The following is a 1153433-nucleotide window of genomic DNA, read 5'->3' on the forward strand; positions in this document are numbered from 1 at the left end:
ATTTCAATACAGAGTAACCAGCCATTTTGATCTGGGATATTTATAGACATTACAGAAGGATAAAAAGCGCACCTCATTTTCATTGGCTCCATCACATGCAGGGCTTAACATAGTCAATTAATTACCAGCATTCCCCTACTTGCTGGTCAACGTGAGAGGGAAAGAGATCCATGCCTGAATTGCAAATACAGCTTTCTTGCTAGCACTGGCTGCACCTCATCTAAAAAAAGGTTCAAAACCATAATGTTCTTTAAAATCTAAGGCCCTGATTTATGCTTTTTGATGCAAAACTGCGCCAACGCAGTTTTGCGTTAAAAAGTTTAGTGCTGACTAGTAACATTTTTTAAAGCCACCCGGGCGTCATATTTATTCTATGACACTTGGTGGGGCAAAAAATTGGTTATAGTAATTTTTCCCGACGTTAATCATTGCGCCTTGTCGTAAGGCAAAATGACGTTAACGGAGGAAAAATGACTTCAATCTGTTTTACGACATGTAAACACGTCACAAAATGAAAATGCACCATTTCTGCATGCAATAGTGTCAAATACAGACACAAACGGAGAAAACAGTGCAAAGGAGAGGCATAATGGACCTAGGGAGCCAGGAGAGACCCTAGGGAGACCCCATTCAACCAGGAACCAGCCAGGAGGACACAGACAAGACCCAAGGGAGGGAGAAGAAAAAGAGAAAGTGTAGTTTCAGTGCAGAGGAGCACTAAATACTGGTGTGAGAGGTGACAGAGCATCTACACCAACTCTTCATCACCTCAAAATGGCCAACTGAAAGGAGACAGGCTATTTTGCTGTAGATATTGGATAAGATGAACAGTGTGGCAGAGGTCAGAAGAGCCGTAATGGAGTGCAAGAAACGCTGGCATGACTGCAAGCGAAGGACAAAGGAAAAACTGGCAAAGAACAGGAAGGCAGCAGTGCAAACTGGAGGTGGGAGTCCAGCACCACAAGAGGTCTTGGACGAGACGGAGGAGATGATTGCAGCGGTCATCCTGGAGGAAATTGGCACAGGAATAGCAGGACAGGACAGCGCAGACTACCAGGAAACAGCACAAATTCAGGGTAAGTTGCATGGGGGAAATTTATGCTAAATGTCAAGTGCAAGAAAAGGGAGGCACATAGGATTCACACAATGCATGTCAAAGGAGCGCAGAGGGACACAATGTACATTAAGCAATTTGCACCATGCAAATGTAAGCTTTTCATGTACCTATGCCTTGGTAGTGCCAAGCACCATAACACATAGACAACCTGGACATATGTTGAACACCAGGCCTTAATGCCTACATGTACATATGCAGCACATGGGATGGATGGCATGTATAATCACTGTGCCACTGGTTGTGTCATCACAACATCCCTTGCATATAGTCATATCAACACTACCAACACAACCAAGACCTCTGAGACTAGGTAGTCAGTCAATACCATTCCTGGGGTAACGTCATGGTGGTGTTCCTTGCAGTAACACCTTGCAACTGTCATGCCTCATTGCCCAAATGCATGTGTGCTGCATCTCACTGCACACAACATGTCATTGCAACTGTCCCAACACCGCACATCCATATGAGGCAGCCACCACTCCAGCATGCCGTCAGGGTGCCCCCTGGGTAAAGGGAACAATTAACTGAACAGGTGCTAGGGGAATAGCAGGCTGGCCCTGTATCATTGGTAATATGCCACTACCCAGACCAACTAAACTGAAGTAGTATTGAACCACACCACACATCTTGATGCTGAACTAAAATGTGTCACTACAGAAAACATGTACCACAGATAGCAAACAGTAGGTCACAACAGTCAGAGGCTGAGCCCACAACTAACCTGACACAACCATGTTAGACACACATGAATGGGGAATTAAACAAACACATACAACACATGGGGTATGACAGTGAAAATAATGGTGTATAATTCCACGTTGACTGGTGGGGGATGGTGCATGGGCAAGTCCGGTGTTGGTAAGACTGCCAATGCAGTGTACCCTTTGTATTTGGCTGAAAATCTGTCTGCTCATGGTAGCTCTGTGGGGCACTTAGTACAGCATTCTTGATAGGTCAAATAGACTCGGTGCCAGTTTTGGGTGTGACAGGAAACGCTGCACTCAGCCCTGCAAATCAGGCAGTTGGAAAGGGCAAATGGCCAGGGCATCGGACCCCCTGCACTGCCCATGCCAAGTGCATGGGCTGTGCAGGGGCACACCACAGCACATCACCAACAATCTTTGTATGGGGATTTCACCGCCATGCAAAGGCTGGTGGGAATGCCAAAACAGTTCAAGAGGGTAGTGCTGAACGTAATACTGGTCTGGTGTCACAGGACAGCTGGCATTGACAGCCGGTAAGCTGCCAGAAACCTGCCAGGCCATCGCCCATGGGCCATTCCACATTGACAACAGTTGCCACTACCACCTGTGCTGTTGGGGGTGGTCAAATAGGCAATGGCAGTCAGGTGCCCATTGGACTGACACACTTGAAATGAGGGACCAGTATTACTACCTGCAGAATCACCTCAAACTAGCTTCAGGCCCTGACCTAAGTACAACTCCTGTTAACTGGCTATGTCCATACACTCATTTACCATCAGGCACTGTCAAATACAGAATGATGTACACAGCTGGACAACAAATTAGCTGCACTGCCACCATGCTGCACTCATGTATCATAGTGCAAGGAGGGCTGCATTGAGGGGGAGGAGATAGGTGTGTAGGAAGGCAAACACACCTGCACAGACAGAAGATGAAATTGAACTCTGCTAGGTCCATGAGTGCTACGTAATGTTGCACACATACACAAGCATCAACATGAGGAGCCATCAATGGTAACAAAAGCATAGTGTCCTGGCAATGCCATCCCTGGGGTGGTGCAAGGTCTCAGCACAGCATGGGTGTATGTAAAACATGTAAGACTGGGACAGGGGGAAATTGCTATGTGTGGTCCTGTGGCATGAGCACAGCAACACCTATTGCAAGGCCTCACCATGAATATGGATGCATAGGGAGGGTTGACAAATACAAGATGGTGTCAAGACACAAAAAGGACAGACATCACACATAGAAGATCTGACACAGCCAATTGCACCACCTGGGCTTCCCTTCATCTGACACGTAGGTGGGGGATAGGGCTGTAGATTGCAGCCATGATGTACAGGAACAATGTTTTGGAACTAAGATGACAATGAAACTCAAGCAGCAAGTCAGTGACGTGACATATCAACTGCCACAACACAGATAGTCTGATTTTACACCATCTCAATGCAGAGGATGATGGCTGTCCTGCAGATCTGCCTGTCCTGGAGTACCCCGATGACCTGCATGACCAGTTGGCAACCATCAGCCAAGTGACCTTCCAAGAAGTCCTTGTAAACCTCCAGACACCACCTTCAGTCACAAAGAGGAGTATTGATGTAGCAGCCATCCCAAAGGCCCCACTCAACACTCCAATAGCACGACCTGCCAGCACTGACACATCTGAGGACTCAGACGACCCAGGGACCAGCTTAGAGACGACAGTGGTAGGAGTCCAGCGAGAGCTGACCAGGAAGGTGTGGGTGGGGATGCAAACTATGGCAACCAGCTTAGTTTGCGCACATGCATCGTTACGGCTACTGAACAGACTGCAGCCAACCAAAGCACACACTCCCCAATACATGGAGTCCAGCACTGTCTGAGGGACATAGCTGCTGCCATGAGGGAGAGGCCACAACAACAGCCCTCCCAAACTGGCATCAGTGTGCTTGAGAGCAAGATGGACTCAATGCACCGGGAAATGGTCTCCTTCAGGGCAGAAATGGCTGCCACCACAGGGATGTTGCTGCTATACTAAAAAATCAGCAATTCCTCCTTGCTGCGGAGATGCCATATGTAGTTCCACAGATGGCAGCTGCCGGGAAATCGGAGTCCACATCCAACCACTGAAGTGTGTGTGGCCCTCTCTACCCCCCCACTACCACCATCAAGGGAAGAGGAGACACCACACACATCTGAGGATGAAGATGTGAAACAGATCATCTTCCTCTGTAGGAGTTCCCGGTAGCAACAGCCCATGCCACATAGGCAATATTTTCCTTTGTTCTGTGCTTGACATCATGCAAGTGTTAGCACAGTTGCATATATGCACTCATCACTGATACACTGTTGACCTTTCTGCTATGGACTGCAATTGTCTCTCACTTTTCAATTGGCAATTTATGTTCCCCTGAAGGGAAAAAACACTTTACCCAAGCATGTCCCATGACATGTCCCTCAACCCTGGACTTGTGTTGTGTCACAATTGGATGGATTTCACTAATGGGGTCACAGACCTGGACATTGTAACTATTGCACCACAACACTTGTAAATAAACACCACCTACACAACCAGCATGTCTTTGTGTATTGTGGCACATCCACTACGCTTATGAATTGTGATGTGTGTAACATGTCTTTAGTCACAGAGTGTCAGTACAAGAGTGCAGGAATATGAGGGCACATATCTATGCACAAGGTACCTACACGATGAACATCAATGCTGGTCTCATCCACTACAAGCAATTCACTGAGTGTGTGAAAAATGTTGAACACATGTATGCTTTACCCACTACATACTGCAGGAATGGCTGTGAAACTGTTCTCAGGCAATATTGTCAGCTGGGAGTACCAGTAGAACACATTGGTGTGAAACAGAGGTATTTAACCTCATCTGTAATTGGCACTGGTCAGTTTAGCAGTATAGATATGAAATGTAGGTTGTTGTCAGTTGTCCCACAGTTCCCAACATTCCGACACAGGACCCAAACAATGACAGCTGAATTACCACACCTAAGCGTCCAATACATGGTTTACATAGTCACCTTGAGTGGTGGGTACGACTGGATGGCAGATGCATGGACAAGTAGATGTGTTGTAGCTGCCAATGTGACAGCTCAGTTGTAAGAAGGTGATGAACATATCAAGAGAGGGATCTGGATTCAGGACTGAATCCCTAGGCCAACACACAATTTTTGCTGTACACTCATGAGAAGACCCTGAGACCCAAGCATATGACACATGAAGTAAGGGAGTGCCCAAAGATTCTTAATAAGAATTAAACTAAACTAAAAAGAATGAAGAACACCTATCCTAACCTAGCCTTACCTGTCCACACTATACATAACCAACAACTGACCCCAACTACCCTGCCTAAACTTACCTAACACATTTAACAACACACTCTAAACATCCCCCCCCTTATATCACAAGACACATGCAGGACAACATATACTAAACTACACATATACTACCTATATCTAAACAAATATTTTTTGGGGGGGATTATTATATTTTATTTTTTATATATTATAAATGCCCCAACATTACCCCCACCTACCCACCCACAAATTAACATGTAAAAAGTAGAAAACCCTCCCACAAAACCTACTTTTACTATCTAAAATACTAACCTAATCTAACGTGACACTAACCCCCTAAAATACAATATAAATATTTAAAAAAATGAGGAGGAAGGGGACTGAACTGGGGGTGACAGTCATTAAGCCAATTACAGATTGGCCCTCTTGAGTTTCCTTTGATGAACTTCAGTCTCTTGGTGTTCTTCTCTACGTCCTTTTTCAGACTGTCCAAATTTGTAAGGACCAGTGTCACATCCCTCTGTAGCTCCTTTATTGCATTCATGTCCATGCAGTAGGTGGGGTGGGCTGTGGCACAGATGTTAAGGGTATAGCAGCTGGGGCTGTTGTGATGGTGGCAGCTGTTCCCCCGGCACAGCTGTGGTGCTTAGTTCTCTGTGTGTGGCCAGTGAGGGTCCCCTTGGGTGAATGCCCGCCATTTCCCAGTGGATCGTTCCCTGCGATAGCTGCGTGCCATCCTCCGGAACCCAGATTCCACTGCCAGGATATGCCTATGGTGGACTGCCCTCTTCTGAAATGCCCACAGTTCCTCATTGTTGCCAGCTGTTAAATTGAGACAGGCAACCATCAGTGTCATCATTGAATGGATTATGTACAGACTATTAGCTTACACTATACATCTAATTGCACATGCACTCCAACTCACATTCCGGATAAAACAATGGCCCTGATGAATACAACTGCAATGCTGCCTTAACATCATTTCATTGACACCAAAGCAATGCACAACAAGATTAGGAACCAAACCAAATTAAGTGTGTATTGATTTGTGCCATGTGTAACAATGCAAAGGCAGAGTCAACTTCACATAGATCAGGGTCAATATTTCTTATCACCTGTGTCAATTTTCAACCATACATCACCAGTAACTTGAATATGGTATTGGGAGTATGGGTTGCAGTTGGAAACCAAATGGTGTCAGTGTTTATAGTTACACATGCAAGCTTGATCAAAATGACTGTCACCTACACTATGAGCATCACATCTACCTACAAATTTGTTGTTCCTCTCCCCCTATGCCTCGAGGGGAATGGCCATGCAATAATTCAACTTAACTGTACAGGTCATCCACCCAGGCATGCCCACTCATGCATGGAGTCAGTGAGTGGACCATATGTTAGGAGGGCTGCCAACTAGGAAGCAGGTACCATAGGTCTATCACATCTACATTCATGTGTCCAGGTGTAGACACCCATCAATACCTGATCTGCCAATACTATTCCTTACACACCCATATCCATGCCTGTACACGTCTGGCCTTGACCTGCATGCACACCTATTACATTCCACATAAGTGCCATGTAAATGGAGCACAAAATATGGGGCACCATGCAAAGGTACAATTGCCCACCCAGTCCTACATGTACATTACAATACAGAGATGCACCATTTGGTATTCAAAATAGTGCATCACTGTGTTGTGAGAATGATGGTGTGTCCCAGTGCCAATATTCTCACAGCGGTGCACTTCTTAGTCACATATGGGCCTACATGTGGCTTTTCATCACCTTGTTTACACAATGCTGCCCATTGAGCACCAGAAGCCTCACAAGATATGACTCTCTGCTCATGCTTGGGGAATCCTCAAATGGGACACAATGTCAACATTAAGCCTACTTTGATATCTGATCATTTGACAGGTCATCACTTCTAGCATTGTGTGCAACACACATGACTCACTCACACAAAACCGTCAATCACTACACAGGACAGACATTATCAAACTTACTGGATACATCTGGGTCCTCAAATCTTGCTACTTCACTGATGGTGTAGGGGGCAGGTCCACCTGTAAGACATGGATGGAAACTCGTGCTTAGTGTCATATCACTTTCACTGCTAGTGGACAACATATTACATTGTGTACTATTTTAGAGGAGTGAGCTAGTTATCCTAGAGTAAGACAGTGCAACAGATACACCACTGCAAACTCACAATGACTCTGACACTCAGATGAGTGAGGGCCACGCCTCTGCACACTTACACTGGGCCTGAGACTTATGTAGTACTACACCCTGCAACAAACATATGTGGTCAATCTATAGAAGACTGAACTCCATGGTATGAAGGGGAGTTGAGTGAGAAATACATGACAATACTCTGATGCTCTGCAAGACAACTGACTCAGGTATTTTGGCTTGTCCTGCAAGGCACACAGAGGCACTTTGTGATGGACATTCGGGTCAATTTTTAGTCTGCAATTATTATGCGTTGAGTAATCCATGACTGATGTGGCAAAGTTGCCTGATGGTATCCAATGCCCCACTGCCAGTGCCCCCTAAGGCAGGTATGCCCCCTTTGGAAACATAATGGCAGGAATCATGTGTGAAATTCTGACAATGTAGCGCTATACAGGGATTGCCCTACTTTATTGTCACAATCCAGTTAAACATGGTATGCTGGCAGTGTCTTGCCTTATTATACATGAAACTATGCTGGGGTACAGGTGTTACCATGGCCCCTGAAATGTGATTTAGTGATGGTTGTGCATGACTCACCAAACACCTGCCCTGCATTGGTAAAATGGTAGAACATGTGAACTTGATGTCTAGACGGTGCAGTTCGACTTCATTCTGGTTGCATGCAACCAGTCCACAAGCATTGCAACAGTAAATAGTGTGCTAATAGGAGACTCACCAACAGGGCCACCGATCACCACACCAAGATGGTCAAGCAGATCCTACTCTCTGGCCACCAGATCTGCACAGCGATGCTTGAGCTGGTACTCGTTGCGGTGCCTGCAAAACACCCTCTTCAGGTGGTGAAACAGCTTCCCCACCACAGCCGCCTCACCTCTGTCTGGTAGCCCTGGATCACACAGACCCCATCTTCAACATTAATGGCAGGTGGTGGACTAGCAGCCAAACAAAGCCTCCCAGCTCTTCCTCCCCCATACTTGTCAACCTCTCCCTCCCAGACATATCTATCAGGGTCAGGTTGACGACAATAATGAATATAAACAAAATGAATATAAAGGAAACTAAAGATTAAAAAAATAATCCCAACTAACCCACCTTATCAACTATCCCGGACAGACAACCCACAGTACAAATATAATGATAGACACAAAAAACACACTCATCTTCAAGCACTGGGACAAAGTACAGTCAAAAATACAAAAAAACACAACGGGAGGGACACCACAAGATACAATACAGAACAAGAACACACCACCAACTCCAGGACACAACCACACAGTCAAAAGAGGCGCTGACTGAAAAGAGAAAGTGAAAGTATACCCACTGCCATGCCCGTAAACAGGATTTCCTATTACATCACTTCCTGTCCCCGTGCGTCACGTTTTCTGTTATGTGTGTATTTATTTGATGCATGTGATATTTCCGTGAGTATTTCAGATGCATGGCCTTCTTTAATTTTGATGCATTACCTTTATGCGTCAAATTAACATAAAATCAGCATTGAGATGAGTGCAAAGGTTGAATTTACTCTAAGGGTGTTTGCAGATGTTTTAGACAAACTTACGTCAATTTTCTTTTTACTTTATTCCTGATTGCATGATTTTGTTCCATTGTATATGGATGCACTCTGTATCAACATACAAATGGAATGGGCTGTGCTGCAGTTTGGCATTTTGTGTATGGCCACATGTGGTAGTTCATGCAACAATGTGATTTGGGTGTGATTGGTCTGTTATACCGATGTGTGTGTTACAGAGTCGATAGCATGCAAATATTTGCATGTCGTGCATATGTATGCATGTGTGACTACAGAGTATCCACCTATGTATGGCAGTCAGTACTATGTAACAGTTATGGTATGTGATTGTGAATTGTATTTACTTATGTGATGTGTGTACTTATCTTACAGAGCAAAACATTTTGTATGACATACACAGCTCGGGCATTGTTGATGACGGCTGATGAATGCTATCTAGGAAATGTTTCCAGACAACTGTCTCCATATGTTGATCTTGTGTTTATGGCATTTTGTGTGTGGACTACACATATGTCTGACATGTGTATGTACTTGGTACATACTGTGATTGACACACCCTGCCTACATTCCACCCATATCATATTTTGAACACAAAAGTCATATTAAATTCATTTCACTTAGCAATGGTTCTTGTTTTTGTGTGGTGGACCTGCAGCCCTAGCTGCATATGTTCTCATCCATTCTGATGTGCATTCCACAGACGTGTCTGTGCAAAGTGTGGGGTCATGTGTACCCTGTGTCAGGATTGGGCCCCATAGAAGTGGCAGGACTGATTTCCATGGATGTACTGTGCAGGCCCAACTTCTTCCATTGCTAGTCATACCTGGGCTAATTGTGATGACCATTGTCACCAATGATGTACCCCCCCTTGTCACACATGCTCCATGCAGCCATTGCAACTCTCACACTGAGTTGTGTTAGTCGTCTGTTCAAACATTACAATATCACCATGTTTTGACATCCACTGCCTCATGTGTGGGGCTCTTGTTTACCTCCTCTATGCACATGAGCTATTGTTGCTCAGGTTGGCAACGTGGATGCAATTAATATGCTGTGGTCCATAGATTGTGTCCTTCAGTTGTCACATTCAAGTGATGAGGCTATTTGTGATGTTGCTACTGCACTTTTCAGATTAGTGTTTGTAACATACTCCCTGAGGTTAGACTCACAATCCTGAGGTATATGTTGTGGAGACTGAAGAGAACAAAGCCAGACTGCGTGAATAAGTGAGATGTTTATTGAGAAAATGTACAAGGTGAGTTACTTGATTATTAAGTGAAGAAGTTCTCAACGATGTGCAGTCAGAGGCGTGTCCCAGCAGCAGTGTTGTGCTGTTCCCCCTCATTTTATTCTCCACCATCCTCCTCCTCCTCCTCAGGTAGGTCCTCAACCTGATCATATAACGGGACATTCATCCACACACATATGTTGTGCAGGATAGCACATTTCATGATCTTCAGGCGATGTGTCGGGCATATAGGAGGCTACCTCCTGTGATGTCCATGCACCTAAATCAGGATGCCAAATGTCCTCTCCACAATAGTCCGTGTCCTCTGATGTCCCTCATTATATGAACACTCTTCTGCTGTGTTTGGGTTGGGAAATGGGGTCATTATTTATGGCTGTATACCATAACCTTGATCCGCTGCAAAAGATTACAACCCTGGTGGTCAGTGTTAAAGCGGCGGTAAAACCGCCAACAGGCCGGTGGAAACATTTTTGAATCATGACCGTGGCGGAAACCGCCAACATAGACAGCCACTTTAACACTCCGATCGGCAAGGCGGTACAAACAAACACGCGGCGGTAACCACCAATAGACAGGCGGAGGAAAATGTACAGCCCAACAGAATTACAACAGTCCAATCTGCCACCTTTTCCGGGGCGGATTCACCGTGAACAAAAAAACAGCGGGAACAGGACTTGGAAGGGAAAACGCTCACCTCTACACACCCCACGAGGAACCATGACGCCATGGAACCGGAACTTCAGATTCTCCCTGCCTTTGTCTTCCGGCCCCTCTACTAGGAGCACGAACGCCATTGACGAAGACCACGGTGAGTACTGCACGTATGACACAGGGGAGGGGGGGGGAAAGAGAGTGACACTCACACGCAACACCCCCACCCTCACCCACTACAACACACACACTAATACATCATGATACATTACAGTTACACCCCCCAACCCACAAGGACAAAGGACAAAAGGAAATGAGTCGAATGATTGTAATATATTCAAAGACATGAATCAAAAATATATGCATATATAAAGATATTCACACTATAAACAAAGATATACACCAAGAGTACAAGTCCAAGGGATTCCACCATCATAGTCCGTGAACCACTGGGCCCAAAATGCATGGGCGAGGCCCACACAAGATACCGGAACAAGACGGAGAGAACACTGCTAGGGCATCAGATAGAAATAAAACAGGCACCTCAGGGGGAAGGGAAGGGGGGCACCTCAGCCAGATGAGTGCACAACGCCAGATCCACGAGGGGGCTCCATGCCCATTGATGTATCCTGGGGAGTGCAAAGCCACAGTCTCTCAAGTGGATAACAGTCTTCACTGGTTCTGGAGGGGGCTTTGTGCCCAGAGTGCTTCATCCTGCCAAGGACAGAGGTAGTGGATGTCATTCTCCACTGGTTCTGGAGGGGGCTTTGTGCCCAGAGTGCTTCATCCTGCCAAGGACTGAGGTGGTGGATGTCATTCTCCACTGGTTCTGGAGGGGGCTTTGTGGCAAGAGTGCTTCATCCTGCCAAGGACAGAGGTACTGGATGTCATTCTTCACTGGTTCTGGAGGGGGCTTTGTGCCCAGAGTGTTTCATCCTTCTCGTGGTGGCCTCAGTACGTAGGAATCCTTGGCGCTCAGTGGCCTGCGGTGCTGGTGGCTGAGGTGTCCTGTTCAGTGGTTCTGGTGGCGGCAGTGTCCTGTTCAGCGGTGCTGGTGGTGGCGGTGTCCTTGGCAGCGGTGCTGGTGGCGGCAGTGTCCTTGGCAGCGGTGCTGGTGGTGGCAGTGTCCTTGGCCGTGGTGCTGGTGGCGGCGGTGTCCTTGGCAGCAGTGGTGGTGGCAGGGGTGTCCTTGGCAGTGGTGCTGGTGGCAGCGGTGTCCTTGTCCGCGGTGCTGGTGGCGGCGGTGTCCTTGGCAGCGGTGCTTGTGGCGGTCCTGTCTGCCGTGCAGGTTTTCCCAGACTTGCCAGTTTTAGTGTGCTCCTTCCCCACCTTGGATGGTGGCACAGCTGGATCCACACTCCCACCTGTACCCTTGAGAGCAGCTTTGTTTGAAGATTTTTTTACTGTCTCCTGCCGGGCACTGGCCAACTTTTGGTATTTTTGAGGTGGGGGACTGTCCGTGCTCTGGCTCCTTGGCACACTGGCTGCCCTGCTGCCGGCGCACTCCAGAAGCCGGTCACTACGGGCACCACTGCTCCCGCTGATGTTGTGGCTGAGGTGCTGGGGTGGGACCTGGAGATGCGGGCCCTAGGAGACTGAAGGGGTGGGGGAGGTGAGGGGAAGAGGTCAAGGTTGGACAGGTAATGTTTTTTGGACACACTGGGATGGGTAGATGGAGGGGGATTGGGAGTGGAGGAAGAGGTAGTGGTTGTAGGAGGTGTACGTTTGGTGACTTTGGGTGAAGGTGCATGGGCTGGAGGTGTGCATGACGCTTACATTCTGAGGAATAGCAGCATCCCTTATGTGATGGGGCAATTCCAGAGGCACCGTGTGTGGCTATTAGGTGAGGACATGGAACCAATACAGTGTGACTAGGTGTCTGTGTCTGGGGATGTCCCTAAGAGCTAGTGTGTTTCTAACAGTTGTCCCTCGATATTTGCAGGTGACTCTGGTTACCCCAACCTGTCATGGCTACTGACCCCAGTGAGGAATCCCAGGACAAGGGCAGAGGAACGCTACAATGAGGCACATGGTCGAACTAGGAGGATTATAGAGAGGACCTTCGGCCTCCTGAAGGCCAGGTTCTGGTGCCTTCATATGACAGGTGGTTCCCGATTCTACTCACCAAAGAAGGTGTGCCAGATCATCGTAGCCTGCTATATGCTTCACAACTTGGCTTTGCGACAACAGATGCCTATTCTGCAGGAGGATGGTCCAGATGGAGGTGTTGTGGCAGCTGTGGACAGTGAAGACGAGGAAGTAGAAGAAGAGGACATAGACAACAGGAACACGGTGATCCAACAATACTTCCAGTGAGACACAGGTAAGAAGACAACACTGCCTGCTACATCTGTTTGATCCTTCTACCTCTCATCTGTCTGTCATTTTCGCACAGTGTATGGACCCTGAGTTGTCACTTTCCCTTTCGATTTCACAGATGTAGGTCCCACTGTGTGACACCTGCTTTGTTTCCTCATGGACTAGAGCTGTGTGACATAGGTATGTTGACAATACAATGGATATAGCATTTTTCCACAGTTATTGCAAATACACATTTTCGAAAGCACAGACTGACTCCAGATAGTTTTGTGATTTAAGGGTGTTTATTTAAGTGCTAAATAGTGGAGGGGGTTGTAAAATGGTCAGGGTTGATGGTGGAGGAATGTCCATGGCAGAGTCCAGTCCATTAGTCTCACAGGTGCATTGTCCAAAGGGGCATAGGAAGTGGAGCTGGGGCAGTTTAAGGATGGACAGGGTGACAAAGTGGGACAGAAGGATGACAATCAGGGTGGTCTCATTTCTTGGCGGGGGTCTTGGCATTGTTCTTTGTCTTTGTCCTGGATCTCAGGGACCGCTTGCGGGGTGGTTCTTCCATCTGCAGGGGGTGGGGTGCTGGTGTGGTGGTCCAGTGGCGGTGCCTCCTGTCCACTAGCACCGGCGGAGGTGGTGGGCAGTTCATCATCCAGGCTAGTGTCAGGGGCCCCTTGTTGTGCCACAGTGTCCTTCCTGGTGTTGACGAGTTCCTTCAGCACCCCTACAATGGTGCCCAGGGTGGAATTGATGGATTTGAGTTTTTCCCTGAACCCCAAATACTGTTCCTCCCGCAGCCGCTGGGTCTCCTGAAACTTGGCCTGTACCATTGCCATTGTCTCCTGGACATGGTGGTAGGCTCCCATGATGTTGGAGAGGGCCTTGTGGAGAGTGGGTTTCCGGGGCCTGTCCTCCCCCTGTCACAAAGCAGTCCTACCAGTTCCACTGTGTTCCTGGGCCTCTGTCCCCTGAACCGTGTGCCCACTGCCACTGCCCCCAGGTCCCTGGTGTTGTTTGGGTGGTGGGTTAGACTGGGTTCCCTGTAGGGATGGACACACTGCTGATTGACATGTCCTGGGGACAGAGGTATGGGCCCGCTGGTTGGGTGCTGTGCTGGTGTTTCCAGAGGGGGGAGGCTCTGTGGTGGCCTGTGCCAGTGTGAGGGGAACCGACTGTTCTGAGGTCCCAGATAGGCCGGGCTTGTCATCTGGATCCAGTTGTACAGATCTGCTGTCATCACTGTGGGCCTCTTCTGTGGGTGGAGTGGACATGTCTGGACCCTCCTGTCTGGTGACGTTGAGTAGGGGTCCTGCAGGGGTGTAAAGGCATAATTATTGCATTGGTGTGTGCCATGGTGTGTAATGGGTGGGTGATCTGATAATGGTTTAGGGGGGTGTATGGGTATGTGCAGTGGCCATGCTTTGGTGATGGGTTTCCATGCTTTGGTGTTACATGCAGGGCTTGGTTTTTGGATGTGTGGTTTGTGATATTGGGACATACATGAGGAGTTGGAGTGATGGGGGTGAGGGCGAGGGTGGGGGTATGTGATAGCATGCAGGTGGGTGGGGGATGAAGTAGTGAAAGATTTGCCTTACCAGAGTCCAATCTTCCAGCTACTCCTGCGAGGCCCTCAGGATGAAAGTATAGCCAAGACCTGCTCCTCCCATGTAGTGAGTTCTGGGGGAGGAGGTGGGGGTCCGCCATCTGAACCGCAAGGTGGTGTCTTGAGACCACGGAACGCACCTTCCCCAGTAGGTCGTTCCACCTCTTCCTGATGTCATCCTGTGTTCTTGGGTGCTGTCCCACTGCGTTGACCCTGTCCACGAATCTTCGCCATAGCTCCATCTTCCTAGCTATGGTGGTGTGCTGCACCTGTGATCCGAATAGCTGTGGCTCTACTGGATGATTTCCTCCACCATGACCCTCAGCTCCTCCTCAGAGAACCTGGGGTGTCTTTGCGGGGCCATGGGGTGGTGTGGATGATGTGTGGGGTGGTGTGTGTTGTGATGTGCGGGGTGATATGTAGAGGTGTGTTGTGTGAGGTGCTTGGATGTTGTGTGAGTGATGGTGTAGGTTGCTTGTGGATGCTATTGTTCTTTCTGGTGGTGTCTCTCTCTGGCCTTCTGTCGCAATTGTTGACGTAAGGGTTTGTGGGTGATGTGGGTGTGTGTTTTATATTGTATTGGATGTGTGGGAGTGGTGTATGTATGTGTATCAGGTGTGTGTATTTCGAATTGTCCAACGTGGATGTGTTTTGTAAATGTGTGTGTATTTTGAGCGCAGCTGTGTGTACCGCCAAAGGAATACCGCGGTTGAAAGACCGCCACGTGGATTCGTGGGTCGTGATAGTGTGGTCGTATTCCTGTTGGCGTGACGGTGTTGGTTTTGTTATCGCCAGTTTCTCACTGACCTTTGGTGTGGCGGACTTGTGTGGGTGTCTGGATTTTGGCAGATTCCAAGCTGTGGGTCATAATGACCGTGGTGGAATTCCACGGCTGCGGTGGTGTGTTGGTGGTCTTCTGCATGGCGGCAAGCGGCTTTTACTGCCAATGTTGTAATGACCCCCATAATCTCTTCTCGCCCTTTTCTACAAGAAACTAATTTGGGGGTTGCCCATATCCTTCTCGCAAAGAGAAGTGGCCACAGTCCCAGTTTCTCAGCAAAGGGCCGGATGCCCAGATCAAACCATAAAGGCAAGAGTGGAGTACTCAAAGGGAGTTTTAGCAGTTTCGAGATGCCAATAGCCATTTTGTGGACCCACAACTCCGCCCCATACATCATCACCTACAGAGCCTGTGACCCGTATAGTTCGCACACCGGACTAACTGGCTTAAAGAACACACTTTTAAAGACTCTCCCCAAGCCACCAGACCAAAGTCAAAAAAAATATTTGTAGATGTGCGATTATCAGTCCATTTGCTCCGATAACATAATTCCCAAGTAGCTGAACACCTTAACCCTCTCCAAACGTACCACATCGAGTTTAAGGCCTGATCTGGTGATTGGAGAGGGGTGGAAACCATGTACTTTGTTTTTCCCACATTCATTTCCAACCCCCTCACCCTAAACAAATTAACATTGCAATCTAATGTCCTCCGGTGGCCCATCGGAGACTTCGACAATAAGAGGGTGTTATCTGCAAACATTAATGTGGAAACCTAGAGGTAGGCTAATCTAGGGGCGTCATTCAAAATATTATTAAAAACTTCCATGAAACTATTGGTATACAACGAGAACAATATTGGGGCCAACACACAACCTTGTCTAACACCCTTTTTAACTTGAAAGAGTTTGGTGAGTTATCCTAATTTACAGAACCGTACCTGGGCATAATTCCCCTTGTGGAGTCTTTATATGATCCTACACAGATGTCACAGAATGTCTCTTGGGACCAAATCAAACGGTGCCTGGACATCCACATATATCGCATAAAGGCTTGCACCCTCCAACACCACAGTTTCCCAGTATATAAGCTGGAGGCAAAATACCTGATCCATAGTGGGAGTGCATTGTCTAAACCCAGCATGAAAAGGACTTAGAACACTATTCTATCAATCCAAGCCTGGAGTCTCCTTAAGACCACTCGCACAAATAGCTTTTGCATTGTGTTAGTAGGCTTATTGGTCTATAATTAGCTGGGAGAAGAGGGGAGCCTTTTTTATAGACAGGTATTATTTCAGCACCAGCCCATGATGCAGGCATTGGCATCCCCTCCAGAATAGCATTGAAAAAAAAACCTTGGTAAGGCGCCCAGATGTCAGGTGCAAAACTATATAGTTCCTCCAAGATTCCATCTAGGCCAGGAGCCTTACCAGGAGCCACTTTGGAGATTGCATTAAGCACCTCCTCAATCCTAATCATGGGGCAAATCTCTAGCAAGTGGGGGACACCCCACAACCCCTTGCGAACACCCAAAGATCTATCTACATCAGATTAAAAATCATACAAAGACAAAAAGTGCTCTTACCATTGATCTGCAGAACTGTTGTTTTTAGTTGAACCCTTAGTCTCCTGGTTCCATGGGGCAACAAATCTCCTGAACATATGAAAGTCTTTATCCCTCACTGTGAGATGCATGGACTCCCACCTTTGGCTTTCCCACTCTCTCTTTGCTGAGGCTAAGCTGCTTTTGTACAGGCTTCTGGCCGAACGTACTAACCCGGGTTCTTTCAGTTTGATAGTCTTTAAAAGGTCCAGTTTACCATGACGACACTGCCTTTTAAACCAAGGAGGCAAACTTTCCTTGGCTTTACCTGTCTGATACTTAACAATAAACACATGTTTAGGCTCTCCCATCAACTCCACATGCATCATCTCCGCACTTCCCCACTGGTTAGTCGGCCTAAAATCTCATCCAGCTTTTCTAAAGTTGAACCAATAACATCAAAGAACTGACAAAAATATTTAGGAGACTGGACAATCTCATTCCACTTGATCCTATGCCTATTGGCAGTCATCATGAATCTGTCATCCAACCCAGGATTCCTTTAGCACCCCCCTTGATCTAAGGATCACTGGTCAAGCGATAGTGCCTTGTGATCATTATCGTGCCTTACAATGACTTTCATATCTGTGACATGAACCCACGACCTGACGTCAATAAGGATATGATCTATCAGTGAGGTCCTTTCTGGTCTATCAAATGTATGTAACCCTTTGCTATCTGAGTTAGTGTGCTCATGACAAGCGTGAATGGAATGGTTCAATGCAAGCAGATTAATCTGAAGTGCCTAAGGGGTGCATTTCTTCACCGGGAAGGAACCAGGCATCGGGATAGACCACATGTTGTCTTCCGCAGACACAAATTTGTCTGCTCAGGCACTTATGGGTTCAAAGAGTCAGTTAAAATCTCCTCCAATGAAGTTGAAGGCACTGTTTGGTAGCAGGGACAAAAAGCCAGACAAACACTCCACAACCAAGGACTCTCATTCAAATACTACAGGCCTTGAATAGACATTGATCAAAAACAGTTCTGCGTTGTTCAGGACCAGAGTGAGAGAAATAAAGTGCCCCTGCTAGATGTCACCACTGTCGTAACCTAATAGCCCAGATGTGAGACAACCCAAGCAGACAACCCCCCTGAAGGCCTCCCTAGCTCCCTCCGATTTCAGCCTTAGAATATGTGGCATACCCTTAGCGAAGGATATCCCCACTCATCCACATCTCTTGAAATAGGAAGATGTCATACTGAGTTATAAAAGACACCCAACCCGGGTTGACCAATTTATGCCTTAAACCAGCCACATTCCAAGAGAAAACTTTGACAGAACTATGGGATCTTAATTGCTGCTTGGAAACCTCGGCGGCCTCATTGCTCTGATCACCATTCCTCACCCATGGGAAAATGTCCCCAATCAGACACGTACCCTTACCACCCTCCCTTAGCTGGACCTGAAAAAATGGGGCCTCTTGGGGGATCCTCAGGCCTTAGAACCTTCACCTTAGAGCCCGTCAATACTTCCATAGACACACTCTTGGCTTTACCTGCTGCAAATTTACTACTAACATGAGGACTGCTATGTACTTTACCAGTCATTTTATCTGGGCTCAATGCTTGTTGAGCATAACTGTGGGTAGATAATGATCGAGATACCCCCCCAGACGACATGTATTCCATAATCTCTGTGTCAATCTACCTCTTCCAAAAGTGCTGGGGTATTGACAAAACTGGGGGGCCTGTCCCTGTGAGCATTAAGTCCATAAGAAAAAGCACTACGACTATGGACTATGAAACTGGAGATATAGTAAGTCTGGCTACCAGATGGTATAATAGAAAGGGGTTTATAAAACTAGCCCAATGGCAAAATCATTATGCCAGCACTCAATCTTTGCACTGCAGTTTTGGACTGCAGAAGACTCTGAGCCATTCAGGGATTCCTGAAATTGACAATCATGCAGTCCTCTGGGCGTTCTTGTAGACACTTGCAATTCAACTTACGTGTCTGGTATGAAAAATATCATCCACCAATGAGGGGGAGAGTTCATGTCATACATCAGCCAGTGCCTACACTTATGTAGCTCTTTGTGGGATTCCCTTTGATCCACCATAAGCTTGGGGACCCCAGAAAGAACCACCACAAGGGGGACGAGATGGGGGCAGGTTTATAACTTGACACCTGATTATGTCATCCCCAGCAGCGACCACAGCCACCCCTGTATCCTGAGTCTCAAGATTTGAACCCTCTCAACTTGGCTCAGACTTGAGCCACCTTTGTGCACCCCTAACTGCCACCAGTTACCAATACTCGAGTCTAAGTCATTCCCACTACAGGTGGGGGATCACAACAGGGAACAATTAATGACCCTTGGTTGAGTCAACTGGCTGGCTTCTGTTTGTATTTCCACTGACGTGACAGACTTGGTTACCAAGTGACCTCGACTCGCTTCTCAACAAGCTAGCTCCAATCTTTCCAAACATGCTACCAGGGAGAAAGTTCTGCCGCCAGCACAGTTATCAACATATTTTGGACTTCAGCTAAAAAGTATGCCCCCAACAGTACTGGCCCAGTAGTAATTTCCATTCTGGTGTGCTCAATAAAGCTATTGGGCAGCAAATAGCAACCTCCCCAACCCCCACACTTTTTCGGGCTAGCCTGGATTTAGGTTTTGTTTTTTTCAATTTGCTAATAACTGCATTCTTTGGGGCATATTTATACTCCGTCTGCGCCGATTGTGCGTCAAAAATTTTGACGCACAATCAGCGCAAACGTTGCCCCGTATTTAAACTTTGACGTCCGCGGATGACAAATTTCCACTGTGTGCGTCATTTTTGGGATGCGGCAACCGGCCTTGCGTTAATTATATGCAAGGTAGGCGTTCCTGTCCTAAAAATGGCTTAAAGGGCCGTGCGTCGTATTTATGCTTTCGGGCAAAAATTACGCACGTCCGGGAGGCGGAGCCAGAAAATGACGCACAGCCCGATTTGCGTCAAAAATTAATGCCTGGGTCAGGGCAGGCGTTAAAATGAGGCAAACACACCTGTATTTAATCAGAACACACAGAACAAACAGCAGAGCAGCAGAGCAGCAACAGGGAGCCATGGAGGTCATTCTAATCCAGCATGCACGCAGACGCAGAGCCCAGTAACAACAACAGCAGCTACAACAACACCAGCAGGGACCCCAAAGGCAGCGCAGAAGGCAGGAGAGGATATTCCGCCCAAGAACAACCCTTCATGGCCTCAGGGAACACAACATCATACAGAGGTACCGGTTGAACTGGCAGGCCATTCAGCAGCTGCTGCGAAACATTGAACTGCAGTTGGCCCCCACTTTGTTGACACCCCACACCATCCCAACAGAAACAAAGCTGCTTGCCGTACTTCATATGCTGGCAAGTGGCTCTTTTCAAACAACTGGTGCCCTGGTAGGCGGAATATCACAACCATCATTCTCCGCCTTTTTGCCCAAAGTACTGGATGCCATCATTCGACTGACACCCCGCCACATCTGCTTCCCTAACACAATGCAGAAGCAGCAGGAAACTAAACAGGGGTTCTACTCAATCAGTGGCTTCCCACACGTCCTTGGTGCAATCGACTGCACACATGTATGCCTTGTGCCACCTGCTGCAACTGAACACCTCTACCACAACACGAAGCACACACATTCCATCAACGTGCAGGCCATTGTCGATCACCACGGATTGATCACCAACATCGTGGCTAAATATCCTGGGAGTGTTCATGACTCATTCATCTTCCATCACTGCACCATCAATCAACACTTCCAGGATGGACGTTATGGCAATGGACTACTTGTTGGTAAGTACAAAAACCTACTTACAGTATATATACACTGCACAGCAACCCACTAGGACACACAACACATACACCACAACAGCAACATGTCAACAGGAACACACTGAGGTCATGACATCACTAGCCATGTTTCTAAAGTCACCATTGAACCTGTCACACATCGGAAATTACTGTACAGCCTAATGTGAAGACGTCAATGAGTGTGGTTGCCTAAATGTCACCTTGCAAATTGTAAGTGTCCCAATGACCTTTGCATTAATACATTGCCTAATTCTAAAGGTATGGGATGTCCAGGGTACTTTCATATGAACGTGCTAACAACACTTTCAATTTTAACTCTGCTTGGAACTATCATCTCACCCCCAGTGAAGACCCATGGACACCTGTATCACAAGTCACAATGCTAGGGCGGGCACACTGTACTGAAAATCCCCAAACATATTGCTGACAAACGGTTAGCAGACAAACACTTGTTCAGTCAAGGAAACAACACAATGCAGATGGTATAGCCTACAAGCATAGGATGTCACATTAGTACACAAAAGAGACACAGACAACACAAGACAACTACTGCCATTAAAGGTCTTTTCAATAGTGCCAGCTACATCAACATGATCCCATTCATTTTCTATTGCAGCTGATCAGGGGTATGGCATCCAGCCATGGATTGTGACACCATTTGGCAACCCGAGTACAGCTGCAGAGCGTGCATACAACGAGGCCCATAGGAGGACACGCAGCATTGTCGAGCGGACCTTCGGCATCCTCAAGTCAAGGTTCCGCTGCCTAGACATCACTGGTGGTAGCCTCCTATATTCCCCCGAGATGGTCTGTAGGATCATCCTCACATGTGCCATATTGCACAACATTTGTGTCAGAAGAAACATTCCCCTCCTGGAACCAGACCCACACATGCCTGAAGAGGAGGAAGAGGAGGATGATGGCCTGCAACAGGAGGGGGAACTACAGAACACAGCTGCTGGTATACGCAGGCGGCAACAGATTGTAAATAATTTCTTCTGAATATGATCACCTTCACCACTTTAGTTAACTATTTTAAATAAACACCTATTACAATCACCATATCATGGTCTGGCTATTCCTTTTTACACAGCTTCATCTCTACTTATCAGAATAAGAGTGTTGCCTCATGGAGCATTGCTGAGATACTGAGTAGGACACGGAACATCCCAGAGCTTATGTGATGCCTAACATACAATGGTCACATAAACACACACTCTTAATGACATATATCATGTACATATCTCCTTTGAAGGCCTATAGCAGAGGACCACAACTATATCACACATACATGTTGAAAGCAAGGTCCAACACAGCATGGTGGTCTATGGTTTCTCACTTCATCAGATTATTCCCTCAGGATGGGCAGAGTATGATGCAATCATGGTCACTGGTGCAGATTTATCTAACTACATAATATCTGGACAGTTGTATTGAGAAGCTACGTTATTTGACAGTAGGGACATTAAAATGATCTACTGCGCAGTTGATATGTCACATTACCCAGAGACAGATTTGTGGTGTAAGTGCTATTTATTGAAAAGTGCTGTAGTGCTATATGTGCATTGTCCATTTCTGTGAGTCCATTATAGTGACATTTTAAATTGGGATCCAACACAAGGGTTTACCAAAATGCTTTTGTCATGCGGGGGTTGCTGTTTCAGACAGTGCAGAGGGACAGGATTTGGCAATGAGTAGGAGAGAGACAATCACTGGGCTGGGTGACAAGATATACAGTGGTTTGCAGAACAGTGCTTGAGCACAAATGTTGCAAGACTGGCAAGTTACAAAGCGCAGGACCTTGGTAAATGTCGGACATGTGGCAGGGACTACTGCTTCCGGGTACGTTTCCTTGTGAAGGTGATCTGTTCCATGTCTTCTTCTTCTGATGTGTGTGTTGCCTCCTTTGTCCTTGTTGTTGGTTGTGAAGGGGCAACACACACCTCAGTGTTAGAAGACGTGGAGTCAGACATCCCGGTCGCTGCTCCCTGTGAAGGTCTTAAGGGCAGTACTACAGCAAGGAGGATCTGCTGGTTCTTGAGAATAGCAGCCACATCACGATGGTAGGCAGCCAGGTCGTCCCTGAGGGAGTCATGATTGCATTTGTGCATGCAGTGGAAGGTTTGGGGTGCGAGGTGTTGTGGCAACTCCCTTACTGCAGTGGTGAATTCCTTGACAGTTTCTTGTAGTCCTTGCAGTATGGATGTTAGGGCTTGCATAGCTGCTGCCTGATCTGCAGATGACATCATGCACAAACGCACCCCCTCAAGGCTGGCTGCCATATTTTGCATCCCCACCCGCACCTCCTTGGCCAGCTCCCGCTGTACTCCAACTACTGTTCTCTCAAAGCTGGTGCCAGTGTCGTCTGAGTCCTCAGCTGTATTGGAGCTGGCAGGTCTTACAATTGGGGCTGTGGGTGGATCCTCTGTGATGGCTGCTTGTTCTGTGCTCCTCCTTGTGACTGAAGGTGGGGTCTGGAGGGTTTCAAGGACCTTTTGGATGGTCTCCTGGGGAATGTTTATCGGCTCGTCATCCATGTCATCAGGGAAATCTGGGACAGGCATATCCGCAGGAGATCCATCTTCCCCTGCAATGAAACAGGGTACAATTAGTGTGTCTGTGTTGTGACAATTTTGACGTGACGTGCCTGCCTTTTGATGAATTCACTTTGTGATCTTGTTTTGTATTAATATCTGCAGACCTTCAGATGGGCATTGTTTCAGGCCTATGGCCCACCGGTGTGTTACATGTATGTTATTGAGTTATCAGACTTGTCAGCCTCATTGCCTCTAGGTGTTGCTTTATGCCAAATAGAGAATTGCCACCTTTTTGTCCTACTCGACCCTCCGTGTATATCCCTTCTCATGGTGAGACCTTTCACTGGCTGTGGGTGTTCTGATGGCCCTGGCAGCACACTTAACTATCAGGACCTGCCCCAATAGCTGATCTTTCACATCGACTTAATTGTAATTGACATGTAGCATATCCTATGCATGGCAATGTTATGATCTGATATGGATGTTGACATTGTTAATGTGTCCTGCTGATGTTGGGTAATGTTTGTTAAATTGGATTGCCCTGATAATAGTATCAGTGTCCTATTTCCCCCTCTGACTGTGCAGGTGTATTTCAGTGACAAGTTACATGTGTCCCCTCCTCAATGCTGTTGTCTGAGCAGTATGAGATTTGTGATGTTGCCTTGTTGCCCAGGCACAGCATGGACCCTGACATATGCAGCATGGGTGTGAACTTAGTGCTGTGTCGCTCCTATTGTTGTTTACATTGGCTGATGTTTGCGGCAACTATGGGCATTGACATTTGAGTGTACTGGGGCCTTTGTCTTGTTTCTGGAGATTGTTGCAGTTGTCATCCTCACCCCCTAATTTAGGTATGTATGTTCCATGGGGAGGTTACTGCCATTGGCTACTTGAGCTGCACCCAGATCAGAGGTGGTAGTGGCAACTGTTGTTGCAGTTACATTGCAGTTGTCGGTTTGGCTACAGGATTGCTAATAGGGCCCTAGTTAATGAAGGAGGTATGTTGGCTGATGAGTGCCAGGATGTCAGTTTGACGTAGTGGCCTTCCCTCCTGTCGTGGCTTTCCCTTTGCTCCATCGTTGGCATGACAGCATGCCCCCATGGGACCATTGTTGGTGTAGTGTAATGGTGTGCCCCAGCTCATGTTTGTGCAGGCCATGCCCCCCTGCTGTGCCCCTTTACCCATGCCACTCCATGTATATGATGACTTACATGCAATGTGTAGTAGGTATTCCCCCCCCAGTTGCAGTTGACATTATTGCATTATAATTCCCCATGCAACTTACCCTGCATGTGCGTTGTCTCGTGGTAGTCTGCGCTCTCCTGTCCTTGAATCCCTGTGACGATCTCCTCAGGGATGACGGCTGCAACCATCTCTTCCATGTGGTCCAGGGCCTCCTGGTGTGCTGGACTCCCCCCACCAGTCTGCAGTGCTGCCTTCCTGTTCCTGGCCATCTTTTCCTTGGTCCTGCGTTTGCAGTCATGCCAGCGTTTCTTGCACTCGATGACTGTTCTGCGTACTTCTGCCACACTGTTAATCTTGTCAACAATTTGTTGCCATATAGCCTCTCTCCTACTCATTGGCAACTTTGAGGTGACAAACAGTTGGTGCTGGTGTTACGTCACCTCTTTAACCAGAATTTCCTGCTCCTCTGCACTGAAGCGACACTTTCTTTTCTTCTTAAAAGTGTCCTGGTTCTTGTGTGGATCCTCCTGGCTGGTTCCCGGTCTGCTGTCATCTTTCTGGGGTCTGTAATGGCATCTGGGATCCATTTTGGCTCTCCTCTGGTGAACTGGCAGTGTTTGCGGGTTTTTTTGAAGCTATTTCGTCAAAAAACTGCGCATATCCGGTTTGCGGTGTCATAAATCGACCCACAGTCATTTCCGCCTCCTTAACGTTTTCCTTTCCGACTTGACGCCGCGGTGTGCGTTACAAATTATGACTCCCACCTGTTGTTTGTGCCGCCATGCGTCAAAGTATAAATATGACGCCCGCACGGCGCACCAAAATGGCGTTAGCCGGCGGTAATTTGTTTGACGCAAAACTGCGCCGGCGCAGTTTTGCGTCAAAAAGTATAAATATGGGCCTTAGTCTTCAGTCTCTGGTCATTGCAGGATGGCCCCAAACCCTGGTCAGCAACCCCAGCAAAGCCTGAGTAATTGAACCCCACCTCAGAGTCACTGTTAGGGTGCTCATGGCCTCCAGGGGTTGTAAATTGAACTGCCATTGTGGGACTGGGAAGATCAAGGCTTAAAAATAAGCATCTTTCCGTAAGTTCAATTTCAGTTGCTACCACTCCTATCGCCTTTTGTAGCATCTTGTCAATTGTAGTGGGCTTAGGAGAGCCAACAGACAATTGCTCCAGGAGCATGTACTTACATTTGCCAATGTTAATACAACTTTCTGAGGTATAAAAAGAACCACCTTAAGATCAATAAAAGCCTCACAATGATAGGAAAAATTCTCAAGTGCCACCAAATGGTCAAAGAGGACAAAAAGCACACTCACCCCAGACGCTATAGATAACAAACAATGGGAGTAGGCACAGTACCTTGATGCAGCAAGAGACCCGGTGGAATTCAACTGCCCGGTCAAGGGGGGTAGCCCTGTTCTGCATCTTTCTGTTGCTAATGAGACTAGGACGGGCCACACTCGGCCGGGGCTGGGCCTGGGCTTCTTCCAGGTGAGTCCCGCACAGTGGGAGTCGCATTGGTGCTTTGTAGCGCTAAGGGTGTTATTGGCTCCTTACGCTTACAGCACCAGTAGGCACAAGTGGCTCCTCGGCCTTCGAGTCCCTTCTTGACAGGCTAATTGTTTTGTTTAACAGCAGCAAAAGGGATCGAGTATAAAGGGATTATGTCAATCCTTAATTTTAAAATATCTTGTTGCAAACTCATGAAATGTGCTGAAATTAGATCTAGTCAACACTTAAACCTTAAATTAAATTCACAATCAGGTTCATTATTTGTGAGTGAGTTGTATTCGGTTGAATGACCTGGAAGCTCCTGGATGTCTTACTAAATGTCTGACCAAAAGGTAGTTATAAAATACAGATTTACTCAACGGCTCTGTTCTGAGGCCTGACAAACGTACACGCATTCAACCATTTCTGGTTCATTGATATTGTTTGTTAAAAAGTGTGTTTTTCCAACTGCAGCCTCAATCTTGAGAGACTTGTAAATGCCAGAAATAGAACATCATACCTCACTCCCTATAACTCCCATGCAAACCAGAACTAAGCTCTGCAAAATACATTTAATTATTAGTTGCTGAAGCTCAGACTTGTGTTAGTGCTGTAGCAGGGTGTTTAGGTGACACAAGCAAGATGGAGTCGGTATAGGTTTTGTGTTAGCTTAAGTGACCACGATCTCTAGTCTCAAAATACGTAAGGCAAAGAATGTAATACAGAGTGCCTACTTTCTAAATATTTGTATCCCTTACAGAAAGGGATTGGAGATCAATTGAGTGAATTTCTCGTTTCAATATACCTAGGGGAACCTTGTCATCACACCTGAATGTGTCCATTATTCTAATAATTTGCATTTGGTAGACTTAGCAACTGCATTCATTATAATTTAATTTGTTCCAACAGAAAACTGATATTTTAAGTTTGTCTGATTGGGTTAGCTAATGTGGGTAACGAGTTAAGTAATGAACTTACACGTGGTGATGGTAAAGCGCTTCTGGACTAAAGAGCAATGGTCAAGGGGATCTGAGAGATATTGATTACATTTTGGGAGACATCTAAAGAGGGAGTACAGACTAGGAAAGATTTTCTTTAATCAGTTTGTTTGTTCCTCTGTGGTTTTAAAAGGCATACTGGTCCCCTTAGATCTTCATTGGAGGCGTTCAAGATGGTGATATAGGTGGTCATTATGAACACAGCAGGAAACACCGCTGACCGCCATGGCGACGGTGAACAGAAGGCCGCCATTGGCGGTGAACAGAAACCCACCATATAATGAACCAAAAAACAGATTCCGGCAAAAATCACCAGTCCACCAGTCTCCTCCAGGACCCTGTCAGTGGAAATGTTGGACCTCCCACCCGGCCACCGCTGAGCACACCCACATCCCGCCCTCCAAATAATGATGCACAAATCACTTTGGCAGTCAGTGGAAGCTGAATGACCAATGACGGTGCAGACCGCCACGGGCGGCAAGTGGACCCAACAGTAAGCAGTGCACATATTGGATAAGTTAGAAGCTCACACACCTGATACACGTCCACAACACCATAAAAACACTCACAGACACACCCCAGAATCCTTTGCAATTAAAGTAGGCCAACGAAGACAGAGAACACCAGAAGCAGACACCGAACGCCACAATACACAAGACTCACACCGAACCACAGAAGAGCACCCCCACTGCGATTACACCCCCGACACCATTCACCACACTCACCATGTCACACCCCAAGCATCTACGCTTCACAGAAAGGGAGTTAAACACCATGGTGGATGAGATCCTGAAGGTGGAACCACAAATATTCGGGGCTCAGGTGCACCACACACCCATCGCCAGGAAGATGGAGCCATGGCAAACCATTGTCAACAGGGTCAATGCTGTGGGACACCATCCACGCACCACGGACGACATCCGCAAGAGTTGGAATGACCTGCGGGGGAAGGTCAGGGCCATGGCATCCAGGCACCACATTGCAGTCCAGAAGACAGGGGGAGGAGCTCCACCAACACCACCTGACTACACTGACTGGGAGGAAAAGGTACTAGCCATCCTGCACCCAGAGGGACTCACAGGCCCACATACCTCCCCCTGTGCACATTCACCCACCCCTGCAAGGAAACACAATGGCTTATAACACCCACAATTCACCTCCACATCCTAAGCTAAAAGAAATGTTAACCCACTAAAGCATCCTGCATGGTCCCAAAGTGTGTAAGCTGCACAAACCTGCCCAGGCCTCTGCACCCCATCCGACCATGCGAATGTAACAGACATGTCCATTTCCCCCAACAGGCACCACCACCCATGCCACCCTGACGGACAGGACAAGGAGTGCCAGTGCCCCCTGGGGGAGACAGGCACCTCACAGGACATTGGGGATGGAAGCCTGGACACTGATGAGCAGGATGGCCCCTTACACAGTCCTGGACTGTCACCATCCAGCAGCCCCACCCAGGATACCATTGACACCCCTACCACCCAGACAAGAACATCAGCCCAGGGCAACCGTCCACACACCTGTGTATCCAGGCCACAGACTTGTGGAACACAAGTACAGAGGCCACAGTCACCGCCTGCCAACAAGCAGGAAGACAATGGCCTCAGTAGAAGTGGCACCACCAGACCTGTGCAGGGGACACAGGCACAGGGGGCTAGGCCCAGTGGGAGGGCATCAGTGGCCCAGGGGGGAGGCCACAGGATGGATGCTGCAGCTCAGGACGTGATATCTGAGGTCCTGGGGGCCTACCAGCATACCCATGACAGATTGACTGACATAGTATCCACCCTGGAGCAGAGTCAGAGGATGCAGCAAGCACACCACCAAGAGGCCATGGAGCAGTGGAAAATGCACAATGCCACAATGGACAGCATAGCAGGTGTGCTGCTGCAGCTAGTAAAAACCCAGCCTGAGGCCCACTACAGCACAGGAAACAGACCGGGCAATGAGAGCATCAGCAGCAACTTCCCATGGACCACCCTCAGAGGAAACACAGTGAACAACCATCTCATCCCCTATAGGTCAACAACAGGTGCCCAAACTGACCCTCTGGCCAAGATATGGGACTGGAACACCTGCAAAGAACAAGGCCCCCTCAAAGAAGTGACTCTGCAACTATCTGTCCACCAACTATCCCACACATTCAACCACCAAACATTGCTAACAAGAAATAATAACCCATGTAACCATTGATGGACCTACCAATACTTACAACAAGGCTACAACCATGTTGGCATTTAGGATAACCACCCATGACCAACTGTCATCACTGTAATTTGCACGATTCAATTCCTGCATCAAATAAAACACATATCACATCTGTAACACTGTCATCTGTCATAATATGTGAACAAAGTGAAGTATGGATGCAACTGGCTGATAACTACTTTATTTGTACCTGCGTAGCTTGAAAGTACCCACTCGCCTTACCTGTTGTTGTGCCTAAATGTGTTTAGTAAAAAAAAAACTATATTGCATTCTGTCCTATGGAGACCTGGTCACAGTTGAAATTAGTACATTAACCCCCCCAGATGACAAGGCACACTGACAGTATGTTTCACAGACACCAATCTCAGCCCTTAGTCCCACATAGTTACTGGAAGTAGGGTTGTATCAGTTGGGTCCTGGAATTTACATCTTCCCCTTCCTCATCATCACCATCACTCTCATCCCCTCTCTGAGGAAGCTGGTCTGGATATACAGCACCCTCCACCTCCAAGAGGGGGATCGAATTTCTCACTGCCATGTTGTGCAGCATGTAGCAGGCCACAACTATTCTACACACCTTTTCAGTCCCATAGGCCAGGGAACCACCAGAGATATATAGACAATGACATCTAGCCTTCAGGAGACCTATTGTGTGCTCTATCACCCTCCTACTATGTCCAAGGCTCAAATTGTAATTCCTCTCTGCATCTGTCCCAGGATTCCTCACTGGTGTCAGGAGTGAATATAAGTTGGGATAGCCAGAATCACCTAGAAAGAGGTGCAAAACAGAACCGTCATTGACAAGCCTCAGAGGCAGACAGCCTGGCTGTGTGCTAGGTGGCAGTTAGTGACAGAAACGCCTACCTATGATCTACCCTCTGTCCTCTTGTAGTTGTTCCATCTTGTGTGCCACACTACTGTTCCTCAGCACAAAGGAATCATCAAGGTTTCTGTACACATGGTCACTGACTCTTGAGGGGATTATAGGTATGTGGGTGCCATCAATGGCACCTATCACATGGGGTATGTTGGCAAGGGCATAGAAGACTGACTTGATGGCAGGGAGGTCAATATTTTGGGGAACCTCACATAGGACTGCAGGTGTCATACAAATGCATTCAGAAATCTTGTCAGTATCATGCTGAACGTTGGCTGTGAAAATCCAGCACCCAGGCCCACTGTCACTTGAAATTAGCTCGTGGCCAGGAAATGGAGTGCAGAGAGCACTTGCACTTCAGTAGGGATGGCATGCTGATTACGATTTGCCGGAGTCAGTGCAGGATCGAGTAATGCACAAAGTTAAAAAATAGTTGCATGGGTGAGTCTGTAAGTGATAATGATGTGACGCTCCACCATGGTCTGCATATCCACAAGTGGTCTGTTCACTGATGGGGCCCATCCTCGCCACAAGGGTTGGTACTGAGGAGGAACTTGAAACACGTGTGAGGAAGACACATACATGGGCACACATTGTCAGTCATTGAGCACTGCTGACTTGATTGTAGGGACACAAATGCTAAATGTGTTTGACATAACATCAACTAGACCATAATTATTGTTCAGGGTTTGTCAGGTGTGGTATTGTGAATGGTCACATGCTTCTGTGTGTTTGGTGAACATTAGGGCTTGCATTGTGCAGATGGCAGTATTATAAATGCGTAGTTATTGACAAAATGTCTGCCCCCTGTAATCCAGAATTGTCGTGGTGGAAGTGACCTCATACCGCTAGCGGTTGACGTAACAGCGTAAGGCGGTGTTTACCGCGCGTGCACAGTCATTGGTTAACATGGGTGTCAATGGGGAATCTTAGTGTATAATGATCGCCGCCGGCGGTGACGGTACACACTACCACAGTGCGTACGCGAAGTAGTCACCCCAACTTCACTTGACTCCCTGATCTTGTGCAAGCAGGTACTCCACTGAGTGTACTGTTGTGTCCTGCCTCTGGTCATGGAAGTGGCTCGTGTTGCAGGGGAAAGGGCCCCAGCCTTCACCCAAGAGGAATTGGAGTGGCTCGGTACGGGGCCCTGCCCCTGTACACCAAGCTCTACGGACGGCCAGAGGTACAGGTGAGTAGGGGGACTGTGGGCAATGGTTGTGTGTAATGCATGGTGTTGGCAGCATATATGTGTGCACCTCTGACCCTGGATGGGCCATGGTTCCTGACATGCTGCCTGCATATGTGCTCTTAGTCTGTTTGTACTTTCCGTCCCATAGTGGACGTATAGCCAGCTGTATATGTTTGCCAAGTGACTGATCTCTGCGTTACGTTTCTGTGTGTCCCTTTTAGGTCAGTGCAAACCAGAAGAGGGCACTTTGGCATGCCATCGCCAATGAGGTGCGGACTCTGGGGGTCTACAACCGGCAGAGCACCCACTGCAGGAAGAGGTGCGAGGACCTGCGGTGCTGGGCGTGAAAAATCGGCGAGGCCCAGCTGGGGAAGTCCTCTCAACGGGGAAGGGGTGCCAGTCAGGCACTGACCCCCCTTAGGCTACGCATCCTGGCGGTGGCATACCCAGACCTGGATGGGCACTTGAAGGCTGCACAGCAGTCACAAGGGGATGAGTACACATACCATATTTTTGACCCTTGATGGATATCTGTGTGTGCATTCGGGTTTATGCTGCTTAGTTGCAGGGACTCTGACTGATGTCCATCTACATGATGGCTCCCGTAGGGAGTAGGGGTGTTTTGGTCAGGTCTCCTACACGTTGGGTCCTTAAGTTGTTTAGGGAATGGGTGTAGAGCAGGGTTCTGTACACTAGTCAGGGGCATGGCCATGGGTATAGTGGAAGGTGCTGCCTGCTATTTACAACTGACGACGGACTAGTGGTTAATTATTTGATGGGTGGGTTGGGCCTTTCCGTTGGTCTGTCGGCGGCCTCTGCCATCATTGTTGGCACTCCTCTACTGGAGGTGGGTGGTTTTCAAGATGCCTGTGTTTCAGTTGGTTCATTGTTTGGCAGTCCGGATCGCTCCTCTGTTGGTGATTTTTTACCGCCGGCGATGCGGTGTTTCCCGCCGTGTTCATAATCACTGCTGTAGTCCTTAAAACACTGAAACTCTAGCATATTAATTATCTAAGGCATCCATGTAGACCTGGGTACGTCTAAATCTAATAAAAATCGGACTGATTGCTTTCAAGATAAATTCACCATTAGTCACTTTAAAAGCCTTAACCCGTTGGGTGCCTGGGGCGAGCTGGTTCCCGTGTGATGAGAACAGCTCGTCCTGCACCATGCCCATGGGGAAGCGCTAGAGCTCCGTCGTGGGCCTCCCTCCACTCCCTCCCAGTCGGTGGTGGAAGGAGAATCGCTTCCCCTTCCACCACCGATCCCCCCCCAGCGACTTCTGATGATGTCAGCACGCAATCGCCTCCAGCACGATGCGGAAGAGAAATGCTCAGCATTTCTCTTCCGCTCAGGAGGAGGGGGCAGGCAGAGGCATGAATGGAAAGGAAAGGCCTTTCCTTTCATGTCTCTGCAAGCATTTCTGCTGCCCGATCGCAATGCGAATCGGCCAGCAGAAATGCCCAATAGACACCAGGGAGTTTATTTTTTTTATGCAATTCAATAACGGGTTGCGGCCCCTTGGGCAAGGGCCACTCCCCAGGAGGGCAAAACATTTTTAGGCCTTTTCTGCCCCCCGCGGTGTAGATCGGCCTATAGGCTGATAAAACCCCTAAGCACCTTTTTAAAAAAAATTTACTTCATGTTTTTATGTCTGGGGAGCGACCCCTTAGGCAAGGGTCACTCCCCAGAGGGGGGCAAATTCTATTTAGGCCATTTCTGCCCCCCTTTGTAGCAGATCGGCCTATATTTATTAAGCCAATCTGCCCCCAAGAGGGCCAGAAACCACTAGACATCAGAGTTTTTCTTTTTATACTTGCGCATAAGGGGAGCGGCAACTTGGGCAAAGGCCGCTCCCGAGGGGGACAAAATATTTTTAGGCCTTTTCTGACTGCCCTGGGGGCTGATCAGCCTATTATAATTAGGCCAATCTGCCCCCCAGGCGGTGCAGAAACCTCTAGACACCAGGGACAAATATATGTTTTAATTTACTTTGTGTTTTTATGTAGGGGAGCGACCCCTTAGGCAAGGGACTCTCACCTGGGGGTGGGGGAGAATTTATTTTAGGCCATTTCTGCTCCCCTTAGGGGCAGATCGGCCTAGTTCTATTAGGCCAATCTGCCTCTCGGAGTGAGGTACTATTTTTATTGGTAGACCTGTGGGAACACTGGGTGTAAGGACATTTGTGGCTCCTCTTAGATTCCAGAACTTTCTGTCACCGAAATGTGAGGGAAAAGTGTGTTTTTGGCCACATTGTGAGGTTTCCACAGGATTCTGGGTATTAGAACCTGGAGGGAGCCCCACAAGTCACCCCATCTTGGATTCCCCTAGGTGTCTAGTTTTCAGAAATGTGCAGGTTTGGTATGTTTCCCTAGGTGCCGGCTGAGCTAGAGGCCAAATTTACAAAAAAACAGGTCTGTGGCTCCTCTCAGATTCCAGAACTTTCTGTCACCAAAATGTGAGGGTAACAGAACCTTGTGAGAGCCCCAAAAAAAGTCACCCTATCTTGGATTCCCCTAGGTGTCTATTTTAAAAAAATTTGCAGGTTTTGTAGGTTTCCCTAGGTGCCGGCTGAGCTACAGGCCAAACTCTACATCTAGGCACTTTGCAAAAAACAGGTCTGTTTTCTTCGGGAAAATGTGATGTGCCCACGTTGTGGCTCCTTTCATTCCAGAACTTTCTGTCACCAAAATGTGAGGAAAAAGTGTTTTTTAAGCCAGATTTTGCAAATTATTCTGGGTAACAGAACCTGGTGAGATTCCCACAAGTCACCCCATCTTGGATTCCCCTAGGTGTCTAGTTCTCAAAAATGTGCAGATTTGGTAGGGTTCCCTAGGTGCCGGCTGAGCTAGAGGCCAAAATCCACAGCTTGACACTTTGCAAAAAACAGCTCTGTTTTCTTTGGGAAAATGTGATGAGTCCAGGTTGTCTTTTGGGGCATTTCCTGTCACAGGCGCTAGGCCTACCCACACAAGTGAGGTACCATTTTTATCAGGAGACTTTGGGGAAGGCTGGGTGGAAGGAAATTTGTAGCTCCTCTCAGATTCCAGAGCTTTCTTTCACGGAAATATGAGGAAAAAGTGTGTTTTTGGCCACATTTTGAGGTTTACAAAGGATACTGGCTAACAGAACCTGGTGAGAGCCTCACAAGTCACTCCATCTTGGATTCCCCTAGATGTCTTGTTTTAAAAAATGCACAAGTTTGGTAGGTTTCTCTAGGTGCCGGATGAGCTAGAGGCCAAAATCGACAGCTAGGCACTTTGCAAAAAACACGTTAGATTTCAGTGTAAAAATGTGATGTGTCCATATTGCCTTTTCTGTCGCGAGCATTAGGCCTACCCACACAAGGTACCATTTTTATCGGGATACATGGGGCAACACAGATTAGCAAAACAAGTGTATTGCCCCTTGTATTTCTCTACATTTTCTTCATCCAAATGTAAGACATTGTGTAAAAAAGAAGCCTATTTGAGAAATGCCCCGTAATTCACATGCTTGCACGGGCACTCCAGAATTCAGGGATGTGCAAATAACCACTACTTCTCAACACCTTATCATGTGCCCATTTTGGAATACACAGCCTTTCTTGATACCTATTTTTCACTCTTTATATTTAAACAAATTAATTGTAGTGTACAGGTCTAGAATGATACCCATTGCAAGGTGCAGCTCATTTATTGCAGCTGGGTACCGAGGGTTCTTGATGAAGCTACAAGCCCTATATATCCCCACAACCAGAAGAGTCCAGCAGACGTAATGGTATATTGCTTTAAAAAATCGGACATCACAGCAAAAAGTTACAGAGTAAAACATGGAGAAAAATGGCTGTTTTTTACCTCAATTTCAATATTGTTTTTATATCAGCTGTTATTGTCTGCAGGAAAACCTTGTAGGATCTACACAAATTAACCCTTGCCGAATTCAGAATTTCGTCTATTTTTCAGAAATGTTTAGCTTTCTGGGATCCAGCATTGGTTTCATACCCATATCTGTCACTAACTGGAAGGAGTCTGAAAGCACAAAAAATAGTGAAAATGGGGTATGTTCCAGTAAAATGCCAAAATTGTGTTGAAACATGGGGTAATCTGTTTCAAGTCTGCCTGTTCCTGAAAGCTGGGAAGATGGTTATTTTAGCACTGCAAGCCCTTTGTTGATGCCATTTTCGGGGAAAAAAACACAAGCCTTCTTCTGCAACCCTTTTTCCAATTTTTTTGAAAAAATGAAATTTGCTCTTTATTTTGGCTAATTTCTTGGTCTCCTTCAGGGGAACACACAAACTCTGGGTACCTCTAGAATCCCTCGGGTTTTGAAAAAAAAAAGGATGCAAATTTGGCGTGGGTAGCTTATGTGGACTAAAGGTTATGAGGGCTTAAACGCGAACTGCCCTAAACAGCCAAAAAAAGGCTTGGCACCTGAGGGGGAAAAAGCCTGGCAGCAAAGGGGTTAAAAGATTGATGAGCAGAGAAGTAAAACAGTTCTGATTTAAACAGGTTGCTCTTTTGAGGTAGTTTTCACATGTGAGAATCATAGAATAAAAAGAACAGTGCAAGGTCCCGAAGCTATGCACACTTGGGCCGCTATTTATATATTTTTTGCATCGCATTTGTGTAATTGTTTCACGCAAAAATGGCACAAACTTACATAATATAATTGTATTTTGTAAGTTTGTCTCGCTTTTGCATCAAAAAGTGATGCAAATACAGCACTAAAAAGTATAAATATGGGCCTTGTTGCCCAGCTGCTGCTCTCCGTCTTTGCAAAAATGTACCTTTGAGCTACAGTCGCTGATCACTTGGCCACACACATCTCACTAAGCAGGACCCCTCGTTGCCATGCTACCTGTTCAGCTCACCCTCTGAACTCCTCAGGAGGGTGGTCAAGCACAGTGACAGGAGGAGCTGATCTCTCTTGTGGAGCCTGCTAAGCTGATGCAGACGGGGAGGCTGAATAATCCAATGACCAGCCAGAGAAGGTGAGAGCATCAGGACAGCAGGAAGGAATCATCCACAGATCGAATGTGGAGCACTGACAGCTTGAAGCTGAGTCAGCAAGAATGGGTAAGCACGAGCACTGCTGGGGCATCAATGGCCAAGTGTGGGGGAGAAAAGAACTGCATCAAGCAGAATTATTTCAGGGGGTGAGTCGGTATAGAGGTGTGATAATGAATACATTCACACAACTGTTCAGACAAATGGTGCTGGCCACACAATCTAACTAAACTTACATACGATCAAATTGTGTGTGGATTCAGAATGCAATGGTTCAGATGCTGAACTAACTTCTGATGTCACTTTGAACAGTCCAGGTTTTAGTTGTGTGCTCCACAAGATTGAAATCAGAAGCCTGTGTAAGAAGGTGTATGTCTGAACTAGACACAGAATGAGGTGAGTGCAGAGGACCAACTTGATAGCAAAGTCACTGCAAGGGTGACTGTGAAATTTTTCTAAGTGTCACCACAATGTGAAAGGCATCTTCAAAGTTGGTGAAACTTAGGACCTCATTTACAAGAAGCTGACGCTTTGTCCTGATGCGTCAGATTTCTTGCGCTTCATAACGATTCCCTAACAACGCCATGGATACACTATATTTACTACACAGAGTTCTAGTGGGATTAAATTGACACATTGCTGGGCTATCGTCAAACAATTTAGGCTACTCCAGCAATGCATGGAAGGCTCCCATTGTAAAAGCCCTGCCCCAGTTTAACGCCTGCTCTGAGCAGGCATTCAAATATTGATGCAGCGATGCTGTAGAATGGCACAGTGAAATGTAAATTTCACTGTCAGTTCTGCATTGCTTTTTGCAAGGGGACACCTAATTTGCACACGTTATACCTACTGCAAGTAAAAAGTGACACAGGGCTTTCCCCAAACTGAGGCATTGGGCCTAAACCGTTAATGTGTAAATAACAATTTGTAAATATGACAAATGACGCAACTGTGGTGCAAAGGCCCTACAAATGAGGCCCTTAAAAATTCCCATGAGCTTGCAGGCCCTACAAATACAGTTGCTGAATACACAAAGTTGTAGAAACAGATGTCAATTGCCAGTATTGCTAACAATTGAAGACTTACAATATTGCCTGTTTTCTTTAAAATTTCTGATCAAACTCAAACGTCTGACTTAGTTTGTGCTGATGCATTTCCATGTTACTGTTTGTAGCAGCAATTTTCTTACTTGTAATACACTGGTGAGAGCTACAAGCATTTCTGCAGAATGTAGAGGCATCTATTTGTCCACTGACATCCCACCAATTTCACACATTGACACTTGCGTCAAAAAGTGGCACAAATGCGGCGCTAAAAAAGTATAAATATGGGCCCAAGTGTTCACAAACATTTCTCTTTTCACTTTTGTTCACACATATAACCCTGACATGCCTGGATCTGGTGGAAATTCAATTTGTTTGTGCACATTTTCATGCTTCTGTCGTGAGAGATGTTCCCTGACAAAACCTTGGACTGGCACTTTTATGTTTTAAGTGGCACTTAGAGAGAGTGCGTTACTTATAGCTGACATGCAGAATACATCACACCAATGAATAAGCACGATAGAGACAACATCATGGTGAATGTACCACAACTGGCAGAATAAAACTAAGGTGTTTATATTCTCTTGAGGTTATCTTCTTTTCTAAAGAGATATTGAAACCTATTACAGCTATCATTGATATTGCAGTTTTGCACCACAACCCCCTTTTGTATTGTTGTATCATAGATACATTAGAATCCTATACTAAATGAACTTTCATGCCAGTTGCCATGCGATTTCCCTCCATGTGATCATCAATGCTGAGACTCCTCTTCAATTCTGTTTATGGATTTGCACAGTTGCTAATTACACTTCACAAGCCAAGCCACATATTGTCTTTCTCTCAATTTGCAGTCACTTTCTTCCCTATATATCTGAGTGTATTTGCACTTTTACATACCTGTCCTGACTTTGCCAAATATATGGCAAATCTTCTGCTTATACATCAACTGAAATTAGTGTGATGGCTTGAAGTGTGAATCTGCGGTGTAGGAATGTATGCCAGTCATTCACAAAGGGATTCATCACCTCCCTGAAAAGTAAGATATGCACTGTCAAGCTCAAAGCTGTACTGTCAGACTCAATGTATGTGTGGGTGGCCTAGAATCATGTATTTTTTCACCTCTTAAAGTGCTACAGTTCAATTCAGTTTCAATTTATTTATGATACGGAACTCCCATGGAGCTCCACATAAAACACAATATAAATAAGAAAAAAAGACCACAAAATAGATAATCTATAAACCTCCAAAACAGTTGACGTACCCCAGTTCTAACAAAATAATTTAACAATATATTTGTTACAATTTTAAGAAACACTTAAAAAAGTTAAATATTCTGTAGCAAAACAATTCATTTGGAGGGACATAAAAGGCCTGCAATACTTCTGATACAGTAAGTAAGGAAAGTTGAAGGCAGATTGGAAGTAACAATCTTCAACAGTATCACAGCAAAGCCGCGCAGATAAAAAGAACATAGTTCAAGTCTTGGATGCCATTTTGACAAAAGTTACAAATCGCTGAGGATCCATACCAACTTGCCCATAATATATTGAGTTGAAGCAACCCCTGCCATTGTAGGAGCCAGAACCGACTAATCCCGTGTGGTAGGCTCCAAATAAGACAGGGTTGAATTTGATTCAATAATACAGAATCTACTGCAGATTGGAAGCCCTGCCTGTGTGCATAGGCCTTTCTATCCAAGCAAAAGCTTACCGATCAAGTTGCTTGCATGAGGTTGGTTTTTAACTGCGAGGGAGAAAGTCTAAAAATAAAATCAGGATCTAAGAGTAGCAAATCTAAGGCATATGTGAAATTGCTATCAATAGTATATTTTGCCCATTTGGCCAGCCAAGATTTCTTTCTTTAGCAAAGACCTTAAAGAATCATCATCACTCTTCTCCAAACTAACCACCCAGCGAACCACCATGGCTAGACCTTGAACAAATGTGCTTCTTAGACCCATCTCCAGCCTTAAAATTGCTGCTGAGGAAACTGAGCTGACAAATGATAATTTTCTAAGGACATGCCACTCTAGCTTGTCTAAAAAAAACAATTTAGAGACTCTTACTTTCTCCAGACCACAGAGTAAAGAGGGTGGTATCTTTGCTGGGAATACCTCTTAGAGGTGTTTAAAATGTCTCCTGCATGTTGCCCAGGAGAGGGCGTCCAGGCCATTAGCTTGAGATTACGCCTTGCTTAAATTATGTTCTAGGTGTGCCCTATCACTGAGGTTCCCGCAAACTATTTCTCCTCAAAAAAGGTACAAGTTCCTAAGGACCAGCAGAATTTATCATATTTAAATTTCGTCCTACTGTGGAAGCACAAAATGCTACTTTTGGAGCAGTTTATCTTTAGAAAGTGGGCCTCTGTAAACTGCTGCAAGGCATGCAGGCGATTATTTAACCCTTTTGGGGTGAGATCCAAGATGATTATATCATCAGCATAAAGTGAAAATATTATCCCCCCCCCCCAGCATGGTGGCGAAGCCTTCACTCCAGGACAAACAGCTGGGTAAGTCTGAAATGTACAAGGAAAACAGAAGCAGTGCCAACATTCACCCTTGTTTTGAACCATTCAGTGTTTGAAATTTGTGAGACAAGCCTCTATCACCACCTAACAGCACCCTACACGAGGTGGAGGAAAGGTGGGCGATCACCAGAACTAAGAGGATACTTGCCATGCCCAAACTTGCGAGCTTTCTACATAGCGTAGCCCGATCTACTTTGTCAGATGCCGTGGTGAAATCAATAGGCCTCCCCCCTCTAATGGAGACATATTTCTCATTTATTACCTGGAGGGCTGTGATGTTATCAATTGTTCCATGCTTCTTTCTGAACCTAGATTACACCAGTGGGATAATTTTGTTTCTTTCTGCCCAGTCACTAAAGTGAGACGGCAAGCATTTAGCAAATACTTTGCCAACCGCGTCGAGCAGAGCGATCTGGTGATAGTTCCCAGGGCATCCCCCTTCTTGAATAATGGGACAATAATCCTGCCCTTCCAAGACAGAGGAATTGTCCTAGTTTCATAACAGCACAGAAAGACCTGAAACAAGATTTTACGCCAATGAATGACATCGTGTTTTATAACCATTATAGGAATTTCATCTGGTCCCATTGCTGCCGAACTACACATGCCTTCAATGACCTCCTCAATTTCTTTCGCAGAGGGGGAAATATATGAAGAAGAATTGTCACTAGCTAAACGCCACTCCTCTATAGTCCCATTCGTTGTGTAAAGTCCTGCTATAAAAGTGGACCGGATTGCTTCGTTGATGACCATTGGAAGTGATCTAGTTCTCGAGCCACACCCTTAAGCCACCAGTGACCAAAAATGTCTAGACTGGTCATTAACTGATGCTTCCCTTATATTACTCCAAAATGTGTCATTTACATCTCTTTTGACGCGTGCCCTTAAATGCCTCCTTCTTCTTTTTAATACGGACAGCTGTATATTTTTTTCTAGCGAGTATTCCCTATGTTGTTTACGGATAAGGACATTGATCTCTCTTTTCAATAAAATTAAGGAGCAGGATTTTGCCATAAACGTAACCATGGCCTACTGGCTGGAGTTCTCAGGCAGCTGCTGCAAAACTCTGAGAACTTATCCAAAACATTTTCTGCCCAGCTTTCAGGATTGCCTGACGTGGTCTCTAATTTACTTTCCAGCCCCTCAATCACACCAAGGGTCCAATGTGTTGTTCCAGTTTTAATATCAAATCTTGATTTTGATCCATCAAGAGCCCAAGTATCAGTGGGAAGCACTTTCAGGTTAAAAGACATAACCAGAGTATTATGATCACTAAACACTGTCTTTATCACTTTTATATAGTGTAACAAATCGAACGCCTGATAACCAGTCACACCATAAACTAACGTTGCAGCTCTCCCTAGTGATTTGTGTGTATATTGTGCTGGTGAATCAGAGGGAAGTCTACCATTCACGATGATGTAGTCACTCATCTTCAAGTGCTCAAGGAGGAGCTTCCCTCGCTTATCTGTTCTCATTTATAGGAAGAAACGCATGTGGGGATTCCATAAGCTGTCTATCTTTCCTCATCCCAGAATTGGAGTATCGCAAGATTTTACAGTTTAGGTTTCCAACCAGAATATTTCGAGATGCAGGCTCCCTATCACAGAATTCATTAATAAATAAAAATACTTTATCTAAGGGGCATCATGTGAGGCACCGGGAGGGATGTAAGAATTTACTAACACCAAGGGAACTCAAGCAGACCCCTCTCCTACACCATACAAGCTTATAGCCATAAACAGATTGCTGGGGTCTCTATAGCATTCATAATGCCATTTAAGGGTATAAGTCAGCAGGCACGATACCCCACCCTTTGCATGACCTCTCTTAGAAGGGGTGGCATTACAAGACGAATAATAGTTTTCACACAAGAACTCCCCATCACACTATGGGGCATATTTATACTCTTTTTGCACCAAATTAGCATATATATTTTTTTACTCTAATTCGGGGCAAAATTAACTCAATATTTATACTTTGGCACTAAACCCGTCTAGCGCCAAATTTATGGAGTTAAAGTCATTTTTGGGACGTGGAACCTACTGTGCCTTAATGAGAAGCAAGGTAGGCGTTCCCGTGCAAAAAATGACTCTATGGCCTTAATGCCGTATTTATACTTCCGTGCAAAACTGGTGCACTGGAGGAGGGGTCAGAAAATGGTGCAAAGCTTGCTTTGCCCCATTTTTTACCGCCTGGGTCAGGGCAGGCATTAGGGGACCTGTGGGCCTATTTCCACAGTGGAACACCATGGAATAAGCTGACAGGTGCCCTCCCCAGGCCCCAGGGACCCCCACACCAGAGGGACAGCGGAGGATAGGGGACCCCAACCCAGGTAAGTACAGGTAAATATTTTATTTTATTTTTTAAAGTGCCATAGGGGGCCCTGAAATGGGCCCCCATACAATGCACAGGTCCCCTGTGCTGGCCAATGTGGTGGTGGGCATGACTCCTGTCTTTTCTAAGACAGGAGTCATGTGGTATGGATGGTTGTGTGTCAGAAAATGACTCTAGACAGGTTAGAGTGATTTTTTTTTTACTCTAACCTGTCTGACGTCATTGTTTGGGGCAAAACCCTTTCTTCCATATCGCCAGCCCCACTCGACTAACGTCATTTGATTTTTTTACACAGCCTACCCTTTACACTGGCTAGCATCATTTTATAAATATGGTGCCTGCTGGTGCACAGAAATGGTGCAAGCCAGTGCTAAACCTTTTGCTGCCAAACTGCGTTAGTGAAGTTTTGCACCAAAAAGTATAAATCAAGGCCTAGGTCTCTTGTAGGCAGTTTATATCTGTTTGTAATGAAATTAGAAACTCTAGTTTTTCCCCATTATTTCTAATGACAACAACATTCCAGGAAATTACGGTAAGCTCATTGATAGTTTGATGATACAGATGGGAGAATTGCTGAAAACATCTGGTAACCAATCCCAGGAGTAGATGCTGCCACTTGATTCTGGGGTAGACACTTTGGGGGTTCCTTAAGCATCACCTGCCTGCCATGCCTCCCTAGAGAGACTTTTAGTCCCCATTGACTCAAAGGGGGGGGGTTGATATAACACAGAGTTTGGGATGCGGACACTTGCCCACCAACTCATTCCTGGGGCTGCACATCCCTATCAGCAAACTTGCTCCCTACCTCCCCTAGGATAGGAACAACATCAATACCTTTAGATTACAACCGCTCTGAATTATTTTTTTCAAAATTAACTATAAGTTTCGAATAAAAGGACACCCTTGGTTTGGGACCATAGCTCGAGTCCTCCGTGGATACCACGTGCATATCATTACTTTCAATTAACCTAAGTGACTCTACCTCAGAAAAACATTTCTTCAAAATTAAAATATGTATCAAAAAGAAGAATACAATCTAAAGTCAAATTGTAAACGTAGTTCAGCCTCTGCTTCTTTCCCTTGGAGGGCAACCGATCCGACTGGGGCTTGAGCCATTTTGGATTCACAAATGGTTGCTCCAGGGGATTCAAGTGAAATAAGCTTGCATGTGGTGGTGACATGTTATGATCCATACATGAGGTACATAAAAGAACATCCAGTACTCTAGACTCTAAATTTGCATGATGGTGGTTTCAGATAGGATCCTCCAATGTTTGATATTCTTGTGGCAAAGGGGAGACCTCTGTAAATCGCACTTTTCTCCGACCTTTATTAGTAATGATGCGATTCTGCTTCTTTACCCCCTTACAATTTTATTTTTGTTCATAGGCTTCTGCACCAACAAACAAGATTCTCCAATTAACGTATCCAACTTTGGGCAAGCCTTAAAGATCAGAAACACTTCCTGTTCCACACTCTGGTAAAAAGCAATTCAACATAAACCTGATGGAGCCCACCAGGCTCTCAAATAAGGATGAGTTTGTAGATATCTCCTTAAAAGGAGGCTTACCAGATAAGAGCAGAAGTCAATCCCAGACTGGGCAACCGTGTTCTCTGCTACACAAGACAGTGCTAAAACTCCTTCTGAATGTGATAGGATTGAATTATGGTTGCCTCCTTTAATGGTGATCAATTCTTTTAGAATAACTGTAACTGTGACAAAAATACAATCAGACCCCCAACACATTTTTCCAATAGATCTAAAATGGAAGAGAGCAGTCTCTCTAAACTAAGAAGAGAGGCAGATTCCTGCATATTTTGATCCGAGGGGTTACTTGGGAGATTATCATTTATACTCAAATCAGGAGTTGCAGAAAGATGTGAATACAAGGATGAATGGTTTGAAGGAGTACTACTAAAGAGCTGCAGACCTGAAGACAGTAACTGGCGAGAAGACTGAACTATATCCACCCCCTGTTATGGCCCACATTTTTCATGTAAATCTATGCCTAAGTGTAAAGCCTTCCAGCTGGCACCCCAAAGCCGATCTTTGTACGAGTGCTTCTTTCCCACTGCCTTTTCTAAGGCTAAGCCCTCAGAGGTACAAGCTAGGGATAGAATAATACCATGGGGTGGGGAAGATGTTTTTCTTAAGCCATGATCCTCTATATGGCAAAGGGCTTTCTGGGATGTAAGAAGTTCCTGAACTGCCTCATCAGGGGTATCAAGTAGAGCTGACCCCTTGAGGCTTGAATGATGTGGATCTCCAAGCTGTATTGCTTTTGTTTGTCCCTGCTGCCAAATAAACTAATTTAAAGTGGTTCATATGGGGCCTTCTTCTTTTCCCAAAAGGTAAAAATCTGATTTCTGCACTTCAGTCCTGGATTACAACATCCCTGCTGCGGAGGGGGTTAGATTTAGTTTTCAACCAAGACCTCCCCAGAAGCAAACAACCCGATCTCAATTTTTTGGCAGTCATTGCTCCCTTCAGATGCCTTTAAAAATCAAACACTAGTAATACTTCCCACTTCCCCGATGTGCCAATATATTATTTTGATGGTCAAATCCTTCTACTTGTAAACTTATTTGCCAGACAGAGCTTGGGGCATAAGTGTGAGTCCAATCATAAGGATAAGAAGCTCCATTTCTAAGCCTCCTAAGAAAAAACAGCTTTACATCAAGATGGCAATTCCTTTTTTAGGATGAAGAGAAAGGAGTATTAATGTCCAAAGTTCTGAACGAGGGAGGGAGGGTGGGTAAGATGAAGAAGAGTTAAAGGTAACAAGCTGCACCACGAACTACCCGTGGCCGCTTCCGTTGCCAAAAGAGCAGCTCTTCTAAATAGATCTATCACTCCAACCAGACAGTCCCTGCCTCCACTCTCCTTTTCATTGATTAGCCAAGGATAGGCTCCTTGATGGCACACTGCAAGAGTCAACCATGCCCCAACGATTCAGTAGACCTTCTATGTACAGTCAACAGACTGCAGCTAATTACTGGTAGTGGCCAGGTTAAAAGAAAGCCGGCAGCCATCAGGAGCGGATGAGATGCATTTTATGGAGTAAAGTGGGGAGCTGTGACTCTCAGGAGCTCTCACCCTATAGTTAACACTCCTCCTTCAAAGGCCCCTCCGCCTCCTCACCCTGGCTTGGCTCTGCTTGCATCCTCTTCTCCCGAGACGTGTAGGTAGGTGAGCGGATGGCTCCTCTTTCTCTGTGTCTCCTGCTCGTGCCTGCTGCATCCTGTGAGTCGCTCTGGGTGACGCTTCGAGTGCCTCCCAGCACTCCAAACTTTCTCTGCCTCGCATGAGTTGCTCTGAGTAATGCTTCAGGTGCCACACGGCACTCCCAGTACTCCTCTGGCTTCCCAGTACACAAGTACACACCTTGTTGAGGTGGGAACTCCTCTGCCCGCTGGCTGCCCTATGGCACGCCAGACGGGCTGCACCCCGCACCAGATGCCAAGTTTGCTGCTCACACGGCCTACATCTCCTTCAGTAGCGGGCAATGTTGAATACCAAATTTGCTGCTTACACAGCCCCTTCAATAGCGGGCTGCATTGGATTCTGCATTTGCTGCTTACAATGCCCCAACACAAAGCAGCCACTCTCACTCCCCGTCACAGTTTGGAGCTTGCGGCCTTGCAGCTCTTGGCCTTCCAGCTGCAGCTGTGCACCCGTGCACACGTGGCTTCCGGCACACACGTCTCGCGTCTCACATCTCACATCGCAGTTTCACTCAGAATACTGTCAGTAATAGCTCATCTGCATTATTCTCCTTTATTCCAAAGGACCGGCCAGAGGACTCCTGACCTAGGACCTCATGCATGAGCCCGGCAGCACAAGTGGCAGAGAGCAGGAGGGACACAGAGGGAGAGGACAACCCAGTGCTACAACCCCCACAAAGCTTCTCAAATAGTATAGTGAATTGCCGATTTTAGGTCCCAGCACTCTTCCTACAGTGACTTCAGCACTTTTGTAGCCCCTGAAATTGTCTCATTGTTGCTGACAATGTGTCTACTTATTGTGAAAGCACCCCCCACCAATACACAGCCTCCAACAATGCTAGTAGAATGCCTATGCATGGCCCTGCTACAGGAAACATTTCTGCTCCCCAGGGTATATGTTGCTCCTCATTCCCCAGCTCTATCATGATCCTCTGAGTGAATATTCATTTTTCTTCTCCTCACCCAGGTGTTGCCCTTCGCAAAGTCAGTACATGTTGACATTGGCATCCGTTGAGACTTTTTTTCTTTTATTCAACACAATTTTATTGAAATATCGCAAGGCAATGCAAACACAACCGAGTTCAGTGCATAGTGCATCACATAGTGACCAGGCAAGCAAGCGACAGACCTTTGGAACCAGACATTTTACATTTTTAAAATGAAAACAGAAGATACCCCTCCTTTTCTGTCACATCCTACCCAAAAGTCCACAATAGCTCTAGAGATTTCTCCCACACAGTACTCACATATGAAACATGAATCACTCCCTCATTCCATGGCCAAAATATATATTCTCATTGTGCCTTCATAGCACCAGTAGCCTCCCATTATACCATGTACCTCAGGGAAATGATTGCTCTTTCACTTGACCTACTACAGATGACCCTCATCCTGCCTGTCCTGATGAGACTGATTCCAAATGATGTTGAAACGTTGTAGACAAATATGACAGACACATTTAAGAAATTGATCTCATATTGAACTCCAGGAAAATAATTTCCCAAGCAAGACTAGTTCTGAAATGTGTGTCTCTTGCAAATACACAAAACATATGGATGTCAAAATACATTATGGAACTTTTCCTTTTCTTCTGTGTTATCACTGGGGCAACTAAGCTCTTCTCTCTCTCTCGTTTTATTTTGTGCCAACCTTTAAAAATTACTTATGTATTAATTTTTATGTTTGAGGTTTAAGGATAACAAATCCGTTGTAATTGAGTGCTTGAGGAAAAACAAATTGCTTTTTATACTTACATTCAGTATTTTCAATGATTGAATAAGCTTGCTGAAATACAATAGTTTAGTAAGTGAGAGCTTGGTGAACCACTGTTTCTGTACATACGTTTATATCTAGGTAACTATGCCGGGAAAATTTGTCAATGTGTCGCTCTTGTACTTCTTAAAGTTTAGAATGATTCATAGAGATCATTCTAGGCATTATTATATATGATGATATTGACTATTTTCAATTTTGAAACTTAGAGCATTATTGTTGGAAAATGGGTTATTGGTAGGGCAGGTAGGTACCTACACCTAGCAACAAGCCACCAACCTCCACATAGGTACAGTTGGGTCTCAGTAAATTAATCCCAGCTCAACCCTTGGTAGCTTGGCATCGAGCGTCAAGGCTTAACTTAGGAGACAAAGTGTAAAGCATTCAAATATCACAAAACAGTAATTAAATAAAACACAGGAAACAGTTTAAAAATCCAAAACCAATTTATAAAAATAGTTTATATTTTTATCTTTAAAATGACACAAAAACGATTAAAATCGGTTCAGGGGAACCGGAGATATGAATTTTTAAAGAATTATTACTTTTCTAGCGCTTAGAAACAAAAAGCGCCAATCGGGTCATCTGGTTGCACCTCGACCGGGGCAAAGTCAAACTTTCAGGCCGACCGCGATGGAGCCCTGCTCGGCTACAGGTCGCGGGAGGCCTCGGTTAAAAAGTTACCTTCTGACTTAGTCTTTATTTTGAAGTTTTTCTTCACCGGGACGAACCTGCCAGTTGAATCCGACCTCCTGGAGCCCTTGTCCGGATACGCGATGTGGGTTTCCTCGGTGGAGACTTTTACCTTCGGACTTAGTCGTTTTTTCGAGATGAAAATCCTTCGACCGGGGTAAACCAGGATCTTGATCCGACGTCCATGGAGCCCTTCTCGGATACGATGGCTGGGAGGTCCCGGTCAACTTTTTACGTTCGGACTAAGGGGGTTATTCTAACTTTGGAGGAGTGTTAATCCGTCCCAAAAGTGACGGTAAAGTGACGGATATACCACCAGCCGTATTACGAGTTCCATAGGATATAATGGACTTGTAATACAGCTGGTGGTAAATCCGTCACTTTTCCGTCACTTTTGGGACGGATTAACACCTCCTCCAAAGTTAGAATAACCCCCTTAGTCTCTTTTTTGGATGTTTTTCTTTACCGGGACGAACCACGAAGTCAGGCCGGGTCGCGGTTGAGGCAAGCCGGCTAGAATTTCCGCGGCGGGTCGGTCCCTCTCTGGAGCTTTTTTCCAAAAATTCTCAAATCTTTTCCAAACTTCTGGGGCTTCACCCAGATGTTCTTTTAAGGTTCTTTTGGGGTCCACAGCTCACCCCAAGGGTCCAGAAGTTCTGTGATGGTCCTTGGGGGGTGCGGACTTCAACTCCCAGAATGCACCTGGCGCGAACTCCTTTTTGGCCACTGGACAGTGGTCAGCTGGTCGCTTTCTTCAGGAGTTGGTGCAGGGGACTCTGGTTTAGCAATTTTTCACCTGTAGCAAACAGGGAGTCCCTCCTTGAACCAGTTGAAGCCAGGCAAAGTCCTTCTTGTGGTGAAGCCCAAGTGTGCAGCTGGTGCAGTCCTTCTGAGTGCAGGTTCCAGGTGCAGGCCAGGGGTCCAGCAGGGCAGTCCTTCTTCTCCTTAAGTTCTTTCTTCTTGAAATTTGGTGGGGATCTGAGGCGTGGGTGCAGGTCTGCCAGTTTTATCCTTGCTCCTGGGTGAAAAGCAGGGGGGCCCTGGTTCTCCAATCAGGGACAGGGTCGTCCCCCTGTGATGACCACTTCCTGGGAAGTGTGGCAAAAATCATCCCAGAAGGCAACAGTCTCTAAAAATCCAACATGGATGAATCTGATTTTTGGAGGTTACATCTGGCTGAGCCCACCCACTGGTGTGGCTAAAAATCATAAACACACCCCTCTCCTGCCCTCTCCTAATCTAATCAAGGGGGCACCTAATTGTCTGGGGTTGCAGGATGTGGGGGTGTTGCTGGGTGCTGCAAATGTCCTTCTCTGCCTTTGAAGACCAGTTTGGCAGCCCTCCCCCTTCCTGCCTCACCATCTGCTGAGGGGAGATTCTCTCCCCCAAGCACATTCCTTTGTGTGAAGCCTGGCCACTTCACACCTCATCAAGGCAGCCTGGCAGAAGCTGCTGCAGGCTGGCCAATCAGAGCACAGCAGCAAAAACAATGCAGAGCTGAAATTGGCAACTTTTTAGGTAAAGTCTAAACTTTTTACCTGAACAAGTTATATTAAATCCAACAACTGGAAGTTGTGGGATTTATTACAACAATTAATTTGATACCAAATTCTTGGTATGTAACATTTAAGGAGACTTTAAAATTTAAAATAAAGTCTGCCCATTCTAGCCTATGAAGGCCATTTACTTCAATGAGGGAAAAACGAATTTGGCTGTTTTTACCTCACCAGGGCTTATAAATCTATTTTTATAAAGTCCCTGCTTATAGTTACATGGCACCCAGCCCTAGGGGCACATAGGGCACACCTTAGGGGCGACTTATATGTAAAAATAAGGTAGTTTAAGACTTTGGAAGTACCTTTAATTCCAAAGTCGAATTTTCATATAACTTTAATTTAAAAGCAGCCAGCAAGGCAGGCTTGCTTTTAAAATGACACTGGGCACCTCAGCAGTGCACCTAGGTGTGCACCACCTATGCTGTGGTCCCTAAACCTACAACCCTACCATATACTAGGGACTTATAGGTAGGTTAACTTAGCCAATTATAATTAGCCTAATTTGCATATCCATTTTACACAGAGCACAGGCCCTGGGACTGGTTAGCAGTACCCAGGGCACCTTTAAAGTCAGGAAAACACCAGCAAAGATGGAAAATGGGGGCAAAAAGTTATGGGGCCTCTGCAATCAGCCCTGTTTTCTCAAAATTATGCTATTCATTTCTTGACTAGAGAAGCACTTCCAAATAATAAGAAGGCATCCTTCCATTCATTATAAGCACCCAATATGTACTCCATTAATATTAATTAAGAACACAACTTAGAAAAATTAAGGGCCTGATTAGGAGTTTGGCTGTCCGTGGACTGCCATGGTGGTAGCAGCGGTCTGACCACCACCTCCTTGGTGGTCTGACTGCCCGATTATGAACAATGAGGTCGGACCGCCACCACCAGCATCAGAGGTGGGCAGTGGCACCACCATGGGTATTACAACCTGTCTGCCCACCGAACATTTCATGGCAGGAACCCTGCCATTAGCAGGTCAATGGACATGCAGGAAAAGGGCCCCAATACGTGGCCCCAGGGGGAATGAGGTCATGTAGAGTGAGGCAGGGGCCCATGTGGGCTCCCCCATGGCAGTGAAGTCGTTGGGAACACTGTGTGCCATGCACGACGTGGTGCATGGAAACAGTGCTCCTGATGTGCTGGAGTCAGGGTCCTGTGGCCAGCATTAGCTCCAGCCTCATTCCCATAGCAGAAGCATCCAGTCGATGTGCTGCCCTGCCAACATGCTGCCAGCCTTGTGGGGAACTCATAATGTGGTGGTCGGGAGGCTGTCGGCCTGACGCGATCCAGCAGACCGCCATCACTGTGGACTGGCAGTGCGACCGCCAAACTCCTAATCGGGCCATAAGTAGATGAAATTTGTGGCCTAGGCTGATAAAACATATCCATTGGTAAAGAATTAGACTTACATTGTAAAGTCCAAAATAGCCTACACCCCATATTGGTAAATGGTTAGATGAAAGGAGTTTTTTTAAGGCTAATCTTTCATTACAAATGCACTCCATCTTACATCAAATTTGTAATGGCTTTAAACATATAAAAGCACATATTTTCTTTCCTGACTGGTGTCAATTTTAGTAATAAATAGATCTCCTAAATTTTAGGTGTGAAGTTTAATGACTATGGTTGCACCATATGTTAATTTACAATATCAAGTTACAGAGGTACTAATTACATAGATCCATGACACCACTTATCATTAAATCAAACTATTGCACAAGATATATTAGCATAAAAATGACAGAAAGAAGAATTACAGAGATGTTCTGCCAATTACTGAAAGATACTTTTTTCTATTGTTTTGTTTATCTTCAGTTAAAAATGATGGCTGTCATTATGACATTGGCGGTCTTTTCCAAAAACCGGCATGTGGCGGCCACCAACAGACCACCACGGAGGCAGTAATCCACCCACCGAATTATGACACACAAATACAAAACTGTCAGAAACCAGCCACAACCACAAGTCCACCAGACCCAACGAAGGCAAAAAACTGTTGTACACACCACCCTCCCTGCTACGCCAGCAATACACCGCCCTCCAAATTATTACCCACGAATCACCACAGCGGACATTCAATGGCAGACAGCCATTGGCGGCGCACACCACCGCAGCAGAATAGGGCACCCAACACCATTTGAAGCCAACATTGGCCAGATACACACACCGTACACACCCACCAACAGCACTATAAAACACACACACACATAATCCACAATACTTTGCAGCCACAAAAAGACTGCTACGCCTTCCCAGGCTAAGCCCAAGAGAACTGCCCACACACCACATCTACCTATATATCTGTCAAGCAACACACACCACATACCCTACCTCAACACCAAAAACGCTCTGCAAAACACACACACCACACAATAGGCATGGCCCCACAAAAGCACCCCCGTTTCACTGATGAGGAGTTGTGGGTGATGGTGGAAGAAATCATCAGGGTGGAGCCAGCTGTTTGGCGCACAGGTCCAGCAGATCTCCTTTGCCAGGAAGATGGAGCTATGGTGGAGGATCATGGACATGGGGAACTCCGCGGGACAATATCCATGCACAAGGGACGACATTCGAAAGAGGTGGAATGACCTAAGGGAGAAGGTGTGTTCCATTGCATCATGGTACCAGTTTACCATCATGGGGACTGGCGGTGGACCCCCAACTCCTCCCCCACAGTTGACAGCATGGAAGGAGTAAGTCTTGGCAATCCTGCATCCTGAGGGCCTCACTGGAGTCACTGGAGGGCTGGACACTGGCAAGTCACTATTACTAACCTACCTCCACCAATACCTGCATGGCATGTCACCCCCAATCCCAGACTCCCTACACCCTACTTCATCACATACAGTGCACCACCACAATAACCACCCTCAATTGTGTACCTCTGCATGCCCTACCCACTGCAAGCACACCCCTGCCAGCTCTGCATGCACACGCAACAGCAATGCATGTGCAGCATGCAGAACTACCAATCCCACAATCCATCACCATACACTACCAAAGATGGGAGGACAACACCAAACCCATAGTGGAAGCCAGAAATGCGGAATATGCAGCAGACAATACCCTTAAAACATCACTTACATTTCAACAGGTGCCCCAGTCAATGTCAGCAGCGAGCAGGTGCCACTGCAACCCAGTCATCCACCAGACGATGCCATCAGTGATGACAGCAACTCTGGATGTCCCGAGCTGGATGAACTCCCTGGCCCATCTAGGACCACAGGTCCGTTGGCCTCCACATACCACAGTCAGTCCACCACAGGCCCCCCCTCCGACTGCAACACCACAGCAGCCACCAAACATCCCCAAACCCCTGTCCCTAGGACAAGTTGATCAATAGTGCGCCCACCTGTATAGTGTCCCGAGTTGACAACACACAGGCAAGATGGTGAAGGTCCTGGCGTAAGTGGGAGTGGGCACACCGTTTAGGGGACACAGACACAGGGGGTCAGGGACAGTGGGAGGTCAGCTGTGCGCCAGAAGAAGGCCAAGCCCAGGGAACTGAATGGCCAGGAGGCACTCACACATGTCCTGGGGTCATACCAAATTTCTTAGGACAGGATGGGCCAGGTGATCACCATCATGCAGGAGAACCAGTGGCTGCAGGGGGTACATCACCAGGAGGTCATGCAGCAGCTGCAGGACCTAAATACCAACATGGCCTCCATTGTAGGGGTGCTGGATGACATGGCCAACACCATGCAGGAGAACAGAGCATACCAGCGACCACCTTCCACTAGCCATCAACATCTGCTGCAGATAGTGGACAGGAGGACCTGCAACACCACCCACAGGCCACGAGCACCCCTCCCCCTGCAGAAGGTGAGCTTCCCCGCAAACGTTCCCTGCAACCCAGACAGACACCAGAGACTGTTGCCAAGACCAAGACCACCGCCAGGAAATGAGCCCCTCCAGAATGTCCCCCTTGTGTGTCACTGAGTCACCTTGTTCACTTTGTACTGCCATTGCTCCTTTTCCTATGGCCCCATGGACACTGGACCTGTGCTACAAACCAACTTGGCCACTACACTCAAGATTCCGTCCACCATCACCCCCACTCTATTGCACTATTCCTTCCTTTATGTTACTTCAATAAACACCCTTGGACACATCTGAAGTATTTGTGCTTTATCATACAGAAATATCCAATCTATTAGACTGTATTATCCTGTGCAAATGTCCTGTAATGTGTGAATCCATCCAACAAATGTAGTTAAGCAGTATGTTGTCATCACATCAGTAAACAGTTGTGACCACACCAACATCTGCAAAAAGGGAAGGCTTAAGTGTCATTCAATTGAAATGAAAAGCTAGTGATTGGGACAAAATGACTGGCATTTAGCACTTAACTGAAATGGAGATATGAACAGATTCACAGTCTTACCTGAGTGTCATTGGAAGTACTGCTGTATAATATGTGTCCTGTTTCCACATCCTCCTCCTCCTCACTGTCTTCAGTGTCCTCTGCTGCCACAAGTGCATTGTCTCCCCCCTCCTCCTGCAGGTAGGGCACATCCCATCTGAGGGCAAAATTGTGCAGCATGCAGCAAGCCACCACTATCTGGCAGACCTTCTTAGGGGTGCAGCATAGGGATCCACCTGTTAAATGGAGGCATTAGAACCTGGCTTTCAGTAGACCAAATGTGCATTCTATAACCCTCCTGGTACATCCATGTCCTTCATTGTACTGATTGTCTGCTCCTGTCCTCAGAATCCTCACAGGGGTCAACAGCCAGGACAGGTCTAGTTATTCAGAGCCACCTGGAAGTAGTGAGGGACACACATTACTCAAGTACAATGACATGGAGTACAACTCCAGTTGGCATACACTAACATACACTGTGTGATGACTCAAGCTCACCTATGAACCACACTCTGTGCCTCTGTAGTCATGGCATCACCTGTGGGACGCTGCTATTCCTCAATACATAGGCATCATGCACAGATACAGGAAATGTGGCAATGAAGTGGGAGATGTATTGATCAGCAAGGCACACCATCTGAACATTTAGATAGTGGTAACTCTTCCTATTCCTGTAGACCTGCTCATTTGCCCTTGGAGGGACCAAGGCAATATGGGTCCTGTCAATAGCGCCAATCACATGTGGTATGTGTCCCATTGCGTAGAATCCAGCCTTCACAGTGGGAAAATCTTCACTCTGGGGGAATGAGATGTAGCTGCTCATGTGTTTGAGCAAGGCAGCCAAAACCCTTCCAAGCACGATCAAAAACATTGACTGTGACATCCCTGTAGCCAAGCCCACTGTCACCTGGAATGAGCCACTTGCCAGGAAGTGGAGCACTGACAGTACCTGTACTACAGGGGGAATTGCTGTAGTGCTAAAGATAGCAGGAATCAGATCTGGCTCCAATTGTTGACACAGTTCAGTAATTGTGGCCCTGTCCAGACGATAGGTGAGTAGGATGTGTCAGTCCTCCAGTGCAGTCAAGTCCACTATGGGTCTGTGCACAGGTGCTTGCCTCCTCCTCTTCCTTCAGAGAGGTTGGTATCTAAGTGAGACAAACATGAGATGTGTGCGACTACAGGAAGTATGGACACACAATACCACAGTACACAGAGCATGTATGTATGTAGACGATTGGAATTGTCTTGGTGTGTACAATCGATATCTATGACACACATAAATTTGTCCAACATAAGTACCAACATTAGGAAATGACAACCACCTATCCTGTATGCAGGGACAGGTAGGAGTGACCTCACTCCACCGTCGTTTGGCGTCATGGCAGAAGGAGGTTTGCACCCCCTGCAACTCCTTATTGGCTAACATGGAGCTCTATTGAGTACAGGAACCAATGATGATCAATGCTGGCGTGAAGTTGTTCACCGCCGCGGATGTGAACGACATTTTTCTGTACCACTTCACTTGATTACTGGCTCTCTCCAGTTCAACATCTCCAATGCGTGTCCTGCTGTGTCCTATGTCTGGAACCTGCGATGGCCCACGCTACAGGGGAAAGGGTCCCAGCCTTCACATCCAAGGCATTGGAGAAGCTTGTGGATGGGATCCTACCCCTGTATGGGCAGTTGTATGGGCCTCTAGACCAACAGGTGAGTACATAATGGATACGTTGGATGCGACATGGCGGCATGAAAATGTATGTGTGTGCTGGCAGTGTGTCATTTGGGGGGTTTGGCTACATGCAATGTGTATACAGAGGTATGGGTCATGTGTGTGCCTAATGTGGGTCGTATGCAGTATGTAAGCCACTTGTGTTACAAAATGGATTGTTGAGTTCATGTTGTCTTTCTGTCTGTGTCTCCTCTGCAGGTCAGTGCCCATCACAAGAAAGGGTTGTGGCGTGCCGTCGCCAAGGATGTGCGGTTTGTGGTGCTCCATAGAAGGCAGATCACCCACTGAAGGAACTGGTGCGAGGACCTGAGACGCTGGGCCCTGAAGACCGCGGAGGCCCAGCTTGGGATGGCCTCCCAATGAGGGAGGGGTGCCCGTCTGAGCCTGACTGGCCAATGGCCCACATACTAGCGGTGGCCAATCCTGAGATGGATGGGCACTTGAGGGCAGGACAGCAGCCACAAGGGGGTGAGTACAGACTGTGTGGTATTTCGTTTTTGTTGCCTGCAATGGGGTTTTGGTGCAAGGTTCTAGTCAGTGGATGCCCCGATATGCTGGTTTAGGTATTCTTGTGTGGTCCTGCTTAGCAATATAGGGAGGTATGTATACTTGGTATTGGTAAGTTGCTAGCATCCCATGGCAGACATGGCTTTGTGAGTCCCAGTAGGTGTGAAGATGGTAGGGTTTGGGTTCTTTACTGCTTTTGTACCCAGATAATGGTTTGGCATTGTGGTCCATACTGTGCAGTGTTAGTCCCAGTGAGTGAATATGATGTGTATGCCATATGTGCTGTTAGTGCTGTGATTGACCCTGTGCTCCCTTACTTTCTCCCCCACCCGCTCTCTTTTTCTCATCCTGTCCTTGTGTGCATTAGCATCATCTGATGCCAAGGGGACAAGTGGGTTGGAGGGCAAGGGGAGCACCACTGGGGAGACTGGAGCAATGACTACAGACTCAGATTCAGATTCCTTCTCCGATGGAAGCTCCCTGGTCATGGCCGACCCCTCTGGGACCATCCCAGCTACAAGATCTTCCCCACCCTGTACCAGCACTGCTGTCCCAGTAGTCCCCCACCCAGTTACCTGTGCCCTCTCACTCAGTAGGGTGGTCATCTCCTTCACCCCAGGCACCTCAGCCCCCGCTACAGTCAGCCCTGCTGCCCTCAGTAAGGAGGCTATTAACCCCCTGAGATCCATCTATGTAGGGCAGTCAACCATAGTGAATGCCATCCAAGGGCTGGCATCCCAGATGCAGCAATGCAATGCCTGCCTGGAGGGCATTCACAGTGGCTTGGCTGCCCTACAGAGATCGTTTCATGCTCATGCTCTGGTCTCCTCCTTGACTGCAGCCAGTGTCCCTGGTTCTTCCGTACACCCTCCAACTACTTTATTCCCAGTCCCAAAACCCTCTCCCCCAACCCATCACACGAACACAATCTGAAAAGCATGCACCCAAAACAACAGAGGACTCGCACAGACAAACACAAGCACCACACTTCACTCCCCCCTACAGTCACATCAACACTCACACCTGCATGCACTGCATAATCAGTCCCAGATCCTACCACCTGTACAGCCTTGCCCACAGTCACCACAACAGCAGTCACGCAGACAAGCACCCCACACACCACATGCGCAGTCACCATCACAACCTCATGCTGCACACCAACTTCACTTGCAAACACCACCACAACTTACATACACACGTCCTGTTTGTCTTCTCCCAACCTGTCTGACCCTCCTCCAATTATACATAAACGGTCCCACTCAGACACTCAACAGCCATCCACCTCACACTCGCACACTGTCCATGCACCTACACCAAAGTCCAGCACACCTACTCCTCCTACAACCACCCCCACTACCTCCACTCCCAAACTTCCTCCCACAACCCACCCCATTGGTTCTAAGAAACTTTTCCTTTACCTCCTTGACCTCTTCCCTCCCCTGCCATCCTGCCCGTAAGAGAAAGATCCCTCTCCCCAACCCAGAACCTCCAGCTCCCAGTCCACTCCTGTCCCTCCCCCTAAAGCTACACCTGCCATTAAGGGGCACAAGATGGCACTCCAGCCCCATGCCCCATGCCCCAAACCCTTCCTCCACCCCCTAAACAGAAGAGTAAAGACCCGCCCCCTCCTAAACCCAAGTCTAAGGACCCCCTCCCAAGAAGAAACCCCCCCTGTACCCTGAGGTGCCTGCTTACCATCACCATGATGCCCCTGCCCAGTGGAGTGATTTGGGCTGTCATGAGTCAAGTTGGGCCTTGGACGTTGCCCTGTGGCCATTTATTGACTATGGACTAGCCAATGGCCCTTGTTGTATATTTGTATGTATATATATATATATATATATATATATATATATATATATATATATATATATATATATACACATATATATATATATATATATATATATATATATATATATATATATATATATATATATATACATATACATATATATTTATATATTTTGGATTGAGGATGCTGTTCCCACACAATTACAGTGGTTGGAGCAGAGGCATGTGTCCTGGCTTTCATTGCTCCTGGGTTATGTTGATGTTGATTAACTCTGCAGATTGTTCTTGGTGTTTGGAATGTGTGTTTGGTGTGTGTTGTGCGTGTCACTCTCCCCTCCCTCCCTTGTGTGCTAGGCTGCTCTACTCACCATTGTCGTCTTCGTTGGCCTTGGTGCTCCTTGACTGCTATTGCATGGTACAGCATTGGCAGGATTTCCAGTTCGGGTTCCATGGTGGCCGTAGACTCGTCTGTGTCCCTGGAGGTGAGCGTCTCCTTTTATATGATGTGCTTCCCTCAGGCTTTTGGTGGCGGTGGTCCTGACCTGGAAATCCTGGAGGTCTTCTAGGTCATAATATGGTGGGTGGGTCATTGTCTTCTGCCTGCCTAAAAATGGCTACCGCTGTGGTCAGTGGACGGACCGCACTGGCAGTTCGGGTGGTACATTGGCTGTCTATGGGAGGGATCACCAACATGGTCATAATTTGGAGGTCTTTACCGCCAGCCAGAGGACAGTACTACCACCAATGCGGTGTGGTGGTCAGCTGACCGCCAATGTCATAATGACTGCCTATGTCTTTTATAACATACATAAGTGTGAGGGATTACTTTACTTTTGTCGCCATCCTTCTTTTTTAATTTTCTGGCTTTCAAATGTTGTGTTTTATCAATGCCAAATAGTAGTGTTGCACCCATGTTTCCTCTTAGGGCAGGTGTTGTGCAGTTGAGATGCCTGACGATTTTGGCATGTCCTTCCCTCAACATTTTGCTGTCCATCCTCCTGTTTTTGCTGGTGTTGCTTTTGCTGACCAGTGCTAAAGTACTCGTGCTCTCTCCCTTAAACATAGTAACATTGGCTTACACCTAATGGGCACATTTTATTTACTTGTAACTCCCTAGTAAAGTGGTACTAAATGTATCCAGGGCCTAGGTAGAGAAGTTCAGTATTATGTAGTGAGGCTACACTATGCAGTACTCTCACACTACCCCCAAACTGGTTACTTTGGATTCACACTAATCCTAGTTCAGGCCTGGTAATCTGGCAAAGAGCAGTCAGGGTTTACTAGAGGAACATGTGATAAGCATTTCAGAGTAGCAAAATGGATAATAAGTAAATGAAATGATTCAAATAAAATCCAACACCAATTAATAGAAATAAAGCAGATGTTTATGTTAATTTAGACTCAAAAATATAATTAATCAGATACATATAACCAGAGTTATGGATTATCTAGTGAAAACTGAACCAGTACTTTAAAAGCTGTCAAGCGTACCATTTTGGTCAGTGGGAAAAGCACTTGTGACAATCAGACACTTTCAGGGTAAGTTCAGGGGAACACACTTGAAGTTAAGGTGATGCGGGTCCCAGGACCAAACTTCAACAGTCATGCCCATTTTAACCTTGCTTGTGGGGTCCAGGTGCGAGGTGTCCTGGCTGTCGTTGGTGCTGAATGTGGGAGCCTTGAGTACTGAAAAATTACACTTGTGACACACGGTCACTTGCAGGCCGAGTTCGGGGGACCCCATTGGTGGTTAGGCTTGCATGGGCCCGTGGGCCAGGAATCACCAGGCAACTCTACCTATCTCAGGTGTCTCAGGTTCAGTGGTGTGCTTGTCTATCATCGTTGCTGGATGGGAGCCATGGGTGCTGGCTTTACCACTGAGATGGTGCTGGTGAGGAAACAGATGCAAAAATGTAACAACGGAGCCACTGAGGTGGGTGGTTGAAGTTGCAGGGGTGTTCCCTCAAGGAGCAGCATCGAACAAAGGGGTCAGTAGCTGGACTGGCCACCAACAAACTTTGGCAGTAGCAAATAGTACATTGGATACTTTGATATCCTGGATTCTGAGGGAGAGCGCTAGTCAACTGAAACTTGCTGGAGGTCAGGACTATGTTTTCCAGCCAACACTAGAATATTTGTTTTTGTGCCATCCTGCAGCGGGCCTGATGCCCAGTAACTTCTTGGTTCCAGGAATATGGCTTTTACCTGCAGGCTGCAGAGAACCAGTACCTCTAGCACAAGGACGGTCTAGTGGTGCCTTTCAGTTACATAGAGGTTCTCCTCCCTTTTGGAGCCAGTGACTGGTCTGGGACAAATTGCCACAGATGCAGGGTTGTGAGCCCTTTTCTTTGTGAAGTCCTGGAGATCAAGACATGGGTCTCTTCTTTGTCCCTGGTTTTAAGTCAGAGCAGATCTGAGGTACTGGTGTCAGGGATGCCCCTTAAATCCTAGATTTAGAGGTAATATGGGTGTAGGGATAAGTGGCCAATAGGCTATTAGTCCCTGCTGCTAATTTGCCCCGAGGTGACCACATCGGGGGGGTGTCGCCTTTCCTACCAATAACCCTCTATTTTATAACTTGTTAAAATGGCAAAACCCATATTTAGCTGTACAGACCAGTCAGCCCATCTTAGGGGTGCAGCTAGACGTCTGGGGGTCTATGCATCTTGACAACCTAATTATACCACCTGCCAGGGTGCAAATGTGTCTGGGGCAGGGGAATGGCTTTGTTCTTCTCTGGGGACAGCCTACTTGCATATCAGAGTTGGTGGGCTCTCTGAAGCTCACCACTTTAATGTACCACTGTTAGAAATGGGGTCTCTAGTTGGCAGAGGTTTGCACCCTGTCAAAGTAGACAGCGCCACTCTAGTCAGGGTAAGTCAGATACACACCCTAAATTAACTTGGTAGCTTGGCCCAGAACAGTCAGGCTTAACTTAAGAGGCAATGTGTAAAGTATTTGTGTTACACCTAAATTACAGTAACCCAATGAGGCCATAACAAAAAGACTACACATCGGATCAGGAAAATAGAGACTATCTGTTAAAACAAGACCAAATTCCAATCAATAGATCAAGAGATACGTGGGTTTAAAATTACTAGGTTAGTCTCGTCAAGAATCACAGTGCTAACAAACCAGTGGGTCCTTCCATCAAGGGAAATACCGTTGTGGTTATATTTTAGTTTGCTTAGGTGTAGAAGTTTAGCTTAGCAACAGCTTGAATGCCTCTGCCCTTTTACCTAGATAAACATGCTCTGTTTTATTATGCATTTGTATTCATTTTAGCATTGCTTGCATTTCCTGTATTTTAGAAGATTTTTTTTTTATTATAATCAGTTGCCATTCCGTGAAAGCATCATTATCAGTAATGCACATATTGGATTGCCATCATGTGAACTTGTTGGCATTTTTTCATGATATTGCCTATCCACATTTGCGCACACAATCTAACGTTTAGGTACATGCCCATTTCAGGATGTATGCATGAACAATAATGTGCCTTATAAAAACACCTTGTGAGACCTAGGCCATTAGAGGGGGGTCCACACAGGATATTCCATCAATGCTGCACATCACTATGCAGCAGACCTCAGCCTTTGTGTCTCTATGAAGCTTGATTTGGAGACTGGAGGCCGACCTTGTTCTAAGGTAACAGATATTGTGGTGCTTATCATAGACATGGCTTGGGCAGATTAGGTTTATCAGAAAATATGCTTTAGGGAGGAATTTACATAGTCATGTTTATTGCAATAGATTGGGATTGTTCATATTTACATTGCTTGTTTTCACAATCCTGATTTGGTCTCTTGTCATTATCCTAATCATCACAGCCTATGTATTTTATTGTAGATTGCAGTCTTTTCAATAAATGTATTGAAAACTATCTTGCCTCTTCTTTCTTGCCTGTGTGTGTGTAAGAGACGTATTGCTAATGAGAGAAAAGGGTGAGACTTGTTCCACTGCAATTTTCCTGAGAGGTCATCAGAGTACATGCGCTAGGCTGCCAGAAATCACCTTTACTCTTTTGGTTTTGGTGAGTTGATGCTATAGAGCTGGAAGGATTGGGCCAACAGCTGCCAACTGGTGTAGAATTGAATGAGTGACCTATAAGCAGAGGTGCCCCCTCCCCTAATACAGCAGTCTTATAGAAATATGAAAGTCCTTACAACAATATGGAAATGTTCTTATTGATTAATATGGGTTGGGCACTCAAGCTTGTGGGCCTTGTTGTAGTCCTCTGACTGGTTTGTGAGTCTAAGGGTCCCTAAGTGAGCAGACTGAGGTCAAAGTCAAGGGGGCTGCCCACTGGGGTTAAATGTGTGCTCCAGGTTGAAGAGATGATATCGCTCCTGCAATATTTGGATGACATCACTGGAGACTCTGCATTGACTGACAACCTCTCTGCTTCTCTGGTCCAGTTTCCCCTGGGGCTGCAGTGTGGGTGAGAGGTGTGGTTCTAAAAATTCTGGACCCATGTAATTTACTTTGCCACAGCAGTACGATTTTAGTATCAAAAGACCGATAATGACTAGTACACTAAGCATGAGCATTTTTGCTCAATTCCAGCAGCGTTTTCACCTCGAAATCGCCATTTTCGTCCTGCACTCGTGGCTCCCATTTTATACACGGCAGCCATTTTTAAAAGTTGCCCTCACATAGGCTTATAATACAGTCAGATTTGATTCCAAGGACACGTACACCTTGATTGACTTTTCTCTGACCTGGGCAAGCTGGAACCATTGCCTCAGGCCAAACCTGTTTGGTCAGTCCCTCTCCCAGTGGCCGAATCAGATAGCATCAAGGCACACCATGCCATAAAACCCTTATTATCGCTCACACACCCTGCCTAATCTTGCTCACACCTGCACCTGCTCTTTTCTTCTTCTTACTTTACGAGGGGGAGGTGGGGCGTTTTTATTGGGGGTCCACACTTATCTGATGTAAAATACTAGGCCTTGCCAGGTAATTTATTATGGGTTGGATGACATGAAATATGAGGTTTCATCATGACACTGTTTTTTCCTTTGTAGTGAAAACATGTGAATGACCAACCAAAATGTCAAGAATGTTTGCCTGAAGCTTAAAAAACTGTATATAAGGAAACCTGACTTTGCATTGACACACAGTCTCCTGCGAACATACAAACCGTGCTGTTGTACTTCTAGGACGCTTGTTACTTGGTTGCAGCCAATAAATTCGATCTTTGACTTCACCTAGAAGACTCTGAGTTTCTGTGGTCTGAATCAGGAAAGCACCCGAGGTCTTTGGGTGTACCCTGGCACCACTGGGTTACCGGATCAGTACCGGTTCTGAAAAACCCAGTATCTCAGAGGAGACACTTGAACCATGGTCCATGCAGTGTAAACAGTGATGCAAATCAGGGTTAGAGTGTGGTCCACACTTGGAAGTTGAGATAAGGTGCCGAAAAGTCTTAAAACGCTGCACATGCTCTGGGGGCAAAACAGTGATGCAGCAGAATTTGGGAAGCGCTGCTTGTGCACTGAGGATGAGAAGTGCAGGAAAGTCCCAGGAAATTCCCAGAGTGCTGCACAAGCACTGAAACTGATTAGCAGTGTATCCAAGGGTGGTCGCGCTATGCTCATGCTGACATTGAAAAGTGAGGCAGTGCTGAAGTAGAAAGTGTTGAAGCCCTCCACACACAGATGTGCAGTGGTACTAATCCTTGCAAGGAAATCTCCTTCAGGCATGAGGTCAATGAGAAGAAGCTAGCAAGGTCTTTGATGTCCCTGAGACCTGAAGCAGAACAGAGGACAAGCCAGCAAGACCTTGGAGTCACACTGGGGTGTTCTTCATGGGGCAGAGATTGGCAGGCAGCAGGGCAGCACAACAAGGCAGGGCAGCAGTTCCTGGGAACAATAAGTCTTGGCAGAGTGGTGATCCTGGCAACACTGCAGTCTTTACTCCAGCAGAGTTTAATTTAAGCCCAGAAGTGTACGACTTAAATGAGTCAAGAGACCCAGTACTTATACTGACAAATGCCTTTGATGTGGATGGTGACTACAAAAGACTTCTCCTGAAATGCACAGGCCCCCTTTTCAGGACAGCCTCAGTTCTAGACTGCCTGTGGGAGGTAATCAGCCCGTTTGTGTGGACTCTAGTCACTACCCTTTAATATGTAAGTGTGAGCCATTCCCAACCTCCTCCCCAGGAACACCCATCAGTATGCAGATGAATGCAGATGTAACTGAGTATCCTGTGTTGTGGGTATCTGAAGAGAATGCATAAGTGTAGCTGTCACCTAGTCCAAGTCAGACATGTTTTGGAGATAGGCTGTAGGAACACAGGGCAGAGAGTGTGAGAAATGTCCACTTTCTAAAAGTGGTATTTCTAAAATGTTAATAATAAATCCGACTTTACCAGTAAAGAGGATTTATTATTACCATTTCAATGGTACTAAACATGATGCAGCTGCTCCTCTCAGATCAGGAATTACAGCTTAAAGATTTTATAAGGAATTCCCATGAGGGGCAAGCCGCACAGTAATGAGAAATGACTTTCAGACATATTCATTACTGTTAGACTTGACAGCCTTAGGGTGGTCACCCCCTAACTTTTTGCCTGCCTGCCTCTACTTTTTGGACACTGTTTTTGCTGGTTTTAGGACTCTGCACACTTTACCACTGCCACCCCGTGCTAAAGTGCATATGTTCTCTCCCTTCAAACATGGTAACATTGGTTGACATCCAATTGACTTATTTAATCTACTTATAAGTCTCCAGTAAAGTGCACTACGTGTGCCAGGGCCTGAAGATTAAATGCTACTAGTGGGCCTGCTGCATTGATTGTGCCATCCAAATAAGTAGTCCCTTAACCATGCCTCAGGGCTGGCATTGCAAGGCCTGTGTGTGTAGTTACACTGCCATTTCAACTTGGCATTTTAAAGTACTTGCAAAGCCCTAAACTCCCCTATTTCTACACCCCTAAGGAGTGTCCTAAGTAACCCATAGGGCAGGGTGCTGTGTAGACAAAAGGCAGGACATGTACGTGTGTAGTTTACATGTCCTGGTAGTGTAAAACTCCTAAGTTCGTTTTTACACTGCAGTGAGGCCTGCTCCCTTCATAGGCTAACATTGGGGCTGCCCTCATACATTGTTTGAGTGGTAGCTGCTGATCTGAAAGGAGTAGGAATGTCATATTTATTATGGCCAGAATGGTGATACAAAATCCTGCTGACTGGTGAAGTTGGATTTAATATTACTATTTTAGAAATGCCACTTTTAGAAAGTTAGCATTTCTCTGCACTTAAATCATTCTGTGCCTTACAATCCATGTCTGGCTGGGCTTAGTTGACAGCTCCCTTGTGCATCCAGTCAGACACACCCCAAACACAGGATACTCAGCCTCACTTACATACATCTGCATTTTGAATGGGTCTTCATGGGCTGGGAGGGTGGAGGGTTTGACACTTCCATGTCAAAGGACAGTAGCCTGCCCTCACACAAAGGACTGCCACACCCCCTACTGGCACCCTGGCAGACAGGTTTGAACTGAAAGGGGACCTTGTGCACTTCTAAGCCACTCTTTGAAGTCTCCCCCACTTCAAAGGCACATTTGGATATTTAAACAGGGCCTCTGCCCCTACCAATTCAGACACTTCCTGGAGAAGAGAACCTGAACCAGAACCTGCATCCTGCCAAAAAGACCTGCCTGGCTGCTCAAAGGACTCACCTGTTGGCTTTCTGTGAAGGACTGCTGCCTTGCTGCTCTCGGGCTATGGTGAAGAAGTGCTCTCCAAGGGCTTGAATAGAGCTTGCCTCCTGTTCCCTGAAGTCTCAAGACCAAAAAGAATTCGGCCCATATTTATACTTTTTTAGCGCCGCATTTGCGTCGTGTTTTGACGCAAAATCGGCGCAAATTTACAAAATACAATTGTATTTTGAAAGTTTGCGCTGATTTTGCGTAAAAAAACAACGCAAATGTGGCTCTAAGAAAGTATAAATATGGGCCTTCATCTCTACAAGAAGGACTCCTTGTATGGCAAAATTAGATGCACAGCCTACAAGAAACGATGCACAGCTTGCACCGCAGTGAAAATTTCACTGCACGCTGAACCCGAACGATGCAGCCCGACTTTGCAATGAGGAGATCGATGCAGTGCCAGCGTAGCAACCAGAAATTCGACACACGGCCCTACTGGATCAACGTACAGCTGAGCCAGAATGACACAGCCCGACTTCCACAGAGGAATTGACGCAGCGGCTGCTGTGCGGTAGAAAATTTGTAGCAAACCCCACCAAATTGATGCATCTCCTGTGACTTCGTCTTGCCAGCGTCAGAAATCCGCGCATCATCCCGGGGGCGTCTGAAAACCCCGCAACCCAAAGAGGATCCACAACTGAGAGCCAGAAATAGATGCACAGCCATCCCTGTGTGAAAACTAAACGACGCATTGCCGTGTGCGGCCGAAGAAATCATCGTACACCCCTTTGTTTCTACGCTTCTCATCCTCTGCAGTTCTTTGCGGAGATTTTTCACACGAACCAGGTACTTTGTGTTTCAAAGAGACTTTGGGGGTCATTCCGACCCCGGCGGTCAAGGACCGCTGGGGTCGGCGGGAGCACCACCAACAGGCTGGCGGTGCCCCGCAGGGCATTCTGACCGCGGTGGTTTGGCCGCGGTCAGAACAGGAAAACCGGCGGTGTCCCGCCGGTTTTCCGCTGCCCTGGGAATCCCCCATGGCGGCGGGGGATTCCGACCCTCTCACCACCATCCTGTTCCTGGCGGTTCTGACCGCCAGGAACAGGATGGCGGTGAGGGGTGTCGTGGGGCCCCTGGGGGCCCCTGCAGTGCCCATGCCAATGGCATGGGCACTGCAGGGGCCCCCGTAAGAGGGCCCCACTTTGTATTTCAGTGTCTGCTTTGCAGACACTGAAATACGCGACGGGTGCCACTGCACCCGGCGCACATCCTCCACTCCGCCGGCTCCATTCGGAGCCGGCATCCTCATGGAGGGGTGTTTCCCACTGGGCTGGCGGGCGGCCTTTTGGCGGTCGCCCGCCAGCCCAGTGGGAAACCCAGAATACCCGCAGCGGTCTTTTGACCGCGCAGCGGTATTCTGGCGGTTCCCTCCAGGTGGGCGGCTCCCGCTGCCCACCGGGGTCAGAATGACCCCCTTTGTTTGCTTTTAAAAAACTTAAGACACTTTATATAACTTTTCAGTGATATCTCAACATATACTTATTGCATTTTTAATAATTTTGACCTGCATTTATCCAGATAAATATTACATATTTTTCTCAACACTGTGTGGTGTATCTTTGTGGTGCTATATGGTGGTATTGTATGATTTATTGCACAAATACTTTACACATTGCCTTCTAAGTTAAGCCTGACTGCTCAGTGCCAAGCTACCAGAGGGTGGGCACAGGATAATTTGGATTGTGTGTGACTTACCCTGACTAGAGTGAGAGTCCTTGCTTGGAAAGGGGGTAACATGACTGCCAACCAAAGACCCTATTTCTAACAATTACTGGGACATGAAAAACTTAAAGGTTCATGTCCTGCCTTTTGCCTACATGGCACGCTGCCCTATGGACTACCTAGGGCTTATCTTAGGGTTGACTTATTTGAAAAAAAAGGACAGTTCTGGGACTGGCAAGAGGTTTTAGAGGCCAGGTTGGGGCAACAGTGAGACTGCCTACACAGGCTGTGCAGTGGCAGGCCTGAGACATGTTTACATAGCTACTTAAATGGGTGACTCGATCAGTGCTGCAGGCCCCCTAGTAGTATTTAACTTACAGGCCCTGGGTATATGGTATATTACTCTACAAGGGGCATACCAGTAAATTAAATATGCCAATCGTGCATACACCAATGTTCCCATATTTTAGGGGAGAAGTAAATGCACTTTAGCACTGACTAACAGTGGTAAATTGCTAGAGTCTTAAGGCTAACAAAAAGATATAGCAACAAAACAGGAGATAAAGGCAAAAGGTTTGGGGTAAAGATGCCAGGTCTAACAATTACTTCATTAGCCTTCCAGCCAGGATGGGAGATGACACCTGTCCATGCAGGCTTTTCTTTATTACCCTTGGGAGTGTTCACATGTCCGGCCCAGGCATGCCTTTGTTTCTGGCCTTTGGGAATGTTCATACCTCCAGCCCAGCCAGGCCTTTGTTTCTGACCCTTGGGAAAGTTCACACCTCCTTGCAGGATGTCAGAATCCTTTATTGGTGGCAGCACCTGTAGGAAAGTACCATCTTGCCTGGCATGTTACCGCCATATTTCACCGTATTTATGTTGTTTTAGTCTATGTGTCACTGGTACCCTGCCAGGCAGGGCCCCAGTGCTCATAAGTATGTGCCCTGTATGTGTTCCCTGTGTGATGCCTAACTGTCTCACTGACGCTCTGCTAACCAGAACCTCAGTGGTTATGCTCTCTCTGCTTTCCAAATTTGTCACTAACAGGCTAGTGACTAAATTTACCAATTCACATTGACATACTGGTACACCCATATAATTCCCTAGTATATGGTACTGAGGTACCCAGGGTATTGGGGTTCCAGGAGATCCCTATGGGCTGCAGCATTTCTTTTGCCACCCATATGAAGCTCTGACAATTTTTACACAGGCCTGCCACTGCAGCCTGCGTGAAATAACATCCATGTTATTTCACAGCCATTTACCACTGCACTTAAGTAACTTATAAGTCACCTATATGTCTAACCTTCACCTGGTGAAGGTTGGGTGCAATGTTACTTAGTGTGTGGGCACCCTGGCACCAGCCAAGGTGCCCCCACATCGTTCAGGGCAAATTCCCCGGACTTTGTGAGTGCGGGGACATCATTACACGCATGCACTATACATGGGTCACTACCTATGTACAGCGTCACAATGGTAACTCCGAACATGGCCATGTAACATGTCTAAGATCATGGAATTGTCACCCCAATGCCATTCTGGCAATGTGGGGACAATTCCATGATCCCCCGGGTCTCTAGCCCAGAACCCGGGTACTGCCTTTCCGGGGTCTCATCTGCAGCTGCTGCTAACCCCTCAGACAGGTTTCTGCCCTCCTGGGGTCCAGGCAGCCCTGGCCCAGGAAGGCAGAACAAAGGATTTCCTCTGAGACAGGGTGTAACACCCTCTCCCTTTGGAAATAGGTGTGAAGGCTGGGGAGGAGTAGCCTCCCCCAGACTCTGGAAATGCTTTGATGGGCACAGATGGTGCCCATCTCTGCATAAGCCAGTCTACACCGGTTTAGGGATCCGCCAGCCCTGCTCTGGCGTGAAACTGGACAAAGGAAAGGGGAGTGACCACTCCCCAGACCTGCACCTCCCAGGGGAGGTGCCCAGAGCTCCTCCAGTGTCTCCCAGACATCTGCCATCATGGAAATAGAGGTGTCTTTGGCACACTGGACTGCTCTGAGTGGCCAGTGCCAGCAGGTGACATCAGAGGCTGCTTCTGATAGGCTCTTACCTCTCTTGGTAGCCAATCCTCCTTCCTAGGTAGCCAAACCTACTTTTCTGGCTATTTAGGGTCTCTGCTTTGGGGATCTCACCAGATAACGAATGCAAGAGCTCATCAGAGTTCCTCTGCATCTCCCTCTTCACCTTCTGCCAAAAGATCGACCGCTGACTGCTCAGGACGCCTGCAAAACCGCAACAAAGTAGCAAGATGACTACTAGCAACCTTGTATCGCTTCATCCTGCCGGCTTTCTCGACTGTTTCCAGGTGGTGCAAGCGCTGGGGGTAGCCTACCTCCTCTCTGCACCAGGAGCTCTGAAGAAATCTCCTGTGGGTCGACGGAATCTTCCCCCTGCAACCACAGGCACCAAAAGACTGTCTCACTGGTCCTCTGGGTCCCCTCTCAGCACGACGAGCGTGGTCCCTGGAACTCATCATCTCTGTCCAAGTGACTCCCACAGTCCAGTGACTCTTCAGTCCAAGTTTGGTGGAGGTAAGTCCTTGCCTCCCCACGCTAGACTGCATTGCTGGGTACCACGTGATTTGCAGCTGCTCTGGCTCCTGTGCACTCTTCCAGGATTTCCTTTGTGCACAGCCAAGCCTGGGTCCCCGACACTCCTTCCTGTAGTGCACAACCTTCTGAGTTGTCCTCCGGCGTCGTGGGACTCCCTTTTGTGACTTCGGGTGGACTCCGGTTCACTTTTCTTCTAAGTGCCTGTTCAGGTACTTCTGCGGGTGCTGCCTGCTTCTGTGAGGTCTCCCTACGTTGCTGGGTGCCCCCTCTGTCTCCTCTTCTAAGTGGCGACATCCTGTTCCCTCCTGGGCCACAGCAGCACCCAGAAATCTCTACCACGACCCTTGCAGCTAGCAAGGCTTGTTTGCAGTCTTTCTGCGTGGGAGCACCTCTGCAAGCTTCATCGTGACGTGGGACATCCATCCTCCAAAGGAGAAGTTCCTAGTCCTCTTCTTTCTTGCAGAACTCTAAGCTTCTTCCAACAGCTTCTTCCTTGCACCCTCAGCTGGCATTTCCTGGGCTCCTGCCTACTCTCGACACTGTTGCAACTATTGGACTTGGTCCCCTTGTCTTACAGGTACTCAGGTCCGGAAATCCACTGTTGTTGCATTGCTGGTGTTTGTTCTTCCTGCAGAATCCCCCTATCACGACTTCTGTGCTCTCTGGGGGTAGTAGGTGCACTTTACACCTACCTTTCAGGGTCTTGGGGTGGGCTATTTTTCTAACCTTCACTGTTTTCTTACAGTCACAGCGACCCTCTACAAGCTCACACAGGTTTGGGGTCCATTCGTGGTTTGCATTCCACTTTTGGAGTATATGGTTTGTGTTGCCCCTATACCTATGTGCTCCTATTGCAATCTATTGTAACTTTACACTGCTTGCATTACTTTTCTTGCTATTACCTGCATAATTTTGGTTTGTGTACATATATCTTGTGTATATCTCTTATCCTCATACTGAGGGTACTCATTGAGATACTTTTGGCATATTGTCATAAAAATAAAGTACCTTTATTCTTAGTACTTCCGTGTATTGTGTTTTCTTATGATATTGTGCATATGACACCAGTGGTATAGTAGGAGCTTTACATGTCTCCTAGTTCAGCCTAAGCTGCTTTGCCATAGCTACCTTCTATCAGCCTAAGCTGCTAGAAACACCTCTTCTACACTAATAAGGGATAACTGGACCTGGCACAAGGTGTAAGTACCTTTGGTACACAATACAAGCCAGGCCAGCCTCCTACAGCACCTGCAGGCTGTCAGCCGGGGTACAGAAAATCTTAAGGTAACCATGTGAGCAACCTTTAAGGTAGCCACCTGGGTGGATGTCACAATAAATGAGGTTTAATGAGACAGATTGTTTGGTACCAAATATGACATAGGTCAGTGGGACCATAATGGAGTTGGAATTCTTGGTGGTGCTTGAGTGCCAAACTATGTCATCCTGTGGATCACTGATCACTTATAGTAGTATTTCATTAAAAAGGCTTCCATATGGACATATATTCTTACACTCATATGTGCACACTTTAAATATAATGCCCCCAGGGCTTAAGGTGCCTACCCTATGGGTGACTGGCATATATTAAAAGCAGTGCCTTGACCTGCAGTGTTGGGTTTGAGCAGTTTACACTGTTCCAGCAGTCTGCATTAGCAGGCCAGTGCTTCAGGTCCCAGTGATCCCTTTAACACCCATGCCCTGAGTACTATTGGAACGATGTATCAGGGACTTATAATGGGGCTAAAGTCCCTGTTAATTGGGGATACCAATTTACACATATAAAAATTTAGGGAAAGAGCACTGGCACTGAGCCCTGGTTAGCAGGCTTAAATACAATACTCAAAGTCAGAACCAACAACACTGGGACAGAAAGTGACCATACAAAAAGGGCACTTTCTCGCATCCCATAAATTAAATGCCAGGGGGCCAGCAGCATTAATTGTGACACCTCCATTAAGTAGGCTTTTATACGTGTCTCAGGCCTACCATTTCAACCTGTGTATGCAGTTCTAAATTGCAATATAGACCTGGAAAAATAAACCTTTTTCTAGGCCTAAATCCTCCTCTCTAGTACATATATGTCACCCCTAGTGTAGGCCCTAAATAGCAAATAGGTCAAGGTACAGCGTATTTAAAAACGTGGACATGTAGTTTTAATTTTTATATTTCTTGGTATTGAAAAACTCTCAAATTCATTGTTCACTACTGAAAGGCCTGAGTCTCCCATAGGATAACATTGGATTGACCTATTGCATTTAATAAGTGAGAATTTTTAAGTGGGAGCAAATAGGAATGTTGAGTTTGATGTCTAAAGAAATGTAATTTAAAACCCTCTTTACTATTTTTTTAGGTCACAATTCTGAAAATGCCACTTTTAGAAAGTTGGCATTTTCTTGACCCAACCATTTGGTGCCTGAAGCCTTTATCCTGGGTCACATGACTACAAGTGTAGCCTGCATCTGGTCTATGTGTATTTTGCACAGACAGTGAGACAAGAGTAAAATAGGAATTGGCAGGATGGACCATCTCTGGCTTGATGAGGAGGAGGAGCTGTTGCCTACTACACTTGCTCCTCACAAAGTCACTACCTAAGCACATTCACAAAGGGTTTGACATGAGTCTTTTATGGCCTCAGACAAGCTGGACTAGGGCAGGGATGCGGGACATTCCAAACACCTTTGGGAATGAAAATCTTGAGAACCTTCTCTGACTTCATAGTGGGTACAAAGTATAAATAATGAACCCTCAGATCCAACTCTTCAGTGCACCTCTTGACCTGTGAAAAAATCAGAACGACTGCTGTGCTGCTCTGCAAGAAGGACATTGCTCTGCTGTCCTACTTTCCTGCTGCCCTGTTGCTCTGCTGCCCTGCTGCTTGAGTAAAAAGGACTGGAGTTGCATCTTAATCATAGGACCATCAGAGTGACTCCTGGAGCTAATTGGCAAGCTTCCAGATCGGACCCTCCAAGACAGAAAAGGCTCCAATCATCTTGAACCCAGCACTTGGACACTACTTGCTGAGTCATGCTCTCTAAGTGGTGCCATCATAGTCCTTGACCCTTAAAGTAGGTCTGAAGATTCTCTGACAGCCTAGTTGTGGTCCTGTGGGGATTCAATAACCAAAGAGGTTGTGACTCTAAATTGGCCCAGCTGACCACAGAGGAATGGACACTGCATGAGACATGGCTAGAGAGAGACCTGCTGCTTAGAAGCCTGCTCCGATGAGCTCGGGCTCTAAGAGTGACCACAAATAACTTTTCCATTAGTTGAACCTAGTCATATTTTTCATCCCCAGAGGACCGAGACATGCCATTGAGGCTTGCTGGTGGGGGGTGCTTGCAAACAAAGCAGATAGGAAAACAAGGTTCAGTGAGTTCTGTACTTTTTGCCTTGCTGAATACGAGTTCAGCAGGATGTCATAACAAATGACTCATGCCTCATGAAAAGCTGCCCAGTTACAACTTCAAGCGTGGCTAAGTCAGAAAGTAAAATCTTGAACAGAAGAGTGACAGAATATCTATCTTACTCATGAAGCAATTTTTGTCTACAAAACCCTGCCAAAAACAGCGGTTCCAGCAGGAGGTCAATAACAATGTAGCTGTCTCTGAGGAATAGCCTTGTACCTTGCCCCACTGATATATGTCAACTTTTGTCCCAGAGAAGGCAAAAATGTTGACCCGGGACAGCCCACTTGGTGTAGCTTGCCTCAACTCCATTGAAATTGAACGGAAATCACACCTAAGCTCTGGCCAACCATGAAATGTTGATCTGATTTTTACTATTTGGGAAAGCCATGCAAGACCTGGTGGTCACTTGATTGGCAGTCAGAAGCAGGGAAAAATGTACTCTGGTCCACATCTACAAAGAAACAACTCCATTCATATTAGAGAAATTAGCGTTCAGTATTTTAGAAGCTAAGGTGATGTTTGGTGTTTTTTTAATCAGGAAACAAAAAATGTCAACACTGTCATAATTACATTTTCTCCTAAAGTGATGCTGTTGTGTCATGAAGGAAGCACTTTTGTTTTGCTTATTCTTTAGAGACAACCATTATTCATTTATATTTAGAATATTGTACTATTGACGGGTGCTGAATTAAATTGCTCATCGTTTTGCATTTTTGCCTTCTGTAATGATGTCAAAATATTTCAACAAGTCTTCATGGTTTGTACTTGAATCATGTTTTGTGTAGATTTTCCAGTGTGGATTTGTCTTTGTGGCTTTTCCTATGTGGGTTTTCATGTAATTCAGTTCATAGAACCCTCATGCTTTGGGACTCAGATGGACCAGAACCATCCAAATGGCCCTTTTAATAGTAAGAATCACCAACACCACAAAAATGTAAAGTACCATGCAAGTCTACAGTTGCACACAAATCTCAGAAGACTTTTTATGACTATCTGAACTATCAACTTTCACTGTAGTGGTTGTCGAAAGGGAGTAGGTCACACATTGCATGATTAGTTTGAAAGTGGTTTTCTGCATTCTGGCAAGGGTGAAAATCTTATGCATGCCTCATATGCCAAATTAATACAAAGCTTTCTCAGACAGTTTCATAAGTTTGTATCCCTTTTCAACAGCGGCACTAACTTTTACACAGTGTTAAAATAGTGCCCTACCAGTTTATGTGTGAGATTTTAAACAAGAGCATCTACCTGATGGAAATGAATGCCTCTACTGAATTAAGTGTCACCAGCATGGCATGGCAGGTGTATCCATTTGCTGCAATATGGAAAAAAGCCAATTAAGGTAAAATTGTGGACGAGCTATATACTTTATGAGTTAATGTCAGAGCTGGTATTGACTTTTTGATGTAGTCTCTTAGCCAATCTTTTGGTATCTACATTTACTAAAGAAGCCTATAATAAAGCTGCAAGCTGAGTAGTTTCTGGATTTCAATAACACTGTATTCAATATTTTGTAAACTGCTTTATGATGACTTCCTTATACATACTGAGTAGCTGAGTTACCAATATGGCTGAGAATTCTATACAGACCTGTAGAAGTCTACTGATAATCTGAGCAGATCAGCTAAAATGTCTTTCATTGCTATTGCAACCATGTTGAGCTACTGTGATAGCTGTTTCATTATCAAAAATGTTGTGATCTTAGCTTAAGACTATTTGAAATATGAGCTATAGACTGCCCCTTAGTTTGCACCAATCTTGTCAATAAAGATTACATTATCAGGAGTCTGCTGTGTACCAATACATACCATTTTTTGAATGTCTACCAGACCTCATTCCTTCTATATTTACCTGATAAGATTTTACCATCACTGTACCATTTAGAAGACAACCCAGTCCCAAATCTTCCAGACTGCATCCTCTGCAGATGAGAACACAAGCAACCTCAGTTTTGACCTACTTAGGTCTCATCAGTGAGGTATATCTTCAGTCCTATAGCACAGTGAGCATGGGACCGACATCTGGGCATACCGGTCGCACTAAGGGCACCTGCCACAAAAATAACAAGACAATGGAAAGAATGCTTGAATTAATCTCAGCCAATGACAATCACCCTAGGCCACATTCCAGCCCATTGTTTTTGCCCTCTATGACATTCTAGATAGAGGCCCACCTTACGCTCATCAGTCTTGGCTCTGCCCCAATAGGAATAGTCCAACCTAAACTTTCAGGCCATGTCCCCTCCAGATGGGAGAACAAGCAACCCCAGACCAGTTTCAATCTAATTTGGTCTTATCATTGAGGTACAGCTTGAGTCTTGTATACTTCAGTGGGAAGGTTTCTTAGAGCCTTCACATTTAGAATGAAGATTAAAAAGACATAACCATGCAGGATTTCCATGCCATTGTTACCTCTGCTACAGAATCAATCCCCACATTATTGCAAAAGCAAATTTTATTTACAAACAAAAGTGCTTTTTATTAACCCCTTCTCCGCCATGGACCTAACGGTTACATCCTTGGCTGCAACAATGATGTGCCAAGGACGTAACTGTTAAATCCAGGGACAGGCTCAAGGGGGGAGAGCTAGCGCTCCCTCCATGAGCCTCCCACCACCCTCCTATGGGCAGGGATGGAAGGGGAATCACTTCCCCTCCCACCCCCAAACCCCACCACAACCCCAATAATGTCTAGTGATGTCAGCACACGACCATACACTGACCTCATCAGAGGCCCTCCCTATCGCGCCGGAAGCTGAGCTTCCAGTGTGGATCAGAAGAGAAATGCTTTGGCATGAGGGGAGTGACCTGTTGAGCAAGGGTCGCTCCTGGTGGGGGCAGTTTTTATAAGATCTTTTCTTCCCCCCAGGGGGCAGATTGGTCTATTTTAATAAGGCCGCCACTGGACGGCAGACATTTTTTAAAAAATGTAAACAATGAAAAGGAGTGACCCCTTGAACAAGGGTCTCACCCTGTGGGGGGACATTTTTTATTATGCAATTTCTGCCCTCCCTGGAGGAGGATCGGCCTATTTTAATTAGGCCAATCTACCCCCCGGGGGGAGGGAGAAGCCACTAGGCACCAGGAATAATTTTTATTTTTGCGTAAACAATGAAGGGGAGCAACTTCTTGGGCAAGGGTCGCTACCCTGGGGGCAATTATTTATGAGGCCCTTTCTGCCCCCCCTGGCACAAAACACTTAGGCCCATATTTATACTTTTTGACGCACAACTGCGCCAACGCAGTTGTGCGTCAAAAATGTTAACGCCATTCCAAAGCGCCATGCGGGCGCCTTATTTATTGAATGACGTTAGCCGGCGCTGCAGACTGGTGTGGGTCAAAAAAAATTACTCACACCAGGCAGCGCCGGCGTAGGGGAAAATGGAGCTTGGGCGTCAAAAAATGGGGCAAGTCAGGTCTGAGACAAAATTTTGGCCTCAACCCGATTTGCGCCATTTTGTTTGACACCCAACCCCCATTGAAATGACTCCTGTCTTAGCAAAGACAGGAGTCATGCCCCCTTGCCCAATGGCCATGCCGAGGGGACCTATGTACCCTGGGCATGGTCATTGGGCATAGTAGCATGTAGGGGGGCACAAATCAGGCCCCCCTATGCCACACAAAAAATACGAAAAAAATACTTACCTGAACTTACCTCAACCTCCCTGGGATGGGTCCCTCCATCCTTGGGTGTCCTCCTGGGGTGAGCAAGGGTGGCAGGGGGTGTCCCTGGGGGCATGGGAGGGCACCTCTGGGCTCCTTCTGAGCCCACAGGTCCCTTAACGCCTGCCCTGACCCAGGCGTTAAAAAACGGCGCCCATCAGGCCTTAAAGTAATTTTTGGGAAGGGAACGCCTACCTTGCATATAATTAACGCAAGGCTGGTTCCCCCTTCCAAAAAATGGCGCACATGGTGGAACTTTGACGCCCGCTGCGTAGGACGTCAAAGTATAAATATGGAGCAGGGTTTGCGGCGAATGTGCGTCAAAAATTTTGACGCACATTCGGCGCAAACAGAGTATAAATATGCCCCTTAGGCACCAGGAATTTGTGTGTGTGTGTTTTGTTTGGGGGGCAGCTCTGTGGGCAAGGGTCACTCCCCATGGGGGCACATTACTGTTGCCCATTTCTTCCCCCCTTTGGGGCAGATTGGCCTATTTTTGGAAGGCCCATCTGCCCCCAAGCGGGGCAGAAAGCCCAGCAGAGACCAGGGAAGAACTTTTTTCAATAAAAAAAGGGCGGGGTATGGCAATACCCCCATCCCAAATAAATGGAGACAAAGTTGTTCTGCCCACTGGTGGGCAGATGGGGCAATTACCCCTGACCCACTCACCGAGGGGGGCAGAAAGCCTATGAGATGCCAGGGAATTAAAATAATAATAATAATAATGGGGTGGTGGCTACCAACCAGTATGGGCATGGTTATGCCCCCACCCCAACTGAACAGTCTTTCAGCTCTCCCCCCGCACACTAAAAGATCTTATACCGATGGCAAGAAAGAGGACATTTGATTATTTGGGGTTTTGGTTTTACATTTGGGCCATGACAGCTTGTCTAACTCTCAAAATGTTTCCACTTGGAATGGTGAGGGGTGCCATTTTTTGGACTTCAGAATGCTGCCATGTAGAAAAATCTACGAGACCTAGACACATCTGAAAACTAAACATCTGGGTTGAGTCCAGGGTGGTGTGCTTCACATGCACCCTGCACCATTTTCCTACCCACAATGCCCTGCAAACCTCCAACCTTGCTTCAAATCATACATTTTCCCTATATGTTTGTGATGGAACCTTCTGGAATCTGCAGGCAGCCACAAAATTCCTAACACCCAGCATTGTCCCATCTATACTGATAATATTTCTGCCCCACTTGTCAGCCAAAAAATGTTTTTTTTCAAACTGCACTTTTGGAACCACTTTGGTTCCACCGCAATTTCAACCTGTTTTTGGCTCTTCCCTGTGACAAGCACTCCATTCTGAATTCCCTTAGGTGTCTAGTTTTCAAAAATGCATAGGTTCGGTAGGTTTCCCTAGTTGCCGACTGAGCTAGAGGCCAAAATCCACAGCAAGGCACTTTGCAAAAAACTGGTCAGTTTTAATTGGGAAAATGTGATGTATCCAAGTTGCACTTTCTGTCGCGGGCATTAGGCCTACCCACACAATTGAGGTACCATTTTTATCAGGGGTCCTGGGGGAACACAGAGAAGAAGAACAAGTGATATTGCCATTTGTCTTTCTCTTTATTTTTTCCTTCCAAATGTAAGCGAGTCTGCAAAAAAGACATCTGTTTGAGAAATGCCCTGTAATTCACATGCTAGTATGGGGACCCTGGAATTCAGAGAAGTGCTAATAACCGCAGATCCTCAACACCTTATCTAGTGCCCATTTTGGAAATACAAAGATTTCCTTGATACCTATAATTGAATCTTTACATTTTGCCAAATAAATTGCTGTATTCCTGCTATACAATGAAAACCCATTGCAAAGTTCACCTCATTTATTGGCTCTGGGTACCTAGGGTTCTTGAAAAACCTACAAGCCCTATATACAGTATCCTTGAAACCAGACGGGTCCAGTGGACATAACAGTATATTGCTTTTGAAAATCTGACATGGCAGGAACAAGTTACAGAGTAAAACATAGAGAGAAATGGCTGTTTTTTTACCACAATATCAATATCTTTTTTTTATTTCAGCTGTTATTTTCTGTAGGAAGACCTTGTAGGATCGACACAAATGACCCCTTGCTCAATTCAGAATTTTGTCTACTTTTCAGAAATGTTTAGCTGTCCAGGATCCAGCATTGGTTTCACGCCCATTTCTGTCACTAACTGGAAGGAGGATGAAAGCACAAAAAATAGTAAAAATGGGGTATGTCCCAATAAAATGCCTAAATTCTGTTGATTTTAGCACCACAAACCCTTTGTTGATGGCATTTGGAGGGCAAAAAACCACAAGCTTTCATCTGCAGCCCTTTGATTTAAAAAAAAACAAAAAAAGTCACTGTATTTTGGCAAATTTTTTGGTCTCCTTCAGGGGAACCCTAAACTCTGGGTACCTCTAGAATCCCTAGGATGTTGGGAAAAAAAGGATGCAAATGTTGCATGGGTAGCTTATGTGAACCAAAAAGAATGAGGGCCTAAGAGCGAACTGCCCAAAATAGCCAAAAATACACCTGCTACCTGAGGGGGGAAATGCCTGGCAGCAAAGGGATTAAGCAAAGAGCACATGCACTTTAGCACTGGTCAGCAGTGCTGAAGCCAACAAAAATGAATTCAGCAAAAAAGTGGAGGGAAAAGACAAAAAGTTTGTGAACCATCCTGCAGATAGCGCCAGGTCTAATACCAATTTTGCAGTTCTCATAATTTTTTAGAAATTTTATGTAATTACAATAAAGCAAATTGCGTGAATTTAGCACACCCCTAATTAAAAGTCCTTCCAGTCACTAAAAATAAGCAATAACTAGTGGAACAGTGGGTTATATTATGATCTTGGATTTATTTGAACATCCATCCAAAGCCAAGTCACGTAGATTCACCGTGAAAAATGACATTACACTCAAGTGGATAACATTTTTAGAACAGTTGAAAATGGGACTCTGTTATGCAAATATTATAATGCAGAAATATGCCTTGGGCACTTAATTTTTGGTTTAAAACCACAGATTCAATCTGAATTTTTGTAAATATGGTTCTACAACTTGATAGTTTCTATATTGGATATTACATCTAACTGAGGCCCCAAACACAACATCTTATATGTGTAATGTAGATTCTGGAACGTTAGTGCACCTTGCCACTTTGAACTTGCTATTTGAAAGTATTACTTAAGGGAAATTTAATCTATACCTGATATGATTACTTTCATGTTGACTTAAGCAGTTGAACAAACAAGATATATTATCAAGAATTAAAGTTATGTTGGACACAATGAAACTCTTAAAGTCGAAGTCGTCAGATTCTTACTAGCACAAGTGTTACAGTAAAGTGGGAATTTCTGCAGCCAGAGGCCATGGTGTCAGTGGCTAACAATGTAACTATGTTTGTTTGTCGAATAGCCCATTGCATGGCTACCTAAGCAAACACCATTTTGGATGCATGCTTTACCTTTTTCTTCAATATACTTTAATTTCATTGCTTCACATATTATCATAGCTTGTATTTATTATATATTTACTGAATGTTATTTATATCTCTGTCATTGCCAGAATATTTTTTGACATAAATATTATGAGCTGAATATCATCTACATAAATGCCACCCTATTGTAGTTCAAAATAGAAAATATACACCCAATGGAACACTATTTTTGTAAATAATATCTAGGGCACAATATTTATGTCAGATGATATTTCAGTGTACGATATTCTGCCATACAGTCATGGGGGTAGTGATTATTCGGGTTTTTAATGTGTGCAAATAATTACATGAAATGTTCTCAGAGTGAACCCAACTTACCTGTTATTATTGAATTACAGGTACAAGCACTAATAAATGTAAGATCTTTCAGAACTAATAAATGATTTCAACTTAGAAAAAACCTACATAGGCACAGTTGCCCGAGCTATTTGTCACAGTCTCATAAGTAATGTTACTCAGTGTCCATTCATGACATAGCACTTACTCACCATTTCCAGTCTCCATGTCTATCCCCGATACAAAGACAGGGGTCTGTAAGACATTTGGACAGTCCTGCTGTAATAACATCCTTTTCCCACTTTACATAACTTACATATAAAGCAATTTCTCTTTTCTTCTTTCACCTACTTAGTCCGATTATTGTTGAAGTAAATCTACAATACACACTTGAATGCATCTTTCACTCATTGGGCTAGACTTGTTAACCTGCTGAATTAAGAAACCTGGCTAAGTATTCATGATACTCACAAAGAATAGATTGATGTGAATTATCATTTAATTAATTTTGAATGGAGATGGTTTACTTATTGGTCGGTCGTTTTGAAACCTTAGTTCTCTCCATAACAGATATTATATCTATTCACTTTGTGTATGGTAAACTGAATTACATTTTGGAGCAGAACGCAAAACAATTGGTGCTTGCGAGTTCAAAGCTTCTTCCAAATATCAAAATGACAAGGCTCAGACAAGGATCACAAAAATTGAGATATCAAAGCAATTTACAAGCACAGCATTTTATTGTTTCCTTCCAACTTGCCAAATTGGATTAAGTGCATTTTCTAAAATATACATGGGAAAAACAAGTGAATGTCCTGTAACATAATAGCCTGCATGAATCCACAAATTTGTAGTGATTATCTTCCTTTTAAAGGTTACCTGGTAACTCAACCATCTAGTATACCAAAGAGAAAGGGGCTGATTTAGTTAAAAAAAAAAATCCCCCCAAAAATCTGTAATTTCATGGATATATCGCACACCTTTTAAATTTGAATTCCGTAGGGGATGTGGATTAGAAGTGAAGTAAAGTTTGCACATCTCCAGTATGTGCAAATAGGAGTGCTTGACATACACCTGGTTCTAGAAAATTGTATTCTTTGTAAATTCGATGGCAAAAGCACTTAGGTCAGGCAGGAAGTTTGAAAAAAACATTTAGTAGTCAATAGTTCCCAACAAGGCTTTCTACCAATTAGTGGTCATCTTACAGCCAAAGCAAATTAAAGGTGACTCTCCTAAATAGATCGCTTGCAGAAACCCTCATGCACTATATGAATAATTGTATCATGCTCAGTGACCAAAATTAATTTGGGACTCAGCATTAAAATGTATTGGCATTGCTTTTTGGATTTGAAATGAAAATGTTTACAAAATGAAATAAAGAATTTAGAGACTATATATATCAAATACAAACAACTATCAAACAACGTAGCCTTTGATCACAGTTTCTGAAGCTACAGAAATGTAAATATGAAAAATAAATAACAAATACCATGGCTTCTTAGGACCAAGTAGTATGCAAGTAGCTTCAAGAAATTGATTTGGAGTAAAGCCATCAGATTACTTAAATGAGAGGTGTCAAAATTTAAGCTTAGGCTATAAGAGAATGTGCCCAGGTGCCTGATGAAAGGAAGGACATATGACCAAGCAGATAGTCCATAATGGAAACTGTAGAGAATGTCGTTAAAGAACGAATAAGACTTTGAGCCTTACTTTATGAGTATATTTTCTCACATGAGTAAATATAGCCTCCAAATTTAAACACCTGGACATTACAATTATGACATAATTTAGCACCATATACAAATACTGACTACTTATCTTTGCAACCACTTTTCTCCTCATACAAATGCACTCTGCAAAAATGTAATAAAAACTAGTAAAAGCTGATCTAAATTGTAATAAAAGATAGAATATTAAATACCTTTGGTAAAAATAGATATGTTCAACAAGATTAGAAAAGCAAATAGTTATGTATTCAAAATGAATGAGTATAAAAATGTACACTATTTAAAAAAAGACCGTTAGCATGCTTTATGGGAGGACAAGATTGCCGTTTGTCCCACAAATTGCTATCTTGGTCCAGTCAGCTTGTATAGCCTAGAGGGAAAGAAACATGAATGTGACTTTCAGGATCATGAATAAAATACAGAACAAATTCCAGTTCAATTGTGACTGGCATGAATGTGAGGATCCTTCTTCAGTACTGGCATGAAGCTCCAAGTTTTAAGACTTTTGTTTTTATTCTTTAAAGGAAAGTCTTCGCACCACCTTTGTGGCATCATTCTCTTTGCAGGTATACCGTGATGATGTTCAAGAATCAAGCTAGCAGTCATGTCTCCATGTAGACACATACATCAGTTTTATTGTTATTTTCTGTGGTAAAGCCTCCAGAAAACAGTCACATTATTCTGCATGGTGTTCTCCCAACTGGACATATAGGCACATGGTGTCTCTTCTCTTGAACTCACTTAAAATCTGAGAGGTGGGAAGTACCCAAACCAGATGTATGAGATTAAGCATGAACATATGAGCAAGGACCAGTCGTGAAAGAGTGGCAAACTGAATGTGCGTTGTTCAGGGAAACGTAATGTTGTCTAGCCTTCTGAATTTCCTTTGCAAACACAGTCACATTGCTCATGGTGTTCCAGGGGAACATCTGTCAGCGATTTATGTAAGCCTCTAGTCCCACTCCTGTGCTTCAGCTGAAGAACCTAAAAGATGACAAGACAACAAATAACAGCTATTAAAACCAGACCCTTCTTCACTAGTAGATATGAAATGTAATATAGAAATTCACAAAAGAGAAGCCATAACCAGATAAGGGTAGCTTTATTTATTAAACTCACCAATATGTTTTATTTTTTAGGTTCAATGTACCTGCTTATGTATGTACTGTAAAGTGCAAAACTAGATTCACACTAGATACAATAAAAAAGGGCAATTTTCAGGCTGGGAATGGAGTACATTCCTTTGTGGCTTAAGGTTTGGCAGGGTAACTGGTTAGGAAGGCACAATGTTGGGAGTGAAGAAGGTGGTCTTTCTTGTGGACTATACATCCCATAGTAGATGGTTATTGTATTCAAATTTGTGGCATGAGAATTATTACTATTACACTATGACAGGGGAATACATCTTCTGGTGTTATTCTGAAAAAAGATAAGATTTATCTTTTTTCCAGTATGTAGTTATTAGGAATCACACCACGAAGGTGCCAAGAGAAAATATGGGTTGAGAGAATTAATGGTGGTCTAGATGGCAGTTTCTGTACCCAGGACAAGCCACGTTAGAGACTGGGGAAAGAAGGTTTTATCTGAGCCCATGACTATTTGGAGTTACTGAAACTACTCAAGAAAAAATCCTTTCAACAAAGGACAACACAAAAGGTAGATTTGTAATGATAATAATTATTATTAGCATAATTAAGTTATGATGGGGCACAAAAATCTGCCACCCTCCAATTCAGGTAGTTAATTTAAGCTCTACATTCTCCACTCCACAATGCACTCATTGTCTTGAAGGGTGCAGTATAATATTCATTTATAGATTGGATTAATCCATAAATACTTCTGAGGAACAATAGTTACAAAAGTATAATTAATAACATTGGGCTGCACTGAAATGTTGGAGTTCTTCAACTCCTTTCAATTAACCTTGGTTGAATATTCGGACCAGGTATACATTATTTTAGTTTGTTCATATATGTTTCCTGCAGTGCATACATTTCTGAGGATAACATTATTTTCCCAAATCAGCATCCTATAGTTTTAGTAATGTATCTTACCCAAATGTAGCAAATGTCTAAAAACACCCTAAATTTTATTTGTTATACTTAAAACTTTGGATGCTGGAAATTGAGTAAAAAATAAAATTCCATTAACTCAAAAGGCTCCATCAGAAAAGTCAATGTATCTGTATTATATGCATTGGAGACATACAGATAAATTTATCTTTGTAGATAGGAAGCGCCTGAGGAACACAAATAGCTCTTGGAATGGAGTGAAGTCCACATTCACCAATCCCTTCCTCTGTATCTCAGCCATAAAAAGTTAATTACAATATTTTTTTTTCTTCTGGACAATTGTGTGTTAAAAGCTGGGGCAGATAAGAAGAAAAGGAAGACTCAGGGTAGCCTTATTTATTTCCCCCATGTTAATTCTTCCTATATAGGTTAATTGAAGCTTTCCAAACTACTCACAGCATAGTGGGCTTTTGGTTTAGTATTAATGAGTTTTAATTTAATACATTCCGCTCAGAGGTTGAAGTTGAAAACTGAACCCACAGATATTTATTTGGGAGCATTTGGGTTGTTAATGCATAAGGTTGGTAGGATCACTGATACCTCAATATTGATGACAAATACCCCATTTTATAAGACAAGGCCATGGCATACTTTACACTAAATACATAGTTAAAAAATTGTGCAGATGGGTGCATGGCATAAGACAATATCATTTACAGAGAGGTGGTCCTTGGACTCGTCAGAAAAATCAATTGACCATGGCTTACATATAATCCTTAAGAGGGTAAGTATCTGAATGCTTAAAACGACAAGTCAGTCTTAGTAGGAATAGAAAAATATAATTTACAATGTGTTATATACATGTGGATGTAGTATCAATATATTTTTCATTATTTTTGCATCCGGTAAATGTATGTGTTGTGAAAACTAAGGTGTATATAGGGCTGGATTATTAAGAGTTCATAATTATCTTTAAATCATCAGTGTTTATCTCTCTTCTTTACTGTGAATACAATGAGAATCAACAGTGTGCTAAAGTCTGCAACACAGCATAAATCATGTTTAAAGCATACTGTGAAGTGCAATATTGTGTAGCAGTAAAGACTATTGTTTGCAGATGATCTATGGTAAATGATTATGATATCTTGCATCACATAAAAACATAAGATGATTTTTTTTAAAATACTTTATAATGTTCTGAGGTGAAACTATTTTTCTTATGCTTTCTTCTTTGGAAGCAATAACATTTGTTAACAAATAACTCAATAAAACGTTTGATAAAGTAACATTTCTCAGCAACAATTTTCATGATAGTAGAAACAAGGAATGGATGTTCTCTCAACTGATGTGAGACACTGTCAAACAGTGACACAAAATTCACCATCCTTGAGGCATTCATCACATGTATTACAATATGAGTCCCATGAAGAAGAACCTTGTAACATTAAACATTTGGAGCATCTTTACTTGCTTGGTTGCATTAATTGTGATTTGCTCAACATTAATTGAATTAATTATGAATGTATTTTTAAACTGTGAGTCAGGAGACACAGATTATGGTGGTCATTCCAACCCTGGCGGTCCATGACCGCCGGGTTGGAGGACCGCGGGAGCACCGCCGACAGGCCGGCGGTGCTCCAATGGGCATTCCGACCGCGGCGGTAAAGCCGCGGTCGGACCGGCAACACTGGCGGGCTCCCGCCAGTGTACCGCCGCCCATTGGAATCCTCCAAGGCGGCGCAGCTAGCTGCGCCGCCGATGGGATTCCGACCCCCCCTACCGCCATCCAGTTCCCGGCGGTTCTCCCGCCGGGAACCGGATGGCGGTAGGGGGGGTCGCGGGGCCCCTTGGGGCCCCTGCAGTGCCCATGCCACTGGCATGGGCACTGCAGGGGCCCCCGTAAGAGGGCCCCTAAATGTATTTCACTGTCTGCTGCGCAGACAGTGAAATACGCGACGGGTGCAACTGCACCCGTCGCACAGCTTCCACTCCGCTGGCTCGATTCCGAGCCGGCTTCATCGTGGAAGCCTCTTTCCCGCTGGGCTGGCGGGCGGCCTGAAGGCGGCCGCCCGTTAGCCCAGCGGGAAAGTCAGAATTACCGCCGCGGTCTTTCGACCGCGGAACGGTAACCTGACGGCGGGACTTTGGCGGGCGGCCTCCGCCGCCCGCCAAGGTCCGAATGAGGGCCTATGTCTTTATTTTTGCTACAAAGATTGTTCTCTCAGGTCTCTTAGAATAGATCCACATGAATAATAAGATTTGCTTCACATTAATTATACTATTTATAAGTAGAACAAGTGGATTTATGTCTACTTGGGTATCACAATTGCTAAGTCTTCAAACTAGCAAATCTATACACAGAATTGGTGGCACTAGTGAAGCATGGTTCGGTCAGAGACAGTTTTATTACAAATATGGTTCTCAAGCTTCACTCACTATTTATTGTGTGGTCCGATTATGTAATTTAGTGCACATTGAGGAGGATGTATTATTAAAAAGCTGTAGATCATTTGGAATTTTTTTTATAAATTGTGCTATTGTGCCCAGTTGTACATTTGTATTTTCCTTGAGACTTTAAGGGTAGATTATGGGTATAAGGATGATAACTAGACTTGACATTGTGTGTGTATCTTTTTTTACTTTTAATATGATTAATGCCTTGTAAAACATATATCAGATATGTTTTTAAGGTATTTATGTAAGTGACATAAATACCTAAGGATTTGGACATCAGTAAAGAGAGTCTCACTGGTAGCAAGCAGGTCTCTGCTATCCACTATTCATCAATTGTTACTTTTTATGCAGCTTGTTCTGAATGTAATACTAGAGTGAACAATTCAGATTTCAACAGTTTTCTGAACTGTATGTTTTGGATTTTGATCTATGTACCTTGCTCTGATTAATCAGTATGGGTCCCTGCCGGCAGCCGTAAGTAATGTGTTAGATGTAGACATTATTCCTAAAATGTATTTAGAGGTACACCGCATAGTTATCAATATTCAATTTATATATGGAAGAATATAAGGGATTTAGCTTTATTAGACAGCACCCTGTGAAACAATGTTGTGGCTACACAGATTGCATAGGAGTTAAAAATATAGGAATTCTTTGCAGATTGCACAACTATCATTTTATTATTGTTCCTTTAAGTCAGCGGACAGAAGTACTGCAATACAGATTGAATACTACTATCACAAAATCCTTAGTAGCTACACCTCTTACTGAAACAATATGTCGGAATAACCTGCAGTTTCATATTAGTCATAAACCATGGATGCAAATAAATTATGTATCTGGTCAATTGGGATCTCACAGTTCACGTTTCAACTGGAGCAATACTATGCACCTTATCAGCAAAGAAAATGTGGTCTTTGAAGTTCATGAACTAATATTCAAGTTACTGGATCGTGTGAGTGGACAGACTTCAGACACAGTGTGTTTCTTAACTTTTGTATCCACAGCCTTTCTTTGGATGGGCACACAGACCTACTTCCACTCATGTGGGGGACTCACTATGTTTACTAGCTAAGTGGATCCTTCTTTGAGACAACATATCCAGAAACTCCCACATCTGCTGAAAAACTAGTTCTACATGAAAAAGATACCTGCAGAATCAGCCTATTGTAGTAGTCATAAACATGAGATTTAAACATCGTTGAGTTGCTTTTTAATATTATCATGTTGGATTTTAGGATTAGTATCATCTGCATATATTTGACATTGATGTTGTATTGTAAGATAACTTCAAGCAAGTGTCTCACAGATGTCAGAGAATAACCATGTAAGTAATAAGTGTGATTATAAAATTGATTGGTAACACAGTACGGCAGTGTTGGGCAGTGTAGAAAGAAAGAGTACCATGGAAGACTAAATTGACTGCAAAGTATTGGATCAGGGGCACACGCAGTCTAAATTATAATTTAAATTTCTTGTTATGGGTCTTCATTTAGGTGGAGTGGGGAAGCTGTCTGTTTCATGTTAGGGGGTAGGTGCCGAATTTGCTAAACCCACAGATTGTTCCAGACTCTGGGATTTCAGTTTCTTCATATCCATTGATGCCTAGCTGTGTGGTTATAGTCCACAGTATAACTAGGGATAGGGATTGTTATTTTAGAAGTAAGTTATCTAATAATGGAGTAATTGGCATTTGCACTGTGTATCAAGTAGTGTAATTGTATATGAGGTACAAAAGTCCGAGGTGGTGCAACATGTGTGGGGGTATTGAAAATTTTAAGACACTGTGGAACTTCAAGAATGTGTAACTCAGAGTTCTGGTACATTTGTTGGTTGTGCAATTAGCTGACTAGGAGGTGATATCTTTTACATCAGATGTACATTGCCTTGTAACACGCTGTTGAGTATCTATATGAGATATTGCCAAGTAGAGGAGGAGTGCTCTATTGTGTGTGATGCCTTATGAGGCTTTCTGATTAGTAAATTCCAGGTAACTATAGCTTTCGGTTTATTAAATTCCAAGTAACTATAGTTTACACATAATATAACACTTAAAAATATTGCTTTTTGTTGGTAAGGTTTGGGTGTTCCAGTTGTGGCTTTATAACAGGCACTGGCAAAAGCAGGAACCAAAAGCTCTGAAAAAGAAAGATGTTTTCAAAACTACCTCATGATACTTTTTTGTTACTTTGGTTGCAGTACAATGACATTCATTGCAGGAATGGTGGCAGCAGGCACAGTTCCCTCCACAACGTTTAACCAGAAGGCATTGCGGCCAAAAGATGGTATCTGTTCTCTTCAGTTCCTCCCTCAGTGACACTGAAAAGTTGCGTGGAGAGCAGCTGTACAGTCGCACATCTTCTTTCAGAAGGTTTAGATCTACAACTATGAAACAAGAAATAAAGACATCTTCATCACTCTGCTTAATTCTTTTCTGCTCTTTTTAAAACTTTTAGATTTTTATCAATGAAATATGACTGATGTGTGCACTTTCCCTATGTACAAACTCACAGATGAATCAGAAAAGTCCAGGTAACAGAAGAAATATAGGGCATTTACATTATATTTCAACATTGGCTATTATATGTTATATACTATTATATGTTATATGTTTACCCTTTGAAAAGCCCTCTAGCTTTCATTCTTCTTCATCAGAAGTTAGTATTATTTATGTCTCATCAGAACAAAATAGATTACTGCCACCTACCTTTGGGATGCAAGGACAATGTCTGCTTCGAGAACTAAAACATTAAGTCACCATGAAAATCAAAGTGGGGATAGCAACATTTCTCTTCTTCTCACAACAGAGAAGAAGTTGAATTGAAGAGGTTGATTGGTGTGTAAATTGTCGCATTAACTGTGGTGTACATATCACTAGATCAACTTCAGAGTGAAGGTTGGTTTCAGATAATTATGGACATCATTAGAGCCAACTGAGGCAAAACTTTACATTGTGAAAATTGTCTATATTATTATTTAATACAACTTTTTCTAGAAATAGAATCAGACTATTTTCACTTTCTCCTGTTCACATCTGTCCCACTTGCATACACATTGTTCATTTATACAATGTTCATCAATACTATGAAAATAGCTGGAGAATGACATCTCAGGACTGCAAATGCTGTAAACCTATCTGGAGAAACCAAGGGCCAGATTTACAAAGCCCCAGTTCCTCTTAGTACCAGACTAGCGTCATTTGTTTTACGCCTATGTGGTGTTAAGGCGGACATTCTCCTTTGCCATATTTACAAAGTGGTGCAATGCTAGCATTGTGCCCCTTTGTAACTCCTTGCACCACATTACACCTGCACCAGATATAATGTATGCAAGCGGGGGGCGTCCCCACAAAGAGAGGCCACAAAAAAATGGCACAGTGATATCTACAAGATTTCTCTGCAACATTTTCTCTGCCGTTTTTAATGTCTGCATTAAAGTGACGGGCCCATAGTAGCCTATGGGCTCCTATTACTTTCCTGCACTTGCAACACAGTTTATGGGGCTAATTCAGCAAAGCACCACAATAGCGTCATAAATTATGATGCTATTCTGGAAACAAGCGCCATGGTGCACCGTATTATAAATACGGTGCAGCCATGGTGTCATTAGGTAGGGCAGAGGCAGCACTAGAAAAGTGGGGCATCTGGACTGATGCACCACTTTCTTGTAGATCTGGCTCCAATTTTAGGTATGGCTTCGGATTGTGTCAGTGATTGCCTAGACTCCTATAGAAAATGACCTAATACAATTCTCAAGTTCCAAAGATAATCATTAACTACACAGTAAGTTATGTATGATACTATTTCAACAAAGGAATAAATGAATGTTAAAGTACTGCGCAACCTCTTTCATTCAGGTAAACTGTTTGGAAATATTCATTGCAAAACAGACACTATACTTAAAAACAAAACCTTAAATGCAACTGGATGAGATGGGGCTGCAATGAGCCACAAAAGAGTTTCACAACTGCACTTCAGAATATAAAGTTGCAGAAACAGCTGATGGATAGATTTACACAATTACTATCACAGAGTTATTTGTTTTTAAAATGTATAATAATTGACATTTTGGAAGCTTTCTCATTTAAGCTTGTAGTAGCAACCATTTGTATTTGATAAAGTATTATGATCATTTAATTGCAATTGTAGAATTTATAGATAGCAAGAGAGTTGTATTGTACTTTTCAACCACAGTGGACAGTCAGAGGAGTCTTCACATAAGTATGTAAATGTTTTAATAATACATTTTGGAAAGACAGAGGGGAGAGGTTGGAAAATGGGGAATGCTGTCGTCTAACATGGAGGAATAAGGAGAGGTTTACGGATGACCAAAGAGGCTCAGGTAGAGGTTAAAAGAAGGCTGTCCACCCACCCAAAAAAGAGTGAGCCCATTTATTTTCACAAACTGCAGTTCTAAATTTAATGCAGACAAAATGGGGGCCTAAAGCAGCAGTAAATAAGTTCTGCACCACACATCGCCAACTACTGGCACTGTTAATAGTTAATATAAAGTAGTTTTACTAATTATTTTTTAGTTAAAAAAAAAAAAAAACGTTTTTCCTTTTATTTTCCATAGGGAGTATCCACAGTTGAGGTAGAGATCTTCGCATAGTAAAATATAGGGAATATAAAAAAAACAATTAAACTTTCAAAAAGGTTGTGAAAATATTTGTATGTAACATATTAATGCTAATTATTTTATGTGCTAATTTTAAATGTAGAACTAAACTAAAAATCCTACAGCACTATTTCCTTAAATTTGAATTCTTACTTTAAAAAAAAACTCCCACCTAATATAAACATAATTCAATGTATTATTCTGCATTAATAATCTTTAAAAGCAATGTAGATAATTAAAAGTAAATAAATAGAATTTTCATAAAATGTATTGTCACTTTCATTTTTAAATTCAAAGAGGTTGTTTAAATATCTTATAATTAAAAAAACTAAGAAGCATATTTATGAGAAGTGGTTCATCATGTAACGATGCGCCACTTTTCTTACACCCCATTGCGATCCCCTAACGCCACCATGTGTGCACTGTATTTATGATATGGGGCACCAGGCATACATTAGGCAACTAGTGTCAAAAATGTTGACGCTAGTTTGGCGCTTTGCAGGATTAGCGCCAAAAATATTGATGCCAATCCTGCAAAGTGAAAGGAGGCCCAATGAAAACAATGGGAGCCTCATTTTAACACCTGCCTTAGGCTAGAAATGGCACAGCGGAATCTCATAGATTTCATTGTGCCATTTTTCTGGGCCTCCTAAAGCCGGAATGCCGCCCTTGCATGCATTATGTCTGGCGCAGGCATAATGTAGCGTAAGGGTTTACAAAGTAGCGCAATGTGTAAATATGGTGCAGCATTTTTGTCAACCTAATGCCACATTAGTGTCAGAAAAATGAGGCAATGTGGTGGAAGGTGGCACACAGGGCTTCTTAAATCTGGCTCTAAATGTCAGAACACCTTTCAGGGGCCCACAGGGCAAGCAGGGGCTACTGGGCAACAACAATGGGGGCTGAGGCTTTTTTTTCCTGATGTCCCTACCTACATTTGGCTCTGAGTAACTCTGCCAAGTCCTGTCCTTTAAGAACTTTTTGGAAAGGGGGGAAGAGGAAAGGTTTAGATGGGCACAAGAGTCAAAATATGCTTAGCTACCCCAAGAAATGAATGACCAGTTACATACTTGCTATTATGAAACAAGTATTGGCAAAACTAATAGGTCTCATGTTACGCAAGAGCAATTGGCTTTGCCCATGTATTTTAGTCATGTTGTACACCAATGGGGCTGCCCTTCTGCAAGGCTGAAAATAATGGGGTGAGGGAAAGTGCCATGGAGTGGAGTACCATGAAGTGGAGTCGAGCAGAGTGTTATAGAGTGGCATAGAGAGTCATGGAGTGGTATAGAGTAGAATTGAGAGGATTGGAGTGGAGTGAGATGGAGTGTCATGGAAAGGTATAGAGTGGAGAGGTGTAGAGTGTCAGAGTGGCATAGAGTGTTGTGGAGTGGTGCAGAACAAGAACAGAGTGGAGTAGCATACAGGGTATTGGATAGAGTGGATTAGAGTATTGTACAGTAGAGTGGCAGAGAGTGGAGTGGGTTGTTGTAGAGTGGAGTGGCAGAGAGTGGAGTGGGTTGTTGAAGAGTGGAATGGCATAGAGTGGAGTAAAGTGTTGTAGGGTTGAGTGGTGCAGAGTGTAGTGGCATAGAGTGGAGTATTGGAGTGTAGGATAGTGGAGAAGTGTGTTGTTGTGGAGTAAAGGGGCATGGTATGGCATAGAGGGAGTTGAATAGAGCATGGTAGAGTGGAGTAGTGTCGTAGACTGGCATAGAGTGGAGTAGAGTGTTATAGAGTGGGGTGGCAAAGAGTAAAGCAGAGTTTAATGGAGTACAGCATCATAGAGTGGAGTGGAGTAGGGTGGAGTGGAGTAGAGTAGCCTAGAGTGAAGTGGTGTAAAGTAGACTGGTGTCAAGTAGACTGGCAAAGAGTGCAATGGCATTGGTGTAGAGTGCAGTAATTTTGAGTAAAGTGGTATAGACAGAATTTGCGTAGGGTGCAGTGACATAGAGGAGAGTGGCGCAGAGTAGTTTGCAGTGATGTAGAGTTAAATGGCGTGGAGTGGCACAGTGTGGACTAGAGTGACATAGAGTGCAGTGGTGTAGAGTACAGCGGTGTAGAGTAGATTGTTTCAGAGTAGAGCAAAGTGACATAGAGTGAAGTGGGTCAGGGTACACTGGAGTGGTGCATCGTAGAGTGCAGAGGTGTTGAGTAGATTGCAGTGTCACATAGTAGAGTGGTGTACAGTGCACTGGCTTGGTGTGCAGTGGTGCAGAATAGATTACAGTGATGTAGAGCGGGGTGATTTAGAGTGTAGTGGCATAGAGTACATTTTTATAGAGTGCAGTATAGAGGTATAAAGTTGAGTGGTGCAGAGTAGAGTGCAGTGGCATAGAGTGCCGCAGACAAGAGGGCAGTGGCATAGAGTGCAGTGGCAAAGAGTGTGTGGTGCAAATTAGAGTGGCATTGAGTTTGGTGGCAGAGAGTGTAGTCCTGCAGAGTAGAGCGTCATCAAGTGCAGTGGCATAGAGTGCATTTACGTAAGTACACTTTTGCATTGTATAGTAGTGCAGAGTAGAGTGGTGCAGAGAGCAGTGGTGCAGAATGCAATGGTTCAGAGTAGAGTGGTGTAGAGTAGAGTGTTGTAGAATTCAGTGATATAGAGTGCAATGGTGCAGAGTGGTGTAGAATGCAGTGGCATAGCACTCAGTGCCGTAGAGTGCTGCAGAGCAGAATGTAGTAGTGTAGAGTGCAGTGGTAAAGAATGCAGTGGCATTAAGTGCAGTGACAGAAAGTGGAGTGGCAGTGTGATGTGGCAAAGCGTGGAGTTGAGTGGCATGAGTGCAGGTGTATATAATGCACTGTATATAGTAGATTGTTTTAATAGAGTAAAGTGCTGTAGAGTGGAGTGGTGCAGCGTAGTGGCATAAAGTATAGTGGTGTAGAATGTAGTGGCACTGTGTGCAGTGTTGCAGAGTAGAGTGGTCTTAACTGGAGTGGTGTAGAGTGTGATGGTGTATATTTTAGTGGGATAGAGTGCATTAACATACAGTAGATTGGTGCAGAGTAGTATAGAGAGGACTAGAGTGCACTGTCAGAGTGTAGTAGTGCACAGTTGATTATGGATGTGTAGAGTGGGCTGGCATGGAGTGTAGTGGCATAAAGTGTAGTGGCATGGAGTGTAGAATGGTAGAGTAGAGTGGTGCAGAGTAGAGTGAGGTGGTGTAGAGTGCAGTGGCATAGAGTGCAGTAGTGTAGAGTAAGTGGTGTAGAGTGCATTGGTGTAGAGTGCAGTGGCATTCAGTCGTGTAGAGTATAGTGGCATACAGTGAGTGGTGCAGAGCAGATTGGCATAGAATGCATTGGCATGGAGTACATTGGTTTTGACTGCCACAGCATACAATAGAGTGCCATAGGGTAGAGTGGTGCAATGTAAATTGAGTGGCTTAGAGTGGATTGGCGGATAGTACAGTAGAGTGCAGTGGTATAGAGTGGACTGATCTAGAGTTTAGTGGTGTACAGTGCATTGGCATAGAGTGCAGTAGAAAGGCGTAGAGTGATGCAGATTAGAGTGCAGTGGCATAGAGTGCAGCAGTGCAGATTAGAGTGGCATACAGCAGAGTGGCATAGAGTTCCGGGACGGAGAGTTTAGTATTGCAGAGTTGAGTGGCAGAGTGAAATGGCAAAGAGTGAGTTAGGTGCATAGTAGAGCAGAGTGATGCATGGTAGAGTGCAATGGCACAGTAGAGTGATGCGGAGTAGAGTGGCATAGAGTGCACCGGCATAGAGTGGGACAGAGTAGAGTGCAGTGGCAAAGAGTGCAATATGGCAAAGCAGATTGTTGTAGAGTGCAGTGGTGTATAATACAGTGGCAGAGAGTACATTGGCATAGAGTGCAAAGACATAGAATAGAGAGGTGCAGAGTACAGTGGTGTAGAGAACAGTGTCATAGAGTGAAGGGGTGTAGAGTACAATGTCATAGAGTGCAGTTGACTTAGAGTGCAGTGTCATAGAGTGTTGCAGAATAGAGTATAGTGGAATAGGCTAGTGTGCCATGGTGCAGAGTGCAGTAGCAATGAGTAGATTGTTTCAGAGTAGAGTGGAGTGGTGCATGGTAGAATATAGTGGTGTAGAATAAGGTAGCGTAGAGTGCGATGATGTAGAATAAAATAGAGTTCAGTACAATTAATTGTCATAGAGTGCCCTGGTGTACAGTGGAGTGGAACAGAATAGAGTGCATTGGCATAGAGTGCAGTGCCATAGAGTGAAGTGTTGCAGAGTAGAGTGGCATTGATTGGAGAGGCACAGAGTGGAGTGGTGTAGAGTGCAATGGCAAAGAGTGCAATGGTGCATAGTAGAGTAGTATGGGGTAGATTGCATTGGCATTGAGTAGAGTGGTGTAGAGTAGATAAGCATAGAGGAGCATAGAGTGGAGGGGTGCAAAGCAGACTGCCTTGATGTGGGGTGGAGTGGTCTAGTGTGGTACAGGGTAGAAAGGAGTAAGGTAAAGTGGAGTATGCACGGTATGGTAAAATGCTGCCATTGCAGACAACATATCTTCAATTGAAATGACCATTACATTTGCACAGGCATACAGTTTTACTGATTAAAGTATACAAAGCATAAACAATAATGTGTGGAAATATCATCACCTAGTGTTTTGATTAGTTTGATCGTATTAAAATGTTTGTCTCCGCCACACTTCAGAATTACCAAAACATAGGCTTCATTTCTGCAGTCCTAATTCTGAAGATATCTGCCCTGTTCATTTACAGGCATTCACATATAGTTGTATGCTAGAAAAAAATAAGATTGTACAACCTTACGACCAGCACACCCTCAGTAGCCAGCAGGATTGTCACATAAATCCTCTCACTTTGAAGGCAGAGAAAGAAAAACAAACACTAAGCTCCCTGAAAGACAAAACCTGACATTTGACCCATGTCTTTGTCTGCACAGCAAATGTGACAAGATGAGAACAAGATTCAAATACTTATTTACACAAAGAGAGCACTCAGAAGGATACTGTAAATAGGGTTTCGGCAAGGGAAGGGACAAACCCAAGCTGGACAGCCTAAAAAAAATAAAGTCAGCAAATAAAAAACAAGAAAATGTGAGTTACAAAACACAAAGTCAACTGTAAGCAATGTCTGGAATGCATTCCGAGGATAGCTTTCCGATGGCCCCAGGATGTCGTTAGGAAACCAGACAAATGTGCTGTCTGGTAGGTTTTGACCTAAAAAGCTTTATATTCAAGCACAAAGTGAAATATGGTACACCACAAATAATATACCCAATCGTCATAAGACCAGCCTTCTTGCATTTTCCAGGTAAGATCCTGAGTCCCACTTCCTCATCTAAGGACTGCTGTTAGATGTTATGTGAGGAAACATTCAGGCTAGGCCGAGCTAGTGAGTACCAGTTTTGAGAAGTTGCACAATAGCTCTTTAGAAATCAAAGTTTCTAAGCACCATAGTGCTACACTCAGGACAAGTTCCCCTTGGAGGGGATGCAACACCCTCAAAATAAACAGGCTGGAGTTTAACTCTTGTGTTTATCTTGTCACATTTGCTCCACATGCAAAGACAAATGTCAAATGCCACACTATGGGGGTCATTACAACATTGGCGGTATAAGGCGCTTACCGGCGTGCAGAAGACAGCCAATACACCGCGGCGGCGGCAGTAGACCGCCACAGCTATTATGACACACATCACGGAATACGCCAAAATACAGACACCCACACAATACCGCCACACCAAAGGTCAGCGATAAACATGCGGAAACAAATCCTCCACCTCCACGCCATCAGAAACATGCCCATGCCATTACGACCCACGAATCCACGCCACGGTCTTTCAACCGTGGAATTCCATTGGCGGTACACACCGCCGAGCTCAAAATACACACACAGCTCCAAAACACCGCCACATTGGACAATTACAAATACACACACCTGATAAACATACACACACCACACCCACACATCCAATACAATATAAAACACACACCCACATCACCCACAAACCCCCACAACCAAACATTCTGAGAGAAGGCGAGAGAGAGAGCACAGAATAGAGAACCCCATCATACAGAGGCACACAACACCATCACCCACACAACATCCATGCACAAAACACCACATACCACTACACTCACCACACTCATCACCACATACACCACCCCACACATCACACATACCACCCCATGTCACGCCAAAGACACCCCCGCTTCTCCGAGGAGGAGCTCAGGGTCATGGTGGAGGAAATCCTACGGGTAGAGCCACAGCTATTTGGCTCACAGGTACAGCACACATCCATAGCCAGGAAGATGGAGCTATGGCAAAGAATAGTGGACAGGGTCAACGCTGTGGGACAGCACCCAAGAAATAGGGAGGACATCAGGAAGAGGTGGAACGACCTATGGGGGAAGGTGCGTTCCACGGTATCCAGGCACAACATCGCGGTACAGCGGACTGGCGGTGGCCCACCAACTCCTCCCCCTCAACTAACAACATGGGAGGAGCAAGTCTTGTCCATCTTGCATCCTGAGGGCCTCGGAGGAGTTGTTGGAGGAACGGACACTGGTAAGTCAAATCTTCACTATCATATCCCCCACCCTACCTGCATGCTATCACACACCCCCACCCTCACACTCTCCCCTATCACCCTAACTCCTCACTAATGTACTCTTAACACCAACTACACATCCCAACCCCAAGACCTGCATGACACAACTAAGCATGGACACCCATCACTAAAGCATGCCCACTGCACATACCCAGAACACCCCCCAACCATCAGCACACAAGCCCCCACACAGGAATGCCTGCACTGGGGTTCACGCACACCCAACCATTGCACACCATGAAACACACACATGCAATAATCATGTACTTATACCCCCGCAGGAACCCGAAGGAACGTCATCACACCAGAGGGTCCAGACAACACCACTCCACCCCCAGAAGAGGCCCACAGTGAGGAGAGCAGCACTGCCCTACTGGATCTTGATGACCAACCCGGACCATCGTGGGCCTCAGGACAGTCGTTTCCCCTTGCCCAGCCACAGCCCAACACCGAACTTCCACCCTCTGCTAACACCAGCACAGCACCCACCCAGCGGGCCCAAACCTCCCTACCCAGGACAGGTCAATCAGCAGTGTGTCCACCACTACAAGGCACCCAGGCTAACCCACCACCCCAACAACAACAGGGACCTGGGGGCAGTGGTAGTGGGCACACGGTCCAGGGGACGGAGGCACAGGAACATAGGGGAACTGGGAGGGCTGCTGTGCGACAGAGGAAGGACAGGCCAAGGGAACCTACTCTCCACGAGGCCCTCTCCTCCATCATGGGAGCATACCACCACTCCCAGGAGACTATGGCGACGGTCCTGGACAAGTTGCAGGAGACCCTGCGTCTACAGGAGGAGCATTATTTGGGGTTCAGGGAGGAGCTCAGGACCATCGGCTCCACCCTGGGCACCATCGTAGGGGTGCTGACGGACATTCGAAAGACCTTGAGGGACACTGTGGCACTCCAAGGGGCCCGTGACACTAGCCAGGACGACGAACTGCCCACCACCTCCGCCGGCGCTAGTGGACAGTACGCCCCGCCACAGGACCACCACAATTGCACCCCATCCCCTGCAGACGGACAACCACCACGAAAGCGGGCCCTGAGATCCAGGAACAGGACAGAACAAGATGGCAAGACCCCCGCCAGGAAATAAGACCACCCTGATTGTCCCCCCACTGTCCCACTTTGGTACCCTGTCCAAATCAGAACTGCCCCAGCTCCACTTCCAATGGCCAGATGTGCAATGTACCTGTGAGACTAATAGACTGGACTCTGCCATGGACATTCCTCCACCATCACCCATCCCCATTTCACAACCCTTCATTTTTTAGCACTTAAATAAACACCCTTAAAACACTAAAAAAGCTGGAGTCAGTCTATGATTTTGAACTTTGCATTATCAATTACAGTGTCATAATGGGTTACCATTGGAAGGCTAACATACCAATGTCACACATCACAAGCCCTTCAAGGATGCAAGCAGTTGACACGTAGGTTACCACATTTGTGAAACTGAAATGGAAAGGGACAAGTCAGTTAACAAATAGTGAGTGAAATGTCGGTACAGGATAGAGGTAGACGTGTGAAAGTTAATATAAAGTGAAACCTGAAAATGTACTCACCTCTGTTTCACTGGAAATATTGCTGTATGACTGACTCCCTGTTGTCGTTTTCTTCTTCCTCAGCTTCATCCTCATCACTGTCCACAGGCTCCACAGGCTCCACAGCTGCTACAACACCGTCATCTGGATCATCCTCCTGCAGAAAAGGCACCTGGCGTCGCAATGCCAAATTATGGAGCATGGAGCAGGCGATGATGATTTCGCACACCTTCTTCGGTGAGTAGAATAGGGACCCACCTGTCATATGGAGGCACCTGAACCTGGCCTTCAGGAGGCCGAAGGTGCGTTCGATAACCCTCCTAGTCCGCCCATGGGCATCATTGTAGCGTTCCTCTGCCCTGGTCCTGGGATTCCTCACTGGGGTCAATAGCCAGGAAAGGTTGGGGTAACCAGAGTCCCCCAATAGCCATACACGGTGCCTGTGGAGTTGAGCCATCATATCAGGGATGCTGCTATTGCGCAGGATGTAGGCGTCATGCACAGAGCCAGGGAACATTGCATTTACCTGCGAGATGTACTGGTCTGCAAAACAGACCATCTGGACATTCATTAAATGATAACTCTTCCTGTTCCTGTACACCAGTTCACTCCTGCGGGGGGGGACCAGAGCTACATGGGTCCCATCAATGGCACCAATGACGTTGGGGATATGTCCAAGGGCATAGAAGTCACCTTTCACTGTAGGCAAATCCTCCACCTCAGGGAAAATGATGTATCTCCTTACGTGTTTCAGCAGGGCAGACAACACTCTGGACAACACGTTGGAAAACATAGGCTGGGACATCCCTGATGCTATGGCCACTGTTGTCTGAAATGACCCACTTGCAAGGAAATGGAGCACTGACAGCACCTGCACGTCGGGGGGGATTCCAGTTGGATGGCGGATTGGTGACATCAGGTCTGGCTCCAACTGGGTACATAGTTGCTGGATTGTGGCACGGTCAAACCGGTAGGTGATGATTAAATGTCTCTCTTCCATTGTCAACAGGTCCACCAGCGGTCGGTACACCGGCGGATTCCGCCATCTTCTCATATGTCCCAGCTGACGGTGCCTAAGGAGGACAACAGCGAAGAAACAGTCACTATTCCTCCAGGTATGTACCCACAGTCACACACAAGACTACACCAGACAATAAACCCTTCCTGGATGTGTGTTGAGTGTAGGCCTCGGTATGTGTGACGCAGTAGTAAATGAAGCCATGTCGGCCCCTGAAATGGCGGCTGCCTGACCTCTAAACTGGGACAATGGGATCGTGGGTAACAGCACTGGCGTTGCACACCGTCGCGGTAGGCGGTCGTAGACCACGGCGCAATGCTGCATTGGTTAACATTGGACCCTATGGGTCCCAGGAGCCAATGAACAGGTGCGCCGGCGGTGATGATGCGCACCGCCGCGGACGTCACCGCCATTTTCTATCTGTTGAATCACTAGATACCTGACCTTCGACAGGAGAGGACCTACACTGCTAGTGCTGCTGTGACCTCGGTCTGGAAGCGACGATGGCTGCTGCGTCTGGGGAAAGGGCCCCTGCCTTCACTGCACAGGAGTGGGAGAAACTTGTGGATGGGGTCCTCCCCCAGTACATGCTATTCTACGGTCCTCCAGACCAACAGGTTAGTACACAGGGAGCACGTTGTATGGGCTAGGCCTTAGTGGACAGGGCTGGGTGGAAGAGGGATGGGGGCAGAGTTCATAGAACAGTAATGCATGTGAATGAATGGGCCACATGGCCAGAGTAGGGAGGGGGCCACTCACATTGACGGTGCAGTTGGTAATGACTGTTCCTCTTTCCTTGTGCATGTCATGTAGGTCAGCGCCCACCAGAAGAGGGACATTTGGCGTGCCATCGCCAAGGAAGTCCGGACCCTGGGGGCCCACCAGAGATGGGGCACCCACTGCCATAAGAGATGGGAGGACATTCGCCGCTGCAGCAAGAAGACGGCGGAGGCTCAGCTGGGGATGGCCTCCCAACGTGGGAGGGGTGCCCGTCGCACCATGACCCCCCTGATGTTCCGGATCCTGGCGGTGGCCTACCCGGAGTTGGATGGGCGCTTGAGGACATCACAGCAGACACAATGGGGTGAGTACACTCTCATTCTGCGGACTTTTCATGCATTGGAGGGGTCTGGGTGGGGGAGGTGGGCTGCGTATGTCCCTAGGCCACGGCGAGTTAGGTAGGCAAGGCCCCTCCGTAATGTAGGCCATGTGGCACTCTACCCCAGCTCAGAAGAGTGGCAAGTTGAGGTATAGTTGCCCCTGTGGCATCCATGTGCGCAGATTTCTACCATTGCCATGTAGGCCATATCCCAGAAATTGCATGTGCAGAGGCCAGGAGCACGGCGTTATGCATGGGGCTGCTGAGTCTGTCTTGTCCGCCAATGGTAGCGGTATGCCATGCACTAAAACTCTCTTTCTACTGTCTCCCCTCCCCTTTTCCTGCTCTCCCTGTCCTTTTGTACATCAACATCATCAGGTGGAGGTTCAGTGGCACCGGACACGAGGGAGCTGCATCCCACATGACCATGGAAGGCCACACCACAGACTCTGAATGCATCAGTGGGACGGAGGGCGAGGGGAGCTTCACGTCGGCCACCGGATCACCAACCAGCGACACGGACTCGTCCGCCGATGGGAGCTCCCCTGTGGTGGCCGCACCATCTGTGCACCCCACTTCTACAGGTACAGCCGCCACCTCCCCTACCAGCACCGCCCTCGCAGCAGCCCCTCAGCGTTCGCCCCGTGCCCGCTCACCCAGGAGGGTGGGCATCACCCTCGCCCCAGGCACCTCAGGCCCTGCCCCAGTCACCCCTGCTGCCCTCAGTGAGGAGGCCATTGACCTCCTCAGGTCACTCACTGTTGGTCAGTCTACCATTGTGAATGCCATCCAGGTTGTAGAACGAGAGTTGCAACACGGTAATGCATTCCTGGAGGGCATTCATTCTGGTCAGGCTGCCCTTCAGCAAACCCTACAATCTCTGGCCTCAGCACTGATGGCAGCCATTGTCCCTGTGTCCAGCCTCCCCCCTCCAACTTCCTCCACCCAGACCCAATCCCCTGTACTCCAGCCCATCCCAAGCACACCTACAGACCAGCATGCACACAAGTCAACACCCAAAAGTAGCTCAAGCAAACATAGGCACCACACACACCACAGGCACTCACACAAGCATCACACCCATACAGACACAGCAACATCCACTGCCTCCACTGTGTCCCCATCCTCCTCTTCTCCCTCCACCCTCCCAGTCTCGTCTACACACACACCTGCATGCACCACATCTACAAGCACTAGGACTCGCACCAGCACACCCAGCACCACAAGCCGCTCACCTGCACTCACCACCTCCACTGCCATTTACACATCCCCTGTGTCCTCTCCCAGTGTGTCTGTGACGCCCCCTCCCAAAGTACACAAACGCCGGCAATCACTCACCCAACATCCATCCACCTCACAACAGCCTCCAGTACCTGCACCTGCACCCAAAACACCTAAAGTGACACCTCCTACAACCACCTCCTCTTCATCCACTCCCAGACTCCCTCCAGCTACCCATCCCAGTGTCCGTCAGAAACTGTCCCTATGTCAAATTGACCTTTTTGCCACCACCCCCCCCCCCTCCAGTTCATCAGTCCTGTCGTAGCGCCGTCCACCAGGGCAGGCGGACCTGGAGCCAAGGCACTGGCAGCCCACCCCCTGTAAAGGCTCTGAAATTGAGGAGTGGACGACGGGACCGTGTCAAGACTCCTGGTGGGACAACAAGTGACATGGGATCCAAGCCGATTGGTGAGTCAGCTGTAACTCCAAAGAAGGTGGGGAAGGTCCAGAGGAAGTCTCCCCAGCCTGTTGTGAGTGTCACGGCGGAGAAGTGCGCCATCATTTCCGGCGGTCCAGACACAACCGCCAGCACCGACGTCACTGGTCCAGAGACCACCGCCAGAATCACAGCCCATGAGGGCCCAAGTATCGTCACTGGTCCAGAGAACACTGCCGGAGTCAGTGCCCAGGAGGGCCCAAGTATCGTCACTAGTCCAGAGACCACCGCCGGAGTCAGTGCCCAGGAGGGCCCAAGTATCGTCACTGGTCCAGAGACCACCGCCGGAGTCAGTGCCCAGGAGGGCCTAAGTATCGTCACTGGTCCAGAGACCGCCGCCGGAGTCACAGCCCAGGAGGGCCCAAGTATCATCACTGGTCCAGAGACCACCGCCGGAGTCACAGCCCAGGAGGGCCCAAGTATCGTCACTGGTCAGGAGACCACCGCCGGAGTCACAGCCCAGGAGGGCCCAAGTATCGTCACTGGTCAGGAGACCACCGCCGGAGTCACAGGCCAGGAGGGCCCAAGTATCATCACTGGTCAGGAGACCACCGCCGGAGTCACAGCCCAGACCGCCATGGCAAAGCACCGCTGAACAGTCCTGAACCGCTATGGCAAAGCACCGCTGAACAGGGCAGAGACCGCCATGTCAAAGCACCGCTGAACAGGGCCGAGACCGCCATGTCAATGCACCGCTGAACAGGGCAAAGACCGGGTAGGAATGAATGGCCCACCACATCAGGCATACTTATCCCATGTGCAGCTGGGACAGTGACAGGACAGGAACTTTCACGGGGAGACTCATCCAGTCTGGGCACCAGTCCCCCTCCAGAACCAATAGAGACCTGCATCTACTTGAGAGACTGTGGCTTTGCACTCCCCAGGATGGCAGAGTGGGCAAACCACCCACTGTAGAGACTTGAGAGACTGTGGCTTTGCACTCCCCAGGAAGGCACAGTGGGCAAACCACCCACTGTAGAGACTTGTAAGACTGTGGCTTTGCACTCCCCAGGATACATCAATGGGCATGGAGCCCCGTCGTGGATCTGGCTTAGCATTCATCTGGCTGAGGTGCCCCCCCTTCCCTTACCCCTGAGGTGCCTGTAGTATTTCTATCTGATGCCCCGGCAGTGTTCTCTCGGATTTTGGTCAGGTATCTATAGTGCGCCTCGCCCATGCATTTTTGGACTGTTGTTGCACGGACATTGTTGTGTACATATCTGCACTACTTCTTGTATTGTATATATAATTATGAGTGATTTAGAGATATATATCAGTATATTTTTGTATGACATGTATATTGGCACATTACAATGTTTGCCCGAAATTCGCTTTGTCTTTGCATTCTTCCGGGGGGATTGTGGGTTGTTAATGTGATATTTTTGACTGCATTGGTGTGTATGTTGTCTAATGCGAGGGTGGGGGTGTTTGGTGGGTGTCCCCCTGACTTTTGCCTCCCCCGTGTCGTAGATGCAGTACTCACCGGTATCTTCTGCGCCTACGTCGCTGTTGGTCGTAAACGAGCAGAAAGACAAGGGCAGGTAGTATTTGGAGTTCCGGGTCCATGGAGTCGTCGTTCCTCGTGGGATGTGTTCAGGTGAGTGTTTTCTCATAGTAAAAGCTGTTTCCGCCGTGTTTTTATCCACGGTGAATCCGCCCCGGAAACCGTGGCGGATTGGCGGGTTGTAATGGTGTGGGTGGTACATTGTCTTCCGCCTGTCTGTTGGCGGTAACCGCTGCACTGCTTGTCTGTACCGCCGTGGCGGGCGGTGTGTTAAAGTGGCTGTCTTTGTTGGCGGTTTCCACCAGGGTCATAATTCCCTTTTTTTGTCCGCCGGCCTGTTTGCGGTATTACCGCACCTTTTCCACTGTCTGCCAGGGTAAAAATTACCCCCATATCTTCTAACATATTGCTCCTTATTCTGGAAATGGTGTTTATTTCTCTGACTGCAATGAAGGACCTATGTGACACTCTTGCAGGGCTACAGGAATTCAAATGAAAGACTGTAGGAAGTCAGTTCAATTTTGTTCTAACAAACAACATTTTAATATCTGTAAATGAACTTTGCACATATTTAAATATATATTAGCAATTAGGAAATAACAAATGAAGCACATTTTTTGTAATTCTGAGGTGTGATGGTAACAAATATTTTGCTAAGATCAAAACAAATCAATACTTTTTACTTGGTGATGCGCAAGTGACATCTTATTGTTGAAAAACAATTTTTTACACATTATTGTTTGTGCGCTATACAGTTTTACCAGTAAAACTGCATGTCTTTGACATTTACTGACCTTTTTAATGGAAAATGTGCTATCTATTAATGGATTAATGACAGTGCACTTGTTTTTCTTTAAGGCTTTGGATTTTCACAACCCCCATGATTTCTGCGATATAACAGCAATGACAGCACCATCAGTCAGAAAATTGTTCTAGCACCACTGGATGGAAAAGGACTGGGTGCATGTCAGCCACCCGGTGATGAGCAGTAGTGTGGATGGTGCATAAACATTAAGACCTGAAATCTTTTGCATGGCATGCTCCCAAACCTTTACCTTCACCCACCCCCCTTTTTTGCAGATTTTTTTGTTTATTGGCTTCACAGCTCTGTGCACTCTACCACTGCTAACCAGTGCTAAAGTGCTTGTGGTCTCAAAACTTTACCTGAAAATGGTAAGATTTCCCTACATTTAATTGTCACTGTAAATGAAATGCTACTGGCAAACCTGCAGCACTCATTGTGCCACCCACTAAAGTAGCCTTTTGGAACATATACAGGCCTGTCACTGCAGTGTGTGTACAGGTTTAAACTGCAATTTCGACCTGGAAAAATACACCTTTGGAATTCATGAATTCCAAAGCACTCAACTCTGGTAGTGTGTTTCAATGCTTCCCTTGGGTTATCAAGTATTTGTGTGCTGATGAGGTATAGCACATGATCCCAAGTATTTCATCAATAAGTATTGCAACACCTTCCTTCTTTGGGACAGTGCTGACCTCCAATAGCACTGCTGTTTGGGTGCATGATGGCCTCCTGTTGATGTATCTCTTTTCAATCGTAATCATGGTTATTCCAGTTGAAAAGAGGTATTCCATCAAATACTCAAACAGCAGTGCTATTGGAGGTCAATTCTATCCAGCATCGCAACAGCCACACTTCATGCTACACAACCACAGCCTGCTGTGACAGCCAACACAAAGCAACAGTAATGACCACCCACAATGCCTGACTGTCTCTTGCTGCTTCAGCAATAACAGCATATGATGCCTGGCTTGCTTATCACACAACAGCAACCACCATCCATGAAGCTCTACCTGCCCCTCTGGCCTCCACCAACATGAACAGAAGATTTCATGCCGGACTTTAAGAAGGTAACTTTGTTTGTGGGACTAGCTTGGCCATGTATTGGACCCTCACTCTATCATGGACAGTATGAACTAATGACTTTCCCTTGGTCTACTTCAACCAGATGACCGCAAGTGGTGCCTTGCTTTTAGGTGCTATTTTCACTTTAAAACTCAATATCTCCGGTTGTACTGATTGTTTTTATTTTGTCATCCTAGTATAATTTTATTGATTGAAATGTACTACATTTGGCTAAATTGGTTTGTGATTATTCTTCTGTTATTTGTTTACTTTATGACTGTTTTGTGGTGTATTATTATTATTATTTTACACATTGCCTCTAACGTAAGCTTGACTGGGTTGAGCAAAACTACTAGAGGGCTAAGGTAGATCAATGTAGCAACTTTTGTGGTTCACCCTGATAAGGATTGGAGCTTTCACCCCCCTTGTTAGACCTGTCAGCCACAGGTGGTCTTCCAGCAAACTGTTTATCTGCTTGCCTAATGTTTTTGTTGTATCTTTTTGTTGGCCTTAGCACTTTGCCACAGTGCTGACCAGTGCTAAAGTGCATGTACTTCTCCCGTAAAACATGGTAATATTGGTATCAGCACAATTGGCATATTTACTTTACTTGTTCAGTGGATCCTATTTGGTTTTTATGGGACTCAGGAGATAGCTTAGCCTTCTGGTTTGCAGGCCTGTGCCCACTGTCATCTAGTGACTTTTACCCTACTTAGCCTGCTCTGTTTTAGCACATTTATTTAATTATTTCTACCAAGATGGCTCCTATGTTTATAGTTAGGGAGATGTTTTCATTTCACTTTATCAGTGCCACTCTGTAAAGGCATCACTATCAGTGTCAAGGATAAATGATATATGTAGGTATTCACATCATGTACTTTTCCACCTTCGTGTGACAGTAACATAATTGACCTTTTCAGGGAATTGTTTATATAATTGCCGCTCCAAGCAAGCCTTCTTATCTATTGTTTGGGAACATACCTGCGTCAGGGGTCCTACAAGATCTGTATAAATACATCCCCCCCACAAGATTGGCAGATGGATTCCTACCAGATGTCATAGATGCTATCAATCCTACACGTCACCTTGATGCAGACCCAGCCTTCGTGTCCCCACGGAGTCTGATCTACAGACCTAATTTCAAGGTAACAAGGGTTGGGGGTGCTCTTTTCATGGACAGGGTAGTGGCAGATTAGGTTTATCACACCTAGCTCTTTTTAGCTTAGAGATTAGGTTCATCATGTTAAGGCATGGGGGTTCATTTCACATCTATTTCATATCTGATGTTATTGCAAGATGGATGGGGTCTTTGTATTAATGACTCTTGTTTTTACAATTCTATTTCTTGCATTGTTCATTATTCTAATCATTGCAGCCCATGTCATTTACAGTAGATTGCAGTCTTTTTAATAAAAACCTATTGAAAACTTCACTGCATCTCCTTCTATGCCTGTGTATGACTGAGACCTGTTGCTCATGTGAGAAAAGGGTCATCTCCGTTTAACCACAACTCTCCTGAGATGTCACACTCCAGAGTCCATGCATAAAGGCTGCCACAAATCAACTTTTACTATTTGGGTTTTTGGTGAGGTACTGCTTGTGAGCCAGGAGGATTGGGCCAACAGTTGTGACTTGTTGTAGGATTGGCCCAGCTGCCTACAAACGAAAGTGCTGTCATCCCTAAACCAACTACAACACGTGTAGTTCCCCTGTAAAGTGGCATGCCACATACCTAGGGCCTGTAACCTAAATGCTTCTAGTGGGCTGGCAGCACTGTTTGTGCCACCCACACAAGTAGCCTTTCAAACCTGTTTCAGGCCTGCCATTGCAGAGTCCATGTGTGAAGTTTGCTGCCACTTCAACTTGGCATTTAAAAAAACTTGCCAAGCCTTAAACTCTTCTTTTATTACATATGTCACCCATAAGGTATGCCTTATGTACCCCATAGTGCACAGTGAACCATAATTAAACGGCAGGACTTGTATTTTTATGTTTTGCATGTCCTGGTAAACACATTTTTCCCTACTGTGAGGCCTACACCTCTCATGGGTTGACATCTAGAATTCCTTAACACTTTTGTGCTGTAATGCATGAGGGATAGCTGGACTCTGCCTTGCACCCCAAGTGATCTCCAAGGGCTTGTTGGCTTACCTCCTATTGCTAGAGACTCATGGATATCAAAGTCACTACCCCTGCTCCTGTGCTTTATTCAATGGAAGTGAGCCCAGGTACTTGTGTTGTGTAACCATTTTCGTTATAGCTCCAGGCATGTACTAGGCATGCCGCTGTGCACTTTAACCTAGATGTATTTTATTTGGCTTTGCATTATTATTGTTACAGTAGCCACTTTTATGGTCGTGTTTTATTTTCTCTCTATCTGACTGTTTTTGCCTAGGCCAGCACTCTGTTCTCAAACAAGACATTCTTGCTCACTCCATGCTTCTTTCAAGGCTACAGCAAGATAGGTTGTCGGTGAATGTGGTATAAGTTTAGTCTCTGAATATCATAGAAAATACACATCCTTACGTAGGGACATTTTCTTAGAACACCAGCTGTATTATTCTAAAAACATGTTCCTGTCCCTTACACGTTAGAGGGAGATTCCAGCCAGAGAACCACAACTTTATGCTGATTGCTGAATGCTTCGCGACAGCTGTCTTTACAGACTTCAGGCCTTTGCTCAGGTATGGGGGATGATGTCTTCTAAGGGGGAACCTAAAAGGCAGAATTCGAGCCTAACATGCTATGCTCTATCATAGCCTAGGTAGGAATTAGTCTGCTGACTCTAGTGACAATATGGTAGCATTATTTTTCTGTTTTACTCTCCTTGTTACAATTTTAATCTTGTCATGCTGTATCGTCCTAGTTATTGCAGTCCACGTTTTGCTATCTAAGATGCAGTCACTTCATTAAAGCATTATTGAAATATATACTGCCTCTGTTTGTTATTATGTATATGAGACTAATGTAACTGAGAGAAACGGATGGGACCTGAGTGACCACGCCTTCCCTGAGAAACCAGTTTTGTCATGCACTCGGCTGCCCAATCATCCCTGCCCTTGGGTAGAGATGAGGCACTGCTAGTTAGCCGGAGCAGAACCCGGATTGGAGCGACAGGTGTCACCTGTAGTGGGTTAGACTCAGTCTCCCACACCGCAGGCGATTCTGCCACTCGAAATCCAGTGGTCTCATTAGAATAATGAGAGCCTACATGACACATGCACCAGCGAAATTGACTCATCTACTGTGTGCATTGACCCTGTTGTGGGAGTAGAACTAGCGTATCCCATTTAGAACCAGAATTTTACCATTGCATCATTGCTGCATTAGATCCATTGCAATGCTTCCACTGCTGATGGAATATAAGCGCATCCCTTTACCTTGTGGAGAAACTAAGCGCATAGGTTTCAGAAGCAAGCATCAACAATGCATCAGAACAACCACCACTCGTCAAGGAAGATTGACACATCCCCTTACTGTGTGGAGAAACTCAGTGCATCAGCTTTGGAATGGAGGCACTGCAGCACCGGTGCTTCAGAACCAACACATCGCCAAGCACAGCATGAGGAAAATTGATGCATCTCATGACCAACATTAAGGTACTTTGCTCCGCTGGCCTGTTTGGGTCCTGTAGCCGGCCTGCGCCAAATTGCAGGTGGCCTGAACTCTTGACTTTGTTCCATATCAGCATAACCCCAAGTAACACTAAAAGTGCTATTTGCTTCTGAGTGCTAGAACTCTTTTTATTTTTTAAAAATTCCTTTCTTGACTTCTACTAATTGAATTTTTGTCATTTTTGTCTTGATTTTTGTAATAATATTGTGTGGAGTCTTTTTGTGGTGTTTTCATTGTGTTACTGTGTGTGTGTGCACATATATGTTACACATTGCCACCCAAAGAACTACTGCAAGAAACTCCTACAAAACTGCACTTAGATACTACGACAATCAGATAAGCCTGACTGCTCTGTGTCAAGCTATCAAAGGGTGAGCACAGGTTATCTTTTAATCCCTATCTGATTTACCATAACTATTCTGGTTTTCCATTTGCTTTCAAATTGTTTGCACAATCTCTTGGAGCATTGTATCAGAGTTGTACCAGCAAGCTTGTTTGCTGGACTTTTGTGTTTGGTGTTTTTCAGAGGCGCCAGAGTATTTGTGCAGGTAGCAATCCAGTTATTGAAATTGTTTGTGTTGTTAGTGAGGTCGTTGGTGGAGTCTGGGTGGTTTAGTTAGAGGACACTGAGGCATTCAATTTTTTTAACTTTCTTCCAGCAGCAGCATGGAGTCTTGCTAGACTCGGTAGGGGAAGTGGGTGGCCAAGTTAAGTGGTGCTGGACGATGGAGTGGTCTGTCCATTTGAGTGGAGTGATGTGGCTGAATTTATCCTTGTTGGTGGAGGGGAAGATGGGTCCAAGATGTGTCAGAGATGTGGATAGGGCCTTGTATGAGCTGAATGAGGTGGTCTGTAGAATTTTTAGCAAGTCAAGTGGAGTTGGACTCCCAGTTATCGTTGAGATTAAAGTTGAGATCACTTAGGCCCATGGTGAGCGGTGCAGTGAGGTCAGTGAGAAGGTTGCTGAAGTAGCTGTGAGATCCTGGGTGTTGGTAGGTGAGGGTACCTTTGATAATCGTTTTGTTATCTGTCTGAAGTTTGAAGTTCATGTGGTCCATAAAAGTGGCTTCAGGGTCAGTATGAGAAGTACAATTGATGAGGTCTCAGTGGATTTTCCTGGTTTATGTGGTAAGTCCTGGTGCAGGATTTTGTATCCAGTAGGGATGGCTACAGTGACGTCTGGCACCAATGTGGGGTTGAGCCAGGTTTCGTTGAGGAAGTGGTGGTCCAGTGCATTGGATTTGATATGGCCCAAAAACTCGAAAGAGTGCTCGCCAAGTGAGCATGTGTTGGGGAACATGAATGCGAATGAGTGTTGTTGTGCAATGTGGGTGTGTGGTGCTGTGTGAGTGTAGGTCTTGAGTTCTGACGATGAGAGGTGCAGTGTGTGGGGGCAATGAGAGCAGGTGTCTGGAGGCAAGTGAAGTGGCAGTGCAAGGAGGCAAAGGGGCCCAATGTGGACTGAGGTGCTGCTCTGCTGCAGTATTTTTGGTAATCTCCAGTGTTAAGCATGTGGAGTTCATCTGTGGTGTGCCTGTGGGAGGCATTTGGACAATAGTTCCTAGAACTGGGCATGGACCAGACACAGATGGGCTTGCCTTTGGCATGCCACTGCATGGCCGCAATGTGACCTATATTAAGTAGGGGTTTGGAGAGTGGTAGGAACATGGGGGCAGAGGGTGGACTCAGCAAGATCAGGAAAGTCAAGCAGGAAGAGTAGAAAAGTCTTATGGAGAGGGTGGGATAGCCTGACAGGAGAGGCAAGGCGGGGAAATGTGATCAGCAGAGCCCATCAGGAGGCACAATCTGGCAGAAGAGATCAAGATGCAAAACAGAGCAGTAAGAGGAGAAAAAGATAGAAAAAGGGACTGTCAGGAGGAACAAAGAATGCAAAAAGGAGCAGTTAAATAAGGACGGGGTAGATAGAACACAGGTCACCAACAAAGAGAGAAAAGGTAGTGTGTCAGGGGCAGACCAAGCTAACAGGAACAACAGCAGGAGACAGATACCAATAACGACAAGATGAGGTCAAGGTCACACTGAAGTAGAAGTGAGATGTCTGGGTACCTACTACAGCCTTCTTTTCATATTTATTTCAGATTTTTACCTATCTTCTTACACTTACAAGAGAGAACAGAGCAAAAGGCAGAAAAATGGCAAGTAAGAACCCAATCTGAATCCTGAGATGAGAAGAAACACGGAGGGAGAGGGTGAGAATAAGTTAAATAAAAAAAGACAGCGTGGGGAGGAGTGGGAAGGAGGGGTGAGGAGAAACAGGGACGGGGGAGGAGACGAAACAGGGAGGGACTGGGCACATATTAAATTAGTTTTTTTTAAAAGAGCTATGACACGTCAGCATTGACCACGGCGTACCTCAGAAATAGTACCTGAATTCCAGTGCTAACAGCAGATTGCCAGCTGCGGGCCACTAATCAATAGCTAATTAATCTGTACTTGGTCAGTGTGCTAGAACAGGCAAAAGGAGTGATGCCTGGCAAGCACCACCCAATGAGAAGGCAGCAAAGAAGAGCGACAATTATGCCAATGAATGGTAAGCTATGGGCAGGTTCCAAGACCATTATTGTTTAGAAGAGTCTTGCAAGCAAGAGTGCATGCCCTAGCACATGCTCTCTCAGAATCGACCTAAACTACACACTGCTGGATACACTCAGATTGCTATTGATGATGATTAGAGAGGAAATCCAAGGAACTGAAGAGTTCTTCTTGTGAGATGCTGAACCTCCGAATGTGTCAAAATAATATGGGGGACTCATAAACAGTGTGATGATTATCAGGACGGCAGGTGAAAATGCATTTTTTGTGGTGGACTGTCTCCCCTACAAGATAAATTGCTATTTGCAGATGTCAGCTACAAAACATCACTCTTTGCTTCTCCCTTGCTGGTGGTGCCATATTGCAGCTTTCTTTGCGTTGCTTTATGAATGTGTCAGCCTTGGGGAAATGGCAATGTGTTGTAGGGGAGGGCTTGAAAGACGTGAAGCTAACTGAAGGAAGAATATAACTGTGGTCTTGATAGCACTGAGATAGGTGATCAGACTGTAAATATCACAAGACTGATACTGTGACATTGACAATGATGGGGTGGTGGAAAATAAAATAAAAGCATTGAAAAGGATCAGTAATTACTTGATTTATTGTTTTGGGGTTGTGCCTTAAAATGCGCACTAAAGGTTTAATTACAGTAATGAATCTTATGTTGCTATACCCAAGAAATTAAAATCCGTTTTTATAAAACAATAGCATTACAAAAAAGATGGCCTTTAAGTTCTTTAAATTGAATTCAGAATCCCTGTGATTACGTATTTACCAGAGATGAATTGCGATCAATCCACCGCATATATTGCTGTATACGTTTAGACCAGGCAACATTTGACACTCGTTCATGCTAATATTCTTCTTTAAAGAAGTATTTTAGCATTTTAGTTTTTAGTATTTTTAATGTATTTACTGGTGATTAATAAAAATCATTACAGTATAAAATGCCATTAAAAAGACTATACTTTAAAAAGATTGAGCAATTGATTTGACATATATTACAGTAAAACACCCACTATTTATTTTTAAGGAACAAAGGTGCAAGTGCATTGTGCATAAGGTTTTGTCCGTCCAGATTTTTACTTAAAGTGCTTAGATAATAGCCCCAGCTGCTGCAAATTGCCAAGCCGTTTGATCACCAGGCAAAGAAATATAGGCCCGGATTTATAGGCTTTTGAAGCAGGGCAGTGCAACAAGTCACCTTGTTGCGCTGTCCTGCGGCAAAAGGAAAGGGCAAGAATGCACTGTATCTATGCAATACGGGGTATTCCTCTCATTTCCACTGCGCTGGTGCCATTTTGGCTACCTAGTGCCAATGCAGGCACCGCTGCACCATTGTGCAGAAGTGTCTGCATTGAAGGCAGTATTGTTTTTGTGCAGAAAGGGGCATTTTCCTGCCCAAAAACAGTCCAGAGAGGCGTTTTTCCCTTTTTCAGCAGCACACATACAAAGAGGAAACAACAAGGAGAAATAAAGATAATTCACCTCATTGTGTCCCCCCTGAGGAGGCATAAGAGTTTGGTGCATGCTCAGGTTTACAGCCTCTTGTAAATCTCAGAATGCATCAAAATCCATGGGTGTTGTGTGGGAAACCCCACTGCAAACACCCATCTAAGTTGCTTCCTTCTTTGTTCTAAAAGTGCTGGACATGTGCATACAATTTGGATTACCTTCTTCTGTTTCTGCCCATATAGGCAGCAGCTTAAGCTTGTTGGCAGGCTCTTCCAAGATGGAATGAGATTTTAATGCAAGTGAGAAATGGGTTGTCAGATATACTTGGGGCTTTAAATGCTGGTATCAAGTGATAACTGTCCGAACATGGCATTTAATTGCGAAAGTGTTCTTGTCTTGCAGTTGTGACAGATCTTTAGCAGGGGAGTTGCTTAGCCGGAAGATGGATGCTCTTTCTATAGGGATCACAAACGCTTCCCTTATACGCAGTATATCTATTGTGTGCTCTCCATGATTTGTTTAGATATTTCCTCATGTGAGAATCTATTTCCTGTCAGCAAAATTTTTGCAAGGATCCTCTTTCAGATATCAACAACCCCAAGTCCTGCTCTGCCAACCCCCCCCCACTCGCAAGACCTCTGCGACTCCCTCGCCACCTTTTTTCACTGCAAGATCACAGACATCCATGGCAGCTTCACACCGCCGTCCCCCACCACCACCACTGCTGAGGCCGACCCCAATGCCCCCATCCACACCAACATCCTGAGTGCCTGGACCCCCACCAATGACGAGGAAACCACCAAGACCATGAGCACCATCCACTCCGGCTCACTCACCGACCCCTGCCCTCACCACGCCTTCAATAAAGTCAGCCAAATCATCGCTCCCCAGCTGCGGACCATCATCAACAGCTCCTTTGAGACCGTCATCTTCCCCGAGAGCTGGAAACACGCCGAAGTCAACGCCCTTCTCAGAAAGCTCAAAGCCGACCCCAAAGACCTCAAAAACTACCGGCCCATTCCCCTACTCCCCTTCACTGCGAAGGTCATTGAGAAGATAGTCAACAACCAACCATCTCGCTTCTTGGAGGGCAACAGCCTACTCAACATCTCCCAATCTGGCTTCCACAAGAACCACAGCACCGAAACCGGTCTTATCACTTGCACCGACGACATCAGGAGCAAGCTTGACAAAGGTGAAACCGTTGCCCTCATCATCCTTGACCTTTCCGCAGCCTTCAACACCGTCTGTCACCACACTCTTCGCACACACCCCTATAACGCCGCAATCTGCCACAGAGCCCCGGATTGGCTCACATCCTTCCTCTCTGGCAGAGCCCAAAGAGTCCGCCTCACACGTTCCTGTCAAAAGCCACCAAGACCATCTGCGGAGTCCTCCAGAGATCCTCACTCAGCCCCACCCTCTTCAATGACTACATGGCACCGCTCGCCAACATCGTCCGATCCCACGGCCTCAGCATCGTCTCCTACGCCGATGACACTCAGCTCATCCTCTGTCTCACGAAGGACCCCACAACCGCTAAGACCAACCTCCACACCGGACTTCCCACCATTTCCAACTGGATGGATGTAAGCCGCCTCAAACTGAACTCGGAGAAGACCGAGATCATCATCTTTGGCTCCAACAGATCAGCATGGGACGACTCCTGGTGGCCTACCACTCTAGGGTCTGCCCCAACGCCCACCACCCACACACGCAACCTTGGCTTCATACTGGACTCATCGTTCTCTATGACCCAGCAAGTCAACACCATCACATCCTCATGTTTTAACACCCTTTGCATGCTTCGCAAGACCTTCAGATCTCTGTTGAAACCAGAAGAACGGTCACCCTCGCCCTCGTTAGCAGCAGACTGTACTACGGCATCGACCTCTACGCTGGAACAACGGTCAAGTTCCAGAGAAATCTCCAGCGCATTCAGAACGCCTCAGCGCGACTCATCCTCAACCTCCCTCACCACGAACACATCTCAGCCCACCTCAGAGAATTCCACTGGCTCCCCGTCAACAAAAGGATCATCTTCAAACTCCTGTTCCACGCTCACCAGGCTCTCCACTACGCCGGTCCTGCCTACCTCAATGAGCGTCTCAACTTCCACATCCCAACATGCCAGCTCCGCTCCGCCAACCTCGCCCTCGCAACCGTCCCCCGCTTCCACCGGACCACAACCGGCGGCAGATCCTTCTCCCACCTTGCCGCCAAAACCTGGAACTCCCTCCCTGTCAACCTATGTCTGACCCAGGACCTCCTGAACTTCAGGAAGCGCCTCAAGACCTGGCTCTTCGAGCAGTAGCACTCCCGCAGTGCCTTGAGACCCCACCGGGTGAGTAGCGTGCTTAACAAATTACTGATTGATTGATTGATTGATTGATATGCGAATGGTCCAGCGTAACTTTACAAAAACATTCATTCCTTGCAGCTCTTGATTCATTGCACCAAATTCCAGTCAGACATGGGCTTGAGAGGTTGACGTAGGCAAACAAAAGATGGATATGTAAACATTTCTTAGTAACAAGTTTAGCAGGGCCGCCACTTTTCCATGAGTAATTTCCAGACTATATGCTACCATCTGTACGAATTGTCTGGCCATAACTGTAAGCGTGTGCTGGTGTGATAGGAAGACAAGCTTCTTTTGCAACTGGTTAAATGGGAAAGTTAGTGAATGTGCTTTGGCCCACAACATGGCAAAATACTGTTTGAAAGATAGCTGGTGTTCACTCAGAATTCCAAGGTACTTGTAAGAGTTTAGAACTTCTATATGATTACCCTTAACAAACCATTTGGGAGACTTTTTCTTTTAATCATTTTAATCAACCAGATGGACCACCTTTGTTTTACTTAAGTTCAGCTCAAGACCTTGGAACTCAATGTATCCAATGAGTGAAATTATTAACGCTTGTAGCCCGATTGGTGTCTGATCTAAGATGACTATATAGTTGGCATATTGCAGATGACTAATTTTATCTGATGTCAGTCTTGGTGGAAGGCCCTCAGCTTGTGCCAGGTGTTCATCGAGGATGGCCAAGTAAAGATTGAAAACACACCCCTGCATCAGGCCAATTTAGTTTGGATCTTAGACATGACTCTACTGCTTTTGCCAATGTTAACCTGGACACAATTATTGCTGTACAGAACAATAATTGGATTTAACAGTTTTTCCGGGAGGACCCATCCTGCCAGTTTTGCCGAAAGTCGGGCCCGGGGAACTCTTGTCAAAAGTAGATGCAAGGTTGCCAAAGCATGCAAATAGATGACTTCTTTGTTGTATTTCTACCAAGATTATGAGTGCTGACAGGAGTGTTATTGTCCCCATACCCGACCTGAATCTTGTTTGTGTTTTTAAAATTGGATGGTATTCCTTAGCCCACGCTTGGAGTTCTTGAAGTATGCAGGAGGCATGTAGGTTGGCTTCAATATCTATTAACTATTAACGATATTAGTCTATAATTCAGAGGTGATAGCTGACTACCATTCTTATATATTGGGTTAAGTATGCTCCCTCTCCATGTGGGTGAGATAGTGTTGGAACAGTTAATTAGATTGAAATGAGGTGCTAAATAACTAGCCCAGATGTGGACATCGTTCTTAAAGAGTGCATTTGGAAGGCCGTTGGGACTGACCCAGAGCACCCTCTGGCTTTAATTTCTTTAATAGCCCCTCCAGGCGCTTGATATCTGTTAATGGTTCTTCAGAGTCAGTTTGGGCACTGAGGTTTTGTAGAGTCAATAGGATTCTTTGGGAGGCGTTGGTGTTTCAGGCTTCTATGTGTTGACAGTGATTGCAAGAGTCTACTGGCAACGTTGGCCTCAGGTATTACTGTTTTAATTTCATTCAAAATTTCCTCTAGTGATTGCACTAGCTGAGGTAGAATATCTAGCTTGAACATGGGACACCCAGACAACTTTGGGGATCCCTGTGTTAAGATGCCGATATTGACCCAACAATGGCCTGTTCCTCTTGCCCCAAAATTGTTTAGTGTCAAGTTGCATGGTGGACAGTAAGAGCTTGCTCCATATTCCTTCCTGCTGGATCTTTTTTACTTGGCAGCATTTTTTGTTGTAAGTTGTTCTCAGCTGCGGTGGTGTTCTATGAAGCGCTTTGCCAATTTTCACATTCAGGGACAGATTCCATGGTTCTCAATTGATTTTTCTTTAATTTCATGCAGTAATTTCACTCAGCTACTTTGTGTACCAATTCTGTGTTTGGGGGCATAGAGAGGCTAATTTTTCTTGCTAGTTGAAGTTGACAATTGGACGGATTGGAAATGCAATGAGTAGGATCCTTATTAGGTCCTCCCATGTGTGATATCCTGCATCATTTTGTGCAACACTTGGTATTATCTGCATGGATGTAAACCAGGGCCATGATTCACTCTATATCCAAGTCTCACCATTTAAGTATTTTTAAGATATAACAATTAGGAAGTAAGCTTAGTCGGTTGTTGCTGCCAGATGGAACAGTACAAACTCTATTTTCAGTAGCTGAAGAAAATGATCGCTTTCAGGATGGGGGTCCATTTGGAATGACTTGACCAGGGAAAAGATTTGCTATTTATTAAGTTGCAATCGATGATTGAGCGGGTCTGATCATTGAAAAAGGTTATTACTACTGACATCCTCTTTAAAGTTGCCATTCAAATTTTTTAATCCTTCACTTTCTAGCTTTTGACGCACATTGAAACATGGGTCATTACGACTTGGCCTCTCACTTTGCTGTAAGGGGAATGAATTTGAAATGAATGGACTTTGAATCTGAATCACAGTGTAAGTGTAGCCAGCACTCAATTGGACAGCTGACTAATGGAAGCTCTTGACCAGGTGCCCTCCCCCCCTCGCCACCCCACCCCAGTCAAACTAGCTGCTCGGAGACAAAAGCCCTCAGCAGGGTGGTTTAAAGATTAACACTTTTTTTCTAAAAAGAGTTGTAAGAGGCTTGAGCTCCTTGGCGTAAACATTATGGTCTCTCCAAGGTGGCTTATAAAATGGTGTTAAAAGCATACCATCAGCTATTTCTCACAGAAAATTTCTGTCAGATTGTAAAAACCTTCATGTCATTATCTTCTGTCTCACTTTCTTCTCTTTCATCTGGATATAGGTGTAAAATCTATGGGGGTCATTCCAACCCTGGCGGTCGGTGTTAAAGCGGCAGCTAACCTGCCAACAGGCTGGTGGTTAAAAAAATGGAATTCTGACCCTGGCGGAAACCACCAACAGAGACCGCCACTTTAACACTCCGACCGCCACGGTGGGACAAACAAACAGCGCGGCGGTCACCGCCAACAGACAGGCGGGAGACAATGTACCGCTCACCCTATCACGCCCCACCAATCCGCCACCCTTCCCGGGGCGGTAGCCCCGCCGATAAAAACACGGCAGAAACAGACATTCAAACGGGAAACGCTCACCTGCATACACCCCACGAGGAATCTGGACAGCATGGAACCCGAACTACACATCCTCCCAGCTATTGTATTCCTGCTCCTCTACCAGGAGCACGAACGCCGGCGCAGAAGACAACGGTGAGTACTGCACCTACGACACAGGGGAGGGGGGAGGAGAAAATATTACGGGCACACACATACGCGACACACCCACCCCCACCCTCACCCACTACAACACACACATCAATGCATAGCAATACATCACTGTTACAACCCCCAAACCCCCCGGAAGAATGCAAAGACAAAAGGAAATGATCATAAACAGTCAAATATATTGTATTACTGGCTCATAAAAATATCACACATTTAAAACTATTATATACATAAATATTAAAAGTCCGATAATTTTTGCAGGCATTGTCCGTGGACCACTGGGCCCAAATCACATGGGCAAAGCCCACACAGGATACCTGACACCAACGGAGAGAACACTGCAGGGGCATCAGATAGCAAAACTACAGGCACCTCAGGGGGAAGGGGGGGGGCACCTCAGCCACATGAGTACACGACGCCAGATCCACAAGGGGCTTCCATGGCCACTGTTCCATCCTGGGGAGTGCAAAGCCACAGTCTCTCAAGTCCATACAGTGGGTGGGCTGCCCACTGTCACATCCTGGGGAGTGCAAAGCCACAGTCTCTCAAGTCTCTACAGTGGGTGGTTTGCCCACTGTCACATCCTGGGGAGTGCAAAGCCACAGTCTCTCAAGTCTCTACAGTTGGTGGTTTGCCCACTGTCACATCCTGGGGAGTGCAAAGCCACAGTCTCTCAAGTTCATACAGTGGGTGGGGTGCCCACTGTCACATCCTGGGGAGTGCAAAGCCACAGTCTCTCAAGTCTCTACAGTGGGTGGGCTGCCCACTGTCACATCCTGGGGAGTGCAAAGCCACAGTCTCTCAAGTCTCTACAGTGGGTGGGTTGCCCACTGTCACATCCTGGGGAGTGCAAAGCCACAGTCTCTCAAGTCCATACAGTGGGGGGCTGCCGACTGTCACATCCTGGGGAGTGCAAAGCCACAGTCTCTCAAGTCCATACAGTGGGTGAGTTGCCCACTGTTACATCCTGGGGAGTGCAAAGCCACAGTCTCTCAAGTGGATGACAGTCTCCACTGATTCTGGAGGGGGACTGGTGCCCAGAGTGCTTCGTGCAGCCCTGCCCGACACAGATGAGGGCCTGCCCCTTCTGCCAATGGGTCAGCGGTGCTTGAGACGGCGGTGCCCAGTTCAGCTGTGCTTGAGACGACGGTGCCCTGTTCAGCGGTGCTTGAGATGAAGGGCCCGGTTCAGCGGTGCTTGAGACGGCGGTGCCCTGTTCAGCGGTGCGTGAGATGAAGGGCCCAGTGCAGATGTGCTTGAGATGAAGGGCCCAGTTCATCGGTGCTTGAGACGGCGGTGCCCTGTTCAGCGGTGCTTGAGATGAAGGGCCCAGTGCAGTGGTGCTTCAGATGAAGGGCCCAGTTCAGTGGTGCTTGAGATGAAGGGCCCAGTTCAGCGGTGCTTGAGACGTCGGTGCCCTGTTCAGCGGTGCTTGAGATGAAGGGCCCAGTGCAGCGGTGCTTGAGATGAAGGGCCCAGTTCAGCGGTGCTTGAGACAGCGGTGCCCTGTTCAGCGGTGCTTGAGATGAAGGTGCCCTGTTCAGCGGTGCTTGAGACGGCGGTGCCCTGTTCAGCGGTGCTTGAGATGAAGGGCCCAGTTCAGCGGTGCTTGAGACGGCGGTGCCCTGTTCAGCGGTGCTTGAGACGGCAGTTCCCTGTTCAGCGGTGCTTGAGACGGCGGTGCCCTGTTCAGTGGTGCTTGAGACGGCGGTGCCCTGTTCAGCGGTGCTTCAGATGAAGGGCCCTGCTCAGCGGTGCTTGAGACGGCGGTGCCCTTTTCAGAGGTGCTTGAGCTGAAGGGCCCAGTTCAGCGGTGCTTGAGACGGCGGTGCCCTGTTCAGCGGTGCTTGAGATGAAGGGCCCAGTGCAGCGGTGCTTGAGAAGAAGGGCCCAGTTCAGCGGTTCTTGAGACGGCGGTGCCCTGATCAGCGGTGCTTGAGACGGCGGTGCCCTGTTCAGCGGTGCTTGAGACGGTGGTGCCCTGTTCAGCAGTGCTTGAGACGGCGGTGCCCTGTTCAGCGGTGCTTGAGAGGAAGGGCCCAGTGCAGCGGTGCTTGAGATGAGTGTCCAGGTCAGCGAATCCGGCCATGGCATGGATGTCACTCGCCACCTGACATGTGGCTGGCGGGGCCTTCCTGCCCATCTAACTGTTGGCTTGCGGGGCCCTCCTGGGCTGCAGTACCGGGCCTGTGGGTGTCCTCCGGCACACCTGGGATGGGGCTGGTGGTGCCCACCTGGCCATGTGGCCTGCTGCCGGACTTGTCGGGTGTGCTGCCCTTCCCACCCTTCCCTGGTCGTCTGTGGCCCTTTCCAACCTTTGGCGGTGTGCCAGGTGGCACCCCACTTCCTGACGGAGCCAGGGTAGGGATTTTGGTCCCTGGTGTCGTTGGCCTCTCGCGCCGGGCACTGGCAATTTTTGGCTGCTTTTCCGGGGGTGGGCTGGCCGTGCCTTGGCTCCTAGCAGAACTAGCTGGCCTTGAGGGTGGGGGACTCCACAGTCCTTGGAAAACAGTCCTGATAGGTCCTGGTTTTGTGATGGTTGAGGTGCTGATTGGAGTCTTATGAGATGGACGGGGTGGGGGAGTTGTTGGAAAGAGGTCAAGTTTGGAAAAGAAAAGCAATTTAGAAAGAGAGGGACAAGTAGGTGTAGTGGGTATGGGAGTGGAGGAAGAGGATGTGGTTGTAGGAGAGTGAAGTCTGGTGTCTTTGGGTGCAGGTGCTTGGGCTGGAGGCTGTCGTGAGGTGGATGGCTGTTGGGTGGGTGGCTGCCTGCGTTTGTGTGGTTTGGAAGAGGGGGTGACAGACACACTGGGAGAGGACACAGGGGACATGTAAATGGTAGTGGGGGTGGTGACTGCACATGTGCGGAGTGTTCTGGTGGGTGTTCTGGTGATGGACGTAGTGGCTGAAGATGTTGTGCATGCAAGTGTGAGTGGAGACGTCACAGGGAGGGAGGAGGGAGACGAGGAGGAGGGGGACACAGAGGAGGCAGTGGCTGTTGGTATGTCTGCATGTGGATGTTGCTTGTGTGAATGCTTGTGTGATGTGTGGTGCTTATGTCTGGATGAGCTTCCCTTGGGTGTTGAGGTGTGTGCAGGCTGGTCTGATGGTGTGTCTGGGATAGGCAGAGGTACAGGGGTTTGGGTCTGGGTGGAGGAAGTTGGAGGGGGGAGGCTAGAGACAGGGACAATTGCTGCCGTCAGTGCTGAGGCCAGAGCGTTGAACGATCGCTGATGGGCAGCCTGACCAGAATGAATGCCCTCCAGGTATGCATTACTCCGGTGCACCTCCCTTTCTACACCCTGGATGGCATTCAAAAGGGTAGACTGCCCAATAATGATGGTCCTCAGGAGGTCAATGGCCTCCTCACTGAGGGCAGCAGGGGTGACAGGGGCAGGGCCTGAGGTGCCTGAGGCGAAGGAGATGCCCACCTTCCTGGGTGAGCGGGCACGGGCAAACGCTGAGGGGCTGCTGGGAGGGCGCTGCTGGTGCGCTGAGTGGCGGCTGTACCTGTTGCTGCGGGGGGCACGGATGTTGCCGCCACCACAAGGGAGCTCCCTTCAGAGGACGAGTCGCTGTCACTGACATCAGCACGTGTCCCCACTGTGGAGCTCCCCTCGCCCTCTGTCCCACTGGTGTACTCAGAGTCCGTTGCATGGCCCTCCTGGGCCATGTGGGATGCAGCTCCCTCGTGCTCCGATGCCACTTCTCCTCCGCCTGATGATGCTAATGCACACATGAACAGGAAGACCACAAAAAAGGGGGGGGGAGAAATAAAGACATGTTGAGTACATGCATAGGCGACACCGTTGGCGGAGAGGACAGACACAGAAGCCCCCTGCACTACGCTGCGCACTTGGGGTCGACTACTCAATCAGTGGGACATGGCCTACAAGCCTATGGACGACAACTGCACACATAGATGACACAGGGCCATGAATAGCTGTACTTGCCACCCTACAGAGGTGGGGGGCAGGGGCACAGGGCCATACCTTACGGAGGGGCCTAGCCTACAGAAATCGCCCTGGCCTAGGGAAACCCACAGCCCTCCTCCCCCACCCAGACACCTCCACTGCGCGCAAAGTCAGCAGAATGTGTTTGTACTCACCCCCTTGTGTCTGCTGTGATGTCCTCACGCGCCCATCCAAATCGGGGTAGGCCACCGCCAGGATCCGGGACATCAGGGGGGTCAAAGTAAGACTGGCACCCCTCCTACGTTGGGAGGCCATCCCCAGCTGAGCCTCCGCCGTCTTCCTGCTCCAGCGTCGGATGTCCTCCCACCTCTTCCAGCAGTGGGTGCCCCGTCTGTTGTGGACCCCCAGGGTCCGGACGTCCTTGGCGATGGCACGCCAAATAGCGACTTTCTGGTGGGCGCTGACCTATGTGACATGTACAGGGGGAGGAAAAGAAACATCACCTTCTGAATGCTCAATGTGAGTGGCCCCCCATCCCCACCCTTGCCATGTGACACATGCTCTCATCTGTCGTTTGATGCATGCCTCAATCGCTCCCCTCCCCACCATCTTTCATCCACCCGACTCAACACAGGCATAGCCCATACATCATGCTCCCAGTGTACTTACCTGTTGGTCTGGAGGACCGTAGAGTAGCGCATACTGGGGGAGGACCCCATCCACGAGTTTCTCCAATTCTTCAGAAGTGAAGGCAGGGGCCCTTTCCCCAGTCGCAGCAACCATTGTCTCTTCCAGAGTGAGGTCACAGCAGCACTTGCAGTGTAGGTCCTCCCTGTGGAAGATCAGGTATCGAGTGATTAAGTAGATAGAAAATGGCGGTCACGCCCGCGGCGGTGCGTACCACGGCGGTGCGTACCGCGACCGCCGGTGCACATCGTCATTGGCTCCTGAGACCCATAGGGTTCAATGTTAACCAATGCAGCTTTGCGCCGCGGTCTTCGACCACCTACCGCCACGGTGTGCCACGCCAGCGCATTGACCTCACATCCCACTGTCGCACTTCACAGGTCAGGCAGCCGCCATTTCAAGGGCCCACATGGCTTAATTACTACTGCGTCACACATACCTAGGCCTTGCATCAACACTCATACAAGCCATTCAATGCATTGTGAATCGTGTTGTGTGCAAGCTGTGGGAACGTACCTGTGGGTTGATTGACTCTGTGCTCGCTGTTGTCCTTCATAGGCACCGCCCGCTGGGACATGCGAGGAGATGGAGGAATCTTCCTGTGTACAGACCGCTGGTGGACCTGTCGACAATGGAGGAACGACATGTCATACTGACATACAGGCTTGACCGAGCCACTATACAGGAACTGTGTGCCCAGCTGGAGGCAGACCTGATGTCACCCATCCGCCAACCCACAGGGATCCCCTCTCTAGTCCAGGTGCTGTCAGTACTCCATTTCTTAGCAAGTGGGTCATTTCAAACAACAGTGGCCATATCATCAGGGATGTCCCAGCCCATGTTTTCCAAGGTGTTGTCCAGAGTGTTGTCTGCACTTCTCAAACACATGCGGAGCTACATCATTTTCCCTGAGGTGGTGGATTTGGCTACAGTGAAGGCTGATTTCTATGCCCTTGGACATATTCCCAACATCATTGGTGCCATTGATGGGACACATGTTGCTTTGGTCCCCCCAGTAGGAGTGAACAGGTGTACAGGAACAGGAAGAGTTATCATTCCATGAATGTCCAGATGGTGTGTTTGGCAGACCAGTACATCTCCCATGTTAATGCCAAGTTCCCTGGGTCAGTGCATGACGCCTACATCCTGCAGAATAGCAGCATCCCGTATGTGATGGGTCAACTCTAGAGGCACCGTGTGTGGCTATTGGGGGACTCTGATTACCCCAACCTGTCCTGGCTATTGACCCCAGTGAGGAATCCCAGGACCAGGGCAGAGGAACGGTACAATGAGGCCCATGGGCGTACTAGGAGGGTGATTGAGCGAACCTTTGGCCTCCTGAAGGCCAGGTTCAGGTGCCTCCATATGACAGGTGGATCCCTAATGTACTCACCAAAGAAGGTGTGCCAGATGATCGTGGCCTGCTGTATGCTTCACAACCTGGCTTTGCGACGCCTGGTGCCTTTTCTGCAGGAGGATGGTCCAGATGGTGGTGTTGTAGCAGCTGTGGAGCCTGTGGAGAGTGAAGAGGAGGAAGGCAAAGAGGGCGACATAGAGAACAGGAACACAGTAATACAGCAGTATTTTCAATGACACACAGGTAAGAGTACACACCGGCATATTACATTTACTTAAAGACTTCTACCTCTCTACTGTCTGAGTTTTTCCCCCAGTGTATGGTAACTGTGTTGTGACTTTCCCTTCCGTTTTCAGAGATGTGGGCCCCACGGCGTGACATCTGCTTTGTTTCCCCATGGACTACAGCTGTGTGACAGCGGTTTGTTGGCATCACAATGTGAATGAACATTTTGGCACTGTCATGTATAATACATTTGTTAAAATCACAGCCAGACTCCAGATTGTTTATGTGCAATAAGTGTGTTTATTCAAGTGCTCTAAATTGGATGGGTGGTTGCAAATCGGTGAGGGGTGATGGTGGAGGATTGTCCATGGCAGAGTCCAGACTATCAGAATCACAGGTGCATTGTCCAAATGCCTGTGGAAAGTGGAGCAGGGGCAGTTTAAAGTTGGAAAGGGTGTCAATATGGGACAGTGGGATGACAATCAGGGCGGTATCCTTTGCTGGCGGGGGTCTTGACATCTTACTCTGTCTTCTTCCTGGATCTCAGGGCCCGCTTGTGGGGTGGTTCTCCTTCTGCAGGGGGTGGGGTTCTGGTGGCCTGTTGGTCTTGTGTCGGGGCCTCCTGTCCACTAGCGCCGGCGGAGGTGGTAGGCAGTTCTTGGTCCATGCTAGTGACAGGGGCCCTTTGAGGTGCCACAGTGTCCCTCAATGTGGTGACTACCTGATTCAGGGCCACTACAATGGTACCCATGGTGGAACTGATGTTTCTGAGTTCCTCTCTGAACCCCATATACTGTTGCTCCTGCAGAAGCTGGATCTCCTGAAACCTGGCCAGGACCGTCGCCATCGTCTCCTGGGAGTGGTGGTATGCTCCCATGATGGAGGAGAGGGCCTCGTGGAGAGTGGGTTACCTTGGCCTGTCCGCCCCCTGTCGCACAGCAGCCCTCCCAGTTCCCCTGTTTCCCTGGGCCTCTGTCCCCTGGACCGTGTGCCTACTACCACTGCCCCAAGGTCCCTGTTGTTGTTGGGGTATTGGGTTAGCCTGGGTTCCCTGTAGTGGTGGACACACCGCTGATTGACGTGTCCTGGGGACTGAGGTATGGGCCCGCTGGGTGGGTGCTGTGCTGGTGTTCCCAGAGGGGGGAAGGTCTGCTGTGGCCTGTGGCTGTCTGAGGGGAACCGACTGTCCCGAGGTCCCCGATCGACCAGGCTGGTCATCTAGATCCAGGGAGACAGAGCTACTGTCCTCACTGTGGGCCTCTTCTGGGGGTGGAGTGGACATTTGTGTACCCTCCTGCGCGGTGACTTGGCGCTCGGGTCCTGCAGGGGTATAAAAGTATGGTTATTGCTTCTGTGTGTGCCAATAGCGTGCAATGGGTGGGTGCCCGTGTACCCCAGTGCTGGCATTCCTTTGTGGGGGCTGTTGTGATGGTGGTTTGGGGGGGTGATGGGGATGTGCAGTGGGCATGCTTTGGTGATGGGTGTCCATGCTTTGTGGTCGCATGCAGGGCTAGGTTTTGGGATGGGTGGGTTGTGATGGTGAGACATTTGCAAGGGGTAGGTGTGATGGGGGTGGGGGTGAGGGTGGGGGTATGATTTGGCATGCAGGTGGGGTGGGGTGGGGGGGATGAAGTAGTGAAGATGAGACTTACCAGAGTCCATTCCTCCAGCTACTCCTGTGAGGCCCTCAGGATGCAGGATGTTCAAGACCTGCTCCTCCCATGTTGTAAATTCTGGGGGAGTGTGTGGAGGTCCGCCGCCAGTCCGCTGCACCGCGATGTTGTGCCTGGATACCATGGAACGCACCTTCCCCCGTAGGTCGTTCCACCTCTTCCTGATGTCATCCCTATTTCTTGGGTGCTGTCCCACAGCGTTGACCCTGTCGACTATTCTGCTCCATAGCTCCATCTTCCTGGTAATGGTGGTGTGCTGCACCTGTGTCCCGAATGGCTGTGGCTCTACTCGTACAATTTCCTCCACCATGACCCTGAGTTCATCATCTGAGAACCTGGGGTGTCTTTGAGGTGCCATGGGGTGGTGTGGGTGATGTGTAGGATGGATTGTGTGGTGCTAAGTGTGGTGATGTGTATTGTTGTGTTGTGTGAAGTGCGTGCTAATATTGCAGGGTGACAGTGAATTGGGCGTCTGGGTGCTCGGATGTCTTTTCTCGGTGCGTGTTCACGAATCTCTAGGAGTGGAGGTTTGTGGGTGATGTGGGTGTGTGTTTTATATTGTATTGGGTGTGTGGGAGTGGTGTGTGTATGTGTATCAGGTGTGTGTATTTTGAATTGTCCAATGTGGTAGTGTTTTGTACGAGTATGTGTATTTGAGCGCTGCGGTGTGTACCGCCAATGAAATACCGCGGTTGAAAGACTGCCGCGTGGATTCGTGTGTTGTGATAGTGTGGGCGTATTTCTGTTGGCGTGACGGTGGAGGTTTGGTCATCGCCAGTTTATCGCTGCCCTTTGGTGTGGCGGACTTTTGTGGATGTCGGGATTTTGGCGGTTTGCCTGTTGTGGGTCAGAATGACCGTGGCGGTTTACCGCGACCGCGGCGGTGTTATGGCGGTCTTCTGTCTGGCGGTAAGCTCCTTTTACCGCCGAGGTTGGAATGACCCCCTATATCTCCTTGCCTATAAAAGCAAGGTAAAAACAACAAGTGATGGACGGAATGCTGAACATTGTCAAACACTCACCCCCCGTTACAGATCTGGGTTTAATCCATTGTTCTTTTGCTCACCATGCCACCCCAGTTTGGACCCAGCCATATGCAAATCAGTCTCGACCCTGTTCCTCATGGGAACATTCCAGCCCGAACTGCCAAGCCAGGTCCTCACTGGACCGGAAACAAGCATCCTGTGACCGGTTTCGGGGTTTCACCCCTCATCAGCCAGGCTAGCTTGAATCCAGTGGCATGGGAAGCACGGGAACGCTGAACATTGTCAAACACTCACCCCCAGTCACAGGTCTGGGTTTAATCCATTGTTCTTTTGCTCACCATGCCACCCCAGTTTGGACCCAGCCATATGCAAATCAGTCTTGACCCTGTTCCTCATGGGAACAGTCCAGCCCAAACTGCCAAGCCAGGTCCTCACTGGCCTGGAAACAAGCATCCTGGGACCGGTTTCGGGGTTTCACCCCTCATCAGCCAGGCTAGCTTGAATCCAGTGGCATGGGAAGCACGGGACCCACGTCTGGGCATACCCTTCCCACTTAGGGCGACAAAGCAAAAACAACAAGTGATGGACGGAATGCTGAACATTGTCAAACACTCACCCCCAGTCACAGATCTGGGTTTAATCCATCGTTCTTTTGCTCACCATGCCACCCCAGTTTGGACCCAGCCATATGCAAATCAGTCTTGACCCTGTTTCTCATGGGAACAGTCCAGCCTGAACTGCCAAGCCAGGTCCTCACTGGACCGGAAACAAGCATCCTGGGACCGGTTTCAGGGTTTCACCCCTCATCAGCCAGGCTAGCTTGAATCCAGTGGCATGGGAAGCACGGGACCCACGTCTGGGCATACCCTTCCCACTTAGGGCGACAAAGCAAAAACAACAAGTGATGGACGGAATGCTGAACATTGTCAAACACTCACCCCCAGTCACAGATCTGGGTTTAATCCATTGTTCTTTTGCTCACCATGCCACCCCAGTTTGGACCCAGCCATATGCAAATCAGTCTTGACCCTGTTCCTCATGGGAACAGTCCAGCCCGAACTGCCAAGCCAGGTCCTCACTGGACCGGAAACAAGCAAGGTGTCATCCGCAGTTGGAGATGTGGCTTTACTCGTCAGCCACTAGTGTAAACTATGAAAATTTTGTTCAATCTCTTCTAAGTGATTGACTTCCCTTTGCTCTATCATTAAATCTGGTTCTCCAGTGGATTTAATTTCTCTCACCATCTTGAAACGGGGCTCTGTGATCCTACTGTATGTGAAGTGATTAATCTCTCCCTGTCTATGGAAACACGCCATGGTGGTTCCTTTGTTAACAAAAAACGATATTGAATCCATCTATGCCTAAATATTACCGCCCCATATCACTGTTTCCCTCTTTTCAGTAAGCAAGTGGAAAACCAAATAAATACACCTTTCCAGGTGTCTGGAAGATGGAAAGGTCCTACATAGAACTCAATCAGGCTTCCACCCTTCTTATAGCACGGAGTCAGTCTTGTTGCTTGCCTCCCAAATTGCAAGGCACATTATGGATGAGAACAACACTGCAGCCATTCTTACACATAAATACTGACATTTGTATAGCGCAGCTAATTACCTGAGAGGGTATCCATGTGTTGTTGATAGGCATGGTGAGATTGAGTGATTTGCCCAGAATTGCAGGATGTTGAACTGAAGCTGAGACTCAAACCTGGATCCTGCGCTCTGGAGGCAGCAGCTCTCGCCACTGCACCACATCATCCCCCGTGCTTATGCTTGACCTCAGTGCTGCATTTTATACTGTATCCCACAATATTTTGTTCAAGCGGCTCTGGATCAGTGGCATTAGTGGCAAAGTGCTGCATTGGTGGACTTCATTTCTGCAGTAACGCACTTTTCAGTTCTCTCAAAAATCATTTCGGTCGCTGATTCGCTCTCTGCAGCAGGTGTGCCGCAGGGCTTGCCATTGAGTCCAACTCTTTTTAATGTTTATTTCAGCCCTCTGGCCGAGAACATTGAGCAATATGGTTTTGCCATAATTTCATGCGCTGCTGACACTCAACTCGTCATCACTTTGTCCCACAACAGTGAGCACATGGCCTTTTGCCTCCATGTGTGTCTGTCAGATGTCACCACGCTGTTTGAAGCTGAATGTAGGGGAAAATTGAACTTCTGGGACTGGGCAAGCATCTCAACATCTGGTCCAACACCTAGTAGCCAGATAGTCTTAGTCCTTTACCGCCTCCCCAGCCCAAGGTTAAGAACTTGGGCATCTTGTTTGGTGAGAAGCTTTCCTTTGATGCCCACATGAATGCCTTTGCAGGAAAGTGTTTTGTGATGATGAGATCCTTTGAAAAAAAATCTTCACCTGCTTCTTAATTCCATCCAGAAAACAGAAGCCCCGGCTCTGGTTATATCCAGATTAGACTAAAACAATGTTCTTTACCTGGGTGCTACCCAGTCATAATTTAATTGGCTTCAGGGGGTGCAGAATGCAGCAGCTCGAACACTGCTTGGACTCCCGAGATGAGCCTCTATTGGTGCCACCTTAAGGAAATTGCACTGGCTACCGGTGAAACAGTGAATCACATTTAAGGCTCTCTTTTAATGCTACAATGCTCGTTTTTGCCAAGGCCCTGCCTGTTTACAATCTATGGTCGCTCCCTATGCTCCAGCTAGAAATCTTAGGTCGGCTGTTGCCAAACTGGTCTCCGTTCCTATATTTAAAAAAGACAGAACTGGTGACTGTGCTTTTGGTCAACTGACTCCTAAGATCTGGAACTCATTACCTTCGGCTAGCCCTCTCTGAAATGATTTTCAGAAAAAGAAATTGAAAACTTGTCTCTTTGGATCTAGTTAAACTTTTCCAATTTATGTACAACTCTTCTTTCATAATCAGCCTTCTAGTGCTGGGACACTTCGTTAGAAGTAGCCATGCACTCAACAAGTGGCATTATTATTATTATTGTTGTTATTATTATTATAATTATAATTATAATCATTCATATTTAGACCCGGCAGGGTAGCTGACTGGGCCACCAGGGTGTCAAATACCAGTGTCCTCACCACTCTGGTAGAGGGTCATATGCCCCATTGACAGACCACAGCCTGCCTAATGGCAATTACTGGGATGTGAAGGAAGCTGCCTCTGCAGCAGCTCTCTTCTCAGCACTGAAAGTTTGCTTAGTGGGTGCCATGTTTCAAGAGACTAATTGGCATACTTTTTTGTATTAACAAAACAAACTTCCATAGAGGGAGTTTGTTTTCTCAATATAGGAAAATGGCCTCGAGGACAGAGAGTTTTCTTTTACGGATAGGAGCCATTCCACATTTTCACTGCCAATGCCCATAATGCCTTGCATGGTAGACATAGGGCAGAGAAAATAAATTCTGGTTGTCCACGTCCTGAGAAGGACAGGATGACCATCAGTTTGACAGAGTCAGTCAGAGTTTACTGTGTCAGAGGCAGTGGAGGGAAGCTCTATCAGTATAGTGCTTCCCCAATTTAAAATTTGACTGGGGGAACAACAGGTTTGATTGGGCTGAGGGGCCGCGGATTTCAGGCCTAATATCTGACTTGTACAACTGGTGTGAGATCAAAGGCTGATATAAGTTCCAAATCTCTCTGTCCAATGATATCACATCAAAGGCATATAAAAACTCACTCAAAGTAATCCTCTTCCCGTAAACAGAGCGTGCAGTTATGAGCTAACCGAGACGATTACACGCCTACGTTCAATTGTTTATGTACCACAGAAATTAGATCTCCGTCCCATTACCGTGCCACATTAACATTATTGCATGCAAGAAGCATCAGCATATCTTGTGCACCAAAGGCCTCTTTGAAGTTGCTGTTTTGAGCTGAAGTCTTTTTTTATCTGAAATAAGGTAAAAAGGTCTAAAAATAAAATGTCAAAATGTGTGCCTGAGTCTTTTGTACATCATAAGCTGCAGAACTGGTGGAGTTCAGCTTAAAACAGCAATTGTAAGGACGTTTTCTTTGCATAAGTAGGCAATTGCTTCTTAGCATAGACACAGGCATAGCACCATTAAAAGGGCCAAGATAAAGGGTCAAATATTAAAGCTGTTCTTTTACTTGTGCAGACAATATTTGCCCCCCCAGACACATGCAATGAAAAGCAAGGTGCAGCATCAAAAGAAACATTAGCTGAGCCAGTCTCTTACTGGCGCCTCGGGGCGACGGGTGGTAAATGTGACTGTGCTGCAGCTCTATTTTTCCTGGTACCATTTGGGACTTCCCTCGCCACAGCTGCTGAATGCTGCAGTACTGTGCTGGTGGGTAAAACGGAAAAAATACCACACCTTGCCACATAGAGTAATACGTCAAAGTATATTTAATTGCAAAACAACTATGGGTTGAGGCAATGAATTAACCTATATGTTTTCTTAAAATTTTTAAATCTGACGTTGCATGTATTTGTATGGCCGTATATAAACACACACACGCAAATCAACGTCTGTGCTCTCGACCAACTCTTCATTGTGTGTCTATCCCCCATAAGAGACGCTGCCACAATCACTCCCTCAGAGAAAATAACAAAGTCATAAATAAGCCAGAAAATAGTTATCTGAAGCTGCAGTCTGCACATGGCAGCATTTTTAGTATGTTTTTATTGAAAAAGTTAAATGTTTTACAAGCTACATTGCCAGCAAGTGAAGGATTCGTCTGCATTTGCTGCGAACTGCCATGGAACGTGCGGGATGCACCCATTCTATAATTTAGCTCTGTCGTTTTATTTCAGTGCACTAATGTTGAGTTTGTCTTAATTTAGGGCTGTAAAATTCCTGTCACATATTTCGTACAATATTTTTTCACTTTTCAGCTTCAAGTGCTGTGCTTGAAATGTTGTACCGAAGCAATCAGCGAGTAGTGTGTGATCCTGCACATTACTTTTAGATTTTTACGTGCACTCATCAAAGGGGTTGGGATAACATGTCAACAAATAAGAACAACTGGTTTGTGATAAAAACTATCCAATTAGACATTGATATAGACCTTGTGCTGTGCTGAAAAAGAAGCACATTGTTAGCACATTTATCTTAGCAGGACCACCATTACGCTGCGTTACCCAGGATGCAAAGTGATAGTTACGAGTTGAAAATGTGTCCCATTACAATGATGAACTAGTTTTATGGATACCCGAGGGAGGGCCTGTCCACCTTCATTTCAACAAAATAGAAATGATTACAGAAAAGTGGAAACTAAAGGTCAGCATGAACATCAGAAGGCCCTTATGCCTTATATACTTATACATGTAAAGCAAAGAAGGCAGAGAGGAACTCAACCGTGCTAGCAATAATAAAGACTTTGCAAAAGTTACATCATAATTTACAATTTATTTTTCAGGGCATGATTGAGCCTCACTGCAGACACTTTAGACCCTTTCCAAGCCCAAATGGGCTCAAGGTTCTGGCGTCCTATCACAGAATGGATTTATAGGGATGGCCAGAGGAATGAGCGTATTAATTTAAATGTTCGCCGTGTGAGTAAACATGGGGTCGAAAATATGACCAATTCTGTGTGAGGGGGTAGATATTTGCTGGCAAAGCTGTGAACTTCCTCCGTCACTAATTAATGTTTTAGCTATCTGACATTTAACATAATCGATATGAATATAAAATTCACTTAACACCATCAAATTAGAATAGAGCAAAGCTAGAGGGCAAAATGTGTCTGCTAACGAGGTGGAGAAGTGAGACACTGACCCTGGAGGATGATAGATGAGAACCCACAACACAGTGAATTTTTTTGAGAGGGTCAGAGAGATAATGAAGGCTTCACAACAGTCAATGAAGAAGTCGGAAAAGGAATATTGGAGGTCTCTTTCAAAGATTATAACGATTCTCCCCTCCCAAGATAGTATTCTATCTTGCCTCACAATTGAATAACCTAGCGGAATGATCTGGAGTATGTCAGGGGAGGAGGCCTCATTAAGCCATGTTTCGGTTAAAAAGACTGCCTGAGTTCCTCGATAAAATCATGCATTTCAATTTCATGCTTGCACAGCCACCTACAGTTAAGAGAAAAGAGTTTAAAAGGATGGTGTACTAATACCCCAGAGCTGGTTCTACTTATCATAGGCATGGAAGTTAAGAGTGAAAAACTGCAGTGAGCACACCAGGTGTCTAAATTCTTCAGGTTTAGAGACCAACAGCAGGCTTTGGGAGGAAAAGGTCTCAAGCCAATAAGATTGTTTTTAGTATAGTCACTGCACAGCCATGAAGAACCCCTGTTTTTATGGCCAGCTTCCATAAAAACTAAAACGCTAACCAAGATGGTGCTGAAAACCCGCTATTCGTGTGGTTTAACACAACCACTGCCAACAAGTAAGCCTGCTTACTACAAGCCTCCACTCATCAGAGAATGCCCCCAAACAAATAGAAAACTCTCAAAGAAATAAGAAATGAAGAAATAAAAGAATAAGAAAAAGAAATTACAAAGTAGAAAAGTTAAAACATACAGTATTCAGAATTGCACTTACAGGCAATCTCACAAAGAATAAAAAAGCATTTACAAACAATAGCAGCAATGCAGACTAGCAGCAGTAATATATAAAGCATCCAACTGCAACAATTTTACTGTGACAGCAATCTTGTAGCAAACACACAGCACACACACTTTTAGGGCCAGCTTCCATAAACACTAGAACGCTGACCAAGGTGGCACTTTAAATCCCCCAGTCGTATGGTTTAATACCCACCACTGCTGACAAGTAATCCTGCATACTACAAGCCTCTGCTCATTAGAGGATTCCCCCAAACAATGAATAATCCCTCAAAGTGCCAAGAAGAAATTAAAAAGTGGCAAAGTTAAAATAAACAGTATTCAGAGTTGGGCTAACAGGTGATCTCACGAAGAATAAAAACACTTTAAAAAAGAATAGCAGAAATGCAAGGAAGTAGCAGTAATATATGAAGTGCCAGAGTGCAACAATTTTACAGTGACAGTAATCCACTAAATTGCATTGATATCCTCAATGGTAGCATGCCTATCTAAATGTGATACAAAATGTATAACATAGGTAACAAACTGATGCACAACAACTGTTTCTGCATATACACAGATCATTAATTCAAACACCTACAGTGGACAGCATAACATGAAAAACACCAGAATACAATGCAAGCATTTTGTCAAAAAATCAATATCCAAATAAACTACTGCAAAATTAACATGATAACATGAGTACCAGGAATGTGTGTTGCCAAAAAACGAGATGCCATCTAGAGCAACCCAGCTAGACAAAGCCCAAGAGTTTTGTTAGCTGGGAATGATTACATTAATATCTGACATACAGAGTTAACTTCACTGGACCTTTACCTATATGATAATAAGCAGGTCCTGCGGGATCAGAACTCTAACTTTAAAAACCTTATTTTTATGCGAATTGTCTTTACTAAAAAAATATTTTTGCAGGAAAAGTCAACTCACGCACCTTTACAGGGAGAAATCTAATTTGGCACATTGCTACTTGGGCCATGATATTAGGTGCCATTTGTATGAGTAGTAAGACCAGATAACTAGACAGCTGTGAATGTCCCAACTAGGGCTTAGATGCTAAATTTTCTCCAGGTGGGTCTACAAGGAATTTGAATGCATGCAGTCTAACAAACTAAAGGCTTCCCATGAACTGCACAGAAGAGCAACTAAAATGGGATAATGATCCGAAGTGAGAATAGGGTGGTGTGAGTGATGAATGGGGTTTCCAGGTTAGCCCCCAATAGGAAGTACAGCAAGACTGAGCCAATGTTGGGCTTCTGAAATTCTACGGATTTTTGGGCTGGCGCCCAAAGCAGCCATCCAACTGGAGGTACCATTTCTAAGCAGGAACATGATTCACCAAGTGCTAATGTCCTGTTTCCATGTAAGAGGGTTACACCATGACCATGTTGGCTCTAGTGATGACTGAAAACACTAACTCTCAGGTACCCAGTGGAGCTCATCGTCTGACTCATGCCATAATAATGAAGGGTACGCCTAGATGGTCACTCTGCTATGAAAGCTCTTATGGGGCTCACTTATTTTTTTTTCTCTGGTTGGGTCAATAAGTATTTCAGTGAGATTCTGACAAAATACCACTTGTAATGATTTCAAAGGTTAATGCAAAGCACTTCAGACCACACTGACCCTAAAACAAACTGTGATTAGGTCTTCTTTTTTTCTATATGATCATTATAATCCTTCAAGATTTACACTATTATTATAACTTAAAATGATGGGGGCATAATGGCACAGACAGTTTGCAAATAGAATTTCATTTATTTTATTTGTTATTCTATTGCACTTACAGTGAAATTGTCAACATAGTTCAGTTCCTATGAGATATGGTTCATGATTTTAAATAGTGATACTTCTGAGGAATCCATACACATGTAAGGGCAACACAAGAATTAAATCGATTTTGTAAAACCCAGGTAGAAATTATTGTCATATTCAGCCGCATTTGTAAATCATAGATGTTTTTTTTATTTGAACATTTTAACAGTCTATTCCTGAAGATAAAAACCTCAACTTGAGGTTAGCATGCCCTGTCTGTACTAGGAACAGTGAAGTTAATGTGTCTGAATCTTTACACCATTCACCTTTGTGGAACAACAATCTTAGGGATCTAGATCACCAATTAGGCTCACATTACATGAGGCTGCACATTCCTTTAGGGCTGAATTACTGCTACTGGCCCCATCTTGTATTATGAGGTTGACAGATTTACTGACCATCTTTAAAGTTTCCCTTGGAAAGCAGCTAGACTCTGTAAGGACATCTTTGGAGAAGAATGAGAAATTACTAGGGGCATTGGACCAAGAATTACCAGTTTCAGCATTTCTCATTATTCAAATTCAACATCCAAGGAAATAAAGTGGACTCCAGTATCATTATTCTAAGGAGTAAGGAATTACGAGACTAAAAGTCCTTCATCTGGGGCCATTGTAGTTCATCCTTGAAAGTCTATTACTTAGAGAAGCATTAGTCAATATCCTTTAAACACCTTATATGAGACCAAAGGTTACCAGCAGAAAAGGATAAGAGGCCTGACAATATTATGCTGAAGTACAGAGAAAGTTGGGAAAGATTGTGCTGAAATATGAGATCAACCTAATTTATAAATAAATAGATCATTGCTAAGCACATTGAACAATTCTTCGACAAATGGCTATCGTGGTTCATTGGAAATTAGAGAAGACCTTGGCAAAGAAAAAACTTTAAAGCCTGTAAGCAAATACCAATCAGACAGGATATCTTGAAGCAGTTGCACGGTGTCAAAATGAAATTTTAAATAAAAAAGTAATGTGAAAACAAAATTGGCACTCTCTTTTGTTTACAATATTAGAAGATTCAAAAGTGAATGCAACTAACATGTACTTCCTTTTGTAAAATCATAGATTTTTTAACACACATGATCATAGTTCACAGACGTAGAGTACCTCTGGACTTTCTCCCTTGGATAAAGGCCTTTCCGACTGGCTGCCATGCTGGTCTATACAATTCTTCAATGTCCAGCTGCCACCTGTCAGGTTCAAGATACCTTATAAGCTCCTCGACAGTACCAAAACCAGCAACGGCCTCATTCAACCGATCTATTGGCCACGCTGAGGGGGGTAGCTCAGAAGGGCTTGCAGGTTCTGTGTGGTGCTGAAAAAGAAAGAGTTTTAGTTAGAGAGAGAAAAATAAAACACTGCCAACATCCCTTGATAAAAATCTCAACTTGGGAATGTACAGCAGGACAGTAACAAAATATTTTGGTTGGACCCCTTATCTAAGACAGAGATTATGAGAAGACAGATACCTGCAGATTGCATTCCCTAATGCAATGTTTCAATTCTAATTTGGCTTAAGCTCATATCTTCGTCTCTCCACTGTAAGCAGGATAAACTCTCCTACCTGTGTTTGGACAAAGTAATCCAGTGATGAATAATATGTCTGAAATAATTAAACTAAAGTGAACTGCAAACCTCAATACGAAAATAGAGCTCAACTATGTCGATTTACTCACATCAGGATCTTGGAAGCCTATCACACCTAAACATTGATTCTCACTCTTTGGATTTTGTTCCCACTTTTTGTACAGCTTTCATAACAAAATGTGTTTTTAAGATTTTTTTTTTTTTGTGTGGAAATTGTCATCTGGCTCAATGTAACATATGGCTACTGCACTTCGACAATTTGTTAAATGTATGCAAATTTCCTTGGAATTAATGTTTCCTTGTGACTAATGTCAAAAACAATTTGCATGAGCCATTCCAAATTAAAGTGGAACACATGTGTATGTGGATATCAATAACAGAATTGTTACCCACCTACCAGTTCTACGTCATATCATAGACAATCAGATTGAAAGTTAAGTGGTCTATGATGTAATTGGCCATCTTAAAGTAGCAGAAAAATAATCCTACCATCCTCCACCACTTTTGCCTGGCCATTACTTTTCCATAATGCACTAACCTCTCTCTGTAGCATCTTCTGACAAATATGAAAATACACTACGTGCCACCCTGTGCCATACCCCAATTTTCTCTAGGCCTTCCTGTCATTTTCCAGCCAATGCGACAGTGGACAGCAGTTGTTGTCATAACAGTTTTTGAGTCAGACTCTGCCAACTCCAAGCAAACTCTACTGTCAGCTGTAGGTTTGCAATAAAATATGGGAGGCAGGGGATCATATGGTTGGAAGTGCCAGAGAACATTTACAGTCCCCCACCTTCTCCCTGTTCTGCAGATACCTGAGGAGATTGAGGAGGCAAGAGAAATAATGATCCATAATCTGCCATTAAACTGGGTGTTGGATGACTCTAAACTATGGGAGGCACCTAATTAGCATCCACCTATCCAACACATTGATCTGGTAACTAGAAACCCAGGCAACTTTGGAGAAGACCATAGATGTCTCTGCTTTATCGCACAACTTCGCTACAGTGAAAAACAAGTTTTCTTTTTGCACTGCTGTGATTCACCAGCAGTGACTGTCCATGTTTCATATCTAATATTCATGCTAATTTCTTCTTATGGAAGCTATAGACAACAAAAGAGTTTAATCTTACATTTTGCTCACATTTTTTAATTCAAAGGCAAGATATACAGATTGCAATTCTGCCTGTGAAAATACTGCAATTGTTGCCTACATACAAAGGAAAATATGTTTTTACGCTGATAAGAGGGAAAAAATGCTGGGTCCAATTCACAAAAGAAGTAGATCTGCACCACCAGATTTAGATCTACAAGCGTATGCAAATTTACTACTTTTTGATGTCCAGTATCTTCACCCAAAATGTTGTATTTTGCTCTGGTTTTCGAGTGAACCACTGGGTATATAATGTGACTTTTCCCACATGTCCTAATTGCAGAGTGTAGAGATCTCATTAGCAGACAATTCTGCACAGCAGGAATGGAGCCTCCTATGAAAACACACACTTTGAGGCATATTTATGATGCCCTAGCACCACCTTGCGCCACATTAACGTCATTATTTTTTACCTTAATGTGGCCCAATGAGGCCAAAATCCCTGAGCCGTATTTACAGAGTGGCACAATGCATGTATTGCACCACTTTGTAACCTTTTGCGCTACATTATGCCTGCGCCAGGCATAATGTAGGCAAAGGGGGCGCTACCCCGTTAGGGGAGCTGGAAAAATGACGTAAGGAAATCTATTAGATTTCCTTGCACCATTTTTTATGGCACTTTTAACACCTGCTCAAGAGCAGGCGTTAAAGGGGGTTTCCATTCTTTAGAATGGGGCCCTTTGTACTCTGCAGGAGTAGCGTCAATATTTTGGCACTACTCCTGCTGAGTACATTGATAGTATCATAAGAAATGATGTTATTGCCCCCTACCCTGTGCCATGGTGCGCCACATTTTAAATACAGAGCACACATGGTGGTGGTAGGGGGGGTGCTAAGGGGCGCAGGGAAAGTGGTGCTGCACTCGGTGCAATGCCACACTCCATAAATATGCCCCTTTATGTTTACTTCTCGGGGGAAAATCGTTTTTCCCCATGGAAAAAACCTTTCCCCTTGCTCTTTTCCCCTTCAATCCTGTAAAGGGAGTTACTCCAACCCTCAGCTGGTATAATACTCCACCCAGCTTCAGGGGTTGAAAGCAATGTATAATATTTTTTCATATCTCGGAAATATTTGCACTATTGAGATGAGGCATTTCAGCCACATCCTTGTGAACAATTAGGAAAGGAGCAGACGGGTAGGGTATTTTTCTTCATGAAAGTATTTTTAGATTTTACAAACATGCAGATAGTGCTGATGCCACACAAATTAACAAGAATGAATAAAATCTGCAGGAACCGGTCCATCAGCACTCACATTGATATGCAGGTATGCCTAATCTCAGTCAGCTCTTCCCTTTGGGCACGCAAGCAAAATATAATAAAATCATGGAACATTCTGGAATGAAAAACGGGGCAATCCACCTTTCATAAAATGGAAACTACAATTGTAAATTTGCTTTTTACAAAGTTATGCACAGTTTTCCCAGTTGATTCTCTGAGCAGAAACAGGTAGTTGTGAAAGGTTGCTTCAACTGTCTCTGAGGTTACAGCGCTTTTGGTGTGCTGGGCTCCTCAAATGCTTCCCCAGTCACTCTGTGACATGGGTATGAATGAGCTAAGCACTGGTTGACAGTGATGGCTGTACACAGCATAAGATAATGCCCCAGTAAGGTAATAATAATTGCTGCTAATGACTTCTTACCTTGGGTCACCAAGTAATTCAACAACAGTGACTTTGTTTCCAGTAGAGATCAAATAGGAACTTGGAATAGTCTTCTCTCACTGACTCTATGCCTAAAGTTTCTATCTTCAAGGCACCCCTTGACTGGAACTACACTGTATTCATGCCTAGCTCCTGAAAAGGGGTAGGTTTGACTAGGAAAAATCAAATGAAAACGACTGCTAAAACAAAACAAAAATTGGAGACATTCCAACATCTGAATTTCTTCATTCTATAAGAGATAAGTGTAACAGTCCCTTTCCATCAGAGCTTCTCAATGCCGTTTAGGGAACAAAAAGAGAGTCAGGTAAACGACCAGTCAGTACACCAGTCTTGCTCATTCACATCCCTAGATGGCTTCACAGTCACTTTCAACACAACCTGATAGACTTCACTGATGAAAGGTAGTCACCTTGTAGTACTCAAGTCCTCCTCTCAGACACCTTAGGAAAATATAACAAAGGGGGTAATTACAAACCTGGTGGTCTCATGACCGCCAGGGCATGAGGATGGCGGTCGGACCATCGGCAATGCAATGGTCCAACCGGCATAGTTGAACTCTGGCGGTCGGGCCACGGTGGGACCGCTAGCACTGCCAGGATCAGAGATCCCAGCGGTCTGGTGGCAGCGCTGTCCTGGGGATTACGACCTCATTCTTCGCCAGTCTTTTCATGGTGGTAGCACCGCCACGAAAAGGCTGCCAGAGAACAGGTACAGGGGGCGCCTGCACTGACCTTGGCATGGGCAGTGCAGGGGTCCCCCTGGCCAGCACCGTTGCAATGTTCACGCAGGATAGAAAATGCTGTATTCTCAGGAACACTGGTGTGTTTGGTTCCTGGCACTATGGAGAGCCCAACAGCAGGATATTTTCAACCTTGAATGGAAAAATCAGCAGGTTTGGACTAAAACTGCCTCGCCTAAGCATGGGCAAACCTTGGTAAACCTATGCCTAAGACAGTGGGCTTGTCCACCAACCACATGGTGGTAAGACAATATCGTGACCTATTCTCTCTGCAAAAACCATTACCTGGACCTCCCAATCGCGGCCTCTAACCGTCATCTTTGTTGAGATACTTGCAGGATTTATTTACTGATGTTTTATTAGAGACAGTGTCATTGAGCATTATAAAACAATAACTACTTACAATGACTATGAAAGAATATTAATTCTGCTGGGACTGTTGGAAGTGTTCAACACTGTAGAAAAAAACATCATATTTGAATGATTAGGCTAGGTGGCTGGCGTAAGCAGGACCTTCTTGAAGCAGTCCCAATAATTTTTTGAAAATATAATTGATCAACATACAGATGGAGCCATTTACTTCCAACACCAAAGCAAAAATCGTCCTAAAACCATGACTGTTTAATGTATGAAAAATGCCTCTGTTTGCCAACAACCTGAGGAGGAGCCAGACAAATGTAAACAGCTACATGTGTCAGCAGTGACCCTACCCATTTTCCTGCACGTACCAACTGCAGTACCCACCAATGAATAGGGAGAAGGGTGAAGAAGAACCCAATTAGCATACAAAATGGTGCTGCATAAGCAAACGGTATGCAGAAGAATGTGTTTTAAGAGGCTAATGTGAGTGTCTGAAGTAGTCTGAACTTCTCAGGCTCAGACTTAACTGGATCATCAAAATTCATAGAAGACGACACCCACGGTGAGAGAGACAATGTCTAGAAACTAGGGCAACTGGTGGCTTAGCCTTCTTTTTCAATTGACTCCTTCCCAAAACACATCATAATTACCGAAGAGATGGCACTGTAAATTATGATGGAGGAGAGCTGATTGGTGTGGTGATTGTCGTTGCTGCTGAGCACTGCATGATGTATGGTAACACATGGATATTCAAACATTGAAACCTGTTTGTAAGAAATTAGGTTATTGGTTGAGGAAGGTGAATCCCTACTCAAGCAGCAACTGCAATCCATGTCAGGGTGAAGCCACAATCAAACATCAAATTAACCTATGCTCAACCCTCTGGCAGCTTGACACAGAACAGTCAGGCTTAACTTAGAGGCAATGTGTGAAGTACTTATGAAGCTCGTCAAACAATAATTAAGTGAAAACACAATATATGAAAAATCCCACATCAAATTAAGATAATAGAGTTGGTTTGACTAATTAAAACAAGACTGAATTGACAAAAATCAAATCAGTATAACCAAAGATATGGAATTTTAAATGTTTAAGTGAAAATAGTGCCAAACAGCACAAAGCACCAACTGTGATTATCTGGTCAAGCCGGACTGGGACAGATTCACAAGTATGAGCCAACTGTGTTGGAACATGTGCTGGCTACAGGGATTCACTTAGGTCGGCTGAACACAGTACCTTAATCCTCGTTGGGAAGAAATTCTAAGTCCTGCATCGAGGATTCATCGTGCAGCAGAAACAAAGCGAGGTCCTTGCATGGAGATTCCTCGTGCATCAACAGTTCTGATGGGCTGCATTGGACTGGGAGATGTCACTGCTTAAAGATGCATCATGCAGTGGCAGTTCCGATGGGCTGCATTGGGTGTAAGTAATGTCCTTGTGTGGGGATGAGTTTCTCAGCCACAGTTCTGACGGGCTGCTGTAGTCAATGCAGAATCCTAGTGTTAGGGAAGTCCATGCAGCTGAGGCAGTGAGTCAGTTCTGAAGGTACTGCATCGAGTGGCAGAGGCAATGAGCTGATTCTGCGAGTGATGCCCTGCACCTTGGTGGACATGCATTGGTTCTGCTGAATCCACAGATTTGCCTTCAGGCCCTCTTCCAAGGGGCCAAGACTGCGTGGCACCACTTGGGAGGGCAGGACTCACAGATGGTCGAGTTCAGCTGCTGGGTTCAAGATTTTGTTGGAAGTCTGTTCTGTCCCTGACATTTCTGTTCAGGAGGCCAGCCAACTAGTCCTCTAGTTTCCTGGGTTTAGACAGGCAGGTCCAGTCCTTCCTACCCAGGGAAGGGGCCAGCAGGGCAGCAAGTCAGCACAGTGGTGGCAGCAGTCCTTAAGGGCATAGGTCCATCAGAATGGCATTCATTTCAGCAGCAAAGCAGTCCTTCATTACAGAGTCCACCTGTTCAGAAGCGCACAGAAGAGTTGGGACCTGAGGTCCAATATTTATACCAGGTGCCCACTTTGAAGTGGAGGAAGTTTCTAGCATACTTTGCCTCCTTGTCCTGGCCCCAGCTTGTCTGGGGTCATAAAAGACTAGTAACGCACCTTCTGTAAAAGTGCTCAGGATGAACATTTGTGATGTGCATCTGTGGTAGGTGACAGCTCTGCCCCTTGTTAACTGAGTGGCTCATCCTGCCAGCGCCTGCCTTCCTTTTGTCTCACTCTCTGAGAGCAATCTATAAAGAACAACTGCCAGCTACACCTAGTCCTGTGACCCGGGATCGTGCTGCAGGCACTAAATGGTTAAGACAAGAAAATGCCAGCCTTCTAAAAGTATACAAACAAATGATACATGGAATGCTCGAATTAATCTCAGCCTCTGGAAATCATTCGGGCTGCATTCCAATCCATTGTTGGCAGTTTGGGCTAGACTTGTCCAACTGGAGCAGGGTCAAGGCTGATTTGCATTTGGCTGGGTCCAAACTGAGGTGCCAAGCTGTGCAGAATAAGGATGGATTATGGATTGGGATGCGGCATGAGTGATTACCATATCTGAAATTAATTCAAGCATTCCACCCATCACTGTTTTGTAAACTTTCTAAAAGTGGCATTTTCAGAAATGTGATTAAAAAATCCAACTTTTCATGAAGGTGGGCTTTTAGACATCTAACTCGACCTGTCTTCCTGCTCCCAATTAAAAGTTAGCACTTATCCAATGTAATAAGGTAACCCAATGTTATGCTATGGAAGAGGTAGGGCTCACAGTAATGAAAAATGAATTTGGAAGTTTTTAACCACAACAACATGTAAAACGTAAAGTATATGTGCAACATTTCAAATACACTGCACCCTGCCCTCTGGGCTATTCGGGGCCTACCTTTGGGCTGACTTATAGGTACTAAAAAGAAAGGTTTGGTCTGGGCAAAAGGGTTATTTTACCAGGTCAAAATTGCAGTTTAGAAACTGCACACACAGACTGCAGTGGCAGGCCTGAGCTACGATTAAAGGGCTACTTAAGTGGATGACATAATCAGTGCACAGACCCACTAGTAGCATTCAATTTACAGGCCCATGGCATATATAGTACCCCTTTACTAGGGGATTTCAAGTAAATTAAATATTCCAGTTGGGTGTAAGCCAATTCTACCATGTTCAAAGGTGAAAGCTCAAGCACTTTATCACTGGTTTGCAGTGGAAAGGAGCTAAACACTTGCTTGATTTTTTTGTAAGACCAAAGAAAAACCACACCACGTGTCTGCCCCTTTGCTGGGACAGAGGCACACACAGCTCTGCCCAAGAAAAGTATTAAAACAATGTCTAGCTCCAGGTTGGGGCACAGATATACAGCTCCTTCTTTTCAATACGAAGTGAGAGGAAGGAGCTGGGTGCCCCAGCAAAGAGACAAACACACACTGGTGTCAAGCCTTGGCATGGTTATGTTCATGTGCAAAGGAGACTGATTGAAAATATCATGTTTTGAAAAAACAAATGCTAAAATATCTATCAAACATCATATTCAGTGTGCTCTACTTGCCAACTAATCAGGGTGAGGGAGGACTGGTATCGAACTACAGAAACTGCAGTATGTATAAATGTTAAAAATATGTGTTTGTTGTATGTTTTCATACAAACCTGGGTTGATACCTGTGACCAAAAGGCAGGTATCCTAAAGCAGCTTTGGGCTTTCAATTACTTTTCAAATTTCCAAGGTACATTCTGGCCTTGATTACGACTTTGGAGGTCCGAGGACCTCCACGATGGAGATGGTGGTCGAACCGCCGCTAGGTCGGCGGAGAAGACCACCATATTATAACCATGACAGTGTTCCCCATAGAACACAGCCAAAACACTGCCAGTACCACCAGTGCGGATGGACCGCCATTGCCAGCGGTAGGCATCTCCAGGCTGGCAGAGACCATGTTCCTGATTACATATTACGACCCAGCACACCACCACAATATCTGGGGCTTTCTCACCACCACAAAAAGCCTGGCAGATACGAGCAACATTAAAGGAAACACTCACCTTCAGGAACACAGACACGTCAACAGCCACCATGGAACCTGAACTGGTAGTCTACCCTCTGCTCCTGCTGGCCAAACAATGACAGAACCAGTAATGATGACGAAGAAAACACAGCTAGCTCACACTGAAAGGAAGGCCATTAGGACACATCCACACACATCACATAACCCCGGCACGGCTAGCCACAGCCACAGGGGTAGGGGTAGGGGTAGGGGTAGCCACAGCCACACACACATGCAAACATACACCTGTACCAACACACAAACACATCTACATACACATTCACACACAAACAACACACACCACATCCAACATATACATGTCATAGACACACCACACTGCACACACACACACCACCACCACTGTCAGACACATCCACACACAACACCACTGAGTCATACAACCACAACACCATCGTAACCACACAAACGCATTGGCAGAGAGTCACAACGCAAACCTCCACAGGAAAACACATACTGCTAGCAACACGTAACAACAGTGCAAAACCAATACAAACAATAACACTGCCAAAAAACATGCCACATCACATGCCACATTCACTCAATGCACAAAGTACATCACAGATGCATCACAACACACATACCACTGCCACACAATGTCACACAACAACATAACATTTCACAACAAGTCCATTGCACAACTCACCCACAAAACTCATGCTGCTACACAAACACATCACATACACAGAAGACACATCAAATCGCACATACATGTGGAAGGAAAGCCAGGGCAAGGTTGTAAACCTCAACACCAATGGGTGACTGGTGCAGCTATATTAAAATGAAGGTCCTGTCATTAAAATTGACTATATACAACATAGGGCTACTGGCCAGTTCAAAACTGTCCATTTCCCCAGGCACACGGGTAGAGTCTCTGGCCCCAAGTTGCCTCCACATGGCAGGGGCATCAACGGGGCATGCAGGCACCTCAGGGGCGATGGGAGGAGGGCCGAGGTGGGGGTTTGGGAAGAGGGTCCTTTGGTTTGGCTTTGGGAGGGGGGCCCTTTAGTTTGCCTTTGGGAGGAGGGTTGTTAGATTTTGATTTGGAGGGGAGTGGCTTTCCCCTTCGTATGGCCCTTTGGAGGAGGGCCCTTGCCTTTTAGGGGGGTGGTAGTCTTTGCTGGGGAGGGGAAGAGGAGGGGGATGGTCAGTACCAGAGGGTCCATGGGAAGATGGGAGGTGGAAAGATGGGGATTGGGGAGGGCATGAGGGTGCTTGGGTGAAACAGGGACAGGGTCAGTGCGAGGGATCAGGGCAAACTCATACAGGAATCTTTTTTTAGGGACACAACAGCAGTCATGGAAAAAACGGGTGGGAGTAGAGGGCGAGGGAGTGGTGTGTCTTGGTAGGTGCCTTGGGTGCAGGTGCGTGGGTGGAAGCCATGTGTGTGCTGGGTGTCTGTTGGGTGGGTGAGTGTGCACGTTAAGGTTTCTTGGGAGTGAAGGGGGAGGAGATGAAGGGAGATGACAGGGTGGATGTGTGAGTGTCTGTGGGGTGCTGCATAAGGGGGTATTGGTAGTAGTGGTGAGTGCACATGTGGTGAATGGTGTGGATGTATGGGGGTCTGCTATTGTGGGGATGATGGGCATGAGGGGACTTGTGGATGGATCTGGGAGTGTTGATGTGGTGAAAGCAGGTGTGAGTGGTGTAGTGTCTGTGAGGGAGGAGGTGGGGGAGTGTGTGTAGGGAGTGGATGTTGTTCTGTCTGCATGTGTCTGTTGTCTGTGTTCATGGCGGTGGTGGGACTTGTGATGCCTGTGTTTGTCTTTGCGAACCGTGCCTGTTGAGGTGGATGAATGCTGGTCTGACTGTGTGCTCTGGATGGGTATGAGGAGAGAGGTGTGGGATTGGGCACAGGTAGCTGGAGGGGGACGGAGGATGAAGGAACACTGGTTGCCGTCAACGAAGAGGCCACAGCCTGAAAGGATTCTGCAGGCCAGTCAGGGCACCAGGAATGCCTTCCAGGAAGGCATTGGTCTGCTACATCTATGATGCCAGACCCTAGATGACATTCACAATGGTTGACTGTCCCACGGAGATGGACCTCAGGAGGTCAATAGGCTCCTCATTGGGGGCAGCAGGTCTGAATGGGGCAGGGGAAGACTTGCCTAAGGCAAAGGAGACGCCCACCCTCCTGGGTCAGCGGGCACAGGCAACTGGGTGGGGAGCTGCAGGGAGGCCGGTACTGGTAGGGGGGTGGTGGACAAGGGTGGTGCTGGGCTTGTCCCAGATGGGTCTGCCACCGCCAGGGAGTATCCATCAGAAGAGGAATCCAAAGAGGATGTGGTAGATCCTGTCTCCCTCATGGCACTCCCCTCGCCCTCTGTCCCACTGGTCCCCTCTTCTAGGCTGGAATCAGCCTCCCGGGTCCCATGGGCTGCTGCTTCCCCACTCGTTTATGTCCCTTCTCCTTCACCTGATGATGGACACAAAGACAGAGGAGGAGAGGGAGTGAGGGTGGGAGAGAAAGAAATTATGCAATAGGTCAATACCTACACATCATTCACACAGACTGACAAACAAAAAATTATTTTGGTATTCCATGTCATTGCATTCCTTTAGATTGAAATGCTCAACTTTGGGAACTCAGAGGAGAAATAGAAGCTCATTCACACAGACTGACAAACAAAAAATTATTTTGGTATTCCATGTCATTGCATTCCTTTAGATTGAAATGCTCAACTTTGGGAACTCAGAGGAGAAATAGAAGCTATGCACTCTAATACAACTAATGTGGGAACATTGGCACTTTTGACTACATGAAGGGTCATACAATGCACAGTAGCACAGTACTTGGCACACACCATTGTCATTTACATAGACCTACCCTGTACTCCTTACTCTACCGATTCCTACATGGCAAGGTAGCATGCCACCAAATCCATAAACAATGTGGCCAGTAACATTTTGTCCCCTGCAGCCATCTACACCTAAAGTCTGAGGCAGCTGATTGAGATCACGCCAATTACCTCTGTCATAGTGGCAGACTATTAGTGATGGCAATGCCCTGACACCTCAGGTATACTGATGCTGATGGAAGGAGCTGGTCACTCAAAAGATGACAAATGTCAGGAGACAATATCCAAAAATCAAGTTCCTACCCTCATGAGTCACTGTCTGCATGGTACTGGCACATATTACCGATATAATTCCTGCCAGGGTGGCTCATACCCATAGCCATGTGGAACTACCAATGATCTACACAACATCTACCCACTAGTAGGCTACCCAACCCCATAAATGCCTACCATTAGGGAGGTGTGAGTCTGTACTTACCCCTTTGTGGTTGCTGTGCTGCCCTCAAGTGCCCACCCTGTCCACAAGCTTCTCCAGTTCCTCCTGGGTGAAGGCAATGCCCTATCTTCTATCTTCTGCAGGACATGGCATAATGGCTCCCAGAGTTAGAACACAGCAGCTCACACAGTGGAGGTATTGCTTGCACAAGTGTCAGGAGTCAAGTGAGCTATGTAACAGAAAATGGCAGTCACGGCCGCCGCGTACATGACCGTTACCGCTGGCGGTGATCATCATTGGCCCCAGTCTCCCATAGGCAGCAATGTTATTCAATGTTACCCTAGAAGAGAGACACATCATTCAGACCTATGGTCTGAACCATCAGACCATAATGGAACTGTGTACCCAGTTGGAACTGGATCTATTGCCAGCCATCCGTAATCCCTATACCATCCCCCCCCACAGTACAGGTCTTATCTGTGCTGCACTCCCTTGCCGAAGGCTCTTTTCAGATGACAGTGGGCATGGCTGCAGGGATGTCACAGCCTACGTTCAGTATAGTGTTGACGATGTACTGTATGCTTTACTGAAACACCTGGACAGCAACATCAGGTTCCCCCAATGTGCAGATTTGGCCACTGTAAAATCTGACTTCTATGCTATGACACATGTCCCTCATGTGATAGGGGCCATAGATGGCACCCATATTGCTTTGGTTCCTCCCAGGGTCAATGAACAAGTTTACAGGAACAGAAAAAGCTTTTACTCCATCAGTGTCCAGGCTGTGTGTCTCACTGACCAATACATCTCACAAGGGACGGGCAAGTTTCCAGGATCTGTGCATGACTCCTACATCCTGAGGAACAGCAATGTCCCACACATGATGGCACAACTACAGAGAGAGAGCGCCTGGCTCGTTGGTATGTATCCCATAGTAAGTGTGTAACTGTAAAGACACCTCTCATCACATTCTACCATGTGTCTCTACCAGTATTGTGATAGGTCTAACCTGTGTGCACACAGGTGACTCTGGCTACCCTACCCTTCCGTGGCTGCTGAAACCAGTAAGATGCCCAACAACAGATGGTGAAAACCGTTTCAATGAGGCCCACAGCAGGACGAGGCGTGTCATTGAGAGGACCACTGGCCTGCTAAAGGCCCGATTTCAGTGTCTACACACCTCAGGAGGTGCCCTGCTCTTCAGACCACTGAAGGTCTGCCAGATCATAGTTGACTGCTGCATGCTACACAGTCCGGCTCTGAGACGCCACATACTATTTCAGGATGTTGAAGAGGTGGCAGCTTGACCTGTGGCTGATGACGGTGAAATAGACACTGATGAGGAGGCAGGTGATGAGGCTGTAGCTGACTCTAGAACAGAGTTAATCCAACAATACTTACAATGATCTACAGGTATGTGTCAAGTGTCTTGTATGTGAACTGTACTCCTGTCTGCCTTGTGACATAGCTCATCCTGGTGTGTGCCATCAGTGGAGGTGTTAGGTGAAGCTATCCCTCTGTGTGTGTTTGAGGCAATAACATTTTGACCATCAGGGGAGGTGTTACTGTTCATATGTCAGTGCTATATTTACTGTGCTGTTGGCTGCCATCACATCTGCAAGGGATTGGCCATGTTGTATGGTCCCAGTAATACAGTGTCGACTGGCAACCAAAATTGTGTCAACAGTAAAGCAACTTATCCTCACTGTACACAATGAACGGATATGGCAGCTAACTCATCTTGACAGTGGAGCTTGTCTTTAGATGGGTGCTGTGAGGGATCGACCATTGGGAATGGATCTCTTGTAAATGTGGATCTGCTATGGTATTTTGTGTTCACATGCCACTTGGGTACTCACACTAGGGAGGACGACAGTGTGCTGCATGTGTGTTGGCTGGGCAACATGGACTCTTATTGTGATGGTAGTCCCTTTCTTGGAGTATTTGCGGGTAATTTGGGTGGTGCTACTCTGGTTCCTGCCTTGATTGGTGGCTCCCTTGACACCGGATTTGAGGATGAGTCTGTTCTACTGCCAAAGTTACTGCATATGCCTCCCCCTTCTGTCCATCTTACAGATTTTTGCTGGTCAATGGTTTAAGTAAGCTGAAATGGCTGTACAATAGACATTACAATATAAACACATAAGAAGTAGCTGTGTGCAAGGGTGTTTATTGTGATTTACAAGTGCAATGGGTGATGAGTGGGGTCATGGTGGATGAAATAATCAGAGCAGTTGCCCCAGCTGTAGGTAGTACAGGTCCAGTATCCAAGAGTCATGGGAAAATGTAGAAATGACAGTGGACAGTGAACAGTGTGTGTCAGTGGCACACAAGGGAGAATGTTCAGGAAAGTCTCACTTCCTGACAATGGTCTTGGTCTTGGCATCAGCTCCTGCAGGATGTCTGGATGGCTGACCTCATTTGCGGGGGGTCCTCAGCTACAGAGGGAAGGGTGCTAGTGGCCTGTAGGTCCTCTGGCAGGGCCTCCATTACATTGAGGTGAAAGTGGATGGCACAGATGGTATGTGGCTTGTGGAAGGGGCCTGCTGGTGGGAGGAGGATGCATACAGGATAGATGTGAATTCTTTTAGTGCCCCTGCAATGGAGGCCATGGTGGCATTGTGAGCCTGCCACAGCTGCATGGCCTCTTGGAGTTATTTCCTCTGCAACCTTTGGTTTTCTTGCAAGGTGGAGAGTATCTGGCCCAACTTGTCTTGGAATTGCTGACATGCTCCCAGGACTTGGGAGATGGACTCCTGGTCAGTCGTTTCCCTTGGGGGACCCATCCCTTGGCCCACAGGTGCCCTCCCACTGGCCCTAGTCGCCTGTGCTTGTGCCCACTCCCAGCTACACCAGGACCTTCATCATCTTTGGTGTGAGGGGTAAACTCAGGTCCCTGTACTGTGAGGTACACTGCTGATTGATCAGTCCTTTCCTTAGGACACAGGTTTGGGGACGAGGGGTTGCCTGTCTTGTTGTTACCATGGGGTGGGGGGCTCAGATGTGGGCAGGGTGAGGCTGGTGGTGGTAGACTGAACAGATGTCCCAAATGGGCCAGGTAAGTTATCAATGTCCAAACATCCAGAGCTGTAGTCCTCACTGGGGCCTTCATCCTGGGAGGGCTGTCTGTCTCTGGCATTCTCTGCAGGTTGGCAGTGGCAGGGGTACCTGTGGATGGAGAGGCGGAGAGTTACATTGTGGAGGTGTACTTGTTCGTATCATTGTCTGATGCATACAGTGGCTTGACTTGCTTCCCCATGATGGAAATGACAGATGCGGCACTGCAGACATTGTTAGTGGGTGATGGATTGTGGAATTGGTTCCATGTTCCATGGAGGGTTATGGATTGTTGATAGCATACGTGTCATTGCCATGTAGTCAAAGCATCCAGTTATTGTAGCTGGTGCAATGGTTTTAGGTGCAGGTGTTCCACTGGCAGGTTTTCATGTGTGGGGAGTCATGCATTGTGGGAGTTGTAGTGTTTACCATTGTGAATGCTATCCATGCAATAGGGGTGGGCTGTGTGGGGATGGTGGCAGTGGGGTGGGGTGGCATGCAGGGGAGGGGTATTGGGTGATTGGCTGGGGGAGGAAGTGTGAGGTGGGTTGAATTTTGGAGTGATAGGGTGGTGGGGACGCATGCTGTACAGGAGTCGTTAGTGGCAGGGGAGTATTAGTGACTTACTGGAATCCAGTCCTCCGATTATTCCAGTCAGGCCCTCAGGATGCAGGATGTCCAAGGCCTTCTCCTCCCATGATGTGAACTCACAACAGTGTTGTTGATGGCAATGTGGTGTCATGATGCCATGGAACACACCTTCCCCATAGGTCGTTCCATCTCTTCCTGATAACCTCCCTTGTGCATGGATGGTTGCCCACTGCGTTAACTCTGTCAACGATCCTACGCCATAACTCCATTTTCCTGGCTATGGGTGTTTGCTGGACATGTGCTCCAAACAGTTGTGGTTCTTCCCTGACGATTTCATCGACCATGACCCTCAACTCTTCATCTGTGAATTGTGGGTGCTTTTGAGGGAACATGGTGGTAGTGAAATGGATGATGGGGGGGTGTTGCGCAGAAGGGTGGTGTGTTTGGTGCTTGATGGAGCGTGTGGGGTGGTGGCGGTGGGTTGTGGTGTTTGTGTGCAGTTAGGCAGTGTGTGACGTGTGAGTGTGCCAATGGTGTATATGTGCTATATAATAGGTATAGCAGTATCTCCAGATCTGTGTGAATCATTCCTTTTGCTATGGATTGTGTGATGTGTGGGTGTGTGTTTTATAATGGTGTGTCTGATGTGTGTATGTGTCTCAGGTGTGGGGTTCTTTTGTAGGTGTTTTTTAGCGCAGCGGGTCACACCGCCAATGGTTTACCATCGTGGAAGGACCACTGTGCTCATTTGTGGGTTATTATATGGAGGGCGGTATGTTGTCGGTGTGGTGGTGCTGGTGGTGGGACTGCCTATCTTCGACCCTCGGCCGGCCTAGTGGTGTCAGATGTTTGGCTGTTTTTGTGAAATCTTCTGTCTGCCACCACAGCCGTCTTCCGTACAGACCGCCAAAGTTGTAATGAGTGCCTCAGTGTTGTATTTCCCAAATGCACCACACTCAGTTTATCACTTGTTGACACCGCAAAGTGAAAGAAAATCCACATATGTATGGTACTCTCATGCTCAGAGGACCGATAAGAACACAAATGAGATTAAGCCTTGGCAGAGAAAGGCTGAATTAAATTATAGGTTTTGAAAACAAATTGCTCAAAATCTCACAAATATCACGTTAAGTGTGTTCTAAAAGTCAGCCATGGCAAGGAAGTCTGGCTTAAACTGATTGATTCCTTAGGAAGATTGACACAATGTATAGAGTTTCTACTTTTCATATAGACATGAGTTTAGCAAGTCAACAAATGAACAGTGTACCAAAACAGTTATTCTGCCACAATTTATTGATCTGCACTAATATTATAAAATTGATTGGGAAAACCTGTACATTTTTGGTATTGGCAGACCCTAGAAATTCAGAGCAACATTTCCTTGGTTAGCATCCCAGGATATATACGTGTCCCTTTCGAGAAGTGCAACTAACTATTGAGCAAATGTGTGAAAAAAAGTGAAAATAGCTGCACATTTTTCTTTATGTCTCCAGTGGGAAACCGATGCAGATTTTTCATCAATAGAAGCCCTGTATATGCTGGGAGAACACCATTTTATTTGTATGGGTGCACCAAGAGATCAGATGTACTTGTGGTTAAACCAAAAAAAAGCTGATTGAAACAAATCGGGCAAAGATGTATGCAAGTACCCCAGCAGTGAAAGGGTTAATCAATATCAGCAGTATTTACTCACAGAATTGGGAAAACTTCCAGTGGTTCATGTTAGCACTGAAATGCATCTTCTATTTAAGTTGTCAATATTGCATGTGGTATTTCATTTAGTGTTTTTTCACAGTTCAAGCAGTAAACCACGATAAAAGAAACATTTGGATCTCCTCAATCAAAAGGACACTGATTAGGGGAGAAAAACACAGATATGCTCAAGGGTGTATTTGAAATTACCATGGGGAAAACATATTCAGTTTTCAATTTAAAGCAAAATAGCACTCTGTAATATGTAAACATGTATTTTGTTTTGTTGTAAAATATATACCATTCCTTTATGTATGTTTATTATTATGTATGTTTATTATATTGTTATCCTGTATCTTGCCTTGTTTATCTTTGAGAACCCTGTGTACTTTGTGACATCTCTCTTCCAGGTTCTAGAGTGGGTCTTGAATGACAGTTGAGGACTGACTGTGGACCTGAGAGGAAGCAGTTGGCTGTCCTGGATCCTCCAATAAAAAATCTTCCTATTTCACTTATAAAGCAATATCGTAGCTTCTTCTTTACATGACTGTGCGCTTATAAATTGTACTTCTACACACTCGTCTCTCACTTCTTGCAAACAGTCGCATTTCTAGTAAAATATTGCCACATTGTGGTACGGCCTAAATCCAGGAGTTCTGTTCTTCGGCGGACAGCACACACCATATGTATATGCAGAATAGCACAAACCAAACTTAAAAGTCTAGTGAGTGAGTGAGAACCTTCCAATGTAAACTATCGAATGTGAAATGCTTAAACATTCGTACTATACCATAATCAATCAGAAAGTCAACAACAAGTTGAAAATCAAACCACAACAAAATAGAAATACACAGATAAGTATCAATCTCAGTCATAACGTAGCACTTTGTGGCACCAACATTAAGACAGCAAAAGGTGCTAAAACATCAGAAAATAAAGAGTGGACAGTTATTTGACGACATCATTGGTCTATGTGATACAACTGTAACGTGGTAATGAAACAGGGATCAAGCTCACATCACATGATCACGTTGGCTTTTAAGAGAAAGAGTTTTTTAGTGTGTTGCATTTTTACAAATAAGTGAGGATGAACATGATTAAAAAATAAAAACAGGGTTGATAAAACTCATTTATTTAGCCAATTATTCGTTTTGAATGCTTACTTTCTAGACAGCTTTAATAAGTTCCCCAAACAATGCTTCCCAAGTAAATGTTCCTCTAACAAGCAAAAAACCCTATTGGGATATAAAACATTGCCTATAGCATTTGTCGAAGAAGAAAAGAGCAGCAGGATCGAAAATCTTGCACAGGAGTAGTTTTGTAAATATCATCATTTTGTAGTGGGTTAGTGCCCTGATTACTTACTTGTAAATACTTCGGAATGTGCGTGTACAAAACCTTCTGTGTTTGATTTAATAAACTGTAATGTTGTTCATGTATAATGAAAACCCAGGCCACCCACAGAGTTCATATAACTACTGACTCACCTATTAGTTCACTACTTTTATTGTTGTCAGGGTGTGAGGAAAGAATAAATGTTTCTACATCCATGTTTGAGAGCTATCACTTTTCAAAAATACTTCTCAATGCACTAATGTATTCTGAAGTATCTAAGGTCAACTGGTTCTGCATGTTATTAAAATACACAATATGAATTCTGACAAGACTTGATAATACTTTTTCACTTCTGCTGAAAGATGTCTTTAAAAATGAAGGTGTTTCTAAAGTTAAGCAGTGCAGGACACACTAGTTGAATCTTTTCCTTAACTTCAATTAACCTTTACATAAATACTTGCCAGTTTTTCAAATTTTCTTTTAATGTTAGTGCCCAGTCATGTAAACAGCAGCCCAGTGCTGCTGCTGACCAGGGGGCTGCATGTATAGGTCTGGAGGGCTGCATGGGGCTCCCAGGTCATACTTTGAGCACCAGTGAACTAAGGCATGTAACAACATGCCTTAGTTTAGCACGTTGTGATGTACCAAGCACAGCAAGGGCCTGAAAAGTATGACTGGGTCAAGAATGAGAGGGACTAAGAGTAAAGATGAATACCGGTAATAATGAGAGCATTACCTTTATGTCCCTCATTCTCAACCCAGTCTTAAATTAAATGAGGCATACCAAAGCAACCCCAATATGACAGCCTTTGTGAATGCCAAAACAAAATTGAAAAGTCCACACTAACCAGACCTATGCAGACTTCAGTGATTTAATGATACAGTACACAGAAAGCAGGTCAGGCAGTGGCAGACCCGTCCACAGCCTGTAAACCCCTCCTCCAAATTTAGAATCACTAGGTTGTGCACAAATCAGGTGATAATGTCTGATAAACGTGGACTCAGATGCCTGGGTGCCGGAACGGCAAATCTCATCCAAGGGAACACATGTAAAATCAGCCCAAGAGGCAGAGAGGCCTCTAGTCTAATGTGCCACGAGATTCTAAGGACAAGGCAAATCAGCGCAATGATATGCTAAGGATATCATGTCTTTTGTCCAGCAACTGAGAATCAATTTGGAGGCCGTCTTCCCAAATCTTGTAAGAGCAAAAGTCACAAAAAGACTATCAGATGTCCTAAATGCAGATGACCTGTCAACATACACACATAATACACGCTTAACATTCATTGTGTGCAACATTTGTTCTTCAGGACAAGAAGGAGAAGGACAGAGACAAGGCAAAATAAGTTATTGTAAAGAATGGAATTTAGAAGCAATTTTAGGAAGAAATCCCGTATCACGTTTTAGAACCACTGCATCCTCCACAAACTGTGAAAACGGAGGAGAACACCACAGAGCAGTCAATTCACCCAACCGCCTGGCAGAAGTAACAACCACCAGAAAGGCAAATTTAAAAGAAAGAAACTTTAGATCCACGGAGGACAAAGGTTCAAAAGGCGGAGACTGAAGGACATGAAGAACCAAGGAAAGATCCCAAGAAGAGACAGAGGATTTCCCCAAAGGAGTGGACAGAAATAAACTGTGAAACAACCTGGACAATAAAGACTCAGAATTATCAGCAAAAGGGACAGGATCCCGAAGTGTGCAGATAGTAGCCCACTGTCAGTAGACAGCGCATAACTCTTCTCAAAACCATCTACAAAAAATTGCAGGATAGTGTAAATTGGAGAGGAAACAGAAGAAAGACCATGAAGGGAACACCAGGAGTCAGAATTAGCCCAATGTTTAGCATAAGATGACAGGGTAGACTTCCTTTATGAGCCCTGAAATAAATGAGTGGGCAAACCTTGCCTCAGCAAGGTCTGCCGTTCAACATCCAAACTGCATGTGGTAGTGGGACTGCAAGGAGCAGACTGAGTGGCCTCAAGGGGGACGGGACCAACTGCCCAATCCAAAAAGGATGAGCAGCCAGGCTCTGCAACAATGGGAACCAAGACCTCCATGGTAAAAAAAGGGGCACAGTAACTGTATTGTCTGAGTGCACCAACACGTTTCAACCCAGCAGATGTGTCTTCCATAAAGGAAGAGAAACACTGTTGTTCGTGGAAAAAAAAAAACAGAAGCAATATTATATTTATTTATATCCCAAATATTTTGGATGAGAATTGGGACCATGTCAGCATGACTACATTCTAAGCATAAATATCAGCCAAAACACAAAACACATTCCTCATGCAAAAGGAAGTACACCCAAGGATCTAGCAAAGCTGTAAAACTATTTGTTTTACAAAAAAAGGATTCTAAGTCGTAACACTTGTGGCTTTACCTGTCTCTGTTGTACAGTCTTCTAATGGGAATCAATTACAAGTGGTATGGAGGTATTGTCCAGCATAATCAGCTGCTGTATTTTGTTCCTTCTCAATTAAGGTAGTGTGCAGTTTCTTTTGTCAGATATGCCAAAGTAGTAGTAGTAGTCGTTTTGTGAGTGGGGTATGTTAATTTCCAAGCTACCACAGTGCAACCAAGGGAGGATTGTGTTGAGCATACCTTGTCATTTCAAATTTTGCTCACCCAATCATCAGCTGAGGATAGGATGTATTATGTAGGGAAATTCTTTTAAACAACCTAATCATCATTTGGATTTTTCAAGCATACTTACTATAAATGGGCATGTATTTATCTTTTATGATAAAAGTGTACACGTTTTTCTGGTATTCACCCAGTCATACCGAGTATAGTAGTTTTTGGACTACATGCATAAGAAAGCAAAGTATCTCATAACAGTCAATATTTTGCGGGTAATCATAAACATATTCAACACTGAAAGGATGAACACCTGAGTACAGACATGGGGTAAATAGACTGCATGTGATGTTTTAAATATCAATCTAATAATCAGTTAACAGAGGCATTCAGACTTGGAGTTAATATACTGCAGGTAATTTCTAAAACAGTGCCGATTTAACACACAGGGCACACTTTCTCTGTTTGCACCACATCACACCTTAAAACGGGTGCAAAGTGAGAAAGTGCACCTTATTAGTTTGAATGGGCAGCCACCCAGGGCAGCTGCGAAGCCCTGGGGATAGCACATTCAAGTGGAAAATGGGGCGGCTGCTTTAAAGCAGCTCCGTGTTTCACTGTGAAGGCGGCAACCCACTTTCACTTTTAAGGAGTGATTAGAGAGCCCCTTGCAGGTGGGTGCAGTGAATGACTGCATCTGCCTGAAAGGGGATGTCTGGAGGGTCCATAGGACCCCTTTTCCCCCTCCAGAGGGCTGCCATCAGGTGGAACACTGACAAAGTGCCACATTTTAGGTGGTGCACTGTCAGTGCTCCCCTGACAGCTTCTTTGCCTTTGTGCCTGCATCTATAATGCGGTGTGGGCTTACAGGCAAAGGGAGTCCCTCATTTGCATGGGGCAGCACCCCCATGCAAATGAGGAAACACCCTCTGGTTATAATGCTGGAGCTATATGTGTGCCAGTGTTTTCTGTATTACCAAAAGGGCCACACAAGTGTTTGCAGCCCTTTCTGTAATACCAAAGTGCTCTGGTATGCAAAGTGGGGGCACATGCCCATTGTGCCCCCGGGGCACGTTCCAGATCGGTAAAAGCATTTCATTACGTTGTTTGGAATAGATAATGCATCCAATAAATTTCCCTCAATACATTCCTTTCAATAAGTTTCCCTCAATAATCTGCAGCCTTGTGGGGCTTGACTCCACAAACTTGATAACCGTCATCTTATTTGATATTAACAAAGCAAGGCATTAAGAAACTAGGAGATGGAACATGCAGAAGGAAATTGGAACATGGAGTCGAATGAGCATTTTAATCATTAAACATTTTTTTAAATAATTTAAACCATGGTACTTGAAAACAATATTTTATTCCGAACTTGTCATGCTTTTGCCATGGCCCATGCAGTCGCAGGGACAAGTTTGTGTTATCAAAAATGAGAATGCAGGTATTTCCTACTAATCAAGAATAGGTACTTGATCTGTAGAGAACTGATCTCCATTGCTTCAGCAATGGAATGTTGCACACTTTTGAAAATGTTGACATGATTTCAAACATATCTTGCCTGTGATTGCCAGCTGATCGCAATCACAAGATTGTGTTCTCTATGGAAAAATACAACAGTCCTTTGTTATTAGTTTATAAGCTTACTGTGTTCTCCTTAAAACTTGTAACTGCTGAAAACAAGCTCTAAGTAAATCAGTCACAAAATAATTGACGATAGAGCATGCCATGTAACTTGCACAGTAGAGGGACAGTTTTCAGGAGTTTGGACTTCCTGGGTTTATGGTTAGCAGTACTTGTTTCCTAAAATAGGATATCTTGCTACTTAGGGGTCAAAGATGCTCCTGACATGAGGTTCATTACTCACGGAGGAACAACCTTGAAAACCAAGGGGTGCAGAATGGAGTTGAGAGAGCGTAGTTTAAATATCATATATTATAGAAGTGAAATGCTTACATTTGACAATGCAATATTAATAATTAATAATTGAAATATATTAATAAACATAAAGATTTACTAATTTATGAACACTAATGCTGAATTAATAATAATCTTTCAACTATATGTATTATTACGATCAAAACTGTATTCATTAGAACTCGTATGTCTTAAGTTAGCATGAGTCGCGAACTAGCTGTGTAACTCTCATTTTAAAGCGTATTTTTCTGCTTCTCCAGTATGCGGACTTGCAAATGACCATGACCCAGCTATTGTTCTTTCTGTACTTATTTGTAACATGAAGGAATGTTCACATTCGTATGCTAGTAGCTTCTAGCTCAAAATTATGTGATTTGAAACAAACATGGACACTTCCAAGGACAATGAGACGAGGGGAAGAGAACTTTTGACTTGAGACGTGTGCCAAGATGGTGAAGTAACCCCGGACATGCCACCTACGAAAATGTCGATTATGAAGACCAATTAGAAGACGAGCCAATATCAAGAAATGACAAATGCATTACTTAATGTATAATTTGATTGGTTACCAATAATGGGGTGTAGTTATTTACCAATAGAATTTTGGGGGAATGTATTATGAAAAGGGGATAAAAACTCATGACACGAGAGACGAGACACATTAGGTAGGGAATGACATCGATTGCATCCAGAAACTCTGTCACTCTATTTGGTGATTTGAGACTTAGACAAAATCATCCTAGACCATAGACTGCCCTATTACACTTTCCTCCTTATGAGGAGAGTGTCCCTTGCCTCTAATTTAGATAGATTGACGGTGAACTAACTGATGTCCTGAAGACGAAGACTGATCCTGTATGTTAACCTATCTCGAGGAAGGTAAATATATTGCTAACGGAAGCTATATGCCTTTCTTTCTAGGTACCAACTGCTGTATGTTTAATTAGATATCTTAGTTAGATGTTTTCAAATTGATATTCTAAATTTGTTTTGCATGAAGCCCAACATGCTAATGCTAATTTGAGGTTAGATAAGGTGCTCATTTGACTGACGGAACTGACGTGACTGACATGTAGCCATGCTGAACTGATATTCTATGGTTTATTATGCACTATGGGCCAGATGTAGGAAGCACTTTGCGAGTCGCAAACGGCAAAATTTGCCGTTTGCGACTCGCAAATGCGTGTTTCCTATGCAGAAATGCATTTTGCGAGTCGTTACCGACTCGCAAAATGCATTTCCGAATCGCAAATAGGAAGGGGTGTTCCCTTCCTATTTGCGATTCGCAATGGTATGCAATTCCATTTGTGACCGCTTATGCGGTCGCAAATGGAGTCGCAGTTACCATCCACTTGAAGTGGATGGTAACCCATTCGCAAACGGGAAGGGGTCCCCATGGGACCCCTTCCCCTTTGTGAATGGACCCCAAAATATTTTTTCAGGGCAGGGAGTGGTCCAAGGGACCACTCCCTGCCCTGAAAAAACCGAAACAAAAGGTTTCGGATTTTTTGAAATGCAGCTCGTTTTCCCTTAGGGAAAACGGGCTACATTTAAAAAAAAAAAAAACTGCTTTATTGAAAAGCAGGTCGCTAACATGGAGGCCTGCTGACTACAGCAGGCCTCCATGTTAGCGAGTGCCTATACTCGCTATGGGGCCGCAATTTGCGACCCACCTCATGAATATTCATGAGGTGGGTCATTGCGACCCCATAGCGAGCTGCAGTCGGTGTCTGAGACACCGTACTGCATAGCAATTTGCGAGTTGCAAATTGCGAGTCGGAAGGACTCGCAATTTGCAACTCGCAAATTGCTTCCTTCCTACATCTGGCCCTATGTTCTATTCACGCTGACGCATCTATCTTATGTTTCTGATCATCACATTATTGAAAGCTTATCGTAGTTGCTACCTTGTGATTATGTTCTTATGCTTCTTGGTTTTGAGACTAATACGTTTATTATTTGATTGTAATCAATAGGGAATAAATTCACAAAATCTTCCTTCAAGGTGTGGTTATTTGAGTCTGAGAACTAATGAATGCGCCGAAGGTTCATTAATGGTTATTGTGAAATATATTTTGATGCTTAGTAATCTCGTCTTACGGAGACTCACCACTGGGTCCAAAGGTTCATCGACCTAAAACGAGTCCTGATGTGTATAAATTGACATAGACGGACGCGTTAGCAGAGTCGAACCCACAACAAAGAGAGCAAACACTTGTACAAATGGTTTGATCTAGCTAATAAAAGTCTCTCTCATCTAGCTGGTAAGTCATGTGGATGCTGGATCTCCGCAATCAATGCACGAGATCATTTGAAGAACGTAAACAAAAAAGGTAGTGCAATGAGTGAATGTAAAGACCACAAAAGCTATCTATTGAGCTCACCTGCACTTGAAGAAGTAGATTCTTGGAAAGCCATTCTTGGGTCTCTTGTAAGGGTAGAAATGGCTTCTAGGCAATCAAGCTCAGGACAAGAAGGCAACCAAGTTGGTCCTAACCTAAGTTAAATGGGTAGTACTTAAGCTATATGTAGTCGAAGTAGCAACATCAGCAACATCAGCAGGGTTATTGTGGGACTATGTTCAACAAGCTCAAAAGAGGCTCTAGTTTATAAAGTTACAGCAGTTCAGCAATTACCCACTGAAAAGCAGAGTAGGCGAATCTTCTGAGTTCAAAAGTTCCTGCCAATTAGGAAGAGATTCCTTCCTGAAAGAGGAGTCCAGAAAACACACTTCCCAGAGTGCACCAAAATGTTTACTGAGTACATGCACTTCCCAGAACGCTCTAAAAGGTTCATTGACTTCATGCAAAAGACCAAGTACTTTCTTTCAGGGGGCTTGCACCAGTGGAAAATCCTTTATGTCTCTTTCAGACACCCTTGGATGCAAGAAAAGAACAATGGAACACGGATGAAATTGAGTTGTTCTGTGATGGCAACATCCATCCTCCTTCTTTCAATCATCATTCTTACAAAAATAAAGATTCACACATAGCAGTGGGTAACTTTAAAGATTCACGTTTGTGAAGTATTTATGGACTACACGTCACAATGATCAGGAGCAATAGGGCTAATAGTGTGGTCATAATGTCCACAGGCATCCACTACACAAGAAATAGGAGGTCCCATCTACCAAGTCGCTGGGCTTAATTTACACAAATGTTTATTATGCAGCTACCCTGTGGGCACCCACTGCACCTCGAAGAATAGAAGATGCTGACAACAGCCAGGGCCTGTGAAGTGGGGTTCATGTGTACCAGCCCCTTAAGAAAACAGGATAGGGAGGCAAATGGAAAGGCTTCCCCCACAAAGCACCGCAAAGGGGTGACCCTACAGGGCACACATTTGCAATATGAAGTGTCCCCTTGCACCAGAAGACCACAAGCTGTTGCAATACAGGGAGTGCAGAATTATTAGGCAAATGAGTATTTTGACCACATCATCCTCTTTATGCATGTTGTCTTACTCCAAGCTGTATAGGCTCGAAAGCCTACTACCAATTAAGCATATTAGGTGATGTGCATCTCTGTAATGAGAAGGGGTGTGGTCTAATGACATCAACACCCTATATCAGGTGTGCATAATTATTAGGCAACTTCCTTTCCTTTGGCAAAATGGGTCAAAAGAAGGACTTGACAGGCTCAGAAAAGTCAAAAATAGTGAGATATCTTGCAGAGGGATGCAGCACTCTTAAAATTGCAAAGCTTCTGAAGCGTGATCATCGAACAATCAAGCGCTTCATTCAAAATAGTCAACAGGGTCGCAAGAAGCGTGTGGAAAAACCAAGGCGCAAAATAACTGCCCATGAACTGAGAAAAGTCAAGCGTGCAGCTGCCACGATGCCACTTGCCACCAGTTTAGCCATATTTCAGAGCTGCAACATCACTGGAGTGCCCAAAAGCACAAGGTGTGCAATACTCAGAGACATGGCCAAGGTAAGAAAGGCTGAAAGACGACCACCACTGAACAAGACACACAAGCAGAAACGTCAAGACTGGGCCAAGAAATATCTCAAGACTGATTTTTCTAAGGTTTTATGGACTGATGAAATGAGAGTGAGTCTTGATGGGCCAGATGGATGGGCCCGTGGCTGGATTGGTAAAGGGCAGAGAGCTCCAGTCCGACTCAGACGCCAGCAAGGTGGAGGTGGAGTACTGGTTTGGGCTGGTATCATCAAAGATGAGCTTGTGGGGCCTTTTCGGGTTGAGGATGGAGTCAAGCTCAACTCCCAGTCCTACTGCCAGTTCCTGGAAGACACCTTCTTCAAGCAGTGGTACAGGAAGAAGTCTGCATCCTTCAAGAAAAACATGATTTTCATGCAGGACAATGCTTCATCACACGCGTCCAAGTACTCCACAGCGTGGCTGGCAAGAAAGGGTATAAAAGAAGGAAATCTAATGACATGGCCTCCTTGTTCACCTGATCTGAACCCCATTGAGAACCTGTGGTCCATCATCAAATGTGAGATTTACAAGGAGGGAAAACAGTACACCTCTCTGAACAGTGTCTGGGAGGCTGTGGTTGCTGCTGCACGCAATGTTGATGGTGAACAGATCAAAACACTGACAGAATCCATGGATGGCAGGCTTTTGAGTGTCCTTGCAAAGAAAGGTGGCTATATTGGTCACTGATTTGTTTTTGTTTTGTTTTTGAATGTCAGAAATGTATATTTGTGAATGTTGAGATGTTATATTGGTTTCACTGGTAATAATAAATAATTGAAATGGGTATATATTTTTTTTTGTTAAGTTGCCTAATAATTATGCACAGTGATAGTCCCCTGCACACACAGATATCCCCCTAACATAGCTAAAACTAAAAGCAAACTAAAAACTACTTCCAAAAATATTCAGCTTTGATATTAATGAGTTTTTTGGGTTCATTGAGAACATGGTTGTTGTTCAATAATAAAATTAATCCTCAAAAATACAACTTGCCTAATAATTCTGCACTCCCTGTAATCAAAATATAGAAAAAATAAGGGGCCTCATTTACCAAGTGTCTGGGCATAATGCACACAAAATACCAGTAGGAAGCTCTCCAGTGGGCACCCACTGGACCTCAAAGAGTACAGGATAAAGCCAGTAGTCAGGGCATGTGGAGAGGGTGTCATGTGGCAACCCCCTTAAGACTACAGGATAGGGAAGAAAATAGAAGGACTGCTCCCTTAAATCACAAGAGAGGAGTGTCCCTGAGGGGCACAGATTTGCAAAATAAAGTGTCCCTTTGGACCATAAACAGTTGCAAAAAGGCTGAGACAGGAACCATGCTAGAGGTAAAGGAACAATTGGATGAGATAGACACACATGGTATCATCGGCTTTTACCCTAACAGTAATAATTATAACGCTGAGTCCTTCTTGTGAAATCTGTAGATTTGGAGTTTGAAGAAAATGTTATATGGTAATGATCAGCATTCAAATTGAGAAATTCATGAAAATAATTTTTAGATGATTTATGAAGTGCAAACTTTTATCAGCATTGACGATAGCTTATTAGAGCACAGAAATCTGCAGACTAACGGAGAGGTTATGCACAGTGCTGCTCTTCTGAATTTGACTGACAATGGCAACTACCTCCGAATTTCTTCTACGTCTTCCAGTGCTTCATGTTTTGCGTGTTTGGCAGTGACTAAAGTCAACTAAAGCCTAAAGCTGCATGTAAAGAGCCAGACATTACACTCTTCTCTGTACCTCTTGGGGCTAGCCAGAATGAAAAGCTCATAAGTCAGTAACACTTCAAGAACTCATTCACCAGTAGCGAATCAGGCATGCTGCCAAGCAGCAAGGCACTGCTAGTTGTTTTCCTTAGCTTTGTTATTTTGCTTGCTGAACAGAGTGCACCGTGCCAAATTTATTTTCATACATGGACGGTTTCCAGGTAATCTTAATGACTGGGGCATGCTAAGGTAGATATTTACATTTTGTGAAGTATTTAGTTTGGACATGAATATACAATGACAATAGCAACAATATGTACAAAAATGCCAATACCCGGCAATAATCAAAGTTATTTTAGATGCTTTCACCCTTTTACCGTGCTTCCCCAGAATTAGTTAAAATAACCCAGGTTTGCATACGTACGTGATTGGCTTTTCCAATTCGCATGTAAACAAACGTGCCATGCTTACAAATGAATGGTGATCTTGCAATGGGTTTTCTATTAATGAAAAGGAATTTCAAAATGGTCGCAGTATGTACACATGCATCATGACCAGTGGTGTAACAAAGGCCCCCACAGCCCCTGAGGAGCGGGGAGCACCCGAGCCCCATGGGGCCTCCTTAGCACACTGCTCTGTGCACGGGCAGCAGGCCCCTGACTTGGTCCAGGGGAGAGGGGTCCCCTCCAGGGACTTTTCAGGAGGGGCCTTCAAGTTTGTTAAGCCACTGATCATGACAGATGCACGCCAGCTATTTTTAGTTCACTGTTCTAACATGGTGATCGACCACTTTAGAATAGTATATGTTATAAGGCAATAAACAAGTGTGCACCTTTGCAAAAAAACTGATAGAGAGTGACCCAGCAATATTTTTCACCAGCCAGCCCCTCATACTCTAAATAAATAGAAATATTTAAAAAGGGGAGAAGCAATGAGAAGCATTGGGAAGCGGGGTGAGGGAATATAAATGTGTGTGAGATACGGCAGAAGAATAATCAGGGGAGAAAGGAAACACATGCATTTCCATGTACTGTTCAGTGCCAAAGGAGAAAAAAAACCTTATGTCTGCAATGGAAAGACAGAACTCATTGGTCAAAAAGTTGTGATACCAGAATGCTCCTGGACAGGACAAACAGATGCATTGCGAAGAACATCATTGAATCAAGAGTGGAAACTTATGATAGACAAAAAAAACATCCAATTATGAGCAACAAACTGACCCAGAGCCCAAACTAAGGCCCAAGTTATCAAGGTTGTGCATCATCATTGTGCCACACAAGGGGGCGCAAGGACGATGCAAAACCTAAGTGAAACTTATCAAGCCATTTAAGACACCATTGTATGGCTTGATAAATCTAGAGTAATGCTAGGCAGCTCATATTGCTGCATTACAATACTCTGCAGCAGGGAGTTGGGTGTTCGAATAGGGGGGAGCGTGGGTGTTTCCACACATCCATTCATGACTTTTGACGCATTCACAGATTTACCATTAGTGGTAGACCTGGGAAAGTGGCAAAATGCTATGTCTCCCCAGGCGAGGTGCAACGAGGAGAGTTATATTTATTTCTCCTTGTTTTTTTCTCCTTCTATGTTTGCTGTGTTTTGCAGTACACATAGAGTAAAATTACTCTCAGAATTGCTTGCTGCAGGAAGGTTTCCTTCCCTGCATAAAAACAATTCTACCTACAAGGCAGGCACCCTTGCAACATGACGAAAAGGTGCTTGCATTGGTGTTAGGCTACAAAAAAGTGCACCGGCACCAAAAAAGGACAAGCTTGTTCTGTATAATGTTAAATATGGTACATTCCTGCCCTTTCATTTAGCGCAGGAAGTAGCTTGCTGTGTTGCGCTTCTTGAATGGTTGATAAATTTGCCCCAAAGTACTAGGAACAATAGATCTGCAAAGCTCTCTGTAGCCCAGGCCTATAATGAAGATGGGGCTGTCAGCCTTCGTGCCGCTTATGGATCAATCTTTCCTGATATAGATATGGAAAACAATGGGGACACTAATTAGAGATCGAGAAATGTAAATGAAGGACAATGGAATTTAAATTATAAAAAAAGACTGAAAAAGTCAAATCGGTTTCATTGGCGAAAAATAAGAAATGAATTACTTGTTAAAGGCGAAAACTGTGAATACAAGATGTATGGGTTTCAAAAATAGGTATTATCAGGTTACATAATGCAGTAATCTTCTCAAATAAGTATTTACAGAAGTATATGTTATTATCAGGTGGTAAAAAAAACCTTATTGTAAGTATTCATATACTAAGATATTGAATTGAATTTTGCAACTGTGGCTTTGGGTGTGGAATAGTTAAATCATTATATGAAAAAATTGTTAAAAATTTTGTTCCAGATGTATAGGCGAAGTTATGTCTTTGCAAGTATGTGGGGTCCCTGTAAACGCAGTGGAGTCGGCAGAAATGGCCACTGTTATTATGAATTAGACATTGGACAAAGAGAGCATGAAAGTGGCCTAAGCGTTCATATATTCGCTTGCTGAACAGGTGTGGAGGTGCGGCCTGCATCAAATACAGTATATAATGGGCCTAAGGACTGCAAGTAGAAAAGAAAATGCCTGGCTTGTCAAGTGGGAAGGACTGTGACTGTCACTTTCTATTTTATGAGCTGTAGACTGCTGTAAAAGTGGAAGCAGCTGGAAAAATATTTATTATAAGCAACTGATAATATCTTTTTCGGCGGGGGATCCATGTTGGAAGACTAAAAATTGCCAGGTGTCAGTTGAAGCAGTCCAGCTGCAGCTTCCAATAATAGTAGTATTTTTTGGCCTTAATATTGAGGGCACTCCTCCCTGCTGCCGACAACTAATAACAGAATCCACCCACTAACCGACTTATGAAAATGTGTTCTGACAAAGAGGGACAACGACTCGTGTGTAGGCAGAACGCCTGGTGCTCCTAGCCTCTCTTCCGATGGACAAGAAATAGCTGGACCGAGCTTCGCCAACAATTATCTCGTGAGCTACTGATAGCTCTCCAGTCACCTGCAAGTAACTCTCCTGTGTCCAGTTCAGCTAATACATTATAAGCCTTTGCTTGAATGGATGAATATATGTGTACCAAATGTAAAAGTGTGTATTTGAGATGAAAGTGTATGTATTTTTCAGAGCTCATAAGCTGAAGTTTGAGGAAAAATGACTGAAAATCGAACATTTCTTTAAAGGGTGATAAAACATGTGGCATTGAGGTGACACCCTACTAACACTATTACCTTGATGCAAAGGCATTGACACTATGACTTTTATTAATTATCCACACAAAGGCTTTCCAAATTGGCATAGACGTTTGTACATTACTGCAGGCCACTCTGCCTGATGCATTGATGTGCTTACTGCTGGTAAACTTGCACTAATATGCTGATTGTTTGACGTGGAAACGCAATTAATATTATTAGCTCAAAATAATTTTCAATTAATATAAGTAACTCCTATTACAGAAATAGTTGAATATCCCTGACCTAAACCCTGTTATTCTAGAAAGATTTCAAAATTATTATTATTTTGTATATTTACGTGCAGCACATATTCTTAAACTGGTGTTAAAGAACTGATAAAGGAAATGTGACCTAACAGAAACAAAACTGATCTGCCATTTTTACCATAGGCCTATGTGCAAATTATAATACCAAATGAGTGAATAAATGTTAAGGATCAACAGAACCAGCAAACTTCAACGTTGCCAAAAAAATCAGGAAACTCGTTGTTTATCTCATACCTTGGCATGACAAAAGTAACTCACATTTTTGCTATATTAGTCTATCATGGAAATTGTGATCACAGTTAGTGCAAATTGCATCTTAACCATTCAAATAGCTCTTCCTGCTGAGCAGTTTTGTAGGTGACACACCTCACCCACACAAGGATGGTGCCTAGCATAAGTACAGAGTGAGAAAATGCTTCTTCCACTCAAAGACAGTAGAAGAGACAAGCACAGGCAAAGCCAATAGGTCGCACCTAAGGGTCAGCTATTGGCTTTGGGAATCTGGTGGCGGTGGGTATTGAGGGGCCAGGAATTGGTGGACGAAGGGATGGTTAAAAAAAGAGCTATGAAGCAGTCATCACTGGCTGCTTCATAGCACATGTTTTACTACTGTCTGGAGGGAGGAGAATAAACATAGATTACTGAAAAGATACAGAGTCAAAGAGAAGAAACATGGGAGGGCAGGTGGGATCTGGGAGATGAAACAGGGACAAGGTACGAGGAAACAGATGTAAGTGGAGAGAAGGTAAAATAAATTGCTATGGTGCAGCCAGCATCGGCCGTGTCAGAAGAAATAATACCTGAATAATATCACAAGCAGCAGAAGGCCAGTGGAGGGACACTAATCAAACAATAATTAATCTGTACATGGTTCATGCACCACAGAAAGAAAAGAATATGATGCATGGCAAGAGCTGTCCAATTACAAGACAGCAAGGAAGACCGAAAATACTGCCAATGAACGGCAAGCATTGGGTGGGTTTCCAACTCCATTACTGAACACGAGAGACTCACAAGAGACAGTACATGCAATAGTGAATGTCCAGGATGTCTCTACCGAAGAAACACAGATCATGGGTGACAGGAAAGAGCTGTGGTATCCCTTTAAAAAGTGAAAAACTAAAAACCCTGATGCACAAAGCTCTGTGTGCTGATAAGGGCAACCTAAGTGCAACATACCCAAATAGCAGCATTTAAATAGACAAAATAAACAGAATTAAATATGGTGGGATTTTACCCTCATCAATGAATTTGTCATTCTAAAAATTATTCCTGTAAAGCAGAATCTTAAGCATCAGTAAATCTGTTCTTGGGTGTAAGTTGTGGATGTTCCAGATGTGGAGTAGATGTAGACTGGTGGTGTCCCAAATATTTTGCCGCTTGATGCTCACCAAGAAAGTGGTTCAGGAATAGGTTGGTGTGAATATGCAAGGAAAAACTTCAAAAGATTTTTTCCTAATAGCAAATAAAGGAGAACAAAACTAAATCAGTGCAAAGGCTCTGATGAGTTACAATTATGAACGTAAAATATAGACTTGGTACACTTCCCAAGGTGTAAATATTTCAACATGTGATTACTCCTTGAAAGCACTAAAAGACACAGCTTCACAAGGCTATATGTGGAATTCTTCGTTGCTTCCACTGAAGTTGAAAATGTGCTCCAAACGAAAAGTAACCACAAGGCGGCAAATCTAGTTTTTTTTCCTAATGCTCTTTGTAAACCAGGTTCATACTTGTATTAATATTATATGAATCCATTTGGAAACTTTGTACTGTCCTTTATGTGCTTTTTGTGCATCACAATTTGGAACTTTTTTCAAGAGTCAGTAAACATTTGATGAAGCAAATCTAAATCTGGTGAATGTCTTATGAGATTATTGGACAAATTCAATAAAACTTAAGGTGGCTTCCATGCTTTTTACAGCCAACTAGAAAAGCTGATCCTGGCCAATCAAAAAGGGATCAGTAGCAAGGTTAATTCAGGAAAAAGGGAGTCAAAGGGATGGACAAAAGCTCACATAGGCACATCACCCAGTAGCCAAAATGCCACTGATAATGACAACTATGGTGCTTGCAAATATTGAGACAGTGAGATCATATGAACTACTAAAAGCAATGAAACAGTAAATACTTAAATCCCATGTCTTGTAGCTTCTGAAATAACACCAACCTTGCATTTCCCCATAGACAAATGCCATCTTGATATTCTGCCACCTCACTCAATCTTTCTACAGCATCCTGTTTCCATGTGGAACAATTCATTTGCCATCAATGTTATAGCTGGTCTGCCACAGTGGGCTATATCACCCATTAAAGGTCTGCTCCAGTGTTGTTGGTCTGAACTGAAAGCGAGGGGCAATAACATGGGAGAGGGGCTATGAGGGCTAGAATAGCCCACACAGTCGGCCCAAAAGGTGATTAGAGCATCCCTCCAAATGTGGTAGAATGTCCTTTAAAAAAAGTTCCAGCCGTGAGACACAATAGTTTTAAAAGATGTAATTGTCTCTGCATCTGCTCTGCTTTCCATGCCACCTCCTACTGTCCCTTAATGTCAGTTACTGCAAGGTTGCACACATCAGTGTTAGCAACACCATCATCACTGACATAAAGTAAGAGTGGGAACTGGCCAAGAAGGCTGAGAGAAGCATCAGTAGCCTATCTCTTTCCTTCTGGTTCACCAATTTACTTCTCTTCTTTTGGAAAGGCAAAGGGTGACACAAGAGCTGTGGCCAATTGCCCAATTCTTTCTCCTGGCTCCTGTGGCACTCTGAATTATAAGAGAATGAGGTGCGGGGATTCACTCTACAATCACTTGCTTGCAGCTTTTGTCTCTGCCTCTCACATTCCCCTGTGCAATTTGCATATCATTAGGAGAGGCAGGAGACCGAAAGTCAGAGGCTGTATGTAATGTTGACTGCAGCATTCCTATAACATTGTTTATAGGTGTTCCATTGTGTTTAATAGTTAATGTACCTTTCAACATTACAGTGTTTAAATCTTTGATTCTAGCTATGAATTTATAACAAAGTCAGGTATTGAGGCCATGTTACTGAGATAAAACCAACTTGTCAAACCGATAATAATGCACATAGGTACAAATCGCATATATCTAAGTCGCAAATGCTGTACAATAAATTGTGAAAAAGAAGTACATGAAAACCATGACATACATAAAACTGTCTCTTGTGGCCAATATAGAGGGTTGCTATTGTTCCAGACTTTGTGCTTGACTAAGCAACTGGGTACACAAATGATTTTATGTGTTAATAGCAGAACAACATTAGCTTCCCACTTTCCATCAAATGAAGTAGGTCTATTAAATGTTACATGTTTGCTGTTAATATGTAACTATAAAGAAAGCACCTACCTAAAACCAAAAAACAATACAATGCTTCGTTGAATGTTTACCTATTCGTTGACTGTGGATGAAAAATGTTCTCCCAGCTTTAAATATGAGAGTTGGATGGGCACGCATGATGGAAATGGCAGGACTTTGCACTTTTGTTCAACTTATGACTATTGGAAATAAGTAAATCACAGAGATTGTAGAAACATGCAGCATGTTAGAGAAGAGTCAGCTTTAAGACGTGAGGAATCCACTTTAGGAGGTTTTACTCTTACAGATTGATGGCTTACGTGAGATGCACATTTTCTGCCCAGAACCATCCTGGAATCCCCTGGAAATGTTTTACTGTTGTATATTTCGAGTAAAACTCCTAAACGCAAAATGTAATCATCTCAAATGTCCATCATGTGAAAAATTCTACACATGTAAATGATTCATAAATTTGAATTTTGAGAAATAACATATTTTCTCCTGTGATGAAAACCCTTCACTTCATTAATATGTACTGTGATGTTGCTACCTCTTCTTAATTATGCAAAGGAACTTTGACTTGGGACTGACGTATATCTTAGATGGTATGGGTACCCTGTCGCAACCGTGATGGATTACCTATACCACCAATGTAATGGTCCCCATGCCAGATTTTAAAGCAGACAGACAATAAGTTTGGCAAAGGCAGTGACTACTTCATCACAATTGTGGGTGTGTCCAGCCTTATATTTCTTTCGATAATTTATTTATAAGGTGATACGTATAGGGTAATCATCAATTACCCTTAGAGGTCGACACAAATCTTTGAACTCAGTTAGGTGTGTGATAACGCCCTAACAAACAGCATTGACAATATCAAATCAATACACATCACTTTCAATTTGGAGACAGTAATTTATACTCACCATGACCTATGCTGCCATGAATCACCACACCAGTTTAATAAAGTTCAAACATTTATTGCCCTTTAAATTAACAATACTAAGATCACATAAATCAAACGCAAGATCAAATGATATAAGTACAGAAACAATACAGGCTGACCAAACCTTCAAAAGAATCTTAACCTAGACAGAATATTTATCATTAAACATTCAAGAACCACCATGCAGAATAACGACAACAATGAATGAAGGACACAGAATACATTTAGTTATCACAGATGAATTATTTACAATCAAATTATATGAAACAGTCGAATTTCGAATTTGGCATCCTTAACTATTACTCTGATCTGATAAGCATCTTGGTTTTCATGCAAAAAGAAAAGTAGAAAAACAGCTGACTATGTCGCTAACCAAAAATAGCAGTTGGGTTTTCTAAAAGGGAAAACATAAAAATCTGCAAGAAAGACAAATGCACATTTGGGTATACCTCTCCTAAATGGATCAGCAAGCAGTGACATCATCAGTAGAGCACCTTCTGGTCTTCTTTATTGAACAATGCCATGACAGGAAACAGTTCAGTAATGTTTGGCCTTAATGCATCTCAACTGACATTATCATAGACAAAAAGCTAAGATACAGGAACACATCATTTCACTAGCTGAGAAAAGAAAAATCTGCACTTACATCACCTCAGTTTTGCTATATTAAATCCCTAGAAAGCAACTAACTAAGCTTCTATTGGTTAGACTATGGGGTGATTTAGGTCAGAACCGATTAGAATTATTCCACGTATCTAAAGTATCTTTTCTTCATTTTCTTCATTTTCTCCATTCATGATTGGCTTATCTTCTCTCACTGCAAATCACCAGTTTGTGCAATAGAATACAATTGTTGCAGGTTATACATGAGCACTGAAGACGACTATTGTTCTTGGGTACACATTATCTCATCTCAGAAAGACCAACACATGTTACAGCATAAGAACATAACTTTCCCACAATGTACGAGCTACACAGGATATTGAAAATCTCTGTCACTAAATATTTAACATATTATGTGAGATCAGCAATATGTGAAGAATGAACATTGGGCTTCTAGAAACTGCTGAGATAGAAATCATTGCATAAACTTTTAAAGAGTAGAATTAGCTTTAGGACTCTTCATGTAGGCCCACATTTAATAAAAAAATTAATTCACATTGTATATCAAATAATTATTTAATTCATTCACATTAGTATTCATTAATCCATATTAATATAATATAAAACATTTCTACATTAATCATCGTTATTCATTGTTAAACATGTTTTATTTACGGTGTTCGTCATCTTTGCCACTTTACAAGTTGCACATTCTAAACACACATTCATTTCAACATGGATTTTTAATACACACTTTATTCTTTTAATTAGCAGTTTAATACTTCAAAATTTCATTAATTAACTTGCTCTCTAACACCTTCATAGCCAAACCTCTTGGCGGTCCACCGGAGTAAGGGCCATCTGAGAAAGGAGGGTGGGCCTAATTAGTATGAGCGGACATATAACCATTTTAACGCTATCCAGTGTGGGGTAGTAGAAGGAGAGTGGAGAGAAAATTGACAGGGAGTAAGGAAAGAATGATAGAGAGTGAGCAGGAAAAGGGGAGAACTGGAGAGAAATAAGAGAAATATTGAATGGTAGGGACTAGGAGAGAGAGGAAGAGGACTAGACATATACACAGAAAGACAGGACAGTAGGCCAAGGGCCCAGAGAGGCACAGGGACAGACTGTGTGTTGGATGGAGTTTAAACAGCATAAAAAAGCATAATGAAAGAGAGAGACAAGCAAAAAAAGTCAATGTATGTAGGTAAGTTGTTGTTAAAGCATTTTTGATTTAGACCACTATTGCTACTGTGATATGCTTAAACCTCACACTTTAGCAGTACTTTCAAAACATTGGGGGGAGCACATATTTTCATGTAAAACAGTATTTAAAATTGCCAAAGATGTTGCCCAGCGTTTAACCAAACCAATGTGTGATCATGTTTTGACCAATGTTACTGACCCAGTATGTTTTAACAGAATGTTGTATATATTTCCTAAAAACAATCATTGGGAAACAATGCTCCTTTAAACTGGTCTGTACGCGCAGGACTTCTCTTGCCGTGGCTGCCATATTTTCCCTGGCAAGATTACCGGACCCAGGGAACACCTGAACCCAATAAACATTGACCTGCTGTGGAGTGGCAGGCCATCTACAAGCACATAGCGCTGACACCCTGCAGCCTGGAACGCGCATGTGCCATGCCCAGGCCAAAGGCAGGCTCGCCCTGCGCCCATCAGGGACTTTAAGAGGCCAGGCTGGGCCACCCCCCCCCTGGGTTTTGGCTCAAGCTTTATTTGGGTTATTTAGAGGGCCTTACTACAATGTGTAAAAGAAAGATATTGCTCAACAGAGGGTCACACAATCACCATTATTGACTCCTTTCTGGTGTGGGCAACTGGAGTTCTTACTAAGGAAATTTTGCTAACGGAAAGGAGGCTTTCCATGGAAGAAGCCAGGGGTCTTGTCCTTCACCAGAAGCTGCGGTTGTGAATCAGGATCCAGCTGACACTGCAGGGACCCAGAGACTGCCCACATGCTCTGAAAGAATGGTCGAGGCTATCAATAATGGGGAAGATGCCCCCACTGATACACCTTTATTAAATGAACCCCAGGGAAAAAGAAAAAGGGTGGGGCAATAAGGAAAAGGAATTTCCCGATAAACCAGAGGGGCAATGCTGACTTAATTTACACCCAAGACAATTTTATTTGTGATGAAATATGTAATAGGGTGGAATGTATGGTCTATACTCTGCTTACGCCCTTATATGAACATTTGAATGTAATTAAACTTAGATTGTCCAAATTAATACAAAGTAGGGAAGTTCTTTCAGTGACCAAGGAACCTCTTCCCTTGCACACAGACTCTAGGGTAATCAGAAGAGGGAATATATTGTTCAAACCCAGCAAAAAAAGGGGGGGCAGAAAATCCACACAAAGAATGCAACTAGGTAACATCTTCCTTCTGACTCAAAGCACTTAATGACTGTCTTAGTTGGAGTGCCACCCTTGAAAGTGGGCACAGCAGAGTCAACTGCAGAGCTACTCCGCAAAGTGAGACACTGGACTGATAATGCTCTGGAAAATGGTCCTATTATTTTACCTCATATAATCATGGACAGAAGAGTGGGATGGATAGGGCATGAGGAGAAAAGTGTGAAAGAGGTTTCTGTGGGAGTAAGAGTTGAAGGAGACTTATTAACTTTAGTGTCTCTGGTGGTTCCATGCATCTCACGCCAGGTAGAGACAGGGTCCTGCTGCTTATTGGCAGTTCAGCTGGACTTCAAAGTGACACACTCTCTAATAACTGTTAACTTTTATAATTCATCTGTGTGGAGGGAAGCCACTGAACACATATCACGTCTAAGTCGCTTCTTGGAAGATTATGATGCATGCCATGCCATTACTTACTTTTTGATTATTATGGGTGATTTTAATTTTCATCTATGCCCTGTGACTGTTTTTTCCACAATGAGGTCAGCTATGAATGTGGTACTAGTGCTCATTTTGAGCACTAAGTACAAGGAGAGGCACTGGTAGGTCTTATTGCGGCCAGACATTTGCATCATATTGACCAGGGGGCGGAAGACGATACTGTACCATCTTCCATCGGGAAAGGTAATCAGTCCATAATTGACTTTATTACGATTCAGTTCTGCTGGCTGATGAAGATCACAATGCCCTTGGTGGAAATGGAATGAGGGGTTGAGAAATTAACCCCCGAGGGGTGGGCCCCATGGGGTGGGCCCGAATAATAATAAAATCTCCCCTAAGGATCAAGGACTGAGTCTCAAATGGAGCAATGTGGTGCCAGAGTCCTTCATTGGAAAACTGGTAACAATGAGGGACCAATAAATTACTGTCTTCTTAGATGAGGGTACTTGGGAAGATGAAGGAGTGAAGGCTTTTAATAGGCTGTGCAAGCAGGCCGCAACAAAAATCTTATTATTGGGATGAAACCATGGGGGTAAAAAATGGTTCAATGAAAATTGTTCAAAAGCCCACAAAAATCTGATGATAGCCTTAAAGAAAACCCAAGAGACAGAGCTAGGATAAAATTAAGTAGAAAGGCTTATAAACTGGCAAAAGAAGCTCAAAGGAAGGAAATTCAAAGTCAAGCATTGAATTACCTCTTGCAGATGCGTGTTCTAATGGACAATGTTAAAATCTGGGAGATAGTGAACAGTCCAATGTTCACCGGGGTTAGACACAGATTGTACTATTTCCCCTGATATATAGGTTAGACATATCCAGAGAATGTATGAGACAATTATGGCAAAGGTTTGTATCCCTATTCAGCCACCCCCAAGGGAATACTATACCATATCTACAGGGGATGAGGAGGTCTATGATGCAATTGCCTCCATGGCTAGTAATAAAGCACCTCTCCATACGGGATACCTGCAGATTTGTACAAGGCAGATCTTGCACTGTGGGTAAAAATACTGGTGTGAGATTTTAATCCCACTTGTACTACTGGCCTCATAGCATCCTGGTCTGGATCAATCATAATCCCGGTATTTAAAAAGGGCTCTAGAAACCAGCCCCAATGTTATCGGCCCATATCAATAATAGACTCAGCTGTGAAAATCATGGGGAGGGCAGTACTAGCAAGATTGAATGAGTGGCTGGAGCATAATAATGTCTTATCCAGGCTCCAATATGGGTTCAGACCAGCAAAAGGGACAGTTGACCAATGTGTAAATCTCCAACTGATTATTGAGAAGTACACTGTAACCAAAAGGAGTAAATTATATTTGGCGAGGTCAAGTCAGCTTTTGATAAGAGTGAATAGATTAGAATTATTGGGGCTATTTAGGAATTTGGGAATTGATAATCATATACTAATGTTTTGCAGGAGTTACACCATGATTTATGGGCAACAGTTAGGTATAATCTGGATGGCAGTCTTACTGCTACAGTAAGTGTGAAAAGACGAGTCAGACAAGGGTAATTCTTAGCCCCTTTGCTGTGTACCCTTTATATTAACAATTTGGGTCCCATATTAGGTGCTGCGTGCAAGGATATTCCCAGGGCAGGCAATCACCTTATCCCTGCACACTTGTATGCAGACTGTTAGAAATGGGGTCTCTGGTTGGCAGTCAGTTTGCCCTCTGTCCAAGCAGGGACCCTCACTCTAGTCAGGGCAATGGAGAACACACTTACATAAGCCCTGCTTACCCTTGGTAGATTGGCACAAGCAGTCAGGCTTATCCCACAAGCAATGTGTAAAGTATTTGTACCAACACACACAGTAATACAGTGAAAACACTACAAAATGGACACCACAGCAGTTTAGAAACATAGGCAATATTTATCTACATGCAACAAGACCAAAATGACAAAACTCCAACATACATAAGTCAAGACATGAATTTTCAGAAGAATAAGAGTCTTACTCCATAGAAAACAATTGAAACGCTGATTTGCACAAACTACCTGCTTGGGGTGAAAACTAAAGTCGCATAGGCAAGCATGCATTGGAAAAGTCAGCGATACATTGATTCCTTACTCGCAAGTGAGGCCGTGCATCGTTTCTTCTCAAGTTGGGTCAGCGATGCTTCATTTTCCTCCCTCGCAAGAGAGCGATGCGGTGATTTCCGGACGGGGCACCTCGGATCCGCACAGGGTTGGGATGATGTTGATGCCCAGGGATGATGCATGAGGAATCCAGTCTCACAGTGCTAGAAAAGCACACTGCATGGGGTTTGTATCATGATCAGCAGCTGCAAGCAGGTGTTGCACGTCATTTCTCCAGTCACGATGCATCAATCTCCCAGCTGCGATGCAGGTAGAGCGTCGATTTCAGCTGCGAATCCGGCAACACATCGTTTATCAGCCGTGTTGCAGATGTTGCATCAAAAATGTCCATGCATGGCGTTCTGTGCATGGATTTCAGCTCTTGTTCTGCCAACTTTACCTTTTAGGGCCCAGGGACTGGACAGGACACCACTTCGCAGGGTAAGAGCCTCAGCAGAGAGTCCTGGTGCTGGCAGAAAAAGTCTTTGATGACCCTGAGACTTCAAAACAGGGGACAAACTCAGTCCAAGCCCTTGGAGATTCTTCTCAAGGAGGAATGCACTAAAAAGTCCAGTCTTTGTCCCCTTTCACAGGCAGAAGCAGCAACTGCAGGATAGCACAACAAAGCACAGTCACAGGCAGAGGCAGCATTTCTAAAGTCTGGGGTGATGGGTCTACTAATTATACCCCTTTCTCCCTTTGAAGTAGCCAAACTTCAAAGGAAGGTCTCTGTTGTAAACAAGATTCGAGGCCCCAAACAAACACCAGGGGGTTGGAGACTGCATTGTGAGTGGACAGGCACAGCCCATTCAGGTGTAAGTGACCACTCCTCCCTCCACTCTAGCTCAGATGTCCCATCAGGCTATGCAGGCTACACCCCAACTCTCTTTGTCTCACTGTCTAAAGGGAATTCACAAACAACCCAACGGTCAGTCTGACCCAGACAGGAAATCCACAGACAGGCAGAGTCACAGAATGGTCTAAGCAAGAAAATACCCACTTTCTAAAAGAGGCATTTTCAGACTAAGAATCTAAAAACCAACTTCACTAAAAAATTTATTTTTAAATTGTGAGTTCAGAAACATCAAACTCCATATTTCTATCTTCTCCCAAAGGGAATCTGCACTTTAAAGTTATTTAAAGACAGCCCCCATGTTAATCTATGAGAGAGATAGGCCTTGCAACAGTGAAAAACAAATTTAGCGGCATTTCACTGTTAGGACATGTAAAACACATCAGTACATGTCCCAACTTTAACATACACTATATATACCCTGCTCCTGGGGCTACCAAGGGCCTACCTTAGGATACACCAATCACCAATACAATTTACTCAGAGAGGATATGCATTTTAGCACTGGTTAGCAGTGGTAAAGTGCCCAGAGTTCTATCACCAACAAAAACAGGTCAGAAAAAGTAGGAGGAAGGAGGCAAAAAGATTGGGGATCACCCTGCAAAATGGGCCCGGTCGAACACAAACAATGCTGCGTTGATAGCAAGGATGCCAGTGGCTCTCCAGCATTTACTGGATTTGTTTATTAATTTTATGGGGGACTTAGATTTCAACATGAATTACTCGAACTACCACACGATGATGGTGGGCCCATAAAAGAAAGTTCAGAATAAATTTTGTGGTGGTGGTATTGATCTTACTAGAGTATCCACCTTCCCTTACTTGAGGATCCTTATTGATGAACATGTGTCCTGGATACCCCGAAGGAAGGTTAAGGCCAACACTTTATCCAAAGTGGTGGGGGCAACCTTTGACTTTGCAAAGAATCTGGGGTCAAAGCCAGTATAGGCTCTGGTTAATGTGTATCAAGCAAAATGTATCCCAATGGTGACCTATGGGTGTGGTGTCTGGGGTTACAAGGAGATTATAGAATTACAGTTTGTGGAAAATAACTTCCTGCACAGACTACTAGCAGTCCATCAGGGAGTCCCCGCCTATAAATTACGTGAAGATACTGACACTGGTTACATTGGAGATCTCATGGTCCTGGCCCTGTAATGGAATGGATCAGGATATGGGTGAATCCTGATAGAGCTTAATAAGGCTGTGATTGAGGCTTACTGGTCCCTAGAAGGAGCAACACATACTCCGTGGCTTAATTACATTAGGAATACAGTGTGTACCTTGGGGTGACCAGAGCTTTTTGATAACCCATGGTTGATTGTTGAGAAAGATTTAAAGAGCATTAAGAAACTTTTTTAAAATAATAAATTGTTAGAGAGGGAGATGAGGGAAAGTCTAAATCTGTCAGTGAGCTCTTACTTGATGTTACAAACCTTCCCATCAGTAGAACCCTATTTAGTGGTAGCTTCTAACACGCAGGATCGATTTTTATTAACAGGGTTCAGATTCAACCTTATGTATCGGCTGTTGGCCATATCTAATGAGCATTACAGAATAGAGGACATGGGCCCTTGTTCATGTGATAATTTTTCTAATCCGGTTAAAATGCATTTAATTTTGTTTTGTAGTCATTATTGTATCCCAAGGCAGCAGTATATAGTTCCAGTATTGAAAGTGAATCATTTTGTGCACGATAGGCCTGCTTTGATATATCTACAAATGCTTTCAAACCCCCAGATATGTTTTGGAGTGGCTTGTTTCCTGATAAGTGCCCTTAGAATTACGAAAAAAACTCCAGGGTTATTTCCATATTTGTAATGTAAAAAGGGTCTAATATGTCTGAGGCAGCTGTTTTATTACGTTTTTATTTATTTAGGGAATACCTTTCTGTGGTTTTAAACTTACGTTAAAATTATAACAATGCATTTATATGTATTTATTATTGATATATTGTGTGTTTTTTATGGTGCTTTTATGGTTTTAAGTAGTTGAATAACGTTTGCTTTGATTGAATCTAATGCAGAATATTGGCAGGTTAGATTCTTAGTAATTCTTAGTTATTTTTAATGCAACTTGTTTGAGAAGTTAGTGTCAATGGAAAAAAAGTCTACAGTAAATGAGATGATCCCATATGCATCATGGGTAACTACAAGTGGTGGTGGTGGTTGTTATGGGGAACATAGAAGACGTGGATTGAATTGTAGTGAGGTAGTTCTTCAAATTGCATTTTTCATTTTTAGCCGTTTGGGTAGAGCTGAGTGTTACCAGCATATTGATGCATTTTAATGTTATTAGCCAGAAATTGTCAAAGGTTTTTTTGTGGAGTCTGAACATGACTGTAGATAAGGTGCATCATTATGATTCCCCATAGGTTAGGGGGATATTTTCAAGGGTTCAGAAGCTCCTTTAATTAATCTGCAATCTGTTTTTCTGAAAGGCTGAGAACCACTGTAAGAAAATTTGATGAAGACTGTTCTTGAGGGATATGTGTTGAACAGGGTTTGTTCATCAATGTTTGTCAAACGTTATCTGGCAAACCCATTTTCAGAGACTACATAGATGATTGCAACCACAATTTGCACTTAACAAATGGATTTAATTGCATGGATGCTGATTAGGGGCCTATATACTAACAGGTTGAGCACTCGCAAAACATGAAGTGTACAAAATTGAAAGTTTTGTGATTGCAAATTCCTTGGTGGTAATAATCTAGAGGGACATTGTGATCCACAAACGGGTTTACTAACTACAGCATCTACTTTGCAACTGTTTCACCCTGCTTTAGGAAGAGGTGCATGAACGAAGTATCTACCCTTGTTTGTGGAACACAATGACATGTCTCGATATGTCTCAATAGTTGCTGCCCGCTTTTGTGCTTGCCAAGTATTGACTGGATACCTACATCTCAAATAGCTGTTAGAGCATTTGCAATTTGGTAACTGTTAATTAGGGACTGTCAATACACATGGTGTATTACAACAAAGACAGTGAAAGCAACAGGCAGGGAACCAGATCATAATCAGCAGGGCGGCGCTGCATGAAGCGCTGCCCAGGCTGATTCCAACTTGCACCTGCCGTCAACCCGTTGGGATCACTGATTCTGGTGGAGATGGCAGAATCCTGGTAGTCAGACTACCAGGGTCTTAATGTGGTGGTCGGACCGCAACAGCAGCGGCAGTCCTGACTTCCACCGTGAGGCTGGCGGTCGCAAGACCGTTAGCCTTGTAATGAGGCCCATAATGTTTACTGGGTGTAAGAAATGTTTCTTCTAATAAGAGATAATGATTTCCTATTCAACATGATGTTCTACTTCCATTCCATCATAGTCCAAGCCCTAAAAACGACACAACCCCCCTCCCTTTTACGGGAGAGCATCATATTATAACTGTATGCATGCAATCAAAGAATAAAGCCTCATCTCTAATTCCTTATTACAGAAGGCTTGTGACTCACCTAGTCACCTGTAACAACCAAATGACTAACTGCTCAACTGTAAATACTAATTAAAGTTGGCTTCTGACATCACAATTCCTACTGCCAGAGTCAGCAGACAGGCTGAAAGGCAGGACACAGAGCATAATTAAAGCTGCATATTAAAACAAGAATTTGCAATGCAATGGGTCTCGCATTTCTCTGAATTAGAGCTATTAGCAGTTGTAAACTCCCAACCGGGCTTTTCTTGCCTCATTAAATGGGAAAGAAAATGAGCGTGAATGCGCTGCTAAACAAGCGAGATCGAGCTGCAAAAAAAGAGAAAAAGCAGTCCACAAACCGGACGGAAAACAGCGAGCCTCGTATGTTTTCAGTACTTGGTCGATTCGCTCGAGGAGGGCTAACCACTAAAAAAGGCATGACGTATGCATGTCTTCCACTAATGAAAGCAAGCAGATTTTAAAAGGCAAACCCACGAACCAATGAAAGACACTGACGTGACATGGACGGGGCTCAGAGCCCTTTTCTAACTACTACAGCGTCTTGCTATGCAGGCTCGACCCTAAAAAAGAAAGCCAAATGTGTCTTTTCCTTCTTCTGTTGTGTTTTCTTTCTAGATGAATAATGATAAGCCTAAAGAAGATATCTATTTGCAACATGTTTATTCTTTCCACTCTTTTGGTATTCTAGAAAAGATAAAGGGGGTCATTAAGAGTTTGGTGGATGGAAAAGGCTGACAGCCAAACTCCTGCGGTACCCTTCCCATTTCCACTGGGACTCTTGTCCAGCAGGAAACAGCCCACTACATTGACGCCGGCTCAATTATGCAATATTGCAGTTTGTAAGGTGCACCATCACCCGTCGTATTTTTTAATGTCTGCAAAGCCCCACTTTTTGCAAGAAAATAGGAGAGGATGAAAGAAACACAGAGAAATTAGTGACTGTGGCAGCATTACCAGGTCACGTCAATCACAATGGTCATAAATCCCAACAGGGAGAAAACCCTTACCAACATGCCTGGGTGTTAGGCACATGGCATAGTTTAACTTCAGGCATGATTGCAAACAAAGCTTAGTCAGACTGGAAACATATTGAGCACCACAATCTTCTAGAACAGGGATCCAAGGCAGTGGAGAGCAGAAGAGAGAACCAGTAGAAAGCAGAGAGGGAGTCAATAAGCCTCCCTTCATGCCCACTTACACAGTGTTCATCTGTAGCTTCTTTGAACTATGGGTTGTCTGTAAATTGTATCTCCATATACATGGTTCTGGAGTATCTGGAAAGTAGATCTCCAAATGGCACAGAGATTTCTGAGGGCAGTCCTGGTGACTGGCACTTGCCAGGATTGGGGTACATGGGGACTAGGTGTACTATGAGTTCTCGTGTTGGATGCACTTGGTTTTTTTATATGTTGGGTAGTTAGTTGAAGCTTACCCTAATTCTTCAAAGTCCCCACATTTAAATTTATAAGTATAATTTAGAAGCATTGTGTACAAGAGCCTGAAAATGTAATGAAATTTAAAATTAGTAGAATCCTAAAATAAGTTGTGAGGAGGCAGTGAACAGTTTATTCAGTTACTACTACTACCATGAATAAACATTTTATTTAAATACATTTGAATTCTTTAAACAAAATAACACATATTCCTTCCCAGAAAACCTGGATGACTTTATGTATATACACGGAAAAGTGGAATTCAAAAATTTTGAGAGTTCAATTTAACTCTAGTGTAAGCTATAATGTTAGTGATCACATGCAATGGAGTAATTCACTTTAGTACATAAAATACATGATTAGAGCCCATCAAAAAAGAGAACTGGAAGGTTGCTACCTCCCAGAACTTTTAAATGGTTCAAATTTGAGAGCTAATTATAGCTGGATGAAAACTGAAGCATTTTGCCAATACACTCAAACTCCAAGGCAGAGACCAGCCGTACTTGGCTAAATATTTTTATCATCGCCCCTTTTTAAATAGTGCTGGGTTTTGAGACTGTAGCTAGGCTGGAAAGTTATTTTTCTTCACTTACCCTCTTGGACAGTGCTTGTCTGCTCCAGGAACATTTTGATATATGTGATTTGAAACTGGGGAAAAACTTCTGCACCACAATAAATGACCATCCTTAGTGTGAGAATGTTTTGAAAAAGTTTTAGTCGCTCTGTGACAGTTCCAGTGAGCTGAATGGCAAAGCTTGGCGTGGCAAGAAGTGGCTTTATACATATGTAACTCTGCATTGGTTCTGAGGAAGCTGGCAGCCGTGCAGTGAGGCTTTGCAGGTTTTGCATCACTTGATGCTGATTCTGTTGAGGCTGGCAGCTGTGCAGAGAGGCTAAGCCAGGCATCGCGTGGCATCAGTTCAAGTTGGTTCTGATTGCGACCCTAGCTGGGCTGGCAGAGCACCTTTAGACCCACTTCAAGGGTGCAAGATGAGGTACTCATCCCTTGGTGGGGCAGGACTCACAGCAGGCAGAGTGCAGCTGCAGGGTTCAAGGTTGCTGGAGCTTTTTCTATCTGTGAAGCTCTTATCAGAAGCCATGCCAGCTAGCCCTTCAAGTCACTTTAGTGCTCCTGAGTTTAAGATGCAAGTCCAGTCCTTTTCAGTCAGGCAGCAGTACAGCAGAATAGTAGGGCAGTATAGTAGCAGAACCTCTGGCAGCATAGCAGCACAGCAGTCCTTCTGAGTCTTCTGCATGTCCAGAGGTGTACTGCAGAGTTTGGTCTAAGGGTCGAATATTTATACCTGGTGCCAATTTTGAAATAGGAAACGTTTCTAGAAGTTTCTACCCCAGAGGTGCTTGGAATTTCCTGACTTCCTGTCCTGGCCCCAGCATGTCTGGGGACATAAAAAACTAGTGTCAAGCCCTTTCTGAGTTTACTCAGGCAGAGTCTTTGCGATATGCAAGTGTGGTAGGTGACAGCTTCTCCCCTATCAAGTCAGAGTTGGCCCATCCTGCCAACACCTATTCCCTTTTGTCTACTGTCTATGAGTAATACTCAAAGACCAGCTGCCAGCTATGCCTAGTCATGTGACCCAGTGTACAGGCTGCAGGCACCAAATGGTTAGGACAACAAAATGCCAGCTTTATAACAGGCATTTTCAGATCTGTGCCTTAAAATCCAACTTTACTTTTTGTTCCCCACTGAACGTTATCACTTATTAAATGTGATAAGTTAACCTTATGTTGTCCTATTGAGAGGTTGGCCTTGCAGTAGTGAAAAACAAATGAAAAAACATTTCACCACCAGAACATGTAAAAGTTAAAACTGCATGTCAAACTTTTTAAATACACTGCACCCTGCCCTACCCAATGGGTGATATATGAATAAAAAAGGAAGGTTTAGGCCTGGCAAAAAGGTTTGGTTTGCCAGGTCGAAATGGCAGTTTAAAACTATATAAGCAGGCTGCAATTGCAGGCCTGAGACACATTGAAAAGGCTACTCAAGTGAGTGCCACAATCAGTGCTGCAGTCTACTAGTAGTAGTTACTAGGGACTTACAAGTACATTAAACGTGACAATTGTGTGTAAGTAAAGTTTGCCAAGATTTAGAGAGTGAGGGGAGCACAAGCACTTTAGTAGTGGTAAAGCACACAAAGTCCTAAAAGCCAACAAAACCGGTTTCAGGAAACAGGAGCGTGAAGGCAAAAGGTTTGGGGATGACCATACAGAAAGGGCCAAGCCCAACACTAGTCATCCAAAGCTTCTCTTCAAACAACAACAGCTCTATCCCTTCCTGGGCTAATACAGATTTGTTTGAGCTAGTGTAATGAAAAACTATGGTTAGTAAAGCCAAAGGTGTCTGTGTGGCAAATGGCAGCCAAACTTGCACAAGCACAGGAAGAGACCAGAGCAGGACCACATCTAGCTAGATATGGTGTTGTTCTGCTCTCTCTTATTCATGCAACTCTGTGTAGCACAACAACTTGCAGTGCTGCGTTGCATGATTTTGTTAGTAAATCTTGGCCTAAGATTGCACAGCTAGGTTCACTGAAAGGCTTCTAATGAGAAATCTTCTTTAATGACCATTATACTTCCACAAACTCCTGCGTGTAATATTCATACACAGCTCAACCAGAATTGGAATTGATTGACCATAATCAAATATGAGCTAAGTGTCTTCATTTGCATTGCAGGTTAAATCCCAGTTTACCATTAAATTAAGGTTCACCTAGATTTTAAAAAAACACACACTCACTGTATATTTTAAATATGTACCACCTAAGACAAACAGCCATATTCAAAGAACCATAATTTTTGCAGCAGAATTTGAATTGTATGATTACACAGACGATCAGTCCTCTGATGTTAACTCTAGCTTATAAGCGTAGACAAACCTGGATGTATCTTGTGGCCCGATTCACAAAGATACTTACATCTAGTAAAGTTATGAGTGTGGAATCTACACAAGCATGGCAGAAGCTTCACACTCATGGCAGAATCTCTGCACAGTGCTCTGTAGGGATTGCACCAGTTAAGATTCTGCCCGAGTGTGGAGATTCCACCACGCGAACGGAAACTTTTCACTCATAACTTTACTACACGTAAGTATCTTTGTGAAGTGGGGCCTCTTGTTTCTTGGTGGCAAATGCAGGTTATCCCACTACGAGAATGAATCTATGATTCATCTTTTGATGCATTGTAAGTCTGCTATCAGAAAGCGAAAAGCAGCTGTGAACTCATTTTCAAAAAGCAGAGATTCTGAATTGCAGAGACAATTTATTTATGTTTAACCCCCTAAGTACAGAGGCTTTCCGCCACTGCTTTTTTTGAGCCAGTGGTTTCCAGTGCGGGGCACCGGCACTCATTTTTTAGGGCTGGGACTTATTTTTCTGCCGTAAGCATTTACTGTGAGCGAAAGACACATATGGGAAAGACGGAGGAAGAGAAAAAACAAAAGCGTTACAAAGGGAGAAAGCAGAAAGCTACAAGAGTGAGATGAAGGGGTAGGGAGTGGCTGTAAATTGATGTAAGAGGCCCAAGATGGCTTTGGGATTATGCTGCCTCAGCATTCCATGCTCGCACATTTAATTACAGCAGCCGCGTGTTTCAGAGGAGAGCTTTGGGCACCACCACATTCTTATTTACAAATTAAGCACTGCTTTCCACCCCATTGTTAAGCTCTTCTTAGATGTTTGGACCACTTTGCACTTAAACCTTCATAACTTTTTTCACAAAATGTATCCATGCCATAATTGCATCCATTTTTCTCACACTGTGGGGATTCTAAAGGGACCTCCTGGAGAACACTAAGGCCCTCATCACGACTTCGGCAGTCTTTTCTGAAGACCGTCGAAGCCACTGCAGCCAGCAGACTGACAGTGTTGGCGGTCTATTGACTGCCATATCATGAGTCTCGAAAGGACTTCTGCCCGTTTACGAGCCGAAAGCTGACTCCGTCGGACTGGTCAACAGAGTTAAAGAGACGGTTCCAAAACCAGCACCGCCACGGCAACAAGACACTGCCTGGTGTCCTGTATGGTGGTGCGGTGCTGGGTGATGGAAAATGCCAGGACCCATCCTCTCCCAGACAACCACCTTACCGGAAAAAGTACATTGATCATCCGAAAGGAGGAGATGTTGGGTGCATGTGTGTGGGGTGTGCGTGTATGTGTGCCTGAATGGGTGTATGTGAGTGCATGTCTGTGTGCATGAAGGGCATGTGTGTGCATGTGTGTGGATGATGTGTGTGTGCGAGTGTGTGTGTGTGTGTGTGTGTGTGTGCATGTGAGTGTAAATTTGGAGGGAGTGTGTGCATGTATGCTGATGAGTGGGGGAGTGCAGGGGGTGTGTGGACATGTCTGTGTGTCCATGTCAGGAATGGGGATTCCTGTCGCCGGGTGCGTGACTGCCAGGCTTTTTGTGGGGGGTCGACCACCACGAAAAGCCTGGTGGTATGCTGCCTCATAGTGCGGCCGGTGGCTTGAGGCCTACTGCCAGCCCGGAGGAGCACACTGCTGTCTGTGTCGTTGCGACCGCACCAGCGGACCAGGTGGCATTGTGCAGGTTTGGCTTCGGCCAAACTCCACAACTGGTAATGAGGCGGTCTTTACTGCCAGGTCAGCAGACGTAAAACTGCCACCGCTTGGCTGGCAGTCTGATGACCGTCCGTCTCATAATGAGAGCCTGAGAATATACCCAAAATATCTCAACATTTGGTTTTTTATTGGAAAATTGGAAAATGCACTGTGAAAGACACCAGATTTTCCCTTGAAAATGGCATGAAGACAATGTTTGCTATGCTAAGATCACCATCTTCCCAGCTGTCAGAAACAAGCAGAAATGTAAAAGAAAAGAAAGAAAATGTTTCCACAGTTTTCACATTTTTCTAGCTTGCTGTCCATTTTTGCTATTTTTCTGGTTTCAGCCTACTTACAGTTGGTGGTGGGAACAGGTGAGAAACCCATGGATGAACCTAAAAATCTATACATCTCTGAAAACTAAAGGAAATTCAAAATGAAGCAAGGGTGATTAGTATAGATTGTTCATGCCTTTCCAAAAGAAACAAATCGTTGAAATACCAAATAATCATGTAAATACTTAGGAAAAAATAACAACTGGTGTCAATGTTTTCATTTATAATTCTTTGTCCCGATGGCCAGTTTTCAAAAGTAACATACTGTTACATCCATCAGGTCCTTATCAAATCCAGTTGTTTTTGAAAACCACAGTCCAGGTTGAAGTGCCTTGCATGCATTCCACAAAGATTTCCCTACCCAAAATGCTCTGTAAACCTCAAACCTTGCCTTACATCATGCATTTTCCTCATATTTCGGTGATGGAAACATCCAGAATCTGTGGGGATCCACAACATTTCTGTCACCCATTATTCCTACACCACTCCTGATTAAAAAACACTACTCCATTTGTGTGGCTCGGCCTGGCATCCTAGCTGGGCTGCTTCCAGACCTTCTTTTTCTACCATTATTTCCCTATTGTCTAGTGGGCTTTCTGCCCCATCGGGAGTAGATTTGGGGTAAACCCCCTATCCATCACCTCAAAACTAGAAAACAGAAAAACTATTGTGCCAGAGTAGGGGAACACAAGCCCATTTCCAGAGGTGTCATTCCCTCCTAAACAAAGATAATCCCAAATGTATTAGTTGGCTTACTGGCCAGAGGGGCAGAATGGGGGAAGAGCACAGGCCCATGCCCGTGAGGGCACTCCCCCAAGTATAAATCTTAAACATTCCCTGGTGGTCAAGTGGGCTTTGTGCCCATGAGGAGGTAGCTTGGAGGTATACACTCCCTTTCTGCGCCTAAAGGTGAGGAAGGACTACTGTGCCTGAGGGAGGGGGCAAGGACGGGCCTATTTCCAGGGTGGCAGCTAGCCCCAAGCAGTGCATAAAGATTGTCCCTGGTTATCGAGTGTGCTGGTGTTCTGCCTTCTGGGGGACAAAACGATTATTATGCAAGAAGGGAGGTACACTGGTCCATGCCAAGATGAAAAGCTTCCTTCCAGACAGTAAATAAAGTCAGTCCCCAGTGGTCTAGTGGGATATCTGCCCTCCCAGGGGGAAGAAAGACTCTGGTGCCTTAGGGGAAGCACAAACCTATGCCCAGGTGTGTGCATGATGGGACCTACTGTGTACTCACACCTGCATCAAGAGTCTCGGTGGGTAGGGTCTACCCATATTGCCATTTGCGTCCCTGTGCCTTTATGGTCAGAATATACCACAAGGTGGGATGACCAATGTATGCTTACGCTTATACAAGTTTGCATGAGAGTGTGCATGTTTTTATGTCTAGCATCAAAAAACGAGTTACCATTGAGGGAGTATTTAGTGGATTCCTCTGAATATTGTTTAGGAACACGTTGCCCACTTATGGCCATAACATGCAGACTACAGTAAACAACATATAGGGGGTCATTCAGACCCCGGCGGGCGGTGGGAGCCGCCTGCCTGGCGGGAACCGCCGAATGACTGCACCGCGGTCAAAAGACCGCGGCGGCCATTCTGTGTTTCCCGCTGGGCTGGCGGGCGACCGCCAGAAGGCCGCCCGCCAGCCCAGCGGGAAACCCCTTCCCACGCGTAGTGGGAAGGGTGCGACGGGTGCAGTTGAACCCGTTGCGAATTTCAGTGTCTGCAATGCAGACACTGAAATTCTATGTGTGGCCCGCTTACGGGGGCCCTTGCAGTGCCCATGCCATTGGCATGGGCACTGCAGGGGCCCCCAGGGGCCCCACGACACCCCTCACCGCCATCCTGTTCCTGGCGGTCGGAACCGCCAGGAACAGGATGGCGGTGAGGGGGTCGGAATCGCCCATGGCGGCGCAGCAAGCTGCGCCGCCATGGGGGATTCCTCAGGGCATCGGAAAACCGGCGGGACACCGCCGGTTTTCCTGTTCTGACCGCGGCCAAACCGCCGCTGTCAGAATGCCCTGCGGGGCACCGCCAGCCTGTTGGCAGTGCTCCCGCCAACCCCGGCCCCGGCGGTCCTTGACCGCCGGGGTCGGAATGACCCCCATAGTGCGTTACTACCCTCAGGTGTCCATTACAGTACTCCTCCAGTAGAAATAGTTTTTAATCTTCTCAGGATGACAATAATAAAAAGTGTTTGTATGATTACATTCTAGACATTTTAATTCATTTGCTCCTTACAATATGGAGACGCTCACAGACCTTTAGTTGAGCTCACTCTGATTCACTCTAGAGTAAAATTCTTCGGGTGAAGACCCTTTCTATAACTTTACAGATTATGCATGGAGAGCCTTGGAGTTACAGTCCCTTGACTCATTCCACTTAGGGACACCTTAACTTGTTTCATTGAGGGATGTGACTTGGAGACGGAAAAGCTCCCCAGTATAGTCTCCTCTTCCCCTCTGTTGTTTAATGTGTATCACAGAGAAGTAACATTAATTTCCATGAAACAGTTGACTCTATACCATTATGTAATATTTGACTTCATGCAATATTCCATTTATTTCACTACATATCACATTCATCTAAAAGCAGTATCCCTCTCAACATACTACTTTGCCCCATGCTTTACTCCACTCTCTGAAACAAGGATTCTTATTATTATAACATACCACTACATTGAACATTATCACCATCCAACATTCACCACCACGGAATATGCCTCTCAGTGCAACACTGTAATCCCTGCAGCATTCTTCTCCATCCAACATCCCTCTAATCAAAAGATACATTCCAGAAACGGTTTTCCTGTCCATGCAACATTCTGCTTTTAGAAACATTCTTCTTTGTCCAGACATTTAACCCTTGTAGCATTCTCTCCATGTAACATTCCTTTCCACACACAATTACACTCCATGTAACAATATACACCAGTTAAAATGTACTCCACGCAACTTGGAATAGTAAGACATGATGAGTACACAGATCTCTGCAAAGGGTGCCATAACCCAGTGATCTATTTTACTGGCTGATATCCATGGCCAGCTAAAAGAGCCATTCACTAAACTAACGATGTTAGTCAGAAAACGTGTGAGCAACTTAAATGTCACAAGTACTGCTTTTCATCCTTCTGCAGCCTGCAAAACGTAAACCACTGAGTTGGGATGCAAGAACAACTATTACTTAATTGCATGGTAATGCTAAAACGACAGCCCCATTGCACTAAATATATGTGCCATAAATCTATATTATATACAACTGCATTTGTAACTGATTGGCTTAACAGGGCTGTTTTGGAACGAAAAGTAGTGTAGGCTGATTCTAATAACTTGCTTTAAATATAGATGTTGTCACACACATATGGCTTGCCAACTATTTTGTGAACTGCGAGTATAGGAATCCGTCTGACAAAAGCTCGCAGACAGAGCGCCCTCATTGACTGCGATCTGCTGTCAGCCGTCCAAAAGAGGAAACACATGGCCAGGCTGTGAACAAGCCCCACGCCGTCACGACCTTGTGAGGGAAGCAGTCAGTGCCCATCCTCGCACAGATAGGGGAAGATCAAACATACATAAAAACATGCTGGCTTGACTCTTTCATCTGCTGAGGCCTTGCTTGACAGAGCAGGTGCCAGCATTAACTGCTATTCCACGGGGAGGCGTAAAGCGCACTAAGAAAGGAAGGGAGAGAACCGCCGCTTGTCAAAATGAGATAAAAGACGGCTCATTATCCGTCCCCAAAACTTAAAAAAGAACAAAGCAGGTGAAAGATTGACGCAGGTAGATTACCCACTCTTGCAGACACAACGTCATGGCGGAGGATACCAACGCTCGTTATTAATGCACCTCGCGTAGAACTTGCCCGCTTTTAAGTTGTGAGTTTCTCAGGCTATGCAATACGCATGCAGACGTGAATATGTATGGGAGGCTCCTGGCTGCAAGAATGGGCTTCTGCTGAAATTCCCGGTAGTTGTTTTGTGCCAAGAGCATACCACACATTTATATAGGCATTAATTGTTAGTAGAGAAGGTTCATAGCGCCAAAAAACACTGGCACCTAAGGAAAGACGTTGTCCATATATGAGAAGGCATAGCTGATGTTTGAATTCCGAGCTAGATTCTGTTTAGCTTGGGAGTTAGTATACGGTATCCGCGAGGACATTAACAACATGGTAGAAACATGTGTTTCCATTTGGTAGCCTAGCAACGGCTGCCAAACACTGTTATCCATTTGCTCTCAGAGTTGGCCAAACTTACACTTCGTTTTCCAACTGATAAAATGTCCTCTGTGCTATGCCTCGCATGTGGCTGAGGAATGCACATTAACGTTTATTGTACACGGAGTAAAGACACATTAATCATGGTTTGCTAGACAGGCAGACAGGAAATATGGACTCCAACCATGGTGGTTAAGATTGCTTGCCACACTGATATCCTGGGGCACCTCATACTAAGGCTGTGCAAACTGTGTCAGCTGCAACAGTTTTGCACTTCATTCTCAGGGTAGTGAAGGAGAGCAGTCACATGCTTATTGAGGAGCTAATATGGGATTAAGAGCTCAAAACTCGACAGCCAACCAGCAGACACAATAACTGAATGTCCAGCCCAGTGCTTGCCCTTATGTAACAGAAATAACCTTTAGTCGCACACCAGGACTAGGTATTACACAATACAATTCCAATATATACTATAAGGTGGTACCACTTGTTACTTTTTCCCATGTGTGCTACACCGTAATCAGGTTAATAATTCTTACCCATGTTATTGATGTGAATAGAAAAGTCACAAGTCGTTATGCTCAAGTCTTCAGCACTACTCACAGGCTCTCTGTTCAGAATGCAGGTGAAGACCCACGTTACAGGCTTGTGGTTCTGCAACAGTCCTTGGGAGGAAGAGTCAAGTCGAGCCCATGGATTTAGAGTGCACTGCAACCTTCCTTCATAATAGGATATACAGGTGAATGCAGCACAGCGGGTCCTATCATAACTGTCACAGCATCATCAGCAGTCACAGTTTTCAGGTGGCAAAATGCAGACAGGTCCTATGTCAACTCAGCTGCACCATCATCCAGGCCAATTTTCAGCACAGATGTATCCCACACAGTTGCATCATTTGAAAGCCAACTGACTCAACCTCGGTGGTAGCACAGCTTCTTCCTCTGTTGGTGGAGGTAGCACCACAATGCAATAGTTGTTGAATTTGTGCAGTCTTTTAGGGCAGTTCTCAGTTGGAACTGTGGAGAGAGATGTGGAGACCCACTCGCAGGACTGTCTATTTCTTCTTCACTTTCTCAGTCGGCTTTTAGTGGGTGTTCATCATTTTGGGAACACACTGGGCTTCACCTCCTTCATTGTCTCTTGCCCACTGCAGGACCAAGCAAACGTCATCCCCTTGACAACGGACAGGAAGGCTTCTAAAGACAAGGTGGATCTTGAGCTATTCTAGCAGAAAAGTGTTGGCGATGTCCCTCACTTCTGGGAGACTGGTTGTCCGGCAGACAAGAGTTCTGGTCACACAGCAGCCCTTCAAGTACTTTGTGGAAGCCTTACCTTCCTTATTAATAGCATTAATACATAGCAATATGGTGCTATTAACCATACACATCAGATGCCTCTGTATACCAAAAAGTCAAGAAAAAATAAATGGTTCTACCACCTTCCTCTGAGTGATAAATTAAATTGTAGGTTTTGCAGTACATATCTTGAAATCTTTGGTAACATTTTGCGAAAGACTAGGAATGTAGTCTTGGTTACAAATATAATGTAACAATTGCGCAAACAGTGGGGAATGCTATAATAATGGCAAAACACATAAATATGGTCTGCAATGATTATTCAACTACAATAGATTGTACACGAGGTTATAAGCAATCTAGTGGAGATTATAACCCAAAAACCAAAATAATATTGACCCCATACAAAAAGTGAATTTGGACATAAATGTAAGTTTGCAACTGAATTTACTTTTTTACATCTGTTGGGAATTCACAAAGGAATGTGTGTATTGATAAGTTTGGTATCACACAACAAGTGAGGAGAAATCTGCACTCATAAATTCCACTGTAATGCTGGAAAATAGGCTTTTACTAGGCAAGGTTTGCCTTGGAAGATTGGGAACACACAGAAACATGAATGCTGACATTCCCATGCTCCTCTCCAACCTCTTTTCACCATAAAAACATTGAAAGGTTCACTCCAGTCAAAGACCCTTGTGTTTTGTGGGGATATTGCGTGAGGGCGGTCTCCATAAAATGTATTTCCTTGAAAAGAGCATAAAAGTTTACATTTCCAAAGACAGGTCCATTTACCCTGTGCAGATCATGGAAAACTATGTGTACCTGAAATAAGAGCCCACATATTCATGAAAAACATAGAGATTAATGGGATGTTATAATTAAGTGAAAATGTCAACTAAAGCATATTTTAAAAGGGCAAAGCCGCAGAGTATAGTTATGTCAAGCAACTATAACTCGTGCCCTTAGGTAACTATAACTTGTGCTCTCGCCATGCACAGTATTGTCATCAATGTAATATCAGATCTTTCAGATTCTGCAGTGATGTTGTCAATGATGTCACAGAACAGCAAACTTCTAGGCTTTTATTAACGTAATGCGTCATTACAATATATAATGTTAATCCGCCAAAGACCCTGCATGGCATGGGGGTACACACAGGGCCTGGCTTCTGGTGGGTTGTTGGGGCTGATTGGGGGATGGCCCATGGCCTGGCACCCAAATCCCTGGTGGTGCACACAATTGATTATGGAATGTTATAATATAAAGGGTGTCAATTTAAGTAAGACAGACCTACTGACTTCCTCAATGAGTAAGAACACCATAAAAGTAGCCCTATTGTCTTTATGTAGGGGTCATCTTATTAACATATATAAAGCACACTTCTTATCTTTTTTTAAAAACACCAATAGTTATAATCAAATGGATGTTTCAGTAATTCACACAGTGCAATGTTAAAAGTGATTGTCATACCAAAATGTTAGTCAAGTTTTACTAAAAATTGATCATGTCTTTAGTCACTATTTAAACAATTTTCAATCTACAAAGTATACCCATAGAGCCAAACCACAAGGGGGCTCTGCATTCCAGATGAAGAGCATAGAGTTCCATCTAGGAGTGCCTTAAAAAACTATGGTAGGCTCTCCTTTGGTTCTGGATTGAATGACCTAAGAGACTTAAGGCCTCATTACGAGTTTGGGGGTCAAGCGACCGCCAGACTCGCAGTGGCCGTAATGTCCGCCGCCAACTTAACAGTTTTGCGCTCAGAGCGCCAAAATACTGCCATCTCTACCGGGAACAATGTTCCTGAGGGGCTGACAGTGGTGCAGGACATACTCAGCCAGGGTGGCGCTAAAGTCAGCGCCATCCTGCTGATTACAACATGGTACTCTGCCAGCCTTTTCATGGTGGGTTCACCTCCCTAAAAAGGATGTCAAGGAACAGGTGCAGAGGACGAGGGGGCTGGTGCCTCCTGGGGGCAGCAGTATTGCTGACAGTTTACCGCTAGGCTGAAGGGTGGAAAGCTTGGTTCCCGCCCATCAGGCCACCTAATAGGGCTGGCGGGGATATCGCCAGTAAGGCGGCAACCTCCCCATCGGAAGTTCGGCAGACGGGTCTTGACGAACTCGTAATGAGGCCCTTAATGTTTGTTTAACATTGCTGGGGGGCTGCTTCCCTTTCTGCAGCTCCCACAACATTAAAAAAAATGTTTGGTGGTGCCCGTCTCTTGGAGAGGTTCCACCAGCAAGCAAATATTTAGTAAAAAATTCCTAGGGCATCATGGAGCGCTCCCTGCTGTAGCAGGGAAAAAATTAGAGGGTGTTTCGATTCCCACCCAGGAAAACTTTAACTTTAATTTTGGTTCGGGGTTCCAAAGCTCCCTGCAAACCCCTCCACTGATTGCCTTGGGTGCTGGCAATGTGGATTTTAAATTGTTTTTATTATACAGCTGGGGATGCCCTGGTGTCCACCCACAGCATTTTTAATGTTGAGAGCTCTGGGGGTCTGGCCCGTTTTCCTTTTTAGGTGGGTATCTCAGTGCCTACCCGGAACTCCCATAATGCTGCTTTTGTTGGTGGTTATGAGAGGAGCCTGTAGTGATATTTGTGTTTTGACCACTGACTTCGTGTCACACCACATTGCACTTGGCTTATCTGTCCACCATCACATTAGTTGTCACCAGTTACAGACTCCATTTTGTATTTCGCTTAGCGTTAGCTTTACCACCACGTTAAAGGTGCAAGTAAGCTTCACTGCCACATTAAAGGGGCAAGTAGCTTTCTGTTCAAAACATGTTATACAACATGTTTTCTATTCTGCGTGTTCTTTTCTCACCAAAGGGCTAGGACATAACGTGGAGGAGTCATACAGCAAGATAAGCATGTACTAGATTTTGGCCAAATTCCGACGTGTTTCTTTCAAAGCTTACCAAAAAATAGCCAGCATTTGTAATACTTCTTACATAGGGGGACGGGTTTTCCAGAAAGCTTTTTCCTCATTTGTTCAAGGTATATAAGAGACCCAGGTCAACAGTGGGAGATTCAGGGACCTCAATCAGGATTTAGACATCGAATGCCTGATATCTTTCCTGTGAGGGTAGAGATCTCTCTTTCTCGTTGCGGTCAAACGGGGTCAACAACTTGTGGCAGGAGAAAGATGAAGCACCAGACAGGTCCTACAATGATGAATTTTTATTAATTATTTGCTTTGCATTGTGTATGAATATATATATACATATATCTTATAGGTGTTTGTATCCTTGCATGTATATATTGGCTGTTTATAGAATGAAGATTCTTTGTACATGGTCTTACTTCATTGCTGCACATTTTAAAAGTACACTTTCGGCTACATAGGCCTTCCTTCACGAGCCTTGTAAAAAGACATAATAAATGTCTTTTTCAGTTTAAGAGGTGTATTCCAGAGAATCTTTTCGACTCCTCTCTGTGTGTATTTTGGCTGAGTCATCAGTAAACCCCCACAGTCCGAGCCAGCTCCCATGCCAGACGCATTGCTTTGTTCCCCCCCGGGCAAGAGGAACATTTTACAATGCTCTGGGCAGGTGGGAGCAAAGTTATGTTTTTGGCCCAGGAGAGTGCGGGGGTGTATGCCTGCATTCTCCCCGTCAGAAAACAGGAGTGTCCCGGGGAATGGGGTCCCTGTGCCACTGAAGCCACAGCAAGCCCCGCGGGGTTGGGGATCCAGGGCTGATCATAGGCTGAGGAAGGAGGGCCCAAATATGCCACCATCCCATGTAGTAACTTACCATCTCCAGGAGATGTGGTCCCCATGGCCTGTTCAAGTCTCGGGAAGGGGAGCTGCTTGCCTTTCTCACTTAAAAAATCAATGCAGCCCCAGGGGTGGGATCCTCGGAGCATGTAAAGGGCTTGGGGAGGGAGTAGCATGCCCCACTTCCCTTTTGACAAATGCCCACTCCAGGGATTAGGGGCATGTTTAGGGCCTCAGGGACTGGGGCTAAGAAATCATGCCCCTTAAAATTCAATGCGACCCTCTGGGGGTGTGGTCCCTGGGGCCTGTAAAAGGCTTGGGGATGGGGCTGTGTGCTTCCGTTACTCAATATTCAAATACCGTCCTGTCGGCTAAGTTGATGAGTTCTATCGGATATATCAAGAGTTGCAATTGTTATTCTATTTATAGAAATGCCAGTCCACCACTATGCTGTGTACCTGTCTACGACTGAGCTGTCAATAAAAAATGTTGTAGGGAAGAAAAAGAGAAATTATGTAAACACATAATTGAAAACAAATATTATTCCTTTATAATGTCTCATAATTAATACATACTACTTACTTCGACATATTGATTCAATAATATATATCAAGGGATCAGCATTATTTAAAAAACAATTAGGTGGCAGCAGCTTGGCCTGTCCAAAAAACCCTGTAAGACTGGTGGTAGCAATGTTGGGGATCCTCTAAGGAACCCCCAGAGTGCATGGTATCATACTTCCAATACTTCCAACAGTATTGGGGTATAATTACGACATGTGTGATACCAAACATGCCTAGGTTCGGAGTTACCAATATGTAGCTGGGCACAGGTAATGAGCTATGTCCAGTACATGCATAAAATGGCGGCCCTGCACTCACAAAGTCCAGGAAAATGGAGCTGGAGATTGTGGGGGCACCTCTGCTAGTGAAGGGGTGCCCTAACACACAGGTACTTGCACCCTGCCCCCTGGGCTAGGAGAGCCTGCCATAGGGGGGACTTACTGTGACCTGATGCTGTGACCTGGTAGTGAAAGGGTGCATGCACCTTTTCACGCAGCTGCAAGAGCAGGCCTGTAGAACACTTTGTATGAGCTCCATATGGGTGGCATAATACATGCTGCAGCCTATAGGGATCCCCTGGCACCCCCAATACCCTGAGTACCTATGTACCATATACTAGAGACTTACATGGGGGTATTAGTATGCCAAATGTGGGAAGAAAAATGGTAAAAGTTACCAAGTTAAAAGGGAGGGAGCATAATCACTGGGGTCCTGTTTAGCAGGGTCCCAGTGAACACAGTCAAACACCTGGACAACACGCAGAAAATGAGGGTAACCATGCCAAGAAAGAGGGTACTTTTCTATGTCTATCAGCTCAGTGGATCCTCTCTTGCATGAAATATGCAAAGTTTTTGACCCTCAATTCCTCAAAAGCTACTAAACGGATTTCCACCAAAATCCCACAATGTACAGTTTCCTGAACAAGATCTAGCTTTCTGCCAAATTTGGATTAAATCTATTTAGCTGTTTGAGCTGTAGCTGTGTTGACATTTCCTTTAGAAAAATGAATGGGGAATACCCCAAAACCTTCCTGGAAGGACCTGAGGTGGATAAGACTTTTCTTGAAATATTTTGTAATGATTCATAAAATGGGAAAATTTTTTTCTTTTGGAAGCACGATCACAATTATAACTATCACCACTGAGTAAAATACACATATCTATCTATCTATCTATCTATCTATCTATCTATCTATCTATCTATCTATCTATCTAGTTAACTTTGTTAAAATGACATTTAAATCAAAGTTTATTAATTAAAACAGTTTTAATATTTTAAGAACCATGTACACATTAAATTTACAAAAACATAATTTAAACATATATACGCCTATATATACTTCTGAAACGCGTTAGAGGTTTGTTAGCTGTTTTGTTTATTCTGACACATTAAATTTATTTTCAGTGACATGAGTGGCTGTAACTTTCTCTTCTTTTCAAGAAGTGATTTGGTGTGGAATATTTAGGGTTTGCGACCCTGTTACAGCCTGTCGTGTTTGGGGCTGACTTATTCGCGTTTTTTTCATGTGTATATGTAAATATATATATGTGTATATATATATATATATATATACTGGAAGATGCAGGACCACAAGAAAACAACAGCCAGCCAGGGCAAAAATCTGGATCCCAAAGGATACAAAGAGCCACAAGAAAATGTAATATCCAAGAAAGAAGTGACTCAAACAGATGATCTCACTAAAGAACAAAAATATATTTCTACTACAACGTTTCAGCTTCCACCTTCCTCAGGTAGTACAAGATGGTTTGCTCAGTGGCTGCACAGCTGACTCACATTGTGTCATTTTTCTGGTGAAGATTGCTGAATTTGATAATGCAGCATACAGGATTTATAATAAAGCAAAATAAAAATATATATTTCTCCTCCCTGTACCCCTAAAATTCCCCCACTGGACCACATATCACCATCACATCTCATCTTCCCACGGTTCATCTCCCCAAGAATACTTGTTCACTTTGCCTTCATGTTAGAGTCTGTATCAACCATTTTAGTGTGTCTACCATTCCTCACACAAATCTTGCCCTATGAGACTAATCTCCCTCCCCATTCCAATCTGTGGTCTCCCTAAAGCCCTCACTCAAAACCATGGCCTCCAAAGGCTCATTTATATCTCATTGACCTACAGCACAATCAGGGCAAGTGGCAAAGGGCCTGATTTAGAGTTTGGAGAAGGGGTCATTCCAACACAAATGTGACAGAGATCTAATTTGCCATACAATGATGTAATAATAGCCTATGGAGATCGTAATACGGCAGACAGGATATCCGTCACGTGTGACCGAGTAGCCCATCCACCAAACTCTAAATCAGGCCCAAAGTCTGACCCCACCTCATCCATCCTTTCATCAAATTCCCTCTCTGCACCCCAGTCCTCACTCCCTCTTAGCCTCCACTTTTTCTCTCTCCCTCACTTGCTATTGGAAACTTCTTCCCCCAGGCTGCTGTCATCCTTTTAGAGGGTTCTCTGATAGCCCAGGGCCACCTGCTGCTAGATCCTGGTGCCCAGACCACTTTGCAGAGCAAATATGGAAAAGTAAGTCTAATGATAGAGGTTAAAGTCTAAATAATTTATCAATTAGTTTCATTCTGTGTATACATTCTTTGAAAATTAAAGATGGCCTGCTGGGTTTTTAATCCTCTTCTCACGAATTGTTTGTTTTCACTAAAAGCAACACATGTAAATGTAGTAATGTACCAAAAGAAGACCTTGGGGACTAAGGTAAATGCGTGGATCAGTGGACTAATACATCCAGCCAAGAAATTAGCGGTTGATGTCTGGGTCACTGATTCAAATGACAGCGGGTCGGCTCAGTCTTTCACCGCACTGAAGTAGGTAAATATTACTGTTGAGTTGGGTAGCAATGAACATTTATTATTCAGTGATATGATACTCCAGAGTGTTAACTCATGCTATAAAAATGTACGTTTCATTGAGAATGTAAGTCATTAGACAGCACTTCTACATTCCTATTTTTTTTTAAAGCACTGGGTTGGAACAAAATTACACCTTGTGGCCAAGGATTTGAAAACTGAAAAAGAATTTGATTAAATTGTATTTTGACGACAGATAACACCAGGACTAACAATACAAATAACTTTAAATAGGTTGCTCCGCAAATTCGAAGCTAGTAGCTCATAGTGAACTACATCAATTGGCAGATGTTAGAGTAATATTTCCAAGATTTGTACAGGTGCATGTGTGTTTGTATTCTGTGCATTTCAGTATTCATGCATTTTCCATTGGCTGTGCAACTACCTTCCTTTATCAACATTAACATCATTAGCATTATATTATCTACCAAACCTTTAGATAGTCGCATCCCATGTTCACTGGCTTAAATTTTTTCCTTGAGCATTTACACATCTCAAACTGCCTTAAATTACCGTCAGTTTGATAATACGTAGAGTACAGGAGTGAACTAGACACAAAAATCAGTACTGGCAAAATGCTCAAACAAGTGTCCATTGCAGCAAGTTGCAAGCTGAATGTGACCAAGTAGGCATGCTTGGATCATGGCTGCACATCCCGGTTTGATGCCGGTACTGAAGGGTCAACTACTCGTTGGGACTATGGTGTACGAGATGTGATGATACCTTATACTTTGGATGTAAGACCAACTCTTGGCAAATATAGGATACTCTGTGACTATAAATACCTATCCAAGATCCAATTATTCCATTGGAGATTAATAAGCACAGACTTGTCATGATTTCGAAAGAAATTGCGGACTTGTAGCTTGAATAGAACACAGTAAATATAAAAAGAAAAGCCTTGATAAAGTCCTTTGCAGGACGAAACACGTGTCGGCTGAATTTTTGTTGAACCTTACAATCAATTTTCTTATTGGATGAAAAGAAATCCTTCCGTTTCAAGCCATCAGAGTGGATGAATTCCACTCACACAACCAATTGATTGATTTTGTTTCTATTGATTATGAATGTTTTAGGGATGAATTGTTTTGCTTTTGATTCAATTATGTAATTTGTTAAATTTCGGTTAACATTCTATGTAATATTAGGTCATTTGTTACACTATTCTAGTTTTGTTGTAATTTTTGTACACCTCTTTGTGAATTGTGTTATATTTGTACTATGTGCATTAAATTTGATCATTAAATAACGCGTTTTCTGAAACTACCACATACCACACTGATACCACATCTGATCACATCATGCATTTCATTTTAGTTCTCTAATACAATTTAGGGATTTATGAACATACTATAATTGATAGCTCATTAATACTTTCTATGTGTGCTCCATTCTCATTTTTTATATGAAAGCAGACTCTAACCTGCAATCCACCTTGGTAATGACAGAGTGGCAAGATGGCCTGTTCGGTCCTATTAGACAATGATACACTCTTAATCCATTTAATAATTGTATGTCAGATGAGATTCCTACTCGCCTAATAGGTGCCCTTAATTGCACCACAGTAGTATTAACATCAAGAAACGCATTTCTCAAATTAAAAATATTGACACGTCATGTAGACCGAGAAATAATTATAAGAGCCCCTAGTAGGAGTTAACATATCTTTTATATATAGTTTGCCAATGATATTCGACAGTCCTTCTGATCATAAACAGCCAAGTCAATTGTAAAGATAATGAAACTGCCCAATTTGATCTAAATTCAGAGTCTATAGGTATTAGCTGCAAGAGTGCATTGCACCGCAAGCACAGTAGTTTCTGCAGCACATGCCCCTCTAGTAAGTGAATCGCTGTTCTAATGACAGGAGCCAAACAGAAGTTGCATTATGCCTTTCTCATAAGTTAGTCGTTGTTCTAACGACGGCAGCCAAACAAAAGCACAATAGGTTAATAATAGCATATATTTAGCATGATCAACATCAAGTAACAGTTATTTTGAATGGGCTTCATAATTTCTATTGAAACAGAGAAAAACATTAATACATGTCTGCAACATACGATGTTTGGCAGAAATCATTTCTTTCCAGCTTAAATCATGGTCAGAATGATACCCTAAATAAGACTTTAATGACTGTCATAGAAATGCTATAAACAAACACCAACATTGGAAAGTGTGATCTAAACACAGTATATGCCAGACAGATAGACGATAAATATCGCTGGCACCACAATGATGCCCTGCTTAACATATAATGAGCATAACAGCCTGCGTAGTTTACTGTTGTACATAAGGTTTGGTGGGTCTATGCAGGTAATTAAATCCAGGTTGTCTAAAAATGCAATTCGGACCAGTTTGTAAACCAATAAATATAATCTATTCCATAAAAGAAACAGATCAGTTCTTTCACTGAAGGCACACTGCAGTCTCATGAGTAACAGCATGTTTTGCAAGACACCACAAATCACTCTGCTGTGAACAGTAGAAAGACCTCTGTGGAAGCCTATTTGTGCAATGGGTAATGTACAGTATTGGGACTGAAACATCCTCTGCATGATAATGGATGTGTACCCCTGCTCTTAATGCCCAACAGCGCATTTATTTGCATCCCTAATGCTGCTTTGTTAGGATTTGCCTGCACAGTGCTTGCGCTGTGCTTGTGAAAACACTACTATTTTAAAAAAAATCTTAAAAGGGGCTTGGAGCCCTCTCATTATTTACCTTTACTTACCACTGGCTGACTCCCACATGGCTCCCATATAACTTTCATTTCCTTGTTTCCTATTGGTCAGCGCCTCCTCCTCACCTCCATCTTCTAGCCTCAGTCTTCCCTCTGGGCCTGAGTCAAGTCTCCGTCCATGGAGCATGGACCAAGTACTGCTACTGGTTGGCAATGTCATTCCACTGCAGACTCCTTTAGTGCAGGTACACTTTTTTTTTTTTTTACTTTTCAAGATGCATGTGAAGTTGAACACAGAACACTTTAAATTGGAGTGTGGGTATGAAGCAACCCATTGCTAGAACATCCGTACATAGACACAACATCAGCTGTTGAGTTTAAAACTAGGTCTGTAATTACTCCTGCATATATTTGTTCTGTGCTATTTTTGTGCATTTAAAATGAGCTGTCTCTATTGTGCGTGAAAAAACCTACTGCATCCACCTCAGTGGGCAGTCTGACGTATGCCTTGCTGTCTAATGTTACACATGGATAAGGCTTCCAGATGATTCAATGTTGAAAAGGATGTAGTGCCCCGGCCCTGTGCTTTTGTTTTTAATTTTTACATATCCTTGATTTCTGATGTCAGATAAATTGTATGAAGCTCGATCAGCCAGGACTAGAACTCACAGAATCCATTAGAGTGGTGCATTAAAGCCACGAGGGTGGCAAGGCATCATTCATATCATGGAATCGTCTGATAACCTTCCATGCAGAGGGCAGGCATTAAGAATTCAAAGGCTGATTGTTGCATTTGAAACAGTTCAACTCGCATCTATTTTCACGGTTGTCCAGTCCCCACCCCTTCCCTCCTGGTCTCAGTGTGTAACTTTCTCGGAGAGAACATTTCTTGCAGTGCAATGTAAAACACACCTCAGGCAGAAGTAGGGTGGGCTATTGGCTGCAGCTCTGTGCATCTGCACTCCGACTTGCCCTCCTACCATATGTCTGACAGCTCTGATTCTGAAATCCAGCTCCTGCAAGTTCCAGAAGGCAGCCTGCAAACCTACCCCACCCTACTGTTTTTCCATGCTGATGGGAAACACGTGCCTCCTCCACACAAGTGCTTTCGATCTTTAAAGCCCCTAGAAGTGAACTTGTGTTTGTCTACTGTCCATGCCCTTCTTGCTTTTGTCTATTTGCTCCTCTTTTTTGCCTCATACCTGTCCGTGTGTGGTGGTCTTAGGGAAAACTAGGAGACCCTAGCATAAAACTCTGATTAAAACATTGAAAATTTCTGACCCTGGATGCCAGAGCACCGAACACACATGAAAGAAGAGATCACCGAACACACATTAAAGAAGAGATCAAAGGCCCTGCCCTTCAGCAGAGTTATGAAGTATTCCAGACCCATGGATGAGCAGCTCATCAGTGCTATGCATTCTAGGAATTTATGTCCTGATTTTAGAATGGGACAAACTGGACTGCAGTTCCCAGAATGTCAAGAAAAACCCTTGCCTGGGAGAGCTATTACCTCACATTGGCAAAGCCAATACGTTTTACCTATGCAAGATCCATTGGCATTTTTTTTATCTATTGCACAGCAGCATGAGCTATTACCTCACACTGGCAAAGCCAATACGTTTTGCCTATGCAAGATCCACTGGCATTTTTTTACCTATTGCACAGCAGCATGAGCATGAGTAAAAAAAAAGATGCTATGATGCAGTCAACTCTGGCCATGTCAAAGTGCACAATTTTTTCTTAACTTTAGCCATGTTACAGACCAGCTCTTGCTGCTGTGCAACATGTAGAAATACATTAGCAATAGATCTCTCTTAGGCAAAACCTATTGGCTTTGCTGGTGTTTATTTTGTCATAGCAAACACAGATCATGTGTGTGTGCAATGACATAGGCCTGTCTCAAGGATTACAGTCTTGTTGGACCGGAGGGGGCACCCAAAATGCTGTCCTCACTTTGGTGGAAGGTTAGTACCTTCACCAGGAGTTAAGCAGCATGAGCATGGCTGTGGCAGCATTTAGTGATTAATAGGAGTGAATAGGTCCTTTTCAATATTTATCACTGGAGTGAGGCCTACAGGCCCTTTCACTGTCGAAAGAACAGGTGCTGTGCGCTTAACTCTCCCTTCAGCCTACATTAGGTAGTTGTAAAGTGCTGCACAGTGCGGGAGAAGTGACTGCACTGGTTGTATATGTGCCTGGGAAGGACACAATACAGGCATAGAGCAGTGATGTGCAGTGCGTGCATAGTAAACGCATGTACTGGATGTTTGTGTACTTGCATGAGGTACATTACATGAATGATGTAGTGCTGTGCAGTGCATGCATAGTGAGTGCTTATACTGGGTGTATGGGTACTTGTGAGGAGTACAGTACATGGAAGGTGTTTTGTTGTGCAGCGCCCTCGGTGAATGCACATGCCAGCTCAATATGTGCCGGCAAATGGCAACACAGAAAGGCTACAGTACTGAGCAGGGCACACAGGTTGATTGTATGTTCTAAGTGTAAGTATGTCTCTGGTGTCACAATACATGGAAGCAAGATTGCTGAACAGTGTGTGCTCTGTGCATATCCTGAATGCAAGTGTGCCTGTGATGGTACATTACATGGACGACCTTGGGTTCCTTTTGAGAGGCCCAGGCCTGCATGGTGAGGATATGAGGAGGTACAGGACTTCACCCAGGTTTGTGTATTGCTGCATTCCTGTTGGAATTTGGAAGTTGGGAGGGACATACTGGAGAGGGTCCACTTGTACAATTCAAAGGATGCTCTTTGATTTTGTGAGAGAACACAAGGAAGGGGCCTGCACACATCTCAGGAAGGAGATGGGGCTGATTAGGGATTCATAAAGATTGAGGATGGGATCCTGGGATTAACCTATTGAGGCACACATCACTGTGGCTGGCATCCCAGTGTCAACTCTAGTCACTCCAAAGCCAGTGTTGTGGCACTTTCAGCTTCAGTTTCTCCTGCTGTGAAAGATGAATTTTCAGGAGAAAGAGGGAGAGAAGTATGTACTTCAAAGGAAGCAGAACCCCATCATAAAACGTCAAAGACCCACACCCTAAATCACATTTCGTGTCTGGAAATGGGCTATAAGAAGGGGAGGTTGAGACCCCAAATATTGTCAAGTCCCAAGCAGCCAGATGGACTTTGAGAGGAAGGCTCTGCAAAACTTGTGCCTGTGACATGGACTGGAAGCCAATGCCTACTAGCCTCTGTGCTGGATGAGGGGACATCACCCAGGGAAACCAAAACTACCTGTTCCGGAGCCTGGAGCACCAGCGCCAGGCTCTGGAGCCTGGAGCACTAGGCCTACCTGCTTGCCAAGAACAGTGTGTCCTGTAAGGAAGAGGAGAGTGTGGGAGAGGGTGAGGTTCAAAGAGGAGCCCTGTTGAGTGGAATACCGGTGTGAGGTGTTAGGAGAGAGCTGCTGCTCTGATCAGGTCATTCTCTATGTGCAGACTTGAGTCGACTACCCCCATATGCCAGGAGAGACCTACTGTGAACATAGTCATGTAAAGTTTGCTGTATTGTAAGGGAGGAAGCTGGTGCAGCACAATTGTAGTCATCCTCGGTGCCAAGAGGGGCAGACGTAAAAAAAAATGCCTTGTGGAGAAGTCCTGAAGCCTGTGTAACACCATACCGGTGAGCTCATATGCCAGGAGGGGTTGCCATGGTAAAGACTGCCATGTGGTAAGGGCACAAGCTTTATGTAGCTGTGGTGCAGCACATTTGTATGCCGGGGGGGGCTCCTGGGAATAAATGTACCATGTGGATCAGGCATGAGCCTGCGAACTGTGAGAAGCGGTGACCCGTAGGTAACCAGGTGCAACAACTACTGCATCTGGCCTGATCCCATGGATCTAGTGAAGACATTGTGGAAGCATCGCCGCCTCAATGAGATGGAGATCAGGAGCATCGGATTCACCTCCCGCTCTTAGGGAACGTGGACACTTACCCTGCAGGACGAGTGCAGAACCACCTCTGATCACTGCCACAGCACCACCACGTAGGCTCAGAGGTGACCTGGCCATTCTGAATGCTGCCTGAGCATGATCACCTGAGAATGACCAGAGCTGTAAAGATGCTGCATGCTTCCTTCAGGGGCTTGCTGCTAAATGTTCTGCAGTACTAAGACACTTTTGACTGTATATCAAGGAGTCAGAGTGGACTCTTGATATAAGACCTACTAGTGAGCATTCCCTGAATGTGGCCACCAGTGAATGGGGAGTAACCCTGATCATATGACAAAGAGTAGGTGGGACAAGGACTTGTCAATGAAACACTAAAGCCTGACCTCAAAAGAAAAAGGTGTTGTTGCCATAACTTCCTTTTGAATGAGTAAAGTTAGAAATAAAATACTTTTTGTTATAAAAGTAAGTATTTGCAGGACATTGATTTATTGCTTCTGCTGTGTGCTCCCTGAGTTATGAGCTGTGTTTACTAATCTGTATCCACACCTCGCCCCTGAGGGAGCCTTAGACTGCTAGTTCACATCAATCACTAAGAACCAAGTGAAGAAGGGTTACTTGGTCCAGTTGCTCAGGATCTATAGTAGGCTGAGCCACAGGAAATCAGGAATAAACGGCCTTAATCGGAAATGGTTTCTGGCAAATGGACAGCAACATAATTTTTACATTAAAGTTACAACTTGACCAAAATAATTATGGAAAAGAGTTTGATTTGGCAGGGGACACTACACTTGGAGAACAAACAGTAATCACCAGGATTTCCTTGGTTTACCATTTTTAAATATTGTCACTTGGACTGAAGCTTTCTAAAGCTTTTTGAACTGAAGTTAATCCACTTTTGACAAGAGTAGCAATGCTTTCTGTGATTTTCCAGCCAAAAATAATTAAAAAGTCAAATATATTTTAATGGCAAATAGTAGAATGATGTAAAAACAATGCATTTCCTTTTGGAGGGACTTGTATGATGCATTCAAAATTTAAGTTAAGAAGCAGGGTGTGAATTCATGGGGGACATTTTATTGGACAATACTAAAGGGAACAAAGTAAATTTATATTTCTATACTTACATCACACAATGATTCATGTTTACTATATTGTACCCATTTGGAAACTGGCCTCAAGGAGGTGCGGTTAGTTCCCCAAAATCATATGATTCCTATTAGCTGGGTTTTCAAAATATTCTAAAAACCAAAGTCTCAGAGCTCAATGTTCACCTACATGGTCACTAGACCACCATATTTATTTATTTTATGTATTTATGTGAGAAGTATTGTTTATTACTGCATGGCACCCGTTGTGATCAGTTCACGGCAATAGGGTTTGCATTGGTACTTCTGGCAACACTAGTCAAGGGGAGTCAAGAGTAGCTATAGTCCAACCTGATGTGAGGAGGAATCTCCAATCGGATTGTCCTCCTTTGCTATTGTCTTCCTTGTTGGTTCTCAATTAATATATTACCTGTTCCATTTCCAAGAACCTCTAAAGCCTGACTAATTAGATCTATTATCATGTTACAGTTCATTTTCATTCAAAAGTCTTGACCCTATTAGACTGTAATGGTTAGCCAACTCCTTTAAGCATCATCCGCTTTTGTTCCAATATTCTTTGGGCACAGGCTCACATACATTGAAGTGGATTCTCAGATCCAGAAGCAGCCAGAGGATGTTGCTTGTAGTGAGGGTTTCACATGTCTATTTATTCTTTGGTTCAGACAAATTCTGGCCACTTGATTTAGACACTGTGAGGGTCATCATGACCCTGGCGGGCGGCGGACGCCGCCCGACTGGCGGGAACCGCCAAATGGCCGCTCCGCGGTCAGAAGACCGCAGAGGCCATTCTGACTTTCCTGCTGGGCCAAGGGAGCGCCCGCCGGCCCAGCGGGAAAGGCCCTGCAACACAGAGGCCGGCTCCGAATGGAGCCGGCGGTGTTGCAGGGGTGCGACGGGTGCAGTTGCACCCGTCGCGATTTTCACTGTCTGCAATGCAGACAGTGAAAATCTCCCTGGGGCCTTGTTAGGGGGCCCCTGCACTGCCCATGCCAGTGGCATGGGCAGTGCAGGGGCCCCCAGGGGCCCCACGACACCCGTTCCCGCCATCCTGTTCCTGGCGGTAACAACCGCCAGGAACAGGATGGCGGGAAGGGGGTCGGAATCAAGCAGCGCCGCCACGGAGGTTCTGCCCAAGCAGGGGAAATCCGGCGGGAAACCGCTGGATTCCCTTTTCTGACCGCGGCGTCAGAATGGGCAATGAAGCCCCGCCAGCCTGTTGGCGGTGCTTCCGTTGGCCCCGTCGGAATGAGGCCCTGTGTTTTAGGTAGGCTGATTGAATAGCAGTGCACTAGTTCATGCTTTCCATCACCTCTTCTCTTGGTCCCCTTCATGCAATAATTGGTTTGAAGGAGCAGGAAGGACTTCAGTACCATGGGCAGCTGAATAGATGCAGATTGGTGTATTCGAAGGCAAGTCAAACCAAGTATTTGGGGTGTTACTTCTTCCATTTGGACTGCTCTAAAATTATTCTCTCCTTCGTGCATTGATATATATAATAATGTAGTCGTTTAGTTATTAGGGTCATTTTATTTCCAGCATTGAATTTGGTTATAATTTCTGTCAGCTTGGAAGTGCCCCCAATAATCTTCCAATATCTGTGCCAGTGGGTGTAGATAGCTATTAAAGAACATGGGCAAGAGAGGGGCAGTAAGTTACTGTGCATGCTACCACACATGAGGAGGACTCCACCCAGCTAATGTGTACGCTTTTGCTCTGGATGGTAAGAAAGGAGTGAGCAACCTCTATATCAATTCTGTACACTGCTGACAATTGTTTTACCGTTTTGAGGAGTATGTCGAAGACGACTGTGCTTTATGTCACTTCCTCTACCTGTATTTCCTTCCTGAGATCATCATACAAACTATAAATAGTGAGAACGCAGGCGACATAGCATTCTTTTCAAGGAATGGAGTGGTAAACTGATGAATGTAATACGTATGTGACAGTGATTTCCACAAGTCTCAATGCAAAAAGTTAATAGGTTTATATAAAAATACTTGATTTTCAGGGAGATTTAAAAGGTCTCGCAGAAACGCAGTCGGTGGAAAAATTACTATGAGTGGTAGCGAAAGGGCCTGAAGAGGGCTGATCGCAGGATAATTTCGAGCAACTTAATGATGCTGTCTTCAGATTCAAATCCTCCCAGTTTTTTCAGGCCCAAAAGAATTAGAAGAGCTATGACTCAACGCTACTTTAGTTAGGCACAAATTGAAATAATTGTCCCTAACTGATACAAATAAGCAAAATCTTCTTATCAATATTAATGTAATTGCCGTGCTTGAGAAGCAATAAATTGTACTGCTTAAATGTTCTTGGGCTTCACAACAGTGGCTAATTATGCCATTACGTTCAGTAAATACAAATAGCTCACACTGCAATTCATGTCTTGTTAGCAGGCAGGAATACATTGACCCTGGAGTCAATTGCTAGATTTGCACTCCAAGCAATGCAAATTAGAGGAAAGATAATTACATACAAAATGTGTACAGTTCTGTCAGATGAGATTAAAAGTATACTCTCTGACGGAATAACACTAAGGCACAGTAGCCCGTTATTGCGTTGGCCACTGAAAGCCAAAGTTTTTACCTTTTTACTGTCTCTCTACATTGCACGCAAAAACTGTCTATACAGCTTTAGCAGTTGCAGTAGAGAGTTTGTGGATTTATTTTTAAATAAATATCCTGCTGGAAATAGCTAAATGCAAGGTCAATGCTCGAGTCTAATCGGCACAAGTGAAATAGGCTGGAATTTAACTAATCTTCGAATTGAAAACAAATACATGAAATTATTTTTCTGTATATTGATATTAGTATATATTAATGCAGTACGGCCATTGGATAGCATTTCTTAAATAATTAAGATGAAGTCGTTAATATTGTTTGAATGACAACAACAGAGAGAGTCTATCAAATGGTAATCAGAGTTGAGTTCAGCAATATAATCTTCTATTGAATCATACAAAAATAATAATCACTTCAGACTCGTACAAGATTGCACTACTTACAAAGCATGACTCCCAGATCTATCCTGTCTCCTATTAGCACTGCCGTGTTCTAGTGCACATCCTAATTGTAACCAACCATTTTGTTTATGATTAATGTATCTTCAAACTTTAGTAAACCTATAAGTAATTCCTGTATTTTGAGATGTTGAGAGAGATTACTGTTACACACACACACACACACTCGCTCTCTCAAACTCTCTCTCTCTCTCTCTCTCTTTTTCTCTCTGAAAAAAATGTTATGGGATATTATGAGAAAATGTCAGTTAAAACAAACAATTTTAAGTTAACGAAACCACTGTAATTTACCATTTATAATAATCTAAGGTAAGTGTAAATTGTGCCCAAAAGTAACTAAAACTTGCACACGCTAGGCACACTGTTTTCATAAATGTTGTCATTTCAGATGCTGCAAGGATATTATCAATGATGCCAGAAAACATGTCATGAATGACGTAATATGTGTGGCAATTAGTGGTGCATGGTGAGGGTGCGAGAGCTCAAAAAGAAGACAAGTGGGGCCACTTTTTTATTTATAATTGGCTCTGTAGAAATTAAGTATTTGGGCCCATGAGGGATCCATCTGGGACCCATCCGCCAGGCATATGGTAGCAGGGTATCCTTACTCCACACCCCTACATGGTTTTTAAGCTATTTTGATACAACAGGGAACTGTTTCTCGGAGTACTGAGATGGCTGTTGTCACATCTTCTTTGATGTAGTTGCAGCCAATCAGATCTATCTATCTATCTATCTATCTATCTATCTATCTATCTATCTATCTATCTATCTATCTATCTATCTATCTATCTATCGATCTATCTATCGATCGATCTATCTATCTATCTATCTATCTATCTATCTATCTATCTATCTCTATCTATCTATCTACCTTTTTAGTTAAAATGAACACTGATTAGATGGATTGACTTAAAAAGCTCACTGATTTGAACACAGGATGCAATAGCGATTTTGCAGTCAATTCAGACATTTACACTAAATGGTGAATTTCCTTCATTGTTTAAATATTCGTGCAACATACAGGAACACAGGTGTTTGCTGTACTACGTGTGACTGTTGATATCAGTAAGCAGAGCCAGCCAGGAAGCTATCAGGCATGCCCCTAGGCTACTGTGCTCATGCCCGCCCACAGGTCAGCTGCCACTGAGTACCTCTGAACGATGCTCACATTGCACTGGACGTCACCGGCACCCATGGCTCTTAACGGGACCTCACAGGTTAAATGCCACAGTGTTGCCATGATGCGGAGGATGAATTGATGACGAACTGAGACTTATAGCTGTGGAGGAGGGGTTGCGTTTTTGGTTTCCCCCTCCCCCCGAGTGTTGTGGTGCACTGTCTTCCAGTCACTTTCATCATCGAAGGCCCCAGCTCACTGCGCTGCTTCTATATCGCCTTCCCTGTTCTAAACCAGCCTGAGGAGCTGAGCGAGCTAGAGGGGTGCAGCAGGACAGCACTTAGTGTGATAGTGAGCTGCGTCAGGTGGAGAGTGATTGTTGGCACCCTTCAAACAAGATAAAGTGAGGTGAGCCCAATTGTCTCTCTGCCTCCCTCTCTCTGCCCCTAGAGACATCCTTCCTCCTCCTACCCTGTTCTATGAACTGGAGTTAAATGGCGTCTTGACTGCTGCTGGCGCTCTGAAGGCCCAGAAGCTCAGAAGTTACAGCGGGTTCTACAGTGCTGGTGGCTGCTGGAAAGATCTCAGAATCAGAATTCTGCTCTATGTTGGACAGGCTTGTGGTTCCCGGCATACAGCCTGTGGGTGGTTGCGGCAACTTCCTTCTTTTTTGCCAAGGGCTGGAGGCAAGTGGCAATTCCCTTTTCTCTGCTGCTGTAAACATACCCATTTGTAACTATTATAAATCCAGCAAGGCCACGACCAGTGCCAAAGAGACAAACCGGAGCTAAGCTTGAGTCAGGCAGGAGCTAAGATTGCAGCTTCCCTTTCCTGTGTTGTTCTTAGGCCCCTCACATGCTTACAAGAATTGCCCTTCTGATTCCCCAGTGTTCCTTTACCGTAGTAGGAGGGTTGGCCCAGTTCTACAAGCCGGCGACTCCTTGCTATACTCTGCCATACAAGCTACACGAGCGAGCATGGGAAAGCGAAGAGCCCTGACCAGTAGGGGTGGCAGTCTGCACAGCTTCCCTCTGGATGGGTTTCTACAGAGAGCGGTGGCCTTAATTAGCAAGAAAATCAACTTGGTAGAATGCTGGTTATCCTTTTTGCCCCCCTCCCCAATTGTTATCCCCCCTTGTGATCCAAGGCAACTGCCGGTAACAGAACCTGGGAGTCCTGGGTTTTCCTGTCCATCACCAATCTCACATTTCTACACTGAGGCATGTTCAACTAAGGAGGACTTAATTGGGGAGCCAACAGTACCCCCCATAAGCATGAGAAGGTTCCCCAGGGCAGCCGTGGTCTCCTCTCCAGCCTACATGAGCCCTAGCCCAGCTACTAAAGCTGGAGGCAAAAAGGAAGAGAGTAGCCAATTACACCAAGGTGAAGGTTGGACTGCCGGGCGGCCGCCAATGCGGCCGCACTCCCACCGCAGCCATTATGAGATCCCCGCCGGCCCAGCGGGGATCACGGCCGCAACACAGGAGCCGGCTCCAAATGGAACCGGAGGTGTTGCGGCTGTGCGACGGGTGCAGTTGCACCCATCACGCTTTTCAATGTCTGCTGTGCAGACAGTGAAAAGCTGCACGGGCCGTGGCAGGGGGCCCCTGCACTGCCCATGCCTGGGGCATGGGCAGTGCAGGGGCCCCCAGAGGCCCCACAACTCTTCATACGGCCAGCCTTTTCATGGCGGTTCAAAGCGCCATGAAAAGGCTGGCGGGAGGGGGACTCGTAATCCCCTGGGCAGCGCTGCAAGCAACGCTGCCCAGGCGGATTAAAACCACGGGGACCACTATGGCGGGAAACTGCCGGTCCCGGCAGTGCGACCGGGGTGCTTCCGCCGCGGACGTAATTCCCCATGAAGCACCGCCAGCCTGTTGGCGGTGCTTCCTCCAGAACAGCCCTGGCGGTCTTTGACCGCCAGGGTTGTAATGACCCCCATAGTGTTTTGAAACCCACAACACCCGCTCCTTGCACATTACCCCCGCTACTAAGGCTGATTCCTCTCTTTTGTCCCCCAAGAGTGGTGCGTGGTGGTCCGTCCTGTAGCTGCTGATACAGTTCCCTTTGCTAGGATCACCAGGGACAGTCACTCTGTTGGCAAGCAAGTAGGAAGGGAATGCTCCCAAGTGGAGACAATGAATGAGTCGGGGGAAGTGGCGGATGGGTGGGAGGGGTGAGAGGGGAGCTACACTCAAATGTTGACCCAGGTCAAGGTCCCAGGCCTATTACATTGAACCTGTCTCTAGATGCATGCCCCTAAGCTACTATATTGTCTAATGTACCTTGTGTAGCTAAGAGGGTTGAGGAATCTTTTTTCCAACTACAAAACACAAAGCCATACATTGATTGTGCTCTCATACTGGCTTTTCCCCCTTAGATGCTCAACAAATACCGATGGTCAGGAGAGTGGACTTGGTGGGGCCCTTGCCCAAATCCATTAGGGGTGATTGTCTTGTTGTTAACTTCAGAGTTTCTTCCGGTGTCCATAAACTCCTCAATAGCTACAAACATCAAAGCTGGGCTAGCCCTAATATCTACCTTCTGCCATTGGTTTTTTTATCCTCATCTTAAGGGTAAATCTGAGCTTGTCCCACAGCGAGTAGTAGCTACACAACTAAGCTGGCCACGAGGGTGAAGCTGGGCCCAGAGGGGACATCTCGACACAGTAGAACTTCCATCCCCATTAGCAGAGATCGACTGACACTATATCGACCAGTCAGCCCACAGTAGCCCTCAGTTGACAGGCCCAGAAAGTACAAGTAACAGCTCTAGTATAGAGGGAAATATGCTTGTGCTTCCTGCTCTGGTGCAAGATTCTCTTGATGGAATTCCAGGGATTAACTTAGGTAGCACTACGACACCATCACATGCTAGTATAGAAGTACAACTCTTCCTTGACACCACCCTGCAGTAGTTTTCCCTCTCCACCTCTGCAGAAACTACTATGTTGTAACATTGCAGGACTAAAGGGCCAATTAGGGGATCCTGATTGGAGTTCTTTTGATTATGGCTCCAATATATGTCTATTTCAGGAGGCATGGGCATTAGATCAAGTGAACAGGTGTGGCTATAAAAGCTATAGTGTCCCAGCTATCAAATCTAGTGCTGGGCACCCTTCTGGTGGGCTACTAGTATTGGTTCATTCCACCATAACCTACGCTGTCACGCCCCTCTATGTAGATTCCCCAGATGTCCATGGAATCATTTTTTTCCTCGTGATTATCAATGTTTACAATCAGAGCAGTAGTTACAAGCAAGAATTAAAAACACTGCAGCTGTTGAATAGTATGTTAGGTGACTACTTTAGTACCCACCATGTATTTATAGTTGGGGATTTCAGTCTCACATTCTAGACAAATAATTTGCCATGTGAATTGTCAAAAGATGAAACCTCAACCTGGGGTATTCCGGACCTTGTATGCTGTGCAAGAAGACACCCTTCTAAAGCAGCACTCCAGGTTGTGGATCTTACCCTATCACATGGAATTCGGGCATACAATGGGTGATCCCCACAGCTTGCACCAACATTCAGAAGAGGTCCATTCTCAAGTACAATTGACTACATTCTTCTGAATGTAAGGGATTGTAGCAGGCTAGATGACATGATGGTGGTGGAGTGAGAGGCGAGCGACCACAACCCTTCGGTATTAAGACTCAAAGAATCTATGACTCTCCTCTGCCCAGCAGCCATTGAGCATACATGTATGCTTATATGGTGCATTACCAACAGGACAAATGTGACATGGAAAACAGTGGGTTTCTCACCTGAAGGAATCAGGTCCTTATATGCAATCTTGGCCACCCACATGGGCAATATTTATTCCAACTGGGGGATAGTGAGGTGATATTTAGCAGAGCATAACATGGTATTTGCCAAACTGAGGAATCTCCTCACCAAGGAGTCAAGAGGGCACCCAAAAGTAGTGTAGTCTAAAGAATGGTTCAAAGGCCAGCGTAAAAATGCTACAGTAAACCTGCTTCAATCTATTAAAGAGGGGACGCACATGTTATAAGGGGAAATAGGGTCATCTATCTGGTCACTCTAAGAGGAGCTAAACATGCTTGGGAAGATGGCATCTGGCCTGACCCACTGGATGCCGCTATAGCTAATGACCAGAGGAACTTTTAGGCATTGGTGATTAAGATGGGAGGACAGGTAGCCCCACTGAAATATCCATTCTAACCTGTGACTGGGTTGCCCACTTTGGTGTCTGTACTCCCCTACTCTTGTCCCGGACGTTGGCCCTGCTTACAAGGGTTACAATGATGCTAAGCCACAATCTATTCCCCCAGTAGTTTTCACCATGGAGGAAATTTTGCAAGCTGTGGTCGCACTCAAGCCCAGGAAAACTCCGGGTCTTGACAAAATCCCTGTTTATGTGTTCAAATTAGACGCTGGGGTGTGGTCCCCTACATCAGTGTGGTTTCCAATGCCATTGTGAAGGAGGGGGCGATCCACCAAATCCTGGAATGGGCAGAGATTGTGTCCATCTTTAAAAAAAGGGATCTCAGTCTGCCCTCCAAATATTCCCCTATCAGCCTAATTGACTACCTGCAAAAATGTCTGCAAGCAGGTTTTAGGGCGTTTGTTGGATTGATGCTAGAAAAACCACATCCTTTCAGGACTACAAGCAGGTTTCATATATAACACCAGTGCAGTGAATCAGGCTTTCCACTTTTGCATGGTAAACTGGAAGATGGTGGATCTGTCTAAGGGTGATATTTATGTGGCTTTCTACGACCTCTGTGCCACGGTTGACCTTGTGCCTAGGAGGAGGTTATGGGAGGTGGTTCAAAGAATGGGGACCCTTCCAATCTCCTGCATTTGATTCAACTCCTCCACAAGGGGAATTATGCACAAGTAAGATGAGGACCGAAATGAGAGTTAACGGAGGCCTTTCCCGTTAAGCAGGGCAAGTGCAGGGGTGTGTCCTTACCCCAACCCTATTCCTTTTATATATTAACAACTGTATCACCTACCTATTGGACTGTGCCAATGACTCCCCAACCTTGGTGGGTAAAAATGACTGCCCCTCCCTTTTGCAGACAACACTTTGTTGCTGTCCAAAAGTAGGAAGGGCCTACAAAACTTGATTGACAGCTTCAACCAATTCTTCAATGATTTTGGTCTTGAAATGAATATGTCTAAAACCAAATATATGATCTATTCCAAGAAAAGCAGAGTGAGATGGGCAATCAAGGTGGGCTCTTAAACATTGAAAAGGGTCTGGCAGTTCAATTATCTAGGTATCAGGCTGGGTGAAACCAGTTCCTGGGACCCGCAGATTACAAAGGTCACCCTAATCGTGAAACATCAAGCTGCAGCCAGACACAGATTTGCCAAAAAAGCAGCCTGGACACTTGTTTGTCCAGCAATCAAAATCTACAAAGCACAAGCAAGAAGGGGAGGGGGGCTGCGCTATATGGGTTGGAGCTTTGTGGTCATTGCAATATGAGGGCCTTGACCACAGCAGAAAACAACTTTCTTCGGTGCCTTCTGGGCCTAGGGAAATGCACTCCGTTGGTTCCTCTTTGATGATTTCTGAGCAGATAGTGTTTAGACGCTTATTGTTTAGAGTTCCTATTTGGAGTACCCATGAATTGAGTCACCCTAGGAAGGGCCTGCCCCAGTCCATTCGTCAAGGAAGTTCTCTGGCCCAGGAAAAATGTTATTAGCAGTAGAGACTGTTCATCCATGTTAGGCGGCTTAACAAGTGCTTTCCTTTTCCATAAATCTTAACTAAGGGTCGGAAATTCCTAGATTTGCTTGATCCCTCTTCCTTCAATTTAGGTACAGGACCCTCCCAGTAGCTACTTTTACAGCCGACTGGGGGAAGCAGAAACAGGGATCCGAGCATAGTTTCACTGTAAACCTGTTCAAGAAAGCAACAAGCGCCTGTTGTTTTTCTGACCATGCTATGCCAAAACCAGAAGCAAATGAATCGTCCATTTGTGTAGATCCCTTAGTTTACAATCCTGAGTTGAAGCTCTCAGGATATGAAAAAGTGACCCCACATCGACTGTGTTTGTGACTGTTTCAAAGTTTCTGTAGATAGCCTGGACAAAAAGAACCAAAGCACTACAACTAGCACAAGCAGTCATACCTAAAAATACTTAATGTATCTTTTTTGTAACTTATGATGCTTTTAACCGTGTGACTAAGTATTATGCGTTCTTACAATTACTTATTGGTGTTCAGTGGTTCCTGTGTTTTATTGTGTTTTAACAATTTTTGCTAATGTATTTTTTGATGATGAGACCGATGCCTCCAACTATCAATATATGAGATATGAGTAGACAATATTTTAAATTTCTAGTTTGATGAGGGATTTAGTCTGCACTATTGAAAACTGAAAAAAATAATACAATAAGAAATAAAAACAATGGTATGATTCTTAAGTCATCTAGACTGTTTATATTTAATATTTATTTCACTTTGTAATCAAAATTCACAATAATAATGTATTTGTCCTCTTAAAACGGACACTGCCCCTTAACCTAAAAATGCATTTGGGCATGAGTCAAAGAGAATAATTGATAATGTCTTCAAAGAAGCATAATCAGTACTATGATTATGTTTTGAGTCAAAGCGTGCCGTAGTCCAAAACTAATGTGATCTATTGGATTGAAATACGTTTAATATTTGATAACACGTTAGATATACACAAAATGATTAGGACCTGATTATGAGTGATTGGGTTAATTTCGAGCGATGTATAAGCCCCATGTTTACGCATCAGGATTACAAGTTTGAAGGTGTTTAATGCAACCGATAATTATCGGATGCATTAATTACTTAAAAATTCGTTACATTTTGGCAGGTCAAACCTGCTGAAATTTAACAGGCGAAAAGCATACGGTATTTACTCTATCATGCAGATTTTGGTTCGTTAAGCGTCCAAACCAATGTTATTCCCCATAAACTCGTAATAGGTGTTATTAAATCTGATAAATATTGGACCTCAAGGTATCGTTATTTATCACGTGAGATAAATAATACCTGTACTTGTAAGTAGGCCGTAGTTACCATTAGGAGTTTGCTTAGAACACAGCAATGTGAGGTTAGGTCACTGGAGTCATGCTTTGTACTCACTGTAAGAGTCTTGACTGAGGGGGTCACACTTTTTGCAACAGTTACCAGTGGAGTGCACAGATAGTGATAAAAACTGTCTACTGAGTGTCAGTATTGGGCTTGCCTGGAAAGAGAGAAATCATGTGAATGTTCCCAGCATGAAATGAATACTGTTTTTCACTACATAGGAGATGGCTATTTGAAATACCATCACTTCTAAGATGTTATACATTTTCAGCGACAGCACATTATTTTGCCAAGCAGAAAATATTGTTTTGTTCATGAGCTTTGCCAAACATGGTCTGAAATGCAACAATGCACGATTCAAATATTTAGGTAAATGTTTGTTTTTTCCAACGAAAATTATAATCATAACTTTTGTTTGCTCCTTTGTGGAACAGCTGGATGCTGTGTGAACATCAAATTAAACAACCTTGCATCTTCAACTATTACCCACTTGCTACTCACAAAAGAGCAAATAATTACTTATAAAAGAGCAAATAATACTGTAACAACATTCCTTCAGCCTTCAGGACAACCCCCAACACTGCTCCAGTGAAGGAGAGTTCAAGATGCATCTCTTTAAAGAACTTTACAGCACAATGAATTTACAGTCCACAAACTAGCAACCTCTCCTATGGCTCATTGACTATATGTTTCCTTTTGACCCTGTACTGTGCTGTGCTGTCTAATGAAAAGGTCTGCGCTGTACACATAACACATGCATAAGTACGTACATACATAAAAACATACATACATACATTCATACATGCATGCATACATTCATACAGAACACAGGCCAGTAGTTGCTGGCTCTCTTTTAACCAGGTTGACACTTCAAGATACATAGGCCCTCCTTACGAGCTTGGTGGGCGGAAAAGGCCACCCGCCAAACTCCCGTGGCCAGGTCACCGCTAGTGCAGTGACCTTCCCACGGCCCCTATTATGAGTTTTCTGGTGGCCCAGTGGGAAACAGCCCACAACATTGGCACCGGCTTGTAATCGAGCTGGCAGCAATGTTGCAGTGTGTACGGTGCAACATCACCCATCGCACTTTTCACTGTCTGTTAGGCAGACAGTGAAAAGTGCGATGGGGCTGTCCTTGGGGGGGCCCCTGCACTGCCCATGCCGAGTGCATGGGCAGTGCAGGGGCCTGCATGGGGCCTCCAGCACCCCGTCTCTGCCAGCTTTTACATGGCGGTACTACCATCATACAAAAGTTGGCAGAGAGGGGACTCGTAGTCCCCAGGGCGGCGCTGCATGCAGCGCTGCCCTGGCGGATTAGGACTGCGAGCACACCCGTCCCTCCAGTGGAGGGAAACTAGCAGTACTGTCGGTCCGACCGTGGCCAAACCATCACGGTAACAATGTGGCGGTCTGACCGTTGCCAAAGTGATCAGACCACCGCTTTGGCCGTGGTCAGACCGCCACCGTGAGTGCCTGTTTTAAATATTCTTGATTCCTCTACATGCTTTGGCATTAACTATCCCTCCAAGGTAGAATCAGACTTTACCATCTATCTCACACTTTCAACTCCACCACACAGCTACTACCATATCCTGAACTAAGGTGCTGCTAATCATCCTCGAACTCTCATTTTGCGAAGACCGTCATCCAAGTATCTACTCACCATATCACCAGCTTGACCCCATAGCACACATCAAAATCACTCTGCTTAATATAAAAAGCTATCCAAATTAATAAACCATAAATTGACAAAAACTTGACTGAAAAGATGTTCTTTTTGCTAGAGTCTCACAAGAAAAAGACACTAATACTGGAAATCTCAACAGCAATAAAATAGAAGACAGGAGCCTTCCCTTTTCCTCAACCCCACATAATACTTATCCCTCTAACTGAGAGTAGTCCCTATGCCCCTGCCCATCAGCAAAGAAATCGAGACAATGTTTTCACTCAAACCACCTTCCCTGAACGGATCCTACTTCTAGACTGTTTCTTAGCCTGCAATGTGAATAATCCTCACTTGTGTATGTTACAAACCCTGTTCCACTATGAAGATGACTTCCGTATGTAAAGGAGAACAATTACGTGGAATCTATGAATAAATAGTACTCTCTTCTTTTCAGTGCTCCTCTGCTTGCTGTGGCTATATCTGCAGTCTATAAACACAACCCAAAAGAATTCTATATGTTCGGAGTTGTGTAGGCAACACATGTTTTTAAGGTTTGTCTTTGGACGATTTCCTATCACTAATAGTAAATGAGAATTTTGGATGATTTGGGAATTCAATTAATAATTCTTGGTTAATTGTTCTCCGACAAGGCCATGAGTAAAAATAATAATCTTTTTAAAACAGGCTGTTATACAAGATCTTAAAGGCAATAAAGTTTATGCCTGATATTTAAGACACGCCTAAGGAAAGCCCGTCTGCGCCCGTCCGTGTCCGACCTGGACCGGGGACCTTGCTCCGCGTCGGGCTACGCCTAGACAAATTTCTTACTCATCTCACACCCTCCACTCTTTAGCAGAAGGCTCGCTATGCAAGCACTTGATGCCAATGGCCTTAAATAATCTTAAAGAGTGGGTGTGTGAACACTGCTGTTGGTCACCTCAGACCTCAGCTGCTTGCGATCCTTTATATGGAGAAAGCAAAAGGACTAAAATACAAAAATGGCTATATCCAGTAGTCCTTTAGCTTGTGCTTTGATTAATGCTCGCTCCTTGTCTAAACACAAGGTGGAAATTGAAGATTTGATTGATCACCATAAGTTAGATTGACTTTTTATTATGGAATCCTGGGCTAAGGCCGACTCCAATCCGGATTTTATTGCGGCAACACCTCTAGGATATTCCTTTTATATATTGGACAGAACTATGGGTAGAGGTGGTGGGTTAGCTATTATTTGTTGGTCTCATCTTACATGACAGTGGGAGGCCACTAATCCCACATCTAAGATGTGTGAGGGAATGTACTTCAAGATTCTTCAAAAAAATTGAGTTTTATTGGAAGGACTTTTGGTCTATCGACCCCGAGGCCCTTATTCCACCTTTCTGCAGTATTGGCCTAACTTAATTGAGCCGTTAGCCACTTCCAGTATATGTATTATTATAGGCGATTTTAATCTTCATTTTGATGATATTCATCTCCCTCATATTATTGCTTTGTTAAATTTTATGGCGGTCTTTTATTGGGAACTCAAAGTTAAATCTGCCACTCACACGGCTGGCCACGTCACAATCCGTCCTGAGGATCTGGTGATGGTGACGAATATGCCTCTTGAGTGGACTGATCATCATCTCCTAACCCTTAGGTGCATGAACACACATCCTGGTCAACACACGAGTGCCAAATGTAAATCATCAAGACATTAGAACAGGATTGTTCATTTTCCTGACACTTTTTGTGTGTGAGTGCGGTCGAGCATTACCTCCACATGCACTCCCTTCGTTTTTAATCTTGGCCTAGACCATCCTCTGAACTATTAAAATATGATGGTGATGGTTTAGAGCCAATTTTTACTTTCACTTTTTTTCTCTCTCCTATTCACACCTTCAGCTTGTGTCTACTATGGGCATATTCACTTTGAGGAGTACACCCTCCGGCTAAGAGCCACCTCCTTCTTTGAAAGGGGTGGCCTGTCAGACATTGCAGTGCCGGTCTGAGGAGGAGCTCGCCCAGTGATGAAGCTTGAAATCCTATTGGATGTGTGAGGGCTGTTCTGCTCCTGACTCTTCTCGCCTTCTTGTAGAGTAGTTGTGTCCCTTTGGAACAGTGTACTTTATTAGTTATTCAGGATTAAAAAGCATCAGCTAGGTCCAGCCTTAATTGCGGGTTGGGAAGCTGCTGGAAGTTTTTCTATGTCTGCCTTAGACAGTTTTAATTATGGCATTAATTATGCTATTAATCAACTTGCTCCGGCTGTGACCTTGACTCCGTTAGGAAACCAAAAAATCAGTTGTCCATGGTTCAATAAGGACCATAAGCTTCTACAAAGGAAATACTGTAAACAAGAAAGACAATAGAAGCTAGCTCCTAATTCAGTGGAGAAAGATTAGCTTTGAATAGTCCTGAAGTTCTATAAAGATGCATGCTTCAGGGCCAAATCGGATTACTTTACTTCAAGGATTAAGGGGGCATTAAACGCCCCTAGATAATTGTTTAGTGTGGTACGGGACCTGACTGTATCACCCTCCTTCCCCCGAGGTGGATAATTCTCAAGAATTTTGTAACAAGGTGGCAACCTTTTTTTAAAACAAAATCCTACAAATTCATTCGAGCTGCCTGCACTCTGAAGAGACTCAACATCTTCCCAATTTTTCGAACACCACTTTAGACATCAACACCTCATTGCTCACTAAGTTTCAGAAATTATCTCCCGATAGGATCAAAGAACTTCTAATGGGAACTAAGTCATGCTCCCCGAATGATCTTTGTCCTCTGTATATCCTACAGCAGGTTCTTGAACGAGTTGCTACTGCTCTTGTTCCAGTTTTTCAGGAGGTTCTAGCTAAAGGAGTCTTTCCTCCATCATGGAGGGAAGCAATGGTAATTCCTCTGAAAAAGAAACCGGACTGTGCATCACATGATTTGAACAACTTGCGGCCTTTTTCCTTACTCCCTATTCTGGCTAAGATCTTCGAGAAACATATTAACAATGAGTTAGCCAGTTTTTTTTTACATAATTCAGGCAGTTTAGACCGGTCTCAACATGGATTTAGGAAAACCCATAGTACCGAATCTGCGCTCATTACGACTTCAGATACTATTTGCAGGCTGTTGGATGAGGGGCAGGGAGCAGTTCTAGTCCTACTGGATGTATCTGTTGTATTTGATACCATTTCACCTCAGATTTTGGTATCTCACCTCCACCAAGCAGGGATTAGAGATTCAGCACTTAAGACTTTAGAATCTTTTTTAGGCAACAGACTGATCACGGTGAGCTGGGACGATTTTAGGGCCCCGGCATTTTGGCTGCCATGTGGTGTCCCACAGGGCTTGGCTCTTAGCCCTACTTTGCTTAATCTCTATGTCGCCCCTTTGGCCAAACTGATCTGTTCGTATGGCTTCATGCCCACTTCATATACTGATATTACCCAATTGATCATCCCTGTTTCTAGAAAAAACTGGGAGGAAATGGCAGACCGGTTCTGAAATTGTATGCACAAGATTAATCGTTGGATGGGTCAGAATTGGCTACAGCTTAATGGTGACAAAACAGAAATTCTGCTGTTCGGCTCTTGTCATGAGCTGTGGAACTCTCGATGGTGGCCTTCGGAGTGTGGTGAGCTTCCCTTTCCTATTACTCCCACCAGACATCTGGGAGTCATCTTTGATAACTGTCTCGGTTTCAAGCCTCAAGTGAACTCCATGGTCAAAACAAGTTATTGGATTTTTAAAACTTTGAAAAAAATCCTTCCCTATTTGCAGATGGAGGAGAGAGTTGCTGTCATCTTGGCTTTAGTAATGTCCAGACTTGACTACTGTAACTCTTTGCTGCTTGATTTGGATAAGACGTCACTGAGAAAGCTCCAACTGATCCAAAATAATGTGGCCCATTTGATTTTAGATCTTCCTCGCTCTGCCTCCACCAGCAATAGCCTGAAATTATTGCACTGGCTTCCGGTCGCGAAGCGGATTTTATTTAAAACTCTATGTCTAACGTTCAAGTCGGTACATGGAGGCGCAGCTGATTACCTACCTCTAGGTTACGCTGGTATAGGCCAAGTCGGCAACTCAGGTCAAAAGAAGCTCATCTGATTCAAGTTTGTCATACTCGCAGGGCTAGAAGGGGAGATAAGGCGTTTACCGTTGCTGCGGCTAAGCACTGGAACTCGCTTCCTTTTGACATAAGGAAGAAGCACAATTTCTTGATCTTCAGGAGGTTGGTAAAAACCAGGCTTTTTCCTCAATAATTCTCTGTCTTCTTGACTCCTCCTGCTTTCTGACAGTTATTGTTTTCACTCTAGCGCTTCGATGCCAAGGCCGGAATGCGCTTTATAAATACTAAATAAATAAATAAATACATTTAATCAACACATTGCACATTGCTCTTTCGAAGGTGTCACAGGATCATTTAGACTGGACTGCTAATACAGAGTGTAAATAACCCTAGTGCAAATTGAATTTGCGCCGGATCCCAAATGTGTTTGTACCCAATTTATAGATCAAGGATCAATGTGGGTAATTATTACCACATACAGTCAGTATTTGTTATTGCAAGCCTCTAATGAGAGTAGGACTGGCAGGGGCGGTTCCTCCTATGGAGCGTAGGAGCATCTTCCCGCCTGCTGCACGCGCAGCAGGCTTGCACAACAAACAAAATGGCATAATAATGCCATTTTATTTTGTCACCAGTTCGTGCAGTGTACAATGCAAGCGTGCGGGCAGGGAACGAGGCTGAATCCTGCAATTTCAGGATGACTGCTGCCTCTTTCAGTGTACGCGTTGGGTTGACTGGCTGTCTTGCCACGGCCAGCCTGACATGCTCACTGAGACCCAGCAATCCCAGTGCTGGCACAGGCCGCCAGCCTCAAAATGAGCACTGGGTTAGCCTCCTCCCACCAATCCTGGTGCCGGTGTCATACTGTAAACAGCATGTGTGCAGCTCAAGGATTGGTTGGATTTGCGTCCCACTGAGCAGAAAGGAAGTCCTTTCATTCCTGCTCATGGGTGCTGGGGAAGACGTGGGGAGCCGCAAATATGTTGAGTTTGGCGCCATCACATCTCACCATATTGTAGTCCTGCAAGCCGCAACTGGGGAGTGGATTGCATTGTATGGTGCTACACTTGTTCTGAGGCTGAGTTGCAATACATTTAAGCCTGTTTGTCAAAAGTACTAATGTAGCAGATTCAAATGTATATTTTGTGAATAGCAATTGTCTTACTCTTAAGTGGGTGTGTGTTTTGTTTTGTTTTAGCATGTCCCATTCTAACCTCTCCTTTAATTTCCCTAAAGCCCACCCATTTTGTAGTAATTAGTTCTCATTTTCCCACCTCTGTCCTTGTCTCTCACTGAGTTACTACCAAAACCTAGGTTGAGATCTACACCACTGGAATAGAGATCTCCATTCAGAAATAGATCAGATTGGAGTTCTGTAACTGGAGGCTAAAGAGTTACATTTTGGAGTATGTAAGGTTCACCACTTTATGCACTCCATAGTAGCATTTGTCAACAGGCCCCAAAACATGTATGCATGGTGTCATTATCGGCTATCCAAAGGCTTAATCTCAACAGACAATAATACATGTAGTTACCCAACATATCTAAAATGCACCACATTTTTCCAAAGTAAGGACATTTTACAGAGGAATCAAAGCACAAGCGGATGTTCAAGCAACAACCTCTGGAAAGTGCTGTGTGGCTAGTGACTCATCAGACGGAATGTTTACTATAATTGATACACATATGTGCCTATTTCTGTCATACAAAAGATTCAAAGGACCAATGCATTTAATATGGTCATTTAATGATCAGGAATCTATTAATAGATCACACACAAGCCAGTGTCTTGTTAATTATTAAACAACTCTTCCAAAACAAGCTTTGTACTCCTTATTATAAAATATCTAACTCCTCTATGTCATATACTATAATGGCACCCAAAGTCAAGAAGCTGAGACTGCGTAGCCTCACTCAAAACTAGGATAAGACCATTAAGGTCAACAACCTTAGTAAAATGAAACGAAGGCAGGGTAGTACGAATCATATCTATCCCATCCACAGTAAGAAGCTCTAGAGTATAGTCTAGTAGGGCATTGTAGTGTTGGTAAATGCCTACCGTTCTCGAATGCCGTGCGCGGGGAATTCCACACGTGCTGGTATGTGTTAGAGGCATTCGAGAACGGAGGTAGTGACGGTTTTGAACGGCGGACGGAGCAACTGCACGTCTCCCTCTTTGTCCATGTACTTGAAGAAATAAAGTAATTTCTAGACTCACTCGGAGTGGAGATTCTTACAATTGGCGACGAGGGGAAGAATTTATCCGAACGTGTCATCTTGAGGAGTGTGCTGCACAGTGGGTAGCCACTATTCCGGGGCTGTGAAGCATTTTGGGCTGCAGCTGAAGATTGTCTTTTCTACACTGTGAGTTAGGAGCTGGGAAACATGTTTGCAGCAGTCTAAGATCATCGTTGAGTGAAGCAGTGACTGTGTGGATGTGTACTACTACCGGGACTGCCTCCAACTGACGTCATCCTGTTTCTGCGGCCATTTTGGATTGGTCAAAACGTGACCATGCAGCATTTCTAAGTGGCGGCCATTTTAAGTTGGGATAGTTCTACAAACAGAGCGGCAGCCATTTTAATTTATACGTTATTTATGCGGCAGCCATTTTAAATTGGGAAAGTACGTGCTAACAAATTTATGGCTAGCTTGACTATCATTAAAAATTGCCTGTAGTTTTTTTATTAGTTTAATACATCTTTTAAACCATTTGTAACCAACTATTAGCAATTATAGTGGTTACCTCTACTTAAGTGGATAATTTTAGAAGGGAGACAGTGCAAATACATGGCGGCGAACAACCCATGGAATTTATCACCTCCACAATCATTTATTCCTGTTGCTGGTTCACCTATATTAAAATGGGAGGAATGGAGTGAATATTTCAGGAATTATATCTCCGCCATTGAGGAGGAAGAAGAACTTTCAGCTGAAAAGAAATATAGGATCCTCTTACATTGTTTAGGACCAGGTGGTCTGAAAATTTTCAAAAACATTAATAAGAAACCTAGGCAAGCGGGTGATGGTGATCTGTATAAGAATGCACTTGAAGACTTAGATAACTATTACAGACCTAGAGTTTGCATAGCTGTGAATCGCTATAAGTTTTTTAATCAGAAGCAAGGGAAGGAGGAACCAGTAGAGGATTACGTGTCTGCCTTAAAGAATTTAGCAATAAATTGCAGATTTGGTGATTTACATGACAAACTTATTCGTGACCAGATTGTTATGCAATCGTCAAACTCGAACGTTCAAGACAATCTGTGGGCCAAAGGTGAAAGCTCTTTGCAGGAGGTCATTGACATTGTAAAAAGGGCAGAACTGACAGGAAGGTGTGCGAAAGAAGTTTTAAATGAAAATAAAAGAGAGGAGACCATAATTGCAAGAGTGAAAGGAAAGAATAACACTAAAGATTTTAAGAAGAGAAGCACAGGGAGAACAGGAACATAATCTAAGAATTTTAAGTCTGATCATAAAAAGAAGTGTTACAGATGTGGCAGTTATGATCACTTGGCGAATGATAAATTGTGTCCGGCAAAGAAACAGAAATGTTTAAACTGTGGTATTGTACGCCATTTCCAAAAAGTGTGTCAGAGAAAGAATGGGGGTAGCAAAATCTTGGATCTGGAAGACACAAATTCTTCTGAGGATGATGATTTGAACATGTGTATTTTGTGTGTAAATCCTTCTGACGAAGACACTATTCTTTGTATGAGACAAGAAGAGAAAAATAGAATGAAAAAAACAAGTTGTGAGATTATGTTGGGAGGAGTGACTATGCGCATTGTAGTAGATTCAGGGTCTCCATACACTATTATTAATCAAAATGTGTGGAAAAGAAGTCTCAAACATATTGTGGGTGAAGAGTTATGTTCACCAGACATAACAGTCAAGACATTTACTGGGGAAATTATTGAATTGTTAGGCTACAAGGAATTGAAATTCCAGTATAAGAACAGAGAAATGATCGGAAAATTGTATATTGCAGTCACTGGCCCTTCCGTTTTGGGATGGATTGATCAGAGGAAATTGGGTATAATATTGGACCCCAATAATCCTGAACCGGTATTGTCTATAGAAAAAGGGGTAGGAATTGGTCAACTGGTTCTGCAGAAATTCTCCAAAGTATTTACGGGAAAGATTGGAAAAATGAAAGGCTTTATGCACCTTATTCATTTAAAAAAGGATGCTGTGCCACAGGTGCATAAAGTAAGAAATATTCCCATTCCCTTAAAGGAAGATGTTAAACTGCAATTGGATGAATTACAAGAAGAGAAAATTATAGAACCTATTGAATCTTCTGAGTGGGTGGCCCCATTAGTTGTGGTGAAGAAAGCCAATGGGGGTTTACGATTATGCATTGATTTGAGAGATCTTAATAAGAATATACTAGTTGATCAATTCCCCTTACCACATATTAGTGAAATGTTATCACGCACTAGAGGAATGAAATGGTTTTCCACCATTGATTTAAAAGCGGCCTATCATCAGGTACGGTTACATCCCAGTAGTAGGGACTTGACTGCTTTCATTACACCCTTTGGATGTTACAGGTTTCGGCGAGTGCCATTTGGTTTGGCATCGGCAGCAGCCATGTTCCAAAGGTTAATGTGCTCAATTCTTGCAGGAATAGATAATACAATGGTCTTCCAAGATGATATCCTGGTGATGGGGAGGTCTAGAGATGATCATGATCAGACCTTATTAAAAGTATTGAATATGTTGGATGAAAAGGGCCTGACGGCAGAATTTGGTAAATGCAAATTTGCTTGTGACCATGTCAATTACTTGGGGCATGTTGTATCTGCTCAGGGAATTAAACCTAAGGAGGAGTTATTGTCTGCAATGAGCAAGGCACCTAATCCTCACAATAAAGATGAGGTTTGTGCTTTTCTAGGTTTAGTAGAATTCTATTCCAAATTTGTTAATAACTTTTCTACGAAAACATATGATTTAAGGCAATTGCTCAAAGTAAGGAACAAGTTTTTGTGGACAGAGGCGTGTCAAAATGCTTTTGACATGTTGAAAAATGATATTTGCAAAGCTCCACCTTTGCAAGGCTTTGATCCAAGTCTTAAATGTGTCATTACAACGGATGCTAGTTGCAAGGGAATAGGAGCGGTTCTCACCCAAATTAATGGAGGGGTATGAAGACACTATTGCTTTTGCCTCACGTTCATTAACTCCTACTGAAGAGAAGTATTCAGTTATTGAACTGGGGGCACTTGCATGTGTATGGGCATTGGAACATTTTAGACAGTATGTGTGGGGTACCACAGTCATATTAAGATGTGACCACAAACCACTTGTGAAGGTTTTAACCACAAAGGGGTTGTATAAGGCTTCTCCTAGGCTTGCCAGAATGTCTGTACGATTGTTTGATTACAACTATGCGGTGCAATACTTACCTGGAGTGAAGAATATAGTTGCAGATTTTTTAAGCCGCATGCCTTTGCCATCCAACGATACGGATGAGTTTCAGAATTCTGGTGAAGATAGTAAAGATGACATGTGGGTGGCTATTGTAGAGGAAGGTGTATGCAATGGTATTATGCGAGATGAATGGAATACAGAGCAGAACTTGGATGAGGTGATGAAATAATTGAGTATCATGATTACTAAAAGGTGGCCGTTAAAGAAAATGGTTAATAAAAATGTGTTACCTTTTTGGGAAGTAAGGGACGAATTAACTATGGAAGATGGTTTATTTCTTAGGAATGGGAAGGTTATACCTCCCATCATCTTAAGGGGGAAAATTCTTGAGATTTGTCACGAAGGCCATCTTGGCATAGGGAAAACTAAGAATAGAGTGAAACATTGGTACTGGTGGCCGGGGATAGATAAGGAGGTAGAAAGAATGGTGAGAGATTGCCATGTTTGTGAAAATGCAGATAAAACACATGTGATGTTGAGACCGCCTTTACATCCCATTCCTTCTCCCAACATGTCATGGGAAAGAGTAGGTATTGATGTGATGGGACCAATTGGTGAAGGTGAAGAGCAAACTTTCCTGTTAGTGCTTGTAGATCACTTTTCCAAGTGGCCAGAGGTAGGTATTGTAAGGAAGGCTGATGTAAACAGTATCATCAAATTTATGGATAACATATTTGTAAGAGAGGGTTTACCAAAATGTATTGTGTCGGACAATGGGACACAATTCACGTCTTCTGCTTTCCAAGATTATGTGGGAAGGAATGGAATAAAACATCATACTACTTCAATTTACCATCCTGCAGGTAATGGTTCTATAGAAAGATGTAACCGTGTACTTAAAGGAATGATTCAATGGTCTAATTGCAACAATTTAGTTTGGGAAAGAGAATTATGGAAAACCTTGTGGGCCTTTAGGATTACTGCTTGTGACAGTACAAATGCCAGTCCGTTTGAACTCATGAGGGGTAGAACTCCCATTTCAAAGGATAATGTTGGTTGGCTCAAAGCTGCTAAAAGAGTAGAATGGTGTCCGGAGGAGGTGAAGACAAATATTGAGAAAGCTCAGGATAAATATAAGAAGTATTATGATGACAGACACAAGTGTAAGGAGGTTAAATTGTGTGTTGGAGATGTTGTGAGAGTCAAGAGCAATAAACACACTGTGAAAGGCCAAAGTAAATTTTCTTCCCCCATGAGAGTAATTGCTGTGTACAATAATTCAGTGCGACTCAATGATGGTAAAGTGTGGCATGTATCTGCTTTGTCACTATGTAAAAGTACTGGAGTCACCTTGGGAACGGAGACTAGTACTCCGAAAAGTCATATGTGGAAAGAATGGTTGGAAGAGAAGAATGAGGGAAGAGAAGAACATGTTCATCAATATCAATATAGAGAGAATTCAGGAAGTACTGATGATTGTCTTCTTCCATCAAATGATCTGAGGTCATCTAACAGTTCCAGTGACTCTAGTAGATTGGAGGGAATCCATTGTAGGAGTGGTAGGTGGAGTAGATCTGGCAGGAGAATTGTAAAACCAAACAAGTTAAAAGATTATTATTCATGGTAATGTTCTATAGAAACTGTTTATTAGGATGTGTTGGACTGTTTTATTTATAGGTTTATATCTATTTATAGGATTATATATGGTTATTGTCATATTGTTTATATATATATATTGTTTATTTTCATATGGTTCCTTCTGTAAAGAGAGAAGATATGTAGTGTTGGTAAATGCCTACCGTTCTCGAATGCCGTGCGCGGGGAATTCCACACGCGCTGGTATGTGTTAGAGGCATTCGAGAACGGAGGTAGTGACGGTTTTGAACGGCGGACGGAGCAACTGCATGTCTCCCTCTTTGTCCATGTACTTGAAGAAATAAAGTAATTTCTAGACTCACTCGGAGTGGAGATTTTTACAGGCATCTTATATAGGCATCTTTACCAGCAGGCCAGCCTTCATCCATAACAATGTGTGCATCGTTATTTGAAATAAAATAGCCCTGTTTTCTATATCTTTAAAATTATATTGAGGTCCATTTGTACACCACCACAGGGCACGGACCCTCCCCTCCTCCCAGCCATTTGTGATATGCTATACGTGTACACACTCAAGGAGCACATAGATTCTAAGGGACCATCTGTTGATAGCAATTGGAAGGCGAGAGCCTTCCTTTCTGAAGGATCACAAGGCATACTTGTCCTCAATCATCTTACCACAGGAAATACAAATAAATACTATGCTTTGGGGACTCATTAACAGGAGTGGTTAGGTTAAGATGTGCATTAGAGCATCAGGGAATTGACATAATCATTCAGTAGATCTGGAAATAAGGTTTTCCTTTGCTTCTCTGCACCACCTTTTATTATCAAGAAAACCAACCAGACCGAAAAGAGTAGCAGGAAAAACTGTTAAAATGACCTTTTCTCCTCTGTCTGCAGTAGCACATCCACTGTGCCTACATTGTTATGCATGTGTACGTCATGTTTTTTAACTGCAAGCAGTCATAAAATGGCTGTTGTTTATATCTACTTAGGAAAACAATGTATACATTGTCAGCCAAAGGGAGTGTGTCCAGTAGCGGCTGCCACAAATCTCAAGGGGGGCAGAAATAGGGGGGCTTGTACTCATCTTCACTCAATGTGGTGTCCAAGCATTCACTGGGACACCAGCAAAGGCTCCCCAGCAATTCTGGTGCTGCTTTGATGCTACAGCTAGCATGAAAGCAGAATCCGGATTGGTGTGAATGTCTTGGAGAGCCGCTCAAACACAACCCTGGGGCTAGTGCAGTATTTCCAGCCCGGCTATTAAGCCCGGCTATTAAACACAGCTGGGCTGGAGAAACCTAAGTACACATGTGTGTTTTGTTGACCTGAAACCGCCGGCCAAACACACATGCGCACTTGGGTGCACTCTCTCCTCCTCCCCCCTTCCACCTCCCGTCGCCCAGCCCGCCCATCCATTCACATGCTGCTGGCTGAGCCAATAGCAGAAAAATAAAACAATAGTGAACAATCATTTTATTTTTCTGCTGCCGGCTCAGTTAGGTGGGGCAACACTCCTTCACCATTGCGAAGGAGCCACCCCTGAGTGTGTCGCACAAATGAAAATAAACTCTTGCAATCAGTGTTGTAATGTAAAATAATGGGGCCCCCCTGAAGAATGTGAAGACTGGCCACTGAGTCTCCTATTTCTCACAGATATTCATTGACCTTAGCGTGGAATGAGGCCTTCTTGAAGGATTTGGGGCCACTCAAGGGTTGTGGGCCCATAAACTACAGGGGATACGGGAGCCGGAATTACGCATCTGCTTGCAACATGTGTTCTAATGTTCCTATTCCCATAAAACATTTTCTTCTTAATTTCCATAGAGTGCACTTGTTGTGACGTTGTAAAAGACACGTTGGCTGGGGATAAGGGATACTTTTCCTACATTTTCATCCCTGACTATTAAGGATTATTGAAGAGTGGAAACAATGAGTGATAGGATTTTCGACCGTTGCCTGACAGAGCCAATAAGCCAGTAGATAATAATATAAATAAATAGCATTTGTGCATACACCACATGTAAACAGCATTTGTGAATGCCCTTGCTTTCATAGCTTGACACAGTGAAGTGAGATTTACTGGCTTTGCCAAAGCTTGCCCTAACTGCTATACCTGCACCTCTCAGCTGCTACCATCACTGTATATGCTGAAGCATTGGGCACAAAATAGCCACTCACCACGTTTTGCCTTTTGTTTAGGTGCATAAACACACACACACAACCATCCTGACCTTATATTTTATCTGGCTTTGAGGGTGACTAAGAATGTCCGAAAGTACTGACCATGTAACTTCTCAATCATTTCAGATTCTCTGAATTGTTGCTCCACCACCTGTCAAAGGTAAGCATATTTACTTGCACGTCAGAGCTATAGGTTAAAACTTAAGGCCAATATGCAGTATGACCTTCTTACCACAAAAGCAGTTCGTTCAGTCCAACGTCAAGACTTGCTCTTACTGTAATCCATCAGTTTGCCAGGATCTGAGGCAAATATTTGTAGCTTGAGCTCTTCTGCAGTGCTGGAGTTCATCAGCAACCTTATTACCCCTAGGTCCCTCTATTCCTCGTCCCATTCATCACTAAACAAAAACATCCACTTAGTGATTTTTGAGACGAGGCTAGCAGGACCAGGAGTAGCGAAGATTACTGATAAGTAATAGAGCATTCCTGCATGTGATGAACAGCGACCTGAACAGCACACCCCCAGCAGATGCATGTATTCTTCTTTGAATATCAGTCAGGGTGAAAGTAAGTAGCCTGTTGAATTGACTGGTCGTTCTGTTGAGAATAGAACAGGAATTTCTCATGTCTGAATCTTACTAGTCATATACAATGCAGTCATCACTGTTTCATGGTCTGCCTCACCACTGATCACTGAAACAATGTGTAGGTGTTCATCTTCTCTGTCAACTGGTTAATTTCTACTACTTGCTGTGGAGAAGACCTGTGGCCTTCGGGTCTCTTGGCTTATGTGGCGTCCTCTAGTTCTCCTTTTGCCTGTTTCATTACTCTCTCTCGCTGTCAGCCGTTCAGACGCTTTTTAGTATCTGGTGTGATCCTGCAAGGGGATCACGGAGCAGGGACATGGGGAAATCTCAAGTAAACATATCAACTGGCTATTTGGACGCAACGTAAATTGCTATGAACCCTCACCCAAGGGCGGGAAGACCGAATGTGCTGGTCCTGCAGCACCACACCTGGTATCACAGGTGCAAGGGGGAGAGAAACACTGTACCGTGGACCCGGTGGCATGTGCAGTTGCTGTCTGTTTGGGCATAACAGTTCCCAGTTCATAACTGAGTACGTTAATGACTAAATTGCTAGGAGAATAGAGACACACGTATATCTACATGACTGTAAGGAACATCTACAAGGAAGTACTCTTTCTCTCACATTCCAACCAGCCGTAATTTATGCTTAATATTTTGAGGGTGCAATAGCTTCCTCGCATCTTTTTGGGTGAACATACTTTGTCCTTTCCTTACAGTGTCGTTGTTTTGGAGCTCGCTGTCCTAAAGCGAACAATGCCTCTTATTTCAAAGTCGCAAATGATTTGCACTAATTCAGCACTAATGTAAAGACATGTAACCTCTGAACGTAAAAAACAAAGCGAATATAATTTGTAGCAAGGCATATGAAGTCGACGTTAGTTTTATTATAGGGTAGTTACACTTCCACACGTGATCTCTTGCACACCCTTTGTGTAGTCATGCTATCACTTAAGTCACTGTGTTCTTGTCATTTCAAATGCTAAGTAATCACCTAAACATGCATCCGAAGCCTATTGTTCTAAGAAAGTCATGCTACCATATGATGAATGGGTTTTTTGACAGGGGTTGGAGTGAAGGTGGAGTGCATTCCTGTGATTTAATGATTGGTGAGGTATTAAGGAACTCTGGTAGGAATTATTTTGAGCTTGACTTTATCATTTGTCTTGCTTTAGCAAACATTGGCTTTTGGGGATGCAGCTATTTAAAATGGCAGCAGAATATTTAGTTCTTTCTTGTTGGCAACAAATGCGCTGCATCCAATAAATACTTAAAATGGTCTTTGGATCCACCCCTTCAGGGCCGGTGTTAGCTCTAGTGGTGCCCGGGTGAGTCAGTGCTTGTCGGCACCAATTTCCACAGTGACCTCCCTCTCCAAAAAATGTCTCATTGACATGCTCCATCAGTGTCCCTCCTTTCTCCATAGTCCCTCTCTGATATGTTCATTTTTATAGTGCTACACATAGCTCACTCACATACAATTCTGGGATCTGCAGGGTGCATGTTCTTTGCAGCAGGCACATTATCCTTCTGCACTACTTTATTATGATTCAAAACTGCCACTAGACAAAGCTAGAATCTCTCTACAGCAGGAACATTAATCACCAGAGTGGCATAACATCTTATTGCTGCCTACAAACTGCTGGACACACAAGGAACTCTGCAGCACGCGCTTTAAAACCCATGAGTTATTTTTTAACATAGCGCCCCCAAGGTCGGTGCCAGGTGCGACAGAAATGGTTGCACTGCCCTAAAGCTGGCCCTGCGTCACTTGCTCCTGATTTTATGTTTTTTTTTGTGTATATCTCAGTTCCCTGCTCCAGAGTCCATGGCTTTCCTTGTTCTTTTAATTGTCCCACCCAAGAAGCATTTTGTTCTTACTGTGTTTGGTCTTGAGGAGCTGTATCCCTTCACTGCTGAAGTCAGAAGCATGTATTGCAGTGCATGACGAGCATTTTTCTATTTTACATACTCCTGCTCCTTTCCCACCCACGGCTGTCTTTAGTGGAAACGTAGCTTTCTCTCCCATTGTCTGTTTGCCCCCATCACTGTGTCCATTGGCTGCTTATGAGTTACGGAAACCATATTTAAGAAGTTTTTAAACCATTTGAACCATTCCCTTGTATGCGGGTGCATGCACAAGCACACTCACATGACAGCAACCTTGGTCTGCCTTTTCTTTTCCTTTATAGAAAAACGTTCCAAGGTGGCATTAACAACCATCTTACAATCTTTTGTTTCCATAAATTATAGCAAAACATAAAAAGCATTGTAAGCCAAAAGGTAGGTGTCCCAAGAGAGGTCGCTTATCGGAAAACACTTATGCTACCTTCTGCTTTAAGGAGTATCAGGTTCAGATGGACCTCAAGCTAAACTATGTTCTATGCAGAAACATCTGACGGGACTTGAAGCAACTAAGTTTATATGCTAATTTGGCAAACATTTTTGTAATTTTGTATTTCCATTTTTCACATAGATGATGATTTTGCAGACTGAGTGATAAATCAGCCTGTATACAGTTGTACTTGGGACCTGTGGAGGTATGAAAGTGCATATTAAGCATTGAAATAAACGCCGGCCACAGACTGAGCAATTAAACAGACACAGAAACACAAAAGGAATATGGACAATGCACTCAGCTTTCCACAAGCCTCTCCATGGTGGTCACGCTACCATGGAAAGGGTGGCAGAAAGCCAGTGTCGGGAGCCACATGGGGGGTCCTGCACTGCCCTTGCCAAGGACATGGGCAGTGCAGGGGTCCCCTGCCCAGCACCATTGAAATACACACTGTCTGCTTTGCAGACAGTGCACATTCCGATGGTGCTGTAGTGCTACTGTATTGACCTCGGCTCCCTTAAGGGAGCCAAGAGCAACATCGTAGCACTGTTCCTTCCCGACAGTTAGTCTGGCAGGAACACGTAATACAATGTTCCAGCTGGTTAGCGCAGCAGGAACATTGGAATACGCTTGGAGGGGGTGCCACCAGTATAATGGTGTGTAGGAAAGTACCTCTTTTCACAAGGTCACCCCCACTTTTTGCCTGGTTTCTGGTACAATTATGACTGAAAGTGCAATGGGTCCCTGCTAAACAGATTCCCAGTGCCAGATCTCTTTTCCTAAAACTGCACAGTTGGATTCCCAATTGATAAACCTTTAGTTGTCACTGTAAATCCAAACTAAATAGTACACCTGGTACTTAGGGAATGCGGTACAAAATGAAGGCCCCTGAGGGCTTCAGCACAGATTGTGCCACCCTCAGGGACCCTCTCACATAAGTGTGCACAGTGCTGCCTTTGTAGGCTGCGTGTCATGGTGCCGCCCCAAAAGGAAACATGACATGGCACACAGTCTGTGTGCCCTGTCCCTTTACACCGCATGCAATATATGTAAGTCACCCCTATGGCACGCCTTCTAGCTGTAAAGGCATTATATTACATGTGAGGGCATCCCTGCATGAGCAAATATGCTTCTGCTATGTCTTTGTTGATTCTCAGACATATTAAGTGAACAGTGAAGACATTTAAACTACGTGTGTTATGTGGTGGACACTGGTCATTACGAGTTGCCCAGCTACATGATGCCTTCACTGACAATAGGGATGTTTGGTATCAAATATCTCATATTAATAAACTGTTACTGAATCCAGTCATGGATTTATTAACACATGCACTCAGAGTGCACCTTAGAGGTGCCCCCTGCAAAACCTACCTACTTCTAGCATGGACACTCTCTGGTCCAAACCAGTACAGCCGCCTTAGACAAAGTTCTGGCCCCCTGAGGTGAGAGCCAGTGCTCTTGAGGGCTCAGAACAAAGGCCTGCTCTAGGCAGAGGTGTGATCTCCTCTCCCAGGTAGTTGAACTTTCCAGCGTGGGGAGTTTAAAAGGCTTTAACACCTTTGAAATGCAACCCAGACCTCTCCAAATGGTGGAGGAGGCCACCCCCCAGTTCCAGACCCCACGTTTGGAGACGGGACTGGCAGGAAAATTAAGCAAATTAGTAGGAGTGCCCACATCATGCAAGTTCCACCCCTAAGGTGGACAAGCTGAAGTGAATGCTACGTTTCAAATTCCTCCATTTTGCTTGGAAGGAATTAGGTCGATAGGGTTAAGTCTATTCCATTTCACAAAGGAAGTGGTCATAGGAAGGGTGTAGTCATCATAAAGGTGATTAGCCCATTGGCTACAACCTGGCACTCCCTGTAACACCCCTAAATTGTAGATTTAGGTGTCACCCCTGAACCCTAGAATCTGTTTCCTGCATCCAAAGAAGAGCCAGCCCCATTGTCAGCAGAGAAGACTGACAACACCAGCTGATTCGGCTCCAGCCCCACAGGCCTGTTTGCTGCCTTCAAAGAAATCTGCACCCAGAAGATGACTGTCTTGCAGCCCAACTACCTCCAAAGCCTTGGGAGAATAGCCTGCCTTCACAAAAGACCAAGAACTCCTGTGGACAGTGGACCTGTCCAGAAGAAACCACCTTTAAAGAAGAGGAAGCCTGCCTGAGGAACCGCAAAACCCGACAACAGAAGTGGCCACTACACTTGTCACCCCTGGTCCGAGTCCAGGTGGCCCACCCATCCAGTGAAGGTTCCCCTGCGCTTCTGACCAAGAGTTCACCATGGGCTGCCCCCTGCCAGACTCCCCAGCAACACCTGCAGCCTAAATCCGAGGGCTCCCCTGACCGCAACCTGCATGGTAAGCTGATTCTGATGCCTAAAGACACCCCAGCACCCAGAGCTCTTGGGCCTTGGGGAGCTGAACCATTAGTGTCCCTATGACCCCTGGCATCTCAACTTACCTGGGAAGCTCTCGGTTGACCTCTCCCGGCCTCCTGGCCAGAGCCAGCAGCCCGTTTCTGGAAGTCATCTCCTTCATTGAATAAATCTGACGCTGCGTTAGCGCTCTGCACCCAGCCATCCCTGTGCTGCTGAGGATGTACGTTTGGTGCTACCTTGTGCCCCCCCTGTACTTACCTCACCACCAGGAGACCAACCCCTGACTCTTCTTTACTCACCTGTGAGCAGCGCTGCAGCGGATACCCCCGGTATCCATTGGATAGCATAGGACGCCCAGTACTGTGTTAGCACTCTGCACCTGGCCGCCCTTGTGCAGCTGAGGGTGTAAGTTTGGTGCTGACTTGCGGCCCTCCCCTGTGAGCACCTCATTAACCGGAGACCAGCCTCTGCGACTGCCAGTACTTACCTGTGAGCAGGGCCGCAAATCCCCTCGTCTCCGTTGACTAACATTGAGAATTGACTTCAACTTCGACCTCTGCACCCAGTCACCCCCAACGCTGCTGTGGATTCACCCTCAGTACCAACCCAAACCTTGCCCAGTGCTAGCCTGAAGCCCTGAACACTGGGACTGTATGTCGTGTACTTACCTTTGGAAATGCATCATTGTTTTTTCCCTATAGGTTAACATTGAAGAACTCTGAAAATTGCACTGTGTCGATTTTTGAAACCTCAAAGTATTTTTATTTTTAAAACTGCTTACCTTATAACGAAGTTCTTTGGTTCAAAGCATTTATAAAAGCAAATGTTATTTTTCTAAACTGGTCTTGGATTTATTATTTGAGCATGTGTCTCATTTATTGCTTCTGTGAATACAACAAATGCTTAACACAACACCATGATAAGCCTAGCTGCTCGTCCACACTACCACAAATAGAGCTCAAGACTTATCTATTTCTGCTTCTGCACATCTTTGGAAATCGACTGGGCTCTCTGAACAGTGTACTTCAGTTTAGTGCACTATATAGCGAGCCAGTGTCTTACATGGTGGCGTCCTCCCTGTGAGTTTGGTGGCATCCTCCCTGCGAGTTTGGTGGTCACCTCGTCCGACCACTAAACTCATAATGAAGCCCTAAGATGAAGATCACAATGATGTACCCTCGCAGGGAAAGCCACTTGTTTTCAGGCTGTAGGGAACTGCAGGCTGCCCAGAGATATTCTACCTGGTTGTCCAGCAATCAGACAAAATATTGTAAACAGAGAGGCATATTTGTATAAGTAGAACCATGACCACTGAGAACTTCTGAATAGAAGGCTGTTTCAAAAATATGATAAAACACATTTACAAAAATCAGAATTAGTCCTTGTGTTTAGACCATTTGATTGGGTAGTCACCAGCTATAAGAACGTTTCTGGCACCACAAACATGAACTGTCACTCCCAGGGTGGGCAGGCTTGCAATCTCACAGCTGTCCACAGTCCACTTCTGGATACTGTCTGGTATTGGGCAGAGCTATGGTGATCCAACATCCAAGCATTCTATTTGTTTTCAGTGCACTCTTGTGCCTGGAGACCACTGGATTGGATGTAATGAGGATAGTTTTGCATAGTTTTGCAAATAATTGCTTGAATGTGCGCAAATTTGGTGTTAATTAATGAAGGTTTTGCACTGCAAGTTGTTTTGTCACCGTCCATCTTGTAAGGATGGTTCTACCAACGTCTGTGTTGTAAGGATGGTTTTACCCCTGTATGTTGAGCATTCTGTGATTTTATCATTAAACTGATTTATCATATTTGCTTTGGATGTTGACACTCCTATATTTTAATATAGTCTTCCACTATTTCTCTCATGGTTTAAACCACTGATAATTTCTTTAGTTTATAAACCTGACAATGTATAAACCTGCAAGCCCAGTTCACTATTAATTGATTCATGGCTTTCATGTTTTTGAAGAGCATGTGCACTGTACTAATGCTTGAGGCAGAAGTGTTTTATGATTGATATTTTTGGATGTTTTTGTATTCCAGCTCCCAATTTAAATATACAATGGGAGAACAATCAAAGCTGGGTTCTACATACCTGGAATATTCATGTTGGCACAAAATTAAAGATAGAGCTCTGCAAAAAACATCACTTCTTTCCCTCAAGACCAACTGCCAAAGATGAATTAAGGGGACACTTTGTAGCATTTCAAAGGCAAAGGACTAGTCATTTTGGTACCAACATTGACAGGCAGACTAGCTGGAGGTGTTGTCATCTTCTGAGATTATACATATAGTCTGAACTACAGCAGAACAAATGAGAAAATGCAGATGCCTTATTGCTTTCCTAAGTCAAATAATACCTGGACGTGCCCCTTTCTGTGGGAGTAAGGCCCTTCAGGTACGCATGAATCCTTTGGGTACACCCAAATTCTCAATCACTCTTTTGCATAAAACAATTCAAGTTGTTTGGTTAAACGTTGTTGGTCAAAGAACACGTTTAGCTGTTTGCAATCAATAAGGATCCCCAGAAGAACCTAGGTGGGAGGTGACCTTGTCGCAGCAGCCAGAAAAAAACATGGAGGGAATCAAAACTATCTAAATTCTCGAGAGGAACATTTGCTGCTGAAATAAAAAAAAAAACTTTAAAAAGCAGTGGGAAAGAGGCATGCAGTGGCTTCAGAAGTCTCACCATGCATTGCCTTCACAGCACAAAGTTCCTTTAACAAGCCCAGTGAAAGAAGCAGCAGCGGAACCTAAAATATTGTGTTGTGTATAGCACTATACTCTCTTCTAGAACAGTGGTTCCCAACCTTTTGACTACTGTGGACACCCACTTTATCATTACTAGAACCCAGGGACCCCCATTCACAAATTATTGAAATCCACCCTCTCCCACCCCAACCCCACCCCTGGTAGCTTAGCCGTGGACCTGGGTCTAAACATTTCCATTAATTGCACTGCAAAACAATACACATAAAATAAATACATAAACAAGCATTCCATCAAACACATACACAAATTACAACAAATTGTATTTAATTTGCAAACAAATATAAATACAACAATAACATCTTTAATTTTAATATAAAGGTCAGAGCTTTTCTAAATTCAATTGAAGCCACACATCCTCCATGATATATTCTGTTTGATGCACCTGCACCGCTCCCACAAATTAATTTGAGGATACTAATTTAATGTTTAGCTTCCAATTTCAAATTCCTTGACATTTACTGTGCTTTTACAATTTTTCAATTGTACATTTAGCCACTTTATTTATATGCATTTCATTAATCTGTTCATACTATTTAATTTTCTAAGCAGTCGTGGATCCCCTGTGGAGGCTTCGCAGACTCCCAGAGGTCCCCCGACCACAGGTTGGGAACCATTGTTCTAGAGAGTAAGCACCCCTTTCTGAGTGCCACACGAAATAATGTGATTGAGCGCAAACACGAAGTTGTGTGGCAGTATTGCTGTGTGTGGTTTCTGCTCCACACATTTCTCCAGCACTTACCCGAGGAATTTGAGTAGGGATAAAAGGTCAGAAATGGGAAAAATGTGTGACAATTCTGTGCGGTAACTCTAATTCCGCATGTAATCCATGATTCCCAAATAAGAGCAAATTGCAATTACAGAATGGAAGTGTCAGACACTCTCCCAAATGTCAGAGGCATCGCAAACAACGTTCAAACGTCGCGTTCAACACAGAGGAAAGCCTTTGCTGATTACAGTGCTCGGCTTTACCAATAGGAACCAAAGAGCTCTAAAGATAGTAAGTATGCTCGTTCAAGCAACAAGCTAAGTGAAGCCTGTAATGAAGCAACTAAATGAATGAAATAAAAACAATCAAATAAACTTCTCAGAATCACACTTTGATCTTTATATTTTGGAAATCTAAATCACTTGGAAGAAGCCTTGTTCACCAAAATACAAAAACACACATAGCAATTTACAACGAAAAACGCCCCCTAAAAGTCTAATTGAAAGGGAATGCCCTGAGCCATGCCGATAATGGGGACCTATTAAAAGTAGTTTGCATTCGCAACATGCAAATCCTGTAAGTATCCATGCTTTCATTGAATGTTGAAGTTCTTTCTAGCGCTTGTGTCAGGCTTATAGTTTTAATTAGTGCCAAAATGCTGCTAAGGTTGGAAAGGGTTAGGGCAAAGGAGCTGGTTGTATTATCTTAATTAATGCCTGTTCAACATTTTTAGTTTTAGAAAAGAAAGGAGGTCCTTGTTGGGTGGACATTACAGATCTATTTTCTCTAAGGATCACGAAAGATCTTGAGTCTAATTTACAGTTTTGTGTCTGGACAGCCACCAAAAAGCAGTGAAAACATCGAATTCCAGACATAAGGAGTGTGTATGGCCTCTTTGCACACTAAAAAGGGGAGATGGGACATTCAGCATTTTCTGGGAGTGGAGAGGTTTGTCCAGAATATTGAGAAAGGACTATTGAGTGGTCACAATATTTTGATTAGAAAATGGATATATATTTTGAAAGTTCTTAGGTGTGCAGTCAAAAACAGTAAATGTATATCTCCCTCCTCTGTGCACGTACCTTTCGATATTTCATTTTTTTATATTTTGGTCACAATAGTGTGGCCACTCAATGCTCCTTTCGTTATATTCCAGACTACAACCTTCTGACAGATCTCCTGGATCCACCTAACTCCACAGGAGTCTCGTATCCATTAGGTTTGAGATATGGTGTTCTCACTAGATGTTTTTGCTTGTATTACAGATTGATGATATCCCCTTAATTGTATCTATTGCATGCTTCATATGAGCTTCTGATTTAAGTAGTTTGCAAACTACTCTTTATTTCTGTGTGTCAAGGTTGTACCATTTGTTGCTTCATTCCATAGATGATTTGGGGTTGCTCGGCTGCAGATAAATAACCAACCTGTGCATTGTAGAGAAACTATAATCAAGGGTACTCAACAGTTGTTAAGCAGTGGCCCCTTTCCAAGGGGCTCTTTTCACTCATATTGGCGAACTTCTGGATGACTGGGTGGTCTGGTTCTCATATTTTGACACAGGCAACCAACATATGGTCAGGCCATATTTGAACAGTGTAGTGTTGTATTTAAATCTTCTATAATTCACAGGACGATTGACTCAACTGTCCCTTTAGCGTTTTAGGAGAGAACAGGCAAAATACTTCATGAAATATTTGTTTTACTTTATTGGTTATTGTTTGATTTAAGAACCAGCATCAGTAAACGTGCACATGTCCGTTTTTAGAACTAAGCATGTGATGAATCACAGAAGTGCACAATAATCATAATAGGTACTTGTTCTCACACTTGTGCCTATGGACATCTTGGAACTGAAGAACAGATGTTTATCACAATCTAACACAAACTGAACCGTTTAAGGACCTCGGGAAGGTAAGAGGTTGAGTAGACCCAGAGGGTTTCGAATTTACATCCATGATGTCAAACTCGGATCTACGCGGGGGGTGCATTGGTGCACTGAGCCACCAGACCCAACGAAGTAAAGAAAAACAGAGTATATGTCAATCTCTAATTCCTACGGATACTGTCTAGCAGAAATGTAACTTTGATCCCTGCCAAAGCCGCCAAAAGTAAATTAAGTCCCACTAGTCTAACAAAGAAAAATCATTTGGAACGTGTTTTGCAACTTCAATATATGAATCAGAATGCATGTTTATGACTTTAAAAGCAACACCGCTTCTTTCACCATAAATCTTTCATAACAATGCGCTCTATCACATGTTTTTTTCTAACCAATTCAAGCAAGAAGATAAGCTATGGCAAAAGGCCCCATGATCCGCAATAAAACTCCAATTAAACGGGATGTATATCTTTAATGCTAAGAAATTTTGACACTATGCCCATATTGCAGTAAGCTTACATGCATGATTGCCACATTTCTGAAGCTGTTAAAACAGGATTAAAATTGAATCCAGTAATCTGGATCTTTCAACAGTCCTGAAATGGGATGCTTCTTCTGAAAAGGATTCCACCAAAAGTTTTAGCAAATTAAACATTTGTTTCTCTCTTTCACCCAAAACAAAATCATTTCAGGAAGGTAATCAGGGTCCCGGCAGCATCGCCAAGCAAGTCTACCAGAACTGTATTTTTAGCGGTTATTTTCTATATAGTGTGCGTGGCAGGCTCAACAGCTTGCTTCCATGCAGTTTCACTTCATAAGGCTAACAGAGTAAAAAAATTAAGGATAGCTTGAATCTTTACTGGGAGTTTCCGAGCACTCATAACATAGTAACCAGTTTTCCTTCAATGCCCACCCTCTCCCTAGCCATCTTCCAGTGACCTTTGCCATAAGGCCATGGTAATTTAACCCTTTCATAAGGCCCTCTCTCTTGCCAGTGCTTTTGTCAAAATATTGGTGTTAAAATGTCAAAACACATGTATCTTTTGGGCTTTTCTGCACCCACAAAAAACATAGGCCCTCATTATGACATTGGCGGTAAGTCCCGCTTACCGCCATGCCGACTGCAGCCAACATCCAGTGACCGCAGCAGTATACCGCTACCCACATTATGACACACACTTAGCAATCCATCACTATACAGACACAAACATAAGCCCGCCAGCCCAAAGGTCAGTGATAAACTGGCAGTACTAAAACCCACACCGTTACGCCAACAGAACTACACCCACAGCATTATGACCTACGAATCACCGCAGTGGACATTCAACCGCGGTAAACCATTGGTGCGTACATACCGTTGCGCTAAAAATACACACACACATACAAAACAACACCTCATTGGACAATTCAAACTACCCACACCAGACACTCATACACACACCACACCCACACACCCACAACACTATAAAACACACACACACACATTACCCACAACCCTTTACAACTCAAAGAAATTGACAACTGAGAGAGAGAGACACACCAAGAGCACCCACAGAACCAAAGCCACAGAACACCATCACCCATACACCATCCACGCACCTCACAGCACACACTCATGGATGAAGCACACTGGGCACGTGGCCACCTCCAGAACCAGTGGACGAAGGCATCTACTAGAGACTGTGGCCTTGCACTCCCCAGGACCAAGCAGTGGGCAAACCACCCAATTGAGAGACTGTGGCTTTGCACTTCCCAGGACATCGCAGAGGGCATGTAGCCCCCTCCAGAACCAGTGGTGTTGTACCATCTTCTGGCTGAGGTGCCCCCATTCCCATTCCCCCTGAGGTGCCTGTGTATTTTTGACCCAATGCCGCAGCAGTGTTCTCTGTGTGTTGAGGCAGGATTCAAGTGGGGCCTTGGCCTATGTGATGTGGCACTGTGGCCCACGGACATTAAGGACTGGGCAGTGTCCCTCCATTTGTATATATGTAAATACTGTTTTGATTTTTGAGGACGTATTTCTAGTATTTTATCTTATTACACTCACTTTAATCACTTCCTTTTGTCCTTGCATTATTCCTGAGGGGTACGGGGTGGATGTGTAATGTTGCTGCATCTGTTTTTGTGTATGGTGTTGGGGGTGGGGGTGTTGAATGTTGCGTGTGTGTGTGTCACTCTCTTTTTCCTCCTCCCTCCCCTGTGTGCTAGGCGGAAGTACTCACTGTAGTCGTCGGAGGTGGTGTTGGTATTCCTGGTGTAGGAGGAGGTAGGCCAGCATGGGGAAAATGTGCAACTTGGGCTCCATGGTGTTGTGTTTCTTCCTTAAGTCTCCAGAGGTGAGTCCTTTGCGTTCTGTGTACTGTTGCTGCCATGCTTTTGATGTCGTTCGTACCACCCCAGAAAAGGTTGCGGATAGGTCAGTTGTAATAGTGTGGGCGGTACATTGTCTTCTGCCTGGCTGTTGGCGGGTACCGCCGCAGTGCTTGTTGCTACCGCCGTGGCGGTTGGTGTGTTAAAGTGGCTGTCTGTGTTGGCGGTTTCCGCCGTGGTCATAATTCCATTTTTTTTAACCGCCGGCCTGTTGGCTGTATTACCCCCGCTTTATCACTGACCACCAGGGTTGTAATGAGGGCCTAAGCCTTTTTTTTTCAGAACACTCACAGCTATGTGTTGATGCAACTAGTGCATCAGTATCTGAAAGCACCATGGGGTTAAAATGTTAAAACATTTTTTAAACACATTTGCTGATTTTTGGTGCGTAACTCAAATGGATTAAAATATATCCATGAGCACTATCCAATAAATTATGACTCTGACTGTCTGCAATGTGGAGATAGGAGGTATATGTGGGCTCTCCTACCGCATGTGGTCTGCAGAATCAATAGCTCAGATCACTGAATTGTGGCAGCAACACAGTTTATCTTTCACTGATCATTGATGACTGTAAGGAATTAGGTTATTGGTAAGAAGGATGGTGGCTCTATTCAAGCAACAACCACAATCTTTGTCAGGGTGAACCACTAAAAGTCACTTATTTAACCTGTACTTAGCCCTCTGATAGCTTGGCACAAACCAGTCAGGCTTAAAATAGAGGCAATACGTAAAATATTTGTGGCAAACACAAACAGCAAAAAAGTGAAAACTTAGCATAAGAAAAATCCCAAACCAATATAGCAAAATGAGTAAATTTGAATAAATACAATGATATCAACAACAAAATTCCAATCCGTAGAACTTGAGATATGCAATTTTAAAGTGTTTAGTGAAAATAGAATTCAAAAGCACAAAGTGCCAGTCGTGGCCATCTGGCTGTGGTAGAATGGGGGAAAGTCACAAGTTCAGGCTGACCACAATGGTGCACAGGCTGGATACAGGAAACAAGTTAGTCCTGCTAGAAAGTTACCTTCTTAGTAATTCGTAAAGAGTTCCATTTGCGTTTGAGGAGGAATTAGGAAATCGGAATTCCAAATGTTCATACGTGTGGCCCTTAGTCCCTGCTTCCATGTGTACATCGACGTGGAGATGAGATTTACAAATGCCGGAGCAAGGTTGCAGAAGCCGCCGGTTTAGATCAAGTAATCATCAATGGTCCTCTGCTGTTTATTGTGGTTTAATTTGGCTTCTCATTTATCTATGTTTTTGCTATCTCTTTGTATACCTGTCCACCCAGTTCTTGATTGAGAGGTGACTTTCAGTGAGAAATTACTAACTAGTTTGCACATCTCCATGGTAGATTGTTATCTCGCATATATACATCCCAAAAATTTGTGATCTCATGTAGGAGAAGGGAAATGTTTCTTACCCATTAAGCATCTGTTTGTGGCATGTAGTGCTGTAGATTCACATGCTCTACATACTTCTGCCATCTAATGTTGAGTCCGGAAGGTTGCAAGTTGTTTTTCTTCAAAAAGTCTTTTGAGTCACAAGGCTTAGTGACTCTTCCTATTGCTGGTAATGCACATGGGCATCAACTCCATTGCTAGATTGTTTTCCCACCAGGCGGGTGAGAAAGGAACGCAATGAAAGAGAAAATACAGAGATGTCCATGCAAAGGAAGGTATGAATAACAGTGAAAATACTGCAATGGCCACAGTTGTCTGGGGAGGAGGGTGGGTGCATGTGAATTTACAACACTACATGCCACAAACAGAAGCTTATTGGGTAAGTAACATTTTCCATTCATTAGCATGTGTGGCTGTAGCTACACATGCTCTACATAGACTGTAAATCAGTGCATTCCAAAAGCGGTGGCTAACCTGTGGATGTTGCAGTGGTCTGGAAAAGTATACGTAGCACTGCCTGTCCTACATTAGCTTGCTGGCATGCCAGAACATCCACACAATAATGTTTAGTGAAGGTGTGTGGTGTGGACCGTGTAGTTGCCTTACATATGTCAGCTATGGAATTGTTTCCCTAAAAGGCCATGGTTGCTTCTTTTTTATGAGTGGAGTGTGCTCTAGGAGGAACAGGTAATGGTCTTTTTGCTTTAGTGTAACAAGACAGCATACATTTAACAATCCACCTGGCAATGCCAAATTGTAGACATGGGGTTGCCTTTGTGTGGTGGTGAGAAGGCAACAAAAATCTGTTTAGTCTTTCTAAAGATTTTAGTGCTATCAAAGTAGAACATAAAAGCCCTCTTAACATCTAAAGTGTGGAGACTTCCTTCAGCAGCATAATCTGGTTGCAGAAAGAAGACTGGCAATTCAATAGATTGAGTTAGGTGGCACTGAGATACCACCCTAAGTAAGAATTTAGGGTTGGTGCAAAGAACTACTTTATCCTTACAAAGGTAAAGGGAATGAATGTAAAGGCTTAAATGGTGAGCCCATGAGTCTTTGAGTACAATATTTAGATTCTAAGAAGTTACTCGAAGTATCTTTGGCCTAATTCCTCTCTTAAGTCTTTCCATGAAGGCTTTAATGACTGGGATTTTGAAAAAAGAAGAATGTTCTGTCGATTTTAAAGATAGGCAGCTATGACTCCTAAATGTAATCTTATTAAAGTGTATACTAGTTTTGCTCTTTGCACATGAAGGAGGTAGGAAAGAATGCCCTGCACTAAAACTGTGAAAGGGCCCCATTGTTTGGATCAACAGTAGCAGACAAAACACTTTACGTTTGCTGTGTACCATGCCCTAGTAGTGGGTCTATGGGCTTCCTAAACACTGTCCATGCATTCTTGCGGTAGGTTAAGGTTTCTAAATTCTAAATTCTATGACTTCAGGAGCCATATTGCAAGAGTTAATTCCTTGGGATTTGGGTGTCTGATTTGCCTGTGATTCTGAATGAGAAGGTCCGGATTGAGGTGAAGCTTCTCATGAGAAACTAACAATAGTTCTAGAAGTGTGTGGTACCATGGTTCTCTGGCCCATGCAGAGGCCACCAGAATCAGTGTGAGAGATTTTTGCCATAGCTTCTGAACCAGAAACAGGAGAGGTGGAAAAGCATAGGCAGATATCCCTGACCAGTTCATCCATAGAGCATTGCCCTTGGACTGAGGGCACGAGAACCTGTAGGCGAAGTGTGGGCATTTTGCGTTTTCTTTTGTTGCAAATAGATATATGTCTGGGAAGCCCCACTTTTGGAAGTAGAGAATAAGGACTTGTGTGTGGAGTTCCGACGCGTGGGCTTGTTGCCGCCTCCTGCTGAGAAGGTGGGCAAAGTTGTACTGTGCCCCTGGGAGATGTTCTGCTAATAGGTGAATGTTGTGGTGAATGGTCCAATGCCTATCACCTGCGATATGTGATACAGCTGTAGAGAGTGTATGTCCCCATGTTTCTGGATGTAATACATGGTTGTCATGTTGTCTGTGTGGATGAGGAAAACGTTATTGATCAGGTGAGGTGTGAACGCTTCCTTGCTAGTTGATCAGCGAGAAGTTCTAGGTAACTGATGCACATATTGCGATGTTTGGGATTGCAGAAACCCTGGACTGTGAGATCTGAAAGGTGAGCACCCCACCCTGTCTGTGAGGTGTCTGTTGTCAGAATGCTATGGCGGAACAGGGTCTAGGAAAGGCCACTCCTTTACCAGGTTGTTTTTGTTCCACTACTGAAGACAGCAATGAGTTCAGCTGTCTACCAACACACAAGATCTTCCAGATGACCTTGTGACTGAGACCACTGATGTGCTAGACATTCCTGCAAGGGACGGATGTACAGGCAGGAACTTGGCACTATGGCAATGCAAGAGGCCATCATGCCTAAAAGTCTCATGACACATTTGACTGCAACGTGATGAATGGGACAAAAGCATGAAAGCTGGTTTTGAAAATGTTATATCCTTGCTGCGTTGGGATAAGTTAAATCCAGCTGTGTGTTCAGAACAGCCCCTAGATAGAGTTAGATCTGAAGAGGCTGCAGGTGAGATTTTTAGAAGTAGATAGTGAAGCCCAATTGATGAAGCAAATCTATGGTGGCTTGAATGTGATGTAAGCAAAGTTTGAGAGCACTGGCTTTGATAAGTCAGTCATCTAGATATGGGACAATGTGAATATTTTGTCTGCGTAAGTGAGCTCCTACCACTGATAGACATTTTGTAAACACCAGTGGTACAGTTGTTACTCCAAATGGGAGTACTTTGAACTGGCCGGGTTTGCCCGCAATCACAAATCTGATGTGTTCGTGGTGAGCTGGGTGTAGAGGGATGTGTCCGCAGCTGTAGATTTGGAGGCTGGTTTATATAATGGCTAGTGAAAGGAATCACGTGTAGCAGGGGTCTGCAAAGCATCCATGAAATCAGTCACCTCATTGTCTTTTTTAATTTTTTCTATCACCTGGTCGACCTGTGTGCCAAAGAGTTGCTCGTTAGCAAATCGTACATTAAGAATAGTTTTAAGTACCTCAGGCTTGAATCCAGAAATGCATAACCACCCATGCAGGTGTAAAAGGACACTGGTATTTATTCCTCTGGTGGCTTTTTCAGCGGAATCTAGAGCACAGCATATGGAGTTATATGAAATAAGCTAACCCTCACTGAATATTTCCTGGCCTCTCTTCCTGTGCTCCTCTTGGAGGTATTGGAGGAGCTCCTCCATCTCATCCCTGTGGTTTCAATCATATCTTCCAAACAGGCCTTGTGTGTTAACAATAGAAAGTGGTTGGAGGCTTGGGCTGCAACCCGTTTGCCAGAGGTGTCAATAAGCTTGCTCTCGTTGTCAGAATGCGGAGCATCGCTAGTCACTTGGTAGTTAGCTTTTTTCCTGGCACTGGAAACCACCAGCGAATCAGGGGGAATCTGACCACTAATAAAAATGGGGTCTGAGGTTGAAGCTTTATCTTTTTCTCTACATGCTGCATGATGATACGTGCCCTGGCAGGATCTTTAAAGATGTCCTCTACATGCCTCATCATTCCCTTTAGAATGGGGAGGTACTATATGCCCCTTTGAGAAGTGGAGAGGGTTTAGAAGAGAAACTCATCCTTATTGGGCTCTTTATCTAAGGGCACATGATGGTAAGTAGCTGCCCTTCCAGTAAGCTCCAGAAAGGAGGTAGTGTCATCTGAGGGAGATGGTCTGGCCAGGTAAACATCTAGATATATGTCAGTGCAGGGATCCATATCATATTGTAACCAAGGGACTGTGTCTTGTGGGAAAGGGAAAGTGTCATCCCCTGCTCCTAGATCAACTTCAAAAGAGTGGGGGGAATCCTGAGGGGGGATATCAATAGGGTTACCCTGTGAATGTAGAGGTGAGGGTTGCAGATGGTGTAGGAGGTGTAGACAGAGGAGGGTGTGTAGCAGCAAAGTCTTTTTGCATCCTCTTATGTTTAACTGGTGGTGCTGAAACATCAATAGGCTCCCCAAACAAAAGCTGTCTTTCTGAAGGTGTCCCAATAACAGCTTTGATCAAGACACAGCCAGCCTACAGCTGACTATGAAGCTGTGTCTGCTTGGTGTTAAGTTGCTGCATCATTTTATGGAGGATGGGCTCTATGGAAGTGCTGGGCTTTCTAGACGGGGAAACTTTTATTTATTTTGGCACTGAAGTGCTTTTCTGTTTTGAGGTTGAAATGGTCAGTGCCAAAGCAGGTGGTGGCCTTTGCGGTACTGGGGTGGTGAGTGCCAACTGGGAGCCTGAAGCTATCGTGCCAAAGCCGAGGATGGGCGGATCGGCATTGAGGTGGAGTGTTTGGGCTTTCGTTTTGTTGGCGAGCTTGATGATATGGTGTCTGAATGAGTCTTACGGTGCCAACCATAGCCTGATGGCAGTGGTGGCCCGGTAGCCTTTGCTTCGGTGGGAGGTGCTGCTTTCTTGGGCAGGACAGGGGAGCCAGTACTCACTCTATATTGCATCGGAGGGAGATCTTGCATCGCAAGGACCGTGTCCATTCCAATTCAGAGTCGCCGACCGAAAAGGCCTCCTTCACATCCACCAAGGCCTCTTATATCTCTTGATCTGACTCTGACTTGACATCTTGTTCTCCAGGGACGTCGGGGGTCCCTTCGATCTCCTGCCACTGCAATTCGCGACGACGGGTCATTCAATCTCGTAGGATTTCCTTGGACCGAAAATACTTGTAAGCCTCGCAGTCCACCTCTTTGTAGTCCGGGACAGACAGAGGTTGCGGACCTGGTGCTGGTATGTCCACAGAAACTTTGCTTGGCACTTAGGGAAGGAATGGAAGAAAGTCCGTTCTATCAGAAGTTCATTCTCTACCAGGTGGAATCGAGGAAATGCAAGGAAGGAAATATACGTGTTCAAAAAACAATACCGACGGTGGGGGAGGTATGCCGAATGGAAGAGTCTGAAAAGATGGCCTCATCCAGAGCAAAGGTGAAAGAAAACCGGACCTGATGTCGGAAGAAAACAAGCTAACAATGGAGTCGATGCCCATGCCCTTTACCAGCAAGAGGAGTCACTATACTCATGACGTGAAGGTCTTTTCGAAGAAAAACAACTTGCAACCATCTGAACCCAACACTAGATGGCAGAAGTATGCAGAGCATGTGTATCTATAGCCACACATGCCATCAAGTTTAGTTTACCTCTATTTTTCTTTTTGTGTTTTTTCCTATTAGGAGCTTCCCTGGATATTGTCAACACCAGGCTTTTATTTAAATAATTCCTGGCATCCTACGGTAAAAGGAACTCCTTCATCTACACAGTTTAATAATTTGTTGGTTGCATGATGGCGATGGGATAAGTCTCTTTCAAACACATCTTTGGCACTGTGTGTTTCTGAGTATACATGAGATGTTGAACTTGGTGTTTTGATATCCAGGGTGTTCGCTCTATTCATCCAGATGAACACCCCTCTTTGATGCATTTCTGACACTTTCTACTTGCAGGTCAAAACATTGAGGGAATTATTGGGTATGCCTGGATCCTGTCAGACATTTTGTTGGAACTATGAATGTTGTGAATGCAGTATTAAGTCCCTGCTGCTGAGAGTCTCAAGAATTTCAGTTTTGGATCAGGCTCAGGTGCCCAAAGACTGCTCAAATACTGCTAACATATTGTTTGTACATTTGTATACATAACTCTTTTTTCTTAATTTGTATCATACACCAATTGAGTCACCGCACAAGCAGTTTTGAACTAATCACAGAGCACCCTTCTTCCTTAAATTTAGATTGTTGTGTATAAGTGAATGAGTTTGTGTCATAAATTGCTAACTTTTGTTTTTACCTCTCCTGTGGTTTTGTGTAGGAACTAATTAATTGCCTTTTCTATATATGTATAGATATTTCAAGAGAGTCATTTCTTGAGAGATTATTTGTTCCGAGGAACACGGGGTCACCTCATAGTTGATAGCATCCTATCTGAAGTTAGCACTAATTAAATTTAATAAGGCAACCCGGTATTAACCAATGGAAGAGAGAGGCCTTACAACATGGAAAAACAGCATTAGGAGCTTCTCAATGCCAGGACATGTAAAACGTAAGTACATATGCCCTACTTTTTAAACACAATACACCCTGTTCTATTAGCCTTAAGGACTAGCTTAGGGGTGACATAAGTATTAAAAAGGAAGATTTAGGTGATGTAGGCCTGGCAAAAGGTTTATTTTACCAGGTCGAAATGGCAATTTAAACCTGCTTTACAGACTGCAATGACATGCAACATATTTAAAAAGGCAACTTCAGTGGATAGCAAAATGAGTGCTACAGTCCGATAGTAGTATTGAAATTAACGGGCCCTGGGTACATTTAGTACCATTTATTAGGGAGTTATAAATTAATTAAGTGTACCAATTAGGTACATGGCAATTATAGCATATTTTAGGGAGAGAGCACAAGCACTTTACCAATGGTTATCAGGGAAAACATGCAGAGTCCTAATGACAACAAAAACAGGTTCAGCCAAAAAAGGCAACATTGTGGGGTAACTCAGTAAAAAAGGGCCAAGTCCAACAATGACATATATCAACTACAGAATATAGAACTTTTAGACCTGGCATCCTAAGTGTTGTTTTCCCACTAACATTTTGCCTTTAGACCTCCTATTTACTGACATGTTTGCTTGCCTTAGAACTCAGCATACTTTACCACTGCTAACCAGTGCTAAAGTGCTTGTGTCCACTCCTTAAAATAATGCAGAATTGGCTTATACCCAATTGGCACACTTAATTAACCTGTAAGTCTCTAACACTGTGGCACTACCTCTGCCCAGGGACTGTAAATGAAATGCTTCTAGTGGGCAACAGCACTGATTGTGTCATCCACTCAAGTAGGAGCAGGCAATCTGTTTCATGTGTTCAGAATTTTAATGAAAAATCCTAACTTATGGTGATGTCAGATTTTATATTATAATCTTGAAAATGGCACTTTTAGAAAGTTTCTAGGCTATGTGAGTTACTTCTGTGTCAGGACTCTTTGTCCAAACTGTTTTAAAAAAATCTGAAACGCCTTCTTGTAATACAAGTCAACCAGATTATTCCAAGAATTAGAATAGACACCTCACCCACTAAAAAGTGGCATGCCTCATCATTGGCTGTCTATCCACACCGCAGCAAGATGATACTACCAGAGTGGATTTAACCAAGGATTCTTGGGAGTTCAGAATAAAATTAGTAACTGGACAATAGCAGGGATTCAGATCAAATCATTAAAAATACCTACTGGTATAGCCAAAGAATATCATCTTTATTACTGGGTTCCAAAGGTTTGAGTAAAAGCAATATTTCTGTTTCCTTTGGGTCTTTATTGTTTCCAGGAAACCCTATTCCTAAGCCAACATGTTTCGGCCCTCTCTAAGAGCCCAGCCGGGTCTAGGGGCCTTCGTCAGGGCCAATGATAACTTTCCCTGCTTATTAACTAAGTATCACTCATACATGTGAGGACTCTCACAGGTTTGTTTCCATGATAATCCCCTTAAAATAACAGGAACTCCCAGACAGATCGGTAAGCACAAGGCCTCTCTGCCAACTTGGGCTATTTTCAACCTTGTGATGCGGTCATTATTTTGTTAATCACCCTCTTTTCCTTTTCACATAGTAATTTATTAAGGTGCTATCCCTTAACTCTTAGAGATCTGGATCCCTGCTACCTTTGCAGGATCAGGTGTCACACCCTCATCAGAAAAAGATATGGCCAAAGAATCTTGTTGAATTCACACTTGTCTGCATTCAAGGTCAATTCTGCATCACTGAGTAAATTACATTCTTGTATGAGAGTTCTATTGTGCTCCTTCTGTGTAGCTCAGAAAACTAATATTTCATTCCTATAATTGAATGCATTCACAACAGGCTGTATGATACATTGAATGACCTCTTGAAAATGTTCTGCAGTCGATGACACACCAAAACTAAAGGCCTGATTTAGAGTTTGGCTAATGGGGTTATTCCATCACAAATGTGTTGGATATCCTGTCCACCATATTACAACCCCATTATATCCTATATGATACGTAATATGGCAAACGGGCTATCCATCATATTTGGAATGGAGTAACCCATCTGCCAAACTCTAAATCAGGCCCTAAGTCTATTGAATTGAAACAAACTAACATGTGTGGAAAAGGCTGTAAGGTGCCTGCAACTTTCTTCAAGTTCCAACTGATGATAAGCTTTATTTAAATCAAGGTGAGAAAAGATCTTTGCACCACTCAATTGCATTATCATGTCAGCAATGTGTGGACCTGAATGTTGTTCTCTTTGAATTGCTTTATTTGCCTGATGCATGCCAATGCAAATGCATACAGCTCCTTCCATGTCCTTTTGGGCACTACTACTATGGGAGAAACCCATGGGGATGGACCAGTTGAATGAGTAACATAATGCTTAACTAACAATTCAAGTTCTTTTTCAACCCCTTCTTGTAAATGGAAAGCAATTTGTCTATGTCTCTGAGCAAGAGGACAGACATCCTCATTAATATGCAGTATTACTTTCATAGTTTTAAGCTTTCCTAAGCCATGAAACAATGAAGGGAATTGACTTACTCTTTCTTATGCACATTCAAGTTGTAACTCATAGAAATCATCAGCAGCCATCAGTTCAAACTGACTTAAGAGGCACTTGATGCTGTATCTTGAAGCCCCTAGATCGGTGCTGATACCTTTTTTTTAAGTTTCATTGTCACTAAAAATTAACCTCGACTCTTTATGGGTGTCTATGCAGCCCAAGTATACACTTTGGTCTTCAATGGCGTAAGCCGCGGTAATGGAGATAGTTCATTTTATTTCTGTTTAGGCATTTTGTTTATCAATGCACAACTGTCGATACTGAAAGGTATTGAACAACCACTTATTTTCACTGTAATCTTTGGACAGTGTTTGTATGATTTTGCTGCTTTGGCATGTCGACTGTTCTTTGCCTGAAATTTATCTTCACATGCGACCAGTCCAACATGAGCACTTTTTTCTGAGGTAAGCTACAACATGGCACAATCACTTTCTTCTGTTTCACTTGTTATTGAGATGGATGAGCTGTTTGACAATGATTTAGAAGATGATCAACTTCGTTTAGTACTAATTTGTCTAATTTTTCTAGTGGCCATTTTGTCTTCCCTTTGTAACACACTTAGGGGCTTATTTACAAGGCCCTTGCCCTGCCAGTGTGTCACTTTTTCCCATAGAAAAAGTGATGCACCTGTGGTGCAATGGGCTTGGAAATAAGCTCTTTGCTATTCCTTCGTTTTACACCCCATCACAATATGGTTCTCTTCCCACAGCTTTTACATATCTGTCCAGTAGCAAGACATTTTCCTTTGTGTGGAAATGAAAATTCACATCTACATCATAACTTCTTTTTGCGTGAAGACATCTCTTTGTGTCCTTCAGTTTTTTACCTTTTTTGAAGACCTATGGAGTTGTTCTAACAGTTCTGTAAGCACAACCCTGAGCACTTCTCCTAGAGCCACCTTGTTGAATGCTGTGGCATGATGATCCTCTTTAGCAGGCTTCATACGTCATTTATCTGGGGTAATTAGCACTGCATGGCAAGGGAATGACTTATAGTTATTTGAAGTAATTCTAACTACAACAGCTGAATGTATATTGTTGTTGTTTGGTTGTAAAATAGGAACCTACCTATAACGTCCTTGTAACATTTGTTTTTAGTGAATTTCTAAGTTTTGTAAAAATTCTATTTCCTAACAATAACATCCATGTATACTTTGTTTTTTTCAGTCAATTTCTAGAGTTTCTTTTAACTAACATGCTCATCACAATGCACAGTGGAGGGGTTGGATGCAGGGCCTGGCCTGGCATTGTGCTCCCCCACATAAGCTTGCTGTTCCTGCCCCCCCTCCTTGCCGTCCACTGTCTAAGTCCATGCCCCTGCTCCCTCATTACAACACTATGTGGCCATTGTTCTGCTACTGTCTTTCACGCCTGCCCTTAACAGTTAGCATGCTGCCCCCTCCACCTCCTCCCTACACTCAGTTTTGAGGTTCATGCACCAGCGCCCTCCCTCCTGCCCTGTATGGTCCGATGTGCTGCCACTGCACTTCATTTAGCTTGATGTCCATGCCCAACCATCATGCCCTCAATTGCCCAAATCATGGCCCCATTGCTTAGCCTTTGTCCTTAGCTTGCTGCACCTACCCTCTATCCCCCTGCCCTCCGATATCTGTGTGTGTGCTTCTGCTCTCTCCTTTTTGTCCACAATTTCCCATGGAGATGCCACAGCCTTTCCTATCTACTCTGAGTGTTCTTTTGAGCTGCCACTGCCCCTCTCACCGGCCTAGCATGGTCAGATAGCTGCTGCCTGTCCCTGCCACCTCCACCCTGCCTGTCAGAGTTCCATAACCCTATCCCCTCCCTCCTGTCCTCCATGGTGCACTTTTCTGACACTCTCTTCTGCCCTGTGTGCTCTGTTGTGCTGCAACTGCTCTTCCTTCCTGCCCTGAGTGGTCAGTTGTGAAGCCCCTTCCCTTCCATCTCTCCTGTCTGTGCACAGCCACTGCCCCTCTCTTATGTCTTCCATAGTTCTTTGTGCATGCCCCTTCGACCTCCATCTTGCCCACCAAGGCCATTGTTCTGACACTAATCCTCCCTCTTGCCATGCATGGCCTTCTGTGCTGCCACAGCCACTTCCACATGCCCCGTGTGGTCAGCTTGCTGCCCCTGACACCCAACTTCCCTCTGTTGTCTGTGTGTATGCCATTATAGTCTCACTGTTGCCCTCCATGGTGTGTTGCGTTTCCAGTGCTCACCCAACTGGCCCTCCATGGACAGCTGCTGCTCCTGCTGCCATGCCCCCTGCCCTCCATTTTTCATGTGCAGGCCTCTATTCCCTCCCTCCTGCCTTGTCTGGTCCCTTGTTGTGCCCCTGCCCCCTTCCCCTCTCCCCTGCCCTTCATTTTCTATTATGCTGCAACTGTCCCTACTGTCTGTCTGATATGGTCAGCTTCTTGCCCATGCTTCTTTCTCCTCTGGTCTCTGGTGTCCATGTGCATGGCCCTGTCCTATCCCTATTGTTTTCCTTATTGCTGCAATGCTATCCTGCTTGCCCTGTGTGGTGCAACACCTAATGCCTGCCCTGTAAAGTCAGTTTTGTGCACCTGGCCATCTTCCTCCTTCCCTTTGTTAGACGAGTGCATGCCCCTACCTCATGCCTTACGTGATCCAAAGTACCATACTGGTAAACATTTTGAACTTAGTAAGAGGGAGATTTTGCAAAAAAAAGGGAATTCATTTTCCCATTGACTTACATTGAAATAGGGGAGATTTTAAGCAGGAGACAGACAAAATAAACTCCTGCCTGAAATGGGTCTGTTGGCATGTATGGTTGTACTGCCACTGACTCTTCCTTCTGCCCTCTATAGTCTGTTATATTGCCACGGCCTTTCTTGCCTGTCCTGCATGGTTGGTTTGTTACCCTTGCCTTTCTTTCAAAAGTGTGGCATGCCAAAAGCATTTCCTTTACAAATTATTAAAACGAGAGGGTCTTATTCCGATAGAAGTTATGGTTAGTGCTCTCAAAAACTAAAATGAGGACATATTTTCTGAGTTCTCAGAAAATGACAAAGCACTTTTAAATGATTTGCTTATCTTGATGTTTTTTATCCAGTTGATCCCTTGATTATATGTTACACTTAGGGGAGAGATTGTGGCACTACGACCCGGGGCACACTTTCCAACGGGGGAACCAGCTTTCGGCCTCAGCGCGACATCCTGTGATTCTGGGCAAATCTCTTAATCTCCCCATGCTTAAAACCAAAATGAATGCCTCCTTGTGTAATGTATCTGATGCTCACTGAAAGGACTCAAATACCTACGGGTCACATCTGCTCTATATAAAACTGCAAAAAAATAAAAAAATTGAGGATCTGATTTAGATATTGGGGGAGGAGCTACTCCGTCGCAACGATGACGGATATCCCATCTGCTGAAATGTAAATCCCACGATGTCCTATGGGATTTAGATTTCGGCTGATGGGATATCTGTCACAGTTGTGACAGAGTAACCCCTCTGCCAATATCTAAATCAGGCCTTAAGTGTTAGCACACTTTTGTCATTGGACTATCCTTGGCCTACATTTGGTGGATGCTTGTGCTACGTGTGATCTCTCTTTTTCTCTGGTGGCCATCTTGGGAGACTTATTTGTTATGAAACTCCCTAATTTCCTCATTTACTACAATATCTCCTGTAGAAAATGCTTTCAGTTTTCCACTTTGTTGCCATCAAGATGGCTTTCAGATGGTCCACACGTTTGGCATAAATTCAGAATGTTAGCACTCTAGTTGTTCATTAGAACACTGTAGTAAAGCTGCTGATCTCCAGGGAGTTAACTGTCAGTCTGCTGCTGGTGTTGAAAGTACATGTTTCAGTCTGCAAGTCAGAATGTTTTAATGAAACAATAGAGGAAGATATTTGAGAACTCACTAAAAACATGTCCTCATTTATCTTTCTACAGCACTAACCATAACTTCTATGACAAAATGAACCCCCACATTTTGTTCCTTTCTATAATAAATGTTTTCAATTTTACCAGTTTGATTCAATCAAGAAGGCTTCAGGTGTGCCACACTTTTGTCATTAGTAAGACTGTTAGACCTTTAGTTGTTCTTTCGAATAGCCTAGGAGGCTTCAGCAGAACACAAAGGAATCAACTTAGCAGGCTGCTTCTGTTGGAAGTACATGTTTTATTGAAGATGTCATAGTTCATTCTCATATGGCTGAGAAAGATAGTGTGAATATACAGATAATATGCTCTCATGTTAGCTTCTGGAGAACCTTCCATAACCTCTGTGGGAAAACCAAGGGGGAACTGTTTTCTCTCAAACATGATTCACGAGACCCCAGTAGTAACAGACCACAAATCCTAAAATGAGTGTGGTACCATCAACAAATGATTTATATTTTCACAAAAATCTGTTATCACCCTTTTATACTTTCTCCTTTCTGTGGCCCTCAAAACCTGCCATTCTCTACAATGTATTTCAAATTTGGTGTAATTCCGTCCAGCGGTTCGGGCTGTAGTCGTGTTTAAAACCCCTATGAGAAGATGCATAGGAGAACATTTTTGGAAAGAGGCTTTTTCTCAGCATCTGCTTGACAGATAACTCTAAATCTTTCAAGATAGCACCTGAATCGAATCTTAAACTAGTTTTGAAAACTTTGTAAAGATTTATCAAACGGCACCAAAGTTATAGGCAAAACAAAAAAAGCTTTTGCTGTGAAAACTACGTACTAACTATAACTACTGGCAATATATATATATATATATACATATATATATATATATCCTATAACATTGTTTTGTTATAACTTAAAAACAACTACTTTCAAAGGTACTTCCAAAATTGTAAAATATAGCATTTGAAATCAAAAAGCAATATTTTAAAATACAGTGAAAAGTGTAACATACAATTTTCAGAGTGAAAACCCTTATCTCAGTGTGTTGTAGCAACAAAGATCTTTGACATTTTCTTGTACATAACTAGCTTCCTGCACAGACAAGTGAATCAAAACAAAACTGTCTTCTACACAAGCAGCATATAGCCCAGTGCATGCACATGTTGTGAACTAGCTGAACACTTTAGTTCTGTCTTGGCAAGAAATTGACCTATTGTGCCCAATGCAAAACATATGCTTAGTGTGGGGTTTCGGTTAGCTTATTGCTCATGATTGGCTCACTTTGTTCTCTGTCTCAGCTGTCTGCTCTGGATTCAATGGCTTTACCCCCTAGTCTAATGTTTGTCCCACCCCAAAGCATTTCAGTCTCATGGTTTTCTGACTGGATGAGTCGTATTCTTCCACAGCTTACTAGAGAGGATTCTTTTTAACATCCTAAAAGACTGCGTGTATTTTCTTCATCCACCTATACCCAACAGCAAATAATGACATTTTGAATGTCTGTCCAATCTCTATGAAAATCATCTGAAATCCTCATTAAAAGAAAAATGTGTGGTAAAAAGAAATGTTCAGTAAAAAGTTATAATGTCTAAAAGACAAATTCAATATGACTGCTCCATTCACAGCGCATCTTCTCAAACTTTTCTCACACTTTTGACTTTGTATCAGTCACAAAGGAGAAAGTATTTAGCTCCATCAAACATCTAATAAGCACTCGCTGCTTTCTTAGCCCCATTCAAGCCAAAAGAATCAAGGCAGATTTCTACATGGTATAATTAGATCTACATCTCCCAAGATAAAGGTACATTCCTAAATTTATTGAAGACAAGCCAGATCACTCCCATAATCAGACATCCAACATAAGTATCACCCAAACGTCAAAGGTTCTGCCTTTCTGCAAACTATGAGGGCCAGTAAAATTCAATGCCATCTTCAAAGAAGGCTTACTGGCCAGCTATGAGTCAAGTTTGAGACCACACTCCTGCAACTAAAAGGCTACCTTTAAAGTGTTTGACATAATACACCATATTCTAGTCAACGATAATTCTTGCTTAATGTTGCCTCTAGACACATGAGCCGTCTTTGATACAAGTTGTTATGAATGACTGATACAGTTCAAAAAACGTCCATGGTCTTCCAAGAAAACTCATAACTCACCTAGCTGAACAGTCACATCTCCATCTACCAAGCACCCAGACACCTCCACTCCTGTATACTCCTTCTTGCACACATCCCCTGTATACACAGAACAGATCAACCCCATATAGTACCTACTTGAAAAGCAGAGGGTTTTGCCCTCGATACATTTTCTAGATCTTGAGGATTTTTAGCAGAAAATCATAAGATCATAAAATTAATAAAGTAAAATGCCATGAAAAGAACTGAGAGATGAAAGAAGGACCAAGATTATGCAGAGACTAGAGGTAAATCCAAAGACATTGAATATGATATGATTCCTCATTGGCAACCAGTGGAGCAAATATAGATGATTGAAAATATGGGCAGAATGAGGGAGGTTAAGTAATAGTCAAGCCACACACTTCTGCAGCAACTGAAGTTGTTGAAGTGATAATCAGGTAGGCAAGATGTAACACATGACCAGAGTGAGTGGGTACCAAGATTAGTTGTGAAAGGCCCATGTTCTTTCAAATGTAGGACATATTTGTGAAGGATTTGAAAACTCATACTCAAACCAGATAATAAAACCATAAAATCATACTGCAAAAGGAATGTGGATGTTTCCATTATTGAAGTTGATGCATAAAATATTATAAGACATTTTGTATGACAGAAATCAGGCTGTTAAACTAATATGCCAGAAATAGTGGATGGTGCCATGGGGGTGAAAGAGAATGCAAGTGTATCCACGTGGAAGAGAGATTTTAGGGATCCAAAGTGCAGATTTTGCCTGCAAATTAATCACTTCATCCCATATACCCCATTTTATTATGCTGATTGTAATGAATTATTTTATAGCCAGCAGGTAAGGCAAGAGTGATATCTATGTTTTGATAGAAATGTTTTAAAAACTTAAAGAGGCTGGGTGTCAGTAAAATTATGAATTAGCTCTGCTTCAGCAGCGACTGTACACCTTGGATTGTAAACACCTCTTAGAGGAGATATTCTTGGAGAATGCCAACCCCCTATGATATAAGTCACAAAACGTCCCCAGAAAGATAGTGTAAGTGGGAGCTAGTCAATAAGAGCTGTTTTAGAATATGTTCTGTGTGAAGGCAGAACTGCATAATCCCTGGCTGGCATACATGGCACAGACAGGTAGAGACAAGCTTGCACTGGGCATGTGTTTGGTGTGCCATTGGTGTGCCCACTATGTGCATCTACTGTATGGACACACATGAAGGTGATTGAAATAACCCTCCTTGCACATGGATGTAGGCAACTAGAGTGCTAAAACCATGCTACTAGACAGAATGGCTGTCATGACTGGGGACAAGCCATCAATAGTGTAAATATACAAGAAAGGTCAAAACAAACATTACCACCAGATGTCTGTATAATGCTGTTAGTTAGTCACTTCTCAATGAAAACATCTAAAAATGATGAGCTCCAACAATTGTAATTATACTTAAAAGAATACAGTGGGCTATTAGGCAAAGTGGAGTTGACTATTAGGCAAATTAATCTGATTAGGCTAATGTAATAGATTCTTGAGAAGAGTTGGACTTTTATGCTTATGCAGGGTCATCCCCAATCTTCTTGCCTCCTGACTCTTTTTTCTGACCTGTTGCTAGGGGCTTTTGAACTTTGAGCACTTTACCACTTCTAACCAGTGCTGAAGTGCATATGCTCTCTGTGTAAATTGTATGTGATTGGTTTATCCATGATTGGCATATTTTGTTTACTAGTAAGTCCCTAGTAAAGTGCACTAGAGGTGCCAGGCCCTGTAAATCAAATGCTACTATTGGACCTGCAGCACTGGTTGTTCCACTCACGTACGTAGCCCTGTAATCATTTCTCAGACCTGCCATTGTAGTGTCTGTGTGTGCAGTTTTAAATGTAAATTCGACTTGGCAAGTGTACCCACTTGCCAGGCCTAAACCTTCCTTTTTCTTACATGTCAGACACCACTAAGGTAGGCCCCAGGTAGCCCCAAGTGCAGGGTGCAGTGTATAGTTAAGGTAGGACATACAGTAATGTGTTTTATATGTCCTGACAGTGAAATATTGCTAAATTCGTGTTTCACTGTTGCAGGGCCTGTCCCTCTCATAGGTTAACATGGGGGCTACCTTTAAATATGATTAAAGTGTAGATTCCCTGTGGGAGCGGATGAACATGTGGAGTTTGGGGTCTCTGAGCTCACAATTTAAAAAAACATCTTTTAGTAAAGTTGATTTTGAGATTGTGTGTTTAAAAATGCCACTTTTAGAAAGTGGGCATTTTCTTGCTAATACAATTTCTGCGACTCTGCCTGTTTGTGGATTCCCTGTCTGGGTCAGTTTGACAGTTGGGTTGGTTGCACCTCACACTAGACAGTGACACAAAGGGAGCTGGGGTGTAGTCTGCATTTCCTGACGAGCCCTCTGTGCTAGGAGGGAAGGGAGGAGTGGTCACTTACACCTGAAAGGGCTGTGCCTGTCCTCACACAATGCAGTCTCCGACCCCTTGGTGAGTGTCTGGGGCCTGGCCTGGGCAAGGCAGGATTTCACATTCAAAAGAGACTTTACTTTGAAGTAGGCCTACTTCAAAGGAGAAATTGAGTATAAGAAGGGCACCCAAAACCACAGACTTTAGAAACACTTCTAAAACCAAGAGGAACCTCTGCCTGGAGAGAAGAGCTGAGGAGAAGTGCTGCCCTGCCTGTGACTGTGCTTTGTGGAGCTATCCAGCAGTTGCTGCTTCTGACTGAGTAAGAGGGCAAAGACTGGACTTTGTGTGCCTTCCATCTTGTGACGAAATCTCCAAGGGCTTGATTTAGAGCTTGCCTACTGTTGTTTGAAGTCTTAGGGACAGCAAAGACTTCTCTCTGCCAGCACCTGGAGTCTCTGGAAAGACTCCTGCTCTGACAAGTGGTGCCCTATCCAGTCCCTGGGCCCTTGAAAGGAAAGCTGGTGGAAATACAAGGAAATCGACTTCGGACCGACGCAGCTGCTGAATTCGGTGATGCCGCCTGCCCCCGACTCCGTGATCTTCGCTGGAACTCAACGACCTTCGCAGGCCGGATGCCGCTGCAGCCCTGCTGAAGTCTGTGACGCTGCTCGAAGTGCATGGATTCAACGTTTCGCACAGACGCCGCGATCCCCGTCTTCGCGCATCGGTTTGTTTTCACTCTTCACCAAAGGTACTGTACTTGGGGGTCTACGCGACTCCGTGTCCGGCACGCTGGTGTCGGCTTGGTGGGAACGACTATGTCACAACGCCGTGTTAACACCGCATAGAAGCATTTTTGTGTTTCTAAGCGCTATTTTTTAGTTTAATTTAAAAAATTCATAACTTGCCTTGTGTATGTTGGATTTTTGGTCTTGTTTTGTTTAGATAAATATTGCCTATTTTTCTAACCTAGTGTTGTGTCATTTTGTTGTGTTTTCACTAAGTTACTGTGGGGGTCATTCTGACCCGGGCGGTCCATGACCGCCATGGCGGAGGGCGGCGGAAGCACCGCCAACAGGCTGGCGGTGCTTCCTGGGCGACTCTGACCGCGGCGGTAAAGCCGTGGTCAGAAAAGGGGAGCCGGCGGTTTTCCCGGCGGTTTCCCGCTGGCCCAGGGAATCCGCCATGGCAGCGCTGCTTGCAGCACCGCCATGGGGATTCCGACCGCCTTCCCGCCAGCCTGTTTCTGGCGGTGTCCACCGCCAGAACCAGGATGGCGGGAACGGGTGCCGTGGGGCCCCCTAACAGGGCCCCACAAAGATTTTCACTGTCTGCCTTGCAGACAGTGAAAATCACGACGGGTGCCACTGCACCCGTCGCACCCCTGCAACTCCGCCGGCTCCATTCCGAGCCGGCTTCATTGTTGAAGGGGCTTTCCCGCTGGGCCGGCCGGCGGTCTTCCGGCGGTCGCCCGCCGGCCCAGCGGGAAAGCCGGAATGGCCGCCACGGTCTTTCGGCGGGAACCGCTTGGCGGGCGGTGACCGCCGCCCGCCGCGGTCAGAATGACCGCCTGTGTGTGTTGGTACAAATACTTTACACCTAGCACTCTGAAGTTAAGCCTACTGCTCTGCCAAGCTACCAAGAAGTTTGGGAGGAATGTAGAAGAATAAATAAAGGAGCCATGATTCTCCACAGGTTTTGGTCTCTATGTCTTCAACATGTATGTAAAATAAATTGCAGAATGTTAGACTTCTGATGTTGTGTTTAAGCACTGCAGAGCCTCCTTTAACTCATGGAGACCCTCTAAGTACTTTCTCAGCATATACACTGGAGGATTCAACCATCTGAACAGAAGTTCCATCACTCTAGTTCATTCAACCGTTTAGCTCAGTGCAGACTGGAATCGGTCTTTCCCCTCACTTCTATGAAAATAAGATATCAATGGATGCCAGATTTTTGGACAGAACTTGATTATATACAGAAAAGAATTGTCCATCTTATTTGATCAAGATGAATGTTGATTGGAAAGACATTATAGCAGAGAGCACCAACAGATTCCAAATTCTGATATGTGTAGCATGTAATTCTATAGCAGTATTTATTTATAAAAGAAACTCTCTCTTTATGTGATATCCAACCATTATATTATCTCAAATTATAGTTTATTAAGATAAATACATGTTCGTATACACTTTCCACGGATAACCAACTGTACAACTCATCATGTATACTATAATATCAAAAATATGTCACTAAAGATTTGAAAGCATAAAATACTTTAAACAGCTACCAACTGCAATAATTATCAATAACTAAAATATCAACTACCTATACTTAACTAGAACACACATATCATTGTTATAAATATCAATTTTAACCTATATCAAAAACAGAATCTCTGAAAACAAATAAGGTAATCTTTAAGTAAACATAGATGTCAAAAGTATAAATTCACACAATTTTGACTACAATATTATTTTCAAAATGATTAAAGAATAAATATAACGAAAATCACTTTGCACATAAAATAATAGGACAAACAAATTAACAACATAAAAGAACCACTAATTTAAACAACTAAATACTTACACAAATGACAAATGCTGCAGGATGAGGAAATTCTGCTCAACTCTCTCACCAAACCATTAAAGAAAATATATATATATTTCAGCAAGTACCTACCTAAGTAAAACCATAAAATAACAAAAAATAATACGATTTTCTCAAACTTCTATCTCTTTCCATAGGCTCCCTAAATGACAAAACTACAACTTGAAAAATCAGTAAAATGTCATAAAAAATTACTACCACAAACCAGTGATATAAGAAAATAAGTATAGGCAATTATTGCACTACTATAAACTCATCCAAATAGTGAGTAACAATAAACCTAACGACCTCAACCTCAAAATTCTACCACCAAATTCACATTTAAAATGAAATTAAAATGTTTTTCATCTTTCAGAAAATAAAGCACCTGCTCCACATTTAAAAACCCCCAACAAAAAAGCTGTAAAACCATGTGAAACATATCAACAGAACATACATGTAAGTATACAAAATAGAAGTTGTTGCACAAAACAACATGTAATTAACAAATGTACAAATTTTTAAATACTGTTGATATGTATATGATTATACTACTTTCAGATACAATTAAAGAGGCAGCAAAGTACATCACTTCACAGAATTGAAAGCAGTTACTAAATCACATGGGCCATACTGGTATGGGATGGTAACTGCAAAAGATTATATTGTTATTAATGTTAGGAAGCACAACCACTGACCACATGTGGCAGAAATAGAAGTAAGTGAGATATTACAAGAAATAAGAGAAGCAAGTACTAATTTCCAGGGACCCACAGCCAAAATCCTTTAAGATATACTGCCTAAATTCCACAAGCACATCAAAGGCCACCTACCATCTATGCCCACCTTTAATTGCACAATTAAAACGGCCACTAATAATACTCCTCCTGCCCCAGAAAATATCAAGACATACAAATATATTAACATATAACAATGACTAATAATGAAGAACTTTCCTTTTACATGACAAAATAGATAATGGGAAATTAAATCTAATATTCTCCACAGCAAATACCTTACTAAAATGTAGCCAATGTCAAACATGGATGAAGGATGAGACCTTACAATGTGCCCCAAACCATTCCCTCAGATATACAAAATACCTGATGAATATCAAATTACACTTTTCCCCTTCATATACGACCTACTATAAAAAAAACAAAGCTGCACTTACTTCAACCTCTAAAGCCACATTAACCATAAAACAAACAACTACAATCCCCACAAAATAATCATGGATTTTGAGTAAGCCATGATTCAAACCATTTTAAAACTTTACCCCCACACAGCCGTACAAGGCTGTTACTATAATTTCAATTAAAGTATACAGAGACACCTCCAAAAATATGCACTAAGTGTAGTATATTCTACAAAGTAGCACGGTGGTAGCAGTTGCATATGTCTCTATAACAGATGTAGCCAACCACTGCAAGTTATTAATAGAAACCCCTTTCCACAACTAAAATTAAGACAAACTAAGCACCCTAATGGATTACTTTGAAGACACTTGGGCTGGCAGATTGCATCGCTCCAGACACAGAAGTTAACCAAATTCCACGTACTATGGTGGAATGTCTATGATAGCACCTTGGCATAGGAATCCAAACCAACAACACAGTGGAAAGATACCACAATGCATTCCAGTCAACAATAGGGAGAACCCAACTTACACTCTATCCATGTATAGAAGCATTACAAAAATAGCAAAGCTACCACAACCACGAATGGAGCAATCTGTTAGCAAAATCCCTCAGATGCTACAATGTAAAGTCGAAATCTTCTTAAATAACAAAACACTAGATTACCAAGAAGTAATAGCCAAAACCATATTATAAAATAGATAACAAACTACTAAAGTCCTAAAAAATTATCACAAAATGTAAAAAAAGTTAACTGTTTTTAGTACAAAAATGTTAAATGAATATATGGAAAAAACATAAAACAATATTACAAATGTAAAACATGTTTCTTAAAAAATTATTTTTAAATGTTACAAAATAAAAAATATTAATAATAGCATTAAATATATTAAGTTATTTAATATATACTGAAAACATATGTTAAAATCATGTTGAACATGTAATACAAAAATGTAATAAATGTAAAAAATCCTTAAAATTCAAAATAAAAGTGGAAAATATGCAACAAATCATGATAACTGGAAAAAATTTACTTTTGTTCTAAAAAATGAAAAAAGGTGTTATTTGCTTAACTTTATATAAAAGTTTATTTTGAAGCATATATATTTAAATGTATATATTATATATATGTGTGTGTGTGTGTATGTTTAAAGATGTAAAATTAAACAATAAATACATTTTGAAAACATAAATAAAATGTGAAAAAATACATTGGGGGTCATTCCGACCTCCGCGGTCAAGGACCGCCGGGGCCGGGGATGCGGGAGCACCGCCAACAGGCTGGCGGTGCTCCTCAGGACATTCTGACCGCGGCCGTTCAGCCGCGGTCAGAACAGGAAAACCGGCGGTCTCCCGCCGGTTTTCCGCTGTCCTGCAGAATCCTCCATGGCGGCGCAGCTTGCTGCGCCGCCATGGGGATTCTGACACCCCATACCGCCATTCTGTTCCTGGCGGGTCGCCCGCCAGGAACAGGATGGCGGTATGGGGTGTTGTGGGGCCCCTGGGGGCCCCACTTTGTATTTCAGTGTCTGCTTTGCAGACACTGAAATACGCGACGGGTGCCACTGCACCCGTCGCACATACCCACTCCGCCGGCTCCATTCGGAGCCGGCTTCCTCGTGGGGAGGGGTTTCCCGCTGGGCTGGCGGGCGGCCTTCTGGCGGTCGCCCGCCAGCCCAGCGGGAAAGCCAGAATGGCCTCCGCGGTCTTTCGACCGCGGAGCGGCCATATGGCGGCTCCCTCCAGGCGGGCGGCTCCCGCCGCCCGCGGGGGTCAGAATGACCCCCATTATGTCTTTAATGTATAAAAATGCAATTAAATATATAATTACACATAAGCATACAAATAACGAATTATATTTCTAAACATCAACAATATTAAAAAATACAAAATGACTTTTACTACATATAAACAAAATTAAAAGAATTTCAGACTAAATTTATTAAGTTATAAATCACACTCCAACATAATCCGCTTTTAAAAAACTGTTAGACACTAAAAAGGTGACATTTACTATTTTCACTCCAATCGAACCATATTGGGGGAAGGTGTGGGACAAGAAAGGGATGACATTTACTATTTCCACTCCAGTCTAACCCTTATGGATGAATGTGTTGAACACTAAAAGGTTGACATTTAAAATTCCCACTAAGATCTAACAATATTGTCGGAAGGTGTTGGGCACTAAACGAGTGCCATTTCCTATTCTCACTCCAATAAAACCATAGGTGGGAAGGTCTTGTACTCTAAAGGGTGACATTTAAAAATTCCCACTCCAGACTAACCACATTGGGAAAGGTGTTGGACGCTAATGGAGTAGCATTTACTCTTCCCACTCCAGTGTAACCATATTGGGTCTAGGTGTTGGGCACTAAATGGGTGATGTTTACTATTTCCACTTCAGTCTAACCATATGGGTGATGGTTTTGGAAAATAAAGGGGTGACATTTGTTATTCCCACTCTAGTCTAGGTATTGGACTATAAGGGGGTGACTTTTTCTACTCCCACTCCAGTCTAACCATATTGGGGGAAGGTGTTTGACACTAAACGGGTGACTTTTACTACTCCCACTCAAATCAAATGGTATTATGGGAAAGTGTTGGACATAAATGGGTGACGTTTCCTATTCTCACTCCAATAAAACCATTTTCGGGGAAGGTCATGTACTCTAAGCCGGTTAGAATTGCTAATCTCAATCATATCTAAGGCTACTGGAAAATGATGTTAGACACTAAAGAGGTAACATTTATTATATACACTTAGATCAAAAACATTTTGAAGATTGATAATAAAAAATAATTAGTTTACATGCACAAGCAATACTCCATTTCTTAACAATAAAAAATCGAATATTTAATTAAAAAACACACTGTCCAAAACAACAGACCTCTATACACATATTTAAACATTAAAGTATAGAACAATTTTAAAAAAATGTTTAATTATATATGTATATAAAAACATGACAACTATTCCTAAATGTTATACCATTAAAAAAAAATTAAATCATCATCCAGAATTAACAATCATAGACCAAGACATCATTTTACGATTTTTGGTTTTAAAAATCAAAAAATATCGTTTTAAAGTAAAATTATAATTTTAAAACAAAATAAATATAATTTTTTGTATTATGAAGAATTTTTTCAGACAACATTTTGCATTTTTAAAAAGGTATATGATAATATTTTCTAACAATTTTTATTGTGAATAAAATATATTTCCACACTGTCTTTCCACCTATATAAACATTTGCCCCTGTTGCCCTCATACAGTCCAGAGTATCTCTTCAGACATCCTGCCTCTATTGTAGGAGGTTCCAACCAATGACCACACCCATTGCACAGATTGTGATTATTATGCATTTCCAGTGACAAAAGAAATCTACAATATGTCTTCACATTTTTTTTAAATGTTTCTTATGAATTGTTCACCTTCTCCTCATATATCTCTAATCCTTGCATGCAGGTTGTGTCCTCTCAAAGTCTACTTATCACAACCTTTTAGGTCTATGATTATGCTTTGCTTTTATAGGATTATTAGTGAAAACTTTGGTACGAAGTAAAAATTAAAAGTCTCTTTTGTCATCATTACAATATAGCAGATCGATTTAAAATGCGTATGTCATTGTAAAGTACTCTGGGGCCTGATCTTCCACTTAACTAGAGGTCTCAATGCAACTGTATATTTGCGAGCGTACATTTCTGCTTGCTAATGTGCCCCTGCACTTAACTGAAATGGCCGAAAGTCACTTCTTTATTGTATGACTGTTTACCGTAAATTTCTGTTGAGAAGCAATCACACACGCGCCTAAAGTTACAACTCTGTTTTACGGTTTCAAAAATGAACAAGTTTAAATCGTTGACTTTTGTGTGCACTTCTGACTACCGGAAAACGTGAAGTTTCCTTGAAAAGTAAAAGATGTCCTGTGAAAGCAGAGTAGGCCTCAAACATATTATTAGCTCGCTTTCCAGCTCTCGGATGTATAATCACGGCCAGACTGGGATGTGGAAGATGGAAGGCGAGGTCATCGGAAGTTGCTGAGAAAAGCAGGTGCAAACCACTTGCCTTATATGGAAGGTTTACGGTTAAAACACAGTAGTCTATTCGAGTACCTAAAACAGCAGCAAGCCTTAAGGTATGCGTTCTCTTAGCCAAGGATCTATCATACAAAAAGATGTTCTGTACCCATTATTTTCATAGAAAACACATTCATCAAGCCCTTCTGCAAGTCTGGTAACGGTGTGCAAGCAGTGGTCTGTAATGAGGTCCTAACGAAGCTGAAATGTATGCTTAAATATATCTCTGTAATCGAAATTCTCTCCAGTTCGTTTGCTGCAGTAGCTCGCTGTTTTCCTCACCACCCACGCTGGCATTTTGTCCTTTAATCTTTCAGCTGTGATAATTAGCCATCTGCATAAAGCGGGCTTCGCACGACCAGCCTTCCAGAAATCTCTTTCACACAAACACGACAATGGTTATTTAGAAATGAACGTCAGAACAGGTGCAGGGGCTGCGCAGTCTTCCTGGTTTGCTCTGATGAAAAAAATACTTTCTGTGCAAACCCCTGGCTGTCTCCGCCACAGCTCGCCTGGTTATTTATTTCCCTGAAACTGTGAGCGTTAATGAAAGGTGAGCGAGTGACAGCTCGTAATCCCAGATTGCCTCCACAGGCCGCGTCCAGCAAGGGCAGGTGCACCCGAGGCCCTTCTGCAGTGCATCCTATCCATCCCTTCTCAGGCACTCAGCAGAGCAGGAATCTTTTTCCAGCGTGTCTAGCAATATTTATGCGTCAATCTTTTTTATGGCCAGACATTTGCCCTGCAGCCACTGAACAGGGCTGTTATTCTCTCAAGAATGCGCCTTCCATTCCAGCGGTGTTTTCTGAGGGTGCCATAGCTTTGGCTGCAGACAACGTGTTTCTGTTCGTGTCAGCAAGTATACTTTTTGTAGCTTATATATAGAGATTTCATTTACTTCAGAGTTTCAGTTTTTCGTTGCAGATTTATTTTGGTGTAATGTGTTTCTGAGAAGGAGGTTTCCACTGTATGTGAAATTTTATGGGAAAGATATTTAAAAAGCTAAAAAGTGACAATGCTTCCAGCCATATTAACCGTGACATCCTAACTGTAATCAGTATCACTAAACAATTTCTTAGACCACAAAAGGCAAACATAGGAAAGGTAGGGGTTGGCATGGTTGGCATCCACCAAAAGGCTTTTTGTCAAATATTCTCAGAGTGTTCGAGGCAGACAAAATTCTCCCTATTCCGCTGTTAGTTACAGTGAATTGTATGTATTAAGGAGACGCCTTGTGACAATATAGCAATGTCGTACTGTTATAAAAATGCAATGTACATGGGATAAATTGTACACCGTGAGGATATTGCAAGTCACAAAAGTTTCATGATCCTGTATAACATTATGACTGAAAGCCAAATTCCTTCAAGCAGTGTCCTATTAGTTCAAATTTCAATGGAGTCCATGTGCAAAGGAAATAGGGTTTCAAAAGCTTTTTAAACATATTGAGTTTTCTGTAGTAAAACGACTTTTTTAGGTAATCATATTTATTTGGAAAAGCAAGCCAATAACCACACTGATTAAGTACATAGAATAACAATGTTAGATCACATTCTTTAAGGTAGGTATCTCCAAAGAAAACAGTATTATTAGTGTGCTTGGGTAAGCTTGAGTGTAAAGACAAGGAGTGTGGTATGCAAGTCAAGAGATCCCGGCTACACTACAAGTCACACTAAAGGGCAAGGGAGACATCTAGTACTAAGCAAGCATGTCTTCCCTTTCGTTGTGTATCAGGTTGCCATCATGATGAACGGGAGTCTCAAGATTTCCAACCTGGTTTATAGGTAGCATGGAACACAACACATTCTTTTTAAATACATACAGAATTGATGGCAGTAACAGCAAGTATGTGTGAGGAAAGCATTGCAAAGATAAGAAGCAGCGAGTCCTAATACATCTAATCAGCATTAGGTGTTACAAAAGAGAATAGCGCATGATAGATCTTCGTACTCACCACAAAAGCATATCAAACTCTGCATATGTTTTTGATGGTAGTTATATAGTACAAACCTAGCTGCAAAGCAACAGCACACTGAAACAAGCATAGGCAAAGCCAATAGGTCTTGCCTATGAAAGACATGTTTTGGCTTTCCATATGTTTTAGCCATGTTGTAAACCAGCATGGCTGCTGTTCAGTCAGCCTGGCTAAAAGTTAGTGGGGTGAAGGAGAATTATGTAGAGTGGAAAGTCCTAAAGTTGAATGTTATGGAGTGGCACGGAGTGGCATAGATTTGAGTGGCATCAAGTGGAGTAAAGTGGAGTGTTATGGATTGGTGTGGAATGGTGTAAAGTGTTGTGGGGTGTTGTGGCGGGAGTAGAGTGTCATAGAGTGGAGGAGAGTTGAGTGGAGTAGAGTGGTCTACAGTCTTGTGGAGTGGAGTTGCAGTGCTAAGGATGATACAGAGCAGAATAGAGTAGCGTGGAGTAGAATTTTGTAGGGTCTAGTAGCATAGAGCAGAATAGATTGTTGTGGAGTGGAGTCGAGTGTAGTAGAGTGAACAAGTGCAAAGTACAGTTGAGTGTCATGGAGTTTCACAGCATGGAGTGGCACAAAGTGGAGTGAAGTGGAATGGCATAGAATGGATTAGGGGAGTAGTGTGTTGTAGGCTACAGTGGAGTAAAGTGGCATCTAATGGCATAGAGGGAGTTGTGTAGATTGTCCCAGAGTGAAGTAGTGTAGAGTAGTGAAGAAAGAAGTAGAGTGGAGAGGCATAGAGTGGAGAAGAGTGTCATAAAATTGAGCAAAGTTTAATGAAGCACAGCATCATAGAGTGTAGCATAATGGAGTAGAGTGCCATAGAGAGGAGTGTCATTAAGTGGCCTAGAGTGAAGTGGCCTAAGGTACAGTGGCGCAAAGTAGATTGCCATAGAATGGATTGGCATAGAGTGCAGTGATGTAAAGTAGAGTGGCGCAGATTGGAGTGTCGCAGAGTAGAGTGCAGAGGTGTAGAGTAGAGTGACAGAGTGTAGTGGTGTTGAGCAGAGTGGTGTAGAGTGAAGTGATGGAGAGTAGATTAGAGTGGTGTGGAGTGATGCAGTGTGTAGTGGTATAAGGTCCATGGGCTTAGAGTGCAGTAAAGTGGTGCAGAGGTGAGTGGTGCAGAGTATAGTGCAGTGGTATATAGTGCAGTGGCATAGACTACAGTGGTGTAGAGTGCACTGGCCTAGAGTTGAGTGGTGCAGAGTAGAGTGCACAAAGTAGAGTGGTGCTGACTATAGTGGTGCAGATTAGAGTGGTGAAGAATAGTGTGGTGCAGAGAGCAGAGGTATTGAGTGCAGTGGTGCAGAGTAGACTAGAGTGGAGTATCATAGAGTTGAGTGTCATAGAGTGCCCTAGAGTGAAGTGGCCTGAAGTACAGTGGTTCAGAGTCGATTGGCATATATTGGATTATCATAGAATGCAGTGACCTACAGTAGAGTGTTGTACAGGGCAGTGGCGTAGAGTAGAGTGGTGCATAGTAGATTGCAGTGGCTCAGAGTACAGTGGCATAGAGTAGATTGTTTCCGAGTAGAGTACAGTGGCATAGAGTGGACTGGTGCACAGTACAGTGCAGAAGTGTAAAGTAGAGTGACAGAGTGTAGCTGAATACAGCAGAGTGCAGTGGTGTTATATAGAGCAGAGTGGTGTACAGTGTAGTGTTGTGGAGTGCAGTGGTGGAGACTAGATTAGAGGGGTGTGGAGTGATGCACAGTGCAGTGGCATATAGTGCATGGGCTTAGAGTGCAGGGGAGTGGCCTAGAGTTGAGTGGTGCAGAGTATAATGCAGTGGCGTATATTGCAGTGGCGTAGAGTGCAGTGTCACTGAGTGCACTGGCATAGAGTTGAGTGGCCCAGAGTGGGGCTGAGTAGAGTGGTGCAGAATATAGTGATGCAGAATATAGTGGTGCAGAATAGAGTGGTGTGAAAGCAGTGGGATACAGTACAGTGGTTCAGAGTAGAATACAGTGGCATAGAGTGCAGTGGTGTAGATTACAATGGTGTAGAGTGGACTAGCCTTCAGTGGTGTAGATTGTAGTGGTGCACATTAGAATGGCATTGACTTCAGTGACTAAGAGTGTAGTCTTGCAGAGTAGATTGTCGTAGAGTGCACTGATGTAGAGTGCAGTGTCATAGAGTAAAGTGATGCAGAGTAGAGTGTTGGCCTATGGTACAGTGGTGCTGAGAGGAATAGAGTGATGTAGAGTGCAGGGACATAGAGCACAATGGTGTAGAGTAGCATAGCATGCAGTGGCATAGCATGCAATAGTGTAGAGTGCAATGGCGTAGAATGTTGTAGAGTATAGTGGCATACAGTGCAGTGTCACAGAGTAGTCAGTCTAGTGTCCAGTGGTATAGAGTGCATTGGTTTTGAGTAAAGTGGTGTTGCGTGCATTTTGATTAGAGTGCAGTGGTTTAGAATAGAGTGGCGTAGAATGCACTGGCATAGAGTAGAGTGGTGCAAAGTACTGTGGCATAGAGTGGCACAGCAGAGAGGGCAGTGGTATAGCGTGGAATGTCATGGAATGGAGTGGAGGAGAGTGGAGTGATGTAAAGAGAAGTGGCATAAAATGCAGTGGCTTACAGTAGATTGTTTCAGAGTTGAATTAAGTGGCATAGAGTGAAGTAGTGCAGAGTAGAGTGCAGTGGCATAGAGTTATGGTGTTGAGTGTAATGGTGTAGAGTAGAGTAGAGTGGTATCGTGTGCAGTGGTGTAGAGTGGCAAATGTGTGGAATAGAGTGGAATAGAATGCAGTAGCAAAGAGTAGATTGTTTCAGAGTAGATTATAGTGGCACAAATGTGTATAAATAGAAATAATTTGGGCAGTATTTCCCACATAAGAAGTTTTCACTGCAAAATGTCCATATACCAATGTAGGGAGCTAAGCAATAAAATAAATGCAAAAAAACGAGAGGTGGAAGGAGCAATTTCAAAACTGAGCAAGCAATGGCAAACCCAGCAGGTCTGACTTCTTTTTAATAACAAATGCATTTATTTATGCAGTTTTATATGGCACAAACATGGCCCAGAGGTGTTGGGCTGCTTTACAATGGAAGTATACCATTATGTCATGGACCAAATATCATCTTACAATATTATTGTGTCCTGAACACTGTTTTCAAAAATACTGTGTTACTAGAATCAATAGAAAATGTGCACCTAATCGGGGAATATTTTTTAAAATGTATATTTAGGGCAAAATACACCAAGGCAATATTGTTGCCAATGATATTATTACATACATATATCGGAAAAATGCCAAACAGGTAAACAATATGAAAGTCATAGTGCAATAATTATGGAATAATTATTTTCACAATTTCATGAATAATAGTGAAGGTGATGTCCTTCTGAATAGACCAAATAAAGCCTAACTCAACCAATATTTGGTATATGAGAGCAGCTTTAGAGTTTTGAAACTTCTTGGTTAAAGTAATCCAACATTATCTTTACGTTGATCATCTCAAGCAAAGAGAATATATATGTTTCTGGGAAATAAATGTCTGTAGAGGACGCTCGCTGAGCAGAACAGGTTTAAGTAACATAATAAAGGTACAGCTGATTTTGATGGTAAGTACAAAAGTACTTCATACAGGATATGAGTTTTCAACAGCACAGTCCAGGGAATATGGCCATGAATTTGATGCATACAACTGAAACACCATTTGTTCTAATGTTTATTTTCCATGCATTTGGAAGTTACAATGTGCTGCAACTAGTGCACTTATATCATAAACTTTGGTTACCAACAGAGATCATTCAAAGGACTCACAACTAATATGCCACTGACAAGCACAAGTGGTCTACATCGAAATACACGAATCACTGTGAATTGGCTAGAGAGACAGGAAGCAACTCTTAAATCACAACTGTTAGATATGCTGTATTTTAATAAGAAACCAGCAAAACAGCATTTTTGTTTGTGGACGAGTAGTGCTCCAAAGACAAACATTTTTTTTCCCTAAAACCCCAAATTATTTCCAATTTCCTGATATAAGCAGCAACAGCTGTAGACAACAGTGAGGAAAAGTTATATTCAACAGGTAATTGGAGCCAGGCATAATTTAAATTACGCCTGAGTAATCAGAGTAGTTTGGCTAATTTTGTGTTACTTTATGAGGTGGAATTACCAATAATTACACAATTATTCCTTCTCGTGTAATTTGGGAGAAAAAAGCCTACCAGCACAGCACATTTAGCCACAGTGAGCGGCTGCTCCCACTCACTGTTTGTGTCCTGATGCATTTAGTGCAATTTATTACTGAAAAATGCATCCTAACATCAATTTTTGAATAAAAAGTGCATTTTGTGCTAAGAAAATAGCACTAAAAGCCAGGAGTAAGTCCTATCTCAAACGCACATTTAGCGTGCATGAGTGGTTTGTTGCATTCGATAAATGTGTTCAGTTGCAATTAGAGCTATTTCTTACTGGGAAAATGCCCCTTAACTTCCAAAATTGATGTAAGGTGTCATTTGTGCACTAAGATATATTGCTAAATGCAGAATTACTCTTCTTGCATATTTCCATGTAATCTTGAGGAATTCTTAGATAGTTCTATGTGATTGCGCTACACTGAAATACACAAGTTAAGCCCGCCCCTACAGGTAATGCAACACCAAGTATAGACAGAAAAACGAGGAGTGCATGAGATTATGATATGTAGGATCTTCAGCTACAACAGGATGGCTCTCAATATGCCTTGATGGTAAAGGATCACAGTGACAAAGTTCCTATGTAATACGAGGTAGCTTCACTTCATTCGTATGATAACACTGGTGAAAGGCTGTAGATCACACTGTTAAGTACAACAATAAAACAATCACTGGCAAAGCCATTAGGTCTGATGTCGACTGCCAGCCTTCTGACAATCCTTATTTTGTCATGGTTTTTGCAAAACTTTATTGTTTGGGAATATGATGGGCCCTCATGAGATTTAAAAAAATAAATAAAATTGCAATGGGCAAAAAAGTTATTTGGTCTATGAAAACACCACAGTACTTCCTGGCACTGAAGGGAACTACTTTGTGTGAGGACGTGTTCCACATAGAATGGTAGCATGGCATAAACATAGAGAAGTCAGCCAATGGCTGGAGTGGCCCAATACATTGCCCCTTAATGCATGCTGGAGTGAGTGGAATTAAAATGTGAATGACACCGACCAGAGACTAATGGATGAAGTGTGGCTGAAACCCCTAGCAGTAACTATGTTATACATCTAGTTTTAGTAAACACAAACCTAAAAAAAAAAGTCAGTCAATCTGGTGCTGGCTGTATGTGAAAGAATGAAAGAAAGAATGAAAGAAAGAAAGAAAGAAAGAAAGAAAGAAAGAAAGAAAGAAAGAAAGAAAGAAAGAAAGACAAAGAGAGGGAACAAGGAGAAAGTGAGAAAGACAGACCGAAGGAAAGTGGAACAGGAGGCAGAAGGAAATAAGAAAAGAGGGACAAAAGGGGCAAAAAAGGAACAGGAAGAAAGAGAGAAAGGGGTACAGAAGGAAATAAGAAAAGAGGGACAGAAGGGGAAAGGAGCAAAAGGGTGGAGAGGGGCAGAAGAGAAAGGACGGACAGAAAGGAGAAGGGGGAAGCGAGCAGAAAAGAGAGAAGGAAAGTGAAGGAAATAGAGAAGGAAAGAAAGAAAGAGAAATAATGGAAGAACTAGGAAAAGATAGAAAGAAGGAAAGAAAGGAGAGAGAGAGAGGGAATGAAAGAGGAAGGAAAGAATGAATGAAAGAAGGCAAAACAGAAAGAAAGAAAGAAAGAAAGAAAGAAAGAAAGAAAGAAAGAAAGAAAGAAAGAAAGAAAGAAAGAAAGAAAGAAAGAAAGAAAGACAAGCAAAGGAAAGATGACACAACAGACCACTGGATGAAGAGAGAGGGCTGAAAGCTCCCTTATATATCTTTATAATACATATTGTAGTAGAATCAAAAGGTCTTGGTTAATGCCAGGCGTAAAAAGTAGCTCCATTTACAGAGAACATTTATGTTTGCACAAATATACACAGGGACAGATTAAACTTTCAGGTAGATAAAGGTGTTTTTGCGGATCTTTGTCTGACAATAGTGTATCACTATGGTTCTGCCCATGACACCATGTTGATGTTGCCCTTTTTGATATTCTTCTACTGGGTGATCTATGCAAGATAACGCAGTGTAAACATGTCTATGCTTACACTTTAATATCGCTCTTTGACCATGCATTTAGTGTCTCATAATTGTAAGTGTTTGATGTATATTCTTCTAGACCCACTGAGTGCAAAAGATATGTAACCTTAGCAGAGGAGCCACCCCTGAATTTTGTGTAAGATTTTGCGACTACTCTGTGCCTGTACCCATTTCCACTGATAGTTGAAAGGTTGCCTAGCATCTATATGATTTAGGAATTATTTCATCAACTTCAGCACGCATAACATATGCTTACCCTGCTTCTTGTCGCCATATCTCGGTAGTGAACCACTGTGACAAATGTTGTGTGTGCCTGATATTTGTATATGTAGAATGCTGAATTAATTTCTACTCAATACACCCCCGCCTGCTTCTAGCACAGATTAAGAAGGCTTGAGGCAAAAATGGCACAAATCCTGAGTTGAATGGTCCGTGCATGTGAACTGCATTTATTGGTGATGTAATATGCCCCATTAGTCTACATTTAACCTTTTTTTAAGACTTCCATAAATCATAAAGCAGCACATTGTACTGCAAATGCAAAATCTGAATACTCACTGTGCGAAGCGCACTTTTTCCTTTTGTAAAATAAGGTAAAATGACTAACTTTGGGGTGCCTACAATGTTTCTGATTCTGGAATCAATCGTTTGTCTTGATCTTTCAGGTCAAGGGACATCAACATGTGCACAACAATTTGGAAGAAATATTATCCCTCATTCCAATGTGAACTGTAGAAACGTCGTTCTCCCTTTGCTGCATTTTAATAACCGTGCAGCAATCAGTTATGCATTCCATGATGGCACATTAGACAAAATCGGGCGGCGGAGGCTGACGGCCGGGGAAGTTCTCGATCACAATAGCCCTTGCCAAGCCTGTAATTGACTTAATTTTAGCTACAGACGAACATAGGAAGAATGTTAAACAAGAACCATAACTTGCAATGGCTTTTGAAGTTTGCTTTAATTTCATGGGTCTACCGTGCAGGCAGCATTTCATTTTGAGCCTCTGAAGTACCTTTTGCAAATTAATTCCAGGACATTACTGTAAATTACCTTTTTTGGCAGACGTCGTGTACAGCCTAAGTGCTGGGTAGCAAAAGCAACATGATATATGTTGATCCCTGGGGCTTAAATGGTTGTGGCTTTCGTCTCCGTGTTTGTGCGTTTTCATTGGCTACTCAGAAGGCCTTGAAGTCTTGAAGACATACAATATCATCATTTCTCTACACGGTGTTGCAACAAGTGACAGGGCAGACACACGGCTAATGAATGTGTGCCCTTCTGTATATGTGTAAAAGAAAGAAAGCTTTGACTCGAACCTTCCATGTGTATTAAATCACCATTTGAAAGGCAGACATCTTTATAAATAGACAGTATGAAGCTTGGACGATGACAAATGACAACAAAAATAAAACAAAGAATATTATTTTCAAGTGCAAAATCTGACTCTCGCCGTGTGTGGTCTCCGTTAATAGCCTGCAAAAAAGGAATGCACATTTGCTTTGCTTTTGCACGAGACAAAATCTCAGTTTTAATCTTTCAGATTTTATATCCACAAATTATGTCACAACATGAAGATAACAGATACTTAGAACAATATGCATGTTGAAATCTTCCTTACAACAAGCATAAAAAAGTCTGCGCTGGCGTGTGGATCCCGGCTTTTTACTTCAAAGGGCTCCCAAAAATAAACTAAACCCCTCCCCTGCTGGGCTTCGGTAGAGGGAGAGGTTCAACTTGCCCGGCATGTCAGTGAAAGTAAAATAAAATCCTTAATACCGACCATGGTGGCTGAAAATCCACAAGTTAGAGGATGGAGTGCGGCTTGGGACCCCTGTTAGATTCGCAAACATTCAACGTTTGGCAAGATTTTTCTGTAAAATGTGTGACAATTTGAGGGTTCTAAAAATTCCCGGTCCTAATTAGTTTTGATTTGTACTAACGAACATAACAGGGACGTACATGTTTGATGATGCCGGCGCTGTTGCTGCAGATACATTGAGAATGAACCTACACAGACAGGTTTAGGCGTTTATTAAGTATCGTAGTGCTGCCGTAAACGTAAATCTTCTTGGAAGAAGGGCAGATATAAAAAGACTGCTTCAAGGAACATAGTCACGACAGCCTCTAATCAGCAAAAGTATATTCCTTTATTCACGCATTGTGATACGAATTATACTGAACTCTGCAAACAGCGATACATTGTCAATCTCCTCCTTCTCCCCCTCTACCTTTCCTAAACCTTCCTCTGCTTTTCTTCTTTCAGCTACCTGTCTGCCCCACTGGCTACCTACAATGACGTGATCCAATCAGACAATTAAAAATATTTAAGAAAATTATTCAGAAAGCCTTGCGATTAGATCAGCCAGAGAAAATGGTCAATTCCTGTCATGCAAGCAGTACGATCAAACGATGTGGGAGCAGACGGTAGACCATTTTTTAGACTATCCATCCCTAATTCCATCACTAGCCACAGCGTAGTGCGTGCTGCAGAAAATAAATTACTAATCAAATAACATAAGATAACTCGGTAACAGTTCATAAAGAGGATGCTTCTCACCGAGGGGCTCTGTGTGTCATCCATTTAATAGACAACAAAAGGGAAACTCAATCGCCTATGTCAATCAGATTGCTGAGGTGTTAAACGTCCATGTTCATGTTTTATCCATCTATAATGCTGCATTATATATGCCACCCCAAATCATCTGCCCCTGCTTTTGACATTTACAAAGAGGAAGAGAAGTAATGGTGAAACCATACATAACATTGCCCCTACCACCATCTATGTTTACTCCCTTTCCAATATATATAAAAAATACCTGGCCTGGTGGAAAGGTCCATGTTATTTTCAGTTGTGTGCACAAATCCAGCTCCTGTTTACTTGTACAGTTGATTCAGACGTGTGTGGGCAGAGAGGTCATGGGGGAGCCATGCACAACATGGCCTATACCCCCAAGTCACCAGGGACCAGCCAAACATTAAAAGTAACCTATATTTATTGAACTGTCACTAATAGCAAACAAGCTCTGTCCATCTATCCCTCAGTAAAATAGAAAAAATTAATACAGTTCTGCCAACCTTCCCCACCACTCTTGGTAAAGCCATCTATTCACTTATATATTTGTTTTGAAAAATAAGTGGCATTGTGCCAAGCACTCCATCCATCCAGGCTTTAACCCCTCTCTGTCTAGTGCAAATATTAATAATGAATCCTTAGTGATCAGCCACCGTCTTCCATTACCCTCTGTTTAAACCATCCTTCGCCGACCCAGTATTTACACACAATATGCATGGTGTCCTGTCACCTTCCCCAGCCACTCTCTGGATATGATCTCCTCTCTATCTGAAATTTGGGAGACCCACTGCAACCTTGGACCCCACTGAAGTGAGGCTCAGAGGGAAGACGGTAGAGTAAGAGTGTCAACTACATCTTCCCACCTCCTTTGAGTCTTCAGAGAAAGGATGTGCTAGTGAATTGCCAGGACAGCACTGTGCGGTGATATGCATAAACCCACAATTTACAGGTAAGGTTACCAATAATGGTGCAAGAGCTCCACCAGCATCTCGCCTCCTCTAAAGACTATAGAGACCTGAAAGAAGTAGGAAGAAGGAAATGGTGGATAAGATATTAGACCTCTATCTTACATTTTCACGCTTTTCTCCATTCTCTGGAGACTGAATTGAGATGAATGTAAGTCTGGACATGCAAACACTTTCTCAACTGCCATCAACGCGGAGAAACAAAATATATTTTTTACTACTGTGCCCTAGGATAGTGAAACTATGCCATGTATAACATACCGAATTGTAGATGTGTAACAGTGAATAACAGGGAGGTTCTGAGTGTCATGAAATAGAGAACGAAAACAAAGCTCAAGTTGTTTATGAAGTAATTCGGAAACCCAAGGTGAAAAAAATCCCCATTATTTACTTGTTTAGCCATCTATAATTTTATGTTTTGTTTTGTCCCAAGCATCATCTGTCCCTGCTTTCAACGGATATACAGGGGCAGAGGAATGATGTGCAAGTCATACATAAGATAGCCTCTCATCCCGGTCCTAAATGTAGAAAAAAAAACTTCCCCCGCCACCAACCACCTCCACTCACTGAGCCTTTTCTTCCCTTCACTTCAGAAGCTCTTCTTCCTGCTCTGCAGTACTGCTCTGACAGGCTCTCAGACAGTCCAGCCGGAGCTGCCTGAAATTCCTTTATGACACAACAACATAAGGTAACAGGTTCTGTTATCCACTGTTGCTATGTCATTGCGATGAATTTTCGGATGTAGAATCCAGTTACTCATTCTAAGGCTATCTATGAAAGCCATACATAACGTGTACCATTATAGATGGATAATTATCAATAGCACAGGAGCTTTCTTTGAGAAGTTCCAAGGTCAAATGAAGAGAGAACGATAGTGAATTTCATGTTGCCTACTGTTTCAGTTGGAAACTTGATGTGGAAAACTCCATGTTATTGACAGTAGGGTTTGTACAAAATTATGTTGTTATAGGCCCTAAATCCCTTCTCCAGTGCAGCTCACCCTGTGCATGAACACTGAAGGTGTAGCGGAGTCATGTGGAAACCATGCATAACATAGACTCACCTCCCACCCCATCACTGACTTTTTAGGAAATTTAAAATCATTCATACTGGGTATTCTGTCACTCAGCACTATCTAGCTGCACTTCACTCTTCAAAAAATAAAATAAAAATACCTGATAGCCTGCCATCCTCTCCCAGCACTCTGCCATAAAATCAGTTCCAACCTGCCCCAACATTAAAAAAGAAATACCTAGCATTCTGAAACCCTATCCCACCACACACCATTTAAACCATACATCACCCTGCCTAACGTTTGTTAACAATATCAAGCATCCTGACCCCCCTCCTTATTACCCACTGGGCAAATCGTTCTACTCCACATTCCGTCCTCCTCCCCATCACAAGTCATGCTAGCCACTTTTCATGCACACCGACAATCTAGCACCCTACTGACAACAGTCTGTGATAGTATCTGACAGTATGAACTGAAATCCCCTGTTGGCCATGGGTCTGCAGAGTGCTGCATCTCCCAGGGAACATAATGGGTGGTTGCCAAAGAGAACCACCTGGATTGCACCTCATGCCTCAAATCTGTGTCACCCTAAGAAAGAGGTAGAAGAAGGCAAGTTATATTGCAGATCTTCAACTGCCATTCCCTGTTCTTGATTGGCCTTCTGGGGACCGGTGAGAGGTGAGGGCAAAACTGAGGAAGTGAATGCTTTCCCAAGCGATATCACAGTCTTAAGAAATAGCTAGAAACCGTCAAACACTCAATTTGTTTCTGTTATGTGTAATTTTCAGACCTGTGTTTGGATTTTGTTTTACTTTTAATGGCATTGTTAGTGTATGTTGATTTTTGATGGTCATAGCACAGTGTGCTGTACTGTAATTGTTGACGTGTTTGTTAGACCTGGCATCCTTGGTGTGGTTCCCCCAAACTTTTTTGCCTTCTGACCTCCTGTTTTACTGAACTCGTTTGTGTTGGCTTTAGGACTCTGGGCACTGTCCCACAGCTAACCAGTGCTAAAGTGTATGTGCTCTCGGCCTAAAACATGGTACCATTGGCTTACCCACAACTGCATTATAATTTACTCTCTGTAGTAAAGTGCACTACCTGTGCCCAGGACCTGCAAATTAAATGCTACAGGTGGGCCCACAGATCTGATTGTGCCACTCACCTTAGTAGCCCATTAAACATGGCTCAGGCCTTCCATTGCAGAGCCTGTGTGCGCAGTTTTAAGCTGCCATGTTGACCTGGCAAGCTAACTCTCTTGCTAGGCCCAACCCTTCCTGTTTTACACATATAAGTCATCTGTAACCTAGGCCCTAGCCTGCCCAAGGGTAGGGTGAAGTGTATTTAAAATGGAGGACATGTACATTTAAGCTTTACATGTCCTAGTAGTGAAAAACTCTTAAAATCATGTGACACTACTGCAAGGACTATCTCTCCCATAAAATAACATTGGGATTACCTTATTACATATTGTAAGTGTACTTTTCAATTGTTAAGAGATGGGACCCCCAAGTTTGGTGTTTCTGGAGTCACAATTTAAAATCACAAGTTATGGTGAAGTTGGATTTTAATTTGTAATTCTGAAAATGCCACTTTAAAAAAATTGACATTTTCTTGCCTTAAGTCATCCAGTGCCTTCTGTCTGTCTCTAAATACACGTCTGGGTGGGTGACAGCTGGGTTCTTTTGCATTCCCTCCAGACAGCCACACACAAACAGAGCTTTTATACGAGCCCTCTGGTTCACATAACCATATGAAAATCTATATTTTATTACTAGGTCCATACTCAAGAAAGTACAAAAGTCAGCATAGAGGAATTGGTGATGTCCTGGAAAAACATTTTACACAATTATATGGAACCTGCAGGGTAAGGGTTTTTTAAAGCATTTATTCCCTTAAAGAGACTGTGGAGAGTGGGTCACATGTCTGAAGCAGCTGTCTTGATTATACCTATGCTTAAGTTGAAATGTACTTGTCTATCCACAGTATATGTGTATAGGCTATTGTAATGTAAGCCTGTTCTCATAAGAAAGCAAGGTATTGCAAATAGAGGGCAGGGAAAAGAGGGTAACTGAACAGAGAAATCTGTTTGAAAAAAAAACCTGTACTGTTGAATATTTACAAATTCTCTCACCTATGATGGCTACGATCAAAAAGGGTGTTCACTTGGTCACAAGCGCCAAGGACTCGGTCTAGACCAGCAGGAGCAGAAGAGTTAGAAAAGCTTTTAGTGTTGTTAATCTTACAGTATTCACATTAATTATCCTTATAACGTTCTCCAGCCAGCGCCTAGAAACATTTACTTGTGGTTTCAGGGCTAAAGGTAATAGAATGTTATGGGGTCTACAATGATTTATGGACAGGTTAAATTGTCTGACAATTTGGTCCACCAGGACTAACAACTTTTTTATCTAGCCAATGTGGACAATTCACTACAAAGGTTTAGAGGCATTTCTTAGCACGACATGTCCTGCTTACATAGCCAAAGAATGAAGTTCTTCCAAAAGAACTGAGATGTTTGCACTTTACCATGCCAAAAGCTAAAGTATTTTTTTGATGGCATAAACACACAAAGACTATGACAAAATGTCCGCTTTGCTTGCTATTCTATGTTTATATACCATTTAGTGTCCAATGTTGGCAGAAAGAGAACTCCATTGCCACTCCCTCCCCATCAATGCAGTGGCCATCCGCCAGATATAAACTTGGGCAAAGCATGGGTTTGAATACGGCAGTGACTACTCTGTCACCACTGTAGCCAAACCTTTCCAAAGGCCCTTACTCAATCAGGTCTTTGAAGAATTGTCTATATGTCCATCCACTCAATTTGGGTGGGCATACATGTATCTGTTTTTGCTGTCCATCACTGCCAGGCAAACCCTGGTGGTAAGGGACAGTTAAAGACACAAAATGCCCCCTCCTCATGGGAGATGTCTCCCATGGTGAGAGGGTATTAGAATTTTTATTTTCAAAATGAAAATCCTGCTTTGGGATTGTCTTTTCCGAAAATAAGGCAGAAAACAATTTGGTGCAAGGCGCCATCATATTGACGGAGCCAGCACCAAACTGCATAAAGCATCGACAGGAACTGCATCACCGTGGAACCTGGCAATGCTTTAGAAGGTCATTTCTAAATCAGGCAGGGGCATCTTCGGAAGCACAATGGATCAATTTACTCCATCTCCATGGTAGACTATGTAAGTCTAGCCCTTAGTCTGTAAGAGTGTGTTCAAAGTTGGGGAACTTTGCTGTTGCCTGCTAGGATTTGCACAGGAAAACCCCCACACATCCTTCACATCTTATCAGTCACGTCACCCTCCAAAGAAATTGTGTAAAATTCACAAACTGTGCAGTTTCATACAGTTGCAAAGTTGTGAACTTTGCTAAAAAAAAATCCAGCAGAGAAACTATTTGGCACAACCATAGCCTTTAGCCAATAATAACAGATAACTAGCCCTCCTCTTTTTATGGAAATAGAGGCATTGCCAATTGAGAGATACCCAAAATCAACTGGTCTAGTGCCTCATAAGGACGCAAAACTAGCCTGCTAAATAAACACGCACATTGGTTTGGAACAGATGCACCAGAACAAAGTACCAACTTAGATTAAATCAGCTGCGATCCAACTATCAAAGAAGAATATATGCATCACATGTTTAATAGCCATCTTTACAGTTACATTGTTAAAACAATGTACTAACCAGGAGAAATAATTTTTTACATGCTTCCTGTTTTTCGAACAGGCTCCTGTAGGTATTAAAACAGGTGATTCGATGCCTCCATAAGGTTATAAAATCAACCACTTGCAAAGTCAGTAGGTCTGAGTTTATTGTCCTAAAGCATGGAAACATGGAGTATGCACGAAGATTTGTATTAAAGACTCTCATTGCCTTTACTGTAGTCCTCTTTTTGTTTCTAAAGCTTGTGTGGCAGTTAAAGGTTCCTTAATGAAAGTCCTTCTAATATTTCTAAGATATAGAAAGAAATGAATGACTAACAATGAAGGGTCCCTTGCCACCCCAGTTTCATTTCACCTAAAACTAAAAAGATGACTGTAATGAAGGCAAAGCTGACTTCAATACAAACTGCCTTTTGTTTGTGTAAGCATTACACTTTGGCAGAGCAAAAGGTTAACCCTCAGCTCTCTACATGCTTCTCTCGGAATTGGGCTCATCCAGGATGTAGGACTTGGAAGCATGACACTTCATTGTTCTGCCATCCTTATAATCTGACTACTTGATTGCTTGCCTCATCTCCAATCCAGAAATGTGCACATTTTGCAGTACTTTTTAGGCAACTTCCTCACAGACTCATTGTCTCTAATATCCTCAAAGTGGGTGTTGTATCTGTCTCCTTCAACTATTGTCATTTATTCACTATTCATTTTCAGGCACTGGCTTGATATTATGATATTCATGTCTTGGTTCACCCCAGTGAAATATTGCTGTTGTACCCAAAGCCCTTGAATCCTTCAGTGAAGATTTCATTTCCACCTTCATTTAAGAGCCAGCATTGAATTGTATGAGGGATTATCCACTAAAGAACTCTCTGTTGTCTCCTCGATAGCCCTTATTTACACTCTTTTGTTTGCTCCTTCTCACACCTCTGTACGTGCTGCGCCATGTTCATCTCCCCCCTGATATTTTCCTTGCCTCACATTTTTAGAAATCGGGTTTCTGGTTTTCAGGGGTATGCACCCCGTCTAGCAGGAACCACAATCCTAGTCAGGGTAAGTCACCAACACACCATAAATTAACCTGTGCTCGCCCCTTGGTAGTTTGTCACAGAGCAGTCAGGCTTAACTTAAAGGGCAATGTGTTAAGTATTTACCCAACACTTCAAACAGTAAAACAGTGAAAACACCACACAAAATGATACCACACCTGGTAAGAAAAACTGCTTAATTTAATAAACAAAACAAGAACAAAATTATAAAATCCAAAAAGTAGAAGTCAGGATATGAATTTTTGAAGAATAAAGCCCCACTTGGGGCAATCTGGTCATGCTAGACTGGTTCAAATCTGAAAAGTCAGGCCTTTATGAGATTGGGCACTGGTCAGATATAGGGACTAGCCTTGCCTCCTTGAAACAGCACCTGGGTTCAGAGTTGTATTGACATCAAGAACAAGATGCAAGGAGCAAAGGAAGTGATGCGTTGGAGTAGATTCTGATGATGTAGGCAGTGCACCAGCTCCGTGCAAAGTTGCATTGGGAATGTCAGCAATGCGCTGCACAGTCAGCAATGCAGCATTCCCCATCCTCGTAGCAGCAGTGATGCATTGACGCTGATGAAGATGCACCGGTTCTGAGCAGCGCAATGGCATCAATGCGTGGATTTTGTACTGGAGCAGCACTTCACGTCCAGTTCCAAGGGTCCAAACCAGGATTAGCACCACATAGCAGAAGACTCACAGATGGCAGAGCCCAGGTGCTGTAGGTGATGAGTTGGATTTATTTTGTGTCCCTTAGATTTCAGAAGAACAGGAGGCACGCCAGCAATTCCTTGGAGTCACTCTGGTTCTGGGTTCAAGTGTTGTGGGCCCAGTCTTCTCACCCAGGCAGGGAGGACAGCCTACAGCAGTTCAACACAGCAAGAAAGCACGTCATCCAGAGCAGCAGTCCGGCAGAGTAGCACTCCTTCTACCAGCACAGCAGTCCTTCTTCCTGTCAGAGTATCCACAGGTCCAGAAGTGTACTGAGTTGGTGGTGTCTAAGGTCTAGTTTTTACACCCAGTTCTTTTCTTTGAGGTGTTGGAGACTTCAAAGAGAGGCCTATGAGTTGCACATAGTTAATGCCATTTCTTCCCTGCCTCCAAACTTACTAAACAGGGATATGCAGCCCTTACTATGGGGACATGACACAGCCCATTCAGGTGTGTCAAATTCTCCTTCTCTTTTGTCCACATAAGCTACCCACACCACATTTGTGTTCTTTTTTTTACAACATCCAAGGGATTCTAGAGGTATCCAGACTTTGTGGGTTCCCCTGGAGGAGACCAAGAAATTAGCCAAAATAAGGCTAAAACTTCAGTTATTTTTTTAAATGGGAAAAAAAGAGCTGCAGATGAAAGTTTGTGGTTTCTCCCCTGAAAATTAAACCAACAAAGGGTTTATGGTGCTAAAATCACCATTTTGCCCTTGTTCAGGAACAGACAGACTTGAATCAGAAAAACACATTTTTCAACACAATTTTGGCATTTTACTGGGACATACCCAATTTTTTCTATTTTTGGTGTTTTTATCCTCCTTCCAGTTAGGACAGAAATGGGTGTGAAACCAATGATGGATCACAAACAGCTAAACATTTCTGAAAAGTAGAAAAAAGTCTGAATTCAGCAAGGGGTCGTTTGTGTATATCCTTCAAGGTTTTCCCACAGAAAGTAACAGCTAAAATAAAAAAATATTGAAAATGAGGTGAAAAAATAGCCATTTCTGTCCACGTTTTCTTCTGTAACGTTTTCCAGCTTTTGCTGATTCTTTAAAGCAATATACCATTATGTCTCCTGGACTCTTAGGGGGCGTGGCCTGGGACCAATGGAGCTGCACGCGTAGTGCGGCGCTCTCGGATCACAATCCAGGCCCGAAGCTTAAATCCTGCCATAATAACGACCGGAGGTCTTAAAAATTGAAGAGAAGTGATCGAAGAATATACAGCACGAGTAGAGACCGCGGCGACCCACTTTGGGGCAGAGTTTACCCGTAAAACTCCTCCCGACAACTTCGCGGCTGCCGCGACCCAATATGACGGCCGCGACAGAGCAGTGAACCCGTTGCAACCGCGGCCCTCGGCTGAGAGGATGCGAAGGTCCCGTGGAGGTGAGGACCCCCACACCATCCATTGAAGGGCGCAAGGGGCACAGACACCTTCGCCACCAACGGCGAGAGCAACAGTACGAAGCGGAACATCAGCGAATGCGGCGTAGTGCGGCGCCCTCGGACCACAATCCAAACCCGAAGCTTAAATCCTGCCATAATTACGACCGGAGGTCTTAAAAATTGAAGAGAAGCGATCAGAGAATATACAGCACGAGTGGGGACCGCGGCGTCCCACCTTGGGGCAGAATCTACCCGGAAAACTCCCCCCGACAACTTCGCGGCTGCCGCGACCCAAAATGGCGGCCGCGACAGAGCAGTGAACGCGCTGCAACCGCGGCCCTCGGCTAAGAGGATACAAAGGTCCTATGGAGGTGAGGACCCCCACACCATCCATTAAAGGGCGCAAGGGGCGCAGACACCTTCGCCACCAATGGCGAGAGCAACAGTACGAAACGGAACATCAGCGAAGGCTGCGTAGTGAGGCGCCCTCGAGCCACAATCCAGGCCCGAAGCTTAAATCCTACAATAATAACGACCAGAGGTCTTAAAAATTGAAGAGAAGCGATCAGAGAATATACAGCACGAGTGGGAACCACCGCGTCCCACCTTGGGGCAGAGTTTACCCGGAAAGCGCTCTGACAACGTCGCGGCTGCCGTGACCCAAAATGGCAGCCACGACAGTGCAATGAACCCGTTGTAACCGCGGCACTCGGCTGAGAGGATACGAAGGCCCCGTGGAGGTGAGGCCCTCCACACCATCCATTGAGGGGCTCAAGGGGCTCAAACACCTTCACCACTAACAGCGAGAGCGGAACATCAGCGAATTAGGAGGGAGTGGAGAGGAGCAGATAAGGAGCGAAGTCCTGGGAACTTCGAATGAGAGAGAGAGACGGCTCCGGTGAGTAGGAATACCAGCTGCGGAAAGGCCAGTGAAAACGCAGAGGCCCCCTCCCGAGACAGGAACTAATACTGGCACAGTGAGAGGAATCGGAGACCGCGATCTCGCGCTGGAAAGGGAGCTCGAGAATACCGGCACAGAACTTCCCCCTGTTATCAGAACAGTATGCAATGCCGACGACCAACGCGGGCATAATTATGAGAGAACTCCCCCATGGTCAAACAGCTCAAAACGGTGAACTTCTAATAGCACTCGTCACATGAGAGCACCGGGACTGAGACAGGCGACATACGGGCTGGACGATGCTGACGAACGATATCACCTTCCACTAATACGAACGGCCTTCGCCAACCTGAGACCTATTACAATAGTAAAACCCAAAAAACACGACAAATCACCAGCGGGGGACTCCTCACTCACTGAGAATCCACCCCCAACACCCGCCAAAGAATCGCAAGCGGGGCACGAACAACAAGAAACTACTCTGGCCACTGTGCTGCTGGCCATTAAAGATTCCAGAGAAGCGCTTGAGCGTAAAATCGATAACCTCACCGCAGACCTTTCCCTTTTACGAGACGACCACCGTAAATCAAAGGAAACGGTGGGTTTGCACGAGACTACGCTGAACGTGGTAAAGACCTAACTACCGGCTGAAAACATTGGAGGCAAGGGCGGAAGATGCCGAAAACAGAGCCCGACAGAACAACATTAGACTGGTGGGGATTCCGGAGGGGGCGGAGACCACTGCAGCTAATACAGAAATATTCCTGGAACAGTGGCTTAGAGACACAATAGCATCAGAGGGCTTTTCACAATTTTTTTGCAGTGGAACAAGCCCATAGGGTCCCTGGCGGACCACCTCCACCGGGAGTCAGGCCACGGCCAATAATCGCTACATTACTCCACCACAAAGATAGAGACTACTTACTGTCACAATCCCGCCAGCAAGGAGAGATTCAATTGGATGGCCAAAAGGTCATGATATTCCCAGACTTTACGAGAGAAACACAGGCACAAAGGGCACCCTACATCGCAGTAAAACGTACCATGCATGAGCATGGTATAAAATATGCCATGCTCTTTCCGGCAAAACTCTGAGTGGAACACGATAATAGGACCCATTTTTTTCTTGCGCATCAACTGGCGATGGAATGGCTCGAATCGCTGAACATCCACTGCAGAGCAACCCGTGACCGAACATTTCAAAACCCTGGGAAGAAACGTAGTAGATCCCGGAAGAAGACTGCAGAAGCGGCCCCATCAAAATGTCAGTCTCAACAAGAGATGTGTGATGCGGTGGAAACAGCAGCAGCATTAAGCGGGGGAGACTTCCATACACGCCGGACCCAGGAAGCTGCATCAGACGTTGATTCAAACTGCGAACACTCCTCAATATCCTCCCAGGACACTCTCGTCGGCTTGCCTTTGATCACCCCAAGAACGGCGGACGAGATTATTTGACCTTGTTGAAAGAACAAGTTGGCAAGTGAGCTGACGATTGTGGGGGAACCTCACTCTGTTTAGGGACATTGCTGGGTCCCAACCGTGAATATAGAGCGATAGGAACCTGGATGTCATTTCTTAACCGGCACATTACACATGTTCGGGCCTGGGGAAGGGGCCGGGGCGCTGCCTCTTGGTCTCTGGCACGCCTCCTTCCAATAGGTTGATAATTAAGATTACAATAGTTGTAATGGTTTGGACGGGGAGTGTTGTAGGTACCGGTCCTGGGGAGAGGGAGTTACAAAGGGTGTTTGATCTTAGTTGTGTTGTTTTCAGGGTTTATCAGGCACATCAGCCCAAACGGTTCACACCTTAGATTACGAAACTCAATAGGTTTGTCCAGTGGTAGTAATGGAGCGGCGTCAGTAGACCGCCTCTACATCCCTCCTTAAATTATGACCATAGAATACAAGATCATCACATGGAATGTCAAGGGCCTAGGGGAGTGCACATAGCTATCTTAAAAGAAACTCACATGTTGGAACAGGAAATCAAGGCCTTGAAAAAGCGCTGGAGGGGACAAATATTTGCCACTACCCACTCAGCGTTTGCGAGGGTAGTGTTGATATGGGTCAGACCAGGCGTCCCATTACAGGTTCTCCATACCTTGATCGACACTGAGGGGAGATACGTAGTGATTTCTGGTAGATTGGACGGGAGAGAGGTAACTCTTGCGGGACTATACTCCCCAAATCACGAACAGGGAAGATTCCTAGACAGACTGTCACTGGTCATGAGCACACTTCTCACTAACACTACTTTAATAGGAGGAGACTTTAATTGTGTAATGGATACCGCAATGGATAGATCGCACCCACCATTGTCACAATCCGTAACCCATAAAACAGCACTGCACTTCCAGCAGTGGCAAAAACACTGGCAACTAACGGATTGTTGGCGCAAACTTAATCCCACCAATAGAGAATACTATTTCTATTCAGCAGTTCACGACCTGCATGTACGACTGGACACCTTTTTGGCGTCTCCAGAGGTGCAATCTGTGGTGGCGAAGGGCGAGTATCTTGGCTGCACCATCTCAGATCATAACCCCTTATTAATTTCTTTGGCCTGGTGCGGCGAGAGACCTTTGATTCCCACTTGGCGTCTGAGAGCAGAGTCACTTGAAGACGAGGCTTTTAGAGCTCAACTAAGCACGCAGCTCACGGAATTCTTTGAGAACAATGCTGGAACTGCTTCGTCCAGATCTGTCGAATGGGAATCCTTTAAAACAGTGATCAGGGGATATTGTATTAGCACAACTGTGGGAGTACGGAAGGTGTTAGAGATAGAACTAGGTGATCTCGAGAACTCCCTTAGGGACCTAGAACGTAAGCACCCAACACAACCTGACCTTTCAACACAACTAGAAGAGACAAGTGCTAGAATAATGGAAACTAACACTAAATTGTCTTGTTTCGATTACAAGCAATTCTTGCAGAAGCAACAGACAGAGGGCGACAGAGCAGGGGCCCTACTGGCCTGGTTGGCCAAACCACCCCAACATCAAACTATAGTGGTGGAGTTAGAGACCACCCCGGGTATTAAAGTATATGGACAGAAGGAGATCAATGCCACCTTCCTTAAATATTACTCAGAGCTATATGCCCCTCCCACCGAAGTACTCAGCGACGCTCAATTACAAGATCTGGGGAGCCTCAACCTCCCGGCACTGAGAGGGGAAGATAGAATAGCCCTGGCGACTCCCATATCGCTTACAGAAATAAAGACTGCAATCCAGAGTATGGCAAGGGGCAAGCTACCAGGAGCAGATGGTCTCCCCTGGAGTTCCACCTTACATATCAGGATTCATTAACCTGACAGCTCAGCATATTATATGCAGAGGTTTGGAATAACAACAGCTTACCTCCTTCCACTACAGAAGCCATAATGATTCCCCTTCTGAAACCCACCAAATCCCCCACAGAAGTTCGATCATACCGCCCACTATCAATGTTGAACTTAGATTATAAAAAACCTAGCAGGGTGCTAGCTAACAGACTTTTACCATACATGTCCTCATTGATCCACCAGGACCAATCGGGATTCATCCCACAGCGAAGCACTGCCCAAAATATCCGTCGATTGATTTCACTCTTTCATGCCCTGCCCTCTGACGCAACTAGAGCAGTAATCATCTCGATAGATGTCGAGAAGGCTTTTGATAGCCTACGATGGGACTACCTAGAACGAGTGATGCTGCAACTAGGACTAGGGGAAGGGTTTGTCAAATGGACGAGGCTTCTCTACACAAACCCCACAGCAACAGTACGCACTGGCCGTACAATATCCCCTTCCTTTGCCATAGGTAGGGGCACAAGACAGGGCTTCCCGCTATCACCTTTGCTTTTTGCGTTGGCAGTTGAGCCTCTCGCCCAATCAGCTAGGTCCCAGAGGTTCTACGAAGGCATTACAATCAATGCCTGGACACATCATATTGCTCTATATGCGGATGACATGTTACTCTTTCTCCGGAACGCAGAGACCGATCTACCAGGAGCAATGACAATGTTAGACAACTTTGGCGCCGCATCTGGGCTCTGGATAAACTGGGGGAAGTCATCCATTTTTCCAGTTACTAGGGGTATCGAAGAACCAATGGACAATCGGGGTCTCCCGTGGTCCCCATCCACATTCAAATACTTAGGGGTTAATATCTATCACTCCGCTGAGGATCTACTAGAAGGGAACATACAGAGCACGATTAGGAGTATCAAAAACAGCATGGTATTCTGGCAGACATTTCCACTAGCGGTCACTGGGAGAGTTGCACTGATTAAGATGATAGTATTACCTAGAGTGTTATATTACTTCGCAACCATCCCACTCATTATACCGAGGGTGGTATTTAAAACAATTTTGTCCTTGATTACAGGATTTATATGGGGAACCAACAGACAAAGGATAGCATTGCGCACCCTCCAGAGAACAACAGCAGAGGGTGGTTTGGCCATTCCTGACTTTGAATTTTACTATTGGGCGAGCCAACTCCAATGGCTAGTGCGATTCATTAGAGCACCCCCAGTGGGGGAAGCACTGAGAGCCACTCTTCACTGCTCCCGAGATAGAATTCTGAGCATTCTACTAAAGCCCAAGAAACAGAATAAACTGCTTCCGATAGAATGGGAAGCATCACGTCACTGCTGGGAACACTACCTAAAACGAACACACACCAGAACTCCGTACTCACCAGAGGCCCCCCTGATCTGTATAGGAGCCGTCGCAGGAAATCACGTGATAAGGGGTATCACTCAACTCATGGCACTTCAGATTGACATCATAGGGGCTCTATATAATAATGGGAAACTGTGCTCCTATGCGGAACTGCAGGAAAGTTTCCAGCTACCACCAGGGCTGTTCCTAACCTTTAAAGCAATTGCCAGAACTCTTCGTAGACAATGGGGCACAGGACTAGAAGAACCCCCCAGACATACTACCTGTGACCAAATATGCACTATAGGAGACCAAGGGAGGTTGATATCAAGGATATATACATCTTTACTAACCAGCATATGTCTTCCCTTAAATAAACTTAGGACCAAATGGCAGGGGGAACTAGAGGTTACAATAGATGATGCACAGTGGACAAGAATAACCTCACACATATATACAGTTTCCAGAAATGCCAGGTTTAAATTAATACACTTATATGTCTTTCACAGGGCTTACCTAACCCCCTATATGATATCAAAGATTTATGGTGCAGAAAATGCCAGCTGCCCTCGATGTGCAGAACAGCAGAGTTGTTGCACATGCTCTGGAGTTGCCCACTAATCGGAGAATACTGGACGGGGATAATTGAGGCACTCTCCACTTGCACGGGCAGAACATTACCCCGATCAGCCATGGTGGCGGTTTTGGGAGATTTCCCTCGCCCTAGCAAGCATAAAATTACAAACCGATTCATAGACCTGGCCCTGATACTAGCAAGGAGAGAAATAACCTCACACTGGAAAGACCCGAAGGGCCCACAGATAAATCGTTGGAGAAATGCATTAATTAAGTGGGCGGAAATTGAAGGGACAGTACTACTAAGGGAAACACTCAGGGGCCTAGGAACTAGAGACAATGCTTAGCATTGGAACACGATACTGGACAATTTTAGAACACCCAACACTTCTAACTCTGATGTAGAGGCAAATTTATCAGAACCAGATCATGTATACCTGACTAAGATATTCCTGTTGAAGATTGTACAAGAGGCTTAGAGGGTCATTCTGACCCTGGCGGGCGGCGGGAGCCGCCCGCCTGACGGGAACCGCCATATGGCCGCTCCGCGGTCAGAAGACCGCGGATGCCATTCTGGCTTTCCCGCTGGGCCGGCGGGCGACCGCCAAAAGAGCGCCCGCCGGCCCAGCGGGAAAGGCCCTGCAACAAGGAAGCCAGCTCCGAATAGAGCCGGCGGAGTTGCAGGGGTGCGACGAGTGCAGTTGCACCCGTCGCGATTTTCACAGTCTGCTAAGCAGACAGTGAAAATCTTTATGGGGCCCTGTTAGGTAAAAACCGCCAGAAACAGGATGACGGGAAGGGGGTCAGAATCTCCATGGTGGCGCTGCTTGCAGCGCCGCCATGGAGATTCAGCCCATGCAGGGGAAATCCGGCGGGAAACCGCCGGATCCCCTTCTCTGACCGTGGCTTTACCGCCGCGGTCAGAATAGGCTGGGAAGCACCGCCAGCCTGTTGGCGGTGCTTCCGTGGTCCCCGTCCCTGGCGGTCTTGTTCCGCCAGGGTCGGAATGACCCCCTAAATAAGTAATTCATTTGTGAACCGAACAAACACCTTTATATAATTAATGGAAAGTGCAAAAGGGAAGAGGGAAGGGGAGAGGGGGTCACAAAAAGATGGGAAGTTATTTTGCTCTGTATGCGTTTTCATGCAATTATAAAAGCAATAAAAGAGATCTTAAAAAAAAATGTCTGCTGGACTCTTCTGGTTGCAGAGATATATAGTGCTTGTAGGTTCATCAAGAGCCCTAGGTACCCAGAGCCAATAAAGGAGCTGCACCTTGCAATGGGTTTTCATTGTATACCGAGTGTACGGCAATACATTTGGTGAAATATAAAGAGTGAAAAAATAGGTACCAAGGAAGCCTTTTTATTTCAAAATAGGCACAAGATAAGGTGTTGAGAAGCAGTGGTTATTTGCACATCTCTGAATTCGGGGTCCCAATACTAGCATCTGAATTACAGGGCAAATAGAGATATTGTTTACACACTGTCTTACATTTAGAAGGAAAACATGTAGAGAAATGCAAGGGGCAATAACACTTGTTTTTCTATTTTGTGTTCCCCCAAGTCTTCCAATAAAAAAGATACCTCACTTGTGTGGGTAGGCCTAATGCCCGCGACAGGAAACGCAACATGGATACATCACATTTTCTCATTGAAATCAGACGTGTTTTTTGGAAAGTGCCTATCTGTGGATTTTGACCTCTAGATCAGCCGGCACCTAGGGAAACCTACCAAACCTGTGCGTGCATTTTTTAAAACTGGACACTTAGTGGAATCCAGAATTGGGTGGCTTGTGGTTCTCTCACTAGGTTCTGTTACCCAGAATGGGTTGGACACCTAAAAATTTAGCAAAATTTGCAAAAAACCTTTTCCTCACATTTCAGTGATAGAAAGTTCTGGAATCTGAGAGAAGCCACAAATTTCCTCCCACCCAGCATTTCCCCAGGGCTCCTGATAAGATTGGTCACTTACTTGTGTGGGTAGGCCTAGTGTCTGCAACAGGAAATGACCCAAAACACTACATGGACACATCACATTTTCCCATTTGCAAAGTGCCTTGCTGTGGATTTTGTGCTCTAGCTTAGCCGGCATCTAGGGAAACCTAGCAAACCAATATATATTTTAAAACTAGACATCTAGAGGAATTAAGATTTGGCTTGACTTGTGGGGCTCTTGCCAGGTTCTGTTACCCAGAATCCTTTGCAAATTTCAAAATTTCCCAAAAACTTTTTCCTCACATTCAGTGATAGAAAGTTCGCAAATATGAGAGGAGCAACAAATGTCCTTCCACCCAGCATTCCCCCAAGTCTCTCAATATAAATGGTACCTCATTTGTTTTGGTAGGCCTAGTACCCGCAACAGGAAACACCCCCAAAATGCAACAAGGACAAGTCAAATGTTTACATTGACAACAGACGTATTTTTTGGAAAGTACCTAGCTGTGGATTTTGGTCTCCAGCTCAGCCGGCACCTAGGAAAACCTACCAAACCTGTGCACTTTTGAAAACTAGACACCTAGGGAAACCCAGGATGGGATAACTTGTGGCACTCACACCACGTTCTGTTACCCAGAATCCTTTGCAAACCTGAAAATTTGGCAAAAAAACACTTTTTCCTCACATTTTGGTGACAGAAAGTTCTGGAATCTGAGAGGAGCCACAAATTTCCTTCCACCCAGCATCCCCCCTAGTCTCCCGATAAAAAAAATACCTCACTTGTGAGGGTAGGCCTAGTGCCCATGACAGGAAAGGGCCCCAAAACACAACATGGACACATCACATTTTCACAAACAAAACTGACCTGTTTATGCAAAGTGCCTAGCTGTGGATTTTGGTCTCTAGCTCATCTGGCATCTAGGAAAACCTAGCAAACCTGGACATTTCTGAAAACTAGACACCTACGAGAACCCAGGATGAGGTGACTTGTGGCACTCTCACTAGGTTCTGTTACTCAGAATTCTTAGCATGCCTCACAATTTGGCCAAAACAAATAATAATAATTCTCACATTTTGGTGCTGCAAAGTCCTGGAATCTGAGAGGAACCACAAACTTCCTTTTAGCCAGTGTTACCCCGCGTCTCCTGATAAAAATGGTACCACACTTGTGTGGCTAGGCCTAGTGCCCGCAACATGAAATGCCCCAAAACATTACGTAGACACATCAAAATTATAAAATTATAATTATAAAATACAAATCTGCCCGTTTTTGTGGCAGGGCACCTGCGTTTTTGGTCCTGGGCTCAGCAGCCATCTAGGGAAACATACCAACCCCAGACATTTCTGAAAACTAGACCCCCCCAGTGTTTTCTGGCCAATTGCCTTTGATAAGGTAGAGCCAAAAACATGTCAAAATTGAGGGGGAAACCAAAAGGGCAGATTGAAAAAAAAGTGAGGCAAAATTTTTATTGATATAGATGCAGCCATGCTGGGTGCTAGGAATTTTGGCCCTCATTCCTACTCTGGCCGGCGGCGGTCGCCGCCCGCCAGGCGGGAACCGCCATATGGCCGCTCCGCGGTCGAAAGACCGCTGGGGCCATTCCGACCTTCCCGCTGGGCCGGCGGGCGCTAACATTGTTGGAGCCGGCGGTGTTGCAGGTGTGCGACGGGTGCAGTTGCAACCGTCGCGCTTTTCACTGTCTGCTAAGCAGACAGTGAAAAGCATGCTGGGGCCCTGTTAGGGGGCCCCTGCACTGCCCATGCCAGCGGCATGGTCAGTGCAGGGGACCCCGGGGGCCCCAGGACACCCGTTCCCGCCATCCTCTTCCTGGCGGTGAAAACCACCAGAAACAGGCTGGCGGGAAGGGGGTCGGAATCCCAGCGCCGCCATGGAGGATTAGCCCAGCCGGGGGAAATCCGGCGGGAAACCGCCGGACCCAGTTTTCCGACCGCGGCGGTGCTTTGAAGCACCGCCAGCCTGTTGGCGGTGCTTCAGTCATCCGCGAGGTCAGAATGACCCCCTGTGTGATTTCCTGCAGATTCCGGAAGGTTCCATCACAAAATGTAGGAAAAATGTGTGATTTCAAGTAAAGGTGGGGGTTTGCAGGGCATTGTGGGTAAGAAAATGGTGCGGGTTATGTGAAGCACACGCCCCTGGACTCACTCGGATGTTTAGTTTTCAGATGTGTTTAGGTCTTGTAGATTTTTCTGCATGGCAGCGTCCAAAGTCCAAAAAGGGCAGCCCTCACCATTTCAAGTGGGATGATTTTGAGAGTAAGACAGGCTCTCATGGCCCAAATGTAAAACCAAAACCCCAAATAATCAAATGTCCTCTTGCTTGCCATTGGGATAAGATCTTTTAGTGTGCAGGGAGAGAGCTGAAAGACTGTTACACCCTTCATTTGGGGTGGGGGCATAACCATGCCCATACTGGTTGGTAGCCACCACCCCACTATTTTTTTTTTTAATTCCCTGGCATCTAGTAGGCTTTCTGCCCCGCTGAGGAGTGGATTGGGGGTAATTGCCCCACCTGCCCACCGGTGGGCAGAACTACTTTTTCCCCATTTAATTGGGGTGGAGGTATGGCCATACATCACCCTCTTTTTTAAAACAAAAGTCTTACCTGGTGTCTGGTGGGCCTTCTGCCCCTCTTGGAGGCAGATGGACCTTACAAAAATAGGCTGATCTGCCGTAAGGGGGGGGCAAGAAAAAATGTCCAACAGTAATGTGTCCCCGCAGGGAGCGAACCATGCGTAAGGGGCTGCCCCCCCAAACAAAACACACACACCTATCCCTGGTGCCTAAGTGGTTTCTGCCTCCCCTGGGGGCAGATCGTCCTAATAGAAATAGGCCGATCTGCCCCAAAGGGGGGGCAGAAATGGTCTAAATTAATTTTTCCCCCCAGGGGAGAGACCCTTGCCTAAGGGGTCATTCCCCATCTGTTAAAAAAAAAAAATCCCAGGTGCGTACTAGTTTTAGCCATCTTGGGGGCAGATCGGCCTAATTAAAATAGACTGGTCTGCCCCCAAGGGGGACAGAAATGGCTTAAAATAAATTTGCCCCCAGGGGAGTGACCCTTGCCTAATGGGTCTCTCCCCATCTGTAAAAAAATAAAAAATAAAAATTCCCGGTGCCTCGAGGTTTTGTGCTCCCCTTGGGGACAGATCAGCTCAATTAAAATAGGCTGATCTGCCCCAAAGGGAGCAGAAATAGCCTAAAATAAATTTGATCCCCAGGGGACCAACCCTTGCATAAGGGGTCGCTCCCCCTGCATGAAATTGACACAAAAAAATGCAATTTTCAGAATTGCTTTTTAAAATCCTATTCCACCATAACTTGTGATTTTAAATTGTGATTCCAGAGACACCAAACTTGTGGGGCCCATCTCTTCCCAATTGAAAATTAAACATATAAAATGTAATAAAGCAATCCCAATGTTACCCTAGGGGAGAGACAGGCCTTGCAGTAGTTTTTCACCACTAGGAAATGCAAAACGGAAGCGTACATGTCCTCTGTTTTAAATACACTGCACCCTGCCATTGGGCTGGCTTGGGGCTATCTTAGGCGTGACATATGTATTAATGTAAAATAAAAGGAAGGTTTGGGCCTGGCAAAAGGGTTAACTTTCCAGGTCAACATGGCAGGTTAAAATTGCCCACGCAGTCTCTGCAATGGGAGGACTGCATCGCGTTTAAAGGGCTACTGAAGTGGGTGGCAAAAGCAGTGCTTCAGGCCCACCAGTTAGCATTTAATTTACAGGCCCTGGGCACAGGTAGTGCACTTTACCAGGAACGTATAAGTAAATAACCATGTGTTAAGCCGAGAGCACATGCCCTTTAGCACTGGTTATCAGTGGTAAAGTGCCCAGAGTCCAATAGCCAACAAAAACGAATTCATCAAAAAAGTGGAAGGAAAAGGCAGACAATGTGAGGATGGCCCTTCAGGAAGGGCCATTTTTAGGGTCCAGCCTGTGTATCATGAGCTTGCGCATGCGTATCGCTTGCGAGACGCTATAGTAGTTACAATAGGGCTCGGAGCCCCACCCATGTGACGCCAGTGTCTTTTATTGGTGTGTGGGCTTGCATTTTTAAATCTGCTTGCTTTCATTAGTGGAAGGCATGCATACATCATACCTTTTCCGGTGGTTAGCCCTCCTCAAGCGCAGCGACCAAGTACTGAAATCATACGAGGCTCTCTGTTTTCCGTCTGGTTTGTGGACTACTTTTTCTCTTTTTTTCGCAGCACGATCTTACTTGTTTAGCAGGGCGATCGCGCTCGGTTTTTTTCCATTTAATGAGGCAAGAAAAGTCCGGTTGGGAGTTTACAACTGCTAATAGCGCTAACTCGGAGAAATGCGAGACCCGTAGCATTGGAAATGCTGGTTAACACATGCTTCTTATAGTCCCACATCTGTGTGCTACTCCACCTCCCTTGTACCTTTTGGTCCTGTCTGTGGCTCATTATTCCTCCCTCCACCTTCTTTCCCTTGTCTCTCAATCCTAGCAATACATTCCCCCTGGCTTTTCTTTTCCCCACCATTGCTTCCACGATCTACATCCTAAATGAGCTCCAAATCCCACAGAAACATGAAGAAGGCTGAGAGTTACCCCCCTGCTCTGCCAAAGTTTATTACTTATAGAAACAACCGGCAGTATGTATTGAAGTCAGCCTTGCCTTTTATACAGTCCTCTTTTTGTTACAGTTCTGAAGAAATTTTAAAGAATTGCAGAAAGTGGACCCGAGTGTGAGCAAAGCACCAGAAAGACGGGTGATGGGCAGAAAGGCAGTGAGTGGTAAAGATTAATTGTTACTAGAAAGGAACGTTCTTAACTGTTCAGTGTCTAAATAAATACAAACCATCACTAGCACTTTCTTTAGCCCAACGCTTTCCAAGGCCTTAGATAAGGAAATAGTCGTTGGTTAAAGAAGCGTGTACCTTTTGTGATAGAAAAACGAAATACTAAAGTGGCTCGCATTCATCATATACACACAGCAATCCAACATACTATTCAACTCTGGAAAACCGCACAACCATAAGTGTGAAAACACATATGAGCAGCTCACTGAAATTTGGCTGAGTTTTCTGTTTTCGGTTGCTTTAGATATTTAAATACATCCCCTGGGAAATGGCTCACAGTTCTGGGCAGGATTTCCCAATGCCTTCTTGGGTACATGTTATCAAACAACAACTTGGTGGTTTGCGATTGAAGATATTTTTAGCAGAAAGGGCATTTTATGCAGTGAATTAGTAATGCAAGCTTTATTAAAGTTTCCACATGAATGATCTGATGTGTCAGCGCCGTCCCCACGCTCACGACCGTTCATGTCAACCGCAGGAACATTTTGTAAGTTATGATGCAAAAAGGCAACCCATGGCCCCAGAACAGTGTTTATCTTTCATTAACCTTTTATTTTCTTTCAAGCAAACGGTAACTGAAACCAAAATATCACATTACCGGCATGGGGAGCAGCGATACCATTTTTTCTGATAACCACATACCCTGGGAGCGTTGTTTTACTCCCTGTATCAGCCATGTAAATCATTTCTCTATTGTGCACTAAGTATTTATCAATTTTAGGAACCCGTCCAGAAACCACTGGCTCATCGCTTCCTTAAAAAAAACACATTATTTAAAAGTTATGTATTCATCACGTTGTCAAGTTTAACTCTGTAAAACACTTTCCCTTGTCATATCAAGGGACTCATTCAATAAGTGCAATATGAAAGAAGTATTGACTATTTGTTAAATATTTAATCCCATCAAATACCAAAAGTCTTTCGAGCCTTAAAAATATACATTTACAAAAAAGCGATGGCGGTGGTTGAGATTTATAATTACAACTTATTTCAGAGTACACTACATCTGGTGTATACGTTGCTGACCAGAGGCCCTAAATTCATGCATGGAGTTCAAATATTTTGATGCTCCCTTCATTAAAGACAGACACAAATGATCCAATTGTTTCTTCCGTTCATAGCCTCCTACATAACGTTGTTTCACTTACTTGCATGAGAAGACTGTAGTGAATGAGGAATCCAGGAGCGGTGGGAATATATTCATCGGAAACAAAGCGGATTCTGATCTGGTTCCCTTTGGACACCTGCTTCCCCGGTACAGCATGGGAGCCACACCAGCGGCCAAGGATTGTGCCATCGGCTGGTTCCTCGATCTCAAGAAAGTCATACCTGGACGGAGTCGAGAGAAAACGTGCTTTAGAGAAATCTGCATTCAGCAGCACACATGCAGAGATAATGGGCTCTGTTTCCTCTTTCACCACGTTCACAAATCAGCATAATGTGCTTACACTTATAGGGTCAGATTACATCTCGCACTTCTTTCTCCTCAGAGTCCTCAGTGAAATATTCGAATGGTCACTAATGGCACGGGCTACATTTTCGCTTCTTTATGCAAGAAAAATAAATCCCTTACTTTACCAGATCACGAGCCAACCTGGTTTTGTCCTTTTCAAGTGAAACTATTTCTGGGGGAGGAGACGCAGTAATAATACTGGTTGGGGCAGCCATGTTTATCCCCTGGTCACTCGCATGCGCTAGTGCTACGCAAAATAACCTACAGCTCAGACATTTCGAGTCCTGCGGGACTGTAAGGTTTGATCATAGGTGGACATCTTGCTCGGTACACCTTTAATTCCTACAATAGCAATCACTCAGTTCTCTTCTCTTGCAGTCAGCTTCTTCATATATTTGGTACCAGGTTGTAGACAAGCGGAATGGTTTGGTGGGTAATTGAAACGTGGTACTTATCAAACTTGGCGTGGATCATGGCAACTCTGACAAATCCAGGGTTTACCATTCTCTCTCATCCTACAGATTTAACAACTTGCCGTCTCCAGTCAGTAACAATATGTTTGAAACTCTGTGTGCACACCTGGAAGCAGCATTTTGAGATTTGTGTCTTGCACGTATTCAGAAGTGGTAAAAATGTGAATATTGACTCTCTTTCACAAGAAGATGGTTGCATCCTGATCCCCATTCTATAATGCCCATTAAACAAGCAGCTGCTTTTGTGTTAAAAAAACTTTCTTGTGGCAATAAGAAAATGTGAATTACAAAAAGTACAAGCATAGGTTAAAACTGACGGGTACACATGTCATCACAAAACACTAGAAGAACTGATAAGATTAAAGACTTACAATCAGGTGTTGGCGTATTATCATTATATTTCCTGTGGTTTATGTGGTTTATGGGTCTAAGGTGTAATTGGGTTTTCTGGTGCAGTGTTTGGGATTTACTATACCAATGATATATCAGTCTGATGGTGGCAGGAGCAGATTCCTATGATAGTAGTATCATTAGTCGGAGATACGTCGAATCCCTAGTGTTGTGTCAAGGGATCTTTAATATGGAGAGATAGCTCTGACTGTAAAATATAGACAGCAAATTGGAGATAAAGATATCAGTGGACGAGTGTTAGTGGATATCATACGTGAGAAAGTGAGGGAAAGGCAAGAAAAGTAGACAGCCAATTGGTTATGTTCAGTGCATGAATGGTGGCAAAAAGGGATTGTAAGTTGGTTTCACTGATGGGATCCAAGGTGGTGGAAAAGATTGGTGGCCCAAGTTCATAGTTAATTCTCCCTGGCAGGGAAAAGACTAAGGGCACTTATGTTTGTTGAAGATAGAGTTCAGTTTGTCTATTACCTTTGCCCTATTTGAAATGGGAGTAGTTAAGAATGTTAATTTTTCAGGTAAATGTTTGATGAGAATGGTGAAACCATTACCATTTTTGATTATACAGAATCTGACCCTAGAAGTAAGCATATCACATTTGTTTTTAATTACCTTCAGTGGGTCGGTTTATACACCTACAAGGTCCAAGGAGGTCGCCTTGCAGTCTTATATGTGAATATGTCTTTTACTTCCTTTTCAATATTTTTCCCATAAGATCTTTAAATTGTCACAATCAGATATCACATGCATCGGTGTACTTTTGGTGGCTAAACAGTGCCAACAGATGCCCGTGAGTTAGAGACCCAGTTTTAATTTTTTTTAGACATCACAAGAGGTTATATGAATTTGCATCTATCTTGTTTGTGCAATCATGGTGGATATATTCGACAAAAAGGGTACTTGAATCTACTAGTCCAGCTTTTATCAGTAATATATTATCCTTTTGAATGTTTTGATAGAAGTAGGGCTGAGTTTGCTAAGGTACTTAAGTAATTCGAAAATGAATGTCATTTGTTGATGAAGGCATTCAGGAATGTGACTAGATTAGAATCTGAATGGGAGAGATTCAGTTAGGACAAGACAAGTATCCGTTTAAATGAGTAAGCTCTGTTTTTGTCTGAAATTGGGAAATATGCAGTGTCTGATTTGCTTCCAAAAGTTAATTAACGGCTGCCCATACTGGAAATGTGCTTTCTATCTTAATTTTCTTGATTTTCAATAAGTATTGAGGGCTTCTGCTATGTCTCCTTTATGATTAGGTGAGAGAAAATTGAAATTGTTGTGCTTGGCCAAAAGAACTGATGATTAAGAAAGCAATTGAATTAAGTCTCTCTTGATGTCAAGCCAAAGAGGGGTACGTTTTATGTGTGTGTTTTATATAAGCATCTCAAAAGGAGTTTTGATACAGTACTAGTTTGAAAGTCTCATATTCCAGACTCTTTGGATATCCTTAACTGGTAAGTGAAATGAACGTTTTATTCTTGGCCCAGATGAATTTATTTGTTATGCATTCAATATTTAGAAATGTGAATGATGTGGTTTATGAAGCAGCATTTCGATTCTGAGGTTTACTCTGGGATTAAGAGGATTAACATGTCTATGTTTTGAAGTTTTTACACCAGAATGATGTGTGTGGGCAGTCGGCTGTCGGCTGTTTTTAATCTGGTGTTTTTATTAGCCAAACATTATCTTTGGCTGCTGCAAAAGAGGGTAGATAGCCATAATAGTTTGTGAGTTTCATATATATAGATGCATTGGCTAGCTTTAGTTTGGTTAGGGACATGTGTATTTTATCAGATCAAATTAATTCATTAATTAGGCTGTCTATTTTTTAAAAAAACTAAGGAAAATCTCTGAGGCAGCATCATGGTGGTGTATGTTACATAAGTGAGAGCATTATTGAGCACCTCAAATCTTCTTCACAATGGTAGGAACCTAAGTGACTATTTATCAGTTATGTGAATTATTTTCTGATTGACATTTTGGCATGGCCAAGTCATTAGAAAAAACACACCTTATTATGTAGGGGGTTCTTGTTGCCACTTTAAACCGGAATCTTTAATCATGATACATCTGCCACAAATATACAACTGCATTATTTCTGATGTATTTCGTTTGAGGTAATAACTATTTTTGGGATTTCTAATTTTGCAGGAACAGGAAGTTTAATGTTTGAGACAAATAAGATGATGACATCAAAGAAGCTGGCCATTAACATACGTAGTGTCCCTAATTATAATGTCACTACTCTGTTCCTCAGTTTAAAGAGCTCTTGTGAGGCGTACAGCCACTATCAGAAATGGGTGTGAGTGTAAAGGGTTTCCATTGGATCTACTGTTCAATTTAGGATGACTGGTAGTTCTATGAGGTGAGCGCTTAAGAGCAGAACAGTTGAGATAAAAAAAAACATAGATGTAAGAAGTTGGGCTATTGGTTAAGGTGTGTGGAAGACCTACTCGAGCAACAACCACAGTACTTGCCAGGAAGAACTACAAAGTTCATTATATTAACCTGTGCTTATCCCTCCAGTATTTTGACACAAAGCAGTCAAGCTTAACCTAGTGGCAATGTGTAAAGTATTTATATATCAAACGAACATTAATAAAGTGAAAACACATTCCAAATCAATTTCGAAAAATAGAGTACATTTTAATAAATACAATTATACTAGAATGACAAGCATCCAATCAGGAGACCCCGAGACATTCAATTTTGAAATATTTGTAAAAACAGTGCCTAAAAGCACAAAGTGCAACTTATGATCATCTGGTTGGGTTAGACTTCGCGTTGGCACTTGTAACAGGGGGCAGAGTCTTGATGCAAATGGGAACAATTTTCACCTTTTCTTTTAGGAAGAGCTTCTGTTGATGCCAGTCAAGGGTCCAGGACCTGGAGACAGCTCTTGAGGATCAGGACTAACTCTAGTAGAGACCAGCCGCAGGGCTCAGACATGTCCTGATGCAAATCCAGATGTGTACAGATGCAGTAAGTCAGCTGGGCAGTTACATGGGGGCCTCTGAAGCTTGTTGTGTCCCAGTAGATCACAGAGATGGTCAGTCAACTGATGCTTGGAGTCACTCTGGGTAGCCTGGGATGAAGGCAAGCAGGTCCATTTTTCTTTCTTAGACAGCAGGGCAACCCTCTGGCAGCAGGACAGTCCATATTCTGTATCTTCCAATTATCCAGAAGTGCTCTGATGAGTGGCTCTGGAGGTCCAATATGTACATCTGGTGCCAGCTTCTGAGTGGGAGAATCCTTGTTCCCCGACACATCTGGTTCTAGAAAACTCTTCCGCTTCCCTTATCAAGGTTCCAAACTTCTCAGGGTGACAAAAGGCAGGGCAGGCTGTCCCATTCAGTCCACACCTAAGCTACCTTTTTGCTAATGTCTGGAAGCAATACAAAAAACCCAACAGCAGAGCCATTTACTGTCATATGACCCAGAGAGTCTTGGAGGATCCAGGTATCACCACCTCTTCTTCTCCTCCCATTACTATTGCAGGCTTAACAAGACAGTCATTTTATACTTATATTAGAGACTGCTCAGCAAAAGGCAATTGTTGGTGGCTCTTAATGTTAATTACTTATTAGGTCAGGAGAGCTGTTGACCTGTGTGGACCTTGATCAATATTTACATGTTCTGCTTATAGGAGGTGGATGAAAAGAAGTGAGCATATACTACTCCCATTCGTAAAATGGATCCTGTGTCCTAGGTAGACATTCTTCACTTGTTTGATGTATGGTAAGTAATCTCTTTCAATTTAAATGGTGCTTCAGATTTTCTGACATTGGGTTATCTGCTAATTACATTTTGCCTGACTAATATTGGTTGTTAGTTATTGGCAGTGGCCTGTAGACAGGTACGTTGAGTGACATTTGTTTGCCAGAACTGTTACAGAGTCAGAACACCCACAGTGTGGCAGCCTGTTGTGCAGATTGAAGAGGAATGCCAGGAAAAAAATTCACGTGCCACAACATGGGCCACTTTTATCCACCATATGAATCTTTCATTCAGGAGGGTTCCATTCAAGAGACCTCGGGTTTAGTACGCTTTTGGCATTTTCTATGCATGTGATGCATAATGAAAGAAGAGGCATTTGCATCACTTGGTCATAATGAGATTTCTTTGCTCTCAGGCTCAATGTCATGTTATCCTCAAGCAGTAAGGACTGTGACATGAAACAAGGGTGAGTTGGTGATGAATTTTACCAGTATGTTATCAATGCATCAACAATGATGAATTCTATCCTTCTGGCAAAAAGAAAGATACAGATTCACTTTAATATAATTAGTGTTATTTTTAAACACATCAGTCACCAGAAAGAGGTCTCTAATAGATACCATTTTCAAGAGTGACCCCTTCTCTCATGCATGGAATGGAACTGCTTTGAACCACGTAAATAAACCTAAAATCGGTACTTGACATGACCACTGTCTCCTCAGCACAGGCCCACGGATTAGGTCTTGCTGAAGTTGCAGCAGATTTTGTTACCCTTCAACAAAGCTCTTCTTAAGCATTTCTCACATCACAGTGATTCAAAGTAATAAGAGGTAAAAAGGCTCAATGGACAACAGGACAAATGGGTATACTGTAAAAGAAATGCCACACAAACTCAAGGTGAGGATTGCAGTGGGTATCGATGATAAACTAATTAGCAAAATAGTATTGAAATGGTTTCTCACCTGTAGGAGTAGATTTGCAGCTTGAAGCATTTTCTGTATTTACCTGCTGTGCATTATTCTGCCATCTAGTGGTTGGGTCAAGGATTCTCTTCTGTAGTAGTAGTCCTTTTTTTTTTTTTATGAGCATCAACAGTTCCACCATTTGGTGTCCTACCCTGCCTCCTCTGATGTCGTAGTACCTCCCCGGAAGCTCCCCTTTGTGAGTGCCATCTTCAGGTTCTTTTTTTCCCACCATTGGGTCTGGAAGCTTAACTGAGGACTCTCCAAGTCATGGAAGGAAGTGAAGTTTGGACGGAGTTTTGTTGGAAAATTTAGATGAGGATCACTGACTCAAGGTAATGCAGAGGATTCCTGCTTTCGGAAGGAGTTTCAAGGTTGTTTAGAGAATGCCCAGACAGGGAGCTCACTTTTCTTCATGATGGAGAAAATCCCATTTCAAATCTGCTCAAACTGAAATCATAAATGTACACAGAAGGACCAGCACCAGGAATGTGATGAAATGGTTACTTACCACTATGAGTAATTTTGTAGCCTGAAGAGTTTTCTGGATTTACATGCTGTGTGTTATTCAGCCATCTAGTGGTTGGGTCCAGAATTGTCTGTCTTCTCTTTTTCTTATTTTTTTAAAAACTTTTTTTGGGCATCATCGACCACCATTTGGTACTTGGTACGTCCCCTGTGTGATGTCAGACGGCACCCTGGAGGTTTCTGTGTGTGGTAGTCATCTTCAGATTCTTTTTCCATTCTTGTTCTTCTCTTTCTTTTCTCCTTTCTTTTTCACAGTTTATCTTTATTTCTGACCTCTTCTCTCACCTGTTTGTCTTGTTCTCATTTTGGGAAGGTGGGTGGGTCACATGTGAATACAGAAAACTCTTTAGACTGCAAAACTACTCCTACTGGTAAGTAACCATCTCGTTTTGCTGCAAGAATCCTTGTGCATCAGATTATGTAGCCGTTTCTCCTTTGTTGGGTTGTTTGGGATGAAATGTTGAGCATGTAAGCAGGTGCTGTAGGACCTTCTGTCCCACTTGGGCTTCCTTATGCATTTGTATGTCCACACAATAATGCTGTGTAAATGTGTGTGGAGATGCCCATGTTGCTGCTGTGCAGATAGTGTCTATGGGCACATTTGCCATGAATGCTAGTGTTGCTCCCTTCTTTCTTATGGAGTGTGCTATAGGGTGATGCAGTAGACAATTACCAGCTGAGGTGCAGCATGTTTGTATTGTCTCCATGATCCATCGTGAAATAGTTGCCTTGGTGACGGGTAATCCCTTGCTGGATTTGGAATACGAAACAAACAGTTGGTTTCCCTGGCGAAACTGTTTGGTTAGGTAATAAATCAGCACTCTTCTTATATCAAGCGTATGTAATGTCTTTGCCAGTTGCGTCTGTGGATTCTTAAAGAATACTGGCAACTGGATGCTTTGATTGACGTTGAATTTGCTCACCGCTTTAGGTTGGAATTGAGGATTTGTACTAAGGACTACCTTGTCCTTGTGAATTTGCATGTATGGTTCTAGTATTGTTAGTGCTTGAAGCTTGTTTACTCTCTGTAGCAATGTGATTGCTATCAGAAAAGCAGTTTTAATGTGGTAAACTGGAGTTCTGCTTTGTACATAGGCTCCAATGGTTTTGTCATCAACTGTGTTAATACCGTGTTCAAGCTCCACATTGGAGCTGATGCTTTACTTAGAGTGGCAATTCTTTTGGATCCCTCAAGGAATCTTTTTAATACAGATGCAGTGAAAAAACATTTACACCGAGCTCCCCTGCTGTAGGCCCCAATTGCTTCTAAATGTACTTGTTGTTGGCTTTCTAGCCTCCTTCAGTATTTCCATGGTCCTAGGTGGCAGGTTTAGGTATCCAAATTCTATTTATTCAGGTGCCATGCTGTTAGATTGAGTGCTGATGGTTCCGGGTGAACCACTGGCCCCTTTTGCATTGTGCAGGTCTCCCTCCACCTTGATATTGATTATTTGTCCTTTGAACAGCTCAAGTAGAATTGAGTACCAGGCTTGTCTGGCCCACTATGGGACTATTAGGATGATATTCATCACTGGTTGCCTGGCCTTATCCAATAGTTTTAGGGGAAACGGAGGAAAGGCGTAGACAAAACTCCCTGACCAGTTTAGTGACAGAGCATTCCCTTCTAACTGGTGGTGTTGAAACCTGGAGGCAAAGCGTTGACATTTTCTGTTTTCTGCTGATGCGAACAGGTTAATTGTTGGTGTGCCACAAATCCGGAAGTTTTTTTCTAGGTTTTCCTGTTTTATCTCCCATTCGTGTGAGCTGCTTTCCTGTCTGCTCAGTCTGTCTGCCTCTATGTTGTCTTTCCCCAGTACGTGGACTGTTTGCAAGTTGATCCCTTGTGGTATTGCCCATTTCCATGACTCTTGAACTAGTTTGCTTAAGGTAAAATACCTTGTTCCCCCTTGTTTGTTCCGATAGAACTTTGTTGTCATATTATTTGTTTGGATTTGTATGGTTTTCCCTGCTACTTGTGTTTGAAAGGCTTTCAGGGCTAGGAACACTGTCTTCATCTCCGGGAAATTGATGTGTATTATTGCATCCGTCCTGTTCCACTGGAACTGCATTCTCAAGTTGCCTGTGTGTTGTCCACATCCCTTGTGAGATGCATGTGTTGTGATGGTCACCAATGGAGTTGTTGTCTTGAAAGGTCTCCCCCTTTTGTTATATCTTTGAATGCCCACCATTGTATCTCCCTCTGTATTCTCTCTGTTACAACCACTAGATCCTCCCAACTCTTAGTGGCTTGTGACAGTCTGTTGCTTAGCCATTTTTGGAGTGGCCGCTTGTGGAGTCTCACATGGGTTATGAGGGGAATGCATGATGCTATCATGCCCATTAGTTTAATGACTGTCCTCACTGTCTTTTCTCCTTTGTATTTGCTTTTATCAGCAAGTTGTTCAGGTAGGGGTATACATGAATCCCCTTTCTTCTTAAGACTGTTGTCAGTCATTTTGTAAAATCCCTTAGTGCTGACTTTATTCTGAAGGGTAAGACCTTGAACTGATAGTGAACCTTCTCGAGTATGAACCTGAGGTACCTTTTGTGTGCTTGAGTCGTGAGTATGTGTAAGTAGAGATCTTTTAAGTATATGGTTGCCATGTAGCCCCCCTTTTTGTAGAAATGGGATGACCTCTTGTAGTGTTGCCATTTTGAAATATTGCATGCGGATAAATTTGTTGATGAAATTGAGGTCCAGGATTGTTCTTATTGTGAGGTCCTGGGGTGACGTGGCAAGCAAAATAATGATGGATTAAGCCCAGATCTGTGACTTGGGGTCAGTGTTTGAAAAGTTTCAACACTAAGTCCATCATTTTATTCTGTGATATTGTCCTGTTTAGGCACCGGAAAGTAATGGGAGTAGTTTCCCATGTTAACTCTCTCTTCGGTACTCTTTCTATTGCATGTTTTGCGTATGAGTTCTTTTACCTCCTTTCTTAATTGTACCAGTTCTTTTTCCTGATACTTCTTCCCTTTAGGTGGTCTTGGAGGGCTTGTTAATTCTATATAGTAACCATAGTGTACTACGTTTCAAACCCACTTGCTGGTTGTTAGTTTTGTCCATTCCTGTAGGTAAAGGCTATTATGCCTCCTACTGGTGTTGAATGTGGGTCTGAGGCTGATTTTGAGTCACTTTAAAGTTCCTCCACCTCCTCTGGGCCTCCCTCTACTACGAAATGGCTCCCTTGCAGGGTGTTGCCATTGCTGGTATCCAAATTGCTGGCCAGCCTGTTGTGTGGTGCTTTAGCCTTGTTGCTGTTGTTGTTGTTCCTGATGATCTTCTGGGTGTATTTCCTCTCTTGAAAGTACCCCTGTATTGTAGAGCACCCATTGCCTTAGCTGTCTCCTTGTCCTTTTTGATTTGTTGCAAGGACTTGTCTACTTTCTGACAGAATAAGGCATCTTTTGTGAATGGCTTATTAATTACAGAGCCCTGGACTTCAGGTTTAAAGCCTGAGATCTTGAGCCAGGCATGTCTTCTGAGGGTTGTGCCCATACACACTAGTCTGCTGGCAGTATCTGCTGCTCCTAATTCTGATTTTAAACAAGTATTGGGGATATTTTTTCCCTCCTAAATAATCATTTTGGTTCTTCTCCTATCTTCTTCGGGGAGTTTTTTCATTATCTCCTCTTTTTCGTCCCATTGTTGGTGGCCACATCTGTTGAGGAGGGCTTTAGAATTGGCTCTGCACCACTGTGTTGCTGCTTTTCTTTCCACTTTACTGCCTACAAAAGTCTTTTTCTTTAGTTCTCTGGAGGTGGTCCTGTGGCGGTATGACCATTACTCCTCCTCCTAGCCGTAGTGACAATGATGGAGTGTGCCACAGTGTTTCCTTGTATGTATTTGAGATCATTTGAAGAAGGTTTGTACTTCTCTATTCTCTGTGTTACTCCTTTACTGGAGGCAGGTTCTCTGAGAGCTTACTTGTCCTGGTCCAGTATGCTAGGTAGCATAGGAAGATACAGGTTTCCCTTAATTGTTGGCATAAGGGTTTCTAGAAGGAAGCCAGAGTCTCCTTTCCCTTCCTCCAAGGGTACTCCATAAGTTTTGTCAGCTTGTTTGATGAGGTAATTGTAGAAAGTGATGTCGTCCGGAGTGAAGTCCTCGAGGGTTAGTTGTCGATCTCGTCTTCTGGTGTCTCTGTTTCAAGGTCATTCCAGTCTTCCTCAAAAATTCCCATTACTTCCTCCTCTTCGGGGTCATAGAAGCCTTCCTTTATCTCTTTCCCATGTGGTTCTGGTGTTGCAGGGGCTTCTAAAGCAGACTCTTCTTCTTCAATATCTACGGTCGTGGAGGGCTTGCTTGGGATTCTGAATTCTTTCAGCATCTCATCGAACTCCTTCTTTCACTGGAGAAGTGTTGCCATTTCAGCTTCCAGCCTTCACCTTTACTTCTCCACCTCCAAGGCCTTTTCGACATACTGCATTAAGGATCCTCTCTTTTTCGGAGCAGCCTGTCCCTCCTCTGAAAGTTTTATGGTATGTTTCGAGGGTTCTCGCTCCACAGTGGGTTTTGTCTGTTTCATCTTTCTGCCTTCATCGGTCTCCCTGTGCCGGGATCCACAGGCCTCTTTGTTTTGTGGCTGGCTCTTGATCGCTGTTTTCTTGGGCGTTGGGGCTGCCTTGTGTGACTTCTTTTCAGGGAACAGGGTCTCTGCGGGTCTCGGCGTTCCTCTTACATTCTCAGGTTTTTCCCACTGTCATTTGCTGATTTGTTTGTGCACGTCCATGAGCATTGAGGTGGGGTTTCCCACGCAACACCCACGCTGCTCCAGATTTAAATAATCACATAAACCTCTGGCAGTGATAAAACCTTTTGCCTCCCACAGCAGGCCTAACAAGGAGAAATATTTCAATTTCTCCTAGGTTTTTCCTCTTTCGATGTGTGCTGCTTTCTGCTTAGCTTTGCGGTTCATGTTTTAATCAGATTTTATATACATTTTTATTCACAATCAGCAAGACTGCGTTTTAGCAATGGCTATTTATATTTTATCAGCTGCTTCATTCTAGGAAGGCAAGGAACACGCTGCTCATTTTATCAGCCTTTGCACTACATATAATCAGTAATCTTTGTCCCAGGCAGTTAAATGCAGTACACAATGTGCTAACTTGCTTTGCCAGTCCAAGAGCCAGCTTCTATCTCCAAGACACAGCATTATATCAGAGCTGTGTTCCCAAAGTGGCACTACACACTAACCCAAGGAGGGTAGAGAGCATTATGGTCATGACCATCCTGGGATGTGTACATGATAGGCAGGTTTGCTGGAGCTGAACTTGTAGCTTCTATAGAGGATTGTCATTTACATGACAGACCGATTCCTGCTATTCTATCCAGGTGTGGGGCTGCGGCCAATTCCTTAGATTGGGTCAGGCAGAGGATTATGTCTGCTATGCTCTCAGACATAGACAAAGGGTTAGGTAAAAATCTCTAGAACAGCTAGAACCGCACACAGCATGATGGGGTTGCTCATATTCTTCACCCTGATCATAATGTTGGTTATTTTGCCTTGTTTCATCTGCCTAATGATTGCAGTACATGTTTTTTTAATACCAGATGGTGACTGCTTCAATAAATGTATTGAAAACATATCTCACATCTTGTGTTTTGCCTTAGCATGTGTGAGGAACTGAGCAAAAGGGGCGGGCACAATCTATTTCCACCACTTCCCTGGGGAGTCATATTCTGCTTGATGTCAACATCTTTTACCCTGGCAGGTTTGGAGGTTTGGGTGAGGCACTGTGAGCTAGCCAGGAGTTAGGCCAATAGCTACTAATGGTATGGGTTGTACTCAGTCTCTCACACTCGCCGTCCTAAACATGCAGTCCTATTACCAAAGAATGAATAACAGTGATACTCCAAGGAACTGCATCATATGATCAAGAACCGTATAACGTTGCACTACCAACGTATAAAGGTCAGGTAAGTACTTATTAACAAATCTCCTGAGACGTTCTCTCTTGTATGTGTCCTATTCACCTTTTATGCTTTGAAGTCTGTGGTGCTTGGGAAAATCCTCCTCAGCTATATAAGGAGCACCTGCATTAGTCTGCAGATTGTTCAAGCTTGAACTCTTAAAGGGACACCCCACTGAGGGCCAACCACAGACACCCCTCTTAGTGCTCAACAAGCCTCTGTAACAATTGTGGTCCCTTAAACTCTGATGGTGGATACAAATACATTCTACTTCCATCCTAAACATGCAGTGTTATTACCAAAGTAGACACCACATTGTAGAATGGCTTCTTGCAAAGTTTTGATTTTAAGTTTTTGTGCCTTTATGAATTTGTTGATGAATCGTGGAGCTGGTATTGTATGTAGGGTTGTGTCTGGTTTTGGAACTAGGAAATATGTTGAATAATTTCCCTGACTCATCTCTTTCTTGGGGACTCTATCTATTGCTCCCTTCTCCAGTAATTCCTCTACTTCTTTCCCTTTTGATCTTTCACACAGGAAGTTAGCAAGGAGGACAGTACAATGGGCCAAGCTATCCCATTGGTGCATCTGCTATAGGAGCAGATAAAGAAGGTGTCAAAAAGGTTCATACTCAGAGGTGTGAACAAAAACCCAGAAGTGCGTGACTTAGTACAGACCTTAATCCTATACATGGCTTGCAATACAAGGCTGCAAAATGACATTATGTTGACCAAAGAGTACATCTGTGCACCCTACATGATTCACGCTACAAAAAAAGTCTTCCCACTTTCATTCATTTTTCAGAAGGGGATTTTCAAAATGCAAGAGGTGGATTGTTGAGCAAGCGAAAGAACTGAAAGAAGAATGGCTGGAACTTAGAGTCCCACTCTGCAGTTCTGGGGTGCCACCTTCAACTTTCACAGAGGGCAGTCTTGTCTCACAGCAGGAAACACCAAATCAGCAACATGAACACTGGCAACAACAGCATCAGAAGAATCAGACCCAACCTCTGCATTGTCTTGGTTTGAAGTGGCAGGTCTTACGTTCAGTGCAGAAGCTAAGGCAAATGAGGTCGAGCAATTGGCAGCACAAATGACACTTAAGAGGATGTTCCAAGAATATCTGGATGACCTAAAAGAGGTATATGTGCATGAAAACCCATTGATGTATTGGTTTGGGAAGATGCACAAATGCCCAGAGCTCAGCAGAATAGCAATAAAGTATCTGTATTGTCCTGTAGCCAGCATGTCTGCTGAACGTGCGTTAGTGCCGTTAGCGCAGTTGTTACAGTGAGAAAGACTGGTCTCTCGCCCGAAAATGTGGAGAGATTAAGAATGATCAATATGAACCAGCATTTTGTACCACCTGACTACGCTTTTCCCAAAACAAGACAGGAGGAGGAAGAGGATGATTGATCAGAACCAAGTGTGTTTGTTGACGAACTATTGGGTGAACCACCTGAGTTAGAGAACAGACTCTGCTTTTCGGACTGAGTAAGCCAGTGCCACCATAGAACCTTTTAATTATTTCTTGTTGAACGTCTATCTTTCTTTCATTCTTTGCAAAAACAAACAAATAGCTAGTGGAACGTTGTTTGTGTTGGATTTATGATACCCCACCATTTTTTGAAAACACATCTATGGCCGAGTTAGATCTGTGTACAGTGAAGAAGCACCCACATTCCCTTCAGGACATTAGAGACAATGCCTGCCTCCCTCACATGCAATTGCTTAACCTTTTTGTACATCATCTGGCACGGCTACCCCAGAAGATCATTGCTAAAAAGACTGTCAGTACCATGCCAAATTCCAATGTGTTGCTATCATCAAAGAGTAGATAATATGTTGTATCAACCACCATGCTTGAATTGGAAGAGGTAACTACTAACTATTGCACCAATGAGAGTTAATATATTGAGTGATTGTGAGTGATGATTAATGATGTATTTGGTAGCTGACAGTGAGATATGGATTTCAACAAATTTGTAAACTTGATTTCAATGATTTGCAATGTTTGGGGGCTGATGGGTGATAATTTTTTCCGGAAATTGATTGACCTTTCAAACTTAGCAAAAATGACCTGCAGGGTCCACTCCTTTTCTTTGGTTTCTCAGAGACCAGACCAGTCACTTTAGTTACCAAACAAAAAATACTTCAACAGCAGTGCTCTACACAGGACTACCTCACTCGGTTTGGGACTGGGATGGAGTTACTCAGAATCAGGAGAAGGAAGAAAGTTACTGACTTCAAAGAGAAACCATGATGATGGCGAACACTCTGAGGCCTAGCACTCTCAGCTCTGTGGACTGGAGAGCGTTGCATTGATTTGGACAATGCTGCTGAATGTGTGTTTGCTGCATTGTGAAACACCTCCTTATGTTCTTGCTTTTCCTCTGAGCCTTCTTGGTACACGCATGAAGCTTACCTTGCTTCCTTTTGTCCTTCTACTTTACTCTGTAACAATGTTATTGTTTTTCAATAAATAGGCCTTGTCCTAGTCCTGTCCTGCACAAACAAAATTTGGTGAAAACTCAACACTATATCTTAGCCCCAGATGGGTTCAGTCAGGTACCCAAGAGTGATGGTCATTCTAAGAAGAATGGAGATTCTCCTCCCAATTTGGAAATACAGTATCATTTTATTTAAAAAATAATAATTTTTAAAACTGTGTGGGTTAATATCAATCCTCCAAAATGTGTATTTTTCAAACCTAGAAGACATAACATTTAAGGATATACTATCCTGGGCCTCTCTGGGGCAGAAGGACTGTTTGCAATGCATTAAACTGAACTGTGTCATACTTATCCCTTCATTGTTCCCTTCCACAAAAATTTATGATGGTGTGCTGCTCAGCACCCCAATGAATCTTATTGTGGTTTAATTTGTGCAGTGCTTGACTTTGTCACACCTTTCCCCAAATCCCCTTTCCCATTGATTCATTGAGCCCCTAACCTACTTCCCTGGATTGTGTGATTTATTGCTATGTGAATTAATTTCACACAATAAATGTATCAGTCACTTGCTGGGGTAGATGTGGTGAAAGCGACAGCAACTGACTGCATGACCTCCTATTACCTGAGCAATATTCCACCCCGGCCCCATCAACATCATCACTAAGGCCTTGTGTTTTGTGTTGCGTAAAAGGTTAACCTTTTCCAACCACTCCTGACTCTGAGCCCACTTCTCATGACTCAAGGATTTCATTTCCTAATTTTAGTTTTTAAATACTAGCTCCCCATTACTCAGAAGAAGTTAATATTACTAGTTTTTATTATCATATCAGGTCTTCTTTGTTGTGTGTCAAATACTGATATTGTGGTAGTCTTTTCTCAGTCTTTCTAAAATTATGATATATGACGCACTAACTTTCTGTTTTCTTTTTATCTAGTTGACAGTAATGGATAACCCTTTCATTAATCCTGCAGTTGGAGTTTACATAGGGTGGAGTGACACCTTGTGTCTTCCCTGTTAGCATGCTAGCTTGCTACTACTACCACCCCCTTAAATTAAGATAGGATGCCACCTTGGGAAACCCTGCATAAAAAAACTGAGGTGTCAGCCCTTGCTTTATCTATTCAGGTGAGAGAAGAGCTATGTGTGTATCTAGATTTTTGTAGGCAAAATAGGCAATGTAATCATCCCCTAGTGGTCAATATAGTTCCAGAGGACAGTAGAGCAAGGTTATAAGTAAATGACATACACTTTTTTTAGCAGATTTAAAGAACAGGCTACACTAAAAGACAGCAAATGAAAACACCAAAATAAACATTTGAGGCTTTTATTTTTTAGAAATAAGAAAAACCACCCTTTCCACCCACAACATCCCCCATTCTCCCCAAACAAATGGCCCATCCCCAAAAGTACAACAAAAGTGCAAGTGAAAAACCCGGTCCTAACTCCCTTAAGACTCTCTCCACCTACAACACGTCCCTCGCACACAAACAAAAAAAATGAAAAAGGGTTCAAAAGAGGGCATTGACTATTCCGGTCCAAAGCTGATCTAGGCTTTGCTCGATCCTGCTGAGCAGGCTCTCCATTCTGTACATCCACTGCAGAATGCATTTGAGCAATGCCCTCTCAGAGTGGGAGGGAGTTGCAGCAATTCTTGTCAGGGCCCCTGATAGCAGGCAGCAGAGCTGGAGATGTAATCGCCGGGAGGCTGGATACTGGGGCTGGCACGCTGAACTGGAGCCAAGGACAGAGGCAGCTATTTCCTCCTCTTCATCTTCCAGGACCACCATCCACTGGTATTCTGCCCAGATGGTCTCTGGTCTCTGCCACTGCAGATGAGCCACTATCTGCAGTGGCTCATGTGTGGTGCTGGGGGACCAGCAGTAGTAGCTATTTTGAAAAAAGAAAAAAGAAAAAAGACAAAGACAGATTGTAAACAATGCTCTGTGCAAACACTTGTTTAAAATTAAGTGCCTGATTTAGATCCAGGCGGAGGGCTTACACTGTCACAAATGTGATGGGTATTCCATCTGCCATATTATGATCGCCATAAGATATTAATGGATCATAATACGGCAGACGGGATATCCGTCAATTTTGTGATGGAGTAAGCCACTCCACCATGATCTGGATCAGGCCCTAATAGTGGGTGGCACAGTAGCAGTACATTGCTGGTCCCCTAGGAAAATTAGAATTTGATGTGGTTATGATTGGGAGAGTTGCAGGGCCAATTTTATTTTTTTACCCACACATGCCTCACAAGCACTGTAGCAGAAAAGAATTATGGCAGGATAAAACCAGATTTTAAAAAGACAGTGATTTTATTTTTTTTCTTTTAAAGGCATTTTAGTAACTACACATTGAGTTGAAAATAAAAAATAAATTACCTCTCATTTCTGAGTAAGGCATTATGCACTATGGAGTACACTTTGTACTAAATTAATGGAGGCATGCTAACCAGTGTTTTGGGAATTTTGCTACTGTCTGCAAATGGGGCAGCTGTAGTTGACAATTATATATCTTTAATTCAAATGGCCCTGCTCTTCTCTAAATGCTGTTCACTTTCTACCCTAACTCCTAAAAGGCAGATGGATAATAAATAAGATACTATGTTCCGTACATCACATATAAAATATGGATAGTATTATCTTTTCTGTAGTAAGTAGGTGCTGGGGAAAGCAATACACTGCACTACACGGAAAGGAATGGGCTGTATAGATTGTATTTGGCACATTTATCACAGAATATCCCTTATACCAAACTTGAAATCAAATCAGGCACTTAGTCCCACTTTACTCACTGGCCTCGCCCACCGGCACGAAATATTTCCAACAAATTATTTCACTAGGCAGTAAGGAAAGGAAATTTGACTCAATCTACTGTAGGGTAAGATAGAGGGTTTAGGCAGACAAGTAGAGCTTTTGCAAAAGAATAGAGGGGGATCACTGATCATCGATTTGTCACATCCTTAAGCTTTGGTTTATTCAGTCACTGTAACAGATGAAAGTCTAAAAGGAAAAAGCTGAACGGGCAAAAAATAAATGTGGGAAACCATGAAATGTTAAATATATTTTGGAATCGCTTCATATGATCATAAAAATGTGGAACATGCCAAGAACGGATATTTCAATTTTTTGGTATGCTGGGATGGAAGAACATAGGAAAGAATAAAGGAGTGAAGTACTAAGAGGTGACTGAGTGGATGGAGGGAAACACAGCTTATGTGTTCGGTTTACAATGCATTGAAAAATGTGTAAATACGCCTTAACTGAAGCAGACACACATTGCACTGCCAACACTGCAGTATACTGCATCTCTGTCATGGCTGGTGATATGCCAGGGGTATGGAGGGGGTTGAGAACTACTAAAGGGTGGGAGATATATGTCTCAATTAACAAATTACAGTGAGTAAAGAGATTAGACCGGTAACTCAAATTCTCCCCAATTTGCATCATAGCTTTGATAATCATAAAGCAAAGTAAGTAAAGTAGGTGAGCAGCATGCCCCTCTAGCTTTGATAACCATAAAACAAAGTAAGTCAAGTAGGTGAGCAGCATGCCCCTCTCCAGAAGAGCTCTCTTGTGTATTCATCCAAGCAATTATTCAATCATCCTTTCATTCTTCATAAGTATATTCACAGATAGCCACCATGATTTAGGCTTACGTTCTTCACAACAATGCCCCTATAGCTAGTGAGTATAATAGTAATGGTCAATAAGCAAGCAATGTGACTTACCACTGCCCGTCCCTGCCGACAGTTCTCTCCCTGTTCTCCCTTTTCTCCTGCCACAGTTCTTGAGCTGGTGGCATTCTGTGTGGATCAAGAAAAAACATCATATGTTTTTTAGATGGTAGATTCGCCTCCTCTTAATTTTTTAAATAAAAAATACCACTGCAATACATCACTATAGTTTGGTTAGCACTGCAGTATCTTCTATCAAAAACATCCCTGTGGGTATTTTGTTGGTTCCTAATCTTAGAAAAGTCAGGTAGTCAAGCCACCTAAACACTTTTTGTAAAGGAGGGGCACAGCTATAGCCTATGAGGATGATGACTGTGAATCACTGAAGCGAAAGGAATGAATGGAATAATAATGGTCAATGAAAGACATATGGTGTTGGTTGGCAAATGCAATCGGACCTCATACTTTCCAGCCATGCTTCACTGTCATGGGAAATGCTGGTCTACAGTACAAATGATTACACAGCACAACATTGGGGGTGGGAGTGGTCCATGACCATGGCCACTCTCCTGTTAACTGTTAGAGCATGCGCAAGAAAAAGAAAGCCTTCTCAACAAACATACATGGTGAATATTATTTATAATACTAGCTTACTTGGGCCTGCAATCTTCTCAGAAGAGAGAAGAGTACCAAAAATCTGTTCTTAGTCTTACAGTAACACAAGATATATCGGGAAGATAGAAAGATGACCAACAAAGCAGAAGAAATCCACAGACTAATACAGACTAGGAAAAGTCAGCTACCAAAAAAACATGAAATAAGGAAAAAAGATGCAGTGATAACAGGAATAAACCAAAAATTTGATAGGGGAGTTCGAAAAAAAGAGACAGTATAAAAAAATCAACAAGGCACAATTAAAAGTACTAAAATAGTGGGAAGAGGTAAAGGTAAGGGAAATATTAATAATAATGAAAAAATAGGACTTATTGGGGTGTGCAGAACCCTCAGTAGTGGTAGTGGTAGTTGGTGCCTCCTCCTTCTCAGCTCTTCACGACCTTCCTTGGCACTGCCCCTCTTCTTGCCCTTGGGTACTGATGTATGAAATAAAGAAGACAAAAACAATAGTTTAGCGGTACACTTAATCTCCACTCATTTATGATAGGTGAACATAGTAACATTGTACTTACCTAAATCAGATCACCTATGGTACTTTTATCTACTATCGTTGAGTTGACAATACTATTCATAAAATCCCTATTTCAAATTTCCTTAACAAAAATAACATTTGGAACTAATGCATTGGAACAAATGATCTTTGATTCTATTCTTATTTCTCAACCCCCTTGATCAGCCAACTCCGACTACTTTTTTTGCAGTGTATATATGCACACTAGTACTGCACATCACTGTGAAATTATTTGGGTCTGTACGAGCTACATGTGAAAGTCACAGAGAAAGCTAACTCACTGATATCCCTCATTCATTATGGTGACAAGAGGACAGATGAGTCTGCATTGCAATGGCTTCTTAAATAATCAGCCAAAATGATCACCGATGAGTACAGTGAGGTAGCGCTGAGTTCAAACTGGATCACATAATAATATTCTTAACATAAACTAAATGTAACGTAGCTCTGAGTGTGAGTAGCATGCTATTCAGAAAAAACAAGTTAGCGTTGTAGAACACAAACACCTCAAATAATATAGTTAATACTCACCAAGCCCCAGAATCTTGACATCTAGCAGGTTGAGCAGGTGCTGCTCCCGGTCAAGGATATCCGCCAACAGTGAGTCAGCTGCTGGGTGGTGCGCTAGACCTGGCTGGTGCGATGCAGACACCTGCGTACCTTACTCCAATGCAGCTGATGCTCCTGCAGGGCGTCCCTGCTGATAGGCCTGTCGCCTGCTGCCAGCATGGAGGGGAGATGGTGCTGCATGTAAAAAAACAGTGCTGCTACTTCCACCTCACAAAAAATGGGCCAGGGCTGCACCCCTTGGTGGCGCCACCACCCACAAGGTAGGCAGCTGCTGCTGCTGGCAGTTTGGGGGGGCTGGCACCACTGCTCCCCTGCTTTCTACCCTGCTCTGCCATGGGACCGGGAGGGGTGAAAAAAATAACAGGGAAAGGAAGTTAGGATTAAATAACTAAGGGAATAAATGGAAAAGCAAAAATACAAAAAGTTACAAAAAATGAAAAAAAGTAAAAATACACAGATACAAAAACACACACTAATACAATAAAAAAAATGAGGGGTAGATTAATCAGCAGGGGGTAGGATTGAAAAGACTAGAAGGGAATTAAAAAACAGGCCCAGCACCATAAACAGAGTAAGAAAACAAGATGGCCGTGCCCATGTGAACTGCGTAGTGCAGGTCGCACACGATTTTGAAAATGAGTACGTACTCTGTATTGCATTTGATGTAAAATGCAACTTGCATGGGCACAATAGGACACTTCTCCTAACCATGAAACCCCACGTAGCACTGCAGAGTTTTTTAACCACTTCACAGAGTTCTATATTTGACATGGTTCCTGGAGGTGAAAATGGGGTCCAGCATGTGTCCTGTGGTCTATGTAAGTATGTGAATGATCTGGGTCAAACTGAGGCTCCTCATACGTTGTGATTGGGGAAAACCCTGCTGGGAAAACAGAGGTGGCAGCGTCACTGTAGCAGTCTGGCACATGTAGGAACTGAAAGCCACAGGCAAGTGGCAGGCTAGGTGTACAGGTGCCTACTGATGTGGTCGTGCTGCGGCCTGCCTTAAGTAGGTCCTAGGGTGGGCAGGGCTTCTGTTGGCAGGAAGAAAAGTGGGTGGGAAAACCTGTCCGGAAAATCCTAGCAGGAAAACCCTAGCAGACTCCTTGAAGGTTTCTCTCCCATGATCAAGGATGGTAGGTAACATAAGCAAGAACTGGGTCTTGGTCTGAGAAGGCAGGAGAGTTTCCAAGAGGAAGCATGATTGAGATTTTTCTTCATCTAACTGTACACCATATTTGTCTGCTGCCCTCTTGATAAGTTGGCCATACATTGTGATGTCATCTGGAGGCAATGGCCTTGAGGGATAGGTGTCAATTGCCTCTTCAGGGAAGTCTGTTTTCATGTCCTACCACTGAGTTTCGGCATACCCTGAGACCTCATTGTCCTTGAACATCGACAAGTCCATGCTCTCGACCTCATCTTCCCTGAAGAAGCAATGCTGTTCTTCTTCCTCCTCTTGTGGCTCTGGTGTTAAAAGGGGCTCCAACTCTTTGACTTCCTTCTCTACCTGCTCTTTTTGGGTCAAAGGCTTTTGCGGGATTGTGAACTTCCAAAGTGAAGCGACAAATGTTTTTTTTCTTCTGCAGAACTGCTGCCATCTCTGCTTCAAAATGTTTTTTCTTTCAGATTGATCTCAAGAAAAGACCCAGGCCTGAACGTGTGGTACTAAACAAGAAACCTATTTGATGCCTATGTGTCGCTTATGCATTTGACAGATTTACTAAGTTCTGGCTATTATGTATATTCCAGTGGGATAATTGTATAAATCAGGCATGAAATTCAGCGACTACACATTGTCATAATACACAATGGTGACATATGTCCGATTATGTAACCACATGTAAATGATGAATACGGTGCCTACATTCATGTGCATGAAGTTGGACAGTATATTATCCTGTAAAGGTAATTACATTGTATTTAATAAGCATTGCAGTCCTTAAAATATGACAGATTTGTGTTTATTTCCCACACTGTATACCCCATGTATGCCTAATCCATTTAATTTCCATTCAGGTGCTAAAATAAGTGTGAATATCCATGCTTTTACTGTTTTGAAAGCCCAATATGCATTGTTTGAACATGGTCTGGGCTCTGACACACTCCTGGGTATATCCACTTGTTGTGTCTAGGACAAATGGACGATCACATGAAATACAAATGCACTAATACTTTACACACCCAAATGGGTAACTTAAATGCATGCACTTCAGCTGATCACTTTTGTGAACCTTTCTTAATGTAGGCATGAGTACATTTAATATTTTACTTTTCCTTCTCCATCACTGATTGTGAATATTGACATGGAATTATAATAGGTATAATAATTATCCCGCACAGCCATTTTTCATGGACTGGTTATATATTCAACAGTTTAATCGACCTCCGGTTGCTTGTCACTTGCATAGTAGCATGTGTTCACCTCTCAAAAAGGTTTAGTCGATGTAAAAAAACACGTTTCAGACAAGAGCTTACTTTACACTGTGAAATATTCCGTAATTTAATCCCCGGGGGTTCATTTGGCTTTAGGAAGATGACAAACTAGATCGTTGAAGCAGTTATTCTGCTGAACATGTTAAGGTAACAGGGAGGGTCGTGTGATGACCATTCCCGGAGCCCTCCCATTCCATGTTTGGCTTTATTGACTTACCTAAGAAAATGAAAATAATATGTAATTCATATTGATGCATAAACAAAACGTATTCTTTAATTTTGTTTCTTTTCGTGTACTCTTCGATAAAAACAAAATAAAAAAACAGCTGGAGCATTTAAAACATTTAAATAAATAAATTACAAATTTGTATATACATTTAAGATACAATTAAGATTTGACCTTATTTTTTAATGGATTTATGTAGCTTGATCAAATATTCAACTGTGCCCAACTGAATATTTTTTTGTAAAGGTAGTGTCTTAAAATCACATAAATCTCTTTCCTCTACCTTACACAGGGTGCGTTAGATGTAAAATTCCTTTAGTATTTTGAACCCACCTTTCCTGATATGTGGTTAGCAGAGAGTACTGGTGGATTTTTAAGAGGTAAACCAGTGAGCAGGAGAGTGGTGATTCCTGAATTACATAATTACATATGGAATAATACTATGTTGTTCCAGTTGTATCTGTAACAACTCACTTTAAGGCATAATATATAAATATATGAGATAAGGTGCACTCTGCCAAACACTATAGGGCTATTGCAAGTCACAGAGGAGTTCCGTTACTATGTAGAAGAATGAGGCTGAGGGCCGAGTTCCTTTATAAGGTCATGGAACTTCAAAGTATAAAACATAGTCATATAATTACTCTTCCCACAAACCACTTAAATCCTAGGGGGCAGATATACTTACATTTCATACAACACAATGAAGCAAGGCAACTTGCTATGATGTGGTGCATGAAAGAGAGACAGCAGAAATGCACCATATCAACTAAGATATGGCACATTTCTGTTGCCTCCTAGCGCTGGCACACAGTGTGCTGCTTAGCACCAACACAACTACCCTTGCAGTGCTTAATTTGAGGTGGCGGTTTCCGGTGTTCAGCACTTAATTGTCAACACCAGCACCTATGGCAGTCTACCACATGGTGGGACTGTTTCTTTAATTTAGGCATGAGCACAATCACAGTTGTTTAATGATTCAATACACATTAAAATTACTAATACCTGCTCCCCAGACTATTCATAGAGAGTGAAGGGCCTGTAGTAGTCTCAATTGTCACACTTGTAAGAGAGCGATGGTGACCATTTGTGTTGGTAATAAGATTGGCAGCGCTGGTAGGGGCAATGGGTAGTGCAAGCTGCAGTGGCCTACTGACGAGGGCTCTGGTACTTATTTTTTTATTTAGTCACAAACGAAGCCCTGCAGCCGTACACCATGATGCAAGGATGCTTGTTTTACAGGCGGGATTATTTTGTGCAGGATGGGACAGCTTCTTGCAAATAAACAATCCTTAAAGGTGTTTTTCTTTTTCTATATGTGCTGCAAAATGCAGATCACTGGGAAAGAGGAAATAACAGGGAGAAATATAGGGAGAAATATAGATATTTCTCCTGGTTACACCTCAGTGGGCAAGGCATAGCAGTTTGACTCATTCCTAGGTTTGCAAGTATTTATAAGTATGAGAATGCACCAACATTCAAGGGTGAATGCTAGGGAACACTCATGCTCTACCCATGGAAAGCCTTGTGACTTCAAAGTAACTCAAGATAGCAGTTTGTGCTGCATTGCGCTGTGCGCCACTGTGTGTTTACTAAACCATGCACAAAGTGACCTGCCTTTGGGTCTGTTTGCTGGCAGCATTCTGATGTCAGACCTAAACCATAATAACTTATTACAGTTGAACAGCTACACCATTTCGTTGACTGCAAGATGGAAATTCGAAATTGACTTTTATACAGGAATTACAGATGCCTATGTATTATATGGATTGTATTACACAATTCAAGTCCCATTCAATTGTAAAAATCCATACCACGTCAAGAGAGCTGTATAATGTAAACATCTGTGTGGGTAGTCTATGGATTTATCAGCAGCAAACCTGTTAGTTTTATTTGTATTTGTTGCACAACATGTTTACTCTTGAAATACCACTAACTGTAAAAAATTGAATATATATTGCAAAATGCCACTAAGTTAAAGTACTCTCCAATTTAGTGTTGACAAATGAAAATATAGGCGACACCTGCACTAAAGGAAACCAAGGATGGCATGCTGTCGCAGATCAGACTTCAAAAATTCTTGCTTCTAAGGCACATGAGTTGAGTCATAATTTATTCTCATCTTGAGCGAATTAAATTAAGTCTTTGGAGACACAGCCAATAGCGAAATAAAAATTGTAGAACTGCATCAAATCGAGATTTCCACAGAGTAAAAGCAGGAGGTGACACAGCTGTAAAGCTAGTGGACCACTAAATAGCTTAACCAGAGTTTACATATACAATGAACCACATATGAAAACAAAAAAACAAGAATTAGCCAGCTGAACAGGAGCCGGTGTGGCTGCAGTGTCACATTTAACCTGTTCAGAAGTGCATTGATGCACTAATGCAAGGATTCCATGATTCCTGCAAGGAATTACAGTGCTGCAAGTGAAATGCTATCCACCACATTGGGTATTTCATGTGCACTGAAATGTTCTTCTTAAATTGGGATCAAGTTTGTCCCCCACAGGGATGCTGTCACAGGAGATGATGTTTACGACCAAAAGTACGTTTCCAACCGAGGACTACTCATTCACCATAGCAAAGTTGGTACTATGTATACAGGGCAAAGCGCCTTAACCTCAATGTCAGAACCGTGAAATGTATTGCCAGACGGCAGCAGAATAGGAGAAAATTGCCAGAATAATTCATTCTACAACACAAGTCTGGTACACAAAACTGGGTAGTTCTCATGTCTGGCATAAACTGTTTGTCTGTTATTTCCTAATATGAGGATTGAGATCACCCTCCAAGGGCTTTTTGGTGGACCTCAAGAACCACCCATGGAGTCAGATCATTACCCATAATCAGGGCTAAAACCTTGGAACCCCATCTAAAAGTGAAAAAAATTCGGTTTTTTTTCTCCGTTTTTTTTTGTAGAAACATAGCAATTATCCATATGAATCGCCTGTGAAGTCGAGGTGAGGTCTGTGCAGCAACCCCTCTTTTACACCAGGTATGGCTTTGGTGCTATACAAGTAAATATTAACCGAACTGCTGAGTATCTCTCAATGGACCCTATTCTCAGAGCATCCTAACACAACAGCAGTGCAGGATGGCATGCATGTACATGAGTAATCCTCGATTGGCCTTTCTGGAAATACAAGAGTTGTACTATTCCATGACATCAAGAAGACGTTTTATCCATGTAAATTCTCCCATCTTGTGGCATTTGAGTAGCTTCTTCCCTACTCTGTCCCATTTTTCCATGTTATGTCCTATTCAGTCAGTTCAGACTAGGCAAGAATTGATGCAGCTCATCAGCAGGTGTTTCAAGGTGCTGGACAATGTATGCAAAGCGGATTGATATTGCGTGAACACATACTTAAGAATGTTTTTTTTTTTTTTTAAGAAGAGCACCACAACAATTGGATGCCATAGTGCCAGCTGCAAGCATTTAAATGCTGTTAGGTTTTCCATTGTCCTACTTACTTTATTTTTATCCCTAAAGCAATCTAGTTTGGTGAATTTGAAATACAAAATTACATTGGCAGTTTGAGTACCATTGAGATGCTTAACAATAAAATCTGGATTCTGCTATCCAATACAATGCAGTTCAAAGAGAACGCAATTACATCATGCAGCACTTTCTGGATTTGTAGGATGTTGCACAGCAGCTTGCATAGTCCTGATCTGAGATCATATTGTAGCAAACACATGCAAACCACCTTTCCAATTGAAAAGATAATAAACAATATTTACGGTAAATTAAAGTGTTGCATATAAAAACACATCGATAGTAACCTGACGCCAGCTCTTGAACACACATTAGTGTAGTAGTAGCATTAAAAACGTTATTAAGAGCATAGTTCATTAAACTATTCCGAACACAAAGGCCTATGTCACAATGTTAAAAAGGAGATAAATACATAAGTTAATAAACATATGTTATATTAAAAAATGGACTATTAAAAATGATCAAATATGTTAATTTCCCCTCATTTCCTTCTCCATTGATTTTAACTGCTATGATTACATCCAGTGAGCGCATTACACACAGCAAAAAAAAACTCTGGAGCTACATAATGTATATTAATATATTTTATTAACATAAGCTTTAAAAATATACGCCTTTTTCCAACATAAAAGCAACAATCCACCATCAAATTGTAATACCCAGTCGTGCCACTAACCTACATGTTTAGGGATGTACTGCCTAAAGTGTTATATATTTTAATATGCATCTACCTTGCAAAGGCATTACACGGACTGATTGCACCCATTACATGCGACCACAATAAAAGTCTTCAATCCACCTTCACTTAGGAAGAAAAGTATTGCTTTAAGGCCCTGAAAAGGATGAATAATATTCTGGCGAAAAATGACCTTCAGTAAAACCGCCTTTCTTGCTTAGTTAATGTCCCTTCCCAATATCACTACTATGTACAGGCTTTGAGACTCAAATTCAAATGAGATATTTAAAGGGTGCAGAGTGAAAGACCTGTCAGAGAGTAAGAGACAAGTTTACTTAGTTGCAGTATTCAGGGATACAGAGATAATTTTTATCACACTTCCAGAAACAAAATCCCACATACTGTATGTTAGAAATGGGGTCTTTGGTTGACAGTCAGGTTACCCCCTGTTCAAGCAAGGACCCTCACTCTAGTTAGGATAAAAGAGAATCACCCTCAGCTAACCCCTGCTTACCCCCTTGGTAGCTTGGCAGAGCAGTAGGCTTAACCTCAGAGTGCTGGGCGTAAAGTATTTGTACCAACACACACAGTAACTTAATGAAAACACTACAAAATGACACAACACCAGTTTAGAAAAATAGGAAATATTTATCTAGACAAAACAAGACCAAAACGACAAAAATCCAACATACACAAGTCAAGTTATGATTTTTTAAAGGTTTAAAATAAAAAGAGTCTTTAGGTAGTTGTAACACCACACTAGCGCTGCTAGCGTGAAAATGTACCTGGTTTGCGTCAAAAATAACCCCGCACGGGCGGTGTGCGTCGAAAGTAACCCTGCACGGCTGTGTGCGTCGAAAACAACTCGGCACGGCGGTGCGCGTTGAAAAAGCCAGCCACACGACGATCCGAAAGTCCCGCGGCGCAGGGTGCGATCTCTCAGCCTCCGTCAGCGATGCTGCGCGTCGTTTCTCCTGCTCCGGGCGTCAGTTTTTCGGTCGCGTTTCCTGCGGCGTCGTTTCTCAGCGGCGGAACCGGCGTCGCGTCGTTTTCTCAGCCGCGATCGGATTCGCGTCGATCTTTTCTCCGCACGGTGCTCGGTGCGTGTATTTTTGTCCTTAGGCTGCCAGCCTCTCCTTTCAGGGTCCCAGGAACTGGAAGGGCACCACAGAGCAGAGTAGGGGTCTCTCCAGAGACTCCAGGTGCTGGCAGGAAGAAGTCTTTGCTATCCCTGAGACTTCAACAACAGGAGGCAAGCTCTACATCAAGCCCTTGGAGATTTCTTCTTCAAGATGGAAGGCACACAAAGTCCAGTCTTTGCCCTCTTACTCAGGCAGAAGCAGCACTGCAGGAAAGCTCCACAAAGCACAGTCACAGGCAGGGCAGCACTTGTTCCTCAGCGATCAGCTCTTCTCCAGGCAGAGGTTCCTCTTGATTCCAGAAGTGTTTCTAAAGTTTGTAAGTTTGGGTGCCCTTCTTATACCCATTTTAGTCTTTGAAGTCACCTTCCTTCAAAGGGGACTCACACCTTCTTGTGAAATCCTGCCTTGCCCAGGCAAGGCCTCAGACACACACCAGGGGGCTGGAGACAGCATTGTCAGAGGCAGGCACAGTCCTTTCAGATGAGAGTGACCACTCCACCCCTCCCTCCTAGCAGAGATGGCTAATCAGGAAATGCAGATCACACCCCAGCTCCCTTTGTGTCACTGTCTGGTGTGAGGTGAAAAACAACCCAACTGTCAAACTGACCCAGACAGGGAATCCACAAACAAGGCAGAGTCACAGAATGGTTTAAGCAAGAAAATGCTCACTTTCTAAAAGTGGCATTTCCAAACGCACAATCTTAAAATCAACTTTACTAAAAGATGTATTTTTAAATTGTGAGTTCAGGGATCCCAAACTCCACATGTCCATCTACTCTCTAGGGGAATCTACACTTTAATCATATTTAAAGGTAGCCCCCATATTATCCTATGAGAGAGAGACAGACCTTGCAACAGTGAAAACGAAATTGGCAGTATTTCACTGTCAGGACATATAAACCACATTACTATATGTCCTACCTTATCCATACACTGCACCCTGCCCTTGGGGCTACCTAGGGCCTACCTTAGGGGTGCCTTACATGTAAGGAAAGGGAAGGTTTAGGCCTGGCAAGTGGGTACACTTGCCAAGTCGAATTTACAGTGTAAAAATACACATACAGACACTGCTGTGGCAGGTCTGAGACATGATTACAGAGCTACTTATGTGGGTGGCACAACCAGTGCTGCAGGCCCACTAGTAGCATTTGATTTACAGGCCCTGGCACCTCTAGTGCACCTTACTAGGGACTTACTAGTAAATCAAATATGCCAATCATGGATAAACCACTTACATACAATTTAGACAGGAGAGCATATGCACTTTAGCACTGGTTAGCAGTGGTAAAGTGCTCAGAGTTGAAAAGCCAACAGCAACATGTCAGAAAAAAATAGGAGGCAGGAGGCGAAAAAGACTGGGGATGACCCTGCATAAGCAAAAGTCCAACACGACCCCCTACCAGCCTAAAGCCAGGGGAGAACAATCAATACCTTGATGTACTTCCCTGATTGGGGCGATAGAACAGGGACCCAGGCCCACAACAGCAGGGGCATGTTCCAGTTCTACGCCTTCCTGACTCCAGTTGGATCCCTCTGTCCATACTCTCAGGGCCCACTAAGCTAACCCATGGGGAACCCTTCTCCACATCTACAGACACCATCTGTGCAACACCTAACTTTACTTTGCTCACAGATGTATTGCAATGGGCAGATAGTACCACCAGGGCCAACACAGTGGTGTTGCCCACTCCACCCCTGGGGTGTGACTCTCGTCCTCCCCCCCCCAGGGGCAACTCTGTCCACCAGGACAGCAAGCCACAGTGGCCCCAGACAACTGTCAGGGATGAGAGCCCGACCTCAGGCCTCTCTAACCACTGTGACTGTGGAGAGTGGGGGGGGGTAGCCCCAGGTGCCTGGCACCCTTTGACCACTCTCTCTTCCACCAGGTCAGGGATGTTAACCTGACCCTGGTCCTCCCCTCTGGGGCTCTGTACCCTCCCTGCAGAAGCGGCACCCCCAGAGTCAAAAACTGTCAGGGTGCTTGTAGAAGCAGTCCTGCACAATTCTTCCATCAGTGCAGGGATGTTAACCTGCAACTGATCCCCCAACCTGGGGTCTGTACCTTCAGGTTGGACCAGGGCCAGGGGTGAGGCTTCCCTCCCCCTGCCCTCTCTTCTGGGGTCCTGAACCACCCAACTAGGAGTGGCCCCCCCAGAAGACAACATGGTAGGGGCACTGTTAGCAGTAGCCCCTTCCTCCAGGTCAGGGGGGACACCCTTAACCTGGCCTCCCAATCCAGGGTCTGTACCCACAGACTGGATCACTGCCTGGCAAACCAGGGCTTCCTGGGGGGCATACCTACCCCCCACCAGGTCAGATTTTACCCTCTGAACCTGGTCATCCAACCCAGGGTCACCACCCTGCGGTTGAACCACTGCCTGGCACACCAGGACTTCCTTGGGAGCACACTTACCCCCCATCAGGTCAGAGTTTACCCCCTGAACCTGATTATTCAACCCAGAGTCACCACCCTGCGGTTGAACCATTGCCTGGCACACCAGGACTTCCAGGGGGGCACACTTACCCCCCTCAAGGGACACACTGTCCCGAAGGGCCACACAAGAGTCTGGCTGGCGCAGGTCTCCTGACCTCTGCCCATGTGACAGAGTCTGGATTCCCCCCAGCCCAGAAATGGTCTCACCAAGGTCATTCATGGGGGGCTCTGCTCTCAGAGCTGACCCCTGACCCTCCAGGTTCTCCACTGGGGTCCGCAACCCCCTCTCAACCCTCTGTCTGGACTTCTGCACCCCCTCACTAGGAGTGGTACTGCCAGACACCAGAACTGGTGGGACGCTGGCTACAGCGGCCCCCCCAAGTTCTCCTGACACTGTGGGGTCTCCCTCAACAGATGGCCCTATGGTACAGGCTAGGCTCCCCTCCTGGTGTTCCCGCAGGGAACCCTCCAGGACCTGGGACCGGATCTCGGGCACCTTGGGCCTCAACCCATCCCCATTCCCTCTCCTCTGAGACTGGACATGGGGTCCCTCACCCATCCCACTACACTGGGACCTACCTGGGACGCTACAATCCTTCCCTACCTCACCTGGTTGGGAACTACCTAGACCACTCCTCTCAGGAGCACCCCCAAATGCCTCTTCAGACTCTCTGGTACTCACCCAGAAGTCTGCCTCCATTGTAAGCTCCCTGGGGTCAGAGAACTCACACTCCACCTGGTGTTGGCATAGCTCTGGAAAATAAGGACTAGACATATGCTCTCCAGCAATTACATCACTCAGCCCCTCACATGAATTAACCAAAGTACCCTTCACCCAACCATCCAGTGACTCTGCTTTGACAAAGCATCCCACATCACCCTCCTGAGACTGGTGAGACAGTACCTGACTGTCCCTGACACTCAACCCACACTCTTCTGGGATATTTTCACACTCCATAACCAGGACTTCTACCTGGGGGGAACCCCTCTCCCTGTCACTCTCACTTAGAGTCAGTAGAGTGTCCCTCCCACCAGTAGGAATATGACTCCCCATGCCAGTTCCCCAATCCACCTCAGGGACCCTGTGCATCACTGGAGCTACCTCATACCCCTGAACCTCCTGGCGTGTGTTAACTCCCTCCTTCAAGTAGGGCACCACCTCTCTGGGCATGTGCACTTCTGCAGCATCACTGGATATACAATTGTTGCTGCCACCATTCCAGCTGGACTCAGCCCTCATGACTTCCAGCTCTTTCAATTTAAGCTCGTAAGCATAAATCATTTTTTTAATCTCTAAGTTCCTCCTCCTTTCTTCCAACTCTTCCAACCCCCAATCGAGCTTTTTCAGCTCCCATTGGTACTTCCTCTCTGCCTGTCTGTCCTGTAACTCTTCAGGAGTCAGACCCTTGGGTGACACCCTGCCACCCCTCCTGGGGACCCTCCCCCCAGGCGTAACAGGTTCCTCCACTACACCACTGTGTATCCTCTGCACTTCCCCACCCATATTCTCCTCCTCTGTGTGCCCTCCAGCCTTCTTGATTGTCACCCAAGCCCTCTGTGCCTGTTGCAGCTCCCCCTCCCTGGTGGAGCTCTCAGTGGGACAGTCAAGATCTTTAAGGAACTGTTTCAATTGAGCAACTGAGTACTCCTTCAGTTTCTCCATTTCAAACACAGCTCCAGCTGTTGCATCTCCAGATTGAGACATGATGGTCACAAGTGCAAAGTTCCAAAGGCAGAAAAAAATAATTTCCCAATGAAGTAAAAAGAATCAGTCAAGGGATCAGCAAAATCATGGAAGTAGAATAAAAAGAGTCCTTAAGAGAAAAATCAAAAGATCACCAAACAAGTAGTATGTGGTCACGTAGTGGTCTGAGATCAAAACAGTAGTGTACACTTAATTACTGTATGTCAAGTACAAATACAAGTCCAATCCCGACCGCTGGTCACCAATGTTAGAAATGGGGTCTTTGGTTGACAGTCAGGTTACCCCCTGTTCAAGCAAGGACCCTCACTCTAGTTAGGATAAAAGAGAATCACCCTCAGCTAACCCCTGCTTACCCCCTTGGTAGCTTGGCAGAGCAGTAGGCTTAACCTCAGAGTGCTGGGCGTAAAGTATTTGTACCAACACACACAGTAACTTAATGAAAACACTACAAAATGACACAACACCAGTTTAGAAAAATAGGAAATATTTATCTAGACAAAACAAGACCAAAACAACAAAAATCCAACATACACAAGTCAAGTTATGATTTTTTAAAGGTTTAAAATAAAAAGAGTCTTTAGGTAGTTGTAACACCACACTAGCGCTGCTAGCGTGAAAATGTACCTGGTTTGCGTCAAAAATAACCCCGCACGGGCGGTGTGCGTCGAAAGTAACCCTGCACGGCTGTGTGCGTCGAAAACAACTCGGCACGGCGGTGCGCGTTGAAAAAGCCAGCCACACGACGATCCGAAAGTCCCGCGGCGCAGGGTGCGATCTCTCAGCCTCCGTCAGCGATGCTGCGCGTCGTTTCTCCTGCTCCGGGCGTCGGTTTTTCGGTCGCGTTTCCTGCGGCGTCGTTTCTCAGCGGTGGAACCGGCGTCGCGTCGTTTTCTCAGCCGCGATCGGATTCGCGTCGATCTTTTCTCCGCACGGTGCTCGGTGCGTGTATTTTTGTCCTTAGGCTGCCAGCCTCTCCTTTCAGGGTCCCAGGAACTGGAAGGGCACCACAGAGCAGAGTAGGGGTCTCTCCAGAGACTCCAGGTGCTGGCAGGAAGAAGTCTTTGCTATCCCTGAGACTTCAACAACAGGAGGCAAGCTCTACATCAAGCCCTTGGAGATTTCTTCTTCAAGATGGAAGGCACACAAAGTCCAGTCTTTGCCCTCTTACTCAGGCAGAAGCAGCACTGCAGGAAAGCTCCACAAAGCACAGTCACAGGCAGGGCAGCACTTGTTCCTCAGCGATCAGCTCTTCTCCAGGCAGAGGTTCCTCTTGATTCCAGAAGTGTTTCTAAAGTTTGTAAGTTTGGGTGCCCTTCTTATACCCATTTTAGTCTTTGAAGTCACCTTCCTTCAAAGGGGACTCACACCTTCTTGTGAAATCCTGCCTTGCCCAGGCAAGGCCTCAGACACACACCAGGGGGCTGGAGACAGCATTGTCAGAGGCAGGCACAGTCCTTTCAGATGAGAGTGACCACTCCACCCCTCCCTCCTAGCAGAGATGGCTAATCAGGAAATGCAGATCACACCCCAGCTCCCTTTGTGTCACTGTCTGGTGTGAGGTGAAAAACAACCCAACTGTCAAACTGACCCAGACAGGGAATCCACAAACAAGGCAGAGTCACAGAATGGTTTAAGCAAGAAAATGCTCACTTTCTAAAAGTGGCATTTCCAAACGCACAATCTTAAAATCAACTTTACTAAAAGATGTATTTTTAAATTGTGAGTTCAGGGATCCCAAACTCCACATGTCCATCTACTCTCTAGGGGAATCTACACTTTAATCATATTTAAAGGTAGCCCCCATATTATCCTATGAGAGAGAGACAGACCTTGCAACAGTGAAAACGAAATTGGCAGTATTTCACTGTCAGGACATATAAACCACATTACTATATGTCCTACCTTATCCATACACTGCACCCTGCCCTTGGGGCTACCTAGGGCCTACCTTAGGGGTGCCTTACATGTAAGGAAAGGGAAGGTTTAGGCCTGGCAAGTGGGTACACTTGCCAAGTCGAATTTACAGTGTAAAAATACACATACAGACACTGCTGTGGCAGGTCTGAGACATGATTACAGAGCTACTTATGTGGGTGGCACAACCAGTGCTGCAGGCCCACTAGTAGCATTTGATTTACAGGCCCTGGCACCTCTAGTGCACCTTACTAGGGACTTACTAGTAAATCAAATATGCCAATCATGGATAAACCACTTACATACAATTTAGACAGGAGAGCATATGCACTTTAGCACTGGTTAGCAGTGGTAAAGTGCTCAGAGTTGAAAAGCCAACAGCAACATGTCAGAAAAAAATAGGAGGCAGGAGGCGAAAAAGACTGGGGATGACCCTGCATAAGCAAAAGTCCAACACTGTAGGAATATGTTGTTCACATATCCAAGGAGAAGCATTCCTGGAGCCATCCTCACCATATTAATCTAGGCATGCCTTACATAGGTGTGGGAAATGGCCCTTTTTGCAGGGTTCTACCCAAACATTTTGCCTCTGACCTCCGTTTTTTTACTTGTGCTGCATTTTGTTTTTGCTGATTTAAGGACTCTGGGAACTTTACCACTGCTAACCAGTGCTAAAGTGCAAATGCTACCTGTCTAAAATGTACTGATGATTGGTTTAACCATGACTGGCATATTTGATTCACTAGTAAATATCTAGTAAAGTGCACTATGTGTGCCTAGGGCCTGTAAATCAAATGCTACTAGTGGTGCTGCAGCACTGATTGTGCCACCCACACGTGTAGCCCTGCAAACAGGTCTCAGGCATGCCATTGAAGTGTCTGTGTGCGCAGTTTTAAACTGCCATTTCGACCTAGCAAATGCACCCACTTGCCAGGCCCAAACCTTCCCTTTTACTACATCTAAGACACTCCTAATGTAGGCCCAAGGCAGCCCCTTGGGCAGGGTGCAGTATATTTAAAAGGTAGGACATCTACTGGTGTGTTTTACATGTCCTTTTTTCATTATTGCAAGGACTATGTCTCCCACAGGGTAGCATGAGAATTACCTTGAAATATCTTTTAAGTGTTGTTTCCTATTGGGAGCAGAGGGAGATATGGAGTTTGTGGTCTCTGAACTCACAATTTGGTGATTATGGTTTTTGAATTGCAGGTTTGAAAATGCCACTTTTAGAAAGTGGGCATTTTCTTGCTCAACCATTCTGTGCCTCTGCCTGTCTGCTGAATACACGTCTGGGTCAGGATGCTTTTGGACTGTGCATTCACTCTAAACAGTCATACAAAGGGAGCTGAGGTGTGCCCTGAATGTCCTAATTGATCTTCCTGAGCTACAGTGATGGGACGAGCTGACACTTACACTTGAATAGGGCTGTGCCTGTCCTCACGCAAAGAAGTCTTCAGACCCCTAGAGTGTTTCTGGGGCCAGGGCAGTGAAAGGCAGGGTCATGTGCACTACAAAGACTTCTCTTTGAAGTTTGTCAACTTCAAAGACAGAAACGGATATAGGTACTGGACCTTTAACACCACATAGTTAGAATCCTTCTGGACTGAGGAAATTCTGCCAGGAAGAAAAGTGTGATGCATGATGCTGTAGAAGCGACTGCCACTCTGCCTGTTTCTTTGTTGTGATGGCCTGCTGCTTGCTGCTTGTGTCCTGGGAGTGAATGGACTGGGCTTGGCTTTCTACATCCGGCTTCCAAAGGTTCTCCAAGGGTACGGACTGAGCTTGCCTCCTGTTAAGAAGTCCCAGGGACATCAAAGACTTCACCTGCCAGCACCTGGGCTTTCTTGCTGAGAGTCCTGACTTGCCAAGGGATGCCAAATCCAGTCCCTTGACCCCCTGGGAGTGAGTTCTGGTGCAACAAGGAAGAAACTAGTATATCAACTTCCAAAATGACTTCAGAACAGGCGCTGTTGTCCAACTCTGTGCCACTGCCTGCACTGGAGCCATGGTCCCTGCTGAGTGCAACAACTGCCACCTAGCGTGCAGGCCCAAAGCCACCACAGTTCCTCTGAAGTCCTGCCACAGCATGAGTCCAGGGTGCCGTGTCACTGATGTTTGTGGCACCCATTTCCGTTGCAGCACCTGTAGGTCCATGGTGTGATTGCATTATTGCAAATTCAACGCCTCACGTCTTGACCTGATGGATTCAATAAGGAAGAAACTAGTACATCAACATCCAGAATGACTTCAGAACCAGTGCTGTTGTCCAACTCTGTGACATTGCCTTCACCAGAGCTGTGGTCCCCACCAAGTGCAAAGACCGCGACCTACAATGCAGGTCCAGTCCCACCGCAGCTCCTCCAAAGTCCCACCACAGCATCAGTCCAGGGTGCTGTGTCACCGAAGTCCGTGACATCGAACTCCGTTGCAGAACCTGTGGCCCCATGGTGTGATTGCGACATCGCAAAGTAGACATCCAGCATCTTGACCTGCTAGATTCATTGCCCTGTCTTGTCGTAGGGAACCACTGCCTCACGGACAATGCTGCATCATCTCTTCTGCAACCGTAAGGAACCAACACCTCACCTCCCCTGCATAGCTGTAAGGAATCAACACCTCACCTACCCAATGGCAATAAGCATCCGATGCTGGACCGGATCCAGCGACTCCTCACCTCCCCGACTCCGTGCAATGTCTTTGTTTCCTAATTGTTTCCAAGTTACTGTAACCAGGGTCTACACAACTCCATGTCAGGCTGCGCTCTCTCACGGGTGGCACCGGACTGTTAGAAGCGACTCCGGGAGTCGGAAGTACTGTGGCAAGTGAAACTGACAGCATCCCTGAAGGGGGTAAATTACAGTGAGATAATGTGACTGAGGTCAGGAATTCAAACCTCTAGGTGTTACACATGCACACTCTAACTGGGAAATGTGGTTGGTAGCATACAGGACTGCATCCCATGTTTTCTTTCACAATGTTCATGTCCCATATAAAGATGGGTTCATTGCTTATTTCAGAATTGGAAATCCAAGCACTGCTGTCATCATTGAAATATTTTACATTTGTAGGTCCTTCCATGTCAGTGTAAGCAGCACAAAGTAATTTGAAGAAGCCTTCACCTGAGAAAATCAGGCAGGAATTTATGTGCCTCTGGTTTTTACAATGGAATGTGAAAGAGCCTTGATATAGATGTCAGGGGTCCTGTTTTGGGTGCAGTTGCTGTAGGCTTTGCAGGACTTAAAAGGAAAGAAAGAAACATCTATTTTACCACTGCAGAGGCGTGTCTTGGCTCCATATCCTACTTGAAAAAAGGACTCCAGGAAACATTACTCACAAACAATGCCATCTTCTTCTGTTCTGTTGGAAATCAAATAAACTCTGCAACCCAAAAAACACATTTTTAGAAATTCTAATTTCAGTATTAAATGAAACAGCACAAACGAGTAAGGTCAAGTAGAAGTATATAACAGCTGATAATCTATGAAATAGATGATTTAAGCATTTGTTGCAACCATTTGTTTATTTCCAATGAATCTCATGGCTAAGATTGATTTTCGTTTCTGTTTCATAGAACTGGAGCATTGCTTAAACTTACAGTAAAAACTGAGTTATTTGGGTGAGTGGGCTGGAAGCTTCATTCTGGCAACAACCACAATACTTGCCAGGGTGAACAACAAAAGTTCTAAATTAACCCGTGCTTAACCATCTGGTAATACAAAAGCACGAAATTAACTTGTGTTTAAAAATCTAGCAGCTTAGAGCAAAGCCATCAGGTTTAACATAAAATCATAATATAAAGTATTTTTTTTCATAACAACACTTTATTCGTTTTAGTATAAGCACAGACAAGAAAACCTATACATAGCGGTCCCTTACAGGGGCTCCCCAGAGCATTATTACTAATTGTCATAATCCACTCCCCCCACCCTCGTGCCTTCACACTTCTTTGGTGTTCAGCCCATAATAGGCCAACCTTCCCCCATATCTTCTGGAGTTTCGTAGATCAACCACAAGCTGAGTAAATTAGTTCTTCTAACTTAGCTGAGTGATCCATGCCTTACCTCTATTCCTTCGGGGGTGGGGAATTTGGTGACTTCCAGTATTTGGCCATGTCCCTTTTAGCTAGTAATGTGCCTAGCCCCACCAAAGCAAAAAGTGTAAATTATTTATGCAGCACACAATCAGTAATAAAAGTTAAACGCAGCATAAGAAAAATCCTAGACCAATCTAAAAAACTAGAGAAAATGTTAATGAAGAAAAATGTTTTACCCTGTTGAAATCTTTAAGAAAGACAATCCAATTTCTTTTGGAACACACCAGAAAAATAATTATCCACTCATTGATCACATCAAGACTTGATTATGGAAATGTGCTGTTTTTAAGATCTCCCTAAGCATTAGTAAACATACTGCCGTGTATCCAAAACACAGCAGCCAGACTGGTTCTGAACATTCCCAAATGGCAATGGATTTGAAATAGCTTGAAAAGCATTCATTGGCTTCCTGTCAACCAACAAATAAAATTTAAAGCTTTGACGCTAGCATTCAGGGCTCCCCAAATGAAAAGGCCCAATGTATGCCTGCGACAAAATAAAAGATACCATCCTCGCAGAGCACTGTGCTCAGCCAATCACAATTTTCTATGCGTTCATAAAATCAACAAACCTATAGCAGGTGGTCACTCCTTTTCTTATCTGGCCCGAAACGCTAGAACCTTCTCCCTGAGCATATTAGAAGCTCAACTTCAGAGGATTTGTTCAAGACCCTTCTGAAGACCCACCTCTTTAAAGAGACCTAACTTGGACCTGCCTTTATACAGTATTCCTTTAGTCTCTCCTTGTCATGCTTTACTATTACCTAGCACCGGGACGTTCCTTTCAGAGCAACTAATTGCACTCTACAAACTCCATTAATTAATTAATTAATTCATTCATTTGTTCATTCAATGAGTTATAAGATACAGGTGCTGTAACAGCTGATTAAAGGTTCTCTTTGACCTCAAAAAAGCCTTTGAAAGTAAATAGAGTCACAGTAGCCAGGTATGCTTCTACGAACCACCACCACCATCATTACCAATAACACACCATAAGCAACACCACTACGAACATCACAATATCGCACAATCAGAAACCATCAATACCACAAACACCACAAGGCTACCAATGCCCATATCACCAACATCATGTCACTACATACCACACGACCACCAAGACTAAACCAAGATCACACTACAGCAATGGTACACCAACAATGTCAACAATACTACCTTTCCTACCCAAATGGCTATTAATACCAACACTGCCACCATACTTCATTCACTGATATCAATGCCATAAATACTACCAACAAACCAAATACCACCACCACCAGTCCAACCACCAAGACCACCAATGGCACTAACACCACTGTTACTAAAGCAGCACCAATACAAGTACCTTTAACACCGTGACCAATACCACCACTACCACTACCATCATTTCCACAATTACCAACACCACCAATAATACTAATCCCACCCTGACCAATACCACCAACAATGTCAAACACCATTAATACCTTACAATACCCACACCTCTTCCACTACAAATTCCACCACACCACCAATACCATGCCAACAATACTGACAATAACATTACAGCCCATACCAACAGCAGTGCCATAATCAATACCATCAACAGGGAGATCAGTGACATTACCACCTGTATCCCCAACCATACCACTAACAAAACCACACTAATGACAATACCATTACCAACATAAACACCAATAACACCACCAGCATGAATACCACTGCTACCACCACTACTACTAAAAATTGCCACCCCCAGTACACCATCAGTACCACCAATACCACAGTTGTCAGACACCACTCATGTCACCAATAACACAAAGACTAAAAGAACTACCACTAATGCCATCACTTCCACCAATAACACCAATACCACCACCAGCAAGACATCAACAATACCATAACTACACCTACCACCACCAGTACCACTACTACAAGTGCTATTGATATTGCCACCACATATATCATAACCAATATAACAAACACCACCACTGTTGCAAATATGGTCAACCCATTTAGTCTACCGGGATTTTTTGCTTTTGATCATCCTGTTTTTGGTACTTTATTGCAGGTGAGTCACACTATTTGAGACTCAATCACTGTAATTTCATGGGCATTGTACTGTGAGTGTTTTACCACCAGTGTTCACTTTTTAGGATAAGACCATTGTGACGCAGGTAGGGGAAGAGGCACTGGGAAACATGGACATGAGTGTGTACATGTGCAGGCTGCTCCTGAGTCACTACTACTGTGCGCTGCCTGGTAGCTGCATACAAGTAATATGTCTGTGGCAGTTTTAAAGAGCAAATTTGACCAGTAAAAATAAAATCTTTCATAAAGGCAGGGTGCATGATATTTAAAAGAAGGACATGTAGAAATTAATGTCAGACAGGTCCTTACAGTGTAATATCCTCAAAAGCTTTCTTCACTGTAGTAAGCCTGGCTACTTCCACAAGGAAACATTGGGCTACCATGTTACATTGATTAAATGCTATTTTCAGGCTTGTAGTACCTAGAGAAATACTTCAAAGACTTATTTTAATAGTAATTCAAAATGCAGTCTAAAGGTTAAGTCAGATTTTAGTTTATTATTTTCCTGCCTAAAACCAAAATACCTTTTTGCCAGTGTTCAGTGTCACATGACTGCTGATGACTCCCCTGTATTGAGATGAGCATGGGGCCCATACAGTGGACAAAGGATCCTGGGTATGTGGAAGAAGTATCCCTCCTTGACAGAATGGCCTGGGGCTGTGCCCAGTAACTTGTTTAACTTCAAAGTGGCCTCCCCTGTCACAGGCAGATGTAGTTGACACCTGTGCCTACCCTCTTTATTGTCCTGCTAGCTGCTTAGTTCCAACCCAGAACTAGTTTTATGTGAGGGGCAGCTTCTTTCCATGACCAAACCTTTCAGCAGGTACAGGAGCTCTGCACAGTAGAAGAAGGGTTCTGTCATATTGTGTCGTCCCAGAATGCTGTGCAGAAGAGTTGGGTCAGGGGTGGAGAGACGATGTATATCGTAAAATTGAGCAGCAATGCCCAGTATCTAGAACTTTCCATCTACATCCATAAAGCAGTGCACAAGGGTGAGACAGAGAGCAAAACCCTGGATGGTGACACCACCAGAATCATGGACAGGTGGAAAAAGAATTCACCCCATGCCCCTGATGGACTAAGAACTTTGCCTACAGCAGACTCCCAGGACTAGATGGGTCACTACAAAGCCAATGACGCTGGTCCTCTTACGCTCCCTGAGGACCAGTTGGGGGAAGATCTAGAAACTACTGCCACTCAAATGCCCTCCAAGACAGCTAGGAGACTAGGGGGATTGAGAGTGTAGGCAGGAGGGTGCTGTACTGGCTGGGAGTGGAGGTGCTGTGCAAGAAGATCCCACCAGCAGGAGAGGGGCACCAGGAGTCTGGAGAGGAGAAATCTAGTGCATAGCGCCAGTAAAATATGTTCCCCATAAAGTGTGCACCTTCTGAGGCCAGAAGGCTTACTGAAACTGCACTTGATGGGCAGAGCTCACCACCAGAAGTAAAATGAATTCACTGTCATTTAAATTGGCCTATTGGAGCCCGAATTATGCAACTTTAAAGGATTTTAATTTTGACCCCCAGAGGGAATGGGGCTCTGCAGGAATTTCTAAACATACCCCAGAGGTGAGCCAGGGTCTGAGGATTGGCTCATGGAGAATATATTTTTTTAATGTGCTGGAAGGGAGGGTGCATGGAACCACCTCCCCAGCCTTGTTCTCAGCCCCGGGACCCCTTCCTTTGGGCCCATGGCAGTTAATATTTTTCCGGTTGTCCCAATCATCCAAGAACTGTTGACCATAGAGGGTAGCACAATGCTTCCTGCTGTGTGAGCAAGGGAGGAGTGTTCCCGCAAGGTGGGATCAACATTTGCAGGAGGACGCTTCCTGGTGAGTGTGAGGAGTCAGTGGGGTTGTGGTGCTTCACTTGCAGCTCTTCCTCAGGGTCTTCTTCCATAATGTGGAATGTGACATGTGGTTGTCCCGGAGAGACTGGGGCACCCATTATAAAATAAGATAAAAAAGGATAAACATGTGGTGTTGCTAAGCTGCTTTGGCAAACACCCACTGATTAAATATTCATGCTTCTATAGAGGAGGCCTCCATAATCCCTTCCAAGGGCTGATTTAGGTACTTTGTCTCCCTTATGGTATCCCACAGAAGGGGCAAGGTCACCAGCATCACTATGTTCTAAGTTGTGGGGCTGCAGGGAGTGCAGCAGCCTCCTTTAAATGTTTTTATAAACTTTCTTTAAGTCTGAGGATACATGGAAAACATACCCTCCAGACAATGTGATCATTGTTTTAGAACACATCAAGAGGTAGAACATTTGCTCTTCAGTTTGGGATGTAGGGACCCCCAGTAGTTAACTCTATGACTACATTTTATGGTTAAGGAAAAACTTTTAACATGGTTTTGATTACAAATGCTTTATTGGCAATTTTGTGGATGAATAATGCAATGCTAATTAATACTGAATGCATGTCATCATGATTACTGAACCCATTTGTTGTAATAGTGAATCATAGTTTGGGATTATTGCTTCAACTTTAAATGTGATGCCCCCTGGCCAAAGTAAATAGGTCAGCCTTATCTTTAAACGTGGTGACCCCTTGACAAAGCCAAAAGGTGTGCCTTATACATTGATGTGGTGACCCTTTGATTAAGCAAATAGGACTACTTTATTTCACATGACACCCCCTTATATTGTGATGTTGCATCAGGTATAAGTAAAGTGTATTGTGATTTTGGGGGGTCATTATTAATCAGGGAACAAATGTGATTTCAGAAAGTCCCCAAAAGTATTTCCATCTACCATGTCTATATATATGTAAATTAATGCATAGTATTTAGTAGTATGTATGTAATAAATACATTTTCGTTTTCAAAGAAACAGCACTGACTGGACAATTCTTTTTTGAATGTTGTTGTGTGCCAGTGGACAGAGATTACTAGCCCACGCCACCTCCCCTGAGTAGGCCTTGGACTGCCGTGCTTAGCTACTCTGAGATAGTCAGATGCTACTATGGGGTACTTGGATCCCAATAAGGAGACAATTACAGACCATTTACTTGCACAGGACTCAGTTCCTGCACAATTAATAACCCAAGTTGTTTTAACCCCCAATAACACTAGCACCAATAAGACCATCACTACCCTACCATTACCAAAATCACTAATACCATCACCACAATATCAACATATCCTCTAATACTACCACAAATATTATATCGCCACTGCCATCATGACATACTTATCACCAGGCTCCACAAGATGATAATCAGACCATTGACTTCTAACTAGATTAAGCCTTTCCTGACCATACCCAGTCATCCTTTCCACTCTACATATCAAACTCTTAGCTGCAACGTCTCTCACAGGTCAACAACCATCTTTTCTCCACCTAATTGGTGCTCCTAAGAGCCCTCATTCAATCCTGTCCTTTTTTAAGGCCACTGATACCCAAATAATTGTTTAGCTGGACCTCTTCACTGAACAAAACATGTCATGGCAAGTCAGAAAATTACCTTGAGCTTTGGAGGATCTTGTTGTCTGTCTTTTGGTGGCCTTCTTACTTTGGCCACCCACATACACTGTTAGGACAAGCTTTTGGGCATCCTTTTTGATATATTCTCAGGCCTTCTCTTTCCAAATAAACAAAGAAGCATCCACCTGCTTCCATCTCCTCAAATGTTTAAAGAAACATTTTCCTCTTGTAGGTTATATGGGAAAAAATGTGTAATTCATTCAGAAACTTAATCAAATGCTTGATTATGGGATTGCCCCTTCCTGGGCTTCCACAAGAAGGTCACATTTCAGATTGTACAAAATACTCCCTCGCACTTTCTTAATCTCCCCAATGTTTATGCAAATTATATTCTACTTGACAAACCTCCATTGGCGCCCAGCGGAAACAAACATAGGCAAAGCCATTAGGCCATGGTTTTAACCAGCCAACCTGTTGGCTTTGCCAATGCTTGCTTTGAATGTCATGCCAAGAAACGCATCAAGACACATGTCGACACGTGGCCAGCAATCTTAGAATAGTTTTCCTGTTAAAGGAAACCCATTTGAGGATGGTTTCCATGTGTAATGAAGCATATGCATTCACATAAAACACGTGTGCATGCATCATGACACATGCATTATAATGTATGCGTGTGCATCCTTGATGATACCTGTATGCACATGCGCCATGAAGTGACCACCATTTTTTTTTTTACTTTTCTAAGATTGCAGACATCAAGCTCAGAGTGGCAGATAAAAAAAGAAGTAAAGGTGCCTAAAAGCTGCTTTTTAATGGAAGAATCAACCGGGCAGCAAGCTGCTGCTGGCTTCTCAAGCAAAAAATGCTAATATAAAAACCTTATGCGGTGAGAGCTGGGGGCAATGGTAGAGAGAAACGAAATTCACGCCACTGAGCGGTAAGATCAAGGGGGTATAACAGAGAAGCTAGGGGGAGTCTAATTAAAAAAATAAAATAAAGGAAAAAAGGCTGGGCAACGGAGGGAATGTTCGAGTGGGGAGGGAGATTGAAGGAAGCAACACAGAGAGCAGGATAAATTAAAAGGGAAAAAACACACTAAAGAGAGTGCAAGAAAACTCATGAACTTCCACGGAGTGATAATGGAACGTAAAAACAGAAAAAAGTAGCTACCTGAATGTAAGAAATGTTAGAAGTGAAAGGACAGAAGTCGACAAGTCAGAGCGCTGTGAGATAGAAAAGTTCCTTGGCAGGGCAAACACACGAATAGTGAGGAAAGCATGGACTCAAGAGCAGACACCTGAAATAGACAACAAAGCCACCCAATCATGAGCTAGGGACTGATACTATTTATAATTAAAACGAGTAGTTTATCACACTGACAATTCTTTTCTGAGCTACAAATTCTGTCCTCACCTTTTGTCCCACAGCCTGGCTCTTTCATGAAATCTCGTGTAAGAGGCTGAACTTTCTCTATAAAATCCTTGACTTAATGGAACATCCTACCTCTCTCCAGTCACTCTAATGAGAACCTTCCCTTACTTGTTTGCTAACTGGCCTCCAGTCGATCTCCCATGAGCCCCTTCAGAAATAGCAGAATCAATCAATCAATAATTAAATGTTTTCTCAAAAATATTTCTTATGAAAATGTACAGTATTATCGAATGATGTGCGCTGAACTCCCAGTTTCAGATGTCAGTCGCGTGGATGACTCAATTTTACGGTGCGTGACGTGAAATAAAATAAAGAGCAGACATCTGCATCGCTGGATTTTCAAGTATTAAACGATGATGGTGATCTGGGGTAGCGCCAACTGTAAAATTACAAAGCAAGTGTAAGGCTTAAATAAAACCAATGGTAATCCAAAAAGCCTGGTTAAAAAAAACATGTATACTTATACTACAAATGAAGAGCTTGTTGACTGTAATCTCTCGTTGAAAGAACGAGTTCGTAATTCTGCCTTCACCCTCAGCATTCCTACGAGTAACAGAGTCACAGTAATATTCCAAGTAAGACTTCCGATATTTCTGAAGGAAATTATTTCAAACAAATAATTTTAACACAATAATGTTTTAAGAGGCCTCACTCTTGTCATAAATGAATGTTTCCTAGAGCGATGATGAGCACCCAATTCATCAGCCTTATGTATATTAAAGCTGTTAGATTGTTTTTGGGGGGCTTTCTATTTTGTGCATTAATGAAGACAATTGATATGTTTTTGTATATAATGCTTAGAAATGTGTTTATTAATGAGCTATATTTTATGACACATTTTCGTGTTCGACGTCATCCTCGACAAGATGGATGTCACCTCTGTCACTCACTCCTGCTGCATCGCCCCTCTTCCCCATGAGCACCTTCCCCCCAAAGTCTCTGCAAACCACAGTCAAGTTGATTCGTAATGTTTATTTCCACTGTTCAGAATACATTACATTCAACAAACTTTCTCCTGTGCCCAATGGCTTGAAAAATTATCAACATCTTTTTTGCATCTTTCTGTTGAGCATACTAGTCCATTTATTCACTGAAAGCTCCATTGTTTAAATGTTTCATATCAGTTAAAACATCTCTCAATAGAATTAGCTTAGAGGATGCTGAAAAAATATTTTTAGAAGTGGGATCATGCTTCTTTGTTAATGTACTGACATGCAATTGTCCATGTGCTCTGATTTGCTAAATAAGGATACTTGGACTCGCATCCTGATGATCTCACAGTTTTTTAAATTTACCATGCACAAATTGTGTCTAAGAACCTCTTGATTTTGGGGGTGAGCCAGAAGACTTTCCTGTTCTAGTAGGGCTGCGGCATAAATACTTTTTTACTTTGCTGCTCATTCGGGACTTAAAATAATTCTGTGATTGCATTCTCTGTATACTTTGCATTTAAGAGCCTTCATAGTAGTTACCTTCTATCGTTAATTTTTTAATTTAGCAATAAAACCTTTTAGCCAGGGTGACCAGATCTTGAGGAGCAAAAACCGGGACAGGTCAGACATAAAAGAAGGACTAAAGACTTTACACCCACTTTTACATCTGGCTTGTCCCGTTTTTTTTTGCGTTACTTTGTGAATGTGTGCCTGTACATGTATATATACACACACACATTTACAAGACTACTCATATAAAATTAGCTATGGTTTGCCCTCCCACCCTGCATCCCACAACCCACCGCCACTGACCTCTCTCTGCTCCCCACTCCGGTGTCTCTGCTGGGAGCAGACAGGGGTGTATGTTGCCTGACAGTAACAGATACATTAATGTAATGATTGCATACTTTGTAGGCGTCTGTTTAAAGAGGAGCATACCTTTAAGTTATGCTTCCCATGATAATCTGACCTTTGTTCCAAAAACCGGGACATTTATGTAATGATCTGACCTTTGTCCCAAAAACCGGGACATTTGTTTAAAATTAAGAGAAGCGTCCGGACACCGGGACAGTCCTCTAAAAACCGGAACTGTCCCGGGAAATCCGGGACGTCTGGTTACCCTACTTTTAGCTTTTTACTGATCTAGAATTCAATTATTGAGTAGATCCCAATACTTATTTGAACTGTTTTACTCTGCTTATCGAAATTTAAGATGTAGCTTAAGGCACAATTCAACCAGTGGCAGAAACGGATGAGTTAACATTTTGGGATGGTAAATTTTGGCATGTCATTGTGCTTCTACAAAGTTCATTGTCAAGTCCACAGGTGATACCATTGGCTATCGCTGGCTTGTCTCTGGGGACCCCTGACATTTCCCTTTCTATCACTGTTCTCAGGGGTCACAAAGACAGGGGCAGAAATAGAAAGTAATACTATACAAAAGGTTTCCCCCTGGATATATTGTTAAAATCCAAACTTTTGCTTTGTGGAATGCTTATATTGTTAACAGAAGAACAACACATATAACTTCAATCTCAAACAATAACCAAATATGTTCCAACCACAATGTTTAGACTCTCATACATTTATAATAAAATACATATAAAATATTAGTGACTTTTGTTAATATAGTTCAGCATCCATTTGGTCCAAAAATTTGGTCCAAAAATAACATAGAAAACAACTATATACATCCAAAATACTAAAAAAAATTTACTGTGTCAAAGCAGTGTTTTGGTGGCTCATAGACCTTTATCCAACCTTCTTCAGGGCCAATAACTGAACTAAAACTAGGAGAAAACATAAAATATATATCCCCATAAAAACAGTTGTTAAACAGATTATCTAAACACATACAGTTTGGCATTGACACAATAACTTTTTAGGACATTGAGAAAGGCGTATGTATTCCCTGAAAGAAACAAAGGTTACAGGGACATTATAGTTAGGAAACAGAATTAAAAAAAAAATAGAAATTCACTTAAAAGAACAAAGGTTACAGGGACGTTATAGTTAGGCACACATTTTGAACAAACAAAACTATAATAGTTCACCAGATATAATTAGAGTTACCTCATGTAACTATAACTCGTGTCTTAAGGTAACTATAACTCATGCCCCTGTCATGCACAGTTTTTACATCAACATTTTTACTGCAATTATTACATTGATATTATCAATTATGTTATCAAAGATGTCATGTGTGCCGTAGTTTGTGGGTGAATTAGCAGTGCATGGCGAGGGCACGAGTTATAGTTACCTTAGGGGAGGTAAAGATCTGCGGGGCTAAAGGGGATCAGAAATGGACCCCCTTTACATTATTATGTGCCGTGGGGAGGTGGTGATCCCCGGGTCTGCAGGGGCCGCGCACCCACTGCTCATAATTCACTAAAGCCTCAGAGAGGTGGTGGTCCCCAGTGCTATGGGGGAGGCCATTTTTCCTCCCCCACATTTGAAATTTATTTTTGCCCTAGGGTGGTGGTCCCTGCGGCACAAGACGGGCTGCACAGCCCCCGTTCATATTTTATTATTTGCCCTGAAGAGATGGTGGTCTGTAGCGGGGGCCACTAACCGTTAGTTCTGTATATATATGTATATTGATATATATATATCAATCCTGTGCTTAACGATTTAACTGTACAAATGGCAAAAGGCTTTGTCCCTATCTTCCTCGGCATGGATGGCACTGTGCTCAATAAACAGACATTTGAGGTGAGCAAACCTAGAGTGTCGTTGGTTTTGCAAGGTGCTCCTTAATAGAGCTGCTCTCCACTTAAACTTGGGAACTACCCAGAGCTCCCTCCTCTTTTTTGCATAATTTATGCGTCACTCTAACATTGAAAGGGTTATCTTTTCATATATATATATATATATATATATATATATATATATATATACACACACTTAAAAAAACAAAGGTTACAGGGACGTTATAGTTAGGCTCACATTTTAAATGTACAAAACCATAGAAATTCAGCAATTATAGTTAGATTTACCTCAAGTAACTATAACTCATGCCCAACGGTAACTATAACTTGTGCCCCCACCATGCACAGTTTTTACAACAAAAATGTTACTACAAATATTACATTTATATTATAAATGATGAGTGCCGTAATATTGTGAAGTAATTAGCAGTGAAAGGCAAGGGCGTGAGTTATAGATACCTTAGGTCACAAGTTATAGTTATTTGAGGTATATCTAGCTATAACTGGTGAAGTTCTATGGTTTTATATCTTTAAAATGTGAGTCTATCTATAACATCCCTGTAACCTTTAGTTTTTTAAGTGAATTTCTATGTTTTTTTTAATTCTATTTCCTAACTATAATGTCCCTGTAACCTTTGTTTTTTTCAGTTAATGATTATGGTTTTTTGAAGTATAGTAATTTTCATTACTATATGTTGATCCAACCACCGCTGTGCATGCCAGGACCTGAGGCTAACCCCTTACAAGCACCTAACCTTGCACCCTGCATTGCCTTTGCCCTTGGGCAGCAGAGGTTTCACACAATACCTGGCCTGCAGCCAGACTCTGTAGTCAACCCCCTATCCCCCACCCCATGCTGTGCACAGCTCTTTGGCTGTGCATAGCAGAAGTAGGTCACAGCCTCTCTGGGTGTGAGAGGGTGTATCAGGAGGTGAGAGAGGCTGTCTGGGTGTGGAAGTGCATTCATCATTGTTTCAGTGGGTGTATCAGTGTGTGCATTGGCCTATGAGTGGGTGCATGAGGGTGTCAGTGGGTCTGTGAGTGGATGTGTGAGGGTCTGAGTGGGGATGTGAGTGGGTGCATGAAAGACTGAGTGGAACTGTGAGTGGGTGTGTGAGTGGGTCTGTGAGTGGGTCCATAAGTGTGTGAGTTGGTGTGTGAGTGGGAGAAAGAGATTGAGAGAGAGACAGTGAAACAGTGAGAGGGAGAAAGATATAAAGTTTGTAGGCTTTGATGGATGGTATATATAGAATGAGATATTTCTGCACAGATTGAAAAGACACATTTATTTGTCAATTAAAAAGAGTAAGATCACCTTTCAGCATCAGCCTTCAACATTTGAATAAAAAAACAAAGATTGGAACAACCAGGGACACACCTGGATGCAAACCCTCAATGCTGAGTGTGAAGGTCTGTGACCTTAACACTTGAGCTAAGTAATGTAAAAAAAAATATTTTTAGCCCTTTATGGCCTCAAGGTCTCCCCCTCGGCCCCTCACTATTTTTTATTTTATTTTGTAATATGCCCTTACAGGCTACAAGGGACCACGAGGGAAGCCTCAAGGCCTTTCCCCTGGCCCCTCACTATTTCTTCATTTATTTTGTAAGGTTTTGCGGGGTCCATCTCTAGTATTTTTATTTATTTAATACTAAGCCATTTGTGGGCTATCTGGGACCACAGAGGAGCCTCAAGGCCTCACCCATAGTCTCATTGCTCCAGCAAGCAGGCAGCTGCTTTTAACAGCAGTCAGTGTCTGAGTTGGTCTGTGAATGGGTGCATGAACCTCTGAGTAGGTATGGGAGTGAATGAGTCTCTACATAGGTCTGTGAGTAGGTACATGAATCTCTGAGTCCATCTGTGAGTGAGTACATGAGTTTCTGAGGGGGTCTGTGAGTGAGTACATGAGTCTCTGACAGTATCTGCGAGTGAGTGCATGCATTTCTGAGTTGGTCTGTTAGTGAGTGCAGAGTCTCTGAGTGGGTCTGTGAGTGGGTGCATAAGCCTGAGTGGGTCTGGGAATGTCTGTATGGGTGTGTCAGTAACTGCATGAGTGGCTTGCCACAAAGGAACCTCACCTGCACGTTTAGCCAACAAGAGTCCAGCATTCTGCACAAAATGTCTTCCCAACTGAAGTACTTTATACTGGTTAGTTAGTAAGTTCTACCTCGGGTAAATATCCAGTGTGTGTTATATACTACAGTTGCGCAATAAGGCACAAGGAAATGTCTTCAGTTTACCTTGTGTGCATTTAGCAATGTTGTTTCTCATGCCTCTTTCGCTAGAATTCTGTGATAACATGATTTCTGCTATGGAGAGGACAATGAGACTACAAAGTTGTAAATCTCCACCAAATCAGGCTCCTCCTCTTATCTAATTGAACTAAGTGTGTCTTTGTTTTCTGGAGAAGTCCTCATATTCCTTGGCATGAAGATCGCACCACCAAAATCAACAGGAAATGCACTGGGGTGAATCCTGGTTAGCTCTACATCATCCTGATAAAAGGCAGGAAGACCTTTGCATACTACTTAGGTGGACACTGTGGGGCCAAGTGGGCGGAGCTTTCAGATGATTTGCACATTTGTATACTTGTAGTAATTTAAAAGAAGACTGATGGACTCTAGGGGACGGGGCCATGCAGCCACCCTCCCCAGGGTTTATTTTGGACCAGAGACCCCATCCCCTGGGGCCTGGCCATAATAAATGGAGGAACGGGGCTGCGAGGACCCCTCCCGAGGCAGACTTTGGCCCCAGGGACCCTATCCCCCGGGTCCTGACCTTCCCTAAATAGAGGAGAGGCCACACAGCTCCCCTCACTTGGCTGATTGTGGCCCAGGGGATCCCATCCCCCGGGGCCCAGCGATCTCTCCTGGATGCCCCGCAGGGAGCCCAGTGTGCAATGGAACCGCGGGACCCTCAAGGTCCGGGTGGTCTCAGCTGGCTATCCTCCCCCTACAGGAGCAAACATTTCACACAGGGAGCTGCTAAACATGCAGCACCCTGTGTGCAAGAGCAATAGTTTAATCTCTTTACCCGTCCTCATCTTTGTGAGCAGGGAAAGAGATACAATCTCTGATTCCAGTGGATAAGACCACTTTCACAGCTTTTTCCTGATAGAACCAGAGTCCTTGCTCTGACTTTGCCAGAGCTCTCAGAGCAACTGCCAAGTCAGAGCAAAAACCTCTGTCCTGCGGACACAGCAGGAGCCGGCCCTGAGGGCTGGCGGTCCCCAGGGCCATTATTTCCTCCACGAGGGGTGTCCCCATCCAACTTTCAATTTAGCCCCAGGAAGGTGGTGGTCCCGGGGAAGGGGGTCCCCAATGGACCCCCTTTATCATCTTTTTTCAGCACAGGGGAGGTGGTAGTCCATGGGACTGTTGGGGGGAGGGTGCACGGCCACCTTTAATTGCAATTAATTGCCCTGGGTATGTGGTGGTCCATGTGGGCCACCTGCCTACATTTTATATTTAGCCCCGGGGAGATGTCAGTCTCTGGAGCTATCGTGGAGGCCATAGAGTGAGTAAAGACTGATGCTGAAGTGACTCAAACAGCAAAAGTGATGGAAGTGGCTATTAGTGAGATGCTAAGCTTGGTAGCTGGATCGTGGCTCACTACTGAAGTGCACGCAGCAGGTAGAGCGATGTGTGCATGGCATCAACATGTGGTAGTGTGAAGGATGAGTAATTGCAAGAGATAGCCATGCAAATCACAATTGAAACAAGCATTTACAATGCAATAGGTCTCGCATTTGTGAGATTTAGAGCTATTGGAGTTGTAAATGACAGTATCTTTTTTTTTTTTTTTTTTTTTTAAATATTTTTATTGATTTTATGTTTAAACATGTAATACAAATTGTCCAATTTGTAAGCTCAGGATAAATCCATACAATAACTAATACCTAAATCATATAACAATCACACACCCCCCCAATATGCACTTCACGGAACGCTTCTAGTTTCACAGTATCATTTCTGGCTGCACCCTGCGTGGGTTTATCCTTTATTGTTTATTCTATATAGGCATACGCTCGAGGCCAGTGTGGGCCTAACACTGCATGCTTGGGTTCCCTGGGCGCTTAAGGAGGGCATCGTCCCAATTGGTATATGCAGACAACTAGCCTGATTCTCCGCTCCTCGCGTGGCGCTGGGCCTGTGATGAAGAATATTTGAAGGGCAACTGTTTCCTGAGTGATGGGAAGAAATTATATGTGTGCGCTGTGGTGCCTGGGTGCCCTGTGGGCCTGTTTCCGAATTGGGGAATGCTGGGGAATTTGTGCCTCGCTTGTCCCGTTTATGTGTGCCCCAATTCAGGGAGGCTTCTCATCGTTTTTGGCCTCCATTTTTGTTACCAAATCTTCCCATGTGGAGCATCCTGTGTGCTGCCGCCCCTCGCGCACCATTCTTTTTAGTACCTGGTATTCGGTGCGAGCCCAGCGGATAATTAATGAGGACCAGGATTTCAGGTTGGGAGCCTTAGGGGCCTTCCAGTGCATTGCTATTAATCTTTTATACATTAAGAAGGCCAGATCTGTAAATTTGTGCAGGTGTCTTTGTTTCTTTGGTCTCTTCCTCAAACCCAGCAGGCAGGACCCAGGATCTGCCAACAGCAGGAGTCCCGTTAGTCCGGATACCTCCCCTACCACCTCCGCCCAGGCCGTTTGTATATTAGGACAGTCCCATACCATGTGGTAGAAGGGTGCTGAGGGTGCCCTGCATCTAGGGCATGTTGGTGCTGAATCAGGAAACATGCGCTTTATTCTGGCTGGAGAAAGATATGTTTGATGCGTGTAATTGAATTGGGTGTATCTAAATCTTGGATTCCTTGACACGCCTCTAATGTGAGACAGGGCCTTAGGCCAGTCTACCAGTGGGATCGGGTTGGGGAGTACTGCGTTCCATCTACCCCATGCTTTCCCTGCCTGCGCCTCCGGGGTTTTGTTAAGGGTTCTATATAGATTGGATATTATTTTTGTTTGATCGCTGTGTTGTAAAAGCTGATGAATTACTGGGGAGATCTCTGGTTCCGAAGCGCCCATTCCCCAAATTTTCCTGATTTCGTGACATACGGCATGGTATGTCAGGAATTGACCCGGGTTTATCTCCGTGAGGGCCTGGAGGGCCTCGAACGTCATTAATTTGCCGTCTTCGAAACAGTCTCCTACTACCTGTATTCCTGCTTCATTCCAAAGCTTCCCAGCTTGCCTGCCCGCAACCGTCCCAGCCAATAGGTAATTTAGTGGAATATGTGGGGAGTATGGAAGCTTATCCGCTCCTTTTTGCACATATTTAATCCAGCACGCATGCGCGGTTGCAAGCAATGGGTTAACCAGTACCAGTTTGGAGGGCTTTGACGTAAGCCACTTTAGGAGAAGGGTCCCGTTCCACTGGGGCTCTAGACTCATAAATTCGGCATGTTCCGGACTGTGGATCCAATGTTGGACCCACTGTAGTTGTGCGGCTGCGTAATATCTCTCAAAATTCGGAGTTCCCAAGCCACCATCGTCCAATGGACATTGCAGCGCAGATAGCGCCAATCGCGCTCTGCCACCTCCCCAAATAAGCCGCACTAGCGCTGTGTTTAAGTTACCAAAGAAGCTTTTGGGAATGTTTATCGGCAAGGCCGCAAAATAATATAGGAGCCTAGGCAGAATCAACATATTAGCAATTGCCACCCTGCCGGGTGGCGAGAGCGGAAGCCTGTTCCAGAATTGTAGGGAGCCTTTCATGGAGGTTAGCGCCTTACCCAAGTTCCCGTCCCTTAAGTCTTCTGTGGTATGATATATGTTTATCCCAAGATATTTAAATGTTGTCGGGCACCACTTTAGGCGCCCTACCTTCGGGGGGTCTTGGTTATTGGGAGCCCTTTCTGCCAGGGGGAACACAAAGGACTTCTCCCAGTTTACCACAAGGCCAGACAATCCTCCGAATTCAGCCAATAATGACATTACTGGTGGGATAGCTGCACTACCGTTCCTGATATATATCAAAGCATCATCTGCATATAATGAAATCACATGGTGCCTCCCATTCCTGATAATTCCCCACTCTTGCTCCATGAGGCGTACTTTTGCCGCTAGCGGCTCCATTGCTATGGCAAACAGAAGTGGGATAAAGGACATCCCTGTCGCGTTCCCCTGAATATCTGGAAGCCATCAGAGATCACCCCGCCCGATTTCACCCTGGCACTTGGGTTGGAGTACAATGTCCGGACCCACCGAATGTAATTGGGGCCTATTCCCATGCAGGCCATAGTGGCCATCAGGAAGTCCCATTCCAGCGTATCAAAAGCCTTTTCTATATCTAGTGAGAGCACCATTTCCTCCTGAGCGCTGTTGGGGGTGTCACCCATTATGCTCAGTAATCTGCGAATATTTAGGAAGGTGTTACGCTTTGGAATGAAGCCATTTTGATCTGCATGAATTAATAAGTGCATGAGGGGAGCTAGCCTGTTAGCCAATATTTTGCCTAATATTTTGCAATCTGTGTTCAGTAATGACAGTGGTCTGTATGATTTAACATCCGTATGATCTCGGCCCTTTTTGGGAAGTACCACTATCATAGCTTCCCTTTGTGACCTGGGTAAGCTTTCTGCAATCCATGCCTCCTGGAAAACTACTAGCAAATGGGATTTTAGGCTGGGCAGATAGGCTTTGTAGTACTCCGACGGGAGGCCGTCTGTGCCAGGCGCTTTGTTCCTAGGCAGCTGCGCAAGCGCTAGCTCTATTTCATCTATTGTAATAGGGGTTTCCATTCCTTCTCTGTCATTTTGTGGCAATTGGGGCAGGGAGGAATCCGCCAGAAAATCCTCGAATTGAGTGGCTGTGCACGATGTGCGTTTAGTGTATAAATTTGCGTAATAATTCCTAAACGTCTCATTTATTTCTAGTTGCGTAGTAGCCATCTCCTGCGCGCCCACCCGGATGGCACCGATCTATGCTTGCTGTCTATCCTCTCGGAGTAGCCACGCTAGCATTCTACTTGATCTATCTCCTTCCGTTTGCAGCCTAGCTAAGTAATAATTGTAGTCGTGGCAGCGGAGTCTGCCATCTACTTCATTATATTTTGAGCGCATTTCTTTGAGGGCAGTACTGGCGGCCTCCCCCCGTGCCACCGCTTTTTCCACAATCCTTAGCTCCTTCTCTAGCTTGCTAATTTCCGCTTGTAAAGAGCGTCTCACTCCCCACGTAGTGGACATGCATACTCCGCGTGCTACTACCTTGTGGGCATCCCACTCTATCGCCCGGGTTGTTGCAGACATAGCGTTTGCTTCCCAATATTGGTTTATAGATTTACTCAATGATGCGGCGAATGCTTGATCTTGTAATGCCTCCACCTGTAATCTCCAAGTGGGAATTACCTGACGTGCCCTCCCCCAATTCAATGTAACTCTCAGGGGCGCATGGTCCGAGACTGTTTTTGCCAGGTATTCAGATTCAGCGATCAGCATTCCTATCTCGCGAGTGCCCCAGATTATGTCGATTCTAGTGTGGGTGTTGTGTGGGACCGAGTAAAATGAGTATTCTTTATGCTCTGGGTGGCCTAGTCGCCATATATCGTATAGACCCATAGCATTCGCCCATTCTTGCAGGGGGCTTACGAGCCTCCTGCTAGTTGGAGCACTCGGGTGAGCACTTGATCTATCCAATGCTGCTGATGGGGTGCTATTGAAATCCCCGCCCCAGATGGCTAGGGACATGGGGTTAGACAACAACGCTGGGGTGAGAGTGGTGAGAAAGCCCGGGATGCCACTGTTAGGGGGGTATACCCCAATCACAACCATTTGTCTACCGTCTAGTCTGCCTTCCACCACTACGTACCTCCCTTCCTGATCTATTTTGTGTGCTGACATGAGGAATGGGACACCAACCGCTATCCAGATCAACACCCCCTAGCAAAGGCCGAGTACGTTGTGCCTATCATCTGGCCCCCCCACTTCGTACGCAGGTCGCGCAAGTCCCCCTCCACTATGTGCGTCTCTTGCAGAATGGCAATATGTACTCCTAGTCTTTTAAGTCGAGCATGCACTCTAGCCCGTTTACTCCGCATCCCAAGGCCCCTAATATTCCACTTTACTATTATGTACTGGTTTTTCGTGTTGACTCGGGAAGACATCGCAAAGGGCGCTGTGGGTATATTGCTGTGCTGTGGTTCTGGGCTTTAGTATTGGCCCACCTGGACTCTGCCTCTCTATTGCTAATATTTTTATATAGCGGGTGCAGGACTGTATTATGTGCGTTTAGTGGTTCCGATTCTTGCACTTCTACTAAACTATAAATCCCACCCCCCCCTACTTAAACCCCCTATACTGCTTACAACTGCAGTGAAACTACAGAACTTAAAATTGTATAACATAACTCTTATCCAGTTGGATTTGCATAGTGGGATTCTCATATCGTACAGGTGTGGCTCTTGTAAGGGGCTCACATCGTGCCGCAGACTCAGTCTGCCATTATCTACAGGCGCCCCCCTTAGCATAAATCCGTTCCCCCTGGTCCCGCCCCCCCGCCATATACCACCTATTTGTGCCCCCAGACACTTAGCTTAGCATTTGTAATAAAGATGCATATTATTAAAGGCACTATGTCCCTTCGCCCCGGCGGAGTCCCAGAACATCTGTAGACTTATCGCGTTCCAATCAGCGTCACTGATAGTCTCTCTGGGTCTGAGTGAGTGAATTATAACTCGTCGGCGGTTCTTGGGGTGAACTTCGGCCCAACTAATTCTCCTGTTATCGTGGAGACAGAGCTGATTGCGTCTGAGTCCGAACCCAGTTCTTCAGGGCCGCTGGCCGTTGCACTACAGCTTTGCAAATGCAGTGGCGTCTCTTTCAGGACTTTCGCTCTTTCCTCTGCTGCTTGCCAAACATTGGGCTGACCTCTGGTGCGCCGTTTGGAGCGCTTTCTTGCAGCTGCTTTTTGCCATTTCCCGTCCTCTTCTGCGTCCTCTCAGGGGTGCGCAAGGCCCTTGGCGTGAAGCCATGTCCATGCATCCTCGGGGTTGGTGAATATATGGGTTCGGTCCTCCATCACTACCCTTAACTTGGCTGGAAATAGCAGGGCATATTTTATGTTCTGTTCACGTAGGCGTTGCTTAACTTTGACGGAAGAATTACGTTGGTTCTGCACTTCCTGCGTAAAATCTGGGTAAGCGTTGATGTTCGCGTCCTTGTACTTGAACGGGCCCTTGTTGCGGAATTGTTGCAGTATTGCGTCTTGGTCTCTATAGTTCAAGAACCTGGCAATCAATGGCCTGGGAGTCTGGCCGGGAGCTGGGGGTCTGCCCGGGATTCTGTAAGCCCTTTCAACTGAAAAAAACTTTGATGGAGCCCCGTTTAGCACCTCCTTGATTAACCACTGCTCTAGGGTAATTTCTGATTCCGGTTGACGCATACTTTCCGGAAAGCCCAAGAATCTTACATTATTCCGGCGCGCCCTGCTCTCCGCTTCCTCCGATCTTCTCCAAAGCTTCTTCAGTTCCTCATCCATGCGTTGAATCTGTTCTTGGTTCCCTTGTACTATTGGAGTTAGATCAGCTATCTCAACTTCAGCTGTTTTCACTTTTTCAGCTAGGCTTCGGTGATCCACTCGTAAGAGGTTCAAGTCCTGCGCAACTGCGTCAATTCTACCTTCCAGAGATAGCTTAGTGTCCAATATTGCCTGCAGTACTCTCTCAAACTGAGCAGAATGCGCTAGAAGTGTGCTTTCCAGAGATTGTAAGGATGGGCTGGATTGTTGATCTGTAGGCGTTATTGCTTGGGTGGTTCGGTCCGGATTTCTGGTTGACTTGGCTCTGCCGGCCATTTTAGCTGTGTTGAGATTACCTTCCAGGCCGCGACAATTGTTCACTTTTACTCCTCCTATTCCGTTGTTTTAAGCTTTTACTGAGTCGCCTGGGCCTGGAGTACACAGCCGGCTTTGATAGCGTTAACTTAGGCAGCCAAACATGGGGGCTTAGACTTGTTCTAGTTTGTTGTGGCGTGGGTGCACAACCGCGAGTGCTACAGGCTACTCCAAGTGCAATGACCCAGTTGCAAGTTCATGCAGGGCTGTACACGCTGAGGGAGGACGCTCGCTACTTTCGGTGTGGCGGGAGGGCCTGGAGCCAAAGGTTCCTTCAGGAGGAGGGGAACGGTGCTGGGCAGCCGGGAGAAGCGTCGACACAGGAGGTAGAACGCGGGCCGGGGCGGCCGCGGCGCACCATACATAAAGCTCACGCAGCTAAGGACAGCCGCAGCGGGCACCCGTTGAGGGGAAGACCACTGCCAGCCGCATACCCTCAGTCCGACCTGTCCATCGACTCTACATTAGTATAGGCTCCAGGAGTACGCGTTCCCCAATTGTTCCGTCTTTTATGTAGAGGCAGAGGTGAGGTGTAGAGGGGGGGAGGGTGCTTGTCTTTTCCGGGGATCCCCCCCTTCTGCTTAGTTGTGCTGATACCCCCCCCCCTTCGTTGATACACTCCTCACCTCAATCCTCTGCCTTCTTGCAAGGGTATTTTTCACCCCTGTTTCCGGGACCCCCACTGTCTGATGGGTCGCCGCCGCTGCCTCCAGTCGCCTTCTTCTTTTGTTGTGGAGCAATTCCCAAGATGGCGCCTCCGCGCCTCACGCCGTCCTCGCCCGGGCCCAGGCGCCGAGCAGCATCAGTCGCGCGGTCCGCACCGGCCTCTCGGGTGCGCCCGCTCGGTTTCCCCAGCTCCGAACAGGATTTGAGAGCGAGGGCGGCCGCGCCCGGCGAGAACGCGGCCGAGGCCGCCGCCGCCGGCACCCCCGCCGCACGTCCAACCCGGCGCGGGCGCAGCACCGCCCCGCGCCCGCATCTGGGGACGCCCGCGACGCTAGCCGGGCACCCCGGTAGCCCACTGTCAAGCCGCCGTCCCGACCACCGTTTTCGGGCCGCGGGGGGCGCCTATCAGGATGATTTGATGGAGCCGGGAACGGAGCGCACGTATCAAGCGACCGTCCCGGCCGACATCTTGGCTCCTCCCTGACAGTATCTTTTAGTTATGTATTTTGGATTGGAGTGTAGCGGATATATGAACAGAGACGCAGCTGCAGCACTGTTTAGAACCTTAATTAACTCTGGGAACAGAGATACAGCTGCAGCACTGCCTGGAGGACTTAGAATGAGGAATTACCAACCGGACCAGAGAAGCAGCTTGCAGCACTGTCTAGAAGTCTTAGAATGAGGAATTACTGACGGGAACAGAGAGGCAGCTAGAAGCACTGCCTATAGAATTAAGAATGAGGTTTTACCACTGGGACCAGAGAGGCAGCTGCAGCACTGTCTAGAGCACTTAGAACGAGGAATTACCTCTAGGATCAGAGAAGCAGCTGCAGCATTGTCTAAAGGACTAGCAATGTGTTATTACCACTGGGATCAGAGAAGAAGCTAGCACCACTGCCTAGAGGACTTAGAATGAGGAATTACTGACAGGACCAGAGATGCAACTAGCAGCATTGCCTACAGGATTAATAATGAGGTTTCACCACTAAGACCAGAGAAGCAGCTGCACCACTGCATAGAGGAATTAGAATCAGGGATCAGAAAAACAGCAGCACCATTGTCTACATGACTAAGAATATGTTATTACCACTGGGACAAGAACAGCAGCTAGCAGCACTGTCTATAGGACATAGAATGAGTAATTACCAGTGGGACCAGGGAAGCAGCTAGCAGCACTGCCTAGGGGACTTAGAATGATAAATTACTGATGAGACAAGAGACACAGTTTGCTAAATTTTCTATAGCACTTAGAATGAGGAATATCCAACAGGACCAGAGATGCAACGGGCAGCACTTCCTAGAGGACTAGGAATGAATAATTACCAATGGGACAGGAGAAGCAGCTTGCAGCGTTGTCTAGAGGACTCAGAATGAGCAATTAGCAATGGGACTAGAGAAGCAGCTAGAAGCACTGCCTATTGGATTAAGAATGAGGATTTACCACTAGAACTAGAGAAGCAGCTGCAGCACTGCCTAGAGGACTAGAATGAGGAATTACCACTGGGATCAGAGAAGCATCTGCAGCATTATATACAGGATTAAGAATGTGCTATTACCACCTTGACTAGAGATGCAGCTAGCAGCACTGTCTGGAGGACTTAACATGAGGAATTACTGATGGGACCAGAGAATTAGTTTGAAAATTTGTCTAGAGGACTTAGAATAAGGAATTTCCGACAGGACCAGAGAAGCAGAAACAGCACTTCCCAGAGGACTAAGAATTTAAAGATGAAATCTCAGTAAAGCGCTTAGAAACATAATACCTACAACTGGGACAAAGAAGCAGCTGCAGCATTGTGTACAGAACTAAGAATGAGAAATTATCACTGGACCAGAAGAGCAGCTAGCAGCACTGTATAGAGGATTTAGAATGAGGAATTACCAATGGGACAAGAGAAGCACCTTTCGGCATTGACTAGAGGACAAAGTATAAGGGATTAATAGTGGGACCAGAGAAGCAGCTAGCAGCGCTGCCTAGAGGACGTAGAATGAGGAATTACCAAAGGGACCAGAGAAGCAGTTTACAGCACTGTCTAGAGGACTTAGAATGAGGAATTTCAGACAGGACCAGAAAAGCAGCTAGCAGGACTTCCTAGAGGACTAAGAATTAGGAATTATCACTGGGACAGAGAAGCAGATGCAGCATTGTGTACAGTAATAAGAATGAGGAATTATCACTGGACCAGAAAAGCAGCTAGCAGCACTTTTTAGAGAATTTAGAATGAGAAATTGCCAATGGGACAAGAGAAGCAGCTTGCAGCATTGTCTAGAACACTCAGAATGAAGAATTAGTGACGGGACCAGAGAAGCAGCTAGCAGCACTTCCTATAAGATTAAGAATGAGGAGTTACCACTAGGACTAGAGAAGCAGCTGCAGCACTGTCTAGAGGACTTAGAAAGAGTAATTCCCAGTGGGACCAGAGAAACAGCTAGCAGCACTGCCTACAGGGCTTAGAATGAGAAATTGCTGCTGGGACCAGAGAATCTGTCTGCAGTATGGTCTAGAAGACTTAGAATGAGGAATTTCTGACAGGACCAGAGAAGCAGATAGCAGCACTTCCCAGAGAACTAAGAATTTTAAAGAATACATCTTAGTAAAGTGCTTAGAAACATAATAGCTGAAACTGGGACAGAAAAGCAGCTGCAGCCCTGTGTACAGTACTAAGAATGAGGAATTATCACAGGAACAAAGAAGCAGCTAGCAGCACCGTCTAGAGGATTTAGAATGAATAATTACCAATGGGACAAGAGAAGCAGCTTGCAGCATTGTCTAGAGGACTCTGAATGAGCAATTAGCGATGGGACTAGAGAAGCAGCTAGCAGCACTGCCTATTGGATTAAGAATGAGGATTTACCACTAGAACTAGAGAAGCAGCTGCAGCACTGCCTAGAGGACTAGAATGAGGAATTACCACTGGGATCAGAGAAGCATCTGCAGCATTATCTACAGGACAAAGAGTGCGCTATTACCACCTGGACTAGAGATGCAGCTAGCAGACCTGTCTAGAGGACTTAAAATGAGGAATTACTGATGGGACCAGAGAACTAGTTTGAAAATGTGTTTAGAGGACTTAGAATAAGGAATTTCCAACAGGACCAGAGAAGCAGCTAACAGCACTTCCCAGAGGACTAAGAATTTAAAGATGAAATCTCAGTAAAGCGCTTAGAAACATAATACCTCCAACTGGGACAGAGAAGCAGTGCAGCATTGTGCACAGTACTAAGAATGAGAAATTATCACTGGACCAGAGGAGCAGCTAGCAGCACTGTATAGAGGATTTAGAATGAGGAATTACCAATGGGACAAGAGAAGCACCTTGCAGCATTGGCTAGAGGACTTAGAATGAGGGATTACCAGTGGGACCAGAGAAGCAGCTAGCAGCACTGCCTAGAGGACTTAGAATGAGGAATTACCAAAGGGACCAGAGAAGCAGTTTGCAGCACTGCCTAGAGGATTTAGAATGAGGAATTTCAGACAGGACCAGAGAAGCAGCTAGCAGGACTTCCTAGAGGACTAAGAATGAGGAATTACCATGAGGAATTACCCATGAGGGACAGAGAAGCAGATGCAGCATTGTGTACAGTAATAAGAATGAGGAATTATCATTATACCATAAAAGCAGCTAGCAGCACTTTTTAGAGGATTTAGAATGAGAAATTACCATTGGGACAAGAGAAGTAGCTTGCAGCATTGTCAAGAAGACTCAGAATGAGGAATTAGTGACGGGCCCAGAGAAGCAGTTAGCAGCACGTCCTATAAGATTAAGAATGAGGAGTTTGCACTAGGACTAGAGAAGCAGCTGCAGCACTGCCTAGAGGGCTTAGAATGAGGAATTATCAAAGGGACCAGAGAAGCAGTTTGCAGCACTGTCTAGAGGATTTAGAATGAGGAATTTCAGACAGGACCAGAGAAGCAGCTAGCAGGACTTCCTAGAGGACTAAGAATGAGGAATTACCACTGGGACAGAGAAGCAGATGCAGCATTGTGTACAGTAATAAGAATGAGGAATTATCATTATACCATAAAAGCAGCTAGCAGCACTTTTTAGAGGATTTAGAATGAGAAATTACCATTGGGACAAGAGAAGTTGCTTGCAGCATTGTATAGAAGCCTCAGAATGAGGAAATAGTGACGGGCCCAGAGAAGCAGTTAGCAGCACTTCCTATAAGATTAAGAATGAGGAGTTTGCACTAGGACTAGAGAAGCAGCTGCAGCACTGTCTAGAGGACTTAGAAAGAGTAATTACCAGTGAGACCAGAGAAACAGCTAGCAGCACTTCCCAGAGGACTAAGAATGAGGAACTACCACTGAGACAGAGAAGCAGCTGCAGCATTGTGCACAGTACTAAGAATGTGGAATTACCACTGACCCAGAGAAGCAGCTAGCAGCACTGTCTAGAAGATTTAGAGTGAAGAATTACCAGTGGGGCCAGAGAAGCAGCAAGCAGCACTTTCTAGAGAACTAAGAATGAGGAGTTATCACTATAACCAGAGAAGCATTTAGCAGCACTGTCTAGAGGACTTAGAATGAGGAATTACAAATGGGACTAGAGACGCACCTAGAAGCGCTGTCTAGAGGACTTAAAATGAGGAATTACTGATGGGACCAGAGAAGCAGCTGGCAGCACTGCCTAGATGATTTAAAATGAGGGATTATTGATGGGACCAGAGAAGCAGTTTGCAAAATTGTCTAGAGGACTTGGAATGAGGAATTTCTGACAGGACCAGAGAAGCAGCTAGCAGGACTTCCTAGAGGACTAAGAATGAGGAATTACCACTGGGACAGAGAAGCAGATGCAGCATTGTGTACAGTAATAAGAATGAGGAATTATCACTGGACCAGAGGAACAGCTAGCAGCACTGTCTAGAGGACTGAGAATGAGGAATTACCAATGGGACAAGAAAAGCAGCTTGCAGAATTGTCTTGAGGACTCAGAATGAGGAATTAGCAACGGGACCAGAGAAGCAAATAGCAGCACTGCCTATCGGATTAAGAATGAGGATTTACCACTAGGACTAAAGAAGCAGCTGCAGCACTGTCTAGAGGATTTAGAATGTGTTATTACCATTGGGACTAGAGAAGCAGCTAGCAACACTGTCTGGAGAACTTAGAATGAGGTATTACCAGTGGGACACGAGAAGCAGCTAGCAGCATTGCCTAGAAGACTTAGAATGAGGAATTACAGATGGGACCAGAGAAGCAGTTTGCAGCATTGCCTAGGAGTCTTAGAAAGAGGAATTTCTGACTGGAGCAGAGAAGCAACTAGCAGCATTGAGTACAGGACTAAGAATGAGGAATTACTACTGGGACCAGAGAAGCATTTAGCAGCACTGTCTAGAGTTCTTAGAATAAGATATTATTGACGGGACTAGAGAAGCAGCTAGCAGCACTGCCTGTAGGATTAGGAATGAGGATTTACCATTGGGTCTAAAGAAGCAGCTGCAGCACTGTCTAGAGGACTTAGAATGAGGAATTACCACTGGGATCAGAGAAGCAGCGGCAGCTAAGAATGTGTTATTACCACTGGGACCAGAGAAGCAGGTAGAAGCACTGTCTAAAGGACTTAGAATGCGGAATTACCAGTGGGACCAGAGAAGCAGCTAGCAGCACTGCCAAGAGGACTTAGAATGAGGAATTACCCACAGGACCAGAGAAACAGTTTGCAGCATTATCTGGAGGACTTAGAATGAGGATTTTCCAATGGGACCAGCAAAGCAGCTAGCAGCACTTCCTAGAGGATTTAGAATGAGGAATTACCACTGGGATCAGAGAAGCAGCAGCAGCATTATGTACAGGACTAAGAATGTGTTATTACCAATGGGACCAGAGAAGCAGCTAGAAGCACTGTCTAAAGGACTTAGAATGCAGAATTACCAGTGGGACCAGAGAAGCAGCTAGCAGCACTGCCGAGAGGACTTAGAATGAGGAATTACCAACAGGACCAGAGAAACAGTTTGCAGCATTATCTGGAGGACTTAGAATGAGGATTTTCCAATGGGACCAGAGAAACAGCTAGCAGCACTGCCTAGAGGGCTTAGAATGAGAAATTGCTGCTGGGACCAGAGAATCTGTCTGCAGTATGGTCTAGAAGACTTAGAATGAGGAATTTCTGACAGGACCAGAGAAGCACCTAGCAGCACTTCCCAGAGAACTAAGAATTTTAAAGAATACATCTTAGTAAAGTGCTTAGAAACATAATAGCTGAAACTGGGACAGAAAAGCAGCTGCAGCCCTGTGTACAGTACTAAGAATGAGGAATTATCACTGGAACAAAGAAGCAGCTAGCAGCACCGTCTAGAGGATTTAGAATGAATAATTACCAATGGGACAAGAGAAGCAGCTTGCAGCATTGTCTAGAGGACTCTGAATGAGCAATTAGCGATGGGACTAGAGAAGCAGCTAGCAGCACTGCCTATTGGATTAAGAATGAGGATTTACCACTAGAACTAAAGAAGCAGCTGCAGCACTGCCTAGAGGACTAGAATGAGGAATTACCACTGGGATCAGAGAAGCATCTGCAGCATTATCTACAGGACAAAGAATGCGCTATTACCACCTGGACTAGAGATGCAGCTAGCAGCACTGTCTAGAGGACTTAAAATGAGGAATTACTGATGGGACCAGAGAACTAGTTTGAAAATGTGTTTAGAGGACTTAGAATAAGGAATTTCCAACAGGATCAGAGAAGCAGCTAACAGCACTTCCCAGAGGACTAAGAATTTAAAGATGAAATCTCAGTAAAGCGCTTAGAAACATAATACCTCCAACTGGGACAGAGAAGCAGTGCAGCATTGTGCACAGTACTAAGAATGAGAAATTATCACTGGACCAGAGGAGCAGCTAGCAGCACTGTATAGAGGATTTAGAATGAGGAATTACCAATGGGACAAGAGAAGCACCTTGCAGCATTGGCTAGAGGACTTAGAATGAGGGATTACCAGTGGGACCAGAGAAGCAGCTAGCAGCACTGCCTAGAGGACTTAGAATGAGGAATTACCAAAGGGACCAGAGAAGCAGTTTGCAGCACTGTCTAGAGGATTTAGAATGAGGAATTTCAGACAGGACCAGAGAAGCAGCTAGCAGGACTTCCTAAAGGACTAAGAATGAGGAATTACCACTGGGACAGAGAAGCAGATGCAGCATTGTGTACAGTAATAAGAATGAGGAATTATCATTATACCATAAAAGCAGCTAGCAGCACTTTTTAGAGGATTTAGAATGAGAAATTACCATTGGGACAAGAGAAGTAGCTTGCAGCATTGTCAAGAAGACTCAGAATGAGGAATTAGTGACGGGACCAGAGAAGCAGCTAGCAGCACGTCCTATAAGATTAAGAATGAGGAGTTTGCACTAGGACTAGAGAAGCAGCTGCAGCACTGCCTAGAGGACTTAGAATGAGGAATTATCAAAGGGACCAGAGAAGCAGTTTGCAGCACTGTCTAGAGGATTTAGAATGAGGAATTTCAGACAGGACCAGAGAAGCAGCTAGCAGGACTTCCTAGAGGACTAAGAATGAGGAATTACCACTGGGACAGAGAAGCAGATGCAGGATTGTGTACAGTAATAAGAATGAGGAATTATCATTATCCCATAAAAGTAGCTAGCAGCACTTTGTAGAGGATTTAGAATGAGAAATTACCATTGGGACAAGAGAAGTAGCTTGCAGCATTGTATAGAAGCCTCAGAATGAGGAAATAGTGACGGGCCCAGAGAAGCAGCTAGCAGCACTTCCTATAAGATTAAGAATGAGGAGTTTGCACTAGGACTAGAGAAGCAGCTGCAGCACTGTCTAGAGGACTTAGAAAGAGTAATTACCAGTGAGACCAGAGAAACAGCTAGCAGCACTTCCCAGAGGACTAAGAATGAGGAACTACCACTGAGACAGAGAAGCAGCTGCAGCATTGTGCACAGTACTAAGAATGTGGAATTACCACTGACCCAGAGAAGCAGCAAGCAGCACTTTCTAGAGAACTAAGAATGAGGAGTTATCACTATAACCAGAGAAGCATTTAGCAGCACTGTCTAGAGGACTTAGAATGAGGAATTACAAATGGGACTAGAGACGCACCTAGAAGCGCTGTCTAGAGGACTTAAAATGAGGAATTACTGATGGGACCAGAGAAGCAGCTGGCAGCACTGCCTAGATGATTTAAAATGAGGGATTATTGATGGGACCAGAGAAGCAGTTTGCAAAATTGTCTAAAGGACTTGGAATGAGGAATTTCTGACAGGACCAGAGAAGCAGCTAGCAGGACTTCCTAGAGGACTAAGAATGAGGAATTACCACTGGGACAGAGAAGCAGATGCAGCATTGTGTACAGTAATAAGAATGAGGAATTATCACTGGACCAGAGGAACAGCTAGCAGCACTGTCTAGAGGACTGAGAATGAGGAATTACCAATGGGACAAGAAAAGCAGCTTGCAGAATTGTCTTGAGGACTCAGAATGAGGAATTAGCAACGGAACCAGAGAAGCAAATAGCAGCACTGCCTATCGGATTAAGAAAGAGGATTTACCACTAGGACTAAAGAAGCAGCTGCAGCACTGTCTAGAGGATTTAGAATGTGTTATTACCATTGGGACTAGAGAAGCAGCTAGCAACACTGTCTGGAGAACTTAGAATGAGGTATTACCAGTGGGACAAGAGAAGCAGCTAGCAGCATTGCCTAGAAGACTTAGAATGAGGAATTACAGATGGGACCAGAGAAGCAGTTTGCAGCATTGCCTAGGAGTCTTAGAAAGAGGAATTTCTGACTGGAGCAGAGAAGCAACTAGCAGCATTGAGTACAGGACTAAGAATGAGGAATTACTACTGGGACCAGAGAAGCATTTAGCAGCACTGTCTAGAGTTCTTAGAATAAGATATTATTGACGGGACTAGAGAAGCAGCTAGCAGCACTGCCTGTAGGATTAGGAATGAGGATTTACCATTGGGTCTAAAGAAGCAGCTGCAGCACTGTCTAGAGGACTTAGAATGAGGAATTACCACTGGGATCAGAGAAGCAGCGGCAGCTAAGAATGTGTTATTACCACTGGGACCAGAGAAGCAGGTAGAAGCACTGTCTAAAGGACTTAGAATGCAGAATTACCAGTGGGACCAGAGAAGCAGCTAGCAGCACTGCCAAGAGGACTTAGAATGAGGAATTACCCACAGGACCAGAGAAACAGTTTTCAGCATTATCTGGAGGACTTAGAATGAGGATTTTCCAATGGGACCAGCAAAGCAGCTAGCAGCACTTCCTAGAGGACTTAGAATGAGGAATTACCACTGGGATCAGAGAAGCAGCGGCAGCATTATGTACAGGACTAAGAATGTGTTATTACCAATGGGACCAGAGAAGCAGCTAGAAGCACTGTCTAAAGGACTTAGAATGCAGAATTACCAGTGGGACCAGAGAAGCAGCTAGCAGCACTGCCGAGAGGACTTAGAATGAGGAATTACCAACAGGACCAGAGAAACAGTTTGCAGCATTATCTGGAGGTCTTAGAATGAGGATTTTCCAATGGGACCAGAGAAACAGCTAGCAGCACTGCCTAGAGTGCTTAGAATGAGAAATTGCTGCTGGGACCAGAGAATCTGTCTGCAGTATGGTCTAGAAGACTTAGAATGAGGAATTTCTGACAGGACCAAGGAAGCACCTAGCAGCACTTCCCAGAGAACTAAGAATTTTAAAGAATACATCTTAGTAAAGTGCTTAGAAACATAATAGCTGAAACTGGGACAGAAAAGCAGCTGCAGCCCTGTGTACAGTACTAAGAATGAGGAATTATCACTGGAACAAAGAAGCAGCTAGCAGCACCGTCTAGAGGATTTAGAATGAATAATTACCAATGGGACAAGAGAAGCAGCTTGCAGCATTGTCTAGAGGACTCTGAATGAGCAATTAGCGATGGGACTAGAGAAGCAGCTAGCAGCACTGCCTATTGGATTAAGAATGAGGATTTACCACTAGAACTAAAGAAGCAGCTGCAGCATTGCCTAGAGGACTAGAATGAGGAATTACCACTGGGATCAGAGAAGCATCTGCAGCATTATCTACAGGACAAAGAATGCGCTATTACCACCTGGACTAGAGATGCAGCTAGCAGCACTGTCTAGAGGACTTAAAATGAGGAATTACTGATGGGACCAGAGAACTAGTTTGAAAATGTGTTTAGAGGACTTAGAATAAGGAATTTCCAACAGGACCAGAGAAGCAGCTAACAGCACTTCCCAGAGGACTAAGAATTTAAAGATGAAATCTCAGTAAAGCGCTTAGAAACATAATACCTCCAACTGGGACAGAGAAGCAGTGCAGCATTGTGCACAGTACTAAGAATGAGAAATTATCACTGGACCAGAGGAGCAGCTAGCAGCACTGTATAGAGGATTTAGAATGAGGAATTACCAATGGGACAAGAGAAGCACCTTGCAGCATTGGCTAGAGGACTTAGAATGAGGGATTACCAGTGGGACCAGAGAAGCAGCTAGCAGCACTGCCTAGAGGACTTAGAATGAGGAATTACCAAAGGGACCAGAGAAGCAGTTTGCAGCACTGTCTAGAGGATTTAGAATGAGGAATTTCAGACAGGACCAGAGAAGCAGCTAGCAGGACTTCCTAGAGGACTAAGAATGAGGAATTACCACTGGGACAGAGAAGCAGATGCAGCATTGTGTACAGTAATAAGAATGAGGAATTATCATTATACCATAAAAGCAGCTAGCAGCACTTTTTAGAGGATTTAGAATGAGAAATTACCATTGGGACAAGAGAAGTAGCTTGCAGCATTGTCAAGAAGACTCAGAATGAGGAATTAGTGACGGGACCAGAGAAGCAGCTAGCAGCACGTCCTATAAGATTAAGAATGAGGAGTTTGCACTAGGACTAGAGAAGCAGCTGCAGCACTGCCTAGAGGACTTAGAATGAGGAATTATCAAAGGGACCAGAGAAGCAGTTTGCAGCACTGTCTAGAGGATTTAGAATGAGGAATTTCAGACAGGACCAGAGAAGCAGCTAGCAGGACTTCCTAGAGGACTAAGAATGAGGAATTACCACTGGGACAGAGAAGCAGATGCAGCATTGTGTACAGTAATAAGAATGAGGAATTATCATTATCCCATAAAAGTAGCTAGCAGCACTTTTTAGAGGATTTAGAATGAGAAATTACCATTGGGACAAGAGAAGTAGCTTGCAGCATTGTATAGAAGCCTCAGAATGAGGAAATAGTGACGGGCCCAGAGAAGCAGCTAGCAGCACTTCCTATAAGATTAAGAATGAGGAGTTTGCACTAGGACTAGAGAAGCAGCTGCAGCACTGTCTAGAGGACTTAGAAAGAGTAATTACCAGTGAGACCAGAGAAACAGCTAGCAGCACTTCCCAGAGGACTAAGAATGAAGAACTACCACTGAGACAGAGAAGCAGCTGCAGCATTGTGCACAGTACTAAGAATGTGGAATTACCACTGACCCAGAGAAGCAGCTAGCAGCACTGTCTAGAAGATTTAGAGTGAAGAATTACCAGTGGGGCCAGAGAAGCAGCAAGCAGCACTTTCTAGAGAACTAAGAATGAGGAGTTATCACTATAACCAGAGAAGCATTTAGCAGCACTGTCTAGAGGACTTAGAATGAGGAATTACAAATGGGACTAGAGACGCACCTAGAAGCGCTGTCTAGAGGACTTAAAATGAGGAATTACTGATGGGACCAGAGAAGCAGCTGGCAGCACTGCCTAGATGATTTAAAATGAGGGATTATTGATGGGACCAGAGAAGCAGTTTGCAAAATTGTCTAAAGGACTTGGAATGAGGAATTTCTGACAGGACCAGAGAAGCAGCTAGCAGGACTTCCTAGAGGACTAAGAATGAGGAATTACCACTGGGACAGAGAAGCAGATGCAGCATTGTGTACAGTAATAAGAATGAGGAATTATCACTGGACCAGAGGAACAGCTAGCAGCACTGTCTAGAGGACTGAGAATGAGGAATTACCAATGGGACAAGAAAAGCAGCTTGCAGAATTGTCTTGAGGACTCAGAATGAGGAATTAGCAACGGAACCAGAGAAGCAAATAGCAGCACTGCCTATCGGATTAAGAAAGAGGATTTACCACTAGGACTAAAGAAGCAGCTGCAGCACTGTCTAGAGGATTTAGAATGTGTTATTACCATTGGGACTAGAGAAGCAGCTAGCAACACTGTCTGGAGAACTTAGAATGAGGTATTACCAGTGGGACAAGAGAAGCAGCTAGCAGCATTGCCTAGAAGACTTAGAATGAGGAATTACAGATGGGACCAGAGAAGCAGTTTGCAGCATTGCCTAGGAGTCTTAGAAAGAGGAATTTCTGACTGGAGCAGAGAAGCAACTAGCAGCATTGAGTACAGGACTAAGAATGAGGAATTACTACTGGGACCAGAGAAGCATTTAGCAGCACTGTCTAGAGTTCTTAGAATAAGATATTATTGACGGGACTAGAGAAGCAGCTAGCAGCACTGCCTGTAGGATTAGGAATGAGGATTTACCATTGGGTCTAAAGAAGCAGCTGCAGCACTGTCTAGAGGACTTAGAATGAGGAATTACCACTGGGATCAGAGAAGCAGCGGCAGCTAAGAATGTGTTATTACCACTGGGACCAGAGAAGCAGGTAGAAGCACTGTCTAAAGGACTTAGAATGCAGAATTACCAGTGGGACCAGAGAAGCAGCTAGCAGCACTGCCAAGAGGACTTAGAATGAGGAATTACCCACAGGACCAGAGAAACAGTTTTCAGCATTATCTGGAGGACTTAGAATGAGGATTTTCCAATGGGACCAGCAAAGCAGCTAGCAGCACTTCCTAGAGGACTTAGAATGAGGAATTAACACTGGGATCAGAGAAGCAGCGGCAGCATTATGTACAGGACTAAGAATGTGTTATTACCAATGGGACCAGAGAAGCAGCTAGAAGCACTGTCTAAAGGACTTAGAATGCAGAATTACCAGTGGGACCAGAGAAGCAGCTAGCAGCACTGCCGAGAGGACTTAGAATGAGGAATTACCAACAGGACCAGAGAAACAGTTTGCAGCATTATCTGGAGGTCTTAGAATGAGGATTTTCCAATGGGACCAGAGAAACAGCTAGCAGCACTGCCTAGAGTGCTTAGAATGAGAAATTGCTGCTGGGACCAGAGAATCTGTCTGCAGTATGGTCTAGAAGACTTAGAATGAGGAATTTCTGACAGGACCAAGGAAGCACCTAGCAGCACTTCCCAGAGAACTAAGAATTTTAAAGAATACATCTTAGTAAAGTGCTTAGAAACATAATAGCTGAAACTGGGACAGAAAAGCAGCTGCAGCCCTGTGTACAGTACTAAGAATGAGGAATTATCACTGGAACAAAGAAGCAGCTAGCAGCACCGTCTAGAGGATTTAGAATGAATAATTACCAATGGGACAAGAGAAGCAGCTTGCAGCATTGTCTAGAGGACTCTGAATGAGCAATTAGCGATGGGACTAGAGAAGCAGCTAGCAGCACTGCCTATTGGATTAAGAATGAGGATTTACCACTAGAACTAAAGAAGCAGCTGCAGCACTGCCTAGAGGACTAGAATGAGGAATTACCACTGGGATCAGAGAAGCATCTGCAGCATTATCTACAGGACAAAGAATGCGCTATTACCACCTGGACTAGAGATGCAGCTAGCAGCACTGTCTAGAGGACTTAAAATGAGGAATTACTGATGGGACCAGAGAACTAGTTTGAAAATGTGTTTAGAGGACTTAGAATAAGGAATTTCCAACAGGACCAGAGAAGCAGCTAACAGCACTTCCCAGAGGACTAAGAATTTAAAGATGAAATCTCAGTAAAGCGCTTAGAAACATAATACCTCCAACTGGGACAGAGAAGCAGTGCAGCATTGTGCACAGTACTAAGAATGAGAAATTATCACTGGACCAGAGGAGCAGCTAGCAGCACTGTATAGAGGATTTAGAATGAGGAATTACCAATGGGACAAGAGAAGCACCTTGCAGCATTGGCTAGAGGACTTAGAATGAGGGATTACCAGTGGGACCAGAGAAGCAGCTAGCAGCACTGCCTAGAGGACTTAGAATGAGGAATTACCAAAGGGACCAGAGAAGCAGTTTGCAGCACTGTCTATAGGATTTAGAATGAGGAATTTCAGACAGGACCAGAGAAGCAGCTAGCAGGACTTCCTAGAGGACTAAGAATGAGGAATTACCACTGGGACAGAGAAGCAGATGCAGCATTGTGTACAGTAATAAGAATGAGGAATTATCATTATACCATAAAAGCAGCTAGCAGCACTTTTTAGAGGATTTAGAATGAGAAATTACCATTGGGACAAGAGAAGTAGCTTGCAGCATTGTCAAGAAGACTCAGAATGAGGAATTAGTGACGGGACCAGAGAAGCAGCTAGCAGCACTTCCTATAAGATTAAGAATGAGGAGTTTGCACTAGGACTAGAGAAGCAGCTGCAGCACTGCCTAGAGGACTTAGAATGAGGAATTACCAAAGGGTCCAGAGAAGCAGTTTGCAGCACTGTCTAGAGGATTTAGAATGAGGAATTTCAGACAGGACCAGAGAAGCAGCTAGCAGGACTTCCTAGAGGACTGGGAATAAGGAATTACCACTGGGACAGAGAAGCAGATGCAGCATTGTGTACAGTAATAAGAATGAGGAATTATCATTATACCATAAAAGCAGCTAGCAGCACTTTTTAGAGGATTTAGAATGAGAAATTACCATTGGGACAAGAGAAGTAGCTTGCAGCATTGTCTAGAAGACTCAGAATGAGGAATTAGTGACGGGACCAGAGAAGCAGCTAGCAGCACTTCCTATAAGATTAAAAATGAGGAGTTTGCACTAGGACTAGAGAAGCAGCTGCAGCACTGTCTAGAAGACTTAGAAAGAGTAATTACCAGTGAGACCAGAGAAACAGCTAGCAGCACTTCCCAGAGGACTAAGAATGAGGAACTACCACTGGGACAGAGAAGCAGCTGCAGCATTGTGCACAGTACTAACAATGTGGAATTACCACTGACCCAGAGAAGCAGCTAGCAGCACTGTCTAGAAGATTTAGAATGAAGAATTACCAGTGGGGCCACAGAAGCAGCAAGCAGCACTTTCTAGAGAACTAAGAATGAGGAGTTATCACTATAACCAGAGAAGCATTTAGCAGCACTGTCTAGAGGACTTAGAATGAGGAATTACCAATGGGACTAGAGACGCACCTAGAAGCGCTGTCTAGAGGACTTAGAATGAGGAATTACTGATGGGACCAGAGAAGCAGCTGGCAGCACTGCCTAGATGACTTAAAATGAGGGATTATTGATTGGACCAGAGAAGCAGTTTGCAAAATTGTCTAGAGGACTTGGAATGAGGAATTTCTGACAGGACCAGAGAAGCAGCTAGCAGGACTTCCTAGAGGACTAAGAATGAGGAATTACCACTGGGACAGAGAAGCAGATGCAGCATTGTGTACAGTAATAAGAATGAGGAATTATCACTGGACCAGAGGAACAGCTAGCAGCACTGCCTAGAGGACTGAGAATGAGGAATTACCAATGGGACAAGAAAAGCAGCTTGCAGAATTGTCTTGAGGACTCAGAATGAGGAATTAGCAACGGGACCAGAGAAGCAAATAGCAGCACTGCCTATCGGATTAAGAATGAGGATTTACCACTAGGACTAAAGAAGTAGCTGCAGCACTGTCTAGATGATTTAGAATGTGTTATTACCATTGGACTAGAGAAGCAGCTAGCAGCACTGTCTGGAGAACTTAGGATGAGGAATTACCAGTGGGACACGAGAAGCAGCTAGCAGCATTGCCTAGAAGACTTTGAATGAGGAATTACAGATGGGACCAGAGAAGCAGTTTGCAGCATTGCCTAGGAGTCTTAGAAAGAGGAATTTTTGACTGGACCAGAGAAGCAACTAGCAGCATTGAGTACAGGACTAAGAATGAGGAATTACTACTGGGACCAGAGAAGCATTTAGCAGCACTGTCTAGAGTTCTTAGAATAAGATAGTACTGACGGGACTAGAGAAGCAGCCAGCAGCACTGCCTGTAGGATTAGGAATGAGGATTTACCATTGGGTCTAAAGAAGCAGCTGCAGCACTGTCTAGAGGACTTAGAATGAGGAATTACCACTGGGATCAGAGAAGCAGCGGCAGCATTATGTACAGGACTAAGAATGTGTTATTACCACTGGGACCAGAGAAGCAGCGAGAAGCACTGTCTAAAGGACTTAGAATGCAGAATTACCAGTGGGACCAGAGAAGCAGCTAGCAGCACTGCAGAGAGGACTTAGAATGAGGAATTACCCACAGGACCAGAGAAACACTTTGCAGCATTATCTGGAGGACTTAGAATGAGGATTTTCCAATGGAACCAGCAAAGCAGCTAGCAGCACTTCCTAGAGGACTTAGAATGAGGAATTACCACTGTGATCAGAGAAGCAGCGGCAGCATTATGTACAGGACTAAGAATGTGTTATTACCACTGGGACCAGAGAAGCAGCTAGAAGCACTGTCTAAAGGACTTAGAATGCAGAATTACCAGTGGGACCAGAGAAGCAGCTAGCAGCACTGCTGAGAGGACTTAGAATGAGGAATTACCAACAGGACCAGAGAAACAGTTTGCAGCATTATCTGGAGGACTTAGAATGAGGATTTTCCAATGGAACCAGAGAAACAGCTAGCAGCACTGCCTAGAGGTCTTAGAATGAGAAATTGCTGCTGTGACCAGAGAATCTGTCTGCAGTATGGTCTAGAAGACTTAGAATGAGGAATTTCTGACAGGACCAGAGAAGCAGCTAGCAGCACTTCCCAGAGAACTAAGAATTTTAAAGAATACATCTTAGTAAAGTGCTTAGAAACATAATAGCTGAAACTGGGACAGAAAAGCAGCTGCAGCCCTGTGTACAGTACTAAGAATGAGGAATTATCACTGGAACAAAGAAGCAGCTACTAGCACCGTCTAGAGGATTTAGAATGAATAATTACCAATGGGACAAGAGAAGCAGCTTGCAGCATTGTCTAGAGGACTCTGAATGAGCAATTAGCGATGGGACTAGAGAAGCAGCTAGCAGCACTGCCTATTGGATTAAGAATGAGGATTTAACACTAGAAATAGAGAAGCAGCTGCAGCACTGCCTAGAGGACTAGAATGAGGAATTACCACTGGGATCAGAGAAGCATCTGCAGCATTATCTACAGGACAAAGAATGCGCTATTACCACCTGGACTAGAGATGCAGCTAGCAGCACTGTCTAGAGGACTTAAAATGAGGAATTACTGATGGGACCAGAGGACTAGTTTGAAAATGTATTTAGAGGACTTAGAATAAGGAATTTCCAACAGGACCAGAGAAGCAGCTAACAGCACTTCCCAGAGGACTAAGAATTTAAAGATGAAATCTCAGTAAAGCGCTTAGAAACATAATACCTCCAACTGGGACAGAGAAGCAGTGCAGCATTGTGCACAGTACTAAGAATGAGAAATTATCACTGGACCAGAGGAGCAGCTAGCAGCACTGTATAGAGGATTTAGAATGAGGAATTACCAATGGGACAAGAGAAGCACCTTGCAGCATTGGCTAGAATGACTTAGAATGAGGGATTACCAGTGGGAACAGAGAATCAGCTAGCAGCACTGCCTAGAGGATTTAGAATGAGGAATTACCAAAGGGACCAGAGAAGCAGTTTGCAGCACTGTCTAGAGGATTTAGAATGAGGAATTTCAGACAGGACCAGAGAAGCAGCTAGCAGGACTTCCTAGAGGACTAAGAATGAGGAATTACCACTGGGACAGAGAATCAGATGCAGCATTGTGTACAGTAATAAGAATGAGGAATTATCATTATACCATAAAAGCAGCTAGCAGCACTTTTTAGAGGATTTAAAATGAGAAATTACCATTGGGACAAGAGAAATAGCTTGCTGCATTGTCAAGAAGACTCAGAATGAGGAATTAGTGACGGGACCAGAGAAGCAGCTAGCAGCACTTCCTATAAGATTACAAATGAGGAGTTTGCACTAGGACTAGAGAAGCAGCTGCAGCACTACCTAGAGGACTTAGAATGAGGAATTACCAAAGGGACCAGAGAAGCAGTTTGCAGCACTGTCTAGAGGATTTAGAATGAGGAATTTCAGACAGGACCAGAGAAGCAGCTAGCAGGACTTCCTAGAGGACTAAGAATAAGGAATTACCACTGGGACAGAGAAGCAGATGCAGCATTGTGTACAGTAATAAGAATGAGGAATTATCATTATACCATTAAAAGCAGCTAGCAGCACTTTTTAGAGGATTTAGAATGAGAAATTACCATTGGGACAAGAGAAGTAGCTTGCAGCATTGTCTAGAAGACTCAGAATGAGGAATTAGTGACGGGACCAGAGAAGCAGCTAGCACCCCTTCCTATAAGATTAAGAATGAGGAGTTTGCACTAGGACTAGAGAAGCAGCTGCAGCACTGTCTAGAGGACTTAGAAAGAGTAATTACCAGTGAGACCAGAGAAACAGCTAGCAGCACTTCCCAGAGGACTAAGAATGAGGAACTACCACTGGGACAGAGAAGCAGCTGCAGCATTGTGCACAGTACTAAGAATGTGGAATTACCACTGACCCAGAGAAGCAGCTAGCAGCACTGTCTAGAAGATTTAGAATGAAGAATTACCAGTGGGGCCAGAGAAGCAGCAAGCAGCACTTTCTAGAGAACTAAGAATGAGGAGTTATCACTATAACCAGAGAAGCATTTAGCAGCACTGTCTAGAGGACTTAGAATGAGGAATTACCAGTGGGACTAGAGACGCACCTAGAAGCGCTGTCTAGAGGACTTAGAATGAGGAATTACTGATGGGACCAGCGAAGCAGCTGGCAGCACTGCCTAGATGACTTAAAATGAGGGATTATTGATGGGACCAGAGAAGCAGTTTGCAAAATTGTCTATAGGACTTGGAATTAGGAATTTCTGACAGGACCAGAGAAGCAGCTAGCAGGACTTCCTAGTGGACTAAGAATGAGGAATTACCACTGGGACAGAGAAGCAGATGCAGCATTGTGTACAGTAATAAGAATGAGGAATTATCACTGGACCAGAGGAACAGCTAGCAGCACTGTCTAGAGGACTGAGAATGAGGAATTACCAATGGGACAAGAAAAGCAGCTTGCAGAATTGTCTTGAGGACTCAGAATGAGGAATTAGCAACGGGACCAGAGAAGCAAATAGCAGCACTGCCTATCGGATTAAGAATGAGGATTTACCACTAGGACTAAAGAAGTAGCCGCAGCACTGTCTAGAGGATTTAGAATGTGTTATTACCATTGGGACTAGAGAAGCAGCTAGGAGCACTGTCTGGAGAACTTAGAATGAGGAATTACCAGTGGGACACGAGAAGCAGCTAGCAGCATTGCCTAGAAGACTTAGAATGAGGAATTACAGATGGGACCAGAGAAGCAATTTGCAGCATTGCCTAGGAGTCTTAGAAAGAGGAATTTTTGACTGGACCAGAGAAGCAACTAGCAGCATTGAGTACAGGACTAAGAATGAGGAATTACTACTGGGACCAGAGAAGCATTTAGCAGCACTGTCTAGAGTTCTTAGAATAAGATATTACTGACGGGACTAGAGAAGCAGCTAGCAGCACTGCCTGTAGGATTAGGAATGAGGATTTACCATTGGGTCTAAAGAAGCAGCTGCAGCACTGTCTAGAGGACTTAGAATGAGGAATTACCACTGGGATAAGAGAAGCAGCGGCAGCATTATGTACAGGACTAAGAATGTGTTATTACCACTGGGACCAGAGAAGCAGCTAGAAGCACTGTCTAAAGGACTTAGAATGCAGAATTACCAGTGGGACCAGAGAAGCAGCTAGCAGCACTGCCGAGAGGACTTAGAATGAGGAATTACCCATAGGACCAGAGAAACAGTTTGCAGCATTATCTGGAGGACTTAGAATGAGGATTTTCCAATGGAACCAGCAAAGCAGCTAGCAGCACTTCCTAGAGGACTTAGAATGAGGAATTACCACTGTGATCAGAGAAGCAGCGGCAGCATTATGTACAGGACTAAGAATGTGTTATTACCACTGGGACCAGAGAAGCAACTAGAAGCACTGTCTAAAGGACTTAGAATGCAGAATTACCAGTGGGACCAGAGAAGCAGCTAGCAGCACTGCCGAGAGGACTTAGAATGAGGAATTACCAACAGGACCAGAGAAACAGTTTGCAGCATTATTTGGAGGATTTAGAATGAGGATTTTCCAATGGGACCAGAGAAACAGCTAGCAGCACTGCCTAGAGGGCTTAGAATGAGAAATTGCTGCTGGGACCAGAGAATCTGTCTGCAGTATGGTCTAGAAGACTTAGAATAAGGAATTTCTGACAGGACCAGAGAAGCAGCTAGCAGCACTTCCCAGAGAACTAAGAATTTTAAAGAATACATCTTAGTAAAGTGCTTAGAAACATAATAGCTGAAACTGGGAGAGAAAAGCAGCTGCAGCCCTGTGTACAGTACTAAAAATGAGGAATTATCACTGGAACAAAGAAGCAGCTAGCAGCACCGTCTAGAGGATTTAGAATGAATACTTACCAATGGGACAAGAGAAGCAGCTTGCAGCATTGTCTAGAGGACTCTGAATGAGCAATTAGCGATAGGACTAGAGAAGCAGCTAGCAGCACTGCCTATTGGATTAAGAATGAGGATTTACCACTAGAACTAGAGAAGCAGCTGCAGCACTGCCTAGAGGACTAGAATGAGGAATTACCACTGGGATCAGAGAAGCATCTGCAGCATTAGCTACAGGACAAAGAATGCGCTATTACCACCTGGACTAGAGATGCAGCTAGCAGCACTGTCTAGAGGACTTAAAATGAGGAATTACTGATGGGACCAGAGAACTAGTTTGAAAATTTGTTTAGAGGACTTAGAATAAGGAATTTCCAACAGGACCAGAGAAGCAGCTAACAGCACTTCCCAGAGGACTAAGAATTTAAAGATGAAATCTCAGTAAAGCGCTTAGAAACATAATACCTCCAACTGGGACAGAGAAGCAGTGCAGCATTGTGCACAGTACTAAGAATGAGAAATTATCACTGGACCAGAGGAGCAGCTAGCAGGACTGTATAGAGGATTTAGAATGAGGAATTATCTATGGGACAAGAGAAGCACCTTGCAGCATTGGCTAGAGGACTTAGAATGAGGGATTACCAGTGAGACCAGAGAAGCAGCTAGCAGCACTGCCTAGAGGACTTAGAATGAGGAATTACCAAAGGGACCAGAGAAGCAGTTTGCAGCACTGTCTAGAGGATTTAGAATGAGGAATTTCAGACAGGACCAGAGAAGCAGCTAGCAGGACTTCCTAGAGGACTAAGAATGAGGAATTACCACTGGGACAGAGAAGCAGATGCAGCATTGTGTACAGTAATAAGAATGAGGAATTATCATTATACCATAAAAGCAGCTAGCAGCACTTTTTAGAGGATTTAGAATGAGAAATTACCATTGGGACAAGAGAAGTAGCTTGCAGCATTGTCAAGAAGACTCAGAATGAGGAATTAGTGACTGGACCAGAGAAGCAGCTAGCAGCACTTCCTATAGGATTAAGAATGAGGAGTTTGCACTAGGACTAGAGAAGCAGCTGCAGCACTGTCTAGAGGACTTAGAAAGAGTAATTACCAGTGAGACCAGAGAAACAGCTAGCAGCACTTCCCAGAGGACTAAGAATGAGGAACTACCACTGGGACAGAGAAGCAGCTGCAGCATTGTGCACAGTACTAACAATGTGGAATTACCACTGACCCAGAGAAGCAGCTAGCAGCACTGTCTAGAAGATTTAGAATGAAGAATTACCAGTGGGGCCACAGAAGCAGCAAGCAGCACTTTCTAGAGAACTAAGAATGAGGAGTTATCACTATAACCAGAGAAGCATTTAGCAGCACTGTCTAGAGGACTTAGAATGAGGAATTACCAATGGGACTAGAGACGCACCTAGAAGCGCTGTCTAGAGGACTTAGAATGAGGAATTACTGATGGGACCAGAGAAGCAGCTGGCAGCACTGCCTAGATGACTTAAAATGAGGGATTATTGATTGGACCAGAGAAGCAGTTTGCAAAATTGTCTAGAGGACTTGGAATGAGGAATTTCTGACAGGACCAGAGAAGCAGCTAGCAGGACTTCCTAGAGGACTAAGAATGAGGAATTACCACTGGGACAGAGAAGCAGATGCAGCATCGTGTACAGTAATAAGAATGAGGAATTATCACTGGACCAGAGGAACAGCTAGCAGCACTGCCTAGAGGACTGAGAATGAGGAATTACCAATGGGACAAGAAAAGCAGCTTGCAGAATTGTCTTGAGGACTCAGAATGAGGAATTAGCAACGGGACCAGAGAAGCAAATAGCAGCACTGCCTATCGGATTAAGAATGAGGATTTACCACTAGGACTAAAGAAGTAGCTGCAGCACTGTCTAGATGATTTAGAATGTGTTATTACCATTGGACTAGAGAAGCAGCTAGCAGCACTGTCTGGAGAATTTAGGATGAGGAATTACCAGTGGGACACGAGAAGCAGCTAGCAGCATTGCCTAGAAGACTTTGAATGAGGAATTACAGATGGGACCAGAGAAGCAGTTTGCAGCATTGCCTAGGAGTCTTAGAAAGAGGAATTTTTGACTGGACCAGAGAAGCAACTAGCAGCATTGAGTACAGGACTAAGAATGAGGAATTACTACTGGGACCAGAGAAGCATTTAGCAGCACTGTCTAGAGTTCTTAGAATAAGATAGTACTGACGGGACTAGAGAAGCAGCCAGCAGCACTGCCTGTAGGATTAGGAATGAGGATTTACCATTGGGTCTAAAGAAGCAGCTGCAGCACTGTCTAGAGGACTTAGAATGAGGAATTACCACTGGGATCAGAGAAGCAGCGGTAGCATTATGTACAGGACTAAGAATGTGTTATTACCACTGGGACCAGAGAAGCAGCGAGAAGCACTGTCTAAAGGACTTAGAATGCAGAATTACCAGTGGGACCAGAGAAGCAGCTAGCAGCACTGCAGAGAGGACTTAGAATGAGGAATTACCCACAGGACCAGAGAAACACTTTGCAGCATTATCTGGAGGACTTAGAATGAGGATTTTCCAATGGAACCAGCAAAGCAGCTAGCAGCACTTCCTAGAGGACTTAGAATGAGGAATTACCACTGTGATCAGAGAAGCAGCGGCAGCATTATGTACAGGACTAAGAATGTGTTATTACCACTGGGACCAGAGAAGCAGCTAGAAGCACTGTCTAAAGGACTTAGAATGCAGAATTACCAGTGGGACCAGAGAAGCAGCTAGCAGCACTGCTGAGAGGACTTAGAATGAGGAATTACCAACAGGACCAGAGAAACAGTTTGCAGCATTATCTGGAGGACTTAGAATGAGGATTTTCCAATGGGACCAGAGAAACAGCTAGCAGCACTGCCTAGAGGTCTTAGAATGAGAAATTGCTGCTGTGACCAGAGAATCTGTCTGCAGTATGGTCTAGAAGACTTAGAATGAGGAATTTCTGACAGGACCAGAGAAGCAGCTAGCAGCACTTCCCAGAGAACTAAGAATTTTTAAGAATACATCTTAGTAAAGTGCTTAGAAACATAATAGCTGAAACTGGGACAGAAAAGCAGCTGCAGCCCTGTGTACAGTACTAAGAATGAGGAATTATCACTGGAACAAAGAAGCAGCTACTAGCACCGTCTAGAGGATTTAGAATGAATAATTACCAATGGGACAAGAGAAGCAGCTTGCAGCATTGTCTAGAGGACTCTGAATGAGCAATTAGCGATGGGACTAGAGAAGCAGCTAGCAGCACTGCCTATTGGATTAAGAATGAGGATTTACCACTAGAACTAGAGAAGCAGCTGCAGCACTGCCTAGAGGACTAGAATGAGGAATTACCACTGGGATCAGAGAAGCATCTGCAGCATTATCTACAGGACAAAGAATGCGCTATTACCACCTGGACTAGAGATGCAGCTAGCAGCACTGTCTAGAGGACTTAAAATGAGGAATTACTGATGGGACCAGAGGACTAGTTTGAAAATTTATTTAGAGGACTTAGAATAAGGAATTTCCAACAGGACCAGAGAAGCAGCTAACAGCACTTCCCAGAGGACTAAGAATTTAAAGATGAAATCTCAGTAAAGCGCTTAGAAACATAATACCTCCAACTGGGACAGAGAAGCAGTGCAGCATTGTGCACAGTACTAAGAATGAGAAATTATCACTGGACCAGAGGAGCAGCTAGCAGCACTGTATAGAGGATTTAGAATGAGGAATTACCAATGGGACAAGAGAAGCACCTTGCAGCATTGGCTAGAGGACTTAGAATGAGGGATTACCAGTGGGAACAGAGAAGCAGCTAGCAGCACTGCCTAGAGGATTTAGAATGAGGAATTACCAAAGGGACCAGAGAAGCAGTTTGCAGCACTGTGTAGAGGATTTAGAATGAGGAATTTCAGACAGGACCAGAGAAGCAGCTAGCAGGACTTCCTAGAGGACTAAGAATGAGGAATTACCACTGGGACAGAGAAGCAGATGCAGCATTGTGTACAGTAATAAGAATGAGGAATTATCATTATACCATAAAAGCAGCTAGCAGCACTTTTTAGAGGATTTAAAATGAGAAATTACCATTGGGACAAGAGAAATAGCTTGCAGCATTCTCAAGAAGACTCAGAATGAGGAATTAGTGACGGGACCAGAGAAGCAGCTAGCAGCACTTCCTATAAGATTACGAATGAGGAGTTTGCACTAGGACTAGAGAAGCAGCTGCAGCACTACCTAGAGGACTTAGAATGAGGAATTACCAAAGGGACCAGAGAAGCAGTTTGCAGCACTGTCTAGAGGATTTAGAATGAGGAATTTCAGACAGGACCAGAGAAGCAGCTAGCAGGACTTCCTAGAGGACTAAGAATAAGGAATTACCACTGGGACAGAGAAGCAGATGCAGCATTGTGTACAGTAATAAGAATGAGGAATTATCATTATACCATTAAAAGCAGCTAGCAGCACTTTTTAGAGGATTTAGAATGAGAAATTACCATTGGGACAAGAGAAGTAGCTTGCAGCATTGTCTAGAAGACTCAGAATGAGGAATTAGTGACGGGACCAGAGAAGCAGCTAGCACCACTTCCTATAAGATTAAGAATGAGGAGTTTGCACTAGGACTAGAGAAGCAGCTGCAGCACTGTCTAGAGGACTTAGAAAGAGTAATTACCAGTGAGACCAGAGAAACAGCTAGCAGCACTTCCCAGAGGACTAAGAATGAGGAACTACCACTGGGACAGAGAAGCAGCTGCAGCATTGTGCACAGTACTAAGAATGTGGAATTACCACTGACCCAGAGAAGCAGCTAGCAGCACTGTCTAGAAGATTTAGAATGAAGAATTACCAGTGGGGCCAGAGAAGCAGCAAGCAGCACTTTCTAGAGAACTAAGAATGAGGAGTTATCACTATAACCAGAGAAGCATTTAGCAGCACTGTCTAGAGGACTTAGAATGAGGAATTACCAGTGGGACTAGAGACGCACCTAGAAGCGCTGTCTAGAGGACTTAGAATGAGGAATTACTGATGGGACCAGAGAAGCAGCTGGCAGCACTGCCTAGATGACTTAAAATGAGGGATTATTGATGGGACCAGAGAAGCAGTTTGCAAAATTGTCTATAGGACTTGGAATTAGGAATTTCTGACAGGACCAGAGAAGCAGCTAGCAGGACTTCCTAGTGGACTAAGAATGAGGAATTACCACTGGGACAGAGAAGCAGATGCAGCATTGTGTACAGTAATAAGAATGAGGAATTATCACTGGACCAGAGGAACAACTAGCAGCACTGTCTAGAGGACTGAGAATGAGGAATTACCAATGGGACAAGAAAAGCAGCTTGCAGAATTGTCTTGAGGACTCAGAATGAGGAATTAGCGACGGGATCAGAGAAGCAAATAGCAGCACTGCCTATCGGATTAAGAATGAGGATTTACCACTAGGACTAAAGAAGTAGCTGCAGCACTGTCTAGAGGATTTAGAATGTGTTATTACCATTGGGACTAGAGAAGCAGCTAGCAGCACTGTCTGGAGAACTTAGAATGAGGAATTACCAGTGGGACACGAGAAGCAGCTAGCAGCATTGCCTAGAAGACTTAGAATGAGGAATTTTTTACTGGACCAGAGAAGCAGCTAGCAGCATTGAGTACAGGACTAAGAATGAGGAATTACTACTGGGACCAGAGAAGCATTTAGCAGCACTGTCTAGAGTTCTTAGAATAAGATATTACTGACAGGACTAGAGAAGAAGCTAGCAGCACTGCCTGTAGGATTAGGAATGAGGATTTACCATTGGGTCTAAAGAAGCAGCTGCAGCACTGTCAAGAGGACTTAGAATGAGGAATTACCACTGGGTGCATAGAAGCAGCGGCAGCATTATGTACAGGACTAAGAATGTGTTATTACCACTGGGACCAGAGAAGCAGCTAGAAGCACTGTCTAAAGGACTTAGAATGCAGAATTACCAGTGGGACCAGAGAAGCAGCTAGCAGCACTGCCGAGAGGACTTAGAATGAGGAATTACCCAGAGGACCAGAGAAACAGGTTGCAGCATTATCTGGAGGACTTAGAATGAGGATTTTCCAATGGGACCAGCAAAGCGGCCAGCAGCACTTCCTAGAGGACTTGGAATGAGCAATTACCACCGGGATCAGAGACTCAGCTGCAGCATTGTCTACAGGACTAAGAATGAGAAATTACCACTGGGACCATAGAAGCAGCTAGCAGCACTGTGTAGAGAAGTTAGAATGAGGAATTACGACTGGGACCAGAGAAGCAGTTAGCAGCACTACCTATAGGATTAAAAAAGGAGGATTTACCCATGAGGCCAGAAAAGCAGCTGCAGCACTGTTTAGAGGACCTCAGAATGAGGAAGACTGAAAGTAGATGAGTGCATCTCTGCTGGAGGGTGTAAACCATGTACACTTGTCAAAAACAGCAGTGGAGGGAAAAGTGACTTGGAAAACATCAATTACGTATACCTGAGCAGAGGCACAAGAAGAAATGCCAAAATGGATATAAATCCATACATTAAATACATAATAATAAACATGAGTTCACAAAGCAGCTTCTAAAATAAAATTATTTTTTGTGTGGATGGAAGTTGCATTACTAGCAGCATAAGCCCACATCAGGTTTCATGCTATAAGTGTATTTATGCTGAAGATGGTAATATTCTCTTTAAACTGGCTTGGTCTACTGTTTTGTGACAAATTGTTTTGACTCAAAATGCTTCAGATAATTGCAACCACTTACCTTTGTTGAGTTTCTTCTATTCTATTCAGTTTTTTTTTAATTGGTCACAGACTCATAAAATACTGGTACTAATGGTAGTCAAATCAAGTCTACCCTAAAAAAAGATCCCTCTGGCTCAAACTGTGTCCTCTGAATGGAAACAATTAGTGTTGTGCTGTTGGGCCTCTTGAGTGAAGGTGGTCAAGTCCCTATAGCACAGCTAGTTTATATCACATCCTTCAGGGCATGCCTTTGCTGTTAGGGGTAGCTTTTGTGAACAGCTGAAAGCAATAAATGGAAAGGTTTAACTACTTAGAAAAGAAACACACAAATGATGACTATCTCCTCTGTGCCCCGCCTCTATGGGTCTTTCCCAAAAGCATCACAGACAGTACCATCTCTGGCAGTGATTAAGATTGAGTGAGCCGTTCTAGTCATCTTGTTGTGATGCTCGGTGTCTACTGTACATTAAATGCATTCACAGTATCGGACATTATGGTTTACCTCTGATGTTATCTTGGAGTAGATTTATTGCTGGTTTGCCAACATAAATGAAAGCTGGTTCTGCCCCACAGGACTGTAAATTACACGCCCACATGTTCCCCTTTTTGCTGCAGTGCTGTTTATTGTCTCATTGTAAGCTAAATGTCTGTCAGGCTGCATGCCATCCTGTCATATTGGGCTCTCACCGTCACCCTGACATTGGAGCTAGAGGAGCATTTTCCTGACCAAAAGATAAGACAAGCAAGTTTTGTGAAGAAGCATCATAGGAGACCGTCTCCCATCTATGAAGGACAGCTGATTTCTATTGGCAGGCTCAGCTTTATAGGCAGCTCATGGAGCTCAATTAGTGACAGTAGGGCAACTCCGAAGGATGCCACTCCTGGTCGATACTACAGCAATGACGAGCCCTTCTAAAGCTGGCATTTGGAGATTAACAAAGGCTGCGTGCCAGATAGCACAGTGACCTAATCCTTTGATGCACCCCCTTGGCATGATTTCTTGATAACCTCAGAATTGTCCATACCTGTCTTGTATTCGAAATGGAAAGGCAGGGGAAGCTGCTGTGTGTAGGGAGATCCTTCCCATGGAGGAGGAAGGAAAGTCTTGGAATGCACAGCAAATGTGACCAGATAAGATTAAGATTAACAGCCCTCTTTATAGCAGAACTCAGAAAGACAAGCACTCCCCTCCAGTGTTCCAGATGAAAGGACAAAGTAGTCCCTGAACACATCTTAAAATGGTGAGCAGTGTATTTAGATAGTACTTGTTCCGATCTCCTGGGAGGAAACAAAAAAGAAAAAAGGTCTGACAAAGAGTAAGATTTCCCAGTAGCAAGCAATGATTTTTAAAGGATACTGGTAAACACAAATCAAAATGACTGGGCGGAGATGAACCTCACAAACCACCTACAACAGGTCGCTAAGCGACAGCGCAAGTGCTGTCTGACCTCAACCTAAAAAGGGCTAACAAATAAATAAATGGACGCCCTAAAGAAATGAGGAGAAACCAAGCACTTTTTTTATTTTTTCAATGTAAGCCTACCAAATAAACACACCCCATGAATGACAAAGGACGATGAAGATTAATCTACACTTGTAACCCAAGCAGAAACTATACAATTCCCAAAAAGGCCAAGATAGAATCCACGCCTGCTGACACAACATGTTGAGAATGAGTCCATGCCTCAAGCCGCTCTCAAGCTCCCAAAAGCAGACACGCTCCAGTCAGTTGAGCCCTAATAAGGTCAGGGCTCAGACCCTAGCCAGAGTGGCACCCTCCACAAGTGCTGCAAATATACTTGATAATTGAGAATAAGAGACCCACTGGGGCTAAACTAAAAATAGAATGTGAATAGATATGGTTTGGTGAATACTTATAACACAAACTGGGGATTGGTTGAACAAGAGATAATTTAGCCTACTGGGTTTTAGTTGGCTCACTATCACTTATATTTGAACTTTTATTGATTGGATACATTTGATTCCTATGTAAGAAATTAATGAATTATAACTGAAGCTGTATGAACTACAGAGCATTTGCTCAGGACTCAAAGGGGTTTAAATACAGTTCATGCAAGATTGTTTCTGATCAAGGCTTCATAGCCTAAAGGCATCAACTACCTGTTTGAAGGTTTACATAAATGCAATTTCACAAAGATGACTCCTGCAATGATTTATAGCCGTTCAATTTTTTTTATAGGAATTCTGAATTTTAGTTAGGAACCGCAAATCTAGGGCAACCTTCATGCTCTGGTACCTTGAGCCCATGGCATGCTTCTCCAACCCATTCTCCCCTTATTGAGGTTTGCAGTTCCAAAACCATACCTATGCTTCCACAACAGGCAAAGCAGGGAAGCCTCTATTAGGTTTGTGATATCCGGCATTAAGCTTGTCTGAATATGCAGTACCTTTTCAGGATCACTGGATCCATGGCACCTAAAATGGTGACTGGTTAACCTATTATCCCATGAAACCCAGACTGCATTTTAGGTGTTGGGTTCTGTGAATCCTACAGAGAATCACTATGGCCTAGAGTTCAGGATGTGACTGCCCTGATGCTTTTTATGGCCTTTTAATTTTTTGACCAGGACACAGGGCACGTGCTCTGCATCTTGAAATGGCCCATGGAAGAGATTTGTTTCTTTTATAACAACTAATCAGATCACCCAGATCCTTGTACCAACTCTGGAATATCAGATCCAAAAGAGACGATGGGAGAAAAGAGTTACTAACCCCACAGGATACTTGTTTTCAACTTTTTGGATCTGTAAAGGATTTACAAATGCCAAACGGCACAGATATAAAAAGGTGTCAACCCCTAAAAGCCCACTAAGCAATTTTTTTTAATGGTTATGTCTTAAAAACTACTGATTATATTTATGACAGACTAACAAAAGGATGTTTTCTGAGTAAAGTTCTACCTTTGTGACAAGTTAGGTATAAATTAGTTCAGTAGTTTGGATGGTAGGTGAAGATAACATTGTTATTGAGCTAAAATTGTTACTTCACCACCTTAACCGTTATTCTTCCCTGCATGCACCCAAATGAAAAATGGCTTGATGGACTTTAGCTGACTAGGACAAATGAGTGCCAAATATGCTGGAAACCCGTCTGTGGGTTCAAAAGTTATAGTCAAATCAAAAAAACATATTTTCAATCGAAAGTGCAGTAGCATGCTGCTTTGGAAAGTCAGAAGCCATGACGGAGAGTGCACTTGGAGGCCTAGGGCAGCAGTGCATGCACCGTAATATTGCCAATATTAGAAACTTTCAACCAAACGGAAAAGGAAGGCCAGCACTCTGAGCATTTGTGAGTATGGCACACAATGTCAAAACAAGTTGAAAGATGTAATACACACAGGTGATGATTAACAAAAGCATGGCGTGATGGCCTTCTTTTACTATCTATCTATCTATCTATCTATCTATCTATCTATCTATCTATCTATCTATCTATCTATCTATCTATCTATCTATCTATCTATCTACCTGTATACATATATATATTTCCTAAGGTAACTAATATTCATATCCCTGCCATGCATAGAGTTTTCATCAAGGGTGTCATTTCAGACGTTGCAGTGAAGTTATTGATGATGTCATAGAAAATCTCATAAATGATTTAATAAGGGAAGTAATTAACAGTGCATGGCAAGGGCGCGAGTTATAGTTGCATTAGGTCATGAGCTATAGTTACTTGAAATAACTATAACTGGTGAATTCCAGTGGCTTTGTTTGTTTTGATTTTGTTCAGTGAATTTCTAAGGTTTATTTCAATGTAAAGTAAGATGTTATTACAATTCCTAACCATAACATCACTTTAACTTGGTTTTATCAGTGCATTTCTATTTTTTAAATAAAGTTTGATCATGTCCATCATTGTGTGTGGTGTGGAGTTAGGCACAGGGCCTGGTCAGCACCAGGACGAGCACCCAACACACAGCTGGTGCCCAACTACCGGCCGCACACCTAGAGTGTGGGTGCAAGACCTGCCCATCTGTACCCAACACTCCACTAGGCCCAACACCCACCGCACATGGCCTTTGGCTGTGCGCAGCATGATTTGGGCAGACAACCTGGCATGTGGTCAAGCTGTCTGCTCAACTGTATACTGGTGACTAACTACTCACAACCTTCTGCCATGGACAGCTGGGGGTTGGAAGCAGGGCCAGGCTGACAGCCAGGCCCTTTGCCCAAAACCCTGCAAGACCACGTGGCTGACTATGTGATGTTACAATAAGTGAGCGCCATTTTAAGTAAGGCAGACTTGCTAACTCTGTCAAAGGTTTAAAGCACCAAAATATAAAAAGTGGGCCTTTTGGCTCCTAGAAGATGTCGGCATATAAGCATATATAGAGGAGACCTATTATCTTTCTCAGAAAGTCACTGATAATTATAATTGAATGTACATTATATTATTTCACATGTGGCAATGTTTAATAAACATCACTGTCATAACTTTTTAATAAAGCCTTATTTAAACAATTATTTGCAATGCAACGGGTCTCGCATTTGCTCAAGTTAGAGCTATTAGCGTTGTAAACTCCTAACCAGACTTTTCTTGCCACACAAATTACAAGAAAAAAACCACAGCGCGATCGTGTTATGTAAAATGCAGTGCGATCGCGTTGAAATTGAAAATGGAAAGACCGAGCGTGACTGCGCTATGTAAACCCCAGCACGATCGCGCTGCATGGAAAATAAAAAGATAAAGTAGTCAGGAAACCATGCTGAAAACCGGAAGCCATGCTGAAAACAGTGAACTTTGAATGCTTTCAGTAGTTTACTGGTGCTGTGTAGGTGGGCTAAACACTGGAAAAGGCATGACGTATGGATGCCTTTCACAAATGAGAGCAAGCAGATTTAAAAAGGAAAGCCCACTAACCGATGAAAGTGACTGACGTGACATGGGCGTGGTTAGAAGCCCAAAGAGAGATTACAGCATGGGACAGAGCGCTTTGCGCTCACCCATAAAAACAACATCTTTGAATATTTTTCTACAGTTTTCAGGCAATAAAGTCCAGCCATAAAACCCACCTCAAGAGGACCCTGTATCCAGTTGAAGAGCATATAGCTCCAGCCTGGAGTCCTTTAAAAAAATATAGTAAGCTCTCCTTGGGTCATAGATTTAATTACTTTTGTAACATTGCTGGGGACTGCTGCACCTCCTGCAGCCCCCACAGTTTTAAAACAATGGTTTGTGGACCCCCTGTCCCTTCTAGGGGGAACACCAGGCTCCAAAATAGACAACTAAAAAGTCCTTGCAGGACATTTTGGAGTGCTTAAAAAATATAAGTGAAATGCCATTGCAAGGCATTATGGGGTGCTCCTTCTCAGGAGCAGTGAATAATAAACTAATAGATCCTATTCTCATTTATTATTCATTTCATATTTTTATACATATTTTTAAGTGCCTGTGTGCACCAACACCTAATTTGATAGGGCATAGGAGGGAGCCTCAAAGCCCTTGTGGTCCCTGTTGGCTCCCTAGCAATCATTTATCAGGGGTACTGGCAGGAGACAGCATTCCTTTTTTTTTAACAGTGTATGCCTCGGTGGCCACCCAGAGCACCCCCAATATGATATTTGTTGAGAGTTGTGGGAGTAGCTCCAAGGCCTCCAAGGCCCCTGCCGACCTCCCTGGTGGAAGCTGATAACTTATATTATTAGTGGGTACCCCTGTGGCCTGTCCAAAATTTGTCCATGGTTGGGGTCAGTGCGGGGAGCTCTAAGACCCCTGCAACCCCAGATAGGTCACCAGACAGCACAATTTAGAGTGCTGATGGGAGCCGGCTCAGTATCTTGGCTCCTGCCCAGGTAGGAGCAGCATTTTCATGTGCTCCTGCCTGGGAGGGAGCAGAGTTGTGTTCCCTTTCTGGGACAGTGTGGGCAGGGAATAGATTTCTATTCCCTGCCCGTACTCTTCTGGGCAGGAAACATCAGAGTCCTGGAAGATGGGGACCCTAGCTTACTGCAGTGGTATTGAGTATTAGGGGATGGGGTGCCAGGGCTGATGTCTGGATGGGGTGCCCAGGGCTGATGTCAGGCCAGGGAGAGACACCCAAAGTCCTATCACCAGAAAAATAGACACTGCTTTCAGCAGATGGGGTGTACATTCCTACTGTATCCTAAAACAAGAAAGAATCACCCTCAGGATGGTGTCCCCAGGGTCCCTGGGACCAATTAAGGATCAGGGAGGGTGATCATGCATCCCGCCTCACCATAAAATAAAAAGAGCCCTGGTAGAATGGGGCCTAAAGAAGGCTTGGAGAGAGAAGCAGCATATCCCCTCCCCTAAAAAGACCAAAGAGTAGATTCCGGGCCCAGATACACCCCAGGGTCATTTATTTAAAAAATAATCATGGCTGCCATTCTATTATTATTACCACAATATTGTGGGAGAACTTGGAAATACAGAAAAAAAGCTTTTTTTTATATTTTGCCTTCTGGCGCCCTCATCCCCCCAAGGGTTAGCAAGTCAGGGCATCCCTACTCTGCTCTCATATATCACTAAAGAAAATTCAGGACAGGAAACCAAGTCCCTGAGTTCTGTATTGTCTACCGCCAATATAAAATATATGTATAACACAGTTTGGGTTGCCACTGCGTAGTTGTAGTTAGGTCAGGGTTTCCATAGGAAACACATTTTTTGGTTCACTAATTAATAACTATAGTGCTGTTTGATGAATTTTCACAATACCTTCCAAAAAAAAAGTGAATCCACCTCAGCTTCTTATCAGAAAAGTTTGCAGTGATTCATCAAGTGAGGATTGAGAAAAAGCTGGGGTACTAAAACACATTTGGCAGGAAGCTAGATCTTTACTCAGAAAGCATGCTTTTGCTAGTTGTTAGAAATGGGGTCTCTAGTTGACAGTGGTTTGTCCCCTGTCCATGTAGGGACGCTCACTCTAGTTAGGGTAATAAGTCACACAGCTAAAATAATCCCTGCTCACCCCGTTTGTAGCTTGGCTCAAGCAGTCAGGATTATCTTAGAGGCAATGTGTAAATTATTTGTGTACACACACACACACTCACACACAGTAATTGAGTGAAAACACCACAAAGTACTTCACACCAGTCTAGAAAAATAGCCAATATTTACCAGAGTAAAAGAAGACCAAAATGAAAAAAATCCAACATAAACAAGCAAAGATACAATTTAAAAAAAATGAAATCTTAGTAAAGTGCTTAGAAACATAATAGCTTCAACTGAGGCTATCATGATGTCTTGATGGAGTTGTTCCAAACAGTCCAACGCCCCTCGTTGGAGTGTGGGCCGGTCATGGAGTTGCATGGACCACAAGTACAGTAACTTGGAAAATGAGGCAACAAAGACATTGCATGGAGTTGGGGAGGTTGGGTGTCACTGGAGCTGGTGTGGTGTTAGTGCCTTACTGGTACCGGGGATGTGAGGTTTTGATTCCTTATGGTTGCAGGGGAGATGATGTGGTGTCTATGGCGAGGCATCAGTTCCTTACGACAAGGCGGGGTCAGTGAATTCAAAGCTCAAGATGTGAGGTGTCGACTTCACAGTGTCGCGATCACACCACAGGGCCACAGGTGCTGCAGCAGAGTCAGAGATGGGTGTCATGAACGTCAGTGACACAGCACTTTGGACTCACGCTGCGGCAGGATTGTGGAGGTTCTGCGGCAGCGTTGGGCCTGTTGCGGCAGTTGTGGTCATGGCACTCAACGGGGACCACGGCACTGGCACAAGTTAGACAGTGGCACCAGCTCTAAAATCACTCTCAAATTGATGTGCTTGTTTCTTCTTGGTTACACCAGAACTCATTCCTAAGGGCCCAGGAACTGGATTTGGCAACACTTGGCAAGTCAGGACTCTCAGCAAGAGAGCCCAGGTGTTGGCAGAGGAAGTTGTTGATGTCCCTGAGACTTCTTAACAGGAGGCAAGCTCAGTCCAAGCCCTTGGAGAATCTTTGGAAGCAGGATATAGAAAGCAAAGTCCAGTCATTTTAGTCACAGGACAGAAGCAGCAGGCCAGCACTGCAATGCAACAGGCAGAGTGACAGTCCCCCCTGCAGCATCCAGCTCTTCTTCCTGCAATAATGTCCTCAGTTCCGAAGGATTCTAACTTTGTGGGGTATTAGGTCCTTTACTTATACCCATTTCTGCCTTTGAAGTAGGCAAAGTTCACAGAAAGGTCTTTGTAGTGCACAGGACCCTGCCTTAACTACCTTGGCCCTAGCCACACTCCTGGAGTTTGGAGAGTCTTTGTGCACAGACAGACACACCCCTTTTCAGGTGCAAGTGGCAGCTCCTCCCACCACCCTAGCTCAGGAAGACCCATCAGGATATGCAATGCACACCACAGCTCCCTTTGTGTGACTGTCTAGCGTGAATTCACAAACAGCCCAAATGTCATCCTGACACAGATGTGTATTCCACAGACAGGCAGGGAATGCCCATGTTCTTCAACCAAAAGATGTATGTTTAAATTGTGAGTTCAGAGACTCCATCCCTCTATCAAATCAAATCATTAACATTTATAAAGCGCGCTACTCACCCGTGCGGGTCTCAAGACGCTAGGGGGAAGGGGTTACTGCTGCTCGAAGAGCCAGGTCTTGAGTAGTCTCCGGAATATGGAGTGGTCCTGGGTGGTCCTGAGGATGGTGGGGAGGGTGTTCCAAGTCTTGGCCGCCAGGTAGGAGAAGGACCTTCCACCCGCTGTGGAGCGGCGGATGCGGGGGACGGCGGCGAGAGCGAGGCTAGTGGAGCGGAGAAGACGGGTGGGGGCGTAGAAGCTGAGGCGGTGGTTGAGGTATTCTGGTCCCTTGTTGTGGAGGGCTTTGTGTGCGTGGGTGAGAAGTCGGAAGGTGATCCTTTTGCTGATGGGAAGCCAGTGCAGGTGTCTCAGGTGGGCGGAGATGTGGCTGTTGCGGGGTATGTCGAGGATGAGGCGGGCGGACGCTTTTTGAATTCGTTGCAGACGTTTCTGGAGTTTTGCGGTGGTCCCAGCATAAAGGGTGTTGCCGTAGTCCAGGTGGCTAGTGACGAGGGCGTGGGTCACGGTCTTTCTGGTGTCGGCGGGGATCCAGCGGAAGATCTTACGGAGCATGCAGAGGGTGAGGAAGCAGGAGGAGGACACGGCGTTGACTTGTTTGGTCATGGTGAGGAGAGGGTCCAAGATGAAGCCGAGGTTGCGAGCGTGGTCTGAGGGGGTCGGTACGGTGCCAAGGGCCGTGGGCCACCAGGAGTCGTCCCAGGAGGTCGGGGTGTTGCCGAGGATGAGGACTTCCGTTTTGTCTGAGTTCAGTTTCAGACAGCTGAGTCTCATCCAATCTGCGACGACCTTCATACCATCTTGCAGGTTGGTCTTTGCGCTGGTGGGGTCCTTGGTGAGGGAGAGTATAAGTTGAGTGTCGTCGGTGTAAGAGGTGATGATGATGCTGTGCTTGCGTACGATGTCGGCGAGGGGGCTCATGTAGACATTGAAGAGTGTCGGGCTGAGCGAGGATCCTTGAGGGACGCCACAGATGATCTCGGTGGGGTCTGAGCGAAAAGGTGGGAGGTAGACTCTCTGAGAGCGGCTGGAGAGAAAGGAGGCGATCCAGTCCAGGGCCTGGTCTTGGATCCCGATGGAGCGGAGGCGGGTTATTAGGGTGCGGTGACAGATGGTGTCGAAGGCAGCCGAGAGGTCGAGGAGGATGAGGGTGACTGTTTCACCGTTGTCCATCAGGGTTCTGATGTCGTCTGTGACTGAGATGAGGGCGGTTTCAGTGCTGTGGTTGGCTCGGAATCTGGATTGTGAGGGGTCGAGAAGGTTGTTGTCTTCAAGGAAGTTGGTAAGCTGCTTGTTGACGGTCTTCTCTATGACTTTGGCAGGGAAGGGGAGGAGCAAGATGGGGTGGAAGTTCTTCAGGTCGCTTGGGTCAGCCGTAGGTTTCTTCAGTAGGGCGTTGACTTCAGCGTGCTTCCAGCTTTCGGGGAAGGTAGCGGACGAAAACGAGGAGTTGATGATGGTCTGGAGGTGCGGGGCGATGATGTCGTTGGCTTTATTGAAGATGAAGTGTGGGCAGGGGTCCGAGGGGGCACCGGAGTGGATTGAGTTCATGGTGGTTTTGGTTTCTTTTGTGTTGATGTGGGTCCAGGCATTGAGGGTGATGGCTGGGGGTGTGGGTTCGGTGTTGGTCGGCTGGGTCTGGTGTCCGAAGCTGTCGTGTAGGTCGGTAATCTTACGATGGAAGAAGGCGGCGAGGGAGTTGCACAGGTCTTGCGAGGGCGTGATGGCGTTGGTGTTGGCGTTGGGGTTGGAGAACTCTTTTACAATGCTGAAGAGTTCTCTGCTGTTGTGGCTGTTTTTGTCCAGTCTGTCTGTGAAGAAATTCCTTTTGGCTGCTCGGATCAGGTGGTGGTGTTCGCGGGTAGCGTTCTTGAGGGCGGTCATGTTGTCAGCGGTGTGGTCCTTATGCCAGGCTTTCTCGAGGGCGCGACAGGTTTTCTTTGATTCCTTAAGGGTGTCAGAGAACCAGAGAGGTTTTTTGGTGTTGGCCTGTCTGGGAAGGCGTCTGAGGGGTGCGAGGTTGTCTGCGCAGTTGGTGATCCAGTTCGTGAGGCTGAGGGCTGCGTCGTTGGGGTCGGCGGTCAAGGTAGGTTGGTTGTCGATGAGCGTGGAGAAAAGCTGTTCTTCGGGGATTTTGTTCCACTGTCGACGAGGGATGGGTTGAGTGCGGAGGTGCCGGGTCTCGCGTCGGAAGGTGAAGTGGACACAACTGTGGTCGGTCCAGTGGAGAGCGGAGGCGTGGCTAAAGGAGACGTGTTTGCTGGCGGAGAAGATGGGGTCAAGCGTGTGTCCGGCGATGTGGGTGGGGGTGTTCACCAGTTGCTTGAGGCCGAGGTTGGCGAGGTTGTCGAGCAGGGCGGTGGTGTTGGGGTCGTTGTTCTGTTCTAGATGAAAGTTGAGGTCGCCGAGGAGGATGTAGTCTGGCGAGGCGAGGGCGTGCAGGGAGATAAGTCGGTGATGGAGTCGCTGAAGAGGGCGCGTGGTCCGGGGGGGCCGTAGATGAGGGATCCTCTGAGGGTGGTCCTGGGGTCACTGCGGATCTGGAAGTGCAGGTGCTCGGGGGCGAGGGGGGTGTCTTCGGTGGAGGTGGTGACGCTGATGGAGTCTTTGAAGACGATGGCGATTCCTCCTCCTAATTGGTTGGTGCGGTGAGTTTAGGAAGAGTTTAGGAGGAAGGTTAGGAAGATAGGGGAGGGGGGGTTGTAGAGGTGGAGGTGGGTGAGGGTGAGAGGTAGAGTGAATGGATAGGAAGATGGGGGGGTTACAGAGGAGGAGGCAAGTGAGGGGAAAGATAGAGAGATAGGTAGATAGGTAGATAGGGGTGTTAGAGAGGGGGAGGCGAGTGAGGGAGAGAGATGAGACAGGAGCAGGAGGACAGGCGCGGGAAGAACTCAGAAGCAGGTGAAAGAAGAAGAAGAGGAGCAGAAGAGGAGCCGAAGACTGAAGACAGAAGAACACAGAAGAAGGTAAAGAAGAAGAGGAGCTGAAGACAGAAGAACACAGAAGAAGGTAAAGAAGAAGAGGAGCGCAGAAGACAGAAGAATACAGAAGAAGGTGAAGAAGAAGAGGAGCGACGAGCAGCAGATGGAAGAGCCAAGAAGAGGGACAGAGAGGAAGAGGCACACGCAGGTCGCGGTGCAAAGGAGAGAGAGAGAAGCACACAGATGAAGACAGAAGACGGGGAGCAGGAGAGAAAGAAGAGTACAGATGAAGACTACAGAAGAAGAGCACAGAGGAAGAACAGAGAAGAAGAAAAGAAGCAGGAGAGGAAGTGAGTAGCGTGGGGCAGGGCGAGGGGCTGGGCGGTGGGGGGGTACTTACTGTGAGGTAGCTGGGCTTGCTAGAAGGTCTCAGGAACCTGGGCTGGTGGAGCTGCAGCGGGCAGGGGGAGCGACCTACCCTTGGGTCAAGGGTCGCTAGCTCTGTCGCGCAGCGGCCGCCATAAGAGGGAGAAGGGGGGGAGGGGTCAGCTGGGGGTGGGGGTGGGAAAGCGGAGGGAGGGGGGACAGGTAGAGGGGAGAAGAGATGGGGGAGGGGGGTTAAGTGTGGTGGGGGTGAGTTTAGGAAGAGTTTAGGAGGAAGGTTAGGAAGATAGGGGAGGGGGGGTTGTAGAGGTGGAGGTGGGTGAGGGTGAGAGGTAGAGTGAACGGATAGGAAGATGGGGGGGTTACAGAGGAGGAGGCGAGTGAGGGGAAAGATAGAGAGATAGGTAGATAGGTAGATAGGGGTGTTAGAGAGGGGGAGGCGAGTGAGGGAGAGAGATGAGACAGGAGCAGGAGGACAGGCGCGGGAAGAACCCAGAAGCAGGTGAAAGAAGAAGAAGAGGAGCAGAAGAGGAGCCGAAGACTGAAGACAGAAGAACACAGAAGAAGGTAAAGAAGAAGAGGAGCCGAAGACTGAAGACAGAAGAACACAGAAGGAGGTAAAGAAGAAGAGGAGCGCAGAAGACAGAAGAATACTGAAGAAGGTGAAGAAGAAGAGGAGCGACGAGCAGCAGAGGGAAGAGCCAAGAAAAGGGACAGAGAGGAAGAGGCACACGCAGGTCGCGGTGCAAAGGAGAGAGAGAGAAGCACACAGATGAAGACAGAAGACGGGGAGCAGGAGAGAAAGAAGAGCACAGATGAAGACTACAGAAGAAGAGCACAGAGGAAGAACAGAGAAGAAGAAAAGAAGAAGGAGAGGAGGTGAGTAGCGCGGGGCAGGGTGAGGGGCTGGGCGGTGGGGGGGGTACTTACTGTGAGGTAGCTGGGCTTGCTAGGAGGTCTCAGGAACATGGGCTGGTGGAGATGCAGCGGCAGGGGGAGCGACCTACCCTTGGGTCTATCTGCTCTCAATGGGAAATTACACTACAAAATATATTTCAAGGCAATCCGCATGTTACCCTATAGGAGAGACAGACCGTTCAATAGTGAAAAATGAATGTAGCAGTATTTCACTATCAGGATATGTAAAACAGACCAGTACGTGTCCAACCTTTAAAATACACTGCACCTTGCCCATGGGTTTGCCTTGGGCCTACCTTAGGGGTGACTTATATGTAGTAAAAGGGAAGGTTTAGACTTGGCAAGTGGGTGCACTTGCCAGGTCGAGATGGCAGTTTAAAGCTGCCCACAGAGACACTGCAATGTCAGGTCAGAGACGTGTAGAGGGCTACTCAGGTGGGTGGCACAATTAGTGCTGCAGCCCCACTAGTAGCATTTAATTTACAGGTCCTGGGCACACATGATGCAGTATACTAAGGACGTACTAATAAATCAGAAGTATGCCAATACCTTTTAAACATAAAGCACTTGACAGCAGTCCTGAAACCAGCAAAAAACGAAATTCAGCACACGATCAAACACAGGAGGTCAGAAGCCAAAAGACAGAGGAACCATGCCAAGAGCTGAAAGGTCTAACACTGATTTGATGTAATCAGTTTAGCATTTTTTTGAGAAATTAAGGCTGACAAGTTAGTGATATATTGATAACTGGTCCCACAGGTCTCCGGTACAGCAGAATTAAAAAAAGGACCAAGGCTCTGATTGGCTGGCTGCAATATTGACAGAAATATTGTGGGTGCCATTACAGGACGAGGGGACTCAGTCTACGTGGTAGGGGGTCCCAGAGGGACCATGTATGCATGTGTGTGTTTCTGAGAAGCTGTTTTTTTGTTTGCAACAATGAGTCACCATGAATATTAGGAAATTATATGTTGGCATGAACACTACTGATATCAGTGAACCTCTGTGGCAGTGGAAGGCAATGTAAATATCAGCCCCTTTAGGCATTCTGGCATATTTCAGCCTTCCATGTGCTTGTAAAATGGACAGCCAAAGGGAAGTTAACCTAATCCCTGACGTTTAATTTAGGTCACAATCTATATCATGCATGTGCCATACTCTGAAAAAGCTTAGGCCTCTGCATAATTCAAACTGAATGAGGGATTGAGTTTTGCAAACCAGCGAACTTGATATAAATACATAGATCAACATCTGTCCAGTAAAAAATGTGAAACAATCCTGGATGTGTTGCGAAATATATTAACAAGTACTTCGTCTTGCGTTTGCAACCTGTGGTAGCATGCTTAAACTAAATTCTAAAAATACCACACCCTCGAGCACTATTTACACAGCACGATCGTCTGCAGCACGACCCATAAGGCCCGAAAGCTGAGTGCAAAGAGCTCCTTGTCTCCAATCTGTTCAATCAAAGGCAAAATCAAAAGGCACTACAAGAGAAACCATTTGGTAAAATCAGAGGTTCAATTCAAAAAGTAAATATACACACGTATACTCATGTGCACACACCTAGGTGTAACTTTCCACATTTTTGCTATTATCGACTTTCGAGAGGAGAGTTACACCTAGGTGTGCCCTTGAATGTCTCATCCTTTCCAATCCTGGCATGGAGTCTTTTATAGCAGAATTTACAAAATTAAAGTTACTACTAGTAACTTTTCATCTGTTGGCATACATGATAAAGTACATGAAATATTATCCAAGTTGGTTATCATTTCTCAGAATAACGGTAATGTGTTCAGATTTAGGGGCATATTTAAGAAATATTTCTTGTGCCCTTTATCGCCCCCATGCATGCACCGTTTTTAAGATACAGTGCACCATGCGCAGTGTAGGAGGCTATTGATGTACTCTGCACGAGTAGTGCCAAAATATTGGGGCTACTCCTGCAGAGTACATAGGGGCCCATTAGAAATAATGGAAGCCCCCTTATAACGGCTGCTGAGCAGGCGTTAAACTGGCCATAACAAATTATGCAAGGAAATCTGCTAGATTTCTTTGTGCTATTTTTAAGTCCCCCCTAACAGAGGAATGCTGCCTTTGCATACATTAGCGCATAATGTAGCGCAATCGGTTACAAAGTGGCACAATGCATGCATTGTGCCACTGTGTAAGTAGGACACCAGGATTTTGGCCTCATTGGGCCATATTAGCGTAAAAATATTTATGTTAATTTGATGTAAGGTGGCTCTAGGAGCTAATTAGTATGCCCTTTATTTTATAATTAGCTGAGCTGTGGGGTGGAGGATAGCACAGAGAGTTAGAAGGAAGATTGCAGTAAGGCCTGATAGAATGACATTTCCTGCATGGATCCAAGGAGCTAGAGGCATGGATTATAGTTTTGAGGTAGCAATTAGTCGATTGGGCTAGTTTGTTCATGTGAAGTGCCATTGGTTATTGCCAGGTGGTAGGAAACAAATACATATTAATTCAGTTGTCAGACTAGGGTTGATTTTGATTTTGGGCTTGTATTTAAGAGACATAACAAAGACCTCAGTTCTTTGTGGATTAAATGTCAAGAATTTGGCTGTCATCCACTCTTGCAATTTCTTCATGCAACTCTGATGTTTATGAAATCCTCCCCAATCCTTCCCACTCCAGTCCACCACAAATTACCCAACTCTAGCCCAACCTACCCCATTCCAGTCCAATCCAGCCCAGTCCAACCCAATCCACCCCCTCAAATTCATTTCACTTGATTCCAATCCAATCCATCCCACTCCAGTCCAATCCAGCCCCACTCCAATTCATCCCGCACAATCCAAGTCTCCTTAATCCACGCCTTTTGCAGTCCAATCCAATCCATCTAAATCCACCTCACTCCAATCCAATCCACCTAACTCCAAAGCACCATAGTCCACCCCACTTCAGTCCTATCCATCCCACTTCAGCCCTATCCACCCCACTCCAGTCCCATCAATCCCAAACCACTCCAATCCACCCCACTCCAAAACAATCCACCCTAATCCAATCCACTCCACACCAATCCCATTCACCCCACTCCAATCCACCCCATTCAATTCCAGTCCACTCTAGTCCAATCCAGCCCGCTCTAGTCCAATCCACCCCACTCTAATCCAATGAAACCAATTCACCCCACCCCACTCCAATTCAGTCTAAACCCCACACTCTATTCCAGTCTAATCCACCCCAGTCCAGCCCACCACAATCCACCCCATTCCACTCTACCCCACTCCAATCACTCCAGTCCAATCCACCTCTCCCCATTTCAATCCACACCATCCAGCCCACCCCACTCCAGTCCACCCCACTCCACCCAATTCACCCCACTCTACCCCAATCCAATCCACCCCACTCCTCAAATCCACCCACCAGAATACCTCAATCCACTCCAACCCACTCCACCCTATTCCACCCCACTCAACTCTGCATCACTACACTCTGTGCCACTACACTCTACGGCACTCTCTGGTACTGAACCACTGAACTCTACTCCCCTCAACTATAAGACACTCTACTCCCTCTACTCAGCTCTATGACTCTACTCATCCTACTCCACTCTATGAAACTCTAGTCCAGAAAATCCCCTGTACAACACTACTCCCCCACTCAAATCTGACACTCCACACCACTAACTTTTAGCCATGCTGAACAGCATCCACACTGGTGGACAACATGGCAAAAATACATTGCCAAACCAATAGCTCTTGTATAGGCAAGACCTACTGGCTTTGCCAGTGCTTGTTCTCTAGTGGAATTGATCTATAGCTCCTCAGTATCCCTGATGAGGCACTGTAGCATGTTTGTGGGTGGGTAACAGCTACTCTACTGGCTTTGCCAGTACTTTTTACCTAGTGGAACTGATTTATAACTCCTCAGTACCCCTGATGATGCACTGGAACATGTTTGTGGGCAGGTAGCAGCTATCCTTAGTTTATGATTGGGGGGTCTTTCCGTAGGCAGCAGTGATGCAGAACATGTGAATGGGCAGTATACCACCAGCCTTAGTTTATGGTTGGGGGAGGAAGAGCAGTCTGTCCAGGAGCCACGCAGGAGCGCTCAATAGGAATGAGATCATCTGCGGCGTACCTCAAGGCTCATCGCTCAGCCCGACACTCTTCAATGTCTACATGAGCCCCCTCGCCGACATCGTACGCAAGCACGACATCATCATCACCTCCTACGCCGACGACACCCAACTTATACTCTCCCTCACCAAGGACCCCGCCAGCGCCAAGACCAACCTACAAGAGGGCATGAAGGACGTCGCAGATTGGATGAGGCTCAGCCGCCTAAAGCTGAACTCGGACAAAATGGAAGTCCTCATCCTCGGCAACACCCCGTCCGCATGGGACGACTCCTGGTGGCCCACGGCCCTCAGCACCGCACCGACCCCCTCAGACCACGCCCGCAACCTCGGCTTCATATTGAACCGTCTTCTCACCATGACCAAGCAAGTCAACGCCGTGTCCTCCGCCTGCTTCCTCACCCTCCGCATGCTCCGCAAGATCTTCCGCTGGATCCCCGCTGACACTAGAAAAACCGTGACCCACGCCCTCGTCACAAGCCGCCTGGACTACGGCAACACCCTCTATGCTGGGACCACCGCTAAACTCCAAAAACGCCTGCAACGTATTCAAAACGCCTCGGCCCGCCTCATCCTCGACGTACCCCGCAACAGCCACATCTCCGCGCACCTGAGACACCTGCATTGGCTCCCAGTCAGCAAAAGGATCACCTTCCGACTTCTCACCCACGCACACAAAGCCCTCCACAACAAGGGACCGGAATACCTCAACCGTCGCCTCAGCTTCTATGCCCCCATCCGTCTCCTCTGTTCGTCTAGCCTCGCGCTCGCTGCCGTCCCTCGCATCCGCCGCTCCACAGCGGGTGGGAGGTCCTTCTCCTTCCTGGCAGCCAAGACCTGGAACACCCTCCCCACCAGCCTCAGGACCACCCAGGACCACTCCGCATTCCGGAGACTCTTCAAAACCTGGCTTTTCGAGCAGCAGTAACCCCCGCTTCCCCCTAGCGCCTTGAGGCCCGCACGGGTGAGTAGCGCGCTTTATAAATGTTAATGATTTGATTTGATTTGATTTGATAGTATGCCACCAGCCTTAGGTTATGATGGGGATTGGGGCTATGCAGAAGTGCTCCTTGGGAATAGGCAGTATACCACCAGCCTTAGTTTATGATGGGGAGTGGGGGTATCCAGGAGCAGTCCATGTGAATGGGCAGTATACAACCAGCATTAATTTATGATGGGGAGTGGGACTATCCAGGAGCAGTCCATGTGATTGGGCAGTATACCATTAGCCTTAGTTTAATATGGGGGGGCTATCCAGGAGCAGCCAATGTGAATAGGCAGTATACGATCAGACTTAGTTTATGATGGGGGTGGGGCTATTCAGGAGAAGTCCATGTGAATAGGGAGCATGCCACCAGCCTCAGGTTATGATGGGGGAGCGGGGCTATTTAGGAGTAGCCCTTGTGAATGGTGAGTATACAACCAACTTTAGTCTATGATGTGAGGCGGGGGTCTATGCAAGAGCTGCAGAGAAGCAGCCCATGTAAATGGGCAGTATATGACGAGTCTTAGTTTATGATTTGGAGGGGTTTTTCTATGATCAGCAGGGGTGCAATAAATGTGAATGGGCAGTATACAATCAGTTTTACTGTGTGCCTGTGGGATTATGGGGAAGGAGAGGGCTAACTAGCCAGGGGCTGTATAGAACCAGTCCATGGGAGAGGCTGCTGCTGTTATATTAGTTTTAAGATTAACCCAGGTTGAAGGACATGCACTGTGCAGAGTCCATTCTGCTCTGGTAGAGTAAATAGAAGGTTTAGTGTGGACCTGTGTGAGGCCAGAGCCCCCAGTCATGTCTGTCACTGCTAGACTACAGTGTCAAGGAGAGACATGCCCTGGTTAGGTGGCCTTATCCGTGGCTTGACCATCCTGGCATGAACATAATGGGATGGAGATTTCTAATGTCTTTGTTGACATGATGACTCCCTCTCAGTAGGGTACCATGGTGTAGTCCAGGGTAATAGCTCTACTCTAGTTTTGTAGCCTACCTGCCCACCGTTTCATTTCTGTTGTGCCTTGTAGGTTTACTATTGTTTTTCTGCATTTTGTTCTTACTGTTGTTTTTCTGGCATTACTGTTTACTTTAATGGCATTCTAGCCGCTGTCTTTCCCGCCGTTACTTTTTTCCCACTCGCCAGCCCCTTTCACCTCACAGGACTACTTTTAGTGGCCACTGCGTGGCTGCACAGCATACGCACGCAGGAGGTGCTCTGAAGGTACACCAAAGGCAAGCCAATCTGCACCCAGACTGCTCAGTGCCAGAAACCCTGGCTCTTCACACTCCTGCAGGTCTCCGTGCACTGGACCCCAGAGGCAACAACAACTGTTGTCTCACATCACCTCTCTCCACAACTGGACCATTCACCTGCACCCACTGCCATTACTTCTCCACCCCAGGATCGACCCCGTCACAGCTACCAATGCCTCACCATCCCCGCTGACTGAGACCTCCCCAGAACAACTCAGATGCCTCCTGCTCAATGCCAGACTGCTCTGCAAACACACAACTGAAGTCTGTGACAGCATCTCCACCCTCTCCCCTAACATAACCTTTACCACAGAGACCTGGCTCACCCCCGCATCGACCCCTGATTTCACTACAGCAACACCCACCGGCTACAAAATGAAACACCACTACCACACCAACTGACACGGAGGTGGCATTGTCACCATACACAAGGAATTAATCACCTGCACCATCACCAATGACAAAACCACGCCAATCATGGAACACATGAACTTCCAGCTCAACACTGACGACAAACCCACCATCAAAGGCACCCACACATATAGACCACTGGTACCAAGCAAATGGCCTCAGCAGTGCCATCACTAAATTAATCACCCCACTCGCCATTGAATCTGAACACTAGGTTCTCCTGGGAGACCTCAATTTTTGTCTGGATGACTCCACTGACTCCAACTCCACTGACTTCCTAGAAACAATTAGACAATATTGGCTCCAAGCAGCTGGTCACAGACCCCCCCATACACAAAGCTGGACACATGCTGGACCCCATCTTCATGTCCAGCAACAGAATCAGATACAGCCACACCTCGGAACTCACCTGGTCAGACCACTCCATCGTACACTTCACCCTTGGCTGACCTTCCTGTACCTCCCCTAATTGCCACAGTGCCCCCTTCCGCAGATGAGCCAAGGTCAGTCAGCAACAATGGACCGATGTCCTCAGCACCACACAGTCCAACATCACCACCAACCTGAATCAGGCAGTACAGAACTTCAACGACTGGATTACCAGCACCACCAACCAAGTTGCTCCAACCAAACCACCCAAACCCCAGAGACCCTCCAAACAAGCCAGCTGGTACACCCTGGAACTCAGTCCTTCAAAATGTAGGGGCAAACATCTGGAAAGAAGATGGTGCACCAGCAGGAACCTCATTGACCAAGCCATCTTCAAATCACCCCTCAATGACTACCACCACCAGATCAAAGCCGCAAAAAAGGAGGCCCTGACCCACTGAGTCAAGACCATAGCTAACCAAACCAAGAAACTCTTCACCATCGTCAGAGAGTTCACCTGCCTGTCAGCCACCAAAAACTCTATCCCCTCCTCACAGGAACTCTGTGATGCTCTCATCGACCACTTCCTCAAAAAGATAGAAATCATCTGTAGAAACTTTGATCTCCAACCCTTTGACCTCCTCAGCATTCTATCAACCACCACTGCCACTCACCACATGGGAACAACTCAGCACACCAAACACAACCACACTTATGAACTCCATCCTCTTGGGGACACCCATCTACCCCTGCCCTACTGACTTTTCAACCTCTAAAGAGACACGATAAGCTGCCAGCTCACCACCATCTTCAATGCCTCGTTAACCACAGCCATGTTTCTCAAAGCCTGGAAACATGCAGAGATCAAACCCCTCCTCAAGAAACCATTTGCAGACCCCAGCAAGATCCAGAACTACTGTCCAATCTCACTGCTCCCATTCCCTTCCAAAGTCCTGGAGAAGGCCATCAACCTCCAACTCACTGAGCACCTGGAGAGAAACAGCCTAATGGACTTCAGAGCCAACCACAGCACGAGAAAGCTCTAATCGCTGCAACAGAAGACATCTGCATCCTACTCAACAGAGGAGAATCAGCTGCCCTGACCCTGCTTGACCTCTCTGCAGCCTTCAACACCGTCTGTGACCACACACTAATCATTCTACTATGCTAGATTGGTATCACAGGTGATACACCCAGATGGATGGCATCCATTGTCAAGGAATGCACCCAGAGAATTTGCCTCCCCCACTTCACCTCGCAAGCCAAGTACAACAACTGCAGCGTCCCCCATGGCCCATCCTTCAGTCCAATCGTCTTCAATGACTACATAACACCACTCGCAGATGATGCCAGATCACACAACATCAGCATCAACTCCTATGCCAAAACATAGCTCGTACTCTCACTCTCAGCAGACCCCACCCTGACAACTGTATGAAGAACATATCAGCCTGGATGAGGGACAACTGCCTGAAGCTCAACACAGACAGGACTGAAGTTCTGATCTTCGGCAGACACACAGCCCTCTGGAACAACTCCTGGTGGCCGTTAAAACTCAGACCCACTCCCACATCAAAAGATCACACCTGCAACCTTGGCATCATCCTCAACAGTGAACTCTCCATGAAACATCAGGTCAGCTTTGTCTCTTCAGCCTGCTTTCACATGGTCTGCAAAGTTTTCAAATGGTTACCCATCTGCACCAGGAAGACAGTTGCACAGGCCCTCATCACCAGCCAACTAGACTACGGCTATGCACTCTATGCAGGCACCACCACCAAACTTGTGCAAAGACGCCAGACAATCCAGAACGCAGCAACTAGATTGATCATCAGCCTCCCAAAGAGAACACACATTACCCAGTATCTCAAGGACCTCCACTGGCTCCCGATCCAGAAGAGATGCCACTTCAAATTCCTGACCAAGGCCTACAAATCCTTCCATGACCAAGGACCCTACTTGAACCACCACCTGCACTTCCACCAACCTCCCAGGAGCCTCAGCTCCACACACCATGCCCTCACACAAATACTTCTCATATGCCGCTGCCTCCATGGAGGATTCTCCTTCTCCCACCTTGCTGCCAAAGCCTGGAACGCCCTCCACCTCTGCACCGTATCCTCACTGACCCTCTTCAGGAAAGGGCTCAAGACCTGGCCTTTTAACTAATACTTGCAGCAAGCGCATGGATACCCTCTTGAGTGACAAGATGTCCTTTACAAATAGGACTTGTTTGATTTAAAACACATACCATGCAATGCTATCTCTTAAACTGCAGTAGGTTCATAGTGTTGTACATGTGATAGTACACTACATCTTCACGTGTGGCAAACTTCAGACTGGGTACCAGGTAGTAAATGGGCAACCTACGGGTACTGGTCATAGGTTCTTCAGCTATTACTGATGAGGCACTCCTTGGAGTGGGTAATATTCAAAAGCATGACTCTTTGCAGCACTATGAGGTGGTCCACATCAGTCAAGGTGCTTGATTTACCAATGTCTAAGTACATTTCACTCTCATGCGGCAGTGATCCAAGCCTGGCATGCAACGCTCCTGTTTTAGGGTACAGATCAAAATCCATTGGGCCTGATGCAGAACCCGCCTTCCAGAAGGCTGATGGAAGGGGTGAGGACTCTCCTTTCTGTGAGGCCTCAGTACAGATGGCATGTACTGATGTGAATGTCTGCTCTGCTTCTGTTTCTTGGCTGTTGCCAGCAGCCATAGGTACCTGAGTGGAGGCAAAAGGCCAACCTGCTGTTCACTTTACCAAATGGGCCTCCAGTTGTTAGGGTCAAAAGGCTCACAAGCGGGTTGCAGTAGCCCCATTCAGTCACTAGCATTGCCCCCTCCCTATGTACTCTGGTCCCTCTCTTAATGGGGTATGCTGTTTGCCCCCATGACAGTGCCACCTGTGGCTGGTGTCTCAGTGCCAGTTTTCCATTCTTGATCCTGACACTTGGCATGTCTCCAGTCCTCGTGAATGGGAAGAGGGATCTCCAGGCTGCTATGAGATGATGCCAGGTGTCAGGCTGACACCGAGCCCCAGGGTGCAGGGTATAAGGCTGGAGCAGCAGCTCTGCTGGACTGTGGCACCAGGTGGTGGTTGTTAATGAAGGAGGAAGGAAAAGTAGGAGTCTGACATACTGGGCACTGAAAACCATAAGCACTGGTGTTGTGCAAACACAGCAGTGCCCAGGCCAGCTTCTGTAACAAGATCCAACACCTAGTAAGTATGTTGTGTTCCATTATTACACACTCCCAGCCGGAATACTTTTGTGCCATTAGTATGTTGATTTAAAACTAGGACGTAGGGAAATGCCAAGCAAATCTCTCATTTATTTGCTATATTAGCACTGTTGGACTTTTTTACTTATGCAGAGTCATCCCCAATCTGTTTGCCTCCTGACTCCTATTTTTTCTGACCTGTTGCTGTTGGCTTTTGAACTCTGAGCACTTTACCACTGCTAACCAGTGCTAAAGTGCATATGCTCTTTGTGTAAATTGTATGGTTGATTGGTTTATCCATGATTGGCATATTTGATTTACTAGTAAGTCCCTAGTAAAGTGCACTAGAAGTGCCCAGGGCCTTTAAACCAAATGCTACTAGTGGGCCTGCAACACTGGTTGTGCCACCCACCTAAGTAGCTCTGTAATCATGTCTCAGACCTGCCACTGCAGTGTCTGTGTGTGCAGTTTTAAACTGTAAACTTGACTTAGCAAGTGTTCCCACTTGCCAAGCCTAAACCTTCCCTTTTCTTACATGTACCCCTAAGGTAAGCCCTAGGTAGCCCCAAGGGCAGGGTGCAGTGTATGGTTAAGGTAGGACAAATAGTAATGTGTTTTATATGTCCTGACAGTGAAATACTGCTAAATTAGTTTTTCACTGTTGCAAGGCCTGTCTGTTAACATGGGGGCTACCTTTAAATATGATTAAAGTGTAGATTCCCTTTGGGAGTGGATAGATATATGGAGTTTGGGGTCTCTGAGATCACAATTTAAAAATACATATTTTAGTAAAGTTGATTTTAAGATTGTGTGTTTGAAAATGCCACTTTTAGAAAGTGAGCATTTTCTTGCTTGAACCATTTCTGTGACTCTGCCTGTTTGAGAATTCCCTGTCTGGGTCAGTTTGACAGTTGGGCTGGCTGCACCTCTCACTAGACAGTGACTCAAAGGGAGCTGGGTGTAGTCTGCATTTCCTGATGAGCCATCTGTGCTAGGAAGGAGAGGAGAAGTGGTCACTTACAACTGAAAGTAAGCTTACTTAAAAGGACAAAATGAGTATAAGAAGGGCACCCAAAATCACAGACTTTAGAACACTTCTGGAAACCAAGAGAAACATCTGCCTGGATAACAGCTGAGGAAGAAGAGCTTTTCTGCCTGTGGCTGGCTTTGTGGAGCCCTCCTACAGTTGTTGCTTCTGCCTGTGCTGGAGGACAAAGACTGGACTTTGTGTTGCCTTCCTTCTTGTGAAGAAATCTCAAAGGGCTTGATTTGGAGCTTGCCTCCTGTTGTTTGAAGTCTCAGGGACAGCAAGGACTTCTATCTGCCAGCACCTGGAGTCTCTGGAGAGACTCCTACTCTGCCAAGTGGTGCCAATCCAGTTCCTGGGACCTTGAAATGAGAATCTGGCAGCCCAAGAGTGAGAAATCCACACACCGACCGCTGTGCGGGATAAAGACCGACGCAGCTCCAATCTGCGACTGAAAATTCGATGCGCCGCCGGCTTCGCGGCTGAAAATCGACACTCGCCTGCAACGCGACCGGAAGATCGATGCCCGGAGCTGAGGAAATGACGCACAGCATCGCTGACGGAGGCTGGTGAGATCGCAACCCGCGCTGCATGGTTTTCGGACCATCTTGCGGCTGAATTTCGGATGCAAACACCGCTGGGCATGTAAAAACAACGCAATGCCTGCCCGGACCCGAGAGTGCTGACAGGGTCGACGCATTGCTATCCTGCGGAGAAAAGAAACAACGCACGCCGACCCGACTAAAGGGGAAACTACGCAAGGTCTCGCTCATGAGTGAAATAGACACATCGCAAGCCCTTTTTGACGCACATTCGCCCATGCGGGGTTATTTTTGACCCACCCACAGTACATTTTCATGCTAACAGTGTTAGCGTTGTTTTTAAAATTACATGAAGATTCTTTTTGGTTTTTAATTGATAACTTGACTTGTGTATTGTGGATTTTTGTCGTTTTGGTCTTGTTTTGTTTAGATAAATATTTTCTATTTTTCTAAACCTGTATTGTGTCACTTTGTAGCGATTTCCTTAAGTTACTGTGTATGCTGGTACAAATATTTTACACCTAGCACTCTGAAGTTAAGCCTACTGCTCGTGTCAAGCTATCAAGGGGGTGAGCGGGGGCTAGGTGAGGGTGATTCTCTTTTACCCAGACTAGAGTGAGGGTCCTTGCTTGGACAGGGGGTAACCTGACTGCCAACCAAAGACCCCATTTCTAACAGTGGTGATCAGCGGTTGGGATTGGACTTGTATTTGTACGTGACATACAGTTATTAAGTGTACACTACTGTTTTGAGTTCAGACCACTACGTGACCACATACTAACTGTCTTGTGATTTTGCTCCTTTTTCTTTGGGACTCCTTTTTGTTCTACTTCCATATTTGTGGTGACCTCTTTGTTGATGTTGGAACTTTGCACTTGTTTACTGTCATGACTCAATCTGGAGATGCAACAGCTGGAGCTGTGTTTAAATTAGGGAAACTGAAGAGGTACTCATTTGCTCAATTGAAACAGTTCTGTGAAGATCTTGCCTGCCCTGTTAAGAGCTCCACCAGGAAGGGGGAACTGCAAAAGGCACTGAAGGCCTGGGTGACAGTCAAGGAGGCTGGGGGGCACACAGAGGATGAGGCTGAGGAAGTGCAGAGTATACACAGTGGTGTAGTGGAGGTACCTGTTACACCTGGGGGAGGGTCTCCAGGAGAGTAGCAGTAGGACCTCTGATGGTCTGACTCCTGAAGAGTTGCAGGACAGACAGGCAGAGAGGGCTCACCAGTTGGAATTAAACAAGATGAGGAGGGACTTAGAGATGAAAGAGCTGAGGTTAGCTTTTGAGATAATGGTGAAAGAGCTGGAAGCCATGAGGGCTGAGTGCCGCTGGAATGGTGGCAGCAACAATTTTATATCCAGTGCTGCTGAAGAAGTGCACATGCCCAGAAATGGGGTGCCCTATTTAAAGGAGGGAGTTAACACACAACAGGAGTCTCAAGGATATGAAGTATCTCCAGTGTTGCACAGGGTCCCTGAGGTGGATTGGGGAACTGGCATGGAAAGTCATATTCCTACTGGTGGGAGGGACACTCTACTGACTTTAGGTGAGAGTGACAGGAAGAGGGGTTCCCCCCAGGTGGAAGTCCTGGTTATGGAATGTGAAGATATCCCAGAAGAGTGTGGGTTGAGTGTCAGGGACAGTCAGGTACTGTCTCGCCAATCTCAGTAGGGTGATGTGAAATGCTTTTTCAAGGCTGATTCACTGGATGGTTGGGTGAAGTGTACTTTGGTTAATTCATGTGAGAGGCTGAGTGATGTAATTGCTGGAGAGCATATGCCTAGTCCTTATTTTCCAGAGCTATACCAACACCAAGTGGAGTGAGAGTTGTCTGACCCCAGGGAACTTATACTGGAGGCAGACCTCTGGGTGAGTACCTGAGAGTCTGAAGATGCATTTGGGGGTTCTCCTGAAGGGAGTGGTCTAGGTATTTCCCAACCAGGTAAGGTAGGGAAGGATTGCAGTGTCTCAGGTAGGTCCCAGCGTAGTGGGATGGGTGAGGGACCCCATGTCCAGTCTAAGAGGAGAGGGAACGGGGATGGGCTGAGTTCCAGTCACAGGCCCTGGAGGGTTCCATGAGGGTACACCAGGAAGGGAGCCTAGCCTGTAGGGTCATCTGCTGATGGAGATCCCACAGTGTCAGGAGAACTTGGAGGGGGGGGGCAGCTGTAGCCAGCGTCCCACCAGTTCTGGTGTCTAGCAGTACCACTCCTAGTGAGGGGGTGTAGAAGTCCAGACAGAGGGATGAGAGGGGGTGGCGGACCCCAGTGAGAACCTGGAGGGTCAGGGGTCAGCTCTGAGAGCAGAGCCCCCCAGAGAAAAAGAAGACGGAGTCCTGAGTCACGTGTTGATTATGTCACAGCATGCAGTAATACAGTGTAGTGCACAATCGCACACCCTTTCATAGGTTTATTTACAGTGTTAAGACAGCTGTACTTACTCCCACACTCGGCCAGAAGCTGCATTGGGTGGTCGGGAAGCCCTCACATAGGTGGGGATGGAGGCAGCAACAATGTAGAAGTGGGGCAAAATAAAAGCTTATATTCAGTGTGGGGAGCCCACCCTTCTGTGGAAGGGGGGCGGGAGGTTTCACTATCAGGAATGAAGGAGACCTGGAAGTACAGGATGGAAAGGGAGAGCTACGACCTGACTGGAAGGAGGGTGGGAAGTGGGACTTTTAGGACTTTCAGTGAAACTCAACAGATGTTTTATCACTGCTTTACTTTCTCACCTATATTGAAGAAAAAAGCATGACTCTCTCCAATGCATTACTCCATGTCTCACCTTATACCTCTCTCAATATGTCCTCTGTCGCCACTCTCCGACTCATCCGAAACCTCATTCTACTACTACAACACCAAAATAACCCTTTCTAGACTCTTCCCTCCTTTATCACTCCTTGGCTCATCCAAAACCTCATTTTACTACTATGATCTCCTAAACAACCCTTTCTAAATTCTTCCCTCATGTATGTCTCCTTTGACTTATCCCAAACCTCATTTTACTAGTATGATCTCCCACTTAACACTGTCCATACTCTTACCTTTTCTATCCCTCTTCTATCGCTCCATTATCCTATTTAGTCCAACTAACAGACTTGCATGTCCACCTCTCAAATTAACTCACATTTCTCTCTACTAATGCACCACTAATGCTTTGTGGGTGCCAGAGTAGCATGCTACTCACAGAAAAATCACTTCAACGCCTCATCAAGGGTAGTAAGAGCTATATAAATACAATTACAATATTTCAATAAATAATGGATTGAATGTAGCTTAATGTACAATTGAATGTCGTCTAAATATTCGGGGAGCTTAATAACAGGAGGCCTATTCACAAAGGTAAATTTACATATGTAGTTTTCTTTTTAGTAGTTACTACTTATAACATTTAACCATATCTAAGTGTACATTTAATGCAAAGTGTATACTTAACTAACCAGGGCATGGGGCCAAATTTATGAGTGTAAATTTACCACTAGTAACTTTTCTAATCTAGGTGAAGTTCGCCACCACTGGGGCAGAGATTACACTATGGGAAAGTAGAGGGAAAATCTAAAAAGTGTATTAAACTTTAAACAAAGTAAAATAGTTTTGATTTCAGAAGCAGACTGAGAGGTTTGCCACACAAATTGAACAGCACGAGAGAAAGAGCAGTTCATTTTGGGATGCCACAAGATACATGTGTAGATAATGGCTGACAGGTCCCCGGTTTGATAAATTGGGAATGACTCAGGAAGAAGGGTCTGAACTAATATAGTACTTTGTCTTTGACGTCCTGACTTGTAGTGTCTTTAATAGTATTGAGAGAGCGTAATCAAAACATTACCTATTTTAGATGTGGAAATGCTTATACTTAACAATGCTGCATTAATAAAATATTATTCATTGAAACGCATTATAAACGTGAAGAATTATTGTATGCATATACTAATGTCAACTATAAGAAATGATTACTTGTATTATGATTAATTGAATACATTAACATCTACGAAGATTGCATTTGTATTAGAACCCATAAGCCTTAAGTTAGCGTGAGTCAAAGAATTAGCTGTGTAGCTCTCATATTAAAGCATATTTTTCTGTTTCTCCAGTGTGCTGACTCGCAAAAGGCCATGACCCAGCATTTGTTCTTTTCTCCGCTTTATGTAACAATGCTAGTCATATTCCCATCCGCTTGCTAGATGTTTTAGTATAAGTTTTATACGTTTTGTAACATTAGTTGAAACATTCAAGGACATTCGACCATGGACAAAGAAACTTTTGACCTGATGAACGTGCCAGAAAATGAAGTAACCCCGGATGTGCCACCTATGAAAAACGTCAATTATGAAGACCAATCAAAGTGTTATAAATTATCATGGAATGACAAATGCATTACTTAATGTGTAATTTGATAGGTTGAAGATAGTGGGGTGTAGTGACTATCCAATAGAATTTTGGGGGAATGTATTGTGAAAAAGGGATAAAAACCCATGACACAGGAGACTCAGGAAATTAGGTAGGGAATGATATCGATTGCATCTAGAAACTCTGTCACTCTATTTGGTGATTTGAGACTTAGACAAAACCATCCTCATCCATAGACTGCCCCATTACACTTTCCTCCTTATGAGGGAAGTGTCCCCTGTCCTTAGATGAAATAGACTGTCGGCGCTCTAACTGATGTCCTGAGGACGAAGACTGATCCTGTATGCTGACTCATTCCGAGGAGGGTAATTATGACAATTACTATCGTAATTTGTCTATCTGCTTTTCCTTTCTAGGTACCAACTGCTGTATTTTTGGTTAGAGACCCTAGTCAGATGTTTTCCAAATTCGTGTTCTAAATTGTTTTGCATGAAGTCCAACATGCTGATGCCAATTAGTGGTTAGATTAGGCATTCTCCTTGACTGACGCCAACAGACGTGACTGACATTGTGCTATGTTGAACTAAGGCGTATATGATGTTCTATGCATTCTGATCTATGCGTCTCTTATATCTGTGTTTTATGTTTGTGATCTTTGCGTTGTTAAAATCTTATCACAGTTGTCATATCGTGACTATGCTCTTTGCTTCATGGTTTTGAGATTAATACTCTTGCTATTAGATTGTAATCAATAGGGAATACATTTCACACAAACAACTCCCATAAAGGCGTGGTTATTCATGACTGAAAGGTCATGGTTGCGTCGATAGTTTAACCTATGTCTAAAGTGAAGTATATTGTGGTGTTATACGTTGATAATATTATCGATATATTGCTTGACATATTGATCAGTTATCTCGTTCTACGGTGTCTCACCACTGGGTCAAAAGATTCATCGGCCTAAAACGAGTCCTAATGTGTATAAATTGACATAGAAGGACGCGTTAACAGTATAATGTGAGCTACTGTGTCAGATATTGTCGACAGGTCCAACTGGTTCATCAGTCAAACCTCTACTTCATCTGGCATTCAACTAATGTCATTTAGCACTTTTAGTATTGCAGTTTCAGTGCTGATCCTCTCTGAAGCTGAACTAACAGGGAGATTAAAAAAACATCATCATTCAGGTGTTTGTTCAATTAGATTACAACACATTTGTCAATGACTTTGCCAAGCCAGAGAAGAATTCATAGTATTCTGTAATTGTCTAAGAAACTAGGTTCTGCTTTAGGCTTTTGAGAATGGGTGAGAGATGGCTGACTTTCACTGGGGAGGCTTTCTTGGGACAGTTAGGCACTGATAATAACCAGCAAATAAGGTGAAAATAGATGGGAGTGGACACAGCATAGGCAAAATGCAGTGACAAAGTGAATAGGTCAACAAGACAAGACCTGTTTTTTTCCATTTCAAAAATAATCTTCTGCTTTGAGGGTTTATTTTTTAAATTCAAACAATATGGTGACCATGACATGGCTGTCTTCAAAGCTGCAAATAAAGATGCCCCTAACACATAATTAGGACAATTTACACCCAAGCAATCTCCACCACCTTTGCAAGGATCTCTAGAATATGGAGGCATAAAGACCAGCGGGCCTTCTGATTCTGTTTGTTGCCACTAAATAATAACACATTGCAGACACAGGACTGTGAAGCGACTCAGAGGCAAACAATGGACTTCCATCAAAATGCACAAATCAAATAAGGAGTGGTGTAGATTTGTAACTTAGTTCTGGGTTGCTATAGCTTTTGGTGGCATCAATGTCACAAAGTATTTATTTAAAGTAGCTAGCTAGTGCTTTGACTCACAGTATAGCTGTCCAATTCCCGAATTGTTTGTTCCACGCTAAAGAACAATTACAGATATATAAAATAAATGCATAGCTCAGAAAAATATAAATAACACGTTTTTATAGAAATGATGAGGAGAATGCAATGGCACACAAAGCCAGAGTAAAGCTGGAAAGCAAAACGGATTTGTGTAGTGTCTGCATTCCTAACCTGCTTTAAATTGTGTTTTGCAGGAGAAACAACAGAATATGTAAGTGGCATGGGTGTATCTATCATAATCACCTACTTGGACCTATCTATCAAAGAAATCAGAGACAGAATAACGTATATGGTAAAATAAATTTCAAGAAGGCAGACCAAGGTCATTGAAGACAGCAAACACTGAGTCAGTCACAGATCACATGCTAGACTAAAATGAAATGTGGAACAAAAATAAAGTACTCACCACTTTCTTTAGTGTTAATAAAGATGAAGTTGATCATTAGGATGACTAGATTCCTTCAGAAAAGGGCACGCTATAACTGTAGTAGAATGCAGAGGTTCCAACAAACAGGAAGAAGAAAAAATCTGTTTTCAGATGTATTGGCACTTTCTTGTCCAACCATTTCTTTCAGTGGTTTATGTTCCCATATTTTCTTAGTCAGACTAATAGATACCTCCGAGGTGTGAGAATGTAATTCATATTCAAATGGAGTGTCTCCATAGGATCACTTTGATGATCACATTATTCATACACACACCCACACTAACGCACACATTTAATCATGCGTGGTGCTTTTATTGAACAAAATAAAGGGGTATCAAAATCCCATATTTCAAATGCAACCATGAAATATAGAAAATGTGTCACTCTTCCCATGAAACATCCGTGCATAAAGTTCTATCATCATAACAGCATACAAACCTTTATCATTGTCAAGGCTACCAAGTTTATATGGAAGTTTACCTTAACTATATTGCCAGGTCATACAAAAAATACAACAGTAGTTTCAAATTATGCAGCACATTTTATGGTAGCATCTGTTTTCACCCATTTGACTAAAAAACATGTTTTTGAGGAATCTGCAAATTGTACATATTATGTGCCATATTAGGTGGCAAATGCTGTAAATCAATTCAACTATTTTAGGCCTGCCCCTTGCATATGATTAGGTGACTTTATAGTCCATTTAAGCTCCATGTTCCTGATTTGATTGTTTTCCTCCTTATTCGTGTGCTTGTCTTGCCCGGAGCATTTTGTTTCACCGTGCAGTTTGACTAAATTTACCCTTCCCATTTCTGACATGAGGAAAAAACTATGGGGCTAAATTACAAGCCCCTAGCGCCACCGTATGCCATTTTGTTTCATGCTAAGGCAGCGTTAAGGAGGCCTTTTTCCTGTGCCGTATTTACAAAGTGGCACAATCGTTGCATTGCACCACTTTGTATACCATTGCACCTCATTGTGGCTGTGCCAGGATAAATGTATACAAGGGGGATGTTCAGACGCAGGGAGGTCTGAAACAATGGCGCAGTGAAATTTACAACATTTCACTGCGTCATTTTTTCCATCATTTTTAAAATCTGACGTGCCAATTTTAATCAATGGGCCTCCCTGTGCTTTCCTGCACTAGTGCAGCAAAGTACCACAATAGCATGAAAAATGTTGATGCTATTGTCCTAACAACCACCATGGTGTGCCGTATTGTAAATACGGCACAACCATGGTGTTGTTCGGTGAGGCAGGAGCAACACAAGTAAAGTGGTCGATCAGGACCCATGCACAGCTCTCTCTCTCTCGCTTTCTCTCTCTCTCTCGCGCGCCTCTCCCCTCTTCCTCTCTCTCTCTCCCTCCTTCTCCCTCTCCCTCTCCCTTTCCCTCTCCCTCTCCCTCTTACTCCCCAGTGGCTAATGTACCTGTTGGCCGTTGCTTCCTCTTCATCTCTTCCCTCTATCCTTCAATCATACTCTCTCTCTTCACAATGTCTCGCCACTCAGACTCTGCTCGTCATGCCTCCCCTACCCCCCAGCTTCTAGACCCCAACTCAATTCTGTCTCCATTTCATCCACTTTCAACACCCTTTCTATACAGCAGAAGTACCTGAAAAGCATCATCAATCTCCCAGACCACAGGCAGTGAGACAGATGTAAACACTCCTAGGGCAGCCCAGACCCCGCTGGGTGAAAATCTGTGTGGCAAACTGTACAATGTATACAGTTGTGTAATTTATGCCACCCAACATCACCCTGCTATATTTTCCCCTACAGATGAGGGGCAAGGTTTACAAGCCAAGGAAGCTGAGGGCGAGACAAAAAACTGCCTCGTGCATTTTACAAACATTTCAAGCGGTTCATATTCCTTAGATTGGCTGACATCTTCAGTGCACGGTAATATCATTTATTTTAACATTTATTTGTATTCATTTTTATAAATATGTTTCTCAGTGCCTGTCAAGCTTTTGGCTCCTAAACCCTCGGTTGAGTCAATTTTCTCTGTCTCTCCCACACACACACAAAATATTGAATTCTTTCAACTTCGTAAATCTTGGTGAGTGGGTTTCAAGGGCACCAAGGGACTCTTCTGCTATTGTGCTGGCTTTGCAGGACTTTCAGATTTGGATGGTGAGTTTTGATTTGGAAACGATTATAACTGCAAGTGGGCTTATTGAGTAGTAAGAACTACCAATGCTCCTGTGGCCACATCTCTCACTCCCCTCTTCTCGTGCACTCATGTGCCAGGTCCTCTCTGAACTGGAAGACAAGCAACCTAAGGCCAGTTTTGGCCACGCTGTGCCTCGTCAGTTGGGTGGAACTTAGTTTTAGTGGCACAGCGAGCATAGAAGCCATTCCTGGGCATACCTGTCTCACTTAGAGCATCACAATGAAGAATACAACAAGTGATGTAAGGCTTGGACGAATTTCCGCTACTGGTAATTAATTGAGCCACATCACAGATGCCAGTGTGTGCTGGTGTGGTGCAGGAACCGGTCACTGCAGTTGACAGTTTGTGCCATTACATACAGATGCCATCCATTGAATGCATATATGGTATAAGAGGCTTTGCCGATAATATACGTAGAGTGGCCTACGACTTGGGAAGAGAGAGCAAGAGCATTTGCTTCCTGGTTTTAAGCATCACTTGTGCCCCACAAGCTTTCCACTGCTGCTACATTGCCTCCAGTGAGCTCTTTGCTTTAGTCTCAGACTGACTTACTTTTACAATGCGTACTGAATATATGACTAGTGAAATCTGCAGCAGGGTGACAGGAAAAGCAAGTAGAATGCGAATCTCTTTGGAAGATAGGAATAAAGCAACTGGACGTTAAAGGGGTGAATCCAATAAGGGGGCAATAAAAACGGAATGCTGATCAGTCAAGATAAAAATAGCAAAGAAAAACTAAATAGCAAACGCTCCATACACACAACCTTTGACAGAGAAAGACAAGCGAAAGGGCACTGATATCCAACGCTGTTTAGCATGGGAGGTTTGCAGGTTCACAAAAGAGATCATTTCAAAAGCACCTGATAGCTGAAAATTATACATGAAAAACAATTACCATAGTTCTTTCAATTGCAAGTTTAAGCGTCCTCAGGTGACCATTCAGGAGACATGGTAATCCCCATGGTATGGTTGCTAGTATTGTATTCCATTGCGCACAATTATCAAATCACCACTGAAAGGATTTTCTAAACCTCCTTTATGAGTCTATCAAACATAACTTTCTCACGGCAACTTGATACAGTACGTACAGCTGTAAGTGGTTTATAATGAATATTCACTTTCTAGCACCTCCTCGGGGAGCTATAGAGGATTTATGTCCGATAAGTCTGGAGTTCGAGGCACCACTGGAGTCCTCGGAAAAGAATGTGAGGCCGGGAAGACGTGCCCCTTGTTCTGTTCAGAACAGCTGTGGCAATAATAACGCGTAGAATTACCCAGACCAAGAGGAACGAGTCTTCTGGAAGATTCTGGGAACTGAGGCGTGTTACGCAAGGAATCGGGCACTTCGTGAAAAATTTGCCAATTATCTGCAATTATTTGAATGATCCAATAAACTAAGTACACAGTTCCACGCGGCCCTGCCAAATGGATCAGATGCGAATCTGCACATTTATTAGCCCTGGCCTGCTGGCTGAAGGCTAAAGTGCTGTGCGAGATAACGCAATAGGCAGGATGGCTTCCACGCTGGTTCACGGTCACCTCGACGCTGTCACTGATCTTGAATACGGTGCAACACTGGGCCTTTGTACTAATTGGGCTGAGCGATAGAAGTGTCAGAGCAGCAGCAAAACAAAGCTTGTTGTCATATTTGGAGGTTTTCCAGTTAGACTTGGAAGCACTCGGCCACTTGAAAACCCATGAATCATTTAATTGCCGGTATAACTATGGAGCCACAACAGTGCCTTTTGCGACAGCATTTATTATTTGCCACTAGAAATAAATACTTGGAAGCACAATTATTCCCAGAGCAAAGATCTTGCACTAGTTATAGTCACTGTACTATTAGTGTTAATAGTAAACGCCTAGAAATAAGGGAATCATGAAAAAAGCAGACGTGGTGGACGATTTTTGTACCATCTCAGCAGTACTTTCACTTGAAGGAATGAGAACAACATGATTGATGCCGGGTTACCAGTGCGCACTTTTTAAAAGAATAAGTGCCGGCACCCAAAGTTTTCCTTAGGAACTTGCCAGCTGTGCTGCTGAATGTCAGGGTGCCAATACTAAGGCTGTCTAGTCTTCATTCCACTTTTGCATCTTTCATTTATTACCACACACTCCCGTACTCTTGATCTCAGTTTTGCAGGCTCCTTTTTATCCCTATTTTTTCGTTTTGTCGCTTATATCGTCTTTCTCTAACTTATTCGTTCACACATTTTCTGCATTTCTCTCTGTTTTGGCTTAAAGTTGGATAATGAAAAATATGTAGTGTTGCATAAAATGAGTGCTGGTGGGCCACACCTGCAACCACTGGCTCAAACAAAGCATTACGTGTTAACAGTAATCCAGGTCCTTTGGCACCAAAGCAAACCATCTATGAATTGCAATCTCATCCTCAATCTTTTCTACACTACAGGATACAAAATAGAATACGTTTAAAATTGTTGACGTTTTCATATCGCATGAGTTGGTATTGAAATAGGAAGACCTTAACATGTGTATTAATTGATGTTATAGGTTTAATTCCACAAAAGAGCCCATACAGCTTCATGCATGCACTATTGTACTCTTCCTATGTTCACAGCAAAAGACTAAATTACACATGAGCAAAGTGTTGGGAATGCTATGTTGGATGATCTGCAAATATTAGCAGTTACCTCCAAGAGTTTGGAAAACATCCCTTATGCCACAGAATATTAGTTGGACTATCCCTTCTGTATACCTCATGGGTTCATGCACCAGGAAGTGGTCCTGAATGCTCTGCTAACGTATGTGGGCTCTCAATGTGTTGATGCTTGTGTATTCCTTTTTCCGGATTGGGACACATTTCTAAATTGTGGATCTCTACTTGTGTATGATTTTGTAGTGTTAAAAAGAGTGAGGCTGTCTTCTCCACCAATATTACCAGCCTACCATTATTCCTTTGTAGAGTTACCTGCTGATAACACCTTGCTGGATGAGTTAGAAATGCTCAGATCTTTATAGAAGTGTTTATAACATGTCTTCTTTTTTACCTTTGCACATAATATTTGCTATAATTTAGGGGGTCATTCTGACTTTGGCGGGCGGCGGACGCCGCCTGCCAAAGTAACCCCGTCGAAAGACCGCAGGGGTCATTTCGACTTTCCCGCTGGGCCGGCGGGCGACTGCCAAAAGGGCGCCCGCCGGCCCAGCGGGAAAGACCCTGCAACAATGAAGCCGGCTCCGAATGGAGCCGGCGGAGTTGCAGGGGTGCAACAGGTGCAGTTGCACCCGTCGCGATTTTCACTGTCTGCAAAGCAGACAGTGAAAATCTTTATGGGGCCCTGTTAGGGGGCCCCTGCACTGCCCATGCCTGTGGCATGGGCAGTGCAGGGGCCCTCAGGGGCCCCACGACATCCGTTCCCGCCATCCTGTTTCTGGCGGTGTAAACCGCCAGAAACAGGCTGGCGGGAAGGGGGTCGGAATCCCCATGGCGGCGCTGCAAGCAGCGCCGCCATGGAGGATTCTCCGGGCCAAGGGAAATCCGGCGGGAAACCGCCGGATCCCCTTTTCTGACCGCGGCTTTACCGCCGCGGTCAGAATGGCCCTGGAAGCACCGCCAGCCTGTTGGCGGTGCTTCCGTGTCCCTCCACCCTGGCGGTCCATGACCGCCAGGGTTGGAATGAGGGCCTTAGTGTGCAATGAAAATCATAATAAATCCTTCTTTAGTGACGTGGTTACTTTCTAGTGATACATGTAAAACATTGAGCAGTGTGATGAACACTATAACATCCTTCTTTAGTCTAAAATCATCTCGGTATAATGAATCAATTTCTTCAACAGAGCTAACAGCAAAATAAGCAACAAGATGACTGTGGATTTCACAGACCACAGTTTTGAATAGATATATACATTGAGAGATTTAGTGATAACAGAGATGGCTTTCAATATGTATGTGTACATGTTTATCTATGCATGTTGTAGCAGTGCACGCTACATAAGAGGTGGACTGGGAAAGGCTCTGGGGGTGTGATGTGTGACAGAACTGGTTTTAAGCCAGTTCTGGCTCAGACAGCCTAAAGTACATACTTACCTGTTTACGTTCTCAAAAATCTAACTTCACTGTTAAGTCATATTTTTAAAACTAAGCAGGAAATAAATGTAAAGCATTTTTATTTTCCTTATCCTAGGAGGATGTGTAAAATAAAAAGACTAAGTATAAGTGCAGCTTAGCCTACAATGTCTAGCCTGGCCTACATAGTGAAATAGCTTTGGGTTTTATTTCAGTGTAACATCAATATGTAGAGTGAGATATATATTAGCCAGTCCCTGCGGCCAACCACCCAACCCGATGTTGTGCACGGCCCTGTGCGCATGCATGGCGGAAGTTGGCCTCGGCTTCTCTGGGTGTGAGAATAGGTGTGAGAGCAGTGATGGTTTGTCCTTTAGGGCTGAGGGGCTGTGCCCCTCTGATCTTCCTACACATTTATAGCAAAAAATAATAAATAGATGGATTTGAACTCTGAAGTTAAGCTTGCCTGCTCATGCCAAGCTACCGAAAGGGGTCAAGGGGGTAAGCTGAGGGTGATTCTCCTTTACCCTGACTAGAGTGAGGGTCCTTGCTTGGACGGGGGTAACCTGACTGCCAACCAAAGACCCCATTTCTAACAGAGGATTTGTTTGAGGAGTAAGGAGGGGATTAAGGAGGACAAACAAGTGCTTCAGCGAACAACAGATACCAACCCACAAAAGAGTAAGCCTATTGCCATTCACACATCATTAAACTGCTCTCCTCACATCTAGAATGGAACTTCCTACTTGACTCCTCCCAATCTGGATTCTTCAGCAACCATAGCACTGAGACATCTGGAACGGAACCTCCTATTCGACTTCTCCCAATCTGTATTCAACAGCAACCACAGTGCTGATACAGCCCTTGTCGCAGCTACTGATGGCATCCGAGGCCTACACAACTAAGAAGAGACTGGTTCTGATCCTCCTCGATGTCTTGGCAGCCTTCAATACGGTCTCCCACCACGCTCATCACAAGCCTGCACAACATAGGCATCCAAGGAGGCGCTCTCAGGTGGATCACATCTTATCTCGCCAGAAGAATGCAAAACATTTGCCTTCCCCCCTTCATCACCAAACTCAAGGAAATTATCTGTGGAGTATGCCAAGGATCCTTCCTCAGCCCACCTTCTCCAACATATAAGACACCTCTGGCCAGCATCATCAAAACCCATGGACTCAACATCATATCCTACTCTGATGACACACACTCATCCTCTCCCTCTCCGAAGACATCACCAAAAAAACTTCCACAACTGCATGACAGATGTTGCCAACTGGATGAAGGATAAATGCCTGACGCTCAACAAAGACAAGACAGAGGTAATGATCTTTGGAAACAAAAGCTCCCCACAGGGCGCATCCTGGTGTCCATCAGAACTCGGACTTACACCTATCCCTACTGACCATGCTAGGAATCATTCTAAAGAATGAGCTAGTCATGATTACTCAGGTCAGCTCTATCTCCTCCTCCTACTTCTTTGTCCTCTGCATGCTTTGTGAGATATTCAAATGGCTACCACAAAGCTCAAGAAGCACAATTACCCAAGTCCTCATCTCCAACTGACTGGACTACGGCAACACTCTCTACACAAGGATCACAGCTTACCTCCAACGATAACTACAGACCATACAGAAAGCCACAGCGAGACATGTCCTGGATCTCCCTAGATGAACCCACAACACCCCCCACCTCAGGTAACTTCACTGGATCCCTGCACAGAAAAGACACCATTTCAAGCTTCTGACCCATGCATACAAGGCCCTCCAGAGCTGCAGACCTGCCTACTTGAACCAGCACCTGAACATCCATCAGGCCACCAGACACCTCTGCTCTACTTCCCTTTCTATAAGCCTCATACCCTGCATCCGACATAGCAGATGCAGAGGTTGCTCCTTCTCCTATCTAGCAGCGAAGACATGGAACAAGCTGCCCTATCATCTCCAGACCTCCCCATCTCTTCAAGAGATCTAAAAGTCCCTGAAGGCCTGGCTAGTCGGCTAATCATCTGGACCATGCCAGTGTCTGGATACTCTCACAGGTGACAAGAAGCGCTCTACAAATCTACTGCTCTATTGATTTTTCATTTACTTGAAGCACTCCCTGTGAGTGCATGTGCTTTCTTGACCACTTCCTCATATGCTGCTCCCTGACTGAAATACCTGCACCTGTGCTCTCCATGCTGCTCCCACTTTCTTTCCTCCCCAGCTTGTCCGTTACATTCTGCACCTATCTTTGATGGGTTTAGTACTTTTCTTTAACGCTCCTTTATTGGCCAGCTCCTCTATTGCTCTCCCTCACCTGGCTGCTCCTGTTGCTTTCCAGCAATTACTCCATTTTATCTCTGCACCATTGCTCCCCTGCCACCCCACCACTGCTTAACCCCTGCCTATATGATTCCTTTTTTAAACACAAAAACCTTTCTTGTGTGGCGCTGAACCTGCAATTTGCTGAATGGCTGCTCCTTCTTAAAAAAATGTGCGTCAGTAGACTTTCTTTGTTTACTTGCTCAAGGTGGCTATTTACCATTATTGCCAATTTTATAAAACAAAAAGCGGAATATCTGGTGCATCATTACACATCTGTGGTGATGCTAGGACCGCCCTAGTGTCACAATACTTTTGTTTTCATGCAGAGACGACTTTAGAGCGATGCAGCCGCACCAGGTGCTGACCTGGATTGGGGGCGCTGACCTCAGGGGGGCACTGTATTTAGCAATAACTTACAAAACTTGCAATTTAAAAGCACCTGCAGAAAAGTTCCTTATGCATCTAGCCTTCAGGAACAATTAAAACGTAAAAATACCTCTTGTGATTAATGTTCCTGCTAGGAAGAGAGATGGGAGTTTTGTCTAGGGCAGCCTTGACACGCAATAAAGTAGTGTAAAGGGTTAATATGCCTGCTGCAAAGAACAGAACTATATTTTATGTAGATAGCTGAGTGGATTAATATAGCCAGCCTTTACAAGAGCTTTAAAACAAATGGATGTATGTGAAAGGGGGGCTATGGCAGTGGCTTAAAGAAACTGGAGGGGGCCCCCAGCAAAGTACCTGAAGGGGCCCCCTCCTTCCTGAACCCAGTCAAGGGCCTGCTGCTGCTGCACTGTGTACTGTGCTGAGGGGGGGGGGCGCTCCAGAGGGGCTGCAGGGGCCTTTGTTTATGACACTGGGCTATGGAGAGATGTGTGGTAGTGAGTGAATCCGAGGAGGTGGTCATGGGGTGGGGCTGCCAAAAAAAAGACTGTCGCACAGGGCGCCACAAGCGCTAAAGCCGGCCCTGTTTGCATGTCTGATGAAGTGTCCACACGTATGTGTCATCAAACTTTAGTTATTGTTTTTGAAGCTGCTGTTCAGCATAGGAAATATGGCAATAGCTGTTTTTTTAAATGTTTTTTGTGATGCTAAACAGCATTGGTAAAAACATTGAAAAAGGCAATAAGTGGAAAAGGTGAAATATCTTGACTTTGCCAAAGGTTTTTACAGATTTTGTTATAAAATTCTTGCATATTAATAACCAAGCCAATATATACCTAATGGTGATCCTATCGCCAGTTCTTTTCTGCTTACTAGCATTCATTTGTGAATGTGCAAGAGCATGCCAGAAAACATAAAAGGAGAACACGTTTTGGACAGTAGTAAATAAATGTAATGTTCTGGAACATGAAATAGGGTCATTCGCAAGCTACCACTTTTTCTGAACAAATGGGAGATGCTCGTTTTAAAAAAGAACGGGAACTGACTGTGCTACAAAACCACTCTGTGTCCCTGTGACAAAAAAAAGCGGCCTGTGCTCTGTGCGAAGGCTTTCTAAAGTGTGTTCGAATGGAAGAACAGCACAAGAAATTACAAAGCTGTTGAAGGTGTCAAGAACCAATAACATGTCTAGAAAGAATGTTTGCCTTCCGAACAGTAGATCTGTATCTCCCGATGCGAAGCTTTAATAAATGCTACAATTAGAAATTGTCTCCTGTCATACATTTTCCCAGGGCTGTCTGACAAAGATAAAAAATAATAACAGCTGAACACTCAGCTTCAATAAACTCAACCCTTAGAAACTGAGCCAACTCGAGTAACACGACATAATTCAAACAGCTATAAATTAGGATTAGGGTCATTTGGCAACCACATTTTGAAGCTGTGAATTTTGTTAGTTTCTTCTGTCGGAGATTAGAAGAGGGAGTGAGAAATTTTAAAAGGTGTAAAGTTGTTTTTAAAAGATCACTTAGTCGTCTGTGATTCGGGTGAAGGCCTTTAGATGAGTTGTCTGTGGCACCATCTCAGACTATCAACAGTTAATCACACTGGCCTAGGCTGGGAACATCTCTCATAAAAGGGAAGAACATGTCAAAGCATGTACATGTTTTTTTTGTACAAAGATGCACTCTAAATATACTTCATTTGATTATAAATAAACCCACTATATTCAGAATCACCATATACAATTCTGTTTTAACGGGATAATTTAAGGGTTTACAAATGTTGTCTACACGGATTCGAGAGATTTTATACAAATGTATACAAGGGTTTGGGTCTCTGATGGCGTCACAAGCTGATAAGTGCAGATAGCCCGCTGCCTTTTAGGCGATTAAAACAATTGCTATTAAAATTATGTATGGAGTGCAAACTGCCTCTTCCCAAGGTATCCTGGCGCTAGCTATAGGAATCCAAATCCAGACAGGTGCAAACATTTAGAGACAATAAAGCCAGGTTTTCAAAACTTTTCTGAAGGCACAGAATTTGCTAATGGAGTGGAGCGAAGTCAGCAGGCTATTCCAGAGACTGGCCGCCGGCACAGAAAACGCTGTGCCAGCTATGCGAGCTTTCTTAAATTTAGGAACTTTTAGGAGGTTAGCACTAGCTAAGCATAAAGATCTTGTTGGGATATAATATAATAAGGAGCGATGGATGTAAGACCCAACGAAATGGAAAAACTCTATGCACTATGCACAGCGATTTAGATTGAATTTGCTTTGATACCGGGAGCCAATGAGAAGAATCCAGAGCAGGTGAAGTAGAAGAGTAACATGGCAAGGAAAACTCAGTCTTCGCTACCACATCCTGTATACAATATAAGCCCTGAACATGGTAGCCTGGTGTACCAAACAGCAAGGTATAGGTATAATGCAGTCTGCTCAGAATAGCGCTTTGCACCACCAGAGGAAGATGGTGAGAGGGCTTCAAAGGTAATATTTTGCAAAGTGCCCTCATTAAGCCAAAACAAGTGGAGGCTAGTTTATTGACATGACTGGCGAGTGATAAATCATGATCCATAGACACTCCCAAATTCTGAACAGATGTTGCAGCAATTGGAACTAAGTTTTTCTCACATGGCCAAAAATCCACTGCACAAGGCAGCTGAGGAATCCCTGAAAATCAACCCACCCACAAAGCCAGACACATTCTCGACCACATCTTCTCAGCAGAACACAACATCACCATCACAGAAACACAGTTCACCAACGCTCTCAACCTCCCACCGGATGCAACGGATGCAACGGAGGCTAATGAATCTGCAGGCAACCTACATCGTTGGCTCTCAAAGTGAGCCGACAACTTAGCCCCCCTAAGGAAATCAACAGGGAATCGACAAAGCAAAACACCCAGGTGTTTTACACCAGACCTACAGGAAAACAAGCGTGCCTGCAGGAGAGTGAAACATAAATGGAGGCTCAGCAAATCCACTGAAGGCTGCACAGGCTACAAAATAGCCATCACCACGCACCATCAGAACATCAGAACTGCCAAAAAAGCCACCTTTCAAGCATGCATCAGCACCAGCACTCACAACAGCAAATAACTCTTCGCCATCGTCAAAGAGTTCATGAACCCAAGGACAGACACCTCATCCATTCCTCCATCCCAAGACCTCTGCAACAAGCTCACCACCTTCTTTCACCATAAGATCCAAGACATCTACGAAGGCTTCAGGAACCAAAGCCCATCAGTACCGCTCACCATCATGGACTTTGCACCCCACCAGATACAGAACTCCTGGACCCCCATCACCATAGAGGACACTCATAGACTGATGAACTATATCCATTCGGGAGCACCCTAGGATCCATGACCTCATCAAATCCTCAACTTGGCCAGCGCCTCCATAGCACCGGTGCTCTTCCAAACCATCAACATGTCCTTCAGGACTGCCACATTCCCCTAAGACTGGAAACACACCAAAATCAGCCCGCTATTCAAGACTCCCACCACCGACCCAAAGGAACTGAAGAACTACAGACCCATCTCTCTGCTCCCTTTACCAGCCAAGGTAATGAAGAAGGCCGTAAACCAGCAACTCGCTGAGTTCCTCCAGACACACCGCACCCTGGACCCTTCCCAGTCCGGTTTCAGAAGCAACCACAGCACCGAAACCGTACACTTAGCAGCAACCAATGATATACGCATCATACTGGCCCACGAAAGCACTGCGGCACTCATCCTCCTCGACCTCTCTGCTGCATTTGACAACGTCCACGATGAGTCCAGAATGCAGCAGCCAGGCTTATCCTGGACATCGCCCGACACAGCCAAATCTCCTCACACCTCAGAGACCTACACTCGCTCCCAATCAACAAGCACATCACATACAAACTCCTGATCCACACCTTCAAGGCACTGCACAACATAGGACAAGCATACCTCAACCACCACCTCACCTTCTACGTACCCAACAGACGTCTCCGCTCCTCCAAGCTCGCCTTTGCAGCCATTCCCAAGATCTGGAAAATGACAGCAGAAGGAAGATCCTTCTCCTACCTTCCAGCCCTGACATGGAACACACTTCCCGTTGTTGTGTAGCCATTTTTGTTATAGCTCCATGCACGTTAGTTTAACATACTAGGCCTGCTGCTGTGCACTTTCTCCTAGATATATTTTATTCAGCTTCACTTTATTATTATTACAATAGCCACTTTTACGGTCTTGTTTTATTTTCTCTCTCTCTAACTGTTTTTGCCTAGGCCAGCACTCTGTTCTCAAACAAGACGTTCTTGCTTACTCTGTGCTTCTTCCAAGGCTGCAGTAAGAGAGGTTGCCAGTGAATGTGGTGTAGAGTTTTGTCTCTGACATTCATAGAAAACACACATCCTTACATAGGGACATTTTCTCAGAACATCAGCTGTTTTAATAAAAAAAACACTTCCCTGTCCCTTACACGTTAGAGGGAGATTCCAGCCAGAGAACCACAACTGTATGCTGATTGCTGAATGCTTTGCTACAGCTGCTAATGCAGACTTCAGGCCTTTGCTCATGTATGGGGGATGATGTCTTCTCAGGGGAACTTGAAGAGCAGAATTAGAGCTTAACACGCTGCTCTATCATAGCCTAGGTAGGAATTAATCTATCGACTCAAGTGACAATATGGTAGTGTTAGTTCTGTGCTTTACTCTCCTTGTCACAATTTTAATCTTGCCATGCTGTATTGTCCTGGTTATTGCAGTCTATGCTTTGCTATCTAAGATGCAGTTGCTTTATTAAAGCATTGTTGAAACCTACACTGCCTCTGTTTGTCATTGTGTATGTGAGACTAATGTAACTAAGAGAAATCAATGATATCTGAGTGACCATGATTTCCCTGAGAAATAAATTATGTCATGCGCTCGGCTGCCCAATCATCCCGCCCTTGGGTGGAGATGAGGTACTGCAAGTGTCACCTGTAGTGGGTCAGACTCAGTCTCCCACACCACAGGTGAGACTGCCACTCAAAATCCAGTAGTCTTGTTAGAATAATGAGAGCCTATGCAACACCGTCAAGCTCAGGCAGACCGCATCACTGAAGCAGTTTAGGAAGGACTTCAAAACCTGGCTCTTCGACTGAGCAGCATGTCTACATTCAGCGCTTTTTAGACCCTATAGGTAAGTAGCTGCGCTTTACAAATCCTTGATTGATTGATTGAACTCATAACCTCGGTGTTGTTCCCATTGATTTTAAGTGAGTTGGTTCTCAGGCACTGCAAAATATCCTGCATACAGCCATAAAAAGAAGCCATTTGGAAGTGAGGCATACAGTTCAATTTTAGCACGGATGTCAATTCACCAAAAAGCCAGTGGTAGAGGAAGTGACATCACATGCCAATTAATCTTTACTTTCACATACATACACACGCTTACACAAACATTCCCTCATACACAAACTCTCCATCAAATAAGCACACTGTCACCCACAAGCATGCACACAACATACATTTAAAAGTTTTTTTACTTACCTCAGCTCCCAAGGAGGGTCATATTCTAGCTAATTGTCCTCCGTTCTTTTATTAAACTATTAGTAAATAACATAATATTATTCGCTATTAGCGTAGTAAAAAAGAAACTGACTGAAAGCAAGGAAGAGGAGCCCCAACAAACATCCATAAGGACATGCTGCCCCTATTTTTCTGGCACTAATCTTTCCACCTCTGAGGCAAGGGGTCACAAAAGTGGTGCCAGGGGTCGCAAGGGGCAAGCTTGGGGTCACAGCTGTGATTCCTGCCTACTCCTAAATCACATCCATGAATATTAGAATTGCGTATCATCTGCATAATATACAAACTTTATGCCATGAGTTCTGATTAGCTTGGCCAAGGGTCTTAGATACATATTAAATTATGTTGAGCTCGGGGAAGAGCCCTGAGGGACATAATAGGATAGTATTCAAAGTAGTCTAGCTCTGGTTTCGCCCTAGAAGTACGCAGTTGAGAGGCTCATCCTTTTGAGATTTTTTTTTCATAATGAGAATCAGAGTTTTCGCTTACCTTGGTAAGTATATGAGGAAGTGTAGTTCTCTTTCTCATGACATGGGTTCAAGTGGCATAGTCAACCCTGGCTCCTCAGATCTGACAATTGGTCTCTGCTGCTTGTTCCTGCTGTTAGACCTGTGATATCAGAATGTAGGGGCTTCTAAAAAAACACTTCCTAAATGCTGCTTATACTAGCCCTAAAGCTGCAATCTGAGTTGCACCAGGCAACATTTTAAAATGATCTAAAGACCCCATTATTTTCCTTGCACACTTGGTATTTCCCCTCTTCAACATATTATATTATTGGAGCAGAAAATCATTTTAACAGACATTTAATATTTAGCAGTCTGCCACTGTGAATGTATTCTGCATCAAACTAGGCATTATTTCTCTTAGAGTCAAATGCATATAAGTGGCAGGGTGTGCTTTTTATCTGTTAGAATTTTAACTCATGGCTCAGATTTACTGACATTTTGTGTCATAGGTGCATCACTTTTTTGGCACAGTCATGACACAAAATGTATTTCAAGAGATTTACAAAGCCATGCACAGACTGATTTTCTTGCCTTTCTTTGGCTTTGTTAAAAAAAAAAAGTAAAGCAAGGCAGGACATAGCATTGCCTTGCTTTACTTTGTATCAGTCTGGTGTTACATGGTAGAGCATGGGTGTTCCTGTGAATCCACCCATGTATTTTGATGCAAACCCATATTACTGAAGTGTATAAATCTGGGATTGCTAAAAAATAGCGCACCTACCCGAGGCTGGCGTAACAAGTAGAAATATCGTTATTTCTCCTTTTTCATTCCTCTTTGCAAGTATGCTGCATTCTTTAACACACATGCAAAGAGGAGCATGCCTCTAAGGATTGATTTTGTGCAGGAAAATGCCACCTCCTGCTCAAAAATGATCCTTTGCACAAAGCAGGCACCGTAGCACCATTGCTCAAAGGTGCATTGTGCTAGGCAGTCAAAAGTGCACCAGAGCAGAGAGAGGGCTGAACAGAACCATATCTTTGTAATTATGGAGAAGTTCAGCTTTCACCTGTTCAAGCAATGCTGAGCCGCAACATGCCCTGCTGCACTGCATTACATTAACTATTACCAAATATGAGCCAATATGTACAATCACATCACATAAAAAAACAGATTTTCCTATTTTACTGGGTTGCCAGTCCTACATTGGTGTCAACTGCCCCAACAGTTGCAAATGCATGATGGAAAAGAAGCTGAGTGCCACAGGCAGTGTCTGTTCCATTTTCTTGCCAATCATTAACTGTGTTGTTATAAAGTATCTGCATTATCAGTTCAAGCTAATGTCTCCTTTTTATTGTATGCTTACATGTTGTTGGACTGCCAATGTTTTCAGTGTCAGGCCTTCTAGTTCAAGCTACCAGAACTCACAGCATTCACCACACTACATTGGGAGGACCAGGGACTGTGTTTTATGTTCTTACTAGACAATGTGTGATGTGTATAGGGGCAAGGAGATAACGATGTTGAGATGTGGTTGCTTTCTTACAATGTTCCATAATATTTAGTACTCAGTGTCAGCCATTGCCACATCTGCACTGTCCTGTGGCTTAACATAGTTCAGCAGTTACAGAATCCCCCCGTCAAAAAATCGAGTGGCTAGTGACAGGTTTGCAGCGAGGGCACATGGGGCACACCTTTAAGTGAAACATGAAATGACAGGCCGTGGATGTCAAAAATTGATTCACATTGGCCCGCCTCATTCTGCTTGAAAACGGAAGAACTTATTTTTTTGAGAAAACAACCAAATTAAGAGGAAGCAGTTTCAATTCAATTAAAAACATAGTAAGCAGATGATTTGGCTGATGGAAACTAAACAAGCATTTGCAATGCAATGGGTCTCGCATTTGCTCGAGTTAGAGCTATTAGCGTTGAAAACTCCTAACCAGACTTTTCTTGCCACATAAACTGATAATGAAAAGTAAAACAGTTTCACATATGCAAGCTGACTGTCGCCATGAGCATGAAGGAGACACAGAAAAGGAAAAAGAACTTGGCTCGCAGTGAAACATATCAGTAGAAGTGCAATTATCCAATTAACTGTCAAAAGTAGAATTATCCATGTAACCAGCAAAAGTAGAATTATCCATGTAACAGGGTAGATGCAAAGCGCTCAACTACTGCACAGCGAGAACACGCTGTGCAGGAAGTAAAAATAAATAGCGCAGAAGCCAATCGTAAAACACAGAGCCTCGTATGTTTTCAGAAGTTTACCGGTGCTGTTGAGGAGGGCTAAACACTGGAAAAGGCATGGCATGCCTTTCACCAATAAAATCAAGTGAATTTTAAAAGGCAAGCCCACAACCATACTGATGGGTGTGACATTGGCGTGGTTAAAAGCCCACAGAGAGACTGCAACAGGGGCCAGAGCGCTTGCATGAGCTCGACCTTAAAAAGGAGCCGATTTTCAATGTAGGACAGTCACCTGTATAAAGTATGAAACAGCGACTATTCCATGGGGAGAAGTGCTATAACCAGTACAATTAATTCAATTGTATCCATAAAATCGGTATTGTGGCGGCAATCCTGCAAGCCATTCTCACTGTCTTTCTAGTGTGTACTTTGAAAGCTCTTCTTATCTTTGTGGTCTTCGCTATACTTTGTAGTCGTGCAGTTCATCTCTTAAGCCATAATTGCTGGTTTCAATAGCTCATGTTCTCACGTCCCCATTCATTGTGTCATTCATAGTGTAATATATTTCCTTACGTTTTGCTTCAATGCATCTAATATGTGCTCGGTCTGGAGCTCATCAGAAGGCTGTAGTTAAATATTCACAAAGCATAATTCTTACAGCATAGCAGTTTAATGTGTTACTCTTTTAACAACTGCAATGTCCATAACAGAAATGTGAACCAGAAAAAGAGGAAGGAAGATTGAAACCAAGGTACCTACGTAAAAAAGGTTGATACTGCTATGCTAGGGTAAAGCTCCAATGCACATTTTTGAATCCACATTGTATTGTATCAATAAACGTAAAAAGATACAAATTAAAATATTCCCAAAATGTTGAAATTATTTTGTGAGGCCTTTTCAGAGATGGGCCTTCCAATTGAGCTGCACATCTCTAATGGAGGAGGAGAAAGACAATCTGCTAGTCAGCAGAGGGCTTGTAAACCATGCTGGTGCTTACTGAATAATAGATCCATGTTGAACTACCAAGTACAAAAATCCAAATCCATCACTCATAGATAGAAAAACATATTTTTCCTAACTGAAACATGGCTTACACTGTATAATAATACAGTCTCTGAACATATTACACCAGATGGCTATACAAAATACAGCTGACCAGATTAAAGGGGAGTATTGCAGGCATCTCTGTAAACTTTAACACTATCCTACTGTAAAAGCATGCCTCTTTTAGTTTAGGCATACCCATTTTTTCGGACTGATTCGGCTAATTTTCTGACTCTGTGCAATAGGAATCTGCCAACCAGGCCCTAATACATGTGCTCTGATCCCTTACACATGTTAAAATTGTCTATAATCGTAATTGGCTACAACCTCACTCACAGGCTCGGGCCAGGCATAAATGTGGCACCCTTGAGCACCTTCTTCAGAACAGTATTGGACCTATCGAAGATAGAAGGACTGCACCTGCTCTTATGACCTGCGAGGAGACTTGGGAGGCTAGACCTGCTCTCACTTGAACTTAGGACAAATATGTGGTCTCCAGGGGTCAGTTGCCCGAACTCCTGTTAAGATACATGGACACAAAAGCTGCAAGAAGACCACTTTATTGAAACAGTCCAGGTGACCAATTTCAACTGGACCTGCCACAGACACTGCTGGTGGTTTCTATCAGAGTCCTGACCACCAAGTGCTGTTCCTGAGGTCCTGGAACCTTTGGTTGGGGTTAAAGTTTTCTCCTCCTGTGCAAGCTGCAACAGCTAGGAGTTGGACATTTTTTGCCAACTTTCTAGCTGAAGAAGCACTAGAGGCAGAGGCCTCTGTCGAAACTGCAGCCATCGATGTCAAATCACCACTCGGCCTGAACTTGATTTGCCCTCTTGAAGAAAAATCAACTTCCAGAAAAGTTTTTACGTTAAATAATAGAGGGCTTCACTAGGACCAATGTCGAGGAGCATCAGATCAACATTGAGGCTGTCCTGGTCATGGACTTCAGAGGCTGGGAGGCTTGTCACCTTCATCTACGACCACACCGGGACCCTGCACTTCACCACATGCCACCTTTGAATCCTGCTTTGGATCCAGCTTGCAGACAAGCCCACCTCCAACTTGTAGATGACTATATTTTCTCCATAAATATTTCTAAAACCAATTGTAAATGTTTGACGGGGTCCATCTTGGTCCTGGTATCGACCTGGGCTCCATTAATGTCAAACAGCCAGTTGCCCATGGTTGGCACTTTGCACCTCGTGGCTCTATCTTCATAAAACATTAAAACATTCATTTCTCTGGGTCTCCTTATTGGATGTTTGTCATTTTGGTGTCACTGTGTTTATTAAGATAAATATTTTCATAAAGTGGAGTGGGATTTTTATTCTGTTGCATTTTTGACTTTTTATTTCTTGCTTGTAAATGCTTTGACCATTCTCTTAATTTAAGCATTAATCTGCTCTGTGCCAAAGCTACCAGGGGCTCAGCTCAGGTTTACATTACTGAAGACTTTATTGGACCTAACAAGAATAGTAATATTATTACTTGTGGCGGACTACCGTTTACCCCAACTAATAATACACTTAATCACACATACTAGTTAGACCCCCCTCTCCTGCATTCTTGTCCCAGTTGAGAATATATGGGGCTAAGCTTCACATTTCTCTCTAAATATTATTTGGTTTGGATTATATTCTGGGTGCAACACTCAGTATATCCATACCTTTGCTGGTTATGGGTTTACCTGATTACAATTCTATATATATATATTCATTGTGACTTTAATGTGTAGTTACAGATGAGTACTGATCCATGTCCAGAGATGATTCTGAAAGACTACAAGACCTAGGTTTTTGCTGGGGCCTACTGGGACCTACCTACACCAATGGGCATGCAAACTCTTTTTTCATACCCTTCACATTTCTCAAGACATTTCCACCAGCTATGCGTGTTTTTATAAAGTTCTCAACATACAAGAATACATCACAAAGGACAACCATCCTCTCTTTCTTAAATCTCTCATTGTGAGTCCCTCTCCTTTGAGTCAACCTTCAGTATTTTTGGCAAATCATGGTCATCATACTATGTTTCAGCTGCATGTTACAGTGATGAACTGGAAGAGATTTAGTAAAAAATGTTGCTTGCTATCCTATCGTGGATATCCACTATCCTTAATTTAACACCAAGAAGACATAGGTGTTTGATTATGTTTTGTAACAAGGGGAGATCCCCCCCGTTCTCTCGAAAGGCACCAAGGTTCTTCACCTTCAATCTTGACATTGATGGGAAGTAAAAACAACACTAATATTGTGTCCTAGTCTGACAGCACAAGACAATGACCGCCAAGATGAACATAGTGGTCAGCAGTTACTTTCATCAATTTAACTTACAGGAGCTTCTTCTTTTCACATGAACAAATTGCTAAAACAATAAAGATTAATAAATAATTATAAACGTACTTCTGCATACCATAAAATCTGTTCATTTTTTGTGGGGGCAGATGTTACATACTGCTTCGACTATTGCAATGCTCTCCTCTGTGGAGACTAGAACTAGCTGAAAGAGCAGTGGTCTAATATAACAGGTCTCAAGAAACGAAATCCTGTTTCAAGTGTACTGATATAGTCACACTGCCTCCACACTGCTTCTTTTTCACCTTTAAGTGCGAACAGAATGTGGCTTCTAACTCTTTGCCTTTCAAAAGAGCTCCTTACCAACTTTTGCTTACTTTGTAATGTGAGGACTAAGCATACCTTAAAGTTGCTCACTATAAAGTTATGACAGTAAAGGTGGGCAGTCCTCTTATCAGGAATTGTCTCCCTCTCAATAAAGGTATGATCTTATGGCCACATGTACGAAGCATTTTTGTGTTCAGAAAAGGCTGATCGGGCCGTTTCCGACCTCAAAAATGCTTTTAGGTCCAAAACACTATTTGAAATGTGGTAGCACGTTACCCAACTGCAATTTGTGTTTGCGATTCCGTATTTCAAAGGGACGTGTTTAGGGCGTCTCTACCAAATACCAAATTTGAATGGGATGTATGAATTTTCTGTTACAGAATAATAGTAGCAAAACATTCATATTTTACTGACTTCTTGAAGGAGGTGTTAACCCATTCGCAAATGGGAGGGGTCCCCAAGGGACCCCATTCCCCTTTGAGAATGGAAACAAAAGGTTTTTTAAGAGCAGGCAGTGGTCTCACAGACCACTTCCTACTCTTAAAAAATGAAACTTCAAGGTTTCATTTTTAATTTTTTTTTTTATTAAACACATCCTGTTTAACCTTAAGGAAAACAGGCTGCATTTAAAAAAAAGAAATATTGCTTTATAAAAAGGAAAAAAACTGTCACAGACATGGTGGTCTTCTGACCTCAGCAGGCCTTCATCCCTGTGTTGACTGTGATTCATAATGGGTGGCAAATTGTGACCTACTTCATTATTGTGCATGAGGTAGGTCTGTTTGCGACCCACTAGGAAATCGGTATTCCTAATGTTAGTACATCTGGCCCTTAGACCAGTGTAAACTGCCACCAGCAGATCATGCAGCCCTAAAGCCCAACAAGCACATTGTTCTCATTTGTACAATGGGGCACCATGATTCTGCTTTCCCATAGGTCTCAGGCATCACATTGGCATCACTCCATGAGAGCAATAAGTCAGTCAATAAGGTGCAACACTCCACCCTCTGAACAGATGGACTAGTTCAAATTAGGCGTGATCTGAAGTGATCTGGTTGTATGGTCTTTTTTTTCACAGAACCCATGCATGGCATGTCTCCAGATTATATTACGTTCTGTTCTACTATGATTTGCTTGTTATATTTTGCTGTGCTCTTTGAGAGGTAAGTATGTTCAGTGCTATGTGTATAGGAACAAAACGTTGCTTCAAGTGCAAACCAGATAACTTAGTTGATTTTTTATTAAAATCAACATGAGCACAAAAGAATAAGCATTGCGAACCCTATCAAGAGAAATAGTTAAATTCACAGTTTACCTTGGTCTTTAAACTGTATCAAGGACATTTTAGTGCAAATAGCTGTAATAAGAAGAGTAATGGATGCAAATATAACTCTAATTTGTAAGGGCACATTTTATTCTAGGGCACATTTTATTCTTCCAGCTGCTCAGATACACAGCATTTATGAGTGCAGACTGAAACCAGCAAAATAAATGTCTCTCTCACACAGATCTAATGATTTAGTGCTTTTGGGATATTTTGTAGTATCTTTATTAACCAAACAATGCCACAAAAATGTATTTTTATTTCGATTTTGTTTTTTGATAGATTATGAGATTGGGTGTGTCTGTAGCGATTAGATTACCAGTAATTAATTTACACTGTGGTGGCACTTCATCTTTTCTTCAAGCCTTCGATCACTGCACCCGCAGCAAAATAGTAATAAAGAAGAGAAAGGACAAATCAACACATCCAGAAATTGTTGTATCCAATGTGGCTGCTAAGCATACACGTGCTGGAATTAAGTGTTTTTCCTTTTAATTTAAGAGCCCTTTTGGGTTATTGACTTATCTCAGTTTTGCAGAACATATTTCCACAGGTAGGCTGCAAGAATTGAAAAATCCCTACCAACCCATTGTTCTAATTTGTACTGTGGAGCACCACGGTTCTGCTTTTCCATAGGTCTCAGGCATCACATTGGCTGATTCGCCTTGATTTATTTTGACAAAAAAACCTTCAGCCTTCCAGGTGCATTGCTTCATCAATCCACCTATAAATGTATATGTTGGATATGTTGTACCTAAGGGACCTTGTGCAGGAATCCTTGGGCTGGTGCCATATGATTCTTCAAAGTGAGTCAAAGTAACTTGCATTCTGCTGAATTATGCAGATGCTGCAACTAGGCAAAAACCTTTCAAGCCTTACATAGGCACTGTTTTGCAAAATCGAGATGCTCAATCACCACAACCAAACCGACTTGCGGTTTTGTGAAAAGTGAGGCCCCGATTTATACTTTTTGACACAAACTTGCGTTAGCGGTGGTTTGTGTCAAAAAGCTTACTGCTGGCTAGCGCCATTCCTGGACACCAGCCAAGCATCATATTTAAGCAATGATGCTAGCCGGCAGTAAGGCCCGTAGGGGAAACAGGAGGTTGTGCGTTGAAGAATGGCACTAGCCAGGTTAGAGTCAGAACAAATGACGCTAACCTGACTAGCATCATTTTTTGATGCACAACCCCCATGGACATGAATCCTGTCTTAGTAAAGACAGGCGTCATGCCACCATGCCTAATGGCCATGACCAGGACTTATGTCCCCTGGGCATGGCCATTGGGCACAATGCCATGTAGGGGGGGACAAATATGTTAAACTTACCTGACTTACCTTGGATGGGTCCTCCCATCCTTAGGTGTCCTCCAGGTGTGGGTGAAGGTGGCTGGGGGTATCCCTGGGGGCAGGGAAGGGCAGCTGTGGACAGCTTTCATGGTCTCCGACCATGGAAATGAGCCCACAGGTCGCCTAACGCCTGCCCTGACCCAGGCGTTAAATAATGGCGCTTAATAGACTTAGCGCCATTATTTAAGACCCTCCTCCTCCCGTGCGTGATTTTTGCATGGGAGGATAAATAAGGCGCTAAGGCCTTAGAGTCTTTTTTTGCCCTGGAACGCCTACCTTGCATCTCATGGGCGCAAGGTAGGTTTCCACAGTAAAAAATTACATTAACTACAATATTTTTACGCTAGATGGATCTAGCGTCAAAACATAAATATGGAGTTAAGTTTGCGCTGAATTTGCGTAATAGAAAATGATGCACAAACAGAGTATAAATAGGCCCCTGAGTACTTCTGAAGCTGCCACTGAGCTTCGTATTGACCGAAATTCGATATTTTTTTAAAACTTTAAATGAAGGAGTTGAACTTAAGTCCAAGGTCTCTGGCAAACTTTTCTGAAGCAATGACGTAGGAGGGGCATCAACCAACATAATTTTGATGTTGTTTGGTAATTTCAATATTAGGTTTAAGCTTTAACTAGCCCAGTCTGATTCGGGAGTGAATTTCTAGTACATTCTTACTGCAGATGACATTTCTTCTTCAGTAGCAATCAGATATTTGAAATATTCAGTTATTGAATTTGGGAAAACACCTACAGCTATCACATAATTCATGGGTGTTGTATAAATTGTTGAAGTTGCCAGAAGCAGCAGCATGACTTTACGATTTTTCGGTTGACATACATGTAAAGGGAACCAGAAGCCTTTAGCTTTTATTAAGGACAATGGTTCTTCTGGGGTTTTAGGTGCAAAGCGAGATGACTTTACAGAAGACTCTGACTCAGGGCTCACCGTGCACATAAGAGCTATTTTTGGCTTCCTTGTATATATATTTTGTTCTAATTTAATTATATATGGTCTGATAGGCTGCCATACAGATCTTGTTGACTATAAGTTTAATTGTCTTTGCAATTCAAAGTCCATTTATTGTCTCCCAGGCTTCTTGCTGGAAAGAAGCAGCAGAGGACATAAGCTGCGGAGATCTTCGTATGGTAAAGTATAGAGAAAATTATAAATCAAATGTTATAATAAGTGAGTAAAAATATTTTTGCATTAAATATTGATGTAAATTAATTTTATATATTCATTTTAAATGTAGAAAAATTAAAATGTCTGTTGTTTGACTAAATAATTTGCAATTCAATCTTGAATTAATTTTAATAAATTACATTAAATAAAAAAATGTTGTTCTGTAGTTTACATTTAAAAATAAATTCCCACCTACAGAAAAAAAAAAACATTTAATTATGCTTTCATAATTACTAAAAGTGTTGTATAAAATTATTTACAAGTGATATAAATACGCTTTAAAAATATTGTTATCCTACATTATACATTCTGAAAAGTTACTAAAATATTTTAGAATGAAACAATAAATTACTTATTTTTAGACTTCTTTTCACATGAATTATATTTATTTATATTTCTATATATTTTAAATAATTTAAATTAATTTAACATTATTTCCTATGGGGTTTTATTTTAAACCCCTATCTCCATTTGTTTCTAGGGATGGTGCTGCAGCACCAGTGGATGACCATGTGTGAATCTGGATTTAATACTTTTTCTTTATGGCAGTTGTAAGTTACACTCATAAATTTGGTTCCACCCCCTTTTTCAAGAAGTGAGATGTGTGACTCTACGCTTTTGTATAATTTTACTCTCAGTTTTTGTGAATAGCCAGAAGTAGAAAAGTTACTCAAAAGTGTCAGAGAAAATTACACATGTAAAGTACACACAAGTGTTAGTTAACTTTGTGAATGGTCCAGATTGTGGACTAGATTATTTGGGAAATTAAGAAATGAATTTCCTCTCGATGCTGAGCACTATTTTGCACTAATCCAGGGACCCCAAAGCTTTTCTCACACTCCTCACTCCATTCAGCACAATACATATTGGCTAAATTAGAATTCTAGGATAATATGTATTCATAAGGAAAACGACTGGTAACTCAATTGCGACATAAATGTTGGCCTGTCAGCAGAATTGCAGTAAAGCCATAATAGAGCATCTGCAAGGTGGTATTTTGTTTCACATGGAACTGGCAGACCCATATTCCTGAAGATTATTCCTCATCTATGTGTGTTTATCGATAAATCTGGATGCAACGATGTGCAATAATGTTACGACCACTCTAGGTCATTACCTTTAGTATTAGCAGTTGACTTTAAATGAGTGGCACAGATTTGCCAATAGAAAGTTTGAATTTTCCCATGACATGAATGAAAACTAGGAATATTCAGACCTTTTGGAGGAAAGGCAGTGAATTGTGAAATAGAGAGAAGCTACATTAGTCTTTTTTGAGAGCAGAGGACAAACTGTGAGAGCAGTTTTTTAAGGTATCCTGCTATGTATGAATTACATTGTCTGTCCTTATGACAAACCCTCAGGCGTCATTCTTTGGCTGCTGTATTTAGACTTTCACTTTATTATTGTTGGAAGTGCTTCATAAACACTTTACGCTTTGCTGCTAAGTTAAGCCTGACTGATCTGTGCCAAGCTACCAGTGAGTTGAACACAGGTTTATTTGGGGTTACGTGTGTCTCACTCTCAACCAGTCATTACGTTTCCTACAGTCTCCTTTAAATTTGGATACCTGGGGTAGAAATTTGCAAAGGTAAACTTACATGAAAGGGTAACAATTCAGAAAGGGGTTTACATGTAGTGTCTTTACAAGTGTAGAGTCTTCCCACATATAAATAGATACATCTTTTAATATTCGGAGACTCGGCACTTGTAAAGATACTACTCCTAAATCCCTTTCTGAATAGCAAACAATCATAAATGAATGAAAATGTGTCGTTTTATCTTTGTAAATCATGCCCAATATCTTTTACACCTTCATTTTTACCCCTCGAGTCACCTTGGCAGTTTGGCACAGAGAAAAGTTTGGCATCACCACAAGCAGTGACAACAGCATCCCCAGGCAGTGCCTGATGATGAAGCTCAAGCTGGCCATAGAAGCGTATGATAATAATGAAATCCAAAGAAATCTACAAAGCCAATAGTATTATTCGGGATTTGATAAGCAGTCCCTATCTTTGTATGAGTGTGACACTCATCTCCTAAATTTATTCCATCTTCTTTTGTAGGGAATACTGTTGAAGTTGAGGTAATAACGTCTACCACAAGTACCATACATTGATGTTTAATACTGTTAAACAGAAACTGACCACTTGGTTGTTTGCTAGAAACTCTCGTTGGCAAAGCCTGCTCTTAGGGATGCATTTCTTGGTGCAGTTCTTTCCAGGAATTGGGCTGTCCTTGAGGACACTGCTATGAATGTTCCAACTTAATCCAGTCTCACATTTTCTTCATCTCAGTCTCTGGGAGGTAGTCACTAAATTAGCTTGTGATTAACTCTGTGGTAGTTTTTGCACAACAGTAGTGAGACTCAATGTAGAAGAAATGTGTAACGTACACAAACAGCAATAAAGTAATAACACAACACATAAAACATCTCACACCAATGTAGAGAACTAAAGTAAATATAATAAATTATTTGACACCAAAATGATAAAAAATACAATCAATAGAACTGGATATATGCATTTTCAAAGTTTAAAGTAAGTATAGTTACTAAAAGCACGAAGCGACATTTAAGGTTATCTAGTTGTGCAAGACTATGTGAAAGCCACAAATCCAGGTCAACCGCAATGAAGGTGGGCCAGATACAGGGACCAGGTTAGGCCAGCTAAAAAAGTTACCTTCTAAAGTCCGGCACAAATAGTTCCATTCACGGTGGAGGAGGCTGTGAGGAGCAGACAGAGCACTGTGGATGGCTGTTGCTGAACCACAAAGAGCAACCTGAGACTCATGGATGGTAGTTGCTGTAGCGTAAAGATCCTGTCAGGCTTTGCAGATGACAATTGTTGGAGCTTCTCGTTGGCAGTCACCACAGGCTGTTGATGCTGTAGGCTGAAGTGCAGATCTTGTGTTGCCAGTCACTGCTGGCAGTCACTGTAGCGCAAAGATTCAGGTTCACTGCAAATTAATGCTGATGGCTAGCTCTAGCAGCAAGATTTTGGCACAAACTTTGCAAAGAGCACACAACTTCAGGATTTCTTCTTTACTTCAAGGAGGAGCTCAATTGATGACTCACCAAGGGTCTAGGGCCTGGGAGTTGCCTGCTGGGGATCAGGAACTCACTCCATCAAAGGCCAGGAGGGCTCAGGCAGGTCCAGTTGTAGGACCAGTTGCAGCAGGTCAGCTGGGCAGATGCAGAGGGGCCTCTGGAGCTTGGTATGTCCCCTGTAGCTCAGAACGGGAGTACAGTCAGTTGACCTTTGGAGTCACTTCAGTCTGGGATGAAGGGGAAAAGTCCAGCCCTCTTTCTCAGACAACAGGGCAGGCCTCCAGCAGTTTGGCAGCAGAGCAGTTGTCCTTCTTCTGTAGTATCCACAGGTCCAGGAGTGTACTAAAGAGTGTATCTGAGTGTCCTGTTTTCTATCTGGTGACCCTTTGATGTAGGAGAAACTGCTGGTGTTTTCCCCCACAGGGGTGTCTGAAATGTTCTGCTTCCCTGCCCTGGTTCCAGTCTGTCTGTTGGCATAATATGCTACTGTTAAGTACTTTGTGTGTCAGCTAAGCCAGTGCCTTTACAGTGCAAGTGTGGTAAGTGACAGGCATGCCTCTTGCACTCCTAATAAATCCGGATGGTGCATCCTGCCAAAACTCAGACCCTCTACTGAGATACTATCTGGGGGGAATACCCCAACTGTCAACTACACCTAGTCATGTGACCCAGGATACAGACTGTAGGCACCATATGGTTAAGACGAGAAAATGGGAACTTTTCAAAAGTGTAATTTTCAGAATTTGTGACTTAAAATCCAACTTTACCAGATCATTTTAAATGGCAATTCCTCAGAGACCTATTCTCAAACATAAGTTATCACGTATTAAATGCAATAGGGTAGCCCAATGTTATTCTATGGGAGAGGTAGGCCTTGCAATAGTGAAAAACAAATTGTGAGAGTCTTTTAAAGACATGTAAAAGTTAAAAGTACATGTCTAACTTTTTAAATAGAATGCACCCTCCCCAATGGACTGTTTAGGGCCCACATTAGGGGTGACTTTAGATTTAGGCCTGGCAAAAGGATTATTTTGCCAGGTTGAAGTGGCAATTTACAAATCCATACAGGCTGCAATGGCAGCCATGAGACATGTTTTAAAGGTCTACTTAAGTGGGTGTCACATTAAGTTCTGCAGGTCTACTAGTAGCATTTAATTTACAAGCCCTGCATACCTCTTGTACCAATTTACTAGGGACTTATAAATAAATTAAATGTGCAAATTCGGTGTAAGCTTACTTTACTATATTTAAAGGAGGGTGCACAAGTACTTTATCATTGGTTATCAGTGGTAAAGTGCAACAAAAATGGCTTCAGAAAACAGGAAGGGTAAAGGAAAAACATTTGGGGGTGACTTTGCAGAGAGGGCCACGTCCACAAACATGTTTGTGATAATTGCATGGTTTAACTAACTTTAAACTGAAAATTATATATTTTCCTTTCAGATCAATTCATTTAGTCAGGAAGCCTTAAGTGAATAGCTTCTTTTGCTACTATGATATATCTGCAGATTTATTATGGGTGCCCAAATAAAGAACATAATAAGTCTATTTGAACAGATTTTATCTAGGTATATCTATTTCTATAATTCACAGGCTTCAGTGCATCAAAGACATGCCCACTAGCCTCATATACGTATCTTTAATGATTATATGACCCCAGCGCTCTAAACCCTTCACTGAAACATATATCCTCTTCAAGGCACTCTTTTTCCCACACTAAGCCATGTGCAGCACTGGAAACTTTGAAATGATTGTCCAAAATTATCTTCTTACGAAAGTTCTCCCTACTTCTGATCATCTCCAGGTTGAGAAATTATGATTTTGAGGAATATTCTCTCCAGTACAAGGAAGCACTAGGAACCAAATTCTAGAATGTCATATCAGCAAAAAGAAAAGACTCCTGCCCAATCACACATAATTCTAAATAGCATTACAGATTTGCCTCATCTTGCAAATATTGGACACTGACAACCAACATGATAGCCTATCAGCATTTCTGTGATAAACGATCAAACTATTGAACCAGAGGATGATGATATAAACGTTTTTGTTATGGCTCCACCTACCTCACCTATTTCTGAATCACGGGCATGCATATGCATATTCCAAGTTCACAGTGAAGTTTTTAGAACACTCTGAGTGCTCCTCCACACAACACCTAATGTCTTCCATATTGTCCACACCATAAACATACACCTCAATAGGAATGTTACGTTATTGTGCAAGACAGATCTGGGGCCTCAATAGTGGTATGAATAACTTTTCAAAAGTTAAAATTAAACAAGCTGCAATGCATAATATTTTTCACTGTCCTTACTGATTCAAATGGTGCGCTTATTAGTGTACGTATACTAAGTATGAATTTTCTTCATGAACTTGTTGGATATCACATCAGACCCAGGAGGTCATTTAGAATTCTGAAGATCACGATCCTAGCTGAAAATTGGCAGTGCTCCTTCCTACCGAACACGTGGTTCTCCCAGCCCGTTTAGGAGTGGTGTTACAGCTCGGCTTCCACTGGTGGATTCTCAGATGGCCCTGCCAGTGGAAAGTCCTGAACCAGAAGTCCACCCATCAGATGGCTGCTGCAACACAGTAGCAGCTGTGCCACCATATTAAGGTAAGGTGTACCATCATTGATTTTCCTGCTTGGGACCACCAGGCAACAGACATCAGTCCTGTGATGAAAAATATAAAAATGCCAGTGATGTGCAGAGAAAATACTCTCCATGCTTCAGGGACATTTGTTGCTTTGCTTTTTAGCCACAATTTCTCTCCATGAGATTCTGTACTTGAAAAGCAAAACAGAATGTCCAATGAGTCATATCAATATAGTGGTCGGCTTGGTGACAGTGCAGCCAACACACCACCAATTCTCTTTTATCTCAGAGATCCCATCAAAGCAGAAGGAGTTTTCCAGATATAAAAGGTAGACCACTACTGTGGAGATTGAGAATAAACCTCACCCACCATAGTTTAGGTCACCTAATAAGGGGGTGACAAAGTTCAGAAGAGCAAGAACACTACCATAGGTTGGTCCCACCACGTGACCCTTGCAGTTTCCTGTTGCACAAAGAGGTGGCACAATTGTGGGGTTTACATCAACAGGGAATCTGCTGGATCTATAGGTAGGGACCCTTGTCTTGACAGCCCTTCCACCACAGACAGGACCACTAAATCACTGTGGTGGTATGCTCACCCCATGTCCAGAATGGATACTGCCACTGATTTTTCCTGCCTGGGACTTCCACTTGCGTAATGGCAGACCTAGACAGGAAAATGTAACAATGACCCAAATGTACAAGGAGAAAACAGGCTGCATGCCAGAGGCATTTGCTTTGTGAGTTTGTTGCTGAAAGTCAAAAGCAATAGAGAATATCAACAGCACAGACACAGTGGAATGATGTGACACCAGCCAAAGTTTGGATCAGATTCTAACAGTGTTAAAAATAGTTTATGGAAAATACAATCAGGAAGTGCGCAGTTAGGGACAGCACAAGAATGATAAATTATAGACTTTCCATTCTTTCCATAACAGTGGCTGTGGCTTCTGCATACAGCAGCTAGTTAACATATGAACTGTTTAATGGTTATACTAGGTTTTCTTACAAGATACAGAGCAGGAGGAGAACATAATTAAGGAAATTACTTGTGTATGACAATAGAGAGCTACACATTTTGCAATGATTAAGAAAAGTTTGCAAATATTTAATAACTAAAATGCATGACAAAAAACACACAATATGATAAATGCCTCTCTCTCTCCTAAACATGGAAGTGTGCCAGCTCAAAGGAACTGAAAATACAGTCTTGCTATATTTTAGCAGTATAATGTTGACATTTTCGGAATTGAATAAATTCACAGCAGATTACAGAGTTATTCTTAAACAAAAGATTTGACAGTTTGAGAAAAAAGACCTTCCTTGATTGTTTTCCAAAGCAAGCAGAAGAAGAAATAAATGAGGCCTTGATATTGCTAGGCTGCTAAAATCAACTCTAACTTAAGAAATAAGGAATGCAATTTAAAAGAAAAGAAGTCCTACCAAGGATTAACATGTATGGCTACCCTAAATGCGCAACTGCTGCCTATGTGTTTTAGTCACGGATAGGGTAATGACAGCAAACATTTTTTAAAACTCTGCAGCAATTTGACAGACTGGAAATCTAATTGTTATCACAGTCCAGTATGCTACAATTTATGTTTCACACAGAGTAGATATTATAGCAAATATTAGTACTATCCACTGAAGGAGCACTAGATTTAAAATGTATAGCATGGGTGCTATACACTGGACACACACACACACATGTGTATATGTGCACGCACGCACACACGCACACACACACAATCTTTTCCTCTCTCTCAATCTCTCTTTTTCTCTTTGGCAGGCTACTAGTGCTGTGTTGCTTGGCATAACCTTGTAGTCTGTTCCTGCAATGCTGTCGCTCACGGCACCCAATTGTTCCAGAGCACTCCCATAACACATGGAATTCTGCTGTTTAGAACATTTCTGGTTCTGAAATGTTTATTTGGTATAGGAGCTTGCAGCCTGAAAGCACCATTTTGGTAACAGGACATGTGTTACAAAAGCAAAAAATGGCGCCTTACCCAGCCGTATCGAGGAAAGCACCAACTGCCCAAAGAAACTTTTCAAGATCATCAAAAACTTCTCATGCCCAGCACCCACAGAAAACACAATCCAACCCTCTCAGACCCTCTGCGACTCACTAGTCAACTAGTTCTATAATGAAATCACAGCCATCTATGCAACTTTTAACCCCAATCCACCAGTATTGACCGCCTTCTGACCCCATTAGCCGGAATCAGCAGCATCGTCGCTCCCATCTTCAATGCCTCCATAAGGACTGCCACCATCCCTCAAGCATGGAAGCAAGCAGAGGTCAAGCCACTACTTAAGAAACCCTCTGCTGACCCCAGAAAACTAAAAAAATTAATGCTCTATTTCACTGCTCCCCTTCCCAGCTAAGGTTCTGGAAAGAGCCATCGATAAACATTTCTCTGAACACCTGGAAAAGCACTTCTGCACCAACTACAGCATCAAGACCACCCTGATCGTTGCAGTGGATGACATCGGGTCCCTCCTTGACCACAGAGAGAAGGCTGACCTGATTCAACTCAACCTCTCTGCCACGTTTGACACCATCTCCCACTACACTCTCACTTCTGGACTCCACCACATCGGAATCTGAAGCAACGCCCTCAAATAGATCCATGCCTTTATCACAGGATGCACCCAGAGAGTCCGCCTCCCACCTTTTATCTCGGAACCAAAGAGCACCACAAAAGGGTATTCCCCAGGGTTCCTCACTCAGCACAACCCTTTTCAACACCAACATGACACCGTTGGCCGAGATTGTTCATTCCCACAGACTCAACATCATCTCATACGCCAACCACACTCAGCTCATACTCTCCCTCTCCAAAGGCCACACCACCCCTAAAGACAACTTCAGCAACATCATGACCCACATTGTGAATGGATGAGATCCAACTGCTTGAAACTAAACACGAACAAGACAGAGGGGATCATCTTGGAAAAAACACCTCTCCATGGGATGACTCCTTTTGGCCCTCCACGCTTTGACAATCCCAGACCCTGACTGACCATGTCCACAACCTCTGCATCATCAAATAGACAGCAAACTCACCTTCAAAAGATAGAAATGTGCAGTAACCTCCTCCTGCTTCTGCAACCTCCACTTACTATGGAATTTCTTCAAATGGATCCCCATCGAAACCAGAAAGATGGTAACCCAAGCCATCATCGCCAGCAGAGTAGACTACGGAAACACCCTTTATATCAGACTCCCTGCCCAGCTCTTCCACTGCCTCCAACCATCAAGAACGCAGTGGCAAGACTCACCCTGGACCTGCCCAGGTGGACCTGCATCACCCCCTGCCTGAGAGGTCTCCACTGGCTGCCTGTGCACAAGGGGGGGAAATTCAGGATTATTACCCTCGCATACAAAGCCAGCCGCAACATCAGACCCAATCTCAACAAACATAGACTCTGCTTACACTGGCCCACCAGGGAACTCCGTTCTACAACCGTTGATCAAGTCCCATAGGCTCTATGAGGTCAAAGTGGTGGGCACTCCTTCTCCTACCTCACCGACAAGAACTGGAACAACACCCCCCACCCACCCACCCACACCTGCATACCACTCACACCTTCCTCGACGTCAGGAGGAAGCACAAGACATAGCCCTTTGACGAGAAGATACCAGTTTGCAGCGAAAACCCACAGCACCTGGATAGCCCTCTGTGTGAGAAGCTGTGCTTTACAAACCAAATGATTGATTGATTGTTACTAGTCTGGAGAGAGTTCACTTTCATGGGTCTGCAATTCACCTACTGCTAACATGGGCTGGCACACAATAAAAACACTACAGAAATACCAACTATTGATGTTCCTAATAAAAGAAGTGTACATTTGGGAAATAATGTTAAAAATGCCATTGTAATTTATGTAATGCAATAATCAATTCAGATATATATTCATGGTAACTTTTGAGACAAGCTAGTCTACACATTTCCCCACTTACAGCAATGTCAAACACTTCAATATTTCTGAATTGAGTCTAAATTAAGGACGTTTCGATTGGATTCTTAGAGTTCGATGTACGACCATTCCAGATTGCGACTTGTACTTTGTATTTTTTTATAAGTCGTAAAGAGCGAGTCACAATCTGGAATGTACAACAGTGTCAACCACTGTTTGTGAGTCCCAATGAGGTTGCAAATTACCTACCTCATCAATATTCATATTCATGAGGTGGGTCGCAAATTGCGACCCCCGTTGGGAATGGCCACACTCAAAGGGATGGTGGCCTGCTGGGGACAGCAGACCACCATGTCTGTGACTGCTTTTTGAATAAAAAAAAATTCTTAAATGCAACCCATTTTCCTTAAACTGTCTGTGGAACGCCCCTTCCTAATTGCGAGCCACAATTCCTTTTTGCAAGGCGGTATTTGCATGCCAGCTCACAAAATAGGGATGGAACATTGGAAAAGTCCATTTTGTGGTCACAAAAGGTGAATTTTACCTTTTGTGACAGCAAAATCGCATCGTAGATCGGGACCTATATGGGTAGGCTAGAATAGTAACTCCTGTCGCAATATGGTAAATAGAGGTAATTATCAAACAAGAAGTAATGATCAGGCAAATGTTTTGGTGAATCACTGTAGAAGGGGTGACGGTGTTCAATAAGATCATTGAGCTCAGTGCCTTCGCCTTGTTAGAGCTTGCAGGAATAGCATTCTGCCAATATTTTATTGGTTAATGTTTAGTCATCTGTAGGTGCAGTAACCTACCAAACATTTGTGTCTCAAACTTACATGTGTAGGGTTCCAAGCTAGCCACAGTTTGAGCCATGGCCAGACTGTGTCTGCCTTACTAAAGATGATCCTTGCTTGGGAGCATCTAGGAACATGAGATGGACTTGCAGTACTGATCAAATTGTGTCTTCTTTCAGACTAGGAGAAGTTGGGGAAATATGGGTCTTGCAAAGTGTTATGCCGGTTCTGCTCATGTCTTCAGTTTCAACTGCCCCTTCAACTGTAATTTCATTCGTCTGGTGAAAAGTCACAACTTTTGCACTATTTATGCCTTACAAGCTTTGCATAGCCTCTGCATTTTACCATCTAGTTAACTGAGACTTCTATATTATTCTTTTTCTGTGAAACCACAGAAGGGTCTAAGCAGCCCCTCTGATTAGGTTGGTGATAAGTGCATGCGTTTAAGCATACAAGAAAAGCAAAGGCCTCCAACCAAGCTGCAATGATTGCTTCTGCAGAGGTGGCATCAAACACACTTCACATACATTTATCATGGCATTATTATGTAAGAAATGGCTTCTGCTGTGTTCACAATAACTTTCACAGTCACGACATGCCACACACTAATATTTAACTGAACTAGCTGTCAGCTATTGGGAGACACAACAGTACCCCTTAGCACTATCCAACAATAGTTACTAAAAAGCATGAGCATTTGCAATCACACTTCTAATTTGCCTTTTTCAAACAGAAAGTATTGGACAGACCCCCTAATACCCTGATATGCATATCAGGGCACCAAATCCACATAGCTAGCTAAACACTGATAACTCAAGAATAGTACCCCTCCAGACCAAGATACATCTTAGAACCATGAATAGACAACTTAGAGCATGTCATACCATATGCCCCAATCATAAATTATCACTTCATTATTATCATTCTGGATTGTGATGCAAATATAGTGAACTCAATTAACTTCTACCAAGCAATGGACAACCAACCACTGAATCCAGAGAAGAAATCCTAAAGTTCTTCATCATGCCCACCCATGTACATAACATACTTCATAGACCTCCTAACAGCGAACAGAATTTTCCTTCACAGTAATTTACACAAACCAGTTTTAAAGTAAGCGTTATACAAACTGACCACTATCCTCATATAATAAAACATCAACAAACAAAAGACACAATGTAGTGATGGGCTTCATAGATCCATGCTAAAGGGTGTACAGATAGAGGAAGCAATATAATGCTATAACAACGGTATTTAAGGTTACACAAATATGATTAGTATAATATATGGTCACCGTACATTTCAAATAAGAAATACAACTGCAATACCACAGGCCTGCTATTGAAGCCAGGAAAAAGGCTAGCAGAGTCGAACAGCAATAATCATCTAAATATAACTCTTGGAAAATCATGTAAAGACTAACAAGTAGAACAATTTTCAAAGTGTTCATCTTTAATCACAGTTGAATCATGACTGTGCGTCTAGCAATTTTAATGATATGAAGATTATACAGCCATGATTCTGAAACATGAGATATTTACCAGCAACCTCTGATGATCCCCGTCGATCTATTTTCACAATAAGGTCTTCAGTCAACTGGCCAGGTATTATTTACAATAATTATCGCACACAATCATAACTGACATCGAGTTGAATGGAATTTATTATGTGCAATAATTATTCCTTATTTCGAGTTTTGACCTTAAATGGGGCAAAACATGTGGGCTGTGTTGCTAACCACACCAAAAGACACATATCCTAGTATCTGAATGGTGGAAACGCCATTCTGGCATGCCTTCAAAAATGTTACCACCATACTCCTTTGAGCTGGTTAGTATATTACTGCCTGATTAGTCACGGTGCAATGAAATCTGATCATATCCCGGTCCTCCTAAAGAGCCTTTACTATATACTACTCAAAGCAAAAAGATTGCATTTATCACACATAAAGCTATACTGCCATACCTTCATATCTATGCAATAAACTCTAATTCGCGGAGGGACAATGAGAAGAGAGAGGCCGAGATTGTTTAATTCTAGAAATCCTTAAAACCAAAACTTCAAAACAAGCATTGCCTAAACCCACAAGAACGTGAAACTCTATCCCGGACTACATTACACAGAATTTTAGCCTTCTTGCTTTCAGGAAAAACCTAAAAATACATAGCATCAGACTTTATTTTCCAGGCAGACTCAAATGTTAATAGATTCCAGGTAATTGTCTACTGTCCATAGTTCACTATTATGGGTGTATGCACACTTTCAATTGTTACCTGTAAAGTGGAGTGAGCCCAGCACCACACATGGACAACCACTTCTACTGTAACACAGTCATATAGAAAACAATGGAGGCAGGCTATAAAATTACCACCCCCCCAGGAAATAATAAAAAACACATTAACTCAATTCTACATTATAAGGGGTAAATGATCCCTTACAAATAAGATTTAAGGTTTAGCGGTGGGTAAGGGTATAGGTGGCAAGGATATTTTAAGGAATTAGGGGTGGGTGAAGGTGAGGGTATAGGTAGGCAAGGTTATTTTTAGGGTATTAGATTTTAGGGGTGGCAGAGGTATAGGGTGTAAAGGTAATTTAAGAAAAACAAATAAACAAATGTATAACTATTTAAAAAATTCATATATATATATATATATATATATATATATATATATATACGTATATATATATATATATATATATATACATATATATATATATATAGATATAGATATCAATATATATATATATCCCAATACCATCCGTGACAAAGGCTGTTGCCGAAACGCGTTGGATGTTTTTGCTGAAATAAATAGTTTTTTCAAAACGGAGGTGTCCTGGTTCTCCTGACATGTTAAGGGAGCGTTGGAGGCTATTTGAGGCGTCTCGGAGCCTGTCCAGGACCGCTGTGTTGAGCACCTGCGTTCCGGGACTTGTGTATATGTGATGTATGGAACCGTGAACAAGGCTACGGCCGAAACGCGTTGGGAGGAGGACCATTTTTCTTTAATATAGCCTTTTGAACTGTCCGTTTTTGTGTCTTGACTTCTTTTCTTTGGGAGAGAAAATTTGATTAATATAGATGGGATTCCCGATCCCATATCAAGACCGTCGCAAGTGAGTCTCAATAAGTTGGGTTTCTTCTGCTGATCATATATATATATATATATATATATATATATATATATATATATATATATATATATATATATATCACCAAAACAAAAGGAAAAAAGTATAATTTGCACACTCAGGATTCAAGGCAAGTGCAAGCCAAGTTTAATCAAAGCACAACGCGTTTCGGCTGACACAGCAGCCTTGGTCACGTGGTATTCACCACCAATCAAACATTACTAAATACTATTCACCCACAGACATAGAGATGAGACAAACAACAAATGCAAGGTATGAGATAAGAACCCTCAAGTACAATCTTGTATATTCATACATTACATCTGGAGTATAGTAACTAATGAAATCTATATCAATACACACAATTGGTCAAATATATAAATAAATACATATAAATATATAAATATATAGATAGATAATTATATAACCTTGTGATCGTATAAAATAGATATGTAGACAGTATCATGTAGCGGTGGAAGGAAAAATAATAATAATTTGAAATTTTATGTCAAAAAATAGAACACCCGGCTAATATATTGTCATAAAATATTGTAAACTATTATCATTTATAAGCCCGACGGAGAACTATATTTCACACAGTGCGAAGGATAATTAGAATAATTATTTCTGAATCACAATGACTACAGTACTAGTACCCTTGTACCACTTCTTACATGATTAGTACTAATACACCAGACCAATCGTATAATAAAAATCTTATCATATTTTCTTATCTTATAACCTGCACTGTCAACACCCAATAACGTGCAATATGAAGAGAGCGGTGGCAAGCAGACATCAGTATTAATTTCAGCCGACCCATTAAATCTGAAAGAAACATATACATATATTAAATAGGTGATCATAACTATCCCAATCTAATCAACTCCTACAACACTACTAAAAACATATCACAAACACTAAAAAAGAGAAACAAGTAAAACTTGACATATTTGATATTTAAAAGAGTTAATATATTCATTTAAATACATGCATCTTTTAATAAATACACCAATAGTCACGATTACCCAAATTATACCCTATTATAGTTGTATTTCAATCATCATATAAATGGGTATTCAGTTCTTCCCCAGTATTCAATCCTTTAGGTGTCTTGGTCTCTAAATCTAAAATGTATTTAGACTCTTTCTTCCTCAATGTTAGTTCTCTATTACCCCCTCTATGGGATGAGGGGACATGTTCGATACCAAAATAGGATAACTGGGTCCAATCAGAGCTATGTTTCTCTCTAAAATGCCTTGCTACAGGGTAGTGATCGTCTACTGAAGTTATAGCACGCATGTGTTCCAGAATCCGTTTTTTAACACTATGAGGGTCATTCTGACCCTGGCGGCCGGTGGCCGCCAGGGCCACCGACCACGGGAGCACCGCCAACAGGCTGGCGGTGCTCCAATGAGCATTCTGACCGCGGCGGTTCAGCCGCGGTCAGAAGCGGAAAGTCAGCGGTCTCCCGCTGACTTTCCGCTGCTCTTTAGAATCCTCCATGGCTGCGGAGCGCGCTCCGCAGCCATGAGGATTCTGACCCCCCCTACCGCCATCCAGTTCATGGCGGGAAAGCCGCCATGAACAGGATGGCGGTAGGGGGGGTCGCGGGGCCCCTGGGGGCCCCTGCCGTGCCCATGCCAATGGCATGGGCATGGCAGGGGCCCCCGTAAGAGGGCCCCGAAAAGTATTTCAGTGTCTGCCTTGCAGACACTGAAATACGCGACGGGTGCCACTGCACCCGTCGCACCTTCCCACTCCGCCGGCTCGATTACGAGCCGGCATCCTCGTGGGAAGGTCGTTTTCCCCTGGGCTGGCGGGCGGTTTTACTGGAACCGCCCGCCAGCCCAGGGGAAAACTCGTAATACCCGCCGCGGTCTTTTGACCGCGGCGCGATAATTTGGAGGGCGGGATCCTGGCGGGCGGCCTCCGCCGCCCGCCAGGGTCATAATGAGGCCCTATGTTTGGTACTTCCAACGTACCATCTTTTACAAGGACATTCCAATATATAGATCACAAAAGGAGTACTGCATGTTATAAACTGACTGATTAGCCTGTTTTTGCCAGGTTTACATAGTGCATATTGTTTGCGCATAATACTATTGCGGCATGCTTTACAATGCCCGCAGGGAAAAAAACCTTGTAGGCCATGTTCTCTAAGTTGTGATATAGTAGTGATATAATTAGATCTTAACATATCCTGTAAGCTTCGTCCTTTTCTATACGTAATCTGAGGTCTATTTGATATCGAATCCCCAATAACGGGGTCACTTTTCAGTATCTTCCAATTTTTTGTAATGATGTTACTAAGTTGTTTTGTATCATCACTAAAAGTCATAATCAGTCTGGTGTCGTCATTGTCATCCAACTTCTGTTTGGAGATATTGTCAAATAAAATATCAGTTCTTTTTGTTGCCTTGATTTTATCGATAGCTTTTTTAATAACCCAATCAGGGTATCCCCGCTGTTTAAATCTCAAGGTCATTTCTTTTTGCTCAATTGCAAAAGCTTCATCTGTGCTGCTAACTCTTTTAGCTCTTAGCAGCTCTCCATAAGGGATACTCCATTTAAGGTTATCTGGGTGTCCACTTGAGGCATGTAATAAACTATTCCCTGCTGTGCATTTACGAAAGAGTTCAGTATTAATCTTGTTTCCATCAATCTTTATCATTGTATCCAAAAACTCAATAGATAGACTACTTATTTTGTGCGTCAGTCTTATATTTAAATCATTGTTGTTTAGTTTACACACAAAATGAGAAGCTTCTTCCTCTGAACCTTTCCAAATGATGAAAAGATCATCAATATATCTTAGCCATAAAATAGCCTGACTGGTTTCTGGATATTTTTCTTCATCTTTGAAAATATTCTCTTCCCACCAACCTAAGAACAGGCAGGCAAAACGTGGAGCAAAGCAAGTGCCCATAGCAGTTCCGAGGATCTGCTGATAAAGGACCCCATTGAACAAAAAGAAATTGTTAGTCAGACAATATCTAATCATATCTATTAACATGTCAGTGTGTGCCAAGTATTTCAGTGATCTAGCATCTAGAAAATGTCTGCAAGCTACAATACCCATATCATGGTCGATAATAGTATACAGGGAATTAACATCTAAAGTTAGTAACAGGAAATCATCTTCCCAAACAATTCCTTCAAGTTTACCTAAGAAATCCTTGGTATCACGGACATAAGATGGAAGATTGACAACAAATTCCCTCAAAAAGTAATCGACGTATTTGGAGACATTTTCTAATACACTACCACATGAGGATACTATAGGTCTTCCTGGTGGATTAGTTCTATTTTTATGAATCTTGGGAAGAATGTACAACACTGGTAATTTGGGAAAATCTCTCTTGAGAAAACAATACTCTTCCCACAGTAATAAGCCTTTGTCTTTCCATTCCATAAGTAACTGCCAGATCCCCACAATACTGTCTGAATAACTTTCTTTGGTGGAGACCTTATAAAAATGTACATTGTTGAGTTGGCACATAACTTCCTTAATGTATTTTTGTTTATCCATAAGTACTATATTTCCGCCCTTATCTGCAGGGCAGACAATAGTTTCTGTATCATTTGCCAAAGTTATAATTAAATCTTTTTGAGATTGAGTTAAGTTGTAATTACATTTGGATTTGAACCATGTTCTATGTCGGAATTGGATCAAATCTTTAACCACCAAATCATAAAATGTATCAATATTGTCATGGTTCATGATGGGAAAGAATGTGGATCTAGGTTTAAAGCCAGTGGGAACAGCCACATCATATGTGATATTTAAATCATCAAGAATTTGATAGATATTCCTGGTTGTAATAGACTCTGCAACATTATTCTCCAGTTCATACAGTGCAATCAGAGAGTCCACATCACTAATATTAAGAACATCATGGGAAACATCCCTCTGGGGACCTTCAACCCTCACATCGGGTGAATTCTTTTGTTTAAACCATTTTCTCAATTTCAGTTTTCTAATAAATTTGAAAAAGTCAATCCTGGTTTCAGCATAGTTAAATCGTTCTGTAGGACAGAAAGAGAGGCCTAAACATAGTGTAAATTTGTCACTGTCAGATAACACAAAGTTGGACAGATTTACAATAGTTTTATTCACCATATTTGCATCCATTATGTTAGATTGTTGGAGCTTCTTGTTATTCTTCCCACTTGCCCCATATCGAAATTTGTTCTTACTGCGGTTTCTGACTCTCTCTCGCCTCTTCTGATTCCGCCTCGTCTTCCTCTTCGGCCTGATGTCCTGCCTTTGTAATCGGGGCTCTGTCCTTGCTGGTTCTTGGAAACTTGCCTGCTGCGTCGCAGCAGGCGATACTCGTCTAAAAAAGTTGCTGGTTTACTAGTGACTCCTTCCATAGATTTGTCACTCTCAGTGGAGCTAGGGGTATCAGAATCTCTTGCACTTTCCACATCAGTTTCCAAAGAGGATTGTTTATCGTCCATAGAGAGACAAACAGGGGATGATTTATATAAATGATCATATTTCCTATTAAAAGTCAGAATTCTTCCGCTTTCATAGTCCCCTATGTCTCTATGTAGTTTTTGTTGTTTCTTAATTTTGATTTCCTCCTCATATTTCTTTAATCTGATAGTCATGGTCTCCATGAATTTCAATATCATTTCCTTCTCAGGACGTAAGTCCAAATCATCTTTTAGTGTCTTAATATCCCCTAATAGGGTTTTCCGGTCCTGCCATGCGTATTTTATAAGTATCTGAAGCATATGTCTGGAGCTCAAAGCTGAGTTTTCTGCCCATTCCTTTAACATCTCTGGATTGGGTATCTCATATGATGGGGTAATAAAAATACGTAGGCCTCTTGGAACCATCTGTTGATCCACGTAATTTTGCAACGATGTAGCCTCCCACCATTTGGATATTTCAGCTTTGCTCAATTTCTCCAATTTCTTTAATATGGCATTCAGATCATTGTTACTTTCCTGATAATGCATAAGTGAGCTCTTCCTAATGGTATCTTTAGAAAATAGTGTTTGTGCTGCCAACCGCCTCTCGTTCTCTATATCGTCATCCATTATAATGGATAAGATCAAAATTTGGAAAACACAAGCCGTGAATCCCCTAGGAAGATTCCTAGTTCCCCTTGCCTAGTTACGCCAGAACAAAATAATAATATTGGTATGGCTGCATTGAAAGCCCAGTATAAACTGGGACCGGGCTGTTCCGCAAATTGTATGCAAGAAAAAGACCACCGTTGTTGGTTTAAAGAGAGATGAGTAAAAATAAACAGGGGAGAGTCACATACCTTAAGAAGGATGTATATATCTCAGTCCTTTCAAATCCATCCGACACCAGCTGCAAATGTGGTCACATATATTCACAGTCTGCCTAAATCGATAAGAGTGGTTAAATCCAAAGTGAGGCTTCAAGGCAAAAAGCAAAGAAACGGGTCTTTTGTATAATGTTTCCGTTTGACATTTCTTCATGTGCAGCCGTAAAACAAGTGGAGCCAAAAAAAAGGAATAGAAGACGGGGAAGCCCAGTGAAAAAGGTGCCGATGTCAACAGCGGCCATAAATTATCGAGGAGCTCGGCGTGGAAAACGCTGCCATGTAAGCAGCGAGCCGACGAACCAGAGGCACCGGAGTTTGTACTCCTTAAGCACTAGGCGAATCACCACGGGGCACCGTCCAGCCACACCATGGAAAATAAAGTAAATACAGCCGACACGGAAGGAAATGCCGAGTCTCTTATCCAAGCGCCAAGCTCAAAAGCAATGCTGGCGCTTCAAACTGAAATCAGTATAATTGCAGCAAGTATTCTCTGGCGGCCGGCCACAGAGCTCAATGTAGTAAATAAACAACAGATGCTCGAAATGAGCTCATGTGGCCCGAGAGGGGTGGTGCAAAAACCGGCACGAGCAAGCCGGTAATAAAATCACCAAAACAAAAGGAAAAAAGTATAATTTGCACACTCAGGATTCAAGGCAAGTGCAAGCCAAGTTTAATCAAAGCACAACGCGTTTCGGCTGACACAGCAGCCTTGGTCACGTGGTATTCACCACCAATCAAACATTACTAAATACTATTCACCCATAGACATAGAGATGAGACAAACAACAAATGCAAGGTATGAGATAAGAACCCTCAAGTACAATCTTGTATATTCATACATTACATCTGGAGTATAGTAACTAATGAAATCTATATCAATACACACAATTGGTCAAATATATAAATAAATAAATAAATACATATAAATATATAGATAGATAATTATATAACCTTGTGATCGTATAAAATAGATATGTAGACAGTATCATGTAGCGGTGGAAGGAAAAATAATAATAATTTGAAATTTAATGTCAAAAAATAGAACACCCGGCTAATATATTATCATAAAATATTGTAAACTATTATCATTTATAAGCCCGACGGAGAACTATATTTCACACAGTGCGAAGGATAATTAGAATAATTATTTCTGAATCACAATGACTACAGTACTAGTACCCTTGTACCACTTCTTACATGATTAGTACTAATACACCAGACAAATCGTATAATAAAAATCTTATCATATTTTCTTATCTTATAACCTGCACTGTCAACACCCAATAACGTGCAATATGAAGAGAGCAGAGGCAAGCAGACATCAGTATTAATTTCAGCCGACCCATTAAATCTGAAAGAAACATATACATATATTAAATAGGTGATCATAACTATCCCAATCTAATCAACTCCTACAACACTACTAAAAACATATCACAAACACTAAAAAAGAGAAACAAGTAAAACTTGACATATTTGATATTTAAAAGAGTTAATATATTCATTTAAATACATGCATCTTTTAATAAATACACTAATAGTCACGATTACCCAAATTATACCCTATTATAGTTGTATTTCAATCATCATATAAATGGGTATTCAGTTCTTCTCCAGTATTCAATCCTTTAGGTGTCTTGGTCTCTAAATCTAAAATGTATTTAGACTCTTTCTTCCTCAATGTTAGTTCTCTATTACCCCCTCTATGGGATGAGGGGACATGTTCGATACCAAAATAGGATAACTGGGTCCAATCAGAGCTATGTTTCTCTCTAAAATGCCTTGCTACAGGGTAGTGATCGTCTACTGAAGTTATAGCACGCATGTGTTCCAGAATCCGTTTTTTAACACTATGGGGGTCATTCTGACCTCGGCGGTAAAAGGCGCCTACCGCCGGTCAGAAATCCTCCATAATCCCGCCGCGGTCGCGGAAACCCGCCACGGTCATTCTGACCCGCAGAAGGCAAACCTCCGAAAATCCGACCGCCACAACAGACCGCCAGACCAGCGGTCGGCGGAAAGGTGGAGGTGACCAAACCTCCACCGCCACGCCAACAGAAATACGCCCATGCCATTACGACCCACGAATCCACGCGGCGGTCATTCAAACGCGGTATTCCATTGGCGGGACACACCGGCGCGGTCAGAATACCCACCAACGAACAAAACTCACCCACATTGGACGATTTGAATCCCACACACCTGATACACATACACACACCACTCCCACACACACAATACAATATAAAACACCCACCCACATCACCCGCAAACCCCTACGCTTACAAAATCGTAAAGAAGGCAAGAGAGAGACACCAGCATCCAAAACATAACAGCCACAGCCACTCAACACCATCACCCACACACTATCCACACACAAAACAACACACACCACCACACTCAACTCACTTAAATACACATACTCCACCCCACACATCATACACACCACCCCATGGCACCCCAAAGACAACCCCGCTTCACAGACGAAGAACTCAGGGTTATGGTGGAGGAAATCGTTCGTGTAGAGCCCCAGCTGTTCGGCACACAGGTCCAATACACCAGCATTGCCCGGAGGACGGAGCTATGGCAGAGGATTGTCGACAGGGTGAACGCAGTGGGACAGCACCCCAGAAATCGGGAAGACATCAGGAAGCGATGGAACGACCTACGGGGGAAGGTGCGTTCCATGGTATCCAGGCACAACATCGCCGTGCAGAAGACTGGCGGAGGACCCCCACCTCAACCCCCACAATTCACATCATGGGAGGAGGAAGTCTTGAACATCCTGCATCCTGACGGCCTCGCAGGAGTCGGCGGAGGAATGGATACTGGTAAGTTGAAGCTTCAATACTGCTTCCCCCCCACCTGCATGCCAAATCAGACCCCAACCCTCACCCCCATCCTCGAACCCCACCCTCACCCCCACCCCCATCCTCACCCCCACCCTCACCCCCACCACCATCCTCACCCCCACCCTCACCCCCACCACCATCCTCACCCCCACCACCATCCTCACCCCCACCCTCACCCCCACCACCATCCTCACCCCCACCACCATCCTCACCCCCACCCCCAGCACACCTATTCCCCGCCAATGTCTCACCATCACAACCCACACATCCCAAAACCTAGGCCTGCATGCGTCCACTAAGCATGGACACCCATCACCAAAGCATGCCCAATGCATATACACATCCCCCCCACAAGCCACCCTCACCAAAGCCCCCACACACGAATGCCAGCACTTGGGGACACGGGAACCCACAGATACACCCATATGCCACACATTGAAACTATAACCATACCTCTATACCCCTGCAGGACCCGACCGTCAACACACCGCGGCGGAGGGGCCAGAATTATCCACACCCCCCACCCAAGAGGCCGTCAGCGATGACAGCAGCTCTGTCGATCTGGACACCGATGACCAGCCCGGACCATCGGGGACCTCTGGACAGTCGGTTCCCCTCACACAGGCACAGGCCACTATAGACCCTAACCCCTCTGGGAACACCAGCACAGCTCCCACCCAGCGGGCCCATGCCTCTGTCTCCAGGGCGCGTCAATCTGCGGTGTGTCTACCACTACAGGGCACCCAGGATAACCCACCACCCCAACAACAACAGGGACCTGGGGGCAGTGGTAGTGGGCACACCGGCCAGGGGGCAGAGGCCCAGGGAAACAGGGCAACTCGGCGGGCAGCTGTGCGACAGGGGGGGGAGGAGAGGCCCAGGGAACCCACTCTCCACGAGGTCCTCACCACCATCATGGGAGCATACAACCGCTCCCAGGAGACGATGGCGACGGTACTGGCCCGGTTCCAGGAGATCCAGGTGCTGCAGGAGGAACACTATCGGGGGTACAGGGAGGACATCCGAGCCATCAACACCACCCTGGTTACCATGGTAGGGCTGCTGCAGGACCTCGTAAACAGCAGGGCGGACACTGAACAACACCCAAGGGCCCCTGCCACTAGCCGGGACCAAGAACAGCCATCCACCTCCGCCGGCGCTAGTGGACAGGAGGCCCCCGCACAGCAGCAGCCCACCAGACCCCCACCTCCTGCAGGAGAAGAACCACCCCGCAAGAGGGCCCTGAGATCTCGCAAGACAGAGTAGGATGTCAAGACCCCCGCCAGCAATGGATACCACCTGATGTCATCCCACTGTCCCACATTGTCACCCTGTCCATCCTCGAACTGCCCATGCTCCATCTCTCCACAGGCCTCTGGACAATGCACCTGTGTGACTGTTACTCTGGACTCTGCCATGGACATTCCTTCACCATAGCCCCCACCCACTTGAAACCACCCATCCCATTTTGAGCACTTCAATAAACACCTATTTTGCACCAAAATATCAGGAGTCTGGCTGTGATTTCAATAGATTGTAATTGACATGACAGTGCAAATATGTCCTTGTACATGGTGAAGTCAACAAACAGCTGCCACAAAGCTGTAGTCCATGGGGAAACGAAGCACAGGACTCGTAGTGGGGACCCCAGATCTGAAATAGGGAGGGAAAAGCCAAAACTCAGTCATCATACACTGGGGCAAATAGACAGGCAGCAGAGATGCTGCAGAGTAGTTAACTTGTACTAAATTATCTTTGAAATGTTACCTGTGTCCTATTGGAAGTACTGTTCAATGATTCTGTCCCTGTTGTCTGTTTCAGCCCCGTCGTCTTCCTCCTCGTCACTCTCCTCAGGTTCCACCGCTGCCACAACACCACCGTCTCGACCATCCTCCTGCAGGAAAGGCACCTGGCGGCGCAAAGCCAGGTTGTGAAGCATGCAGCAGGCCACGATGATGTGACACACCTTCTTAGGTGAGTACATTAGGGATCCCCCGGTCATATGCAGGCAGCGAAACCTGGCCTTTAGGAGGCCAAAGGTGCGTTCGATCACCCTCCTAGTACGCCCATGGGCCTCATTGTACCGTTCCTCTGCCCTGGTCCTGGGATTCCTTACTGGGGTCAGTAGCCACGACAGGTTGGGGTACCCAGAGTCCCCCACTAGCCATACACGGTGTCTCTGTAGCTGTTCCATCACGTAAGGGATGCTGCTATTCCGCATGATGTAGGCGTCATGCACTGACCCTGGGAATTTGGCATTTACATGCGAGATGTACTGGTCAGCCAAACACACCACCTGGATGTTCATTGAATGGTAACTTTTTCTGTTCCTGTACACCTGCTCCCTGTCTCTTGGGGGAACCAAAGCCACATGGGTCCCATCAATGGCACCAATTACGTTGGGAATATGTCCAAGGGCGTAGAAATCACCCTTCACTGTAGCCAGTTCGCCCACCTCAGGGAAAATGATGTAGTTCCTCACGGATTTCATCAGGGCAGACAACACTCTGGATAACACCTTTGAAAACATGGGCTGAGACATCCCAGAAGCAATTCCCACTGTTGTCTGAAATGACCCACTTGCCAAGAAATGGAGTACTGACATGACCTGCACCAGAGGGGGAATCCCTGTGGGTTGGCGGATGGGGGACATCAGGTCGGGCTCCAGCCGGGCACACAGTTCATGGATAGTGGCACGGTTAAGACGGTAGGTCAGGATAATGTGGCGTTCTTCCATTGTCGACAGGTCCACCAGCGGTCGGTACACGGGAGGATTCATCCGTCTCCTCGCCCAACCCAGCGGACGGTGCCTAGGAAGGACAACATGGAGCACACAGTCAGGCAACCCACAGGTACGTACTCACAGCTAGCACAGTATACGATTCTCTATGCAGTGAATGGCGTGTATGAGTGGCTATGCAAGGCCTAGGCCTGTGTGACGCAGTTGAAATTGAGCCATGTGGGCCCTGGAAATGGCGGCTGCCTGACCTGTGAAGTGTGACAATGGGATGTGAGGTCAATGCGCTGGCGTGGCACACCGCGGCGGGCGGCGGGCCAAGACCGCGGCGCGAAGCCGCATTGGTTAACATTGAAGCCTATGGGTTTCAGGAGCCAATGGCGAAGGGCGCCGGCGGTGGCGGGACGCACCGCCGCGGTACGCACCGCCGCGGACGTGACCGCCATTTTCTATCTACTTATCCACTTGCGACTTGAACTTTCACAGGAGAGGACCTATACTGCAAGTGTTGCTGTGACCTCGGTCTGGAAGGGACAATGGCTGCTGCGACTGGGGAAAGGGCCCCTGCCTTCACTGGAGAGGAGTTGGAGAAACTTGTGGATGGGGTCCTCCCCCAGTATGCGCAACTCTACGGTCCTCCAGACCAACAAGTGAGTTTAATTCTATCTAGATTTGGGGCCACTGGCTGGCTTGGGGGCCTGGCGGGGATGGGGTGCATGTTGGGGCTGGCGGGGGGCCTGGCGGGGATGGGGTGCATGTTGGGGCTGGAGGGGGGCCTGGCGGGGATGGGGGGCATGTTGGGCATGGCGGGGGGCCTGGCGGGGGGCCTGGCGGGGATGGGGTGCATGTTGGGGCTGGCGGGGGGCCTGGCGGGGATGGGGTGCATGTTGGGCATGGCGGGGGGCCTGGCGGGGGCCTGGCGGGGATGGGGGGCATGTTGGGCATGGCGGGGGGCCTGGCGGGGGCCTGGCGGGGATGGGGGGCATGTTGGGCATGGCGGGGGGCCTGGCGGGGGGCCTGGCGGGGATGGGGTGCATGTTGGGCATGGCGGGGGGCCTGGCGGGGGCCTGGCGGGGATGGGGGGCATGTTGGGCATGGCGGGGGGCCTGGCGGGGGCCTGGCGGGGATGGGGGGCATGTTGGGCATGGCGGGGGCCTGGCGGGGATGGGGTGCCTGTTGGGCATGGCGGGGGGCCTGGCGGGGGCCTGGCGGGGATGGGGGGCATGTTGGGCATGGCGGGGGGCCTGGTGGGGGGCTGGCGGGGATGGGGGGCATGTTGGGCATGGCGGGGGGCCTGGCGGGGATGGGGTGCCTGTTGGGCATGGCGGGGGGCCTGGCGGGGGCCTGGCGGGGATGGGGGGCATGTTGGGCATGGCGGGGGGCCTGGCGGGGGGCCTGGCGGGGATGGGGTGCATGTTGGGCATGGCGGGGGGCCTGGCGGGGATGGGGGGCATGTTGGGCATGGCGGGGGGCCTGGCGGGGGCCTGGCGGGGATGGGGTGCATGTTGGGCATGGCGGGGGGCCTGGCGGGGATGGGGTGCATGTTGGGGCTGGCGGGGGGCCTGGCGGGGATGGGGTGCATGTTGGGCATGGCGGGGGGCCTGGCGGGGGGCCTGGCGGGGATGGGGGGCATGTTGGGGCTGGCGGGGGGCCTGGCGGGGATGGGGTGCATGTTGGGCATGGCGGGGGGCCTGGCGGGGGCCTGGCGGGGATGGGGGGCATGTTGGGCATGGCGGGGGGCCTGGCGGGGGGCCTGGCGGGGATGGGGTGCATGTTGGGCATGGCGGGGGGCCTGGCGGGGATGGGGTGCATGTTGGGGCTGGCGGGGGGCCTGGCGGGGATGGGGTGCATGTTGGGCATGGCGGGGGGCCTGGCGGGGGCCTGGCGGGGATGGGGGGCATGTTGGGCATGGCGGGGGGCCTGGCGGGGGCCTGGCGGGGATGGGGGGCATGTTGGGCATGGCGGGGGGCCTGGCGGGGGGCCTGGCGGGGATGGGGTGCATGTTGGGGCTGGCGGGGGGCCTGGCGGGGATGGGGGGCGTTGGGCCACTGGAAAGGAAAATGCTGAGTAACTTGAACGTGGTATTTCACCCTCCCTGTACGTGTCACATAGGTCCGCGCCCATGAGAAGATTGGGATTTGGCGTGCCATCGCCAAGGAAGTCCGGGGCCTGGGGGTCCACCATCGACGGGGCACCCACTGCCGCAAGAGGTGGGAGGACATCCGCCGCGGGACCAAGAAGACCGCCGAGTCTCTGCTGGGGATGGCCTCCCAACGTAGGCGGGGTGCCTGCCGTCAACTGAGCCCCCTGATGTTCCGGATCCTGGCGGTGGCCTACCCTGATTTGGATGGGCGCGTGAGGGCAGCACAGCAGACACAAGGGGGTGAGTAGAAGCATCATCTACTCTGTTGTCGTGCAGTGGAGGTGTCTGGGTGGGGGAGGAGGGCTGGGGGTCCCCCTAGGCCAGGGCGATATCTGTAGGCTGGGCACCCCCGTAAGCCCCTGTGTCCCCAGCCACCACCCTCAGTAGTGTGTCAGTACAGCCATCCCTGGGCCGTGTCATCCATGGGTGCAGTTGACAACTCTAGGCGTGTAGAGCATGTTCCACGGAATGCGTAGCGGACCCCAAGTGCGCAACTTAGTGCAGGGGGCATCTGTGTCTGTCATGTCCGCTAACTGTACCGGAGATCCATGTACTCAATATCCCTTTATTTCTCTCTCCCCCCCCCTTTTTGTTTGTCTTTCTGTGCTTGTGTGCATCAGCATCATCAGGCGGAGGAGAAGTGGCATCGGGGCAGGAGGGAGCTGCATCTCACATGGCCCAGGAGGGCCATGCCACAGAGTCAGACTGGACCAGTGAGACGGAGGGCGAGGGGAGCTCCACGACGGGGACGACAGGAGCCTGCAGCGACACGGACACGTCCTCGGAAGGGGGCTCCCTTGCGGGGGTGGCACCATCCGTGCCCCCCGCCATTACAGGTACAGCCGCCACCCAGCGCACCATCTCCGCCCTCCCAGCAGCCCCTCCGCGTTCGCCCCGTGCCCGCTCTGCCAGGAAGCCGGGCATCTCCTTCGCCCCAGGCACCTCCGGCCCTGCCCCTGTTACCCCCGCTGCCCTCAGTGAGGAGGTCATTGACCTCCTCCGAACGCTCATTGTTGGGCAGACTACCCTTTTGAATGCCATCCAGGGGGTGGAGAGGGAGGTTCATCGCAGCAATGCGTACCTGGAGGGCATTCATTCGGGTCAGGCTGCCCATCAGCGATCGTTCCAGGCTCTGGCCTCAGCACTGACGGCAGCCATTGTCCCTGTCTCCTGCCTGCCTCTACTAACTCCCTCCTCCCAGTCTCCTGTTCCTCTGCCTGTCCCACCCACACCATCAGACCAGCCTGCACACACCTCAACACCCAAGAGAAGCTCATCCAAACATAAGCACCACAGATCACGCAGACATTCACACACGCAACATTCCGATGCAGACATGCCAACAGTCACTACCACCTCTGTGACCCCCACCTCCTCGTCTCCCTCCTCCCTCCCTGTGACGTCTACACTCACACCTCCATTCACCTCACCATCAGCCAGTGTTTCCATCACCAGCACACCCTCCACTCCAGTCCGCACACGTGCAGTCACCACCCCCACTGCCATTTACACGTCCCCTGTGTCCTCTCCCACTGTGTCTGTCACCCCCTCTTCCACACCACACAAACGCAGCCACCCACCCACCCAACAGCCATCCACCTCACGACAGCCTATCCCTCCTGCACCAGCACCCAAAGACAGCAAACGTGACTCACCTACAACCACATCCTCTCCCTCCACTCCCATTCCCACTGTACCTACCACTCTCCATTGTCCCAAGAAGCTCTTCCTCGCCACTACTAACTTCTTTCCTGACCCTGAGCCCCCCCCTCCTTCTCGTCGGGGTAAGAAGAGCACCTCAGCCACCACCAGCCCTGCAGCCCCCTTGACAAGGGTGCAGGGGTATTGGAGCCCGCCAGCCCGCATGTCTGGATCTTCACCCAGCAGCAAGGGGACAGCCAGCCCACCCCCTGGGAAGAGGAGCAGAAGGCGGAAGGGGCGCCGCAGGAGCCCGCCTTCTACATCCCCCCCGGACACCACCCAGAGACAGTCACCAGCCACAGCTCCAAAGGGAGGCAAGGGCCACAGGCCGACGACTAAGGAGGGCAAGGGCAGCAAGTTGGAGAGGTCAGGCAGCAGGCCTGCTGCCCAGGAGGAGCCCACAACCCCCATAGCCGCTGCCCCGGGAGAGCCCACCACCCCCATAGCCGCTGCCCAGGGAGGACCCAGCCCAGCTGGCCAGGAGGGCCCCACCACCCACAGCCCAGGTGGGCAGTGAAGGAGCACCATCCCCGCTGCCCAGGAGGGCACCACCATGCAATTACCAGTTGGCCATAGACCGTCCGCCGTCTCAAGAACCGCTGAACTGGGCCCCGCCGTCTCAAGAACCGCTGAACTGGGCCCCGCCGTCTCAAGAACCGCTGAACTGGGCCCCGCCGTCTCAAGAACCGCTGAACTGGGCCCCGCCGTCTCAAGCACCGCTGAACTGGGCCCCGCCGTCTCAAGAACCGCTGAACTGGGCCCCGCCGTCTCAAGAACCGCTGAACTGGGCCCCGCCGTCTCAAGCACCGCAGAACTGGGCCCCGCCGTCTCAAGCACCGCTGAACTGGGCCCCGCCGTCTCAAGAACCGCTGAACTGGGCCCCGCCGTCTCAAGCACCGCTGAACTGGGCCCCGCCGTCTCAAGAACCGCAGAACTGGGCCCCGCCGTCTCAAGAACCGCTGACCTGGGCCCTTCAAGGCAAGAACCGCTGAACTGGGCCCCGCCGTCTCAAGCACCGCTGAACTGGGCCCCGCCGTCTCAAGAACCGCAGAACTGGGCCCCGCCGTCTCAAGCACCGCTGAACTGGGCCCCGCCGTCTCAAGCACCGCAGAACTGGGCCCCGCCGTCTCAAGCACCGCTGAACTGGGCCCCGCCGTCTCAAGAACCGCTGAACTGGGCCCCGCCGTCTCAAGCACCGCTGAACTGGGCCCCGCCGTCTCAAGAACCGCAGAACTGGGCCCCGCCGTCTCAAGAACCGCTGACCTGGGCCCTTCAAGGCAAGAACCGCTGAACTGGGCCCCGCCGTCTCAAGCACCGCTGAACTGGGCCCCGCCGTCTCAAGAACCGCAGAACTGGGCCCCGCCGTCTCAAGCACCGCTGAACTGGGCCCCGCCGTCTCAAGAACCGCTGAACTGGGCCCCGCCGTCTCAAGAACCGCTGAACTGGGCCCCGCCGTCTCAAGCACCGCTGAACTGGGCCCCGCCGTCTCAAGAACCGCTGAACTGGGCCCCGCCGTCTCAAGAACCGCTGAACTGGGCCCCGCCGTCTCAAGAACCGCTGAACTGGGCCCCGCCGTCTCAAGCACCGCTGAACTGGGCCCCGCCGTCTCAAGAACCGCTGAACTGGGCCCCGCCGTCTCAAGAACCGCTGAACTGGGCCCCGCCGTCTCAAGCACCGCTGAACTGGGCCCTTCAAGGCAAGAACCGCTGAACTGGGCCCCGCCGTCTCAAGAACCGCTGAACTGGGCCCCGCCGTCTCAAGCACCGCTGAACTGGGCCCCGCCGTCTCAAGCACCGCTGAACTGGGCCCTTCAAGGCAAGAACCGCTGAACTGGGCCCCGCCGTCTCAAGAACCGCTGAACTGGGCCCCGCCGTCTCAAGCACCGCTGAACTGGGCCCCGCCGTCTCAAGCACCGCTGAACTGGGCCCTTCAAGGCAAGAACCGCTGAACTGGGCCCCGCCGTCTCAAGAACCGCTGAACTGGGCCCCGCCGTCTCAAGCACCGCTGAACTGGGCCCCGCCGTCTCAAGAACCGCTGAACTGGGCCCCGCCGTCTCAAGAACCGCTGAACTGGGCCCCGCCGTCTCAAGAACCGCTGAACTGGGCCCTTCAAGGCAAGAACCGCTGAACTGGGCCCCGCCGTCTCAAGAACCGCTGGACTGGGCCCTTCAAGGCAAGAACCGCTGGCCCTTTGGCAGACGTGGCAGGGCAGGATCTATCTCGCGCAGGGCTGCAGGATGTCCTCTGGCCAACTTGCCTCCTCCAGTGGCAGTGGGGTCTGTTATGGACTGTTTGGACTGTGGCTTTGCTCTCCCCAGGATGGCCCAGTGGGCGGGCCACCCACTGTATGGACTGTATGGACTGTGGCTTTGCTCTCCCCAGGATGGCCCAGTGGGCAGGCCACCCACTGTATGGACTGTATGGACTGTGGCTTTGCTCTCCCCAGGATGGCCCAGTGGGCAGGCCACCCACTGTATGGACTGTATGGACTGTGGCTTGGCTCTCCCCAGGATGGCCCAGTGGGCAGGCCACCCACTGTATGGACTGTATGGACTGTGGCTTTGCTCTCCCCAGGATGGCCCAGTGGGCAGGCCACCCACTGTATGGACTGTATGGACTGTGGCTTTGCTCTCCCCAGGATGGCCCAGTGGGCAGGCCACCCACTGTATGGACTGTATGGACTGTGGCTTTGCTCTCCCCAGGATGGCCCAGTGGGCAGGCCACCCACTGTATGGACTGTATGGACTGTGGCTTTGCTCTCCCCAGGATGGCCCAGTGGGCAGGCCACCCACTGTATGGACTGTATGGACTGTGGCTTGGCTCTCCCCAGGATGGCCCAGTGGGCAGGCCACCCACTGTATGGACTGTTTGGACTGTGGCTTTGCTCTCCCCAGGATGGCCCAGTGGGCAGGCCACCCACTGTATGGACTGTGGCTTTGCTCTCCCCAGGATGGCCCAGTGGGCAGGCCACCCACTGTATGGACTGTATGGACTGTGGCTTTGCTCTCCCCAGGATGGCCCAGTGGGCAGGCCACCCACTGTATGGACTGTATGGACTGTGGCTTGGCTCTCCCCAGGATGGCCCAGTGGGCAGGCCACCCACTGTATGGACTGTATGGACTGTGGCTTTGCTCTCCCCAGGATGGGCCAGTGGTCATGGAGTCCCCTCGTGGATCTGGCGTCGTGTACTCAAGTGGCTGAGGTGCCCCCCCTTCCCTTCCCCCTGAGGTGCCTGTCCTATTTTCTTTCTGATGCCCCTGCAGTGTTCTCTCCGTGGAGTTCTTGTCGTGGGACTGGGCCTTGCCCCTTTGCACAGGACCCCTGTGATCCACGGACAGTGGTTGGACTACATTTAGTAGCTGTATATATTTTGTACATAGTTTTTTTCAATATATCTGCCCGTTTCTGATCTCTTCTTTTGGTCTTTGCATTATTTCGGAGGGGGGTGGTTTGTGGGTTGTGACAGTGATCTGTGGGAATGCATTGATGTGTGTGTTGTAGTGGGTGTGGGTGGGTGGGTGTGTGCCGGTAATCTTTTCCCTCCCCTGTGTCGTAGGTGCAGTACTCACCGATGTCTTCCGCGCCGCCGGGCGTGCTCCTGGTATATGAGGAGGAATAGGAGTGCGGGGATGACCTGCAACTCTGGCTCCATACTGCCGGAATCTCCCGTGGAGTGCGTAGAGGTGAGCGTTTTCCCGTTCGTAGTCTGTTTCCGCCGTGTTCTTATCGGCGGTGCTCCCGCCCCGGAAAAGGTGGCAGATTGGTGGGTCGTAATAGGGTGGGCGGTACTTTGTCTGCCGCCGGGCTGTTGGCGGGAACCGCCGCGCTGTTTGTTTGTACCGCTGTGGCGGTCGGAGTGTTAAGTTGGCGGGCTGTGTTGGCGGTTCCCGCCAGGGTCAGAATGCCATTTTTAATACCGCCGGTCTGTTCGCGGTCCGACCGCCGCCTCTCCGCCGACCGCCAGGGTCAGAATGAGGGCCTATGTTTGGTACTTCCAACGTACCATCTTTTACAAGGACATTCCAATATATAGATCACAAAAGGAGTACTGCATGTTATAAACTGACTGATTAGCCTGTTTTTGCCAGGTTAACATAGTGCATATTGTTTGCGCATAATACTATTGCGGCATGCTTTACAATGCCCGCAGGGAAAAAAACCTTGTAGGCCATGTTCTCTAAGTTGAGATATAGTAGTGATATCATTAGATCTTAACTTTCCCCTGTTTATTTTTACTCATCTCTCTTTAAACCAACAACGGTGGTCTTTTTCTTGCATACAATTTGCGGTACAGCCCTGTCCCAGTTTATACTGGGCTTTCAATGCAGCCATACCAATATTATTATTTTGTTCTGGCGTAACTAGGCAAGGGGAACTAGGAATCTTCCTAGGGGATTCACGGCTTGTGTTTTCCAATTTTTGATCTTATCCATTATAATGGATGACGATATAGAGAACGAGAGGCGGTTGGCAGCACAAACACTATTTTCTAAAGATACCATTAGGAAGAGCTCACTTATGCATCAAGAACGGTTCAGCCTACCCTCGGGCTTATTCCTCTCCCACTCTGCCTTAATAAAAAGTATCCAAAAACTATGGGGCGCAAAATCGAGTGAACCTGACATACACGAAAGTTGCCACCTCCTGTGCACAACGGGAGACCAGAGGGGGGTAGTATCGAGAATATAAACACCACCTGTCTCCCACTGAACAAACTTAGATCCAAATGGCAGAACGACCTCGATTGTACCCTAGAGGATACCCAATGGGCCAGAATCACCTCCCACATTTACTCTGTATCTTGGAACGCAAGGTTCAAATTGATAAATTTATACATTTATCATAGAGCTTACCTGACTCCACAATTACTAACCAAATTCTTTAACACAAATAATTCTAAATGCCCCAGATGCGAAGAATTATCAGCGGACCTTCTGCACATGCTATGGAGCTACCCAAGAATAATCTTGTTCTGGACCGAAGTGTTCAGGAAATTAGCCTCCAGCGCAGAAAGAATAATCTCGCCCACGCCACTGGTTGCTATACTGGGGGATTTCCCTCGTCCCTCAGCAAAAAAAAATTCCAACAGGTTTATAGATCTGGCACTAATACTCTCCAAGAGGGAAATAACTTCCCACTGGAAAGACCCATGAGGCCCTCTGGTGGACAGATGGCAAAACGCACTAGTGAAGTGGGCTGAAATCGAAAGCACAGCACTGCTGAAAGAAGCACTGCAAGGTCAAAGAGACAGCGCCAAACACTGGGACACACTGCTGGACAGTCTAAAGGCGATGGATGCCTCCTCATAAGAGGACAGCACATCTGACTCGGAATCGGACCTTGTACAGTCAACAAATACTACGACATAACATACAATAAGGATCACCGACTAATATTCTGGCAGCAAGGAGAGTTGTAATTAGAATAATAGATGATGTACAAAATGTGAGATGGGGGAGGGGGGTATAATACACAGTTGGGAATAACTTAGTATCTGTATTTGTTATGAGACATAATCCCTTGTTAAAAGCAATAAAATATATATTTTTTAAAAATAGATGGTAAGATATGTTGTTTAAAGTAATACTGAGTCATGTGTGTAGAACAAGACTGCAAGGCATGGGTCAGGTCTACGTGTGCAGGCTCTGTCTCCGCACTCACACTACCAGCTTCACATGGTATGTACAAGCTGTTTCTCTAGTGTCAAATCCATTTTTTTAGTAGACATTACTCATCTCTGCAATATGCTCTAGGTATGCTATAAAGTACAGTGCTGTGTGCTTAAAACAAGAGATGTCCTTTTCAGTTGAATGACTTACTTATGCACTTGCAGACCTAAAAGCCAAGTACTACATAGAGTACACCACTGATAAAGAAACTGTCATACATGTTTCCAAACCATAGATCCTCTGTCTCACCCGGTCAAAGAGCGACACGGACACTTCTAGATTCACTCACAGCCTGATAAAGTACTAGTGTATGCAACTGTATCAAATGCAACTGGAGACACATCCACATACCCCTGTATTCCCTAACACAGGCAGTGAGATATTTATTCAGCTACTTACCCATTTATAAAGGCACTGAGGTACTAAAACAGAGAGACAAATACTGGCATATTTACTGAACTATCTCATGCAACATCTATAGCTGGACTGCACATTCAGTAAGAAATATAGGCAAGTAGTGACATAATCCTGTTACGTAGGCTGACAAATACTGCTTTAATCATGGGTAAGGCCAACTACTGCAGAGCCGGTGTGTGCACTCTCCCTGCCCATTGAAGATAGCCCCTAAGACCCTTTTGTCAAGTCCCACAAATTAGTAGAAATATCTCACATCAGAGATATGCTGCTATTATGCCATCAACCACGGTGCTTTGTCCTTAAGTGATTGAGAGATGTCCTTTTCAGTTTTAGAAATATACTCTTGCATAGAACTGACATACATCTTTCCAAAGCATAGATCCTCTGTCTAACCCAGTCACAGAATGATACATAAACAATCACTCACATAGTCAGAGTGTACTTATGTATGTAGCTCTTTCAAAGGCAATTGCAAACACACTCATATAACCCTGTATTACCTAACACAGACAATGAGGTATTCATTCAGCCACTTACCTACACATTTACAGGGCCATATAGGTACTAAAACAGGTAGTGACATACCAGCACATGTACTCAAACATTTCATAGTACTACTACAGGTGGCAGGTGGACTCCTTCATTCACTGAGATATATGGGTAAGTAGTGATACAATGTTGTGATGTATCCAGATAAATACTGCTTTAATAATGGGTGAGGCCTAGCACAGCCTGTGTGTGCAGTCTCACTGTCCACTGAAGGGGCCTCTAAAACCCCTTTGTCAAGTTTTAAGCCTATGCTTTAGTTCAAATAAGTAATCGCTGAGATATGTTATAGGTATGCCATCAACCATGGTGCTTTGTCCTTAAGTGATTGAAAGATGTCCTTTTCAGTTTTAGAAACTTACTGATGTACTTGCAGACCCTCAAGGCAAGCACTACATAGAGTATACCAGTCAGCAATGGTCTGTATACATGTTTCTGAAGCACAGATCATCTGTCTCACCCACTGACTGAGTGACACAGAGACTTCTACATTCACTCACATAGTCAGAAAGTACTTATATATTAATTTCTTTCAAAGGCACTTGCATATATACTCACATACACCTCTATTACCTAACTCAGGCACAGAGGTATTAGTTCAGCCACCTATAAACACATTTACACAGCTGTAGAGGTAGTACAACAGGAGTAACATACCAGAACATGTACTAAAACATCTCATGGCACTACTCCAGGTGGATTCCTATATTTACTGAGATATGTAGGCAAGTAGTGACAAAATATTCTTATGTTTTCAGACAAATCCTGGTTTAATAATGGGTGAGGCCTACTAGTGCAGAACCAGTGTGTTCAGTATCACTGCCCACTATCACTGGCTCCTAAAATCGCTTTGCCAAGTGTTAAATCCATGTTTTTGTTGAAATAACTCACCCCTGATATATGTTGTAGTTATGCCATGAAGCATTGTCATTTGTGCTTAAGTGATTGAAAGATGTTATATTTAGTTTTCAAAATGTACTCATGCAGTTGCAGACCCCTTGGCTAAGCACTACATAGCATTTACCACTCAATAAGGAACTGACATACATCTTTCCAAAGCATAGATCCTCTATGTCACCCAGTTACAGAAGCACACAGACTTCTACATTCACTCAGATACTGAGAAAGTACTTATACATGCACCACAACAAGCAGTTCCTGACACACCCATATACAACTCCATTACCAACCCCAAGCACTGAATTATTCATTCACCAAGTTACATATATATTTACATAGCCATAGAGATACTAAAACAGGCAGCCGCATACCACCACGTATACTAAAACATCTTATAACACTACTACAGGAGGGCTCCTACAGTCACTCAGATATATAGGCAAGTAGGGATACAATGTTGTTATATATCCAAACAAATACCACTTTAATTGTGTGTGAGTCTTACTAGTGCACAGCCTGTTTTGAACTGTTACTGCTCACTGACATTGGCCTCTAAAAGCCCTTTCACAAGTCTTAAACCCATGTTTTAGTAGTAATAACTCAGTAGTAATAACTCACCTCTGAGATATGGTTTAGGGATGCCAACAAACATGATGATTTGTCCATAAGTGATTGAGAGGTGTCCTTTTCAGTTTAGGAACTTAGGGCCAGATGTATTGAAGTGTTTTGTGATCGCAAAAACTGCATTTTGGTATGTAACAAATCCAGTTTGCGATTCGTTAACTTGTTACTGAATCACGAATTGGAATTGTGACTACATACTGATTCGGTATTAGGAAGGGGCGTGTCAAGGGCGTCCCTTCCTAATACCGAATTGCAGAGGTATGTATGATTGTTTTGTGACTGTGAATGTGGTCACAAATCAATTGCAGTTACCACCAATTTCAAATTGGTGGTAACCCATTCGCAAAGGGAAAGGGGTCCCCAAGGGAACCCTTCCCCTTTGTAAATACATGCGAAAAAATGTTTTCCCACAGACCACTGCCTACTCTTAAAAAATGAAAACAAAACTTTTCATTTCTCAGGATGCATTTAAAAAAAAAAAAGATTGCTTTATTAAAAAGCTATCACAGACATGGTGGTCGGCTGAGTCCAGCAGGCCACCATCCCTGTGATTGTAGCCATTCTCAATGGCTCGCAAATTGTGACCTACCTCATGAATATTAATTATAAATCACAATTAGGTAATCGCTATTGGATAAAATGATACATCTGTCCCAAAGTCATACACTTGCACACCCCTATGCCAAGCACTATATAAGTATACCACTCAGCAAGGAACTGACATATATGTTTCCAAAGTATATAGCCTACCTTTCATCCCCTCACAGACAAAGAGGTGCTATTATATATTCACTCACACACTCAGAAACTACTTAGGTATGCAGAACTATAAAATGCAGTAGGAAACACGCTTACGTACCCCTCTATTTCATCACTCAGACCCTAAGACATTACTTTAGTCAGCTTCGTAGATATTGTGAGACTTATGCAATCAATACAACAGTCAGTCACTCCATATTCACCCATGCAGTCACAGTCGTTTAAAATGTGTTTATACTGAGGAACACAGTGATAAATATGGTAGTATACCAGTGATAGGGTAATGTATACAGTGACAGACAGAAATATAAAGTTGATAATTAATAGAACAATTTTATTGATATTATAATAAGAAAACTGTTTAATTTGTTACTTAACTATTTAAAATATGAGGTGTAAAAGTCAATAATTAAAACAAAAATCTACTTTTGTGTTTGTTTTCAGATATCTATTTCTACTTAACTACACACACTGGCAATGCTATTAAAAAGTCAGAGAAGAATGAAACAAAACAACAATACTATCTCCTCACAACTGAGAAAGAAAAGGGGCAGAATGCAGAAAAAGTAGTGAAAGAAAAAAAGAGCTGCTGATAGGAGAACATAGAATAATATGTGGTCAACTTCGAACACAGCAAAATGAAGTACATAACAAAAAAAGTTTAAGATCAACTAAGAAAAGAGTAAAAGTACAAATCACAAGTAAAGAAATCCTACAATGAAGCACAGCATTTAATGAGAAGGCAGCCCCAGTTTAAGGAAATAAGAGTTAGGATGTCCTTTAGCAGAGTAATTCAGAATTTAATGAGCACTATGAAGGAGTATAAAAGGAGAAAACTGTCACACAAAAGGAACGTGTTGAGGGTATAGTTGATAAGGCCTTTGCTCTGACAAGGAAGCTATTTATTTGTATTGCAAACAGAATGAAACCAATAGCTATAATAGTGTTGAGTATGAGGCGAAAAGCCAAAAGAAAAGACATAAATAGAACTAACTTTTGCAAAGCTTTCAGTGGTGAATGGAGACATACTTCTAGTATGGAGCCTTTCTTCTATAAAGAAAGCTCCTTGCAAGAGAACACATTAGTGCATGCAGTTCATAAATTTGGACAATGTTCTGAGATGAAAGATAGTTCTCCTTTTGAGAAAGAGAAAATGGTACTGAGAAATATAGAGCAAGTCATTGCTGAAGGGGTACAGGAAAGGCGTAGACAGGCCCCTGTATTTAAGTGGAACTCTAGCAGTATTTGTATAGTTCTGCAGCAATCAATTGACATCTTGAGAAAGTTTCTACATATCTTTCCATGCAAAAGTCGTGAGTAGAAATTTTAATTTTGCAAAGATTAAATCCATGCAAAGTAAGGAAATATACAAACCTACAGGGACATTCACTAGCATGTCTATCAAAGAAAGTGTGCCAAAGACCCATCATATTAGACTGTACTACACCACTCTCAAATGCAAATTTTAGTTAGGAGGCTTTACCATATGAAGACTCCTGCACTATATTTGAGTCAAATGAAAAGAGCTCTTTTACATGGTGCAGAGGCAGAAAAGATTTGTGATGATGTACATTTTCTCCATATATGCACTCATACACTCACTCACTCATTCATACACGCGCTCATACACTTAGTCAATCACCCATGCATGCACTAATACACTCAGTCCATCACCCATACACTGTCACTCACCCATACATACACTCATGCACTCATTCAATGCTCCTCTACTCCACTCATGCAACCACTCACTCATCCATACAGCACTCTTTATCTTTTTTAAACTGTAAAAGGTGGTTCTGACAAGAATCTTTTTTTCTTTTTTTGTGGAACTTTTTTTGAGAGATTTTCTAAGATTTCATATATTTTTTATATTTTTAATCAAACAAAATGGCAACAAAGGGAAGAAAAATTTGCAACAAACAACACGAAAACACTTACAAAATAGAGTAAATCAAAAAATGAACATTTGTGTTGGTTTGTAGCTTCAAGGATGGCATCAACACATTGCTCACCAGCTGTGCGGGTAGTGCTGCAGTCTAGGCAATATGTGTCAACATGCCTCAACTTAGTGGCTATTCGGGGACAACGCCTCTCCACTTCACTTGGAACTTTCTCTCCTGGGACAGATAGTGCACTTGAGGATGTAGACGTTCCTTCTCCCTCTCTCCCTCCTTGCCTTCCTCAAGCTGTTTGAGTGGTATGTCTTTAAATGGCACAACACAGAAGTTGTACCACATAGATTTTTTTATTTATACCTCTTGGGAGGGTCTTGTCACACAAGCTGCATTTTACCAATTTGGCAACAGTCTTGGATTCTTCGGAGGGAACTGTGAAGAATTCCAAAGCGATACTTTGTTTTTTTTTGTGGGCCCTTTATCAGCACACTCTTCTTCATCCACCTTCTGCTCCTCAGGCTGCTGTACAACTTTCCCCTGCTGGCCTCCACCTGTTGCCATTTTGGTTGAAAAAATAGCAATACAAAACAACCTAATACACTGGACTAAGCAAGGCGCAGGGCAGCTCCTATGAAGAATCCACAATTGAATGGAAGCTTGAAGAACTCAGAAATGGGTGGGGATTTCCTATGAGCTTAACTGAAGACTGTTTTCTCCAATCAAATCGCTTTTTACATGGCCATATGGTTTTTGCGCATATCAACGTCATTACGACTACCAACATGGTCACCAAAACAGGAAATACAATTTAAAAATGGTTATTACTATTTATTATTAAAAGTGATTAGAGGAATACAAGTTCGAACACTATGGGGTCATTACGACACCAGGGTCACAGTGGCGTTCTGACCACCACTTTACGACCGTGGCGGTTGTGCCACAGTCGGACCACGAGAACCACCAGTTTTCCTCCCCAGGAGGGACTGGCGGTGCTGGCGGTCCTAATCTGCCAGCGCTGTGCTGCAAGCAGAACCGCCCTGGGGATTACGACCCCCCTCTCTGCCAGCTTTTGCATGGTGGTAGCACCGCCATGTAAAGGCTGGCGGAGATGGGGTGCATGGGACCCCAGTGGGGCACCTGCACTGCCCATGCACTTGACATGGGCAGTGCAGGGGCCCCCATGTCCAGCCCTATTGCACTATTCTCTGTCTGCTTTGCAGACAGTGCAACAGATGTTGCTGCACCTTACGGACTGCAGCATTGCCGCCGGCTCAATTATGAGCTGGCGTCAATGATGGAGGCTGCTTCCCGCTAAGCCAGGGGGCAGAAACACCATTTCCACCACTGACCCAGCGGGAAAATCCTAATGGGACCTGCGGGAAGGTGGCCGCACTGGCAGCAACCTGACAGCAGAAATTTGGCGGACGAGCTTTTCCGTCCATCAAACTCATAATGATCCCCTGTGTTGGTAAATATCTGTGTTTTACACTTTTCCAAAAACATGCAGTAATCGTAATTATTGGGATATCCATGAAAGCCAAACAATGTAGCAACGCCAATGTCATTGCAAATACCAGCGTCCTCACGATGACGTGAACTCCAATTAAAAAGTGCATTGCATGAAAAATGAGTACAGAATATGAAGTTAAAACACTATATTAATAAAATACTATTATCATAAATTGTTTATAATACATATATATACATTTTATACTTTAATATAAATACTTTATGTTAGTGAATTCCACGAAAGTGCACAAATGTTCTGTTATATTTCACAACAAATTCACGAACAAAATAATAGAAGAAAAATATAAAATTAATAACCCATTAAAACAAATAGTAAAGAGATAGATAGTGAAATAGTTAAATGGGAGCTCCCACCTACACATAAGGGTCCCCAGGATCGAAATTTGCCATGGGAGAGAGGTGCTGCATAGCTCCCCTTCCAATTTAAAATAATACACTGGATCAGACCTTCTGAACACACCTTGTCTATGTTTCCTAGTATGGAAACTGCTCTGATGTTCACATTGGCATAGTACACACTATATAAAATATGCAATGCATATGTTTAGAGTAGGCACATTCAACCACTATACTATCTTACACATCAGGTCACCAACCTATACAGGCCCTCACACACCCACTCACAGACACATACAGCCCCTCTCACACTCACTCACCAACCAAAACAGTCACTCACAGAACCACTATAAAATGTTTGAGGTTACCATTATGAAATAAAAATTTTAAAAAACTGAAATTCACAAACAAATACAGGTTACAGGGACATTATAGTTAGGAATTACAATACCTTAGAAAGTCACTGAAAAAAACAAATGTTACAGGAATGTTATAATTAGGAAATAGAATTATAAATACCTAAGAAATTCACTGAAAAAACAAAGGTTACAGGGACGTTATAGTTAGACTCACATTTCATACGTACAAAAACCTCCGAAATTCACCAGCTGTAGTTAGCTGAGCTAGCTATAACTTGCACCCCCGTAATGCACTGCTTATGACCTCACATATTACATCACTCATGAAATGGTCAGTGACATCACTGATGACATCATGACATCACTAATGACATTACCCACAGAACCACCCACCCATACAAGCTCTCCTACATCCATTCACACACAACTTCTCAAATACCCATTCATGGATTCATAAAACTACTGACACACACCCACTCACACAACCACTCACTCACCCATATGGCATTCACTCATCTATTCACAGAGCCAAATAGCTACTCAAACACCTGCTCATATATCTATACAACTACTCATATACCCACTTACAGACACACACAGCCAAAGACATACCCACTCACTTCTACAATCACTCACACACCCACACACTCAGCCATAGTCACTGACACAGCCACTCAGTCACACATACAGCAACTGACATACCCACTCATACACCATAGCAGCTTCTCTCACAGCCACTCACACAGCCATACAACTACTCACACACCCACTCACACATAAACTCAATGACACCAACATTAACCTGCACATACAGCCACTCACACACCCACACACTCCCCAATGCAACCACTCAGTCTCCCATACAGTCACTGACACAGCCACTTACTTATGCACATAGCCACTCAAATACCCACTCTCTCACCATAAAGTCACTGACTCACCCACTCACCGATACAATTACACACCCAGTCACTCACCCATACAAGCACTCACACACCCACTTATTCACCTGTACAGCCACTCACAGCTCACCCATGCAGCTACTTATACACCCACACACTGTCCAATACAGGAACTAACTCAACTACTCACTCACCCATACCCACCACACCCACTCACACATCCATACAACCACTTACACTCACTGGATGATGTAATCAGTGATGTCACTGACCATGTCATGGATGATGTAATATGTGAGGTCATAAGAAGTGCATTACACATTATAGGTACCTGTTTTTCTAATCTAAGCTTTTGTACATGTGAATTGTGAGCCTAACTATAATGTCCCTACAACCTTTGTTTTTTCCAGTGAATGTGTGTGCTATTACCATGCATGGTAAAGACATGTGTGGCAAAGGCATACCCATGATAAAGGCATCTGCATGATACAGGCATGCGTTATATGTGCATGAGAGGTAAAGGCATGCATGGATACTCATACAACTACTTTATAAGTTCTTGGAACTCTATAACCCACAAACCACTGGTAACCCTTAGTGTGGTGCACTTTCACATGAAAGATGATGCTTGTAAACATGAAGAATTAAATAAGAATCGCTAGAGGATAATAAAACACACCAAAAAGCAGTTAGATATTTGTTGCAAAAATATATTAAAATCAGTTTACAAGTCGGAATTAAAACCGCTGAGGCTCAGCATGTATAGAAACACAGATAGTTTCTATCTTTCTTAAAGCTACCTAAAGGGTGGAAAAAGTAACATGTTGCCATAAATATCTCATTTCTGCTTTTTCCCTGTCCAGCTAGAAAAACAGAGCAGAAGAAGGAAGTCACATATAATTTTCATTTTTTTAAATGCAGACTTAATTATGCTCTTTAACCTGTCTTTGCCCTTGGATGGTTGCTCTGGCAAGAAGCATTATGACATCATAACTCAACTGTATTAGATGAGTAGATCTATTCATGAAAATTTACCTTTCTGAATCAGCCCCTGTGTCTTCGGAGGTTGTGTTGTCAAAGTTTTTACTAATATGCAATTATGAGTGATAAATTATTAGTGTGAATTAATAATTTTAGTGATGCATATAGTTGCAACCCATGAACTACCGATGTTGCATTTCAAACAACTTGATTATTTTATTTAAAAGTGTGACAAATAATGCAGTATAGTTATGCCACATCTTCAAATGGATGCATATTCTGGACCTTAGCTAATCTTGCTCCTCTCTTTTCCCCCTCTCAATCAGTGTCCCGCTATAAGTCATCTGCGGAAAGGAACACAGAATGATATGATGCAGAAGGCAAACTGTAATAAAAAGAATGTATTGTGAATGAAACTTTCTTTCACGTACCTGATGTATCATTTTGAAATGTGCAAATTAGCATAATTCTATGAGCTATTGTTTGAGAAGTGAGGCATAGTAAGTAGAAACTATCTGGAGTGCAGTTGCTGAGGAAGCAAGTGAAATATTTATTTTAGCTTAAGAAATGGGTTAGTGTTAAGAAACATTATAAAATACATGCTTTTGTTTGGTTTGCCAATAAGTCCTTACCATGATCACACCATGCTGAATTTGCAGTTTTAAAAATTGTTATGTATAATTTGTGTACAGAAACCCCTGTTTTTGAAGAATCAGGGGTGACTTTTTGTTTTCCCTTTGAGGCCCTATCCAATTATTTTGAGACTTTCTTTTCCTCCCTTGAGATGCTGTCAGAATTCTTTATGAATTTTACATTTACAATTCAGTGAAATGTAATTGCCTAAATGGAAAATTTGTAATCATGATTGTGATTCTTTATTCTATTTCTGAGCCTTTAATGCAAATTCATGCATTTTTCTGTATCATTTTTATTATTAATTCGGTAATCAATCCTTTTAACTCTGTTTTTGATCTAAAACTCGGTTATTAATGGTCCTAGTTTCCATTTCATTTAACTGCTAATTTAATGTCTGTCTTGATGGGGAGGGTAGTTTCGTACAGCTAGTCCAATAAGAGGTCCCAGAGCAGAAGTGCCTCAGGTAAAAATCGAGGTGCATAAATATTGGGGTTCAGCTTCCAAAGTATTCGAATATGTGCTCCCTTATTAAGTGGGTGCCTTCATATTTTTCGCATGTTACCAAAAGAATTATAGGACAGACTTCAGATAGTGTAAAACCAAGCTGACCATTTAGTGATGAATGTTTTCTGTTTTAAGAAAGCCGCTTCTAAATACAAGTCGCATATGTACCTTACACAGAAAGTTCTTTGACCCTGATGAAGTAGAAATGAAGGTTTTACATTTATTAGCGCTTAAACGTAGTACTGCAATAATCATGTGTGACTCTAACCGAACTAATAAAGATTGTACGGGGACAAAATGTGCCCTTAGAGTAGTTTGCCAACATTTATAAGCGTGCTTTATATAACGTGATGTATTAGAATTGCACTAATCCGACATAATCATAAACGTGTGCTACGATTTGCTTGCTTGAAATGTTTTAGCTTAGCATAACTTTAGCGGAGGCTTTGGCCTAGTTGCCTGGTCTCACGGTTTAGATGCTCGTATTTTTCCAATGTGCTATTAAACGTGTATTTTTGCTTGAAGCTGTACTTTTCCACTGAGATCGTTCACATGCTTATCTTAAGGTTTCGTGCCAGCTTGGCATTTTTCTCTTTACTCCAAGGTCGATCTGCAGGTGCGGACAATGGAGGCTCTGAAAGTGAGCTAATTGGTATAAAATGTTGCAACTTGCGTACCCATCTCCAAGGATAATGTATGCTTAAGTAAAAGCTTGAGAACTGTCGTTTTTGATTGGACAATTTGAAGCTAACCTATGAACCCTCCAATGGAAGACCCTACTGGATTTGAACTGTTGTCTATAAAAACCAGGTGCACGAGAGGAAAGCGGCCATTACCAGCTTGATACCCGCCATTTTGCAGACTTCGTAGCTATTATGGCCCACTTTGCTGCGACGCCATTTTGAAAGAGACTTTGATGCTTTCTCTAATGGAGAGAAAGGGACTTTAAATGATTCTTGCCCTAGAGACTTTAACTTTGATCCCTCTGCATGAAGTAGTAGTTTTACCTTGCCGCCGTGAGGCAATTGCCCCGTCCACCTTGCCCCTTTGCCCCGTCCCATGCTGATCGAGAAACGGTACCTGTGAGACGAAGACTTCCTTGTATGCTGATCGTAATTGGTAAATATGAAAGGCATATTGTAAAATTGCATTGTGTTTCTTTTAGGTAACCAACTGCTGATTTTTGACAAGATCCCTAGTTAGGAGTTTTTCTAAATTAATGTTGCTAAATTGTTTTTGCATGAAGTCCCACATGCCGATGCTAATTTGAGGTTAGATGAGGATTTCTTTTGTTGCACGATGCAATGTGAGACCTTGTTATGCTGACTAAATGTATGCAATTAGCTCGTTACAGATTATCGTATTAGTGATTTGCATAGCTATTATCGAATGCCTTGTGATTCAAATGCTGCATAGATTACACTTGTTTCGCCGCTATGGACAGCTATTAATGTTCATTTACGTCTATCATTTGGTGTTGAGACACATCTATATTGTGCTAGCTTTGTTAATATAGGGAAATAAATTCACTAACTTTGAATAAACTGGTGTGGTTATTCCTGACTGAAAGGTCAGGGTTCGCCAAAATGTATTCTGGATTAATTGTTAAGCGTTATGTTGATCAGGGTATTGCTTATGTTCGTTATTGATTATTGATTTGATGCAATTGATCGATATAGAGTACGGAGAGTTCCACTTAGTCAAAAGATTCATCGGCCTAAAGAGCGTCCGAATACAGGTAAATTATTAGTACGGACCGCTCTATCAGTAGATGGTAGCAGAGGACGGTTTCGTCTTTTGGGACCCTGTACTCTTAAAGTACATGGGCCCTCATTCTGACCTTGGCGGTCGGCGGAGAGGCGGCGGTTGGACCGCGAACAGACCGGCGGTATTAAAAATGGCATTCTGACCGCGGCGGTCACCGCCGCGACCGACCGCCACTTCCCCACTCCGACAGCCACGGCGGTCATGACCGACGGGCTGGAGTCTGCGCACTCCGGTCCGGCGGTCGACCCAAGACCGCCAACGCTATCATGACCCTGCTTACCGCCGCGGTTTCTTGCGTTCGGGAACCGCCATGCGAACCATGGCGGTAGGAACTATCGGGGCCAGGGAATTCCTTCCCTGGCACTGATAGGGGTCTCCCCCACCCCCCACTGCCCCCCGAGTCCTCCCCCCACACCCTCCACCCCCCTGCCACCCCCCAGAGGTGGTACGAACCCCCACCCCACCCCCACCCCGACATGCACATACATGCACCCCGACATGCACACACCCCCAACATGCACATATACACACCCCCTACACACACACATACACAACGGGGACACATACCCGCACACATACATGCCGACATGCGCACCCGCCGAACTACACACATTGCCCATAGGCACAGCAGCACTCCCCGCCCGCATGCACGCACTCACACACCCCCTCTACACACTCCCACGCACACCCCCATGCACGCACACATCACACAACACCCCCCCACCCCCTCCCCTCACGGACGATCAACTTACCTTGTGCGTTGGTCCTCCGGGAGGCGACGGGAGCCATAGGGACGTGACCGCCAACAGAAGACCGCCAACAGAAGACCGCCACACAGAAATGTGGGTCGTAATTCTGGGGGCGGTGTTCTGCTGGCGTGGCGGTGGAGGTTGACCAGTCTCCACTTTCCCGCCGACCGCCAGTGTGGCTGCTGGCGGTATTCCGGCGGAACGCTCCCAGCGGTCGGAATACGCGCAGCGCCATACCGCCGCGGTCGGCGGTCTTTACCGCGGCGGTAACTCGGCGGTCTTGCGAAAAGACCGCCAAGGTCAGAATGAGGGCCATGGTGTTGAATTAACGGTTTCGACTTTTGACACTCCACTCGAGAAGTTGAATTAGATTTTTCTTGGATAAAACTGATTGACAGAATGATGATGGGCTAGGTCCACCGCGACTTTCCCGGGATCTCAGAGCTTGCGAATGGAGAGAACGGAGGTGTGGAATCGGCGTTGGCGGTACTAGTGATGGTATGGGTGAAGTTAGGGTTTTGCGCTTGCATAGCTTATTGCCGCAGATTGTGTGAAGAGGTTGCGAGGAATTTTTTCTTTATAGAGGATAGCGGAGGTGCGACTCCGAGTGTAGAAGTAGAGAAGTCATCGAACTTCATAGAAATAGCGGAGGTGCGACTCCGAGTGTGAGAGTAGGGAAGTCGTCGAACTTCATGTGCGTGTGGCGCTTTGTGCATAAAAAGGTCCACGTGGTTGTTGTTGTTGAGACGGGCCCTGCGAGGTCAAGAGACTCCGGAGTATGTTGATCTATGTTGTGGTCTGGGCGGTTTAGTAGGTTGATCGGGCGTGGTCAACAAGTCGGTACGTGTGTTAAGGGAGTGAAAGGAACTTCGACTTCGGGCTTTGACAAGATTCTAAGTGCACTAGAATAGATCACTGACAAGTTGAGAGTAGGTCTGCGGGTCAGATTTGCTTGCGAACGTGGGGACCGAGAAAGACGGAATAGCGGCCGAGGCTAGTGAAAAGTCCCTAAGGTCCTGAAGCGACTGTGTTACCTTTCCTGTAGTAAACCGACAGATCTGTTTTATTTTTTTGGTAGCTCGCGATACATGCAAGAAGTTGTTACGAGAGGAGCTGAGTGAAGGAGGACTAGCCGCGAGGCTTTGTCAGCCGCAGTGTGTGTGAGTGTGACGTCACTAGGAGCCGCGCTGGGATAGGTTGGTTGCAGAGAAGGGTCGCGCACGGATTGGACGCAGTCCGTGGGGCTCGATTGGAAGGGGAAAGGCAAGCGAAGAGTATTCCGGGAATTAAAGTCACCTATTGATTACAAATTTTGTGAAATAAAAGACGAGAAAAATGAAATTTTTTAAAGCATTAAGGAGTGCGATGAAGGGGGAGTCTTACATTAAAGCGAGCGTAGGAGAAGAGACGCCACACGAAGGTACACCAGCTTACATTGTAATGGAGGAAAAAGGGGTAGCTCCGTGTCTTTGGTTAAAGCAGTGGCACAAGCTGACAGAGAAACATGGGAGCGTAGCATTCCCGATCCATGGGACATTCAATATAAGGATCCTAGAGAATTTGAGATTCAAGATGTACGACATGAAGGTACCTCCAAGGCCAGCACAGTTTGAGGCTCTAGCGATTTGGGAACTGATGGCTAGACAGCAACAGCAAAATAAGTTCGAGAACAGGATAAGGAAGGTAGAAAAGACACTAGCGGATGCTAGGTGGGATAATGCGCAGAAGGTGTGGAGGTCAGATGTACTGCAGGGGATAAAATTGTTTCCCGCAATTACTAAGGAAGAAGAGGAGACAGGTAAGAAAGCTACCTGTAAGACAAACAGGAGGTGTTCCAAGGATAGAGAGGACGAGGAAAAGTTGAGAAGGGAAGAGGAGTTAGAGGATGAGGAGTTAATCATGCAATTGCTGAACGACCATCCACCACCTTATGCGGAGAGTGGACAAGGTCCAAGTACCAGTTCTGCCCCTCCGGCACCGGTACAGAACGGTGAAACTCAGAGTTCAGGATCTTCATCGGGATCTAAGGACCCGAGTCTACTGTTCACCCCGCAGATACCGCAGGTTAGGAGAATATATCCAGATGTGCCCATGTTGAAACCGGCAGAAAATTATCAGCCGCAGGTCCCAAGGTACTACAGCAGCGACAACAGTACGGGAATGATTCTAGATCCGACTGTAATGGGAGGACAGAATGGTTACAACCCAACACTGGCACAAGCTGAAGCAACTCAGTTTTTGATGCCTCAAAAGCAGATGCAGGGGGGAAATGCACATGCTCAGGTGACGGGGAGTCAAATGGGTATGCCGGCAATGATGACCCATAGTGTGGGAATGAACATGTCTCAGAACATGGGAAATGGACAAAACCCAGATGCGATATCGCTACCCATTACTGTAGGTCCACCGGTACCTTTGTACAGTCAGCCTAACTTAGGTATGAGCGGTCAGGGATCAATGCTGCAGAATGGGACAGAAAGGAGGTGCATAGAAAACACTCCAGGGATAACTCCGATAGCGGCTCAGCCAACTGGATCTGGGACCTTGATGGAGTTTAGTCCCATATGTGCTCAGTCAACACTGGTGAGGTCGAGTCCCCCACTGGTGATACCGCTGTCATCGAATACTGAAAAGTTGCCGCAACCATCAATGGCAGTCGATGTGAATGCTACACTGATGGGGTTGAATGCGCAACAGCTGACACAATGGTTCAACAGTCTAAATTCCACACAAAGTTCAGCCAGTGGGAAGGGAGAAGATTATATGAATAGGATAAGGTTGAACATGGAAGCACAAGAGTTGGTGGAAGGGACTATTGGTGTGAATAGGTTGGAGTCCTACTCGGAAGAAGAGCTGAGGTATCTATGTCCCAGGATCACGAAGGAAGTGAATAAGGTACATAAAAGCTTGCAGTAAATAGCTGACAAAAACGGGGTTGATATAGGCAAGACGAAACACTTGAGCAGGAGCTATAGGTTGGATTTCGGGACCACAGATTTTGAACACATGAGGTCAGCAGGTATGAAGGCGCACCTTAGAGAATTGCTGCAGAGTGCACAAGTGTGGAGGTGCTTAGACAAGTGGGAAAGCAGGTGGGTAAAGAGAAAGGAAAAGAGGAGGGACAGTGCTACGGAACTCAATGAGAAAAGACCACAGAGTAGCGAGGCAGTAACCATGTTACCAATGAGGGAGACAGCAGGGGGAAAATTAATACATGTACCATGGCACAGAAGCGACATTCAGTCTTTTACGGATGATTTTCCCAAACTGAGAGAGAAGCCGATTGAATGGTATCAACAGACTGATAGGTTTGTGAAGCTTGCAAAATGTCTTTGGGAAGACCTGAACACTCTCTTTGAGATTGTGGTTCCAGCAGATTTGTGGGAGGATTGCAAAAGAGCTGTAGGTTGGCCGACAAGTGAACCAGAGAGAGACAGGGAGACGGGTGCACCATCACCTATGGTGATGAGCTTGTACTATAAGGTAATTGAGCATTTGAAGACGAAGGTTGCCGCGAAAAATGTGGATTGGCAGAAGATTGATCGAACGGCCCAAGAGGCTAAAGAGTCGATTCATAGTTACTATGAGAGGTTGTTGAAGGCGTTCAAAAACTACAGCGGCACGGAAACAATAGAGGCGAAGGACATGCTTCATTTTGTGTTTAGATTTGTGGAAGGGCTGAGACCAGAAATAAGTCAGATGATAAAGTCGCATTTGATTTGTTGGCAGTCGAAACCTATTGATGAGGTGTTAAATTATGCGAAATACTGTAGCGACGAAATTGAAGTGAAACAGAAAAAGTTGAAAGAGAAGGTGATGATGATGCAACTTAAAGCAGCTCAGACAGGTCTGCAAGGTTTGCAAGGGATGCAAGGGTTCCAACAGCAGGTACCGCAACCGCAGCCGCAGTTGCAGGGAAATATGATGTTTCAGCCACAGGCCAGAGGCAGAGGCAGAGGAGGTTTTGTGAATAATGGTCCGGATTTGAACACTGTTGTGACTGGTGTACAGGCAATGAAGAAGGTGATGCCGTGTCATGTGTGCGGAATTGTCGGTCATTGGAAACGCGAGTGCCCGATGGTGGTGCAGGAAGGTGCAGGTGCAGGTGCAGGTGTTGGTCAGCAAAACAATGATGTCAATGCATTTCAGACAATGAGGGGACCGAAAATGAGAGGTCCAAACCCAAATTTTCAGACCGTAAATCAGTTGCAGGGATTACAACCTATGCAGCCGCAGCAGATGCAGATGCCTCGTATGCAGATGACGCAAATGCAGCCAATGCAACAGCAGTTACCCATGGTACCTAAGCAGCAAATGCAAATACCTTTGGCACCAATGAGTCAGCAGCAAGTGATGGTTCCTCCACAGGTCTCGGGTCAGGTAATGAGTACAAATGGCACAGTACAGCAGTTCCCACTACACAGTGAGAGTGGAATAAACAATGTATGGGAGAGTGAAAGTTCAGAAGAAGAAGGAGATTGTGTGCTTGCAGCATCCTTGGAAGTTGATCAAAAGGGTCCGTACGTAGAGGGAAGAGTAATGGGTCATCGTGTTTCATTCTTGGTTGACACAGGAGCCACACGTTCAACTGTTAAGAGCAGTGAAGTACCAAATTTGCCACTCTCAGGGAGGACAGTTCAAGTGGTGGGAGTAGCAAACAGGCACCTGACGAACCCAATAACGGATCCAGTACCAGTCAGCATCGGTAACTATCAAGGGGTGCATCAGTTTGTGGTATGTGACTCAAGCCCGATAGCACTATTAGGGAGAGACCTATTGTGCAAATTGGGTTGTTCGATCATGTGTTCGAACGAAGGAATAACAATCCAGACGAGCAGTGATGGGGAAGAAGAGGACAGTGTAGAGGGGGATGAGATGGAAACTATCGATGAAGACTATCCTCTGATTTGTCTTTTCCCGATGATAACTGAAGAAGATATTCCAGCTGAATTACGGGAAACAGTCGGAAAGGAAGTGTGGGATATGACAGGTAGAGAGGTGGGATTGATGAAAGGAGTGGAACCAGTGAAAGTGACTGTAAAGCCCAATGCAATCTTTCCCCAGACCCCACAGTACCATATGGCACAAGACACCCTCATGAAAGTTGCCCAACTTATTGACGAATTTGTAAAGCAGGGAGTACTGAAAGAAGTGTTAAGCAGTCCATGTAATTCACCAATAATGGGACTAATAAAGCCAAGTGGAAAGGTCCGATTTGTGCAGGACTTGAGGAAAATAAATGACATCATAGTCAAGTGTTGCCCTGTCGTACCGAATCCAGCTGTGATAATGATTCAAGTCCCTTGCGATGCCGAATGGTTCTCAGTCATCGACTTGTCACAAGCATTCTTTTCTGTGCCCCTTCATGAGGACAGCCAATTCCTCTTTTGTTTCAAATTCCTAGACAGAGTATACAGTTGGTGTCGAATTCCTCAAGGGTTTTCTGAGTCACCGTCAATCTTCAATCAGATTCTAAAGAAAGATTTGGAAGCATTAGAATTGCCGTTTGAGTCAACCCTAGTACAGTACATTGATGACTTACTGGTTGCATCAAAGACAGAAAATGGCTGCACAGCCGATACCATTGCTCTGTTGAACCATTTGGGAAGGAATGGACACAAGGTGTCTCCTTCCAAATTGCAGTTCTGTCAGAAGAAAGTGAAATACTTGGGTCACCAGATAGAGAAAGGGTCACGGAGAATAATGAAGGAAAGAATAACAAGCGTACTTCAAATGAGTCCACCCAAGACAAGGAGGGCGGTGAGGAAGTTTTTGGGAATGGTGGGCTACTGTCGCCAGTGGATTCCCAACTTCTCGACTCTAGCAAAGCCTTTACTGAAACTGACCCAGAAGGATGCCTTGGATCAAATTGAACTGAAAGGAGATGAGATGGATGCTTTTGTTGAATTGAAAGAGTGCATGTGCAGGGCTCCAGCCTTAGGTATGCCTGACTACACAAAGCCTTTCACATTGTTTTGTCATGAACGTGATGCATGTTCTTTGTCTGTCTTGATTCAAGCCCATGGTGGCGTAAACAGACCAGTAGCGTATTTTTCAGCCACTTTGGATCCGGTCGCAGCAGCACTCCCAGGGTGTTTGCGCGCCGTGGCAGCAGTTGGTATCAGCCTCACTCAGAGTGAAGGAATAGTGATGGGACACCCAGTAACAGTCATGGTCCCTCACTCAGTTGAGATACTTTTGACCCGCTCCCGAACGCAACACATGACCGGAGCAAGACTCACAAGGTATGAAACGATAATTCTGGGCTCAACGAACGTGCAGCTGAAAAGGTGCACTACGTGGAATCCAGCAACCTTGCTTCCCGGAGAAAATGCTGAAATTGAGAACGCTGAAGACGTCGAGCATGACTGCCTTCAGGTGACTGAATTTTGCACAAAACCTCGACCTGACATTAAGGATACTAAACTTGATGAAAATGACCAGATTGTTTTTGTTGATGGTTCATGTCTAAGAGATGGGATGGGAATTTTAAAAGCAGGATACGCTGTATGTACTGTAACAGGTGTCTTGGAAGCGGGATGGCTTCAAGGAGTCTATTCTGCACAAGTAGCAGAACTTGTAGCCCTTACAAGAGCATGTCAACTGTCTGCATTGATGAAAGTCACCATTTACACTGATAGTCAGTACGGGTTTGGGATTGTGCACGACTTTGGACAACTATGGTCACAGAGAGGTTTCCTGACTTCTTCAGGATCACCAGTGAAAAACGGGGAGAGAATAAGGGAATTGTTACACGCCATTCAAATGCCAGCTGAAGTTGCAGTGGTAAAGTGCAGTGCTCATACAAAAGGACAGGATTATGTCTCTCTGGGAAATGCATATGCGGATCAAGTCGAAAGATTTTGTGCCTTGAACTGTATATTACTCAGGGATGAATGGAATTCGATAAGTGAACCAGAACTCGAACCAGCTGAAGCATTTGCCTTAAAGGTCGTAGATACAATAGATGAACTAAAAGCATTGCAGAATAACGTCAGGGAGGATGAAAGAGATTCCTGGATTAAATCACAGTGTATAAAGAGACCAGACGAGTTATGGGTTTCAAATGAGGGAAAATTTGTTTTGCCAAACAGTCTCTTATCACAGCTTGCGCGGTTCTATCATGGGCAAGCTCACCTAGGGAGAGATGCCATTATAAGATTGTTCAAAACTGATTGGTTTAACCCCAGATTTCGTCAAGCTGCAGAAGCAGTTTGCCATCGATGTGTCACTTGCCAGCAGATGAACCCAGGAAAGGGAACAGTTGTGAACGCCAGCCACATTGGCAGGGCCAGTGGGCCGTTTAGTCGTATGCAAATAGATTTCATTGAGATGCCTGTGCATGGAGGTCTAAAGTATGTGTTGGTGATTGTGTGCATTTTTAGTCACTGGATTGAGGCATACCCCACATGTAGAAATGACAGCCTTACAGTTGCAAAGCTATTGTTGAGGGAGTTAATACCACGTTTCGGATTCCCGATCTCTTTAGAATCAGACAGGGGAAGTCACTTCAATAACGAGGTGATAAAGTTACTCTGCGAAGCGCTGAACATTGAGCAAAAACTGCATTGTAGCTATCGCCCTGAAGCATCAGGATTGGTGGAGCAGATGAATGGTACACTGAAATCAAGAATGGCGAAAATATGTGCATCGACAAATTTGAAATGGCCTGACGCATTGCCCTTGGCGCTAATGTCAATGAGAAACACCCCTGATAGAAAGACTGGATTGTCTCCGCACGAAATTCTCATGGGCAGGGCTATGAGACTTCCTGCAGTTCCCGCAAACGCGCTTTTGAATATTACAGATGATATGGTGTTAGACTACTGCAAGGGTCTGGCTGACGTGGTTCGCTCTTTCTCTCACCAGGTGGAAGCAACCACCTTGCCACCGATCCAAGGTCCAGGACACGCACTGAAAGCAGGTGACTGGGTGGTGGTAAAGAAGCACGTGAGGAAGTCGTGTCTGGAACCCCGTTGGAAAGGCCCTTTCCAAGTGATCCTGACGACAACTACCGCCGTGAAGTGTGCGGGGGTTCCCAACTGGATTCACGCCAGTCACACAAAGAAAGTGTTGTGTCCCACAGATGAGGAAGTTGAAGCGCTAAAACTGCCAGTGCCTGATAAAACAGTGCTGAGTGCTGAGACAGAACAAAACCGAACTGAAAGAGAACAGGCAGAAGCAGGGGAGAGAGGGATATTATTGGAGGGCGAAGAGTCCGACTCACTTGGGGAAGACCAAGGAGAAAGTTCAGACAGCGATGAAGAAGCTGAAGGTGACAAAGAGCCTGAAGCAGCTGAGGGTAGCAAAAAGCCTGAAGCAGCTGAAGGTGACAAAGAACCTGAAGCAGCTGAAAGTGATACAGAGCCTGACGAAAGTAACGGTGACGAAGGGCTCGAAAAAGGTGAAAAAGCAGGAGAGCCTGATCAGAGGAGGGCTTTCCCAGAAGCAGACGATACAGGAAAAGAAAAAGAGAACGTGATTGATTCCCCAAGAGGAGGGGACAAGGCCGAACAGAACGAAAAGGTTCAAGCTTCTACAGAAAAGATCGCAGGTCCAACGAATGGACATGGTGCAAAGAGGATCACCAGTTAAACAAAGGACTGGAGAAGGTTTGAACGACGGAGAAAGGCCAAAAGTGAAAGAGAAAAGAAAGGAAGTGTCTGTCGTGGTACCAACTTCGAGTGAAGAAAAGGACTTGACAAAAGAGGAAAGTACCAGTGAGGCAGAATCGAAAAGAGAAGCAAAATTGAAAAGGAAAAGGATACCAAACAGGAGATATTCCGGTCCTGAATGGGCATATGCAGTCAATGACGATTGGACTGACGAGTTTGTATCTCTAAGCATCGAGAACGAAGAAGAAGAGATACCAATAGAAAAGAAAAGTTTTATGGACAGTGTTGATTGAAAGGGTGATAAATGATATCGCTTGCTACAATCTAAAGTGAAACAAACAACCAGCTGAGACATTGCTAAACCGGATGAGACACTTGCTGAACTGATAAAGACTGAGTTATTGCCGAATTGAGACAAATGCTGCTAACCGATAAGTGACTGGCCTCTTGAAGAAAACGGTGTGAACATTGCGCTCGTTCAGCTTTGTAACTGAATTGCTAAATAGTTTCATTTATAGGTGCTTCTAGCTCTCTGATTCTATACAGATCATGACGCAAAACAGTAGAAAGAAATATTGTAAATATGTGTGTATAGGCTTGATAATTGCATGTGTACTAATAATAATGGCAATTGTACTTGGAATGCATGGTAAGGGTGAGAATGAGAGAATTGATGCTTCTACTTTTGCTCCTGTTACTGTCACTGAACTAACCGCATTAAAAAGATTAGAAATAGATGAGAGACTCTTGCATGATAAGAAAGAGCTTTCATATAATGTTTTCTATCGCTTGCTAACAGAATATGTTGAGACTATGGATGCGAAAGATTGTTATGTGTGTACACAGATACCGACATCAGTAAAGGAAGGGGTGACATATCACCACATGCCTCTTACATACGGGATTACATGTAGTATAGTAATGTCTAGATTTTATGGTCAAACTAACATACAGTATTTTTACTCGAATTATGATGTTACCTTTGCATATGTTCCTATAATAGCGCAGCTAAGCCAGATTGCTAAGGATTGGGATGCTAAAATAATGAGGGAATTTTTCGAGCCAATGCAACCTTTTGAAACGGCTCACGCTCATAGGGAAAATCTTACCTGCTCGCTCTCTGCAGTAGAAATAAGCTTTTTAGATCGCACAGATGATAGAAGAGCACAAATGAATGCGAAATTAGAAAAAGAGCTACATAAGAGGACTTCAGTAGATAATTATGATTTTGCTGCAATAAAGACACAAGGGAGAATAGCTTTAGATGCTTGGCATGTAGGGAAATTTTGTATATATCGAGGTGAATCTTATTATGATAACATTTTTGTAGGAGCGAGTGAGTGTAAACATACGTTTATCTTTAAGGCCAAATGGACATTCATGATGAACGGACTTGACCCTGTCATTCCAGGTGTATATTACATTTGTGGGTATAATGCCTATTATCGTCTTCCAAAGGGATGGTGGGGGAGATGTTATTTGGGTATAGTGTTCCCAAAGGTTTATCAACTGGATGACCTATCGATGATTCAAAAGACATCTGGATCCCATCATATCCAGAAAAGAGAGACCGCAGCTGCTGTGGTAGGAGATATATTTGGAGCCATGATTCCTTCATTGGGAGTTGTGCTGAATTCCATCAAAATAAGAAAGTTGTCTACTATAGTGGATAACATGTTGACAAAGTTTTCAGGTGCTATAATCCTGATAGATGCTGAACCTGCAGCGGAAAGAGCTATGACTCTTCAAAATAGGCTTGCTTTAGACATTCTTTTAGCAAAGGATGGCGGCGTTTGCAAAATGCTTGGTGCACGACACTGTTGTACATATATTCCTGACAATAGTGTGAAGATTAAAACTATGCTTGCTAATCTAACAAAAGAGAGTGCAGATTTGAAGGAATTGAAAGAACCAGGAGTGTGGGAGAAGGTTGGAAAAGGACTTGCTTCAGTGGGAAATTGGATTGGGGGAATTTGGAATGGAATATTGTTAAAAATAATAGAGGGAATTATGATAGTTATAATTTGTGTATTTGGAATTTGGGGAATAAAAAGGGGAATAATAATGATTATGGAAAGAATTAAAAGAAGAAAGGAAGAGAAAATAATGAAAAGAATGGCAGAAGAATACAAAGCGAAAACTAGGGGAACTAAAAGGAAAAGGGAACTGACAGAATTTTAATGGAATAAAATTTGTGGGCATGGTTTGGTGTGATGACAAGTAGTCATCAGAGGAGGGATTGATGAAGCAGAAATGAAGGTTTTACATTTATTAGCGCTTAAACGTAGTACGGCAATAATCATGTGTGACTCTAACCGAACTAATAAAGATTGTACGGGGACAAAATGTGCCCTTAGAGTAGTTTGCCAACATTTATAAGCATGCTTTATATAACGTGATTTATTAGAATTGCACTAATCCGACATAATCATAAACGTGTGCTACGATTTGCTTGCTTGAAATGTTTTAGCTTAGCATAACTTTAGCGGAGGCTTTGGCCTAGTTGCCTGGTCTCACGGTTTAGATGCTCGTATTTTTCCAATGTGCTATTAAACGTGTATTTTTGCTTGAAGCTGTACTTTTCCACTGAGATCGTTCACATGCTTATCTTAAGGTTTCGTGCCAGCTTGGCATTTTTCTCTTTACTCCAAGGTCGATCTGCAGGTGCGGACAATGGAGGCTCTGAAAGTGAGCTAATTGGTATAAAATGTTGCAACTTGCGTACCCATCTACAAGGATAATGTATGCTTAAGTAAAAGCTTGAGAACTGTCGTTTTTGATTGGACAATTTGAAGCTAACCTATGAACCCTCCAATGGAAGACCCTACTGGATTTGAACTGTTGTCTATAAAAACCAGGTGCACGAGAGGAAAGCGGCCATTACCAGCTTGATACCCGCCATTTTGCAGACTTCGTAGCTATTATGGCCCACTTTGCTGCGACGCCATTTTGAAAGAGACTTTGATGCTTTCTCTAATGGAGAGAAAGGGACTTTAAATGATTCTTGCCCTAGAGACTTTAACTTTGATCCCTCTGCATGAAGTAGTAGTTTTACCTTGCCGCCGTGAGGCAATTGCCCCGTCCACCTTGCCCCTTTGCCACGTCCCATGCTGATCGAGAAACGGTACCTGTGAGACGAAGACTTCCTTGTATGCTGATCGTAATTGGTAAATATGAAAGGCATATTGTAAAATTGCATTGTGTTTCTTTTAGGTAACCAACTGCTGATTTTTTACAAGATCCCTAGTTAGGAGTTTTTCTAAATTAATGTTGCTAAATTGTTTTTGCATGAAGTCCCACATGCCGATGCTAATTTGAGGTTAGATGAGGATTTCTTTTGTTGCACGATGCAATGTGAGACCTTGTTATGCTGACTAAATGTATGCAATTAGCTCGTTACAGATTATCGTATTAGTGATTTGCATAGCTATTATCGAATGCCTTGTGATTCAAATGCTGCATAGATTACACTTGTTTCGCCGCTATGGACAGCTATTAATGTTCATTTACGTCTATCATTTGGTGTTGAGACACATCTATATTGTGCTAGCTTTGTTAATATAGGGAAATAAATTCACTAACTTTGAATAAACTGGTGTGGTTATTCCTGACTGAAAGGTCAGGGTTCGCCGAAATGTATTCTGGATTAATTGTTAAGTGTTATGTTGATCAGGGTATTGCTTATGTTCGTTATTGATTATTGATTTGATGCAATTGATCGATATAGAGTACGGAGAGTTCCACTTAGTCAAAAGATTCATCGGCCTAAAGAGCGTCCGAATACAGGTAAATTATTAGTACGGAACGCTCTATCAACCCCACTCAGACCTTTATCAAAAATATGATTCACCGGTTTCCCACTGAATTAAAATTGGGGAGCTTGCAATCCAGCCCTTCTTAGAGTACCTAGATTGAAAACAAGTGTGCATCTGTGGTCAGATTTCTTTTTGTTCAGGTCCCTTCTGAATGAAATGTCCTGCCTTATTCTTTACTCATCAAGTTTTTTCATATTACATTCCAGACCAAGAGAAAATTCTCCTTTTAGGCATATTGTATTCTGTATTGCCATGTCTTGTTTTTCCACGTGCTATGGAACCATTCTGTTTAGATGAGCTTAATAAGATCATTGTAAAATAGCATAAGATTTAAGGACTTTGATGAGATGTGTCAACAGACAAAGAAAACATAGCATTTTCCCATTTTTTTGACGCATCCTACATTTTATTGCTTGAACACATTGTTCAACCCTTTTTGGAGTCTTGATTAGATCTGTGCTGAATAAGATTCCTGCCTTGGATAATATCCCCACAGAATTGTACAACTCCTTTTCTTATCCCATCCCTGTGCAGTAAGAGAACCTATATCATGCCAGCAAAAGCATGTATTGATGGCAAACTTGCCTGCTTTTGGTGAGTGCAGTGTGGACATATGCAAGTTAGCTAGTGAGGCCAGGTTAGCAATTAAAAAAGGACAACAATTCAACGACAAGCACCAATGAGAGTCAATCACATCCTGACCTACATGTAGAAATCCCATCAGATTATGAGTGCTTCCAATATGCAAAGCATGAAAGAACAAGTGCTGAAGGAATTGGTTCCTATGTAGTGATCACTGGACCTCTTCGTGAGAGAAGACCTTGTAATGTATAATAGCAGTTATTCTACTCCTGAACCTAAATTTTAAATGAGTGAAGCCTTTTTCCCCTTAATTTTTAGGAACCACAAGCACTAATTAAAGTCAGTCACATCTTGACCTACATGTAGAAATCCCATCAGATTATGAGTGCTTCCAATATGCAATACATAAAAGAACAAGTGCTGAAGGAATTGGTTCCTATGTAGTGATCACTGGACCGCTTCATGAGAGAAGACCTTGCAATGAATAATAGCAGTTCTTCTACTCCTGAACCTAAATTTCATTTTGATCACTGATTTAAAATTGTCCTTGAAAACATACATTAAATAGATACATTCAAGCAAAGTATAATCAATGAAACTGTGACTGTAGAATCTCAAGTGGAATCCGAGGACAAAATCATCTGAACCACTGTTTACCTATCATGGTTACATTGTGCAAATAGCCAAAGAGTCAAAGAGCAAATGGCTACACAATAAAGATAATACAAATTTAAGGTGAGGTCAGGCAAGTACATCACATTGCTCCAGAGGGTGGTGATTTGTTTGCAATTCACAAAGCAATTTTGCGAGAAGAATCTTTACAACTGCCTATTGTTTATGTGTGGAGTCTCCGCCACAAGTGCAAAGACTCTGCAGTCATAAAGATATTACTCTTAAAATGTCTTTGTGAATTGCAAAATGCCATAAACATACAAAAGTGAATGTTTACCTTTGTGAACCAGGCCTGAGTGAGGTCAACATATATTGGAACTAGGTGATTATGAATTTTCTTTTCTTGTCTTTCTGTTAATTAATATTATGCAGCATGTACACATTATTAATTATCTGTATGTCAGAATATTGTAAAAAAAATATCTAACAGCAACAGTGTGCCCTAAATATTACTTGTAAAGATTATTGCACTATCTATTCTAATGGTTAGTTCTTTCTTACCAGATACCAGAACTTGTCACAATTTAAAAAGCATATTAATAGGTAAGCAAACATTTGAAGAGGATTGATTAAATATATTAGAGAGAGAACACATGAGGAAAGGTAAGCCTGCACAAAGTGAGTTATCAAAAGAGAGCGGGTTGTGTTTCAATATAAATATTGAAGGGAATTTGGGTCATTAATATATGAGATAAAGTGCCCCTGACATTCCTTAAATGGATGGTTCAAGTCACTGACCTGTTCTATGACATTACAGAGAAAAGAGATCAAAGAGACCAAAGGCCAAGTTCCCATATAAGGTCATGGAACTCTGAAGTGAATGGCAATGTCCTTGGAATGTATGGCAGAGAGTATTTTGTTCTGTATAAAACATGGTTACACCATCACCCTTCCTGCAAACCACTCAAATAAATGGTTTTTACTCTTTCATATGAAATATGTACTTTCCTTGTTGACATGAAGAACAAACCCCAGTATCTGACGTCAAACTAAACACATTAAAAAGAATTTGGTGAAAAAGGAAAAAGAAATCAGAATCAGTTTAATGTTAGTGAGATTAAAAAGTGCTGGGGTTCAGAATGCGTAGGAAAAGGCAGATTCTATTTTTCCTGTTACGACCTTCAGTGTACAAAAAACACATGTTCCATAAGTATCTAATTCCTGGTTGTTAGAAATGGGGTTTCTGGTTGGTTAGGGTATGCACCTAAGCCAGGCAGAACCCACCCACTCTAGCCAGGGCAAGGGAGTTACACATCCAAGATAACCCCTGCTCACCCCCTTGGTAGCTTGGCACAAGCAGTCAGGCCTAACCCAGAGGCAAAGTGTAAAGCGTTTGCACAACATACGCAACACACGTGACGCAATATGTACACCACAAAGTAAACACACCACTGAGCTATGTAAAAATAAACTGTATTGCACAAAACAGAATTAGACCAAACATTACATGTCGGTAATACCCTGCTACCTTAGCAGTTGTAAGAATGTTACACAAGTTACTAATACTCTGCAAGAATAAGCAGTTGTCACATTAGAACACGTAAGTACTCAGGATTCTGCAATGTAAGCAGCAGTCAGGAATCACAGTAGAAATAAATAAATGCACTTGTCATAAAAGTATAATAAATGCCTATATCAGGAACACTGTAAATACATATGGCAAGTAATCAACCCAAAACAACATGTCTGCCCCCTAAAAGGCACATCAGCAAGTATATGGCGCAGAAAGACACAGGTTACCCTAATCCATTCAAAAGGTCCATACAAGGCACAGTAGAAGCCTTATGAGCTGTTCGGAAAGTACCTTGTTTATTCTGCCAAGGCACCTCTAGTGCCGTGACGTGAACAGGCATGGGGGGTCCCCGACGCTCCTTGCACCAAACGGGGGCCATGTGTCGATCATGGGGGAGCGGGCGGTCTGCACCCCCTCCTGTAGTTATCTCCGGGCCCCTCAGGGGACCGACAATCTCAAAGGGTTTTGGCGGCATGCCTACAAGGGCGCTGTCAACTTTGGAGGCCCCTCCCATGGGTCGCAACTGACCCTCCTGTGGGACGGGGGCCCAAATTGTGGCAAATGGAGTTGGGGGTGACCACGCCTCTAGGTTAGTGGCCGGGGGGACAGGAACTACCTTTCCGCTCCCATGCCCTGCAAGGCCGAAGGCAGCCGCCCTGGCCCATGGTGCGGGTGCCAGAAGAAAGGGGGGGAGAGGCCGACACCTCTCCCAATGAGGGGCGCTACTCCTGGAGATAGCCAAGAACCTCTGGCGGGATGTGGCGGTGACGCTCCTTTCCAGTAGGAGCCGGCATGTGCCCCAGGGGCACCGCTTGTGGCGATCAGATCCCCTGGGGTACAACTAGGAGCACGCCGGCTGCAATCTCCGTTGTTGTGGTGCCCCGGGGGCACACAAGAGCGCTCAGCCAACGTGTCATTGATAACCAAGCACTCGGGTCGCGGCGGTGAATTGCGAGCCCGGGTCGCGGCGGTGAAGGGATTACAGTGAGGTGTTTTTCCTGGGGACAAGCCTGTAGAGCCCCGGTCGCAGCGGTGAAGTATCAGCAAAGCACCTACAGAGCGCTCAGGGGCCACACTGGCAGTGCCTTTCAGTGCGCTATGCTCGTGTTGCAGCAGTGATCCTTCCTCACCACAACGCGCTCCTCCAATGCGCGCAACGTCCCCCTACAAGTGCTAGATGGGCACTTTAGGAGGAAAATGAAGCACTCCTCATGATGGAAAGTTTTCAGGGGACACAGCACCCTGCTGCTGAAGACAAGAAAGGGGGGCAGTACAGGGCTAGCAAGCCCAGCAACAGGGAAGCACAAGGGATGCAGATGATGGCAATTCCTCCTAGTGACCAGGCAGGTCACAGGTCAGCACAGTAGCAGCAGTCCAAGGTAGTTCCTGGTGAGTCCATTTCAGCAGCGTCCTGTGTCCTGAAGATGTCCCTAGAATGTCTAAATTGTGGGGAAAATTACCCTGTACTTATACTCAGTTCTGCAATGTGTTTTACAAAGAGGGGGAGAGGAGATTTTAACCAGTTACAACTGGTTCTGGAACTAGGTTCTGGTAGTGCCCCCTCTCTCCTGCAGCACAGGCTCCAAACATCAGTGGGGGGTAAACGACCCTATTGTGTGAGGCCAGGGCACAGCCTTTACAAATCCGGGTGTGCCCCGCCTCTCCCTTCTCTCAGCCCAGGAAGACTATTCAGTATGTAGATGCATCTCTGTGACACCTCCACCCTCCCTGGGTACAGGCTGTCTGAAACGTATGTACAAAGCCCAAATGTCACTCTGTCCAGATGTGGATTGGAGTCAGGCTGCAAAACACCAGAGTCATAAGCACAGAGAAATGCTCACTTTCTAGAAGGGGAATTTCTGTACTAGTAATAAAGAATCCACTGACACCAGTAAGCAGTTCACCAGTTTCTTACCACCATTACAACCATACAAAACATTACCAAGCTACCTCTCATAAATCAGACAAAACCCCTTACACATAAGGCAGGGCATTTCTAATGCAATCCTATGAGAAAGCAGCACTCACAGCAGTGAGACACCAAGTTAGGCTGTTTGTCACTACCAGGACAGGCCACGCAACCTGGCACATGTCCTGCCTGCCCATAGGGCTAGCTAGGGCGTACCTTAGGGGTGACTTACATGTAGTAAAACAGGAGCTCTGGGCCTGGCAGGTATATTTAGATGTCAGGTCCCTGTGACAAAAAACTGTGCACAGAGGCCCTGCACTAGCAGACCTGAGACCGGTTTGAAAGGCTACATCAGTGGGTGGCACAAGCAGCGCTGCAGGCCCACTAGTAGCATTTAATTTACAGGCCCTGGGTATAGGGATACCACTCTACAAGGGACTGATAGGTAAATTAAATATGCCAATTAGGTATAAGCCAATCATGCAAATTGTACAAGGGAGAGCACATGCACTTTAGCACTGATTAGCAGTGAAAAAGTGCTCAGAGTCATAGCTTCAGCCAACAAGGGTCAGAAAAATAAGGAGGAAAAAGGCAAAAAGTCTGGGGAATGACCCTGTAAAAGGGCCAGGTCCAACGCTGGTCATCATTGTTTGTTTTAGAAAAGTATCAGAAGAATGAAAAGCCTGTTTTCCTTCCTTTATTTAAACTGCAGCTGTAATGATGCTCCATGACCTGCCTGTCACCTTGGCTGCTGGCTCTGGCAAGAGGCATTAGAAGGTTACAACTAAACTATAGCAACTTATTACTGTTGAGCAGCTATGTCATTTCATTAGTACAAGATATTAGAGATGTCACCAATACAAAAAGCCACCTGTAAAAAGGAAATTAGTGACAAGCTTTTATTCAGGGTTTGCAAGCTCCCTTATGTTATGTATGAGATAAAGTAACCCCTACCGTACATTATAAGGATATTACAAGTAACTGAGGAGTTCCTTGACCATATAGGGGAATTAAATTTAATTTTGTTATAAATAAAAAAGCATCAGATTTTATCAATTGTCTTCAGCAGGCTTCATCTGCTTCTGATTAAATTATGTTGGCCCTTAGATTTAGGTGCTATATCAATCAATAACAACCCTATTCTGTAAAAGGGATACCACAATCTGCAGGTGTGGAAGAACTTGTTATGCTCCCAATCAAGGAGCAAATAAATACAGCAAAACCTGGAGCAAAACATGCAGCACTTTAGTAAATGTTTAGTGCAATGTTTCCACGGGGTTACCGCCAGCATTTTACTGCCATGATTAATTCACTTACTTCCACAAGATAGTACACTATTTTCTTCTCTGTAAAATTGCTATAAATGTGCATTAATCCACCTACTGTAGAGGTCCATCATATTAGCAGCATTATAAATTAGACTGTTTTCCAGAAATCTATATGCATTTGTAAGTTTGCCATTCTTTGCATGTATGCAAGGGTGCAACCGTATCATTTCGATAACATGACACAAACTTATTTTTAGAAAAACAGACTTATTTTTAGCTGCCTTTTTTGAGACTTAGGGCCTCATTACGACCCTGGTGGTGTTAAGATCACCAGGGTTGTGGTGGTGGTCAGACTGCCGCAAATGTGGTGGTCCGACTACCGCATTAGGACTGTGGCGGTAGCGCCACAGTCGGACCGTCAGCACCACCAGTTTTGTTCAATGGGAGGGACTGGCAGTGCTGGCGGTCTTAATCCCTTCGCCACCTGCGGTTACATGGCAGTAGCACCGCCATGTAATTGCTGGCGGAGTCGGGGTGCAGGGGGCCCCAAAAGGGGCCCTGCACTTCCCATGAACTTGGCATGGGCAGTGCAGGGGTCCCACTGGCTAGCCCCATCGCAATGTTCACTGTTTGCGAGGTTCACTGCCTGCTCTTTCATATGAAAGATGATGCTTGTAAACATGAATAATTAAATAAGAATCTCTAGTGGATAATAAAACACACCAAAAAGTAGTTAGATATTTGTTGCAGACAGTGAACACTGTGACGGGTGCTGGTACAACCTACACAGTACAGCATTGCTGTTGGGTCAATTATGAGCCGGCATCAATGTTGTAGGCCACACCCCGTTGGGAAACTCTTAATGCGGCCCGCGGGAAGGCAGCTGCACTGTCGGCAACCTGACCATTGGGACTCTGGAGGACAGCCTTTTTAGTCCACCAAAGTAATAATCGACCCCTTAATGTTAAGATTTGGATTTCTGAAATGTTGTTGCCTCACTACTCTTTTTTTAGGTCTGGGCTAGACACAGCTGCAGATGCCTCGCCAGCCTAATTTATAAATAAAAACTACATAATTATATAAACATAGATGGGGCTTTGAATCACTCCTCTTTATTGATTGAGGTATTCAATTGTCATTCCACTTTTCTCCCGCCACCAAAGCATATAGCTGGGACCAATGAGTCTGACCATTTCAGACAAAGACTATTTTGATCTGTGAGTTGTGACACTTATTCATATCACATGTGCGCATTAACCTAAAATAAAATGCACCCTAAAGCAATGGCGGTCAGTCAGTGTTTTACCTTACCAATAATTTTTTATTTCCATGCTCTTTCCTTTTAGTTTCCTTCTTCAACCATGTGTTTGTAAACTATGACTTCAAGTTACAGTAATTCAATGGCAATAGTAAAAATTCATTATGCTGCATCATATTTTTCAGAGTTGTAAATTAATTCTAAATAGGATTTCTATACCTTTTCTTAGAACATCTGCCTGCGAGGAAACATACACAATGTCCTATTAATATTTTAAGCGATGGTCATTTTTTATATTTATTTGCTATTCATATTTTTTCTTTACTCCTTTATATTTTTGTGTCATTTGCGTGCACTAGAAAATACAATATTATCATTTGAACCAACTTGCCAAATGTTTTTCCTTTTTTGTGCAAGCACCGGTAATGCCATTAAACAACTGCAAACATTTCTTCTACTACTGCTACTACTGTAAAATTATGTTGCTACATTGCAGACATATGTCTCAACCAAGTTGTCATGTATATGGTTGATCCATTAAATGTAGTGCATTCAATGAGCATGTACAGGCAGGTACTGAATAGCTACACTTCATTTTGAGAGAGATTGTACTTGCACTACTAAGAAAACGTGCAATACTTTCAGTTGGAGAGTACAACCACTTCTCAGAAGGAAGCAGTTACTCAGATATTGGATACAACAATGATATGAAGGCATTACAGGAAGAATGTGGCAATGTTATCAAAATGCCCCAGGAGCACAATGGGGATCAGCACCCATTTCGCACTTGTGCTGCACTTTTATGTTACAAAAGGGTCTTAGCTATTTGTGTCGCACCCTCTGCAATACATATTGAGCAGACACAAAGGTAGACCCTTCTGAAAGTCAAGTGGATTTTCCACGATTGGCATGTGGGTGTGCTGCCCTCGGTTTGTGTTTTGTTTTGTTGCCAGCATGTAAGGCTCCCTTCTGAAATCCAGGTGGATTGTTCTCCAGTTGGATGAACTAGCCCACACATTACATGTCACGTAAAACTGATGATTAGCACATATGTGACTCATGTGGACATTTCAGGACATAATTCATAATGCACAGTTAAAGCCTTCTTTTATTCTTCGTCTGAAGTATGCTATTGCAAGCACCACATGCTGATTTTTGCTGCTTGTGTCCACTGTACTTGCAACACTTTGTTAAATGTGCCTTGGTGGTTTTGGTGTATTACATTACATCAGTTTATATTTAGCTAACCCTTCAATGCTTGATACAATGAGTTTTGTACTACTTGAATATCACTGTAGGCTTTACTGCTTGTGGCATGTATGAGGCATGTGTGAGATGAGACGCATAGTTGCCAACCTCTTGTAATGCTCTTGATGTGTGTGTGATCTCCATTTTTAGATGGTAGTGCTACTGCCTTCATTAATGTATTGTATTGTAATATTATTTATATCGCGCTTGCTACCCCTGACGTAGTTCTCTTTTGGTAATATGTAATAATGTTGTAATGAAAAGAGTTACATTCAGGAGCCTGTGGAATTACATATTGCTTGGTAAAAATTGTTCTGAGATTGTAGGTGAGTTCTACTGCAACTGCCTCAAATTTGAAATACAAGTGCTGTGTGTACATGCATTTGACTTGTAATGTGTTTTGATGAGGATCATGTAATGCATATATGATCACATCGGAAGAGATGGGATGCCTTGCTCAAACAACTTTGTATGATATATGGAATATAGTAGCTCCTGTCATACATTATAATCTATATTACAAGTCACCAAGGAGTTCCATGACCATTTAGAGAAAGCCAAGTTCCTTAATAAAGTTATGGAACTCCGAGATGACTTGCAATATCCTTATCATGTACATGGTTAACGTTCACCTTTCAAACAAACCACTTAAATACTTGGTGCGGCGCTGTCACATGAAAGAGAGAATGTGTGGAAACACGAACAATAAAAATAGAATCTCCACTGCAAAATCAAAAAAGCTGTGACTTAGATATTAGAAAACGTTTAAAACAAGTCAGTGTTTTTAAAAAGGCACAATAGCACCGAATGTGTGGAAACATTCAGAAAGATTCTTATTTTTCTACAATTATCAAAGAAGCAAAGAAGCACAAAAATGAACAGGCAGCTATAAAAATTGCTTTCTACCGTACAGCTATAAAAAATAGAGCAGATGAAAGAAAAGCCAGGTTCTTTAATTATGCTCCATGTCCTGACTTGCCTTTATCCTCGGCTGCTGGTAGCAGGTATTGTGACATCAGGACTTAACTGTAATAAGTTATTACAGTTGGGAGACTTGTCATTTCTTTATAATAGGCACCTGGGTGCATCACATGTCGCCAATTACAAAGAAATTAGAAATGGAATTTTATATAGTGATTGTAGAATCCCATGTAATGGTATATTTTTGCACGGAGTATAACGCACATGACTTTATAATACAATTGAATGTGTAAAAATATTGTGACTAGAATGTTTGCTAATAAATGTATCTGGTCCTTAAACTTCCCTTGCAATAATGTGAACACTTTCAACTGAGTGACGAAGTCAGCTCGAAGAATGTTCTATATAATAAAATATTTTTTACATTCAGTAAAAGCCCTTACACATGACCATGAAATTCACATTTTTACGCAAATTCGAAATCAAGCAGTACAAATTCTAGAGTTAACAATCACTGATTTCTAACATGGAAGTATACATTTGAACATAAAATGCTTCTGCAAATTTAAAGGAGCACTACTCAACTAAAACAGAAAACGAAATGGTGGATTTGTTTTTTATTAGATCACAAGAAACATAATCATTATAAACTAAAAATATCACAATAATTGTTGAAAATACAATTTCGCTGCACTCTTCACATAACTAAAAATCATAAAATAAGACTGCCTATAAATTTAACAAATTTAATACATTTATGTTCCAAACACAACACAGTTTACATCAATATTTGACAGTCACGACAGAAGTGAATTATCGTTAGGCCAGTTTGTAATTTTGATTATGATGGAGTAATTGGAGTAATTTCGGTAAAGCTTTGTTACTCTTCGACATGGAATTACTGATAATCACAAGGTTACTCTGCTCATGTAATTAAAAATCATTTGGGGAAAGCGATCATACTGCGAGAGCACATTTAGTGACTGCAAGTGCCTGCTCGCACTCGCTATTTACGTACTGCTGCAGTGCACTCTATTTCTTAGTGCATCCTTGTGCCGATTCACCAAGTATTTCACTGAAAAGTAAATGTCTCTGTGATTTATCATTGGTGCATTCATAAACCAATATGCTACAATTTCTGCGTTTCCTAATTGACATTTGGTTGCCATGATGATGCACCCTTTTACCTCTGCACTTAAAAAAAAAAAATTAAATGATCAGAGCCTCAATTAAAACTCTAGAACTTGGGGGATATTACACCTTCCATTGTGTTCTTCAAGCAAACGAAACATAAAACCCGATCAAGAAAAACAAGTTACTTGTTTGCTATGTAGCTCAGGTATTTTGTAAACGACTATAGCTAGTGTTTTATGTTCTATTTTGATGAGTGCGATGGGATAATATTAGCTATGTAGACACCTATTTCTGGTATTTAAAAATAAAAGAAATATGTGCCCTCCCAGTTACAGCCAGAATTAAATATTTGAACTCGTGTTTAATAAACAGTAAAAGTAAGAACGTGTACGTTCCAAAAAGGACCCCCATTATGCTAATAAATTTACTAGGCCCGGTACTTTTCCATATGGTAGAGAATTTAACACACACATCCTCCCATGAAACTATAGCCTCGTTATTCTCTATCACTCTGGTGGAGGCACAATGGAACTCTACTCTATTTCACTAAGTATATCTAGACATTTGCGTTTTCCTATTATGCCGACAAAACGCCAAACCCAGCCTCAATGTATTGCCTGGACCAGTGGTTCTTAATCTTTTGACCTCTGAGGTCCCCTGCTAAATCATTCAAGTATACCAGGGGGCCCAAGCATTTTTTTCCCCACACCATTCTGAATTCCTCTGTTTTCATGTTTCACACATCATCTCTTTCTTCTTCTGGTTCAACTTTCCACTCTCTCCTTCTGTATGTACTTCCTAGCATCTCACTCACTTCACCACCGCCCCCATTCACAACAGAACACACAATTTCAGCCTTTGGTCCTGTCAATAATTCAGAAGCTTTGAACCTCCTTCAAACACTTTCACATTTAATCATAATTACATTCTGAACATGCCGCCATTGCTCTGTACACTCTACAGAATTGGCCAAGGATTGGCTGTTCAAGTTTTCTGAACACCTTAATGACCCATTGATAGGCACTGTGAGAAACTCACACTGCCTTTTGCGTCAACTCCAAACCTCTCAATCATGTCCTGCGAGAATAGAAACACTGGCCTACAGCCTGAACTTACAGAGCTACTTACGAGTGACCTAGGCCACAGCACACAAAGTACAAGATTAAAACACATTGCAGGAAAACAATGCATTCGAAAAAAGAAATACCCTTTGGAAAGCAAATTAATGAAAATGTGAAAATGTAATCATGAGCTTTGTTACTGACATGGATTACCTCATTTTGAATAAATATTGCAGCTGGCCATTTGGCCTGAGTTTCCCCAGGCAGGTTGAGATAGTGCTAGGAATCCTAACCCACAGACCCCCTGATAATGCATAAAGGACCCCTGGGGATCTACAGCCCACACGTTAAGGATCTCTAATCTGGACAGTTTTAATGCATTCTAGCCAACATCTCCATTATTTCTCTGCCATGTCACCATTTTAAACAAAATCTAGATATTTGCATTATATTTGAAAGGTGCCACTGCCATTATACGTGCCATTATACATGTCATTATACATAGACATTTGAAGCAAAGCCATTAGAAGCATCCACAAAGCTACATGGCAGTTTTATGTAAAATACCTCAAGTAGATAAAACATGTTTAAAGACACACAAGCAGATCTGTATTAACATAGCAGTTACTCTACTTTATCATCCCACAGGAGCAAATGTGGGAATAACTTACTTGCAAATGTCATCTTCAGGATCTTCGAGCCCAAACCTTTCATCAAAGGTAAGTTGTATCCGGACATTTTCCTCTACTGCCACCAGTCTCCACACCAGAACTGTGCTGCGTGGATAAGTGTCTGGAAATCTGGGACTGTGGATGCTTCCATTTCCATGGACAACAACAATCCTCTCGTGCTGTGTATCGTGTACTCCTGTAACAAGCACATACATACATAAACAAAGTTACTTTTCTATTAGGTGCTTTGATCCAATTCTAAAACAGGTTGATGAGTGTAAATTCATAATTTACATAGCCACAAACGAAAACAATACTTTACATTTATAGGATTTATAACATTCAGCAATGTCTGGGAACATATGATCAGATTGTCTCTGTAAGAAATTGGAAACTGGAAGTATTAGTTGAGTTGAGGCAGGTGACAACCCACCTCCAAAAATAGTAACAGTCCTCGTTAGGGTGAACCACTAAAGTTGCTAAATAAACCCATCCTTAACCATGGTAGCTTGGCACAAAACAGTCAGCTTAACTTAGAGGCAATGTTTAAAATATTTATGCAACCCACAAAGAGTAATGAAGTGAAAAGACAAAACAAGAAAAATTACAAACAAATTCAGTACAATTCTAATTAATGGAAGCAAAATGACTAAAATCCAATAAGCAGTACTAGAGATATGAATTAAGATTTTTGAATTAAAATAGTGCCTAAAAGCTCAAATTGGTTATTTGCTAGTACTAAAATAAGTCAAAGTAAAATGTTAAGGTCGACAGTGAGGGAGCAGTTACAGTGGAAAGTTTAACTTCTGACTTGGAAATGTTTATGAATAAAATATGGTCTTCAAGGAGTCATCAGTGGGCCAAGCTGCAAATTAAATTTGAAGCTCAATGATGGCAGGCTGCTGATGAGCGGGTGCAGTCATCAATGAAGGCAGGAAAGCTCAGAGTGGGCCAAGTCTGAAGTCTATGTCCAGGAAGAACTCAAAGTTGATCGTTTGCTACTGTGCATCAGTTTCAATAAAAGCATCTTCATTCAAATTATGAAACAGATCTCTTTTAGTGGGGCACGCCAGCATGGTGAGGCCGACCAGCGATACAACATCAAAGGATGCGGCTTTGACAATGGTTCTGGTCTACCGTGGTTCTCCAGGCACATAGTTTCTAAGTCTCAGATATTGCAGTTTGGGAGCAGGAGGAGTATTCCTTAAACCAGACAAGTGTCCAGGACATTGGAAGGGCACCACTTTGTGGGTTGAGACTCACTCTAACAGAGGCCAGCAGCAGGCTCAGGGGTAGGTCCATTTAGTACTGGCCATCTAGGTAGTTGCAGTGAAAGGCCTCAGGAAACGTGTTATGTCCCTGTGGCTCAAAAAGGAGGTCAGCCAACAGCTCCTCTGAGCCCCTTCTGTCATCCTGGGTTCAGCGCAAGCAGTTCCAGGCTTCCTTCTGGTTGAAGACAGCAGGGCAGTTTTTCCTCTGATCTTTACAGGTCCAGCAGTGTTTTAAGGAGGGTACTGCGAATGCCATGTTTATGCTCAGTGCCAGTTCATGGGTGGGAGAAGTTCCTGGCAACTCCCTAACCAATGGGATAGGGAGTTGCCAGGAACTTTCCAGGGGATACCCTACCAACTTTTGCAGCACTTCCTGTTGGTATTACTGTAAACCTTCCCACAGTCCTATCTTGGTGGACCTTTTCTTCCCCTGGTCAGTGCTCCTAGTGCCCGCTAAGAGGTGTGGGTGTGACAATGGGCACACCCTGCCTTCTGGGCACTTCTAACAAGTCCTGGGGCAGCCCCCCATTGAGTTTGGTACCAAGCTGACTAGCAAGAGAAATGTGTGGCAGGCGTAGGTGTGAGCTACATCGGCGTGTGGCAGGATAGACATCCTTTGTAGCTCAGGAAGGGGCTGGGCGCAGCCCCAGTCCCTCTTGTTCAAGGAAGAAAAAAACCTCTCCACATGCAAGATATTTTTCAACTGTTTGAGGGCATCACACCACAGGAGAGCCATCAGAAGTCAAGTGACACTGGACACTGGCATAAATACCCCTTTTGGCTTAGGTTGGAAACGTAAAACTTTCTAAAAGTGTCATTGACCATTACTTTGGATATTAACTTACTATTAAATGAGTCCTTGAACTATTTGTAGCTGCTTCCAAGCTGAAATTGAAGTTTAAAAAAGTGACACAAGGGATTGGAACATTCCATCAATCACTTTTTTGTTTACATTAGTGTGTCTGTCTAGGTGGGAAGGGTATGCCCATATGTGTGTCCTGTGCACTCTGTGTCAGTGGAACCAACTCTATACTTGGATGATGAGCTCCAACGAGGCCAAAACTGGTCTTGGGTTTCTTGTGTTCTGGTTCAGGGAGAACCTGGTCTGGCAGTTCAGGCTGGACTGTTCCTATTGGAGCAGGTTCAAGACTGATTTTCATATGGCTGGGTCAAAACTGAGGTTGCATGGCTTACAAAATAATGATGGACTTGGATACAACCCAGAGTATTATTAGTGGCTGAGGTTAATTCAAGTGTTCCATCCATCATCTTCTTATATACCCAAGCTAAAATTAAGCACTATATATTGTCATAGTGCAACACAGTGTTTTACTATGGGCTAGCCATCCTTGCTACAATGAAAAATGACAATTAGGTTTTTCATAGTCAGGGCCTGTAGACAAATAAATATACACATACTTTTCAAATGTCATGCACCCTGCCTAAGGGTATTTAGGGCCTACCTAAGGGGTGACTTATGATTATTAAAAAGGAAGGCTTAGGCTTGGCAAATGTTTTATTTTGCCAGTTTGAAATGCCAGTTTAAAATTGCACACACAGGCTAGCGTAGCAGCCCTGAGACATTAAATATACAAATCTGGCAGGTGTTAATTTCTTAATGTTTTAGGGAGGGAACACAAGCATTATACAACTGGCTGGGAAACGTGCACGGAGTCCTAATGCCAACAAAAATAGGTTCAGCAAAAGAAGGCAAAACAATCTGGGGGTGACCCTGCAAAATGGCCAGGTCCATCACACCTATTACTCATTCCACAGAAAAGTAAAATGCCATCAACCTCTACTTCAGTTAAAAAATCCAGAAGAGCCAACAGCACATCTACAACACCAAGCCTGTTTCATCACTTTGGCTCAACCCTTCCAGATGTATCCCACAATGGTCATCCTTCAAAGCCATGTCTCTCGCAGATCTCACTGACTTACTCAACTCCCTCAAAACCATTTCTTATTAAGATGATATCCTTCCCATGAATTCATCAAAGCTCTCCCTGTTTGAACACTCTCTCACACCTACTCACAATTGTCAATGTTTCCCTCACTCAGGGAATCATCTCAAAAGCTTCCAAGACAGGCCAGATCCTCCCACTCCTAATAAAAAGACCCTGATGACCTCACCTGTCCAGGCTGACACTTACCTATAGTTCATCTCCAAGGTCATTGATAAAACAGCCTATGCTCAACTCCTAGATCACATTAATGCTAGCCGCCTCCAGCACAACTACCAGTCTTGCATCAGATCATGCCACAGCAAGGAGACTGGTAATTTACACCTAGTAAGCAATGCCTTCCTGCCCAGACATGTTGACCTCGGCCTCCTGATATTGTAATACCTCTCGGTTTCTTTCAACTTAGGCTACCATCACACCCTCATGCACATCCTGGAAGCTAGAACAGGAGTCACCTGAATAATCTTTAACTGGTTTTCCTCCTACTTTTCCAAGGGACACCAATTTGTTCACATAGGCACCTCCAGGTTTAAAAAAGTCCATATCTGCTCTAGGTTTCCATAATGTCCCCTGTCATCATCAACTTCCAAATGTAGTCATTTGGTGTTTGTAGGAAATCTGACTTTTCTGATTGGTCATCCCATGTCTTTTGCCTTTCACTGAACCCTGTATGTTTGCTGGTGTTAGACCTCTGTGCACATTGAGCACTTTGACCAAGGTTCGTTTAGTGACTTTGAGTGCTCACCCTGACAAGGGTTGGGATTATTTTTCAGCTGAGTAGTTATTGCTTAAATAATAAACATTTTTTTACAAAAAATAGCATCAAGATTTACCAATATGCTGATGATACACAACTCTACCTCTGCTGCAGACATCCGGTGCCTGTAATACCGCCTGCAAATCATCCAGACCTCGATGGTCAGTGTCTAAATGAAGCTGAGCCCAGCCAAGATAGAAATCATGTTGTTTGCCAAGAACAACAAATAAGAAACCGTACAAATATGGCTCAATGAAATGCTTTGAACCCCAACCTACAATGAATCCCAAGTCACTTGGATTGACCCTGGACTCCAACTTCTTCCTCAACAAACACATTGCCAAAAAGACAAATACTCCCTGGTACCACCATTCTCTTCTACAGAAAGTGAAACCATTTCATTCAGAGAGTAGCTTTAGAAATGCTGGTCAAGACCTCATACTCTCACATCTGAATGGTGGTAAAGCCTTGCTCCATGGCCTCACAGTCTCCACCCTAGCACTGCTTAAGGGCATCCAAAAGGCCACAGCATGTTTCACCCAGTGTCTGAAGAAATATGCTTACATTCCACCGCACTTCCATCCTGATGGAGCTCCATTAGCTCCTCCTGCCATCCTGCATCACATTTAAATGTATCTGCACCCTTCACAAAGTCCTAATGACCAGCACCCCTGCTTATCTTGCAGATGCGCTCAACATCTCTGATGGTTCACAGCACATTCTCACAGTCTGTTCTTCTTTAGACTACAGACTATTAACTGTTGAAGGCAGCGGTTCTTTTACATCTATGATCCCAAGGTGTGGAACAACATCCCTATATTCATTAAGAATGCCACACTGATGCTCCAATTTAGGAGAGTGTTTAAGCGCACCTATATAATAAATAGTACATCATAATGCATTAACCAACCAGCTATCTCGCCTATCACTCACTGACTTTATGCTGGAAATATCACATACATATATACATGCGGTTTATTTAAAAAATGCTTTTATTCTGGGTTAAAATTACACCCAACAATGTGCCCCCTATAGCAATTTCACCTATACTTAATCAATTTGTTTTACTCTCATACATAGACATCCTATATATTGTGCTTCATAATGTTACCCAAGCAGAGTAAACTAATTGGGAATTTGTAAAGTAAATATCCCAGAAAGTTACGTTTTATTTGGAGTTCGTCATCAAATTCTTAAATGAGATGGTAAAGGTTTAACAATTTCAAAAGAGCCATTCTTTTGGAACAGTGGTTTAGTACCATTAATAGTTATATTTATTCAAATGACATTGTATCAATACCACAATAATTAGCCACCGGTGTTGTCACCTATCTACAAATGTTTGGGGAAAAAACTTAACAGGTGTAGAGATACAGAAAAGAATGCTGGACAAATAATCGTTTGGTTTTCGAGATATCGAAAGAAAGAAAGAAGTCACCCATCCCCACGGCCCTGCAGGTAGAAGTGCATATAAGGAATCGGTGAAAGAACAAAAATCAAGATTGATAATAGTCTGCTGTGTATACATAACTAACGATTAACGATATACATATATTACTTATTTACTTTAGGATTTCTCAGTGACAGATAGAGTCAAATATAAATAGAATAAATCCAAAACAAGAGTTTTAAGAAGTGGTATTACTAGAATAGATTTAAACAAAGCAGTTAAAATACCAGGCAGTAAAGATACTAGAATGCAATGAAGATAAAAGAATGATAAGGGGGGAAATTACAGATTATGTAAAACTGATAAGTGATCCAGCCACAGTGTCATAGTCACAGATATGAGAAAGAGCAGAAACATCGTGCGAGGATGGAATGGAAGGGGAAACAAGAGGCAGGAGCGAGGAGATGTTTCTAGACTGTTGAGACAAGTTTGATTCAGGAAATGAGTGAACATTTAAAATTAAATTAGAGGATGAAAACAAATTCAAAAGGCGGATCCAACAAATGATTCATAGTAGAAAACCACAATAATTATATGATTTTTGAGAAGCATCAAGAAGCAGGATTTATCCTCTGTACATTATGAGGGTTAGATTACAAAACTGTTCAGATTTTGGGTACAGGAGTAAAGGAATAAGATTATTGTAATAAATGGGCATAATACTTGTTAAAGGAGTAAGGTAGTTGTGGTGCTGCTCATCTGTATATTTCATTGTGTTTGTCAATCATGGTAAAGTACGCCTGACTTAAGTAAGAGAGCATGCACAGTAGATAGGAGAGTTCGATAGGAACTCGGTTTTTTCACTGTTGTGTATGCATAGTTTCAGAACTCCTACTTGTGTTACACTGTGGCTTATTGTAGCAGATGATCTAAAATGTTGTTTTGCACTTTTTAATTAATGTCAATGGGGGCACAGCCATTAAATGTGTAAGGAGGAACGGTATCCGAACATAATTCAACTTTTTACCCAGAAACAATGCCTTGCTTTCATTCTTCACAGTTTCAGAAACGTACATTGACCGCACTCTATTAGGGACATCGTGCTAGCTCTTAGCTACTTTTTCTGATTGAATAATTATCCTTAAATGTACCACAAATATTAGACCGGTAGAAGTGACTTTTTTCATCTGTAACAAGTCTCTATAATCTCTATGAGAACTCAGTGTTAAAATATTTTTCTAGCAATCATTTATTCCCAAGGTCAATTTCATTTTCAAATCATCCAGTTCCTGTTTTGGCATGAAACATAGCCATCTGGCTGGTACTGAAAACTTTGGTTTCCTATGGAGAATAGATGAAAGGCAGCTTTTCCAGTGAATTGGAGGATCTGAAGTCAAATCTGACGAGCCATCATGCTAGCATTTCAAGTATTTCGATGTTTTCCTTTCCAATTTAAGGAAGTTTTTTACTGCAAAACTCTCTTCCAGAAATAATAGCAGGAAAAAATTGGCATAAAACATATTCAATAAACACAGCTGAACAGTTGTATCCTCGTAATATAGCACTATATGAGACAAAAAGCTTATTTTATATATTAAATGATATACTTTTACATGCCCTGTATTCCAAGTTGTGATTATGGGTATAGGATCAAAGTTTGTCTAAAGGGACTTTGTGATTCTTCCTTCGCAAATGCACAATTTAAAGAGTGCTACAAAGTACTTCCACAATTCTGCTGCAAAAGTAGCAGTGACCTTCCCTTCCCCGTGCACGTGTTCTTTCGAGAACCGAAAAATTACCTTTCTTAATTAAGAATTTCCAGTCATAGCAGGGTGAAAATCAATTTAAAACCTTTATAGTGTGATCCATCACCACTGTGATCATGTTCCGATATTTAAAATCATGCAAAAAAGTACCTTGATCAAATTTATGACAAACAACTAGAGAGATGCATCTCAATAGCCAACAAAGCTGGACGATAAAAAGCTTAAGAGTCGACTCATTTATCAAGAATGTTTATTTGAAATTGCCTGGAAATAGGTTGCATCATAATACCCCCAGCCCCAAAATTACTAGTTGTAGAGTATCACTGTGTGGAAGGCATTGAACGAAAAAAGGTCGGTACCCTGAAAGACTCATAAGACCTTTTACTGTTTCAATTTAACGCTTTTATTTCCTTAGAATTAAATATATATAAATTCAGTACACGTGGACGAACAAATTTGCAATGTTGAAGTTACAGCTAGATGTCGATGTTCTCGTGGCGCGCAGAACAGCTGCTTAGATATTAATGAAATGATTTAGCAGGAAATGCATTTTAAATCAAAAAAGAGGAAGGAATTGAAAGCGTGAATACGGCTTGCCAATAAAAGAGTAAGCTCTATGAAAAACGAACACGTTTGTTATGGGCGCGAGCAAGGTTGCACTATTAATCCCTGATTTATTAAATGACTCTGTGGGACATGATATCTCTAAACAGGCTATAGAAATATTGATGAGCTTAGGTGTTTTTACTATAAGGATCTAAATATTACTTCAGAATAGAAAAGCCATTTACTGAAAGTTTGCTAGTTTCACCTTGAACGGTGGCTTAGTCAAATATTCCAGTGTCCAAACGTCCGTGGCCACACTCCTTGTGACACTATGAAAAAGAGCAGATTACAAGAGGGAGGTCCTCGTGTCTGTGCATGATTTTTCAGAGACCCACAATGCACTTTAAGCCCTGCAGTTCTAGAGGTGTAAATTAATGTCAATCGTTTTCAGTTTGCACGTATGCCGCTCAATTGGTGAGCATTTATATTTGTCTGTAATGTTTATCTTCGTCTAAATATTTTTTAGAATGGCCTCTCTTGCAATGGATGATTTAAACAATGTTTCGGAATTTGCAACCGAGTGTTACTTTGACAAAGAATGTTACATTATTATATCCATGTATCCATGGTAGATGTTTGACAATAAACATGTGCATATGTTTTGGCACGTTTTGGTGCCTTTGGTGTGGGTGTTTAGCAATTTATTTATTCATGCGTGGGTTTTCGAAGTTAGGTGGTTTTACACAGGCATGAATGCCAGCGGAAATATTTCGCTTAGCTTCCTTCTTTTATAAACATTAGTTGCAGATCATTTATGATATTTTTCACTGACTTTGCTGCTGTATACTGATTTTCTTCCTCTGCAGTTCTGCAGGTCTTTGAGAAGTATTTATGTGGCACATTCTACATTCCTATGTATTTGCATGGCAGAGTGGTGTTAAATGATGTCTTAGCACAGGGGGAAGAAGATGCTGGTGTGCTTAGCCTCAAAACCGATTCTGTGGTATCTATCGACGTGACAGAAGACCATCGACCTGACACACCTGGGTGGTAGTGCTGGCGCGCCTGACCTAATAAGTAAACTTACAATGGGACGTGATAGGTCGATGAACCTTTTGACTTGCTTAAGATGTTCCCACCATAAATTCAGTACAGAACAATAATCAATGACAATCAATAACATTAATAATCAATAGGAGAAGTAATTGGCATGCACCATGACTGCCGTCATGAATAACCACACCTTTATATAAAAGTTAGAATATTGATTTCCCTATATTAACAATGCTAATGGTACATAAAATAATCTCAAAATCAAATGATGAACATGCAGAAACAATACAGGCTGGCTGAAGCGATGAAAGAAACGCAATCTAATCAAGGCTTGTGCTACTACACATTCTAAAGTCACTGTACAGATTAATAATAAGAACAACTGTGAAAACATTATTACATTTCGATTCAGCAAAGAAAAGTCATCAAATGTTACTCTATATATTGATTTTCAATAGTGAGGATCCTAGCTAACACCAGATTAGAATTAGCATGTGTGTGCTTTTTATGCAAAACAATGCAGTCAACACAAACTTGGAAAAACATCTAACTATGGCTCTATCAAAATAGCGCGGTTGGTACCTAGAAAGAAAATCAAATAGACAAAGCAAACAACATCATTGTCAATATACCTATCCTCAGTTCGGATCAGCAAGCTGTGACAATCTTCATAATCAGCACATCAGTCTAGTCAGATGCATCAGGATTCAGCATCAAAGTTCAGAAAAGGCAAAGTCTTCAAGCATTAAAGTTCAGCATGTCTCTTCTCAAGATGCTCAAGAAAGCAATGGCCTTTCAGCAAGAAAGAAAATGGGCAAATGCAGTGTCTTCTGTCAGTTTAGTATGGCTAAGATAGATTCCTTAAAACTACTACCCGAGTCCCTACTGGTCAAGGGATCGCATGCTCCTACTTTGTCCAATAAAACTACAACTTCAAATCTACATTTTCTACTAGTACATGGTTCACATGTCGCTGATTGGCTCCTTTCATAATGTCCTCATCATCCGGCTCGACTTGCCTGAGAAAGTCAGTCTTACACACATTACATTTACAATGTTACATTTAGCAGGAACAGCATCTTCTGGCAAGCAGTTCTCATGAGAAAGACTTTTAGCTACAAGCACATTAGGTCCGCACAGTGGAAAATCACAATGTAATTCTCTAAGCAGACATTTTATTAAACCTCTAAGAAATACAGCTTGACATGAGGCCTTGCAATTAGGCCAAGACCTCCGCTAAGCTAAGGCCTACAATTAATAAAGTTAATACATAATACATAACCCTTAATATGATGTATTACTACATTATTCAAACATAAGTTCAAAATGTCATATTAATAAGCATCAATAAGTACACTTCGTGAACACTGACGGCCACTCACATGGACACATTTTCAAATGTGTGCATTATTTTTCTCTAGACTATTACATTTTCTACACAAATCTATTACTAAAAAAAAACATGAATATTCATTAATATTTCAATTAAAACTCCTGCTCTAGCAGTAGCCCGTGAAATGTTTTGCCTTCACCCGTCTTGTTTTTCTGAATCTGCTGGCTTTAGAACTCTGTGAATGTTACCACTGCTACCGGTGCTAAAGTGCCTGTTCTCTCCTCTTTAAGAATGGTAAAATTGTCTTATACCCAATTGGTACATTTAATTTACTCATACGTCCCTAGTAAAGTGGTACTACAGGTAACAAGTGTCAGGCCTGCCATTTCAGCATGTGTGTGCAATTTTAAACTACCATTTCGACCTGGTAAAATAAACCTTTCCCCCTGACCTAAACCTCCCTTTTTAATACATATAGGTCACCCCTACGATAGGCCCTAAACAACCCAAAGGCTGGATGCAGTTAATTAAAAATGCATAACTTTGTTTTTCACTACTGTGATGCCTACCTCTCCCGTAGGCTAATGTTGGGGTTACCTTATTACATTTAGTAAGTGATAATATTTGATTGGCAGTAGGTGGGAAAGTCACCTTTGGTGTCTGAGGAATTACAATTTAAAACCCTTGTATATGGTAAAGTCAGACATTTAGGCCCTCATTACAACTTCAGCGGTCTTACAGAAAGTCCTCCAAAGCTGCGGGCGCCACTATACCGCCAGTGCTGATCGTATTTGTGGCTCCCTATTATGACTTTTCGGCTGGGCCAGCGGAAGTCACATCAACATTGCAGCTGGCTCATAATAGAGCCGGCTGGAATGTTGATGTGCAGTGGGTGCAGCAGCACCCGTCGCACATTTCTCTGCACGAAATTTGCATGGGCAGTGCAGGGGCCCCCAGGGGCCCCCCGAGTCCGCCTAACCGCCAGCCTGTCCATGGCGGTGTTTACCGCCATGGACAGGCTGGCGGTTGGGGATTATGACCGCCTGGCGGAAGCCTGGCAGTCAAGTGGAGGGGCTGGTGGTTACCGCCAATGTACTGCCGGCCGCCAAGGTCGTAATGAGGCCCTAAGTCACAATACTAAAAATGCCACTTTTAGAAAGTATGCACTTTCCTGTCATAACCATTTGACGCCTGCAGCCTATTTCCTGGGTCACATGACTAGGTGTAGTTAGCAGTGGGCCTCAGTGTATTTCTCCCAGACAGTATCACAATAGAGGGTCTGGGTGTTGGCAGGATGGGTCATCTCTGACTTTATCATGGGAGTGAAGCTTTCACCTACCACACTTACATTTCAAAGGCACTGGCCTATTGTACCCTCAGACAGACTGGGACGAGGACAGTTAGGCAAAAATTTCAGAAACCTCTGTAAGGGGAAAATTCCAGAAGCTTGTCCCATTTCAAAGTAGCACAAGGTATAAAATTGGAACCATCACACATACTTATCAATACATTCCTGAACATGTAGATACTGCAAAAGAAGGACACCCTGCTGTCCTACTGCTTGAGGCCTGACCTGCTTGCTGAGAAGGAAGACTGGATCTGCACCCGTCATTCCAGGTTGAAGTGACTCCAAGATTCAGCTGACTGATCTTCTGTTCACTCCAAGAGTCAGCTGACTGATCTTCTGTTCTCAGCTAAAGGGACACAACAATCTCCAGAGGCCATTTTACAACGCCCAGTTTACCTGCTGCAACTGGTCCTGCTTGGACCTGCAACTGGACCTGCCACAGCCTTGCTGACTTCTGTTGGAGTGTGTTTTTCTAACCTCCAAGAGGTGGCTCCCAGATCATGGTCCTTCTTGTGGTGTCAACTGAGTTCCACTTTGAAGAAAAAGAGAAATCCTGACGTTGTGGGCTCTTCAGAATCGCAAATGGGCCTATTCACGCTAAGATCTTGCCGTCGGTGTCAACTTCCAATGTGAAGATCTGGTGAACCCGACCACACCACAGCTACTGCTTACGACAACCAGCAATGTGAGGTCTGCACTTCACGCTACAGCATCGGCAGTTGTCAATGAGCGCTAATGTGAATCTCCAGCAATGACCATTCGAATTGCCTGACAGGACCTTCATTCTAAAACAAAGACTGTCTGCAATGCCTTAGCTGCTCTTTACTCTACAGCGATTCCCATCCATGACTTTCTACCTGCTAATGTTTTCGGCTGGACTAAGCTGGTCCCTGTATCCAGCCCATACTCCATCTCAGTTTTACCTGAACCTGTTACGACTCTGTCGTCCCATTTCTAGGGGGTGCTGTAAGGGGACTGTCAGAAGCCTGGGAACCACCTTGAACACTTATCTAGAGTCCCTTGCTGACTCCCATTTGTTTCTCCTTTTGCCATGGTATGCTTATGCAGTATTACATTTGCTTCCTGGGACTGCAAATCCCATAATTCACAGCCTGGTAGTCAGGAAAGCCTGGATTCTGTTTCCTCTTCTTTCCTATGGGAGAAGTCCAGTTGCTCCTTTTCACCGGATCCTCTCCTTCAGGACTTGCGAGTGTCTGAAACTACACACACCTGAGACCTCTCCTGTGCAGCCCAGTCATGTGATTCCACCTGGGGTTTTCTACAGCTTGGAACTGCTTATAAGCAGCCATTTCCTCAAGATCCCCGTTGTGCATTGGAGTTCGATTCCTTTGTGTTACAGACCCCTTATCGGATGGTGTTCCAGTTTTGTTCCTGTTCTGTTCCAGCTTGATCCTGTTTCCTGTTTCTCTGCCCTGCTCCTGATTGTTCCAGTCTGCTCCCTTCCTCTTAGCCTTTACCTGTTTGTTTCTTCCGGAGCCTGTTCCGTTTCTTTGTCCTGCTCCTGCCTTGTTTCAGCCTGATCCTGCTCTGTTTCCCAGCCCTGTTTACTGCTTAATCCTACTCCCTGTATTCCAGCTCTGTCCTTGCCTGCTCGCTGTTTCCCAGTCCTGTCTCTGTTTGTTCCATCCAGAAGTTTGCACCCTGTTTTCCAGTCCTAGCCCTGCCTTTGCTTCAGCCTGAACCTGTTCTCAGTTCCTGCCTCTGTCTCTTAGTTTGTCCCTTCTGTTTCTGTTTACTCTCGGTATTTGTGTCTGGTTAGTGTTCTTTCAGTCTTCACCAGTGTACAGTATAAGTGTCCTCCTTTGTACTGGGGTTGACTACTGGTTTCCAGGAGGCAATTCCAGCCCCCTCCTTGTCTAGTGTTATACATTGTCTTTTGTGCCTAACAGTGACAGTGTGCTATTGCTGTTGTTCCAGGAATCGCCACTGTGTTTCCAGCTGGACCCAAAAGAGAGTGTCTTGTGTATGTAAGTACTATCCTTGTTTGTGCTCTAGGGTCCAGAGACAGAATCACTTCTGCTGCCTCCTTTCTATGGGGCTGGCAGGGTGACTATCTGTAAGAGCAAACTGCACAGATTCCCTGTCACTGTGGGAGGTTCTGCACCCTACTCTGTGTACAACCCCAGCGTGTTTGTCCATTAGTAATCCGTTTCCTGTTTGTTCACTCAAGGGTTGCTCTGCTTTTACTTTCCTGTTTCCTGTGCCTATCCATAGCTGTCCTTTCCGTGTATGCCTTTAGCTGCTCTTCTGCCCCAGTACACTACCTCTTTAGGATATTTGGTGACCTCAAGGGGTGTCCCAACTAGAGTCCTGATCAGACCTGCCCAAATCTGTGACAGAACCTGTGACTTTCAACTGGTTTCACATGACCAGATAACCAAGTCTGGTCGTGTTGTTGTTTTAGGCTCTATAATTACGTTAAATCTTTGAAATTACATCGCTTCGTTCTACTGATTGAATGTTCATCATTTTGGTGTCAAATAATTCATTAAATTTCACTCTATTTTATTTTTCTAAATTGGTGTTGTTTTTTTGTGTTGTGTTTTCATATTATAACTGTAAATTCTTTACACATTTCCTCTAAGTTAGGCTTGACTGCTTTTGTAGCAAGCTACCAGATGGTTAAGCACAGGTTAATTTAGTGACTTTCATGGATCACCCTGACAAGGATTGTGGCTGTTGCTTGAGAAGGTCTCACACACCCTCAACCAGCAACCACATTTCTCAAACCTTTGTGTAAGTGAAATGAAAAATGTTGTTATGTGTTGACAAGAGTATACCTTTGAGGTTATTTTAGAGGAAAATTCCTTATAACTGTCTTTTTATTGTAATATAGTTGTGTCAAAGAAGCTTATTAGTTGGATGTTGTTAGTAAATTCATGAGGCCTCTCTAATGATCCATGCTTGCTGACCACATAATAAAGTTCCAATCTACGTAATGGAAGCAGGCCAATGGTTTCAGGAGTTCCCCAAGCAGGTTGGGCATTAAATGGTTTGCATTTTTTATCTGCATAAAGCGTTTGTCCCTGAAATAAAAGTTGTTGTGATGCACCTGATGAATTCAGTTCCAAATTCCTTCGATATTTTCCTTAATCTGTTGTCAATTTTGGACTGAAATGCAACCCTTGGGGGTATGCACACACCTGCCAACTTACAAATTTATTTCACTGTGTGGGGTGGGGGCAGGGCCTCAAAGTGAGTGGTGCCTCATTCCCAGAGCTACCTAAGAGGCACTCTGCCCCTACTGAAATGCCCGCAACCCATTAAAAAAAAAAATTACCAAAAAAAGTGTTGACGCTGAGGCTGTTGCCAATGTCCTGTTTTTTTTTTTTTACACCACTTAATGGACATCGATTACTCCAAAAACAAGCTGGAAAACCACTTGTGCACTAATTTCCAGCGCATTTCCTCTGCCACCATATGATTTCAGTTGCTCGCAGAGTAATGGTCATAAGGGAGCCAAAATCATGTGACACACAGTGGCAAAGTTTTAGTTTACAGGCCTGGAATGCAGCATACTTGCTGCCTCAATACCATGCCACCACTGTACAACCTGTGGTTTCAACAAGCTGTGACCCGGCCGGAAAAGTATCTCTCATCCGTCTACAACCATTGCTGATGTGAAACCTCTATCAACCAAATAGAGTGCTTGATGAGAGTTTGCACATGCCTGATTTCTCTTAGAAAAGATGTGTGAAATTCCACAGTCAACAGCTAGACAGTGGATGCCTGCTCCAAGCTCTCACATTATTAGGACCTAAAGCAGGAGATGGCTCTTATGGAATCCATTTTAGACGATTACTTGATTTTAAAAGCTCAGTCTCGCAGATGCTTTGACTTGGAAACCGCTTTCTTCATCCCATCAGACACAGAAGCAGACAGGTGTTTAGTGCTCCCCCACATGTTAGGCAAGTATCCTATTGGAAATAACTAACTCTTCAAATCTAAAAAGAATTTGTGAAAATGGAGCTTTCAAATCTTAGATGACATACTGAATTTTATTTTTGGAATCTGTCATGTCTTTGTGGCAATTTCATATTGGCAATATCATAGAAGTTTGGCTCTAATTGAAACTGAAATAATACAGATTTGGTGAAAACAAGATCCTGTGAATTCAAAGAGAACATTTGTGGGAAATGAACAAATAATATGAGTTCTCTTGACAATGGTGCAAAGCGAGGTTGAAGACTAAATGTAAACATGTGCAATAGTGATGCACTGTACAAAGAGCCTCAGATGCCAAGAGAAGAAAGAGCACTAGTGAAGAAACTGTTATTCATTTATTGACTTACCATATATTGGAGTGCTGCATATTTCCTATCATTCTTGATTTTTCAATGACAAAACACAGGTACCTAGGTACAGGCTTTGGATAGGTGATACTAGAAGTCACAAAAAGCTAGTAGACATGGTAAACAATTCTACTTTCCTTTCTTGGACCCACTCTCTCCATTTCCTGGAGTTGGCCTCTCTCTCCCTGCTTTCCCTCAATGTTACTGTGTTTCATAATCCCGCATTTCAGCCACAGTGCTTTGGGTTAGCCTAGTTCCACTTTGCTTTACCAGAGTTGGTGGAATTTGCACCCTCTTGCATTGAGCTTAGCTTCATACTACTCCTTCTGGAATCATGTCTCTAAACTGAAAAGTCGAGCAACATGGCATTTTCTTACCCTGGTTGAAGATTACTTCCAGAGAACAGTTATACTAATTGGTAATTTTAAGGATTCTGGGGGTCCCTGGCAAGAAATATTTTGGGGGCTCCTGTTTGGTACAGCTTTGAACTTAGTTATGCATGTTCTACCTTTGAATGCCTTTTGTTGTTTAATATTGAATTATACATTGAAGATTGAGATACATAAATACACAGAAGTGATCTAGACAGAAAATTGACTTTACAAGGGGTTCCCTTAGAAGGTGGGGGCATGGTACTAGTAATTACACAAGCAGTGCTTACACAATACCAGTACTATGCAACTTGTAACAGGGGCTTGAATTCATATAGCCAAATATAGAAAGATGCTCTTCATCTTTCAAAATGTAACTGAAGCAGTATGCCATACAAGCCTATGTGCCATGCACATATTTTATATAGTAGACATGGGGCTTGTCCCAATTTCTATTTAGCAAAGCAGCAATAGCTCACGTAAATTGGAGATGAGTAGTAAAGGATTCTTTTAGGTAACCTGTAAAACTAAGCACTCCCACATTGCCAAAATGCTTTGCTTATTCTTTAGCACACCTGTCCTCTATCAATGATTTGAGAGATAAGCCTCCCTGTGATTAAAATAGGATTTTTTTCAGAATAATGTCTCGCCCATGAATGTTTTCCCCCATCTAATAAGGTGATAGCAGAACAAGTCAGCTATAAGCAATGGCTTTACTAGTGAAGGGAATTAAATGTTGCAAACTGAAGTGAAGTGTGTTCCAATCATCCCATGTTGTATCAATCTTGATTGTGTCTCTACATTGGGGAGTCTTTGTCAACTAAATTTGAAAATGAATTACTGTCACCCATGCAGGTAGCCTATCACATAATCTTTCCCATGCTGCTGTATATTATAAAACAGTTAGATTACTGGGGTCAGTGTCCTTGCAATGCCTTAGAATCATTCCTGCTTGATGTCTGTGAACTGTTACCTAAAGTTCCCATAACAAGGCCTTCATTACTCAGATACGTAAAACATAGTTATATTGATTACTTCTAATTAGTCTTCCAGCCTACTGATGCTTATCTACATCTTAACCTCTAATTATTTCTAATGCCTTCGAATTTATAGAGAATTTAAAAGTGTTCCACTTTTTAATTTTGCTTTTCTGCTAATATTATTCAATTATCATATAAATCACAGACCCTCAGAGTAAGACTAGTCCCAATGGATTCACGGATCCTAGATTAAGAAACACAATTCTAGAGGTATTTTGAGACAATAGACTAATAATCCCAATGTCTAGTCGGGCAATAGAGACCATAAAGAGGAAGCAAAAAAGAAACAACTATTGGCACAGTAAATAGGTCTTGCCTTCGGGATCTCTTGGCTTTCCTATTGGGTTTTGCCATGCTGGTAAAGCGAACACAACCGGAACCAATGGTCACACTCCAGCATGCAATTCAAAAGCTCTAAGGTAGATTGACAAAGGTAAAGTGAAAAAACTGTAAATTGTGGAAAGAACCAGATGCATTTATGCATTTGCACTGCTTTCCGACATTTGCTAATTCATGTGCTTGCAATATCTGCGGTAAAAAAAATCAGACATACATGCATAAGATAATCATGCACATTGTCGGCCTGCGCCATTTTCTAACAGCAGGCTCGAGGTGTGCACATAAAGCCTACATTATGCATATATAAGGTTTCTGCCAGAAATTTGAGATTCTTACTTCGATCTGCCAAAATATTTATATTACAGAGTGGCTGTGTCCACACAGTAGGTATACTTAGGATTCCCAGAGATAAGAATTATTCTGGTTTACCAATAACTTTGCCACCATTAGATGAATTGCCACAAAACTTTGCAGACCTATTCCTTTTTCTACATTGACGGACAATGCAAGGTTTTGTGGTGATTTGTTACGAGGGTGCAAAGAAAAAAGGGGGGTCCTAAAACACATTTTTCCACCAATGGATTTTCCAAAGACTTTTTAATCGGGTGTAGTGACAAAAAGAGCAGCTAGCGTTTTATATAAACGGACAGAATTACAATGTATGGGGTGGAAAGTATCCTATTGTTACCAAGTGTAATTCGGTTAAGAACTGTTGAAGTTAAAAGGCACTAAAATTAGTAATATGTTGGGCTGCGGTATATGAAGGTAATTTCCCAGTATACCGCAGTACATGCCGATGACAAGGCAATATATGATTGGCTACTGACTCCCAGTATAAAAATAAATGTTGTTTAGCTCACATTTAGTGTACGGTTTAAGTTGAAACATAGTGTACTACTGCTTAACAAGAGCACAGGAAGACTTGAGGCAGTTTAGGTAAGTCTGTAAAGGTATGTAAAAGCAGTTTTATTACTTTATATATTAGCGAGAAAATATCACCATACTTTAAAACATGTAAAAAATAAAACGTGTAAAATAATTACAATTACACTGTACTACACCTTAGGTCAAAGTGTATTTTTTGTTGTTTTATTTTTTTTAAAAAAGGTTACAGAGTACCATGGTACTACCTAGAAAGTACAGCATTACTTACAAAAATAAAGTTGAGTATCATTCCACTTTATGCTCTTCAACTGTATGCAAGTCCCGTCTATGCCACTCCACTCTACACCATTGAGCTCTACACCACTACATGCTATTCCACTCCATGCCACTGCACTCTATGCCCCCCGACTCTATGTCACCGAACTCTATGCCACTCCACTCTGTGCCGCTCTACTATATGTCACTCCACTCTATGCCACTCTACTCTATGCTACTTATTTCTATGCTATTCCACGCTATGCCACTTGACTCTAAGCCACTCTACGTCACTCCACTCTATGCTATTCTGCTCTATGCCACTTCACTCTATGCCACTCCACCCTATGTCACTGAACTCTATGCCACTTCACTGCACTCAATTTTATGCCACTTCATTTTATGTCACTCCACTATACGCTATTCCACTCTATGCCACTCCACTCTACGTCACTCCAGTCTATGCTATTTTGCTCAACACCACTGTACTCTACACCATTCTACTCTATGCCACCCCTCTACTCCACTCCACTCTATGCCATTCCACTCTATCCTATTCCAATTTATGCCACTCCACTCTACGCTACTCCACTGTATGCCACTCCACTCTACACCTCTTCAGTCTATGATATTCCACTCTATGCCATGCCACTCTATGCCAATCCAGTCTGCATCATTGAACTCTAAGCCACTCCACTCTATGCCACTTCATTGTGTCATTCCACTCTGTGCCACTCTAGTCTATGTTATTTCACACTACACTACTCCACTGTATATCACTCTACTATATGCCACTTCAGACTACACCATTTGACTCTAAGCCACTCCACTCTACGCTATTACACCATATGCCTCTCCACAAAGAATAACACAAGTACCCCAGGAAATTTGCAATGCAAAATTCATTTGTAGAGTATTAAAAAAAGAGGGCAACAAAATGCTGCTGTCAGAGTACTGTCTGTTTAAAACAGCCAGGTTCTTTCACAAGCCTTTTTAAACGGCTACATTTCGATTATGTGTCTGAATCCATCTAGCAGAGAACTCCAGCAGATGAAAGACACTGCCAAGAAGGCACGTCTATCCATCTTTCTTCTGGCATACTATGCAGAGCAAGCAGCTTCTTGTCTGCCAAGCTAGACTGTATGGTACAAACCTAGGGCCTTATTATTTAGGTCTTGGCGTATATCCCGTCCGCCTTATTATGACCCCATGATCTCCTTTGAAGATCATAATAAGGCGGGTGGCATCTCCGTCACGTCAAGACCTAAATGAAGCCCTTAGTATAAAGAGTATTGGAGCTTTACTGCCTAGAAATTTGTGTTTAATTGTAAGGCTTTGACATGAATGCTGGCGGCAAATGGGAGCCAATTATGATTATGTGATTCAGGTGTGATATGGACTCTCCTAGGGGTACTTACTTTTACGTGGAAAGTTTTTTCCTTCAGCTGGACATAAATGCATAAATGAGACTGAAAATGCATGAGAGCATGTTACTTATTATTCTCCAATATTATATGTTTATAGAGAAACCTCCAGTATGTACTTCCCATTTCCACCCTAAAAATGCATTAATTCTGTTTTGCAAATAACAAAAGCAGCTTTTTAGAGGGTTGGAATCTATAGTAATTTGTACATACTAGCAGAATTTCCACAGTATTGAATGCCAGTCCAAGGCACTCTCTCTCCCTCTCTTCCTATGAGCACACACCCACACACACTGTCTCCGTCTCTCTCCCCATATATTCATATATTATATGCTGAAAGTAAATTTCTAGCTGGGTGAAATGTTCAGTAACACGTAACATTTTAAACTCTACAAACCATAGAAAATCAACAGTTATAGTTATCTTATGTAGCTATAACCCAGGCCTTAAGGTAACTATACCTCATGCACAGTTTTCTCATCAATAATTTCATTGCAAATGTGCGTGAATTAGCAGTGCATGGTGAGAGCGTGAGTTACAGTTACCTTAGGGCACAAGTTATAGTTACTTGAGAAAACTATAACTATAACTGATGAATTTCTATGGTTTTTAGAGGTCAAAATGTTATGGTGTTACTGAACATTTCACCTAATTATAATGGTACATTAGCCTTTGGTTATGTCAGTACATTTCTAGGGATTTTTTAACGTAAAGTAATATTTTGTTATCATAAGTAATGCAACACCCCCACCGCACACGGCCTTTAGGAGATCTTCGGGAATAAAATTCTCCACCCCAAATTACATCATTGATTTGAGAAAGTGCCTCTTTTTGCGTGGATCTTTATTTTCATATAATTATTTCCCTTCTATGAATTGGACCTCAGCCCATCTCAAATAAGAATGCTATTTATCCTTTGCTTACACTATACATGATTGGCAGGAGTTAGGGGATCGTGGCAACCAAATTTTTTGTTTCGAAATTTTGGCTCAGGACCCCTCAATCTCCATGAGTTCAGGTGCCCCTACCTTGCCCCCTTATACCTTTTTTTTCATTTCCAAGTCACAGGGAGCAAGTCCTCATGTCCTGTAACGGCAGCCAAAACATGATTGCACCTGCAACATTTTTCTTCATGTTGCTACCAGCTAATCAGAGTTCAAGCTCACAGGGAATCGAGGTGTCTGACAGGAAAAAAGCCCCTTCAGTCAATCAAATCACTATTTGACTTTGCATACACAACTATCAAGATATTCATACATTTTGAACCCTAATTTCTCAAAAACTTCTGAACGTATTTAAACCAAATTGCAAAAAGCCCACTTTCTAGATAAAGATCTATTTTCCTGCTAAATTTGGTATAATTCCATTCAGGTTTTTTGAAGGTAGCATTGTTCCAAAAGAAAATCAGCAAGGAAGTTGCTTGGGGAAATTGTGTTTTGGGTTTCCCCTTTTTCTCAGCCCCTGCATGCCGGATCTCTACATGAAGGAGCTGAGGTGGATGAACTCTTGTTTGGAAAGTTTCATGAAGATTCATGCCAAATTTATTAGGAAACAAAAAAACAATTTTGCATGGCAAGCAAGTCATAACTATAACTATGCAGTGGCTACAGAATTTTTTTTTGCTTACCTCATAAAAAAGCTATGTAAAGTTTCCATTAAGCAAAATATTTTTAGTGTAATTGTAATCACCATATGATTACCACAGTGTAATGCATTACAATTTGAACATTCAGGCAACAACTGACATTTGCTGAACCTGATGCGCTACTTTTGTAATTTTCAAGCAACAATCCCATACTAAGGTGGTCAATCAGAGTTTGGCGGTAACGTGACCACCACACCGGTGGTGGTGTTGTGACCATCACCAGGGTGGCGGTGCAGACCACCATATAACGGGTAACGCGGTGAACCCAACCCAACACAGTCAACTGACCACCAATACCGCTTCCGCTGATGAGTAGCATCCGACGGTGGTAGGCAAATTTAGGCAAATTCAGGCTGGCGGAAACCTATGTGCCACCCACCACATTCCGAGTCACTACAATGCCAGGATATCAAGGGCAGGCTGGCCACGATGAAAATCCTGGAGGAAACAAAGTACAAAAGGAGACACCCACGTCCAAGCACAGAGGTGCATCTCTGGCCGCAAAGGCAAACAAACTGCTAGTCTTCCCAGCGTTGTATCTCGCTATACACCTTCAGGGCCAGAGACAATAACAAAGACGACAACCGTAAGTACACCTAGCACAGAGTGGAGGAAATGGCAGTGATACACACCCACACATAACACACATTCTCGACACGGACAGCGAAGGCCACACACACATGCATAAAAACGTACAGACATATACACACACACACAGGGACACACAAAATACGTCAAAGCCAAGTACCCAATACACACACAAAGCCAAGCAGATATGTGCCAAACATACAGCACAATGCACACCAACACAGTCATACACATCCATACACAACACCCCATAACCACACGACAACAACTAGGCCACAAACGTCTCAACGCAGGCATATACAGGCACGTTGTGAAACACCACACGTACACACACCATAAACTGCATGTAGCAATGACACACAATCAACAACAGTGGACACACATCCAAACAATGACAGGCACAGGTGACACGTCACGTACAACCAACAGACAAGGAAATTCACAGATGCAGACCACTCACACGGGTGCACAAAACACCACATACAATCCCACAAGCAAACAGTCAGACATATAACATCATGCACATAGCACATCCGATCTACCCAGCGCATACAACAACACAGACACAACCCATACACAGACCACACACACTGTTGCACACAGATGTCAAACCACCATGTATAAGGAAACCAGGATAAGCATCTCAACTTGCCAAGCACAGCAATGTGAGCAGATGTATTTTTTTTTTAAATATATGGCAAAAACTATTTACAAAATGTGCCAAATGGTAAGTAAGTTGAATGTCCGGTAATGCAGGACACATTGTCCATATATTATGGCCCCAAATTGAAAATAGGACTCCATGACATAGGGGCATCAATGGGACAGGCAGATACCTCAGGGGTTTGGGGGTGTTGGGGGTGGGGTGGCTTTGACTTGGAATGGGCATGACTCGGTTTAGGATTGGGAGAGGGGACTTTGGCTCTGGGAGGGGTGGATTTTTTGCTGGGTGGAGGATCAGGAGAAACACCAGAGGGGGCACCCGAGGAATGGGAGGTGGAAGGGCCAGGGAGGGGCAGGAGGACATTATGTTTAGGGGTAACACAGGGTGGAAGGGTAGTAGGAAAGAGGTCAAGGGTAGCAAGGAAGACTTTTTTAGGTACACAGGGCGGTCACATGATTGAGGTTTGGGAGTGCTCGTCTGATGTGTTGGTGTGCTGTACATGGATGCTGGTGTGTGCAATGTGTGCATGTCTGTGGTGGGTGAATGTTGGGTGGGTGCATGTGCATTCATTGGGAGGAGGGGGTAGCGATGCAGGGAGAGGGAATGGGAGATGTGTGAGTGAATGTTGGGGTGGTGTGTGCAAGTGAGTTGGATGTGCTGCAGATGGCTGAGAAGGTAGTCATGGTGAATGCGGATGTGGTGTGTGGGGTGGGTATCTGTGAGTCTGCTGTTGTGTTGAATGAGGGTATGACGTGAATGCTAGCAGGACCAGTGTGTGATGATGCAGCGCTGGCAGGTGTGAGTGGTGCTGTGACTTTAAGGGAGGAGGTGGTGGGGGAAGTGTCTTTTGTTGTGTATGCAGATGTGTGTTGTGTGTGTGCATGCCTGTGTGTTCGATTGTGATGTTCCTGTCTGTCTTTGTGCACCTTGTCTGTTGTAGTGGGTGTATGCCCTGGACGGGTGTAGGGAGAGGGGTTGTGGATTAGGAACAGGTAGCTGGAGGGGGGACGGAAGATGAAGGGACACGGCCTGCAGTCAATGAGGAGGCCAGAGCCTCAAACGATCTCTGTAGGCCAGACAAGGCATCGTGAATGCCTTCCAGGAATGCATTGGACTGCTGCATCTGGGATGCCAGTCCCTGGATGGCATTCACAATGGTTGTCTGCCCCACAGAGATGGACCTCAGGAGGTCAATAGCCTTCTCATTGAGGGCAGCAGGGCTGACTGGGGCAGGGGCAGAGGTGCCTGCGGCGAAGGAGATGCCCACCCTCCTGGGTGAGCAGGCACGGGCAACTGGGTGGGGAGCTACAGGAAGGGCTGTGCTGGTAAGGGGGATGGCAGACATAGATGGTGCTGGGGTGGTCCCAGATGGGTCCACCATCACCAGGGAGCTGCCATCAGAGGAGGCATTTAAATCTGATGTGGTGGTTGCTCCAGACTCCCCTGTGGTGCTCCCCTCACCCTCCGCCAACTGGGTCCCCTCGGCTTTACTGGTGCCAGCCTCTTGGGTCCCGTAGGCTGCTGCATCCCCACTCGATGGGATGCCAGTCCCTGGATGGCATTCACAATGGTTGTCTGCCCCACAGAGATGGACCTCAGGAGGTCAATAGCCTCCTCATTGAGGGCAGCAGGGCTGACTGGGGCAGGGGCAAAGTTGCCTGCGGCGAAGGAGACGCCCACCCTCCTGGGTGAGCAGGCACAGGCAACTGGGTGGGGAGCTACAGGGAGGGCTCTGCTGGTAAGGGGGTGGCAGACAAAGATGGTGCTGGGGTGGTACCAGATGGGTCCGCCATCACCAGGGAACCACCATCGGAGCAGGCACCTAAATCTGGTGTGGTGGTTGCTCCAGTCTCCTCTGTGGTGCTCCCCTTGCCCTGTGTCCCACTGGTCCCCTCGGCTTCGCTGGTGCCAGCCTCCAGGGTCCTGTAGGATGCTGCATCCCCACTCGCTGGTGCCCTTCCTCCTTCTCCAGATGGTGCTAATGCACACATAGACAGTGGTGGAGAGAAAAGGAGGGTGGGGGAAACAGAAAAAAAGGAAATGGTGATAACCCACACATCCACGTCACATACAAACAATACATAAATTTGACCCTGCTGGGTAAACAAGAGACCATTTTGCAATCATGAACAATAGAGTCATGCAAGCGATACCCAAACTCATCAGCTATCACCTCAACACTGCAGCCTATACACCTGATTGAAAACTACTACATGCCTGTCAACTGGCTAAATCACTGATCCAACAATTCAACCCAATAACATACCCAACCATGTCATCCATTACAGGATGAAACAAATCTGAGCTCAGAGGAACTGTGCACACAAACTAACTGAAAGGAATGTGTGGAGTACATGTGGTACAGAGGTCCATTGACTTTGCAATGGAAGAAATCGCAATGGTAACAAAAAACGCCTGTCATTACCAAAATACAGTGCCAATATGATAACCTTCTACTACTACAGTACATTATGCAACAACGGGCGCACTCTAGTCCAAAATGAAGTATTGGTAGATGCCAAAATTAAAGTCCAAAGATCCACTCCATATGTTTATATTCTTCTTTATTGTTTCTTTCACCAGCCATAGCCAAGCCAACACATGTTTCGTCTGGATTCACATCTACCCACAGACTTCATCAGGGCTTCAAATAACTGTTAATAATATATGTTTTCTGAATTAGTCCAAAATTCTGTTAAGTGTTCACATAAGTATTTCGTCATGCTAATCCACATGCCACTATTCATAAATGTTTATATGTTATTTTAGGTGGAAATCACCCTTTGTTTTAATAGATAAAGTAATTACATCATCTATTTACATATTATTTTACCTGTGTAGTGTGACAAAACACATGTACACATGAGTGAGATTCCAAATACCAAGAACACCAAAGTGTGCTCTCTTTTCATACTTAACACTAGTTATGAAGTGCTTAGCATTATATTACCTGTTGCTTTCAAACTTCCTTCCTTGTCTCAGCTCCTAATCAATATTCCGTATATCTAAAAATATAAATCCTGTTATAACTTCTACCTGATGTCTAAAAGAACTCCACTCTTTCAAATGATATCCCATTTCATGCTATTACACTTACCCAACTGTATGTGTGCTGGTCAAAAGTATTATCTCCTATCTCTCGTTCGTGATTACAAAAACAAGAAGATACTCCCTTTGAGGATATATAGTATAAAACTATCTCGTAACGCACTAACACATTGTTATAGTGTCGGAGTTACCTCTGATATCCGAGTTTCGTTGTGTCTTCCGGTCTTAATGCGAGTACGCGAAAAGAATACATACGTCCTAAAGCATGTGTTTATAGTTCTGCATAATAAACAATAATAACGGACTATACGTCTCTTTCTGCCGTATACAAGGCAATAGAAAGAGGACTAGTGTTAGTCCTAGGGTTCACCATTCATGTCAATAACACGTTGTACTTCTTATTCGGGTAACCGTAAAGAGTAAATCTAGAAGATATTCCCTTGTTCAAAGCTAAACTCACCTAGAGTTAATTAAATTTCAAACGAATGTAACTTCTAGCGAACGTGTATTTGCTCTCTTTAACCAGTAAACATGGATGACGGACTCCTCATCCCATGCGGTTAGTATATATCAACAAAGATAAGAGGCGGAGGTGTACTCGTAGCTGGTATTGCATTTGAGCGCATAGTAAAATGTCCCATAAATCTAGAGTAGTAACCTGAAAAGTACTTTAAAACAATGGAATTCTATTCCGCTATAATAAGCCTAACTTATTCATAAAACACTAATGCACTTGTGTATGTAGTATAAATTGACATTCCTAAACAGACATAACATAATGGCCCTCATTACAACATTGGCGGTAAATGCTGCTTACCGCCGTGCAGAAGACCGCCAACACACTGCCGCGGCCACGGAATTAGGCCACAGCTATTATGACCCACAGCCCGGAATCTGCCAAAATTCTGACACCCACCAAGTCCGCCACACCAAAGGTCAGTGATAAACTGGTGAAAACAAAACCTCCTCCGTCACGCCAACAGAAATACGCCCACACTATCACGACACACGAATCCACGCCGCGGTCTTTCAACCGCGGTATTTCATTGGCGGTACACACCGCCGCGCTCAAAATACACACACATTTACAAAACACTACCACATTGGACAATTCAAAATACACACACCTGATACACATACACACCCCACTCCCACACACCCAATACAATATAAAACACACACCCACATCACCTACAAACCCCTACAACCACAAGTACTGAGAGAAGGCCAGAGAGAGACACTACAAACAACTACCAAGCATCCACAGGCACACAATACCATCACCCACATTACTTCCACGCACCTCACACAACACACCACTAAATAGCACCCCACTTATCACTACACACACCACCCCACACATCACTCACACCACCCCATGGCACGGCAAACACACCCCAGGTTCTCTGAGGAGGAGCTCAGAGTCATGGTGGAGGAAATCGTCCAGGTAGAGCCACAGCTATTCGGATCACAGGTGCAGAACATCTCCATTGCTAGGAAGATGGAGCTATGGTGAAGAATAGTGGACAGGGTCAACGCAGTGGGACAGCACCCAAGAAATAGGGATGACATCAGGAAGAGGTGAAACGACCTACGGGGGAAGGTGCGTTCCGTGGTCTCAAGACACCACCTTGCGGTTCAGCGGACATGCGGCGGAATCCCACCTCCTCCCCCACAACTAACAACATGGGAGGAGCAGGTCTTGGCGGTTCTGCATCCTGAGGGCCTTGCAGGAGTAGATGGAGGAATGGACTCTGGTAAGTCAAAGCTTTACTATTACATCCCCAACCCTACCTGCATGCCATCACATACCCCCACCCTCACCCTCACCCTCACCCCATCACTCCTACTCCTCACAAATGTCCCACTATCACAACCCACCCATCCCAACACCAAGCCCTGCATGCAACAACAAAGCATGGACACCCATCACCAAAGCATGGCCACTGCACATACCCATACACCCCCCTTAACCACCTTCACACAAGGTCCCACACAGGAATGCAAGCACTGGGGTACACGGACACCCACCTATTGCACACCATTCCACACACAGATGTAGTAAACATAATTTTATACCCCTGCAGGACCCCTACCCAACGTCACCGGACAAGATGGTCCACACATGTCCACACCACCAACAGAAGAGGCCCACAGTGATGACAGCAGCTCTGTCCAACTGGATTTAGATGACCAGCCCGGCCCATCGGAGACCTCTGGACAGTCGGTTCCCCTTACACAGTCACAGGCCACTACAGACCTTCCCCCCTCTGGAAACACCACTACAGCACCCACCCATCGGGCCCATAACTCCGTCCCCAGGACACATCAAGCAGCAGTGTGTCCACCACTACAGGGAACCCAGGCTAACCCACCACCCCAACAACACCAGGGACCTGGGGGCAGTGGCAGTGGGCACACGGTTCAGGGGACGGAGGCCCAGGAACACAGGGGAACTGGGAGGGCTGCTGTGCAACAGGGGGAGGACAGGCCAAGGGAATCCACTCTCCACAAGGCCCTCTCCTCCATCATGGGAGCCTACCACCACTCCCAGGAGACGATGGCAACGGTATTGACCAAGTTTCAGGAGACCCAGCGCCTCCAGGAGGAACAGTATTTGGGCTTCAGGGAGGAACCCAGAGCCATCAATTCCACCCTGGGCACCATTGTAGGGGTGCTGAAGGAAGTACTCAACACCAGGAGGGACACTGTGGCACAACAAGGGGCCCCTGACACTAGCATTGACGATGAACTGCCCCCCATCTCCACCAGCGCTAGTGGACAGGAGGCACCGCCACAGGACCATCACACCAGCACCCCACCCCCTGCAGAGGGAGAACCACCCTGCAAACGGTCCCTGAGATCCAGGACAAAGACAAAGAATGATGCCAAGACCGCCGCCAAGAAATTAGACCACCCTGATTGTCATCCTTCTGTCCCACCTTGTCACCCTGTCCATCCTCAAACTGCCCCAGCTCCACTTCCAATGCCCATTTGGTCAATGCACCTGTGAGACTAATAGACTGGACTCTGCCATGGACATTCCTCCACCATCACCCTTTACCATTTTACAACCCCTCCAATATTGAGCACTTAAATAAACACCCTTGAAGCAAAAAACAATCTGGAGTCAGTCTGTGATTTCGAAATAGTGTATCAGCAATTACAGTGGCAGAAAGCTCTTTTAATTGTAATGTCAACAAACCTATGTCACACAGCTCTAGTCCATGAGAAAACAAAGCAGATGTCACACTGTCGGACACACATCTGTGAAATCGTAAGGGAAAGTGACAACTCAGTGACCATTCCCTGGGTGAAAACGACAGACAGTAAAGAGGTAGTAGTGTTAAAGTACATGTAGTAGGCAGGTTTGTATTCTTACCTGTGTCTCACTGGAAATATTGCAGGATCACTGAGTTCATGTTGTCCATGTCCTCTTCTTCTGCTTCCTCGTCTTCACTGTCCACAGGCTCCACAGCTGCAACAACACCGCCATCTGGACCATCCTCCTGCAGAAAAGGCACCTGTCATCGCAAAGCTAAGTTGTAAAGCATACAGCAGGCCACGATGATCTGGCACACCTTCTTTGGTGAGTAGAATAGGGATCCACCTGTCATATGGAGGCACCTGAACCTGGCCTTCAGGAGGACGAAGGTCCGCTCTATTATCCGCCGAGTTCGCCCATGGGCCTCATTGTAGCATTCCTCTGCCCTTGTCCTGGGATTCCTCACTGGGGTCAGTAGCCATGACAGGTTGGGGTAACCAGAGTCACCTGCAAATGGCGAGGGACAACTGTTAGACACACACTAACCTGGAGGGATATCCCCAGACCCAGATAACCATTCCCACTGACTTGCTTCCAGGTGCTCACCTAATAGCCACACACGGTGCCCCTGGAGTTGACCCATCACATAAGGGATGCTGCTATTCCGCATGATGTAGGCGTCATGCACTGAGCCAGGGAACTTGGCATTCACATGGGAGACGTACTGGCCTGCCAAACACACCATCTGCACATTCATTGAATGATAACTCTTCCGGTTTCTGTACACCTGTTCACTCCTGCGGGGGGTACCAAAGCCACATGGGTCCCATCAATGGCACCTATGATGTTGGGGATATGTCCAAGGGCATAGAAGTCTCCTTTCACTGTAGGTAAATCCTCCACCTGAGGGAAAACGATGTAGCTCCACGTGTTTCAGCAGGGCAGACAACACTCTGGACAACAAGTTGGAAAACATAGGCTGGGACATCCGGATGCTATGGCCACTGTTGTTTAAAATTACCCACTTGCAAGGAAATGGAGTACTGACAGCACCCACACTTGAGGGGGGATTCCTGTGGGATGGCGGATAGCTGACATCAGGTCTGGCTCCAGCTGGGCACACAGTTCCTGGATTGTGGCACGGTCAAGCCTGTAGGTGATGATCACATGTCTTTCCTCCATTGTCGACAGGTCCACCAGTGGTCTGTAGACTGGAGGATGCCACCACCTCCTCACATGTCCCAGCGGACGGTGCCTATGAAGGACAACAGCGAGCACAGAGTCAAACAACTCAGAGGTACGTACCCACAGCTTACAAAGAACACAAATCATAATCCGAAAATTGGCCTGTATGTGTGTTGAGGCTAGGCCTAGGGATGTGTGACACAGTTAAAAATTAAGCCATGTGGGCCCCTGAAATCGTGGCTACCTGACCTGTAAAAATGGGATGTGAGATAACTACGCTGGCGTTGTACACCGTCGCGGTAGGTGGTCAAAGACCGCGGCGCAATGCTGCATTGGTTGACATTGGACCATATGGGTCCCGGGAGGCAATGACGATGTATGCCGGCGGTGACGATACGCACCGCCGCGGACGTGACCGCCATTTTTTATCTGTTCAATCACTCAATACCTGATCTTCGACAGAAGAGGACCTACACTGCAAGTGCTGCTGTGACCTCGGTCTGGAAGCATGCTGTATGGGCTATGCCTGTGTGGAGTGGGGTGGATGAAAGATGGAGGGGGGGGATTGAGGCGTGCATGAAACAACGGTGAGTGCATGTGCATCATGGCAAGGGTAGCGATGGGGGCCAATGACTGTGATGGTGCATTTGGTAATAACTTTTCTTTTCCCCCTGTACAATTCATGTAGGTCAGCACCCACCAGAAAAAAGATATTTGGTGTGCCATCACCAAGGACGTCCGGAACCTGGGGGTCTACCACAGATGGAGCACCCACTGGCGTAAGAGATGGGAGGACATTCGCCGCTGGAGCAAGAAGACGGCGGAGGCCCAGCAGGGGATGGCCTCCCAATGTGGGAGGGGTGCCCGTCGCACCATGACCCCCCTGATGTTCAGGATCCTGGTGGTGGTGTACCTGGAGTTGGATGGGCAATTGGGGGCATCACAGCAGCCACAAGGGGGTGAGTACTCTCTCATTCTGCTGATTTTGCGCGCAGTGGAGGTTTCTGGGTGGTGGAGGTGCGCTGTGGGTTTCCCTAGGCCAGGGCGAGTTTAGTAGGCAAGGTCCCCTTGTTCTGGCAGACCCTGTGGCACCCCACCCCACCTGTGTACAGTGCCAAGTACACCTAGTCAGGCTCCTGTGTCATCCATGTGTGCAGATGTCGTCCATAGCCTTGTAGGCCATGTCCCAGGGATTGAACAGTGGAGCCCAAGTGCGCGGCATACTGCAGGGGGCTTCTCTGTCTGTCGTGTCCGCCAACTGTAGCGGTAATCCATGCACTCACCATGTCTTTCTTCTGTCGTCCCCCCACTTTTTGTGGTCTCCCTGTTCTTGTGTGCATTAGCATCGTCAGGCGGAGGAGCAGTGGCACCGGAGCAGGAGGGAGCTGCATTCCAAATGGCCCTGGAGGGCGAGACAACGGACTTGGAGTTCACCAGTGGGACAGAGGGCGATGGGAGCTCCACGGCGGGGACAGGAGCTGACACCAGTGACAAGGACTCGTCCTCTGATGGGAGCTCCCTTGTGGTGGTGGCAACATCTGTGCCCCACACATCTACAGGTACAGCCGCCACCCCCCCTACCAGCACCGCCCTCCCAGCAGCCCCTCAGCCTTTGCCCTGTGCCCGCTCACCCAGGAGGGTGGGCATCACCTTTGCCCCAGGCACCTCAGGCCCTGTCCCAGTCACCTCTGCTGTCCTCAGTGAGGAGGCCATTGACCTCCTCAGGTCCCTCACTGTTGGGCAGTCTACCATTTTGAATGCCATTCAGGGTGTAAAAAAAAAAGTTGCAACAAACCACTGCATTCCTGGAGGGCATTCATTCTGGTCAGGCGGCCCTTCAGCAAGCTTTTCAGACTCTGGCCTCAGCACTGATGCAGCCATTGTCCCTGTGTCTAGCCTCTCCCCTCCAACTTCCTCCACCCAGACCCAATCCACTCTACCTCAGCCTATCCCAAGCACACCTTCAGACCAGCATGCACACACGTCAACACACAAGGGAAGCTCAGGCAAACATAAGCACCACACATCCCACAGGCACTCACGCAAGCATCACACACATGCAGACACACCAACATCCACTGCCTCCACTGTGTCCCCCTCTTCCTCGTCTCCCTCCTCCCTCCCAGTCTCGTCTCCACTCACACCTGCATGCACTACATCTACAGCCACCACTGCCATCACCAGCACACACACCACCAGACCCTGTCCCCACTGCCATTCACACGTCCCCTGTGTCCTCTCCCAGTGTGTCTGTGACGTCACCTCCCAAGATACACAAACGAAGGCACACACCCACCCAACAGCCATCCACCTCACGACAGCCTCCAGAGCATGCACCTTCACCCAAAGTCACCAAACGAACACCTCCTATAACCACAACCTCTTCCTCCACTCCCAAACCCCCTCCAGGTACCCGTCCCAGTGTTTCCCAAAAACGTTTCCTGTCCAACCTTGACCTCTTTCCCACACCTCCCCCACCCCGTCCGTCTCCTAGGGCCCGACTCTCCAGGTCCCAACCTAGCACCTCAGCCACAACATCTCCGGGACCAGTGGTGCCTGTAGTCACCGGAATCTGGAGTGCACCAGCCACCAGGGCAGCCAGTGTGGCACGGAGCCACAGCACGGACAGTCCCCCACCTGTGAAGCATCAAAAGTTGGCCAGTGCCCGGCGGGAGAGGGGGAAGACTCCAGCCACCAAATCCGCTCCCAGGGGTACAGGTGGGAGTGTGGAGTCAGCTGCGACACCTTCCAAGGTGGGGAAGGGCCACAAGAAAGTCTTGCAGGTCTGGGAAGAGCAGCACGGCAGAGAAGACCGCCATCATCCCCACTGCCCAGGAGGCCACCGCCATCATCCCCACTACCCAGGAGGCCACCGCCAGCACCTGCTCTGCTGCCCAAGAGGCCACCGCCACCAGCCCCGCTGGCCAGGAGGCCACCGCCATCATCCCCGCTGCCCAGGAGGCCACCGCCATCATCCCCGCTGCCCAGGAGGCCACCGCCATCATCCCCGCTTCCCAGGAGGCCACTGCCATCATCACCGCTGCGCAGGAGGCCACCGCCAGCACCTGCCCTGCTGCCCAAGAGGCCACCGCCACCAGCCCTGCTGCCCAGGACAGGACCGCCAGCACCAGCCCCGCTGGGCCAGACAGGATCGCCAGCACCAGCCCCGCTGGCCCAGACAGGACCGCCAGCACCTGCCCCGCTGGGCCAGACAGGATCGCCAGCACCAGCCCCGCTGGCCCAGACAGGACCGCCAGCACCAGCACCGCTGGCCCAGACAGGACCGCCAGCACCAGCCCCACCGGGCCAGACAGGACCGCCAGCACCTGCCCCGCTGGGCCAGACAGGATCGCCAGTCCCACTTGCCCAGACAGGACCGCCAGCACCAGCCACGCTGGCCCAGACAGGACCGCCAGCACCAGCCCCGCTGGGCCAGACAGGACCGCCAGCACCAGCCCCGCTGGGCCAGACAGGACCGCCAGCATCAGTCCCGCTGGCCCAGACAGGACTGCCAGCACCAGCCCCGCTGGGCCAGACAGGACCGCCAGCACCAGTCCCGCTGGCCCAGACAGGACCACCAGCACCAGTCCTGCTGGCCCAGACAGGACCACCAGCCCCGCTGGCCCAGAGAGGACCGCCAGCAGCTGAGTCACTGCAAAGGACCCCACCGCAACAAGCACCTTTGAACAGGGCACTGCCGCAACAAGCACCGCTGACCAGGGCACCGCCGCCACAAGCACCGCTGAACAGGGCACCGCTGCCACAAGCACCGCTGAACAGGACACCGCCGCCACAAGCACCGCTGAACAGGGCACCGCCACCACAAGCACGGCTGAACAGGGCACCGCCGCCACATGCACCGCTGGCCCATGAGCGCCAAGGGCACTGACGCTACTGAGTTTGTCATTAGCAGGATGAAGCACTCTGGGCACAAGGCCCCCTCCAGAACCAATGGAGAGATACATCCACTACCTCAGTCCTTGGCAGGATGAAGCACTCTGGGCACAAGGCCTCCTCCAGAACCAGTGGAGAGATACATCCACTACCTCATTCATTGGCAGGATGAAGCACCCTGGGCACAAAGCCCCCTCCAGAACCAGTGGAGAGATACATCCACTACCGCAATCCTTGGCAGGATGAAGCACTCTGGGCACAAAGCCCCCTCCAGAACCAGTGGAGATATACATCCACTACCTCAGTCCTTGGCAGGATGAAGCACTCTGGGCACAAGCCCCCCTCCAGAACCAGTGGAGAGATCCATCCACTACCTCAGTCCTTGGCAGGATGAAGCACTCTGGGCACCATGCCCCCTCCAGAACCAGTGGAGAGATCCATCCACTACCTCAGTCCTTGGCAGGATGAAGCACTCTGGGCACCATGCCCTCTCCAGAACCAGTGGAGTATCACATCTACTTCCTCAGTCCTTAGCAGGATGAAGCACTCTGGGCACAAGGCCCCCTCCAGAACCAGTGGAGAGATTCATCCACTACCTCAGTCCTTGGCAGGATGAAGCACTCTGGGCACCAAGCCCCCTCCAGAACCAGTGGAGACTGTCATTCACTTGAGAGACTGTGACTTTGCACTCCCCAGGATTGAACAGTGGGCAATTCACCCACTGTAGAAACTTGAGAGACTGTGGCTTTGCACTCCCCAGGATTGAACAGTGGGCAATCCACCCACTGTAGAAACTTGAGAGACTGTGGCTTTGCACTCCCCAGGATGAAGCAGTGGGCAAACCACCCACTGTAGAGACTTGAGAGACTGTGGCTTTGCACTCCCCAGGATGAAGCAGTGGGCAAACCACCCACTGTAGAGACTTGAGAGACTGTGGCTTTGCACTCCCCAGGATTGAACAGTGGGCAACCCACCCACTGTAGAGACTTGAGAGACTGTGGCTTTGCACTCCCCAGGATGAAGCAGTGGGCAAACCACCCACTGTAGAGACTTGAGAGACTGTGGCTTTGCACTCCCCAGGATTGAACAGTGGGCATGTGGCCCCCTCGTGGATTTGGCGTCGTGCACTCAACCGGCTGAGGTGCTCCCCCTTTCCCTCCCCCTGAGGTGCCTGTTTTATTGCTATCTGATGCCCCTGCAGTGTTCTCTCCGTCATGGTCGGGGATCTTGTGTAGGCCTGGCCCATACCGTGTGGGCACAGTGTTCCACAGACTTCAATGGAGCACTACCTGGACTACTATTCTTGGTGTATATTTTGTTAATAGTGTATATATGTATATTTGTGGGTACTGCATTTTAATATATTACAATGGTTACACTCATTTTCTTTGGTCTTTGCATTCTTCCAGGGGGATTTGTGGGGTGTAACTATAATGTATCATGATGTATTTGTGTGTGTGTTGTCGTGGGTGAGGGTGTGGGAGGGGGTGTTGCCTGTTGCATGTTTTTTCCCTCCCCTGTGTCGTAGGTGCAGTACTCACGTGGTCTTCGTCGGCAGCGTTCATGCTCCTGGTAGAGGAGCAAGAAGATAAGGGCTGGCAGGATCTGCAGCTCTGGTTCCATGGTGTCCTGGTTCCTCGTGGGGTGTGTAGAGTTGAGTGTTTTCCCTTCGAGGTCCTGTTTCCACTGTGTTTTTGTCTGCGGTGAATCCGCCCTGGAAAAGGTGGCGGATTGGTAGGTTGTGATACTGTGGGCGGTACTTTGTCCTCCGCCTGTCTGTTGGCGGTGACCGCCAAGCTGTTTGTTTGTACTGCCGTTGCGGTCTGAGTGTTAAAGTGGCTGTCTTTGTTGGCGGTTTCCGCCACAGTCATAATTCCAATTTTTTACCGCCGGCCTGTTGGCGGTCTTACCGCCGCTTTAACACTGTCCGCCAGGGTTGTGATGACCACCAATGTGCCCAAATAATTATGTTCTTGGATTTGAGAATCACACTCCTCTGTGCATGTGATAAGCATTACTCTGTACATCATTCAATCTTTACATCAATCTCCCAAAGGTTTTTCCAATTCATAAACAGATTTCAGACCACGTTTTACTGCCATCAATTTCATTATCCAGCAAGATTCTTTTTTTCTCAATGTTAATTCCCTATTTCCTCCCCTTGGATTTATTTTTACATGTTCCAACTCAAAGAATTTGAATTCTGTATGCACACCTTGTGCCTCGCTTTCCTTCATGTGTAAGGCAATAGGGAATCTATCATCATTCTGTTTGATAGCTCGCCAATGTTCTCCGATTCTCACTTTAAGTGGGCGGATACTACCAATGTATATACGATTGCACTTGCATACTAGCATGTATGTAACATACGTAGTGTTACAATTAATATGCATGTGTATTAAGTATCTTTTACTGTTTCCCATTCTGGCAAAATCTTTCTGTCCCTGACAAGCCCATCTACACATATTACAATTACCACATTTGTAAAATCCTTTGTTTTCCCTATCTAGCCATTTGTACTTAAATGTTTTTGAGGATAGCTAGGGCATAGCATGTTACAAAGAGTCTTACCTTTGCGGTATACAATTGTAGGACTTTTATCCCAAGTTTTGTTTTAAATTAGATCTTGTGTCAAGATATGCCAATATTTTTCATGCTATTCAATAGTAAGCTGGAGCTATCTGTGTAATCTAAAATTACCCGTAATTGTTGCTCCTGTGTTCCTACTCTCTTCTTGTCCTTTAACATACTGTCTCTAGTTTTGTGTTGAATTCTCTGTGTAGAGTCATCTATAATCTTTTTTTGATAGCCTCTGTTCAAAAATCTAATTTTCATATCAATGATGCATTCTTTAAAGTGCTCATCCATACTACAGTTCCTCCTCGCTCGAGTCATTTCTCCGTATGGTATCACCTTTATTTGACTTGCTGGATGTGCACTTGTAGCATATAACAATGTGTTGCATGATGTAGATTTCCTGTACAGTTTACTCTCTATTCTGTTCTCCTTTACGAACAATTCTACATCTAGAAATTCAATACTTTTATTGCTATACTTATACGTAAATCTCATATTTACTGAGGTGCTAGTTTGATAGTCGCAAAAAGAGTGTAAATCTGCTACGGTCCCCGTCCAATGTAGAAGACAATTGTCAATATATCTTCCCCAGTACATTATATGTATGATAGTATGTGTACTGCTTTCCATGTCAGAAGTTTATACCCCTCCCTACACAATCTGCACTCTCCCTAGCATTGTTATCTATCGTCATATCCCCTTTTTCACACAGGTGACTCCGGATACCCCAACCTGCCCTGGCTCCTGACACCTGTTACACATCCAACTACAGGAAGGGAGAACAGGTATAATGAGGGATATGGCCGGATGAGGCGAGTGATTGAGAGGACTTTCGGCCTCTTGAAAGCTAGATTTTGTTGCGTCCATGTGTCCGGTGGTGACCTACAATACCAACCAGGGAAAGTCTGCAAGATCTTTATTGCATGCTGCATGCTGCTTGCTCCATAATCGGGCCCTTGGAAGGCACATCCCACTGTTGGAGGAGGGGGGACACTGATGCTGGAGCAGTGTTTGGGGCCAGTGACTCTGATGCTGAGGAGGAGGCAAACGACGATGAGGCACATGACAACAGGACTGACCTGATTTGTCACTACTTTCAATGATGAATAGGTATATGTGATTTGTATGTCATCTGCACTTGGAATATGTATTGTTAATGCCAGTCTGTACCCAGATTTTGCATGCATCAATGTGTGTGTGGGGACTACAGCCTTCCATCTTATTTTCCGACCCTGAAAGGTAGCTGACTTACCATGAGGGGTAGTGGAAATGCATTGCCGTTAATGACGTGTGGAATGCTGATGCCATTATGGAACATCCTTATGGATGTACCAAAGGTTTTGAGTTCTTAGCTTGCCTGTTTGGGTTAATGTAAGAGGGAATTATCAGTCTTGTCCTGCTGTGTAGGCATGTCATGCTGTGTTGTCAGCTGTTGTGTGGCAACTACCTGTTCCTGACTACTCAGGGAGGTGGACAGTAAAGAATGTTACCTATTTGTATGAGTGACATTGCAGGACCTTACATATGTGGTATCTTAGATCCTGGGACAGTCATCCTGTGTTTGTGTTCAACTGCTGTTGATGTATGACTGTAGATTACATGCCTTACAACATTGTGCCTAATTCAATTAAATTTTTCCTCTTCAGGTCACATCTCTGTTTGCAGTATGCTTACTGAATTGCCTGTTGGCACCATTGACAGTGGATGTTACAACAATATGGATGTACTTATGCACCTGCTGGAGTATCCCACTATATCTGTCACTTTGACATTATTGTTGTGTCGACGTGTATAAATGTGTTGCTTGTAAACCGAATTACCACTACGAACAATGAAGAGACATTCACCATGAAATGTGATACTTGGTGTTTTTTTAGTGTTTAAAATCACAGTCCAGAGGAGTGGGGTAATGGTCTAGGTGAAGGTCAGAGTGGGTGTACAGCTGTTTGTTCCACAGGTCCTGTATCCATTTGCCTCGGAATGATAGGAACTTGGTATTGGACAGCCAACATGGTATAACAGTGGCACACAAGGGTGACAGTTCAAAAGAGGGATCACTTCCTGGTCGGGGGATTGGTCTTGCCACCGTTCTGGCAGGATGCCTGGATGCCCAACCTCTTTTACAGGGGGTCCCTCACCTGCAACGGTAGGGATGCTGGGTCCTGTGAATCCTCCTGCTGGACCTTCAGTCCAGTAGCAGGTGCTGATATTGAGGGCATTGGTGTTGACTGACCACTGGATGGGGCCCGCTGTTGGGTGGAGGATGTCCGCAGGATGTTGTTCAGTTTCTTGAACTCCCATAATATAGAGACTGTTGGACCTGACCCTTGTGGTAGGTTCATCCCCTGACCTTTTGCCTCCTGCCTCTTATTTTTTCTGACCTCTCGCTGTTGGCTCTAGGACTCTGAGCACTTTATCACTGCTAATCAGTGTTAAAGTGCAGGTGCTCTCCCTTCTAAAGTTGGTATGATTGGCTTATACCTATTTGGTATATTCAATTTACCTGTAAGTCCTTTGTACAGTGGTATCTCTATACCCAGGGCCTGTAAATTAAATGCTACTAGTGGGCCTGCAGCGCTACTTGTGCGACCCACTAAGGTAGCCTTTCAAACCTGTCTCAGGCCTACTAGCGCAGGAGCTGTGTGCGCAGGTTTCTGCCACAGGGACCTGGCATCTAAATTTATTTGCCAGGCCCAGAACTCCCCTTTTACTACATGTAAGCCACCACTAAGGTAGGCCCTAGCTAGCCCTATGGGCCGGTTGCTAAGTGTGTAGAAGGCAGGACATGTGTCAGGTTGCGTGGCCTGTCCTGGTAGTGACAAACAGCCTATTTGGTTTCTCACTGCTGTGAGTGCTACCTTCTCATAGGATTGTATCGGAAATGCCCTGCCTTAGGTGTAGGGGGTATTGTCTGATTTATGAGGGGTAGTATAGGCATGTCTGGTATGGTTGTAATGGTAGTGAGAAATGCTGCCTACTGGCAAAAGTGGATTTTTTATTTCTAGAACAGAAATGCCACTTGTAGAAAGAGAGCATTACTCTGTGCTTATGATGCTGGTGTTTTGCAGCTTGACTTCAATCCACGTCTGGGCAGAGTGGCAGTTGGGCTTTGTGCATACTTTTCAGACAGCCTGTACACTGGGAGGGTGGAGGTGTCACAGAGGTGCATCTGCATTCTGAATAGTCTTCCTGGGCTGAGAGAAGGGAGAGGCGGGGCACACCTGCATTTGTAAAGGCTGTGCCCTGGCCTCACAAAATCGGGTTGTTTAACTACAACTGATGTTTGGAGCCTGTGCTGGAGGAGAGAGGGGGCACTGCCAGAACCAGTTGTAACTGGTTGGAACCTCCTCTCCCCTTTCTTTGTAAACACACTGTAAAACTGAGTATAAGTACATGGGAGTTTCCCCTACAATTTGGTGAAAGTTTGGAACTTACGTGGAACTGGACACATAATGCGACTCGGGCGTTGTACATTTTCCATGCGTTGGAGACATGCCGTCCCCAGTGCCCCGGGGCACCACTAAAAGTAAAGCAAGGAGTGAGCGTGCTCCAACCGTGCCCCGAGGGAGACGCACACTCTGTGGAGCGCCCCCGGGGCACAAGCAGTCACATACTCTGGTGCCTGCCCTCTACTGCAGACAGGCAGACTCTGGGCTGCCAGAGAAAGAGACGGGTGGGGAAGGAAGCCTCGTTGGAGGCTCCCCGCCCCACCGAGCCCCTCGCTGTGTTGTTGATGGGCAGGGGGGGGAAGGAGGCCTCTTCGGAGGCTTCCCCTGCCCCAGTTGCCCCCAAAACACTTGAACAGGATGTGGGCGGGGTGGAAACCTCGCTGGAGGCTCCCCGCCAGGTGCAGTCCTCCTGTGTTGTTGTGGGGTTTCCGCAACAGGCGGGCGAGCCCCCTACTGTGGCCCCTTGTTTTGGGACATTGTTTTGCCCCTCCCCTAGTTGGAGGGCCAGTGGAGGCCCAGGGGGGCCCCCAGAGATCACAGGCCCCAGGAGGGGCCCGTTATAAAATCCAGTGGGGGTGTGTGTCGCACCCCTCCTTCCACAATCATTGGAGTGGCCCCCAGAGTGAGCGCATGAAACGCCGGCAGCCCCATTTTGTTCTTCCTGGCACTAGAAGTGCCTTTCATCATAACAACAGGTACTTTTAAAGGACAAACATATTTCTTATGCTCCTAGTAAGGACATTATTAATTATGTGTTAACCTGCCCAGTTTTATGATGTGCTACATATATGTGCTTATGTTCCTTTTATGAGCATGACATGCTCATGATATGTTTTCTTGACTTGCCAATACGTTTTATAATGTTCTTGATATGGGCATTTATGATATTTCTATGACAAGTGCATTAACCTTGTAATGTTTTTCCTGACTACTGCTTATGTTGCAGAATAATAAGTAACCAGTGTGTTATATGTGACTACTGCTGGTTCTGCAGAGTAACTAATGTGTAACATTCTGACAACTGCTTGGGTAGCAGGATATTACTGACATGTGTTTGGTCTAATAATTGCATTGTGTACAACACAGTATATTTTCATATAACTTGGTGTTGTGTTTCCTTTGTGGTGAGGATAGTGTGTCACGTGTGCTGTGTGTGTTGTGCAAATGCTTTACACAGTGCCTCTGGGATAGGCCTGACTGCCTGTGCCAAGCTACCAAGGGGGTGAGCAGGGGTTATCTTGGATGTGTAACTCCCTTGCCCTGACTAGAGTGGGTGGGTTCTGCCTGGCTTAGGTGCATTCCCCAGCCAACTAGAAACCCAATTTCTAACAGAGACCATTGTGGCATTGAGTGCCTGCCACTGCTGCATGGCCTCCTGGTGGTATTCCTTCTGCAGCCTTTGGGTGTCCTACAAGATGGTGGATATCTGGCCTACCTTGTCCTGGGATTGCAGTAGGCTGCTAGGACTCTGGAGATGACCTCCTGGCAAGTTGTGTTCTGTTCCTGCCTCATCCCTTGGCCCACAATTACCCTCCCGCTGGCCCTTGCACCCTGTGCTTGTGCCCCCTCCGACTGACACCGTTGACTCCTGCCCCTGTCCTATGTTGCACACTGATGATTGATGTGACCTTGGGACACAGGTTTGGGAAGGTGGGCTCCGCTGTGCAATGGATGCCACAGGGGAGTTTGTTTCAGTTGTGGACAGGGTGAGGCTGGTGTTGGTAGTGGACTGACCACTCATGTCTGATTGGGCAGGTTTGTCATCCATATCCAAACATCCAGGGGATTCCTCTACTATTGGACCTACTTCCAGGCCTGGGCTTTCTGTCACTGGCCTCCTCTGCTGTGTGGCAGTACTTAGGAGACCTCTGGAATGAGAGGTATTGTGTCACATTATGGCATTGTAGAAGTGATACACATGGTTGTATGCCATCATTGACTGGATTTGCAGGGCAGTAATGGCATTGATAGTTACTAGGCCACTGCTTGTGTTTCCATCAGTGGAATGTTGCAATGGTCCTATTTTGAGGAATAGTTTATATTTGTCTTGCTACTGTCATTGTTGTGTCCTGATGTGCATTCCAAATACTTTTTGGTGACGGAGAGTGACAAGATTTAATGTGCAAGTGCTGAGATGTGAAGCGGATGTAGCAGTAATGCAAGGGTAGGGAATGTTGCATTGTGATAGTTGTAGTACTTGCTGCAGTGTGGGGTATCCATGCACTAGGTGGGCCTGTGAGTGAATGGTGTTAGTAGGGAGCTGTGGCATGCAAAGATGGGCATTGAGTCCATGGTGGGTTTGTGCACATTAGGGTGGTGTGAGGGGGTAAGAGCGTATTGGGGGTACATGGTGTGCATGGGAACATGTTGGTTGGGGTGTGTGGTTGACTTACTAGTGTTCAGTCCATTAGGTATTCCCGTCAGCCCTTCTGGTTGTAGGATGGCCAAGACCTTCTCCTCCCATGTTGAAAATTCTGGGGGCGGTGTTAGGGCCCACCACCAGTCCTCATGACAGGGATTTGGTGCCTGGAAACCATGGCCCGTACCTTCCGCTGTAGGTTGTTCCACCTCTTCCTAATGTCCTCCCATGTGCATGGATAGTTACCCACAGCATTCACCCTGACGACTATCCTCTGCCATAAGTAGTTTTTTCCGGGCAATGGATGTCTGCTGGGCCTGTGCTCCAAAGAGTTGCAGCTCCACTCTGATGATTTTGTCGACCATTACCATCAGCTCCTCGTCTGTGAATCTGGGTTTTTTTTGTGGTGCCATGCTGGTTGGGTTGTGGGTGGGGATGTGTGTTGTGCAGGGATGCTGGGTGTGCTGCTTGTCGGTGTGAATTAGGGTAATGGGATGTGCATGTGGTTTGTGGTGTTTGTGTGCAGTGGTGTGCTGTGTGATGCGTGTTCGGTGTGATGGTGCCTGGGATATCTAGGTGCAGTGCCTTCTTTCACTGTGCTCTTGCCACGCTCTAAATCTAAAAACGTTTTTGGGCGCCAAGGGTTCTTGGTATGTGTGGTGGGGTGTTTTGTGGTGCTGTGGTCAGGTGTTGGTATGTGTATCAGGTGTGGGTAATGGTATTATCCAATGAGGTGCAGTGTTCTGGTGGAGGTGCAGTTTTCTCCTCGGCAGTTCGGACCGCCAATGGAATAGTGCCGTGTTGAGACCACGGAGCAGATTTGTGATTTGTTATTTGGCGGGCAGCATGTTCTTGGCATGGTGGTGCTGGTGGTGCAGACACCTCCTTCACGCCATGGTTTCAGCCAACGGCATTGTTTTTTTGGGTGAATTTTAGGAGATGTTGTGTTAGTGACTCGTAATGTGGCTGTCTTCATACCGCCATCACTGACAGTGTTTCGGTGACCGCTTACACGGTAGTCTTTGGTAAAGACCGCCAAAGTCAGAATGACCACCTAAATTTTTTCCTTGTCTACAGTGGTTCCTCTTGCCAATGCACCTGTCAACAGTAACAAAGAAAATAAGTGTCCTCCTCACCTGCTTCTCTCGTCCAATATCATTGTGTCTTTGCTTACTGAGTTTCTAAAATCACCAGTTCTTAAGAATGAAAAGCAAGAGAAGTTTCTTTGTAGAGCAGGTAGCATACAAAGAAAATGCAGTTTTACAAATCATGTTTTCGTTTTGGTATGGCCTCTCTTTTACATATAGTGCTATCTCTTTGGCTGTTTGCACTTATGTTAGCCCCACATGCCTGCAGCCCTAGATGTGTAAGTCCGACGGCATAACAATTTGTTTTGAGACTTTGTAGAAAAAAACAAATGGGTTTGATTTTATTTTGGTTTGATGGTGACAGGTCCAAGATGGTAGAGAGAAACGTAGATACATTAAAAGACTCTCTTGTTTACTTCCTAAGCTGCTTGCTTCACATTCTTTGCTCTCAAAATATGACCACGACATGAGAAATGTAGCCCAGGACAGCTGGAGAGATATTTGTGTCCATCTAGATGAGAGGATAGGAAACATGGTAATACTTGTTTAGTTGTTCAGTTGTAGAAAAGACGGGTCTATGTTTTCACCCAACAGAAGTCTTTTCCCAAGAACTAAGGATTCAGGTCCAATATGAATGTATTAATCTCTGCCAGCTTGGTGTATAAAGCTTCACTGTTCCAAATTCAGAAGCTTCTTTTTACCTCTGATCTGTCCTCCAGTCCTCCAGAATAAGTACCTGATCTGAGGGGTCTTGTTACCACCTTATAACCCTGTGTATCCAGCACCAGACAATCCCTGCCCCTTTAAATCACTCTTGCAGATTCCTGATTTATTTCTTTGTCAATGTTTTCTGTTTTTATCTCTCTTCCTCTTTTCCACCTTGTGCGGTTTTTACTGTCTTGCTCTGGGTCAAAATCTGATAAGGAAAAGAAGGTTCTGATACCTAAAAATTAGTGGGGTGGGGCCCAATTTTAACCACTTGCCCAAATAAAGCACTGGAAGTCAATCAAACTGGAATCCAAAGCCTTTTATAAGTTAGCCAACTAGAAATTCAGAACAATTTCCCACCAACACGAGAACTGCATCAGCTTCGCCTTCATGCTGAGTTCAGATGTGATAGAATACAATTTCAGGACTCCACAGGCTGCTGTCCCTCTAAAACCACCAAACGGGTACTATTTGGTTGTCTCTGAAGTGGAATAGCATCAAAAGGAAACAGTGGTCCTGAATTTCCATATCCAGCTGCTGCCTTTTGCATGCTTGCAGAGATAAAGGTGGCCGATGTCATGGAAGCTGTCCAAAGCAAAGTGGAACGTGGAAAGGGATGGATGGTCTCCTTTTGTAATGTTTATTCAAATTACTAGTGAGTTTGGAGAGAAGTTTCTAATTCCAAGCCCTTGGTCAAAAAGGGAGTGTAGTTGTACAAAGACCAGTAACGGTAAAGTATTGGTAATGTTGGATTTATGCTGTGAGATTCACGGCATGCATGGAAGTTCAGAAACACTCATTTTACAGATCCGTGGAATAATGACAGTCGGCCAGATGTATCAAAGGGTTTTACCCATTTTGTATCAATGGGAAAATGTGTTCATACACATGGCCCAATGTTCTTTCCTAAGAGAAACCAGAATTTAGGTCACTAGACTCATAGTTCATAAGTTACCAGTTAAGTCTAAATAACTAAAAAGATAACTTTTAGGTCTCCTTTTGGTGTTTGCTGAACAGTGACAGTGAATACCTGGTGACTGTAAGTCTACTAAAGCTTTAAAGGTAAGGTTGTGTGAATTTTTGGCCCAGGGACTAGGGAGAACATTTATTTGCAATGATGTGGGAATACAAAGCTTTGGAATGAAGTATGCAAAACTCTGGAACGTTAGCAATTTTTACATGTTCATTCATAAGTAAACCATGTGCAAACATTTCCAACGCAAAATATAGCAGGCCCCCCAACTGACGAGACTCCACCCTCTGCACCACTCTGACTGAAATATACTTGCATCCAGTAACAATCTCTCATCCTGGAACTCGTGTACTTATGTGCTCATGCATTTTGATTAAGTACCTTTGGGTGTGTTTCTAAGGAGGGAAATTATCTGTGTTAGTTTCAAAGCACGCTGGCATAGCACCTTTCTCATGCATAAACCAAAGTTTATGGCAGAGAATAAGGCAGAGTTCCCACCATTGTCAGTGGAGGTTGCCATCCTGTAATTCAACAATTCCTAAGTGTGAGATGGGTGCACATAAACATGGGTTAATTAGTCATCAGACACTTTGGGCCAGATGTAGCAAAGGGTTTTTCCCATTCTGTATCAATGGGAAAATGTGTTGGTACATATGGCCCTTTGTGTCTGATGCACTTGCCTTCCAGAATCTGGCAAATAAACCTACATACATAAGATCACCAATCATAAATGTCACCAACAGATGAAAAATTTCAATATGTGCATCTCCACTAGTCACAATTGAGAACATGTTTACAAATAGATCATTATGTGTATAAATCATAGAAACAAATGGAAACTGAAGTATGCCCTGAGGCAGCTAGCTCAGAATATGGTATACACCCATAGGCGAGGCACCCTGTACTGTGTCCAGGCAATCTTTAGTGATAGTGTAGACGGCTCTAGATAACCAGATCGCTCATAAGGGTAGCTGTGGAGAGCAGCTAAGGCTTATCCAGGAGGGTATAAAGCTGTTGCAAATAACACACAGGTCAGGAACCACACCGGTGCTATAAAAATATGTTATATTTATTGTAACACACACTCTAGAGCTAATTTTGATATGTCTCCTAACCGGGGATATGGGCATACAAAAATATACTTAGCAACAGGTAAGTAAAGCCATAAAATAACATGGGCCCCTTTGTGGGGGGCCAAACCGTATACAAAAAAAATGGAATGTCAAAATCAATCCCAACCCATACTACCACCCAAGGACTCTTAGGACTGGGGAAGTGCTAAAACCCAAAGGTAAGTAGGTAGGATTCCCCAGGCGCCCTTTTGCAGAGTAGTAATTTCAGGTCACTGTCCATAGGCTAACATGGGGAAGTCGCAGTTGGAATTTTCGTGTCTTAGGACCCTTCCCAGAGGACACCGAGCAAACCCGGTGGGACAAGGGAGACTGGATAATGCCCCCACCCGTGGATAACCAGAACAGTGGAGTACCTACACCAGGAAGCCCAGGTGCATAGGGGTGATATTGTGTCAGAACCTCTCGTTGAAGTCAATAGGGACCTTTGTTGTCCATCTGCTGTTGTGACCCATGGACCAGGTTGGTGGAACATAGGTGTGGATTCTGGAAGAAGAGTACCAAAGGAAAGAGAGGACAGAGTCCATACCACCCGGAGGTGCCCGGGCGGTGCAGGAGGGCAATGCCCACCCTTCTCGGAGATGCTTTCCTGTAGGCTGGTCGATGAAGAAGTGCATCCGTGGAATCCAGGTGATGCAGGGACATTCAGGGAGTAGTCCATGAGCTGTCCCATGCTGGTTGTCGAATACAAAGGAGTCAGTGGTCAGAGGGACCACCAACAAGCCTTGGCAAATGGAAGGGAGAGTAGCATAGAGTTTCCAAGATTAACGGGGACCAGCAAAGTCCGGGCTACCCAACCTTGGCAGGTATGTCAGGGCCAGCCATCAACACACAGGAGAGACAGCAAGATTTGGTGGAACCCCCAGCAGGACCCTCTGGTAGCAGGCACAGGGAGTCACAGGGAGGCCTCAACAGAATAACAAAGAGGGATGCCCATGTCGCAGGAGTTGCAGAGAGGACGTTGTTCTTGGAGCTGGAAAGAACTGGTGGCTGGGGCTTCTTGGAACTAGGAGATCTTCAGACTGAAAATCCAACAACTCTTGGCAATGACAAACAGATGCAGTGCACCAGGGCCCAGGCAAGTACCTCCAGCGAGGGACCACAGAATTCTCAGTTGCAAGGAAGATAGGTCAGACCTCTAAAGAGCCACAGAACCACTCCCTGTTTTTTGTTGAGCCTCGAAGAATCCAGAGACACCTATTTCTAAAGAAGAGGTGTTCACCCTTCTATCTTACTGGAAATTCTTTGTTTTGCCTTCCCCTGCCTGAGTTAGGCTCAGCAGCAGGAGGGCAGAACAGTGTCTGGGGTCAACAGTGTAGGAGGCTGGCCTGGCTTATAGTGGATACCTTGTGGTACTTACACCTTGTGCCAGGTCCAGTTTTCCCTTATTAGTAGATTAGTAGTGTTCTAGCAACTTAGGCTGATAGAGGTAGCTATAGCAGAGCAGCTTAGGCTGAACTAGGAGACATGCAAAGCTCCTACTATACCACTTATATCATATAGCACTATATCATAAGAAAACACAATACTCGAAGTTACTAAAAATAAAGGTACTTTATTTTATTGACAATATGCCAAAAGTATCTCAGAGGATTTACTCCCTTAGGAGGTAAGTAATATACCCAAATTATATGTACACAAACCCAAAACCGGTAAGTAACAGTAAGAAAAGTAGTGCAAACAATGTAGAATCACAATAGGATGCAATAGGTAGACATAGGCCTAGGGGCAACACAAACCATATACTCCAAAAGTGGAATGCGAATCACGAATGGACCCCAGGCCTATGGGAGGTTGTAGAGGGTCATTGGGACTGTGAGAAAACAGTAAGGGTGTCCAAAATACCCCACCCCAAGACCCTGAAAAGACAAAGTAAATTTACCCTACTACCTCAGAAAGACAGTATAGACGAGATAGGGGATTCTGCAAGAACAACAACTGCTACCAAAGCACCGAGGATGGATTCCTGGACCTGAGGACCTATAAAAGAAGGGGACCAAGTCCAAGAGTCATGCAAGTGTCTAGGGGGCGCAGGAGCCCACTAAACCCCGGATGAAGGTGCAAAAGGGCTGCCTCCGTGTGTAAGAAGCCAAAGATTCTGCAACAACGGAAGGTGCCAGGAACTTCTCCTTTGGTCAGAAGATGGCGTGCTGGAGGATGCAGAAGTGTTTCCATGCAGAAATACTGCAAACAAGCCTTGCTAGCTGCAAGAGTCATAGTTGGGGATTTAGGGTGCTGCTGGGGCCCAGGAAGGACCAGGATGTCACCCCTTGGAGGAGGAGACAGAGGGGGCACTCAGCACTCAGAGAGCCCCTGCAGAAGCAGGCAGCACCTGCAGAAGTACTGGAACAGGCACTTAGAAGATCTGAGGATAGCGGTCAATTCAGAGTCACAAAGGAGGGTCCAACGACGTCGGAGTCCAATTCAGCGAGTTGGGCAATGCAGGACGGAGGGTTGGGGACCCAGTCTAGGCTGTGCACAAAGGAACTCCTGGAAAAGTGCACAGAAGCCAGAGCAGCGGCAAATCACGCAGTACACAGGTGTGCTGTCTGGCGTGGGAAGCAAGGACTTACCTCCACCAAATTTGGACAGAAGGGCCACTGGACTGTGGAAGACACTTGGACCCAGCTACTGTGTTCCAGGGACCACGCTCGTCAGGATGAGAGGGGGCCCAGAGGACCGGTGATGCAGACGTTTGGTGCCTGCGTTGGCAGGGGGAAGATTCCATCGACCCACTGGAGATTTCTTCTTGGCTTCCAGTGCAGGGTGAAGGCAGACAGCCCTCAGAGCATGCACCACCAGGAAACAGTTGAGAAAGCCAGAAGGATGAGGCGCTACAATGTTGCTGGTAGTCGTCTTGCTACTTTGTTGCGGTTTTGCGGGCATTCTGGAGCAGTCAGCGTTCGATCCTTGGCAGAAGTCGAAGAAGGAAGTGCGAGGAACTCTGGTGAGCTCTTGCATTCGTTATCTGAGGAATAGCCCAGAGGAGAGACCCTAAATAGCCCAAAAAGGAGGTTTGGCTACTGAGAAAGGAGGCTTGGCTACTAAGAGAGGTAAGCACCTATCAGGAGGGGTCTCTGATGTCACCTGCTGGCACTTGCCACTCAGAGCTGTCCATTGTGCCCCAACACCTCTGAATCCTGGATGGCAGAGGTCTGGGACACACTGGAGGATATCTCGGCACTTCCTCTGGGAGGTGCTGATCAGGGGAGTGGTCACTCCCCTTTCCTTTGTCCAGTTTCGCACCAGAGCAGGGCTGGGGGATCCCTGAACCGGTGTAGACTGGCTTATGCAGAGATGGGCACCATCTGTGTCCATCAAAGCATTTCCAGAGGCTGGGGAAGGCTACTCCTCCCCAGTCCTTCACACCTATTTCCAAAGCTGAGCTGAAATTCCAAACTACTTACTTCTTATTGATTCCCTGAGCCTACTCTCACCCTCCCAGAACAGCCTCTCACCATTCCTATCAAGAATGAGACTGTTTGGGGGTAGGTCTCTGCAATAACAACGGTCCTTCTTCCTGAATCCGTCCTTCTTCTTGAATCCGCTACCATTCTATCTGTTTTACATTATCAACAATTGATCTTTCACAGATTACTGAATTCCCATCTCGTTTGCAAGCGTTTGTGCCTTAGGGCTTTTAGTAAGGCTTAATACCTCCTTTCCTTCTACGTGTGCCTCTGGTGCTCAGTAGCATCATATGGCCCCATAATGGTCTTATTTAAAACATTCGAATTCATTTGGATGTCACTATAGTGCAGGCAACTAATCATATATCCAATCTGTCCTCCCACCCTCTCGCAATCCTAGCAAAAGAGAAGGGTTAGCAATACACTATGGCCCATATTTATACTTTTTGACGCAAAATTGCGCTAACGCAGTTTTGCGTCAAAAGAATTAGCGCCGGCTAACGCCATTCTGATGCACCATGCGGGCGCCGTATTTATTGAATGACGTTAGCCGGCGTTAGCCGCCGGCGCCGTCTGGTGTGCGTTAAAAAAAACAATGTACACCAGGCAGCGCCGGCGTAGGGGGAAAATGGAGTATGGGCGTCCAAAAATGGTGCAAGTCAGGCTGAGGCAAAAAAATCGCCTCAACCCGATTTGCGCCATTTTTTTTTCACTCCCAACCCCCATTGAAATGACTCCTGTTTTAGCAAAGACAGGAGTCATGCCCCCTTGCCCAATGGCCATGCCCAGGGGACTTATGTCCCCTGGGCATGGTCATTGGGCATAGTGGCATGTAGGGGGGCACAAATCAGGCCCCCCTATGCCACAAAATTTTTTTAACAAAAATTACTTACCTGAACTTACCTTAATGTCCCTGGGGTGGGTCCCTCCATCCTTGGGTGTCCTCCTGGGGTGGGTAAGTGTGGCAGGGGGTGTCCCTGGGGGCAGGGGAGGGCACCTCTGGGCTCATTCTGAGCCCACAGGTCCCTTAACGCCTGCCCTGACCCAGGCGTTAAAATCCGGCGCTAATGCGGGTTTTTTAGACCCGCCCACTCCCGGGCGTCATTTTTGCCCGGGAGTATAAATACGACGCATATGCATCGGAGTCATTTTTTAAGACGGGAACGCCTACCTTGCATATCATTAACGCAAGGAAGGTGTTCACGCAAAAAAATTACGCTAACTCCATGAACTTTGGCGCTAGACGCTTCTAACGCCAAAGTATAAATATGGAGTTAGTTATGCGTCGAATTTGCGTCGAAAAAAACGACGCAAATTCGGCGCAAACGGAGTATAAATATGCCCCTATATAACTAAATTCGTGAAACTTTGAACATGAATATTGAGGGGATTATGAGGCAAAACCAATCCCCGAAAAAGACGACAATGAACAAGTGAGTCATCAGTGTATGTTTTGAAAATATATTGTTAAGGATGTGTTTGGGCAAGCGGAAAAGCAGGTTGTTTAATGTTCCAAATGTATTTGGCAACGATTCTACCAGACATGAGACGCTTTAGAGAGGTTGATGGAAAGATGACTCGCTGAACAGGGCAGTTTCCTCTTTTAAACAAATGTACATCAGCACACTCTTAAAACTAAAATAGTCCTATTAATATAGTTTACAGATTATTGTTGCACGTCATCATATCGCCAAGACGGCAAAGACAGAATTACTGCATGAGTTGATGTTTTTCTAGATGGTAATATGTTCAAGTAGACGGCAGGGCGCATGTTTTCCTGCTTTTAGATATGTCACTCAGATTAGCGTTTACAATAGGAATAATCCAAACTCAATTACCAGTTTGCGATTTAAGGCAAAGCCATTACTCAAAGCAGAGAGACCACCCACTAATCTCTTTAATTAGCTCCATACAGTTAACGCGGTTTAACGCCAGTGAATACCTTAATGCTTTTGTGGTATTTTTTCTGCCCATTTGATGAACTTCTCTAAAGTAGATCTATGTTGCCAAGGAAGGAAGACTGGCAATAAACGCTTCCTTCGTATATGTTTTGCTTGGCACTTCCAGCTTCAGCTATTTGGCAATAACCTTATTCACAGACACATTTTTTTATGAAGTGGTTGTTTACATAAGAATGTCCACTGTGGCGCTACATTAAAAAAACACACACGCGCCACTAAAAAGGGCTTAAAAGGTAGGTCATGAAAAATGAATGCATACAGTTACGACTCTGATTTTAATCAACAGTTTTATTTCTACAACATCAACCTCGCCAGCCAATTTATAAACACGTAGCAAAATGTAAACGTGAAAAAATAGGAGCTGCGATGAAAGCTGCTTGAAATTGAAGTCTGTTAGGAGGGATTTGAATGGACCACATTAAAGGAGGTCATTATCTGCACATCAAAGCATGGCGGTGGAAAGTATGTGAAGTGCCGCATGCCAAGTGCTATCTGTCTCCACTTTGACTGTGAACTTAGTAAGAAACATCCTAGGTGAGAAAGAAGCGGGCAGCAGGAGAGAAATGTGAAAAATTGGAAAAGAGTGAGGTTTTTCATGAAAATGTCAAGTGGGGTGATTCTGATTTTTGGGGAGAGGGGAGAGGTGAGTTTGCAGTTTAAAAACATATAGGTAAAATGCGCAATCATATCACAACAGAAAAGTATGTGTTTGGAAAATTCACGGGAATCACACCATTTTAAGAGAAGACTGGGACGAGATATCCCGTCTTCTGTAATGTAGTTATGTTATAGGCTATGACATTCCAAAATAGGTTATGGCTCTGGCCGTAATGAGAAAGTGATATCCGTCACGTTTGTGAGGAGTAACCCCTACGTCAAAGTCTAGCACATTACTAACTCATTGTGACCCTTACTGGCAAACTTGTCTTTGTTCCGGTGCCATGATAATCCCATTGAATAATAATAAAAAGTAATTTGATGAAAGCATTTTACCTTGTTTAGTATGCGCTCAACAAATACGAAGTAAGCACAGTATAAGTATTTCATGCAATGAGAGTTCCATTCGTAACTGGCCTTTTCAAAGAAGTAATATCAAAGCCGCTCTCCTACAGACAAAGCATACTTTTAAACAGCAATTTAAAAAAAAAAAACTCCTGGTTGCCTCTTTCTTTGTCATTCTAGGACATTTTGTTCAACTCACACTGAGCTCCATAGTAAAGGGCCATTCTATATGCTCAACCTTCAGCAACCAATCAAAAAATATTTGTGTCGCACAAACATTTTTAGGAAGTTTTAGTGAAGGAGGGAGCCAACGTATCTGCTGGCTCAGAACACACACTTTCACGTTTTCTATGTCCATGAAAAACGCCTATAAAAGCAGCAGGAGACTGCATTATCTGCTTTTGAGTGCTGTAGAATGTGTATGATCTTCCCCAATAACTTCAAAATTTGCAAGCATTCATCTTTGGCTCATATATAGCAGATGAGATATTTAGCAGATGTGGGATACAACTGTACACTCTGTTACCCATCACTTGCACTAGAGAAGGATGCCCGAATCTGAATATCAAACCATGAGTGAGAGAGGCTACAATCTTGATGTGAATGGTGACTGAGCTACCGGACACAAACAATCTGGTTGACAAATGTAAATTGGGTTCAATGACGAATCCATGGCCTATGCTTTGTAGATTATGTCAAATGACAAGGTTTTCTTCAGAGAAAAGGGACATGATATCTGCACGAAAACTAGCAAAACAGCAATACAGTTTAGAAATAAAGAATTTAAAAGGCCAAAACAACTTAACTAAAAAGACAGAAATGCATTAGGAACCTGTTCAAAAATGAAAATTGGATGTGCAAGTGGAGCAATTTAAAACCACCACTTAATAAATCACTGGAATATGGAATCTATTGTTATCCATGGGGAGTGCAAATAAATGTGAAAAAATGGCAAATTGTCTCCAAGGCTGTTGACTAGGACCTACACACCCTCTGCTACTGAACCATGATTGAATGGTTTAAAAAACAAGTTGGCGATTGGTATCACTGAAAATTCGAGCTTCAGATTTAGGAACCTATCTGAAAAAAGCAATGCTCCAGAAGAACAATCCGGAAGACTGTAACAGGAAGGAACACCACATTGTGAAGAACAAAAGAAGAATAGAACCCAAAGTAGATTACATTTTCCCTCCAACAATCACTCAATAGGAAAACAGGGCGGTCAGGCAGGATTCATCACTGTCTCATGTTTTGTAAGGGGCTGGTCCATCAGTAGAGCTTTTTTTTAAATAAAGTCCACATTTTCCCACAAGGTCTTATAGCAGTGTTACCTTGAAGGAAAATCCTCATATCACTAGAACTGGCTTCTCAGACTCCACTCTATGGGGCATATTTATACTCTGTTTGCACCGGATTTGCATACTTTTTTACGCAAATCTGGCACAAACTTAACTCCATATTTATATTTTGACGCTAGACCCATCAAGCGTCAGAATATTGGAGTTAACGTCATTTTTTTACAGTGGAAACCTAACTTGCATCAACGAGATGCAAGGTAGGCGTTCCAGGGCCAAAAATGACTCTAAGACCTTTGCGCTCGGGAGGAGGAGGGCCTTAAATAATGGTGGTAAGCCTTAGTGCCATTATTTAATGCCTGGGTCAGGGCAGGCGTTAGGGAACCTGTGATCTCATTTCCATGGTCAGAGACTATGGAAGCAGTCCACAGGTGCCCCTCCCTGCCCCCAGGGACCCCCCCCAGCCACCCCCACCCAAACCTGGAGGATACCCAAGGATGGGGGGACCCATCCAAGGTAAGTCCAAGTACGTTTGTAATTCTTTTTTTAAGTGCCATGGGGGGCCTAACTTCGGCCCCCCCCTACATAAACTTTGTCCAATGGCCATGCCCAGGGGACAAAAGTACCCTGGGCATGGCCATTGGGCAGGGGGGCATGACTCCTGTCTTTGCTGAGACAGGAGTCATGTCCATGGGGGTTGTGCGTCAGAAAATGACGCTAGTCAGGTTAGAGTCAATATTTTTTACGCTAACCTGACCAGCGTCATTCTTTGATGCACAACCTCCAGTCTCCCCTACGCCTCCCCTACCCAGTTAGCATCATTTATTTTGACGCCAACCGGGCCTTAGCGCTGGCTAGCGTCATTCTTTTCAATATGATGCCCGTCTGGCATCTAGGAATGGCGGTAGCCGGCGGTAACTTTTTTGACGCAAACCTGCGCTAGTGCAGGTTTGCATCAAAAAGTATAAATCAGGGCCTATGTGTCTACATGAAACTAGCTCCAGGGATTCCAGAACACTTTTTTAAATGTAGGTGGGACCCAACTCAAGAGGTAGTGGGTCCACAAGAAATATAGGGCCATATGTACGAACACATTTTCCCATAGACACAGAATGGGTAAAACCCTTTGCTACATCTGGCCCATATTTATGAATAGTCCATTGGAATTCTTAACAGCAGCTAACAGCTTCTTCTTTCTCAGGACATTTATCTTTCTGTGGTGCCAGGGCAAGTTTCACAGGATTCAATGGTATGCTTTTAGCCCCGGTGGTCAGTAGAAGAATGGTACCATAGTAACGAAGCAAAATGCTGGAGTAAGAATTTCAGGCAGAGCAGGTGACACCTTTCTCCAACAGACTTTACAGACGTTCTTCAGTACAGCAGAGAGAGGTGCTTTTCTCCCCCTAAATTGTAGCCATGTTCTCTCTTTACAGAACACAGAGCAGGATATTGTACAGGGTAAGCCATATGGCCACTACCGATGTGAAGTAGGTTTTTCAGGCTTTAAATTCCCAGCCTGAACCCTTAAAAGTGGTCAATGTATATTTCATTTCTCAACATAACTGCTATAATGACAGTGAATAACAGGAATCCAATTTCACCACTGATCTTTTTCACTCATGACATATATGAAGTGCGAAGTTGTTTTTGCAACGAACTAACACATTACATTTATAACGCAGGAAATATGCTCTGCAGCAGAGGCTGCTAGGAACAAATTGCAGTGTAACACAGCATATAGGATTTTAGAAGCTGGTGGGTCAAGTATACCAATCAATTCTACTTTGCACATCTGCACCAGGTGCTGCGTTGCAGAGCAACAGTTATGGGATTTTTGATATTAAAAGGCCTGTTAATTTAAACTTTCTTGAACTGCTGGTGCTAGTGCACCAGGTAGATGAGGCAATGAATGTTAGAACAGAACATCTAGGTTGGGCCTCAAAAATAGTTTGTTGCCACTGCATTAACCAGAATCCCAAATCTGAGCAGAAAAAGGTAAGGAAGATGGCACAAAGGTGTATATCTTTACAATGAGCAGTATCCTTTGGCAGAGGACCTCACCGGGGGATACGATCTCTGCAGTGCTTAGTTAAGACAGTTTATTCTGTGCATCTGACACATGTATTATACTGTTGTGCGGTTGTATTTATATAGTATTTCCTATCCCTGGCAAGGTGCTGAAGTGCTTTGTACGACAAGCAGAATGATACCTATTAAAAATGGGGTCTCTGGTTGGCGGTCAGTTTGCACTCTGTCCAAGCAGGGACCCTCACTCTAGTCAGGGTAAGGGAAATACACAGCTCAGATAACCCCTGCTCACCCCTTCGGTAGCTTGGCACAAGCAGTCAGGCTTATCTCAGAGGCAATGTGTAAATGTATTTGTACAAAATACACACAGTAACACAGTGAAAACACCACAAAAGGACTCCACACAAGTTTAGAAAAATAGCCAATACTTATCTGAATTAAACAAGACCAAAACCACAAAAACCCAACATACACAGGCAAAGATATGAATTTTTAAAATAAAGAGAGTCCTACTTTATAGACACCAATGGAGGTGTTGTCTTAGCACGAAGTACCTGGTATGCATCAAAAATAAAGCTGCAGGGGCGACGGTGCATCAGAAAAGCAAATGATGTGTTGATTCCTTACCCGCGATTGAAGCCATGCGTTGATTCTTTACTCGCACAGGAGGCCGTGTGTTGATTCCTTTTCACAAGGGAGGCCATGCGTCGAATCCGGGTGCACAGTCTTGGGTCCATGTGGGGATGTTGAAGACTTTGACACCCAGGATCCGTGGATGGAAATTTCCAACGCGCTGTGCGAAGAGTTGGCGGTAAGAAGAGACACTGTGTCGTTTCTCCAGCTGCGAGACAGGTACTGTGTCAAATTTTCAGCCGCTTAACTGTGTGTGTGTCAAATGTTTCTGACGTGCAGACAGCTGTGCATGGATTTTCCCCTGCAGGTTACCAGCATCCACTTCTAAGGGCCCAGGGACTGGATTTGGCACCACTTGGCAAGTCAGGACTCCCAGCAGAAGAGCCCAGGCACTGACAGATGAAGTCTTTGATGTCCCGAGACTCCAGAACAGGGGACAAGCTTAGCCAAAGTCCTTGGAGAAACTTCTTAAGTAGGATTTCAGAAAGCAAAGTCTATTTCTTTCCCTCTTCAGGCAGAAGCAGGCCAGCACAGCAAAGCAACAGTCAGGGTTGCAGGTCCTTCTCAAGCATCAAGCTCTTCTCCTTGGCAGAGGTTCCTCTTCATCCAGAAGTAATCTGAAAATCTGGGGTTTTGGGTACACTACTTATACTCAATCAATCAATCAATCAATCAATCACATTTATAAAGCGCGCTACTCACCCATAAGGGTCTCAAGGCGCTGGGGGGAGGGGGTCAGTGCTCGAAGAGCCAGGTCTTGAGCTGCCTTCTGAAGGGGAGGTGTTCGGGTATGGCGCGAAGGTGACTGGGCAGGGAGTTCCAGGTCTTCGCTGCCAGAAAAGAGAAGGATTTTCCTCCGGCTGTGGTTTTGCGGATGCGGGGAACGGCTGCCAAGGCCTGACCGGTGGAGCGCAGAGTGCGCGGAGGAGTGTAGAAGGAGACGCGGGAGTTGATGAGTTTGGGTCCGAGGTTGTAGAGGGCTTTGTGTGCGTGGGTGAGGAGTCTGAAGGTGATCCTCTTGTTGACCGGGAGCCAATGGAGTTTTCTCAGGTGTCCGGAGATGTGGTGGTGGCGAGGTATGTCCAGGATGAGTCGTGCTGCGGCGTTCTGGATCCGTTGAAGTTTCCTCTGCAGCTTGGTGGTGATGCCGGCGTACAGAGTGTTCCCGTAGTCCAGGCGGCTGGTGACGAGGGCGTGGGTGACGGTCTTCCTGGTGTCGATGGGGATCCAGCGGAAGATCTTGCGGAGCATGCGGAGGGTGTTGAAGCACGCTGAGGTCACCGAGTTGACCTGTCTGGTCATCGAGAGGGAGGAGTCCAGGATGAAGCCGAGGTTGCGTGCGTGGTTGGTCGGTTGGGGAGTGCTGCCTAGGGCGGGGGGCCACCAGGAGTCGTCCCATGCGGAGGGGGTAGGGCCGAGGATGAGGACCTCCGTTTTATCTGTGTTCAGTTTCAGTCGGCTGTCTGTCATCCAGGTCGCTACTTCCTTCATGCCGTCGTGTAGTCTGGTCCTTGCTGATGTGGGGTTGTTGGTGAGGGATAAGATGAGCTGGGTGTCGTCGGCGTAGGATATGATGTCGAGTCCGTGTTTGCGTGCGATGTTTGCCAGGGGGGTCATGTAGACGTTGAATAGGGTGGGGCTGAGGGAGGATCCTTGGGGTACGCCGCAGATGATCTCCGTGGCTGCGGATCTGAAGGGGGGGAGGCGGACTCTCTGGGTCCTTCCGGAGAGGAAGGAGATGACCCATTCCAGGGCCTTGCCTCTGATGCCGGCGCTGCCGAGGCGGTCTATCAGGGTGCGGTGGCAGACCGTGTCGAAGGCTGCAGAGAGATCCAGGAGAATGAGGGCCACAGTTTCACCCTTGTCGGTCAGGGCTCGGATGTCGTCCGTGGCTGCGATGAGGGCGGTTTCGGTGCTGTGGTTGGCCCTGAATCCGAACTGAGTGGAGTCGAGGGAATCGGAGGATTCCAGGGCGGCGGTGAGTTGAGCGTTGACGATTTTCTCAATCACTTTGGCGGGGAACGGTAGGAGGGAGATAGGCCGGAAGTTTTTGAGTTCGGTGGGGTCTGCTGTAGGTTTCTTTAAGAGGGCGTTGAGTTCTGCGTGTTTCCAGCTTTCAGGGAAGGTAGCAGTGGTGAGGGAGGCGTTGATGACGTCTCGGAGGTGGGGTGCGATGATGTTGTCGGCCTTGTTGTAAATGTGGTGAGGACAGGGGTCGGAGGGTGATCCCGAGTGGATCGAGTTCATGACGCGGGTGGTTTCCTCGGTGGTGGTAGGGTTCCAGGCGAGGATGGTGGAGATGTCGTTTGCGGCTTCCGGGGGCGGGTTCATGTTGGTGGTCGTGAAGCTGTTGTAGATGTCGGCGATCTTACGGTGGAAGAAGGTCGCGAGGGAATCGCAGAGGTCCTGTGAGGGAGGGATGGGGTTGGTTTCTGCGTCCGGGTTGGAGAGCTCTTTGACGATGCCAAATAGTTCCTTGCTGTTGTGGGCGTTGTTGTCAAGTCTGTTCTGGTAGGCTGTTTTTCGTGCGGTGCGGAGGCGTTGGTGGTGTTGGCGGGTGGTGTCCTTGAGAGCTGTCAGGTTTTCCTCTGTCGGGTTGAGGCGCCATGTCTTCTCGCGGAGGCGGCATTCTTTCTTGGAGTTTTTGAGTTCGGTGGTGAACCAGGAGTTTTTCTTGTGGTTGTTGGTGTTGGTTTGGGTCTTCAGAGGGGCCAGGAGGTTGGCGCAGTCGGAGATCCAGTTGGTGAGGTTGTTGGCGGCCTCGTTGGGGTTGCTGGTGCTGGTGGGTTGGTTCAGGGAGAGCGTTGCTGCGAGTTGTTCTGTGGTGATTCGGTTCCAGTGTCTTTTTGGTGGTTGTCGGGTGTGGTGATGCACGGTGGTTTTCTTGAAGTTGAAGTGGACGCAGCTGTGGTCCGACCATGTGAGTTCGGTGGTGTGGCTGAAGGTGATGTGTTTGCTTGAGGAGAAGATGGGGTCGAGCGTGTGTCCGGCGTAGTGGGTGGGGGTGTTGACCAGTTGTTTCAGTCCCAGGTTGGCGAGGTTGTCTAGAACGGCGGTGGTGTTGTTGTCGGTGTGGTTCTCCAGGTGAAAGTTGAGGTCTCCTAGGAGGATGTAGTCGGTGGATGAGAGTGCGTGGGGGTTGACGAAGTCTGCGATGTCTTCGCTGAACTTGGTGCGGGGTCCTGGTGGTCTGTACATGAGGGTGCCTCTTAGGGTTGTCTTGGGGTCGATGTGGATCGCGAAGTGGAGGTGTTCGGCGTCGGGAAGTGAGTTGTCAGTGTGGGTCGAGATGCTGATGGAGCTTTTGTGTGCGATGGCGATGCCTCCTCCGGTGCGGTTGAAGCGGTCTCTCCGGATGATTTTGTAGCCGTCGGGGATGGCTATGGCGATGTCGGGTGCCGAGGAGGGGTTCATCCAGGTCTCGGTGAGGAAGGCGATGTCTGGGTTCGTTGAGTTGATGAGGTTCCACAGTTCGATGGCGTGCCTGTGGACGGAGCGGGTGTTGACCAGGATGCATTCGAGGTTGCTTCCGGGGGCGTCGTTCTTGGTGGTGGCGGTGTGGGTCCGTAGGCAGGTGAAGCGGCAGTTGCTGCAGGTGAAGGGTCCGTGGGTTCGTTTGGGGGTGGCGCGGTAGCAGCCCGGCACGCGGCCAGGGTTGAGGTTGGCGAGGGTGGCGGAGTCATAGGTCAGGCGGGGGGCGCGGGGGCCAGGGGTTCGGGCGCTGGGCGCGGTCCAGGCGCGGACGGGCGCAGACGGGCTTGCCTTAGGCGCGCCTTTGGCGCGCCAGAGGCGCGCCCGCTGCGCGCGTCCGCTGCGCGGCCTCGCAGCGGCCGCCATTTAAGGGGTAGGTGGGGAGGCGGGGTCAGCTGGGAGGCGGGAGGTGGGCGGGCAGGGGAGCTGGAAGCGGCAAAAAAAGAGCGGCAAAAAAAGAGCGGCAAAAAAGAGCGGCAAAAAAGAGCGGCAAAAAAGAGCGGCAAAAAACAGCGGAAAAGCGCAGTAGGAGCGGCGGGAAAAAGCAGCAAGACGGCGAAAAGGGAAATCTACTAAAAAGGAGGGGCTGAGAGGGGAGGACGGCGCACGGCACTCAGGGGCACACTCACGGGATACAGGGAGAGAAAAGGGAATTTCAGTCACTCGGGGGCACACGCACGGGATACAAGGAGAGAAAAGGGAATTTCAGTCAGCACCAGCACAAGCACAAGCACTCGGGGTACACGGGCAAGAAGGGGGGGAGCACACTCACAGGAGAGGAAGGCAGTCAGGGACTGGAGGCGCTGCGTGAGCAGGGGAGCGACCTACCCGAGGGTCAGTGGATACTCATTTCTCCCTTTGAAGTAGGCAAACGTCAATGTAAAGTCTCTGTTGTTCACATAATCCTGCCTTGCCCAGGCCTGGCCCAGACACATTCCAGAGGTTGGAGTCTGCATTGCATGAGGACAGGCACAGGTGTAAGTGTCAGCTCCTACCTCCCCACTCTATCCCAGGAGGCTCATCAGGAAATGAAGGACACTCCTCAGCTTCCTTTGTGTCACTGTCTATTGGGAATTCACAAACAGCCCAACTGTCAGTCTGACCCAGTTTTGGATTCCACAGGCAGGCAGAGGCACAGAATGGTTAAGCAAGAACATGCCCACTTTTTAAAATGGCATATTCAAACTGACAATCTAAAAAACAAGTCTACCAAAAGATGTATTTTTAAATTGTAAGTTCATATACCACAAACTCCATTTCTCTGTCTGCTCCCAATGGGAAACTGAACTTAAAATATATTTAAAGGCAGTCCCCATGTTAACCTATAAGAGAGATAGGCTTTGCAATAGTGAAAAGTGCATTTGCCAGGATTTCACTATCAGGACATGTAGAACACATCAGTACATGTCCTGCCTTTTAACTACACTGCACCCTGTCAATGGGGCTACGTAGGGCCTACCTTAGGGGTGACTTATATGAAGTAAACGAGAATGTTTGGGCCTTGCAAGTGAGTGATCTGGCCAGGTCGAATTGGCAGTTTAAATCTGCACATACAGACACTGCAGTGACAGGTCTGAGACATGTTTACATGGCTACTCGTGTGGCTGGCACATTCAGTGCTGCAAGCTCACTATATCCATACTGTTTTTTACAAATTTTATCTACTCTGCTAATCTGGATCATATAACATGGAGCAAAGACCTGTGATATTACATAAAATGAACCCAATAACATCCAGAGTAAGTCCATTGTTATCCGGCTTACAATAATCATACAAATTCGTAGATGTCACTTCATCTTGAAAACCTGAAGAAGTTGGACGATCAAAGCTGACAATGCTGGACAGTCAATCATTATCTTCCAAGGAGGAACCTATGTGTAATTTACCGTGCAAACAAAGATTGCACAGCTCTCTATAACCCTATATCCTTCTCCCTTAGCCTACCCAATGTTTTTATTTAAAGCCTATTAAAGTAACCAACAAGAATGGCTAGAATAACTGATTTTCTAGTAGCTTCCTCAATAGTACCGGTCTTTTACAGGTGATCACATCACTGAACCCTTGCCCACTAAAGTCTTGAAAACCAGGGACTGCATTTATGAAACCCAACTCCAAAGGGATAGCATTGTAGATATAAACGAGATGCCCCAAGGATGGTGTAGTTACATGGACATTTTCTGGCTTCTGTCAAATGTCCCCACCTCTCCTTTTTGTAAAATGAGTGTCCTCTAGATAAAGGTGCGTTATCATTGCTGCATCATATTTAGCGCTCATCCCTTAAACACAAAAAACATATACCCCTAACACAAATTCACTGATGACCTCAGTGACCTTATAATGCTTTCAGAAAAAAGAATATCATATCTTTATGTCTCAGCGCTAAGAAACTCAGTCTGAACACCCTCACATTCTTCCCACATTTCCAATTGAGTTTTGAGACAGTATTTCTACACAAAAGTCATGACCTATCCGAGTACAAATAAAAATGTGAACAAATGAATTTCACTCTGGGCTGTGTTTTTCAATTCCAATTAGTGTTTAGGACAACAAGATCATTTGGAAGATAGCGTCTTCAATATCAATAACCACAACTGACTGTATTCAAATTACGATGTACATAGTTAGTATGTTTTTCTCTCTATTTAAAATTGCAATGTATTTTCATTTTTTAATCAGCTGTGTTACTGACATCAGAAAGACTAATGAGAAATATTGCTTGTAATAAAACACGTTGCTAGGTAAAACCTCACATCACTCACTAAAATATTGTTTTCCTGAACAAAGAATCGCATCCCAGAAAAACAGCATGTCTGCTTGTGTGTACTCTCATGTTGTTCCCTTATATTGGACCCACAGGTCATTGTAGCCAACTTCCCCAACCCTAACAATCTGAGAAAGTCAGCAACACAATAGAAGACTACTTGAGCACACCTTTTACGAGAAAAAAAAACAGTTATACCAATTAAATGATGATTCTGTAGTGCTTTTCATAACTCTAGATTCAACTCTGCACGGAATATGGCATCGCCTCTGATCAATGCACCAGATTTAGCACAAAAATGCCAACCTGACAAAAAATCTCTATTAAAACATTGGAATGTTGGGATCTCCCGTGCAGACAACTGGCTGGTAAAAGCCCGAAGTGTCAACAATCCAATGTTCTCTTTGTTCACAGCAACAGCTGTGGACAAAGGCCTCACAGAGCCCGAAGGGATTTTAATCCCCTCGGGCTCTGTGAGGACTTTGTTTAATTTATTAGAACATTCTGCCCTCTTGTGGCAGACTGTTTTAATAGCCTTATAGCCCTTTCGTAGCTGGGCTATACCATATATATTAAAGTCTCACTCCCTTGTTAAAGGCCCTCGCCTTCAGCTCGAGCCTTTAACGCTGGAGCGGGCCTTTAATGGCCGGTATATCCCGCTACGGAGGCCTCTAAGGCTATATTAGTAAACCACCAGGGAAGGCTGTTAGTTCAATTCAGAAAGAAAAAGAAAAAATAGTAATAAAGCTACACAGGTAAAGCAAATAAACATCATGACGTTTCTGGCACCCACTTCTTTCAGTAGGTGAGTGGAGGTGTGACAACGAATATGTATGTGTATGTGTAACTATTCATTTGTGCCTACTGAATAATGTGGGTGCCATTTTCTTTTTTTTTTTATTTATGGATCTATGATGGTGGATGCCACCTGGTGCAGTAAATAAAAAACAAAGTGCAAATTTGAGCAGTGGAGCCTTCCAAAAAATATGCTTAAATTGTTTTTTTTTTTTAAAAGGGCCATGATGGGTTGGTGGGTTGAAGCAATGGAGAATGTGTGTGGGTGGAATAAAAAAAATAAAAAATGAAGCCACAGAAAAGCAGCACACGAGGGAGAGAGCAACACAGAGGTCAGGAGTTTAGTGGAAGAGAAGCACACAAGGGTGGGAGCTTGAAAACACAGGCACTCCCATGTGGTGCTTAACAAAAAAAGTATTTACTTAAAGAGTAACATGACAAAAATATGTTACAGCTGCCATTAGAGGACTTAGGGATTTGCTCCCCAAGTCCTGAAAAACAAATGAAAATAATACATAAGGGGCCAGGGTAGGGACACCCTGACATTGTAACCCTTGTGGTAGTGGGGTCCCCGAGGGCCCCCACCTATGGGCCAAAAGTCAAAAGTCCTCAGTGTGGCCTCACCCTTGGGGCCCTGCAGGCTCCCAAAGGAGTACCGCTCGAGCCCAGTGGGACCAAAACAGACCTAAGAAAAGGGAACCAAGAGTGGGAGTCTGTGGCCATCTGTCTACTTGTGGGAGCTGAATGCAGGGTTTGACTGCTGTCAACCACCAACCATAGGTGGCCACATTTACCACGCGATGCTCAGACTTTGGCTGTGTGCAGCAAGGCATTGGCCTCATACGTATAATAACTTTATATTTAAAAAAACTCATAGAAATGAACTGAAATAAACAAAGGTTAACCTTGAACTATAAGTAAATAAAGGTACTAAGGACCTTATTTATACTTTTTTAGCGCCTCATTTACGTCATCTTCGGATGCAAGAGGGGCACAAACTTACAAAATATAATTGAATTTTGTAAGTTTGCGCTGCTTCTGTGTCAAAAAACGACGCAAATGCGGTGCTAAAAAAGTATAAATCAGGCGCTAAGATTTTAACATACTTAAAAAAAAATTTGAAATTCACTGAAAGAACCAAAGATTAACATGAAGTTAAACATACACCTTTTAATAATAAAAAGCCTACAGTTTTAAAATAAAAAAACGCTGAAATTCACTAGTTATACATAACTGACATAAGTATAACTTGCCCTTCCTATAGAAACAATAGCCAGACTGTTATCTCCATTGTTTTGAAGCAGCCCCTTAGACGTTTTGTCTGGGATGGAACCAATTTGGCATTCAAAGTTAAAGGTATCAGAGAGATGTGACCTCTGACATTTGAAGCCGCCATGTTGAGAAGTCCCACAATGCTGTGCAGGAGTGACAGGACATGGTGTGGAGTGATTATTTTTCATCTGTGGATTAGGATGCATTGCATACTTTCTGGTGTTTTCTAATGAAATGAAATGAAAATGAAATGAAGTCTCTGCACAAGGGAGAGACTTTGAGAAGCACCAAGGATGTTAAGGATGTAAGGATCGTAGTGGATAAACCCCTGTCTGCAGTGGTGGAACAGTCTGGCCTTGTGCCGACTTTGACTCCAGGGTCAGGTGGCACTGGCCTTCCCACTCCTTTTGAGGGACAGTAAAGGGCCGACTTCCTGGGGACACTAGAGAAAAGGATTTCCCTTGACATTTCTTGGACTGGTCTTGTGGGCCTACTCCTAGAGGGTATTCTCTGACTCCCGTTAGATACACAGTTGACCTGAAAGTGGCTAAGAGGCTGTGGGACCCGGGGACTGAAGGAAGGAAGTGCAACCTGCCTTGACAGTGACTGAGTACTGTTGTTGAAGATTGTGAGCAAAGGAGAAAACCAGGAGCCCAGGCAGAAGATCAGATACTGGCTGTTGCATGGGAGTTTTGATCAGAAGGCTATGGGGAGATAAGGGCAGATGGACAGGTCTTGAGCTCCCCTTTATTGGAGGAAGATCAATTCAAAGTGAGTCTAGTTCATATTGAGAAACCTATAGAGGCCTCGAATGAGCACCCCTGGTGACTACAGTGCTTCACCAGAAGGGACACAAGCTTAATCACCAAGACCAGAGAAAATAGCCTTTTCTTTGGCCCTTTCACTAAAATCTCCCATGGGTAGCCATGGCTGGTGTATAAGTCTGAATATTGATTGTGCCATATTTTAGGTGTATATTTTGCCTTAATTAGTGTGGTAACACCCTGACAAAGCCAGTAGGCCTAGCTTTTATTAATTGCACCAATTAATTTGTGTTTAGGCACATAAGCAGGTGTTCTGGCTTTAGGGTTCGGAAGTTGGTGGTGCTCAGACTGTTGAAGGTGCCTTTTCATTCATTAGATCCAGGGTACATTTAGTGGTTACCTGATCTTTGGAACCTTGACTTAGTGTGGGCACTCCAGTTGGTTGCGTAGCCCTTTAGAAAATGTCACAATAAGGATTTCCACCTGCCACCCTGCATATATTTTTTAATTTGTGCGTAGGATTTAGCAATGGGTTTAGTAAAGGACTGCCTGGACAGTCTAGTCTACAGCACCTTTCCTTTGTAAACCATAGAATGCTCTTTTATGTTACCCTGAGAGTCAAGGGCTAGAAAAGGGTACTTGGTTCTCAGTTAAGGACACAACAGTGCAGGGACCTCAGGACACCAGTGGCAAAATACCCCAGTGGTTATAATTGGGACCAAGTACACCCTGCCTGCCCCCAATCCTCAGTTCTGGATTTCTGACAACAGACATAACAATGTGACACCTGGCTGGAGAGCCAGAGCATCCAAGCGGTAAGATTAATACAATAGGGACCATGGGAGTGGATGCTGATATAACATAAAGTGGGTAGGTAAACTTTGGTCCCTATTCAGTGTGGAACCTCGCATTGGCCATCTTTGATCACTGTGGCTGTATATAGCCTCAAATAGCATTGGCATTATTCTATTAACCCCCAGGAGACATATCTTGATGGGCTTTTGTGGCACAACACAGAATGAGAGCCTGATCTAAGCACCTACAGGCTGTAAAGCAAATGTATTTAACCCAATATTTCTCATAGTTAGTTTTCCAGAAGCACACCTCAGAAACGTAAAAAGGCAATCCTTGGTTACTGTTTCTGAGCTGTACTATATTACATAAAGCACTGACTCAGAGGTATATCTGAGAGATATATCTGGGTAAATTAATTCACTTTACACCCTGCAGGTGTATAATAAAGGCTTGGTGCTGCACCTGAAATACCTATCATGATGTAGCCCCAGATTGACCTAGATAAGCACTAGATATCTAGTGAACTTGCACAGAGCCGGTGTTTTAAAATGCCTGTTTATATTTGCTGTAAGATTCCAATGTTAGGTCTGAAATCATTTGTATGGATCAGCTTTTCTTACAAGGAACAATAGTGATCCATTATTGCTTTGGGCAACCTTAATGGAAGTCTCCCATAAGCAGTAAGATTTTTGGATGTTTCCTGAAACCAAAAAGGTTAGCTTCTACTCTCAAAAACATTCCGGGGACCTATGCCACCTTCTCAGAGGGAGGAATCTGTATCCATCTTTCTGTTGTATGAATATTGCCTGGATCAACTTGTGGGAGTATGCTGGTCTGAAAACACTAGCTGTGTATAATGGTGTTGGGGCTGAGTTTTTGTTGTCCTGGGCAAACATAGATCATGCGTGTGTGCCACGACATAGACCTGTCTCAAAGATTGGGGTCTTGTTGGAATGAATGGGGTGCACAAACGCTGCCTCATAGTGGTGGAAGGCTACTGCCTTCACCAGGAGTTAAGCAGCACGTGTTGTGGTTGAAGCATATCATGTAGTGATCAGAAAAAGTGAACAGGCCCCTTTTTAACCTGTGTCACTGGAGCAAGGTTTATAAGCTCACTCATTTTTAGGGTTCACCTGCCCACACCCATTTGCGTGCTGTGCTTGCAAAATATTATGTGAAAATATTAAAAGGGGCTTAGAATCTACCCTGTACTTACCCAAACTTTCCACTCATTCATTCCAACATCAATCTCCTTCACTGAAGTCCCACTGGCAAGCACTTTGGTTCACGTCATCTACTTTCAGTTCCTGCTCTGCTTTTGCCGTGGATGCTGTGGAGTGGAGTCTGGATGAAGTACAGCTTCTGGTGACTCTTACTAGCTGATGGCCAGTATCCTTTCACTGGCTACTTTACTGTGCAGGTTCTTTTTTAGTCTTTCCAATGAACCACAATACCAGGACGATAACGTGGAACACTTTTAGCCAAATGACCAGAGTGACAACACCAAGTTTGTTTAACCACGACACTAGGGTGATAACATCGAACACCGTCAATGTGATAACATGAAACTCAACGTGAGCACCACAGCACAGAGGCATTTACTACAGCATCCTGTGTGTTTACAGCCGCGCGTAGTTCTCTATGGCACATTCCAGGTGCTGCAGCTTCTGGGAGGGCAGCTTAGGCTCCACGTGTGGGGCGACCTGCTGTAGAGCATTGGCATTGTATTGTGCTGTGGTGGCAGCCTCCCGGCAGTCTGAATCCTGCTACAGCAGGATGAAGGTGTAGGTGCACTGCCTGTGCTGGAGGCAGTTGTACTGCCAGCCACTGCTGTCTGCCCCCTCCGCTCTCCTTGCAGACACCCTCTGCAGCCAGGGACACCACTGCCAGCCAGGCTGTCATCTTTTCTGAATCTGCCCAAGCTCCTGCTCACCACCACTAGTGAAAACGTGAAATGAGATGAGACTCTGGGAAAGACATAGAATTGCCAATTCAAATGCTAGTTTTGGCTACAACCTAGGTTTATTTCATGGTGGTGCCAGCCCTCCCCCTTTCTAACATGCCATGCACTTATTAGATAACAACTGTAATTCATGGCTTCCTCCCGTTGCAGTCTGGCAGGCTTGTCCCCGTCATCACACGTGCATGCCACAGCTTTGCTGCTACAGCCCCATCTGGAACAGCAATGATCATTCCTCACAAACCTCTGTGAGCTTTATCAGGGCTGCGCCATGTGTGCCAGCACTTCTCCATCCTGACAGACCTCAAAGTTTCAGTCAAGCTGAGAGCTGCTCGCCTCTCACAGATTACAGGAATGCATGTCTGTCTAGTCCCTGTGCAGTGGACAGCAGCCAGCTCCCTACAGAGGGATTGGTTAAACTTTAACACATGCTGCACAACAACTAGTGCTGCTGTGTGACATGCTTAAAAAACGTTTACAAAAACAATAGATTTCATGGAGGTGAAACCTGTTGGCTTTGCCAATTCTTGTTTAAAGTTCTACTGCTGTATACTTAACTCACCCTTGGCTGCATCAGAATGGTATGAAGTGCTGTGCAGTGCAGATGTGTGTATCTTGCCTGGGTGTACGTGGGCCTGGTGAGGGTGCCATACAGGGACAATGCAGTACTGAGTAGTGCATGCATGGTGTATGCATGTGGTGGAGGTGCAGGCTCCTTAGAGTGGTACAATACCTGAAGGATGTAGTGCTGTGCAGTCCATAAAGGATAAGTGCATGTGCTGTGAATATGTGTACCTGTGAGTGGTAAAATAAATTAAGTTTGTAGTGCGTGAAGGATGAGTGCATGTGCTGGTTGTATGTGTACCTGTGAGTGGTACAATAAATGAAGGATGCAGTGTTGCACATGCCAAATAGAAGTTATGGATATATGTGTGCCTGTGAATATTATAAATACATTGAGGGCCCTGGGTTCTATTGTGTGAGACTCAGACCTGCATGTTGAAACATGGAGTAGAGGTAGAGAGAACCCTCCAGACAGGTTTTCTGATTGCTGCATTTCTGTAAGCTGGGTGGGACACATAATGGGGAGCAGAGGACCAATTCTCCCCTGTACACTTCAAAGGATGCTTTTTAATCCATTATGAGGTCAGAAGATAGAGGTCTAGGCACACCTCAGGAAGGAGATGGGGCTAATAAGTTAATCATACAGTGTAGGGCTGGGAACTCTGGGCTAACCTTTTTATGCACATATCACTATGACTGACATCCAGGTGTAAACTCTAGTCATCCCCATGGCCTGTAGTGTGGCACTATCAGCTTCGGAGACATTCCCACTGTGACAGACCACATTTCAAACAGAAGAAGAAGAGTGTGCACATCAAAAGAAGCAGACCTCCAACATAAAACGTCAAAGACTCTGACCCTAAATTGCATTTGTCTCTAGAAATGGACAATATGAAGGGAAGGTTTAGACACCAAAATGTGTCATCTGCCAAGCGTCCTGATGGGCTAAGTGAGGAGAGAACGTTTTTCATGACTTTGGCCTGTGACCAGTATTGGGGCCAAGGCCTGCTGGTCTCCTTGCTGAGTGACAGGACATCACCCAGTAAATCCAAGACCTGATTAGCAAGAACAGTGTGCCCTCTGAGGAAGAGGAGAACGTTGAAAGGAACAAGATCCACTGGGGAGCACTGCCAAGTGGAGTTCAAGGTGTGGAGAGACAGGTGCTGCACCGATTAGGTCATTGCCCATGTGCAGGACTGAGTTAGTGACCACCGTATGCCAGGAGAGGAGCGAGCTGCCACAAAGATAGCCATGCTAAAATCTGCTGTGTGGTAAGGACCAAAGTCATATACGGTAGGGGTGTGATGGCCTCATATGCCAGCAGGGACCACCGTGGTGAAACACTGCTTTGAAGTAATGGTCAAAGCTTTGTGCGACAGCAGTGTGACAACCTCGTATGCGTATGCTAAATAACTTTGCTGTGTTAATTGTGCCTGAGCTCATGGACAGCGAGCAGCTATGGCCCATAGGTCACCTGGAGCATTAAGGACTGTCACTGGTTCAGCCCCTTTGGATGAGTGAGGATGCCATGTAAGCACCATCACACAAGTGGGACCAAGAACAGAAGCCTTGTATCCTTCCTCCCATCGTGTGCATGAGTACACTTACTTTGTCAACAACCTGCTTGAGAACTCAGCTCTCTACAGCAGTGCGACCGCAAGGGAGAAAGCCTCTGCAAACTGAGTACAGTTGCTGAGTCTGTGTGCAAGTGACTCACCTCACTTATGCTGGAGTCACTGAGTGCGCCCATGGCAGGGTGCGCTTAAGGACTGTTGGAGCAGATAAGACTTGATTCACGCCTCATATCCCCAAGACGGAACTTGCTTTTAAATCAAGCCTGTGTGCACCAGAACACTATTGACTTTAAATCAGTCATAGTGAAGTCTTGAGACTCAGACTACTAGTGAGACTACTAGTGAGACAAGTCCTGGACATTACCAGCAGCAAATGGGGAGTAACCACAATTGACAGGGGAGTGAGTGGGACAGGGAATTGCCAGAGAGAAGAGACTAGAATCCTGACCACAGGATAAGCGGTAGAAGTAAAATATGTCTAGTTTGTCATAAAAGTGAGTATTGGGCTGAACAATGATTTATTGCTGCTGCTGTGCACATTTTGAATTGTGAGCCCGTGTTCACTGATCTATGTCCACACCTCCCCCAAAAGGAGACTCAGACAGCTCGACCACATCTATCAGTGACCACCAAGTGCAGAAAGGGTACTTGGCCAAGTTGCACAGAATCCATAATAGGCCATGCCCCAGGACATAAGGAGTAAAGGGTCTCAACCTCCATGGTTGGGCCCAGCAATACCTTTGTGCCCTGTGGCCCTCTGAAGGGGTTTCTGACAAATAGGGTGCTGGATTGTGTAGCTTCAACAGGTCTCTATTACAATACATCTTGACTGTGGCACACAGGCGTCAGAATCTTGTCCCATTGGTGGCACATGGAAAGATTCCAAGATAAGTGTTGATTGGTTTGTGGTTTTAAGCTGCATCTGACTCCTAACATCTGTTTCCAGATTTTTGTTACCCCATTAGTGTTTTTAGGAGACTCGTGTAGGCAGTGTTGTATTAATCCAGCTGTTTCATCACAACGTCCGTGCTAGTTTCACATGACAGGTGGCTAAAACGAGTGTTGGGATTTTGTTTTAATCTTTCAGCAGGGGATACGGGGCAGACCCATGCAGTATGCCGCAGGACAGCATATGATCGATGGACCTGGCTTTCAAATCCTTCGGTATTGGAGGTAACATTAAATAAATGTATATCATTCATGAAATTCCATTTCACTTATTTAGAACTTTGAGAGTTGACTCATGGGTAACTGAGTAGTAGAGAGCTTGTTTGCTATGATATCCTTCCAGCACATTTAAAATACTCTCTCTAACACATGCTGTGCTGCGCAAGTTCTCCATGTCAGAAGGATTACTGGCTGGGGTATGTAGAACACGTAGTTCTGTGCCTCATTCTCATGAAGTTGCCTGTTCACCACCTTCCAAGATTTTGCTCTGGAACACAATCCTAGAAATTCGTCAGTGGCTGGGTGGGGTATGCAGTGGGTTTCATGAGAAAGGATATCGTTTTAGCTTCTTTTAGTGAGTCCAGTACTCTGTACTCAGTGGTGTACTCACTAAGGCCCATATTTATACTTTTTTAGCGGCGCATTTGCGCCGCTTTTTGATGCACAAATGGCGCAAAATTGCAAAATACAATTGTATTTTGTAAGTTTGCGCCGTTTTTGCGTCAAAAAGCGGCGCAAATGCGGCGCTAAAAAAGTATAAATAAGGGCCTAAGGGGCATATTTATACTCCGTTTGCGCCGAATTTGCGTCGTTTTTTTCGACGCAAATTCGGCGCAAAACTAACGCCATATTTATACTTTGGCGTTAGACGCGTCTAGCGCCAAAGTATGAGGAATGAGCGTCATTTTTTTGCGTGAACGCCTTCCTTGCGTTAATGAGATGCAAGGTAGGCGTTCCCGTCTAAAAAAATGACTGCGACGCAAATGCGTCGTATTTATACTCCCGGGCAAAAATCACGCCCGGGAGTGGGCGGGGCAAAAAACCCCGCATTTGCGCCTCTTTTTAACGCCTGGGTCAGGGCAGGCGTTAAGGGACCTGTGGGCTCAAAATGAGCCCACAGCTTCCCTCCCATGCCCCCAGGGACCCCCCCTGCCACCCTTGCCCACCCCAGGAGGACACCCAAGGATGGAGGGACCCATCCCAGGGACATTCAGGTAAGTTCAGGTAAGTATAATTTTGTTTTGTTTTTATATTTTTTTTTGGCATAGGGGGGCCTGATTTGTGCCCCCCTACATGCCACAATGCCCAATGACCATGCCCAGGGGACATAAGTCCCCTGGGCATGGTCATTGGGCAAGGGGGCATGACTCCTGTCTTTACTAAGACAGGAGTCATGTAAATGGCGTCTGGGCATCGTTAAAAATGGCGCAAATCGGGTGGAGGCGATTTTTTTGCCTCAACCTGACTTGCCCCATTTTAAGACGCCCTAACGCCATTTTCCCCAACGCCGGCGCTGCCTGGTGTACGTGGTTTTTTTCCACGCACACCAGGCAGCGCCGGTCTGCTAGCGCCGGCTAACGCCATTCAATAAATACGGCGCCCGCATGGCGCTTCAGAATGGCGTTAGCCGGCGCTAAACTTTTTGACGCTAAACTGCGTTAGTGCAGTTTAGCGTCAAAAAGTATAAATACGGGCCTAAGTATGTTATATTCTAGAATAGGGTAGAGATGACCTCTCCAATACATGGTGCTGAACACCACTTAACTGACAAACTAGATGTTTTAATTTTGTGAATGACTGCTTGTTCCACAGTTTAAGTAAGTTTATAGTGATAGTAGATTGGGAGGAAGGATATGCGGGAATGTCTTACTGTTCGTTTGTATTATGTGATGTCATGGAAAATCATTTTGTCAATTTGCTTCAACACTAGCAGATGTGCCTTTATGACTGTTAGGATGAGTAGTGTGGGTGCTGCTCGAGGTCTTTCCAGGAGCTTGAAGCCTACGATGTGAATAAATGTTTCTGGTCTATTTCGACATGGAAGGGAATTTCTTATATTAGACGTGGTGAGGACGAGCTTAGCAGCTTTGAGAAGTAGGTTCTCACTCTGTTTTGAGGAAAATAAGATATGTGCCAGTGGTTCAACCCTTGTGTCACTTTTGTTTGTGAACATGTAAGACTGTCAGCATGTAAGTGATTCGTGACTCAGTGTTGTCCTTCAAGTGGCCATACTTCAGATGTTTTTCAGCAAAATTGAGCGAGGGATTATCATAGTGCTCCTGCACGTGATGCGGGCAAGAGTGTGTGGAATTGGGAGAGTGAACATCGTTGGATATGAGTGCCTGAGACTCATTGGCCATGAGGAGTAGCACAGCTTTTGTAGTGTTGTAAGTTTCCATCGATACCCCGCGGGTCATTGATCCGCAGTGTTAGGTGACACTGCAGAACTGAATCTGTGTAGACAATGCATTTCTTGCATTCCAATTCACGCAGTGTCCTTTGTAACCTGGCGATCCTCCCTTGGGAGGCTGAATATTGAAAATGTGCACATAGAATGCACATACATGCTAACGCAGTTTCTTTGTAGTCTCACAGAGACTGTAACAACTCTTCCTTTCGCTTCAGGCTTCCACCTCGCTTGGTGCAATTCACCAAAGATCTAACAACACTCTTCATCACAATCTTTTCAACAGCCTAGACCAGTGGTTCCCAACCTTTTGACTTCAGTGGACCCCCACTTTATCATTACTGGAACTTGGAGATCCCCCACTGAATCATTATTAGAATCCGGGGACCCCCCCACTGAGTCATTACTGAAAGCTAGTGACCTAATCTGTTCATATTACTTAATTTTCTGAGCAGTCGCAGACCTCCCAGTGGTCCCCGGACCACAGGTTGAGAATCACTGTCCTTGACGATTTGCTTCCCTCATCCTCTCCCAATGTCCTGCTATCTTTCCTTATTACATTAGTGGACACTCAACAAAAAAAAACTCATTAGGACAACTCTAGGTTGATTTTTAGAATATTTCTCGGTCATTCGATCTAAAGTTCCTTGTCTTCACATGCAACATTATGCACTGATCACTGTTAATGTTAATATAATGACATTGGGAAAAGAGTACTCCGTTTTCAAGATGTCTACTGCAGTTATGTGTGAGTGTGTGTGTCTTTGTGGTGAAACATTACTAAAATGGGCTTTTGAACGTGACTCTTTTATACAATGCAAAGCGTTGATAAAAGACACACATCACAAACCTTCATTTTGAGAATCCTATCTGTTGAGTAGCTGGCAGCTCGTCTTGAAGCAAGTCAAAGCATGGAATAAATCTATCAAAACCAATTTACACCTCTGCCAAAATCCTAATAAAAGAAACGTGCATACCTCAGACATTTTGCCCGTCAGCAAAAGGAGAGCGAGGCGTTAGTACAGATGACATATAACACAGATTTGCCGGTCTCAGCTTCAGCCCATTAGCACACCACTGTGGACTACCTGGAATTCACAGGACTTAATTCGCTATTTATTTCTAAATCCATTTTACTCATATCAAGCAAAATTTATGAGGCCTGCCAACTGCTGAAGAAATAAAATTTGGCGCTTTATAGCCCAGATCAACAAGGTCGACTAGCAATAGCCTTGGAGATACAAACAGACTCGCATAACAATGTTTTGTACCTTGGCTGCCTGCTCAGTTCGTAAGCGGTTTGATGCAGCACAGTGCTCTTCCAAGATGGCTGTAATGGTCCGGGCAAGACAACAGCAAATGGCCGAAATCTGATGCTGCCATCGTAACATCCTCCAAACATTTTTAGGATTGAGCCTGCGAGTGCAGGCGCTAGCACATGTGTCTCACTTGCAAGAGTCACTGTTGGTAACAAAAAAGGCTGGGAGCCCACCCATTGCTTACTAGTTGGTGGCTTGCGTGGCACTCTTCAGCCTTGTAATCAGTCACTGCAAGCCTAGTATCATTTCCGTTCCTTTCTGTAGAGAAAGGATCAACCACTGATTGATTCAACTTAATCAGTGCCTGTCCATTGCTCCAAACGTGATTAATGTACTTCTTTTTACCTGCAAGAGCCCTGCAAACAGAAGGAGTGTGTCTGGCAAAAATGTGCCCAGCAGTACAAACAAAATTGCAGAGTTTTATTTTCTATAGTTAACTATTTTATTTTGTCAAGTCTTCTCTTCTTACTGAGCGCACTCTGCATTTGCTTTTAGTTTTTGCTCATGGGCACTAGCTGTTTTCAAAAGATGACGATTATCGTGTTCTAAATATTGGAAAGCCACCTCGTGTAATTTCCTAAATTATACTTGAGCACATAATCGTGCAGTACATCCCAATCCACCCTAATCCAATCCAGTCCACACCACTCCAATCCACAACACCTCATCCCATTCCAATCCACCCCAATCCAATCCACTACACTCAAATCTAATCAACCACACACCAAACCAATCCACCCCACCTTCATCCACCGTATTCCAAATCACCCCACAATCCACACCACTCCAGTCCACTCCATTCCACCCCATTCAAATCTAAACCACTCACCCCAATCCAATCCACTCCAATCCACCACACTACAATTCTCCCTACCCACCCCAATCCAATCCACTCCACAACACTCCACCCAATCCAGTCTTCTCCACTCCAATCCACCACTATCCAAACTGCCACAATCCAATCCGCCCCACTCCAATCCAGCCCAATCCAATCCAACCAACCTCATCCCACATCAGTCTACCCACTCCAATCCACACGACTCCAACCTAATCCACCCCACTTAAGTCCTGTCCACAGCACTCCCATGCATTCCACTCCAATTCAAAACAATCCACCCACTTCCCAACCTACCTCAATCCAATTGTCCCCACTCCAATCTGCCCCAATCCAATCCACTCTACTCCAAACTACCCTAATCAAACCCACCTCATCCCACACCAATTCACTTTACTTTCATTCAAACCACACTGCTCCAATACAATTCACCCCAGTCAACCCACTCCTCTCCACAGCACTCCAATCCACCCCACTCCAATCCAAAACAATCCAATCTACCCCACTCCAACCCAGCCCAATCCAATCGACCTCACTTCAATCCAATCTAATCCACCCTACCCCACCTGAAACCACCCCGCTCCACCACAATCCACCCCATCCAACTACAATCCAATCCACCTCACACCAATCTAATCCATCCCACTACAATCCAACCCATTCAATTCAATCCAACCCACCCCATTCAAATCCAACCCAACCCACCCCATTCCAATTCAACCCAACCCATCCCACTCCATTCCAACCCACCCCATTTCAATGCAATCCACTACACTCCAACCAATACAATCCACCCCAATCTAATCCATTCTAATCCACAGTACTAAAATCACCCGAATCAAGTCGATTTCAACTCATTCCAACACAATCTACCCCACTATAATCCAATCCACCCACCCCACTCCAGGCCATCCCACTCCACTCCAGTCCATCTTAATGCACCTCACTCCAGTCCAATGCACCCCACTGTAATCCACCCCACCCGACTCAATCAACCCTAATCCAATCAACCCCATTCCATTAAAACGCACTCCAATCCATTAATCTACCCCAATCTAATCCAATCCACCCCAATGTAATGCAATGCACCCCACTCCAATCTACCCAATCCAATCCACCCCAATCTACTAAACCCCATCTCTATCCAAGCCACCTTACCCCACGCCAATCCACCCCACTCCAATCTAGTCCATCCAATCCACCCCACTCCACTACACCCCAGTTCAATCAAATCCACCTAATTTCAGTCCACCCCACTACAATGTGCCCCACATCAATCCACCCCATTCTATTCCAGCCCATCACACTCCACTTAATCCACCCCACTCTACCCCAATCCAATCCATCCCACCCAAGCTAATCTGTTCCACCCCAGATCGACCCACCCCACTCCAATACACTCAAGTACAGTCTACTCCAGCACACTCCCCACCACTCCACCCTACTCCAAAGCATTCCACCCTAATCCAATCCATCACACTCCACTCCTAACACTCCAATACAATCAAATGTACCCTCTCCAATCCAATCCACCCACTCCAATCCAATCTAATCCACGTACTCCAATCCACCTCACTTTAATCCACACCATCCCAATACAATCCCCCACCTCATTTCAATCCACCCCACCCCACTCCACTCCAATCCAATCCAAACCACGCAGTCCACCCACTCTAATCCACCCCATTCCACTCAATCCACCACACTATACCCCAGTACAATCAATCCCACTATCTCAATCCACTTCAACCCACTCAATCCCTATTCCACCCCACTGCACCCCGCTCTATGCCACTCCAATGTAACACTCTCTGCCATTGAACCACTGAACTCTGCTCTCTTCTACTCCACTCTGCTATTCCACTCCCCCTACTCCACTCTATTCCACTCCAACATATCCAGTCTAAGACCCTCTACTATCCCACTCCACTCTAGCACACTCCGCACCACTAAATACTGACCGTTAGTCTTGCTGAACAGCAGTCACAACGGTGTATGACATGGATAAAACACACTACCAATAGCGCTTTTAATGACAAGACCTATTGACTTTGCTAGTTACAAAGTGTTGTCCTTCGGTAGGCAGAAAGGCTGGCTGCAGCATTGCAAAAGTTAAACCTTGGAGGGATAGTCACACAAAAAATACAGCTTAATATGTAAAAAGAAGTCATTTTAGATATGGGAACGAGAACCCGGGTAATTTCTATCAATGTTAAGTAATTTTCACCAAAGGAAATCTTCATTCCATGAGTTTTAAAGGAAAAGAGCAGATTACTAAGGAGAAAGAGCACCATTGACTTGCTTGCTTGTGTGAAGTGCTTTGTAAAGTGCTGTGAGGAGGCAAGCCACAAAGCACATGTATCACTTAAATGTTGAAAGTGGAGTTCTAATCTGTCTTCGCCCTACTCCGTGGACCTCATTTCATGGGCCAGGAGAGGACAATCCCAAAGACCTGTGAGCAGAGCAAGTTCAACAGTATATGTTAACTACTTCTTTACTGCTTGTCGGCTGGTGCATAGCCACACTGAATAACATCTGGCATACTTCCATACCAGCAACCCTCTTTTTACCAGATGTCTACTCCTTCACTACAAGGTACAGGACAGTACATTCTCCCGGACAGGTGTAACCTGTCTTTGGTAGATATAGTCCCTTGGATGAGAAATCTTTGGGAGTTGTTTAACAAGACTCTATGGGTCTCATTCCCTTAGGCAGATGTCATATCATTCCCATAGGCAGAAGCTATTCTAGAGAAAGATCCAGCGGAAGGGCAAGGAAAAATTCAACAGAGGAAACTGACTTACTGACACTTGAGTCATTTGCTGAAATCATTGGGGCATGTACATGACTGGATGTAAAGTTTGCCACACTACACAAAGTGACATTTTGCTACCCCCTTTCTTGTTAATGGTTCTATGAGCATGCTGGAACAACCTAGCCGGTGTAGCCCACAATGACTGTGTAGAAATGACTTACTGTTGCACAGGCCCTTTGTGAAGAAAGTAAAATCACAGGTTCTTTAAAGCTCTTGTGTTAACTTTACGATTGGATCAGAGGAACTGATTGAAAAACATTTAAAGTAATTGACTTCAAATTCTCACACAAGTTCATAATTAAAGGCATAAGTATCAAAAGGAGGAGCACGGGGTCGATTTTGCAGATGCGAGTAACCTTAATTGATGTCAATGCCTTCTGTTACTGTGCCACATAATATCTGTTCTTTAGTTTCTCCGTTTATGTGGCCATAGGGTGTGCACCTAAACCCCAATATATACATTCTTGTAAGAGCTAAACACTGAAACGATGCTCCAGTTAAAAATGAGAGTTTAATAAGCATAGGTATTACCAGAAAAACAAGATAATTTACCAAAACCTAAATTACATCCATGGGGCACAAAGTATTTTGGCATCCTGCTCCCACACTAGTCTCTCAATTTGAAATCACTCACCCTTGTTAGTCTTCCGAATCTTAGTTAAGTTACATAACGTCAGTTTTAGCGTACAGAAGTGCGTTTCAATTTGTGTGTACTTCCCATCTGTGACGGCAACACCTTGCACTGGAGCCACCTTCATATGACACTGTGTCCCGTGAAAGGCTTCCTATATGCAGAAGCACATTTCATATTAAATTTCATTTCATTAAATGCCTTATTAAGTTTGAGCTTCTCACTCCAACCATTACAGAATTGCACTATATCACATCATCTGAAAGACAGGTTATGTTACAGGCAAGCAGTGCTTAATTTGAGCCAGTGGTTGCAGGTGGGGCACTTATTTTGGGGGGCTGGCACTTATTTGTCCTCTATAAACTCTCACCCAAATCAAGAGAGAGAAAAACGCAAAAAGGAGTAAAGAAGGAGGAAGACTAAATCTGAAAAACAGAGATGACTGGAGAAAGAAGGGATGAAAAAGAACCTGCAAGAGGCTGATAAAGGGGCAGGGAGTGTTCTGTTGTGGATTAAGAGGCGTGAGGTGAAGTCAAAGTTATGTGGCCTTGGTGTTGGGCACCCTGGCCTTCAATAGCGGTGGCCACAAAAACAAAAACAAATAATGCCGGTTACAAGCCACCACTAAATAGAATCATCAGGAAATGCTTCTTCTCCAAATCACCAATGTTGATAAATGCTGCATTGTATCCCCTTGGATTCTGGTGCAGGAATGTGTGGTGTATTGGTAAAATGATGAAACTGACATTTGTCCTGCTGGATTTCTCTGCTGCTAGAGTCGCTCGACCTTCACTAGCCAGGGCCCCGGGGTCACTTTGGCACAATAAGCAGTTCTAGTCTAACTGATCAACATCGTAAATACATTTAGAAGCCCGCAGATATTTACACAAATCCAATGGTGCATCACACAGCATCATTGCTATACTGAGCACAAAAGTAATCTCTGAACAGAGTCGTTGGCACATTAATCAGACATTTTCTATTATAGCAGGTGCCCTGACAGACTGGTACGTTTAGTAGCACATTGGCATCAATGGGAGGCTCCCTAGGGCATTTGATTTGTGGGTCAAACCCACTAGCAGGCTGGAGCTTTGAATAATATATTCTGGGAAACATCCTGAACAACTAGGTCTAAACCACTACTTGCCTGAACCACTACTGCTAAACAACTAAAAAGTCTCTACAACTAAGTACTGAACAACTACTGTCTAAACAACAATTGTGCCTGAATATCAATTGCTTGGACAACTAATTTTAAGGTAAGGTTTTCTTTTTGGTTTTTGTGGTTTATTAGGTTTAGAATATATACATATATATTAGTTGTTCAGGCAATTGTTATTCAGACACAATTGTTGTTTAGACAGTAGTTGTTCAGTAGTTAGTTGTGGATACATTTTAGTTGTTTAGCAGTAGTGGTTCAGGCTATAGTTGTTTAGGACCTAGTTGTTCTGTCACATATTCATATATTCTTATTAGCAACAAGAGATGCGACCGCAATACTTAGCTCTGTTTAGGAAATATGCTGGCATACAGCAGCAACTATTGCAAAAGGAACAATAACTGACATTATTTTTTCCTGACATATTATTTTAAAGAGGTGATTGTTGCAATCAGAGTCGAAGACTTCAATCGAGTAAGACAAATGTGAGTTCATTGCTCCCAATTCCAGTCAGCTGTCTTGCAACAACGACATAAGGGACCCGCCCACACAGATAATGAGGCAAGGGGAGGCAGGGTTGAGAAGGAAGGGTGGAATGATCTATTTCCATTTCATAAAATTGATTATGGCCATTGTCAAGCAGAGTCTACACTGTCCATTTTCTGAGGGTGCGAATTATATGTTTTTGTGGATTAATACTGCTCCTCAATGCGGTTGCATGCCCTGTACCACTGGCATTTTTGAAGGGTTCCCCTGTAGACATATAGGAAATCCTAAGGCTTTTCGTCAATGAACTTTTATAACTGTGCGACAAGATTAACGTTTTGGGCCCTTTTTTAAATGTTCTTGAGGACAACGTCCTTGTAAACCACGAAGTGGAGGCGCTGGGAGTTCTAGAGAGTACTAAATGTTTTTGACTTTTTCCTTCAGAGCGTTCAGTTTATTTTGAAAGCTGTATTCAAAAAATTGCCACCTAGTGACATTATTACAGTCCCCTGCACACTTTTACCACCATTACCGTTTACAGCAGGTGCTAAATGTGTGTATTAAACTCCATGGAAATGGGAATACCATGCAAAATATCACCTGGTAAATCCAGATTCACAGAGGGATTCTCCGATCTATGTAGAGTAACTCTTAATTGCATATTACGGGAGGATTGTTTGTGAGCACAATTAGTAATTACTGATGTGGAATTTTCACTCCAACAGTATCATGCAGCTTGTACCTGGGGCCATGGTGAGCTATCCAAAGTGCCAGAGGAAGGATCAACAGGAATGAAAGGCCCAATTATCGCATCATTCCACAGTCTGCAAATACATAGCAGAGGTACTTTACCACATCTTAACTTCCTCAAAAAGGCAGGGAATGCAAGATTTAATCAGTATGTAATACTAAGAGACAGTGACATTATAGAGTATTGCTATATGAGAGGTCCAATGTGCAGATCTGGCAAAATGTTACTTTGTTTTATTCATTTAACATTGTGAACCTATTCATCACATCAGGCACTATTTAAATAGAAATGAAAATAAAAAGCGATATATTCTGTCATTGGGTGTTAGCAATGATTCTAAATAATGCCCCAGCCTTCCAAAATCTGTCTGCTTCCCAGATCCCAAGTAATTGCTGACTTAAGCAAGGTCAATGTGGGTGCTGTAGGCCCTGCTGTACGGAGAAGATAATAAGACTTTTTATTTCCACAGGGACTATTTTGGGCTTGACTGGATGCACTCTTGGGCCTCGTAACTGCCTGAATCTCTGAGTTTGCATCTCTCAAGTGTAACTTTCATCATCTCTGTGCATTTTCTGAGACCCATATTATATGTGCTTTAGTCTCTATATTCAAAGATCACTCCATAAATGGAAGCTATTGACTTGTGCAGCTGCATCTGTAATCACATTTCTCTCCTACACACATGAACAAGAGCAGCTACATGCTTGATTATGACAGTTTCAGCAGTTGTCCTACCTATAGACCAAAGCACTTCCACACTTCTGTCCATCAATTAGAGTTGAATGCTTAAGCCATCTCTCTCTCACTCATTTCACACTGTGGCATAGAAACAAAATGTGCCTTAAGAGCATAACTATGGATGTGATGCATGACACCAAAGAACTCCCCATGTTGCCTGCACAACAAACACACACTGTCCATCTGTAGCACTCCACAGAGGAGCATGCTATCCCTCTGAAAATGAGCTTTGGTGTCTCAGTAAGAATATGACACATTGTATAAATACAATTAAAATATAGTACAACATGAACAAGCCCAATAGCACTGCAAGGCCTTAATGGTGGCAAAACAGAGCTAAGCAAATCCCTATTGATATGACTTGTCACTGCCTTCTATAAACTCGCAGACTTTACTATGACCCTGATTTAAAGATGAGTTTTAAATTCCCATCAATGTACAAATGGATATTTGCAAACAGATTGTAATTCTGAGTTGTGGATTAATTGCAGCATTCTGCAATTTTCTCCTGATACATTTCACCAGAAAAAGCCTGAGGAAATGTATCAGGATAAAATGCTACAACAAAAATGCAAAACATGCAGTAATTGGTGTGATAAATACTGATTCCACATGATAGGCCTCATTTTGAGGAGGGAACTCAGGAGAAGATAATTATGTTACCCATTCAATGCCCCCCACACCAGAGTAGCGACATTCACTGTGCACATTATCACCCGAATTCTACATGACTTGGAACCATGCACTTGGTCTCCAAATCTGTCTTAATGCTTCTATCATGATACTAGATGATATCCATAAAGATACATAGCTTACAATATATTAGTGTCAGTTTGGAGTCACAGAGCTCATCTAGTTTGCTCATATTTGTGCCTACTGTAACCTCACAGCCTCCAATATACCTCAGTCTCTGTCCCTGCACTCACAATATGAATATATATGTAAACAGTAGAGGTGGGGAGGGTTGTGGATGACTGTGTGGAGGAAGAGCAAGGAAGAGAATGGACCCATCTACTCTGTCCATTGTTCTGCAGTCACCAAATCTAGTCCTTGCTCTTGCATTGGGTGTCCATCATATACCGAGAATAGCTAAATAATTAATCAAGTTCATGCATAGATATTGATGGTATACAAAGACTACCACGTTCAATAGTTATGTCAAATGCCATGCCAACTTTATCCTTGCAGACCATGCTTAGGGGGTCATTTAGAATGTGGTGGACAATAGCAGATCTGCCAGGGGAGATAAGCCCATGAACTCGTCACTCAGATGGAGGACTGTCTGCTCTATTTAGATATCTCCACCTACCTGGCTGGGATTCCTGTTCTGCTGTGAGCGCAGTGGGAACACCTCCTTCAGACCACTGCAGACTAGCTAAGTGGACTTAATTTTTAAAGCACCTACTCTGCAAACTTCTTTGACTGAGAAAATAAAATTTTAAAGTGGGATTTTTTATTAGTACAAAACACTCTTGGCCTAAAGTGCAGGAAGCTTTTACCCTGAGTGTGGGGGACACCTACATTAACAAAATAGAGGGCCATCCTATATTTAGGAAGACTCTTAACATTAATCTGTTTTATTGATTACCTTCATATCTTTCTGATGTTGTTAGTTAGCCCTCAACTAAAATGTCTTAGGGTATTTGCTGTACTTTATAAGTAACAAGTCAACTTATATCTTGCATGTATAGGCATTACATGCAGTACCAGTAGCAATAAAAAAAAAACAAATCCTGCAGTAATGATGGGTTGTAGTTCTTGTCCTTTGCTGATGGAGCATTGCCATTTGAGGGATAGCTCAGGTGTTTGATGCATAACCTATGGGTAGACAGAGAGATGGCTGTGCTATTTCAGGGCAACAAAGGTTTTAGCCAGTTCTTTAGGCTTGGCAGACTCTTCCATTGACAAGCTCAGACATCTCATATGAGAACTGCTCAATGTGTAGCGCTAACAACAAATATTTTATTGTGATATAGAATAGTGCAAATTCCTTGAATGGTACCTAACATAGTACTATCGCCAACTAGTTGATACTCACTTATTCATTCTCAGGATGAATGGAAGATGCATTAGGAAGATGCAATATGAGTTAAACCCAATACTTGCCAGTCACACACTCAGAAATCACGTGCATTACCCAGCTCAGGTCAATATTCTGAAACCTGCACATGTATGCGGGTTTACACAAGCATATGTTGCAATGTGATGAGCAGCCTGAAGGAGTATCTAAGGTCAATGGACAGATTGAAGAATCTTTTTGATGATGGAATGTAATATATTTCATGAGCTCATTCTCATTTTGCAGAAGGGAGTTTTGGAGAATTGGTAAAAGGGGCTGTCATCTTGAAGTAATTTTGTAAACACTGATTCCAAAGCTGTCAAATCATTCATTTCCCTTTCCAAGGACCTCTGTCTATACACAGCAAATTCCACTAAAATATGTTTATTGCAATCATATCACGTTTAGCCAAAACGTTTATAATGCGCACTTCATCACTCAATTTCCCTGCATTATTTCTAAGGATTGATCTGCCACATTGTTTGAAGTGTTAGGCCAAGAGCCATTGGTTGGCTTGTTAGAAAAACCTCCAAACACCCGACGTTCAGATCTAGTGCCCAATCCTGACTTGCATCTAAATTGCAACTCAATATCCTGCTCTGCGTGACAAAGCATTTTCTGAAAGTAGTCATCCCTCACTGTACGCGTAGGTGTGGTTTACTAATTTATTTCCAGGAGCATTCTCACAAAACTCTCAGTGAGTAAGACCCTTTCTTTGGTTAAATGGACTCCAATATGTACTCTTTTACTATATTTAAGCAGAACAAGTTGGCGTATATGTCCCTATAGATGTTCAGGCTCACTTAATACACTCTCAGAAACCCGGGGGTGCCTTTCGAATCGTTAATGCATATGGGCGAAATGGCTGGGGCAGATGGGATGAGCCCCTTGCCTCTTTGCATTTTCTATCCATGTATCTTCTTTGGGTATTCGTCCTACTGTATTTTACCACGTGTGTTCTGTGGTCTCCTGCTATGTACTGTGATGTACTATATGAGTGTTCCATTCTTGTGCGAAAACGCTTTAAACATGTTTATTAAAAATAGACTTGCTAGTGCTGTGCGATGTAGACCGGTATTTTGTTTCTGCTCCTCCCACTGTAAAGTTATCCAGCTGCCACACAGTGACCGAATTCACACATGCAATTTATAATCCACCAGTTTTCCTTCAACAGAAACCTCAATGCAACATCACATATGTTCAAAATAATGAAGCCTATACTGTAAAAGTGACAGAAGGCTCCCACCTTCCTGGAGCCTTGCAAGAACAGGAGTGCCGTCCCAGAATTGTGAGGATGCCCACCCCTGGTAAACATGCATGCAGTTACAGACACCTCGTGATTTTACAATTGTGGTCAGTGCTTAATTTGTTTAAAAAAAAATATATATGAGATCTGGTGCCTAAAGCTCTGATCAGAAGCCCACAGCCGGAGCTATTAGTTCTGGGAACACCGAATGTCAAGGCTACTTTTGTCTTAAATCCACCCCATGTCTCTTTCGGGTTCTTGCTTTCTTCCTTTCTGAATTTTTTGTCGTCTTCCTCTGCCTTTGTCTTTCCACGTGTTTTCACTCTTCAGCGTTCGGTAAATATCTGATCTGATGCGGTAAAATCAGTGCTGGTCCCTATAAATAAGTGCCCGAGTTAGTCTCCCACCACACGCACGCAGCAACCACGAGCCTAAACACTTATTATGATCTGTTGGAGAGCGGCATCAGTTTTTGTCTACTAAAATCATACCAGGCCATGTTAAATCGACACCACCGATTTATCGAGCATGCAGTATACTGTAGTTTAGCAACGACTTTTGAACCAACCTGTGGACCCACACGCAGGTGGAAAATTGTCTTATTTCACGTTGGTGAAAACCATATTATCGATAAAACCTTCACATTACTTGTGTTGTGGTCAGAGATTTGGGTACCGCATGTGGTGACATGAGCATTGCCAACAGCTGACTACATTAACGAGATTTACTGTGCTCCTGATTAGATTAACTGATTTCCCCATAGGTGGTCTGCCTTGGATGCGGTGGAAGTTTCTGGTAAAGTGATCCTCAACCCATTGCCCTCCGTGACCATTTCTGTGAGATTGTGATTAAGCGCGCGATGAAAGATGAGCTTGCCGTTCAAGAGATTAACGGCTTTCCCGGCAGGTGAGGCCTGCACGGACTGAGCCAGAAGGATGTGTAACAGTGATATGCTGTACCATAACCACGGGAGCTCATTTACAATCCCGCACCGGGCTAAACTCGCATATTTTTGCTGCACAGATTACAATTTGAGGAGCGAGTGCACTCACTCTGTTTATGCACTCTGTTTTACCAACAGTTGTTAGCGGGTCTTATTACTGAATGGAAAACTCTGTAAATGAATAACTAACGCATATAAAAATATAAAAAATAAGCACAAAAAGAGTAGGCACGTTATTCTGCATTTTAAAAGACATACCATGAATAAAGTATCCTCAAGTTTACCACCATGGTCCAAATTGCATAGTTAGAATCCCTGCAAAAAATTACGGGGCATATTTATGAGAGTGTTGCATCACATTTGCACCCCGCACAGCCAAATTTATGATGTCATGCAAAGTAACTGTGTGTGGCTTTGAGTGGCCTCATAAATCTGGGGTAATGCAATGTAGCACATGTTGCTGCATTGCACTACTCTACCCTGGGTAGTGTTCCATGGGCATTGGGGTGGGTGTTCCTATGTAACACCCATGAATTTTTACGCATCCCCAGATCTACAAAACCATTTAAACGTAGGGATGTGCCAAAACCTGATATCTCCCCAGGGGAGGTGAAATGAGGACAAATATATTTATTTCTCCTCATTTTCTTCTCTTTTAATGTGTGCAGCACACATGGAAAGAGAAAAACTCCCAGGATTGTTTTTACCCTTTCCTGCACAAAAAAAATCCTGCATGCAACACAGTCACCCTCGCACCATGGTGTAAGGGTGACTGCATTGGTGCTAGGCAGCACAATGTGAGCCAGTGCAGGGAAAAGCCAGGAATGCACTGCACAATGTTAAGTATGTCGCCTTCCTGCCCTTTCTCTATCTGGCAGTGGAGTTCAGCAGCATGACTTGCTGCACTGCGTGTCATAATGATAAATATGCCCCTTTGTGTCCCCGCTGCCTTACATGCTGTGTCACATGTAGTGTGCTGGGACAAACAGTAGGAACCATTGCCACGTGTTTCTGCTGTACTTTCCTGCTACGGCCAGCAGATGCAGCTATCCTATTTTCACTGCAATACAAGCAAATGCCTCACTTAAAAAATATTCATTGATTCACTTCCTCAGAGTGCCTGAACTGGGTGCACTTGCCCTAAGTCAGAGAGAGCTCAGCTGACTGCCGCCATAGAATCTCAATAGCCCACCAGGCGAACCAAAGTTCTCTCTGTCACTTCACAATGGCATAACTCGGAATGATGCCCCCTCACCATCCACAGAATGTGATGAGGGGCCACTGAGTTCCCCATATGTCGCAAATATTAATTGGCCTTGAGCTGAATGGCGCCTTCCTGAAGGTCAGGGGAACCCGGAATGGTTGGGGCCCCTCTGCGTTATGCCCCTGTCAAGTGAACAATAAGGGACAGCAGAGATTGTTGCAAGATATGTTGCATGTAGTGTTTTAGATGGAAAAGGAAACTAAAGTCTTCTAAAAGAACATTCATTTTAATTTATTGTGGGGATGTTGGTCTAAGTGTGTGATTACTACTTATAATTACTCTAACTATATAGCATACAGAATGAACAAAATTATTTAGGCACGCAATAATAATTATTTATTACCATCAAACTCAGTCACTGATCCTACCAGTCTTTGTATAACTGAACAGTTTCCTAAAACCTCAAAAGACTCAAACATATACCCTGTGGGTTGCATCCAAACGTTTACTGTGGATGCAAAAGTCACCCCCCATGCTGAGCCGTTTTCTGGCTATCTGGGGTAGCTCGCGCTTAGGCCTTCATAACTTTTTGTCCACATAAACTATCCAAATTTGAGTCCTTTTTTCCAACATCCAAGGAATTCTAAAGATACCCAGAGTTTGTGGGTTCCCCTGGAGGAGACCAAGAAATTAGCCAAAATACTGCTAAAATTTCATTATTTTTCCGAAAAATGGGAAAAAGGGCTTCAAAAGAAAGCATGTGTTTTTTTCCAAAGGGTTTGCAGTGGTAAAATCAACATCTTCCCAGCTCTCAGGAACAGGCAGACTTGAATCAGAAAACCACATTTTCAACACAATTTTGGCATTTTACTGGGACATACCCCATTTTTACTATTTTTTGTGCTTTCAGCCTCCTTCCAGTTAGTGACGGACATGGGTGTGAAACCAATGCTGGATCCCAGACAGCTAAACATTTCTGAAAAGTAGACAAAATTATGAATTCAGCAAGGGATCATTTGTGTAGATCCTTCAAGGTTTTCCAACAGAAACTAACAGCTAAAATAAAAAATATATTGAAATTGAGGTGAAAAGAAGAGACATTTCTGGCCACGTTTTCTTCTATAACTTTTTCCAGCTTTGGCAGATTTTTGAAAGCATAAAACCGTTACATCTTCTGGACTCGGGATATATGGGGCTCGTAGGTTCATAAAAATCCCTTGATACCCAGAGCCAATTAAATGAGCCTGCACCTTGCAATGGGTTTTCATTGTATACTGGGTATACAGTAATTCATTTGGTGAAATATAAAGAGTGAAAAATACGTATGAAAGAAACCTTTGTATTTCCAAAATGGGCACAAGAATAAATTATAGGAAGTAACAATTAATTACAACCAGAATCAAATAAGCCTGTTATTCATAACGTAACTGTCTTAAGGTCATAACTTCAAGAATCACCAATTCAATATATATGATACTTTCTCATAATAATTATCTCAGGTATCAAATAGGTGAGTACTCAACTCTTCACCAATGTTTAATCCATTCGGTATTTTAGTTTCTAAATCAACAATATATCTAGATTCTTTTTTCCTTAGTAACAACTCTCTATTTCCACCTCTATGATGTGATAGTACATGTTCAACACCATAGTAAGATAATAACGTGGAATCAGAGTTGTGTTTCTCTTGAAAGTGCCTCGCTACAGGATAGTGGGAATCCCTTGTTGTAATGGCACGCATGTGTTCTAAAATGCATTTTTTTACAGCATGTTTCGTACTTCCCACGTACCTAAGATGGCAGGGACATTCCAATACATATATGGTAAATGGGGTACTGCATGTTATGAACTGCTTAATTTGTCTGTTTACTCCTGGTTTGCTCATAGGGTACTCTTATTTTTTTCATCGCACTATTACGGCAAGCTTTACAGTGGTCGCAAGGGAAGAATCCCTGTAAATTATGTTCTTTTATTTGGGCGATAGATGTTATATCATTAGATCTCAATCTATCATGGAGATTGCGGCCTCTTCTAAAAGTAATTAGGGGCCCCCTCTATATATCCTTACCAATAATGGGATCGCTTTTCAGAATATTCCAATGTTTAGAAAATATTTTTTTAATCTGTGCTGTATCCTCATTATAGGTTAGGATCAGTCTAATATCATCGCCCTTTTCATTTTCTCTTTTTTCAGTATTGTCAAAAAGAGTATGTATTCTTTCAACTTTCTTGACTTTATCTATAGCCTTTCTGATTACCCAATCTGGGTAACCCCTTTGTTTGAACCTCCTAGTCATGTCTTCCTGTTCTCTCTCAAAAGTCTCTTCCGTATTACTGATTCTTTTTGCCCTTAATAGTTCTCCATAGGGAATACTCCATTTTAGTTTATCCGGCTGTCCACTGGTGGCATGCAATAAGCTATTCCCTGCTACAGCTTTACAAAAGAGTTCAGTGTGGATCATCCTATCCTTGATCTTAATCCTTGTATCTAAGAAATCAATAGAAGAGTAACTAATATCATATGTCAGTCTAATATTATACTCATTCTTATTAAGTTTCTCTATGAAACACTTGGCCTCATTCTCAGAGCCTTTCCAAATTATAAAAAGATCATCGATATATCTAAGCCATAATATGGCCTGATTGATTTCTGGATTTTTCTCTTCATCTTTGAAGATCCCTTCTTCTCATAAACCCATGAATAAACAGGCAAAACTAGGCGCAAAGCAAGTTCCCATTGCAGTTCAGAGAACCTGTTTATATAGCGTGCCATTGAATAAGAAAATATTGTTTGTCAGACAATATCTTATCATCTCTATTAACATATCAGTATGTGCCAGATATCTTAATGATCTTGTCTGCAAAAAATGTTTACATGCTTGAATGCCCATCTCATGATCAATAATCATATACAATGAGTTCACATCTAAAGTGACCAATAAAAAATCATCCTCCCAGACAATGCCTTCTAATTTGCCTAGGAAATCTTTAGTATCACGAACATAAGAGGGCAAATTCATAACGAATTCCCTCAGGAAAAAATCTACATATTTGGACACATTTTCCAACACATTCCCACAAGAGGAGACAATTGGTCTCCCAGGAGGGTTCTCTCTATCTTTATGAATTTTGGGGAGAATATATAGGATAGGTAACTTAGGATAATCCTTTTTCAGAAAACAGTATTCTTCCCACAATAAAAGGCCCTTGTCCTTCCATTCCGTCAGTAGGTCCCAAATTCCCATAATGCTATTCATATAGGTGTCTTTAGTCACAGTCTTATAAAATTGGGAATTACTCAATTGGCGCATGACCTCATCAATGTATCTTTGTTTTTTCCAGAGTACTATATTGCCTCCCTTGTCATCAGGGCAGATAATGGTGTCATTGTCCTCTGCTAATGATCTAATAGTCTCATTTTGACTAGATGCCATGTTACCCTTAGATCTAGGTTTAAACCATGTACGATGTCCAAAATGTGTCAAACTTTGTGCTGCCATATCATGAAATGTGTCAATGTTGTAATGTAACATATTCGGAAGAAATGCAGACTTAGGTTTAAACTAGGATGGGGCTGCCAGGTCATATACGATATCCATATCATCTAAAGTTTGATATAGATCTTTTCCATTAGTCTGTACCGATTGGTCTTGTTCTAATTCATGAAGAGTTAATAGTGTATCAACATCACCTATAGATAACACAGGTTCATCTCTATCTCTAATCATGGAAGATTCTGATCTATTGCTAACATTACCTTTCAGTTTTAACCATTTTTTAAATTTCAGTTTCCTTATAAATTTAAACAGATCTATACGGGTTTCAGCATAGTTGAACCGTACCATCGGACAGAAGGAAAGGCCTAGACATAATGTTTTTTTATCATCTTCTGTTAGCTGATGATCTGATAAATTAATGATCGTCTTATTCACCGTTTCGCTGTCCATTATATCGATAGCTCGGAGCCGTTCGTTGTTTTTCCCACTTGCTCCGAGTTTGGATCTCTTCTTAATACGGTTTCTAAGTCTCTCTCTCCTCTTTTGATTCCGGCTCGTCTTCCTCTTCGGCCCCTGGGTCTGCCTCTGTGATTCAACACTTCTCCTTTCTGTTTGTATGAGACTTGTCTGCCATGTCGTAGCAGTCGATACTCGTCTAAAAAAGTAGCCAGTTTGTTGGTAATATCAATACTCGAAATTTCACTATCTGTTGAACTCAGAGAATCAGTCTCTCTCATACTTTCCAATTCACTTTCAGAAGTGGGAGGTTGAGCTGCAGGTGTACAGTAGCTTGACCCAGCCTTATATAGATAATCATATTTCCTGCTAGAAGTCAGGATTCTTCCACTTTCATAATCACCTATATCTCTATGAAGTTTTTTGTTTTTTTTTGTTTTTATATCATCTTCATATTTTCTCAATTTTATCTTCATTGTTTCATAGAAACCAGTAATCAATTCCTTTTCAGATCTCAAAGCAAAACTCTCCTTCATTTTCTTAATATCTGCTAGTAGGATTTCCCTGTCACGCCAAGCATATTTCACCAAAATTTCAAGCATATGTTTGGAACTTGCTGCCGAATTCTCCGCCCACTCTTTCAACATGTCAGGGTTAGATGTTTCATAAGCTGGTGTAATAAAAATTCTTAATCCTCTCGGGACCATGTTCTGATCGATATAGTTCTGTAAGGAAGTAGCTTCACACCATTTAGATATTTCTTGTTTACACATTTTCTCCAATTTGTAAAGTAATGTATTTAAATCGTTGTTACCACTTGCATCATTCCCAGATAATTTTCCTCTCAAAGCAGTCTTAGCAAATAACACTTGAGCAGCCATTTTCCTCTGATTGTCGATATCCTCATCCATAATGATTATCCTATTAATAACTAAATGTACTAAACAAAAGAATATTATTGTGTCAAATTTTATAAAAAATCTGAACCAAATAAACCACTCCCAATTGAGATCCCCTGGGTAGAATACCCAGTTCCCCTTCCCTTCACTCGTCACACTTTAGGGATTTTATTTGTTAGAATACTTGGAGATAAATCTAAACTCTCATGTAGAGTACAATTGTTTATTTGGACTTATTGCCATAAGTTACGTCGCTTCTTGATTCCAAATGTCCTCTCGAGTATGCATTGGCGTTTTTATATTTCTGATGTCAATGTAATCATTATGCGCCAGTGAAAACGTTGTATCCTATTTCAGTATGAACTGCAAGGATATTCTTTGTGTGTTAAAACGCACCCTAACCAGCCAACTCCAAACACACTACACGAAACCCTAAAACAATGTCTTGTTACAAATCAACTCTTTCGTGTTTGGATTAGATAATTCGATAAGCTCTTGAGAGTACCGTTATGTGATGTGCTTCAGAATTCCGTATGACACTTTAGTCATCGTATTCTCATTAGAATGCAGAAATGTTTACCGCAACACGCTGTAATCAGCCGGTTCGGGAGCGGTTTCTGAAACACTATTTTTTAAGGCTTTAGAGTAAATAAACATTTACGTATGAACTTTCTTATTACTCTATTGCCGACTGAAAGGAGTATTTTAGATGGAAAACTCGGCTCCTTCACATTTAACTCGCGTAACTCACAGCGCGAGATTAATGGCGTCTCTCAGTGTCAACAAACAAGACACTCACCGTTTTACGGTCTGCAATCTTCAGCCTCTCAATTAATCACACGAACTCCGCAGTGTTCAGGTTCAGCTCCGTAAACAACGCGGAACCCAACTGTATGATTCCTAACTTGTAACAGACAATCTGAAGATCTTCGATAATCTCCCAGCAACGTTAACATCTTTCAAAGGTCCATACGCCTCCCAGCGTGTACTCGGCCGGCCCGGAGGAGCTCAAAATCCTTTCTTCCATACACATGCTCACAAACAAGCTCCAAGTGGCCCAAGAGGGGTGGTGCAGCAAAAGACCGGCAGAGCACTCCAGTTAGTCACTTCTCAACCACAAAATATTATATAATAGCAGCACTCTCGGGAGGTCAAAAAAGAAGTAAGTTTATTAAACACAACGCGTTTTGGCTGACTAGCAGCCTTGGTCACATGTATGATCCAACCAATACATACAGCAATATATATCTAGTGATCATGGTCATAGAAACAGGACTCCATTGTGTATTCTCAAAATTACTATTATTCTTTTCCTGTGAAATTCAAATATAACCTTAGTTAACCTGTTAGTCTAAAAAGAATAAATATCAAGCTGTAAGACTGAAGAATACAATTCAATTTCATCCATATACATCTACCTATCATCATATATAAATAAGTACGATATAAATATATAAATATGGTATAAATAGATATAGATGACTTTAGAATATCAAAAATTATATATTCCTATATCAGTAGACAATATCAGTATAAATATATAAATAAATAGATAGATAATTGTATAAATATATAAGTACATAAATATCCATGTACTATATATATAAATCAAGATATAGTTCCAACTCATCTGTATCATTTAAAATATTTTCAATAAATTATTTATTATAGATGTATTTGGAACTAATGTCATAATTCAAAGAACGAATTCCTATGTACCAGAAATTTATCAATTAAGTATCATATATATCATATACTGATTAAATATTTTCCTTCAGCAAAAAGATTCAAACTATCAGGAAACATGAGTATATTTTTAGTATAAACAAATTAGAAAAATAATTCTTCCTTTTTCGATTTCTTTGTTGTACATAATTAATAAAAAGAATACTTATTATTGCTTCTATAGATCTAATACCCATCACGATGTGAAGAAACTGAACACTAATCACTAATAAATACACAAATCTGGAATCCAGCCGGACCCCATCATTCTAAAAAAAACATAAATATAAAAAAACACATTATATTTTTAAAATTATTAGAGAAATCACTCAAAGAATAAATTATAGGAAGTAACAATTAATTACAACCAGAATCAAATAAGCCTATTATTCATAACGTAACTGTCTTAAGGTCATAACTTCAAGAATCACCAATTCAATATATATGATACTTTCTCATAATATATATATCTTCACACAGAATTGAGAGTTCACTCAGAATACGGCTGCCTAGAAATTCGAATGCCAATTCGACATCGCACAAAATCTTCCTCAAATACAAACAGTCGTCCCTCATCTATGTCGGTTACATACAGATGTTAATTAATAGAGAAGCCATCTTTTAACATAATGCTCTTTTTTGTTATTCATCATCTGCTCTTCGTATTGAATCATTATTGACAATTGGTCACAAGTAAAAACACTGTCCTCAATGTGCTTCATGTCTTACACATTCTAAGTGCAAAAATAATGCTTGCCTATAATTATATATATATGCATGACAATAATATTGTACTATTTAAACTCCCATATTTGAGTGTCTACATGTCATCATAATATTTTCATCAAGATATTGTCAACTGAAGCAAACATATCCATAAATATAAATTTCACAATTGCATTATTGAAATAAAACCTAATTGTGCAATATAAAGATGTATACCAATTATAAACCGATATTTTTCTAAAATCGAATTTCACTCTCATGTATCAAATACCCAATAGATGAAAAATAAAGTGACATGTGCATCATATACTTCTGCAGCTTAACAATGGACCATATCCATCAATGATCTCTCACATGACCCAATGTGATCAAGAGGAACAGTAATGTTGATATTTAAATCCATATTGAAATCTGTCAATCTAATGTAAAGGCCCCCTATGTCAATACATGCTGGATCACATTCTCATTTAATTCCTCAATCCCATCAGCTGTTTATTTTGGTACATGTGATCCTTAATTCTATCTAACATGTGACTAATATTCCCCTCCTACATTCTCCTCCCATAATTTTGGTTGACCACATCAAAGCTGATTCATACCAAAATATCTATATATATGCAGGGCCACTGAAATTATGTGATTGTGCAGCTGCTGCGATTTTTTCAAAATTAGACATTTGCAGCAAATGCAATATAATCCATCATCTGCCACATAACCTGCAAATTTAATCAAAAAAATTGCTTCTAGCTCAAGCGGTTCAAAAGTTACTAAAAATGCAGCAACACGTTACCGCGTGGTGGAAGGCCCTTTACAAATTTGGACTGGTCTCCTCTCTGTTGCCTAATCCTATATTTGGGTGTCAAGCTGATACTAATGAGGTGCAACCAATGCCAAGACAGTGTTATCACATTTAAGAATGATGAAATAATGAAGTAATACTATTGTGAAATGTGCCACATTATTCTGCATAATTTGCCTTCTTTTGTTGCATAATTTATTCCACCCCTCTGCATAATTTGACCCTCTCCTGCTGAATAACACCAGTGGCATGCACAATTATATATATATATATATATATATATATATCTATATATATATATATATATATATATATATATATATATATCTATATATATATATATATATAGATATATATATATATATATATATATATATGTATTAGATAGATAGATAGATAGATAGATAGATAGATAGATAGATAGATAGATAGATAGATAGATAGATAGATAGATAGATAGGTTCTGAATTTACTCGCACAAACATATAAAAATTCAGCAGTTATAGTTATGTTATCTCAAGTAACTATAACTCGCACCTTAAGGTAAGTATAACTTGTGCCCGAGCCATGCACAGTTTTCTCAACAATAATTTTACTGCAAATGTTACAGTGACATTATCAATGATGTTGTTGAGGATGTCATGAATGATGTCATATCTAGGATAATTAGCAGTGTATGTTACAGTTGCCTTAGGGCATGAGTTATAGTTACTTGAAATAACTCTAACAGCTGAATTTATATGGTTTGGTGCCTGTAAAATCTGAACCTAACTATAATGTCCCTGTAACCTTTTGGTTGTCCCAGTGAATTTCTGGGTTTTGTTTAAGATGCCCATCACAATGCATGTGGGGACTGGGGGAGTTGGATGCAGGGACTGGCCTGGCATTGTGCTTTCCCCACCCCAGCTTGTTGCTCCTGCCCCCCTCCGACTTGCCATCCCTTCTCCAAGTCCAAGCCCCTGTTCCCTCATTACAGCCTTATATGGCTGTTGTTCTCCCGCTGCCCTTTCCACCTGCCCTACACAGTTAGCTTGCTGCCCCAACTGCCTCCTTTCTACTCTCTGTTATCCAACTCTATGGACCAGCCCCCCCTCCTTCCCTGCATGGTGTGCTGCCACTGCCCTCCATTTAGCTTGATGTCCGTGCCTGCGCCTCCTGTCCTTTATTGCTTGAGTCCATGCCCCTATTCACCATGCTTAGCTAGCTGCCCCCACCTTCCTTCCTTCTGCCCTCCGATGTCTGTGTGCATGCCCCTTCTCCCTCCTTTTCTCCACCATGTTCCATGGACCCTGGCACTGCCCCTCTTATCTACTCTGAGTATTCTGTTGAGCAGCCACTACCCGTCCCGCCTGCCCAGCATGGTCAGATGAATGGCACCTGTCCCTGCCACCTCCACCCTCCTTGTCCGAGTTCCATGTCCCTATACCCTCCCTTCTGTCTTCCATGGACCATTTTGCTGACTCTACCTTCTGCCCTGTGTGGTCTTTAGTGAAGCCCCTTCCCCTGCTCTCTCTTCTCTGTGTCCAGTTCCTACCTCTCCCTTCTGTCCTCTATTGTTCTTTGTGCATGCTCCTGCCCTTCCCTCTTGTCCTCCATGGCTGTTGCACTGCCACTAACCCTCTTGCTTGCCATACATGGGCTTTTGTGCTGCCACAGCCCCTCCCACCTGCCCTTGTAGTCAGCTTGCTGCCCCTAACCCCCTCCCACCTTCCCTCTGTGTGGAAGTCATTATAGTCTCACTGTTGCCCTCCATGGTATGTTGTGCTTCCCCAGCCCATCCAGCCTGTCCTCCATGGTCAGCTTGCTGCTACTGCTCTGCCTCTTGTCCCCTGCCCTCAGTTTTCCATGTGCAAGCCCCTATCCCCTCCCTCCTGCCTTCTCTGGTCCGTTGTCATGCCTCTACCCCTGCCTCCTGCCCTTCATGGTACGTTATACAGCAACTGCCACTCCTGTCTGTCTGGTATGGTCAGTTTGCTGCCTTTACCTCTTTCCCCTCTGATGTCCATGTGAATGGCCTTGTCCCCTGCCTATTGCTATCCATGGTCCGTTGTGCTGCACTGCCATCCTGCTTACCCTGTGGTGGGTTGTGTTGTTGCAACCCTTGACACCTTCCCTGTAAGGTCAGTTCGGTGCTCCTGCCCATCTCACTCCGGTCCTCTTTTATCTTTTGCCCTCTGTGATTCAATGTACCATACTTGCCAACATTATGAACTTGGTAAGAAGGAGATTTTGAAAAAAAAACTTTGGAATTAATTTTCCCCATTGACGTACATTGAAAAAGAGGAGGTCTTAGGCAGGAGACAGATAAAATTAAGCCCTTTTGGGCTTAAAAACATTGAGTCTCCTGCCCGAATCAGGTCTGTTGGCATGTATCAATGTACTGCCACTGACTCTTCCTTCTGCCCTCAGTGAGTCTGTTATATTGCCATAGCCTCTCTTGCCTATCCTGCATGGTTGGTTTGTTGCCCCTGCCCGCCTTTCTCCTGCACTCCATTGTCTGTTGTGTTGCCACTGCCCCTCCTGCCTGGCTAGCATGGTCAACTTGTTGCCTCTGCACCCTCCTCCCTGCCTTTATTCATCAGAGTCTGTGCCCCTGGCCTCTGCTTTCCCACAGTATTCTAATGGACAACTAGTTTGTTAACATTCTATATTTACTACAAAAGTATGGCACGCCTGATGTCATCTTGATATGCTTAAAACTGTAATACCTAAAGCATTTCCTTTAGAAATTATAAAAATGAGATGGTCTTATTCCCATATAAATTATGGTTGGTGCTCTAAAAACTAAAATGAGGACATATTTTCTGAGTTTTCAAATAGCGACAAAGCACTCTTAAAATATTTGCAATTTTTATGTTTTTTATCCACTTGATCTCTTGATAATTTGCTACACTTAGGAGAGAGGATGTGGTGTTATGGTCAGAGCTGCAGACTTTTCAACTGGGGAACCAGGTTAGAGTTTCGTTGTTAGCTCGATATTTTGTGATTCTGGGCAAATCACTTTATCTCCCCATGCCTAAAACTAAAATGAATGTGTCCTTGTGCAATGCAACTGATGCTCATGTAAAGCACTCCAATACCTATGGGTCAAGTCTGCACTGTATAAAAATGTACAAAAAACATGAAAAAAGTGATTTCCACACTTATGATATTGGGCTATACTTGGAGTACATTTGGGTGATATTTGTGTTACATTTGGGCTATGCAGTATCCTCATTAGAAAATGCTTTCAGTTTTCCACTTCAACTCCATCAAGATGGTGGTCAGCTGTGCAAGACGTTTGGCATAAATTAAGAATGTTAGCACTCTAGTTGCTCATTAGAACACTGTAGTAAAGCTGCTGATGACCAGAAAGTAAACTGGAAGTCTGATGGTTGTGTTTAAACCTAATGACAAACAATGCGCTTTCAGGACCAAAAGCTAGCTTTCTGCCAAATTTGATGTAATTCCCTCCAACAGTTTGGGGGAGGCAGTCATATGCACAATCCCAATGGGACGTTGCATGGGAAAAATGCATTTTGGGACCCCCCCCTTTTCTCAGCCCCGCTTGACAAAGCACCCTGAAATGTTCAACACAGCAGCTTGAGTGGCAAATGCAGACATGAGGCCCCCATATGCCTGAATGCCACCCCCTCCATATGCCTCAAGAAGCCCCAAGGAGCCCACTTGAGGCCAAAATGATTAAAGAAGGGAAGGGGTACCACACAGCATTCTCCCTGAGCCTTGACAGGCCATGAGGAGCCCACCAAGGGGCTGATATTTTGTAAAATGTGGAAGGGAGCTGTGCTGCCCCCCACCTTGAACGCATCCTGGGTAGCCCACCCCTGGGAGTGAAAGTTCACTAAATAGGGAGGGGGCAGCGTGCCCCCCTCCCTGAGCCTGCAAAGGCCACAGAAGGACCATCCCCAGGGCCCATTATTTTAAAGGAGGGGGACCTCCCTCCTAGAGCCATTTAGGGCTTGAGGGACCCAGTCCCCTGGGGTCAGTTCACAAGCTATGTCTCAGGAAGACCACCCAGGGACATAGCGGTTTACCTCTCTGCAACAGTGAGGGCAGAGAAACCTGTGTTTGCTCTCACTCGGTGGGATCATTTTTAAATCTCCTGCCAACCGAGAGCCACACCAAGTCTGCTCCCAGCAGCCGTTCCCATCAGTTTGGAGGTGTATCTCTAAAAATGCATGGCCATTCCCACTCTGGAAACAAAAATAAATTTGTTTCTCAAGAAATCTGAACAAATTGTGTTTACATGGTTGGAAAAAGGGTTGGGAAAAGAAAAAAGTGAAATATGAAAATACTGATTTCGTCCTGAATTACTCGCAAAATAATTCCATCTAATTTGCAAGTGTAAAGAGTGGTTTGATGAAGAACTTTAGGTAATCTTTTTTATATATTTCCCGGAGTACTCCTGTGGATGCCAGTCTGAAGAAAGTTGGAAATCTGCTTCAAATATGGGAGGAAGTATAAGGCAGTAGATAGTACTATTTTTAAGTAGAACTTTTTGATTGGGACAAGCATAATATATCAAGGAATACAAGTGGACAAGTTTGCACTTAGAGATATGTGTATATTTGCACGAAGCAATTATAGTGTGATGATAAATTGACATAAGTAGATCCACAGTGCCAAATGGCACAAGGTAGGCAGTTCCGATATTGAGCACCATGCAATCTTTTTACATGGCAGTCTTTTTTTTAGGACTATCAAGAAGTACCAAGTATATTTTGCACATTTATCGAAATTATCATTGGTGAAAATTCTAATTGACCAGTTACAAATGTATTTTACGGGGTACATCTGGTAGCTTATCGATTTTTGGACATGTAACAAATGGCGGTGGTGAATATTCTAGTATTCTGGTTGGTTAAACTTTTTAAAATGTACTTTGAAACTTATGGTTGGTGGCAATTCGTTTTAGTTGTCTTCTTTTTACAACCAATGGACCTTTTGTGTTGGAGGTAGGCAGAGGAGCGTCCAATTCCCCAAATGCTACAACTGGATTAAATAGAAACCTTTTTCTCCTAGGTTAGTTAATAAGTCCAGGAGAAAAAGTGCAAGCTATAAAGCCAAATGACCAAAAGCACAGAGATGATGTGCTGAGCCTACCCTTAATCATCTTCTGTTGTTCTCTGCAGTACGGTTATTAAATTAATGGTGAAGAATAGGGCTGTGCATGGATGATTTCATGAAGGACAGCAGTACTCTAGAGGCGCAATTATAGGACAACAGTTTTCATGGTGGGGATACATCAGTAAGCTGTCAGCAGCAAAGCAATAACAAGGAGGACCTCAACAAAATGATAAAGCATGGGCTGACCCTGCATGAGTCCTATTATATGAAAATGCTTTCACATTTGTTGAACCATATTTCAGAATGCACATCTTACTTTATTTCATGGAATTGTGTGTACCATAAATACATCTTAACAACCGTGGGCATTGTTCCAAGCGGGAACAGCGGAGCGCCAGCAATTTTGTGATAGTAATATGTGACAGGATATAACATGCAACACAGAACACAAAGAAATTTGGTCTGATCTCTGCCCATCTGAGACTAGCAAGTATATAGTTAGGCCCAGATTCTGAGAAGTGACTGGCCACACAGCGCAGCAGGCAAAAATGCTGTGCTGCGCTGCATGAGAAGGAGAAGGCAGGAGACAACCATATTCACATAGATATGTCATTCTCCTCCCTCTCCGTCGCGGCAGTGCTGTTTCAGCTGCAATGCACCATGCACACATCTTAGCACAATAGTTGTAGGGTGTGTGCACGAGTCTAGCATAGGCTTTGTACAGGAAGGATACCCTTCCTGTATAACTACTATGCCTAGACCAGTGAAAAAAGCTTTTCCTACTTTGCATGTGTGCTGTACAATGCAGCACACATGCAAAGTCAGAAAAGCACAGAGAAATTAAAACAGTTCTCCTTTTAATGTCTGCTTTTCAGCTGCGTTAATTTTTGGTGCCAACCCCTATCTATTATTGCTTGAGAATAGTGTTTGGCATCAAAAAGCACAGGTAGCAGGGGATCGCCGATGTAACACCCCCTTAACCCAGAGGTATGCAAAACAGAGTTTTGCGCTGCTTTGCATTACTATTCTATACAAACCATTTGCGTTGGTTTGTGAATCCCCAAAAAGATTTTGCATTAGTTTAGCGTTACAAAAGTAACACTAACCGGATGCTAAACCTTCGAGAATCACAGCCTTAGTTTCCAGCCCCTTCCGGGAGCTGTCAGTGCGAGCATGCGATGGGCTGCGGAACCTTACTATTTACACATGAACAGGACAAGCATTGTCAATGTATATTAACTGGAACAAGAGATTGAAGGGCGTTTGGCAGAGACTTAATCAGCTTCTTGTATTTGAAAAAATAAATATAATATTTTATATTTGAGAAATGGATTCATCTATGTGGGCTACATAAAGAATTTAATGTGGAACTCAAAATGAAATACTATATATTAGCCGATTAATTTTCATTGTGTGAAATCAAGTGAACTGGAAAAATTCCAAAATCTTCAATAAACAGATTAAAAACAAAAATGTGTAAAAACAAAACTACATAGCCACAGCCATGTATATGTTTATAGGTGTAGCCTAGTCTACAGCTGCCCATATTCATTCCATATTTTACATGGTCACCCAATGCAACACAGTTATTGAAAAAGGTTTTCTCTGCCAATCGAACAAGGATTCTGGTTGGTGCATCCAAATGGTCAACTACTCAGGTTAATTTTTTTTTTTCTGGTTTTAATTTTTGGTTTAAGAGGTGCCAATACCAAGACTGTATCCATTATTCTGGCAGAAGATTTTTATGGCAGCATTGCAAAGGAAATATATTTGCAGAATAAAAAACTCACAGTTTCAGATGTTCATGTGAGGGCCTCTTTGCACCATGTGAATTCTCCCAAATGATTTACCTGCTGGCTTGGCCGTTTCAAATTTAACATCTAAAAGGCAGAGGAGGCAATATACTTGTTCTGCTATAGACACACAGATTATGGTTTTTTTTGCATTTAAAAAACAAGCCTTTTCTTGACATTTTTGAATGGCACATAATGCCTTCATAGTTGATAACAAGCTTTATAGTTATGGCTAGGATGGTGGCCTAAGTAGGATCTTGCCTATACTGTAAATCAAATCAATAGACTAGCGATTCTCTTTCATTTTTTAGAGGTTGGGAAGAAGGCGTGGGCCAGATATCCGACAGAAGCTTTGCAAGGGTGGGCCTTGAACTTGGAACACCAAAGAATATGCTATGTTAGTTTAATGTTCTCTGGAAGGGAGTTCCCGGGGCTTGTGATTAGGCGTAAGAAGAATTTGCCACCTCAGGTATTTGTCTTGGTTTCAAGATCTAAGGTAGTGACCCTTCTGAATGAGTATCTTTGTCAACAATTGTCTTTACGCAACAGTAAGTCATGCGCAGTGTAGGGGACCATGTGTATGAGGCAGAAATTATTACAGGTGGACTGCGGCGCAGCTGTAATACTGGCGTATGCGCTCTTACATCCAGCCTTAGTATACTGGGTGCCTCCTTGACTCCTTAATGCCACCAGTTGAAACTTTTTACTCTGTGCGATTTAATAGTATAACCTTAAGAGACAGCACAATGTAGGTGTTAGTTGTACTGGAATACCCACTTCATCCAGATGAAGGATCATGTATATGAATTAGCATTCAGGAAAAACAATCTATTTCCCCTCCTAAATGTGGACAGGGTCCCAGAGAGCGGATTCAACCCAGAGACGATTAGATTTCACTACAGGCTGAAAAAGTTGATATTTTTATTGCTTTAGACTGTGCACTATATAGTGAAGGGACCCCTTATCAAAACATAGTGGGGCCTGTGTGACTAGTGCTTTACCAGTATTGGTGACATTGTCTTCAGAAAAGGGAGGGTTTTCGCTTTACAGTACTTTTAAGATATGAAAGGATGATCTGACTTCTACATTGATATAGGGGTCCAAAAGACAGGGAGTGATCTAGAGAACACCGAGGAATGATTCCAGGGTACTAATCTGTTTTTGAGTAATATGCCCCTGCAAATATATTGAAGTGGTCAGGGCATTTCAAAATTAATCTAAAAGACGTATTAATCATGGTAGATGGATGGTATGCTCAAGGTAAACAATCTTTGGATTACGTGGTTTGTATATGGAGATGATGGAGCTTAAATTTTGAACCTTATGAAGGTTGATGTCTTTGACTAGATGATGAGAAACCAATGGCAAGAAAATCAAGATGAGGACCTAAAAGTTCATGTGTGTTTTGTATGCAGGCAATGAAAATAGAATTGGTGCTAGAGTTGAAAAGTTTATGATCAGATTTGCTTGTTAAATTAATATGTTCTCTTTGCTTGGTCACCAATGAGGCTGAGGGTTTTTGTCCCAATACAGAATCCGAGTATCTCTCACTGTAGTGTAACCCTAAGGGGCCGCATGGCCACATTTGCCTTTTGTTGTTTTATCACTTTATTACCATTTGGAGTGCTGTATAAATACTTTACACCTTGCCTTTAAGTTAAGCCTGACTGTTTTGTGCCAAGCTACCAGAGGTTTGGGGTTTGCTTGAATTTCAACCTGACAAGAATTGTGGGGCAGCTTGAAGAGCCATTAACCCAATTTCCTACACATTGGTTTTAGGAATTATATAGACAGGCCCTGCTCACTTACGTGATACATAAACATCTGATGATATCAAGCCCAGAAAGCACTAGAAATATAGGGCCAGATGTAGCAAAGGGTTTTACCCATTCTGTGCTATGGGATAATGATTTAGTACACATGACTCATATTTTTCTAAAATTGACACATTTTCAGTGCAGGCAAACAGAGAAAGAAACAAAGTGACAGCAACTAAACCACCTGATCCATGCAATTGCAGACCACTTTAGCTGCAAACATATCTGATGTACATTTTGGGTCACAAGTTCTAATCCTGGCAAGGCCAGCTTAACATTTCATCCTTTCCTGGTTTATATTCTCAATGCCATTACATTAGGTGATGTAATGTACTGTTTATGGCATTTTGAAATACAAACAACTGAAACATAAAGTAATTAATAAAAATCACATGTTTTATTATAAATATAACCCTGTTTTCAGTTGGAAACAAAGATTCAGCACTTACTACCCCTAATGATGCATTGAAGCAATTCCCAATGAGTAGCACCATATATCTGAATCCAAGAGTAGTGGTTATTCCAGAGGTTATTGATTGTTGTTTATTGGCATTAGTTTTGTACAACTAAAGAGATTATTCCATGCATTTAGTTTATTTGTGATATATTAGATTGATAGGAGTTAGGTGTGATAATTAGTGTTGAAGATGTGAGTTCATACAAATGGTTTTGGAATAAATAGATGGGCTAGAGGAGTTTAGGTACTGTTAGGTTGAACGGATACAATTTCAAAGAGGGAACTTTGTGGCTTATGAAATGAGGTATAGACAATTTTCAAAGACACAGTGAAGGAGATTAAGGGAGACATGTATGCAACTTAAAGTAGGCTGCACCCAAAGAGGGAAGGCATGCAGAGTATGGAGGAAAAGAGGGAGTTATTCAAAAGGAAGAAATAAGAGAGAAGAATTGGAAGTTGTAAGTCAAGGTCAGAATTTCATGCAGGGTCCCAGACAGTGGATGTATATTGGCTGCATTTTTGTTATGGTTCAGTACCACTGGTGTTTATGGCTTGCTTCGAACTTTGGTCCCGTGGATGGATCTGCAACAAATCTAATAATCACTTGTTGATTTGACTATAATATTTGCCCACAGATAGATTTGCACCAAATATGTCATTTGCATGGTGTATTCTGTTAAGATCCAGCTCTGCAATTTTTATGCCGATCCATGAGGTGAAAAAAGTGAGGGGTGCTTTTAAACAATGGGCCTGCATATTTTAGCTCTCATAGAAAATGTTTGCTCTTGTCTCCAGCCTGAATGGTTTTACACCAAACTTGAAAGTAGAACTTGAAGCAGAACGCATGCTTTTGTTGGTTTTGTGTAAATCTGTTCAGTAGCTATGGAGATGTAAGGATTTTAAAAAGTTGCTGACTGGAAATTAAAAAGTTAACACTTCTGTCTAACTGTGCTGCTTGAGATTCGCTTATCCAGAAATCCAAAAAAAGGAACTGATAGGATGATGAAGCCTTTTCTCCCTTCATTCCTTTAGGGCCTGCAATTTCAGAGTTGGTACTGCATATCCAAGTGATCTGATTGATCTGATTTGGTAAACAAGAGAGAATTAGCTCCTGTAGGGGGTCAGTGCTCAATTGGAGCTGGTGGGGTCCAGGTGCTGCTCTATAACAAAAGAGAGATCAGCACAAAAGGGGAAAGAATGAAGAAGAAAATGACGAAAAAGCAGTTACAAATGGAAAAAGCAGGGTATGAAAAAGAACCTGCAAGAGTCAGAAAAATAAGCAGGGGGTGATCGATAGTCGATGAAAGAAGCAAGAGATGAAATCAAAAGAGTAAATACAGCCTTGGGATTCAGCACCCAAACAATCAATAGCTCTGGCCGCCAAGCGCTTGAGAGAAATTTTGGACTCCAGAACTCATGCACTCGAGTATAACAAGCATGATCCCCATGTTTTTAACAAAAACAGTATACAGCCATATGAGGGTCTAGGACAGGCACTCCCTGACCCTTCGGCCATTGTGACTACATAAACGCAAATGTATTATAAAATATACATCCATAGAAACCAGGATCGCATTTAAGGGATTCTCTGTTTATCAATAAATGAAATTGCATTTTCTCAGCTCTAACTCCCTTGGCATCTTTCCCCATATCTATCGGAACCAGCCTCTATCTGGTGCCGTACAAATGTCTGTGGCTTTGCTTTTTCACAGATTCTCACTATCTGCTTTATATATAGAGAACACCTGGCATACTCCTTCATCTGTAGCAAGTCAAGAGCACCTTTTAGTCCACATAAACTTCCATCGCGACAACCCTGCTAGCACGGATACTGTTTCTTCGGCCGAGGCAGCAGACTGCCACTTAAAAGAAGGCTACAGGATCTTTATTTGAGCTATCTCTGATCTGCCTGGGTGGCTGTGTAAACTACCGCATACCAGCCGCAGATTAGGTCTACACTCACGGCCTTCCAAAGAAGAACACAATCCAGCTGAGAAATGTTCAGACTGGGCCGAAGTGGTCAAAATATAAATCATACTACGAACTGATTATCTCATCTGCATTCCCTGCCAGCATTGGACCAGGGGCGACGTGGCGTTACAGCCAGCGCTGCCGTCTGTGGAACAGAAAGGAACCCCAGGTTCAAATCCAGGCGCTGCTCAACACGCTGTGATTTTGGGCAAATCACTCAATCACAGCATGCCTATAAAGGAATCAGACCTGGCGTGATGTAGCTGGTTCTTATGTAAAGCGCTCGAACGCCCTTGGACCGATTTCGCGCTATAAACTGCGCCTATGTTCACCACAATCACGAGGGCACTTCCATTCTCTCGCTCCCCGGCGCACTTAGAAGGCACGCAGTGAAAAGTAACAAGTCAGCGGGCTGTTTTGAATCCCAAAGACATTTTAGCAGTGGTGCCTAGTCAATAAAGTAAATATGTATATATATATATTAATATTAAAAAACAAAACATTAAAGTAAAAATTATGAAATATATAATAATAGCAAACAATAAACTAGAAAATAGTTACAAGGTATTGCAACAGGGCCATTTGAGCGTGGACAAAATGGCGCCCTGCCTTTACTCACGATGAGTTAGAGATGAGCAGTCTTTTACATCCCCCTGAATCATTGTACTATCCTCAGGTCAGCTAGAAGGTCATGTTTGCAAATAGGGTTGCGTCTTTCAACCAGCCTCCTACCGTGGTGACTTGTTACTTTCTAAATAAAACAATTTCTTGTCAGTACAAGGATGCGTGGATGCTCAAAGCAGCAGCAAGCTGGTGAAGGGACGAAGCCAAATAATATATGTCAGCCTAAGACCTTGAAGTTTGGGCGAGAGCCATTGCCAAAAACAAAACCAGAAGGCATTTATTTCCACAAGTTGTCTTTTCTTCTTTTTTAACCCCTTCGCTGCCAGGCCTTTTCCCCTCAGGTGCCAGACCTTTTTTGGCTATTTGGGGCAGTTCGCGCTTAGGCCCTCATAGCTTTTTGTCCACATAAACTACCCATGCCAAATTTGCATCCTTTTTTCCAACATCCTAGGGATTCTAGAGGTACCCAGAGTTTGTGGGTTCCCCTGAAGGAGACTAAGAAATTAGCCAAATTTCAGCAAAAATTACGTTTTTTTTTTAAATATGTCAAAAAAGGACTGCAAAAGAAGGCTTGTGATGTGTTTCCCTGAAAATGGCATCAACAAAGAGTTTGCAGTGCTAAAATCACCATATTCCCAGCTTTCAGGAACAGGCAGACTTGAATCAGAAAACCAAATTTTTCAACACAATTTTGGCATTTTACTGGGACATACCACACTTTTACAATTTTTTTGTGATTTCAGCCTCCTTCCAGTTAGTGACAGAAATGGGTGTGAAACCAATGCTGGATCCCAGAAAGCTAAATATTTCTGAAAAGTATACACAATTCTAAATTCAGCAAGGGGTAATTTGTGTAGATCCTACGAGAGTTTCCTACAGAAAATAACAGCTTAAATAAAAAAAATATTGAAATTGAGGTGAAAAAAACAGCCATTTTTTAGTATGTTATAATCTGTAACCTTTTCCTGTGGTCAGATTTTTTAAAGCAATATACCGCTAGGTCTGCTGGACTGTTCTGGATGCGGGCATAATATTATGATTATTATTATGAATTCAGCAAGTGATCATTTGTGTAGATCCTTCTAGGTTTTCCTACAGAAACTAACAGCTAAAATAAAAATATATTGAAATTGAGGTGACAAGAAGAGCCATTTCCAGCCACGTTTTCTTCTATAACTTTTTCCAGCTTTGGCAGATTTTTTAAAGCAATGAACCGTTATGTCTGCTGGACTGTTCTGGTTGCAGGGATATATAGGGGTTGTAGGTTCATCAAGAACCCTAGGTACCCAGAGCCAATAAATGAGCTGCACCTTGCAATGGGTTTTCATTCCATACCATGTATACAGCAATTCATTTGCTGAAATATAAAGAGTGAAAAATAGGTATCAAGAAAACTTTTGTATTTCCAATATGGGCATAAGATAAGATGTTGAGAAGCAGTGGTTATTTGCACATCTCTGAATTCCGGGGGTGCCCATACTAGCATGTGAATTACAGGGCATTTCTCAAATAGATGTCTTTTTTACACACTGTCTTACATTTGGAAGGAAAAATGTAGAGAAAGACAAGTGGCAATAACACTTGTTTTGCTATTCTGTGGTCCCCCAAGACTCCCAATAAAAATGGTACCTCACTTGCGTGGTAGGCCTAATGCTCAAAACAGGAAACGCAACACGGACACATCACATTTTTACATTGAAATCTGATGTGTTTTTTGCAAAGTCCCTAGCTGTAGATTTTGGCCTCTAGCTCAGCCGGCACCTAGGGAAACCTAGCAAACCTGTGCAGTTTCGAAAACTAGACACCTAGAGGAATCCAGGATGGGGTGACTTGTGGGGCTCTGATCAGGTTCTGTTACCTCAACTTATAAATTTGGCAAACAAACACATTTTCCTCACATTTTGGTGACAGAAACTTCTGGAATCTGAAAGGAGCCATAAATTTCCCTCCACCCAGTGTTCCCCCAAGACTCCCGATACAAATGGTACCTCACTTGTGTGGGTAGGCCTAGCGCCCACGACAGGTAATGTCCCAAAACACAATGTGGACACATCACATTTTCCCAAAGAAAACAGAGCTGTTTTTTTTTAAAGTGGCTAGCTGTGGATTTTGTCCTCTAGCTCAGCCGGCACCTAAGGAAACTAACCAAACCTGTGCATTTTTTAAAAATAGATACATAGAGGAATCCAAAATGGGATGACTTGTGGGCTCTCGCCAGGTTCTGTTACCCATAATCCTTTGCAAACCTCAAGATTTGGCAAAAAAACACTTTTTCCTCACATTTCTGTGACAGAAAGTTCTGGAATCTTAGAGGAGTCACAAATCTCCAAATTTCCTTCAACCCAGCATTCCTCGAAGTCATCTGATAAAAATGGCACCTCACTTGTGTGGGTAGGCCTAGTGCCATCAAAATTATCAAATACAAAACTACCTGTTTTTGTGGGGGGCACCTGCATTTCTGGTCCTGGGCTCAACAGCCATACAGGAACACCTACCAAACCCAGACATTTCTGAAAACTAGACACCCCAGGGAAGTGTGACTTGCATGGATCCCACAGTGTTTTCTTACCCAGAATCCTCAGCAAACCTCAATTTTAGCTGAAAAATCACATTTTCCCACATTTCTATGTGGGATCACCTCACCAGGACACATTTTTTACCACCCAACATTCCCCTCAGTCTCCCGGTAAAAATTATACCTCACTTGTGTAGGTGGGCCAAGTGCCTGTGAGAGGGAAGAGCCAAAAACATGTTGAAATTGAGGGGCAACCAAAGCGGGTCCAAAAGGGCAGTTTGAAAAAAAACAGTTTGAGGATGACAAGTGGGGCAGAATTTTTATCAGTATAGATGAGACAATGCTGGGTGGAAGGAATTTTGTGGATTCCTGCAGATTCCGGAAGGTTCCATCACAAAAATGTGAAAAAATGTGTGATTTCTAGCAATGTTGGAGGTTTGCAGGGCATTGTGTGTAAGAAAATGGTGCGGGTGCATGTGAAGCACACCACCCTGGACTCACCCCAGATGTTTAGTTTTCAGATGTGTCTAGGTCTTGTAGATTTTTCTACATGGGAACGTCCCAAAGTCCAAAAAGTGCAGCCCTCACCATTCCAAATGGGACGATTTTGAGAGTTAGCCACACTCTCATGGCCCAAATGTAAAACTAAAACCCAAAATAATCAAATGTCCTCTTGCTTGCCATGGGACTGCACTGTTTTAGTGTGCAAGGGGAGAGCTGAAAGACTGTTACCCCCTTCAGTTGGGGTGGGGGCATAACCATGCCCATACTGCTTGGTAGCCACCACCAAACTATTTTTTCTTAAATTCCTTGTCATCTAGTAGACTTTCTGCCCCCCCATCCCCGGGGTGTGGATCGGGGGTAATTGCCCCATCTGCCCACTGGTGGGCAGAACAACTTTGGCCCCATTTATTTGGAGTGGGAAATGTCCTAAAAATAATTTGCCCTTCTAGGGAGCAGACCTTGCCCAAGGGGCCGCTCCCCTTATGCATACAAATAATTTTTAAAAAACTCCCTGGTGTCTAGTGGGAATTTCTGTTGCGATCAGGCAGCAGAAATGCTCAGAAAGACATCAAAGGCCTTTCTCGGCCCCTTCACGTGATCGGAGGAGAAATGCAAAAGCATTTCACCTCCGATCGGCGCTGCAGAGGGGCAGGCCTCTGATGAGGTCAGTGCATGATCGCAAGCTGACGTCATCAGACGCCACAGTGGGTCAGGGGTGGGGGTTGAAGGGGAAGTGATTCCCCTTCCTTCCCAGCCCAGGGGAGGGGGGCATGAGGTCCCCGGGGGCAGCACTAGCACTTCCCCGAGGGCCCCTACTTGGATGTAACGGTTACGTCCTGGGCACCCGAGCGGTGCTGCCAGGACGTAACCGTTGCGTCCAAGGCACCCGAGGGGTTAAAAGTATGCTTTCTCAAAAGTGACTTTCAACATATTTTACCGTATATTTATTGCTGAGAAATAAACTGCAGTTTTATGGCCAACATATCAAACCTTTAGCATCAACAGTAGGGAAGTTAGATGAGCTGTGGGCTAAAGGTTTACATGAGGACCTTGGATGCTGGATACATAGGTTTGATCTAAGGATTGGAAATTAAAAAAATGCTAGTGCCTCTTGTGTATAAAATTGAACTTTTATGTGATGTCAAATATGTGAAGATTAGTATTGTCCGTTTTTGCATAATCTCACCCCATGATGTCCTGGCATCTATAGTCTTGTGTCTACTGTGCAATAGTCACCTCACATTCGATTTAACACTCCTACAGTAAAAAGGTTTATTTGGAGTTAGGTTTGCACTCAATTTAATATGTAAAATTAAAAAAAAGTAATGATACTCCTCATGACACAGAATTTGCAACATTCTTTTCATATGCAATATGCCAACCTGCTGGGACTCTAGCAATAACATAACTGCTTTCCTGCGTACATATAACCGCCAAATGAATTCACCATGCAAGCTTAAAAAGCATTTTACTAATGAAGATAGTGATATGTAAGTATTGAGTGATGGGGATGTCCTCCTCAAAAAAGTGTCTCTATTATGCAAGTGTTCTTTTCACTGTACCTTGTATTAGATCAGGAAACACTCCAAAGTGTAGAAGTTTAACATGCACGTAAAACATGTTTAAAAAAAGGCTGAGAAAGCTGAGCCTATCAATTCCTACACACCATAGAATTTCATACAGAAACCAAGACATCTTGTCCTAAAAAAACGCATTCACAGAAGTCATACATCAGTTCAATTCTAAGTCTAAATGTCCTTCCACCACCAAAAACCCACCTGTCATTAGCACAGAGTTTTAATTTGGGCAGAAACATGCTGTTAATTGTTGGGTCTTGGGTCTCCGTCCTTGTTGGATCTCGTGCTTGTTGACATATGAACGAGCACGAGACTCAATGGAATGCCGGGGTATGGAATGTGGATGACGGGAGAGGGCAGTTGGAAGAGAAGCCTGTGTGGGAAGGTTGTTCATTTGTATTGTCCTGCTTAATTTAAATAAACTTACCTTGGAAGCAAAACTTTGTATTAATAATGACTAGAACTTGTAAAATGTTGGTGTAATGTTTGCAAGTGCCGTTAGGCCAACATGTTACAATGGCTAGTATATCCCTCTGCAGGAGGTAGTTGGATCCATCACAGTTTGCTGCATCCATAAAGTAGTGCAAGGAGTTGTCTATTGCTGGAAGCACTGCTGATCCTTCCAGCACTGTGCAAAGGATGACTTCACTGAAGACGCCTCATATCCGCTCATTTCATTTCTTCAGATGACGTTGAACACATACATGCTCAGTGTTCCCTCATCCTGCATCTACATCTGAAAATATCATTCTCTTTGATTTTGCATCACTTGGGCTGGGTTTTAGGGTGTTTGTCCAAATTCAGAATGGGCATGGCTCTCAATGTGATGCAACTCTGAGGGAGGTGCAAAAGGAACACTGAAGAGGGTTAGGATAAGGAGGATTTCTCCACATGAAATTCCACTTTTTAGGCAATGAGGTGGAAAATACTCTTGGGTTGAGTGAAGAAGCATCACTGGGGTCGATTGAGGCTCCCAATTACTATATCTGAAAAAATCATAAATGTAATCAGAGTACATTATTTTGAATGCTTTCATCAAATGATGCACCATAGAGATGATCTTCCAATATACTTCAAACAAGATGTAAACTAAGAGGTAATGCGCATTTGCTTGGATGAACAAAACGTGCTCAGCTAAATAAATAAAGTATTCACAACAGGCCCTATCATGAGATTTTGGTATAAGCTATGAGGAAAATATTGCTACCAAAACTGAGATCAAAACTCATCTTACATAATGCAGGCTAACTTTGGTTTGTAGTTAGATAGGTCATTTATATCATGCACTTTCCAATTTCTTAAATGCCCGTATTTCAGAACCAACCACTTGCACACACAGCATGCAAACACTCGTGGCAATTTGCACAGCCACTCTCTCCCACACAGAGCATCAAGAGGCCAAGGCTTTGCAAAAAGCTGCAGTAGATGTAAGCTGTATAACATAATCACCTCACTACTGTTCAAAGCCACATCAGGGCCTAGTCGATTGGGCATATAATTGAGTTTGTCTATGCCACATGTATTTGAGTGTTATATGGTACTTACTTTGTTCTTGATTATTTTCACATTGTCTCTGTTTCACCTTACCTTCCACTGCCAACGTACAGGGAATTTATCCCCATCAGTTCATATACAATGTCATCATCACAACTGTGTTCAGTTTGCACATATCTCAACTCGCAGCTTCTGTCATGGCCAACCTGCTTGGACTTTCACTACTACCCTCTCAAGAACTGTTTCTCCTCAAATCCAGAAATAGTTGATGTCCTTTTCATCCTTCACAGGCTGGATGTTAGTCTAACTCCATTTCCTTTCATTCTCTCTCCGTAGTCTACTTCAGCATCACATAGTAAATAAGATGTATCCTCCCACCTTCTTTGAGACGCTCTTTACAATAAAGGTCTGCATCTTGGATTCCACTAACTATAATGCACTGAGGTTTTCTCTCATCATCAACTTTGTGCAGATATGTCTCACCTCTGCTACTAACAACTCTCCTAGCACTCAACTATGTCCTCTCTGTCGCTTCAGGTTCCACATCCCCTATCCACGTGCAAGGTTGCTGCTCCATTTTCATAGAGCTTCAAGAACACATTAGATATGGGTGGGAGGTGGTGATGATTACAAGAGGAATTGTACTAGAGTGTTAGGAGTGTGTATCTTGCTTCTTGCTTCAATAAAGAGGTTTATATTGCAAAACTGTAAAAATTAACAACGACCATGGTATTGGACTTCATCCTAGCAGGTGATTTTCTACAGGCACATATCTACATCTCTAACTTCCCTCACAGCAGCAATGGCATTAAAATAATGACTTAGAAAGAGTTGATTTTAAAGCAAGGAAAACGTAAAAAATAGGAGTGTAACAAAGTTAATAGTTGTTAAAATACATTTTGGAACGAAAATAAATTTTAAAAACATAGTGCTTAAAGTGAAACACTGAGGAAATATCATCAATATATGTTTTCTCCCTAAACAATGGCATATGACACACCAGGAGTATTAACCACATATAAAATGATAACTGAATATTTATTGGATGGAGAGTTCACATTCTTTCTAAACTGGATAGGCCGTTCTCCATCCATATTTTGTGGAAGTTGTTTTGTCTCCCTCATTAAATTAAAGATAGGAATGTCTTTAAACCCCAAAATGAACTTTCACTCCCTTATGCTTTCTGTAATCACTCCAGGATATTAGCGCATGCATTCCTTTGTTAAAACAAGCTAATTTCTCATTCTATACTGCATGATAAGGATCTTGAGGTTTTTTTAAATCATAGATTTAATGTTCACATACTTATCTTGGCACAGGAAGCAAGGGGAGGTCACAGGAAAATTGAACAGAACCCTTTTCATTCACCTGAGTTTCGAATTGTGGAAATGCCTCCCAGCTACAATAACTTGGCAGCTCCTCATTGTCAAAGAAGTCTTTAGAAAAGTTGGCACAGAAATTCACTTATAATTCTGGAGTGCTTCCCATTTAAATACCAGCCTCAGTGGTGTGGACACACATCATACATAGCATTTCCAGCAGAGACTGCACAGCACATTTTGTAAATAGGCAGATTTTGTTGTTTATGATTCCGTTCCATACTCGTGGAGCTTCCGCAGCACACTTCAAAAGAAGGTTGTGTAAAATCTTGTTTCAGCATAAAGAATATAGGGCAGCTCAGTCCTTATAAATATTCCAGCCAGGCCAAGGATCAGCATGGTAAATACAATTTTTATTTAAAAAGTTTCATTTTTTTTTTTTAATGAACACCGTAATGTACAATGTACACTTGCCCTCACTCCAAAGTAAATGCTTTCTTCATTGTACATTTATTTAGTTTCCATGAATGGGCCTTACTTACAGTTGAATGTAATGGAACATTCTCTGATTTCCGGAGGAAGTGTTACAGTTAGAAAAGAAAACACTTGTGGAATTCTTTCAATCATAATACAGCAGAAGCAGAGGATATTCCACTGGTGGATCTCCCTCTGGGTTAGACACTCACACCTCAAATCTTAGTATTTCTTTTACTAGTGTAATTTCCTCTGCTATAGTCAATAGTGAAATTCCGTCAGTGGTTTTTGGATTCAGCTATACCTCTGGAAACCAGCGGATTTTCACTCACCGCTGGCATTTCCCCTACCATATTACTCTTGTGGTAGATGAAATTCCACTGTTTCTTCGTCATGTGAAATAAGCACTTCCCCTGAAACCCAGAAGAATTTCTCTTACCCTTGGAGTTTCCTCCATCATAGCTTCCTTTGTGTGAATCATATTCCATCAATGCTTTCTGGTATTAGCTGTTTATCCAGAAATAAGGGGTTTTTCCTTTGCCACCTAAATCAGGGAATATGTCGCTTTCATTTCTTACAGGTGTATGCAATACAAACTCACCCATATTAATTCTTCCCCTTTAAAATTCTAGTTATTGCTCTTACTTCTCAGCCTGCTTCCTTCTGTTCATGTTCCATTCACAGCTTTCTAAAGACTTCTCTGTCGTCAGTTCTCTATATCATTCTATCTTTGTCTTTCTACCCGCCTAAAATCAGCCAAAACAGAACTTATTCACTGCTATGAAGGAAAGTCTTGGTGGTGGGTGGTTTTGCATATATGTAGCACTTACTATAGACAAATCCAATTGTGAAATAATTAACAACAAACCAGACAGTCAGTTACATCACAAATAATGATGACACAAGCAGCGCAATGGTATAATGTCACGAAGGTCCTCAGTGGGATAAGGTGTGCTTTATAACGTGTAATACCTCTCTTTATTGCATTATAACTTTTAATACCCCTTATTATCACTGTGTATCTTTTAATTCTCCTCTTTACAGCACTGCATTCTTTAGTTCGACCGCTGTGTGATCCTTCGCTTAGTTGACCACTTTGCACTGTAACTTTAACGATGTTTTCAACCATTTTAGGTAGTAGCTTACCACACAACTCAGTTGTCTGGTTTGCTAAAGACATCTTGGGGACATTCAGAAAGCTGACCTAGGAATGCAGTCTGCTCTTTGCTTGCCATTGGCTTGGTGGTTTGTAACTCATATTTTCTTGCTTTACATTTGCTGGCTGTATTTGTTTTAGGCTGTCCAGCATGAGTTCATACCTTCCCTTGCCCAAACTATATTTACAGTATCATTCCGAGTGCTCCCTTTCTGTTAACAAGCCTGTAAATCTTGCTCTTATCTTGTCACATTTGCTGGGCACTCAAAGACCGAGGTCAAATGTTAGGTGATGTCTTTCGGAGGTGCTTGTTTACTTTTGTTTCTCTGATTTCAAAGTGAGAGAATTTATGTAACAAACTTGCTGGAAAGAGTGTTTTTCTAGCACATGACGACATTCAAATGAACTGTCATAAGTATTTCAGAATATATCAGAATTAGGAACACAAATAAAGCACATTTTTTGTTATTTCTGAAGTGCATTAAAAACAAATACTGTAATATCATAAAAAAATCGTTACACTAAGTGATGCAATATCCACACATTTTCTTCTGTGCACTGTACAGTTTTATTAGTAAAACGGTATGCCTATGCAAATGCGATGGTGATTCAATTGAAAATATGTTGTCTGTAATGGCAGTGTACTACCACACCATGAATACTCCACTCTACGCCACTCCACTCTACTCTGCATCACTTCATACCACTGCAATATACTCTGCACCACTCCACTTTATGCTACTTCACACTACATCTCTCTACTCTTCCCTGTACAACTCTACTCTATGCAAATGCACTCTTTGCCACTCTACTCTACACCATTGCACTCTTTGCCATTCCACTCTGCATCACTCAAGTCTAGGCCACACCGGTCTACTGTGCACTGCTCCACTCTAAGTCACTGTACTCTATGTCACTCTGCAACACTGTACTCTACACCACTGCACTCTATGCCAATGCACTTTACGGCAATGCACGGTACTCTCTAACACTCAACTGTATGCCCCTGCACTCTATGCCAATCCACTGTATGTCACTCTAATATGCTCTGTACCACTACATTCTATGCAACTGCACTCTACACCACTTTACTCCACATCATTACACTGTATGCCACTTTACGCAGCTGCACTCTACCCTGCACCACTCCACTCTATACCACTTCAATCTACTCTGAAGCAATCTACTTTATGCCACTGCACTCTACTCCATGCTATTCCACTCTGCACCATGCTACTCTATGCCACTACACTCTGTCACTCTATTCTTAACCACTGCACTCTGCACCACTGCACTCTGACACTCTACTCTCCACAACAGCACTGTCACTGCACTCTATGCCACAGCACTCTATTGTGCATTACTGTACTCTATGCAACTGCTCTCCATACCACTCTACTCCACTCTACACCACTTCATTCTGATACTCTATTCTGCACTCTTCCACTCATCTCTACGCCACTCAACTCAGCACTACTCCACTTCATGGCAGTCCACTCTATGTCACTGCACTCTACAGCACTAAACTCTACTCTGCACCACTCTGTGCTACTCTACTCTACACCATTCTACACCACTGCACTCTGTGCCACTTGACTGTACTCTGCACTCTGTGCCACTGCACTCTATGCCACTCCACTCTGCACCACTGCCTTCTGCATCGCTTAACTTTACACCAATCCACTATGTACCACTCTATGCCACTCTACGCCACTGCACTCTGACACTCTGTAACTCTGCACCCTGCCACTGAACTCTACGCCACTCAACTCTGCACTACTTCACTTTATGCTCCTCCACTTTATGGCAGTCCACTCTTTTTCACTGCACTCTACAGCACTATACTCTACTCTGCACTACTCCAGACCCCTGCACTCTATGCCATTTGACTGCAGTCTGCAATCTATGCCACTACTCTGCTCCACTGCCCTCAGCATCACTCAACTTTACACCACTCCAATCTACACCACTCTCTGCCACTCTACTCTATGCCACTGCACTCTATACCACTCTAACATACTTTGCACCACACTACTCTTTGCCACTCCAGTCTGCACTACTGCATTCTACTATGCACCACTCTAATCTACACCACTGCATTCTATGATGCTGCTTTGTACGCTGCTGAATTCAATGCTGCTGCACTCAATGCCTCTACTTTTTATGCCACTATACTCTGCAACACTCTACACAAGTTCACTCCACACTATTCCACTCTACTCTATGGCATTCCAGTGTACGTCACTCTACACAACTCCACACTATGCCACTCCAATACACAACAGACTCTGCCACTCTTTCTAAAACACTCTACTCCACTCTGTGCCATTCCTGTCTACGACACTCCACAGCACTCTCCTCTATGTCACTAACTTTTAGCCATGGTGAACAGCAGCCACTATGGTGTACAACATGGCTAAAAGAAATTGGCAAAGCCAACAGCTCTTGCACTGTAGAGACGACCTATTGGCTTTGCTAATGCTTGACCTCTCTTGGTTCTACAATGCATCTTCTCATGCTTGGTGAACCAGAGCCTCCACTGACCTGACAGCTCTATGAGCAAGGTTTCTTAACCTGCCTCATGGCCTCTTACTTTTGGTGCCATTTTTCTCTGTTTTTGAGCTCGATAGTGCTCATTCTGCCCTTGCGTTGTGTTAGAGGGTTGGGACTCTTGCAAACTACTATAAGATCTGATGTTTTTCCCATTTCACTCATCAATTGAATCACTGAGACCTTTTTCATCAATAAATTACATTTTGTAATTTAACGTTTTATTCATTATTCTTACTTTCCCTATATGTACTTCACTAACTCTAGAAGAACAAAACTCTGTTTCAGGAGATCATCGTCTCAGTGGAAAAATCACAAATAATAATCTCATGACCAAAGAATCAGTGTATGTGCATAACTGAATACAATTGTGCAAATAATACAAAAAGTTTTTTTAACATATCTTTGTGATGTTGAAACCACACCTTGCAGTCAATCCTCACCAAATTTTAAATGGTATTCTGGCAAAGTCATTAAACTGGGGAAATGGAGTCAAGTGAGCAAAGGCATAGACACTAATCCAAGGACGTACCAGGAACGGATGAGTTGGAACAGACAGCTGTGCATCTGTTCCTAAGACACAACTTTGCAATTCTCAGAGTAAGTGCACGGGCTGCATTCTGCATAACTCGGCAACAAATGTCCCCTGTTTCTAAGCTGTTCGTAGCTCATGCACTAACTCAGGAAACTGGGGATTCAAATAAACGGAATCAGAACTCGGCATATCATCATGATACCATCCTGAGATGTGAATATATAGCAACATCTCAACCTGTATGATGACTTATGGGACCTCTAGTAATGTGTGCATGAGAGCTCTGAAACAATGGGACGTTTACCACCGCTCCTTATTTTTGAGCTGTTTGCTGCTCGTGCACCAATTCATAGTGTAATCTAGTTAGTGAGTAATGCGTAGATAATGAGATTTTCTTGAAAACAGGCAGATACATCCATTCTGTGCCTGTGCAATGTTCATTGTGCGTCCCACGATTGATACTTTTGATAACAGATTTCTAAATCTATTTAAAACAACAACTATTCTGTCAGTGTCCATAAAGATGTGCTCATTAAATTAAATACATAAGGGTTAGCCTGGTGTCTGCCTTTAAATCCGGAGGAGGTTGGCATGCAAGAATTAAATAGGCTTTGCCCACACACTTTCACATTTTAGTGGATCCAAGTTCTGTCTAGAATTTCACAGATTAAGTCCTTGTCAATGAAGAGTCCTAATTTCTCACAGACAGAAGCAGATAGAGGTTTGGGGAAGTAATGCATGCAATTGACAACTGTTAAATACCTTCTCAAATTCTGTAGATGCTAAGAGGTCAGGTCACAAAAAGGGCGGAGAAACAACTATCCGATTAGCTCAGTGAAGTAAGTAGACATTAGAGCATTTGTCTCAGCAAAATATGTTCGTATTTTTAATATTGTGAGGATAAAATGATTTTTCGTTCAAAATAACGTTTTAAAGAAGATGGATTATTCTAGACGAAATCTTATTCAAAAATATGTTTTGCTGCCAGAGTGCTTAAGGTAAAAATTCATTACCTTACTTTACCACCTTTAACTAGGGATGATCACCCACTATGTTAACTTTATGTAACAGTTATGAAAATACTTTAATCATCAAAGCGATTGCTCGCATGAAACCAAGGACAAAGTCAAAAGGAGCAGTCAAAAGATGGATGAGCATGCATGTTAGTTAACCTTACTTTGTGGCTTCAGAGCCTTTTGCTTTCAAAAAGAATGTCCCTTTCCTTTAAATAGCGCCTATCGCAAAGCCGACTTCACCAGAGACACCCCTCATGGGAAACCTCAGGAAGCCATTTCACAAAGATTTTGCTGTGACGCACTCTTGTACTCCAGTCTAATCCTGGAATTCAGGAGTAGGTCAGAAGTGCTCCTTTACTTAAAATATTTCTGAATATGACTCCAGATGTTCACTTTATAGGATAGATTCAGCTATTTTGATTTCTCGTCATCAACAACTTGGTCACTAACTTGAACCACAGTTCGACTTTCTAGCAATGACCTGATTAACCGCTGAGAATAAGCGCTTATTTCCCATACCTTACCTGTAGCCTATTTCATCAATGTGCATCACTGTCCATCCTCCCATGACGGGGCGATTACATATTCACAGTACCTTCGTCTTCCTATCAGACACTAGCATCTGCCGCCCGTTCCTCAGTGTGGACATCATTGTTCTACATACACCTCTAACAGTCTCCTCCAGTATTGTAATACTGTGTTACCAACCCTGCACAAAATATTGATCTCTTCATAGTGCACCGTAGATCGCCATAGGAGAAAAGTATGTTAAATTTAAAAATTAAGAACTCTTGTATCAACAAAAACAATAGCTGTTCAAGAAATGTCCTTCCTCCGCATCGCCACCAGACAAACAACAGTACCTGAGGGGTAAACCAAGGTCTGACGGAGATTTGGCTCCCTCGCAGGGCTAGCAATTAATATGCAGGTAAATATTCATTAGCGACCAGCGCTGGTGTGGAACTCACCATGGAGACAGGAGTAAGCACACATACGTCTGCACAGCACAGGCCTGTGTGTCTTGCTGAAACGACAGGACATGCACAACAGAAACGGGGCATTTCTCGTGGTGAGACCTCGTTTTCAGCTGCCTTTAAGCATGACAGCATATCTTCAGCCGGTAAATCATAAAGCAGATTTATGGTGTGAAAGCAATCTTTACTAGGTCGTCCGTCTCAGTCTGTCCTCTGATAGCTGTGTTGTGGCTTTGTAATTGAGACACGCCATTTAAAGACAAACGTGAAACAAAACGAATAACAGGAAAGCTGATAGCTGTCAAGTGTTTGGTTTCTCTTCTTTACGTCTCGCGAGGTAGACAAAACAAAGCTACCCTCGCTTCGTGTGTGAAGCCTCGCCCTCGGCGCGAGCGGTGCGGGCCGCTCCATCAGCGCCGTCTCATTTGAGGCGTCTTTGAAACTGAGACTGAAGATTATCAAATCTAAGGAGACGTAAACTCTCATCAGGGAACACATTACCTTTATGCAGTCACTTAATGGTTACACGGGCAAGAGCACAACATTTAGACTCATCAGGCATAGGAGTTTATTCAAAGTGATGCGGATCTTGGCCTGGGGATTGTGGGAGTTATTTGTGACGGGAATTTGCAGAAGCAGGGTGGGGCTCAGAATTTCCAATTCCCCACGGTATCCTCGGACAAAGAAAATAAGCGTGGAATAGACCCAGTTTTACAAGTTCCTTTTCACAGATATTTCTAATTCCTGGACAATTGCCGGGCCCTTTTCTGCCACAGTTTGCCACCAGGCCCTGCAAACACCTGCAGCCCTAGTATTTCCGCCAGTTGCGCAGCAAGGATGCCATGGACCCTGGTGGAAGCAGGGAAAATGCCACCTGTGACTGCAGTTGTCACAAGGGCCATTGCAATGGGGTTCAATGGGCTCCTCGGGGCTCTTGAACCCGGGTTCACCTGCTGCGCCACTGGTGGCTCCATGGAAATCAGTGTCTGGTGTTTCCAGGCCCAGAATTAGCAGGTTTCTTGTGGACCTGGTATTTGTGGACCTGGTATTCCTGAGCCTTGAATCACTCGGCTGCTCCCTTAGGGATAAGGGTACAGAGAGTCCTTCACCATCCTTCACAAATGAGACACATTCAATGTGTTGAACTCTCTTATACGTGCGTTTCTGACATATATACGCACACAGTATGCGTAAAAATGCCAAATACAAGATAGTTCTTTAGATAAACCATCTGCAGAGCCCGAGGATTCACTGGATTAATAATCCGCTTCAAGTATCTGTGATAACCCAATGGCCTAGGATACAAATGCTGACAGCGACAGATCAATTTAGCCTTTCTACTTCCCAAGATCAATACAAAGGGGACCACTGATTTGGGCAATAAAAAACTTATGTGATATCGAACCAATAACCCAACACGGTGTATGTGCACTTTACAAAAACACGTTCCAGTGTACTAGAGCCCCCATAAAACGCTTTTTTTCCTGAGAGCCTGAGCATCAGTGGGCAAGTCTAATCTACACTAGAAGTCTGATACACACTAGGTATTGCATCAGTGCAATCTAGTTATGCACCAACATGTGACAAGCACATAAACGACATTTGCAAGAATGCAATTGTTGCACCGGTTTATCCATGCCATAATATTTTTGCATTAGTCTGACAGCGCAAATGTCATTTTGCACTGGTCATTCATTGCAGACGTTTCATCTTCCATGCTGCTCTGAAGAGCAGACGCATGCACAATGGCATATACATTTGATGCTTTTACTGGCATCTTATATTAGTATACTTTTTAGAGCAACATTAAAAAACTGAAAAAGTATACTTTGGCAATATATGTGTCAGGAAATCTACACGTGGCTCCTCTTTCTATCTGTCTTCATTCCTAGTAAGTCTTAACATTTTAAGAATTATTGAACATCGTGCATCATTAACACTTATTTCTGGTAATCTTGATTGCATTGCCACCACATTCTAAAAAAAAAAATTGAATAAATCCGGGCACTGATTCTTCAGAAGAAGCCCTTTTCCCAGTAAAAATAATTATTCCTGCAGATTAACAACTTTTAAAATGAATAACAATAAAACCTGCATGATAGGCCTCTACTTGCACTTCATTGTCTAGCCAAATCATGCTAAGTCTGGGTGAAGGGGCAAAGTATAACAATCAAAGCAAATTGAGAAGCTTCATTTGTATGGTTTTGGAACAACTGGAGAAGTAAGTATCATGACTGATTTTGTCACAGGTGGCAGGCGCAGGGATATGAAATCCTACCCCGAGTGTATTAATGCAAATCTTACAATGAGAAGCTGTGTTAAAAAACTGACCTGTTAACAGACAACTACACTACTAAAGCCAGATTAAGAAGCGTTTGAAAGTTGAAAAATCTAAATTAAGATTCGTGATTGAGATTGAATTTTTATCGAGGCTAGAACTGACGTCCAATTTATGTAGTCCTTATACCAAAATAAGTCTTCAAAGATATCGATATTTGCTAACCTCCTGTGCCTGGGAGGCATTTAGGCAGTGCTTAATTTGTGCTTGTTGTTTCCCGTGCTGAGCACCAGCACTTATTTTTGAGGGCCGGGGTTTATTCTTCTGCCTCAAGCATTTGCTGAGAGCAAAGGACACAAATGGGAAAGATGGAGGAAGAGAAAAACGAAAAAGTGTCACAAAGGGATAAATTAGAAAGCTACTAGAGTTAGCTGAAGGGGCAGAGAGTGGCTGAAAATGGATTGAAAATGCCCGAGATGGCTTCAGGATTACTGCCTCAGTATTCCGTGCTCGCACATTTAATTGCCTCAGCCCCGCATTCGGGAACGTGTTTATTTACAAGTTAAGCACTGCATTTCTGAGAATTTGCTTCCTTCAGTTTCCAATCATAACTTTATCACCACTGCTATTTGCACCAAGTACCCTCGAAAAATATTGAATCTGTGAACTAGTTGCAGAATCATTAAGCCATATTTTATTTTTTTGCCCTTGTTTTGTCGCTATTCATGTATTTTGGACCTATCCTCCGTTGTAACAACATACTCAATGTAAATTACTCTTTGCAGTAATAGAACAGCGGCTTGGATATTAGGATTTTCTCCAGAGTTATGGTATATCTTGACATTGCTTTGGAAAGGTTGGTGATCTTAATTTGCTAAACACTATGGGGGTCATTTTGACCCTGGCGGTACGAGACAGCCAGGGCTAAAATGATGGAAGCACAGCCAACAGGCTGGCGGTGCTTCCTGGCCTATTACGACTGCAGTGGAAGCGCTGCGGTCGCACCGCCGGGGCCGGCGGTATTCTGCCACATTTGCCCTGGTGGTGATAATCCACCTGGGCAGTGCTGCTAGCAGCGCTGCCCAGGGGATTACGAGTCCCCCTCCCACCAGCCTTTTCCTGGCGGTTTCCACGGCCAGGAAAAGGCTGGTGGAAAGGGGAGTCGCGGGGCCCCTGGGGGCCCCTGCATTGCCCATGCCACCGGCATGGACAGTGAAGCGGCCCCCTGACAGGACCCCATGGAGCTTTTCACTGTCTGGATAGCAGACAGTGAAAAGCGCAACGGGTGCAACTGCATCCGTCGCACAGCCGCAACACCGCCGGCTCCATTTGGAGCCGGCTCCTGTGTTGCAGCCGAGATCCCCGCTGGGCCGCCGGGCCGCCGGGCCGCCGGGCAGAAACCAGGTTTCCACCCGCCGGTCCAGCGGGGATCTCCAAATGGCTGCGGCGGGAGTGCAGCCGCATTGGCGGCCGCCCAGCAGTCTGATCTTGGTAGGCGGCATCATATTTTGACTAGGACATTTATATAGAATGTGGTGATTAACAGTTTTTAAATGTCTGTAAAATGTCCCACTGCTATCTACATTACTTTTAAGAACTTTATATACTCTGCCAGATGCTCCCTTTCATTGTTGCAAATATCCACCTGGCATTAATGGCAACTACTCGCAACGCCTAGCTAGACTAAGGCCCTACTATAAACATGTGCTTGCTAGGATGAAGTCCTTCGATTTCATACAGAGATAGGGTCGTGGACCATTAGCCCGAGATCTTAATCTTTTCTGAGGGCTGCCCACCAATAATAGAGATGCACCATGTATGACAAGAATTATTTGAGTGAGACTGCTTCTTCAAACACAGCAGGAGTACTTTTGTTAAAACACTAATGTTAGTTGGCTGCAAATCTATACAGTCTGATTGGCTTTTTGTAGTAGCAAAGTAAACGCCAAAAGTGACAATTTGTTTCTAAAATGAAAAAAAATATATATCCCTGATGTGCAGGGAATTTTAGCTTTGTGAGTCAGAAACGTTTCTGTATATTCATGTCCAGCAGCGCCATGCCTCACATGGTAAATTCGAGCAGGAAAAATGTGCATTGAAAGGCCTGTTAAATAGGACAAGGCAATCAATGTTTATTAAGTGGAGGTTTTGTCACAGACCAGCTGCCTATCAGAGATTTCCAAAGAAAAAGCCAGATTGGACTTCTTTACTGGAAACTTGGTAATTCTTCCTCTAAATGAGGTGGTAGAACCACAGGCTTGACTTGACTGCTGCTTCAACAAACTATAAATGACTCCATAAAATCTCTTTACTTTGCATCAGCCTGGCTAAATAACTGGGGTCAGATTTATCGTTGTTTTGCATCACCCTTGTGGCACACAAGGAGAGGTAGGGCAATGCAAAACCTAGAAGCCATGCAAGGCCACCTTGCGTGTTTGGTCCTGAGTGACTCAGTAAATATGGTATAATGTAATACCGCCCAAGTTGCTAAATTGCCTTACAATGCATGGTTGAGGCGTTACATGGGTGTAGCATGGGTGTTCCCACACATCCACCCATGCCTTCTGATGCATTCCCAGATTTACCAACACTGCTAGACCTAGGAATGCATCAGAATAGTACATCTTCCTCTTTCTGAGCTGTTTCCTCTTTCTAAGTGTGCTTCATTCCACCGGGTCAAAGACGAAAAATGTGGACTGGGCCCAGCGGTGCTTACTTTCGGACTTGGAAGAAATGTTGAAGAAAATGTTCTTAGAAGATAAAGTTCAGTGGGGTAAGGCTGCAAGTGGTATCCCAGGAGGAGGTGTCAGTGGAAGGGAGCCACTGGATAAAGTAGGGGTGAAGATTTCTATGTTCTGACATAATCTTTTTATTGGAGATTGAAAATCTTCAGCAGAACAAAGCTGGAGGCTGTAGCCGATGAGAGTTCCAGGAGGCCACATACCCCTTCACAGAGGGCCCATTGAACAGGATTTGCTGCTGCAGCGAAGAACTTAGTGGGAGCTACAGCAAAGTCAAGGGGACCAGCAATGAACCTTGGATGGCTAGACAAGCAGGCTGGTCCTGGTATTCCCACTGTTCTCAGAGCAGTTTTAGCCAAAAAATGTTCCAAATTCCAAGTTTTTGATTTTGGCTATCTGGGCACATTTAACACCACAAACAACAGTCCTGGATGGGGCAGGTGCCATTTGGGGTTTCAGGACTCACTTAGGCTTGATCCAGGTGCTGGTTCAAGATGGTGGGAGCCTGCTATGTTCCTGTAGCTCTGAACAAGAGGCCAGCAAGCTAGCCCTTGGAGTCACCCTGGTAGTCCTGGGTCCAAGTGATGAAGCAGGGCTCAAGCAGCAGGGTAGGCCTCTGGTGGTTCAAGGTAGACCCCAGGCAGTAGAGTTGCGCTTCCAGGGGCATCAAACTGGTCTTGTGGAGTACACAGTAAGCCACTGTAGTAGGGACTCCAGTATGTGAAGAAATACCACCATTCTGCCAGGACCAGTATTATACCAGAGATGGACATTATCATACTGTGGAGGTACACAATATGCCTGGAATTACACCAAAAATCAAGGACAAGATTTATCTTTAGACATGAAACAAACATGCCAGACATAACTACAATAAGCAAATAATTATACAGTTGATTCTGGTAATATGGCAAAACTTACAACAATACTGCCAAGGCTTCCATCCTGCCTGGTCCGCCCAAAATATGCAAGTATTGCAACCATTATGTCAGGGCCAGCATTATGCCAGTGGTTGATATCATCATGCCTTACATGTTGACAATATGCCATGAATTACACACAAACTCAGCCAGAACCAGCATGAATGGCCAACATGTGGCAGAAATTAAAACAACTATGCCAGTGACATTGTAGAACTATTTTAAAATTAATAAATACATAACTCTCATAGACTTTGATGTGTTTGTTGGGGAAACAACTCACTCTAGAGAGCAAATAGCCAAACATCCCCATTGTTTGGCTGCCAACTAACCTCAACCTCACCAAACAATGGAATGACTCCATTGGTCTGTCAGGCTGCCACATGCAAACTCTGCTTGTGCAAGATTACCAGCCAGTTGTTAAACCTTGGTTCTCTACTGACCTGAGTCAAAAAAGGAGCAATAAAGTTATTGGCTAAATTGCAAGTCAACAGTGTGGCACTTCAATCTTGCTACCAGGGTGCAAGTGTAACCTTACCAGAACAAAATATTACGCTACCAGGTTTTAATTGCATAATAATTGTGGATGAAGACATTTCACCTAAGGAACAGTTTAAGACAGACAGGCTGCTGACAACCTATAATCTATTGGTCTTGCTTTATTAAAAAGTTGAAACTCTGCAAAGCAACAGTCCATCAATTGACTCTGTAGAATGGGCCTGATTCACAAAGGTAACTTACACTTTTGAGAATGTTTGTTACTTTTTAGAATTCACGAGCTGCGCTTTTGTGGCAACTTACACTCTTGTAGTAAGAACAATACTACACATGGCCTACCACTTGAACTGCAGCACACTAACATAGAAAAAAAGGGAGGTAGGGACTTAAAATAAAACCTTAGATGAAATATTGTTAAAGTAAATTCATGTTTTAAAATAGTTAAAAATGAAAATAAATTTAAATTAATGTTAAAAGCCTATATAAACTAGCACATATTAATTATTCAATTATGAAATAGTTAATAGCCGATTTTGAATTAAGGACGTAACTTAACAATACATGAAATAAATCACCTATTTTGAATTTAAAAAGTGATGTACTAATACATTATTTTTTAAATTCAAAATGGGTCATGAATTGTTCTTTAAAGCTTTCATGGAAAATCCCAAGAATATTTCTAAAACGTTTTCCTAAAAAACACCAGCTAATCTGTCACTACGATAAGTCTATCTGAATCTACTCACCATCCATCTAATCAAATGCGTGCAGTTTCAAGCTGACTAGTTCACACACAAGAATCCACTATTTGGGTCGGAACTCCTTCATCAGCTGTGTTATGCTCAAAGATGACTACCTGAATTTCCATGTATCACTGACTATCCACTGGTCCAGGTGGCCTAGTACCAACCTGAAGACTCTGTTTTGGGCTTGATGGTTTATTCAGTCTGAGAGTACAACTTAATAGTACTGCAGGTGCTGTATTACACTAAATGTCCCTGGGTCTCAGTGAGCATCTTTGCACACTTTCTGCACTGCACTGAAGGAAAGGGAAAGAGAAGAACGGCACATACCTACTACGACATAGTGCTGATTCTCTGACTATGCGCTTGTGCATTTTAGGCTGTCTTGTGCCAATACTTATAAGCAAGGGCAATTGTGCAATGCTGTGTGGCTGATATCAAACATAGGTTTAGTCCTGAAAGACTACCCTTCCAGTACAAAAATTCTGCTAAGACAAAGTTTAACCCTTCTCTCACTCTGTATGTCTGATGTACAGTAAAGCATAAAATCCATTGATTTTTGGGTATATGGGAAATCCCTAGGTAGCATCCTACAGAACAGTTAGAGAAAATGTATATGGGAGCACTCAAACCAGTTTGCACTGTAATTAGTGTACAAGTTGATTACAGTGGAAACTGATCTGAGTGTTCTGACATACATTTTCTCTAACAGTTAGTAGTCAAGGCCTTGTTGGCAGAAAGCTTTATAGTTACCCTTAGGTAGCGGGGCATATGTCTTTGTGACAGCACCTGTTCTTTGATTACTGTCTATTGTAATACTTGCTAGCCCAGTACTGTTTTGTTGGATGTGCAGCGATTGTCTAAACACTGCTTTCTCTATTTCTATGGTTACCGCATATAAAACAATTCCTTGTCACAAAGTAACACAAAGCAGCACAAGGCACTTTGCAATGCAAACCACTATTTGCACTGGAAAAAAAATCCCAATTCAAAACTTTGCACTTGTGTCACTTTTTTGTGATCAAGCACTGAATAAAATGCAGGTACATTTTAACTTGTACTGTTGCATTAATTTTTACTATAGTTTCCTCCCCTCCTGTTCTGCTGAGATCCTGAAGCTTGTTTTTGAGATCTGGTATTACATGAACAGTTGTTATATTTCTGAGATATGTATAGCGAGAACTGCATGCAGAAATGATATTTAATAGTAAACCTAGCGCCACACACTAAAAAAAAAAAAAAAAAAAAAAGACAACAAATGCAAATAAAGGTGTTGTACGTCCTAAGTCTTCAAGGTGTTTGCCCAAAATATGACAAGGCTTCAACGATTCACGCAACAAAATAAAAACAGACACAGCTTCCCCAAAGAATGAAAACATGATGAAGTAAACAGTGTAATATATTGTAGATGGACTAAGATTAAAAACTCCTTGCTGCAAAAAAACTGATTTATGATCACATTGATGTTTTAAAACAGATAAAGAGGGCACGTGTTTCTCTTTGAAGGCTGGAGGATACAGAATTCGTTTAATCATGGTTTTGGCACCAGAGTATTTCCCATTATTATAAGCGGTCATCGGGTGTATGTTGTAATTCACTCAGCTCTAGCTTTTGTACCTTTTGCCACAAAAAGCTTAGATAAAATGGACTTTTTCAAATTAAATTGAAATGGTTCACTGCACCGACATTGTGGCTTAATCCTTAGCATATTGCACATCTTTTGATGTGTTCTTTGAAAGCAAGTGGAATGGCATGGCCTTCAAATAATAGTAAGGCAGCAAAACTGTTAATTGTGATAAATAAAAGTACGGTCAAAATTGGCAAGAATCTCCAGTTTGCGGAGGAAAGGCTTAATGCAAATGCATCACTGAAAAAGCTCAAAGCAGTGGTCATGGATTAAATAAAGCGAACACCAAAGTCTGCAAAAAAGCTAAACTTTGGTGCAATGTTGTACACACATAATTCACAGTGCAATTCTAAGAATGTAAAACTCCAAATTACTGGGACTACTCGTGTGGGTTGGGTAGAGGTAGTAGCTGAACAACAGACTTTCTCACACTCTTATCACACCACATAGTACACCCTATCAACCAATGTAATGTGATGTGTTACTCGGCCCTTAACAGTATCTCACAGTGACACTCGATGTACTCACATAAGGAGTAGGAAAGACAGACTACAGTTAACAACACACTGCCTTAGACGAAGACCATCTGGGTCTCAAGTAATTGCAGGCGAAGAGAATGTTTACTGTAGTTGCCAAGAAAATTTATTTTTGTGTCAAATAGACAGCTACAGATCAATAATTTTACCACAAATTAGTCGTAATTTTGTTTATCGACAACAAAATTAAACTTGAATGGCTACCTTGTCTAAGTGAATGCCTGTGCTATGCATAATGCATTAATGCCTATGTTATGCATAATGCATTAATGCCTGTGTTATGCATAATGGGAACTTTGCATAGAGAGTGTCAAATATGCAAACTAAGGTTTTTAAGTCTCACTGTCTTTGTAGACAAAGGGACATAATTACAAGAAATCGGCGCATCAGTGCTGATGCACCAGTTTTCTTGCGTTGCCCCTGCCCCACCTAACAACACCATGTGTGTCTCATATTTACAATACCATGTTAGGCCAACAGTGTAAATATCGTTGACGCTACTGTGATGCTTTACTGCACTAGCATCAAAAATGTTGACGCTAGTGCAGCAACGTGCAAGAAGGCCCAATGATTACAATTAATGCTCACTTTAATGCCTGCTTTGAGCAGACCTTAAAAATGACGTAAAAAATAACACAGTGAAATCCTGTAGATTCCACTTCACCATTTTCACAGTGATCCTAATGCCAGAACGCCCTCCTTGCAACCATTATGCATGAGGCAAGCATAATGTGGCGCAAGGGATCGCAAAGTGGCGCAATGCATGCATTGCGCTACTTTGTAAATATCGTGCGGCGAAAAATGTCTCCTTGAGCCACATTAGCATAAAGAAATTATGCTACTTTTGCACAAGGAGGATCTAGGGCCCTGTAAATCTGGCCCAGAGTTTATTTTCATTCTATGAGAAAACCCACCTCCTTAGTTGCTAGTGTTCAGTGGGTTTCGTGTGGCCACCATCCATCTTCATTGATTGTTCAACACCTTGGCTTAGCTTTATAAATCATGGCTCCTATTCTTTCCTTATTTCCTGGAGATGCAATTGTGTTTTCCCCAGTAGTGGCTCCTCTGCTAGGGTGGAGGAGCGTCACCCCACTGTGCAAAAAAGTAAAAATAAAATGATAATAACACAGTGTTATTATCAGTTTATTTTTTATTGTGAGCCAGGTTAGGGTGGGGTGGGGCTGAGCTGGAGGAGTGGAGTGCACTATAAGTGTGCATGATGCTTTGGCCAGCCATCTTGGGCCACCCAAACAGCCATGTGCCCTTAAGCATTTCTCCACTGGGCTGTATTGCACAGTCGGGTGGAGAACATGCATAGGCGCCCACTCCCTGTCTGAGCGCCAAAACAGGCTGCTCAGACCAATCAATCAATCAATCAATCAATCATTTGTAGAGCACGCTACTAACCAGTGAGGGTCTCAAGGCGCTGAGGGGGTGGTGGGGGAGGTGCTACTGCTCGAAAAGCCAGGTCTTGAGGCGTTTCCTGAAGGTCAGGAGGTCCTGGGTCTGTTGTAGGTGGACTGGGAGTGTGTTTGAGGTCTTGGCGGCGAGGTGGGAGAACTAACTGCCGCCGGCTGTAGTTCAGTGGATGCGAGGAACGGTGGCGAGGGCGAGGTTGGCGGAGCGGAGTTGACGGTTGGGAATTTAGAAGGTGAGTCGTTTGTTGAGGTAAGCAGGGCTGGCGTTGTGGAGTGCTTTGTGGGCGTGGGTGAGGAGCTTGAAGGTGATCCTCTTGTTGACGGGGAGCCAGTGTAGATCTCTCAGGCGGGCTGAGATGTGGTTGCAGCATGGGATGTCGAGGATGAGGCATGCGGAGGCGTTCTGTATATGTTGCAGGCTTTTCTGGAGCTTGGCGGTGGTTCCAGCGTAGAGAGCATTGCCGTAGTCCAGACTGCTGCTGACGAGGGCCTGGGTGACCGTCCTTCTGGTTTCAGTGGGGATCCATCTGAAGATCTTGAGGAGGATGCGGAGGGTGTTGAAGCAGGAAGATGAGACGGCTTTGACTTGCTGGGTCATGGTGAGCGATGAGTGCAGGATGAATCCTAGGTTGGTGGGCCTCAGTGCGGTTCCTAGAGTGGCTGGCCACCAGGAGTCGTCCCAGGTGGAAGGGTTGGAGCTGAGGAGCAGGATCTCAATTTTGTCTGAGTTCAGTTTCAGGCGGCTGCTCTCCATCCAGTTGGCGATGGCCTTCATTCTGTCATGGAGTTTGGTTTTGGCGGTGGCGGGGTCCTTGGTGAGTGAGAGTATCAGCTGGGTGTCATAGGCGCAGGAGACGATGTTGAGGTTGTGTGATCAGACGATGTTGGCGAGAGGTGCCATGTAGACATTGAAAAGGGTTGGACTGAGGGAGGATCCTTGGGGAACGCTGCAGATGGTCTCTGTGGCTTCAGATACGAAGGGAGGGAGGCGGACTCTCTGGGTTCTGCCGGAGAGGAAGGAAGTAATCCAGTCCAGGGCTTTGTGGCGGATCCCTTCATCGTGGAGGCGTGTGCGTACGGTGTGTTGGCAGACGGTGTTGAAGGCAGCCAAGAGATCTAGGAGGATGAGGGCCGCAGTTTCAGCTCTGGCTAGCATGGTCCTGATATCGTCAGTGGCGGCGATGAGGGCGGTCTCGGTGCTGTAGTTGCTATGGAAACCAGATTGCGATGTGTCCAGGGTGGTGTTGTCTTCAAGGAAGTGGGTCAGTTGACCGTTGACGATCTTCTCGATGACCTTCGCCGGGAAAGGGAGGAGGGAGATGGGCCGGTAGTTCTTGAGGTCTCTTGGGTCTGCTTTGGGTTTCTTTAGCAGGGCTTTGACTTCGGCGTGCTTGCAGCTTTCCGGGAAGGTGGCGATCTTGAAGGAGCTGTTGATGATCATTCGGAGTTGAGGGGCGATGATGGAGCTTGCTTTTTTGAAGTCGTGGTGAGGGCAGGGGTCGGAGGGTGAGCCGGAGTGAATGGTGCCCAAGGTTTTGATGGTATCCTCGTCGATGATGTGGGTCCAGGAGAGAAGGAGGTTGGTGTGGCTAGGGTCCGGTGAGTCGGGGGTTGTGGTAACAGCGACTGTCATAGGGGTCGAGGTGTTAAAGCTGTTGTGGATGTCTGTGATCTTGCGGTGAAGGAAGGTGGAGAGGGAGTCGCAGAGGTCTTGCGAAGGTGGGGTGTCGTTGGAGCAGGACTTGGGGTTGGCAAGTTCCTTAACGATGTCGAAGAGCTCTTTGCTGTTGTGTGCATTGTTATCAATGTGTTCCTTGTAGGAGGATCTCTTGGTGCTGTCATGCTGGTGACAGCAGCATTGTTATTGGCTTAGGTGAGTCTGGGAGCATGTGTCCTTCCATGCTGCTGGGAAAAGAAGAAGATGGAGGAGAGGCGGCGTCCGTCCACAGGTAAGTGAATTTGTATTTTATTTAGTTATTTTTTCGAGCCCTCTGCCCTCACCCCGCCATACCAGTACTTTTACAAAGCAGCTACTACTTGTTTTCCCTGTTCCTCTGATTTGTGGGTGTTCACTCCATTAGCTGTCTTATAACAGTACATGACCAGTTGATGGCTGTGACCTCAGGGGCACACTACACACAAAAGCATCTTGACAATTCAAAAGAATACAAAACCTTGCCACAACGTTCTGAGATACATGCACTACTTGTGGTCAGTCAGTTAAAAAAGGATATGCTGTGACTATGTATGGGGTCAAATGATCGATGCGATTTCTACAGGTGTCCTGCAGCGGCATAAACAGAATTTGGTCATCACTGATAGCCATGTCTTGCCTTCTACACCATACAAATGATGTGCGTCCTTGAATAGGTGGATGATTTGCCCTATTGTTGCAATGCCGGTATGATAGAGATTGTTTTGATGACTCCTATTACTTTAGTGTGTGAGGAAAAAGGGCAATTGACAATTAACAACACCCTTTACATTTTTTTTGTGAAAGGAAGTTAGCTTTTCAATTAAAAAGGAAATAAAATAATAATGTCAACATTGTTGTTCTTAGAGGAACGTCCCAATAACTAATTGTCTACAAGCAGGTAAGCTAGGCAGAGCCCTAGAGAGCCATGTTTGCAATAATGACAGAGACTATTTTATTCAAAGCATCCCCCTCTTGAGCCCTCGAGCCCTTACAGATACCGGTGAAATTCATTGCAAGAACTCGTCTCTTCTATAATTATGCAAACATTTTACTATCAATGCCTTGCACCTTGAATAAAAAACATCTCTAATCAAAACCACCTCAATAAGTTCGTATGGTGCTTAAAATTCTACAGTACAAAGATAAATAGGTATTTTCTGCATTTGCTTTAGGGCAAAGTGCAGATAATATCCATAGGTGCATCCCTGCTTCCCACTGTCCGTGCACATGGTTTGTGGTAAGTTTCAGATAATATATTAAATGCGTTCATTCTGCCTCTGACGTCTGATGATCAATCTATATTACCTTTCATTGGTAAGTAATTCACAAATGTGAGGAATAAAATGGTGTACAAAATCAAATAAATGAAAAATGAACTCACGAACGGTATGAAAAGGTGAAATGACAGGTATTACCAGCAGAACGAAGGAACCAGTACCCATTGCAAGGTCACATGACTTGGCAGCCGCCTGCTACTCTCCAAGCTGGTCGCCTTCATTCTCTTTAATTGTGACTACATGATACTGAGTGCACCGTGAAGCATAGCAGCGGATTATGGATAAAAATGGGGAAAAAATGCTGCCGGCGCAGTCTGAAGGACCTACTCGTGAGAAAAATATGAGCTGCAACTATGCAGAAAGATAATAAGTCAGTCGCAGGTTTGTTAGATGTTTCATTGACCTTGAAATTGTGTGAAAGCAGATGTGTTTAGCAGACTTGAAAGCAGATGTGCGCACTGCACTCAGAGCAGGACAAAACTAGATACAAGTGTTTCATCTTTCTGAAATTCAAAGCCTTTTCTGACGCCACAGCCACAGAAGAATGTGTCCTTAAAAATCAGAGCCCAGAGGACTGCCATTTGAGGCTGTTGTTTTGACTTCCCTAAATTCAATTACTCTTAAGATATTTCATATATATATATATATGTATATATATAAGTATATATATATATATATATATATATATATATATATATATATATATATATATATATATATATATATATATATATATATATATATATATATATATATATGTAAGGAGAACTAGTGTCAGGAACGTAGCTTGGCCAATAACATTAGGGGATGTGAGCTTCAGATTTTCCAACAAGTACGCTGGCATATAATGTTAAAATTCATTATACAACATGCAGGAAGCATGAGAGGGGCTTAGGGGGGGGAGTGGGGATTGGTAAGGAATAATAAGTGAAATATCCAACATTTGTGAAGACATTCAAAATAGAGAGAGGGAGAGAATGTGTGAGAGTTTTTGCCTGTGTGTATGTAAAAACACCTGGTGAAATCAGACCACAGACAACTCCCCATATCCGACTGAAAGCACCTGCACCCAACTAATTGCCAGCAATTGTTTTTACTGTGGAGTGGAGGGTATAACACCCCAAACATTCCCCCTGAAGCTACACGTCAACTCAGGAGAATAGAGTATACTCCTTTTACGGATATCAGTGTGTCTTGCAGGCCAAAGGATTGCGTCTAGGCGGGGATAACAGCAATAATCGAATTCCTTGACAGGCGAGGTGCATTTAAACAGTACCTTACAATGGAACAAGCATAGTACTTAGGCTCTAATTAGAAACAGAGCACAATCGAGTGTACATTACATGCACCAAGGCCCATATCAATGATAGGGCGCACTGTCTTTGTTTGCACCATGGCACACCTTTAAACAGGTGCACCAAGCGCAAACAGCAATATTGTGCCCTATTACAATGAATGTGCTGCCCCCAAGGCAGCCACAAACCTGAGCCGCTCCTAGGGCAGTGCATTCACTGAAATATGGAACAGCTGCTTCAAAGGTGCCCCATACAGTGCAGGGGGCAACACACCTGCACTTTGAAGAAGAGTGCTTACCTTGAAGGCAGGTGCACTGAGTGGCTGCATCCGTGTCCTGAGGGATACGTGGAGGGGTTCCATGTGACCCCCCCTGTCATCCCTCCAGAGGGCTACCCTCGGGCGCAGTGGCATGTCTTCCTCTGCGCCTGCGTCCATTATAGGGAGCAGGTGCAGAGTCAAAGTGTTTTCCTCATTTTTATGGGACCACACCTCTATGTAAATGAGGCCTGTAAAGATTAGTCTGGCAAAACATGTGAGCTAGCAATATCAGTAGTACAGAAGGGGCAGCACAATCATCTTTGGTCCCTTTTGCAGTACTATAGTGCCCTGGGGAGAAACAAATGGGTGCACATGTGTATTGCACCCCTGGGACATTATATGTAATACGGCCCCTGCTATTTACCACTATTATAGACCAGACCTAGAAATGAGGTTCCGTCCAGGAGTGAAAAAACAGCAACGTTGGGTATTTGCACCCAATTTGTAACCCGAATCGGTGTGCAAATGACAGTTTGCACACTTAACAGGATTATCCCAAGAGCAGTAATGAGGACAATATTTTGTGTAGGAAGGCAATTAACTTTGCGGTGTGCCTAAAAAGTTAGTAAAGGAATAATAATATTTTTAAATAGATGGTGAAAGATGTTTGGAAAGGAACACATTCTTAGAATTATACTTTTTCATATATGCTATTTTTTATAGTTCTGAAAGAAAATGGCAAACAGAACTAAACAATGGCAGCTGCCTAAAACTACTAGCATTAATATGTTATGTTGTCTGTGTTTTTTACAGTGCAGATAATGTTGCTATGGTCTGGAAAGCTTGTAGGTGTAAACAGGTAGGCTGAAAACACCATATTGCATCCAATAGTAATGATATAAATACATTTAGAATAGATTTTCTAAACAGTGTCACTGTTTTACTCATAGTGGTATTTTAAATTTTAAAAAATAGATAGTTTTTGGTGTACTGCACATCATTGTACTGCCAGTTACCTTGTATAATACATTATTTATGACTTGTTCTATAACATCATTGATAACATCACAGCAATATCTGAAATTACATCATTGTTAAAAACACTGTATATGGAGGGGGCATAAGTTATAGTTACTTCAGGGCTCATGTTATTTTTACTTGAGATAACTATAACTGGTAAATTTCAGTGGTTTTGCTAGTATGAAAGTTATGTTTTAACTAACATTTCACCTAACTATAACTTCCCTTTAATCTTTGTTTTTTTTTATTGAATGTGTATAGTCAGTGAAAAAAACAAAGGTTAAAGGGACAATATACTTAGAAATTTCAATATTATCTTACTGTAAATTAAAATACCTTAGAAATTCACTTAAAAACACATAAGTTGTGCCTTCGCCATACACAGTGTTGCAGTGTTGTCATTGATGATGTAATTTAAGATATTGCAGTGATGTTATCAATTATGTCATAGGACATGCAGTGAGTGACATAATATGGGAGATAATTAGCAGTGCATGGCATGGGCGCAAGCTATAGTTACTCTAGGGAATGAGTATATATTGTACATGTGTAGTTATATATTAGACAGTGCCCGTGGAATTGGTTAGTAAAGTTAAGTCAGACTTTTTAGAGGAGGACCATTGATTGCCTTGCTAATTTATTTGGTGTAATTTGGTGAATCATAACATCATTTCCTCAAACAATTTGCTTAGAGAAAATTAGAAAACAACACAGAAAAAACAGCTGAAGACAATTACATCAAAATGGGCAGAAATCTAGATCTTGGCCATAAAATATGCTTTTCATGATTTGTTGTAAATCTGTCCAATAGTTTTGGAAAAATCAAAAATAGGGATGTATTGAAGTTGGTTCCTCATACCATACAATGGGGCAAGGTAGGGGTACTGTGACCCCATGGCCCTTGTGCAGAAGTGTCCCAGATAGATGTCCCACCGCCAGACCCCAAATAAAAAAAAAACAAAAAATTGGGATCACCTCAATCTGATGGAAGTCTCACTGGACTCCCTCTGGAGGCCCTCTGGAATCCCTCTGGACTACCAAGGGAAAAGGGAAAATGAATCATAAAAACAAAAAACAGACAAAAGGCATTGTGCTGGTGGGGTGACCAACCATGGAGGGTTGAGTATGGTAATAAGATGTTACAAAAACCTCTGTAATTCACAGCAAAATAAAAGGTTAACATGACAATATGGTTAGGTGAACATGTTAGTTAAAATATAACATTTTAAACTCATAAAACCACAGAAATTCATCAGTTATAGTTTATTGAGCTAACTAGGACTTGTGCCCCACCGTGCTCTGCTTATAACCACATAGATTGCATCACTTCTGGCATGTTCAATGACATAATTGATGACATCACTTATAATATCTCAAATGACATCATTGATGACAACACTAGGTATGGTGGGCCACAAGTTCTAGTAAGCTCAGGGAAATATATATATCTACTAGTGAATTTTAGTGATTTTCCAAAGGTTTGTTATGTTTTAACTGACATTTTCACTTAAATACAACATTCCTTTAACCTTTATTTTTTTCAATGAAATTTTGAGTTTTCTTCATGTAAAGAAATATACTATTACCATAACTAGGTAGAACATCTTTTTAACATTTTTTTTTTTTGTTTCAAGGAATATATAAATATATGAACAGTGGCACACTCTCTAAACTGATGACATAATTTCAAAACCTTTAGACAATGATCCTAAAGTAATATTTATGAAAATAAATCTTTGAAGGATACCTTATGCAGAAACGTAATTAACATAGCTAATCTAAACACATCAACAATACAAAAGAAGAGTTTGAGAGATATGCAAAATACGAAGCATGTAAATTCAGTGTTACTGTCACAATACCTGTGGCTCCAAATAACACTAATTTTTGTGTCTACGGTTTGAAATGTGCTTGTGATAAAATCTTTGTTGACCATACCATTCATCAAGCAGGGAAATGTCAACATCAGGACAGTGCACACTCTACGGGCGACGTAATGCAAAAAGCCAATCCTTATGTAATGTAATAATTCATGCATTATGAGTTAAAACAATATGTTAACCTTTTGCACTGCAGAGATTCACCTTGAAATGTCATTAATACTGTTTGCAATGTATTGCTCATTTTCAAGGCTTTGCTGCAGGATTAGAGGGTGTGATCCCTATTCTGAGCCTTTCTAGAATCCTTTCCTGCAGTCTGGCTGGGTGTGGCATGTGGGCGGGGCCTGGGCCTATTTAAGGGGCCCAGCCCAGCTCCACGTACTCACTATTCAGAGGTCCCGGTGCAGAGCAGCAGCATTTTCCTGAACTCCTGTTCCGGAAGCCTATCTAGGATTTCCAGGCCCTGTCCTCATTTCCTTGGTGATCTTCAAGCAGGGCGGTAAGGCAGAGGTCGGGTTAGGCCCCCGACTCCGTTTTCAGAACTACTTGAGTTTTGGGCCTTTTGGTGAAATCGTGTGTGCAATGTTTTTTCTTGGAATTTAACTCTAGCAGTTCAGATCGGCAGTGGGTGCGATCATTTCCTGGCATTCAAACCCTGATGGTTGAATCGGCAACAGTGTGCATGATTCATTCTTGGCATTTAACTCTTGCAGTTCAGATCGGCAGTGTGCGCGATCGTATCTTGGCATTTAAACCTTAATGGTTGAATCGGCAGCAGTGTGCGCAATTCATTCTTGGCATTTAACTATAGCAGTACAGATCGGCAGAGTGCCCGATCATTTCATGGCATTTGAACTTTGATGTACGAAACAACAGCAGTGTGCGCAATTCAGTCTTGACATTTGACTCTTGTAGTACAGATCGGCAGAGTGCGCGATCATTTCATGGCATTTAACTCTTGCAGTATAGATTCAACAGAGTGTTATTCAATGTTCATAGTATTCATGAAACCCAGATTCAACAGAGTGTTATTCAGTGTTCATAGTATTCTTGAATCCCAGATTCAACAGAGTGTTATTCAATGTTCATAGTATTCTTGAATACCAGATTCAACAGTGTTATTCAATGTTCATAGTATTCTTGAAACCCACATTCAATAGAGTGTTATTCAATGTTCATAGTATTCTTGAATCCCAGATTCAACAGAGTGTTATTCAATGTTCATAGTATTCTTGAAACCCAGATCCAACAGTTCTATTCAGTGTTCAGAGCATAAGATGTTACTCTAAAAACGCTCATATGAAAGTTTGCATAATCCTTCTTTATTTTCCAGGTATCCAGAGCTAATAAGGTCTTGATATAAGAAAGCTCTTGATCATTCATGTTATCAGTATATAAATATTAGGAACAAAGTTTATGAAAGTCAATGTGAATAATCTTGTTTTTGTGTTCTTAACTTTTGCTTCCACAGGTCTCCTTCCCCGCTGTTCCCAACCTAAAACCCCATCCCCGCTTGACCATTCTTTAACTCCGTGCTATAATAGCTAGTAGAGTTTGGAGCTGCCAAGAGGTAGACATATTGGGAACAGGCGCAAGCCCAGAGGATCCGGTCTCCCTGACAGAAATGAGTTCTTGAGCACACGAGAGTCATTACTGATCAGGGCAAACAATAGCCAGTAGCACAACATTACAAACATTTTCATTCTAATGTCAGTAGTCAATTGCAATTTGTTTTGTTTGATATAATACTTCTGAATATCAGAAGAGGGAAAATACTTTAAGAATTATGGAGGTTGGACTCATGGTATATGATAGATTTCAATAAATTGATTCTGTTGGTCTAAACACAGATGAGGAAGGAGGAGTACATTTGGATTAATAAATATTTTATTGTGGCCAGTATGATCTGGATCCTATGTATATCCTAATATTTGTTTTCTTTTGCAGATTATGAAGAGTCAGACACTTCAGATTTTAATACGCTTTATCGTTTACAGATTATAGAATGAATTCAAAATGTTTAATGGTATACACTTAGTTTTTCATTTAGATAATGGTATTCCTGAACACCTCAGCCGAGTCATGAACTTGGTCTCTTGATGCAATACTATGCAACTATCATTGGGATAACTGATTATTGACAAATTTGGATGCTAGTAATTTTACTTTCATTGTTTGTTGCCCACATGGGCTTGTTCGCATAGCCGCAATTGTTACTTAGGCATCACTAATTAGTACAATCTTATGCATCTATAGATATATGTGTGTGTGTGTGTGTGTGGGTGTGTGTGTATTAAAAAGTTAAATTCATACAAACCTTTAACCACATTTATTAGAAATGAAATAAAAAATATGTTAGTGAGGATGGACAATTATTTTAAATATTTTTTTTGATAATATCTATAAATTAAACTAACATATTGAAATAATGTTATTACTTTAAGCCATTTAATTTGATGACTGTTATGCAATTTTATTTTATTAGTTACAGGTTAATAATACATATTCACAATTATTTCACATTTATATTATACAGAAAAACGTTTTAACAGATTTTTTTTAAAACAACAACAATCTTTATTAACTATCTCTGAACTTTCCCAAAGGGGAATCTTCACCCTGGCCGTGGAGATTTCCACCAAGCGATGACAAATATTCATTAGACACTTTGCATTTGTAATTTCTATTGTAGGAGGCATCCTTTTGAGGATGTGGAAATACAAAGGTCTACACCTAGGTGTAAATCTCCACTTGGAAATGGGGAATAATCAAAAAGTGGAGGAGTAAATATACAGATGAGTAAATATACATATGTATTTTACCATTGTGAAACAGGCCCCATGACTTGAACAAACTCTGCTGCAGAGAACTCATTAGCGACATAATGAAGATGGCACTTGATGCCAAAGTACAACCTACCAGCACAAGCCTCACAAGTCTGTCGGAAGCAGAAAATGTGAGCCTTGATTTATCAGTGTATATGAAATCTCTTGCTGTTTGAAATGGCCCTCTCTACAGAGGCAATTCCCAAACTTTCTGTGTTCCTTCTTCTACTTGTTGCTGGATTCTTGCTCTGTCACCCTTAGGACGCTGTGTACTTTACCACTGCACCCATCAGTGCTAAAGTGCTTGTGCTCCCTTCTAAAACATGTTTTGATTGGCATATACCTGATTGGCATATTTAATTTACATGTAAGTCCATCACAGAGTGGCATACCATATACCCAGGGCCTATAAATTAAATGCTACCAGTGGGCCTGCAGCATTTATTCTACCACCCACTTAGGTAGCACCTTAAAACATGTCCCAGGCCTGCAATTGCAGCCTGAAGGCACTATCCCACCTTCATGTCGACTTGGCATTTAAAACCCCTTGCCAAGCCTTAAACTTCCCTTTTATTACGTATAAGTCACCCCTAAGGTAGAGCCTAGGTAGCCCATAGGGCAGTGTGGTGTGTAATTAAAAGGTAGGACATGTACTTTTTAGTTTTATATGTCGTAGAAGTCAAAAAGTCTCAAATGTATTTGTTTCACTACTATGTGGCCTACTTCTCCATAGGATCCACAGGATAACACCGGGGACTCCTTGTTTTATTTACTAAGCTGTGTTTCCTAAACCAGAGGTGGTAGATAGGTCATGTTTAGTACCTAGGAACCTGTACTGATAAACTATCTTTAATGGTAAAGTATGAGGCCTACCCCTCCCATAGCATTACATTTGGGACTCCTTGTTTTATTTAATAAGCGGTCATTCCTTAACCAGAGGTGAGGTGGTAGATATATCATGTTTGGTATCTAGGAATTTGTAATGATAAATCCTCTTTAATGAGAAAGTCACATGTTTCATTACAAGTTTGAAAATGGCACATTTAGAAAGTTGCAATTTTCCTGCCCTTAGCCCTCTGTGCCTGCAGCCTGCCTTGGGTCACATGACTGGGTGTAACTGACAGTTGAGGCTGTGTGAATTCACCCCAGGCAGTCACATAATAGTGAGATCAGCAGAGACTGAATGGGCCATTAACTTATGTCATGGGGCGGAGCTAAGCACAGTTCCACTTACATTTGAATGAGCTGAGCTCTGCTGTGGCACAATAGGCTTAACGACCATGTATGGTCAGTGCAGCCAGCTAGGAGCCAGGGTTCGGGAGGCAGGAAATTCCTGGAACCTCAGAGAACCTTTCTGGAATTTTCTACCAACCTCTAGGAACAGGGTACGAGGATATACAAATAGGGCTCTCAAACCTCTTCAGTTGAGTACTGACATGCAGAAGCACTCTCAGAGGGTTGCCTGCTGCTGTGACCTGCTATGCACTCTGCCAGACTTCTGCTGTACCTGGAAGGACTGCTTTGCTGCCTGGAGCATGTTTGGAACTTTCAGAGGTCAGTCCTGCTGTAGAGTCCTGCATCACCACCTGCACCCAGGACTTCAGAAGTGACTCCAAGGCCTAGTTTAGCAGGTCTCCTGTTCTGAGCCACAGAGAGATAACAGGCTCTGACCATATTAAACCTGCACCTGGACCCAGCCTCAGTGAGTCTTGAAACCCCAAGAGGTCTCCATCCATTCCTGGGCCCTAGGTTGCTGTGCTAAGGGTGTCCAGGTAGCCAATATCCAAAACGGAGGACTTGCTATTTTGATCCTTAAAATTTAAAAATTCAGAACTAATTGGATTTTCCTGGTTTTGGTGTCAAATATTTTATAAAAACTTTCTCTATTCTTCCAAATTGGTTTGGGATTTTTATTGTGCCATGTTTTCACTCTGTTGATGTTAGTGTACTGCATAAACACTTAACACATTGCCTGTAAGTTTAGTGTGAAGGGTCTCTCCACTCCGACCCACACTCTTCCCGGACTTGTGCTGACTCTGCCTTTGTTGCACCGGAGCTAGCCCAGGATCACAGCGCTGGCATTGGATACCTCACACCACCGCGGGAGCTGAGGGGATTTAAAAGACAGCTTACTTCCCTTCAAGAGGAGAGCGCCGGGAACAGGAGCTGGGAGGCACCGAAGTTCGTGGAGGGAAAAGACGCCGAGACGACCAATGAAGACGCCGCTTTGTGGAGGAACGGAGCGCCGCCGTAATCGGTACCGCCAGAAACCCTGGAAGATGGCCGCTGACCCCGGGGAGCCGAACGAAAGAGCCGCCACGCTTCAGGAGAAGCGTGGCCTCTCCAGATACGGGGTGCGGGACAAGAGGAACCGGGCGGGAGACGGGAGGCAGGAAGTACGGAAAGGGGCAAGAAAGGGGCAACAAAAAGGAACGGCACGGGGAGCACTGGGAGGAAGGGAACACAAAAGGGGGGGGCAAGAAACGGAGAGCACTGGGAAGAAAAGAAGACAGACGTGAGAGCGAGAAGGAGAAAAACAGCAAGGAGAGATATATATGTATATATGAACCCAGAGAAACAGAGACAAAGGGGAAAACAAGAAAACGATAAGAAAGGAAGGAAAAGACAACAAGGACAGGAACAGAACAGCACCAAAAGAGAACCAGGAAAGAATAAGGGAGTAAAAAGGAAAAGACAAGAGAAAGATACTTAGTGAAGGAAAGAAAGGGAAGAAAACCCACGAAACCCCAACCCCACACTTACCAGTGCTATATTCTTCTTTTTCCACATGCTTCCCGCGAGGTCCTGAGAGAGAGAGAGAGAGAGAAGAGGAAGAGGACGCGAGCTGTCATCAAGAAGGAGAAGACGCGACAATCTATCAGCCCTAAAAAACTTGCATATAAGACTGATTTCTATATAATACTCATTCAACCAAATAAATTACACCTTCTAAAATAAGGAAAACCCGCGCAGTCTGGTCTCTGTAACAACCATCCTCGTACATTTAGCTTGACTTCTTTTTTTGTAAAGCTACCCAGGGTTAAGCAAAGGTTAAGTTAGTGACTTTTTGTGGTTCACCCTGCAAGGGATTGTGGCGGTTGCTTGACCAGGACTCACACTCCAGTCAACCAACAATTCAGTTTCCCACACTTGCTATCACTTCAAAGTAATTTATGATTGACAGTGGGCACTACACTATCATGCAATTCAGCCCCAAAACACCTTTATCAGAACCAAAACCTTCAAGAGCCCTTCAATAATTAGCAGCCTTGACTACTGTCACAGTCTTATTCTTGGTCACCTTCAGGGCCCCATCCAGCCTTTTGATGATTTCTTCAACTTTCAACCAATAACCTTTTCAACACTGTACACTTTATAACCACCTTCCCTTATCACCACCCTGCTTGCTTTCGTATGAGCTAATACATTCTGTGTAAGTTCATACGATTGGTATTCAAATCCATTTGCGGCTTTGCCCTTTCTTACCTGGCATATATCATAATATATTAGACCAAAAACACCCACCTTCTATAGCTTCCTCTGCTTCCACACCCTCAGTATCTTGAAACCCTTCTATAACACTTCCCACTTCAGGACTTTCCCAATCAAAGACCCCACTATTTGAAGTAGCTCTTGTTGGAAATCAGAAAAACACCAGCCCGTATGTCCTTGGAAGCATTAAGTACATTTTCCTTTCTTTATGAAGAGATATCCAGATTAAATTAGACCATTAAAGGGGGCCATGGATCGTTAAGACTGACAAGAAGCTCTACGACTCCGAAGCTTCTATTCAACTTGATTGAGATGTGATTATTGCATACTATGCTATCATCAACAACTATCTTTTTCTACTCAAATCATCACAGTGTGGATGGTATATGTTCCTCTGCGCTTATCTATCCACTTTGATCAATATGAACATTCTTTTACATGACTAACAAATAAAACATATTTAATTATAAAAATCAAAAATATCTATGCCCTAGCCCACAGTAGAGGACAATTCAAGATGCTGCACAAGTTTTGTCAAATGTAGAAGTGTTGACTTTTTATATGCCATCTGCATTGCTCTGTTATCAATCACATGTTTTTTTTTCTATAAAAGAAACATAAAATGGTCTATGAATTGTTTAATAGTAGTAATTTCTTGTAAGCATGAAGACCCATTCATGTTATATGTTTTGAAGGAAACTGAGGAGGTTACTTTTTAGGTCAAGTGCGCAAGCGCTTTGACCTGTTGTAAATATTGTGAGCTTTTAACCACGAATATCACTTTCACTCGTTCATGGGCTTGCCATTCAAAAATCACTTGATGTAATTGGTAAATGCTTTATGTTTGGCCGGCCTTGAGGCTGTTTTTGTCACGCCTTTGCAGACTGCCCTGGTTACATGGATTATTGCAAGATTGCCAATATACTTCGGCGTGAGCAAACTATTTCTTTTGTCTCTCCCCTATGTGCTGCATGGCGGCCATGGCACTCACAGCACGAACAGACACAACAGCGGGAACTTGATCTGGGATATTGGAGCGCTGGTCACATTGTGCACAGTTACCTAATCAGAGTCATTTCTTGTGGCTCTCCCCTTAAAACTCATGAAATGAATGAATGCGTTACGTAAAACAGAAATCCTCAAAGCGAAAGCGACTCTCCCAGAACAGCGGGAGAGGCGTTACCACAATATTCACTGCACTTGGGAAAACTGGACCCATAATGCTTTGCAGGGCATTACTTTTACAAAACATTTTGGCTCATAACTCATCCTGTGGTGGTCATAGGACAATGGGCCCACCATCAAAATGTTCACAACAATGTGCTCTTTCTGTCTACATCATCTCTGGGTACCCACTCTAGGTTAGTAGGGACCTAAAAATAATAACCCCTGTTTATGCTCTTTCATGGCTGGAGTTTTTGTTTTAGAGCTGGGAGTAGCTTTTGTTTTAAGGGCTTTTGTTTGTTATAGGCCTGCTACACCTGAGTATATGGAATGTGCTATGCTCTCTAAGGACTAAATATATGGTTCCACTGCATTATTTATTGCCATTTACTTTTTGGCTAATTATATAGTTACATGACCATGTTTTTTTTTTTTTTTTACAAATGCTATTTTCATTGTGGTGTTCTTTAGGGGCTGTTCTAAGCGTTACACTCATATCAACATTAAAATATTCGTGGCACAGAAACTTGATCTATAATGCTTTGCAGGGCATTACTTTTACGAAACATGTTTGCTCATAACCCACCCTGTGGTGGTCCTAGGACAATGGGATCATCTTCAAAACACTGACCACAATGTGCTCTTTCTGTCTACTTCATCTCTGGGAACCCCAGACTATGTGAGTGGGTCTCCAAAATAATAACCCCTACCACCACTCATTATCTTTTTAAATTTTCTTGTGGCTGGAACGTTTGTTTTACAGTTTAGGAGAAGTTATGCTTTTTGGGTCTTGTTTGTAATATCATTGTAATAGTCCTGCTAGTCTTGAAAATGTGTAATGCACTATGTCATCTAGGGTCTAAATATATTTTTACACTGCATTACTTTCTCATATTCTTTTTTCATGTGGTTATGCTCTCTAAGGGTTGACTGTATGATTACATGTCTGTGTTTCTTACAAATGCTATTTTTATTGTGATGTCCTTTAGGAGCTGTTCTGAGAGTTGCTGTAAACATACTTTAATATTTGTGGCACGAAAACGCGCCTCATAATGCTTTGCAGGGTATAACTTTTACAAAACCTTTTTGCTCTTAATTCAGCCTGTGGTTGTCCTAGGACAATGGGGCCACCTTCAAAACGCCCTGTCTACATCATCTGTGGGTCCCCACACTAAGGGCCTGATTTATACTTTTTTAGTGCTGCATCTGCATCATTGTTTGACGCAAAAGCGGCACAAACTTACAAAATACAATTTTATTTTGTATGTTTGTGCCAGTTTTGTGTAAAAAAATTACACAAATGCAGCGCTAAAAAAGTATAAACCAGGCCCTAAGTTAGTGAGGACCCCAGAATACTCCTCCCACCATTCACTGTCTTTTAAGCTTTCTCATGGCTACAACTTTTGTTTTACAGCTGGGAGAAGTTTTGGTTTAAAGGCCTTGTTTGTAATATCATTGCAGTAGTCCTGCTAGCCCTAAAAACTCTCTCTAGGGGATAAGTATATGGTTACACTGCATTGCTTTCTCCTGTTTTTTTCAAGGGGATATTCCCTGTAGGGGCTAACAATATGGTTACATGACCATGTTTCTTACAAATTATATTTTTGTTGTGGTGCTCTCTAGGGGCTGTTTTGAGCATTACTGTCTAATGCCAAATGTTTATTTCTGATTAAGGTTTATATAATAATTGTATATGTTTAAATAATCTCTCCCTATTACAATTATGACCATAATTCAGCCCAAATTAACATCCTTTTTGCACTATGACTTTTTTTAAAACTATTTTTATTACATTTTTTAACCAGTGCATACCAGATCAAAAAATGCATACAGAACAGCACTGTACTTTGGCACCATAGATAGAGAAACGGAACAGCTGTGAACCCCTCCCTCCCCCCCAGGCCGCCCACAGACATTCTGACATATCCTTAAACAGTTCTTGATGTGGCCTCAGTTCTCCTGCATATGAGTCCCATTCCCACCCTCCCATCCATAGTTTACAGTCCTCAGCGTACTCCAGTGGAATCAGAGACTTTGCCTCCCTACAGAGATAGTGAATGATATGTCATCCAAGTGCTCCATACCTTTCCAAACTTTCTCAGACAGGCTCTGTTTGTGCATGTTATCTTTTCTGTCATAATGAAGCCATCCATCCTTCTCCTCCATGTTTCTACCATGGGTCCAGGCGCTACACCCCACAAACGGCCAATATCCCTCTTAGCCACCACCAACCCAAGATTGCAGAATATGAGTTTAGCCCTGGGCATCCACATCATTGGGGATACCAAGGAGGATAAATTTGGGGTCAAGCAGAATCTGCTCCGAGACCACCCCCTGAAATTCCCCCACAATCTTCCCCCAGTATTCCTGCAATATAGGGCAGGCCCATAAGGTATGGGAAAAGGTGCCAATCTGCCCCTGACATCGCATACAGTTCTGGTGTTGCGCCCGTCCCATAGTATGTAGACACTGCCTATCATAATATACCCTATGAAGGATCTTAAACTGGGTTAATCGCAGCCTGGACATGATGGCAACTTCTCAGGGAAACATCAATGCAGCTTCCCAGTCTATATCCTCCATGTCCCCTTAGTCGGCCTCCCACCGTGTGCATAGTCTTCTAAGGGTATCTGGCATATTATTGTTAAGGGTCTGGTATACTATAGAGAGGGCTTTAACTATTAACTGCTCTGTCAACAATCTACCTTCCAGCAGGGCATATTCTGGTAATTCCATCCCAGGGAGACCCTCTGCCCTCCAAGCATGCCTCAGTCGAGCATGGTAGAAGAACTGAGTCGTTGAGCCCATATGCTACCCTCAATGATTCAAAGGGCATAAGATCTCCCCCTTCCAACACATCTCCTAGATTTGAGATTCCAATACGATCCCACACCTCGAATCCAGTCAATGTGCCAATTTCCGACAGCCAGCCACCATCACACATCGAGGTCATCGTAGTGGGTCTGCATGTCCAACCCAGAACTTTGGTAGCCCTAGCCCAGGCTCCAAGAGCCATCTGTGTAGCGGGCAATAGCCGCCACACTCCCCCACCACCATATAAGTAATGAAGGTACGATCTCCGCTCCCACTGTAGTCTCTCTAACCTGAATGTAGGGTTATCACCAGGGGCAAACATCCAGTCGTTAATTTTGATCAGATGCGCCGCCCAATAATATGCTCCCACATCCGGCAGGGAAAGGCCCCCATTATATTGATTACATTGCAGGCTTTTAAGCGCAATGCACAGGTGTTACTTCTCCAATAAAAAGGCCTGTACATCCCATTCCAGAGCAGGGAAAACCACCAGGGGGATACGGTAATATGCGTTTTGTAAGACATACAATAACTTTGGTAGGGGGATCGTTTTTAACCATGGCCATCCTACCCATCAGGGGTAAGGCATATGATAACTTTGGTAGGGGGATCATTTTAACCATGGCCACCCTACCCATCAGGGTAAGTGGGAGACTCCCCCAACACTCCATATCAGCTCAGCATATTTCAGTCACCCTCCCTAAATTACAGGCATGACAGAGGCCCGTCACATGTGTCGTAAATATGCCAAGGTACTTGAATCCCTCACTTGAGTATTTTAGTTAACCTGGAAGGGAGTGGAGAACCGTGCCCTCCTGTGCGGTGTAGAACACTAACTTTGGTAACCAGAATAACTCCTGTATTCCGCAAAAATCTGGAATAGTCTTGGCAGAGAGTCTAGGGGTTTCGCCACATAGAGGAGTATATCATATGCATATAGGGAGATGCGCTCTTCCTCCCTACCCTCCTCTATCAGCCTGAACCCATATAGCTCAGGGTGGGAACGTATCTTACACACTAGGGACTCAATGGTGAGAGCAAATAGCAAGGGGGACAGCCCTGTCTGGTGCCTCTTGCATTAGGAAACTTAGATGAGAGGGTCCCATTAACCCTGACCGCTGCCACCGGATTACAGTAGAGCAGCCGCATCCATTCCTGGACCCACCCCAAATCTCTCCAAAGTACAATCCAGGAAGGGCCAGTGCACCACGTTGAATGCTTTTTCAGCACCGAAAGCCAGAAATATTTGTGGGTCCGAGCGGTGGAAAGATGGTATGTATCCAGTTATGTGTGCGCCTCAGGTTATATCTCATGGACCGTCCCGGCATGAAGCCAGATCGGTCCCTATGAACTAACGGGTGATAACTCCCTGGAGGCATGTCAATAGTACTGTGGCCAGCACTTTCACCTCTACATTAGTGGGGGAGATCGGCCAATATGATGCACAAGCCGTTCTAGGTCGACCCTCCTTGTGAATAACCACTATTTCTGCTGTCCTTAAGTCCTGGGAGAGTGTGCCCTAGTTTCTTGCCTCCAGGAACATGGCCAGGAGATGGGGGGGGGGCTAACAAATCACCCAGCCTTCTGAAATGCTCCACTGGGAAACCATTAGGGCCTGGGGCTTTCCCTGAGCATAGGCCTGTTTTGACCTCTTCTAAGGTAATGTCCTCTTCTAAGGTCACTCGGGACTCAGCATCCAAAGTTGGGATCACTATGCCTTGTGGGTATTCACTTATGTGGTGTAGCTCTTGTAACTGGCGGGCCTGGTACAAGATCTGATAATAGTTGGAGAAGGCCCCCGCAATTTTTGTATTTGAGTAAACCGGAACCCCCTCCGGGGTCTCCGCCTCATCCACCCATCTTGCTTCCATTTCTTTCCTAGCCAGCCAGGCCAGGAGTTTCTCTGCCTTATTTCCCATTTTATAGACCCTGTGCTGGGAAGCTCGCAATCGAGCTTTACTTTCCTACTACGTCACTGCTCTATGTTCTACTCTAACTAACTCCAAGCAACGAGGCGGGAGGAGCCGGAACCTGTGCCAGGACCCCCTCCATCTCTAGGAGTTGCTGCTCATATTTTTCCAGTGTTTTCTTTTTCCGTACAACTAATTGCTGTGCACTGTCCCTATCACTGTCTTGTACGCCTCCTAGAGTATCACTGAGCAAATCAACCTTCCCCAGATTTTCACAGAAGTATAGTTCAGTGTCTAAACGGAGCCCATGCATCACCTCATGGTCTTGTAAGTCCCAAGCCTCGAGCTTCCATCTTTGGGGAATCCTCTCTGACTTCCCAATCCGTAGCAGTGGGGGGTATGGTCCGTCAAGCCCCGGGCCAAGTAGTCCATCTAGCGGACAACCTCAACTTCCCCCGCGGGGCAAAAATTTAATCCAGCCTAGAAAAGACTTTATGGCCCCAGAAAAGTAGGAATATTTCCTATCTATGGGGTGGGTGCGTCGACACAGATCCGACAGTCCCAGTGTTGCTGCAAATTGATACAGTAGAGTATGTGGGCCCTTTCCCCCAGACACTCCTGAGCGATTCAGCTCCATATCCATTACATCAGTAAAATCCCTTCCTACTACGTGGGTCGAGGAGTCTGCTGACAATAGAATCGCTGCAAGCTTGTCCAGAACAGGAGCCTGAAGTCTAGGCGGGGCATAAACACTTATAAACAGTACTTTCTTTCTACCCCAAAGCCCCTGTACCCCCACGTACCTTCCTGCTGAGTCTACTCACTCTCTTTAGATATGAAAGGGGGGGATTTATGGATTAAAATCATCACTCCCCTGGAGCCAGAGGTATATCCTGCATGTGCCAACGTAACATAGGGCCCTCTACCCAAAAATTTACACCTAGTGCCTTTAAGATGTGTTTTCTGTAGAAACACAACATCTGGGTGTATTCTCTTCATGTACTGAGACACAAGACCCTGTTTAACGCTGTCCCTATCCGGTTACATTCCATGATAACACAGAAAAAGCCCATGGAGTTACTATGGGGGGGTCCCATGTCACTTGTGGGAGTCATTGTACTCAAAAAGGTACAGCGTTAAGCAGAGGGGGAAACCCTGTCCCCTACTTTCAGGCGTGTGGGCGGGACATCTAATTGCCAGCAATTCACATACTGAGACATGCATATGTGTCTGTGGTGTATCCAAAGTCAACATGAACAGGCAAATAACAACTCCCAACAGAGTCAGCTTCCACACCTCCCATAGGCCTCTGTGAGTATTAACCCCCATACTACAACTCACCAGGAGTCAAGAGGTCTGTAGGACCCCTCCCCCACCCCACCTCTTCACACAGAACTACGACTCACCGGTAGCCTCCACAGGAAGACTATCCAACACAACCCTCAGCACAAAGAGAGTTGCGTAGTGTCTAGATAGTGTTCCAGCACCACCTACTGCTCCTCGTCGTCCTTGCACGGGATGGTGCTATTGCATCCAGTTCCTACTCCTTTGACCCCAAGTTACTGCGTTGCCTCCACAGTCTGGACGCCTCCTTCTGCTCTAAGAACCTCTTCCTCAGTTTCTAGTCAATTGATGGCTGCCACCAACAGATGAGGAGACCCCACTGTTGACCCTGTGTTCACACTCAGGGCCATCCCCCCTATGCCCAGAGCCGGTTCCTCCCTTCTGTGTCACTTTTGGATAACCGGGGTCCGACTGTCCTAAGATTCGGATGATGCCGCTCCACTCTTTGGCGATCGACCCACTCTCCATGGCGTGTCTCCATCACCTCTCTACTGCCTCCAGCTCCTTCTCAGGGGGTGTGACCAGTCCTGCCATCCACTGGCCTGGAGGGCCTCGGAACATCTGCCCGACTCGCTGCCACCTCTTCCAGACAGACAGTTGAGGACATTTCTCTAGCCACTCCCATGCATCCTCTGGGAATTGAAAGAAAAGCATTTTCCCTTGGAAGATTACTTTTAGTTTGGCCGGGAAGAGGAGCATGTATTGTAGATGGAGGCTACGGAGTTTGGCCTTCACAGAGTCAAATGTGCGCCGCTGCCTCTGCACCTCCCGGGTGTAATCAGGAAAGATGAGGATGTTAGAGTTCTCATGCCTTACCACCCCCATCTTACGAACCTCCATCAGAATCATGTCTCTGTCCGGAAAATTTAGGAAACGGGAGCTCATGGGCCTCTGAGGCGCTCCTGGTGGGGCACCCCCTAGAGCTCGGTGGGTACATTCAATCAAAAAGCAGGACAAAAGCTTCTCTGTTGGCAAGAATCTCAGATTGTTGCTGCAGATCCAATTTTCTGCATCTTCCAGCCGCCACATAATATCCTTGTTGAAGACCCTATTTCCCTGTAGAGTTTCTGGGCCATATCCTCCAGGTCCGTTATTCGCGTTTCTGCCGAAGTGACCCTTTCTGCCAGGTTCCAGAGATCTTGGTGCAGAAGGGATACCTCTGAGAGTACCTGTCCCACTCGTCCCTCCGGAGCCTCCCTTGAGGACTGAATTGCCAACAGAAGGGTGGTGTTATTAGGCCTCGCCAGGGAGTGCACAGCCAGGGCAGGGGGTCACCACCCTTGTATAGCAGTCCATGTGCCCCTGTCTGGGTGGCTTAGGTTCCTTATCTCTTGCCATCCTATCGTTTATGACCTACGACCATCTCCTCTGACACTGACAGTCGTCCACGGACACCTGCACCCCAACTCACTCCTTTGTGGTGCGTTCCCACCAGCGAAGTCTGGGTGGGAGGGGGAGGGCTAGCCGACAGTCTCAGCCCCAATCACCACCAACAGGGTCTCTGCGATGTTCAGAAGCAGGCTCCGGACAGACCCCCCTTCCACTAGTTCAGTCTCTCCAGACAACAGGTGTGGGCCGGGGGTGGACCTCCCAATCCCCAACCAAAGTATTCCAATGGTTGCCACTCGTTGCCTCCTCAGGTCTGTAGCTCCTCCGGTGACCAGTCTTGGAGCACGGGAGCCAAGGCCATTATGGCACGTCATTCTATTGGTGCCAGTCTGCACCCCTCACTGCACCCCCCTGACTGTGGAGGGGGCCCAGGCCCCGGCGGGCAGTGGAAGGCACGGGGGCACCACCACACCTCCCTCAGTTCGGTAGTACCATTGACCGCCTGCGCCTTACCTCAGGCATCCAGCCCCCCTCACAGGCATCATCTGATAGGATGAGGGTGAGAGGAGAGGCCTCACCGCAACGTGGATCCACCAGGGGCCCCTCCCCCTCTGGCGTAACCCCACTGGCGAAACCCTGGGCCGCTCCAGATGCACTCACCAATCAACGGTGCTCCTCGCCGCTGTGCCGGGACCTCTGCCCCCTCAGTCCCTTTACCCTCTTTCCAGGTGGGGGGCATCAGGGCGGGTGAAGAGAAGGGCCGAGGGCAGATCTGAGCCCTCGCCGCCCGGGAGGCCAGTCCGGCTACTCCAGGACCTCGATTGATGCCTTCGGCCCAGCCCCGTTTTCAAGGCGATGTAGGCATCATCGGGCGGCCGATCTCCAGGCAGTTCGGGGTGCCTCCTCATGGCTGCTCCCACTGTCGCATCCTCCCTGGGGGCACTGCCATGCCTCCACTCCCTCTCAGGGGGGCCCAGCTGGGAGGCTAACGAATCACCAGGCAGGATAAGTTTGTGCACGGGACGGAGCTCGATTATGATGTGTCCGTCCTCAGCACCATCTTGGCTCTGCCCCTCTACACTATGACTTTTTAAACACTCTTGATATGTTTGGGTGACCTTTCTAGTTTATTTTTCCTCTGTGGCTGTCTTGTGTCTTTTTTGGGGATTGCGTTAGCCAACCAGCAACTCTGATGGTAGGGTGGTGAAAGTGGTATTCTATTGGAATTACCATGGCAGATTTAAATGAAGATGCTAAATGGCAACAATTTCATTTTTTGCTGCAGGTAGAGGAAGAAGGTAAGTGGAAGTGCTTTAGTTATATCCTAGGCAACTGGAATTATATGGCAGGAAAAAACAAAATTATGAGGCAGGATTGACCAATCTATGTGGCAAGAAAAGTCCAGTTATGAATTTACAATTTCCAATAGCTATAATTCAAGAAAATGCAGGACCCATTGCATTGCAAATGCTTGTTTACTTTTGTGACACTCAAGGATATCTTCCAGATAAGCAAGGAATGCATGTATCTGATGAGTGGGAATAATAAACATCTTTCACCTTAGGCAGTTTGGATCTGAAAAAGTGTTATGCAAACGACGTGTTGAATTACTTCTAGATGACTGTGTACCAAGCCAATAGAGTTAATTGCACCAAAGATACTCAACCTGAGTCACATAAAAGACTGTACGCTTAGAGGTTTACTCTTATGTTTGTTATGGTTTGTATGAAGCTGTGACAATCACAGCTTCTCACGAGCCCTCACAATGGCAAATATTTACATGATGAAAGCTACATGCAGTTTACAGCATGTATGTGTTACTGCCAATGATTGTAAACAGTGGCATTTGTGTAATTGTGCATAGTGTACAGTTCCCCATCTAAGTACTTACCAAAAGTGTACTATCACATGCATGATTTTTTTCATTTTTCTCCACAGGTAATATATTTCTCCCAACGGAAAACCCCTTCCCCTACACCTCCACCAATTTTGAGGGTGTTCCAATCATATTCTTATGATGAAATGAATTCCTTCTTTTCCCCTCCACAACTAAATCTCCATTTCCAGGTTAGGAATTACCCATGATAAATACATTCCAGGGTACCCCAGCCGTGGATTACCCACGTCCCTACCCACTGCTGGCAAAGCCAATAGATCAGCCTTATGAATGCACTATCACACCAGACCTAAAAATCCATGTAGGTTACTGACTGCCCTCCTCCCATCTATGTTACTGCCAGAAAAAAACACCACAAATGGCCTAATTTGCTAAGACCTTTAAACAGCATTACAGTGTCATGTGTGTGCCCCTGTAAGTTTGAGTTCAGGCAGCTGGATATATAAACAAAATTATCATAGTTGTGAGGGAAGGCACTTTTTTGTGGAAGCACACAATGTCTGCCCAATCATAACATCAAAACATGTATCCCGGGCTCCCAACATGTGGGCGTAGCCAAACCCCCTTTTTAGTGATCTATACAGATTTGTATGGAAACAGCTGCGCTGTCAAGCCAGACCATAAAAATTCTAATTAAACCCTGAGGAACCAGCACACTTTTCACTGGTTTGTGGGACATGTTTCTTAAATACAATACTGGAGAAGGTAATTATAAAACAACTTTCTTAACATCATAACACACATCTCATTTATTTACATTACATTAGGCTTTTGCCTTAGCCACAAGACAGAAATGGCTTGCTGGTTGTAGAGGACTGACTTTTTAAAATTGTTACCTTGGAGGAAGCAGCACTCCTGGTGCTGCTTGATCTGTCAGCCGCATTTACTGTCAATGACCATTGTATGTTAATTAACCCTTTCTCTACTAGGACTCTCCCTTTTTTGGCTATTTGGGGTAGTTTGTGCCAAGGCCTCCATAACATTTTGTGCACATTAGCTATCCATACCAAATTTGGGTCTTTTTTCTGAAATCTTGGGGATTCTAAAGGTACCCAGAAATTGTGCATTCCCCTGGAGGGGGCTGAGAAAATAGACAACATATAGCGACTTTTTGCGTTTTGTGAGAAAAATAGGGAAGATGTGCTCCAGATAAAAGTGTCTGTTTTTTCTCTTGAAATGGCATCCACAAATGGTTTGCTGTATTAAAGTCACCATCTTCCCAGCTTTCAGGAACATGCAAAGCTGAATAAAAAAAACATTTTTTACTACTATGTTAGCATTTTTCTAAGAGGTAGCCTATGTTCCTTATTTTTTGTGCTCTCAACATACTTCCAGTTTGTGGAGTAAACCCATGGATGATCCAGAAAAGCTATACATTTCTGAAAAGTAGATATTCTCAATTCAGCAAGGGGTCATATGTGTAGACCCGCAAAGTTTTCTCAAGGAAAACAAATGTTGAACTAAAGAAATATTGAAATGTACTAGGATAGTAGGAAAAAATGGGCATTTGTGACAACATTTTCATTAGTAACTTTTTGTCATAATGGCCGATTGAAAACGCAATGTACCATTATATCCACTAGATGCTTCTAGTTGAGGGGATATATAGGATTTGTAAGTTCTCCAAGAATCCAAGGTGCCCAGGCCAACAACTGAGCAGCACCATACGATAGCTTTTCATTGGGTACCAACTATAGACCAATTCTTACAGTGAAATAGACAGAATGAATGGGTATCAAGGAAACTTATGTATTTCTGAAATGGGCACTGGATATAGAGTTTAAGATCAGTGGTTATTTCTACATCTCTGAATTTGTGGGTACCCATAGTAGGGTATGATTTGAAAGGTATTTTTCAAAATGTCATCTTTCTTATATACTGGCTAACATTTGAAAGGCACAAATGCAGTGAAATCAAATTGGTAATTCCAAATGTTCTACTATTGTGGGCTTCCACTGGTCTAGCGATAAAAATGGTACCTCAATTGTGTGGGTAGGTCTAGTGCCCGTACCAGGAAACAGCCTGATATGCAACATGTATGCAGCACATTTTTCCACAGAATATGGATCTTTCTTTCAAATGTGGGTGGCTCTAGATTTTTGACCCTAGTTAGGCCAGCAAATAGGGAAATCTAGCGAACCTGTTCATTTGTGTAAACTAGACACCTAGGGGTATCCAGGGTGGGATGACTTGCATGGCTCTCACCACGTTATGTTACCTAGAATCCCTTTCAAACCTCAAACTTTGACTAGAAAACACATTTCCCTCACATTTCTGTGATGAAAAGTTCTGGAAACTGTGGGGAGCCACAGACTTCCTTTCACCCTGTATTCCCTCAAGTCTCCCTATAAAAATAGTACCTCACTTGTGTGGGTAAACCTAGTGCCCGCGCCAGGAAATGGCCCAAAACGCAACATGTATGCAGCACATTTTAACACCGAAAACTGACCCTCTTTTTCCCATGTGGGTAGCTCTCGATTTTGGACACTAGCTTAGCCGGCACCTAGGGAAACCTAGCCAACCTGTAGATTTTTCAAAACTAGATATCTAGGGAAATCCAGGATGGTGTGACTTGTGTGGATCCTATTGGATATTTTTACCCACAGTGCCCACAATTATCCACGATCCTTACATTTCTGTGATAGAAAAGAGTTAAAAGCTATGCACTCTCCCTGATTTTCTAAATTGTTTATGACAGTAATGTAGGACATGTAGGCTGGTTGCCATCCACTGGGGTCAATGAAAAAGAACTAGTTTACTCCCTCTTTCATAGGCAGAGATAAATGGTGGAATCATTCTTAGGAAATCCTTCTGTGTCTTACAATTTGTGAAGAGATTAAGTATACCCACATCTTAGTTATCCTGCATTGCCTGGGTGCCCACTTTAAGGTTACATGTAAATTGCCCTACCTTCATTAGAATTGAAATGCAAACATATTTGTCATAGAATATTACAGCAACCTGGGGCCGTAGTGTAGAAGTGCACTGCCCTCTTTGCACACCCCTGGGGCACTTTGGTATTAAAGAAGGGGCCACAAACTTTTGTGTGGTCCCTTCTATAATACTAATAGTGATGGCACACATATAGCGTTATCATTAGAGGATGTTCTCTCATTTGCATGGGGTTGTGGTCCCATGCAATGAGGGAATCACTTTGCCTCTGCGCTCGGGCCGTATCACTGATGTGGCACACTTTTTGTGCGTCTCTAAAGGCAGCCCTCTACAGTCACTCACTGCACATGCCTGCAAGGAGTTCTCTAATCCCTTGTACAAGTGAAGGAAGAATGTCACCTGCACAGAGAAACACAGAGCAGCTTTTAAACAGCTGCTCCCTATTTATCTTAAATTTGCTACTCCGAATGCACTGCCCCGAGAGCAGCTCGAGCTGGTGACTGATCTGGGGGCAGCACATTCACTCTAATATGGCACATTTTCCTTGTTTGCGCAGGGTGCACGTTTGAAATTGTGTTGTATGTGTAATACTGCCCCAGGTGTAAAATTACACCTGAGTAAAAGGTTTTCTAGTGTAAATTTGCATTTTGTGACTCCAAAATATTCATTGCACTCATAAAATTAAGCTATTTACATACACCACTTGAACATGGCTTGGTTAATCAGGGCTACTAAATCAACTGATAACATTAAGCTATTTGCATATACCAGTTGGACATGGCTTGGTTAATCAGGGCTACTAAGTCAACTTGTTTACAGAACCAGTTATGAATAAAATGATCTGTGTCCATACAAAGATCGCTCAGATTATTTGTGCAGGGAGTGCTAAGATTCTCAGTCATCTATTTGCGCACCCAAGTCTAACCAGAACCAAACACAACCCTTATATAAAAAAACTTTTACAAATCAATATCGAATGATACATGTACCATAAGTGAGAAAACCCAGTTTGGTGCTAGCAGGAGATGGATAGTCCTAGGCACAAACATATGCACACAAATATTTAGCAGGGAGGCTGGTGACTGTTTAATCTGTGAACTCCAAAATCGCAGCTGGGACCATGGGCAGGGGAAGCAAAGCAGGAATTGAGGTTTCTGGTGCCCAAGAAATTGAAATTAAAGGACGGAAGAGTCTGGGGCCTGCAGTCCTTATACTTGTAGCTGCACATAATATTTAGGCATTCAGGCCCATATTTATACTTTTTGCCGCAAAACTGCGCAAATACAGTTTTGCACCAAAATGTATAGCGCTGGCTTGCGTCATTCTAGAGCGCCAGCCAGGTGCCAAATTTATGGAATCCTTCAAGCCGTCGCAAAGGGTAGGCTAGCGTCTGGAAACATTACGTTAGCTGGGTGGGGGTGTTGGTACGGGGGTAGGGGGTTTTGCCTCAAAAAATGACGCTAGGCTGGTTAGAGGGAAAAAACAAATGCCATTAACCAGCCTAGCACAATTTCTGGACACAAAACCATCCATACCACATGACTCCTATCTTATAAAAGACAGAATTCATGCCCACCACCACAGTGGCCAGCACAGGGGACAAGGGTCCCCTGGGCATGGCATTGAACCCAGTGCCATGTAGGGGTGCCCATTTCAGGGCCACCAGTGGCACTTTAAAAATAGTTTTTAAATACTTACCTCTACTTACCCTACTTACCTGGGATGGGGTCCACCCATCCTCTGGTGTCCCTCTGACGTGGGTGTTCCTGGGGCATGGGGTGGGCACCTGTGGGCTCCTTCCATGGTGTTTGACCATGGAAATAGATCCACAGGTCCCCTTACGCCTGCTCTGACCCAGGCGTTAAATAAAGGGTGTTAATCAGGCTTAGCGCCATTACTTAGGCCCGCCTCTCCCCGTGCACCATTTTTCCCTGGGAAGATAAATAAGGTGCTAGGGGCTTTGAGTCATTCTTTGGACGGGAACGCCTACCTTGCATCGCATTGACGCAAGGTGGTTTCACGCATCCAAAAAATGACTTTCTCTCCAATATTTTGACGCTAGACAGGCCTAGCGTCAAAATCTAAATATGGAGTTAAGTTTGCACTGAATTTGCATTAAAAAATACGCTAATTCAGTGCAAACAGAGTATAAATATGCCCCTCAGTTTTCACACAGAGAGCAACACGGGCCAGATCATTTTTAGTTCTCAATTTTAACTGCATGTCAAAGGAAGGACTGGAAGAAGAGAGCCAACAAATTAACAAAGAGAGCTGAACCAGTAGTCTGGCTTGGCTCTAAGAGGTCGTACATGAGTCGAACACTGAATATATATTTGGTATGTTAATCATGCAAGTACTACCACATACAAAAGTCTCTTCAAAATTAAAACAAAGTTTTTCTGTAACGTGCAGAAGTGTTTCACCTTAGTATATCAGATTATGTCCCTTTATTGAGCGACATGGATTAAAAGTGATTTAGTTTTTAAATGTGAAGTTACAAACATTGATTCACACCCCAATGAAAAGAAGACAATACAGTTAGCGTACTAAGAGGCAAGTCAGTTGTAATGTGTACCCTACATGTGGTCTGCATTCTTTATACACAGGGGGCAACATTATAGTTTATTAAATTAAACATGGGATGGTTTTGTACAGCGCACATCTGAGGCTCACATAATTCAAGGTGCTCTCATATATGAATACGAAATAAAAGGAGGCTTGTGAGATAGAATATTTCCCTAGGATCATGCATTTTGGTCAAGTGGGGAAGCTGGGACTGATACCAGGTTTTCCGGTTTCACTTTGTGCAATTCAGCCACTGCAGCAGTAGCTCTTTCTCTCCCGATTTTACAGCCAAGGACAACGCTTTGTTTTTAATGCTTTGTGCATGAGGTTAGAGCGTACGTGGCCTACAGAATCCTCATGAAAGCTCAGCTTGCTTTGTATCCTAGCAACTCATTCTGGTGTTATTCTATCACTGAGCATATCTTTTGATTTAATCACTGAGATAAACTTTGATTTGCTATTAAATGATTCTCGTTATACCATCTTTCTACTTATTTTGTGTGAAGGAACTTAATTTGTATACCAGCAATATAAGTAAAGGTGACCTACTCACAATGTATTTTGTGCAATGAGAATTGGTCCCTTCTCTCATCATGCCACCTAACAAATTCTGTCATAGCGCTTTCTGATCAGGAGATGGTGGTCACTGGGACTTCCGAATACCTGATTCAATAACAATACATAAGTCCCAAACATGGGTCACGCAATGTGTTCCTAAAAGTGTTCTAATACTTGATCCTAACATTATATATCTTTTAAAAAGGAGGGCAATCTCACCTCACTCTGCAGCTAAATATCAAATATGAAATCTGAATATTAAAAATAGTGTTCAATAATAACCTTTATCTCATGCCCTAACACAAGCAGGGCATATTCTGGCGATGGTTTCACCTTTTCATAAAGTTTTATTTTAGGAAGAAGATGCTTTTTAGGTCTCGCCTGAGACCACTCATGTACTGTCGCTTGTGAGACATTTTGTTAGTTTAAAGGGGGCTTAGAGGTCACCCATTTCTTACCATTGGTTGGCTTCATTTAAACTCTTATCTTATTTCCTTGCATCTCATTGATCTGCATGTGCCAGTTTCACTTTCTCTTCCTGTGTTTGCCCCTTCTGTGGAACATGGACAAAGATGTAGTTGTACTTCCTGTCAGCTTTACAATTTGTCTTTGTCAATGCTTTTTTAAGTCACATTTTCCAGCAGCTTGGTTGAAAGTAAAAGAAAAATGCTGAGACATGGCTAGGGTTGACCATATCATAGCACTTTTTTATTTTTCATTAATGCTGCTGTACAACTTGTTAAACAAAAACATTGGCAATGCCAATAGATCTCTCATAGGCGAGGCCTATTGGCTATGACGGTGCTTGTTAGGCCTGGTGTCCATTACTGGTTTTCCTTTGTCCATTGTACTGAGGAAACAGTGTTTTAATCTTCTTTCTTTGATTTATTCACACCAATTCGGATTTCAGATCTTGATCTGTGAGGCCTGGAAACACAGTGCATCTCAATGCCTAGTTCCATAACTATGAGGCCAGAAATAGGCTCATGCATCTGTTCACACAGTCACCTGCTCAAAAATAGTGGTCTGATCTGTTTATCTATGACATCATTTGTAAATGCATTTCTAACCAAAATGAAGAACAGTCTAGAATGAAGCAAGATGCAGTAAGTAACATTATGTACTATTCTCTTTGACACCATTGTAGATATACAAATAAAGACATACCACACACTGTGGAATTCTCCCATATTGCTCATTGTGTATCTCTGTATTTCTTATGAATCTCTGTAGTTCAGGAGATGAGACAATAAATGTAAGGGGCATGGTGTGATTAGCATTGTCTAAGCAATCATGACAGCTCTTAATGCCTAGGTTAATATAATGTACTGCCCGTTAATTAACAATTTAAGTTCCCAAGCAACAATATTTCTCTTGACAGCTGCAAAGCTACCTATGGAATCCTGCACAGCTTTTTGCATAATAAGTCTAGCTGAGTGGTGCTTTGACTGGGTCAAAACTGTCTAAAACCTAGCCATTACCTTAACTGTATGGTTAGGACTCATATCTTGGCCATAAGAAATGTGTCTTTTGGGTATATTAGAATGTTGACTGTTAGACCTGACCGAATTTGGTGTGGACTTTCACCAAATGTTTTACCTTATCACCTCCTGTTTGCCGAACTTTATTTATGTTGGTTTTAGTACTTCGTGCACTTTACCACTACTAACCAGTGCTAACGTGCATGGTAACATTGGCTTACACCCAACGGGCTCATTTAATTTAATTATAAGTGCCTAGTAAAATGGCACCAAATGTATAAATGGCTCTAAATTAAATGCTGCTAAGGACCTGGAGCACTTATTGTGCCACCCACTTAAGTAACCCTTTAAAACAGGTCTCAGGACTGCCGCTGCAGCCTGTGTGCAGTTTTAAACTGCCAATTAGACCTGGCAAAATAACCCTTTGTCAGGCCTAAACCTCACTGTAAATACATATAAGTAACCCCCTAAGGTAGGCCCCAAATAGCTGGTATGGTAGGACACACTGTATTTAAAAGGTAGGACATATGTATTTACGTTTTACTTGTCAAGATAGTGAAAACTCCCAAGTTTACTTTTCACTACTGTGAGGACTACCTCTACCATAGGGTAACATTGGATTGCTTTATTATATTATTATTAACTAACATTTTATGGGGAAAGGGTGGAACTGTAATGTTTGGTCTCAAAGGAACTGTAATTTAAAATCCTATTTTAGGGTAAAGTTGGATTTTAAGTCACAATTCTGAAGATGCCACTTATAGAAATTTGGCATTATCTTGTCTTAATCATTTGGTGCCTGCAGCCTGTAACCTGCTTCTCATGATCGAGAATAGTTGGTATTTGACCTGTGTATTTCTCCTAGAAAGTGAGACAAATGGGGCAATGTTGGCAGTACGGGCCATTCTGACAGGATGGGTGGACTAAGTTGTTTCCTGCCCTACTTACTTTTCAAAGGGCTGCTTCCAGCACATTCTCAAAAGAACTTGACACCAGCCTATTGTCACCATATACCACTTAGAGCATGAGCAGGGGAAGGATGGAAATTTTCAGAACTAGGTGGTGGGATAGCCTTGAAGTCTCTCCTACTTCAAAGGATGGCACTAGGTATGAATATTTGACCCTTAGACCATCTCTTCACTTCATTCCTGGACTTGTGGAGGACACTCAAATTACTGCTTTGTATTCTATAGGTCTGACCTTCTGCTTGAGGCCTGCTTGGAACCTCAGAGGACTGTCCTGCTGCTACCAGAGTACTAGCTTGCCATCTGAAGCCTGCTTAGTAACCTCGGGGAATGCCTGATGCTTGAGACCTGCCTTGCTGCCTGAACACAGGATTACCAGAGTGAGTCCAAGGGTTAGTTAGCTGGCCTCCTATCCTGAGATACAGGGTCAGAACAATCTCCAACAATGTTGAACCCTGCACTTGGACTGTGCCTGAAGGAAGTCCTGCCCTCTAAGTTGTGCCCAGCCAGTACTGGACACTGGAAGTGGTGCCTAAGGTGCCCAAACAGCCCAAACATGAAACGTGTGACTTACAAAATTTTCCACCAAAAAATGGATTAAGCACTGTTAATTTAGAGACTTTTGAGGTTCACCCTGCCAGGGATTGTGGTTGTTGTTTGAGAATCGTCTTCACTTCCCTCAATCAAAAACCCAATCTCTTGCATTGACTTTTAATTTTGAAGGTAGGGCAGCAAAGGCATTCTCGTGGACATCAGTTGCTAGCATCATAAGCTACTTCACCATCCTGCCTCCTGTCTCTTTCAAGTCTTTTGGTAACTTATTCTACATATTATTGTTTGATTTTATCATGCTTGCCTCATTTGAATGACTATATTCTGAAACTGGGAAAGTACAACAATTCCTCTTTGGTTGACAACTGTTTAATACGCCAGTATCTTCACAGGTATATGTTGATTCTTCCGAAACACACAAGCACAACATACGTAAAAGCAGTTTATTTCATCAATCTGCCAATCTACCCGTGCTCACGGCCAAGTACTCGTTGTTCCATATTTTGCCTAATAGCTCCTGTATATTTTCCTTTAAATTGGAGATTATCAGTTCTGCAGCAACTAAAGTGGCTGGGGGGGTCAGTAAATTCTCTTCAACTAGACCCACAATCACTGCCAGGATCCACCACACGATTAACTTATTTGTTTACATTCACTGACATAAAACAGATACTTCTTCTCAAGCTACGCTCTGTGATTTCAGGACAGTTTTATGTAGGTAGGGAAAGAGGGAGGATCTTTAATTTCCAGTATGCCTCAGTTTACAGTAGAGACATATTTATGCCTGCAGCTTTACACGTGCTTATCAGTGTGCATTCTTTATAGCAATGGATTTATGTATGTATTTTTGAGCATTTTACTATGATTCTAGTTGAACAAGAAGATTACCGACTTACCCTGTAACGAACACGATTTTACAGTAGACTGTCTGCTGCTTCTGTTGACTTATGGTGCTTTACCAGTGAATACTGCAGTCGTCACTAACTTTATCTTTAGGCATCAAGTCATTTTATTTTTCACCGCAGGCGTATTTGCAGTCACTCTAAATACGTTTTGCATATGGCCGGACACCAACTGCCAGGGCCAGGGAGGAAATGTGGCTGATTAAATGCAGCTCACATAGATGATAAAAGAGGCAGGGTAGCTCAAGTTATTCTTCCTAATAGACCAAAACTGGGGTCTACAAAAACAAGAAACTGAGGGAGTTTAGGGGACAAGTACGGACAACCTCTACCATGAATTGTTGCAGGAAAGATTCTGATCTCTTATCCTAGAGTCACATATCAAGCTTTGCATGTTCTCCATTATGTAGGGCCCTCCAGTTACTCATAACGTTTATGAAGGAGGGACGCACACTTCAATATTATTAGGTGTCGACGTAATTAAATAACACACCCCTGGCAGAAATCTGCTAGAAGAAAGTCAGCCATGTCATTTGGAATAATGAGAAATGGATTTTCAGTTTTGAGAAAGATAGTTATGACATTCACCTACCAGACTATTACATAAATATTGTCTGACATTCAGATTGTGTCCTAAATATATCGTTTACAAATATATTGGTCACTTGGGTGTAGATTGTCTGTTATTATATCCAAAGGGGCATTATTTTAGTAAATGATATCTAAGACATGATGTTTATGTCAGATGACATTCTGAATCTGATATTCTGGTTCAACCCATTCACAGGGTGCACTTAGGACCATGGCCTCCACTTAAAATGTATTAGTCTATGGTCAGGTTAACTGTCACATCTAGTTTTCAATAAAACCAACTACAACAAAGAGTATGAAACATAAAAATGAATCCATGCATCCATTCAGTTAAGTCTTCCTTCTTAACCTGGCAGCAGGATTTGTGCAGACTCTAAGATATCATGCGATCACCAGCAGATGGCGAGAACGTCAATCTTCCTAAAGATAATATAAATAAAATGATTTACCAGACACTATGGTCCATATTTAAGTGCTCTTGATGCGATGCAGGGCAGTGCAGCAAGTCACCATGCTGCGATGCCTGCATTGAAGGGAAAGGGCAGGAGTGTGCAATACCTATGGCGCATTATTGTTCTTTCCCTCTGCGCTGGAGCCGTTTTGGCAGCCTAGCACCATTGTAGGAGGGATTGTTTTTGTGCAGGAAGGGGTTCCTTCCTGCACAAAACAATCCAATGAGGATGAAGCACACATAGAAAGAGAAAAGAACAAGGAGAAATAAACATCTTTCTCCTCGCTGCTTCTCCCCTGGGGGGGCGTACAATTTTGACACATTCACAGGTTTACACAGTCTTGTAAATCTGGGGATATGTTAGAATGCATGGGTGTCGTGTGGGAACACCCACTGCAATGCCCATGGATCGCCTCCCTTGTGCAGAGTAAGGCAAAGCAGCGATTTGCTCTGCCATGCCTTACCCCATATGTATGAGGTCTTTCAAAGCCATGTAAAGTGGCTCTGCGTAGCCTCATAGATAGGAGTTCACAATTGCATCACAAAAAGTGAAAGAATGGTAGCGGGGAGGGCTCATACATATGCCACGAGATCTTCTGACTAACTGAGCAAAACTGTTTAGGGAGTGTAAGGGGAGAGGCACTGTTCTTACATTATTGCTAATACGTAGCATGACATTCAAGGGAATTAAGAAGTCTCTGATCCTAGTAATGTTTTGGCAAAGCAATGACATTAAAAATAATGCTACATTACACCTGAGAAAATGGAAAGTAGGTTTCAGTTTTATGCTAATTATTTTTTAATGATTCTTCAGATCCATAAAGGTTCTAATTTGGGAGCAGGACAAGGGCCCTGTTTCAATTTCTTTCGATGCAAGATGTTAAACAATACATGATCAATAAGAATAATTATCAAACATACATACCTGTTAAGAAAATATTTTAAATCTCGGATCACATTTATTATGCCAATATCTCTCTCATAAGATTACTAAAATTTTGGAACCAACATGAGAATCCTCATGTTTCAAGCCAAAAGTATTTTCAGACTAATTGGATTAATTTGAACATTTTTTAATTATCAGGAACTTTTCCTTTCACCCTGTGCTTAATATGTTCTGGTTGTTGGTTGTGGGGGCACCAGATCTTAATTTTGGAGACCGGAACTTGATTTTCTGCATCATTTATTTATCAAGTGCACACGAGGGAAATTACACATATCGTAAAGACAGAGAAAAAAATACAGCAAAGCCACCGCAAAATAAGAAGTCAGGTACCTGTAGGAGTGAGCTGAAGGGGTAGGGACTGTCTTATAGTGGATTAAAAAGGTATGAGATGGTTTTAACATGACCAGCCCTGGTATTCCATGAGTCGATCTTGTATTGTACCAGCCGCAGGCTTCTGAGCAGAGTTTAAGGCACCAGCACTCTTTCTTTTGCAAATTAAGCACTGCTCTGACCTTAAATCCTGCTCACTGGTATAGCAAATTCTTCTATCTTTATAGGGAGGTAAACATCAAGAAAGCAGTCCACAATAACGTTGACAGAATGTAATTTGGAATTCCTCAATTTAAGATAATAATAACATGCTGCTATGTTCCCCTGGCTTTCCATAGTTCTAGAAAGACAATTCTGAGTATTTTTTTCTCCAAACAAATAACTGACCCTTGCTAAAATTGCATTTTCATCCAAGCCATGGTGCCAAAACCAACTTTGTATCATATATGGATGATATGTTACAATGTCTTATAATATATCCTCTTTCTATGGGACTTAGCAGACCCAGTACAATGCTATAATTCATAGCATCTTATTGGATAACTTTGGGTCAGCTACCAGGGTTTCTAGTCCAGTGCTCATTGCCACCCTTACTATCTCTGGGTTGTCACTTATCTCTTGTGGTGTTTTGTGGGTTTTCCTTCCCATTTCATTATCTACATGCCTTCCATCATGGATCTGCTACCTTGCATGGAACTTGCCTTCAACTTCAATACAGATGTTATGCAGCACTATATACATATGAGTAGAACTGGAGCTTCTTTTATGGGATCTCATACAGCCATATTCTCTTCAAAAAAGTGGAAGGGCCTAGGCAGCTTAAATGTACATGGTAATGAATACAAAGTTAGACCCAAATTTGTACTCAAATTTCTTGAAACATTCCTCTCTTCCCTGCATTACTTTAAACGTTCATCATCTAGCAAACACAGACAAAAACCTGGGGGGAATCTTGAGATATACTTGGGTCTTGTTGGACCTAGTCCTTTTCGCAGGGTCACCTCCAGGTATTTGCCTTTTTTGGTGAACCTATTTTTGTTGGCATTAGGACCCTGGAAACTTTTTCCCTCCGAACCAGTGGTAAGATGTTAGTGTGTTCTCCCTAAAACATGGTACAAATGCCATATACCTTATTGGAATATTTAATTTACATAAAGTTACTAGTTACTTGTAAGTCCCTATTGAACGGTACTACATGGACTATTGTACCACTCACTACAGTAGCCTTGTAAAATATGTCTCAGGCCTACCACTGCAGCTTGTAGTGCAGTTTTTAACTGCCGTTTCAACCTGGCAAAATAAGCCTTTTGCAAGGCCAAAAACTTCCTTTTTAAAACGAATGAGTCACCCCTTAGGTAGGCCCTACAGGCAAATGGGCAAAATAAACCTTTTGCAAGGCTCAAACATTCCTTTTTAAAACATATAGGGGGTCATTCTGACCCTGGCGGCCGGTGACCGCCAGGGTCACCGACCACGGGAGCACCGCCAACAGGCTGGCGGTGCTCCCGAGGGCATTCTGACCGCGGCGGTTCAGCCGCGGTCAGAAAGGGTAAACCGGCGGTCTCCCGCCGGTTTACCGCTGCCCCATTGAATCCTCCATGGCGGCGGAGCGTGCTCCGCCGCCATGGGGATTCAGACACCCCCTACCGCCATCCTGTTCATGGCGGGAAACCCGCCATGAACAGGATGGCGGTAGGGGGTGCCGCGGGGCCCCCGTAAGAGGGCCCCGCAAAGTATTTCAGTGTCTGCTTTGCAGACACTGAAATACGCGACGGGTGCAACTGCACCCGTCGCACCCCTGCAACTACGCCGGCTCAATTCTGAGCCGGCGTCCTCGTTGCAGGGGCATTTCTGCTGGGCCGGCGGGTGCTCTTTTGGAGAGCGCCCGCCGGCCCAGCGGAAATGTTTAAATGGCCGGTGCGGTCATTTCACAGCGGTACCTTGGCGGACGGCCTCCGCCGTCCGCCAAGGTTAAAATCACCCCCATAAACTTTTAAAACGTAGAAGTCACCTCTAAGGTAGAGCCTACAGACTCATAGGGCGTGATGTATTTAAAAAGTAGAAAATGCACACTTACGTTTTACATGTCCTGGCTGTGAAAATCTGAAAATCCCCAAATGTTGCTTTTACTGTTCTAAGGCCTATCTTTCCTATTGACTAATACTGGGTTTTCTTCTTACATTTTAACACTTGATTTTCCTTTTACATTTAGTAAGTGCTAACTTTGGATTGGGAGCATATAGAAATATACCCTTTACACTCAGATACATTGTAGTTTATAATGGTCTTTAACGGTAAAGTTGGCTGTGAAATCACAGTTCTGAAAATGCCACGTTTAGAAAAGTCTGAGTCCGTTTCGCCTTCTGCCAGTGTACTGAGTTGCATGACTATGAATGGCTCTGCTATCGGGGTTTGTATATTGCTTCCAGACAGTGACATAAAGGGGGCTTAGGTGTGTACAGGATGGGTCATCTTGGCAGGATGACTGGGGAGGAGCTGTACCCAGCCTCACTTATACTTCAAAGGCATTCACCTCTTGCCCACACAAAGGAATCTGACACTGGGCCTGCCCTACCTTTTGTCACCCTCAGACACGTTGGAGCCTTGACAGAAGAATTGGAATTACTTTCCAGAATCAAATGTTATGGTAGGACAAGGAGTACCCCCAAACAAAGGCTGGCACCATGTATAAATATTGGACTGCCAGACTGCTCATCCTCTCCTGGACCTTTGCAAATTAGAGAAGAAGGACTGTCCTGCTGCTGAAGGACTGCCTTGCTGGCTGGGTAGGAAGATTGGACCTGCTTACCTTCATCACAGGCTACCCAGAGTGACTTCAAGGGGAATTTTGCAGACTTCCTGTGTGAGCAACATGGGACACAACAAGCTTTAGAGGCATCCCTGTAACTGGCCAGCTGACCTTCTGCATTGGACCTGCCTGGACCTGCAACTGGACTGGCCTGAGCACTGCTGTTGGCCTCTGCCTGGAGTGAGTCCCAATGCCCAAGAGGTGTCTCCCCCGGTCATGGAGTCTCGGCTGGCAACAGCATCCTCTGTGCTTAACTGTGGGTTCCATCAAAAGCGACGCACCATGATGCAGCTCGATGAAGGATCTCAAATTGTAGCCCCTCACAGCTCCTGATCAACAGCCTCATTGGGACCAACTCAACACAACGCAGCTTGATGCAGCACCTTGCATCACACCCCCTGCAGCTCCTAATCAAAACCAATGCAGCGAGACATGATTCAATCTAGGACCTCACATCTCCACACTGCAGCTCCTGATGGGAATTGATGCTGAGCGGCTTTAAGCCTTGAATAAAGTACATAAAGTAAAAAATTTAGCAGGGCTTACCTGGTCCCTTTATCCAGGCTGCACTCTATTGTAGTCAGCCTGAACCAATGACTTTGGCCCTTTCTGGTGTGACTACAGAACCACGGTTAGAGATGTGTCCTTTTGGCACTATTTCTTCATAATTCTTTATAAGTCAATATGTCCAGTTCAGCTGATTGGCTTTTTGTTGTTCTGGTATCATTTTATTTATTTAAATGCACAATATTGTTCAAAATTGGTTTGGGATTTTTCTTGTGTTGTATTTCCACTTTATTACTATTTGTGTCCTGCATAAACACATATTACATTGCCTCTAAGTTAAGTCTGACTCCTTGTGCAAAGCTACTAGAGGGTCAAGCACAACCTAATTTATTGACTTCTGAGGTTCACCCTGACAACGATTGTGGTTGTTGCCTAAGTGGGCTTCCACTTCCCTCAATCAATAGCCCAATTTCATATATTGGTGGCAGCTGTAGGATCCAGTACTTGTGTTGTGCAGTGCCACTCAGTGAGTTGAACAAAAATGAAATCCCATATAAATAATCTGAAATCAAATTCAACTTGTTTGGCTCCTCAGTTGGCTACTTTTCCTTTGGGCTGAAAATTGAATTTCCAACTCATTTGGGCACCTGTGACTCTTGCCTGTAAAGATAGAGTTAGATCTCAACAACCTTGAAAGATGGAGTATGGCAGAACAGAAGACATTGTGCAGGGAGGTGGGGTGCTGATGCTAGTCAAGGGCTCACCAAAGCAGATGTATTAACAGATAGTCCCATGGGCCTGGAAGGAGGTCCATAGGATGTAATCTGAAACACAAGGGGGGTGATGATGATGATGATGATAGGGAGAAGGGCGACAAGGAGAAGAAGAGAGTGTAGATATCTTTACAACAGCTCCAGAGCTTGAAGGAGATGAGAATCTTCTGCTCTCTGTCCCAGAACCAGAAAAGAAAGAGAGACCCACAGGAGTGTGGTCCCCTACTGGGTCCAATAAAGGAAGCAGTGTGTCCTCTACTCTCCTATCCCCTGACAAAGTAAAGGGCAGGGAAGTTGAACGCTTTTGGTGACCCAGCTGGAACTGGCTGTAAAAGCAACAAGGGATGAGGCAATAAGAGGACAATGGAAGGCTGAGGCAGAGACAGCTCATGTCTTGGAGGAGAGGAAGCTAGTTCTTGAGGAAAAGACACGGAAGTGAGTCTAAAGGTAAAGGACTTGATAATGCAGAAGTCCAGTAGTAACAGACACATCACCTGCACTGTGCCAAATAGAGACAGAATGGTCCACAGATCCAAGGGCCTGGTGCCTAACTTTGAAGTGGGAGATGATATAGACAGGTGGTCTGAGGCATATCAGATCACTCTAGAAATGCATAGGGTCCTTACAGAGGATTGGGGAGCCAGTCTTTGAAAGCATGCACCTACAGAGGGGAGGGATTCCTTGTTGGACCTACGGAATGGTGAAAGGATGAAGTACCCACTCATGAAAGAAATCCTTATCAGGAAGTATGGTCTCACCCCTGAGAAGAATAGCTTGAAGTTCGTGAACAGCCAGAAGCCACTCCACCAGTCTTGCTGGATTTTATGGATTACCTTTGCATGCACTGGATGGTTGGGGGAAGGGTAGTGAGGTAAGCACTTGCAATCTGTTTTAAAGAGAGCACTTGAGCAGTCATTGTATGACAGAGCTAGGCCAACACCTAATAGCAAGCTCACTGACCCCATGTAGCTTGCCAAACAAGCTGACCTGTGGCTCAGTATCAGGTTCCACATGAAGGTACCTTAGTGTGCCTCTGAGGAGGTTGGTTCAGGTTACCCCTGCAGAGTGGGGGGCAGTCCAAAGTCACACAGATAGGTCCCAAAATATTTAGGGGGTAAAGGGTTCCCAAGATTTTAGAAGGAGGTTCTGATGGAGGTGTCACAGGGTGCCCCATTTCCAACCCTGGTACTTTAATTGTTCTTGGTTAGGACACAAGCAGGGGGACTTTGTCTACTGTACAAAACCACCCAAAGGTGGGAACTCTATAGGGGTGGCCAATGTGGTCTTAAGGGGAGGCAGTCCCTAGGAGTTGAGGATAGAACATGCTTTTTTGTCCCTTAGCTGGGAGGTGGACTCCAAGGGTAGACGTGAGATCTCTGAAAGTGGAAGTCATCACTTCCATCAGGTCACGGTTCATGGGATACCTGTCACTGACCTAAGGGAGCTCTGTGCCAGTCAGACATGGTGGTGGAAACACTTGTTTGCTGAGAGCAATACACTGGACAGTTGGATATGGTTGCTCAGGCCCACAGACAGGACATCTTCCGTCTTATGGCTTTGGTGTACGTGGAATGGTGTAGGGAAGTGACCCAGAAGAAGGTCATAATTAGTCATCAGATGCCTATTGACTCCTTTTGGGAAATGAGTTACCACCGCTGTTAGACAAGCTAGGAGGAGCGGCCGCCCAGGGTGCCCTGAAAGGTCAGGTTTCTGGGGGTATTACTCCCAAAAATAGAGTACAGAGTGCCAGGTGAGGGCAAGAGGTGGACACAGTCCCCCAAGGGAGGACCAGTGGATAACCAGTAGCCAGCTCTATGAACAGAGCACCTCAAGACTGAACCTGGTGAGACCACATCTAGCCTGGACGTGCTCACTGTGCTGTCACAGGGAAAACGGGGCAGAAACCTGTACCAGGCAGACCCCTGCATGACACAGGTGCAGTGTGTCACCTTTAAGGGAGGTGGTGACTCCCCCTGGAAGTCCTGGCTTGCCAGACAACTTTTCAGCTTTGGGGTGCAGACCCATGATTGAGACACCCCTGGACTGGTGGAAAAAATAATGGAAGTATGGTACCTGACACCCGGGGCTGGTGCCCCCACCCTGAGCATTATAAGAGGGTAGGGAAGCAAGTAGGGAATTCCTAGACTGCCCTTCGACTGGAAGTGAGGCCTGCCTAAGGACCCTGTTAGACCTGACAGCCTTAGGGTAGTCACCCCTAACTTTTTGCCTGCCTCCCTCCTCTTTTTGGATACTGTTTTTGCTGGTTTTTAGACTCTGCGCACTTTACCACTGCTAACCAGTGATAAAGTGTATATGCTCTCTCTCTGTAAACATGGTAACCTTGGATCATACCTGATTGAACTATTTAATCTACTTATAAGTCCCCAGTCATGTGCACTCCAGGTGCCTAGGGCATATAGATTAAATGCTACTAGTGGACCTGCAGCACGGATTGTGCCACCCACTTAAGTAGCCCCTTTTCCTTGTCTCAGGCCTACCATTGCTAGGCCTGTGTGTGCAGTTTCACTGCCACCTCGACTTGGCATTTAAAAGTACTTGCCAAGCCTAGAACTCCCCTTTTTCTGCATATAAGTCACCCTTAATGTGTGCCCTGGGTATCCCCTAGAGCAGGGTGCTGTGTAGGTAAAAGACAGGACATGTACCTGTGTAAGTATATGTCCTGGTAGTGTAAAACTCCTAAATTCGTTTTTGCACTACTGGGAGACCTGCTCCCTTCATAGGCTAACATTGGGGCTGCCCTCATACACTGTTGAAGTGGCAGCTGCTGATCTGAAAGGAGCAGGGAGGTCATATTTAGTATGGCCAGAATGGTAATACAAAATCCTACTGACTGGTGAAGTCGGATTTAATATTACTATTCTAGAAATGCCACTTTTAGAAAGTGAGCATTTCTTTGCACTTAAATCCTTCTGTGCCTTACAATCCACGTCTGGCTAGGTTTAGTTGACAGCTCCTTGTGCATTCACTCAGACACACCCCAAACACAGGGTACTCAGCCTCACTTGCATACATCTGCATTTTGAATGGGTCTTCCTGGGCTGGGAGGGTGGAGGGCCTGCCCTCACACAAAGGACTGCCACACCCCCTACTGGGACCCTGGCAGACAGGATTGAACTGAAAGGGGACCTGGTGCACTTCTTAGCCCCTCTTTGAAGTCTCCCCCACTTCAAAGGCACATTTGGGTATAAAACAGGGCCTCTGCCCTACCTCATCAGACACTTGCTGGAGAAGAAACCGGAACCAGAAACTACATCCTGCCAAGAAGAACTGCCTGGCTGCTCAAAGGACTCACCTGTCTGCTTTCTACAAAGGACTGCTGTCTTGCTGTTGCCCTGCTGCCTTGCTGAACTCTTGTCTGGCTGTGAAAGTGCTCTCCAAGGGCTTGGATAGAGCTTGCCTCCTGTTCCTTGAAGTCTCAGGACCAAAAAGACTTCTTCCTTTCACTTGGACGCTCCGTGCGCCGAAAATTTCGACGCACAGCTTGTTTCGCGGCGAGAAAAACGCCGCACACCGACGCTGATCGACGCGACGCCCTCGGGACGATCGAGACTTCGACGCACAACCTCGCAAGGACAAAGCCGCTCGACTTTCCAGGAGAAATCGACGCGACGCCCACCGTGAGTGCGAAACTTTGACGCACGGCCTCGCAAGGACAACGCCGCCCGACTTCCAAGGAGAAATCGACGCGACGCCTGCCGTGAGACCAAACTTTCGACGCACGGCCTCGCAAGGACAACGCCGCCCGACTTCCAAGGAGAAATCGACGCGACGCCTACCGTGAGATCGAAACTTCGACGCGCAGCCCCGCAGAACGACGCGCAGCCGGAAAACAAGCAGGAGAATCCACGCACAGACCCGGGACATCTGGTAATCCCCGCGATCCACAAAAAGAGACTGTCTGCGCGCCGGAAAACGACGCCCGACTTCCCCGCGTGGAAAAGAACGACGCAAGTCTGTGTGTGCTGAGGAGAAATCGACGCACACACCCCTTTTTCCACGCATCTCTTCTCCTGTGGCCCTCTGAGGAGATTTTCCACCAGAAACCAGGTACTTTGTGCTTGAAAGACACTGTATTGCATTCTAAAGACTGAAGACACTTTATATCACTTCCCTGTGATATTTCTACAATTTTCCATTGCAACTTTATTCTCTTGGACCTACAATTATCCTGATAAATATTATATATTTTTCTAAACACTGTGTGGTGTATTTTTGTGGTGCTATATGGTGGTATTGTATGATTTATTGCACAAATACTTTACACATCGCCTTCTAAGTTAAGCCTGACTGCTCGTGCCAAGCTACCAGAGGGTGGGCACAGGATAATCTTGGATAGTGTGTGACTTACCCTGACTAGAGTGAGGGCTTTTGCTTGGACAGGAGGTAACCTGACTGCCAACCAAAAACCCCATTTCTAACAGACCCGCTTGGAGCCCTCACCTGGCAGTGGATGGCCTGGGGTCTGGACCTTGAACTGACTGCAGTCAGTGGCCTTGCTGGCTGTTGTCTTTATGGGTAGAGTTTTCCCTGGGTTGAAGACAGAAGTCTGAGCCAAGGGGGTGTTTTCGGTTACATCACCTTGTTGGCCATGGTAGTACTGTTTGCCTACTGGGATGCATCTGTGAGCAAGTTAAGTTCAGGAGCTACACAGATGAGACCCACAGATGAGGTAAAGGGTTCTCCAAGAGCTAGTGTAGTAACCCTGGAGGACAATGCCAGGGGAACACAGTTAGGCTTGGATGGGCATAGAACTGACAAGTGCCACAGCAAAAGCGGGCCATTGTCCACTTTCTATCACCTAAATAGGGAAGTAAATGTATTGATTAGTCTACCCTAGCTTTTGGCTTCTGCAGGAACATGTTGACACAGCACTTTTTTGTAGGGTCAGCCTCCGATGTTTGCCGTCTGTTGCTGAATTTTTTTTTGTTGGCATTAGGACTGTGTGCCTTTTTTCCCTGCTAACCAGTGGTAAAGTGATTGTGCTCTTGCCCTAAAACATGATGCATTTGACATATACCTTATTGGTACATTTAATTTACTAATAAGTCCTAGTAAATGGTGCAATATGGACTCAGGGCCTTTAAATTAAATGATACTAGTGGGAAGCAGCACTGATAGTGCCACACGCTAAAGTAGCCTTGCAGCCTGTAGTGCAGTTTTAAAAGAACCATTTCGACCTGGAAAAATAAACATTATGACAAGCCTAAACCTTCCTTTTAAAAATGTATAATTCACCCCTTTATTAGGCCCTATGTGCTCATAAGGCAGTGTGCATTGAAGTTAAAAAGTAGGACATATTAACTTAAGTTTTATGTGCCCTTGCAGTGAAACACTCCTAAAGTCGTTCTTTACTGTTGTAAGGCCTATCTCTCCTATTGATGTCTAACAGTGGGTACCTTATTATATTTAATGAGAGCAAACTTTGGACTGGGAACAGATAGAAATATACTTTCACCCTCAAATGAATTGTAATACAAAATACTTTTAAAAGTAAAGTTGGATTTTAAGTCACAATTCTAAAAATTCCACTTCTAGAAAGTTGGCATTTTCTTGCCCCACCCAGCTGTACTTTCTGCCGGTGTTCTGAGTCACATAACTACCTGCTGTTGTGATTTATGTATTGCTTCTAGACAGTGACACAAAGGGGACTTAGGCTTGGACAGGAGGGTCTATCCTGGCATGATGATTGGGGATGAGTTGCACACATAAAGGAATATGACACCTGGCCTGCACTGCCTATTGGAGCCTTGACAGGTGAAGGTGAAGACCTTTGGAGGTTTAACAGTTGATGAGGAAGAACTTTCCAGAACCAGATGTGGGGATAGGACAGGAAGTCCCCCCATACAAAGGCTGGCACCACGTATAAGTATTATACCTACAGTCACTCATCAAAACTCTCCTGGACTTGAGGAAATTCGGAAAATGCTGAATGACTGCCTTGCTGCCTGAGTAGGAAGGTTAGACCTGCTTGCCTTCATCCCAGGTTACCCAGTGTGACTCCAAGGGTCATTTGTCAGACTACCTAAGTGAGCAACAGGGATACACCAAGCTTCAGAGGCCTCTCTGCATCTTCCCCTCTGACCCCCTGGACTGACCTTGGCTGGACCTGCAATGCACCTGCCTGAGCCCTGCTCCTAGCTTCTGAGTGCAGTGAGTTTTGATCCCCAAGAAGTGCACCCCAGATCCTGCACCCTAGGCTGTAATAAGAGTATACTCCTCCCTGCCTAATTGTGGGTTCCATCAAATTCAGTGCACCACAATGCAGCTCGACATAGGACCTTGCATCACAGCTCCTCATAATTCCTGATCAGAACCAATATAGCATGACGCAGCATGACACTGGACCTCAAATTGCAGCCCCTCATGTTGTAGTTTAGCAGCGATTAGATTAAGCATTAGCAGAAGACATCTTGTATTTAGTAACTATTGTGAACATTTCGCGGAATCCATTTTGTATTCATGGCAGCCATTTTCTCTGCCACATGCTGCCATGTGCTCACCATGTGCTCTGTCCTACCTTTCTGTTAACTACTCTTGAAAATCTGCCTAGTGACAAGTTATATTTAGCATCTCCCACTTTCGCACATGCCCAGTAAGGTCTGCAGCTGTTAGTCCTTGAAAACTGTTAGCCCCTCCTACCTGTCGAATGTGCATTTCCACATGACCTTACATGTATGCAAGTCTTGCTTCTATAATTGTACCACCTCCTTTTAGCCCCTGCGTGGGTATAAAAGGACCATGCTCTCTCAGTTCAGTGTGCTACTTCAAACATTACCGAAGGGTGCTGTTTGAACTGTTGTACCACCTCATGAGGTTTAATAAACTTTGTCTTTTATTTCAGTTTCTGTGCCAACCTCTTCCTATATGGTCTGAGGACTTTGTGCAGAGAAGGGTGAACCCCTTGCACTAGTAGGCCTTGCTGAGGCTTACTTCAACACTCACAGCTCCTGATCAGCGGCCTCATTGGAACTGACACAGAGTGCTGCAACTCAACACAGAAACTCCCATCTCAGGCCTCTGAGCTCCTGATTGCCACCAATGCAGCACAATACATCTCGATGCAGGACTTCGCACTGCACCACCACTCAACTCCTGATGGGAACTGACACTGAGCGACATAAAGGTTTGCATCAAGGACATAAGATACAACTCTCAGTGGACTAACTTGGTCCCTGTATCTGCCCCTCTTTACATCGCGGTCAGCTTGAGCTTGTGACTTCGTCCTGATGTGGCATAACCACATAACTATGGTTGGCTCTTTCTGTTTTTGGCACTGTTTCCACTAAAAACTTTATTAAAATGTACTTTAGTTTTCCAACTTTTTGGGGATTTTTCTTATGTTTTGTGCTCACTTTATCACTGTTCACTTGCTCCTCAAATATTTACACTATGCCTCTATGTTAAGCCTGACTGCTTTGTGCCAAGCTGCCAGTGGGTTAAGCAGTGGTTAATTTAGTGATGTTTGTGGTTCACCCTGTCAAGGAATGGGATAGTTGCCTGAGTGGCGCTACTACCACCCCCTCCTAACCAATACTCCAATTTCTTATAGTTCTTAACTTTCAGCAACTAAAACTGACTTCAGCTGAATAGCATCTCCTCTAAGTGAATCCAATAACCCTGCCATTGGTGTTATTTTCTCAGTTGCCTCTCGATATTGTTGTGTCATAAATTATCTGTCAACTTGATGAAGCCAACACCATCTGTTCTAATCCCTGAGAGCCAGCTCAAATATTTACACACATCTGCAACGTGGGGGTCGTGTGCAGTCACAAATGTTTGCGGTCAGAAAGCTGCTGCTCAAGTAGAAAATTTACTTGAGCAGCAGTAAAACCAGCTCAAGAAGCAGTGCCCTTTGTCATGCTGTGTGGTGCCATTTTTGGTGATTTCTCTGTGTGTAACGAGCCCTCTGCACTAAAAATCAGCACGAGCAGTGCAACATGCCTATTGCTTCCCTTTCGCAGAACTCTAGGGAATCTAGTGGAGTTTCATGTTACTCCATGGAATTCCATGGAGTGAAACTCTGAGAATTTCACCCGCCCCTAAATTAAAGACCACCTTCATGAGATGATGACTATTTACAAACTACACTGCGTTGCAACATACTTTCACACTCTTCATGATAAATTGTTTTGATGAATTACCTTGCTAATTAAAGATACATTAAGTTATGCTGCACCCAATTTGTTTCCAAGAGAAATCCTTACACCAAACGAAGCTTATATTTCACTTGTTATTTAAAGGTCTTGCCCTCCATGCCCTATGATTGCAGAATAGCAACATTAAAACTTCACACCTCTGCCTCACTATGCACGTAGGAATGAGTGCGCATGGTATAGAATGAAGTACCACCTGTCCTACATTATAAAGATATTGTAAATTACTGAGGAGTTCCATTGACATATAGAAGAATCAGGCTGAAGGCTGAGTTCCTTTATGAACTTATGGAACTCTGAGCTATCTTGCAATATTCTCATCATGTCCAGCAGGTTGTACTGTATTCCTTACAATACGATTGGTATACCATCACCTTTCCCACAAACCATTTAAATCTTTGGTGTATGGCTCTGTCATTGAAAGAGGGAGCATGCAACACATCAAGAAGAAGCCGTTAGATATTTGATGCAAATCAATATTAGAATCAGTTTACAAGTCAGTTGTTTTAAAAAACGGTGCAGCAGCTCAGAATGTTTAAAACATGCAGAATGATACTAACGTTGCTTTAAGTACTTAAGGAGTACAAAAACGAAATATGTTGCTATAAACATCTCCTTCCTGCTTGTCACTGTACAGCTAGAAAATCAGAACAGAAGAAAGAAAAGCCACTTTTTTATTTTGTTCTTTAAACAGCTACCTTTATTATGCTTCTTGATCTGACCTGCCTTTCCTCTCTACTGCTAGCTTTGGCAACTGCCATTATGACTCACAACTCAACTGTAACAAGTTATTACAGTTCAGCGGTTATGTCATGTTTTATAATAGGCAACTGTGTGCATCACAAGTCACTGATTACAAAGAAATCAAAGATGGGTTTTTAATACAGGAACTGAGGAATCTCATGTATTATACACATAATGGTGCCATACACGCCCACCTCTGCCTGCCTTGGAAAAATATAATGGGCAAACAAATGCTTCTAAAGCAACCTGGAATCTACCAAATGCTGCTAAAGACTAGCAAATGTGTCCAACTCTTTTGAAACAATATATACATAGAGCATCCCATTGTTATCTTGGCCACTCTAGTTGGTTAAACTAGCGTTGGATGGAATTTTAAAATTGTTCACCATCTGCAAAGTACCAAGGGCTGCCTTAGCATTTTCAAATACAAATCCATATAATTCTTAGTTTAGACCATGTGTCCTCAACCTGTGTTTAGCTATGAGCAACCCTGTGTATAAAAGTAAATAGTGACCAAAATATTTCTTCAATTGAAAATAGTACTGTGCAGATGATGCCAAAAGTATTGCCAGAGCTTAATATTATAACAAGAATATTACATAGCAGTAAAGCAATGGATTGCAATAAGAAATAGAACAAACAACATTCTCATCACATGGAACATGCAAAATAACTTATTGTACGAAAGTTGCAATTACGTTTATCTGGATTCCTACTTAATATCTGATTCACAGATGAGTTGGCCATTCTCTCACAACGGATTTTAGGTGGATGTAGTTTATTTTGTTAGCAAAAAAAGCTAAGTCATTTACTCAACATATTTCAAGGATTCACTTTACAGAAGAAAAGGTAGTTCTTTCTCAAGATGGGATTGGAACCCATAATGTTAAACAGTGCTTTTTATAGAACACCATGCAGTAATTTTGACCCACCAGGCATAGTTTAAAGACTAGCTTACAGAAGAAGCTGGTTGTTCTAATTAAGTAATTTATTTGATGATTTAGAGACACAATCGTTCATGTACGGGATTTGAAGAAAGAATTAACTAACACGCCTTCCAACGAAAAAGTTTGGGGAAATTTATTGGCGCATTGTCCATTTGAAAGCATATACGTGACACCGTTACATCTTGTTAGGATTTAAATAACACTTTGCAGAGGAGGGAAAAATATTCACCACACCCACAGAAATTAGGGAAATGTATTAGCACACTGGGTATTTTAATATGCTAAACTAGTATATACTGGCCAGTAAGTGTTACAATGTAAAATCCCTTTACAGGGCATCTGGGATTCTATAATTGTTAGGAAATATAGTGACAAATGTTGATTTGATTCTCTCACTAAATCAGCAACCTTGGTCCTAAATCATAGGATTTAAAGAAAATCAAGTAGGGTGTGTAGAAATTATCCCTCCTAGGAACTTTGGGAACAACGTGCAAATGGTGTGTTTTAAAGAACATCACACCAGTAACATTGTCAATACTTGGTAGGAATTAAATTCCCCTTTGCAGGAGAGTGCTGTGTTCTCCAATCAATCACTGTGTAATTGTGTGGCCAATTGTTTCTGTTTAGAATATTAGGCCATTACCGTTATTCAAAACAGGTTTTGAAGAACACATATGGTTTGGAGGCTTTGGTGCAAAATGATATGTTGCTGTGGTTATTAGCAAGATTTGTTAAAATGATATAAAGACCACTTTACACAGGGGTTGAGGAATGGCACCCAAAGGAATGCCTGCTACATTTACCGACAGTGCATTATAAATCATGTTAGCCCAGTTTTATCTGTGAAAACCTGACAGATTTGAAGACTCTCCCCAGTGACTGATGGGGAAAGATTTTCGACATGGTATATTATGGATAATATTTGATCAATAACACAGTTCGATACATGGATGGTCTGATTTAAGGATCATTTTATGATGTAGTTTAAGTGTTCATCTTAATTTATTACTGGCAAGCGTATTAATAAATAATACATTTTATATCACAGGCTAATTGTATTAAAATGTAATAGGGTTAAAATATCAATATAACTAGGGGTAATAATTCTCCCAATGGAAGCCTTTTTTAATTGATTTCAAGTGGAAGCAAACTACATAAAATGTTGTGCTGCTCTTGAAGGACTAGGAACATCCAAACTGACCCATTAATGTTTTCCCTTAAAGCTCTCAAGTAAGTAAGTATTTTAACAAATTCCTGTGAGAATATTGCCAAAGCCCACAAGCTCATGTAGAGTGCATTTATTCTAGCTGGGACTGCATATGCATTGGGGCTGGGCTGACTCTGAGCAGCCATCTGACTAACACACTGTGATCATGCATGCTTGTAAATTAGAACTGGTTTGTATGCAGAAACCAGACCCAGACTGACTGGTTTGATAAGCAGTGATGTTGGTTGTAAGCTTTGTAGAGATGGTAGACTGATGAAGCTGTGTGGGATTGTCACTGGTGCTGAGTAGTATCTGCCATATTTTGAGATGAGGCCACCGACAAATACAGAAAGAGCAACTGGTAAGTAAGGTCCATGCTAGCATTCATCTGTGCCAGGCTTGAAAGATTGCAGTGCTCCAGCCAAAACTGGGCCATGGTTGTGCAGTGGTCTCTCAGTGGAAACAGGCGGACACCAAAACCAAGCATGCTTCCTCCATGCAAAGAGCAATTTTCTGGCCACTGGAGCCCTTAGCCAGTCATTCATTTAGACAGTTAAAGAAAAATACTACCTTCAAAGCAAAGAAGGGAAATCCAGTGCTGCCAGTAGCGTGCTGACTTAAAAGAGAAATGGAGAGCAACACTTTAATGTTCTGCAAGCAAATGTTGCTCATGAGCAACACATTGGGGTCCTCTACTCTAAAGTATGAACTTTCCTGAATGTTTGTTGACTGGAGTTACAATAGTACATCTGATCCACTCTAAGGTATGCACTTTTCCAAATGTTTCCCAGAGTTAAAATGGTTGTTTTACCTCTTCCTCCATTAAGTATGCAGTACTCAATCTTTGTTAAACACAAGCTAAAATAATTATTCTGACCCGGTCCCATGTTAAAACCTTCTTATCTAACCCTCTGCTCCTAATGTATGCACTTTCCCAAATGTCGTTAGATATGTGAAAAAATAGTTAATCGGCCCCAGTTCACGAAATGTCTCAATCCCAATGTAACTTAGGCTGGAGTTTGAATAATAAATCTGACGACTTCCCAATGTATGCACTTTCCCCAATGATTGTTAGACTGGAGAGAGAATAGTTACTTTAACCTATAATCCCCAATTTATGAACTTTCATCAATGTTTGTTGCAATTAGTTAGAATAGTAAATCAAATTCAACACCCCCACTCCAAATGCATGCTCTATGCTCAATGTTTCTGGACTGGAGTTAGAATAATAAATCTGAACACCTCTAATGTTTGTTTAAAAAAGTTTGATTATTAAATATGACCCCCGCCAAACCTAGACCAAAGTATATGTAAAACGTAATCTAGAACAGTAATTCTAATCGTGTCCCTAAACATAGGTCATTTGCCCAATGTCTGTTGTACAGGAACTGGACTAGTAAATATCACCACCACTCAGGTATGCACTTTCCCCATTGTTTGTCAAACTGGAGCTAGCATAGTAAACCTTTCCACCGCCAAGTATGCATTTTCCCCAGTTTTTGTTTGACTGGAGTTAGCATCGACAATCTAATCCTCCCATCTATGTACTTTTATCATGTTTTGTTATATTGTAAATATTGTAGATAAGACAGTAAATGTGACTGCTCTTTGACCCTCATGTATGCACATTCAACAATGTTTGTTGTATTGAAGATGGAATAGAAAAGCTGACATCCCTCCACACACAAAGTAAATATTTTTCCTAATATTTGTAAGATTGCAGTAAGAATAGTGTATTTTATTTTCTATTATTGAATTGCTTACTAATTTTGGTTTGGAGTTAGGGTACTACAAGTTACTGGAATTTAATTTAAAACTCTCCAGTTTTTAATGTATTAATTATTTGCATATTTGACTATTTTTTTAATTATTTTCTATTTTTCTTGTGTGGTTAAATATTTTAAAATATTAAATTGTGATGCATGTTTCCTCAAATCATTAATAATTGTAACAATTTTCAGTGAATATAGCCTTTTAAATGTATTTAAAAAATTACTTGTTTACATTGTGTTTCATTATATAATATAAATTAGTTTGTTTGTATCATAAATAAGTTTTCATGTGATTAGTTTATTTTAATCTACAGTTTAATATTACATTTTTAAAGTATTCATTTATAAAATTATTTTCAAATTATATGTATTTGCACAACTATTTTGTAATAAATAAATGTTAATGTTAATTTTTTTACATATTAATATATTACCATGATGTTAATTGCAATTAAGTACATATACTTACCAGTATAATGTTGATATTGTGGCCATGATATTTTCTTAGTCCATATTCTCGTACTTTTCATTGCATGTATGTAAAGTTTATGTAATGGTTGTCAATATTTTGACAATTATACTTTTTGTCACAATATTTTTGTGGTTGATATACTGTCATACAACCCATCTGTACAGGCAACACAACAATAGAGACATATCATAACCACACAAAGGTGCACACTTTCAGTCATTGGTGAAACTAGGGTTTGAGATGGGACTAGGTGAACTTTAGCAGAAAAGGGTGTGAAGTGAAGATGTCCACCTCTGTCTCTGGCCATCATAGTGCCTGTGGCCATTTCTTACCTTCCCCTTCCTCCCTCAGTTTTTGGTTTGCCTTTAGAGAGAGAGAGCTCTGGCTATAGATGTGGTTCCTTTTTATAAATAAAAGTCCTGTTTACCCTCCTCTATTAGAGGGAAATTTCAGTAGATAGATTTCTGACCGCTTTCAAAAAAGATATGTAGGTATAAAAGAAGTAGTCAAAGGATGTGAGGCACTTTTTATCACTGGAAGTACAACTATTTTCATTTACTTAACTAGTGAATGTCTATCTTGGAAGTGAGACGCCTCTATTCGTAAGTGCTGGTTGCAGAATAGAAAACAGAAATGTTGCTACGGGTAGGTAGCCAAATCATTTGCTATGAAATTACGGATATCATATTGCGTGCACACAAAATAAATGAAGGAAAGCAATGCAGGTTTATTGGGGACAGAGTGACATATCATAGCTGCGTGCAGGCTATGACACAAAAATACAAGCAAGTCTATTTAGTGTGTGTGCCTTGGAGACCCTATTTGTTGATTTCTCTTGACTTTAGTTCAACTCTTGTTAATGTTTGTAAATATATTTAAATATTTTCTTTGCTGCCATTTCTTTATTGTATTTATATAGGTTATTTTTACCATTAGTAACATTTAGGCAGAAATGTTGTACAAGAAAAACAATAGTTATAACTTACACAGCGAGGTAAAATGTTTAACATTAAGCCAAAGTGACCATTTGTGGTGAGGAAAATTGTGTCAGTTGTATGGCTAATGGCAAAGAAGGCAAATATAGATCAAAGTACATGTCTACATCTAGTAAGACCCACTGCTGCAAGAAGTAAAGCAATTGAGATCCATAGTATAGATGTTTACAACGTAGTCAGAAAATGGGGCAATAATGACTCATGTCCTTTAAATTGATATAGATGATATTTCAGTGCATTATTCAACTCTTGGAGGGAGTGCCTTGCACTAACGTAAAGAAGTATAGTGGTATAGAGTTTCACCTTAGAGGGCAACAATGGTTACAGTCACACAAACTGGAAGTGGGTAAGAGTAGAAGATCCAGACTGACAGCTTAGACTTCGGGTTGGTGTTTAGCAGGAAAGCATGTTAGAGTGGTAGTCTGTGGCCATATCAGTCGCTGTTTTGAATATAAGCATCAGTAGCTTGCACCTGGGCCTAATTTTGTCAGAGAGCCAACTAGTTTTGTTGTGAAATGATGAGGTGAGATTACACAGAGATAGACTGAACAATGTTCTGATGACAAAGTTCAGAACCTTGCTGAATGGGGTAATGAAATATGGGGGTGGACCACTATTGCAGTAGTACAATCTGCTGAGTACTAGTGAGCTGACAAGTGCCTTGGCTGTACTAAGATATGTGGGCCGGTCTCACGTTGGGCTGTGGTAACTTCAGTGATTATTTTAGATTTCATTTTTATTTGTGGGCTAAAGGGAACCACAAGGTTTCTAGCAGAGGAGACAAATGAAAGGGTGTAAGCGGGGAGTGGATGAAGTCGATTAGAGGGAGGTGAAAATGAGTATGCGAAGTACAGAAACTTAGTTTGGGAGGTAATTAGCTTGAGGGACAATAATGTTATCTATTGAAAGACCGCTGTGAGATAATTGGTTTCACAGGACTGACAGAGGAAAGAGAAAGTATGAAATTAAAAATATATTACAGTGTCATATTCAAAGGGAAGGTATGACATGATGTCTCCTAGGGAGGTGGTGTAAAGTAATAAAAGAAAGAGCCAAAGACACAGCCTGGTGGAGCACTAATTTCAAGTGAGGTAGGCATTGAATACTTGGAGCTATAAGTGAATGAGGAAGAACCATCAGAGAGATAGGAAGCAAGCCATTTGGTCGCTAGGACTATGATGACTACTGAGTGAATAGAAGATGGCAGAGTAGGATGATTAGCAGTGTCAAAGGCAGTGGACCCATCTAGAAGAACCTCTAAAAAAAAGATTTATTTGTACAAAATTACACAAAACTTTTCATAATTACACCTTCTCTCTTATGTCAGTCTTAAGAAGCAAATTATCACCGATCTTCAACATGCCATGCAATGTTGACAACTTTGAGGTGAATGTTTTTCCAAGTCAGTTCTCACAAGGCTTTCCTGTCATTCCTGTTTTTTCATACCCTGCCATCTCAAAGGAAAGTCTGGAGACCTGAACCAATGCTAATGCCATGCACAAATGCTGACAGGACTCAGCCAAGAGTAAGCTAGGGTTTCCGTTAAACTTTATTAGCCATAATTCAAAGAAAAATTGTTGTATTGCAACCAGTTTCAACTCCAGTGGAACTTTGATGTTCAGAGTGAGAACAATGAACTCTTTGACTCCGCCATGTGGTGTGTGAGTCATTCTGCTTGCCTTGCTCATAAACAGGCATCTGCACAGTATCAAACTGGCAGTCATAATAAAATGTTGACTGTAACATTTTGAGTTAAGCCAATTTCTGTCTTTGATGGTATATGGTTTTCTATTAAGGAATGCGTTCTAATCTCAGCAACTCTGCAACTTCTTTTCTACAATAGTTTAACTTCTAAATTCTGACTCTCCCGGTTTTCCATACACCTGACATTCGATTCACCTTCCTATATAAAACGGGACTGTTCAATAATTACATTTGAATTACATTAATTAGGAATCTTGAATCCTATGGAACAAACCACTCCCCATCATGAATTCCGGAGGTCAGGATTGCAGCAAGAATGTGAGAAACCCAGAGAAGAGGCTCTGCAGCTAGCGTGACAGGGGAAGTACCCTGAGGCACTGTCCTGCTGCCAGGGTGCAAAAGAATGAAATCCATCTTCCAGGTCAGCAGCCAGAGCGATCTGGAGGAAACGTAGCTATGTGCTGCCATTGTGCCTTAGGCGCGAAGCCCAGAGACCATGTTCCAGCCAGTGTTGTCCGGGAGCTAAGAGTCTCAGTTGTGACACTGAAGATACTGAGAGGCAGAGGCATGCGGCTAGTGTGAAGGATGAGAGATACTGAACCCAATTTCTCCAACCAGTGAACAGAGGTTGCTCTGCAGTCAGTATCACAGGAGAGAAACACAATAAACAATCCGTGCAGCAAATCTGACAATATATAGACGCAGAGGCAAGATCAGATACCACCAGGCGACAGGTGTGAGAGCTAGAGGCCACACTCTGCAGCCACTATGACCAATGTGATAGCTAGGAAAGCCAGGCTCACTAGACGGGAGAGACATACAGCAGACAAAACACCTAGATGCCAAGCACTTAAGATATAGTGCCATGGGGAGGGACGGAGTCCATGCTCTGCAGTTAATGAGTTAGGAAGAGGTCTGGGTCAGGGCTGGGTACCCAGTGTACACAGGGAACATCCAGAGTCTAGGCTTTGCAGATAGGTGCCAGCTCAAAAACCTCAGATGCAAGGTGGTGTTAGTTTCCCTATCCTTAGTACTTGATGCAGGAAAGAAATAGAATGCTCGAAATTGAAAGAAATTAATCAACTTATCGAGTTATATAAAATGGCAAATGCATACCAAGCATACTTTGCCAGGGGTATCGCGTGCATTTTAATTTAAGATAAGAATAGAAATAATTAAATGTTGTAGCTATTCCTTCCAAGCAGAAGTAGCGACAGTGAAAGTAACCAATGACAAGAAATAGGAAAGCTATTAAGAGTGACATTCAGTGAGTGATAGCAAATAAGTTGAAAGAATGTGAGAGGATTGTGAGAAGAGTGATGGAATGACTTGGGTGGAGGGTACTGGCTGGGGAGAAATGGAGTGAAAGGAGTGGTGATGATAGTGGAGAACAGTGGCCGGGGAAATAAATACTAAAAATGAGGGGCCAAATTTAAGAAAAGTGGTGCTGCGTCATAAGCAGCACCACTTTTCCTGCACCCCTTAGCACCCCCCTAACACCACCATGATGAACACCATGACAGTAGTCAAATTTTTGGGGCTTTGGAGGATTAGCGTCAAAAATGTTGATGCTAATCCTGCAAAGCACCTAGAGGCCCATTGTAAACAACGGGAGCCTCATTGTAACTCCTGCTCTGTGCAGGCGTTAAAAATGTCGAAAAAATGGTGTAAAGAAATCTTTTAGATTTCTTTACGCCATTTTGTCACCCCCCATTACAATACATTGCACCTGGCGTAAGCATAATGTGGCGCAAGGGGTTACAAAGTGGCGCAATGCATGCACTTTGTAAATATGGTGCGTGGAATAAGCCACTTTTCAGCATCACCTTAGCGTAAAAAAATTACGCTATGGCGGCAATAAGGTGGTGCTAGGGGCTCTTAAATATGCCCCTAGGTGTACAGTGATGGGAGAAATGGGAAGTGATGGAAGACTGGAGACTAACATGAGGGGTAGTCTGTGACTGGGAGAAGGATGGAGATGGGAGAGGTGCCAAAGGGAGTGTTGACAGGAGAGCTGCCTTTGACAGCAGGAGGTTAATGAATTGAGAGAGCAGGGACAGGTGAGAGAGACAAGATGTCCCGACCATGTAGGGGCCACCCCTGAGAGTGGGACACTACACAAAGGTTGCTTTAAAACAGGCAGTAACAGGAAATGTGAGGCATAAGACCACAGGGAGCCGAGACAGGAGAGTGGTTTGTAGGTTTCATTGAAAGGAGAAAAAGATTGCAACAAGAAAGGAGGAATACGTAGAAGGCCTGAAAAGCATGGAGAAGGATGCAGTGAACAGACAAATATATCTGGTACCCATTTACATTCATATATACATATACTTGATTTAGTTAGCTGCCTCCCCTAAAACCTACCCACCGTCACCCTACCCACCTATATTGCCCCCGCTCAGTCTGTGGAGGCCCCACTGGAAAGGAGTTTGCTCATTGGGTCAGTGGTGTAACAAAGACCCCCCTCACTCCCCGCTGTGCGGGGGGGGGGGCGAGCTCCAGGGCCCCCCTCAGCACAGTACATAATGCACGGGCGGCAGGCACCTGACTGGGTCCAGTAGGGAGGGGTGACCTACGGGTACTTTGAAGGGGGGGGGGGGCTTACGTTCGTTACTCCACTGCATTGGGTGTAGCATAATAACGTTTGAAGAACACTTTGAACCGTTTGAAAAGGAGATACATGCATGCATCCTCCGGGATGCCCCATTTTGCTTTCAATACAGCACAAGATGCGTCTTGCACAGCTATTTATCAAACACCCACCATTCAAGAATAGCTCGCACGTAGTATACCTATCATTAAAAACACACTTTTGTCCTGTAATCCTCGGGCTAGAATTAGAGTGTACACAGGTACAGAGCAGACTATTTTGCACTTCACTTAAATACTAGCAATCACTGCGGGCCAGCCTCGGTGTTACACAAAGGTAAACTTTCGCACAGTCGCGTTTTGTTTGTACACCTTCCAGGCATGATCACAAACAAAAGCTGCAGAGCTGGCGTCGCTTGCTGAGAAACTACTCGGAAGTCAAGTGGGTTAAATGAAAACGCGTTTGGAAGGCCTGTCTACTGTATTGCTATTCTGTGTATAAACTGCAGCCCTGCATTCCAGAAGGGGTAAAGAGACATGTGTTTTCACACAGTGTGACCTGCTTCTGCTTGCAGTCAGACAGCTCCAGTGATGGTATGCAAGGCTCTGCAGCGGGAACACAGGGCAAGCAGCTACACGACCTCCAGACTGCGCTCCTTTGTTTACCTTTGGCGTAACTTGTGCTCTGTCAGAGAGGGGAGACGTCGGTTCAGCGTTCACTCTGAATGGATAACTGTTCCCAAAATCCTGACAAAACTAAAATTAAATCCAGATTGGATTTTCCCCCGCATGCTATAAAATGCTCCTGTTTTAGAAGCTCATTGGAGAGCGAAAACAGTGGCTGCTGTATGATCCTAGTTTCACATGTTAAATATATTGCACATCGTAAATTAATGTGCCCGCGACGCCGGATAATTTACGTCCAAGCAACCGAATGCTGCAGAGTCCGACAGCTATTCTCTTTCACGGGGTGTACGGTGTACGGGGAAGGCCAATGGGTAATTAAAAAGCATGCTTCCGGCTACGTACAGTATGACGTAGCTGTGAACGTCCTCTCCAGGAATAGATAAGGTGGCGCAGTTACCGAAATGTGCAAATGTTTTGGTCTGAACTAGCAATTTTACTTCACAACATTTAATTTTATACTAAAGTCCTGTTAGGGCACGGCATACTCTGATTGCATGGCTCCCAGGGAAAGGAATTTGGCTGCAGTCAACATCCAATCTATTGGCTGCATTCCTGAGAAGGGAAGATTTGCAGTTGAAACAGGAGGAACTATTTCAGTAGGAGACAGTGACGAACACGACTGCAATATCAGGACAACTTCTTTCTCGTTGGGACACAATGGGGCCAATGATGGATAGCTGTCAAGATTTCCATTTAATTATGTGTGATGACTTAAACGTTTTCAGTGCACTTACGTGTGACATTTTAGCGCATTATGTGCAATACTGCGGGAGACTATCACAAGTAGAACAAAACATCTACGTCTACGGTCGTGTGTTTTTCATTTTTGCGGTTTTATACAACGAGAACTCAACCCGAAGGTACTGGAGTGCTTTACATAAGCACCAGTTACATTACCCAAGGACATATTCATTTTGGATCAGCACAGGAAGATTAAGGCCCTCAATACAACTCTGGTGGTAAATGCCACCTACCGCCGTGACGGCCGCCAACATACCGTGAGCGCGGTGGTAATCTGCCACAGGTACTGAGACCCATACTTAGAAATCTGCCACTCTACAGACACCCACTCAAGGCTCCCAGACCAAAGGTCAGTGATAAACTGGCGTTAGCAAAACCCACACTGTTACACCAACAGGAATACACCCACAGTATCACGACCCACAAATCACAGGGGCGGTCTTTCAACCACGGTAAACAATTGATGGTACACACTGCCGCGCTCAAAATACACACACACACTTACAAAACTACACCACATTGGACTATTCATAATACACACACCTGACACACATACACACACCACACCCACACACCCAAACCACTATAAAACACACACCCTCAATACCCACAACCCCTTACAGCAAAAAAAAAAGAGACCAAGCACAGAGAGACAAGCAAGGAGCGCCCACTCAGTCATAGGCAAAGACCACCATCACCCATACACCATTCATGCACACCACAGCATACACCACAACACATCACCCCACACATCCTCACACATATCACTCACACCACATCCATGGGACCCCAAAGAAACCCCAGGTTTTCTGAGGAGGAGCTAAGGGTAATGGTAGAGGAAATCTTCCAGGTAGAGCCACATCTTTTCATATCACAGGTGCAGCAGACGTCCATTGCAAGGAAGATGGAGCTATGGTGAAGGATCGTGGACAGGGTCAATGCCGTGGGACAGCACCCAAGATCCAGAGATGACATCATGAGAGGTGGAACGACCTACGGAGGAAGGTGCGTTCCATGGTATCAAGACACCGGATTGCTATACAGAGGACTGGCGGTAGACCCCCACCTTCTCCCCCACATCTCACAACATGGGAGGAGCAAGTCTTGGCGAGCATGCATCCTGAGGGCCTCGCAGGAGTAGCAGGAAGACTGGACTCTGGTAAGGCAAATCTTTATTATTATATCCCCCCCACCCTACCTGCATGCCATCACAAACTCCTACACTTACCCTCACCCCCATCACTACACCGCCTCACATATACCCCACTATCACAAACCACCCATCCCAATACCAAGCCCTTCATGCAACACAAGTGCATGAAAACCCATCACAGACCTGCATGGACACCCATCACCACAGCATGCCCAGTAGAGAGACTCACCCATCCCACAAAATCACCACTGGCAAACCCGACAGGGAAGTCCCAGAGATGGAAACACACCCATTCACAATATGGTCCACGCAGATACATTAACAATGCATTTGCTTCCCACCAGGACCCCAACTCAACGTCACCGGAGAGGAGGTGCCAACTACATCCAGTCCCCCCCCTGAAGAGGCCCACTGGGACGACAGCAGCTCTGCTCGTCTGGATCAGGATGACCAACCTGGCCCATCAGGGGCCTCTGGACAGTCGGTTCCCCTGCAACAGTCCTAACCCACCAAAGAGCCTCCCCTTTCAGGAAACACTACCAGAGCACCCACTCAGTGGGCCCATGCCACTGTCCCCAGGACACGTCAATCAGCAGTGTGTCCACCACTACAGGGACCCTAGGCAACCCCACAAACCCAGGACGATCAAGGACCTGGGGTCAGTGGCAGTGGGCACATGGTTCAGGGGACAGAGGCACAGGACAACAGGGAAGCTGGGAGGACCGCTGTGCGACAGGGGGAGGACAGGCTCAGGGAACGCACTCTCCACAAGGCACTCTACAATATCCTGGGAGCATACCACCATTCCCAGGAGACCATGGGCCAGATACTGGCCAAGTTGCAGGATACCCAGCGGCTGCAGGAGTGACAGTACCTGGGGATCAGGGATGACCTAACAAAAATCTACACCATCCTGGTCACCATTGCAGGGGTGCTGGCTGACATGGGAAAGACCATGAGGGAGGCAATGGCACAACAAAGGGCGCCTGACACTAGCCAAACCGAGTAACAGCCTTCCACCTCTGCCGGCGCTAGTGGACAGGAGGTCCCACCACAGGACCAACAGGCCATCAGCACCCCACCCCCTGCAGAAGGAGAACCACCCCACAAACGGTCCCTGTGATCCAGGCAGAAGAGAGAGAACATTGGCAAGACCCCCGCCAGGAAATAGGACTCTCCTCATAGTCACCCTTCTGTCCCACTCTGTTACCCTGTCCACCTTGAACTGCCATTGCTCCCCTTCCAATGCGCCCTGGGACAATGCACCTGTGATACCAAGAGACTGGACTCTACCATGGACGTTCCTTCACCATCACCCCAGCCCCTTGCACATACCCCAATACTTATTAGCACCTAAATAAACATTCTTGAAACATATAACAATCTGGAGTCAGTCTAATGATTCACAAATATATTAGTACAACACTATCAAAGCATTGCAACATATATGTACAGTGAAATATACTACAGGATGACCTTTGGTGGGCAGCAGAACATATAGAAGGAGCCAGAGTGGGGCACAGTGATCTGAAAATAGAGAATTGAAAGGGAACAGGCAGTGGCCATAGACATAGGGTACGAGGCTGCCTTGTACAATGTCTGTAGGAGGCTGGCCTGGCTTATAGTGGGTACCTTGTGGTACTTACACCTTGTGCCAGGTCCAGTTATCCCTAGAATAGAAGTGTTTCTAGCACCTTAGGCTGTTAAAGGTAGCTATGGCAAAGCAGCTTAGGCTGAACTAGGAGACATGCAAAGCTCCTACTATACCACTTATATCATATAGCACAATATCGTAAGAAAACACAATACTCAGAGTTACTAAAAATAAAGGTACTTTATTTTAGTGACAATATGCCAGAAGTATCTCAGAGGATACCCTCACTTAGGAGGTAAGTAATATACACAAATTATGTGTACACAAACCCAAAACAAGTAAGTAACAGTAAGAAAAGTAGTGCAAACAATGTAGAATCACAATAGGATGCAATAGGTAGACATAGGCCTAGGGGCAACAGAAACCATATACTCCAAAAGTGGAATGCGATTCACGAATGGACCCCAGGTCTATGGGAGGTTGTAGAGGGTCGCTGGGACTGTGAGAAAAGAGTAAGGGTGTCCAAAATACCCTACCCCAAGACCCTGAAAAGTAGGAGTAAAGTTACCCTAATAACCCAGAAAGACAGTATAGTCGTGGTAGGGGATTCTGCAAGAACCACAGCTGCTACCAAAGCACTGAAGATGGATTCCTAGACCTGAGGACCTGTAAAAGAAGGGGACCAAGTCCAAGAGTCACGCAAGTGTCCGACGGGGTGCAGGAGCCCACTAAACCCCAGATGAAGGTGCAAAATGGCTGCCTCTGGGTGGAAGAAGCCAAAGATTCTGCAACAACGGAAGGTGCCAGGAACTTCTCCTTTGGTCAGATGATATCCCAGAGGGTGCTGGAGGATGCAGGAGTGTTTCCACGCAGAAATACCACAAACAAGCCTTGCTGCAAGAGTTGTGGTTGAGGATTTTGGAAGCTGCTGGGGACCAGGAAGGACCAGGATGACGCCCCTTGGAGGAGGAGACAGAGGGGGTGCTCGGCAACTCAGAGAGCTCCCACAGAAGCAGGCAGCACCTGCAGAAGTACCAGAACAGGCACTTAGAAGATCTGAGGACAGCGGTCAACTCAGAGTCACAAAGGAGGGTCCCACGATGTCGGAGTCCAACTCAGCGAGTTGGGCAATGCAGGACGGAGTGCTGGGGGCCCAGGCTAGGCTGTGCACAAAGGAAGTCCTGGAAAAGTGCACAGAAGCTGGAGCAGCTGCAAATCATGCAGTATACAGGTTTGCTGTCTGGCGTGTGGAGGCAAGGACTTACCTCCACCAAATTTGGACAGAAGGGCCACTGGACTGTGGGAGACACTTGAACCCAGCTCCTGTGTTCCAGGGACCATGCTCATCAGGATGAGAGGGTACCCAGAGGACCACTGATGCAGAAGTTTGGTGCCTGCGTTGGCAGGGGAAGATTCCGTCGACCCACGGGAGATTTCTTCTTGGCTTCCAGTGCAGGGTGAAGGCAGACAGCCCTCAGAGCATGCACCACCCGGAAACAGTCAGGAAAACCAGCAGGATGAGGCGCTACAATGTTGCTGGTAGTCGTCTTGCTACTTTGTTGTGGTTTTGCAGGCGTCCTGGAGCAGTCAGCGGTCGATCCTTGGCAGAAGTCAAAGAGGGAAGTGCAGAGGAACTCTGGTGAGCTCTTGCAGAGACCCTAAATAGCCCAGAAAGGAGGATTGGCTACTGAGAAAGGTAAGCACCTAACAGGAGGGGTCTCTGACGTCACCTGCTGGCATTGGCCAATTAGAGCTGTCCATTGTGCCCCAACACCTCTGAATCCAAGATGGCAGAGGTCTGGGACACACTGGAGGAGCTCTGGGCACCTCCCCTGGGAGGTGCTGGTCAGGGGAGTGGTCATTCCCCTTTCTTTTGTCCAGTTTCACGCCAGAGCAGGGCTGGGGGAATCCCTGAACTGGTGTAGACTGGCTTATGCAGAGATGGGCACCATCTGTAGCCATCAAAGCATTTCCAGAGGCTGGTGGGAGGCTACTCCTCCCCAGCCCTTCACTCCTATTTCCAACGGGAGAGGGTGTAACACCCTCTCTCAGAGGAAATTCTTTGTTCTGCCTTCCTGGGACCAGGCTGCCCAGGCCCCAGGGGGGCAGAAACCTGTCTGAGGGGTTGGCAGCAGCAGCAGCAGCTGCAGTGGAGACCCCGGAAAGCAAATTTGGCAGTATCTGTGCTAGAGACCCGGGGATGCATGGAATTGTCCCCCCAATACCAGAATGGTATTGGGGGGACAATTCCATGATCCTAGACATGTTACATGGCCATGTTTGGAGTTACCATGGTGAGGCTACATATAGGTATTGACCTATATGTAGTGCACGCATGTAATTGTGTCGCCGCACTCACAAAGTCCAGGGAATTCACCCTGAACAATGTGGGGGCACCTTGGCTAGTTCCAGGGTGTCCACACACTAAGTAACTTGCCACCTAACCTTCACCAAGTGAGGGTTGGACATATAGGTGACTTATAAGTTACTTATGTGCAGTGAAAATGGCTGTGAAATAACGTGGACGTTATTTCACTCAGGCTGCAGTGGCAGTCCTGTGTAAGAATTGTCTGCGCTCCCTATAGGTGGCAAAAGAAATGCTGCAGCCCATAGGGATCTCCTGGAACCCCAATACCCTCGGTACCTAGGTACCACATACAAGGAAATTATAAGGGTGTCCCAGTATGCCAATGAGAATTGGTAAAATTAGTCACTAGCCTGCAGTGACAATTTTAAAAGCAGAGAGAGCATAAACACTGAGGTTCTGGTTAGCAGAGCCTCAGTGATACAGTTAGGCACCACACAGGGAACACATATAGGCCACAAACATATGAGCACTGGGGTCCTGGCTAGCAGGATCCCAGTGACACACATCAAACACACTGACAACATAGGGCTTTTACTATGAGCACTGGGCCCTGGCTAGCAGGATCCCGGTGAAACAGTAAAAACACCCTGACATACACTCACAAACAGGCCAAAAGTGGCGGTAACAAGGCTAGAAAGAGGCTACCTTCCTACAAAGTCCAACAGATTTCTGAAATGTTAAGTGGTTACAGTCTCTTACCTGTGTGTCATAGTAAGTATTGCTGTATTATGTTTGTTCTGTTGTCCACATCTTCTTCCTTTACCTCCTCTTCGTCACTGTCTACAGGATCCACCGCTACCACAAGACCATCTCCAGGCACATCCTCCTGCAGAAAAGGCACCTGGCGTCTCAAGGCCAGGTTGTGCAACATACAACATTCCATGATGATCTGGCACACCTTCTTTGGTGAGTAGTACAGGGATCCTCCTGTCAGATGTAGGTACCGGAACCTGGCCTTCAGGAGGCTGAAGGTCCTTTCTATAATACTGCTTGTACGCCCATGTGCCTCATTTTAACGTTCCTCTGCCCTTGTCCTGGGATTCCTCACTGGGGACAGTAGCCATGAGAGGTTGCGGTAACCAGATTCACCTGTAAATATAGGGTGACAACTGTTAGATACACACTAACCCTTAGGGGCAATCCCATACCCAGACATCAACATATACTCGGATGGGGACCTTTGGCTCACCTATTAGCCACACCCGGTGCCTCTGGAGTTGGCCCATCACATATGGGATGCTGATATTCCTCAAGATAAATTGCATCATGCACAGATCCACTATATTTGGCATTCACATGGGAGATGTATTGGTCTGCCAAACACACTATCTGCACATTCATCGACTGATAGCTTTTTCTATGCCTGTAAACCTGTTCATTTCTCCAGGGGGGACAAATGCTACATGTGTACCATCAATGGCACCAATGATGTTGGGGATATGTCCCAGGGAATAGAAGGCAGCCTTCACTGTGGCCAAATCCTCCACCTTGGGGAACACGATGTAGCTGCACATGTGTTACAGCAGGGCAGACAACACTCTGGTCAACATGTTGGAGAACATTGGCTGAGACATCCCTGTTGCCATGGCCACTGTTGTTTGGAAGGAACCACTTGCCAGGAAATGGAGCATTGAAAGGACCTGCAACAGAAGGGAGATTCCTGTGGGCTGGTGGATAGCTGACATCAGGTCTGGCTCCAATTGGGCACACAGTTCTAGGATTGTGGCATGATCAAGTCTGTATGTGATGATAATGTGTCTGTCCTCCATTGTCGCAAGGTCCACCAGGGGTCTGTACACCGGAGGATGCTGCCATCTCATATGTTGCCTCACGGTTGAAGCCTATGGAAGAGAACGGTGAGCAGAGGGTCATATTTCCACATCTATTACACTAATTTTGATTTTTTTACTTTACAGAAGAAGTATGTGAACTCGAGAGTCAGTTGATGTGCCAGTGTCTGCTGTGACGCAGTTAGGTGCCATGCCCTGTGCCCCCCTGAAATGGCGGCTGCCTGACCTGTGAGGAGGGACATATGGAAATGAGGTAATTGCGCTGGCGATGTGCGCCGTCGCAGTAGGCGGTCGATGACCGCCGCTGAACTTCGCATTGGTTATTATTGGGCCCTATAGGTTCCAAGAGCCAATGGCGATGTACGCCGGCGGTGACGGTACGCACCACCATGGATGTGACCGCCATTTTCTAACTATTCACTCACTTACTACCTGACCTTCAACAAGAGAGGACCTACACTGCAAGTGCTGCTGTGACCTGTGTCTGCAAGCGACAATGGCTCATGTGTCTGGGGAAAGGGCCCCTGCCTTCACTGCGGAGGGGTTGGACAAACTGGTGAATGGGGTCCTACTCCAGTACACATTACTCTACAGTCCTCCAGACAAACAGGTGAGTACACTGTGAGCATGATGCGTGGATGTAAGCCACATGTTGGGGGGTGCTGAGGCATCCAGGCCAGAGTGCAGCATGTAAGGTGGTTAGTGCATGTGCATCAGGGCATGGATGGAAACTGGTGGGCAATGGGTATGACGGTCCGGACGGGTGATTAATTTCCTTTTCTGCTGTCTTTTCCCTCCAGGTCAGTGCCCACCAGAAGAAGGGTATTTGGCGTACCATCGCCAAGGAGGTGCGGACCCTGGGGGTCTTTCACAGGCGGAGCACCCACTGCCGCAAGAGATGGGAGGACCTGCGCCACTGGTCAAAGAAGACGGGGAGGCCCAGGTGGGGCTGGCCTCCCTATGTGGAAGGGATGCCCGTCACACCATGACCCCCTGATGTTCCGCACCCTGGCGGTGGCCTATCCGGAGTTGGATGGGCACCTGAGGACATCACAGCAGCCACAAGGGGGTGAGTACAGATTCTGAAAGCTGACTTTGCGCGCGTTAGTAGGTAGCTGGGTGAGGGATGTGGGTGTGGGTACCCCTAGGCCAGGGCGGTCATGGCAGGGTAGGTCCCTTGTTGGGCAGGGTCCCAAGCACTCCTACCCCAATGGTGTAAGTGGCCATCTACCACTGGGCAGGGTCCTGTGGGTATCTGGTGTGCAGATGCTGGCATTAGGCATTGTACCCAATGGGCTGGTGACTGTCTCAGTAAATGGTTGGGCGTGGCCTAGTACATAGGGCAGATCCCTGTGTGTAGTGTAGGCAACAGTGGTGTTGTTGCTGACATTGACCAAGTGTATCCTCTGTCTCTTCCCCTCCCTTTTTGTTTTTGTCACCCTGTCCTTGTGTGCATTAGCATCATCTGGGAGAGGAGGGGAGGTACTGGTGATGGAGGGAGCTGCATCCCACATGGCCCTGGAGGCCGAATCCACCTAGGGTGAAGGCACCAGTGGGACGGAGGGCGAGGGGAGCATCACAACAGGGACAGGAGGGGAGACCACCGACTCCTCCTCAGATGTAAGCTCCCTGGCTGTGGTGGACACCTCTGTGCTCACCCAAACAACAGGCACTGCTGCCACCCCCCCACCAGCACCACCCTCCCAGCAGCCCCTCATTGTGTTTCCTGTGCCCGCTCATCCAGGAGGGTGGGCATCTCCTTCTCCCCAGGCAACTCAGGCCCTGCCCCAGTCAGCCCTGCTGCCCTCAGTGAGGAGCCTATTGACTTCCTGAGATCCCTCACTGTTGGGCAGTCAAGCATTCTGAATGCCATCCAGGGTGTCAAGAGTTATTTGCAACAAACAAATGCATACCTGGAGGGCATTCACTCTGGCGTGGCGGCCCAACAGAGAGCATTTCAGGCTCTGGCCTCAGCAATGATGGCAGCCCTTGTCCCTGTGTCTAGCCTCCCCCCATCAACTTCCTCTACCCAGACCCAATCCCCTCAACCTCAGCCTATCCCAAGCACACCTTCAGACCAGCATTCACCCAAATCAACACACAAGTGGCTCAGGCAAACATAAGCACCACACTTCATCTCACAGGCACTCACACAAGCACCATGCCCATTCAAACACGCCAACATCCACTGCCTGCACTGTGTCCCCAACCTCCTCGTCTTCCACCTCCCTTCCAGTAGCGTCTCCACTCACACCTCCATGCACTACATCCTCAACCACTACCTCCATCACCAGTACGCCCATCAAAACTCACCCCTCACGAGCAGTCATCACCCCCACAATCAGACACGTCCCCTGTGTTCTCTCCCAGTGTGTCTGTGACCCCTCCTCCCAAACTACACAAACGCAAGCACCCATCCACCCCATAGCCATCCACCTCACAACAGCATCCAGCCCATGCACCATCACCCAAAGTCAGCAGACAGACACCTCCTACAACCACTCCCTCTTCCTCCACTCCCAAACCTTCTCCAACTTCCTGTCGCAGTGTGTCTAAAAAACTGTTCCTGGTTAACATTGACTTCTTCCCTACCCCTCCCCGTCCTTCCCCTCGGGGCAGGGTGTCCAGATCCCAGGCCAGCACCTCAGCCACTAAGTCGGCGGACGCTGTGGTACTTGCAACTCCCAGAAGTTCATAGGTGGCACCTGTCAGGCCAGCCAGTGTGCCACCGACCCCTGCAAAGGACCAACCCATTCCGCCACCTGCCAAGGTAAAGAAGGGACCAGCATGCAGGACGGCCAAGGAGCACGACCCACCCAGCAATGCCTCCTCCAAAACTCCAGCTGCCAGTGCCAAGGTCTCAGCAGCATCTGCCAAGGTGAGGAAGGGGCAGAAAAGCCAAGGCAAGGTACTTCATGCCTCGGAGGCTCTAGGTGAGGGCCTGGGTCCCACCATCATAACCGACAGCCCCGCCACCTGTACCGTGGCAAGCACCACCACTAGCAGCAACCCAAGCACCGCCACCTGCAACGCTGCTGTCACAACAACTGTCAGCAGAAGCATCCCCAGTGGGTAGCCGTCCGAGGCTGCAGGAGACAGGCTGGTGCCTCTCTCCACCACTACCAGCACCTGTACCATGGCCAGTACCGCCAGCATCCCTGCCACAGGCACCGCCGCAAGCACTGCCACCAGCACCGCCACCTGCCCCGCCGCTGCGACAACAACTGTCAGCAGCAGCATCCCCAGTGGGCAGCCTCTCAAGGCTGCAGGAGACGGACTGAAGGCTCCCACCATCACTGGAAGCACCCCCACCAGCACAGACACTACCAGCAATTTGCAGCCTTAGTCACCACAGGATGGAGTTTGGCCCTGTGGTCATGGAGTATCATGTAAACAGTTCCCTGCAAATATCGTGCCTCAGACACCCAGGTGGTGGAATGTGAACTGACACACCCCAAGTGCTGCATCACTGGGCGCAATGCCCCCTCCAGAACCAGTGGAGATATGCATCCACTCACCCAATCCTTGGCAGGATGAAGCACACTGGGCACAAAGCCCCCTCCAGAACCAGTGGAGAAATGCATCCACTTACCCAATACTTGGCAGGATGAAGCACACTGGGCACAATGCCCCCTCCAGAACCAGTGGAGAAATGCATCCATTCACCCAATCCTTGGCAGGATGAAGCACACTGGACACAAAGCCTCCTCCAGAACCAGTGGAGAAATGCATCCACTCAGACCAATCCTTGGCAGGATGAAGCACACTGGGCACAAAGTCCCCTCCAGAAACAGTGGAGAAATGCATCCACTCACCCAATCCTTGGCAGGATGAAGCACACTGGACACAATGCCCCCTCCAGAACCAGTGGAGATATGCATCCACTCTCTCAATCCTTGGCAGGATGAAGCACACTGGGGACAATGCCCCCTCCAGAACCAGTGGGCAACCCACCCACTTGAGAGACTGTGGCTTTGCACTCCCCAGGACCAATCAGTGGGCAAACCACCCACTAGAGAGACTGTGGCTTTGCACTCCCCAGGACTAAGCAGTGGGCATGGAGCCCACTCGAGGAGAAGTGTCATTGTACCATCTTCCGGCTGAGGTGTCCCCCCCTTCCCCGTCCCCCTGAGGTGTTTACGACATGATGCCCCTACAGTGTTGGATCCAGTAAAGCCTTCACTTATTCAGAGAGAATTGCACTCACACTCCAGCCAAGGGTCCAAGACCTCGAGGCTTGCACTTGGGGATCAGGACTCACTCCCTTAGAAGCCAGCAGAGGGGACTAGGTCAGGTCTATTTGTGTCTGGTCAGTTGCGAGGAAGGAAAAGCATCTGGAACTTCTTGTATCCCTGTGTTTCATGAGGAGGCCAGCAAACTGATCTTTAGATCACGTCTGGGGTTCTGGATTCAAGGCAAAAAGGTCCAGTCTTCCTTCAGGGTTCAGACAGCAGTGCATTCCTTATTATGGGTCTTCACAGGTCTAACAGTTCCCTGGTTTCAGGTTCTGGTGTTGCCATTTTTATGCCTAGTGCCTTCCTGTGGGTGGGGGGCCCTGACTCTGGTTTTGATCAGTTCTTCTTTTTCCCTGGGTTTAGCTCCAGCCTGGTCAGTAAAACAAATTCCAGGGAGGCCCAGGTGTGAGATGACTCTGCCAGTGACAGTGTAGGCTTCTTCTGAAGGCAAGAAGTGCTGAGTACAGTCCCCAGGCTATCCTCTGAAGCTCAATCAGGGCAGAGGCACAGATCCTCCCCACTCCTTCTGAGAGGAAGACCACCACCTCCTCACGCCCAGGTACTCTGTATACTGTCTGGGATCAATACACATCACACCACAGGAAAGCTAATAAGAGTCAGGTGACCCTGGGCGCTAGCAGAAAGGCTCATTTGGCTTAGGTAGGAAAAATGATAACTTTCTAAAAGTGACATTTTAAAAATAGTAATTTAAAATCCGACTTGACCATTAGGCCACATTTTAAATTCTTACTCCAATGGGTCCTTGAATCATTCTTCTAGCTATTCCTAAACTAAAGTTATACATGTTATGGAATTAAATGTAACCCAGGGTTTTCTATGGGTGAGCCTGACTTTGCACACTGAAAAACAACTTTGGAGGTTTTTTCACTGTCAAGACAGGGGTGAGTTATAAGTATTAAAAAATAAAGTTTATGCTTGGCAATAGATTTGTTTTGCCAGGTTAAAATGGCAGCTTCAAACTAGACTACCAGCTGCAATAGCAGTCCTGAGACATGTTTCACAGTGCTAATTTAGTGGGTGGCACACTGACCGCTGCAGCCCACTAGTAATATATAATTTTCAGGCCATGGGTACATATAGTACTTTATACTTGGGGCTTATAAATAAATTAAATGTACCAATCAGATCTATACCTATTTTATTGTTTTTGGAAGAGAGAGCACAAGCACTTTAGCCCTGGTTGGCAGGGGTAAAGTGCACAGAGTACACAAACAAAAACTGGTTTAGCTCTCTTGAAGTCCAGAGTCTGGGCCATAGTAATTAAAACTCCGACTTGACCATTAGGTTGGATTTGAGATTCCCATTCCAATGGCTCCTTGAACCATTTTTCTAGCTATTTCCAAACTGAAGTTATTATTTATAAGGATGTCTAACATAATCCAATATTTTTATAAGGGAGAGCCAACCTTGCTGCAGTGAAAAACAACTTTGGATGTTTTTCACTGTCAGGACAAGTAAAATGTAAGAACACATGCCCCAAACAAATGTAGGTGTAACGACCTAACTTGGTGATTTAGAGAATAGCCTAAAAAATGCCAAACCTGCCCTTTCACGGCACAGTGCTCGTGCTCTAAACATAGCTGAGCAGAGCTGAGCAGCCAAGTGGCAGGGTTGGTGGCTAGATTGGTCGCGCTGAAGGTAGATCACCTAGTTCTCTCAATTTACCCACTGTTCAATGTTGCCACATGCACTCTGGCACCAACTAGTTGGTAGAGCCCCAGACAGCTGCCTAGTTTTGCTTTGCAGTAGCACCAGTTCTGCAAGTGGGGTGATTTGTTATGCAAAGTAATTGCAAATTCATACAGGCCAATCCTTGCTCCACTCTGAGCACATGTAGCATAATTTGGTGGCATGTGAAAGATAAGAAAACAGTTACAGAACTATTATCCGTTGTGTAGGCACATTTGAAATAAATTGAGTTCGGTGTATGGAAAAAGATGTCCTGTTTGAAATGCAAGTAGAGGAAAACATTACTTGCTGGGCTGAAATATCTCATACTTTCCAGGACTGTGTTTGTAGCCGTCTGTTTACATGTTCAACACCTTTATGTGTCAGTCATGGGCAAGTGGCTGTCTCCACTGGCTTGGACAAACAAATCAAGGCGTCTGCAGACCTGTTCCCCGCATGGACTGAGTCAATGTGACATCACAGGAAGATAAACACGGGTTAATTAGATTGATTTCTTAAATAGAGCCAAAAGCCTTGAGCTGTTTCTAGGTTCCTCGACATCATACAAATCAAGGCGATACAATATTGTGAACTAATAATCTTTAAAAATACAGCACTTAAATCATTGCTGGCCATCCCCATTTACCCTGAACCTTCACACAGGTTCCTGCTGAATTCTCTATGTAGTGTTTTAAATATAGTCTAAGACAGAAAATCACTACATGCATAACTTTCGCATAGAGGAATTTTCTTTATTTAATTTCTTTGATCCAACGAACACTCTAATTCTACTCCCAAATCGAACCTATGACCTCAAAGATGATGATTCTTAAGAGCATATATTCAATACACTGTTTATCATCCTAACTACAAAATGTATGTTCATTATGCATGCATTTTTGTGTAACATTTCTTTTACCTAAAAACCTATGGAAACGTTATTTCATCTCATAATCAGTCTGTATATCGACGACTGGTCACCAATGCATAATTGTGGTGGCAGGTGCTGGTGGTGGGCACCAAAATTCATTTTTGGGGTCAATTACTTATTTCCCACCATCAGACACTGACTCACATCAAGAGAGACAAAGGCAGAATGAAAAGAAAGTAGGAGGAAGGGAAAGACAGGAAAATTGTACAAAGGGAGGAAGCAGGGCTAAAAAAATAGGCAAAAGTAAGGTAAATATATTTTTAATAGTGCTGGCAACTGGCGTCTGAACAAAGCTTTAAGTTTAAGGGCTGGCACTCATTCTTTTAAAAACTAAGCACAAACTATACCTCCCTTCTGAACTTTGAAAGATGATAGTTTGGAAGGGACATTTTCAGAATGTTATTCCAAAGTTTGGCATCAAATGTTCTCAGTGGTCTTAAACCTATCGTTCTAGTCTTTTTGTCCTCTTTTCCAACTACGTCTGGTAGCCTTTTGATTATGGTCATCAAACCAATTTGCACACAGCAGGCACCTCAATTATTCTGGTGGAAACCACGAAATGTTTTTGATTCACAAAAGTGACACCTCACAAAACATGTTCGGCACGTTAGACCTATGGATGGAAAAATGTTATTCAGGCACAATTCACAAAGCAAGGTAAACGTAAATTACAAATGTCTGGAGTCTGGTTGCTCTGTAAACAAGTGTAGTATACATAAAGATTGAAAAGTATATACAGACTTAGCCCTCATCATGAATGAAGTGTAAACTTCTCATAGGTGCAATAACTCTTGCTACAGCACATGCTGAGTAGCACAGTCATTATTACTGTCCGCAATTGTCCCCACATAAATTTTGGCAGATCAAACCTGGTGGCTAATGCAAGGTAAATACAAACGCATGTGGAAATCAGTCTATTTTGCAACAAATTCCACATGTCGCCCCACATTCCGAGTAAAAAAAGTAGGAGGCATTTTTACACCTCGTGGTGGCAGTATTTAATTACTTGGAGCAGTAAACTTTCCCAACCCCTCCTTTCTCACTTGTGATTGGGTCCTTAAGTTGTGAGCTCATGGAAAGTGGTGGATATCCCCAGGGTTGCTATGATGGACAAAAGGAGCGTTAGATGCGTCCTCAAGGGCATGCAGTTTGCATTTCAATAAAATCCCTAAAATGCAGAACCCTATCGGTACAATTAGGAGAATACATACCTTACACTTAAATATAGCTCACAAGTCTTGTGTAAAGAGAGGTGGAGTGCACCTGTCACAGTATGAATAAAACAAGTGTAAAAAGAGATGGCATGCATACTAAAGGTGTTTAGGTGGGAGAAAAGAAGTACATTTATGAAATAAATAGCTCAATATGTAATATATCTAACCTCATGCACGCGGTATGTATACAATGCAGAATTTATGCTTCCATAAGGTTTAAGAAATACAGCTCTGGAAGACATATTTAAGGATACATTATGTTTTACCTCTGCTTTCAGTATTGCATATGTCAGACAAGCATAAACGGCCTGCACACTGAAAAGTTCGGTGCTAGGCTATAAGTCACAACTTATAGGTATAGGCATAACTTAGGCATTGCTATTGGCAAGGACGAATCCTTTTAAGGACCTATTTTTCAGTGGCTGGCCAATTTCGGCGTGTACCGTCCTAGTGAAGTGATTGTACATGTTTAAGTCAATAATGATGTGATCCGCACAATTCCTGTGCATCCTTCCATAGTGTTGTTGTGCACGGTTAACTTTAGAAAGTGCAAGGTTCTGTAAAAGGAATGCGCAACGTGAGCATAACCCTGTGCCTTTCAGCAAGACTGCTCTTTCCAGCTAAGTGTTGGATCCCTCCCTCGAGAGTTTCGCCGCGGAAAGCAACTCGGAAAGCAAGGCGACCAGAAGTAGGTGCGCTAAAATAAGTTAGAAAGTACTACTGAGTAATCTGAGTACTCGTGACCACGATCTCCACTTACCACTTCCTGCAACTGACTTCCAACCACAAAATGCAGCCTCAGCATAAATTCAACGATTTATTCTCAAAAGTAAGAAGACACACTTGTTTAACACTGGTCTGCACACAGGGTTTTGCTTAATCGAGTCAGACTCAAATAAGTATCTCTCGCACATTGCTTAGTAGGAAGAGGGGAGGTTTCGTTTTTTGATTCTGTGATTCCAAAAAATGTATACTTTCTAATACAAATTCTGTTCACATCTGCAAGATAATATCTCTTGAAAAACATTCTCAAAAACCTATTAATTCATCTGTCTTTAAAAGTTTTATTATGGCACTTACTGTTAATATTACTATTTGTGATGTTAGCAAATTATTAAGCTAAACAATATCTCCTTTTTGTGATTACATTTATTTGAAATGAGATTTTGATCATCCTTTTTGCTTGTTCCATTATAAATACACAAGAATAATTTCCTCTGGAAGCAAGTTGTCGGTGAAAGGATGATGAGAGTCTTTGTGTACGGGAAACAACCACTGGCAAAGTCTAGAGGTCTTGCTTCTTCGACCTATTGCCTTTAGCACTACTATTTGCTAATTCTGTGCAATACTGTCAAAGGGAAATGTTTGATGATACTTGTACGTCTCATGACACAGCTGCCATTTTGTTTATTTCTTTTGTTACGGTGTTATTTGTTTATTTACTTGGAGTAGAACATAAAAACCAATAATTTAAATATGTGCGAAAGCACTTTTCAAAAACGGAATGGTCCAGAGAAAATTGCAACTCCAGGATTTTATTTAAAAAAATGTTTTCTTTAAAGCACTGTGATGGGATGGATGGCGGAGCACTGGACAAGCGGACGGGGGAGCAGGTAGAGGAAAGTCATCATGGGGAGTGGATAGAGAGTGGGACGGATGAAGTAATGACGGAGTAATGAAAAAAAAAATCTTTGATGCTTGAAGCAAAGGACACACTAAGCATCATGGGAGGAGGGAATACCATGGAGTGTGCTGGAGATGGTCATGTGAGAGGGCAGCAGCACATGAGACCAGGCCCAAGAAAGCATCTGGCCTCTTATGGAGTGCGGAAACCCCCCAGAAAATGTGGTGTGTATTTGAGTAGCCGAAGGACACATATTATTCGTTCAAAAGGAAGATAAAGAAGCTGTGCTCCAGGAGAGGGATTAACACAAGAGAAGGAAGGAAAACATTGAATAAGAAGTAAGCAAACGAGATTGTCAAGAAAACTAACCAATGGTATGTAAAGTGCTGGTCCAAAACCTACTATAAGTTTTGGTATTTCCATAATTGAGCTGTTTGACCTAAAAAAGAGACAGATTAACGAAGGACTTAGACTAAGTGATAGTGAACATGCTGTATAGTGTTGACAAGGAAAGAGCAACATACAGTAAGTAGCCTAATTGTTGTTTTGATTAGTTAGAAATACAGGCTGATGCAAGTATTGACTGAGTAGTCTGTCAAATATCGACATTGACAATATATTTAAATTATGAATTTAGATACAGAATTTACCTTAGCAAATGAGACACCAGGTGCGGGGAAGGTGGGATGAGGATATATATCATGCAATAGGGAAGGTGGGAGATCATCAAATATTTAAATGGTCAATCAAGAGCAGTTGGGTCTTCAGAGCAATCTTGAAAGAATAATAGAGACGGGTGACAGGTTGGATCAGTGGGCATATTCTAGGTGTAGATTTACAGGCCATTTGGAGGTCTATTCATGAACCTGACCTCAGAGTTTTAGGATAGGTTAATATGGCTTTGTGTACGCAGGTTTATGCTATTTTTCAGTTTGCCAACATGTCACAAATGTTCCATGTGCAGATAGTAATTAGGGTCCTCAGCCTTGTTCTTTCATGTCCAAACACTTCATTATGGGTACAAATGGTGGATTTTGCAGTTTTGGAAAGCTGCCCTGGGAAGTATCCTAGGAAGTAGTCTAATTTGTCAATACTGGAGTCCACACAGGGATGAGTAGATTAGAAGACAAGTTCATGCTTGCGGTGAAGGGGAGTGCCAACTTACACTGTATTGACCTTATAGAGGCAGCAAAGGGGCTCGCATCCCTTAGAATTTCGAAGTGAGTGGGACTAGGTCATTATACTCCAGGTTTGTGATTGTTGAAAGAGGTTTTGGATTCATTATGTATGCTTTCTAATTGTCGAAGTTAACTGGTAGTTCCTTAAAAATACTGGAATATTGTGACAGGTCTGGTGAGTCTGAAGCAACAATTCCCCAAAATTGAACAGCACCATCAAAAACCACTTGACTATAAGCAGATGTTATCCAGAGTAAATGGAGTACTCACTTGACTACACAAATTTCCCTCTGGGGTTTGGCTTAGTGGATAAAAATGACAAGCAATCTTAGTGTTAATAACCAGCTTCAGAAATGGAGTGAGACTGAGGCCCTCATTTTGAGTTTGGCAGGTGGCAGAGGCCTCCCACCAAACTCTTTAAGACGGAAAACCCCCACTCTGGTTTTGCGCCGGCTGGCCCTATTATAAGTTTCCTGCTGGGCCAGCGGGCGGAAACAGTGGAACCACCATGCAAAAGTCAGTATAGAGGGAACTCGTAATCTCCATGGCAGCGCTGCTTGCAAGCAGTGCTGCCCTGGCGGATTAAGACCTCTGGTACCACCAGGCTGTCGACCGGCGGCAACCTGGTGGTGCCAGAGGTCAGACCGTGGCGGCCGCCACGGTCATAACGTGGAGGTCAGACCGCTGCTTTGGCGGCGGTCTGATCACGAGGACCGCCAGACTCATAATAACTCATAATAAGCCAGACTCATAATAAGGGCCTGAGAGTTGTGAAAAACATGAAAGTAGCTAATACTAATATTATTTCCAGCTATACAGCTGTCACAAAGACTGGAATATTTGTGATACGATTCCACATACACCAACTCCCTTATTTCAGCCCACATTACAGAATTTGTCACTTAGCAGACCTGATTTGAAATTAGTTTAGTGCTATAAATGCCTTCCTTATTGCAATATGTGAGTCACTGTCTGAATCAGAGCTGTAGATAAAATCATCAAAATGCTACTTTTGTGCCAAAAAGAAAGTGATTCCATGACTTATCTACTACTCTTAACCTGCACAACTTTTCTGAGATATTCTAAATATATGGACACATGTGCCCAGATTTATTAAAAAAATAATGCAGCACTGCAATTCAAGTTACGGCAATACACACAGTGAAAGGAAGAGCACAGAACAGCAGCATATCTACTAAGACATGGCACAGTTTTCCTGTCACCCTGTGCAGGTACACCCTTGGCTGCCGATAGTGTGAGGGTGTGTGCATTCTGTAAGGAATAGTTTTTGTACTGGATGGGGCATTCTGTAAGGAAGAGTTGTTGTACCAGAAGTGACCCTTCCAGTACAAAAACTATTCTTTAACACTTTTGCTGTTTTGTATATGCATGCACCATGCATGCAAAGTAGACAAAACAAGAAGAAATGGAAACATTTCTCCTCCTTGGATCTGCATCAAGAAGACATAGAATTTTGGCCCAAATCCCTTTCTACAATAGTTTATAGTCAGAGATTTGCATCAAACTCCATGCACTACTCACGGAACACCCTCTTGATGCCATATAATGCAAAGCAGTGTATTGAGCAACTTTGCATTACTTTGGGAAACTAACGAACACAACTGATTTGCGTTGGATAGGAAACCCAAAATAACACTTCCATCAGGTTTGCTTTACAATGGCAAGGGAAACCAAACGCAAAGAGTTGGTAAATCTGGGCCATGGTGTTTCGCTGCGCATTGACTGTGAAACTGTCATGTAACTAAAGAAGGGTCAAGCAAATCAGTAAAACTGAGATACAGTAATTAATTCATGGCTCATTTTCTTGTTAAGTCTGACAATAATGTATTCCCCAACACATAACAATGGACGTTTTCGCACTCTGGCATTCCTGTCTGATGTTAAAGTTCAAAAAAAAGATTTGCCTTTTGGGACTTTGGAGGCGGTGGGTTGCGGACAGAAATGTGACATGAACTGAGAAGGAAGGAGATGTGTCGGGCTGAGAATTCTGACCCCGGGAACCTGAGACCAGATGCACGGCCCTGCCGCACAGCTAGCAGGAATTGTTTTTGTGTTGAAGGTGAAATGGCAAATATTTCATGTTATTAAAAATGCTTTTCTGGATTACCATCTCCACCAACTGGAAGGTGGAAATTCTGAAAAGATGATAACTGAATGAAGTGACAATATAAAAGGCGGCTTAGTGCCCTGAAGCAATGGAGCAGAGCAGATCATGTTTCTGCTAAAATCAGGAAAATTACAGGCTTTGGCCCATGCAGTGGAGGTATTAGTCAAGCCTCTCTTAACCCTTTGTTTTGGCATTCTCTAAAATTGTATTGAAGTAGGGAGTGCAGGGAAAGCTAGAGAGCAATTCACCACTTAGCTTACAATAGCTTTATAATTAAAGCCACAATGATTCAGAATGATAGTTTGCAAGACAGCGCCTATATTATATGAAGCGTATAATAATAATAATAATAATAATAATAATAATAATAATAATAATAATAACATCAAAATAATAATAATAATAACAAATATAATTTTATGGTTGTTTTTATTATTATTTTTATTATTACTATTATTATTATTATTGCTATTTTGCCCTTTGTACGAGCAGTAACTAACAGGTGTTACGTAAAACATACTTAATCACAATGTATGCAATCAATATAATTCATGGTAGTGTGTTTTACGTAAGTCAATGTATTACAACATGAACATAAATTAGTTGACATAAATATTTTACCAGGCATAGCTCAGACTAATATATGTGATGGGCAATGAAGAAGGTGCAATATCAAGCATATATTGATATTAATGGATTTATTTATTTAGAGCTACGCTACTCTGGTTGTGTCAGAGTAATTTACTGTGGCAGAAATATATTATCTTAAAGGAACCAGAGGGCTGCACACAATTATTTGTAAGAAGCAACAAAATGCCCTGGCAGCACAACATTAAAGAGAGTTAACATCGCTGGGGAGGGGAGAGAAAAAAAGGTAATAGGAAGATAACGGGGAAGGACGGATTGAAATAGGATTTTTTTGTGAAGATCAAGCAAAAAGAAGAGTGCTTTGTACATGTAAATGCTGTTTGCTAAGAAACGTTTCAAATAATTTTAGTATATCCTTTTATTGACCATTTTCATTTGCATTCTCAGTTTTATAGTTACATTCAACACTGTATCATTATAACACAAAACAACATTAAAAACTATAAACGCCCATTGTTCACTTAACAGCCAGAATTACCAGCCAGACTCCCACTCCCCCCACAGCGTTTCAGGTTTTTTGAAGGTGTCAAGGTTTTATTCCCATCTCTTCTCATCTGGGAAGAGTTCTCTAATCTGGGAGCCACACTGGAGAACGACTTCTATGCTAGGAGTTGGATTTCTTGATTTCAAGCTGAAGACCTCAGATTTCTTGTCCCACCAGAGTGTGAAGTAGGAACTGAACGTAAATGGGTTGTTCAAGGTTTAAGGCTTTATAAATCAACAGATAGGTCTGAATTTATTCGTTATCTAGAGTTGAAGCCTGTGGAGGCCTCTAAGAATGGGGGTTATATAATGAAACTTTCTAGCGAGCACCAGAATGAGGCTTTCAAAGGCACTAGGGAGGTTTTCATAGCTCCATAGCTTCTATGACTAAAGCACTGGTGTAATCAATTTTGTATGAACGATGAAGCAAAAGTCAGACTGTAAGAGGATTGGTTTGAGCTGTGAGAGCACAGGAGTGTTCAAGCAGATTTGTTGTGTAGTCAATGTGACGTTTCATGGAGAGGTAAAAGTCAACATCTGAAAGACCATGGATTTGACTTTTTGAGTTAGTTTAGGAGAAAAACCATCACATTTCAGCATAGTCATCCTGCCTATGTCAATTGTAGGAGGTTGAGTTTTAAAAGGTTGGCTGACTTCCACTTTAGAATTTTTGTTAAGTAGTTATTCGGGGTTATTACGCTGTTGTATTTATTGCGTTTCGTGTACAGTTGTGTATCTTCCACACATTGGTGGAAAAACACCTCAAACTCCATCAAAGCTCCAAGAGGCTCCATATATAGATTAAATAGTTTAGGGCCTACTGCGGAGCCCTGGGTAACCCCTTAGGGGACAGAATGGATTTCATAGCAAGAGGTTCCAATTTTCATCATCTGTCTTCTGCTTTCTAGATAAGAAGGAAACCAGCATAAATGGTCCCTGAAGCCCCATGAAAGATCCGAGGATCTCAGTGAGCCTCGGAAGGTCAATAGCGACGAAAGTGGCAGTTAAATTGAGAAGGCGCAGCAAAGAAGCTTCTCCACCATACAGCATGTGATGCCAGTCATTTATGATCTAGGCCGTCGTGGTTTCCATACTGCAGCCTTTGTGGAAATCACATTCATCATGAGTTGATAACAGAACAAAGCATTTGGATTTTTCATGGGGGTAGATGTGTCCCAGTTTCTTGTGCATGGCATGCAATGTGTAAATGAATTTTGACTTAGACTTGAAAAGTGGGCGGGCTTGTGGGAGTGTTAGAGAAATGGCTATGATAATGCAATGCAAAATAGTTTTTCCAAAAATATGTCTGGATGTAATCCTTACTTATTTAAGCATGAAGTGTCTACTTAAATAAATCCGACTTTAGGGATCCTTGCGTTAGTTCCACAAAGCATCAGTCCCCAAGTACAGTCCATATTGCCTGAGAAATTTATGACTTCAGAATTTCAAGCACTGTGAATTGGCCAAAGGTTGACAAATTTGGTGCAATATAACTTAAATCAGTGCAGGAAAGTACATCCATCTATACAATTTGTAAACAGTGTGCACAGGCTGGAATACCATATCATGAAAGAAAATTAAATTATGGAAAAATGCATAGAAATACACGATATCTATGTTTCCTAACCCAACACATTTGTAAAGCTTACACCACATACACTAACAAAGAGGACTGGGTCAATAATCATATGTCTCTAAACTGCTCTAAAAGACATTTATGCATTAATATACATTTATATATTTCAACACATGTGGTTTGCTTTTGAGTAGCCAAATGCAAGAGAACACCAAATAAATACTAAACTACTTTCAGGAATGAGGGTAACTCACTCTCTCTGCACCACTAAAGTGAGCTCTGCGTAGACCAGGACTTCAATTACTAGTGCACACACTGAGAAGGAGAAGGTGGCGGGTTAAATCATTTCATATAATTTTAGAGGCAGCCACTTATAGAAGAGCCATCTGTTTTTTCCGCCAGTCTTCCCTCAGGGTTATTCCACATGGGCACAGCTTGAAAGCAAGCCTCTGGAAGCTGAAGTAGCTGTTATAAGAAATAGAGATCAAATACTAGAAGCAGAAACAAGACCAATGAACCTGGCATGCCACAATCAGCCTTTGTAAGCACCAACCTTGAAGAAGTGTACAGCAGAGCTCTGACAGCAGCAGATTGATTTTCATTTATTATTACATTGGTGAGTCATGCTTCTGCCTATGGATGGGTTCCCGCTGGAAGAGCACAAGCACTACTGTGTGAATGGCTTTCCATTTTCAGTCACAGAGCTTCCTTTTCAAAGTCCCCATCTTCCTTGCCATATTGAATTGGTTTCTTCAAAGTCAACCAAAATTATATCTTTATCCAGGGCTAGCCTTTTGCATGTGCGAGCTGGGCCCACACCCAGGGCACTGACCTCCATAGGGGTAATGGAGCTGCCTTCGGCAAACTCCACATGACTTAGGCCCAAAGCAGAGTGTACTTTAACATTTCTGAAAGATGTTGGAGCCATTGTATGCAAAGAAAATTAAGAAGAACAAGAGGGTGGATGCATCAAATTTGGTTTTGTGCGGGGTGCTTTTGGAGCAAAGACCTTCTCGGTGTTTCAGACATTAGGAACAAGAGCCACTTTTGCTAAAAATCCTGTGCGGGTGGCAAGAATATGTCAAGGCCACAAGGGCGCAGTTTACTGTTTTAGAGCAGTGGTTCTCAGCCTTTTGACTTGTTCAGGCCCCCAATAGATCATTCTTGGAAACCGGGGACCACCAATGAGTCATAAATGGACCACAAAACAATTATTTGAACCACAAAACCATACACAAGGAATATATAAACAAGCATTCATCAAACAAATACACACATGATGAAACATCTTATTTAATTTACAATCAAATATAAAACAAATTACTTTTAATTTGAGTAGGAAGTTTGGAGCATTTCTAAATTTAGTTGAGGCCACTCATCGTCTATCCTATACTCTGTTTGATTCACTTGCACCACTCTCACAAATCAAGCCGAGGATGCTACTTAAATTTAGCCTCGGATTTTAGATTCCTTCAAATTTACAAATTGTTTAAAATTTTCAATTGTACATTTTTTTATTTATTCATATACATTTCATTAATCTGTTATTTCATTTTCTAAGCAGCCATGGACCCGCTGAATAGGCTTCACAGATTCTCAGGGGTCCCAGGACAATATGTTAAGAACCACTGTTCTAGAGGAAAGTTCCCGTAAACCATAAGGTGCAACCTTTAAAAACATGAGAGTCCAAAGAAGTGACATCAACAGAAGTGCTGTTATAAGTAGCACGGTAAAGGACCTGGAAAGACAGATAACAGCTCACAAACAACTAGACTCAAAGTGATGCAGAAGTCTGAAAACAAGCACATTGAATACTTTCATTCCATACCTGCTCCCTTTGAAAACATGGCACTGCTCCATTCATCACACCCTCCACCTTTCATATTTGCTTCCTGTATTCTTTTTTCTTTCACTCGCTCCACCACCCACCAGCTTTCTTGCCCTTCTCTACTCGTTCAGTCATCTGGAATCTCCTCTGTGTAATCTGTCCCTTGTTTTTTCTCCATCGTTTCCTTCGTTTCAGCATTTTTATTTTCCTTTTTCCACATTATGTTTACACTCTCTTCATTGTGCCCCCTTTTCCTCTTCTTCTTAAGGCTTCTACCATATTCATTAACACTAGCTATTCAGTAAACAGAGAAAGCCCTTATTTGTGCACCTAAAATAGATCCGTGAGTTAACACTCACGACTAACATCTGCTGTGATCTGCAGGTCATAAGTCTGCACCTCAGCAAGGCCAACTCAGGCCTCAAAACTTCCAAGATCTAGTAAATGAGCACGATTAAAATCGGTATTTTGAATATATTATACATTTAGCACTTATATAACATCATATATTTTTTGGTTTAGTGTTGAAATAAGGTAGAAAGGAGAAGGTGGTGTGATAGAAATAAAGATTGGGACAGTGCACTGATCGGCTTGCCCAAATACAGAGATTGACAACACCTTTATCTTTAACAATAGTTAATCATCTAATATCTGAAGAAAAACAAGAAAGTGATGTGAAATACATTGTTTAAAGCTAGGTCTTCAGTCCCATGCTTTCCTAAAACCTGTGCTCCCATTTTAATTTGTAATATCTGATTGTCTTTCCGACAGTTAGATGTAGTTTAAAGGCGCACCTTTACTTCTGTCCAGACCCCTTCGTTATTTACAGCTTTATATATTTGTTTACTTAAACTGTTGCGATGCTCGTGCACAGTATGGAATTGTGCTGTCACTGGGCTTGAGCATCGCTAGGGAACGGGATCGAATGTGGGTGAGTTGAGGAGACGGTTGATGGGTTGGAGGCGCTTACCTGATGTTGTCCTGTGTCGGGGTCGTTCATGTTATGAATAAACGTGTTTCAACACCTTCCTGTTGTAACGTTATTCCTAACAAAATTGGCAACGATCGACCCCGACGAAGAACCCATGCGTCCGGCATTATTTTTTTTTGTGTGTTCCTAGTTCGACGCTGGAACTCCAGGCTGTAAGGATGTTCATTTTATTTTTATTTTTTTTGACTGGCGTTTACTCCAGGTCATTGCAGTTGCGGTAGGATTTGTGATATTTAGACTTTTTGTTGCTCTCTGGTATTTTTTCGGCTTTTGAGTTAAACGTCCTCGCGCTGCTTCATTCGCTCCTCGGCCGTTGCTCTATGGTTGTGTGCGCTGTCTCCTCCTGCTACCGCGCACGCTCACGCTCTGAAGGATCTTATGTTGTGACTCCTCGTGCTGCCGCTCACGCTCCGCGCACGCTGTGCCTTCGCATGGATTTATTTACCGTTGCCTAGCAACTTTTCAAGGAAGGATTTTATGGGTTTTTTTCTCGTTGCCCAAGCAGAGATTAATTGTGGTTGTTTAGTGACCAAACCTGGTAGTATAAATACGCATTTTTCTTAAAACATTCTCATTCTCTGTAATAGTGAAAGATTTGAATTAAGAAGTTTATTTTATCATAAATTTCGCAATGGCTTCTGGAAATGCATGGAATCTGACCGCTCCTGAGCCATTCATGCCTAAAGATGGAGAAGCTACTTTAAAATGGGAGGAATGGCGAGAATATTTTGTAAATTACATTTCTACATTTGAAGATGAAGAGGAACTTACTCCAGAAAAGAAGAAGAAAATTCTTTTACATTGTTTAGGTGCAAAGGGCCTAAAAATTTACAACAGTATCAACAAAAAATTAGAGCACCTGACCAAGGCGATGTATTCAGTGACGCTCTTGAAGATCTTACAGAGTATTTTAGGCCTGCTGTGTGTGTGGCTGTTGATCGTTTTAAATTTTATCACAGGAAGCAGCAACTTGAGGAGCCTGTGGAAGAGTACATTGCTGCACTCAAGAATTTGGCTTTGTCGTGCAAGTTTGGGAATCTTCATGACGACCTCATCAGAGACCAAATTATAATGCACACAGCCAACCCCCACATCCAAGAGAAACTTTGGTCTAGAGGAGAAGCATCTTTACGAGAGGTTACTGATATGGTCAAGAGCGCTGAACTCACTGGAAGGTGTGCAAAGGCTGTTCTGCGCAATGAGGATAAAACATTTGCGAAGTTGGAAGATAATGCGACTATTGCCATGGTTAAGAAGAGCAACAAATCACCTATTAAGGGAATATATCCTACTCGTAGGGAGAAAGAGAATGTGAATCTGAAAGACAAAAGAACTTGTTTCAGATGTGGGAGCAAGTTTCATCTAGCAAACAATAGGAAATGTCGGGCTCGGAATCAGAAAATGCTCTAATTGTGGTGTATTGGGGCATTTTGCTAAAGTGTGTCGCAGAAGAAAATTTGGGGGCAATGACGCGTGTGTTAAATGCATGAGAGAATGCGATAGCAGGTCATCATCGGAGGAGTCAGATTCTAATTTATGTATTCTTAATGTTGATGATAATGCACAGAACGTTAAAGGGAACGTTAGTAGACCTTTACGCCATATCACCATTGCTGGTATAGATATTTCTGTTGTTGCTGATTCTGGTTCTCCCTACACAATCCTTAACAAGGAAATCTGGCAGAAATGTTTTGAACCCATTTTAGTTAATTGCTTTGAAACAACAGATATCTCTCCAAAAACTTTCACGGGTGAGCCCATTAAGATAGTGGGTTACAGAAATTTGCTAATTAAATTTAAACACAAACAAGCGCACTGCAAAGTATATGTATCGGATTCTGGCCCGTCCGTGCTGGGTTGGAAAGACCAAGGAGAGCTGGGTATTATTTTGGACCCCAGTAGTTCTACACCCGTGTCTGTAGTACAACATACCAAAGATTTTTCAGGAATTATTGCAAAAAAATTCCCTAATGTCTTTTCTGGCAAAATTGAAAAACTAAAGGGTTTCCAACACAAAATATTAATGAAAACTAATGCCACACCCTGTATTCACAAAGTTTGAAACATACCTCTATCTGTGAGGGACCAGGTAGAAGAAGAACTTAAAAAACTACAGTCAGACGGCATTATTGAACCCGTTGACTCCGCAGAATGGGTCGCACCATTAGTCGTAGTAAAAAAAAAAAAAAAATTGTAAATTGAGACTATGTGTGGACCTCAGTGATCTCAATAAGAGTATTTTAGTTGATCAATTTCCCTTGCCAAAAATAAGCGAGATGTTAGCTCGCACTAAAGGTATTAGATGGTTTTCTAGCATTGATCTTAAAGCTGCTTACCATCAGGTGCCTTTACATGCTGATAGTAGAAGTTTAACAACCTTTGTGACAACTTTTGGTTGTTACAGATTTAAAAGAGTACCTTTTGAGTTGGCCTCTGCAGCAGCTATGTTTCAGAGGTTAATGCACATGGTATTATCGAACATGAAGGATGTACTGATTTTTCAGGACGACATCTTGATAATGGGAAAAGACAGAAATGAACACAATCGTAATCTAGATAGTGTTTTGCATAGACTGAGCACACATGGGTTAACGGCAGAAATTGACAAGTGCAAATTTGCAGAAAACAAAATTAATTATTTAGGTCATAAGATTTCAGATGCTGGTATTAAACCCAAATTGGAATTAATTGATGCTGTCAAAAATGCCCCTAGACCTCAATCTAAAGATGATTTGCGAGCTTTTTTAGGGTTGGCCGAATTTTATGCTAAATTTGTTCATAATTTCTCAGAAAAAACGTATGCTCTTCGTCAACTTCATAAAACAAATGTTAAGTTTGTGTGGAGTGAGTTGTGTGATAAAGCATTTGAAGAAATAAAAAATGATGTTGTTAATGCCCCACCGTTGTATGGGTTTGACCCCATTTTGCAAAGTGTTGTCACAACGGACGCCAGTTCTAAAGGCATTGGCGCAACTTTATCCCAAATTGACAAAAAGGGAGTTGAATGGACCATAGCTTTTGCCTCGCGTTCGATTACACCAACCGAGGAAAGATATTCTGTGATCGAGCGTGAGACACTAGCGTGTGTTTGGGGTCTGGAACATTTCAGACAGTTCATTTGGGGTTATCATGTTTTATTAAGATGTGACCATAAGCCGCTCACCAAGGTGTTGACAACAAAAGGGTTAATTTCAGCAACACTCCGTATAGCTCGCATGTCGGTTAGACTTTTTAGATTTTAATTGCAGTGTACAATACGTTCCGGGGGTCAAAAATGTGGTAGCAGATTTTTTAAGCAGAATGCCTTTATCTGTTTTGAGTGGTGAGGATACTGATATTGACACTTTTACAGTAGCCAATGTGTTAGCTGATTGTCCAGGCATAACCAAAGAGGACTGGGAACAAGCTCTGGCTCAGGATGACAATTTCAGAGCAGTAAGCAATTTTATCAAGAATGGATGGCCTAAAAAACATTTATTAGATCATGGCATGCGTGTGTTTTGGGAATTGAGACACAAACTCTCTCTTGAAGATGGTCTTATTTTTAGGAATGGCAGGGTTATTCCTCCCACATCTTTAAGACATAGGATTACTGACATTTGTCATGAAGGACATCTAGGCATAGGTAAAACCAAAAACAAAATTAAGTATACGTATTGGTGGGCAGGTTTGGACTCAGACATTGAAAGGAAGGTGAGATATTGCCATGCCTGTAATTCGTCCGACAAGGCTCAGGTTACATTAAGACCACCTCTCCATCCTATTCAATGTCCGGATGGACCTTGGGAAAGGATAGGCATAGACATTGCAGGGCCAGTAATGTATGGTGATAAGCAGAAGTATTTATTAGTGTTGGTTGACCAATTCTCAAAATGGCCAGAGGTTGAGATTGTTGATAGAGCTGATGTGGATTCAATTGTGCACTTCCTGGACAAGGTATTTCTGAAAGAGGGCTTACCTAAATGTATAGTCAGTGACAATGGTCCTCAATTTATTTCTCGTATTTTCAAGGATTTTGTGGATAGGAAAGGTATTTTACATAATACTACTGCTTTATATCATCCAGCAGGGAACAGTGCTGTGGAGCGATTCAATCGGGTGATCAAAGGCGTCATTCAATTGGCAAATTGTAACAATTTAGATTGGAGATGTGATTTAATGCAGAATTTATGGTCATATAGAACGACACCTTGTGTTTCTACAGGGTTTTCTCCTTTTGTGTTGATGAGAGGTAGAATTCCCACTGGAAAAGATAATGTGGATTGGAGTGCTGGGGATAAGAAGGTTGATTGGACACTTAAACAAGTGAAACATAACATTAAATGTTCCCAAGTGCGAAGCAAAATGTATTATGACACAAAACGTAAATGTAAAGATCATGTCATTAAAGTTGGTGATCTGGTGAAAGTCAAGAAACCAGGTTTCAATAACAAAGGTAACAATCGATTTTCAGATCCTCTTAGAGTAGATAGAATTTTTTGCAATTCTGCATTATTGAGTGATGGTAAGGTTTGGCACATGTCATCGTTGTCCTTGTGTAAAAATGTCAATTGTGGTTTGGTTGGGAAGGAAGGAAAAGAAATCAGTCCAGGACGAAAGGATTGCAAATTTGACTGGTTAGATGACTGGAAGAATTCGCCTTCTGATGAGCCTGGTCATAACTCAAACAAACAGCCCACAGTTCCAAGTGTTAGCAATCATATGGGTTTGCCTGCAAGGAAAACGAGCAGATGTGGTCGTATAGTCAAGACACCAAGCAAATTTCAAGATTTTGTCTGTTTTGCACGAGGTTATGGATGTGAACTTACTATTCTTTGCTGGTAAAAATTGTTCTGTTGTGAATTGTTTTTATTCCTTTATTTGTGTATTTTCTTTTGGTTAAGGGGAAGATGTGTTGCGATGCTCGTGCATAGTATGGAATTGTGCTGTCACTGGGCTCGAGCATTGCTAGGGAACGGGATCAAATGTGGGTGAGTTGAGGAGAAGATTGATGGGTTGGAGGCGCTTACTTGATGTTGTCCTGTGTCGGAGTCCTTCATGTTATGAATAAACATGTTTCAACACCTTCCTGTTGTAACGTTATTCCTAACCATATAGAATTCAATTGTTAAGGTTAAAGTCTGGTACATACGGAATGTGTTCCGTTTTCAATCAGTACAAAATATAGTTTGTGTCTATATGGTTTGTCCAGTTTCTGTTTTTTATAATGTGATTATTAATTTAATGTGGTTGCAACTGAATGACTGTCCAGTTCCTTATCTTTATGGGCATGGGCCAAGAGGTGAGGAGCCACCATTCAGCTGGAGAAACAGGTTTTTTGACAATGCCAATGCTACATGAGAGCTATTGACTCTGTCAATGTGTTTTTGGCCATGTTGTGTTGTAGTATGGTGCAAAGTAAAGAAAAGCAAGGACAGTGGCAAGTCATGGCACTTTTTATTTACTTTTAGCCTTGCTGCACAGCACCCACCCTGCTGTACAGCACTGCTAAAGCAAAACTTTGACAAAGCTAATAGCTCTGCTGTTGGCAAGACCTATTCGTTTTGCCAATGTTTTCTTTCATGGCAGGGCGGGGCTAGCAACAATTGGGGGAGGGGATAGAAGGGTGGTGTGTGGGCCAAGCAACAATGGCGAGAAGAGGTTGGGGAATGGGGAAAGCAATAACGGGGGCAGGTGGGACAAGGCAAGCAACTGTGGGGCAGGCAAGTCCCACAATGAGCAAAAAACAACAGGACAAGCAAAAACATGGGAGTGAGGATGGGCACATGGTGAGCAACAATGGTGATGCACACAACAATAGGCAAACAACAGGGAAGCAAGCAACGATGCATGGGGAAGTGAGATGGGGAAACAACAATGACTGCAGAACAAGCGACAACAGCAGGGCAAGCCCCAACAATGGGGGAAGCAACAATGATGAGAGAACAAGTAAAAATAATGAGGGAATAAGCAGAGGTGATAGGCAATGTCAACTGGGGATGCAACAAGACAAATAAGTACCTCAATTCGAGCACTAACAGTGGAAGGTCACCCACCAGGCATGGAAGCAGTACTTGGGCCATGCTTCCTGGAACGGACAAACGTGTGAGGAGGAAGTAAGTTCCGCATACGCTGGCAAAAGAGAATCTGAGGGAATGAGAGTGATGGTGAAGCCAACTAATGGTAAGCAATGGGCAGCTCTAATGTCTCTCAAGTGACAGCACATGCACTGCCTAACACAAGACCTAAAAACACTATTCTATTGAACTCACACAGCAAGTAAGTTGCTGCTGTCCCGCAGAAGTCAAATGACAGTTCGCAGGTCTCGCTCTGGAGGGGGCAGCTCATAGTCAGATTTTCCCAGAGGGATTAAAGATGTTTTTGCCCTTTGTAGTCAGTACCACTAGTCCTACCCAATCCACTGATAGTTCTTAGGTTGTGCAGCAGGACTACAACAATCAATGGCCTCTGTAGGGAGCAGCAAACAGCCTCTGAGGTGAGAGGGTAGTCAGAGACTGAAACTCCCAGCTCTTCTTGTGGCCCAACTGGGCAGAGAGGTTCTGGCATACATTCCTAAAAAAAAATACTTAGAAGTTCAATTTAACAGCAAACATTGGAAGCGTTTGTTAGCATAAATACGTAATTGCACATTTTGTAATTAAGTGATTGGTGTCAAGTGTACAAATTAAAATGTGTTTCTTTGGGTATAAAACACTTCCTCATTTTTCTATCACACAATTTTCACCTACAACTTACCCTGCCACTCACAGCACTATCCTAATCTCACAAATCAAAGCGCAAGTGCCAAATCTGCCCAATACATTAACAGTATTCCAATTTTTATAGTGCCTATCACAGGGCTAATATGCTATAGAGTAATAGCTTCTAAGTGCTGTGGGGGAGAGAAGGTATCCCCTCTATGGTGGAGGGTGACGGTCCATCTTCATATATTTGTTCTGTGGGTGCAGCCTATGTAAATATTTATGAAGCTACCGTACTGATATTTTCTGAAAACTGCAGAGTTACTAAAATAGGTAATCTATTCACTATCTGAATTAAGGTTCCTGTTACTGCCAAAGGAAGTTTGTTTTTTCAGCCCCTTTATACTTTCTCCTTCCCAGAGATGTATACATCACAGCGTCTCTGCAACAAAATACCCTAACAAAGTTCACATTCCAAAAGACTTTTAAAATTATTTTCTCAACCGTGAAAGCAATTAGAAGTTATGTTTTATGATTTGCAACAAAGTGTTACACATGGAATGATCTTTTCGTGGATTTCTGCACAGTAAAAGAGACAGCCCGGTCTATAGCATCCGCAGGAGAGAAGTACTTAGAAGCATGCTCAATCAAAATGTTTCTACAACCACAAAATTTGTCAATATTCAGTATCAGGAGAATGTTCTAGGGCCTATGCATTTATATAGGGACTGGGGCAATAATTTCAACTTTGGGCTACAGTTATTAACAAATGGTAAAATGCCCCTTCTAGATAGTATGACACTATGCAATTAGAGCTTAGCTTAAAACTTGCAGATTCCTAAAAAAAAACCTTTAGAAAGAGCTAACTGGTGCCGTGGTGATGGTCTGAGTGGATTCATGCAATGTAGTGTAAACGACAATTTCCAGAAAATACCTGAACAGAATACAAGCAAATGCAGAAAACAACATGATGTGGATCTAATGCCCTCCGCAGGCTGTCAGTTCACCGTGATGAAGATGTAAAGTGGATTTTATGCCCTCCGCAGGCTGTCAGTGCACCGTGATGAAAAAGACCTGTTAGAGCAGGAGGCAGGGTTATCTCCCGAAGCTAGCATCCCGCTACATACCAGCTTGAGCCCTCATATCGGCAGATTCAAATACCCGAAGCACAGAACAAAAGCATTATGGGCCTAAGGTCCGTAGTTCTAGCAGCCATCAAGCTGACACTGAGGGCGGAGCCCCATCCCTTCTGGTTCAGGAAAGGGTTGACAAAAATAATTACACGGGAATGCAATTATCAAACTGTAAACTACATTTTAAATATCACCCGAGCACAGACGGCATAGAGGCTAGTGCCACTAGTACCCGCATCAGATGAAGTACCCCTCCATGACTTACATCAATGAAGGAAAAAGGGGGCTCAATTAAAGAAATGCCGCAGTGGGAACCCGGCCCATGGTGAAAGAGAGACTACAATGCAACGGAGTAAAGAGCACACAACAACTGATGAACGCAAGTCATAGACTTCACCGCAGAATACACATAGTTTGACTGCCAGTGATGGAAGAGCTCAGCATGTCCCGCTCTGACGCTTCCTGTGCCAACATCCACCCCATCCTACTTACATTTACACGTCTACAAACCATTAACAACAAACAAGCACTATGAAGACTCATGCACACTTTTCCTTATGGAACAAAGCACACTTAGACAAATAAAAAAATATATATATGAATAAATAAACACACTGCCTATTCACTCCAAAACCTAGGGATGCTGTCTGTCTGTAATATCATATTTTTTCTGTACCTCGTATATTGCAATGGTGTTAATAATGTTCATCAGTTCCAGATCACTAGATCTATTGTTCTGAAAAGAAACAATGTTTCCTATGCAGTGTTTCCGGATGCACTGTGAAAGGCCTCACCAATAGTGTGGTTCCTCAGGTTCTACAACAGAGTTGTGAAAGCTCTATGGGCCAAATGTACAAAATTCTAATTTCACATTTCCTAAATAGCGACTCCTTAGAAATCGCTATTTAGGAAATGCAAAATTAATGTACAAAAATAGTGAATTCCTAGGTGTGATTCCTACAGAGTAGGAATCCCTATCAAATAATCGCTGTTTAAGAAATACTAAACTATTCCTTCCAGTGGGCCTAATGGCTCATTGGTAGGAATGGTTTTGTATTTCCTAATTTGCAATTTGCACTACCAATGCACTACTATGGCCTTAAGGCACCCTTTGATGCACCCCAAACCAGGTGGTGCACATGTAACATGCACAAATGCCCTAGGGGCATGTGTGTGCTACATGTAACTTTAAAAAATGCACTTTGGGTGCATTTTTTAAAATTGCATATGGTTAGCATCAACTTGCAGGCAATGGTACTTGTATTTCCTAAATGCCGGTTTCGCATTTAGGAAGTGTTTTGTACATATGCTTTGAAAATCGCAAGTAGGAAATCCCTATTTGCAATTTTCTATTTGGGGATCTCAAAAAGCGATTTTTACTGTGTACAAATCGCATTTTGAGATTCCCTAAAGGCCTTTGTACATATGAAAAGGCCAGTTAGCAATTCTTAAGGACCAGAAATGGCAATTTGGTCCATTAAGAAATGCTAAATGCTTTTGTGCATCTGGCACTATGAGAGGTTTGTTCTAGGTGGGCCCTCTAGCTCTGTGCTTCAGATTGGTGTTCCTCTCAGGCTATTCTGCTTTGGTCACAAGTGTAGCATGACAAGACACCCTTTAGGCAGTCAGGTGAGTGTCATGAATTTACCAACTGCCTGGATAGTTCATGACACTCCCCTGAGGTCTGCCATGATGGGTTTTGCCACAGAACAGGCACTGATGCTTTTCTCACATGAATGTCAATTAGAGGTAGCCAGAGGTAATGGCTTCTAATCCCAGATTTCTCTTTTGAACCTTTAAATTGATAACAGTGTCTTGAACAGTAAGTAAAAAAGGGGCCAAGAGGCACTTCTGCCTTTTTTATTTTGCAGTTCTTAGATATACCTTCAATGACAAATAGGAAGATGTTGAGAGGCAGGAATGGGACAACTGGAAACGATGTAAAGTTATCTGAATCAAAGATGTCACTTCCTGCTATTCTTTGCTTCATTGCCCATTAATTAAAAGGTAAGCATACTTTTCTATGCACAATTTCCCTATATTATGATGTCAGGACAGTCATATGATACAGGAACACATATTATATTATTTGATATGACTTTTATAGCTACACTTGCCAAGATTAATCAAGTCATGCAAGAAAAAAATCCCAGGTCACAGAGATTGCAACACACAAAGTCAGTCCGTACATGGGACGCCTATCTCTAGGTCGAGTGGCATTACCTGAGACTCAATCAGAGCAGATCATGTATTCCACGTTCGAGTCTCTGTGTGCTATCCTCATTTGCCTCCTCAATAAATGTTTTAAAGAAAAGAAACAGGCAATTATTTGTTGATGACTAGCACCTACTTCTGCCATAAAAATAGTCAGACTCATTAGCACACCCATGGTCTGGCTGCCACAACTGATCCTGCCTTTAAGCAGCAGGCTTCATCCAATAAGACCAATCCAACCAATTTAGTGTATGAACAGTGGAATACATACATCCTCAAACATCCCAATGATCTCTATTCGACCAATTTCACCAATTAACCATATGTCAGCACTAAACAAACCCAAGCAACACTTGAGCAACAAACAAATTCCTGTCAATAAACAAAACTCTACAATAAACTAAGCATCAGCAAAGACCCAAGCTCCAGGAAGGTACTAAACATTAACAATGAACCATCATCAGTAATCACCCAAAGTGCAGCAATGAACCAAACCTCAACAATGAGCTAGAATCCTGAAATGAAGAAATCTTGAACAATGAATCAGACCTCAAGAACATATGCTACATTATATCATTAGCAATGAAAACAACTCCAGAAATTAACTAGGCAGCACTAATGAAAGATCCACTGCCAAGATGATTAACAAACCAATCTTCAGAGCTTCCAACTTCAATAGCGAACCATTTTTCAGCCATAAACTAAACTACACCAATTCATCATGTTATTATAATGCATGCACACAGGCCGCTTTACAATGAAAATAGGATATAAACATGCTTACCTTGCTTCAATTAACTTATTTGCAGCATCAGTAATTAAACTATTTGAACAATAGACAAACAGATTGCCAGGCTTGCATAACTACATAGACTCTCGACATTGTAGAATACAACTTTTGGAGTATACTGTCTTGTTGCACGCTTTTACGGATTATTCAACAAGGCATTTGTATAATATATTGCATCCGAATTCCAGTCACTGAGAGGTTGTTGTTCTGGGAAACGAATAAAGTACAAAGTTAACATTTTAAAATTCTAATACCACAGTATTCGCGCTGGTGCTTGGAAGCTGCTTTGGAAACCCCTCAATGAAGATACAGATCGTGCTCCCATTATTTCCTATTTGCACAAGCGACCTCTTTGGCAGACTGCTACCCTAGGTACACCTGCCAACTTAGAGTAGTAACACCTACACCAGCTCTCCTGATACTGCTTTGTGGTGAGACATCGCCTTCTGTTTTATACTCCCGCATTGTACATCCCACAGTAGGTTGCTTTTTGTTGAACAAAAAGCAGATTCTACATAACAAACTAATACCTGCACACTGTCTGAGGTCAGGTTTTTGCTGCCCCTAATGGTCACTTGGTAATGGTTTACTCTCTCTGTGCTCATCAGAAAGTCAAAGTTTAGGACTACATCAACAATTAACTGGAATGCACAAAACTGGATCAGCGCACGATGGCTTAAGACAAACACTAGCTCAGTACTGCTCCTAGGAGACACCACTGTATGCACAACTGCCTTTGTGCTTTTCTCGCCTCCATAAAGGCTCGCTGTTCAAATGATTCTTTAGCAATGTGTTCAATAAACATTGTTAGATAAGTGTAGAAGCACTCTGTAACGATGGGCAAAGCTTTAAGCTAGCAGTAATAAAACTGGTTTAGAAATAGTCACCCACATAAATGATGGTGCCCTGTCCAAGATCTTTTGCGGCACGAACCATCTCCTTCCAGGGCCATTGCAAAATGCCCTATGGAGGTTGAGGGAGCACAGAATCCCCAACATCATTCTAATCGTTTTCTAACTGTGGGTTGATTTGAGCTTTAAGCTGTCTATTTGGAGATGAGTCTTCCCCAAGTTCCTTCAACCCATCACAGTCTAAACTCTTATAGGATCAAAGGGTGGGGGATGAAGGCAGTTATTTTTTGTAATTAAAAACACGGCATACCATGAAGTGGCTGCACATTCCTTGATTAGTGATCAACAATCAATTGGACCGATTATCTAGAAAATGGGAAATGCCAACAGATCACAGATATCCACAAAAGATTTGAGTAGTATTGCACTTTGTTAAACATTCTCAGTGAAACTCAGTTTATAATCTTCAACTGTGGTTCCCCGGCAAAGCAGATAATCTAGCAACACAGAGTTAGAATAGATGTGCAAATGCACTTTCGTTTTACCCTTGTCTTTCTACAAATGGGAAACATTTTTTATACCTGGTGAAATTACTTCTCCTCACCTACACAAAAATAGGGGTGGTCTATACCATTTCCCCTTAACTGCAGTTCCTATGCCTGCCTCTTGTAAATAAACCTTCAAATAACATTTAGGTCACCATTAAGCATCACCATTTAATACTGAATTTAAACAGGAGTTTCCAGCCAGAGAGGTCTATTACTACCCGTGATATTACTGCAAGTTACTAAATGTAGCGTTAATGTATAGGGTAATTTTGTAAGTTACTTATGGCAAATCCCAAGGGTCACACCTACTGGATTTGGTTCCTACAGAGGGGCATGGATTTAAAAAATATGTAGAATCTGTGTGGTAAAACCTATTTCTGCATGTTAATGGCCACCCTCACAGGGTGGTTTATGAAAGAACATAGGGGGTCATTCCGACCCCGGTGGGCGGGGGGTGCCGCCCGCCGGGCGGAGACCGCCAAAAGACCGTACCGCAGTCAAATGACCGCGGCGGTCATTTTGACTTTCCCGCTGGGCAGGCGGGCGACCGCCAAAAGGCCGCCCGCCCGCCCAGCGGGAAAGCCCCAGCAACGATGAAGCCGGCTCCGAATGGAGCCGGCGGAGTTGCTGGTGTGCGACGGGTGCAGTGGCACCCGTCGCGATTTTCAGTGTCTGCTTTGCAGACACTGAAAATCTTAATGGGGCCCTGTTAGGGGGCCCCTGCACTGCCCATGCCTGTGGCATGGTCAGTGCAAGGGCCCCCAGGGGCCCCACGACACCCGTTCCCACCATCCTGTTCCTGGCGGTTTTTACCGCCAGGACCAGGATGGCGGGAAGGGGGTCGGAATAGCGCCGCCGTGGAGGATTCTCTGGGGCAGGGGAAAACCGGCTGGAAACCGCTGGTTCCCCTTTTCTGAGAATTGCCCCTGAAGCACCGCCAGCCTGTTGGCAGTGCTTCCTCCGTCCCCGGCCCTGGCGGTCCATGACCGCCAGGGTCGGAATGACCCCCATAATCTCCAACAATATTGCATGATGGAATTTCTGATACCAGTTCTGTTGGTAAAACCATCAATATTATCACGTAGCATTTACCACAGAGCTTTAAATGAGACCATAGTGAGTGCTCCACATGACAGTTCTTTGCTGAAACCCACAATGTTGACACCATATGTGTATATACCATATGTGCAATAGGCACTAGCATCACATAATAGTAGTAACCAAAATGTGAAGCTTCTTTATTTATGCACCATTTACAAGAAAAATCCTAGCTTGTTTTGTAAGGCGGATGATCTACTTCAACACATTAAGCTCTCAGCAATCCTGACGTTGTCTTTTAACCAGTGCTTAATTTGTAAATAAAAACGTGCCGGTGCTCAAAGCCCTCCTCTGAAACACGCTGCTGCTGAAGTTAAATGTGCGAGCACAGAATACTGAGGCAGATAATCCTGAAGCCATCTCGGGCTTCTTCATTCCATTTACAGCCACTCCCTCGCCCTTCAGCTCACTCTTTCAGCTTCCTGCTTTCTCCCTTTGTGATGCTTTTTGTTTTTCTCTTCCTCCGTCTTTCCCATATGTGTCTTTTACTCGCAGTAAATCCTTGAGGCAGAAAAATAAGCGCCGGCCTGCAGAACGAAGGGCTGGTGATCCGCACCGGAAACAACAAGCACAAATTAAGCACTGCTTTTACCTCAAAGGAAAAGGAACAATAACCACGTTGATTGAGTGGAAATAATTGCTGTGGAAACTGAACAAGGTGGGTTTATGAAAATGTCATATTTGAAGGGCAATTGCAAACTTTGTTTCATATGTATTCAGATCAAAGTAGTTTTTTCTGTGAAGACATCTATCTCTTACAAACTAATGTTTTTTGGGGTTGTCTCGTAACCAAAACTGAATATACTTCTACAAGAGTTAATGTATTACAGACTACATTCAATAGTTTAGTTTAGTAAATAATAGAACACACAGGTGGAATTCCAATGCAAGAAGAATCTGTGCAAGCAAGTCCCATTCGTGAGGGTAAAATCCCACACATTCTGATACTGGGAAACAAAAATGAAGTTTTGCCCTCAAAAATACATGATGTGTACAGTTAGGATGAACTCATTTGTGCACATAGTTTTAAGAATTGAGCCACATGTCATTATCACACTCCAATTAGTGTGGCCACATCAGAAGCTAATATTGAGTCTGTGTGTATGAATGTTTGGGTATTTCTAAAGCATGAACCCAGCTGTGTTGGAACAGAGCTCTTCCCTATTTTCCTCCTTCGCACCATGAACAGAATCTCTGTTGCCCTCACAAGAACTACTAAATACCATGGGGGCATCTTCTTTCCAATAATACTCTGAAATGTTCTCCACTGCAGGATAAATCTTAGTCCAGTCGATGTGCAGTGGAAATGACATGTTATTGCTCCACTCCAGCAGAGATCTGTCCTTGCTCCAGCACAAGAATGGACAACACTTCTGGATCCAAATTGGAAGGAAAAGAGAACGGAGGCACAGGTTTGACAGTTTTATGTTACGTGCATGTTTTTCTGATTGGCGTTTAAACCTAAATAAACCTTACTGGTTTGAAATGAATTCAATAACATTTCAGATGAAACAAAAGAAAACAGAAATGTTTAGGCCACAGTTCCAGATGACAGCATATATTTTCAAGGAACAGGTAATTCCATTCAATCAAAAAATTGGCTCGTCCATGTTACTGAACTCAATTGGACTGAGTCGTGTTCTTTATGACTCACCCAAGTAAACTCTTCTAATTACACCTTTGGTAGTGGCCGGTGTGCCTTTGCATTGCAATTTTACTGAAACATAAAAAATACATTTGAGAAGAAAAAGCAACTGGCAAGAAAATCTGCAAAATAATTCCTAGCAAATTGACATAGTGCTGAGAGTAAATATCAAGATGTCCCCAAAACAACAGTCTACATTTCTACAGAGGTTAAGACATTAAAGACAGTGAGGACGACCATAAATTATATAATGAAATTAAAGGTATGCTCAGATGGAAGATAGACTAAGGTTTGCAAAGGCACAGGGAGGCAAATACTATGGGGGTTATTACAACTTTGGAGGAGGTGTTAATCCGTCCCAAAAGTGACGGTAAAGTGACGGATATACCACCAGCCGTATTACGAGTCCATTTTATCCTATGGAACTCGTAATACGGCTGGTGGTATATCCGTCACTTTACCGTCACTTTTGGGACGGATTAACATCTCCTCCAAAGTTGTAATAACCCCCTATGTAAAAATATTACAACGTTATGGTGTGTAATCAAAATGAAAACAAATGTAATGCATAGTGGAAAAGAAACCTTCCATATGATCCAACATTCAAGAAGTAAACTAAGGGAGCTCAGAATAATGTGATTTGACCAAAACATCAACAATTGGTATGCTAAAGGCAATCTGAGTTGTGAGTATGCAGTAATAAATGTGGTTATTTTTTTTCTTACAGATCCATTTATTGCCTACAAACATATGTTATTTGGACTCCAAATCAGGGTCATAGGAGTTATGTGTTTTTGCGGTTGCAGCATTTTTTAATAGGTAAGCGTTTACCGCAGCTGCCACATAATTTGCCATATCCTGTATGATGCACACACAGAAAATGTTGTTTCTACCTCAAATGGATCAAACTTTCGTTTAAAAAGGCCCCAAATGTGGTGTGGTACTGTTGCAACCCGCTTTGCAAAGAATATCTAGTCATCTTTCAGTTTTTAGATATTGTATTCAAGTTATAGATCAGAAATGAGTATGGGGGTCATTACGACCCTGGCGGACGGCGGAGAACCGGCGGTAAGACCGCCAACAGGCTGGCAGTCTCCCCTCATGGAATTATGACCATCGCGGTTACCGCAATGGTCATCTGCCGGTTCTCCGTTCCGCCCACCGTGGATTTCCTGCGGTTTGAACCGCCATGAAATCCATGGCGGTAAGCACTATCAGTGCCAGGGAATTCCTTCCCTGGCACTGATAGCTGTCTCCCCTACCCTCCACCCCCACCCCGACTCCCTCCCCTACCCCCCCAACACCCCTGCCACCCCCCAAAGGTGGCAGGGCCCCCCTCCCCACCCAGACCCCCAACATCACATCACCCATTCCCACACGACACGCACGCAGGCACCACCTACACACTCACACGCACACACGCCAACATACATGCCTACATACACACACACAGGCAGACACGCACACCCACATTCAAACATTCATGCACACATCCATACTGACATACCCACAGACATACACGCACTCATTCCCATACACACAACACCCCCGCAAGCATACACGCACTCACACGCCCCTTCACATACACACACGCACACCCCCATGCATGCACACAACGCCCAACACCCCTCCGCCCCCCTCCCCTCACGGACGATCGACTTACCTGGTCCGACGATCCTCCGGGAGGGGACGGAAGCCATGGGGGCAGCTCCGCCGACACCACACCGCCAACAGAACACCGCCACGGCGAATCACAGGACGTGATTCTCTGGGCGGTGTTCTGTTGGCATGGCGGTGGAGGTGGAGCAACCTCCACTCCCCCGCCTCCCGCCAGTATGGCTGTTGGCGGCTCTCCGTCCGAAAAAGGACGGAGAGCTGCCAACGGTCATAATAGGCCGAGCGGAAAACCGCCACCACTGGCGGTCTTCCGTATGGCGGTCTTTCAAAAAGACCACTGAGGTCAAAATGACCCCCTATGTGTGTTAATCTGAAAAAATAATGTAATAATATTGCCACAGACTGCACCACACCCTGCAACACAATTTATCTTTTGTCACTACATAATTTAGTCAATGTACACCCACAGGCCTTCATTACGAGATAGTTGTAGGCCGTGAGGGAAGCAGCTGGAGCAAGAGTTATCTCTGGGTGAGTTTTCAGTTGTCGCGAGATGTAGACCCCGGAATAGCACATAACCGGCAGAACCTGGAATTACCAGTCTAAGTAGGTGTAAACTGTCTACAGTAACCTTTCTGTTTTACCTTGAACCTTTCTTTACCCAGTAAAACAGGGCCCTGTAGTCTCGCATCCAAAAAAACCTAGGGGCAGAAACCTGGGGTCACTTGAAATTGGCTGAGTGGTGATCCCTTTGGATATGCCAAGCTAACCGACTTGTAATGTGGTCATCCATTGGTGCAAAATTCCAGTGGCTCTGCTCCAAATCAATAGTTTATCAGATAACAGCTTTAGAATTTTTTAGCATGCACAAGGGCATTTTTGTAGGTTAAGCATCTGATTCACTCTACTAAGTATACTAGTGGGTCTGGAATAAATATACAATTTTTTAATTCCCAGAAAAGTGTTAATTATAACAGTAGCACCCTTCCAAGAGTACTCACATGTTAAGCATTTATGCATGACTTCATGCTGTAGGTGTACAACCTGTGCATGCCTAAATAATGAAAAAACGTGCAGCCGTACTTTAAAACAGTTCTCGTTTCTTACCCCAAGGAAGGGAGGTTTCACTTTTTAGAAAAGGCCTTTTCTACACTCCCACACACTTTGGCAGCTATTCCTCTCATTCCCGATATGCATATACATTAACTCCCGTTTTCCTCACAGGAATGAATCCTCAACCTTGCCACGGGTGGGGCTGTGCATCAGTTAAGTTTGTAAATACCCTCAAACTCACTGGTTTGTGGAAGGTTTACTTACTTTTTGAAGCATCCACGCTCTTGGAGACTTCCTTCTCTATCTGGGAGGATATTCACACACACATCAAGGTACAACATGCTGGTGTCATTTTATGTGAGTGAAATGAATTTTCGAGCGTAAATTCACATTTTGTGACTTCCAAATATGACTCGCGGGTTAAGTCATTTGTGTACCTGTGTTAAATTAAGGTGTTCAAATGGCATTAGAGTTTACAGCACGCCACAGATATATCAATTATACAGGGGTTTTGCAATGCGATGACCAATCAGCAGCTCAGTGAATAACCTCAACATGCAATGAGATTGCATTCGTCATTATGGCACTGCATTGGCTTGCACAAAACACAGAAGCTGTAATGGTTTCATGTGTCCACAAATTGTGGCTACAATGTCAATGTACGCTAGGTTGTGGATGATGAAACTTGCATTGTAATGCATAAAAACTGTTATAATTAAAACAAATCTGTAATCCATAAAAAGATGGTTCAGATGGTTATGACACCAATCTCGTAAAAGACATAAGACCAATGCATCAAAAAACAAAAAATGAAATGTAATGAAAGGCCATAAGCCTAAAGGTAACATCTACCCCAGGACCTGAAACTAAATATGCTTGTTGTAAGACCAAACATAACTATAGTTCTGACCCGAAACCTAATTCTCATCCTAGAAGTAACACTAGCCATATGTCCTGATATGAATCCTCTTTTTGCTGGGACCCAGTTAACTAATTTTTCACCCCTGACAGACGCGTTAAGTCTTAAATTTCCCTCTAAAATCAAATCAGGCTCCCCCTGGACCCAGCTGCCCCTTCTATTATTTTGAAGGATGCTGACATTATTGTCTCACCTCTGACTGAAATACTTAATAGCTCCTTGTCTTCAGGCATTCTTCCTAAGTCCCTCAAACATGCTATTATAAAACCTCTTCTGAAAAAGCCAAAGCTTGATCCCATTGCTTTGGACGACTACAGACCTACTGCTCTTCTCCCTAGTTTAGCTAAGATTCTGGAGAAACATGTAAATTTGCAACTGACCTCTTATCTTGAGAGTCATGAGCTCTTACACCCTACTCAAATGGGTTTTAGAGCTCAACATAACACGGAGTCGGTGCTTCTTACGGTGACTGAATCGGCTCGTCAACTTTTAGATCAAGGAGGTCATGCTGCTGTTACCCTTCTTGATCTTAGTGCAGTCTTCGATACTGTTGATGACACCCTTCTTTGTGATAGACTCTCTAAGACAGGGATAGGAGGCATGGCCCTTTCTTGGCTTTCCTCTTTCCATATTGGAAGATCTTTCCAAGTTTTTGATCGTTCCTTTATGTCTGACGTTGTGTCTCTGACTTGTGGAGTTCCTCAGGGTTCTTCCCTGAGCCCAACTCTTTTTTAATATTTATTTATCATCTTTGGCCAAAGTAGTCACTCCCTATAATCTTTCAATGGTCACCTATGCCGATGACACCCAATTGGTGGTATCCCTTTCTAGTACTGGGGATTCCTCCTCCGCTAATCTGGCTTGCTGTATGAAGGATATCGGTGATTGGATGACCCAATCTAAACTTAAATTTAACGATGGTAAATCGGAAGTACTGATTTTAGGCAATGGTCCCCCGGTTTCCCCTCTGGCACTGCATTCGGAGGCTTTTAATAGTCTGCCTCCTCCAAAGGCACAGGTAAAAAGCCTAGGCTTCCTGCTTGACCCTCGTTTGACGATGGAGCTGCAAGTAAAAAGAATCTCTGCGGTCTGTTTTGGTTTTATCAGAGCTCTTAGGAAGATTCTTAATCTTCTACCTTTTACTGCCAGAAGAATTCTTGTCCAAGCCTTGGTTCTTTCTCGCTTGGACTATGGGAACTCCCTGTATCTTAGTTCTCCAGAGTACATAATAAGGAGGCTGCAGATTGTGCAGAACGCGGAAGCTAGACTTCTTACTAACTCCCCCAGTCATCTCTCTGCCAAACCGGCACAGGTAACACTTCACTGGCTCCCGATCAAACAGCGTATTTATTTTAAATCTATGTGTATTGTTTACAGAGCTTTACATAATAGGGGCCCTCTTTTTTTTAGAAGGCGGATTTCCATTTATGCCCCTTTGCGATACCTGAGATCACTATCTTCTCGACAGATCTATATACCTTGTGCAAAGAGATCATGGGGAGGTAATTCTTTTACCATCAGGGCTGCCCGTTTCTGGAATGCTCTGCCCTCTGAACTTCGCCACGAACCTTCAGAACTTCTTTTTATGAAGAAGCTGAAAACTATCCTTTTTTGCAGCTAATCTATTCTCTTTGGTCTTTCCGAGAGTCGTTGTGTACTGTTAGCGCTGGGATGCCCTAGGGTAGCTATGCGCTCTACAAACCCATAAAACTAAACTAAACTAAACTGATGCCAAAGACAAACGCTAACCTTAATTTTGGCACCTAACCCTGACTTATATAATATTTCAAATTCGGGAAATTTTAGTTAGATTTTATGGTTTTACTCACGTTTTTAATAAATGAAAGCATTCCAAGCTTTACTTTTTCGTTTTTGTACTCCAGGTATATCATTTTTATCTGTTATGACTGCATACCATTGTATGATCTGCCGTGGCTTTACGTGCATCTCAGGGCCCAGTTCAAAACAGGCCTCCCACCATATAATGCTTTTCTTGACTTAAGGCCAAGTTAATTGCAAAACAACCTCACTGCTTGAATCGTACTAATGCTTAATCTGTTGCCTCGCAGGTGTGTACCTTGCCCAAATTCAGGATTTACAAAGCTGCCTCAGCTTTCTCAAATGTTTCCTTGGTGACCTGGAACTCTGTGCCACAGCTCTGAAGCGGCAACAAATATTGAATTCTCCTATCCCATAACAAATCTATTACAGTTCGGACTTCTTCCTGCGATTTTACTGATGAAATATTTTAGCGGGCTGTTGTTTCTGCTTTGGAGGGGCCAAACATTGCAAAACCTGCTAAATCTCCATTAATTATTTTCATTACAATACATGATTAGCAGTTTATGATTTTTATGTAACACAGTGATAAAGAAGCAGAATGAAAGATGCCCCTACTTGTTAGATATTCCTCTCACTTGATGGCCTGGCAGGTGCCAAAATATCCCAAAGGACTGTCACAAAGCCAAAGGACATAAGAACATTGACAAACTCCACCTTTTCATTTTATATTACAGATATGAGCTCACTCATTTAAGTGACAACAATCTAACTATTCATGAGAAAGCTAGGGCGCCCTGTTGCTCTGTTGCAAGATTTGTGCTCTACAACTACCCATTTATACATAGGTGCAAATGTCCATTGGTATATAAATAGGGTTGATATAGGTATATAAATAGGTCTATAAATAGGGTTTTCCTAATACTGAAAAATGCTGTAACAGATATACAGACTTAAGTTTGTAGTGTTTGAAAATTCAGGGGCATACGCGTGAATTCCAGAAGGGCCCGCCCTCTCATCCTTATCATATTCTGAGGATGATAATAGGAGCGCTGCTGTGTTTGAAAACATAAACGCATAACATTTACAGTGCTACAAAGTGAAAAATATCTTCAGAAGGAAGTGCTTTTTTAAAACACAATCGTCAAGAATTTTTTCAACTTTGGTGTACTAGTGACTTGAATGATTTTGATGCTAAAAGTGCAATTTCCACTATTTCTACACTGGAAGTGGTGAAATCGAGGGCTGGATGGGCTGATATTGGTGCAATAACTCCAGTGGAATGGTCAATTTTCCACAGAAGTGAAATGGGCAGAATATTGCAGATTTCTACTGCCCGCTTTGTGATGGAAGGTTTTGCCCCCCCTCTACCTGTGTAACACCGGCCTCAGTTACATCTCAGATTTAGACCCGAATAGCAATTACCTCTGAATACTTTAAATGGCGGTGTACTGTGGTGTTGTGAGATCGTCCTTTTATTTAGGATGAGCGATATTTTGGGAGGCCAATTATCAAATACAGTTTACATGTTAAGTACGTCCTTTACATGCACCCGGTTTCTCATGCATTCCTTTGGACACAGCTCACTGGCTACTGTGCACGAATGCACAGGGTATGCACATCCTCTCAAAGGAGCAGTAGTACAATTTCTGCAAAGAACTCAGTTTATGTGAGCAAGTTACTGGCACTGCGGGGTGGGGTAGGAGGGATGGGCAGACTGCTCTTAGGAGCAGCTAATGTACCCTGCTGGAAGTGGAGCAGCAGGAAAAGAAAAGAACAGCGTAAATTAAGGTTCCGAAGGAACAAGCAGCAGAACAAGATTATTCCTGTGGTAACCATAGCTAACAATCACTGCACGCGCAGTGACTGCAACAAACCAAAGCCAGGTGTTCCAATACACAGTATTAATCCAGGACACTGTGCTTCAGCATTATGCATGTGTAGACAGTGCAGTCGCAAGTGTGCCACGGGCCATTATGCAAGCAAGCAAAGTGGCCCTCCTGCTCCGGAATGGTAGTCAAGCACGCCGTAATTAGTGTGCAGTGGGCCCTTTCACACCCTTGGGCCCCAGTGCCACTCCACCTGCTGCACAAAGTGTAACTCGAGGGGACCCCCTGCACAGTACATGGAAGGGTCCCCTCTTGGCCCACTCAGGAGCTCGCAGGTCAGAGTACTGGGTTGGGGGGGGGTGCTGGAGCTTACCCCCATCCCGCACCACGGGGCTGCAGGGGCCTTTGTTACGCCACTGCATCTCAGTTCATAAAGCAGAACATGTAGCAGAAGGTTTGCTTCCAGGTTGTGTTAGTTCACTGCATCCCCAGAGCCAGACTTCTGTCCTGGCTGGTTCGGTCTCTGACAGATGGAAGAATGAGAGAAATGTCTCCGGGACTGTTTAATTTCTTTGCTATTTTTGGAAGGAGGGAATAGTTTACCACTTTATCCATGTCAAATATTTCATTTCAACAAAGTCGGAGTTTCGTTACAGACCCTACATAAATCTTACAGAAAAGAAAACTCTGTACCTGCTTATTTTCATACATAAAGTGATGTGTTTTGGTCCGACCCAGCCATGTCTTGTTCTAAATATACGCAGGCACAAGAAGTCACGCCTTTGTTGACTGTGGAAGGACTGGGTCAGAGTTCCTAAGTCGGATATGTCAGTCTTTTTTAACGAATGTTTTTCAGGCACTTCAGCTCCCTGCGCACAGCGTTAGGAAAACCCCTGCAGACAGTCTTATTCACTGCAATATATAACTTTTATTGAAGAATCTCCATATGTAATGGTGCAAGCTGTAAACTATATAAAATTGCACCAAAATATAACTGCAATGTTTGTGTGTCAATATCTGTAACGTCGTTCTGATTTTGAAGAATTTCACTGACCTACTATTATTGGCATATTATTCGCACATGGAGTACTCAGTGAGTCGTTTAAACACTGATTTCTGCAGAAGATAACCTCGAGTCAGACTCGACTGTGGAGGTGGGGAGCCACCCTGAAGGTTAGATTCAGATGCCTCTTGGGCAGGTGTAGTTGCATTCATGTATTTATTGCTGGAGACCAGAAGTTTACCCTTACCTGCAGAGCCCCACCGCCCCTTTCGTAGATGGTGTGAGTCAAATGCTCTGGTGAAGAAGAGTTAGCAAATATTCAGGATATTAAATTCACGTGTCTCTACCGTACTCCTCTCATATCTCCATGCCACCCTCTTACCCGCTAACTCCTTGACCCTCCACCGCTTTGAGGCCCTTTGTCTGATGACAGGCTTTCTGCAAACGTGTGACATCATAGTGAATACACCGGTTGCACACATGACAACGTGGTGCTCATTATATAAAAATAAAAAAAACTTTTTATGATCTAAAGAAAATAAGTCCTTCACACTGGTTCATGCAGTATGCTGAAGACAGACGTCTAACAAACATATGAAATTAAAATTCAGGTCAACATATGAGTATTTTCATTCAAAGTAATTTGTTAAACCGATCTCCAACTCTTGCACGCCTATCCAATTAATAGTGCTTAAGACTGGCAGGCCTGGCATTGACCATAGCTTTCAGTAGAGCCTCTCGCCTCAGATTAATCCTTCCACTGCCTATGGCACGTACGAGACGAGGGGTTGAACCAGACCTCATGAAACTGGAAGATGGAATAACAAGAGGCTGCAGGATTGCCGTCCAAAAGTATGTAGGATCTTTTTGGTTGTATTTTCTTCAAAAGCAATGGATCATACGATATATGATATGTTACTGAAATTTGTTTGGCCATTAGTATGGCCTCGCAGCGCTGTACATAGGACCAGTGTCACTACCCTCCTCGCACCTGAAGCAAAATGGGACAACCTGGAGTCTACTTGAAAAGCAGAAGCCATTTAAATCACCTCAAAATAATACAGTGACTTGAGCCCAGGGGTCCATGATTCAAGAGCTTTGGAAATAAAATTGTCCACAAAGCAAACAACTTGCACACTTAAATTGAAAGGAGAAGACCTTCACTTTGATTCTGGTGTACTTTATCTACTGCCTGTGACTACTGCAACCATGATACATCAGTAACGCAGGTGCGGCAACCACCAGGTTCAAAGTGAGGCAGACGTACACAAATAAAGACATTTTCGTTATGGAGGGCAACATGGAGTGCAGGGGTAAGCATAATAATTTAGGACACATTTGTGGTTGGGTTTAAAACCTTAATCCATCATCAAACCTTGCTCCTGTAGTGGTGCTCTTCTTTAACCTTACTGTCTGAGCTTTATGCCCCAGGCCCTAACTTCCAAACTGTCTACTTAAGTTAAACTTATTACTCTCTATGCACATCATGTGTTGTAAATAAAAGAACATTTCTCCCGCGGACTGGAAAAAATCAAGGTGGATACTATTGTACTCTTGGAAATAAAACAGTAAACACGTGAGGGTAATCCAGGTGCTTTACACATAAAAAGTATCCAGAACCTGTATATATTTTTATGTGCATGGAAATAACTGCTTAAGACCTCAAGAGAGGAAATAATAGCTTTCTTTCAAGAGTTTCCATAAGGCCCGTATTTACACTGTAGATTAAGTGAGTGAAGTTAAAATAAAGTCAGTTCTTAACAATTTGGACAAAAGAATCTTTCACAGCAATAAAAGCATATTGCTATGCCCATAAAATAGGGCTAATCTTCAGAGTATGCCCTCATGCTGAGAATATACAATGCTCTCAATGCTTTACTAACAGTCAAGCTTCACAAAGAAAGCTATTTTGCCTTTTATCACTTTGCAATAACCAGCATGTTGTACCAAACAGAATGCTGTTTTTATTTAGTGATTAACACTTTAGAAATGCACTGTAGCAGTAGGAGCTTTTCAGTGTTTGGACGAGGGCTCTCCAATCAAACCACTGCGGAGGCAAACAAGGCTGTGTTTGTTTTAGTGCGGGTCAGGATGTGAAAAAAACAGCACATGCATTACATTTGTTAATCTTTCCTGTGGCAAGCAGTAAAATCAGAATGTAATCAATGGTGCTGCTGACGTGATGGATGGTTGAAGGTGTGGTCCTGTCTTTAGATTCCACAAGCGGATGTAAGAAAAAGTATATTGCGTGGGCGTGAAGCACTACTTCCACTTGTCCTTCTTTTCACCCAACCGAGTAATGACTAATGTTACTTTGCTTCGATTCTCTGATCAAGGCATTAAATCCAGAGCAGGTTCCTCTACATACATGGACTAGCCTGTTCTTGGTTTCAGCAGAACACACACGATTTTCAAGCTATAAACTGCATAGGAATAGATAGGTTGTGAGTGAGAAAGTGGCACTTAGTGCCTCATTAGGAGTTTGGCGGTGTTAGAAGAGCTCCACTCTGGTCTTCCGCCTGCTGGCTCTATTACGAGTTTTCCGGTGGGCCAGCGGGAAACTCACCACAACATTGACGGCAATGTTGCGGTGTGTCGGGTGCGACAGTACCCATCGTGCTTTTCACTGCCTGTAAATCAGGGAGTGAAAAGCACGATGGGGCTATCCATGGGGGCCTCTTCTTTGCCCATGCACCCCATCTACATCAGCCTTTGCATGGTTGTGGAACCTCAATGCAAAAGTTGACGGACACTGGAGTCGTAAATCCCCAGGGTAGCGCTGCCTGCAGCACTGCCCTGGCGGATTAAGACCACCTCCAGGTTGTCAGACAGGCGAAAAGTGGTGGTGCCGGCAGTCTGACTGTGGCGCTTTCACCACGGTCATAATGTGGAAGTCGGACCGCCACTTTGTCAGTTGTCGGACTGCCACCGCGACTGTGGTGGTCTTAAGACCGCCACACTCATAATAAAGGCCTCACTGTCAGCCATGTACCTCACTTCACAAAAGTGCAGGGGTGGCAGCCAGTTTATTATGCACACTATGACTACCACTGTCATCATAGAGTTGACCCCTTTCCCACAAATACACCCTCAAGGGATGGCTACTTACTGCTCGAGGACTTAGAATATGGGCAAGAATTGGAGCTTATAGCAACTAAACATAGTAAGAACCCTATTTACTTTGTGTTGCTGCCTTCACGAAACCTGAGACCAAAGGCAGTAAGGACAGTATCTGGTTCAATAAAGGGCAGAACAAACATAGCAACACCTACCAATGGCTACTACTCATTGATGCCCATGAAATCATCCTTGGGGTTCTTACCTGCTGAAGACATTTAGGAAAGGAGCAAAGTCTGTATTCTTATAACAAATGGCCAAAGAGCTACTGCTCTTTCTCTACTGAGAAATACTGCTGCCACATTGCATCCTAATCCATCAGGTATGATCAGAGTCTGAAGATGGCCAGATCGTGCACTTTCACAACTGCATTTCACAGTTCTTAAAGTCCCGGTGTGGAAGGTGTGGGACAGATGGGTAGAGAGTGTGTTGGATTCAAGTCTTTGAGTCCTCCTTGTCTTACTGTGCTAAGTTTGCCATGAGGCACACAGAGTGAGTAAACGCATGACTTTACAAATTAGGAAATGAAATAATATAGTTTGTCAGCTGTACAAAGTGATTGTTCTCATTTACAAAGTATCAATTGCCACTTGTATATTGCTCTAATACTTGTATATCGCTCTAATACTGCATAATAGATTTGATTAAATCTTCGCAAGGATGGATTGTTGGCATTTAAGAATGGTGACAACAACAAATGGTGAGCACCGACAAACTCATGTGTTTGTGGGTATTAGAATTAATCTTCTTACTAAAGGAAGAAATGTGTTTTTAACATGGGCAGTAAAGGAAGCACCCCTTTTAGGAAGGTACAAAATGTGTTTATCTATGATAAAAGTGAGTGTAGCATTCACTTGCAGCAGTTTACTGGTTCCAGATGAACCAGGTAATTCATGTTGATGTCCAATGCAACTACTTTGTTTCACTATTGTCAGTCACGGCTATTAGTCTTAAATAAATGAGTGGGAAATAATTCCCATCCAATTGAAATCCTTCACATGTTCCATTTACAATGAGGATATTGGAAGGTTTTTATAACATCGCCTTATCCAAGGCTAATGAACTTCACCAATCTTGATGAAAGACTAAGGGGGAATATTTACAAGAAAGTGGCACAGCATGGTGCTGTGTCACTTCAGAAATGCAGAGATGTGCCATATTCACAAAAATACAGTGCACCCCTGTGTTTACCTTAGCGCTGGAGCTAAATTTAGCTGCCTAGTGCCAACACAGGCATCCTTGTACCACGGTGCAATGGTGTCTGCTTTGCAGGCAATTATTGTTTATGCACAGGAAGGTGTCCCTTCTTGCACATAAACAATCAACAATGGCCAATTGTTACTTCTATCTGTGCTGCAGACTGCAGCACACATTGAAGTAGCAAATCATCACTATTATTGATTGATAGGTTCAGGAAGGGACAACTTCCTGCATATAGGCAATCATTAATGTTCTTTTGCTCTTTCTATGTGTGCTGCAGAATGCAGCGTACATAGAAAAAGCAAATATGAGGAGAAATAAAAATGGCGTTAGTTTTTAACGTTGCCTCAGATTTACGTTTCCTTGTGAATCTGGGGCAATGGGTGTTACATGGGTTCACCCACAGCAACACCCATTGCACACCCCTCTGCTGCAGAAAACTGCATCAGCGGGCCCATATTTGCAAGGCGTCATTAAGCCACAAAAAGTGACTTACCACTGCCTTGTAAATATGGTGAAGGGCTCAGCGCCACCGGAGAGTCAGAAAAAGTGAGGATTTGTAAATATGCCCCCAAGTGCTTGATTTAGAGTTAGGCAGATGGCTACCCCATCAAAAACGTGGTGGAGGTCCCATTCCTCAAATTATAAATGTCATAGGCTATAATGAACTTGTAATAAGGCATGCAGGATAACTATCACCTTTGCGATAGAGTATACCACCTGCCCAACTGAAAACTAGGCACTATGTTTTCCAGCTTTGCCTGATTGCATTAACAAAGTTTTGTAATGATGCTACTATATATAAAGATGTTTCTAAAAGTCATATAAAAAACCTGGACTATTTGTGGCAGGTGATATTCTGTTTTTATTTTTGCTCTGTAAAGTTATCTTTGTTTCTTTTCACACTGTCGTCTCTGATTGAGGAAATTAATTTGGTGTCAGGAATTAGTGTTTGTCAACAGAGCTTTTGGCTCTGGCTGGATATGATCGGGAAACTTCCTTTGCTTGGCTGTGAATAAATTACATGGTTGAAGGTAGTGTAATTGATTTTACAATTGTCTTTTTACTGTATATCAGGGGCAGATATCTACCAAACATCCAATGAGAAATGTATTTTCGTACCCCATAACACGGTCCTCCTCTTTAACCTCAAATGTGCTTTAAATGCTGAAATGGATAAGAATGTTGCTGGGGGAAAGCTTGCATGAAGAATAGGGCTGTTCCACTAGAGTACAAGCCTGTGGTCATGACCGCCTTCCAGAAGCCATGAACAAATATGGATTTCATTTTAAGATACCTGTCTTTGGCTTGCAATACACATTCCTTCCTGCTGAGCTAAACTGCCATACTTGATGTGCTCAAGTGAATGTCCACACACTTTCCTGATTGGCTGACTGGTTGGAAAGCACACAAAGTTTCTTTCTGATTGGCAGCCACATTTTTAGCACCCTTCTCTATACTGCATAATACTCGGCCCTTAGAACCTGTACTTTATATTTCTGCACCATGAAGATGGGGATGGACCAAACAGTGCTTTGAAGACACTGCAGATGCATGCTGCTTATTCCGCTACAGACAAAATCAAACTCGAATGCATTTCTGCTCCCGGACCATCACATGAAATACCAACCATAGTACTTGTTTGCTCACAAATAGCATCCTACAGTAAAAGACAGACATCAGCCTTCAATCTGGGAAAAGCTTGTCTGACTTGTCAGAGCCCATGGAACTGCCTGAGTTGTGATCCGCCAAACCACTTTGGTTCCGGTAAACCGGCTCATAAGATGACTGCAAGTTGATCCTGTATAGCAGCTCAATAAGCAGGAAATTAAATTTTGCACCAATGAACCCTTACCACGTTTTGCCTACATCACATCTACATACAGCATGGCATTGATTTATTTCTGCCTCATAAAAGTCCCCTTCTCCAGCTTTATTACTTAGCTAAAGACTTCCAGCCAATAGTTCATTATTTAATTTCAACACAAAAATGTTACAAATGCAATAATTTAAACTTTACACTGTATATGTGGCCAGAAAAGGGCTTGTATGTGGAAATGGAATTACAGTTTAAAGCAAATAAAATGTGGAGTTTCTAGACACCTGACATGTATGTATATACTCCAAACAAATGTATAACTTACACCGTCAATGTTTACATTTAATGACAGAGTGACGTGAATACTGCTTTCTTCTTGCACGTTCATTACAGTTGTATTCAATGGCCACAGGATCTAATTCACACAAAATCTTAGAGTGGCTATATGTAAAACATGCAGGATTATGTATTAACCACAAAGTCTAAAAAGGAACAATTTCAATTAAATTCACCACAAACCACCTTATAAAAATTGTGGTAAGTAGAATGTATTGCACTGAACAGCTAAAGCAAACTGACATTTGTAATTTTCTTTTCTTCACCTGTTCAATTGAGCATTATCATATTATATAAAAACTAATGAAATGTAAACATATAGCATTTAGGTGATGCAATAATTGTAACAGTAATAACATTTGAATATAGTGCTGCATATTGCATGTCTGAGATTCTAAGTGCTGTAAATAACAGGTGCTACAGTTGCCCACTTTAAGGCTGCTCTGCTTATCGACCACAAGTGAAGCTCACACAGGTAGGCCTGCCCAAACACAAGGAGAAACTCCAGATTTTACAAACCTTTGCAACCACAGTAGATATGCACGTACCAAAGATACACCAGATAACCCCAGTACTTTGTGAATTGCAATGGGTGCCAGTAAATTCTAGGGTGAAATATAGGACATTCATTCTCACACAAGGGAATATATGGCAAGCAAGGCTCTACCTAAAAAAACAACTAAAGCTTTACATCAAACTAAGGCCACTTACATTTACTGGCAAACCAATGCTCAGGAAACGTTTGATGAAGCAAATAGAGGCTAGGTGGAGGGCTTTAACCACTCAGCTATGTACTTCCTGGAATATAATTCCCACTAATCTCTATAGAGAGCACCGATTCTTCTTTTTCACTGATTGAAATATCATTCTTTAGTTTCATGCACTTATAAAGAATGAACATGGCATCAATGGCCATCTAAGAAAAGTTGTCCAATTAATTTTCCTATATATTCAGCTATGCAATGATAGATTCATTAGCGTTATTATGGCTGTAAAATGTCACAGAGAAAACATTTTAAAACAACATTTTCTTCAAGATCACAATCATAAAAAATATATAAACTATTGCCATCCATCCAAAACATAATACAAAAACAAATTTCAAGTTTATTTTTTTTATGATAAGGGACTCTCAAAGAGATCCACATAAAAGAACGACATAATAAATAGAAACACAGATAACTAAATGAATAACCACCCAACAAACATTACACTCATATAAAACACCACATTCAAATTCATTGCAATTAATACAAATTTAAGAAACACTTAAAAAGAGTTAAGAATCAATAAACAGAACGTTTCCTTAGGAGGGGCATACAAAGATTGAAGTAGCTCCGTGGCAGACAAAATAGACAGCTGAAGACAGATGGGTCTTAGCCATTTGTGAAGGGATGGTGAAAGAGCAGGACAAACAAACAACACATGCTTTAAATCTTGGACTTTGGCTTGACACAGATGACAGTCTGCTGCAGTACCATGCCATTTTGCCAAAAGAGCATTCAACTGGAGCAATCCTTGCCGCAACAGGATCCAGAACCGCCTAACACCATGCAGCAAGTTCCATATAATATAGGGTTGCACTTTTTTTTACTGATATAGAATCCATTGAGTTCTGGAAGCCATTCTTTTTTATACAGTCTCCCATACCTGCTCGAAAACTTAAGGACTACGTGGCTCATTTCAAACAGATTTTTACTTGTGTCAGATTTAAAGCCAATCCCCAATGACATTCTAACTTCAACATCTTTAATGCATAAGAGAAGTTTCTACAGATAGTGACCCTACTTTTATTATTATCCGCCAAAATGTATTTCCTCAACAAGGACCTCAATGTGTCTTCCTCACTCCCTGCAAGGCATACAAACCAGCGCACCACCCCTGCTAATCCCTGGGCGAACGCACTTTTCAAACACATATCCAGCCTTAGAGCTGCCACGGAGGTAGCATTATTGGCCGCTGTAAGCTTTCCAAGGATTTTTCCTTCCATCGAATTCAGAAAGCCCCATTTGGAGGTATGAATCAGTTCTAAGCCATAGAGAAGGGATGCTGGAATTTTTGCATGATGGGAAGATGGAGGGCACTGATCCTTCCTTTTAACTGATTAAAATATCATTGTTTTAGTTTCATGAATTTATAAACAATGAACATGGCATCAATGGCCATCAAAAAAAGTGTGTCCAATTTATTTTCCTATATATTCAGCTATGCAGTCATAGAATCGTTACCATTATTATGGCTGTAAAATTTAATTGAGACAACATTTTAAAACAATACTTTCTTCAGGATCACAATAAGGAAAAAAATATTTAAATGGTTACCATTCAGCCAAAACATAATACAAAATCAGATATGTGTCACAATTACCTGTAAAAGCATTGCAGGTACTAAACAATTAACAGCTAGTGTAAAGAGGTGGCCGGGTAGAGAAGTTAAAAAACTGAGGTGCAGGAGGAGGGAGAGCTATGGCAGTGAAGTACCCATAACACTAGAGGAGAGACGCTTTTGGAGCAAGTGGTAGAAACAGCTAAGGAACACAAGTGATACCTTCAGACGCAGACAGCAGAAAATGAGAGATAAAACAATGGCCTATTTAAGCAAATCCACAGAAGTAATGGGAGGGAGGATACGAGGGGCAGTAGAATGGAGGGCATGGATCGTAGAAGGGGGAGCAGGGTTTTTAGGTTATGGGGTTCACACCATAGTAAGCTAACTAATTTTTTTTTAAATAAGCCAAAAAATTTAAATAAAAGATTTCTGGGAAACTTAAATACGCAGGTCAGATGTTTGCAACCTTATGAAACTCTAATCCGATTTAGGTGTTATAAAGTTTTCCGTTCACATGTCACACTTGCACACTTACAAACCTTTATGAATCAAGCCTAATATGTGTGCTGCAATAAATGGGATGCGGAGTGAACTGATTTTAAATTGTTTTACGCAGGAACACATACACAGAACAGACAATAACACGAATAATCTGTCAAACTGCTTCAAGGGGCTGCCTCTGTATGTACTGAATGGGGCTGGATAACAATGAAAGCAGTAGGTTGGTTCCCTGCATCAAAGCTCAGTAAACACCTCTACTGCACATTCGTAGAAATAAGAAAAAGTAAATATTCTGTAAAGGGAGAAATGATTTCCTCAACCACAACTTCTCTATCGTTCGAATTGCTGTTAGTCTTGAAAAACGCCTTTTTTGGTTATGAGCATAAAAAGATAATATTCTTGCACGCATGCCAACCTGTAATTCCAGTTCAGTGTGGTATGTGAATGGCAGTAGGACCATGCCCTATAATTGCTTGAAATATGCAGCAAAACAGTGCAAACTGGCACAGGCCCCGGTAACTTTCAAAAGCACAAGTCCAGCAGCAAAAGACAAAGGGTTTTTCTATTATAAACAACTATGCGTTGGCATGCTGACACAACGAGCCATTTGTTTTAGGCAATGGGGAAAGTTGTAGGCATTTGCTCTTTCATGCCTGGCCTTAGGCAGGCGCAAACACACAACTATTTTAAGCATTCGTGTTCTCTTTGATTAGGCTAGTGAAATGGACTCAGAATGGGTCCACTGCTCAATAACTCCATTCCTTCAGAGCATTAACACCATTAAAGTTAGTCATTACAGAGTTATAAAAACACCAATGGTCTGTGCGGGAAATACTCGATTCTTTGTAGCAAGCCAGAGGCAGGAACTTATTAATGAGAGGTTAGAAGGTTACGCAGCAGAAGGCTGCAAAAATGTAGGTGACAGGAAACTACGCGCTCATAATACTTTTTCGGCTGTGTAACCAAATACATCAAGTTTCACAAAAAATGACGAAAGAATTATCTAATCTACTAAAGTATGGAAGCAGACAACGTAAAGCGTTTATCTAGGTTACTTGTGAACAGAAACACGTTTAAATGTATTCACTGTTGACTAAAACCAGACCAAGCTTTTCTCAAATCAATTTTGACACTTAATATCAATTTTTTGATATTTAATTTTTTAATGGGCAAGATGTTTCCGTAGCATCATAAAGCTTATGTAAATCAGAAACTCTGAAAAGTGGAAAACAATGTGCTTTACTTATAGGTGTATAAAGACATAATTGGAACCTAATGTGGTTCTATCGGCGATTTAGCAAGGTTGGTCAAGGGCCACTTTTTAAAGCAAGGACAATAATGCCCTCTTTTCCTCTTTTTGGGTAGTCTGAGACGGCTACCACAAGTGCCACTGGCATCTGTCAACAGTATGTGGCTTCGCACGACTGGTTCTTACTCATCAAAAATCTCAGAAAATGATCAAAATGTTTTTTACAGCATACCAAGGACATTCTGATAATGTTCATGCTCACACAGTGTTATTCCAAAAACATGGATTCTATTTGATTTTAGGTCTTGCCTACAGATAGCTATGTTGTGAGAGCTAAGGCTGGCAATGGACTGTGTTGACACTCTCAGAACTTGCCATTATTCCCGGGTGGATTGGACCAGATGAGCATGGGTCTTCAAAGCTTTCTGGAGCCATAAAATAAGACATGGAAAATGTCCTTTGGGAATACCCATGGCAGCACATCTCAGTGTATAAAAGAGCGCACAAAAATCAATTGTCTATCTATAGAAGCCACAATGTGTGAGGGCTGGATTTGTGAATTTTAGGAGCTCCGGCAGCACATAATTTGGGGCACCCTGTTCAGACTAAATTTCTAAATTTGAATTGTATTCCGTATTTTCTGCTCTTTCGAAGCCAAACAATATTGCATTGTACATTACATTTTCAGAAATGGGGTCAAACAACAGCAGTTAAAAGATACCTTGGCTGTGGTCTCAAAATTATTAAGCTATCACTGGGAATAGAGACAGGATGTGGGGTAGGAATAGACAGAATGGAAGAGCATAAGCTCGAGAAATAGGTTTGATATAGATAGAAAAACACTTTCCAGGGGTACCCCTTGGAAAATAAGGTCCTGGGCAATTGCCCACTCTGCCATGCCTTTAAATGTCTCTGCACCTGGTCGTAATACTACTACGAGACCAAAGCACTCCTTCAGTGCTCTAGCAAAATAAAAGAGCATACGTCCTCCCTATTGAAACGTTTTATTTAACATCTATTTTGCAAGATTTGATGGTCACTTTAGAAAAGACTAAACATTATTTGTCACATAAATGACATGCCCTACCATAATACATACGCAATCAAAACATGTTTACCCAAAGCTGAGATCTGTGAAAGCACATAATTATCAGTTTAAATATAAAATAAAATTGATTGGAAAGAGAGTATGTGAGTCTTTTAGGAGTCACATTAGAAAAATAAACAGCAAGCTGTGCTAAAGAGGCAGTGACTGATGTTGGCTAAAGCTGTGGCTATCTCGAAGTTTAGAGTTCACAGCACGTAAACAACTGAAGATACTAACTAGTTAGTGCAATCTTAGAAGAGAGCAGAGGTGTGCAAAAGCCAAAATCAAGTTCTGTTAAAAAAGAAATGTTTTGCTTATTAGTAGATCCCCCAACTATTTTTCGTAGGAAAACGTAGGAGGGAACTTGAAAGGGATTTAAAACGAAGCTGCCAGAACATGTTTCCTTTGTTGGAGGAGAACTGTGCAGGGGATAGACAGACTTCGGGAGAAGATACATTTACATATTAAAAGCATAACTGTGCCATATTAATCTTAATTTAGCATTTTGTGCATGCAAAAGGCTAGTAATTGTCATTGCACATTTTCCATATACATTTGCAAAAAGTTGCTATATGGATTTTTCTTACATAAATTAGTCGTTACCTCTGAGATAGATTGTTATATAAAATAAAAATTCTAAATCTGCAATAATGATAGAAATGTGCAGTAACCCTCTTACTGCCCAGCTTCTTCCATGACCCACACACTATAATTGACCTGGTCAGAAAAAATAAAGTGGATATGAGAATGGTTGGAATCAAGCAAGATATTCTTTCAAATTGGCTATTTCAATTAATCCTTACATTTGTGCTAAAATAAATTTCAAATTATGCATAAAATATGTCATTTAAGTCAGCAAATAAGAAGGAAGGCACAAGGATGCACTAGATTTATTATTCCAGGTGGTTAAAAAACAACAAAAGGAAGAAAATCATTGGCTAATACCTGTGTAATCCGGCACCTCGCTTCATTTTCAGAGTATGCTATAGAGACGAGCAATATAATCATACAACTGTGGGCCCTTTGCCATAGAGACTGTTTCCTTCAGCATGGCCACACTTCCTTCCAAGGGTGACAAGTACAGCCGCAGAGTTTCTCTACGCATTGGTCATTCCATGCTTTGGCTTCTTTTTAGTGTCTTTGTCAGTACTGTGTTCGCTTGCTGCTTTCTCCTCTCCCTCTCATGCCTTCTCCTATTTTGTCTCTTGGGTCGTGTCAAAAACATATTCAATTGGCGTGTTGGCTTTCTGATTGGCCATAGATGCAAGACTTCTGGTTTGCATTGTTTGTGGTGTTGCCTGACTTTCTGTAGCTGTATGAAGCAGGGGTAAATGGAGTCTTGAAGAAACAAAGAAGGGACTAACGAGTGTTCCAGGTGTAACCTGGTAAATCCTCACATTTGCCATGCTTTGTGTGAAGTGTGGGCAAAGTGACTGAGTCTTGCTCTGTGCAGCCTTGAACTGGTCCATCCATCTCTGTGTGCCAAAGTCTGAATGCTGCAGACAATGGTCTAAGATGAAAATATCTACCATGAAGATAAGACTTGTAGGTATAGGTTCCAGTTGTCTGTTGAATCTCAAAAAGAATGGATTCTGTCCTCTTCATGAGACTAATCAGTCTTAACTGACATCACAGAGAAACAACTATGAGGTTAGGCCCTATCTGACATCTTAGCTAGCATACACTTGTTAAGTGCCTTTGACATTGTGATACTTCCGCTGTTAATTGAGAGGTTGGAAGTGGGGAGCAGGCTAATTGGTGAAGGACTATGTGGAGGACAAAAGTCCAAATTACTTTGGGTCTTCTCCAACCAAATGAACACTCCCTTCGAAAATCATCCTGTAACTTCTTTCTCCTTTTTACTTAAAGGCTACAAGTATCCACAGATCTTTAGAGAACATCCTCAGTATTTCCAAAAGATCTGGTGGCATTTAAGAAAGCTGTATGCTTGGATACTAATATGATGGCTACAATTCTTTCAAATTGTTTCAGTTTCTGGTAACAAAACAATTTACACACCCCAGGTTTTAAAATCTATGAGGTTGATCTGATCGCAGCCCCACTTTTATGAAACAGATATGAAAGCTGAATACTCTTGGAATTACTAATTCAGGCCTCCTATCATACATGGCATTGTATCAAACTTATTATGGGCCACAGTGTTATCAAAGTAAAATATCTGATTTAATGACAAACTGTAACAGGATACAGCTGATCAATGAAAGCAATATAATGTCTGAAAGGAGATAGCACATAACACTCAAGCTAGCCTGGCCTTTTTGGTTTCCAGTAACTACACAAAGCTATTTTAAGATACTAACCATTGTCCACAGTGCCTGCTAGGGGAAAGGCCCATCACATTATCAATAGGCCTTGCAAAGCTAAATGTTTGATATGGCTCAGATTAGCTAATGCATTGTCAGTCCGAAATTCAACTGCTTGATGTCAGGTAGTGGTAAAGTCTGAATAATCTGCCGACAGCAATCAGAACGGAAAAAACGAATGCTAAGTTCAGGATACGAAGAATCAATTACTTCACTGAACATTTTGCTTGTTTGAACCATCACACGCTTAGAGCAATGCCCCAGCGCTTCTACGTATTTTACATTTTCGTCTTCATTACCTACCTAGTAAGGTCCAGCCTCTGGTTTGACCCCTGCAAGGCGAGACCAAAAAACTAAAACAGAACCATTTGTTCCAGAAGCCACTACCCTGCAGAACTGTGCTTGTCTTCTCTAATGTAAAACTCTAATCTACGAAATAGGAAGACTGCATGCCTAGCTGCCCCCTGGTTCCAAATTATAAATGATCATTTGTTTGTACCATCCTATGTGAGCTTTGGTATACGCTTTGTAGACTTTATGAATTGTAACTAGATCATAGCATAACACGAACCTTAGCACAAAACATGTTACAATATCACACCATGCATCAAGTTTCTATGTGTGATCCATGAAGTTAATAATTAAAGGTCAGCCATTGATACAGAAGGTATAATTATTGAGAAAGGGCACTGCAACATGATACCATACTGATGCATGCAGCAACTGACCTAATGCGAGTTTTTCTACTAATAAACTCAAGTTGTATCTTTACCTTTTAAGGGGGTCAAGAAAATACTCATACGTTATTAAACGTGCTATCACTGGATGACATTGCACAGTGTTGTAGCCCACCAGTCTACGTTTTGCACCTCAGATGGTGGATATGTCTTGTGGAGGACTAGGTCAAGTAGACAATGTATTGTAGGAGAAACTTCTTCCTCAAACAAGTCCCAGGGTTCATATTTTAAGTAAAGTTCGAAAATATACCTCACATTCATTTTTCACTTGACATAGCCCAAAGTACATTTTGATTTAATTTACACATATTCGTCCACAAAATTTGTAAACGTTTCCAAGAAAGGAATTACACACTTTTTGCACTCCCCCATTGTAAACTCAAATTAAAGGCTATTTGCCCACACAATTATTGCCAAATTTTATCTTACAAAAACTCATGCAGCTAAACACCTGCAAAGGGTGGTATTAATGTCGAACAGGGAGTTGTCCTTGAATCAGGATTAGGGACCCTGTATAGTGAATGTGTAAGTCTTTTTTCTACAATAATGATATGCATGATCTCTGAGGCTATGTGATGGGTTATATGTAATTTTGAAGAACGTTTCAAGTGATGATTAATCCTGGCTGGTGAGTGCTCTTCACGTCAAAGAAAATCCCTGTTGATCCCACCACTTTGTTTCTCTCTTCCACTTTGCATCCTTCACTCTCTCTTCTGCTCCCTCCAGTACATTTTTTACCCGAGTCTTTTTCCCTGCTTACACTACCTGTTTTGCTTCCTACACCCACTTTTATCCGTTTCCCTGCCCTAGTAGCGCTACCTTTTTATACCATATCTTTATCACTGTTTCTTCCATATCAACTTTACACCTACGTTTTCCCTAATATCTCCTCCTCCCTGAGCACAGCAGTTAGAATTTAGAATGCCAGCTGGTAACTATGACTCTGGATCACAAATACTTTGCTATGATTTACTCAAGGCATGCTCCTGAATTTGCAAATCAGGCCCAATGTGTTATTTGTTTTGGTTATCTCAGTCGAACAAATTTCGTCTGCCAAGCTTTTCCTTGACTTTGCTTTCCTGCTGTTTGGGTTTATTGTTGACATCAATGTCACCTTTCATTTTTAGAATTTGCATAGCGCTGTGATGCTCAACAGAATTAGTCAAATGGAAGCCTTACGTTTGACAGATGGAGTGCAATACATCTTTGCAACCTTTAAAATTAAATGTGTTCATAATCCAGCCAACACACTGTGTCTGTCATGATATACCTCCAGTAGTTTCAATATACATCACCACCTCTGTGCCACTAAAGGAACCAGGTCAAGCATGCCCCACACTCAGACAAACTGCGCTACTGTACTCCAGCTGGAAGGAATCCGTCACTCTGCATGGCAAACAGTATTAAGCAACCCCGCCAGTCATCTTTCCATCATACATAAAATGTCTGGCCTTTTTCTCTAACTCACAGGCCTGATGGTTTCAGGCTGTCAGTAGGTACCGCAGTCCTCAGTGCTGGCATCCAGACAAAACAGAAGCCTTTTCCAAAGTGGAAACTGTACCGTGTGTAGAAATACGAACATGTGCTTTAGACTAGGGTCGCTTCGTTATTAAGAAAGTCCATTATGCTGTAACTATATGATTACAACCACTCTCTCTATTAGTTCAAATACAGAGGTTCGATGTTTCTACACTAAACATAAGGGCACATCTCATGGTGAGGTGAGATCTTATACCAAGAGAGCTGTCCTCCTAAACACCAGCTGGAAAGCAAAGTTAGTATTTCCCTGTTATTCTGAATTCTCAGTGGCTGTAGATGAGTAATGAGCAATAAGAAAGAGCAACAACAAAATAATACTTTTACTTGGATATTTCATTGGTGATTGTATTCTCAAAAGATGCATGCACCAATGCAGATTGTGTTTACTGATTAATTATCGTGTTTAAGAGTTGGGTGGCCAAGTGGTATGAGAGATGTAATATCAACAGAAGAATTAACTATAAAATCAGATTTGCACCAGGGGTGACTAGGAAGCGGATATTGGAGACAGAGAACTATTTAAAACAGGATTGAAATTAAGATTAGGCAAGGTCGATAAGAAGTAAAATGTGAGAAGAGAATTTCACAGTTTGAGGTGTTGGAATGCTCAGACAGCCCCTCTTGGGGAATATAGCTTAGAATATGTGGAGTACATCAGGCCAAATTGTAGCTCTTAACCCTGTCAGAGTGTATTTGACTGCGACTTCATTCCCGTGGCATGCACAATAGCAACTTTATAATCAGTGGTGTTACTAAAGACGTTATATTTTAATGAGCTCAAGCTCATAATTGTGGGCCACTGTCCAGGTGTTTTACAATCAGAGTGGTCAGAAGGTTTTTAAAAACACTTTGCCAATGTGGTTGGATGTGTATGTTGTATTTACCTATCACCTATGATTTTACACATATGATTTTATTAGCCTTGATTTTCTGAAAACGACATGGGGATGCAAGTGCTTGCTTAAGGATGCATAAAATTGTGTTTAATGTTATCGACAGAACATGATGCCCAAAATATGAAAGACTGAATTTTTAAGTCCTTACATCATTACTTATGCTCTGTGGCAATCCATGCTCAATGGCTTCTCAAGACCAGGTATGATATCTTCTTTCAAGAAAGTTGGCCATGTTTAGAATTATATTTCCTTTAATGTGCCCAGAGATGAATAGTTTAATGAAGGTGCTATATGAATTCTAGTTGCGAGGCCTAGGGTTCTTGTTAGTTCTAAGGTTCAGAGCTTGGGCTTCTATTGAGCCCTGGGTCTAGGGTTTCTATTCATTCTAGGTCTTAAGGCAGGGGTTTATATTTGTTCCTGGGGCTAGGGTTTTTATTGGTTTGAGGGCTTAGGGCTTGGCTTTCTAGTGGTTCTTGGGTCTACAGTTTTTACTATTGATTGGGTTTCCCTTGGCTTTATGAATCTGGGCTCCAATTGGTACAAGGTGCCTGCTCACCTGGGCTCCCACTCTTATTTAAACAGAGCCTCAAGAGTGTCAAGGTATTAGATTAAGCACACTGTGTGCTTAGGACTGTTAAGACTTGGAAAGGGCCTAGATAAAAAACTCGGCCCAAAATCCTACCCACAAGAAAAGCAGAGATAGTTACTGTCCATAGCTCCTCTAATAGTAAAGTTAGATAATTACTTCTGGGGTGCATCTCACTCTCCTTCTTCACTCACATGCTCATTGCAAAACCTCACCAACAGACCAAAACCATCTCACTCTAATTTGTCTTCATTACAATTTAAACAGACATGTATGCATGCTCTCATCCTATCTTTCCTACCCCTTGCACCCTCTTTCTTCCTGTTCTTTCATGCACCACCATACACTCATGCCCACACTTTTACCACATGACTACGCCTGCTAACTACTATTATCCCTGTGGAATACCCCACTTACCTTTTACCCACCCACACTTCACTACCACCAATAATATACTAAGATTCTACCATCTATTACCTCATCTGTTCACCTTTCCACCAATTTCTACAACACTTTACCCCAACCTCCTGTGATCCTTTTCCAATCTCTTTTCCCATCAAATTTCCTCCAAAAGAAGCACAATAAACTATTGTCTAGAGCATTACATCCCCCCAAATCTTTCTTACCTACCCTTAAGTCACAACTCTCTTTCTTAACTCTCGTACCTTCTTGCTGTACTTGTCACACATCTAGGCTATAACAAATCAGAAATCCAATATTATCTCACAATTGTATTAGCCTTCACCATAAACACACAACCTCCCACTCCTCCACTCACGCTCAACATAGTAGCAGTCACACACATTCTCATTCCTTAGCTGACATTATAACTAGACCACCAAAACACATCACATACCTTCCCACCCATGTCTCTCATAATCTGCTTCCTCATCTAACACATTAATTACGCAGGATAACACAACACATCACAAACCCACCCAGTCATGATTTTTTATCAATCACTGAATTTAGAGTAGTAAAATTATACTATTTTATTCTAATCTAGAGACACAGTAGAAAAATATGTTTCATTAACTGAAAAATACTATACACAAAGCATAACCAAGACGATTAAAACATTTTGAAAATATATGTCAAAGAAGACTAATCAAACCTCTGGGGTTTGTTTCTCATAATCTAAGAACAAAATTAAAGGAAAGAAAATGTAAATTGTATCATACTGTAATTCCAGTCATATAGTACTATCCCAAACAAGTTGTTGAAGTGCTTTAAGGCAAGTAGCATGCCACTCCTGAATCCAGTAGTTCTTAGCTATTGCTGGTAATTGAAATTACTTGTGTGCTCTCAGGATGCAGTTCCATGCATTTTTTACATAAATTCAGTTGATTGGAGTTTGGTGTGATCATTAATGTGAATTCTGGCAAATGGAGATTAGCTACTGTTAAGTTGCAAGGAATGGTCGCACAGAAGGAGAATCTGAGATGCATGAGGAGAGGTATGACCAGTTTGCAGAAATATAATAGAGAACAAGGCAGCCTGGAGTGCAACAGACTAGGCTGCAAATAAAGACAGTGAGGAATGCTGATGATGCAGGGTGAGGAGAGAGGCATTGGATAGAAGGGAAGGAGAGGAAAATCAATAGACTTATTTCAAGATCCATTTTAATGCAGTATTTTAGAAATTGATTTGGAGAAGTCTTTTTGAAATAGCATTCTATCTAAGGATCTATAAAGAAGAAAGATTGCTGTCACCTGTAGTCAAGTGCTGTACATTGTTCCATACCTAGTTGTTCTGTTTGGTCAGTGATGGTGTTGGAAAGTTTATCCTTTGATAGATTACATTAATAGGGAAGATTAGTTTCCTTCTTTGTGACTTGTTCTTGGCGTTTTCTAATATGAAGTACTGTTTTGTGTGGTATGTCCTCATAGCAGGTTTCCACCTCCCACAAACTGGTGAAAGGGATCAAACATTGTGCTAAGGCAGCCGCTTTGTAGCTCTGTAAAGGCAATGGATTGAGGAGTATAACCTCATCACCCCACCCATCCTTTCATAATAAGGTGGCCAGATCTCTGCAGGACAGGTCAGCAATTCTAAACCTTGGGGGGTTTGCTTCTTCAACTAATGAATGCACTGTAGTTTAATTAAAACAAATTAAAGAAAAAAAAACTCTAAATCCCAGAATGCACTGATTTGGCAAATGAGTACCCTGGAGTGAGTACCCTGGAGTGTAAACATGGCGTCTTGATGGCAAAGAGGGACTTCAATCGGGCAACCGTACTTTCGAATCCTATTTCATAGGCTGTAAAATGCCTCCATGTTGCTCTAAATTAGTCTGCAGACACATGGTGTGACTCCCAACTTTCCCAGGTCCAGCTGTTATGCTCTGCTTCAGCCTGTTTTTTCCTTAAATTATTGGCCTTGTATGCTTGTTTCTTATAGTATAAAACAGTACCGCAAGTCCAAGTATTCTACAGAAAAAACCTGGACTGGAGAAGCCCATCACGCATCGATCTGGGAAACGTGGAAGCTGTGCCACCCCCACCAGTTCACATGTATTTCCAACAGCGCACTCAAGTATCCTAAATAAATACTGGCGATCCGACCTTGGCTAAGCCTCTTCTTTCCTTTCTTGTCCACGTAGTCCTGAAAGTATAATGGAACTAAGGGGACTTCTAGTACCAGAATGCAAAGCAAGCTCCAGACTGGACCATCTGTTGTCATGTGGACCTGGGGATCTCGAATGCTCTGTTTCATGCAGGTGGCTGATGAATGCAGTGGCCATTACGCGCAGTTACTGTGCGACGCTACACACCAGTGTCTAACCATGGCTGCTATGATGGGGTCAGCGCAAGGTATCGCCCTCAGCCACTCAAAAACCTGCCTTTTGCAAGACCAAAGTAAGGTCAGAGAGCATAAATTATAGAAAGTAATTACTGTATCTAGGCAGGTACAGCAGCTTAGTAAGGGTGCTAATGCACCTGATACAATTAAGCAAAAATACCCTCTTTGTCTGCTCTTGGGCTGTGAAGTACTGCGGATCAGGGTTCAATTAGCCCCAAAAGGCTATATACCCCGGTGCCACTGAATTAACTGCACCAAAGATAGCTAAATCACTGGTTGAGTACTGGGTAGATTCCGCTGGCACTGGTAGTAATCATGGTGGGGCATGTACAAACTGTGTGAGCAACACTGACCTATAGACAGACTCCGCCCTCACACCTTCACTGCTGCTGGGATTACACACATTCAGTGATCGTAGTGGGCGGGATCGGAGGGGCAGGATGTGCCCCTACTTTTTTAATTTATGAAACATTCCCGTACTTTTTATGAAAAGACAACCGTCCCGGGACTCGGATCGTGCAAATGCTTCCGTTTAAGTTTCATCTTGGTTATGCTTTGTGTATAGTATTTTTCGGTATGCAAAACATATTTTTCTACTCTGTAACTATTTAATCTTGATTGGATAGATTGTATTTTTAACCAGTACTTTCTAGTTATCCTAATTTATCAATTCATAACCTATTTCAAGTGTCTTCCATGAACACAAGTCATAGATTACATCTGAATTAATTTGTGCTGAGTCTCCTGTGCTGTGAGACTGAAGGGGGGGGACAGCCTAACAATAAACAACCTTTCTTGACAGGTTGCTTGCTTGTCTGATAGAAATGCAAATTTGCACAACTGGTTAATCTGCAAATGTAAAGGGGGCTTCAGAGCAGATACTAGTTTAATAGATCGAATCAGATTAAGCATTGCGATGACAAAAATGGATTCTTTTCCACCGGTAGTGCATGGGAGTTACCAGCTGAGCTGTGCAGTGTGTGCTTTTCAGGGCTGTTAAATAAAAGTAAATTGTTACATACAGTCTGGGTATTACTAAAACCTATATTTCTGAAGCACCATTTTATTTATGCAAGCTTTGTGAACAATTTGTAGCAGTTTGTCTTAACCTGCGTTTAATACAAGTTTAACAAAATGACTTACATGTTCTCAGTGCTTTCTGTCACAGTGTGGGCCCTCATAGCCCTAACAATTCACAAACCACAATTCTCCAATGCACCAACCAAGATTTTATTCTGTGGCTTTCTGAATACACACAGACTTCTGCTTGCATTGACTAATAAAGGATTAATAATGTACAATAGTGCACTTGCCACTGGTAAACCTAACGTTTTTAAATGTATTTTTCATTTAAGGTTTAAGCTGTAGCTACCTAAGGGAGAATATTCAGTTTTTTTTAGCCACACATTTGACCCCACCCCAACACTCATGGACTCCGCTCCCTCTGTATGAAGCATCACAGTTCCCATACTTTTTAAGGTCCAGCCTGGCAGAGCGCATGTGCTGTCTGCAAGACATGTTGTATTTACTAAAAGGCCTTTGATCCCAATGCTGCTTCCCATAAATTGACTTCAGATTCGCTCTTCTTTGCTGGCTCCTGATTGGTTTGTGGAGCACCACTCAACTACAGGTTAATTACCCTTAATTAGTGGTCATCAGCTTTGATCAGTTATTATTTCTCCCATCACCTTCCGATTCACCCTGCCTTAGGACTTTATTCACATACGAATGAGTGCCAAAGCATGACAGAAAATTGGCACCTCGAAATGCACACATATAAACAATAGTGCCTTCAAAACATCGATGCAGACAATGTCCGTCATTCACCTTCATTTGTGACGACAATAAAATTTGTTTAAACATGTCTATCTGCGTGCAATTTTAAGAGCTTTTGAGACAATGCGCATGCCGTGACTGCGGTTCTGGGGCGCCCACGGCTTCCAGGAGCTGTACATTGAATTCTTTTATCAGAGTATTATGGAGTTATGGTTTATTACTCTAGATTGATGTGAATTGGGCATAGAGGTTTTAAGCAATGGAGCTGATGGTGCTGGTAGCAGTAGTAAAGAAAGTGGATTCGGGAAGTGCTTCTTCAATGTTGGCTAATAATTGGCGATTGGCAGGCGCTTATCTCTTCCACATTTCATGTGCAGGGCCACAGAACCAGATTGTTTTGTGTTGTGATGGTCTGGACCATAAATTGTGTTACTCTTCAAGTACTTATGTTCCAAAATAAGACTGTTTACAGCCTCTATGAGATGTGAAGTAAGCAAATATGAGTTTGTTTTTTTATAAGCAGTCCCCCCTTCTTTTTGCCACACGTGTACCAAGTGAACATATTACTGCCTTTATCATGCCTTATTTTTGTGTCCTTACAGCACCATTCTGCGTAACCAGTGCTTTAAATGGGCCGGTACTCTCCGGTACGGAGTACCAGCACTTTTTTATTTTGAGAGGGAGAGTACCGACATATCTCAAGATAAACGTAATACTTTTAATTGGAGAGTACCGGCACTTCTCGGAAACAAGCAGGTACTCTATCACAGAGTACCTGCACTTCTATTTTTCCATTTAAAGCACTGCGTATACCAACATTATAAGCTGCAGTTCCAGATGTTTTTGTGGTTGTCACCTCGACTGTGGAACACTCTATAAGCCAATAAATACAAAAACGTTAGTCTGAGGAATACTTTCGCTAAACATAACACTAACGTCGGTCTCTGTTTACAAAAACTGTGCCCGATAAGAGAAACAAATCTTTAGTTCTTGCCTGTGCTGACTCCGCAGTATTCAGCAGCCGCACACAATTCCATAAATACAATTTCTAATTCATCCTACGTAATTCCATTCCACACACATCCACTGCACTCCAAACCATAGCACAGGTAAAAGACATTGTCATTTACAATGCCAATAGCTCTAACTCTGGCAAATGCGAGACCTATTGCATTGCAAATGCTTGTTTTTCTTTTTTTATGATCGATTGACTGAAAATATGGTTGCAATGTACATTTGTGCCCCTACTGTGTGTGAACTAAGAATGTGTCTACTTGTCACAACTGGTTTTTCTTGCGGCCCTCACAGAACCACCAACATTAAGGAAGATGAAAAAGCAAAACATTCTATGTTAGAGGGCAGTGCCAAATTTCAGATGAAAATCCACAGAAACATAAGCATCTTCATGTAAATGCAAATGTCAGTATTCAGGAAAATATGTTCAAGACTGCTCCCGGAAAGATGGAGAGATCTAGGCTTGACTATTTAGATGGAATTATTTCTTGTGCAAATTAGTGTTAACATTTCTGGATTATATCACTCGTCTTGAAAACGGGGCAACTTTGCAATACCAAGGCTGAAAAAGAATTGCCATATGTATTTCGTGCACTGGTTAGTTGGTGCAAATGTTGTTTAAGCAGTTGTCGGCGCCTAATTGCACGGACACCACTTGGTCCATGTAACCCGCATGCTTTGTGTTTAACAGACTATTATTAGACTGTTCTATTATTATTTCAGTGCAGTAACCAAACACTTTGCGACTTAAATAATCGTTCTCGGGTCATCATTTGGGCAGCTCTTCTCTTCAGTGCTCGAAATACATCCTGTGTAAACACTCAAGCAAGCAAGACCCAAATTGTTTTAAGACAAGCCCAGACATGCAGAAGCACAGATGCTGAACTCTGTAATTATGATTCTTTTTGGACAGGCACACTGGGATTCCAGGTCAGATGATATTAATGTTCCTCTGATGCAATGCATTCTTCCCATTTCAAGGGAAACCACTGCAGTTTGAAGTGTTTTGATCGTTCCTCAATGAAACGGAACACTTGGTGTAGCAAGTGTCGGGGCTGCCAGCTGCATTTGTCACGGCGGGGTGCAGAGAGCAAAGGCTGAAAGACTTTCAGCGGCCTGCACGTTACAGTATACTTCTTAGGAGCCACTAGTGTAGGTCTGGGCCCCGACAGCCACAGCCCAGTTTATTTGGGAAGCCTGTGAAGCTTAACCCCCGCCTTAGGTTCTTTTCACTACAAATCTACCAGTGTAGCCTCTATTAAATGAATCTATTTGTGTAGCTCTGTGGTCTTTTTATGGCAGATCCATAAAGAGGACTAACATCCCTTTCCTTTATTTTTGTAGTCAATGTTTGAATAAGGCCACTAACCACATGTGAGTTACCCAGCCATTCTTCACAAGGAAGCAGCTTCTTATAAATTCACCACTACCGGCGAACCTTTGCAAACCCGGTTTGCCATCCGTCTATGATACTCACGGTCCAAGGGCACTTCGTGAACATTGCCTTGTCATCAGTGGCCAGACATCAGCGTTATCTTTCAGGCCAGCGTTTCCTCTTTTCTTATCGAAAGGAGCTTTGCAGGTAAACACTCAGACACCTCTGAGAACATAAATAAAGTTATATACCAAACCCACAGTTTTCATATTGTTTTCATTATGTCACCCTACTGCTTCTTGAACTTCAAGAATGCATTTAAACAAGTTCAAATCCCAAGTAACCATAAAAGTGTAATTGAAAAAGCAAACAATAATGGCTCTTCGATCTGGTGATAGAGTAAGAAGGGTGACTTGTAAATATCTCCATATAGCCCTTGAAGGATGGGGTTGACTCACAGGACCTGCAATCGAACTGGCTCACACAAAGCTACCCATGTATTGCCAGAGGTGATTTGTTGCTTAACCTTTAAAGTCTTTTAAAGGAGGTAACACCACCCTCCCCCGTAGGGTAAAGCAGCATTTTTAATGTAAATATATTTACAATGAGCTCACAAGCCTGTCACTTCCAACATGACAAGAAACACTCTTCTAGCCTTCCCTTAAAATTACACATCTGAATCACCCGAGAATACAAGTGTTTGAAAAAAATCAGGCGAGTCCCAAAATCACCCACATTTTGGTCCGTGGAGTTTGCAACAACATATTTAGCTGCACGAATTGCTCTCAGAGACCATCCCACCTTCTGTATATTTATTGCATCCTACAAAGTTTGCTCCTTCTCAGCAGATCAGTGTTTACCTTAATTTGGATGAATTATTTGATGAATAACCTTCAATGAGTTTGCTTCCCTCGGATTTTAGCATTATAATAATTTTATGCATTTATTTTAATTCATTGTTTCTGGGTAGAAATTGTTTGTGGCTTCACACCGCCCACAATCCAACACATATAAACAGGTGGGTCTCTCTTCCTGATGTATCTCTCTGGAGTGGATTGTCAAGCTGGTGGACATATTGTCACAAACAGGCTGATCTTCCAGCTGCTTTTCCGCTTTTTGCCTGTTTCCTCTGACTCTATTCTTGTTAGCAAGACCAAGGATACTTAGGGAGGTATGTTTGTTATCTTATCTTGAGCTCTCCTCGTCAGATACTAAATTATTAGTCCACATATTCCAATATCACCAGAGAATCCTACACCTTATATGGGTTCCAATAAAAACTGACCAATAAAGGGCTTTTCTCTAACTCAGTCTACAGGGACATTTTCATGGTTTCCCACATAGTACAGCTCTTCAGATGATCAAATACATGAATCTCAGTGCTGTTTATTATTACAAAGGCTTCGTTCCTCTCAACCACAAAACACTTTTTGTGTGTCTAGAACACATCATATCCAGAAATGACATGGTAAGGGTTAAGAGCTTCCATGCCTAATAATCAAAATAAATCAGTCTTTGGGGATGGGCTATTCAGTGCCAAACCCATTCCCAAACCTGCTCACAACAGCGAGCAAGCTCTTTCAAGAAATTGTTCTTCACACCATTTTTCTGGAACTTTAGTGGGGTTTTACACTTTCCAAACAATGTTTGGATTACTCGTAGGATGAATAACATAGCATAAGCTAGACACATAAAGGAGAAGCCATATCCAAGACAGTAGCTGATTTTTTTTTAACCCATCAGACTCTTTCTTTGGTCATCCCAATTCTCTTCAATCAGAATATTTTCCATTCTGATCTGGTTCTAACAAACTGTATCTTCACCGAAATCCAAGCTTTTGCAACACAATATTGGTGCCCGAGCAAAACCTGATTGTGTATTGTGGGATTTCAACAAATAGTTAAAACTTTCCTCTCTCCCTTTAACTGTTCTCTGCACAAATGATATGTGTCAGGATATAAACAACTGTGTTGTCCGGTTAACCACGGAGAAATTGTTTTGCCTATCTCAAAATTGGTTCCCACTTTGTTAGAAGAGCCAATTGATTTCCTAATCCTAAAATCCTTCTTCTCACACAATCCAGATTGAGGTGACAATTATCTTACATCCTGTAGACTTATCTCCTTAATACCTTACCGCTTTACACTCATTCACAATGACTCCGATTTGGCTCTAGTAACGAAATCAGAATACAAATCGGAAGGGTCCGTTTGAATCTCCCGGTGTTTGTGAGAACAAATATATTCCTTTCTGATGCATCCAATTGGGTTGGCACATTTCCTCCCTATTTATTTCATTACAAATTATTTCCAGAACTACAGAGTGTTAAAGGAAAACACTATTTTCATCTCACAATTAGTTACACAGATCTTCTGTCTAAACCAATCCTTCATTGTGTAGACTATTTAAGGATATTCGTGTAAAATCTATAATGACAAAGCAATCAATTTAGGGCTAGACACATTCATCCCCACTATCAGTCAACTCATCGACCCTTCCATATCAAAACAGACATACCCATTAACCTCCAGCTTGGAATAAGCCACTCTTAAAAAGCCATATGATGACACGCCAACATTCTGACAACTACAGCTCCATCCAGGCTAAAGTCTGCATTACAAATGCTTGTGTTATGCATGCAACTCTTTGCACATCTTGAATCTAATAATCTGGTGACTGACTTCCAGTCAGGCTTCTGACTATTATTTGGAACCGAAAGCACATTTAGAATAGAAGAGAGTTCCTCTTTATCCGAGACTAAGGCAGAGCTGCACACTAGTCTTGCTGAACCTTTCAATACCACCTACATTTCGCTCAAAAAAGGAGCCTAGCAATACTTCAAAGAGCACAAGACCACACAGGGCCACTCACCATCTGCCTATCCATATCCAAACCTATCCATCCCTCTCCAAAAACCTATCCCCCTTTCAGTCACCCATCACTCCATCCATCCTTTCGTTCTTCCATCCACCCACCCTCCATTCCATCCTCCCTTTCACTCATCCATCTTCCCTTTTGACTCATCCATCCACCTTCCCCATCCATCTATCCACTCATCCATCCATTTAGTCTTTCACTCATCCAGCCAATCACTCACTCATCCATCCACCCTTTCACCCATCCTTCCATTCACCATTACACTCATCAATCCATTCATCAGCCCATCCATCATCCCTTTCATTCATCTACCTATTCTTTCACTCATCAATCCTTGCACCCATCCTTTCACTCATTCCTCCATCCATCCACCCTTTCACTCCCCCAACCCCCCTTACATTCACATGCTCACTGTTCCACGCATACACATTATTTATGAGCCTTTGTGTGCCGAGCTGCAAACAGAAGAGGCCCATCAAGAATTCTTCCCCCACACCAGCTGCTAAAGCAGGGGGCTCAAAACGCCCCTGTCCAAACCTATCCACCCATCTCCAAACCAATCCATTAATCTTATCCATTCATCCATCCTTTCAATCATCCATCCATCCGTTCATCCATCCAACCTTTCACTCATCTATCCATCGATCCTCCCTTTCACTCATACATCCATCCAATTATCCACCCATCCTTTCACTCAGCCATCCACCCATCCAACCTTTCAATCAGCCACTTATCCACCCTTTTACTGAGCAATCCATCCTGTTATTCATACATACACTCATCCATCCACCTTTTCACTCAGCCATCCATCCAAGCTTTCACTCAGCCAGCCATCCAAGCTTTCACTCAGCCGTTCTTTCACACTTTCACTTAGCCATACATCCACCATTTTACTCAGCATCCATCCTTTCACTCGCTCACCCCGCCTATCCACCCTTTCACCCATTCACCCACTCATTCATCTTTTCATTCGTCCATTCTTTCACTCATCCATCCAGCCATCACTCCATCCACCCTTTCACTCACCCATCCATACAGCCTTTCACTCACACATCCATCTATCATTATCCATCCTTTCGCTCACGTCTCCATCCATCCACCTATCCTTTCATTCACTCACCCATTCATACACATTACCTTTGACCCTTTGTCCACCGAGTTGCAGACTGACGGGGCCCATGAAGAACCCCACATCCATTCTAGCTGCTAAAGCAGGGGCATCCCAACACCCGGGTCCAAACCTATCCATCAAAATGATCCATCCATCCATACAACCTCCCTTTCATTCATCCACCCATCCATCCAATCCCCCATCTGTCCTTTTATTCAACCACCCATCCACCCGCCCTTTCACTCAGCCATCCATCCAAACTTTCACTCAACCATACATACTATCACTCATCCATTCACTTATCCATTCAACTACTCACCCTTCCAGACATCCATCCATTTTTTTCACTCATCCATCACCCTTTCACTCATCAATCCCTTCATTTATCCTTCCTTAGATCCACCCTTTCTCTCGTTCAGCCGGCCATCTCTCCATCCACCCTTTCACTTACCCATCCATCTACCCTTGCACTGTCACATCTATCCATTCTTTTACTCGCTTACCCACGCATGCGCATCACTTATGAGCCTTTGCCTGCTGAGCTTCCAATTGAAAAGGCCCATCAAGAAGTCCACCTCACAACGCCTCTGTATGTACCATTGTTCGGATATTTTGTGCTTGTATTTTACCTTTTTCTATAGAGTTTTTTTTTCCTGACGCGATGTACGTTCCCCATGAAAATAAAAAGACCCTCGTCTCATTAGCTATCTTTCTTTTCCACAATTCTGAAAGCAGTTTCTAACAAAGAGCTTAAAGACATGCGATATTTTAGCCACAGCCATACAAACCTCTGGTTTCCCATTAGCTCATATCCACAGGAATGCTAAGCATAGATCTCTGAGGGTTCAATCCAGGCTAGATTTTCAGTATATTCACAAAAGGTAAAAGTAGATACAATCAAGCTACACAGAACTCCTTTATGGGCCTAAATTACCCTTTAATTTCCCCTACAGCTCCAATTAAAAAAGTTCATTGAGTGACACGTACAGTTTGGATGCCTATTAGGTTTAAGGGTGAACTAGCTTTGATTGCCTGTATTTTTGAACATATGAGACATTTATTCGATTTGTAGCATGGTCTTATTACTAGACAGAGGAAGGTGGCCAGAAGTGACTGGCCTGCTTGCATATGCTCTCACTTCTGGTTTATATGCATTGCATATGAAGTGCTCTGCCCCTCATTGGTTAATTCATCCTAGTGTCTTGGTCTCCTGCAGTATCTACTGATTTCCACTCGTACTTATAATCCCACCTGTAAACCAGGCAGCAGTGGGACCTCTGTAAGTCTTGGACGAATTTACTGGCTGTGACAGAGAAAGTACAATCTCCACTCACTTCATTAGCACGTAGAAAAACTTTTTTTTTTTTTTAGAAAAGTCCAGGGTTCACAGGAGTGGGTGTTGATTGTTGTGAAAAAGTTCCTGACTTTGCACTGAGTGACCACCTGGAGGGTCTAAAGGGGGCAGATCGCACCCTGATAAAATCCCTCATAGAACCCCCAGTGCCTTGTCCACCCACAAAGTAGCTATTAAGAGAGAATATGCTAGCAGTTGCAAAAAGGGAAAGAAACCTACACTTGCAATACAGTTTCCAGTTACTTCTATACTCACAACCTTTACACCTGATCCAATCTAAAAATTGGCATCCCTCCCTTGTAAACTGGTTAAAGTAAAGTTATGAAAATGTTGGAAAACAGGACCCTAGTGCTAAACTGCAGCAAAGCATGCCTTGGAAAAAGGGATGAGTCCAATTAATGGAAGTACCTGATGTACCACTGGGTCTAGACATTCCACCTCAAACTTGGCTATCTCCAACTTTGACCCTGTCTTAGAAGCACTACCAGCTACTCACCCAAGAGAGAAGAAAAGATGAATGAAGAGTGGGCTCTGTGGGAGAATCAGATGTTTCTGCCTCTGTTTTTTGAGCATACAGGCTGAAAAGTCCAGCTATGTTGCGCAGAAGGAGTAGGAAAGGATGAGAACTTATGGAAGACAGGGTACATAGTCCACAACCATAACCAACAAAGTGGAAAAATACAGGAATCTCAAGAAGGTTGTCAGCAGACATCAAAAGAGAAATCCTTGAGGTCACCTGTGAAGTTATGTTAGAGCAATAGGTCTCTTTAAGCTATAAGATAAACAACGATAGAAAAACGATTGGAAAAACTGTAATCAAAGCCCCAGATCAAGTATCAGAAGCTGGTAACAGTGGAGGTAAGAGAGAAAGGAGAACATTGAAAGACTCTGGATGAATTGCAATAACTGGTGGCACTAAAATGAACATCATCTAAAGTAAAGAAGTACTCCATCCTCCTAAAAATAACAGAGCACTGAAATTCCCTTGGTTAAAACATATCCAGTTGCTTAGGCAAATGTTTGTGCTTCATTCTGCAAGCTTGAGTGTGCTGCTATTTTTAATTCTCCGGACTTTAGGTTCTCCTGCATGCACTGAGTGCTGGTGCATGCATTCATAGCAAGCCTAAGGAATAAAAACTATTGCATAGTCATTGGAGTGGAGGCCAGGGAGTGGCATATTGCAGCGGGACAAGGGACAAATACCCTGTGTAAATTTGTACATGCCCATGACTGTATATTTGATATATTTGCCAATTCGTGTTTATGTTTTGTTTGGTGTACGATCACCTAATTAGCGCTGAGAAGACACCCTATATCTAGTGCTTTATTTGGATTAAACAGTTACTATTGATGGCTTACGATTTCACAAATCAGTGGTCTAGCTAAAATATCTCCACGACTTGACTTGCACCACAGTCAGTGGTCAGATAGACTTGGCCTTCACTGTGAGGTATTAACTATGCTGCAGATTCAGGGCCAGATACCTTTTGTACACCCGTCCCATGACTGGGTCAGCAGCAACACAACTGCAGTGTGCCAACCACATTTATGTATTTAAATGCGAACCGTAGCTTAAGTCAATGTACTGCCCTAAACATTACTGAAATAGTGCCCCAGCAGACTTGTTATTGTAGAAGGAGCCTTTCTCCCCAGGTGTAAAAACTGGTGCAAAAACTTCACGCACATTAGTTTTGAGTCTGACACAAGTCATGTATCAACTCCTAGGATTTTTTTTTTTTTAAATCGAACAATGGGGGTGATAGTATTTCTGAAGATTGGGATACCATTTGTGAAGTCTTCGGAAATAAAACGTTTCCTAGGTCCACAAAAAGCATTCCTAGATAGCCACATGTTTACTACAAACAACTCATTAGAAGATAGAAAAATCTAGCAGAGGAGGCATAATGCCACCGTTTTCCGTGTCCACTTTTTAACACGATATAGAAAAATAGAATAAAATATGACGCACAGAGAGGTGTCCTTTCACACTGCAAAACATCTCCGTTTCATCTTTTAAATTGCTCCAAAATGGCCGAGGACCACTACCAGCCGGTGCCAGACGCGTCGGGAGAAGTTTCTATAAATGTATTTAATCCTAAACTACGCATCCTTGGCAATCACACTGAAATTATGCTGCATACCTCTGCATTTTCCCTCCCACAGCGCAGCAAACTCTTCCTCCCTCAGGTTACAACGCTTATCAGCGTGCAGCAGGACTGCTCGCCTGTATCACTGCCAGCAATGGATTAAAAATGAAATGTTACATGTACAGCACGGGACTGGAGGCTGGGCTATTATCGAAGTGAACTCGCCCCTTGGAATGTACGTGCAGCGTATAACCGCCAACAGTACACAGTGGCCTCACACTCAGAATTCATGAGCTGCAAGTTTATGAAGTAAGGCATCCGCACCTTTATTTTCACTAATGCAGTATCCCCGGAAGTAATAATTTAAAAAGCTAGATGGGTTGGATAATTCATCGCATTTCGACAAACACACTCAAAGAGGGCCACAGCAGAACTCCTTGCTATCTGTGACATTTTGACGTCATAGGCAAGTAGTTAATATATCAGCAACAGCTAGGCATGAAGGTTGTAGGTGATGGGAGAAGAGGCTGTGTGTGTGGGTTGGGGGGAGGGATGGGGGCGGCGTTAGTTTTCTACTGTGGTACGAAAATGTGGATTGAACCCTGACCTATCGATACAAGGAGCTGGATTTCCGGATCCTTACTACGGCGGTAAATCCATTTGACCAATTGCAAACATATTCCACACAATCCACTGGGTAGCAGGTGGGTGTTTAGCAATATAATGAACTTTTCTTGGAATTTATTGTGCAAGGGTGCATGTTGGCTTCAATTACTATTTTCCTTTTAAGGGCTTGAAGATTACTTATTTGGATTTGTTTTCGTCTGGGTGCCAATAATAGACAAATGTCCAACTGGGTCAAGATAAAAACATTTTGCAGCATTGGTCAACAGGAATTTAGAGCAGGGCCTTTTTGGAAATCCGTTAATGCGCTCTTCGGTGTAATTTGATGGTTGGTGAGAGGGAAAGTGGATGTGTTCACGTGCACAGTTAGTTTAATAAAGCAAATTTCAAAGTTGGTACCTTGACAATAACTGAGAAATAATATCAGGGAGGCAGCGGCACAGCGGAGCTGTAGAAGAACTGGGGAGATTAGCCTTACAGAAACTGCGTGCTAGTATTCAAAATGCCTCTTCAATACCCCCAGTCCAGAAAGTGTCTTTTTGGAAAATAGTGAAATGTTAGCAATGCAGCATGGTGCCGTTTTTAACCATCTGAAGCAACTAATAGGCAAGGTCAGACTGGGACAGAAAATAGGCCTTGAAAAAAAAATGTGGGCCCACATTTTCAAATATGGCAGTTTTTAACTTGTAAAGACACTTTGTGTAGATGGTTTGCAAGCTATGGGAGATAGCATTCATTTGTGCTTGCTGCAGGAAACGTTTGGGGTAATATCAGTGTAATCAACAGTGAAAACCAGCCCATCAGACCACGCATCTTAAAGAAAAACTGGCGCACACACTGACCTATCAGACCAGCCCACCGGGCTCTGCTTGATTGCCCAATAGGCCAGTCCAGCCCTGCTCAGACAGGCTGATGCGTCTAAAACTGTGCAGACCTTTCATATAGATCACATTTAAATATACCCCAAACTCTAGTAGATTTGTAGGAATTGCAAAGTGAAATTGTAAGTGCATACTTAGTATTGCTAATTTGGCATCAAGGCCAAACTGGCCATACCGGACATCAGGTGTTTCCCCAGGAGGTGAGAAGGGCACTGAGGAAGAGTTTTGTAGCAGTGTAGCAGTTTTAAAACCACTGTAGAGTTCCATGTGTATACAACAGTTTGCAGGCAAGTGAGGCAACAATAAAAATACCAAGATCTCTGATGATTAAAGGACTCGTCTAAGACAGCGCTTAGGGTTAATATGCCTGCTACAAAGAAAGCATATTATGCAGATCACAGAACAATATTTTATGTCTTAGCTCAGTGGTATACTGCTTTTGTCACAGAGCGGCAACACCCTACGCTGTTGTGTGATGTAAAGTACTCCAACAGTCAATGTTGGTACAAGAGTCGCTACAAAACAAGTGAAATACATGTGAGAGAGGGGCTATGGAAAGCTCAGGGGCACTGTTAGAGGGTGGTGGGGAGGGAATTAGTGAAAAATCCCAATATTCTGGGGGAACTGGTAGGTCATCATTTACTATGCTTTAAAAACGAATGCAATCAAATATATAATGCAAAATGTGTTGTAGAATGCACCGTTTTTGCCATTTTCCACAAATTTTCTTTAAGCCCCGCCCCAAGTACCATTGTAGTGGTCAGGCTCGTTCGCTCTGTGGCCTATGGGGGTTGGTCTGGGTTCCCTGCTTGGCCCTGTTTGAAATGAGTTGCCTCCGTCTGGTATTGGCTAGCTTTATACTAACTACTATTACGAAACCACGCACCGCTGGCACATTCTGCCCTCTGCTCACCAGCCATGCCCTGCTTAATATATGCAGAAAATGTATAGTGACCATGGGAATTACACATTTGATCTTGGGAGCACGTAAATAGATTAGGAGCTCGAGAAATTTCCTAAACTCAAACACATGTTTGCAATATTCCTCTTTGTTGCATTAAAACCTGTCAGCAAGCCAATGTTTCAGAAATAATGTTATAAAAACGCTACTACTTAGAGGCAGCGGGTGAACCAAATTGTCCTGCAGAAAACCTAATGAGGCAGAAATCATAAATGCGGAAAATGTTGTTTTGGTAATAAAGTAATGTAATAAACAAATAAAAATACTAGCTGAGCGAATTAGATGAATAATTTTAAAGTTCAGCAAACACGCAATTGCCATGAGCCATAAAAAACGCAATTTTCATGTTATATATCAAACACATAAGGACCCATAATTCCAAAGATTTTTTGTTGTAATTCTAGACTGTGATTTTCAGAGCAGCACATAAGTTGATTTGGCAAGGAAAAGGACGCTGCAAGGCTATACATTTCTGGCCCTGCCTCAAACCAGTTCTGTTTATATATATGCCTGCGTGTAAATCTCCACATAGTTAGAGTTCCCTAACAATTGGCAGAGATTTTTAACTAGCAGTTGGAGTATGTGTCCACCAACCCCTTATATGAAGGGGTGGGAATACTGGTGACTCAACCTTAAAGTTCTTACTAAGACCTTTACCAGTGTATTTTAGTCATATAACGGTCAAATGTAGTCCTACATAGCATGAACTGATATCTCTGCCTATGCTTTGTAGAGCTACAAAATAAAAAGAACACAGAACCAGGCAGTGGCGGCTGCCCTCGGGGCATTGTGGCGGGATGGGGCACAAACAAAAAGACAACAAAAATAGGAATAACATTTTTTTTTTAAAAAGTGTCTCGGGCCCGCTGCTGTATCACGCTGCATCGCCGCTCTTCTGCACTCACTGCAGGCTCCCAGGCACAGGCTCCCAGTCTGCCCTGTGGCCAGTCCTGACCCTGCTCTCAAGCCACTGGCAGCATGAGAGCAGCATCGGGATTGGCCTGAGCGCCCTGGCTTTGCACTACCTGGAAGGCAGGGAGGCTGTGCCTGCTGTCTCCAACCCGGCAACATAGCTCCGGTTGGAGAGAGAGCTCAGTGCGCATGTGTGTTTGTCCATCCTGAGATGGCCAGCCAAACACAGATGCGCACTGATGGGCGCGTACACCACTCCCCCTCCCTGCCTGTCATCCCCCATAGCCCTGCCCATTCAAAACCAAAACAATAATAAACATTGTTTATTATCGTTTTATCTTTCAATTTGCAGCTGCTGCTGGGGGGATGCTCCCCCGCCGTAGAGGAGGAGCCGCCCCTGGAACCAGGCAATAGTTACACTCATGGAAATCATATGGGTGCATGTCTGTCTAGGACATGGATACTCAAAGTACGGCCCGCGGGCCTCATGTGGCCCCTCTGACCTTTACATGCGGCCCCTTGGGCAACAGGAGCACTGGCAGCTGTTTGCACGATTCTGCACTAACAACAATAATATTAAATACACACACAATCATTTATTTCAAACGTAGTTGGTGTTAAAGAAAAGAAGTAACTAGGGACTCCTGCACTTAACTTTAGAAACGTCTTCATTTTTAAAGACATCTTGCAGCACAAGTGTAAAACTAAGACAGTCTCTTTAAAATTAAAAAAAGTGTATTTAGTTAAAATGCAGAACCTTTTTGCCTTAGTACAATTTATTTTATCAGTGCACTGAGATGTATTCCTTTAAAAGTGATAGTTTTCAAACATACATTTGGAAACATAAATTTGTAAACATTAATTATTTCCCTTATCCTGAGAACACAACCAATAGTAAATTGAAGAGGCCAGTCACTTGGTATGTGCACTTTATGGGTGGCCTGTGTTCCTATCATACATTAACAACATTATAGTTTATTAAATCAAACATAGAAGCAGGTTAGGTGCAGCGCACACCATGAATCATGTATTTCGAGGTCATATTAAATGCGATAATGCAGAAAAAGGAGTGGAGTGAGACTAAACAATTGGCTAGGATCACACAGTTTGGAAAAGTGGGCAAGCCGGGATTCATTCCTGGTTTTCTGGTTTTCTATTGTTTATTTCAGCCACTAGATGTATATCATTTGCTTCTCCTACACCTACCTTGCCCCCAATTCCCCCAGTCACCCCACTTGACCGCCACAGCCCTGGCATCAATGCGGCCCCCAGGCACGCCACAGACCAAACTTTTTGGCCCCTGGGAAAATGTTTGCGAGTACCCATGGTCTAGGACATACACTACGTTATTGTGTGTGTGTCTGTCAGGTAATGTGTAGATGTGGGAAGAGTCATTTGGTGCTTAATTTAACTAACAATATATAATTTCAGAATTTTCTACATGTGTGCATCTATAATAGTTCAATTTTTCATATTTAATTTCTTTGTAGCTTTTGCATTTATCAACACTTTTTTCAATTCCAGTAGTATGCAATTCTGCAGTATGTTAAGTTATTTTACATTTATTTTTTGTATTTTTCTTTCAATTTCTACGATGTTGATCTTTGACCTGGTAGTGTTATTCCCTGGAAATATTACTTTAGGAGTGATTCCTTGCAATACCTTGAGTGGCCGTCTGGTATGTGGGACTTACTCCAAAGCTTTTAGATTTGAGCATGTTTTGGGCTGGAATACTACTGAACTAAGTATGGGTGTAACTTTGGTGAGTGGTAAGGGATTCACATTTTTGTTTTTGTAATTGTATTTACACATCTCTCCCTGTCTCCCTACTTTATTTTCCTATTCCTCCTCCCACTTTGTAGTAGATCTTCTCTATTTTGCAACCACTTTCTTATGCCATGTCAAAATTTACACCAAAACTTAGAACTGTGTACGTACTTCTACATACTCTAGTAAGAGAACTTTGCAGATAAGATAGGAATGGAATAGGTAATTTCACATACCTTTTTGAACAGCATTTATTAGTACACAAAGGAGTACTACAGGAGTTCTACAACGCATAATCGCAAATGCCTTCATTAAAAGCCCCTACTGTACATGACATTTGGTTCATGAGCCTCTATTTTCAGGCTTGGATCAACAGGCTTTTTTTATTTCATTTAGGTAATTTGATTTTGTACAGAGTGAGCTCCAATAAGTAACACAGAACTTTATAGAGCCCCTGCCCCCTGTTCCACAGGCGCATCCTGCGAAGGATGTGATGCAGGGAGAAAGATATTGTGCATGGAGGGCTTGGTGAGACTAGACTACAGCAAAAAGGTTAAAATGTGGAGGAGGGTGTTAACATGTAACAAGTGGCGGACACATTATTTTACCTACACAATTACACATACTCATATGCATTACATATATTTACCATTTGAGGCACAGCCTGAAGTAGGCCCTGTTCTCATGCACAAGGAATGATCATTACCTCCCGTCCCTCCCTCGCCTTCCTTTTAACCAATGAGGCCTCCTGCCTCCCCCCTAGACCCTCCCTTCCCCTTTCAAAAACCCCCCCCACCCTTATCCCCTCCTGTTCTTTTGTCTAGCCCACGCTAGACGGTTTTCTTTCCCTTTCTTACCTGCACGGCGGGGCCTGGAGGTCGTCGATGGAGGCACTCCTCGGGACGCGGTGCTCCGCGAGGAGTGCTATGGCTGGGTCACATCTTGAGCGAACGGCATGGCTGCTCGAGAGGCGTGTACTGGGGGCCGGCTGACGGGGTCAGCCGGCCCTCTGTGGCTGGGGCGTTAGTTTCCGGGTTTCCGCGCCGCGGAGCCGCGAGGACCGAGGAACTTCAATTTTTGGATGCTGGTCAGGTAGGACGGGCGTTCTGCCCGTGGTTTTTTGGATTTTTAAAAGGATTGTGACCTTTTTAGGGTTTGGTGGAGCCCTGTTAGGGTGGACCAGGGTCCTATATGTAGGGTAGTGTTTTGGAATGAAAGGCAGTGTTATTTTGGTTACCATGCCTAAAGCTCCAGCAAAGAGACGTGGTTGTCTCTTCTTCCTCCTCGGAGGTGGGAGGGGAGGGTAGCATTGCTCTTCCTGAGAACCCACAGGTACCTGGCAGGGGTACTCCCCTCATGTCTAGTGAGGAAGTGCAGGATATGGGTGAAATGGCTGTCACCAGGGCACTGCAAGCTGGCGTGGCCAGGACTGATCAGTCTAAGCGTGCGCACTCATCGGTAGCGGCAAGGAAATCCTCATCGGAGAGTGAGGATGAGGCCCCATCAACGTCATCTGGGGGGAAATAGGTTTCCAGAAGAGGTAATGTGGGAAGTGATGACACATGTTCGGGACAGTTTAGGTTTCCCTGTGTTTCAACCTACAAACTCAGAGTCTCATTTATTTCCTCAAATATCAGACGCCTTTTATGTTTGCCATGCCTTTCCAGGGACCTGTGAAGGATATGGTGTTTCGTGAGTGGAAGGATGTGGAGAAGGCTCAGGTTCCACGATTCCTTCAGAAACTTTACTTACTGGAGGGTGAGGGGGTTTTTCCTCCTTCAATACGCCTGGACTCTATTCTGGCTACTCTAATTGGCAAAACGGCAGTCAATCCGGAGGATTGTGTGCCTACGTATGCCACAGACCGTAAAGTGGATTCAGGTCTTAAGAGGGCTTTTGCGGCGGAGAATCTGGCGCTGAAGGCAGGGATTTATTCTGCTTATGCGTCACAATCATTGGTTCAAGGCTTTGATAAACTGGCGGTGGCTGTACAGGAAGGGGCGGAGTGTTCGGAGCTCCTGGCTGGTATGGAACAGCTGGCCAGATTATTGGCGGATGTGTCTTCAGATATAGTCCGTACTTCGGCTCTGGCATCTGGGTCTTTGATTGGGGCTCGTAGGTCCCTCTGGTTGCGTTCATGGAAGGCTGATCCAGGGGAAACGGCGGCCTTGTTGAGACTGCCGTTTGAGGGTTGTAACTTGTTTGGAGAACTATTACCATCCATACTTTCCAAGGCGTTTAAGGAGCGGAAGCATGCCTTACCTTATAAAGGGGTTTCTTCTTCGGGTAAAGGGTGGAAGAAGCATTCCAGATCTTCTCCTACTAGGGTTGCTAAATCCTTTTCGTTTAGGAGACGGCGTTTTCATCCGCGTTTTTCACCTAAGAAGTCTACTCCTGAGACCCGGGGTGGTTTCAAGAAGGGGTCCTGGCATTCGCTGTGGGCCTGGCAGAGGGCCGGTTGGGGGATGACTGTGTCACTTTCTTTCAGCTTGGGAGGACAGTGTAACCGATCATTGGGTACTAGACATGGTGACCAATGGTTATGTCATAGATTTTGTGGCGGTTCCTCCAGATTCCGGGGTGCATCCCACACCTCTGCCTTCAGAGGGGTCTTGGAGTGGAGCATTATTGGACGGAGTGCGGGACTTACTGGTCATGGGGGCCATTTCCCATGTTCCGCTAGACGACCGAGGTCAGGGCACTTATGCGGTCTTGTTTCTTGTGCGGAAAGTTTCAGGGGGATTTTCAACCAGTGCTCAATCTGAAGGAGGTGAATACCTGGATCAGGACAGTGCATTTCCGCATGCTGTCCATTCGGACTATTTTTCCATTGGTCAGGCAAGGGGATTTTCTGGTGTCACTGGATCTGCCGGATGCTTACCCACACGTACCGGGGGCATGGTCCTCTCAAAAGTTCCTGAGGTTTGCTGTGGGGCAGGATCATTTCCAGTTTTGCGTTCTGCCTTTCGGTCTGAAATCTTCTCCCCGAATTTTCAGGAATATGCTGGCTCCTCTAGTGGCTTTGCTTCATTCAGAAGGGGTGTTTCTGCACCCTTATCTAGTCGACATTTTGATTCATGCCCATTCACGAGACCTTTTGCAGAGGCAGGTGGCCCAAGTTCTGGGGGTCCTGCAATAACACGGGTTTTTGATCAATTGGGTGTAATCAGACTTTGTGCCGTCCCAGGATCTGGTTTTTCTAGGGGCTCGGTTTCAGCCTATTCCAGGGTTGGTGACTGTGTCCGAAAAGAGGTTGGATGCTCTCCAGGCTTTGGTAAAGAAGGTATGGTTACTGTCTGCTCCCCGAGCTCTTCTATGGTTGCGACTGCACATTTGGCGTCAGTGATATTTTGGGTTCTTGGGCACGTTTCCATCCCCTGTGCTTGATGACGTGGTTCTTGAGTAGGTGGGATCCAGGGTCCGGTTCTCTGAAGGACGGGGTTCCAGGGTCCGGATTGATTCACAGAGAGTTGCAATGGTGGTTGGATGCAGACCACCTGAGGGTAGGGGTGTCTTTGTCACCTCTGAGACCCGTGGTGGTGACGACGGATGCCAGCCTCTCCGGTTGGGGGGCATGGATGGGGTCAGCTCAGATTCGGGGGTTTTGGTCCCCTCGGGAGGCGAGTCGGTCATCTAATTGGCGAGAATTGCGGGCTATATTCCTGGCTCGGGTCCATTTCCAGGATTCCCTGAGGGGGTTGGCGGTTCTGGTTCGCACAGACGACTTAGTGGCCGAGGCTTATGTCATTCGGCGAGAGTGGTAAATGTTCGGGCGGATCTACTGAGCAGAGTGATTCCTTCCTCTCAACTTTTCTCTCTCCGGAGGTCTCTGTTTCGGCATCTGGTTCGGCTTTGGGGTCTTCCAGTGCTGGATGTGTTTGCGTCAGTAGAGAATGCGATAGTGGAGTGCTTCTGCTCCCGGTTTCGGTGTCCCCAAGCATGGGAGGTGGACGGGATGTCATGTCCTTGGCCGCAGGGCCTTTTATATGCGTTCCCTCCGTTTCAACTATTCAGGGCGTTTCTGTTAGGTGCCAGTGGCTTTGAGTTCTACCTTGCTGGCTTCATGGAGACGTTCAACTTTGCTTTCTTATGGTAGACAGTGGAAGGTGTTTTCGTCTTGGTGCTTAAGTCGTGAGTTGGATCCTTCCTGCGCTTCTCTCTTTGAGGTGATGCAGTTCCTGCAGGACGGTGCTCGTTTAGGGTTGTCAGTGGCTTCTCTTCGGGTACAGTGGGCGGCTATTCAGGCATTTAGGGACCATGGCGTAATCTTCAAGTTGAAGGGCGATTGATGCCTGGATTTTTTCAGGGGCTTATTAATTTATTTCCTCGCCCGGTACGTTCTTTTCCCTCAGGGGATCTGTCCTTGGTTTTGGATGTGTTGACGGGGGCCCCTTTTGACCCATTGGGGGACTATGATTTGCGACGTCTATCTTTGAAGACGTTCTTTTTGGTCGCCATTACTTCGGCTCGTCGGTTGGGGGAATTGGGGGCATTGGCATGTTCCTTTCCTTTTTTGTAAGATTTTTCCCGATAGGGTGGTTCTGGTTCCGGTGCCTTCCTTTATTCCAAAAGTCAATTCTTCGTTCCATTCCAGGCAGGCGGTCATCCTTCCTTCATTTTGTCCGGATCCCTCATCTGGGGAGGAGGTCCGTTTGCATTTGTTGGATGTACGTAGGGTTTTGTTGGAGTATCTGCGGGTGGTGGCTCCTTTTCGTACAGGGGATTCACTGTTTGTTACTTTTGGTCCGGCGCGCTAAGGTGAGAAACCTTCCACGGCTTCCTTGAGTCGGTGGGTTCGATCTTTGATTCTGTTGGCCTATTCCTTGAAAGAGGTGGTTCCTCCTCTAGGGATTCAGGGGAGGTCTTCCAGAGGCATGGCGGCGACGGTGGCAGAGCTTCAGGGGACTTCAGTGGTGGAGATTTGCAGGGCCGCCACTTGGGCTTCTCCTTCGGCGTTTGTGCGTCATTATAGGCTATCAGACTTGGGTGGTTTGGAGTCGGTGTTTGGTCACCGGGTCTTATCCTCTATGAGATAATGTTTGGGATGTTCTTGGTGCAGGATATTAACTAAGGGTCTTGCAACTCGATGTCCGTCTCCTGTGTGTTTTTCTTGCTATGTCTCATTGGTTAAAAGGAAGGCGAGGGAGGGACGGGAGGTAATGCTTCCATTTTCTTACGATAATGGCATTACTCCTAGTCCTACTCCCTCGCCTTCCTTTTCCGTTCCCTCCCACCCTCCCGGTACGGACTGTCCGAGTTGCGGCTTGGGCTTGGTTTTTGTACAGGAGGGGATAAGGGTGGGGGGGGGTTTTGAAAGGGGAAGGGAGGGTCTAGGGTGGAGGCAGGAGGCCTCATTGGTTAAAAGGAAGGCGAGGGAGTAGGACTAGGAGTAATGCCATTATCGTAAGAAAATGGAAGCATGAGCAAGAACAGCTGTATGTTGCTATAAAATGTTTAGTGGTGGTGAGGCGTCAGGCCTGACCTCTGTATGCCTAGTGTTCTCATTATAAGTATGCAGAATTGAGAGTATTTACCAAACCTAGCAAACACATTAACCAATGGTGAGTTATTCACTGGGTATGGAAGAATACGGCATAAATAATCAATTTTTAACACAGCGAATTCCACATTTTTCTTTTTTACAACCCTCTTCTCCGCCCCAATAAAACACCCACACCCACTATTCCTCTTCCCCACCCCCAATAAATGTTGGCCGATTTGACCTTTTTGGAATCTATCAGGGAAAAACGCATGTATGGTAATTATAACCCAACTCGGAATTCCTATCAATGTGTGATTATGAATTTAGCGCCGAATTTACAATAAGGGTCGTACTAGGGATTCCCTGCTATGTTTTTCAAGGTCTCGTCACAGAAACAGTCTACATTTTGCTCTCAGTGAGTGCTCCCGCTTTAGCCGTTTGTTACCCAGACTTGGCTACAAAGGAAAGCAATGTGTGAAGCGACTAAACGGAATTCCTATAGGTTATGCTGGAATGCCAGTCCGTCTCTTCATCACGCTTCCTTTTCAATGTTCCCGGCATTCGAACCAGGTATATTATATGCCTTTTAAAAGGACTTTGTGAAGTATTCTGGAAATAGTTTACATTCATTTATGCTGTGCCTTGCGGAAACAACAAAGGCCTCATTTAGGAAGGTAGGCCAAGGGAGGCCAAGGGACAAGTATGCCACAGGAAACAAGAGGAGAGCGCCAACTGATGACAAGAGACAGATGCCACACCGGGACCCAGATCCCAAGAGAGAGCAGTCTGCACTGATTTCACAGTCAGTCAGACAAATTTACTTAAGCGGGGAACTTGAACACGTCCCATAAACTACACCGGCAAATGAAATATAGAAGTTATCTTCAACATTCTTATGGTTCACACTTTAAACTTTTAAAAACTCATAAAATGAGTTGCAACATTTTAAATATGAAAGTAACGATTAAAAAACTTAAATATTGATTTAATATAAGTTATTCAAAATAGTGAATGGACATTAATCACAATACTTAGCTTTCACAAACAGCAAAAACTTTTAATTGGTTATCAATAAATGTACGGATGTACAATGTACTGTACATAACTTAGGACCAGATGTATGAAAAATGTGGTCGTAAACTTTGCACCAACCTTTTGCCAATGGACAAGAATTTTGCAAACTGACCTATGTATTAAAACGTTGTTTTATTTAATTCCAAATCAATATTCATGAGTTAGGTCACAAATTGCAACTCACTATGATTGGATGCCATCACAGGGATGGTGACCTGATAGGGTTAGCAAACCACAACATCTTTTATCAAATTTAAATGAAGTAAACATAAAGTAAACTTGTTTGAAATGCAGCCAGTTTAAGTTAAAAGAAATGGGGCTGCATTTAAAGATATTTTTTTTCATTGGTTTGATAGTTGGCAGTGGTCCCATGGACTACTGTTTGCTCCTTAACATTTTTTTTTTTTTTTACATTCACAAGGGATAGTGGGCCAGAAGGGGACGTTTTTTCTTTTGAGGATGGTTACAATCCCACCTCCGGAGTCAGTAACTTTTCAATGGTTTGAGACTGTATTTCAGTCATAATGCATCAATACATACCATAACGAATCACGATTTGGAAGGGATGCCCTAAACATGCCCCTTCCAAACAGCGATTCACTATGCCTTTCTAAACCCATTTTGTGATTCAGTAACATGCTACCAAATAGCAAAATGCATTTAACATTTAAAAAAAACATAGTTCCTTACATTCAAACATAGTAAGTGAAGAGTGACTGGATGGAAAAGTCCTCAGCATGGTAAAATACGTGTACACTTGTACAGAGTTTCCAACTGTACTTTTGTCTGCATCCCTTATGATGATTTTTGTTATCATAGGCAAACATGGATTATGCGTGTGTGCCATGACATAGACCTGTCTCACAGATTGCCATCTTCTTGGATTAGGAAGGGGTACCTAAAGCGCTAGCCTTATAGTGGTGCAAGGCCCCCACCTTCACCAAGAGTTGAGCAGCACAAGCTCTGTGGTGGCAGCATACCGTGTAGTGATCAGCAGGAGAAAAAAGGTCATTTTTACACTGTGTCACTGGAGTGAGATCTACAGGTTCACTCACCTTTTAAAGTTCTGTTTCTATGTGCTTAACTCACCCTTTACCTACATCAGATACATGCAGAGTGCTGCACAGCACAGGAGTAGTGACACTGAGCTGGATGTACATGTGCCTGCGAAGGGTACAGTACAAGAACAGAGTAGTACTGTGCAGGTGAATGTTTAGTGAATGTACTAAGTGTATGTATTCCCTTGAGGAATATATTACATAAGTGATGTAGTGCTGTGCACTGAATGCATTTGCTGGGTGTATGTCTGCTTGTGAGAAGAACAATACCGGAAGAGTGAAGTGTTGTGCAGCGTGTGGATAGTGAGTGTGTGTCCTAGCAGTGTGGGTGTTTGCAAATAGCACGCCATGGCACAATACAGAAAAGGTACAGTACTGGGCATTGCACACAGAGTGATTATGTGTACTGGATGTGTGTGCACCTGGGGCGGCACAATACATGGAGGTGACAGTACTAGATAGTATGTGTGCTGTGTATGTGCACTGAGTGCAAGTGTGCTTGCAATGGTACAGTACATGGCAGACCCTGGATTTCATTTTGGGAAGCCCAGTCCTGGTGATGATATGAGGAGTAGAGGAATCCCCCAAACAAGTTTGTGGACTGCTGCACTCTTGTGAGCTGGGAAGGACACACTGGAGGAAGGGAGAGAGAGAAACTCCCCCTTCACACTTCAAAGGGGTGGTCTTTGATTCAGTGATAGATCACAAGGAAGGGGCCTAAATACATCTCAGGAAGGTGAGAGGGCTGAGAAGGAAATCATAAAGAGAACATCCGGGGGCCTAGAATTAACCTTGTGATGCACATATCATTTTGGCTGATATCTATGTGTGAACTCTAGTCACTGCCATGGCCTGTGTTGTGCGACTATCAGCTTCAGAGTCTTTCCTGCTGTGACAGACTTCCTTTCAAGAAGAAAGAAGGGAGAGAAAAGTGCACTTCAAGAGAAGCAGAACCCCAACATTAAAACATCAAAGACTCAGACCCTGAATCACATTTGGTGCCTGGAAATGGATTGTAAGAAGGGAAAGTTGAGTCCCTAACATTTGTCATCTGCCAAGCAGCCAGATGCCATGTATGAGAGTGGGAAGCTCTGAAAGACTTCTGCCTGTGACCATGACTAGGGGTCAAGGCTTGCTATTCTCCCTGCTGGGTGAGGTAACATCACCTAGGGAAACCAAGATCACCTGAGCAGTAGCCCTGAGCAGCAGTGTCTACCTGCTTAAAAAGACTAGTGTGTCCTGTGAGGAAGAGGAGAGTATAGGAAAGAGCGTTCTCCAGTGGGAAGCCCTACCAAGAGGACTCCCTGTGCAAGGTGTGAGGATACAGCTGTGCACAGATCAGAATGCTGCCCAGTGCAGAAGTGATTCAGTGACCCTGTATGCCAGGAAAGGGCTGCCATGGACGGAGCAGTGCATAGATTGCAGTAGCAGAAGCACCAAGATGTCGCTGTGATCCCATATGCAGGGGTGGAGCACCGTTGAATGATTATGCTGACATGTGCACCAAGATTTGTGTGTGTCTAAGCAGCAACTCTCTATGCCATGAGGGACTACTGTGGTATGGGAAGTTGCACCAGAGGAGTCTCTACTTTGCCTGTACAGTGGCAGCCCCATATGCCATGAGGGGCTGTCAGTACTGTGTTTGCCAAAAGTTCAGCTTATTTCCTGGGAAGGGTAGAAGCTGCGACAGGTGGGTAGAGTCCACAAATCAAGAACCGCCCCCATACAGACCCTGAGGTCTTTGTGAGAATGCCAAGGAGGACATTGCACCACTGTAAGGCTTAGGTTGAGAGCCTAAGATCATCCCCCACCACCTTGTGAACACAGACTTACAGCATCTATGAAGGCTGGGAGCATCTCCAATCACTGCGAAAGCCAGCAGCATTGCTTGGTACAGAGCCTGCAATTGCCATGAGCTGCCATGTGTATTGTGAGCAGCCTGACTTCTCTGAACAGAGCCAGAACTTGCAGGTGCCCAAATTAGGACACCTGCTGAAACAATGAACGCTTTAGTGTGGCAGGTGTGGGTAAGACGAATCTGGCCCTGGGGCCTTGCTGCTGAAGGCGCTGTGGCACCATAGACACTTTTGACTAATTATTAAGAGTCACAGGGGAACTCTTGAGTAAGGTCAACTTGTGAGCATTCCCTGGATATGGCCACTGGTGATTGGGGAATACCCCTAACCACACCGCAAGGACGAGGGTGGGACAGGGATTCGCAAAAGAAACACTAGAGCCCCGACCTCAAGTAGATTGTGTTGTTTCTTACGAATGGCATTATTTCTTTGACTGCATAGAGTTAGAAATAAAATACTTATTTTTAAAACAAAAATAAGTATTTGACTTTTCCCTGATATATTGGCATTGCTAAGTGCACTTTGAGTTATGGGTCATTTTCTCTAACCTGTATTTACACTCCCCTCACCCTCCAAGAGGGAGCCTTTGATTGCTCATACAAAGCTATGACTGAGAGTCGAGTGCAGTAGGGGCACTTGGTCCAGTTGGTCAGAATCTATATTAGGTCAGTCGCCAAGACATCAGGAGTAAAAGGCCTCAATCACCGCAGTCATCTGAGAAGGATTCTTACTGTGAGCCTGTCATTGCCACAAGCAGTGAAGATAGAGCAAATGGCAATATGAATATCAGAATGCCTTCTGTGTATGAGTGGTGCAGATATATTATAATGGTGATGTGCTTTTTCACACAGTCCTTTCATGAGATGAATGGGCTGAATTTCTCCACAACTACCACACAAGGCAGAGCCTTAAGGCCCAGCAACAATATTTTACTTCTAACACTGTCAGCAGTACCTTCACTGGAGGGCTGAGGTGTGTGCAAACAAGATAACTATATCTTTATCCTTTCCACTAGATTCCCTATACAGTGTGAGTCTTTCCATGTGACAGAGATAGATAATATTCTGCTGTTAATGTTGGCAAGGCCAGACTCAGGCCAACCTGCCCCCCACTGCCTTTGTGGAAGTTGCAACTGGGGAAAAGGTACACACACAGGAGCTCCCGTCCCGGTGACAGAAAAAGTAACATTTTTCAGCCACAGAAAGGGACGGCTCGTTTTCTGAGATTCTTCACCCAATGTACATTGTCTCTTGCCTGCAGGTGTGGTCAATGTGCAGGACACAAGTAGGCAGAGATATCATTTGTAAAGGAGAGCTCTTTTATGGGATAGAAGTTTGCAACTGTGCTCAGTTGAGTCGAATGGATGTTAAGGTGGTTCCCCTGATGCTGCATCTTTCCAGGCACATAAACCTCACTTCAGGTGTGCCACTGAAGGCCAGGGTCTGAACTCTATACAGGATTCCCCGAATCTTCTGTGATCATGCTAGATACGTATAGTAATTATTGCTATTCTTTGATAGTGCCTTGGTTCAGTACAGAGCGTTTACAATTACATTTTAGAGTATGGGTGCTCGTGAAGACTGGACGAAACACTATTTTTTTCCTTCGATTATATTAAGTCCGTAAACCATGACCTCTATTGTGTCTGTTTTGCTCAGGAGCAGGAAGTGTCTTCAGTTATTTCCTTTTCTTTTGGTTTCATGAGATGTTGGTGTAAAACGTGTGCAGTCTTGGTAAATAGCTATCACATTACAGGCATTGATTGTTCTGTGACTGATATTATTAGTGAGCCCTCCATTTTCAGAGTGTGCTTGAACTGAAAGAGAGTGTGTTGAAGCAACTAGGGAGGGAAGGTTGAATGTGAGGGTGACTGTGGGCAATGGTCCATATGATATACTATAGAAATAGGCAAATTATACATTAGAATGTAGGACGAGACTCGTCAAGACAGATTCGAACAGCCAGATTTCAGTTTATCCACAACGAACATGCACGAGGCCATTTAACTTTTAAGGCATTTCAGTAGCAATTACTGGTATGTTTAAAAGTTATTCTGAAACCCCATATGAATTTTGCCATTCTGTGGCTCAGCCGAGCCCAGTGTGGTTGAAAAGTACCGGAATCAGCTGATTCTAACAAACTAAGGTTCACGCTCTTTACTTTGGAGCCATCCTTTTTTACAGTATTCGTCCAAAAATAGGGAAGTCTCCCTCAAGTGAGAAGTCCCATGACATTGAACACTCTCTAGAGCTATTGCAACTCACGGGATGCCTGCCATACATGGAACCCGACGAGTAGAAATGTCAAAGACCAGAGCGACACATCAGGAACACATAGATGACTTCTGCCTGGGGTTATAAAACCTAAGACCCTACCTCCCTGGCCCACAATGCATCCTGCTTCCACCCAGCAACCCTCCCCAAAGAAGGGATAGCAACCAAGGAACCAAACCTGCAGCACTTTAAAAAATAAAATGTGCATCTGGAGCCAACACTGCCTGCCCTCAAGAGTGAGGCCTTCCATGTTAGTTTTTCCAGAGACTCTTAACGCCCCCGAGGGCTAGCGCATTATTTAAAATATCCATTATTGTAAAGTTTTATGAATAAATTAGGCTTTGTTCTTTTATTGTTAAAGTATTCATTTAAATTTTGCAACATATTGTGCAATGTCCAATTTGAAAAAAAGAGTAGTGCTTTCCGAATCTCAAATTAGAAAAGGTGAAAATGGTGTAAAATCTTTAAGGGAGACAAGGCTTCTCAATCAAGGCTAGTTTCAGTTCTCTTTTTACAGAATCTGCCTACTGGATCACCTTTGTAAAGCACGTGTTAATATATGAACAGCATGTAGGGGTAGCATGGGATAGCAGGTTCTATCTACTCTTGGTTTGTCCTTTGGTACTGGTGGTGATACTATGGCACAGCCCATGCTGCAGCAGGACTCAGAAGCCAGATGTAAAATGGCTGTGACTGCCACATCTGCTTTTCACTCTGTGCCCTTCCCATAGTCCTTAAAAAGCCAATAGAAGGCTGTTGAGAAGATGCTGGGAATGGGAATACCCAGCAATGGCTGGAGATGTCAGAGGGTCATGATACCCCTGGAATATTAGTAAATCGGTGTAAAAAATTTAAATTAGCACTTGTATAGCGCACTACTCACCCGTTAGGGTCTCAAGGCGCTGTACTCATACCGCTATGGAACCCCTCCTCGCTTTTTCCCTGTGAGGCACCCACTCCTGGGGGCCGTTGTGGAGATTAAGCAAGCTATTGCCCAGAGTTGCACCCATGAATTAGATTAGGCACTGAGGCGAGAATTATCTGGTCAAGGGGAATTGAGCCCAAGACCTGCCGAAGCGGGACTTGAACCCTGGTCTTGAGCCAGATCTCTGCTGCAGGGTCTGCCGCTCTAACCATTGAGCCACACTTCTCCACATAATACATGTGGAGGCAGGGTAGCCCAGAGCTGATTGTTATACACATTTCCAAAACTTTGTAATAAAGTATCTCTGGATATGTGAGATGTCAAAGCATTCTTAAATTAATTTATGGTGATCTTTTTTTTCTGAAGAAGGGAGAGAACAAAAAGAACAGGTGAAAAGGATGTTTCTAGGTGAGATTTTTTTGGATTTAACAGGCCCTCCATTTCTAGAGTTTGCTTGCGGCCTCTTCTCTCACTAGAACTTTAAGCGAAAAGTAGCTGTAGCAAGAAGACACTTGTCTGAAATGTTGATAAGAAACTGAGAATTCAGGTAGTCATTCTGGGGTAAACAGTCCCCAGAAAATGTATGATAGAGGGCAACCTTTGGGTCAGGCTCATATTCAAGCTAACAAAAAGAAGTTAAAAAGTCATGCTGCAAGATTTTTTTCAAACAAATATATGAAGGTTTGTTACCCCGTGCATGACGAGACAAATATTTTAATCTGTAATAAATGAGAGTACTTTGAAGATGTAAAATAAACCCTCATGCACTGTAATGGACGGCAGAAGCATGCGACGGGTCAATACCATGAGGTGAGAAAGTAATACTCCCCTGGGCGAAGACAAAGGACACTCTCTTTATGTGCTGAAGTATTGGCAACAGCAGGTTTGAAATCAGATGTGCTCTCAGGCCAGACCTAATAAAAACTACCTGGAAATCTGAGAGCATTATTGATTTTAATTTGTCTGCTACAGTGGGTATTGTCTTTCTTACACAACAAAAAGGTCACATAACTTTTTGTTTACCTTTTAAAGTAAAGAAAGACGACAATAACCCAAAATATGTGTGTATAAAAAAATAACAAGAATTACAGGTTTAAATAAATGATTTGGAAGCAGGGCGTGACCAGATAAACCATACCTATCCCGCACACAGATTAATCCTCCGTGTAAGAGTGGCCCTGCCCTGCGAGTGCCTTCCGAGTACCCCACTGAAAGTGCCGGTGTTAGGTCCGCCTGCATTTCAGCGACTAGTTTTGATGCTTTAGAAAATTCGCGTAAAGTGAGCGTCTCTGTGCGCAGCGCTCCATGTCTAGGGGGATCCTTAAAGCGCTCCTCCGGCCCTTCTTCCGCTGTCACGAAATGTCAGTGTTAGAAGAAGCCTGGTGTGAAAAAGCCATTGACTCGGTGTGACATGGTAAGAGGATCTCCCGCATGAAAGCAGTTGCCCAGCATGATAGGCTGCCAGATTTGTAGCGCTCACAACAGGAATCTAGTAATGATACTTAGACACCTGGTGGATTACCAGACAACTGGAATGGAAACAAACAGAAAGGTTTCTATATTGTGTTGTTTTGTCTAGTGCCGTGTTCTGCTGTGCCAAGTTATGCTATTCTGTGTCCTAATATGTGTTAAGTTGTATATGCTATGCTTCATGTTATGTGCTATGTTATGCTAATTTTATGTAATCTTCCTTTATTCATTCATCTTCCTTGGGATGAAGGAACCGGAAAAAAATAATTGTACGAGTTACTGTATGGGTATGGCAAAACGGCCAAAACTGAATTAACCCATTTAGTGACAGTCCTTCAGATTCAGCAGAATTAAAAAAAAGAGCAACGGCACTAAAAGCTGCAAGAAACACACAGTCAAGTTTTCACATCTGTAGGTTCCAAACTCTGTCCCAAACTGGTGACATAAAGGCATCCAAAGAGGGTCTTCGAAACAATATAGGCCATTCAACATTGAATCCATGTTTGTTTAAAATTTTCCGAAACGGGTGGCATGAAGCATATCCAAATATAGATCTTCGTGCTGTGCTCTACTATATCAAGCTGTGCTGTGTCCTAAAGTATTGTGTTGTTTTTGTGTAATGCATTATGTTTTTGGCACGCACTATGTAATGTTGTTTGTTATGTTGTTTTGTGTTGCAACCTAACGAGTGTCTTGTGCTTTGTTGTGTTTTATGGCATGTGCTATATTTCATGTTGTGTTTTATTTAATGTTCTTTTAGGTTTTGTGTTATTGCAATGTCACTTTGTTATGTAATGTTGCTTTAGGTTCTTCTCTGTTGCTGGACATTGTCAGTTAATAATTTGGTCTGCAGACAATTAGATTTGGTCACCCGCACTACCTTTAGAAGCTTGCAACATTATCGGATTCATGAACTGACATTAAAGGAAAAACAAAGTACAACGGTGCATTTTGGGCAGCTGGACGGCAAAACGTAAATAGTGTCTGTACAAAACCGAATCATTAACTAAAGTCCAGAAAGGAAGCATTGACTGCTCAGTTTTATGACTCTGGGAAATGAAAGAATTAGTTAGACAATCCTGGTGACTTAAGAGTAATAATTCTGAAAGCCACCCTTTATGAATTTTCATACTTTCAGTTCACCATGGCTTGTTGGTACAGGTTAGAGGGAAAAGAAGGCAAGTATGAAAGTCAAGTTAAAGGGCACTTATAGGAGAATGTGTAGCTGTCGACCACCCCCCCCCCCCGAGCCCCGGGGACACCACCTCCCCTGGGAAAACAATAAAAATATCGAAAGGTGGTCAGTTTTGGAGCCCTTTAGCTCTGGGGACCACAACATCCATGTGTACATTGGAGGGGCAGGGCACATGGCCCCCCTCGTGGAGCCACTAATGGCCCTTTGGATGGGCCCCCCAGTGCCAGCTCCTGCTATGCTCCAGGGTGCCCACCCCCGGGACATAGCTGTTTGTTGTGGCTTGGCTGCAGCTCTGAAGCTGCAGCCAAGCCACAGCAAACTTTCAGACAGCGGGCCTATCAAGCAGGTCTGGCTTTCTGAAAGTGGACCTTTCATCTCTGTCCCCTGCACGCATGCAGGGAACAGAGATGAAAGGTTTGCTTCAGGAAGCACAGAGCTGCTGTTAAAGCAGCTCCTTGCTTGCTGAAGCAGTGGCACTGTGAGGGAAGCCTGAAAGCTTCCCCCGCGGTGCGAGAAAGCACATAAAGAGAATTTTGTTAAAATAAAAAAAAAATATATATATATATATGTAGGGACCGGGGGGGAGCCCTTGAGGGCTCCCTCGTGGTCCCAGATAGCCCATAAAGGGTTAAAAAAAAAAGAAAAGAAAAGTAATAGCTCAGTGTGAAGGTCACAGAGTATTGAGGGCTCGAGTCCAGCTGGATTTGTTTCCTTTTTTTTTCTATAGAGTACAAATTATTATATTTTTTTAAAGTGGCAAATACATTTTTTAATTTGAAATTGTACACAAATATCTCATTCTAAGTATATCAGACCTCAAAGCCTAAAAAACTCTCTCTCTCCCTCTCACTTTCTTTCTCTCTCGCTATCTTTCAATCAATTTCTCCCACTCACACACTCACTTAGACACTTTCACACCCAATCACAGGCCCTCTCAGACACTCATGCACACACTCGCAGACCTTCATGCACTTCCTCACAGTCAAAGTCAGACCCTCACCCACCTATTCACAGACCCACTTGGACAGTTAGGCACCCACTCACACACTCACTCAGACCGTCACTCACCCTCTTACAGACCCACTGACACCCTCATGCACCCACTCACAGAACCACACACACACTGATGCACCCACTAAAACACTGATGTACTCACTCTCACCCCCAGAAACAGCCTCTCACACCTATTCTCACACCCAGAGAGGCTGCGGCCAACTTCCACAGTGCACGGCCATAGGGCAGTGCACAGCATGGGGTTAAGTGTTTAAGGGGTTGGCCGGAGAGACTGGGTGCAGGCCAGCACTTGTGGACAAACCCCACTGCGCACGGGCGAAGGCCGTGCACGGTGCGAGGTTGGGTGCTTAAAGGTGGTTGGCCTCAGGGCCTAGCCAAAGGCTGTGCGCCGGGATGGTTGGATTAATGTATAGTAATGAAAATTACTAAACATTAAAAAAAATATATAGAAATTCACTAAAAAAAACAAAGGTTAGAGGGACTTTATAGTTAGGATCTGAATTTACTTGAACAAAACCATAGAAATTCAGCAATTTTAGTTACATTTCTTTCAAGTAACTATAACTTGCGACTTAAGGTAACTGTAACTCGTGCCTTCGCCATAGAGAGCTAATCACTCCACATATTATATCACTGATGACATATTCTATGTCATCTTTCACATTCTCACTGCAACATTTGCAATAAAGTTATTTGATGAGACAACTATGCATGGCGAGGGTGTGAGTTATAGTAACCTTAGGGCGCCAGTTACGTGAAAGAACTCTATAACTGCTGATTTTCTAGGATTTTGATGAGTAAATCCAGAACCTAATGTATATATATATATATATATATATGTAAAATCCAAAAGTAGATGGCAGCGCACACTGTTAAGTTTGATTTACTTAACTGCATTTATTTGTTGAATGCAAAGGACAAAAGAAACAACGCGTTTCGACTAACCAGTCTTCTTCATAGTTACAGAGTCCTTTCTTTCTTTATCATTATTTATACTTTTGTGCTCAAAAATCTTTTACAATGCATTATGGTTATTATAGTCCACCACTATTTGAACCAATGAGTTAGTATTAATATAACAAATTTAAACAACACAATCTTCCAACGTGCATTTAAATATATACCCTAATTCACATAAACAAACAGTTATATTACCAACATAGAGAAAAGAACCACTCAAAATAAACAATACATTTCTGTGCTCTAATTACATGTCCTAAATTCACTCGAAAAATGGTAAAAACATTTTTTGCACTATTATTTTAGATTACCATTATTAATTATTTTATGTACTCAAAAAAGTGTCTGCAATTACATAATATATTAATGTCCCATTCAAATAAAAATGTACTTATTATTGCCACAACAACAATCTCATTCTTATTATTCCACTTATTCTTCACAAGTGTATAAAAAGTTCCTCATCATTATTCATCCCAAACGGTATCTTAGTTCTCATTTTAATAATATACCTTGATTCCAGCTGTCTAAGTTTCCTGACTCTGTCACCACCTCCTTCTTGTTCCAGAATATGATCCAACCCATAATATCTTAAGGTTTTCCAATCATTATTGCCATGTGTTTTTAGATGTTTAGTTACAGCATAAGTTGGATCATTATGTTTAATAGCTCTAATGTGTTTTAAAATTCTCTTTTTCAGCATGCATATAGTACTTCACACATATTTTGCCCCACAGTGACATTCAATCATATATATAGTGAATTTAGTATTACAAGTTATTTTGTGCTTTATATGCATATTATCTCCATTAGGCATTTTCACAGATTTCATTGATTTTCCAATCTTGCATGCCTCACACTTATTACACTTAATGAAACCCTGTTGTTGTTCTGTTAGCCAGGATATTTGATCTTTTGGATTTTTTAGAGATAAGTGGCTCTTCACTAGATAGTCTTTAATTGATGGGGCTTTCCGATACGTGATTGTTGGTCCTGAGACTACTTTGGGTCCCAAATCTGGATCCCTGTATATCACATACCAATGTTTACATAATATACTCTTTATCAAGCCACTTTCCTTGGTATAATTCATAATCATCCTAAATCTGTTCTCATCAAATGACTTGTCCTTTTTGCTAGAATGTTTTGAAAATAATAATTCTTCCAGATCAATAGTTGTTATTCTTTCTAAGTTTTTTACTAACATTTTGTTGTCGTAACCTCTTTTTATAAATCTAGATACAGTCTCTTTATATTTTTGTACTTCTTTTTCACTTGAGCAGTTTCTTCTCATTCTAATTAGTTCCCCATAATATATATATACATATTTATATTTATATCTAAAACCTACTGGTGTAGATAGTTAGATAGTTATAATTAAGACCTAGTTGCCATAGAAAAAGCATATTTTGACTTGGCTGTATCTTTGGTGCCGTTTGACAAATCTTCACAATATTTTGCAAAAAATGTGTGTCCAAGAATCATGTTCTGCATGAAAGGTTTTGGGTGATCTGTCAAGCTGGGGCCAAGAAAAAGAGGGTGATCAAAAAAATGTGTTTTCCATTTCAATTCCCACAGAGATTTTAGACATGATTACAGCCCCAACTGTTGGACAGAATTACACCAGATTTGGCAGGAAAGTAGCTCTTGGTCCAGAAAGAGTGTTTTTTGTTATTCCGTGTAAATCCATTCAGTAGTTTTCCAGAAATTAAAGTAAAAAGGCATTTGTATATCTGGGCAGAACCTAAGCACAGATCTCATGGTTAGATCTGATTGTCAGCACTTCAATCAAAAAGTGATGGCAGCCATCTTGGGACCAATATACATGAATACACTCATTGAAATATATTGTAGTGAATGACAGGTTTTGAGTGTCACTAAAAGGAGATAAAGTGTGATAACAAATTTTAGTTGCAATATAAATCATTTGTTGAGGGTATCATACTAATTTTAGGAATTGTGGTGTGTGCTACGGTAATTTTACCCTGCTGGGAGTTCAATAATCATGTTTGAGAGAAGCTGTTTTCTCATGATTTTCCCATAGAAGTTATGGAAAGTGATCCAGGAGATAAAAATGAGAGCACATTTTCTGTAAATTCACATTAGCTTACTGAGCCACATGAGAATGAAGTAAGACCTTCTCAGTAAAACATGTACTTCCAACAAGAGCAGCCTGTCAGTTGATTCCCCTGTGTTCTACTGCAGTCTGCCAGAGTGTTATAAAGAACAACTAGAGAGCAAACAGTCTGAGTTAACTATAACTTGCACTCTCACCGTGCACGGTTTTCTCATAAATCATTTTACTGCAAATTTTACATTTATATTTTCAATTGTGTTATCAAAGATGTCATGAGTGATATAATATGTGGGGTAATTAGCAGTGCATGGCGAGTGTGTGAGTTATAGTTACCTTAGGGCATGAGTTATAGTTACTTGAGCTAACCATAGCTAAAACTGCTGAATTTCTATAGTTTTGTGCAAGTTAATTCAGATCCTAACTATAACATCCGTGTACCCTTTGTTTTTTTCAGTGAATTTCTATTTTTTTTAACGTAATTTTAAGTACTATGCGTTAATCCAACCACTGCCGCACATGGCCAACACACTATAACTACCTAACTCCGGGCCACGCACAGCCTTCAACCCTGCATGGTGGGGGTTGGCCACAGGACCTGGCTTGCAGCCACGCCCTGTAGCCAACCCTTAATAACCACCCAATCCCCAGAAGCCAACCCCCTTTAGCCATCCAACCCTGCATGCATAAGTCTCTGAGTTGGTCTGTGAGTGTGTGCATTAGTACCTCAGTGGGTCTGTCAGTGGTTTCATAGGTCTCTGAGTGGGTCTGTGAGTGGGTGCATGAGTCTCTGAGTGGATGTGTGAGTGGATGCATGATGCTTTGAGTAGGTATGTGAGTGGATGCATGACTGTCTGAGTGGGTCTCTGAGTAAGTGTGTGAGTCTCTGAGTGGGTCAGTGAGTGGGTGCATGAGTCTCTGACTGGGTCTCTAAGTGGATGTGTGAGTCTCTGAGTGTGTCTGTGAATGAGTGCCTGAATTTCTGAGTGTGTCTGTGAGTCTCCGAGTTGATCTGTGAGTGAGTGAGTGAGTGAATCTAAGTGGGTTCAGAAGGGTGTGTGAATGTCTGGATGGGTCTGTGAGTGAGTGCATGGGTATCTGAGTGAGTGTCTGAGTGCATCTGTGAGTGGGTGTGTGAGTGACGGTGTGTCAGAAGCTGTGTGAGTAATTCGGCCATAAAGGAACCTCACCTGCCTTTTATCCAACAAGAGTCCACAGATTTGCAAAAAATATCTACCAAAGTGGAGTTCTATCAGCCTCCTTGGAAAATGCCCAGTATGTATTCTACAAAACAGCATCGTAATGGAGCACAAAGAAAATGTCACCAGTGACTTTGTGTGTGTTTTTGCAATATGAGTCCCTGGTATGTCTTTATACAGAAATACGTGATAACATATATAGAGCTCCTATAGAAAGGCCAAAAAGACTACAAAGACATAAATCTCCACCAAACTAGGGTGCTTCCTGTTATGTATATGACATAAGTGCTTCTTTGTTTTGACCAGATGTCCTCATATTCCTCAGATTTAAAAACGCACCCCTATCAATGGAAAATGCACTGGGGGGCCCTTTGGTAATCTGTCCATCATCCTGGTAAAAGGCGGGATGAGCTTTGCATACTACTAAGGTGGACAGTGTGGGGCCAAGTGGCCGGAGTTTATAGGTGATCTGCACATCTGCATTCTCTTAGCAATTTAAATGGAGGATCATGAAATATACTCACACCAGGAGAGGACAAGAAAGAACTCAATCATCACAGTCACATACAGATTGTGCTTCTGTAGATTAACAATGCATCCACCTCCACAAAGGATTTTAGATCATTTTTCATTATGAAATCACCAAGAACCAATTTTCGCCCCGGAGACCCCATCCCCCTGGGGCTTGGTCATGTCTCCTGGGTTTACTTTGGCTCCCAGTGTGCAGGATTGGGATCACAGGGGGAGCCTCAAGGCAACCCTGGTCCCAGCCAGCTCCCTTATGTGAATATGGATCGTAATTATTCCCTTTTTCTAAAATTCAGATTAAGATTACGGTTTATGCCTATTTGCGTCACAGGAAATCTGTCTGTTGCACCTGGCCTTTTTTGCAGGGTCATCCCCAGTCTTTTTGCCTCCTTCCTCATAATTTTTCTGACCTGTCTTTGTTGGCTTTAGGACTCTGGGGACTTTACCAGTGCTAAGTAGTGCTAAAGTGCATATGCTCTCTTTGTAAATTGTATTGTTGATTGGTTTATTCCTAATTGGCATATTTGATTTACTAGTAAGTCCCTATGAAAGTGCACTAGAGGTGCCTAGGGCCTGTAAATCAAATGCTACTATTGGACCTACAGCACTGGCTGTGCGACCCACATTAGTAGCCCTTTAAACATGGCTCAGACCTGCCACTGCAGTGTTTGTGTGTGCAGTTTTAAACTGCCAATTCGACCTGGCAAGTGTACCCACTTGCCAGGCCCAAACCTTACCTTTTGGTACATGTAAGGTAGGCCCCAAGTAGCCCTATGGGCAGGGTGCTGTGTATTTAAAAGGTAAGACATGTACTGGTGTGTTTTACATGTCCTAACAATGAAATATTGCCAAATTCGGTTTTCACTGTGGAAAAGGCCTATCTACCTCATAGGTTAACATGGGGCTGCCTTTAAAACTCTTTAAAGAGCAGATTCCCTTTGAGGGCAGATAGCAATAGGGGGGTTTAGGGTCTATGAACTCACAATTTAAAAATACATATTTTAGTGAAATTGGTTTTTGGATTGTGAGTTTGAAAGTTCCACTTTTAGAAAGTAAGCATTTTCTTGCTTAAACCATTCTGTGACTCTGCCTGGTTGTGGATTCTCCGTATGGTTCAGTTTGACAGTTGGGCTGTTCACACCTCTCCTCTAGGCAGTGACACAAAGGGAGCTGGGGTGTAGTCTGCATACCCTGATGAGCAATCTGGGCTAGAGTGAAGGGAGGAGTGGTCACTTACAACTGAAAGGGCTGTGCCTGCCCTCACACAATGCAGTCTCCGTCCCCCTGGAGTGTGTCTGGGGCCATGCCTGGACAAGGCAGGATCTTGTGAATGACAGAAACTTCCCTTTGAAGTAGGCCTACTTCAAAGGCAGAACTGGATATAAGTAGTGGACCCAAAACCCCAGACTTTTAGACTCTTTCTGGAATCAAGAGGAACCTCTGCCCAGGAGAAGAGCTGAAGAGCTGGATGAGGAGTACTGTCCCTTTGCTGTGTTGCTATGCTGGACTGGCCTGCAGTTGCTGCTTCTGCCTGAAAAGAGTGCAAATGGTGAACTTTGTTGTGTGTTCTGCTTGAGAGAGTTCTCCAAGGGCTTGGAGTAGAGCTTGCCTCTTGTTGGAAGTCTCAGGGACACCAAAGACTTCAGTTTCCTCGACCTGCAGCACTGAGAACTGTGTGTTTTGTGCTGTTCCAGAGAAGAAACCACCACAACACTGCCAATGAAGCCACTGGCCTGCCACGTGACCTGCTGACGCCGCATGGAGCCGCACTGCCCCGCTTTGCACCACGACCCTGGTCTCACCAACACCGTCATTGGAACACTTCACTGAGCCACTGCTCGCACCACGACCTGTGGACCTCCCGTATTGCTTGCTCACACCTCAGCCTGGGCATCCCCGACGATGCTGCTCCAGCTGACACAACGGTGCTGCTGCATGCATCGTGGACTGTGGACACTGCTCATGAGGTACACGAAGCACCGTCCCGTCCCGCACCGCAGCCCCGGTCCACCTATGCCAGTATCATCAACTCCAGTGTCGTCACCAGGCATCCTGCCTGCACCGTGGCCTGTGGACACCGCTCGTGAGGGTCACAAAGTACCTTCCAGTCCCACACCGTTGGCTTGGGCCCACCGACGACAGCGCTTCAGCAATGACGACACTGCTGCCTGCACCGTGACCTAGTGACACCACACGTTGCACCGCTCCACTTCACATCGCAGCCCTGGTCTGACCAATGCGGCTGGACGCTGTTACCGAGCCACTGCCTGCACCGTGACCTGTGGGCACCACATGTTGCATCGTCCCACTTCGCACCGCAGCCCCAACGCCATCCACGGCAGCGCTCCTGACTTCATCAGGCTGGAGTTCGATCCGCAACGCATGGGACTTCAAGGGCCCAACGACTCCTGCACCGACTCTGGAACCAACACTGTGACACCAGGGATGCCTCTCTCCAGAGCTAGCTCACCGCAAGGATCACGATGCCCTGCAATTCCAAAGGTACTGTTTGCGGGTCTTCCCGACACCATAGCTGACCTGCGAAGCCATGGCTGGCCTGAACTGTTGGTTTTGTTGATCATGACGCAGTGATAGCGCCAGGTGGAGCTATTGACTTCAAGGAACTGTATTTTTGAGTAAATCTTTCAGAATTCATATTTTTATTACTGTATGTTGGATTTTTATTGTAGTTGGGTTTTATATAGATAAATATTGGCTATTTATCTAAAGCTTGTGTGGCGTCCTTTTGTAGTGTTTTCATTTATTACTGTGTGTTATGTGCAAATGCTTTACACATTGCTTCTGAGATAAGCCTGACTGCTCGTGCCAAGCTCCCAAGGGGGTGAACAGGGGTTATCTGGGCGGGTATCTCCCTTATCCTGACTAGAGTGAGGGTCCCTACTTGTACAGGGTGCAAACCGACTGCCAACTAGAGACCCCATTTCTAACACTGCCTATATCCACTGTCAGATTTCTCAGTACCAAGAAGAGATCTTTATTTGAATGCTCTCAAAAACAGCTCGTAAACGTAAACTGTGCAGCTGCCAGGCATCTCTAAACTGGAGATGTGATCCTTATTTCTCAATTCTCAAACAAGTATGCATGATCCCTGTAGAGATACAATAATACTATACACTTTAGGAATGAAGCATTAACAAAGGACAAACCATGTTTCAGCCTTAGGATTTTTAGGCTTTTCTATCCATGAGTACTTGTCAGTTCCCCCAACAACTCCCTCTAGGAAGTCCTACTTCCATAGCTGGTGTCACTGTCCTATTTTAGAGGAGCATTATATTCCACTAACTGATTATTGTGCTTTTGACAAAACATGGAGGAAGATAATGAAATGGAGGGTGGACGAAAACCAATTCTACACAAGTGCTGCATTAAGTTTGCTGTAATTCTTCATTCTTGAATGTGATAGAATCCTGATGAATGGGCGGGTGACTTGATGCAAAAGGATTCTTGTGAAGGGAGCCTTTTGATGTCCTGCAGGCTTACCTTCTGGGAGGAGCAAGGTCCTCTTGCCAGTAGAGCTGCTGATTGGCTCTCTGCCAACCGGAACTTCTCTTTCAGTGTGCAAGCTACTTCTGTGCTGTGAAGGAATGACACAACTAGTGCCATGTATTACAGCATCCAAGCACACCATGTGTAGGGTATCCAAGCACGCCATGGTAAAAAAACTCTTCTCTAGGTAGACTTCGGGCCTCCATGAAGTCAATGTAATCTCCCTAATTTTCTACTAGTCTTCCTAAAGGGACCCAAAGATACCATCAGAACATTCATTAATACTCCAGATCTCCCTGAAATGGATCCAATTGCCCACAATGTGCCCTGTAATATACCAGAGTCTACAACTTCCATTGTAATTGCTTGAACTACCTGCATAGCTGATAGAAAAGGATAGGTTTACCCAATAATCCCTCTGAAATTGATGCAAGCATCCAGAAAAATTCCAAAAATGGATAGCCTCAAACACAGATGTCCTTGGACTTGATTGTTTTGATGATTCCTTGTACAAATCTCCCTGAGACTGAGACAAGTACCTACACATCTCCCTGGATTTTGGACTAAGATAAAGACCAGGGCTAGTAAGGGTGCAAGGAAGATGGATTCCCTGACTGCTAGATAGCTGGTCAAATTCAGCAGTAGGCATAGATCAATCAGTGATCTCTAAGAGCAGCTAATCACCCAGAGGCTCTCAATGCACAGTTAAGTCGGCCCCTCGGGCCTCTAGGCCCTGATACCACTGCACCTGCTAACTGATACCTGTTCCACTGAGTAAAGAAAAAAGTATGTTTGATATGTGCTCCACATGCATTGAAACTATTCCCTGCCCACAGGCTTTCTGCGGGCACAGGCCAGTGCCCCTCTGCAGACATGCACAGGTTGGGAATGCCCTCATCGCCCCTGCATCTTCCTTATGGCAGCAGAGAGCTGTGCTCAGGTAACAATGAATCACAACGACACACAGAACGCAGCCCTAATTTGGAAGATCACACACAAAATGTAACCATTTCTATTAAACACGCTTCTGGAATGTAAACAAAGGTAAGAGCAAAGCAGGTTTTAACTCGCTGTGGTGTAAATTCACACAAAATTATGTAGTGGGGTCACGCCCTTCTTCATAGTCAAGAAAGGCTAAAGTGCGAACAAAGGGGAAAAAGCTGCTTTTTCAAGCACAAGCTGAAAAGCTTTAAACCCTCCTATCAGTTTGCAGCTAGCTTGAACTGCTGTCAGCATTATTTACTGCCCAAGAAGATTATAAAAACTTTAAACAATGTTTTTTATTGCTCATGGTACACGGTGTTTCAACTGCCAATGAATTGGGACATTCTTTGAAAATGTTTGCAGCATGGTATTCCTCAGTTAGGACGAACATGAGCACAGCTTCCCCATGGAAACTGTTTACTGTTTTAGACTCATAATAAGGGAAGGCTTTCCAGTGGTCTGAAACCAAATACCCAAACAAAGGCCTTATCGGAGTATGGCGTTTCCGCGGCCCAAGCGTGTAATGTACCGGCCTGGACGCTTCTGGCAGGCGCCCACGGTTCTCTGAACTGCCTGACGCTTGTCTACATGCCGGTTGTGCTGGCTACTTCACGGCAGTGTTACCGTGAATACCGTGAAGGGGCTGCCAGTGGAAGTTTCGGGTTTTCACTTGTCTATGATTAGTGGCATTGGTGCATTCAAATGAAATACTCTGGGTGAAGCAATAAACCACTTCAGAGCAACATGCCACAACAGCTGTATAGTCGCGAGACATTTTGGGTTCACTGCATGCTACTGCGTATGTGTTTTGTGAGTCTCTGTGCCTCTCCGTGTAAGTCGGTGAGCGTCGATGGTTATGTACGTGTGTGCTCTCTGACTTTATTACACTTCTTTGCAGCCTCCTCGATTGAGGCCCATATTTTATTAAAACTGTTCACAACATGAATAAAATTAATGTGCCAACATGGAATGTGTGCGTGCAGTGCCTTAGGGAGGGTGTCCTGGTCCCTGGTGCTGTTCCCCTAGACACTGTTTGGTAGCAAAACACAGCCATAAAGTTGGTCCTGAAGGGCTCTGAACTCACTGTGCCCTAGTGCCACTGCACCTGCTGCACGATTAATAGGTGCTATATCTGCTTCTGGCACAGCTGCCAGGTTTCCCAGGTCCATGCGTGATGTGCTTCTCGAGTCCAGCTTTTTTGTTTTGAATTCTGGGACTTGTTTTATTATCGAATAAACAAGACTACATGTTCCAGAATTCAAAGAAAAAACCTGGGCTGGAGCCGGACATCAAGCATGGACCCGGGAAACCTGGCAGGGTTGTTCTGGGGTCGCTTCTCTGTGTGGCTCTGTGTTGATGTTCAGGCCTGTGTGCGTTGCTGTAGGTTCCTGTTTGTGTTAGTGTGTGCACATCTGCATTATGCGTGTGTTTATTTTGTGTGTGTCATCATATGGGTGTTTGTTGTAGCTTTTTGTGTGTTTGATTGTTGTACCTCTTTGTGTGTTTCTGCGGAATCCCGTACCAAGAACTGACAAGTACGTTAATAGAGTGATCTTTTAAATGCAGTGTCTGTCTGTGTTGACCCTCAGGTGTTTATATGTCAGTGTTTATGCGTGAGTACTTGTTTTGAAATGCGTCTCTTTTTCTGATTGCTTAGGTGTATATTTCGATTTTTAGTCAATTCACGTTTGTGTGAATGTGCTTGAAATATATTTGTGTCTGTGTTTTAATTTATATGCATTTTGTGCTATTGTTTTCATGCTTTTGTGGAACAGTGTTTTGTCCATATGACTGTGTACGTTTGCGTTTATTGACGTTTGTGTGGGTGTGCGTGTGTGTCTGAGACAGTTTCGTGTGCTGGTACGTTTTCCAGTGGCGCATTGTTTGGAGAGCGATGCATAGTTGTCCGTCCTCTCCCCGGTGATTGCCTGGTTTGATCAGGCTGCAGCAGCACAGGTACCGACCTTCCCGAGTGTTGAGTGAGGACAAAGGTCAGTCTGCTCGGTTTCCTGCGCAGCAGGGCAGGACTCCTGGCTCTTTTGATCGCCCTCCTTCGCCATTTGCCGCGGCTCTGATTAGAGGCTGATCCAGGGGCTGCTCTTTGATCAGCAGGCCAGGCAGCCTGCAGGTGCCGCGTGTCATCACATTAGCGAGCTGCACTATTAATCTGCCTAGCTCAAGTAACTTATCTGCGTCACACAAGTCATTCACAAAAAACGCCTGCAAATGGCCACTCTGCCTGGACCTTATTGCTACACGTGGTTTAAAGCACCCCCAAGGACTGTTAAACCAGCGGCAGTAAAACACAACGCTTTGTTAAAATGTTGTATTAACGAATGCTTCCACCTTCCGCTTACTTCTATTACTAATAGTTGTGTTTAAACATTCTACATTTTCAGGAACCTCTTTCAGAGCAGTTATTTTTCTATACTTTCTTAGCAGTGGCACCGTCGGGAGCGTAAACTTAGCAACCGCCCTGCAAAAAAGCATCAATGAAGGGCAGGGCCTCTGTGTCAGGCTGTCACTTTTAACTAGTGATCCCTGTGCCCCAAGGTATGCGTGAAATGCATTCTTAACAAAAAGGCCTATATGGTTTAAAAGGGACACAAAGCCGTTTTCATAGAAAGCTGAATAATGTGAATCATAGAAAGTTCAGAGGCTAAACAAATTACACACCCTGGAGCATGCCCTGAAAGTATGAAAGGGCCTTTCTGCGCCCCTGCCCTTGGGAGCTGCCACCAGAGGGCTTTCCATACAGCTCAGGTACACTTGAAAGATCGGGCGATTCTCATTTCCTAAGCAGGATTAGCTCGTTTCCAGCACAAGGACAAAATACATCTCTTTCAAATGGATCTGGGGCGAGGGGCACCGACCTGAGTTTAAACAAACACACGCAAAGAAGACAGTTTTCCAAAGTAGCGTGAGAGCGGGGTGAGGGAGTCCACGCCATAAAAGACGGAGGTAAGGAGGTGTCAGAGAGTGATGGAGGTAAACACTTGAAAGCACCAGAACAGCAAACGTAGACTCCCGCCCACAAAGAAGGTGCCACGTGAAGCTGGCACATGCCGTCTCCTCACAACGATCGACTGCATTCTTCCAAAGGAGTAAACTGTTGGGATCTCACCCAGCCTAAAAAATGTTTCTAACTAGGGCTAGTCCCCGGCAGAGATGGGAAAGACTTGGCTGGCTGCTATACAGGACTACTGCCCAGTTCGAAGGCACACCTCAGGTGCCCCATCCTGTTACCTTACCGCGTCCGCTTTCATCGGGTTCTTAAAGTAAGCGCTCTGAAACACTGTGCACTCAAATCAATGAAACAAAGAAACAATGGGATGTAGCAAAAGCAGCCGTATATAAAGTGTAGTGTCCTGCTGGACACCAGAATCACGCGCCTGGGGTTATCGGAGAGATGAGAATAAAAGTTGTCCGCCTTTTATTTCAGGAAAGTGCACGCTCCTAAAGAAGTACAGAAGATTGCGGCATAACCTACACAGGAAAGGCGCGCCAGCCCAAAATCAACATGGGACACCCCTGCACTCGCAAAACACTCTATGATACATTGAGGACACATACACTGGCAACAAAAGTTCTAACGCAAACAAGGGCACGGTGGCACCTTACCGTTCTGTTCCTTGGCGCTGCTGGAGTGCAGCTTGCTGCTGAGATTGGATTCTGCCCGGGATCCATGCTGCTGAAGGCGCAGGGCAGAAGCAAGGAGGAGGAGCAGGAGAGGCGCCAGCGGGGTCATTTGGAAGAGCTGGTTGCACACAGGTCAGGAAGGCACTCGAGGACTGCGCACTCAGAGTCACCCTGGGAGCCTGGCCGGGCCTGGCAGCATGGGCAGCAGAGAGGGGCAGGACGCTGCCGGGCTCCCATCCAAGGCCACCCCGCTCTCGATCTCGCAGCCCCCTCCTCTCTCCAGCTTGACGCGAAAATAGGGGGTCAGAGAACCCGTCCGACCACCAGGTCAGCTGCCCAACACTGAGGGAAAAGCCACCAAATCCTGGCGAGCTACCGGATGCCGCTTCTGCTGTGAGGGGGACACCTGTCACAGGAGCTGTGGGCAACAGTGCGCAGAGCTGGCGAAATGCTCACAAAAACACCAAATGGATTTCCACCGATCGTGACTCTGCTCCCTTGAACAACCTTCAAGTGGCGAAATTGGCAGAGAGAATCCTCAAGAAGCGAGCGAAAGCAGGGTCAAGAGGCACTAAACTCCTGCAAAGTTTTCACGTGTTGATCGTCAACGGGCGCCGAGGAAGCTCGAATGCGGCTGCTGCCTCCCTCGGGGGGAGGAGAATGTAACCCTCAGCACACATGCCCTGCGGGCAAGCAAGGGCTTTCCTCACACACCTCCTGCCTTTCTTCTCGCCGCCAGTTCCTCATGATGCGGGAGCAAAACAAACGCAACAAACGAGAAAAAAAGTTCGAGCTGCCCCTCCCGAGCGAGGTTGGCTCTTGCTGATATGGGCCCGCTGCGCTGCTTGTCACCCCCTCCCTTGAAGTGGGTGCGCCGGTGCCCGCAGTGCGCTCGGGACAAGGGGCTTCACCAGTCTTCGATTTCCCAGAGCTCGGAGCAGAAAGTCTGAGACATGTGCATTGGTCAGAGGAGGAGAGGGAGGAGGCTGCTGCCCTGCCAAATATTCTCCTGTCAGGCAGCAGCGGGCAAAACCCTGTGGGGAGGAGGAATGCACAACTGGAAGTTGCTGCAAGGAGCTCTGCTCGCTCCTTCTCCCCCTTGACGTTGGCTTGTGCAAGTGTCAGCGAGAGGGGAAAGGGTGGGGAGACTGAAACCGTGCCAAATGTTCTGCTCCTCGTAGGCAGCACATGGCACAGCCCTGCAGGGAGGAATGATGGGCTGGGAGTTACTCAAGGTCTCCCTTTCCCGCTCCCATCTTGACTTTGGCTGTAAACTCATGCTGCCAAATGGTGACACACAACAGGTGCTCTGGTAATGAGACAGAAAGAAGGGCCTAGAACACAGAAATCCAGTGCACTGAAGCACTCTTTCCAAGCGTGAAGAATGGCAGCATCCGCGTTCAGCACCTGAAAAATGAAGGGCGGGGAAAGGTGAACTATCAAGTCACGTTAAAAGAGCCCCACCTAAGATGCACTGATGTATATGAAAAACGGTTGCATCCGTTTTGGGAATCCGTTGACCTCACTCGACTCTTGGTTTTGTTGAAGCCAATATTTTAATTAAAGATATTAATAAGTGTTCATGCATTTTGAATAATAATAATAAATTGTAGAAATAAATAATGTACAGAATTAATATGCACATTTGAAAATGTGCCTTCGGACAGTGGTCACGAAGATTCACAAATGTACTAATAATATGAATAATGTATGAAATATAGAAAATGTTTTAAAATAATGTAGTAGTATGTCATATTGAGATATATAGCGCATGTTTTGCAATATATTATAGAATTAACTTAGCTGAAGATGTGGCCTAGTTTTGCCAGGCCTCATGCAGAAGCTGAATTACTGTAATGTAGAGAAGCTAATGTGCTGAACTGAAGCTAGATATTTTTCCAAATTCACGTTCTAAACTGTATTCGCATGAAGTCCCACATGCTAATGCTAATCTGGGTTAGGTAGAGTTCCTATACAGAGACGTTGACATAAACGGTGAAAAATGATTGACGGACTGATTTTCTGAACTCTGCTACTTATTCATCGCTATTGGCTTATATTGAGGCATTAGAATGCATGTTTTCTCAAGTTCTGATTAGATTATGTTATTGGTGGTCAATAATGAATTAATCTTGAGTGGAATTGAATAAAGTTTGATTTAACCTCATGACTTAGTATTGTAACCAATAGGGAAATAAAATTGCTAAAAGTATGTTGAGTTGTGGTTTTTCATAATGTTGACTAATGTTTTGCTTATTGGTTATTGGTTTGTGTATTGATTATTGATGCACATTGGTTACACTGTAGCTATGATACTCCATGCGAATCAAAAGGTTCATTCAGCTATACGCATCCCCTTGTAAGTTTACTTACTAAGGACCAGGCGGGCTAGCAGTTTCAACTCCTTCAAGTCATGTATATATGTTTGTGGTATTTATAAAGAGAAAGGCTACTCGCAAACATTTTCCCATGGGCCAAAATGTTTGGTCTGTGATGTGTCCGAGGGCACATTGATTCCAGCAGAATGGTGGTTGAGCGGGGGTGGGATTGTTTTGTGTTTGCTTGCGGGGAGGTCATGTTGGTGGTATGGCGTGTATAGTAGAAATTATATATATATATATATATATATATATATATAAATATATATATAAAATAACAAAGTTCCGGTGTCGCCCGGCTACATCCACCATGATGGGGTCGGTGCGAGTTGCGGATGCCACCAGCCGCTTAACAATGACAACGTAAGTGCCGCAGCCGCAGACCCTTAAAAAACTCACAGTCCAAAGCTTGTTGTATGCAGAGAATAATTTAATGGTGATCCGTTTCGATTTCAAAGAGATCTTTCTCACAGCCAGTTGTATATATCTAGTGGCTGAACTGCACAATGTGAAACTAGGAAACCTAGGATTAATCATTGCTTTCCTACTTACCAAATTATGTGATCCTCGGCATTTCACTTTTTCTCCTTTTTTCATCATTATTACATATGAGAACCTCAAAAATACATGACTTCAACATATGCACTGTACAAAATCTTCTCCTGTGTTTGATTTAATAAACCATAGTGTTGTTCATGTAAAATAGGAACCCCGGCCACCCAGAGGGTGCGCATAACATTTGACTTGGCACTTAGTTTACCATTGGCATTGTTGTCAGAGTGTGGGGAAGAATGTGTTTCTAAATTCATGTTTGAAAACTATCTCTTTTAAAATTATACTTCTCAATGCACTGATATAATCTCTTGTACTAAGGAGAAACGATTGTACATGTTCAGGTAATAGATATTTTGCATTGGTTGACATGACCTTGCACTCCTAGGTGCAATCCTGACAATATTTGCTCCTGTAGAGCTTGTTGCAACATTCATTTCTGTGTTCTTGACACACCCCTATTCAGCCACATTAAAAAAAACATGGCTCACGTGTTTGCCAGGACACATTTACCCGTCCTTGAACAGCGATACTCTATTTAGATTCCATACACCCCCCCCATCCACTGGAACAGCATTCCTAAAGACTTCAATAACCTGTGTGGGGTTGGTCCAATTTGCATATCCCTTACCATCTATTCTCCCTTTTATGAGGCAAGCCATGTCACCAACCTTCAATCCCCCAAAATTCCATCTTTGCAACTTCATCCTCAATTTCCCCTTTTTTCTTCAGCCACCAGGGCACTAGCCTAGTGCTAGGTTTGCTCCCTCTCAATAATTCAAAAAGGACTCATAGACGTCACCATCCAATCCTTGTCGCCAGTGTAGAAAAAATAGTAAGGCACATGTAAAGGAGGCAACTTCAAGGTTCAATAATGAACACCAAGTTTATTCACAAGACAGCATGGACCGGGCAAGAAGGAGAAACCAACTGATACCAATAACTGCCTCCCCTACCGAATATATACACTAGCATCCCCTCCTTCTGTACTCAGCTCCATTCAAATGTACACTCCACTTGCCATGAGCTGGACACAGCCCATTTACATACAAGTAAGGCATTATATGAATTAGGTATGAGCACCAAATGAGCCATGTCACGCTCATGTCTATTTCATTACAAACGCATTATATGAAAAGGGAACCAGGTGCACAAGCCCAACATAGACAAAATGTCAAGCATGTGCATGTAACACCTGGCTCTTTCTTTAGCATTTTTTAAATGTTAATGCTAAGTTGAGTAAACAGAAGCCCAGTGGTGCTGTTGACCAAGGGGCCATTTGTTAAGGTCAGGGGCTGCATTCCGGGGCCATACTTTGAATATCACTCATATAGAGCAAACTGAGACATTGTGCAGTGCAGGGGTATGGGGTCAAAGGCAAAAATAAAGGCAACAGGACCTGGAGACCCAAGTCTGGACCACACACCCTCAAACACAAACAATCAATTACAAGCCACTAGACTGGTTGTAAGTAGATGGGTCACGTTTGTTACAATGTGAAGAAAACACAACATAACACAAACATCATACATTGTCAAGTGGAATACAAATTAAAATATCAGCAAGTGATTATGTCTTTAGCACAAAAATCTAAAATACATCCCAGTTAAGCACTTGAATACATGAACCTAAAAACTAGGATGAGCATACACATATTACAAAGGGGTCTTCATTAATAACACCCTAACACTAAGGGCTTGGCAATCCTTTATCTCACATGGACCGTACAGGTCAAACCACCTGTATCTATGAGGGAAAGTCATAACTCACTGTGCTGATTTCCATGTTCCCTGGTCCCGCCCCTCCATCACTAGCCTGTCTCATGTTTTACAAAAGTGTGACCAGCAGCTGCAGCCCCATGATCTACACTGGTGAACCATAAGCCCCCACCCCAACCGAGAGCGACCGTCCTTTATTTCTGAATCAGTATTGCTGTCTCCACCTTCAGTATTGCTCTAAGAAGTATGAGATGCAGGGCCCCTCTGTTGTTAAGAAGTAATCTGGATGATAGTTACCCATCTCACAGAATATAAAGAAGGTTGAGTGGGTGGGTAAATTGCCCTGTTCCCAAAGCCAAGGTGCTACTCAGCTGTTGCAATCGCCACTGAAGAAAAAGGGGTGGCAACTGCTTGCCTGGCCTAAATAACCCCTGGCCATCATGGCAGTGGGGAAAGATGTGGCACGCAAATTGCGTTGGACACATCCACTTCCTGTCGCAACTCACAAGAGAGGCGACAGGAAGCCCAAACATGGAAGGGAATCCTTAACCCACCTCTGTCCATGGCCAGAGAGTCACATGAGTGGGAGATGGTGTGGCCCACGGTGTTCCCAGGCCCTAATGCCATGCCTGAGGTGTGGCCCTCTGGGCATAAGTGACTGGTAAGTAACCAGAGTGTTAGTGACAGCAGAGGTGGTAGTTACTGCTTCATGTGTTAATGTGTTGTAATGTTCTTCAAAGCTCCTTTCTAAATTGGAGGTGTGTTAGGATGGTCCTTATGGATACGAGCATTCTGTTCCAGAACCTGGATGCATAGATGGAGATCAAGCTTGTAATAATTAAAGGCCATTTAACAGTAATAAGGGATCACACTCAGTCTTGCAGAGCTCCAAACAGCAAGAACTTCCACAAGGCAGCTGGCCTTGCTGAGTCGCTCAAGGTTTATTTTGGTTCAAAATGCCAAGAGGCCATCTCAAAGGGAAGACCTTTGGTGGTCTACAAATGGACAGAGTAAGGTATTTTCTACCTTAGAACTCCCCTACTCATATTTAGAACTTAGAATGAAACATCTTTCCCACAAGGAATACAATGGCATTCCTGCCATATATTTTCCCTCTTACTCTGATAACTTAACTAATAACTATGCCTTACTCAACATAGGTGTGCTGCTGCCAAGCTTTCCCTTTTTTATATGATTTGGTTCTATAGAAGATGCTTCCTTTAACTCCTAATGCTCTCTTGATTTTTGTCATTCAACTTGATGATAATATGGGAGGTGAGGATCCTGTAAACTCTCCAAAATGTAGAAGGTTGAAAGCACTTTTATATCATCTTCAGCTTCTGATCTTGAGAGTTCAGATCAAGCTTAGCCTGAGCTCTACACTCAGTTTGTGCTAGGCAAACCCAAGTGAGACATTGCATGATATTTATGCACTTATTCAGTCCTGCCTTGAAATGACGGGCATGTTGGAAATGGGGTCTCTAATTGGCAGAGGCATGCACCCTGTCCAATGAGGGACTGCAATCCTAGGGAGGGTAAGTCAGTAACATCCCATAAATTAACCTGCGCTCATCCTCTGTAAGCTTGGCACAGAGCAGGCAGGCTTAACTTAGGAGGTAATGTGTAAAGTATTGGTGCAACACTTAAAACAGTACCACAGTGAAAACACTACAAAAAGATACCACACCTGGTAAGAATAATAGGGTTCAATTTGATAAACAAAATGAAACACAGAAAACAAAAATCCAATAAGTAGAAGTCGGGATGTGAATTTATAAAGATTAAAATGCAGTTTAGGGCTTGATTTAGAGCTTGGCAGATAGGTTACTCCGTCGCAACAATGAAATCTAAATCCCATTACATTCTATGTGATTTAGATTTCGGCGGACAGAATATACTTCACCGTTATGAGGGAGTAGCCCATCTGACGAGTGCAAAATCAGGCTCTTAGGGCCAGATGTAAGAAAATACAATGTTGCATTTCTCAAATAGCAACCTCATAGACATCGCTATTTAAGAAATGCAAAATGCAATGTACAAAGATACCGATTTCCTAATAGCAATTCCTACAAAGTTGAAATTGCTATTAGGAAATCAGTATTAAGAAATCCCATTGCATCTGAGTCAATGGGCTGGTTTAGCTTTTCCCAAATAGCAATTTCTTATTAGGAAATCGTTATTTAGGAAATGCAAAACCAAGGATGGCTATGGGCAAAAGGCCCCCCTTGGTGCACCCCAAAAATAGGGGTGAATCTGTAGAGCACACATATGACCAAAGGGCATGTGCATGCTTTATTTCAATTAAAAAAAGCACTTTGTGATGCTTTTTAAAAAAAAATCACGATGTTACCCTCGACTTCAAGTCAAAAGTAATTGCATCTCCTAAATGCTCAAGTTGCATTTAGGAAATGCATGGTACATCAGAGTAGGAATCGCAAATAGGAAATCCCTATTTGCGATTTCCTATCCTGGGAATCACAAATTGCAATTTCTACAGGGTAGAAATTGCAATTTGCCATTCCATAAAGAGCTTTGTACATGAGAAAAGCCCATTTTTCATTTCTTAATGGCCCAAAATGCTGATTCAGACCATTGAAAAATGCAATAGGGCTTTGTAGAGCTGGCCATTAGTGCTTAAAAGCATAAAGCACCAACCGGGGATAACTGGTTGCGCTAGACCAGGTGAAATCTGAAAAGTCAGGCAGATCGCAATGGAGGTGAGATACAAGGACTAACCTTGTCTCACTGAAAAATTACCTTGGCGGCGGCAGTTTCTTAGTTATGTAGGCGATGCATCGTCGTTGAGCTCCACAGCTAGAGATGCAATGGCTTTGTCCCCAGTGTCAGCGGTGATGTTTCGGCATTGAGGGGAGATGCGTTGGGTCTGACAGGCACATCGACGGTGATGCATGGATTTTGCAGTTGCAGCACTTCATACCCACTTCCAAGGGCCTAGGAATGATTTGGCACCACTTGGCAGGGCATGACTTGCAGCAAGCAAAGTACAGGCACTGCTGCCTGATGAAGTGAAGTCTTTAATGTTCCTGGGACTTCAGAACAGGAGGAAAGCCAGCAAGTTCTTGGAGGCACTTTGGTTCTAGGGATGTAGAGATGAGGGTCTAGTCCTTCTCAGTCCCAGGCAAGGGGGGGGGGCAGCATGTCACGCACAGCAGAGCAGGAGTCCAGCAAAGTCCAGCAGAGTGACAGTCCCTCCAGCAGCAAAGATATCCTTTTCCCTGGCAGAATGTCATCAGGTGCAGAAGTGTATTGAAATGGTCGGGTCAGAAGTCCAGTTCTTACACCCAGGGATGACTTTGAAGGGGTAGAGACTTCAAAAAGAGGTATTTGAAGTGCATAGAGTCCCTGCCCTTCCTGTCTTGACTCCAGACTCAATCCAGGGGGTTATGCAGTCCTGTGTGTGTGATCAGGACAAAGCCCATTCAGGTATAAGTGTCAGCTGTACCGTCCCATCGTGCCCAGGATAGGCCATCAGGATGTTGATGGTCTATTAGTCACACCAAAGCTCTGTTTGTGTGTGGCTGTCTGAAGGGAATGCACAAAAGCCTAGCTGTCACCCACATTAATGTGTTTTCAGAAAAGCAGAAGGCACTAGTTGATTTAAGGTAAGAAAATGTCAATTTTGTAATAGTGTCATTTTCAGAATTACAATTTAAAATCCAACTTGACTATCAGTTGTGATCTTAAATTGCGATTCCAGAGACACCAAACTTGGTGGTTCCATCTCTTCCCAATTGGAAATTACACATATACAATGTAATAAGGCAATTCCAGTGTTAACCTATTGGAGAGATGGGCATTGCAGTAGTGGAAACAAATTTAAGAGATTTTCACTACCTGGACAGGTAAAACTTAAAAATACATGTCCAATGTTTTACATGCACTGCACCCTGTCCTTGGGACTGTTCAGGGCCTACCTTAGGGATAACCTATATGTATTAAAATGGGAAGTTTGGGCCTAGCAAGAGGTCTAACTTGCCATGTTGACATGGCAGTTTAAAACTGCAAACATAGGATCTGCAATGGCAGTCCTGAATCATGTTTAAAGGGCTACTAAAGTGTATGGCACAATCAGTGCTGCAGGCTCACAAGTAGCATTCAACTTTCAAGCCCTGGGCACAGGTAGTGCACTTTACCAGGAATATATAATTAAATTAAAGATTGCAATTTTGGATTGTTGGAAAATGACCCTCTTTGAAGAGTCACTCCAAACTTTTTGCCTTCCTCCTCCTCTTTTTCTGACCTCGCTTTTGTTGGCTTTAGAACTCTGTGCACTAAGCAGTGCTAAAGATGTGCTCTCTCCCTAACAAATGGAAACTTTAGCTCATCCCCAATTGGCATATTTAATTTACTTGTAAGCCCCTAGTAAAGTGCACTACATGTGCCCTGGGCCTGTAGATTAAATGCTACTAGTGGGATTGCAGCACTGATTGTGCCACCCACATAAGTAGCCCCTTAACCTTGTCTAAGGCTTGCCATTGCTAGGCCTGTGTGTGCAGTTTCACTGCTACTTCGACTTGGCTTTTAAAACTACTTGCCAATCCTGAAACGTCTCTTTTATTACATATAAGTCACACCTAAGGTAGACCCTAGGTAGACCACAGGGCAGGGTGCTATGTAAGTAAAAGGCAGACGCATACTTATAAGTTTTACATGTCCTGGTGGTGAAAAACTCCCAAAGTCGTTTTTCACTACTGTGAGGCCTGCTCCTCTCACAGGCTAGCATTAGAAATTCTCTTATATGCTTTTAAGGGATCATATCTGATCTAAGAGGAGTAGCCTTGTCTTATTTGGTATAGTTGTAATGGTAGTGAGAAATCCTACTTACTTGTGAAGTTGGATTTTACATTACTATTTTAGAAATGCCACTTTTAGGAAGTAGGCATTTCTCTGCCCTCACTGCCATCTGTGCCTTATAGCCTGTCTCCAATCCACATCTGGTCTGTGCTGGTCAACAGTTTACCATGTGCATTCCACCAGACAGCAATAAACACAGTATTGGGTATATGTACTAGGTCTGTGACCCCGCCAAGGCAGACACTTCTAGACCTACAACTGGACTCTGTCAGAGGGACTGTCTGGCTGCCTAAAAGACTCATCTGGACTGCTTTGCTAGAAGGACCACTGGCCTACTTGTTACCTTGCTGTTTGCTGACCCCTGACTCTGCTGGAAAGACTCTACCTTCCTCCTCGAGTACTCTCCAAGGGTGTGGATTGAGCTTGCCTCCTGTTCTGTGTTCTCAGGCCTATTAAAGACTTCACTTTGCTTGCTGGATTGACCCAGAACCTGCCCCATGGCTGAAAAATCACCACATCGGCTGCCAGATTGACGCAGAGCCTGTTGCCTCTGCTCAATGCGTTTTGAGTTTTCCACGAATCATCCCTGGGTGTCAAAGTATTCCCACATCGCAGTGAGGAACCAAGGCTGCACTCCAGGAAACCGACACATCGCCTGGCAGTGTGGAATGAAATGACGCAGCGCCTTTGTCACGCCAGAAAAATTGATGCATCGCTTTACTTTTTGATGCATTTTCTCCTCTGCGGCCCCTCTGTGTTGTTATTTTTGACGCAGCCAAGGTACTGTGTATTAAAAGGATACAACAACTGATTCGTAAGGATTGAGACTCATTTAAACCTTTAAAAAGTGATATCTTGACTTGTGCATATTGGATGTTTGTCATTATGGCCTTATTGTATTCAGATAAATATTATCTATTATCTTAAACTGGTGAGGAGTACTTTTGTGGTGTTTTCACTGTGTTCTGTCTGAGTTATTGTACAAATACTTTACACATTAGCTTCTAAGTTAAGCCTACCAGCTCTGTGCCAAGCTACCTGAGGGTGAGCACAGGATAATTTAGGTTGTGTTGTGACTTACCCTGACTAGGATTGTGGTCCCTACTTGGACAGGGTGCATACCTGTTAGCGCATCTGACCTTATTTGGTTTCTTGATTTTAATTTATAAGGGGACACGTTAGAGGTGCGATGGACCTTTTGACTGTGCTTAGAATAATTTCCGCCATAAGTCACAAATTCAATACAAACCATCAAACACTATCAATCAACAGTATTAATAGTTTTTGGAGTCAATAATCTCACACACCATGACCCCTTTGGCCATGAAAAACCACACCTTTATGTAAACATTAAAATATTTATTTCCCTAAATTAACAATGCTAATGTCATGTAAATAAGTCTCAAAACCATCTGATAGACATATAAGAACTACACTGGTTGACCAATCTTCTAAAGAATCTCAATCTAATTAGGGCATTGATTACTAAACATTTGAGAGCTAGGGTACACAGCAATAGTAAGAATAACTGTGCAATAGAAATGGCATACATCTAAGTTCAGCAACTGAGCAATTTCAATTATTTGTTAATAGCAACCTGTTAACATTTCAGGACTTCACTTGCTAACCTTCTGATTAGAATAGCATGTTTAGGCTTCAAGCAAAACAATTGAGTCAACATAAATTTGGAAAACATCTACCTATGGCTCTATCAAAATAGCAGTTGGTATCTAGAAACAAAAAGACAAAATTACAACAAGAACAATAATATTTTGTTATAACCCTCCTCATATGGATCAACAAGCTGTGATTATCTTCATCAGTTGGACATCTGTTCTATCAGCATCTGCATCGGGCCATGAAAGGGAATGGTTCTTATACAGGGGACTATAAGCAATCTGAACCATTGGGAAAGCAAGGTCTAAGGAATCAACATTCAGCATTAGAATTAAGCAATAAAGATAAAGTAGAAAAAAATCACTAGGATCTGTTCATCTCCTTAGACGGAATAAAATGAGGGTGATATGAGAATGAGCCTCTTCTCCTCTCATGTCGATGAATGGCTCCTTTTCTCCTGTTCCCACCGTCAGGCTCATCAGGTAACAGTTTTTGTATCCATCCCATATTCCAGTCAGTGCATCCATTGTTAGCTCCTGGGAACATCACCGTCCCACGCACTAAACTATATAATATTTCTCCTACTATTAAAAGATATTCTAGCAAGCAGTTCTCATGAGAAAGTTAAAGGCATCTGCTAACGTTTGGTCAACACAGTGGAAAACAATGCATGTATTAATTTCTTCAAGCGTACATTTCTCACAATTTATTTAAACAGAGCAACTTAACATGAGACTGTGCAAACTAGGCCCAAACCTCGCTAACCTACGACCTAAAATTAATAAAGCAAATACATACTTTGTAGTTATTAATATGACACATTACTACAATAACCTAAACATGAGCACATCAATCAATATTAATAAGCATTTAATAAGGACACTTCGGCCCTCATTACAACCCTGGCGGATGGTGTTAAAGCGGCAGTAAGACCGCCAACAGGCTGGCGGTAAAAAATTAGCAATTACGACCGTGGCGGAAACCGCCAACAAAGACAGCCACTTTAACACTCAGACCGCCACGGCGGTACAAACAAACAGCGCGGCGGTCACCGCCAACAGACAGGCGGGAGACAATGTACCGCCCACACTAATATGACAGGCCAATCCGCCACCTTTTCCGGGGCGGATTCACCACGGATAAAAACACGGCGGAAACAGGAATTTCGAAGGGAAAATGCTCACCTCATCACACTCCACGAGGAACGAGGACACCATGGAACCAGAACTCCAAATTCTACCTGCAATAGTCTTTCTGCTCCTCTACCAGGAGCATGAACGCCGGCGGCGAAGACCACGGTGAGTACTGCACCTACAACACAGGGGAGGGGGGAGGGAAAAACAGGGGCACACACAAGCAACACCCCCACCCTCACCCACTACAACACACACACTAATACATGTTGATACATAACAGTTACACCCCCAAACCCCCCAGAAGAATGCAAAGACAACAGGAAATGCTTGTAACCATTGTAATCGATTAAACTACAGTACTCCAAAATATATATACACTATAAACAAATATATACACCAATAATACAAGTCCAGGTATTGCACCATTTATAGTCCGTGGACCACTGGGCCCAAAATGCATGGGCGAGGCCCACACTCGATACCAGATCAAAACAAAGAGAACACTGCAGGGGCATCAGATAGAAATATAACAGGCACCTCAGGGGGAAGGGAAGAGAGGGCACCTCTGCCGGATGAGTGCACAACGCCAGATCCATGAGGGGGCTCAATGCCCACTGTTCAATCATGGGGAGTGCAAAGCCACAGTCTCTCAAGTCTCTACAGTGGGTGGTTTGCCCACTGTTCAATCCTGGGTAGTGCAAGGCCACAGTCTCTCAAGTCTCTACAGTGGGTGGTTTGCCCACTGTTCAATCCTGGGGAGTGCAAAGCCACAGTCTCTCAAGTCTCTACAGTGGGTGGTTTGCCCACTGTTCAATCCTGGGGAGTGCAAAGCCACAGTCTCTCAAGTCTCTACAGTGGGTGGTTTGCCCACTGTTCAATCCTGGGGAGTGCAAAGCCACAGTCTCTCAAGTCTCTACAGTGGGTGGGTTGCCCACTGTTCAATCCTGGGGAGTACAAAGCCACAGTCTCTCAAGTCTGTACAGTGGGTGGGGTGCCCACTGTTCAATCCTGGGGAGTGCAAAGCCACAGTCTCTCAAGTCTCTCCAGTGGGTGGTTTGCCCACTGTTCAATCCTGGGGAGTGCAAAGCCATAGTCTCTCAAGTGGATAACAGTCTCCACTGGTTCTGGAGGGGGACTGTTGCCCAGAGTGCTTCATCCTGTGAAGGACAGAGGTAGTGGATGGATCTCTCCACTGGTTCTGGAGGGGGACTGGTGCCCAGAGTGCTTCATCCTGTGAAGGGCAGAGGTAGTGGATGGATCTCTCCACTGGTTCTGGAGGGGGACTGGTGCCCAGAGTGCTTCATCCTGTGAAGGGCAGAGGTAGTGGATGGATGTCTCCACTGGTTCTGGAGGGGGACTGGTGCCCAGAGTGCTTTATCCTGTGAAGGACAGAGGTAGTGGATGGATCTCTCCACTGGTTCTGGAGGTGGACTGGTGCCCAGAGTGCATCACTCACCCCGTGACGGACCCAGTTGCATTAGTGCCCCTGCTGCTCATGGGCTAGCGGTGCTTGAGTTGGCGGTGCCCTGTTCAGCGGTGCTTGATTTGGCGGTGCCCTGTTCAGAGGTGCTTGAGTTGGCGGTGCCCTGTTCAGCGGTGCTTGATTTGGCGGTGCCCTATTCAGCGGTGCTTGTGCTGGCGGGCCTTCATGGCCCAGTGGGGCTTGAGTTGGCGGTGCCCTGTTCAGCGGTGCTTGATTTGGCGGTACCCTGTTCAGCGGTGCTTGAGTTGGCGGAGCCCTGTTCAGCAGTGCTTGTGCTGGTGGCCCTTCATGGCCCAGCGGGGTTTGTGCTGGCGGTCCTTCATGGCCCAGCGGGGCTTGTGCTGGCGGTCCTTCATGGCCCAGCGGGGCTTCAGTTGGCAGTGCCCTGTTCAGCGGTGCTTGTGCTGGCGGTCCTTCATGGCCCAGCGGGGCTTGAGTTGGCGGTGCCCTGTTCAGCTGTGCTTGATTTGGCGGTGCCCTGTTCAGCGGTGCTTGAGTTGGCGGTGCCCTGTTCAGCGATGCTTGATTTGGCGGTGCCCTGTTCAGCGGTGCTTGAGTTGGCGGTGCCCTGTTCAGCGGTGCTTGATTTGGCGGTGCCCTGTTCAGCGGTGCTTGAGTTGGCGGTGCCCTGTTCAGCAGTGCTTGATTTGGCGGTGCCCTGTTCATCGGTGCTTGTGCTGGCGGTCCTTCATGGCCCAGCGGTGCTTGTGGTGGCGGTCCTTCATGGCCCAGCGGGGCTTGTGCTGGTGGTCCTTCATGGCCCAGCGGGGCTTGAGTTGGCGGTGCCCTGTTCAGCGGTGCTTGTGCTGGCGGTCCTTCATGGCCCAGCGGGGCTTGTGCTGGCGGTCCTTCATGGCCCAGCGGGGCTTGAGTTGGCGGTGCCCTGTTCAGCGGTGCTTGATTTGGCGGTGCCCTGTTCAGCGGTGCTTGAGTTGGCGGTGCCCTGTTCAGCGGGGCTTGTGCTGGTGGTCCTTCATGGCCCAGCGGGGCTTGTGATGGCGGTGGCCTCCTGGGCAGCTGGGCTGGGGCTGGCGGGGCCCTCCTGGGCAGCTGGGCTGGGGCTGGTGGGGCCCTCCTGGGCAGGTGGGCTGGGGCTGGTGGGGCCCTCCTGGGCAGCTGGGCTGGGGCTGGCAGGGCCCTCCTGGGCAGCGGGGATGAATGCGGTCTTCTCCGCCGTGCTGCTCTTCCCAGACTTGCCGGGTTTCTTGTGGCCCTTCCCCACCTTGGGAGGTGTAACAGCTGACTCCACACTCCCAACGGGACCCTTGGGAGAGGCTTTGGTGGCTGGAGTCTTCCCCCTCTCCCACCAGGCACTGGCCAACTTCTGATGCTTCACGGGGGGACTGGCTGTGCTGTGGCTCCGTGCCACACTGGCTGTCCTGGTGGCCGGTGCACTCCACATACCTGTGACTACAGGCACCACTGGTCCCGGAGATGTTGTGGCTGAGGTGCTACTTCGGGGCATATGAGATGGACGGGGTGGGGGAGGTGTGGGAAAAAGGTCAAGGCTGGACAGGAAAATTCTTTTGGACACACTGGGACGGGTAGCTGGAGGGGGTATGGGAGTGGAGGAAGAGGTGGTGGTAGTAGGAGGTGTACGTTTGGTGACTTTGGGTGCAGGTGCATGCGCTGGAGGCTGTCGTGAGGTGGATGGCTGTTGGGTGGGTGTGTGCCTGCGTTTGTGTATCTTCGGAGGGGGCATCACAGACACACTGGGAGAGGACACAGGGGACGTGTGAATGGTAGTGGGGGTGGTGACTGCACGTGAGCAGGGTCCGCTGGTGGGTGTGCTGGTGAGGGACGTAGTGGCTGTAGAGGTAGTGCATGCAGGTGTGTGTGTAGACGAGACTGGGAGGGAGGAGGGAGACGACGAGGAGGGGTACACAGTGGAGGCAGTGGATGATGGTGTGTCTGCATGTGTGTGATGCTTGCGTGAGTGCCTGTGGGATGTGTGGTGCTTATGTTTGCCTGAGCTTCCCTTGTGTGGTGAGGTGTGTGCACGGACTAACAGCTGCAGACCTTACTGAGCATGTGCGAAAGTGGGAGATGCTAAATATAACTTGTCACTAGGCAGATTTTCAAGAGTAGTTAACAGAAAGGTAGGACAGAGCACATGGTGAGCACCTGGCAGCATGTGGCAGAGAAAATGGCTGCCATGAATACAAAATGGATTCCTCTAAATGTTCACAATAGTTACTAAATACAAGATGTCTTCTGCTAATGCTTAATCTAATCGCTGCTAAACTACAACAGACAACACTTTCAGCATTAGCTGAAGACATTCGTCTTTCTAGGATAATCTAAATATTCATCTTGTATATTTATGCTCATCATTTCAGCTATATCCTTATCTAACATATGTTGTGCTTTAATTTCTGTAATATTTCTTTTGGTAGGCATACAAGCAGTAATACACATGGAGCAGAACATTGGACCACACTGAATACAGATACAGCATGTGAAAAATATTGCAATCATTACACACAGGATAGTCAGTAGTTTCCAGCCCCAGGCGGAAACAAGAGCCCAAAACCATCCAGAAAAAGTCCAAGTACCAGTCTCTGTGTGGATTTCTGCAGCAATTTTATGCAATTTAGATATTGCATCATATACTGAAGGTGAGTTATCAGGAATAAAAGCACAGCAACTACTACCGATGATGCGACATGCACCACCTCGGTCAGCTAATATCACATCTAGTACCATACGATTTTGGAGCGCTACAATCCTCGCAATTTGGAGCTCCTCAGTAATATTCCCAAGTGCCAGAGCTGCCTGATTGGTAACAGCTTCCACAACCCTAGTCAATCGTCTTACTTTCCTACTGTTTAAAGCAGCACCCACAAAGGGGAACAACCCTAAATTAAAATCAACATATTGTTGCAGGCTAGTATCCGTTTGGTCTACCTCATTTGTACTTATTGCCCTTTTATATCTATTGTTAATGATGTCATTGAACAGTTTAAAATCTCGGTGATATGATGCAGGGGCCAAAAACACAGGGGATAATAGAAAAGATACATAACACACACCTGACTACCCAACAGGTAGTTGGTAATATCCATAGTTACCACAAACAAAATATGTATTATGTGAAGCTGTAAAACTACTATTATTTACACCCTCAATAGTTAAAATCAAGGTACAATCGCTTATCCCTACTGGAATTCGTCCAATGCTTTGTATACATAAATCTGCTTTAGTTTTTGTAACAGAAATCACAAATTGTTCTTTCTTGTCAAAGTCTCTTATATTTGTGAAGACATATGGTATTGAAACATTGTCCGGTTGATACTCTTCCCATTCCCATTTAGTTCCTTTGGCTTGGGGATACCCATCTTTGTCTTGGTAGCATACTTTATTAAGGCGAAAAAGAAGTCTGCCCTCTGTACGTTTTCCAGATGCAAACAAAAGCGTGTACCAAGCTTGACAAGAACCATTGTGTGAAAAAGGAAGAGGAATGAAAGGTGTTCCTCCTTTCTTTTGATGCGCAGGTATTATTCCACATACCCAACAGTTAGTAGTATTTGTAGCATTATGAGTATGATGCAACATCTGAATGAAGGTATTATTGAGGTACGATTGACGGTGCTTCTGCTCCTGATAGGGAAGCGTAAAGTAATAGTGATCCTCTGGTACTGGAGTAGCGGCAACACAAAACTCACGAGCAGGAGCCTTCTTTTCAACAAACCAAGTGATTGTTGCTGTAACCACCAAAACAACAACAAACCCCATAGTACTAATGATCAGTTTGTTATTCATTTTAGCAACAGTGATAATCGACCCTTTCAGAAATTAATTAAAAACAATTGTTGGAGGTCTTATCCCTGGGCAGCCGCTGATTTCTTCACCACGGGCCAAGACGGGTGTCACTACTCTAATGCATGGCTGATCCCCCCCCTTGCCACATTGGCTCTCCGTTTCACTAACCCAGGGCGGTAGCTCAACCAGTTTTTTTAAAAAAAAATTCAGATTCTTTCCTCGGTCTCAAATTATATCGCGACACTCCAGAAGTCGTATTCGTCCGGGAAGACCTCTGCAGATTCGTCAGGTGATATAGCACGGCCTTTCTCCGTAGTCAAAATGATCGGTCAGCACAGCAGGTTCCACCAAGGTAGATAGCACTCTCTTGCAGTGAGTACTATGGACCCAATTCTTTCGGTTCGTCACTCGAACTGCTGTCTTTGTCGCAAGGAGCACCTGTTTAGGGCCTCGCCACCTTGGTTCCAAGCTGCTTGATCTTTCAAAGGACTTAATCATCACCTGGTCACCAGGTCGGAGTTCATGGCCTTCACCTGTAGATCTGTCAGGAAGTGCTTCTCGAACCTTTTGATGAATAGAAACCAAATTGTCGGTTAACTGTGCCACATAATCATTCATCAGGACACAAGGTACATCATATACAGAATTTGGCTTAGGAACTCCCCAAATGTTCATTGGCCTCCCGAAAACCACTTCGTATGGGCTAAGGCCGAGTCGAGAGTGTGGTACTGACCTAATAGACAATAATGCCAATGGTAATGAATCCGGCCAAGTTAAGGATGTGGAAGCCTGTATCTTCGGTAACTTCAGCTTCAAAGTAGCATTATACCTTTCCACCAACCCTGCTGATTGTGGGTGGAAAACCGTATGGAACTTCTGTTTGATCCGTAATCCTTTCAGGACATACTTAATAACTTCCCCAACAAAATGAGGTCCGTTATCATTCCATAAAAGTCTGCAAACACCAAACCTAGGGAAAAATTATTTCAAAAGCACCTTCGCTGTGGTAATGGCCGTATTATCCTTTGTGGGGTGCGCCTCTATCCATCTACTGAAGGCACATACCACCACCAAGACATACTTTAAATTGTTGCAGCGTTCAAGCTGAATATAATCCATTTGTAGAACTTAAAAAGGTGCAGTTGGTGTAGCAAACCCTCCCTCAGGGGTACGTGTCCCTTTTCCAGGATTGTATTGTAAACAGATCAAACAAGACTGTACTACTTTCTTAGCTGTACTGGAAATTTCTGGATGCTCCCAAACTTGCGTAAGCAACTTCGTTATTGTTGAAGCTCCAACATGTGCCAGCCCATGTGCCACCTGAACCATAGGTTGTACAAAAGTTATAGGCAATTTCCATTTATCCATCTGCTTATTCCGCCAACAGCCCTCATCATCCAATTCTCCTTCTTCAGACCATTGCTCACGTTCTTTCACAGAAGCAGATTTCTGTATATCTAATACGTCTTGTCTAACATTACGTCAACGTTCAGCTTGTGACTTCACTACATACATAGAAGTAGTACTTCGCTGCATCGCAGTCTCACGTGATACGCGGTCTGCAAGAGCATTACCTTGCCCTATCTTATCGGTCACTTTCTTGTGTGCACTACATTTCACAATAGCTAGTTTCTTTGGATATGTCAATACAGTCAAGAGGTTATGCACTAATTCTCCGTGCATTATCTGCATCCCGTGGGATGTGAGAAAACCTCTCTCCTTCCAAAGCAAACCAAAATCATGAGCCACTCCAAAAGCAGAGCGGCTGTCTGTATAAATGTTCACACATAAGTCAGTACTAAGCTCACATGCTCGTGTCAAAGCTATTAGTTCAGCTGCTTGAGCTGACTTCTGTGGTATACGAGCTGTCTCCACTGCCGTGTGTATTGTGGTGATTGCATATGCAGCTGAGGTCGTACCATCTGGCAACTTCAAACAAGACCCATCAACCCACAATTCCCCCTCTACATCTGGAAGGGGCGTATCTTGTAAATCAATACGACCCTTTGTCTGTTCTTCGGTAAGGAATATACAATCATGTGTTTCTTGTGACTGAGGCTGAGTCACCGGATATGGTAACAAAGTTGCTGGATTTAGTGTTGCACATCTCTTCAGTGTAATGTGAGGAGCTAGCAATGTCAACTCATATCCTGTTATATGAGCGCTAGTTAAATGTTGTGTCTTTGTTTGATTTAAAAGAGCATCAACCGCATGGGGTACTAACACCAATAGCTTATGTGACAAAACTATCCCTTCACTCTGACGTATTGACACAGCTGTTGCGGCAACTGAACGAAAACACCCAGGCAACGCTCGAGCGACAGGGTCAAGCACTGCTGAAAAATATGCACAGGGACGCTGCTTATCGCCATGTGTCTGTACTAAAACTGACAATGCACATCCATCTTTCTCATGTACGTAAAGTGCCAAAGGCTTCATGTAACCTGGAGTACCTAACACTGGTGCTGAACAAAGAGCTTGTCACAGCTGCCGGAAAGCAGTCTCACATTCATCTGTCCATGGGAGGGGCATTGGAGTATCTTTAGTCAAAAGTGCTAGCAAAGGTTTGGCAATGTGAGAAAACCCTAATATCCATTGCCTACAAAAAGAAGTAAGACCAAGGAATGCACGAACATCTTTCTGAGTAGAGGGGATTCTGGTGTGTCTAAAATTGCTTGAATACGATCTGATGTAAGTGCATGGCCCTCCTTAGACAAAAGGTGACCTAAATAGGTTACCTTTGGTCTACAATATTGCAATTTCTTTCGTGACACTTTATGATGGTGTGAAGCAAGAAAAGAAAGTAAGGACAAAGTGCACTTTTCACATTGCTCAGGGGTATCAGCCGCCAACAAAATATCATCGACATATTGTATGAGAGACACACCTTCAGGCAAAACAAAAGAATCAAGTTGTCATTTTAACGCTTGGCTGTAAATACTTGGACTCTCAGTATAGCCTTGAGGAACTCTGCAAAATCTAAATGATCGTTTATTCAAATTAAAACCAAACAAATATCGGCTGTCAGGATGAATAGAGATTGAAAAGAAAGCATTCTTCAAGTCTATCACAGAGATCATGGTTGCTGTCGGGGGAACCAAAGTAAGAAGTGTCGTGATGTCAGATACCACAGGATATTGTGGTATCACAATCTTATTGACTTCTCGTAAATCAATAATGAATCAGTATCTGAAGTAGCCCACAAAGTACTAGGGAGTGAAGCTAATGCAATATCCTCTTTAACAAGACAAACTCTTTCCATCACAGGATGATTATCATTTAAAATAATACGCACCCCTTCAGGAGAGCATCGTATTGTAGCCCTAAAATACTTGAGCATATCAAGACCCACAATATTGTCTGGTGTATTTGGAGAAAGCAAAAATGGACATGGAGCAGTAAATTTATCAACATGGAATGCAAGTGGTTGTGACAATGGGCTAGGGGAAGGTGTTCCATCGAAACCTATCGATGTAATGGTTAAGCCAGACAGGGGAGCCCTTGGAATCAATTGTTTAGACAAGGCGCTACGAGTAGCTCCTGTATCAATCAGAAACTGATCAGTAGAACCCAAAACATGTGCTGTAACATAGGGACCCCTCTGATCTACTGGAACTTCAACTGATTCCTTACCCCATCCTAGGCAATCCTATGCATAAGCAGAATCTTGGAAATCAGGCTGCACATGGTTAGACATCTGGTATTGGTTCCGTCTATCAAAAGTGTTAAACCCATCCTGCCCTCGTACATTAGTATCAACCCTAGCATGATCATTTGTGCTTCTTCTAGGTCCTGAATATCCTGAGCGATTTCTCATTTGTCCCCGACCACTTGAACACTGGTGAACACGGAGTGCTGGACAATCGGCAGCCCAATGCCCAAATTTCTTACAATACGCACACTGATCAACAGACAAATTCGAACTAGTGTAAGAAGAACCATAAGATACACGTCCACCTCTATCACTACCTCTAAAAGGCGGACCATAAGCTTGAGCCAACATAACCTTCGTCTTTAATTCTTTAATCGTTTTATCCTCGCTACCTTTTGCTTCTAATTCCTGACGTTCATAATACTGAGCCATAGTCAAAAGAGAAACCGGAGTAGAGGTAGTCCATGAACTTTCACTAGCTTTTAGACGACTAGCTATTCCTGGTAACAGATTTGCAACATATTTATCGACAAACAAATGTCTGCCCGTATCATCTGACAATAACTGACCGCTAAAATCATGAAATGCTTCTTCAAAGCGTGTAAAGAAATCAGAGACCGATTCATCTGCCTTTTGCATACAAGACGCTAAAACAGTCCAATCTATCTTTTTAGGGTGAATAAGCATTTTTAACTTAACCAATATGGCTGCAGGAAGATCTAGAATCAACTGATATGGCTTTTTCACAGGTTCCCTATCCCCGTCCATCTGTTCTAATTCTTTCCATGACGCCCCAAAAACTGCACGATCATCAATTCTACGAACAGTTCTCCACATATCTGGCGGTAATATCAATCTGAAAAATAAATCAATGTCAGCCAAAGTCATAGTACAAGAACTAATTGCTCCCTCAACTTCCTCATAAAAGGGTGCTGGATTTTTCCGCGGGTCAGGTAATGCTGTTTTAAGTGCCATTACATCTGCCCTATTCCAAGGAGTATACACCCAATTATAAATAAAATAACCCTTAGCATCAACAGAAGTTTTATCATCACTTGTACCCAATCCTTTTCAGAGGAACATACAAAGGCGCGGCCTCCCGCATTGGTTTCGCGTGAACTATCATAGTCTTATCTGTTCCGAAGATGGAAGCTTGCACCCGACCGGTCTGAGATGTTCGTGCAACTACGTCCACAGCCCTTTTCTCCTCTTGCAAGCGGACTGCCGTAACACATAATTTCACCAAACGCCTGATTGCATCAGCCACCTGGGAGAAAACAAAAAGACCATCACGCATTTGCTTATGATCAGCTGCTAAATCATCCGGCTCTAACTCATCAGAATATTTCCAATATAGTTTAATAACTTCTGAGCCAAATGCCTCAGTAAAATATAGCTGCTCCTTTTCCGTCCACCCTTTCATGTTGTCTAAAAGTTTAGAAGCAGAGACAACGCTACGAATTGTTTTACGAGCAATAGATCTAAGCTCAGACGCACGGTCAGCAGGCAACATAGAGCGACTGTCTCGCATCTTCTATTGCTCCGAACTGGAGACCTTAGCTAACTCCTGAGGGGCAGAAGGAACGACATACGGAGGTGGAGGGCGATCTAGTAACAATAAATCATCATGTGGTTTATTAAGGATAGGATAGAGAGGTTGCCTAACGGTTTATTGGCCAGTTACCTGTAATTTACGTTCTTTCTCTTCTAGCTCCTTTAAGTCATTTATTTCTTTCTTTCTCATTTCCAATGCTTTCACATATACATTCTTCCGCTGCTCTTTCTCAAGCAAGGCTTGCTCACGCTTCACTCGTCCAAGCACTTCTTTCTCCCACATTCGTACACAGTCAAACATATCTTGCCTAGACTTTCGCTTACACATACATTGTTCCACATACTCAATCTTTCGCAAATCAAATGACCCATGCATAGGCCAACGTAACTCAGGATCAGCACGAGTGTATTTATTCCATAATGTGCTGTACAATATAGAAGAAAGACCATGTTTAACATACATATCTCTATTGGGCGTCCCCTCTGGGGGTGCCGGTTGCGATTCTTCCAGTCTCAAATTGGTACCATTACAAAAGCAACACATCCTACGAAGTGCGCTAAAAACAGGCATGCCAAAATAGTGCAAAATATGCAATATTATAATCAAAGTAGCACTTAAGGTGCCGTTCAAATCTAAATTAAATTGGAGAAAATTCTCCTCATTACCTGCCTATATAAATTGCAATTTATATATCAACTCAAAGGACACAAATTGACTAGTCACCCAAAACAAGTAGTGCTAAACTACATTACCAAACAAAGGCATCAAAACCCACAGCAAGTGCCGTAAAACGGCTCTTACCAATCACAGGGTGTCCAGGTTCCAACTGCCAAGTTCTAAAATCGACCAAATGGTCACTGCATGACGAATGAACAAAAAGGATCTCAGTCGAGGACCGGCGCCACCTGGATGGTCAAATCATAAAGAAGGGAAAAATGCCGTGGTTGCCAAGACTCGGGTCTCCTCAGGCATTGATCGTCCGCAGCGAGATCCCAATCCTTCATCGCAACCAATCCGTTGGGCATCCGAGTCGCCGATGAGTCCCTGTTCGGGTGCCAATTTGTTGAAGTAAGCCTCAGCAAGGCCTACTAGTGCAAGGGGGTTCACCTTTCTCTGCACAAAGTCCTCAGACCAATGTAGGAAGAAGTTGGCACAGAAACTGAAATAAAAGACAAAGTTTATTAACCTCATGAGGTGGTACTACAGTTCAAACAGCACCCTTCAGTAATGTTTGAAGTAGCACACTGAACTGAGAGAGCATGGTCCTTTTATACCCACGCAGGGGCTAAAAGGAGGTGGTACAATTATAGAAGCAAGACTTGCATACATGTAAGGTCATGTGGAAATGCACAGTCGACAGGTAGGAGGAGCTGACAGTTTTCAAGGACTACCAGCTGCAGACCTTACTGAGCATGTGCGAAAGTGGGAGGAGATGCTAAATATAACTTGTCACTAGGCAGATTTTTAAGAGTAGTTAACAGAAAGGTAGGACAGAGCACATGGTGAGCACATGGCAGCATGTGGCAGAGTAAATGCCTGCCATGAATACAAAATGGATTCAGCAAAATGTTTACAATAGTTACTAAATACAAGATGTCTTCTGCTAATGCTTAATCTAATCGCTGCTAAACTACAACAACAGGAGTGAACAGGTGTACAGAAACTGGAAGAGTTATCATTCTATGAATGTACAGATGGTTTGTTTGGCAGACCAGTATATCTCCCATGTGAATGCCATGTTCCCTGGCTCAGTGCATGACGCCTACATCCTGCGGAATAGCAGCATCCCTTATGTGATGGGTCAACTCCAGAGGCACCGTGTGTGGCTATTAGGTGAGCCCCTGGAAGCAAGACAGTGGGAATGGTTGTCTGGGGTTATCCCTACAGGTTAGTGTGTGTCTAACAGTTGTCCCTCGCCATTTGCAGGTGACTCTGGGTACCCCAACCTGTCATGGCTACTGACCCCAGTGAGGAATCCCATGACCAGGGCAAAGGAACGCTACAATGAGGCCCATGGGCGACTAGGAGGGTGATCGAGCGGACCTTCGGCCTCCTGAAGGCCAGGTTCAGGTGCCTGCATATGACAGGTGGATCCCTATTCTACTCACCAAAGAAGGTGTGCCAGATCATCGTGGCTTGCTGTATGCTTCACAACTTGGCTTTGTAACGACAGGTGCGTTTTCTGCAGGAGGATGGTCCAGATGGCGGTGTTGTGGCAGCTGTGGAGCCTGTGGACAGTGATGAGGATGAAGCAGAGGAAGAAGACATGCAGAACAGGGACTCAGTGATCCAGCAATATTTCCAGTGAAACACAGGTGAGAATACATTCCTGCCTACTACATGTACTTTTACACTACTACCTCTATCCTGTCTGTCGTTTTCACCCAGTGTATGGTCACTGAGTTGTCACTTTCCCTTACGGTTTCACAGATGTGGGTCCCAACGTGTTTCATCTGCTTACATTCCTCATGGACTACAGCTGTGTGACATAGGTATGTTGACATTACTATTTCAAGAAAATGTTGTCACTGTAATTGCAAATACACTATTTCGAAATCACAGACAGACTCCAGATAATTTTGTGCTTTAGGTGTGTTTATTTAAATGCAAATTATTGGAGGGGGAAGTTAAATGGTGAGGGGTGATGGCAGAGGAGTGTCCATGGCAGAGTCCAGTCTATTAGTCTCACAGGTGCATTGCCCATATGGGCATAGGAAGTGGAGCTTGGGCAGTTTAATTATGGACAGGGTGACAAAGTGGGACAGTGGGATGACAATAAGGGTGGTCTCATTTCTTGGCGGGGGTCTTGGCATCGTACTCTGTCTTGTTCCTGGATCTCAGGGACCGTTTGCGGGTGGTTCTCCCTCTGCAGGGGGTGGGGTGCTGGTGTGGTGGTCCTGTGGCGGGGCATCCTGTCCACTAGTGCCAGCGGAGGTGGTGGGCAGTTCATCATTCAAGCTAGCGTCAGGGGCCCCTTGGAGTGCCACAGTGTCCCTCCTGGTGTTGAGTACTTCCTTCAGCACCCCTACGATGGTGCCCAGGGTGGAGCTGATGGTTCTGACTTCCTCCCTGAAGCCCATATACTGTTCCTCCTACACGCGCTGGGTCTCCTGAAACTTGGCCAGTACCGTTGCCATCGTCTCCTGGGAGTGGTGGTATGCTCCCATGATGGAGGAGAGGGCCTCGTGGAGAGTGGGTTCCCTTGGCCTGTCCGCCCATTGTCGCACGGCAGCTTTCCCAGTTCCCCTGTGTTCCTGGGGCTCCGTCTCCTGGACCGTGTGCCCACTTCCACTGCCCCAGGTCCCTGTTGTTGTTGGGGTGGTGGGTTATCCTGGGTTCCCTGTAGTGGTGGACACACAGCTGATTGACGTGTCCTGGGGACGGAGGTATGGGCCCGCTGGGTGGGTGCTGTGCTGGTGTTTCCAGAGGGGGGAAGGTCTGTGGTGGCCTGTGCCTGTGTGAGGGGAACCGACTGTCCCGACGCCCCTGATGGGCCAGGCTGGTCATCTAGATCCAGTTGGACAGAGGTGCTGTCATCACTGTGGGCCTCTTCTGTGGGTGGAGTGGACATGTGTGGATCCTCCTGTCTGGTGACGTTGGGTAGGGGTCCTGCAGGGGTGGAAAGGCATGATTATTGCATATGTGTGTGGCATGGTGTGCAATGGGTGGGTGACCGTGTACCCCAGTGCTGGCATTCCTGTGTGGGACCTTATGTGATGATGGTTTAGGGGGGTGTATGGCTATGTGCAGTGTGCATGCTTTGGTGATGGGTGTCCATGCTTTGTTTTTGCATGCAGGGCTTGGTGTTGGGATGGCTGGTTTGTGATACTGGTACATTTGTGAGGAGTTGGAGTGATAGGGGTGAGGGCGAGGGTGGGGGTATGTGATAGCATGCAGGTAGGGTGGCGGATGTAATAGTTAAGATTTGACTTACCAGAGTCCATTCCTCCACCTACTCCTGCGAGGCCCTCAGGATGCAGAATCGCCAAGACCTGCTCCTCCCATGTTGTTAGTTGTGGGTGAGGAGGTGGGGGTCCACCTCCAGTCCGCTGAACCGCCAGGTGGTGTCTTGAGACCACGGAACGCACCTTCCCCCGTAGGTCGTTCCACCTTTTCCTGATGTCCTCCCGATTTCTTGGGTGCTGTCCCACTGCGTTGACCCTGTCCACTATTCTTCGCCATAGCTCCATCTTCCATGCAATTGAGATGTGCTGCACCTATGATCAAAATAGCTGTGGCTCTACCCGGATTATTTCCTCCACCATGACCCTGAGCTCCTCCTCCAAGAACCTGGGGTGTCTTTGCCGTGCCATGGGGTGGTGTAGGTGATCTGTGGGGTGGTGTGTTTGGTGATAAGTGTGGTGATATGTAGTGGTGTGTTGTGTGAGGTGCGTGGAAGTTGTGTGGGTGATGGTGTTATGTGCCTGTGGATGCTGTTGTACTTGCTGGTGGTGTCTCTCTCTGTGCTTCGTTCTCAATTTTTGTCGTAGGGGTTTGTGGGTGATGTGGGTGTGTGTTTTATATTGTATTGGGTGTGTGGGAGTGGTGTGTGTATGTGTCTCAGGTGTGTGTTTTTCGAATTGTCCAATGTGGTTGTGTTTTGTAAATGTGTGTGTATTTTGAGCGCGGCGGTGTGTACCGCCAATGGAATACCGTGGTTGAAAGACCGCCGCGTGGATTCGTGTGTCGTGATAGTGTGGGCGTATTTCTGTTGGCGTGAGGGTGTCGGTTTTGTTTTCGCCAGTTTATCACTGACCTTTGGTGTGGCGGACTTGTGTGGGTGTCTGAATTTTGGCGGGTTCCGTTATGTGGGTCATAATAGCTGTGGTGGAATTCCGCAGCCGCGGCGGTGTGTTGGCGGTCTTCTGCACGGCGGTAAGCGGCTTTTACCGCCAATGTTGTAATGACCCCCTTCGTGTTTAATTGTGGCTACTCAAGTGGGCACATTTTCCAAATTGCACATTATTTTCAATATTCATCAAATTCTATGCAGATTCATAATTCATAATACATGAATTATTATTAGTGGAAATTCAGCGTTCACATACCACTGCCATCTAGAGACCCAACTTCTAGCATAGATAAACCATTGTTACTCATCATGGCATCATCACATCCAACCTCATGCTGGTGTCTGCAAAATAAGCCATTTTGAATGGCCAATAACGTGACCTCCTGCCCATTGCAGTCAGCTCTTTTAGATTGGGCTGACAGTAACAGACAGGAGATCATGTTGATGGGGACGTAAATGACCATATAAAATTCTGCCAAGTGCCTTTTGCCAGCAGCAATATTCGTTAAGGTAATGATGTCATGGAGGTGACACAACAGAACATGCAGGTTTCAAATTCTTAAGTGGAGTTTTTGTGCATCGTGATTTCTGGATTGTGTCCTGGACCATGGAAAGGCACGAGCATAGCTTGGTGAGACACCATAGTGAGGAAGATGAGGCTGCTAGTACGAGAGGCAGTATTAAGAAGAAGCACAGTCTGGCTTAGAAGTCTCCACCATAACAGGATTCCACAGAAAGCTTGTTTGCGGTCATAACGAGAGAGACTGTAACAAGAGAGCTCACTGTGCAAATATCAGTGTTCAGGAAAAACATCTGGGTAGATTTTTCAGACCCTTTCTGTGTCAGATACCGCTGCACCTTCCTGTTAGGACACACCAAAATATGATACAGGAAAAGATGGTCTTTCCCAGTCAGATTCTAGTAGCTGCCTCATCTACAAGTTGCAATAGTTCTGGGCTTTCTTATGGAAGGTTTCGATTTTTGCCGTGGAACAGGTTCCATAAGCAGTAAGAAACATTTCTCCAGGTTCAGTTCCCCAGCCACTTGCAAACTGCCCTTGCACTAGGCTGTAACAGAGTTGCTTCCGCACAAATGTGGGGACATAAAGTAAGATGTATCATCACAGTGTGCTCAAGACAGAAAGGAGTATATTTATTAAGATTTTATGCTGTGTTTGCATCACAAAAGTGATACAAATCGATGCAAAATATTTTTTACCCATTTACTTTTGCACTGGAAAGTACCCGAAAAGTAACGCAAGGCACTGATTTGCATTGCTTAGCACCTAGAGGGTATTACATGGGTGGTACATGGGCATTCCCATGCAACCATCCATGCTGTCTGAAAATAAATCTCATCCACTAACATAAGTAGACAGAGTTTATTGCCAAAAATGAATGCTGCTGAAAAGCAGGTGTCAAAAGGAGAAGTGTTTTCATTTCTCCTTTCTTTTTCGTCTTTGCATGCATGCTGCATTGTGCAACACACACACAATGTAGGAAAAGTTTTAAAGTGTCTACGCATAGTATTTTGTACTGCAAGGGTGACCTGCCAGTGCAAACCTATGTTAGTCTCACCACACACCCTAGCCCATGGTGCGAAGGTGCGTGGTAGCACTCAGTGGCTAAAATCGGTGCTGGCGCAAGGGAGACGGGAGAAGAGAGAGACATATTTCTGTAAATATGGCACTCTCCTGCTCTCTCCTTCTCACGCCGAGCAGTGGAGATTGTTTGCCTGCTGCGCTGCCTGGGAATCTAGTAAATTTGGGCCTCAATGTGTAAAACATAGGGTTTTCAAAGCATGGAAATTTTCACTAAAAAATCTTATTATTTCAGTAGGGCGAGCAGGAGATGCTGGAGTAAAAAGAAAGAATGAAAACTGAAAAGACATTTTGACTTAAAGAGCGTTTTTAAACAAGTGTAAAGTTGTATAACAATTGAACTTGAGACATAATAACACTTTGATTACTGGGTGCAAACTAGTATTGAATTGATTTGAAAATCTTCCATTTTGTGACAGGGTGGGGATTAATAGTGGTGGATACGATATTGATTGCACCAGGACTGGACCCTGGGTATGGAGTTAAAGTGTCGGGTCAGAGGGCACATGCTGCCTTTGCCGTGTTACTATAGCAAATTTAGTACAGTAATTCTATCTCTAGTATAGAAGTTCTAGACTGTAGGCTAGAGAATATACTCTTTCCCAAGGAGTGATTTATGTATGTACATCTTTATCTTTCCAAGGGTTAGAAGATAGCTGCTGTCTATGTTGTATTTGCTTGCTTGTAGAGTAGAAAGGACTGTAAAGATGGCAGCCACCATTCCTCGGCTCTAAAGTGCTCCATGTAATAAGGGGGTTGTTGAATAAAAAGGGTGTCGGAAAAGCCGCGCATACTAACTGTTCTGATTTCTGGTGTGGTCAAACAAGACCTACACTTGTTGGTGGTAAGCCGTAAATTGAAGAATTGAATTTGTTTTTACATAGTATATTTGTATTGATGATGTGAGAATTTGATGGGGGTTTAGGAAGAAGCATGGGGCATATAACAGAGTGTATCTGCATATATTGTTATAGAATAAATTTGGTCTTATATAAGAATGTTAAATAAGCAGGGACACCTGTGGTTCCTTTTTTTAATAAAAGTGGATGGAACTAGGTTAAATATGCTACGTTGGGCTTCTAAGGGGATTTTCTAAATGGCTGCTATTATTGTCAAGAGTATACATTGAACCAGCTGATATGATGGATTGCTAAAATGGAAGCCATCACTGACAGGGAAAGTTTAATGGCCACTACTGACAAAGAAGATTGAGTAATTTTAGAGCATGATGGACGTGGTTGAGACGATTGATATTTTTCATTGAGTAATAGTTCAACTATTTTTTGGGCACCCCAAAATTCTTTTGAGATTGCTGCCATTCATCCATAAAGAGGGTTCTCTAATGTGGCAGCTATTATAAAAAAAAAGGATAAAGTGGTCTAAAAGAAAGATGTTCCTCATCACAATAAAGGGCCTGGGGAAGTTTAGAGACAGAAGACAGAAATTTATTTTCCAACTAACTCACTATAGTACACTGAAGAAAAATGACTGGTTCTATAAGAGAGTGTGAATAGCAAAGACCAGAACACAAACAAAAGGAGACAGGACAAATCTAGCTAGTGAAAAGTATTATTTTAAAAGGACAAATTCCCTCACCCACCCTAGGTGGCATGCTTCATCATCCAGAACCTCCTCACACCGTGACACTTAGTTACAGTGCGCTGAGGGAGAGAAAGGAGTGCAGAGAGGGAGGAGCTCTAGAGATGTTTTTAAAAGGTATGCTAATTGCCCAATGGTAAACCAGGCCTGGCGAGGTAGGCAGAGTATAACAAAAAATGTGAGGCTAAAACTGACTGCAGTGTACGCTGAGAATTTATTAATGCCTCCCTGGGTTAAGATTGAAAGAAACAGAAGAAAGCAGGGAGAAACAATTAGACCTGCCTATGGGTGTAACTAGAAAAGGGTCAACGTGTTTCCACCTATCAACGTCAAAAGCGGTGTTGCAGTATTCTTCAGGACCTATAGTAATACTTCTGCTTAAATGCTCAAAAAACAACAAGGATGAAAAGGAATGGTGTATACAAAGCCATCTAGAGGTCTTTCTAACATCCAACCAGGTGAGGAAAATGAAGGGATCTGCTGGCGGACACCTGTAAAATACAAAGGCAAATCACAAATAATTTCTGCTGCTAGACCATACCATACAAAGTGAAGTAACAAAAATAATCTACCCCATAAGCCCCATGTCTCAGTGACTCATTACACTGTGATCAAACATTGTGTCATAAAAACAGATAAATACACAGTGTGGGGTAAACGGGAGAGACTTAAAATAGAAACTTACCCGTGTGAGAGCAGAGATTTTCCTGATAAAATGTTGAGTCTTTATGTAATTATACTTACAGATTAATGTGTGAATTAATTAGATAATATTATGTTTACAAAACTGTGACTAATTGAGCGGCCACCATCTTATGTAAGGCCTTTATTTTGTCCATGCTAACTTAAGCTGATGAAATTATTCTGTCTTTACATGAGAGTGTGTTTCTTAACTAAAACACAGGGTAGAAATAAATGTGTATTTACTGGCCTCTGCTGGACTAAAGTAGAAGCAGATGCAAGGTCATTGTATAATGCAAGCTGTATAAAATGTTTCTAATGTGTTCCATAGTTTGCCTGACTTTATTGTTTGAAGATATGTTTCTAGCTTATATGTCTTTCTTCGAAGGTAAAGAAATGGTGAAGTAACATATTTTGTAATCGTTCTTCCTGTGACTTCGTATTTCGGTGGAGGGGAGACAAAGGATCCACAGATGAGGTAGAAAAAGAGGAAATCTAGGATACAAATGTATTAATTTAGATTTCGTTAATGGAATAACAGTAAATAGAAGAGCTTGGAGTAAACTAATTGTGTAATTTTGATATCTGTTAATGTTCTGATTGGTCATAACTTTCTCACCTCATACTTTGTCCAATCATTTTCATTTAACAAGTTTAATTTAATGTTCAGTCTCCATTGTTTGGGGGTCATTTTCTTCTTTGGGAATTTCATGTATCCTGAGTCCTAGAGATTCTATTTGCTTTATGAATAACCTATTCTTAAATGGTTTAGTGTATCATATAGTCCGAATTCTAAACCATTACCCCTGTCCTTCCCTGTCCTTATTCCTGTTCCTATCCTGATGTATGTGCCTGATGTTATTGTCTCATTGACGAATTAGACATTGTTACTGATTACTGTAGTGATTTGGTAAAGTATTAAGTCGTGAATTGTTATTTGTCTTTTGTTTTTCAGGTACCAGCTGCAATTGCTTATTTACTGCTGCTTATTTTTTAAAGCGCCATAGCTATATGTGTTCTAAATTTGTGTTACTAAAACGTTTTACATAAAGCCCAGCATGTCAATGCTAATTAGTGGTTAGTGAAGCATTACTCACATTCTCACAATTTGTTTTTGATATTTCTTTGTCATATTATTATTCCGATGTATTCAGTTACTCCTGCTCAGATTCTATTGCTATGGTTTTGTGTTATAACCATTGAGATAATTTGTCTTTTTGCGTTCATTAAACTCAGATATATTCGGCGTTCGAATCAGCCTTTATTGTTTCTCTGTATGTATCACTTGTGTTTGAGAATTATTTTCGTGATCTTAGCATTGTTAATATAGGGAAATAAATTATTAACTGATTAATAAACTGGTGTGGTTATTGAAGGTTGAATCGATTATCATATGTTATATGTGATGTTTATGACGTATTCTGAATGACATTTTCTCCAAATACATTTGGTTTGGTTCATTGACCCAGTGTGTGAAATCCACTATCCAGTCCTAGGTGACTAAAAATATAGCAAGGGTTTCTCCACGTTAACAGTTTTGGTAGCAGAGTTCGGTTACGTATTTGTTTGATAATGTCATTGCTTGCATTGTTAAATTGTGAAAATTAATTAGTGAGTTTTGATTATTAATTTTTGAAGTTGTTGTTCACATTTGATAAAAATGAGTTGCTAGATGTCTAAAGTGACTTTCCCTGGCCTTTGGAGGTTCCCTAGCTTGAAGGAGTATATTCTCAGAATTCTGTTGTTAGACTGAGTGAGTAGAATATGCACTTGCTCAGCCTTAGCTAATTTGCCGTTGATTGAGTTGTTTGTGAGTTTCTAGGGGAGTTGGCATACTCCAGAAGAGAAAATAGTGTTAAAAAGAGAGTTGGCGTACTCTTATGTATGTGAGTAGGGAAGTCGGCAAACTTCACATGTGTGGTGCTTGGTGCTCAGAAAAATTGTCCACGTGGTTGTTGATAAGACAGACCTGATGGAAGAGGTCTAAGACTCCGGAGTATATTGAAAAGTGTAATGAGACACTTGGTTTTAGTTGTAATTTGTCTATTTAGTAGACCAATCGGGCGTGGTTGGTAAGTTGAGTATGCAAGTTAAATTGAGTGTTTGAAATTTTCAACTGAGATTTGTCGAGTTCTATGTGGACCAGGACTGTCTCCATTGATCAGCTGGGGGTGAAATTTGCAGGTCGAATTTTGCTTGTGAATCTGGGAAACTGTGAAAAAGAATAACTGCAAGAGTGAAAGCCGACAGTGAAATTTAGAAGGTTCCTGAAGCGATTGTGTTACCCTTACCTTTAGTAAATAGACACATTTGTTTTCTTTTGGTTTTGAAGCAGTGCTCGTGATAAATATTTTTTGCATTTAGTTTGAGTGTTTCGAGTTTAGGAGGGCAAGCCGTAAGACTTTGTCAGCCGCTGTGTGTAAGTGTGTTATCAGTTTTGTGCCGCACTGGGATAGGTTGGTTAATGAGAAGGGTCACACACTGGTTGGTGGACAATCGTGAAGTGCAATTGGATAAGAAGGGTGTCAAAGAGGATTGTGGGTTTGTGGTCACTTCCTGATCATTGATTTTTAAATAGATTTTGTGGAAAATTGAGTTTTTCAAAGCTTTAAAAAGTGCTCTTAGAAGGGATGAATATATTCCGAGAAGGGAAGGAGAAATTTGTCCGCCAGCAGGTACTTCAGCATATATTGTAATTGAGAAGAAAGGTACTGGAGCACGTCTTTGGTTAAAACACTGGATTAAGATCACAAAAAAGGAAGGTTGTTTAGCTTTCCTGAAAATGGTACATTTAGTTTGATGATTTTGGAGAATTTGAGCCAGAAGATGTATGGTCTAAGACCTCTACCGAGTCTAGCTCAGTTTGAAGCCTTAGCGATCTTGGAGCTGGTAGCTAGACAGCAACAGTCTTTGAAATTTGAGAGAAGAATGAAAGGGCAGAAAAGTCAGTAGTGGAAGCTAGATGGTACAGTGAGCAGAGACAGTGGAGACTTGATACCTTACAAGGTGTTCGATTGTTTCCAGCAATGGCAAAAGACAATGAAAAAGATACAAATAAGGTTTCAAAGAAGATTAGACATCAAAGACCCTAAAAGGTTTTGTTTAATGATGATGAATCAGATGATGATGTTTATTACACAGATTTTGAGAAATTGTTCATAACCATATGTGGCTCAAGAAGGTTCTGGTACTAGTGGTATAACTCCTACTGCACCAATACCAGCTGTAGTGCCACAGAGTTCAGTTCAGAGTGATCATAGCACAACTGAGAGTTATGTACAGGTTAATACTAATATAAATCAGAATTCACTAGGACAGAATTTACAAAGCTCAGGACAGACTATTCCTTATGGGCAAACACCAATGCAGAGTAGCTTTAATCAGTTAACAGACAATGGACAGCTACCAGAGATTAATTTTCCTGAGTTTTATCCAGATGTTCCGATTGTGAAGACTAAGGGGGTCATTCCGACCCCGGCGGGCGGCGGTCGCCGCCCGCCGGGCGGAAACCGCCAAAAGACCGCACCGCGGTCAAATGACCGCGGCGGTCATTCTAACTTTCCCGCTGGGCCGGCGGGCGATCTCCAAAAGATCGCCCGCCGGCCCAGCAGGAAAGCCCCTGCAAAGAGGAAGCCGGCTCCGAATGGAGCCGGCGGATTTGCAGGGGTGCGACGGGTGCAGTGGCACCCGTCGCGATTTTCAGTGTCTGCAAAAGCAGACACTGAAAATCTTTGTGGGGCCCTGTTAGGGGGCCCCTGCACTGCCCATGCCAGTGGCATGGGCAGTGCAGGGGCCCCCAGGGGCCCCACGACACCCGTTCCCGCCATCCTGTTCCTGGCGGTAAAAACCACCAGGAACAGGATGGCGGGAAGGGGGTCGGAATCCCCATGGCGAGGATTCCCTGGGCCAGGGGTAAACCGGCGGGAAAACGCCAGTTCCCCTTTTCTGACCGCGGCTTTACCGCCGCGGTCAGAATGGCCCAGGAAGCACCGCCAGCCTGTTGGCGGTGCTTCCGTGGTCGTTGGCCCTGGCGGTCGGTGACCGCCAGGGTCAGAATGACCCCCTAAGTCTAATTTACTGTTATCTTAGGCTCAGAATCCACAAGAGCTGAGATTGATTCAGTAAGAGCCTACTCTGATATTATTACCAGAGATGCAGAATATGGGAATAATGTAGCCTTAGAATGAAGAAACTAGAAGCCCAGATGCAATTTCATTACCAATTACATTTGGTCCACCTAAGCCTTTATATATGCAGGGCAACAAGGGTGTAGTGAATCAAAGAGTTCAAAGTCAGAATGGAAACATTGGGCTGATGTAATCTATGGAACAGACCCTGAACAAGGTCCTTAATAGATCTGTCTCCTGTTAGAAATTCTGAAATAATTGGATCATGCAGTGGCCAGGCAAGGAGATTATTAACTCCCCAGCATGTGAGTTCAATGCAGCAGCAGTTACTGAGTGTTCAGCCTGATAATGTTACACCACAGGGTCTGACTCAATGATACAATTGCATTTTTTTAATTAACTGGGAGACAATGGTCATAAAGTGCCCCCTACCAAATTGCAGTATTGTCAGAGAGAGGTGAAATATTTTGGTCATCTGATTGAGAAAGCAACTAGGAGAATTTAGAGAGAGAGAGTTGTGACAGTTTTGCAGATGAAAGTACGAAGTACACAAAAAGATGTGAGGATGTGTTTGGGAATGGTTGGTTATTGTCGCCTGTGGATTCCGAATTTCTCAGTTATTTCAAAGCCTTTACAGAGACTGACTCATAAAGATGTTTCCGAACCTATAATAATGGATGCAGATTGTATGAAAGCGTTCACTGATCTGAAAGAGAATTTGTGTCAAGCTCCAGCTTTGGGTGTGCCTGATTATACCAAGAGTGTTCTGTTGTTTTGTCATGAATGTGATGCATGTTCTTAGTCTGTTTTGACTCAGACACATGATGGTATCAATCATCCAGTAGCATATTTTACAGCTACTTTGGATCTGGTCGCAGCAGCTTTACCAGGATGCTTGATGTCCATTGCAGCAGTAGAGCAGAGTATTGCTCAAAGTGAGAATATTGTTATGGGATACCCTCTTACTGTGATGGTTCCCCATTCAATAGAGATTCTGTTGACTTGTTCAAAGACAAAGTATCTGACCAGTTCTAGACTGACCAGATATGAGACAGCAATCTTGGGATCTCTCAATGTTATGATCAAGATATGTACAGTACTTAACCCAGCAACTTCACTTCCAGTTAAAAACATTAATTCAGATAAATTGGAGGATACTGAACATGATTGTTTAGAAATGATAAAGTTATGCACAAAGCCCAGAACAGATATTAGAGACACCTGCCTGGAAGACAATGATCAAATTATCTTTCTTGATGGTTCCTGCTTGAGAGATAATGTGGGCACTTTGAGAGCTGGATTTGCAGTATTGTACTATCACTAGCATACTGGAAGCTTCATGGCTTCGAGGGGTGTTTTCAGTACAAGTAGCAGAATTGGTGGCTCTTACTAGAGCATGGCAAATTTCAAGTCAGATGAAACTGACGATCTACACAGATAGTCATTATGGATTCTGCATTGTGCATGACTTTGGCCAGATATGGTCACAGAGGTTTCCTAACTTTTTCTGGTTTGCCAGTAAGGAATGGCGAGAAAATTCATGAGTTGTTACAAGCTGTTCAAAAGCCAGAGAAAACTGCTGTGGTGAAATGCAGCGCGCATCAGAGGTCACAAGATTATGGCCCTCATTCTGACCCTGGCGGTTCTCTACCGCCAGGGCCAACGGGGGCGGGAGCACCGCCGACAGGCCGGCGGTGCCCCCTTGGGCATTCTGACCGCGGCGCTCTGGCCGCGGTCAGAACGGGAAAACCGGCGGTCTCCCGCCGGTTTTCCACTGCCCGTAAGAATCCTCCAAGGCGGCGCAGCTCGCTGCGCCGCCGAGGGGATTCTGACAATCCCTACCGCCATCCTGTTCCTGGCGGCTCGCCCGCCAGGAACAGGATGGCGGTAGGGATTGTCGTGGGGCCCCTGGGGGCCCCTGCAGTGCCCATGCCAATGGCATGGGCACTGCAGGGGCCCCCGTAAGAGGGCCCCGCTAGTATTTCACTGTCTGCATAGCAGACAGGGAAATACGCGACGGGTGCAGTAGCACCCGTCGCACCTTCCCACTCCGCCGGCTCGATTACGAGCCGGCATCCTCATGGGAAGGGAGTTTTTCCCTGGGCTGGCGGGCGGTCTTTTGGAGACCGACCGCCCGCCAGCCCAGGGAAAAACTCATAATACCCTCCGCGGTCTTCTGACCGCGGAGCGGTATAATGGAGGGCGGAATCCTGGCGGGCGGCCTCCGCCGCCCGCCAGGGTCAAAATGAGGCCCTATGTGTCATTGGGAAATGCTTCTGCAGATCAGGTTGCAAAGGTTTGTGCCCTGAATGGCATATCTTTCAAAGGAAATTGGGAATTGTTACCTGAAAATGATGAAGTGTATGCAAATTGTACTATGCAAATTATTGATACTTTGGAAGAGATGAAGGCTCTGCAAGACAATGTTTCTAAAGAAGTGTGGAAGGATTGGATCAAACCCCAAACATGTCCAGAGGGATGATGATATCTGGGTGACTGCAGAAGGGAAGGTAGTTCTGCCAAATGGTCTACTCACTCAAATGGTTAGATACTATCATGGTCAAGCACACATAGGGAGAGATGCAATGGTTCGAAGTTTTAAGCAGCACTGGTTCAATCCAAAATTTAGACAAGTTGCCGAAACAGTTTGCCATAGATGCATCGTTTGCCAGCAAATTAATGTTGGCAAAGGGGCAGTAGTCAATATGGGACACATTGGCTGCCAATGGATTTTATTGAGATGCCTGAATATGCTGTTTTGAAGTATGTGTTAGTGATTGTGTGTATTTTCAGTCACTGGATTGAGGCTTACCCTACGAGGAGAAATGATAGTGTCACAGTAGCAAAATTACTGCTTAGGGAGTTAATTCCACGTTTCAGTTTCCCGGTCTCTTTGGAATCAGATAGAGGAAGCCACTTCAACAATGAAGTGATAAAGTTGCTATGTTCAGCTTTAAACATTGAGAACAAACTCAATTGCAGTTACCTCCCAGAAGCCTCAGGACTCATAGAGCAGATGAATGGAACTCTGCAGTCCAGACTGGCAAAGATGTGTGCATCCACAAACTTGAAATGGCCAGATGCTTTGCAGTTGGTTCTAATGTCAATGAGAAGTACTCCTGACAAGAAAACAGAATTGTCGCCCAATGAAAACCTCATGGGTAGAGCTATGAGACTACCAGTAGTACCTGCAAATGCTCTTATAAATATTACAGATGACATGGTGTTAGATTATTGCAAAGGCCCAGCTGATGTGGTTCGATCTTTTTCTCATAAGGTGGACGCAAACACACTTCAACAATCTCAAGGCCAAGGACACAACCTTGAAGACTGGTGATTGAGTCGTCATTAGTAAGCACATGAGGAAGTCGTGTTTGGAGCCAAGGTTGAAAGGACCCTACCTGGTGATATTAATAACAACAACAGCTATGAAGTGTGCAGGACTTGTGAACTGGGGACATGCAAACCACACTCGGAAGGTGAACAATCCAACAGAGATGGAAGAAGAGCTGTTGAGATTACCAGCAGCTAAACGTATTCAAGGGCAACAGAGAGAAAGAGAAGAACTGGAGATCGACCTAGAAGCGTTCCAATTGATTTACCTACTCATGTATCAGACGAAGTGGAGAGTATCCCGGAAGAGGAGGGTGAATCATCTACGAATGGAGTGGTAAAAGAACCAGTCCAAGGAGAACAAGAGAGAGTACCGGGTGAGAGAAACACTTCGCAGAGGAGGGTGTCCTCAGAAGCTGGTGGTCTGATGAACCAAACTGAACAGGTGACTGACCACAATGGAAAGGGAGTTGAGACAGATCCAAGCCAAGAGGGTTTGACTCCTCCTGAACCAGTTGCAGGAACGTCGAAGGAGAAGAGTTTGAGTTCAATTCTGAAAAGAGTATTAGCAGGCCTTTGAAAGGTGACAATTGGCCAGAGAAGAGCTCAGAAGCAGGGAAGATAAACATGGCTCCACCAATTCAAGAAGAAAACAAGTTGAACAAAGGAGAAGATCTCAGTGAAGAAGAAGCTGGTAGTAGTCAAAGAGTGAAAAGAGAGTTGCAAATCGGAAAAATTCTAGTCCAGAATGGGCATGTGTAACTACAAATGAATGACAAGAAGAGTTTTTGAATTTTTGTTTTGATAGAGACATTCCGAGTTTCTATTTTGGTACGGGAAGAGAAAATGGGAAAAACTGATGCTGAGTTTTTGAGAAAGTAAATGAAAAGACTTTGATAAAGTCGTACCTAAAGAGACTTTGATAACCTGACTTGACAAGCTGCTAAACTGATTTGACACATTTTTGCCGAATTTTGACAAAGGAGAATCCTGATAGTGTGAATGAATATTTTTTTTTTTAAAGGCAAAAATTAGGAGGGGTTGTTGAAGATTGAAGTTGAAGGTTTGTTGAAGATTGAAGTTGAAAGTTGAAGATTTTTGAAAATGTTTTGTTTTGTCTTTTTGTTTTGTTTTGCTTTTTGCTGCATAGCCATCATTTACTTTATTTCTATTTTTTTGGTTCTTTATAGACCATGGAAAACGTTAGTAATCAACACACTAAAAATAGTTGTTGTAAATGTATAGGTATTGGTTTGGCAATTGTTTGTGTAATAGTATGTCTGTTTTTAATTGTGAGTGTGATGGTTTTTTAGATGAATGGAGCCACCCATACAATAGAAACACTCACAACTGTTAGTTTTTTAGAGTTAACTACTACTCTTTCAGCAATAGAAAGGTTTAAAATAAATGATAAATACTTACACAAAGAGAAAGAACTTTCTTCTAAATTCTTTTATTGCTTATTGCATGAGTATGTTGATATAATGGATGCGAAAGATTGTTATGTCTGTACGCAGATTCCAGCCTCTGTTGAGGAAGGAATTGCTTATCATAGTTTACCACTTACTTCTGCCGTAAGTTGTAGTCTTCTACTAACACGATTCTATGACCAGGAATATATTCATTATTTCTTTTCTAATTATGATGTAGTGTTTTCCTATGTACCTATCAATAGATATTTAAGTAGACTGGCTAAGGAAAATGATATAGTTTTAGTAAGGGGTTTCTTTGAACCTACATTAACCTTTGGAACAGCCTTTGCACACAGGAACAATCTCACCTGTTTACTTTCACCTGTAGAAAAGAAGTTTCCAGATAACACGGAGGACAGGAGAAGAGCAATCAAAGCTAAGATAGAGAAGGGAGTAGTTCACCGTAGACCTGGGATTAATCATGCTTACACTGACATTTCTAAACAAGGGAAGTTAGCATTAGATGCACAACATGTAGGGAAGCTTTGTATATATATATAGGCCGCAAAGTTACTTTGATAGACTACGAGAGAGTGTGTTTCTTAACTAAAACAAATGGTAGAAATAAATGTGTGTTTAGTGGCTTCTGCTGAACTAAAGTAGAAGCAGATGCAAGGTCGTTGTATAATGCAAGCTGTATAAAATGTTTCTAGTGTGTTCCGTAGTTTGACTGACTTCATTGTTTGAAGATATGTTTCTAACTTGTATGTCTTTCCTTGTGGGTAAAGAAATGGTGAAGTAACATATTTTGTAATCGTACTTCCTGTGACTTTGTATTTCGGTGGAGTTGAGGCAAAGGATCCACATATGAGGCGGAAGAAGAGGAAGTCTAGGATACAAATGTATTAGTTTAGATTTCGTTAATGGAATAACAGCAAATGGAAGAACTTGGAGTAAACTAATTGTATAATTTTGATACCTGTAAATTGGTCATAACTTTCTCACCTCACACTTTATCCAATCATTTTCATTTGAAAAGTTTAATTTAATGTTCAGTCACCATTGTTTGGGGGTCATTTTCCTCTTTGGGATTTTCGTGTATCCTGAGTCCTTGACATTCTACTTGCTTTATGAAGAATCGATACTTAAATGGTTTAGTGTATCTTATAGTCCAAATTCTAAACCATTACCCCTGTCCATATTCCTGTTCCTATCCCAATAATGGTGCCTCATGTTATTGTCTCACTGACAAAGTAGACGTTGTTGCTGATGACTGTAGTGATTTGGTAAAGTATTAAGTTGTGAATTGTTATTTGTCTTTTGTTTTTCAGGTACCAGCTGCAATTGTTTATTTACTGCTGCTTATTTTTGAAAGCGCCATAGCTAGATGTTTTCTAAATTTGTGGTACTAAAACTTTTTACATGAAGCCCAACATATCAATGCTAATTATTGGTTAGTGGGGTATTACTAACATGCTTATAATTTGTTTTTGATATTTATTTGTCGTATCATTATTCTGATGTATTCAGATTCTATTGCTATGGTTTTGTGTTACAGCAATTGAGATAATTTGTCTTTTTGCTTTGATTAAACTCAGATATATTTGGCATTTGAATCAGCCTTTATTGCTTCTCTATATGTATCATTTGTGTTTGAGAATTATTTTTGTCATCTTAGCTTTGTTAATATAGGGAAATAATTTATTAACTGCTTAATAAACTGGTGTGGTTATTAAGGTTGAATCAATTGGCATATGTTATATGTGATGTCTATGACGTATTCCGAATTACATTTTCTCAAAACAAATTTGGTTCGGTTCACCAACCTAGTGTGTGAAATCCACTATCCAGTCCTAGGTGACTAAAAATATAGCTAGGGTTTCTACGCGTTAACACCTGCAGCTTTCGGGAGTAGCGCCTCAACTGAGGCCCTGGCGTGGAGCTAAGGGCGCATTCACCCTACAAATCGTTGATAGGGAAGCCACAAAAAACAAAACAAAGAAAAACAACAAACACAAACACCTTGGTATAAAGAGAAATTTTTTTCACTTGACAGATTCAAAATGAATAGAGTTTTGGGGAGTCACCACAGCTAGTAGTACCCACTGCACTGACATCTAAAAGACCCAAAATATACATAAAAAATGAGCTCAAACACTATCTATTTGCACAACCAAGAATGTGCTACATGCTGCCTAGCTCCACAAAGCCCAGATAGATACGAAAACAGGACTAAAATAGTAAATTCTGCCCCTTTGCAGAACAAAGCGTAGGCTACACTATTTACCCATCTCCTGTAACCGGGGAGCTTGACTGCAGAGAATATTGTGGCCAGATGTACAAAGGCCTTTTGCATTTCTTAACTGCCCGACTTGCAATTTTGGCCCGTTATGAAATGCAAAACAGCCTTTTCTGTGTACAAAGGCCTTTAGGGAACTGCCAAATGTGATTTATACCCTGTAAAAATAAAATTTTGCGATTCACTAAATATGAAACCACAAATAGTGATTTACTATTTGCGATTTCTTGGCACATGTACATAGCATTTCCTAAGTGCAAAATTAGCATTTAGGAAATGCAAATATCATCCACTTCAAGTTGATAGTAACCATGTGCAGTTGAAAAAAAACACCTCAAGTTGCTTTTTTTAAAGTGCAATAGAGCACACATGCCTCTTGGGCATATGTGTGCTCTACATGTGCACCACTATTTTTGGGGTGCACCAAGGGGGGGTCTTTTGCCCATTGCCATACTTGGTTTTGCATTTCCTAAATAGGAAATTGGTATTTCGGAAATGCAAAACTGTCCAATTTTCTCAAATGGAATGGGATTTTTTATTTGTGATTTCCTAATAGTGATTCCTACTTTGTAGAACTCGCTATTAGGAAATCAGTCTCTTTATACATAGCATTTTGCATTTCCTAAATTGCGATTTCTATGAAGTCGCTATTTAGGAAATGCAAAATTGCATTTTAGTACATCTGGCTCATGGTTACCAGCCTCTACCTGCAAAAGTGTGGGTTCCCAATGTGCGGATACGCATGCCCCACTGAAATGAAATCAAAGCACACAAAATACAAAAGCCTCCTCCCTCTGGTAACTTTCACCTCAATCAATTCAAGGCCCCACTTGGGGAATCAACAAACCAGGTGAGGGCCAGTAAAAAGAGAGAAAGAAAGAAGGAACAGACTCTCTCACCTCTACGAGTTGCCTATCGCAGCTGTTCTGCTCACCAGGATCTAAGGGCAGAGAATGCCCTCAAGTACGTCATTTTAAATGCAAGCAGGTGAGTCCTCAAGTAGGAGCAATTGTGTTTGCAGGCGCTCAGGGCGACGTAAGCCAAGGAATGCTGGGACTCGTACTTCAGACATTCTCCTACAATTTATTCAAAACATTGTTCAGGCACTCGGAACCTCACACAGCCATGGATGGAGGGGCTTATAGCCTAGACATTTCTTTTTTAGCGCTTATTAGTCCGTCTTAAGTGTTCAAAAATACACATTCATTTATTTGTGTTTTCAAGCGCTCGGAGCCACTTGATGTAACAGCTAATGGCCCGGATACTTCTTGGCACTCCTTTAACATCTAAGGTAGTGTTTCCCAACCTTTTGACTTCTGTGGACCCCCACTTTATCATTACTGGAACACAGGGACTCCTACTGAATCATTATTGAAATTTGGGGACCCCTTCACTGAGTCATTGCTGAATGCTAGGCACCTAATCTGTTAGTAGTATTTCATTTTCTAAGCAGTCGCAGACCCCCTGAAGATGCTTCGGGGAACCCAAGGGTTTCCCGGACCACAGGTTGGAAACTACTGCTCTAAGGTGTTCAAAGGAGTGTGTTCATTCATATGTGTGTTCTTGAGTGTTCAAGCGCTCAGAGCCACATGAGCCCAGAGTACTTCTATTGGTCATTATAAAGGTGTTCAAAACATGTGCATGTAAATGCTCAGGGATAGATGCTCTCAGGATTAAAATTCATGAATATTATGGTAATCCTACCAGTCATTTCAGAATTGTTCGGAAATATATGCATGAGTACTTATGTACAGAGTATTCAACTCCTACACATCATTCTAAAGTGTACCAAAGTGGGTGTTCAGGCACCCAATACCATTATAAAATCATGTGCAAATAAGCCTTCAGAGTCATGCAGGGTGTGGAGGCTTGTAGTCCAGGCCTTCTATGACAATTCTACCAGTAATTCTGAATGTATTCAAAAGTGTGTGTTCAGCCGCTTTTGCCTGGAATTCTGGAACTTGTAGTCCAGGTATTTTGCAGTGTTTTTGTAAACATTCAATTACAGGCAAAGGGTCATAACTGACAACTTTGATGCCCCCATGGAAGAGTACCGTCAGACGTAGTCAAGGGATCATTTAAGGAATGGATGACCAAGTGTAGTGTGGCCATTTGTATTGTAGCTTTATGCGCGTTAGCTTAACGTATTAGGCCTCTGTGCACTCTGCCCTAGATGCATTTTATTTAGCCTCGCACTGTTATTTTACAATAACCAGTTTCACGGTCTTGTTTTATTTCCTTCTATCACACTGTTTAGCTTACTTCAGCACTGTGTTCTCAAACAATACATTCTTGCTCACTCTGTGCTTCAGTCAAGGATACAGTCTGGTAAATTGCCGATAGACGTGGTAGAAGTTTAGTCTTTATGGTTCATAGACAGTACACATCCTTACGTACGGAACATTGGGGTGTTAGTTCACATGAATAGTATAAAAACACTTTCTAGTCCCGGTACATGTAAGAGGGAGATTCCGACCAGGAACCCACAACTAGATGCTGACTGCCCTGTTGCAGATGCTGATCCAGATCACAGGCCTTTGCTCAGGTATAAGGGTTGATGTCCTCCCGGGAAACCAGAAAGGCAGGCTTAGAGCTTCACATGCTGTTCTCAAAATAGAACTTAGAGAGAACATAATTTAGTTGCAATATGATAGCCTTATTCTTATGTTTCACTCTCCTCGTTACTATTTCAATCCTACTGTGTTGTATGGTTCTGGTTATTGCGGTTCACGCCTTGTTATCTAAAATGCAGTCGTTTTATTAAACCAATATTTAAAACTCAAACTGCCTTTGTCATATATATATGAGACCGCACTTTGTACGAAAGAACTGGTTGTGACCTGAGTGACCACGACTTCCCTGGGAAGCACTAAGATGTCTTGCACTCGGCTACCCAATTGTCTCTTCCCTTTGGGAGAGATGAGGCACTGCTAGTTAGCCGGAGCATAACCCGGACTTGGGGTGACAAGGGTCCTTCACCGTGGGTCAGACTTAGTCCCCCACACTGCGAACGATCCTGCCGCCCAAAAATCCAGTAGTCTCATTAAGATAATGAGAGCCTACGCGACACAAGGGAACTTATCATTCAATCCATTCCTATCACTATGTACTAGATAGACACATCTTTGTTCCTTTATAAACAGAAACTCCAAGATATTCATCACTGATGGTTGTATATTGGGTTTGTCAAGTACTGCCAATGTAAAACATCCATTTCATGTACCTGTTCTAAGAAATGGTTTGTCAACCTTGTTGCCTGTCTTCTGCTTCTAATTGTGTTCTTATGTTCAATGATGAGCATATTCACTTTGCATGTTGTCATGCTGACATAACGCATACCGCAAGGGCAGGAGATAAGATAAATCAGCTCATTACTGTTGCAGTTATTGTGTAGTCTCTGTTCCTAGGCTTTGTCAACACTGGTATCAACCATTGTAGAATGTGTTGTTTGCACACATACACCACAAGAACCACCAGGGAAATGGCCTCACACCAGTGGTAACCCCCAAACTGTGTTTGGTCTGATGGAGTCAGTCGCCCTTGGTCCTGTATGTACCAGTTGCTCTTTTAGGTTGCTGCTGCACTTGAACGTGACCAGCCCCCTTTGTTTTGGATGTGCTAGTTCTGAGAGATAGATTTCTTAATTAGTCCGGAAAAGCTAAAGAACCTGCTTACACACACCAAGCTCTCGGTTGGTGGTTTTGGTGGTCAAATATACAAGAGTGCATCCCAGTTATCATTCCGTGCTCTTCTTGCTGATTTCCACACCAGCGAATTTGGATATTGCCGCTTGAGAGGATAGGGTCTGGGCATGTTCTTTATACTTCTGCATCTGGGAGCAGTTGTGCAGCAGGTGTAAAAATTGTCCAAATGGAAGATTTTCTCTTAAAGTTTTAGGATGATAACTCCTATAAGACAAGAGTGCAGTACGTGCTGTAGGTGGTTTCTTTATATACACAGTTGATATAAGTGAGCCAATTCAAAGTGCCACGGCTGCCATGAGCATGAGTGCAAAGGAGAGATACAAAAGGAAAAAGGAGATTCACTTGCAGTCAAACGTTTTGGCAAAAGTGAAATAATCCATGTAAAAGGGTTACTGTCCAAGGTAGTAACAAAACCGGCACAAGTAGGGACAAATTTTTTTTGAAAGGCAAGCCCATGAATGGGTAATAGTGATGGGCGTGTGGTGGGCATGGTTAAAAGCCCACAGATAGATTACAACAGGTCAGACCGCTTGCACGCTCAATCTAAAAATGGAAGACAATCCTTACTGGGTTTAACATATACAGTCATAGACTAAACAAAATAAAGGACGTTTGATTGCCACGCCAAATTATGACAATATCGTCAATGTAGTGTTTTCACTACTGTGTGTGGGAGCGGTATGGGTTCTCAGGCACAAGAACCTGTCCTGTCTCAAAAGGGTGCATGTACAGATTGCCAGACTTAGGGTGAACGTACTGCCCATAGATGTTCTTGATATTTCCATTACTTCATTTAATCTATGGCTGAATACGTTAAACCCTTTTTTGAGGTTCATGTACGAGTACAGTAAGGAGCATCTTATCGCACAGTTCGCTCATAATTTGTAACCATAGAGGAGTACTACTTGCATGTGAATTATGAGTTTATGTATTAAGTATATAATTTTGACAATATATTGCAATTTTGATTTTTAGGACTATGCTTCTTGGATAAACTTGTACATGTAACAGTGTTGATATAAAGTGATATAACAAGTGGAACTCTTGGATATTTTAATTTTTTTGAGGCATATACTTTTTAATATATGTGTACATGGGATAATGTGGCTATGAAGTGGTGTGATGTTTAGAACCCCAGGATTATAAATATTAGTGACACTTCCCAATGTGTTGGTTATAGATAAGCTATTTTGCTTAACAGTTGATGTGGCATTTATATGTATTTAGTAGTCATTTACAGCCACGAAGAAGTACAAATGGGGACAAAAGACATCAGCTGGCAATGAAAAATAGTGAATTTTGATTCTTAATGAAATTTTGGAAAATTAAAAAGTATAAAAGACATGAAATTCAAAATACATTTTGACCTAAAGAGTATATTTGAATATATGCAATGTTGTATAACGAATTAACTTGAGTCATAATAACACATTGATTACTGGGTGCTACCTAGTATTGAATTAAAAGGGAACAATGTATTGGCAATTTAGACCTCAAACATCCATGCAAGAGACATGAATTTGAAATTCTATTAATTTGTCATCATTTTGTTTTCATTAACTAGACTGATCGCTAAACTGATTTAGCTTTCTACCATGTCAAATAAGCAATATACACAATTGTATTATGTTTTGATTCATAAGCTTCTTAGTGTTATGTCATTCTTCATTAAATAACACTATTTTCAGTACCAAGGATTATGCTATGGATGCTGACAGTGTGTCAAGCATTTCACCCATTACGTCAATAATTGCCACCACAGCGCCTGGGTCAGTAGTATGTGGAAGAGTATAACATCATGACATGGGTATCTATAGATTTTGAAGAAACAACACTATTTTGCCAGAGCTGTCATACTTCTGTAGATGGAAACCATCATGCTCTAGAGTTAGTAAATCATTGGTTGCTCATACTCCTCTTACCTATCATTTACACCTTTGTATAGAAAGGTTGATGTGTTGCCTGTCACAAACACACACTGTGAGAAACTGGGGGGTTGGTTGACTTGGGTGTGTGCTCTGGTCAAGCAATAGCCACAATCCCTGGCAGGGTGAACCACAAAAGTCATTAAATTAACCTGTGCTGAACCCTAGACATTTTGACACAAAAAGCAGTCAGGTTTCACTTAGAGGTAATGTGTAAAGTATTTATGCAGTACAAATGCAGTAATACATTGAAAACATAACAGCAGAAAAATCTCACCTCAATTTAGATAAATAGAGTAAAATGTAATACATTATTTAACACCAAAACAACTAAAACCAATCAGTAGAACCTGAGTTCTGAATTTTTAAAGTTCTTAGTATATATTAGCACCTAAAAGGCAAAAGCACCAAAAGCTGTTGCAACCCTATGTCTCACAATTATGTTGTTTTGTGTTGTGTGGCTTGCTGCAGTTGTGTTTGTTCTTTTGCATTGTTCTTTGGTGTGTTTTGTCATGGTATGTTACTGCTTTGTGCTTTTATTAATGGTTATTATGTGTAGGTTGTGTTGTTGGTGTTGTGCTGTTACTTTCATGTGTGTTGTGTTAATATTGTGTTGTAGTCTTGTTAGCTACATTATTACTGCATTGTGTGTTGTGATATGTTCTATCTTGTATTTTTGTAAATGCTTTGTTGTTTGTGGCGCTGTTGTTATTGTGGTTGTGTTGTACATTGTCACTGCTGTGTTGTTCTTGTGTTGTGGTATTGATTTGAAGTGTTGTATTATTACCTTTATGAGTTTCATGAGTTTTTGCATGCTGTGTTCTGTTATGGTGGGCATATATTTGTTATTGTTGGGTTTAGAGTTTTGTGCTGCTTTATTTTGTGTTGCGCTGGTGTGTTCTTGTGATATTTTGTTTTGTTTGTCATGTTATATGCTGTTGTGTTGTTATTTTGCTGTTATAGAACAGTGTTACATTGTGTTTGATGTGTTCATTTCATGTGGTGTTGCTTTGTATTGGAGTGCTGCTGTATTATGATGGTGTCTTGTGTAGTGTTTTACTGTTTTATTGTGGTGTTCCATTGCATTGCCTTTGGTGTTGTTTTGGTGCAGTATTGTAATTTTGTTTGTAGAGTGATGTTGTTGTACCTCAACAGCAGCTTTCTTTGAAGGGTTTTAGTTTAGTGTGGTTATAGTTCTCTTAATTGTGATTTAGCAATGCAGAGTGCCTTGGCTCGGTAAGGCAGTGTTAAGGGTTGGCAGTGTGTTGGTGGTGGGTGCAGATTGTTGGTAAGAGGTAATTGTATGGTGCTGCTAGACGAGGGTGCATTGTGGAACTGGTATTGAAGTGACAGGATGCCATACCATGGTGGTGGGGTTTGACTGTTTGGTGAAAATGGCTGGCATGGTTGTCTGTTGGTATGTAGTCTTTGCCGTGTGGTCTGTACCCCACAGAACGTTACTAAATGGGTAAATACCATGCAGGTAAGCACCAGACAAGCCCTTTTTGTTACTCTACCCTGCAGTACTTTACAATGCAAGTAAATGCTTTTTTAAATGACATAAGTGTTATCTAATTAAAAAAGGAAGGATTAAGGGATGGGAAAGGATTAAGGGATGGGCAGGGTACGGGGAGATCTAAAGGAAGGTAAGATAGTAGGGACTAGGGCAGGTAGAGGTAAAGAAAGGTAAAACATTTTTAGGGTTGAGGAACATGTCTAGGTAAAGGAAGGCAAAGATTTTTCAGGATTCAGTCATGGGAAGAGGTAAAGGGAGGTAGGAGTTTGTAGGGTTGAAGGGTGTATAGAAGTAAAGGAAAATCGTTTTTTTTAGGGTTCAGGGTTGGGTAGAAGTGAAGTGGTTAAGGAATTATATGGTTCAGGGGTGAGTAGAAGTAAAGGGAATTAAGTGGTGTTTGGGTTCAGATGAGGGTAGAGGTGAAGGGAGGTTAATAGATAAAAAAGGGGGTTGGGGCTTACACTCAAAATGAGAAACATTTAAAAGGTTGAGTTTAGGGGTAGTAATCCCCCCAAAATATTATAAATCTATCTATATCTATAACTATATCTAGAAATGATTGCAGCATTGGAACCCTATCCACGGGGCCCACCGTTAATGTAAAAGGTGAGGGGGCTTGGGCCCCCCTTCACTGCCTCAAAGAGGTCCCAGGAACCACACATCCCATGGCCATTACCAAATTAGGTGAGGAGGGCGTCCAGCCTCATTCCCTGTGCCACAGATCAGCCCCGGAATACCCAGCCCAGGGGCAGATCTAAGCTACGTACCGGGGACCTCATCCCCAGGGTCACTGTTGTTGTCGGCCCAGGAGGATTTGGGCATCATTGTTAATTAATAAAAGCAACCCCTGACACATGTTTCAGTCTAGCCTTGACATTCTATAGCTCAGCATGGATAGCACTGTGCTAATCACTGGTAGAGGAACAGATATTTGAGGTGAGCAGATCCAGAGTGTTCAGGGCTTTGTAGGGTGCTCCATATAAAGGAGATGCTCACCACCTAAACCTGGGAACTAACAAGAGTTCCCTGCTTTCTTTTTTCATAATTTATGAAGCACTCTAATCCTGTCAGGGAAATGACTTGAGTTATTCTAGGTACTCCCTTGTGTCTTATAAGGCTGTACCTCTCTAAAGAGCTCTAACTAGAGTGAAATACTTGTGTCAGGGGTTACTTTTATTCATTTGTGGGTAGCTTGGATTGTATTTCTTTAATCCAAAGCTGTGATACTGTGCCTGTAGTGGTAAAAGGCTTTAGTCATTTTTCACCTCAGCATGGATAGCACTGTGTTAATCTTATGCCTTAAGCCTAACAAGCACTGCCAAAGCCAATAGGTTTTGCCTATGTGAGATCTATTGTCTTTGTCAAGGTTTTTAGACATATCGCATAGCAATGCAAGCTGCTGTGCAACATGGCTGACAATAAAGAAATGTTAGCACTATGAGGTGGCCAATGCTGTGCAACATGTCTAAAAAATATTGAGAAAGCCAATAGATTTTGCAGATGCAAAACCTGTTGGCTTTGCCAGTTTATGTTTTTAAAGTCTACCTTGTCTGCTCTCCTCCAGGTCGCCAAGAGTTTTTTTAATTGACTGGGGAAGAGGGACAAGAAGAATGTGGGAGGGGGTTGGAAGGACAAGGGAGGGGGTAGGAGGAATGGGGTGAATAAGGAAAAAAGGGCTGTGATTCAGCCAGCACTGGCCACTTCATAGCATTTGTTTTTCTAATGTTGGGGCAAAAAAGAAAGATGCGGACGGAGTGGGAGTGAATGAGGGCAAGCAAGGATGAAGGGTTGGAGACGGGGCAAGTTTCCAGTAACATGCCAAATTTAAGACCGCGGGTGGAACCCACTTAGAAATTACACCACACAGGAAGCAATTCAATGCTGCCTTAAAAAAGGGCCTCATTACGAGTCTGGCTGTCTCTTGACTGACGGACTCGCAGTGGTGTACGCTGCGGTTGTGATACAGTCGGACCACCAGGATTAGTCATCCTGCCAGTCTGCTGGTCATGGCAGTCCTAATCCACCAGGGTAGCGCTGCCCTGGGGATCACAACTTCGTTCTCTGCCAGCGATTTCATGGTGGTTTCACCACCATGCAAAGGCTGGTGGAGAATGGGTGCAGGAGGTCCAGGGGGGCCCTGCACTGCCCCTGCACTAGGCATGGGCAGTGCAGTGTCCCCCTGGCCAGCTCCATCACAGTTTTCACTGTCTGCTTTGTAGACAGTGAACATTGCGAGGGTGCTGGTGCACCCTGCGCACTACAGCATTGCCGCTGGCTCTATTACGAGCTGGAGACAATGCTGTAGGCCATTTCCCCTTGGCTCCACGGGTGGAAACTGAAGTTTCTGCCCGCTGACCCAACAGGAAACTCATAATGGGCCAGGCGGAGAGGCTGCCACAATGGTGGCAAACTCCCGATCAGAATTTCGGAGGACGGGCTTTTGCGTCCTCTGAAATCGTAATGAGGCCCAAGGTCTGGTCAAAAATCTTCATTGGAGTATTCCTTGATGGCCAGTGTTAATCCAAAAAAGTTTCAGCGGGTAAAAATGCTCCACACAGCCCATGTGTCTACACGCTGCACCTCTATCTTCAACTAACTCAGTCACTAGCACCACTGCCCCTTATAGGCCCAATTGAATACACCCAAGCATGAGTCCCAGCCACCGATATCCACAAAAACTAGAAATCATAGAAAAAGCTCACAGACGCCAGCTGGTTGACCATCATAAACAAGGGTGTGTAGCCCGTTCGTTAACCCAATCGAACTCCTCACACAAAGGCCGCACATTATTGCTGTGGAGTGTATTTTCCTATTCCATAAGGTTGAATACGAAATAAAGATAGAAACATGAGTTGTTATATAAATTATTATTATTATTAGCGGTAGTTCTAGGACCAAGGAGTCAGTTCTAAAATGGTTTCTGAACACAAACGGGCAAATCATGACGCCACTGCCAATATCTGCAGAGTTACTTTTATATTTTTATATCCATGAGTCACTTGTTCTTTGGCCTTTATAAAGGCAAGCACAAAAGAAACAAATATAGCTCATTAAAGAATATATATATTGTTCTCTGGGGAACCTCATGCATGACAGAAGAGTAAGACAATGGGGTTACGAGACAGGACAGACGCAGGGAGACAACTAGACTTGTTTTCAAGTGTGGTCTGGCAATTTGGTTTTATTCATGGAAGTTCGTGAGATAACTCATTGAATTAGGGACCTATTGCTGAGACCCATGTAATTTCATGCCGACATATTCTAATACCGGCAGGACGGGTGTTGCCCCCGTGGTCACTAAACTGAACATCATTGAATTAGCCAACAACATATCAATGTTTTACAGTGCTAAAAAATCAAACTTTGCGCTATATAGGTGTCGGTTATTACTGTTATATTGAAAAATATAGCTTTAGAACCAAACATATTACCCCTAGTTTAACGTTTGCTGGCTTATTGATTTTAGTTACAATAGAATAATTTCAACGTAATGGGGATAGAATGAATAAGGCGAGAGTATGTGTGTACTGGGATATGTTAAACAAACAGCGAAATTAATAACAACCAAAAGTCAGATGAGTGCAATCCTTCTTAAAAACATGAATCGCAATGTAAGACATGCCCTATTGAATTTAATTTTTAAAAATGTAATTAGTAAAGTACGTATTTGGACATGTTTTGCAGTTGTTACGAAAGCACATAATAAAGAATTTGAAACTGAATAGTTTCCACTACCCTGTGATTCCCATGGAAGTTTTGTTTGGTGTTTGGAAAGCTCATAACCTTTGAGACCTTGGTACAGCAGTCTTGGTGCATAAACAGCATCTGTGTAGGGAAGAACCACGGTGGCAACTTGACCATTTTGTATTTCTTTGTCAATGCATCAGCGTTCCAGAGGCACAACTTCAAGTACTTGAAATATTTTTTGTTACTTATCCGGTACTAGTGATCGACCTCAAAGCTCTCTTGGCGCTGCAGAACGCAACATTGTTATCTCCTGTCCCAAATAAATTGAAGTTTAGAGAACAACCGCCAATAGATCAAGGGAGTTCTGTTATTTTGCTCCCTGTTCTCAAAACTGTGTGGTCCCCGCTTGTACTGTATGAGCTTGAAAAGTGTTTAGTTTGAATGAAACAAGTGACTACTGGAGAAGCATTGACGACAGGAGAGAAGAAAAGCATGTGACAGCAACACTCTTTGTGGATAAAATATGTGGCAAAAGTCAAAGTTTAAGGCCGACCACGATGGAGCCCTGCTTGGCTACAGCCTGCACGTGGCCTCGGTCAAAAGTTTATCTTCGGACTTAGTCATTTTCTTGAAGATTTTCTTCAGTGGGACCAAGTCGCCAGTCCAATCGGACCTCCTGGAACTCTTCTTTGGATAAGTGTAGTGGGAGCCCTTGGTGGAGATTTTTACCTTCGGACTCAGTCATTTTTTTTAATGAAAATCCTTCGACCAGGGCAAATCTGAATCTTGATCTGACATCCTTGGAGCCCTCTTCGGACACACTGCCTGGGAGGTCCCGGTCAACTTTGTTCGATCGGACCTAGTTGCTTTTCCCGAAATTTTCTTCACTGGAATGAACCTGCAAGTCAGGCAGGGTCGCGGTTGAGGCAAGCCGGCTAGAGTTGTCGTGGCAGGTCAGTCCCTTTGTGGAGCTTTTTTCAAAAAGTTCTCCAAATTTCTCCAAACTTCTGGATCTTCTACCAGATGTTCTTTTAAGGTTCTTTTGAGGTCCACATCTCACCCAAGGTTCCAGAAGTTCTGAGATGCTCCTTGAGGGTGTGGACTACAACTCCCAGAATGCACCTGACACAAACTCCAGTTTGACCCCTGGACAGTGGTCAGCTGGTTAGTTTCTTCACGAGTTGGTGCAGGGGACTCTGGTTAGCAATTTCTCACCTGTAGCAAGCAGGGAGTCTCTCCTTGAACCAGTTGAAGCCAGGCAAAGTCCTTCTTGTGGTGAAGCCCAAGTGTGCAGCTCGTGCAGTCCTCCAGAGTACAGTGTCCAAGTGCAGGTCAGGTGTCCAGCAGGGCAGTCCTTCTTCTCCTGTAGTTCTTCCTTTGTAGGGATCTGAGGTGTGATGTAGCTCTGCCAGTTTTATCCTTGCTCCCGGGTGAAAAACAGGGGGTCCTGGTTCTCCAATCAGGTGCAGGGTCCTTCCCTCTGTGGTGACTACTTCCTGGGAAGTGTGGCAAAAATCAATCCCAGGGAGCAACATTCCTCAAAAATCCAACATGGCTGAAACTTATTTTTGAAGGTTACATCTGGCACAACACACCCACTGGTGTGGCTAAAAATCCTAAACAAACCCCTCTCCTGCCCTCTCTTATTCTAATCAAGGGGCCCCTAATTGTCTGGGTTTGCAGGATGTGGAGGAGGTGTTGGGTTTCTCCAAATGTCCTTCCCTGCCTTTGAAGATTAGTTTGACCACCCTCCCCCTTCCTGCCTCTCAATCTGCTGAGGGAAGTTCTCCTCCTCCAGACACATATCTGTGTGTTCAGCCCAGGTTACTTCACACCTTATCAAGGCAGCCTGGCCAGGCTGCCAGACACTGGTCAATCAGAGCAAAGCACTACAGGGCTGAAGTTGGCAACATTTTAGGTAAAGCTTAAAACTATTTACCTGAACAAGTTATATTAAGTTCAACAATTGTAAGTTGTGGGATAACTCCAAAACCGCCTGCAACGCATCCAAAACGCCTCGGCCCGCCTCATCCTCGACGTACCCCGCAACAGCCACATCTCCGCACACCTGAGACACCTGCATTGGCTCCCAGTCAGCAAAAGGATCACCTTCCGTCTTCTCACCCACGCACACAAAGCCCTCCACAACAAGGGACCGGAATACCTCAACAGACGCCTCAGCTTCTACGTCCCCACCCGCCCCCTCCGCTCCGCTGGCCTCGCACATGCTGCCGTCCCTCGCACCCGCCGCTCCACGGCGGGTGGGAGATCTTTCTCCTTCCTGGCGGCCAAGACCTGGAACTCCCTCCCCACCAGCCTCAGGACCACCCAGGACGACTCCGCTTTCCGGAGACTCCTAAAGACTTGGCTGTTCGAGCAGCGATAACCCCCCCTTTCCCCCCTAGCGCCTTGAGACCCGCACGGGTGAGTAGCGCGCTTTATAAATGTTAATGATTTGATTTGATTTGATTATACCAATTAGTTTGATACCAAACATGATGTATCTGTCACTTAAGGGGACTTTTTAAATTAAAATAAAGTCTCCTAATTCTAGCCTATGAAGGCTATTCACTACAATGAGGGAAAAACAAAGGTGGCTGTTTTACCTCACCAGAGCTTATAAAACTATTTTTATATGGTCTCTGCTTATAGTTATATGGGAACCAACCCTAGGGACACATAGGGCACACCTGAGGGGTGACGTGTAAAAATAAGGTAGTTTAAGCTTTTGGAAGTACTTTTAATTCCAAAGCCAAATGTGCATGTAGCTTTAATTTAAAAGCAGCCAGCAAGGCAGGCCTGCCTTTATAATGACACTGGGCACCTCAGCAGTTCACCTATGGGTGCACTACCTCTGCTGGGTTCCCCAAACCTACATGACCTACCATATACTAGGGACATATAGGTAGGTTAATACTGCCAATTATAATTAGCCTAATTTGCATTTCCACTTTACACTCTGGCCCTGGGACTGGGAAGCGGTACCCAGGGCACAGCCAAGAGTCAGTAGCCACCAGCATCTGTCCAAAAAGTTTGGGGGTGACCAGGGCAAAAAGGAGGACTTCCCTACAGAAGCGCTTTGAATAGTCTTGCTTATGTCAACTGTTTTACTTTTTATTTTCAGTTTGTGTGGCAAGAAAGTTCCAGTTAGAAATTTACAACACTAATAGCTCTAACTCGAGCAAACATGAGACCTATTACATTGTAAATACTTGTTTTTAATTCAACACATTTGAGGGTATTATTTATGAAGAACATAGTACAATGTTTGCTACATCCAGCCTATCTACAGACATGCTCTTAAAGATGGTATATATAATGATTTATTATAAATTCCATTTGAATCATAATATTTGATATCACCTATTGTAGAATAGAGCAATAAGCTCTATGTTTTTCTCTACTATGCCAACCTTTTTTTGAGAGTGGTATGAGATGGGTGATGCGTAGGCCTAGGATGTGAAAAAAATTGACAGACTACATTTTTTCTGGGGCGGTTCTTGATCATTTAATACTCATGTAGGTCAACTGAATATTACAATTCCTTAAATGACAGTCAACTGAATATTACAATTCCTTAAATTACAGTCAATACACTGGGACTAGGACTATGAATCATGATCCGGAAAAATATAGTTTCATGGTTTAGAACTGTATAAAGTCAGTCAAAGAAAACAGAGCAAGATGAATAACTATTAGCTATAGTAATCAATAATTAGGAGCATACCATGTGGAGAAATGGGCAGAGTATGGACAAACATGTAGTGAAAAACATGGTTTTGAAAGGAATATTATAGCCTTAAAAATAAGTATCAGACTGGAGGTTATAAAGAGATTATATATTAGGCAGAAGTAAGAGTGAAACAGCTCAAGAGGTGTGATATTCTGTTGAGCTAAAGATATCTTAAACATGAATCATCCTTACCTAAATAAAACATGCTGAGCAGCGTTATATTTAGAGTGATTAAAACATTACCCCTTAAATTAAACGTTAAGATGACCTAGGAGCATCATGATTAGAGACAGAATCAGTCATCTACCATTAAGACCAATGACAGCTAGTTGCCATCGAAACCTAAAGACTTATTTAGATACATTGTTTCCAATATATGTATCTTTCGCATTCATAAAATCATAGAATTATGTTACATCACCAATGCCCGATGTAAAATCAACTAGTTGATCAATTACAAAACAAATTGTTCTGTTTATGTGTTGATTTATAAATGTAGTTTTATTTTAATTAGAAGGGCTACTAGAAAACTAAAACTTTGAATCCAAGAACACATTAGAGTTCTTAAAAAAAATTAAAAATATCTCACGGCCTAACAGTGTATATCATATGTTTAATTAATACATAAGGATTATTTAGTGGCATACATGATTTGCGTTTGAAATGAATTTACTGCATTCTACAGAACCGTGTTTCCATATGTTGGCCAGGGCCTAACTCCATTTTGGATTTTGACATGGACCATGATTTATTCTCCTTGTCTTCATACACACAGAAAAATATTTCCTCTCAAAATGTTACTACTTAGGGTTCTTCCTGTTGGTATTGTTTGAAATGTAGTTGGTCTATTCATTTCATAAGCATGTAATCATTTTAAGCATAACAGGATTTGAATGTCGCATCTAGTGATATTAGGGCAGAAGGGAATTATTATTCACCTATGGGTTGGTAGTGGGTGTTGTTGCATTTTATTCTGTATTGTGATTTGCTGATCCTAAATATCATTTGACTCACCTCATGCTGCCAATATGAAGTTGCTATAAAAGAGGGATTATTTTGCTATAGAAGAGGGCTAATTCTGGAAGCACGACATAGAGTCTTTGGGCCAGATGTACAAAGCCATTTTGCATTTTCTAACAGTCCGAATCACTATTTCGGGCCATTAAGAAATGCAAAATGTGATTTTCAGATGTACAAAGCCTTTAGGGATTCACAAATTGCAATTTCTACCCAGTAGAAATCACAATTTGCGATCCTCTGAATAGAAAATTGCAAATTCACATGTTCAAAGCATTTCCTAAATGCGATTTGGGCATTTAGGAAACACAATTGCCATAGACTTCAAGTCGATGGTAACCATGTGCAATTTAAACAAAGCACTCCAAAATGCTTTTTTGAATGCAATAGAGCACACACATGCTACTTGGGCATATGTGTGCTCTACATGTGCACCACTATTTTTTGGGTGCATTTCAGGGGGTCTCTAGCCCATAGCCATCCTTGGTTTTGAATTTCCCAAATAATGATTTCCTAATATGAAATCGCTATTTGGGAAATGCGAAACTGGCCCATTTTCGCAAATGGCATAGGATTTCTTATTTACAATTTTCTAATAGCGATTCCTACTTTGTAGGAATCGCTATTAGGAAATCGTTATCTGGGTACATAGCATTTTGCATTTCCTAAATAGCGATTTCTATGAAGTCGCTATTTAGGAAATGCAAAATTGCATCTGCGTAAATCTGGCCCATTGTGAAGAGTTACTTGCCCTGATTCTTAAAAAGCAGACACATATCTATCTTAAGCCTGATTTTAAGACAGACTTCATGCTGCATTTGACTGAGGTTTATGCTAATTCCCTGTATATGAGATTAGTATAACATTGACTTGTTAATCATATTTTGCCTTCTGTAATGTAGTTTTAATCATTTATTAAACCTTCCTGATTTTGCCTCAAGAAGGCTTTTTTACCTGACAAACTATTTAATTTATTGACAATCCTAATCTGTTGAGTAATACATTTCCTCAGATAATCTTGAGGACAACTCGCAATTCTTCGCAGGCGTTTTATCTTTAGATCATCTGATAAGATAATGTCATCACACTATATAGAACAATGTAGTAACACTTCTGAGTCCAGGTTCCATGAGTTGGGTTAGGACATATTACATCAAATATGGATCAGACATTTAGGAGCAGCAGAGAAGGAACACTATTCTGAGCATGAATGCTATTATTTCTTCTAATAAGATTTTTACATAATATAAATAATGTGTAAGAAATTGGGTTATTAGTTGAGGGTGCGGAAGCCCCACTCAGTCAACAACCATGGTCCTCACAGTGAGCCACTAAAGTCACTAAATTACCCTGTGCTTAACCCTCTGGTACCTTTCCATGCAAAGAGTTAGGTTAGTTTAGAGGTAATTTTTAAAGTATTTATGCAGCTCACAAATAGTAATCAAGGTAAAACAGAACACAAGAACCAATCCAATTTACAAAACTACAGAAAACTGTTCTAATTAAAATGATGCTAGCATGACAAAAATCCAATCAGTTGAACCAGGGACATTCAGTTTTAAAGTTTTTAGTGAAAATAGCCCCTAATAGCAGAAAGTGTCACTTGTGATTATCTGGTCACGCTAGGCAGGGACAAGTCACAATTTCAGGTTGGCTGTGATGGATACAGGTAGCAGCTTAATCATGCTGAAACGTTACCTTCAAAGTCTGGCTCAAAGAATTTCATTCACGGTGGAGGAGGCAACGAGGCTCAGGCTGAAGTTGCAGACAATCGTGCTGTAGCACTAACAGCAAGTCGGGGATCATGGATAGTCATCACTAGAATGAGATGAGCCGGTCATGCATCATGGATGGTCTTTGCTGTAGCTTCACATTGCTGGCTGTCATTGCTGTCACTCTAAGTGTGAGGGCTCGCCTTGCCAGTGGTCACTGGTGGCCTCTGTCACTGGACCTTCACATTGGCAGTCGTCGCATGCGACAGAGTCTTTGCATGAATGGGCCCATTCGCAGTTGTGAGGAGACCAAACAAATGTTATTCACCTTTTTTTAGGAGGAGCGGACTCTGAGGCCAGATGCAGCCAATGGTCTTGGGGATCCAGGTCGTATTCCAGCAGCGGTCCCCAGTGATCAGGCAGGTCCAGTTGCAGGTCCAGGCAGGTCCTGTTGCAGCAGGTTAGCTGAACAGTTGCAGGGAGGCCTTTGAAACTTGTTTTGACCCTGTAGCTCACACAAGAGGTCAGCCAACAGACCCTTGGATTCACTCTGGTTAGCCCGGATGAAGGCAAGCAAGTCCAATCTTCCTTCTCTGACAACAAGGCAATCCCTTAAGCAGCAGGGCAATTGTCAGGCAGCAGGGCACTTCTTCTTCTGTAACTTACACAGGTCAAGACGTGTTCCAATGACTGGCTCTGGAGGTCAGATATTTTCACCTGGTGCCAACCTTTGTGTGGGGAGATTCCCTGTCTTTCCCCCAGATCTAGTTCTGAAACATGCTTAACCTTTCCCTGTCAAGGTTCCAAACTGTCTGAGGGAAACAAAAGACAGGGCAGGCCTGATGTCAGTTTCTTTTGTGTGTGCAGGAAGCACAGCCCTTTGAAGTGTAAATGGGGTTGGGTACAGCCACATCCCGGCTATTCTGCCAGCATGGCCCATCCTGTTCAGACCCATTCCCCCTTTGTGTTACTGTCTAGAAGCAAAACACCAACCCCCAACAGTAGAGTCATTCACAGTCATGTGACCAAGGACACTGGCAGAAGGCACAAATGGTTGAGAAAAGAAAATGACAACTTTCTAAAAGTGGCATTGTAAGAATTGTGGCTTAAAATCGGACTTTACCATTAACCCCTTCCATGCGTTGTACTGCCGGGAGCCAGATGACACAGTGGGTGTGTGTGTAGTACAGCTTCTAGCCGTCTTGGCACCCAGATATGGGGGACGTGCTGGCACTCCCCCTGTGGGTCACCCATCACCCACCTCTGCTGCCATTCTCAACCACCCGGCATCATCTGATGTCAGCACGCCATCATCAAATGCAGCCGGGGACATGCTGGAATCCATTTGCTTTAAGTGCGTTAGAGTTACAGGTAAGTTTCTTCTCAGGGTGGGTTCAGGGAAAGGAAGAGGCATCGGGTGAAAGGGAAGAGATTTTCCTTTCCCCCGATCTCTCTTTGTAGTGCATTCCTACCATACAATTACGCATGGGCCACGATCGTGCAGCAGGAATGCCCACTAAGCCACCGGAATTTCCAGATGCTTTGATTTTTTGGATCTTTGTTGTTTTGGGTAGCGGCCTCTTGAACAAGGGTTGCTCCCCGTTAGGGGGTACATGTTCCGGCTATTTCTGCCCCCTTAGGGGCAGATCAGCCACATATTTTAGGGCCGATCTGCCCCCAAGGGGTGCAGAAGCCACTAGACCAGCAGGGATTTTTGGAGCAGGATGTTTATTGTTGCTTTGGGTAGTGGCCCTTTGAGCAAGGGTTCCTCCCCTTTAGGAGATACATGTTTTGCCCATTTCTGCTCCCCTGAGTGGCAAATCGACCATATATTTTTAATAGCCACTAGTCCACCAGGGTTTTTTGTAGCAGGATGTTTATACTTATTTTGGGGAGCGGACCCTTGAGCAAGGGTCACTCCACTTTAGGGGAAACATGTTTTGGCCATTTCTGTCCACCTTTTTTTTAAGGCCCATCTGCCCCAGAGGGTGCAGAAGCCACTGGGCCACAAGGAATGTTTTCAGCTGTGTGTTCGTTGTTTCGGAGAGTGCCCCCTTGAACAAGGGTCACATCCCTTTAGGGTGTACATGTTTTGGCTGTTTCTGGCCCCTTGGGGGCAGATAAGCCATATATTTTAGGTCCCATCTGTCCCCAATGGGGGGACAGAAGCCATTAGCTGCCAGGAAGTAATTTATGTGGGCATGTCAGGAAGAGGCCCTTTATTCGAGGGCATGTATTTTGGCCATTTCTGGCCCCTTTGGAAGCAGATCTGCCATATTTGTAGGTCAATCTGCTCCCAAGGAGTGCAGAAGCCACTAGCATCCAGGAAAACTTTCCATGTGTGTGAACTGGAGTTCCGCTGACGGTCTGAATGTGCTGGATTTTGTCTGGCTGTTTGTGTACTGGCATTTTACTGTCAGTGTATGTGGACTGGCGCTTGGATGGTGGTGGGCAGACTCCATAGTGCTTTATGATGTTAACTGTTTTATTTTTTGCCATCATTTACATTTCTGATCGTAATGTTTTCTTTGTCCTTTTTATTCTAGTGTAAAGCTTTTGTTTTCCTTTTCTGCAGCTCCTGCTTGGGGTTGTCTTCCGATTGGTCTACCAGTCCTTGATGGCAACAGCCATATTCCCTGCAATCATGAGTCATGATCGGTATTTGCTCCTGCTTCGAATGCTGTATTTTGCTGGTAATGCTTCAGCATTTCCATGAGATCACCCTGATTGTGACCGTTTTTTAAAGATTCGGCCTGTCCTTGATCACCTTGTGAATTTATTTTCAGAGATCTTTGTTCCAGGAAAAGAAACAGATGTGGATGAGGATTTGGTCCCGTTCAAAGGTTGTTTGGTTTTTAGGCAGCACATTCCTATCAAGAGGGCACATTATGGAATTAAGATGTATATGCTGTTTGAGAGTAGTACAGGATATGTTTATAATTTCCAGGTGTACACTGGTAGGGATTCCACTATTGACACCCTGGTTGTTCATCCACTTTTAGAGTTAGTGAGAAAATTGTGTAGGAACTTCATATAGGACCCTTCAAAAAAGGTCACCATTTATTCATAGATGACTTCTACACTGTTGTTCAATTGTTCAGGGAACTGTTCAAAGTGGACACTGTTACTTGTGGCACAGTCTGCTCTAACTATAAAGGTTATCCAAAGGAGCTGGCTTGTAAATAACTTCAGAGGGGACAGTGCAGTGCCTTGCATAGTAATGAACTTCTATCTGTGAAATTTGCTGACAGGAGAGATGTCTACATGCAGACTACTATCCATGATGAAAGTACATTACCTGTGACTGTTTGGGGTCAGGTTGCTGAAGTGTGCAATCCTGTGTCCATTTTAGACTACAATAATTACATGGGTGGTGTAGACAGAGTAGATCAGAGGTTGGAACATTACAACGCTGTTCATAAGGCTTACATTGGTATAGGAAGTTGGCTATCTGTTTGTTTAATCTTGCAACCTTCTAATCTCTTGTTGTCTTCAAGAATAGCTCTCCAGATTCAAAGATGGTGTTCCTACAGTTGGGGTGGTGGAGGTTGTAGCCAGTTTGGAAGATCACCACTTTGCTGATTACATTCCTCCCAAGCTCAAAAGACAATCCTGGTAAGAGATGTAGAGTCTGTATGTGAAGGGACATGTAGGAGAGTCATATGCACTGCCCTTAGTGTCCTTCTAACCCTGGGCTGTGTGTGCCCGTATGTTTTAGAGTGTACCACACTCAAAATAGTTTTTGGGAGCAACCATGAGCATAAACGTGAACTGCCTGGTCTGTTGTTTTATATTTTTTGTTGAGTTTCATGGTTGGCATTAGTGTGATGTATTTTGTTAGAGCTGTTGTAATTGTAGTTTTGTATTTACTTACAATTGGTTTGTGTTTTCATTTTCGCTAAAAAAAATGTGATGGCGGTGTGCATGGACTGGCACTTGGCTGGCTGTGTGCTTGGACTGGTGCTTGGCTGGCGGTGCGCATGGACTGGTGCTTAGCTGGAGGTGTGTGTGAGCTGGCACTTGGCTGGCAGTGTGTTTGAGCTGGCATTTGGCTGGTGCAGTATGAGTAGTGACTTGCTACTGGTCACTACACACACTGCTAGCCATACACAAGTCCATACACTTCATCAGCCAGTATGACTGCTGTGCTAGGCATGTATGCGTATTTAAGTGATGGGCCCTTGAATGGTGCTTTATGTTGATGTGAGTGCTGTAATGTGCTGGGCCCACAGCTGTCAGCGCAAATGGTCTTCTGTGTGTCATGTATGAAGGTGTGTGAATGGACTGTAAAGTGGTTGGATCCTTGACATTCACAGCTCACAAGCTGTGATTCATTAGTTCAGTTTTCTGACCTTTCAGTTATTAACAGTGCATTTCATTTTAGTGAAATCTATTGTTGATACCATTTTACGTTCTGAACCTTCACTCACCCTCATGCCAAATCCAACCATGATGTGTCTGTACCAAAAAAAGAGAGTGAAGGGAGAGAGCTTGCTCACCTTTTCAAATTACTTTCAACAACCACAAGAAGCAAGCATGCTACCAAGTCAATTACTTTTGTGAAGTCCCAAACACTGAAATATGAAAATCACTGTTTTCTACTTCCATTCAATGTTATATGAATAGAAACACACCACATCGGTGGTAACCACAAGACATTTTATTCCACTTCTCTCAGTTGGGAATTCAACTCAGGAAAAAAAAAAATGCTCCATTGTAATCAGGGTTTGAAGCACACCCTTGGCATGTAGGTATCTCAGGTGGGACCCCAATGATGAAGCATGCCACCAACCAGGTTGGTGGGTGAGGGTTCTTTTTAAAAAAAAAAATCACAATTTGAATGTTTGGGCCACCAAAGAAGTAAGACACTTGGTAGCGTGCTTGCTTCTTGTCTAAGGAAAATCTACCAATTCTAGATATGTTGAAGAACTATGCACCCAGAGGAGTACAGAGTGGTGTGCCTCTTGTGCCCGCAAACATTTTCTTGATGCCACAGTCCAATGCACTGCCTTACATATATGTCATACACCCATAAGGTAGGACTCTGCAACCCAGGAGGCAGGGCGCATTATATTTTAGGTACAGACATTTAAGCACAAGCTTTTACGCCTCTATTCCGTCCTTTCCATTAATGTACAATATAAGTGCAAACCGGTCTTTAGGATAACATAGGACTTAAGCCACAGTATACCAGGGCTGGTAGCTCCATTATGGTGCTGCCTACATATGTTGAGTTTGGTGTAAAACAACTTGCCTTCACTCCCCCAACACAATTCGTATGTCAAGGGATGGCTAGCATGCACCCAGGTTACACGCTAGTGCTTTTCCACCTGTTTGTCACCCTCCTTTGTGCTGAGTTGAACAGCCCACGCTTACTGCCACCAAGACAGAGTTCTGACCTACTGCCAGGTAGCCTGGGTTCCATCAGATGTCAGAACAAAGTGCTGAGGTAAGCAGGAGGTCACACATCCTGCCCCTCAGTCAGGCTAGTGAATAGAGCATCAGGGTGGTGAACTTCAAAGGCTGCACTGCCCTGATAGCCATCAGCACTGTCCTTCAGTACGGAAGTAGCCCTCCCCCTTCCCCTGGCACATTTGCTCATGGTCAGTTGGGAAATTAGGCATGCAGGACTGTGCACACCCCCAGCTTATTGACCTCACCTTTAGAGTAAGCAGCCCGGTCTGCGCATTATATTTTAGTTTTTGCCATCTTAGGAGTGGCAGAATAGAGGGTCCTGGATAGCTTAAGGTGACCTGTCCCACTGGATGTGGTCACCTCAGGGGTGGATTAGCTGTAGGAGCTAGCTGCCCTTTGGTGTGTTCTGTTCTAGGGCAGTGTTCCACCATAAAGTCCATTCCCTGTAGGGAGATGGGCCACCTCAACAGTTTGGGATTTTCACCCTTCATCTGCATTAACCATTTGAGGGGCCTCTGATCTGTCTGAACCCGCAAGTAAGTCCCAAACAAGTAGGGTGTTAGCTTCTCCACATCATTCTCCACACCCCTAACTCTCCTAAATCCAGGATTTAAGGGACACCCCTGATATCAGAACCTCAGATTTGCTAGACTTACTTCAAAGAAGGACCAGAAGGAGCCCTGCGTTACCAACAACTGGGCTCTGCACACTGTTACAAAGCGACAGAGGGAAACTCTGTCCCTGAGGAAACAGACTGGGAACTGTGTGATCGACCTTCATCCTTAGCTGAAACTCATCATTCCCTACCAGAAGGACACCTGTGGAAGACAGAAGCATCGTCAGTCTCCCTTGGACTAGTGGCACTAGTCCCCTGCAAACTGCAGGTAGAAACGAGCGCCCAATCCAAAGTTTCATCAGCCATCGGGCCTGGAATCATGAAAACCCAGATGGTCCAGTGTCTTCTGGGAGTTGTAGTCTAGCCTTCCTCCAAGTTTCAAACTGTTACCTCACTCCCTCAGACCCCAGTAACATCTCAAAGGATTCTGTCACCCTTGCCGCTGCCAAGGCTTGTTGATCGCCAGCCCGGTGATTAACAACTTTACTTGATGCTGCAGGTAGCATGCAACCTGCATCCAACATCTGCAACCAGCTCCATCTGAGTTTTTGCATCTTCTTGTCAGCAACGTTGTGCCAGTGGCAAAATCAGCACCAGTATGAGCCCTGCTCAGCACCACGAACAGCCAGGACAACCCCACACCCAGACTCCACGAACCTGATCGAAGTGAACTGACTGTTGTGGCATGGTCCCAGGGCCCGCATTAGCTTAACCCTGCAAGGGATCCTCGCAGCTCAACCCCCAAATAATGTTTTTTCACCAGTGGCGTCCCTGGCATTGGTTTCAATGCGAGTCCCGTTCAGCACCACGGACAGGCAGAATAACTATACACCTGGACTCCACAGGCCAGATAAAAATACTCTGATTGTTGTGATCTGGTCCCAGGGACTCTACTAGCTTAACTACGCAAGGGCTCCATGCAACAACCCTTTTAAGTTCATTTTTGCAACATAAGACCTTTTCCCACTAACTTCTATGCAACATTTAAATGCTATTTCTGCAATTATTTTCTAGTGCTCCTAAAATTAATATCTATGGTTCTCCCAAACCTATACTGTTTGTTTTGGTGTCTAAATTTATATAAAAGTAAGCTCTATTTTTATAAATTAGTGTAGGATTTCTTCCATTTCATGCCTTTTACTTATTGTCAATGTTTGAGCTGTGAAATGCTTAACACATGTTCCTGTATGTAAAGCCTGACTGCTCCTTGCCACACTACCAGGACTGAGATAAGGATTTACTAGTGTGAATCCAAGAACCATCTCTGTGTTATTGTGAGAGTACTACATGGTGAGGACTAACCCCCACACCACATAATACTACACTTTTCTACATTGGTGTTTCAGCGGTGGAATCGTGAACTTGTGTTTCACAGTACCACTTGGTCATAAGTGTATTTTACATGAGAAATCAACTAAATTGACTTTAACATCAAAAATGATTTTTGTAAATTGTTTTAAATATTTATAATTGGCTTGTAGGGCTGTAGTTAGACCCCCACTCCATTTTATGAGCAAATAGGGCTAGTGAGTTAGGTGGTCTGTATTCCAAATGTTCTATTAATAAAATCTCAACTCTTAGGTTAAAAAGCACAATCGATGCCAAGAGTCCCAACACACATATGAAGTAAATACTCATAGAAGGGTTTGAACTTGTCACAGAAGAGTACCGGCAGAAGTTTAGGGACACCCAGAAAGGTCAAAACCAGACCTGGGCAGACTCTGTGGACTGTACAGTCAAAGCACTAGAGTGCTGGATTGAAGGCAAAAAGGTGGGCACTTATGATGGGTTGTGCAATTTAATTATGCAAGAGCATATCCTAACTAGTTGTACCACAGAGAAATTGTGTCATCATCTGGCGGATTCTGAGTTATCTTCTCCCAGATAGCTGGGAAAGATAGCTTACAAAAGGGTCAGGTCCAGGATGTCTAAAAAGACCCAGGGTGGAGGTGACCAGAAGAATGGGTTCCCAGGCTTCCTAGCAAGGGACCAGTAACCCCTCCCCATTCTAAGCTCACCGAAGGCATGAGATGTAGCTTAGTTTCATTGTCAGCATTGGCAACCCAGTGGCTGACGCCAGCCAACATTTGGACTGGGGAAACCAGCTACCATAGCAACACTGGAACCTGTATCCCTCAAAGCCTCTACCTGAGTCCCATTCTTTGGCCCTTCTCTGTACTTCTCCATGTTTGCACGTAAGACAGCCTGGGTCTCATTATCCACCCCAGATTAATATACCAGTAAATCAAGTGAGATTCAGAGGCGTCACCAGCTGCCTGGGCCTCGTCCTGTTTCTGAAGACCCCAAGAGTGGGGCAGCCTCTGAAAAGTCAGGAGCAGGTTTCCCATGCCCCTTGTCTCTTCTCCTCCTGGCAATCACCTGGGCCACTGTTTCAGGCTCCAGGCCCTTCTGATCACCCTCTCTGGTGGCCAGGGACCCTGTGGTCATACATGCCCTGTCTGGCAATCCCAACATTTCCAAATGCAACCTGAGCTCCATCTCCTTCAAGGGGTCTGCTCCAGGTTGTTGCCTAGCAGACACTCAACAGGCAAGAAGGGACTCACCGCTACCCTCTTGGACCCTGAGTCCCTGAGCTACCAAACATTGGCGTTCACTGTTGTCTACTGTTACAACCTGGTAGACCACATTAGGGATTACCTGCTCCTCAGATACAGTTGTTATTCTGGCTCCTGTGTCTTTTAGAATCTCCACCCGCCTCCATTGATGGTCACCTATTACCTGTACTTCTTAGTGTTGTCAGCCATGAGAGTTCTTTGGACCACCTCAGCCTCACCCAGGGAGACTAGGGTAATACCAGCTGGCTACCCACCAACAACTGGTGCCAACTCCTCCCCAAGTGCAACACTCCGCACCCCTAGTAACTGCCCACTGGTGGGGGGTTGTTTCCCACTTGGGACACTTGGGACTCCCCAGGAAATGTCCTTCCTGATTACAGGCAAAACGCTTTAGGGATCCCTTGCCTTCAGGCTTTCCTGAAGGGAACCAACTCCTCTTTTCAACAGGGGGTTGGGAATCCTTAGCCTGGGAACTAGTTTGGGGCCCATTAGAAAACTCTTTACTTTTATCTTTGTTCCCTCCTCCTTCTTCTGTTGGGGACCCTGCCCACCGTTGTCTGAATCTCCCACATAAAACTTCTTTTGGAACCTGTTGCTGAGTCAGCGGTCTGCCTCCTTAGCAAGCTTCCTGGGATCAGTAAGCTTGCTTTCAATCAAGTGCTGGCCCAACTCTGGAAAACAATGACTAGACAAGTGTTTCAATGCAATCAAATTGTACAGCCCCTGAAAGTCTGTTACCTGGCTGTTCTTAACCAAACCATCCAGTGGTCTGTAAAATGAGTCAATATACTCCACCCAAGTTTGAGAATCAAGTTTAAGATGCTCCCTAAACCTTACCTTGTAACTTTCTGGGGTGAGACCAAACCTCCTGATTAGGGCTTCTTTCATGGCAGGGTATCTCATCTGATATCCTTCATGGTAATTTGTCTTTCTCTGCTTCTCTTTTGAGCATGGCTAGTTAAAACTGGAGTTCCCTAGCCACCCGCCTGTCCTTCACTTCCCAGGTAGGTTCTGATTCACAAAATCACCATTCAGGCTCTACTTCTCCCTATCCACAAAAGCATTCTCCTCCTCTGTGTGCTTACTAGCCTTCTTTGCTGCCAACCAAGTCCTCAGTGCCTTTTACAGCTCCTCTTCCTAGTGAGCCTGTTAATAGGATAGTTGAGCTCCTTGCAGAACGTTTTGAACTGAGGTACCGAAAAGGTCTCCAACTTCTCCTGCTCAAACACCAAATCTGCAGCTCCAACTGAAGGCTCACCAGACTGAGACATGACTGTGAATAAGACTCAACAGTTGCTATGAGAGAAAAATCAAACTAGTATGTTGGGGTGTAATGGTCTGCGATGTTGAAGTAGTGTACACCAGTCATTGTATGTAAAGTACAAATACAAGTCCTATTCTCACCACTGCCATCAATGTTACTAATGGGGTCTCTATTTGGCAGGGGCATGCACCCTGTCCAAGTAGAGACCCTCACTCTATACAGGGCAAGGGAGTCGCACAGCTAAGATACCACCTGCTCACTCCCTTGGTAGCTTGACTCAAGGGGCAACATGTAAGAAATGTGTACACACACAAAGTAATACAGTGAAAACACCACAAAAGTACTCCACACCAATTTAGAACAATAGCCAATATGTAGCTGAGTAAAACAAGACCAAAACAACAAAAATCAAACATACACAAGTAAAGATAGAAATTGTCAAAGATTAAATGTAGCACGGCGCTTAGAAACATAATAGCTTCAACTGGGGCTATCAAAATGGCTTTACAAAGTTGCTTCCAACAGTCTGGTGCCACCTGCTAGGGAGCACAGTCAGCCACATAGTCCAGTCTTCCTCCAAGTTTCAGGCTGCTACCTCAATCCCTCAGACCCCAATAACTTCCCAAAGGATTCTGGCATCCTTATTGCTACCAAGGCTTGTTAGTTACCAGCCCAGTGACTAGCACCTTTACCCAATGCTGCAGGTGCAGGTCACAGCATGCAATCTGCATCCAACATCTGCAACCCACCCTCAGCTGAGATTCTGCATCTCCTTGTCAGAGGCGTCATGCCAGTGGTAAAATCAGCACCAGTGCGAGCCCCGTTCAGCACCATGGGCAGCCAGGACAACTATTCTCCCAGACTCCACAGACCTGGTTGAAGTGAACTGACTGTTGTGGCCTGGTCCCAGGGCCTGCACTAGCTTAACCCTGCAAGGGTTCCCTGCTCCTCGACCACCAAATGGTCAGTTTTCACCAGTGACATTCCTGCCATTGACTTCAACGCAAGTCCCGTTCAGCACCATGGACAGCCAGGATAATTCTGCACCCGGGCTCCACTGGATTGGTAAAACTGCTCTTACTGTTGTGATGGGGTTCCAGGGACTGCACTAGCTTAACTCCCCAAGGGTTCCATGCAGCTCATCCTTTAAGTGCATTTTTGCAACATATGACCTTTCCCATTGATTTCAATGCAACGACCTCTATGGTCCACACAGAATCGAGGTTCGGATGTGGCACACAGTGGGGAGTGTCTTGGCTACCACAACCACTGGGCTCGAACAAGGGCTGTTGGAGTGCTCAATCACCCCAATTCCAGCACTGTGGATGCCTCATCCCTGATGCAGGCCCTTACTTTCTCAGACAGGCTGTAGATTTTGCTCTTGACAGGCATGCTGTCTCATGTGTCGATGTTGTGGGTGCACCAAGGGGGAGGCCTGGGGTAAGTGAGAATAGAGAGGCAAACTGCCCCATCAAGTGTCAGAAATACCTCTGTTGCTCAGGAGTCTGGGTAGGTGGAATGACAACACCTTCCATTGACCCAACCTCCTCCTTGGAGGATAGGTCAGTGGTGAGAGGGCCTTTGTCCTCCTCCAACCCATCATCTATGACTAGGAACATGATTATCTCAGACCTCTCAAAGTGAGGTTTCAGGCGATTGACATGCAGGACCCTTAAGGGGTTGCTGGAGTTCTTAAGATCTACCTAAGATCTACCTAGTAGGTGACCTTCTCCTTCTGCTCATGCACATCATAGGGCCAAGTGCTCTTGCCATATAAAGCCTGGGGGTCTGCTGGTTCCATCACCCAGACTTTAGGGCAAGGCTGAAACTCAACAAGAATGGGCTTTTAGTCATGCCAGAGTTTCATGACTTCCTGTCTGGCTTCCAGGTTCTCAGTGGCTTTCTTCTTCATCTGAATGAGAGCCAACATGTAGCTGGCTACATCCTGTGGGTTTGTTTTGGGAACTTGTGCCTACAGGGTGGCCTTACAGAAGTTCAAGAGGACTGAACCCTGCTCCTTTCTGAGGTACGTCCCTGTAAGCAAACAATAGGAGTGGTAAAAGGAAGTCCCACTTCCACTTCCACCCCAAAGGGTCTGACAAGCGCATGATCATGCATTTGATGGTCTTGTTGAACCTCTCAACTAGCCCATTGGGCAGGGGATGATATGGTGTAGATAATTTGAAGGGTACTCTTGACTTGTCCCAAATCGACTTTATGTACGCTGACAAGAAGCTAGTACCTTGGGGAAATCCCCCCTGGTAAAGATCCCACCAGTGCCATGGCCACTGCAGATGAATCACTGTTCTCAGAGGTACGGCTGCCTGGTACCAAGTGGTGATGTATGATGGAACAACTCATGCACTTTCCAGGCATGCCTTCACAATGCGGTAAGTACAACGCATGGTCATTACCACACATGCACTTACCACAAAATGTTTTTACCATGCATATGCTTTTACCACACATGTCTTGACCATGAAAAGTTCATAGTGAACGTATGGTTAGTAAAGGCATATTTGTGGTAAAAAGCAGAGGTAAGTAAAACATACATACCACACCTTTCGATCAAAAAAACCTACCTACCCTAAAAATGATCTTAGCACCCCAAAACCCATGCACAACCTAAAACATAAACACCCCTTACCACCCCCAAAACACATGCTCAAACTTAACCCTAAAAATGCCCTTACAACCCCAAATCCCATACCCATCCTAAAACCTAAAAAAGCCCTTACCACCCCAAATCCCATACCCACCCTTAAAACATAAAAATGTCCTTACCACCCCAAATCCCATACCCACCTTAACATCTAAAAATGCCCATACCACCCCAAACCTATATCCACCCTAAAAGCTAAAAATGCATTTTCCATCTAAAAAGCTACACTCAACTTAAAACCTAAAATGCCCTTACCACCCTAAAACCTAAAAATGCCCATAGAACCCCAAACCCATACCCAGCCTACAAGCTAAAAATGCATTTTCTACCCAAAAAGCTATACTCACCTTAAAACCTAAAATGCCCTTATCACCCCAAAACACATACCCACCCTAAAGCCTAAAAATGTCCTTACTACCCAAAAACCCATATCCATCATAAAACTAAAAATGCCCTTACCACCTCAAAACAACATACCCACCCTAAAACCTAAAAATGCCCTTACCACCCCAAAACTCATACCCATCCTAAAATCTAAAGATGCCCTTACCACCCCAAAACCAGTACTCACCCTAAAACCTAAAAATGCCCTTACCACCCAAATAAATCATAGCCACCTTAAATCCTAACAATACCCTTACCACCCCAAAATCCATACTCACCTTAAAATCTAAAAATGCCCTTACCTCCCCAAGATCCATACCCACCCTAAAATCTAAAAATGCCCTTACCACTCCAAAACCCATACCCACCGTAAAACCTAAAAATACCCTTAGCACCCCAAAAGCCATACCCACCTTAAAACCTAAAATGCCCTTACCACCCCAAAACCCATACCCACCCTAAAACCTAAACATGTTCTTACCACACCGAAACCCGTATCCACCCTAAAACCTAAAAATGCCCCTACCACCCCAAAACCCATACCCACCCTAAAACTTAAAAATGCCCTTACCATCTGAAAAGCCATACCCACCTTAAAACCTAAAATGCCCATACCACCCCAAAAGCCATACCTAGCCTAAAAGTTAAAAATGTCCTAACCACCCAAAAACCCATGACCCCTAAAACCAAAAAATGCCCTTAGCACCCCAACACCCATACCCACCTTAAAACCTATAAATGCCCTTACCACCCAAAGTCACATACCCACCCTAAAACATAAAAATGCCTTTACCACCAATGACCATTACCTTAAACACCACCATATATATATAAATATATATATGTGTGTGTATATATGTTTGTGTATATATATATGTGTGTGTGTATATATATATATATATACATATATATCTATAGATATATATAGATATATATCTATAGATATATATGTATATATGTGTGTGTATCACTCAACCCACTTAAAACTTACCTGTACTTACCTTTGAAACCTTTACCACACATACGCCTTTACCATTCATGCCTTTACACTGAAATTCGTTGTAAAGGCATGCATGGTAAAGGCAATTCGTGGTAAAGGCATGCGTGATAAAGCCATGCATGGTAAACGCATATGTGTGGTAAAAGCATCCTGGTAAATGTACTGCGTTGAATTTGCCACGTTGTAAGTGATGTTTCTCACCAAATGGCATAGTCCACCAAGACCAGAATTAACTTGTGGACTAAGGCAGTCTTGGGGTCCACGGGCTCAACAATGTTGATGCCCACCCTCTTAAACGGGGTGCCTGCGAAAGGAAGGGGAACCATGGGATCCTTCCACTTTCCCCCTGACTTCCTACTGACCTGGTAGGTAGGGCAGGACCTGCAGAATGCATCTAAGGTTACTCTCATCTGTGGCCAATAGAAGTGGGTGGCAGACCTCATGAAGGTCTTGTCTAGCCATGGGTACATAATGAGCCAGTCCCAGTAGAAAGACCCTGTAGCACTGAGGGACCTTAGCCTCACTTTACAGGCCATTCTCCCAGTAAACCAGGTGATCACCAGAAGTGTCAATAGCTGTGGGCCTCGTTCTGCCACCACAGGCCCTCAAGAGTATGGCACTCCTTCTGGGCTTTGCCAATTTCTGCCCAGGCATTGTACCTGCTCTAAGTGTAGTTTTCACAGATCATTAAGGTCAAGTACAGACTGGAAGCTGCTATCAGACTAATGCAAATTAGCGTCATGGAGGTTCAGGCAGTGAAATGGCAACTTTCTAACAGTTGCGTTTCATAAATATTTATTATAAAATCTGTCTTCACCAATGAATTAAATAAAAAAAAATCTAGTCTTTAAATGTCTTATCTAGCCAGTTCCTTGAAAGGTTACTAATTAAAATGTATAATCTGTATTTTCTTAGCTTCTAGCTACAGCCCTGCCATTAAAATAGCTTTGGGGACTTGGCACTGGAGGAACACACCAACTTTATTTTTGCACATGTCCTTCTTTTAAATATCAGGCACCTTAACATGTAGACAGCAAGGTGTCCTTAGAGATGAGTTATAAATATTTGAAAGTAGGGTTTCCTACCTGCCAAAAATGATTATTTTGACAGGTCAGACTGCAGGTTTGAATTGAAGCAGTCAGGATTCATTGGCATGTATGAAGCCACGTTTCACAGACTAATCCCATTGATATTACAAAAGGTGCTGCAGTCCACAGGAGTCATTCAATGTTGAGACCTTGGTGCATTTTCTACTTTAAGGTAGGGTAAACATGTCAATCAAGGATAAATCAATGTAACCATGTTTAAAGATGAAGCACACGCGCTTTACTCCTGTTTAGCACTGATAAAGTGTATGTAGTTCAACAACCAACAAGAATAGGATCTTTAACCCCTTCTGTGCCGCAGACGTAGTGGTTACGTCCTGCGGCACAGTGCTGCTGTGCCGAGGACGTAACCACTACGTCCTCGGCACACAGCCCAGAGGGAGCGCTCTCGCTCCCTCTGTGTGCTTCCCCCCACCCCCCCAAAGTCAGGGATGGAAGGGGAAGCCCTTCCCCTTCCACCCCCGACCCCCCCCACCCCCCCATAATGACGTCAGCGCGCGATCGCGCGCTGACTTCATTATGGGGATTTCGCCGCACAGGAAGCCATTTGCTTCCTGTGCGGCGAACGGAGAAGAGGTGAGTTCCTCTTCCCGGTGGGTGGGGGGTTTGGGCTAAAGAGGCACCGGGGGAAAGGAAAGGCTTTTCCTTTCCCCCGGTGTCTCTTTGAGCATTCCTGCTGCCCGATCGCATTGCGATCGGGCAGCAGGAATGCCCACTAGACACCAGGGATTTGTTTTTTTTGTTTTTCTTCACTGTTTCTTGTTTGCGGGGAGCGGCCCCTTGGGCAAGGGTCGCTCCCCTTGTGGGGGCAATTAGTTACGGCCATTTCTGCCCCCCTTGGGGGCAGATTGGCCTACTTTTTAGGCGGATCTGCCCCCAAGGGGGGCAGAAACCACTGGATCACCAGGGATTTATATTTTCTGTGCATTTATGTTGGGGGGGGGTGCCCCCTTGGGCAAGGGGCGCCCCCCCCAAGGGGGAAGAGAACTGTTGGCCTTTTCTGCCCCCCTTGGGGGCAGATCGGCCTATTTTTTTTAGGTCCATCTGCCCCCAAGGGGGGCGGAAGCCACTTAGGCACCAGGGATTGTGTGTGTAGTGAATGGGGGGGCGCCCCCTTGGGCAAGGGTCGCTCCCCTGTGGGGGGCATGTCCTTTAGGGCCATTTCTGCCCCCCTTGAGGGCAGATTGGCTACTTTTTAGCCAGATCTGCCCCCAAGGGGGGCAGAAACCACTAGAACGCCAGGGATTTTTTTTTATTTGTTTATTTTTGTGGGGGGGCGTCCCCTTGGTCACGGGGCGCCCCCCCAAGGGGGGCATTGACCTGTTGGCCATTTCTACACCCCCTGGGGGCAGATGGGCCTATTTTCTTAGGCCCACCTGCCCCCAAGGGGGCAGAAGCCACTTAGGCACCAGGGATAGTGTTGTGTGTGTTTTTTTTGTTTTTTTTTGTTTGAGGGCTGTCCCCTTTGGCAAGGGTCGCTCTCCATGGGGACACAGTACTAAAGGTATTTTTTGGCTTCCTTGGGGCAGACAGGCCTATTTTTTTAGTAGGCCCATCTGCCCCTATGGCAGAATCCACTTAGGCACCAATTTCTAAAATGTTTGATGGTGGGGTGTTTGTCAACTGAAGAAGTCTTTGCATTTGTGATAAAAAATGTTTTCCTCCTTTTTGTTCTAGTTCAAAGCTTTTGCTTTATTTGCTGTGGCTCCTTGCGGTTTTGGCGGTGGTTGACCTGCAGTTTGCACAGTTGCATGTTTTAGGTAAGTAAAAACAATTTACTCCAAAGGAGTATTGTTGCCATGCATGAATGACATGTTTGTAGGGGGTGTACGAAATGCAGGATTGTGTGTGAAATTGTCCTTAGGTTTGTGCACAATGATATTTGTTTTGTCTTATTTCTAATTTGCCTTTCTTTCTTTCTTTTTAGTGGGATATCATTGGTGATTGCTGTGTAGTTGCTGGTGAATCAAGCTTTTTCAGGCAAGTGAGCGGTATAGTTTTTGAGTTTGTAACTCTTACTAACAAAGCTACACTTTGTTACTTGTCTTACACAGTGCTGGTTGTTGGTGGTGAATTTGTCCAGTTAATTTTAGCAGGAGAGATCATGGCTAGCCGCAGGATGACCGCTCAGCAGGTGGTTGGTATGCTTTTTGAGTCACAGTCTGATCATGACTATGAGACGGACTCTGCATCTGAGGCAGAGGAGGAAGTCAGAGATTCTGGCAGTGATGTTTCTGTTGGAGGGGAATCTTCTGATGATGAAGCCACACTCAGTGCAGATGAAGGTTCTGTTTTAGAGGAGGACATTGATGTGCCAATAGTGCAGCAACCTGGGGCTGAAAGGTTTCCCGTTAGAAGACCTGATGTCTGGGTTGCCCCAAACATGGAGCAGCCAGAGTTGCCTGCCTTTACTGGTCTCCCGGGGTGTAACGCCAATACAGAGAACTTTATGCCTATCAATTTCTTTGAGTTATTCATGGATGATGTGTTTTTGGAAGAGATTGTTGAGCAGACTAATTTGTATGCGGAGCAGCATTTGAGGGACAACGCTGCTAGACTTAGGCCACACTCTAGAGCTGCCCAGTGGATTCCCACAAATTTGGAGGAGATAAAAAAGTTTTTGGGTTTGACTTTTTTGATGGGGTTGATAAGGAAGCTGTCACTGGCTTCTTATTGGTCTACTAGTCCCTTGATGGCAACAGCTATATTTCCAGCTACCATGAGTCGTAATCGGTATTTGCTTCTTCTTAGGATGCTGCATTTTGTTGACAATGCATTAGCCTTGCCACGAGATCACCCAGATTCTGACCGTCTTTTTAAGATTAGGCCTGTCCTTGATCATTTTGTAGATCGGTTTTCGGAGGTCTATGTTCCAGGCAAAGAGTTAAGTGTGGACGAGTCTTTGGTCCTCTTCAAGGGTCGTTTGGTTTTTAGGCAGTACATTCCTAGCAAAAGGGCACGATATGGAATTAAATTGTATATGCTGTCTGAAAGTAGGACAGGATATGTGTATAGTTTCCGTGTGTACACTGGTAGGGATTCCAATATTGACCCCCCTGGTTGTCCTCCCACTTTTGGAGTTACTGAGAAAATTGTGTGGGATCTTGGTAGACGACTGTTCAACAAAGGTCACCATTTGTATGTAGATAACTTCTACACTGGTGTGCAGTTGTTCAAGGAATTGTTTAGAGTGGACACAGTTGCTTGTGGCACAATCCGTTCTAACCGGAAAGGCTATCCAAGGGAGCTTGTCTGTAAAAAACTTGAGAGGGGACAGTGCTGTGCCTTGCGGAACGAGGAGCTGCTAGCTTTGAAATTTTCAGACAAGAGGGATGTCTACATGCTAAGTACCATCCATGATGAGAGTACTTCCCCTGTGACTGTTTGGGGCCAGGTTGCTGAAGTGCGCAAACCTGTGTGCATTTTAGATTATAATAAGCACATGGGAGGTGTAGATAGAGTTGACCAGAGGTTGGAACCTTATACTGCTATTCGTAAGTCTTATGTTTGGTATAAGAAGTTAGCACTTCACCTCTTCCACTTAGCAACCTTCAATGCTTTTATTGTGTTTAGGGATCGGTCTCCAGACTCAAAGATGACATTTGTGAAATTTCAGGAGTCAGTGATAGAGAGCCTTATTGTGGTGGAACAGGCCAGAGTTCCTAGAGAAGCAGTGGTGGAGGATGTGGCTAGATTGAAAGATCGCCACTTTGCTGAGCACATTCCTCCCACACCCAAAAAAGACTTTCCAGCTAAGAAATGTAGAGTGTGTTTTCGAAGAGGTATCCGGAGGGAGTCTCGAATGTACTGCCCAGATTGTCCTTCAAAGCCTGGGCTGTGTGTCGGTGCTTGTTTTAAGAATTACCACACCCAGAAGAATTTCTGGGAACAACCATGAGTGTAAACTCATGTCTGTTTTGTATTTTCATGTGTTTAGTTTCATGGTTAGCATTTCTGTCATGTTCTTAGTTAGAGCTTTTGTGTTTGTTGTTTTGTAATTCTTTCTACTTAGTTAGGGGTTCCTCTGTTTAAAAAAAAAAAATATATATGATGCCAGTGTGTGTGGAGTGGGGCTTGGCTGAGACTGTACATATTGACTTGATGTTGGCTACTGCAACACACTGCCAGCCAAACACCAGTCCACACACTCCCATCAGCTGGTGTGATTGTTGTATCAGGCATGTGGGCGTATGTAAGTGATGGGCCCTTGAGTGGCGCTGTCTGTCGATGTGAGTGTTGTAATGTGCTGGGCCCGTGGCTGGCGGTGTGAATGGCCTTGTGTGTGTCATGTATGAAAGTTGTGTGAATGGACTGTAAAGCGGTTGGTGCCTTGTCGCGGCTTTACAGCTCACGAGCTGTGAGTCATTGGTTCAGTTTTTTGCCTTTCAGTTACTAACAGTGCTTTTCATTTTTGTGAAAGCTCTTGTTAGTAAAATTTGATCTACTGAACCATCACTCACCCTCGTGCCAAATCCAACCAGTATGTGTGGTAAAAATGACCAAACCTGCTCCGCTGTAATCAGGCGTCGCAGCACACCTATGACACGCTAGGTGCCTCAGGTGGGACCCCGATGATGAAACATGCCACCAACTTGGTTGGTGGGTGAGGGGTCTTTTTCACATAACCTAAGTGTGTTTCTTTTCAAAATTTTAGTGTTTGGCACATCACGGACGTATGTGGGCACATCAAAACGATATATTACAAAACTACCTGTGTTTGGGGGGGGAGAGGGCACCTATGTTTTTGGTCCTGTGTGCGGCCTTCATCTAGGGAAACCTACCAAACCCAGACATTTTTTAAAACTAGACACCCCAAGGAGTCCAGGGAGGTGTGGCTTGCGTGGATCCCCCAACATTTTCTTACCCAGACTCCTCTGTAAACCTCAAAATGTGCTTAAAAAAAGCATATTTTCCTGACTTTTCTTCGTACGATCACCACTCCAGCACAAAATTCCTACTCCCCAGTGTTCCCCTCAGTCTCCCAAATAAAATGACACCTCACGTATGTGGGTCCCCAAAGCAGAGTCAGTCTAAAGATGTATAAAAGAATATGTCCTTATAAACTCGCAGTACTATCCCCTGTATCTCTACAAGTTTTGGGCCTTATTCTGTTGGAGGCACCTGGCCCACCCACACAAGTGAGGTATCATTTTTATTGGGAGACTTGGGGGAACGCTGGGTGGAAGGAAATTTGTGGCTCCACTCAGATTCCAGAACTTTCTGCCACAGAAATGTGAGGAACATGTGTTTTTTTAGCCAAATTTTGAGGTTTGCAAAGGATTCTGGGTAACAGAACCTGGTCAGAGCCCCTCAAGTCACCCCATCTTGGATTCCCCTAGGTCTCTAGTTTTCAGAAATGCACAGGTTTGGTAGGTTTCCCTAGGTGGCGGCTGAGCTAGAGGCCAAAATCTACAGGAAGGCACTTTGCTAAAAACAGGTCTATTTTCTGTGATGTGTCCACGTTGCGCTTTGGGGCGTTTCCTGTCGCGGGCGCTAGGCCTACCCACACAAGTGAGGTATCATTTTTATCGGGAGACATGGGGGAACGCTGGGTGGAAGGAAATTTGTGGCTCCTCTCAGATTCCAGAACTTTCTGCCACAGAAATGTGAGGAACATGTGTTTTTTTAGCCAAATTTTGAGCTTTGCAAAGGATTCTGGGTAACAGAACCTGGTCCGAGCCCCGCCAGTCACCCCTCCTTGGATTCCCCTAGGTCTCTAGTTTTCAGAAATGTACAGGTTTGGTAGGTTTCCCTAGGTGCCGGCTGAGCTAGAGGCCAAAATCTACAGGTAGTCACTTCGCAAAAAACACCTCTGTTTTCTTCCAAAATTTTGGTGGTGTCCACGTTGCGCTTTGGGGCGTTTCCTGTCGCGGGCGCTAGGCCTACCCACACAAGTGAGGTATCATTTTTATCGGGAGACTTGGGGGAACACTGGGTGGAAGGAAATTTGTGGCTCCTCCCAGATTCCAGTACTTTCTGCCACAGAAATGTGAGGAACATGTGTTTTTTTTAGCCAATTTTTGAGCTTTGCAAAGGATTCTGGGTAACAGAACCTGGTCCGAGCCCCGCCAGTCACCCCTCCTTGGATTCCCCTAGGTCTCTAGTTTTCAGAAATGTACAGGTTTGGTAGGTTTCCCTAGGTGCCGGCTGAGCTAGAGGCCAAAATCTACAGGTAGTCACTTCGCAAAAAACACCTCTGTTTTCTTCCAAAATGTTGGTGGTGTCCACGTTGCGCTTTGGGGCGTTTCCTGTCGCGGGCGCTAGGCCTACCCACGCAAGTGAGGTATAATTTTTATCGGGAGACTTGGGGGGAACGCTGGGTGCAAGGAAATTTGTGGCTCCTCCCAGATTCCAGCACTTTCTGCCACAGAAATGTGAGGAACATGTGTTTTTTTTAGCCAATTTTTGAGCTTTGCAAAGGATTCTGGGTAACAGAACCTGGTCCGAGCCCCGCCAGTCACCCCTCCTTGGATTCCCCTAGGTCTCTAGTTTTCAGAAATGTACAGGTTTGGTAGGTTTCCCTAGGTGCCGGCTGAGCTAGAGGCCAAAATTTACAGGTAGTCACTTCGCAAAAAACACCTCTGTTTTCTTCCAAAATTTTGGTGGTGTCCACGTTGCGCTTTGGGGCGTTTCCTGTCGCGGGCGCTAGGCCTACCCACGCAAGTGAGGTATCATTTTTATCGGGAGACTTGGGGGAACGCTGGGTGCAAGGAAATTTGTGGCTCCTCCCAGATTCCAGCACTTTCTGCCACAGAAATGTGGGGAACATTTTTTTTTTTAGCCAATTTTTGAGCTTTACAAAGGATTCTGGGTAACAGAACCTGGTCCGAGCCCCGCCAGTCACCCCTCCTTGGATTCCCCTAGGTCTCTAGTTTTCAGAAATGCACAGGTTTGGTAGGTTTCCCTAGGTGGCGGCTGAGCTAGAGGCCAAAATCTACAGGTAGGCACTTTGCTAAAAACAGGTCTGTTTTCTGTGATGTGTCCACGTTGCGCTTTGGGGCGTTTCCTGTCGCGGGCGCTAGGCCTACCCACACAAGTGAGGTATCATTTTTATCGGGAGACGTGGGGGAACACTGGGTGGAAGGAAATTTGTGGCTCCTCTCAGATTCCAGAACTTTCTGCCACAGAAATGTGAGGAACATGTGTTTTTTTAGCCAAATTTTGAGGTTTGCAAAGGATTCTGGGTAACAGAACCTGGTCCGAGCCACACAAATCACCACATCTTGGATTCCCCTAGGTCTCTAGTTTTAAGAAATGCACAGGTTTGGTAGGTTTCCCTAGGTGGCGGCTGAGCTAGAGGCCAAAATCTACAGGTAGGCACTTTGCTAAAAACAGGTCTGTTTTCTGAGATGTGTCCACGTTGCGCTTTGGGGCGTTTCCTGTCGCGGGCGCTAGGCCTACCCACACAAGTGAGGTATCATTTTTATCGGGAGACGTGGGGGAACGCTGGGTGGAAGGAAATTTGTGGCTCCTCTCAGATTCCAGAACTTTCTGCCACAGAAATGTGAGGAACATGTGTTTTTTTAGCCAAATTTTGAGGTTTGCAAAGGATTCTGGGTAACAGAACCTGGTCCGAGCCACACAAATCACCCCATCTTGGATTCCCCTAGGTCTCTAGTTTTCAGAAATGCACAGGTTTGGTAGGTTTCCCTAGGTGGCGGCTGAGCTAGAGGCCAAAATCTACAGGTAGGCACTTTGCTAAAAACAGGTCTGTTTTCTGTGATGTGTCCACGTTGCGCTTTGGGGCGTTTCCTGTCGCGGGCGCTAGGCCTACCCACACAAGTGAGGTATCATTTTTATCGCGAGACGTGGGGGAACGCTGGGTGGAAGGAAATTTGTGGCTCCTCTCAGATTCCAGAACTTTCTGCCACAGAAATGTGAGGAACATGTGTTTTTTTAGCCAAATTTTGAGGTTTGCAAAGGATTCTGGGTAACAGAACCTGGTCCGAGCCACACAAATCACCCCATCTTGGATTCCCCTAGGTCTCTAGTTTTCAGAAATGCACAGGTTTGGTAGGTTTCCCTAGGTGGCGGCTGAGCTAGAGGCCAAAATCTACAGGTAGGCACTTTGCTAAAAACAGGTCTGTTTTCTGTGATGTGTCCACGTTGCGCTTTGGGGCGTTTCCTGTCGCGGGCGCTAGGCCTACCCACACAAGTGAGGTATCATTTATATCGGGAGACGTGGGGGAACGCTGGGTGGAAGGAAATTTGTGGCTCCTCTCAGATTCCAGAACTTTCTGCCACAGAAATGTGAGGAACATGTGTTTTTTTAGCCAAATTTTGAGGTTTGCAAAGGATTCTGAGTAACAGAACCTGGTCCGAGCCACACAAATCACCCCATCTTGGATTCCCCTAGGTCTCTAGTTTTCAGAAATGCACAGGTTTGGTAGGTTTCCTTAGGTGGCGGCTGAGCTAGAGGCCAAAATCTACAGGTAGGCACTTTGCTAAAAACAGGTCTGTTTTCTGCGATGTGTCCACGTTGCGCTTTGGGGCGTTTCCTGTCGCGGGCGCTAGGCCTACCCACACAAGTGAGGTATCATTTTTATCGCGAGACGTGGGGGAACGCTGGGTGGAAGGAAATTTGTGGCTCCTCTCAGATTCCAGAACTTTCTGCCACAGAAATGTGAGGAACATGTGTTTTTTTAGCCAAATTTTGAGGTTTGCAAAGGATTCTGGGTAACAGAACCTGGTCCGAGCCACACAAATCACCCCATCTTGGATTCCCCTAGGTCTCTAGTTTTCAGAAATGCACAGGTTTGGTAGGTTTCCCTAGGTGCCGGCTGAGCTAGAGGCCAAAATCTACAGGTAGGCACTTTGCTAAAAACAGGTCTGTTTTCTGTGATGTGTCCACGTTGCGCTTTGGGGCGTTTCCTGTTGCGGGCGCTAGGCCTACCCACACAAGTGAGGTATCATTTTTATCGGGAGACTTGGGGGAACATAGAATAGCAAAACAAGTGTTATTGCCCCTTGTCTTTCTCTACATTTTTCCCTTCCAAATGTAAGACAGTGTGTAAAAAAGACGTCTATTTGAGAAATGCCCTGTAATTCACATGCTAGTATGGGCACCCCGGAATTCAGAGATGTGCAAATAACCACTGCTTCTCAACACCTTATCTTGTGCCCATTTTGGAAATACAAAGGTTTTCTTGATAGCTATTTTTTACTCTTTATATTTCAGCAAATGAATTGCTGTATACCCGGCATAGAATGAAAACCCACTGCAGGGTGCAGGTCATTTATTGGCTCTGGGTACCTAGAGTTCTTGATGAACCTACAAGCCCTATATATCCCCACAACCAGAAGAGTCCAGCAGACGTAACGGTATATTGCTTTCGAAAATCTGACATTGCAGGAAAAAGTTACAGAGTAAAACTTAGAGAAAAATTGATGTTTTTTTCACCTCAATTTCAATATTTTTCTTTTTCAGTTGTTATTTTCTGTAGGAAACCCTTGTAGGATCTACACAAATTACCCCTTGCTGAATTCAGAATTTTGTCTACTTTTCAGAAATGTTGTGGTTTATGGGATCCAGCGTTGGTTTCATGCCCATTTCTGTCACTGACTGGAAGGAGGCTGAAAGCACAAAAAATCATAAAAATGGGGTATGTCCCAGTAAAATGCCAAAATTGGGTTGAAAAATTGGGTTTTCTGATTCAAGTCTGCCTGTTCCTGAAAGCTGGGAAGCTGGTGATTTTATCACCGCAAACCCTTTGTTGATGCCCTTTTCAGGGAAAAAACCACAAGCCTTCTTCTGCAGCCCATTTTTCCAATTTTTTTTAAAAAAATGAAATTTTCACTGTTTTTTGGCTAATTTCTTGGCCTCCTTCTGGGGAACCCACAAAGTCTGGGTACCTCTAGAATCCCTAGGATGTTGGAAAAAAAGGACGCAAATTTGGCGTGGGTAGCTTACGTGAACAAAAAGTTATGAGGGCCTAAGCGCGAACTGCTCCAAATAGCCAAAAAAAGGCTCAGCACAGGAGGGGGAAAAGGCCTGGCAGCGAAGGGGTTAAAAGGAGTAAAATCTGGCGTGAGCATGCAGATACAGCAAATTTCCTACAACACTCTTTTGGCTAACAATGATAATGCTACATTTTTCATTAAACCAAATGGATGGTTACTGCATGGGTAATTTGAGAATAATGTAGTGCTTTGTTTTATTAACCATTATCATGCTCTGATTCATTATGTCTTGAGTGGGAATTCATAGGAAATTCAAGATCACACCCAACCAGAATACTGCTTAGATATAATAAGGTGTGAGGAACAACTACAATAATACAATAAACCAACTTCAGGACGCATCATGAGTTGTCATGTTAATAACACACAATATCATCACAATAAAAAACACACTATTCCATTCTCTATGTATACAATGGTCAAAATGGCACCAAAGTAGATTTTCATTTATATTTGTGAAAAACAAAAAATCACGTAATAGAAACCAGGTAATCTTGGATTATCAAGTTACACAAGCATAACATCCGATCTTTGTATCTAATAATGTTATATGTGAATTATTCCAATGTATGAGTATTAATACAGATTCTGGGGCATTTTATTGTATAAAGGTACTTTTTAAGATAGGCGTTCTTTCAAATTTGAAATCCACTTGTTTCATAAAAGTCCTTTTTGAGGTAGATGATGTCAAATTTGAAAGTGACTTATACATAGTAGCCTTGGGAAATAAGGTGAGGGACGCATTGTCAACATGTACATAAATAATTCCTAATTGCTATACTCAGCTATGGAATATAGGGATTACTATAACTTTCTGAGTATTAAAAACAAACTTACTAGTATGCCTAAAGAAGAACAATCAATATTTACTATGGTACATTAAGGGGCAGATGTAGGTAGGAAAAAAATAGCGAGTCGGAAATTACGATTCAATGCGAATTGCAATTTCCAACTCGCAAAATGGGATCCAAGAAAAAAGTGCGACACCAATTTGCGACTCGCAAAAGATGTTGCACCGCATTTTGCGAGTTCGCTTCTAGTGAGGTCGCGTTTTGCGACCTCGCTAAAAGCGAGCTCGCAATTTGCGAGTAGGGTGTCGCAAATTGCGACTGGCCCGCAAATTGCCTGCAGGTGCAGCACAACAGTTTGGAAATTCACTTCCTGGCTCTTGGTGATGACATCAGAACCAGGAAGTCACCAAATACACCTGGGAGGAGGGAGGACCACACCCTTTCCAAACTGCTGTGCAACACCCAGGAGAGAGGACCTGCTGCGACAATGGAGGAAACAGGCAGTGCTGGCAGAAGAAGAAAACTGAAGTTTTCTGACAAAGAACTGGAGGTGCTCACAGAGGAATGGTGCCAGCACCACGACAAACTGTTTGGGAAGGCAGCCCTGAGTGTCCCAGACACAGAAAAAAAGAAGATTTGGCAGCAAATCCAGGACCAGATTAATGCCACCGGGGTGAGCCACCGCACCTTGGAGGAAATCAAGAAAAGGTGGTATGACCTGCGCTCCAGGACAAAGGAGAGGGTAGCAGAGCGGCTCAGAGAAATGAGGGGCACCGGAGGAGGACCATCCACTGTCCCACCACCCACAGCCAAGGAAGCAATGGTGGAGCAGACCCTGGAGCCTGAGGCCGTACTCGGAATGGGAGAAGTGGACAGTTCTGCACCAGGGACATCCAAAAGTGAGTACCATGAGATATGCATTCAAACCTACAAATGCAGTATCCACACTCTCCCAGTACACAGCATCAGGCACAACCAGACTAGCTCCATTCCAGTCTAGCAACCACTAGAATAGTGCATTATGGGCAATGTAGTACAGTAGTGAGCATATAGGCAAATGTTTATTATGAGGCATAAAACAGATGTGAGAGACTGACAGTGTATTCCCTATGTCCCACAGGTCTCCCACAAGACACCCCCAGCAGCGACAACAGGCAGGGAGGAGACAACGGGCCAGAGACAGTGCAGGAGGCTGCAGGAGAAATTCCTGGGCCCAGCAGGACACCAACAGAGTCCTCTCAGGAACAAGAGCAGGAAATGGGGGAAGCTGATACGACCCCTGGCCCCAGCCCCACAGCAAGTCGTCCAGAGCAAGCAGCACGACAAAGGCGCAGACACAGACGCAGAGTTCTGGCGGTGCTCCAGGAGGAGATGGGGGGGGGGAGGAATTGCAGGAATAGAGGCATCCCACCTTAACGGTCAGCGCCTGCAAAACAGACAATTGAGGTCAATCTCAAGTACATTGCACAGGATGGAGAGCAACATGACCACTGGCCTGGCTGAAGTGAACACGCAGTTCACTAGACTGAATGAAAATGTGGGGGATCTCACCCAGGCCATCCACCAACTTGTGATGGAACTGGTGGCAGACAGACAGAGGGCAAGGAGCAGGGTGCACCACACATTGGCACGCTTCGACCGCATGACAGCTTCAATTGGGCGTCTTGCAACAAACACTACTGGCCTGCCTAGACGGACAGTGAGTTTACAGGTGGAACTTGGCCACTTTGCGGGGGATGTGGCACGTGGACTTGGCTGCATCAGCCACACAGTGGACTTGATGGAAGCTAGGCAGGTGGCAAGGGGCACAGGTGAGACCCCTCATGACAGTGAGGAGTGGTCCATAATAAGTAGTGTGTCTGCCAGTGACTCCTGTGTGCTAAGGAGTGCAAGTGCACAGCAGGGGTCAGCTGACCCACCTGGGATGAGCCATGCTGAGCGCACAAGGAGGAGGGTGTAAGCCATCAGACAGCATGAGTCATGAGGCACTTGATGTTAATGTGTACCCATTACATTTGGACATGTACAGACTTTAATGGACAGCACATTTCTTTCATCATTTAGTTTACTAATAAAAAGATTTTGGGGGTCATTTTGACCTCGGCGGTCTTTTTCCAAGACCGCCGAGGCACCGCCGTGCGGAAGACCGCCAGTGTTGGTGGTTTGCCGCTCGGCCTATTATGACCGTTGGCAGCTCTCTGTCCTTTTACAGACGGAGAGCCGCCAACAGCCATACTGGCGGGCGGCGGGGAAGTGGAGGTTGCTCCACCTCCACCGCCACGCCAACAGAACCCCGCCCAGCGAATCACGTCCTGTGATTCGGCGTGGCGGTGTTCTGTTGGCGGTGTGGTGTCGGCGGAGCAGCCCCCATGGTTCCCGTCCCCTCCCGGAGGATCGTTGGACCAGGTAAGTCGATCGTCCGTGAGGGGAGGGGGGTGAGGGGGTGTTGTGTGTTGTGTGGGTGCATGGGGGTGTGCGTGTGTGTATGTAGAGGGGGTGTGTGAGTGCGTGTATGCATGCGGGGGTGTAGTGTGTTTGGGAATGAGTGCGTGAATGTCTGTAGGTATGTCTGTATGGATGTGTGCGTGTATGTTTGAATGTGGATGTGCGTGTCTGACTGTGTGTGTGGATGTTTGCATGTATGTCGGTGTGTGTGCGTGTATGTGTGTTGGTGGTGCCTGCGTGCGTATCGTGTGTGTATGTGTGATGTTATGTTGGGGGTCGGGGTGGGGAGGGGGGTCCTGCCACCTTTAGGGGGTGGCAGGGGTGAAGGGGGGGTGTAGGGGAGGGAGTCGGGTGGGGGTTGGGGGTGGGGGAGACCCCATATCAGTGCCAGGGAAGGAATTCCTTGGCACTGATAGTGCTTACCACCATGGATTTCATGGCGGTTTCAAACCCCATGAAATCCATGGCGGTCAGCCGGGTCCAAATACCGCCGGCGGTATAGTCACGGCCGCCGGGCTGGAGACCCTGGTCTCCAGACCGGCGGGCGGAACGGAGAACCGGCGGATGACCATGGTGGTAACCGCCATGCTCATAATACAAAAAAAAAGACCGCCAGCCTGTTGGCGGTCTTACCGCCGCTTCTCTGCCTTCCGCCAGGGTCATAATGACCCCCTTTGTTTGTTCCACTACACAACTGGGCTCTGTTTGTCTGACATCAGTGAGTGTGGTGACAGTTGCCACGTACCTGCCAAAGTATTGGGTTGCAATGTGGTCCCGTCTCTGTCTGCCTTGACTTGCAATGCTTCTATCCCCAGGCTGTCGGTGTGGTAGCGCTTGCTCCTCATCCTCTGAATCTGTGCCTTCAGGGGTGAGATGTAGCCCATGTCTGGTGGAAATGTTGTGTAGGATTGCACATGCGCCAACGATCTTGAATGCTGTTTCTGGGGCATACTGGAGCGCACCTCCACTTTTGCCAAGAGGTACAGCGCGCATAGCACTTGCACATGTGTGGAGATGGCGCTGCCGTGCATTGTCCGTCGTTGAAGCTGCGGATTGAGTAGTTCAATTAATTCTAATATTGCTGCACTGCTCAGTCTATATTTGTCATAAATCTCCTCCTCAGTTTGTTGGAAAAGTGTCTGCCTGGTTCGGTATATCCTCTCCTGTCTCTGGCTCCTCCTCCTCCTCTGCTGGGCGGCATGGACTCTCCTCCTCCATGCTATCACATACAGTTCAGCCATTTTGAGTAACCCAGATGCCTTCTGGGTCTCCTTTTATACTTTGGTTCTGGTTACCACCTGCTCTGACTTAGTGGTAATTTGGGTGTGCAAAATGGGCTTTTTGCAACTAGTCGCAATTTGCGACTGGCTTTTTCATATGGTTTGGGACTCGCAAATTGCGTCTTCCTCTTTGCGGGTCGCACAATCAGGTCGCAATTTTTGCGAGTCGGTAATGGCTCGCATCGCTATCTGCACTTCGGAAAAGGGATTTTTGCATCCCATTTTGGATTTTACGAGGTCGCAAATTGCGAATCAGGCCATTTTCGACTCGCAAAACTTTGCTCCATCTGGCCCTAAATGACATATCAATTCCTTTGGTAAAGTTTGTTTTAGCATATAAATTTACATTTTACCTTACCAGAGCCCATTTTGGAAATTACTTAGAATTGCAAAATGTATCACTTATGAGTTGACTCGAATGTAAGTACTGGCAAGAGCAATCAAAATTCTTCTAGTAATTAACAGCTTTAATATAAGTGACAAATCTTAAATCCAGTCAATAATTAAAAGATATGGCTGTTGCAGGTGGAATGTGGACCACTGACAAGTCCCCTCTGTGCCCTCTGTGATTGGCCTTCACTTGATTTATACCAAGAAATTTGATAAGCATCAATTTGGTAGGTCACATATTAACATAATATTGTTCTGTGAGGTTTGTTTTTTATGAGGAACATCAGCACTTGTGGTATACCTGTTGTTGGCCAAGATATGATGCTACCAAGGCTATTCATGCTACATGGGGCACAATGCGCTTTATGGATAGTTACGAAATGACATTTGTTTCCTTAACACTATGTTTTCTTAGCAGTTTTCCATCTCGGATGTTTTTCTGAATTAAGCACATCCACATCAAAGATAGCCACAGGAGCCTTCTATGCTTTCATCTAAGATGGAGGATGCTACGAATAAAAAGACTTGTGCACTTTCCAAATTCACGAAGTGGCTGACTCCACTCTAGATTGGTTGGAGAAATGGTGATGCATGAAAAATGTATGGAATCCAGCTTTTATTTCTATAGCGGATATGACATACCACCTATGCAAACTCAGCATAGCCTTTTGTCAGTGTGGATGGAGGTGACTTTCATGCATTCTCTTTTATAATCATATGTTAGTTTTAATTGTGTCTGAAAAAAGCAGAAGTAAGGGATGATTCCCTAGTGGTGAAATTGGATTGGTTTATTACATTTGTTATATGTTAGTCTGGAAGACATATTTGAATAATCTATGCGTCCTTGAAGTAGTAAAAAGTAGAAATTAAGGTATGATGATAAGTAAATCTAATTAACATAACATATCTTCTTCACTACAATTTTGGTTGGTCTTTAGTAGTTCTTCTTTGCAGATATGTTGTGGGTAAACGCTGGATCCATGCAATCTGGCATTTGCTTCTGTGTCATTTCAATGTGGTTTGGTCTGTACACTGTTACTGATCTAGACTGTCACATCCAAGAATTCCACTTTGGTCTTACAGTTCTTGTACGTAAGCATAGCATTGAGGTTGTTACCATTCATTTTTACATACATTTCTGTAGTAGAGTCTTGTTGCCTTGCAATATCAATAGGATGTCATTGATATAGCTTGCCCAGTACATGATGCGTGGTGTGTGTAGGACACTGGATATCTATGTAGTGTCCCAATGTAAGGGGACAGTATGATAGATAGTTCAGGTTGACCCTTATTTGCTAACAGGGGTTAAAGCAAGAACCCAAAAAGCTCTCTTTTGTGGGAGTGTGAGAGAGCAGTTAGGCTTATCAGAGGATAGTGTTAAGCATTTACTGCACACACAGCCAGTAAGCGAGACACACACTCAAAAAGAAATCAACACCAATTTATAAAAATAACACAGATTGTTATAATAGTTTAGAACCCAAGACTACCATGAATGGGTAAGTACTTCTTGAGGTATCAATTTTCAAGTCCCAGAAAAATACACTAAGGTCCCGATTCAGAAAGGTAAACTTATACCAAAAGTCTAAGCTTAGACCAAAAGTTTAAGTTTAGACCTAAAGTCTAACTTTACTATGGGGGAATGAGGCTGCAAATGGGGACTGGGTGACCAATCCAGCTGAACCTAAAAGGTGGCTGAGGTCTTGAGGGTCTTGGGCATGCAGCAACACCATTGGTCCACTTGATCCCAGGCTGTGGAGCTTGTGTGCTTTGGGGTTTAAAAGCGTTGTGTCACGCTGCTGAAGATCCTTGCAGTTTTAGGATCCTGCAGAAAGCGGCTGCAGGCGGTGACTGGGGGACGCGTCCGGCTAAACCCAGGGGTTGACTCAGATCCAGAGGGTCTCAGACTATGTGAGCATCATTAACTCCCTCAGACTCAGGCTGCAGGGCTTGTGTGCATAGGTGCTTTGAGGCACCGGGTCATAGCAGATAGAAACTCCTCTGTTTCTTGGTTCTGCAGAAGAGGGTCAAAACAGGACAGCTTGGCCACTCTTGATGTGAGTCTCACTGTCCTTGAAGTCCCTTGATGTGCAGGTTGGTTTTCCTCTGCGTTGGTGCCTACACTGGACACGACAAGCCTTGGCTGCTGCAACTACTCCAGTATCCAGTGTATTGGTGCTGGAGAGGTCAGCATCTTAAAACTCCCAGGGGAGATGTGGCTGACCTTTTAGATCCTTAGTGACCTTTTCCTAGTAGCTTGATCCCTCAGAGGACCGATGGTCAGCAACACAGTGCACTGGACCACTGCTGGCAGTGCCTGTTGATGCAGGGGAGTAGCTCCTCAACTCCAAGGGAGCTCCTTCCCAGTTGTTGAGGCACTTGGCAGTACTCCAAGTGTCCTAGGAAAGGTGTCCAGATCTTTTTGAAGCTGGTCCAGTGATTTTCGAAGCACAGGAAGCTTGGCGGGGCTCTATGCCAGTCTTTCGTGCAGGTCTTCAGTTCTCACTCTCTTTGGTCCTTCTTCTGTTTTCCTCGGTTCCCAGTAGTCAAGTCCTGACTTGTTCTCGCGGTCAGACTTTAGGGGTGTTAAGGGGAGTGAAGGATAATAGCCAATGGGCTACTTACCCTTGGGGTCACTACACCCCCTAGATAACCACTTCCTGTGGGGATGAGCAGCACCCTTTTCCAGAGTTCCTAATTCCACCACACACAAGATATTGAAATTCTAGTCACATCAGGCTGACCCCCTCTAGGGGTGTGTCCAGCCTGTAAGTGCAACACACCCCATGACTATCTAAATTATCCCCTGTTCTTGTACCCAATGGGCCTTAGGGCAGGGAGTTACCTCTCCCAGGTCTGGGGGAAACTGGGGTTGCATATCAAAAGCAGCAGGGACTTTGAGGTTTCTGGCCTAGGTATGTAGATTTACAAGCCATCCTATTTCAGAGGGTATAACACTCCTTGCAAGAGCAGGCATTGTTTCTGACCTCAGAGAGCAGGGGCTCTCATCTCCACAGGGTTAGAAACTCATCTGTGGTGGCAGGCTGGTCAATACTAGTCAGCTAGCACACTAGATGACTAGAAGGTTTCAGGGGGCACCTCCAAGGTGCCCTCTGGGTGCATGTAATAATAAATCAATTCCTGACATCATTATTGATTTATTAAGATGAGGTATTTGATACCAAACCCCATTATTTTCCGTGCAGCCAATGGCACTTGTGATGACCAATGTCCAGTACATGTTCTAAGATGGCTGCCTCGTCACTTGCAATATTTAGTAATAGAACTAGATATTACATGGGCACATCTGGTGATGCAGATATGCCCTCACATGTATTATAATACACCCTGCATTAGGACTCCCAAGGCCTGGTGCAGGGGTGGCTTACATATAATGCATGCAGTGACTTTGGCATGGCCACAATTAATGTACCATGTCCAGGCTTTCACACAGGGTTTGCACCCTGACACGTAGCCTGCGATAGCAGGCTGTGCACAATTTGTGTATGGATCCACTTACTAGGGACTTACAGGGGTGCTAAAGTCCTGTATCAATTGTGAAACAATCTAACACACTTTGTTTTAAGACAAGAGCACTTGCACTGAGATATGATTAGCAGGCCTCATTGCACTGTCAGATATAAAGACCAGTAGCAGTACTTCTAAAATGGGTCAAAAATTGGGGGGAATCTGCAAAGAGGCCCGGTTTCCTACAGGGTGTGTTCTGTAAAGTCTTCAATGCTTTCCCAGTAACACTCCTTCTGTCCTGTGAAGATTTAGACATTGTCTGAGGCATCTTTGACTGACATAGCTGTCCCTTGTATTTGTATGTATATCTCACCACTGAAAGTCAAGAAGTTGTTAAGGAGACGAATATACCTCATTTCCAGGATCATGGTGTTCTACGTTATATAATGTACACGTCTGGTGGCTAAGATCTATCGGATTGCTGTGGTCACATCTGAGTTTGTCATAGATGCCTAAAGACTCTTTACATCAATTCTTGCCAGGAAATAGTGAAACTTTGCTATTGAAAAAACTGAAAACATTGATTGCAGTGATTTTCTGAGAATTTTCTCCAAGCGCAAGGTGATCATTTCTCTTGTTTGCAGTTTGGGACCTCCAGCTATTCCCTGATGGTCCCGAACAGAACAAAAGTACATCTCAATAAGACAGATGGTTTGATGTATTTTGATTGATGGACCCATACTGGATCGGCCTGATGGAGCCTGCTTATGCCCTGTTGGCTTGGCAGAAAACTGGCACTTCTCCAACTGTAAACTGAGCAGGAGAATTGCAAGATTATCAAACTAGAAGAGCCTCCATTTACGGCTGTGTTCCCTCTCTGACAAACCCTAATTGTGGCCCTTTGTTTTACAAATGCAATCCCCTTAGAAAATGTAAAACCTCAGAAAAACTCAAGACACCCGAAGATACTGTCTTAGACCTCAAAATACCAAAAAGGCAGTCTATAATCCCCCAAACAATAGGACAATAGAGTTTAACAGGTTGTCCGAAAAGGTATGCGAAAATGGCGGTTGGGAAAGCACAAGAGTTCAGCCACCCTAAAAATAACTTGTTGAGATATGATATAATTAGAAAACATTCCCAGCAGGCACTAGATTAGATCTAAAATGTTACATATTTTGGATTTTTTATGCAACACAACATTCAATGTTTTCATGGTGTTTTGTGGCCTTGTGTATTTTTTTAATCGGGCTGAGTGGTCTTGTACTATGGGATCAGTGTTTTTTTTAACTTCCTCTACAGGTGAAGCAGGGAGTTAATGAGCTTTATGATGCTGTATTATGTGATGTGGTGTGGGGTAGTATGATGTGGTATTGAGTAGAATAGTTCTAATCAAATTCTAAGGAACACAATCAGACTTTAACCTCATTATGATTGCCTGATTTGCTTCCAATCCCTAGGCAAACACTAGTTTGTACTAAGATCATAATCAAGAGGTTAGCAGTTATAACAACATTCTATACTATTTTCCCAAGGTGAATGTTGGCAGATCATTTGGAGGAGAAAAACGTGAGCGTTTGCTTTTTATTGGGGCTTAATGAGGCCCTAGTTTGTGAAGCCATCGATAGTCAGCAGCAAAATCTGTAGCAGAAGGCAGGATGGACTTGGTGATTTCAACCTCATTGTTAGAGCAGAGATTCCCCAGAACTAGGACTAGACTAGCAAACAGAGTAAATGAAAAACAACAATGGCATAAAAACATTCTATGCTGTTGCCACACACATGATTGTTCGACATGTCAGCCTTAGGGTGGTCTTTCCCCAATCTTTTTGCTTCTCCTCTGCCATTTTGCTAAAACTATTTTTGTTGGCCTTAGGACTCTGAACATTTTAACACTGCTAACCAGTGCTAAAGCGCATGTGCTCACTCCTTAAAATATGCTAACATTTGCATACCCCCAGTTGGCATATTTATTTTGCATATAAGTTCCTAGTAAAGTACGCTAAATTTCCCCGGGGCCTGTAAATTAAGCACTACTAGTGGGCCACCCACCAAAGTAGACTTTTAAACATGTCTCAGGCCTGCATTGCAGAGCGTGTTAAAACTACCATGTCAACCTGCCAAAATAAACCTTTTGCCAGGGATAAACGTTTCCTTTTTACACATAGAAGTCACCCCTAGGTTAGGCCCTGGATAGCCCAGTGTGCAGGATGCAGTGTATATAAAAGGTAGGACATGTATTTTTATGTTTTACATGTCCTGGTAGTGAAAATCTCTTACATTTGTTTTACACTCCTGCAAGGCCTGTCTCTCTCATAGGATAACATTGGAGTCACCTTATTGCATTTTGGAAGTGTAATTTCCAAATGGGTGGGATTACCCCTTCAAGTTTGGTGTCTCTGGAATCATAATTTAAGATCCTAACCTATGGTGAAGTCATATTTTAAAGAGTGATTTTGAAAATACCACTTTTAGAAAGTTGGTATTTTTTTGCTTTAGCCATTTGGTACCTGCAGCCTGCCTCTGATCACATGATTTGGTGTATTTGGCAGTTGGGTTTGTATATATTCCTCCTAGTCAGACACACACAATAGGGAGCTTAGGTGTGACTGGATGAGCCATAACTGGTGGATGGGAGGGTGGAGTCCAGCACAGCCCCACTTACACTTGAATAGGCTGTGTCCTGCCTCCACACAAAGGGCCTATTGACCCTGCTTTGCCACTTTAGCCACCCTGGAGCCAGGACAGGGGAGGCAGAAAATTCAATGCTCTTCAAAGCCACTGTCTCGAAGTTTGTCCCACCTTCCAGAACCAGGATCCCAGTGTATAAAAGCGACACCTCAGACATCACCACTTCAGTTCACTTCTGGACCTGTGGATACCCTGCCAAGAAGAAGGACTGCTGTGTTTTTCCAAGGACTGTCACCTTGCTGGACTGCTACTGTGAAGGAGCTGCTGCCTTGCTGTGCTGCCCTGCTCCCTGCTGCCTCTTGCTTAGATATTAAGAATTGGACCTGGAACCCATCTTGAACCCAGGACTTCAGAGTGACTCAAAGGACTAATTTGCTGGCCTCCTCACCTGAGCCTCAGGAGCATAACAGGCTTCCTAACAGGTTCTGGAGCCATCTTCAGCAAGTTTCTGACCCCCAAGAGGTGCCTCTCAGGTGCCATACCTGTTCTTGCATTGTTAAATTCGAGCTTTTGGGATCTTTGCAACTGTAAACGGGTCCTTCCGCACTGCAACCAGGCCACTCACACTGAAAATAAGCATGAACCTCTGCAAGCCCAACTATATGCACAGCAAGCATCGTTCACCGCAAAGGTCGACCAATGCAAAGTACCTACCCCCTGATCCACGACTCCAGGACTGCTCCACGCACCATGACAACCACCACCAGTGATGCTCTCCTTGCTCCTTGCAACCCTCTCCACCGCAAACAGGAATCTTGGTACAAAACGTGAGAAAGTAAACCTTCAGTAGGACAATCTAGGACTGTATCGGACCCGCGCTCCATCGTGGTCAGCCTGAACCCTTGACTTTGACCTGGTGCAGAGGGACCAGATAGGCACTGTTGGTGCTTTATGCTTTTAGGTACACTTTTGCAGTTTAATCTTTAAAAATGTGTAAATTCCTTTTCTGCTGTTTGAATTGTTGTTGTTTTATTTTTGTTTTATTTATTAAATTCTGCTCTATTATTCTAATCTGGTGTGGAATACTTTTTGTGTGGTGTTTTTCAGTGTATTACTGTTTGAAGTGTTGCACAAATACTTTACACATTGCCTCTAAGTTAAGCCTGACTGCTTTGTGCCAAGCAACCAGGGGGTGACCGTAGGTTAATTTGGGGATTGCTTGTGCCTAACCCCGACTAGGATAGTGGTTGCTGCTTGACCAGGGCTCACACCCCAGTCAGCCAGTTTCTAACAATGATGCTTACATAAACCAGGTCAAACAACTTTGAGGAGGCTAGTTTGTTGGGACAGGACTGCTCATTAGCTCTTCTATAATATTGTTATGGGACACAATCTTGAGGATGTCTTCCATTATGACTGCATTGAAATCACCCCAATGTGATATTTTCTATTCATTCAGACACACCTATTTGTCTTCCTATACTGCTCCTATTTATGTATATCTACAGAAGCATTTAAAAAGAGTTGCCAGGTGGGGTACAATCGGTGGTGACAGAAAGAGTATACTACAGGCGCATTCCATACCTATGAACAGGGGAAGCAATCTAAGAGATAAAGGGTCTTACTTAGACTCTAATTGATGGTTTCGCTGTCCACCTTAGAGGTCATGACCACTGCCATCCGGTGGATTTAGTGATGTCCCCCTAACTACAGGATTTCTATGCTGTGGTGGCTCCCAGCCCAGCACTGAATGTTTGCTGAGTATGTGCCATGTTTAAATCACCCACTTACCAAAATGTTTTGCTCAGAGAAAAACAACTCCCAAAATATAAGTTAGTGGACATGGTGAGGAAAAGCGAATAACAGTAGTCCCTTCCTCAATAGGGCTACAGAGTCAAAGGTTACCGCCTCTAGAACCAGAGGAGGCTCTGCTGATGGCGTCCATTTACTTGTTTCTCTCTTTTCCATGGAAGCGATACACAATGTAGTGCAGTCCTTAAATCTTCACTGGCAGCCCAGCACTGGAATGATACAAAGCATAGGTCAAAGGTAATACAGCTGTTTGACCGAGTCTACATAGAGTGGCGGGGTACAGGTTTGGTGGGTTAGGAGGACTACACATTCCTCTCACTCTGCTAAACCCTAAATGAGGCAGTTAAAGTATTTATGATCTATTCAAACTCCATCCTTGGAAAGCATGGTCGAATCAAATATATATTCCCTAGCCTTTCGAGATGACATACGCAACAAGTCAATGTTAATTAAGTAATTCCTTAAACTAGATGTCAAACCATTGACCTTCATTTATTTACACACATGTATATGACAGACGTGCCATGCTCACAAGTCCAATCTGTGCTATTATGTGAATTTTTTTAATTGACTGGGGGACCTTTGTGACAAGGTTCCCCAGACAATCCACTAACAAATCTGTTGTCTTCGCTCAACCAAGACTGAGTATTGCATCTAACCACATGTCACTTTACCAAGGTCTGTCAAGGGGCAGATAAACTTGCTAAAGACAAACGGCATTGTTTTGTTTCTTCGTCACTTGCTATGTGTGCATAGGTCATAGTTACATATTTCCCTATTAATTACTCTTGTACTAAATCTACCTTCCTGACCACCTATGTCACATGGCTGTAAACTCAAATGGAGACACAGATAGTACTCTTCAGCGTTTATGTGTCATTTTATTGGCTAGACTATACGGGGACCCTTTCTTTCATTACTTCAAAGCACATGCATCACTTACTGGCAAAGTATCAGCTCTTTTCACTTTTGTTTTACAAAAAACACATAGATCCTGATTACGAGTTCAGGCATTATTTATTGCACATGATAAATACCATTGCCACAGGGTACATTATTTATTGTGTGCGATAAATAACACTGTTAGACCTGACAGCCTTAAAGTGTTCACCCATAACTGTTTGCCTGCCTTCTTCCACTTTTTGGACACTGATTTTGCTGGTTTTAGGACTCTGCGCACTTTACCATTGCTAACCAGTGCTAAAGTGCATATGCTCTCTTCCTTAAAACCTGGTGACATTGGTTCATACCCAATTGGCTTATTTAATGTACTTGTAAGTGCCCAGTAAAGTGCACTACATGTGCCCCGGGCCCGTAGATTAAATGCTACTAGTGGGCCTGCAGCACTGATTGTGCCACCCACATTAGTAGCCCCTTAACCATGCCTCAGGCCTGTCATTGCAAGGCCTGTGTGTGCAGTTTCACTGCCACTTCGACTTGGCATTTAAAAATACTTGCCAAGCCTTAAACTCCCCTTTTGCTACACATAAGTCACCCCTAAGGCAGGCCCAAGGTAACTCATAAGGCAGGGTGCTATGTAGGTAAAAGGCAGGACATATACCTGGGTAGTATACATGTCCTGGTAGTGTAGAAATCCTAAATTTGTTTTAAACTTCTGTGAGGCCTGCTCCTTTCATAGGCTAGTATTAGGGCTACCCTCATATACTGTTTAAATGGTAGATTCTGATCTGAAAGGAGTAACAAGGTCATATTTATTATGGCCAGAATGGTAAGATAAAATACTGCTGACTGGTGAAGTTGGATTTAGTATTACTATTTTAGAAATGCCACATTTAGAAAGTGAGCATTTCTCCGCACTTAACACTTTCTGTGTCTTCCAATCCACATCTGGCTAGGTTACTTCACAGCTCCCTTCTGCATTCCACTCAGACAACCCCAAACAGAGGATGCTCATTCACACCTGCACACATCTGCATACTGAATGGGTCTTCCAGGGCTGGGAGAGTGGAGGGCCTGACACATACATTTGAAAGGACAGTGGCCTGCCCTCACACACTGGACTGCCAACCCCCTACTGGGACTCTGGCAGACAGGTTGGAATTAAAAGGGGACCTGGTGCACTTCTAAGCCACTCTTTGAAGTCTCCCCCACTTCAAAGGCACATTTGGGTATTTAAACAGGGCCTCTGACCCTACTAACTGAGACACCTCTGGACAAGATACCACTGGTGAAGAAACTCTGAACCAGACCCTGCAAACTGCCAAGAGGAACTGCCTGGCTGCCCAAAGGACTCACCTGACTGCTTTTCTGCAAAGGACTGCTGCCCTGCTGTTACCCTGATGCCTTGCTGCCCTCTACCCTGCTGAGAAGTGCTCTCCAAGGGCTTGGATATAGCTTGTCTCCTTTTCCTTGAAGTTTCAGGACCAAAAAGACTTCCTCCTGCAAAGAACTCCTTGTGTGGTGAAAATTCGACGTACAGCCAGCCAGAAACAACTCACCACCTGCATCATGGTGAGAAAATCCCCACACGCCAAACTGGAACGATTCAGCCCGGCTCCCCGAGAGGAGATCGACGCAGCGCCACCGTTGCGACCAGAACTTCGACACACAGCCCACTGGATCGACGCATAGCCGAGCCAGAACGACGCAGCCCGAATTCCTGCAAGATAAATCGATGCAGCACCTGCCATGCGACACAGGCTTCCCCGCATCGCCCACCGGATTGACGTAGCTTCTGTGACTTCATCCTGCACGCCCAGGATTTCTCTGCATCATCCCCGGGGTGTCCGAAAACTCCACAACCCAAAGAGGATCCAAGTCAGAGTGCCCAAAATCGATGGAAAGCCTTCCCTGTGTGGAAAATTATCAACGCATCCTTGGAGTGCGCCCGGAGAAACTGACGCACACCTCCCCGTTTTCCATGCATCTCCTCCTCTGCGGTCCCTTGCAGAGAATTTGAATGCAAACCAGTTACTTTGTGCTTGCAAGACACTTGTTGCTTTTTAAAGACTAAAAACTCCTTTTATCATTCTCTAAAGTGATCTTTTAATGTGTACTTATCAAATCTTGATCGTTTTGACCTGCATTTAACCAGATAAATATTATATATTTTTCTAAACACTGTGTGGTGTATTTTTGTGGTGCTATTCTGTGTTATTGTATGAATTATTGCACAAATACTTTACACATTGCCTTCTAAGTTAAGCCTGACTGCTCAGTGCCAAGCTACCAGAGGGTGGGCACAGGATAATTTGGATTCTGTGTGACTTACCCTGACTAGAGTGAGGGTCCTTGCTTGGACATAGGGTAACCTGACTTCTAACCAAAGACCCCATTTCTAACAAACACCTATCACGTGTTTTTGGGGAATAACATGAAAGTTTTTCTGGTTAACATGCCAAAATCTGTATTGTAAGATAAATACCTTTCACTTTCCAACCTTTGTGTAAACAGGAGTTTGAGCACGGGTCGGAATTTACCAGCCCACTCATAATCAGGGCCATAGATGTTAAGCAATTTTCATCATTGGGCTTGGCACCTTTCATTAATACAGCTAGATTTGTATTGTCAGGCATAGCACAATGTTCAAGTAATACTCATTTGGAGGTTCAGAGCCACCTTCTCCTGTATATTATTTGACAGAATTGCAAAAGCACTGTTTTGACCATCATAAATAATACCCACACCCTAATCTAAACTTTCAGTTGTAAGAAGCTTTCAATGTTGATAAATATAGAGCAGACAAAGCATCTGATAAGTGTGCCCAAGATTGCCTGAAAATAAGGCCATGACCTAAAATGGAGCCTGCAGTTTTCTCAACACAAACCCAGGCCCATAGCCAGAGGTACGTTTTGAGGGGGCATGGTCCTCAGCTTTGACTAAACATTAAAGCTGTACACTATACCTACATTCTTTAAAAAAAAATGTATAGAGCAAAATGGACAGTATGCAAGGTTTTAAAGCACACAATGTTCGTTTTTGCTTTTTAGGTTGAGCCTAGGCAGCGGGCATGCACTGTCTGCAAGACCTGCTGTTTTCAATAGAGATACTTCGATCCCTCCTGCTGCTTGCCATAGGTTGACTCCAGTGCTGCTCTTCTTTCCTGACTCCTAACTTGTTCACACAGCCGGTACTTCACTTCCCATCTTAGCTGAGGAGCACCGGCCAAGTACTATATTTCTGCACTTTTTGTGTTCATCTGTTGTATACGGGGACAATGTTTTTTTTCTTGCCTGCTCGTGTTACGATGTGGGTGCATGTTCACAAGTGCTAGTGATTTTTCTATTTTACATTGTTGTTTTATCTTTTTGGGTTGAGATTCTTAACAAGCACTTCACACTCTGCACTGCACCCAGCTCACAGCCACCGTACTTCATTTAAAACAATGTGGTTTTTGAATAGCAGTTTCCAACGAGCACCTCCCACTCAGCACAGTGGTCCTAATAGAAATAAATTGGGGAAATACACCTTCTCAAATAGAATAAAAATGAAAGGCTGAAAACCTTAACATTGTGATTTTTACTCCAAAAGAATGTACTTCTTTCTGTAAGAATGAAACTGATGCTTGCGCAAAGGATTGTAGGCATTTAGACACACCTATGTCTACATTGTGCCAGTGGGCATATGGATATCCACGCATATCTCTGTGCAGGCAATACTGATACATAATGTTGTTATACATGCAGCTGCTCTTTTCTTTTTTCAAATTACGCTTTTGAGGCACATCTGCACAGAGGAACGTAATTTTCTTTTGTAAGACCATTCTTTCAGCCCCTATGCTGCAATGTGAATGGCATTGTGAAGGCCCATTCCGCAGTTTTAAGAAGGGGGTTAGCCACTGGTTTGATTTTGTTACACAGTTTATCAAAGCGCTTCTTCTCACTGCCTTAGGGGCTTTCAAAGGTCCGTGACCCCCTTAGATTCTCCAAGTATAATGTCATGTCTCTCCTTCCAAGTGGGAGTATCTGCATTCTCTTGAGCAGCATAAAAAATAACTGGGGATGGCGAGATCAGTGCTTTTGAATAGCTATTTAGAGCATTTTCCAAAAATTCACATTGTTGGAAAAAAACATTGAAGTGTTTCTTTCACAATTGTATTACCTAAGAAATGTAATTACTGCGTTAAGCAATTTTTACATCATTTTTTTAAATTATTTGTGTGAAACTAAATTCAGGACATTTATATACATCCACTCCACTCCAAAACACTTCAATAATAGACATTGGTGGTCATTGTAAAATTAGTGGTAAGAGCCATCTACCTCCGCGGTGACGGCCTCCACCATACCAACCGAAACTTGCCGCAAAGGATTGTAGGCATTTAGACACACCTATGTCTACAGTGTGCCAGTGGGCATATGGATATTCACACATATCTCTGTGCAGGCAATACTGATACATAATGTGTTATTCATACAGCTGCTTGCACATCTTTTTTTTTTCAAATTACACTTTTGAGGCACGTCTGTACAGAGGAACGTAATTTTCTTTTGTAAGACCGTCCTTTCAGCCCCTGTGCTGCAATGTGAATGGCATTGTGCAGGTCCGTTCCACAGTTTTAAGAACAGGGTTAGCCACTGGTTTGATTTTGTTACACAGTTTATCAAAGCACTTCCTCTCACTGCCTTAGGAGCTTTCAAAGGTCTGTGACCCCCTTAGATTCTCCAAGTATAATGTCATGTCTCTCCCTCCAAGTGGGAGTATCTACATTCACTTGAGCAGCATAAAAAATAACTGGGGATGGCGAGATCAGTGCTTTTGAATAGCAATTTAGAGCCTTTTTCAAAAATTCACATGTTGAAAAAAAACATGGAAGTGTTTATTTCACAATTGTATTACCTGAGAAATGTCATTACTGCCTTAAGCAATTTTTACATCATTTGTTTTCATTATTTGTGTGAAATTAAATTTAGGGCATTTAGATACATCTACTCCACTTCAAAACACTTCAATAAAAGGCATTGGTGGTCATTTTAACACTGGTGGTAAGAACCGTCTACCTCCGCGGTGGCGGCCTCCACCATACCACCGCAGCAGCGACCATCCGTCTGCCAGATTATGAGCACTGCCTGACTTTCGCCACAATAAGGGTGGAAATCCGGCAGTGTTCATACTGGTGGATGGTGGTGATTTGGTGCTGCTACCACCAGCACCGCCCAGCCAGTAGAACGCTGCCAGCCGTATTTTGAGCTGAAATACAGCCTGGCGGTGTTCTGCTGGTGGTAGCTGCGCCCCATCCCATTTCTTACCGGCAGATCTCCTCGCCCAAGGTAATTCGGGGGGCCGACAGGGGAGGGGGATATGTTGTGTGTGTGTGTCTGAGTGTCTGAGTGCATGTGTGAATGTACCTGTGTCTGTTGTGTTGTATACGTGTGGGTGAATGCGTGTATGAATGGTGAAGTGAGTGCATGTCTATATGTCAGTGTGCCTGTGTGTAAGAATTTGTGTGAGTATGTCTGGACGAATGCGTGTATGCCACTGAAAGAGTGAATGCGTGTGTGGTTGTTGGGGGTGGTGGCAAGTGTGTGGGGGGTGTGTGTCTGCCTGTGTGTGCGTTTTGTGGGGGCGGAGGTGTTTGTATTGAATCGGGATGGGTGTTTGGATAGAGGGTGGTTGGGGGTGTCAGGTGTTTGTTGAGGGTGTGGAGGAGCTGGCTACTAGTGACAGGGAAGGAATTCCCTGTCACCGGTAGGGCCTATCGCCATGGTTTTAGTAGCGTTGCTAACATCACGAAAGTCATGGTGGTAGGCAGGCTCATAATGCCGCCAGTGGTACTCTGTGGGCCGCAGGGTCGGAGATTGATATCTCCGACCCAGCAGCTCATACCGCCATGGCGATATGAGTGCAGAAGTGGCGGATTGGCTGCAGCCAACCCGCCACACTCATAATGTGGCGGTATGTACTGCCACCCTGTTGCCTCAAAAGACCGCCAGGGTCATGATGACCCCCATTGTCATTTACAAAGCCAATAGCTCTAGCTCTCACAAATGTGAAACCTATTGCTTTGCAAATGCTTGTTCATTATTGGTGTGATTCTATTTGAAGCAATACACAGAATGTTTAAGGTACATAGTAAAGCACACTCAATCAAGTTTCCACAATTCATTCTCAAGTCTATAACTACGTTGTCTCAAGGGACAGTTTCCCTTGAGACAACATGGTTGTAGGCATACGAACGCCCAAGGCCTGTGTGCCAAAAGGGACTCAACAGGTTGGCTGCTTTTCTCATGATATTCCAAACAATGTTTTGTTTTGAACTATGAATGGAAAATTGTGAAAATAAACAATTGAATTGAGAATTCACCAAAATTTACAGATTCTTATTTCCTGTGAGCTTCAAAGCACAATACTGATGATTATCAAAACAGTCTGTAGAAATAGTACTGACTACTCTTTTCCATTTTTCATATTGTAATATTTTTTGTTTGTTGTTATTTCCGAACAACAGAAATTCTGTCTTCGTTAGGTTTAGTTTTCTTAGGCGCTGTGGATCCAGGTTTGGCTGATGCCCGAGCAGTGTTGAAGGCATTGTATATCAGCAGCAGAAAATACTTTAAAGCAGGGCTGTGTATCATAACTGTGTCAAAGGCAGTTGAGTGGTCAAGCAATATCAGGAGACACAGGTCATCTTCATCTGTTTGTCAGGAGGCATTGTCTACAATGTGTAAGGTAGTGATTTTCCTGCTGAAGCATGAGTCAAACAGGTGATCGCGCATTCGTAAATAGTTTCATTTACATGTACAAGGCATTCACAAACAGTAACCATGCAGTATTAAATCCATCTACTTATGTCTAATATTATTTAAGGTAGCATGAAATTGCTCTTAAATAAATACTATGACAGATGCAGGGAATGGGTGTTTGAGGATTTGGATTACAGGGAATGTTTTGAACTTACGCTTTTGGAAATATTTACAAATATTTTTCTGACTCATTCCCTCTGTAGGAATGGTTGGAGCTTTACTCCTTTTTTGGAGCACAGTAGGCCTGTGGCTCCTGCAAAAATGGGGTGGCACATGGTAAAAGGGTTTCTCCAAAAGAATGTATTTTTTCCTGGTTGAGAAAAAAGTCAACTACAAATACAAGTTCTTCTCTATTAAAAAAGGAGACCAATTTTGATTGAGCACTTTTTATTTTAACTAGTGCCTGTATTTCCCTTCATTCTTTTCTTCCCCTGGTACCAGGTGAATTCTGGGCCCAATGTTAGTGTGCTCTAAAAATTTTCTTATTTGCTTGCACGAAAATTTTACAGAAACATCATGGACCTCGTTTCACCAAAATACTAGATATAGCAGAAATATCTTCTCTCCCTCAGTGACATCACAGGAATTGTCATCACATGATCTTTGACAGCAATTGTCACAGGAGATGACTTCACATGACCTTTAAGTGCGCACCATCACACACATTGGCAGAATTAAGAACTGTATAATAAGTGCAAAGTTTGTAGTTACTAAAGTACAGTTTGTTTTTTTCTACACCCCCTATGTTTTAGCTAGAGTACTGCAACAAAATTCCAAGGGCTCCATTATTGCTTGTCTGGGTACAGCCATCATATTCCTAACACAGTTATATACAGGTACAGCCTAAAACACTTGGGCACAGCCATTTTATGTCCAGCCTTCATAAATTTCAATTCATGTGTTACTCCTGCATCAAGTGTCCAGTGCAAGATTCCCTCTAGTCTCCAATACGTAAATTGAGCCTCCAGAGCTGGGTACACCCTTCCCAGGTACAGCTCCAGAGTCCAATGCCTGGGTCAATCTCCATGGGAGCAACCCAAGCCATCTACCACCTAGCCTGCAGTAGTGTACTTAAGTTTGATGTTCTCTACGAGGTCCATCAGATCTCTTACTTGACCACTTTTGGAAATAGGATTAACTTGCCTGTTTAGTGTAGTGTGATTCGTGTATTGAAATACTTCTGTAATCCATTTATTTTCAGTGTTTTGTTCATCAAGTTAATGTGTGTTAAAACTATGACAATTAATAAACTGACAATTAAAATTCAATGTCATTTGTGCAAGCCAGTCGGTATTGAGAAGCAAACAGACCACCTTGGTGATATATATTTAAGTACAGCAGGTCACAAACAGAGAAAGCAGAGTTGAGCTCTCGTGTACACATTATTACATTAAACATTGTGAACATTTCCCAGTGTTGCTGCTTTATCATAGAGGTAATATAAAAGGCGTACTTGGAGCATCAATGTACACACAGTCAGCCTCTTGATAAAATACCAATGCTTAATATCACCTCACTCAATGTCATTCATTTTATTCCTTCTGAAAGGCAATTACTGGTTTGGTGAAGTCGGGCTCAAACGTTTGACCATGGGATCAAACAAAGGCAGCTGCAATGCATGTATAAGTCTAATGATCAAGCCAGGCATTAGTATTAATATTATTGAGAGATATTTATTGCACACAGCTACCTCGAAAGGTTTCTGTTGTGATCTTAAATGTTTTACTTCTATTCCTAGCATGTGTATGCTGGGCCTGGAACCTCGTGACATCAAGACTCACGTTCTGGAGCCTGGTTGATGCTGATGTTCCAGGCACTGACAATGATTCTGTGTCAGTTGGATTGCTTGGCAGCCCAGTAGCAGCCGTTTCCTTTTTTGTTGTTATTTCCTGAATAAATCTTCTTCGTGTACTCATCCTGATTTTCCGTCATTTATACTTACAACACTGGCGACGAGGATGGGATTGACAACCCAGAACCCACGGACTTATTTTTTTTCTCTTTCAACGAAGAGCTGCACTGCGGTTATTGGATGTTCGTTGTTCACTCTCCTCTGTGTTTATTTCGGAAGGATTTGCTCTCTTAGGTCTATTTTTGGAGGTACGGGCAGCCTATTTGTTTTTATTTTTTCTGCTGTTTCTCGCCGTTTCAACGGAGAACGCACTCATCAGTGAGAATGCTCTGTGCGCGGCCGCACTCCTCACGGTAAATACATTCAGTGCGCGGCCGTGTTCAGGGGCGCTTTTCCAGGTACGGTCAGTCAATTTTTTATTGCTGTGTCTCGCCGCGCTCAAGTACGTATACGCTCCGTGTATACGTTGTTTTAACGGAGGCCGCACTTCTCACGGTGAGAACGCTCCGTGCGCGGCCGTATTCCTCACGGTGTTAACGTTCAGTGCGCGGCCGTGTTCACAGTGACACAGCCACTTATAGCAGGAGTTCCCAGCTTGGTCTGACGAATATATATATATTTTTTTCTTTAGAAGCCAGGAGGAGTTGTGGGAAGAAAACGCTGTTGGCAACAGGAAATGTAATGGGAGCTACGTCACATGTTACTTTAGTTGCCATGGAGACTGTAGAAATAAACTAGACTGCCTCGTAAATTTTTCTGGCTCTTTGGCTTAGGGGTTGCCATAGAGATCCTGGAATAAATTAACTGGAGATTTTGGACTTCTGTTCCTTATGTGAAGACAATTTTTTATTGTGGATAAAAGAGAGAGCATTTTACAGAATTTGACAGTTTCCGTGTTAATAACAATGGCTACACCCACCATGTCTCAACCACCACCTTTTTTATTAGACAAAGGTGATCCTATTCTTCCGTGGAAGAGGTGGAAGAATCTTTTTGACTCATATCTAATAGCCATAGGGGGAGAAAAATTCTCTCCAGCAAGAAAACAAGCAGTCCTTTTACATAATTTAGGGATTGAAGGCAGAAATATATATGACAGTTTGGAGCCGTTAATTATTGGTGGAACCGATGGTGAACCCAGAGATGTATATGAAATGTCGGTGGTGATGTTGGCATCTCATTTTGAATCTAAATTGAATGTTGTTCTTGAAAGGCACACATTTTTTGCCAGATCTCAAGGCAGTAATGAAAGTGTAGGTAATTTTATTGCTGCCTTACGGACTTTAGCTCGCACTTGCGATTTTGGTGACATTACAGACTCTCTTATACGAGATCAACTAGTGCGTTGCACCAATAACAAAAGAGTGCAGGAGAAGCTCTTAACTAGAAACCCTGATTTGAGAGAAGCGATTGCAATTGTTGAAGGCATGGAAAGTACCAGTAATTGGATCAAGGAAATGAATCATTCTGATAGAGATGGGCTCTCCACTATACAAGAATTAAAAATCCAGGAAGAAGTTTTAGGAGTCGGCATGGACAATAAGTCTCAAACACTTATCCAGGATAAAAAAAGGGACAGTAAATCATTACGTTGTTACCGCTGTGGTAACATGGGTCATGTTGCTAATAGTCCTAATTGTTTTGCACGAAATTCTGTGTGTAGGAAGTGTGGAAGGAAAGGCCATTATGCCAGAGTGTGTAACAATGACAAAAACAACATAGATTCTGTCTCTGGGAATATCAATAAAATTGTTTTGTATGTAGGGCAAGAGATCGATCTGGTAGGACACAACACTAGCATGGTTGATGAGGGACCTGTAGTCATGCCTGAGTGTGCTATTAAACTTGACAACAGAGTCATTACAGTTCTAGCGGACTCTGGTTCTCCATACACCATGGTCGGTGATAAAAATTGGAAGGAGATTTTTGGTGAGAATCTAGATTCTCTCTCTAAACCTGATATCAACCCAGTCAGTTATGGTGGCGCTAGAATAGATGTAGTTGGATACAAGATTATGAAAATTCAATTTCGAGACAAGTTTACTGTAGGAAAGGTTTATGTGGCCAAACGTGGCAATAATTTGTTAGGATGGCGCCATCAACGCGACATGGGCATTAAACTAGATCCCAATTCTAAAGACCAGGTCATGGTAGTGTCTGAAGAAAATAACCAGTTAGATATTTACCAAGAGTTTCCAAGTGTGTTCAGTGAAGAATTAGGCTGTTTAGTAAATTTTGAACACAAGATCATTCTTAAGAAAAATTTAACCCCTGTTGTACACAAAGTCAGAAGAGTGCCTAAGTTAATGCTGGAACCTCTCAAAGTGGAACTTGATAGACTATTGAAGGCACGGGTCATTGAAGAGATAGAGTCCTCAGAGTGGCTGGCCCCTGTTGTTCTAGCATCGAAGGATAATGGGAAACGGATCTGAATGTGTGTTGATCTTAGAGACCTTAATAAGTTTATCTGGGTGGATCGTCAACCTCTACCTAATATTTCGGAAGAATTGTCTTCCTTGGGAGGTTCTAAAGTGTTCAGTGTTTTGGATTTATCCTCGGCATATCACCAGATTGTATTGCACCCTGAATCCAGGCATCTCACCTCGTTTGTAACACCTTTAGGGGCTTATCAGTTTTTGAGGATGCCTTTTGGGTTGGCCTCTGCGGCTGCATGTTTCCAACGTGTTATGAAGAAAGTTTTAGGAGGAACCACTGGCATTTTGTGTTTCCAGGATGATATATTGATTCATGGGAGAACGGTGAGTGAACATGATAAAATCTTCAGAGAGGTGTTGTGCAAATTAGCTGAGGCAGGTCTTACTGTTAAAAAAGAAAAATGTAGATTCAAGGTCTCTTCTGTAACGTATTTGGGGCACACCATCTCTGGTGAGGGGATTAAACCCAAGTTGGAGCTGGTTGATTCCATAGTTAGTGCTCCTGAACCCAAGGACAAGGATGATGTGAAGTCGTTCCTAGGGTTGGCGGAATATTACTCCAAATTTATTTCCAATTTTGCTAGTGTGACCCAACCGTTGAGAGCTCTTTTAAAGAAGGGTTCTGAATTTGTGTGGGATGAGGGCTGTGCAACTGCTGTTTCCTTGGTAAAAACTTGTATTGGAAAGATGCCCACTCTAGGGCATTTTGATGTGCGTGCCAAGACTTACTTGTACACTGATGCGAGTGTTAAAGGGTTGGGGGCGGTACTTACTCAGAGAGTAGATTGTGAAGATAAGGTGATTGCTTTTGCTTCCCGTGCTCTCAAAGTGACAGAAGAACATTATTCAGTTATTGAACGGGAAGCACTTGCGTGTATGTGGGCAGTCAAACACTTTAAATTTTACCTTTGGGGGTTACCCTTCGTGGTTAGGACTGATCACAGGTCTCTCGTTCAAATTTTCACTCCTAAGAAAAATGAAGCATTAACTCCAAGAATACGAAGGTGGGTGGAGGGATTGTTGGAGTACAATTTCACTGTAGAATATGTGCCGGGACCAAGGAATATTGTGGCAGATTTTTTGTCCCGTTCTTCAATTGATAGTGGTGAAGAGATAGTAGAGGATTGTAATATCAATTGGGTGAGAGAAGCAGTAATTAGTGAAGAAGAGTGGAGGGCGGCTGTAGAAAGTGATGAGGGTAGGCGTGAACTTGAAAAGTTCATTGTCAGAGGTTGGCCAGAGTATAAAGAGGTCCCTAATTCTTCGATAAGTTTTTGGAATGTAAAAAATGAACTCTCTCTTAGTGGAGGAGAATTGTTTAGAGGGAGTAAATCCATACCACCAGTGGGTGTGAGGAACAGAATTCTCCAGCTGGCTCATGAAGGGCATTTGGGAAGGAGTATGACTAAATCTAGACTAAGGGCTATATACTGGTGGCCAGGATTAGACCGTGAGGCTGAGGCGGTTGTGAAGGATTGTTTGAGTTGTGCGAGCAATGACAAGAGCAAGGTTGTGATGAAGGCACCATTGTCTCCTGTACATGTGCCAGAGAAAGCTTGGATGAAATTAGGTTTGGATTTTATGGGTCCGTTTCATCTTTTACCAGCGAATTAACAATATGTCATGCTTTTGGTGGATTATACATCCAAGTGGGTGGTGACCAAGTGTGTAAGTTCAATTGATACTCATACAGTGATTGACTTCCTTGAGGAGGAGTTCTCTAAGGAGGGTATACCTAGCCAATTAGTCACTGATAATGGTGTGCAATTGACTTCGATGGACATGAAACGTTTCTTAGATTCCCTGGCTATTGTACATTTGAAAACTGCCTTATATTTACCACAAGCCAATGGTCTAGCTGAGCGCATGAACAGGATGGTTAAGGCTTGTGTGCAGGAAGCCATCGAGACTAGAACTCCTCTGACTAATCTACTAAGGGATCTGTGGTGGGCCTATCGTAACACCCCAAACAATGTCACCTACATAGCTCCTTTTGAGTATATGAGGGGAAAGATGGGTTGCACTAAACTATTTCCAGCATGGTTTAATAACAAGGTTGCACAAACCAAGTTCAATCGTGAAAGATTTGATATGGCACCCAGTCTCAGGGAAAAATATCAGTGTAACTACAAACGGCGATTTGACACTAAACATGGTGTGTCTGGTGTTAAGTGGAAGATTGGTGATCTAGTGTTAGTGAGGAATCCCTGTTTCACAACCAAGGGAAGGGCTGTTTTCAAGGGCCCGTATTGTATTAAAGAAATAAAAGGGAACATTGTGATTCTTGATAATGGTGACGCTTGGAGCATGTCTAGAATCGCGAGGTGGGAAGGTCTAGTGAAAGACGACTCCTATTTTCCCACTTTGCAAGATCAAAGTAGAGATTTCATGGAAACATCTAAGGAATCATCACCAGGCATGGAAACATCCAAGAAGTCATTACCATGCTCAAAGTTTTCATCCAGATCACGTTCAAAACCATTCTGGGTGAAGGACTATATTACTTGACTCTGTTAGTACGTAGTTTGTCGTATGGATTATTGTGAGGGAGGGGGATGTGTTGTGATCTTAAATGTTTTACTTCTATTCCTAGCATGTGTATGCTGGGCCTGGAACCTCGGTGACATCAAGACTCACGTTCTGGAGCCTGGTTGATGCTGATGTTCCAGGCACTGACAATGATTCTGTGTCAGTTGGATTGCTTGGCAGCCCAGTAGCAGCCGTTTCCTTTTGGGTTGTTATTTCCTGAATAAATCTTCTTCGTGTACTCATCCTGATTTTCCGTCATTTATACTTACAACAGTTTCCCAGTGCAGGCAGCGGCAGAATTAAGAAAAGACTTACTGCTTGAATAGCCACGTCTTCAGACCTTCACGAAATTCCAACAAAGATGAACAATTTCTGAGATGTTCAGGGAGAGAATTCCAAAATTGTGGGCCCAGATAAGGAAAGGAGCATCCTTTCATGCGTGAATGGCGAACCTTGGTACCGCAAAAAGAGAGGTAGAAGGAAATCTGAGAGGTCTTGAAGGATGGTAAACAGCCACCAGTTTTTTAATGTAGAGGGGACCAATGCCATTTTTTGCCTTAAACATACAGCATATTGTTTTGAACATGATACGTTTGCGAACTGGAAGCTAATGCAGCACATAAAAAAGGTGGGAAACAGAAGCAAACTTCGGTAGTCAAAAAAAGTAACCTTGAGGCCAAATTCTGCACCAGCTCCAAACAGCAAGTGGAAATCATATTAATGTACAGAACATTACCATAGCCTAGGTGGGATAATACCATTGCCGAGATCACTGATCTTAAAGCAGGAAAAGGGAGCATTTGGCATATTTTTCTGAGCTATTTGAGCATCAAAAAACAAGTGGAGGTGACTTTGATAATTGAAGGTCCATTAGACAGTGCATCGTCCAGCAGAAAATCTAAGGGGCATATTTTTAAGCCTGTAGCAGCACCACCATGCACCACATTTGCGGAATTTATTTTGACGCAAATGTGACGTTAAGGTGGCATTGCCCACACGCCATATTTACAAAGTGGTGCAATGCAAACATTGAACATCACAACGGGCTCTGGTGCACGCTATGCACTACAGCATTGCTGCCGGCTCTTTTATGAGCCAGAGACAATGCTGTATGCCGTTTACTACTGGGCCAGTGGGCGGAAACGCCATTTCCACCCACTGACCCAGCGGAAAACTCATAATGGGGCCCGCAGGAAGGCGGTCGCTCTGGGGGCAACCTGACTATCAGGATTGCGGTGGATAGCCTTTTCCGTCTGCCGAAGTCGTAATGACCTCCTAAGGTCTGTAAAATCCATTTAAAAAGAGGCTAATTGTGAATGATGTTGACAGATCTAGAAAAAATCTGGACAATGACACAGCCAGCATACACCTCTCAGGTCACCTAAAGAAGTCTGCATGTGCATGATGGAGGAGGCTCTGCTCTCATACTCGATACTGATTGGTTTGAGGAGAGAAATAGGGTGGTAGTTTTAATGGTCTATCGTATCAAGGGTTGGCTTCTTCATTTTACTTACTTTTCCTTTCCACTTTCATTTATTTCATCCTCCCTTCGCCTGGTGCCTTCCCATTTCCTTAACAGCACCCTGTCTGTCCTTCTCTCTCACCTTGTTCTCTGAAGTCCATCTCTGTGGTCCTTCAGGCCAGTCATCAGTTTCTCACCCAGATTACGTATGACACTGCGACTGAGTGTAGAGCTCAAAGGTTTGGGGAGGTGTGAGGGTAGTATAGAGTTCTCTTAAATGCTTGCAGCAGAATGGCAACGCAGAAAAAAATAAGGTTTCTCTCATAGGATGCTAGACGACACAAGCAGCATCATTTTAATCTTAACTCGTATGCAGTACTGCTACAGCATGGATAGCAGCATTGCATTCTTCATTCCCACATAAAACAGGCACAGCATGGGCTAGAGGGCAATCTTTCTAAATATAAAGAAGAGATATACCTTAGGCAACAGCACTACTGGCTTCATTCACACAAGCAGTAGTAGTAAACCACAAAAGTAGGTACGTAGGCTTCCTTCAAACATAGAAACATTGGCAAATGCAGTGCAACCTTCTCTTAGCCAAGGACAAAAAAGGCACAGTATAGACAGCAAATATGAAGATCACTATCAGAAAAAGTAACTGCAATACAGAAATAAGCCGTGCAGGCATCTTTCCCACAACATGGTGCACTGCAGTAAGCACAGTTGTGCAAGTCTACTTCAACTATGAAGGAGGAGGTGAAAGCTCCTTCACAATATAGGTAGTCAGCTAACTATAAACCTTCACAACAAACAAGAGCAGAATGGGAAGCAGCTCCTAAAACAGTTAGAGCACTGGAAACAATGTTATGCATACTTGTAGACCACACCATCACCTGAGAAGGTGTCCTGGAACTGAAACTCATCTTCACAAAATATACAGCATGGACAACAACTCTGCAAACCTCACTCACTAACAAAATAGATTAAGGACAGGAAGCAATCATAACTTCAAGCCTTTTATCAAACATGTCCACACACTGCTAGCAGGGACAGGTGTGCAACGCTGCAAAGGGGCATCATGTGGCAGACTCTAGAGCAGTGTTTGATTTTACCCAACAGTATCTTACATGCTGTGATGTTTACAGACATGCTTTATGGGGTAAAACAAAAATGCAAAGTACTATTGCATTAAAAGGTAGCATGGTAGATGGTGTTACACATAATGGGGCCCACTGGCTGCAGCTATAGATGTGCAAGCAACAATTTTGAAGTGTGCGTTTAACACACTGATACCCTGTGAATACATTAGAACATCAAGCTGAGTAATCCTGACAGTGCAGTCCATTTTCTGTTATTAAAATGAAGATTGCAGCTCCAAAATATAACATACAAGGATTTCAGGCATCTGGCCTGCAGGACTAATCCTGGAGTTCAAACATTTGTGTTATTGTATTGATCTTTGCAATGTATCTGACACATGAAAGTTGTTCAGTGTGGCCCTTCCTCCTGGGCTGCATAAGGGAAGGAAATGCAAACTTACTCACGCCACAGTTTAAAAGGGTGCCCTGTTCTGCAGAAAGTTTCAGTTCCATTTCCCACGTCGGAAAGATACAGGCAAGCTGCACACAGAGAGAGACACTTTCTGTCTGCCGCGGGAATTGCTCGTTCTTTTTCTCTAGTACAGGTCAGAGGTTGGCACACACTTGCAGAACTTAGCGGAAGCAATGGTGAGGGACTGTTACTTTTCATGCAGGTGATCTACTGTGCCTCCCTTTCAGAACTCATAGCTAAGACAATCCGCCCACCTTCTTCTGCAGGCTGGCTGTCATCAACAAAATACTGTGTTTCTAAAGGGTGGTCATATTGCAACGTTTTTCTTTCTGTAAGACTGCATTTTAAGGCAGAATATTTTCTTTTTACATTACACACATTCAAATATGAATGCAGTTTGCTTAAATAATCTTGTTTTTTATAAATACTGTTCCAGCTGCCTGGGTCGTTTGGGGGGGGGGGCATCAATTTAAATGGGCTTGCCAGCCCTCAAATGCCCGAACCCCCTGGCCCCCATGGGTACTGCCTTGCACAAACTATATTTGAAGAGCAGAGCACTGGAGAATTGTAGGGGGAGCCCACAGCCTCTAGATGTATCACTGTAATTTCTGTAAACACTGTATTGAAGCTGTGAAAACAAACTGAAAAAATATAACATAATGGTTATAATTTGATCAATTTCGAAATACCACATATTCAATTCATCGGCACAGAGTTGTCATCAATGATGTTGATAACACATCCTTTTATGTTAATTTATTGCACATTAGGATTCGTTTTAGGCCAATGAATCTTTTGACCCAGTTGAGAGACACCGTAGGACGAGAGAGCTGATCAATATGTCAATCAATATATCAATAATGTCATCAATATTTATCACAACAATACACTTCACTTCGGTCAAGGACATTAATCAAATTGACGACGCAACCATGACCTTTCAGCCACGAATAACCACACCTTTAATAGAATTTTATGAAGTTTATTCCCTATTAATTACAATCTAAGATTAGGTGCGTCAATCTCAAAGCCAAGAAACACAATAGCATAGTTACGATATGGCAACTTTTGTAAGATTTCAACAAGGCAAGAATTATAAACATCAGAATATAACACAGCGCAAACATAGATCAGAATACAGCAAAGTGTCAAATGTGCGTCAGTTCAACATAGCATAACGTCAGTCATTTGTCTATTTGCGGCAGTTTGATGATTACCTGTCCTAACCACTAATTACCATTGGCATGTTGGGCTTCATGCAAAACAATTTAGAACACCAATTTGGAAAACATCTGACTATGGTCTCTGTCAAAATTAAGCAGTTGGTACCTAGAAAGGAAAAGCAAACAGACAAATTACAAATTGCATTGTCATAATTACCCTCCAAGGATTAGGTCAGCACACAGGATCAGTCTTCGTCTTCAGGACATCAGTCAAAATGCCATCAGTCTAAGCTCAACTAAAGGGCATAGGGGACACTTCCCTCGTAAGGAGGAGAAGTGTAAAATGGGCAGCCTATGGGTGAGGATGGTTTTAATAAGTCTCAAAGTCACCAAACAGAGTGAAAGAGTTTCTGGATAAAATCAAAAGCATTCCCTACCTAGTTCTAATGACCCTTCTGTGACATGGGTTTTTATCCCTTTTTCATAGTACATTCCCCCAAAATTCTATTGGACATTTACTATACCCCACTATCTTTAACCTATCAAATTTAGCATTAGGTAATCCCAATTGTCACCCCACATTAATTCATAGCACTTTGATTGGTCTTCATAATTGACGTCTTCGGAGGTGGCACATCCGGTGTCACTTCACTCTTTGGCACGTCTTTTGGGTCAGCAGATCCATTGTCCATCCGTCTAAATGACCTTGCACATTTCATTAATCTACATTTGTTTCAAATTTTAAACCAAGGCACCGAATATGCGCTTGGGAATGGAATTAACATAGATACATTTGTCTTCCAAGTTGAAGAAAAATAACATTTGCAGGGTCATGGCCCTTTGCGAGTCAGCACACTGGAAAAACAGAAAAATGCATTTAATATGAGAGCTGAGCAGCTAAAACCCACAGCTCACGCTAACTTAAGGCCTGTAAAGATTTTCAATATAAATGCAGTAACCTAAATGTTAATATAAACTTAATTAATCATAACATGAACATTTTATTCATCATTTTTAGTTTACGTATACATTGGTGGCCATTTACTGTGGTCACGATTCAGGTGCACGTTTCAGCAAAACCGCTATTATTATTCTTTTCTATGCAGCATCATCACACATTGATATAAGCAGTTCATTTTAATATAGGTTATGTAAGCTACGCTCTCTCAGTCCCTCCTCTGATGACGCTCGTCATCACACAAACCTTTCCCTTTAACCTTTCATTTTTAATTTTTCACTTTACGCATAATGCGCATTTCCACATCTTGTCCCTTATGTGAACTCTCCCAAATTTCATTGAACATTTTCTCTCTTTCACTATCTTCATTTCTCTTGGTTCTTTTGGTCCAATTTCTCTTAATTTTATCATTGATTTTGCATGCCCCCATAATCCTAATAGACAGGCCAGAACAATTAATAAACCCATTAGTATTTTTGCAAGTACCCCATTCCAAATGTTGGTAAACCAGCTCCCTACTCTTGCAATTCCCTTCCCAAATTTCTCCCAAACTCCAGGTTCCTTCAAATCCTTCAAATCTGCACTATCTCTAGTTAGGTTAGTAAGCATACCTCTAATCTTTTTACTATTATCCGGAATGAACGAGCAACAATGGCGCTCGTTGAGCATCTTGCAGACCCCTCCACTCTTTGCTAAAAGAATGTTTAAAGCAAGCCGATTTTGAAGAGTCATAGCTCTTTCTGCAGCAAGTTCAGTATCCATCAGGAGTATGGCCCCTGTAAAATTTGTCAGCATGTTATCCACAATAGTAGACAACTTTTGAATCTTCATAGAATTCAAGATAACCCCTACTGAAGGGATTATAGCTCCAAATATATCACCAATGACAGCAGCCACTGATTCTCGTTTTTGTCTAGCATGTTGTAATTCAGACGTTTTAGGTATTTGTTTTAAGTCATCAATCTGGTAAATCTTTGGGAAAACTATTCCCAAATAACATGTCCCATACCATCCCTTAGGGAGACGGTAATAAGTATTAAGTCCACAGATGTAATAAATCCCAGGGATCGCTGGATTTTGTCCATTCAACATAAATATCCACTTACTCTGAAACAAAAACACATGTCTACATTCACTCGTTCCCACAAACAAATTGTCCTGCTCAGATTTTGGCCTATATATACACAAAGCCTACCTACATGTAATGCATCTATAGCTAGTTTGCCTTGAGTTTTGATTGCGGTATAAGCATAATCATTTGCATATGTGCGTTTCTCTAACCCTTTTTCTAATCTTTCTTTCAATGCTTTGCGTCTATCATCAGTGTGATCTAAAAAGCTTTTCTCTACAGGTGACAGTAAGCAGGTCAGATTATTGCGATGTGCAAAAGCAGTTCCAAATGTAAGCGTTGTCTCAAAGAATCCTCTAACTATTTTTATATCATGTTCCTTAGCTAGCTTGTTCAGGAATTCAATCACAGGCACAAAAGAAAACACAACATCCAGATTTGAATAAAAGATTTGCACATGCTCTTGATTATAGAATCTTTTTAGTAGCAAACTACAGCTAATCCCATACGTTAGGGGAAGGCTATGATATGTGACCCCTTCTTGCACAGACGAAGGAATCTTGGTACACACATAACAGTCTTTCGCATCTATGTTTTCTACATACTCATTCAGTAAGCGATAGAAGACATTAGTAGAAAGTTCCCCCTTTGAATTAGTTCCCTCATGCAAGTGTCTTGCATCCTGCTCAAACCTTTCTCACGGTGTTAGTGTTGTAGTTTCAGGTTTTGAAGTAGCGTTAATAGTCTTTTTCTCCAACCACAGCATTCCCACAATCACTCCCACAATTATTATTGCACACACAATACCTATTATAAGGCTTAACCAACCACACACCTTACTTCCCTTGTTACTACCTCTATTATAAGCCATGTCTGTATAGAATCAGATAGCAGAATAACAATCAACTAGAGGATGATTTAGAACTCTTTTTCTTTTGCTCTCTGCGTGTATTTACGGCGTTTTCACTCACTCCAGGACCCCTTTTTGTCAAATCAGGTTAGCAGCTTGTCGTAATCGGGTTTCTCAAAGTTGAATCCAGTACTAATGTCACATCCGGTAATTTATAAGTCTCTTTCTTCGTTTTCAATTTTGATTTTTTTTCCCAACAAAGTCTTTCCTTTGAATTAGTTCAGGTACCGTAGTACTGGCCTGGTATTTCTGGATCAAAACAGAATGCTAGGAATTCTTGTTGCCACTCAGATGTTGTAGCATACGCCCATTCAGGACCTGTATATCTTCTGGTTGCGACTCTTTCTCTTCAACCTGCGTTCACCTTGCAGTTCTCCTTCACTCAAATCTTCCACTCGGGATGTAACAGTTTCCTCTATTATTGTTTCATCTGGTATGCTTCTTATCCTTAAGAGTGGTTTCTCTGTCCAGTTATCACCTTTATGCGTCTTCTTCTGACATGTCTTTTCAGGAAGTTGGACAGCACCCTCCTCTTGTGATATGGTGTTGTCACTTGATGGACCTGCAACTGGCTCACGGGATGCTGGCACACTCTGATCTCTTTCTATTATTTTGCCTTCTTCTTCTTGATCTGTAACGGGTTCAAGTTCTAACCCGTATCCATCTACTTCTGGGAGAACCTCTCCTTGACTTAGTTCTCCTGTCGCCTCTACTGAGATAGGCACCTTGTCACTTCTTTCGAACTCATTCACTGTTTGAGGGACAAGGCTGTTCTCAGTGGGCTCTCCTGCAGTCTCAGTTCCTTCTTGGTTGTTTTCTGGCCCTGAGATTTCTCTTCTTGGAAGTGTTGTGCCGGAAACTTCAAGTTCCTTGTCAGTTGGACACGTTGCCTTCTTTGTGTGACTGGCATGTATCCAGTTTGGAACACCTGCACATTTCACGGCAGTGGTTGTTGTCAGGATTACTTGATACGGATACGGCCCTTTCCAGCGTGGCTCCAAACACGACTTTCTCACGTGCTTCTTGACAACCACCCAGTCACTGGCTTGTAGAGTATGACCTGGATCTCCAATCGGTGGCAATGTGTTAGCCTCTACTTGGTGAGAGAAAGAGCAAATCACATCAGCCAAACCTTTGCAGTAGTCCAACACCATATCATCTGTGATATTCACTAGAGCATTCACAGGTACTGCTGACAACCTCATAGCTCTGCCCATGAGGATCTCATGGGGGGGATAGTCCTGTTTTCTTGTCAGGGGTGTTCCTCATTGACACCAGCACTAAGGGCAATGCATCTGGCCATTTCATATTGGTAGCTGCACACATCTTTGCCATTCTTGATTTCAGAGTACCATTCATTTGCTCTACTAGTCCTGATGCTTCAGGGCGATAGCTAAAATGCAGCTTTTGTTCGATGTCTAATGCGGCACACAGGAGTTTAATAACCTCATTGTCGAAGTGTCTGCTCCTATCTCACTCTATAGAGACCGGAAACCCGAATCTTGGTATTAGTTCCCTAAGCAGCAGCTTTGCAACTGTGAGACTGTCATTTCTACGTGTGGGGTAGGCTTCAATCCAGTGACTGAAAAAAACACACAATCACCAACACGTACTTCAGTCCTCCACAAACAGGCATCTCAATGAAGTCCATTTGCATTTTGCTGAAAGGACCACCAGCTCTCCCAATGTGGCTCAAAGTTACCACAGTCCCTTTTCCAGCATTCATCTGTTGACAGATGATGCACCTGTGACAGGTAACCTCTGCGGCATGTCTGAACTTTGGGTTGAACCAATAGATTTTAAATGACCTGATCTTTGCATCTCTCCCAAGGTGAGCCTGTCCATGGTATAGCCTGGCAAACTGGGACAGAAGGCTGTTGGCAAGACTAATTTCCCCTCTTCTGAGACCCACAAATCATCAGCCCTCTGTACACATTGCATTCTTTGCCAGGATCATTTTTCGTCTTTGCTAGCACGACCCTGTAATGTTTTTAGCTCATCTAGGGTATCAACCACCCTTAATGCAAGGTTCAAACATGTGTCATTTTCAGTTTGCGCTAACAATTCCCACTGTTCCTTGAATGATATACAGTTCAATGCGCAAAACCTTGTGACCTGATCTGCATAACCGTTTCCCATGGACACAAAATCTTGTGACTTAACGTGAGCATTGCATTTCACCACGGCAATCTCAAGAGGTAACTGAATTGCATGTAACAAATCCTTTATTTGTTCACCATTTTTCACAGGAGAACCAGAAGAGGTCAAGAAACCTCTCTGTGACCATAATTGGCCGAAATCATGTACAATTGCGAATCCATATCTGCTATCAGTATAGATAGTGACTCTCAGATTCACAGCTGCATGGCATGCCTTAGTAGGGGCAATTGATTCTGCCACTTGTGCAGAAAACACTTTCTCGAGCCAGGAAGCTTCAATGATACCAGCTATGGTACATACAGCGTAACCAGCCCTCAGTGTTCCGACGGAATCTCTTAAACAGGACCCATCAACAAACATGATACAATCATTTTCTTTCAGCTGTGTGTCTTGAATATCTGGTCGTGGTTTGGTACATCATTCCGTTACCTCAAGACAATCATGTTCAAATTCTTCCTCATTGTTAACTTCAGTATTCTCAGCAGGAAGTAAAGTTGCCGGGTTCAATACAGTACATCGTTTCAGCGAAACATTAGGTGACCCCAGTAAGATTGTCTCATATTTGGTAAGACGAGCATTTGTCATGTGCTGAGTTTTGGTCCGAATCAACAAAATTTCAACTGAATGTGGAACCATTACTGTTAGGAGGTATCCTATGACTATGCCTTCACACTGCGTAAGGCTCTGACCAACTGCTGCAACTGCGCGCAAACAACCCGGTAAGGCTGCTGCGACGGGGTCCAAGGTAGCTGAAAAATACGCTACAGGGCGATTTGCACCTCCATGGACCTGTGTCAAGACAGACAAAGAACAAGCATCACGTTCATGACAAAACAGTAGAAAAGGCTTAGTATAATTAGGCATACCTAACGCTCTCAATTCCATGAATGATTCAAGCTCTTCTTTGGACAAAGCTATGGTATATGGCTCATCCTTGATCTCTTTGCCTGTCAGTTTTATCAAAGGTTTTGAGATGATCGAGAAGTTGGGTATCCACTGGCGACAGTAGCCCACCATTCCCAGAAACATCCTGACATCCCTTTTTGTCGTTGGAGGGTTCATTTGCAAAATGGCTGTAATTCTTTCCTTCGATGTTCTCCTGGACCCTCTTTCAATTAGATGCCCTAGGTATTTCACCTCTTTCTGACAGTGTTGCAGCTTCTTGGGTGACACCTTGTGTCCGTTCTTTCCCAAATGATTCAGTAAGGCAATTGTATCATATTTACAGTTACCCTTGTTTTGGATGCAATCAGCAAGTCATGGATGTACTGCACTAGAGTCAAGTTAAAAGGCAGTACTAAGGATTCCAAATCCTTTTTCAATATCTGATTGAAAATGGACGGTGATTCAGAAAACCCCTGAGGAATTCTGCACCAACTGTACACCTTATCCAAGAATTTGAAACTGAACAAAAATTGACTGTCCTCATGAAGAGGTATCGAAAAGAATGCTTGTGACAAATCTATAATGGTGAACCATTCAGCATCACACGGAACATGAAACATGATTACTGCTGGATTGTGCACTATGGGGCAACATTTTACCACAATCTCATTTATTTTTCTCAAATCCTGCACAATTCAGACTTTCCCACAGGGCTTTTTCAGACCCATTATTGGAGAATTACATGGACTGCTCAAAACTTCTTTCAGGACTCCCTGTTTCAGAAAATCTGCAATTATTTGTGACACTTCAATAAGAACGTCTTGTGCCATATGATATTGTGGCACCTGGGGAAAACACTGTATTTGGCTTCACTTGTACTTTAACTGGTGCCACACCTTTTATTAGTCCCACTTCCTTTCCTGTCAGATCCCACACTCTCTCTGTCACTGTTCCCTGTAACTTGAAAGGTAGCTCAATCATTGTAAGCATTGGAAACAAGGTAATTAAAGGTTAATCCTCATTTGCGGTCCCTGTCTCTCCCTCTGAGACCTGACCTTCGTCTCCTTCATCATCACTATTTGTCTGTACTTCGATTCCATCATTGGTACAGGTAATTGAACATTTTGTCTTGCACAGTAAGTCCCTTCCCAGTAGGGATACTGGACTTGAATCACAGACTACAAATCTATGCAGTCCCTGGAAGTTGCCGATCTCAATTTGCACTGGATCTGTAATCGGGTTTTTCAGGTACTGGTTTGCTATTCCAACTACCCTTATGGTACGCCCTGAAAGTGGTAGTTTCGGAACCTCTGCACTCCTGACTGTAGAGCATGTAGCTCCAGTGTCGACCAAAAATGAGACTTTGTAACCCATTACCTTTCCTTCCACATAGGGACCCCTCTGATCCACCTCTAGGGATGCTGCAAGCCTGCACTCTTCACTATCTGAGCTATCATCCGACCATTCTTCATTCATGCCATTTTCACCTCGTAATGGGAATTGCTGCACTGTATTATTTTGACTCATTACCTGACCTGTGACCTGTTGAGGAAGCATGACCTGCTGTTGTCCCATTGGAGCCATTGGTAATTGCATTTGCTGTCTAGGTACCAAGGGAACCTGCTGTTGTACTTGCTGCATCTGCGCTGGCTGAAAACGCGGCATTTGCATTTTCTGCATGGGCTGTACCCCTTGCATCTGTGCCAGGTTATTTTGAAAATTTTGATTTTGATGTCTCTGTTTTGGACCTCTCACATTTTGCAATGTACCGACATTAGTGCTTTGCTGAACAACACCATCCTGCACCACATTCGGGCACTCCCGTTTCCAGTGCCCCAAGCCCCCGCATGCGTGACATGGTGACACCTTTTTCACCCCTTGTATGTCATTTTGAACCACAATGGTATTCAAGTCTGGACCGCGATTCACAAACCCTCGGCCTCGACCTCTCGGCTGCGCCTGAAACACACCATTCATTTGCGGTTGTTGCTGTATCATCTGTTGAACTCCATTTCCCTGTATTCCTGCCTGTGCAGCCCTTATCTGCTTCACCATTACTTTCTCTTTCAACTTTTTCTGTTTTAACTCAATTTCGTCGCTACAGTATTTTGCATACTGCAACACTTCATCAATCGGCTTTGCTTGCCAACAAATCAAGTGATTCTTAATCATCTGGCTAACTTCTGGTCTCAGCCCTTCAACGAATCTGAACACAAGATGGTTCATGTCCTTCGGCTCAATAGTCTCAGTACCACTGTAGTGTTTGAATGCCTTTAGCAACCTCTCATAGTAAGCATGTATTGAGTCCTTAACCTCTTGTGAGGTCCGGTCAATCTTCTGCCAATCAGTCACCTTCGGCGACACCTTTTGTTTCAAAAACTCAATCACCTTGTGATAATACTTCATCACCTCTTCAGAGGGTGCTCCGGTCACCTTATCCCTTGCCGGTTCCTTCGTCGGCCAATCTACCCCTCTCTTACACTCGAGCCACAAATCAGACGGAAAAATGATCTCAAACAAGGTATTCAAGTCTTCCCAGAGACACTTCACAAGTTTCACAAACCTATCTGTTTGCAGATACCACTCGATCGGTTTCTCCCTCAAGCTGGATAATCATTAGTAAAGGATAGGATGTCTCCTCTGGACCACGGTACATGAACTAAAATACCACCAGCTGTTTCTCTCATGGGTAGCATTTTTACTGATTCTGTATCGGGGAGGCTTTGGCTTGACTCGACCCTGGACTGTCACCTTTTTCTTTATCTCTTTTCTTTGCCCATCTGCCTTCCCATTTTTCCAATGCACCCCAAATTTGCGCACTTTGCAATAATTCTTTTAAACGTGCCTTCATTCCCGCAGACCTCATGTGCTCAAAATCTTTCGAATCAAAATCTAATCTGTAGCTTCTTTTCAAATGTTTAGTGTTTTCAATATCAATATTATATTTGTCTGCCAGATTTGCTAATCTCTGATACACCTTGCCTACTTCTTTGGTAATCTTGGGGCACAGGAATCTCAGTTCTGCTTCAGTGTATGACTCCAATCTATTTACCCCAATCGTACCTTCCACTAATTCAGCAGCTTCCACCACAGTCTAACAAGATTTAGGTAGTCATCTTGCCTTGCCTTCTCCGGTTCCACTGCAATCACTGTAGTCTTTTGTGAAGTATAATTTTTTTCTAGCCATTCATTCAGCTGTTGTACTGTAAATCCCTGCAGTGAGATGATCCCTGCATGTATCATTGGCGACTGTGAAGTATTCGTACTCATCGTTTGTGGAGTTAAAACCCCTAACCCTGCCTGACGCATTTCTTCCAAGGGCGCTTCTACTGGGCTGGGGTCTATTAAGGACCTCGGCTTTTCAATTACTTGTTCTCCTGGGGCCATTATCTGGGGAGTTCCTATAGACCCTCCTCTTATCGCATCTTGGGTCATTACTCCCTGATCACCTACACCAGATTTGCCTTGTGCATACAATGGCACTGTTGGACCGACAGTAATTGGTAACGATATGGCAGCAGGTGTCTGACCTGGTCCCAAACTCCGTGGAGCAGTAACTCCATAGGTCTGTTCCAAAGTACCCGGGACAGGCACTAATGGAGGACCAGCCACAGGGTTATACCCTGGTATCAATTGTGGTTGCGGCTGGGACAGCAATTTCGGAGTTGACTCAATTTGCACTAACCTTGATTTCATATATCGGGTCTGGCGGCACTATCAGATTTGTAGTAGTCTCAAGTACTGGAACGTCTGGGTAGATTCTCTGTATCTGCGGTGGAGGTTGCAACTGTATCTGCATGTCTGGTGCAGTGGGTACACTGACACCATTCTGTATCAAAGTCGTATCACTAGTCTGTACCGTATCAGTAACTCCCTTCTCCTGCGTCTGGTTCCCAGGATCCACGCTAGTGCTTGGAGCACTGTCGCTCACCGCATAAGGTGGTGGGCGATCATGTAATAATCTGTCCATTAATTCCTCATCGTCTGAATCATCTTCTTCTTCCCAGGGTCTCTTATTCTCTTTAGACTTACTAGAGTCCCTATCTGTTTTACAGGAGGCTTTCTTTCCCTGTGACTCTTCTCCCTGAGTTATTGCTGGGAACAATTTTAATCCATCAACAATTCCCCGTCTCCACATTTTGTTCTCATTATCCAATCTAGCTTCTGCATAGGATTTTTCTGCCCTTTTTAGCCTTCTCTGAAACCTTTCTTGTCTATGTTTAAGAGCCATCAGATCCCAAATCGCTAAAGCCTCATATTGAGCTGGCCTCGGAGGTGGTTTTTGTGTACTTAACATCCACCTTAAGTTCTCTAGCACCTTCGGATTGAACGTCCCATATTCTGGGAATGCTAAGCATCCCTCTTTCTCTGTTAATTTGTGCCACTGTTTCATCCATAAACAAGGCACAACTCCCTTCTCTTCCATAACCATAGAAGCTGGAGTACCCTCGGGCGGTATAGGTTCCCCATCAGTTGCCATAATATACGCGTCTCCTTTCAGAGCGCTCTTAAAAGCCTTGACAAAGTTCATTTTGCAATTTTCTCTTATTTGTATTTTAATCAGAAAGTGACTTAGTTCCCAGGACACTCTTCACCCACCTTTCTCAACCTATTGCCTCTCACGGACGGCAGCCAATCCGTGCGCAACCCCTCTCGACAACTGACCTATCCCAGCGCGGCACCACTGACGTCACACTCACACACTGCAGCTGACAAAGTCTTGCGGCATGTCCGTCCCTCACTGAATTCACACAAACTAGTGCAAAATTATTGCAAGCACCTATAATGACAAGACAAATCTGCTGGTTTACTACAGGAAGGGTAGCACATTCGCTTCAGAACTTTACAGAGATTTCACTTGAAGCCTCGGCCGCTACTCTCTCCTTCTCAGCTCCCGCATACGCAAGCAGAATTCGACCCGCAAACTCTACTCTTGACTTGTCAATGGTTCGTCCTAGTGCACTTTAGAACTTGCCAAATCTCCATCGAAGGTTTCATACATACATTTAGACTCAAACTTGGCTTGTCAACCACGCCCGGTTGACCTATTAAACCGCACAGATTACAACATAAACTCAAGTGACTCCTACACTTGTCAGTATACTCCGGAGACTTAGACCATGACGGGTCCGTACATAAACAACCAACCACGTGGATAATTTTGAGCACAAAGCGCCACACTCACATGAAGTACACCGACTTCCCTACTCTCATACTGCGGAGTACGCCCACTCCTACTAAGACAACATTTACCTGACCTAGATACACGCAGTTTTCACAATCACCTGCAAAAAAGGCATAAGCTGAGCAAGCGCAAACCCCTATATCACACACATTATGACGCCGAGAACATTCCCAACTCACTTAGGCGGGCTCCGAGATCCAGGGAAAGTCATGGTGATCTTAGAAACCCATCATACCTCCAATTTGCATTATCACAGAAAAACAGTTTAAAAAATTATTCTCCGTCCTAGGGCCCCAAAGTGCCAAACCATCCTCTGCTACCAGAACTGATAACGCGTCCTTTTATGTTAATTTATTACACATTAGGACTCGTTTTAGGCCAATGAATTTTTTGACCCAGTTGAGAGACACCGTAGGACGAGATAGCTGATCAATATGTCAATCAATATATAAATAATGTCATCAATATTTATCACAACAATATACTTCACTTCGGTCAAGGACATTAATCAAATTGACGATGCAACCATGACCTTTCAGCCATGAATAACCACACCTTTAATAGAATTTTATGAAGTTTATTCCCTATTAATTACAATCTAAGATTAGGTGCGTCAATCTCAAAGCCAAGAAACACAATAGCATAGTTACGATATGCCAACTTTTGTAAGATTTCAACAAGGCAAGAATTATAAACATCAGAATATAACACGGCGCAAACATAGATCAGAATACAGCAAAGTGTCAAATATGCGTCAGTTCAACATAGCATAATGTCAGTCATTTATCTATTTGCGTCAGTTTGATGATTACCTGTCCTAACCACTAATTAGCATTGGCATGTTGGGCTTCATGCAAAACAATTTAGAACACCAATTTGGAAAACATATGACTATGGTCTCTGTCAAAATTAAGCAGTTGGCACCTAGAAAGGAAAAGCAAACAGACAAATTACAAATTGCACTGCCATAATTACCTTCCAAGGATTAGGTCAGCACACAGGATCAGTCTTCATCTTCAGGACATCAGTCAAAACGCCATCAGTCTAAGCTCAACTAAAGGGCATAGGGGACACTTCCCTCGTAAGGAGGAGAAGTGTAAAATGGGCAGTCTATGGGTGAGGATGGTTTTAATAAGTCTCAAAGTCACCAAACAGAGTGACAGAGTTTCTGGATAAAATCAAAAGCATTCCCTACCTAGTTCTAATGACCCTTCTGTGACATGGGTTTTTATCCCTTTTTTGTAGTACATTCCCCCAAAATTCTATTGGACATTTACTATACCCCACTATCTTTAACCTATCAAATTTAGCATTAGGTAATCCCAATTGTCACCCCACATTAATTCAAAGCACTTTGATTGGTCTTCATAATTGACGTCTTCGGAGGTGGCACATCCGGTGTTACTTCACTCTTTGGCACGTCTTTTGGGTCAGCAGATCCATTGTCCATCGGTCTAAATGACCTTGTACATTTCATTAATCTACATTTGTTTCAACTTTTAAACCAAGGCACCAAATATGCGCTCTGGAACGGAATTAACATAGATACATTCGTCTTCCAAGTTGAAGAAAAAGAACATTTGCAGGGTCATGGCCCTTTGCGAGTCAGCACACTGGAAAAACAGAAAAATGCATTTAATATGAGAGCTGGGCAGCTAAAACCCACAGCTCACGCTAACTTAAGGCCTATAAAGATTTTCAATATAAATGCAGTAACATAAATGTTAATATAAACTTAATTAATCATAACATGAACATTTTATTCATCATTATTAGTTTACGTATACATTGGTGGCCATTTACTGTGGTCACGATTCAGGTGCACATTTAAGCAAAACCGCTATTATTATTGTTTTCTATGGAGCATCATCACACATTGATATAAGCATTTCATTTTAATATAGGTTATGGAAGCTACGCTCTCTCAATGTCATTTCAGGTGTTATAGTGATATTGTCAATAATGTCTAAGAACATGTCATGAGTAATGTAATATGTGAGGTCATTAGCAGTGCATGGCAACAGCATGAGTTATAGTTACTTTAGGGTAGGAGTTACAGTTACTTGAGATATCTATGATTGCAAAATTTCAGTGGTTTTGTTTCTTTCAAATGGTATGTTTTAACTGACATTTTCACATAACTATTACGGCCCTTTAGCCTTTGGGTTTCTCAGTGAAATTCCACTTTTTTTAATGTAAGGTAATATTTTTTTACCTTATGTAACACCAACCCCTCGCTGGGCATGGTGTTCACCTAGCCCTTTACTGACAACCAACCCCATGCCACGCACGGCCTTTGGCCATGCACAGTATGGCGATGGCCACAGGCAGAAAATCCTGTGCTGCATACGGCCTTAAGCCATGTGTGGTAAGTGGCTAGCCATGGACCAGGCCCTCCACCTAACCCTCGTTGGCACAAACAAGTCATGAGCAGCGGGAGGGCAGGCACACTGACTGGTGGGCAATCTCCTGTGGGCCGCATGGCTGAATATAGGGTGTGTCATTTTAAGTAAGGCAGAGCTACTGACTTTTTCAAAGGTTCAGAAAACCAAAATATAAAATGTGGATCTATTGGCGTTATGAAGCTACCAGTATAGCCTTTGTCAAAAAATGACCAATAATTATGATGAAATGTATATTTCATTAATTCACATGGCTCAATGTTTAATAAAAGTGATTGTCATTTATTTTTGTTACCAAAGCTTTATTTAAAAAAAAATCTACATATTTTTGAAGCCCCCACATCACTAAAAAATGCTTAAGGGTGCCCTTGCCCCTTCTAGGAGTGCCACCAGTCTGAACCAATATGTTTTAAAAGCCCTGCATAATAAATTAGCAGCTCTAATGCTTATTTTTCATTTATTTTGTGTGCCACAGTTCCCACATAGATTATCCACATCTTTATTTTCTCTTGGTGGCCATGAGGGGAGTCCTAGGGTCCAGTAGCCTCACCTGCCCCCCTGTCAGCATCCATCCTGGGTGCGGGCAGGAGCTGGCAATTTTCTTTTTTTGTTTTAAGTTATTGGTGAGAGGGGTGTGCCGCCATCTTCCCTGAGCCAATATTGGTGCCTCACTTTGGTTAAAGGGAAGGGGGGTATGTGCCACCATTCCCGAGCCAACACTGGCCCCAGGGACTCCATCTACCTGGGCCAAAATTGATTTAAAGGAGGGGGGTGAATATACTGCAGTGAATAATAATCTGTGTGTTTGATCTTATGAAGTGAACTATTAAGGAATTGTTAATAAAAAAATTAAAGCAATTGTCCACTCCCCTCATCCTCTATAAAGTCTCTACCTAAGTGAGCTCCTTTGCCACGTTAGGTACTGCACTTACCTTAATACCCTCAGTCTACCCCCCTGCAATTAATGTTGGAAAACTGACTGTGACCATACCCACTCCCTCATTTAATATCTTGATCAGACTGACCAGCACCCATCCTCCCATCAGTAGCAGTTGTATACTTCCTTCCCTTGCCCTCCTGTCTGTAACTATTGGCCACTAATAGCACCTGGATAGTCAGATCCAAAAAACAACAATCCCTCCTTTCAGTCCTTAGAACTTCTTATCTTACCTTAGTAGAAAAAGTAATGTCTTCTACCCCCACAATCGGACAAATACCTTAAAGCAGGGGTTTCTAAAGTGCTTCCTTAATGCTGCTAATGGGTGGTGCACTGCTAGTAGGCAGGATATCATATCACAAGAAAAGCACAGCTCTTCTTATTCTGAATGATTCTGGTAAATCAGCCAAAGGATTTTCATGCTGCATCACAGACAATTAGAAAATTCAAGACAGAGGCCATCATGGTAAAGTAGCAACTAGAAACATAGCATAGATTTATTTCCTATGTAAGCATAAAGAAGCCCTCAAATCTCATGACTTATGAGGGGTAGGTTACTTCAGTAGAATCCATTGGGCATCGATGGCAGCACAAAAACATTGCCAACTATTCTTGCACAACTAGTGATGTCATTTATTCTCTACGCTATGACCTCCCTTTTTGCCTAGGTAGGCCGTAGGAGGGGTAGCGTGGGAAAATTTAAAAATTTTGCTAAGCTCCTCCTCCAGTAACGACTGGCGTAGCTTTAACCCCATCTACCAAACCAAATGTGAGATTGGTTGGTGGTAGAAATTAAGAGCCACAGAGATCACACTACCTGGGGAAACGGGGTGGGGGTTTCAGAAATTATTAAGTAGGGTGAATTAGGGGAAGGAGAGGAACAGACTAATACAACATATAACAAGTCCATGAGCAGCATGTGACATCACAGCTGTCATGGGAAGAGGACAGTTCAGTTATCAAATTCAAACAGGGAAAAGAGAGAAATAGATTAGCACAAGCTATAGCAAGTCCATGAGCAGCATGTGACATCACATCTGTAATGGGAAGATCACAGTTCAGTTATCAAATGCAAGCAGTCTTTCCTCTTTAGCAGCCCTCAGACTCCTAAATTAGGTATTAATAACCTAGGCTGGAAAATGTAAAATAGAGAGGGCCCACACAATTCAAAAGTATTCATAATAAAAGAAAAATGCTACTGTACAGGAGCACCATGGAGGTTCCTTCATAAACGAAAAGCTATGGAATACAAAATAAAAATGGCAATATTAAGAAGTCATGGTTCATGAGGAGTCACTGTCAGAGGGAGGAGCATGGGCAGGCATAGTAGTGTACAATTTCCTAAGAGCCAATCTCATATTGATCCCAGAGCCTAGACAACTAGATGGATGCACCCAGCTGATTCGTGATTATCAAACAATGAAAAAAAATAGCTGTACCCTTTGTGTGACATATTCAAACCACAGCTGTGTAATTGGAGTTTGCCATTTGAGCCAATAGTCTGCATTTTCCTATTCAAATTAACTTTATAGAGTCCACTGGGCAAGTCTCGTTGTGTTCTCTTGTTTTCCATAAAAGTAAATAGGTTTAGTTCCTTCTGCTGGCTGTTGTACTTTAAGATTTCATAAAAAAGAGATCAACCTGTTAAGCAAAAAATGAAAAGAAATTGAGTATTAGTTTAGTCTAGGTAAAACGATTAGTCTCAGGAAAACCTAGAGTTGATGGACTTAAGTTAATGTAAGGAAAGTCAAGTACAGTAGTTATTGCAGTAACACCTATAAGGCAATCATTAATTCAGAATGATGGCCCACACATTACATATCCAGTTTAGCTTACTTGTAAAGGCTCTTCCAGTAATCAAATGAATCATCATCATTTGGTATTTGGTAGTGAAAGTTACCTGTTCCAAGTGTGTTGTCCATTTACCTATGTTCTCTCTTTTTCATGGAAGAGATACACAATGCAGTGCAGTCTTGTAAATTTTCACTGGCAGCCCAACACTGGAATAGAACAAAAGTTCACACTGACACCATTGCTCATTCCAAAGTCTTTGGCCGAACTGAAGGTTGAATGAGTCTTTCTCATCTCTCATCACTTAGTCAACCTCAGAAAAAAACAAATGCTGCAACCTCCTTGATTGACTATGCCCACTGGTTCATTTAAGTTTATCTAAAATAGCCAGCAAAGCTGCACACCAAATTTATATATATTTGTTTATTTTTAAAAGCACTTATTTTTTGTGTTGTGTTGTGTATTAGTAAGGAAAGTAGAATGAATCTACAAACTTAGGTGGTTCAGCCAGAGAATGATCACTGGCTGCACCTATGATGTCAGAGAAAGGCACTCATCCACAATTATATCTTCAGGAGCATTATAATTTTGGTGGTATTAAGTCTTTGTTCATTTTAATCTTTGTCAATCTCTCCATGGTTTGAGGAAAGAGACTGGGTCTTCTGACTATGACAACTGCCCTACCTGCACTGAACACACGCTCTGAAGAAACACTGATTATGGAACATCCTAGTTACTTTGTGCAACCCTACTAAGTTCTGGCCACTGTTCCTTCTTCCCAGGCCAATAGGTCAATGAGTCTTGATCAGGGTGGCTGTGACATTTTTTGCATAATTATAGATCTGTCACATTTGCCACATAATCCATCATCTGCTGCATAATCTGCAGAGTTGAAGAAAAAAATAAACTTTGTTTCTAGCTCAAATGGTCTAAAGGTTACAAACAATGCAGCAACATTTGCTGCCATGCAGTGGAAAGCCCTTTTCAAAGATTGACTGGTCACCTCTCTGTTGCTTTCTACATTTGCGAATTCAACTGGTACTAATGTGGTGCAACCAATGACCAGACAGTGTTAACAAGTATAAAAATGACAAAACAGTGATGTAATACTATCACACAATGCACCTCATTATGCTGCAAATTTTGCCTTTTATGGCCGCATAATTTTAGTTAACCTTGCTGCATACTTTGTCCCTCTTCTGATGCATAGTTCCAGTGCCCAGTGTCTTGATCCAGGTACACCTCCGTTGGGTCATTCAGTTAGTCTTAATCATCTTTTCAATTGTCATTAGTGCTACTACTTGCAGTTTCTGCATTCCTTGCACCTGTGCACTTGGTTTAAATCCTGCTATATGAAACTAACCCATTGCAGACATTGGCGGTGAACCTGAAGCTGTTGTTTCTCTGGGTTTAGTAGCTGGGGATGGTATTGGTTCCTGCTACAGAGACCGAGTGCAACAGCAGCACCCTCTTTGAAGATTGAAGTCTGTATTTTGGTTTTGCCCTGGCCTCACATTTGTAGTTATTCTTCTTCTAGAACACATTACATGCTTTCCTGATGATCCAAGGCTTGTACATTAAGACATCAAGTTCTGATAAAGGAAATAAAAGAATGAAAGTGGCTAGCTCTTTTTTGTATGGTTGATCCAGGATCATGGCACATCTATACTCATGGGAGAAAGCAATCACTTTTTAAAGCTTTTGATTAATGTTCAAATGAATAACTAAGCTGTTTTCTAAAGCAGCTGCTGACATTTCTGAATGTTTGTTCAACCTTTTGCAAATGTCCCTGCATCAGGTGCAACAACTGGACCACTAGGCTCATTCATTGTACTCCCCCCCTTGTTGACTTCCCCTGCCATAATCTTAAAAGGGAGTAGCATTTGGATCAAGCAGACCACTAGACCCCATTTGTCCCCCTCCATTGTTATGGATTTGGCAGTTGCATCCCCTCTCCTTTGAAATGCGTAATCATTGACAGGCCTGTACTTCAAACAGGCATGTAGTTGGCAGAGTTTAACCATATTGGCATCTCCAATATGAGGGATTTTACAGGTACTTCATTGGCATGATAAATGATCCTCAACTGCTTCTGGGTGTTGAACGAATGACTAAAAAGAGGGCAAATTCTTCAGCAGGTGACCAGTTTCTTGCTGCCTATGTCTTTTTTTTTAGAAAGTACTGCACAATTAGGTTTAGACAATGAGCTAAACACTGGGCTTTGGAGAATCCTTCGTCAGTCACGGCTTTGACAATATTCCACCATTGTTAGCGGCATTTAATCCAATGCAGAGACCTCTGGGTTAAAGCCATTCATAGAATTTAGTATTAAATTCATGCAAGATGTTGGCAGATGTTTGCAATTGGTGCATGGTGAGCATTGCAGCTCTTGTATACCGCTTAATGCCCCAAAAAGCACAATCTGAGACCAGTAGTTAGCCATTGCTTCGCTTTCTTGAAGGAGGTCTAGTGTGCAATAATGCACATGTGATAGGTTGCTTGACAACTGGTCCTCATGTTCATCATGAGCTGAATTGACAGAATAGGGCTCTCCTAAATAGCATTGACAGGCAATTGCAGCACTTGATGCTGAAGTGCTGGCCCAGCAATATTGAAAAAATAGGTCTGCTTGCAGCCTTGGATTTTTGGCAGAGGGTCTCCACAAATTTAAGAAAATCTTTTCCTTCCATGAAGAAATAGTGGAAGTCAAATGTTATCAATTTTGCCAGTGTCCCATTATATAAATGGACTGCCTCGCAGATTCAGTGGTACAGCGACTCCTTGGTTAACATAACCTTCATAGGTGATTGTTCTGACTATTTTCTTTGTACTACATTCAATAGTAGTGACGTACAGGGAGCATTTCGGTGAGTATATACCTCTGTCCCTTATGCTATTTTGAGGTTGCTGTGGGTCATGACTGCACACTATGTGCAACAGTCGCAGGCCTGCTTCGAATGACATTGATACCCTATTCTACTTCCAAAGGCGCACCTAAGGCAAGCCTGTCTGCACCTGTCTGTGACCGAATGGGCCCAGGAACCCTGCTTCTTGCCAGCAACAAATGTCGGTGTTCCCTTCTGATCAACTAGAAGTACTGCAGTTTATTCTAAACTCTGCATAGCCTCCTTGGACGCACAAGTATGCCTGCTAAGGTATTCTAATTGAACTTCTCAGATGAGCTTTGTGATAGAGGCCACACTGTCAGCCCATGAAGCGCTGCTGGCTTTCACAATTTGCCTAGTGATAAAACTAGCTCTTCCAGAGGGTTGCCAGGAGGTGAACATAAATTGCTGATCCCTTCCTAAACATCAACAGGATTTTTTTGACTTTTTGTGGGATAATGATCCGGATGCCCTGGTTCCTACTGAAACATGGCTGCATGAAGCATCATTTGTAGATGTTATTGCAGCACTTCCTTCTAACTTTGCCATCGCTAGAAGGGATTGCCCGGAGAGGGCAGGAGGTGGTATTGCCATTATTTTCAAGAACAAATATCAATGTAAAATCCAGGAGCTGCCCATCACTGATTGCGAAGCTTTGTTTTTTTCACTATGCCTTACCCACAAACTCACAATGCCCGGGGATCTGATTTATCAGCCTCTGGGTTATGCAAGGAATTAGTGTTTGTGATTCTGGACCTACTTGCTCCTTATATTTTGAAATGTGCAAATTGTACATTCTTCTGTGATTTCAATGTTCATCTGGAAGCTCCCACATTGAGGCCCTCATTATAACCCTGACGGTTGGTGATAAAGCGGCGGTAATACCGCCAACAGGCCGGCAGTAATAAAAATGAAATTATGACCACAGCGGAAACTTCTCAGACAGACAGCCACTTTAACACACCGACCACCAGGGTGAAATCAACAGGCACCACATCGGTAACCGCCAACAGCCAGGCAGAAGACAATGTACCACCCACCGTAATATGACACACCTATCCGCCACCTTTTCCGGGGGCCATACCAACGACATCAAAAGCCTGGCGGAAACACTGCACAGAAGGGAAACTACTCACCTCTGGACACTCAGGGAAGAACCACACCGCCATGGAGCCTGAGCTGCATGTATTCACCATGCTCTTCTACCATCTGCTCCACTACGAACACCAATGCCGGCGAAGACGACCACGGTGAGTATTGCCACCTTGCACACAGAGTAGGAAGGGAGGAAAAAGTGAATGACACACACATGAAACACACAACACACCCACCCCAACACCACACACACAACCAGATGCAGTAACATTACATATACACTCCACACCCCTCAGGAACAATGCAAGGACAACTACTATAGTGTAAAACGGCTCTTATAAGATAAATATAGGTGAAATACGTGCATCCAAATCAAAAAGTGTATACATATTTACAATGCAAGGGACACTGTCCAGTCCTCAATGAACGTGGGCCACAGGGCCACATCACAAAGTCCAAGGCCCAACCTCACTCATGCAACAACATGGAGAGAACAGTGCAGGGGCATCAGGTCAAAAATATACAGGCACCTCATGGGGATGGGGAATGGGGGGCGCTGCAGCCGGAAGATGGTACAACGCAACTGGTCCTGGAGGGGGCAACATGCCCTGTGCTTGGTCCTGGGGATTGCAAGGCCACAGTCTCTCAAGTGGGTTATTTGCCCACTGCCTGGTCCTGGGGAGTGCAGGGCCACAGTCTTTCAAGTGGGTGATTTGCCCACTGCCTGGTCCTGGGGAGTACAAGGCCACAGTCTCTCAAGTGGGTGATTTGCCCACTGCTTGGTCCTGAGGAGTGCAAGGCCACAGTCTCTCAAGTGGGTGATTTGCCCACTGCTTGGTCCTGGGAAGTGCAAGGCCACAGTTTCTCATGATGGTGCAAGGCCACAGTCTCTCAAGTGGGTGATTTGCCCACTGCCTGGTCCTGGGGAGTGCAAGGCCACAATCTCTTAAGTGGGTGATTTGTCCACTGCTTGGTCCTGGGGAGTGCAAGACCACAGTCTCTCAAGTGGGTGACTTGCCCACTGGCTCTGGAGGGGGCAACATGCCCTGTGCTTGTACTGGGGAGTGCAAGGCCCCAGTCTCTCAAGTGGGCGATTTGCCCACAGCTTGGTCCTGAGGAGTGCAAGGCACAGTCTCTCAAGTGGGTGATTTGCCCAATGCCTTGTCCTGGGGAGTACAAGGCCACAGTCTCTCAAGTGGGGGGAGGGCTAGGGAAGAGGTCAATGTTGGCGAGGAAAAACTTCTTAGGGACATTGGGGCACGAAGAGGGAGATGGTTTGGGAATGGAGGAAGAGGGAGTGGTTGTAGAAGGTGTCAGTCTGCTGTGTTTGGGTGCAGGTCTTTGGGCTGGATGCTGTTGTGAGGTGGATGGCTGTTGGGTGTCTGAGTGCTTGCGTTTGTGTACTTTGGGAGGAGGGGGCACAGACACAGTGAGAGAGGACACAGGGGGGATGTGCATGGAAGTGGGGGTGGTGACTGCCAGTGAGGGGGGCGTGCTGTTAGGTGTACTGGTGATGGGGGTAGTGGATGAGGATGTAGTGCATGCAGGTGTAAATGTAGACACAACTGGGAGGGAGGTGAAGAACGAGGAGGAGGGGGCCACAGTGGTAAGACATATTGGAAAGTCTACATCTGGATAGTGTTTGTGTGAGTGCCTGTGTGATGAAGTGTGGTGCTTGTGTTTGCCATGTTCACTCTTGTGTGTTGTCCTGGGTGCATGCTCATCTGACTGTGTGCTTGGGATAGGTTGAGGTTGAGGGGAATGGGATTGGGTAGAAGAAGTTGGAGGGGGGAGGCTGGAAACAGGGGCAGTGGCTGCCATCAGAGAGGAGGCCAGAGCCTGGATTGATCTATGTTGGGCCACCATGCCAGTGTGAATGCCCTCCAGGAATGCATTTGTCTGTTGCATTTGGGCTGCCAGCCCCTGGATGGCATTCGCAATGATTGACTGCCCAACAGAGACTAATCTCAGGAGGTCAATAGCCTCCTCACTCAGGGCAGCAGGGGTAACTGGGGCAGGGCCTGAGGTGCCTGGGGCGAAGAAGATGCCCACCCTCCTGCGTGAGCGGGTACAGGAAACTCGCTGAGGGGCTGCTGGGAGGACGGTGCTGGTACGGGGGTGGTGGCTGTACCTGTAGCTGGGGTGGGCACAGAGGTGTCTGCCACCACCAGGGAGCTTCCATCGGAGGAGGAGGAACCTGTGTCCGAACTGTCCCCTCCTGTCTTCTCCGTGGTGCTCCTCTCGCCCTCCGTCCCACTGGTGCCCTCACTGTCGGTGGATTTGGCGTCCTGGGTCCTGTGGGATGCAGCTCCCTCTGTTGCCTGTGCCTCTGCTCCTCCACCAGATGATGCTAATGCACATAAGGACAGGGTGATAAAAAAAAAAGGGGGGGCGAAGAGACAAAGGATACACTTGGTTAATGGCACCAACACCGTTGGCGTACATGACACACACACACAGAGAACAGCCCTACGCACTAGGCAATGCACTACCAGTCACAATGCCAGTCACCAGGCCATGGATAGGGACACTTAACGCCAATTGCAGCATACCTGAGACCCACAGACCCCTTCCTAGTAGTGGATGCTTACTAGCTTTATTGGAGGTATTTTACATCAGAACCCTGCCCAACATGGGACCTACTATGCAATGTCAGGCCTGGCCTAGAGGCACCCACAGGCCCACATCCCCCACCTGGACACCACCCCACCAGGTGCAAGTTGTATTTTGGGGCACTGTAATCACCCCCTTGTGGCTGCTGCGATGCCCCCACCCTTCATCCTTAGAAGGCCATCCCCAGCTGGGCCTCCGCTATCTTTCGTTCCCAGCGTCTCAGGTCCTCCTACCGTTTGCCACAGTAGGTGCTCCGCATGCCGTAGACCCCTAGGGTCCGTACGTCCTTGGCAATGGCACGCCATATACCCTTTTTCTGACGGACGCTGACCTGCAGGGAAATGGACACAGGGAAAGGTATTAGTCTGACCGTCCTGCCTGTTACACTCAGGGCCCACCATGTCCCTTCCTATCCCCATTAGCACAGACATGGCCCACCATACATGCTGCACACTGCTCCACCGCCCACATGAGGCCTTCACACACAGCACTCCATGCATTCACGCCTCATGCATCGTACTCACGGTGTACTCACCTGTTGGTCTAGAGGCCCATACATCATTCGGTACTGGGGTAGGACACCATCCACCAGTCTCTCCAACTCCACCAAGGTGAAGGTAGGGGCCCTTTCCCCAGTGACACAAGCCATGGTCAGTTCCAGACACAGGTCACAGCAGCACATGCAGTGTAGGTCCTCTACTGTTGAAGGTCAGGTAGCAAGTGAGTGAACAGATAGAAAATGGCGGTGGCGTTGGTGTTGCATTGGTGTTGCATGGTATTGGGATGAGTGGGTTGTGATGGTGGGGTATGTGGAATGGAGTGGAGTGGAGTGGAGGGATGGGAGTGAGGGTAAGGGTGAGGTTTGTGATGGCATGCAGGTAGAGGGGTTGATAGTAATGGGGATTTGGCTTACCAGAGTCCAGTAGTCCAGTCCTCCTCCTACTCCTGCCAGGCCCTCAGGATGTATGATTGCCAAGACTTGCTCTTCCCATGTTGTTAGTTGTGGGGATCCACCGCCAGTCCTCTGTACAGCTAGTTGGTGTCTTGCTGCTGTGGAATGCACCTTCCCCTGTAGATCGTTCCACCTCTTCCTGATGTCATCCCTTGTTCTGGGGTGCTGTCCCACAGCGTTGACTCTGTCCACGATTTTCCACCATAGGTCCATCTTCCTAGAAATGGATGTCTGCTGCATCTGTGATCCAAATAGCTGTGGCTCTACCCAGGTGATTTCCTCCACCATGACCCTTAGCTCCTCCTCTGAGAACCTGGGGTGTTGTTGTGGTGCCATGGGTGTAGTGTGAGTGGTGTGGGTGAGGGTGTGTGGGGTGGTGTGTTGGGGTGTGTGATGTAAGGTGCGTGGATGGTGTATAGGTGATGATGTTATGTGCCTCTGGTTGTGTGGGTGCTCTTGCTCTTTCTCTCTCTCTGTTGGCAATTGTTTGAAATGGTAAAGGGTTGTGGGTAATGTGGGTGTGTGTTTCATACTGGTGTGTGTGTGTTGTGTGTGTATGTGTGTCCAGTGTGTGTAGTTTGAATTGTCCAATGTGGTGCTGTTTTGTTTGAGTGTGTGTATTTTGAGCGCGGCGGTGTTTACCACCAATGGTTCACCACCATTGAATGTCCACCATGGTGATTCGTGGGTCATAATGCTGTGGGCGTAGTTCTGTTGGCGTAACAGTGTGGGTTTGGGTACCACCATTTTTTCACTGACCTTTGTGCTGGCGGACTTGTGTGTGTGGCTGTATAGTGACGGATTGGTATGTGTGTGTCATAATATGCTTGGTGGTTATTCGCTGCGGCGGCATTGTGTTGGTGGCAGTCGGCATGGCGGTAAACGGGATTTACCACCAATGTCATAATGAGGGCCTTAATTTGGCTGTGACACTCATAAAGGCTATGAATGTGTTGAATCTAGATAATATTATCTCAGCACCTTAATACGAGGTGGGCCAATTTCTTGATTCTATTTTTTTCTCATACTATGGATCTTACTTCTGACCTGTCCCTGACATTAACTTAGACAGATCATCTAGCATTGCCATTCTCTTTTAAGGACCAGACTACTCCTGCTATAAGACTAGTCACTGTCCTGGGTAAATTGAGGAACTGGTCATGATTAGATGTGCCTGCTCTGAATGCACAGTTGCAATACACTATACCAGACATGATACAGATAGTGAATCGAGACCAGCCCTTGGCCGATCATTGGCTCACAAATTCTTTGGAGGCAATGATGCCAATTACATCAAGGTCCTCATGGAGAATCCATCACCCGCTATTTGGTTAAGCAATGCCCTTCATTTATAGAAAAAATGTTGTAATGGGCTAGAAAGAGAATGGAGAAACACCTATGATGAAGATCACAAAGTACAGTATAAACTAGCTATGAAACATTATCATGGACACAGCAAGGCTGCCAGAGCACCAGTTTATTCAGACAGAATTTGCAGTGTCCAAAATTGTCCAAAGACACTTTTCTGTGTGGTCAGGGAACTGTCAGATCCTAGAAAAGCATATCTGGCACCTTCGCTGTCTCAAAATCAAAGAACTTCTAAAGGCTTATATGGCTGATGAGCTGGCTGCCTATACTTCCCTTAGAATCAGCGTCTGAGATCATGTCCCAAGGAGAGAAGAGTGCTAGTTGTTTATGCCTTCTGTCTCTTCTAAAATGGAGTCACTGTCCCAGGTGGACCTTACTCAGTTTCTGACCACACTTCTGCCAATTAAATCGGGCTCCCCACTCGATCCGCTCCCTTAATCAAAGATTATTCTTTTAGAGCCAGTCTTCTTCAAATGTGGTTGGACTGCTAAATTCCTCACTACCTCAAGGATTGATCCATCTGGTCTGGAAACATGCATGGTCCTACCGCTTTGTTTTTTTACCACTAACTAATTTCAGACCAATTTCAATGTTGCCCCTCTTCTCCAAGATTCTGGGGGAGCATGTTAATTCACAGCTTACCACTTTTGTGGAAGCCCAAAACTTTCTGCACCCATCACACTCGGGCTTTAGGGCAGGACACAGCAAAGAATCCACCCTCCTATGAGTTACAGAACATCTGAGATGACTCCTGGATGAGGGTGGAACAGCTGCGCTGATTTTATTAGATCTCAGTGCAGCTTTTGACACTGTGTCCCATTCCATCCTTCTAGTAAGGCTAAGGACATTGGGACTTCAGGGCACAGCCTTAACCTGGTTGACGTCGTTCTTCGAAGGTGTTTCATTCCAGGTCTTCTCAGTCAGTGCTATATCGGAGCGGCATGCCTTCACCTCATGTGTCCCCAGGGCTTGGCCCTAAGCCCAATGCTCTTTAACATATATGTCTGCAGGACAAATGTTTATTTTCAAATTGAGCATTCCATCATGTGCTCACCATGTGCTCCTTATGTGCCCTGAGTGTAAAGAAGTCCCAAACTGGGGAAGAGAGATTTGTTTATGCCAACAAAGCCTGAAGAGCATTTTGTGGTGGAGCTAGGATGTTGTGCTACTCTATCGCCCATCAAAGCATGTTTCTCTGTCAAATCTTCTATGTGAATTACACTGGTTGACTGTGTATAACTTGATATTGTCCAAAGCCTTGTGCTATATTCACAAGTCTAGATCTAAGACAAGTCCACAATATATTCAAGATATAGGGCCTGATTCAGACCTTGGCGGGCGGCCGAGGCCGCCCGCCAAGGTCCCGCCGACAAATGACCGCACCGCGGTCAAAAGACCGCGGCGGCCATTCATACATTTCCGCTGGGCCGGCGGGCGCTCTCCAAAAGAGCGCCCGCCGGCCCAGCGGAAATGCCCCTGCAAAGAGGATGCCGGCTCCGAATGGAGCCGGCGGAGTTGCAGGGGTGCGACGGGTGCAGTGGCACCCGTCGCGTATTTCAGTGTCTGCATAGCAGACACTGAAATACTTTGTGGGGCCCTCTTACGGGGGCCCCGCAGCACCCCCTACCGCCATCCTGTTCCTGGCGGGAGACCCGCCAGGAACAGGATGGCAGTAGGGGGTGTCAGAATCCCCATGGCGGCGGAGCGCGCTCCGCCGCCATGGAGGATTCTGCAGGGCAGCGGGAAACCGGCGGGAGACCGCCGGTTTCCCGCATCTGACCGCGGCCGAACCGCCGCGGTCAGAATGCCCTGCGGGGCACCGCCGGTCTGTCGGCGGTGCTCCCGCCGACCCTGGCCCCGGCGGTCTCTGACCGCCGGGGTCAGAATGACCCCCATAGTGCTGCCTTACCAGCCTGTGTGTATGCTTCAATCATGCGATCATTCTCTCTGTAAAGTGCCTAGAGTCAATGTGGCAGGCTTAGGAGGCTGGTCCTTTGTGTACCTAGACCCGAAGCTGTGGAATGACCATCCGGAAACTTTGTGAAGCTGTGCTTCTCCCACTGTGTTTCACAAGAGTTTGAAGACCTGGATGTTTTAGAGATAGGGGCTGATTCATCCTACCTTGGTCCAACGAAACCCTTTGGGATAGCTGAGTACTTTACAAGACAAATTAAAAATGTTAATGATAATAATAATAATAATAATAATAATAATAAAACTCTTCTCCATTTCCTTCTATCAGTTGAACTTGTTCTGCTCTTTCACCACCAACAGTAGTTTTGAGGCAGTCTGCCCACACAATTATGTGTTGGTTTTCTCTGATGTGCAGTACAGTAATGTCCACCTGGCTTAGCAGGACACATGTTTATTTGCAAATTGAGCATTCCATAATGAGCTCACCATGTGCTCCTTATGTTTCCTGAGTGTAAAAAAGTCTGAAACTGGGGAAGATAGATTTTCTATCCCGCCAAAGTCTGAAGAACATTTTGAGGTGGAGCTATGTTAGGCTTTTTCTAGGACAGGCAGTGACTTCAGTAAGGTGCTGGGTACTGCAGATTGTTGAGCTCTTGAAAAGTTGGAAGGAGGAAATGTTGGTGGAGCTAGATGACAAATAACAGGCTGAATAGAGATGAGCTGTACATCCTCTGTGCCACTCTCACACTATCAATCAGGCACTCATCATTAACTTTCTCTCTTCCAAGGCTTTCAGGAACCTTCTTTTTCCCATATCTCTCATAACCAGACTAAGTGGAGTTCTAATGCATATCAAACTCATCTGACGGTGGGGCTTGGAGACAATGAAGTAGTGCTCTTTTGTTTCCTTGCCAAAGTCATGAAGTTGATATCTCAAGTGGAAAAGCAAGCACAATAACATCCCCTTGTTTAGCAAGCTCAACCTCCTGCTTTGCCCCTATATCTGGAAGATCAAGTGTTGCAAACTGTGGTTCATGTTTTTGAATTTGCTCTGAAGATTTGATTTGCTGCTGGGACAATTTGATTTCAGACTTCGTGCACTCCATTTCTGCAGTCATTGCAGTGCTGGGAAACAAGGGCTTTGGTGCTGGTGATGAAGCCATTGGGCCAGGGGTGATCATTCTCCCAGTCACTTTCTACCCAACAGAGGGTGCAGCAGGTACGTCACATTTCTAGAAGCATGAGGAGGGCTTGATGCCAGTTGTAGCATCGGCAACAGTCTAATTTTTCTGGTCACATGCCAGGGATTTCTTGGCAGGGATCTCCTTCTCTGAGGCCACATTCTTTACCCCTTGTGTGAGTTAGCATTCAGCAGAGCAGAAGCACTTAGCAGTGTACTCTTGTTTCACTGTCAGCTCATTGGTAGACATATCTCTGTCTTAGTCTTACGTGTGATGTTTTGTGTACCTGCAGGTAAAACAAATTAAACAGGAAGTAAGTGAGACTTGGGCTATCTACCCAATGTAATACAAGTCATCATAATCATCAATGCTTAACAGTGGAAAGGCTAACGTGGTTCCCCGTCAGAACCCAAGGGAGGCGGAGGGCAGGCAAAAATCATACAAATTGATTGAATAATTGCTGGTGCCCCTGCAGGACCCATTTGAGATGGGGGCAGGCAAAAGGCTAATAAAATCTAAAAAAATAATTAAACAATTGCTTGTGACCCTCCATGGCTCATGGTGACCATATGGGGGTATGGGGGAGGCAGAAATCAATCAGGTGAATTAAGCAATTGTTGGTGCCCCTCCAGTGGTCATAGGGACCCTACAGGAAGCAAGGGAGGGCAAAAATGTAATAAATAACTTAAATAATTGCTGGTGCCCTTTCATGTCCCATGGGGGCTCTACCATATGGGAGGCAGAGGGGCAGGGACGATAAAAACAAGTAATCAAAAGAAACAACTGTGTACAACAATTGGCCACAAGCCCAAGTAAATGTATCAGGAAAAAATAAAAAATAATCAAAAGTGTAATGGGCTTCATCCACAAATATTCATAGAACTGGGCTTTTAAAAGTGAAATAAAAGAATTGAGCACAGACACTTGCTGCACAAAACGGTGGTAGCTAGCTTATCCTCCTTATGACCAGTGAAGGAAAAGACATGAACAACAAAGACTGGGGGCCAGATTACGACCTTGGCAGATGGGATACTCTGCCACAATTATGACAGATATCCTGCCCTCCGTTTTACAAGTTCCATAGGATATAATGGAACTTGTAATATGGCAGACGGGATATCCCATGGATGGATGGAGTATCCCATCCGCCAAGGTTGTAATCAGGCCCAAAATTTCCACTACGAACACACGCTCACTGGCTCCACAAAATGATGGTCCCCACATAGCCACACACACACGTGCACACACACACACACACACACACAAATATAGGATACATAAATGGCCACCTCTGCATGGCCAGAAAAGAAAGAAGCTTGGAGAACACTGGCAAAAATGGCAGCCTATGACAAATGCACACACTGGCTACACATAATGGCCACAAGCGCATGGCACTGGCAAAAAAAAAAAGATACAGAAAACATAGAATATGGTTGTCCTATTCTGCCTGGAGCACCCCCTCCCCAAAAAAAAATCTTATAGCATTGCAGAGAAATGATTTCACAGATATATATTGTGTACCCAAAATGTGTCCGGGCCCACAGATGGGATTGCCCTTTTACACCACCAGTAAAGTAACAATATCAGAAAAGAAAAATGCCCCAACCACATACAACCCAAGGCAACATCAATTACCTTCCAAAACACTTATACAAGTTGCAGGAACAAAAGTGAAAGATGATATCAACAATGTTACACATACACAAACTCACAATAAATGCTAAACAAGCACAGAGGTAAGAAGGTAGCTGAGAACAAAGCCACTATTCTGGCTACACAGGCCAAGAACCCAGGATTCCTACCAAACCTAGCCACAAATACATGCAGACAAAAAATAACCTACATTTTGCTTTTAGCACAAGACCATACTCACATCCATAAAACAATTATAAAACCTATAGCACAGGAGTAGTGAGAATATGAAAATAAAATATAATAAAAATACAACCAAGGCCTACAGTGGTCCAAAACAGTAAACAACAGCACATTAAAATGATTTGCAAATGTTAAAGAATTTAAAAAAAAACAATGAAGTGGAGAAAATGTGTGTATAACCATAGACCTCTGACATCCAGAAAATGTGCAAAATATCCCTTTCAATCCTACAATGACCCTTACTCCTAGCTGTAGGCCATACAAATACAAATAAAAAAACAGAAATTAACAAAAATAGTCCCTACATCAAACAACAAACTGTTTGCAAAATAATGCATTGAACTCACTTACGTTAGCCCAAAAAGTAAAAATTCCAAGGGTGTGTACTGGCAATGTCCATCTTTTGCATGGTATTCCCTCAGGTTTTTGCTTTCTTTTCCTAAACCCCTTTTTGCTGGCCATGGGGCTCTGCCCACTTTTCTTCTGCTAGCCAGTGGTGCTTTTGCTCTCCACTCTAAACATCTTAGAATTGGCATACCCCTAATTAGCAACTTTAATTTTGTTAGACTCTAATAAATGATGCCATATGTGCCCAGGCCCTGCAAATGTGATGCTACTAGTGGTCTGCATCACTTGGGTCCTCATTACGACTTCAGAGGTCTTTTTCAAAGACCACCGAAACCGCAGGCACCATCATACCACAAGTGCTGGCGGTATGACTGCCGCCCTATCAGGAGTTTTCCTGAAGTTGTCAGCAATGTCGAGGTGCATCGGATGCAGCAGCACCCGTCGCGCATTTTGCTGCCCGTGTTTACCACCATGGAAAGGCTGGCGGATGGGGACTCGTAATCCCCAGGGCAATGCTCCTTGAAGCGCTGCCCTGGCGGATTACAACCGCCGGGACCGCCAGGCTAGAGGCTGGCTGCAGCCTGGTGGTGTCGGTGGTATGACCGTGGCGGATCAGCCAGTGTCATAATGGCGTGGTCAAACCGCCCTGTTTGCAGCGGTCTGACCGCCATCGCAAAGCTGGTGGTCTTAAGACCGCCAGCCTCGTAAGGAGGGCCTTAGTGTGCAAACAACTAAAGCAGCACTGTAAAACATGTCTCTAGTCCTGCCACTACAGCCTGCCTGTACAATGTTAAACTGTCACTTCAATCTTTCAAAACAAACATTTTGTCAGGCCTAGATCTTCTTGCTTAATAAATATATATGTCACCTCTAAGGCAGTCCTTACGTGGCCATAGGGCAGGGTGCATGGTATTTAATATGGGGCATGTATGATTAATGTTTTACACGTTCTGGCAGTGAAAACCACCCAAAGTAATTTTTCACTATGGCAAGACTGGCTCCTTCTTAAAACAAAAACAGGACTACAGCATAACAGCTTATAGTGCTTAGTTTCAGTTTGAGATCAGCCACAAAAATGATTCAATGACTCATTTAAACAACAAGTTAAAATTTAATTCAATGGTCAAACCAGGTTTCATTACGATTTTGGAAATGACACTTTTAGAAAGTTAGCATTTTCCTGCCTAGAGCCAAAAGGTTTTCCTTCCAGTGTCTAGCTGTCACCTGACCCCTGATGGCTCGCCTGTGGTGAGGCTTCGAGACAGTGGGAAAGGGCTATGAGTGTGGGAAGAGGGACTACTCCCTTGACAGGATTGACAAGGGTTTGTGCCCAACCCCTTACCGAGCGTCAAAGGATGCTTACCTTGTCTACCGCATATGACGGTAACACCTAGACCTACTTCCCTTTTGTCTCTCTAGTCAGACTGGCACTAAACCCATAGGTAGGGAAGGAACTGGCAAGAACTTGTTCAGGGGTGGACAAAGGCCTGCCCTCCACCAACAGGCTGGAACTAGGCGTAAGTGAAACCAACAGTCCTCTTCTTTGTTACATGAGAAAATCAGAAGGTCCCTACTGTCTGAATCCTGAAGAAAGACTGCCCTTGCTTGCCTTGAAGTTAGGACTCCTAAAGTGATTCTAAAAGGCAGCTCACTGGTCTCTTGTTGGTGCTACAGGTACACAAGATTCCAGAGGCCTTTTCCTGCTTTCTAGCTGACCCGTCCAATGGGACCTACCTTCCACCCTCCTGCTGGCCTCTGTTAGAATGAGTCCTAAACCCCAATGGTATCTACTATTTCTCGATACTTGGCTGGTGTTAGATTGTGCTCCTTCTGTCCTCAGATTAGAAGAAGAAGGACTTTGAAACATTTTGCCAACTTTTGCCTTGAGAGCCGATGGAAACTGAGACCTCTGCCAAAGTTGCAGCCAACAACGTTGAATCACCAATCAGCCTCAGCTTGCTGGTTTGCCCGGCTGAAGGAGATCTGACTTCCAGAAATATTCATAGATCTGGATATAGAGGGGTTCATCAGGACCAATGTTGAATCAAACCTGAGTGATGTTGAGGCCTTCCTGGCACAGACTCTGGATTTCACCGGCTAGGAACTTTCCTGCCTTCATCAATGGCAGGCCCGGGGCCCTGTTCTACAACAACCGAACGTTGTTCAATTTACACCTTCCCCTCCAGAAACACGTTGACATCCACATTTCCTCCATAAAAGTTAATACATTTGATAAACTTTCCACTAGGATGAACCTGACCCCAGTATCCGACCCATGCTCCATCGTGGTTGGCCTTCACTTTTGACTTTGGCACCAATTTATCAATTCAAACCTAACATTAAATCATATCTCTGGTTCTTCTTATTTGTTTCTTCTGTATTACAATATTCTTATTTTTCTCCATTGTCTTGGGATTTTTCTTGTATTGTGTTTTCTCTTTATTACTGTTTCAGTATTGCATAAATACTTTAAACATTGCCTTTAAGTTAATCCTTTCTGATTTGCGTCAATCTGCCAGAGGGTTACCAAGGGCTGACCAAAGCAGAGGGAGGGGTTTAATGGAGAAGAAAAAGTTGCTACTGTGTGTTCATAAAGCTACAAAATGTATTTTTGAGTTGATTTCCATTCCCTCAGTTAAAAAAAGACTGCTGCTTGCCTTCAGAAGTTTAGTTCTGTATTAAAAAATTACCCAAACCGTCAGCATGAGTGAAAAACAACCAGAAATGTTTGTTGACTGCCCACCTTGAAAGTACTGTCACTCACATTGGGAAGACGCCACTCGTGGTTGTGTTATTGTACTCCTTCTGTGCATATCGTGTTAGCATTTCATTATAAAGTGTGACATAATGGCATAATCGTGGTAATTAAGCATACATTTTGTTACATGAAATTACAAAACTTACGCCAAATACACTGACATAATTAAAATGTTGCGAAGGCCTACTACACATCTTCAACAACAATTAATAGCCAATGGATTAACCACTAACTTTAACCTACGGAGTAGCGTGCTGGCTGCCATAAAGGTAGTGAGCGCTATGTAAATACAATTACAATACAATACAATTGGACCATATCGGTGTTACCACTTTTTTTAAAGGCATAGCCATCTGGATTTGCATAATCAGGAATTGACTAGACTGCACTGCTTGTCTTAGTGCAAATAAAAGTGATGTATTTCCTGCAGGATTGACCAGAAGAAGAAGACGAGAGAGAAGCAATATCAGTTTTGACAGCCAAGACATAGCCCAGAGCTATGTCTGAAAGATGCCAAATTTTACAAATATTTTACTATGACAAAATCTCAAATATCAGACAGTCCATTATCACAGGGAAACAATCCATAACAACAGAAACTGATCTTTATCTTCTGAATTAATTATAGAGTGAACACCATCTCGGATTACTTAAAATAGTTTATTTGCAGGTGCCGTTTTTTATGATCACAAAATTAATAAGAGAATATCTGGCGTAGTTTACTTAGTAATTTACGATAGATTCTGCAATTTCAATATGTTGCCTTTCTGCTAGATCATAGAACATTATGTCCCAGACAGATAGATACAATATGGGGGTCGAGGAGTGTGGTGATAGGGGCAGGGCGACGTGAGTGTGGTGATGGGGCCTGGGTGACTGTGAGGTGATAGGGACGTAAGTAGCACAGTGTGCCACGGGGCGAAGATGACAGTGAGTGAACACTGACGTCTAGATAGCAGGAGTGGAAGAAAGGAAAAGCGGTGGCAGTAAAAATTGGTGGTGGGGGATTGTGAAATTAGGTTATGAATCTGAAGCTGAGCAGCTGAGTGGAGCGTAGAAGGGGTGCCAATACAGAAAATAAGAGCGGGTCAAATGGATAAACTGGAAGAAAATAAGGCGAAACGTCGAAACCTTTGTTTTTAATATTCTGTTTTCTGTTTCTATACCGTAGCTACATCTCGTTTCACTCACTTCCTTTCATCCACTTCCCAACATCAAGAGACCTAACATTGCAGAAAATAAGAATACAATAAGCAGTACGTACAAAACACGTACAGAGAATGCACCACAACAATTGGCTAGGGGGGCCTTGTGTGTTTAGGTATATGATACAGATGCCGATAGACACGTGTCAGAAGGTTTTACGGCCGGAGAAGCAAACCCACAGCATCTGGCGTCATGTTAGATGCCTTGTCATTAAAACAGAACTGCTTTAAAATCCATAACTATTTGTTGTACCGCAAACGTGGAGTTATGAAAAAGTGTGAGGTATCGGGGAATAATGACTTTACGAGCTCTTCTTTTGGCAAAACTGCTGACAGCCGCTCATCTGCAGAAAGTGGTGCAATGTTCAGTAATGAATCAGCTTCCGTTCTAGTGTAGTGTGTTCTCTTTTCTATTTTTGCAACATTTGTTTATTTATTTCTGGAATCATCACAAGTGACAGGAGCATGTACTTGCAGGCTACAACGTGAGTGGTGAACTCGAGAGAAAATAAAGAGAAAACAAATACGCACCACAGGCACTCCAATTAAGGTACAACATTGTTAATCACAATTTAATACATACATGTAAAAATTGGAGACTGTAGGTAAGGCATTTGGTCTTCCAGGATAATTAGGAAAAGTGATAACAAGAGAGTACCGTAGGGGATGGACAAAGAGAGGGGGTTAGGGGTTTGGGTGGTTCCAAAGGGATAATGTCCATATAGGTGACAGGGGCAAGGGATAGAGTAGAGTCATATTTCAGAGGATCATTCAGTGTCGGCACGAATATGCAAAATGGCATCAAGGGATAATCCTCAGTTTCCAGACAGAGGGAGGAAATGCGCACAGCCTCATTCTTAGAGCAATCGCCAGGAAGTGTGTCCATAATGCGTTTAATGCATTCAACTTGTCATTTATATTGTATGTGATGTACACATTGCCATGGCTGGACTGGCCTATAGAGCAACCAGGCACTGCAAGATAGGCTTGATTGATAAATTAGTGTTTGGACCGATTTTTTAGAAGTTTGTGGGCCGGTTTTTATTGTTGATTTTCCTGGTACTACCAGAAGCATTTCCTGCAGCAAACACAAATGCAGGCTGTCTCCCATACCTTACAAAATACTCATACAGCATGTTTTTACAAGTTCAAACCTGGTCTAATTTGCAAATAAGGGCACTTTTTTAGCTATCAGGTTTGCTCATGGACGGCACTTTTATTTTGGTGCCTGGGCCCATTTTTTGTGCCAATCTGACCCTGCTCTTTGCAAGCCACTCTATGAAGTTCTGTCCTCCACTCATTGAATGTGGGGTTGGGGGGCTGTCTCCAGTGTCGGAAAATGCAAAGTTTGACTACAGAAAGGGAAGTTGCTATCCACTGGTGTGCATGTGTCTCTAGGTCTGGTAGGCCAGAGACATTGTGTAGGACAGCATACTGGGGGTGGTGAATATACAGAAGGGGCTGTGATGACAGAGGTAGGACCAGACAGCTGTTTGGCAAAGTAATTGATGTAGGTTACAATGATCCCGCCACAGCTTCATCAACGGTAGTGGGTAGAGCCCATTTGAGTTTCCTCGGTGACCAATACTAGTGATGAAGTATTTTCAAGTAGAGGAACTTCAGTACAGATTCCCTGGGAGCACTATTATGATCCACTCTTCCGGCAAGGATTTTTTACCCAATAGCAATTGCCATGCTAATCTGGTCATATTGATGGAAGTGCTAGAATACATGGATTTAATGAGTACTCCATTCAATCTAGAGTCTGCATCTTGATAATATCCTAGGACATGTAGGTACTGAAGAATAAGTGAGAGAGAAAGCGCCACTGGCTGACATTCAAATGTGTCTTGCAAGCAGTAGATTAGTTGGTGATATTATCACTGGTCCACAGACTGAAGTCCAAATTCTATCCACAAGCCGGGAAACTATTTAAGCAGTCGACTATTATACATTGATTTTCTAACTTGAGGTCCTTGCATACCAAGAGACCCAAAATAATGTTTTCTCTCCAATGCGGAATTCTTCATTGTGCCCCAGCAGTTCTGTATGGTGCAGCAACAGTGGGGAACCTAAGGGTTTAGGAGCCTCTTTCCAGGACACAGCCATTGCTGCCAAAATATGATTTGAGGCCACCATACTGCTGGAGATGATCAGGTATGTCAGCATGGAGAGGTGTGGATTATTGTTCTAGGCATACTCATGTGGGGGGGGATCTGTGAACAGCCCAATAGTGCTGCTAGTTCTGATAGATGGAAGGTTAGGCTGTATGATTTCATATGAGGTAGTTGCAAGTCCCAGGCTACCATATCAGCCCATATATGGGACTCCCAGAGACTCAGGCCCTGCTTTAGATCTCTGCAGAGAGGTTACTTCGTCACAACAGTGACAGATATCCCATCCGTCGAAATCTAAATACCATTGTTTTCTATGGTATTTAGATTTCGCCGACAGGATATCCATCACTGTTGTGATGGAGTAACCCCTCCACCGAGATCTAAGTCAGGCCCTCAATTTGAGTCTTCTCCAAATGTAAGAGTTTATATCTGCCTTGATGCCTGCCAGGAGTTTAGTAAGGACTCAAAGAGGATTCATGCCAAAGAGGTAATGGAATCAGGTACTTACTGACTGTACTAATAGCCACAGTAAAATGTTAAGGTGTGACCCTCTCAGGGAATCACGCTTTGTGCATTTGATCAATGAGAGGAGATTGTCCTTCTCCATGTGGGGAAGACTGCTGTTTATTCTGATGCCACAAAATTAGAGCCCCATAGAGACCCATCTCATATTATAACAGTGAATACACACATTAGTAGTTGATCTGGACATAGGGAGGACCTCACAGTTCGATCAGTTGATTTATAACCCAATAACTGAGAGAAATCCTCAATGATGGACTTTGCTGCAGCTATGGAGGTGCGGGGATGGGACAAGAGGAGCAAAATGTATTCTGCGTAATGTAGAGCTTTTACCTCTCCTGCTTTAGTGATGTGCCCTTCACCTCTTGTGCCTGACAAATCACCACTGCAAGGGGTCCTAAGACCAGCAGGGAAAGGAGTCGTGACAAAGAGCACATCTGTTGAGTGCCACTCCCAGTCTTGAATAGTTCAAAGAGGAATCATCAACATTCGGCCTCAGTCACAAGTGCATCACACAGAAGAGAAAACTTATGTATGAAGTCGTTCCTCAAACTCATGGGAGACATACCTTGAGAGGTAATGCCAGTCCAAATGCCTTCTCAGAATCTAACAAGAGCTTTAGAAGATCAGATGGGTCCCCCTCATTTGCCATAAAAGATGTGAGTCTGTAAGCAGTTGCAAGAGCTACGACCTGGTACAAAGCCCACCAGAGACTAATGAATAAGTTGGGGGATTTCCTTCTTCAGATCTATGTTAAGTAGTGATGTTGGGCGGTAGCCGGCACAATCTAATGGGTCGTTGTTTTTTTTTAGGGATGAGAGTAATGGAGGCCTCTTTAGATACAGCTCTCAAAGAGTCCTTGTCCTCAGCTTCCTAAAATTTTCAGGTCAAATGAGGTACTAAGAAGTCCTTCCCCACCTTGCAGTATTTCCCAGGGGACCCATCTTCTCTCAGGATCTTGCACGTTGGAAGGCCTGTGATGGTTTCACTCACCTCGTCCTTTGTGAATGGTAATGATCTATGCAATACTGGGTTCCATGAGGACAAGAGAACAATATCACTCAGGTGTAACAAGTACAAGATGTCCACTAATGGGAGTGTTCTATGAGGTCTCTTTGTAGGGCCTTGTCATTTTGGTTGTGCGCATCCCCATTTCCAGCCCTGCCTTTAATTGGATTTGGTGCGAAGTTCCAATCCCCACCCAACAGCATAGGTATATTTCCAAAGGGGCATAGAAGTCTAGAAATTCACTTCAGACAGCAAGTTTTATCCATAGTGGATACGTATCTGGAGCCCATGATGACGGGCCTGTCCAGGATCCATAAGTTAGCCGGTGCCTAGAGACCCTCCTCATGTGTCCAATCTTTAATGGTTTTGCAAAAGAGATGTTTCCCTATAAGGAAAGCCACTCTGAATTTTTCAGGCAACTACTCAAGGATGAGACATCTCCTTGATTGTTGGCATTATGCTATTGCTGATTACTGTGCCCACCCATTCCTATTTGAGTTTTGATCATTGTACCTGAGGTAGATGGGTTTCCTGCAATAGGTCTATATTTGCATGTTTCGTATGGAGGTACGGCAGGATCGTTTTCAATTTGATGTAGAGAGACATGCTATTTACATTCTGAAAATGAGGGGGAATGGTGTGGGGTGGTGTGGGTGATGTGATAGTATATGGTAAACTCTGGAGATGACTAGTGGAGAGTCAGAATAGAGAATGTAGGTGACCCATTGGGAAAAGGGAGGAAAGGGTTTGTCAATAAGTCCAGGGAAGTTGTGAAGGAGGAGGGGGAACATGTGTCAAACATTGTGCTGCTGCCTCTGAAAGCCATAATGTTCAGGTTCGACCCAGTCAATGGTAGGGTAGTGATATGCTACTATCAAGGCTGGGGAGAACGTATGTGACTTGCAGGGGGGCGAATACGTAGTGGGAGTAGAGTCGGGTATGGACCTTAGGGAACAGATTTCTCAAAACTTTGGGTCTGGGCTTAATCCTGCACCATTTGTGCTGGAATGCTAGCAGCATCCACTCCTAAAAGGATGTGTGATTAAATGATTTATAGGTATGGAGTGAGACTCCCAGGCGCCTATCATCATGGGTCCATGCAGGTGGGAATAGCTCTGTTTGACTCAGCATGGGCACCATGGAACGATTTTGCATCATTCAGGGACAATGTTCAGACCCTCAGGATAGAATGGGACAAGACAAACCACTCGCCTCTCAGATCCAGAAAAGTTCAGTCAGGAGAGCCCACTTGCCACTGGTTCCCTAGTAAGCGATGCTTATAGCGACCATATAGAACATTTGAGGAAAGCGGAAGACATGGCACAAGAAGATCGACCTAGCATGAACAGAATTTAATGTGGAAAGAGAACAATGTGTGAGGACTAATAATCACTAATGAACAACAAGGGCCTGCCAGGCAAAGGATATGTTCAGGTCTCTCCTCTGTTTCTGGCATCACTCACTCCCTGCTTCTCGGGAGACCTTGATTTGTGTCTGCTGCTGTTACTGTGTAGTTCCTCCATCATTTGATCTAGACCAGCTTGATTCAATCTCTCCTCAGTGTTCCCCCTGAATGGAGGTGACTATGATCTAGTGGGCTCCCAGGAGGAGGAAGTGATTCTCCTGGTGTGGAATCGTAGATGCATTGCTGATGGCGGTGTCCTTTGTAGAATCTCCTAGAGTGATCAGTTCATATTTCCCAGAGAGAAGGTGACATCTGTGAGCCCTCCAAGGGCTGGATGGGTGGGCTCATGGCTGACACAGCAGGAGCTCTAACAAGGAGCGGCTGTCTTGATGTGTTCCAAGCTCTGCCTCTAAATTAGTGTATTTTTAACTCTGTCAAGCAATGCACTACTCAACTAAATGCATTCAGTTTGGAGTTATCAATATATATTTACAGAAAGATTCATTTTATATTCAGAAATAAACTTTAATTAATGCATTTAATAAAAAGAATGACATTGACTCTATAAACCCAACATGATATTCCCAAGACAAATGGTATTTTCAATTGCATAATCTCTTTGGGGCAGATTGTTTTTCAGCTTTCGCAGGGAATGGAGTTGGCACAGATTGATGTAAGAGATAAAGCTGTGACTTTTGTTATCAGGTGATTCTGCCTCATTGGTATTATACAAATGTGCACAGCAATGGAACCTTAGCGCATCACCATCTGTTTAAATAATTAAACAAAATAGCTTGAACATCACAGGAAACAGCTAAGAACCCATCAGTCAGGTTGCAAAGCAGTCAGTGTTTTTGTGTACCAACTGTTTTATGACCCGTATTTTGCATTTTCAAACCTGTGATTTTGTGAATTGTCTTTGCAATTACTAAACTGTTTTGTACAGCTGGTCCTAGATTGTGAGCAGTCTTCCTATTATATTGCAACTCCAAGGTAATGTTCACCAGGGTCAGTTCCTCGTTGGGATCGTAGGGGCATTGAAACCCTAGTAAGTGCAGGCACAAGCATATAATTTTTAAATTCCCCAAGTCTGAACTGTTTAAAAGACTGAGCTCCGCATGGCTGATGTGTTTGTTCATCAGGAGTGAGCCATGGTGGGGCCAATCATGATGATTGGCAATGGCATCAAGCTGAGGTCCAGTGCACATGTGGGGTTGTACTGGGTTCTGACTGTGTACAACCTGACTTGCGCACCTTGTACCTCTCTAATCCACTCTCTTTTAGAAAGTCTGGGAACCACAGCAAACACCCGCACTCTCAGTTGGAGCGCTGGGCTCACCTGCTCACATTAATCTTGACATTGCTCTCATACATTTTCAACTTGAAGCTGCATGAGAGAAAACTCCAGATTGATTTGGGGGGCTGGATGGATGTGGTGATGTTAGCATAGCCTTTCCCCGCAGTCCTGCACTTGGAGGCAGTTAGGGTGGTTTCAAGATAACACAATGTCGACAGGTAAGAAGAACGAACATTAGATTGTTTAATGTCGCAGCCACTAGGCAGAATCTATTGCCCCGTGCAGGTTTGAGCTGTGACATTAAATGTAACTGTTCACATTGGGGGCTTGGGGAGCAGCTGACCACAGAGTGGTCCGCCCCCCGGGCTAGTTGGGGGAATGGAGCAGTTCAGTGACTGCTCCTTGGCTTTGGGCTCTAATTGGGCTATCTTGAGCTGCATAAGTATATATGCTGCCATTTTATCGTGCCAGCCACCATTTTATTAGTAATTAACACAGTGGGTGGCCTTTAGTGTCAGGAGATTTTTTGCCTTGTGATAGCATTGGTGCCCACAGTTTGTCAGTTAGGATCTGTAGTAGGGCGGAGTGACTTTAGTAAGTATAGTGTGAAAAGTTAGGGTAGGCTAATCCGAGCTCACTGTATCCAAGCAATATGTACATTGACGATCGAGTATCACCGGCCTTGCAGCTCGTCAAGGAGCTTGGGTGCCTTGATTTACTGGTGATGGCGGCATGAATATCGGCCTCCCGATGTGTAGAGAGTCTGCAGAGGTGGTGGCAGCAGTACTGGCCTGTGCGCTGCCTCATCGACCCCATCAGAAAACTGCAAGGTAGGAGGCAGGGGTTAGGTGGCGAGGCATGTGGCAGGGTGGCATATAAACAGCCTTCACAGGCCCAGGAGTGGCACAGGGATGGGAGGCCTCTGGGGTGAGCCTGCAAGGCATAGAGATGGCCAGTATTGTTCCCGGCCTCAGAGAGGTGCCAGAATGGTGCAGACGACAGGCACAGCTCTGTTGGCGACCCCATTGGCATTGCAAGAAGATCGAATGGGGGGGGGGTACGTCAATGCCAGGGCTTCTGCAATGAAAGGGAGGTGGTGGGGGGGGTGATCAGGATGGTCATAAGTGGGGGAGAGTGCAAGAGGGCGGCGAGCTGGGGCGGAATGGAGAGCATATCTTAGACAGTGAAGATTGGGCTTTGTCCATGAAGTGCATACAGCCAGGCATGAGGGTTGCAGATGATGGAGAAGGAGTTAGGGTGTCGAGTGTTGTTTCAGAGGAAGACAAGAGGGACCTTGGCACACAACAAAGGTAGGGCCTTTTGAGGAGGGAGGAATGCTTACTCAGAGTACCGAGTGTAGGAGGCTAGCCTAGCTTATAGTGGGTACCATGTGGTACTTACACCTTGTGCCAGGTCCAGTTATCCCTTATTAGTAGATTAGTAGTGTTCTAGCAGCTTAGGCTGATAGAGGTAGCTATAGCAGAGCAGCTTAGGCTGAACAAGGAGACATGCAAAGCTCCTACAATACCACTTATATCATGTAGCACTATATCATAAGAAACACAATAATCAGAGTTACAAAAAATAAAGGTACTTTATTTTAGTGACAATATGCCAAAAGTATCTCAGAGGATATACTCCCTTAGGAGGTAAGTAAAATACACAAAATATACACACAGACCAAAATCAGGTAAGTAAACAGTTAGAAAAGTAGTGCAAACACTGTAGAATATAATAGGATGCAATAGGAGACAATAGGCTAAGTGGCAACACAAACCACGTACTCCAAAAGTAGAATGCGAACCACGAATGGACCCCAGGCCTAGTGTAGTGTGTAGAGGGTCGCGGGGAGTGTAAGCAAACACTAAGGGTGTCCAAGATACCCCACCCCAAGACCCTGAAAAGTAGGAGTAAAGTTACCCTACTACCCCAGAAAGACAGTAAAGTCGAGATATGGGATTCTGCAAAGGCAACAACTGACTGCAAAGCACTGAAGATGGATTCCTGGACCTCAGGACCTGCAAAGGAAGGGGACCAAGTCCAAGAGTCACGCAAGCGTCCGGGGGGGCAGGAGCCCACTCAATCCCGTATGAGGGTGCAAAAGGGCTGCCACTGGGTGGAAGAAGCTGAAGATTCTGCAACAACGGAAGGTGCCAGGAACTTCTCCTTTGAGCATAAGATGTCCCACGGTGTGCTGGAGGATGCAGAGTTGTTTCCATGCATAAAGACCGCAAACAAGCCTTACTAGCTGCAAGAGTCACGGTTTAAGATAATGGGTGCTGCCCGGGCCCAGGAAGGACCAAGAGGTTGCCCCTTGGAGGAGGAGACAGAGGGGGCACTCAGCAACTGAGAGAGCCCACACAGAAGCAGGCAGCGCCCGCAGAAGCACTTGAACAGGCATTCAAGAAATCTGAGCATGGCAGTCGTCTCAATACAACAAAAGAGAGTCCCACAAAGTCGGTGGACAACTCAACAAGTTGAGCAATGCAGGACGGAGTGCTGGGGACCTGGGCTGTGCTGTGCATGAAGGAATCCGTGCAAAAGTGCACAGAAGCCTTGGCAGCTGCAGATCACGCAGTACACAGGATTACTGCCTGATGTGGGGAGGGAAGGACTTACCTCCACCAAATTTGGACAGAAGGACCACTGGACTGTCGGGGTCACTTGGATCCAGCTCCTGTGTTCCAGGGACCACGCTCGTCAAGATGAGAGGGAACCCAGAGGACTGGTGCCTGTGTTAGCAGGGGGAAGATTCTGTCGACCCACGGGAGATTTCTTCTTGGCTTCCAGTGCAGGGTGAAGGCAAACAGCCCTCAGAGCATGCACCACCAGGAAACAGTCAAGAAAGCAGGCAGGATTAGGCGCTACAATGTTGCTGGTAGTCGTCTAGCTACTTTGTTGCGGTTTTGCAGGTGTCCTGGAGCAGTCAGCGGTCGATCCTTGGCAGAAGTTGAAGAGAGAGATGCAGAGGAACTCTGGTGAGCTCTTGCATTCGTTATCTGACGAGAAACCCACAGGAGAGAACCTAAATAGCCCTCAAAAGAGGACTGGCCACCTAACCAGGTAAGCACCAATCAGGACGGGTCTCTGACGTCACCTGCTGGCACTGGCCACTCAGAGGCCTCCACTGTGCCCTCACACCTCTGCATTCAAGATGGCAGAGGTCTGGGACACACTGGAGGAGCTCTGGGCACCACCCCTGGGGTGGTGATGGGCAGGGGAGTGGTCACTCCCCTTTCCTTTGTCCAGTTTCGCACCAGAGCAGGGGCTGTGGGATCCCTGAACCGGTGTAGACTGGTTTATGCAAGGAGGGCACCATATGTGCCCTTCAAAGCATTCCCAGAGGCCAGGAGAGGCTACTCCTCTCAGGCCCTTAACACCTATTTCCAAAGGGAGAGGGTGTAACACACTCTCTCAGAGGAAATCCTTTGTTCAGGAGGGCAGAAGCCTGTCTTTGGGTTGGCAGCAGCAGTAGCTTCAGTGAAAACCCCAGAGAGCTAGTTTGGCAGTACCCGGGGTCCATGCTGGAGCCCCGGGGATGCATGGGATTGGCACCCCAATACCAGATTTGGCATGGGGGGGACAATTCCATGATCTTAGACATGTTACATGGCCATATTCGGGGTTACCACTGTGAAGCTACATATAGGTATTGACCTATATGTAGTGCATGTGTGTAATGGTGTCCTGAGCAATGTGGGGGCACCTTGGCTAGTGCCAGGGTGCCCTCACCCTTAGTAACTTTGCACCTAACCTTCACTAAGTGAGGGTTAGACATATAGGTGACTTATAAGTTACTTAAGTGCAGTGTAAAATGGCTGTGAAATAACACGGGCGTTATTTCACTCAGGCTGCAGTGGCAGTCCTGTGTAAGAATTGTCTGAGCTCCCCATGGGTGGCAAAAGAAATGCTGCAGCCCATAGGGATCTTCTGGAACCCCAATACCCTTTGTACCTAGGTCCCTGCAGTGACAATTTTAAAATCAGAGAGAGCATAAACACTGAGGTTCTGGTTAGCAGAGCCTCAGTGATACAGTTAGGCACCACAAAGGGAACCAATATAGGCCACAAACTATGAGCACTGGGATCCTGGCTAGCAGGATCCCAGCGACACATATCAAACTCACTGACAAATAGGGTTTCCACTATGAGCACTGGGGCCCTGGCTAGCAGCATCCCTGTGAGATAGTAAAAACACCCTGACATATACTCACAAACAGGCCAAAAGTGGGGATAACAAGGCTAGACAGAGGCTACCTTCCTACACCGAAGGGGGATGGGGGCAAAAGAGCAGCTAGCAAAAGGCATATTGAGAGTCCCTGGGGAGTTCAAATTGGCAGTTTAGTAAGTCTGCAAGTGGGAAGCCTGGAGTGGAGTGCTGAAGACAGAGAGATAGAGGATGGGATTAGAGCAGGGGAGTACATACAAAGGGTTGGTGATGAGCAGGCTATAATGATTAGGCCACAGAGACTATATGCCAGGAAAGGTGCAAAAAGGAGTGTCAACTGGAAATCAGGGGCAGCAGTGATAAGCAGAGATGGTAGACAAAAAGGGGCAAGTGGGAGGTATGCCCAGCATGACTGCTAGCCCATCAGATATGGATCTTATTTTGCAGACACTGTAATACAGTGACACCAGCGACTCAGGGGTGTGCGGTATGGCCCCACGACCCTGAGAAGAAGGAAAGGCTTGGCCCCACACAGCCAGCTGCACACCATCGAGGAACATTATGATTACTGTCTCATGAAGGCCTGCTATGACCTCAGCAGTGCAACTGGCCAGGGACCACCCACTGCTCCTGGTGAACAACACCATGGTTGGATGAGACAGGCATCGATAGGTAGGGTGGGAGGGCAAGGTATGGCCCCCCTATGATAGGTCACGATATGTAAATCCACTTTTGATTCAATACCGCAGTGGCAGGTGGTGCAAACTGCAACTGCAACTACAGACACGTATTCAGAAATGGATACCCTGCTAGATTATGGGGAGGACAGTTTAGAGGAAGATGAATTGGTGGGAAACGAACAGAGGCACAAGGGGGAGAGCTGGTGGGCTGTGGGTTAGGGTGGTTGGGGGGCTCTCATTGTTCTACAGTTCATATGTTACAGGACCAAAGGATAGCGGGACCATCCAATGATGACGGGCTTCGAAGAACTAGGAGAGACTAGTTGGCAAGGAGTAGGGCTACAGCACGAGCACCTAACTTGGCTCCAGGTAAGGACAGTGCACAGTTGCACAAAATGGCTGTGATGATTTAAATTGGATGTGGATGCAACAGAGACAGCCAAGTGAGACGTGGCACAGGTGATGGCTGCAAAGCCTGCGGGACAATCTGACGGGAAACTTGATGGGTAGGCAGCAGTGGATGGGGGAACAACAGACCCGGAGGAGAAACAAACAATACAAGGAAAGTCGGCGGGGAGGAAAGGAGATGGGTAAAAGGGGGGGAGAGGAGGATGATGATCAGGCAGTAGCTCGGGAAAGTAAGGAGCTGAAGATCAAAAAATTTCCATACATGGGCCTCTCAAAGACGTTGGGTGCACATCCTATGCAGACAACCAAACAAAAAATATGAAATGGGGAATATGCGGAGATGATGAAGCTCCTACATAGTGAGTTGAGGGAAAAGGAGGGCTTGAAAGAGGAAGAATACGAGCTGACCAAATGTCCAAAAGTACAACTAACGATTGAAAATGTAATTGCTGCCTTCCTTAGTTACATCGGTGTCTATTGGGAAAAACACCCAGAGCGGGTTGTAGCATTGTTTAAATACTATCCGAAAACCTGAGATCAATTATAGGACCTACACCTGGGTTTATTATGATGACGAGTTTCACACGTGCATGGTGGTGGACCCGGAGACGCAATGGGGGAGGTGGACTCTGACCTGTGGCACCACACAAAGGGCCAGGTCAAGTTCGGCAAGACCATCTTCACGGCCAGCGGGCTTCTGATTGTATATCGACCCCTTCAAGGTTGCCTCACTTAGAAAGGGTTCGGGAGCATGGCCAAAGGACAGACCGGACAGATGGGGCATGCTGGGTTTTAATAAAGGGCTCTGCAAGAGGGACTTATACAAGTTTAGACATGAATGCTCCAAATGTGCAGACAGACACACCCTTGTTCACTGCTATGGGGTGGAAGGGCAATCATCTATAGTGACAAACCAGTGGGCACAGTCATTGGGGCAACCAGTGCATCAGCAACAACCACAGTCCTCAGGCTTCAGGGGAGGTCGAGGTGGACAAGGGACTATGGGAAAAAGCTCTTACTCCTATTAAGTTAATCCGGTTAAGGACTTGGTTGACACATTATGACAGGACAGAGGACGGCAAATTACTGGAAGTCGGTTTTACCTGGGGTTTTCGTTTGGGCTATGAAAGGCACAGAACAAGATGGTGGGTAAACAATTTGAAGTCAGTAGCTCTCTCAAAAGGATATTGTGTGTGACAAATTGATGAAAGAAGTACAGAAGGGTACGATGGCAGGGCCTTTTAAGGACTGGCCTATGGAGGATTTAATTGTTTCTTCTATTGGAGTGGTTCCCAAAAAATAGAAGGGAAAATTCCAGGTCATTCAGCATGTTTCATGGCCAGAAGGACAATTCATCAATGATTATATTGCGGAAGAGCAATCTTCTGTACATATTAATTGGTGGATGTGGCATTGGCCATCATGGAGAGCGTGGGACAGAATGCTTTCACGGCAAAAAGTGACATTAAGTCAACTTTCCGCTCTTACTGGTGCATCCAGATGATTTTCAGTTTTTAGGTACCCAATTTGACGGACAATGGTACATCAACAAGGTGCTCCCCATGGAGTGTTCTATTTCACATGCTTTCTTTGAGCGTTTTAGCACATTCCTGCAGTGGGCTTTCACATGGGCGACGGGTCACACATAGGTGACACATTCCCTTGCCGTCTTCTTTTTTGTAGGGCGGGCGGGGACAGATGAATGTAAACGCATGTTGACCAGTTTTCAAGAGATCATGGAGGACCTGGGGATCCCACTGACACAAGAGGAGACAGTCGGACCCAACACTGTGCTGTCATTCTTGAGTATAGTAATTGATTTGGGGGCCATGGAAGTCCGTTTCCCACTTTATAAAAAACTGATGATGCAATTGCTACTGGACTGGACTGATGATAAAGGAAATCCAGGTGCTGCTTGATCATCTAAATTTTGTTCAGAGATGGTAGGACTTTTTGAAGGAGACTTGGCTTGACGTTGTCAGGCAGACCTTTACCACACCATCACATACAACTATCAGCAGGGACTATGGAAGATTTGAGAAGGTGGAGGCAAGACTACAGCCAGGCTTGGCAGGAGTTCCTGGAGAGAGCGGCGCATTTGGAGGGGGAAGGCACAGGACAGGAGGGGTGATGTGGTGCAATTTATATTGTCATTTATTGAGAGAGGGCAGTCCAGAATTACAATTGCCGGAAAGTTGGCAGGTGTCTCTTTTATGAACAAGCTACTTTAGTGCTATAGGCCAATGGCAGGTGAACTAGAGGTGCGAATCCTGGAAGGGCAGGCTAGGAAAAGAGGATACCAAGGATCAAGATAAAAACCATTGACCTAGGAACTATTTTATGCAGTCATAAAAAGTCTGCCTTTGGTGTACAATGGGTAGACGGAGACTGGGCAAGAGATAGCACCATGAGGCTGGGTAGGTGGACTTCAGTGCTATGTGTGGGAGGTGGGGCAGTATCAGTAGTGAGGGAAGGCTTACACCTGTTATTGTGTTTTTCAGGTGCGTTGCCAGGCGGGGACGTACTTGGCCTATGGATCATGGGACACTTGTTTGTACAATGGGCAGAGAGACAGGCAAAGGGGAGTAATCATGGCTCCAATTTGGGATTCAACCTGGTGTTGCTGACTGTGCAGTGGCATGGGAAATGTGGGTTGCAATGGAGGGAACTTTTACATTGTCTGAATAGTTTGATCATTCGGGGGCAATGTTCTGATCTTTTGCTCATCCACTGAGGTGAGAATGATTTGGTTATCGAAAAAGGAGTAGCATCATGCGAGGGATGAAGGATGACGTTTTGGAAACACAGAGGCAGTGGTCAGGGACCCATGTCATGTGGAATGAAGAAGAGAGTGGAGGGGGCAGTTATGCCAGAAGCTACAGAAAGGATGCAGAGGAAGAATAACAAGGAAAGCAGGAACTTCTGTAGGCAGCATGGGGTAGGTGAGTAGAATCTGAATTACGAAGCAGTGGAATTCTTCCGGAGGGACACTTTTCATTTTTCAATACTGATCTCTACCTATTGCAGATTCAGGATGTAGTGGCACATGCACTAAACATGCATTAGAATGCAGCAGTCACAATTTGTAGAAAGCATCAAGGGTTCCTCAAGAGCTCTAGAACGCTGTCGTCCCAGGGGATCGGGGTAGGCACAAAAACAAGAAGCAAACACTTCACTTTCGCTGAGTGATAGTTGGCAGAGAATTTGGCATGGGTTAGCCAAGTTTATTGTTCTTGGCAGTGGCAATCCAAGCAGAAAGGAAATGGATAGGCAAGAGCACGTCTGGGAAAGGCAGGCAGTTTAAGGTTCAGGAATAAATTAAATTAGTTACAGTTTTAATAGTTACAGTTAAACAGGATGTGAGGTTGAAAGCCTCAAAGGGAGGATGTTTAACCCAAAACAAGGGGGTAGAGCTTTGCAGTTTAAGTTGTGGGGGGAGGGCCCTTCGAACGGGAAAGGGCAGAGGATAATTTTGGTAATCCAATGTATAGTGAGGCTTTTAGTTTTATAAGGCTTAAGACCAGGTTTAATGATGCGATGTGCAACTGTTAGCGCATCTGACCTTAATAAGTAAACTTACAAGGGGACGCAAATAGGTAGCTGAATCTTTTAACTCGTTTAACATGTTCTTGCCATAGCTCCAATACACGACAAATAATCAATAATCAATACACAATAATCAACAATCATTAGCAATCAATGAATCAATAATCAATGGAGTCAGTAAGTATCACGCACCATGACCTTTCAGCCATGAATAACCACACCTTTAGTAAAGTTTAGTAAGTTTATTTCCTTTATATTAACAATGCTAAAGTCATGTAGCTTAATCTCAATATCAAATGAAACACATAAAACAATACTGATTGACCAAAGCGATTAAAGAAATGCAATCTAATCAAGGCTTGAATTACAACACATTCTAAGGCAACGGTGCAAATCAATAGCAAAGTCAGCTGCAATAAGGATATGGCATACATAGAATTTCAGCAAGATGATTCGTCAAATCATTAGTCCTTGTAATTCTTCAGTCGTCATGTGAATACCCTCATCTAACCCATATTAGCATCAGCATGTTGGGTTTTCTGCAAAACAGTTGAGAAAACAAATTTAGAAATCGTCTAGCTATGGATTCTATCAAAACAATGCAATTCAGTCACATTGTCATATCTACCTATCCACATTATGGGTCAGCAAGCAGAATCAGTCTTCGTCCTCAGGTCATCAATCAATCAGCAAAGCATCAGGCTCTCAGTCAGTGAGTATGAGCCCAATGACAGAATCTCGGGTCTCTTCTTCTCTCAAATTACATCTCGTAATGGGGTAAGATCTGAAGTCTTTTCCCTCTGTTGCCTTGTTATCTCAAAGTCACCTAAATCATCCCCCAATTCCCTATTGGTCAGCCAATTGTATGTTTATACACTATCCAATAATCTGTCTACACCAAATCTATGAATTTTAATATTTCTTTCTTCACACAAAATTGATTGGTTCACTTTGCGATGTCCTCGTCATCTGGCTCGTCAGGTAACAAATTTGTTGCATCTTCCTCTCCAGTCAGTATCTTCATTGTTCCCATCCTGGGAAAGTACATCTCACACACATTACACACAAATTAATACATTATTAGAGACATCATCTCCTGTCTGTTGCTTCCCACAGAAAGCTTTGGTTAAGCACTTTTAGAAAGACATTGTACTTTTCACAGTTTAATTCACTCCATCAGCATTTTACTAAACCCGCTAAAAAATACAGCTTCTGCATGAGGCCTGGCAAACTAGGCCAAGACATTTGCTAAGTTAAGGCCTACAATTGATAAGCTAAAGCATAATTCCATAACCCTAAATAAGACATACTACATCAATCGAATAAAATTTCAATAATTCACCAGTATTAATCATCAATTAGTACTTTTCGTGACCACTGGTGGCTATTCTTCGAGGTCACATTTTCAAACATGTGCATATATTTTTCTACGTTATTTCATTTTCTACATAATTCAATTATCCAAAATACAGAAACACTCATTAATAATTTCTAATTAAGACACCAGCTTCAGCAATCCCTCCTCGGATGACTAAATGTATCATCACACCAATTACCACCCACAACTTTCACAACTCTATTTCTTCACAATTTTGTCCTCTCCTTGAATTTTCCCTATAAAGTCTTTCCCTGTTCTTTTCATCCCTCCTCTGATTATTTTTAGACTTTTTCAATTCAATCTTTTTACATAATTAGCATAATCCCTTTATTCCTAATAAACAACCCACAACAACTAGAATTCCCTCTATTATTTTTGATAGCACCCCATTCCAAATGCTACTGAGCCAATTTCCCCCTGAAGCAAATGCCTTACCATCCTTTTTCCAAACCCCTGGTTCTTTTAATTCCTTCAAACCGATACTTGTATTAGTTAGATTAGTAAGTTTGGGCCAGATGTAGGTAGCGTTTTGCATGGCGCAAACTGCGAAAATCACAGTTTGCGCCAGGCAAAACGCGCATCGCGATGTTCATTCACATTTTGCGAGTCGGTACCGACTCGCAAAATGTGAATGCAACTCGCAAATAGGAAGGGGTGTCCCCTTCCTATTTGCGAGTCGCACTGCGATGCTAAATTGCTTTGTGACCGCGAACACGGTCGCATAGCAATTCACAGTTACCTCCAGTGTCACACTGGTGGTAACCCATTCGCAAAAGGGATGGGGTCCCCATGGGACCCCTTCCCCTTTGTGAATGTTGCCAGAAATGGTTTTTCTGAGCAGGCAGTGGTCCAATGGACCACTACCTACTCTGAAAAAACGAAACCAAATGGTTTCGTTATTTTTTTTGTATTGCAACTCGTTTTCCTTTAAGGAAAACGGGCTGCAATACAAAAAAAAAAACTGCTTTATTTAAAAAGCAGTCACAGACATGGAGGTCTGCTGTCTCCAGCAGGCCACCATCCCTGTGGGTGCAGGGAATCGCTATAGGGTCTCAAAATGCAACCCACCTCATTAATATTGATGAGGTGGGTCTTTGCAACCCCATAGCGATTCGCAGATGATGTCTGAGACACCGTTCTGCATCCGATTCGCAAAATCGGAAATTGCTACATCTAGCCCTAAGTCTCTTATCTCTTTACTATTGTTAGGAATGTATGAGCAACAATACCTAGAGTTTATCATTTTACAGACTCCGCCATCCTTCACTAAAAGAATGTCTAAAGCAAGACGATTCTGAAGAGTCATAGCTCTATCCGCAGCTAATTCAGTATTTATCAGTATAGCCCCTTTATAATTGTCAGCATGTTATCCACAATAGTAGACAACTTTCAAATCTTGATTGAATTCCGGATGACTCCTACTGAAGAAATCACCACACCAAATATATCTCCCACTATAGCAGAAGAGGACTCTCTCCTCTGTCTCTTATGATGTAATTCAGTCAATTTCGGAAACGTTTTCAAATCCTCCATCTGGTAAATCTTTGGGAAGACTATCCCCAAATATCATGTCCCATACCATCGTCTTGGAAGATGGTAATAAGCATTAAGTCCACAAATATAATAGATCCCTGGAATCGCTGGGTCCTGCCCATTCAACATAAATGTCCATTTATTCTGAAACAAAAACACATGGCTACATTCACTCGTACCCACAAATAAAGTGTCAGTGCGTGACTTAAGCCTATATATACAAAGCTTCCCTATGTGTAATGCATCAAAGCTAATTTCCCTTGCATTTTAATTGCAGTGTAAGCATAATCATTCTTGTAAGTCCTTTTCTCTAAGCCTTTTTCTGATTTCTCTTTTAGCGCCTTTCTCCTGTCGTTGGTATGATCTAAGAAGCTCTTCTCTTTGGGTGCAAGCAAGCATGTCAAGTTGTTCTTGTGCGCATAAGCTGTACCAAAACGTCAAAGTAGGTTCGAAGAATCCTCTAACCAATACTATGTCATTATCCTTAGCTACTTTACTCAAATATCTAATGACAGGAACAAACAAAAACACAACATCATAATTAGAATAGAAATATTTAATGTACTCCTGGTTATAGAACCTTGTTAGTACAGAGCACAATTTATTGCGTAGGTTAGTGGAAAACTATGATAGGTAACTCCTTCCTCGACTGTTGAAGGAATCTGCGTACACACAAGACAATCCTTCGCATCCATCATCTCAACATACTCACTCAATAAATGATAGAAGAAATGAGAAGAAAGTTCTCCTTGTGCATTAATATAATCACTCAAATACTTCTCATCTAACTTAAAACTCTCTAAAGGCACTAGTGTAGTAGTCACAAAAGCAGAAATATGGTTGGCTCCTTTCGTGTCAAGAACAGACATACTCACAATCAATACTATAAAAAATATCCCACACATAATTGCCAAGCCAATGCTCATATATTTACAGCACCTTGCATCTCTAACCTGCTTATCTACATCAGCCATGATCTGTAAAGAATCAGAAAGCAGAAGGAATTGAGAAAAAACTTGCATCAAAAATCAAAAATAGACAACTCTTCTTTCAGCAGTTCAGTTTCACTACCAGGACCCCTTCTTCATTGTCAAAATCTGGTTCAAAAGTCAAATCAGGTTATCGATGTCTCTTCCGGTTACTTTCAAGAGTCTCTTTCTTAAAAATATTTCCCAGATTGTTTCAAAAGTTCTGGTCATCAATGTTTCTTCACTTTACCTCAAAATATTGACTCATTTGTTTGTAGTTGCATATGCCCATTCAGGACCTGCGTATCTTTGATTTGCTATTCTCTTTCTTTTCAACTTTCGATCACCATTCAACTCTCCTTCACTTAGTTCCTCTTTTTCGTAGTATGTCCTGCTTCCTCTATTGTTGGTTCGACAACCACCTCTTTCCTTTTCTCCACTTGCGATTTCGGCCACTTGTCGCCTTTCAATGAACCTTCTGTCAGTATTCTCTTCAAGATAGAACTCAAACCCTTGTCTTTCTCTGTGGTGTTTTCTCTTGACGGACCTGCAACTGGTTCAGGGGGAGTTAGATCACTCTGACTCTGATCCACTTCAACTCCTTCCCCTTCTGGGTCTGGCACGTACTCTGCTTGTCCCACAGAATCGTCTACTTCTGGGAGAACCCTCCTATGACTAGGCTCTCCTGCGGTTTTGGTTGCAATAGGTTCTCTGCTATTCTCCTGGAGGTCTCCACTCTCGTCTCTCACAGGAGTAACTGAACTGCCCACAACAAGCTCAGTTTCAGTCTCGGTTTCTCTTGGTTCTTTTTCTGGTGCTGTGACTTGTCTCACTGTTGTTGGTACTCTCCACATCGCCTATTCCTGATCCAGTGGACATGCCACTTTCGTCGTGTGACTTGCGTGAATCCAGTTCAGAATCCCAACACACTTCACAGCTGTCGTAGTTGTTAGGACCACATGGTAAGGTCCCTTCCAATGTGGCTCCAAACACATCTGTCTCACATGTTTCCTGACAGCAACCCAGTCTCCAGCTCTCAGGTTGTGCCCTGGGTCATGGATCGGTGGCAGTGTGGTGGCCTCCACCTGCTGAGAGGAAGAGAAGACTACATCAGCCAGACCCTTGCGGTAATCCAACACCATATCATCTATAATGCTGACAAGTGCATTGGCTGACATTGCTCTGCCCATGAGGATCTCATGGGGCGACAAGCCTGTCTTCCTATCAGGTGTGTTTCTCATTGACATCAACACCAAAGGCAATGCCTCAGGCCATTTCAGATTCGTAGCTGCACACATCTTTGCAGTTCTTGACTTCAAAGTACCATTCATCTGCTTCACTAGTCCTGATGCCTCGGGCGATAACTACAATGCTACTTCTGCTCAATGTTCAATGCTCCACATAGTAATTTAATCACTTCATTATTTAAGTGACTTCCCCTATCTGATTCTAAAGAGACCGGGAATCCAAAACGCAGTATCAGCTCTCTAAGCAGCAGTTTCCCCACTGTGAGGTTATCATTTGTCTGTGTAGGGTATGCTTTTATCCAGTGACCAAAGATTCAAACAATCACCAACACGTATCTCAAACCTCTACACAAAGGCATCTCAATAAAATCCAGTTGCATTCTGCTGAATGGATCTCCTGCTCTTCTGATGTGGCTCAAATTAACAACTGTCCCTTTCCCTGCATTTAGTTGCTGACAAAGGGCACAATGATGGCATACTGCTTCAGCAGCTTATCTAAACTTGGGGTTGAACCAGTCAATTTTGAACAGACGTACCATAGTAGCCCTGCCAATGTGTGCCTGACCATGATAGTACCTTGCCATTTGAGACAACAGGCTGTTTGGCAAAACCAATTGACCCTCCTCAGAAACCCACAATTCATCCTGTCTTTGAACACATTTCATTTTACTCCATGAAAGTTTTTCCTCCTTGTCGACATTACTCTGCAAAGATTTAAATTCTTCCAAACTGTCAATCACTTTCAATGCATAACTCGTACATGTGGTGTCTTCTTCAGGTAACAATTCACACTTGTCCTTGAATGATATACAGTTCAATGTGAAAAACCTTGCGACTTGATCCGCATATCCATTTCCTAGTGACACATAGTCCTGCGACTTTAGATGTGCACTGCATTTTACCACAGCAATCTCTTCAGGTAATTGAATTGTATATAGCAGCTCCTTTATTATTTCACCATTTGTCACTGGTGTTCCAGAAGAGGTCAGGAAACCTCTCTTAGACCACAATTGACCAAAATCATGAACTATTCTAAAACCGTATTGGCTATCTGTGTAGTTAGTGACTCTCAATCGAGCAGAAACATGGCATGCCATAGTAAGAGCGACCAACTGCGCTACCTGGGCAGAACACACTCCTCGAAGCCAGGACGCTTCTAAGGTACCTGTAATAGTGCATACAGCATATCCTGCTCTCAGTGTCCCTGTGTTGTTTCTTAGACAAGAACTATCAACAAAAACAATTTGATCATTCTCTTCTAATCGTGCATCTCTAATGTCAGGTCCCGGTTTTGTGCACAACTCAGTTACTTCGAGACAATCATGTTCAACATCTTCCTCTTTCTCAATTTCAGTAGTATCACTTGGAAGTAAAGTTGCCGGGTTCAGCACTGTACATCTTTTCAGTGTCACATTTGGTGCACCTAAAATACTCATCTCATACCTTGTCAACCTAGCACCAGTCAAGTATTGGGATTTCGTCCTTGTCAGTAAAATTTCAATCTAGTGAGGGACCATTACAGTTAGGGGATATCCCATCACCACTCCTTCACACTGTGAAAGACTCTGACCAACGGCAGCAACTGCACACAAACAACCTGGTAAGGCTGCTGCAACCGGGTCCAAAGTAGCTGAAAAATATGCACCTCCATGGTCCTGAGTAAAGACAGACAGTGAACATTTATCACGTTCATGACAAAACAAAATGAAAGGCTTCATGTAGTCAGGCATTCCCAATGCTGGAGCTCCGCACAAACTCTCTCTCAACTCAGTGAATTGTCTCATTTCATCCTGATCTACCACTATGTGATCGGTAACATCCTTATGAGTCAACTTCTGCAGTGGTTTAGAAATCTCTGAAAAATTAGGGATCCATTGGTGACAATAGCCCACCATTCTCAGGAACATCCTGACATCTCTCTGTGTAGTCAGGGGACTTATCTGCAGTATCATTGTAATGCTCTCTCTGGATATTTTCCTCAACCCTTTTTTAATCTGGTGACCCAAATATTTTGCTACCTTCTGGCAGTACTGCAATTTCAGTGCTGACACTTTATGACCACACTTTCCCAAATGGTTCATCAGGGCAATCGAGTCATACTTACATTCGTCCCTTGTCTTGGATGCAATCAATAAGTCATCAATATACTGTACCAGAGTCGACTGAAAAGGCAATACTAATGACTCCAAATTCTTTTTCAAGATCTGGTTAAATAAGGAAGGTGATTCTGTGTACCCTTGAGGAAGCCTGCACCAATAATAAGCCTTATCCAAAAATGTGAAACAAAAAAGTAATTGACTATCCTCATGAAGGGTCACAGAAAAGAATGCCTGTGACAAATCAATGACCATGAACCACCCTGCATCACATGGAATCTGGAACATTATCACAGTTAGATTGGGCACTATGGGGAAGCATTTGACCACAATCTCATTTATTTTTCTCAGATCCTGAACAATCCAAACCTCCCCACATGGCTTCTTTAAACCCATTATCGGTGAATTACATGGGCTGCTCTAAACCATTTTTATCACCCCCTGCTTCACAAACTCTGCAAGTATCTGAGCCACTTTCATCAGAACATCCTGTGGCATGTTATACTGTGGAAGCTGCGGAAACACTGTATTCGGCTTCCAAGTAACCTTAATTGGCTCCACTCCTTTGATCCACCCTACTTCTTTTCCTGTCAATTTGCACACATTCTCTTGTACTGTTCCCTGCAAATCAGAATGAAACTCTTTTACTGTGAACATTGCGAAAAACTCAATCAAAGGGTACTCCTCATTTGTAGTTTCACACTCAGTTTCTGGGGCTAGATCTTCCTCATCATCACTATTTGTCTGGATCTCAATTCCATCGTTCAAACAAGTAATCAAACACTTTGTCTTACACACAAGTCCCTTCCCAGTAGGGATACCGGACTCAAATCACAGACTACAAATGTATGCATTCCCTGGAAGTTTCCAATCTCAACTTGCACTGGATATGTAATCGGGTTTGTCAGATACTGGTTTGCTACTCCCACAACCTGAACTGTTTTTCCTGAAAGGGGCTAATTCGGAACTTGTGCACTTCTCACCTTAGAGCGTGTAGCTCCTGTGTCCACCAGAAATGAGTCTCTATAACCCATTACCTTTCCCCTCACATAGGGTCCTCTCTGATCTACTTCTAAAGAAGTCGCAAGCACACATGGCTCCTCATCTGAACTGTCACTCATCCATTTACCATTTATTTCATTTTCACTGTGTGATGGGAATTGGTGCACTGTGTTACTGTGTTGTCTCTGTTCTGTGACCTGTTGAGAAAGCATCATCGGTTGCTGCTCCATTGGGGCTTGAGGTATCTGCATTTGCTGTCTAGTACCATAGGAACCTGCTGCTGTATCGGCTGCAGCTGTGACACTTGTGCATGGGGCATTTGCACCTGCTGCATGGGCTGAAAACTCTGCACTTGATTCACATTGTTCTGAAAATTTGGATTTGGACCTCTTATTCTTGGCCCTCTTGCATTCTGAAATGTATTGATGTCATTACCTTGCTGAACAACACCCTCCTGCACCATCATCGGACACTCCCGCTTCCAGTGTCCGACAGCTCCACAAATGTGACACAGTAATAGCTTTTTCACCCCTTGCACATCATTCTGAACCACTACAGTATTCAAATCTTGACCACTATTCATATTGTCTCCATGACCCCTACCTCTCATCTGAGGCTGGAACATGACATTTCACGGTGGCTGCGGCATCTGCTGCTCATAATTTCCTTGCACTCCTGTTTGAGCTGCTTTAATGTGCATCACCATTGCCTTTTCTTTCAACTTTTTCTGCTTCAACTCAGTCTCATCACTACAGTATTTTGCATACTGCAACACCTAATCGATCGGCTTTGCTTGCCAGCAAATCAAATGACTCTTAATCATCTGACCTATTTCAGGTCTCAATCCTTCCACAAATCTGAACACAAAATGTAGCATGTCTTTCAGCTCGATTGCTTCCTTGCCACTAAACTCCTTGAACGCCTTCAACAATCTTTTATATTACGCATGTATTGACTCCTTTATTTCCTGTCCTGTCAATCCTCTGCCAATCAATATTCTTGGGTGAAATCCTTGTCTTCAGAAACTCGATCACCTTATAGTAATATTTCTTTACCTCAGAAGATGGTGCACCTGTACTCTTATATCTCTCCGGTTCACTTGTTGGCCAATCCACAGCTTTCTTACATTCAACCCACAACTCAGCTGGAACTACTATCTCCAGTAATGTGTTCAAGTCCTCCCATAAACGCTTCGGAAGCTTCACAAACCTGTGACTCCTACTCCAGGGAACATGAACAAAATGTAACCCTGGGATTTCCTTCATTGGTAGAATCTTTACCGGATCCCTCTCCTGTTGTACATTCTGAGTCACCTCTAGAGAATCTCTTTTCCTCTTGTTTCTTTTCTTTACCCATCTGCCTTCCCACTTCTGTAATGCTCCCCAAACCTGAGCACTCTGCAATAGTTCTTTAAGGTATGCCTTCATTCCGGCTGACCTCAGGTGTTCAAAGTCTTTTGCTTCAAAATCTAATCTGTAACTCCTCTTCAAATGCTTCGTTTTCTCAATTTCTATGCCATGTTTTTCTGCCAAGTCTGCAAATCTCTGATGCACCTTGCCCACCTCTCCTGTAATCCTTGGGCACAAGTATATCAACTCTGCTTCTGTGTAGGACTCTAATCTATTCACCCCCATTGTCCCATCAACAAGTTCACCCGCTTCCATCCTTAATCTGACACAATTTATTTGTTCTTCTCCCTTGGAAGCATTCTGTGGGGTATTCAGCTTGTCTAACCATTCAGTTAACTGCTGAGCTGTCAGTCCTTGTAACGAAATGTTATTCGCTTGGACCGGAGGTACCTGCTGTACTGCTGCACTCGTCTGCGGTGTCAATAATTTCAAGCTCTGACCTGCATTTGGTCCAGTCACAGAATCTGGTAATGCAACAAGTGGACTAAGATCTAACAATAATCTTGATCCATTAAAAGTCTGACCCACGGAAGAGACTACCTGAACTTATTAATTTGGTCCCCTCTTCATTAGACTCTGAGACATTGCTCCCTGTTCACTCATAAGTGGTTTCTTTTCCGCAAATAATGGTACCGCTGGACCAACAGTAATCAGCAGCAATATTGCATCTGGGGCTGCTCTGGCTCCTGTATTCTGTGGGAGAGTAACTCCCATGCTTTGATTTATTACCGGCATCAAGTCTGACTGTGTCCCTGTCATTGGCGTAAATCTTGGCATCACCTACGGCTGCACTTGGGGTAACAAAATCGGAGTCGGCTCAGTCTGGACTAGCATTGGTCTCGGAACCACCTGCTCTGTAGGCACCACTAAATTCAAATTTGTCTCTAGAATAGGTACATCAGGATAGATTCTCTGTATCTGTGGTGGCTGCATCTGTGCCTGAACTACAGGAGTAGTCAACACATTAAGGGGGTCATTACGACTCCCGCCGGACGCGGTGACCGCGCGCCTGGCGGGAGCCGCCAAAATACCGTACCGCGGTCGCAAGACCGCGGCGGGTATTTTGAGTTTTCCCCTGGGCTGGCGGGCGGCCGGCAAAAGGCCGCCCGCCAGCCCAGGGGAAAACGACCTTCCCACGATGAAGCCGGCTCGTAATCGAGCCGGCGGAGTGGGAAGGTGCGACGGGTGCAGTAGCACCCGTCGCGTATTTCACTGTCTGCAATGCAGACAGTGAAATACTGAGCGGGGCCCTCTTACGGGGGCCCCTGCAGTGCCCATGCCATTGGCATGGGCACTGCAGGGGCCCCCAGGGGCCCCGCGACACCCCCTACCGCCATCCTGTTCCTGGCGGTTCGCCCGCCAGGAACAGGATGGCGGTAGGGGGTGTCAGAATCCCCTCGGCGGCGCAGCAAGCTGCGCCGCCTTGGAGGATTCAATGGGGCAGCGGGAAACTGGCGGGAGACCGCCAGTTTCCCTCTTCTGACCGCGGCCAAAGCGCCGCGGTCAGAATGCCCTGCGGGGCACCGCCAGGCTGTCGGCGGTGCTCCCGCCGACCGCGGGCCTGGCGGTCATAGACCGCCAGGCTCGTAATGAGGGCCTAAGTCTACTTTGTACCACTCCCGGTGTCAAATTGGCATTAACCTGTACCGGACTCCCTGTCTCCGCTGCCTGTGCCGGAGCTGTCAGGTCAACACTAGTACTCGGACCACTCTCATGCACTGTATACGGTGGTGGTCGGTCTCTCAGTATCTGTGTAACAAGATTTTCAGCATCTACCATGGAATACTTTCCTTCTTCCTTACTCTCAACAGACTTTTATTAGTCTTTGTAGCCGCTTTCTTTCCTTCTGTCTCATCTCCCTGCGTAATTGCTGGAAACAATTTAACATCCTGCAATGTCACTGATCTCCATTTCTTCTGTTCCCAATCCCATCCCGCTTCTGCTAAAGTCTTTTCTACTCTTCTTATTCTTTTCTTGAATTTCATTTGCTGTTGCTGTCTAGCTACCAGCTCCCAAACTGCTAATGCCTCAAACTGTGCTGTAAATAACAGGTGTCTCTATAACCTAGCTGAATATTAATATTGTTCTATTAACTTTGGACGAAGAAAAGTTAGCCCTGCTTGGTACAAACATGCATACTGGACACAGAATACTGCAGCAGATGGCGCGAAGCTTTCTCCTCATGCAAAGCGCAGTGACGGCATTATCCATGATAGGAGAGTATGAAAGCACTTTCATTTTATCAGGAGTCCTCTGTGATGTAAGTGGTGTTTGTTTTAAAGTTAAGGAGATTTTGGAAAAGAGGATTTTTTATTTGCAGAAGGGGAGCAGGTATAAAGCTTGACAGCTCTGGAGTGAGACAACTTTAAATACTGTTCAACTAGTTTAGTGCAATAAATTACTATTGTATGGTATTTATGCTTTATGAAGTGCGTGTCCAGCTGTAGAGAGCAACAGAACGACTGGAGCACAAGAGAAAGAGAGAAAGGGACTACTCAGATCTGGAGGGAATATAGCTAAGCTCTTCCAGAGGCAGGCATAAAGACTTTTTCACATTAATATAATTAAGAAAATACATTTTGAGCATTTAGAATGACAATCATTGCAGAACGCATACAAGGACACTTATACATCTGGCTAAATCATTGTATACTTTATTGACAAGTATATGAGCTATAGTATCTTTTAGAGATTTCATCATCAGAAACATTCCTCATCAGAGACAGTTACACTGAAAAGAATGCTTCCACCTCGGCCTATTCCTTTGCAATCTCCTAAACTACCTTTTGGCAGCTACTTGCCTCGGTCCTGCCATTGGGCCTGGTTTTGGATAGTACGTGCCACCCTGTGCCTAGTGTTTGTGCTACGAGGCGTGCTTTCTGCCTCCTGGAGGGATCATGTTTTAGTGATCGGATTGCACTGCAGAAACAAAACAGGTAAGTTCAAAGCAAACTCTTCCAATAAAATAAAATTACTCTACTGTTCATGAACAGCTGGTTTTAAGTGATTGGGGGGAGCAGAAGGGGAATCATTAAATAAAGCGTGCCCTGGCCATCCCTACTGTCGATCTCCAGGCTGTCGTGCATCCCTTTAGAAGTGGGGCTGCTCCATTTGTTCCCCTAAGTTGATACAAAAATTGTACAGATCTTTTGACTCAAATATCATCAGCTTTTCCAAAAGTCAAGCTCAAAGAAAGAAATATGTGTAAATGTTCTGAGAATACTACTGAACTACACTTATTCACTACAAGAAACTCGTCCCCATCTTTCATGCCACACCACCTTCAAATGCCACCAGCTGCCACTGATGTTTACAGATGCAGTCTAAGGGGGTCATTCTGACCCTGGCGGTCGGTGATAAAGCGGCGGCCAACCCGCCAATAGGCAGGCGGTCAAAAAAATGGAATTCTGACCCTGGCGGGAACCGCCAACACAGCCCGCCACTTTAACACTCCGACCGCCACGGCGGGACAGACAAACAGCGCGGCGGTCACCGCCAACAGGCAGGCGGCAGACAATGTACCGCCCACCCTATCACAACTCACCAATCCGCCACCTTTTCTGGGGCGGGAGCCCCGCCGATAAAAACACGGTGGAAACAGACTACAAACGGGAAAACGCTCACCTATACACACTCCACGAGGAAGGAGGACAGCATGGAACCCGAATTACACATCCTACCAGCTATTGTCTACCTGCTCATCTACCAGGAGTACGAACGCCGGCGCAGACGACAACGGTGAGTACTGCACCTACGACACAGGCGAGGGGGGAGGAGGAAAGCTTACGGGCACACACATGCGCCATACACCCACCCCCCCCACCACAAATACCTACACCCCAATGCCGAGCAACAAGTCAGAGTGACACCACACAAACCCCCCGGAATAATGCAAAGACACAATTAAAATGATCTATAAAATATATGTATAAATAGCTCCTTTGAAGGTATGGGAAATATGCCATATAAAAGACACAAAAATAAGGAATTAACATATTCAACAATATATACATAGGCAAAAAGTCCTGCACATTCCGTCAAAGTTCCATAGTCCGTGGGCCAATGTGCACAAACACATGGGCAAAGCCCACACAGGAGACCAGATACCATTGGAGAGAACACTGCTGGGGCATCAGATGATAAAACTACAGGCACCTCAGGGGGAAGGGAAGGAGGGGCACCTCAGCCACATGAGTCCACGACGCCAGATCCACGAGGGGCCTCCATGCCCACTGTCCCATCCTGGGGAGTGCAAAGCCACAGTCTCACAAGTCTCTACAGTGGGTGGCTTGCCCACTGTGCCATCCTGGGGAGTGCAAAGCGACAGTCTCTCAAGTCTCTACACTGGGTGGCTTGCCCACTGTTCCATCCTGGGAAGTGCCAAGCCACAGTCCATCAGATGGATTACCGACTCCACTGTTAATGGAGGAGGCATGGTGCCCAGAGTGCTTCGTGAAGCCCTGCTCGACACAGAACCGGCACTGTCAATGGGCCAGCGGTGCTTGAGACGGCGTTGCCCAGCGGAGCGGTGCTTGACAGGAAGGGCCCAGCGGAGCGGTGCTTGAGACGGCGGTGGCCAGCGGAGCGGTGCTTGAGACGGCGGTGGCCAGCGGAGCGGTGCTTGAGATGAAGGGCCCAGCGGAGCGGTGCTTGAGATGAAGGGCCCAGTGGAGCGGTGCTTGACAGGAAGGGCCCAGCGGAGCGGTGCTTGACAGGAAGGGCCCAGCGGAGCGGTGCTTGAGATGAAGGGCCCAGCGGAGCGGTGCTTGACAGGAAGGGCCCAGCGGAGCGGTGCTTGAGATGAAGGGCCCAACGGAGCGGTGCTTGAGACGGCGGTGGCCAGCGGAGCGGTGCTTGAGACGGCGGTGGCCAGCGGAGCGGTGCTTGAGATGAAGGGCCCAGCGGAGCTGTGCTTGAGATGAAGGGCCCAGCGGAGCGGTGCTTGACAGGAAGGGCCCAGCGGAGCGGTGCTTGACAGGAAGGGCCAAGCGGAGCGGTGCTTGAGATGAAGGGCCCAGCGGAGCGGTGCTTGACAGGAAGGGCCCAGCGGAGCGGTGCTTGAGATGAAGGGCCCAGCGGAGCAGTGCTTAAGATGAAGGGCCCAGCGGAGCGGTGCTTGACAGGAAGGGCCCAGCGGAGCGGTGCTTGAGATGAAGGGCCCAGCGGAGCGGTGCTTGACAGGAAGGGCCCAGCGGAGCGGTGCTTGAGATGAAGGGCCCAGCGGAGCGGTGCTTGACATGAAGGGCCCAGCGGAGCAGTGCTTGAGATGAAGGGCCCAGCGGAGCGGTGCTTGAGATGAAGGGCCCAGCGGAGCGGTGCTTGAGATGAAGGGCCCAGCGGAGCGGTGCTTGACAGGAAGGGCCCAGCGGAGCGGTGCTTGAGATGAAGGGCCCAGCGGAGCGGTGCTTGAGATGAAGGGCCCAGCGGAACGGTGCTTGAGATGAAGGGCCCAGCGGAGCGGTGCTTGACAGGAAGGGCCCAGCCGAGCGGTGCTCCTCCCGGCGGGCCCTGTTCAGCGGTGCTCGTCCCGGCGGGGCCCGTTCAGCGGTGCTCCTCCCGGTGGGGCCTGTTCAGGGGTTCTTGTCCCGGCGGGGCCCTGTTCAGCGGTGCTCCTCCCGGCGGGGCCCGTTCAGCGGTTCTTGTCCCGGCGGGGCCCTGTTCAGCGGTGCTCCTCCCGGCGGGGCCCGTTCAGCGGTTCTTGTCCCGGCGGGGACCGTTCAGCGGTTCTTGTCCCGGCGGGGCCCTGTTCAGCGGTGCTCCTCCCGGCGGGGCCCGTTCAGCGGTTCTTGTCCCGGCGGGGCCCTGTTCCGCTGTGCTCCTCCCGGTGGGGCCCGTTCAGCGGTTCTTGTCCCGGCGGGGCCCTGTTCAGCGGTGCTCCTCCCGGCGGGGCCCTGTTCAGCGGTGCTCCTCCCGGCGGGGCCCTGTTCAGCGGTGCTCCTCCCGGCGGGGCCCTGTTCAGCGGTGCTTGTCCTGTGTGTCTAGGGAGCCAGACCTGGGCAAGACTTCCCGCTCATTCACCATCCGAACTTGCGGTCGCGGCGCCCTCCTGTGATGGAGTCCTGGGCCCGTGGGTGTCGTCCGTCACACCCGGAATGGGGCTGGTGGGGCCCTCCTGGGCAGCTCGTCTGCTGCCTGACTTCTCCGCCCTGCTGCCCTTGCCGTCCTTCGCTGAAGCTCTGTGGCCCTTGCCTCCCTTGGATGATGTGGCAGGTGACGGGGCAAGGCTACTGTCCTTGGTGGCAGCCGTCTCAGTCTTGTCGCGCCGGGCCTTTTTCTTTTTTGTCCTCTTCACAGGGGGTGGGCTGGCTGTCCCCTTGCTGCTGGTCGATGTTCCTGCCCTAGGATCTGGTGGACTCCAATAGCCCTGCACTTTGGTCACAGTAGATGCAGGGCTGGTGGTGGCTGAGGTGCTTTTTTTACTCTTACCAGATGGAGGGGGTGGGTCAGTGATTGGAATGAGCTCAAGGTTGGAGAGGAAAAGGACTTTGGAAGGACAGGGACGGGTAGGTGTAGTGGGTTTGGGAGTGGAGGTAGAGGATGTGGTTGTAGGAGAGTCAAGTGTGCTGTCTTTGGGTGCAGGTGCCTGTGACGGAGGCTTTCGTGAGGTGGATGGCTGTTGGGTGGGTGGCTGCCTGCGTTTGTGTGCTTTGGAAGAGGGGGTGACAGACACACTGGGAGAGGACACAGGGGACGTGTAACTGGCAGTGGGGGTGGTGACTACACATGTGCGGACTGTAATGGAGGGTGTGCTGGTGATGGAAGTACTGGCTGATGGTGGTGTGCATGCAGGTGTGAGTGGAGACGTCACAGGGAGGGAGGAGGGAGATGAGGAGGTGGGGGACACAGAGGTGGTAGTGACTGTTGGCATGTCTGCATCTGGATGTTGCTTGGGTGAATGCTTGTGTGATCTGTGGTGCTTATGTCTGGATGAGCTGCCCTTGGGTGTAGAGGTGTGTGCAGGCTGGTCTGATGGTGTGGATGGGATAGGCAGAGGAACAGGAGACTGGGACTGGGTGGAGGGAGTCAGAAGAGGGAGGCTGGAGACAGGGACAATGGCTGCCGTCAGTGCTGAGGCCAGAGCGTTGAACGATCGCTGATGGGCAGCCTGACCCGAATGAATGCCCTCCAGGTATGCACCTCCCCGATGCACCTCCCTTTCTACACCCTGGATGGCATTCAAAAGGGTAGACTGCCCAACAATGAGTGTCCTGAGAAGGTCAATGACCTCCTCACTGAGGGCAGCAGGGGTAACTGGGGAGGGCCTGAGGTGCCTAGGGCGAAGGAGATGCCCGCCTTCCTGGGCGAGCGGCCACGGAGCGAAGGCTGAGGGGCTGCTGGGAGGGCGGGGCTGGTGCGCTGGGTGGCGGCTGTACCTGTTGTGGCGGTGGGCACGGATGTTGCCGCCACCGCTAGGGAGCTCCCTTCCGAGGACGTGTCGGTGTCGCTGACGTCTCCACGGGTCCCCGTTGTGGAGCTCCACTCGCCCTCCGTCTCACTGGTGTACTCGGAGTCTGTTGTATGGCACTCCGGGGCCATGTGAGATGCAGCTCCCTCGTGCGCCGATGCCACTTCTCCTCCGCCTGATGATGCTAATGCACACATGAACAGGAAGACAAAGAAAAGGGGGGGGGAGAAATGAAGACAGGTTGAGTGCATGCATTGGCAACACCGTTGTCGGAGAGGACAGACACAGAAGCCCCCTGAACTAGGCCGCGCAATGGGGGTACACTACTCAGTTATTGTGAGTAGGCCTACAGGTCTATGGACGACAAATGCACACATGGGTGAGGCCGGACCATGGATAGCTGTACTTGGCACCCTACAGAGGTGGGGGGCGGGGGCACAGGGCCGTGTCTAACGGAGGGGCCTAGTCTACAGAATGCGCCCTGGCCTGGAGATAGCAACAGCCCTCCTCTCCCACCCAGACACCTTCACTGCGCGCAAAGATAGCAGAATGTGCTGATACTCACCCCCTTGTGTCTGCTGTGATGTCCTCACGTGCCCATCCAAATCGGGGTAGGCCACCGCCAGGATCCCGGACATCAGGGGGGTCAATTGGCGACTGGCACCCCTCCTACGTTGGGAGGCCATCCCCAGCAGAGACTCGGCGGTCTTTCATGGTCCCGCGGCGGATGTCCTCCCACCTCTTTCGGCAGTGGGTGCCCCGTCTGTTGTGGACCCCCAGAGCCCGGACGTCCTTGGCGATGGCACGCCAAATGTCAATCTTCTGATGGGCGCTGACCTATGTGACATGTACAGGGTGGTAAAGGAAATCGCATCAGTTTTCTGCCTGGTCAATGTGAGTGGCCCCCCCTCCCGAACCTTGCCATGTGGCACATGCTCTCATCTTTCGTGCGTTGCACTCCTCATTCGCTCCCCTCCCCACCATCTTACATACACCCCACTCAACACAGGCATAGCCCATTCAACGTGCACCCTGTGTACTAACCTGTTGGTCTGGAGGACCGTAGAGTAGCGCATACTGGGGGAGGACCCCATCAACAAGTTTCTCCAATTCTTCGGAAGTGAAGGCAGGGACCCTTTCCCCAGTCGCAGCAGCCATTGTATCTCCCAGACCGAGGTCACAGCAGCACTTGCAGTATAGGTCCTCTCCTGTGGATGATCAGGTCTCGAGTGATTAATCAGATAGAAAATGGCGGTCACGCCCGCGGCGGTGCGTACCGCGACCGCCGGCGCACATCGTCATTGGCTCCTGATACCCATAGGGTTCAATGTTAACCAATGCTGCTTTGCGCCGCGGTCTTCGACCGCCTACCGCCATGGTGTGCCACGCCAGCGCAGTGATCTCACATCCCACTGTCACACTTCACAGGTCAGGCAGCCGCCATTTCAAGGGCCCACATGGCATGATTTCTACTGCGTCACACAGGCCTAGGCCTTGCATTGCCACTCATACAAGCCATTCAATGCATAGCGATTCGTGTACTGTGCAAGCTGTGTGAACGAACCTGTGGGTTGCTTGACTGTGTGCTCCATGTTGTCCTTCCTAGGCACCGTCCGCTGGGACTTGCGAGGAGAAGGATGAATCCTCCCGTGTACCGACCGCTGGTGGACCTGTCGACAATGGAAGAACGACATATCATACTTACATACCGGCTTGACAGAGCAACTATACATTAACTATGTGCCCAGCTGGAGCCAGACCTGATGTCCCCCATCCGCCAACCCACAGGGATTCCCCCTCTGGTGCAGGTTCTGTCAGTACTCCATTTTTTGGCAAGTGGGTCTTTTCAGACAACAGTGGCCATATCATCTGGGATGTCTCAGCCTATGTTTTCTAAGGTTTTGTCCAGAGTGTTGTCTGCCCTGATGAAATACATGCGGAGCTACATTATTTTCCCTGAGGTGGGCGATTTGGCTACAGTGAAGGGTGATTTCCATGCCCTTGGACATATCCCCAACATCATTGGTGCCATTGATGGGACCCATGTGGCTTTGGTTCCCCCCAAAGAAAGTGAGCAGGTGTACCGAAACACAAAAAGTTATCATTCGATGAATGTCCAGGTGGTCTGTTTGGCTGACCAGTACATCTCCCATGTAAATGCCAAGTTCCCTGGGTCAGTGCATGACACGTATATCATGCGAAATAGCAGCATCCCTTTTGTGATGGAACAGCTACAGAGACACCGTGTGTGGCTAATTGGTGACTCTGGTTACCCCAACCTGTCGTGGCTACTGACCCCAGTGAGGAATCCCCGGACCAGGGCAGAGGAACGGTACAATGAGGCCCATGGGCGAACTAGGATGATCATAGAAAGGACCTTCGGGCTCCTGAAGGCCAGGTTTAGGTGCCTGCATATGACAGGTGGATCCCTAATGTACTCACCAAAGAAGGTGTGCCATATTATCGTGGCCTTTCCTGCAGGAGGATGGTCCAGATGGCGGTGTTGTGGCAGCTGTGGAGCCTGTGGAGAGAGAAGAGGAGGAAGACGACGGGGACGACACGGACAACAGGGAAACAGTCATACAACAATACTTTCAGTAGCACACAGGTAAGAATCACCCACCCCAATTTACATTTACTTAAGGCCTCATGCGTCTCCACTGTCTGTGTTTCCCCCCAGTTCCTGTTAACTGATTTGTGACTTTCCCTTCCCTTTTCAGAGCTGTATGACCCACTGCCTGACTTCAGCTTTGTTTGCCCATGGACTAAAGCTTATTGAAATTGGTATGTTGTCATCACAAAGTAACTGGACATTATAGCACCGTTATGTGTAATACATTTGTTAAGAATACAAGCAGACTCCTGTTTTTTTAAGTGGAATAAGTGATTTATTTTAAGTGCTACATATAGGTACATGATTGGGAAACGGTGATGGGTGGGGGTGGAGTAATGTCCATGGCAGAGTCCAGTTCTCAGTCGCACAGGTGCATTGTCCATATGCCTGGGGAAGGATGGAGCAGGGGCAGTTCAAGGTTGGACAGGGTGACAATGTGGGACAGTGGGATGACATCAGGGGGTATCTTAGGCTGGCGGGGGTCTTGCAATCCTACTCTGTCTTCTTGTGAGATCTCAGGTTCCGCTTGCGGGGTGGTTCTTCTTCTGCAGGAGGTGGGGTTCTGGTGGCCTGTCGTTGTGTGGGGGCCTCCTGTCCACTAGCGCCGGCGGAGGTGGTAGGCTGTTCCTGGCCTGGGCTAGTGACAGGGGCCCTTTGGGGTGCCACATGGTCCCGCAATGTGGTGACGATCTGGGTAAGGGCCACGACGATGGTCCCCAATGCGGAACCGATGTTCCTCAGTTCCTCCCTGAACCCCATGTACCATTCCTCCTGCAGTTCCTGGATCTCCTGGAACCAGGCCAGTACCGTCGCCATCGTCTCCTGGGAGCGGTGGTATGCTCCCATGATGGAGGAGAGGGCCTCTTGGAGAGTCGGTTCCCCGGGCCTGTCCCCCCCCTGTCGCACAGCAGCCCTCCCAGTTCCCCTGTGTTCCTGGGCCTCTGTCCCCTGGACGGTGTGCCCACTACCACTGCCCCCAAGTCCCTGTTGTTGTTGGGGTGGTGGGTCAACCTGGGTGCCCTGTAGTGGTGGACACACCGCTGATTTACGTGTCCTGGAGACAGAGGCATGGGCCTGCTGGGTGAGAGCTGTGCTGGTGTTCCCAGAGGGGGTTGGGTCTGGTGTAGCCTGTGGCTGTCTGTGGGGAACCGACTGTCCAGAGGTCCCCGATGGGCCGGGCTGGTCGTCTGGCTCCAGGGAGACAGAGCTGCTGTCATCGCTGGGGGCCTCTTCTGGGGGTGGGATGGACATCTCTGGACCCTCCGTGGCGGTGTGGTGGCGTTCGGGTCCTGCAGGGGTATAAAGGTATGGATATTGCTTCTGTGTGTGGCATTTCGTGTGATGGGTGGGTGTCCGTGTACCCAAGTGCAGGCATTCCCTTGTGGGGGCTTTTGTGAGGGTGGCTTGTGGGGGTGATGTGTGTGTGCAGTGGGCATGCTTTGGTGATGGGTGTCCATGCTTTGTGGTCGCATGCAGGGCTTGGTGTTGGGATGGGTGGGTTGTGATGGTGAGCCTTTTGCTAGGTGTTGGTGTGATGGGGGAGGGGGTGAGGGTGGGGGTATGATTTGGCATGCAGGTGGGGTGGGGATGGGAAGCAGTAGTGAAGATTTGCCTTACCAGAGTCCATTCCTCCGCCTACTCCTGCGAGGCCCTCAGGATGCAGGATGTGCAAGACTTCCTCCTCCCACGCGGTAAATTCTGGGGGAGTATGTGGGGGTCCGCCGCCAGTCTTCTGCACCGCAATGTTGTGCATTGATACCATGGAACGCACCTTCCCCCGTAGGTCATTCCATCTCTTCCTGATGTCCTCCCGATTGCATGGATGCTGTCCCACCGCGTTAACCCTGTCCACTATCCTTTGCCATAGCTCCATCTTCCTGGCAATTGTGGTGTGCTGCACCTGTGCCCCGAAGAGCTGGGGCTCTACACGGACTATTTCCTCCACCATGACCCTGAGTTCGGCGTCACTGAACCTGGGGTGTCTTTGGGGTGCCATGGGGTGGTGTGGTTGAGGTGTGGGGTGGCGTTTGTGGTGATGAGTGTGGTGCGTGTGGTGGTGTGTGGTGTTTGGTGCGTGGATTCTGTGTGGGTGATGGTGTTGTGTGCCTCTGTGTTGTGGGATTGTCTATTCTGTGCTCTCTCTCTAACCTTCGTCAATGATTTCGGGTCGTAGGGGCTTGTGGGTGATGTGGGTGTGTGTTTTATATTGTGTTGGGTGTGTGGGAGTGGTGTTAGTATGTGTATCAGGTGTGTGTCTTTCAAACTGACCAATGTGGCTGAGTTTTCTATGTGTGTGTGTATTTTGACCGCGGCGGTGTGTACCGCCAATGGAATACCGCGTTTGAAAGACCGCCGCGTGGATTTGAGGGTCGGAATGGTATGGGCGTATTTCTGTTGGCGTGACGGTGGAGGTTTGGTCATCGCCATTTTTTCGCTGACCTTTGGTGTGGCGGACTTTTGTGGATGTCGGGTTTTTGGCGGTTTGCCAGTTGCGGGTCAGAATGACCGTGGCGGTTTACCGCGGCCGCGGCGGTGTTATGGCGGTCTTCTGACCGGCGGTAAGCGCCTTTTACCGCCGAGGTCAGAATGACCCCCTAAATCTCATTTAAGGACTATGTTGAGAACCTTCATTTTCAATTCTTCCTCTATTAATCTATGTTGCTAACTGGTTTAACACGCCAAGAACTGATTGCCTGCATGGCCAGAAAAGTGTCCAGCAAGGTGTTTCACACCTTGAAACTTCAAGACATGCTCTGCATGGGTAACTGAGAACACTAGAATGCTGGCAATTTAAAGATTGTGTTGTTCTCTATTCTACAACAATAAAAGAAATGGAAACAATTACGAAACCAGACGATATCAACATTCCAACAACCAATGAATTAAATTTAAAAATGGATAAAACATGACTTACTTTTTCTTGCGTTCTGAGATGCAATGGCAATCATGACTCAGGTCAGAAAACTGCACATAGCTTGTCAAATTAGATCCCTCTGTTGACCATCAATGCCTTTGCATGCTTCATTCTGGATAGCTGTCAACCAGGAGGTTTGACAATATTTATTCCAATGTATAATACAAAACACAGTCCCTTGACTAAAAAGTGTGGCTCGACCCTAAAGTGCTTGGAGAGGTTTTTTCTTGCATTCCTAAAATAAAGAAATCACGGACCCACTGATGAATGCCTTATACTATGTCAGGGGTCTCCAACCTTTTCTGTAATAAGAGCTATTTTTGTTCAATGAGAATCATCCTGAGCTACTAATATTATAAGTGTTGTAATAGTGACCACATTAAACAGCATTACAATAATGACCACCATGTGCAAGATTATCACCAGTGATCACCTTAGTGAATCAGGCAGAGTTGCCAGCTGCAATGTAAAAAAGATAATATTCGAAATATGTCTTGCCAATGTCAAATGATTTATCACTCAAATATCAGCTTTAAATATATTTTGAAAATTCATCCATTTTCTCCAAACAACACATGCTTTCTGAAAATATACACATTTTCATCTTGAATACACGTTTCAATGATGCTACATAAATTAAGTCAGCCATTCAAAAGCTTCTAATTTATTTGGCTGGGCTACATAGAGGAGAGTTACTTACAGGTAGTTGTAGAGCTATCTGTAGCTCACGAGCTATGTGATGGAGAAGCCTGTACTAGGTTATGCTCCAGCTTAAGTAACAGCGTCTTGCATTACAACTAACTACGAAGGCATAAAACCTACAAGTTTAATGGTTGTTCAACAAGTGTTCAATATAATTCATGGGCTCACTAAAACATCACAGTAAGTTGTGTGTGCATTAGTAGATGTATATCACCGAGGTTCAGGATGAATGACTGATGGGCTGGGTTCTGTTGCACATACCGGCTTTGGATGAATTCCATAATAAGTTAATATATGCTGTGGTAGACAACTCTATCTGCATGTGTGTAAGGATCAGACCAATTGAGTGGGTACAGAAGCAAGATGTTTTTGCATATTTGTTTTGTTGCCAATAGTTTGATGGTTTTTGTCATTTCCAAATCACACCTCCTAATACTGTATTATATTGCGGAATTCATACAGAGCTTCATACCCCCCATGAGTCAGAGATATACTCCTCAGAAAGCCTCATCAAGGGCCTGACGAAACATGACCATATTACCTTAGCCTGATGAAAATCCACTGGCTCTCCTTGCTAGCTGCTCCACTTTCAAAGCCTGCTGCATCACGCACAAACCTATCACCTACAAACCCATCACACCAAACATATTTACCTGTCTGTGTCAGAGCTCACCATCTTCAGTGTCTCTCAGCACACTCACAGCCAGGCTACCATTAGACTGGGGACAAGAAGTGTCCCTAAGGTCTGGGACGAAATCCATATATACTTCAGAAACACTCTTATCCTTATGAAACGTAGGAAAAAGGTGAAGAACACACTTCCTTAAAGAACACTACATAATGACACAATATATACTCCTCCTCCTCTCTCAAACCACTGGCACTCCTGCTAATATTCACTCTCTGATTGCATCTCCCTGTTGAACCCTACAATGAGGTCGTCTGTCTTTCAGCTACGTTTGCACTATACAAACACTACATACATACATAAATATATACAAATATTGACTATGTTTGTAATTACAGCTTACTTTATTGTTTATTTAGGCTACATGCAGATATAATAGTAAAGGTTGTGTCCTGGCTGGTGCGGTTGAGGCAATGCTTTTCACTTAGCTGGTATTATGGTAAAGGGTGTCTGTTGTCTTGTGTGGTGGAGGAAAGGCCCTTCACTTCATCCATGTAATTTACGAATATCATGGGTAACACACTCATTCTTGTGCTTTGATTTTTCAGGTTTGACTCTGTGTGGGCTATACCCATAACTGTGTGTAGCACTCAATGGTAGGAAATCAGAGGGCATAATGTACTGCTCCTGTCACTTCTACACGTTAATGGTATACTGCAGAGGCCTGGTAAAAAGCTATTTACATGTGATTCAAAGCGACGCACGTTTGCTGGCTAGATGTTTTTAATGTAGAAGTGTAATGTCTTTTTATTTTTGCAGCAGTGCATCTGAACGTTTTCTGCTTCTGGTCTGCCTCCCATAGGACACATATATTTGTTTTATTTAATGAGGGTTTTTATATACACATCTCAAGAGCCACAGAGTGGTTCACAAATTATTGTATCACCCAGTATTATGGCCCTCATGACAACCCTGGCAGTTGGTGATAAAGCGGCGGTAATACCACCAACAGGCCGGTGGTAACTACAGCAAAATTATGACCATGGCGGAAAGATCTCCGAAAGACAGCCAATGTACCATACCACCAGGGCGGAAACAACAGGCACCACAGCGGTAGCCACCTACAGCTAGGCGGAAGTCAAATTCCGCCCACCATATTATGACAAGACATTCCGCCACCTTTTCCAGGGCGGTACCAACAACATCAAAAGCCTGGCAGAAACACTGCACAGAAGTGAAAGGACTCACCATTGGAGACATGGGGAAGAACCACGCCACCACGGAGCCAGAACTGCATGTCTTCCCCATGATCTTCTATGTTCTGCTCCACCGCGAACACCAACGCCGGCTAAGAGGATGACGACGGTCAGTACAGCCACCTGGCACATAAGGGAGGAAGGGAGGAAAAAGAGAGCGACACACACACGCACCACACACACACCCCCAACACCACACACACAATCAGCTGCATTACAAAAACAATTTGACCCTGTAACTCGGATGAATAGTGCAAGGACAAAACGATTTTGAAAGAGGGAATGTAATGAGATCAACACAGAATGAAAAATAAGATAGACAAGATAATAGATATATACATATGTACACAAAAAGGGACACAGCCCAGTCCACAATGTTCGTAGGCCACATGGCCACAGGCCAAAGTCCAAGGCCACACATGTCACCTGCATCAACACGGAGAGAACTCTAAAGGGACATCAGTTGGTAAATAGGCAGGCACCTCAGGGGGACTGGGAACAGGGGGGCACCTCAGCTGGGAGATGGAACAAGACCACTGGTTCCTGGAGGGGCAACATGCCCTGTGCTTGGTCCTTGGGAGTGCAAGGCCATAGTCTCTGGAGTGGGTGTCTTGCCCACTGGTTCTGGAGGGGGCCTCATGCCCTGTTCTCTTGATCCTGGGGAGTGTCGGGCATGTGGGTGTCTTACCCACTGGTCTGGAGGGGGCCTTGTGCCCTGTGCTCTTGATCCTGGGGAGTGTTGGGCATGTGGGTGTCTTACCCACTGGTTCTGAAGGGGGCATCGTGCCCTGTGCTCTTGATCCTGTGGAGTGTTGGGCATGTGAGTGTCTTACCCACTGGTTCTGGAGGGGACCTTGTGCCCTGTGCTCTTGATCCTGGGGAGTGCAAGGTCACAGTCTCTCAGGTGGGTGTCATAGCCACAGGATTGCAGTGGAGGTGGTGGTGCTGCTGGGAGGGGAAGGCTCCTGCCCATCCTCTGCAACCTCGGATGGCTGCTCAGTGGAGGTGGTGGTGCTGCTGGGGGGGAGGCTACTGTCCATCCCATGCAACCTCAGATGGCTGCTCAGTGGTGGTGGTGCTGCTGCTGCTGGGGGGAGGCTCCTGCCCATCCCCTGCAACCACAGACAGCTGCTCAGTGGTGGTGGTGGTGCTGCTGGGGGGGAGGCCCCTGCCTATCCCCTGCAGCCTCGGACGGCTGCACAACCACGGTTGGTGGTGGGGGGCTCCATCACTGTTCCTGCCCCAGGCCTCTTGGTATTCCTGCCTGCTGGTGCAGGCTCCTTGCTCTTCCTGGCAGCTGGGGCAGGCTCCTTTCCCTTCTTGCCTGCTGGGGCGGGCTCCTTGCTCTCCCTGGCAGCTGGGGCAGGCTCCTTTCCCTTCTTACCTGCTGGGGCAGGCTCCTTGCTCTTCCTGGAAGCTGGGACAGGTTCCTTTCCCTTTTTGCCTGCTGGGGCAGACACTTTGCTCTTTCTGGCAGCTGCGGCCGGCTCTTTTCCCTTCTTGCCTGATGGGACAGACTCCTTGCCCTTACTGGCAGCTGGGGAAGGCTCCTTTCCCTTGAGGCTGCCTGGTGTAGGCTCCTTCACCTTCAGGGCATGTGGCCTGGATCCTTTTACACCACAAGTGTGTGTGGTGATGACTGGGCCCATGAACTGGGTGGCTGAGGTGCTTGGCTGGGTTCTTCCTATCCTGCCCATACATGCAGGACAGGAGGGGTAGGGAAGAGGTCAATGGTGGATAGGAACAGGTTTTAAGGGATATTGGGCAGGGAAGAGGGAGAAGGAATGTGAGTGGAGGAAGAGGGAGTGGTAGTTGGAGGTGTCTGTCTGCTGCTGGTGCATGGGCTGGATGCTGTTGTGAGGTGGATGGCTGTTGGGTGTCTGAGTGCTGGCATTTGTGTACCATGGAGGGGGGGCAGACACAGTGGGAGAGGAAACAGGGGACGTGTGCATGGCTGTTGTGGAGGTGTCTGCCACTGAGGTGTGTGTTCTTCTTGGTGTTGTGGTGATGCTGGTAGTGGATGATGATGTAATGCATGCATGTGTGAGTGTGGACGGAACTGGGTGGGAGGTGAAGGAGGAGGAGGAGGGGGAGACAGTGGAAATAGTGGATGTTGGTGTGTCTGCATCTGGATGGTGTTTGTGTGAGTGACTGTGGGATGAAGTGTGGTGCTTGTGTTTGCCTGTACCACTCCTGTGTGTTGTCTAGTGTGCATGCTCGTCTGCCTGTGTGCTTGGGATGGGTTGGGGTTGAGGAGAATGGGGCTGGGAAGAGGAAGTTGGAGGGGGGAGGGTAGAAAAAGGGACAATGGCTGCCATCAGAGAGGAGGCCAGAGCCTGGAGTGATCTCTGTTGGGCCGCCAATCCAGTGTGAATGCCCTCCAGGAATGCATTAGTCTGTTGCATCTGGGCTGCAAGCCCCTGGATGGCATTCACAATGGTTGACTGCCCTATAGAGATGGATCTCAGGAGGTCAGTAGCCTCCTCACTCAGGGCAGCAGGGGACTGCCCTATAGAGATGGATCTCAGGAGGTCAGTAGCCTCCTCACTCAGGGCAGCAGGGCTAACTGGGGCAGGGCCTGAGGTGCCTGGGGTGAAGGCTATACCCACCCTCCTGGGTGAGTTGGCACGGGCAACTCGCTGAGGGGCTGCTGGGAGGGCGGTGCTGGTAGGGGGGTGGCGGTGGTACTTGTAGCTGGGGTGGTCACAGAAGTGTCCGCCACCACCAGGGAGCTTCCATTGGAGGAGGTATCTTTGTCTGAACGGACCCCTCCAGTCTCCTGGGTCCTGTGGGATGCAGCTCCCTCTGTCACCAGTGCCTCGTCTCCTCCGCCAGATGATGCTAATGCACATAAGGACAGGATGACAAAACAAAAAGGGGATGGAAGAGGCAAAGGATACACTTGGTCAATGGCTGCACCAACACTACCATTGGCACACACAGCACTCTCAAACACGGGGAACAGGCCTACGCAATATGCCATAGAACTACCAGAGAAATAGTTAGCAGCCAAGGCATGAGTAGGGGCGCACACAGCCCTGACCAGTAGCAGATGCCTACAAGCTAGGTAGCAAGATTTGCCCTTCTAAACCCTAGCCACCAGGGGACCTACGCTGCAATGTCAGGCCTGGCCTAGGAGCACCCACTGACACCCCCCCCCACCCAGATACCACCCCACCAGCCATAAGTTGTCATGATGGCCACTTTACTCACCCTCTTGTGGCTGCTGTGATGCCCTCAAGTGCCCATCCAGCTCAGGATAGGCCACCACCAGTATGTGGGCCATCAGGGGGGTCAGGATTCGATAGGCACCCATTCCTCGTTGGGAGGCTATCCCCAGCCGGGTCTCCACGGTCTTCCGTGCCCAGCATCTCAGGTCCTCCCACCGTTTGTAACAGTGGGTGCTCAGCCTGCTGTAGACTCCCAGGGTCCGCACCTCCTTGGCGGTGGCATGCCATATACCCTTCTTTTGATGGGCGCTGACCTGCAGAGGCAATAGACACAGGAAAATGTATTTAGACAAACAGTCCTGCCCATTACACTTATGGCCCACCATACCCCTTCACATCACCATTTACACACACATGGCCCAGCACACAACCTATACGCCACCCAGAGGACATCCACCCACCCCCTTACATGAGGCCTTCACACACAACACTCCATGCATTCACGCCACATGCATCGTGCCCACAGAGTACTCACTTGTTAATCTGGAGGCCCATACAGGAGTCCGTACTGGGGTATGACCCCATCCACCAGTCTCTTCAACTCCTCCGAAGTGAAGGCTGGGGCCCTTTCCACAGTCACACAGGCCATGGTAGGTTGCAGACACAGGTCACAGCAGCACATGCAGTGTAGGTCCTCTCCTGTGGATGATCAGGTAGCAAGTGAGGGATCAGTTAGAAAATGGTGGTCACGTCCGCGGCGTCCACTGTACCCCATAGTGCCCAATGTCAACTAATGAGGAATTGCACGGGCAGGCCCTCGAAAATTGCTGCGTCACTAGTGAAATTAGGACATAATGGACAAATCACACTTACCCATTACACGTTAACAGCATACAAAGTTCTGTTGTAGCTCCATTGTTCAGTTTGTGACCAGGTCCTCACTTTTTTGCCCCATAGATTGCTACCACTGTGGATGAATAGGAGATACAGACATACCCCATGTACAGACCCCTGGTGGACTTGGCTACACTGGAGGACAGGCACATTATCCTCACCTATAGACTGGACAGGGCCACAATCACAGAGCTGTGTGCCCAGTTGGAACCTGACCTGATATCTGGTATCCGTCACCCCACTAGGATCCCCCTCTTGTGCAAGTGCTATCAGTTCTCCATTTCCTGGCAAATGGTTCTTTCCAAGTGACAGTGGGCTTAGCAGCAGGGATGTCACAGCCAATGTTCTCTATAGTGCTGACAAGAGTGTTGTCTACCCTGATTAAACCCATGTGCAGTTAAATTGTATTTCCCCAGGTTGAATATTTGGTCACAGTGAAGGCCGAGTGCTATGCATGGGACTTATCCCCAACATAATTGGGGCGATTGATGCAACACATACAGTATTGCATTCGTCCCCCCCCATCAGAATGAACAGGTTTACAGAAATCGGAAGAGTTTCCACTCTATGAATGTACAGATGGTGTGCCTTGTGGACCAGTACATCTCCCCCGTCAATGCTAAGTATCCTGGGTCGGTGCATGATGCCTTTGTCCTACGGAATAGCAGCATCCCAAATGTGTTGGGCCAACTACAGACACAGGGTGTGGCTAATGGGTGAGCCCTGGTTCCCACCCAGTAGATGTTGGTGTATGGATATGGTGTGGGCCATATATGATAGTGTGTGGCTAAATGTTGTCCCTCAGTATTTGCAGGTGACTCTGGTTACCCAAACCTATCATGGCTGCCAACCCCTGTGAGGAATGCCAGGACTAGGGCAGAGGAACGTTATAATGAGGCACATGGGTGAACCAGAAGGATAATTGAAAGAACCTTTGGCCTCCTGAAGACCAGGTTCCGGTGCCTCCATTTAACAAGTGAATCCCTGTGGTACTCACCCGAGAAGGTCTGCCAAATAGTAGTGGCATGCTGCATGTTGCACAACCTGGCATTGAGACACCATGTGCCTTTTCTGATGGAGGAGGAGGCTGGAGACGCCCGTGTGCCAGCAGTGGACCCTGTGGACAGAGAGGATGAGGAGGCGGAGGATGAGGATGAGGACAACAGAACATCAGTGATCAGACAATACTCACAATGACACACAGGTAGGACAGTGTTACTTCACAGTTCAATTACATTTGTTTTAATTTGTGTGGCACTGGCATGCTGATATTTCCCACTTCTATGCCCACTTACTGTACCCTTTGGCAATTCATTTTACAGATGTTGGTGACCTCACAAATACTCCTGGTGTGATCACTGCAGCCAGCACAGGTCATTAATCTATGCTCATTTTCAGTACAGTTGAATTGCAATGTTTGTACCTGTTTCAATGAATACATGATTGAAAATATGACATACTCCAGACTTCTATTTTTTCAAGGGTATTTATTGAAGTGCTAAGAGAATTGAGAGGCAAGTGCAAGAGGATGGAGTGATGATGGAGGAAAGTCCAGGGTATTGTTCCAGTCTGTTTGTAGCACAGGTGCATTGTCCAAGGGGACATAGGAAGGGGAGCAATGGCAGTTCATACTGGACAGGGTGACAGAGTGGGACAGAAGGGTGACAATCAGGAGAGTCTCATTTCCTGGCGGGGTCTTGGCAAGTGTCTCTGGCTTCGGTCTGGATCACAGGGAACGTTTGTGGGGTGGTTCTTCTTCTGCAGGGGAAGGGGTGCTGGTGCCCTGTGAGTCCTGTGACAGGGCCTCCTGGCCACTAGCGGCAGCCAAGGTGGAAGGCTGTTCAGATGTCTGGCTAGTGGCAGGGGCCCGCTGTTGTGTGACTGCCTCCCTCATAATGTTGGCCATGTCTGCCAACACCCCGCTATGGAGATCAGGGTGTTGTTGATGGCCTGCAAGTTCTCCCTGATTCCCTGGTATTGTCCCTCCTGCAGCCGCCTGTTCTGCACTTTGTCCAGGATCTGGCCCATCATATCCTAGGAATGTTTATAGGCTCCAAGGACCTCTGCAAGTGCCTCCTGGAGAGTTGGTTCCCTGGGCCTGTTTTCCCCCTGGCGCACAGCAGTCTTCCCAGTTTCCCTGTTGGCCTGTGCCCATGTCCCCTGAACCGTGTGCCCACTGCCACTGACCCCTGGTCCCTGATTGTCTTGGGTATGAGGTGTGGCCTGGGGTCCCTGTAGATTTGGACACACTGCTGATTAACGTGTCCTGGGGATAGAGGTGTGGGAATGCTGGGTGGGTGCTGTGGTGGTGTTTCCTGTTGGGGGAGGCTCTCTGGTGGTGTGTGACTGGGCCTGGGCAACCGGCTGTCCAGGGGTCCCCGATGGGCCAGGTTGGTCATCCAGATCCTGAAGACCAGAGTTGCTGTCATCACTGTGGGCCTCTTCAGTTGGGGGACTGGATATTGCTGGCACCTCCTCACCGCTGACATTGGCTGGGATACCTGTGGGGATGTAAATGATGTGCTAGGGTTTCTGTGTCTGACATATTGTGCATCCGTGGCTTGCACTCTTTGGTTGTATTTGCACTGGCAGCTTTCACTTTTGTTTGTTGGTGTATGGTGGGATTGTTAGTTCTCTATGGTGTGCATGCTTTAGTGATAAGTGTCCATGCAGGGCTGTGAGTGGTGTCCATGCATTGGTAAAGCATGCAGGGCTTGGCATTGGGGTAGGTGATATGTGAGGGTGGGGTGTGTGGGAAGTGGTGGAGTGATGGGAGTGAGGGTGAGGGTATGTGATGGCATGCAGGTAGTGGGGTGATAATTGTTGAAAGTTGACTTACCAGAGTCCAGTCCTCCTACTCCAGCCAGGCCCTCAGGATGGAGTATTGCCAAGACTTGCTCCTCCCATGCTGTGAGTTGTGGGGGAGGAGGTGGGGGTCCACCGTCAGTCCCCTGTACAGCTAGCTGGTGTCTTGCTGCAATGGAACATACCTTCCCCCGTTCCACCACTTCCTGATGTCATCCCTAGTTCTTGGGTGCTGTCCCACGGCGTTGACCCTGTCCACGATTCTCTGCCATAGCTCCATCTTCCTCGCTATCGATATCTGCTGCACCTGTGCAATAACTGTGGCTCTACCCTGATAATTTCCTCCACCATGACTCTTAGCTCCTCCTCTGTGAAGCGGGGGTGTCTTTGTGGTGCCATGGTTGTTGTGTGAGGTGTGTAGGTGAGGGTGTGCTGGGTAAAGTGTTGGGGGTGTGTGATGTGGGGTGCGTGAGTGGTGTATAGGTGTGTATAGTATGTGGCTCTGGTTGTGTCTGTGGTCTTGATGTCTCTCTGCTGGCAAGTGTTTGTAATGGTGAAGGGTTGTGGGTAGTGTGGGTGTGTGTTTTATAGTGGTGTGGGTGTGTGGATGTGGTGTGTGTATGGGTGTCAGATGTGTGTTGTTTGAATTGTCCATTGTGGTGTTGTTTTGTTTGTGTGTGTCCATTTTGAGCACAGCGGTATATACCGCCAATGGTTTACCGCCGTTGAAGGTCCCCGTGGTGATTTGTGGGTCATAATGTGATGGCGTAACGGTGTGGGTTTTGATACCGCCAGTTTATCACTGACCTTTGGTGTGGCGGATTTTTATGTGTGGCTGAATAGTGATGGATTGGTGTGTGTGTGTGTCATAATATGGTGAAACGACATGCATGCCGGTAAGTTGGCGGCAGTCAGTGTGGTAGGTAAGTGGGATTTACCGCCAATCTCATAATGAGCGCCTGTATTCCTTACACCTATATTACCTTACTATGTATTTACTTATCTATTTATTACTCTAGTCCTACTGTACTAGGGAGAAAACATAAAAATAAGTAAATAAATACAATTAAAAATAAATAAATACATAAATTATTTAAAAAAAATAATGAAAAATGACTTCCTCATAAGCTTTACTCTGTCTCCCCATCACCCTATGTCTCTATCAATCTATCCTCCATCCACACTCTGACTCATCCCAAACCCATTCTACTACTTTGTTCTCCAAAATAACCTAGCTTAAGCTCTTCCCTCCTCTACCACATCTAGCTCACCCCAAACCTCAGTTTACTACTGTGATCTCCCAAACAACCCTACTAAATTCTCCCTCATTTATTTCACCTTTGACTCATCCAAAGCCTCTTCTACTACTATGATCTCCCTATCCCCGTTCCACAGACTCTTCCCTCCTCCATCTTTTCTTTACTCATCCCAACCCTCATTCTATTACCATAAACTCCCAATTAACACTTCTGGATTCTTCCCTCCTCTATCCCTCCTTTACTCTAGTCAATCCAACTCACAAACTCACATATCCTGTGCGTAAATTAACTTATACTAATACTAATACTGTACTCATATTTCCCTATACTAATCCACCACTAATCCCTCTTGGGGTCCGGAGTAGTGTGCTACGTGCCGAAAAGCGTTTCAAAGCCTCATCAGGAATAGTAAGCACTATATAAATACGATGAAAATTACAAATTAAACTGTATGTGGCTGGAAACATTGAAGGTAATAAGGACAGCATACAGGGTAGGAATCAAAGGCACCCAAACACGCTGTACAGAAGTATAAAAGCTATATATAGTTATTTGACATGACCCTCTCTGCAGGGTCACCCCAAAGTTTTTCCTTCACCCTCCTGTTTTATGAACCTGTTTTTATTGGACTTTAGGACAGCTAACTAATGCTAAAGTGCTTTTCCTCTCTTCTTTAAACATGGTGAAATTCACCTACACCCAATTGGCAAATTTAATTTACTTTTAACACCCTAGTAAAGTGGGACTACATGTACCCAGGGCCTCTAAAATAAGTGCTACTAGTGGCCCTGCAGCACTCCTTGTGCCACCTACTTAAGTAGCCCTTTAAACCTGTCTCAGGCCTGCCATTGCAGCCCATGTGTGCAATTTTAAACTATCATTTTGACCTGGTGAGATAAACCTCTTGCCGGTCCTATACCTTCTGTTTTAATACACATAAGTCACACTTAGGGTAGCCCTAAACATAACATAGGGCAGGGTGCATTGTATTTAAAAAATAGGTAGGACATAGGACATACATTTTAAGGTTTACATGTCCTGTGTTGAAAAATTCCTAAATTCATTTATCACTACTACAAGCCTGCCTCTTCCATAGTATAACATTGGAGTTACGTTATTACGTTTGGAAGAACATACATTTTGTTCTACCCCTGATATGATAATCTTGGCTTAAATGTACATATAACTTTAAAAAATAACAGTTGTTCTAACATATGAATGTTAAGTGTTGCACTCAAATTCAGTTATGGAGTGCTATATGAAGCTTATTTGAGATTATGTAATCAACATTTATGTGAATGCTAAAATGAATATGTGCACAGTTATGTGCAACGTGAACTTAATTGTGTATTAGTGAATAAAATTCTTAAACTGTCTTTGCAAGGCCTGTATTTCTTTTAACATAAGAACTTTTTTTCATTTCTGCTAACGTGTTATTTAATTTCAGGTGCATTCGCACAAGTTCTTAGTTTGGAAATGGATATGCTATTGTTTACCAATAGAGAGTCTGAGAAAGAGACCTTGGTGGAAGAACATGGAGACACCAAGAGTGAGATGACTGTCCCTATTCATGCATGTTGCAAATGATGTCCAGAAGACCAAGGACAGTAGCGTTTTAAGGACTGCTCTGGGACATTACTTACATGTTGCAAGTTTACAACATGAGACAGAAGAATACAATGGAACCTGTGATGGCGTGATTGAGGGTGTTACCTAACAGACTTGTGTGGTGTTACCTAGCCTTCTCATAGATTGATTTTAGAACACTTTTCCTTGGACTTTAAGAGGTACAGATCTCTGAATTCCCCTTTTGTCCCTATGCTTTGCTATTTTCTGACTCTAAGAAGACTCGACCGAGCATCTGAAATGCAAATACCTTTCTTCTTTGGCACGTTCATATTATTTCCTTTCTCTAGAAACTTTCAGTCCTTTGGAGATTTTTCCACAGACTCAAAAGTTTGATTGATTTAGGTCCTGAGCTAGAAGTCTTAAGATATTACTCATGTTAAGTCTGTTCTCTGAACACCAAATCTTATTGCTGATCTTTTGTATTGTTGTAACTAAATTTCTTGTATGCCTTATGCGGACATGCCAATTTTAGCATTTTCTTGTCCTAACTATTTGGTGTTTGTAGCCTGAGGTCACATGACTAAGTGTAGCTGGCAGTTGGCCTTTGTGTATGTGCTGGACCTTGCCCTTTTTGCAGGGTTACCTCAAACTTTGTGACTCCTTCCTTTTATTTTGTCTGACCTGTTTTTGTTGGCCTTAGGACTCAGGGCACTTTATCACTACTAACCAGTGCTAAAGTGCATACATTCTCTGTCTACATTGTATTGGAGATTGATTTATACATGATTGACATATTTGATTTGCTAGTAAATATGTATGCCCAGGACCTGTAAATCAAATGCTACTAGTGGGCCTGCAGCACTGATTGTGCCACCCACCCTCATAGCCATGTAAACATGTCTCACACCTGCTCCAGCAGTGTCTGTGTGTGCAGTTTTAAACTGCCAGTTTGACCTGGCAAGTGTACCCACTTGCCAGGCCCAAACCTTCCCTTTTACTATGTAAGTTACCCCTAAAGTAGGCCCAAGGCAACCCTATGGGCAGGGTACAGTGTATTTAAAAGGTAAGACATGTACTAGTGTGTTTTACATGTCCTGATGCTGAAATACTGCCAAATTTGTTTTTCACTATTGCAAGGCCTATCCCCCCTCTAGTTTAACACAGGGATTGCCTTGAAATATCTTTTAAGTGTAATTTGCTATTGGGAGCAGATAGACATGTGGAGTTTGGGGTCTCTGGACTCACACTTTAAAAAACATAGGGCCGTATTTATACTCTGGTTGCGCCGAATTTGCGTCGTTTTTTTCGACGCAAATTCGACGCTAAACTAACGCCAACTAACGCCATATTTATACTATGGCGTTAGAGGCGTCTAGCGCCAAAGTTCCCGGAATGTGCGTCATTTTTTAGCGTGAACCCCTTCCTTGCGTTAATGATATGCAAGGGAGGCGTTCCCGTCTTAAAAAATGACTCCCAGGCCTTTACGTGGTATTTATACTCCCGGGCAAAAGAGACGCCCGGGAGTGGGCGTGGCTAAAAACGGCGCATTTGCGCCGCTTTTTAACGCCTGGGTCAGGCATGGCGTTAAGGGACAAGTGGGCTCAAAATGAGCCCAGAGTGCCCTCCCCTGCCCCCAGGGACCCCCCCTGCCACCCTTGCCCACCCCAGGAGGACACCCAAGGCTGGAGGGACCCACCCCAGGGACATTCAGGTAAGTTCAGGTAAGTATTTTTTTTTTTTTTTTTAATAATTTTTTTGTGGCATAGGGGGGCCTGATTTGTGCCCCACTACATGCCACTATGCCCAATGACCATGCCCAGGGGACAGAAGTCCCCTGGGCATGGCCATTGGGCAAGGGGGCATGACTCCTATCTTTACAATGATAGGAGTCATGTTGATGGGGGATGGGCGTCGTTAAAAAATGGCGCAAGTCGGGTTAAGACGATTTTTTAGCGTCAACCTGACTTGCGCCATTTTAAGACGCCCTAACGTCATTTTTTCCCAACGCCGGAGCTGCCTGGTCTACGTGGTTTTTTTCCACGCACACCAGGCAGCGCCGGTCTGATTGCGCCGTCTAACGCCATTCCATAAATACGGCGCCCGCATGGCGCTTCAGAATGGCGTTAGACGGCGCAAAATTTTTTCACGCTAAACTGCGTTAGCGCAGTTTAGCGTCAAAAAGTATAAATATGGGCCATATTTTGGTAAAGTTGGTTTTCAGATTGTAAGTTTGAAAATGCCACTTTTAGAAAGTGTGCAGTTTTCTTGCTTAACCATTCTGTGCCTCTGCCTGACAGCTGAATGCACTGGTCTGGGTCAAACTGACAGTTAGGCTGATGGTGAATTCACTCTAGACAGTAACACAAAGGGAGCTGAGGTGTGTCCTGCATATCCTGATGGATCTTCCTGGGCTGGAGTGGAAGGAGGAGCAGACACTTGCTCCTGAATAGGGCTGTGCCTGTCCTTACACAATACAGGCTCCAACCCCCCTGGGGTGTGTCTGGGACCAGGACAGAAAGAAACAGGTTCTTGTGTACTCCAAAGAATTTCCTTTTGAAGTTTGTCTACTTCAAAGGCGAAAATGAGTATAAGTATTGGACTGTTGACCCCACAATTTCAGAACACTTCTGAACTGAGGGCATTCTCCTAGGGAGAAGAGCTGGATGCTTGACGGGCACCTGACAATTTGCCTGTTATTTTGCTGTGCTGGCCTGCTGCTGCTATTGCTGCCCTGGGAGTGAAAAGAGTGGACTTTGCTTTATACATCCTGCTTTCTAAGGTTCTCCAAAGGTGTGAACTGAGCTTGCCTTCAGCTGAGAAGTCTCGGGGACATCCAAGACTTCATCTGCCAGCAGCTGGGCTCTCTTGCTGAGAACTTTGACTTGACAAGTGGGGCCACATTCATTCCCTGGTCCCTTGGGAGGAGGTGCTGGTAAAACCTGAGGATAATCCACAGACCGGAGCCGAGCAGCAGAAAAAAAATTGACGCAGCACCTGCACAGCGGCTAAAAAAAAATTGATGCAGCACCAGTGAAATTGACGCATTGCCTGCTCAGTGCAGGCAATGCATCGACGTGCATCTGGATTTTTCACGCATCTTCACTGGGTGTCAAATCTTCAAAATCACCACACGCACCCAAGGCTGCTTGTCCAGGAAGAAAGGAAAGGAAAGAATGAACGCTTTGCTTACCCGACAGAGAAATAACCGACGCACTGCCTCACTTGCGAGTAAGAAATTGACACATCCCTTGCTTTTTTGATGCACCGTTGCCCCTGCTGCTTTATTTTTGTCACATACCACGTATTGTGTGCTAAAACAACACATCCATTGATTTCTAGGGATTAAGGCTCCTTTAATAAAAAAAATGTATATATTTTCTTGTGTATGTTAGATTTTTGTCGTTTTGGTCTTTTTTGATTGAGATAAATATTGGCTAGTATTCTAAACTGTTGTGGACTCCTTTTGTGGTGTTTTCACTGTGTTACTGGTGTGTTGGTACAAATACTTTACACATTGCCACTAAAATAAGACTGACTGTTTGTGAAAAGCTACCAAGGGGGTAAGCATGGGTTATCTTAGGTGTGTGACTCCCTTACTCTGACTAGAGTGAGTGTCCCTACTTGGAGCGGGTGGAAACTGACTGCCAACTAGAGACCCCATTTCTAATAGTACTGCTCCCAGACAATGAGACAGAGGCATTGGCTGGATGGGCCACTCTGAGTTAATGAGGGGGTGAAGCTGTACACTTGCACATCACAAAGGCTTTACCTGAGCACAATTACAATGGGTTTGATACTGGTCTATTGTGAGCCGAGATAAGTTAAGGCCGGGACATGGAGGAAGGGGATATCTGAATCCTCAGGGTGGTGAAAACCTCTAGAAGCTTCCTCTATTTCAAAATGGGCACCAGGTACACATATCAGCCCCTTAGACATAACCCTGCAGTACACTTCTGGACCCATGGAAGACTTTGCCAGGAAGAAGTACTGCTGCCCTGCTGTGCTGACGTGGTGCCCTGCTACCCTCTTGCCTGTGTGAGAAGGACTGGACCTGCAATTTGTATCCAGGACCACTGACGTACGACCATGCATCACACCCTTATAGCTCCCCGGAACCAATGCTGCCTGATGCACCTCCGACCATGACCTCATATCTCCTCAGCTGAGCGATACAACCTCAACATAAAACCTTGCAACACTCCACACCCCGGATTTAAGGTAGTCTTGTTCAGCAGGCCCAGTTAGTCCCCTGTAGCTAGCCCATGCTCCATCTAGCTCAGCTTGAAATTGTGACGTTGTTCTGGTCTGGCACAACCAGGTATTCATAGTTGGCGTTTGTGCTGCTTGACACTATTTTCATGAAAATCTTGAAACTTGCATACCTCTGGTTCTACTGATCAGAGTTGTGTCATTTTAGTCTTCTTTTAGTTATTAAAAATCACTCTATTTTCTAATTTAATATGGGATCCTTCCTATGCAGTATTTCCTGCTATTACCGTTTGAAGTACTGCATAAATATTTTACACATTGCTTCTAAATTAAGCTCTGGGGCATGCTACCATAGGGTGGAACACAGGTTAATTTGGGGTTTGTTTGTGACTTCACTCGGACAAGAGCTGTGGTTAATACTTGAGTAGGGTTCCCCCTGTTAGAAATGGGGTCTTTGGTTGGCAGTCAGGTTACCCCCTTTCCAAGCAGGGACCCTCACTCTGGTCAGGGTAAGTCACACGCACTCCAAATTATCCTGTGCCCACCCTCTGGTAGCTTGGCACTGAGCAGTCAGGCTTAACTTAGAAGGCAATGTGTAAAGTATTTGTGGAATACATAATGCAATAACACAGTATGATACCACAAAAATGCACCACACTGAGTTAAGAAAAATATATATTATTTATCTGGTGAAATGCAGGTCAAAATGATTAAGATGCAATACACATATGTTGAGATATCACTGTAAAAATGATATAAAGTGTCTCTTAAAAGCAATATTTGTCTCTTTCAAGCACAAAGTACCTGGTTTGCATTCAAAATCCCCACAAAGAACCGCAGAGGAGGAGCTGCGTGGAAAACGGGGAGGTGTGCGTAGATTTCTCGGGACACGCATGGCGATGCATTGTTTATTTTCCACGCAGGGATGGCTGTGCATCAATTTCCAGCACTCGGTCATGGATCCTCTTTGGGTTGCGGGGTTTTCGGATGCCCCGAGGATGATGTGTGGATTTCCGGTGCTGACAGGACGAAGTCACAGGGGCTGCGTCTATCCGGTGGGCGTTGCATGGACATTTCTATCGCATGGCAGGCGCTGCGTCGATTCCTCTCGTGAAGTCTGTCTGTGTCAATCCGGCTCGGCTGTGCGTCAGTACAGTTCGCCGTGCATGAATTTTGCACCGCAATGCAGGCTGTGCGTTGTTTCTGGCAGGCTGTGCGTCGCATTTCGCTGCACAAGTCTTTTTGGTCCTGAGACTTCAGGGAACAGGAGGCAAGCTCTATCCAAGCCCTTGGAGAGCACTTCTCACCACAGCCAGAGAGCAGCAAGGCAGGAGGCCAACAGCAAGGCAGCAGTCCTTCACAGAAAGCAGTCAGGTGAGTTCTTTGGGCAGCCAGGCACATCTTTTTAGCAGGATGCAGGTTCTGGTGCAGGTTTTCTTCTCCAGGCAGTGTCTGAGTTGGTAGGGGCAGAGGCCCTGTTTAAATACCCAAATGTGCCTTTGAAGTGGGGGAGACGTCAAAGAGTGGCTTAGAAGTGCACAAGGTTCTCTTTCAGTTCAATCCTGTCTTCCAGGGTCCAGTAGGAGGTGTGGCAGTCCTTTGTGTGAGGGCGGGCTACTGTTCTTTGACCTGAAAGTGTCAGGCCCTCCACCCTCCCAGCCCAGGAAGACATATTCAAAATGCAGATGTATGCAACTGAGGCTGAGTATCCTGTGTTTGGGGTGTGTCTGAGTGAAAGCACAAGGGAGCTGTCAACTGAACTGATCCAGACGTGCATTGTAAGGCACAGATGGATTTAAGTGAGGAGAAATGCTCACTTTCTAAAAGTGGCATTTCTAAAATAGTAATATTTAACAATAATAAATCCAACTTCACCAGTCAGCAGGATTTTGCATCACCAAATGCAGATCTCTCTTTAGCCCCCTCAGTCAAGGCGATCTGCCAGTACCCTGATGTGAGATCAAAACTACTGAGGAATTTTGCAGCACCTAGTCTGTCTACGAGCTCATCAACTCGGGGGATGGGGTGAGCGTCAGTCCGTGTGACTGGGTTGAGAGCCCGGTAGTCCACACAGAACCAGAGTTCTGGCTTGGCACCGGGGGCAGCAGCCTTGGGTACCAGCAGCACAGGGCTGGCCCAGGCACTACTGGACTTCTCAATAACCCCTAAGGCCAGCATCTTGGCAACTTCCTCCTTGATGCTGGCCTTCACCTTATCTGACAACCTGTAAATTTTGTTCTTTAGAGGGGGACTGTCTCCAGTGTCAATATTGTGGACACACAGGTGGGTGAGTCCAGGAGTAAGGGAAAACAGGGAAGAGAACTGCTCCAATAACTTGTAGCAGTCTCCTCTGTGATCTAGAGTCAGGGAGTCAGAGAGATTGACACCCTCCACTGACTCATCGCCTTCTTTGGCAGAGAGGAGGTCGGGTAGAGATTCACTCTCCTCTTCCATGCCCTCATCTGTCACAAGGAGCATACTGACCTCAGACCTCTCAAAATGAGGTTTTAGTCGCTTGTGTTGGAGAACCCTTAGGGGGTGTCTAGGGGTCTTGAGGTTCACTACGTAAGTGGCCTCCCCCTTCCGCTCCTAGGCCAGTCCAGCAGTCCTGGAGAGCTCTAGGCTCTACTGGTTCCATACCCAAACCGGTGAGAATTCAACCAGAGTGGCCTTTCGGTCATACCACTCCTTCATCACCTTTTGACTGGCCTCAAGGTTACTTTTGGCCTGCTTCCAGAAGCATTGGGTTTGGTTGCGGAGGGCCAGCATGTAGCTGACCACATCCTGGGGAGGTGTCTTTGGAGCTTTCTCCCAGCCCTCTTTCACTATGCTTAGCGGTCCCCTGACAGGGTGACCATAGAGAAGCTCAAAAGGGGTTAACCCCACCCCTTTCTGGGGCATCTCCCTATAAGCAAAGAGAAGGCCTGGCAAGAGGACGTCCCACTTATGCCTCATGGCCTCAGGTAGGCCAGTGATCATGCCCTTGAGGGTCTTGTTGAATCTCTCAACAAGCCCATTGGATTGAGGATGGTAAGGGGTGGTAAACCAGTAGGTCATCCCACACTCATCCCACATGGACTTCATGTACACAGACATGAAGTTTGTGCCTCTGTCAGACACAACTTCCTTAGGGAATCCCACACGGGTATATATTCCCATCAGGGCTCTGGTCACCACCGGTGCAGTCACTGTTCTCAGAGGGATTGCCTCTGGATAGTGTTGAAGCAGATACACTAAATCTGAAATTTATAATAAATGTTCATATGTTTTGATGAATAAAAAGTTCATAGAGAAATTAATTGTAGAGAAAATAATGTGCGAATTTGAAAATGTGCCCACGGTGAATGGCAGCCAGTTATACAAATTTGTACTAAAATGATTAAAAAATGCGTGAAATAATGAACAAATGTAATAATAATGTAGTAATGTACTATATTAAGATGTATAACCTATGTTTTGCATTATATTGTAGAGTTAACTTAGCCGTAGTTGTGGCCTAGTTGCCAGGCCTCATTGCAGAAGCTGAATTATTAGAGCATGCTGGAGGAAAGTGACTGTGTTAAACTAACCTTGACCACTTGTGTTAATAAAATCTGCTTTGCTAGAGTTTTCTGCAATGTATAGGTGGACAGGAGATGATGGAACTAAAATTGTTACAATTTGGTGTAAGACAGACTCGATGTACTTTCCCAGGACTCAAACAATAGAGACACTGACTGGAGAAGAAGATGCAACATTTTCGATACCTGATGAGCCGGATGATGAGGACATCGTACAGTGAACCAATCAATGAACTGAAAATGGCGAAATATTAGAATTCTTATATTTACAAAAATAATATTATTGGGTAGAGTAATAACTGGTGACCAATTAAGAATTAGGGGGATAGACTGAAAAACTCTAATAAAAAGTCACGACAAGGGGCTAAAACTTCAGATGCGGGATGCAAGGGGTGAATGCTGATGACATCAGGAGACGCGATTCGAGATTCTGTCATTGGGTTTATGCACTTGAGAGCCTGATGCTTTGCTGATCAATTGATGACCTGAAGACGAAGACTGACTTTGTTGCTGATCCATTCCGTGGACAGGTAGCAATGACAATGTGACTGGTTAACTTTGTGCCTTTTCTTCTAGGTACCACCTGCACTGTTTTATAGTTTTTCTCTTAGCTAGATGTTTTCCAAATTCACATCCTAAATTATTTTCGCATGAAGTCCCACATGCTAAATGCTAATCTGGGTTAGGTAGGATTCTTTGGGTGACGGTGACAGTGACAAATGATTGACAAACTGATTGCTGAACTCTGCTTTTGATGTTGACATAATCATCTTTTTTGGCTTATGCGGAAGCATTAGAGTATATGTTTTCTCAAGTTCTGATTAGATTGTGTTATTGGTGGTCGCTAATAAACTAATTCTGAGCTGATTGAATAAAGTTTGAGTTAACCTTAGGCACTAGAATTGTAACCAAGAGGGAAATAAGGTCCATATGTATGAAAACATGAGTTTGCGAATCGCAAATAGCAATTTTTAAGAAATCACTATTTCCGAGTCGCAATTGGCCATGTAACAAAATTGCTATTCGGAATTAGCGATTTCTTAAAAATCGCTATTTATGGTTTGTGAGGCCCGTTTACCGAATTGCAATTTGCATTCTCGCAATTTGCGATATTTTTTGCGATTCGGTAAAAAATCGCAAATTGCGAGAAAGTTCGAGAATGCACACCTGGAGGAGCATGATGACATCACCAGCAGGAAATGAGTCATCCCAGGCAGTTTCAGGTGCCACACCCAAACCAGCATCCTGAGAGAGAGCAGCCAAGCCACACAGAGCAGCACTCAGCAGGAGCCGAAACACCTGATCCAGGATGGAGACCCCAGGATGGAGACCCCAGGATGGAGACCCCAGGATGGAGACCCCAGGAGAAGGCAGAAAGGAAGTGCAAGCTTAAATTTAGTGAACAGGAGCTTGAGGTCCTGACTGAGGAGGTGGTGAGGAGCCATGACCGCCTGTTCGGGAAAAGTTCACTCCAGGTTCCTGAGAGTGAAAAGAGAAGATTATGGCTGGACATCCAATCCAAAATCTGCGCCATTGGAGTGGCACTGCGCTCCATCGAGGAAATAAAAAAAAGGTGGTACGATCTGCGCTCCCGTGCAAAGGAGAGGGTGGCAAGGAGACTTGTGGAGGCCAGGGGTACAGGTGGCGGACCACCAACAGAAGCACCATCCACACCATTGGAGAACCTGGTGGAATCCACACTCCTCCCTGAAGCTGTGACTGGGGTCACAGACATCGACACCTCCGGCACACCGAGTACCAGCCAAGGTAAGTGCAATGATGTTTGGGAACCCGATATGTGAATGCACAAAAGCCCTTTAGGAATTAGCATGTAATGTGAAGCAGTGTGTGAAGTAGTCCAGTCTACATCTTAGAAGCAGCACAACAATGCATTATGGGAGTGGCAGTCCACAAACTAGTACAGACAGTAGCATAACAATGTAATGAAGTATAGTGACACCAAAGGTAACACAACACACACAACACCATGTAGAGCAGTACCTGTACCTTTATTGCCAATTTCTGACAGATAATGTAACATACAGAACTGACATGCTGCATATTGTTGTTGCAGGTGGGCCAGGCCCAGCAGCCACACAAAGTACATGTGTTGGAGAGACGGACACCCATCAGCCCTCGGATACCAACACCAGTGGTCCCTCCACATGTCCACTGTCCGCCGCAGGCCCAGGGCACTACCACTGCCAGAGTTCAGCGGCGACTCTGATGAGCACTTGGAAGGGCCAAGCACACCGTCAGCACCAGACAGGTGCAGCCAGATTCTGGAAGGCAGGGGTCAGCCAACACCACGCAGGATTGCAACAGAGTCCCAGCAGCAACATCATGAGGCAGGTGAGGGTCCGTCCTTATTCGGGGGCCTTGAGGCTGCTATGTGGCAGCAGCAGCATCTGCAAAATAAGCGGATCCTCAGTTTAGACCGGAACCTGCGAGTACACAACCAAAACATGATGGGCCTGCATCGCCAACTGGACACACTAAATGGCAATATTTTACAGCTGCGTGAGGGACAGGTTCAGGCTTCAGAGAACACCAGGGACCTAACTAGTGCTGTCCGTGACCTCGGCCAGGAGCTGCGCCATGAAAGGGTTAGCCGGAGCAGACAGGAACACAGATTCCGGACAATGTTTGGCAGCTACTGAGGACCTCCAACAGGATGGCTAATTCCACTGCACTAATTGCCCGTCGCGCAGTGGCGGCACAAGTGGAGGCTGCACATAGCAGCAGGGACGTTGTCCAGGGACTAGTTCACATCACAAATGTGATTGAACACATAATTGGACAAAGATCTGCCACTCCCAGTGAGGTAGCCTTGGGGGACACGGAGGACAGTTCAAGCCTCAGTAGTGTTGCTGTACCAGCAGCAGACATCTGACGGCGCAGTGCCAGGCACAGCACTGCCACTGAAGGTGACAATCGAGGTGCCAGTGACTTAACTGGGCACCTGAGTGGAGTGCGTGGGAGAAGAAAGTGACACTTGCCGCCATTACACTGCTGTTGCTACCATGAGGGAATAGTGCGTGACTCTGTGCATTAGTTTATTTGCGTTTGTTACATCACCTGTTTCATTTATTTCTCAATCATTCATTACCTGACGTAAGGTAATACATTTATATCACTACAGGTACAGTTGTCAGTAGATTTTTTTCATTCATACTCACGTCTGAAACAGTTGTGTGTGATGTCGGCACGCCTTTGCCTTCCCTCTGCTGCACTGGTCCTGTCTGCTGGCTGTAGAGGTGGTATGGGATCGTCATCCTCATCTGATTCAGTGTCACTGATTTCTATAGGTATGCCCCTGGTTGTAGCTATATTGTGCAAGATTGCACAAGTTGCCACTATTCTACATGTTGTCTCTGGACTGTACTGTAGTGCCCCTCCACTTTTGTGGAGGCAACGGAAGCGACTCTTCAGCAGTCCAAATGTGCACTCCACCATGTTGCGGGTTGCCCTGTGTGCTGCATTGTATCTACGTTCTGCTGGTGTTGTGGGATTGAGGTAGGGTGTCATCATGTAGGTGCGCACTGCGTAGGCACTGTCTCCTGGAAGGGACAGAGGGTGTGATGAGTAACTGAGCCATCTAACATGGGTTCGCCATGTGTGCTCCCTGGGTACCTGGCCACGAGATCAGTTATGATATAGGAGGCATTGCATATCACCTGAATATTCATGGAATGTTGGTATTTACGGTTTCGGTACACATACTCTGTGGCTGATGGTGGACAGATTGCCACATGTGTGCCATCTATGGCACCTAGGACATGGGGGAACTGTGCTATCTGGTAAAACTCAATTTTTGTCTGCTGTATTTCCTGTGGGGTGTGGGGGAATCTGATATACTGTTGGAGTTTGCTTAGCATGGCGTTGATAAATGCAGTGAAAAATCTGGAGAGGATACTCTGTGAAACCCCTCCAGCTGCTGCTATGAGCCCTTGATAGCTCCCTGAGGCAAGTAGGTGTGGGGAGCATAATACCTGCACATGGGTGGGTATGCTGTGAGTCCTTAGTGTTCTGCGCTGCAGTATGGGTTGTAGCTCAGCTATCAGATCAAGTATCATGGCTGAGTTCAACCTATACCTCTCATATACTTCCTCTTCTGTCAGGTCAAAAAGGGTAATGTGCACTCTGAAAATGCGCTCCTGTCTCTTCCTCCCTCTCCTCAAACCTGCCAAGATCCTCATCCTGCTCACCATGACGTAGAGTGCAGCCATTGTGGAAAAGAGTCTGAGGCATTCTGGGCATCTTTATATAGGTTGCACCTGGTTACCACCTGGTTTCACTTAGTGGTATTTTGCATGTGCAAAATGCCATTCTGCGAAAAATCTCAAATTGCGATTTTTTGATGCATCTATTTGCGACTTGGATTTTGCGAATCGCATTTTGCGCCTCGCAATTTCCTACTGGAAATACTGAATCGCCAAATGCGAATCGCAAAACCAGGTCACAACAGAAAAAAATCGCAAATTTTGCAATTTGTTATTTTTGGTCTGCGAATGCCTTTCATGCATCGCAGACCACGTTTTTGCACCGCAAACGGACGATTTTTGCGATTCGCACCATTTGCGAATGCAAAAACTTTTGATACATCTGGCCCTATATTATTAAAACGTATATTGAGCTGTGATTATTCATGACATGTTGACGTAATTGTCTAATAATTAATTATTCTCTTAGTGGTTACTGATGGGTTGTATTGAATATTGATAACATTGGTCACTACATGGATAGGGTACTCCATGCGATCCAAAAGGTTCATCGGCCTATACACATCCCCTTGTACGTTTACTTACTAAGGACCAGTTGTGCCAGAAGTTTTTGGTAGCAGCTTGATGGTTAGTTTCTTTGGAGAACTAGTTATGTAGTGATTAGTGAATATGGTGCTGGCTTGAGTTAGGGTTAGTTGTTCATTTTTATGAAGTTTAAATTTTTGTTTTTGTAATGGCAATTGTAGCAAAGATGATGTCCCCTTAAGCCCAGAAATGACTTTCCCAGATCCTGGATCCCGCTAGAAAGGTTGGGTATATTTTTGGCATATAAGTGATAGTGTGAAAGTGGTAGGTTGCGCTTGCAAAGGCTTACGCAAATCGCAGGTGAATTGTGACGTATGTGAGGAAAGTAGAGAGTTTGTGTACTCCAGTTGAGGTTATTAGGAGTGTGCGTACTCCACAGTATGAGAGTAGGGAAGTCGTCAAACGTTATATGTGTGTGGGGCTTTGTGCTAAAAAATTGTCCACGTGGCTGTTGATGATGTACAGGCCCTGCGTGGTCTAAGACTCCGGAGTATATTGACAAGTGTAGGAGACACTTTGTTATGTTGTAATCTGTCTGGTTTAGTAGGTTGATCGGGTATGGTCAACAAGCCGGTTAAGTTAAGCAAGTAAGATACATTTTTCGACTGAGATTTGGTGAGTCCTATGTGCACCAGGACAGACCCATTGATCAGTTGTGAGTAAAATTTGCAGGTCGAATTTCACTTGCAAATGAGGGAGACTGAAAAAGAGGAACAGCTGCATGAACGAAAGAGCCATCAGTCAAAATCCGTAAGGTCTCTGAAGCAATTGTTAACCTTCCTGTAGTAAACCAGCAGGTTGTTTTATAGTTATCGGGTTTTGGTTAGTGCTTGCAATAATTTTGCATTAGTTTTATGTGAGTCAAAGATTAGGAGGACAAGTCGCAAGACTTTGTCAGCTGCAGTGTGTGTGTGATGTCAGAGTGGACTGCGCTGGGATAGGTTGGTTGGTGAGAAGAGTTGCAAGCGGATTGGCAGCCGTCCGTAAGAGGCAATTGGTTGAGTAAGCGGCTGAAAGGAATCTTGGGAGAAAAAGTCATCTCCTTATTGCACCTAATACACCAAAAAATAGGAAGATGAAGTTTTTCAAAGCGTTTAGAAGTGCCATGAAGGGTGATTCTTACATTAAGGCGGCAGTTGGGGATCCTACCCCACCAGGAAGTTCTCCGGCATTTATTGTGATGGAGGAGCGAGGTGTCGCGCCATGTCTTTGGTTGAAGCAATGGTGCAAATTGACAGAGAAACAGGGAGCTTTAGCGTTTCCAGAGCATGGAACGTTTAATTTGAGAATTTTGGATCAGATAGAATGACATTATATGAGACGAAACCACTTCAGAGACCAGCACAGTTTGAGGCTTTAGCAGTTTGGGAGCTCGTAGCCACTTCCAAAGGAGGGTAAGGAGGGTAGAGAAGTCCTTAGTGGAGGCAAGTTGGGATTGGGAACAGAAGAAGTGGAGAATGGCAACGCTACAGGGTGTTAGGTTGTTTCCTGCTATTGCAGAGGAAGATGAGTCAGAAGAGAAAGAGGATAATGGCAAGAGTGATAAGGATTCCTGGGGTAAGAAGAAGAAAACGACGTATGTAGAAGAAGAAGATTCAGATGTTGAGGATCTTATCACACAGATATTGAGGGATCGACTTCCGCCATATGCGGCGCATGAAAAGGGTCCAAGTACCAGTTCTGTCCCGACTGCACCAGCTCAAGTGGCAGGAACAGTGGGACCAGTGCAGGCAGATAATGGGCAGGTACAAGGGGTTTTGCAGAGTACTCCTAATGCAGTGACTACTTTGGTGATCCAAGCGCAAATGCACCCATCACTGATACTGAGAATTTGTCCAGATGTACCAATCCTTGAGACTACTTCTAACTTAGTGGTGCCGTCGGAGCAAGTGGTTCTGAGCCCAATGCTAGTTCAGACCGAGCAGACTTCAATGTTGTTGCCTCAGGCACAGCCACAGGGTTTGCTGAAGTTCACACCAATGACAGAGACACAGTCAGATGTGACACCAGTGATGAATCAGAGTATGGGAGTAGCCCTTCCACAAAATGTGAGTGTCAGAGCAGCACCAGATGCAATATCGTTGCCGATTACTGTTGGTCCAGCAGTACCATTGTTTGCGCAAAAGAAATCAAATGCAGGAGAACAGGGTGAAATGTCACAGACCCTTGTGAGGAGGGGAGTGAGAGATCATGTACAGGTGATATCATCTGTGGGTCACACCTTTGATGGATCTAGACTGTTAATGGATCTTAGTACACTTGTTGCACTTCGAGATGTGGTAAATGGTCCGAGTGCAAGTCAGAGCCTGAAGCTTGTGACACCGGAGACTCCAGGTGCAGTGGTACAACAGGTGCCAATTCCGAATGCAAGTAACATCTCATTACAGGGATTAACTGCACACCAGTTAAGCGAGTGGTTAGATAGTCTGAATACTCCTCGAAATGCGTCCAAGGGTGAGGAGCAGATTGATCGTGTAAGGCTAGCTACAGAACTAGTCAAGGGAACAATGGGAGTGAATAGGTTAGAATCCTATACAGAAGAAGAGCTGAGATACTTGTGTCCAAGGATTACAAGAGAGGTGGACAAGATACATCAGAAATTGTCTGTGGGAAGACATGAATACTTTGTTGGAGATAGTGGTTCCAGCTGATTTGTGGGTTGAGTGCAAGAGAGTAGTGGATTGGCCGACGAGTGAACCAGAAAGTGATAGAGTTACAGGTGCTCCATCAACTGAAGTGATGAAACATTATTATAAGGTGATTAAGTTTCTGAAAACGAGAATCTCACCTAAAAATATTGACTGGCAGAGAATTGACAGGACAGTGCAGGAAGTAAAGAAGTCAATACATATCTACTATGAGAGATTACTGAAAGCGTTCAAGGAATACAGTGGTAAAGAAGCAATTGAGCCGAAAGACATGTTGCACTTTGTGTTCAGGTTCGTCGAAGGATTGAGACCTGAAATAGGGCAGATGATTGAGAGTCATTTGATCTATTGGCAAGCAAAGCCGATTGATGAGGTGTTGCAGTATGTGAAATACTGTAGTGATGAGATTGAGATGAAACAGAAAAAGTTGAAGGAGAAAGCGATGGTGATGCAAATTAAGGCAGCTCAGACAGGAGTGCAAGGAGCTTTAGTGCAACAGATGCCGCAGCAGCAGGGAACCGGCATGTTCCAACCCCAGATGAGAGGTAGGGTTTGTGGAGTAAATTTGACTCGTGGTCCGGATCTGAGTACTGTAGTGGTTCAGAATGATGTGCAAGGGATGAAAAAGATGTTACGATGTCATCTGTGCGGAAATGTGGGACACTGGAAGCAGGAGTGTCCGTTGATGGTGCAGGATGGTGTTGTTCAACAAGGTGGTGATGTCAATACATTTCAAACTGTGAAAGTCCCTAGAATGAGAGGACTTAAACCGAATTTGCAGAATCAAGTGCAGAATTTTCATCCCATGCAGGAGGTGCAAGTGATGCATGCACTAGTGACACAGTTACAACCAATGCAGCAGCAGGTTCCTACGGTACCTACACAGCAAATGCAGATACCTCAAGCCCCAATTGAACAGCAACAGGTGATGCTTACTCCGCAGGTCACAGGTCAGAGACAAGACAGAAGTAAGGACACAGTGCACCAATTCCCGTTACATAGTGAGAATGAAATAAGCGATGAATGGTTGAGTATTAGTTCAGATGAAGAGCCATGTATGCTTGCAGCTTCATTAGAAGTAGATCAACGAGGACCCTTTGTGAAGGGAAAAGTGATGGGTCACAGGGTTTCATTTCTAGTGGATACAGGAGCTACACACTCTACAGTGAGAAGTGCAGAAGTTCCAAACTTACCTCTTTCAGGCAGAACAGTTCAGGTTGTGGGGGTAGCAAACAGGCAATTGACAAATCCGATCACAGATCCATTACGGTTTGAGATTGGCAACTTCCAAGGACTAGGTAAGTTTGTAGTTTGTGACTCGAGTCCAGTATCTTTACTGGGAAGGCACTTGTTATGAACGACCAAATGTTCCATTAGTTGTTCGACTGTGGGAATAGAGGTTCAGACTAGTAGTGATGATGAGGAAGAACAGGCACCTGAAACTGAGAAGGAAAATATTTACGAGTTCCCATTGATTGAGTTTTTCCCGATATTTACTGTGAAAGAATTGCATGCAGACTTGCAGGGAACAGTACAAGAGAATGTGTGGGACCTGGCAGGTAAAGAAGTGGGCTTAATCAAGGGAGTGGAGCCAATTAAGATCACTTTGAAGCCGAATGTAGTGTTTCCGCAGCTTCCACAGTATAACATGGCACAAGATGTTCTGATGAAAGTGGTGCAGATAATTGGAGATTTTCTGAAACAAGGGGTTTTAAAGGAAGTGTTGAGCAGTCCAGGTAATTCACCGCTAATGGGCTTGAAGAAGCCGTGTGGGAAGGGACGCATTGTGCAGGACTTGCTAAAAGTGAATGACATGGTGGTCAAGTGTTGTCCTGTAGTCCCGAACCCAGCAGTGATACTGTTTCAGATTCCATGCGATGCAGAGTGGTTCACAGTGGTTGACTTGTCACAAGCTTTCTTTTCTGTGACTCTTCATGAGGATAGTCAGTTTCTTTTTAGTTTCAAATTCTCAGACAGAGTCTACAGCTGGTGCAGACTTCCTCAAGGGTACGGAATCACCGTCTCTGTTCAATCAGATCTTGAAAAAGAACTTGGAGTCATTGGAACTACTGTACCAATTGACTTTAGTGCCGTACATTGATGACTTGCTGATTTTGTCCAGGACAAGGAACGAGTGTAAGTACGACTCGATTGCCCTGTTGAATCATTTGGGAAAATTTGGACATAAAGGGTGTCATTACAACATTGGCGGTAAAAGCCGCTTACCGCCGTGCAGAAGACCGCCAACAAACCGCTGTGGCAGCGGAATTCCACCACAGCTATTGTGACCCACAGCTCGGAATCTGCCAAAATTCAGACACCCACACAAGTCCGCCACACCAAAGGTCAGTGATAAACTGGTGATAACAAAACCTCCACCATAACGCCAACAGAAATACGCCCACACTATCATGACACACTAATCCAGGTGGCGGTATTTCAACCGCGGTATTCCATTGGCGGTACACACCGCCACGCTCAAAATACACACACATCTCCAAAACACAGCCACATTGGACAATTAAAAATACACACACCTGATACACATACACGCACCACTCCCACACACCCAATACATTATAAAAAACACACCCACATCACCCACAAACCCTTACGACAACATATCACAAACGAAAGCCAGAGAGAGACACCAACATCAACAACACTAGCATCCACAGGTACACAACACCATCACCCACATAACTTCCACGCACCTCACGCAACACCCCACTACATATCAGCACACTTATCACCACACACACCACCCCACACATCACCTACACCACCCCATGGCACGGCAAAGACACCATAGGTTCTCGGAGGAGGAGCTCAGGGTCATGGTGGAGGAAATTGTCCGGGTAGATCCACAGCTATTCGGATCACAGGTGCAGCACACCTCAATTGCAAGGAAGATGGAGCTATGGCGATGAATAGTGGACAGGGTTAACGCAGTGGGACAGCACCCAAGAAATCGGGAGGACATCAGGAAGAGGTGGAACGACCTACGGGGGAAGGTGCGTTCCGTGGTCTCCAGATACCACCTGGTGGTTCAGCCGACTGGCGGCCGACCCCCACCTCCTCCCCCACAACTAACTACATGGGAGGAGCAGGTCTTGGAGATTCTGCATCCTGAGGGCCTCGCAGGAGTAGCTAGAGGAATGGACTCTGGTAAGGCAAACCTTTAACTACTTCATCCCCCACCCACCTGCATGCTATCACCCACCCCCACCCTCGCCCCCACCCCCATCACTCCTACTCCTCACAAATGTCCCACTATCACAAACCACACATCCCAACACCAGGTCCTGCATGCAAAAACAAAGCATGGACCCCCATCACTAAAACATACCCACTGCACATACCCATACACCCCCCTAAACCACCATCACACATGGTCCCACACAGGAATGCAAGCACTGGGGTACACGGTCACCCACCCATTGCACACCTTGACACACACAGATGCAATAATCATGCCTTTATACCCCTGCAGGACCCCCACCCAACGTCACCGGACAGGAGGGTCCACACATGTCCACACCACCAACAGAAGAGGCCCACAGTGATGACAGCACCTCTGTCCAACTGGATCTAGATGACCAACCCGGCCTCATCGGGCACCTCAGGACAGTTGGTTCCCATCACACAGTCACAGGCCACTATAGAGCTTCCACCCTCTGGAAACACCAGCACAGCACTCGCCCAGCGGGCCCATACCTCGGTCCCCAGGACACCTCAATCAGCAGTGTTTTCACCACTATAGGGAACCCACTCTCCACGAGGCCCTCTCCTCCATCATGGGAGCCTACCATCACTCCCAGGAGACAATGGCAACTGTACTGGCCAAGTTTCAGGAGACCCAGCGCCTGCAGGAGGAACAGTATATGGGCTTCAGGGAGGAACTCAGAACCATCAGTTCCACCCTGGGCGCCATCGTAGGGGTGCTGAAGGAAGTCCTCAACACCAGGAGGGACACTGTGGCACTACAAGGGGCCCCTGACACTAGCCTGGACGATGAACTGCCCACCACCTCCGCCGGCGCTAGTGGACAGGAGGCAGCACCACAGGACCACCGCACCAGCACCCCACCCCCTGCAGAGGGAGAACCACCTCGCAAATGGTCCCTGAGATCCAGGAACAAGACAGAGAACGATGCCAAGACCCCACCAAGAAATGAGACCACCCTGATTGTCATCCCACTGTCCCACTTTGTCACCCTGTCCATCCTTAAACTGCCCCAGCTCCACTTCCTATGCCCATATGGGCAATGCACCTCTGAGACTAATAGACTGGACTCTGCCATGGACATTACTCTGCCATCAACCCACACCATTTTACTACCCCCTCCAATTATGAGCACTAAAATAAACACCCTTAAAGTACAAAACAATCTGGAGTCTGTCTGTGATTTCGGAATACAGTATTAGCAATAACTGTGGCAAAAAGCTTCTTCATTTGTAATGTCAACATACCTATGTCACACAGCTCTAGTCCATGAGGAAACAAAGCAGATGTCACTCAGTGGGACCCACATCTGTGAAATTGTAAAGGAAAGTGACAACTCAATGACCATACACTGGGTGAAAATGACAGACAGTAGAGAGGTAGTAGTGTTTAAGTACATGTAGTAGGCAGGTTTGTATTCTTACCTGTGTCTCATTGGAAATATTGCTGGATCACTGAGTCCCTGTTGTCCATGTCTTCTTCCTCTGCTTCCTCGTCTTCACTGTCCACAGACTCCACAGCTGCAACAACACCGCCATCTGGACCATCCTCCTGCAGAAAGGGCACCTGTCGTCGCAAAGCTAAGTTGTGAAGCATACAGCAGGCCACGATGATCTGGCACACCTTCTTTGGTGAGTAGAATAGGGATTCACCTGTCATATGGAGGCCCCTGAACCCCACCTTCAGAAGGCCGAAGGTGCATTCGATCACCCTCCTAGTTCGCCCATGGGCCACATTGTAGCATTCCTCTGCCCTTGTCCTGGAATTCCTCACTGGGGTCAGTAGCCATGACAGGTTGGGGTAACCAGAGTCACCTGCAAATGGCGAGGGACAACTGTTAGACACACACTAACCTGGAGGGATATCCCCAGACGACCATTCCCATTTACTTGCTTCCAGGTGCTCACCTAATAGCCACACACGGTGCCTCTGGAGTTGACCCATCACATAAGGGATGCTGCTATTCCGCAGGATGTAAGCGTCATGCACTGAGCCAGGGAACATGGCATTCACATGGGAGATGTACTGGTCTGCCAAACATACCATCTGTACATTCATCAAATGATAACTCTTCCGGTTTCTGTACACCTGTTCATTCCTGTGGAGGGGGACCAAAGCCACATGTGTCCCATCAATGGCACCTATGATGTTGGGGATATGTCCCAGGGCATAGAAATCACCTTTTGCTGTAGGCAAATCCTCAACATGAGGGAAAACGATGTAGCTCCGCATGTGTTTCAGCAGGGCAGACAACACTCTGGACAACATGTTGAAAAACATAGGCTGGGACATCCCTGATGCTATGTCCACTGTTGTTTGAAATGACCCACTTGCAAGGAAATGGAGCATTGACAGCACCTGCACTTGAGGGGGGATTCCTGTGGGATGGCGGATAGCTGACATCAGGTCTGGCTCCAGCTGGGTACACAGTTCCTGGATTGTGGCACAGTGAAGCCTGTATGTGATTATTACGTGTCTTTCCTCCATGTTGACAGGTCCACCAATAGTCGGTACACCGGAGGATGCTGCCATCTCCTCACATGTCCCAGCGGACGGTGCCTGTGAAGCGAGCACAGAGTCAACCAACTCAGTGGTACGTACCCACAGCTTACACTGAACACCATTCATAATCTAAAAAGTGACCTGTACGTGTGTTGAGTCTAGGCGTAGGTATGTGTGACGCAGTTGAAAATGAAGCCATGTAGGCCCCTGAAATGGCAGCTACCTGACCTCTAAAGTGGGAAAATGGGATGTGAGGTAACTGCCCTGGCGTTGTACACCGTCGTGGTAGGCAGTCGAAGACCGCGGCGCAATGCTACATTGGTTAACATTGGACCCTATGGGTCCCAGGAGCCAATGACGATGTACGCCGGCGGTGACGGTACGCACCACCGCGGACGTGACTGCTATTTTCTGTCTGTTCAATCACTCGATACCTGATCTTCGACAGGAGAGGACCTACACTGCAAGTGCTGCTGTGACCTCGGTCTGGAATAGACAATGGCTCGAGTGTCTGGGGAAAGGGCCCCTGCCTTCACATCGGAGGAGTTGGAGAAACACATGGATGGGGTCCTCCCCCAGTACACGCTACTCTACGGTCCTCCAGACAAACAGGTAAGTACACTGGGAGCATGCTGTATGGGCAATGCCTGTGTGGAGTGGGGTGGATGAAAGATGGGGGGGTAGATTTAGGCGTGCATGAAACGACGGTGAGTGCATGTGCCACATGGGAAGGGTAGGGATGGGGGCCAATCACTTTGACGTGCAGTTGGTAATAACTTTCTCTTCCCCCTGTACAAATCATGTAGGTCAGCGCCCACCAGAAAAAAGATATTTGGCGTGCCATCGCTAAGGACGTCCGGACCCTGGGGGTCTACCACAGACGGAGCACCCACTGCTGGAAAAGATGGGAGGACATTTGCCACTGGAGGAAGAAGACAGCGGAGGCTCAGCTGGGGATGGCCTCCCAACGTGGGAGGGGTGCCCGTCGCACCATGACCCCCCTGATGTTCAGGATCCTGGCGGAGGCATACCCGGAGTTCTATGGGTGCTTGAGGGCATCACAGCAGCCACAAGGGGGTGAGTACACTCGCTTTCTGCTGACTTTGCGCTCAGTGGAGGGGCCTGGGTGGGGGAAGTGGCTGTGGGTTTCCCTAGGCCAGGGCGAGTTCTGTAGGCAAGGTCCCTCCGTAAGGCTGGCCATGTGGCACCCCACCCCACCTCTTTAGAGTGCCAAGTACACCTAGTCATGCCCCTGTGTCATCTATGTGTGCAGATGTCGTCCATATCCTTGTAGGCCATTTTCCAGGAATTGAACAGTGGAGCCCAAGAGCGCGGCGTAGTGTAGGGGGCTTCTGCGTCTGTCGTGTCCGCCAACGGTAGCGGTAATGCATGCACTCAACATGTCTTTCTTCTGTCGCCCCCCCCTTTTTGTGGTCTCCCTGTTCTTTTGTGCATTAGCATCACCAGGCGGAGGAGCAGTGGCTGGCACCAGACCACGAGGGAGCTGCATCCCACATGGCCATGGAGGGCCACACTAAGGAATCGGAGTTCACCAGTGGGATGGAGGGCGAGGGGAGCTCCATGGCGGGGACAGGAGCTGAGACCAGTGACACGGACTCGTCCTCTGATGGGAGCTCCCTTGTGGTGGCGGCAACATCTGTGCCCCCATCTACAGGTACAGCCGCCACCCCCCCCTTCCAGCACCTCCATCCCAGCAGCCCCTCAGCCTTCGCCCCTTGCCCACTCACCCGGGAGGGTGGGCATCACCTTCGCCCCAGGCACCTCAGGCCCTGCCCCAGTCACCCCTGCTGCCCTCAGTGAGGAGGTCATTGACCTCCTCAGGTCCCTCACTGTTGGGCAGTCTACCATTTTGAATGCCAACCAGGGTGTAGAAAGGCAGTTGCAACAAACAAATGCATTCCTGGAGGGCATTCATTCTGGTCAGGCGGCCCTTCAGCGAGCTTTTCAGACTCTGGCCTCAGCACTGATGGCAGCCATTGTCCCTGTGTCTAGCCTCCCCCATCCAACTTCCTCTACCCCGACCCAATTCCCTGCACCTCAGCCTATCCCAAGCACACCTACAGACCAGCATGCACACACATCAACACACAAGGGAAGCTCAGCCAAACATAAGCACCACACATCCCACAGGCACTCACGCAAGCAACACACACATGCAGACACACCAACATCCACTGCCTCCACTGTGTCCCCCTCCTCCTCGTCTCCCTCCTCCCTCCCTGTCTCGTCTACACTCACACCTGCATGCACTACCTCTACAGCCACTACGTCCCTCTCCAGTACACCCACCACCACACCCCGCTAACGTGCAGTCACCACCCCCACTACCATTCACACATCCCCTGTGTCCTCTCCCAGTGTGTCTGTGACGCCCCCTCCAAAGATACTCAAACGCAGGCACACACCCACACAACAGCCATCCACCTCACAACAGCCTCCAGCACATGCACCTTCACCCAAAGTCAGCAAACGAACACCTCCTGCAACCACAACCTCTTCCTCCACTCCCAAACCCCCTCAAGCTACCCCTCCCAGTGTGTCAAAAAAACTTTTCCTGTCCAACCTTGACCTCTTTCCCACACCTCCCCACCCCGTTGGTCTCCTAGGTCCCGAACTAGCACCTCAGCCTCAACATTTCTGGGACCAGTGGTGCCTGTAGTCACCGGAATCTGGAGTGCACCAGCCACCAGGGCAGCCAGTGTGGCACGGAGCCACAGCACAGACAGTCCCCCACCTGTGAAGCATCAGAAGTTGGCCAGTGCCCGGCGGGAGAGGAGGAAGACTCCAGCCACCAAAGCCACACCCAGGGGTCTCGGTGGGAGTGTGGAGTCAGCTGTGACACCTTCCAAGGTGGGGAAGGGCCACAAAAAAACCAGCAAGTCTGGGAAGAGCAGCACGGCGGAGAAGACCGCCATCATCCCAGCTGCCCAGGAGGCCCCCGCCAGCACAAGCCAAGCTGCCCAGGAGGCCCCCGCCAGCACAAGCCAGCTGCCAGGAGGCCACCGCCAGCACAAGCCCAGCTGCCCAGGAGGCCGTCACCAGAACAAGCCCAACTGCCCAAGAGGCCCCCGCCAGCACAAGCCCAGCTGCCCAGGAGGCCACCGCCAGCACAAGCCCAGCTGCCCAGGAGGCCCCCAGCCAGCACAAGCCCAGCTGCGCCATGAAGGACCGCCAGCAGCTGAGTCCCTGCAATGGAGACTGCCGTCTCAAGCACCGCTGAACAGGGCACCGCCGCCTCAAGCACCGCTGAACAGGGCACCACCGTCTCAAGCACCGCTGTGCAGGGCACCGCCGCCTCAAGCACCGCTGAACAGGGCACCGCCGTCTCAGGCACCGCTGAACAGGGCACCACTGCCTCAAGCACCGCTGAACAGGGCACCGCCGTCTTAAGCACCACTGAACAGGGCACCGTCGTCCCGTCTCAAACCCTGCTGAACAGGGCACCGCCGTCTCAAGCACCGCTGGCCCATGAGCGCCAAGGGCACTGACGCTACTGAGTCCGTCACGGGCAGAATGAAGCACTCTGGGCACCATGCCCCCTCCAGAACCAGTGGAGAGATCCATCCACTACCTCAGTCCTTAGCAGGATGAAGCACTCTTGGCACCATGCCCCCTCCAGAACCAGTGGAGAGATCCATCCACTACCTCTGTCCTTAGCAGGATGAAGCACTCTGGGCACAAGGCCCCCTCCAGAACCAGTGGAGAGATCCATCCACTACCTCTGTCCTTAGCAGGATGAAGCACTCTGGGCATCATGCCCCCTCCAGAACCAGTGGAGACTGTTATCCACTTGAGAGACTGTGGCTTTGCACTCCCCAGGATTGAACAGTGGGCAGACCACCCACTGTAGAGACTTGAGAGACTGTGGCTTTGCACTCCCCAGGATGGAACAGTGGGCCACCCACCCACTGTAGAGACTTGAGAGACTGTGGCTTTGCACTCCCCAGGATTGAACAGTGGGCAACCCACCCACTGTAGAGACTTGAGAGACTGTGGCTTTGCACTCCCCAGGATTGAACAGTGGGCAACCCACCCACTGTAGATACTTGAGAGACTGTGGCTTTGCACTCCCCAGGATTGAACAGTGGGCAACCCACCCACTGTAGATACTTGAGAGACTGTGGCTTTGCACTCCCCAGGATGGAACAGTGGGCAACCCACCCACTGTAGAGACTTGAGAGACTGTGGCTTTGCACTCACCAGGATGGAACAGTGGGCAACCGACCCACTGTAGAGACTTGAGAGACTGTGGCTTTGCACTCCCCAGGATGTAACAGTGGGCATGTGGCCCCCTCGTGGATTTGGCGGTGTGCACTCAAGCGACTGAGGTGCCCCCCCTTTCCCTCCCCCTGAGGTGCCTGTTTAGTTGCTCTCTGATGCCCCTGCAGTGTTCTCTTTGTCATGGTTGGGGATCTTGTGTGGGCCTCACCCATACCATGTGGGCCCAGTGTTCCACTGACTTAATTGGAGCACTACCTGGACTACTATGCTTGGTATATATTTTGTAAATGGTGTATATATATATTTTTGCCTACTTGTTTTTAATATATTACAATGGTTACACTCATTTTCTATTGTCTTTGCATTCTTCCAGGGGGGTTGGGGGTGTAACTGTGATGTATTAATATGCATTAGTGTGTGTGTTGTATTGGGTGAGGGTGGGGGTGTTGCGTGTGTGTGTCCCTGTTTTTTCCCTCCCCCCTCCCCTGTGTCGTAGGTGCAGTACTCACCGTGGTCTTCGCCGCCGGCGTTCGTGCTCCTGGTAGAGGAGCAGGAAGACTATCGCAGGTAGAATTTGGAGTTCCGGGTCCATGGTGTCCTCGTTCCTCGTGGGGTGTGTAGAGGTGAGCGTTTTCCCTTCAAATTTCCTGTTTCCGCCGTGTTTGTATCCGCGGTGAATCCGCCCCGGAAAAGGTGGCGGATTGGCCAGTCATAATAGTGTGGGTGGTACATTGTCTCCCGTCTGTCTGTTGGCGGTGACCGCCGCACTGTTTGTTTGTACCGCCGTGGCGGTCGGAGTGTTAAAGTGGCTGTCTTTGTTGGCGGTTTCCGCCACGGTCGTAACTGCAAATTTTTTACCACCAGCCTGTTGGCGGTCTTACCGCCGCTTTACACCGTCCGCCAGGGTTGTAATGAACACCAAAGTGTCACTTTTGAAACTGGAGTACCGTCAGAAGTCAGTGAAATACTTGAGACACCAGATTGAGAAAAGGTCGAGGAGAACCTCCAGAGAAAGGATTACAATGATATTGCAGAGAAGTCCTCCAACTTCACAGAGAGATGTCAGAATGTTTCTGGGAATGGTAGGTTATTGTCATCAGTGGATTCCAAATTTAGCTGAGATTGCCAAACCATTGCAGCGACTGACACATAAGGAGGTCAATGACCCCATTACGCTAGATGATGATCAGATGAAAGCGTTTACTGAGTTGAGAGAAAGTTTGTGCAGAGCTCCAGCATTGGGAATGCCTGATTACACAAAGCCATTCACATTGTTTTGTCATTAACGTGATGCTTGTACTTTGTACGTTATGACACAGGTCCATGGAGGTGCTTATCGCCTAGTAGCCTATTTTTCAGCTACCTTGGACCCAGTAGCAGCAGCTTTACCAGGTTGTCTGTGTGCGGTTGCTGCAGTTGGTTAAAGCCTTTCTCAATGTGAGGGAGTAGTGATGAGATACCCTTTGACGGTAATGGTTCCTCATTCTGTTGAGATTTTACTGACAAGGAGGAAAACGCAGTATTTGACTGGCGCAAGACTGACAAGGTATGAGACAAGCATACTAGGTGCTCCAAATGTAACATTGAAAAGATGTACGGTGCAGAACCCGGCTACATTCTTCCAAGTGATACTGTTGAAATTGAAATGGAGGAAGATATTGAGCATGATTGTCTTGAGGTGACTGAATTGTGCTCAAAACCTAGACCTGATATCAGAGATACAAGATTGGAAGAAAATGACCAAATTGTCTTTCTTAATGGCTCATGTCTCAGAGATGGTACAGGGACATTGAGAACAGGGTATGCTGTATGCAGAATCACAGGTACATTAGAAGCTTCTGGCTTCGAGGTGTACATTCTGCACAAGTAGCAGAATTGGTAGCTCTTACTAGAGCGTGCCATGTTTCTGCGAAACTGAGAGTCACCATCTATATTGGCAGACAATATAGATTTGGAATTGTTCACGATTTTGGTCAATGGTCGCAAAGAGGTTTCCTGACCTCTACTGGTACACCAGTAAGAAATAGCGACAAGATAAAGGAGTAGTTGTGTGTAATACAGTTATCTGAAGAAATTGTCTTGGTGAAATGCAGTGCACATCAAAAGGCACAGGATTACATCTCACTGGGAAATGGATATGTGGATCAAGTTGCAAAGTTTTGCACATTGAACTGTATATCGTTCAAAGACAAATGAGAATTGATGCCAGGAGAAGATAACACATGTACAAGTTTTGCATTGAAAGTGATTGATACTCTGGAAGAGTTAAAAACATTGCATTGAAAAGGAATAGAAATGTCTCTGGGCCAAATTGAAATGTGTCCAACGTTCTGATGAGATTTGGGCTTCTGAGGAGGGTAGGATGGTCATGCCTAATAGTTTATTGTCGCAAATGGCACGATACTATCATGGTCAGGCACACACTGGAAGGGATGCCATGGTTAGATTGTTCAAGATCGACTTGTTTAACCCTACGTTTAGGCAGGCAGCAAAGGCAGTATGTCATCGCTGTATAATTTGTCAGCAACTCAACTTGGGAAAAGAGACAGTGGTGAATTTGAGCCACATTGGAAGAGCAGGAAGTCCATTCAGCAGAATGCAATTGGATTTCATTGAGATGCCTGTGTGTGGAGGTTTGAAGTACGTGTTGGTGATTGTGTGTGTTTTTAGTCACTGGGTTGAAGCATACCCTACCAGAAGGAATGACAGTCTCACAGTAGCAAAACTGTTGCTTAGGGAGTTGATACTATGGGGGTCATTACAACCCTGGCGGACGGCGGAGAAGCGGCGGTAAGACCGCCAACAGGCTGGCGGTCACATTTTTGGAATTATGACCATGGCGGTTACTGCCATGGTCATCCGCCGCTTCTCTGTTCCGCCCGCCAGGGTGGAGACGACCGCTGGGCTGAAGACCTAGGTCTCCAGCCCGGTGGTCGTCACTATACCGTCGGCGGTATTTGGACCCGGCTTACCGCCATGGAATTCATGCGGTTGGAACAGCCATGAAATCCATGGCGGTAAGCACTATCAGTGCCAGGGAATTCCTTCCCTGGCACTGATAGGGGTCTCCCCCACCCTCCACCCCCACCCGACTCCCTCCCCTACACCCCCCACCACCCCTGCCACCCCCCAAAGGTGGCAGGACCCCCCTCCCCACCCCGACCCCCAACATCACATCACTCATGCACACACGACACGCATGCAGGCACCACCAACACACATACACGCACACACACCTACATACATTCCAACATCCACACACACAGTCCGACACGCACACCCACATTCAAACATACACGCACACAACCATACAGACATACCTACAGACATACACACACTCGTTCCCATACACACAACACCCCCCCAAGCATACAGGCACTCACACATCCCCACTACATACACACACGCACATCCCCATGCACGCACACAACACACAACACCCCCACATCCCCCTCCCCTCACGGACGATCGACTTACCTGGTCCGACGATCCTCCGGGAGGGGACGGGAGCCATGGGGGCTGCTCCGCCGACACCACACCGTCAACAGAACACCGCCACGCCGAATCACAGGACGTGATTCGGTGGGCGGTGTTCTGTTGGCGTGGGGGTGGAGGTGGAGCAACCTCCACTTCCCCGCCGCCCGCCAGTATGGCTGTTGGCGGCTCTCTGTCCAAAAAAGGACGGAGAGCTGTCAACAGTCATAATACACCGAGTGGAAAACCGCCACCACTGGTGGTCTTCAGCACGGCGGTCCCTCGGCGGTCTTGACAAAAGACCGCCGAGGTCAAAATGACCCCCTATGTATCAGTTTTCTGATATCTTTAGAATCAGATAGGGGAACTCACTTCAATAACGAGGTGATTAAACTCTTATGTGCAGCATTAAAGATCGAGCAAAAGTTGCATTGTAGCTATCGCCCTGAAGCATCCGAACTGGTGGAACAAATGAATGGTACCTTGAAATCAAGAATTGCAAAGATGTGTGCAGCTACGAATCTGAAATGGCCAGATGCATTGCCTTTGGTGTTGATGTTGATGACAAACACACCTGACAGGAAGACAGGGCTGTCACCCCATGAGATCCTCATGGGCAGAGCAATGAGGTTACCAGCAGTTCCAGCCAATGCACTTGCAAATATTACAGATGATATGGTGTTGGACTACTGCAAGGGTCTGGCTGATGTGATTCGCTCTTTCTCTCAGCAAGTGCAGGCCACCACCCTGCCACCCATCCACGATCCAGGGCACAATCTGAGAGCCGGTAACTGGGTTGTTGTCAGAAAGCATGTTCGCAAGACCTGTTTGGAATTGCGTTGGAGGGGTCCTTATCAGGTAGTGTTAACAACTGCAACAGCTGTAAAGTGTGCAGGACTCCCAAATTGAATACACGCGAGCCATACAAAGAGAGTGGTATGTCCACCAGATCATGAAGAAGCGTTGTTGAAAGCACCAACAACAGGGAAACAGGTCGCCGCACCTGAACCAGAAAAAGAGCCAGCAGACCCTGAAGTTGAACCAGAGCTTGTGGAAGATGGTTCCATTACCCCTTTAAAAGACGAGAGTGAAGAATTACAGGAGGGTGCGCAAGAACCAATCTCGACGGATACAGCAGGAGAGCCAAGCTCAGCAGAGGTTCTCCCAGAAGCAGATGGTGCTGAAAAGCAGACAGAGCAAGTGCCAGACCAAGAGGGGGAAACAGTTGAGACAGATCAAAGTCAAAGTGATCCGACTCCTCCTGAGCCCGTTGCAGGTCCATCAAGAGAAAACACCATAGAGAAAGAGAAGGAGAAGAGTCCAGTCATGAGAAGAATATTGACAGAAGAAACAAGAAAAGGAGATAATTGTCATGAATCGCAAATAGGAAAGAAAAAGGAACTGGTCAGCAATGAAACAATAGAGGAAGAAGTAGATACTACGAGAAAAGAAGAATTGAGTGAAGGAGAACTAAGTGGTGATCGAAAGTTGAAAAGAAAGAGTAGCAAGTCGACGCTACGCAGGTCCTGAATGGGCATATGCAACTACCAATGAATGGCAACACAAGTTTATGTCTTTTTGTTTTGATAGAGAAGTTCCGAGTCAGTACTCTGATGTAATCGGAAGGGGATCAAGAGGCTGAATTGTTGAACTAATCTGAGAAACATAAAGGAGACTATTGGAAAAATAAACTGAAAGAGACATTGATAACCTGATTTGATATGGAAAAACTGGATGTGACAAGCTGCTAATCGATTTTGACAAAGGAGAGGGTTCCTGAATTGTGAAAGAATAATTTTTCCTTGTCTTATGATGTTTTTACTGCACTTTATATAAGAGTTACTTCTGCTTTCTGATTCTTTACAGATCATGGCTGAGCTAAATAATCAAGATAGAAATATCTAGGCGCTGTAGATACATGAGTGTTGGATTGGCAGCTATGTGTGGAATCTTGTTCATAGTGATGATTGTGGGAATGTCTGTTCATGATATGAAAAGAGCCACTTTTACTTCTGCTCCTGATGTCACGGTTTTGGGCGGGTCTGATCAGGACTCTGGTTGGGACACCCCTTGAGGTCACAGAAAATCCCAAAGAGGTATTGTACTGGGGCAGAAGAGCTGCTAAAGGCATACACGGGAAGGGACAGCTATGGACAGGAACAGGAAACAGGAAAGTAAAAGCAGAGCAACCCTTGTGTGAACAAACAGGAAACAGATTACTAATGAACAAACACACTGGGGTTGTACACAGGGTAAGGCGCAGATCCTCACACAGGGAATGTCAATGCCTCTGTGCAGCTTGCTCTTACAGATAGTCACCCCGCCAGCCCCATAGAAAGGAGGCAGCAGAAGTGATTCTGTTTCTGGACCCTAGAGCACAAACAAGGATAGTACTTACATACACACGACACGCTCTTTTGGGTCCAGCTGAAAAAACAGTGGCAATTCCTAGAAAAACAGCAATAGCACACTGTCACTGTTAGGCACGGAAGACAATGTACAACAATAGACAAGGATGGGGGCCGGAATTGCCTCCTGGAGACCAGGAGCCAACCCCAGTACAAAGGAGGACATTTATACACAGGTGAAGACTGATAGAACACTTACCAGACACAAATACCAAGAGGAAAGGGAAACAGAAGGAATAAACTAAGACGCAAAGGCAGGAACTGGGAACAGGCTCAAGCTGAAGCAAAGGCAGGACTCGGACTGGAAAACAGGGTGCAAACTTCTGGCTGGAACAAACAGAGACAGGACTTAGAAACAGAGAGTAGGCTCTGGCTGGAACAAGGAAGGACAGGGCTGGAATACAGGGAGTAGGAATAAGCAGTAAACAGGACTGGGAAACAGAGAGTAGGTTCGGGCTGAAACAAGGCAGGAGCAGGGCAGAGAAACACGGAGCAGGCTCTGGAAGAAACAAACAGGTACAAGGCTAAGAGATAGGGAGCAGACTCTGGCTGGAACAATCAGGAACAGGGCAGAGAAATGGGAAAGAGGCTCAAGCTGGAACAGAACAGGAACAGGAACAAGACTGGAACACCATCCGATAAAGGGTATGTAACACAAAGGAATCGAACTCCAATGCACGACGGGGATCTTGAGGAAATGGCTGCTTATAAGCAGTTCCAAGCTGCAGAAAACCCCAGGTTGAATCACATGACTGGGCTGCACAGGCGAGGTCTCAGGTGTGTGTAGTTTCAGACACTCGCAAGTCCTGGAGGAGAGGATCCGGTGAAAAGGAGCAACTGGATTTCTCCCATAGAAAACAATGGGAAACAGAATGCAGGCTTTCCTGACTACCAGGCTGTGCATTATGGGATATGCAGTCCCAGGAAGCAGATGTAATACTACAGAAGCATACCATGGCAAAAAGAGAAACAAATGGGAGTCAGCAAGGGACTCTAGATAAGTGTTCAAGGTGATTCACAGGCTTCCGACAGTCCCCTCACAGCGCCCCCTAGAAATGGGACGACAGAGTTGTAACACCTGAAAATACTACACTAACAGCTTTAAAGAGGTTTAAGTTAGATGAGAAGTACTTGCATGATCATACTAATGCACAAGGAGAGCTTTCTTCTAATGTTTTCTATTGGTTATTGAGTGAGTATGTTGAAACAATGGATGCAAAGAATTGTCTTGTGTGCATGCAAATTCCCTCATCAGTAGAGGAAGGAGTTACGCACCATAGTCTTCCGCTAACTTATGGAATAAGCTGTAGTTTGCTACTAACAAGATTATATAATCAAGAGTATATTCAATATTTTAACTCTAATTATGATTTGGTGTTTTTGTTTGTTCCTAGTATTAGATATTTGAGTAGAGTTGCTAAAGAGCATGATATAGTATTAGTTAGAGGATTCTTTGAGCCTACACTAACATTTGGGACACCCTATGCACACCGGAATGTGTTTGCTTACACCTTTAGAGAAAAGCTTCATAGGGCATACTGATGATAGGATAAAAGCACTAAAAGAAAAATTAGAAAAAGGTTTAGAGAAAAAGACTTACAAGAATGATTATGCTTACACTGCTATTAAAACACAAGGAAAATTAGCATTAGATGCATTACATGTAGGGAAGCTTTGTATATATAGGTCAAAATCATGCACTGACACTTTATTTGTGGGAATGAGTGAATGTAGGCATGTGCTTTTGTTTCAGAGTAAGTGGACCTTTATGCTTAGTGGTCAGAATGCTGCGATTCCTGGGATGTATTATATATGTGGACTAAATGCTTATTACCGTCTTCCAAGAGGATGGTATGGGACATGTTATTTGGGGATGGTTTTCCCTGAAATTTACCAGATAAATGACTTAAAGAAGTTTCTGAAATTGACTGAATAACATCATAAACGACAGAGAAGGGAAACCTCTTCTGCAATTGTGGGAGATATCTTTGGTGAAGTGATTTCTTTAGTGGGAGTCATTCTAAATTCGATCAAGATACGAAAGTTGTCTACTATTGTGCTGACAAATTTTACATGGGCAATACTCCTGATAGATACTGAATTAGCCGTGGATAGAGTTATGCTGCTTCAAAATAGGCTTGCTCTAGACATTCTTTTAGCGAAAGATGGCGGAATCTGTAAGATGATTAATGCTAGGCATTGTTGTTCCTATATTCCGGACAACGATAGGGAGATAAGATACTTACTCACTAATCTGACTAATTCAAGTAAGGATTTGAAGGAATTGAAGGAACCAGGGGGTTGGGAAAAAGTTGGAAAAGGATTTGCTTCAGTGGGGAACTGGCTTAGTCAAATTTGGAATGGGGTATTATTAAAAATCATACCTGGAATATTAATTGTGATTGTTTGCATATTAGGAATATGGGGTTCATGTAAATTATGTCAAAAGATAAAATTGAAAATATCTAAAAATAATCAGAGGAGGGAATAACAAAACAGGGAAAGAATTTATAGGGAAGATTTGAGGAGGAGACAAAATACAGCAGAAACAGAATTGTGAAAATGATGGTGAAAAGATGTGATGACATATTTAGTCATCAGAGAAGGGACTGTTGAAGCAGATACGCTAAATCAGAAATTATTAATAAATGTTTATATGTTTTGATTAATAAAAAGTTCACAGAGAAATTAATTGTAGAGAAAATAATGTGTACATTTGAAAATGTGCCCAGGGGGAGTGGCAGCCACTTATATAAATTTGTACTAAAAATGATTAAAAAATGTGTGAAATAATGAAAAAATGTAATAATAATGTAGTAATGTGCCATATTAAGATGTATAACCTATGTTTTGCATTATATTGTAGAGTTACCTTAGCCGAAGTTGTGGCCTAGTTGCCAGGCCTCATTGCAGAAGCTGAATTATTAGAGCATGCTGGAGGGAAGTGACCGTGTTAAATTAACCTTGACCACTTGTGTTAATAAAATCTGCTTTGCTAGAGTTTTCTGCAATGTAGCAATGGGAAGGAAATGATGGAACTAAAATTGTTACAATTTGGTGTAAGGCAGACTCGATGTACTTTCCCAGGAGTCAAACAATGGAGACACTGACTGGAGAAGAAGATGCAAACTTTTCGATACCTGATGATCCAGATGATGAGGACATCGTACAGTGAACCAATCAATGAACTGAGAATGGCGAAATATTAGAATTCTTAGATTTGCAAAAACAATATTATTGGGTAGAATAATAACTGGTGATTGACTGACCAATTAGGAAATAGGGGGATGAACTGAAAAACTCTAGTAAAAAGTCACGACAAGGGTCTAAAACTTCAGATGCAAGATGCAAAGGGTGAATGCTGATGACGCGATTCGAGATTCTGTCATTGGGCTTATGCACTTGAGAGCCTGTTGCGTTGCTGATTAATTTGTGACCTGAAGACGAAGACTGACTTTGTTGCTGATCCTTTCTGTGGGTAGGTAGCTATGACAATGTGACTGATTAACTTTGTGCCTTTTCTTCTTGGTGCCAACTGCACTGTTTTATAGTTTTTCTCTTAGCTAGATGTTTTCCAGATTCACGTCCTAAAATATTTTTGCTGAAGTCCCACATGCTAAATGATAGTCTGGGTTAGGAAGGATTCTTTGGTTGACGTTGACAGTGACAAATGATTGACAAACTGATTGCTGAACTCTGCTATTGATGTGGAAATATTCATCTTTGTTGGCTTATGCTGAAACATTAGAGTATTTGTTTTCTCAAGTTCTTATTAGATTGTGTTATTGGTGGTCACTAATAGACTAATTCTGAGCTGATTGAATAAAGTTTGAGTTAACCTTAGGCACTAGAATTGTAACTAATAGGGAAATAAAATTGTTAAAATGTATATATGAGTAGTGATTATTCATGAAATGTTGATATAATTGTCTAATAATTAATGATTCTCTTAGTGGTTACTGATGGGTAATATTGAATATTGATCAAAATGGTCACTACATGGCTAGGATACTCCATGCAATCCAAAAGGTTCATCGGCCTATACGCGTCCCCTTGTAAGTTTACTTACTAAGGACCAGGCTTGCCAGCAATAGCGGGGGCATGGTCCACCAAAACCAGGATAAACCTGTTGCCCAAGGCAGTTTTGGGGTCCAAGGGGGCAATGACGTTGATGCCCACCCTTTCAAAGGGGGTGCCAACGACGGGGAGTGGGATCAGGGGGGCCTTAAGCTTTTTCCCTGTCAATGACGGGGAGTGGTATTGGGGGGCCTTAAGCTTTTTCCCTGTCTTCCCACTAGCCTGGCAGGTGGGGCAGGCCCCGCAGAATTTATCTGAGGCTTCGCGCATTCTAGGCCAATGGAAATGGGTGACAAGCCTGGCAAAGGTCTTGCCTTGGCCCAAATGTCCTGCCAGGGGGATGTCGTGAGGCAGCCCCATTAGGCAGGCCTGGTAACACTGGGGGACCACCAGCACACGTGCTGCCCCAATGGCCGGAACCTTAGGCTCACTGTAAAGGAGATCATTCTTCCAGTAGATATGGTGATCGCCAAAGGCTTCACCAGCTGCTTGGGCTGCAGCCTGTTGCCTCAGACCCTCAAGGATGGGGCATTCTTTCCGCGCCTTGCAGAATTCTGCCCTGGTTGGCCCACCCTCTACTTGCCAGCCAGCAAGTTCAGGCAGGTTGCCCAGGTCAGCAATATCCTCTCCGGTTGGCTCAGGGGCCTCCTCCTCTGGGACCTCGTCCACCACCGTGGGAACATCCGAGGCAGGTTTCCCGCACCTCTTGCCCTTCCTCTCTGCAGCTGCCTGGGCCATTGTTCCAGGTTCCAGACGCCCTTGACTCCCTTCCCGGGAAGCCATGGACCTTGTGGTATGCCTACCCACTCAGGCAAACCTAACATCTCCAGGTGGGATCTGAGCTCTACCTCTTTACAGGCAGTATGCTCAAGATCATTGCCTAACACACAATTAACAGGCATGGCAGGAATCACAGCTACTTTTAGAGCACCAGAGACCCACCCCACTCAAAGGGAACCAGAGCCACTGGTAGGTGACTCTCACGATTGTCAGCGACTGTGACCTGGTGGAATTTATTAGGGACTATCTGCTCTGCTGACACCAGCTGACTCTTGACAGTAGTCATACTGGCTCCTGTGTCACGCAGAGCCTCCACCCTTTGCCCATCAAGTATTGGCAGGCATGTGGGCTTTTGGCACCATCTCCTTATCTCCCAGGGATACTAGGGACACCTCTATCTGCCCCCCAAAGATAACTGGGACTGCCTCCCCCTACGAGCGCTACATTAGCCAACCCAGGTGTCTGCCCTCCAGTGGTGGGCTGTGCTCTTTTGGATCACTGAGAGTCACCCTTAGAGTGCCCATGCTGGTAGCACTCTAAGCATTTGGGGATGAACTTCCCTATCTTCTTATCGAAGTACCCTGGTTTCTTCCCAAATTTGGATGAGGAATGGTTGCCAACCCCTACCCCTTAGGAATTGTTTTTGGGCCCTTTTGAGAATTCCTCATCTTTAAGTTTTTCTCCCCGTCTTTCTTCTGTTGGGAACCCTGACCACCTTTGTGGGTGTCCCCCCAAGATACCTTTTTGAACACTCTGGTGCTAACCCAGAGGTCTGCTCCTCAGCAAGCTTCCTGGGATCAGTCAGCTTACTGTCTACTAAGTGCTGGCGCAACTCTGTAAAAGAAATACTGAGCATATGCTCTCTCAGAATCAAATCGAATAATCCTTTGTAATCATTTACTTTGCTGCCCAACACCCATCCATTCAGTGCCTTAATGGAGAAATCAAAACAGTCTACCCAGGTCTGTGTGGAAAGTTTGGTGCTGTCCCTAAACCTCTGACGGTATTTTTCAGGGGTCAGTCCAAACTTGGCCAGTAAAGCGGATTTCATGGGAGCATAGACATTGTGATCATGTGGATCTGGTGTAAGGAGTGTGTTCCTCCCTATTACTGGTACATAACACCACAAGGCCGCCCGCCATAGTTCCTCAGAGGTCCCTTGAGCCCTTAGTGCAACTTCATAGGCAGCCAACCACTTATCAATGTCATCTCTCACCACATGACTTGGTACCACATTCTTGGGTGTACGAACCTTTCTCTACACAACAGGTCCTGCATGTATGCTGCCACCATCACTGCTGGACTCAGACTGTCTTGCCTTGATATCCAGCTCCTTGAGACTCAGTTCATAAGCCAACAAACGTTTCTTCTCAGCTAAGGCTCTCTCAGCTGCAGCCTCGGCTCTCCTCTCCTCTGCTGCTCTTTGAGCTTTCCTTTCCTCTGCTTCCACGTTTAACTTTTCAAATTGCAACCAAAAGTCTCTTTCCTCCCTCCTTTCCTCTGCGATCAGGCCAGGGTCAGAGACACTGCTCCCTGGTTTGGCAGGGGGCACAATTACAGTGGTAACATCCTCCACTGATGGCAAAAAATCCTCTGAGGGGCCATCGTCTGGACCCTCTTCCTCAATCCCATCCTGTGGTTGCGCTTCTGCCCAGGCCCTTAGTGCTATTTGAAATTCCTCCTTTCTGGAGGCACCATGGGTGGGGACTCCCATGTCCTTGCAGAACCCTTTCAGCTGTTTAACAGTGTAGGTCTCCAGCATGGCCAGATCAAAATCTTCATCTCCTGCTTGAGACCCAGCCAGAGACATGTTGAGTGAGGATTTTAGTTAAACAATGTCAAGTAGAAAAAATAAATTCCAGAAAAAAAGGTAAAAATCAAGTTGACCTTTAACTGTGGGTAGGTAGTGAAAACTTAGCTATCAGGTCTAACACCCTCCTCAAGCAGTAACCCAATTTCTTACAACACTCATATATAAGATATTCCAGATATGAAAAAGTGGTGATGTAAATCTCTAAACAAGTTCAGATAAAAATGTATAACCAAACTGACAACAAATTCAAGCAGAGAGAAGAACAGTCTAGCTAAATACTGATATCGTCCACAAGAAACTGTAGGAAAGTACCATCTTGCCTGGCAAGTTACCCCCATTTTTACTTGTGTGTCAGTTTGTTTTTGCCTGTGTCACTGGGATCCTGCTAGCCAGGACCCCAGTGCTCATAGTTTGTGGCTATATGTGTTCCCTGTGTGGTGCCTAACTATATCACTGAGGTTCTGCTCCCCAGAACCTCAGTGTTTATGCTCTCTCTGCTTTTAAAATTGTCACTGCAGGCTAGTGGCCATTTTCATCAATTCTGATTGGCACACTGGAACACGCTTATCATTCCCTAGTATATGGTACCCAGGGTATTGGGGTTCCAGGAGATCCCTATGAGCTGCAGCATTTCTTTTGCCACCCATAGCGAGCTCAGACAATTCTGACACAGGACTGCCACTGCAGCCTGAGTGAAATAACGTCCACGTTATTTCACAGCCATTTTACACTGCACTTAAGTAACTTATAAGTCACCTATATGTCTAACCCTCACTTGGTGAAGGTTAGGTGCAAAGTTACTAAGTGTGAGGGCACCCTGGCACTAGCTAAGGTGCCCCCACATTGTTCAGGGCAATTTACCCAGACTTTGTGAGTGCGGGGACACCATTACACGCGTGCACTACATATAGGTCAATATCTATATGCAGCTTCCCAATGGTAACTCCGAACATGGCCATGTAACATGTCTAAGATTATGGATTTGTCCCCCCAAGCCAAATCTGGTATTGGGGTGCCAATCCCATGCATCCCGGGGCTCCAGCATGGACCCCGGGTACTGCCAAACTAGCTCTCTGGGGTTTTCTCTGCAGCTACTGCTGCTGCCAACCCTCAGACAGGTTTCTGGACTCCTGGGGTCTGGGCAGCCTAGTCCCAGGAAGGCAGAACAAAGGATTTCCTTTGAGAGAGGGTGTTACACCTTCTCCCTTTGGTAATAGGTGTTAAGGGCTGGGGAGGAGTAGCTTCCCCCAGCCTCTGGAAATGCTTTGAAGGGCACAGATGGTGCCCTCCTTGCATAAGCCAGTCTATACTGGTTCAGGGATCTCCCAGCCCCTGCTCTGACACGAAACTGGACAAAAGAAAGGGGAGTGACCACTCCCCTGTCCATCACCACCCCAGGGGTGGTACCCAGAGCTCCTCCAGTGTGTCCCAGACCTCTGCCATCTTGAATGCAGAGGTGTGAGAGCACAATGGAGACCTCTGAGTGGCCAGTGCCAGCAGGTGACGTCAGAGACCCCTCCTGATAGGCTCTTACCTGGTTAGGTACCAATCCTCCTCTGAGGGCTATTTAGGGTCTCGCCTGTGGGTTTCTCTTCAGATAACGAATGCAGGAGCTCACCAGAGTTCCTCTGCATCTCCCTCTCCTCACATCTTGACGAGCGTGGTTCCTGGAACATGAGAGGTGGATCCAAGTGACCCCGAAAGTCCAGTGGTCCTTCTGTCCAAATTTGGTGGAGGTAAGTCGTTGCCTCCCCATGCCAGACAGTAATCCTGTGTACTGCGTGATCTGCAGCTGCTAGGGCTTCTGTGTACTTTTGGAAGGATTCCTTCATGCACAGCACAGCGCAGGTCCCCAGCACTCCGTCCTGCATTGCTCAACTCGCTGAGTTGACCACCGGCTTCTTGGGACCCTCTTTTGTTGTGTTGAGACGACCACCGTGCTCAGATTTCTTGAACGCCTGTTTCAAGTGCTTCTGCAGATGCTGCCTGCTTCTGCATGGGCGCTCTCTGTTACTCAGCGCCCCCTCTGTGTCTTCCTCCAAGAGACGACCTCCTGGTCCTTCCTGGGCCCAGGCAGCATCCATTATCTTCAACCATGACTCTTGCAGCTAGCAAGGCTTGTTTGTGGTCTTTCTGCATGGAAATAACTCTGCATCCTCCAGCACGCTGTGGGACATCTTCTGACCAAAGGAGAAGTTCCTGGCACCTTCCGTTGTTGCAGAATCTTTGGCTTCTTCCACCCGGAGGCAGCCCTTTGCACCTTCATCCAGGGTTTACTGGGCTCCTGCCCCCCCTGGACACTTGCCTTCCTTTGCAGGTCCTCAGGTTCAGGTCTTCAGTGTTTTGCAGTCAGTTGTTGCCTTTGCAGAATCCCCTATCTCGACTTTACTGTCTTTCTGGGGTGGAAGGGTAACTTTACTCCTACTTTTCAGGGTATTGGGGTGGGGTATCTTGGACACCCTTAGTATTTTCTTACACTCCCAGCGACACTCTACACACTACACTAGGCCTGGGGTCCATTTGTGGTTCGCATTCCACTTTTGGAGTATATGGTTTGTGTTGCCCCTAGGCCTATTGTGTCCTATTGCATTTTATTGTGTTCTACAGTGCTTGCACTACTTTTCTAACTGTTTACTTACCTGATTTTGGTGTGTGTGTATATTTCGTGTATTTTACTTACCTCCTAAGGTAGTATATCCTCTGAGATACTTTTGGCATATTGGGGGTTATTACAACTTTGGAGGTGTTAATCCGTCCCAAATGTGACGGATATACCACCAACCGTATTACGAGTTCCATAGGATATAATGGACTCGTAATACGGCTGGTGGTATATCCGTCACTTTACCATCACTTTTGGGACGGATTAACACCTCCTCCAAAGTTGTAATAACCCCCATTGTCACTAAAATAAAGTACCTTTATTTTTAGTAACTCTGAGTATTGTGTTTCTTATGATATAGTGGTGTATGATATAAGTGGTATAGTAGGAGCTTTGCATGTCTCCTACTTCAGCCTAATTTGCTCTGCTATAGCTACCTCTATCAGCCTAAGCTGCTAGAACACTACTAATCTACTAATAAGGGATAACTGGACCTGGCACAAGGTGTAAGTACCATCAGGTACCCACTATAAGCCAGGCCAGCCTCCTACAAAAACAATATAGTAAAAACCACTTTAGTAATATAGAACTGGGATGATCAGGTGATGAAGGAGTGAAAGGGCTGCAGTAGAAATCAAGGTGAAAGTGTTTAACTTCCTTTTGAAAGGTGAAAACACAGGAAATGGTGCAAATAGAAGGTGGAAGGGCGCTTCAGACTTCGGGAGCACAACCAGAGAAATGCTACTTAATGGTGTAGATTCACCTTTTTGGCTAACTAAAAGGAGTATTTATTGTTTAGCCATTTATGAAACAAACAAGCAAGTTTGTATGTCGATCTGCCAACATTAAGTAGAACATTTTGGGAGTGTTGTACTGGAGTGATATGGTCAGAGTGTTAAGTCCCTTAGAGGAGTCGTACACCTGCATGCAATGAATCCTTGAGACTGGCAAAGTAAACAATTGGAAAGCTAGAGAGAACAATATTCCAAGTCAGATCCAGAGACTAATGATCTTTGGACCACACCCTTCAGCTCATGCTTAAGGAACACTTTGATCCGTTTGCTAAGTCAGCGTTTATGATCAGTAGTATTGGCATGGAACGGATTTATTACTGAAGAGAGAGTACAGAAGAGAATTAAAAGTAAAATTAAATTATTTAACACTCTCAATGATTGTTGGAATGCAATCTAAGATGCTACAAGCACCCAGTCAATTTTGGACTGGGGTGGAGCCTGGTAAGGTCAAATGACTAGGAACTCTGGTTTGTTTGGATTAAATTTGCGATGGTGGGCAGTCATCCAAGACTGTATGTTGACAAGAGTAGAACCTTCCAGAGCAAATTTGTAAGAGACCTTCAGATATAACTGGTGTCATCAGCATATTTGTTGTAGGAGATGCCAGCCTTTCTAATAAAGTCACCCAAAGGTATAAGATACAGATTACACAGAGAATGAAGCAGGGTTGAAGAGCAATTGATAAATTGTGATCATGTACAATTGATTGTTTAGGTAACAGTTACATCAGTCTTCAAGACCCATGCATTCCTTCACGGTGCATGAAAGGATATCATGGTTGACAATATTTGAGTTTTCATCAGCAATGATTCCATGTTGTCTAGAACGATAGATTTCATCAACAATTTGCAAAATGATGATTCATGTACTAAATCAGAATGGAAATCATAAGAAGATTGTTGTCTGTAGCAAATGGTTATACACACAGCTTTCCAAAATTTTGATGGGAAATGGTAGCACCGAAAACTGGCAAAGATTTGTAAGATCTTTCAAGTAAGCAGGTTTTTTTTTTTAAGAGAGGTGAAAAGTGGACCGTTTTATGTCGATCTGGAAATTCTCCTTGTGTAAGGGAAAGGTTGATAAAGCTGGAAAATAAAGGCACACGATTAGAGTGCATTTCTCTGGCAAATATGAAGGTAATGGAACAGTTATATGGTTCAAAGTTTAAAATATAAAATAATGCAGAGCGTCCCGTTAAATATATTTCTTCGAAAATAGACAAATAGTTCTGGATATTTTCTGGTCATAGGGAGGCGGGTTGAGCTAGCAAGACAGAACACAGGCGCTTTGACCCTTTCAACTTTGGAACCAAAGAAATTATTAAATTCTTCACATGTCTTATCTGGATCAGCTGCTCTGAAAAGGGACTGTCTGCAGCTGTACCCCGTCATTTTACAAATTCAAACTAAAACTTTCTTCCTTGGGTTTCAGAATTCTATTCGGTATTCCGGTAGAGCCATAGAACCGAAGATGATTGTCTATTTAGCCATTGCTCCTCAGTGTTTTGCTGATTAGTTTTCTGACATTCCTTTGTAACTGGAATCACGACAGAGATGTTAGTGTACAACAATGGGGGCTCGTATTCAAATATCCAAAAATGACCCTAACCGAGAGTATGCCAGAGTGAATGTAAATTATTTTTAGCAACTAAATAACAATGATCTTAAAATGTGATTCTTTATTTAACTTGGAACAAAGAAGATAACCTCGCACATATTTCCTGTTTTATAGCATCCAACAGGAATAAACCACTTTAATAAGCACGTATTAGAGACATTCACACAACAGGCCATAAACTGAAACAGGAAACAAACAATGCTTGTATCTCTGCATGAACTGCTTGTGACTCATTTTTACACGCAGGACCAGTCACTGTAAGAATATGACAGTTTTGGGAAATCCATTGTTAATACTCTAAGCGTGTTTTTTCCTTTGCAAGAATGTACTGAAAATGAAATATTTTAACTGGAAATGCTAGCTTACGTCAATTATGCCGTGCATAGTTCCTAGTGGTCTTAATTTATAAATGTGAAAGTGTACATTGACAGGTTGGAAGTGCTGGGCTTCCCAACAAAGCATCTTTCCAGCAGTACAGGTATGTCAGGGCATTTGCAAGCTTGACAAATGAAGCATTTAAGGATAAGGACTTAGGCTCAGATTTATACTTTTTTTGCACCGCATTTGTGTCATTTTTTGACGCAAAAACGGCACAAACTTACAAAATACAATTATATTTTGAAAGTTTGCACCGCTTTTGCATAAAAAATGGTGCAAATACGAGGCAAAAAAAGTATAACCGAGCTGATCACCCGACAGGGTATCCAGGTGCTTGCACGTCCCAGAGGCTCATTCAAGAAGCCAGGTTTTGAGAGCCCTTCGGAATTCCGTAAGTGAGGTGATGGTCCAGAATTGTGTGGGGAGGCTGTAGGAGACTGGCCTGGTTTGTAGTGGGTACCTTGGTTATTTACACCTTACACCAGGTCCAGTTATCCCTTGTTAGTGAATGTAGTAGTGTTCTAGCAGCTTAGTCTGATAGAGGTAGATATAGCAGAGCAGCTTAGGCTGAACTAGGAGACATGCAAAGCTCATGCAATACCACTTATAGTTACACAGTACTTATACACAAGTAAAGACAATACTCAGTGTTACCAAAAATAAAGGTATTTATTCGGGTGACGCAGTACCAAAAATATCTTAGAGACAATACTCCTTCTGGAATATATACAATAGACACCAACATTTGACAAGTAAATAGTCATAGAACAATGCAAACAGTAGGAGATCCTGTAGAATGCAACAGGAGAAAATAGGTCTAGGGGCAACACAAACCATGTACTAAAAAAGTGGAATGTGAATCACGAATTCCCCCCTAGACAAGTGTAGTGTGTGCAGAATCGCTGGGAGATAAATAATACAATAAATGTAAGTAAATAACCCCACCCCAGAGCCCAGAAAAGCAGGAGTAAAGTACTGTAAGTTTCCTTAGGACACACTACACCTCATTTTGGGGATTTTGCAGCAGCCAACCAAGTCTGCACAGAACAACTGCTGGATTTTCGGACCTGGAGACCTGCAAAGGAAGGGGACCAAGTCCAGAAGTCAAAAGAAGTTCCAGGAAGGACAGGAGCCCCTGCCAACCCAGAATAGGGTGCAAAAGAAGAGTCCCCAGTTAGTATAAGACTGCTGAAATGCACCCTAGGAAGATGCCAGTGGGCTTCTGCATAATGCAAAAGATTCCCCACGGTGTGCACATCATTGCAGATGTAATTTCGTGTTGGAAAGCACCAACAAGCCTTGGCCACGGCAAAAGGGCATTTTTTATCAAAATTACACTGGCTGGACCCAGGAGTGACCTGGGGGCCTCAACTCTGTGTGAGGAGGAAGAGGAGGTGCTCAGCACTTTAGAGAGCCCTCAGGGTGCCAGTCAACACCCCCAGAAGCCCCAGAATGTGGGTTCAAAGGAAGTGCAAAATGCAGTTGATGCAGCACAACAAAAGAAGGTCCCACGCCGCCGGAGAACAACTCAGTGAGTTGAGTGTTGCAGGGTGGAGTGCTGGGGACCTGGGCCAGGTTGTGCATGAAGGAATTTTGCAAAGAGTACACAGAGGCCTCAGGAGGCAAAGAAGACACAAAACACAGGGGTACTGTCATTCTCGGGGAAGGCAAGGTCTTACCTCCTCCAAATTGCATCAACAGGACCTCAGGACAGTCTATGATGCCCACCCTCTGTGTCCTTAGGAGCATGCTTGTTGCTGTGAGAGGAGTCACAGGGTACCAGTTGTCGCCTTGGAAGGTGCCTGCTTGGAGCAGGGGAGTGACTCCGTCACTCCACTGGAGATTTCTTCAGTCCTTCTGGTGCTGGATGAAGATAGGGAGTCCCCAGAGCATGCACACCATGGAAACTGTTGCAGTTGCTGACTTGGAGCTGAGGTTGCTGAAGAAAAGTGTCTCTTCTAGACACTTTGTTGCCGTTACAGCGTTTCTTGGAGCAGGCTGCGGTTGATCCGAGGTCTGAGGATGCTGAAGTTGTTGCAGCAGAGGATTCTTGAAGGAAACTTGCAAGCAGAATCTGAAGAGAACCCACAGGAGAGACCCTAAATAGCCCTGAGAGGGGGATTGGCTACCTTATCAGGTATGGACCTATCAGGAGGGGTCTCTGACTTTCACCTGCTGGCACTGGCCACTCAGAGCCCTCCAGAGTGCCCCCACATCTTGCAAAGCAAGATGGCTGAAGTCTGGGGCAAACTGGAGGAGCTCTGGGCACTACCCCTGGGGTGGTGATGGACAGGGGAGTGGTCACTTCCCTTTCTTTTGTCCAGTTACCCGCCAGAGCAGCGGAGAAGGGGTCCCTGAACCGGTGTAGACTGGTTTATACAAGGAGGGCACCATCTGTGCCCTTCAAAGCATTTCCAGAGGCTGGGGGAGGCTACCCTCCCCAGCCTGTAACACCTATATCCAAAGGGAGAGGGTGTAGCACCCTGCTCTCAGAGGAAATGCTGTGTTCTGCCTTCCTGGGACTGGGCTGCCCAGACCCCAGGAGGGCAGAACCCTGGCTGTGAGGTGGCAGCAGCTGTAGCTGCAGTGAAAGCCTCAGAAAGCTGGTTTGGCAGTACTTGGGGTCCATGGTGGAGCCCGCAGGATGCATGGAATTGGCTCCCCGATTTGGAATGGGGGGACAATTCCATGATCTTAGACATGTTACATGGCCATATTCGGAGTTTCCATTGTGAAGCTACATATAGGTATTGACCTATATGTAGTGCACACGTGTAATGGCGTCCCCGCACTCACAAAGTCCGGGGAAATGGCCCTGAACTATGTGGGGGAACCTTGGCTACTGCAAGGGTGCCCTCACACTTAGTAACTTTGCACCTAACCTTCAGCAAGTGAAGGTTAGACATATAGGTGACTTATAAGTTACTTGAGTGCAGTGAAAATGGCTGTGAAATAACATGTGCGTTATTTCACGCAGGCTGCAACGGCAGGCCTGTGCAAGGGTTTGTCTGAGCTCCCTATGGGTGGTAAAAGAAATGCTGCAGCCCACATGGATCTCCTGGAACCCCAATGCCCTGGGTACCTAGGTACCCTATACTAGGGACTTATAAGGGGGGTCCAGTATGCCAATTGAAATTGGTAAATTAAGTCACTGGCCTACAGTGACAAATTTAAAAGCAGAGAGAGCATAAGCACTAAGGTTCTGATTAGCATAGCCTCAGTGACACGGTTAGGCACTACACAGGCATACACATTAGGCCACAAACTATAAACACTGGGTCCTGGCTAGCAGGATCCCAGTGAGTCAGGCAAAACACACTGACATATAGGTTTTTATCTATGAGCACTGGGGTCCTGGCTAGCAGGATCCCAGTGACACAATAAAAACACACTGACACACACTCACAAACAGGCCAAAAGTGTGGGTAGCCATGCTAGAAAGAGACTACTTTCCTAGAGAGGCTACACAGAAAAGGTGGAAAAAGCAAGGAGAAAGCAGTGGAAAAAGAGGGAAAAGAATAGAAACAGCACACAAAAATAGGTGAACAAGAAAGGAGACTGCAGTGAAAATTAGAGAAAAGCAAGGAGAAGACACACAAAAAAAGGAGAAAAAGCAAGGAGAAACCAGTGACAATGAGGAGAAAAGCAAGGAGAAGGCACTAAAAAGACATCTGAGGAAAAGGAAGACAGGAGCAAGACTAATGCAGCAGCACAGGAAGAACTGGGCATGTGACCTGCTTAACTGGGTCACACAGCGACCTCCATCAGGTAGGTCCTAGTAGGAGGGAGGGGCACTGGGATGTGATTGGTGGGGCTAAGAGGTAGGAGGCGGGAAACGGGTGCCATGCAGGAGCGGCACTGAGGGGAAAATCAAGAAGAAAAAAATTAAAACTAGTGAAAAAGAAGGAGAAAGCACACAAAATACAGGGGAAAAGCAAGAAGAAAGCAGTGAGAAAGAGGAAAAAGCAAGGAGAAGGCAGTCAAATAATGAGGGAAAAAGCAAGGATAGGAGAGGAGCAAGAGTGAAGCAGAAGCACCGGAAGAGCTGGACCTGGGACCTGCAAAGGTGTCCACTTGGTCTAACTACTGAGAGAAGGCTGTTAATTTTGTGCAACCAGTCATCAAGTGACTAAAAGGAGAACATTCAGTGCAAATACTACCCACTGTTATTTGCAGTTCAATAAGTGATCTTTAATACTAAAGAAGCAGGTACATTTAAAATGGGGAAAACCAAATTAAACATTGGGGGCTTGCCCCCCTGAGACCTCAAGCACCTGACTAAGCAGCCATGCATATGTCAGCAATGTAGCCCTCAAAGGACTAAATAGGTTTGAAAGATTCTGGGAGTGGTAACATTCAATGAGGACAAGTATGCCCTTGTTGCAAAGGCAAGGTATCGTTATGTTGGCATCAGGGTCCAAGGTTTTTTTGGGAACTATTTGCAGTTGGTGTCAGTATAAAACGGTGAGAGACCATTCGAATGCAGATCAGCATTAAAACAAAAACGTGTGGAGGAAAATGTATTCATTGTATTAAATATACAGTCTTCTTTATGTGCAAAATATCCAATGGTAGAGGAGCTAATCATGCCATGAAGACAATTCTAAGCAAATAACGTATATCCTGACATTATGTAATTAACATAGGAAAGATGGGAGTGTCCAGAGCAGCGATCTAAGTCCAGTAGTTCAGAATTATGATAATTATGTAAGTCAGTAATAGGAACTCAGAGTGAGTGGTTTACGCTTGTCTTGTCAAACTTAGGGTAATCTAGCTCTGCCTAACAAGACTTATTAGTTGCCCAAACTAATAACAAGCTTCATCTCCTGACCAATGGGCAGGGTAAAACATCTTTTCGAGATTTGATTCAGGAGAAAGATCTCAGTAACTGTTCAGGTAGATTCTATGCAGCCTATGAGCATATCATCGATCCTGAAGGAAGGGCAGTAACTGCTCGCGGGGTGCGAAAGGGGTGGGGCGGCATGGGGGGAAAGGTAGAATAAACATTAATTTAACTTAAAAAAATACTTACATTACCTCGCCACCTCTCCTCTCCTCTGTCGCTGCAGGCAGGGACAGGCTCTCAGCCTGCCCTGCGGCCAATCCTGACACTGCTCAGAGCAGCGTCAGGATTGGCTGGGAGCACCCAGCTAGAGCACTCCCAAGCAGACTGAGAGCCTGTGCAAGCTCTCTCCAGCCTGGCAACTGTGTTGCTTGGCTGGAGAGAACCTACTGCGCATATGTGTTTGGACGTCATGAGACGGCCGGCCAAGCCTACATGTGCAGTGAGTGGGAGTGCTGAGCACTCCCCCTTGCTGCTCGTCACCCCTGTGGCCCGCCCCATTACCAGAAAACAATAATAAATTCAGTTTATTATTGTTTTCTGGTAAAGGTTTAGCAGCTGCCACTGCTGTCTGGGGGCAACACTCCTCCGCCCTAACGGAGGAGAAGTCCCTGAGGAAGGGACTTTTTTCTGGTAAACATAGTAGGGAGTTTAGTGCTGGCAGGAAAGCACATTAACAGTATCAAATTCAGAAATATAATTGGGAGAGTAAGTAGTGGAGTTACAAAAAAAGCTAAAAGAGTCAGTTCTAGAATGGAAGAAAATGGAAAAGAAATGTTAAAAGGGGTGTGGACGAGAAGGATAGCAAAGAGATGTGGGAGAGTTGATAGCAGAAAGATCCAGGTGACGGCTAATTTGATTCCGGAAGGTGTGAATAAGAATGCAGGGCTTGAGATACAGAGCATTGCGAAAGATAAGAGTGACTAAGTGAGTGAGGTGGGATGAGCCTTTGTTAGACATCCATAGATGAAGGAAAACCTGAATAGAAGAGGGAATGGGAAGAAGAGAGGAGTAAAGAAGGGAGAAGGGTAAAGGAGGTTGTGAGGAAATCAGAAGTGACAAGAAGGAAGGAAGTGGTAAGAAATCATGCCTGTGAAAGATTGAATGAGAATCAAGAGCTGAAAATCGAAATGTTCTAAATTATCATCAGTCAAATGATTTAGGGCCTTACCACCAATTAAGATGGAAAGCAATAGATTGGCTCTAAAAGGTGGGAGCGGAAGACAGATAATTTATGCCCTTAACAATTACACTAGGTAAACAAAACAGAACATTCCAGAAGGTATTCAAACCGTTTCTGTTTTTTTCCTCCTCTCTAAAACCACTGAGTCCATTTCCTAAAAATGTAAATTCTCCAGAGGGCCTTACTTTGCAAAAGCAGATATTGTATGGTGCATGTATCTTAGGCATTTCCTCTCAGAATGATAATTTCATTTTTTTCATATTATTAAATGTATTCATATGGTGAATTCATCACAGGTCTGAAACTCTTTTAAAAATACACCAGTGCAATTAAATGCAATAATAGCAACCTACTAAAAGCAGGATATTGTTGCCTTAATCCTATACCATCTCTTCTATAATAACAGTGTCTTTAACCTGTAACTAATACCATTGAGAGCAGTGGTCAAATTTAACCACACATCCAGACACATATAAGGCAATGCAAATAAGGACAGGAAATAAATATATATAATATTTTCAAAGATGTGAGTGGATCAGGCTACACCCTTGCTATCCATAGGGTACATAGAGATTGTGGTAAGTGACCACACTCAACAGATTATACCAACTGGATTACACCAAAGTGTATGGTCCAAAGATTGTGATATTGGAAACCCGAAGACTATTCACAGAAAGTATTGTTTTCATGTTTTATTCAAAGTTCATATTTGTCCAACAAAAAGAGAATCCATGGTAGGCTTAATCATGTATACAATACGTCCATTTGCGTTCAGAACCAGCAATATAATGTAGCCAAGGGACTGAAACAAAGGCTTGTGATTGAATCTTTAGGCCATTTTATGTTCTGTTGCAAGTTCAATCAAAGTCTTATTGAACGGGCAATACAGCTGACACATTTTTAATCTTCAAACACAAGAAACAAGGGGTGAGAGGTACCATTCCTCTTCTATCTTCTCCCCTTCTGTCCTCCTTCACAAGTAATTTAGCACACAAAAAAGGGAGCAGAGGCAACCTTCTTGGGATTTCAAGCTCTGTGGGAAACCAAAAAAGGTTTTAAAATTGTCTTTACCCACTAATAGTGCCATCCTTCATTACTGGGTGTACTACAACACCCCTGCACAGACCAACACTGGGGGTGGAGCAAACAGATTTCTTTGGAGTACTTTGGGAAGACAAACAAACATTCAAATGGATCCACTGTGCAGACTACACATTTAAAATGACCTTTAGGGTGTCCTTTACTCCTGTTAAATTCTGAGCCCTCTAGACAGGATTAAAACATATCTCCTATGATGAATTTGGGAGATTAGTGTCCCATGATCTACCTGCTGTCAACATGTTTTGGCCTACTTTTCACTCCTATGGGTTTTCTGGCCTTCTTCAGGACTAGGATCCCATGGAGCAAGCCCACCACACGTCATTCAGAAAACAATGTTCGGTAAATGATGGCAGAATTTGAAGCAGTGGCCTTACTTATCATTTATTGTAAACCTACTCAGGGATTTCCGTGGTAATCTAAGTTCACTCTGAAACTGGGGTGGAAGCGGAAGCATCTCCCTGTAGTCACACAGTCTTCAAGGGACCAACGCAACTCAATCATGCCCAGAAGTTTTTTAATCCTGCCTAGGGAGACCAGGATGAAACAGGTCTAAGGTACAACCTGAAGCTGTAAATCACATGTTTCTATTCCTATGAGTGTACCTGTGAACTGCAACATTCTAAAGCAAGAGTTCATACATTCTATTCTAGTGATTATGTATGTGGCTTAGTCATTGGTGGGTACCAGGATGGGGAAGACATTACAACTAGTGACGAGATAGGGGATAAGTAACCTGGAAGAAGAAAGTGCTCCCCTAGAGAGTTTGACTAGGTCTAAGCGAACAGCTTGTCCATGACACGTGTGCCTTCATCGAAGTGCTGAGTTGACGGTTGGCATATGCAGAGTCAAAGCGCAACTCCAGCCGATATGAAGTATGTGAAAAGAAAGAGAGCTTCATGGAAAAGTCTATGCATCGTTGGTCAAAAAACTATGACCAAGATCCTACACAAAGGTACCGGCTGCCACACAAAATAAAGATATACATATCATTACGTAAAATAGCGCTGGCTAACAGAACAAGCAAAATGCAAGCATACTGCTCATACTCTTATCTGAGTCTTGATAAGTGGAGCATTATGACCTCAGCACTGGGGGGAAGACCCAAGAAGAAGCGCTAGGGTTGTGTTTACTGAACTGTTCAATACCTGAAGTGGCACATCATCAAAGCTGCTCAGTGGTGGCTCAAAATTACTCCAGAGGTCTCCATGAGTGACTGAGCTCTGGTGGAAACCAAGAAGAAGGTCAAAACTCCAGGGCTGTCCTGGATGACCCAAAAACAACATCAGGCCTCAGTGATGATGCAGATTCCCAGGGATAATCAACAGCATTTGGCAGAGCTCCACCCTCAATGTCAGCCACCTCCATGAACAGTTACAATGCTGCCGCCTTCCTATAACCACCACTACCATTCACAACTGCCAAAAAGCAACACATAGATGATAGATGGACTGCCTGGGCGGAGACATTTGAAGATTTCACTGATACATCAAAGATCTCAAAAATCTTGCTGGTGTGAAAGAAGTCATAATGAAAATGAGAAGAACTGATGAGGAAGTTACATACCGTCAGATTAAGAATGCTTTAAATCTCAAATTCAATCCATTATCAAATGCAGATTATGAACAATATGTTTTTAGTCAAGAACTTCAAAGAGTTGGCAAAACAATCAATGAATATGTGGAAAGACTCACTACACTCATCAAACACTGTAACTTCAATAAATTTAATGATGAAGAAGTCATGAGGCTTAGAGTGATTGTTGGATGCTTGTCCAATTCATTCAGATAACGAATGCTGAAACTCTTAGTCTGGAGTGAGTATTGATGGCTGCCAGAGCTGAGGAACATGCTGAAAGACAAGCCAGCAACATGGAGGCCGGAGACCCCCAGAGTGAATTAGTCGTGAGTGTAAAAAGTATTTGAAACAAAAGATTGAAGGACACAAAGTGATGTCTACATGTAAAAATAAGCTGAGTTTCAATGTGGATTTGCATTTCCAAACGAAGGAAAAGGTCATGCCATTAGTCAATTATGGAAATGCTGTCTTAAAGAGAACCATTTTGAGACAATGCGCAGAACAAAGGAAAAAGTAAGTGTGTCACGGCACAAAGACAAAATGGCCACCAGAACGTTCCAGAAGCAACGTTCGACACATGCCCACAAGGCTAAGCGACTCCATCAGTTGAAGCAAATAGATACTAAATGAAGTTGATCATCATCTAAGCCTCAATAATAAGTTAGATAGTGATTGTGCCATGTCAATGTTTACCTCAGAACAACGTGCACATCTAAGATTGTTTGCTTGTGAGGAGAAAAGTCAGTCAAAGAAAAGTCGACATGTCAAAATAACAAAATCATACAAACACTGTTCAAAGATTACACTGAAAATAAATGGATGTTAAATACCTTTTATTATCAATAGTGGCCTTCAGTAAATATAATGTCTGTTGAAAAGTCCAATGAACTGTCTCCATTACCCTGGCTCATGCCGCCAAAGACCAAAGTTAACATTTGGGCTGCATTGATACCCATGAAAAATAGAGCTTCATTTATGGCTTCAATGAGACATAAGAAAACAAAGTACAAACATCAATCAATGCACTTCTGGGTACAGTGGCAAGTGCCTGCTTGCTTAATTTCAACACTGCTGCTGGCATTGGATTGATTTCAGTGAATTACAACATGAGTGCTCATCACAAAATAGTAAGTCAATTCCCCTCATTGTTTCATAGTTTAAAGAAGTTAATGACTAAGAAAGTAAAACTGCAGATTAATGAGGATGTTCATCCTGTTGCAGAGGGACAGAGACAAGTTGCTTCTCATTTACAACAAGCTGTTGAAAAAGAACCTGAATCATTACTTATGCATGACATTATTGAACGTTTCACTGTTCCAGTGCCATGGGTTTCTCCCATAGCAGAGGTGTCTTAAAAGGACCATGAAGGAGCTGTGCACATAGGTGTTGATGTGTACCAAGCCAACAAGCAATTAAAGAGAGTGACATCCAGGGCAACACAGGGCTAACATGATCACGCAATTGAATTGTGCTAAAATCGTCTCTCAATTTGATTTGAATAAAGGATTATCATCAGTTACAACTAGAAGTAAACTACAGATACATCACAACCTTTGCTACACCGGTTGGTTTGTTTAGATACAGAAGACTTAGGGGCATATTTAAGAGCCCCGACTGCCACGGAGCATCACTTTTCATGACGCTCCAGGGGTGCTGCTGTGGACAATTGTTTTTGTGTAGGAAGGTATCTCTTCCTGCACAAAAACAATCTTCTCCTCAACCATCCCTCCTTGCACCATGGCACACCAGTAGCTGCATTGGCGCTTGGCTGCAAATTTAGCACCAGCACAAGGGACAACACAGGGGTGCGCTGTATGCAATTAAATGTGGTGCATCCCTGCGTCGTGAAAATGACACAGGGCGGCACTGCCAATTTTGGCACAGCCTTGCGCTCCATCATTTTCTGTTAAATATGGGCCTTAATTTTGGTGTGTCATTGGCTTTAGAACTTTTCCTAGATGTCATACGACTCATCATACAACCTTTTGTGAATGTATTTAACTATAGTGATTACATATTGGTTTTTGGATCTACACAGAAGGAGCACAATAGAGCCCTCACCCAAGTATGTTAACTACTCAAGGATGCAGGTTTGACTCTAAATGTAGACAAGTGTGAGTTCAATAAAACAAAAATGATAGGGGCATGATGCCTGATCCTGCAAAAATACAAGCTATTACAAAAGCAGAACCCCGCAAGATGTTTCAAGGATACATTCTTTTCTTGGAATGGCCAGCTGCTGTTCACAATACATCAATTACTTACAAGAGCTAACCAAGAAAAATGTTTCCTTTAAATAGCCACAAGAATGTGAAAAGAGTTTCAAGAGAATCAATCATTTCATAGAAAATTATACAGAGATGGCATACTTCAATCCAAAGCTCCATACTGAGGTTGTAGTTGACTCTAGCCCCATTGGGTTAGGCACTATACTTGCACAGTATAATGGGCACCCAAATGAAAGACAATATATTGTGACCTATCATAGTAGAAGCTTATCTCAAACAAAACCTGCTTACTCACAACCTGAAAAGGAACGTTTGGCCATAGTATAAGGTTGAGAACATTTCCATGTATTTCTTTATGGAAAACATTTAATGCTGGTGACTAATCATCAAGCCTTGCTGACCATCTTCTGCAATCCAAAAGCCAAGATGCCTCCTCAAATTGAACAATGGGGACTATTTACAAGTGCAAAAGTACAATTATACAATTGTGCATCAACCAGGAAAAGATAAAAATTCTGCTGAATACTTTTCGAGAGTGCCTATTCAAGGTCATGGCACTCCATCCAAAACGGCTGAGGCTTTCATCAATTTCATTGTCATGTCAAGTACACCAGCTGCTGTAACGTTAGCCCAGGTTGTCTCTGCTACGAGTCATGATAGTGGACTGCTCAAGTTAAAAGTCATAATTACACATCAGTTGTGGAACAAACACGTTCAAACTCCCAGTAATATTGGTGTATATGAGAAGTACAAGAATGTCAAAGATAAATTTTCCATAACGCAGGAAGGAGTTATTTTACGAGAGTCAAGGATCCTGAATCTAGAGAGTCTACAATAAAAGGTGATAGCAGCGGCTCATGAAGGACATGGTGGTATTGTCTATAATAAGATTAAAGAGTTGAAAAGGCACTCAAGGCCTGTCACATACGCAATTGCCTGTCAACCAAAGTTACTCAACGTACGTTAAACATGTCAGAACTACTCAAACATACCTGGGAAAGAATAGCCATCAGCTTCTTTGGTCCGCTTGACAATGGACAACATTTAATGATGATAATAGTTGAATATTCACTCTCTCATGCACGGCACATGAGTGAGCAATCAGAAAACTTGATGGCATATTTGCAATATGGGGTTTGCCAGGCATTGTGAAGTCTGACAATGGTCCACCCTTTAACACGAAAGAACTTAAAGCATCTAAGTATAAAGCATAAAAAAATCACACCTTTATGGCGACAGACCAATGGGCTGGTTGAGCGTTTTATGAGTATGCTAAAGAAAGCAGTGCAGTGTGCAGCTCTTAAGAAGATGTCTAAGAACAAAGCTGAACTCTTCTTTGGGAGCTTATCGGTCAACACCCCACTACACCACAGGTGAAAGTTCTGTGACTTTGATGTTCAGGAGAGCAATGGCAACCAAGATAAACCATTGGACCAGAGAAAGAAATAGTAATTAAAACCTAATTCGTATAAGAGATGTGGTTCAAAAACAGAAAATTTAAATTTAAGCAGATGAGAAGCGACATGCAAGAGACCTCTCATTAAAAAAAGGAAGATTTGGCGATCACTCGACAACTGAGGAAAAGAAAACCTGAAGCTCCTTACAATGCTGAACCTTTGCAAGTAATGTCTACCAAAGGACACATAGTGACTGCCCAACAACCTGGGATGTCCCTTACCAGATACTCTTCTCACTTCAGGCCTGTGATTCATCAGTCTTTAACTCGAGATGGTGAAATAAAGACTAATTGTGAAAAGTCAATGACTGTTGCTGATCCCTTACAATCCATGGCAATTTCCGATATTGAAGACAACTGCTTACAGCTTTCAGTAACAAGATCGGGTCAACCATCAAAGCACCAAGAATATAAATTGAAGAGATATAGCTGTAGATGTTTCTGTATATGTAGATATTAGTACTGTTTAATGATTTTCTAAAAATAATTTGCAATTTTTCATTTAACAGAAGGGAAGATGTAGTGTCTTGCATGATTTAGAAATTAACCTTTCAGGATCCCCAGGGACTCTGTATCAGTGTACAACTTAATCGCTTGAATAGAATATATGAATGCTTGCTTTAAAATGTTGGAGTTCACAGGTACATGCAGAGGAATAAAGAAGTGTGATTACATCTCCGTGTGTGGCCTTGTCAATGGTGGGTGTCAGGCCAGAGAAGACGCTACAACCACCTGTACATTGCACCACAGTCAGGGCCACTGGAATTATGCAACAAGTTATGTGTCAGGGTTGAATTATGCAGCGGGAAAAGCCAAGTAATGTGGCATAATGAAACAGATTTTGTGAAAGTATTTATTATTTTGTCATTTTCACATATGCTAACATTGGCTGTCTATTAGTACCAATTTAACACCCAAATAAAACAAGTAGCAACAGAAAGGTGACCAGTCAACCTTTGGGAAGGGTCTTCCACTTCACAGCAATTCGGGTTGTCCCAGTTTTAAGAACATTTGATCCATTCAAGCCAGAAACAATTTTTGGGTTAGAATCTGCAGATTATACAGCAGATGACTGATTATGTGGTACATGTGGCAAATCCATAGTCAGATGGAAAAGGCTACAGCCGCAAAATCTTATAATTCCAGTGACCCTGACCTTAGTCCAAGGTTGTGAGCATTCTGTCAAGCATAGTACTGAAAGGGGATCCTTCAGGTACAAAAATATCCTTCAGGATGTTTTTCCACTGTATGTGTGCTGTACAGTGCAACACAATTGCAAAGTTGCTCCACTGTTTGCCTGCCTTCAGGAGACATAAGTTTTAGGCTTAAATCCATGTCTATAAATGTATAAGATAGTGATTTGCCTCAAAACCTATGGGTGGAAGCATGAGAATTACCAAATACCACCAGTGGTACACTCCCTTTATGCAAAGTAATGCATTGTAGGGCATAGTGCTAGTATGTGTTGCCATGGTCAACTTTCCCACACAAATCATGATTTGCCATTGGAAAGTAAATCCCACCACAACACTGTGTGCTGGGTTTGTGTCACATTTGTGATACAAACTCAGCACAAAGTGTTCATAAATCTTGATAAATCTAAACAGGTTAATATTATGAAGACGATCTGTGTCCATACTGTAAGTGAATGTAAGGTTACTGAATGACAAGTGCAGAGCAAATGTTGCTATGTTGTGTAAAATCTGGAAGCAATAATAATGTCAAAGACAAATGTCCCCTGACGCATGAAAGAAAAATGGTTTGCGCTTGGCATTGTGCATGCCAAATATTTGTAGACATGTTCCAGATTGTAAAGAATGTCTAAACATCCTCCAACTACTATCATTTAGTTATGGTCCCCAAAAAGGTCTAAGCCATACAATTTACAAACACCTACAATTTCACAGGTGAATACAAATGTAGCTGTGGGAATCCACTTAATTGCACATTAATGTTTTCATCAAAATAGTAGGTCACTTGTAACTCTATGTAGCATCTCATATTTATATGCAGTGATGTTAAAAGAAGCATGTTTCAATCATGTCTTTGAACTTCATGCCCTTCACCCAACGCCTCCCATTAAGGCCACACTACATGCAAGATCTTATCAACTATGCAGTCTGTAGAGGTGCTGAGAATCACAAGGGAAATCAGAATACATCAAAGCTTTGTCCAGAGTATTAAGCACTATATAAATACAAGAGTACCAAGCAACCACATCAGTGTTCCTGTTCTATAGCCATCACAAGAGGTGAGGTGTAGATGTGGGCCCCTTAGTGGTAGGAAGGGTAGTGGCACTTAGTTTGGCAAAGGACCCCTGCCCATTACCTTGTGAGAATTCTAGAGAAGGTTAGACAGGTAGGACAGAGGAGATAGCAAGCACCATCTGTGATGGTAACATGAGATTTTAGTTAGGGGTGTGGCTAGTTTTAGAACAGCCAGAGTAAAGGCACTAAAGCCCAGATGTGAGGCAGGTACTCTCTTTTCTGCAGTGGCTGCAGTTTATGTGACATCAGAGACACAAAGGGTGGTGAGAGGGATGCTTGCAATAAGTCTAACCATTGGCAATAACTCCAAGTAGCATTCCAACCCATTTTTTTTTACCACCAATCCGCCTCAGTTTGGATCAGCCATATGCAAATTGGTCTTCACTTTGCTTCAATAGGAACAGTCCAGGAACAGTGCAGTCTGAACTGTCAGGCCAGGTCTTCTATGACCCAGAACATAAGCAACCTAAGTCAGGTTTTGCCCTGACTGAGGCTCTTCAGTTGGGTGTAACTTGGATCCAGTGGCATGGTGAGCAAGGGGCCCACATCTGGGCATACCCTTGGCCTCTTAGTTTGTTACATACAAAACACAAAAGGTGATTGGAGCAATGTTTGCAATAGGCCTAACCACTGGCAATCACCCATGGATGCATTCCAAAGCATTGCTCTTTTGTCCATCGTGCCAGCTCAGTTTGGACCTAGACATTTGCAAATCAGTGTTGGCCCTACTGCAATAGGAACAGCCAAGCTGTACTTCCTGGGAACTTCCAGGTCAGGTCCCCCTGAACCAGAACGCAAACAACCCAAGACCAGTTTTGCCCTGATTTTGCTGAGAATTATTTTGAAGTCTTCCTTGGTTTGGTTTTGTGTGGTCATTATGTGTTTATGGGATTAGCTTTGTGTGGTCATTGCCACAGCATGAACCTGGTCCCAGGCAGGCACTGATAAAAGTCAGAACAGAGGCAATAGTGGAGCAAGGGCCAAACATTCAGTCAATGGGTTTGTACAGGAGCTTGCCATGAGGTAGAAAAGAGGACAAGGAGACAGTGTGGAAGAAGGTGGATGAGGTGAAAAGGCAGCAGAAATTAAGAAACACAGAAGGGTGGAATGAAATAGAGGTATACACAATGAGTTTGGAAGGAGGAGGGTAGCTGTAGAGGTGAGATATTAAAAAGGGAAAGAATGGAGGGATGAGACTGTGATATGAAGCAGAGAGAATAAAGGAAGTGGAAAGACAGCCTTAGAAATGAACAATGAGATAGGAAATACAGATTGAAAAGAAAGATGGGAGAGAATAATTAAGAATCAGTATTTGAAAGAAAGAAAATGTACTAGAAAGGCTAGGACAAAGGTACATAGGCTAGAAATAATAGAAATATGGAGAGAAAAAAGATTTGGGAGTGTGAGTGAGAGGGAAGATTTGAGGTTCGAGAGAGAAAAGAAGGCATGTATGGAGAGGATGAGCTATGAAAGTGAGCTAGCTAAAGGAAGCCATAAATAAGCAAGAAATTGAGAGTTAAAAAAGCAAGGAGAGTTAACTATAGAAAGGAGAGGTGAAAGGAGGGAAAAAATGAAAACGAAACAGCCAAAAGAGGATAGGTAGACCAAGAGGTGACAAACAAGGATATCAGAGACAATGAGAGGAATCAGATGTGTGAAAGGCACATAGTCAAGATATAGATTTGATAGAGTTAGGGTGGAATGAGAGAAAAGAGGGAGATTAGATGAACCTTGTGGAAGAGAGAAGGGTAGGACGTAGACTTAAGACAGGAGACAGAATAAGGGACAAGTAGAGCAGAGAAAAGTAGGGAGTGTAAGGAGGAGCAATGGGAGAACAAAAAAAAATGTAGGAAGGAGATAAGGACAAGCGAGGAGATCGAGTGGAAGTGGAAAAGAATAACAAAAGGCGTGAGGGGGAGATAAGAGGGGCATGGAGATAGCAAATAGAGGGGAATTACAGGTAGAATGATTAGGGCTTACGATGCAGTGGAATCCATATGTTTTCAGTGCAAAGAGCCCACTGCACCCCTGTACTGGGTGTCTGATACCAAGTAAGGCATTGTTTTCTCTTTAGGGCCCATGGCACCCTTACTATGCAACTATTTCGGTAGCTTGAACACTGCACATGTTTGCATTTTAAGTTGTTTCATGTCGTTAGTACATGCCGCCTTAGCTGCAGAGGACGGAGCACCTTAGTAGTCGTGCATAGAGGAAAAAACTTAGAGGGAACATTGCTTATATGTTCCTAGTATATGGTTCTCCTGTACCTGGGGCCTGTAAATTAAATGCTACTGGAGGGTGGCATCATTCCTTGAGACATGCACTAAAGTAGCACATAAAACATGTCTCCAGGCCTGCCCCTGTATCCCCCTGTGAAGTTTTAAAACTGACATTTCAACCTGGCAAAACAAATCATTTGCCAGGCCTATATCTTCATTTCGTAAGGTTTATAAGAAACCCTTGTTAGGTCCTAAGTACTCATAATGAATGGTGTATAACACTTAAAGAGTAGAGTCTGTGCATTTAAAGTTTAATTGTCTTAACAGTGAAAAAAACTTACAAAGTTGTTTTTGACTGTTGCAAGGTAACCTCTTCCGTAGGTTAACACTGGTTAACACTAATAGCTTTATTAAGTACAAAGTTTAGTTTGACAGCAACCAGGAAAATAGTCCAAAGACTCATTTTAACAGTACCTCAAAATCCAACCTAATTGTCAAATCAGATTTTATATTACTATTTTGGAAATTACACTTTAAAAAAGTTGCCATTTTCCTGCCTAAAACCAAAAGGCTTTTCTGCTACTGTCCAGCTATCACCTGATCCTTGAGGGATCCCCTGTGGTGAGATGTGTATTGATCCCAGAGGGTTGACAACAGGCCCTGGGAGTAGGGAAGAGGACTCCTTCCCTGACAGGATGCACTGGGGTGCTGTGCCCAGCCCCTTCCTGAGCTTCAAAGGGTCTGCATCCTGTCACTGACAGATGAAGCTCCCTCTTTTGTTCTTTAATCAGGATGACACCAAACGCAGTGGGGGTTGAGGAACTGACCAGCAATTGGTTTAGGTGGTTGACAATGGCTTGATCTCCACCCAAAGTGGACCACGCAGACCTCTTTTCAAAACACTCCTAGAGCTCTCTCAAAAGAAGGACTGTCTTCTTGTCTGAAACCTCAAGGAAGACTGGGCCTTCTTGCCTTACACCCAGGACCACAGATGTGACTCCAAGAGTCATTTGGCTGACCTTCAACAGTGATACAACAAGCTTCCAGAGGCCTTTCACTGCAACTGACCAGTACCAGTTGAACCTGCCCTAGACCCTGCTGTTGGTCTCTGCTGGATTGAGTCCTTACACCACAAGTAGTGCCACCCCCATGCCCTTGGCCCTTGGTTGGTGTTAGAGTGTACTTCTGTTACCAAAGGGCAAAGTCAGCCCTCAATGTCAAATAACTGGTCTGCCTCAGCTTGCTGGTTTGCCTTGCTGAAGGAGAACTGACTTTCAGAAATGTTTCCAAGTTTGAACGTAGAGGGTCTCACTGGGACTGACACAGAGCAGCAACACACTGACATAAAGGTTTCTTTGGGCAGACTTTGGACTTTGCCTACTCAGAGTTTTCCTGCTTCATTGATAATGGTGCTGGAAATCTGCTCTTTAGCAATGCGCCATCGTCGAGCCCTGCTTTGGATCCAGCTTGCAAGATGCCCTGCCGCCTACTCATTGATGACCACTTTTTCTCCATAAAAGTTTGTAAATCAAAAGATAACCTTTCAAACGGTATGAACCTTGTCCTATATCTCACCTGTGCTATATCTTGGTCATCCTTACCATTTGATTTGACCCAGTATAGAGTGCCCAGATAACCGCAATTGGAGCTCTTTGGTGATATTTTTGCTTCAAACTTTAAAAGTCAGATCTCTGTTTTTACTTGTTGGATTTTTGTTCTTTTTTCTTTATTTCTATTTAGGTGCTGCATAAATACTTTACACATTGCCTCTAAGTTAAGTCTATGGCTTTATCTCGAGCTACCAGAGAGTTAGGCACACTCTTATATAGTGCTTACTATTTAGGATGGGTTTTCACCCTTCTCAACTAATCCACCAATTTCTTACATTTTTGTTAAGTGGTGGATTTGGTATTTGTGTTTGTGCAATGCTACTCAGTGATTTTAGAAAACCAAAATCCCTTTGCATAATCTGACATAAAAATCAATTTGCAACTTTTATATACATTTTAATTTTTAATTGAGTATGTTTTTCATTTTTCCTAAATTTCAATCCTATCCCCATATTCTTCACCACTGATTTTGCAAGAATGGAGTAGATCTCAGTGACACTGAAAGCCTTCACCAGGGCAGAAAAGGTGATGTAAGGAGACATGGCTGAACCTAATCAAAGATTCCAAGAGTCTGGGAGGAGGTCTGCATGTTGCAGTCTACATCACAGGAGCAGGAGGATGATAATGTTGAAGAGGAAGATGAGAAAGAGTAGGAGGAAGAGAATTTCCTGATTATGGCCATAGAGTCAGAGGTGAAAGAGGGCCCATAGAAGTGAGATACCCAGCAAAAAGCAATGTGTTCTCCCACAAAGTGACCCCTGAAGAGTTGGAAGATAGGCAAGCTGAGAGAGAGCTGAGGCTTCAACTGGGCACTATGTCCATGGAGTACAAAAGGCTGTACCTCTTGGAAAAAGACAGCAGCTGAGAGAGCCTTAAAAGAAAAAAGGCTAGCTCTGAAGGAGAGGAATATTCTGCTGGCACATAAGATGAGCCTGGACGTTCAGGACCTGAAAGGCAGGAGGGTCACAGAGTACAGTGAACATGGTGGAAGTAAATCATAAGTGCCTTGAGGAAGAAAAAAGGGTCCATATCCCCAAAGATATAGTGCCTCTCTTTATAGTGGGAATTCACATGGATACATGGTTTAAGACATATGAGGTAGCTTTGTGCATGCACAGAGTCCCAGTGGAGGATTGAGGGAGTAGTCTTTGGAAGCCTATACCAGTCACTGGGATGGATAACCTACTGGCCCTAGATACAGTTGATTGGATGAGGTATGAAAGACATCCTTGCTGTCAAGTTTGCACTTATCCCAGAGAAATAGTGCTTAATGTTTAGGGGCAGCCAGAAACTGCCTAACAAGTCCTAGGTAGATTTCATTGATTACTCAAGTAAGGCACTAGATGGTAACATGAAGGGTAGCAAAGTGAGTGACTATGATGGGCTGTACAATCTATTCATGCGAGAGCACATGTTCATTAATTGCTTTTACAGATTAAGGCTAGCAAGTCTTTTTTATAACAGTTTGAGTATTAGCCGACTTCTGTGACCACACCCACAGGAATCTAGAACAAGAATCAAAAGCGACTAAGATGTAGTTGTGTGCACCATGAGGTTGTAAGAGACCATAATGGTCCAGGTACGCACATTGTAGTGGCCTTTTGGACACTAAGAGGGATGTCTGCGGTGGGTGTTTGATGTTAGAGCTCTCTATTGGATGCCAAATGTCACAGCAAATTACATATTGCTTGGTCTGTTTGTATAGACTCAGCCACCAGAAGCATTTCTGTAAAAGTGATATTGTGGCCATTACACCAGTATGAGCAAATGTAACACCCTCATGCGCTGCTTTGATGAGCTCTAATCTTGGTTGGAAATCACTTGATCACCCAACCCAGAAATGGTTTCAAAGGCAACATTCTGTGCACTGATATGATGGGAATATTTTGCAGGGTATGCTTTTGGAAGAGGTTTAACCTCACCCGACGCTTGTACGGCATCCTGAATCTTATTATCCATTCTTCCATGAGAATGAGCCACTGCAGCAACAGAAGCCATAGCTACAGAGGATTTGGCAGCTTCATCTGCCAAAGTGTTTCCTACAACGTACTCCAACATGTTGATGGCCCAGTATATGTCCTACATGAATGTCTGGTAGCTTATCCTTTAGATCAGCTACCCTCCCCCAGAGAGTTATGTGTTCCCTTTTGAGTCTCTGAACCCATTCACATGCCAGTAATTAAGATAACCATTGTACGACTGAACAAAGTACTACGAATGAAACACAACCAATGTGAGCTGTTCTGCATCTGTATATTCCAGTGCCAAGATAAGAGCTTAAAGCTCAGCCAATTGTGCGGTGCAGTCCCCCAGGGACCGAGAGTAGGTATTCTGAGGGTGAAATACACAATCCTTTATCACTCAGCTCACAGCTGCGCAGTCGGCTGAGTATTGATGTTTTATACCCACAGCTGGTTGTGCTGAACCATCAGTGTAAATGACAGTTTGGTATGTGTCTAGTGGCAAGATGTTAGCAAGTGCGAGGTATTCCTGTTCATATGGGAGAAATTATTTTGTTTGAAGTTTGGGGTCAAAATTGTAATCAATATCAGTACCATTCAAGGAGGTTGCCCATTGAATCCAGCATGAATATTGTGCTTTAGCATTAGGAATGCTTGATTTGGTGACTGCCATTAAGGCCAGTACAGGGGTAAGAACAATGATACGTTTCCCTTGGGCAAGTGGTCTCTCCTTAATGACAGCCATCTGTACAGCAGTCAGAATTCATTCTGTTTGTGCAAAAACATTGCTCTGCATTGGAGTACAGATGTGATTTGTATGCGATGGGTACCGTGTCACCCTCAATAAAGTGATATAGGTGAACCCGATGACACCAGCAATTATTCTGATGACCAAATTTGTTTTGTTGTCACATGTGTGTAAGTGTTTTGCTTCTAGCATGTCTTGCTGCAATCCTCTAAGGATGTGTGTGTGTTGACTGTCCAGTGTTTACTTGAAAAATCTGGACGGATTAATTCATAGATTTGTTTTATGTATTGACCATAATAATAAGGAATGCATGTTCTGCCAAAGTTGAAGAAACTGAGTAATGACAGCAGTTTCTTTATTGTGTTTGGTGGCCGAAGCTGAATGCATTTTTCTAGAAAGTGCGGGGCAGGCTCTTGCCTTCATTTGACAGCTCATATCCCAAAAACAGGATACTAAGAAATGCTATCTTTGTTTTCTTGAAATTACATTTATTTTCAAGGGCTGCGAAAGCCAAAATGATCCGATCGACCCTGGGAAGATGAATATTAAGGTCATCATTTGTGAGATAGATGTCGTCCACATAGGACAACGCCTCAGGATCAATATCATGCAATATTAATGTTACATGGGCTCAAAACAACCCCAGGCTGTTCTTATAGCCTTGTGGTAAATGGTGAAAACGTTTTTGTGAGTCGAATGAGAATGCACTCTGCTCCTGACTTTCAGGCGCTAGGTTTTGGCAGAAAAAAAAGTTGGAAAAGTCCAAGGTTGTTTTGTATTTTTTAAACACTATGGCCTATATTTCAGAAAAGTTTGGGCTGCCGCTGCACCATTTTTTGTAATGCAAAAGCGACACTAACCCAATGCTACAGATGTCTAGCGCTACTTTTCCTTGGCTTGCATACATTTTTAGGAGCAGCGCTTTTCCTCGCGTTGTTTAATGACAATGATATGCAAGGTTGATGTTCCCTTCTAAAAAATTACACTTGCCCGCTAGTGCCATTGGATAAATGACGCAGGCCTAGGATGGCCGAGGAAAATGGTGCAAACTCTGATTTGCATTAAAATTTTAAGGCCCGGTCAGTTCAGGCATTACAATGACGCACCACTGCATCTCTATGAGGGAAACTCACAGAAGGAAGTCTGGCAAACGACAGGACAACATGGACGTGTTACTGCTACAGCTCGGCACCCTGAGATGATGACAGCAATGACGTCAAGTGCCACCAGCACCACCGTAGCACCCTCAACCACCACAACAGCAGTCACAAAGGCAACACAGGAAAGAACGAATATTTTGCCAATGGACCTCCATTCTTGGCCTCAGGGCACTTCAGACAGTACTGTCTGAAGTGGCAGTTCATAGTACGCCTGTTTTACCACATTGCTCCTGACATCATTGAAAGAGAGGAAAGTCCTACAACCATACCACCCATGACGAAGCTCCAACCTTACTGCACAGAAGCAATTAAACCCGGAAAGCCGCCATCTTACTACCATGCTTCAAGGGTGCCTACATTGAAGCTTGGCAGCTGAACTACTGCCAGTGCTCTGGTAGAGGTTAGAAATGCGCTATATCTCGGAGATATGGCACATTGCTGACCTTCAACGGTGATGCAGGGCGATGCAGAAAAACGCCTCTTGCCATGTCCTGTGCCACATGTGTTAGTAAACTAGTCAAAAACATGGTAATACAGCTCAAGCTCTGATGCTACACTTTGCATGATATCTACGTATACACATGCATTCTTGCCATGAAATATCAATTACAGCTCTGTGTGCAAGGGAGCTGTACCATGTCCAAGGGGGGAGTTCACATGTAACACACAGGGCACAAAACATGTCTCATGACACACACTACACAAAATAGGTACAAAGTCACACATATCCTACAATGACCATGCTCCTGAGACTCAACCCTTTTCTGCCTTCCTCCTTATGGTACTGGATGCCATCATCTGCCTTACATTGAGGACCATTGTGAGATATTCAACAACATCCTCGCTAAACATCCTGCAAGCATGCATGTTGCCTACATCTTACAGCACTCATAATAAACCAACGCTTCCATGATGAATAATATGGCAATGGCATACTGGTAGGTAAGCAAGCAGACAATACATAACACATACAACATACTAAACATGTGGAACTAACAAAACACACACCACACTCCACACACATGGACAGGGAAGAATAGATGACCGCTGAGCGACACATATGCAACATGCATCACTCCACACATCAAATGTATATCACCCTCACATATGGCCACATGTACAGACCCCTTGCACCACCAGACTATCACTTTTAATGATTCTCTATCGGAGCAATGCCCTCTCTGCTTTTAAAAGGTGGTGTAAAGCCACTATGGCCCTCATTACGACCCTGGCGGTTTGTAACCGCCAGGGCCGCTGGACGCGGAGGCACCGCCGACAGGCCGGCGGTGCCCCGCGGGGCATTCTGACCGCGGCGGCTTAGCCGCGGTCAGAGAAGGGAAACCAGCGGTCTCCCGCCGGTTTCCCGCTGCCCCCAAGGAATCCTCCAAGCCGGCGCAGCTTGCTGCGCCGGCTTGGGGATTCCGACTCCCCCTCCCGCCATCCAGTTCCTGGCGGTTCTCCCGCCGGGAACCGGATGGCGGGAGGGGGAGTCGCGGGGCCCCTGTAAGAGCGCCCCAAAATGTATTTCACTGTCTGCCTTGCAGACAGTGAAATACGCGACGGGGCAACAGCACCCGTCGCACCTTCCCACTCCGCCGGCTCTATTACGAGCCGGCATCCTCGTGGGAAGGGAGTTTTTCCCTGGGCTGGCGGGCGGTCTTTTGGAGACCGCCCGCCAGCCCAGGGAAAAACTCATAATACCCTCCGCGGTCTTCTGACCGCGGAGCGGTATTACGGAGGGCGGAATTCTGGCGGGCGGCCTCCGCCGCCCGCCGGAGTCATAATGAGGGCCTATATGTGTCTTAACGCTGCCTTGAAATTACAGACCCTTCACACAAATCCCTTAGTGTGGAAGTGGTCAGCAATAGGTTTTACAGTGAGCATGCCAACATCAAACAACATGCATATTGGCACTGCCCCACATTTATAACAATCTGGAAAGCTGAGGCAGCACCATCAAATAATGTCACTCAGGGATGGCATCACTATTGTCCTATGGAGACAAATACCTGATACTCTCATTGTGTATACATCTCACAAGTGTGATGCATAGTGCAACACACATAGAAGTAGGAAATTGTCATCATTGGTTGATCATGTGCAGGAAGGAAAACCTTACTGCACAGAAGCAATTAAACCCGGAAAGCTGCCATCTTACTACCATGCTTCAAGGGTGCCTACATTGAAGCTTGGCAGCTGAACTACTGCCAGAGCTCTGGTAGAGGTTAGAAATGCACTATATCTCGGAGATATGGCACATTGCTGACCTTCACCGGTGATGCAGGGCGATGCAAAAAACGCCTCTTGCCATGTCCTGTGCCACATGTGTTAGTAAACTAGTCAAAAACATGGTAATACAGCTGAAGCTCTGATGCTACACTTTGCATGATATCTACGTATACACATGCATTCTTGCCATGAAATATCAATTACAGCTCTGTGTGCAAGGGAGCTGTACCATGTCCAAGGGGGGAGTTCACATGTAACACACAGGGCACAAAACATGTCTCATGACACACACTACACAAAATAGGTACAAAGTCACACATATCCTACAATGACCATGCTCCTGAGACTCAACCCTTGACTGGAAAGTGCACCACCATACAATATTACAATCATGTATGCAAACAGGAACCTACACAATGCCAGATGCTAGTCATATTCTCCACTCCAATGACAAATACTTTGTCAGGCCAGTTAGAAAGATATACAAATGCAAGTCTGACACTGTTTCTCACCTTCCATTGCAGTGGACCAAGGTTACTGCATCCAGCCATGGGTCATGTCCCCATATGGAAACCCGCATACAGATGTTGAGAAGGCTTACAATGATGCACACAAATGACCAGAAATGGGGTTCAGAGGACATTTGGCATCCTGAAATCTAGGTTCAGGAGCCTAGATGTACCCCTTGCATACAAATAATACTAGTCTGTGCAATTTTGCACAACATCTGGGTTTGCACCAATGACCCCTGTTAGGAACAGGTCCAGGTTCCCAGGGAGAAGGATGAGGACAATGATGCACAACAGGAGGATGCGGAAGTACAAAACTCTGCTGCTGGAGCTCGTAGAAGGGACAATATTGTGCACAACTTCTTCACTTAAAAACTGAACTTTAATCATCACTGAGCACAAATTTTCAAATAAATCACTTGAACACAGATTTCCCTCGGAGTGCTTTTACATGCCTCATCAACTCACCCACATCTTGGAAAGCATGACTAGGCCATAACAGATGGGGATCAATTAGGAACAAACTCAGGAACTCCAAACAATTACACACATTGCACTAATAAATTAATGTGTGAGTGAAGTGTATACATACCTGTAGAACAAATTACATAGCAACACACACATCACACAAGTACATCAGGTTGACATTTGACAGCAACCACATAGAAAAAACATGAGATGACTGCTGTTCAGATGTCTGGCCTAGGTAGGACTATAGTAGGTCACTGCTATGTAACAACTCAATGTCTGAATGCTCCAAATCATAGGTGTCAACTTACAACATACCCCTCAGTGGCACTCACATGTATGACTAATAGAGAGTTAAATACAGAGAAAATGCACCTGAATGTCTAGGCCTATCAGACTCAAATCAGTTGGTATTTTGCATGCATGTCAAGCAATGTCATAATAAGTCACAACCTCTTGGCAAACTGTGGGAATAAGGACACAGACATGTTGAAACATGCATGTCTTACTCATAGTTGTCAAGATTATTCCCATAATCCAAATACACTGATGTGCATGTGACTAAGGATTATGAATGCAGCTGTGTGTGACTACTCATGTCCAACAAACAAATGTGGAAGTCCAGCTTATTATAAAGCCCCTTAGTGACCTATTCACATGGTCTTTAATCCTAACATGCCCTGAGTAACTGTGAGCTACGTATGGCACAGACAGCAGCAACATATGCCGTGACCAACAAATTGCCACCTTACATACATGTTTTCAGCCCAATACTGCTGACACATGTCTTGACTGTTATCACTGTGTTTGTCCGGGTATATACCATGTCCAACAATCAAAAGGACCTTGCAGCACACGTTGCCACCTGTGCACCACTTAGTTGTAATCCACATTCTGGACATAATATCTGACATACTATCCATTTCCAAAAATGGATAATGGTGTCCAAATTATCATATGTGCAATTTTTAACTGCCATTGACACATCATACAACATCACACACAACCCTTTCACTACACATTAGACATACAGGATGACACTTACGGATGACATTGGGGTCTTCAAAGCTTGCCACCTCTCCAATGGTGTAGGGGGTGGGTCCATCTGCAAGACATGAAATGAGACATAGCACTATGAATGCTGAACAATTAACACCATGGACAAATGCTACACATTACATGTTTTGCTGATGGACATATAAGAGTTAGGTTAATAAATATTCAAGTGAGCCCTCAACATGTCTCTGTGACAGCTATTGATAAGAAAGGCTAACATATATGTTAGCTACATAATGGTAACTCCGAACCTTGGCATGTTTGGTATCAAACATGTCGGAATCATACCCCAATACTGTTGCGAGTATTGGTAGTATGACTCCATGCACTCTGGGGCCTCCTTAGAAGACCCCAGCATTTCTACCACCAGTCTTACACGGTTTTCCTGGCAGCCCCAGCTGCTGCCACCCCATAGACAGTTTTTTGCCCTCCTGCTGCTTGATCAGATCAAGCCCAGAAAGGCAGAACAAAGGATTTCCTTTGGAAGAGGGAGGTAACACCCTCTCCCTTTGAAAATAGGTGTGAATGGCGTGGGAGGAGTAGCCTCCTCAAGTCACTGGTTTACTTTGAAGGGCACATTTGGTGCCCTCCATGCATAAACCAGTCCACACCGGTTCAGGGACCTCAAGTCCCTGCTCTGGTGTGAAACTGGACAATGGCAAGGGGAGTTACCACTCCCCTGTCCATCACCACCCCAGGGGTGGTGCCCAGAGCTCCTCCAGAGTGTCCCTGGCTTCTGCCATCTTGCTTCTGAGGTTGGCAGGGAAATCTGGGAGCATCTGAGTGGCTAGTCCAGGCAGGTGACATCACAGCCCCCTCCTGATAGGTGCTTACCTGGCTAGGTGGCCAATCCCCCTTTCAGGGCTATTTAAGGTCTCTCTCTTGGGTGGGTCCTCAGATTCGGCTAGCAGGATTCCAGCAGGACTCCTCTGCAACCTCTACTTTGACTTCTAGCCACTGGAACTGCAACTAGACCCTCCAGGAACCGACAAAGCTGCAGATCTACAAGGAAGACTCTTCTGCAACATTGTATCCACAACTCCTGCCAGTTCTGCAACATTTCTTTGGCTGTGCATCCTCAGAAGACAGTAAATCTTCAGTCTGCACAAGAAGGAATCTCCCTACATCAGCAGGCACCTACAGCAGCAACGACTGGCTGCGTGGATCCCCTCTCCTGCTGAGCTGCGTGAATCCTGCATCACGGGTGGTGGTCTGCAGTGGTCCCCTCTCAACCACCTATCCAACTTGGGTGGAGGTAAGCCTTTGCCTTCCCATGCAGGGCAGTACGACAGTGCACTGCATCTATTGCAGCTGCCAAGGCTTGTTTGCATCTTCTCCAAGGGATCTTCCTGTGATGCGCAGCTCCAGCCCCCAGCACTCCTTCCTGTGAAGCACAGTCCTCTGCTTGGTTCTCCTGTGGCGTGGGATCCTCTGTTGCAGTGCTGCACCTTCTGTGTCCTCGTCCTGTGGGCCTCCTGTGGGTGCCGCCTGGGCTTCCATGGGCTCCTCTCATTGCTGAGGGTCCCCTGTGACTCCACCTCCTGGGTTGAGTCCTCTTGCACCTTGCTGGTCTTCAGCAGCTCGACTTTCCTCCAACCGTGAAGATTGCCTTTGCCAAGGCTTGTTGGCGGAATCCGGACACGCAACCTAGTCTGCAATCTTCTACCCGGCGTGGAACATCACCTGCATCCTCAAGGAACTCGACTCCGTCTTCAGGGGTGCAGTGCTGACATTCCTGTGTTCACTGGTGACCAACTCCTGCATCTTCTGTGTGGTGGGTAGGGGCTCCTGCCCCACTGGACTCTATAGTTCTTTCTTTACTTGGTCCCATCTCTCCACAGGTCTTTCTTCACAGGAATCCACCACTGGGATATTGCAGTCTCTTCTGGGTCTTGCATTTCTTTTCTTTCCTTCCTTTTGGGTGGTTTGGGGAAATTCCAGTGATTTACTCCTGCTTTCATGGTCGCTGGGGGGGTACTGTGTTACTTACCTCTGGTTTTCTAGTACTCCCAGCTCCCTTCTGCACATTTCACTTACCTAAGTGGGGTTTGCATTCCATTTTTTAGTATATGGTTTGTGCTCCCCCTAGGGTCACTTTTGATTATTGCAATTTGTACTGTTTTCTAACATTTTCTATGCCTGATACTAGTGTATATATTTAGTGTGTTACTTATCTCCTATTGGAGGGTTGCCTATCTAGTACTTTTTGGTATTGTGTCACTAAAACAAAGTACCTTGTTTTTTGTAACACTGATTGCTTTCTTTCATGTGTGTAAGTGCTGTGTGATTACAGTGGTATTGCAGGAGCTTTGCATGTCTCCTAGCTAAGCCTTGGATGCTCATCCACAGCTACCTCTAGAGAGCCTGGCTTCTAGGCACTGCCTACACTTCACTAAGAGGGGATACCTGGACCTGGTATAAGGTGTAAGTACCTTAGGTACCCACCACACACCAGGCCAGCTTCCTACACTCTCACAACAGTACACCAGATCTAGCTGCCCCTCACTCAGTGCCACTGTCCCCCTCACACACCCTCTTACACACAGCACACCAAAGCTCGCTGCCCCTCTCACAGGCCCCTCACACACAGTACACCGCATGTCACTGCTCCTCACTCACAAACTGTCCCTACCCCCTTACTCAGTGCCACTGTCCCCTCTCACACATCCACTCACAGTACACCACAGCGCTTTTCCTCTCAGTCAAAGAGGGTCTCTATCCCCTCACTCACTGCCACTGTCCCCTCTCACATATCCTCTCACACACTGAACACTACAGCTCACTGCTGCTCACTCACACATAGTCCCTACCCCCTCACTCCAGTACACCAGAGCTTGCTGCCCCTCACTCAGTGCCACTGTTCCCTCTCACATCCTCTCACACACAGTACACCACATCTCTCTGCCTCTCACTCACACAGCCCCCTCACACACACACACACAGTACCCCACAACCCGCTGCCTTTCACTTGCAGATGGACCCTACCCCCTCACTCAGTCTCACTGCCCCCTCACACACCCTCTCACACAGCACATCACCACAGTTAGCTGCTCTTCCTTCACACAGGACCCTTCACCCTCACTCGGTCCCTCCGCCCCCATTCACACAGGCCCCTCACACAGAGTACACTACAGCTTGCTGCCTCTCACTCACACACGGTCCCTACCCCCTCACTCAGTGCCTCTGTCCCCTCACACATCCTCTCACACAAAGTACACCAGAGTTCGCTGCCCCTCACTCACAGACAGTACCTACCCCCTCATTCAGTGCCGCTGATCCCTCTCACACAGGTCCCTCCTCCCTCACACACTGTACACCGCATCTCGCTGCCCCCCTGTAAGAGAGGAAAGGCCCAGGCAGAGCCTGTAGGAGGTCACTGGGGAGACCCTGCAAGAGAGGACAGGCAGAGCATGTAAAGGGGCATAAAGGGAAACCCTGCAAGAGAGAACAGGCCCAGACAGAGCCTGTAGAAGGGCACAGGGGGAGAGGGCCAGGAAGAGCCTGCAGAATGACACAGAGGAAGACCCTGCAAGATAGGACAGGCACAGATAGAGCCTGTAGAGGGGCACAGAGGAAGACCTTGCAAGAGAGGACAGGCCCAGCAAGAGACTTTAGAGGGGCACAGAGGTAGACCCTTCAACAGAGATCAGGCCCAGGCAGAGCCTGCAGAAGGGCACAGAGGGAGACCCTGCAAGAGAGGACAGACCCAGGCAGGGCCTGTAAAATTGCACAAAGGAAGACCCTGAAAGAGAGGACAGGCCTTTAGCAGAGTCTAGGCAGAGCCTGTAGAAGGGCACAGAGGGAGACCCTGCAAGAGAGGACAGGCCTTTAGCAGAGTCCAGGCAGGGATTGTAGATGCCTTGAGAAAGAGTGTGAACACAGTCAAGCAATACCTTTAAAAACCTGTAAGAGCCTGTAACCTACCCTGTGAATCAGTGTGAGAGAGCCTATAACACTGTCAGGCACTACAATACCTTCCAAAACCTGTAAGAGCCTTTAACAGGCCCTTTGTTACTGCGTGAGAGAGCCTATCACACAGCCAGGCAAATCTTTTAAAAATCTGTGAGAGCCTGTAACAGGCCCTGTGAAACACCGTAAGAGAGCCTATAACACAGCAAGGCAATGCCTTTAAAAAGCTGTGAGAGCCTGTAACAGGCCCTTTGTAACAGCGTGAGAGCCTATAAGACAGCAGTTTGTAGTATGATGTTTTATTCTGTTGTACGGTGATATGTTCTGTGATCTTGTCTTACTTACGTAACTACTCAAGAGCTGGCTCTTTCCTTCATAACCACCATATTCAAACAGCTATGGACTGCATATGCCTATGTTGCTAAATATTTTTTATCTGACTATGTGTACATTCTGGTTATATAAAGTTCTTTAGAAAATATGTATTGCTACTATGTCCTAACAATAAACAACACACATACTCTTTAAACCTGTTTAACTAATGTATATTTACTCATGGTTTAAATATGTATGTACATATATGTGTGTGTATTCATGTGTGTGTGTATATATGTATATATATATATATATATATATATATATATATATATATATATATATATATATATGTATGTATATGTTATTCTATGCTTAACATGTTCATAGGTCATTGCATAACTCCTAAATAAGTTGTTATATTAGATACTTATGAATCACTGCTCTCATTTTATATCACACTTTGTCTACCCATCACCATAAGTCATGTCTCTATCAATCTATCCTCCATTCCCATTCTGACTCATCCCAAATCCATTCTACTACTTTCATCTCCTAAAAACCCTGCCTAGGCTCTTCCCTCCTCTTCCACATCTAACTCACCCAAACCTCACTTTACTACCATGATCTCCCAAACAACCCTATTAAATTCTCCCTCATTTATCTCACCCTGCTACTATGTTCTCCCTAACCCTTTCCACTGACGCTTCCCTCCTCCATCCCCCCCTTTACTCATCCCAAGCCTAAATCCTATAACCATAAACTCCCAATCAACACTTCTGGATTCTTCCCTCCTCCACCCCTCCATTACTCCAGTCAATCCAACTAACAAACTCACGTATCCGCGGCTCAAATTAACTTATAATAATACTAAAACTGTATTCATATTTCCCTATACTAATCTAACACTAATTCCTTTTGGGTTCCGGAGTAGCGTGCTACTTGCCGAAAAGCGCTTCGATGCCTCGTCAGGGATAGGAAGCGCTATATAAATACTATTACAATACAATACAATGCAATATACAGATATGTGATGGAACTAAACATACATGTCTCAGCCTCATTGGTCACGTTTTGCAGAGGACATTCCGCTGACATTTTTCACAAGCGCAGCACATTGTTGTGCCACTCTGCAAATACATAACTCATGGAACACACCCATCCATGACTACCTATACAATGTACAAGACCATGCAACATATTACAGTGGTAAGGCCCTTAATGGACATGGACATTTGTCCCTGGTTACCATGTACTCTTGCACCATGACACATGTGTGTTGACTTTGATGCACTTCAAAATTTTCTGGCTAAACACAGGGAACAAAGACAGGAATATGCCATTGGTCTGACTGACGGTGCACTGCTGTTCTTGTCATGGATGCAGGTTGGCGCAGACACACTAGTCGCAGTCCTAGCCTTTGTCATGACATAATAAAGTAACCCCAATGTCCAATAGACGTGCAAAAGCAAAGTTGGAATCACCCACATATAAGGTGCACTTACCCACAGTGGTGGTCCAGGAGGTCCTGTTCCTTGGCAATTAGGTCTGCCCCCAGTGCTTCAGCTGGTGGTCTGTGCACTCAACATCAAATATGCGGGTGAGCTGGTGGTGGGCCTTGCCCCACCGCAGCTTCTGTGCCTCCATCTTATACCCAAGGATGACACATTTGGGGAGATAGTGACAGACAAGCCAAAGAAAACCTCCCAGCTCATCTGCAGTCATAGGCCTTTCTCTTCTCTTCCCCGACATGTCCGACCCAAACTTCACTGCAACCCAAAAACCAAAATAAATACCCCAAACTTCCCCTAACTATCCCAACACCTGACAATACAGAGTTAATAACAACACACAATGGTGAAAGACACTGCAAAAAAGACTTTTGGGACACATCACAGACAGCAGACAGCACACAAGACTAACAAAAGACCACTTCTCACACCAGCACCACACAACCTCTCACAAACATACACTGTAAAGGAACAGTGAAAATAGCTTCACTTTACCATTTTTGCAGCAAGGAAGTTCAATTGCATCACTTCCTGGGCATATGCACTGTGTTTTGATGTGATGCGTTTTTTTTTTTTTTACCTATGACGGCCATGCATGTATTTTTGTTGGACGGCTGACAGGGCACACTGTATAATTTGTTATGCGCAGGTGCGATACATAATTATTTTAATAAGCTATGGCAGAAAATGACCACATGCATCTTTTTTTTTAATGCAAACATTGAAATGTGTCTGTGTATGTTGGTCTGTTGGATGCATGGGAATAGTAATATGGACTGAAAGTGTGCATGTATATGACACTTTTATGCCTTCACATTTGTACAATGTGTGTATTGTGAGTGTACACATGTGAGAAAACTTGCATTGTTGGTCTTACACTACACATATTATACATTTCCCTGGTTTGTTTAGCCACACAGCTTAGGTTAGCTGGCCCATGTGCGAAACAGGTTCATGCATATGATACCCTTGAAAACAGTATACCTAGGTATGCTGGTGGCTTAGCCTGGTATGTGGTTCGATAACCCAGACCTATGGAAGTGCATCTGTGTGACAATCTATGGTGTGTCCCAAGGGCCAGCCATCATGATGTAAAGAAGGAGTAAATTACAGTTCCCCTTGCATGCAAGTTATTTGATATGGTAGATTGACATGTGTCATGGTTGGTTTATGTGTGAAATGCTAGTGAGTGGTATATTTTCTTTATCTGTGATCAGTAATGCCTACTACAGTGGTGTGTTGAGGGATGTAAGTCCTACAAACTTTTGAGTCCTCCATTAGTAATTGCATACATCGAAGCAAAACTTTTTGCCCATATCAGTGCCAAACATGTTACCCTATATAGATACATGTATACTGTATCTAAATGTTCAGAGGTGGTTTTTCGCATGCACCATGCCATTTGTTGCAAGTTTTCATTTGTCCATACGCAAAGTTACAGACCACACCAAGGCTGGTGCACCTAGTGGGTACATGTAGGATGAGTCAATTTTGTTTGTACATACTCTTTGACTGCACAATTCTTCACCATGTAGTTCTGCAGGGACTTCCCTTTTAGCACACATTCTGCGTGGAAGGGCTGCTCTCAGACAGGGATGGCAGGCTACTCACCAGTGCACGAGTGGCATTTCAAATGCCACCACAGCCTCCTTGGTGCTGGTGTGGCCCCGACCTCAAGGTAGCCCCCTCAGCACAGTTCACTGTGCATGGGTGGCAGGCTCCTGGCTGTCTACAGAGTGGATGGAGCCCCCTTAGGAGCATTTGCAGGGGGCACATCCTCAAGTTTTTTAAAGCCACTGCAGTGCATAGTCAACTGGAGCAATCCAACTGGATAACTGAACCCAGGTCCCCTGACCTACTGTGTATGGGGGACTTACAGGTTGTTAATGTCAGGCTTCCCTATTACATACTAGAGACTTACAGGCTGTTGATATCAGCCTTACCCTATTATGTACTAGGGACTTACAGGTTGTTCAATCAGTGATTTTTAAAGCACGGCTAATCACCCGTAGGGTCTCAAGGTGCTATTTAGGGGTGTGCTGCTCAATCGAAGAACCAGGTCTTGAAGTCCTTTCTGAACTGCTTCAGTAATGTGGTCTGTCTGAGCTTGAGAGGTAGCATGTTCCATGTCTGGGTTGTGAGGTAGGAGAAGGATCTTTCTTCTGCTGTTCTTTTCCGGATCTTGAGAAAGACTGCAAGGGAGAGCTGGGAAGAACGGAGATGTCTGTTGGGTAGGTAGGAGGCGAGGCGGTGGTTCAGGTATGTTGATGTCAGCCTTGCCCTACTATGTTTAGGGACTTACAGGTTTTTGACGTCAGCCTTGCCCTATTATGTACTAGTGACTTACAAGGGGTTGTGATGGACTTGTCTTATCATATACTAGGGACTGGACATGACTATGTTATTTTGTTTGGTATTTGTTCCTCTTAAGCATTGTTAAGCCATTGGTAGATGGTGGAACAGGGTCATGTGTTCTGCATCGCTCACACTTCTTGTGCTGGCCAAGCACATGGGTGGAGTTGCTGGCAATGTGACTGTGATATTTACTGCCCTACAGAATGTATGTCATTATGTGTATGAACTTACATAGCTACAATGTTGTATTGTTTAGTGAGTATTTGACAATGTGTGATCAATCCCACACTTTCAAGCCAGATTGTGGACTGTAGGCTTCTAGGTCAAAGTTGCTGGCACAGTTTGTGCATATTTTCCTTGTTACACATCTCCCTTAACCTCACTGTCCAGTCCTTCATGAACATCATAGTAATTTGTTCAAGTGAACTTTGCCAACGGACATTGCTCCTTCTACAGGTGAAGCAATATTTGCCATACCATTTCCATTGTTTGCAAGATGAGATGACTGACCCCGCTCATCTCTCAACCCCAGCCACAGCACTTATCGAGTGTCTGAGTCAACTCTACATATTGGCTGGCAAACTTAAGCAGAGAAGTGTCTCAGCTGCGCTTCAACATTTGTTTGTTGGACATGAACAGTCACACACACCTGCATTCATAATCCTTTGTCACATGTACTATCAGTGTTAGAATTGGGGTCTTTTGTTGGCAGTCAGGTTAACCCCTGTCCAAGCAAGGACCCTCACTCTAGTCAGGGTAAGTCACACACAATCCAAATTATCCTGTGCCCACCCTCTGGTAGCTTGGCACTGAGCAGTCAGGCTTAAATTATAAGGCAATGTGTAAAGTATTTGTGCAATAAATCAAACAACAACACCATATAGGACCACAAAAATACACCACGCAGTGTTTAGAAAATATATAATATTAATCTGATAAGATGCAGGTTAAAACGATTAAAATGCAATAAGTATATGTTGGCATATGACTGTGTAAGTGATATAAAGGCCCTCATTACAACCCTGTTGGTAAATGCCACCTACTGCTGTGCTGACGTCCGCCAAGATACCGTGAGCACGGCGGTACATCACCACGGTTATTATGACCCACACAGAGAAATCAGCCCCTATACAGACACCCACACAAGTCCCCCAGCCCAAAGATCAGTGATAAATTGGTGGTACCAGAACCCATACCGTTACACCAATAGGAATACGCCCACAGTATCAGGAACCATGAACCACTGCAGTGGTCTTTCAACCGCGGTAAACCATTGGCGGTACACACCGCCGTGCTCATAATACACACACACTTACAAAACTCCACCACATTGGACAATTCAAACTTCCCACACCTGACACACATACACACACCATACACTACACTCATTCCTGTCACAGGGCATTCCTTTCATTAAATATCACTGCACTGAGAGCTGCTCCAGGGCATTCCATGGACCTCACCTCTCTCACCTCTAGTGGCACCATACACTGCACTCATTCCTGTCATAGGGCATTACTTTCATTAAATATCACTGCACTGAGAGCTACCCCAGAGCATTCCATGCACGTCACCTCCCTCACCACTAGTGGCACCATACACTCACTCATTCCTTTCATTAAATATCACTGCATTGAGCGCTACCCCAGAGCATTCCATGCACGTCACCTCCGTCACCACTAGTGGCACCATACAAACTCACACCCACACACTCAGACCACTATAAACACACACCCACATTACCCACAACCCTTTCAATTAAAAAAAAAGATTGCCAAGAGAGAGAGACACAAGCCAGGAGCACCCACTCAATCTGAGCCACAGAACATCATCACCCATACACCATCCACGCACCTCACAGTACACACCGCAACACATCACCCCACACATCCTCACACATATCACTCACACCACATCCATGGCACCCCAAAGACACCCCAGGTTTTCAGAGGAGGAGCTAAGGGTCATGGTGGAGGAGATCATCCAGGTAGAGCCACAGCTATTCGGATCACAGTTGGTGAGTGCCTCGTGGAGAGTCGGTTCCCTGGGCCTGTCCTCCCCCTGTCGCACAACAGTCCTCCCAGCTTCCCTGTTGTCCTGTGCCTCTGTCCCCTGAACTGTGTGCCCACTGCCACTGATCCCAGGTCCCTGATCATCCTGTGTTTGTGGGGTTGCGTGGGGTTGCCTGGGGTCCCTGTAGTGGTGGACACACTGCTGATTGACGTGTCTTGGGGGCAGTGGCATGGGTCCGCTGGGTGGGTGCTGTGCTGGTGTTTCCTGAGGGGGAGGCCCTGTGGTGGGTTGGGACTGTGGCAGGGTAACCCACCGTCCAGAAGTCCCAGGTTGTTCATCGTGATCCAGGCGTGCAAAGCTGCTGTCATCACTGTGGGCCTCCTCTGGGGGGACTGGTTGTTACTGGCAACTCCTCTGCGGTGACGTTGAGTAGGGGTCCTGTGGGGAAGAAAATGCAGTGTTATTGTATCTGCGTGTGCCATCTTGTGCATGGGTGTGTTTCCCTGTATGGTTGTGATTGCCCTGTCAGCTTTGCCTTGGCTAGGTGATTCTCTCTAATGGGCATGCTGTGGTGATGGGTGTCCATGCAGGTCTGTGATGGTGGTCCATGGATTGGTGTTACATTCAGGGCTTGGTTTCGGGGTGGGTGAGTTGTGATAGAGGGGTATACGTGAGGTGGTGGAGAGATGGGGATGAGGGTAGGAGTTTGTGATGGCATGCAGGTATGGTGGGGGATATAGTAGTAAAGATATGACTTACCAGAGTCCAGTCCTCCTGCTTCTCCTGTGAGGCCCTCAGGATGCATTATTGCCAGGACTTGCTCCTCCCATGTTCTTAGTTGTGGGGGAGGAGGTGCAGGTCCACCGCAAGTCCTCTGTACAGCTATCTAGTGTCTTGCAACTACGGAACACACCTTCCCCCCGTAGGTCGTTCCACCTCTTCCTAATGTCATCCTTTGTTCTGGAGTGCTGTCCCACGGCGTTGACCCTGTCCAAGATTCTCTGCCATAGCTCCATCTTCCTAGCAATGAACGTCTACTGCACCTTCTTCCTCTGCCTCCTCTTCCTCATTGTCCACAGGCTCCACTGCTGCCACAAGACCATCTCCAGGCCCATCCTCCTGCAGAAAAGGCACCTGGTGTCTCAAGACCAGGTTGTGCAACATGCAGCGATGATCTGGCACACCTTCTTGGGTGAGTAGTACAGGGATCCACCTGTCAGATGGAGGCACCGGAACCTGGCCTTCAGGATGCAGAAGGTCCTCTCAATTATCCTCCTTGTTTGCCCATGTGCCTCATTGTAACGTTCCTCTGCCCTTGTCCTGGCATTCCTCACTGGGGTCAGTAGCCATGAGAGGTTGGGGTAACCGGATTCACCTGCAAATATCGAGAGACAACTGTCAGGCATACACTAACACTTAGGGACAACCTCATACCAGACACCAATATATACTGGGTGGGGACCTTGGGCTCACCTATTAGCCACACCTACTGCCTCTGGAGTTGGCCCATCACATATGGGATACTGCTATTCCTCAAGATAAAGGTGACATGCACAGAGCCAGGATACTTGGCATTCACATGGGAGATGTGCTGATCCGCCAAACACACCATCTGCACATTCATAGAGTGATAGCTTTTTCTATTCCTGAACACTTGTTCATTTCTCCGGGAGGAGGGGGGGGGGGGCAAATGCTACATGTGTACCATCTATGGCACCAATGATGTTGGGGATATGTCCCAGGGCATAAAAGTCAGCTTTCACTGTGGCCAGATCCTCCACCTGGGGAAATACAATGTAGCTGCGCATGTGTTTCAGCATGGCTGACAACACTCTGGTCAACACGTTGGAGAACATTGGCTGGGACATCCCTGATGCCATGGCCACTGTTGTTTGGAAGGAACCACTTGCCAGGAAATGGAGCACTGACAGCACCTGCACTAGAGGGGAGATACCTGTGGGCTGGCAGATAGCTGACATCAGGTCTGGCTCCAATTGGGCACACAGTTCTTGGATTGTGGCCTGATCAAGTCTGTATGTTAGTATAATGTGTCTGTCCTCCATTGTCGCATGGTCCACCAGGGGTCTGTACACAGGAGGATGTCTCCATCTCATATTCATCCTCAGTGGTTGAAGCCTAGGGAGGAAAACAGTGAGCAGAGGGTCATAATCACACATCAATTGCAATAATGATGCATTTCTACATTTATAGAACCAGTATGTGAATCCGAGAGTCAGTTGCTGTGCCATGGTCTGCTGCGAAGCAGTTAGGTGCCATGGCCTGTGGCCCCCTGAAATGGCGGCTGCTTGACCTGTGAGGAGGGACAAGTGGAAATGAGGTCATTCCGCTGGCATTGTGCTCCGCTGCGGTAGGTGGTCAACAACCGCTGCGCAAATTTGCATTGGTTATCATTGGGCCCTATGGGTTCCAGGTGCCAATGGCGATGTATGCCGGCGATGACGGTATGCACTGCCGCGGACGTGACCGCCATTTTCTATCTCTTCACTCACTTGCTACCTGATGTTCAACAGGACAAGACCTACACTGCAAGTGCTGCTGTGACCTGTGTCTGGAAGTGACAATGGCTCATGTGTCTGGGGAAATGGCCCCTGCCTTCACTGTGGAGGAGTTGGAGAAACTCGTGGATGGGGTCCTACCCCAGTACACGTTACTCTACGGTCCTCCAGACAAACAGGTGAGTACACTGAGAGCATGATGCGTGGGCCATGAATGTATGGAGTGCTGTGTATGTAAGCCACATGTAGGGGGGGCTGAGGCGTCCTGGCCAAAGTGCTGCAAGTGTGGTGGTCAACGTATGTGCGTCAGGGGATGGGAGGGATATGGTGGGCCATGAGTATGATGGTCCGGACGGTTAAATAATTGCCATTTCTGCTGTCTTTTTCCTGCAGGTCAGTGTCCATCAGAAAAAGGGTATTTGGCATGCCATCGCCAAGGAGGTGCAGACCCTGGGGGACTTTGAGAGGCGGAGCACCCACTGCCATAAACGGTGGGAGGACCTGTGCCGCTGGGCAAGGAAGACGGCAGAGGTCCAGCTGGGGCTGGCCTCCCAACGAGGAAGGGGTGCCCGTCGTACCCAGACCTCCCTGATGTTCCACATCCTGGCGATCGCCTATCCGGAGTTGGATGGGCGCTTGAGGGAATCACAGAAGCCACAAGGGGGTGAGTACAAATTCTGATTCAGTACTTTGCGCGTGTTAAGCTTTTACCTGGGTGGAGATGTGGACTGTGGGTGCCCCTAGGCCAGGGTGAACATGTCAGGGTAAGTCCCTTGTTGGGAAGGCTCTGAAGCACTCCAACCCCAATTGTGTTAGTGGGCATCTACTACTGGTCAGGGCCCTGTTTGTTTCAGGTGTGCAGCTGATGGCATTAGGCATTGCACCCCATGGGATGGTGACTGGCATTGTAACTGGTAGTGCATGGAATAGTGCATAGGGCTGTTCCCTGTGAGTTGTGTACACCAACGGTAGTGTTGTTGCTGGCATTGACAAAGTGTATCCTCTGTCTCCCCACCTCTTTGTTTTGTCACCCTGTCCTTGCGTGCATTAGCATCATCTGGCGGAGGAGCAGAGGCACTGGCGACGGCGGGAGCTGCATCCCACATGGGCCTGGAGGCCGAATCCACCGACGGTGAGGGCACCAGTGGGGCGGAGGGCGAGGGGAGCACCACGACGGGGACAGGAGGGGACACCACAGACAGCGACTCCTCCTCCGATAGAAGCTCCCTGGTGGTGGCGGACACCTCTGTGCCCACCCCAACAACAGGTACAGCTGCCACCCCCCCCCACCAGCACCACCCTCCCAGCAGCCCCTCAGCGTGTTTCACTCCTGCGTGGTGGCCCAACAGAGAGCATTTCAGGCTCTGGCCTCCGCACTGATGGCAGCCATTGTCCCTGTCTCCAGCCTCCCCCCTCCAACTTCCTCTACCCAGTCCCAATCCCCTCAACCCCAGCCTATCCCAAGCACACCTGCAGACCAGCATTCACCCAAATCATCACACAGAAGTGGCTCCGGCAAACATAAGCACCACACATCATCTCACAGGCACTCACACAAGCACCATCCCCATGCAGACACACCAAATCCACTGCCTCCACTGTGTCCCCCTCCTCCTCATCGTCCACCTCCCTCCCAGTAGCATCTCCACTCACACCTGCATGCACTACATCCTCATCCACTACCTCCATCACCAGCACACCCATCACTACACACCCCTCACTGGCAGTCACCACCCCCACATCCATGCACACGTCCCCCTGTGTCCGCTCCCAGTGTGTCTGTGACCCCTCCTCCCAAAGTACACAAACGCAAGCACCCACCCACCCAACAGCCATCCACCTCACATCAGCTTCCAGCCCATGCACCTGCACCCAAACTCAGCAAACAGACACCTCCTACATCCACTCCCTCTTCCTCCACTCCCAGATCTTCTCCCTATTCCCGCCCCAGTGTCCCTAACATTGACCTCTTCCCTACCCCTCCCCCCTCCTGTCCTTCCCCTCAGGCCAGGTTGGCCAAAACCCAGCCCAGCACCTCAGCCACCAAGTCCACTTCCGCTGTGGATCCTGCATCTGTCAGAGAATCAAAAGGAGCACACTTCCGCCCAGCCAGTGTGCCACCAACCCCAGCCGAGGCAAAATCCTTTCCACCACATGGCAAGGTGAAGAAGGGGACAGCATCCAGCAAGGGGAAGGAGCCACAACCACCCAGAAAGGCCACCTCAAAGACTCCAGCTGCCAGACCCAAGGTGACACCACCATCTGCCAAGGTGAGGAAGGGGCTCAAAACACCAGGCAAGGCACCTCAGCAGTCCGAGGCATCAGGGGAAGGCCTGGCGGCTACCAGCACAAGCGCCAGCACCGCCACCTGCACCGTGGCCAGCACCGCCAGCAGCCCCACCGCTAGCACCACCGCAAGCACTGCCACCTGCACCACCGACCGCAAGCACCACTGCTGCCAGCAGCAGCAGCCCCAGTGGGCAGCCGTCCAAGGCTGCAGGAGAGGGGCTGGAGCCTCCCTCCACCACTGGCAGCACCCCCAGCGGCACCAGCACTACGACCACAGTGCAGACATAGCCACCGCCAGATGGACTCTAGCCCTGCCTCCATGGACTATCATGCATCCTGGCCACTTCAAATCTCGTGGCTCAGACACCCAGGTGAGGGACTGTGAACTGCCAGACCCCAAGTGTTGCATCACTGAGCACAAAGCCCCCACCAGAACCAGTGGACAAATGCATCCACTCACCCTATCCTTGGCAGGATGAAGCACACTGGGCACCAAGCCTCCTCCAGAACCAGTGGAGAGAGGCATCCACTCACCCTATCCTTGGCAGGATGAAGCACACTGGGCACTAAGCCCCCTCCAGAACCAGTGGAGAAAGGCACCCACTCACCCTATCCTTGTTGCGCGTGTGTGTCACTCTCTTTTTCCTCCCTCCTCCCCTGTGTGCTAGGTGCAGTAGTCACCATGGTTGTCGCCGCCGTTCGTACTCCTGGTAGATGAGAAGATACACCAACATCGATAACACCTGTAGTTTGGGCTCCATGGCGTCCTAGTTCTTCGTTGACTGTTGAGAAGTGAGTGGTTTCCCTTCTGTGTACTGTTTCCACCGTGCTTTTGATGGCGTTGGTACCACCCCGGAAAAGCTGGCGGATGGGCGTGTTGTAATGTGGTGGGTGGTACATTGACTTCCACCTGACTGTTGGCGGTTACCATTGCGGTGTTTGTTGCTACCGCCAGTCAGAGTGTTAAAGTGGCTGTCTGTGTTGGCGGTTTCCGCCGTGGTCGTGATTCCATTTTTTTTACCGCTGGCCTGTTGGCGGTATTAGACCCACTTTAACACAATCCGCCAGGGTTGTAATGAGGGCCAAAGTGTCTTAAGTCTTTTAAAAGCAAGCAATGTCTCTTTCAAGCACAAAGTACCTGGTTTGCGTGCAAAATCTCCGCAAAGAACCACAGAGGAGGAGATGCGTCAAAACAAAGGGGAGTGTGTTGATTTCTCGGGGCGCACACGGCAATGCATCGTTTAGTTTTCACGCAGGGACTGCTGGGCATCGATTTCCAGCACTCAGTCATGGATCTACTTCGGGTTGCGGGGTTTACAGACGCCCGGGGACGATGCATGGATTTCCTGTGCTGGCAGGACAAAGTCACAGGAGCTGCATCGGTGGGTATTGCATTGAAATTTCTACCGCACAGGAGGCGCTGTGTCAGTTCCTCTCGGGAAGTTGGGCTGTGTCGTTCCAGCTCAGCTGTGCGTCGATCCGGTGGGCCGTGCATCGAATTTCCAGTCGCTATGCTGGCGCTGCATCAATCTTCTCGATGCAAAGTCAGGCTGCGTTGTTCCGGTTCGGTGTGAGGTGAATTTTACACCGCGGTGCAGGCTGTGCGTCGTTTCTGGCAGGCTGTGTGTTGAGTTTAGCCACACAAGGAGTCCTTCTTGTAGAGATGAAGCCTTTTTGGTCCTGAGACTTCAGGGAACAGGAGGCAAGCTCTATCCAAGCCCTTGGAGAGCACTTCTTCACTAGTGCCAGTTAGCAGCAATGCAGCAGGGCAACAGCAAGGCAGCAGTCCTTCACAGAAAGTAGACAGTTGAGTCCTTTGGGCAGCCAGGCAGGTCTCCTTGGCAGGATTCAGGTTCTGGTTCATGTTCTCTTCTCCAGGAAGTGTCTGAGTTGGTAGGGGCAGAGGCCCTGTCTAAAAAACCCAAATGTGCATTTGAAGTGGGGGAGACATCAAAGAGTGGCTTAGAAGTGTACAAGGTCCCCTTTCAATTCAATCCTGTCTGCCAGGGTCCCAGTAGAGGGTGTGGCAGTCCTTTGTGTGAGGGCAGGCTACCGTCCTTTGACATGCAAGTGTCAGGCCCTCCACCCTCCCAGCCCAGGAAGACCCATTCAAAATGCAGATGCATGCAAGTGAGGCTGAGTATCCTGTGTTTGGGGTGTGTCTGAGTGAATGCACAAGGTAGCTGTCAACTAAACCCAGCCAGCCGTGGATTGTAAGGCACAGAACAATTTAAGTGCAGAGAAATGCTCACTTTCTAAAAGTGGCATTTCTAAAATAATAATATTAAATCCAACTTCACCAGTCAGCAAGATTTTGAATCACCATTCTGGCCATATTAAATATGATCTTCCTACTCCTCTAAGATCAGCAGCTACTACTCAAACAATGTATGAGGGCAGTCCAATGTTAGCCTATGAAGGGAGCAGGCCTCACAGCAGTGTAAAACATAATTAGGAGTTTTACACTGCCAGGACATGTAAACTACACAGGTACATGTTATGCCTTTTGCTTCCACAGCACCCTGCCCTATGGGTCACCTAGGGCATACCTTAGGGGTGACTTATTTGTAGAAAAAGGGGAGTTTTAGGCTTGGCAAGTACTTTTAAATGCCAAGTCGAATTGGCAGTGAAACTGCACACACAGGCCGTGCAATGGCAGGCCTGAGGCAAGGTTAAGGAGCTACTTAAGTGAGTGGCACAACCAGTGCTGCAGACTCACTAGTAGCATTTAATCTACAGGCCCTGGGCACATATAGTGCACTCTACTAGGGACTTATAAGTAAATTAAATAGTCCAACTGGGTATGATCCAATGTTACAATGTTTAAAGGGAGAGAGCATATGCACTTTAGCACTGGTTGGCAGTGGTAAAATGCACAGAGTCTTAAAACCAGCAAAAACAGTATCTCGAAAGTGGAGGGAGGCAGGCAAAAAGTTAGGGGTTACCACCCAAGGCTGTCAGGTCTAACAATCAGTGCGTTTGGATTTGCGTGAATGCTCCTGACAGCTATGAGTAGGACATGAATGTTTTTCACATTTCTAAGACCTTATTCACATGTGCAGTTTGCCAAGAGTTTGTGACTTGCTATGGCATTGCTTGACATGCATGCAGGATATAAACTGATTTGAGTCTGACAGACCTATACATTCAGGTGCATTGTCCTCTGTATTTAACTCTCTATTAGTCATACACGTGAGTGCCACTCAGGGTTATGTTATAAGTTGTCACCTGTGATTGTGATATTCAGACAATGAGTTGTTACATAGCAGACACTGACCCACTGTTGTAGTTACTAACTACTCGTCCTACCAAAGCCGGACATCTGAACAGAAGCCATCACATGTTTTTTCTATGTGGCTGCTGTCAAACATCAATGAGATGTACTTGTGTGATCTGTGTGTTGCTATGTAATATAATTTGTTCCACAAGCTGTGCACACATTTCACCTGCCCATTTATTTATTAGGGCATTGTATGTGGTTTAGAGTTCCTGAGTATGTTCCTAATTGATTTCCAACTGTTTTGGCCTAGTCATGCTTTCCAAGATGTGGGTGAGTTGATGAGGCATATGAAGGCTAAAGTACTCAGAGGCAAATCTCTGTTCAAGTGATTTATTTAAAAATGTGTGCTCAGTGATGACTAAAGTTCAGTCTCTAAATTAAGACGTTGTGCACAATATTTTCCCTTCTGCATGTTCCAGCAGCAGAGTTTTCTTCTTCCTCATTCTCCTGTCATGCATCATTGTCCTCACCCTCCTCCTTTGGGCCTGGACTTGTTCCTTCCAGCGGCAATTGTTAGAAACCCAGATGTTGCACAAAATTGCACAGACTACTATTATTTTGCACACAAGAGGTGGTGCATATAATAGCCTTCCTACCGGTACATCTAGGATCCTGAACCTGGATTTCAGGATGCCAAATGTCCTCCCAACCACATTTCTTCTCTTTTTGTGTGTGTCATCGTAAGCCTTCTCGGCATTTGTATGTGGGTTTCCATATGGGGTCATGACTAGATGCCGTAACCTTGGCCCGCTGTAATAGAAGGTAAGAAACAGTGTCAGACTTGCTTTTGCGTTTCTTTCTAACTAGCCTCAGTATTTGTAATTGGAGTGGAGAATATGACTAGAATCTGGCATTGTTCCTGTTTGCATGCATGATTGTAATGTTGTATTGTGGTGCACTTTCCAGTCAAAGGTTGAGTATCAGGGGCATGGTGATTGTAGGAATGGTCTCATTCATGACAGTTGACCCAGGCAGGACATGTGTTATGTTGCAAATCATTGTACATTTGTCCAATAACCTTTGACCTGCAAAAGGGCCATGTTGTGTGAGCTTCTACCTATTTTGTGTGGTGTGTGGCATAAGACAGGTTTTGTGCCCTGTGTGTTGCATGTGAACCCCCTACTTGGACATGGTTTACCTCCCTTTCATACAGAGCTTAATCGATATTTTGTGGCTCGCATGCATGTGTGTACATATAACTCATGCAATTTGTGGCAATGTAGCTTGATATGTATTGAAATGAATGTGGCTAGTTTACAAACACCTGTTGCAAAGGACAGTGCAAGAGGTGTTTTCTGCAGTGTCCTGCATCACCGGTAAAGGCCACGAATGTGCCATATCTCCTAGAGATGGTGCATTTCTAACGTCTACCAATGCACTGGCAGTAGTTCAGCTGCCAAGCTTCAATGTAGGCATCCTTGTAGCATGGTAGTAAGATGGGGGCTTTGCAGGTTGATTATTTCTGTGCAGTAAGGTGTCCCTTCCTGCACATGATTAATGATGGCAATTTCCTATCTCTATGTGTGCTGCACTATGTACCACACATGTGTGAAGCACATACAATGAGAGTATCAGGTATTTGTCTTCATAGGACAATGGTGATGCCACCCGAGTGGCATTATTTGATGGTGCTGTCTCAGGTTTCCGGATCATCATAAATGTAGGACAGTGTCAATATGTCAGTTGTTTGATGGTGGCATGCCCACTGTAAATCCCATTGCTGACCACTTCCACACTAAGGGGGTGATTCTAACTTCGGCGGGCGGCGGAGGCCGCCCGCCAAAGTTCCCCCACCAACATACCGCTCCGCGGTCGAAAGACTGCTGAGGGTATTTTGGGATTTGACCTGGGCTGGCGGGCGGCCGCCAAAAGGCCGCCCACCAGCCCAGGGCAAATCAACCTTCCCACGAGGACTCCGGCTCAGAATTGAGCCGGCGTAGTGGGAAGGTGCGACGGGTGCAGTGGCACCCGTCGCGTATTTCAGTGTCTGCATAGCAGACACTGAAATACTTTGTGGGGCCCTCTTACGGGGGCCCCTGCAGTGCCCATGCAATTGGCATGGGCACTGCAGGGGCCCCCAGGGGCCCCGCGGCACCCCCTACCGCCATCCTGTTCCTGGCGGGAGACCCGCCAGGAACAGGATGGCGGTAGGGGGTGTCAGAATCCCCATGGCGGCGGAGTGCGCTCCGCCGCCATGGAGGATTCTGCAGGGCAGCGGGAAACCGGCAGGAGACCGCCGGTTTCCCGCATCTGACCGCGGCCGAACCGCCGCGGTCAGAATGCCCTGCGGGGCACCGCCGGTCTGTCGGCAGTGCTCCCGCCGACCCTGGCCCCGGCGGTCTCTGACCGCCAGGGTCAGAATGACCCCCTAAGTGATATGCGTGAAGGGGCTGTAGTTTCAAGGCAGCATTATGACACATATAGGGGGTCATTCTGACCTCGGCGATAAAAGTCGCTTACCGCCGGCCAGAAGGCCACCATAACACCGCCGTGGCTGCGGTAAACCGCCACGGTCATTCTGACCCGCAACTGGCAAACCGCCAAAAACCCGACATCCACAAAAGTCCGCCACACCAAAGGTCAGCGGGAAACTGGCGATGACCAAACCTCCACCGTCACGACAACAGAAATACGCCCATACCATTCCGACCCACAAATCCCCGCAGCGGTCTTTCAACTGCGGTATTCCATTGGCGGTACACACCGCCGCGGTCAAAATACACACCTTTACAAAACACTACCACATTGGATATTTCAAAATACACATACCTGAGACACATACACACACCACTCCCACACACCCAATTAAATATAAAACACACACCCACATCACCCACAAACCCCTACGACCACAATTGCGAGTGAACGACAGAGAGAGAGAGAGCACAGCATAGAGTACACCATCACACAGAGGCAAATCACAACATCACCCACACAATTTCCACGCACAAAACACCATACACCACCACACTCACCACACTCTACAACACATACACCACCCCACACCTCATCCACACCACCCCATGGCACCCCAAAGACACCCCAGGTTCTCTGACGCAGAACTCAGGGTCATGGTGGAGGAAATAGTTCGTGTAGAGCCCCAGCTCTTCGGGGCACAGGTGCAGCACACCACCATTGCCAGGAAGATGGAGCTATGGCAAAGAATAGTGGACAGGGTCAACGCTGTGGGACAGCATCCACGCAATCGGGACGACATCAGGAAGTGGTGGAACGACCTACGTGGGAAGGTGCGTTCCATGGTTTCAAGGCACAACATTGCGGTGCAGAAGACTGGCGGCGGACCCCCACCTACTCCCCCAGAATTCACAGCATGGGAGGAGGAAGTCTTGCACATCCTGCATCCTGAGGGCCTCGCAGGAATAGGCGGAGGAATGGACTCTGGTAAGTCAAATCTTCACTACTCCATTCCCCCCACCCCACCTGCATGCCAAATCATACCCCCACCCTCACCCCCACCCCCATCACACCAACTCCTTGCAAATGGCTCACCATCACATCCCACCCATCCCAAAACCTAGCCCTGCGTGCATCCCCAAAGCATGGACACCCATCCCCAAAGCATGCCCACTGCACACACCCATCACCCCCACAAGCCACCATCACAAAAGCCCCCACAAGGGAATGCCAGCACTGGTTGGACACGGCCACCCACCCATTACACGAAATGCCACACACAGAAGCAATAACCATACTCTTATACCCCTGCAGGACCCGAACGCCACCACACCGCCACGGAGGGTCCAGAGATGTCCATCCCACCCCCAGAAGAGGCCCCCAGTGATGACAGCAACTCTGTCTCCCTGGACCCAGATGACCAGCCCAGCCCATCGGGGACCTCGGGACAGTCGGTTCCCCACAGACAGCCACAGGCTACACCAGACCTACCCCCTCTGGGAACACCAGCACAGCTCCCACCCAGCGGGCCCATGCCTCTGTCTCCAGGACACGTCAATCAGCGGTGTGTCCACCACTACAGGGCACCCAGGTTGACCCACCACCCCAACAACAACAGGGACCTGGGGGCAGAGGTAGTGGGCACACCGTCCAGGGGACAGAGGCCCAGGGAACTGGGAGGGCTGCTGTGCGACAGAGGGGGGACAGGCCCAGGGAACCGACTCTCCAAGAGGCCCTCTCCTCCATCATGGGAGCATACCACCACTCCCAGGAGATGATGGCTACGGTACAGGCCAGGTTCCAGGAGATCCAGGTCATGCAGGAGCAACAGTACATGGGGTATCAGAGAGGAACTGAGGAACATTAGTTCCGCAATGGGGACCATCGTCGTGGCCCTAACCCAGATAGTCACCACATTGCGGGACCATGTGGCACCACAAAGGGCCCCTGTCACTAGCCTGGACCAGGAACAGCCTACCACCTCCGCCGACGCTAGTGGACAGGAGGCCCCCACACAACGACAGGCCACCAGAACCCCACCTCCTGCAGAAGAAGAACCACCCCGCAAGCGGAACCTGAGATCTCACAAGAAGACAGAGTAGGATTGCAAGACCCCCGCCAGCAAACTATACCCCCTTATGTCATCCCACTGTCCCACATTGTCACCCTGTCCAACCTTGAACTGCCCCTGCTCCATCCTTCCACAGGCATATGGACAATGCACCTGTGCGACTGAGAACTGGACTCTGCCATGGACATTACTCCACCATCACCCATCCCCGTTTTACAATCATGTTCCTTAAATTTAGCACTTGAATTAAATCACTTCTTGCACAAAAAAAATCTGGAGTCTGCTTGTATTTTGAACAAATGTATTAGACATAACGGTGCCAAAATGTGCAGTTACATTGTGATGACAACATACCACTGTCACACAGCTGTAGTCCATGGGCAAACAAAGCAGAGGTCACGCAGTGGGGCCCACAGCTCTGAAAACGGAAGGGAAAGTCACAAACTCAGTTAACAGGAACTGGGGGGGAACTCAGACAGTAGAGAGGCAGGAGACTTTAAGTAAATGTAAAATGGCATGGTTGATTCGTACCTGTGTGCTACTGAAAATACTGTTGTATCACTGTGTCCTTGTTGTCTGTGTCGTCCCCGTCGTCCTCCTCCTCTTCACTCTCCACAGGCTCCACAGCTGCTACAACAACACCATCTGGACCATCCTCCTGCAGGAAAGGCACCTGGCGTTGCAAAGCCAGGTTGTGAAGCATACAGCAGGCCACGATGATATGGTACACCTTCTTTGGTGAGTACATTAGGGATCCCCCTGTCATATGCAGGCACCTAAACCTGGCCTTCAGGAGGCCAAAGGTTCTTTCTATAATCCTCCTAGTTCGCCCATGGGCCTCATTGTAGCGTTCCTCTGCCCTTGTCCTGGGATTCCTCACTGGGGTCAGTAGCCACGACAGGTTGGGGTAACCAGAGTCACCTATTAGCCACACACGGTGTCTCTGTAGCTGTTCCATCACATAAGGGATGCTGCTATTTCGCATGATGTACGCGTCATGCACTGACCCAGGGAACTTGGCATTTACATGGGAGATGTACTGGTCAGCCAAACAGACCACCTGGACATTCATAGAATGATAACTTTTTCTGTTCCTGTACACCTGCTCACTTCCACTGGGGGGAACCAAGGCCACATGGGTCCCATCAATGGCACCAATGATGTTGGGGATATGTCCAAGGGCATAGAAATCACCCTTCACTGTAGCCAAATCGGCCACCTCAGGGAAAACAATGTAGCTCCGCATGTATTTCATCAGGGCAGACAACACTCTGGACAAAACCTTGGAAAACATAGGCTGAGACATCCCTGATGATATGGCCACTGTTGTTTGGAATGATCCACTTGCCAAAAAATGGAGTACTGACAGAACCTGCACCAGAGGGGGAATCCCTGTGGGTTGGCGAATGGGGGACATCAGGTCTGGCTCCAGCTGCGCACACAGTTCCTGTATAGTGGCTCGGTCAAGTCTGTATGTAAGTATGACATGTCTTTCTTCCATTGTCGACAGGTCCACCAGCGGTCTGTACACGGGAGGATTCCTCCATCTCCTCGCAAGTCCCAGCGGACGGTGCCTAGGAAGGACAACATGGAGCACAGAGTCAAGCAACCCACAGGTACGTAACCACAGCTTGCACAGAACACGATTCGCTATGCATTGAATGGCTTGTATGAGTGGCAATGCAAGGCCTAGCCCTGTGTGACGCCGTAGAAATTCAGCCATGTGGGCCCTTGAAATGGTGGCTGCATGACCTGTGAAGTGTGACAATGGGATGTGAGGTCAATGCGCTGGCGTGGCACACCGTGGCAGTAGGCGGTCGAAGACCGCGGCGCAAAGCAGCATTGGTTAACATTGAACCCTATGGGTCTCAGCAGCCAATGACGATGTGCGACGGCGGTCGCGGTACGCACCGCCGCGGTACGCACCGCCGCGGGCGTGACCGCCATTTTCTACTTGCTTAATCACTCGAGACCTGATCATCCACAGGAGAGGACCTATACTGCAAGTGCTGCTGTGAACTCGGTCTGGAAGAGACAATGGCTGCTGCGACTGGGGAAAGGGCCCCTGCCTTCACATCTGAGGAATTGCATAAACTTGTTGATGGGGTCCTCCCCCAGTATGCGCTACTCTACGGTCCTCCAGACCAACAGGTAAGTACACTGGGAGCACGTAGTAAGGGCTATGCCTGTGTTGAGTGGGGTGGATGTAAGATGGTGGGGAGGGGAGCGAATGAGGAGTGCAACGCACGACAGATGAGAGCATGTGCCACATGGCAAGGTTGGGGAGAGGGGGCCGCGCACATCGACCATGCAGAAAAGTGATGATATTTATTTTTCAACCCTGTACATGTCACATAGGTCAGCGCCCATCAGAAGATCGACATTTGGCGTGCCATCGCCAAGGACGTCCGGGCCCTGGGGGTCCACAACAGACGGGGCACCCACTGCCGCAAGAGGTGGGAGGACATCCGCCGCGGGAGCAGAAAGACCGCCGAGGCTCTGCTGGGGATGGCCTCCCAACGTAGGAGGGGTGCCAGTCGTCAATTGACCCCCCTGATGTCCCGGATCCTGGCGGTGGCCTACCCCGATTTGGATGGGCGCGTGAGGACATCACAGCAGACACAAGGGGGTGAGTATCAGCACATTCCGCTATATTAGCGCACAGTGGAGGCGTCTGGGTGGGGGAGGAGGGCTGTCGCTATCTCTAGGCCAGGGCGGTTTCTGTAGGCTAGGCCCCTCCGTTAGACATGGCCCTGTGCCCCCGCCCCCACCTCTGTAGGGTGCTAAGTACAGCTATCCATGGCCCGGGCTCACCTATGTGTGCATTTGTCGTCCATAGACTTGTAGGCCAAGTCACTAGAATTGAGTAGTGTACCCCGAGTGCGCGGCGTAGTGCAGGGGGCTTCTGTGTCTGTCCTCTCCGCCAACGGTGCCGCCAATGCATGCACTCACCATGTCTTTCTTTCTTCTCCCCCCCCTTTTTTTTGGTTTTCCTGTTCATGTGTGCATTAGCATCATCAGGCGGAGGAGAAGTGGCATCGGCGCATGAGGGAGCTGCATCTCACATGGCCCCGGAGTGCCCTGCAACAGACTCAGACTTAACCAGTGAGACGGAGGGCAAGGGGGGCTCCACAACGGGGACCCGTGGAGATGTCAGCGACACCGACACGTCCTCGGAAGGGAGATCCCTTGTGGTGGCGGCAACATCCGTGCCCACCGCAACAACAGGTACAGCCGCCACCCAGCGCACCAGCTCCGCCCTCCCAGCAGCCCCTCAGCTTTCGCCCCGTGCCCGCTCGGCCAGGAAGCCGGCCATCTCCTTCGCCCCTGGCACCTCAGGTCCTGCCCCAGTTACCCATGCTGCCCTCAGTGCGGAGATCATTGACCTCCTCCAGACGCTCATTGTTGGGCAGTCTACCCTTTTGAATGCCATCCAGGGGGTAGAAAGGGAGGTGCATCGGAGCAATGCATACCTGGAGGGCATTCATTCGGGTCAGGCTGCCCATCAGCGATTGTTCAACGCTCTGGCCTCAGCACTGACGGCAGCAATTGTCCCTGTGTCTAGCCTCCCCCCTCCAACTTCCTCAACCCAGTCCCACTCCCATGTTCCTCTGCCTATCCCAGACACACCTACAGACCAGCCTGCACACACCTCAACACCCAAGGGCAGCTCATCCAGACATAAGCACCACAGATCACACAAGCATTCACCCAAGCAACATCCACATGCAGACACAGCAACACCCACTGCCTCCACTGTGTCCCCCTCCTCCTCGTCTCCCTCCTCCCTCCCTGTGACGTCTACACTCACACCTGCATGCACACCACCATCAGCCAGTACGTCCATCACCACCACACCCACCAGAACAGTCCGCACACGTGCAGTCACCACCCCCACTACCATTTACACGTCTCCTGTGTCCTCTCCCAGTGTGTCTGTCACCCCCTCTTCCAAACCACACAAACGCAGGCAGCCACCCACCCAACAGCCATCCACCTCACGACAGCCTCCGTCACAAGCACCTGCACCCAAGACAGCACACTTGACTCTCCTACAACCACATCCTCTTCCTCCACTCCCATACCCACTACAACTACCTGTCCCTTTCTTTCTAAATTGATTTTCCTTTCCAACCTTGACCTCTTTCCAACAACTGACCCACCCCCTCCATCTCGTAAGACTCCAACCAGCACCTCAGCCACCACAAGCCCTGCACCTACTAGGACCATCGTTCAGGGCTATTGGAGTCCACCAGCTCCTAGGGCAGGAACATCGGCCAGCAGCAAGGGGACAGCCAGCCCACCCCCTGGGAAACGAAGCAAAAAAGGCAAGGGCCGGCGCCACAGGCCTGAGACGGCTGCCCCCAAGGACACCAGCCTTGCTCCGTCACCTGGCCCATCCACCAAGGGAGGCAAGGGCCCCAGAGATTCTTCCAAGGAGGGCAAGGGCCCCAGAGATTCATCCAAGGGAGGCAAGGGCCCCAGAGATTCTTCCAAGGGAGGCAAGGGCCCCAGAGATTCTTCCAAGGAGGGCAAGGGCAGCAGGGTGAAGAAGTCCGGCAGCAGGCGAGCTGCCCAGGAGGGCCCCACCAGCCCCATTTGGGGTGTGACGGAGGACACCCCCGGGCCCAGGAGTCCAGCACAGGAGGTCCCTGCAAGCGATAGGTCGGATGGCGACTGAGCGGGAATGATTGCCCAGATCTGGTTCCCTAGGAACACAAGATAAGCACTGCTGAACAGGGCCCCGCCAAGAGAAGCACTGCTGAACAGGGCCCCGCCGTGAGAAGCACCACTGAACAGGGCCCCGCCGTGAGAAGCACCGCTGAACAGGGCCCCGCCGTGAGAAGCACCGCTGAACAGGGCCCCGCCAAGAGAAGCACCGCTGAACAGGGCCCCGCCGTGAGAAGCACCGCTGAACAGGGCCCCGCCGTGAAAAGGACCGCTGAACAGGGCCCCGCCGTCTCTGCACCGCTCCGCTGGGCCCTTCCTGTCAAGCACTGCTCCGCTGGGCCCTTCCTGTCAAGCACCGCTTCGCTGGGCCCTTCCTGTCAAGCACCGCTGGGCCCTTCATCTCAAGCACCGCTCCGCTGGGCCCCGCCGTCTCTGCACCGCTCCGCTGGGCCCTTCCTGTCAAGCACCGCTCCGCTGGGCCCTTCATCTCAAGCACCGCTCCGCTGGGCCCTTCATCTCAAGCACCGCTCCGCTGGGCCCTTCATCTGAAGCACCGCCGTGAGAAGCACCGCTGAACAGGGCTCCGCCGTGAGAAGCACCGCTGAACAGGGCCCAGCCGTGAGAAGCACCGCTGAACAGGGCCCCGCCAAGAGAAGCACCGCTGAACAGGGCCCGCCGTGAGAAGCACCGCTGAACAGGGCCCCGCCGTGAGAAGCACTGCTGAACAGGGCCCCGCCAAGAGAAGCACCGCTGAACAGGGCCCGCCGTGAGAAGCACCGCTGAACAGGGCCCCGCCGTGAAAAGGACCGCTGAACAGGGCCCCGCCGTCTCTGCACCGCTCCGCTGGGCCCTTCCTGTCAAGCACCGCTCCGCTGGGCCCTTCCTGTCAAGCACCGCTTTGCTGGGCCCTTCCTGTCAAGCACCGCTGGGCCCTTCATCTCAAGCACCGCTCCGCTGGGCCCCGCCGTCTCTGCACCGCTCCGCTGGGCCCTTCCTGTCAAGCACCGCTCCGCTGGGCCCTTCATCTCAATCACCGCTCCGCTGGGCCCTTCATCTCAAGCACCGGTCCGCTGGGCCCCGCCGTCTCTGCACCGCTCCGCTGGGCCCTTCCTGTCAAGCACCGCTCCGCTGGGCCCTTCATCTCAAGCACCGCTCCGCTGGGCCCTTCATCTCAAGCACCGCTGGCCCATTGGCAGGGCCGGATCTGTGTTGGGCAGAGCTTCACGAAGCACTCTGGCCACCATGCCTCCTCCATAACCAGTGGAGTCTGTAATCCACCAGATGGACTGTGGCTTTGCACTCCCCAGGATGGTACAGTGGGCAATCCACCCACTGAAAAGACTTGTGAGACTGTGGCTTTGCACTCCCCAGGATGGTACAGTGGGCAATCCACCCACTGTAGAGACTTCAGAGACTGTGGCTTTGCACTCCCCAGGATGGTACAGTGGGCAATCCACCCACTGTAGAGACTTGTTAGACTGTGGCTTTGCACTCCCCAGGATGGTACAGTGGGCATGGAGGCTCCTCGTGGATCTGGCGTAGTGGACTCATGTGGCAGAGGTGCCCCCCCTTTCCTTCCCCCTGAGGTGCCTGTGGTTTTATTATCTGTTGCCCCAGCAGTGTTCTCTCCAATGGAATCGGGTCTCGTGTGTGGGCTTTCCCCATGTGTTTATGCACATTGGCCCACGAACAATGGCATGTATCCAATATGTGCCGGACTTTTGGACTATGTATACATTGTTCATGTTGTGATTTATTTGTTTTAAAAATCTCATATTTCACTTAAGTTCAAATATGCTTTAATATACTTCTATTTTAATGATCATTTTATTTTGTCTTTAAATTATTCCGGGGGGTTTGGGGGGTGTAAATCTGACTTGTTGCTCTGCATTGGTGTGTGGGGATTTGGGGGGGGGGTGTCGCGTATGTGTGTGCCCGTAATCTTTTCTCCTCCCCCCTCCCCTGTGTCGTAGGTGCAGTACTCAACGTTGTCTCCTGCGGCGGCGTTCGTGCTCCTGGTAGAGGAGCAGGTAGACAATCGCTGGTAGGATGTTTAATTCGGGTTCCATGCTGTCCAGATTTCTCGTGGAGTGTATAGAGGTGAGCGTTTTCCCGTTCGTGGTCTGTTTCCGCCGTGTTTTTATCGGCGGGGCTCCCGCCCCGGAAAAGGTGGCGGATTGGTGGGTCGTGATAGGGTGGGCGGTACATTGTCTGCCGCCTGTCTGTTGGCGGTGACCGCCGCGCTGTTTGTTTGCCCCGCCATGGCGGTCAGAGTGTTAAAGTGGCGGGCTGTGTTGGCGGTTCCCGCCAGGGTCAGAATTCCATTTTTTTTACCGCCTGCCTGTTGGCGGGTTGGCCGCCGCTTTAACACCGACCGCCGAGGTCAGAATGACCCCCATAGTGACTTGACACCACCTATTATAAGCAGAGAGGCTTTGTTCCACCAGAGCATCATTAAAAGTGACAAGCTGGTAGTGCAAGGGGCTTGTATATGTGACGTATTTGAGGGTGATGTGCATTGGATGTGTGGAGTGATGCATGTTGCATATGTGTTGGTCAGCGTTCATCTATGCTTCTCTGTCCACGTGTATGGAGTGTGGTGTGTGTATTGTTTGTCCCACATGTTTAGTATGTTGTATGTGTTATGTGGTGTCTGCTTGCTTACCTACGAGAAGGCCATTGCCATATTCTTTATCCTGGAAGAGTTGGTTTATTATTGAGTGCCGGTAGATGTAGGCATCATGCACACTGGCAGGATATTTAGCGAGGATGTTGATGAATATCCCCTGATGGTCCACAATGGCCTACATGTTTATGGAGTGTGTGTTTCTTGTTACTATAAAGGTGTTACATTGCAGCAGGTGGGACAAGTTGGATATGTGTGAGGTCCAGTGTACCCAGCACATGCAAGAAACCAGCAATCTGATAGAATCCTTGTTTTGTCTCCTGCTGCAGTTGCTGGGTGTTGGGGAACAGGGTGTGATGGGAAGTGTGGTACATTATGGCATCCAGTACCGTAAGGAGAAAGACAGAAAAGGATGGTTGTGAGATACTACCAACTTGTGCTGCGGTGGTCTGAAATGAGCCAGAGGCCAGCATTTGGAGCACAGCCAGGAGCCTGGCCATGGGTGGTGTGGTTGTTGAACTTTCCACTCTTACTGTGATGTCGGAAGCAATGTGGTGCTTCAGACAGTAGTGTCTGATGACCTCTTGTTCTCTGAGGCCAAGAACTTATAACTGTTAGCAAAATATTCGCTCTCTCCTTCTGTGCTGCCTTTGTGGCTACTGTTGTGGTGGCTGAGGGTGCTGCAGTAATGCTGGTGGCACCTGGCGTCTTTGCTGTCATTGTCTCCTTGTGCTGAGCTGTAGCAGTAACAGGTCCAGGTTGTCCTGTTGTTTGCCAGAGTTCCTTCTGTGAGTTTTCCTCATATAATTGTGGCTGTGCATAATTTTAACACCTGCTCTGACCAGGTATTAAAAACTTGATACAAATCAGAGTTAGCACCATTTTTCCAAGGTGATCCTAGGCGTGCAGCATTTTTCGGATGGCTTGTAAATATGGCCCTAGCGGGCTTGCATCATTTTTAGGAAGAAACACCTACCTTGCACATCATTGTCATTATACAACGCAAGGAAAAATTATGCTCCTAAAAATGACCCTAGCCAAGGAAAAGTGGCGCTAGATTGCTCTAGCACCACTTTATAAATATGGTGCTGGGCTGTCGCTGCTTTTGCGTAAAAAAATGGCATAACATCAGCACAAACTTTTTTTAAATATGGGCCTATGTTGTTAATGAGTGCTGTGTGCATTCTGTATTGCATATGTGCATATGGAGTTGTTTAAGTAATCTAAGACTATTCTATCTGAATGGTATGGTTTTGCAACAGGGAATAACAAGTCATTCACTGCAGAGTCACAGGGTTCATTAACTCCCTGGTACTCCAGTTTTGTGAGGATCTCCCTTCCTGGAGCTCTAGCCTCATGTTTAACAGGATATTGGGGCTGAGGCGGAGGTGTGGAACTAATTGGTATGACATGGTGGGGTGAATCCTTAGCGCACCTTACATGGCTGCAGTGTAGCACTGGTGCCTGCACCAAAGCTCCTTTGACAGCATAAGCTTATTTTAATGCCTTTGGCACCATATCTGAGTAAGAAGGTAAAATTACATTTTACCATGTGGGAGCTTGTGGACAAATTCTGGTAGCCAATCTTTCCCTGCCAATAGGATATCCCAATTAAGTTCTTCTCAAAATATTACTTCTATAGTGCGCTCTATCTCTCCTACAATGTGAATGTTTAATTCATACATCCTGTCGGGTGGGGAGATGTGCCTGTCCGTGGTTTCAACTACAAAGTTGTTAGTTGCTATCACATCCAGATGATCTATTTGACTCTGGTGACATATCAAGACCTCTGCCACGCTGTCCAGCAGGGTTACCGCCCACGTCTTCTTCCTCCTTAATGTTCTCAAGGTTGCTGGCATGTTTTATTGAAATTGCTGCCACCTTTTTCTTTTTAGATTGTTGCCTTTGTTTTGTGGATTTATCCTCCTCCTTGTCTGAGGATCGCTGTGAGTCCTTCACATAGTCAGTGTGTTGCTCTGACAGACCTACTCCCTCAGTCTGTTTATCCTGCGTATCCTGAAAGGAACAAGAGGGAAGTGTATCAGTATATCTGTCAGGAGTCTTTAAAGTGTCTCTATTTGTGAGATTCTGGACCTCATTATGACATTGACGGTAAGTCCCACTTACCGCCATGCCGACTGCCGTCAACATACCACCGCCGCGGTGGTTTACCGCTACCCATATTATGACACACACATAGCAATCCGTCACTATACAGATACACACAGAAGTCCGCCAGCCCAAAGGTCAGTGATAAACTGGCAGTACCAAAACCCACACTGTTACTCCAACAAAACTGCACCCATCACATTATGATCCACAAATCACCCTGGCAGACATTCAATGGCGGTAAACCATTGGCGCTACATACTGCTGCACTCAAAATACACACAACCTACCAAAACTACACCACAGGGGACAATTCAAACTACACACACCTGATACACATACACACACCACACCCACACCACTATAAAACACACACACACATTACCCACAACCCTTTACAACTCAAGAAAATTGATAACTGAGGAAGAGACACACCAAGAGCACCCACAGAACCAGAGCCACAGAACACCATCACCCATACACCATCCAGGCACCTCACAGCACACACCCCAACACATCACTCCACACACCCTCACACACACCACTCACACTACACCCCTGGCACCACAAAGACACCCCAGGTTCTCAGAGGGGGAGCTAAGGGTCCTGGTGCAGAAAATCATCCGTGTAGAGTCACAGCTATTTGGATCACAGGTGCAGCAGACATCCATTGCTAGGAAGATGGAGCTATGGTGGAGAATCGTGGACAGGGTCAACGCCATGGGACAGCACCCCAGAACATGGGATGGCATCAGGAAGAGGTGGAACGACCTACGGGGGAATGTGCGTTCCATGGTAGCAAGACACCAGATAGCAGTACAGAGGACTGGCGGTGGACCTCCACCTCCTCCCCCACAACTGACAACATGGGAGGAGCAAGTCTTGGCAATACTGCATCTTAAGGGCCTGGCTGGAGTAGCAGGAGGACTGGATTCTGGTAAGTCAAATCTATATTACTATCAAACCCCCTACCTGCATGCCATCACATACCCCCACCCTTACCCTCACCCCATCACTCCACCACCTCACATACAACCCACTCCTCCCACTACCAAGCCCTGCATGCAACATCAATGCATGGACACCCATCACAGAGCTGCATGGACACCCATCACCAAAGCATATACACTTGAGACAATCACCTATACAACCAAATCACCACTCACACAAGCCTATGCTGCCAGGACAATCACAACCAGACAGGGCAACACACCCATGCACAAGATGTCACACGCAGAAACAATAACACTGCATTTACATCCCCACAGGTCCCCCACACAATGTCACTGGAGAGGAGGTGCCAGCAACATCCAGTCTCCCCACAAAAGAGGCCCACAGTGATGACAGCAGCTCTGCACGCCTGGATCAGGATGACTAACCTGGCTCATCAGTGACCCACGGACAGTCAGTTACCCAGCCACAGTCCCATACCACCACAGAGCCTCCCCCCTCAGGAAACACCAGCACAGCACCCACCCAGCGGGCCCATACCTCTGTACCCAGGACATGTCAATCAGCAGTGTGTCCACCACTACAGGGACCCCAGGCAACCCCACAAACACAGGATGATCAGGGACCTGGGGTCAGTGGCAGTGGGCACACGGTTCAGGGGACAGAGGCACATGACAACAGGGAAGCTGGGAGGACTGCTGTGCGACGGGGGAGGACAGGCCCAGGGAACCGACTCTCCACGAGGCAGTCACCAACATCCTGGGAGCATAACACCATTCCCAGGAGATGATGGGCCAGATACTGGCCAAGTTGCAGGAGACCCAGCGGCTGCAGGAGGGACAGTGGCTAGGGATCAGGGAGGACCTGAGGGACATCCACACCACTTGGTCACCATTGCAGGGGTGCTGGCAGACAAGGCCAACACCATGAGGTAGGCAGTGGCACAACACTGGCTCCCTGACACAAGCCACACCGATGAACAGCCTTCCACCTCCGCTGCCGCTAGTGGGCAGGAGGCCCCGCCACATGACCAACAGGCCACCAGCACCCCTCCCCCTGCAGAAGGAGAACCACCACATAAACTGTCCCTGCGATCCAGGCAGAAGCCAGAGACTATTGCCAAGACCCCCGCCAGGAAATAAGACCCTCCTGATCATCACCCTTGTGTCCCACTATGTCACCCTGTCCACCTTGAACTGCCATTGCTCCACTTCCTATGCCCCCTTGGTCAGTGCACCTGTGATACAAATAGACTGGACCCTCCTCCCCCAACACCCCAGCCTATAGCAATACCCCATCCACCTATTAGCACATAAATAAACACTCTTGTAAAAAATACAAGTATTGAGTCTGTCAAGTGATTGAATAATGTATTTGTTTAACAATCTGTAAACATTGCAATTCAACTGTATAGTAATGTATACATAGGTATGACCTGTAGTTTGCTGCAGTCAATACACCAGGAGCCAGAGTGGGGCACATATATCTGTAAATAGGCATGTCAAAGGGTACAGTAAGTGGCCATACTAGAAGGAATATCAGCCTGCCAGTGACGATATCCAATACAAAACTGTCAATGGAAGGTGAAGTTACAGTGTCTTTCCTGTGTGTCACTGGAAGTACTGTTGTATGATTGATGTTCTATTGTCCACATCCTCATCCTCTGCCTCCTCTTTGTCACTGTCCACAGGCTCCACCGCTGCCACATGCCCATCTCCAGCCTCATCCTTCTGCAGAAAAGGCACCTGGCGACATAAGGCAAGGTTGTTCAACATGCAACATGCCACGATGATCTGGCACACTTTCTTGGGTGAGTAGCACAGGGATCCGCCTGTCAGATGGAGGCACCTGAACCTGGCCTTCAGGAGGCCGAATGTTCGCTCTCTAATTCTTCTTGTTCACCCATGTGCCTCATTGCATTCCTCTGCCCTTGTCCTGGGATTTCTCACTGGGGTTAGTAGCCATGAGAGGTTGGGGTAACCAGAGTCACCTGCAAATATCGAGGGATACCTGTTAGCCAGCCACTAACCCTTAGGGCCAACTCCATACACATACACCAACATATACTGGGTGGGGACCATGGGCTCACCTATTAGCCACACCCGGTGCCTCTGGAGTTGAGCCATCACATATGGGATGCTGCTATTCCTCAGGATGAAGGCATCATGCACAGAGCCAGGATACTTTGCATTGACATGGGAGATGTACTGATCCGCCAGGCACACTATCTGCACATTCATCGAGTGAAAGCTCTTTTGATTTCTGAACACATGTTCATTTTTCCGGGGGGTGGACAAATGCTATATGTGTACCATCAATTGCCCCAATGATGTTGGGGATAAGTCCCATTGCATAGAAGTCAGCTTTCACTGTGGCCAAATCCTCCACCTGTGAGAAAACAATGTAGCTGCGCATGTGTTTCATCAGGGCCGACAACAATCTTGTTAGCACTATTGAGAACATTGGCTGTGACATTCCTGCTGCCAAGCCCACTGTCACTTGGAAAGAACCAGTTGCCAAGAAATGGAGCACAGATAGCACTTGAACAAGAGGGGGAATCCCAGTGGGGTGAAGGATAGCAGAGATCAGGTCTGGCTCCAATTGGGCACACAGCTCCTGGATTGTGGCCCTGTCAAGTCTGAAGGTGAGGATAATGAGCCTGTCCTCCATTGTTGCCAAGTCCACCAGGGGCATGTACACGGGGGGATGTCTCCATCTCCTATTCATCTTTAGCGGTTGCAATCTAGGGAGCAAAACAATGTGCATCTTGTCAGTATTCAACATTTCCAAAATGTACAGTGCATTGCATGTTGTGACTGAAACAGTGTGTTGTTGTATGGGCCCAAATGGTGGCTATGTGTGTTGTGACGCAGTTATGTGCCATGGCCTGCCCCCCTGAAATGGCGTCCGCCTGTCCTGTGTGGATAGACAGGTGGAAATGAGTTAATGCCGCTAATGTTGTGGGCCCTATGGATTAGAGTGGCCAATGGTGATGTACGCCAGTGGTCACTGTTCCCACCACCGTGGATGTGACCGCCATTTTCTATCTGTTCACTCACTTGCTACCTAACCTTCAACAGGAGAGGACCAACACTGCAAGTGCTGCAGTGACCTGTGTCTGGCACCGACCATAGCTCGTGTCACTGGGGAAAGGGCCCCTGCCTTCACCACAGTGGAGTTGGAGAGACTGGTGGATGGGGTCCTACCCCAGAACCGAATGCTGTATGTGCCTCCAGACCAACAGGTGAGTACACTGTGAGCATGATGCATGGGGCATGAATGCATGGAGTGCTGTATGTGAGGGCCTCGTGTAAGGGGGGGTGGTTGAAGGATCCTGGGCAGCGTGCTGCATGTATGGTGGGCAATGTATGTGCGTAAGGGGATGGGAGGGATATGGTGGGCCATGAGTGTAACAGGCCGGACGGTATGACTGATACCTTTTATCTATGTTTCTTTCTCTGCAGGTCACCGCCCATCAGAAAAAGGGTATATGGCGTGCCACCGCCAAGGATGTGCGGACCCTGGGGGTCTACGGCAGACGGAGCACCCACTGTCGCAAACTGTGAGGGGACTTGAGACGCTGGGCAAGGAAGACAGCGGAGGCCCAGCTGGGGATGTCCTCCCAACGAGGAAAGGGTGCCTGTCAAACCCTGACCCCCCTGATGTTCTGCATACTGGCGGTGGCCTATCCTGAGCTGGGTGGGTGCTTGAGGGCATCACAGCAGCCACAAGGGGGTGAGTACAGTTTCACATTATACTACTTGTGCGTGGTGGAGTGGTGTTCGGGTGGGGGATGTGGGCCTGTTGGTGCCCCTAGGTCAGGCCGGACATTGCAGGGTAGGTTCCATGTTGGGCATGGGCTGAAGAACTCCACCTCCAACCAAGCTAGTGGGCATCCACTACTTGGCAGGACTCTGTGGGTCTCAGGTATGCTGCAATTTGTGTTAGGTATTCCTGTTCATGGCCTGGTGACTAGCATTGTGACTGGTATGCATTGCCTAGTGAATAGGGAGGTTACCTGTGTGTGTGTGTGTGTGTGTGTGTGTGTGTGGTGTACGCCGACGGTGGTGTTGTTGCTGCCATTAACCAAGTGTGTCCTCTGTCTCTCCCCCCCCTTTTTGTTTTGTGACCCTGTCCTTCTATGCATTAGCATCATCTGGTGGAGCAGCAGAGGCACCAGCAACGAACGGAGCTGCATCCCACAGGGCCCATGGGGCCGAATCCACTAAAGGTGACGGCACCAGTGGGACGGAGGGCAAGGGGAGCACCACGGCGGAGACAGGAGTGGACAGTTCGGACAGTGATACCTCCTCCGATGGAAGCTCCGTACCAGCACCGCCCTCCCAGCAGCCTCTCGGCAAGTTTCCCATGCCCACTCACCCAGGAGGGTGGGCATCTCCTTTGCCCCAGGCACCACAGGCCCTGCCCCAGTTAGCTCTGCTGCTCTGAGTGTGGAGGCTATTGACCTCCTGCGATCCATCTCTGTTGGGCAGTCAACCACAGTGAATGCCACCCAGGGGCTGGCAGGCCATTTGCAACAAACAAATGCATTCCTGGAGGGCATTCACTCTGGCATGGCAGACCAACAGAGATCAATCCAGGCTCTGGCCGCCTTCCTGATGGCAGCCGTTCTTCCTGTCTCTAGCCTCCCCCCTCCAACTTCCTCTACCCAGTCCCACACATCCCCTGTGTCCTCTCCCACTGTGTCTGTGCCCCCTCCTCCCAAAGTACACAAATGCAAGCACTCAGACACCCAACAGCCATCCACCTCACAACAGCATCCAGCCCATGCGCCTGTACCCAAACACAGCAGACAGACACCTCCAACAACCACTCCCTCTTCCTCCACTCCCAAACCTTCACCCTCCTCCCACCCCAGTGTCACTAAGAAGCTTTTCCTCTCTGCCGTTGACCTCTTCCCTAGCCCCCCATCCTTCACGTCGGGCCAGGGTGGTCAGAACCCAGGCTAGCACCTCAGCCAACCAGTCCACGGCCACAGTAGTGGTGGCAGCTACTGCAGGTGTGGGAGGCTCCAAGGAAACACCCATCAGCACTGGCAGTGTGCCTGCACCAGCTGCCAAGGGAAGGGCAAGGATGCACCAGCAGCTTACAAGGGCATGGAGGCATCACCAGATGGCAAGGGCAAGGAGGCACCACCAGCTGGCAAGGAGGCACCACCAGCTTACAAGGGCAAGTGCGCACCACCAGATGGCAAGGGCAAGGAGGCACCACCAGCTGGCAAGGGCAAGGAGGCACCACCAGCTGGCAAGGGCAAGGAGGCACCACCAGCTTACAAGGGCATGGGCAAGGAGGCACCACCAGATTACAAGGGGATGAGCAAAGGGCCTGCCCTGCAGGCAGGAAGGACAGGAGGCCTGGTGCTGGGACTGATTCTGAGCCCCCACCACCAACCATGGCGGTTCAGCCGTTCGAGGCTGCAGGGGAAGTGCTGGAGCCTCCCCCCACCACTGGCATCCCCGACACCAGCACCGCCACCAGCACCACTGCCAGCAGCAGCAGCCCCAGTGGGCAGCTGTCCGAGGCTGCAGGGGAAGGGCTGGAGCCTTCCCCCACCACTGCCATCCCCGACACCAGCACCACCACCTGCCCCGCCACCTGCACCACCACCAGCTCCGCTGCCAGCAGCAGTAGCCCCAGTGGGCAGCCGTCCGAGGCTGCAGGGGAAGGGCTGGAGCCTCCCCCACCACTGGCTTCCCTGACATCAGCACCACTGAGAAGCCGTCACTGCCAGCGGGCAGTGTGTAGTCCTGCCTCCATGGACTGTAATGCATCCTGACCCCTGCAAATCGTGTGGGTCTGACACCCAGGTGAGAGACTGTGACCTTGCACTCCCCAAGATCTGCATCATAGGGCACAAAGTCCCCTCCAGAACCAGTGGAAGAAGGCATCCACTCACCCCCTCCTTGCCAGGATGAAGCACACTGGGCACAAAGCCCCATCCAGAACCAGTGGAAGAAGGTATCCACTCACCCGCTCCTTGCCAGGATGAAGCACACTGGGCACAAAGCCCCCTCCAGAACCGGTGGAAGAAAGCATCCACTCACCCCATCCTTGCCAGGATGAAACACACAGGGCACAAAGCCCCCTCCAGAACCAGTGAAAGAAGGCATCCACTCACCCGCTCCTTGCCAGGATGAAGCACACTGGGCACAAAGCCCCCTCCAGAACCGGTGGAAGAAAGCATCCACTCACCCCATCCTTGCCAGGATGAAACACACAGGACACAAAGCCCCCTCCAGAAACAGTGGAAGAAGCCATCCACTTGAGAGACTGTGGCCTTGCACTCCCCAGGACCAAGCAGTGAGCAAACCACCCACTTCAGAGACTGTGGCCTTGCACTCTCCAGGACCAATCAGTGGGCAAACCACCCACTTGAGAGACTGTGGCTTTGCACTCCCCAGGACCAAGCAGTGGGCAAATCACCCACTTGAGAGACTGTGGCCTTGCACTCCCCAGGACCAAGCAGTGGGCAAACCACCCACTTGAGAGACTTTGGCTTTGCACTCCCCAGGACCAAGCAGTGGGCAAACCACCCACTTGAGATACTGTGGCTTTGCACTCCCCAGGACCAAGCAGTGGGCAAACCACCCACTAGAGAGACTGTGACTTTGCACTCCCCTGGACATCGCACAGGGCATGTTGCCCCCTTCAGGACAAGTGATGTTGTACCTTCTTCCGGCTGAGGTGCCCCCCGTTCCCTGTCCCCCTGAGGTGCCTGTGTATTTTTGACCTGATGCCCCTGCAGTGTTCTCTCCGTATTGATGCAGGAGTCAAGTGGGGCCTTGGCCTATGTGATGTGGCCCGGTGGCCCACAGACATTGTGGACTGGGCAGTGTCCCTCCATTTGTATATATGTAAATACTGTTTTGATTTTTGAGGTGGTATTTCTAGTATTTTATCTTATTACACTCACTTTAATCACTTCCTTTTGTCCTTGCATTATTCCTGAGGGGTAGGGGGGGATGTGAATGTTATTGCGTCTGTTTGTTTGTATGGTGTTGGGGGTGGGGGTGTTGCGTGTGTGTGTCACTCTCTTTTTCCTCCCCCCTCCCTTGTGTGCTAGGTGGCAGTGCTCACCATGGTCATCTTGGCCGGGGTTGGTATTCATGGTGTAGGAGGAGGTAGACCAGCATGGGGAACACCTGCAGCTCGGGCTCCATGGCGTCGTGGTTGTTCCCTGAGTGTCCAGAGATGAGTCCTTTGCCTTCTGTGTTCTGTTTCCCCCGTGCTTTTGATGTCATTGGTACCACCCCGGAAAAGGTGGTGGACAGGCCTGTTGTATTATGGTGGGTGGTACATTGTCTTCCGCTTGGCTGTTGGCGGTTACCGCCACAGTGCTTGTTGCTACTGCCGTGGTGGTCGGTGTGCTAAAGTGGCTGTCTGTGTGGGCGGTTTTCACCGTGGTCATAATTCCATTTTGTTGGCGGTGTTACTGCCACTTTTTCCCTGACCGCCAGGGTTGTGATGAGGGCGTATATCTCCTCTCAGAGTTCTCCAGGTGCAAATAGTCTGCTCTCTAACTTTGTCTATCTTTATTTTGTTTAGGTTTATCCCAGCATTTTTAGAACTCTCTTGTGCCTGTTTAGTACCGTCCTTACGAGAGACTTTTTTGGTTTGACTCCCAAACTATCCTATCCTATACTAATATAGTGTTGGAAATAATCTTATGTAGTTGACTCTCCAGTTCCAAATGTGGAATCTTCAGGAGCCATTGGTACTTAATATTATTGAGGATACTGTGTCGACGTTGTGCATCAGTTTCATCCACATATCTAGGGCTGGAGCAGCCTCATGCTCATTTCAAATTTCTTTAAACACATCTGGTAAATTAGCAAGTGTCGGGGTACCATGCATGGTAGTGTAAATTGCAGCAAGGACTGTACCCCATGTGTTGCAGTCATCCGCTGAGCGAACCATTCCGAATGGCAAGCACATTGTGAGAATTCTGTGTACATCTGGGGGCCCCATATGGGGAAATACTGCTTCCAGCTGGTCAGTTTTTTGTGCTATCCAGAATAGTATTTTCTCATGTTCCATGGCTACCTTGCCCATGATAGAATGTGCTGTTTGTGGGTTAATCCGAGTAACAGACAATCGGTGAACAGCCGGAGCAGCCCTTGCTGTGGCGGTATTCAAAATCTGCACAGTGAACTGTACCAGTCATCTGTAAAGTGATACTAGCTCATTAAAAAGTGTGCATGCATCAGCTACATGCATTACCTGCATGTCAAGATGTGGTGTATGCATAGCATGGTCCCATTAAACTAGTTTTGGTGTTCTTGATAAGAAACCAGTATTTCTAGATAACGGTAAGCTTGGTACTGCTGAGGTATGTTTGCTATTTCGTATGTGTGAAACGTGTATGTTGCATCGTCTTCTTCAGGAAAGGTAAACCAAGAGTAAAATGTTTTTGCTTGGTAAGCTTCATGAGCGTCCACTATTAATGTGACATCCCCACTCTCATCTGTTAAGCCATGTGCTACTAGATCTTGTGTTAATGCTTGTTTGATATTCTCTGGAATGTCTATGGCTTTAGCCTTGTTGAATGACGGGTACAGAGAAGGAACATGAAATTGTGGAAAAATCCTTTTATAAGTTCAAGCTTGAAGAACTTACAGCCTAGATAGGTGCTCCTTATTCAGCTGAGCAGGTTTTCCATAAGAGTACAGATGTCTCCGTCTAATGGTGCTTAGGGTACCTGCTGTGTGTGAGACAGATGCTCAGGATATCCATAAATTAGTGCCTAAACACCATTGCTGGTGGTGCCATGTCACAGTTGAACTCTCGCTCTTAGCGAGACTGATGGTTTAGGGGTGACAGCATATTTGTTTGTAGGCGACTGAGTCACTCTTACAATAAGTCACAACTGTAGACCCAACCCTCCTGGCTCACAAGCAGTACCTCACCAAAACCTTGGACAGTAAAGGTAATTTTTGCCAGCCTTACAGATGGACTCTAGATGTGACTTCTCAGGCGAGTCATGGTGGAATGGAAATTACTCTTTTCTTTTGTTAGCAATGAGTCTCAGTCACACACAGGCAATGAAGGCGTTCAGGAGAGTTTTCAATATATTTATTGAAAAGACATCAATCTGTGATAAAATGCACAAGCTGCAGTGATTAAGATACTGAGCAATAATAAAAGTAAAATTGTGACGATGAGAGATGCGAATATGAAAACCCTTACAATATTGCAATAAACATGAGAAATGCAATTCCTAACGAAAGAGCCTAATCTCTACCCTAACGAGAGCTAGGTGTGATAAACCATAATCTGCCAGTACCATGTCCATGAGAAGCGCCCCCAACCCTCGTTACTTTGGAATGAGGTTTCTAGCTCAGACTTCCTGGTAACCCGAAGGCTGAGTTCTGCAGCAAAGTGACATGCAGCACAGATGGCATCTGGAAGGAACACCTCTAATTACCTTGTCTGTGTGAGGAGTATTTATATGGTTCATGTAGGATTCATGACACATGTATGTTCCTAAACAACTGATAATGGATATTGCATAAACAATCCCCAACAAGTGCATATTATGTTCCTATCAAACACAATTGAGAAAGGGACATGATGACAATACCTATGTACATCACTGATAATGATGTCTTCTCTGAATGGCACTGATAAGCAAAGTTAAATATTTCTTATAAAATAGTGGGCAGCTGCGAAGTAGAAATAATTAGATAAATGGAATAAAAAAGAGCATGCTAAATTGGTGAAAGGTCACCAAGTGATGAGGGCAACAAGCCTGCAAGCCGATGGCTAAGCTAACTCCTGAGTCCAGTGGGAAACTAAAATAGATTCTGGTGAATTAATATCATACTAGTATATTAAGGACACAGCAAACACTGACTGAAGAGTTCCACAAAAAAGTTATGAAGAAAATTTACATGATTTAAATGAGAATCTGAATAGTTAATCTGTTCATCTGAAACATTTGCCCACATTTTCAAGAATGAAACACCTTAAGGAAGCACTGTGATGATATGTGGGAATTCCCAACAAAGAGTAGGGGAATGTCTATTGGCATATATCCACTTACTCTACAGTAATCACTCCTCCCAGGTATGGTTGGGTTACCTTGTCTCCAACTCATTCCCTATAAAGAGAGGCACACGCCAGGGCTGCCCACTGTCCCCCTCCTGTTTGCTCTACCAATGAAACCTGTGGAAATCAGACTGCAACAGGAGGGCGACCACTGGGGTATTCCAGTGGCCGGCCGGGTACACATGACCTCGTTATATGCGGATGACACACTGGTCTACCACCGGAATATACAAAAGCCCCTCACCCCACTATAAAACATGTTAGAGGAATTCACAGCTGCTTCAGAATTAACTGGGCCAAGTCTGTGGTTCACTCTTTTTGTCCAGAAACCCAATGCCCTGTTATTCAGCTAGGCCCCATCCACCTTCAGTGGAGCCTGCAGATAGTCCAATATCTTGGGGACCGCCTTTAATAAAACTCTGAAGGACCTCTATGAAGGCAACCTTCACAGAGCGTTGGCGGGCATTAGAGCACAGATGGCGTTCTGGCAGGCCCTCCTCCTTGCCCCCATAAGAAGGCTAGCACACACTAAAATGTTTATCCTCCCCAGGTTATTATATTTCTTTGCGAACCTCCCTATTGTCCCCCGGAGCCTTCTTTAAGGAGCTAGATACATTGATGGGGACTCTGATCTGGGGTTGACAACAATACAGTATGGCCATCTCAAAGCTGCAACTCCCCTGGGATTGGGGCAGGCTCGGAGCCCCTGTGTTTGAGGCTTACTTTCTGCCAATGGCTGTCACGATGGACAGCAGGCCGCTATATGGGTGAGGCTGCCAGTCCCCATGGCTCCCTTAACACAATCACCATTCACATCCTCCTATTCCCAAAGCTGACACCTTCCTCCCTCTGGACCCTGCAGGTCTCGGTGGCCCGCACCTGGATGCTGCGAGTTCATGGAATATCTCAAGGCAGGCCATGCTATGCACCTGAAACCCCACTGGTCAGCCTCCCTCAACCCCCAGGCTACTACACACATGACACTTTGGAGACTGGACAGTGAACAATGTTACAACAGTGGGGGATCTATACCTAGATGGCCAATTGCTCACGTTTGACCAACTCACAGAGAATAACAATATATCGCTGGGGCAATTTCTTACACATCGAAAGGTATGTGCAACTATGCAGGCATTATGGGGCGGAACGGAAACTAAACCGCAGCACCATCCTGTCATACAAACACTATATACTATGGGCCCCGGCCATCACCCTACAACCTGGTTATATAAAGCAATGCTTGACGTACTCTGAGTACCCTCATACCCACTTAGACGCCGATGGGAGGCAGACTACATTGCTGATCACCTGTCCCACCTACAGTCGAAGTGTGGAGAGGAGCTGTGGCTAAATGGGGGGTGGCAGAAGAGGAGGCCTTACGTAGAGAGGAGGTGTGAGGCCTCCATCGCCACCTCAGCTCACACAACTGGGTGACAATTCATGCCTAATTTAAGCAGCACCCGGTGTTGATACTAGGACACCATGAGGTATATCACCCATAGAGGCAGGTTGCTCTGCTTGCCTTCATGACCCCCAGGCATCAATCACTACTACGCAATAAATGGGGTAAACCCACCTCGCCCCTTGGGGAACCGACCTCACCCTCTGCTCCCTTGTGGCGCGTACAGGTGCCCCACCTAGTGCGCCCCCTGCCCACGCCCCTGCAAACTCCATATCAATAACATACAATCTGCACCGAAGCACTGATCACGCCAATATGTTCTTAGATAGTAAGCCCGTGTTCCCTGGTTCGCCCCCAGTTCTCTGACCCCCGGAGGTTTATACATCACCCACAACTCATCGTGCTTCCCCATACCATCTAATACACATATGTGAAACAGCATGCAGTAATGCTACAGCGTGGATTCTGCCCATCGTTAAACAGACAGGAGCAAATGCCCTCCTCTCCCTTTGGATTTGCGCAATGAGCATAGATGACTTGACCACAATTGTTGTATGCCGAATGTTTAAACCTTGTTTGAATAAATCAATACTTTTTTTTTTAAATGTGGGAATTCCCAACAAGTAGCTAATCGGGGAAGATGCTAGGGTTTAGTAGTAACTGGGCCTGTAGGAACACAGTATCAGTAGTGTAGATGGAAGAAGTGTGCAAGGAGCCCTTAGTGGCAGGGCCAAGTTAACTAAAGCAACAAAAAGTTCTACTGAGTGGATCCTTACATGTGACATCAGAATCTGTACATTCTGTATTGGGATTACGTGAAGGTGTAGGAGCATGCCACAGAACATCAACCTACGACTATATCAGCTGTCTGGGTTTATGAGCCCTTTGGAGGGGCCCCAAGTGTAAAAGTAGAATGGACCTGAAACACAGAAAGAAGATGACCACTCCATGTGAGTCTGAGATGAGAGAGGCTGGGCAATGATGCTAATCAGCTATATTACATCACATTGGAGAATTGACAGAGACTGTCCAAAATTAAACTCATAGACCCCTATAGAATCAAGAGCTCAGATGAGATTACCCAAACGAGGGAGCATCACATTTAGTAGTTGTAGTGTGGACCATAGTAAGATTGAACTTTGGCAATTGGTCATGCAGTGGTATGGTTCTTAGTAGGATCCCAGGTGAGTAGGGGTGTAGTCTCTTATTTTCAGGTGACTATTACTTGCTATGCAGTTTCCCGGTGTAACCTTTTCAACTTAAACCTGCAAACCATCATTATATGAGTAAGCATGTGACCAACGTGTAGCAGTCTGTTCCAGCTCCTTGCCTGGATCAGGTTGACTTGAGCAAGGCCTGGTGATAGAATCGCAATGGAAGGGCAAGACTGTCTCAACACAATAAGAAACAAAAGAGATTACTAGAATCGGATAAGTCCCCAGGATTTCTTAATATATGCTTGGACAAGAAAAGTGAGATGTGTTAAATATTGAAAATTAAGGCCTTTTTGGACTCAGAAAAAGATGTCCACATTGACTGAATGAGGAAAAGAAAAAGGAATACTTCTTGAGAAAAATGTTGGACAATCATAGGATAGCTGCACTAGAGAAAGTCACAAGGAATTTGCAAAGTGTGTGTTCCAGGAAACTGGTTGTTGAACTCAATCATAGATATCATAGTAGATTTATCAGTTCAGCAGGATTTTCAGAAATCACTCATTTGAAGAAACAGGCCCATATTTAAGAAAAGTTAGTGCCACCATTGCACTATTTTTCTAGACAAAAACGGCACTAACCCAGCACGTATTTAGATGTTGTCGCTAGAGCAGTTGAGCAACACAATTTCAGATTTTGCAGCATTTTTTGAGAGCACCATCTCACCTTCTGTCATTTTACGACAATGATATGCAAGGTAGACATTCCCTCACAAAAAATTACGTTAGCCTGCAAGCGCTATATTTACAACCCCAATGCAAAAATGATGAACGCAAAGGACTGAGTTAAAAAAATGACACTAAGTCCAATTAGCCTCAAAATGTCAACACCTGGTCAGACCAGGTGTTAAAATGAGGACCATCCACTACTATATAAGGAAAACACAGAGAAAGAACATTGGCAAGCAAATGGACAGCATTGACCTGTTATTGCCACAGCTCGTCACCTGGAGAGGATGACAGCGATGACGCAAAGTGCCACCAGCACCACATGAGCAACCTCAAACACCACCACAGGAGCCACAAAGGCATTGCAGAGGGCGGGAGGGGATATTTCGCCAGGCCGCAACCATCCTTGCCCTCAGGGAAGAAGAGGTGATCAGACTCTACCATCTGAAGTGGGAGTCCATTGTAGGCCTGCTCAAACACATTGTACCAAATATAACAGTTGAACTGGAAAGTCACTCCAATGACCAAACTCTTGGCTGCCCTCCAAATGCTGGCCTCAGGATTATTCCAGACAACTGTTGTACATGTAGGCAGTATCTCCCAACATTCCCTCTCTGCCTTCCTTCCGAAGGTCCTGGACTCCATCATCTGCCTCACACCCCACCACATCCTATTCCCCAACATCCAGAAACTGCAGAAGGCCTAGCAAGGTTTCTATCAAATAGCTGGCTTCCCGCATGTGTTGGGTGCAATGGACTGCACCCATGTTCAACTTGTCCCTCCTGCTGCAACCAAACACCTCTAGAGGAACTGCAAACATGCCCACTCTATCAATGTGCTGGCCATTGTGGATCACCGTGGAATAATTTCCAACATCCTGGCAAAATATTCTGGCAGCGTCCATTATGCTTACATACTTCAGACACACCACTATCAACCAACGATTCCAGGATGGACAATATGGCAATGGCCTACTTGTAGGTAAGGCAGCATACAAATCATAACACAGACAACAGACCAAGCTTGTAATACAAGCAATACATACGCCACACTAAACACACATGGACAAGGAAACACAGATGTATAGACCACAACACATATGCCACATGCTACACTAGACTGCATTCAATGCACATCACCCTCACATACGCCCATATCTACAAGTTCCTGGCACCAACTGACTGACACATTATATGATGGACAAGTGGAGCAATTTCCCCTTTGAATACAAAAGCTGGGCTCAATCCACTACATGTTCACAGGTCGACAACAAAACACACATCCCTTACACATAATACTTACCAAGGAATAGCTCAGCTATGTGAATTGCATTACCATTCCACCATCCAAAAAATCACATATTGGCACTGCCCCAGATTTACCATGTTGTAGAAACCTCAGGCAGCACTGATATCAATTGCCATCTGAGTGGTGCCATCACCATCTACATATCAGCAAAAAATAACATATATACTCATTGTCTTCAACATTCCCTCATGTGGTGCATGTTGCAGCACACATTGGAATACAACATACCCATCAATGAAAGATCATGTGCAGGAATGGACACCTCACAGCACACCTACAATCATACCCGTAATTTCCACATCTCTTTACCATTCTACAAGGGTACTGACAGTGGACTGTGGCAGATGAACTACTGACAATGTACATGGAGAGGACAGAAATGCATATGAATGAGGAGACATGGGACTTAGTATGAATGGGCTTGTTATGCTGAGCACTGCAGAAAAGCACATCATGCCCTATTCTGTCCCACAGGTGTATGAAAACTCTTGCATACATCACAATACATCCCATACAACTGTGCCACACTGGGCATCTGAACCTCATGCACATATGTATGCCAGCCAGGAATTAGCAACAACAACACTTTTTGCAAGGGAGGTATTTTAAGGGCAAAGGAGTGGGATTCACATGTAACACACAGGGCCCTACACCTGTTACATGGTACACAAAACACAAAATAGGTACACATTTCGATAACGTCACTCTTCTGCGGGTCTAAAGTGAAGGCACTAAGGGCCACATGTCAGAAACGTGGTGCAGCATCTAAAGCAGTGCCACTTTACTTGCTCCCTTTAGCGCCTCCCCACTGCCAACATGTGTGTGTGCCATATTCAATATACGGCACACCATGGCACAGAGTAGGTGCAAAAGAGTGAATATAATGGATGCCATAGATGGATTGTGTAGGATTTTTGCCAAATTTATAGTGCAAATCCAGCACAGTACATAGGGGCCCTTTGAATGCAATGGTGTGCCCCTTACTAATGCCTTCTCTGTGCAGGTGTTAAAAGTATCTTCGAAAACTGACACATTGGAACCCTTGCACAGGTATAATGTGGGGCAAAGGGTCACTAAGTGTTGCACTGCATGGGTAGTGCCACTTTGTAAACATGATGCAGTGATTTTGGCCTTGTTAGGCCAAAATTCTGTTAATAAAATGAGGCTAATGTGGTACAAAGAGGTGTTACGTCCTCCTAAAATGGGTCCTCAGGCTCAAATGCAGACATCAAAATGTAAACATGGCGCAGTGATTTTGCCCTTGTTAGACCACAATTGCTTTAATAAAATGAGGCTAATATGGTGCAAGGAGGTGCTAGGTCCTTCTAAAATGGGGCCTCAAGCTCAAATACAGACAACAACATACATATTTGGCATGGGTGAATTGTCCAACCAGAATTTAAATTACAATCACCTGGTACCTGAGGCACAACCCATGATAGGAAAGTGCACCACCAAACATCAATACAACCATCCATCCAAACAAGAACACATACAATAACAGATGCAAGTCTGAATAACCACTCCACTCAAAACAAATATGTGCTGTGGCACCTAGCAAATAACAAAAATGCATGATTTGCACATGTTCTCACATTCCCTTGCAGCAGACCAAGGTTACGGCATCCAGCCTTGGATCATCACACTTTTTGGAAATCCTACAACTGATGCAGAGTGAGCTTACAATGAAGGTCACAGAAAGACCTGAAATGTGGTGGAGAGGACATTTGGCCTCCTTAAATCAAGGTTCAGGTGCCTACATCTAACAGGAGGAAGCCTTTTATATGCACCACCCCTTGTCTGCAAAATGATCCTTGTGTGCTATTTTGCATAACATTTGTCTAAGCACCAATGTCCGCTGGATGAACAAGTAGATGTCCCCAATGAGAAGGATGACGACAACAGTGCATAAGAGGAGGAAGAGGAACAACAATCTTCTGCTGCTGGAGTACACAGAAGAGAACACATTGTGCACAACTTTTCACATAGACATTGTACTCCAAGATTCACCATGTAAATAATTCAATAAAATCATGTAAACTCAGAATGCTCACAGTATACTCATTCACTGGGGCATGAGGCAAGAGTGCCCACTCTCTCCCCTCCTGTTCACCTTGGTCCTAAAACCCCTGGCAGCTTGGGTGCGTCATGACCCCTTAATCCGTGGCCTCAGCTGGGCAGACCAATAGGAAGACAGAATAACACTGTATGTTGATGATATGGTGCTGTGTGTGGCAGACCCTACCAGGACC

At 44.6% G+C, this 1153433-nt stretch overlaps 1 protein-coding gene across 2 annotated transcripts; it reads right to left on the minus strand.

Annotated features, from left to right (window-relative positions):
* Positions 1-81375: 81375 nt before the first annotated feature.
* On the minus strand, positions 81376-834043 carry PDGFC (platelet derived growth factor C). 2 transcript variants are annotated; one of them, XM_069243160.1, is made up of 6 exons: positions 832930-834043; positions 524144-524339; positions 310034-310214; positions 138254-138461; positions 89015-89232; positions 81376-83365 (listed from the first exon to the last, which is right to left on the minus strand). In XM_069243160.1, exons 1-6 carry the CDS (start codon positions 833054-833056, stop codon positions 83249-83251), a joined length of 1047 nt encoding a protein of 348 aa, XP_069099261.1. In that variant the 5' UTR covers positions 833057-834043; the 3' UTR covers positions 81376-83248. The 2 variants fall into 2 exon arrangements, with proteins under 2 accessions (XP_069099261.1, XP_069099270.1); XM_069243169.1 differs by lacking the exon at positions 832930-834043 and adding an exon at positions 660382-660457 and having other exon boundaries at positions 83103-83365.
* Positions 834044-1153433: the final 319390 nt, after the last annotated feature.

The sequence above is a fragment of the Pleurodeles waltl genome, chromosome 1_2 (genome assembly GCF_031143425.1).
Source record: "Pleurodeles waltl isolate 20211129_DDA chromosome 1_2, aPleWal1.hap1.20221129, whole genome shotgun sequence".
Taxonomy (NCBI): domain Eukaryota; kingdom Metazoa; phylum Chordata; class Amphibia; order Caudata; family Salamandridae; genus Pleurodeles; species Pleurodeles waltl.

What these genes read in the sequence shown, in the direction of transcription:
- PDGFC (XM_069243160.1), bottom strand. Translation starts at nt 833,056, where the DNA reads ATGACCCCGCTGGCGCCTCTCCTGCTCCTCCTCCTTGCTTCTGCCCTG. An exon ending in CCTGAAGATGACATTTGCAA is followed by an intron (nt 310,215 to 524,143) that starts GTAAGTTATTCC and finishes GACTCCGTCCAG; the next exon opens with GTATGACTTTCTTGAGATCG. An exon ending in ACTACAGTCTTCTCATGCAA is followed by an intron (nt 138,462 to 310,033) that starts GTAAGTGAAACA and finishes TTTCTTTTTCAG; the next exon opens with CACCACACAGAACCTGCAAG.